We start from the raw sequence: 1,153,433 nt of genomic DNA, 5'->3' as shown, positions 1-1,153,433 counted from the left end.
TTCCTGGTCAGTCACTGCTAGTTCAGATCCCATGAGTGTATATGCAAAATGAAAATGTTTTGCTCCAACATGCATCCCTAATGGGATTGTAAGGCCAAAGAAAAAATCCTGCCCCTCCCAAAAAAATAACAACTCCACAGCAAGCTAAACATGACAAAATCATGGAAGCAGCAATATCACACAGCCAATAGGGTGAAAATGGCATCGCAAATATGCACAAGTCTGGCTGTTACTGAAGTCCTGAGCAATATGGAGAACTTGCGGTAAAATTAAACCAGCACTTTCTGTAGAATCCACAAAGAAACAGGAAGCTGTGAATATTTGTGTGTGTTCCTCTTACTGCAGAACTCCCAGCTTTCCTGACCTCTGTAGTTGCTGACCATCCATCAGGGTTGTCATATTTCAAAGAGTGAAAATCCGGACAGAAAGGTTGTTGAGCATTTTTGGCAAATTTGCCAAAAGAAAATAAGTTTTTGAGCTATTTTTAAGGGACGTCACCACTGCTGACATGGGCTGCCATACATCCAGATTTTCCCGAACATTTTAGCGATTGCTGCCCAGGCACTGCTTCCGACTGCAGTATTCCGGATATGTGCAGGAAATTCCGGACCTATTGCAACCCTGCATCCATGCTACTCAAATTTCTCTTCCTTTCCCTCCCCTTCCATTTTACTGTCATGAACTGGCAGGACAATGGGGAGAAGAAGGAAGATCCCGGTAAGGGGTTTAGCCGGGACTGGGACATATTGGGGCAAGCAGCGGATGGGGAAGGAAGTACTCACAGTGTGACGGTGGATTGTAAGTGGATGGGGGTCAGTGCACAGGAACCGGAGCAGCAGGATCCATCACCAGATCCAGGGGGACCCTTGTCTCCATGAACACAGTGGGCTCTGAGCTGTAGGGAGCAGCAGCAGGAGGGGTGCTCTAGGAGGCTGAGGAAGGCAAGGACCCACAGCCTAGCTCCCTAGCTGGCCAGGTGGGGCTCACTAGCTCTGGGGGGAGGTGTGTAATTCCTCAGCTGGAGTAGGAACAGGTGAGGGTCCCATGCCTTGTCAAGCCCAGATGCTGCAATCAGCATGCAAGGTATAAAAGGGCAGCAGAGCAGAGGTGCTGAGTCTGCTCAACCGCCCATATTGGATGCTCCAGGATCTCTGTGGGGCTTTGGATATGTGGATTGATCCTGGACTGAGGACTTGACATACTGACTTGCTGCCAGGTAGGTCAGGGGCTCAGGACACTTACCACTTATTTAATGTTGTATTGTTTTTAACACTTGATTGGAAGCCGCCCAGAGTGGCTGGGGAAACTCAGCCAGATGGGCGGGGTATAAATAATAAATAATAAATTATTATTATTATTATTATTATTATTATTACTACTACTACTACTACTACTACTACTACTACTACTACTATTACCAACCCAGGCTCCCAATTTGTATCACATAATGAATGGATACCTACCGGATTGACTGGATATGTGGAAATCCCTGCTAGCTCCCTCACCTTTTTTTTCTCCCCTCCCCAGCTCAGGCCCAACCCCAATCTCCTCCTCCTTCTCTTTCCTCCTCTCCATGGGTGACACTCAAGGCCACAGTAAACACAACAAACGATTGTGTGAATGGCATCTGAAAAATTAAATAACAGGTACAAGGGGAGGGTAATGGTTAAAGTCCCAATTTAGATTAGGGACTCCTTCCACACCTGACATTTACAATATAAGCAACTAATGAACCAGTCAGGCTAATTTCTGTAGCTGGCCAGTTAAGTGCAGCATCTCAAAGAGTAAGCTATGGGACACAGCGAAAACTCAGTGGTGATGCTGTCCAGGAAATTGGTAGGCATTTTCCAAACCCACTCGCCTGGCTGGATGTCCCTGTCATCCTAGGAAGGAGGAAAAAACAGGCCAAGTGAGTTAAATTTTTGGTGTATGAGTTTTGGCTGATGCTGGAAGCCGGATACACAGGGGCACACTTTGCTCTGTGCTGGATCCAAAGCTGTGGCTTCAGACGTCCCTGGAAACCTATTGGGGAAGCAAGATCTATTGGCATGTTAATGCTGTGAGCCCCTCTATCATACCTGCCAACATTTCGCCGGTGAAAATAGGGATGTCTTATCCCATAATGATAATTTTACTATATATGCCCCCCACATCTTACTGGGTTGCCCCAGCACTCTGGACAGCTACCAACATATATAAAAACTTAAGAAAACATTTTTTTAAAAAACCCTTCCCTATACAGGATTGCCTTCAGATGGCTCGGGGGTTAGAGAACTCCATACCCTCCAACATTTCTCCAATGAAAATAGGGACATCCTAAGGAAAAGTGAGACATTTTGGGATAAAATCAGAAATCAGAATGGCTTCTCTAAATCAGGGATGTCCCTGGAAAACTTCCATTTGGAAGTTCTGCCTCTATCCTATGTACGGTGTGTGTGTGTGTGTGTGTGTGTGTGTGTGTGTGTGTGTGTGTGTGTGTGTAAATAAAACAATATACCGTAGACACCACAGTCTCCACTGACCTTCAATCCAAGGAAACAAAACCTTGAAGTGCTGTAACCCCTGGAGTCTTCAGCTGCTCAGAGTTAGTGGCAGACTTTGGGTTCTCAAATTTCAGTGGCATGTTGTGCAACACTAAAATTCAGTGCTCCCCCCACCTTTCACGCTCCATTCTACAGCATTGTTGTGGTGCCCCCTGCAGTGTGGCCCCAGTGCAGCCAGACCAGTCATGCTACCCTAAAACCGCCTTTGCCAGAGGCTGGGGATTTTGCAGAAACATGCTATTCTTTTCTGCAACAAAATGGTTGTTATGCCCAGGTAAATGTGCTGAGCATCAGGGCAGCAGAAGCTGACATCCTGTTGTGAAAAGATGATAGTATTTCTTTGGAGCTGATCGAGGAGATGGAGTGACTGTCCTGTGTGGAAAGGTTGCAAGTGTATGTGACTTTTTAGTTTAGAGGAAAGGTGAGGAAGAGGTAATGTAATAGACTTTTATAAAACTATGCATGGCATGGAGAAACTGGGTAGAGGAAGGTTTTCCTCCCTTTCTGACAACTCATGAACATCCACAGAAGCTGAATGTTGGAAGATACAAGACAGAGAAAAGAAAGGACTTCTTCATACAGCACATAAACTACAGAATTCACTCCCATGGAAGGCAGTGATGGCCACAAACTAAGATGGCTTTAAAAGAGGATTAGGCAGATTAATGGAGGAGAGGGCTAGTCATTATGGCTGTGCTCTGCCTCCATGGTCAGAGGCATACATTGCTGGAAACCACAGGAGAGAGGGCTCTTGTGCTCAGGTCCTGCTTGTGACCGGCAGGTGAGAGCAGGATGCTGAACTAGATGGGCCACTGGCCTCATCCAGTAGGGTCGTATGCATTTATTTCACAACACTTTCTCTCTTCACCCCGCTCTTTGCAGCTCCATAACCTTCCCGGAGGCCTAGAAATAGTCCAAGCTTCACATCTGAAACCAGCAGAGACAACTTTGGTCTCTGGCCTTCCTTCTGCACATGGTTGCTTTCCTTTGCCTGCCCAAAATCCACTGTTTTGGAGACATCGCAGAGGCAGGATCTGCAGCAGCAGCAGCCGCCTCTGTCCTCTTAGTGCTAAAGTCGGGCATTCCTCGGCCTGCTGCTCTGGGAACCGAGAAACGTTCATGAAAGTTCTTTACCACACAGATTTTGCTCTTTTTAAATGCTGCGCCAGCGAGAGCTTAAGAGTGCTGATCACCCGTTAAAGCTACAATCTCATCTCGAGGGAAAATCCGATCACTTAATCGTTTGGCTGGCTCCTTCCGCCACCCCCACCCCCCCGCCTGCAATCCTCCATCTCCTCAATTTGGCACAAATCTTTTTCCTCGTTTTTTCCCCATTCCAATTATAAAAAAAACCCCTTTTGTTTTCACAAGCACTGCCAGAGGAATTAGCTGTGGTGTCCCTGAGATATCCTATTTATCACTGTGTAGGCGCAGCCACTGGAGCGGACAAGTGACCCCAGGGGAGGTTTTAACATGTGGGAAGCTGTGCACAGGGTGTGATCAGGGGAAAGGGCCATAGCTCAGTGGTAGAGCATCTGCTTTGAATGCAGAAGGTCTCAGTCGCCAGTGACCTATCCATGGAAGGTTGGGGAGAAACCCAGGTCTTACCCCTAGAGTGCTGCTGCCAGTCAGTGTGGCCAGTATTGAAGTAGAGGGGCCAATGGCCAGACTCAGTATAAGGCAGCTGAATTGTCTGGGAGAGGCAGAGTACACAGTCAGTCCCAGGTTCAATCTCCACCATAGAACCCTTGCCTGAAAGCCTGGAAAGGAACTGCCAGTCAGTATAGAGAAAATACCAAGCTAGCTGGACCAGTCATCTGACTTGGTGTGAGGCAGCTCCCTATGTTCCTATGAACACCCAATACAGCCAAATGAAATGTAGACCTTCCACATGTCCCTGTTTTCCAGGGACATCCCTGATTTAGAGAAGACATCCTGGTTTCTGATTTCATCCTGGAATGTCCCACTTTTCCTTAAAGGTAAAGGTAAAGGGACCCCTGACCATTAGGTCCAGTCACGGACAACTCTGACATCTCGCTTTACTGGCCAAGGGAGCCGGCGTACAGCTTCTGGGTCATGTGGTCAGCATGACTGAGCCGCTTCTGGTGAACAAGAGCAGTGCATGGAAACACCGTTTACCTTCCCGCCGGAGCAGTACCTATTTAACTACTTGCACTTTGACGTGCTTTCGAACTGCTAGGTGGGCAGGAGGTGGGACCGAACAATGGGAGCTCACCCCATCGCAGGGATTCGAACTGCCGACCTTCTGATCGGCAAGCCCTAGGCTCTGTGGTTTAGACCACAGCGCCACCCGCGTCCCTCACCTTTCCTTAGGATGTCCCTATTTTTATTGGAGAAATGTTGGAGCATATGGAAATGTTTACTAGACTCCCAGAACAAGGGCCACCCAGTCCAACCCTCTGCAATGCAGGAACAGAACCCCCTGTGGTACAGATTTCCTATTGAAGTTTCTGAATTTGAAACAACCTTGCAGGGTTGTTCTGAGGAGGTTGAAGCAGGGAGGGGAGAACCAAGCATGCCATGTTGCACCCCCTGGAGGAAAGGCCGAGTAGAAAAGTTAAACAAACAAACAAAAATGAATTAGCATACATAGGGTTGCAGGCTTAGAGTTTAGCAACAAAGTTTACATATGCTTTCTAGCAGTTTAGCTAATTGCAACACACCTCAAAGAATTATTGGTAGGTGTGAGGTGACTGAGAATTCTTCCTAAGAGATCTCTTCCACTCTTTCCCCTCACAAGCTACAGTTCCCAGGCTTCCCTGGGGAGAGAGAATGACTGCTGGAGCTATTTAAATCTGTGGCACACATAAACTAGGGAAGAAAGGATGCAAACGGCAGAAAGAGCAGCTAGTGCCTGGGAAGCAGGTGGGGGGGGGGAGCAGGGAGAAGGAATTATTATTAGAGGTTCCTCTTAATTTCACCCAGAGGCAACAATGATTCTGGATTTGGAGGGTCCTGTTGAGGCAAAACAGCTGCAGGATTTAGAGTGGAGTGAAATGAATGTCAGTAAGATTAGGAAAATCTTTTTCAGGCCAGCCGGACTTTCATCATTTTATTGTCACTGGATTTGGCACAAAGTTGACATTGCAAGGTGAATTTGGAGGAGGTTCACAGGAAGGGTTAAAAGGCAGGCCTTTTCTTAGAGACTACCTTGGCCAGCCTGATCCGAAATGCTGCTGGACCACAGGGGGCAGATAGATCAGAAACATCCCAGTTGCTCTCTCTGGTGCAACACCAAGTGCAGATCCTCTAAGCCCTTCCTAAGGTAAAGAGGTTTTATGGTCAAGGAGATGGTGCTTTTATGGACAATAGCAACCTGCTCCCAGTCTAGTTTGATGTACCAAGTACCCAGGTAGGCACAGCTGGGTAAGGTGAGGACCAGCCAGCTCACTCACCTATCTCTCCTAGAGGAGAGTGTGCATGAAAATGCACATAGTACTGTAGTGAAAATAACATACCAAAATGCCTTATACTAGGGAAGGCAGCTTGCCAAAAATGTGTATATGAGGTAGAAAATGAATTCCAAAATGTGTTTATTAGGTGGAATTCACACTAACAAGCTGACAAAATTTCATGAGCATTTTTTAAAAAAACCATTGCAAATCACTTCAGGAATGTGGAGAACTGAATTTAAGATTGGGAAAATGAAAAATGGAGAGAAAACAAAATGGACAGTGCCACCCGTACTCTAGGGATGGGTGTTAATTCCCCTGTGGTGATCTCAAAGAATGCTGCGCCTGATGAAACTGTAGGTTTAAAGGAGAGATTTGAAGGGAAAGGAAGAGCTGAAGTGTTCAGGGAGGGAGTCCTGTGCAGGGCAGCCACAGAGAATGGGCAGAGTTGCATCAGAAAGCAGTGAGGCCTCTGAGCAGTGATGGTGGTAGCGTTACTGTTTGTTTGTTTGTTTGTTTGTTTGTTATTTGAAATTATATACCGCCCTATACCTGGAGCTCTCTGTGTTGGAGTAGCAAATGCCAAGAGCAGGTTTTCCTGTCTGAAAAATGGATTGAGTACAGCACAGCCACTGAGGGATGGCACCCAGGTGACCTCCCACAGTAACAGTATCCCAAGTTTTCTGCTGAGTGGAGACACTCGCTTCCTTTTAGCAGAGCTTAAAAAATCTTGCCCTTGCGTGCGTCAGAACGTCCCCTTGATCTCAGCTGAGAAGCGGAGACACCTCCGTCCCCGTACAACTGAAACATCATTCCACTTGGCAACACCTTCCGTCATCTTGCTTCCACCAAACTCGTCCTTTTGATAGGATATAATTTCACAAGGCAAGGGAGGCACATTCAGCAAGGGGTGCTCTGGGAGATGATCTGCCGCTTGGGCATCTTAGCAGAGGGCCTTTGATTTATCGTTTGGAGCTGTGACGTCCACAGGGCTACCCATTCCCACAGTGGGCCTGGTCCGTCTTCCCTCAGAGGTTGTCGCTCCTGAGTCCGGACTATTTTTAGCAGCCTCTGCTTCCTGGCAATATAAATATACCCGGCATCACTTTACCTTTGTGCTGGTTCCCAAATTTACCTTTTCCACCCTCTCTCACGGGCAAAGGAAAAACATAAACATGAACAAAATGGAATTTCTTTATTGCTTTTGGCTGTCAGCTGACCAGGGGAAAAGGGTTATTTTATATTAGCCAGGACCAGAATTGTAAGCATCAAGACTGGACACTCATCTTCCCCATCCTCTGTCTTTTGCTTTGTTTCTAGACATCCACCATATTTGACAAAATACTCCAAAGTCTCTTGAGTAATCTTAGCAGTCATGGAGTAAGAAGAGAGGTCCTCTTGTGGATCAGTAACTGGTTAAGTAACAGGAAGCATTGGTTAGGAACAGTGAATAGTTTTCACGATGGAGGGAGGTAGAAAGTAGAATCCCATAAGGATAGTTACTGGGACTTCAGTTTTTAGACTTATTCATAAGCAAGTTAAGGAGGGGCAATGAGGTGGCCAAGTTTGCAGATGAAACTAAGTTGTTAAGGATTATTTTTTAAAAAAACCAAGGATTCTGAAGATCTCCAGAAGGGACCTTTCCAACCTGAGGGAATGGCCATAAGATGGCAAACACAGTTCTACATAAACAAGTATATAGAGTGATAAACATGAGGGCAAAATAATCTTTATTTCACATGTATACTTGTGGGGTCTGAACTGGCGGTGACTGACCAGGAAGGAGACCTTGGGGTTTTTAGTTGATAGCTTGATCAACCCAATTTTTGACAGTTGTGAGGGGGGGGGGAGGCAAATTCTATGCTGTGGATAGTTTGGAAAGGAACTGAAAATAAAAGTACCAATATCGTAATAATACAAATATGCAGTGTGAATGTTGTGTACAGTTCTGGTTGCCTTTACCTCAAAAAGGATATTCTAGAGTTGGAAAAGGCGAACCAAAATGATCAAGGGGGTGGAGCAACTCCTGTTTGAGGAAAGGTTGCAGGGTTTGGGTCTTTTTAGTTTAGAGAAAAGGAGAGTAAAACATGCTGGAAGTTTATTAAACGATGCATGGCATGGAGAATGTGGATAGAGAACAGTTTTTCTCCCTCATAACTCCAGAATTTGGGAACATCCAATGAAGCTGAATGAGGATTCAAGACAGACAGAAGGGTAAAATCTTCCACCCATTCAGACTGAATGAAGATATAGCTGTCCCCTGCATGTTTATCTGACAGAGCTCAGTCACATAACTATGTAACGTTTAACCAGCCATCTTTAAAGTGGGCAATTCGATGCTACTGTCTCCAGAAGAATAAAAAAATTAAAATGAGTCCTGCACCCTCTAGTGACCAGAAGAGGGATAAAATTTGTACATTCTGGGGTTGGCCAGCTGCTACAATTGCAAAACACAAAAGGTGCAAAAGACAGAGGCCTCCACTTTCATCTTTTCAGTTCTCAAGCAGGTCTTGCCAGTATAGCAATGCCCCTGGGAGATCTCAGAAACCAGAGTGGGGTTGGGGATGAGACTCTGGTGCTCCAGTAGAACTTGAGACTGGCAGAAGTCTTTAACTACACATTAAGGTTGCAAACTTAAATTTTAAAGAGACTAGTTAAACAAAAGGTGCTCCCTAACCAATCAGGTTACATATGTTATTGTTAAAGCTTTAGGTTCAAAGGACTTCTGAAAGTTGCAGATAGTGCTTCAGACATTGTCTTAGAGCCAGGCATTCTCCCATCACTCTCCTAAGTTGATGCTGTGATGTGCATGTGTTTTGAAGCACCTTCAACGCACCTCATTTTAGTCCGATGCAAACTTAGGGAGGTTTAATTTAGAAGACCTTATTTTATTAGATGGCATAAGACATGGATGGGTAATCTCAGGCTCAGGGGCTGAATGAAGTCCCCCAGGTCTCTCTGTCTGGCCTTTGGGGAATTTCACCAGGCATCAGCACACCAGGCATTACACACTCTTCCGGGTGTAATGGGACTTTGTATTCCATTCTCGCTCACTTGGACAGTGTGTGAGAGTGTGTAGAAACTAGCCAAGTGGTACAATGACAACATTTTCATTCATTACTCTGCCTGGTTTTGACCCAGGCCCTGCCCGCCTCTGGTATTCCCCCCCCCACAAAAAAAAAAGATTGCCCAGAGGGGAATTTGGCCCTTGTTGTACAGTTTCCCCACCTTTGGCTTCAAACTTTATTCACTGGATGGAAGACATATATGGTCATGGAATGATTGGCAGTGGTGTCCAAACTTTTTTCAAAGAGGGCCCCCAAAGTGGACTCTTTTTTTTTAAAAAAAAAGATTTTTATTAAGGTTTTACAAAAAGAAGAAAGTTACAGAATGAAAAAGAAAAAAGAAAAAAAGAAAGAAAAATACAAAAAATACAAAAATACATAGGAAAAAAAATACAAAATACAGAAAAAATAAATAGAAAATAGTTAAAAACAAATCAATCTTTTCATATCTTAAATTTCGTTTACTTATTTCCCCGACCTCCTCACACCTCCCTTTTTTATATTCCCGTTCACATGGTTAATTCAGCAAATCCTTTTTCATTTATTGAAAAAGGAACAATTGGACTTGATTTGTTTACAGGAAACACATGTGATAAGGCTTCATAGGAAGGTATTGATTAATAAAAGATTGGGCCAAGAGTTTATTTCATCGGACAAGGTTAAAAAGAGAGGAGTGGTGATTTATGCGAAAGAGAGCCTATCACCGAAATTTTAAGAAGTTGGATTACAACCAATTTAAGAAGAATATGGATTACAACATTATTATGATGGGAGATATGAATGGAGTGGTATCTACAAATATGGACAAGTCGCAGACTACCAAAAACCTTTTTTGAGTTGACTGACAATATGGACTTGATTGACATTTGGAGAACTAAGAATCCCTTGGGTAGAGAAGGAACCTTCTTCTCTGAAGCCAAAATGACATGGACAAGAATTGACCAAATCTGGATAACTAGAGGACTGGCACCTAAGATTCGAAAAGTGGAAATTTGCCCTAAAACTTGCTCCGACCATAATGCTGTGAAAATGGAGATGAAATTAACACCAACTGGTTCCTTCAGATGGAGGATGAATGACACCTTGTTTAGAGATCAAGAGGTTACCAAGAAGGCCCAAAAAACCTTGAGAGACTATTTTGAGATAAATTTGAACACCACCATTGAAAAAAGAGTAATCTGGGACGCAAGCAAAGCAGTTATGAGGGGGTTTCTGATTCAACAGAATGCAATAAAGAAGAGAGCTCAAAATGAAAAAAAAGATAAAATTTTGGAAAAAATAAAAGAGGGTGAGAAGAAACTGAGAGCGAAACCAAAGTCACAAGAGATTCTGAGAGATATAAAGTTATATCAAGTGCAATATATGAAGATGATGAATCAGGAAATTGAATGGAAAATTAAACAAAGGAGACAAAGGACATTTGAATCGGCTAATAAATGTGGAAAATTGTTAGCCTGGCAAATGAAAAAAAGACAAAAGCTCAATACTATTACCAATTTGGAAGTGGAAGGAAAGAACATTCAGAATCCAGTGGAAATTAGAAAATGCTTCCAGAGTTATTTTAAACAGTTATATACACAACGGCCACAGAAAGAGTTTGATATAGACCAATTTTTAAAAACAAATGGACTACAAAAAAATCTCTCAAGAAAATAAGTTAATGCTGAACTATAAAATAACAGATCAGGAGGTGGAAGGTGCCATCCAGAATATGCAGTTGGGCAAATCTCCAGGGCCGGATGGCTTAACCTCAAAATATTATAGATCCTTGAAGGGTTGGAGAATGCAACCACTAAAGGAGGTCTGCAATGAAATTTTGGAGGGGGAAAAAGCGCCAGAGTCGTGGAAGGAAGCTTATATTACACTTATACCGAAAACTGAGTCTGAAAAGACACAACTTAAGAACTACCGCCCCATATCCCTGCTTAATGTGGATTACAAAATATTTGCTGATATTTTGGCTAAAAGATTTAAAAAAAGTATTAGTGGAAGAGATACATAAAGACCAAGCTGGCTTTCTCCCAGGTAGACACTTGTCTGATAACACGAGGAATATAATTAACATTTTGGAGAAGCTGCAAGTGAACATCAATACTAAAGCAGTTTTAATTTTTGTAGATGCGGAGAAAGCCTTTGATAATATTTCTTGGAGTTTTATGAAGAAAAATCTTCAGGGGATGGGGGTTGGTCAAGGGTTTGAAAATGGTATAAGTGCAATCTACTCAGAACAAAAGGCTAAACTAATAGTTAACAACGTGGTGACTGAGGAATTTAAGATAGAGAAAGGTACACGACAAGGCTGCCCAATTTCCCCATTATTTTTTATTTCGGTCCTGGAGGTTTTGCTAAATATGATTAGAAGGGACCGTCTGATTAAAGGTATACAGGTCGGAGCCAAACAATACAAACTGAAAGCTTTTGCAGATGACTTAGTATTGACGTTACAGGAGCCAGAATCTAGTACTAAAAGAGTATTAGAATTGATTCAAGAATTTGGTCATGTGGCAGGATTTAAGTTGAACAAGTTAAAAACTAAAGTTCTTGAGAAAAATTTAACACCGTTTGAGAAAGAGAAGTTTCAGAAGGAGACAGGTTTAACATTGGTTAAGAAAGTAAAATACTGGGGGTTAATATGACTGCTAAGAACTTAAACCTATTTAAAGACAATTACGAAAAATGTTGGTCAAAAGTGAAAAAGGATCTAGAAATATGGTCAAATTTGAAGCTTTCCTTGTTGGGTCGAATTGCTGTTATAAAGATGAATGTATTGTCAAGAATATTATTTTTGTTTCAATCACTGCAAATTTTGGCATTAGCAATAAGGTTAATGAGAATATGTTAAAATGGATTGATAATGGATGAAAATATATAGATATAATATGTTGAGATATAGAGTTAAGATAATTGAAAGAGGGTAAGGATTTGCTGAACTGAATATGTGAACGGGAATACAAAAAAGGGAGGTGTGAGGAGGTCAGGGAAATAAGCAAATGAAATTTAAGATATGGAAAAAAAATGGATTTGTTTTTAATTTTTTATTTCTTTCTTCTGTGATTTTTCTGTGTGTTTTTGTATCTTTTTTTCTTTTCTTTTTGTTTTCTTTTTATTCTGTAACTTTCTGTTTTTTGTAAAATCTAATAAATATTTTATAAAATAAAATAATAATTCAGCAAATCCTTACCCTCTTTTTTTTAAAATCTTAATTCTATATCTCAACATATTATAACTTTATATTTTCATCCAATATCAATCCATTTTTACATATTCTTATTAACCTTGTTGCTAAGGCTGCTTGATTTCAATCCAACATCATTTTAACATTCATTAATTTTACAATGTTTCTGCAAATAATCTTTAAATTTCTTCCAATCTTCTTCCACCGACTCTTCTCCTTGGTCTCGGATTCTGCCAGTCATTTCCGCCAGTTCCATATAGTCTATCACTTTCATCTGCCATTCTTCCAGGGTGGGTAAATCTTGTGTCTTCCAATACTTTGCGATGAGTATTCTTGCTGCTGTTGTAGCGTACATAAAGAAAGTTCTATCCTTCTTTGGCACCAATTGGCTGACCATGCCCAGGAGAAAGGCCTCTGGTTTCTTCAGGAAGGTATATTTAAATACCTTTTTCATTTCATTATATATCATCTCCCAGAAAGCCTTAATCCTTGGGCACGTCCACCAAAGGTGAAAGAATGTACCTTCATTTTCTTTATATTTCCAACATTTATTATCGGGCAAATGATAGATTTTTGCAAGCTTGACTGGTGTCATGTACCACCTGTATATCATTTTCATAATATTCTCTCTTAAGGCATTACATGCCGTAAATTTCATACCTGTGGTCCACAACTGTTCCCAGTCAGCAAACATAATGTTATGTCCAACGTCTTGTGCCCATTTAATCATAGCAGATTTAACCGTTTCATCCTGAGTATTCCATTTCAACAGCAAGTTATACATTCTTGAAAGTATCTTAGTTTTAGGATCTAACAGTTCTGTTTCCAATTTTGATTTTTCCACCTGGAAGCCAATTTTTTTTTGTCCGAATTGTATGCCTCCCTTATTTGATAATAGTGAAGCCAGTCTCGCACTTTATCTTTTAATTTCTCAAAACTCTGCAATTTCAATTTGTCTCCTTCTTGTTCCAGAATTTCCCAATATTTCGGCCATTTGGCCTCCATATTGAGCTTTTTCTGAGCCTTCGCTTCCATCGGTGACAACCACCTTGGGGTTTTATTTTCAAGTAGGTCCTTATATCTTATCCAGACATTAAACAATGCTTTCCTGACAATATGGTTTTTAAATGCTTTATGTGCTTTAACCTTGTCATACCACAAATATGCATGCCACCCAAAAACGTTATTAAAACCTTCTAAATCCAAAATGTCTGTGTTCTCAAGAAGCAGCCATTCTTTCAACCAGCAGAATGCTGCTGATTCATAATAGAGTTTAAGGTCTGGCAGGGCAAATCCACCTCTTTCCTTTACATCAGTTAGTATTTTAAATTTTATTCTGGGCTTCTTGCCCTGCCAAACAAATCTAGAAATGTCTCTCTGCCACTTCTTGAAACAGTCCATTTCCCAAAATGGACTCTGGACATGCCTGGATTAAAGGAAATGTATCCTGCCCAATTGCATGTTGTTAGGTCTGAGGGTACATTTTCCTCTTTTGGGAGAAGCAGCGAGAGCAAAATTTACAGCACCTGCAGTGACATCTCCCAGACTGTGTGGTGTGTGACTGTGCCAGGGGTAAAACTGCTACAGTGTGCTGAGAAAGCAAGCAATTAAATAATGACTGACTCCTGTAAATCCAGCATATGCACCCACTGAGGAGGCTGCCTGCTGTGTCTCTACTTGATTTGTTGCTCTGGTCCTGCTTCCATCAATTCAGCTTGCTTGGCAGGGATGGGAAGCTTAATGTTGCGTTCCTGCCCAGGTCACTCTTCCTTCCAATTAGGAAGCAACCATCATTCTCACTGAAGCACAAAGACAGGGGCTCCACTGAAGCGGGGTGAGTGGGTTATTTTAAATCTTTACACAGGCTAGCACATAACCTTTTTTAGGTGTAAGAGCCAACTGAGCTCCCAAAGACTGGGACACCCAATCGTAATAAGCACGCAGGTCAAAAAGGCTTCAGATAACTGTAGGATTTCTGATGGTATTTTCATTGCTTCTTCTATGTCTTCAATTTTATTGTATTACAGTTAGGAATTCATAGAATTGTAAGTGGCATTGGTTAGACACGCCATGGACCACCTGAAAGAATCCCTCAGGCCACTGGTGGTCTGCAGAGCACAGTTTGAGAACACTTGCTGTAGGGTAGCTTAGCTGCTTCATTTTACACTCCAGACCAGCTGTAAGGGCAGCCTCCCGAAGAACACATTACAGTAGTCCAATCTTCAGATCCAGAGCATCAGCATCTTAGCCATACTAGATTTAGAAGAAAACCTTTTCACTCTATAAATATCCAGGGATTTGGAAAGTGTGAATTTAAAGACCGTAACAAATTAATTCTTTGGGCAGCTTTCAAGACTATTCAAGTGCACAAACTGACCATTAAGCAGACATTTTCTCTCTTTCTGGAACTGGCTCCCTCTGGACTAGCCAGATGCCCACAAAGACAATGTTAATCGTGAAAGACTTTGCTTTCTTGACTTGTTCCCCCCGCCCCGAACTGGAGACTGTGAGGGGGAAACCGCCACTGTCATCCTAACTTTGGAGTAGCACCATCTCAGAGATGCTTTGAGGTGTGGTTTCAATTTTGAAATGAAAAGTGAAGGTCTTCACAACTACGCCATGCAGAGGGGGGAGACATACCATCCAGAATGTTACAACCAAGCAAGATCTAATTTCTCTGCTAAACCATAATCCCAGCTGTGTGATCATGGCACAATCACCAACACCCAGCCTAACCCACTGCTCTCTCTGTGTTTTGAACTATAACTCCCATGCCCGACATTGGCAATGCTGGCAATCATAATCCAGAACATCTGGAGGGCAGTAGGTTGGGGAGTGATGACCCAACCAATTCCAGAATGAAGTCTGCTATATACAGCTCAGTTTCTCCAGGGAGGGATGCCTGGGTACAAAGGTGTTAATAGCCACAAAGCAATGTCTGCCTGTACTGACAAAACCAACTCCAGCCTACTTCGCACTCTTGAGAAATGCCATCAAATTTACTAATTTTGAATTCCTTTCCTAATAATACTGAACTTGGGTGCTGAATTGTACCAGTCAGGTAGGCAATCTCAGCATTCTTGGGGGAAGGGGAACCACAAAGTTTGTGGGGAACAGGAACACTATGGCAGATATCAGCCTTCCTTTTAGGGCAAGGCCAAGCCTTCCAGTGTTGTAGGACAGGGCAGCAACCTTGCCTCAAGCAGTGGATTCTAGGGCAGCCTTGAAATTCAGTAGATTTGTCACTTTACCACTACAGGGGAAGATGCCAGTTATATCTTCTGCCACTGGGCCCAAGTTGTCTTGGACCATCCAGTGGGGGCTGTTGGGCTGCTGATTTGAGAGAAGACACAAGGCTCTTGAACTATCATAGAAAACAAGTTTATTGCATTTCATGCAGCTTTATTTTACACATGCATTGACTGAGACTTCATACAGTTAACCAATAACTCATATCTGCATCCAAACCGAAAGTATTTCAAAAAAATAGTTCAAGGCCAATGTTAAAGCCTATGGGGCAGCTTTCCCCAACGTGATTCCCCAGCCCCAATGCCCTATCAGCCCCAGCCAGTTGTAGTCCAGAACATCTGGAGGGTGCCACACATTGGGGAAAGCTGCCTTCAAAAACAGGTTTAATACAGAATTGCTGGGGCTGGTTTACTCCCCTCCCTGCCCCCTCCCTCAGAAGCTGAAGTTAACAATACTTAGATCTGGGACATTAAAAAAAAGAGAAACCTTTCACACACATACACCCACACACAGGCTCGCACACTTCCTGACTGAAATATGAAGATGGGGATATGTCCAGCTTATGCAGCCAACGCAGGGTTGTTGCAGGATGAAAGTCCTGGAAGATGAAGTTTACTGGACAGGGAAGTGGGAGGGGCAAGGAAAAGATGCTGCACCAATGAAGAAACAGGGAAACAGATGCACTGCTTTTGACTGAGCCCTATAAAAATTCATCAGTTATATACAAAGCAGAATTGCTGAGCAATGTAGAATTTGCCATTTTCTTTTAAAAAAAGAAAAGAAAAATATTGCAACATTGTCAGTTTGTGGGGTTTCCTTGTCTGCCACCAGATTGAAGCAGTTCATAGAATACAATGTAGATTGCTGCCCTTGGCAGGTTTATATCAAATGCAGATATATATTGGGGAAGGGATGGAGGAGAAGAGCTGAAGGGGGCCTCTGGTTGCCAGTACAGCAATCAAGATGGTGTATCTTCCATAACATCCCACAGCCCTCTGGCTGAACCAACTCAGTCTCCTGTAACTTGTGGGGCCTGTCCATCTGTTGTCTGATTGGTGGACTGGATGAACATGGGCTGGGTGATGTCCTGGCCGGCAGGCATGGTCACTTGCTGGATCTGGTAGAGCTGTTGGAAGAGAACAAGCAAAGAGACCCACTGAGGTTCCCTCTTCAATGGATACATTCAAATACAGAATCGCAGCATCTTGGAACAACCGTTACATAGGCAAAAGTGAGACCCACTATGCCAGGTCAAGCAGTTTAATAAACACACTGCTGATGCAGCGTACCCCACACCATGGTCATGTATGATACTCAAGGAGTCCCTACTTCAATGAAAGTGAAGAATTAACACAGCCACTTACATCCCTAACAACATCATTGCTCATCCCAAAGGCCCAGCTAGTCCAGCATCCTGTTCTCACAGTGGCCATCTAGTTGCCCATTATGGGGAACCTGCCAGAAGGACCCGACCACAACAGCCCTCTTCCCACTTGTGATTCTCAGCAATTGGTACTGAGAAATATTGCCTCTACAGTTTCCCTTTCTCCTACTGTAAGTTTGAAATAATCAAATGGAGACACAGACTTAACTTTACAGAAGCCATGAACTTCCCAAGCTTTTCATTTTTTAAATGAAAATAAGAGGCAGGAAGATGGCCAGATAGGAGCTAGAGAAGACTCACCTCCTTCTGAACTACATCAAGGTGTTCTAACGTCAGAACCCCCCTGGATCAGCCCAATGACCCATCTAGTCTAGTATCCTGTTCTCAGTGGACAACAATATGCTTATAAGAATCCCACTAGCAGGACCTGAGCACATCAGCATACTTCCCACTTCTGATTCCAAGCAACTAGCATTCAGAGGCATACTGCCTCCAACTGTGGAGGGACAACATAGTAGCATCATGGCTAGTAGCCACTGATAGCCTTGTCTGATCCTCTTTTAATCCAACTCAATGGCTGTCACCATGGGTTCTGAAGCTCATACCTGTCCGTCTGTAAACTGGCTGAATTGCTGCTGTCCCTGCTGAACCTCTGTCTGTGCAATCTACAAAATAGATGATTGATTTATTGACATTTGCAGCCCCACCATGTAAAAACAAAAAAGGAGGTCAGAGCCCACTTGCCTTAACTGCACCCCCACACAGAGAGACCATTTTAATTTTAAAGACATGCTTGCCCCACCAGGCGGCTCTTCTCTTCGGCTGGTATCAGAGCCCTTTGGTTCACAAATCTACCTCTTTGCCCCCATTTAACAGAACAAGGCAAAAAGAAAGGATTAGAATTATTATATGGAAGTATCTTCAACATACAAAAACACAGCAATTTGCAAAACAAATTTTCTTCATCAGAGAGATTAGAGAGAAAAAAACCATATACGCCTAGAGGAAGGGTGAGGACAAAAGGATGATTGAGGCTGCTTTGTTATGCATGCTAGATTTTCAGATTATTTTGCTCGTGTGAATTATTTGACCAAAAAATGCCATGGTGCCTATTGAGATTGGATGGATGGATGTATGTATTTCACAGGAGGAAGTGGTAGAGACACCTGGGGGGTGGAAGTGATATTGAAAGCCTCAAGACAAGCCTTTGATATAGGCCAGGCATAGGCAAACTCGGCCCTGCAGATGTTTTGGGACTACAACTCCCATGATACCTAGTTAACAGGGCCAGTGGCCAGGGATGATGGGAACTGTAGTCACAAAACATCTGTAGGGCCAAGTTTGCCTATGCCTGCTATAGGCCATTCACACAGCCAGCTGAGAGAAGGAAACTGCGTGCATGGAGTAGGAGGGGAAAGGCATATGTTTTTTAAAAAACTGAGTGTGTTGCTAGGCTGTACCTAAAGATGCATCCCAGACCTGAAAGAGCAGGAATACTGTTATATAGGACGTAAAAGTAAAGGATGCTTTTAACGAATGTATTAACAGTGACTAAAAATGGTTCTTGCAAAGTACTGGAAATCAGATATGGTGACTGAACAGAAATAATGGCTGTGTTAAATCTGGCAGGTGGCCAGAACAGATAAGCTGACCTATACAAGAAAGGTGGGAGTGGGAAGAAAAGGGAAGGAATAGCATTTAGCTGAATTTGCCAAACACTGAAGGAGGCCTGTGCCAAACAACAGCCAGGTATTTGTATTCCAGCATGTGTTCCAGGACAGGTTGTATCTTTTGTATCTTGTAGTTTTCTCTGATGCATGACAGGTATTTCCTGAAAGTGCACGTTAACTGCAATTTGTTTTCTGGGAGTTGTCTTTTGATGGAAATTCTGGAGATCAAGCCTCAGGACCTTGCTTGAAAAATGAAGGGGTGGGGTAGGTCCAAAACAGGTTTCCATACTTTTTAAAATGGAAAAAGGCAGGCAGCAGAAAAAAGACCAAGGAAACTACTGCCACTTCCTTGCCTGAGTGACCAAGTTCAGGAAAATCCACTTCTTTTCAACAGACTAGGTACATTTTAACAGCTATTAACAAGCCACTGGACCTCAGTTTATACCTGTTGTGTGTTGGCTGCAAGTGTCTGGATTTGGCCCTGGACCACCTGGGCACCAGAAACGGGCTGAGTTAAGCGGATATATTGCAGCTGACCGGCGTTGAGATGTACCTAGAAACAGTAGGAGATGGCACATAGTTGGTAACCTAAAACATGCAGGCTTTACACCCTTGTTTCCGAAAGAGAGATAGATACTACACAGGGAGGGTTAAATAAAGCCAAGGCTGAAACGTGACCACATGTCCCCCTTTTACATTATCCCCCTCGACAGCAAAACAATAGGAGCATGAAAGGAATCAGGCAGAAATATAGGTATCCACATGTTGCTCTTCAGGGAAGGGGAACATGCAACCTAGCATTTCTGATTGAGCTATAAGCTACCATGTTATGTTCTGAATTATTACTATTACCTATGTCAGTAATTGTATACAAAAAAGGCTCAAAGCAACTTAACAATAAAAAATACAAAAACATAAAGATAAATTAAGAGCCTTAAAAAAAAAAAATCAACGTACAACACTATAAGGAGGGTAATTCTTACCCCACTACCCTAAAAGATGAGCACCTCAGTATAGGCTACTTGACTACCAAAGGTCTGGGCAAATGGAAATATTAGCCTTGCACCTACAAACTGACTGTCATAGGGCCAGTTGTGTTTTTCCGGGGACAGCATTCCAAATAGTCAACTTTCTGTCCTTTAACATTAGACACTTGTGTACTATATGCATGGAACCCCCCCCCCTTTTAAGAGCAGGTGGGAGAAGTTCTTCAGACAGAGAAAGTGTTTTAATACCTGTCACTGATGCCCAAACTATTTGGAGCAGAAACTATGAAGCTTGCAGTTTGCCCCCTTGTCGATTTCTCCATGATGAAATATTTTTCTCTAAAGGTCATCACCCTGTTACAGGCAAAGTGTAGCCCCCTGTAGCAGATATACTCTATGTGAGCACAGGCACCTCTATGCATTTGTCTTTCAGCAACAAAATTTGCCTTCAGGGGAAAACCCTGTTTGCCACGAAAGGCCCCTAGTTAGATTTTAACCATAAGAGCTAACTCTGAAATGGACAAGGCAGACTTTCAGGGGTTTAACTATTATCCTACTGCTCACAACCAGAAAGCTTTTGTCACGGAGTTAAAGTTAAATCCCATTGCCTCAAGCTGTTTTGAGGTGCACCTGCAAAACCTTTTCCTAAGATGGGCTGGGTATAGTTTGCAAACACTTTGCAGCACACACACAGACTCTACATAACACTTGAACAGTTTATTATTTAAAAGCATTCATATATCTTTTCATGTTGTTTTAAGGACTGCAACCCATCCTGGTTGTACAAAGCAGACAAATGAAGATTTCAGCGCTGAATGCAGCTTTGGTAACAAAAGTTGCAAGACGATGTGATCTTTCACTTAAGAGCACTGAATATATATAGTGGCACCTCGGGTTAAGTACTTAATTTGTTCCGGAGGTCTGTACTTAACCTGAAACTGTTCTTAACCTGAAGCACCACTTTAGCTAATGGGGCCTCCCGCTGCTGCCGTGCCACTGGAGCACGATTTCTGTTCTCATCCTGAAGCAAAGTTCTTAACCTGAAGCACTATTTCTGGGTTAGCGGAGTCTGTAACCTGAAGCGTATGTAACCCGAGGTACCACTGTATTGTCAAAGTGTGCTGTGCAGAACATACAAATGACAGCCAATCCTAGCCATAGGGCTTGCAGCCTATGCGACAATGAACAAGATGTGTGCAAAATGGATGTGTGGATATGTGTGAGAGACAAGGAGTTGGCTTGGTGGAAAGAAGGGAAGGCTGTCAGAGGCATAAGGCATGCTCAAAAATTTAATGAATTCAGGTCCCCTCCCCCCAAAAAAAATTACTTTCAGAGCCTCACAACCCTCTGGCAGCCAAGCACGCAGTATACTCTCACTTATCTACATGAATGTATGCAATTAGCTGCTGTATATAAGGATCTGTTGACTGAGATATGACGCCAACAGTGGCATCAGAAGAGCACGACCATGGCTCATCCAAGTCTTCCTCTTTAACCCATTCCACCAAGTGAAAGAAGCAGGAAGGGAATGAGTTCACTGGAGCCAGGAGCTCCCACCTGTACCTCACCCATCTCTGTATCTTTCATGGTAAGCACAACTGCTCTGGTGGCAAAAAGTCTCTGGCTCTGCCTGCTGGAGGATCCTCTCTCGCTCCCTGAAACTCTGGACCCTTCCTCCCAGTATTATGCACAGTTTTAGAGCCATTGGCGTAAGTCAGCAAGAGAGGAAGAAATGGAGACAGAAGAAATTTAGAAGAGGAGCATGAATAAGAAAAAGGAGGACATTTAGGCATAAGGTAGACTGCTGTGCAATGAATGGAAGGACCTTGAAGCTCACACAGAAGAGAAACAGTATGGATTTGAGAGTCAAGTGTCCAGAAAGCACTCCAATATGTGCTGGTGGCAAGGATGACACCGCCCCCCCCGCCGCCGCCGAATGCTCCCACACATCAAAGAATGCTGTGCAAATGGAAAGCTATCATGTCAGGGTGTCAGGCTCTATCCTAATCTTCTTCCTGATTAGTTGGCTTTTACAGAAAATTGTGGTTTATGACAAAAGAGTTATAATTATTTCAGCAATTATTTGCAACATGCAAACACTTAGCTGGATTACAGAAGTGTTCAGACTTGAGAGCACTGCACCACATATGCTTTTTCTGAACTTCTGAAATGATGGCAGGAAGGAGGGGTACAGATGGTTTGCGAGTGTGTGTGGGTTGGTGGGTATTTGAAAGTGCAGCACAGCAGAAGGCAGAAGTGGGAGAAACACACAGAAGGGAGCTACTGGGTTCTTTATTGTAGCACAATGTTCTTTAACCTTGGGGCCCCAGATTTTGTTGGACTACAACTCCCATAATCTCTGAGCAATGGCTAAGTTGGCTGAGGAGCTGCAGTCCAACAGCTTCTGGAAACCCTAAGTTGAAGACTGAAGCCCACTCAAAGCAGTGATGGGTGCTGAGCAGGCAGAAGTAAACACAAGTCCCTAACACAGTGCCATTTCTGCCTTCTGAGTTGTCTTAAAAGCAGGAGAACATCATCAACAACAGCCTTCAGAGAGAAGACCCTCTTGAGAACAAGGGTCACAAGAGGACAGCCTGAGTACAAAGAATAAGGTTAGTCGGATGCCTCCTTACCGGTATTTGCTGAATTTCTCCAGTATTGGTGATGATCTGCTGCATGACCTGCATGGTCTGCCCAGTCCCACTCTGTGCTGGCTGAGCCTGCCCCTGTGGCTGAGCCTGGACAATCTGAACCTGCTGCCCTTCTCCGACCTGCATAGTCACAGGGGTGGTCTGAAAGAACAGAGCACAAGAGAAGCATCCTGAGCCTTGAGGTATCCCAAATATACCTGAAGCCTGGCTGGTTCCCTGCAACAGCCAGACTGAAAAGAAAGAGAAAAAACCCCCACAGACCCTCAACTTTTTCCAAGCAATGAACCAATTTGCCAGAATTTCTCTGCTGACTACCTTCAAGGAAACGCAATGGATAAGATTCTGATTTACACATTTTGTGGTAAAAACAATCCGAAAGCAGAAGTGACTAGTACCTCCACTCCCAGAGGAAAGTGAAAGTCGGTTAGAATCAGGACACATCTATGCAGCTCAGTTGCTTTCTACCTGGAAAAAAGACTGCATTTTTAGGTGTTGCTATTGTTAAAACTATTATTGGTCCAAAACCCCATGTCAACGTACTTCAAGATATCTGCCAGTCCATAATCTAAGGTGCCCAACTTAAGCTTCTCCACTAGTCTTAGTACTTCCAAAGAACTGTCCATCCAGCAACCAAAGGATCTTGCCACGTTTCTGGGTGACTCACCAGACTGCTGGCATTTTTCACTAGGAAGTGGAATGGGCTGCGGTATTATCTAGGACATTTGTGGTTTCTGCTGCTGTCAGAGCTAGGGAAATTCAGGCCCAGGGACCAAATATGGTCCTCCAGACCAGGACTTTTTTCAAGCAGAAACTCATTAGAACTCAGTTCCAGCACCTCTCAGGTGGGTGCCACTGCCATTTTAAGAAAACGAGAGGTGTTCATGGTGAGTTCCGGCACCTCTTCTTCTAGAAAAATAGCACTGCTCCAGACCTTTCCATCTGGCCCTCAGAACTCTCCCTTTGTTACGCCCATTTGCTGACCACATCCCTTGTTAGCTGTGCTGTGTCCTCCTTGGGCACTTTCGCCTGGCTGGAATTTATCACTTAACTGTGATAATGCCTCTTGCTTGCCTGTATGGAGGATGGAAAGGGGTGCGTGTGGTGAAGCCGATTTCGCATGGCCAGAACGTACCAAGGTAAGTCACACACGTAGCACTCTTCAGCCCACCTCTAACGCAGAGCACAAGCCCTCTGGAATGCCATTTACCAACCTGCCCTTGCTGAGGCTGTGCTATGATGATCTGCCCTGGCTGGATGGTCGTGGTGGACGTGGTTGTCTGCTGCCCTTGCTGCTGCCCCTGCACCTGGACAGCTGCAGGCTGCTGAGCAAGTGTGAAGTAGTACTGGACAGGCTCTGCCGGGGTCACAGCCTGGCGCACCTCCTCCTGTGCCAAAGGAAAAAAAGGGGATGAAAAAGGAGAGTTCATCAGTTGAAGTCCTCTTTGTGATATCCAGTACAGCAGCCTGTGCAGTGCTTCGGAATGGGATGTTCAGATCCTAAGTAATGTGCAGCAAGTCTATGCCTACTGACCTGAAAATGATGGGCTTCAATGGACTCAGATAACAATGCCTGTCTCTCCACTGTCAGAAACCTTATGATGTGCGTCCCCCAATTTTTAAATTGATTTTATTTTATTGCTTTTTTGTTATATGCAAAAACATGACACCAAAACAAACAAACAAACCCAGATACCTTATGTTTGATTGGTTTTGTGCATCTATCAGCCACTTTGCTCAGCATTCAGTCCTGCTTTCTGCCCAAGCACATTGTAATTTGAATTATTTAAAGGAAGCCACAAGAGGTTAATGTATGCTGCATACATGGGACATCCCTCAAGGGTTTGGTCTTAGCAGAAAGTAGGCCAAAAACATCTGGAGGACTGAGTTTCAGGAAGCCTGTCCTAGAAGGTCACTACAAGCAGTGGAGAAAATGGCAGTCCTCTAGCTGAAAATCTAGGGTGCTACAGCCAGTAGAATGGTGACCTGGAAACAGGAACACCAGGGTTCAAATCGTTGCTCATCTATGAAGTTCATTGGGCAAATCTTGCCTTGCCATCTCTCCATCTAATCTACCTAGGTATGGGTGAAATGGGACAACCTCTCATATGCCACTCTGAGCTTCCTGAAGCAAGGGTGGGGTGCTAAATGAACTCCAGAAGGAGAAAAATTGCTCCCATTCTGAATTCTCCAAGGTGGATTTGGAGAGCAGAAATACCTCCTTGATCATAACCACTGCGGGCTGGATGAAAACTTCTCTGTAACTCAAATGTCTGAGTGTGTATGGTGTAGGTGGGTGGGTTGCCCTTTCCGGAAGCATGTGGCCGAGAAAATTATTTGTACCATCTGGACTAGTGTTGCTGCCCCCTGCAGATATGGGCAGCGTTGGGTAATAAACAGCATAACCTTTGAGCAGGAAGCTTTCATAGACTGCTTTTGGGCCCCTATCAAAGCTGTGAGTTAATAATAATGAATTATGGTGATAATCTAGGGCTCAAAACCTGGCTCGGGTGTGTGTGTGTGTGTGTGTGTGTGTGTGTGTGTGTGTGTGTGTAAGAACAGCATTCTCTTCCCCACTTTGAATCAGCCTGTAAGAGATGATTTGGAAGTAGAAGATGAAGATGTTTGAAGATGAACAATCCATGGCAGAAGGCGTAAACAACCTTCTCCCAGCCACCACAAAGTCACAGCTGAGAGTGTAGGATGTTTACACATGCTGCTGCATGGGAAATTCTGGTTCTATGTAGAGCACACGCCACAAACTGCTTGCAAATCAGTTTCTTTTGACTTCCTTTCTATCCTTGAAGGTCGAGAAAGAAACAGGGTATGGACACTTGTCACCTTTCAATTGCCAACTTGAGCGCCAGTTCTGCAAAGCTGTTACACAACTACCTTCTGGTTCAATGGCAGCGCACCAAACATCCAGTTCCTAGTACACAGACATGCATATGAAGCTGAAAAGTCTGTAAGTTAGTTACAAGATCCCAAAGTATGTTGAAATCCCTTTTTGGGAGCGTTGGTTGCATCTGAGGGTTAGAAGTCATTCATTACTCTTTTTCGTTCAGCCACAGTTGGCTTCAATGTGCTCTCCCGCCTCCCCAAAACGGAGTAAATTATCTCCATGTAGGAAAAAGGAAGGTGTGAAGATGTCCTCACCTTCCAGTGTTCAAAACTGTAGATCCTGTGGGTTATTCTGGCTAACTTTACATCTTATGCTTATCAGAGACAAATAGGTTACACAAAGCAATTATCCTCATACATCATGGGGGGGTGGTGGAAATAGTTCAAGTACAACTTTCATTGTTTCTGAAACATTTTTGAATGCACAGTGATTGGATTTTAATGACTTGTGCTCCTGAACCGCAGTCACAGTCATCCAGCTCTCCCGCCAGTAGTCTTGTAGATTAGTGGAGGCCAAGAGACAAGACCAACAAGAATGGCTGGAATGGATTCCATCGACATAATGTAAGGATCTCTTATGTAAACTTATTGGTCTGTCCCACTCTATAGATCCAGGGTTGATTGCTTTAAGGGGAGGAAAAATCTCTTTACAATGCAAGTAATGGATAATGCTTTGCCAGAAGAATGCATGCCTGCAACCCACCCAGCCCCGCTTTTGTCTGAAGGACTCACTAGATATCAACCCCAAATAATGCTGTTAAACAAATCTATGGTACAGCCATATTTGGAATACTGTGTACAATTCTGGTCACCTCATCTCAAGGGTAGAGTTGGACGGGATTAAAAAAAATAAAAACAAGAATGATCAAAGGGCCAGAGCAACTCCGAGTATGAGGGAAAGTAACAGTATTGGGCCTTTTTTTAATTTAGAGAAAAGGCAAGTAAGAGGTGACATGATAGAAGTTTATAAAATTATGCATGGCATGGGGAAGGTGGATCAAGAAAAGCTCTTTCCCCTCTCATATAATACTAGGACCTGTCGACATCCAATGAAGCTGAATGCTGCAAGATTCAGGACCGAAAAAAGAAAGTTCTTCTTCATGCAGCACATGGTTTAACTACGGAATTCAATTAAACTATGTCCTCATGTTCTTAAAGAGCAAGTGTCAGAACCATTCCTGTTTTCCCTGCTGTGCCATATAGCACTAGAGGGCTGAGGAGCAGGGCTGGCGGTCAGTCCCAAAACTAGGCAAGTTTTAGCTATACAGCAAGAGTTGGGGGCTGAAGGGTGAAAAAGCTAAAGATCCATTTTCTTTTCCTATAGCAACCCTGCATAGTAAAGGGAGGGAAGTCTTTTTTATAATCTCCCTAACATTAATCCCTCCTCCTCCTCCAGGATCATGACTATAAACTGCTAAGATCTTGAGCAGGTCAATTACCTCTTCTTCCCACACACCTAGTTTCTTCTCCCTCCCCTTCTAATGACACCAGCTTTTATTACATGGTGAAAGCTCTTGTGAGGCTGTTTTGGTTGTGTTTTTTATAAAACGAAACAAAAAATCTTTTAATTTGCAAACTTATGTACCAAGAGAGCTCACCAAATACGTACAAACCACTATCTTACTTCTAGGTGGTCCTGGTTTGCTTTCAAACCAATGACAAACACGAGGTGGTTAAGTGCCTAGTAGATAGGCTGAAAACAAGCATCTCCCAGCAGGATGTGGTCCAACTCAAACTGGGGTAGATGTAAAGCCATTTCTGCTTGGAACACTGCAAAATATTAACTAGGAATGCAAGCTATTAAGATGCTGAGGGTGACTTCATTCTAGACAAAATCTCCATGGAATCTGAAGTGTTGCAATCCTTGGATCGCAATAGGGAGAAAGAGCTGCAGCTTTCCCCACACTTGGCCTCCTGAGGCACCTAACTTACTCGATGTTTGCAGTGAAACAAAGTCTGCTTTGGGATTCACCTGGGAAAGACAGAAAGTAGAAAAATCTTCAGAGTGTTGCAGCCCAACCAGCTAGAACCGGGGCTGCTGATTAAGCTAACGTTTGTCTGATGCTCAGCAGCTTCCTTGGAATCTCTCTGCAGCTAAGCAAGCTCACCCTCCCACCACACCTGCTTTCTTTATGGATAGAAAACCAAGGGCTGCCCTGCAATCTGGCAGCTGGCTGAGTGGAAGCAAGGCCTTTGGTCCAGACTGCCTGTCCGGCATTTCCAGTTGTGTTTCCAACATGCACATTCTCCCCGGCACACTGAGATATTGGAATTGAATTTGGTATGTGCTGTGGACCACAAGTTCCGGGGTTCAGAAGTGAGTGCCAATTCTTGTGTACCCAAAATGACACAGTCACAATGCAAGAGGGGAGGTATCAGTAGGGTACCTTGTGGTTTGCATAAGAACAAAAAATCTTTTGGAAAAAGAATTACCAAAACAGCCCAATGAGAACATCTGGAAATGGTGCCCCTGCTGGAGTTATCAATTGTGCTGGAGATAATATCCATCATATTCTGAAGTGCGGGTGGGGGGGGGGGATTTTAAAATCACAGAAAGCAGGTGATAGTTCCAGTATTACTGTATGTTTATTCTATAGCAGCTTTCAAAATTCCAGACATATACATGCTGTACTAGCAGGAATGGAATTTAGAAACAGGCACTCCCTGTGGTTGTCAGATGACAGAAACAGAGGCTGCTGTATTGATGAGAGATTGAATTTCAAAGACAGCAGACCGTCCTTACAGCAATCCTGGAGAGTCAGCTTCCTCAGAGCTGAGGAATCAAGGCTATCTTAAGCTTCCAAGTAAAAGCTCTTAGATAATCTTGGAGCTCCCCAGTGACAGCCTTGCCCAAATAGGAAGCTTTCCCTTCTGCAGTGACTAAAGGCAGATTCTCACACACTCCATATCAAGCCCGTTTGTGTGCCTGCAACCAAGAAGTACCAGATTCAATGGACCACATTCTCTTAGATTGTCCTTTACATAGCAGACCTCGCCAACTGATGCTAAGTAAAATGTTGGATTTCCAGCCCACAACTACGAGAAGAAATCAAATGAGGCAGATCAGGACAAAGACACCACTGCTCTAGTAGCTTCCTTTTTAGCCACAATTTTACCCGAAAGGGTTCCCAACAAACCATCCCCGTGGGAAACAGACTGGGTGTAGCAGAACATCTAAGTACACACGACCACAGTGTGACCCTATAACCCTTGACAGCTTCACCCTTGTCCTTTTAATTATCCCAGTGATTTGAAATGTTTTATATTGTGATGTATTTGATTTGATTTGGAAGCAGCTGGCCCCAGAATCTCCCTGGATCCAAGGTGTTTAACAGAAAGGAACAGCATTTTGCATCCCTGAAGGAGAAAGCTAAATTGTGATTTGTTGCATTCCTGCAAGGGGAAATTAGCAACTGCCATCTATTAACTCCACTTGAACTGCACATTAACATTCCCACACAGTAAATAAACTTGCAGAAGACCATCAGCTTGATGTTCTCGACATGTTTGGACTCCAACTCCCATCAGTCCCAGTTAACACAGCCAGTGGTCAAGGATGATGGAAGCTGCAGCCCAGCAACCAATTCCCCACTCCTGAATAAAGGGTTGCTGACAACATTGCTACTAAGAATACTTAAAGGTCTCTGGTTCATGTAACCCAGCCTAATTATGTGTAGCTTCATTTGCTTCAGCCTTTCCTCCCACTCCTGTTGCCTCCTGAACTGTCAAAATTTAGTTTATAATTTCTGTGGAGCCAGGGACCTGTCTTTTTTTGCTCATGAAACTGCAAATGTCCCATGTACAGTGATGGCTATATTACTGCAAACTTCTCTCTGAAGGTCTTCCAAAGACATTGTCTCTGCTATAAGACAGGCACAATAAGGCACCGTCTTCAGCATTTTTCAGGAACAGTGGGATACAAAAACAGTGGGATACAAAAATACAAAACGCTCTTAGTATTCAATTAAGTAAAATTATATAGCAACATCTGTACAGAAATGCAAGTCTATTTATGAGTAAAGAAAGATGGTAACATAGTTGTAGGCGTTAAGAGAATGAATACACACACACACACACACACACACACACACACCATAAATATATATGGTTTAATGTAAAGCTGTGACCTAAGTGTTGATCCTTAACCTACTCTAACACTGCAGTTGCCTCCAACCCCAAATGTCACCTCACAGTGACTCTTCAATACAAGCCCGTTATGTTTCAGGAGAACTGCAGCAGCCTGCCGCTGTAAACATCCGACTGAAAGCCCCTTCAAGCACCATACAGCTTCCAGTCAAGGATGTTTACAGGAGCAACAACTGCCGAGAAAGATTCGGGGTGTGACGTTCCTGGGGTGGCTCAATCCTTGTGGCAGAGAGGACATGGGCCCTCAATGTGGCCTGGGCTGATGCTCTGTACGGCTTCTTGGAGGAACTGGAGTCTTCTGGAAGACGGTGGTTCTTCTAAATTAGGAAGTCCATGTTTGAACTATTTGACCAGCACACTTACAAGGTGTTTTGACCAGTCAGATGTCAGCACCTTAATGAAAGTTCCAGATGGCTGTGAGGAGAGTGTAATAAACCTGTATGTATCCAGTCTCTAAGCACCTGGCATAAACCGAGGGCATTGTGCAAAGGTTATTGCTTATGTAATGGAAGCCTGCTGTGCAGCTAATCAAGTGCCCAATTGTGCATCTGTGGAAGGGTGCATGTGTGTGTGCTCAGCACTTCAAATCAACACTCATGCTGCTTTTCACAATTTCTAAAACATTCAATTATCCTTCTCAAAAGGCGCCAGCAATACCATTTGTAACTCCAACAAGACAGAAAAGGTAAGGGTTTTGAGAATAAGCCTCATTTAATATAGGCTGGCAGTCTAACTATACTCAGTTTAAATATATATGCAAAAAGTAGAGTGTTGAAGCTGAGTGAATAGCTCTTTCCCACCCCCACTAAAGGAGAAGATGTGAACTCTGGCGGCCATGCAGGTCAGCTGAACTTTGTTCATATATAACAGTCTAAAATCCGGTTCTGTATGACATCCACTGTCTGGATCTTGTGTCTTACCCATTCATTCAAGTCACTATCCCTATTTCTTCCCCCAACCCTTTGTGCATCACCTCCAGGTATCTGCCTGCCCCAAAGGCATGTTCCAAGGGCAATGTTTCAGGTGTACTCAGTATTTTGTGCCTGGTCTTCCATAGCCTCTGACCATGGAGCTTGGCCACTCAGGAGAGAGGGCAGCAGTGGCTCTACTGGAAGTTGCTTCCACTGCACCATTTGGATCTCCAGGCCAAGCTCACCTACAGAGTGCCGATTGTCCCAAATCTCCCCAACCTCCCCAATGCAATCAGCATGGATTGCAAGATGGTCTGATGGGCTTGCTGCTAACTTCTCTAAATGGTAGATAACGGAGGCTGGAGAATTTTGAGGGTGGTAAATGCTCTTGTTGTTTAAAACTGATTTTCTTTATGCAATTGTATCAATTGTTTTTATACCTGTAATTGTTTTATATAGGTTATACTGTAAATCACGTCAGGTGCTGAGTAGGAAACAATACATAAATGAAATAAAATCACCATCATCTTATCAACATCACAAGAGATTTGGATATGTGCCCTGATGTTTTGGGGGGCAAACAGAGCTAGATAAGAATCAATGCAATGTTTCCAGACTAGTTACATCTTGATCCTAGGCAAGCACTTTTGTCTGTTGTATGTTGTGTGATCCTGGGGGAAGGAATCAGCACAGGCAAAAATACTAGCAAATCCCCCCCCCCCGCCATCCTGCTCTGCCCAAATCTTTAGAGACCACAAACACAAACAGGGCACAGACTGTTTCACTCTCACCTGGCGCTTGGGAGGTTTAAGTTCATCCCTCGGAACAATGTCAATGAGAAAGTCAAACTGATCAAACTTAGTGATGGCCATGGCAATGTCGTTTCTCTGCAACAAGGAGAAGGTGGTGGTTACATTAAGCTTTGCCCACCTGTACACTGCTGGAATCGACCGGGCTCAGATTAACAAGCAATAGCACCTCATAGATATTAGAGTAGCCTTTCCCAATCTTGGGTCCCCAGATGTTGTTGGACTACAACTCCCATCAACCCTAGCAAGCCAGACCAGTGGTCAGGGAAGATGAGAGCTGTACTTCAACAACATCTGGGGGATCCAAGGTTGAGAAAGGCTGCGTTAGAGATAGTTGGCAATGAAGAAGCGAATCCTTAGCAGTGGGAAGCTATCAGAAGAACTGGAAGGAAAGGTTATTCTCAAACTTCACAGCCTTGTGGAAAGTCAATCAATAAGAGATATCTTGAATTTTGCTAGTTTACTCAACCCAAGGACACATGCACTGCTTATTTAATATTATGTGGATGTGATTCAAAATCTACCTAAGGCTACTCTACAACAGCTGGTTAAGGTCACAAGTCTTGTATGCTTCATACAAAGGAGCAACATCATTTAGTACTACCAGCTAACTACTTTATAATGAGTCGTGGGTGGTCCACTTGCCCATAACTGACCCTCAAATTGGGTGGATAATTCTGGATCCTGAGATCTGATCATGGAACTTTCAGCATCATGTCTATTTTGGTCCTTAGTGCAGCTTGCATGAAATCCATGATTATTATGTTGGATTACTAATAGAATTCAGCCCCATGCATTTTGCTCAGGAACCTCTGGAAAGGCGAACCACTAGTGCAGCCAACCAGTTATTACATTATAAACTGAAAGCAGAAGCAGAGGAGCACTTCAGAAGGGGGACTTCCCCCCTCCCAGAAGTTAGGGATTCTTTTTGCCTTCAAATTGTTTCCAGGTATCAAACCAGTGTGGCAGCCATCGACAAAAGTCTGAGCTGCACTTCTAAAGGCAATGACACTGGTGAGGTTAAACAGAGCAGCCTTCGCCAACCTGGTGCCCTCCAAATGTTTTGGACTACAACTCCCATCAGTCCCAGCCAGCCCTGCTGCTGTAGTAATCTGAAGCATTTGGAGGTGAAAAGTGACACGGAGGTTCGACAGAAGTTCTCAGGACACACATGAACTGAACACAGAGGCCAGAACTTCACATTGCTAGCCACCTCACATATGCAGACACCTCAGGGCCACTTTCTCCTTGCAACTCTGTCCCCACCCATTAGCACCATGGGGTTCTGACATATATCTTCAAAGAAGATAGTCTGGAAAGTGGGGGAAGGGTTAAGTTCCTAAATGCTGCTTCTCCATTGCAAACTGCCTCCTCCTCCTCCTGACACCACTCTGCAGCAAAGGTGCTGCAACTTGGTTTTACATGCCCAAGTCAAATAGCTCCAGTCTACTCTCCATTCCACTCCCCTGCCCCAGCCCCTACTGGAGAAATATTCAGAGAGCAGAAGAGCCATGGCACTTTTAAGGTAGCTGAGAAATAAGTCTTCCATTACCTGTAAGGTCCTGCGCTTGTTGTCCTCTGTGTGTATCCAGGCCCGTAGTGTCAGTTCTGTGATGAATATCTGAGCAGCCTTGGCAAACAGAACAGGCGCCTCTGCACTGATCATCTAATAAGGAAAGAGTGCATTTACTCTGACTATAGAAAAACATAACTAGATGCTAATGTCTGTCCCCACACACCCTTAAGTTTTGCTGCTCAGACTCCAGAAAGAGGACTTCCTCATGTACAGGAAAGAGATGTCAAATCATTTTTGTATTATCACATTTGTATCATGCTCTACTCAAAATGGCACATGTGAGTTACATGTAAAAGCACCTCATGGCCTCTTCAACCCAAGTTGATGCAAGGTCTCAAGGCCAGCAATGTCACAGCAAGTGATAATATATCTAAAGAAGAAGGGGTAGTTAGGTCTCTGTGTTCTTTACTTTAGTGCGGGGGGGAGGGTGTACTTGTGTTGGTCACCCTTGTAGTTTAAGAGCGGATATGACAATTCTTCAAGTCATCTGCAGAACAGACAAACTTCCTCTCTCACACAGGAAATGTCTCCTTTCACACTGTCAGCCTTACTTCCAGATACAGTAAAAATAAAACTGTCAGTCAAAGAAGTCAAAGAGTTTACTCAGTTAAAATTGCTTATAAATAAAACGTTTTGAAGTAAAAAAAAAACAACCATTTAAGACACAAACACAACTACATGCACAATGCCAGAAGAGGCATTTCATCTTCTGTTTATTGAACCTCATTTAGCTAATATTGAGTCTACAGACAGGGGTTCAGAACTTCCATAGCCTCTCCTGATCCAAAACACCAGGAGAAAGAGAGCTGCGTATTATCTGCATACTGATGACACTGCAAATCCCCAGATGACCTCAACCACCAGTTTCATATAGATGTGAAAAAGCAAGGACAAGCTCAAATGCCATAGGGTCAAGCAGAAATCACCCAGTACTATGTTCTGAAATTAATCCTGCAGATATGAGTGGACTCACCAAAATCACTGCGTCTCCCAACCAACAGAACCAATCCAGCAAGATAACCATAGTAAATGGTATCAGAAGATATTGAGAGATCAAGAACAAACTAAGCAGGAGTAAACTCCCAGCTCTTTCCTGACAGAGGTCATATTTCAGGGTGACCAAGGTTGTCTCTTTGCCAAACCCTGGCCTTTATCTGGACTGAAATGGGTCTGGATAATCTAGAATATCCAATAGTGCCTGGAGTTGGCTTTGTTACCAACTTGGGAAGAGGTATCCAGCAGGGATGTGTTTTTTAATATTAAATATGCTCAGAACAAATTTATTGACTTGCAAATGTCAAAAGTCAACATTTTTGACAGGAATTTTACCTTTACATCTTCATCTAGTTTCATGATCTTCTTTATGCGTGCCAATGGAAGTTCCTGAACTCTGAAATCTTTCTGCAGAGATCAACAGAAAAGAAGAGACTTTGTATCACTCTGGCACACACAATTCAGTCTAGAAAAGGACATTCAAACGCATCTACTAAAAAAAAAATTAGCTAACACAAGCTGGTTTACAAACATATTGTACAGGAGAATGTCTATTTTTCCTTTAGGCAGCCTTTTTCGACCTGGTGCCCTCCAGATGTTTTGGGCTACTACTGTACTGGCTGGGGCTGATGGGAGTTGCAGTCTAAAACGTCTGGAGGGCACCAGGTTGAAAAGGCTGCCCTGAGGGAGGACAAATGTGGTCACTTAACATTTGGAGCTGCTCCTGCTCCCCTTCATTAGAGCACCATTGCTATGGTTATGCAAGTGACCCACAGATCTGAAAAGGACAGTTTGGCTTCTGTAATAAAATCAAAATCTCCACAGGGATTGTCAGGAAAGGCACCTGACAATTACCCAATTCAAAAAAGCAAAAACAAAACAGGCTTAGCAGCAGCAAAGTCAACTCTTAGTTATCCTAAAAATGAATCCTGCTCTAATAAATTATGTTCTGTTATCTCCCCACCCCCAAGGTCAGAGTGGACAGGCATTTCTAAAGTTCAAGGGAAAATTTCTATAGCTTCAGGGTCACTATAAAAGTACAAAAGAGATTCTGATTTATCTTCCAGCTGTTGTGACTGCTTATGAAGAGATGTTTCTAAGCAGAACCTCACCAGTAGATCTTAACAACCATCGGGATTAATATAGAGGGCACTCCCAGTTATGCAGGGTCTAGGCCATCAAGTAAGCAGTCTGTGAAAAGAACTGAGTGGCAGAAGACCTCCTGACCTGGATGGATATTTATCTGCACTGTTCTTGGATTCAACTGTCAACCCTTGTGTGCACAAACAAAGCAAACACTGGTTCCAGAGAGAAAGAAGCTCCCAGATGCTTAGATCACACACACTGGCACCATCAGCATATAGGTGACACTGCATACCAAAGCTCAGGAAGATCTTGCCCAGCAGCTTCTTGTAGATGTTGAAATTACAGAGGTGACAATGTGAAACTTTGAATAACTCAGCATATTGGTAGCCGTGATGTACAACAGGCTGCATTCTGAGAGAAATTAGCACAGTAGTATGCTAGCTGCATGAGAATTATGTTGGCCTATTTCAGCAGGTTGTTAAAAGATGACCAAAATAATATGGGAAACACTTGGAAAAGTGCACTGCAAAAACTTCGTGTTACCATAATCTCCACTGTCTCCTACAAATAATGGAATTAACACCTTGTGGTTAATTTCAAATAATGGAATTAACACCATGTCAAATACAGCCAAGAGGTTTAGGACAGTGGTTGCCCACATGTATTTCAAGAAACACCAGGATTCCTTGGAACATCAACAACCATTCTTCAGTTAAAAGATCAAGAATGGCAGACGCGTTTCTCTGAAAACAGCTGCTTCCCTGCAATACAAGGTGTGCTCCAATGTGTAAGTAGTCTCCTTAAGCTAGAAAAATATGGGAGAAAGAAAGAAAGAAAGAAAGAAAGAAAGAAAGGAAGGAAGGAAGGAAGAAAGGAAGGAAGGAAGAAAGAAAGTTTTTCTTCTACTGATCTCTCAGAACAGCCAAGAGGGATACCATCAGTAAGAGTTGTAGCCAACTCAATTTGACTCGGTAGTCACACTGAAATTAAAGAATTGAACACTGTCATTTTCACTTATTTCAATGGGTCTACTCTGAGCAGGACTAGCATGAAATACAAACCAATGCCTCTGTCTCACACCCAGACCAGGCATATGACTGAAGTGGGACTTGGGCCCATTGATTTCATTGGATGCATACAGCAACAGCAGACACTGAGGTCACATCAAACAGCAGCAGAATCTGAACATTTTGTACACCCGCCAATTGCATACTACAGGCAAATCAGGACCTCTATTTGCATAGAGGAACATTTAGTGGACTGGCTGTACAAGACGTAATTTCAGCAATGATTATAAACAGAGTATAGCTGTAGAGGGCTTTTTTGTAATTATCTTTCTTCCACAGTCCCTATTAAAATTTCCACTCAGGCAGAAGGGTTATAGCTTGACATTCAATGTTTTGTTCATTCACAGTGTAATAAATTGAATCACGTGACCAGAGTACTAAAAAAACCCAAAAAAACCCACACCAAAAACCTGCCCCTTTTTGGAAAGCTGCAGAAGACGTTTTACCACTGAGCTGAAATCTCAGACTTGCAGCAGCTACATGTCAGAAATATATTTACTGAAGGAACATAATTAATTCTGATTTTTATGCATCAATATCTTTCCACTGGCCTCCAAAAAAGCAGCTCTAAGCATCAGATCCAAATGGGAAATTTATCTTTAGCCTGTTGGTTCCAAGGTGGGCTCTAGGGTTTATTTACAATTATACCAAGACACTAATACTGATTTATCTCTAAGGTAAATTCTTCAACAAACAGGTCCAAACTTCTTCATAAATTTGTTGATTTAAAAAGAAGTGGGAGAAAGGTCTAAAAGGATTTGTACTCCTGACTGGGAATCAAAGTATAGTTTTTACTTATCAGATTTGTAGAAGGAGGCATGTTAACTAACCATTCAAATTTAGATTTTTCTCAGAGATGTGTATGTTTCTGCAATTGATTATTTATGATATGTCTTAATTTAAAATATTCAAAAACTGGAGAATTATATCCAATTTTTCTAACATGGTGGTGATGCAGGTCTCTAAAGGGGTCTTATTAATCTATGAATCAACTATGTTACGAGTTTAGTTCCTTCACAAATTTATAAAAGGCACTGGACCTCAGGCCAATGAGCCATATGAAAACCTTTCTGAATGCAAGAGTCCTGTTTGGTCCATCCACTGCAGCATGTAGATGCTCCAGAAAAGCCCTTCAGATTGTGCCCTCCTAACTGGTATTCAGAGGCTCACTGCCTCTCACCTTGGCGATTTCATTTGACCATCATGATTAACAGGCACTAAAAAACCTAACCTCTGCAAATTTGTCTACTCCTCTTTTCCAAGATTCCTCTGAACACTGACCTTCCATTAGAGAGATGTGATTTGTAAGGGCATGGGCCCCATTTATTTTCAGTGATCCCACACATATTGTGAAGTAGCCTCCCAAGAGAGACCTCTTCATTACTTGAAGTCCTCCAGAAAGCAAAGACCTTATTATTTGTAAATGCTTTTACCGTCTGATTTTAACAGGCTGATTTATTCTGGCATTTAAGCCTGTGTGCTGCCACATTTAGTATTTATTGTAGCTAAAAATGACTAACATTTAGTTCTATGTATTTTCCTCATTTCAAATTTGCCACCTTGAGCTTTTTTTGCTTTTTTTTTTAATGGGAAGGTGCTCAATAAATTAAGAACAGAAATAAATAAAATGTAAGAAAATCACATGCACTAGCTAAAGATATGAATGTCCATGCTTAGTCTGGGTGCCAATCAGATGACAACTCCACCTAAGTGAGGCATCTACAACAGGCACAATCACTTCTGTGGGACTGCAGGTTTCATGAAGGAATGGTGAATAACGGAAAACTGTACAGAAGACCAGATATCTGTCATCCAGTTCAGCTGCACAACCCTACCCACCCACAAAGGCAAACAATACGTTTTCTGACCTGAACATATGTGTCTCTTGTAGTTCTATGGCAGGGGTCAGCAAACTACAGCCCCTGGGCAGGATCAGGCCCACCTGAGTCCTAAATCCAGCCCGCGCTGCGAAGTCAGAACCCGCAACTCCCGGTGATGGCAATGGGAGGAAGAGGCCGAGCAGCGGTGGCTCTGCCAATCAAGCGCCGCGCCTGGTTTACCTCAGCGGCATTTGATTGGCAGAGCCACTGCTGCTTGGCCTCTTCCTCCCACCGCTGCCACCCTGGTGCTCCTGTGGGCCAGAGAGCGGAGCAGACGAGCTCGCTCTGCCTACCCGCTTCACGAGAAGCGGTGGCAGTGGTGGTGGCGGCAGCCCCTGGGAAGGTAAGAGCAGCGCCTTCTTTCTCTAGGTAGGGAGGAAGGCCTTTGCTGAATGAGGCAGGCGGCAAACTAAGAAGGTGGCTTGCACTGTGCATAGGAATTATAGTCCGGCCCTCCACAAGGTCTGAGGGACAGTGGACCGGCCCCCTGCGGAAGAAGTTTGCTGACCCCTATTCTATGGGTAGGCATGGGGCTACGTTATGTTACTGGACACACACAAAACACTGCATTTCTTTGTGTTCTGTTCAATAAGAGAACTGAGCAAATCATACTCCTGGAAAGGCAAATATTACAGACTTGCCCCTACACAGAATCCAACTCTACAGATGTGGTCCCTTGTAGAATTTTCTCTGTACTGCAAAGCTTCGCAAAAAGGCAGCACAGGAAGCAATTCTCTCTTGTGAAAGGGATGCTGCATGGAAGATGGAGCAAACTTGTTTTCTCCTGCTCCAGAGGGTAGGACCCAAACCAATGGCTTCAAGTCACAGGAAAGGAGGTTCTGACTAAACATCAGGAAGAACTTTCTGAAAGTAAGAGCTGTTTGACAGTGGAACAGACTCCCATGAAAGGTGGTAGCCTCTCCTCCATCAGACATTTTTAAGCAGAGGTTGGATGACCATCTGTCATGGATGCTTAGTTGACATTCTTGCATTGCCGGGGGTTGGACTAGATGACCCTCATGATCTCTTCTAACTCTACAGTTCTATGGCCCCCTGCTTGTATTGCTGAGTTTATTGGAGGTAAGAAGGACACAGTTACAAAAAAAATCAGAAATTCAATCTCCACCCCCCCCTGAGAAGGCAGCATAATAATCAGCAATCCCTTGTAGATGAAACTAATCTGGTGGACAATAACTCCTCCTCAATAATGCTGCAAATATCACATGAAAGTTCTGATTATTATTTTTATGGAATAACTTACCACTGTTAGATTTCGAATCTCCTCCATGACCCGAGGCCAAAAAGACTGAAGGCATTGCTGGGCATCACTGTTGCCTCCTGAGCCAAAGCCCCCATCTGTGGACATTTTGGAAGCTAGAAAGAAATTAAGAGACATGTTAGAAGAAGAACTGCCTTGAGGAGCTGCAGAGTTCACATTTCAAAGGTCCTCAGATGGCTTTGGGACATGAAGAGCAAATGCAAAGCCTGCAGTGTTATCCAATAATCTGGGGGTGCTTCCCACAATTCTCCTTCATTACTAAAATTTTCTTAAGAGTCTTGAGAAGACATAAAGGACTTCTCCACAGATTCTATTCTTATATACAGTACCTTTCAGAAAGATCTTACATTTTACATTAGTGACCAAGCAGTGTACTTTTGGGAGTTTATTAACCCACATGATTCTTCTGATTCCTTCAGATTAGGAATGGTTGTTCTGGCTGGGGCTAATGGGAGTTTTAGTTAGCAGTATCTGAAGGGTTGGAGAAGGCTACATTAGACCTTTTCTGCCATAGCACCTACATTGTAAAACAGTCTCCTCAAAAGCCTACATTCCACTATTTTAATTCAGATATTTTTGTACACCAAGGCTGCAATCTCAGTACAGTACTCATACACATGTATTAAATTCTACTGAGCCCTGTGGGTCTTTTGTCAGAGCAAATATGTCAGAAAAATAAATAACTAGATTGTTTGGCATTTAAGTTAACATTTCTTGGCTTGCAGACACTTGTTACGGTTGTATATTGTTATGCTTTTTCAATGTTGTTGTCGATTTAACATTTTTGATGGTAAATTTACTGCTTTGTATGATGCTTTTTGAAAAAGTTTATAAATGATATATATGAACTTCAGATCACCTTAGCTTAGGTCTGGGTGGGAGGAAAAGGTTTCCAATTCATTGATGACCTTGAGAAATATTGCCTTTTGGTAGCACAATGCCTTTTGATAGCACGATGGCCACAGAAACGGAAGACATTCCTAAATGTAAAATGAGAATACACTTCACATTCTAGCTAGGAAACAAGTGTTTCCTAGCATTATCCCTTCAAAGACCTTTAACGAAATGGATGCAAAGAGGTGGCACACTTCTAACTTCCTAAGGGCTGCTATCAGGCACAGAATTCTTTGGAATGGCAGTCTGGTAGGAACTTGAAGCTCCATAACTGTACTGCTCATAATGTAAGTACTTCCTCACCTACAACAGTTATGTCAGAAGGGAAGAAGAAAACAACAATTAAAAGGGGGAAATACAGAAATCAGCACTTTTTCAGAACAAATTGAGACCCAGCCTCACAGCCGCTAGGCAGAGCCTATCAGTGAGACTGAAGAGCCCTCCTGAGAAGCCAATCTTCAGCTGGCCTTGCCTCCTGTTTAGATGGAAGAGAATATCCCAAAGGAGAAGATATATCTCTCTTGCCTTCACCGAAACTCCAGGAGGAGATTGCATACTAGTTTTTTATAGGGGACAAAAGCCTGGGTTGGCCAGAGAAAATTTAAGTTTGTAAGTAAGAAAATTTAAGAATAGTCAGAAGATAATTCCACAGCTGGTTTTTTTAAAGATGACTGTGTTAAATATACCTTCCTAAGTTTGCACAGAGGGGAGAAGAAAACCAGAGATTGTTTTTATTCAGACTTTTAAAGAAAGCAATCTTTCTGCATAGTGGCGTAATGGGAAATGGCTGGGGCCAGGAACAATTCTAATGTAAGTGGGTATGATTCCCACTGACTTATGATCTATTGTGTGTGGTGAGGTTTATTTTGGACTTTTACTCAGGCTGAGAAAGGGAAGAGTGCTCCCCTCCCCAAAGAATGTTGAGAATGCCGTGGTCCTGGGGCAGCTAGCATCTGGACCCTGGCTTATGCTATGTAAAGCAACAACCTATTGCTTAAAAAAATAGTAACCACAGTGCTAAATAATTCTATTGTGGAAAATTATTAGTACTTAAGTTTGCAGATACAACTCCATGAAGAACAATAAATTCTGCTGGTATAAAAGAAAAGGAAAAATCAGAAGTTAGCTAGGCCTGGTTAAGTTTTCTAAGACTGGATTTTGATGAATACTCCCTAATGGCACAGCATCTGCAATATCTTGAGAAAATAAAAGATCGCTCGCAGCTTCTTTAGAACATACTTATTTAAATGTAATCAATCCACTCAAATATGCAATTAGTTGACAACCCTAATAAGTTATGCTGCCACGTGTATGCAATTTCCATAATATATACCAAATAGATAATTCATGTGGAGCTGAAAAGACCAAGGCAATATGCAGCCTGATCCCGGGCAACAAAAGCAGGGCAAACCCCCACCAGCTGCGAGCACATTGTTTACTGATGCAATCTATATCACAGCAGGCCAGAGCAAGCTTGCAACAGAAAAGCACCTGCAGAGCAAACAGGTCCAAATGACAAGGCCACACCACCCAACATCTCATCTCAACTCACTGCAGAATCTAATTAGGCCTCTGGGGAAGGGAAATAACTTAATACATAGTCATATATGGTGGTGTGGATTGTGCTCCGACCCCAGTGGGTCACTTTGTGTATTCTGCCCCACCCTGGGGGATCCAAAAGACATTTCTGCATAGTGGTGGTACATGCAGCAGGGCATGGCACTTGCATTGCATTGTACTGAGCAGTCAACCTGCTCATGCAAGATACATGTACTGCCACACCAGTGCAAACACCTTGTCCGCAAGGTGGGGGAAGAAACCTTCAGGAATCATATAGACGATGACCCAAAATACACCTTCCAAAATTAATTTTAGTCCATCTTTAAGTTGGCATCATAGTTCTATTATGTTCTTGTGCTGTCCATGGTAGATTATTCCAGATTTTAACATCAGTTTTCCATCAGACATTTATATTTTATTTTCTAGCCTTTTATGTAAAGCAAGGGCTTATTTGGAATTCTCAAACAGAAGAACAAGAATGATGACCAAGCTTCCCAGGGTGCTTGCCCACCACTACCAGTTCCCCCAGTAAAATTAAACTGCATGGTATTTTACAGCACACACAGTTTTTGTGGGCTGATGGCAAGAAATAGTGGCTCAGGTGAACTGAGAACATCTCAGGATATTGTCCCAGCCCCAGAATGCTCAGCAACAGAGGGGTCCTCAGCAAATAAGCTAGTATGTGGAAGTGTTCTCCTAAAGGGGGGAAAAAGGGTTAAGAGACTGTTCCTTGACAAGAGCACACACATACTGGCATAAAATTTACTAGGGGGTTTATATCTCTTTTAACCATTAACACTGTTTGCCTTCAGATGCTTAGAAATTTTTAAGAACATCAGCAATTGAAAGGTGTGCCTATATCTTTTCCCTACATGAAGGCAAGTCTTGATTTAAGGACACACAAACTAATCCCCCAGATCTGCTCTGTCCTGGCAGGAATCTCTTATGTAACTGATCTTTCAATGTTAGCACACTAGAACCAGGCAGGACTTTCTCCTTTCAAGCAGCAATATAATTCACTCAAAAAACAAAATCAATATATGATCCCACCACCCTGCAATTCCCCCCCCCCAGTAGCTATTTTGCATCCCAATCTATTTAACATCTGCCTTGTGCTAAAGGGAGAGAACAAGAATAAAACATGCCAGTCACTTGAAAAAATGTTTGCTATCAGTTATACCACAATTTGGGTGTTTTTTATGGCATATCTCACACAAAAATAAAAGATCAAACTATTTTAAAGATACATCTGGGGGGGGAAATCACATTTAGAAAAAAATAACAGAACAGCAATGGAACAGAATCAGTTTAGGACTGAAGTAAAAGCATCTGGCACAAAATGTGTGGAGCAGGAGAAGAGAGGAAGAAGTTTGATTTCTTTTTCCCATAATGAGTCTAGGAAATATGGGGGGACATAAATCAAATCTTTTTATTCCTAGCTATTCTCTAACATAGTTGAAAATGTGTACTTGTTTTTCTAAGTTGCCTATTGGCACAGAGTGTCCCTGAGACTAAAGTGCTTCAATCTTCTCTTACTAGGTCAAGCGATAGGTTGACTAGAGCAGGGCAGGGCTGATGCTCTTAAAGCACTTCACATACATTGCCTCCAGAATTGTTAACTTTAGCAAGATGCCATGTTCTCCTTGACATGGCCCCACTTCAAGTTTCTCTCCACCATACCCTCTCTGCAGAAGCTTAGGCACACTTCTTTGTGTAGTATATCATCATATGGTGCTATTCCCTAGCCTGCAACACTGATTGTCACTGGCATGGAAACACATGAAATGAAGAAGTCACTACCACACAAGGAAACAAGCCTAAATGTGAAAGAAGGGGAGACAGAACTCAACAGAGCTGCCATTTTCAGAGGCAGCATTATGCTGAGTGTAAGGTGTTGTTCCATCTTAACACAAACCATTATCATTATCCCCTTATTGCTGGGGGAGGGGATTATGAAGGTTGACAAAAATCTGTGTCTTCCTGCATCAGCTACATGCTGGCAAGAACTGGAAGTCAGGTAGGCAATGGCATACCTGCAAAAACAGCCACATTATTCTACATTATGGTATTCTTTTAAAAAGTTTCCTGTTTTTACATGATGCTTTAAAACCTAAACATCAGTGCTTCCTTTAAAAGTATCAGGGAGAAGAAATGGAGCCTGGTTTAGTAAGTTGTCTGCAGAATGAAAAGTCTACTAGAAACTTTCATTCAACAATCACAGAATAGCAAGAGATAGCAAAATAGCATTCCTGCCCCCATTGTTGCATCCTACATTTGGGTGAATGCTTTAACATATCGCACCTCTGCTCACAAAACTAAATTGCTTACAGTGATTTTTCAAACTTTCCACCTTCAGAGAACATTTTCCACATCTTTGCTGAGGAACTTCAGCCTCGCCATCAGCCCACTTGAATTGCGACTGTGTCCGACTTCTGTAGGCGACACACATTTCAGGGAAGATTTCCCAACATTACTGATTTTCTCGTTCAGGAACCCCCTAGTTTCTCTGGGCAGAATTTCAAAAAACAATACCTTGAAGACTGCTAGATACATATGCTCTTTAAGCCTAAAATTTTCATTTTCAATACCAGTAAGAAAAGTTTCTAGCTCTCAGTGCAAATGACAAAAGTTTGAGAACACATGGGGAAATGCTTAGTAAAGGTTGGGAGGGGACATGGCTACCAGAAATATTTCCAACATCATTAGATGGTGGTGGCAAGAATGCAACATACATACTTTATTTGCTTATATTAAAAATATTGGATTGCTTTGGAACTGCATATAAATGAGATCCCACTTCCCATTCTGCAGTTACTGCATATATACGTAGATGCTTTTAAAGCGTGTATTAATTTTCCATGTTGAACTGTGCTATGCTATATTTATCTTACAAAAACAACACTGAAAACTGCTGCATATTCTCAGCAATAGGAGTTTCCAAAATATGGGCTCATTTTACATTCACTTTTCTTATACTGGTTTCTCTCTTCATCCCTAACACAAATAAACGGAAAAAAGAACGGGAGGGGAATAATTTGAGCATACAATGACACATACACCAGTCCCAAGGATGTTTGCTTCAAGCTTTATACCACTCTGCAAAATTCACAAGCAATGTTTCTCTTTTTAGCAACTGACCTAATCAGTGAGAAACAGCAAGCAAAATGTGTACTTTTGTTATCAGATGACACTATTCAGTATCAATAACCATCTACATGACATATGATTCTCCCAAACTGAAGCTTAATTTTATTTCTTTTAAACAGTATCATGCTATAGCAGCAAAGCCAGGAAAAAGAACAACATTTGGTTCTTTAACACGCTATTTACTGAAAGGACAAGAGTTCCTCCATCCAGAGCGGCACAACAGTTACTCAGCTGTAGCCCAGCTGTTCAACTATGGCTCCCCCAATGCCTTCAGTGCAAGTCTGGCCTACAAGCTTCCTACAAGCCTGGCCCCATTCCTGCTCACTTTCAGAAGCAACCTACACTGTTGTAGGCACACTATGTCTACAAGATATTGTGCACAATATGCATGGGAGACAGAGCTAAACCATACAACCTGAACTCATCTGATACTATGGACTCTAGTCCCTATCATTCCTGACTACTGCCTGTGGCTTATGGGAGTGCAATTTCAAAACATCTGGGAAGGCACCATGTTGTTGTTTCAGCCCTTACCTCTGGTAAAAGTATTTCTCAAACCCAGTTCACACATCACAGGAAGCCATGGTCAATGGCTCCCTGTGAGCAAGCAGGGTACATGGTGCCTAGTCACTCCGCTTGTTGCTCCTTTGCCACAAGAAGGAGTAACAAGCGATGAAGCCTGGATTGCTGTTATGTCCAAACTGGGATCATCATTTGTTTATCCTTAACAACCATGATCAGGAAGCCAAGAATAAACCATGATTTAATGATAACTGTTTGTCAGGGAGAAACAAACTATGACCTCCAATTTGGATGCAAGGGCAACCAACACAAATGCTATTGGGGAAGAGCAAAGTGAGAGCAATCAGGCAGTACATGCTAGCATGCTGCTCATTCACGGTAAGTAATTAGCTATGGCTTACCGTGATGTGTGAACTGGGCCATTGCCAATGTCAATCAGATTTCTCCCTCACCCCCCTTAAATTGCAGGAAACTGAACTGAAATAGTTCGGGCTTGCCAATGTTTAAAAATGCAAAATACAACAAGGGACAATATGGTGTGTTGCTTTAACATTAATTTATTCAAAATTTAGATGCAGAAAGAATAAATGCACCTGCTTTTCTTTTAAAGAGATAGCACCGTATAATGGGATAACAGAACTTGGGCCTGGAAGACACAGTGTCCCAATCCCACATCAACCCCATGTATTTACTGGGAAGTCTCAGCTAGCTCCAACTGTTTCATTGTAGTTTCACATGAGTCAAAATGTGTAAACTCTATACATACTTGCAGTGGCAGTGGAAAGAACCCATACAAGTCTGACATCTCATGTGAAGATGACACTGGGATCTATTTTTACATACTCAATGCAAGTGAACTTTCAAAATAAAGCTGATCTTCCCATTAGAGGCCAATTGTGTGTGCATGCATAGGGATATATAAATATGTAGATCTGCATTGAAGGTTAGAAAGCGCCCAGGCTAAAAAGGGCTTGTGACAAAGCCACCCAATTCTTAGGCTGAAGCTGATATCTAGAAAGTGAATTTATTCCAAATTTATATTCCACTCTTCCTTCCCAAAAGGAGACTATGGCAGCTCACAATAAAATTATGTAAAAGCAATTCAAAACTACACATCACAAACAGATGTTAAAAGCAGTACTATCCTTCATAAAAATATTGGCCAAATAAGTATTTAAATGTTTGCTGAATACAGGAAAGGGGTGGTGGGGATGGCGGGGGAGAGAACTGCCTGACTTCCCTTAGGATGGAGTTCCATGGCTGAACCCAAATTATTTTTTCCAACGCTACTTGCACCTCTACAGCTACACAAACTGAAATTTTGTCCACAAAATTACTGGCTGGAAAGTCTACACACATAGTAGGGAATCACCTTGCCCTCAAAAAGCAAGAAAAAGGATTATGTACAGACAGAGGATGGCATAAGAACATAGAAATAAGTGTCATGTCATTATGTGTTAAGGCAAGCATGCCTAGTCCTGGTTCCATTCTCCCATTGTGCATAAAGTAAAATATGTGGTTATGGCCAGACGGCCTTAAAAAGGGACTAGGCAATTCATGGGGGATAGATCTATCAACAGTTACTGGTCACATTAGATAAATAAAACCTCCATATATACCTCAAGTGATGGGTGGGGAAAGCAACAGGGAGGAGCCATTGCCTTCAGGCAAGTTTCCCAGAAGCACATGGCTGTCCACTCTTGGAAACAAAACACATGCCTATAGGAATCATTGGCTGGGTCTGGCAAAGTCCTTATCATCTAGCAAGAGACATTTTCAATTGGCAGTGAAATGTGTATCCCATGCATCTACAAATGCACTGGGCAGCACAGTAATTGACTTCTTGACTTTCAACTTTTAAGATCGTTTTTAGTTCTCATGGCTGCACAAGGAAGTTGGAAAATAAGTCAGAGCAAAACAGCAAAAAGCCAGAGTAAACTTTTATAGGCAGTAACTAACTTCCCACCAAATGCATGAAGTAGACCAAGAAAGTGGGAACACAAGAGGGGTACTGAAAAAGGAACTTGTAACCAGCATGTTTATTCTGATCATAGAATCTCTCAAGGTGCAGACATGGCACTGCCTCTTAGAAGCATAACTGATTTGGTTCTATTGTGTTGCTTCTATAACCATCTCTTCTTAAATAGATACTCAAGTGCTAACATTTCCACATATATGAAAAAGAATCTGTGGCTCTTAACCTGGCTGTTAACTTGTGGAAAAGTTTACTTTCACTAACTTATTTTTGTTAAGTGTTTATAATCCACACAATTAAGAGTAGCTAAGCACAAGTTGTGCCCACAAAATAAAGAATAAGAAGTTAAGTAAAGCCACACCATACATAATCCAATTCATGTACTCAAAAACTTGATACACTGGTGAAACATAGTTGCCTTGGCAGTTTCTTTCATGCAAGGTCGGAGGATTTTCAATTTACAAGCAGAAGGAGGAATCACAAGTGGCTACAGAAACAGCATGCAGCAAAATTCCAGAAGAAAGGCAAGAAGCTAAATGCTCACCAATAGAAGAAATGACCTTTTGCTGGTGCCGCACCACAATCACAGTCCATTTGGAAAATGCTTCACTTGCTAGTTTTAAAAAGTAATGTATTAAGAGAAAAGCAAAACTCATTGGCATCGCTATTTCCATCTATTGTAGTTGTCTTTAAACAGAGCAGTTCAAGGACATAAATAAAAATGGTACTTCCAAAGTTAAACATTTACTGGGTCTAGTTTATCAAACGGCTCATTATTTTACATTTCCTCACAACCATTCAGATTTTCCAGGTTAGCAAGGTACTTTCCAAATGTGGAACCACCTTAGAAAAGATCGATTCAACATTGTAATTTAGATATGTTGTTAAATGCAAGTCAGAAAAGACTGAAACTCAGGGGTGAAACACTGCATGTCATGTGCTGAATAGTACACAGGTGGTGTGGTTTGTTCTTTAAGTTTTGTGATTTGAGGGTGAACTCTGTGGTGTGCTCTCTTTTAAGCTGATAACATTCTGAAAAACAGGAGACCTCATGCTTAAGGCACACTGATCCCACCCTAATCTGCACCTCCTCCTGCCCATTCATCTTTCCAAAGTGTTAAGAGACTAGTTTCTTCGACCCTAAGACACTGTTTAAAAACAGTAATCTTGAGCAGTATTTTATATACATTTTCCAAAAAAAACTAAACAAAACACACACACACATTTTAGAAATAGGTAAGATTTAACTTCCTATTGGGGAGAACGGCTGTAGCTCAGTAGCAGAGCACACATTCAGTATACAAAAGTTCCCATGTTCAGTCCCTGGCATCTCCTGATAGGGCTGGGAAGGACCCTTGCTTGAGACCCTGGAAAGCTGCTGCTAGTCAGTTCAAACCAGGGGTGGGGAACCTCCAGGCATAGCTGTGAACTTTCAGATTTGAAAATAAGGGATCAGCAGCCTCACCTGTCCCAGGGTCAGTCTACGGGATATCTAACAATCCGGGATAGCAGCCGGAAGCAGCAGGAATAAGGAAATTTCCCACAAAAAAAGGGAAGGTTGACAGCTATGCCTCCAGGTCATGGGCAAAATCTGGCCTGGAATGGATCACGTGACATCAGGTGTGAGGCAGGTACCAATGTGGCTACTAAGGAACTATTAGGGGCTTAATGAGTTCCCAATTGTTCCTTTGGTGGAGCAAGACACTTTCCTGCCCCCATCAATAGCACAATTCAAAGTGTTGGTGCTGACCTTTAAAGCCCTAAATGGCCTCGGTCCTGTATACCTGAAGGAGCGTCTCCACCCCCCCCCATCGTTCAGCCTGAGGTCGAGCGCCGAGGACCTTCTGGTGGCTCCCTCACTGCAAGGTGAAGCTACAGGGAACCAGGCAGAGGGCCTTCTCAGTAGTGACATCCACCCTGTGGAATGCCCTCCCATCAGATGTCAAGGAAATAAGCAACTATCCTACTTTTAAACAACATCTAAAGGTGGCCCTGTTTTGGGAAGTTTTTAATGTTTAATGCTGTATTGTGTTTTTAATATTTGATTGGGAGCCACCCAGAGTAGCTGGGGAAACCCAGCCAGATGGGCGGGGTATAAATAAATTATTGTTATTGTTATTGTTATTATCATAGCACAAAACAGTTTGTATTGAAACTGCTGCTAAAACCTAGCTTTTTTGTAGAGAACTGACTTATGCAGCTGACACCGTCAGAATACAGGTTTGAACCCAAAGCTGTTGCAAATACCTGACAACCAGCTGGCTGATGGACAACTCGGAAGCACTGCATAAGGACCTTAGACAGGTGAGTGGAACAAGTCACTTGTCAGATATCTTCTGTCATATTGGTCTGACTCAGTATAAGGCAGCTTCCTTTATGTCTTCTTGGTGGCCTCTTAAAATAACATATTTACTGTATCATTTCAGGAAAACATGGGAGCTAGAATTTTCATCAAACCTCTGAGTGGACAATTAAAGAGTTAGTATACCTTCAGGAGCCACACAGCTCACAGCTGCTTATTCCTAGACACTTTCCCAAGTCATCCAAATTTAGTACGAGGTGCCACACATTTCTACAGATAATTGTGTACTGGCTGTACTGCAACAATGAGAGGGCCAGCTACATGTCTTGTGATCTACACTTTGGCCACCCTTGGCCATTGTGTGATCTGAGCATCTTGTAGGTGGTCTTTACCAACTCAAGAAGTTGGCCCAGGTCAACATCAATGACCAGATTATAACAACTGAAAACATAAATGTTCTGAACCAGTTACTGAACCACAGCAAGCACAGCAATGTGAGTCCAACTTCTGTTATTTTTCATTCCATGTTGCATTTAATGGAAGCTCTAAGAAGTTCTAACTGTAGAGGGTACAGACTGCTTCCTCCATTCTCTGCAATTCATTCTCAGACTCTGGGAGAATTATGTTTTCAAAACATATCTTAAGCACCACACTCAACAAATGTAGATTTTCTTGATTTTTACAAAGCTGGCTAAACATTATTTGTAATCCCTTATCCTTTATGATTGCAGATGGTGTAAAATATTCTAATTTTTTTTTTAGTTTGTTATGGTATTGTATGCTGCAAAGTTCCAATATATTTTTTTTAAAAAAGTAATTATTCTAATTATTTTTCATTGGCTTGTGTTAAAAGGACTAAAGGACAGAATAACGTTTAGTGAAAGCATAAGCCAATTACAGTGTTAGAAACAGAGATATTAAAGCTAGGGGCTAAATGGCACCTTAAACCTAGGTTATGGGTGCCAAAACATAATGTCTAGGCACACTTTTTTATAACAAGAATACAAAAAGCTGAAAATGAATGAACTGCAGCTAAAATATTGTGTTCATTTTTCACAAGGTCCGGTCTTTTCCCTGCCCACCCCCCAATACTCTTAAGAGGGTCTCTTCTCCAGTCTTCAGAGAGTAGCTGGGGTGGGGAGGCAGAAAAGATCCCCCTTTCCTTCCACTCTGTAGTTTTAAACAGAAATTTTACGCGCAATACTGCACCCTGAGCTCAGAAACTGCTCACACTAATGAAATTCCCTGTCGCAAAATGTGCCTAGAACAATGCAAGTTTCAAACATTGGCCAATTATTATTCCTTATAATTCATCCCTTCCTTTTATGGCCAAATTGCACATTTGCAATCTGGGAGTACTCTGTGGGTATGTGGGTGGGTGGATATGTGTGTTTTCGGGTGTCAGATTCTATGTGCACCACCTCCTACCACTACTGTAGTCCTCTTGAACTTACAGCATTGTGTGTAATGCCCAAGTTCTGCAATCCTCCTCCATCCAAACACACAGACACAAGGGTAATGGAAATCAGGGTATTAAATACATATGTATATGCGTACCTATGTCTCAAACATTACACTGCTAGTGAGAGTCTGCTATATGTACAATATTTCCAGGTCATAGATTAGTTGTCAATTTTCTATTTAATTTATCTATAAGATTCTCTCAAAGTGACATACAAAACATTTAATCTGCAGGGTGTGGGGTATCAGTTTAATACAAATTGTTATGGGGTGTGTTTAGAATTGGCTGGAAGCCATTAAACACAATTTCCATTTGTATGTACTGTAATGGGAAACTAAGGCTACGTGCAGCTTCCTGGTTTGTTTTGCCACTCATGCAAAGGGAGGAGCAACGGAACTGCATACTAAATAATAATAAACCAGGACATGATCATGTGAACACAGTCACAGTCTTAAAACTGATTCATTTCCACCTATCAAACATTGTGTTAAAATTTGTTTTTTCTATGTAAACAAGAATCACTGGAGAGGATATCTAACTACTTAGGTTAATTATTATAACATGTAGTTATAACAAATGCTATATACATGTGGATTTCCTTCTGGACTCAGGGACTAGCAACCAGGAATTGCACATCCAACAACTTGAACTGTGCAACATGTATAGTTCTCCATAAATGCTTATGACTCTACTCAGCGTTTGAAATTGAAAATTGAAATTTAGCACCTGGCTTTCGACTACTTGCGACCAACTGAAGACGCCTGGGCACCAGTATGGTGCCTTACATCTCCACCTTCTGGAGGTGCATGCCTGGGGATCCTTGGATTTTGACTGTTTTCACGCATTAGCAATACATCCTGTAGAATTCAACCTGCTATATTTTATCTGCACAATCAGAATGAATTTCAGGAACCAAAAAGTTATATTGAAAAATAGGGCTTTCGAGCTGTCAGGCCCCAAAATGGCAACTAGACATTCCATTTTGGCGACTATAACCCTGGTTTAAGGAGCCATTTGGCACCTAGCTTATATATCTAAGTTTCTAACACTGGCTCTACTAAGCATAAGCATGGACATTAAAAGTTTGCATCACACGGAGATTCTATTTTGCCTAGTAACTCCTAGTCTTTACTTTTGGAACAGTTACAACTCAATCTTATGCTTACTTGAAAGAAGTACCACTGTATTCAAATAGGACTTAGTCGAAAAAATGGGCATGGGATTGCAGCCTCAGCCTTCATGTAAGTGATCTTGCTTAGCATCCTGACAAAGAAAGTCAACAGAAATATGTTCCTTAGCTCTAAGCAGCAGTAATTCTGCAGTATAAAAGGCACATAAGTTGAATGATGAAAGGCATTCTAAAATGCTGCTACACTGAAGGCACTATATAGCTGCAAATAAGTATGTTTAATAGTTATAGCAACTATTTAGTATGCATGCTTCCAAATGCTTTCACAAGGTTGAAGAGATACAAGAAGTTATTGATATTATTAACACCTGACAATACCCACACATAAATGTTCCATAAGCTATTTATCAGAAACCATAACCTGAAGTGCATTTACAAAACATGGTCTATGCCAACTATGTGTTAGCATACATAAACAAACCATATTGGAGGTAATAGAACAATAATATCAGAGTTTACTACACCATCGAAAAAAGCTGAGTGCATGGGAAATGAAAACAGACAGGCACCTTTAAGACAGGTTTGCCTAGTGCTTTGGGGAAGCTCAAACCATGGCTTGGGTTCTAAACTATGGTTAGCACAAACCACTGAGGGAGGAAAATGGCAGTAGTGAGCAAGATACCCTGAAAATGAGCTTGTCCGCCATTATTAGTCATCTCATTATAGAACACCTAAAAAGCTGCAAGGATCCCCAAGGTTCCCTAGAATGCATGTCTGAAAAGCATCAAGCAGCCTTAAAACCATGGTAAATAGTTCTGATGTTCCATCATTCTTTTCCATGTAGCCTTTCTCTAAACATGTCCTCCTCATAGTCAAGACTCCTACTTCCTTCAGACTTCCCTCAAAAATGCACTTCAATAACCTCATCTTCTCCAAATCCTCTATAACAACCTAATGACAGCCTAAATTTTGTCAAACAGAAGTGAAGACCTCAGTCAAGGCCCTGAATAAACCTGAACAGAGCAATACTCTTGTTAATGTCACTAAAATGGCAACCACATTTTGAGTGACATCATCAATCCTTTACATGGAGATCTACTGCTATCCTCTATTTGCCAGGTGGTTCAATGACTTGAATAAAGGGACAGGAGGCATGCTTTCATTTTATCTAGGACACAGAACTGCAAGCTTTAGCGAAAACAGGGTCAATCTTGAGAAACTGGGGTGCTAGGATAAAAGCAAAACAATGCCTGGTTTATGATTCATAAAAAGGCCAGTTCTGCAGTTTCCTAACATACCTTTATACGTGCAAAGCAGAGTCTATGCATTTAAGGATGGTGGTGACCAATAGGCTTGGCTTGAATCTTATCAGTCCCTTCCATGAGGAGCTAATACTGGGGCAATACAGAAGCTAGTTGGAAGGAATAAGTGTAGCAATGTACACAGAATATGCAAGTGGCACAGTCCACAAGGAAGCTCTACTGTACAAGCTCCACTAATGTTGCTATTCATTTCAGGAATGTGCCCTAAGTTCTTAACTACAGCAGAAACAGGGATGTGTAGACATTTGCAAAACTTCAGTGCCAGCTGGGGAGGGGGGGGATGGGAGACCTGAGGACATCCATGAAATGGGATATCTTGCTTTTGCAGTTAAGTGAGAGCTGCTACTGGGCAACAAGAGCATCTGTTTGGGAGATCTATGTCCAGCAAGGGGTTGCTGCTTGCAAATGGGGACAAATGAAGTTAGAGGTAGCTGAAGACAGCAGCAATCTTGCAATCTCTCTCTCTCTCTCTCTCTCTCTCTCTCTCTCACACACACACACACACCCCAGCAGCAGCATACATGGGGTCAGGGCAGTGGAGGAGGAGAAATATGCTTCCTGTCCCCTTCAGCAACTCAAGACACCAGGGCCAATTTTGAGGCAACAAGGCTAATGGGTGGCTGGATTCTTGCCACCCTCAGTCATGAACAGCTGATTCTTGAAGGGTGGTGTAAAATCCATCCTTAGAAACTAACACTTGGTAAAGTTTATTTCCAAAAGACACTCTTATGTTAACACTATGTTTAATGTTGATGCAAAATTAAGTTGTGCCCCTGCTCATCATCCCATTACATTGGGGGGTGGCTGGCAACCTGCTTTGAACGCTCAAAATTTAACTCCCAAAGCCAGTGGAGAAAGGTTAGGCAGGATATAAGGACAGAAAACAACATTCCTTATCATCTTAAATATCACAATCCCTTGGAAACTTTCGGACTGAAGCAAAGGGAGGGAGGGAGAACAATTTCAAGGATTTTTGTTTAAATGGCTTCAGTTTCAGTCTTCCACTTACTTATACCAACTATGGTTTTGCTCAGGTATTACAAATAACTCTTCAGCCTCCTCCTAATCCAGATGCTTCTTGATAGCTAAGAACAGCATAAACAAACTTTGTCCTTCAATCGTTAAAACTCAGAGAAGCAGTGCTTCAAGGTCACTCTTGTTAGCAAAGGAAGGCCTTGCTCCAGCAACTTTTACTGCAACACCATTCCAACTATGAGGGAGAAATGTAAAAAATAAAAAAGCCATGAGTGTCAGTCTTTACTCAATGCAAACAGGTAACCCATTCCAGAGTGCACTTGTTCCCCTTCTTCCAGTAAAGGATGACTGATCTCAGTGGCAGGAACATCCCAGTGACCTTCATCATCTACTTACAACTAAGAAGAAAAGCAAAAGCCATCTAATACTTGTCAAAAGAAAGCAGAAGTCTGCAAAAGAGATGCAAGTCTTTTGGTACCCACAGCAAAGTCTTTAGTAGCCTGTGACCAAAGGAAAAACGTGTCTCACTTAACCTAGATAAGAGGCAGAAACTACAAGGGCAAGAGATTAAACCCTTCTCTGTCCCCTTTACTTTCCCACATTAAACAAAATGTGGTTGCTGCAAAGGTTTTCAGATCACAGCACATGGAAACTGACTTTATGATACATGCAATACAATACAGAATGACAGCTGCCACTCAGAACGATGGTGATTTAAGCAAGTAATAAACCCCCCCTCACTGAAGCTTTATAAACACTGGGGGGCGGGGGGGGAGAGGAAGAGATGACAGGTGATAAATGTTGCCAAGATTTACAAATGCATGGCACCTACATTAACTCTAATATGTACAGAGTAATGTATCACTTTAAGGCCTCAGCTATTAAAGACTGAATGGTATATGGCAAGGGAGCAGGTTAATGCTAACTCTCCTCCCTACACCCCCACTCCTCCAAATGTGTTGCCAATGTTCTTTGTATTTCCCAAAATCAAAAGGGCATTTGAAGAACAACTCCCTTATGTTTTTCTCCTTCTATGAAAGCTTCAGTGCATTTGAACAAAGACAAATTATCAGGAGGGGGAAGGGGGGGGGAGAGAAAGAGTTCCAGGTTTTCAACCCAGATCTTGCACAAAAGATTAGGCATCTCTGCACAAATTAATCTCTTTCCTCACACATCTCCTTTTACAGCTACAGAAGTGGGGGCAAGCGGGGGGTGGGGGGAGGAGGGGGAGCCAGCTAAAGGGCATGCACAAGCCAAGGAGAGCAAGGTAAGGTAGGTGCTCCTCCGTAAGGTATGCAAGGAATGCAAAGGGGCCATTTTCTGAGACAGTTTCAACTTATCTGCACTCTTGGCTTCTTGGTTACAGCTAGGATCGCTACATAGAAAACAAAACAAAAACAATTTAAAAAACTTACCAGGGATTGCGTTTATTTTATGTGCAGTTAATTGTGCTTCCTCTGACAGAGCTAATTAAGTCATTCCTAGCCCTTCTCCACACAAACACACACAAAACCAGAGGTGGAGGAAGAGGAAACAAAGGCAGCAGGAGATGCAGGAAAAGGTCTCTGGAGTGTCCACTGTGGTACAAAACTGAACAGCTGCCCTCCCAACAAACTATTCGCCATTTTTCTTTGTCTTTCAGCTGACCCCTGCCTCAGTGAAAAACTCCCAGAGACTCCAATGAAACACTGTGCAGCCTCCTTCCACTTTAACAGTCAAAGACATTCAATCTAGCATGCTATTTGACACCAAACCTCGCCTCCGCCTGCATCTCATTGGCTAAGCCCCTTTATCTAGGAAGATCACAGAGGCTGGATTGGCTGCTCCAGTCATCACTAACCTCCTTTGTACACTTCCTGTTTTAAAGTTACCTTGAGATGCAGAACAGGGGTCAGACACAGAGACTTCAAGCTAGAAACAACTTACATAAAAGGAATTTCTGGCAAAGACACACTTTTAGCAATGAGAATAGGAAATCATAAAAAAGAAAGGCAAGCCTTCCCCCCCCTTTTTTTTGTCTGTACCCAGCACAGTAACATCTACATTTCTGGCCCTTTGCTTCACATTATATTAATAAAAACTTGGCTCTGCTAATCATAGGATTTTTAAAAAACTGGTAATAAAAAAAATCATTTTTTAAAAAAGCTGTAATTTTCACAGCATGCCTATTGGCCCCACAGGCTGTCCATATACAGTATAGCTTCACAGGCATTGAAATACAGAGCAACAGCAAGCACCTAGGGTTGCTCAGAAGTAAAGGGGAGAGGAGAAACAGTGGGCACATATCATTATTAGAGTATAGAGGCACCCTTATGGCAGCGGGACTCATCAGCAGACTTGAGGTTTAGGAGCGCTGGTTCTCTTCCCACCCACCCCTCTTGTCAAAGTGGTCTTCTGGCAAAATTAGCTCCTCATCAAGGGATTCCCTTACTGCACACAGTCATCACAAACGCTTCCCACACATCAGCAGTTACACATCAATTGCCAGAAATGCGGCAGGTTTCCATGCCCGCAACTGAGCTCAGCTTCCTGCAACTGCCAAAGACATGCCAATATAATAATTCAAAAGGCAGGTGAAATCATTTTATGCACCTACACCTGCACGCTTTTCATGAGAACATTCAGATACCGCATAAGAACCTTGTGGCACCTTCCCTAACACAGCATAAGCTGCCGTGGACTAAAGCCTACTTTGTCAGATGCATTTGTCTATCTACTGAATGACCCGCAGCCACTCTCTCTTCCTAGGTTCCTTCTTCTTCCTGACACCGCTCCCTCTCTCTAATCCAAACCCTCCTTTCCTAATACTGCCTACTTGTCTTGGGCTGCTGCCCTCTCAGGACTGCTTTCCTAAGTTTTCCCTCTTTCTCTCTTTTTCCATGTCCTTCTCCTGCTTCCCTTGATCTCTGAGTGGCTCAGACCATGGCAACAAAGCTGCGCTTCCTCCACAACCACCATGACATTAGAGCAGGCATAGGCAAACTTGGCCCTCCAGATGTTTTGGAACTACAACTCCCATCATCCCTAGCTAACAGGACCAGTGGTCAGGGATGATGGGAGTTGTAGTCCCAAAACATATGGAGGGCCGAGTTTGCCTATGCCTGCATTAGAGTAACTCAACTAAACAATGTTAAAACCAACACCACCATAATCTCTTTCAACATTACAATGCTTTACCTGAATTGTAATAAAACACAGTATTTCACTGAACAAATGTACGTGGAAAGTGGCTAACCTTACAGGCAAACCTTACTTCTGTTTTGTGGACCTGGAACTGCGACCAAGTACTAAATTAACTGTGTACAACAGTTTTCAATGAAGGGGCAAAAGCAGAAGAGTGCTATGGTGCTTGCATTGCACAAATCCCTTCTTCCCCAAAGTTCAAGCTCTTGGATCAGGAGAACCTACAACATATGTTAGGCAAGCCTTGCAATTGGATTTTGGGAAGAGTAAATGATTCCTTATAATACAATATAGCAATACAATAAAGCCATCCCAACTCACAGGCAAATGTGCACAACTTGTTGCGCAAGCAAGCCAATTTTTCTGCACATATATGAAAGGCTGAATTCTTTTGCTTCTAATATCTCTTTAATAAAAGGCGTGGTGGGAGAAGCAGCAGCCATGAATGGATTGGCAAAAGAGAATCTTTGCTGTTCCATTCTCTTCTGCCAATCTAGATATGTCACTCTAGATATGAACTAGAGGCATTTACACAATCTGATATACAAAATGCCAAGCAGCCCCAGCACCCAAACACAAATGTGAATGGGTTTAAAAAACAACAACATTAAAAAATAAAATAAACTTCTATATATTTTGGAAACGGTTTGGCCTATCTGTCTGTTCTCTGAGTTTGGCACTTCTTGAGATATTGTTGCCAAAGTTGGCACAAGGGTTTCCAAGGTGACGGTGGCAGACTTAGGTGATGCCAGGCACCATTTTGAATTAAGATGGCAGACCAAAACATCATTTTGGCATGGCTTTGCCTATTTTTTGGCATAGGTTTGGCCATCTCTTGAGATTACATCACCAAACCTGGCACAAGGGTTCCTTCAGTGATATTTGTCAAAAGTTGGGTGCCGGGTGCCATTCTGAATGAATGGACTGAAACCTGACTGGTGTGGCTTCTTCCTTTTTGTGCGTGTATCAGGTACAAACTATGCTGATTTGGACACCTCTGAAGATACTGTCGTCCCATTTGGCAGGTCTTCAACAAATTTAACTTGACAGTCCCACTCTGCACCAATTTGGACAGGTTAGAATCAGCAAAAGTTCCAGAAGTGGAGGTGGAAATATTTGCCTATGTTTGGACATCAAGTGCCATTTTGATTCAAGACCGTGGACAAAATTAACCATAATTAACCATTGGCTTCCCCCTCCCCAATTGATTCAGGCCTGGTTCCTTAAAACTCACACATAACACTATCCATTTACAATCACATTTTAACAAATTTCTTCAAATTTCTGGGCAGCGCCAGGCTCTTCCCACTACTATAAAATAACTTGCATATAAATATGTTAGCCCTAATCTCAAAACTAAAAGTAATACCTCTACCAAATACATTGAGTTAAATGAGTCTTTTCTATGTAACTGAAGATCCAATTTGGTCATTTCTGAAGTATGAGTAAGGGACGCAGGTGGCGCTGTGGGTTAAACCACAGAGCCTAGGACTTGCCAATCAGAAGGTTGGCGGTTCGAAACCCCGTGACGGGGTGAGCTCCTGTTGCTTGGTCCCTGCTCCTGCCCACCTAGCAGTTCGAAAGCACGTCAAAGTGCAAGTAGATCAATAGGTATCGCTCTGGCGGGAAGGTAAACGGCGTTTCCGTGCGCTGCTCTGGTTCGCCAGAAGCGGCTTAGTCATGCTGGCCACATGACCCGGAAGCTGTACGCCGGCTCCATCGGCCTATATAGCGAGATGAGCTGCACAACCCCAGAGTCGGTCACGACTGGACCTAATGGTCAGGGATCCCTTTACCTTTACTAAAGTATGAGTATTTACATTCTACCTGCCAAACACAGGCAGCAAACAGATGAAACATTGCAAATACTACTCTATTCAATTGCAAATTAACAGAGTTTAGGCTGCAGCCATGTATACCGGGGTAGGAAACTTTTATGGTCCAGTGGGTACCACAGCTAGGGCTAACTTTGACAGGTGCAAAGTTGACAGGAGCAAGTCCCCTAGCAGAGGCAAATGTTTAGGAAACAAGCATCAATAGGAAACTTGATTTAAATCAACTCTTTTTCTTACTGATTGTTTTGTAGTAATAATAATTTATTTTGCTTTTCCTTCCAAAGGAGGCCAGGGCAGCAAACAAGTGATAAAACAATAAAAACTAAAGGAAAAACAATTCCAATATAGATGCAGTTGGGTCAGTTCTCAACTTAAAAGGCTTATTGAAAGATGAAGGTATTCAGTAGGTGTCAAGGCAACTGAAATGGCACTAGTCTAATATTCAAGGGGGGGGGGGCGGCAATCCAAAGGGTAGGTGCCACACCACTAAAAGCTGGATTCCTGCATTGTGCAGAACGGACCTCCTCATAAAATGGTATCTGCAGGAGAACCTCACCTGCAGAGCACAGTGATCAACCAGGTATATATAGCAGGTGAGGTGGCCTTTAAGGCATCCTGGTCCCAAGCTGTTTTAAGGCTTTATGCAGCATAACTAGCACCCTGACCTTAGTACAGTAAATCATCAATTTAAATCATTTTGGTTTAAATCAATCTACCTGCTACTATATTCTTATCAGTGCAGCTACTGACTTACACAAATCTTCACAGCTAGAAGGAACATGTATAGAAGCATAATTTTTAAATGATCTTGTGCAATTCCTCAGAACCAATTTGCAGCTCGGAAGTCAGCCAGATCAAAACTAAAACTCAATGGAAGCCTAAAAAAGTACATTCTCCTGTTCATAATAAGGGTACTAAACACTCTGGCAATGCGATTTTGTCTTTGCTGTTTGCTTATATGAACATTACTCATTTTTCTTAAGAAGCTAGTTTCCAAGTTGTTTTTTTAAAGTGGATGTTTTCAACTTGAAATATAAAATGTTAGAAAAGAATAGGGGCTCCTCACCATTCAGACAGGAAGAACATTTCCCATCCCTGACAAGGGTGTTGAGAAAAAGAAGTTTACTGGAAGCAGAGAGTTTCAGCCTAAAAAAGAAAAGAGGGTGTAGAACTGTGGCACATAAGGTTTCGTACAGGCGTAGGCAAACTCCAGCCCTCCAGATGTTTGGGGACTACAATTCCCATCATCCCTGACCACTGGTCCTGTTAGCTAGGGATGATGGGAATTGTAGTCCCAAACATCTGGAGGAACAGAGTTTGCCTACGCCTGGTTTAGCAGGAAGCTATACATGGAAGGAAGTTTATGAAGAGTGGGGAGGTACCTTATCACACCTGTTACTCCTAATAATTGGCATAACCCTCCACCAGAACGGACTGATTTAAATCAGAAAAAAAGCCGATTTAGATCTCAGATTTAAACCAAGTTTGCCAATGATTCTTCATATATTTCCTAATCAAAGTTGCCCATCTGATCACTAAATTATGTTGATTTACAACAAAATATTGTTTTCCTCTTAGGGCAGGTATATAAATTGTGTAGACTGGAAACCTTCTTGGAAAGAGGAGTGTCATTATTAATACAGTTCCCTCAAGAGCACAGGGAGACACAAGAGATCAGTATTTTATATTCCACACTGCATAATATTTTATGTTCTATAGCAGAAGGGTGGGAGGAAATGTAACAATGATATAGCCATATTACCTTCCAACATCCAAGGGTTAGGAGGGAGGGAATGTATGGCTAAGCTGTCCAAGCAGGCAATGCCTTACTATTATTAGTGAACTTGTGTGGTTGGTGAAGATACACAGAATAGACCCTTGGCCAACATTGGTTCTTTGAGTGGAATGCAAACACGTAGATTTGTTTATTTGTAGCTTTTCATTTACTTGATCAAAATAATTTGTATGTCGCCTTTCATTTCAACGAAATACCTGCTTTAGTGGGAAAAGTCCGCTGCTTTAGTGGAAAAAGTCCACATATGGAAATAACTCGCACAAAGTGGCTGCTTGCACAGATAAAAACCATACTGGCTACTGTGCATTATCACACTGTTTACAGATAAAAAGGTTATTTAAGGCTCATAACACTCTGTGAAACACTGTGATGTTAAGTTGATAATAGGAGCAGGGAAGGAAGAATCAACTTTTTAAACTTCTGTTCATGGGTCCAAAGTACAGATTAAAATCATTGGCAATAACCACTGAAATTGCTCCGGCGATAGGAACCTAAAAAGCTACCTTACACAGGGTCAGACCACTGGCCCTTTCAGCTTAGCATTACCCTGACTGGCAGCAGCTCTCCAGAGTTACAGACAGAGGACATTCCCAACCATAGCTGTCAAGCATCCCTTATTTGGCGGGACAGTCCCTTATCCCAGCGCCATGTCCCGCTGCTGTCCCTTATTGATGATATCCCTTAAATAAGCTACTGAAGGTAATGGGGCCCTTTCTATGTCCAGCTGTGCTTTGTCAACAACAATTTGTTGTTGTTTTTTTGTGTTGAATATATGCTATATGGTAATTTATGGACCTAATAGGTATCTAAAGCCATTTGCATGCAACAAAATATGTATTCTATCAAAGTAATTGTTGATCCCTTATTTTGGCTGCTGATCCCTTATTTTCAAATCTGTAAGTTGACAGCTATGTTCCCAACTCTTCTTGGAGATGCCAGGGATTGAGCCCAGGACATTCTGTATATGCATGGTAGATGCTCTCCCACTGAGCTATGGCTCTTCCCCATGTTCAAAGGTAGCATACCTTTAAGAATAGGCGGCTGCTATGAAGTATTATTTACTTCTACTGCTTTCACAGCTCACATCTAATTAAATTGTGTAGCTTGGTCAAGAGAAACAAGAGGCAAAGCGGGAGTTTTAGACTGCAGTGGAGAAGCAAACTTGTCCCTAATTTCTGGAGAAGAAAAACGGACCAAATCAGGAGAAGAAAGGGGGGTGCGGAAGGTCAGAGTGTAAGAAACAGTAAAGAAAAAGGCCAAAAGGGAACAAAAAACTCAGAGGAAATAAGGCACGTTTTGGAGGAGAGCAAGGCACACATACATACTCTCAAAGTGGAACCTCTACAGGGACTGACAGAAAAAGCAGAGTAAGCAATAGAAAATATGGGTTTAGTAGAAAAAGCAAACCCTAGTTACGAAAGAGGGATAGCTTCAGGCCAAGTCTGCCCACCGGTGTTAGAAACTGAGATATGAAAGCTAGGAGCTAAATGGCACCTTAAACCTAGATTATGGGTGCAACAACGGAATGTCTAGATACGCTTTTAAAAAAGAAAGAACACCAAGCTGAAAATGAATGAACTGCAGCTAAAATATTATGTTCATTTTGCACATGGTCTAGTCCTTCCCCTGCCCACCTCCTTAATAATCTTAAGAGGGTCTCTTCGCCAGTCTTCAGAGAGTAGCTGGAATTGGGGAGGCAGAAAAAGGTCCTCCTTTCCTCCCACTGAAATTTTAGGTGCAGTACTGCACCCAGAGCTCAGAAATTGCTTGCGCTAATGAAATTCCCTGTTGCCAAATGCACCTAGAACAATGGGAGTTTTGAACACTGTTGCCCAAAAGATCCTCTTTGGAGGAGAATGGACCTCCAGGGCCATTAGAAAGCATCACTGTGTTTGATTCTGGTTTTGATCCTTGCCTCATAGTGTGAAACACATCCAGCACAAAGTATTAACCCAATAACTGTATGAAATCCCTTTCAAAGCAGGGCATCCAGATATGTAGCTGATACTGCCACAAGAAAAGAAGACAGAGAGCCACTATTATGACATCTTGAGGCAAGACAATCATATGACCAAGAAAATCAGAAGTTCCTGCAGGAGAAATAATTTGAGGCAAGCTGAGGCTGAAAATAAATCAATATAGTGGAGTAATAAAGATCTCCAAAGACAATCTGGAAATCTCAGAGGCTGAAAAAGGAGTCCTACAACAGAAAATCCAAGATCAAGAATGGGAGGCCTCTGAGGCCTATACTTCAAAAACTGATGCCGAGATGTTCAACAAGATCAGGAGAATAAACCAAGTAGAGACAGTGAAGAAGATTACTTTGGACAACCTGGGGCAAAAACTTAGGGCTAAGACACTACTACATGATGATTTGGAAATAGAAAACAAAAAACCCATAATCCATACCTCCTAGGCAGAAACTGTTATCAACAAAGAATAAGAGTCAAACAGGGCCATGATCCCGATTTTAAAAACATGGGATGGAATCCAACTATACAGCTTCGCTAGCACAATAACTTTTAATTGCATAATGGAACTTTCCTGCCTGCTTGCTCTCCTCTAAACCTGTTCCAGGAGTTCCTTCAACCCTACAGAGCAGATTTACAGGCATGCGGAGGTACACAGGGAAAGGAAAGTTCTATTGCATCACTGGAAGTCCTTGTGCTTGTCAAACTGTTTAGACAGATAATGTTCATGGTTGTGACGGATGTTGAAAACGAGCTTTTATAAGATGAAACATTGCATGTTCTCTTCCTGCTCCAGAATCAGTAGTTTGTTTGCATTGCCTAACAGTACAAAAAACTCTTAAGACAGCTATGATGGTGTCAGATTACATTAGAGCCAGAGTGAGGAAGCTGGTGCCCCCCAGATGTTGTTGGACTCCAACTCCCATCAGCCACTGTCAACATGGACAATGTCAGGGATAACAGGAACTGCAAACCAGCATAGGAAGCTGCCCTATACAGAGTCAGATATTGTTCCATCTAGGTCCATATTATCTAAACACTGGCTGCCAGTTTGTTTCTGGGCCCAATTGAAGGTGCTCATGCTACTGTTTAAAATTGTAAACAACTGATGCCCCAAATATCAGAGGTGTTTCCCTAGAGACCCTCTCATGTGTTAAGAGCAGCCAAGGTAACTCTGCCACCCTCAGAAGTTTCAGGTGGTGGCAGCCTGAGAAACAGCATTTTCTGTGGCAGCACCTAAGATGTGGAACACCATCCCCATAGAGTTGCATCTCCCAACCCACTACACAGCTTTCGATGAATGCTAAAGATGCACATCTTTACCCTGGCTATTGACAATATGTGTTTCCTGTGATTTGTTTTAAACACTGAATTTCAAGCTGCTGTAAACTATCCCAGAACCTGCTGGTGAAGGGCGAGTAATCCATTTCATTCATTCATTCATTCATTCATTCATTCATTCACTGGCAGCAGCTCTCTGGGTTTCAAATGAGGAACAGTCCCAGCCCTGTCTGAAGATTCTGGGGACTGAATCAGGGACCATTTGTACGCAAGGCTCTACCAGTGAGTTATCTGGAAGGCCACAGGTTCTCCACCTCTGTATCAGAGTAGTAGGTGAATTGAATGGGATGAACTGCAAAAATCATATGCATGCTTATTAGTAAGTCAGTTCCACTGATTTCAGGGGGATTCACGCCATAGCGCACAGAAGTGCACTACACAGTATAACACAACCTTCAGCTCAGAGGTTCATAGCATACACAGGTCCCCTTCCCATTGCCTCTAATGCAACTGAACTGCCTCAGTTTACACCAGGGTGTCGGTAACCTAAGGCCCATGGGCCACAAGCGGCCCATGGGGGTTGTTTAACCAGCCCATGGACCCCCACCGCCCGCTCAGTCGGCTCCTGTGCGCCGTGCTAAACTGGCGTGGAGTAGAGCGGGGACCACCTTCCGCAGTGCTGGCTGGCTCCCATTGGCTGCAGGAAGCTCCTGCAGCCAATGGGAAGCTGGGCACGCTTCCTCCGCACTGGAAATAGCATTTGCGCATGCATGCGTGCGCACTCCAGCCCACCGCGGCGTCTGCGGGACCATGAACCGGCCCAAGCCACAAAAACTTTGCCAACCCCTGATTTACACCCACCTGCATTCCTAGCACATGCTCATTTTAACTAGACAATACTACCTGCTGAGAATAGATCAGTGTTGTTACAGAAGGACAAGGACACAGAAATCACAAGCAAAGTCACTATGAGTCAAATATAGCCCTGGGCTGCCTAGTTAAGGCCAGGACATTAAAGGAAGATAATAGCAGTCAAGCTGGAAACTTGCTTGACAGAACACTTCAAGGTGTAGTAATGTTTCCCTTAACATAAAATCTGGAGTTTCAAGTTTAGTGTTTTCTCCCACATAGTGCATGTACTGTTTTTAGAAAACAGCCACTGAGTTCTACATGTTTATAGCTGAAGTGTTGTAATTTATCACTATTTATCCTACTTATTTACTTTAATTGTACAAAATACTTTAAAGACTTTATATGAACGGTATTATTAAATGCTTTTCCAAAAACATCTTCATAAAGAACTTAATATTAAAGGGCCATATATATATATGTTTTAAGGGAAGGCAAATAATTATACATAGTACAGTAGCATCTCAGTTTACGTTACCCTTGGGTAACGTAAACTTCGGGTTGCGAAAGCAGCAAACCCAGGAGTGTTTCGCCACGCACGCATGCGCAGAAACACTCTACCATGCCGCATGCATGCACAGAAGCAGTCCCTCCGGTTGCGGAAACCTCAGGATCCGACCAGAGCTCCAGATCGGATCCCATCCACAACCAGCAGTACCACTGTATTTCAATTCCCAGTGTCATGTTACTTGCCGCAAGAGCAGCTATAACATGGCAAATGCTTCACCTATTTGCTAATATCTCTAAGTACAGTCATACCTCGGGTTACAGACGCTTCAGGTTGCGTTTTTCCGAGTTACGGATGCGCCGAAACCCGGAAATACCAGAACGGGTTACTTCCGGGTTTCGGCAATCGCGCTTTGCACAGAAGCGCCGATTCGCAACCATGCGCGTGCGCAGACATGGTGCTGCGGGTTGCAAACGTGCCTCCCACATGGATCACGTTCGCAACCCGAGCGTCCACTGTAGTAGTAACCTCCAAAACGACATTTACTCAAAAACGACATTTAAAAGTAGCTGACTATATTCATATTCACACAGGATTAAAAGCTTAAAGGCTAAAATGTGGAATGTTGCAAGGCAGTCTTGCAAGGCAGTTGCAACTGCCCCTCCATCTCTCTCTTCCAATGCATTACAGCAGAGCTTTCCAAACTGTGTCGTGACACTGTCGGCTGCAAGCTCCTCCTGGGGTTAGTTTAACCTCTGGTTTGCTAGGAAAACTCTGTCGTAAAATATGTTCCTATTAAGATACCTTTACTTGCTCCCATGCAAATATGCTCCCATTTCTATGCCTTTCTATAAGACAGCATATTCAAAGCCACTTACAACAAGAGGATTAAATCAAGTTATGAGGAAGCAATGAAAATTGTTTGGGTGAAGCTTGGGAAGTATACAGGGGTACCTTGGAGATATTACAGGTTTAGTTCCAGACCACCACAGTAAAGCAAATATTGCAATAGAGTGATTCACACTCTTTTTGGTTCAGTTACCTAGTGCATATAAAAGTAATATTTACACTATACTGTAGTCTATTAAGCTACCCCCCCCAGCTGCAGGGGCAGGAGGGGAAAAACCTTGCCCCAGCCCCAGCCAGCTTCACTTCAGTTGCCCAAAGAGGGTTGGCATAATAATAATAATTTATTATTACGCACCATAGGGCTTCATTCCCCTGGAAGCAGCAAAGCTGCCTGCAACTGCATCCTCGTAAGAAACAGTATCTGTGAAGTCCAATAAAGTGAAGTGCGATAAAATGAGATATGCCTGCACAATAAATGTTTTATCAAAGTTAAACAAGCAATACACAAATGAAAAAATGAAGTGTCACAAAATCTATCAGAGCAGCAAAGGGAGGGAAATCACAAAAGCAGTTGAACATAACTTCCTTGGGTCTTAAAATATAATAAAAGCTTCTATGCAGAGTTTGCTTATTTTCTTCCTTTCCTCCTCAATCCCTTTTCCATGTGCATCATTAATGTTTTATAGATTATAAACCTGTATTGCTTCTTACTGGCCTGTAAGCCTATCTAGGAATCTTTTCAGCTGAATAGCAAGGTACAAAGATGCTTTAAATAAAATCAGGTCAAAAACAAAGTCAAGGCTTGGATGAATGGAAAAGGATGAATGTAATGTCTGAGGCAGCTTCGTTCTTTATTTAAATATCACAATAGCCCTCCAATGAGCTCAGGGCAATATACATGGCCCTTTACTACCCCTCTCCCCATCCTCACAACAACCTGGTTCATTTATTCTTTATTACATTTATATCTCATCCTTCCTCCACCTAGCTCACATTAGCATACATCGATCTCCCCCACTCTATTTTATCCCCGCAACAGCACTGTGAGGCAGGTGAGACTGAGAGACAGTGTGTGGCCCAAAGTTACCTAGTGAGCTTCATGGGTGCATAGGAATTTGGGTTCTAGTCTAATAATCTACCCACTATACCACACTGGATCTAAGAGGTAGGTAAGGCTGAGAGGAGAACACATAGCTCAAGGTCACACACTGAGCTTCATGGCTGACAGATGTGAGCTACTCTAACTACTGTGCCCACTGCCTCTTTCTCAGGATTCTAGGTCCTGCATCCCTATAACATGCTTACTCTGAGGCCCCACTTGGCTCCTTCTGTCCAACCACCTTAAGCGTGCACAGGATATTGATGCCTCAAGGTCTACTGAGACTCCAAAGCCTGAACTCCCCTGATCACCTTGCCCTCAGCCCCACTCCGACAACTTCTCCCGCTCTCTCCCACCCTCTATCCTGGTTACTTCCATAAACTTCCATGCATTCCCTTTCAGACGCACGCGCTCGCACTCAGCCCCGCCCCAATACCGTTGGGCGCTTAAGGGCATCAGAAAGGGGCGGGGGCGGGGAAAACACGCGATTTCCGTTGCATCCTGCTCTCTCCACGGTCCGCCGCCGGCACTCACCCAATCGCCGAGCTGGAGTTCCGGACGCCCGCCTTACCCCACTGCCGGCCAATCAGAGACAACACCGGAGGGCCCATCCAACCAATCAGAAGCGGGAAGGGAGGGAATGGCGGCGCCGAGAGAGGGGGAGGGGAAAAACAGAGTCCAACTGCTGCTACTCCTCTCTACGAGATCTACCCCCCCAACCAACAAACAAAAAAGATCCATCCCAGACTCACCAAGCTAATCAAGAGTCCGTGGCTTCCGCTGCGCTCCGGTGGCGGGTGCGAGTGCTATTGCGTCAACCGCAGCCCGCGCGCTCCCGGACGCAACGAGGAAGGGGGGGCGGGGATGTGACGGACGGCGCGAGCGCAAAGTGGCGGTGAAACAAGATGGCGGCGGGGCTGGGACTGAGGAGGGTGAGCCCCGCCCCTTCTCTACGTTTGTTACTTCTTCCACTTACTGCGCAGGCGCAAATCTCTTTTCCCCCCCTCTCCACGTTCCTCGTAGTCGTTCGGTATCGCGAGATTGTTTTTGCCGTACGCGAGCGACGCGCGTTCTTTCCGCGTGGGAGCCTGGGAGTTGTAGTTTTTGTTCTACCTCCCCGGAAGGCAATAATTGTACGTAACAAAGAAATAGAACCACGTTTCCCAAGGAGGAACAGGAGAAGTGAGCCAAGGAGGATTGTGGCACCGCGATATGATCCTGTGTACACTTAGTTAGGCGTAGATCCCATTTCTTAGTTCAGTGGGGTTAACTCCCGAATTGGTTTCCGCTACCTGTAGGGTATGGTAGTAGGAGGTGTCTCCCTCCGTCCTCGTTGTACATCCACGAAATTTTGTCTTCATCATTTTATCTGGGAATGGTGGTTATACGTACTGTCCTCATCGGCAAAAGACCTAGGGCAGACCTCCTGCTTCATTCCCTATCACAAGAACATAAGGAGAGCCTGCTGGATCAGCCTAATGGTCCATCTGGTTCAGCATCCTGTTCTCACAGTGGCCAACCAGATGCCCATTATGAGAAGCCTGCAAACACGACTCCAGCACAGCAGCCCCCTCCCCTTCCATCAGTTTGTAATTCCAAGCAGACATGCTTATAAGAACAGGGGCGGGCTTTGGTAATCTTCTGTAATATAGCGCCCTGTGCAAGGCCAAAATTTGGCACGGATTATAGGACAACAGGAGTGCAGGAAACAAGCATAGTCTTTGGGCTTATCCACACTTACTTTCCCCCCCTCTTCCCAGGCATGGTCCAAACTTTAAAGCTCTAGGTCTGAGCTCCTTTTTTTTGCCCCCCCCCCCGAAACCTGTTCTTTAGTGCCCAATCTGAGCAAAGGACAATCTGCTTAAAACTCGAACTGACGTTTGTCTGACTGAGAACTGAAGAGCGAGTCTTCATGGGGCTGCTGAATTTGCTCCCTGGTGCCCTTTTAGAACAGACCAGCACCTTATTTCAAACCATCTGAGAAGTCCAGATGGCTTCAGGAGATTTCTGTCCATCCACTTTCCTTTTTATGTCTTACATTCTCTACCATTCATCAAGTAATGCTCCATTTCCTACCCAACAGCCTCTGTATCAGTAAATGAAAGCCATTGCTTCAACAGAATGGCCAGCTTGCAGTACAAAAAACACCACGCTTTTTGCAGAACAAGGTCTGTGTGTGCCAGGCAGGCCTGAAAAGTTGCAGCTTGCAAAAGTGAAGTTTTCTGCCCACCCCCACTCAGCACATTCCAAAATAGAGTGGTACCTTGGGTTACATACGCTTCAGGTTACATACGCTTCAGGTTATAGATTCCACTAACCCAGAAATATTACCTCGTGTTAAGAACTTTGCTTCAGGATGAGAACAGAAATCGTGCTCCGTTGGCGTGGCAGCAGCAGGAGGCCCCATTAGCTAAAGTGGTGCTTCAGGTTAAGAACAGTTTCAGGTTAAGAACAGACCTCCAGAATGAATTAAGTTCTTAACCTGAGGTACCACTGTACATTCTCCTCTGTCAGTTTCATGATAGAGCAATGTCTGCAAGTCTGCAGCATTTTTTGTTTTTGGACTTTTGCCTGGCACCTCATATGGTGCCTTTGCTGAAACACAGAAAAAGAGAGTTGTTTCTTCAGAAGTTAATTGTTAATTTCACAGCATAGAACATCACAAGTCTGCATACTCCAAGTTGTAGATTTATGGGTATGGGGGAACAAAGTACAAGATGTTTCCCCTGCAAAATAGGCACTTAGAAAAACAATAATCTGCTGTTCCACATTGCATAATTTGCCTTGAACAGAGTAATCAGAGGTTTCACGGTCAGTTTGATGGTCATGAACCCCCTATGTGTATCAGCAAAGTAAGGAAACAATATATTTTTGTGTTTCTTTTTTGCCTCCAGATGGAGGCAGAGAGCAACCACTGATCCTCATCCTTCAGACTGCTTTAGTTACCTTGCAGAATGAGATTATGATGATGTGTTGCAAAACTGAGCCCACTCAAAAATGCTAGCTCCAGGGCCACCACAGCTGAAACCACAATTTTCCCAACACACTGGAATAATTAATATGTAATCAAGCAATCAATGGCTTGTTGGGGGCAGCTTTCAACAGCCTTCCCCAAGCCAGTGCCCTCCAGCTCCCATCAGTTAAGGGTGCTGAGAGGATGTTAGGAGCCCTCTATCCCGCCCCCCCCAGACCTACAAGTCTCAGGGTGCTTTAATTTTCAGTCCCTTTTCCCAAGGAACTCTTGGAATTGTAGCTCTTTGAAGGGAATAGGGGTCTCCAACACCCTTAACAAACTACAGCTCCCATAATTCTTTGAGGGAACCCATGATTGTTTATTGTGGTATCATGGTGCTTTAAATGTGTGGTGTGAATGTGGCCTGAGGAAAAGCACAACGCATAGGGCTCATCTACACTTCTGCTTGTCCCATGTTGTTTAGGCAGGGGTCCAAGCAGTTTGGGCATTGCCCTGCTGCTTTACCCTGGAAAACCCATTCTTTGGTGCTAAATAGGATCAAATGGCAATCCAGGGAAAATCCATTTGCTGTTTGTTCCAATTCAGTGGTAAACCATGGGTTTTCCTTGGGGAAAGCGACAGGGCAAACAGAAGAGTGGATGGGACCATACTTAGCATGGAAAACTTCAGGCTTGCCAGATCTACTTTTTCTTTTTTACTAGAATCTGTCATGGACTGTTTGGATGCAGAGGGAGACAACTGAGGGAAGTAGGCTCAAAGGTCAGGGTGTGGTGGTCGGACAACGGTGAGTGGTGAGAGCGAGAAGACTGGGAGGAAAAGGTTTCAGAAGCTGAAGAGGTCACAGGACTTAGTGAGCTGGAAGAGTCTGTGGCAGAGAGAAGTCCAGAATCGGAGGCAGAAGCTGAAGCAGGAGCGTGAGATGAGGGAGGCCATGAGGTAGAGATGAGTCAGACTGGTGAAGAGTCATGGTATCTCCCTCTCCTGCTGCAACAAGCTTCCCTCCCCCTTGTCTCCCAGAACCAGAAGAGGCAGGAAAAAGGCAGAGGAGGCAGGGACTTTCAGTCTCCACTTTCACGGAGGAACTCATGGTTTTTAATGCTAAAAATGAATTTCAAAAGGGTTGTGATAATCTTATAGCCATATGATGTTCTTTTAAAACTTCAATAATGAGTTATTAAAATGTGACACCAGAGGGCGCTGCATAATTTCCCCTTTCAAATAAGTGGGTAGACCGTGTAGAAAAGGAAGCGGGGGAAAGAGAATGCCTTAATGTTTAGAATATCAAAAACATCGTTCTAAGAATGTTTAAAGAGTGAGTATAGATCCAGCCAGGAAATGTGCTGCTCTGCTCATTAGGCCTGACAATCAAGTCTGTGGAGATTGTGTTTTTGCTAATAAAGAATCAACTCCATCTTTGAACTGTGTGATTACTGACCAGCATGCTCCTGTGACAGAACCACAAGATCTACCAACCAAAGCAAGAAGTAAAAGAATTAGGTGGTCTGTGAGCACATTCTGAGACTCAGAATTTATTTTCAGTACCAGAAGTTTGTTGAAACCCAGACTCCTAGTTAGTCCATGCTTCAACAGTCTAATTTGGTATGCAGGGAAAATGATATTTTTGATGCCACTGCAAAATGTCCAGAGATCTGCCAGTAGATCCTAGTCTATTTTTGGTCCCAACCTGCAGGCTATGAAAAGTTTTCGACCCTGCTTAGCGGCCTGGGCAGAACTCAATCTGGAAAGGCAGGGATACTGGACTGTGGCCAAATGCAAAGTAGCTGGCACACCCAAAGCAGGGTTGAACTTCTTGTTTATCAGCCATGTCTTTAGCAGCCATGCGTTCTTTTCCCCACACATGTGGTGTAACATGTGACCATGGTTTTGGGGAAATGGCCTGGCAGGGTTTCCTGCTAGAAAGCAACTAAAATGGAATTTATTAGATGCACAGACACCTCCACAGTGGCGGAGCTACCTGCTCCGGCACCAGGAGCATGTACATCTGGGGGTGTGGCTGGCGTACATCCCAGGGGGCATGGCACACATCGGGGGGGGAGTGGCAAGTGGTCACGTCCTGGGGCCAGGGGTGCGCTGCAAGCGCCGAGCATCCTGGGGGGCGCGGGCAGCTGTGATAGCACCACCTGGGATGGCACCCGGGCGGACCACCCCAATTCGTCCACCAGTGCACCTCCAGAATGTCACAAGTTGACTCTGCACTATGCAGGAGATCTGTGCATGTCTGAGACCAAACAGGTGCTTCAGGTTTCACTTTGGAGCTTGAAATGGCTGCCCTAGAAGCCATTGGCTTCATTGGAAATTAATTTGGAAGCTTTGGTAGAACCTGGGAGGGTAAAGATCTAGGTTAAATCCCCCCCCCAAAAAAAATGCAGAGGGAACCTTATTTCTACTATCTCAGTTGCTCTCGGTATGAAGCTGAGAAAAGTCTCCTACTGTAAAATAAGATTATGCAGCATGCTAACATTTCTCCATCCCTTTCATTTCGTATGTTTGTCCTTGTGCGTCAAAGGGGACCCATAAATTAATACATGTATGCCATCTGTCCAGAGGCAGCATCCAGACCTACCTTTTAGCCACCTACATCACCAGCTCTTCAAACACTCCAGATCAGTTCACAGATCATTGATGGGCTTTGGAGTCAAGCCTATCAAGGAAGCCCTCCTTGAATCCTCTTAAGACATGTCTCAGAAGGCTAATCCTATTAAAGCCATGCCGTTTCTTTTGCAGAGAACCAACTGACAGTGATCACTGCCAGGAAGTGGCAAAGATCCAGCTTCTCTCAAGCTTTAAAAGAATGATTTGAATCAAGAGATTGAAAAAGATCTAAGATTCTCTGGAACTTTAGGCCTAGAGAACAGTCTAGGTTTTTTCTTTTTTCTTTATTTTGATTTATGTTAGAAGAGCTGGCCCATGACATTTTGCAGCCTGAGGCGAAGGACCTACCACTGTTGCTTCTTCTGCGCACTGATCCCATATACAAGAGCTGAGCAGAGTCTGTAAGACTCTGAAGTTTAAAACAGTTGTGGAGTACTTGTGTTCCTCCAGATGTTCCTATCAGGGCAAGTGGGTGGGCCTTTTTCCAGCTCTCTTTGCTAGATGCCACACCCTCCTTGGAAAGGGAACGATAGGCCATGGTGGCTGGGTACATGAGAGTTGTGTGTCTGAGCTTTTGGAGTGAGGCTCAGATTTCCAGAAACACAGGCAGGTCTGTTCTGTGCCAGACTTTCATATCCAGGGAAGTCTTTAGCATATAAACTACTAGGTATATAGGTATATATTACCTGGGTATATACCAAGGTATTACCTAGGTATACAGTGGTACCTCGGGTTAAGTACTTAATTCATTCTGGAGATCCGTTCTTAACCTGAAACTGTTCTTAACCTGAAGCACCACTTTAATTAATGGGGCCTCCTGCTGCTGCCGCGCCGCCAGAGCACGATTTTCTGTTCTCATCCTGAAGCAAAGTTCTTAACCTGAAGCACTATTTCTGGGTTAGCGGAGTCTGTAACCTGAAGCATATGTAATCGAGGTACCACTGTATATACCTAGGTATATATGTATTTTGTTTTTCTAGCTTGATCAAAATTATTTATTATTTCATAACAGGTAGATAGTTAAGAGCTTAGGTGGCGTCACCGGTGGGTGCCTTGCACCCCCCAGAATTCGGCACCCGGGTGCTCTGCACCCCTTGCACCCCCGGGTAAAGATGGCCCTGTTTAGCTCCCTTGGAAACCTAATGGGGAAGCAAGATCTGCTGGGGTGTTAATTCTGCGAGCCCCTCCATACTATGCTCAGGGTGTATATATGTGTAACTGTTGGTCTCTGTTGACTATTCCAAGGAAACTGAATCCCGAGGAAGCACAGGAACCCCTGGAGTTTCTTGCTGATTAGAGGTTGGAGCGCCTGTTTGCATCTTTTATCTAACTTTCAAACTCTTGTGGCATATATTGTGCAGCCACGTTCAATGTTTTTGTACATTTTATGTGCTATATTTATTTATTTCTCATAGCTGCTTTGACTAGAATGTTTCAGAAAAGCAGGTTCGTTCAGTAAGACAAATATATGTTATGATCTTCATAAAGCATTTTCCAGGAAAGGAATATCCTGCTCATGCATGGTTTTGGCAAGGGCGCTAAAAAATACACAAATAGTTAATAGTTTCTCCTTCTGGCCCATACAGGAAGGGCAGAACAAAGTCTGGCCGGAATTGAGGGATTTGCAGCTGGGCCAGCTGTGAGGAATTAATTAATTGATCCCCGGTCACATTGTGGACAAGGAGACCTATGGGGAGCTGAAAGATGGCCTGCAGGGCTCCACTCCTCTCTTCTTAAAAGGGGCTTTGCTCTAAGGAATGTTTTCTGAGTAAGCACAGCATCCTTGAAAACCCAGGAAAGGAGACTTTGATTAAACATTCAAATATTGATTAAACCCTAGGAAGAACTTTTTCATGGCAAAAGCTGTTTTGACAGTGGAACAGACTCCCTAGGTGGTGGACAGCCCTAGGATCATTAGAGGCTTTTAATCAGAGGTTGGATAACCATGTATCAGGGATGCTTTAGCCGAGATTCCTGCATTGCAGCGAGTTGAGCTAGATGACCCTTGAGGATCCCTTCTGAGTCTACAACAATAAAGTTTAAATTCAAATGGTATTTATCAACCTGGCTTAGATTTGGAGTTGCCAACGTTTCAACCAGCGACTCTAGTTATGAGCTTCGTAGCAGGTAGTGATAGATAATGTTAGTGGGTGTTAACATTTCTTTTTGTGTTTGGAATGCTTCAGCTCGTGATATTCTTGCAGATAAAGTTTCTGATAAAGGCACAAGGGCAGGCTAGTTTTCCACCCCCATTGAAAAACTGGCACACCCAGCCCAGCTGGCAGTGAGTGTCATTGGCAGTGTCTTGTGGAACTCTCTGCCAATAGAGATTCAGTAGGCACTTTCTGTTTCTTTTAAATGCCTGCTAAAAACTTTTTGATTCCATCAGGCTTATGCAGGCAATTAAAGAACATGTACTGTATTTCCATAACAGCTGGCTGAACTCCGATTCTAACTTTTTGATACTTTTTAAAATAAGTGCTTTTTTTTTTTAAGAAAAAAAAGGCGCCCGGTGCTCACCATGAAGTTGTTACAGTAAGTGCCACACTTTTAACATTTGAAAGGGAGAAAAAGGGTGCCAGTGCCCTTGAGTACCCCCAGAAAAAAGCACTGGTTTTTATTGCATGAATTTATGTATAATTGTTGTGACTCCTCATTAGTATTATTAATAGCAAAAGATAAACATTTTTATAAATATTAAGGAAGCAAAACAGTCTACCCATCAGGAGCTGATCTATGTGTCAGTCAGTCAATGTTTGTTACGGCAAACAGCCAGCATATTAAACCAGAAATTCTGCATAATTCTCTACATAAACAATAAAAATGACTGATACGGGGTTTTAACAGTCAATATACTAATTAAGTGTACTTAAAATACGTGTCCAGAGGAATAAAACACCATAAAAGAATAAGAGATTTAACTAAGAACTGTAGCAGTTTATGGTGATCTATATATGTAATGCATCCTTAAGCTTTATTTGATGAGCTAGCATTTATTTAATAAGGTGATATGGTCATCCGTATATCAGGGGAAGCTAATCTAGTGCCCTGCAGATGTTTTGCATTTGCAGCTCCCATCAGCCTCTGCAGCCAGCTTGACTACTGGTGAGAAATGTAGCCTCAGCAACAGCTGGAGAGCCACAGGATTTACCACTCCTGCATTAAAGAAGGTGTTGGACTTTCCTTCATTGCTATTTTTTAAACAGAAACTGGGTGATCACCTGTCAAGGGATCTTTAGCTGTGATTCTGGCATTGCAGAGGGTTGGACTAGAGGACCTTTGGTGTGCCATCCTTCCAACCTGACACTCTATGATTCTGTGTTCCAGTCTGGTACCCAGACAACGAGAGCTGATATCCCCACTGGGCAAAAAAGGCAATTGATGATTTGCATGCTGAGATGGAAGCAACACTGCAGGGTGGGGACAGGTGTGTGTGTATGCACGCACCCAGTGTTTTCTTAACCGGAGCAGCAGCTGCATCTGAACAGCACAGCTCAGAGTAGCACCGTCCAACAGTTGGGCTTTCCCTTGCCTCCGCCCCAGCTGTGATTTCCAGAAGGGGTTGCTGTGCTGCCACTGCTGAGAGAGACAGCTGGTACCCACCCCGCTCGTTTAAGGCTGCATCGTCAGATCCTGGCAAGCATCTTTCTACAACAGCAGAAGCAGGGAAAGGCTGCGAGAGACAGGTGGATGCATGCAGGAGGCAGCGGGGAGCAGCTCTTCGCCAGTGGCAGCAGGGAGAAGCGGGGAGGTGAGTAGCTACTAACAGCCGGCTCGGGCGGGGAGGGGGGGAAGCATTTGTTCTTATTCAAGGCGGGAGATGTTCTCTTTGCGAACAATATGGATGTTGTCTAGGAAGGGTGCGCAGCCTTCTGGTCTCCTGGGTTGTATTCAAGCGGCTGCAATTTACTCTCAGCTGTGATACTCTCTTAAGTTCGACAAAGGGCCAGGCTGGGTTTTAATTCAACCCCACTCCCAGCAACGAATGGACTAAAGGGGCTGGGTGGGGAATGGTGTGTGTGCATGCACAGAACTTGTCTTTTTCCTACAGGTCCTAAGGAATTCTGGGGTATGCGCTCCAGAGGGCTGTTGGTCATCAGTTCTGCAGATGTCCCCCTCCCAGTATTATGGAGGAGTGCATTATTACCCCCTCCCAGGAAAGAGTTCTGACTTTTTTTTCGTGACTGATCCTGGTGATCTTATGCCTTTTGCAGCAACCTGCCTGTCTATGCCCCATAACATGCTCCCCACCACTTGGCTCTGTGATGGGGAACATGTGGCCCTCCAGGTCTTGTTAGATGACAGCTCCCATGGCCATTGGCTATGCTGGCTGGTGCTGATGGGATCTGTAATCTAACAACATCTTTAATTTTGCTCCACAACTGGAAAAGCTTGTATCTGCTGGTTTTGCATGCTGGGTGGCTGTTCTAGGCGCAGCAGCAGAGTGAGTTAAAAACAAACATGGCAACCCAACTGGAAGTGACCATCTCTGGAAAAAAAAAACATCACCCCTGAAGTGTGTGTACTTTTTACTCCAAGTGTTTCCCTGCCAGCAGTGTAAAAATATGCATCACGGTGTTTCATGTTTAGAATATTTAGAATCCTTTTTTTCACAGAGACTCCTAGAAGCTTGAAATAAATAACTCATCATGCAAATTAAGGCAGTGGTCCTCCTATGCAGGTTTACTTGGGAATCGGCTTAGTGGGTATTATCTCTGAGTAACAAGGCATAGGTTTGGGTTGCATGTGTTTCTGCCATAAATTAATACCCCAAAATCTTCTACACAGTATTTTGTTTATCGTCTTACAATCACCAGTCAGGTTTGCCAACATCTTTACTGCTTTTTGTTACAGTACCTTTGGTAACAGTTTGATCCATATGCATTGACAAGTATAAATCTCTTTAGGTGGGTTTTGATAGCTTTTTTCTTCTGTGTGGTTTTTAATGAGTAAATACTGCTTTATATACTTTTTATATTTAATTCTCTGGTTGTATTCTTGTTGTGTTCTAATATTGGGAGCCACATTGAGATAAAATTTTCTATTTTTAAACAGTGGGTAAAAATGACTTAAATACATAAATAATGATAATTTCCATGTTGTCAAGTGTTTCACTTGCTGGTTTCTATAGCTGTTATTAAAGGCAGAAGAGCATGTCAGTCCTTTTTTTCCCCTGCTGAACTGGCAACCATAGCCAAAGTCCAGCCAAAGTCCATTGCGACTAACTACCCAGCTAGATTTATGTAGGAATTCAGTGTTTGGAGCTTCCAACAAATTTTTCTGTCCTCAGAAATAATGGTGTGTGTGTGATTTGGATTGGGGCCTCTGTGCAAAAGGAAGAGGTCAGGTCCTGGCCCCTGTGCTAATTCCCCACATTAAAGCAGTCCATGGAACACAGGAAGACATGAAGCTGTCCACTTTGGTGAGAAGCATACAGCTCAATTCTTCATGTTTTTACTTTGGAGCAAGCCTAGTAAGCTCAGTGAAGTTTATTCTTAGTAAGGCTACATAGGATTGTTGCCTTACAGTGCAGTCCTTTACATTTCCATTCAGAAGCAAGACCCATTCATTTCAATGGGACTCTTTCCTAAGTCAGTGTGTATTGGGCTGCAACCTCTGAACTGACAATTTTAGGTAGCTTGGGATGAACTGAGTCGATGGACCATCCATACTGGACTGTGGTTTTGTTCTGTTTTGCTTTTGAATTAGTTTACACTGGGCCATCTGCACATCTTCTCATAGTGGGATTTTGTGTACAACTGCTTCTATTCCATCATAAGCACTAATCATTATGAATGCACAATAAAAATCATGTCTGGATACCCAGTGTCACTGGTGGACTGTCCTCCTGCAGTTGTTCAACAGTTGGTCTATTGAAAAACTTGACAGAACATTTGGAGAATGTTCTCCTAAGTCCACCTTCTCCAACCTAGTGCCCTCAAAATCTTCTGAGACTCCAGCTGGAAGTCAAACAACATCTGGAGAGCTACAGGTCCCCATCCTAGATCAAGGTTGTATCAAGACAAGCAGGGTTTTCCCCACCTTGCAATCTGCTAGCAGGGGAATATTTATCAGTCAGTCACTACTTGAAGAGCCATTCCGTCCACGTTCTGTTTAAATAACTGCAAGAAGGGAGACGAGGAGAGGGGCTCAAAGTGGTTAGCACCATCAGTAGTGAACAGCACCTGGGCAACTGACTAAGCAGGCACACACAACAGATCACCTGGTTATACTCTTATTCCCCACTATGTTACAGATAGGTAGCCGTGTTGGTCTGCCATAGTCAAAAAAAAAAAAAAAAATTTCCTTCCAGTAGCACCTTAAAGACCAACTAAGTTAGTTCTTGGTATGAGCTTTCGTGTGCATGCACACTTCTTCAGATACCAACTATGGTGAGACATATCATGTTTCTATTTAAATTATAGTAATTATTTCTAATTGAACCTATAAATTAGCCTCTTCAGTTTTATGCAACTTTCTTTTTGTAGTGGGGTGTGTGTGAATGCACTTCCTTTTTTTTATTTTGGCCGCATCTGTGACCACTCTACTGCTGCACTGTATGCAGTACCTTTGCCCTTCATAATGTTGCTTTATGCAGCTTTAACCAGATAATGAATCAGTTGAAACTCATATGATTAACTGATGGAGATTTCCTAACTGACTGAGAGCACGCTTTGCTACTGATAGATCTTGTGCCATACCTCTTTCTGGTAGCGTTGCCAGCTTATCAAGGGGAGTGGCTAAACTTGTGGAAGGTGAGGATGAAAAGTAGATCATAGAATTGTAGAGTTGGAAGGGACCCCAAGGGTCATCCAGTCCACCCCATGTAATGCAGGAATCTTTTGCCCAATATGAGGCTTGAACTCACGACCCTGAGATTAAGAGTTTCATGTTCTACTGGCTGAGTTGTGATATGCTACTTCCAGGGTCAGAGGCAGCCTGCCTCTGAATTACCAGATGCCGGGGTTTAGCAGCTGGAGAAAGCTATTGTGCTCATATCCTGTTGGTGGGCTTCCTTCCCAAGGGCATCTGGTGGCCTGCTGTAAGAAGCAGGATTTAGACTACATACGCCTTTGGTTTGTTCCACCAAGGCTGCTCGTATGCTGTTATGTCCAGGAAATAGCTGGTTTGGCTGATTTTCTCAATTGAACAGCAGCCAATGCCATTCTCAGGTACTTAAAAGATTTGAGACCTATGTCCATAGGCAGAATTTGCAGAAAATTTGAATATGCTCATTTGTATTGTGGGCGCGAATTTAAAATCTAAATGTCACAGAAGGCAAGCAAACTGACTTCCCATCCAAATCACCCCAAATTAATTTTTCTTCGGTTATTTTGCACTCTGCCCCCAAACCAGTTCCTTTTCCATTTGTTTGCCCTAATTAATTTTCCAATGGATCCTGTTATAATTCAATTTTCTTTCCGTTGCCCCATTTTTTGCCCCCCAATCATCTCTAGATAAGGTGATCTTAAATTTATTTTCCCAAATGAGTATTCATGCAATGATTCAGATCACTGCTGCCAATTCACCACCCTGACACACACACATGGAACACTTGGGGCACATAGGAAAAGATTTGGAATCTGTGCCCCATATGATCACCCCTAACAGCACCCAGACAGGAGCTGGAGAGGTAGGAGTTAGCTGGTGAAGCTTTACATGGCATTTTCATCTGCTAACCTCAGGAGATCAGGCTGTTGTTAAAAGCACAAAAAAGCAGGGGCCGTTCAAGAAGTTGGCAAGCTTTCTTTTCATTCCATTCCTATGAGGTCCAGCCAGATCCCACACAGGTGTATCTGTAGGTAATATTCACTGTATTCAGTATGGTCTGAGTTCTATGGAAGTGTCAGCCTAATCCAAAGTATGATTATTCAGAAGTAAATCCCACTGAGCTCAACGGGGATTGTTTCTTAGTAAACCTGTTTAGGATGACAACTTTGGCTAGGCGCAATCCAGCCAAAAGAACTCTTAAGGCCCAGTGATTTCAGTGGAAGAGAGTTAAGCATCTGTTTCACTTGTGGAAATCAGTGGGACTTGAATTCAGGCAAATTTAAAGACATTCTTTATTTTTGCAAAGCTTTTCCAATTACACATTGATTAGGAGTGAAGAGTAAAACCCTAATAACTAAATGTCCCAGTACTAGAATTTAGCCATGGCATTTTTATGAAAAAGTACTTATATGAGCACATACCTATCCAAACTGCCAATTCTCCACAACCAGTTTGCACAGATCAGGAAGCAAGACTGGTCATTCCAGTTCTCATCCAAACTAACTGGATCCAGAAGACCTCTTCTTCGAAATGAATCACTGAAGGTCACACAGCTGAAATTCCTGTGGGTAGACAGTTGCAGAGTAGAAATCCATTCCTACTCCACTAACTTAACAAAGCTGTATCCACAACCTTATTTTGCAGGGGTGGGGAACCAGTGACCCACAGGTCAGTGGCCCCCTCTCTAGCCTGCATTGCCTCTTCCTTGTGCTGCCTGCCACCCTGTGCAGGTTTTAATCTTGAAAAAAGTATTCTACTGGATCCATTAGGATTTTTTTCAAAAATACTATGGAGAATGGAGGTGTTTGCAGAAGCATCACAGCTGGGGAGGAAAAGGTTAGGCCAGGGGTCAGCAAACTTTTTCAGCAGGGGGCAGGTCCACTGTCCCTCAGACCTTGTGGGGAGCTGGACTATATATATATATATATATCTATATATATATTTTAAAAAATGAACGAATTCCTATGCCCCACAAATAACCCAGAGATGCATTTTAAATAAAAGCACACACTCTACTCATGTAAAAATATGCTGATTCCCAGACTGTCCACAGGCCGGAATTAGAAGGCGATTGGGTCAGATCCAGCCCCCGGGCCTTAGTTTGCCTACGCATGGGTTAGGCTTAATTTGGGGAAATAAATTTTAAGTCGCCTTATCTAGAGATGATTTGGGGGCAGAAAATGGGGCAACTCCAGAGGTCTGGTTAACAGCGAATGCAACCCTCAGGCTGAAAAATATTCCTCACCCCTGTTGCTGGGTTGAGGTGAGGAGAGGGTCCAAGAAACTTTTAACAAAGGATCAGACAGCCAGGGGTTAACAGGCTACCTTCAGCCGCCAGAAGCTCTCTTCCAATTAGCTTTAATAAGACAGCAGCAGGTCCCTTTGGGGAAATGTGGCTTGGACTAATTGGCGGCAAACTTAAATGATTTGGCCAAATGCTGGGAATGTAAAACCGATAATGGAACAGGGGTGGTGTGTGCATGTAGAGTGCACAAGGCCAAGAATGAGGAATGCAGGGAGGTCTCCTGGAGTGCCACCTTTGCATCTTTTTAAATCATTTAGTTGCTTGACCAGTAGAAATCCAACAGGTGAAGCAACCCACTTTCCACAGCTTCTCATGTCAGCCAACAAGGAAGCACATGGAACTGACACTTTCTGGTGGTTAACACAACAAAATAGAAAGAAAAGAGAGGTGTGCTGGAAGCTTTATCCTCCCTGGTCCTCAGCATGTGGGGATGTACCATATTCTTTTAGCACTCTGCATATTCTCTGCTGCACGTAGAGTGGTAGAGCTCTGGAACCAAAAAACCCCATGGCCAAGGCTGAGTCATGGTGAGCTCTGGCTTAGCATAAACATTGTGTAAAGGTAAAGGTAAAGGGACCCCTGACTGTTAGGTCCAGGCGTGGACGACTCTGGGGTTGTGGCGCTCATCTCGCTTTACTGGCCAAAGGAGCTGGCGTACAGCTTCCAGGTCATGTGGCCAGCATGACTAAGCCGCTTCTGGCGAACACCATTTACCTTCCCGCTAAAGTGGTACCTATTTATCTACTTGAACTTTGACATGCTTTCGAACTGCTAGGTTGGCAGGAGCAGGGACCAAGCAATGGGAGCTCACCCCATTGTGGGGATTCGAACCACCAACCTTCTGATCAGCAAGCCCTAGGCTCTGTGGTTTAGACCACAGCACCACCCTTCCTTGGTTAATCTGGGTCTTCATCCACATTATTGCTTGAAATAACCATGTTACAATAACTGCCAGCATGGCATCTGAATCACTCTTTCACGTGTCCATCCAGGAAATTAATCCAGCTACTCTGGATTAACACTAGTGAGGATTTGGGTGGGTACACATATCACTAGAAATATCAAGTTTCAATGACCAGGGTGGGGGAGCAGTTTTTGTCACCCACCCACTTTGAGGCTTCAGGAAGGGGAAGGTTAGAACAGACTGTGTTGCAATTAAAATTATCTGCATAAACACACTGGGAATCGTTTTTATAGTATTACTCCAGATCAATAACTAGAACACGGGTGATGGAAGGGATTATGCATAAATGCCTCTTGTTTTTTTCACTTCTCAGACAAGGAGGCATTTAAAGCGAACCTTCAAGGCTATGCTAAACAAGCAATTAGCCTGGCACTGTATTACATCACTCAGTGTACTGAGACAGTGTCTTGTCTAGAGTGGCTGATTTCATTAGCACCACGACAGGGCCTTGAATTATCTGAGAGATGGCAGCTTATACAGCCCAAATCCCAACAGTACTCTTTGGTGCCCTGCTCCTTAATTTCGGAATGAAAACTTTAGCATAGCTGTTCATTTATTTCAGAGTTTTTATACCCCAATTTTCCTCCAGATCTGAGCACAGGGTTGTTTGCAATATGCACCATAAATTATGAACAGTGATATAAAATAAAACAGAAGAAAACCATGCATCCATTATTTTAAAAAACAGCAGCACTAAGCCTAAACTCCAATCAGCATTGACTTCATCCTGCTCCAAACACCTGAAAAAATAAATATATTTTCACCCGTCACGTAAATATAGCTGCTGTTTTCATGAATATGTGCATTTTTAATGCACATTTTACTCCATTATATGCATTTTTGTACACATTAATTAGCCAATGAACTGCATTTCAAAGTCTGGAGGCAAGTGAATTCCAAGGGATGGCTGGGTCGCAGTCTGTGTGTGTTTCAGGAAGAGTGAATAGGTAGGTTTATCTGTAAATGCTAACAATACCAAATTTCTCCCCCATCCCTAATGTAGGGTGACCAAAAAAGAAGAAGAAAAGCAGACTGAACACCAATATTTTATCTTTCATAGTAGTGCACAAGAGAACATGAATTTAGCGACATAAATAGAAAAATAGCCTCTTGGGGGTCCTGAACATAGGAAGCTGTCTGATACTGTCAGACCATCCAACCATCTAGCCTGGTGGTGTTTACATGAGCTGAAAGTAACTCTTTGGGAATTTAAAGCTGGAATAATTCTTCTTTTAGCATTATTCCACAAGATCCTGAGTTGGCAAGGATTAAATATGGGACCACCTTCATCCAAGTCTGGGCTTTCTCACTGAACTATAAGCTAATTTTAATTCTTGTTTCTTTTGTTGCCAAAGGCAATAGGTTTCCGTCATGCTGTAGCAAAATAATAGTAATAATAATTGACGATGAAGGGCTAGAGGGAGTAAAAGCAACAGTGCTAGAGGCTAATGACTTAATTGGAAATCATTTAGGAAACTGCAAGAAAGGTTGAAAGCAAACCAGAACACAGATGAAGTCAGTAATTCTGGTTTAGGGGTGTACAAGACTTGTTTTAGACTGGAAATTATATTAATCTAATGGATTATTTTGTCAGATGTCTGGAAACAATCTGGACTGAAGCCAAGATTCAGGGATACTAGCATGGGCTGAAGCCATGGTTCTGCATCAGTGTACCAGGACTGGACAAATGGAGGTGGGGAGAAAAGGGACACAGCTTTGGGTGAAGAAGATGATACTCTGTAGCATCTTCCTCAGCCAGTGACCCTCCAGACATTGTGGGCCACGACTCCCATCAGCCCCAGCCAGTACAGCCAAGCCCAAAGCATCTGGAGGCACCAGGGGGCAGAAGGCCGTAGTAATGCATGCTGAAAATTGTTTGAATTTTGAACACACAGTCTCTGCCCTAGAAATGGATGTCTTGCAATGCAGCAAAAAAAGGGTTCTGACCTATTCATTTTGTTTTAGGTGTTTTTATACCACCCTTCAATCATATTCTCAGGGAGGGATGGCGAAATAAGAAAAAAGAAAACAATTAAAATACAAGTACATGTCAACCCAAGGCCACAGAAATATAAAACAGTCAGTTTTCAGATTAAAATTGTGTCTGAAAAGCTTGGAAGGGAAGGTCTTTGGAGGCTGAAAAGACATGATGGTAGGAACCAGGCAATCACCTTTGGGGAGAGCATTGGACACCTGGGGTGCCACCAACAAGAAGGCTGCCCTCTGGTAGCCTCCTGCTTCATGTCAGATGGTGGGGCACCTGCAAGGATCCCCTCCACTGAAGATCTCCAGGAGCAGAAGAAGACACACTCTTTCAAGTTCCTTGGTCCTCAGGATTTAAATACAGTGGTACCTCGGGTTACATACGCTTCAGGTTACAGACTCCACTAACCCAGAAATAGTACCTCAGGTTAAGAACTTTGCTTCAGGATGAGAACAGAAATCGTGCTCTGATGGCACAGCAGCAGCGGGAGGCCCCATTAGCTAAAGTGGTGCTTCAGGTTAAGAACAGTTTCAGGTTAAGAATGGACCTCTGGAACGAATTAAGTACTTAACCCGAGGTACCACTGTATCTAAAACAGCACTTTGGACTGAGCCTGGAAAAAGAATGGGATCTTGCATAGTTCACAGGGCATAGGTATAATGTGAACATAACTACCTGGTCCCAGTTAAGTACTCCAGTAGCCACATTCTATGCTAACTGCAGTTTCTGAGCAGACTTCAAAGGCAGGCTCACACAGAGTGCATCAAAACAGCCTAAACTGGAGGTTACTGGAGCATGGATAACTGAGGCCAGGCTATCTCTGTTGAGATAGGGGTACATCCAACTTTTAAAAGAATATCTGCTTGTTTTTGGCCTTCTCAAACCTTAGGGCCCTTTCAGAGGGCTGATGGCCAAAACTCTACTATCCTTCACTGAAATCCTGTATTTGTGGAACCTCTAAGCAGAGGCCAAAGCAAGGAAAAGCATGGGCAGTCTCAACATTATGCACATGTCTGCTGAAGCCTTGGTGGGTCTGAATATACTGATGAGGCATGGAATTTATCTGCATTTGAAAACTGATGCCTTGCTATCTGATTTCCCCCATGCTGACCTCACTAATTTCCCCCATTTCTAAAACACAGACACTCTTTTAGCCCCATAGGGACACCCCTCCCTCCTTGAGAGCTTCTCTTTTGTTTGTGGTAAGCACAATCTTCTCCAGGGTTTGCTGCCAGCCTTTTGGAGTTCTCCCGAAGGGAAGATTAAGTTTTGTTGTTGATGAGGCTGCAGTGCCCTAATGAAACCCAAGCACTTGCTTTGCAGAGATCAGCTTCTGCTTTGCAAGTAAGAGCAAAGTATGACTAAGAAGCCATCAAGTAAGGGCCCAGCAACTGATCTCTCTGGGTGAGGGGACGCTGCTTGATCCCTCCAACAGCTTTCCCCAGGGCAGGTGAAGGGTATTGAGGTTAGACATGGATGACCCTGTCAATTTTTGTTTGTCTCAGTTTCTCATTTTTCTAACCAGTTCTCCACATTTCCCCATCAGTTTACATATTTTTAAGTCCTCGTGGAAATTCACCAGCATTTTAATGCAAATTTCTCTGCATATTCACATTTTGTATGCAATTTTGCCTAATATAGACACTTCCTCAAAGCTTTTCTGAACATGTTACTTGGCATTGCAAAATTCAGAGAAGTGTGAATTTCAAAGGCTGGCTGTGTTTGGTTTGCGAATCGTTTCGTAAAGTGTGAATTAAGTAGGTTTTCCTTTAAATTGAAACTGCATTGATTTTCTCCCCTCATTCCTCATAAGAGGGCTGTTGGAGATCACTGCCCAGGTGGAGAGGTTGTTAGTTAGGGTTAATCTGTTTCTGGTTGTGTTAATTTCACATGTGTTTATTCATAATTACATTCCATACTTGTTTCTGCATTAATCTGTTATGTGTATGTGTGTGTGTGTGTGTAATGTGAAAATTGTATTTAAATGCCTATTTTATTACAAAACAGGTATTTAAATATAAACACATACTTTGGGATAAAACATAAATGACACAGAATGGATTTATAAATTGGCACATGTAAAATTGACACAGTACACATTTCATCTCAATGTGTGCATTTCTAAACATACTTAATCTTAAAGTATACAGGTGGACTGGACCAGTGACTGGTTAAAGAGCTCAGTCTGTAACCAGCAGATTTGGTTTTAGGGCAGCGTGACCCAAGCAGAGAGGGTACCTAGTAAGCATGTGGCTGCTTATAGGAAGGAGCCTGACAGGGGCCGTCTTTAGCATATGTGCCGCTGGGGTGCAAAGATCCGCCCAGTGCCCCCAAATTTAGTTTAGCCACCCCAAATTGGGGGGCAATATTTGAAGCTACAGAGCAACAGAGCGACGGAGGAGGGGACAGGGACTTTCGCTCCATTGTTTTTCACTGCCGCCGATTGAGAGGGACTGATATACAGTAGTTATACATCTGCAGCCCCCCGGAATTTGGCACCGGGTGCCCCGCACCCCTTGCACCTCGGGGTAAAGACGGCCCTGGTCCTAGAGACCTCCCATCTTCCCAAAGCCTTGTGGGGGAAAACAAACCAAGGAGGCAACCCACCCTCCCCAAAATAGCCCAACGAGGGCTGAGTATGCTCTGAGGCCTGTGAACATCATCAGACACAGGACGTTGAGTGTCAGTTGGAAAAGAAAAAGGGGAAATAGAGATGGAAGAGAGGAGAGTTAGTGCTTGAGACCCTAACTAACAGTTTATAGTATTCTGGGGTAAAGGAATTGTGGATTTGAACAGCTGCCCTTCTATTGGGCCCTAGCAGTTAGGCGATGGGGGATATATGGCAATATTTCATTACGGTCCCATTGGTAAACAGGTATTATGAAAAAGTCAGAAGTCTTCAGTACACTCTTCACTCTCCCTGCTGAAAATGTCTACCCCCTCAGGACACTGGGGAATGCAAAGTGATACAATAGTCACATGTTTGAGCGGAGTACCTTGCAAACAAATAACCAGGCATGTGACACACCTGCCAGGCACAAAGGCAACTCAAGGGCTTCCAAGCAGCTCCCCTGCGACTCAACAAGCACCACATTCTCCCTCGGTTCCACTGAGATATGTTTGTGCAGCTCCTTGGGTCTGATTACATATTGATCCTGGTGGCAGCTTCCATTAAGCCCAGTTCCCCCGGTGCTTGGCCTTGCTTCATAACCCTGAAGATGGAAAATGCAATGGCTTCCCACAAAGCATCCTGGGAACTGAAGTTTGGCAAAAGCGCCGAGAATTCATCACTAGAGGCCTTGTAGAACTGCATTTCCCAAGGTTCCTGGGAAAAGGGAGTGGCTGGGAATCTACTTTAAGATGTGTAGCTCATGCTCTCAGTAGTACACCGATGAGTCATGCCTGTTCCTGCCTAGGCTCTTGTTCTCACACCCTTTTTTTCTCTCCTCTCAGTTGAAAATTAGGATGTAAGGACCTGGGGGGGGGGAGGGGAGCAGGGACCACTCTTTCTTTCTTTCTTTCTTTCTTTCTTTCTTTCTTTCTTTCTTTGCTTAAATTACTCTGTAAAGGGCTATATATACAATGTTGGTAATAGTCAATAATTGTTGTTTTAAGGGTAAAGGGGTAAAGGGGACCCCGACTATTAGGTCCAGTCGTGGCCGACTCTGGGGTTGCGGCGCTCATCTCACTTTATTGGCCGGCGTACAGCTTCCGGGTCATGTGGCCAGCATGACTAAGCCGTTTCTGGCGAACCAGAGCAGCACACGGAAACGCTGTTTACCTTCCCGCCGGAGTGGTACCTATTTGAACCGCCGACCTTCTGATCAGCAAGTCCTAGGCTCTGTGGTTTAACCCACAGCACCACCCACGTCCCATAATTGTTGTTTAAGTTTTAATTAAAAAAAAACCCAAGGAAGATCATTTTTTTCTCCATTGGTCAAGACACCTCTGTCAAATCTCTACTTTTTGAGACCTTTTTCTTATCCTAACTTGAAGAACCCTTTAAATGCAAACTGAATCAAATCCCGCCCCCCATCCCTACCTCTGATTTGTGGTGCGCCTTGGGCCTAGAGGGAGAAAGCAAGTGAGTGGATGGCAGAAGTTATGGGAGGAGGTGGAGGGGAGCACCGTGGTGCCATCAGGGCCTTGCGGGCAAAAGCTTGTTTCGCACTTGTGAGTAATTAATCCTTCAGTGTGGCAACACCTTTCCTTTGGAACTCTCTGCCCCTTGATATTAGGCAGATGCCTTGGCTATATTGTTCTCAGCACCTGCTAAAAACGGTTTTGTTTCAGCAAGCCTAGCCAGGCATGTAATTTTAACCTGCCGTTTTAACATGTAATTTTATTATGTATAATGGATTGCTGATTTCATTTGATTCCACTATCCAAATACAATCTTAGCAGCGTGGGTTATAGTCACCGGGAAGCAGTAATGATATTGCCCTGATGACGTATGAATAGGCCCTCGGTGGAATGATTTAATGTGACAATTGTAGTGGATCTGCCTCTAACTGGTCCTCTTTTCTTTTCCCTCCTGCTCCCTTGAAAAATTGGGATTTGCATCGTGTGCCTTAAAAGTCTTCATCATTTGCATGCTTCCCTGTGATTGGGCAGCACAAACTGCAAAGTCCTAGAGGATGCCCAGTGAGAGAACCGCATGTAAATTGCAGCGTTGGTTCTTGTTACTATGTCAGACTGTGATGCTTTGGCAGATCAGCTTATGGGCATCAGACGTGCATCTCAGTGGCTTCAGATTAAGGGGGCTGTGATTGCTGAGCTGCTCCCACAGAGAGCAAGATATAGAGAGAGCAGGGATGAGGACCCATCTTCAGCCAGAGAGGCGTATCCCTTTTGGGCCCCCACCCAGAAGCATAAGTGATTAGAGCAATGGATGTGGATTTGACATTTGTACAGTACAGTAGTTTCTACACCCAACTCACATACCCCTCTCTGTCCTCCATGCAGGAAAGCAAGAGGTGTTATCAGAGTTGAAGGACATATCCCAGCCAGGCAAAAACATGCAAGGAGGGTACAAAGCAAGGCAGTGGGTGTTGTGACCTTGGGGGGCTGCATTTGGCTTCTGGGCCTGAGTTTCTCAACCCCAATACAGAAGGATAAAAGCAGGAGTCTGGTTACATGCTAATCTTGATAGCAATGGGGCAATATAACCACAGCAAATGACATGATGAAATAACTAAAATATTACTTAAATGGTCTCACGTTCCATCTTCTTAGTGTAATAATCATGGCGCTATGATTTATGTGAGTTTTAACTATGAAACTGTATGTGCTCAAAGAGTTTTTCTATTTTAAACAAGGTGGCAAGCTGCTTTTTGTTGTTGTTTCTTTATGCTTCCTAACTGCTGCTTCCTTCTGCTTCTGCATATTTCCACATCAGTTTGTGATTTTATTTTTTTTAAAGAAATGTCCCCATGGAAATTCATCAGTGTATAATGTGAATTTCTCCTAAACGTACACAAACGTATGCAATTTTGCCTGATTATACATATCTTTGCAAAACATACTTTCCCTAATTTCCCCCTTATGCTCACTAATTGTGTTTATGCATACTTTACCTTAGTATATGCATTTTTGTACACACTATTCACATGAAGAAATGCATTGCAAAATTTGGAGAACTGCAAATTTCAAAGGATAGCTGTGTTTCAGTTCACCTTTTTTTCTTTTTTGCAACCTGTGAATCGGGAAGGCTCATCTTTAAATGCGAGCTGAACTGAATTTCTCCTCCCAACCTTTTTTATTTTTTTATTTTATTTTTTAAAATACATTTTTATTAAGTTTTACACAAATATCGCCAATCAAACAATTTCATAGATAACATATTTTCATCTTTTGGACTTCCCTCCGCTTCTCTGACAATCATCCATATTTAAATTTTTATCTACGCATTCCCCAAATTTAGTATCGCCTTTTAAAATACCTTTTCAAACATGTTTACATTCTTGCAATATTCCTCCCACCCTTTATTCTGGCTCAGAGCCATGTATCAGGCTGCCATTGAATTACCTTGAATGGTACCTTTTGCCCTCTTCAGTAATGACCTTTAGAAGCGCAAAATCTCTCTTAGACAGTGGCATTTCACATAGTGAACACTTGTCACCCCCCTGTTCTCCTTCCAGAAAGCACTGCCTGAACACCCCCAATCCTCACATGTTGCTATAGGCTTTATTCTGCCTGCTGATAATTTACTCTGCAACAGCGAGTCCTGACCTGGCTACTGAAGTACAAAGTATGTCTGTCTGGAAAAGCAGTTGACTGGGATAGGAGGGAAAAGGATTACATTGCTCTGCCCAAACAACAGTGTTTGGGAAATGACTTTAGCTCAGTGGTAGAGCATTTGCTTTCCAGGTTCAATTCCTGGCATCCCTAGATAGGGTTGGGACCCCTGTTTGAAACTCTGAAGGGTCACTGCCAGTCAGTGTACATAATACTGAATTAGATGGACTAAGTTAGATGCATTTCTGTACACATTACTTGGCTGGAGAACGGTATTGCAAAATTTGAAGAAGTGTGGTTTTCAAATGATGGCTGTATTTTTGTTCATATTGTTTCAGAAAGTGTGAATTGGGCATTTAATTTCTCCCGCATCCCTTCTGAGATAACAAAACCTTGTCCAAAGCCCACATGGATTAGGATACTGAGAAATCATTTACAAACATCTCCTCAGATGCAACGGGTTTGCATGTACATTCAGTGGCGTAGCGTGGGTTGTCAGCACCCGGGGCAAGGCACGTAATGTGCGCCCCCTAACCCATGGATTTGCGCCCCCTAACCCGTGGATTTGCACCCCCTAACCCTAACCCCCAGATGTTGCGCCCAGTGTGGCTGGCCCCCCCTGCACCCCCACGCTACGCCACTGTGTACATTCACACATACTTGCCTTCTATGAAGGGGCCAATTCCAGCTTAAATGCTACTGTTGAGGTCTGCTATACATATGATGTTTCTCTACTTTCGCCTTCCCCATTTTTGGTGACCTCCCCTGTGTGAAAGGTGGTAGATAGACTTCAGCCCTCTTCACTGACCTGTGCTCTGCAAAGATTGCTCTCAGCCTCTTCTTTTATCCTGAATTGGATTAGGAAAGTTAATCAGCCATTTGATGGAGGTCTCAACCCTTCCTGCACTTCAGGATTAAGAACCTGCTGCCAGAGCTGTTAGCCACTTCTCTAACATGATAATTGTTTCTTGGCTGCTAATATATCCTGTCCACCCCCCCACCCCCCGCTTCCTTGCAGTGAGAATAGCTCTGTCTTAGGAGAAAGAAAGGCTCTGGAAGATACTGATATTGCCTGTTGGTACGACTGTGCTCTCTTGATGTCTAAGCCACAGGGAACCTTTCTTTCACAAGAAGAAAGATAAGAAAGCTCTGATTCACACATGTATGCATGTCCTTTGATGACTGCAATGCACAGAATACCACTGAAGCTTTCTGACATCAACTTAAATGCACTGCTTTTCAATAGAGTTTGTAAAGGCCAGGGCTACACAAGTGGCAGCGTGGGGTGGTGCGATCCTGCAGTGGCAGAATGGACTGTGCCACTTCAGACTTCAATTAGGGGGCAGGACACGGGTGGCACTGTGGGTTAAACCGCAGAGCCTAGGACTTGCCGATCAGAAGGTCGGCGGTTCAAATCCCCGCTACGGGGTGAGCTCCCGTTGCTCAGTCCCCGCTCCTGCCAACCTAGCAGTTCGAAAGCATGTCAAAGTGCAAGTATTTTTTTTTAAAAAAATGATATTTTATTAAGTTTAACAATAGAGAAACAGGACAATAAAAACACAAAAAATATAAAACACAACAATACAAACTTTCACAATACATAGAATTCAAACATTTAACAAGAAAAAAACACACAAAATCAACACACACAAAATAAAATAAGAAAAACACAAATCACTCTTTCCTAATTATTCATCTTCAATTAACTTACTTTCCTGACTTCCTCACGCCTCCCTTTTTTATATCCCTTTTTCAATTAGTTCAGCAAATTCGTATCCTACTACTTTATCCTTATATATTTTACCTCCCAAATTTCAAATTTTTATCTCTTATTACTAGAACCCCTTCATTTTATTTCAATGTCATCAGCATTCATACATTTTACAATACTTCTGTAAATAAATTTTAAATTTCCTCCAATCTTCTTCCACCAACTCTTCTCCCTGGTCTCGGATTCTGCCAGTCATCTCAGCCATTTCCATATAGTCGATTACTTGCCTCTGCCATTCTTCCAAGGTGGGTAATTCTTGTGTCTTCCAATACAAAGTGCAAGTAGATAAATAGGTATTGCTCCAGCGGGAAGGTAAACGGCGTTTCCGTGCACTGCTCTGGTTCACCAGAAGCGGCTTAGTCATGCTGGCCACATGACCCGGAAGCTGTATGCCGGCTCCCTCATCCAGTAAAGCGAGATGAGCGCCGCAATCCCAGAGTCGGCCACCACTGGACCTAATGGTCAGGGGTCCCTTTACCTTTACTTTACCATTGTTAATGGTCTCTTATGTGTTAAAAACCAACCAAACCCAAACTTCATTCAATCGACAAGGAAATTGGGAGGGAAGCTTCTAGTCCAGTGTGCTGTTGCATAACTATTCTACTTGAACAGAGTCCCCACCACCACCTATAGGCTGACGGGGTATAGTCCAGTCTAGAACCTCAGAACTATGCCACTATGTTCAAGATTTTGGGCTCAGGCTTCATATTCAGCAGCATGAGTTGATGTAATGCTGAGGCAACAGAATAAGAAACTGAACTGCATGTGGAAAGGAGATTACCATTTTTGAATACTCCCCATGTTCCCAGTTAATTGAAATAAACAACATTGAGGAGAGCAATTCTAGCCTAACCCTGTCCCTCCTGTACCGGCTTTCTGTTTGCAAGGAGGGGTTTTTCTCCTTGATGTAGGAAAGCAGTAAAAAAATATGATTGGCCCACCAGGAGTGATGCAGTTCATTTTACCACCATATTGCTTGCTTGTTTGTTTGTTTGTTTGAAACATGCCTATATTGCCCTTCAATTAAACAGATCTAGAGTAGTTTTCAATAGCTCATAAAACACAATGCATTTGCAACAATAAGTAAAACACTTTATTGCAGCAATAAAAAAGCAATTGCAGCAGAAACGTTCTAGGCCGTCTTCAGGGACAGCCCTATGCACAAGGCACTGTGGTAGTCTAACCTGGAAGTTACCCAAATGTGGGCGGTTGCAGCTGAGCTATCTCCATCCATGAGGGGTTGCAGCTGGCAGAGCAGCCTTAGCTGGTGGAAGGTGCTCCATGACACTGAGGCCTTGTGGGTCATTAATCACAGAGCTGGACTAATGAGCACCCCCAGGCTGTAAATATGATGCTTTAGTGTAAGTGTGATGATTTCCAGAACAGGCTGAGTAACCCTGGACAAATGAACCGCTCAACAACAGTACTTCTGTCTTGTCAGTACTGAACTTCAGTTTATTCATCCTAATCCACTTCACCACTGCCTCTAGGCAATGATTCAGCACATGGACTACTGAATTTGTAGGCCCACTCTCAGGGGTCATTTGTAAGTGTGTGGTAATCAAAGGTAAAGAAATCAACAGATGTGCAACCCAATCCAAACTTGATTTTTTTTTTACCCATTCTTTATGAGGGCAAGAGATGCGCTTGTGACCAACTTTGGCTTTGTCCAGTGGAGGACTGAATCTGGAACATGGAGTGTAGAAGGAGGAGACACAGAAACTTGATACGCTTTAAAGATGAACCAAGTGTAGAACACCATAGCTTACAGAATTTTTGTGGTTCACGGTTGACTCTTAGCCTCATCTGCCTAACCCAGGGCCTGAATGTAGCTTTCCAGGCCTCTCTGGCTTGCATCCATCTCTGGCCCTCTTCTGCACCTTCATAAGGTACTGTTGCCTGGCTGGAATGTGTTCTTGAGTTCTGATAATGCCCCTTGCTTGTCAGGATGGAAAGATTGCTCTGCCCACTTTTGTATCTGGCCCCTCCCACCCCAGAAGGTTGCCCATGAGGAACCATTGGGCTGAAAAGGGTTCCCCATCCCTGGGCTAGAAGCTATATATGAGCTCTTCTGGGTCAAGAAGTCAGTCCTAAGCAGCAAGAATACTTATTGCAAAGTATTGGAAGACACAAGAGCTACCCACCCTGGAAGAGTGGCAGATGAAGGTGACGGATTATATGGAATTGGCAGAAATGACTGGCAGAATCCGAGACCTGGGAGAAGAGTTGGTGTTAGAAGACTGGAAGAAATTTAAAGACTATCTTCAGAAACACTGTAAAATTAATGAATGTTAAAATGATGTTGGATTGAAAATAAGTGGCATTAGCAACAAAGTTAATAAGAATATGCAAAAATGAATTGAAAATGGATGAAAATATAGAGTTATAATATGTTAAGATACAGAGTTAAGATAAACGAAAGAGGGTAAGGATTTGCTGATTTGATTATTTAAATGGGAATACAAAAAGGGGAGGTGTGAGGAGGCCAAGGAAATAAGCTAAGCAGTTTAAAGTTACAAAAAACGGATTTGTTTTTAATTCTTTTTTAGTTATTTGTCTTTTGTCTTTTGTATTTTTACTCTTCTTTTCTTTTTTATGTATTTTTCTATGTTCTTTTTTGTATTTTTTTTCTTTTTATATGACCTTTTTCTATTTTGTAAATTTATGTGTTTGTAAAATCTTAATAAATATCTTTTAAAAAAACAACAAGAAGAAGTCAGTCCTAAGGAATGGGTGTTCTCTTGGTAAGCCCTGGACATCTAAGCCAGGATTTCCATATAGCAACTGCTGCCATTTCTACTTCATCTCCTTTTCCGGGTCCTCACTCTACAGTTAAATGGGAATTTCAGTCCATTGACAAGCCTGTTAAGTTGCTAAGAGAAAGCATCTATTCCATCCTCCATGAAACTTGGGACAAAGATATGTGAGGCTACATTTTCCTTGGTTCCTGAGGAATGCTTTTGGAGTAAATTTATTGTTCAGCAGTGGGCAATGAAACAATTCCAGGTGACTTCACTGGAGCCAGAGTTTTCACCTTAGTCTTCAAACATCTTAATTCTGGAGCCGCCTTTGTCTCCTGCACCATGGCCAGCATGGACAAACGAACATTTGAATGCATGGGCTATTCTATACTCAGCCTAAGAATCAAGTGCTCTGCAAAACAGAGCAACAGCAACAAAAACAGTGCTTTTTAGAACTAAAACAATAGTAAGCAGATATTCAGATTTGCCCCAGAATTTCATTTGGCAAATTTTACGTACAAAATTTTGAACCTGAAACTCACATTTAAACATTGTGTGAAATTTTAAATGAGTCCAATTTTCAGTTAGATTTGTTGGCATCTCTCGATTAGTTTGATTTGGGCAGGTGTCAAACCTCATAAACTGTCACCTCTCAAATACTAAATCCGATTAGACGTAGGCCCAGTACACACAAGCATAAATGTCACTTGGTATCTAATCACTCAACAAATCCCTTATGACTCTCAGCTCAATGTCACAAACAAACAAAATTCCAGGCATCCAAATTTTACCCAAGATTCTACGGTTTCAATTCACCTGATCCTGTTTGTGGATCAGCACTGAGTCAGTGCTGTCATTACCAAAGCACAAGAGCAAGTTTATGTGCATTGATTAACATATCATTTAAAAAGGAATACTGATGTAATGAGACCATCACATCTGGAATTCTTTCCTGTTGTGATTTAATCAACGTACTTATACATAATTACAGCATCAGAAACAAACCCATCAAGATCCCTATGTTGCCTGGCATTTTGATCAATGCACATTTGCTCTCCTCCACCTGGTGGTCTGTCAGTAAGAAAGAAAATTACATTATGCAAACCTGCAGCAAACTGTGCACCTACCAATCCTGAAATTAATTTTAGAAATCATTCTAGTCAAATTTTAGAAATCATTCTAGTCAAACCAGAATCCCACAGAATGAAAACAAGATGGAATGGAGTGCACACCCACTCGTCCCTGGCAATTTGCATTTGAGGTGCTGTGAGGTGATGCTGAAGCTCTGTCTTTGGCATGTGATCTGCGATGTTCAATTCATGCATGATACAATCACTGATGTCGCCGCCATCAGAAGATGGAACGTGTTCACTTGCAGCAACTCACAGTGGCAGGCAAATTCCAAAGAAGAGGAGCCCGTTTGGAAGGATTTTAGGGAAACTGTGAGGGTAATAGGGATGCATGTGCTGTGTGCGTCACCACTTGTCAGTGATCTGATTAGCATTGTGGAATAATGAGCCGGTGATTTGTACTGCTGTGGTTGAAATCCAGAAGATATGGATAAATATCCTGTGTATTCCGATGAACCTTGAACCTTTTCCATTGAACCTTGAACCATTAGCACTGTACTGTCTGCTTTTCTGCACTGGCTCAGACCCAGCGCCATATCAGTGGTACAGGGATGGGGGTGAATGCTGCAAGTGGGTTCAGCAGATTCTTGCCCCTCTCTACATTTTCTCTGTGGCTAATCCCTCCCTGTCACTGTATACTATCCCCCCCCCATGACAATAGAGTTAATGGGGTGGGGAGGAGGAGACACAATATTTCTCTCCCCCGTTTCATTTCTGGAGGGGAAAGAAATCCAGAGGCTGCTTCCCACATGCTCAGACTTTTCTTTCTTTCTTTCTTTCTTTCTTTCTTTCTTTCTTTCTTTCTTTCTTTCTCTCTCTCTCTCTCTCTCTCTCTCTCCCTCTCCCCCCCCCTCCAACTTTTGGCTGTGAGGAGAATTGGGTCAGCAAGGTAACCATGGTAATGCTTAAGCAAAGAGAGTCTACAATCCAGCCCCCCTCCCCACCATCTCCCTCTCCCTCTCCCCTTTTCTCTCTCTCTCTCTTTCCCTCCAGAAACCCTTACATTACAGATTAATTATATTGTCAGCTCCAGCAGTGAGATTTGGGGCCTGAATCCCTTCCATTTGGGGGCCACGATTATTCCGATCTATTTCTGGAGGGGAGGTGGAGGGCGGGTTGTTGAGCTGCTTCCGTGACTCCATTTACACTTGGATGCAATATAGGACCCGTCCATCTCTAGGTAAGGAGCATCCTTCTTCCCACCAGCATTGATGTTTATTTTCATTGATGTTGGGCAAATGGGGGGGAGGGGGAGGGGGGTGTAGCATTACGTTTGCAATAACCCTTGGCAGTGTCAATTCTGGGCTGGCAAAGCTGAATTTTTTTAAACAAATACAGTGAGGAATTTGTCCGTCCCCCTCTGCCAAATGACTGGGTCTATGCATTGTATTTTCCTTGCCACAAAGCGAGATTTCTGTTTGCATTTTGCATGCATGGCTCTTTCAAAGAACAACCAAGCTGGCACCTTGAGGCAAGGATGCTAAAAGATGCATTCTTTTGATGTCCTGCCACCTCTTTGCTTCCTAAAGGAGGGTCCTGGCAGGGATGACAGGTCATCAGGAATGTGAAATGGATGCATGATTTAAAAGAAATCTCAGAACAGTGTCTGGAGGTACAAATCTCACACATTAAGTTCAGTGGCCCTTACTCCCAGGTAAGTGGATGTATAATTACAACCTGCTCGAGCATCTGTAATCCTGTTAGCTGGTGATTGCCTCACTTCAAACACCCCCGCCCCCCCAGTTCACTTGGAATAGGTTTTTCATGATTTTAGGAACCTGGTATCTTTGAGAATGTTTTCATTTGTTAAAAAGTCAAAAGTTGAGGGACAGAATGCTTCTGCAAGAGAAAGACAGCAAGAGTTGGGAACTGATTGAGCTTCTCTTGCAAACCTTCCCCTCTTCTTGCTGTTTATTTGGAGAGAAATGATGAGGAAACAAACAGCGGTTTGGTTTTGGGATGCTGAAGTGAATGATGGTATTAGCTGTTGTGGGTCTTACAGCAGCCACCCTGTGGCTAAATTAGCAGTGCAACTCTCAGGGTTTCTTTTTTGGAACTACCTTAAAGGCATAAACAGCCTGGGAGAGCCGAGGAAAAGGTAAACCGAAAAGACAGGCTAAGAAAAATAGATGCCTCGTCTTGTGTTCCAAAATGAGCAAATAAGCACCCACCGTTTCAGCTTTTTGCCTCACCTTCTCTTTCACATGTTGCATTGCCAGCGATCTTACTGGCATCGCTGTGGCATAATGATCTAATTTCTGCACCCGCCCTAGTCTGGTCAATCTCAGCAGCAGCAAATAAAGAGCAGGGTGGAAGAGGCAACTGACATGGTCCTTTCTACCTGCTTTTAGAGAAGGCTGCTTTGATTATTGTTGTTGTTAATCATAAATGAAACATAAATTTGCTTCATTTATGAATCTCTTCCAATGAAGCATATCAAATCAATTTCACAATACAATAAAAACATACAAGACAATTTCAAATCCAATGCAGATATCGATTGGGATAAAAATCTCCATTTGGAAGTCTTATTGAAAGAGGAAAGCAAGCCTTTTTACCAACACAAATGTTCCCTCATTTAGCTATCTATGGATACAAGAGGTTTGGAGGATTATTGCACCCCACATATTTCTGCCATTCATGCCTTGCCCTGTCCTGAAGCACAATTTCACTTAACATTGTGGAGTGTTGTCATTATGATAGCAAAAAGAACTGTGGTAATTACCGTATTTTTTGCACCATAACACTCACTTTTTTCCTCCTAAAAAGTAAGGGGAAATGTCTGTGTGTGTTATGGAGGGAATGCCTACGGGTGGCATGCCTGCAGATTTTCCTCCTCTAAAAACTACGTGCGTGTTATGGTCGGGTGCGTGTTATAGAGCGAAAAATACGGTAGTTGTTCCAGCATGTGCTTTTTGTGGGAGAGTGGGAGTTAAGCAGACCAACAGTGCAATTTATTGGATGCCTATCTGGAAGCAAGCCTCGTTGAGTTTCATGGAGCTTACCCCCAGGTAAGTGAATATAGGGTTGCAGTCTAGTGGCCAAACTATACATGACCCTAAACCAGGAGTGGCATTCCAGATGTTGTTGGCCATTAACCAAACTGTACGGGGCTTGTGGGAGATGGAGTCCAGCAACATCTGGAAGGTCACAGGTTACCCACCTAGAAACATCACTTGCAGTTGGTGTCTATCATGTCGCTGCATCCATGTCCCCACTGTTGCCCTGAGGGGGGCTTAGATGGAGATGACTCACCAGCAGCCACCAGCACCTCTTTGACACCACCCAAACCTGAGGTCATTGCTCTCTAATCATCCTCAGTCTCATCTGATAAGCCTGCTGTAATTTCTCCTGCTCCATGGCCCTGCAGGAGCAGGTGACTGCAGAAATAGCTGTGGGCTTCGCTTGCCAACTTTAAAACTTCAGATGACTTTGGTCCTTTGCTGAGACAACATTTTCATTAGCTCAGCCAACAGGGCTTAGCACTCCTTTAACAGAGGTTGGATGGCTATCTGCCATGCATGCTTTAGTTGGGATTCCTGCATTGCAGGGGGTTGGACTAGATGGCTGGTTGGAAAGAGTTGTGCATCTCTAGTAGGTTGCTTAAGAGAAGTTTGAAAAGGATTTAACTTGTTAAGAACTGAGGTTGCAGCCTTCAATCAGTCATTTGTTAGATTAGTCAGCTAAAAAGCTAGCAGGTTTTTTGTTTTTTTTTAAAAAAAGTGGTTAACTGTCTTAACACCAGAATGGGCAGAACCTGTAGGTGGCAGACAACTTTTTAAAGTGGATGTTTCCCCTTCTCTTTCACACATGACTGTAAGTTGGGTGCTGCTGTGACACTTAAACACAAATAAAAATGTCTTATTTACTCATAGAGGTATTGCTTTATTCATTTGCTAATAGAATAGAAATAGAAAACCTGTATCAGGTAAGAGTTCTTTTAATTGGCTGATGGACCTATTAAGAACTTGAATAAGATGTGTTAGGATAGCTTCAGTGCTGGTGTTGTATGGCAGCATAATGAATTTTCAAAGGGTCTACTTCAGAAACCTCAGCAGCCACCTTTGTAATTCTAAGGAGAGTTAAGTGTCTTTCACTCTATATCTGGGTCTCAGTGTTTCTATAGGAGCATTCAGATGAATCACTAGGGATCCCATTTGGATCAAGTTGGGCTCTTAGCACCTCCTTATGCACTCTTCTGACCTGGGGATATTGCTCTCCCATCTTATTCATACTCTCACTCTGACTCCCCTGTAGCTTCTTTAGCTCCACAGTCATGTAGGAACACACAAGTTTGGAATCCACTATGGGCCCTTTAAGGATTGCAGGCAGCTTTCCTGGGAGAGGTGGGCAGAGTCACTGGAAAAAGAGGTCCTGACCGCTTTTTAAGGCCTTCACATAATTCTGGTCCTTTGCTGATAAAACATCTTTCTATAGCCCAGCTAGCAGAGGGTACATAGAACTATCCATGGTCCTGATTGTTGCTCCCTAGAACCTGCCATGACAAAGGCAGTAGTCAACTGACCAGCCTTGACCTTGCTTTTTATACCTGGACTTCTCTCCACGTAACTGTGATCTTAAGGAGCTGGTGTTGTCCCATGGCAGTGGTCTTAGATGGAAGAACTCTAAAATGTCACTTATTCAACCCAATTTGTATCAGCATGTATTCTTTGTCAGGGGTGCTAGCCAAACAAAACAGTACACTGCATTTCCATGGAGCAGAACAAAGTGGTAGGATTGGTCTGTACCACATCAGGCAGCAGATGAAGAAATTCACAGGGCATTCAAAACTCTCCCTGTTTTGAATAGGCACTGTTTTAAGGGAGAGAGCAAAACTAGAGCTTTTCTTCCCAGTGTGCTACTTGGCTGCTCACAGAGAGTCTTCACATGAAAGAGCATTCTAAAAAACAAGATCTCTTTCCTGCTGTCAGAAGAGCGGGGACCATCTCCTTTTGATGTTTGTGTCGACAAGGCCCAAGCAAAGTGGTAAGAGACAATATTTTTAGGGCCACCAGTATAGGAACATGAGATCTTCGCAATGCACGTAGGAAAGGTTTTGCACCAACTCACGAAGTGAGGAGGGATGATGGAAACTCACAAAATAGATTTGCTGCCACTGTGATAAAGTGAAGGCAAAGTTTTTTAAATTGAGCTGCTCTTAACTGGGGGCAGGGGGCAGGGGGCAGGCAATTTTGAGGTGCTCTGTAGGAGGCTGCTGTAGAAAGCACTTGCCAGTAGCTGAAAAGCCACTTGTGAATATGAGTACCTATGCTTAAAATGTGCTGGGATTATTTTAGCCAGTTTAACTGTCATTCTTTCTCTGCAGGGAATTCTGGGCACAGTAGTTCTGTGTGCAGGGCCAAGGAATCTGTGGTAGAGAATAATCAGCACCCTCCTCAAATTCCAGTTCCCAAGATTCTTTGGGAGAAGCCACTGAAGTAGCATGAAACCAACTTTCTCCTCATTGTATGGCTGAATACCTAGGTTTGCTAACATTGGAACAGGTAACAGCAGCCAATCACTACAGGGGAAGACCTTTAGCTCAGTGTTAAAGCAACTGCTTTGCACTGGAATGATTTCTGACATGGGACAGATAGGACAAATAAGCAAACACTGTCAATTTCTGCTCCTGTTTCAATTTTTGTCAGAATTCTCTGACGCCCCTAGTGAAGTGCACCTAAAATGTAATGTGTGAAGTGACCCTGAGAACTTCAATTATATACCATTGAAAGCAGGATGTTACAAAAAGTGTGTGTGTGCAGTTAAGGATCTCATTATTTTGACTATTACATTACTCTTTAATTTTCACCACTGTGCTAAGTATTGCTTTGCCATTTATGGCTGGCTTGAAGGAAAGGTCCCCTGCCTCGTTCATTTTCAGAGAATAGAAAAGCGACCCGCTAACCCATTTTGTTACTAGGAGCTGGTTAACGCTCTTGAGCAACAGCCAAATCTTTTATTGAAAGGCTGGCAAGAGAGGTCTATTTATCTAAATTTCCTGGGGAACAGCTGATTTGCAGGACTAATTGAGGGCTGGGGTGGCATTGGCAATGATTTAAACTTGTCGCACAATGCCTGTATAAAACAGAGTCCTGCTCCTTGACAATAGAGATCATTGGCCAACAGCCTACAGCCAGCACTGTCTTTGTTCTGGGCCACAAAGAAAACCTCAATTTCACATCCAAATTCTGAACTGAGAAAAGCCTGATTCTGCAACCTGAATTGATTCTGCAAATCAAATGAAGGGAGTCCCCTGGAGATTGAATACCCTGCTCTTTTAATATTCTGTTCATTCCACCTTGGGGCTTCTTAGATATTGTGGCTGCTCAAGGTTAACTTGCATTGTCAGGGGCTTAAAATATGCAGAATGGAGAGAGAATTCAGGTTCCTATCCAATATCATTGTCCTTCCCTTTGACTCCGCATCCTGCCCCCACTATATGATTGGAACAAAGTCAAGGGGAACCATCCACAAGGGAGTTCTCTTGCAGAAACTTCATTGAACTGGATGGGGAAAGCACATGGACACCATGCTCTTGAACTTCTGCCGTTCATGTGCAGGAGCTTTTCCCAGTGAATGATACTTTTATTCAGCACCTCTGTTTCTAAATGCGTGAGTAGCCTGGTGTCTCCTGCACACACTGGGGAAACCAAAAACCAAACGTTCAAAGAGCAGTGCAGGGCTGTTTGCAAAAAGGCCTTCAAACAGCTCTGGACTGTGCTTTGAAGTCATGAGAGTTAGGGCTTCAAAGCACAGCATCATCTGATGCAAGATGATTGGCAGGTGGGTGGCTCTGCCTGACAAATTTGACCAGGGGTGGGGAGATAATGATCTGGTCTAGCCAGAAAGCCTCCCCACCCCTGTGGTATAGAGTAAACTGATAAGTCATGGCTGGACCTCCAAATTTGACCCAAAAGGCCATTTTGCCCACCCAATATTCACCTGACATCAGGTGCAGGACAGGTAAAGCTGTGGCTGCAAAGGAACAATGGGAGCCTTAAAGTGAGCTCTCCCAGTTGTTCTTTTGCAAGCACAGTTTGGTTCAGAATGTTTAAAATTGGCACAAAATGCATGCTGTGCTGCTTACAGCAGAGGTTAGATCTACCCGACATCATATGATGCCAGATGATTGACAGGGGATCTGGCCCTCTAGCCAAAAGTGCTTCCCCGCTATGATAAGTAATCTGTAATTCTTTCAGGCAAACAGCAATGTTGGCAAGCACTCTTTCTGGAATCAGATCAGATGAAGGGACAGGGCTCCTATGCAGATAGAAGCAGGCTTAAGGTTCAGTCACTCTAATTCACTTCTGTGATTGGTAGACTGTCAGAGAAAGGGGGGCAGCTACCCCCCTCCACTCCACAAACCTGAGTTGCAAGGGGCATATTCCTCCCAACATTTTCTCTATGCTTCTCAGCAAATGGCTGCCATTCACTTTTATAGACGAGCCTTAGCTCAGTGGTAGAGATCTGTTTTACATGAAGATCCCAGATTTAATCCCTGGCATCTCCAGATAGGACAGGGGAAAAACGTTATCCTTAAATTCTGGAGACCCGCTGACAGTTAGTGTGGACAGTACTGAGCTTGTTAGATCAATGGCCTGACTCAATATATAAGGCAGTTTCCAATGTTCCAGTGGCAGAGCAAACCCTTTGCATGCAGAAAGTTTCAGGTTTAATCCCTGGCATCTCCAGGTAGGTCTGGCAGAGACTCCCTGTCTGAAACTGTCTGGAGAGATGTTGCCATTCAACGTAGCTAATTCTGAACAAGATAGACCAATCATCGGATGAGTAAGGTTTCCTGTGTCTCCACTAGATTTCTCCTTTAGGTTGATGAGAAACAGTCTGTTCTCTATAACTGTAGCACCCTGCTTGTGGTTAACGCTTAGCTGGAATGAAATATTCAACACAGCAATAGAGAAATTAAAATAATAATTTATTTGTCAGACAAATAAATGAGAGACACAGTGGTATATGGTTACCAAAGCTCTGCCCACTCCAGCCCTGATGGCCAGCACTTATATTTCCTCAGCCCAGCCCCCTTGCTCCTTCTATGGCTGCCTCTGTCCAATCAGCCTGGTTGAAATTCCTATTGGCTGTTTGCTAGAACCAATCATAAAAGATACACCCATTTCCTATTACCTTTTATGGGAGACAAAGAGCTATATTTCCTTCTATCTATAAATGGCAGACAAGTAGCCATATATCTTACATTTACCTCGACCAGGCACCTTAATTACCAGATAACCTTTGGTCCCTGTTGCCCTATTCACTGCAAAACAGATGGCTAAAACAGATGGCTTATCTTAAACAGAGATCTTGGGTTTACCTTCTCACACACCATCAATGAAATAAGAATCTAACATAAGAATCTAACATTTCTTACTTTCTAAATCCTTGCATAATTACATTTAAGCCAATATATTTCATACATAACATATATAGATTTTTAGAAGAAAAGGAAGTTCTCTAAGTTCTCTAAGTTCTCTGAAGCTTCAAAGCAGCTTCAGAGAGAAGCCTCTTTCCCTAGCCAGCTGCTGTTTCTAAAAGCAACTTCTTCAATTTACCCTTTAACCTTATGAAAATGTGGCTCATGTTTAATGGGAGGCACAATAATTCTTACTATTTACCAACTCTTAATTGTGTTTTTTCAGCTTGATTGTATTCTGTAATTTGTATGGTCAATATGACCTTTTGCTCCTAGCCTGTAATTTTCTTTTACAACCCTGAGGCACTGCTATAGATCAGGGGGGCCCTTGATCAAGAAGATAAACAGCTGCCAGAGTATTCAGCTGGTTTCTGCCTGGCATGAGAGATACAAACATTTACAAATATATATTTTTTTAAGCTCATTTTAAAATACAGATCTTGATCAGATTCCTCATAATACAGATCTTGATCAGATGCCTCATAACCTCAAGGTGCTCTGTACTCAGGTCTAGGTTAGTACAGTGGTACCTCAGGTTACATACGCTTCAGGTTACATACACTTCAGGTTACAGACTCCGCTAACCCAGAGATAGTGCTTCAGGTTAAGAACTTTGCTTCAGGATGAGAACGGAAATTGTGCTCCAATGGCGCGGCGGCAGCAGGAGGCCCCAATAGCTAAAGTGCTTCAGGTTAAGAACAGTTTCAGGTTAAGTACGGACCTCCGGAACGAATTAAGTACTTAACCTGAGGTACCACTGTAATCCCTTTGCCCAGCATTGCCACCTGGAAAGGAGACCTGGGAGAGAAGCCTCCCTTCTCCAGCCATCCATAATCAGGGCCAGCCCTACCATTCGGCAAAGTGAGGTGGCTACCTCAGGCGGCTGATTTTGAGTATCATGAAAGAGCAGCAGATTGTTAGTTCTTTAATTTATCATGGTCCACTTTTTGCTGCTTATGGTATTTTGTGCCCCAGGTGCCCAAATAATTTGCCAGGCTTTGGGTACAATGCACCTTTACTGGAGGGGGACACCATTTGCAGCTCCACCTCAGGCAGCAAAATGTCTTGGGCCAGCCCTGTAAATAACAGGGATGCTTACCCAGCTTCTTGCCAGTGACTGTCTCAGCACTCTGGTCCTTTCCTTCTTACTGTCTCCGAGACTGAGTTGAGGCTCGTGTGTTGCTGTATCATGCCTATTCTGGGTAAAGGGCCATGGCTCAGTGGCAGAGCATCTGCCTTGCCAGGAAATGACCCTAGGTTCAATCCCCTGTTGTGATAGACCACTATCTGAAAGAGAGAGAGCTCCTGCCAGTCAGTGTAGAAAATATTGGCCTAGAGCAGGGGTCTGCAACCTTTAAGACAAAAAGAGCCACTTGGACCCGTTTCCGAAGAGGGAAAAAAACTGGGAGCCGCAAAACAAGCCAAATGTAAATAACCACACCTTCTTCCCCTTCCCCCATTCTCTCTCTTTTCCCTGAGTCTATTTCAGATAGCAAAGAGGGGTATGGTACCTCTCATATCCATTTTTTTGCAAAGCACCATGTGCATAGAGGGCATTATACAAATTAATACATAGAAAAGTGTCTGTCCCTCCCTGCAGTTCAACTCCCTCTCTTTTTACTAACAGCACATATCCATTCCTTCTGCTGGTGCAACTTTCTCATCATTTCTACATAGCAGCATTTATAAACCAGTGCCAGAGAAACTGGGTGAAAGGAAGGTGAGAGGGAAGAGATATGAATATTTATGTGTGTATATGTATACATATATATACATATATATACATATATACAGCGGGTGGCACTGTGGGTAAAAGCCTCAGCGCCTAGGGCTTGCCGATCGAAAGGTTGGCGGTTCGAATCCCCGCGACGGGGTGCGCTCTTGTTGCTCGGTCCCAGCGCCTGCCAACCTAGCAGTTCGAAAGCACCCCCAGGTGCAAGTAGATAAATAGGGACTGCTTACTGGCGGGAAGGTAAACGGCGTTTCCGTGTGCTGCGTTGGCTCGCCAGATGCAGCTTTGTCACGCTGGCCACGTGACCAGGAAGTGTCTCCGGACAGCACTGGCCCCCGGCCTCTTAAGTGAGATGGGCGCACAACCCCAGAGTCTGTCAAGACTGGCCCGTACTGGCAGGGGTACCTTTACCTTTATGTATACATACATACACCTACACAATTACAGGTTTGAAGCCAACTTAAAATAAAAAGAGCTGGTAAGCAAAGGAATCTGTGGTGCTTTCCAAGGGATCCGGGGACATGTCAGCTAATACTCTTTCCTTTCTTCTTCATTTGCTTGTCTCTGCAGCAAATCTCGAGGGGGAAGGGAGAAGGGCAGCAATTGCATAGGCACGAGAGAACGGGGGAAATCCCGCATGCAGGATTTTGGTGCCTAACAGCCCCCCCCCTCTGCAATTGCTCTCGTGCTCCCCCGCCTCTCTCTGAGGCCGAGATGCTGCATCACAGCACCTGCTGGCTACCTCTGGACCCCCTCCTTGTCACAGACATAATTCACCCCTTCCTCCCTGACAGGGAGGGCGGGCCCATTTTGTGGTTCACCTCAGGTGCTCTCCCTCAACTCGGCGGCCACTCAGAAGCAAGGCACGGAAAAGGATCCCGAAGCACCACTGCCACCCCTCACACACACACAAAAACCCTGCCCCGCCATTTCCCTCGAGAGCGCGCGCTCTCTCTCCCTCGCCTCAGGTGAGGCAGAACTTCCCTCCGGTGGCAGCAGCAGCAGCAGCAGCCCTTCTCTGGCCGCCGCCGCCGCCTCCTCCATCCCAGCAGCCACCGCCTCTCGAGCTCCGCTGCCGCCGCCGCCTTGCTTTGCCCGGCTCTGCTGCCCAGCTCCATCCCCCTCCTCTTTCTGGCGCTTCTGCTTTTCTGCTCAGGGTCCCCGAGGATCTGCGGAGCCGCGGCAAAGGTGTAAAAAAGCCACATGCGGCTCCGGAGCCGCGGGTTGCCGACCCCTGGCCTAGAGGAACCAGTGGGCTAGACAGAATTCAATTCATCTGGGATGTTTTCCCACACAAATTCCACTGAAACAAATGGAGGATGCAGAAGGCCACAGTAATGTTATTGTACGACACCCAACTATTTCAGTGAGGTTTGTGCTGTGGAACTTCTTCGTGGATTGCGCCTCACATTCATCAGGGTCTACAAGTAGGTGGCCAAGAACTTTCTGACTCCAAGCATCAAAGTATTTCAAGTTGGACCAGCAGTAACAAGCTATTTACCCTCTTCCTTGCCCCTTAGTGCTGTTTAGTGTCCAAAATTATGTTTGCCACCAGAAAGGAGGAGAAATGTATGTATTTAAACCTGCCCTTCCTCAGAAAGAGCCTTGGGCAGCTAACAACCTTTATCAATACATCTGGGGTTCCCAAAATGGTGCCTTCACCATCTGCCAAGACTGCATTTCTCTTTTAAAAAGAAAGAAAAAGCTTTCATTGGTAGGGGTTGGTTGGTTGGTTGGTTGGTTGGGTGCCTGTTGTTGTTTTTTGTCTGTGCATTATTTGTTCAGGGATCCACGTTTTGTCTCTTCTTTGGGGTGAGTGTCTGAACATCACTGTTTATTCTTCTTCTGTGGAATAAGTATATTGATGTGCCCATGACAGAGCCTTAGCTTTCCAAATGTGCCCTCGGGACCCAGAAAGATTGAGGACCCCTCCAATAAATCAACATCTCCAAAATCATCATGCCAAAATCACAAGGATGCCACACAAGTTGCTACAATGTGGAATAAAATGCCAGGAATTTGTTGTCTCCCAGTTAGCTCCAACCAGCTAAAAGTGCAGCACAAAACCTTTCCCACACAAAAGCAGTCCAATTCCACCCAGGCACAGCTGGTAACTTGGCAGGCCAGTGAGAAATGGCATCTCTAGAGATCTAGAGAGTTTGCTCATATTTAATCTTTATTTTTTTCCCTCCCCTTCCTCCCCACTTTTTTCTTTCTTACCGCTTTCCTGGAAGTGTTTTCCAAGGCGCAGCCGCCTTCCCCTCTTATTACAAAGTGGCAGGGAATGAATAATTTAGCTTCCTCTAGATGATGGATGCATCCCATCACATGGGAAGGCTGAATTATTCATGGCAGGGAAAAGCAAGAGTGAGCAAGTTAGGCATCTGGGCATTTTAGAGGAGCATTGGAAGCTGCCTTATAGCGAATCAGGCCGTCAGTTCATCTAGCTCAGTATGACTACACTGACTGGCAGGGGCTCTCCAGGATTCCAGGCAGGGATTTTTTTCCCCATTCCCTGCTTTGAGATTCTGCTGGGGATTGAACCAAAGAGTATCTGTGCACAAAGTGGATGCTCCACCATCGGATTGCAGCCTGTCCCACTACCGTCCCTATGGCAAGGCTGAGCCACTTTGACACAGAATGGGCAAAAGGAGACATTTGCTGGCAATGTGACTAAAACCTAGGCTATCCCAATGGCAGAAGATGCCAAAGAAATTAAGTGGGGCTGCAGGTGGGGAACCTCTTCTCTGGGAGCTGAGAGTGGTGGCCATACCTCTTACTGGCCTTGCCGCACACCCTCCTTGAAGCGTGATAATGCTTTTTTACTTGCCTGGAAAGAGTGTGTGTTTGTGTGTGTAGACCTCTGCCTTGTGACATCAGCAAGCTCTAGTTTCTGAGTCTCGAAGGACACATATCAGAAAATGTCTGGGAAATAACTGGAATGGAGTGTTTTGACCATATTATGCCTTTGAAATGTCAGTTCATTTCTGGGCACGGTTTAATGTGTTGGTTTTGGCTTTTAAAGCTGTTAATGACTTGGGAACAGATTAACTGAAAGAGCCTCCTTTTCTTGTAAGTACTTAGCCAGCTCTTAAGATCTTCAGAAACCCTAGTCCGAGTGCCCTCACCAAACAAAATGAGGTAGGCCACCACTAAGGAAAGGGACTTTTCATTCAGTAGAGGCACCCCAGTTCTAGAATAGCCTTCCCATAGCTGTTTGCACCTTTAATTTCAGGAGAGAACCTTCCTATTTTCTCAGTTCTTTAACTTCTGTTTCACACCCTGGGCCTCTCAGTTTTAAACTGTTTTAATTTTTCAGATCAAGCCATTCTAGTTTTTATTGTTCTGTGCTGCATGCTAATACTGTATTATTTAAAAATGTGTTATTACAACATTATTAATATTGTATTAAAAGCTATAGTTCAGTGACAGGGCATAGTTCAGTCCTAGCTGCAATCTCCGGCCTCTCCAGATATGGTTGGGAGAGACTCCTTTCTGAAATCCTGATTTGCTGCCAGTCAATGTAGATAATACTGAGGTAGATGGACCCAATGGTCTGGCTTGATATAAGGCAGCTTATATTCCTATTTTAAGGGTGCAATCCTATAGCTTATGAAAGGGGAGAGGGATACAACAGCACTTTAACCACTCATTTGACACCCTCTTAGACAAGCACCCGCAAACTCAGCCCTCCAGATGTTTTGGGACTACAATTCCCATTATCCCTGACCACTGGTCCTGTTAGCTAGGGATGATGGGAGTTGTAATCCCAAAACATCTGGAAGGCTGAGTTTGGGGATGCCTGCTCTTAGAGATGCAGAAGGGGTGGATTCTACGTTCTTCCAGATATTTCTAGGCTTAGATTTAAAACAACAACAACATTGAAAACATTTTCCCTCCTGAAAGGGAAGCAATAAGTTTAGACACACTCAGAAGTGTGACCAAATTTCCCTTTGTTTGAGGACCTAACAGGGAACTTGAAGAGCTTAGGATAGTTCAGATCTCATCTGCTTTCCCATAAACTCCACTGTCAGTTTGGCCACAGCAGCAGAGGAGCCCATGTCATTGGAGAAGGCAGCCAGGGACAAGAAGGCAGATCATGGGCCTACTGTATTCTATCTGTTTGGCACTCATACCCCTAATGGATCAAATATTTAATTCACTGATGGTGATTCCCAGAGAGACAACCTAAGGAAGAGATCCTGTATAATCTGTGCATATAGGGAGGAAACTGTATCTCAGTGGCTGGAGAACTCACTTTGCATGCAAAATGTTGAGGGTTCAATTTTTTGGCTAAAGTTTCATGGGTGATAGTCAAATAAAGGTCTTTCCCAGCTCTAAGACTTGGAAGCAACCTCCCCCAACCTAGACAGTTTGGACTATAGCTCCTATCAGCCCCAGCCAACATGGCCATTGATATCCTTCTAGCTGGCTGTGCCAGCCCACATGCAGGCTCTGCCATTAGCTAACAATAAAGAAAATAAATACGGTGATAACCATAATAACCTTTTATACCCTTAGCTGTCAGTCTTTGTTTAATTATGGTGGTAAATGAAAGAACATATCAGAAGACAATGCCAAAGGACCTGCTTACGTTATATGAAAATCACAGTTGAGCTCTGGTAAATAGATCTCCTGGGCATCAAGGACAACAAAAACAATTCAAGAGCTTCCCAGAAACTTGTTTTCTAGGTGTTACAATGTTGGCTTCTAAAATAAGACTGGGAGTTACACCATCCAATAGGACTTTTCAAATGTAGATATAGCCATTGGGTATTCATTGATCAGGTATAGGAAATGTTTGGAGGATTTGACTAGATTTTCAGTAAGGAAATGATACATATTTTATTAAGAGCATTGTTTCTATGTACTCAAAAGTGTCCCATGGAGTCCAGTGGGTCTTTCTCCTAATTACGCTGTGGCTGAGGCTCCAAAAAGTGCCTTTTGCTATCCTCCTCTTCAGTGTGAGAAATAAGAACATCCTGCATGATTTATGTTGCTGCATTTTTTAAATTTTTTTGTTAAAGACAATTATGGTCTGAGATGCAAAACATCTCTGTTTTCTAAAGACCCCATCTGTGTGTACTGCTTGGTACTGTCATAATTCAGGGACAAATGCCATTGACTAGGCACAGCTAAATCTAATCCATGCCACGCGAGAGAGCTAAAACAGCTCTAATGTTCAAGCTGGCGGTCAGCTCTGGTGGGGTGGGGCAGACAGCAACACTCAGCAAAGCTTTAGGGCCGTGGTAGCTGGTGTCCTTCGAGACTGGCAGGGTGGAAAGCACGGAGGCAAATAGTAGATGGAGACAGGACCTATGAGAGGCAGAGCCAATTAATGCTGGTTTTGTTTCCCCCTCTTCTTGGTGGAACGCTCTGTCACAAGAGACTAGGGCCCTTCAGGACTTGACATCTTTCCGCAGGGCCTGCAAGACAGAGCTGTTCCGCCTGACCCTTATGTTTTTCCTCCCCTTACTGTTTTGATCTATGGGCTACTTTTAAAATGAGGCTGCATTTTAAGTAGCATTTTAACCTGTATTTTAAATTGGTTCCCCCACCCCCTTTTATGTTTTCATTGTAATTTTACTGGTGTTAGCCGCCCTGAGGCCGGCTCTGTGTGGGGAGGGTGGGGTATAAATAAATTGTTGTTGTTGTTGTTGTTGTTGTTGTTGTTGTTGTTGTTGTTGTTGTTGTTATTCCCTGCTGAGTTCTGTCAGAGAAAACCTGAGATTAAGGACTTATCCACACTTCCTCTCATCCCTCTGCCCCCCCCGGGGGAAACCACTCTTTTGTGCTCAATTGGAGCAAACAGAAAATTGAGTTTTCTCTGGATTGATGTTTGCTCTTAGTGCTAAGGAGTGGGTTTTCCCTGGGAAAGGAGTGGGGCAAGGAGGAAACTGCTTGGACCCATGCCTAGAAAGTGTGGGTCAAGTGGAAAATGGTTTGGATCCATGCTTTCTGGACACAGAGAAAATGTGGACGAGCTCTAAGGAGGAGGAAGCTGACAGCCGGGATTGCCATCACTTGGTCCTTTTTAGTTTTTTAAGAAACAGGTGAGTAAGGGGATGAGGACATGTCCCCCCCCCCATAATACTAGAACCTGGGACTTTTGGTCTTATCCCAGCCTTTAAAATAGGTAATTATAATGTTCAAAGTGAAAAAACCATTGAGACATTGACAGTCTCTTTCCTTGGACACTCATGTCTCCTTTGTCTTCTGTTGCAGCTTCACCCTGCTAGCAAGGAGCCACTGAGATCACCTCAGGTGACCATGCTTAACGGGGAGACAAGTTCCTCCTCAGCCAGGAATGTGGTCCGGAGCTCCAGCATCAGTGGAGAGATGTACAACATTGAGAAGAGTAATGCAGGCAACCCAGATTCAGCTAGCCTCTCATCCAATAAGAAGCGGCGATCCAGCCTGGGGGCCAAGATGGTGGCTATCGTGGGGCTGTCCCAATGGAGCAAGAGTACGATGCAGCTCAACCATCCTGGTAGGGAGACTGTCAGGGATTTTTGTGTGCTGTGAGATACCAGGGGTGGGAGACTGGAATCAGCCTTAACCTGAGAGTTAATCAGCTTCTATGTATGGAGGGCTGACTAGGGAAGCCTCGGAGGACTCCCCTTAAGTGAAAACAGTGCTTTTGATCATGCTCAGGGGCATCATTTCCTGCCAGAAAGCAGAAATTTTATTCATTTCAGGAAGCAGAAGGAACTCCAATTCCCATGCTACGCGATAATAAATGACGCTTGTAGATATGCTCAAGGACAGCCTTCCCCTTACCTGATATCCTCAGGTACTAGCCAAGGCTGATAGTAATTGTAGTCCAAAACATCTGGAAGGCACCAAGTTGAGGAAGGCTGCTCAGCCAAGCCACTGAGTGACTATAGTTACCATTTGTGAAACAGGCCGATATGCATGTCAAATTGACAAGCATCTCTGCCTAGAGAAGGAGTTACTCTTTCCTGATTTAAAAAAGTAACCACAACAAATGTTCTCGAGATACAGTTAGGTGCTTGGCAATTCCCTGAGTGGTGAGAAATGCCAAGAGATTTGGAGGCTTATGTTGTTGCTGTTGCAGTATCTAATTTATTTACATATATACCAGCAGCAGGGAGGCAAACCTGCCCCCTCTGAGGTTGCAAGTTCCATCTAACTTCCTCCCCCACCAGTGGTAGAGCATCTGCTTTGCATGCAGAAGGACTTGAGCTCAATCCCTGTCACCCCACAGGTAGAGCTACTAAATAGTCCTGTCAGTGTAAATAATACAGAGCTAGATAGACCAATGGCCTGACTTGGTATAAGGCCTCTTCCTACATTCATATGATGCTCCTTGCTGCTGCTGCTTCTTCTGCAGAGTCAATTAACTCCCCTCTCTCGCTTACATGCACATTTTGCCCTTTCCTTTGCCTGTGGAATAGTTTCTCCTTGCAGAATTTCATGCCACTGCTCTCCCCAGCAGATAGCTTATGCTTTTTTTTGCTTCGGCTCGGCTGCGGGCATCAGGGTCAGCTGCTGCTATCTGGCACCATGCTTGCTAAGCTGCTGCCTTGTCCTCAGGAGTTAGGAAGGGTTAGCACATAATGGACAGCTCACGCTGGCTCAGCCACCTGCCCCTTTTCGTCCCATCTCTCGCCAGAACAGTGATCAAATTATAATCATTTAATAAGGGGAAATCCCATTGCCGTCTGTCCTCTTTCTCTTCTGCCCTCTCTCTTTTTCTTGTAACCTCTAACATTGGATGGAAGAAATCCCCTCCAGTCATTGTATATAAATCACACAAAAGGGTTCACAGTAGGATACCGAACAAGCCAAGTGGCTGAGCTACATCCCTAAGGTTTCACAGCATGCCTCCCAAAGGACTTTGGAGAAAGGCCCTGCCACACTCTCAAAGCCAAAGAAAGTTTCACTCTGTTTTGTATGCAATCAGTGTGTTTATTCCTCTGTTTGAGGGACAGGGAGTCTCTTTCATTGTAAGGGCCACACTCGCTTCTGGAAACCAGTGGTGGATGGGGCCAGAGGCATAAAGGAGAACAGCAATTCGTGTAAACTAGCAAGAGGCTAACTTCTACACACACTCCCGCACTCATCTCTTCCCTCCATCCTAGGACTGGATATTTGCATGGAGGGGCTGTGGGTTCCATTCAGTTCTAGCCAAAACAAATTACTGGGCTCAGAATTCATTATTTCTGATGTCTGTTTGTCTGTCTTCTGCACCAGGCTCTGGTCTTTGGATCTCAGGGTTCTAGTGAAAAACAAGCCTGAAGTCTTTCCTCTCATTTCATAAAACAGTATCTATCAGCAGTTAAACACTTTAGAGCAGCCTTCCTCTACCTGGTGCTCTCTGGATGTTTTGTACAACAACTCCCATCAGCTCCAGCTACTATGCCCTTTTTCACTCTGGCAAGAATCCTGGAAGTTGGGAGCTGCTCCTCTTCTTACCATTTGAGTTGAGGACCACCTGAATGGCTTAATTAAAAGGGGGAAGGCGTGCCTCCTCCATCATCTGTACAGAGGAATAAAGGAGAAGGGGCTAGGAGTCTGGTGCCCTTGTCAGTTAATCAAAATCATGTGGTGGGGAGGGGCCTGCTTTCCATGTCAAAGGTTGTCAGTTCGGTCCCAGGAAACCTGAAGAGCCATTGCTAATCAGTGTAATGCTAGCCTGGAAGGACCAATGATCTGTGTTGGTATATGGCAGCTTCCTATGTTCCCATGAGTAGCAAAGGTAACAAGTGACATACCTGTGCAACTTGAAACAGATACTAGAACTTGTTTTGGTTGGACCAAAGACTGAGGAGATATAACAAAGGCATCATGGAATGGGTGGGTTTTGAGGGGGATTTGAAAGAAGAGCCTGTGTGGTATAGTGGGAAAACTTGGATTGGAAAGCCTTGTGTTCAAATTCCTGCTGTTCAAATTGAAGCTCACTGAATGATCTTGGACTCTGTATCTCAGCCTATTCTACCTTAAAGAGTTGTTGCTGCAAGAATAAAAAGGGGGCACTGAACTCCTTAGAGAAGAGGTGTTGTAAAAACACATGCAACATAATTGAGCAGGAGATCAAAGCAGAGGAGAGTATGTCTCAGTAGAGATGCATATTTTGCAAATAAACAACAAGGCTTCCATGCATTCAGCAATTGCATGCAAGTCATTTTTGTTATGCAATTGCATTTTGAAACTTTAGGCTTTGAATACCTACAAGGCATGGGACAATGGGCAGTATCTTCTGTGACCTGCCCTTCTGCATTTGGCATCATGAATTTTCAAAAGAGACCATCAAGTGGAACTGCTGAAGGGGTGTGGAAAATGCTCTTTCAGAAGAAAAGGGGCTTGTCAACTATTACAGCTTCAGGAAATTTTTATTTGCCTAAAATAGATATTTGGGGGAAAGCCTGAAAAATAATAATATGAAGAGCCCATTATAATCTTGGCAGTTTTTCAAAGTCATCCCTTTGCATTATTATAGTTCTGGTATTTGCTGGCATTTCATGGTTCAGCTGTGATTTGAAAAGAAGGAGTTTATTTGGAGCTTTTTAAGACTTGCACATCTGAGATGTATCCAAAGGGTTGTAATTATCTGCAGAAAGGCTAAGAAAAGAAAGAGCAAAAATAAATAAGTTAAAATGGTGAAGAACATAGCTCAGTAATGTGGAACCCCAAAGCAACATTCTCAAATTCTACTGAACATGAAGAAATACTGCCAGTTTAGCTGGAGAAAAGGTGATGCATAGGAATTTTAGATATGAACAAAAAATTTCAGTGCTCATTGCCCACATGGAACAAGGAGCAGAGACACCAACCCAGGTTCACCTTTGGTGGAGTGAATCAAACTTTCCCAAACTGGTGCCATCCAGTTGTTTTAGCCTCTAGCCATGCTGGTTGAGGCTGATGGGAGATGGGGTTCAGGACAGCTGGAGGGGACTGAGCTGGGAAATGGCCTCTTTTCCACAAATGATTATTGTTCAGCAGGGGAAATTATTTATCAAACCATTTATATCAGGCATGGCCCTCCAGATGTTTTTTGCCTACAACTTCCATCATTCCTGACCATTGGTTATGCTGGCTGGGACTGATGGGAGTTGGAGTCCACATGTTGCCCATGTCTGGTTTATACATTGTCTTTTAGCCTCAAAAGAACCTCCCAGACCAGTTTACAGCTTTAAAATCACAGTGGAATTAAACCAGAGCACATTAAACATGCCAATAAAAAGCAAATCTAAAAAAAAGAAGAAGTATGTGTTAAAATAAGTCAGAAGCTTGGTGGAAAAAAGCTCATCTTTCCACCTAAAAATCATTTTTTTAAAGTGCCATTCTAATGTCCCTTGCATGTGTGTGGGGAAGGGGTGGCAGTTCTACAGAGAATGTGGAACCACTAAAACTTGCTTCATGAACAACCAAATATCTCTTGGTGGTAAAACACAGAACACAGCCTCCAAAGGTTTATGCAGAATGAGGTGGTCCTTCAAATACCTGGTACCTAGGTAAAGGTAAAGGGACCCCTGACCATTAGGTCCAGTTGTGACCGACTCTGGGGTTGTGGCGCTCATCTCGCTTTATCAGCTGAGGGAGCTGGTGTACAGCTTCCGTGTCATGTAGCCAGCATGACTAAGCCACTTCTGGCAAACCAGAGCAGCGCACAGAAACGCCTCGTTTACCTTCCCGCTGGAGCGGTACCTATTTATCTACTTGCACTTTGACGTGCTTTCGAACTGCTAGGTTGGCAGGAGCAGGGACTGAGCAACGGGAGCTCACCCCGCCGCGGGGATTCGAACCACTGACCTTCTGATCGGCAAGTCCTAGGCTCTGTGGTTTAACCCACAGTGCCACCCGAGTCCCTAGACATTCCATTTTTCAAAGGAAAAAAACACCTGCCGACTTTGATTTTTGAGAAGCATGATCTCACAATAGGTGGGGATCTCTTTCCAGATTTTAGAATGCAATACTCATCAAGGGTTGAGCACTATCACCTTCTAGCTCTTGGAAGCGGGGACAGAGAAACAATTTGAATGTGGCAGAGATGATCACAGTGATAGAGAGATTGGGGGAGATGGGAGATGAGAGAGAGAGAGATAGCACTGAGAGTTTTTGTCTAGAGTTGGCTGATGATGAAGCAGCTGTGGGTGTTGTGGCCTTCCCTGGAAATCTGGCAGATTTTCTGCCTTCTGGAGAGTATCTGTTTCCAATAAGCTCAGCTTGAATATTTGTAATTAAAACATATGTTATAAAAATGTCAATAGATCACTGTCCTAATCCATAGGCAAGTGAACTCTGCAGTGATGCCCCTGAACTTCTTGCTGTTCAGGGAAATAAGGAACCAAGTGGCAATATATAAAGATGCCCAAACATCTCTTCTTACAGAATGAGTACAGAATTCTGGCCCATTAGGCGTTCTCCTGAATCCAATGGCTTTGCCAATATCCTAGCAGCCACCTAGAAAAGCTCAGAAGCTTAGAGCTGAGCTGATGTCCCTTGGTGCTCAGTATTGTATTATTACATCTTATGTCCCCTGCTCTAGATGAGCTGCACAGCCTCTGGGGCAAAGAAGTGAGACATAATTCAGTTTCTGTTGTGCTTGCAACCCTCCCATACTCTGAAGCTGATGAATTAGCATGGGCCGAGGGTGCTGGGTGTTTGTATGGCATAGGTGCCCACCTACAGGGAACTGGACCAGACAGGAAAGCAGCAGCTTTGAGTTTCTACCCTCTTGAGTGTTGAGCAGAAAACTAGAAGCATCTGTGCCTTCCTTTCCCCCTCCCCTGTCAATCTCATCCAATGGGGAGAGGGGTTACAAATCAGTAACGCTTTGCCTTACTGTCCATGGTGCTGAACTTTTATAAGTAGGGAATGCATGTCTTCTGAGATATAGAGTTGTAATCAACCAAGTTCTATTCTGAGTAGACCCGCTGAAATTAATGGGTCTAAGTTAGGCATCTTCAGTTCAATGAGTCTACTCAGAGTAAGCCTAGCAACAAATACAAACTATAGTGCAAGTGTGAGGAACCTTTGACTCTCCAGATGTTACTGAACTACAGCTCCCATTAGCCCCAGAAAGCATGGTCAATGGTCAGGGATGTTGGGACTTGTCATTCAGGAGCATCCAGAGGGCTAAAAGTTCCCCACACTTGCTGCAATGTCCTGGATTTAGCCCAGAATCTCGAATTGCTCCTGCTCTGTTCGCATACAAGTCATTTTCAGGAAAGTTCATTTCTGACTCTATTTATTCTCCCACCCTGCAAATCTTGAATCCAGGCAAACTGTGGCATGAAGGAAGGGGAAAAAAGAAGCACAGAGGTTCAGCTGTAAATTAGTGTCAATGCAAATGGGGTTAATTAATCCTTGCCATGGATTTGCCCACACTGTGTTCTGATCATGAAGCAAAATAGAATGGGGGTGGCAGGACTTTTATCCTCCATGACTCATTAGGAAGTAGCTCTCTTATGCCAAGTCAGATCATTGATCCACCTAGCCTGGTACGGTCTACCCTCTGGACTTTGGGCTATAACTCCTATCATCCCTAGCCATTGCTCATGCTGGTTGGGGCTGATGGGAGCTGTGGTCCAAGACACCTAGAGGGCACCAGATTTGGGCAGGTTGCTTCATTCTAACTGGCAACTCAATCTAGCTGCAGTTCCCTCTCAGGACCAGCAGCACTGGTGGACCAGGTGCTCCTAGTTTGAGCCTTGCAGTGTTTGCCCCCTCCCCCGTGGCTTAATCACTGGCTTGAGCAGGATCCTAATTTAGGTTTGAGGGAGCCTGAGAGCATCATACTAGGAAGGGAATCCTGTCCAGGCACTGATTGTGTCATTTGGATCCCTCAGAACACTCACTGGAGATTTATTGGCATTTGGGGTGTTTAAGCCTCCCTCCTGCATGTCATGGTCTGGATTTTGTGGGTGTATCTGTGGGGTTGATTTCTCAATCGACAGTAGGAATGGGATACCTGTATACTCTTGGGCTCCAACTCCTACCAACCCCATGGCCAATAGTTGGGAATGATGGGAGTTGTAGTTCAGGAACATTTGCAGGTTTGCAGATATCCCATCCCTGATCTAAGGAGACTTGGCATGCCAACATTCCTGGGGATGGTTCGGCTCCCCACTGCTGGCATTCCTCCTGCTGGTGAGCAACTCTGGGAGGGAGGGAGGTGCAGTCATGAGCAGCTGGTAGTCAGGCCATGCTCTGTGGGGATGAATCACAGTCAACAGGACCAGAGGAACTGCCATGTCAGATCAGGCCACTGGCCCGTCTCATTTCCCTTCCCATGACAGGCTTGCACTTCAGAAGGAACAAAGCAGCTGGCCTCCACGTTCTGCTCCTTCCTCCCACAATGCTGTTTGCCGTGGTACTGGATGTGTGTGGGTGGTGGACTCCAGCAGATTCTCTCCTGACCTTTAAATCAGTTGACTTATGTCCTGCAATGGTCTAGTTTAAATTCTCCCAGAAATGCCTCCTGAGTGACTGTAAACCAAATTGTCTGGTAACCGTGAATGAAGATGGGAGTGAGGGGGCTCTCCAGTCTAGCGCAAAGGTTCACAGATGCTTGTTATTAACACAATAAGTTATTCTGTTGTACAAAAGGAATCCTCTCTAGGTTTCTAAATAGTTAAGTATTTGATGGAGGACAACAGGCTTTTCATAATGGGCATTTTGTACTGCTCCTTGACTAAAGAGCCACATTAGAAAGTATCCTAGAATTAAAGAATCATAGAATTGCAAAGTTGGAAGGGATCCTGAGGGTCATCTAGCCCAACTCTCTGTTGTGCAGAAATCTCGACTAAAGCATCCAAGACAGATGGCCATCCAACCTTTGCTTAAAACCTCCAAGGAAAGAGAGTTCACCACCATCTTAGGGAATCCGTTCCACTGTCAAACAGTTCTTACCACCAGAAAGTTCTTCCTGATGTTTAACCATACCCAACTCCCTCTACCATTCCTCATAAGGTTTAGTTTCCAGATCCTTGATCATCTTAGTCACCCTTCTCTCCACACATTCCAGACTGTCAACATCCTTCTTAAATCGTGGCAGCCAGAATTGGACACAGGACTCCAGGTGTGGTCCGACCAAGGCAGAATAAAGCGGTATTATCTGAACACGATACTTCTCTTGATGCAGCCAAGAATAGCAATAGCTTTTTTTGCTGCTGCATCACACATTTTGAGTGATGCAAGATAGCTAGGGGAACTAAGGTCAGCTTTGATTAGCAGAAGCTAACACTTTCCTTCCCCAACCTGGAACCCTCCAGATGTTTTGGGCTACAATTTCCATCCACCTAAGCCAGCACAGTCAGTGGTCATGGATTATTGGAGTAATTGTCCAAACATCTGTAGGTTGGGGGTGGCTGGTTGCCATATAAGAACAGATCTGTGTAAAATCTGCATATGCAAATTATGTATATAGTTGAAAAATTAGGACCAATATAATTTAAACGAAAATCCAGTGCACTGTCCCATAGTGGGGAAGGCTGTGACCTGGGGGCATGGTGTGCTTGCTGGCAATGCACTAACAGTTGATGCACAGTTTCAAGGTTCCTTCTCTCCTGTCTCTGGTTCTTTATCTTGAAACAGGACACTTTCAAATAGAGGACTGTCCTCTTTAGTGCAAGACATATGGTCACCCTAAGCCCATCGCTGGTTCCGCTTTGTCCTTTCTTCCAGGCCTGCTCCTCCCATAAGCGCCTGGCGGTATGATTTATGCCAGACTCTCCCTGGGGAACAGCCTGCTGAAGGATGCTGGCACAGGCAGATTAGTATTAGTGAGCAAAAGAGAGAGCATAAGCCTGCTCTGGGAGGAAGGAAGGTACTGGGGAGGGGGTTGACAAGGAGAGGAAGGGTTGTCATGGCAACTCTGTGAATGACTGCGTGAAGTGCTGATTAGGACAGAAATTAGGGGGCCAAAAGGAGCCTGGATAGTCTTGCTCAGTGGTGCACACAACTTATTTTGCTTCTGTTCTCAAAATTATCCTTATCTACACCAGACTCCATTCCCTCTCTAGGGGCGCCCCGTTTTAAAGCAGGCTGTGCTCCTGCATCTGTAAGAGAAATTTAGCAGCTTTGTTTTGCTGTCCAACTGCCCACACCTCAGTCTGTGGCAGCATGGTCATGAGTCAACACCAGCTGGCTTCTGAATCACATCTGCCTTGGTGTGAGGCAGTCATGTGGATGGCCCCTACATCAGACAACACAGCATCCAAGCCTTAAAGCCTAAGGTTACCCAGATGCAAACTGGAAAGCCCTGTTTGCCTTTTATTTGTTGGTCGGCTTGTTTTAGTAATTACATTTGCATCCCGCCCTTCCTTCTATGGGAGCCCAGGGTGGCAAACACGACAGTGGTGAAATAAAAACAATTTTAAAAATGTAAAACAGTCACATACCCTCATAGCTAACAATTTTGAGGTTGCCAGAAATAGTCTTTCAGCTAAAAGATGTCTGGGAAAGCAGAAACATATTAAAATTCCAACTGAAAGCCAATAATGAGGGAAAGAGACACCTTACCAAAGAGCATTCTACAAAGGAGCTGCTACCAAAAAGGCCCTGTAATGGGTCAGTGCCAACTGGGCAGCACCCGGTGGCAGCACCTCCAGCAGGGCCTCCCGTGTTGCTTGCAGGGCCTGAGGTGGTTGGTACTGAGGGGAGGCACTCTTTTAGGTACTTAGGTCTCAAGTCATTTAGGGCTTTGCATGTCAGGCCTGAAACCTTGAATTGGGCCCTTATAAGGCAGGAGCTGTGTGCTCTTCCACTCCTGCCTCTTCTCCACACCACCCTTCCCTCTGCTTTCCATCCCTTCCTGCAGCAGGTCAAAGGCTGCTGCAGGTGGAAGTAGAGAAGGACAAAAGAGCTAAGGGGAGAGATGGGCTTGAGCCTCCAAACATATTCTTTTGTCTCGAGGATTGCCACCTGGCCAGGGAAAAACCAGCCTGCTCTGTTCCTGTGCTTTTAACTGATGCTTGATAAATAGTTCAAACTGCTGCTAAAGGTACAATTTTGGTGGCTAGTTCAGAAGTTGGAAAACTAGTGCCTTGCATTGTTGGAATTTGACATTAAGTTGGATTTAGCATCTAGGCCAGGGAGAACAAACCTATATCAGTCCAAGGTTCCCTCATTTGCAACCTCCAAGGGGCCATGTGCAGGTGGTGGGTAGGGCCAGAGGAAGAAACGGTCAAAGAAACAATGAGGAGTATACAAAGAGTTGTATTCCAGCCAAACAAAAGTCACCAAGGTCTACAATCACTAGGGCTGTCATATCTTGAAGAGCAAAAAAGAGGACGGCCCAAGCCGCTGCCAGCCCAAGCGTGGGAAAAAGGTGTGGGGCTACCACACCACTTGCCTCTTTTCCTGACTTGGGCTGGCAGTGGCCGCAGAGTACAGAGCAGCCTGAGCCCGAGCTGCCCGAGCCCAAACCCCCTCCAAAACCCAGACATTTCATTTAAAATGTAAACATCCACCTGGATAGGCATATTGGCCCCCCAAAAGAGGACATGTTCAGATTTTGCCGGATGTATGGCAACCCTAACAAACACATCATTCAGGCAAATGAGAAGCACCAGCATTATCATCATCATCGTGTTCAAGGACATTCTAGCCAGCCAAAAACATTCAAGGAAGGCATGAAGCAGGGCCAGTGAAGTGTGTGGCCTGGGGAGGGAAATGAGGGTTAGTTAGGGAGGATTAGAGGGTTGCATTTGGCCCCCAGGCTTCAGGTTCCCCACTCCTGATCTAGATCAAATTGCTATCTCTGCTGGGTAGGGTTGAATAAAATTTTAGTCAAAAACATATGGAAGACCCAAGGGTGGAGAAGGTTAGATGCTGCCTTGCCACCAAGGATCTAGAGGAGGGAGACGTATTTTCAATAAGATGGGCTCACCTTCCTCTTTGTTTGGCTCCGAGACACACAGAAGTGCCTGAGTTTAGAGCTGGAAGGGTTTAAAAATAGCTCTTTTATTTTGGATTCTCCAGAGGCCTGGCAGGAGGCTTGTCCGCGTGAGGCTTCATTGCGCAATCTGTGACAGCCTCAACGAGTTGCTCTTGAGCCCCCAAATATTGTGAGTGGTGCTGGTAGCTCAGTGAGGAGGAGGTTGCTAATGAGTGGAAAGAAGTACAATCTCTCGCACAGAAGCAAGCCTTTTCGATAGGGCTGGGCAAGTTTTCTTAGGCTCAGTTCTGAATTGACTCACATAAAATGAGCTGATTTGGGATTTCTTTGGACTGATCTTGAATAGCTTGGGTCTATTCTGGAGACTAGGACGTGGGTGGTGCTGTGGGTTAAACCACTGAGCTTAGGGCTTGCCAATCAGAAGGTCGTGGTTCGAATCCCCGTGACGGGGTGAGCTCCCGTTGCTCGGTCCCTGCTCCTGCCAACCTAGCAGTTCAAAAGCACGTCAAAGTGCAAGTAGATAAATAGGTACCGCTCCGGCGGGAAGGTAAACGGCGTTTCCATGCTGCTCTGGTTCGCCAGAAGCGGCTTAGTCATGCTGGCCACATGCATGCAGAAGCTGTTCGACAGCTCCCTCGGCTAATAAAGCGAGATGAGCGTGGCAACCCCAGAGTCATCCGCAACTGGACCTAATGGTCAGGGGTCCCTTTACCCTTTATTCTGGAGACTCCCAAGTTTTGTCACACTCCTGATGATATCATTGCAGACATGACCGGCTCTGGAGACCTTTTCTCCTCCACCATCCACATCCATGGCTATATCTGGGTGGCACAGCACATGCTTTGCTCACAGAAAGTCCTGGGCTCAATCCCCAGCATCCCTAGGGTGGGCTGAGAAAAATGCTTTCTGAAACTCCGGAGAGCCACTGACACTCAGCATAGACAACACCAAGCAAGATGGAGTAAAGTTCTGGCTTAGTATAAGGCTTTAGGTTCCTTTGCAAGCCCTCTCTTTCCATTGTCCCTGTTTCTCAGAAATAATAAGGGGTGCTGCTCTGGCAGTGGCACCACTGTGGGTACAATGGGCTCCTGGATCCTGCGTAGCCTTTGGTAGCCTTATCCTCCATGAATTTGTTTAATACTTTTGTGCAATCGTTACTGGCCATCACTACATCCTGTGGGAGAGAACTGCACAGTTTAACTATGTGCTGTAAGAAGAAGAAAATATACCTCTTTGCCTGTCCTGAATCTTCCAATGCTCAGCTTTCTTGCATGGCCCCAGCTGAGTTCTAGCATAATGAGACTGTGCACGTGCAGGATCTTGTTTTTCATTCTGAGCCAGCAAAGAATTTGGAGGACAAATGCCTCTCTCTCCAAGCATTTTGAGCTTGCTCCAGAGGCCAATGTTAAGTATTTCATCACTGAAAGATCAACTGAGCACATTAAAGGCCTTTTGAACATTTTTTATATATATAAAAAATATTGGTTGTGAATAATTTATCAAAGGGCCAGGGACTGGCAATGCAGGGATCAGAAATCTGTTGTAGGGAGTGCGCAGTGTGAATCTGCTTTGCTCTCATCTGCTTTCAAGTATTTGCAAGCAATGCCACCCTTGATTCTCCCCTTCCAGAGCCTGGGGGTCTGCAAGTCAGGGACTGTTTCTAAGTGGTTAATCTTGTCCGCTCTACTGTCCCTATCTGAGGGAAAGGTCAGTTGTAAAGGGCAGGTAAACAGCATAGCTGAAGCACAAAACGGAGTCTTACTTTGGTGAGCCATCAGGAGGGAAAATTCACTCTCTTGTAACTCTCTGAGAATTACAGCTTGGCCACAGGGGATGGGGGTGGGGAACACACTAATGGAGACAGATTTTCTCCCCCAGGTTAATTGCTGTGGATTCTGAGGTTGATTAGCTGTCTGATTTCAGTTGTGGTTGTGCATTAGAGGTATCAACTTTTTTGTTTTAACTTAGGACATAGTGCCACATTTTGGAAATTCTCCCCAGATGTCAATTCTGCCTTTGAAATCCCAGTAATGTCCGGACATATGGCAGCCCTGTTTTAACCATAGCCCACCCTTGTACATTTAGCAATAGATGAATTGGAGGTGTTTCAATCGCCGTTCTGAAAAGCATCACTTGCTAACACCTAAAGCACAAGCACAGAGCAGGTGCTCCCCTCTCCCCACTATGGTGGTGCAGAACATGAACTGCGAACCAGGAAATCCCTGAGTGAATATTAACCTCAGCAATGAATTCACTTGCTAGCCTTAGGCATGATACTGTCCCACACTTGTGTAGCTAGCCTCTGACCCACCAAGATGAAGGCAGCCCACTGGGGGGACAACATTTTTGCTCCCTCCTTGGGACACCACAGACCATGGAGTTGTGAGCGAGTTGTGCTGGTGGGCTGTGTACAAGTCGGTGGTCACCAATTTTGCAAACCTGCCCCCTTTTCTCAGTTTTAGTTTACCATGCCTCAGTCTGCAACGTGGGATGGGGGATACGATCATGCTAAAATATAAACAGATTGTCAAAATCTGTATATAAACTGACAGGTGATGGAAAAGGAAATGTCTAACTTAGTGTGTTAGACATTCTGTTACAGTATGCAAAACTATACTATAACACATATTCATTTTATACCAGTTTAGTGGTTTCCCCCAGATAATTCTGGGAGTTGTCATTTGATGAGAATTCTTTGTTGTTTAGCTTCCCCTACCAGACTTTCCCCTACCAGACAAGGTGAAGCAGAGACATCACCTTGCCAACAAAGGTCCGTATAGTTAAAGCCATGGTTTTCCCAGTAGTGATGTATGGAAGTGAGAGCTGGACCATCAAGAAGGCTGATCTCTGAAGATTTGATGCTTTTGAATTATGGTGCTAGAGGAGACTCTTGAGAGTCCCATGGACTGCAAGAAGATCAAATGTATCCATTCTTAAGGAAATCAGCCCTGAGTGCTCACTGGAAGAACAGATCGTGAAGCTGAGGCTCCAGTACTTTGGGCACCTCATGAGAAGAGAAGACTCCCTGGAAAAGACCCTGATGTTGGGAAAGATGGAGGGCACAAGGAGAAGGGAACGACAGAGGACGAGATGGTTAGACAGTGTTCTTGAAGCTACAAACATGAGCCTGACCAAACTGCGGGAGGCGGTGGAAGACAGGAGTGCCTGGCATGCTCTGGTCCATGGGGTCACGAAGAGTCGGACACGACTAAACAACTAAACAACAACAACCAGACTTTCCCTGTTGGGGGGGGCGGGGTTTAATAAGCATTAACTAAGTTTAAGTCTGTATTGGATATTAATGCTGTTGTAATTTTCAAATGTAAAGGCGGGGTATAAATGTTTAATTAATAAATAACATTGTGGCGTAGATGCATGCAAAGAGCAATCCTCAATAATTTGATGGACCTTAAGGTGTCTTGAAACCAATAATAACCCAACCATGGGCACTTTTTAAGTCTCTGAAATCTACTGCCCCCATCCCCACCCCAAGTATAATGATTTCTTTCTTTCAGATGGTGGGCCAAAAAAGCTTCGTAGTAACATCCGCAGGAGTACGGAGACTGGCATTGCTGTGGAGATGAGGAACAGGGTCACCCGGCAAGGCAGTCGGGAGTCAACTGATGGAAGCACCAATAGTAACAGCTCCGATGGCACGTAAGGCCCAGTGGCAGTGAAGGCCACTTTTCTATATAGGGCAGATGTCCCACATCTTTTGTAAATGGCTTTCAGGTTTTACAATCAAGCAGCATATAAATTTTATGAAATAAAATAAACATAAATAAGCATAAGCACAGGAGAGACATATTATACAGTTGTTCCCCCGTGGCTTGGTTTTTTCTTTTAGTGATCTGCTGTTGGTGGCTCATAAATGGGACAAAGGCACAAGAGGAACAGGAAGCCTGATGCCTTTGTGCTTCCTGTTCTCCCACTCCTCTGCATTATCAAAAACACATTCCTCAACAGAGGCTTCTGCAAGAAAAGTGAATGAAAAATGAGATAGTTGGCCTGTCTTTTCCTGCTTTGCTTCACCATCATGTCTGAAACCACCCTGTGGCATGAGGAAGGAAGGAAGGAAGGGGCAAATGAAGAAGTGACTCACATGCCTTACCCTGCCAGGCTTTATCTGAAGGCAGGGGGTGCATTTCTTCTGAGGGAGATAAGTCCTCACACAGAAGACCCCTTTGTTCCTCATGGAAAAAAAGATGTGCATTTTCCAGACCTAGTGTTAAAGGTTGACATGGTTGAAGGCCCATATCCATTGACAAGAGCCCTCTTAGCCATCTCCTCCTCTTTCCCATCACAACCTGCTTGTTCACCCAACTCCCAGGCAGGATGAGCAGAATCATGGTAGGGAGATGGAAGCAGAATTGTTGCCACGGCCTGCTTGGCTCCGTCTGTCAACCAGTCAGGTGGTAGCACTGATGAGGCAGGGGAGCAGTAGCTGCTGGCAACAGAGGTAGTGAGGGGAGTAAGTCTGCTGAGGGAGGGGGTCCCATTGATGGCATCTTGCCCAAGGGCCTGCCAAAACTTGGGGCTGGCACTGCATCTTTTCCATTAGACAAAAGGATGCAGGGATAACAGTGAATCTCATTTCTGCATCTTCTCTCTTTTCACCTCTCAAATGTCCAGTGTAGCACCTGCTCACTGTATTTCCACACTGCCATTTCTCTCCCCTCACCACCTAACTCTGTTGTCCTTTCCTTCAGGTTTATTTTCCCCACAACCAGGCTGGGAGCTGAAAGCCAGTTCAGCGACTTCCTAGATGGGCTGGGGCCAGCACAAATCGTAGGACGGCAGACACTTGCTACTCCGCCAATGGGTGAGCAAACCAGTTCTAGGCACTCAGTGCTACAAGGTCACCTGAACACCCACCTAATTTGGATTTTGTGCAGTTAACATGCTATCAAAGTCATTTTTCATTGAGCAGGCATGGCACAGGGGCGGATTCCTGCCAAGCTCATCTCAGACTGACCAGAATGGTGCTGTTCCTATGGCCCATTGTTGAGTTTTGATGTGGAAATCACAGGTTCAAATCCTCACAGAGCTCTGAAGCTCTCCAGATAGCTTAAACAGGGGTGGCAAATGCATGGCCTGTCTGATGTTGCTGGTCTCCAGCTGCCACCAGCAACATGGCTGACGGGGATGATAGTCCAGCAACAACTGGAGGGTCAGAAGTCCCCACCCCTTCTTTAAGTGGTTCTTATTAGAAACAATCAAAGAAGGCCAGGAAAGTGGGCCAAAAAAGAGCCACAAATCCCCTTTTTGTTGTTGTTAAGAAGGGATCTGTGATCGCCTTGTGTTGATAACCTTGCTATTATGAGGTATAACAAAATGCTCTATAAATACACCTGTTGTTTCGCAATTGAGGTGTGAACCTTGAATCTTTCCACTCCAGTACTTAATTTTGAAAATGAAGGTTTTCTGGGAGATTCAACCATCCCTGCTTGAAAGCCTGCCTTTTAAAATTCCTCTCGTCTTTTTATATGAGACTAGGATGTGGTTGTTAAGCAGTGAGGAAAAGTCTGTCTGCACATGTTCAGAGGTACTTCTGCATCTTTTTTCCCTCATGTTCCAAGCCTGAGCTCTGGCTCAGAACAAGGACCCCTTCCCCCAATACTGTTCTGTTCAAGATTCTTTCTCACTTCCTATCAGCTCCATGTTCCACTGTTACAAAAATTCCTTTGAGCATACTGTTCAAGATAAAGCAACTGTGAAAATGCACTGTTGGCACAACAGTAGTTTTCTTAAAAGGAGAGCTCCTTTTGTTTTTCTGTTTCTTGTGCTGCTTTTATCTTTTTTATTTTCCTTCTGTGCTGCTTTATTTTATTTTATTTCAATTTGCCTTTTCAGCCTGAAAACCATGCCCTCTAGTGGTAAGATATGAGATAAGGGATGGCTCATTCTTCTCTTCTACAAATAAGACATAACATAAAGGAGTCGTCTCTCCTTTTGCACTCCTAGCAATGGAGAACCCAGTTTCTTTTTTTGCCCTCTGCTGGCTAAAAACAGGAATGATTGGCATAGACAACTATCCTAGGGCTGTATTCACATGAACAGGCAAGACAATTTTGCTTTGTGCTGTTCAGACATTACATGTGGGATAAGCAAGGCTTTTTTCAGCCGGAACTGGCCGGAACTCAGTTTCAGCACCTCTCAGGTGGGTGCCATTGCTTTTATAAGAGAAGAAGGGAGGTGTTCATGGTGAGTTCTGGCACCTATTTTTCTAGAGAAATAGCACTGGGTATAAATGTGCACAGAGAGCAGCAGGCTGTGCTTTTAGCTCCACCTTTGATGTCACATTTGCTTTCCCCCCGCTGCTTGTGAATAAGGGCTCCGCATAATTAGAATACAGTGGTACCTCGGGTTAAGTACTTAATTCGTTCCGGAGGTCCGTTCTTAACCTGAAACTGTTCTTTACCTGAGGTACCACTTTAGCTAATGAGGTACTGCTGCTGCCGCACTGCCGAGGCACGATTTCTGTTCTCATCCTGAAGCAAAGTTCTTAACCCGAGGTACTTTTTCTGGGTTAGTGGAGTCTGTAACCTGAAGCATATGTAACCTGAGGTACCACTGTACCAGCACAACCAGATGTCCTGATGTGAAGAGCCCCCACTCATTAGCAGTTGCTCATACATTGAACTTCCTCCTTGCAGAACTGTGGTGGATGGGGCAGTGTTTAATGCATGGCCCTCAACATAAGGGCAGGACAAGACCATGCAGTTCTGTGGATACAGCACTGAATTGTCCTCTTTGGTGCTTTCTGAGGAGGATCATAGCTCAGTTCTAGAGCATCTGCTTCACATGCAAAAGGTCCCAGGTTCAGTTCCTGTCGTCTGCAGGTAGGACAATGGGAGACCCTGGAAAGCCTCTTCCACTCAGTGTAAAACAGTGGCGAGGAACCTATGGTCCACTAGATGCTGTTGGATTACAAGTCCCATCATCCCTGATCAGTGGCCAGGCTGGCTAGGAGGTGGAGAGCAACAGCTTCCCCGTCAGTGCTGTAAGCAATTCCTGAACTCAAGGAACCAAGGAACTCAGTCAGTAGATGCCAGGTTACTAGGTTCCTAAGCTGTCCTGGCAAGGGAATGCATCCTGGCGAGGGGCCACTTTTGGTAAACCCTTTGCATTGATGGGGAAAAAATGTTTTCATCTGGTGAACCCTGTTTCCATTTTATAATTTTCTTTTGTTTCAATATTGTTGTTTTATTATAGGATTCTGGTGTGTCCAGATTTTTGAACCCCCCTTTAGCTGTGTTGGCTGGTATTCATTGGGAATGGTAGGGCAGAAGGCAGGCAGGTGGGGGGCAACTGTAGGTGGAGTCAGAGCCAATGACAGGGAAAGTCAGCTAACTCTGGTTTTGTTCCCATCCTCCTGCCTGCTGAGTTCTAAAAAGGCAAAACTGAGATGGAGGAAGAGGAAGCTGACTGCCAGTGCCACCCCCTGGGCTGGTTTTGAGTAAGAGGCATGCAGGGTAAGAGCCGGCTGAGGTTCGTGGGACAGTGCCCCATTTGCCTTTAGAGACCACCCTCTCCTGCCCTTTAACCTGTATCCAATCCATGGTGTCACAGTATTCCAAATGTGGATATGCTACAGAAATGGCAAGGTGGCATAAAGCAAGTTGCAGAGATGATACATGACCGGCACAAGACTGTGAATATGTTCCCATGCTGACTTCTCTTACTTCTTCTAGGTGATGTCCACATTGGAATGATTGACAGGAATGGACAGCTGGAGGTAGAAGTAATAGAGGCCCGGGGACTCAGTCCAAAGCTAGGATCCAAGTCCATTCCCGGTGAGTAGCCACATCAGAGAAGGCCGTATGGATAGAAAATATCATGTATGACAACCGGCATGGAGCAATTGGATGTGGTTTGGGGGAAACAGATTAGTGGACTAAATTTGGTCCATGCACCAGAGGTATCCCATGGAGGAGTTAATTGAGTTGTTTCTAGTTGTTTACTTGTTTCACAGTGCTAAACCTAGTCATTATACATCCTCCTGCCTCCTTTAGAAGTAGAAAGAATATGTAAAATGGGGTTCATGTTTGTAGAGAGGCAACTGGGAATTAATATATTCAGGTCTTCCTTTTGAGGAAAAAGTACAGGAAAAACTGGGTCTTTTTCAGTAACTTCTACCTCACTTAGTTTTTCCTTCCAAGAGTTTTACCATCATTAGTCTCACTAAGACACCCAATTCCTTCTAACATATTTTTTTAACTCTGAACATACAGATTATTATTATAAATAGTCTGACTTAGTAAGAGTGCTAATAAATGCCTAACATTTAATTAATTCATGAGATGTTTTCATAAAGTGCTATTTGATTATACCTTTGTTGCCTAAATATCTGGCAGGTCCTTTTTAATCCTGCCCCAACTTCTACCTTTTTCTTTACCAGAAGGCTACATTTTATCTGAGTTTCCCTACCGCACGATAATTTTGTTTAACCATAAGGACAAATGAAAGTGCCTTAATGTAAGAATAAAGTCTCCCCTCAAGCCCTATCCCCCAAATCCCTCAGAGACCTCAAAAGCGTTTCATCTGCTAGACCGCCTCAAAAACCAGCCCCGAGACATTTAGCTGCCATTATAACAGGCCATTCATGTTTCTCTCTCTCTGCCAATGCAGCCACCTACATCAAGGTTTATCTGCTAGAAAATGGCGCTTGCTTGGCCAAGAAGAAAACAAAGACTGCCAAAAAGACCTGTGACCCGCTCTACCAGCAGGCCCTACTCTTCGACGAGGGCCCTCAGGGAAAAGTGCTACAGGTGATTGCTTTCCTCCTCTTTAAAGGGTAAGAGGATCACTACCACAGCTCATCTTCCCTCGGACAGAATATGTCCTGGTGGTACATGAGGGAAAGAATATTCTAGAAGCTTTTATAGGAGGGCAACCCATTGGGGCAAAGTGAAAGTTTCTGGTGAGGTAAAATGCCCGGATTATGGGAAGGGGCTCAGTAGGTCTGTGTGGGCGTGTGGGAAGCAATAAAAAAGCCAGGATGGTGTAGTGGGTACAATATTGGACTGGGACCTGGGAGACCAGGGTTCAAATCCCCACTCAGCCATTAAGCTCACTGGGGCCAGACCTTGGGATAGTCACTGCTTCACAGGGGGGTTGTGGGCATTAAATGAGAAGCGGGAAGAAGTGTGTATACTCAAACCACAAGACAAAGGATTTGCTTCTGCAAAGCCCCAGTTTTAGACAAGAGTGAAAATACATAAGGCATGTTCAGGCATTCACAAATGCTGAAAGTGATTGCCTCGGTCCCTTATCTTTCCCAGAGGTCTGCTTTCTCAGGGTCCCCCAATGCAAGTGGAAGCTCCTTATAGATCTTCCCCACACAACAGGGGAACTGACAGCCGCTGTTCAGGGTTTCAGGGAAGGAACATTTCCAGCTTTACCTGGAGAAGTTGGGGAGTGAGCCTGGAACCTTCTTGGTTGCAAGGTAGATGCTCTACCATTGAACTACGGTCCTTCTTGCATAAAGCAGCCCTTTGGTTGACTCTGCAGGGAGGGATTAAAAGGGATATAGTTTATGAATGCCAGCAAGTTAAAGGCAATGGAGCTCAGGATTGCTGACTGTATACAAATTATTATTATTATTACCCATGCATGTACTATTCTACTTCCTGCTTTCCTGTGTGTACAAATGTCCAGAATCCAGTTCAGATATAAAGAAATTAGAGGTGTCATTTTAGATTTCATATGGGGCCAAGGAGCTGATGTTAAAAGCCTTCTCTTCAATATATTCAAAATAGATTGTAGACAGAAAAGGAAAGGAGAGTAGCATTAAGGGCTCATTCATACCTTTTGCCCCTGTGCTTTTTAGGCACAGGTGGCACAGGCTGTGCTTTAAAGTGCTGTGTCCTCCTCTTTAAAGATGAATAAGAACAAACAGAAATTTGGTTTTTTGTGGATTGATGTTTGCTCTGATTCAGCAGTAAAGAGTGGGCTTTCATGGGGAAAGCGCCAGGGCAAAGACAAACCCAACAACAACAACAACGCTTGGACATGATGCTATAAAGTATACAATTGTGCCTGGAAATGCGGCATAAAAGGAAGTCTAGATAAGCCCAAAGACTATATGCTTGTGGTTACATTTTTATACTTCATAGTTGGCATAGTAATGGTAACCACAAAGGTCAAACAGTTGCACATATATTCCCCGTTTTGGAACACAGGGATTTAATTGTTTATTTATGTATAGAATTTAGAAGTTTACCTTTTGATGGGAACATCCCCAAGGTTGGCTAGCAGCTTACAAAAATCAGTACAAAAAATATAGAAAATATAGTTGATACGCATGTCTAATATACTCTCAGTGCATGTCTGCTCATAAATAGGGATTTTTCTCATTTTACCAAATTCAGTAGTAGTAGTAGTAGTAGTAGTAATAATAATAATAATAATAATAATAATAATAATAATATGCTGCCCATCTGACTGGGTTGCCTCAGCCACTCTGGGTGGCTCCCAGCAGAATACTAAAAAACCATTTCTGCAGGAGTGTGTAATTCATAGATATTTGTGTGCCATTTTCACTAATAAGTGCATTTTATGCATGCTTCCCTTAATATGCACATTTTTTGGTCAAAAAATCTGGAGAAGTGCTAATTTCAAAGGACAGTTATGTTTTGATTTGCATATTATTTCAGGAACTGCAGATTAGGTAGTAACCTAACCTAACCAAATGTCTCCCTAGTCAGTTCCACTGAACTCATTGGGACTTACTCCCAGGTAAGTCAGTATAGGATTGCACAGTTTAAACTGCTTTTGCCACAATCCCTCTTCACGCTTGCCTAGGAATAAATCCCATTGAATGGTGTGACTCACTTCAGAGTGAAGATGGATAGGACTGTCCTGTGGATTATTTTGTCACTCAGCGGCTGTATTGCACCTCACAGTAAACAGGGGTGAATGGTTTATCACTATGCACAGATCACTCCCACTTTGCTCCGCTAGGGAGAAGGAGCAAAAAACCACAGTCCTTGGCTTAGTATTACATCTGAACCAGGGTTCAACCAAGCCATGATCTGAAGCTAATGTTTGTTCTTGGCTTACCAATCATGGGTTGATTGGAGCGAAACAAACCACAATTCCTGGTTCAAATGCAATGCTTTTGGGGAAGATCTTTATGTTCTCTGTGAAGCACTAATCATGGTTTAGGATGGTGTGCGAATGCACCCAATGTGTAGAACTAGGGAGTTGGCTAGAAACATAGGGGCTCCTAAGGATTAATCATGTGGTCTGAAAAAGCAGAAGGTGGACAGATTCCTTCCCAACTTCTCTAAGTAGCATATCTGATAGGCATCCCCCTTACTTTTTACTCCCCATAGCAAAGTCCTGCTGGCAGTTCAACTCTTACTTCTCCTTCATTGTAGGTGATTGTTTGGGGAGATTATGGGCGCATGGACCATAAGTGCTTCATGGGAATGGCCCAGATCGTTCTAGAAGAGCTGGACCTGTCCAGTGTGGTGACCGGTTGGTACAAGCTCTTTCCCACCTCCTCGCTGGCGGACTCCACCATCGGACCCCTTACGCGACGTCTCTCCCAGTCCTCTCTAGAGAGTTCAATAAGTCCGTCTTGCCCTTAAGGATGGACTGGGAGGAAAAAAGGAAAGCAAAGGAGGAGACACCCTGCTCTGCCACAAATTTGGTAGCATGGTTTGTAAATATCCCATGTCTTTCCCTCCCATCACCCTTCCTTCTACTTCTTCACAGAGGGAAGACTGCTACCAACGATTTTAGGCATTCCCTCACTCACCCTGCAGGTATGCGATTAAAGGAAGAGATAATTCCAGAATGTGGTGGGGGAGGAATTAAAAGGAGATGGGGGGGAGGAAAGGAACATGTGATAAAAGGCAAGTCATGCGACTGGCTCCCCATTTTCAAGACTGTTGCATCACTTTCAAACAAATTGCCTTTGAAAAGGAGTCACCCATTTCTCACATCTCTAATGCATTTTGGGGGACACATCTCGAACCTGACTCAGTTAATCCCATTGCAAGTAGCATGTTAATTGAATATGTTTCTTTCCTGCTCCATATTGTTTCATTTCCATATCTCTGAAGGAGAAAGTAGAGATTTTCTCATTTTTGTTTAGAAAAAAAGAAAAAAGAAAGACTGACTGAAATCAAGCACTATTCAGCTTTTTAAAAAGGAATGTAGCATCTTCAGACATTATGTAGCCTGTCATGTGCTCACAATTCTCTCTGCAATATATGGGTAGACAGTTTTCCTCCTGAATTTCTGGGTGCAAGCCTTGGAAATGTTGAGCAGGCAATCAGAGTTTTGTTTGTCTTGCATATAAAGGGTGGGAAAACAGGTGATTCTGCCAAAGTTGTGAAGTGGGGGGGGGGAGCTATAAATGGTGCATTTGACATGACTGTTACGTTTAAAGCATATTAAGGTTCCTGTTTTGCTTTCTCATCTTATGAACAATTTAATTTGTTTCTCCTACTCCAACCAAGGCATTAGCCTTTGGGCATAATCCAATCTCTCATCCAAGCCCCACTGGAATTGTGGGGCTTGTGCAAGAGCCCAGTAGTGCTGCATTGCTTCAGCTGAGAGATGCACACAAGATAATGCCAGAGAGATTGGTGTCCTTTGCAGTTTCATCTTTGCATGATCTTTGCCTTTGCATCTGGGTCCAGTTGGCAACCCAAGAGGCAGGATGTCAAACCACTGGCATTCAAATAGAAGGCGAAACTTTCACTGGACAAGGTAGAATATACCTCTTTGAAACCCTATTGGTGGGCATATCTGAATAGCACATTGTGGTTTTCTCATAAGGGTGAATGTGGTTCTGTCAATCTACTGTTTTGAATTTCAAACGTTCTGGCTGCAATCATAAATGCACTTACTAGGGAGTGAATCCCCACTGAATTCCCAGTGGGGTTTTACACCTGTGTAAACCTGCATAGGACTGGGTTATTAGTTGTGTATTCATGTGTTTTTAAGTAGCAATCTGGCACCCAAAGCAAGGGCCAGTTCCTGTAGCAAAACTGAGAATTACAGCTTTTAATGAAGGTGCCTACTAAAATTTGATGAAAATACTCAGGGGAGATACTACTGGAAATCATTATTTCTTCTTCATTATTCCTATGTTTTTTAAGTTTCACACTGACTGTAGTGTAGGAGATCTAAAACAGAAGGACCCCTTGTCACTGCAGAAGCAAACAAGAAGTTTTGGGACAATTTCTGCTTGCCAGCTAGCTTTGGATGTTTCATATTCAATCCAACAGTGCTCAAATTGAGATTTTTTAAAAAAAATATTATTAGTGGTAAGGAGCACATTTCACAAAGAAATTTCATAATCCTATATATAATGCACAAGATAAGATATGGGTTCTTCTGTTGCTCTAGCCAAGCATGAAACAACCAAGTTCTTAAGAAGAGTTAGAGTCAGAGAGATAAGAAAACAGCAAAGAATCATTTCCACCATTGAAATGAAGTGGATGGCAACCTTTTGCTGATGATGATCTGAAGGGATCCTGTCTCTGCCCTCACAAGGCACAAAGATCTGCACAGTAACCCTCTTTCAGCAACTTTAAACCTTTCTGGTCTTTTGGATTTGTAATTTATGTGCTTTCATGTTTAAGGCATCAGATGTACAATTTCAGCAAACCTGCAGCCTTCAGAGAGTTGATGAAATTCCATTGGTCTGGGTGTTCTCCTTGGCCATTTCATGCCTTTGTTCCAGTATTTTGTCCATTGTGGCTCCCCTCGCCACCCCCACCCCACCCCCAGAATAAGCAATATGTTGGTTTGCACCCAAGGTGCTCATTCTCTGGTTAATGTTAGAAAGTCTTCAGCGGGGGTGGGGGGGTGGGGAACTGATGCTCACTGATGTGTTACTCAAGTCATCTGTATTGATGGCTTTTTGGTATCCTCCTGCTGTACCTGCAGGTGTGGGCATTGCAGAAGATATAGCAAAGCATGAACTACTTTAAGTTATTTGTCCATCAGCATTTATGACAACCAATGCATTCAACTTTGCTCTTGCAGAAAAGTGAACAGATCTGTTTGGAGGTGGAAAAAACAACTAAATCACCACTTAGGTCATGACATGAAAGTTATTCAATTGGCTGTCCAAGCCACCTACTTTCTTGTGCCAATAGTAGAACTGTGCAACCAAATAGACCTATTTCTTGAAACCAAAAGAGGGCCATAACGAGATTTGCTGCCAAAGGCATCACTGAGCCCACTGTTTGTTTGGGAGCGAAGTAGGAAAGACCATTGAGATAGTGGACCAGTTGACTTGCTCTGCAAGTTACACCAGCTGGAAGAATATTCATAAAGCACCTAATGCCTCTGGGCCAGAATAGGGAGGAACTCTCTTGTAATACATGGCTTAAGTTTTCATAATGGCACTCATGCTTTGGAAAAACAAGAATAAGAGAGCATCACTTCTAAACACATCTCACCAGATATTTCTTCAGATGAAACTGGAACATTGTTGCCAGGCTGAAAGCACCTGATAGCAGACAGAAAGCGGGTCAATGATTCTCCATTCCTCTTGCATCCACATGGTGAAGTCATGACAAATCAGTTTCCAAGATGAACGCAGTATTCTTGAGCCAGTGCTGATAGGCATGAAAAACCTGACCTGCTTCACATTGCAGTCAACCACACGTTAGCGCAATCATTGGACTGCTATGCTGTACATTAACCCAACCCACAATTAGTGCACCAAACATCAAGGTTGGTCTCTACGGGAGATGTTTCAAGAAGGGTATGAAGACAAGTCACAGGTGCAAACTGGGGCATAGAACCACTCAGTCCACATGTCAGCATATGGGCTTAGGCTTTATCAGTTGGCCCATAACAAACTGTGGTGGTGGGATATCTACTTTGCTTTTCTTACCATGAAGAACCCCAACCCACATTTGTTCAGCAATGTGTGAATTAAGATTAGCTCTATATTTTATTGTCTGCTTCCAAACATAAGTGCACTGGCCGGCATCCAAAGAAAAAAGCAATTAGTTTCATGCATGCATTCAAAGACCTTAAAAACACACACAACACATTTAAAACTTTTTTCTAATGGCTCATCTTTGTAGGCAAGGGGTTGCATCCATGGACAGAAGATATAAAGGTTCAAATGGTATTTGGAAAAAAAACATTCCAGATTCTCTTGCACTAAACAATTTTCTAGGGGACACACAACCCATTCTGGTGGCAGTAATACTGTAGGAAAGAAAGCTGATGCAAACTAAGGGCGATGGGTTCACAAGCTCTCCTTTCCTCGGAAACCAAGCTACCAAGAAGCAGCTACTCTGCATTCCCAATCTTATTCCACTAATAAATGGGACTTTGAGCAGTTTCCCCAGCACATCCTGAAGGACAGTTGGGTTGTAGGGTGAAAGTATAGCTGATGAATGAATAATTTGGTATTTATTTGCCCCATATATTAATCCAGGTTACAGGAAATGCATGAAGGTGGAATTAAAATTGGGATCTATGGTTAAAACAAAGCTGGAGGGGGAGCGACTCATTTGAAATATTTCCTCTGGGAGTAGAAATGGTGAACAGCAACAGTCTTGGCCTTGTGCTGTTAATTAATAGTGCAAGACTAGCTGCTCCAGTTAACTGCTAGTTATTGGTTGTATACCTCATTATTTTAATTACTAATATGTTGTGACTTGTTTCAAGTGTTTGTCTGTCTGATAAAGGAAACTGTGGGTGTTGAGAAACAGCTGTGAGAAGCCTCCATTAGCACATCTCTTCCCCCGTTTGCTTTGCCCGTGAGTAGATACAGAGTTTGTCTACTAGTGTGCGATTATTTATTGCCATCATGTATATTTCACTTTTTTTAAAAGTTTACAAAAAAGGAGTCCGCAGAACCACAATAAAATCACAATTGAAATAGTATCAGATAATTATGAGCACTTCAGCACAAGCTGTATAAAAGGCAGCCACTCGGGTAGCCATTCCCAAGCTGGTGCCTTCCAGATGGTTTGGGCGCAGTCAGCACACATGTGCAATAACAATGGTTATTAGAGTTCTTATTGAAGTTGCTGTTGAAAAGTAGGTTTTGTAGAAGCCATTTGTCCGTTCCACAACTTCAAAAAAAAGTAGTAGTAGTTTTTGGCTTAAAAAAGCAGCCTCAGAACTGTTGAGGAGTGTTGGCAAAGGGGTGATGTGTGTGTTAATTGAGGTTGTTTTTAAGTCACTGGTCTCTGTCCACATTTAGGGGGTGGGTGGGTGGGTGGGAGGGAGGGGAAGAGAGAAAGATGTTTGTCAATTAGACATTCCAAGCACTTGCTGGAATGGAGGACTGTATTTCCGATATTCATAGCAAGGACCTCGAAGCAATGCTTTCCTGATGCCAGAGATGACAGCTTGTTCTCACTGGGCTTGGGTGCAATGGTCTCCCCCAAGACTGTGCACCTGGCTTTGGCCTAGTAGTGAACAGTTCTGGACTGTTAGCACTTTTGATGTTGGTGGCCTTGTTGGGGTTTTTTTCCTTCTTTTTTTAAAAAAGGGCTTATTACCGTACCGTATTTGTTAACTGGATGAAAATCCTTCACCTCCCCATCAGTTTGGTCTTCCCATCCCTTTTAAACAAAGCAACTAGCAAAATAGCACAGGTGATACCCACTGAATTCCCAGAGTGTGACAATGGAATCTGGAGGCGATTCTACCTCTAAATCCTGTTTGGCCTGGAGCTGTTCTGGAACTAGAATCGTGGTAAGGCCTGAGATCTATTCGTAAGACCATTTTAAAAATACCCCCAAAATGACATTTAAATAAAAAGAGACACTGATAAATGCAAACCTGATTTAGAAACTCTTTATATTGCCGTTGCTTTAAAATGAGACCTAATGCTTCCCTGAAGGAAAGAGTCCTTGTGAATATGATTCCTTCAGAATCGCTGCCCATGGCAGATGTGGTGCAGGAATTCATATATTTGCAGTTTTGTGTCACTTTTCATTATAAAAAAATTCAAAACAGTATACAAGTAATTAAACTGCATACAAAACATACACACACACACTGTAAAAACCACATTAGCAGCAGAGCTGAGCAGCATCTTAGCTAGGGGTCAGCAACCTTTTTCAGCCGTGGGCCGGTCCACCGTCCCTCAGACCATGTGGTGGGCCGGACTATATTTTGAAAAAAAAATATGAACGAATTCCTATGCCCCACAAATAACCCAAAGATGCATTTTAAATAAAAGCACACATTCTACTCATGTAAAAACACACAGATTCCTGGAGCGTCCACGGGCCAGAATGAGAAGGTGATTGGGCCTCCTCCGGCCCCCGGGCCTTAGGTTGCCTACTCCTGATCTTAGCAGATGCCACTTCTAAATGCATAACAGAAAAATATGTTAATCTGCTTCAAAAGGGATGACAGAGAGGGAGTCAAATAGGCTAAAAGTTCTGGGGCTAAAACAGAAAAAAAGCTCTGCTTCATGGAGGCCAACTTGATTTCTATATATTATACTTTCAGCAGTAGACCTTAAATTGGTGGTGTTCATATGGAAACAGATTCCCCATGGGAGAATCTGGACCTAAACCATTTATGGTTCTTTAGGTCAAAAACAGAACCCTGAACTGAGCTCATTAACCAGGGGTGGCTGACATTTGGTCCTCAACATGTGGGACTACAGCTGACTACCGGGCATATTGGCTGGGGCTGAGGGAAGTTGGAGCCCCAACATCTGGAATGGCACAGGTTAGCCCTGCCAGGTTAACAATCAATGCAGATTCTCCAAGGAGGTGTAATGCGACTGCAGCACGTTGCGTCTGCCAATAGTCAGGCAGCAGCATTCTGCTCTAGCTTAAGTTTTCTGACTTGCTTCAAGGGAAGCCTCAGTAACTGGAAAGCAGGCACATCCGTTACCTCACCCACGTTTCCTTCTGTCAACAAAGTAGCATGGGCCATGGGACATTACCATGGAGACAGGGAGATGAGGAACAAAAGATTGACTTAGAAGCCTGACATGACTGAGGAATGCAGAAAGGGTATGCGTGTGACACGATCACAGCAAAGAATGTTTAATTAAGCAGGGGTGACACGAGCAATCACTAGGAGTTAGAATACAGCAGGGAAGCAGGGATCAGTCTATTTCTGGCCTGTGTCAGTTTCACATAACCATTTCCCCCTCTTTTGGTTTTAATCTGCAACTTATTTATTTTCAGATCTTTACAAAAATTAATATTTAAATAAGTATTTCATCTAGATATATTTTATCCCAAAATATGAATTTTGGTACATGTTTTGAGCTGATAACTGTATAATAAAATTTGGACCAGGGCGAAAGCCAAAAGATGATTATTTTCCAATCAGTGTATTTGTCTGGGAGGTGCAAATCTTTTGCTTAAAGATATGGACCAAATATAGTTCTCCTTCAAGGAATAGCTATGGTAGTCCTCACCATACAGCATAAAAAAGGTTTCAAAATCAGGTTTTTAAAATTGTGGTTTTGGGGTGTGTGTTTTTTAAAGCACGTAGAAAGTCAATATTCTTTTAAGTTGAGGTGGAGAACACTTTTGCCCTCCAGATGTGGCTGAGCTACAGCTGCCATAATCCTTGGCCATTATTCATGCTTGTTGATGCTGATGCAACATCTGGAGGGCCAAAGTTTCCCCATCCTTGCTCTAAGTCAACCAATACAACTGCCAACCTGCCTTCAAATCTCTCCTATTTGGCTATATTTTTTTTTAAAAATTGTATAATGGCCTTTGCTTTAAATGATAGACTTACCACAAAGTTTGAATACAAGGGAAAACCCCACACTTGGAGATTATTCAAAATCTCCTGGTCACACTGAGCACAAGAAGGGATGAGCTTGTGATGGGCAGTGGAAAATTTGATTATTTATGAACCAAGAAACATAACACACACTTACACACAAATGGCAATTTTATACCTGCGCTCTGTAATGTTTTCTATGTGATGTGGTCTTTCCTAAATGTAGAACTCTTGTATTTTTCTGTGGGTTTATATGCAGCAGGACTGACAGCTTTGAGGGTGCACGCTCAATTTTGTATAAACATTCTTGACAAGTTTTTTCTCCTCTTTCCAAAGGAGACAAGATGGATTAAAAAAAAAGTTAATGTCTCTCCATTTGGCTTGTTAAATGCATGTACAGTATTTGGGCAGCAAGTAAAGACAATTAAAGCCAGTTTTGAAAACTGTTTTGACTGCAAACTGTGTTTGGAAAAGTTGCGCCAATAGTATTTCCAGTTCTTGACTACATGTTTCATGCATCCAGTACATGCACCCACGCAAATAAGCGCCAAAGGTAGGTGTTTGCATAAATTCACACTTGGTTTTAATAGGAGTCTACCATAATTCTTGCAGATAAATGTATGTGGCCGTGTGTACGCCACACTAAAGATGGAAGTGATTCATTCAACTTCTCCACAATATTATCCCACCTTCATTAATCCTTTCACACTGTTGTCATCAAATGGTTCAATGATCTTCCTTAATGTTTCTTGCATCTGAAGCATCTGCTTTAACACACGTTTTTAGCTTTGAAATCGTTTCCCCCTTGCTGTGTTGTCAACCTGCATACATTTGTTTTTCTGGAATTTGTGCTCTTTTATCATCTCCATTTAGGCAAGACTTCCACTTCTTTAAGGAAGCCTTCTTGCATTTGATTATTTATCCATCTAAAAAAATTATAATCTGAGCAGCACAAACAAGACAATATAAAATAATCACAAGGCAGGTATCTAAAATAGTATAAACAAGGGTGCATGCTTAATGTTAATGGGCAGGAAGTTCAGAGTAATAGATGCTGCCACAATGAAAGAGAGACTCCTAATAGACACAGAATCAATACTGTGTCATTTGTAAAATGTTTAACAGATTTACACTGAGGAATTTTACTTCCCTCCTTTTAAACTAGTCTCATGTTGAAGAAGTTTCTGTTTTGAAATTAGATGTGGCCACGGTGGACTTTCTGGATAATTGTCCACTTAAACCTGTTCCTGGGAGGTTTTTCAATGCTTGCCTCACACACCAGATTTCAGGTCCCTCAAAGCTTCTTTTAACTGCACAACTTTTCTTGTGACTCTTTAGTCTTTAGTTTCTGTATGCTCATTGCCAAAGTTCACCCCTCCCTAGTTTGAGGATCTGAAACACTTAACACCATCCCTAAAGGGTGAGTTTTCCCAAACCAGATTCTTCCAAGCAGACAGCTCCCTCCCTAAGTGGTCACTTAAAAACCCATAACATCTTCAAGTGAGTGAAGCCTGTCTCCTTCAACAAGTCCAACATGTCCCAAAATGTTCTCAGTGCTTACCAGATCCAAGTCCTTCCTCCCAGCACCAGCCTCATTGTTAATTTGCTTGTCAGACCCTGTCCAGGCAGTGATAATGAAAGCAATGCCTTTGAGGTCCTGGGCTTAACATCCTAAAATTTGGCTGCCAGGACCTTGCAACTATATTTATGGGATTACAACACTCTGGTCAGCCACCTTGGACTAAAGATAACAGATTTGTTTTCGTAAGAGCCAGAAGCTCACAGCACCAAGGACACATGCATGGGTTCTACCTAGCAGGCAAAAAAAAGCATACACAGGATGCTCCATGCAAGCAAAAACAAAAAAACAAAAACAAAAACCAAAAACCAATGCATAGTTCTTACAGTTGCTGATTAGCAGAGACAACTGAAATTCACTCAGCATAAATGCTTAATGCATTTGGGTACATGTGTAGAAGTATTAAAATAATTTTAACACAATGAGTTAAGATAGAGAGAAACAAGGTTTCACTGCAATATTTTTATTAAGGAATTTACATATACACAAGGTAAAGTAGACAGAAGATGCCTAGCTTTCATTTATGCTTTCTTTCAAAACCACAGATTGGATATTCTTCCTCTGTGTAGTTGCTGAGGCGAGTCGGACCACCCCAGTCCCATAGTTTGTATTCCACCACTAAAACTTTCAGGCTGGCAAGTGTGTGTGTTACACAGGAAAACAAAAAAGTGCAAAAAAAAGTGCAAGGAGAAAACTTGCCAGAGTCTTGGCCCTTTGATCAATTAGGTCATTAAAATGTAAAAGAAAGAAAATATTGGTGGGCAGGTGGGGAGAGGAGAGGTTGTTTAAATAGGTCGCCACCACTGGTGGTTAGAAAGAAGAAGCAGTTGTTTCAAAGTGGCGCCAATTTCACCCCACCTTGTTCACAGTTCCAGAAAAAAAGATTTGTGCTCAGGGGCCTCATGGGAATTCTACCAGTTCCAGGGTAATAAATTTCAAGCTCATGAAAGGTGGAACTAGTTCTGGAAAACTCCATAGTGTGTGTGTGTGTGGAAATGGAATGTTCAGTAGAAAAAAGGCAAAAGGATGAAGGCAAGATAACTTTTTTTTTTTGGTATGGGGGAGGGGGAGAAGAGATCGTAAACCTCAGAGAAGGGGCTTGATTTCTGAAATACAGGCCACCTCCCACCTTATGTGCACGCTCACATAGTTTTAAGAGCCAAGATAGTGAAATATCCAGTTCCATCATCAGTTCCATGGATGTGGAGTTGGAAAGCAGCAGAGAAGGTTTCCCTTATTACAGGGAAGGTCCAGCCAAGATCACCAGAATGGAAAGCAAAACCTTAAAATAACCTCAGGGAGCAACTTTTAATAATGCAGAAAACAAACAAACAAACAAAAACCCCTCAAACAAGAAAACAGAAGCAAAGGAAGAAACAAAAGGTCCAAAATCCTGGTGTATTATTTCCACACCTGGGAACTGAGGGTCTGATTGGTTCCTTGGGCCCCTCCTCTGCCCATAGACTGTCCATATCCCACCATTCCATTTGTGCCATAGAAGTTCATCCCAGCCATCTGCTGCGTCATCTGAATGAGAGAGAAGGCAAGAAATTGGTCAGAAGGCCCATTCTATAATACCAAGAATGAGGAACCTGTGAGCCTCAAGATGCTATTTGACTACAGCTCCCATCAGCAGTGGCCAGCGTGGCCAATAACCAGGATGATGGGAGTTGGAGCCCAGCAACTTCTAAAGTAGCCTTCGTCAACCTGGTACCTTCCAAATGTTTTGGCTGAGAACTCCCATCACCCCTGGCGCTTAAGCCATGTTGGCTGGGGCTAATGGGAGTTTCAGTCCAAATCACCTGGAGAGTACCAGGTTGGAGAAGGCCAGTCAGGAGCACTGCAGAGGATACTCATCCCTGTCCTACACACACCTTTTAAATTTCTTGCTCTGTAAACAGATTTCAGCTGGCTATGACACCTTTGCTGCTCTCATTTTTCTGGACTTGCTAGCATCTAGGTCCAATAACCAGTTGCTAGTGACCATGGTGGTTCTCAGAACGGACTTAATGAGCTTCCACAATTTCTTATCCTTTACAGGGAGATCATGATTGTTATGAAAAATATCCATTTTCAGAATATGTTGGCAACTAACTCCATGGGCTTACTGATTGGAGTTCTGATGGATTGAACGCCACAGGAGCCTGATGTTCTGTCTCTGGATCCAACCCATCCAAGAAGGCGGCTGCCTCTTTGCTTAAGAGAGGCAGAATGCCTTCTTGCAATGCCCAGCCTTGAGCAAAGGCCAGACATCACATGTGCATGGTAGGGCTGAGCCAAATGAAGCTTCATCAGGCTCAGTCCCACCTCCAACACAGAGACAGCAATGTTTTGAGGGGACTGTGAAATAGTTCTTAGTGAACCCTGTAGCTATAAAAGGAAGCAACCAATGTATCCTAATGTATTTCATTTGCCCTTCATGACATCAGCACATAAGAGATGTGATGTCATCACACGCAATACATGATCCCCAATTGGCTGGGATTATGGGGGTGGGGGGAGGCTACCGAAGCAGCAGAAGAGGGAAAACAAGCAGTAGGTTAGTTAAAACCCTGCATTTCCCTCCATATGTTTTAGTTAGGGCTACCAGGTTATTGAAGGATTCAGTCAGCATATTACCCAAACCTCTACAGTGGTACCTTGGGTTACATACGCTTCAGGTTACAGACTCCGCTAACCCAGAAATAGTGCTTCAGGTTAAGAACTTTGCTTCAGGATGAGAACAGAAATCGTGCTCTGGCGGCGCGGCAGCAGCAGGAGGCCCCATAAGCTGAAGTGGTGCTTCAGGTTAAGAACAGTTTCAGGTTAAGAACGGACCTCTGGAACGAATTAAGTATTTAACCCGAGGTACCACTGTATCTCTCAGTCCCGAAAGGCGCCTATATGAGAGACCCTATTTTAGTATCTCCTTTCATTCCCTCTTACAAGTAGAACACAAGAGCCAGAAAAGCTCACCCTGTTTAACTCCCAGCCACCATCAATTACATTTGTTTCAAGCATTTCATTTAAGAAACTTTGAGAACTGTTACACAGAGAGCTACCTATATAATGAGAATACACATAAAGTGAGAGGCAATTTTATTTGTCAACTACTGTACTTTTCTGTGTACGTACTTTTTGGGGGAGGATTGAACAGAATTTTTGGGGGAGTTGTTGAGCTTTTGGAGGGGGGGCAAGAGTTGTTGAGCTTTTTTAAGGGGAAAATGCCAAAAAACGCTCACACGGCAGACCAACAATACCGTGTGCGCGCGTCACCAAAGCAACCTATCCTCTGTCCCATTGCTGAAAAAAGCAGCAAATTGACCAGCCATTTGCCGCAGCGACAGCCAATCAACAACAGCCCTTGCAGCAGCCACCAATCACAATCTCCAACTCGTGGCAACAACCTATCCCACGGCCCCACAATGCACTACCCATGTATAAGACGACCCCTAATTTTGAACATGATTTTGGAATAAAAAAACATACGTCTTATACAAGGAAAAGTACGGTAACTCTACTGACTAAAGATTGCTGCATCATCCCAGGCTTCCCCTTACTCATCCTTGATCTCCTGTATCCCTACACCCATTTCTCAGACTTCCCAATTCATTGAAAAAAGAGTAGGCTAGAAATGTAAAAACTAAATTCTACATTATCTGTAAGAGCAGGCAGCTTGTTTTTGTGGGAAGCAAGAGAGCTTGCCCCAAGCCCAAAGGAGTTATGCAGCAGCCACCCTTGCCCCCAATGCCCCCTCTTACCTGGGCAATGTTCCACTGTAACTGCTGTGCTGGTTGCACCCCATACACGGGGGGTGGGACGGGTGCCATGCCAGCCACGTACCCAGCCTGCTGTGCTGGCATCATCCCATTGGGGACGCCGATGACTGCTCCCTGCATGCCGCCTACGTAACCCGCTGGGATGGCCATGGGTGCCACCATGCCAGCTGCTCCCTGCTGTGCCATCATCCCAACTGGTGGTGCCATCATGCCACCCATCATGCTGCTGGGGGGTGGCATGCCTGGAAAACTGGGGTATGCTGCAGGGTACCCCATTTGGGCTGGGGTGATGAACACAGCTCCTAGATGAGATTTTTTTAAAAAAAGGTGTTAGTGCTGAAGGGAGTCCTGGGAGGAGTCTGGGTTATTTCAATTTCTCTGCTGACATGCTGTCTTTATGCCTGACGAGCCCACAAGGCAGCCTTTCTTTGCTACTCCATTCTATGGGCATCAGAGTTTGACATTTTGTGTGAGTCACACCGATTGTAATCAAGAAGCAAGGTTGGGAATTGGGGGTGGGACAAGAGGAAGAGACAATCACCTCTTCGCATATGCACATCCAAATCGGGAACTAACCTTGGGATGAAAGACTAGAAATGCATTCCTCCTCTACATCCTAGAAAAGTGCTCTCAAAGGGTGTGAATGACGTAAAACAGTCTGTGATGATGGAGACAGGGAGTGGGAGGAGGAGAGTGCAACTACTTTTTTTGCATGCAGCGTGGTGAAGCAGTTAACAGTGTCAGATGAGGGCTGCATCAGAATGCTAGCCACACCACTGCTCTCCAAATACAGGATATCAAACTAAATCTGATGCAGACTCTTTTCAGCTGCTGTCCACCCCCCCCCCCCACAAATGGCTGTAGAATGCTCTCCCCGGCAAGGACTGCCTAGACTAGGTGCCAAAATTAATAACTTTTTGGTGCCCAGTTACAAAATATCTCTTCTCCCATGCTTTCGTAGGATTACGATAACCATGCTTAATGCTGTTTGGGGTGGGGCGTAGGAGAGAGAGGGCACTGCTTTATTGCTAAACTTCATGGAGATTTTTTCCCCCACCTAGAGCTGCTTTGTACTGGATGGTCAATAAATCAAACAACAAGTCCATCAATTTCTACTATTAAATTGCCTAACTCCAGTGATTTCAGTGGGCTTATTCTGAGCATGATGAACATTAGATATCACCCACAGCATCTAGGAGAAGCACTTTACTTGCCTGTCATAGCCCCAGCACCATAAAAAACCAACATAAAACATTGACATAAACTCTTCAAGAAAACCAATTGCATATTCAACAAGCCTTCCTAGCTTTACCATTAGAACATCTCCATGCAGTCTACTAACTTGAACAAAACCTTTCCTAAATTTAGAAGCTGCACCAAACAATGCAACTTTATGCTTCAAACCCAGCAAATGAGTTAACCACTTACAAAATTATTCTCTACTAGTTACATTCATTCGCCTTCCTCAAATATAGCATTAGCGATAACTGGCCACAGGACCTTTCCCCTACCCTTTCCATCCCTCACTGGGTACCTTGTGCAGGCATTTGTGGGGTCTGGGAGCCATATAAGGAGAGGATAGAATCCTTTGAGAGCTGCTTCTTCCCCATCTCTTCTGACTTGCTTCCAGGCTCTGGGAAAAGGTTCAGGTTTTCAGGAACAGAACCAGCACTCCCGGCTGTGGGCATAGAGCCAACAACCTGGCAAGAGAATGTACCATGTTTATTCCCAATGGCGGAGGGAGGGAGAAAACAAGGGATACCGCATTCTCCCTAAACATTCAAAAGCATTTCACAAAAATATTTGAGATACTGTATCTCATTCTCTGTGACCAAAAAGGCCCTCAAGGTAATGCACAGCAAACCAATTTACAGTCCTTACACAGCAGCGCTGCATGGTAGGACAATACTGCCATTCCCATGCAACAGATGAAAAGCGGAGGACAAAAGAAAAGTGGATTTGCTGCTCTTTGAAAACTCAGCCAGACAAAACTCAGGGACAAATAAGAGCAGATAGACAATGGAGAGAAAGATGGTCAGCAGCTCCACAGTCGGCCTCTAGCTTTTCTGCCTGCCTGAGAGGATCTTCAGAATTCTCAAGAGGAACAGCCTGATTTGCACAGGGTTACCTGTTAAGTAATGTGTAACCAGAATCTAGTTACAGTGGAACCTCGGTTGTAGAACGTAATCCGTTCCAGAATACCGTTCGACTTCCGAAACGTTCAACAACCAAGGCGCAATTGCTGGTTGGCAAATTCCTTTTAAAAATAGAGAAACGCGCCTCAGAAGCCTTTCGACTTTTGAGGCGCGTTTGAAAACAGCAGCATTCACTTCCGGGTTGTCAGCATTCGGCTTCCGAAGCGTTCGACAACCAAGGTTCCACTGTATTAGCAATTCGCTGCAGATGTTGCAATCAAACACTGAAAGCAGACATGTCAGCCAAGCTTTCTTTGCTAGTCAATTTGATTTAACAACAGTGAGACGCAACAATATACAAGCATTTGGAAGCTGGCTGCAAGGGTACACCAGCCCATCAACATGAATCTTCCTCCTCCTTTCAAAACTTGGGTTGTTGGGTATTCTACTTTTCTCACCTTCCTCTCAGAGGTCATGGAGGCAAACAGGTCCAAGTCCTTCTCTAAACAGCTACTTGATCTGCCATTGGGGAGGGTTGTTGAAACAGGAACATCTGGAAAAGAGGAATGTAATGGGAACAGCCTGAAAGAGGGGCTAACTAATCCAAATCCAGTAAAAATCCACTGGTGGCCAGCGGCCCAATCACCAGCTGGCCCGCCACTTGCTTGGGCCTTTTGACCCCAAACAACAAGATGTATCAAATCCCTCTAGCTATATAAAAATTGCGCAAATTAGGGTGAGTTCTCTCACGATGGATTATTTCTGTCGCTGTGTTCACGTGGAGGGCAAGGAGCTACACAGAGCAAAGTCCCATCACCTAGACCAAATGAAATCCTATTCGGCCTCCCCGTTACCTCTGGCTTCCGAGGTTTCATCAGGCATTGCTCACACATGTACAAGTGTAACTTGGCAGCTATGCTGGCAGCAGGCAGTGAATTTGTGGCCATCCAGATGTTGTTGGACTCCCAACTCCTATCAGTCCCAGCTAGAATGGCTAATGGCCAGAGATATTGGGAGTTGGGAGTCCAATTGTGTCTGAAGGGCCACAGGGATTCACCATCTCTGCCAGAGGGGCTACAAATTTGATTTAATATTTTTACATGAAATGTAAGATTCTTAGGAAGCTGAATTTTACTCCATATACTGTAATCTATGCAGGACTCGGGGAAGACACAAAGCATTGGCTTCAGGATATAAAAGGAGAAACTGCCACAAACGTTAGTGCTGCCCATCCCCCCCCCAGTCATCTGTCTTTTTTGAAAAAGGCAGGCTGGAATTGTCATGATCTCCACCCTAAACTAGGCACCCACCACTAACCCAACCCCAATGGCTCACGGTGTATGTTAATTTGGGCCACGGTATCCTTTAAACCAAGCTACGCTCTTCACTTTGCTGATCCTGCAGAAGCAACTGAGACCACAAGCTCTGTTGCAGTGCTGGGTAGCAGCTGCAGTTCAGAGAAGACTCAATTCGGTGATTTCTGCTGCAGAGGCAGATTTTCAGTACCTCAAAGGATATGTTCCTGTCCACCTCCCATCAGGGGACAACTCTTGGGGAGCAAAGGCAGAATATTACATGCTACATAATCTGCAAAGAAGAGAGCAAGTGCAGAAGGGAGAGTAATGCAGAGAGCAACATCTGCAGCTGTTCCGTAACCCCATTAAGAGGGAGGTGAGCTGCTGCAGCCAGGATAAGAGGAATTTCATGCATGGCTTGCAGTTTTGCTTTGTCGTCCCCCTCCCTTAAATGTTTCATCATCTTTAAAGAACAGCAGTGAGATGGGCTGGGATCTAAACCTTGGTGCCAGATAGAACTATGTGAGCTGCAGAAAACAGAAGAATAGAATATCTAATTCACTTTAAGCTCAAAGGCAGCCCTACACCAACAGTCTAGCTCGGAAAAGCCTACTTCGACAGGCAGCAGCTCTTCAAAGTTTCAGGTAGAGAGAACTACTCTGCTAGAAGCTCTTTTGATAGGGCTTACAAGGGACTGAACCTGGGGTCTTCTGCATGCTAAAGCACCTGCCAGGTTATGGGTGTGCAAAACCCCTATGCAAAAGCACAATGATGTAGAGGCAGAGACAAGTTATACTACACTGGAGCCCACCACCCAGGCAGATCAAAAAATCCTATTGCCAATGCCAATGGTGTGATCCATGCTGCCACGAGGCCACCTGCCAGGAGCATGCTCACCTGAGGGAACCTGAAGCACCCCTTTCTGCACAGGTATACCTGAAAATCCTGCCTAACAATCTGCTTTGCAATCTACCAAAGCCACCAGATCTCTTCCAAAAGAAACAATGGATGGAAGTAGATCCAGGAACATCTACTGAAAGGTAGAGGTAGCACTGAAACACCCCAAAGGATTTGTTGCTGTGGCCTCTCTAGGGAGCAGCACTTGTTATTTCTGCCTCCTCTTACTCACGAATGCCTAGTTTTAATACCACACAGAGTATGACATCACCTTGCTGTGCTCTTCTCCACCCACACTGCTGACTGGCAGTGGTGCAGGCAGGGGAAAAAGGCAAGAAAAAAGGATGTTGCGTTTTATGTTGTGTTCAAAGTGGATCTTTTGAGGAAGGCAGTCCCAGGAGTGTGGGAAGGGAGACAGACTGAGCCATGGGCTCTCTTGGAACACCCAGTCTCATTCCTGAGTGTTTCAGCAAATGTCGTTTATGCAGTTCCATTTCAGTCAAGGATGAAGAATGAAGGATTAAAAGGTTAGGCCAGAGTCTTTATAGGAGGGGTTGGTCTTGGAACTTTGAAGGCAGTGATTTTTATGCTTCACTGAAACACAGAAGTATAGCACAGAAAGCTGCCTTATACAGAGATAGGTCATTTGCCCATCTGTCTCAGCCCTGTCTACAGTAGGGGTGGGGAACCTTTTTGGCTTGGTGGGTCAGAAATTTATTTCCACCCATCATGTGTGCCAATTTTAACAGGTGGTTGGGACCACCCACATCTTAAAGTGGGGAGAGATAGTGAGTGATCAGCAGGCTTGAACTCCTTACACATCAACTGATGAGCAGGAAACTCAATCCTGCTTTCTTCAGGTACACAAGTGAGTTCCCAGCAAAGAACCCGCTTGTGCACCCAAACCAAACAGGATTGGTTCCCGTGATGATGCATTGCAGAGGATTCTGGGTGACACACAGTTCACACAGGGGTGGTGCAGGGCCTGACTCTACATAAGCTTGGGAGCATACAACAACACACCATATGTTCCCCCACATCTTACACTGCAGAGGATGGGCAGTAAAATCAGGCACAAGCTGTCTTTCAAAGAGGCTTGCCTGCCATGTGTGTTTTCCTTATGGATAAAAGCCCTTTGTTCAAGGAAACACAAGAGTGGACAGAATACCCTGTGGCAGCTATTTAACCTGTTTCCAGCACCTACAGTGTGTGTTATCATGTATAGAACATCACACCAAGGTGCATTTGGACAAAGAAAAAGCTCCAAAGCGCACATCATCTTACCAAGTCCCAGCAAGTCCATGACGGGCTCAGAAGATCTGGAAGGACTTTTCCTGGATTGAGAGTCATCTTTCTTCTGAGGCTGAGCCAAATAGAGTAAAAAGCCCCTCAGTTACTTTGATGCAGACTTCGCCAATCTGGCGCCCTCCAGACATTTTGGACTACATGCTGGCTAGGGCTGATGGAAGTTGTAGTCCAAAACGTCTTGAAGGTACCAGGTTGCAAAATGTTTCCTTTACATGTTGTCAAAAGCTGCCTCCAGTTTGAAAAGCTTTTTCAAATGTTTGGAGGCTGTTTGAAAAGCAGAAAATAAACCTACTAAATAAATCGAGGACAGGCAATATGGAGCACTCTAGATGTTGTCAGACTACAACTCCCATCATACCTGACTACTGGGCCATGCTGCCTGGGAGTTGGAGTCCAACAACATTTGAAGGGCATCTGGTTGCCTACTACCAAAGTAAAATAACACATACTAGCTCTGTACATAAAGAGGGTTTACCCAAATTCCCAACAAAAAATGAAACAAATGATACACGGAGCATAAAATTACAGTCCCAGATGTTAACACGCCCCCATCTGTTCATCTGAAGTTCAGGAACAACCACACACAGCAGAAGGAAGGGTTGTCTTACCATTTTCACTTTCTCAAAGATTATTGGCTCCAGCTTTTTCCCTGAGGCTATCTCTTTTTTCCATTTGTCATCCTTTTCTCTCTGTGTATACAATCAAATGAAGCAGTGAGAGAGTGAGGAAAGTAGCTGAACATGACATTGTCTTTTCCAGGCCAGTGGGACAGAAAGAGCAGCTGGTCTGGCAAATGTAAAACCCCTTAAACCACACCACACTTCCCCAACAGAAGCGAAGCATTCCTAGTTTCCAGCCATATTACGTCAGAAATGGGACATGTGTTGGTGCTTATTCCCTTTCAACTTCTCCAATGTGCAAGAGGACACAGTAGCCACATCTGGCTGCTGAGCAAATGCAAAAAAGGTTCAGGTAGTCATCATCATCAACCTTTTATTCGACCGTCAGTCAGAAAAAAGTACATTTGTCAATACACAGTTAAAACATCCAGGAAGATTTTAGAACTTAGCCAACACTAAAATGGGCTAAACAGATAGCCCCATATCAATACAGTCAATTATAGTCTTGCGACGCTTAAAAGCTAAAAAAAGAAATTTGGCCACCAAGGAAGGTATAGCTCTAGTGACATTATTCAGCAAGTGTAAAACCTGGTTTTCTCCGGGTAGGAAGCTAAATTGACATAGGTGTGGGTCTATAAAATTTTGTCTAAGCTCTGCATAAGAAGGGCAAATCAAGAGAATGTGTTCGGTGCACTCAACCACACCCATGGCACAATGACAGGTTCTCTGGGCGTATGGTACTCCCCTGTACCTTCCCCACAATATCGCAGAGTCAAGGACATTTAATCTAGCCGCTGTAAGAAGTCTGCGGTATTCAACATAGTGGATTTCTGCAAGGTAGGGGGCTGGTATGGTCCGATAAATCTGGTCCCCTAGGAACATCCCTGGTTTTACCAGGGCTATGTCCTCTTGTCTGGCAATGTCACTCAGTCTCCGGGAGATCACAGCTCTAGCTTGATTGTACGTCATAGACTCAAAGTAAAGGTGAGACAATCCACAGGATTGAACCTCGTTAATGACCTCCCTTTCCCACGATGATTGGAAATCGTCCCTCAATATCAAGGGGGCAATACCCACTGGTTTAAAACAAAGCTTGAGCCATAGCCAGAGCTTCGTCTTCAAGGCCACATACCGTAGAACTTGCCAGCCGACCTCTAATCTCATAACCGCACCCGCTACCGAGGGGGGAATCCTAAGGATGGCTCTGAGGAATCGCGTTTGGATAGAATCCAGTTTCAAAAAATCCCTACGGGAGCCTAAAGAGATGCCCACCAAAAGAAGGGGGAGGACTTTCATTTGAAAGAGTCTCAAAGCTATCTTCACTGATTGAGCCTGATTCTTAGCATATAGAGATCTAATCTGGATGGCTGCTTTAGATGCATTAGTTGTTATATAGTCTCTATGGGCCAGAAAAGGGTTCAGGTAGTCTAAAGTCCCAGTGCCCAGTGTGCTGACCAAGATGGCAGCCTCTGGCAAGCTCAACTGGATTTTTTTTTGGGGGGGGGGAGGTGAAGAACTCTCATCCTTTCTACCATAAAAGGACAGCTTAGATGAAAATTCTTCCAAAACCTGGGCTATCAACAGTTTGGCTGTCTCATGCTAACAAATTAGTCCTGATTATGGCTTTATACTCTTGAATTTATACCACTGCTTTGTATGCAGCAGATCCCAGATTCAAATCCAGGGATCTTGGGAAGCCAGGCTGGAAAAGACACCTCTCTGTCTGAGGTCTTACACTGGGGGTAGTCAGTGTGGCTCCTTCCATGCTTTGGACTACAACTCTCATTATCCCCAGCTGGTACAAGGTAATGGAAGTTGTAGTCCAAAACATTCAGAGGGTGTTATGTTGGGGAAGGTTGCCTTAAAAGAAGCACTGGCAGTCAGAATGAACAGGACTGGGCTAGATGGGACTTAATGGACATCATATATTCAGGATGCAGCAAGCATTCTAATGCATTTAAGACTCACTCGCAACACGTTGATATCGAGGCTTCTGTCGATGTACTTCTTCTTTTCGTATTTGTCCCTGATAAAGCCCTCCACTGCTCTGCATGGAAGTCAGTTAAAGAAGAACAAGGAAGGGTTGACAGCTTGTGCACAACATGGTCAGGCAGCAGCAAGATTCTAGCCCAAGCTAGACCTCTGTCATAGCATGGTTTGACCCACACCTTCTCTATTCTTGTTGAAAAGGTAGACATTGTGACAACAAGGATCCTTGGCTGAGTCGCTATAGCTGTGCTTGCCAGCCAAGTGGTAACAGTGCCTTTCTAGTATGAGCTACAGGACATGTGCAGATCCAGCAGCAATCCAGTGCCTTTTATGGTGCTTTCGCCTCCAATCTACCTAGACCGTGGTGGGGATACCATTTTAAACCCAATAATTACATTCTCGTCTGGGCAACCTTCTGAGGGCCACATGCCAGTGGCAGATGAGGCCAGAGGCAAAGGTGGGCAGAACAACAAATGTTTTTACTTTTGTATGGTAGGCTAGTTTTTACACACACATCCCTCTCTATCCTCCATCCATGCAAGAAGCATTATCCAAGTTCAAGGGCATGTACCAGCTGGGCAAAAACACTCAAGGTGCAAGCAGAGGTGGTGTGGCCTGGAGAGAGTCTGAGAGCTAGACAGAAGGGCTGCATTAGTCCCTTGGGCCTGAGCTTGACAATTAGAAATGCAGAGGCCATAGCCTTGGAATGCGCAACACATGCCAAGATTTTTTGAGCGAATGCTGTGCACCACCCACTCCAGTCAGTTCTCTCTTCCGTCCCTTTGATCAGCCCCCCTGCCTCGCAAAGAGACAGAGAGACACACACATTTCGCTTTTCCAAGGAATCTTGGATACAGTATAATTAAGCTGAGCGTTAAAAAAAGCACCTAGAACTGAAAGTGGAAGTGAGAAAACACCACTCTTCCAACTCCAGCTCTATGGACTTTTCATGGGTGAGAAAAGTCCATCTCATGACCAAGAGGGATTTATAGGAATATGGCTCAAAGGCATCATGGGTGCTGGGGAAGACCTCAAAGGCACAACTGCACCCATGGGCACCATGGTAGCAACCCCCAGTTCGACCCGGTGGGAGTGGGAGCAAGATCATGACTGCAGGGAGGGGAGAGCAGATGGGTGTGCACTGGAATGCAGGCAGAACTGAAACATGGTCACAGTCATGAGGAAGGCAACCACCAATGAAGTTTCACCACCTGTTCTGCTGGCCCTGCATTCAAGACCCATAGTCACAAAATGGGACAAACCCGCTGCATCTGTCTGCTTTGCTGTGGGCAGTCACCCCTCTAGCAACAGCACCTTCTGCAGCCTAATTTTCCAAAAAGTGCCAAGTAACAGAGAGGCCTCAATGAATACAGATTCTAACAAATATTTTAAAAAGTTATACATTCCATTTAAGGTAGACTTCTGCTCCCTTCAAAAGTATGCATTCAGAGATTAGTGAGATGCCCTCCATCCAACAATATGCTGGGAGAAGAGAGGCAGAAGAAGGATGCTGGTCCGTCTGAGGTCGCCTGAAGTTCTCCGGAAGGTAAGCTTCATAGAGGCGATTTGCTTTGCCATTTCCCATCTCCTGCATGCACTGGAACAGAAGCAAGAAACCTTCAATAATGGCATGGCATAGGGTGCTGCCAGTTAGGCTATTCTTGCCATCATTTCACTTTGAGCATAAAATGTTTTATGGAACCCAGAATGCAGGAGTATCACAGAGCCTGCTCTGTGCTGGTATGAAGGAGATGAGAGTTTTCAAAGTCTGCCAAAGCAGTTTCTGAAAGGTGCTCCTACACCAATCTGCAGAGTCATCGGTAACGGTGACTTACTTAATTCATGCCCTCGATTTCTGACAGATCAGCAGAAAATGGCTGCAGCTCCTAATGGCTACAAAGAGCAGGCTTCTTGCAGTTTTTGTTCTTTCAACAAGGAACACTTTTTGCTTTTGCAATAGGACAGATTTACTTTAATTCTTCTCTCCTTCCAAAGTGGATGCCTGATATATTCTCAAGTGCCTGCATCTGTATTTGTCTTGCCCATTCATATCGCTGCCTGCCTCAAACTTCCCACAGTTCAGCTTTCCTTTGACTATGCCGCTTTTTCAGCACAATTACTCAATTTTAGTTTTTATTAAAGTCAAGGCAAGGAACAGAGATCACTGCCAGGAATACATTTGCAATGTCCTCACTCACTCGAGAATTAGGAATATCAACTGAAGTACAGATTGGGCAGGGTGTGGTAATACTTAGGGTTTGATTCAGGCTGGATAATTTTGTTTGTGTGTAATACAACCATCTTTTTTTTTTACTTTCTACAGAGTGTGTAAGCACTGCAGCAAGCATAACCTGATTTGCATAACAGAATGATGTCCTAGATCTGAAGCACAGTAATAAAAAGCAAGAGCTGAACTGCAGAGCATGTCAATGACAATCTCTGAGTAATAGCACACAAGCTCAATTTACTCTTGTTCAGACTCCTCTCCTTAAGGAGCACTACCTACCAGATCCCTTCTGGAGGGCAGACTTCAGGCTTGCTGCATCTGCTTTGGTTGGCAGCTCTTGGGGTTCTAAGCAAAAAACAGAGCTACACTCCAGCACAGAGCTATGCTCCAGCGCATGTGTTTTCTAACTATTGGGGGCAGGGAGTGGGGGGAAGGTTGCATGGAAGAGCGCCCGAGTAGTCCAGGCTCACGTTTTTCCTTCTCATCTGCCATTTGAGAAAAGAAGGCCAAGGTTCCCCATATTAATATAAGCAGAGATACAGAACTGCAGAGAAGCTGAATGGTCCTCAAAAATGAAGCCCACATACAAGGGAGATAGTTTTCTGTTACTAACCTGTATTTGCTCTTGTGTCCATTGGTCCAGATTGACAGATTTTACCCGGGATATGTGGACACCCAGGTTCCTGTGGATTCCGGCGCAACGGATGCAGATGAAAACACCAATATTCCATGACGCCCATCTTGGCCCTGCAAAAGTACAAAGGAAGTGGTCACAGGAGCACTTCTGAGCATCAAGCTAGTTATGCTGGATGGGCTCTGCCCTGAAAACTGCTGCAAGCCAGGCAGGGGCTGAAGAGTTTCCATCTGCAATGTAGGCTGGCTTTAACACATTCATTACCAAAGGTCACAACCATGCTGGAGAAACGAGGGATTGGGAAAGAATCCGACCATGCTTTCTATCTTTAAAAACAGGCACAGGACTGGAGAGGTGGGGGACAAAACGGATGCAGGCAGGAAAAGACAGTTTCATTTTTATTTAACAGGTCCAAAAATTTGTCTATTCCAACCACATTGACTAGGAATCCATAAGAAAAGCATGAGTTTCAGAGCACCATCTTAGAACAAGAAGAAACATTCTTTTTCAAAGGCAGAAGATTTCTCTGTATGCAAAGGCCTCTGCAGCAGATATGCATAAATCACAGGGTGAAGGACATTGGGCACTTTCTAGACATTGCTCCCATCTGCACTTAGGTCTAGTTTACATATGTGAAGAGAATGAGGTGCAGATTGCAGGTGAGGGGGATGCACCTCATTAAAAAAAAAACTTGCTGCAAATCTGTGATTTGGGAGCCCTCGCCCAAATATGAATTGAGTTTCATTCATTGCAAAGCCAACCACAACTCTTTCCCACACAAGCCAGCTAGGAAGCCCACTGCAGAGTAAGAGAGGAGTCACTATGCAAGGCCGCACAGTGCTGCTCACTTTGTTCATGTGCCCTTAAAACTGAATAATCAGCTGCTTTGAATACAACCAGCAGTGTGGGACAGAAATGGTTTCTCGCCTACGCTGCTTTGCACAGGCAGATCCTTAAAGGAATAGAATCGCAAGTCTTCAAGTCCAGCCACAGAGGCAGTTGAGTGCAGCAGTATTGGGAAGGGCTGCAATTCAGTGGCAGAGCATCTGCTTGGCATGCAGAAGGCCCCAGGTTCAATTTCTGGCAACCCCACATAGGACCAGGAAAGACTCCTGCCTGAAACCTTGCAGAGCTGCTGCCAGTCACATGATATAGTTACACCTCACTTTTCTTGCTGGCTCTACATTTATGTCTTGCTTTTCCCATGGCTGTCTTAAGCATATGCAGCGCCGGGGTGCAAAGATCCACCCAGCGCCCCCCTCCCCCAGGTTGCCCAGTCCCAGGCATGCAGGAGGGCAGAGCTGGCCAGCCACCTCAGCGCCTCGCTGGCTTGGTCGCCCCTGAACTCGCAGTGCAGAACCGCCCGCAGAAGAACCCGCTGTGGCGTTCTGACCAACGGGTGGGCTCTTCCCCGGACTCAACTCTCGGGGCCCCAGACTCTTGGCCTGGCGCCCCTGAGAGACCGGCGCCCAGATGCCCTGCACCCCTAGCGCCTATGGGTAAGACGGCCCTGGCTTTTCCTTCCAGGAGCTCAAGACTGTGTACATTTTTCTCCCCTCCCACTTTTTATCTTCTCAGCAGCCCTGTGAGATAGGCCAGGCTAAAATAAGCAGCAATAGGTTGCTTATTCCTGCCAATAGGTTGCCTAGCTAGGGGGAAGATGCAGGGGGTCCAGTCCTGTTGGCATGCCTGCACATGAAACCTCAGACGCCAGAGAAGTCAAGCGTTTGAATGATGAAAAGAGAACCCAGGTAACCACATATTATAAGTTATTTTTAGCTCTGAAAGTTAGCTAGGAATCATTTAGGGTTAGGTCTAAAGTCCCTGTTATATTTAGCATTTACTTTGTTGGAAAGGATTAGTAATCTAGATAAAGCCGTTTCATCACCTTGAGGGTTAGCACCAACTGATTCACATACAGCTCTAGCCTGCGCTAAGAGATGCAAATGTTGGAAACATCTGACCCCCCCCCCCTTCATTGAGACAGTAGATGGGGGACATACACCAGTTCAGAATATCATGCTGGTAGGGCAGATTTGTTTTTCCTTTTCACCACCTGCATGCACAGTTCTATTGAAAAAGCTTAAGCAGACATAATGAAAGCGTTAACTGTTTTAATTGTGTCCTACTATTGAGAGGCAATTTCCAGCTTAGCTTCTTGGCTTCTGCAGGCACAAGAGTCAAAACTTAAGGGAGAGATCAACTGCCACCAACTAAGTTGATTTTAAAGGTGTTTTTCTTCCCTATCCTTCACAATCTAAAAAAGGAAGTCTGTTTTATTGTTTCATTTCTATTTTATAAATGATGTAAGAGCAGCTTTGAAGGCGCTGGATAAAAAACAGAATCTAAAGCTACTCAGTAAATCAATATATACATAAAAGGGGCTCCCCCCCCAATATCTACTATCTCTGAACCTACGATCAGCAGGGGAGGCCTTGTTGGTGGTGGCACCACTGCTGGGTGCTGCCCTCTTGGCATTAACCCATGATAGGGCTTTCTCTGTGGCGTTTCCCTATCTGTGCAAAACCATCTCTGGTGAGGTGAATTTTGTCTCCCTCATTATTAACATTCTGGCAGAATTTTAAAAGCATTCCTGCTTACCCAGGCAGTTGATGGTTGAAATGTGCTGTTCCTGTCAACTTTGAAATGATTAGCTATGAGGGTATGCAACTGTAATAAATAAATAAATAAAATATATTTTTATCCCTCCCTTCCTCCCAATGGAGCCCAGGATAGCAAATAAATGTTTTTAATGCTCTTAAATTTAATTTATTTTAAATTACATTACAGTGGTACCTCTAGTTACGAACTTAATTCGTTCTGGAGGTCCGTTCTTAATCTGAAACTGTTCTTAAATAGAGGCGTGCTTTCGCTAATGGGGCCTCTTGCTGCCGCTGCACCACCAGCACACGATTTCCGTTCTCATCCTGGGGCAAAGTTCTCAACTCGAGGTAACTCTTCCAGGTTAGCGGAGTTTGTAACCTGAGGCATTTGTAACTCGAAGTACCACTTAATACCAAAATAAGCTTTAATTATATTGCGTTGCCACTCTTCTTACCACCCTGGGCTCCACTTTATTTGTCCACCCCAACCCACAAGCTCACAAGCAACAAATGCACAAACCACTGGACAACAAGCCAGACTTTGGAGAAACAAAACCATGGCCAACACCACCACTGTGAATGCTTGGGGAAAGCGTGACATAAAATACAAAATTTATAACCACCAACCCCTTCCTCTCCAGTGTCGATGCATTTTCATGACTCCATAGAATAACTTGAAATCTACAACACAGAGGTATTGAGCGGGGATGGAGAACCTTTTTCAGCCTGGGGCCGCATTTACTCATGGGCAACATTCCAGTGGCTGTATGGTAGTCAAGAGTAAAGCAATATTAGTATGGCAGGCCACATTCCAGCCACACAGAAGTCATAGGTTTCTATGGAGACATCCATTTCTCCATCCAGGTATGCTAGAGGCATCACTACATTTCAGAGACACATTCCAGGCAGGCCAAAGCACTAGAGGATGGAATGAAGCAGAACCAGTGATGCTCATGACCTGCAAATAGCCCTGGAGAGCTGCATCTGGCTCTTGGGTCGAAGGCTGCCAACCCCTGTTTCAAAACACAAGAAGCAAGGAACATCACAGTATCCAAGAGAAATGCCTGAACAGGATTAACTAGGCTATAGGTGTGCAGGCTTCAGTGGGCTGGGGAGTGGAGAAAGATTTCTATATAAATAAAACATTAGCAGAACACAAGCAGCTCTGCCTGCCAGCTCCACCATGAAAGCAACTTAAAAATGCACAAATGAAACAGCAACTGTACTGCCAACCTCTCATGGTGCCGCACAGCACTAAAAATGCATGTATGCTGGAACTTTGGTGTGAGGGAAAGTGGAAGACGGCACAATTTTTATCTGGATGTTATGGAAAGTATGTATCTGCTCTTGTTGGGAAAGGATAACAGCCAGTAAGGATATTATTGAAACCAAGTTGGATTGTGGGCTTAATCTTGAGGGCTTCCCAACAACATTCAAGCCATGGCTGTGGAAGAATCCCTTAGTAGACGGTCTTCCTAACAAAAAGAGATTCTAATGCCTGCTGCTAAGGAACAATTAAATTGGCTTTGCATCCCTACTGCTAAGCTCCTGTGCCTTGAAAAGACCCAAGTGTCCAAGAGAAAAAACAAAATTAGCAAGTTTCTTAACATGTTTCTCCAAAAACAGTGTGTACAGTCACCTTCCCAAAACTGGTGCCTCCAGATATTCTGGATCCAGCAAATTACAGCCAATAATCAGGGGTGATGGAAGCAGTGGTTCTGGAGGGATCCAGGTTGGGGAAGCCTGGTGTAGAGAACTCTGTTATTCCATGAAACAGCTTTTTACGCTGTGAAAGATGCACATTTCCCCTATACCTTAAGTTCAGATATTAACCAAAGGCTATAGCAGGGGGTAAATATCATCCTACAATTTTATGATCTCAAATACTCATCATGTTTTCCAGGGCAAGTCAAGAAGGGGGAAAGAAAACACTGTTAGGCCTTCAAATGGAACAAATCCCAAAGGCACAACTGTATATATAGAAGAGGGAGGGAAGGGAAGGTTGTTTAAATTGTGGGTTGTGCCAATTTACAATTTTGAGTGGTTTTAAAGGCTACAATGGGTTGTTTTAAAGGGTGGCTGATCCACCACTGGAGCAATAGACTAGGGCCTTTTCTCCATTTGCCAGAAAAAAATTCAAATCTATGAAGGTCCAGCAGAAAGTTTAAGCACATACCTAATTCATACTTAGGAGGAATGAGCCTTCAGGGTCAGATATCTGACCCCAAGTAAATTGGCCAGGATGTACAAAAATGGTTTGAACCTATGTTGGAAGTGTCAAGAGATGGAAGGCACATTTTTCCACATGCAGCAGACCTGCAAAAAGGCTAGAGGATTCTGGGAGACAATATATATTGAATTGAAGATGTTTAAGACGTCCCCCCTCCCCCCAAAAAAATATTAAACCAACCCCAGAAGTCTTTCTTCTAGGAATAATGGAATTGGATATCCCTAAGAAGCTACTTAATTTATTCCTGTATTCAACGACAACAGCAAGAGTAACATATGCACAAAAGTGGAAAGACAAAGATATGCCAACCAAGGAAGTTCGGCTGAACAAACCGACAGAGTATATGGAGTTGGCAAGTTTGACAACAAAAATTAGAGACCAGGAGGAATCTATATTTTGAGAGGTGTGAAAGCCCTTTGCTGAGTATTTGAAGAAACATAACAATAATCAGATTAACACACAAGTAGGATTTGAACTGTAATCAGCAATAAAACAGTAGCTATGATGTTTTGATGACACTGTGTGAAATGTATTATGAGAAGTTGGGGGAACTTTTATAACTCATGTAACCTTTTGTTCAGGGTTCTTCTTCCTTGTTTTTGTTTGGGAGTTGGAACCTTGTTGCAACAATAAATGATCAGGCTTAACTAGCTGTTAGTTTTGTTTCTTTAACCTGGCTTTGGTCTCGTGCTTGAACCTGACCAGTTCTGAACTGGCTAGACCCAAAGTTGGGAAACAATTTAATTAGAGAACCCCAATATCCCGTCCTTAATAACATTAAGAACACATTACGGAGCATCAATAATAAAAATCATAATGTAAAGCATACTGACAGCATAATAATAAAATAGTCGTGATAACAGTCCCCCCCTGACCCCACTTAACAGGTCATAGATTATTTAATGGTTAAAGCCCACCATCACAGTGACACAAGTTTATTGATATAATCTCTCACCGGCCAAGGAATATGCTCATAATGTGTGCTGCCCAAAGTCATATTTTGACTATATTTACGAAAACAATCTTTGCTTTCATCACTCCCCAGACAGACAAGTCTCTCCGTTAAACTCCAAGCAGGTTCTGTTTCAAAAGAAAGTGGTATCCACGCATGTGGGTTTTATGAAGGCGTTTTGACATCTCCCAAAAGGATTTCATACATTCATCACTATGGCTACCTGCCAGGTTTTTGTGTGAAAAAAATATTAAATTGAAAGTTCAATTTTCTACAGAAAGCAGCTGTCTTTCACACAAAACACAAATTTAGAGGCTCCAGTTTCACATTACAGCCCATGCTATGAGCTCAGGAAAAAAAAATGTATACATTTCATTGTTCATAACCAGGTAGCTCAGGGCATCTGCAAAATGGAGTCTGGCAAAGACCAGCTAAAACATCAAATGGCTTGCAACCAATGTTAGGGAACACTGAGCTGTACAGCTCAGTTAGGATATCAAATCTTCCACAAAAGGTGGACAGTCACACAATTACATCACACACATGCCATTCCCTTATCAAACCACCTATATATGCTTTAGATATGTTGCTGTCTCTGAAACATCACTGGCTTTGCCTTCTAGCTCTAATGAAACCACACAGTGGCAGTTAGATTGCAGATGTAGAAAGTTGTCATTTCCACAGCTTGGAATGCAGGGTGGAACACTGAAAATAAAACCACACAAAAACTAATACAAAAGTTGTTTCCAGCCTTACCACTTCAAGAGCAGCTGCACATATAATTTAGCCCTCAAATGCTATGCACTTAGCTGGAACTCCAGAAGACAACCCCAAGTTGAGAGCAGGTAATATCTGCCCTCCAGATATACTTTTGGAAACACATCTTAGGTAACAGCCTATGAAAACAGACATCCCTTCTCCCTTTGCACAACTGATTTGGTAACCACATATGATGTTAACTGACTGCATCAGAGGCTCTAAGGCAGAAGCTGGAAAGCTACCAGCCACCTAGAAATCTGAATCAAGCTGGCATCCAGGAGTACTGAAATATTTATTTAGGTCTGTCCAAGGCCAGAGCCCAGAAGCTTCCACTCCCAGGGTGGAAAAAAGTACTTGTGCCTTGGAATTTGAAATACTCTTCCAACCTTGCTTATGGGAAGTACCCATGATAAAAGCAATGAATAAATGCTATGGTTAAATACCAAGAACTGTGCGCCATCACAAAAGTAAGGAAGGGTAAGGTCTTCCCATCTACCTGGCAATGTGCTGCAAGAGGGTTGGATTTCAGAGAGGGACTTAAGGGGAAATTCCCACAACACACTGGGGCAAGAAGGAAGCAGGGGAAGGCAGGGGAATGATGTTTGGACAAACCAAAGGAGGAATTAGGGGGCAACCTTAAGACCTGATGAGCAGACACAGTAGAAGTTGCAATAATCAGCTGGTGAGGGCTCCACTTGGGGAAGAACCTGCAGCTCTTGTCACCTGTGGCTCTGGATCCAAAGGAACCTGTGGGAAAGAAGGGATGTGGATCTGGAAGTAGAGAGGAAGAGTTTGGAGAAGCGGAAGTATCAGATACAGTACATCTGCGCAGCGTGATCAGTTTAGTGTTAAAGATTCAAAGACAAGCGAGCCAGAGAATGTCACACATGCTTAGAAAACTCCAATGTTAGCTTGACAAACCATTCTCAGCATCCATACCCCACAGCAGGGTTAATACAAATCATAAGGCAGGTTGGGCCCAAGGCAACATGGCCAAAGACAATGCCCTTTTCTGGTTATGCAAGGCTCCTGGAGACCAGTGGGACAAGCCTACCCATCTTTATTTGAATGTGAACAATGTAACCAAAGCAGCTATCCTGAAAAACACAGTAGCATCCAAGAATACAGTAAACCTGCAACTTATGTGCATTTAACTTGTGCACATTCAGCTTTACTTGCTAGGCGATTTTTGTTTTTAATTAAAAGGTGGAAAGGGGGCAAGCATCCGGAGGGTGGGAGGAAATGGCAATTCCACCCTTCATTGCACGCAATGTGTTTTGACTATGTGTGATTTTGGCTTTATGTGCTATCCCCGGAATGTAACCCCTGTGTAAGTTGTGGGTCTACTATATTCAAACCCACTTCGCGTGCATATGAAATACCACAAGTGACCATGGTAGGCAGGCAGAACAGAGTATCAAGAGCTGCCATGGGCAGCAGAGAAGAGAGTTGGGTCGCAAAGGCATTTGGGGATGGGAGAAGCCAAGACAGGTGTGGGTTCTGCGAACAAATGTTTTGGTGGGGACCACCCCACCCAAGGCAAAGCAGCAATCAACCTAACTAAAGAGGGACATGCCAGGGACAGCAGCTAGAGTAAGCCTAACCATGACAGGCTAAAGGGGAACAATGGAAGTTGCCTTATTGGTACATCTAGCTCAGTATTGTCTGTATTTACTGGCAGTGGGTCTATAGGATCTGACAGGGTTCCCTCCCAGCCCCACATGAGGATGCTGGGGATTGGACCCAGGACTACTGCATGTAAAGCATCAGATTTGTCAGAGTTACAGCCTGGTTTATGCTGTGTGTGTGTGCATTTTAATATCACGTGTGAATGCACACACCCCTGCTTAAGAAGAACCCAAATTATTCCAAGGTAACCAACATTTTACATCCTGTATAAATTATGCAAATTTAAGCATAATTTTTGCAGTTTGCCCTATATCCACTAGACAGGACAATGGGGCCATGGAAGGTCATGTTAGATGTCACTTCTGAGAGTTCACAATCATAGTTTGCATGCTTTCAAGCATATATTCTCAACCATAAGGGCTGGAATCTTGCTTTTCGAAAAATAATAGTCCTGATTCTAGGAAAATGGAATTGTGCGCCCAACACTACGTTCTGTACTTTTCTAGTGCTACTGCAAAAACAGTAGTATAAGTTATCACTGCAATTTAAGCAATTCCATTTTGTGCTGTGGCAGTGTTACCTTACACTGAACCTTTGTGGGTAGGGGCCACATGAAAAAAGTTTTTCCAGCCTGGAAAACAAAATGAATTTGCTTCAACAAGCACATTTATTAACACACACTGAGCAGCCTTGACTCAGCTTTACCATCAAGCACTGGGAACGATAAAGGACAATTTCATCATTTCTCTGTGTAGTCACAGGAAGTTAACGCAACAGGACCTTTTGAAGACGACAGCATTGGCTACAGCCAGTTGGAGGGTTTCTTGAGCAAGGCAAAGGAAGCAAGCGTGGTTGAAGAAACGGGAGCTAAGTTTATGGTCTGGAGAAAATACCTGTCAACAGCCTTTGCCCTTCAGTTCCTCTATTTGCCATACTTCCCCCTCACCCTCAAGAAAAACTCAGATAGCTGCTATGAACCAGAATAAGCTGCCCATGGATCTATTTCTTTGTTTATAGTGGCTCCAGTTCAAGTTTCAACCAGATTAAACATGCCATTGTTGACTGCAAAAGGTTTGTCGCCTCCTTAGTGTGTTCTGCAACTGTAACATCCCAGAAGGCACAGGCAGTTCAAGTTCTTAATTACCAAAAATTTGGGAAGTGTGTTCCACTGCAATCAGTGGGTCAGGCTGCTCATCAAGCAAAAGAAGTGTCATCATCACTGCAATATGTACAGCACTGAGCACATTCTGCACTACATAAATGTTAGAACACAGCAACAGCCCCGCAAACTGCCTTCACTCAGACTCAAGTATTGCAGGCAGGCAGGCAGGCAGGCGATCAAGTTTGCTCAAAGCCAAAAGAACAACCTTAGGTATACACACAAATGGACACCCTGCAATTAGCCATGTTACGCACAATCTGATTAATCTTCTGTTGTTGCCTTTGTCCCATTTTCTCAGCACTGAAGTCTACATGCCTGCTTAGGCATAAAACCTCCTCGTTCACTGCCATCCCATTTCTACGAGGTATCTTTCCCTCTTCAAGGTTGCTGTGGCAGCGTTTGTGTTGCCTTATGCCCCAGTTGCAATCGATAGAAAAACAAAAACACAGGTTCAAGCCAAATGCAACCTCCCATGAAACAAAATTGCTACAAGCCTGTACTAGATACCATTATCCAAGTGGGGAAGTGCTTTAAAAATGACAAAATCTCAATGACTATTATATACAGAAGAGGAACACGGGAGGAGGTCAACCTTCCTGTACCACCTTCATCTTCTGACTTCTGCCAGGCGCTCTGGCTGAATCACTAATTTTTACTCCATCTTGATCAGGATGAACCTCTTGGAAGTATTGGGGTGCAACCTAGCTTGCACTGTAGGCCGATGCATCTGCATGAGAAAGTGCCAAGTTTCCTAGACTGTCCTTATCCCAACCTGGGTTGTTCTTCCTTTAGTGTTACTGGTAACTTAGACCGCCTTCTTCCTTAGCGACCCTCTTGGGTGCTGAGATAGGCAAAGAAGACCTGCTTGGTAGTTCCTCTGCCTTCATAGAGACTCAGGTGGGGGTGGGGTGGGGACGCCTGGGAGAGAGCATTGTCTGTGGTGGGCCCTAATCTGTGGAACTGCCTCCCTATGGAGGTGCATCTAGCAACTTCATTATACAGTTGCTGGAGAATGCTGAAGATGCACTTTTTTACCCTGGCTTTTGACATTTGAGGTGCATGTTTTTAGAACCCACCTTATTTGTATGATTGTAAGTTTTTAGTGTTTTTAATGATGTAACCTGCCCTGGGACTTTAGGGTGAAGGGTGGATGATGATGATGATGAATTGCTGACCTGATCTTACTTCCTACATCTCTTCCCTCCCTTAACAAGACAGAACTAGCATCTTTCCTATCCAAAATTTATTCCAATAATAAATATCTTTCCTATTCTCCTAAAACCAGACTCTTGATGTGATTGTATCCAGAGCAAAGTGTGCTGCTCCAACAGGGTTCAGCTTCTGCCAGCATTCAACTCAAATGCTAATGCCCCCAATTCTGCAGTCCCCATATTTATATTTTGTAAACCAATTAGAAGCCAAATTTAGCATTAAGCAGTATGTAAATAAATAAAGTTCCGCTTAACTAGCCTGCACAAGCCCTTACTGTGGAGGATGCAAACCAGACAGCAAAATGTAGCATTATAAGCAGAAAGAACAAGAGTGCTGCAGGCGAAATAGAAGAGTATATTCAGATAACTTAAGAAGACCAACTCTCTGCAACAGAAGGCACACCACTCCCTCTCTCTCCCCCTGCCACCCCACCAACAGCTGCCAAATCCCCAAATTAGGGTTGTTAATCTGGCCCAAGGGAGAAATTGTTTCAGGCCCAAAATATGGCAGGGAAGCAAGCAGTGAGCATTAAGAAAACCCTATCTACGAAGTCATCCCAAGAGATATTTAAATTGAGCACACTGTGGATGTGCATAGCAATCTTCACAGTCAATTATCTGGCCAGGTGTCATTTCAATGTCAAAACATGGCTCAGGAGACTGTTCCATTGAAGACAAATGGAAAAAAACCACGTTACCAAGGAGAGTTTAAGTCAAACTCAGGCAACTGCAAAAGGTCACTTTCCCCACCCATATCTCTCCACCTAAGGCTCTACTCACTTATAATTCCAGTCTGAGGTTTTGCACTTTTGACTAAGCTCACCTGCGAAGTTGGAAGCCCTACCAAGGTGAGGGAAAACCTCCTACAAGATACAGAGGATTCTGGAAAATGTCTGAGGTCACATACACAGCCCATATGAGATGACAGCAAAGCCTGTTTGGTCTTGCCATTTACTCTGCAAAAAGGCAAACATATCTGTGAATGGATCCTAGAAGTACACAACACAAGGAAGGGTTGCCCACCATTACTGACCTGGCACTAAGGATCCAGAACTGTTATAAGACACCCTTAGAACCCTAAGAGTCCCTGATCACAGTCTGAAAATCATGGATCTATCAGGTATTAACCGCAGATTTCCCTCGTCAAACCTAACCAGTTTTCTTCTCGTGCTAGGCATCCTTTTTCACTTTTGTTTCCTTTTTGTATCCATGCTTTTAAAATTTTCTGTACAGTTTTGCGGGGACACTGGCTGTTTGAAATTTGTTAGCTGTGTGGTACATTTTACATTTTTAATGGCACGCTTCAGTTTTACATTAATTATACCATCAAGGTAGCTTGCTGTTTTATGGGCTACTCAAAAATGAATGCTGGCAGGTCAGGGAGTGGATATTAAATACTGTACAGACTTTAGGGAACGTTTTAGAAAGCGGTTTCAGCCAAGTATCATAGAGAGCAAAACTATCAGTCTTGGCTTCTCAGGGAACTGTCATAGAAATATCTTCCAACGCTCAACCACGGGGAGGCTAGCGTAGGCTGCTTGGAGTCAAGGACTATGAGCACACAGGAAGCTATGCAAATGAAGAAAGGAAACTCAGAAAAACAGGAAGTGGACAGAAATATGAGGCAGGCACACCAACAAGAAACTAAGCAAAGGTCTTCAGCAATATTGGTCATTGGTGTTATAGATCTGAACCCTTATTGACATGGGATAACATAAGAAGTGCCTATGGACTTTACAAGAAGCTTCTCCCTCAGACATACATAGATCTTATGCCGGATATGAATCAATGGTTCATTCCAAACAGGCCAGCTCATTTTTAACAAGATGCCCTTAGACAAGCAGAGCAAGACAGAAATCATGCCTCTAGCAACTGGTATTCAGAGTTATACTGCCTCTGAACCTGGAGGCTCCATTTAACCTTTCACCATCACTGGTGGCAATGAAGTCCATCTTTTTAGGATGTGTTTTGTGAAGAGGTATTACCCCTGCCACCAGCCTTGAGCTTCCAATCAATTTAACTTAATGACTCAATTCTGTTTGCAAACACATGGGCATTCTTCACATGTTCTTTGTAGCCCAGCCTAGAAGCTCTGAAGTTTGGTGCAACACAAAGAGTGAAAGGGGCAAAACCTAAATCAGCCTTCCCCAGCCTGGTGCCCTCCAAGACTATGAACCCCCATGAGAATTCATAATCTAAAACATCTGAAGAGCACCAGGTTGGGGCAGGATGACCTAAATCATTGGTAACTCAAGCTTCAAGCCATCAACATCCACCAAGAAATCCACTTGACTTCCAAAATACAGGAATCTTTCTGCTTAAAGCACAGATGGGACCGAACCAACTGAGCCAAAACATTCTTTGCTTAAAGTTGGGCAATCTGGACTGCAGCTAATCTTTTCCCAATTTTGCATTGCACTTTGCAAAGTGCCACTAGACCCCAGAGCAAAGTTTGTTGGAACATGTTTAGTTTATACTGGGTTCTCAATTGTAATCTATATTACTATTCTTAACCATAAGCTTTGGAGCCTTGCATCATGAAAGCAACCAGAAGGCCACTGGGTCCTGCTTCCTGAGCAGCAGAGTGTTTTCAGAATGGTTACTGCAGAGCAAACAGCACTAGGCAACGGAAGTAAGGGGGCAAAGATATATGAAAGAAGCCAAACATGCTCCATTTTTCTAGGTAGCTTGATTGGGGGAGGAAGCATCATCTTCTTCATTCCAGATATGGCAATCCCCTTCCAAAGAGTTTTCCAAAATCAGTTTTTGAGGATATCGTGAGTCAGCCTTCCTCAGAACTCTGAACGGATCTTAGTAACCAGAGGCATTCAGAATAAATCTTGAGCTGCCTTACCAACATGTTTGTTTGCGACCCTTCCGACACTAAGGTTTCTTCAAACTTCCTTACAAACCAAAGAGCTAAAAAGTTAAGGCATTTAACAGGAAGCTGAGACACAGGAATGTTAACAGGAGCCTGGGAGTACATAATGCTAGACTCCAGTAGACAGATGCTGCCCATGGCTCACATATACATTTCCCAAATCTGTATTTTTTGTGAATCATCCTTCCCTTCTCTTTTCTGATGCGGCCTTCCCATGTGATCTGGCCTTATCAGCCTCCAGAAAGAATTCATCCCCAATGTACCTTCTTTAGATACAGAATTTATAATACAGTCTGTGCTGTCAATTTGCCCAGTTGATGCCATTATGTAACCAACTGCATGCAGTACCCCCTGCATTAGGCGTGGGTTCCCTCCCCCCCTTCACAAAAATGCTAGCCAGCCTGCCAGCAACCTTCCTTTCATACCACCACTTGATTTCTCCAGCATCAGGGACCATTTTCACCACCTGTTTGCTTTTCCTCCCTCATCCAACTCAAGAGGCAGGGCACGAGCGCATACATCCAAGGAGCTAGAATTTCTGACAAAGAAACCTGCAGTACATGCTTCTGCCTAAGAGGAAGTCTCATCCTGATACCACAGAGTATTTATGAAGATGACCTGAAATTCACAGCATTTGCTGCTTACATTTATATAATGCTTTTAGTAATTTTTAAATTAAAAAATCCTTACATGTATTTGTATATTATGTATGCATATTATGTACATATGCATATTAACACACTCTGGCACACACCAATGAAGATATAATCATCATCCACCAACAGTGGCACAATCTTATCCCACCTACTCGTTGCCACACAGTTCCCTACGGTAAGGCTAAGCTCAGAGTTTTCCCCAACCCCACAATACGTTCACCGGTTCCGCATGTTACCTTTGGCCTGACAGTCTGCACAGTATTTGTTCTCCTCTTCCAACAGCAGATTGGCAAGGACAGCCTGATATCTATCCACATCCCGGACCGATTTGCCTGTCATTGCAGATAAGAGATGGCTGCGCAGGAGTGCAAAAAATATAAAAAAATAAAAAGGGAGAGATGTCCTTTCCTTCCTTTAGCTCTCTAAAGCAGGCCTTTCCAGGCTCCTTCACTCCACACCTCTGATAAAGTGCACCCCACCCTAAAATTCAGCTCACACCCTTCTACATAATCAAGATCTTGGTCTAGAGAGAAAACGGCCTCTCAGCTCCCAACAATGCAACTTCCCCTCTTGCTCTTTGCCAAAAAGGCCTTCTGCAGTGCTGAGCCGAGCACTCCTCCCCAACTGACTGTCACACAGTTTTTAACCCCTCCACAGACCTTCCCATTGAAATAATATCCCAGAAGCACGCTAACATGCTACAAAGGATTACGCTCCGTAATAAAGCCTCTCTGCGGCCTCCCTCCGGTCACAGCATCCCTCTAGCACTTCCCGAACCGAAAGCACAGGCCAGGTCAGGCTCTCCCCTTTCCACATATGAAGCAAAACCCAACCCCAAAACTAAATAAGCTGCAGCTGCCAGTTCCTCCTCCCCCAACCACCACCACCTCAATTGACAGTCCCCTAGGTTTCCCTACCCTGGCAAGTTCTCTGGAAACCAAGGCTCCACAACTCAGCCTCCCCAAAGGCACCTAGTACCCCTGACGTCTGAATGCCCTTGCTACCTCCGCAAACCTAGACCAGCGAAGGGTCACCCCTGAAAGTAGCTGAGGAGCATGTCCCAAGCACACCTCTTCTTCCCCCTTCACCGGCAGGCACGACAGAAGGGGCCCTACAGGACCTGCCAAGCACCTGGCAAATAAATACCTCTCTTTCCTCAGATATACATGCAGTGCCGGCACTCAGGTGTACCTTCGACCCTGGGCGACTCAAGAGGGGTTTTTCCTGAGGGACTCCGGCGCCTCCCACCGCCACCTTCGTGGGAGGGGGGGAGGGGACAGGCGATGCCTGTGGCCACTTTAAAACCGCGCCTAAAACTCCAGCAAAGGTCACCCCCCCAAAAAAAACCCCAATAATAATACAAAAAGCCCCTCAGCCGCAGCTCTCCCCTCCCACACAAAGCCCTTCTGGCCCCTCAAGGGGAAGCAGGGGGAGGCCGAAAGACCCCCAGCCACCGGTGGCGAAGGAGGACGTTGTCAAGGTACGGAGAGAGGCGGGCAGGGAAGGGAAGGGAGGAAGAAAGAAAGAAAAAAGAGGAAGGAAGGGGGGAAGAGGAAAAAGACGTGCGCGCGCGCGCGCGTCTCCAGGCAGCGACTGACGGCGCAGCCTCCTGGCAGCGCAAGGCGCGCGCGCGCACACGCACACACATAGCGCCGCTAGACGCTTCCGGGAGAGGTGGGCGGGGCTGTGATATAAGCCCCGCCCATGGCTTTTCTGAGGGGTTTTTTTGTATATACTTTAAACCCGTCAACCTCGGTTTATTCGACGAGCGGATTGCAGAGGCGCGTGCGTCGAACGGAGAGCCAATCAAATCGGAGGGGCGGAGCGAAGTCGGTGGGGGGAAAGGGTGAGGCAAGAATGAATGAACGGGAGAGTGAATGAATGAGGGCGGCGGCGGGGTGGGGGGATAAATGGGTTGGGGGCGGGGGAAGAGGAAAGTGGTTTTTGTTTCAGGAGAAGTGGAAGCTGCTGTGTTGATCCATGGAGGGGAGGGGAATTTCGGAGGAAGGGGGCTGCTTTGCCTGTCAGATGCCCAAAGCTCAATTCCCAGCATCTCCAGTCAGGGCTGGGAGGGAGCCCTGCTGAAGCCCTGGAGAGCTGCTGCCTGTCAGTGTAGGCTGCATACTGCAGATGTTGCAGACTGCACACTGCAGAAGGCATACGTACATTTCTGTAAACGTTATTTGGTTGGAAAACTTCACTGCCAAAGTTGGCGAGGTGGGAATTTCAAAGCGCATATTGTTTTGGGAAGTGCAAATTAGGAATATGGACCTCCAAGTACAAACTGAATTGAATTGAATTTCTTCCTCATCCTTAGCTTTTTATACTCCAAACTATAATACTTCTGCCCTCCAGGACTAAAAACCTACACAATGTTTTTGTGTGTGCGCGTGTGTGCACTGAGCTTTCAGATCCCAGAAGTCTCAATTTGAGGTGCTAATTGGATTAATTAAGAAATGACACTATAGGAAAAGTGAGTAACACAGAGGCAGTGTCACAAGTGCTTGGTGGTAGGGAAGGCTGTTGAATGTGTATAGCCATGCAGGAGACGCTTTAGACCTGCCTTCCCCAACTGAGGTTTCTCCAGATGTTTTGGACTACTCCCATTAGCCCCAGCTGCCACAGTGTTGATTATATCAGTTAAGTGTCTTTAACTCTCCATCTTAACAGATTGGCCCATAGTGAGCCACAGGTGGTGAGGGTATATTGACCTTTCCAGTGTTTTGAATAAACAGCTACCACACAGTTTCAAAATCATCTTTGGTCTTGCTATTCTGAAATACTGTGTTTCAGTTTCTCCATAAGAACTACATTCTAAAGCTAGCCTCAGACCAGGCAGTATCACCTCTCACACAAAAGCAGAAACTTTTTCAAACACCATTTTCCAAGGGTTTGCATTCTCATCATATTATTTAGCTATTTGTTTATTAAAAATATTTATATATCTCTAGCATAAACAAAAATATCAAGGTAGTTTGCAGCAATAAAAATATGGACCTAGCAGTTCCCATTGTCCATCTTAAGACGGACACTCAGGCAGGATTTATGGCTTCAACACCAAGCTTGCTTCGTTTTTGTTGTATTTCAAACCTTGCTCCACTTCAGGGACAGGGGCAGACAAGATGGAGATCTTCTCTATTACATTAAAAACCCCCGCCACCATTGGTTTTCTCCAAGGAGTTCACGTGGCACTCATGGTCTTCCATTTCCCCACAGCAACTCTGGTTAAGCTGAGAGAGTGATTGGCCCAAGGTCTCACCATTAGTTTTGTGGTAAATTTAATCCTGGTCTCCCAGCTCCTAGTCCAGTTCCTATAATATCGCCTTCACCTTCTAGAGAAAAAAAAGAGATAGGAGTGAATAAGCTGGGGAAGGGGAATTCCCGCCCCCCTCCGAGGGCTCACCCACACTTCTGTTTGTTCCATGTTTTCTAGGCATGGATTAGAGAGCTTTCATTTGCCCCACCACTTTCCCCAGGAAAATCCTGTTTATTGCTGAATCAGAACAACCTTCAGTCTACTGAAAACCCAATTGACATTTGTTAGGCTTGAGCGGTAAATAGCGGGTTTTTCTGGGGAAGGCAGCAGGGCAAATGAAAAACTTTGAAAGCATGGGACAAGCAGAAGTGGGGATAAGCCCTAAGGAAGGAAGCACCTGACAAGTGGCAAATAATTTCTGCAGTGTCCCTCATCCCACAAGGGAGTGATATAGGCTGTTCTATGTCTGCATGTCTTCACCAGCTGCTGCCCACATCTTCTGGCGGGTGCAAAACCTTTTGGAATTGCAGCTCCCTTTCCACGCTCAGTGCAAACAGAAAGAATTGTGTCCCTGCATAACCTTGTAGCAGGCAACCTGCGAAGAGGTATGGCAACACAAGCAGTTAATGAATAGCTAAACATAGCTTTGAATGGGATTGGTACAGCCTAGTCCGCTGTACTTTACTTTCTTTCAACCAGAGGTGGGAGATTACTAAAGCTTGTTCCATAGGTTTATGTTCGGCGGGATTTTGTAATAAAATAAAATAAACTATTTTGGAGTTGTGGAGTTTTAAAAGCTCAGTTTATTTAAATCACAGTAATTTACAATTTAATTTATTTAAAATGAATGCCTTGTGGTACTTGTTTATTTAAATAGAGATTTAAGTGATCTTTAAAATAAAGATTAAAAATACCCCTTTGCATGATTTTAAAGTGCCATCTTGAGTTCACCCCCCTCCCCACCAGTGGAAATTTATTTAAAAAACAACAATAATAATTTATTATTTCTACCCCACCCATCTGGCTGAGTTTCCCCAGCCACTCTGGGCGGCTTCCAACAAAAGATTAAAAATACATTAAAACATCAGTCATTAAAAACTTTCCTAAACAGGGATTCCCTAAAAAAAGCCCTCAGTGTCTTAGTCAAACAATACCTGGAAGGCCACAGGTTTCCCACCTCTGTGCTAAGGAATAATAATAATAATAATAATAATAATAATAATAATAATACCCTGCCCATCTAGCTCAGTATCCCCAGCCACTCTTCGCAGCTTCCAAGAAAAGATTAAAAATACATTAAAACACCAGTCATTAAAAAATTCCCTAAACAGGGCTGAATAATGAATGTTTTATACTTTCCCACAGTCCAAGAGGAGACAAAAGGGCAGGATGCCTACAGTAATTTCCCTTCACCTGGCCCATGAATTCCATCTTTGAGGCCAGCTCCTCTCGTCTCATATGTCAGTGGGCTGGGAGGGGAGTTCCCAGTCAGGTCATTAACTCCCCTTTCACCAAAATACTACATATTAATGACCCACCATCTCCTCCCTTCTGCCTTTCTCTCTGCTCCTGTTGGATCTAAAGATTTAGTCATTCAGGGGCTGGCGGGCCCCCACTTTTCGTCCAGCTAGCCTGAAGACCTCGATATGGCTAGTTTTTTGGGTAGCCTCAAATTCTGCCTTCTCCTCCAAACCATCTCTTTCTCTGTGACACAATTCGTAAGTTTCCTTTTTACCTATGATTCTACTGGAAAATGTCCAGGTGTGGGGGGTGAGCCAGATGGGGTGGGGGCCTAGAAAACAACAAAACTTGATTGCAGTTTGGGATCCAGTGCTGGAGGACAATGTCTGAATAATTAGTTTTAACACACTATCTTTTCTTGCAAGCTTAAAATAATGAGGGGAACTGGCACAGCTTGATTGTTGGGATTATAAAACATGCTCTCTTTTTTTTCTTTTTCTTTGGCTGGGTCAGGGGAGGAGAGAAGAGCTTTCCTTTTATTCCTGGCGAAACTGTTTTTTGTTGTTTTCAGGGGTCTCCCTGTGCTTCTGCACTGAGACTCCTGGGGAATTGTACTCCCTGGAAGTGAACGGGGAAGAGATCTGTGGAAGAGATTTGTGGAAGCAATGTTGTAAGAAGCAAAACAAAAGTGATTTCAGATGTCTAAAAGGGATCTTGCATTATACCATTATATTGAGTAGGGTGGTAGTAAGTATTAAGGCAGGAAATGTTGCCTTTTGTAGGGCCCTGGGCAGCTGCGGAAAAACATCTTGCCTTTGGGAACCAAATTAAAAAGTACTTATGTGGATCTGTCTTTTGGGGCAAAAGATGTGTTATTATTATCTTGATAGTGATGATCAGGATATGTCCAGCAACTGGTACTCTCTGCAGACTACAAACAAAAGGAGCTGAAGAAATTTGGCTGGTCATCTGATGATGGCAATGGGATGTTTTAAAATAAAAATCCAAGTCCCTGGTTAATTCTGAAAAGAAAAAGAAAAACAGTTTTTGAAGCAGAAGATAATGCTTTGAGTTATTTGGTGGTGGTGGTTGGGAAGCCCTTGATTTGCTGAATATTGGGTGTCACCTTCGGGACAGTGACATGCAGTCAGAGATGCACGCAGTCCTTTCTACAACTTCTTTTTGGTTTGGAAAAGAACGCAGGACCTTAACGGAGAGAAACTTTTGCCACGCTTTTTGAGGGACAAAGGGGGCTATTCATTCAGCGAATGCCTTCAGGAAGCTTCCATCCCCAGTGACTGCAAAGCTGGTATTTTATAAGTTCAATGCCTTATTTAGGAACATGTACATATATTATTTGCATCAGTCCAGACCCTACAATGTCACATTTAAAGTAAAGAGAAGTGCGGGAAATAAAGCCAGAGGCCTCAGATTGCTTTAGGATGTGACTGGACTGCTTTGTTTTACGTAGTTCCAAGGCTCACAGTGGCCTGGATTCAATTTGCTGTATTCAGTGCTTTTTTTCTGGGGGGACGCATACCCCCTAAACATTTTGTGAATCTTTGTACTTTTGTCCATTTACTGTATTTATTTCCCCCAATTTGAACTGTAAAATGGTGATTTTCTTGAGTCAAAATGAGAGTACCCCTAAACAATTTTAAAGAAAAAAAGCACTGGCTGTAATCATACATGGAAACGTTTAAGATGATTCTTACTAACCAACCACCTAGTAAAACTTCAGACAGGAATGCTTTGTTTTATTCCAAACAATGTCAGTCTAATCATCTACCATCCAAACCCTTAAATAAGAATACTGGTTGATCGAGCAAAATGTAAGCACTTTGAAATCTCATTGATTTCAATGGAATGTATTTACTATGCATATGCTTAACCCCACTGAAATCAATGGAACTGCAAAGTGCTTGCATTTATCATTCCCTTAGCATTTATTGTTGAAAGCACTTCACATACTGAAACTCAATCAGCCTTACTTATTATTATTACTTGCTATTATTTATAGCATGCCATCATTGGGGGAAAACACAGGCCAACCCCTGACAGCTATAAATATATACCAAAGGACCTGTGCTTTCATAGTAACTCCTTGTTTTACACACAGTAGTAATCTTGGACTGACTTATTACTCTCTGTATTCAGGTATGCAGCCATCTATTTAGAGAAATTATGTACTGAACATGTTAGAATGTGATTCATTCATATGCTGGCAAATTCAGATTGTGCATTTAAAGGCGATTTGGTGCTCTTGTGCAACAAACCTGCTTCGCCCGAAAATTGGGTGTTTTGCAATAAAAGAATGTGATGGGGAAATGGACTAGAAAATGTGGGATAACACTTGGTGCAATGTCATCTAACCTCCCCACGAACTAATCAGGATGAATGCTCTGGAAGCACCCTAAATTGTTTTTAGAATTTCAAAGGAATTTGAGGTACCGAATCCAACCAGAGTTCTGTGCAACTTCTGCATGTTTGTTCAAGCTAGGTTTAAAATTGCACAGAACCTGTAATGCAGCAAAACACATCATGAAAGCCAAATTTTGTAGTTTGGTGGTGGGGGAGAGGATTTGACACACAAGAAATGCAGTGCCACCAAATGGCATAGAAATGTTCTGGTTCTTCCTTACCCTTAGAAACATGTGATTTGTGAGTTATTTTATCTGCAGTAGCCAGGGTTCACGTATCCTTTTACAACAATGAGAAGCTTAAGTCCAGTAATGTCTTCCGTTTTGGGGCCAAAGATGTTCTCGCTGTGGCCAGCATCCTCCTAAGGAGTTCCTTAGATTGGAGAGTTGCTGTCTGATCTTCCCACAAATTCAAAAGGCCAAGTTGTAGAGAAACTTGAACAGAGCATTTAAAATTTGTTGATATTATTTAAAAAATGTCAGTCCAAAATTTGGATGCCTGGGGGCATTGCCGCAGTCCAGTTTATGAAGCTGTATGTGTTGGACAAGTAGGCAGCTGAAGCCAGTGATTCATATTTAGGGGAAATTTCACTGAGGCCAAATTCCATGCTGTCTTAAGATCCTGTGTCCAGTTCTAGGACACCCTGAGATCTGAGAGGAAAAGGAGGAGGAAACAAGATCTATTTGCCTTTACCTGGTTGATCAAAAGGGCTTCAAAGCTGCAGCCAAACCTTTTTCTTTTTCCAAACAAAATTTTGCCTGTCTGTTGCTGTCCTTTTGCATCTTACCATTACAACAACCCTGCACAGTAGTTCAGACCAATAGATGGTGCTTAGTCTAAGGTTGCTCAGTGATTTGCCTGCCTGCTTGAGGATTTTAACCTCAAATCTCCCGGATCTATCATGATCTGTACCATATCCCTTATTGTCACCCTGCTTCTCAGTGGTTGGCTTCACCTATTTTCAACTGATTTTTTGTTTTGTTTTGCTTTTTTGCAATATGATCAGGCATGGGGGGGCTGGAAATCTGCCCTTCTCAAGACTTCAGGCAGACTCCTATCCACACCTCTGTTTTGCAACCCAGCTCTCCGGGGAAGAGGTTGAGGCTTTCAGTCTTTGGTTTCTCTGGGGTTGTGATGTGATTGTGAGACAAGCTCGTCCAGCTTAGTTGGTTCTTGGTTTTCGGTGACCTTTTTCTCCACCAAAATAACTTTGCTTCTTGTTTGATTTCTCTCCTTAGCAAGGTCCTCCAGGAGAACCTGGACCACGAGGGCCCCCGGGTCCGCCAGGAGTGCCAGGCGCTGACGGCATTGATGTAAGCACACCGCACAGGAACCTGAGCAGCAGAAGGGATAGTGTGTGTGTGTGTGTTGGGGGGGGGGGAGAGAGATGGTTTGGGTACAAAAGAAGGCATTGTATACAGGATCCCAGGTGCAGTGCCCATCCAAAAAGGCTAGAGGGAGCCAGTGGGCTTTGCTTTCTCAAATCTGATTTACAGTACAGACCAGAATCTGATTCATCTCCCAGTGGTACCTCAGGTTACAGACGCTTCAGGTTATTTCTGCTAACCCAGAAATAGTACCTCGGGATAAGAACTTTGTTCAGGATGAGAACAGAAATCACGGCGTGACGGCAGCAGGAGGCCCCATTAGATTAAGTGGTACCTCAGGTTAAGAACAGTTTCAGTTTAAGAACGGACCTCCGGAACGAATTAAGTTCTTAACTCGAGGTACCACTGTATTCTCTTCCTGCAATAACACCCTATTACCATACGTGGACTTATCTTTAAAAAACATTCCCTGGAATGCTGAGGAGAGCTATGACTAGAGTGGGAGTGTTCATTCATTGGCTTTATGTATCAGCATTGCCTTTTCTTGGGAGGGGGGTGTTGGGCTCCTGTTGTTATTTAGAAGCTGCCTAAAGGAGTTGGCTGAGGGGAGATGGATGTGGTGGGATGGAAGGGATGGAAAAGTGTAAACTGGGGTGGATGTTGATGATGTGGATCTGTTCTATGACGCCATGATCCTATGGGGTGGGGCCTAATCCAAGTCTTCCACCCCCTTGCTTGTAACCCTTAGCACGCTTATGTGATTCTGGGATTGCAGTGCAAACTCAGAACAGGATATCTGGATTGCCAATTGGTAATACGGGCACCTTTGATTTCCAAGTGCAGGTTTCTAGTCCTTATGGCTGCAGACGAAAAGCTTGGAGGGGGTGAAATTGCAGAGAGGACTTCCAGTATGCAGTTCTGGAGTCTTAGTGCCTTGGATGCAATTTTTGACTCCCTACCATGATGGCTGTTTGTGGTTCTTCCCTTCTCATGGACCCATCTCTAATTTTTATCTCTTAATTTTAGAGTCTGTACAGGTGACCATAACTCATAACCATTCTGGCTTCTGAGATGTACCAGGCCCCGCAGCCCACAGCAAGCAGTGTGGCACGTTTCCCCAGCAATCATATGGACTAGACACTTTATTTTAAAAGAAAACAAAGCTTAACACTTTTGCATTGGCCTCTACATACTCTCAGTTTGTGTGCCAATTTTTCTAATAATGCAATACCCCACACCAGGCATAGGCAAACTCGGCCCTCCAGATGTTTTGAGACTACAGTTCCCATCATCCCTGAACACTGGTCCTGTTAGTTAGGGATGATGGGAGTTGTAGTCCCCAAACAAGGTACTGCTTCTGGGTTAGCAGAGTCTGTAACCTGAAGTGTTTGTAACCTGAGGTGTTTGTAACCCGAGGTACCACTGTATCTACTTCCCTCCATGTCTCTCCAGTGATAAGTTTATTTTCACTTGATATGATTCTGTGACTTATTGTTAATATCCAGGAGCAGGTCTGGCCCCTACTGACAGCATTACAAATAATTGCTGTTTTTAAACCTTTCCTCCTGTTGATGTGTCTTCTTTATAGTGGACCCATGCCACTCTGTAATGGGTGAGACATATATTTTGTATTACTAAGAAAAAGAAAAAAAGAAAGAAAGAAGGAAAGAAAGAAAGAAAAGAAAACCTGAAAACATTTGTTTTATTTATGAGATTTATCCCCCACTTCTCTTCAAAAGCAAATCTCAGAGCAGGTTACAACAATATAAAAGGCATTTTTTAAAAAATGTTGTTTAAAATACAACTGTAAATTTAAAATGCAATTAAGGCAGGGGTCGGCAGCCTAAGGCCCATGGTCCACAAGTGGCTCATGGGGGTCATTTAACCGTCTCATGGACTCCCGTCACCCACTCGGTTGGCTAAACTGGCATGGAGCAGAGTGGGGACCGCCTTCCGTGACACTAGCTGGCTTTCCCATTGGCTGCCGGAAGCTTCTGCAGCCAATGGGAAGCTGCGCACACCTCCTCCGCACCAGAAGGAGCACCGGAAATAGTGTTTGTGCATGCGTGTGTGCATACTCTGGCCCACCACTGCGTCTGTGGGACCGTGAACCAGCCCAAGCCACAAAAACCTTGCTGACCCCTGAATTATGGCATACCAGCACATCCATCTGCATTATATGACATGTTCAGAATAAGTTTGCCAGGTCAGGAGCACCTCAGATTTAAGGCTCCAAACCTGAGACCTGGGGTCATCCCCAGTGACATCACGGGGCGGTGATGTCACAGGGGGTAGCCTCCAGTGATGCCATTGAGCCTGACAAATTAAGCCATAACCACAGCCGCTGAGAGCATGCCATTAAATTAAAAACTGAAAGTCTAACAAATGAGCAAATATATCACTGCTTAGAAATTAAGACAGAAATCTCAGACACCCTCCCTCTTGAGAGTCTGTGTAGTAATCTGCAGCTGGCTCCTGCCGGGCTGATGCTTGCAAGCTGCATACACAGTCTTCTTAATAAAAATATTTCTTAAAACTGCTCTCACCCAACTGGGGTATCAAGCCTTCCACCTTCTACCTGGGTGTGCCAGGCAAAAGAACCGTATTTCAAAGACCTGCAGAAAGAGGACTGTCTTCAGCTGATGCCAGTCAGATTGATGGAAGGAGGATGTGCTGCAGCTGGGGGTGCCATTGTTGAGAAGGCTTTGTGGGGTGGTCACTGATCAGCTGATCTTGGCATTGCTTAGAGTGCCACCCCTGCTGAATCTCAGAGCCCAGACAGGACAATATGAGGAGAGATGTTCTTTCAAGTAACCAGATCCTAAGGTTGTTGGGTCTTTATACATCAAAACTAACACCTTGAATTGGTTCCAAGGAGACAGCCTGTGCATATCTTTCAGGACCAGGGGGCAGATGTGCTCATTATATCCCCCAGAACTGCGTATTGGTGACTTTGCATTTCCAGTTGCTTTGACAGCGATCATTTCAAGAGGAACATGCTATTAACCATTTCTCCCCGTTTTTCTCTAGGGCGATAAAGGCCCACCAGGAGCAGCAGGGAGCCCTGTGAGTATCTAAGCAAGCAATGTCAGGAGGGGTACCTTGGGCCTATAATTTGTTTATAGTGTGGACATTAGTATTAATAAAAATCTGCAATCACTTTCAGGTAACATACAGTACCTGTCTCCCAGCTTTTAGTTGTATTGAACTGTCAGAATTAGGTCTAGAATGCAGAGCCCTAAATACGATGCTTATGAGAAGCTGCTGTTGTGGGAGGCTTAAGACCTCTTTTGTAACTGTTGGAAAGCAAAGATGGCCTTCAGTTTAATATGCATTGTTTGTAAGTAGTATCAGACCTTACCACTGTAAAGCTGTGGTTGTGATCGTGTGGGAAATCAAATTGCTTTGCACTAAAAAACAAGAACCCACCAGTCTGCTCCAGGGGGTGGGGGACCCTCCAGAGCACATCTGGGGGGCATGTGGAGAGGGAAGAGGGAGTTTCATTGCACAAGTGGAACTGAGCTTGCAGTGTTGGACAGAGCCTTTGGGCCGGCCCTGCGAACATCCCCCAGAGAGGCAGTGTGCAGCTGTGATGCTTTCACTTTCTTCTCTCCCTAAGAACACTTTCAATTCCTCAAATGTTTTTGTGTGACAGGGGGCCAAGGGAGAACCCGGCCTTCCAGGTCCAGATGGCCCTCCGGGGAAACCTGGGATTGATGTGAGTACAAATGGTTGTCCTCCTTTGCTCACTCCAAATCCGGTGTGATTTGCATGCTTTGCTAGTACAGTCAAACTTTGGTTGTCGAACGTAAACTGTTCCAGAAGCCCGGTTGGCTTCTGAAATGTTCCACAACTGAGATGTGGCTTCCGATTGGTTGCAGGAAGCTTCCTGCAACCAAGCAGAAGCTGCGTTGGATGTTCAGCTTCCGAAAAATGTTCGAAAACCAGAGCATTTACTTCCGGGTTTTCGCCATTCAGGAGCCAATACGTTCCAAAACGGAGGTATTCAGGATCCGAGGTTTGACTATCCATTTTCAGCCTGTCCATGGTAGGGTAGCAGGATACTTTAGCAACTCATGCTTTATATTTGTTTATTTGTCCCCCCTACTTCCATTAGACATATTAAAACGGGAAATCTTCTGTATTTGTAAGACTCCTGCCCCCACTGCCTGAGCCCCATCCTGCCTGCACGAGGTTGAGCATTCCCTGCTCTATTTGTTTACTTTGCAATCTCCTGCCCTGTGCTGATTTAAAAAGCAAAGAGGGCGTGTTGTTTTGGTTAAAGATATCCTAGAAAAACACTATTGTCCTCAGTTACATCTTGAGCTGTTGATAACATGTCAGGGGCTGCAGCAGCAGGTGAAATGGCAAACTGCTTGCTCTGCTTGGTGCTGTCGTGTTCCTGCATGTGCTGTTAGAGGCAGATGCACTGTCAAGGAGATGCAGCCGCCTCCTGCTCAGAGATTGAACTGCTAGCTAGAGATGTGGGGGCTGAAGCCAGAAGGACTGCAACTTGTGCTATCTTTTTTTTTTTTTTTTTGTAAAAACGGTACCCCCACATCACACACAATCACTCCCACCTTTTTATTTATTCACAGCAATTTTTTTCTTTTTTTAAGAAATAAGCTTTATTTTCAAAAGCTATAAACTATAAATACAGGTACAAAAGAAATAGATAGATAGAGGAAATAAATGGGGAGAAAGTACAAGAGATGGAGAGAGAACACATATAAATAGAAGTACATAACATTTGATAGTATTCCCAGAATCTGAAGCTGTGGTTTAGCATTTTCCTGTATTTTGTGACACCAATACATAATAAAGGGACTCCATCTCTTATAAAAATACAGTCGTGCCTTGGAAGTCAAGTGGAATCTGTTCGACTTCCAAATCGTTCGGAAACCAAAACGCGGCTTCTGATTGGCTGCAGGAAGCTCCTGCAGCCAATCAGAAGCCCTGTCGGACATTTGGCTTCCAAAAATAGTTTGCTCTGGGTTTGCAGCGTTCGGAAGCCAAAACGTTCGAGAACTAAGCTGTTAGAAAACCAAGGTACAACTGTAGTTATCTGCGTGCCCACCTTCTTATAATAGTCCTCAGCTTCAGTGCTGCTGCTTCATATTCTACTACTCGGAAACCCGTCCAGTAGGAAGTGCTGGGTAGAGGGAATGGGTGCTTATGTATGACCCTTCTTCTTTTCTTTTTTCTTTTTTTTAAAAGTTTTTTATTTTGCTTTAAACAAATACAGGTAAATATAAACAACCAAAATTACAAAAAAGAAATCCTCAATAATAATAATAAAAAGAAATCCTCAATAATAATAATAATAAAAAGGGATACAAAACTACAAAAAATATCAAAATGCATGGTACAAAACATGAGCCATTATTTAGGGGGGGGGGAGGGAAGAAGAAGAAAAGAGAAAAAAGAAAATAGAAAAACGAGCCAAAACACAAGAAGGCTCGTCTATTGTACTCTTCCGTCAAGGTCACAACAGATCATTATTCTTATCAATTCCCTCTATCTGCATTCCCTTATCTTGGTATCAGGGAACATTTCCCTATGCGGTATCATTCTAAACATAACCAGGTCTTTACTGATGAACCCTTGCCCCTCAAATAATTATTTAAACATTCCCATTCTTCTTTCACCATCTTTTTAGGTTTATCTCCTATTGCATCTGTAATCTTCGCGAGCTCCAAGTACTCACACAATTTAACAACCCATTCATCTTTAGTGGGTGTATTTGTATCTTTCCAGTGTTTAGCCACTATAACCCTTGCTGCTGACGTCGCATACATAAATAACCTGAATTTGTTTTTGGGAATATTATTTGATACAATTCCTAATAAAAATTCTTCCAGTTTCTTTCTAAATGTAGTTTTTATCGATCTCTTTATCTCTTCATAAATCATATTCCAAAATCTTTGTATCTCTGGACAGGACCACCACATATGGTAGTATGTTCCTATCTGTTCCTTACATCTCCAGCACTTATTATTATAAGATTGATTTATTTTTGCTAGTTTTACCCTTGGTCACCTCATATATTTAAGGTAAGAATGGAAAGGTCAAAGCGGGTGGGGGAGGCATCTAGTCTGCCCCCCCCCAACCTGGCTGTGCCTGTGATCACTGGGATTAATAGCAGAAATAGGTAATTTAGGAATCTTGGTAAGCGAATGCACATTTGAGGTCTTTTTGCGAAATGCTGGTTTAGATGACTAGCTTATTCCTTGATTTAGCAGTGAAAGTTATACGCACATGCCTGCATTTCCACAAAAACTTTATTTTACACCTGCAGTTTCTATTTCTGGATGCTCTGCAGTTGTGGCAAAGATTTTTGGTTTGAATTCGCTGTTTTACCCATTTCTTTTCCAGCCCTGGTGTTTTTACCTATTTTATTGCAGATGCCAGTTAATGTCCCGCAAGCTGATCCTGTAATTCTCTTACCATTTTTTACAGGGCCTAACGGGAGCAAAAGGGGAACCAGGACCTTTTGGGCGACCTGGCCCCAAAGTGAGTGACTGTTTTCTGTGTGACTCGCGGAGATGGAGTGGTTCTTTTAAGACTGAGACAGCTGTGCATTGCAGATGCTGTAGTGGGGGGCTGAAGTCCTCCAAATGAGGACCATTGGGGGACAAAATGATTCAAAGTGGTTTTGGATGCATGTATGCACTGTATACATCCCCCAGCAACTACAGCAGGGGGAAACAGGGGATGTAATTGGCCTGTGCAAGGTAACAGAGGGCTTAGGTGAATTCAGACAACAATACTGTCCAGACTGCACCTGCAAACACAAGAGGTTCAATCTTATCTGGTAGGGCTGGGTCCTTGGAGCTCATATCTGGATCTGTCCCATGAAGTAGATCTGCAGCTTAAGTCATATTCCACTTGTGTGGATCCTGCTATACCAAATATCTCTTCCCTCTTGCATTCACTCAGGGCCAGACTGGACTTCCAGGACCTCCAGGGCTTCCGGTAAGTGTTTATTCTTTATTGGCTGTATTTGTCAGTGTACAGTGTACACAGTCCAGTGTACACAGTCACACCAACGTGTTGGATTATAGTTGAGTGTGATGAGAGTGGGCTTGCATACTCCCCATATCTCCTCTAGTGCGGCAGTAAGGAGGAGTTATATAGCATTCACTTTTAAACTAACCACAGTTGCTTGTTATCTTTGGACTTGGGGAAACTGTGGTTTGTTGAAACAAGCCAAAATCAAGCTGTCCTTTATGGTGCTGGCTTGTTAACAATCCGTAGTTTAAACTAGCCAGAGACCCCCCAGGTTCAGACACAGAGGGGAGCTCTCATTAGTTTAAAAGTGGAAGCAAGTGCTTCCGATCTCTTCTTTGCAGCCAGAGGAGGGAGCATATGAGCCTCAGGCTTATCAAGGCTCATTCCTATAGCTCTAAGCTATAGTTTAGGGCAGGTGTAGCCAACATGGGCTACTTTGGGCCAATTACCATCTCTTAGCCAAACCTACCTTGCAGGGTTGTCATGAGGATAAAATGGGGAGTGGGGGTGGGGGAGCTATGTATGAAACCTTAAGCCCTGTAGAGGAGAGATAGAAGGCAAACATACTAATAACGAAGTCATTTGTTTATTAATGTCCCATTGATTTAAGTAGAGCTACTCTAAGCATGGATAACAGTTCAGTCCTAATCATCCATCTCTACTCATAAGTAGAGTGGACAGAAGGTGGTGGACTCTTTCACTGGAGGGTGTGTTTTACGCTGTAAGTTGTTTTAAGCCTCTGCATTGTGGTTTTGATGGATTTGAGTGCTGCACGCTCAGTTGCTATAGTAGATCTGTTTGCTGGTTTTTTGTTTATAACTGTTATTATTTGCCTAAACTGTCTATCACCCAAAGAGAACCCTGGTTATGCGGCAGGTGACTCAGAAATGCAGTTAATTAATATGACGCAATCAGATTGGGAAAACGAGACAGCTCCTCTGCCTCTGGGAGATGCCTCAGCTGCAGCCTTCATGTTTTTTAGCTGGTTTCTTCAATGCAGTATGATTGTTTACTGTGGCTGTCTTCTCATTTCAGGGGCCTGGGCTGAAAGGATCTCCTGTAAGTGCTGTTCATGTGAGCTTGGGTTTGGCTGACGGGAGGCAGTGTGCTGGATTTGTGAGGGGTGCTTACAGGAGTGTGCGCTCAGAGCTTGGCTTGGAGGAAGGGGCAATGACCCAACACAAAGGGTCTTGCGCTGTCACAGCATTGTGAGCAGTGATGTGCCACTGGTTTGGCAATTTTTTATTAAAAAAATAATCACTTTATTAGTTCAGCCATTTGGAAGAGGGATCTTGAGCCAAGATGTACCGGGGCGGGGTGGTGGTGGAGTTTTTCCAGCCAGTGGGCCAAATCCTGGGTTCCCTCACTCCCGTGAGCTACTTTGGTGGGTAGGTAGAGATGCCCACATGCCAATCACTTGGTGTCATCATGGCATCATGAAACGAAGATCCCTGCTGATCTGAGAAGGGCTTGAATTCAGCACCTCTCAGCAGAGTATGACTCCACTTGGGAGCACTGACTGTCAAGGAGCAACCAGGAGCCCATTTCAAGGCTCCCAGTTGTTCCTTTGCAGCCACATCCTATATATATCCATATATATATATATATATATATATATATATATATATCCATATATATATATCCATATATATATAGCCATAGAAACAAAGATTATAGGAATAACAAATGAAACAAATAAATAGACCAAGTCTTCTAACGTCATTTGTATATCACAAAAATTGAATAATAAATTTGCAGGAATATCTGTGGTTCATTATTTGTGGTCAATGCCACATCTTTACCTGCCCCATAACTGACATATATGATGACAGATGTGGGACAAGGGGATGTGGCTTGGGGGGAAATAGCCCCATGAAAGCCCTGCAGGCCTAATTTGGCACATGAGGCAGGGGTTGCCCACTGCTTCTCTGCATGCACCAGACGCTGACTGACAGCAAGGGGTGGGTGAGTGGGAATTTTGCTTAGTAGCAGAGCACCTGCTTTGTATGCAGAATGTCTGAAGTTCAGTTTCCGGCATTTTCAGTTAAAATAATCCTCTAGCAGGTGATGGGAAAATGACCCCTCCCTACCTGACCTGCTGCCAGAGTATTGGGCTAGAATTTAGATCGATCTGACTCAGCGTAAAATAAACCAGCCTTATCTGTTGATAACTATCCAGACTTTTGCTGGATTAAACAGATTTTTTTCCTTGCTTGGTCAGTGGCCAGAATTAGAAAATGCAAACTCAGAAGCGCCTCCAGATGAGCTCTCTCAGCTGTTACATGTGCACATACTTGTGCTGCCATAGGGCACGTATGTTCACTAAAGTGTCACTTAAGCGGGAGAATGAGGCGCTGTGTTTTCAGCAGACATAGATGGAATTGTTTGCTGTAAGGCGGAGAGTGCCTGCTCATCTCTCCTTCTTGCTTGTTAGCCTAGCAAACACTTTGCCACCGCAGACGTCCAACAGAACCTGAACAGATGAACAAAGGGCTGTTCCCATCATATGACTAAAAGAGAGCATTTTCTCCCCTCTCTGTTTCTTTCTCTTAAGGGCTCCCCAGGCCAGGTTGGACTCCCTGGAGAAATTGGAGCTCTGGGACCCAAGGTAAGGGATCCAGCTAAGATGGGTGAATACTACCTGGGGTTTGTTGGCTTTCCTGGGCCTGCTCTGCAATAAGAGCCTGGCTACATGCTGCTACAGTTGTCAAAAGCAGATAGGCTTTACCTGTTGAAAATTAAGATGTGCAGAGAAAACTGAAGGGGATTACAGGCAAGCACAGGGAAAGCTGAAGCCGGAGGGCCATATCTTAATAGTACAGCACATTACTACTACTACTACTACTACTACTACTACTTAAGTTAAACATTAGTCATTTTCAAAACAAAAGTAACTCAAAGCGACTTACAACAATAAACAAACTCACACTAGCATAAAATAAAACAATGACAAATCTAAAAGACAGTCCTGTTTTTTAAAGGCAGGATTAAAACATCCCACCCAGTCAAGGTGGTTACAGTTAATTAAGAGCCAAAGGCTTGGAGAAAAATGAATGCTTTTGCCTGCCGGCTTAAGATATGTAATGATGGCCTCAGGGGAGGTTCCCTGGGGAGAGCATTTCACAAATGGGGAGCCACTGCTGAAAAGGCCTGTTCTCGTGTTGCCTCCCTCCATATACCTGTTATTTACCTCAACTGCCTCACTCATACTCATCTCCCCCCTCCTAACTCTTAATGAAAATTTGCCCCTAAAGGAGGGAGAAGGTGACCCTGAGATGGAGAAAGGCATCTAGGGGCACTGTGATTGTCTCCAGCTTTCTCTGCTTTTCTACTAATGATTTTTTCGAATTCTGAATTGTCAGAGCATAGATATTTTTCATGTATTGACTGTAGCACGTAGCCAGGCCTTAGACTAAGCTTCCTCAAACTCAGCCCTCCAGGTGTTTGTGAGACTACAATTCCCATCATCCCTGACCACTGGTCCTGCTAGCTAGGGATCATGGGAGTTGTAGGCCAAAAAACATCTGGAGGGCTGAGTTTGAGGAAGCCTGCCTTAGACCCAATGTTCATTGGCATCCAGAGCTTCTGTGATTTATATTTGCGTATTCAAATGGATAGACCATGCTGCACAAACAACTCAGGTTGGGGTGGGAATCAGCAAGGCTGCAACAATATGCAAATCTAAACATAAACAGGTGGGTGGGTCCCCCTGTAGCCGAGGGGCTCATGTGCTAAGGAGAGGGGAAAGGACAAAAGATCCAGAAGTAGAAACAAATATGTCAGCATAAAATGAAAACAGCTACATCTCTTCCCAATTGCTTCCATTCTCTCATCCTCTTCTGTATCACTAGGACTGTGTATGCTATAATAATTGAACTTCTCTGCCAAATTCTGTATCAATATGTGCTGTAAGCTACAACTTTCATAAATTATGCAAAAATATATTTGCATAAACTATGTGGCACATGTATTCTGCATGTTGTTGTTTTGTAGTATTCTGCAAAATGTATGCTTTTTCTGTTAGGCATGAAGGCAGCAGGGGCGAGAAAAATGTTCCCTTCCACCTAATTCAGAAATCCCTTTCCGTTCAAACACACTCTAAATGGGTTTCCCATGCACACTTTCCAATATGCCTTAGTAAGCATAAGAAACATACTTTTTAGAATGAAACATGTATTCAACTTCCTCATGATGTTTTGCTCTTCCTCTGTGCCACTCTGCAGAACTGCGGCATAAACGTAAACCTGGCCTAAGAACTTTCCTCCCTGTCCTTATCGCTGTATGTTCATTCTCAAATTCCCCTTTATTCCAAGTGGCCAAACAGTCTTTCCAAGGGCTGCAGATCAGTGGAAGAGCAACTGCTTTGCACTCATGAGGTCCCTGATTCAATCCCTAGCGGCACCTTCAGCTGGAGCTTGGAAAGGCTGAGACTCTGGAGTGCTGTTTACTAGTCACTGTTGACAACAGTAAGCTAGATGGACCAATGCCTGGCTTGCTATGAATGAGGCAGCTTCCTGTGTTCAAGCCAGGTCGTGTGTTCCCATCATCTGCTAAGCCATTATTCACCAAAGACAGCCTCTGTTCTTTTCCTTCCTCGGTTAACTCATCCTCCCAGCGACTTCTGTCACAGTCGTTATCTTCACCCTGATATTGATGCCACCTTACTGGCAGTCACTGTACTCTTGCCTGCCCATCAGCACCTTTGGGTATTTGGACCTTCATGTCTTCTACTGGTGGCTGTCAGTGACTCATGTTAAAAAACAACATTTAGTAACTTCCCTGCGTAGGGACTGTGACAGTATTAATGGGGAACATTCTGGATGTTTTTTCATATGTTAGGCTGCTAGTCTCTTGACTTTCATGTCTCTTTTTCAGGGGGTACGTGGACCAGAAGGGCCACAAGGGCCTCCAGGGCCTCCTGGGAAACCTGTAAGTTTTATTGCTATTACTTGGGGTAATTTCCATAGAATTGGAGGGGGAAACACAAGGTTGGAAGCAGCCCTGGCTGACAGACTACAATGCCCATGATGCCATGCAAGTGTGATACTTTATTTTAAAAAATGAGTAACTACTGTGGGCTGTGGGAAGCACCTTTCCCTGTGCAAGTTGACCATGCACATTTATTTTTTGATCTGTTCCAGGTTGTGACCTCTATTGGTTGAATCTTAAATCTTTTCTTCTGGTTAAAAAATGAGAGGGGACAGTCCGCCTCTCCCTTTCTCAGGCTGATATACATATTGCCTTTTTGGATACTTGATTGTTTTTATTTTCTTCTGCAGGGCCCCGTTGGGCGCATCCAAGGAGTTGAAGGCAGTGCAGATTTCTTGGTAAGGAGGGTTGCATTTACATACCGTGTTCCATTAAAAAAAAGAAGAAAGCCACCCATCTTGTACACGATGTTTGAAAAGTAGAAGGCAAAAGATAGGAAGTGCATTTGGGATTTTGGCTTGGATTCCTTTGTTGGCACAGATTCATTAGATGTTTTCAGAGCTTGGCGGTTCCTGTTTTGTCATTCCTTTAAGGATGGCAGTGTGCACAGCCATAACTAATCAGAATCCATGATGCTTGGTATGCATGGTGCACTGAATGCAGATGCATGTTAAGGACATAAGGGCCCTGCTGAATCACTCTAAAGGATTTAGTGCCTGCACCTTGTTTCCAACAGTGGCTGCCAGACACATGCTTCTGGAAAGCTTATAAGCAGGGTATGGTACTCATAGCATACAGAAACTTCATGTAGCTATCATGTCTGCTGATAGGCCTATTCACCATGAATTTGTGCTTTCTGCTTTTTCAGCCCAGTGGCCATCACCATAAAGCAAGCGTGGCTAACCTGTGGCTCTCCAGCTGTTCTTGTTGGACTCCAGTTCCTGTCTTCTCCAGCCAGTCTGGCCAGTGGGCACAGATGCTGGGAGTTGTAGTCCATCAGCATCTGGAGAACCACAGCTTCTCCATCCTTGATATGGGTTTTCAGAGCAGAGGGAAGGGAACTTCTTTCTCACCCTCGTTGCACCTCTGCAAAAGTAAATATTCACACTGTGCATAGTTAAACTAAGAGGGTTGCTTCCACAAGTTGTATATTGATGGCCACCAACTTTAGAAGAAGACTAGACAAATGCAGGAGGATAGTGTACTAAGTATGATGGCTATGTTCTACGTCCACCGTCAGAGGCAGTAATACCTCTGAATACCAGTTATTGGGAATTGCAAGTGGGCAGAGTATGCTGTGCTCATCTGGTTCGTCACTGTGAAAACAGGAGGATTCCTCATCATCTCTCTTTGCTTGTCCTGATGTTCTCCTCCTCTTTGCCCCTCACAAAAAATAAGGCCATGTATAAACCTATTAGTTTATCACTGTAAGGTTCCTGGAGGAGGATACTACCTGGAGATCTTGTGAAAGACCAGGTAATGTGGGCTTTAGGAGGACTAGCTTGTGTTTATCCCTAGCTGCTAAATTCCTTCTCAGTTGAGACAGACCTCTAATCTCCTCTTCCCTCCCTTTTCTCCCCACATAGTGTCCAACCAACTGCCCAGCTGGACCCAAAGGCCCTCAGGGATTACAGGGCTTGAAGGTAAAGCATTACATGTTGTTTTGGGGTTGATAGTGGTTATGGTAGAGAGCCAGTGTGGTGTAGTGGTTAAGAGCGGTAGTCTCGTAATCTGGGGAACCGGGTTCGCGTCTCCACTCCTCCACATGCAGCTGCTGAGTGACCTTGGGCTAGTCACACTTCTCTGAAGTCTCTCAGCCCCACACACCTCACAGAGTGTTTGTTGTGGGGGAGGAAGGGAAAGGAGAATGTTAGCCGCTTTGAGACTCCTTTGGGTAGTGATAAAGAGGGATATCAAATCCAAACTCCTCCTCCTTCTCCTCCTCCTCCTCCTCCTCCTCCTCCTCCTCCTCTTCTTCTTCTTCTTCTTCTTCTTCTTCTTCTTCTTCTTCTTCTGGTAACCTCAAGGAGTTGGGGAATCTTGGACAGCTGCTCTTAGATAGCTAATCAATCCACATACCCTTGAATGCTGAGGTGAATGAACCTGAATTAGCTATCACTTTCTACTGTCATTGTCACTAACAGAAATACCAAAATCCTGGCAATATGTTTGACACCAGCTTGGCAGCAGGAGTTGCCAGAAGGAGGTGTACAAGATGCCATCCAAATATCTTAGGGACTCCACTCTGAATTTGTGTAGGAGGTTTGGGATCAGAGTTTTCCTTCCCAGGTAGACAAGCCCTATCTGCCCCTCACTTCGCTCTACAGCATGTGCAGAAACTGCCTTGTTGACCATTGAACCCACTATTGGTCTCGAAGCCATTTCCCGAGGTGTGGCCACTGTCGCATGCTGACAATTTCTAGGAGCCACAAAAGAGAGCTGAGTGCAGGGTGGGGACCAAAAGGGGACAAACTACCCCAGAAGGAGCACAACATATCCCCCATCAGAGGTAGTACCCCTCCCCTAACACTTCATACACCCAAGGCCTGAAGTGAGGAAGAGAAAACCTCTCTGTTTCTTCTCAAATTATACTGTTCTTGTTCAATTTCCTCTGTAAAGTATTAGCAGGATTTCCCCCCCTCTTTGGACTCCGTCTGTGTTATTTAAGTGACTTTGCTTTGCAGAGGGTTGGATTGGGATGTGGGAAACACCAGTTCAAATCCCTGCTCAGTCACATACGGTTCACTGAAGCCAGCAAGCTGCTGTTTCTCAGGACAATCTGCTACACAGGGTTGTTGTGAGGCAACAATAACTCTTGAGGAAGGGTGGGCTACAAAACTTGTATTAATGAAAACAGCAAAGAGTCTTGTAGGACCTCAAAAGACTAGAGCAGATTTATGGTGGCATAAGCTTTTGTGGAACTAGAGTATAATCATCAAATGTTTCTGTTGGAGTAGATTCTGGGCCATGGAAGCATTTTGCCATAACAAATTTGTCAGATTTTAAGGTACTAGAAAACGGTTGCTTTTGCTTCAAGAGACTAACATAAGTAGCTACCTCTCTGCTCAAACCTTATTAAATAATACAGCCTTCACCAGCCTGTTGTCCTTCAGATGTTGTTGGATTACAACTCCCATCAGTCTCTACCAGCATGCCCAGTCATCAGACTGGATGGCACCAGGTTGGCAAAGGCTGAAATAATAGGCAAACAAGCACTGTTTGCCCATTCTCTTTCTCAAATGGTGAGCTAGGCCCACACAGAAATGGCAGTACTCCATCCTTTTTCTGTGGTGGTTACTAGGCCACAAAAACATGGTGGCTCTCTCTCCGTCTCTGCTTATAACGATGGTTGCTAAGGGAACACAGTCTATGGAGCACCTGTCCATTGTGGTTGCTAAGCAACATGATGGATATGGTCCTCTAGAGGTGGCTGCTAGGCACTGCTGTAGCTGTGATGCTGTAATTTATCTTCTCATGTAGGGATAAGGAACCTGTTGCCCTCCAGATGCTGTTGGGCTCCAGTTTCCATCAGCCCAAGCCAGCATGGCTAGTGGTCAAGGATGATGGGAACTGTAGTCCAACACTAAATAGAGGGCCAAGATTCCCCTATAGTGGCATCTGCTGTACCTTTTCCCGCTCTGTGAGTCTGTTGCTTCTTTAAATAAAACAATCCTGGTATGCCATTGTCTTTATCTGAGATAAATCTTTTTGAAATTTCAAAACAATTTTTCTAGCCATTGTGGCTGGTCTTTCTTTCTTTCTTTCTTTCTTTCTTTCTTTCTTTCTGTCCTTGTGCTTGGAGTTGTGAAGATGTGTTTGGGATATGCTTGGACTTCTTATTGGTATGCCTGAGAACTCTCTCTCGTCTCAGTCTCTGTCTGTGCGCGTGTGTGCATTTGTGTGGTCAAACCCCATGTAACAACCACTAGCGAATCGCATCGTAATTGGTTGGAGAGGTGGCATGCTGTTTGATTATAGAGTAGGAAAGTATTCATTCTATGTGAGACTCAGGCAGCTTTTAAAATGTTGGCTCTCTTTCTCTATAGGGACACAAAGGCCGTCCTGGAGCTCTGGGAGAGCCTGGCAGACAGGGCAGACCAGTGAGTACATACTTGGTCTATCTGTTCACAGTACCTGTAGTTGATTTTAAGGAGAAGGGTACAGCCTGGGCAACTGAAGTGCTTTTCACACATTACACAACAGCAAACCCAGCCTGGCAACTGGAATTATGTTCAGCTGGAACCTCCATCTAATCTGGGCTCCCCATGAAGTTTATGTGTATGTTACACACATTTGCAAATTTAAGGCTGTTCCCATCTACCCCATTCCCCCCCATGTGTAGATCCTTTAAACATTAAAAAACCCCACATCATGTGTGAACCAGCCCCAGGTTCTGAGATCTTCATATCTAGAGTGTTGTTGGCATGGTCTCAGGGATCTCCCAGGCAACCTTTTTATTGAACATCCACCCTGATTTGTTTTCACAAAGTGTGTGTGGAAGTTATACTACATTGTGTCAAGTGATGGTTATCCCCCCATTTGATTTCCTGTCACTTACCTTACTGCGAAACAGCTGGGCGGGTTTTTTTATGGAAGTACATGAACACCCAATCCCAAAGAAGGGCAGTGCCAAAGAATGCTCCAACTACCGCACAATCACACTCATTTCACACGCTAGCAAAGTTATGCTTAAAATTCTACAAGGCAGGCTTAAGCAGTATGTGGACCGAGAACTCCCAGAAGCTGGGCGGGGTTTTTTTATGGAAGTACATGAACATCCCAATCCCAAAGAAGTGCAAGCTGGATTTTGAAGGGGCAGAGGAACCAGAGACCAAATTGCAAACATGCACTGGATTATGGAGAAAGCTAGAGAGTTCCAGAAAGACATCTACTTCTGCTTCATTGACTATGCAAAAGCCTTTGACTGTGTCGACCACAGCAAACTATGGCAAGTTCTTAAAGAAATGGGAGTGCCTGATCACCTCATCTGTCTCCTGAGAAATCTCTATGTGGGACAAGAAGCTACAGTTAGAACTGGATATGGAACAACTGACTGGTTCAAAATTGGGAAAGGAGTACGACAAGGCTGTATATTGTCTCCCTGCTTATTTAACTTATATGCAGAATTCATCATGTGAAAGGCTGGGCTGGATGAATCCCAAACCGGAATTAAGATCGCCGGAAGAAATATCAACAACCTCAGATATGCAGATGACACAACCTTGATGGCAGAAAGTGAGGAGGAATTAAAGAACCTTTTAATGAAGGTGAAAGAGGAGAGTGCAAAATATGGTCTGAAGCTCAACATCAAAAAAACGAAGATCATGGCCACTGGTCCCATCACCTCCTGGCAAATAGAAGGGGAAGAAATGGAGGCAGTGAGAGATTTTACTTTCCTGGGCTCCATGATCACTGCAGATGGTGACAGCAGTCATGAAATTAAAAGACGCCTGCTCCTTGGGAGAAAGGCGATGGCAAACCTAGACAGCATCTTAAAAAGTAGAGACATCACCTTGCCAACAAAGGTCCATATAGTTAAAGCCATGGTTTTCCCAGTAGTGATATATGGAAGTGAGAGCTGGACCATAAAGAAGGCTGATCGCCGAAGAATTGATGCTTTTGAATTATGGTGCTGGAGGAGACTCTTGAGAGTCCCATGGACTGTAAGAAGATCAAACACATCCATTCTTAAGGAAATTAGCCCTGAGTGCTCACTGGAAGGACAGATTGTGAAGCTGAGGCTCCAGTACTTTGGCCACCTCATGAGAAGAGAAGACTCCCTGGAAAAGACCCTGATGTTGGGAAAGATGGAAGGCACAAGGAGAAGGGGACGACAGAGGACGAGATGGTTGGACAGTGTTCTCGAAGCTACAAACATGAGTCTGACTAAACTGCGGGAGGCAGTGGAAGACAGAAGTGCCTGGCGTGCTCTGGTCCATGGGGTCACGAAGAGTCAGACACGACTAAACGACTAAACAACAACATGAACACCAAATCTGCTTCCTTTATTATTTTAAAATTTTATAAGATTGAATCCCACCTGCAAAATAGCAGGATTTTTTCCCTCTTTGGACTAGCAACAGGGTTGCCATATTTTGAAGAGCAAAAAAGAAGACATATTTACCGACTTCTGCTTTTACTTTTGAATCGCTATGATGACTCTACCCATGAAAAAGAGGATGTGTCCTGGAAAAAGAGGACATATGGCAACCCAATGGAAACAGTTTCAGTGTTAGGTGTTGGAAAAGAGAGAAGCAGATAAAAAGAAGTTGTGGGATGAAGATTTTTTTTTAAGGCAGAAAGAAGCAAGGGAAGACATGAAAATAGCATGGCAATACCAAAGGCAAGGAAAAAGACGTGTAGGGTGATGAGGGAAGACCTAATACACCTTGACAGCATAGAATTGAATGTAGATTTCCTAAATTATTTTCCATTCCACCATAGAATCAAATTTACAGCTTAAAGTCCACATTTCAAAGCTGGTTTTTGCATTTTTGTTTCACTTGTAGCTCTGACATCTTCCTGTTATTTATTTATTTATTTATTTATTTAATTTCATTTCCTCAGGGTCCGAAGGGTGATGTGGGCCTCTCTGGAGAACAAGGCATTCCTGGCCCTCCCGTAACGTATTTATTTATTTCTCTTTCTTAATGTTCTTGTTTTCATCTTAGACCTGTGGGGACATAATTTATATGTTGTATTTTGTCTTTCCACCAGGTCAGTGTAATTATATTAACTGTCTTAATATGGACACTTTTTTCTAGAAATACGGATTTCTTCTTTTATTCCTGCATGTTCGGTTGTGCAGATAAGACCACGAAAGGGTTTACTAGTGTATCTGTTCACATACAACCTTAACTGGTCACCTAGAGAGATGTTCATTCCTTACCACAGGGGACCAGATATGCTATTGTTTATACCCCTGTATTAGATAATATTGAGACTTCCATACAGTTTATGAGGTTAATTAATATAACCTTCATTTTTACGTAGTATTAGGTTAATGGTTTCTATTTTTAGTTTCTCTACTTGCTAATTGCCAAAGGGGGGGAAATGGCTGGAGAAAAATATGCTTATGATGTAGCCGCTTCAGTCTAGGCATCTTGGGGGGCCAGTGAGGTGAGCGAGTGGGGAACTAAATAAGGCTTTGTTTGCTTGTTTTTAAACTTCATATTATGCGCATAGCACTGTTTTATTTGTTACTCACCTGTGGTGTGAGTCCATTGGACTCAATAAAATTTACTTCTGAATAGATATGTACAGGCTTGAGCTGTAAATTGTATATAATGCTTTTCGTGTTTGGAATGCAGCCTGCAATCCCCTGCTGCTTTCATTGCTTGCTTCTGGAAGAGTCTTTGCAGGGCACTTCCAGATGACCTGTTTATTGAGCATTCATCCTGATTTGTTTGTAGCAAGGTTACCAGATTTTTTTCAATGAATCCGGGGAAACTTCAACTTCAATGAATTTTGTATGGGGTAAAAAAAGGTAAAGGTACCCCTGCCCGTGCGGGCCAGTCTTGCCAGACTCTAGGGTTGTGCGCCCATCTCACTCAAGAGGCCGTGGGCCAGCGCTGTCCAGAGACTCTTCCGGGTCACGTGGCCAGCGTGACAAAGCTGCATCTGGCGAGCCAGCGCAGCACACGGAAACGCCGTTTACCTTCCCGCTTGTAAGCGGTCCCTATTTATCTACTTGCACCTGGGGGTGCTTTCGAACTGCTAGGTTGGCAGGCGCTGGGACCGAGCAGCGGGAGCGCACCCCGCCGCGGGGATTCGAACCGCCGACCTTTCGATCGGCAAGCCCTAGGCGCTGAGGCTTTTACCCACAGCGCCACCCGCGTCCCTGTTTTTGTATGGGGACTGATGTGTAAATCCGGGGACTGTCCCCGGAAAATGGGGACATCTGATAACCTGAGGTTAGAGTACCTGCATCAAAGCAGGTGCTTTCTCACATTCCAGTTCATTTCCCTATCACTTTTCTAATCTCAGAAAGTCCAATCTTTTGGGGAAACACCTTTGTTGCGCAAGGCCTCTCAAAATCACCTACAATTGACAACCTGTAACAGATTTAATTCCACCCCGAAATAGTGACAGTCTGGGAAGGACCATAATTCTTAACAGTCAGAGCCTGATTACTTATCAGTGATCACTTTTTGACATGTGGGGTGTATCATATAGGCAGACTCTAGAGTTCAAAGGCTAAGTGGGAGGAGGGTCAATTTGGGACTGTATTCTTGGCCAATCCATCTTAGTTTATTGCATTACCATTGAGGCATTCTGCTCTCAGGGTCTACAAAGAGCTCACTTTCCCACCAAATTCATTAGCTCAAAGCTCTTCTGCTTTGGTGATAAGAAGGAATTAACAGGACGGAATTCTTTGTTGAAGCCGGCTGGAAACTTTGTCTTTGCTTGACTAAATGTTATGGTCCTTTCACTTAATATAATCATTAAACTAATGTCTCGACTCCTGTATGGGGTTGTGGGCAGGAAATATCAGCATTAGGTGATGATCAGTGAATCAGACAGAAAAGGTGGCGAGGAAACTGGTGATTAATCTTTACGGGTAATGACTTCCCACGCTTCATCCATGGATGGATATTTTTCAAGATGACAGATGGGTTGGGGGTTTGAGCAGCTTTAGCTGCAAGATGAGACCTCACCCAGAAGGAAGGTAATTAATCCAGGCTTGGTTTCCTTTTCTTTCCAGGGCCCACAAGGTCTCAGAGGATATCCTGGAATGGCAGGCCCCAAAGGAGAGATTGTAGGTACACTAGGCAGAAGGGAAATGGTGAATGAGCTGATGATGTCACAACTCAGCAGGACACCATTTTGGGAGTTTACTTTTGTCATCGGAGCACAAAGAGTTTGCTGTGAATCTTAATGTCTGCTTCTTTTCACTCTGTGTTTGCATAGGGCCCTCAAGGTTATAAAGGCATGATTGGAACCATTGGGGCTGCAGGGCCACCGGTAACTCATTTATTCTTCGTTTTTGGGTTTGTTTTTCTCGTTAACCCTATACATTCACTATGGTCCCATGTTTGAGCCCTTTGACCAGTGGCGTGCGGTGAAATTTTTCATAGGGGAACAGTTAGGGCCAGAGGCACCATCTTGCGAGGGTGATTAGCAGGAGAGGGGGATGTCCTGACGTGCATGTGTGAGCGTTGTGCCTCCCTCCTCAAGCCAGGCAGAAGCTTCAAAGGCTTTAGGAAGGAAGCACCTCTGACAGGATGTTGGAGCCTTGTTGCCCCCTTCCCAAAGCCAGATGGGCTTTGGGAAGGTGGGGGAAGGGCTCTTGGATCCTGTCAGAGCATCAAGCCTCCCTCCTTTAGCTGGGCAGAAGCTTCCCAGACTTTGGGAAGGAGGCGCCAAGCTTTAATACTCTAATTTAGGGGACTAGCCTAGTTCCCCATGTCCACTGACTGCACGCTACTGCCTTTGACAGCATGGATGGAAACTGGATTGTGGGTGCGGAAGTCTCTTTCTTGGTTTTTGCTAGAGGAGTTTTCTTAGAGGATAATCTGAGCAGATGTCCCAGGAGCTGGACATCAAAGGACATCAGTTCCCTGACCCCACACAACTTCTCCTGGGCCACAGGGCTTGGCTGTTTACCCATGTTCCACTCTGCACCACATGCTAAAAGGAACTCGTAGGAGTTACCAGCCCTGAAAGAAGCATTTATAAAAGATGCTAGAAACAACATTTTGCCCTGCTCTCTTTTGAACTAGCGAACATGGTTAATACAGCATGTAATGCAGCCATTTCTTAAACTCAAATAGTGGCTCCCTCAAGGGTTTCAATAAATCATTGCATTTATGGTGTACATTTCAAATTTTCAAAGTGTGTGCTGTATATGAGTTCAGCTAACCATCTTCTTCACATTCAGAGGCGGAGCTGGCTGCTCCGGCACCCGGAACGGCGCACATGCTGTGCACCTGGGGTCAGGGCGAGCGCCCCAGGGGGGTGGGGTGGCGATGTCACCCCCCCCCCAGGGATGACACCCGCGGTGGGCTGCACCCACCACACCTCCTTCCTCCACCAGTGTTCACATTTTGTGTTTGGTCTGTTGTTAACCAGTTAAACTTTTTTCTAGGGGGTATCCGTGTTAAGTCTTTTTCAGAGTCTTGTAACCTCACAAAGCTGGTCAAATGGGGCTAATTCTACCATTTCCTGTTGCTGTCTTTTGGGTGATTTAACAGTTGCTGGGTTTTTTGTGTGCTCTTTTATTGGATATATATTTAATTGCTTTGTGTTACACACACATAGATATATGCCACTTGGATTGCTTTGACAGAAAAATGAGGAAGAAATAATGAACTGTACAGCCTGATGCTGGTTATTTTGTGTTATTTGCATATCTTAGATGTGGGGGAAGAAGTATTGGGCCTTAAAATGACAGTGGCTTGCCTAAGTATGTTTGTGATTAAGAGTTTTTTGTTTGTTTGCTTTAAACCAGGAACTTCTTGGTTTGGAGCTCTCACACTTACTGCACAATCAGACTCATTACCAATGGGGCTTACTCTCAATTTAGCAAGCATAGGGATTACAGGATTTGCTACTCTACTCCCCCACTCTCAAAAGATGCAAGTTGTCTATCCATAATCACCTAGAATCAGAAGCTCTTCCCAGCTCTCTGGCTCTCCATGAACAAATTGAATCAGGCTTCAGGGACATTAGAAGGATCCATGTTGGAGTCCATGTTCTCTGGGAAGGATCATTAGAGTGCTTCCAGATAGTTGGGCATGTTGTGGGATCAGTGCAGTGTCACCCAAGTTCATTGGCATTAAAAAGGTCAGCCCATATCCCTGCTCCTCTTTATTTATTTATTTTTTAAAAAACCCCTCTGTTGCCACTGACCATTTTGTGATATCTCAGTAAACTGCCTGCAATATTAATGCCACGTGTTAATTTTAGGAAGGCTTGAAAATGTTCACTTTCTTTTTCATTTTCTATTTTAACCATAAAATATTTGTTGTAGGGTGAAGAAGGACCCAGGGGGCCACCAGGACAGGCTGGCGAGAAGGGAGACCTTGTGAGTAAAACATTTGACTGCAGCATTCAGTTGAATCATCAGGAGATAAGCAGTTTCATGATAAGGGTGCTCCTTTGACCTTTTTTGATCTCTTGATAAACCCACACCACACCACCCTATCCCAGGGGCTCAAGAGCATGTGACAACTCCCACTTCAATTTCATTAATTTATTTCATTGATTTTAGATATTTCAGTTATATATCCCATCCTTCCTCTAAGGCTCTCAGGGCAGCAGAGCATATATTTCTCCCCCTACCCACTTTATCCTTGCAAGAGCCCTGTAAGGTAGGCTAGGCCGGTGGATCCATGCCAGTTTTATGGCTGAAAGGGAATTTGAATTTGGCTCTTCTAGATATGAAAATAATAATAGTAATAATGATAATAATAATAATAATAATAATAATAATAATAATAATAATTTATTATTATTATTATTATTACTATTATTATTATTATTATTATTTATTATTTATTATTTATTATTTATTATTTATACTCTGCCCATCTGGCTGGGCTTCCCCAGCCACTCTGGGCGGCTTCCAACAAAATATTAAAATACACTAATGCATCAAATGTTAAAAGCTTCCCTAAACAGGGCTGCCTTCAGATGTCTTCTAAAAGTCTGGTAGTTGTTGTTCTCTTTGACATCTGGTGGGAGGGCGTTCCACAGGGCAGGTGCCACTACGGAGAAGGCCCTCTGCCTAGTTCCCTGTAACTTGGCTTCTCGCAGTGAGGGAACTGCCAGAAGGCCCTTGGCGCTGGACCTCAGTGTCCGGGTAGAACGATGGGGGTGGAGACACTCCTTCAGATATACTGGACCGAGGCAAGGGCTGTCACTCAGTGGCAGAGCATCTCTTTGCATACAGAAGGTCCCAGGCTCCATCCCCAATGGCATCACTAGGTAGGATTGGGAAATGTGCTTGCTGCCAATCATGGGAGACAGTGCTGAGCTGTATGGACCAAGGGTTTGACTTCCCATGTTCCCAATAGCACTGGAAATTCACTTGGAACTGGGCCTCTTAGAGACGGCAGGGCATGTCCAATTAGAATTAGTTCTGTAATCTGCTCCCCATCTATATCTGAAATTGCTTTTTGAAACTCTCCCAAGAACCTGAAGGGAAGAGCTTCCTGACCTATGCTTCCCTCCCCCCAGCTGTGATGTTTGAACAATACCGCTCCTTCCCTCTTTATTTCACCGGGGCAACAAAAACCTCAGCTCCTTCCAGGTTCCACTGGCTCATTAACTCAGCCATCATCAAGATGCATGTTGACTTGCCTTCAGTACAAACGGGATTACTGGGATTCCAGCCTCCCTGCTGTAGCTGAAGAGGGGGGAGTTGGAGTCTAAACTTGTATCATGAACCTTGCTTTTGAAATTTGTCCAACTACTTTCCTCCTGTCTCTCACGCACACACTCCCTGGGGCCAGCCTAAGACATTTTGCTGCCTGAGGTGAAAAACAAAATGGCACCCTCCTCCCGGTCCAGATTCTAAAGCTGATGGGACTGGCAGTTTGGGCCTGGCCCATCCATGAGGCAAGGTGAAGCAACTGCCTCAGGCAGCAGGATCCTCAGGAGCAGCAGATCTGGCCTCCCAGGAATGCACTGTCTGCTGCGACCCGCTGCTGCCATGGTGGTGACGAAAGCTGCGGCACGCTCTTTGAAGGCTGGATTTGCCTTCTCCACAGTAGTCCCCCCACCACCTCTACAACAGCCCCTTGGTGAATAAGAGGCACTGCTGGTCTCTTTCCACCCCTAGTGTAATGGTGGGAGCAGCCCTCTGCAGACACATGGGCTCTGCACCCAGCCAGTGGGTTTCAGATTGGTGTCCTGTCCCCCCAACGGCCTTTGATTCCCACTTCAATCGTCGGGTAAGGGTGATTTGATTCCTCCTGTTGTCCCTTCTTCCCAGGTAGTGGGATGGGCGCCATTGTGTGGTTTGCCTCAGGTGCCAAAACATCTTGGGCTGGCTATGGCCAGTTGAACCTTCAGCCCCATCAGCACCATGCATTTAAGGTACTATTATGATAGGTTCTTAAAAAAAATAAATTGGTTGGCTTTTAGTTCCACTTAGCTGATTGCTTTTGATTTCCGGTACAATGTGCAGTTACTTGACGATCGAAACCCCAGAGGAATTCAATGCCACAGGAACTCCCTTCCTTCTTGCAGTCAAAAGCCAGCCATTGATTTTCTGCACATTCAATGTCTTGTTAAAGTTTGGCGGGTCAGTTGGTGGCAGCTATAAGCAGTGCAGAAACCACAGCCAGAAGCTCATTCAGATTTTTGTGGTTGTCATTTCCTTGGTATATTAACAATGGGTCTTTCTGGGGGGTTACTTTTTTAGGGTGCTCGTGGTTTCAGGGGCCCTCAAGGAGGAATGGGGCCAAAAGGGGGACAGGTATGTATCTCCTTTTTTCTGACCTCCATCTTGGAGTCCAATGGTGTTTGGGGGAGAAAGATGAAAGTAAGATTCCTTGATTTCCTGCTTGGGGTAAATCGGCTTCCAAATTGACTGAAAACATGTAAACATCCAGAAACAGTATTGCATTTTTCTTCTTTCCCCTTTGCTGTAGGGTCTTCCTGGGATTGATGGCAAAGATGGCACCCCTGGTATTCCTGGGGTGAAGGTAAGAAGATGCCCTTAAATGATGTAATTGACTCTTTGTTCTGTATGCATTTTCTTTTGTGTTGTTTATTGTTCTGTTGCGATTGTAACTTGTTTATCTACATACAGCAGCAGTATTTTGTTTTGTGTTGTGTAGGCTCCTATGATGTTAGTAATGGGCCCCACCTGCTAGCCTGCTACCTAAAATATCACATATTTTGTTAAGTGCAAATGGCTTTAGATATCTATTAGGTCCATAAATTACCATATAGCATTTATTCAACACAAAAAAACAGTGACAATTTGTTGTTGACAAAGGACAGTTGGACATATAAAGGGCCCCATTACATTCAGTAGCTTAGGGCCTCATCAAACCTAAATCCAGCCTGAGTGAGGGTTTTTTGATGGGAGGGGCAGCAAAGCAGCTATACCTATCAAGTCTCTCTCTCTCTTTCTCTCTCTCTCTCTCTGTATGTATGTATGTATATATATTTATATATTCTTTCAGAAAGCTAATGTATGGACCAAAGTCCTCCCTTCACAACCACCAAGCACATGTGACACCTCCCCTCCATATTTTTTATGGTGCCGACACTACACAAGACCTACTCCCAGTCTCATTCCTGTTTGGCAACCATGTCATGTCTGAATGGGCCTGTTCTCCTTCTCCCCTTTCCCATTTGTAGCAGTTGCTAAGCAACACAGAGCCCACGTTGTCCTTTTAGTTGTTAGGCCTCGCAGGTGCCCAAACACCGCTCGTGTTTGCTTAGCAATTCCCAGAATTACAACCCCCGCAGGTAATTTTTGTGTACTAGGCCACAGAGTGGCTGGGGATGCTGTAACAGTATTATTATTTTATTTACCCCCGTAATTGTGCCCTAAGTAGTTCATGACACCAGAACAACAATACAACAACAACAACAATGCATATTAGTACAACCAAGAGTCTAATCCTAATTCGGTTCATATGTAATGGGTTGTATCCAACTATGTTCTACTCAAGAGTAGGCCCATTGAACTTAATGGGCCTAAGTTACTTGCATCCATTAATTTCAATAGGTCATTTCTGGGTAGGACTGACATTGAAAGCACCCTGCTTAATAATCTAAATGAACAGTTCATTTTGCTAACACTAACCTTATAACATTTTAAAATATCATAAATCATTGGAATTATCAATAATTAAAACACAATATTATGTATGAATTGTATCATGATAAATGATAAACATTTGTGCAGTGCTTTCAAATGTTCAAAGTGCATTATCTAGCTGTAGTCCTTACAACAACCCTGCAAGTTTATTCAGTATTACTGTTATATTATTACTACTATCATTAGTATTACTGTTGCTGTTATATTCTAGTTATAGAATATATCACCACATTCTAGACTGGGGGATTGAGGCTGAGAATTGCTGGGCTGAGGCCACTTAGCAAGTTCAGGCAGGAGGAAAATTCAAACTGGGAGCCTCTTAATATTTGACTCAGTCTTCAGATTGCAAAGAGATCTTGGTGTGACCTTTGCTTGATGTTAGATCCCTGTGAGATCCCACAAGTCTCCTTTTTGTATAAGCAATAAGATGGTGTTCCCTTCTGTGAGGCTGGAGTTGTGTTCCTACAGCTATTGAAGTTTTATTTTTTTAAAAGACAAAATTGTAAGTGCTGCAACCGTGTCCCGTCTTGCTGTTTCTCAATATTTGCTTCATTCTTTCCTGCCTTCCATTAACGGCTATTCTTCTGTCTTGTAGGGAAGTGCAGGGCAACCAGGTCTTCCAGGGCCTCCAGGCCACCGAGGCTTAGCTGTAAGTATTATTTCAAATCATTTTATTATATTACCTGAAGGTAGTTTGGCAGCCTTCCTAGTTTAGAATCAGCCCAGTCAATTTATCCATTGGTGAAAAACTGCCACTGCTGCATTTCATTTAAAACAAACAAACAAAATCTTCTCGTCTGTGTAATCGTAAAGCTCTTATTGAATATGTGTTGGGAACAGTGAAGATTGTGATTCGAACTAGAAAATTGGATATTACTGGGTAGTTTGGGAAATCTTTAGCTGAAATGGACAGGTTAACTGGATCATGTGGCTGTGGATGGGAACTGGGAATTCTCAGGAACTGCTGCAGAGATGGGCTCCTTAGGTCAGGAGTGGGGAAATTTTGACTCTCCAGCTGTTGCTGAACTACAACTCCCATCAGCCCCAACAAGCATGGCCAATGGCCAGGGATGATGGAAGTTGTAGTTCAGCAACAAATGGGTTACCAAAGGTTCCCCACACCTTTGTTAGATATTTGAGCAACAGCTGTAATGGTCCTCGATTAGGGGAACATATGGCGCTGTTGGTTAAACCACAGAGCCTAGGACTTGCTGATCAGAAGGTTGGCAGTTTGAATCCCCGTGACAGGGTGAGCTCCCATTGCTCGGTCCCTGCTCCTGCCAACGTAGCAGTTTGAAAGCACGTCAAAGTGCAAGTAGATAAATATGTACCGCTCCGGTGGGAAGGTAAACGTCGTTTCTGTGCACTGCTCTGGTTCGCCAGAAGCGGCTTGGTCATGCCGGCTCCCTTGGCCTATAAAGCAAGATGAGCGCCACAACCCCAGAGTCGGTCACAACTGGACCTAATGGTCAGGGGTCCCTTTGCCTTTACATTTATGCCCAATAACATATGATTTTAACATTTTAAAAAAACAAACCATAAGTATACCATAGATTCATAGAATTGTAGAAGTGGAATGGACCCTGAGGATCAACTAGTCCAGGCATAGGCAAACTCGGCCCTCCAGATGTTTTGGGACTACAACTCCCATCATCCCAAGCTAACAGGACCAGTGGTCAGGGATGATGGGAATTGTAGTCTCAAAAAACATCTGGAGGGCTGAGTTTGCCTATGCCTGAACTAGTCCAACCCCCTGCAATGCAGGATTATGCAACAGTCCCACACAGGGATCGAACTTGCAACCTTGGCATTATCAGCACCACACTCTAACCACTCTATCCAGGCTGCCACGTGTTGGCAGAACTCTGCTTATAAAAATGATCCACGTGGCTTATCTAGCTGACTGCCACATCCACCAACCATCTGTGGTAATGCATTATCTAGTTTCTCTCAGAAGGAATTTCTCTTTGGATCTGGACCGAGAAACCCACCCCTCGCCAAGCCAAACAAGACAAGAAATTCTGGTATAATAAATATTAAATTATCATACAAGAGATAATTTGGGGTTGCTGTTTTTTTTCCATCGCAGGGCTTGCCAGGCACACCTGGAACCAAAGGTGGCCCAGGACAGAAGGTGAGTGCCTTGACTTAATAATATCACCTGCTCCTCTTTCCTTTTAAACCATCCTTCCCCTGTTTGGGGCTGATGGGAGATGTAGTTCAAAACCTCTGGAGGGCAACAGTTTCAGGAAGGCTGTTATAAACCACCTACAGATGGCCACCACAGGCACATTGATGGATCAAGGAACCATCTAATGCTTTGAATTATGTCTTTTGATGTTTTAAACAGGGTGAACCAGGGGGTCGTGGCCTGGCAGGCTCATCAGGGGCACCTGGGAAAATTGTAAGTAAAAAGGGATCTCTGCCCCCCATTATATTTTGTTTCTTAACTTTAAAACATAGACACTTTAAAACAGCAGACACTAAGAGCTCTGCAATATATCCCAGTTTCTGAGGTTTCCTTGCTTATCCAGTAGGTGTTTGCTTCCTGCCACCTTTCTCATAATTTATTGTTAATTCGTTTTATTTATTCTCTCTCTCTCTCTCTCTCCCTCCCTCCCTCCCTCCCTCCCTCCCTCCCTCCCTCCCTCCCTCCCTCCCTCCCTTCCCCCTCCCCCCCTCTCTCTCTCTCACACACACTTTTTCACTTTTGCTGTTTGGAGAACCTCATTTTCTCTTCTGCAGGCTGTGGGGGTTTCTGGGGAGTGAGAGAAATTGTCTTCTTGGACTCACAAGCACTTTCTATTACATTAATGATGCTTCTGCTATTAATAATGTATATGTAAATGACATCTCTATGTTGGTTGGTTTCTGTTAGTTGCCTTGGTTATATCCCACGGAAATATTCAACATTTATAAATGAAGTTGGGCTCCTGTTACTCCCCACTGCAGGGGGAGAAGATCCAATATGGCTTCACCTGCAGACATCAAATGCTTGCATTTGAATGGCAAAAAGGTGCCAGGGCAAAGCAGGCGTTGCTTTTGGTGCTTGTACTTTCCTGCTTTGGACAGCAGGGGGCAGCACTAGCCTATCAAATTCTTAAAAGCAAGTAAAGGCTGTGCTGCTTTTAAAGAAGTGCAAATATAATGATATTGAATTACCGTAATTCTGTGCAGTAATTTTTTTTTTAGCTTCCTTCCATGGCCGAGTAATCTTTCTCTACCCCCCCCCCCCAGCCCTGCAACAAAGCAGACTTCAGGCCTCACCAGACTTACGTCTTATACTGGTGTGTTTTGCAGATACATTCTGTGAGCTGTCATTGACACAATAATAGTGAACTAGTGGTGGATTTATACTGGATCCTCCTCACGTTGTTCCACTTTGTGAGTTGTTCTGCAATGCTTATCTGCTGTTACCACATTCATACTGTCTGGAGGGGAACTTTTGTGCTATAGCACAATAAAAGTGGTACAGAAAGAATAACTGGAGCGTTAGCAGTATAAGAAGTTGCAGGACATGCACTGAATGGAAGTGAAGCAGTATGTCCACCCCAGAACCTTTGCAGGCACAAACATTATTGAAAGTGGGATTGCGTATTGCTGCCCTGATACCATCATGAGCGCAAATTGTCATCAGTGCACAAAAAGGGGCTGTTCGTTCCTTAAAACCAGATCTTCAGTTGGTGTGTTCTGCCATTCCCATTCAGGGTGAGCCAGGACCTCAAGGAGAAGCAGGGCCCCAAGGGATCGCTGGTGTGAAAGTAAGTCTTTTAAAATGAATTCCTCTAAGGTACGGATAATGTAGAGGCATTTTGGGAGTGGGGACAGCAGACTTAGTTTGTACACCAAATTGCTCAACTAATATCAGTGCATCCTTAGGGCCTTTTGCAGTTGAGGCAGATGATTCCTTGAAGTAGAGCATTTGCTTCAGGGGGTGTGATATTTTTCCATTCATAAACTGAGGTTTATGTAGACCAGCCTTCCTCAGCCGGCATGATGTTGCTCAACTGCAACTCCCATCATGCCTGACTGTTGGCCATGCTGGCTGGGACTGGTGGGAATTAGAGTCCAATAACCTCTAGATTGGGGGAGGCTGGTGTAGGCCTTGTTGGGCAGGGCGAAGGATGTCTTGCTCCCTGTGGACACATTTAGCTCACAGTTATGGCAGAATTGAACATCTTGACCTCTCCCCTTCTATTTCACAGGGAGATCGGGGTGAGAGAGGCCCAGTGGGTCCTCCAGGTGTGCAGGGGAAAGTGGTGAGTATGAATAAATTCAGTCCTTGAATTCAAATGCATTCCTTCTGAAAAAAGAACCAGAGCTCTTTTCCAAGAGCTCCGTTGGATGGTGGTCTCCCCTCCGGGCACTTCTCTCTCTGTTTCACCTCAGAAGAGACCATAAGAATCAAACTTTCATCCTACTGTTTTCTCCAAGGAGCTCAAGGTGACATACATGGTTCTCCCTCTCCTCATCTAATCTTCACATCTGCCCTGTCAGGTACTGTAGGCTGTGAGGCAGTGATTGGCCCAAGGTCAACCAGGCAGCATCAGACCTGAGTGGGGATCTGAACTCAAGTCTCCCAGGTCCTAGGCCAACTTGTATATACGGTTGTGCCTCAGTTTTTGAACGTCTCCGTTGATGAACATTTCGGTTTATGAACACCGTAAACCCAGAACTAAATGCTTTGGTTTTCGAACACGCCTCAAAAATCGGACATGCCACACAGCTTCCGCTGAGTGCGAAATCCGGAGGCCTAGCTGTCGGCTGTTGAGTCCTAAGCACCCGCGCAACATGGAGGTGATATTTGGGCTGGGTGCAATATATCTGTGCTCATCGCATCTCAGGAGCACTCTTTCAACCAATTTGTTTTTGTGACTGTGTGGATCTATGGCAGGCATGTCCAACTCCCAAGAGACTGTGATCTACTCCCAGTATAAAAAAAAACTGGCAGTGATCTACCCACTGTCATTGGAGGGAGGAAGAGCATGCGTGGGGTGGGTGGATTGCCCAGAGCTGTTGAGCTTGGGGGGGGGGGGAGGATTGCACAGAGTTTTTCAGCTTTCCCCCTGTAACTTTTTAAGGATCCTGCGATCTACCAGGATCAGCTGGGGATCTACCAGTAGATCGCGATCTACTAGTTGGACATCCCCGATCTATGGTATTGTTAGATGGTAAAATTCATGTTAAATTGCTGTTTTAGGGGTTGATTTTAAAAGTCTGGAATGGATTAATCCATTTTGCATTACTTTCTATCGGAAACTGCACCTCGGTTTTCAAATGTTTCAGAACTCGAATGGTCTTTCAGAATGGATTGCGTTCAAAAATCGAGATACCACTGTACATTGACTATTTTATTGTTTTTTAAATTTTTTGTAAGCTGCCTCAAGAACTTTGGTTAGTAGGCAGGGTATAAATAACTCCTAAATAAATAAATGCTTGGACAATCTCTATTTGTGGCAGGCATCCCATGGTCCATGATTGTGGAAGGACTGCAACACCAGCTTTGCATTCAGAATGTCCACTTTCAGTCCCTGGCAGCATTTCCAAGTAGGACTGGGAGATAACCCTGCCAGACTAGGATATCAGCCTCTTCACTGTGATTTACTTTCCTCCTAATGTGTTTTCTCCTTTTCTTTATTTCCAGGGTCCCAAAGGAGAGCAGGGACCCCCAGGAATTCCAGGCCCACAAGGTCTCCCAGGAGTTAAAGGTGGCAAGGTACCATCGTCTTGAACTCTCTGACCAGAGTGGTGTTGAGGATGGAGTCACACTTGGCTTTTCTGCAACTCTGGAAATGTGTCAGCAGGTTTTGAAACTTCCAAAGCCGCTTTTAGAGCAGATCCTGCAAACGGAGCAGATTTGCATAAACACACATACTTTGCATAGATGTGGACATGAGGATGGATGGGAGGAGGAATATCTCCCAGAATGCACCAGGCTTCTTATGCCAGGCCTGGGTTCCACTGAGATGAACCAAAGCTCTAGTTCCCACACAGTGATCCACACAGTGTGATGGCCTGCGTACATAAGTACAGATCTACACCAGGGATTCTAACTCCACTTCATTTCCAGGTCCAACTTGGTGTTTAAAATCCTAAACAACTTAGGCCCCAAATATCTAATAGACCCCCTCCTTCTCTACAGACCCCTCCAAATGTACAGATCAGCAGGGAGAAGGGACCTCTTGGTAGTTCCACCTCCCTCAGAGGTCCATGGTGTGTGTGACCTGGGAGAGGGGATTCTCTGTGACAGCCCCTAAGTTGCAAAATGCCCTCTTCATGGAGGTGTATCTGGTGTCTTCACCACCAGCAGCATATTTTCAGACATATCTTCTTAGCCATAAGGGCTAGAGCATCTTGCTTGATTCACTGGTGTTTACTCTGCAAGCCCCTTTTCCATTGAAATTGGGCCTGCGCACACTGTGGTCTGGTTTGTGGAAGGTTTTTGAGAGGCTGATGAGTCATTTGTCTTTTCTATCTCCAGTGATAAGCTGGAGTGGGTGGTCTATTACTGGAAATTTATATAGAATTCAGCATCTCTTGGATCTCAGCATTTCCCTCTTGTCTGCTCTAGGGCTTTCCAGGAAAAATTGGGCCCAAAGGTGACATTGTAAGTCTTTATGATTGATTTTTGTCTGTTTTTTTACTGCTCTGTTTATAGGGTTACATTGGTGTGAGCAGCTGGAAATTTACTGCCTTCTACTTTTGCCATATTTTATTAATTATATTTTTCATCTTGCACCTTGAGTATAAAATGCTCCCAGAGGGTAGCTAACAAACCATATTAAAAAGTCTTATGCAATTAATCCATAAAAATCAATAACATGACAAACAGTAGGAGATAAAACCTAGTCAGTCAATAAGTAAATAAGGCAGGCAAAAAAACCACCAGCTTAGGTTGTCTGGAAGATCCCAACAAATCTAGAAAAGCTAAAATATCTAGAAGGCCTGGAAGATAAAGGTTGGGGGGGGGGACACACATCCCCAGGGCCTAAAAGGAAGCAGTGTAAATGCCAGGTGAGTCTCCCTGAGGAGGGTCTTCAAAAGGCAAGATATACAGTTGAAAAGACCCTATCTCTGGTCAGAGGAATCTAGAGAAGAGCCTCAGATGACGACCTCAGTAGCTAAGGGCATTGGTGTCAGGAAGGCAGCCCAACAGGGAGGGGTTTAAAGATAACAGACACCACTTTGAACTGAGCTTGGAAATAGACCAAGGCATGAACCTGCCACCTGGCCTTGTGTGACCAGTGCTGGTCTGAGATGCTTTGCCACTGTAGGCAAAATGCCTTGCCGCTGCTGCCACAGATCCAGGCCCCTGCACTTCCCCCTCCCTGCCTCCACCATCATGCCTGTGATGCCACTGCCCCACCACCACAACTGCACCCTCATCTGTGGCTGCGCCCACACTGCTGCCACAACGCAGCAGCAAGAGCGCAGTAGTGAGGGCACAGTGGCAGCAGGGAGGGCAACAGTGCTGTGGCAGCTGCATTGGCAAAGCCCCAGCAGGGCTGGTAGCAGCACAGTGGCAGGACAGGGGCGGGGAGGAGGTTGGATCTGCCGCCTGAGGCAAGTGGCTTCACCTCACCTCACTGAAGGCCACCTCTGCAGTATATGCGGAACTGCAGTTTCTGGATTGTTTTCGAAGGGTGCCCCATATACAATGCATTGCATTTCTCCAAATGCCAGATTGCCAGAGCATAGATTACCATGGCCAAGCTATCTCTTGTGCACTAGTGGCTTCAGTTGGTGCTCAGCCTAAGCTGGTGAACGACTGGACTTTGTAGCAATTCAGAGACAAAGGGACATGCAAGACATGAAGGAGTGGAGCACTGAGAGGGATCAGGAAGGGTTAGTTTGGGGATGATCATTTGCTATTCTGGCCGGAAAATAAAGCTATTGTTCCTTCCTTATAGGGAGATCCTGGCGTTGAAGGCCTTCCAGGGGAGAAGGGGGAAAAGGTAAGATAGTTTCCAAAACTGTGCCTCTTGACTTGCAAAAGCCAACATTGTCTGGTGGGCAGAATGTTGTAGAGCAATTTTTGGAGCTGGCTCAGTTATGGCCTTATGGCAGGGATGAGGAACCTGTGGCACTCCCAGATGTTGTTGGGTTCCAGCTGCAATCAGCCCCAGCCAGCATGACCAATGGTCAGGGGTGATGGGAGCTGGAAACATCTGGAGGGCCACCAGTTAGACATCCCTCCCTTACAGCATCCTTGTGTCCTTTCTGAAAAATGTTCCCTTCTGACTCCTTTTTGTCCCTGAAAGTGCTATTTACTGCAAACATCATCTTCAGCAGCAAGCAGTAGCCAGCTGGGGAGTGCTTCTGGCAGAAAACGGGCTTGAAGCCCAAAGCTATTGCCCTACTCTAAATAAAAGCAGCTGGACTAAGCACACCTGTTGAAGCACATGACCAAGGTCTTGCCCTGTTGAGCAGCCTGGCTGCTGAATTAGGCACCAGCTGGCATTCTGTACTCTCTTCAAAAGCAGCTCCATGTATAATGCATTGCAGTAATCTAACCTAGAGGTTACCAGAGCATAGACAACAGAAGTTAGGTTATCTCTCTCCAGATAGGGGAGCAGCTGAGCTGGGCCACCAGCCGAAGCTGATGGAAGATACTCAGTGCCACTGAGACCACCTGAGAAGTACCCTCAAGCTGCTCACCCACTCCTTCAGAGAGAGAGCGTAACCCCCTCAAGAGCAGGCAACCTCCCATCCATCAGGTTTAGGGAACCACTCACTAGCAGTGTCTCAGTCTTATCTGGATTGAGCTTCAGTTTGTTGGCTCTCATTCAGTCCATTCCCAAGGAAAGACCATCGGTCCAGCGCATCCTCTGCCACACCTGCAGATGTAAAGGAGAAGTAGAGCTGTGTGTCATCAGCATATTGCTGACAATGTATTCCAAAACTCTGGATGACCCCACTCAGTGGTTTCATGTAGATGTTAAACAACATGGGGGATAAAAGCAAACGCTGCAAAACCCCACATGGGACTGATCAACACTCCCCAAACACCACCCTCTGACAGCGACCTTCCAAGTAGGATTCTTTTTAAAAAAATAAATAAATGCTTTATTGGTTGGATTGAAAATTGCATAACATAACAAAAACGATCGGTTGATGTTGAAAACAAAATAAAAATAAGAGTATACAATCTTTCATTCCTTAATTGATACTTGCTTTGTACATCGTTTTTTAATTCAATTTAACTTGACCTCCGATCCTCCCATTGCGTTCCCTAAGCAAGTTCTTTAAATAGGCACATAGATCCACATGTGGTGGAACTATAAAAAGTTTAGACAGTTTTGGGAAATGATTTACAACGAGCTTAAGAAAATGTTAAATTGCTCTTTCCCTAAAAAACTTGAAGCCTTCCTGCTAGGAATTATGGGTCATGAAATTCCAAAAAAGTTCAGGAGAATCTTTATGTATGCCACTGTAGCAGCCAGAATCTTAATTGCAAAAGATTGGAAAGGAGAGGATATACCAACTAAATCAGATTGGCAAAACAAATTAAGGGAATATGCTGAACCTGTGAGATTATCTGCAAGGTTAAGAGGCGTTGCAGATGAAAAATCTATCAGAGAATGGGACATATACAGAGTTTATGTAAAAGAGCACTGTCAAATTACCAATCCATTGGCAGGTTTTGATTGAACTTCTGTGTGTAAAATAGGAAAACTTGATAAAACTCAAAGTAAGTCAGACAACATGGAGAAATCTTAGGCAAGTCCGTCCAAGTAGGATTTGAAGCACTGCAGAGCAGTGCTGCCCACTGCCAGTTTAGGCAGACTGTTGATTATGGTGTGAATGAAATATACATAGGGAGTTTTTCCTCAGCTGATGTTTAGAGATTGCCCAAGCAAGCTGTTAAGAAAAAACAGTGGATGATCTTTATTTTTGGTCTCTGCTTTTCATCCGTAGGGTGAATCGGGTGAGCCAGGACCAAAGGGACAGGTGATTATTTCCAAACAAATATGCATTTCCTTTAGCATTGTGAATTAGGTCGGTTTACACCTTTAAATACAAAAAATAAGAATGTTTTATTCTTCTGGTGATCGGGGAGGCTGGATTGCATTACTTATGGGGCAAAGTGTGTGACTAACTGAAGTTTTTTTAGGTAAGAAAAAACAATGAAGGGGAAACATGCTAGTGACTTAAAAAGTTATGGGGATAGAATTTGGTATGAAGAGAATGCAAGGAATAGAACCAATAATTTCTCACGCTTAGAAAGCAAGCGCTATGGAAACTGATGGCCAGCAAGTTTAAGGCAATCATAAGGAATTCCTCTTTCGTGCAGTGCATAATTAACCCTGGAATTTACTGCCAGAGGATGCCCTAATGACCATTTTCATAACTCTTTTTCTTTTGAAGAAATGGTTTAGATGAGTTTATGGAAGCTATTGGGCAATTAGACATTTTAATCAAAAATAGAATCCTCTATGGCTACTTGGGGATTCACAATGGGGTGGTGGTGGATATTACCCTCATGCCTAGCTTGTTAACTGTAAGAGGCATCTGGTAAGTCACTGAAACATGGAACAGTAAGCTGGTCTTACCCACCATTAGGGATTCCAGAGAATACTGTACAAAACAGATACTGGGGCGGAAATTGCTGCAATGCTTATGTTTCTCCAAGGAGAGAACAGAAACCATGCAAGCAGATACAAGCAGTATTCACTATTATTTGCATGCTAAATAATAACAATGTTACGTAAATAATTATTTTACTTTCCACATGTTTTTAATGTTTTCCTTCCGCTGAAATTCATTGGAATTGATTGCATAATTACTGAATGTTAGTTTCCGCCATTGTTAATAGTGAGATGCATAACCTAGGTTTTAGCAGAAGCCAAACTGTAGTGGAACGGAAACAGTGCTGACTGTAATGAACACAGGATGGGACATAAATTTCTGCCTTCTTATGCCCCTGTCCACTAGGCATTCTTATCACTGTGCATTAGTTCTCCAGTTTTAAAAGGGGCTTTTTTGAGTCTTGGGCCTCTTCTTAACTAGCATCTGATCTTTCACAGCAAGGTGTCCGTGGGGAGCCTGGTTTTCCTGGACCTACTGGGGATGCAGGCGCACCAGGTATCAGAGGCTTCCTAGGACCTCCGGGGCCCCGAGGGCTACCTGGGGAGCGCGGTGTACCTGGAATGCCTGGGACTCAAGGTGCTCCGGTGAGTTAAACCTGATAATGCCCCATGCTACCACAGAAAACAGCCACACAGCACAGTACATGCCAGAGCTAGATGGACCAATGGTCCGACTCATAGTATAAGACCGATTCCTGTGTATTCTGGCAGTGGCTCTTCAGGCTCTGTCCAAGAGATCCTGTTCTCACAATCTGTTAGCAGGTTTTTAAAATAAGAGGTACTAGGAACTGGAACTGGGTTCTCCTGGATGCAAAGGAAAGGGGCAACTCACAGAGGAAGCAGTTCACTTTGTGTCTTCATGCCCCTCTGTGCTGGTCTTGCGTTCTTCCAGTTACCCTCCTCTAGAGGTGAATAATTCTCGTCTGTGTCTGCCTGCATCAGGTGCAATTGGATCACTGAGAGACTGGCCTATTACACCTCTGCATGAATAATTATTCCTCCTTCATGTCAGGGTGCATGCCCTGCTGTTGATACTTTGGACACTCTGAATTAGGGCACAGCACCCTCTCATGGCCATCACTAAGTAGTGCAAAAATAATCTTTACGAAATCAGAAATTTAATCATTTGCACATGAAGTAGAAACCCTGGTTGGCTGTTGCTGTTCTGCAAGCGTGCAGATTCACTTGTCAGCCCAGCAGAGCTGAACTGCAGGTTATGTGGACACTGCCTCTCCAAGGAGATGCTATCACGCACTGATATTTGCCCATTGCTTCCTCTTCCACTGATTAGCACACAGAATCTTAGCAGTACCACAAGCAGAGAGTAGAACTGGAAGAGGCACTCTGGAACTGGGCATTGCTTGATAAAACAAAGAGGGGCGAGTAGACCTTCCAGGTTTAGTGGTTGGGGTGTCAGCATTCTGCATGGCTTTTTGTCCCCCACTCCCACGCCTTCATTGCAAGTAGATGCACAGCTGCACAGCTCTAATTAGGTAGCAGGTCTGATAGCACATGAGTCAGATATTTTCCTCCATGTAGAGTCCTGGTTGGTGATAACCAGCAAACCACCTTGCAGGCCTGTAAGGTTTCTGGAGTCCAGAGCTAACTATGATGGTAAGAAACTGGTGCAGGCTTCAATGGGGGGAAACTGTTAGGCTATGGAATACATGACCACAAGAGGCATGATGACCACCAGCTTTAAAAGTGAATAGAACAAATTCATGAAGGACTAAGAGCCTTGTAGCTGGTGTTGCTCAGGAATTCTATGAAACCTCCCAAATCGGTGCAGTTTCTAAAGGTTCAGTCTACCGTCTTGATTCATAATGGTGTCCAATTTTATCCAAACACAGATGAAAGCCTGCTCCTTGATCTTGGGAGTCATCGTGCAAAAATTTAGTTATGATATTTTAAGAGGTGTCAGATGCATAGCAAAGAGACAAACAACTCTTCAAAATATATGGTAGACTAGAGGGTTCCACTCTGCTTGCTCTACTTCCCAACCATGTTAGTGCCTCCTGCCCTTCTCTTCTTGGGATGACCCATTCTGAGGTGGATTCCTGGTAGGGCTTTCTTCCAAGTCTTGGCTCAGTCTGTGTGCCTCTTGTACCCCCTAGTGACTCAGAGTGTTGTCATTGGTCATGATAGCTGTGTATAATCTCTGGTATCAGAGCCTATGCCTTTGAATACTTGTTGCTGGGAAACAACAGCAGGAGAGGATTACTGTGCTTGTGTCCTGTTTAAGGGTGCCTCATAGCTATCTGGTTAGCTGGTATGAGAACAGGATGCTGGCTTAGGCGGGCCTTTGATCCACCAGGGCTTTTCTTAGGTCTGCTGTGATTGTAATTGTGGTGAATGACAAGATCTCCTCTCTTTTCACTTTCCAGGGCAGGGACACAGGAGATCAGCACATTATTGATGTGGCCTTAAAAATGTTACAAGGTGAGTACATAGAAAGAGCCTGCTGGATCTGAACAAGTTGGGTCTGCCTTGGCCAGTGTCTAGATTACAACAATGTCCAGCCAGATGCGTCCTATGAACCCACAAATGGAGCATGAATGAAACAGCCTCACCTTCCACTGTTTGTCCCCAAGTAACTGGCATTCAGGGGCACATTGCCTCAAAATTGGTAGTCCCATACCTTCTAAAAAAAACCCCAGGGTTGAAATCCATCAGAATTCACACAGCATTTGCACAGATGAAGATCTACAATGACTGTCAACCTAGCGAACTGGCAGGGTTTAGAAAATGATCTTCCACAGCGGATCATCTGTTAACTATGAAAATATTGATAGGAAAATGGAACGAATATAGCATCCCTATATAAGTTGGGTTCATCAGTTATGAAAAAGCTTTTGATGCTGTTGAAACCTGGGCTGTACAATGAGCATTATTAAATTGAAGAATTGACACCAGATACAACCAGCTATTGCAAGAAATAACAGACAAGGCAACAGCAATGTATCATATCCACAGAAAGACCAACCCAGTACCCTTATAAAGAGGTGTAAGGCAAGGAGATGGCTTATCACATAAGCTATTTACACTTGCATTGAAAGGTGTGTTTAAAAAACTGTTATGGTCAAAAAAAGGAATTAACATCAACAGAAAATGCCTAAATAATCTATGATATGCAGATGATATATAATTGCCAAAAGTTGACAAAAAGTGCAATAAATGCCAGCAGAACTAATTGAAGTATAAAAAGGTGGGACTGAAGATGAATCTAGCAAATACCAAAGTAATGTTTAAAGAAGAGAGTGATATACAATTAGAAATTAAATAAAGCAAATTGAATAATGTCTATTTAAGCCAAAAGAATAATACTGAGAATTGAAAATCAAACAGTGGAAATAAAGTGGAGATTAAAACAATTGTGGGTGGCCTTGGGAAACTGTATAATGGGGGAAAAAATCCTTAGGCTTTAAAGCTAAAGTGCTCAATACGTGCATTTTACCTGTGATGTGTTATGTTGCTGAGAAATGGACCATGACACACAGAAGCACAGACAATGTAAGAATAAAACAATATGGCACAGAATGCCCAATGTTAAGAATATCATTAACATAGAGAAAAACTAATAATTGTATGTGACATAGATTGAAAGTTATGGATGGTAGTGGAAAAGGCCACAAAATTAAAATGGACATACGCAGGACATGTGGTAAGAGACTATTCAGGCTGATGAAATTAGCAGTCTTAGTATGGAGGTACTACAATTTCAAATGACCAAGGGAGTGACCGCCTATGTGACAGGTTGATTATCTAAAACTCACAGCAGGGCTTACGTGGTTGCAAGAAACAAACAACAGAAAATAATGGTGAGAACTTGAAGAGGAGTATGTCCAAAAAAGGAAGGAAGGAAGGAAGGAAAGATAATACAGTGTAGTCCTTCTAGAGTTTCATCAGCTGCACATTAGTAAATAATGTCCTCAAAATTCAGCCACTTTTGCAGTTTTATTCTGCAATAAAATCTATTGTATTTGGCTACTGGGGTGTTGTTTTTTTGTCCCAAATAATGCTAATGTGAAAAGTGTCCCATTCATTATTTTCAAGGAAAAAACAACCCGGAGAAGCAGGTAAATGTCTTTCTCCTGACACATTTAGCTTTGTTTTGACACATATTATCACTCCAAGACACACTGGAATTTGGCTTGGAGTAACAAAATGTCCATATCTTAGTAGTGGAGGGACAGGAATTTGGCCCAGCATTTAAATACAAAGCTACCCAATTTGCACTTTCCAAACCAAAACATGAACTCAGCAATCCTTCGAAATGCCCACTTCTCTGAATTTTGCAATGCATTTCCCTAGCCACGGGATGTGTATAAATATGCATATATTAGTGAAAATAATACATTCTGTTAGGGGAAATTGCATAAATTGTGTCTATTAGGAAGGATTCACATGAAAATGCTGATGAATTTTCATGAGGACTGATATGGAAAAGTGGAGATTTGAACTCAAGATTGGAAAAATGAGAAACTGTGAAAAACTAAAATAGACCGATTGGCCCATCCCTATTTCTTAGTTTCTGTCTGTGGAGGTTAATAGCCATTCATAGATACATCCTCCTTGAATTGGTTTAATTTTGTTTAAAGCCATAGTGAATTCCACGTGTTAATTGTGTATTGTATGAATACATACGGAAAGCACATTCTTTTTGTCTGCCTTGAATCTGCTGAATCCAGTAAGGATGGAGGAGCCCCAGGTACATGCAATGCCCCTCTCTCATTCTCTCTCACTCACTCTGTATTACAGAACAACTGGCTGAGTTAGCTGTGAGTGCTAAAAGAGATGCCATAGGTGGGGCAGGTGTGATGGGACCACCTGGACCTCCAGGACCTCCTGGGTCACCTGGTCAGCAAGGGCCACATGGACACCCTGGCCCTCGAGGCATCCCAGGAATCCTAGGAGCTGTAGGACAAATTGGCAACACTGGACCTAAAGGTAAGAGCCCATCTCTGCATGGAAAGCCTCATTGAGTTTTGTGGCTCAATTCAAGTGACATGTGGCATACTTCCTCCTCCCCGTGCTGCCTCCTCTTCAGTGCTTAGCAATGGTTCATTCTGACATCCAAACCAGAAAATTATAGTTGGTGTTTGCCCTCCAAACCAGTATCAGAATCCCCTTGGTAAACTTCGCAAATATGACTATTTTCTCTGACTTGTGTTCTGCAATGCTTACTGTCTTGCATAGTTTCAAGTTTTGCTAGTCATTGGGAGGAGTGGCAAGGAGCTATGTGTGGGCACTGAAGCCCCATCAGATTCTAGTCACCTGCTGATTTCAGCCATGAGGGCTAGAAACTTGCTCAAATTTCAAAGCTGAGATTCTGAAGAAACTGACTTCCGCACACGTTTGCACATTCTATGGGTTTTCTCTGTGGAATCGCAGCATAACTAAGCATAACTGGCAATGAGGGTGGGGAAGCTGAATCATGTCAGTTTCCTTTGCGATAGCTTATTGCTGATTTTAATTACCGTTGTATGTCTTCAAAAAAACTTGTTTTAAACTGCCTTTTACTGATAAGTTCAATGTTTTAATTTTTGTAAACCACTTTGAGGTTTTCACTGCAACTGAGTGGTATATAAATTTTGTTAAACAAGAGCTTTTCTTCAGCCAGAGCAATGCATAATCAGCTGCTCTGCTGTCAGGCCTGGAGGGGTGTGTGCATGAAGTGTTAAAAGTCTCTCACTATTCCCCCCTTCCAATTCTACAGGAAAGAGGGGCGAGAAAGGGGAGCAGGGAGAGCCTGGCCGTGGACATCAAGGGATGCCAGGGCCACCAGGAATACCAGGTAAGGTGACTGCAGAGGCACCAAGGGCAAATCACAAACAGAAGGCTTGTCAGGGACTTCCCACATGACATCAATACAAGTTGCCTGGGGCAGTAGTGGTACATGTGGTGTGGCAGAGGTGCCTTCTGGTGCCCACTTTGCCCCTGGATGGGAATGAAGCAGTAGTGAGGTTGGGGTCAGGACACTGGTACAACCACACTGCCTTGCCCCTGCTCCATTTAGGCCCCACAGATCTACCCCACCACATGCGCCATGGCCATGGGTCTTCCACTCAGCATGATCCCAGATCACTTGACGCACCTGCCTTTCAGTCCACTGTCTCTTTGAGCAGCTTTGTCAAGGGTCTTGCCAACAGGCTGGCATCCCACAACCCAGCCCCCTCCCCAAAATGCCCACCCAGAAAGCATGAGAATAAAGAGGTCACAGCAAACAGGCCCAGCATCAGCATCTAGGCTGCCATGGGTATGCCAGGGCTGACCCCGGTTGCTGTGACATCTTTTTGTTCTTATTCCTTTTAGAAACCTTTTATAGTCAGGGGGCAGCCAACTGGGCATGTCCATGGCTACAGATGATTTTTTCAATATTTTTATTTTAAAGTATATTATTGATTTCCATGGTGCTTAAGGTAAAGGTGTTTAGCTGCGGGTGGCGCTGTGGGTTAAACCACAGAGCCTAGGACTTGCCGACCAGAAGGTTGGCAGTTTGAATCCCCGCGACGGGGTGAGCTCCCATTGCTTGGTCCCTGCTCCTGCCAACCTAGCAGTTTGAAAGCACATCAAAGTTCAAGTAGATATATAGGTACCACTCCGGTGGGAAGGTAAACGGCACTTCCGTGCACTGCTCTGGTTCGCCAGAAGCGGCTTAGTCCTGCTGGCCACATGACCCGGAAGCTGTATGCCGGCTCCCTTGGCCAATAAAGCAAGATGAGCACCGCAACCCCAGAGTCGGTCACGACTGGACCTAATGGTCAGGGGTCCCTTTACCTTTACCTTTACCTTTACCTTTACCTAGCAAAAGCAAACACCATTTTATTCTTACAGTCATGATGGAACTATTTCACCTCCTTTTTCTTTTATGATTGGTAACCTGGTTTGGGTTTTTCTGTTTGCTTTAACATACCAAGAATGTGGAATCAGCTGTGAAGCATGGAATGGCAGCGGAGAAGAGAAGAGAAATGTTAATTGTGTGCTTCACACCTGAAACAATGCACTTGGCTGCCTGAAGGGTGTGTGTGTAAGACTGTTACAGGTGTGGGAAAACTGTGTCCCACCAGATGTTGGACTCGAGCTCCCATCAGCCCCAGCCAGCATGGCCACATGGGAATCTCCTTTGCTTTTCTCCCAGAACCTTTGAGGTCCACCAATTGGAGCCAAATGCAAAATAGTGTCATAGAAAGGGGCAGTGGCAGTGGATGAGGGCACTCCCAAATTCATCTCACTCCAGGAAATTGTTCTCAGTAGTAAAACTGAGGTCACAGTTCTATCACACAAAAATCTGTCTTTGTTTCAGCAAACAAAAGTTGTTGTGATCATTAAATGGTTGGGTGCCAGAAACGCTTAGTGATCTATTGCAAATCAGCCAGAGACCTACCAGTAGGTCCTGAACTAATTTTTCCCCACAAAAGATGCACAAGCATGAACTACCCATGCCTCTTTTCATTCTTCTAGGTCTTCCAGGACACCCTGGCCAAGCCACAAATGGCAAAGAGGGAGAGCGAGGCACCCCGGGTGTTCCAGGAGAAGCCGGGCGGCCTGGTTTACCTGGCCCTCCTGGTTCTCCTGGGCTCTGTGAGGCAGCCGCTTGCCTAGGAGCCTCAGCCTATGCTTCAGCCCGCCTGACTGAACCAGGTGCTGTCAAAGGACCTTCGTACTAAATGTGGTCAGGGGAAAGTTCCGTTGCATCGAGCTGGCAAAAGCTGCACCACTGGCATTGCGGGACCAAACACACCAGGACTTGAGAGCAAAGAGACGGGGAACAGCCAATCAAAAGCTGTTATGGAGTGAGGAGGCTCTGTCTATTGCTTGGGCAACAGTCCATTGCTCTTGAGAAGACAAAACTTGGCCACTGTGAGTAGCCCGAATCAAAGTGAGTTAAGAGGCACCCATGGAGACTCGCAGAGATGCAAAACTTGTCTTAATAGCTTGGATCGAAATTGCACATGAAACCTCACTAAATGACTGTTCCTCTTTTAAATACGTAGAGGTAATTGCTGACCCCATCTCACTGCCATGAAAATAAATGTGTGTTTTGTCTAGATAGATGTTGTCAATGGTTCCAAAGCAAGGGGGAGTGGATTTTATCCTTTATCTTGACCCCAAATCGTATTATAATTTGTTGACTCTGCCTTCCCTAATCCGGTTTCCTCAGATGTTTTGGACTACAATTCCCATCAGCCCTAGACATCATGGCTGTCCTGGCTGGGGCTTATGGAAGATGTAGTCCAAAAAGGCATCATTTTGGGAGAAAGCTTCTGTAGAGTACACACAGTGACTTCTCTCTGTTGGTGTTTGTGTGGAATAGTTCCACATTGGGAAAAATTTGGAATTACCGCATGAATGAATTTTCTTAAAAAGTAGCATTTGATTTTTCAAAATGTAGTCTTTGATCATTCCTTACCCATCCGAGTTTTTCTTCACCTCACTATGTGTAAATAGCACAGCAAAGCTTGCTATCAGAAGAATTTAAGAACAAGCTTATCAATTGATCCCATGATAATTCTTTAATTATTTCATTGATTCACTGGGCCCCCTTTACTCTTTCAGCCCCTTTCCTTCTAAATCTCTAACTTGTTAACTTTTTGTCACATTATATTGCATTTGCATGGAAGGATTGAAGTCTCCAAATTTGTCCTCATTTTTACTTGCATTATTATTGTACTTTTTATGAGATACAATTTTTGGTTGATTATTTATCAGAGTCACCCCGAATCATCTCTCCAAAGCTGTAAATCTTTGTAAAATAATGTTATTTTATAAGTACTAATTAAAAATCATTATTTTTTTCCCTCTACAAAAAATAGCTAGTCAAACAAGACAATAAAATGAAGAATGAATGCCAATTAACTTAATTGCTTCTCTGGGTTTAATAGACTTGTAAAAATTTGCTTTTCATTAGTGTGTGTTTCAATAATTATCTTTTGTGGCTAATTAATCATCCTCATGATTTAGTTACTGGATCTTGCTCCTGTTCAGGGGATAAAATGGATTACTTTGGAGGACCAACCTGGCTCTGTGATCCTTTAGATACCGTATTGTCCAAATTTTGTGGAAGGGCTTGAAATGTAGCTAACTTTCCAAATTTGATTCAAATTCCAGTTCTGAAATGTGTTTGGTGTGTGTGTGCAGGGATGAATCTCAGATTTTAATGCTAGGACTTTAGCTACATCATTTATTCTAGGGGAGAACCATACTGGACAATGGAGAGTCATGAAATGCTGTGAAGACCAAACATTTTTTGGTGGCATAAGCTTTCATGGGCTGGAGTCCCTTTGTGAGATGCATGAAGCATCACAATCAGTTATCAGATTACACACACACACACACACACACTTTTTTATTGGTTTTACATAAAAGTTATACATAACAAACACAACATTTTCAACATTAGAAAAAAGGTTCTTTCGAATCTTCAGACCTTCCTTCCATGGGTTCCAATTCTAAATCTATTATATAATCATAGTGTCCTAAATTCATGTTACTTTAGAAGTGTCATTGTATTCCTGCCAGTGATTTCAACTGTTTACAGTGGTCTCTCAAATATGTTAGAAAGTTACCAGTCTTTTAAGAATTCTTGGCCAAGGGTAGTGTTCCATACATCTGATGAAAGCTGGTTCACAAAAGCTTATGTCACAATAAATCTGTTAGTTGTTAAGGCGACACAAGGCTGTTTTCTCCTTAGTTTGTCACTGAATTTTTAACCAAAACTTGAAATTCCTCTACCCAAACTCTGAAGCCCTGTGTCATTCTCATTTGACAATTTATCCACTTTTAAAAAACAATTAATTGAGGCTAACACTTCATATATCTGATAACCAATTTATCTGTAAGATCTATGAATTTGCAATCTTACAATTCAACTTTCAAAGCAGGAGGATGTGGTTGTAGGGAACGGCAATGTTCTTGAACTCTCCAAGGTCCTGAACAACAGAACTGTCCAGGTTATTTAAAATAGGAATTCTAAGCACTTCTTGAACTTGAGGCTCTGCGTATAAGACCATCATAAATGTTCACAGCTGTCCTCTACAGGAGCATTTGTAGTGACATTACTTTTATTTGTGGGGAAGAAATTTATTATTCCATTTCTTTATTTTAGAACAAAAACCAGAATAAGAAATGGTGCCATGGCAAACATTTCCAGTTATGCCACACCCTGTGGCAGCCATTTTGTGGCTGGTGCTGATAGAACTTCCTCAAAATTCCAAGTGTGCTCATTGGCTTCAAAGATTTCGCTGCTACTGATGTACAGTTTTGAAGGACAAAACCGCTACCACAGACTACAATAGGCAGTGCCCTTCTTTCAGTATGGAAGCAATATACCAGCTTACACGTCTCACAAATCATAGGGTTTGGTAGGAGAGTCTGAATGCATAATAAAACCATCACAGATTTCTCATCACTATTGCATTGTGCCCTTTTACAGAATACAAGTCCAGGTATCATTAGCTTCTGTGGGGATTGGAGAGGGTGCTAATAAGGAAGAAGTTGTTGCGAGACCAGCCAGTATAGCGACATGGGCGTGTACCATCACTGGTGAGTCCTGTCATGTGACGCCCAGGGGACCACTTCCTTGATTCTCTGCCACCCACCTCAAGTTGGGCAAAATAGGTGGAAGTTAATTTCCAATATTATATTTGTAAGATGAAATTTAATCAAGAAATTAAGCCTCTTGCATACTAACAAGGCTCCACGATGCATCTGACAAATGGAAAAAATGAACGAAAACCCTCTTCTCCCTCCCTCCTCTTCCCCCTCGCATGCTCCATCTTTTTCATTAAGGGCCTTCATAAATATTCATTGTATAAATAGAAGATTGGATGCCATGAAAGCAGTGGGGGCCGGGGGGAGAGAGAGAGAGAGATTGAAATCAGAGTGTTTCTGCACGAATAAAAGGCCAGGCGACTGGCCAAACTTCAGCCCAAATAACAATAAATCATTGGCACAAGGAGGATAAGAAACAGTCCTGTCATCTTTGTCATCTCAGTCTTCAGGGTAAATCAAAAGAGAGTTAGCCAATTTTTTTTATTAAAAAAAATTAAACAAAGACCTGCTGGTGCTTTAATTGTATTGGACACTTAGAATGAAGTGCTATGAATATTAATTAATGTGGCCAGAGGCAGATAAACAGAAGACGTGGGAATATAACCCAAGTCAGCCCCAACCACCTGCTTAACAAGTCTACTGATTCGGAAAGAAAAACGAGTTCCCTAGTTAGCTTAATAAATTGCACATTATAATTTATATAGCAGCTCAGTGTAAGATAATGCTGCGCTGAAAGTTCTGAATTGATTTCTTTTCTTTTGGGCACATTCCCTGGGGTGAGGAACAATAAAAATTTTGTGGGGAGAGAAACCCATAATCTTTGGTGGGCAGGCCGTTTCAGAGGCTGGAGGCTGAATTTTTTAATGGACATGCTCTCCACCCCCCCCCCCAGGACAAGGGTGGCACTGTGGGTTAAACCACAGAGCCTAGGACTTGCCGATCGGAAGGTTGGCAGTTTGAATCCCTGCGATGGGGTGAGCTCCCGTTGCTCTGTCCCTGCTCCTGCCCACCTAGCAGTTTGAAAGCACATCAAAGTGCAAGTAGATAAATAGGTACCGCTCTGGCGGGAAGGTAAACGGCATTTCCGTGCGCTGCTCTGGTTCGCCAGAAGCGGCTTAGTCATGCTGGCCACATGACTAAGCTGTATGCCGGTTCCCTCGGCCAGTAAAGCGAGATGAGCGCCGCAACCCCAGAGTTGGTCACAACTGGACCTAATGGCCAGGGGTCCCTTTACCTCCACCCCAACTTTCCCCCCCCGCCAAGGGTTCCACTGAGTGCAGTCGGGTCTGCCCCTGCCGCCTAGCTGCAAAAAAACCCCCCAAATGTACCTGACTGGATGCTGCATTGTCACTGCTTTTCTGCAGAGACATTGTGGGGTGCAATAGCCCCAGACAATGCTTGGAGCACCACTTCTTGTTTCCCATTGTGGCAAAAACATTTATAGGATGCCTGCAGACCGTCAGTGTTTTGTGTGAGGGACTCAGCACAGACCATCATTTTAAGTTTGTGCAATTCACTTTAAAAAAAGAATGGGACTTTTTGAAGTTAGGGAAGTGGCCGGAAAATGCATGGAGTAGTCTGGGGTAAATGAATGATTCACAGGAAGACACATAAACACCCCAGAGGCAAATCAGGATGAATGCTCATTGTCATATAACCGCCCAGCAATGAATAAGGAAGAATATTCAACAAATACCAGGCAGCCTCTAACCTTGGAATGAACACTCAGTATACAGGTCATCTCACGGAGCCCATAGAGAAGAAGGGGCAAAGGGGAGGCCTGTGCTGCTGCATCTTGACAACCTTTCCTCAGAAAGTGCCTCCCCACTTTTGCTGCTATAGAATGGTGATTTTAAATTGGCACTTTCAGCCTGTTAGGGCAATCAGTTCGTATGTGCAGTGGTCGTCATTTGTCTGTTTGTTTCAAATATTAACCTACCACTTACTGTTCAGGACTACCAAGCGGTGCAGGAGGCTCTCTGCTTCATGCTTGCCCTCGTTTGTGGAGGCTGGGGATGAAAAGCAGGAAGGGTACATGCCAGAGGGGCACTGTTCCTTCCTTCCTTCCCTCTCTCGCTTGCATGATGATTGCACTTACAACCTGAGCGAACGAATAAGGCTTTGGTGTGTGATGCACTTGGCAGAGTAACTGTAGGAGCATAAGATGAGTCTGGCTGTTGCATCAGGCCAGAGACCCATCTAGCCCAATATTCTCTTCTCATAGTGGCTAATTTGGTGCCTATGAGAAGCCCCAAAGTAAGACCTGAGCACAGCAGCAGGTATTCAAACTTAGGGACTCTGGCAGCTGTGGAAGCTTGTTAGAAGAGGAAGTTGCTGATCTACTCCTAGGTAGAACACAGAAAGCTGTCCTATACCAAATCAAATCATTTGCCCATCTAGTTCAATATTTTCTACAATGACAGGCAGCAGCTTGCAGAGTTTCCAGCAGGATTCTTTCCCATATCATCCTGAACAGAGGGGCAGGGTTTGAATCTCAGACCATCTGCAAGAAAAGAATAGGTTCTGCTCCTGCACTAAAGCCCAGCCCCAAACAGACAGATTTTAATGTTGACAGTCAGTGGTTTCTCTTTCTTTCTTTCTTTCTTTCTTTCTTTCTTTCTTTCTTTCTTTCTTTCACCAGGGGGCACTGTTTGCTTTCCAAAGATGCACTGCAAAGCATAAGAGTTTGTGTGGCATGAAAAATAAAAAGACCGAGATCAGACTGGTTGAGTGAACAGAGCACTAGTAAAATGGGGGAAGGGAGCAAGGTGTATGAGTGCCCCTGAAATTCTCCCACTTTCAGATTAGATTGCTGCTCAAAGATTCTCAAATGTCGACACTGCATGGGTTATGGACAGGTCTTTAAATCGGAGACCTGCTTTCATTAGCACAGTATATCAAAGTGGGAAAGACACACACAAACAGTCCAAGCGATGAACGTAAGAATGTCTTTGCAGTTTCAGGCTACAGATACGTCTAGCCCAGCTTTCTGCTTCTAACAGTGGACAGCTGGATGTTGTTGGGAGTTCATAAGCAGGGCCTAAGGAGGGTGGTAGCCACCCCCTAGGTGTTGTGACAACCTCAAACATTTGTATGGATCTGAAGCTACTTAGCCTACTGAGATGTAACCCACAGGTGGAGCCTGTGCTTTCAGTATAGAAGGTCCTGGTTCAATATTTGGCATTGCAAGCAAAAGGATCAGGTGACAGATGATGAGGCCTCACAGAGCCAGAGTAGGCAGTGAAGGTTATGTTTTTTGTAGGCAGATGATATCATCATTTTACTGAGACTGAGCAGGTCTGGGTCTGGTCAGTGCTTGGATGAGAGGCTGTATGGGAGCCACATTTACACTGCCTTGGGTGTTGGGGTGGAAGAAAGGTGGGATATACATATGCAATGGGATAAACATAAATAAACAAAAATGTGAAAGTAAATAGTGCGTAGAATGAGATGAGGAAGAGAATTAGGCAGGGATGCAATGGAGCAATTTTAGAGATAAGTGTGGAACCAGTTTGACAAGCTGTCATATAGTGTATCCATAAAAGAGGAGCAATATAAATTGCTCTTCAGATGGTACCTAACGCATAGCACTAGAAAGATTAAATAGACTCTACAGGGCTAATTATTTTAAATGCTGAGAGTGCCAAGCTGATTGTGCTCACTTTCGTCATATGTGGTGGGGCTGTCGGACTGCGACATGTTACTGGAGAACAATTTTTCAATGTATGCCAGACATCGTGGACATTACAATAGGAGCTACTTTTTTTGCTGGTCTTGTTCAATGTCATTGGAAAGAAATGAGGTGGAGAAGACTGTAAGATTTTTAGTTTTATCTTATTAATGGCTGCAAAAATCATGCAGGCAAGGAAATGGAAGGACCGGAATTTACCACCCGTTTGGGAATGGCTAATGAAACGTGTTGAACTGGCAATGATGGATAAACTAACAGATGCAATTCAGAAAAGAGAAGGCATGAAATGGATTTCAATAGCTGCAGAGAGATGGAACTGTTTGGAGGATTATTGGAATGAGCTATACAGAAACGAGATTAGAAATATTTTTGATTATTTAGCTTATGTATTTGACTATTCCACCTTCTGTTCATCAGCCTATCATAAGCTACCATTTATAAATGAATAAATTGTCCAATGGGTGGTTAACCTATAGCTCTTCAGGTGTTGTTGGACTCCAACTCCCATAAGCCTCAGCCACCATGAGGGATGATGTGACTTCCAGTCCAGCAGCATTGGTTCTCTTGGCAGCCTCTGCTATAAGACATGACTCTTATAAGTGTCCTCAGTAAAGCTGAAATAAAACAGATCAAGACACTGGATCCTTATGAAGAAAGGCAAAATGCTTTGGAGCATTTTGCTGAAGAAGAAGGCAGGAAAAGGATTAAGGGGGGGGGAACCTGATTGACATTTATAAAATTGCACATGGGCCAGAGGAATTGGAGAGATTTCTTCTCTCCCTCCCAACTCCCACTTCATGATAAGAACATCTAGTCCAGCGTCCTGTTCTACAGTGGCCAATCAGATGCCTGCAGAAAATTTGCAAGCAGAACGCAAGCACAAGAGCCCTGTCCCCTCTTGTGGCTTCCAGCAACTCGTATTCCTAAGCACAGCCATCGTGCCAAGCAGCTATTGATATTTTTATCCTCCATGAATTCATCCAGTTCTCTTTTAAGGCCATTCAAGTTGGTGGCCATCACTACATCTTGTGGCAGAGTATTCCATAGTTTAACCAAGGTGTTGCATGAAGAAGTCCTTTCTTTTATCTGTCATTGGATGTCCATGAGTTCTAGTGTTATATCGGGGGGGGGGGGAGCTTTAGCCTATATACTTTCTCCATGCCATTCATAATTTTATAAATTTACATTGTGTCACCTCTTACTTGCCTTTTCTCCAAAGTAAAAAGTGCCACATGCTGCAACCTTTCTTCATGGGGGAGTCATCCCAGCCTGTTGATGATTTCGGTTTTCCTTTTCTGGACCTTTGCTACCATAACTGGTATGAAGGATGGGAGAGATCACTTGATGAAACTGACTGCCTGCAGCTTCAAGAGAGACCAAAGCATGTCCTCCTTCATGCAATGCAGAATTAACTTAAGGAATCCACTTCAGATGCCTGGGAGGCTGTTTGTGTTCATAGACCCTCCCAGGCTTAACAAAATGCATGGCAGAGGAAGAAGGAGTAGGAGAAAACCCTTCCACAAGCTTATGATTAATGAAAATGCAAAGCTTACCCTTTGGAGGCCTGGCCCAATCTTCAGAGGCCCCAGCTCATGGAAGGCTACCGAGCTGATATGATTAAAGAGCTTTCCCCACAACTTTTACAAGGCAGTGATTTGGAAGGACAGTGCCTGAGCAGATTAAGAAAGATTATGTTTTAATTAAAGTAGCTGCCCAGGCCTCAATGTCTTTCTTCCTTTCCCTTTGCCAGTGCGTGTCTTAGCTTGGCTTGAGTCACTTCACTGGTGCAGACCAAATGGGACTCGCCAAACCTTGATATCGCAGGGATATCCCAGGATGCAAAAGGACCCAGCTGATATCTTCCACTGCCCTCGTCTGTGAGGTTTCCCTTTTCGTTCTTGGATTTGCAGCTGCTGACTGAACTCAGGCATCAGACTCATTCAGCACAGAGCTGAAATGGGCCACAAGAAAGGCATGTTATGGAGCACTGAGAGCTTTCAAGCTCTGGAATGACATTGACCCTCTCACCCAGGCTCACGTTAGGAGGAACATTAATTACCTGAAGGTTGTACACAGTGTGTGGGACTTTCCTCTGAGTAAACTTGCATATAAAGCACTGGGAGTCTCTCTTCTTCCAGAGTTCCACAATCTCTCTGGAAAAGATTCAGGTAGGTAGCTGTGTTGGTCTGACACAGTCTAAATAAAAAAAAAATGGTCCAGTAGCACCTTAGAGACCAGCTAAGTTTGTGCTGAGCTCCTGGACAATTTTTTATTTATTTTGTCTGGAAAAGATCGAGGAACATTTAACCAAATAAAGGAGGCAGGACCAGCCCACACATTAGCCTTGGTGAGGCAGTTGCCTCAGGCAGCAGACTGGTGACAGCTGGGAGGCCTAGCAGATCTAGGCCCCGCAAGGGACATGTGGCCCCATCACCTCCAGTACAGAACCCAAAGGATTAACAGTCTGTTGGGAGTGATCTTCCTGCCCTGGATTACAGTTTTCTTCCAATTCCCTTCTCTCTCTCTCTCTCTCTCTCTCTCTGTGTGTGTGTGTGTGTGTGCACGCGCTCATGATTATTAATTATTTCTGTACTCTCTCCTGAAAGCCATAGGAACTGGGGATGCTGAAGTGTTCTGTAATTAAAGGCACCCAGTTGTGAGCATTTACCAGCAGGGGGTTGTTCCAGGGTGGGTGGCAGGCTGCAGTTTGCATTGGCAGAAGCCCCACACTCCATCCACTTCATGTTCAGACATGTTTTGACTCAATGGGCTGTGGATGCAATGGTCTTCTTTCTGGGGCACCAGGCAAAATAATTGCTTCCTGCTTCGCACACAGAAATACAAAAAGAGCCCTGTTTCTTTTCTTTTCTTGGAACAACTAGAAGCAAAAGAAGAAAGGGGGGGGCAGCGCATGCCATTGTAATGCATACCAATGCTCAAAGACTTATCAGGACATCATTGTATCCATGTCTCAGGGCCTGAGCTAGACATTGTTGTTGTTATAAATTTTCCCAAAAAAAATTGTACAAAATTCTGCAAAACACAGTGTTATCAAACAGGATCTGATGACAGTATACACAGTCCATATACAATGACAAATCACTGTTGAACAAATACAGGCATGAAAGCAAATAAGCTACAGGTAAGTGAATGCGTGGAAGGTAGCAACTAAAACTGTATATACCACAGTCATAATGGTTAGACAAAACAACAGCCCTATTACACCAAGGGAAAGTAATTGGAATATTCAAATGCCCAAAGTCATTCTATATCAACCATATTCGTCTGTAGGCTGTGGGTAGGGGAGGGATGCGTGTCTATTTATGGAATCCTATCTCACTGAAAAATTCCCTGCAGAATGAAAATCATCAAGTGCGGGAGAAAGAACCAGCCCACCTTTCCTCCTGACATGCTAGTCCTTTAATTTTAATTGTGGAGTTTTCAAATATGTACCCCAGCTGCAGCCTGAAATATTATATTCCAGAGCCTGTGTATATGGGGGGGGGAGTGAGGGTCTGGCTGTGCTCCCACCCTATACACATTCATTAGAAAATCTGAACACATTCTAATAAACACGCATGTAGTCAGGAGGAGAAGCCTGTTGTTGTTTTCCACACTCTGGGGAACTACAGGGAGCTTGGGAAAAGCTTTAGCATTTTCTTTCTGCTGTGAAGAGGTCCTGGGGGAGAGAAATGAAAGCAAACTGCAAAGAGGCCCACAAATAGCAACTGAATCCACTGACAGGTGTGTTGCTCTAACTGCTAGACAAGCTTTCCCCAACCAGATTTTGGGAGCTACAGTTCCTGGCCTGCCACCCATACTGATGGGCTGATGGGAACTGTTAGATGCAACCAGGTTAAGGAAGGCTGCACTTGCCAGGGCATCCAACAAAGGCTTTGTGTGGCCAATGAAGGGCTTGTGTAGATCCATACAAAGTTGTTGCATTCCGTTATATAAATATGGGGTGTTCAGCTCAACTTTTAACACAGGGAAAGCTGCATCCACCCCCTCAAAAACAAAACAAAACAAAAACAATATTCCAGTCAATTCTCTCCATAACAGTCTTTTACTGAGCTCCAACACACACACACACACACACACACACACACACACACACACACACTTTAAAATTTAAATGACTGTTAGCTGAATTTGCTGCTGACCGTGTGGACTGCCTTCACATCATATTGCCTGTTACATTCAATTTAGGAGTGGGTCGTGTTTTCTTCTTCTTCTCCATTTCTGTAATGAGAAGCTGGGAGAGAAATGAGACCGTCACGCCTCAGCTTCTTAAATTGGAAATGCATTTTTAAATGTTTTGCCTTCCTGGCTGGGTTGCATTTATTCTCATCAAATGTGCAGCATAGCTACCTTTCAGCCCAGGGTTTCCTAGAGTTCAGGAGTGGAATCTGGGACACTGATAAACAGTGAGACTTTTGTGTTGGATCTTAGATCTGTCCCTGTCCCCCCCTCTTTTTTAAAAAAGCAAAACAAAAAGGAAAAAGTTTTTTTTTATTTACATTGACAACACTTATACAGTGGTACCTCAGATTAAGTACTTAATTCGTTCTGGAGGTCCATTCTTAACCTGAAACTGTTCTTAACCTGAAGCACCACTTTAGCTAAGTGGCCTCCTGCTGCTGCCGCGTCGCCACCACATGATTTCTGTTCTCATCCTGAAGCAAAGTTCTTAACCCGAGGTACTATTTCTGGGTTAGCGGAGTCTGTAACATGAAGCGTCTGTAACCTGAAGTGTATGTAACTCGAGGTACCACTGTATACTGCTTCATGTATGAAATTTTCCAAGTACTGTACAGAGATAATAAAATTGTAGAATAAAAAGACGTGGGGGGGCATGCCTATATTTTATTTCTGTTATATTTGGTTCTTATCTGAGCCTCCACCAGAAGCCCAACTTGAATGACAAGGTAGTTGTCTCTCCCCGCACCCACCATACACCCCTGAATGATGGTTAAACTACCTTATTTATTCAAATTGACAATGCCAGCAACAACAAAAATGTAGCACAGACAAGGATATCCCAAAGTTCTTTCCACCCAGGGTCTAGATGTGCCAACGAAAGTCTACATCCTGTTGCCTTACTCTTTGTTAATGCAAGGAGGTGTTTGGTGAGTTGGTATCCCTCGCTCGCTTTTCCACGATGAAAAAGAAGAAGAAGGGTTATGAATATAGTGGTCCAGTTTGTGGCAGAAGTAGGGTCCAGCAATTCTTCTGCTCCAACTGAGAGTTGTGATAGCTGATCCAGCCAACAGGATTGGAAAAAAACATTATCCCAGCTGAAAGTGTCCTTTCCTGGTTGAAAAATTGTCTCAGAGCATGTGGTTCCCCATAGAGGACCAAGCACTGGAGCAATACTCCACATATTTATGGGAATTTGAAGCCAATGAAAGCTGGCATCCCACCTCAGATGGAAAGGGGCTGGACCAATGCCAAACCAAGTTCCATGTAAGTGGAATCACAGTAACCAATCAGAAATTTACTTAGAGGATCATTCCACCTTCTTAATAGTTTCGAACTTCCTTTACAAAAAAGATAGCTGGGCTACTGCAAAGGGGGGGGGAGAGAAAAAGAGGGACTAAATTGGGAAAGTGGATTGGAGATAAAACCAAGGATATTTGTTCCCAGCAGAGGTCCAGAGTCCCAAACACTCTAGATGGTGCTAGTGGTCTATATCAATATAGAGGACTTATTTAAAGTTCTACCTTTTAGTCCCTTTGTGGATCAGAAGAGTATAGAATTTTCCATAAAGGATTCTGGGAATAGGGTCAGTTTTCCAGAAGAGAGTGGCAAACCTACTTCAGATACATTGATTATTAAGAAGTTGTAGTTTAAACTAATCTTAGAAAACAGTCGGGTACCTACACCCTTGTGTGAATTAATTGAAACAAAGCATGTTTTCTATCTTACTCGTAATCCTGTACTCAAAGCAAAGACAAAAAGTCAGCTTGATCTTTTTTTTTTACGTTTTAATGATGCAATCATTATGTCAGCAGCTACTGTAATGCATCAGATTGTAGAATCCTGTCCGACCACCGTAGTGTATGATGCAATCATTACATCAGCAGCTACAGTATTTCATCAGCTTTTGATTCGACTGCCGTTCGAGATGGATGTGACACCTAGGAAACGTACGAAGATCGTACCTCTGCACGAACACACAGCTAAGATTGCTTCAGTGCTTGGTGTGAGTTTAGCAACTGTCAGCTGTGTCATCAAGTTGAAGCAGGAAACCAGATCGGTTTCTCCTAAACATAAAGGAAAGTGTGGTCGTAAGAAGAAAACAACTCCTAGAGATGATGCTTTCTTGCTTCGACAAAGCAAAAAGGATCCCCGCAAGATGAGTAACACACTGAATATGGATTGGAAGGAGAAAGGAATCCAAATCAGTTCCTCTACAGTTCACAGGCGCCTTATTGCAGTCAGACAAAAACCCAGAAGACCTGTCAATGAACAGCTTTTAACCAAAAGAAAGAAAGAAAGAAAGAAAGAAAGAAAGAAAGAAAGAAAAGTGGTATACATGGGCAAAAAAGTACAAGGAATGGATGAAAGACCAGTGGAGAAAAGAATTTGTGGGCTATATGCAAAAGTCACCTGCATGCTGTAGACTGTACAGCTTTGGAGAAGCTCATTCAGGCGCTGATTCAAGTGTGCTACAGGGATCCGAAAATCAACAGTGAATGTCTGAAACTAGTAGACGCCATGCCAAACCGTGTTCAAATGCTGCTTAAAAATAGCAGTGGTCATATCCGTTACTAATGTACGTATATGTGAGTTTTGTACATGTACATGTGAATTTTGTACAATAAACTACTAAATTCATTGTTTGTTTCAATTAATTTGCACAAGGCTGTATAGGGAAAACAAACAAAAAACCTTCCAACAACTTAGTTTGATTTCCTTCCTTCCCTCCCTCCCTCCCAGGGAAGTTTAGATAAAATAAAGAAACATCTGGAGAGCCACAGGTTTCACACTCCTGGTGTAGCAAGTAAAGTCATTTTCTCAGTCAAACTAACCTCACAGGCCGTTGTGGGGATGAAATGGAATGACTCCCCATAGATGCCAGCTTGCTCTCCTTGGAGGAAGAGAAAGGAGAGGATATAAATGGGAGAGAGGAACTAAGTTGCCCAGTATCCTTGCAGTCATTCACCGTCTCCAGCTGTTTGCCCTTGTCCTCCGCCAACGTGACTTGGGTAGTGGTTGCTGATACCTGATATCACTGACTTGTATCTTTCTTGACTTTATAGGCTCAATGATGCAGGGCCCCATGTCTTTCTTAACTGGACCTTAACTGTTCACCTTTTTGCCCTTGAGTTTGTGATTGTTTGAATTAATTCATGTTCTCCAAGAGACAGATTGAATATCGGTTCATAGCCAAGGATGTAATCAGATTTGATCCATGCACCTGGAAAGTGATATGCTCAGCATCCCTGGAGGGCATTAGAACATCCTGACGTGAGGCAGCGATGGCCTGATTTGAGCCTGAGTCTATCAGCTGTGGCTTAGCCCCCAAGCGTATGTTCAGTGTTAGAGCTCTGCTCTCTAGCTTATGATATGAGAATGAGTTTCAAGGAAACCGGAGAGGTGTGGGATTTTAAAATAATATGTACAATAATAATTATTTTTTGAAACTCTACTGGAGAGCAATACACGTAATGCACAGAGTACATGCTTGACAACAGATAATTGAAACAGAGCAAAGAATGCAAGTCCAATTATGAGTTGTTATTTATCCTTTTATGAACATTAGAGGGTCTTGTTTTGTATGAAACCTCTCTGCAGTTTTGCTTGAGCCACTCAGGGTTGTAATAGCCATCTATTCCATTTCACACAAGCCAAGAAAGGCATTGAAATTGTCTTGAACGTGTCCTTCTCCAGGTTTTTCCTTTTCTTTTTGGCAAAACCCCTTAGAAATTTATTATGATACCTCAAGTGCTCTGAGAGTGCAATTTCCCAATTCCCATCCAGTCAGCATTTCTCAGAAAATGAGGGTGTCATCTAATGACTGGCGAGCTTCAGGCACACACCTGTGACCAAGAGAAGCACCAGTGCCTGAATTTAGTATCCTCTGACCACTTGATCATAGAAAGGCAGGTCAAGGGGGCATCACTTGCCCTGTAGTAGAAGAGATTTCTGCAAAGTCCATGTCCCAGTAATCCCTTACCATACTCATCCCTTCACCACATGTCAAGTTATTTTCCAAGTAATCTGCAGTTCTGGATTTCCATGGCCCTTTTCTGGGACCTATTCCCCCCAAGCTGAAGCAGAAGCTTCATATTTCAGCCCCCACCCAGTTGCACCCTCCATCACCTGTCCCGGTGGTGGCTGCAGCAGGAGGCTGGGAGATTTTATTCCCCTCCCTAAAACATGCACCAGGGACCATGGGGTGGGGGGAATCTGCCAGTTTTGGTTTCTCTCCATTTCTCATTTTTCCAATCATAAATTCAGTTCTCTACATTTCCACATCAGTTTGTCATTTTTGAAGAACACTCATAAAAAATTACTAGCATTTTACTATGAATCTCTCCTATTGTTCAAATGTTTGTATGCATTTTCCCCTAATATAATGCATTTCTGCATGTTATTTTCACTAAAATATGCATTTTCATGCATGTAATCTGGTTGGAGAACTGCACTGCAAAACTGTGAGAAGTGTGAATCTCAGCTGCATTTTGATTTGCATATTTTTTCTGGAAGCGAAAGTTCCAGATACAGTCTCATTAAAATATGACCTGAACCAATTTCTCTCCCCAGCTCCCCATCCCTATGGGGCGGGTGTAATTACAACCCCCAGTGCTGAGGAACTTGGAAGGGGTCAGAAGACGGGGCAAGGTTGGGCAGGGTCAGTATTTGAGGGTTAACTAGGGACTCAAACCCTGTTTTTTAAATTCAATTCCAGAAAATAGAAATTGATTTTTAAAAGGGTTTTAGAAAAACAGGTCTTTTTCTGAGCTTTCAAGAAAACCGTTCAGTTAACTTAGCATATTCCAAGATCCACCCCAAGGAAAAGAATCGTTCATCTCTACTTTATCCTCCCTGGAGTGTGTAGGTAATCCACACAAGGGGGGCACGTTCTGCTTTGCCAGTTGAAGCAAAATGGGAAGTGCTGCCATTCCTTGCTCTGCTGTTGCTACCACCATACCTGTGACTGCTGGCACCATTTCTTCACCTGTCCTACCACCTCGACCACTGGCAAAGAAGTGGCAGTGCCTTGGCACAGATTTCGGGTGAGATCTTGCCCATTTTCAAGATCTTGTGAGATTTCGGATGTGATTTCAGCTGATACTGGCGTCACTTCTGTGGCAGTTGTGGAAGGGAAGGTGGAGCACTTGCCCGGCTGCTGCCTTGGGGGTTAGGCCACCTGAGGCAGCCGCCTCAGCTTGCCTAAGGACAAAGCTGGCCCTGATTCCACACATAGGATCCTAAGAACACAGGAGACTGTCAGATGGTTAGGGAAATATTGGGATTCAATGTTCAATACTCTGTGGGTCCAGGCTGGATGGCCAATAAGACCCAAGCTCCAATGGTTGGTCAAACAGCAAGGCCAGTGTGACACAACCTCAACCAACAGGTAGTTGAGGGTTGGCACCAGAATATGTCTCCTTGCCTGCAGTTTTGTGGGCCAACCCCAATATTTCCCCAACAAGACCAATGGTCCATCTAGCTCTGTGCTGCCTACACTGACTGGTCCAGTGGCTCTCCAGGTTTCAGGCAGGATTTTGAGCCCTACCTAGAGATGCCAGAGATTGAACGTGGTACAAAGCAACTGCTATGCCACTGAGCTATGGCCTTTCATCAACAACCCCAGTCTTTGCAGGCAAAAGCTGAAATCCTTTTCACTCACGAGGCCCCCCAGCAACCTCTGGCACATCTTCCAAGTGTCACCTTCATCATGCTTTAATTAGCCACGTCAACCACAGGGAAGTGACCCCCTGTCCTAGTAGAGGGAGCTTTTAAGAGCTTGCTTGTTCCCTCTTTGAAGAGGGCCCTCTGATGCTTGCTGCCATCAATGTGATAAAAGTGGGGCGGGGAGGGGGGGGAGTCTGATACAGAATGCACTGCGAAAAGGCTGTCTTAATTATGGAAATCATTCTGATTACAGCCTGCAAACACTGTTATCTTGTAATTATTGCCAAGAAACCACCATTAGTACATGATTAAACACAATGACTTGTGGGCCGCCAGCTGATCGTCTGATGCCTTAGGAACTTAATTGGTTTGTGCAGATAGAGAGTGATTGGGGAGAGGGCAACTGGGGTTGTGGGGCTGGGGGGGGCGCTTTATATTTAAGAGGGTGGTACTTGAAGGGGAAAACAGGCTGGCAACTCCTGATCATTTCCAACAGGGATGCCTTATTGCTAATAAATCCAGACCTCCTTTTTATCTGAGGATTAAAGACTTCTTTTATATGCAAAGGTTATCTTCATTTATGCACATTCCCTGTGCTTGCTCTGTGAAATGCCATTCAAACTAAGATGGTTCCTACTGGCACAGACCATCTAGTTTAGCATTCTCTTTCCAGCAAGTGACCAACTAGAAGCCCCGGGAGGCTAACAGTTAGGCTACGATGGTGATGCATTTCTCTGTTGTTTGCTCCCAACACTTGGTATTCAGTGGTAAACTGCCTCTGGACAGGGATGCTCCATTCACCTAATAAAGGTTAAACCCAGAATCTGCAATAAATTAAAGCAATTAAAACACTTATCAACATTCTACATATCTAGGTAAACAAACAAAAACAAACAAACAAACAAATAGCAAAGTACCCCTGGAGGGTTAAGCCCAGTCAAGGGTGACTATGGGGTTGTGGCGCTCATTTCGCTTTCAGGCTGAGGGATCTGGCGTTTGTCCACAGACAGCTTTCCAGGTCATGTGGCCAGCATGACTAAACCGTTTCTGGTGCAAGAGAACACTGTGACGTAAGCCAGAGCGCATAGAAAAGCTGTTAACCTTCCTGCCACAGCGGTGCCTATTTATCTACTTGCACTGGCATGCTTTCGAACTGCTAGTTTGGCAGGAGCTGGGACAGAGCAATGGGAGCTCACTCCATTGTGGAGACTTGAACCACCAACCTTCCAACTGGCAAGCCCAAGGGGCTTAGTGGTTTAGACCACAGCACCATCCATGTCCCATTCACCTAATACCCATGGATAGGCCTGTCCTTCCCCCATGGATCTGTCTGATGCTCTTTTGAAGCCATCTAAGCTAGAGGCTCCCAGTACAACTTGTGACTCTTGCTATGTATTGTTTCCATAGGCTCTGTTAAGAACATAGTAGCCTTGCTGCTAGATCAATCCAAACATGCAATGACAGTCACGTGGCTGAGAAGCCCACCTGGAGATGCCAGGGATTGAACCTGGAGTCTTCTGCATACAAGCAGACTCTTTGCCACTGAGCTACAGTCCTTCCCCAACCCATGAATGTTAAAGTGATTTTTTAAAAAAGTGTTTTAAATGTATAGTGTGGCTGTGACCTGAGAGAAACTGAAATTGACAGATTCGTCCATCCCTAGATCTTCTGAAGTCTGGGCACAAGAGGTTGCAAGGCAGGATATCCTATAAATCACCTCTCCTTTCCTCTTCCTCCTCCAGTTTTATAATTCAGCAAGATTCTGCATAGAGGGACTGATCAACCTCTCTCAAGCACCGCCAACCCTGACCCCTTTGTGAAACAAGGGCTCACAAACTCATCCTGACATTTCATTAGCAGAGCTAATTTGCAGCCAGAGTCCCCAGCCCATTGCAAAAGCCACCCGCGTCTAAAGCTCCAGTGTAGCTCACAGCTGTCAGGCAAAATGTTGTGATGGCGAAGACTGCCCAGGTCACCAAAGTGTTACAGTTAGGTGGTGGAGATGCAAAAAAGAAGAAGGAAGAAGGAAGGAAGGAGAAAATGGAGGAAACTATTCTAATAAAGATTGCTTTGGTCTTCAGCTTAAACCCTGTGGTGCAGGAAGAAAGCAGCAGTTCTTTTCTTGGCCAGTTATTGTTCCTGCAGGGTGGCATCCAGTTATGGAATTCACTGTCAGAAGATGGAGCCCTGGTCATGACCTTGGAGGGCTTGAAAGGCAAAAGCAAGCTGATCTCTGGCCATTGTGGGAAGTGGGAGGCTGACCTGGACAGACTCACCTTGATCAGATTTATTTATGAAAGTCTTTCATCACCCTGAGCTTCAGTCAAAAAAGGCTCCTGACAAAGCTCACCATGAACAATAGCAAAACAGTCCCTGTCCTAAAGGACACCATTCAGAAGGAAAGAAGAGCATAAAGGCAGAAGAAAGGCCTGCTGGATCAAGACACTTGCTCATCTAGTCCAGCATCTTGTTCTGACACTGACCAATGAGATGCCCCAAGCACAAGAGCCCTCTCCCCTCCTGTGGTTTCCCTCAACTGATATTCAGAAGACTGTTGAGGCAGAGCATAGCCATTCTGGCTAGTAACCACTGATAATCATATCCTCCATGAATTTGTCAAATCATCTTTTAAAGCCACCCCAGTTGGTGGCTCTCGCTACCTCCTGTGGCAGTGAGTTCCATAGACTAACTATCCACTGTGAGAAGAAGTACTTGCTTTGCTCTGTTCTGACTCTTCCAACATTCAGCTTCCTTGGTTGTCCACGAGTTCCAGTGCTCTGAAAGAGGGAGAAAATCTTTCTCTATGCTATGCATAATTTTATACACATAAAACCATAGAATCACAGAGTCGGAAGGGACCCTCAAGGATAATCTAGACAGTTTTAATCTCAATTCCTTTCCTAACAATCTCTATCATGGAATTTAGCTTTTTCACAGCTGCCCCACGCTGGGGCAACATCTTCATTGAGCTACCCAGTAAAACCACAAGGTCTTGTTCTTCGTCAGTCACTACCAGTTCAAACCTCATGAGTGAAATTAATGATGTGAAATTAAGATATCTCCCCAACATTCATGACTTTATGCTTGTTTACATTGAATTGCATTTGCCATGTCACTGCCCATTCACTCAGTTTGGAGAGGTCCTTTAGGAAATCTTCACATTCTCTTTTTTGTTTTAATGACCCTGGATAATTTAGTTTCATCAGCAAAATGGGTCACTCCTAACTCTAGAACCCTTAAGAAATTAAAGAGCATGTTTCTTGACGACTATGCACACTGACCAGATAATGTGCATATTACACAGAGAATGTACAAAATAGAGATGAGAGATTTGCACCACCCAAAGCCTGCTGGAGATTATACATAATGGCCATAATGTACAAAATTCATTCAGTCACTCTATGCACATTCCCCAAGACCTGTTGGGGAATATATTGACTAGGAAATGTTAACAGTTCCCAATTCATGTGTTCATTCTCCATGAGGCTTGGTGATTGTGCACAATAGCCAGTTATTATGCACATTAATCACTCAACTTGCATTTCCCTTAACATATATATCCTACATTCCACCCATTTCTTCTACAAAAAGGATTGCCTCTCTGTCTCCAGAACTGGATTACCCCATGAGGCTAATTTAACATGAGCATATGTGTCCAATTGTAGCTGACATGTCAAGCTGCACTGTCTCTCTCGTTGCTAAAATTGAAGGTAGTCTAGGTCCTTCCTTTTTACAATTGTTAGACCCCATCACTAGCCATCCAAAGAGAGGTGTTAAATAAACCACCTCTAAAATTAATCAAGCTGGGATACTGAAGGAAGAATAAACTTGGCAGTCATTTTTATGCGCTAACAAATCCGACTTACAATGTAGGCTAATATCTGGAAAATTAAAAGCACCTTTCAGATACTGGCATTCTCTTAAGTGTGTGTGTGTACACACTTAAGTGTGTGTACACACACACACACTTGGAGAATATATAATGAAACACCATACAGTACATATATTACCTGTTTAAATATATTAATCTTTAGTGTATTAACTTTACTCCCAGACACTATATATAAGTAATGCCTGTTGTTCCAAACCACTACAAACCTCCATTATCAACTTATTCAGAGGCAATTTAATCATCTCAGAAATATCTCTTGCATCAGGACACCCAGGTATGTTAAGATCTTCTGGTACATTCTTTCATCTTGCAACTGGGAAAGGCTTTACTCGACCTACCTGATCTTTGAGATTATTTCTCACTGCAGTGCTCTTCTCCCCCCCTTTCTTTTTTTAAAAAAGCATACACACACACACACCCCAAACCCTCAAACAAACCTAAGGTCAATTCTTAATAATGTGTGGGTAATGAAGTCCCTGCAAAGAAGGGCTGTTGATGGACGCCTGTCTTGATGGGAATTGACAACAAAAGCTAGCAGAGCTCAAGGAGGACATGACAGCCAGTCAATTGTCCTCTGGTGCATATATGATGCCCTTGCCTCGGAGCAGCAGCCAGTAATTTGTCCTTTAAGAGGCAATGTCACTTCTGTGGAACTGGCTGCAATTTGGAAGACAAAGGATTCCTCTTTGGCTTCAGGTGAGACACCATTGGAGGTCAGGCCAACAGTGTTCTCATAATTAACTTCCCCACTTCAGGCTTCTCTTCCACTCATGAAAACCTCTCAGCACTAAAGGTTGCAGGGATTATGCCTGAGGAAAGTGGCACTTGATTGATTTTTATTCCTTATACCCACATGGAACAAATCATATTCTATACTTGCATGGCCCAGACTCCTGCCATTTGCATTCAAGTTTCCTCTGGTATCTCCAGGCCTCCATTTTTAGCCCTTCCAGACCCCCAGCACCTCTCTTCAGTAATATTTACTGCTGTGCCAAATCTACAAGTAATAAGGGGACGGCGATGACTGAGAATTGTTGGGGGGGGGGAAAGCTGCATTCAAAAATCATCAGAGTAGAGAGAAAATGTTAGTGAAATTAGTTGTGTCTCTACAAACAGCTCTTTTGATTCAGATAAAGTTTCAGATATGAGAGACTCCAAACTGCATCTTCTCAGGGGGCTGTGACACAAGGCCCTGGTCTCCTGGCCCCATCATTTCTCTCAGCCAGGCTGACTCAGGGCATGTCCACACTTCTGCTTGTTCCATGCCCAGAAAGCACTGGCCTGAGCGGTTTCCCTGCCACTGAATCATGGCAGACATCCATCCACAGAACTGGCATTTGCTCTAATTCAACATTACAGAGCAGGCTTTCCTGGAGGGGAAGTGGCGACACAAGTCACAGACTCTGGATTTCACTGACAATTCTCCCCTGCAAGTCTGAGGGACCAGTTAGGATGGTCCACCCCTGGAGACTGATGGAATCTGATAAATTCCTTGACTACTCTGAGGGGTTTTCCAGTGGCCAGAGCAGGTGATCCTGCTGAGGCCCTAGTTTCATAAGAAGACCCTGCTGGATCAGGCCAGTGGCACATCTAGTCCATTTATCCTGTTCTCACAGCGGCCAGCTAGATGCCTATGGGAACCCAACAAATTCCCCCTGATGTAGTGCATTCTTGAAAGTTATTTTCACAAATTTATGCATTCAAACACACAATTTATCCTGGTGTACGTGTTTTGGTGCACATTACTTGATTTCCTTTACTGCGAAATTTTGAGAAGTTCAGATTTCAGTGTGTGGCTGTGTTCACATATTATTTTAGAACATGTGAATTATGTAAGTTTGCCTTTAAATGTGATCTGAAATGAATCCCCCCCCCATCCCTACAGATGCACGCGCCTTGCTTTCCTTCCTCTGGACTGCTGTTTTCTATTTGTCTCTGTCTGGTCATTCTGATTGACTGCTTACAGGCCTTTCCTGACCTTGGAACACTCTCCAAAATATGCCTGTTCCTTGACATCCTCTCTCAACATCCCATCCCACCCCCGCCTGCCACTTAAAAACAACAAGTGTTGTAGAAGAAAAGGAAGTGGGGGAGGCCCAGAAGATTTGTTGCTTTGCAGAGTCATGTTCGACATGAGCAAATCAATATAAAAAAACCTGTACAATGAGATTCCAGGGTCTGAATAAACAACAGGCTGGGCAATTTCAGCCAATTGTCTGCCATGTTAAGATTCTCCGGAGAGACAGATTTGAAATGGTACCAACATTTCTTTTTTGCATGAGTTAATTACACCTCTAAATTTTCCATTTCTTTCCCCTGCTAGTTCCATTCTGCTGATGGCTTCCAGTCAAATGGACCTTTGACGACACTTATGTGGGCGAAGATCCCAAGATTTTTACCATTCCTTTCTGCCCATTTAGCCAAGTATGCTTGGGAGTGGGCTGTTGTGCTCAGGTCCTTCCTATGGGAGCATTCGGCTGGCCACTGTGAGAACAGGGGACTCCCCTGAGAAGGAGGCTAGTTCACCAACACAGGAGCCAGATATATGGAGAAACGTGACTCAAAGAAGTAGGAGGCCCAGGGTTCGCTCTGATTGTTTAGAAATACGCAATCGCTTTGAGGTCCTTTCCCCTAGCATGGAAGACGAAGAGCAGACTCCATTTGAGGATCTCTCCCTCATTACAGTCGATCAGGTATATGAAGACGAGCAGCAAAGGCAGTCTTCAGGGAATGTGCAGGCGACCTTGGAACGGACAGCTCACGGAAGAACCCCGACCAGACCTAAGAGGAGGCGTGTAGTGGTGATAGGGGATTCCCTACTGAGGGGAACAGAAGCAGTGATCTGTGGGCCTGACAAGATGTCTCGGGAAGTGTGCTGTCTCCCCGGGGCTAAGATCCAAGATGTAACTGAACGACTGCAAGGAATCATAAAACCCACTGACAAATACCCCTTCCTCTTGGTTCATGTGGGAACCAATGACACTGCAAGCAATAGCCTCCAGAAGATCAAAAGAGATTACGAGGCTCTGGGCAGGAAATTGAAGCAATTAAATGCACAAATTGTCATCTCATCTGTCCTCCCAGTTGAACGACGTGGCCCAGGGAGAGAGGGAAAAATAGTGGAAGTGAACAACTGGCTTCGCAAATGGTGTAAACAGGAACGGTTTGGATTCTTAGATCACGGAATGCAGTTTCTTGAAGATGGACTTCTGGCAAGCGATGGGCTGCACCTCACAACGGTTGGTAGGAATGTTTTTGCAAAAAATCTCAGAAACCTCATCAGGAGGGCTTTAAACTGACTAATGTGGGGGAGGGAGACAGTGCTCCTGAAGGTAGGAGTCTATCAATTGATGAAGATGATCATCCAAATGTCATAGACCGAATGGAGCAAACAGCACGCAGACCTAGTGGTGGGAGGAAAAAATCCTTAAATAAGAGACACGGGGGAATGATTAATGGACTTCAATGTCTGTACACTAATGCGCAAAGTATGGGAAATAAACAAGATGAGCTTGAGCTCTTGGTACAGCAAACTAAATATGACATAATAGGCATCACTGAAACCTGGTGGGATAAGTCCCACGATTGGAATGTAATAATGGAGGGATACAATCTATTTCAGAGAAACAGACCAGACAAGAAAGGAGGAGGAGTGGCGTTATATGTCAGGGATGTGTATACCTGTGAAGAGATCCAAGATTTAGAACCTCAAAGCCAAAGTGAGAGCATTTGGGTCAAAATTAAGGGAGAGAAGAATAACAGTGACCTCATTGTGGGAGTTTACTATAGATCCCCAAGCCAAACGGAGGACATAGATGATGCCTTCCTGGAACAGATGGCCAAGCATGCAAAAGGAAGGGAGATAGTAGTAATGGGGGACTTCAATTACCCGGATATTTGTTGGATGTCAAACTCAGCCAAGAGCATAAGGTCAAACAGATTCCTCACTGGCCTTGCAGACAACTTCATTGTCCAGAAAGTGGGAGAAGCTACAAGAGGAACAGCCATTTTAGATCTGGTCCTAACCAATGTTGATGACCTGGTTAGTGGGGTAGAAGTGGAAGGATCATTAGGCGCGAGTGATCATGCTCTTCTGAAGTTTACTATACAGCGGAAAGGAGCAGCCAAGCATACTAGGACTCAATTTCTCGACTTTAAGAAAGCCGACTTCATAAAACTTAGGGAAGTGCTGGGTGAGATCCCATGGACAGTAATACTAAAAGGAAAGGGAGTTCATGATGGCTGGGAGTTTGTTAAGAGGGAGATAGTAAAAGCACAACTTCAGGCAATACCATTGAGACGGAAACATGGAAGGTGCCTAAAGAAGCCAGGGTGGCTATCTAAAGAACTTTTAACTGAGTTAAGATTAAAAAAGGATGTGTACAAAAAATGGAAAAGGGGGGAAACCACCAAAGAGGAATTCAAACAAATAGCCAGCACGTGTAGACACAAAGTCAGAAAAGCTAAAGCACAGAATGAACTCAGGCTTGCTAGAGAGGTTAAAAGCAACAAAAAAGGCTTTTATGGGTACGTTCGTAGCAAAAGGAAGAACAAAGAAACAGTGGGGTCACTCAGAGGAGAAGATGGTGAAATGCAAACAGGGGACACAGAAAGGGCTGAACTCCTCAATGCCTTCTTTGCCTCAGTCTTCTCCGATAAAGAAAACAATGCCCGACCTGAAGAATTTGGAGCAAATGATTCAGCAGAGGAAACACAGCCCAGAATAACTAAGGAGATAGTACAAGAATACTTGGCTAGTCTAGATGTATTCAAGTCTCCAGGGCCAGATGAACTGCATCCAAGAGTATTAAAAGAACTGGCAGATGTGATTTCAGAACCACTGGCAGTCATCTTTGAGAATTCCTGGAGAACAGGCGAAGTCCCGGCAGACTGGAGGAGGGCAAATGTTGTCCCTATTTTCAAAAAGGGGAAAAGAGAGGACCCAAATAATTACCGCCCAGTCAGTCTGACATCAATACCAGGGAAGATTCTGGAGCAGATCATTAAGCAAACAGTCTGTGAGCACCTGGAAAGGAATGCTGTGATCACCAATAGTCAGCATGGATTTCTGAAAAATAAGTCATGTCAGACTAACCTGATCTCGTTTTTTGACAGAATTACAAGCCTGGTAGATGAAGGGAACGCAGTGGATGTAGCCTACCTTGATTTCAGCAAGGCATTTGACAAGGTGCCCCATGATATTCTTGTAAAGAAGCTGGTAAAATGCGGTCTTGACTATGCTACCACTCAGTGGATTTGTAACTGGCTGACTGACCGAACCCAAAGGGTGCTCATCAATGGTTCCTCTTCATCCTGGAGAAGAGTGACTAGTGGGGTGCCACAGGGTTCTGTCTTGGGCCCGGTCTTATTCAACATCTTTATCAACGACTTGGGTGATGGACTCAAGGGCATCCTGATCAAATTTGCAGATGACACCAAACTGGGAGGGGTGGCTAACACCCCAGAGGACAGGAACACACTTCAAAACGACCTTGACAGATTAGAGAACTGGGCCAAAACAAACAAGATGAATTTTAACAGGGAGAAATGTAAAGTATTGCACTTGGGCAAAAAAAATGAGAGGCACAAATACAAGATGGGTGACACCTGGCTTGAGAGCACTACATGTGAAAAGGATCTAGGAGTCTTGGTTGACCACAAACTTGACATGAGCCAACAGTGTGACGCGGCAGCTAAAAAAGCCAATGCAATTCTGGGCTGCATCAATAGGAGTATAGCATCTAGATCAAGGGAAGTAATAGTGCCACTGTATTCTGCTCTGGTCAGACCTCACCTGGAGTACTGTGTCCAGTTCTGGGCACCACAGTTCAAGAAGGACATTGACAAACTGGAACGTGTCCAGAGGAGGGCAACCAAAATGGTCAAAGGCCTGGAAACGATGCCTTATGAGGAACGGCTAAGGGAGCTGGGCATGTTTAGCCTGGAGAAGAGGAGGTTAAGGGGTGATATGATAGCCATGTTCAAATATATAAAAGGATGTCACATAGAGGAGGGAGAAAGGTTGTTTTCTGCTGCTCCAGAGAAGCGGACACGGAGCAATGGATCCAAACTACAAGAAAGAAGATTCCACCTAAACATTAGGAAGAACTTCCTGACAGTAAGAGCTGTTCGACAGTGGAATTTGCTGCCAAGGAGTGTGGTGGAGTCTCCTTCTTTGGAGGTCTTTAAGCAGAGGCTTGACAACCATATGTCAGGAGTGCTCTGATGGTGTTTCCTGCTTGGCAGGGGGTTGGACTCGATGGCCCTTGTGGTCTCTTCCAACTCTATGATTCTATGATTCTATGATTCTAGGATGCTGAACTAGGCAGGGCATGCTCTGATCCAGCAGGCTCTCCTTATGTTCTGAAACATAAATGATAAAATCAGCATAAACCAAACCAAACCAAAACCAAAGCAACGCTATAGTTTTGGACAGGGCACCTGTAGATTCACTGGTGCCAGTAGAGGCCTTCATGGGCGGCCCAGACTTTGGTTTGTTGTTGGCGTTGGATAAAAGTTGGTGCATTTAACAGCATGGCAGGCAGGATAAACCTTTTCTAGCATGGACATAAGATTATGGTAAAAGCTTCACCAACTACAGGAAAAGTTACACTCTTTCTAATGTGTTATGGCATGCCCTTCATTGCAGCCATTTTGTGCAGGTCCAATATGGTTGGTGACCCATGGTTTATGAACCTGTGAGCCGTTGTGGTGTAGTGGATAGAACTGATGGCTTCACGTTCAGTATTGACAGGAGGTTGTTATTCAGGGTTGTGGACTGTAGAAATTCCCAGCCATAACTGGAGATGCTGAACATTGAACCTGCGAGTTTTTGCATGCAGATCAGTTGCTTTACCACTGAGCTACAGCCCTTCCCCTGGTGAAAATATATCCACCATTGCAGATCAGTTGCCCCAAGGCCCCTGTGATGGAATTTCACCTACAGATGGTAGCTTGAACCACCGGTTTTGTTTTGTTTTGGTTTTAGGCCCTCTGGGAAATCAATGCAAGCACACAAAAATGAACAGCTGTTGGTTATTGTTTGACATGCTTGGGAAGCAGCTATAATGCTATTTTCTCTGTTTGTCCTCCTCAATGTGTCTGCAGGCAAGGAAGGAGAGATCTAGAAAACCAATATATCTGATGAAGTAGCCCCATGTATATCTACTGCTTTATCTATTTTGCTATTTCCCTAAGTGATTTGAGATATTAAAGTCAAATTCCTTTCAGTACCAAACCTTTTTGTCAGAGGTTGCCAACCTTTTTAGACTAGTGGGCACATTTTGAATTTTGAGAGTCATATTAAATTATGCACCAATGCATATAAAGTAGCATGTGCACATTTTATGCTCATTTGTACCATGGGCCTTTGACTGAGTGTTTTAAATATCCAGCAATGCTCCTGTCAGCAGCTACCTTTCTGTATGGGCCAGGCTGGACGATCGCAAGGGAATTCCTCTCAAGGCAATTCCTCTCAATTGTAAGCAGCAATCTACACAATGAATAATAAGGAGATGTTACTTACTCAGCAGCAATCCCATAAATTTACAAATTCAATTGTTTTGTGAAAATTGGTAGAAATCTAATGACAACTTTCTTTTTCTAAGTGGTGACCAGCATAAAGGTTAGGACTTCTCCAACCTGACATCAAATTAAGGGCCATTTTAGCTCTCCTCAAGCCAAGAAGTACCTAAATATAAAAACAAGAGGCTGCAGTACCCACAAATAACATTGGTGTCATTTTTAAAAAAACAACCATTGCTGAATCCATGGCAACTGAAGAATTATTTGGGGCATGTAAAAAACCCGACATGTTGTGGGGCTGCCAAGTCACAGAACACAAGGGAACTAATTCGGATGATGCACCGCCTTCTCCTTGCCTTGGCAGATATATAAGATCGGTTGCAGCTGGTGACTTTGTCAGGAGGGGAATTCTGGACTCCTCTTGCAGATATATCTATATCTCTCTCATATCTAGAAAGAGAGAGAGAGATGAAAAATACAGAACTATCTCATGTACATGATTTATTTATTTAAACTAGATTTCTATACTGCTGCTTGATTGTAATATAACCTCAGAGTGGTTTACAAGGAATATTCTAATTATTAGTTAAAAAAACAACCCAGCAGTTTAAAACAAGCAATTAAAAATATTAAAAAGATAATTAAAATTAACTGTGAAAGCTTAAAATGCCCCAACGTGCTGAGACAAGCTTACCTAAACAAATATTGCTTTCTTACTAGTGAAGAATGAGCATTATGTGTGTCAGCATCGCCCTTGAGTCAGTGTCACCAACTGGACTCATCCACTTCAGCCCCGACTGGGCTAGGCGAGCTGGGTAGCACTTCCAGAGACCACCTTCTGGACAGGAACAGGTCAAAGTGCTGTGGACTCACAACTTAGAGTTGTGAGCACCGGATTCACTCCCACAAGAAGACAGTCATCACACAGCAGAGTATAGCAGAGTATAGCAGAGCATAAACGACTCGGAGAGCAGCTCTGTAGAATATCTTCTTTATTCTATTTACAACTATCATACACAACTATATACAGAGCTAAATGAGGTCTAAACTGAATGCTGAACTGCACTGAGTGTCTGCAGCTGCTCTTAGCAGCAACCTTATCTATACACACGATCTCTCTCTAACACTCAGTCTCTCCCTGACACTTTGATGTGAGGCTGGAGCGGAATAAGTAGAGAGCAGAAACCGCCCCTCCTCTCTGGAGAATCAGCAGAGAACATCAGCAGATTCATGGATATGGGAGGGGTGAAATCTCCTCGATGTGGCACTTGCAAAGAGCGCAATGTGTGCAGATTAGAGTAAGGCGATCCTACATGAAACTGGTCCCAATCTGTTAAGGGCTTGATATACCAATAGTAACACCTGTGGTCTTTATGAAATGACCAGTAGAGGATACAACTCAAGTTGTGAAATGAGCCTGGCCAAGGCAACAGTTCTCCTTTCTGTAGATAAAAATCTTTCAGAGGTGACTTGTTAAGGGTGCAATCTGACCCCCCCAAAGATGAAAACCTTCCCTGAATCACCCAGATTCTCCTCATAATCCAGCATACGCAGAAGATATCCTCTTTTCCATTTAAAAGAAAGTGGTCAAAGCAGCTGACAATCTCCAAGACACATGACAAAATGAAACAATGCATCACTAATAAAATGGGCAAAGATCAAAACCGACAGAAAACAAAAAGGTTTTAGCCTGGTGGCATGATCAGCAGTACTGGCACAAGACCTCCTTGGGGAGGTCATTCCACAGTTGGGGCCTTCCGACTTCCGAAATACTGTATTCTCTCTGCAATTGGTGTAAAATCTCACCTATGACAGAGGAGGGCTAGAGAAGACAGCCCTGGAAAATGGCCTTCCAAACTGTTTTCACTCTCCCTTGTAAGAGTAACTGAATGCTTGTAATTACCTCCCCCAATAGATACTGCATCCAGAAATTTAGCTCCCAGTGATGAAATATCAATCAATTATTCTGGACTATTAGCAAGCTATCAGCCTAACCACAAATGCTACATTTTTGTACTATGTTCCTGCACTCACTGGAACTGCCTCTCATCCAGCCACACCTCATATAAGAACTGGTGGACACGTACCTGTATATTATTTGCTTCCTCTGTCTTATACTTGAATGGAAACTGAATTCGTGTACCAAGTTGGCTTGAGAGCTGGCATTTGCCGTCACACAGGTGTTCTCTCTGGGGTTTTGATCTGGCACCTGGCACTAATGTTCCATTCGACCCACCTATTGCTTGGTGAGTGCTACTTTTTGACTGAGAAAGAAACCATCAATTGGGAGCCTCCTTCCCATGCCCTTCCAGATGTCCTTAAACTCTCTCTTGAAAAACATTTGCCAGGGGAGGGTGTGTTGGGTGGGGGGAATGGCAACTAGAATGAGTCTGCTTACATAATCACAACAGGCAGGACTGGTGCATTGCCGGTTCTATTTCTCCTGACCGTTAACCTGCCCATTTGTCTAAAAAGATCATTCCGGCAACGTATAATTTGGTGGTTGGAGAAATGATGCAAAAAGGGGATGTTTACTGGCCACCGAGTTTTCTTGCACACATTCGCCCAGCAAATTACATACCCCCAGCTCCACACAGGGTGCTATTAGGGTGTTATTTCCATTTCATTAGATAGGAAAGCATAGCTGCTGTTTGTCAAGAGATAGGTTACCTAAGCTACCATATCCTTTCCCTCCTTCCTCTTTTAGTATTGTGGGTCTAGCAAATGGAAAGACAGCTGCCTGTGCTAGACCGATAGGCGCTTATTTTTTTGCACAGACCCAGAATAAATACGGTAGCAGAGAAATGGCACCATGCAGATCCCAAGAAATGTGTCCACCTTAATATTTAAATGAATCCCTTCAATTTCCCCCCACAATGCACACATGGCATCAGTAAAAAAAAAGTTTTCAGTTTTTAAAGACATGTTTCTAGCCCTTGTTATCTCCCTGGTCATTTGATTTGCAAAGGCATGACGATAGGACTGAAAATAGGGGAAATGTAAAAAAAGAAAAAGAAAACTATATTTCCTCTGACTACTTTTGTTGTTGTTGTTTAATTGTTTAGTCGTGTCTGACTCCATACATCACCACTGGGAAAACCATGGCTTTAACTATATGGACCTTTGTCAGCAAGGTGATGTCTCTGCTTTTTAAGATGCTGTCTAGGTTTGTCATCACTTTTCTCCCAAGAAGCAGGCGTCTTTTAATTTTGTGACTGCTCTCACCATCTGCAGTGATCATGGAGCCCAAGAAAGTAAAATCTCTCACTGCCTCCATTTCTTCCCCTTCTATTTGCCAGGAGGTGATGGGACCAGTGGCCATGTTCTTAGTGTTTTTTTATGTTGAGCTTCAGACCATATTTTGCACTCTCCTCTTTCACCCACATTAAGAGGTTCTTTAATTCCTCCCCACTTTCTGCCATCAAAGTTGTGTCATCTGCATATCTGAGGTTGTTGATATTTCTTCCGGCAATATTAATTCCATTTTGGGATTAATCCACTCCAGCCTTTTGCATGATGAATTCTGCATATAAATTAAATAAGCAGGGAGACAATATACAGCCTTGTTGTACTCCTTTCTCAATTTTGAACCAATCAATTGTTCCATATCCAGTTCTTGTTCCACATAGAGATTTCTCAGGAGACAGATGAGGTGATCAGGCACACCCATTTCTTTAAGAACTTGCCATAGTTTGCTGCGGTCGACACAGTCAAAGGCTTTTGCATAGTCAGTGAGGCAGAAGTAGATGTCTTTCTGGAACTCTCTAGCTTTCTCCATAATCCAGCGCATGTTTGCAGTTTCGTCTCTGGTTCCTCTGCCTCTTCTAAATCCAGCTTGCACTTCTGTGAGTTCTCAGTCCACATACTGCTTAAGCCTGCCTTGTAGAATTTTAAGCATAACCTTGCTAGCGTGTGAAATGAGCACAATTGTGCAGTAGTTGGAGTATTCTTTGGCATTGCCTTCTTTGGGATTGCGATGTAGACTGATCTTCTCTAATCTTCTGGCCACTGCTGAGTTTTCCAAACTTGCTGGCATATTGAGTGTAGCACCTCAACAGCATCTTCTTTTAAAATTTTAAATAGTTCAGCTGGAATGTCATCGCTTCCACTGGCCTTGTTATTAGCAAGGCTTTCTAAGGCCCATTTGACTTCACTCTTCAGGATGTCTGGCTCAAGGTCAGCAACCACACTACCTGGGTTGTATGAGCCATCCATATCTTTCTGGTATAATTCCTCTGTGTATTCTTGCCACCTCTTCTTGATGTCTTCTGCTTCTGTTAGGTCCTTACCACTTTTGTCCTTTATTATGGTAATCTTTGCATGAAATGTTCCTTTCATATCTCCAATTTTCTTGAACAGATCTCTAGTTTTCCCCATTCTATTGTTTTCCTCTATTTCTTTGCATTGCTCATTTAAGAAGGCCCTCTTCTCTCTTCTTGCTATTCTTTGGAAATCTGCATTCAATTTCCTGTATGTTTCACTATCTCCTTCACATTTTGCCTTCTCTCTCCCGCTATTTGTAGGGCCTCGTTGGACAGCTACTTTGCTTTCTTGCATTTCCTTTTCATTGGGATGGTTTTCGTTGCTGCCTCCTGTATAATGTTGCGAGCCTCCATCCATCCATCCATCCATCCATCAGGCACTCTGTCCACCAAATCTACATCCTTAAAACTGTTCCTCACTTCCACTGTGTATTCATAAGGGATTTGATTTAGATTGTTTCTTACTGGTCCAGTGGTTTTTCCTACTTTCTTGAGTTTAAGCTTGAATTTTGCTATAAGAAGCTGATGATCTGAGCCACAGTCAGCTCCAGGTCTTGTGTTTGCTGACTGTATAGAGCTTCTCCATCTTTGGCTGCAGCGAATATAATCAATCTGATTTAGGTGCTGCCTATCTGGTGATGTCCATGTGTAGAGTCGTCTCTTGTGTTGTAGGAAAAGAGTGTTTGTGATGACCAGCTTGTTCTCTTGACAGAACTCTGTTAGCCTTTGCCCTGCTTCATTTTGAACTCCAAGGCCAAACTTGCCAGTTGTTCCTTTTATCTCTTGATTCCCTACTTTAGCATTCCAATCCCCTATAATGAGAAGAACATCCTTCTTTGGTGTCACTTCTATAAGGTCTTGTAAGTCTTCATAGAATTGGTCTATTTCAGTTTCTTCAGCACCAGTGGTTGGTGCATAAACTTGGATTACTGTGATGTTAAAAGGTCTGCCTTGGATTCGTATTGAGATCATTCTATCATTTTTGAGATTGCATCCCAGTACAGCTTTTGCCACTTTTTTGTTGACTATGAGGGCCACTCCATTTCTTCTATGGGAGTCTTGCCCACAGCAGTAGATATGATGTCAATATGTATTCTTGCAATCTCATTTTTGACCACATCCAGCTTACCATGGTTCATGGATCTTACATTCCAGGTTCCTATGCAATATTTTTCTTTACAGCATTGGACTTTCCTTTCACTTCCAGGCACATCTGCAACTGAGTGACCTTTCTGCTTTGGCCCAACCACTTCATCAGCTCTGAATCTACTTATACTTGTCCTCCACTCTTCCTCAGTAGCATGTTGGACGCCTTCCGACCTGAGGGGCTCATCTTCCAGTGTCATAACTTTTATATGCCTGTTGTTTATGTCCATGGAGTTTTCTTGGCAGGGATACTGGAGTGGCTTGCCGCTTCCTGCTCCAGGTGGATCACGTTTAGTTAAAACTCTCCATTATGACCTGTCCGTCTTGGGTGGCCCTGCATGGCATAGCTCATAGCTTCTCTGAGTTATTCAAGCCCCTTCACCACGTCAAGGCAGTGACCCATGAAGGAGCCTCTGACTACTACAGACAGGCAAATAGGGAGCTGGAAAACCCAGATTCAAAGTCCCATCCCTGTCATAGACTAACTTCATAGCTTTAAGTAAGTTTCTTGCTCTAGGGGGTCTCTGCTCTCTCAATGCACCAAACTGACTCTATTGTATTATGCTGTTAAATTTTATTTGCCACAATTACTCAGCTAATAACAAAGCCGCTGATCAGTCAAGTGAAAAATCTAATCAGTTCACAATTCAAGGAGAGAAGGGGGTGTGTATTACCTGGGCAGAAAAACATCTGGAAAACATACTGGAAAGGACTGAGGAATGCTTTGCCGAAGGAAGAGAGAAGGCTGAGAAGGGAAAACAGCAACCCCACCGTGGAGGCTGTGTCCAAACCCCTCCGCCCACCCAACCTGCCCCAGAGGGCTTGTCTGCCCATAATTAAGGGCCTATTTGTAAGCAAGGAAGCAAGACAGGAAGGAAGGAGGGTGCAAAAGGCACTGCAAAAAAAAAAAAAAGACCGAAAGGAAATGTATCACCGAAAGATGAGGACAAATTTGTATGTGTTAATTTATCTGCATATTATTCTGTGTTATTATTTATGACATTTCTACCTCACCCTTCCTCCCAAAGGAGCTCAGGGCAGCAAAGACCAACATATAAACACAATTAAAACAAAAATAAAAATGTATTAAAAACATTCAAAAGCAAAGTGCTAGGAACGTCTAAAGACAATCACATACCCTGATAACCGCAAGCTTACCAGGAGCAGCCGCTTTCAGCCATTAGATGCCCAGGTGAATGGGAATGTGTTTACATTCCTCCTGAACACTAATCATGAGGGAGACAGACACATGTCACCAGGGAGCAAATTGCACAAATGAGGAACAACCACCAAGAATGCCCTGCTGCACGTCAATGCCAACTGGGCAGCACCTAACAGAGTAAACAACAGCAGGACCTCCCCTCCCAGTCATGACTGATACTGGGTGTGGGGGTGCTCTTTTAGGTATAGTTGCATATTTGGAAAGTTTCTGTAATGTAAACAGGAGTGCGTCTTGCTAAACAGCAAAGAAAACTGCATAAGCTCCAAAATTCTGCTGATTAAAATTGGGACACATTTCTTTCGGTGGTGCTGTTACTTGCGAGTCAACTGGTCTCTTTCCCTCAGAAAGTGACAGACTCCATGGAGGTTTTTAAGCAGAGATTGGATGGCCATCTTCAGGGATGCTTTAGTGGGGGTCATCTAGCCCAGCCCCCAGCAATGCAGGAACCACAATGCAGGAAGGGTTGCAGCCGAATGGAAGAGCATCGGCTTTGCATACAGAAGGTCCCAAATCCAATCCAGGTAGGATTGGGAAAGTTCCCTGTCTGAAATCCTGGAAATCTGCTGCCAGTCTCTGTAGCCAATACTGAACTAGACAGAGCAACAGTCTGTCTCAGTATAAAACAACTTCCTACTTGGACTCCTCAGCAGCCAGCATTCTCAGGAATCAGGGCTGACAGAGCTTTGTGCAAGAGATCCAATAGGAGACTTTCAAGCTATTGGGTTAAACTAAACACTACACTTTTCCCTTGGAGAAAGTCAATAGCAGAATTTTTGCTTTGTACATAGAAGGTCCCAAGTTCAATGTTTGGCGTCTCCAGATGGGCGAAACACTTGTCTGAGACCCTACTGAGATGCTGTTGTTTCTCAAAGGCAACGATGGGCTGCAATGGTCTTAACTCCCTCTTAGCATATATTTCCAGTGGGGTCTAATTTGAAGAGGGACGTTCTTTTGTGAGAGACATTTCTCCTGCTGTGCTTATTCTACAACCAGCTTTCTTGGCATCTATTTCAAAGGCTTCTTAAAATCAATATCTGATTTATGTTAGTTCTGTATGGAAAGAATTGAAAGCAGGTCATCCTGGAGCTGATACATTCCATGTACAAGAACCTACAGGGAGGCAATCGTTTCCCAGTTGGCATGTCAGAGGTGGGGGAAGCTGTTTAACTACTATTCAGACTTCTTTTCCCCCCAAACCCACCACACACACACAAATGCTTCCAACAAGATCCAAAAATTGATGTTATTTTCTTGTCTATATATACAAAATAATGCTGTGGTTTTCATGTCAGAGATGAGGGCTGGTCAAAAGGGGGAAATGTAAGGTGGAAAATAAGGAATATTTTCCTAGCCTGGTAATCAACTCCCATCATCCCTTACCATTGGCCAGGCTGGCTAAGGTTGATGGGAGTCCACCAATATTTGGAGGCACATAGGTGAAGCACCTTTCAATTAACAGCTGGAGCTGCATGGCAAATGTGGAAATGGTGCGCAATGTATTACACTATAGTCTAGACAACCAAATATTTTGATAACCCTCTAAAAGGGGATTCCGGGTGTGGAATATTCAGCTGCAGCTTTCAGTCTGTTAGCATCTCATTGACATTGCCATCTCCCTCTGGGTTACCAAGGTGCATGGATAAAACGCCTCAAAAAAGATTTTTCAAAATGTGACCATGTATATGATTGCACCAAGTTCCAGTGGTTCATTGTTACTCAAATGTGCTTTTGTACATTTGGTAAAACAACTGCAATGAAGTAACTTTGATACAACTAAATCTGCAGTCAGGTCAAGCTTCCTCTTCTTCTTTGCATAGCGTTATCAATCAGCAGAAGTGAAGATGTACATTGGGAAACTGTGAAACCAAATGAACCTTTGTGTAACAATGTATTATTTATTTTATTTATTAAATGTATATCCCACCCTTCCTCCAAAAGGAGCCCAGGGCAGCAATCATGTGCAGAAGCCATCAGGATTGCTTGTTTGTGTGTGTATTTTATTATGCTATACAGTATACACACATATATATGTAAAGTGAGGGGGAGCAACATGAAGAAATTGAAATTGGTGGTGTTCATTCAGAGTTCTTTGTGCAACAACTGAATTTATTTGTTTGCTTGTTTTAGAATGAAGTAGAATTCCTAATGCATCTGCTCTGTTTTTGGAAACATGCCTAAGTAATTTGGGACTCCAAAATCCAGAGAGAAATTTGGATGAGAAGACTTACAAAAATACCATTGGTTACAGTTCCCAACACTTTCCAAAGGTTGCACCATTAACAGCTTCTTTATTATTTAATGATTAAGTAGGTTTGTGTCCCACTTTTTTTTACAGGAATCCCCAGCATGGCTGACAACATTCACAAAAAGTAACAATTCCACTAGAAACCTTACGAAAGTTTAAATAAACAGATCCACAAGCAATATTATTAGAGATGACTCCTCTGCCTCTTAGGACCCTCACGCAACCCCCCCCCAGGGTTGTCAATGGGCCACTCCCCCCCATCCTGATCTGACCAGCCCCTCCACAATGTCTCTTCAGGACTCGTGACATAGTGTAATCACTACATCTCAATCAACATCAGTGTAGTGCATATTACAACTGAGCCTATTTTTATTTTCAGAAGATCATTCTTCTGAGAACTGTTCTTCAAATGTTCTTCTGTGTCCTCCACAAACCCTTGGAGAACAAGGCCCCAAAGAGACTTTTTGGAGAAATGTCTCCTACCTGATTTTTCCACCTGCGGGAGGATGTAGAATTTGGGAGGCCACTCTCATTCAGTCTTAGTTTAAGGGATTGGGGCAGACTCAGAAGTTGTTTACATCCCGGCGGGGCAGTTGAAAGTCTCGCATTCCCCAAACACTTTCAGCAGATGTAGTTTTGTGAGCCATCCTGCTCCCTCCTGGTACATTCTCATCTCCAGAACCCATCGACCATGAAAATATAATAAATAACCAAGGATTCATTTATCACACACCTGTTCAGTTATAATTTTGCCAGTGCAAAAAAAGAAAAAAAAGGAAGCAGTAACACCACCTGCCTTAACGGCCCTGCAACGTTTAAAAACATCTCTTGGGAAAAGGCTCTGAAGAGTGAGTTCTTTTTCCAACATTTCATTATGATTATTTTTAAACTCCTCTCTCTCTCTCTCTCTCTCTCTCTCTCTGTGTGTGTGTGTGTGTGTGTGTGTGTAGGGAACAGAGTTTGGGGAAAATGCAGGAGTGAGGATCAACACAACATTAGGAGCAGAAGCCCAGGAAAGTGAAGTTCTGGTAAACTCCTGTAAATATCATGATGGTGATTAGGATACCAACCCCTTGTTCATCCTCAGCACCTGGTTCAGAAGCATATTCTGTTTCTGAACAGGGAGGCTCCATACATTATCTTGCATTTTAGGCAAAACATATAAGAACATAAGTTCATCAGACCAAAGGCTCATCTAATCTCACAGTGAGCAGTCAAACCTGAAGGCAGCGGACCGCCCCCCCCCCGTGGCCCCTTAGATAGTGGGTGACATTTCTGTGCCAGTTATTTGCTGGGATGGATCTTATGGGCATCACTAAGCCCAATTTATATAGCTTGCCGCCCACCTTGTGCCCACCTGCACAAGGTAGGCACAAAACTAGTGAGAAGGCCTCTTTGCACATGGAATGGAATAACGAGAAGCTGCCTTACAGGGAGTCAGAACCCTAAAAAAATAAGATAAGAAGAGCCTGCTGGATCAAGCCAGTGGCTCATCTAGTCCTGGATCCTGTTCTCATAGTGGTTGACCAGATGCCTGTGGGAAACTAAATTGGGACCCAAACACTAAAGCACCCTCGCCTCCTGTTGGTTTTAGCAACTTGTATTCGGAAGGATGACTGCCTCCAACCATGGAGGCAGAGTATAACCATTGTCACCACACCTCTTTAGAAGCCATCCATTGCTGCCTCCTGTGGGAGCAAGTTCCATTCATGCACTTTATGAAGAAGGGCTTGCTTTTCCCTGTCCTGAACATTCAGCTTCATTGGATGTTCATGAGTTCTAGTATTATGAGAGATGGAGAAAACATACCCTTTCTTTTCCATTCCTCCACACCTCATTTCTCTCTCTCTCTCTCTCTCTCTCTCTCTCTCTCTCTCTCTCCCTTCTCCTAGTGGTGCAGCAATAAAACTGTGGATACATTTGGATGGGGGACTGTGTGTTGAGGTTCCCGTATTGCAGAGGGTTGGAGTCTCTTCCAACTCTACAATTCTCTAAATCCAGAGCTCACTACAGGATCTTCCATCAGCCCCTGCTCTTGCCAACTCCCTGCACTCCCAGTAGTTCAGAGGACATCCTTTTGTTGCCTACCAACCATGACCTCCTCCTTGTCCTCCCTTGCACCCAGCTGCACCCAACAGAATGAATTCTTTTCCTCACCCCAGAAGTAATCTCAGTGCACGATGGAACCATGGTCTGCAAGGTCATGAAACCTCAACCCATATTTCCTCCTTTTCCTTCTCCCCACATTACTGCTCTGGGAAACCAGTTTTAGAAAGAAGGCTATTTTAAACATCAAATTAACATACAAATGTAAAAAGGGAAGGAGGTGGCCTGTGTCTCTGCTAGAGTGACATAAATATAGAGGGCGGGGAAAAATATAATGGTGCATTAATGCTAATTGAAACAGCGAGGGCTCCACTTATGAAATCTGAATATGCATCAATTGAAGAAAGAATTAATAGCACTTCCCTTTCACAGAAATGCTGCATTCTATCCCCCCTCCACCCCAACCATACAGCCCTTTCCCTACCATGGGTAAAATGTGTTAATTTTTGGAATAAGTGCCTGGATTTGCAAATGGAGATTAACCTCTGAGTCGCCAGATTGCTCTATAATTAATGGCTTTACATGTTCATACTGAAGAATGCCTGCAGATGGACTCAAAATGAGCTGCGATTCCTTTCCCATCCTCTGTGACTGCCTATCCAGAGAGTAAATCTGTCTGAATGCATTTGAGCTGCATCTGTTCTGTAATAAGTATGATCAGATCATTGTGAAATTAAATATTCAAGGCTTCATTCTTTCAAAGGAAACTGTTGTGGGCATTTCCACCCGCCTGTACTTCAGAAGTCAGATCTGGCCAGGCTATGTCAGAATATATGGAGAGGGGATGGAGAGGAATGCAGGCATCTTCGCTAGCAATGGGGTGGAAAAGCTCAGGCAATTATGGCATTAACTATCCTGAAACTGCATGGGATGTGTAAATGTGTTCAATGAAGCCCTGATGGACGCTTTTTGTTTCAAAACAAGCCACTTTGGAAAAGAGCAAATCTTGGGTGGGTGGGGAAGAAATGCTTAACCCTTCCACAACTCACTGTTTTGTTTTTGTTTGTTTAATTGCACACTCCTAAGCTGTTTCCTATGTAAGTACACATTAGTTAATTAACTTATTGCACATTGTGAGGAGGAGGCAGCAATGCTGCTGTCTCTGTACGCTTCTTTGCAGGAAGCCCCCAACAGCAACCCATCAGGTCAGGCTAGAGATCATGCTTCTCCTCTCAGCATGCAGAGATAATGCAGACTCACTTGGGGTGCTGTGGCAGCATGGGATTAGAAAATTGAGAGAGGGAGGACAGTGGAAAGAAGGAAAGGAGTTGGCAGGGTGCATTTCATGCCACTTGCAGAGTGAGTAGTTTGGGGGAACAGAGATAAGAGGCTGGAGCCAGTGCAGCCTTTAGCATATATGCTGCCGGGATGCAAAGATCTGCCCAGCGCCCCCAAAATTTAATTTAGCCCCCAAATTAACTTTTATTATGCTTATGTCAGACACCACGCTTTCGCCTTATCTCTGCGGAAAGAAAAGATTACCACAAACACCTTGTCAGCCACCCCAAAAGTAAGGCAACCACAACTAAACTACAGAAGACCTATTCTGCATTTGTCAGAAATTGGCCATTTAGTGTGGCAGCACCTGCCCTTTGGAACTCCCTGCCTATTGGCATTAGGCAAGTGCCTTCACTGTAATCTTTTTGACGCGGGTGGCGCTGTGGGTTAAACCACAGAGCCTAGGACTTGCCGATCAGAAGGTCGGTGGTTCTAATCCCTGCGACGGGGTGAGCTCCCGTTGCTCGGTCCCTGCTCCTGCCAACCTAGCAGTTCGAAAGCACGTCAAAGTGCAAGTAGATAAATAGGTACCGCTCCAGCGGGAAGGTAAACGGCATTTCCGTGTGTTGCTCTGGTTTGCCAGAAGTGGCTTAGTAATGCTGGCCACACGACCCGGAAGCTGTACGCCAGCTCCCTCGGCCAATAAAGCGAGATGAGTGCTGCAACCCCAGAGTCGGCCATGACTGGACCTAATGGTCAGGGGTCCCTTTACCTTAGCTTTTAAAAACATTTTTATTTAGACAAGCCTACCCAGATATGTAGAATGTCAATGCATGTTTGAATCTGTTTTTGAATCTTCATGTTGATTTTAATTATCATTGTAGGTGTTAAATAGCTGTTTTTAATCATTTCTACCAATAATTTTATTGTTTCATTTCTTTTTGTAAACTGGTTTGCATGTTCTTACAATCAAGCGGTATCTATCTTTTATGAAACAAGTAAGAAAGAAAGCAGATAAAACCCTGCAGTGCACCTATGAGAATTTTACCATTTTCTCTCTCTCCTTTTAAACAATTCCAAAATGCAATTTCTTTTCTCTTCAGTTGATGGAGAAGGGTTGCAAAACCCACCCACCCCAACAAGTTGCTAATGAACAATAGGAGAATGTCAGAACGTTGCTCAATGCATCCTGCTCAACCAGTAGAATATTTTGGGCAACGTCCTCTTTAAAAACCACAAAGCCTACATGGGGCTTGTGTGAGTGTTTAAGCAGCTGCTGTTGCTCTTGGCAGTGTCAGGCTGCCTTACGTGACCCTGCAGTTTGAGCATTCAATTAAAAGATTGCTGAAGATTGCCTCTGCTAACGTAGATGGGATGTCTTGAGCATCATCTATGGCAGGGTTCAAATGGCCCTCTTAGAGGTATCGTAGTCAGGATCTGGAACAGAGGTCATAATTAAGATTTAAGCACCTTTGCAGGAAGGTTCAGGGAGCTGATTCTTTGAACTAACAAGCACGGCATGGATGAGCAAAGACTGAAAACTCTAATTAAATTAAGGGGTCAAACAGAACATATTTAATCTTGATGTGTTTTAATGCCCAAAGGACCGATAGAATTCTCTTGGAGGGGTATACAATTTGCACTCACATCCTTTTGACTTAGAATGACCTTCCTGCTAACCAGCCATGGGATGAAGTTCAGATTGTCTTGTTAAACTGTTATTTGAGTCACAAGAAACTGTAGATTTGGGACCGGGTTGGTGTGTGGGTGGTTAAGAGAAATTTTGCGTGAAGCTGAAACCAACAATTCTCTCCCACGTGTGCTTTTTGATGTGACATATTCCCTGAATATTTGAGCCAGTGTGGTTTGGAGGAACCACGGAGACCTGGGTTCAAATCCCTGCTTAGTCATGGCCATTGGACCATGGGCTGTTGAGCCTGGGCACTGGGCCATCTAGCTCATGACAGGCTGCTCTCAGTTCTCCAGAGTTTTAGACAGATTGGCAAGTATTGCCTTGTTAACATTCACCCTCCTGCATTCAAAATGAAGACACAACAGTTAATAACACAGGCATTCTGCCATTGGTAAGCCAATTAACACATGTAGTGTGATTAAAACCCAGTGTGCTGATTCAGTGCCTCTGGATGCATTGCAATTCAACATATTCTTGGTTCCAGCCTCCCTTTGAGTTTTCTTTGTTCAAGGATGGGCAGCTTAAAGTCAGCTGAGGAGTATCCTGGGAAGCTAAAATGTTACCCCACAGGCTTTTCTCTATATTTCTGATCTCAGATTTGTGCCCATTTGTTCTTTTGCATAGAGACTGTCCTGTTTGTCTTGTGGAGAATGCAGAAAGGCCACTGTTGGTTGATGTATTATATTGGAAAGACAAGCAGGGGAATGATGTTGTGAATGGCATTATTAGTTCCTGTAATGGTGCCCTGCAGTCCCATATCTCTCCCTCTCCTGTAACCTGATGGAACAGAACATAAAAGAGCTAATTACTAGAAACAACAGGCCATTCGACAGTAGACCCAGATGCCAACTCTAGCCCCATCTCTACCCTGGCAGCACTATTACAGGAATTAATAATGTTATCCACAACATCAGAGCTTCATTCACCTGGTTGTCTTACAATGCAGTGGCAACACCAGAAAAAAAATTCAGGAGGGAGTACAGAAGGGGGAGAGTATTTTTCTAGGTGGGCAAGTTTTGTCCCACATATTAAGATCTCCATTGACCTTCATTCCAAGGGAAATGAAGGCACTCCTCAAAACTGGGAAGCATGCATCAATATCACCATTCCTTGCAATTTCTGTTTTTGAATGGCCATATTGCCAGTGTCTCTGGCTTCCTAGTGCCCATCTAGTTCCTTGTTCTTAGTTCCCTGTTCTAAGCGCCCTCCAGCTTGCTAAACCATGTGTCCAGAGACAGATGCCAAACTGCCCTTCTCCTCCGCTCCCCCAACCCCTTGATACAAGTCTAATTTCATAGAGTTGCCACGGCAGATGATTGGAACGGGCTGTGAGCAGTTGGTACGCTTTCAAAGTGTCAGAAGCGATGGAGGAGAATGAAGCTTAACTCAGACCAGCAGAGCATAATGTTCACATTGTGTTAATATTAACACTTCCAGAGGAGAATGAAAAAAGGCAGTGGGTGGCCTGTGCTTTTTTGCTCATCTCATTAGTCTCCACTGGCAGCCTTTCTCTTCTATAGGGAAAGGAACTCAGTTCCAAGGGGTGGGTGTGGGTGTGGGTGGGTGACAGCTTCCAAACCAATGTCCCTGCAACCCCAACGAGATGTTGCATTCTATGAGGGTTTCAAAATGGGGTATGCTTGAGAGCAGGGGAAAGGAGAAGTAGGGAACCAGAAAAAGACCATTTGGAATCTGCTCAGCAACGCAGATGGTGTTTATCCATTAGGAGTTAACCTGAGTCCACTTTGTGCTGCAGCACTTTAATAGCATGGCAAGAATTTGATCCATTTTTTTCAAGGAGAGCAACCCACCCCACAAACAAAAATGTCAGAAAATGGAGGATCAGTAATTTTGCATTGGCATGAGAGGATTAGCTCAAACCCTAAGAAATCCATCAGAGCTTGAAAGGGCACAGTTGTCCTTCACACCATTCAGAAATAGCTTGAAGGAAATGATTGTCCCAATCTCGAATCGGGTCAGCCCAGTGAGAGCTGGAGGTTCCACACTGTCCTAGTTCTCAGCCATGGCCTGTTCTGGGCAGCTGGTTACATCCTTGGACTCTCCAGGTTCCTACCTATCTGAAAGCACGGAGACCCTACCGCCAGTAAGTTTTGCTTTAAAATGTGGACTGAACAGAAATTCTCCACCACCCCTGCCTGCGTCACAGTGATATGACAAGGCTGCGCTCGTCAATATTCCCTCACTGACACTACTATGAAAGGGGTAGCAGGAGTGCCGGTGCTATTCATTTTGCCTGTCCCTGGTGTAAGAATACTTCTAATCATGGTGGCTTAAGGCAGCTGAAATATACAGCCATTTAGGTTCTTCTTTTTTTTAAAGGAACACAACCCTGCATGATTCAGATTGTCCTTTCTGCGAGGGAAGGGAGGGAAAAATCACCTGCTCTTTTGATCAATTGGCAGCTTTTCACTTTATTCTTGATTGAAGGCAGAACAAGGAAGAAGAAAAGAGAAAAGTGCCAGTGGAACCACATCCAGAGGAGATATATATATTCTAGCCCTGCTTGCTTCTTCCAAGTGTATTTAAAGTGGGCCTCCGGGGGACAGAGGATAGAAACATGCAGCACGTGACATGGAGGCCAATTTCTTCTGATGGCATGCGGTTTATACCCAGAGCACAAAGACAAGGAGCGCATAACCAGGGCAGGCTGACACATCGCTGAGCTGCATTGTGATGACTTCTAATTCCACTTGTGTTTAGGAGGCGCCAATCCATCTATCCTTCCCGGTCGCATAGTAACGTGGTGAACTCTGACATGCCTTGCTGAACTTCTTTGAGGAATAATTATAAAGATCTGAAGGAGAGGGAACTGATTAGTCACTTCCTTTTTGCAGCAAGGGCGACAATAGCTAAACATTAGAGGGGAAAAAATGTTAAGGTCATGAATCTAGAATATCGTTACAGGAAAGTTTGGGCCAATAGCTGTGCTGGAAAGATTGTCTCACAAACTTCGAGTAAGGCAGAGGTCAAAGAAACACAGACAAGTTTTTGGAAGGCAGGCATTTGACTACTAATATTATAAGTAGCCAGGAATCTGGGAGATCAGTTCCAACTGCATATAAAATGGTTTGTTCTTTTTAAGGGAAATAGCATCAGTTGAAGAAGGGTGAGATGAATTAAGGACAACAAAATGTGAATCTGTTTAATGGAATTAAGGAGATAGAAAACCATCAACGCTGTAAAGGGAAAAAAATAGTATGATCTATTATAGCAGTTCAAACATTAAATTAAATAAAAGATTCTGAATTCTACTTGTAGAATATATTGTGCTTTAAATGTAACCTGGATTTTGAAATACTGTTGATGGAGGAAGGGGGTAATTTATATCAGTATTTCTACTTCAATAAATATTACTGTTGTAAAACAGTTTGGTATGGAAAATAAATAAATAAATAAATAAATAAATAAATAAGAAAGAAAGAAAGATGTGGAGGGCTGGGACACTGGATTTTAAGTGTTTGCCACCCCAAATACATTTGTTTTGCATCAGACGCCAGACCAGCCTTTCCCAGTGCTTTGGACTCCAACTCCCATCAACCTCAACCAGCATTCTCAGTAGTCAGGGCTGACTAGATTTGAAGTCCAAAGCATCTAGATGTCTCCCATGAGCCGAATTGGTGACGCCTTCTGAAATCTGATGAGTCTCCCCATTTTGTGCATTTGTATGAAGGGGAGTTCCAGTGCAGCTGGGGAAAGGGATCCTGGGGGTGGGGGCGGGGGCGGGGGAGGAAGGCTATGTCCTTGCAGCTAAGCCATCCAGAATTCACCATGGCACTAGGGTGCTGCAGTTGCTTGCATATTCCTAATGTGCCGAGAAGTTTGAAACAATAAAAAGGGGAAGTTTATGTGTCCACAAACTCAAAAGTTTATATGTCCCCGGGACACCAAAATAAACATTGGGATACTTCATATCATACACCTGCACAATCGTAACAATAATGGTTGTATAAAGTTATCATGCTTCCAGAATAAATGCATGATGACATTGCATTGTCTGCACCAGGCATAGGCAAACTCCAGCCCTCCAGATGTTTGGGACTACAATTCCCATCATCCCTAGCTAACAAGACCAGTGGTCAGGGATGATGGGAATTGTAGTCCCAAACATCTGGATGGCTGGAGTTTGCCTATGTCTGGTCTACACATACAGAGAGAGAGTTGTATTTATTCATTTGGGGTTTTCTTTTCTCCCTCAGGCTTCTCTAAATGCAATACTGTACATAAATTCAAAGCTTTCTGTGCTTAAAATACTTCAGTTTTGTGAGTTTTCTCTAATAACTTTTGAATTTGACCAGGAGGAAATGTTCAAGCAGTGATACTGATGTAGAATAGAATGTCCCTATTTTCATCTGAGGAATGTTGGAGGGTATAAAGTGGTTGCACACAACAGTCATACTGGGATTGGGCCCACTGAAAGTAATGCACATGACTAGTATAGGTTCATTCATTTAAGTGGGTCTACTCTGAGGAGAACTTTGTTGAATGCAACTCTATAACTCCAAATCTAACCCCACATACATGAACTAGCCCCACTGAATTCCACGGGACTTCCCCTCGAGTAGACATGAGTTAGGCTTGCACTATAAACTAACTTATCCAGCGTCACATGTGCTGCTGACATTGCAAAATTATAGCATCATCAACAGTAGAGAGCCAGGATGCTTTAAATGGGCACTTACAGAAAAAAAGCTCAAAGTCAAATTTTATTAAGAGTCTATTAACAACTTGCCATCACCAGCTCATTAGCAGGGACGTGAGACAACAAAGCTATTAAAAATGTATAAAACCAGCAATATGCCTCTCTTCACTGTTTTACAGGCTACTAGCAAGGCCAATAAAACAGTGCCAAATTTATTTATTTAATTTTTTTTTTTAAAAAAACCCCAACAACAATTACACAGCAGTTTAAAGATCTGGAGCATCCTTCCCATATTAACCCCTGACAAATGTTTGGAATGGGAGAGAAGATATGCACTTATATACATTAGAAGTGCTTTCAAGCCAAGAATATCAAAACATTCTTCACTATGAATTAATAAATTACCAAATCAATCTTTTATTTTATTTAATGTATTAATGCAGCCCCTGCTCTCAGGTTTATAATCTAAGAGACACAACAGGAAAGGGAAAGAGATTGGGGGGGAGGGGGGAGGAAATTTAGGCACCAGTGCTGTGCCAAATGGTCTTTATTTCAAACATTCACAGCACAAGGGAGTTGAAGTGAAATTATTGTTGGGGAAGGGGGTAAAACACTTTTTTAAAAATTGTGAGAGATGAGGTTAGGAGGGCCATAGGAATCAAATAAGGTGGCAGTACCTCTGGTGGGGGAAATGTCATGCCCCTTCTGGGGGAATTTGTCCACCTTCGGTTCCCACCTGGCAATCGACTCTCACTTGTGGCTCCTAGAAGCTGTCAGCGTACGACAGCAGCCACACTCTGGGAAACCACTTTGACTGGCCAGCTAAACCAGATGAGGGTAGCTGATGGGTCTCAAACCCTCAGTAAGTTAGGGACTTCCTTTGCATGCGAAGACACGTTTTGGTGGATGAGACTAATAGTGGTTCCAAAGGCCAATAAGCTCATCAACCTTGGAAGGTAGTTCATCAAACTCTCATCCTCAACCTCCACACCTTGCATGATACCTTCGGGAGAAGGAAAGGCTAAGGAGTACACCCTACACAAATCTGGAGTGGTGCCTTGTACGCCGCCTTCAAGCAACTCCTGCAGCCAAGCTAGTGCAAACGTATTGCTGTGCTTTCCTTTGGACTATATCAGGGAGGCCAAGAGAGAGGGTCTTGTCGCCTGGGAGCCCAGGACCTCCATACGCTGGCCAGGCTTGCGTCCCATGGAGGTCACTTTAGTGCTGCTAACACAATGTTGGGATACTGCCAGGGAGACAAAGTCCATCTGAGCCCCCAAGCCGGCTGCCAGACGTTCCATCGATCTCCTGTAGTCACGCAGTATCAGCAATAGCGACACGAAGCCTCAAGAAAACATTGCCACATTCTTGGACTTGTGCACACTCTATCAGCAGAATTCACACAGCAAAAGATGCACAGCAGGAGAGCATATTTACAGTTTATTCAGCGTTGGTCAGAACAAAGAAACCATGACCGTCTGCTTCGGTCTGCTCAGGCAAGAAAAAGAAACGAAAGCAACAGACAACATAAACATCCTGTGAGACAGGAAATACGCAGGCTGTGACACAAACATCCTGCTCCCTTTTAAGGTGGAACGGAAATATCCTAACAGTTTGACTTGACCCCCGGAAGTGCATTCCATGGTTTCTCAAGACAGACAGATGCCAACAACAATACAAGACGCAGATTGCAACTGTCCCTAAAACTATATTGCAATACAACTATTCACTTGCCAATTTAAAAAGCCAGGCTTGCAAGCAATTCTCATTCTGGTCTGCTCCAGAAGCTCACTGCTGAATTCTCCTTACCGCTCAACACCCTTATGTGGCCACACTGCCAATATTCATCTTAAACTGATGATTAGGGTTATCGTGACGGATCATACCACCAGGCTTTCCCTAACCTCAATAGTTTCTTGTCTATCTTGCTTCTGCACCAGACTTCTCTCTCATCTCCTTCTCAGACAGTGTTTCTCTGTTTTCTTCATTCTTGATTTCCTATTCTCTTCTAAAGTCTCTCAACAGAATAGACCTACTAGCAAGCCTATCCTTCAACCAATCAGCTTTGAATTGGCATAGAATGCTCCCCCTCCACTTCTCCCATCCAGTGAGTGACCATGAATTGCTACCCAGTAAGCCAATCAGGTGTGATTTTAGAATCCTCTCAGTATTTTAAAGAACCCAGTTTTCCTCAGACCAGTCTTATGTTAGTAAATAACAGCTATCTGTCAGCCACCAACTGATACTTAATATTTCAAATTTACATGACCCCACATACACATACATTATATCTAAACCAAACCCTGTTTTAGTAAGCATGTTTTAAAAAGCGATTTCTCCATGCTAATTATTAACATTATTAAAGAGGGAGGGGAGACCCCAGTGTCTCCAAGCTGAGATATGAGAGCCCCATCTGTATTGGCATTCTGCTGGCTTTTGAAGACGCACCTGTTTACACAGGTATTTCCTTGATCTCTCCTGTTTTCATTACTGTGTTTTAATGCAATTGCCTTTTTTGTGTGTGTTAACTATGGATCTTTATATTTTAAGTACTTTTATGTTATTGTTTTACTGTGTATTTTAATTATGGGTGCTTATGCTCTGCACAATAGGATTTTTATACTTTAAAACCACTGAGAAACCTACTTTGGTATTGAGCATTATAGTGATAAACAATTAGCACAGGCCTCAGGATGCTGGCAAAGACCCACAAAGTTAAGTCCCAGTTTAACCCAGTGGGTTAACCAAGAAAACCTACTGGGTTTCTGAAGTAGGATGGCAATCTCCTGTTTCTTGCGGATGAGGGCAACATGTGACACTGAAGGAGTGTGTGGCCTTTTGCCTAAGCACTGAGGCAAGCCTCTCCCACCAGAGGAGAGAAAAAACAGGCAAATGCTGGTATAGGAACTGAACTCAGCTATACATCACTGTCGGCAGCAATTTGCACCAGGGCATGGAGCTCTCATAGGCGTGTTATTGGCTGGATGGTGCAGTGCTCCTGGCCATATATTACTGGTGCCTGCCAGGGGAGGGGATTGTTCAGAAATAAGTGGGCCAGCAGCAAGTAATTGATGCCTAAGGTGGAGTTCATCTCATTTTTCTTTCTCTGGTGCACACATCCACTTGCAAATCTCTCTCCTGTTTTATAGTAAATACCATGACGAGTGCAACGTATCTGAAGGGGTGGCATCTTGGAGGAAGCATGTTGCAGTCACATCATTGATGCACAGAGAAGAAGGTGAGGATGCATACTGAAAGCAGCCTTCCCCAAGCTGGTGCCCTCCAGATGTTTTGGACTACAGCTCCCACCAGCCCCAGCCAGCAGTAGACCGGAGAGAGCAAATATTGGGGGAAGGTGCTCTTTTAGGCCAGTACCCAAGTACCAAATGGATCCCAAGCCCTTTAGGGCTTATTGCACCAGTGTCAACACTTTGACTTGGGCCTGGTAGCTCACTGGAAGCCTGTGCAGTTCCTTCATGACTGGCAACTCATGGTCCAGTTGGGTTGCCCACATTCCAACCTAATAGCTGCATTTTGCACCAGCTGCAGTTTCTAGAGACCAAGGGCAGCCCCATGTAGAGCTCATTGCCATAGTCCACTTGGGAGAAGACCTATTTTGGGTGATATAGTCTACCATATGCAATGGTTAACTACTCTGAGGAGGAGATATAAAAAGGTACGTCCTTTTATTTTTACCCTAAATTTGAGTTCTTTGTGTTGCTTAGGCCCTTTAACAGCTGTGTGGCTGGCTGAAATTATGGTGAGGGAAAATGTGCATTTGGATGAACTTGAACTCTTTTATTCCCTTTAAAAGGTAACTTTACAATGGCTGGGGGCTACTAACACAATGCTATTCAGTTTATCCAGAAGTAAATAAGCCCCACTATATTCTGAGGGGGATGCGGTTGGCGCTGTGGTCTAAACCAGGGGTGGCCAACTCCCGAGGGACGGTGATCTACTTTCAGAATTAAACTCTGGCAGTGATCTACCCCCCCCCCTTTTTAGGGGTTCAAAGTTGCTTTTTTTAGGGACGGAAGATGCCCCATTTCTTAGGGGTTCAGGTCAAAGCTTTTTAAAGACATTTTATGCCCATTTTATTGGGGGTTCTGGCAGAAAAGCTCAGTTTTTTTGGGGGGTGGACAAAATAGAAGGAGGGGGGATTAGTCGCTCAACAAAAGATCACTGTGGAAGGAACCTTCCAGGGATCGGCCTGTTGACCATCCCTGGTCTAAACCACAGAGCCTATGGCTTGCCAATCAGAAAGTTGGTGGTTCGAAGCAGGAGCAACAGGGTGAGCTCCTGTTGCTTGGTCCCTGCTCCTGCCAACCTAGCAGTTCGAAAGCACATCAAAGTGCAAGTAGATAAATAGGTACCGCTCTGGCAGGAAGGTAAACAGTGTTTCTGTGCACTGCTCTGGTTCGCCAGAAGCGGCTTAGTCATGCTGGCCACATGACCCGGAAGCTGTACATCGGCTCCCTCGGCCAATAAAGTGAGATGAGCGCCGCAACCCCAGAGTTGTCCAGGACTGGACCTAATGGTCAGGGGTCCCTTTACCTTTATATTCTGAGGGGGTTGCTCATGTGAGCAAACATACGACTAAATCTTTTTGTAGGGCTACAAAATGTGAGTGTTCAACAGCTTGCTCACTCTGTGTGTGTGTTTAAACAGGACTGAGAGCAGAGATCTGAGTTTCTGTTGGCTACTGAGGAAGGATGCCTTAGTTGTGTGCATGCTCATGAGAGTCGGCATTGGCCTAAAGCTCTGTTAGGTGCTAAGAATTAATAAAACTCCAATGCTTAAGATCCATTGTTCTTTTGTAGGGGAGGATAGGGGAAGGAAAGAACCAGAACAGAGGGAGGCCACACAACATTTCTCCTGTCCTGGAGAAGGAACAGTGATAGCAACAACCACTTCTGAACCAAAATAGTTTAGTTAGGTGCTGTTTGTTAAACTGCAATGCTTAAGTGTCCAAAGTGTGTTTGAAAGGGATGAAAACGGTGAGAAACCAGATGTGGCCACACTCCTGCATCCTTGTTGGCCAGGCACTCAAGAACTCCTTGCAGCTCCATCCAGTCTAGTGAGCACCAGTCACCACTGGCAAATCTCTCTCTCCCCCCCCCCCGATAATGGGGTTCAGGAGTGCAGCTCTCTCTTTCATACACACCAAGTGTGTACATTGTTATAGATTTTGCAATTCACAAAGCAGCAGGCACTAATCAATGGGTCGAAATCTACAAGCCTTTCTTTAACTGCACCCATGAACTCAGTTTTATAGAAGCTGCTGTATGGATTTCCCCCTATCTCAGCCAATAGACTGGCTCTGCCTGTCCGCTCTTCTTATATCATCATAAGTGCTTGTGTGTGTGTGTGTGTGTGTGTGTGTGTGTGTGTGTGTGTGAAAACAGCTAAGCATTTTAATCCAGTGCGGGTGCCCAGCTGGAGTGCATTGATCCAAACTGTTGGCCAGTCGCTAGCAGGCAGAAAGCCATCCTGGCCTGACAGCGAACTGCTAAGGGAGATGCCTTTGAGGCTTCTGGCTCCGAGTGGCACATCAGTAAATCCCAGCTCATTGGATCAGTTCTGCAGCAGAGTCACCAATCATGCAACAACAACTTCCCATCACTGGGAATGCTATTGCCAAGCAACTGGTGGGTTGGAGGACTATTGGCAAGGCAGAGTGCCAGTGCATTGGAAATTCACTTAGGAAAGGGCCATAGCTCACTGACAGAGCATTTGCCCTGCATGCAGAAGGTCCCAGGTTCAATTTCTGGTATCTCCAGGTAAAGGCTGGGAGATAACCTCTGAAATGCTGGAGAGCCACTGCCCGTCAGTGTAAACAATATGAGCTAAAAGGACAATTCTTCTGAATTGGAGTGACCCTGATCGAACAGGATCTGGGCTTCAAACTGAATTTCACAGTGTTTAATGAGAATTGGGAGTAGGGGAGAAGAAGATGCAGATTGGCCAAGGAAGACTCTCAATGCTGATTGGTTTGTACAGGTCAGGTGATTCCTCCCCCCCGACTTCCACGGCAGATCTGCCCCATCTTCTCGGCAACTCAGAAGTTTGCTCTTGCAGCTTGAAGGCTTTCTTTGCTCCCCCCTCCCTTGAATGGCAATCAGGTCTGGCACTAAGTCTCCATGACTTGAGAAATAGCTGAGTGAATCGTCCCTTAAATACAGGAGGTGTCTTGATGCCACCGCTAAAGTTTTATGGAGCGTCAAAGTCCGGGGGGGGAGTTAGGATTTTTCTTGCAGGCACACACTTAGTCACCAGTTCGCTTTAGGGCCCAGCTCAAAGAGAGTTATTCTCCTTGCAGGCTGGGTTTCAGGCTGCTCAATCATTCCTTGCCAGCAAGATGCAGACATAGAGCCACGATCCTCAGAGAAGGATCATCAATACTGCAGTAGTAATATAACCTTCAGCTTTCTCTAAGCCTCTAGTCAATCACCTGTCAGTGGAACCCATTTATCCAGGGATGCAAGGGAGGGGTGCTGGGTGGGGGATGCTATACTCTTCCAGAACGCCTCTTGACTCCACTTACGTGATGTTCGCTGTTGCTTTTTGCTGCCTGTCTCCTGCTCTTGAGTCCTCCTCCTGCCTGGTGGTACGGAGACTGGAGAATTGCAACAGAAATGGAAGCAGGAGTGGAAATTGCCGGTTCTCACCCTATTCATCCTATGAATACGACTAGCTGTTCTTCTTCTTTTCAGTTCACAAAAAATATGTAATTGATTACCTCCCCCACCCCAATTGCATTGTGTTTTGTTTGCATTGAAATGTAATGTAGTAACAATGTAATTAACACAATTTTACCAGAGTGGACAGCGTGACAAACAATGTAGTTTTGTGTGGAAGACGAACCGTAGCAGAAAGGAACCAGTGTTGCATGTGATGAATACAGCGAGGAATGGAAATCAATGCCTTCTGACATCCCTGTGTGGTGGAGAATATTTCATTGTTGGAGTAAGATTCATTGCCAGTCCAGTTGGCTTCTGTAGGTGGAAGAGGAGAGTAGCATCATGCACTTTGCTTCAGGCATTCAAATGTCTTGGGCTTGCCACATGCCTCCTTGTTTTCCTAAAGGCACAGCTGCTCCTCTTGAGATAGAAAAGAATCTGGCTCAGTCCAGAGCCCTTTAGAAGAAATAGAATAAACATACAGATTCACTTCCTCACCTCTTGACCTTGCAATACTTCAAATCAATGATAATGAAGTGGGGAAGGAGGCCAACAGTAGGTGGCGCCAGAGCCAATGTTAGATGGAGCCCACTGTTTCTAGTCTTGCTCCCCATCCTCTTCCTGCCTGCTGAATTCTGAAAGGGCAACACAGAGATGACAGAGGAGGAGGAAGGCAACCAGTAGCCCCTTCCAGACTGGTTGTAAGTAAGAAGGCAGGAACTGGTAGCAGGCTGAGGGCAGGCTGAGTTTGGTGTCTTTGCCCTAACAGAGGAGCTTCCCATGGCTTGCAAAGCTTTGCACAGGTTAAGTCCTGCTCAGGACATGCTGAGTGGATAGGGAAATCCTTCACCTCTTCTCATCTCCTGAGCCTCCTGCCAAGTTAACTCCACATCCAGAACCATCGGCTTTGGGCCTGTCTACTTAGCCCCTACTGCTTGGTAATTTCCCTTTGGCAGCTAGAAAATTATGAAGAATTACCATGGCCTCATGAGAGAGAGAGAGACAGAGACAGAGACAGAATCACTGGGGCAGGCCCGCTCATATTTCAGAGATCGGAAGACGGACACACAAGCACACATACCTTGGGCACATCACCTATCCAGTTTGCTCACTGTTCCTACATATCATTGTACCAGGGCCAGACACCCTGCCTATTTGTATTATGGATCTAGCTTAATAGAATAGTAGAATTGTAGGGTTGGAAGGGACCCCAGAGGTCATCTAGTCCAACCCCACAATGCAGGAATTTTTTGCTCAACATGGGGCTCAAACCCACGACCCTGAGGTTAAGAGTCTCATGCTCTACCGACTGAGCTATTCTGTTGTTCATTAAAAAACAGCATCAGCTCTGCCCATGGGAAGCCCTTCAGACCCACTGCCACTCCCTTCTATCACTTTTTCCACTGGCAATAAGGAAAATGCAGGTGCTCTGCTTGCTCCCGCCTCGTTGGTATTTTGGGGACATTTTTAGATTGCAAAGATGCTCCGACTAAACGTTTTCGCATCCAGCTAATGATGTGTTTCACTGATCAGCATCACAAGAAAACACTAAACTTTGTGTCCTTAGAACTACCGGTAACCTTACAAATGAATCGAGGACAACCCAGCCTGTGTTCCTTAGTCTCAGGCGCTCCTACTCAGAAGTATGTCCTGCATTGCAGAGGGCTGGACTAGATGACACTTTGGATCCCTTCCAACTCTACAGTTCTATGATTTTATGATTAAAGGCAAAGGGACTTCCTCACAGGTAAATCCGCCCAGGAAAGAGAGGATGTTGTACCCGGGAATGAACAGCAGCAACAACAAAGAGGCAGGCTGAGACTGGCTGCAGTGGGTGCTGGCAGCAGTAGCTCAGAGCAGGATGGTAGAGGAAGGAAAAAAATAGGATAGCACCAAAGCTGTGATATGGCAAATGCACGTCGCCAGGCAAATCGCCATGTAATCTGTTCTGAAACCTTACCATTTTACTGCCACTTAGAAGAAAGCTGGATGTTAGCCATGCAAAAATCATCTGATTAGTATGAATTCCACATGGTTCATCCAAAAAAATATAAGAGAGCAAATGAAAAGCAATGTGTTTTTTTCATACGGTGCCAGGCTGATATCCTACAGGAGTGGTCTTTTTTTTACAGTTCCTTGTTGCAACTGGAGTCCCAGCAGGCACAGGCAACATCCAGCAGGGGGCAGCAGAGGCCAATGATAAGGTTTGTGCTCAGCCCTCCAAATAAATGTTCAATGCCTCATCTCCCCCCCCCGCCCCGTGCCATTAGCTGACAAATGCCATTCCTGCAGAAAAACAGCAGCTTCAATCCTTCACCTATTTTAACTTGGATTTATAATAAATGTCCCAACCGGATTTTAAAAGGGGCTGCTGCATAAACTGTGCTATGCCTCTGCAGGAGTCGTGGCTGGCAGAGACGGAATGGATAATCTTGCCAGCTGCAGAGTAGGAGGATCAACAGGAATCACTTTTTTTCCTTTGGGGTCAAAGCAAAAACAGACAGGGCACTTAGAAGAGGCAGATGGACTAACCATGAGCTGGATGATCTCCCAACCAATGTTTTGTTGGCTGGGAATGTAAATAAAGTAAAATAATAATAATAAAGTACCGGTAAATAAAAAGTGAATTCCCTGGGTGATTAAGATCCAGGTTTCGGGCAAGTATTCTTTGGTGAGCGAACAAAGTAAAATGTCCACTTCTGCTTTAACAAGTATGTGTATTGGATTGTTGAGATGTGACTGAAGAATACCTAGAAGTTGCAGCTTTCAGCAGCCCAGGTGACAGCCGTTTCTAGTCATTGCAAGAAGTCCCAAAGCTTGCATGTCACTCTAGTCTAGACGATCATCTTTAAGTCTGGATGTCGCCACCAAAAATGGAGGTTGCCAGAAGTTCAAGGGTTGTATTTTTTATTCTCACTTCATTTATGGATCGCTTCCTCTGAAACATCCTGAGGTGCTTGACAATGAAAATATACCGGTATCTACACACATGAAAATATACCACATGCATACACACACACACTCACAATTTTAAATATCCAATACAGATGTAGTCTGGGATATGAATCGTCAAAGACTGGTGAGAAAAGGATGGTTTTCAGTAGGCACCAAAAAGACAACAGAGATGGCACACGCCTGATATGTAATGAGAGTTCCATATGTAATGAGAGTTCTGCTAAATGCTTGATTCCTACATCATGTGGAATGGACCTCCTGGTGGGATGATATCTGCAGAGTGCCCTCTCCTGCAAAGCACAATGATGGATTTGGTATATAAGATGCAAGGTGATATTTCAGGTGTGCCACTTTAGTCTTTTAACTATGACCTATGGTGGCCTCGTCAGACAAACCACATAGAATCATAGAATTGGCTCCAGACAGTCCACCCCCCCTGCTCCTAAGCTGTTTATTCTCAACATTGCAAGGTATAAATCCTTTTCTTTTCTCCACCCCTTCATTCTTTTTGCCCCCAGGGTTCCCCCTAACCTATTCAGCTTGTCAAGGAGTTACAGCTATGCATAAAAAACTGCATGATTAAAAAAAAAATATGGAGACCTGGGCAGGAGTCAGCCATCATGATTTGAATTGCACTCAGGCTGATAAGAAGGTAGGAATGACGGGAGAAATTTGATTCATTTCACATTTAAATGTGAACCAGTGTCATGGATTGCCAGCTGAACAGCAGCCTGAAGGGGGAGAAGGTGAAGTGACTCCACCTGCGGCTGATCAGCCTTCAAGGACACAGAGAAGGCACTGATGAGAACCAGCTGGCTTCAGCCTACTTAAGTAGAGCTCTCAGCAGCACTCACAGGCTGGTAACAATGTTTGTAGTTCCTGGTCCTACCTTGATGCTTCCTGCTCGTTTTGACCCTTGACCACTATGATCCTTGGATTCCCTGACTCCTGGGCTGCCTGACCAAGTGGACTGCTGTTCTCCTGAGCCTGGGACTGGACCTGACTTGGGATGCTGACTCTGCCTCCAGGCAAGTACATCTCATAGACCCTTCTGGTTGGTTGGCCACTGGCTCTGCTTGTTGTTTCTCAGCAATGAGACTACAGCAACCGACCTCATCCACAACTTTCTGAAACAGTACAGAAACCGATATGTGGCCATCCTTCTTTGAATTTTGCAGTGCCAACCATGTGAAAATAACACACACAGTGCATTATATTGGGGGAGGGAGCTGGTTTGCAAATACGTGCAACTTAGGAGAAATTCAAAGTAAAATTCTGATGAATTTTCATGAAGTTAAAAAACCAAACCAATAGCTACAAACATGTGGAGAATTGAAATTAAGGTTGGAAAAATGAGAATCTGAAACTGGTAGGTTTGCCCCTTCGTAAACTGTAGGAAGCCAGGCTTCTCCAGCACCTGGTCTTGCGTAGCCTTCTTTTGGTGATGGGAAAGTTGCAGGAGCTCTCTCTATATCAGGCATAGGCAAACTCAGCCCTCCAGCTGTTTTGGGACTACAACTCCCATCATCCCTAGCTAACAGGACCAGTGGTCAGGGATGATGGGAATTGTAGTCCCAAAACAGCTGGTGGGCCAAGTTTGGCCGTGCCTGCTCTATATTCTCCTCAGAGATGGTGCTTTGTGTTTGCCCTCCAGCATGAGGGTCAGCTGGCATCCATGACTTGTGTCAATGGTTATCTCCAGAAGTCGAAGACTGGGCTGGTCTCTGGTTTTCATGGCTGTGGATGTAATGAACTGTTAAAGTATGAAAATGTCTCATTAAAAAGTAAAAAAACAAACACCCAACAACTGTAGAGGTTTTTGATAGGTGGACTCTGAACTGAGACCAGTTAAATTTGCAAAGTTGCCCAGAGACCTTTTGATTCTCTGCCTACCAAACAGCTCTGGTTCAAAGTTCCTTTCCCAGCTTCTGTTCCCCTTATCCCACCCCACCCCCAGTTCCCTTGTCAGAGAGAAAGCGAGCTGCTCCAAACATTCTTTGGCTTCCCATCCTCCCAGATCACTGTCAGCCACAATGCCAATGCTAACTCAATGGATATATATTCTTTCTTTTATATTAAAAATATTTTTTCCATATTTAGCTCTGGTGCTGTCTTCACACTGAGAGCTGAGATGGTAGAATAATAATAATAATAATAATAATAATAATAATAATAATAATAATAATAATAATAATGCCTTCATTCTATGGACTGCCTCCTTCCCCCTCCTCACCTTCTAATCCAAGGTGTATCCAAACTGCCACTATTTTGGGGCAGAATTCAACAATATACAGGCAAATTCATGTTATGCAATTATGGCTGATTGAGAGGCCCTTGCAACAAACCTGCTTCCCTGAAAGATCAGGGTTTTTGTGAGAAGGAAAATGATGGGCGAAGTGCAGGATAACATTTGTCTAAAGCAATGGCACCTCACCTCCTCGCAAACAAGTCCAGATAGATGTCCTCTAAATTGGTTCTCTGGAAAAGCCCCAGTTCTTCAAGCTTGCACTGAGGGAAATGGTTATGGATTTTTCTTGATAAGCTCTCGGAACAACATCAGGTTTCCAGGGTTTGACCTGAGGTTTCTTCATCTCAGTCTCTCTCTTCTCAGAGTTCTGATTCCTATGGACGCTGGTTTATTATTATTATTGTGCATTCATGGTTATTTGCACTCATGGTGGCATCAGGGTCTTTATGTGCAGCCTTTACCAACGGTGTCATGGGCTTTGAAGACACTTGAACTCACGATGCCAGGGGGAAATGTGCTAAGAGGAAGGCACACTTGGCAAATCCACACAGTGATCAACTCCTGCCCGGAAACCGATGTCCCCACTGTGTAAGGACGTGTGGATCCAGAATTACCCTCCACAGTCACTTATGGACTTATGGGCTCATTGTTAAAACCGTGTTTATGGAAGACAATCTTACTTGGCTACAAGTGATCTCCAAAGAAGAAGACATTAGACACATTTTCCTTTTGGCTGCCACATTCCCCCCACCCCCAGCCCCCACCCCTGAACTTTAATATATTTTGTGCATAAATTGATCCTTACAATCTCTAATACAAAACAGATCTTATTCTATCTACTGGCTTTAAAAAAGTGTCTGTTTTCCAATGGAGGGATATCACATTGGATGTATGTGCACAATAATATGGACTTTAAAATATTTCCCTGAAAATATAAATAAATAGAATAAAATAAATATTGAATACAACTGAACAGCAACACAAGTTCAACAAGTTGTTCTCTGTGTCTGTGTGTGTACACAGGCACATCCTATCTTATAAGAAGAGAACAAGATGGTTTAGTGATTGGCCTAATAGTTGCTCTGCAGTACGCAGGCAATGACAAGCAGTTCCCCCATCACCCTCCCTTCGGAGTTTTACAAGGGACAACACTGAAACTAAGGGGGAGGAGGAAGACAGGCAGGGCCACCCCAAGGACTGGTTGGGAGTAATAAGGCAGGCAGGATGGAGCTGGCTGATGGCAGACTGAAGTTGGTGGGGCAGTGCCCCATTTGCCCCAAATGCCCAGGCACAACTGCTATACAGAGAATGCTGCATCCTTCAGAGATTTGGGTTCTGGGTGACCACTTCTTGGCCCTCCAGGATCAAACAGGGAAAACAAAATATCCTTCCTGTTCTGTCGCTTTTTCACATATCACCGGCATTGCTTAAAAGGCAAAAATAAAACTTACACAAGTCCCACTGGTTAAAAAGAAAAAAGTTATTGACTTACAGTTACTCCAGTTACTTCACAAGGATGAGCTAAGATTCTAAACAACATGACCAAACTGGTTTCCTGGCAATGCATCCTCGTGCAAGAGAGAAGGGGAAGAGAAAGAGAGCAAGGGGCAGAGCTTTCCAAACTGTATGTCATGACATATTAGAGCAGGGGTAGGCAACCTAAGGACCGTGGGCTGGATCCGGCCCAATTGCCTTCTCAATCCAGCCTGCGGACAGTCCAGGAATCTGTGTGTTTTTACATGTGTAGAATGTGTCCTTTTATTTAAAATGCATCTCTGGGTTATTTGTGGGGCATAGGAATTCGTTCATCCCCCCCCCCCCAAATATAGTCTGGCCCACCACATGGTCTGAGGGACGGTGGTCCGGCCCACGGCTGAAAAAGGTTGCTGACCCCTGCATTAGTGTGTCGGCTGCAGTGTGCAGGTGTGTCATGCAAATGCTCCCCATGCTCCTCCTGGGGCTGGAAAGGGATTAGTTTAACCTCCGGTTTGCGAGTAAAGCTGAATGACTGTGTCGCAAAATGATGCATGTCTAAAAAGTGTGTCACCAGCATGAAAAGTCTGGAAAGCTCTGGCTGAGGGGTTTACTGTGAAACCAAAAGTGTATTTTCCCTTGCTATCTGTTGTCTCAACTCAGCCCTCTAGTGACTGGAAGCATGGAAGGTTGCTTATACCCAGCAAAATATCCCCCGTCCTGGCAAAGTCTAGGCAAGAAAGTGTCTTCTGTAGACAACTGTGTTTAAATTGTCCCCAGAACAAGGAGGCGACTTTTAGAAAGTAGGTGTTACGTCTCTCGCTGCCATGGACATGTGGATTTCTCCCCCCCCCCTTAATCACAGCAAAGGGCTCATTCAAAAGCAGGCAGCAAAGCGAAAGCTGCAGGGATGAGGGCTGTGACGTCTCATCAAGCAGCTGCCCCATGGTGACATGCTAGACAGGGCTCTGCAGCTTGTCTGTCAGCAATCATAATTCACCAGGATTTTGCAGTAGCTTTTTAAAAAGTGTGTCAAATGGGAACGATTGATCAGCTGCACCGGCAAATGAAGATAGCATCTTGGAGAGAGTGGTGCCTGAGGGAAGTGCCTGCCCTGTCCAATTGTTCTTATTCTTAAATAACAGAGTTGGTGGAGGGGGGATTAAGTTAAGCATCACAATGGGCCACCTCATCTTGCTTCCTCAGCTTTCTTCCGCTGCTGTTTCTTGGTAGGGATGGGCAAATTTGTCAGTTTCAGTTTCTCTGCTTTTCTCATTGTTCTAGTCTTAAATTCAGTTCTCCACATTTCCACATCACTTTGCAGTGCTTTTGTTTTTTTCAAAAAGTCACCAGGAAAATTCATAGTGCATTGCAATATTCTGAATATTTCAAATTTTGAAAGTCTGCTGTGTTTCAGCTTGACTGTTGTTTCAGAAATGGCGAATTAGGGTGGACTTCAGCTCTTTGTGAACAAACATAGAATTAAACATTTTGGCAGAGTAGGCGTATCAGGCCCAGGGGAGGATTAGGAAGTAAAGCACTTGTTCCTTGCAAAAACATGAGATGAACCACACCTGCATATTTTGCCTCAAATCTCAGTTTCAATAAATGCTACAGACTTCCCCCCTTTCTTAAGAAAGAGAAAGAAAGTTGGGAGCAGCAGCCCAGGTAGAGATCGCCTTTCAGTGGAAAAACTGTAGGAGATTTATTAATTAAGAGATGGCTTATTTAGCGTGGGGGAAATAGCCCTGTCGGGGGGGGACGGGACGGGGACCTTATGCAACTTAGTAGAGTGATACAGGGGCAGTCTAGGAAAGATATATTTGATCATCTTTGGTTCCCCTTGAGACATTAATACAGCTTTACCTTGATTTTGCCCTACAGTCATGCAAATTTCACTGTATGTACAGCAAAGGGTATCTACGACATTTGTCCCCCTCATTGTTTCTCTGTCTGTAGGCAAGGCATAATCTGATAATTGTTATTGTGTAGCATATTTCACCGTCCTTATTTCATATTGTGATGTCCGCCTCTGGTTCTTCACTACTTGTTACACATTTCTTCAATTATGAAAGCATAAAGAAATATTTCATTTAAAAAATGAAAGCTGGGAATCCAGAGATTACGGTTTACCTGGGTGAAGCGGGGGCAGCCCCCCCATTGCCCTGTGGGTGCCTATGGTCAGGCCCTCTTTAAAAAGATTTTAATTGATTTGTCTTAAAGAGATGTGCAAACTAACATATAACCATGTAAACAGTAACAGAACTATGCACACAGCATATTCTGTATAAAAGGCAAATTGCAGAAAGGGAGTTACATATATAAATGCTTCTAAGGTGAGTCTACGAGATGGAGTGCTTATGTGAATCACTCTGTTTTTTGTAATCAGGCCATCTTGCCTAGAAATAAGTGCAAACAAACCCATAAGGCAGAGTTGAAGCTAGGACCAAAGGACCACATTCTGGATTCTTCATCCCCAGCTCTGTACAATTCAGACCCATATTTCCATTTTCTGTGAGAGCACATAAGTGCTGATCCAGCCCTTTCTAAAGCCCTTTCTTTCCTTTTGAAGAGAGGGGATGGGGAGAGTGAAAATGAACAAACCTCACTTTAAAAAAATCTTGCCGCCCTAAATAATGATTACAGATCCTTCTGCATGTAACAGCAAATGAAGAAGTATTATTATCACAGGCCAGTGAGTTATTTAGAGTCTAGATTCAATTAACTTATACCTCGTTTACCATTTGTAAGGTGTAAAAATACCTTTCGTTGACGTTAACAAGACACTCCGTAATGGAACTTGACAGTATGATGGAAAGGAAAGAGAATATAGCTTTAAAAAAACTACTTCAGAAATGCAAATACAAAAGTTACAGTAGCTGGAATATGTGGTAGCTATCAGAACTGAGTCCTTGGTGAGCCTGGCACCAGGGGTTGACATCACTATCAAGGCCCACACATGACCATTGGGCCTGCATTTAAACTCTTTCCAACACCTGGCCTCACATAAATCATTAAGACTTAATGCCGGGGTGGGGAACTAGTTTTTATGCAAACCAGTTTATTCACCCAGAATAATACAAAAAAACATGGTAGCTTTGAAGAAGGGCCACTTTTGGCTTTTCTACAAATGTTCTCTTGGTTGTATCTTCCTAAGTCTACATTAGTGGCACATAAGTGCCAGAGCCTCGCCCCCCGTTCTCCCTGACATACAAAACAGAAGAAAAAGTGGCCCAGGTCCCATTCCCCGCCACTAATCATGTGTGTATGCCTATCTGTCAGTAGCTAGCACATTTAGCATAATGTGTATTTTGTAGCAATTGTTTCCTTTTGGATGCGAATATGTCAAATGTTTGTTTGCATGTCATCTGACAGGGTCTTGCCAGCGGAACAAGATGTGCCGCCAAGAAAAATTCAGAGAAAGCAACAGTGTAAGTACATCTAATCTCATCTACTGTGTTCCTCATTAACCGCAAGGGAGAAAATTTATTCCTAGGGAGCTATTTGTCTCCTCCTGCATCCAGATCCATTCCCCCACCCCCAGCTTTTAGTAAATGTTTGGGGACAATGAATTATCTGCATGGGGGAGGGTTAAAAAGAAGAAAAGGCTTACATTTTAACTACATAAAATGTTACAAGGCAAATGTTTTGCACAGTTTCACTTTTGCCTGTGAATTTGCTGCCTCACCCCATTTTATTTTTAAAAAGAAATATCTAGACCATCTTTCCACAGCCCGATGCCCTTCAGATGTTTCAGATCAAAACCAGGACCATTAGCCCCAGCCAACTGACCCCATGTCTTGTAGGGATGCACACATGAGTTTATTTCAGTTTCTCATTTTTCTAAGCTTAAGTTTCAACTGCTGCATTGTGCATCCGTTTGTAAGCTTTATTATTTAAAAATGTGTGCATATCGCCTCGAAACTCCCTGCATCAGGTGAATTCAATTGAAATTGCTGCCAATAATAATAATAATAATAATAATAATAATAATAATAATAATATTTCTTCACAAAAAGATTGTCAGCATTTTAAGAACATAAGAGAAGCTTGCTGGATTGGGTCAATGGCCCATCTAGTCCAGCATCCTGTTCTCACAGTGGCCAACCAGATGCCTGAGGGAAACCAGTGAGCAAAATATGAGCACAAGAAGCCTCTCCCTCTCCTGTGGTTTCCAGCAGCTGGCATTCAGAAGCATTATGGCATCCAGCTGTGGAGGCACAGCAGAGCCCTCATGGCTAGTAGCCCTTTCCTCCATGAATCTGTCTAATCCTCGTTTTAAAGCCATCCAGGTTGGTGGCCCTCTCTGCCTCCTGGGGGATTGAGATCCATAGTTTGACTGTGCACTGTGTGGAGAAGGACTTTCCTTTATCTGCCCGGAATCTTCCAACATTCAGCTTCAAGGGATGAACACGAGTTCTAAAGAGAGAAGGAAAAACACATTTCCTTTTACACATTTCTATCACATGTAGCACACATTTCTCCTAACATGCACATTTCTGCAAGCATCCCCCCCCCCTCGCTAGCATAATGCCTTTTTGTCCCTTTTTGGCTGGAGAACTGTATTGCAACGTTTGGAGTTGTGTACATTCTGAAAAGTTTGCATGTGCATATTGATCAGAAGGTCAGCGGTTCGAATCCCTGTGACAGGGTGAGCGTCTGTTGCTCTGTCCCAGCTCCTGCCAACCTAGCAGTTCGAAAGCATGCCAGTGCAAGTAGATAAATAGGTACCATTGTGGCGGGAAGGTAAACAGCGTTTCCATGCACTCTGGTTTCCATCACGGTGTTCTGTTGCGCCAGAAGCAGTTTAGTCATGGACAAATACCGGCTCCCTTGGCCTGAAAGTGAGATGAGAGCTGCACTCCCATAGTCGCCTTTGACTGGACTTAACTGTCCAGGGGTACTTTACCTTTTACCTTATTGTTCTGGGAAGTGTGAACCAGGCAGATTTAGAAAACAAATTTCTCTCTCCATCCTTGGATTTCTTGTCAGATACTTTTGTGGAGGGAGATTCTTCATGGTGGATGTGGGACTGGGCTCACAACATACTCAGGAACATCTGGGCTGCCTGCATTGAAAATGGCCAAACTCCTCCCCTTCCCAAGCAGCCTAGTACTTGCCTTTAAAAAGAGGAGAAACCCACGCAGCCACCCCTGAAAGCCTCATTACTGTTGGTGTTGTTATATGCATCTGCTGGAGTGGAGTGGCCTGTCAGCAGAACTCAAAAGGACCACTGAGTCCCAGCTTTCCCTAATGGAATGCAGCCGCTCATCATTAAAATGGGATTGTGAGGGGTTTGGTGATTTCTTTTCTTCTTGCCAGTTAGGACTATGAGGAAGGTGATGGCGGGGGGTGAGCTTTGCTTTGAATCCACTGAGTGTGAAAGAAACTGGGTCTGCTTTGTGACCAGGTTGCCAGTTATGTTAATTGACTTTGTAATTTTATAAGCTGCGTGACTCAGTTCAATCTTTTTAGATGGCCTTCTGTGTATCGTGGTGTTGGATGCATTGTGACTTAGCTGTTATTTTCTTTGATTATAGCCTGGTGATGATATATTGTAATTGTTGTCTGTTATTTGTTGTTATTTTGAGTCTAAATGGATTGTTGAACATTGCTTTATTTGATATAAGTTGCTTATTTTAAAGTCAGTTTTTTAAAAAATTATTTGCATTGGATCAGATTGTTATAGGACATGTGGACTTTGTTGTACATTTTGTTGGTTTCTATGGCTTGTAAGCTGCCATGTGTGTAGCAATACAGAAAGGTGGCATACAACTTAAAAGTGAGATGGAAATGAGAAGGTCCCAGGTTCAAACCCAATGGGATGTCCCTTGACCTAGATGGACCAAGTATAAGAATGCTCCCGATGTTTCTGTGCTGGGGTGCAACAGGGAGATGTGATGAGGTTGGGGCTCTATGGATGTGCCAGCAGAGCCATGCTGGCATGCCCAGCATTGCATCTACACAGGCTTAACCCCCTGCTGTTGCCCTGCCCCCACACCATGCAAGTAAGCTGCAGCGATGCCAATGAAGGGAGAGTGGTTCCATAGTTCTTCCTTACCTCACTGGTGGCTACCAACCTAAATACAGTATTTGGGGTGGGTTGGTATGACTTGGAAAAAAGTTGATGAAGCAAATAACATACAGTGGTACCTCAGGTTACATACGCTTCAGGTTACATACGCTTCAGGTTACAGACTCTGCTAACCCAGAAATTGTGCTTCAGGTTAAGAACTTTGCATCAGGATGAGAACAGAAATCGTGCTCCGGTGGCACGGCTGCAGCAGGAGGCCCCATTAGCTAGAGTGGTGCTTCAGGTTAAAAACAGTTTCAGGTTAAGAATGGACCTCTGGAACGAATTAAGTACTTAACCTGAGGTACCGCTGTATACGGAGACAAATTCATGTAGGACAGCTATATCAATGGTTATTAGCAGAGAGTTCCACAGCAAAATGTTGCCATATGGGCTGGAGGAATGTCAGAGAATTTAGAACATTTATGTCAGAGAATTTAGAAATTTCTGGTGCTCACTTCTTAATCCTGTTGGGCAGCTTCACTTCTTGCAAAAGAAGGGACCTAAAGAAACACAGGGGTATATGGACACAGGCAAATATTCTATAGAGAAAAACAGAGCAACAGAATGGGGGCCTTGATCCAACCTGTAGGGGATTGGACTAGATGACTCTCTGAACCCCTTCCAACTCTACAATTCTATGATTCTAAGGACATCTGGGAGGGGGAATACTCCTGTATTATCACAATTTGCCTTGTTATTCAACTCCCCTGTGTCCCCAGTATTTGGAGATGGGCTGCAAGTCGTGAGGAAGTGTCTTGGGCCTGCACCAATTTCTAGAGCAATCCCCAACGCTACCCTGGAGACAATGGAAGGAAGAAATAGATTTGAGGGGAAACTATTTTATGTTGGGATACTTGGAGAATTGTAGCAGGCGTTGCAACTGTGATCGCCAGCAGATTGATCTTCCCTGATGTTTAAATCTTTCATAATAGATGGGCTCTGAAAGCTGACAGCCTTGAGCAAACAGCCTTGAATCAACAGCCATGAGCTTAGCTAGATTGGTGTCATGGAAAGCAACCCAAGAACCAGCCGTGCCACCCCTTCTGATAAAGGCAGCTGGTCCTGATAGTTCAGGATGGTTTTGCTTTCTGTCTGCCTTGGAGACACAAGTAATTGATACACCTGAGCTAAAGAACGGGAATAGGGCTGAGTGAAAATTCTTGGAGAACAGGTGCAGAGCTGAAAGAGTGGTAGTTAGGAAATTTTCCCATCTTTGAAAAGAGGAGAAAAGAGTAACTATGCAATGCCATGGTATCATATTCCATGGTAGTTAGAAGGGGCCCAATGGGTCATCTACTACAGCCCCCTGCAATGCAGGAATCATAGCTAAAGAATCCCTGGCAAATGGCCATCCAACCTCTGTTTACAAACCTCCAATGAAGGAGGTTGGTCAACAATGTCTTGAAAAGTTCTAGAACATTCTGATTATGAAGATCCAAAATGGGTTCTTTAAGAACAAGTCGTGCCAGAATAACATCTCCCTTTTGGGCAAAATGATGAGCTTGATAGATCAGGGGAAGATGTTGTGGACATAAGCATATCTTGATTACAATAATGCTTTCAGTAAGGTTCCCCCATGATTTTTTTGTTGGCAAGCTGATACCATGTGGGCAAGATGAGGCTACTGTTAAGTGGATTTGTAGCCGATTGATGAACCGTACCCAAAGTGTGTTAACGAATGGCTCCTCATCAACCTGGAGAGAAGCAGCATGTGGGGTGCCACCAGGAGCATGCCTAAGTAAACAAAGACCTGGGGCAGAGACCTGTGGCAAACCTCCAAATAAAACCAGCACATACTGATTTATATGCATAGATGTAAAATTAGTAGACTTTTGAGGTGAGGGGAATAACTCTAACTCTTGCTGTTAGGTCTTGCTCTTGTCTCTCTGGGCAAATGGGTAGCTCCCCCACCAACCTCAGCCTGCCCCTTAGAGAGCTGTCACCTGCCCTCCTTCCTGCTTACAACCAGTCCAGGGGGTGGCATTGGCTGTCAGCTCATTTCTCTTTAATTGTAGGGTTGACCTTATGAAACTCAACTGGAGGAGGATGGGGATGAAACTAGAATTAGTTGGCTCTGCCTGTCATTGGTCCTGACTCAACCTGCCATTGGCTCTAGTGCCCTCTAATGTTGGGCTTCCTGATTTCCACCCAATGGGCACAAGCCTCCTGTGAAGCTATGGGATGCCTACAAGATTTTATGCGTGCTGTACATTGTGTCTCGTATGCAATGGAGCACTAAGTCAGCATCCTGTCAATGCAAAGATTCCCACGTCTCCTCCCTCTATACCTCACCAAATCTGTTCCAGAGGGTTTTGGGGAAACCCAGAACAGATTTAGAGTGTGGGTGAGTGGGGAAGAGGGAGAAAGCCCCATCGCATGAGTGGGAACCTCTGCACTAATGGGACACATACTTAGCACTGCAGTGGATAAACACCTATATTTGGATTGGCTCTTCTACCCCACCAATAATCTATTGTCAATAACTGCTGCTTGTGTACATGTTAAAATGAAAACCAGTCTTGTTCAAGATCTAACATGGCTTTTCTCCTCAGGCAAAATAAAGATGGACAGTGGCTCAGGTCTCACACACATGGGCCAGGGGTAATGGGCATTGTAGTCTAGCAACAACTTGAAGGTCACAGGTTTCCTATCCCTGACACAGAATGCATGGCTATTGACATTTTCGAAAGTGTGTGGGTATATTTCCCCACTTGCTTCTGCTCCTTCCTCTTCCTAGATTTAGTCCCATACAATCTGGGATCACATAGAATGAGGTCACAGCAAGTTGCCTGCCATTGAGAGATCATCTGAATGCCAGTAAATAGAATTACATGAATCGAAATAACCAATTAAATCTGGTAAAGTGATGACATCATTGAAAGCAAATGAAGGGAACGAGGCGTAAGGGCAACTTAAACAGGTAAGTGAATGTTTTCAGAAGGAATGCTGAAAAAAATCACATGAAAGGGAAAACCGTTTTACATGGAGGATGTTTTCTTTACAACCGCACAGGAGTGAACAGTTAAAAAAAATGCAAGCGAGCTTTGTTTCCAATGAGCTGATATATGGTTATGCCTTTTGTACAATTGCAATCAATAAGGTGGGGAATGCGGTGGGATGAAAAGCTCATACCACAAGGGATCTCATTAGTTTTAATGGCAGTAATAACTCACTGTGCAGACCTGGCTCTATGTTAGAAAGGGCGGGGGGACAAGAAAGCTTTGTATTGGAGACAATTATTTCTCTCTTAAATATCTTCAGCCTCCCACCTATGAGCAGAAGATAAGAGGTGGAGTTTTTAGATTATTATTTTCTGAGGAGGGGCTTTTTGGGGGGTGGGGGTAGATTGTCAAAAGGGGGAAAGGCTCTTCCATGAGGGAAAGGAATTGAATAGTATCTACATGCTAAGGTTCACACAAGGAACTGTAATATGTTTGGAATGTTCTGTCTTCATTATTCTGTCACCTTCAGCCTGCCCAAGATGACGGCTAAAAGTAGCTGAATCCTGTGAGCCATTTCAATGCACCCCAAGTCAGTTGAAGATTTACTTCCCTTCAAATTTGAGGGAAAGCATCCAAAATGCCTGCTGCTGCTTTTGTCCAGAATTAGTTCCGTTAGTTCTCTCACCCAGTCAGGAATCACTTTGTGATCTTGCTGTTATTTCATTCAATTCACATCTTGGCCTTGCTCTGAGATAGACTGCAGCTGTGGTCCTGTTTGGGTGCAGGGAGAGGAATATCAGGATCCCTGTCAGATTGGAAGAGGTCCTGGCTCTGGAGCCCTCGCATCATCCTGCCCTCTCCTTTCCACAGACCTCACTTTCTAAACCCTGCGCTGCCACTTTCTCTCCACCCTGTGGTTCAAAGCAAAGAAGAGATATACATTTAGCACCAGCTTGGTTGCAGGAGATGCTGGAAGGAGGTGTAAAAGACACCATCCAGCCATCTTAGGGACTCCACTCTGGATTTATGCAGAGTTTACTCCATAGCCTTTTCTTCTCCTGAAGATATCCTGCAAGGCATTGGAGGTTTAGGATGAGAGTTTTCCTTCTCCTAGATGGAATACTTTCCAAGGTTGATGAGCCCCATCTGCCCCTCACTTCCCACTGCAGTATGTGCAGAAACCACCTTCTTGCCCACTGGACCCATTATGGCCTATTACGACCCCTAGATAGATCCCTACTAAGACACTTAGTCAACCAGCTACAAATCCACCTAACAGTCACCTCATCCAGCACACATTTTGCCAGCTTCTCAAGAACATCATGGGGGACTTTGTCAAAAGCTTTACTGATTTCAAGATACAGTACATCCACAGCATTCCCCTCATCCACGAAGCTGGCAATTCTGTTAAAAAGAGAAAAGAAATGATGTTCATCTGGCATGACTTCTTTGAGGAATCTATGCTGGGTCTGCAGGAACTTCATTTGTTCTCCAATAATTTTAAAGATTGTAGACAGTGGCTCTGAGATTACATCCGTAAGCTCCTTTAGTACCCTTGAGTGCAGCTCATCATTGATGTGTTAAGCTGAAATGTTATCATAGCAATGATTGAAACTCTGCTTTGGGTGTCAGTTTGCATCATGCGAGCTCATCCAAACCCCACCACTAACATGGTAAACCACCTTTCACCAAAGATCAAAGGGCCTTTTCACACACTATACAGAAGTGTACCGATGGGCATTTTCATTCAAAACATCTGGATGGTACCAGGTTGGCTCATGTGTTTTTAGATGCATACTAAAAATCTAGAATGTGAAGAGGTCAAGAAAGCCAATCCTCTCTGTAATTATATATTTTTTGCATTCAACATGGTCTTTGATTTAGCTCCCCAAACCTCTGTCCATGCTAGTTAGGCTGTGCTTTCGCTTTTAAATTCAGCACCAGTGTTACCTCCTTGCTATAGGACCTGGAAGTCTTGTTGCATTTTACTCGAATTGAAATGGCACATGATAATATCTGGCAAGTTCTCCTGCTGATGGGAAGAGAAATTGTGTCTCTGTGCTCTAATGGCCTTGCTCTGAAAAGAGAGTGAGGAAGGAGGAAGGGAGTGTGTTTGAGGTGTTTCTGGGAAGCTGTTTGTGGGGGTTGGGGAGACAGGCTGACAGCATGCAGAGCAAGCAATAATTTAAAGCATTAAGGGTTTGGCAGACACATTAGAGAAAGCCAAGAGGCAGGTAAAGAAGCGCTAAAGTGCTTTCCTACGGTTTTCAGCTGAACCACTGTTAAGAACTAGAGGATGGGCAAGCAGTGTGGTGCCCTCTATATATCATTGGACTTCACCAGTCCCAGTTGGCATGGCCAATGGTCAGGCTGGATTGGTATTGTAATGCCAACAAAATGTGGAGGAAAACATGTTCTTTGGCCTTTAGCTAGAGAAATCCATGAGCATCCTACATCTTTGATGTATTCCAGGAGGTGTCGTTTGTTAAGAGTGCTGAGAGTTGTTCTTCTTCTCTCAGAACTACAGTTCCTAGTGTGGTTTCACAGTCAACCTCCCTTCTCAGGAAACTCTGGGAATTGTAGCTCTGTGAGGGCAATAGCGATCTCAGCACCCTTAACAAACTACAGCTTTCAGAATCCTTTGGGGGAAGCCGTGAGTTTGCATTGGTCTCATGTTGCTTTAAAATTGTGGTGCGAATGTGGCATTAGGCAGGTCATTGGTCTACAGTGCCTCATAGTGGCTCTCCAGGGTCTCAGGGGTCCCCCCCCAGCCCTATCAGGAGATGTTAGGGATTGAATCTGTTACCTTCCAAATGTAGGGCAGATGTTCTGCCACCAATCTACGGGCCTTCCACACTTCCCTACAGGATTAGCAGGTGCTAAATCAGGCATAGGCAAACTCTGCCATCCAGATATTTTGGGACTACAACTCCCATCATCCCTAGCTAACAGGACCAATGGACAGGGATGATGGGAATTGTAGTCTCAAAACATCTGGAGGGCCGAGTTTGCCTATGCCTGTGCTAAATGCTGGGCATTGAAGTGGGAGAGCAGAGCTGGACAAGTGGCCCTGGTTTCAGCAGTCACCAGCTGTTTGAAGTCAAACAAGACGTGTCACTCGGAGATCTATGAAAGGTCGGGCCTCTGTATTTTTAAATGACTAAATTGGGGTGGTTAACCTGTGGTCCTCCAAAAGTTGTTAGACTACAGCTCCCATCACTCTGACTGTTGGCTATAGTGATCTGGGGATGATGAGAATCATGGTCCAGCAACATCTGGAGGGTCACAGCAAGCCCCTCCTGGACTAAATGCAGCTGCTTGGGGTCTGAATCACTGTCACACATGCTGCTAATATTTAATTAGGTTTTGGAGGGAGGCTATTGAGACTGGAGACATGGTATGTGTGGAAAGCATTCAGCTCCTATTCCCCAATGCCATGGTCCAAAAGTGCATTTACACTTTTGAATACTGTGTGAGATATGATAGCAGGTATATCTTGCTGTTTTACTCATCCAGTTGCATGTTTAGATTAACATCTGTTTCCCTCTCAACTTGTCTTGACTACTATCAGTTCCCAGCTCTATTTTGAAGAACTAACATTTCACCTGTTGCTGTCCATGGTACTAGTTCCTCCTACCTTGCTGTAATCCCAGAAGCAGAAAGGAATAATGTGAAAAGAAAACAACCACTCTGGGGCTTGTATTTATAAAGCTTTTGTAAGTCCAGCCTCTCTAACATGGAGCCCAGGTAGCCCCAAAGGGCTGCTGTGCCAATATGTCATCACCCCTCTGAGAAGTCCAGTCAGCATCTTTTAATTAATGAACCATCTGGACCAAACAACAGCCTATTCTAAGGGCAGATGCATTGTTTTATAGCAGAAAGTCTGCAAAAGAAGAAAGGCTAATGGAAAAGATAGTTAATCAGTGCAGCAATTAATCCCAGCATACTACACTCACAACTGCATCTCCATTTCCAAATAAGTTGCTGTTGTCTTCTGTGTTTGAATGACACAGAGCAAGATAAGGAGAAAGGGAGGGGAAAAAATGTCCAGAGTGACTTGACTTCCCTCCTATGAGCTTGAAGCAGCCAGACAATGGTAGCTAGTGCTAGAATACTGCACAGTTGTTCTGTGCAAATTATTTCCAGAAAGAAGGGCAGTGGTGTGCAGTTGCTGGACCTTGAGTCCAGGAGAGGGCCTGGTTTTAAATCTCCATAGAGAATAGTTTGGAGATGATCAGGCAGTGAATGTTTCAGATATGTTGCTATCCATATTGGAAGGTCTCCTTTCTTCCCAGTCCTCTGATCTTGAAGTTCCTGGTTAGTTGACTTGTGCTGAGATTAAAACTAGTAAAATCATTCTAAGAACAACACTTCAATTCACAACATTTATTTATTTATTTATTTAGCTAGCTAGTTAGTTAGTTACGCAAAGCACTTTTACCCTTACTCTTCAGTCAAACAAGGCTCCCAGAGTGGCTTACAAATGTCCATGATAAGACAATCAAAGCCCTCAGGCATAGAATAAAAAAGACACAGCACAAAAAGAGAAGCAATTGGAAGGGAGGAGGAAGAAAGAAACCCCAGCTAGAATGGAAATATTTCAAGGAGGGGGGGGACATTTGATCGGAGGAACTGGCACTGTTGCAGTTGCCACATAATATTTGTTCCATATCTGCAAGGAATCTGTCTTCTAGTGCAGGAACTCCCTGCCTATTTATACCAGTCAGGCATCCTCACCATATTTATTTCATCACCTGATAAAAAGATTATTGTTCAGGCAAGCCTACCCAGATATTGGAAGGGAAGCAGGTGGCACTGTGGTCTAAACTACTGAGCCTCTTGGGCTTCCTGATCGGAAGGTTGACGGTTTGAATCCCCATGATGGGGTGAGCTCCCGTTGCTCTGTCCCAGCTTCTGCCAACCTAGCAGTTCAAAAGCACACCAGTGCAAGTAGATAAATAGGTACCACTGTGACTGGAACATAAATGGCATTTCCGTGCTCTCTGGCATTCATCATGGTGTCTCATTGCATTTTTGTTTTGTAATGCTGGTCACATGACTCAGAAAGCGGACTGTGGGCAAATGCTGGCTCCCTCAACCTGAAAGCAAGATGAGTGCCACACCCCATATTCGCCTTTGACTGGACGTAACCATTCAGGAGTCCTTTACCATTTATTTGTTTACCTAGATATGTAAAATGTTGATAAATGTTTTAATTTGCTTTAATTTATTGCAGATTCTGGGTTTAAAAAAAATGTCTTAAATATCTGTTTTTACCAATAATTTTATTGTTTTGTTCTTTTTGCAAACTACTTACAGGTTTTTTTTAAGAGCAAGCACTGTGAAAATTTATTAAAAACATGTTTATTCATTTCAATAGATGCACTCTAATTAGGACTAGCATTGCATTTTAGGTGATTTTTTAAAAATATATATAAAAAATCTGCCAGATATTTTACTTTTGTTTGTGTATTGTATCATCTGAATAGATGGATGAATAGAGAAGTAATATATTTCCAAACAAGTAAAGTGAAGGGAGCATTTGCATCTCTTTATTGTTCCATTTTCTTTTATGATTGTATAATACCATATGCAGACTAAAAAACTGTCATATATATTCTTTTCTGCACTAGCACATAGCACCATCATGACCACAATTATATTACTATTTGCTATACTAATAGCAAACTCATTTGCCAAGCGTGGGTACTTATATAGGGGTAATCTACAAACAAGAAAGGCATACGAAATATTTAGGTAATAAATTGTAGAATTACAGCAAATGTTTAGGAATTGACAATTAAGGTGGGGGAAGCAGATCCCAAGGAATACTAAGCTTGCTCAGTAGCCAAAGAATGCTGACTGAGATCCTGAGATGGAAACATTTAGGTAATTGGGAGCAGGTGGTCATGGAATGGAATATTTGCAGAGGGATATGGCTCACTGGACCCTGAACTAGAGAACACCATGCTGCAACATTTTTTTGCAGGTCTCACTTATTTTTATTTATATAACATCATCCATATGCATGGTGCCTTTGTCTAAATTGGCTAGGGAGAGTGCAAGTTGTACTCCACCAGGTAGGGATCCCAGGTTGAAGAACACTGTGTTAACAGAAAAAGACAGATCCTCGGTAGAACAACATTTGGAGGGGCACAGGTTCCCCACCCCTGTACACTGGTCCATCTTTCCCAGCATGCATTTGGCCACAGAGTCATTGACTCCCCTCCTATTAAAGTAGTGTAGCAACAGAGCTTTGCAACTGCCTCTCCTTGCCAATATACTTTTGCACAGACTGAGCCTGTGGTATATCACAGCAAAATTGATTTTCATTGGAACAAAGGGACTTTTCTGAAGCACAGGCTGTGTTATGACAAGCTCGTATATATCCACCAGCCAGCAAAAATGAGAAGCAATTAAGGCAGCAGCTAGAGGTCACTTTTGCATTTCCTTAACCTGACACCAATTTGTTTCCATTACCCCAACTACATGGCAATTCATTAGAGGCCATTAAAGCCCATGCCTGTGCAACCCTTATCTCCATGAGGCTGAAGGCTCTGCCAGCCTTTGTTCCCTTGTACTTAATTATTGGCATCAGTCAACAAGGGAACCAAGCTCTAGGTAACTAGGTAAGTTGCCTGAGTGGCATTTAGGCAATGGTGGCAGAAGCTGACTCATTAGGTGTGTCATTCTAATTCAGGAGGCAGACAGAGCCGCACCATGAAAACACCACAAATGTCCATGAGATAGGGCAGGAATGTGGCTGTCTATGCGAGTAAGGAAAGAGAGTTCTATACTTTAGGCCCACTCAGTAGTGGCATCCCATCTCACATCCCCAACAACCTAGCAACGTTTGCTGGTGGGACAAGTAGGGCACCCTCTGCTGATCTCAAAGCCTGGTGCCAGCAGAGGCTCTCCATTGGATGCCTGGGTCCCCAGCTATTACATGTAAACATCAGCATTGAAACTGTAACTAGGAATGTTTTTGGAATTCTGACAGAAATTGCCAGTGTTCGCTTGTTCATCCGGTGCCTGGAATGGAAATTGATCCAGCAAATATGATAGGCATTCACTATTGCTGTTTTTAAAATTTGCACTGCATTTCCTTTCCTTTGTATTGAAATGAATTGTGTGGAATAACATGATGATATCATGGCTGTTTAATTAACTATGTAGAAGTCCACTACAGTGAATAGCAAGATGAACAATTTAGTTTCTGCTGGGAGCTGAACTGCAGCTGAATGGAAACGATGTTGCATGCAACAAGCAAGGGTCAGAATGATAACTGATGCCTTCTTATACCTCTAAAGTTAATGTATATGCAGCCATTGCAAATCCTGTAAAGCAAAATATTAGTTTTCAGAGATTGGAAGCAAAAGTTGTTGTATGCCTCTCCCAGTTCCTCAAACCCCTAGGCAAACTTTCTTAGCCCGATATGTACTTTAATATTTAAATAGTCTTCTAAGTTCAAGGAGTGTAGATAAGCAAAAAGGACACCTTGGTCCAAAGGTTGGAGCCTGTGTGTCTCTTAGTTCTGTGTGGCTGTCCCTTCCCATCTTCCCAGTCTTGTTAAAGGGCAGAGCACCTGCAACTTTTATGTTAGCTCTCAGTGAGACAGCAGGGGAGAACAGAATCCCAGTGGAGACTTTGGGGAATAAAAAGCAGGGCAGCTGATGGATGTCTGCACTGTAGCATGGAGATGTTCTCTCTGCTCCCCTCCCCTGCCGCTCCCAAAGGACTCTAACAAGACCTCCCAAGAGGAACTAGTGACTTGCTGAAAAGTAGCAAAGCAGAAAAAAGTAGCAGTTAACCATTCTATGTGGAGCAACTTGACAGAAAATGGAAGAGTGTCTTGAAAAAGACATTTGGCCTGGTAAACAGAATTTGAATTATCTTCCTGCCCTAGTCCCTGAGTTTCTATTAGTAGTTTTGCTCTTGATTTACCTTTTCACATCTGCCACTACTGGATCTGCAATTCAGGGGCCCTTGCTTGTTCGGATATTGCTGGGATATCCCATACGAGGCAGCCAGGCGTGGGGAATGATTTCAGCCTCTTACTAAATCCCCCTTCAAAGGAGAGGAGAGCTTGACAAGCCCCGGAATTCCTCTCTCTCCTCTCTGATTTTGCTTCAACAGCCTCTTTTAGTCGCTCAAGTACAGGGTAATACAACTACTCCCACCCTTTATTTCACAATATTCCACAACCTGATGCCATTCAAAGTGTTTTGAGCTGCAACTCCCAGCAGTTTTAGCCAGCATAGCTGACAACTGGAAGCCATAGTCCAAAGGGGGATGCTCTGGGTGGGGCTGGTAGTTGTAGTCCAAAAACACCTGTAGGTCAGCAACTTTGGAAAGAAAGAGTCTCTCTCACTTTGCTTGAGAGAGAAGGGTGGTGGTGCTGTGAGGTTTTCCAAAATCTTGGTTTAATTTGGAGACATTGCTCATTCCCCCCCCCCCCCAATCTATCTCTCTGCCATCAAGCACTCAAGATGATTTCCAAATTAATCTGAGAGGATCTTTTGAAAGCTTGCCCATTTCTAGTTCCAAAGAAAGAACAGCAAAGTGCAGGGTGAATAAATCCAGAGGCCAGAGTAGCTATTTAAATCTGCCTGGATAAAAACTCTTCAGAATTGCCAGACAAATTTGTCCAGCTCAGCATTCTGTGGCCAACCAGATGCTGCAGGGATGTACAAAAATAGAGCTTGAAGTAGGGCGCCTGTTGGTTGGCTGCTCTTTGGCCCCCAGCATCTGATAGAGGTGAGGGGATGCATCGTGGGGCATAATGATAGTCTTTGCAGCTTTCATTCTGGGCTGTTGCAGACCAGCACAAACTGCTCTTGCCTGGCAGCAATTGGCTGGATACTATGATGTCACAGAGCAGCTATTGAGGCAAATGGATCTGGAAAGGGTTAGGGAGAAGCGAAGCAGATGGTTGGGGGGGAAAGTACAAAGCTTGGATGGAAAGGCGAAGAGAGTCAAATTTCACACATAGAGTCAAAATAACTTTAGCAGTAGGCTTCTGGGGTGATCAAACACTACTGGCTGTAATCTTTCTTTGCTCATAAATAACAGGGGTTTGCACCAAACACATTTTATGATTTGATAATTTTAATGTGTATTAATGATTTCATTAGACACTGGGTTAAAAAAAATGGCAGTTTATACTCCTAAAAATCAAAATGATTAAGGTTTGGATTGCAATTCAGAACTTCTAGCACCTCTTCCCCATTCCCTCGCTATCCTCAAACCAACTATTTGGATTGAAGAATTGAGGGGATGCTCATCAAATCTGCAGATGACACCAAACTGGCTAATGTTGCAGGAGACAGGTCCCAGAAGACAGAAACGGGATTCTAGATGACCTTAAAAGATTGGAGAACTGGGCCAAAACCAACAAAATGAATTTCAATAGGGACAAATGTCATGTTCTGCCCTTAAGCAGGAAGAACCAGCTGAACAAATATAAGACAAAGGATATAGCTTGCACTAATACATGTGAATAGGATCTGGGGCTCGTACAGTGGCGTAGCGTGGAGGGTGCAGGGGGGCCCGGCTGCACCGGGCGCAACATCTGGGGGTTAGGGGGTGCAAATCCATGGGTTAGGAGGCGCAAATTACTTGCCTTGCCCCGGGTGCTGACAACCCATGCTACGCCACTGGGCTCATAGCAAAACACAAGCTTAACCTGAGTTGACAGCAATTATCACAACTTTGGCAGATATGCCACTGGGTGTGGTCCTTTGTCATTGTCAGAGGGGGAGATGCAAGGAGATGTCCTTCCCCTCCAAGGCTGTCGGGTAGCCCATTAAAGGGATCCTGGAAGAGGTGCTTCTGTCCATATGCCCATGTAAGGGCTGGGGGCCATAGCACTCCTCTACACAGTGATCCTGTCAGGATTACACCTAATTGATGTGTGTTAAGAATCAGCCCTATATTAGGCCTGACCACTGGTAATTGTCCAGTAAGTGAGCCAGGTGATACCCAATGCCAAGACAAATCTCACTTATATCTGTGATCAACTAAGTTGCTGCCTCATTTGAACCCAATAATGTTGTCTGTGGTCCTTTCTATGTTTGCATGCATGACACAATCAGGTCGGTGGGCAGACAGTGTCTGGGCATGCAACTGTTTGCCAGTTGAGCAGACTGCCTCAGAATGTGGCCTGAACTCTGTTTCCTTGGAGGTTTTTAAGCAGAGCTTGGATGACCATATGTGGTGTATGATCTAGTTGAGATTCCTGCATTGCAGGAGGTGGGACGAGATGACACTCAGGGTCCCTTCCAACTCTACGATTCTATGATTAATGCAAATCAGATGTGAGCATGTTGATATATTGGGTTCATTATGAGAATGACTAATGAAGGTTGAAATGATGGGCTTAAGTCTTGTAATGCATGAAGACATCAAGAAGATTAAAGAGTTCTTTGTTTGATGAGACTACAGCAAATAGTTATGGGTTTGTTGTGTATTTTATTAACATTAGTTCTAAGTGTTGATGTCTGCATGTGACAAAAGGATGTAACGATAACTGCCTTTTTAACATTTTAGAATGTGCTTTTGTTAATATTGTTGCTTAACAACAACAACAACAACAGTAATCATTCTCTCTCTCTCCCTCTCCCTCTCTAATTTATTTATTTGGTTTTCAGATTAAAATTTTTCAATCACATATCCAACATACAACATAAAGACAAGATTCCAAAGAATCTCCTGGACTTCCCTCCTCCCCTTTGTGGCTCCTATTGTTAATCATTTCCTCCTGCATCTTTTATGATAATCCAAATCTTTTACATCTCCATTATGTCCAACATTCACCATTAAATTACAAGTAATCGTTAACTATAAAATAAAATTCAAAAAAACCCAAATCAAACCCCCAATTTATTTCAACATGGTAGCAAACCCTTTTTTATGTGCAAGAGAGAAATTCCAGGAAGCCAAAGAATATTGCTCCCTTTCCCCTCAAGTCTTCACCTCATTCTAGCTTGATGGTATTTTACCTGAGGCAGAGCATAATGGCTCTTATTAAGTAATTGGCACTCAGTTGCTCCAGCACTAAATGTATGTTTTGTTGCGTTGTTTCAAAAAAACATCAGATGCACAAAGAGGAGCTACACTCTGCACACTGCTAGCTCCCACGGAGTGCCACTTAGATAAACTCATTAAGGAAACGAATCTATTCCCAAGACTCCTGGGAAGCGAAAAGGCAACCGAGGAGGACACACCTAATGACAGCTATGGGCAAGAGAAAGAGCAATAGGTGCATTCTGCACATTGTGCTGAAGAAAAGTTAATTTGTCAGAGTTGGCCACATCTTGATGCCTAAAGAGCCCCTAGCATAATTTGCTTTCAAAAAGGATTTAATAATAATAAAAACCCTTTGTCCGTTGCACATTCAAAGATATCTTAATAAATCTCATGACTTTGACTCAATTAATTACTGCTAAATCTAAGTGTGAAATGCATTTTCTTTTCCTTCCTTTCCTCTTAAGATATCTTTTAAATGCAAGATGATGATGATGAAGATGTTGATGATGATGATTACTATTAAATGAAAGGAGACATGTTTTTGAAATGGTGAATACCTTGACTCCACAATCCATTGTCACAGGCCTGTTTTCATTCATTCCCTTTAGGCAGGTTTGCTTGGCTATAAAACATATACTTGTTAGGAATGTCCTGCTTTGTGACTTGAGATGGTCTCTGAGGTAGACTAGGGGGAAATAAGGACTAGGTATCGCTCTGTGTACTATTTTGGCCTGAAATCGTGGGCATAGCCAGGATATTTTGGGGAGAGGGCAGGACTTTTGTTGGGGGGCAGAACTAATGTGATTGGTCAGTTAAGTATTTCTATTGTTTTACTTGATCTGGGGGGCAGCTGTCCCTTTCTGCCCCACTTGGCTACCCCATGCCTGAGTTTAATTGAATAAAGTGATATTTCATTACAAAATAGGTATCTTTGATTCATAAAAAGAGGCTGATAGAAAGTATCCATAAAAAACAGACTCTCAGCAGATAACGCTGGCAACAGCAAAAACTTGCCTCTGTTTTATTTCTCAAGCTAAGAGCACCAGTTTGGCTAAGATGGCAAAATCCCAAATTTTTTCACACCACGCTCTGAGTCTTTTGGATATCATTTTTTATCTCTAGTGTTTTGCATAGAGAATTTTAGCTGCTGTTAGCATGTCTTTCAACCTCTCTAATTGTTTACCATGTACCTTATTATTATTATATTATATTAAAGGGGTTTCCTAGCCTAAAACCTTTATAACTTCATATTTTAGAATCATCCAGTATTTATTGAAAATAGAAATATTTTAAAAATCTCCCAACTCATCTTGACATTTCTAGCAGAAGGGTGAGTAGTTCTTGCTAATTTTATTTATCTTGGAGTAATATGCCATCTGCTCATACTCTAAACCAGTTTCCCCTTATGCTCATGTTCAAAGAAATTTTGTGAGCTGTTGATAAAGGTAATTGAGAACTTACAAGATCTGTATGAAAATAATTATGGGGTGTTAGTTAAGGATTGCCAATTACTTAGGGCAGGGTGGCAGAAATTAACATCATTCTCAGGCAGAATAGCAGAAGTTAAAATGATTACAATACAAAAAAAATCTTTTTTTATATATTCCAACCTCTACTACTTAAACTACCAACAAACTAGTTGAACATGTGTCAACAAGGCATAAGAAAAATTATATGGAATAAAAGATCAAGGTTGAAAACAACTATTTTGTGTGATAAGAAAGAAAGAGGAGAGGACTTCTAGTTCCTAATTTAAAATTATTATATGTTACAAACTGTATAACATGGTTTATGAACTGAATATATTTGGGTATCTCAATATTCAAATATAATATCATAGAATTTTCACTGCAGAAATTACTTTGAGGTAATAAAAAGATTAAACTTAATAAGTTTTTGATACAATAACTTATAAAGATTTGGATTTATGATAAAGGTTATTGAGTCCAGGTCCATCCCAAGTTAAGTCTGTATTGAATAAATTTAAACATCTCAGCAGAAATACAAAAATTGTCTTTGGACCATAATAAAGAATATGTGAATAAAGAAAGATGTAAGAAAGGGTGTGTAATGTGGAAAAATAACAATTTACTTAGGCATAATAGTCTTAACAAATGATAACCAACAGAATCCCTTCTTTGTTTCATTTTATCTGTTGCTACAGTTATGCAAACAATTTCTGTGTGTGCATTATTTAGCTTAAAATCTGCTTCTGTATTCTTCAATTTACCCTGATACATGCTGCTGAGACTATGCAGATGAAGGAGCGTGGCTTTGCGGACCTGATTCTCAAAGGCTGCGACCACCGTGGACAAGTTTAGCTCTCATCTGTTTCCAAGCACATCCTTTACTTCTTACCTTTAAATGATGGCCATTCACCCTTAACGCCAGGGTGAAAGGAAAAGCACACCTCTGCAGTTGGGGAAACTGCTGTGTCCAGCCAAGATGCTGGGTACCTCACAGATCGAGCGATCTGCTGTGACTGTACATCCTTCCCAATACACATGTGCCATCAGGCGTACACATGTGCAGAATGCTGAGTGTTTTGATAAATGAATAAAGTACTGACATTTGCTTTCCCCCTCACTATACACATATTGCTTCACAATGCATCTTTAATTGCTGTGTTTCTTGGTAACAAAAATGTCTGGCTAGAAATGCTTCTTTTCTTTGTCTTTACTACCTGAGACTTTGATTTAGGCTGAAGGCCCCCACGATCTGAGTGGCGATTGATGGGCGGCAATTCTGTTGACTGCGTGAGATGCTTCTGACACTGAGTGTGTCCTCTAACCAATCTATATTGTCGTAAGCAAAGGTGGTTGGGATTGCAGGGTAAATAACAGATGTTGATGCAGCCATATATCTACTGGTGGCCAGGCACAGGGTGGGGACTTCAGGTCTGGAGCTGAATGCAGCCATCTCTATGCCCCTCATCTGCCCCACACCATGCCCTGTGAACCCTGTCACAGGAAAGATGGGGTGCAAATGTAAGAATAATAAACAAGAGAATAAGAGAATAAAATAAGAGAATAATTTCTCTTGTTTGGCTGGGTGGAGAATCGTGAGATGTGTGTGCAGAAACCTCTGAATCTTTGTGCATCTTACCAGGGTACTAGGGTCAAGGGACGCGGGTGGCACTGTGGGTTAAACCACAGAGCCTAGGGCTTGCCGATCAGAAGTTTGGCGATTCGAATCCCCGCAACGGGGTGAGCTTCCGTTGCTTGGTCCCACCTCCTGCCAACCTAGCAGTTTGAAAGCACGTCAAAGTGCAAGTACAGTGATAAAGGTAAAGGTAAAGGTACCCCTGCCCTTTCGGGCCAGTCGTGCCCGACTCTAGGGTTGTGCGCCCATCTCACTTAAGAGGCCGGGGGCCAGCGCTGTCCGCAGACACTTCCGGGTCACGTGGCCAGCGTGACAAAGCTGCTCTGGCGAGCCAGCACCAACGCAGCACACAAAAACACTGTTTACCTTCCCGCTATAAAGCGGTACCTATTTATCTACTTGCACTTGACGTTCTTTCGAACTGCTAGGTGGGCAGGAGCTGGGACCGAAAGACGGGAGCTCACCCCGCCGCGGGGATTCGAACCGCCGACCAGGTACAGTGGTACCTCAGGTTAAATACTTAATTCATCCTGGAGATCCATTCTTAACCTGAAACTGTTCTTAATCTGAAGCACAACTTTAGCTAATAGGGCCTCCTGCTGCTGTTGCGCTGCCAGAGCATGATTTCTGTTCTCATCCTGAAGCAAAGTTCTTAACCCGAGGTACTATTTCTGGGTTAGCGGAGTCTGCAACCAGAAGCGTATGTAACCCGAGGTACCACTGTAGATAAATAGGTACCGTTCCAGCGGGAAGGAAAACAGTATTTCCGTGTGCTGCTCTGGTTCGCCAGAAGCAGCTTAGTCATGCTGGCCACATGACCCGGAAGCTGTACGCCGACTCCCTTGGCCAATAAAGCGAGATGAGCACCGCAACCCCAGAGTCGTCCACGACTGGACCTATGGTCAGGGGTCCCTTTACCTTTATTAGGGTCAAGAGGTACTTGGATCACCTTTGCCTCTGCACATGCCTCTACTGGCATGCAGACCCAGGTTTGCTCCAAGGGAGTGTGACCTTTGGGCTGAACAAAGGTTCCCTGTCTCCAGATCATAAGAGAGAAAGTGCAAATGCTCAGCCATTGACTTCAATGCTGCTTTGGGGGGGAAACCACGTTCATATTGACTTGATGGCTCCCATTGTAAGCGTATTGCGCGTCTCAGACATAAGCCAAATTGCACATGCTTTGCCTCTGTTGAAAACTGCGTCAACAGCATCTGTGTCCCCCTGACACCCCTTCTCTGGGCTTGCTTCTGCCTCATTAAATTCTGCAGACTCTCCTTGTCCCCCCCTTTTGTCTGTTTTTTTTTATTTTTAGGAGGTTGTGTGGGTTTTTTGTTTTTGCTCTATTTCCCCACTCACCTCCCCCCACAGCTGCTGAAGCTTATCAGGAGATGAAAGATTTGAAGGACATGCATAATTAATAGCCTGGCGTTATTTGAATAATTTAATTTTGCCATCACAGCGCCATTCTCCAAGTTCAGCCTTAATTTTGCAATTAGGAGATACAAGCAGAAGCTGCAACTCACATGATTAAGGCGCATGGAGGAGAAAAGGGACACCGTGGCAGGGAGGAGGGAACAGACTGGAACGGAAAGCGGGGAAAGGCCCCTCAGGAAGGGCAACAAATTTAGGAAACATTTTCTAGAGCAACGCTATTGACCTAGACACATGGGCCCAGAGTCTGTTCATCCAGCTCTCGTGGAAGTGTGTCATGATGATGGAGCCACAGGGAGGGCTGTTTGTGCCATCTCTTGTTATGATACCCCATAGGAAGATGGGGAACTCAGGTCCAGGGACCAAGTGTGGCCCTCTAAGCCTCTCTCACTGGCCCTCTGAGCTCCCTCCCAGCCATGCCCTTCATCAGTTCTGCTTCATGCCTTCCTTGAGTGTTTTTGCCTGCCTAGGATGTATGTTTGAATCATATCTCCTGCTTGCCTGGAGGGGTGTGAGAATATGGGTAGAAATGAACCCAGTGCACAAAGGCAAGATTTATATTTGTTGTCCTGCTCACTTTTGCTGCTGCCCCCACCCCAGATGGGCTGGAAATGGTTCCATACCCCTCCAGTAACCTTTTTGACACTTTCTGACTTTCCCAGCTATTCTCCATGTGTTGCATCAGTTACTGGCCAGAGAAAAGCTTTACTTCCTCTTTCATAACACTAGAACTCACAGACAACCACACAATTCAGGACAGATAAAAGAAAGTACTCCTTCACACAGTGCATAGTTAAACTATGGAACTTGGCTCCCACAGGAGGCGGTGATGGCTCCTACCTAGAAAAGTTTTAAAAGAGGATTGGAAACTATCATGGAGGAGAGGACTATCAAAGGTTATTAGCCATGATGCTTATGCTCTGTCTCCACAATCAGAGGCAGAAATACACCTGAATAACCATTACTGGAACCCTTGGAGAGTGGAGAGTCCTCTTGTGGTCAGGTCCTGCTTGCAGGCTTCCCCTAGGCATATGGTTGGCCACTGTGAGAATGATGAGCCTTTGGGCTAATCCAGCACCCTCTTCTTATGGTCTGATGTAGGAGGAGATACAGCCCTTTGGACATTTGGCTCAGGATTCTGCACAGTGTTTATAAGACTCCTGTTCTTCCTGGTACATCCCAGGCTCACCCTGCTACTACATCAGTAGTAGGCATCTGAACATCCTTTCCCAGAGGCTTTCTTCATCCCATCCTGATTTCTCAGGTGTCCACCTAAGTTAGCTCCCCCAATTGCAAGGAGCAGTGAGGAAACTGCAGCTGACTTGCCTTTCCCTGATCACCATTTCTTTCTTCTGAGCAGGTACACCACTCAAGCGGGCAGCTGCAATTTTGTTCCTGGAGCATCATGGTCACCTTGAACAAGCTTCTCAGAGGGCAGATTATGCCTGCTACCATCTGACGGCTACTCCCACCTTGGCAAGCAGACTTGCTGATGAGAAGGGATGATGGAAGTTGTGGAGAGAAAAGTAGGGTAAGTAACACACATCACTCAGCTTTAATTTATAAAATTCTTCATAATTTTCTGCTTAGTGGCTGGAGCTTTGGGAGAAGTTCCCTTGCACCCAAGAGCTGGTAAGGCATGATGGAAACATTGTTTGTGACTCGCTAGCATGTCTTCCAAGCAGGTTTTTGCAGTGTAATGTTATTGGCAAGCTTGGAAAAGCAGTTTGGGCAGAGGCACAAAGAATATGAGTGTGTCCAGCACTACAGCAGCCTCCCTCAGTCTGATGCTGGGAATTGCAACTTCCATCATTGCCAACCAGCATGGCTCTGTTCAGGAAAATTCAGGTCAAATATGACTTGTTCAAGCCGCTTATTGAGACCACAATATCTGATATCTCCCCATGCCTCCATGGTGACCACCATCCCCTTTCCCTCTCCCTCCTTTGGACCTCTTTGTTCCCCCCCACCCCATGTAACCGAAAGCTTCCAACCCCTCCCACCTCCTTCTAAGTTGCCCACTTACCTTGAGATATAACTCCATCAGAAGCAACAGTGGTGGGGCAGAGGAATGAAATCATGTTTCTCCTCCTCCTGACATAGGACTTGGCCAGGGCTGGATTTAGGTTTGATGAGGCCCTAAGCTACTGAAGGTACTGGGGCCCTTTATACATCCAGTTGTCCTTTGTCAACAACAAATTGTCGCTGTTTTTTTTGTTGAATATTTGCCATGTGGTAATTTATGGACCTAATAGGTATCTAAAACCATTTGCACATAACAAAATATGCATTTTATCAAAGTAATTGTTGAACTGAAATACAATTAAGAAGAAGTATATTAATAGTGAATTTTTTGGGGGGGCCCAAGAGAGTGGTGCCCTAAGGTATAGCTTGTTTAGTTTATATGTAAATCCAGCACTGGATTTGGCTCTGGGCTTGATACTGTACCAGCATCAAGTGCCCTTGGAGGGAGGAGAGAGTTGAATAATGCAAAGAAACCGGGCTTTCCATTGTTTTGTGTGATGGAAACTTTGTTTTTGAAAGGTTGCATTTGGCCTTAAAGGTTCTCCCACACAGGAGGGCCAAAAGTTTAAAAGCAGCTGTTTTGCTCGGGATGCTTTGAACAGGAGAGTCAGAGATTTATCCTAGAAACCTTGCAGTTAAGGGGAAACAGAAATGTAGTCAAAACTCTACTCACTTCTTGACTGGCCAAAAGGTTAGAAGGGAAAGTGAAACTATTGTATACAAGTCAAGCTAGAAAATAAGTAAGTCTGGAAGTTCAGAAACCAGTAACTTGAAGAGGCGAAGAGCTGTAAGAGAAGGAAAGGGTTTAAACACTTTACAAGGTAAATGCATCCATTTATTCCTGTCTTAGATGGTTTTCCTAATAAAGCCAATACTTCTCATTAATATCCACCCTTCAGCTCCTGGGTCCTTTTTGGTATTTCTTGGCTTCTGCTGCATCTAGTTTTACAGTCAGAGAACTTAAAATGTGAAAGCAAATACAGGATATATGCATTCAGCATAATTTGTTTGGGGGGAGAAATGGTCTGATGCCTTGTTATTCACCACATGCCCGGATTACACTCTGCTCTACCCGGTAATGAGAATAGGTCAGTCTAGTCCAGAAAGCTAAAGGTCTGATTAGTGAAAGCAGCCAGAGAAGGCAGCCAGGGTTGGTTTGGCTAGTTAGCTTGCTTCCCTTCCCTATCACGGTGCAGACTGCAGCCCATGCTGTTGTATTTGTATGCAAACCTTGAAGTTTCACACCTCTAACTTCAAATACAAGGTAAGCATTGTAAGAAAGAGTATTGTGGTGCTGGAAAGACTACAGCCCTTCTCATCAGGTGCATGAAGTGCTATCTTTGAGCCGCAGGTACACACGTGAGTTGGAAGCGGGGGTTGTAAACATTTTCAAAGGGATATGAAATGCAGAAAAGCACAGTGATAATTACGTAATTAACCATAGTAATTAAGAAAATAGTTGTTGAAAACACAGACATCTTGCATTGGAAAGCCAATTAACACACACAATGCAATTAGGGGGGGAAATCCTTTGTATCCGTTCAGTTAACAAGTGATAGCACTGAACTTCCCAATGTATTGAAATGCGCTGGTTTCACATTGCAGACTAATGAAATTGCTTTGCTCCCCGTCACATTCAGAGTCTCCTACTAGGTTGAAATAGTTTCCTCATCCCAGTGATGTTTGTATATTAGGAGAAATGCATCCTGAAACGCTGATGAATTTTTGTGAGCATATCTATCATCTTTCATCTCTATCTATCTATCTATCTCTATCTATCTATCTATCTATCTATCTATCTATCTATCTATCTATCATCTATCTATCTCACTGCTGCAGAAATGTAGTAAACATAATTTAAGATTGAAAGAAAAGAAAAGAAAAGAAAGAGAAACTGAAATGGATAAATTTGGCCTTACTTGCTTTCTGGATTTAAAGGGGACAAAAATAAATCTTGTATATTAAATATTATTAAAGAAAGGGGGGTTGGATAGCTTCCATTGAGTTGATGTAATGTCTAATAACACACTAGGTAATCATTTCAAAAAGGCAGAAGTTTAGGCCCATGTTACTTCAGTAGTAAACCATCTCACTTCTGTGTAGATCACATAGTTAATTCAGAACAGCCATAGACCATGTTGAGCAGGGCTGATTATCAACAGCATCTTGAGGGCACAAGGTTTGGATTTTTTCCCCCAGGGGATGGAATTGCTATGTCCAGAAAATGCCTGGCACCAGCTGGAGTGTAGTAGATTTATTCCAAGGTCCCTTCTAGGAAAATATTGCACTCTAATTGAAGTCTGTGTGAAAGGGCTTGAGGTTCATTTTAAAAAGACTCCGCCGTCCATGGAAGTATAGAACAGCTTGAGAGTTATTTTCAGCCATGTCTGTGGGTGACCCATTTGTTTCTAGTAACCAGTGGACATGGTTTAAAAATGCTGGTGGGGAATCTCTGGCCTGTGGACCTTAATTAGGCTTTGAGAGTTAGCCTACGAGGACATTTTGTGAGACTTACATCCTATTTTCCTGGGTCTGATCGTGTATTATAGGTTGAAGCCACAGCTGCAAAAGAAGAAAGAAGAATGCATTCCAAGTGTGCTCCTGATCCACCCCCGCCCTCTTTGCAGAAAAAAATGGTACATTTTGAATTTGGTAGGGTGCCAAAAGCACAACAAAAACATCAAATTCAAAAAATGTCAAGTTTTGGCTGTAAAAGAAAGCTCATGAGTGCACCTGGAGAACATTCTTAATTCTTCCTCTGCATTTGACATCAGGTGACTGACCCACCTTTCAAATTGGCATGTGGAATGTTGGCATCTACTTGTGGTTTAAAGCATGGGAAATGGGCAAACCTGTGGCCCATGACTTCAGTTTATGTGGCCCTCCAATGCACCCAGAAGTGACTCCAATCTCCCACAATGATTCTTTCTCGTTTCCTATCTCCTTATTTTTCCTGGCGTTTAAAAGTAGTTTCTCCATTTCTATAGACTTTCTTAACAATTGGGACAATACTGTATTGGCTAGATATGTTTCTAACCTTTTTATTTCTGGTTACATGACTGGGAAAGACATCCTCCCTGCATTTTTTGAGAATAAATTGGTAGGCTTCAGATATGTAGGAAACTACAGTTTGAAAAGAATTACTGAGTAGACCAGCATAGGACTGGGAATTCTAATCTAAGATACCAGTGATGAAAATTGTAAGAAGGCTGACTTTATTTTGAATTAGTTAATCCAGTACACTTAATCAGGCTCCTTCATAATCAGCCCTGGCTCTGCCCAATGATGACATGTGGTTCTGAGAAGATTACCCTCAAGAGAATGCAGTCAACAACAGGGGGGCAGGAAGCCACTGACCACCCATGGTCTAAAGACTAAATCTCTGTAGTGTAAGCTCAGTACATATAAACCCATGGGATCTAGCTGTTGACCGTTTGTGGCTTCTACCACTCCTTGCCATGTAAATTTGGATTGGCAAGGTGGTTAACCCACCACAATGGGAAATGTATTTTGGTCAGGGAAAACAGGCAAGAAGATAGCAGAAGTGATGAGATAGTCTAGCCATTTGGGGATAAAGGCAGAAACAATGAATAGACATGAGTTTTGTTTGCTCTTGATGAATTCAGGAAGCAAAATTAGATCACGGAAGGAAGCTATGAAGCAATTTTTTAAAAATAATTTGAACAAAGAACAACAAATGCTTCCCTTGCATAAATGCTTAAACTCTATAAAAGCGGCAGAGAATGAAGGAGTGGGAGGGCTGGATGTGTAGGATACCCTGGGAGTTAATCGCTAATTTACAAAGAACTAGTATATAAATTGCTGTTAATTAGCTGGGTAAATGCTTACTGTGGGCTGCTGAATTAGAACCTGCAAAAGGGCAAGATTGGCAAATTGGAAGGGATCAGCTCTCTGCTTAACTTCCCACCTTGTGTGAATTTTAATGGGATGAGTGCCATTATAATATATTATAATATAATATAATATAATATAATATAATATAATATAATATAATATAATATAATATAAATAAATCTCCAACTTATAAAGGAAGTGCATCCATAATGTGCTCAACTTGTGTACATGTCAAGCATCCTCTTTGATGCTTGATAGACCCAGTGCTATTTTTCTAGAAAAAATGGTGCTGGAACTCACCATGAACACCTCCCTTGTTCTCTTAGAATGCCGCCCATCTGAGAGGTGCTGGAACTGAGTCCCAGCAAGTTCATGCTGAAAAAAAGTCCTTTGTGCTCATCAAGCCAAAAGAAGCCCACCACCAAGTACATCTGTGTGACTGTGTCTTGGTGACTCTAAACTAGCCTGTTGCCACAGGCACAGTGGAGGTTGCTATCTAATGGGCTTCCATAGGCCATCAAAAAGCCCTTTGTTGAAAGCATGAGATGTATTTGCTGGATCAGGCCATGGTTTAGCTAATTCAGCAATCTTAGGAAGAATTCCAACAGCCCACAAGCATCAGGTGGTTAACCTGCAGACTGCGGCTAGGTCTAACTTCTGCCCACCCCTGAATATTTGCTGCATAAAAGAACGAGGAAGAAAAAATACACCATGTAAGAAAAGCAATGCAAAAATTTATATTTTATTTTAATTCAAAAATTTAAAATAGCTCTCAAATTCAGTAAAGTACGCTGAGACACAAAGGATAAGCCTCATATACAGAGACGGGATAACTTAAAATGTTATATACTGCAGACAAGCCAGCTTTATGTAGAATACATATTTACAGTTGGTTTTCTTTTTTTCCTTCTTTTTCTTTTTTTTAAATGGAAACCATATTTATACATTTTATTACATTTACAAAAAAAGCTGAATCTTCCACTACTTTTTACTACAATAATGAAAAAAGAAAATTTACATTGTGTCTTTTTCTCCACTGTACAAACCTTTATTTCATAAAAATATATCTCTGTACAAAAAAGTTTTTTTTTCTTTTTTTTCTTCATTTTTTTCTGTTAAACTGTGTGATGCAAGTCCAATGGGCACTGAAAATGAAAAGATCTCTTGTCCAGCTTTCAAAAAAGCATCAGGGACATAAAAGTATCTGTCTCTGCCCCCTCCCCCCCCACGTTGATAAGAGAAAAGGAATTCATAAAAAAGAATCAAGCTTTCAGTGGGAGAATACTCAGCAGCAGGGGCCCCCTTTCTCTGGGTCAGCCTTCACCAATGTAGTGCCTGCAATATGTTTTTGGCTGCAACTCCCATCAGTTGGGAGTTTTAGTCCATAACATCCATAGGGCACCAGGCTAGTGAAGGCTGCCCTAGGGTTTGAAGAAATAACATTGACATTGCAGCTTTATACTAGCCAGCCTCCCAGGGCAGTGGTTTTCATAGTTTTCTACCTTAAGGTAACTTTTCACAGTGGCTGCTCTGTTAAGTTCCCCTCAACTGCATGTGGCAATGGGTTCTGGGGCCTAAGCTCAGTCCACAAGGGCCTGTTGACCACTTAAACTGAGACTATGCCTTTAGTACACACCAGAGATCAGTAATTGTGGGCAAGCTGCTCGCCATTGCTGATCTTCCTGAGGAACTTTGGAGAAGTCCTGAAGAACGGTTTGGAAACCATTTTCTATTGCATTATCTCAGCAAGTTTCAGAAGTGTAGTGCAGGCTAGGCTGAGAAGGTCCCCTGCTTTTAATCCCTATGAGAATGCAAGATGATGATTGCAGGGGAAGCTGGTACTCTCCAGATGTTGGTGGACAACAGCTTCTATCCTCCCTGATCCCGGGCCATGCTGTTCAGCGAGCAGGTGAATTTGTAAAAGAGAACACAGCCTTTGGCCAAGTAGCTCCCGAGTGACCCAAAAGCCAGGGAGAGGGGAGGCAAGTTCTGAAGCAAACCCATGATGGCAACAGTGGCGAGTGGAACAAAGTTCCTTCAAGACAATAATTTAAACATGCTACTTCAGGGGTATTGCTGCATGGTGCTGGATGGGTTTGGAAGCATTCGCACTGCCACATGCAATTATTAGCCCTCTGTTACCCATGTCAAAAGTTTAGCCAGAATCCCTGAAGTTTTAACTCATTGTCCTCTGGAGAAAAATGGTAACAAGCCAGAGTGGAACAGACTGCTTCAGGAGGTGTTGGGGGTCTCCTTTCACTGGCGGAATTTAAGGAGAATGGACAGCCATCTGTGAATGATGTTGTATCTATAGCCTGCCTTGCAGATCAGGAGATTTGGACTAGATGATCTACAAGGCCCCTTCCAACCCTATGATTCTGTTCTACGAATCACCATTAATTTAGGGCTTCAGTTGGGGAAGCAGGGGACTTTGGGTTTTAGCATGAAAAGTTAGTGAAATTTGAAGGTTTGTTGTAGCTCAATATGGCAGAATGAGTGTCCAAATTTGCCCTTTTAAACAAGCTGTATTGTGTTACCTCCCATGGTTATGAAAATATTTCACTACTTGGTTTAAAACCAAGCAAACTGCCCTGCATGTAGAAACCTATGCATTAGGGGAAAGATCCCTAGCCTGGCGCTCTCTCTCTTGACATTACTATAGTACTTTTCTATGTGCAAATTGTTTCTTTCTTATGATGAAAGCTGCTCCTTTCTGCTCTGTCCCCAGCTGATGGGAGCTTCTACACAGAATGCCCAAAGTAGTTACACTGACTCTACTCTTCCTGAACTGCCCACACTCTCGGTTCCAAACAGCTCAGAGAAATCAGCACTACTACAAAAATATATCACCAAATCAGTGTTTGGAGAATGCTAGACTGCTAAGAAGTATACAAGGGTTGAAGGTGCACATTCACCCTGATTAGGCTACATTCCTGCTCAAAGCATATATTTTCTGTTGACATAAAAAGGGTGAAAAGTAATTTGGAGTCCTCAACACTAGCTCTCTGAAAATTTACTCAAAATCTACTTGTTCCCTGCAAAAATAAAAAAAAGGGTAAGGCATGATTGTGATTTTACTGTCCCTGGTTCTGCCCAAACCTGGTTGTGTGTGTTAAGGCACCAGTATGTCTTCCCCCTTGCTGTGAGTCTCAGCTAAAAAACCTCAACTATCACCAAATGGCATCTTCCAACGAAAGCATGCTTTCCAGGTTGAAAGCATGAACCAAACCCAACAATACTGGTGAAAGTCAACACTGCCGGTTTCTCCCTTTTATTGGGGTGGATGGCAAAGAATGCAAACACCTGGGCTCCTTTATAGGGATTAAAAATGTAATGGTATTTGCACACAGTAAAACAATCCTGCACTTTGAATTTCCTCTGGGATTCTAAAGCTGTTTGGCGTAGAAATTATACGAGACGTTATTTGGGGGAAAGGTCAAAGAGTTCTTATCATGGGGTTGCTGTTCAAAAGTTCCTACTGCAAAAATCTCCTGAAAGGCTGGTAAGAAAGGTGATTCCCACTAAACATCAGGAAGAGTTTCCTGATGGTAAGATCTGTTTGACAGTAGAATGGACTCCATTGGAAGGTGGTGGAGTCTCCTTCCTTGGAGGTTTTTTGCAGAGGTTGAATGGCCATCTGTCATGGATGCTAAGTGAAGCTTTGCTTAGGTGATATTCCTGCATTGCAGGGGGTTGAAGTGGATGACCCCCCCCCCCAGGATTCCTTCCAGTGCTGCAATTTTATGGTTCTATGCTCTCAGGTGGATCCAGGATTACATCTAGAATCTTCTGGACATAACTTAAGCATGCTGCAGTTTAATCAGATTTTTGCCTCAAATTTGTTAAGCAGAGTAAAGTCCAGTTTTAAACCATCCCCCAAATGCCTACACAAATCCCAATTTTGTTTTGTCTGGGAAAATATGGGGCCCATCCACCCTAGTTTACACAAATGGTAACTGTAATATACCTTTGATTGCTTGTTAATGGCTGCTCAGTAGATGAGGCACATCAAACATGTGTTCTCGATTGTACCACTTCAGACTGCAGGTGGGGCATTGCAGGGCTGTATTTATACCTATCCCTCTACTGTCTAAAATTTCCTGCATGTCTGTGGGGGTGAGGTGAATAGATGTCAAAGAGAATATTTTCAACCAACTCTCTCCTTGGCAGACTACTACTGTAACCAGCACTGAGCTAGATGGATCTGACTGCATGTGACAAATGGGCTGCTCTAGACAATGCAAAGTCTCTAGTCTATTGCCAAGAGTAAAAATCCAATCTAGACTAGTAGTGCAAGATTCTGTCCTTGTAGCAAGAGATGGGGGCTGAGTGGGTTCATTCAGTTTCTCACTTCAGTAGGAAGCACAGAATGTAATAAAATGGAGAAGAGAGCAGTTTCACAATGCTGCAGGCAAACATATTTGCCATATTTTTTGAAATAAATGTAAAAGAAATGCGAGCAACCCTACTATGGTGGTACAGATTTTGGGGGTGGGGTGGGGGCTCAGCCTCTTTTTCCCTAAAAGGAATCTAAATGAGGAGGGAGGGGGTCAGAACAAAATGAATTAGTCTCGTTAGACACTGGTGAGGCCACATACAGTAACCAAAAGGGCTTAATGACTCTCATGTTGCCATATTCCTCAGGCATTATTCAAAAAAGCAAGGGAAGTGCATTTGTGAGAAATTGTTCCCCAGCGACAAAATATTGTAGTTCAAGGGCTGGCAAAATGCGACCGACCTGCAATGAATGTGCTAGCTAGGGAAAGATGCTTTGATTTCAACTTTGACAACTGTGCAAATAAGGCTGCCCATCCCCTATGCCAAGAAAGGTCCTTGGCATGGTCCTTACTCTCTAACAATCCTGTCAACGCTAGCAAGGACAAAGCAACAATGGCAGCTGTGGTTTAAAAGGCAGGGTTCGAATTGGCCTTATACCTGGAACAAAGACAAGCAGCTGACCTTGACAGAATAAAGCAGAGGTTATTTTAAAGTACAGAATGAGGTGGGTTGGGTCTGGGTGTGTGTGTCAGGTTTTGCAGAAACCTCCAGTCCTTGAAGTAGGCTATTAGCATGAAGTACCTACATGAGATGGGGGAGGAAGGAGAGAATGAACACATATGAAGCAACCATTTCTCCATTTGCTAAACCTGCTGCACCCAATGTGATGGGTGCTTTTGTGCCCCATACTCTCTGCATCCAGGAAGTCTCGTCAGCCCCAATGCAGCCACTTCATCTTGCATGTCTTTCACTTCCTCTGGCAATTTAACACTCTTAGATTTCCCTACCAGATCACGATGTATTCACCAGAAGGCAATAATCAACCAAAAACAAGCAGCTGGACAACCTCTGGTCTCTGGGTTCTAAAATTGGCCAGAATCAGCTAGAAAAAGGCTCAGAGGTGGGGGACGTGTTGGTGGATCCACTCCCATGTGGTCGTAACACAAGGGCTGGAGTGGGTGCTTTGGTTGATTTGACTATCGGCTGCAGGGCAGAACGGAAGGCAATGAGGATGTGGAGCGGTGATGAACAGCAAGGCAGTCACTCTCTTTCTCTTTCTCTCTCTGGATCAACTCAAAGGCACCATATCAACTCCACAGCCCCAACATTTCTGGGAGGGATGATCATGGGCAAAGATGAACCAGGAGGAACATCGGGCACTGGCGAGACTCCCGTCCCTGGAGAATGCTGCAGAGGAAGAGAAAACGAGAAGCAAGGCTGGATCCACAGCACAAAAGAGTTAACCTGCTATCAATGGGCTGGCTGTCAATTCCCTCTATGTTTCTAAAATTGAGAAAGGGTTATAAGTAATCCCTGCCTGCTTATTATTCCAAAGTGGTGTGAATTATGTCCAGTCATGTTCAAATCTGATTACCATTTTTTCCTTGTGGAACCTAAATGAACCAAGTAATTTTACCCAAAACAGCCGTTTCTTTATGAAAATATTTACATTGCATCTATATTACCATAGAAAGGAGACCTTGAGGTGTCTACAAACCATCATAAAAGTAACACCAAACGTGGACTACATCAAGCACCGAGCATAGTCATCTGGAGACAAAAAAAACCTAAGCTTAAGAAGTAGAGTGATTTATGATATGGCCAGTAGTAGTTGGTGGGATTTGTGTGTGGCCACATTGCTGCATTGCTGCTCTGCTTTCCCAACACCCTACATCATTCCCTCTTGGCACAGTGTGGGCATGAGCATTGTATTGGCTTTGCTGCTGCAGGCACACCAGGCCGAGCTCCTGCTGCCTTGCCCCTCTCCCTCTCCCCCTGGATAGGCAGCAACAATGCACGATGTTAGGAAAGCAGGTCGGCAATGCAGCAATCCATCTGCACTGCCCTGCCAGTCACTACTGGGCATCCCATCCCTATTTATTGGAAATTTATGTCCTAATGCAGAGGCCCAGATCTGGGAAGCCTTTGGCCTGTGTTGAGTCACCAATAAAAAGGTTGGGAAGCTCCAGCAAATACTTTGCAAATTAAAAACGCTAGATCACTTGTGAACTGGGAACAGCTGAACAACACAGCACTTACTGCGCAGGTTTGTTAAGTGCTATACCGCAGTGCACACGGTGCTGACTGTAAACTCTGCCTCGTTGGCCATGATGTCCGTCGGCTGCAAGTTGCGGTCATACATGGGGTTTTCAAACGTTCCACGAACATTGGTGTTTTCATGCCCAGCGTAACCATTGAATGGCACCTTCGGTCTCCTTCTGTACCAGACAAGACCAAAAAGAGGAGTCAAAGATGGCCTAGCAGGGCATGCCAGCAGAGAGGCTACTTTGATTGAGCATGGTTGATCAGATATTGCTTATTCTTCATGGGGAGTTCCTTTAGGCAAGCATCCCTCCCGCCCCTGATCACAGTAAAAAGATATATGGTGCCCATATCTTTTCCCCAGCACGAAGGGACAGAGTTCGGAGGGAAGCGATTTCGAAGCCCATTTAAGCAATTAATAAATAACAATAAACAGGGAAGGTTATGCAGCCTCTCTCTGCTTTTCTCCCCTCCACTCGGACTGGCAGACTGGTTAAGAACACACACAAACACAGAGATAGGAAAGAAATACAAAATTTGTATTTTGCTTTCTTGCCTCCCTCTGCTTGCTTCCAGGTTTGCTCACCTGTGTTTGTAGAGATAGAGCACAAACCCTGCAATAATCAGGGCAATGAAAGGCACAAGGATTGCAGCTGCCACTGAACTGCTGTTGGATGCAAATGGATGTCCTATAGACTCGGCATCTCGTTCAATGATGTCTGAAAAGGAAGATGTGCCATTAAATTGCACGCCATGCTTTGCTGGGAGTCAGAGGTTGGGGTTTCTGAGTCTGGATGGCCCATCCCTCGCCATGTGCCCACTACTGCATAGTTATTTGCTCAATTCACATAACTTATGCAGAAAATATTGGCAGATAACTGGAAACTCTTATATGTAAGAAAAAGGGGAATAAATGCCAAAACTAACCAATTAGGTAAAGACTGTGGCAAGTAGAAAACACTCAGGTTTGTCTCAGCCTAGACTCCCTCTACTAGCCGATCAGAATCAAACCTTTTATACATTACAGCTTGAACTGAAAATTTCCCCATTGCATTGCTGTATAAAAATTACAGAAATAATAGTTATACTGGTATTAAAATAATGTACAAGAAAAAATTTAAAGAATAGGATTTTTGCACGAAGGCAGGATAACTTACCTAGCCTCTGCAGGCCAAACTGCCCAAAACCTTTGCCATGCACAAACCCCTGGTAGACAAACGTCCCACTCGATGAGTCTGGAGTGACCTGCGTATGGGAAGGAGGAACAAACTGCAGAATCCCATGTTTCTGATTGCATAAAGATTTTTGGCTTTGGCGGCAGGGTGGTTTAGCATAGATTGCTAGACTTTTTCTCCAAAAGCCCCCAAATAATTATTCAACGAAATAACGTAACAGTACAAAAATGATGAAAGGACACATTTTGACAGCAAAGATATGGAGCCCACAGCAAAGAGAATTGATCACACACAGCAGGTTGCTCATCCTGAAAGCAAATCCAGCCCTCCTGAGTAGTCTTTTCAAATGTTCAAACTGCTCAAGTGTAGTGTTGGGTCCGGGTGCTCAATCAGCCCCCCGAAGGGCACTGATTCAGCTCATGCTGGTTGGACCAGCACAGAAACTAAGTATGCATGATTCTCCTCTGTCAATGTGCTTCATGCTTATGCTGGTCAGAGAGACAAATGTCGGAACTAGAGCTAAAGAGTCCCTGCAGATCGCCACTGTTGAACAGCTCTAACCGTCAGACTATTCTTCCTAATGTTTTGTTGGAATCTCATTTCTTGTAATTTGAATTCATTGGTTTGGGTCCTGCCCTCTGGGGCAGCAGAAAGCAAGCTTGCTCTGCCTTCCATGTGACAGCCCTTCAGATATTTGAAGACTGCTATCATATCACCACTCAGTCTCCTCTTCTCCAGGTTAAACACATCCAGCTCCCTCCACCGTTCCTCATAAGGCCTGGCTTCCACTGTGGTGCCCAGAACTAGGCATAGTATTCTAGGTGTGGTCTGACCGAGGCAAAATAGAACAGAGCTATTACTTGCCTTGATCTGGGCACTTCTGTTGATGCAGCCTAGAATTTCATTCATTATTTTTTTGCTGCTGCATCACACTGTTGACTCATCTGAAGCTTGCAGTCTACTAAGATCCCTAGATCATCTTTTTTTTACATTTACTGGTGTTAACCCAGGAGTCCCCCATCCTATATTTGTGCATATGATTATTCCTGCCTGAGTGTATATCCTTATCTTTGTACCTACTGAAATTCAGTTTGTTAATTTTGGTCCTGTTCTCCAATCTGCTAAGGTCATATTGAATCCTGATTCTACCTTTTGATGTATTAGCTGACCCTTCCAGTTTGGTGTCATCTGAAAATTTGATGAGTGCCTCCTCTATTCCTTCATCCAAGTCATTTATAAAGATGCTGAACAACACCGGGCCCAGGACAGAACCCTGCAGCATCCCACATCACTTTTTTTCTAAGATGATGGGAAACCATTGGTGATCATACTAGATTAGGAGCTAAAAATCTGGTGAAGTGGAATAGAATCCAGCGAGTCGTGTTGGAGAGGATATTCCATAACTATAGTAACTAGGGGGAGGTCACTACTCCAATTAGTAATCTTATGTTGACTTTTGCATCTACAGACTCCCAGTGCAATGGCTCCTGCTGTTTCTTGTTCCCATCCCTACTACCCCCCGCCCTCCGCAGCTCTAAACATCTGCCATTGGAACACTTCAGACAAATTCTGAAAGCGTAATGTGTGGATGGGCCAAACGGACAAGACAATACTGGGCTGTGTTAATACTTACATGACCATCTAAAGCCCACTTTTCATTCTTGAATTTGTTCATGAAGATCTCCACCGGCCCTGTAATCTGGTACACCTGGAGGAGCAGGTGGACATCTTCTCTTTTGTAAATACCTGTAAAGAGAATACAATGAAAAGGTTGGTCCTTCAAGAGCTTGTACCTTCTCTTAGCAAAAAGAAAAGTGTGTGTGTGTGTGGGGGGGACTTATTCACACTTCCTCTTGTCTCACTGCTTTTCCCTGGGGAAAATCACTCTTTAGTGCTCATTTGGAACAAACATTAATTTGGGTTTCCTCCAGATTTCTGTTTCCTTTGACTTAACACTAAGGAGTGGGCTTTCCCTGGAAAAGGAGTGGGGCAAGGGGAAAACTTGGACCCATGCTTTCTGGACAGAGGATGAGCCAAAGTGTGGACAAGCCCTGAGAGAGACAGAATGAAAGTGACAGTGGTGGGTAATATCCCAGTGATATTGGAGAAGAAGACTTGCAAGCTCTTTCACACACTGGACTTGCACTCTCCAGTTGCACCATGTTAGAGTTAAGATGCATTTTATTTCAGATGCTCCTGTCTTCAGGCAGCACTGAATTATTCAGAATGGTGAAATTCCTAAGAGCTCCAAAAAGCTCACTCCAAACAAGGTGGATGGGTGATGAAACATCAGACAAAGGTAAGTGCGAGTAAGTGCGCAGCGATGCATCTTGGAAGCAAAAAAATCCTAACCATTAATAGAGTTTCAGTTGATTATATGGAAGCTGACCTCAGCTTGCCTCTTTGATCACTTGTTTTGCCTTGACTGTTGGTTAGATGCCTGAGCAGGGAGGACTAAGGATCACTGCAGTTCATGACTCTACACACTTTATTGCAAGGAACCCAAGGAAACGGCAGTTTCAGGGTCCTCATTGGTCTGATGCAGGAATGAGAAACCTGTGGACCCTCCAACTGGACTGCAACTCCCATCAGCCACAGCCAGCATGGCCAATGGATGATGGGAGTTGAGTCCAGCGCTATCTGGAAGGCTGCAGGTTCCCTAGCCTTGGCCAAATGCTGCTCCTGTTTTGGCAGGGAGATAGCTACCTACACTTCTATCCATAACCTGGCACCATTAATACACTATTAATTTGCTACACTGTATACTGCAGGGTAGCCAATGTGGTGCTCTCCATGTTTTATTAGACTGCAGCTCCCATTATCCACAGCCAGATGCCCAATGGTCAGGGATAATGTGAGTTATATTACAACCAAATCTGTAGGATACTGCATATTGTGCTAATTAAGTGAAGTATGGAATTTTTCCACTTCTTTATTACCCAACACGGATGGGCAACTGACTGCATCACCTGTGGCAAATGAGGATATATAGAAGTTGACCTACCAGACAGTTGTAGCTCCACACCACTGTGGTCTTTCAGGGTGGCATTGACTTTACTGGTGACTGGGTCAAAACTCGTGACAGAGAGCATAGTCAGCTGCTTCTTGCCCATGTACTCATAAGAGCCTTTCCAAAAGGAGTTCTTTGCAAAGACGTCAGCAGGAACTAGGAAGAATGCAAGGCAGAACATTTGCAACAAGATGGCAACGGTTAGCCAAAATTGCCTGACATTCAGTTTCATACTCATTGAAGCTGTCCATGGAGTTTCCATGCAACTGTGGTTTGGTGTGTGAATGCAGAGCGCATTGCAACTAGGGCAAGAGGCACCACTCAGTGGTAGAGCACCTGGCTTGCATGCAGAAGGTTCCAAGGTCGATCTTTGACATCTCCAGGTAAGGCTAGGACATACCCCTGTCTGAAATCCTTGAGAGTCTCTGCTGCTCAGTGTGGAAAATATTGAGCTAGGTGGACCAATGGTCTGACAAATGCAGCCTCCTATGTTCTTAAGGAGAATTTGGTTAGCACCCCTAGGCCAGCCCTTCCCAGTGAAGTAAACTAAGTGAAGTAGGAGCACAAGGATAGGCAAGCAGGACTTTATAAAATGTTGGCAGCCTAGCAAAGGGTGCAGATGACACATCCCTTCAGAGCTATATCTATGAGCACAAAGGGTTTTGCTCACCACTTGGGTTCAAGGTTGCTAGGAAATCTGCAGAGACATAACTTAGAGGAATTATTATAAGGCATATTGATATGGGGCAAATAGGACTCAAGCCTTAGGATATGGTTCAGGATAGCAGAAGGGATGGCTTACCCTTTAATTTTGCATTGCTCACTAAAACTACCTGGTCCTCTTACACTGAGATCATTCAGTACACCGAGCACACAGAGTTTATACTGGTGCTTACAACTTTAATGCGCATATGGGACAAAAAAAGCTTCATTTATCTGTGAATTTATCTTCCTTTACTTTCAATTAAGAGCACTCATTTAAAGTATTTTAGTTGATTAATGGAATGAGTTTTGATCTATTAATCAGTTAATTATTTGATTCCACTTGCATAAATTTGCAAGCACTGATTCTGTTGGGGGTGTGGGTGAGTGGAATGGGTTCTGTGCCGTTTCTTGTTTGAGCTGATTTTCTAAATTTGGTACTAAGGTTTTAATAAAGGAAAGCAGTACCTGACACCTTGGGAAGAGGCAGGTCCCTCGCAGTGCCCACTGGTCTCCCACTGGGACGGATGTCCGCTATGAAAAAAGAGACAAACAAAGGTCAGTTCTCTAAGCAGCACAACACACAGGTCTGCCAGAACATGTGAGGATACAAGAGGACCTTTCTGAATAAAGGGGAACATTATTGGGGTGGGAAGGGTTAGGTGAAAGACTACAGGGGCTTTCTTGGTAGAGGTCTATAAAATTGTTGTTATAGGTTTTGGGGTCAGTCTGGATGATACCTCTGGGTACCTTTCCAGGCCTGTGATTCTGTAATCCAGTGAGGTCTAGAATCTATAAGAGGGAGCTTGCTGAATCAGTAAAAGTAGTTCCTTTTTCAAGGTGGTCTTGAAAAGTTAGCTAAGAAGAGATGTTGCCATAGTGACAACTGAATATGCTTCCAGGAGGGGGATAGCCATGTCCTCTGCACACACCTTGTTGGGCATCAAGTCATCCTAGGAGTTAGTTTTTGGTTTGTAAGTTTTGGCTGGTGCTGGAAGTGGGAGACACAGAGGCCTATCTACTCTGTGCTAGACCCAAAGCTGTGACATGGGGCTTCCTTGGAAATCTGATGGGGAAGCAAGATCCGCTGAGGCATTAATGTTGTGAGCCCTTCTATCTTATGCTCAAGCTATATTTATGTGTATATGAAAGCATATATCCTACAGACACCAGTCCAAGAAAACTGAACCCTGGGAAAGCGGTGGAACACCTAGAGTCTCTCACCTCTTGGCAATTGGGACGCAAGCAACACTGAATGGGGAGAGACAAGACGGAGGATTTTCTTCCCCTGTGGTGATATGTGTATGGCAGGCAATAGGAAGTAACTCTTTCTGCAGTGCATAATTCAATTATGTCAGAAGACGTGGCCTTTCTTAAATGGCATTTTTTTTTTTTTTTAAGAACTAGCCAAATCCATAGAGGAGAGATCAATTGATGGGAGGAGTAAGGAAGCTTTTTCGGAGCATGGATGCCCATATCTTTTGAGGAACCTGCAGGTCAGGGGATGCATGGCCCAGCATTGGGTGGAGCCAGAGGCAAGAATGGGTGGTGTAATGAGTGTGTGTGTGGAGGGGGGAGAAGAGTGAATAAATGAATGGCCAGGATAGTGAAGGATGTGAATGCGATCTTGCAATCTCTCTCTCTCTCTGAGTCTGCAGGCAAAGCACAAATTTCAGCCTCATCACAGAATGCTTACCAAGGCAAATAGGGGGCTTCCCTGTCCAACTGCCATCTGCTTTACAGGTCCTGTGTTCTGATCCTCCGGTGAGGTAAAAGCCACTCTGGCAAGAGTAGATCAGGGTGTATCCGAGGGAGGGCAGGTCCAGAGCGCCCACGTTGGCATGGGATGGGGTTTCTGGCTCCTTGCAAGTGTGAGCTAGAGTTATACAAAGAGAGCACCCTGAAAACTCAACACACTTTACACCTACATAAACTCTACACAGTTATGGAGATGGGCATTATTTCTAAGGAGCAGGAGGGCCCAGTAGGAGAGGCTGCTGGGCTGGATGGGAAGGTCCTGTGAGCTGCAAATGACCCATTGGTTAGAGTTTTCCCCCTTACCAAAAAATGATTTAGCTGCTTAAGCCGGTCCTATTGAGATCAGTCAGGCAGAGGTGCTCATTGTAAGATGCCAGGGGTCTCTGGTAGTGGGGTTCAGAAACTTATTTGTTTATTTTAATTATTTATACACCACTTAATGATGTTGTTTCTGAGCAGGGTACAATAGCTTTACTCTTTGAACCATCATGGCAGCTTAGCAGGTAAGGGAGCAGCTGCACTTCAGCGCCGCCAGTGTGGATGGCCAGAGAGTGGTATTGCACCAAAAATCTCTGTAAGCTCTGGGGTTAAAGCTGCTGCCTCTGGCCAACCGCCTCAGCCAGAGCAATGTGTTGCTCAGCCACAAAGCACATGGACTTTAAGACTTTGGCTTAAAGCACACCCTCTGATAAATGCAACCTCTTAGATCTCACCCCTATTTCCTTTTGTGCCATGTTTTTAGACACAGATTTGTGCTTCAGAGCTCTGTGTCTGAGCACTTTTCCACATGAAAATCCACACTTTATCTCTGAAAACAATTCCATGGAAAGCCCAAATTGCTGCTTGTTCTGATTCAGCATTAAAGAGCGGGTTTTCACAGGGATAGCACCAGGGAAAAAGGAAGGAAGGAAGGAAGGTGCTTGGACATGGAACACGTGGACATGTCCCTAGAAAGTGTGCGGCAAAAGGTAAGTGTGGATAAGCACTTAAACTAAGAATGGCCAGTGGGAAGTTTGTTTATTCCCCAGACCTTATTGCTGTATCAAATCTTAGCTGCTTGCCAGAGTGGAAGTGGAAGATGTCACAAGGGCAAAAGTGTCATAAGCTCCCCTTGCTATTGTGCTGCTACTCTGAGCACTAGGCTCACTAACCATGAGAGGAAGATAAGGAGACGGGCTGCAGAACTCAGTGGCAGAGCACATGCTTTGCATATAAAGGCTCCAAAGTTTGACCCCCCAGCTTCTCCAGCAGTAGGGCTGTGAAAGACATCTGCCTGGGTTTATGGAGAGCAGTTGCCAGCCAGTGTAGACAGCGTACTCTTGAATCTAAGCAAGGCAGTTTCCTATGAACGGCTTTCAGAATGCCAATCCCTGCTTCACCATTTTCTGGCCCATCTGCTTCCCAGCTGGACTCCCTGCCTGGATGGAAGCCATTGCTTCCAGACCAACCAACCCGTACACTTTCCATGGGGCCATTATAAAATCTGAAGGCAGTTTAGGAGACTTGCTTCACCGCACACCCCAAACCCCAGGATTTTAGTGCAGACTGCACCCCAAAAGCTGGCCAAGACATTCTGCTTCACATCAGGCTGCAAGACTCACGGATGCAATCAGGCTGCATTCCACTCCATGTCAGGTTTGGGAGACAAGCCCGTGTGGTGGAGCCCTGCAACAGGTATCCTTTGTGGCACTTGAAATAGACAATGCTCCCGATCTGTTGGGATGGAGAAACAGAGACTGAGCGGTGGAAAGAAAAGGGGTTTACAGCCTTTACAGCCTTGGAACCTGCCTGCAATTCCAAGCTGTGAGATGTGGCCCAATAAACTTCAGGCAGCATCTTTAGGCAGCTCAGGCACTCTCGCAGCCACCCTTCCCAGAATGATGCTTTGGGAGCCTTTCTGGGCTATTGAGAAGGATATATGTATTCCAAATAACTAATAATAATAATTGGTGCTTTTTAGAGTGCAGCAGGGACTCTACTGTTAAAGGTAGGGTAAAAGAAATAACCTAAGCAGGGGGAAAGTGGGCTAAAACGAAGAGGAGGAGTGGGGCGGGGGCAGTGGTAGCAGCACAATATCTTGTGCCTGCCCAGTTTACGAAAGGCCATGCATAGCGGTAGCCAGAATGTTGGACTGCAGAGATGTGGATTCAATCCCCCAGTCAGCCGTGAAGTTCACTGGGTGACCTTGAGCCACTCATTCTATCTTAGCCTTGGATTGTGTGTCTAATGCTTGCTGCTCTAAGTTCCTTGGATAAAGATTTAATAATCAATAAACAGGTATATACACCAGGATGGTGCTCAGCACATGAAGGGAAGGGCAACAGAAATAGGAAGTTGTGAGAACCAGTGCCTGCATCCCACTGTCAAGGGAGGAGGAGAGGAGGGGATTTGATTCTGAGCGAATAGGAGTCATTAGATGCAGGGGTTGGTTTAGCCCCTACCTCAGTTGAGGTGACCCAAGGAGCCCCGCAACATCAGACTAAAGGCCTATCTAGTACGCAGCACCCCGTTTGCCCACAATGGACAACCAGCTGCCTCTGGAAAATCCACAAAGCAGAACAGGACAATTGCCCCGCCTCCCACTGTTGTTCTTCAGCAACTGGTATGATGCCTCTGATCCTGGAGATCGCAGGTGACCACCATGAGCAGTAGGGAGTACTTCTGCACACAGTACCCGGCTAGCCTATGGAATCTGCTGCCACAGGATATACTGACAGCTAACAGTTTCAAAAGAAGGATGAGACAAATCCCTGAATGATAAAGGTAGTGACGGCCACTAGTCACGAAGAGTCAACATCTCTGTGAATCACCAGTTGCTGGGAACAATTATTGCTCCTCATGTGCTTCTCAGAGACATTTGAATGACCACTGTGGGCAGCAGGATGCTGCATAAGGTAAGCCTTTCGTTTGGATTCAGTAGGGCCTTCTTATGCAACACATTTGCACTTCAGTTCAATCCAATCAAAGGAATCATTCTGTGTCTGGGAAACGTTACGTGGAAGGGAGGAAGGGAGACTAGATTAGATGGATGGAAGGATCGAGAGATACTATGCATCAGGCAGATAAAGGAGTTCATTTAGAGAGAGGAGAGAATAAAATTAGATCAATAAAGAGGCAATAATAATTACCTGATAACCTTGGGAGTTGTTTTGCATTCCATAAAGGGGCACACCAGGATCTATACATGTTGTGTGTGTTGAGTCTGATTAGAAGCAGACAGAAATGTAGTAAAAGATTGAAGAGCAAGGAAGAGTTAATGGCACTATTAATCTAGCATTATTTATCTCCATTTATCTTGCTTAATTCCAACAAGTGAGCTGTGGCAAAAGGATGGGTGAATCTGTCAATTTCAGTTTCTTTCAGCTTCTCATCCTTCTAGTTGTAAGTTCAGCTCTCCACATCAGTCTGTGATTTATTTAAAGAAGCCCTCATGAAAATCCACCAGCATTTTGGTGTGACTTTCTCCTACTATACACAATGTTGCCTAATGTATGCATTTTTGCAAGCAATTTCCCCTAACAGAATGCAATTTTATGCTATTTTCACTAATAATAAAGCGCACATTTCCCCCCTAATACACACAATTTTGCACACAATGTTTATTTAGATCTGTATCATTAAATTCAGAGAAGTATGAGTCATGAAGGATAGCTTTGATTTTGTTCAATGATGGTTATGGGAAGTGCAAAATAGGTAGATTCCCATTAAATCTAAACCAAACTGAATTTGGTTTGCCAGTCTTCCCTATGGTTCTGATGAATGTTGCACTGGGAACTTCTGGGCTGACAGTTTTGCACTACAAGGCTCCATGAGCCCTCCCCCAATCTTGTGTGTCTGGATATTTAAAGTAGTAGCCTGAGACAGAGATCTTATCTCAGGTGTTGGCTGAGAAAGGGAGAGGACTGAAGATCCCATCAACTGCAGTAGGGAGGCACACAAGGAGTCAAGTGTCTCATACCCTGGTCTAGCAACCATACCAATCACTCTCCCTCCCCTTCTCTCTTTCTCTCTATACACACACCCATCCATATGTATACACACACACACACACACCTTCTAGACATTTTGTTGTCCATAATAGACTTTCAGCACTCACTGGTTCATAGCTTTCATTGGTGAAATGCCCCACCAAAATGCCCTCTTACCTATGCAGCTTGGCTGTGTTCCGCTCCACGATCCATCAGATTGACAGAACCTTCTTGCTGATCCCACTAGCACCAGTGGAGGCAAACAGGAATATGAGACAGAGGAGCGATACGTGAAGCCCCGGTCTTCACGCCTCCCTTCAGCTGGGATTCCCGGGTCACCACAGAAAACGGCTGTAAAAGAGCAGTTAGGCTACCTTAACAAAGGCCACCAGTTCAGTAAGGTAAACACTTCCCAACTCAAACGAATCCTCCGATTATAGACACATCCCACATAGAGCTGCAATTTTAAAGAAAAATCAGCTTCCGGCATGAGGGGTAGGCGTGCATCATTCAGTACACTTCTGCCTGGTCACCAATTACTGTTTAATTAATTTCCTTCTACCCACCATCTCCTAGCAGAAGATGGTTTGGTTTACCCCTGCTTTGGTTTACATTTAAAATGTATCTTCAGTTGTACAGTGGAAAGTCACCATGTGGCACCGCATTAAACAAGACATCTTGTTTTGTTCTACAACAGGCGAGGGGGTGGTGTGCAGAACATGAGCTCCCCCCACCCTCAATCTTTTGATGGCCATTGTCCAGGGAGGGCGGTGGGAAGAAGGCACCTTAATGCCAAGCTTTACTATGGCAAGTTATTTTAAGAGAACCCAATGCAGCGGTGGTGTGGGCCGGTGAAACTCTCTCTGCACAGAAACAATCAAAGCTTGTTCAATCACACACAGTTTGCGCTTGGAGAAGGATTTAGCATCTAGCAAGCCTTCAAACACTTCCTCAACATCAAGGGCCAAGTCTGCAAACAGAGCTTAGCTTCTCATTTTCTGTCTAAATGAAAGGCAGGTTTGAAAAGGGGTCAGCAAATGCCACCCAGCATTTCCCTCTGGTGCAAGAATGAAGAGGATGGGTTGTAAATTGTGGATTTGATGACACCTTTGGATCAGCGGTTTGTGTGTTAAGTAGGACTCACAAGTAGAGTCGAGTGGGGTGGGCTGAGGCTGGGCCACTTGAACCGAGGGAGTGCTTACAGGTCCCCCTGCTCTGCTGCAAGAGCCTGCATCCTGCCATTTCTCTTCTGCCTTGATTCCCTTTTGGGAAAGCAAGTAACCTTACCCACTTTGCCTGTGATAGACAGAGACATTTGGGAAATGGCATGAAGTCTGGGCTCCAGTTACTTCAGTGGTCCTTCCACAGGCCTCTGGGTCCTGGCCTTAGCCCAAAGCAGGTAATGTCTGGAGTGAAATATGTCCTGCCCATTCCACTTCCAATTTTCCCCTACAGCACAGTTGAGATTGCATGCTTACGAAAACACTGCGGGAGTTCTCCGCTCCATGATCCATTCCCTTCGCAGGTCAGAATAGCGGGCAGGGATAGCTGATATCCTTCCAGGCAGCTGTAGCTCACGCTTGATCCCCAGCTGAAATCTGACCCCACAACTTTTCCATTGGGGACAACCTGAGGAGGTTTGCAGATGATAGCTGGGCAGAGAGAACAAAAGGGCAGATTCAGTCCCACATAACCATCAGGGATGAGCAGAATCCAGTGGTTCAACTCCCCAGCGTTTTGGCAGACAATGGAATGGATCCAGATTAGATCTCAGCATCCAGAATGAATAATGCCAGGGGTGGGAAAGTACACTAAGGGTCATATCCAGGCTTATGTCAGGCCCTTGGGACTCTCTCCCCAAACCATGGCTCCCCCCCCCCCCGGCCCGGCAACATCCTTCACTGTTCCTGCTCCATGCCTTCTCTAAATACTGCAGTAAAGGGCTGCAGTAATGTTTCTTGCTTGCCTAAATAGAGAATGCATGACTGGGATGCAGTCTATTGTACAACAATCACTTTCACAGCTCAGTTTACTTTTACCTTTGGCCTCAGCCATCATTGGCACACAGTCCCCAAAAATTTGTCCATGAGGAAAAAAGTAAGGGAGGCAAGCAGGCCCAGTGAGGTTGAACTTAGTGCCTGGGGCAGGATCATACTAGTGGAGGTGATCTTTCAGATAACATGGCCCCAAAGGCCCTGTAATGGCTTTAGGGGTTGCTTGTGCGTAAGTTGCCGCCGCTCTGGGCTAGGTTGGCTGGTTAAACCATTTCTCGCTGGACAGCCATCCACTCCGTGGCTGTTCAGTCGCTGGCAGAATCCGTCAGTGGGCGTTTCTTAAACCTTTTCCAACATAAAAGTTGTTTGACGCCCAGTCTCCTCCTACTCTCCCTGTGCGGAAGTCTTCTGCGCAGGGAGGGCGTGGGTAGCGGAGGACCTGTGCTCTCCCCGCTGGTGTCCAGTGAAGAGTCCCGGAGCCTGCTCTGTGCTTCCCCCATTGGCCCCCCTCTATCCCTGGTGTTGCGCTGATTTTCTTCCCCAACAGGAGACCTGCCTCTCTCCCTGCTTGGCCCCTCTCCAGCATCTCTGTGGAGCCTCGCCTCCTCCTCTAGTTCCGATGGCAGTTCCCTGACAGGCCCCAAACTGTTTTGAGCTTTAACCATCAAAACCAGCACTGCTTCATTTGGCGGCCCTCGTAGATAGACATTCATTGGTTTAAAAGAGAAGAGCAAAAACCCACCAGGTCTCTCTCCTCCAAAGGAAATTGACTTCACAAATGCCAGCCTGCCCTTTCCACTTGGGAAAGGGGATTGTCAAATACTGCATGGATACAGATGGCCCCCATTAACAAGGGGACAAGATGACCACAGCATACATGCAACCAGCCATACTGTAAGATGGCCATCTGGAACACCTGTTGTATGGTAAAGTGGACTTCAACACACATGCACACCCAGTCAGAAACTCATGGAAGGAATAGTAATATTCTCCTTGTCCTATTTACTGTGTGCGCAACCATGGTAAATGGTTGTCTGTATCAAGGGCTGCAATCTAAATTTCTTTGGAAAATCTCAGATTACATTCCTAGGCATATTCCTAGGCAATGTGTCTTAAAAACAAATCCTGAAGATGCTGAACAAATAGGCCTTACCTTTGCAGACAGGTTTTGTTCCATTCCACGTCCGGTCCTTGGTGCAGGTCAAAGCAGAGGCTCTGTCTGTCTCCATCATGTAGCCAGGCATGCACAGAAACGTGACAGTCTTATTGTAGGTGAAGTCATTGCCCAACCGAATGCCATTGGCTGGCACTCCAGGATCCCCACAGTTAATAACTGGGTGGGAAGAAAAACACATAAAGTGGTTACATTCTCCAAAGCATAGTTGCAAAGCTGGCTTCTGAATAATGAGAGATAATGAGCAAATCTTCACTTCAATTCTAAATATAAATCTGTATTTTCTCCAGATTGCAGATTTGGGTGGGTGAAAGCAGAGAATGGTCATTTGCCTAATTCCTAAATGATGTGCTGGGTAAGGCTAAGCTAAAACGCCACACACACCTAAATAATTTGTGGCCCTATTCACAGACTGCAAAAATGAAAGGAAGCATTTCACTGATTTTTGGGTGCCTATGTGATTTTTAGCACATGAAAATCACTGAAGCTCTCTTATGGTTCTGATTAGCTGGTGTCTGCCATCCCCCCTGGCCCCCCCACTAAAAAAAAGTCTAATTGCAGGGAGTATGCTAGGAGGAAATTGTGGTTGCCAGGAAAAAGTGGCCATATTTTAGTGGCAGCTACCCCAAAAGTCCTTTAAAACGGGGGCACTTTGTATCTCTATATGTGTGAAGGTTGCAGTCGCCAGCCAACTAGATCTTCAAAGGAGCTGCAGTGATCCCCCCAAAAAAAAAACAAGAGAGAGGGGGGAGAGTTTCACCCCCTCTTATGATTCAAACTACACCCCACCCCCCATTTGAGTACATGCCGCCTGGGGCTGATGGCATTCCAAAGCATCTGAAAGGCACTAGGTTGGAGAGGGCTGATATAGAAAAAGAAGGGACCAAATGGGAGTGGTGGATGCAAATAAACTGCAGAGCAGCTATTCAATTGTTCATCATTAAGATTAAGAGCCTCATCTGGACTCTTCCAATGACATCTGGCTAACTGGTGTTGAAAAAGAGGGAAGGCTAGACAAGGTGGATGAAATTTTGGTCAGTGTACTGTATATATAATGCCTTACTGGATTGCTCTTGAGCTACTCACCTGTACACTCTGGGGTACTTCCAGTCCAGGTCCCATTGACCGTACAATGCCTGCTGAGCACCCCTGTGGAGTAGTAGCCATCCCGACACTTGTAAATGATGGAGCTTGAAAACACCAGGCCATCATTAAATGTGACTATTGCATTGCTGGGAGTCCCAGGGTTTCCACAAGATATAACTGCAATGAGCAAATAAAGGTCAAACAAGAAGTGTCAAAGGTTACTTATGAAAGCTACAGTCCAGAAGCATTTGGATTGGCGTATGTAGTTGACTTAGGACAAGGTTCCCCAAATTCGGGTCTCCAGTTGTTTTTGCATTGCAATTCCCATAATCCCTTCATCCCTGACCACTGGTCCTGCTAGCCATTGACGATGGCAGTTGAGGTCCAAAAACAGGAAAATAAACCACTTGGACCTGTGCCTGGAAAGCATGGTGCAAAATGAAGTCTGGATGAGTCCTGCATCTGCGCACAAGATGTGTAGGACCAAACAGCTGTAAAAATGTATAGGAAAACACAAATAAATGAACAGCTGTGTACAACAAGAGTCTCCTTTATTTCCCAAAGGAATCAGGTTCCCTCTCTCCTTTATGTATAGTAACTGCCCAGTTAAGTTTCCTCAACATGCCAACATCCTTTTCAATAGAGCAAGAAGGTGACATAGCCAGTCCAGCCACATTTTGGTACTGAGAAGTTTGGCTTTAGAACTCCTGTTGAAGGTTCCAAATGCTGCTTCCTCCAGATCAGATGACTTTTAAAGAATTTGAACTTCTGCACAGGAGTTGTGGAAAATATGACCTTCATCTCCTCAGTTAAACATATGTATTAAAGATTATCAACCTAGAAGACTCAGGAACATGAAATCTGGCCTTTTACCTGATCCTTATTCAGGATTTTTGATCCCACACGCTTCCCTTTATGTTTTCCTTGCTGCTGAAACAACAGCCTGCAATTGCTCCCTAACAAGACACTACAATGCATTTGCTGAAAGCCTGCTTTGGAACAAAATGCTGTTGAAAGCCTTCAGCGCCCTTTAAAGTCCTTGCTTGGAGCTGGCTATTTCACACGCTTTTAAAATTAAACAGTAACTTACATTTTGCTTGAAATGCAAAGCAAGACGTGCCGGCATGGGGGAGAGGGATGGCGACAACAATAGCAACACACTCGGGCAATGTAAATGTACCTTTGACGGTCATATCGGAATACGGAGCAGGGGGACATTTGCCAATTGAAAGAGAACACAGCGGCATTGATTTCAAAATGTGTTCAGCCTTTTGTGGCATTCAAGGGGCTTGATTTTGAACAAAAGTCTGCTTTGGAAATCCAGTCGGGGGTATGAATGTGCAAATCAACGATGAAAACAGCAGCAGCAGCGATTGAAAACTATTTTTGTGAGATCCCGTGATGTCCATTTGTCCCCACACCACTGGCCCAGTTGGTCCCATGCTCGGATGAAAGAAACTGGGAGAAGGACAGGGGACAGCTTTGGCTGGCTGACTCGTTTTTTGTTTTAAAAAGAAAAATGCCCATTTCCATGTTTAAAAATTGCTGGAAATTAAAGTTAAATGAAGCCTGACACTTGCGCACGGAAAATGGGTCTGGGATACAAGGCAGCCTCTGTCGCATAAAGCAGAGAAGATAATACAGCAGACTTCCAACGCAGAGCGATTAATTAACTCGCTTCATTTCAAACCATTTGTGGCCTTTGAAATACTGATTGGGATTCCCCCCTCCCTTAAAAAAAGAAATCCTTTTTTCCCTGTGAATTTTTATAATTATAGAAAAAAGACTTCAAATTAATAATCCCACAAGAGAGTAAGTGCTGTTCTTTTCACTGCAGATGAACTAGACCAGAAGGAAGCCTATTCCTATGTAGGAAGCTGCCTTATTCTCAGTGAGGCTACTGGTGCATCTTGCTCAACGTGGTCTACCAAGTCTGGCAGTAGCTCTCCCAGCTCTACCTGGAGATGCCATTCAGGATTGAACCTGGGACCTTCTGCATACCACTGAGCTACGGCCCCTTCTCCATCCCTGCCATTTCACTATGACTTGGAGGCAGAGGGAGTGGGGCAGCAGGAGATGTTGGTTTTGGGGAAGCTGCATCTCCCCACCAACTGCTTTATACACCACCCACTCTGGGCAGCTCCCAAAAGAATATTAAAATACAATGATTCATCAAATATTAAAAACTTCCCTAAAAAAGGATGCCTTCAGATGTCTTCTAAAAGTCCAATAGTTGTTTATTTCTTTGACATCCATTGGGAGGGCATTCCACAGGGCGGGTGCCACTCCCAAGAAGGCCCTCTGCCTGGTTCCCTGTAGCCTCGCTTCTTGCAGTGAGGGAACCGTCAGAAGGCCCTCAGCACTGGACCTCAGTGTCCAGGCAGAACGATGGGGGTGGAGATGCTCCTTCAGGTATACTGGGCTGAGGCCGTTCAGGGCTTTAAAGGTCATAGGGGTTGATGCCAGACTGCCACAAGTCTGGGGGTTTACAATGGAATCCTAACCATGTCTATGCAGAAGCATGGATGGACAAGAAACCCAGTTTGGTCTGCAGATGAAGGCGAACCTACCTAACCCGAGTTCCATGAAGCACAACGCAAACCAGAACATGACCATCCTTCAAATTCACACTACTCTGAATTTTGCAATGTTGTTCCCAAGCCAAGTAATGTGTATACAACCGTTTATAAACAGGGTGAAATGTGCATCGAAATACACTGTATTAATGAAAATAACACGCACTAATGTATTTTGCTACACAAAATTGCTTTGCCAAAATGTGTCTATTAGGCTGAATAGCATACAAAACTGTGTGAGTTAGGAGTATGGGCAACGGGCAATTTAGGCGTGTCCAAATGATGTGTGATCACACACACACACACAGCACCAAACCCAGAAGTACCCCCAAAATGTCATAAAGATGTCATGAAAAAGGGGTTGAACGGGGGGGGGGCAGAACAGGGCGGAGCAGGCTTAGGTGTGCTCTGCTAATGTGCACATGGCTCTCTAATGTAACTCCCATGCAAAATGAGGACAGCATGTACAGTGGTACCTCAGGTTAAGAACTTAATTCATTCTGGAGGTCCGTTCTTAAACTGAAACTGTTCTTAACCTGAGGTACCACTTTAGCTAATGGGGCCTCCTGCTGCTACTGTGCCACTGCACAATTTCTGTTCTCATCCTGAAGCAAAGTTCTTAACCCGAGGTACTATTTCTGGGTTAGCAGAGTCTGTAACCTGAAGTGTCTGTAACCCGAGGTACCACTGTAATTCATGCTAAAATGTTGGGTTTCTTTTTTTCTTACTAACAGTTGAATCTGACTTCAATGCTGCAGACAGGCCATAGCCCTCCACTGGACCTGAGGGCAGCCGGTACTTGACGCAGAAACTAGCTTCCTGGCAGGTGAGCCACTGTGGATACTGGGAGGAAGAGAGGGAAGAGTGAGACATTGGGGAGGCTGGCGTGGGGCAGAAGCACCAGGGGAAGCCCATCTGCCACTCCTGCCAGTGCATTTGTACCATGCCAACCTCTCTGCCTTCTCTCCCTTTTCCCCACCCCCGTTTCCAGCCCATAAAGAAAGAGGTGCTGAAGAGAGGGAGGTCATGGCCATTGTGGAGCTCTGAGTTGCTTAAAGCAGGCCAGGCCCAGGAAAGTAAAGGCAGAGAGCTGGTCTAGGAGGTTTTCTTTGGGGTTCCCTGCTAACAGCATCCTTCTGTGATTCATGTTTGGACGTCAGCCCTTCGAGTACCTTCTCCTTCCGCTCTCTTTGTCCTGAATACAAATCAGAAGAGCCCGTGAACTACACATCACTATGAATTACTTTCTGTCCCCTGATCGGTAAGCGCCTAACATTAAAGGATCCGCATTAGGGGCATAATATTCCTATTATTCATAAAGCTGTGATTAAAAAGTCTTGCCTGGGATCTGTATTCCTGCTTGCTTTTGAACTTGACAAGTTATTTATCCTGGGATTAATGTACATAACTCCTCCCTAGCTCAAGCAATTTTTTTTAAAAGAACATTTTTGATAGCACGGGGAGGAATCAAACCCTTCAGACCCCAGTACATTAATAAATGGGACACAGCGTCATTGGCTACATCAATTCAGAATAAATTTCCAACTCATTTGCAAAGAGCTTGGCTTTCTGATCAGCCAGGGAGACGCATGAGCTTGCTTGGGTCTTCTTGTGTGTCGTTTCCCTGCCTCTCTCCGGCTTTTGTGGCTTCTGCTGATTGATTTTTAAGTATTTCTATAACAGCATCTGCCTGAAAAGGTTGCCTGAGGTTTATCACACCGGATTACCTGATTTTACTTCTTCTTTTCTATATGTAACAACAGTCGACACAAAATGATTTTTTTTTAAAAAAAATAAGTATCTGCATATAAATGTTTAGGAGGCTTCTAACAGGACGTTTAATGTAAATTAGTCTGGTGTGAGATGGCAGTGGGGAAATGCAAAAGCCTTCTTTTGACTGAATTTCCCCCTGCCTGCCCAAACCAAGGAAAGATTTCATAGATTTCTAGAAATGATTCATTTTGTGTATGTGTTATAAATCAATCAATGCAGCATTTTTAAGGACATAGGAAGAGCTTGAGGAATCAGGCCAGTGGCCCATTTAGTCCAGTATCCTCTTCGGTGGGCTGTGGCCTTATGGCCTTTTGTGACCTTTCTGGAGGCCACATTGGGGGGGACAGTTGGAGGAGTGGAGCTGTGCTGCCCCTAATCCTTTCCCTACTGCAGCAACTAGGCTTAAACAGAATAGTTGCATTTGTGGGAATGGGCCTATTTTTCTAATTGATGCGACAATTGCCAAATTGCCCCGCCCCACACAGCAATTAGATTTCCGAGGATTTTCACCTAATCTAAAACCTAACCGGCATTGGGGTGGTGGGCTGGGGTGGAGGGAAGGGAAGGGTAAAGAGAAGGGGGCAAAAAGAGAAGGGTGGGGACAGAGAAGGCAGAAAAGAAAGGGAATGGCAGAAACATTTACCCCAAGGGCCATGAGGCCTTTGACAGAAAAGAGGCTCCACTGCCCTAGACTGCTGCTGTGCCCTTGGTGGGTATGAAGTGACACAGAAGCCTCTAATGGAGTTGCTTCCCTCAACATTTTTAATAATAATACTAATAATTTATAAACTGCTTTTAATATAAAAATGTCCTGGAGGTGAACAAGGGTATGTAGTCTGTCCAAATAATTTGCTCCACCAGAAGCTCGCCCCCAAATCCTCTGTGCTTGTAGTGCTGCATGTGGCTTATTCGCTGCACTGACCTTCGCATTCTGGCTGAGTCCCACTCCAAGAACCGTTGGCTTGGCAGATTCTCTGCAGTGAACCCCGGAGGGTGTAGCCTGGCTCGCAGCTGAACCAGACGGTACTCTCCACACTTAACTCGTTACCGCCATGCCGGATGCCATGGGAAGGTATTCCTGGGTCACCACACAGTCCCTCGAGGCTTCCTGGCAAGAGGAAAGCAGAAGTACTGTCATTCAGGTAGTCCCCGTTTTCATTTCTCTTTCCACGTCTAGCTGATGCTAGAAAGCAGAAAGTCCTAGGAGAAAGCTACCAGAGACCTCTTGGATCAGGCCAAGGCTCACCCAGTCCAGCATCTTGTTAGTATAATGAACAACCAGATGCTCGTGAGCAGTCTGAAAGCTGGAGTGGGATGCTATAGCATTTGTCCCACTTGCTATTCTCAGAAACTGGTATTTAGAGGTAGAACATGGGCTATCAATGGTCACCTCTCTTAACTTCAGCAGGCATTGCCCACAAACTTTAAAGCCTGCTTTTGCAGCTGCGAGGGCTAGAAATCTGAACAGTAATAATATCAATAATAATATCAAACAAATGTGGAAGCCGGTATTCTGAGAGAGCTGAGTTCTGTGCCCAAAACTGCATTTTGCAAAGTTGCTTCTGAGTTTGTAGAGTTGTAAGAAGGTGATTTCCATTTCAGCCTGTCTTCAACCCATTCCACATTGTTTCCATTCTGCCAGAGTGTGGTTTCTGCCACATACTATGTAATTCATACTGTTGCCCGCTATTTAATGTAATTTATGTTATGATTTATTGAAGCTATTAATTTATATGATTATTTAACATCATTACATTCATTTCAATGTAAATAAAACATAAAACAATGCAAAAAAGCCATTAATTACATATCAATTCTGGGCTTTTGAAAAAGGGTTGTGAGTGAATACTGATTTCTGTTCCAGACCAGCAACAAAAACACAAATAGTAGAAACTTCCACTTCTGTTTCTGATAGAATTCTCTGATAGTCTTATATGCTCACATGGTACATGCACAAGGGTGGAAATGACACACCAATGGTTGAATCATCAGGTGTAAGAACACCCTTGGGTAGCTCTGAGTACAATCCCAGCCAGATGTACACAGCAACAGCTGTTGCTGTTTGGGTATTTTTTCATTCGGTTTGCCAGCTCTGGTCTCCTCAAACTGAAAATGACAAGATGCTTCAAAGCCACCTGTTGTCCTCACTGACTCAGAGCTGCTGTCTTTGTTGGGAATCCAGTGAAGAAAAAAGACATACCACTGAGCCAGCGAGTCATTTGCTCGCAGAGTACAGAGGTATGCTAGGAGGCCAAGGAGGCTACCTTGCAGGAATGCCTTGAGAGATGGAGATGTGCCTGTTCCTTTTGCGCATGGCAACCATCTGTTCTTGGCTCTTTCCACCAATTAGCTTTACAAACACAAAAGTCAGCAAACCATGAACAGTGAGCTTCTCATGTGAAAGCCACCATCCCTTTCAAGGCCTGAACAGGGATCTTCTGAAGGCACAGCTCTGTGACTGGGCTACAAGACCCTCCCTAGCAGCTTTGCACTATCCGTGTCTCATGTAAACACCTAATGGGAACTTTTAAAATCTTTTGAAAAAGGACTTGTTTGCAAACAAGGAATAAAAGCATCCTCTGGTGTGGGAGCTCACAGAATCAGAAAGTGATCTGAAGGCCCACAACTCCCCAAGCTGTGCTGTGAGGCTAGGCCTTTCACTTGCCGTTGCCAGAATAAAGATCACAGTGAGCCACAAGCAGGGAGGCTTTTCATTTCTTTTTCTCTTTTTACACAAGTTGCATCTAAATCAGACTTGGCAAACCTGTGCCCCTCCGCATGTTGCTGCCTAAGGCTGTGGCTGATGGGAGGAATACGATCTCCCAACCCATGACCCATACAAGTCCCTCCTGGAAACTCTCATTTTCTGGGAAGCATCTGAATAATCCCCCCTAGTCCCTGTTGTAACTAATCTGTATGTATGTGTAATTGCACTAACAATATATTCTATCACATGACTTCATTTACTCTCCTCCCCATTTCTCTGTGCTGACTGGGGCTGACACAAGTTGTGGTCCAAAACATCTGCAGGGTAAGGTTGAAGGAAAGCTGTATTGGAATGAACATCTCCCCTTTCATCACAATTGTCTTCACTGCATCCTACAACATGTAGGACATCCTACAACATGTTTACCAGATGCTGGGGTGGCAATGCCATGTTCTTTGTACACTGCTTACAAGCTTCCCAGAGGCACCGGAAACCAAGCCCCAGAAGGCCCATCTGGCTCCCCTCCTTGTTTTGATGCACCTCTGAGTACCAGCTGCTACAGGCCAAAGGCAACACGTTGTTTCTATGAGCTGGCAGGCCACTGTGGGAAATAGAATGCAGGGCTAGGTGAAGCACAGGTCTGAGCCAAAGGGCAATTATTTTGCTCTCACATTTAGCAAATGGCTCAGCCCACTTTCCAACGGTCTGTTGCCCTGCCCATTTCCCCTTGCTTCTCTTTCTACTTTGAACTGCCTCACACAACACCTCTGTCCAACCACCTCATTTTTTTTCCAGATGGCAGATGGATGATTTTTTTTTCTTCTGTCAACATCCAATTTCAAAGTCATCCATCTATTTGTCTACAACCGTCCTAATTATTTTTTTTCTAAAGGCCAACTTGGATAAAAAAGCAGGAAGGAAATAAACAACTGCAGTTGGTGACCTTGCGAATTAAGGAGGCAATAAATAAAACCATCATTAGTATCAACTGTGCCATGCGGCCAAGTCTTCCCACCTGAGCAGTGAGGGAGAGACCCACTCCAGCGCCCATCAAGCTGACACATACGGGTGGAATTGCCAATCAAGCTTCTCCTTTCCAGGCAACTGTAGCGCACCACAGAGCCAACTGTGTAGACGTCACCCAAGATCTGGGCATGGGGCGGGGATCCAGGATGGCCACAGGAGACCACTGAAACAAGGTGGGAGGGGTACAAGAAGGTTTTGAGCAGACATAGCATTAGCCTTCCAGCACATTCAAAGGGCACAAACTGGAAAGCCACCTCGTCAATAGTGTTGGCAGTTTTGGTCCTAACCCAAAAGTAGTCAATTGATAGAACCATTTCTCAGAAGATAAGCCCAACCTGAGCTGACATTTCCGGTGGGTTTCAATTTGTTTCAATGGGAAATCCAGCTCATGCCTCCCTCAACATCGCCCAACACATCTTCCTAAAATGGACTGATAACATAGACTCATAGAATTGTAGCTTTGGAAGGGACCCAAAGGATCATTTAGTTCAATCCAGTGGAAACAGAAACTCAGAAGTCCATGCAGGCCACCTAGAAGGCCATGCCAACATCCTGAAGATGGGAATTAAAACTGATTTGACCATAGTTCAATATACAAAGTAAGAAAAAGATGTGATGGTGTTATTAGTCCTTAAAGCCATGAGCATAAACTGAAGGTGATATATCTGCTGGTGGTCTGTGCCATTTTAGACTGCAGGTGTGTGTTTGTGTGTGTAGTTATGTATGGATACTTATTCCCTACATATGCAAAACTAGCACACCAAGAAGGCTATGTCTTGGAGGAGTTTCAGCTTGTCCTGTCTTAGCTCTCAGACACAGCTGGCTCTAAGTTTGAGGGGGAATGCTGCAGCATTCTGGGAAATTAAAATGGTAGCTCACAGCCCTAGCTGCAGAGCATGGAGGGTCCACATCAGATGTGAACTCTGGTGGGTCCTGCTGGGGCAGCTGGTCCCTGGCAGCTATTCCAGGTTGCCAAGTGTTAATGCCATGACTACCCTTCAGCCTAGTCTATGCCACTGGCAACACCAGTACAAGCACCAGAAGCTATTGGGCAAAGGAAGGCAAAATGCACTGGGTGGATTTTATTTCTAAGAGAGAAATAATGGTACATTTCACATTAACACTCCCATCCTAAACATACTTTCTCTGAAGAAAATCCTATTGATTTTGACGGAGTTAAACTACAAGTAAGGGTGCTTAGGGTTGCAGCTTTATTTTAATCTCCAGTTTATGATTCCCTTAGAGTTCATACATTGAATTTCTGTATGTATGAGCAAAAGATTAAAATAACTCCTTTTAAAGAAATGTAACATTTTAATCCTAACAATTTTAAATTGTATTTTTAAGTGTTAGATTACAACTACTTAGTTTATTGTTGAGATAATAATTAATTAAACTTTCTCTGTTAAGCAGATTCATGAACTTTTCTAATTAGAATTTCCTTCTATTGTCTGTCCCTTGGTCTCATGTATTATATGTTTGATAAAACAATTTAAAATAGTTTGAATATGAAAAGTAACCACAGGGATTCAGCGGCTGGCAAGCTACTTGTACAGGATGGTACTTGGCACCCTTCCCTTGTCCTATAATTTGAAATGGTGCAGTCAACACTAGCATCTCATTCTGGTTTAGGGAAAGCAATATGGAAATGGGGGCATCATCAGGGAGCTGAAGCCTAAGGCCTTCTTTAATGTCTCAACAAAGAAGAGATTTGGGTCTATCTCTCATCAGGCCTGGGCTAGGTGCAAGCCTGCTTCCTTTTGGTCTGGTCCCAAACTTTCCAATCACCAACACGGCGTGACAACTTACGTGCTTTGCAGGCAGAAGGTCCCAGGTTCAATCCCCAGTATCTCTAGGTAAGGTTGAGAAAGCCAGAGTCCCTGGAGAGCTGCTGCCTTTCCGTGCTGACAATACTGAGCTAGATGAACCAATTCTGACCCAGTATAAGTCAGCTCCCTATGTTCATACGTGATTGCTTATTCTGTTTGATTGTGTGAACTCATTTGCACTTGTCCAGTTAGATTGCTGTTCTTAAAGAAATTAACAGAAGCAGGTCCCAAGTGCTGCCTAGTCTAAAACCGCTTTTAAAAAGCCATGCAGCATCAACATATTATCCCAGCAATTAGAGGGTGGTGGACGCGGGTGGCGCTGTGGGTTAAACCACTGAGCCTAGGACTTGCCGATCAGAAGGTCGGCGGTTCAAATTCCCGTGACGGGGTGAGCTCCCGTTGCTCGGTCCCTGCTCCTGCCCACCTAGCAGTTCGAAAGCACATCAAAGTGCAAGTAGGTAAATAGGTACCGCTCCGGCGGGAAGGTAAATGGCGTTTCTGTGCGCTGCTCTGGTTCGCCAGAAGCGGCTTAGTCATGCTGGCCACATGACCTGGAAGCTGTCTGCGGACAAACGCCGGCTCCTCGGCCTATAGAGCGAGATGAGCGCCGCAACCCCAGAGTCAGTCACGACTGGACCTAATGGTCAGGGGTCCCTTTACCTTTAGGCTGGCTATTGACAAACATCCTAACTTCTGCAAGAGTCATTGTATCTGTTCTCAAGTTGAAGGGTTCTTAACATGAAAGGAATGTTAGCCATGGAAGCCTCCCCCATCCCCTCTCCCATTTTTGATGGGTTCTAAAAATGTTATTGGCAACATCCAGATGGAATATGCAAAATGTACTTTTTATTAACAATTAAAAGATTGAACTAATGTGTTTGCCTACATGAGCATTTTTGGTTTTGTCTTTTAAGACCCTGGCACTGAGCTGTGAGTGAGACCGTGCCAAGATTTCCAGACCAATGCTCTGACAGCCAACGCAAGAAATCAGGCTGTAGCAAATAATTTAATAACTGATCCTCCAGGAATTACATCTAAGCTAAAAACCTGCTTCAGCGACAGCACTTCTAAGGATTAACAACGTACAATGTGCCAGATTTCACAAATGCATAATTCACCTTCCTGAGCAGGGTCTTTAAAAACTAGAAATTGCTGGAATGTAGCAATAATCTCTCCCTTACCACAAAAATTAGATATATTAACTCCATTTGAAATGCCTTATATAAACATGTGGATGCCAGCCATTAACTGATGCTGTTGGAACCAACTGGTTTTAAACAGGAATTTTGCCTTACTTGTAAATTTTTTGCTCTTCCTGGTAGATGTGAGGCCAGTCACTACAAATGCCTCTCCCCATGACCTTAGACAGGGTCTTCCTCCAAGTAAGCCTTACTCTATGCTCAAACCATGCCTGAGCAATGGAACCCTGAAATATTCCCCAGCCTAATAGATGAGTAGAGAAATCCAAACTCCAGGGGTATGGATGGATGAGGTGGTGTTCCTCTGTTCAGATCTGCCTGGCTATGTGAATTTTCAGATAACCTGGTGGGCAACAGATTTACCTGACGTTCCTGTCAATCATTCTGACATAGAGAAAGCACACTGAAGCCTAAACCCCAAACCAAAAAATGCAGCAATATCTAGGGCTATTATAATTTGGTGTTTTTTTTGGGGGGGGGGAATCTCTCTTACTAGAGATAAATTTGTGACAAAAAAAAAAGAATCTTAGCACTCTCATTGCCAAGGTTTTGAGACAGAAACATGACCTGCCACTGATAAGTTACAAGCAGATAAAATACAATATGGCCCTTTTGTTTATGTATGGAAATTGATGGTATCCTACACTTGGCAACCACTAAAGAAAGCAGCAAATCACATTCTACAACTGCTTAAGGTGAATGGGACAGGCAATGGGTAGATTAGAAAATTAATTATCAATACCTCATTTCAAGCACTACCTTTTCAACTGATACACTCAAAAAGGCTAAATAATTTTATCAAGCCCATTTCCAGAGAGCACAGTACAAGTCTGGGAAAAAATGGCAGATTAAATTGGCATGGATTATTTCTACGGTAATTCCGATAGCATACCATCTGCTCTTTTCTCAATCAGGTAGAGAAGCACAATTTAAGAACTGGAAAGTCAAAGGTCTCTACCCCTTTACAGGATTTCCACTCTGCTACTCAACCACTAATAATTAAAACTACTCTTTAATAACAATCAGATAAATTGGTTGCTCCTTAATCAAATTTGTTGGGGTTGTTGCTGGGTTTTTTTTACATGTGATTATGTAAAAGTCAGATGTAGGTAAAATAATCTGGATTCAAGACTAGAACAAAATAGGGGAAACTCACCCACTAAAAATTGGATCCAGCTTTATTAGAGGACACATGCTGAAGTTACTCTGACGGTGGTCATACCCACCATTTTGCCCCTGTGGTGGGACTGTGATCTGGTAAAACAGTTTTGGGCTCGGGTTCACATTGAAATGTGTACAATTTCTGTGGGATGGCTTATTGGTTGCTCTCAACTGATGGTATTAAATGTATTTGATGATGAAAATGCTAGCACATTATGAAAGGAATTCATGACTTATATGATATTAGCAGCTCACCTTGTTTTCGCAACCCAGTGGAAAATGGCTTAGGGTCTCATATTGGACAGATGGGAGGAAAATCACTCATAATCTGAAATTTAGGCAGGGACCAGAATCTCTAAATTCTTTTTATATGGTATGACATTCTTTCATATCCTACACAACATGCACCACCTTCTCTCAACAATAACCTCTACAAGTTTGGGATGTTTGATACCTATAGCTGACTGCCATATGCTGTCTCTGTACCTTTTCTTTCAGAAAACACCCAAGCTTGGAACAAGGCACAGGTTACTGTTGTTTTCTCCTCCCCCCTTTTCCCTGTATGTTTTTCTTTTCTTTATTGTTGCCTACTTGCTGCTATTTTCTGTTAAAAATAGAATAAAGGTTCCTTAAAAAACCAACACTGTGACATTTTCTTGCAGGTCCTACTAGAATTCCCAGCAATTTCTTTGGAGGTGTATCCTAAGTAGGAGAAGGCTCCCCACTTGAGAAATGGGGAGAATATCAGGATATAAAAAATGAGTCCCTTCCAAGTGCTTATTTCTCTCTTCCACAACAACACCTTCTTCTTCTGGGTTCTTCATTCGATGTAATAGCAATGGAGCTATCATGATGGGAGTGGAATCTCCCTAGCAGGTCTCTGAAGGCCTCGTCTACACAGCCTTTCCTCTCTCAGCTTTTCTAAGACAGCAACCTTAAGCCGGAGGGCAGAGCCTCTCTCTCAATCTAATCTATCAACACATACACACAAGCCACTGAAAAGTGCTGGTATGAAAACATAAATAAGTACCTTCTGAATTTCCAGCTTTCTAATTTTTTTAGGGTGTTTGTTTTTGTTTGCATTTAAGGGTTGTTTTTTAAAATGATGTTCTGGGCTGTTAGGATAGGCGAGTCTGGTTCTTACGTTTGCTACAGTAGGGAAAGGACCTTTTTGCTTTGCTGGCTTCCTCAATCTGTTGTGAAACTCCCAGAGGCATCACTTTCAAAATATGCTCAAGCTAGGGCTCTTGTCATGATGGTAGGTCAAGACCACTACAATCAAGAGAAGGCCCTGAGGACTCCATTTCCAAACCTACAGCAGAGCCAAAGAATCCCCAGCTTCACCTCAGTCAATCTGAAGAATCAAGTGCAGCCACTTTAAGTACTAAGGTCTCTCTGTTTGCAGGTAGCCTTAGAAGTCATGACATGCCTGCAGTGTATTCCTTCCAGGTAGCGCTTGACCTTTACTGGACTGGCATCCTCATCTGTTGCCATTCAGTGTCTGTATCAACCCTGAAAAGTGCTTTGCTTTGTTCAAAGCTACCCATGGTTCTGCCTCTGTGCCTCAACTCTTTTTCTGCCCAGTGGTGTAGTGTGGGTTGCCAGTGCCCGAGGCTGCATGGAGGGGGCAGGTGAAAGGGAGGCACAGAATACACATGCACATTCAACTGCCTAACAGCATCCGCATCACCCAGCCACAGAGATAAGAAAAGAAGAGTCATTGTATTGTCTGGAGAGGTCACATCCTGGTTCGCATGGAGAAGCCGTTTTCAATGGAACCCAGCGAGGGAAGCATGCAGCAGTATTGAGGCAGCACTTGGTGTTGAAATTTTGCTCCATGGCAACTGCCCCTGTGCCCCCACTATGCTACACCACTGGTTCTGCCTTCCCAGTCCTCCCTGTATACTTCCTCAGAACAGGGCAGGCTCGAACATGAATTTCTCCCAGCTCCTCTTGGAGCTGTCTGTGGCTCCACTCCCCTGCCTCAAAGCCTCCTCCACTTTTCCTGCTTTCTCAATAGACTTCGCCCGGAACAGGATATAGCCTCTGATGACCTTCCAAGGCTCCCAACACTCCATTTCCCAGCAGTACCCCAGAATGGGATTGTGCAGTCCCTTCCCCCACCTATCAAGGCCCTGATAAATATTGTTAGTCTTACTTACTTATTGATTGTAATCCCATCAATCACTTTAACACCCTGCATATAAAACGCCAAGCACAAAAATCCAGATTCACCTCGGAATTTTGCCTTAGTTAAATTGCTGGGCGTTTCTACTTTCAGATCTTCTGAAATTTCCCCACTGTGTGGAGATATTCTTCACTAATTCCAGGCTTCCCAAAAGGTCATATATGTTGCTAGTGAGAGGCAGGACTTGTCTAATAACCTGCTTTAGTGTTTTCTGCAGGTCTCAGGTATACAGTAACGTCTGAGAGGTTGCTCCAGTTTCATCAAAACTCCTTTCACTTCATTGAAATTTCACAGATTTGTAGGAATCTTCACATTTCCCCAGAAATGTTGCTTGCTGGTTGCTTAAGTTTTACAAAGAGCAGTTGTTTAACGCCATTTGTCCAATATTTACCCATCACCCTTAAGAACACCAATGTGGGATTCACTTTTCAATTTCCCATGGTTTGCACACAGTGGCAAGGTAGCATGCTGATAACATGGGGAAAACAAAAGGTGCAAAAATGTGTGTGCGTGTGTTTAAAAAAACTGCTTAACGTGAGGGGAAGAAGGGAGAGGAAAAACTAAAACTAAAAAAACCCTAAAACTTGTTCAAAAGGGGTGAGACTTTGGACCATCTCAGCTTTATGAAATGTAAAGCTGTTGGGCTGTCCTGGTTGGTAACTTTTCTCAGGCAGTAATGATTTTCTAATTTGTTGGTGCAACCAGTGTCTGTCCTAAGAAGAAAAATATTGTCTAAGCAGGGCTGCTCATGTCTCCATTGCCCCCTAATTCTACTAGGGATGATGGCTGAGGACCTGGATTTTTGTGAATTAAATGACAAGATATGGACCTATTAGACGAATGTTCAAATTTGAACTTTGCTATTTTGCAGTGCTTCACTCAAAAGTTTATCTGTACTGAAATACACATCTAAAACTGCATTTTTGGTAGACATTACACATTTAAGAATATGTATGGATATACTTTTTTTAAAAAATGAGCAGAAATGGAATGGGACAGGGGAAACATGTGAACATGATACAGACTGAAAAAAGACAGATTTATCCATTCCTAAATCCTATCCACTGGTCCAGTTTTTCAGGGGTTTATATGTATACGTGGGTTCCATACATTAAATTTTGGAGATACTTTCAGCTTTCACCTTCTACACACCTTCTACAACTATGTGCAACTACAGCTGATTTCAGCTCTAGTAGGCAAGAGGAGGAGGCTGAGAAGTCTCAAAAGCCTGGGCATCCAAAGTAGCCCTCTGCCCCTGCCAGGCAAGCACACAGAGAAACGTAAGGTGCTAGTTGCCTTTTCTCCATCATCTGTTGCTGTTGCTATTAAGTTATCAAACACACAAACTTCTCTAGTGTCATACAGACATTGATTCCTGCATTCCAGGGAGCTGGACTATATAGCTCTTTGGCTCCTTTCCAATGCTACAATTTTATGATTCTATGTCTGGTCATAATCTTCAGTGGCTAATTACTCCTCGCCCTTGTAACTTACAGGAAATATTAGAGGAGATTGAAGTTCTCCCTCCCTTGGGCCTGCAAAATGACTGACACGGGTGGAGGCCAAGTAACCCTCAAAAGTGAGGGATAAGTGAAGAGGAATATCCACCAAGAGAAGTTGTATACGCTGCCCAAAGCTGGGGCCAAACACAAACAAACAAAAGGGGATGGGTAGAGAATCCTAAATGATTGCTTATCTGAATTTATTGCAAACCACCTTAAACATTCACCACTCAGTTGTGCATCTCCTCTCTTATCTCTTTACTCATCTAAACCATTTTAATGTATAGATTCTATGATGTCAGCTTCACTTTAAGAAAGGTTTAACTACTTGAAATCAAACAGCTAAATATTCCTCCGCTCACCATTCTTATTATTCATGAATCTTAATTGGATAAAATCTCAAACACTGTGTTCCAAGTAGATCCATCAGAGAAATTTTGGTCAAAACCTTCCAATGTGCATTGAAGGCTTTGACCCAACTAAGCAAATAACTCCAGTTTCCTTAGCAAGATTTGGGTTGGTTGGTGGCATCTACATTTCAATTGGTCAGCTGTAACATGATGTGTATGTGGCAGTGGGAGATCACCATCTCAGGAAAAAAAAAGGGGGGGGGACATTTTCAGAACATGTACCACCATAAGGGAACTCAGCCTCTAAAGGAAACTGAAGAACTTACAATGACACACTGGGAGGGGCCGATCCCAAGTGCCATCCCCCTGACAGGTAAGAACATGGGTGCCCAGCAAGTAAAATCCATGGTTGCACTGATATGAGACAGTTGTTCCAAAGCTGTATCTGTGAGGCCCACTCGGTTGCACTTGTCGGACGCTGTTTTCCAGGTGCCCAGGGTCAGTACAGTTTACAACTGCAAGCAAATCACAGAAAAAATAAATAAAACGAAAAACAGAGGGTGTAACAAAGGGGGAAATATTCTTTTAAAACTAAAAAAGGGTGTTAAATTCTTACATAATACTTTTCCAAAATTTGGTTTCTTTTCCACAATGCATTGAAATTAATGTTGTCATGGTTTGTTTTTTGTTTTTTTGAAAAATGTTTAATTATAATGTGATTTTTTAATTAAGTAAATACGGTCATTCACAGGGGAGAGGGCTCCCAATCCTGAAAAGAAATGGAGGGTTATAATATACATTGCCAGTGGGATTGTTCCAGGATTGGGGTCCAACCTCAACCCCAATCAAGAGAAAAGACCTTGTCAAGATGTGTGTGTGGGGAAGTATTTGACAAGGATATGGAAGGAAGGAGACAAAGGAAGGGAAGGGGGTGTGTGCCCAAGATGGGGGAAAGGCAAAAGGGTGGGAATTCGAGAAGTGAACTTTAATAAAATATATAATGCTACAAGCTGATAGAATAGCCCTGGAGGGCTGAATAACAGGAATAATATTGAGGGGCCTTGAGATAGGAAATATCTCCACTTATGCCTGGCTGACATGACCTTTGAAAATGTGCACTCATTCCTCCTGCAATCTTTTTTTTTTTTTTTACACATCCCTTTATCCAAAGACCGTCAAGGTGGCTTACAAATCAAGCTGCCAAAACAATTCAAATTTCAATAGAACAATGATATAATCAGTATATTAAACACTGGTCAGCAACGTATTAAAATGCAAAAACATCCCTCCTGATCTCTTAACCATCTGCAAAACTCACCCCCCAACTAAAAAAGAACAACTCTCAGCCCTTCCTGAAAATCACCAGGGTTGGGGGTTGGGGGCTGTGCACCTCTTCAAGAAGTTGGTCCAGAGGGAGGATGGAAGGAAGGAAGAGATGGGCACACCATAAATATCAGATTTTTAAATAGAAAGTATAAATTATTTAAAATGTCACAAACAACTCAAGCTATTTACTGATCAACATTCATGCAACGTCATGTAAGTGATAATATGTACATTTCACAACCTGGAAGGGTAAAGCAATTTTCACCATAGTTACATACTGCATCATTTATATATTCTGTCAAAAGTCAGCTATTCAGTATTTGCTTTGGCACTTTCAGTTGGTTTTAATATCCATTTTTAAATATACTTCACTCATTTTTGTGCTCCTGTGAGAAAAATGCACTGCATATTCTTTATGAAATACATTGATGCTTCCCAGCTTCAGACGTGAGACCTTACTCTCCTCCTTTGCTCCTGCAGTCTTTTGGCCTCCCTGTGCCCCTTCTCGTTTGCGCAGTCTGGGGGGGGGGGCAAGACTCCAGGTCCCTGAGATACCAGGATGAAGTGTCCCCTATCACCACCCTGATCTGCTTTTTATTCCTTCTCATGAATTATACTGGTTGTCCTTTTTCTGAATCTTTTCCAAATCTAGAATAGCCTTTAGGAGGTGAGGTGAACAGCACTGTACACAGTTCTCCAAATGCAGTCACACCACAGATCTGTAAAATGGCATTTTGATATATTGGCAGTTTTATTTTCAGTTCCTTTTCCACAGCTGAGTCCACTACTGCCCCAAGTTCTTGATCCTGGTCTGTCACCACCAATCCAGACCTCATGAATGGATATGTGAAATTAAATATTTACATGTGTTTTACATGTGTTTAACAAATGCAGACACAAAGACATTATACAAAAAGAAGAAGAGAAGGTTGACTTACTGCGGCAGATGGGAAGGGCATTACTCCACTGGCCGTTTGCCAGGCATTGGGACTTGGATGTCCCTTCCAGGCGGTACCCAATGTTGCAGACAAACTTGGCCACATCATTCAGGTTGAACTGGTTGCCTTGCGTCAGGCCATTCGTTGGATTTCCTGGGTGACCGCAGGTTATGGCTGCCGTGAGAAAGCTGAGATGTTAGCCAGTCCACCCTTGCTGTGTGGCTGAAGTATGGGTGCTTTTGGACAGGGGACAGAACGTAACGAGGTGCTATGTGCAAACTTTTTCAAGCACAGAGGATTGCTGCAGGGGAGAGACCCCTAGAACCATCAAGGGGCAAGTTCTTCCCCCTTCTTTGCCCCACCACTGATGCTTAAGTATTTACTTTTGCTCTTTCTTAACATTTTTAAATAGGGAATGTGCTTTGCCCTTTTGGTAGGAACGGAATGTATTTGGTTTTCTAATACTTTTGAAATGTTAAAGTTTCATTTTTTTAATTTTTAACATTTGCATTGTTTGTTATTTGCAATTATTCTTTGTGAGCCGCCTCGGGGGGATTTTTCAGCCAAAAAGTAGCATGTAAATAAACAGTAGCATAACATACGGTATTTTTCGCCCTATAGGATGCACTTTTTCCCCTCCAAAAATGAAGGGGAAATCTGTGTGCGTCCTATGGGGTGAATACAGGCTTTCGCTGAAGCTTGGAGAGCGAGAGGGGTCGGTGCGCACAGACCCCTCTCGCTCTCCAGGCTTCAGGAAGCTATCAGCGAGCCCGGGGAGCCCGCGGGAGTTCCCGCAGGGCTCCCTAGGCTGCGGATAGCAGCCTGTCGCCCGGCGCGCGGGGCGCCCTTAAGCAGAGCGCCCCTCGCGCTGGGCAGACATCGGCCAGCCCCACAAGCTCGGGGGACAGCTGGGAGGCGCAGCGCCGCCATACCGCTGTTCCCCGACCTGGTTTTGTGGGGGAAATAAAGGGAAAAAAATTCCCCTTTATTTCCCCCCCAAAAAACTAGGTGCGTCCTATGGGACGGAGCATCCTATGGGACGAAAAATATGGTAACTTATCCAATGTCAGTCCTACTCAGAGTAGATTCATTTGAATTAATGAACTAGGCTTAGTTAGGTCCATTATTTTTTATGGCTCTACTCTGAGCAGCACTTGAGCAGTGACAGAGTTTAAACCAAAATCGATCTTTTAAAAAATATAAATATAAAAAGGGAAAGAAATTATTCTGCTGCCACCACTGCTACCAGTAGGGATGCACAGATGTGCCAACTGTGGTTTCTCTTTTGTTTCTCATTTTTCCAATCTTAAGTTCAGTTTTCAATGTTTCTGCATCAGCATGCTAATTTTTTTTTAAAGTCCACTTGTCCAACACCTTGGTGTGCATTTTTCCGAACATATACATTTTGCTACACTTCATTTGTATGCTACAATTTTTAGGGAGCAATTTATCTTAATATATTCCTGTTTTTTCCTAATATTTCTATGTGCATGCAACTTTATGCACTCTTTCCCCAAATACCTGCATTCTGGTGTAGTTTTTTGGTTGGAGAAATGCAATTGTGAAATTTGGAGAGGTGCACATTTCAAAAGACTTCTGCATTTTGGTTCATGTTTGAAGTGTGAATTAGGTAGGTTTACCCAACGGTGGAAAGTAAACCCAAATTTCTTCCCCCATCCCTTCAATGGTAAACCTACCCCGCCTCACAAAATCCTGAACAGTTTTCTGCCCCTTCAAAATGCAGGTCCAGCAGGGCGCCTGCTAGTGGGCCCACTGGTTTCCTTGACAGTTGCCCAACACTGCTGACCCTGCCTGTTGCCCCTTTCTGATGCGAAATGCACTGCACCACACACAACTCTATAGTAAAGATAGCAACATACTTACGCACACAGACAGGAGTCTTTCCAGACCAGCGGTGGTCTTGCTGGCAGATCCGGACAGACATCCCAATGAGTCGGAAGCCAGGGTTGCACTGGTACACCACACTGCCCCGGTAGTTGTAGTTCTCACCATTTATTTGGCCATTGACGATGGGGCCAGGTTCGCCACAGTGACCCGCTAGGCAGAGACCAAACCAGGGGGGAAAAGATCAGCCAGAGCTACTGCTTTACCCTAAGAACCTCATATGGTCCTCTGAACCTATACTTGATGTTTTTATTAATAATTTTAATATCTCTTTGTAAACCGCCTGCTTTTTTACTACAATCAAGAGGTAAAAATATATAAATAGTTGCAATCTTGGGGTATGTTTTGAAAAAGAACTTGAGCTTATCTTGCAGAGGTAGACCATAAAGTGCTAAACTAGTGTGGGTACCCAGTTGTGGTGCCTTCCAGATGTTGCTTGACTCCTGACTCCAAAATCTCATCAGTCCCAACCAGTGTAGGCAGTGATCAGGGATGGTGGCAATGGGACTGCAAAATATCTAGGGGACACTACAATGGCTACCTACCCCTAAGAGAAAAAATACTAGAGGGATAGGCACCTGCAAATCAGACATAAGGCTGGAAATAAAAAGAATTAGAAGAATAGGTCATTTCTAAAACATCTGTGGCAGATGTAGGGTAGTTTGTTACTTATAAGATAATGCTAGCAGTGAAAAACATAAAGCATACTTTTCCTTTTCCTCAAATCAGTGTCAAATGGATTTTTTTTTTTAAAGTCTAAATGATTTGGGGAACTTTCTCATTTTAAATTTAGATTATTTGCAGTTCCAAAACTTGTTATGTTGAACTTACTCCAGGATTGTCTTGTTTTTTTTTTAATTATAATGGCTATTGGCTAGAAACAATAAGAATCTGACTGATATCATTAACTTATCATTAATAAATTGATAAGAATAGCAAGGAGAGACAAGAAGGCCTTCTTAAACGAGCAATGCAAACAAATAGAGGAAAACAACAGAATAGGAAGAACCAGAGATCTGTTCAAGAAAATTGGAGATATGAAAGGAACATTTCGTACAAAGATTACCATAATAAAGGACAAAAGTGGTAAGGACCTAACAGAAGCAGAAGACATCAAGAAGAGGTGGCAAGAATACACAGAGGAATTATACCAGAAAGATATGGATGTCTCGTACACCCCAGGTAGTGTGGTTGCTGACCTTGAGCCAGACATCCTGGAAAGTGAAGTCAAATGGGCCTTAGAAAGCACTGCAAATAACAAGGCCAGTGGAAGTGATGGTATTCCAGCTGAACTATTTAGAATTTTAAAAGATGATGCTGTTAAGGTGCTACACTCAATATGCCAGCAAATTTGGAAAACTCAGCAGTGGCCAGAAGATTGGAGAAGATCAGTCTACATCCCAATCCCAAAGAAGGGCAGTGCCAAAGAATGCTCCAACTACCGCACAATTGCACTCATTTCACACGCTAGCAAGGTTATGCTTAAAATTCTACAAGGAAGGCTCAAACAGTATGTGGATCGAGAACTCCCAGAAGTGCAAGCTGGATTTAGAAGAGGCAGAGGAACCAGAGACCAAATTGCAAACATGCGCTGGATTATGGAGAAAGCTAGAGAGTTCCAGAAAGACATCTACTTCTGCTTCATTGACTATGCAAAAGCCTTTGACTGTGTCGACCACAGCAAACTATGGCAAGTTCTTAAAGAAATGGGAGTGCCTGATCACCTCATCTGTCTCCTGAGAAATCTCTATGTGGGACAAGAAGCTACAGTTAGAACTGGATATGGAACAACTGATTGGTTCAAAATTGGGAAAGGCGTACGACAAGGCTGTATTTTGTCTCCCTGCTTATTTAATTTATATGCAGAATACATCATGCGAAAGGCTGGGCTGGATGAATCCCAAGCTGGAATTAAGATTGCCGGAAGAAATATCAACAACCTCAGATATGCAGATGACACAACCTTGATGGCAGAAAGTGAGGAGGAATTAAAGAACCTTTTAATGAGGGTGAAAGAGGAGAGCGCAAAATATGGTCTGAGGCTCAACATCAAAAAAACGAAGATCATGGCCACTGGTCCCATCACCTCCTGGCAAATAGAAGGGGAAGAAATGGAGGCAGTGAGAGATTTTACTTTCTTGGGCTCCATGATCACTGCAGATGGTGACAGCAGCCACGAAATTAAAAGACGCCTGCTTCTTGGGAGAAGGGCAATGACAGGCCTAGACAGCATCTTGAGAAGTAGAGACGTCACCTTGCCAACAAAGGTCCGTATAGTTAAAGCCATGGTTTTCCCAGTAGTGATGTATGGAAGTGAGAGCTGGACCATAAAGAAGGCTGATCGCCGGAGAATTGATGCTTTTGAATTATGGTGCTGGAGAAGACTCTTGAGAGTCCCATGGACTGCAAGAAGATCAAACGCATCCATTCTTAATGAAATCAGCCCTGAGTGCTCACTGGAAGGACAGATCGTGAAGCTGAGGCTCCAGTACTTTGGCCACCTCATGAGAAGAGAAGACTCCCTGGAGAAGACAGTGATGCTGGGAAAGATGGAGGGCACAAGGAGAAGGGGGCGACAGAGGATGAGATGGTTGGATAGTGTTCTCGAAGCCACAAACATGAGTCTGACCAAACTGCGGGAGGTAGTGGAGGACAGAGGTGCCTGGCGTGCTCTGGTCCATGGGGTCACGAAGAGTCGGACACGACTAAACGACTAAACAACAACAATAAATTGATGCCACTCCAAGGATAAACATCAGGTAACCCCAACATCTGGGGAGAAATTTTCAAAGCAACCGTTCTTTCACAAGAATGTTAGAAATATCCCAATCAGGTAGTCAGAAGGACTGCAGGGATTTGTGACAGTTCTCTTAGTTGCTTTATTAAGATCATTCATTGGCTTTTCCCAGCAGGGAGAGATAATAAAGGAAGTTCAAGGCAAGTTTCAATCTAACAAACAAATAAACTAAATACTGTAGTGCAAGTAAGAAAAACCACACATAATTTCTTTTACTGTGCGTGCCAATCTAGCGTTTCAGATACCAGCTGGTTAGCAATGGCAACCAGAGATTAATCAACCAATGTTTCAGTTGATTCATCTATTGGCTTGATTTAAGCTTGCAGCCTCCATTCTAAATCTACGTGCCACAGAAATACAGCTTTAATGGTGTTCATCAGGGCTACAGACAACCTGCAGTTTAGCGGCTCAAAAACAGCAAAACATTACTCAAGCACCTACCTAGACATGTCACTTCCAATCCACTCCAGAGACCGTTTGCCATGCACTCCCGCACACGTGAGCCCACCAAAGTGTAACCAGTATTGCAGGAGAAGATGGCAGTAGCACCATAAATGGTTAGGGTCCCAATCTTGTTCCCATTGGGTGGTACAGGCAGATCTCCACAGGAGATAACTGGAGGGAGAGGAGAAACATCCGAGTGAAGGACAAAGCAACTTGGGTAGAAAGAATAAACAATGGTCTCCTGCTAGGAATACTCTGCTCACAAAGCTGGATTAATGATCACTTACATAAAGAGTTCATTTTCTGGAGGAAGTTTCTACCATATTGAGCATTGGAGAATGCTTCACTCAAGGCATCCACAAGTTTTTTTTTAAAAAAATTTAATTAACAAAACAATTATATGCTGCTTCTTGCAGACCAAGGCAGGCACCACAAATGGGTTTTGTGTGTGTGCACAAATGTCCACGTGTCTGCATGTCTGTGGTGTGAAGCTCTTGACAGAATAGGAAAATTATCTGGTGTGGTGTGCTGTGGTCCACAATTTACACTTAATTGATTCATCACCTATGATCTCCGAAGAAGCTCGCATTGTTTTTTTACATACACAGACACAGGTAGGTAGAACAGGAAAACAAATAAAATGAGTTGCAGGTAGCTGTCAATTTGCAGCAGAAGTTTAAAAGAGCCAGAACAACCTTAGGCTTGTACACCAAAACAGAAACAGCTAGTGATGCCACCAAAACACTTAATTATAATCTTGTTCTGCCAGTCCCATCATACAGATCAAAGGTTATTTCCCTCCAAAGTTCTTCTACAGCTCAGATTACAAAATGAGACACTGCATATGCAGCTATTTTTAGTCTGTGTTTTGGAATCAATTAGTGCTCACACAGAGCTAATCAGACAATCCAAAGAGTCTCTCTCTCTCTCTCTCTCTCTCTCTCTCTCTCTCTCTCTCTCTCTCTCTCTCTCTCCCCCCACCCCTTAAGGCTCCATACACTGTTAGTAACCCCCAGCAATGCTCATAATGTTTAGGATTAAGGAGCAGTGCAGCATATAGCTAGGAATACAAAAAAACCCAAATTAAAACTGAAGCCAATCTAATATAGCACAACCAACATTACATGCCATTTTATAACTTGTTACGTGAAAATAAATTCACTTAGCCCTATATTTTCCTCAAAAAATACTCCATTGCTATGAAAAGCTGGCGAAGAAGATATCTTAGTGTTATCATAGCACTGCCATCAGCACCCTGTTGCTCTCTGGTTATTTGGACTACAATTCCTACAATCTCCAGCCAGTTGTGCTTTTTGGTGAGAGTTTTACTAGAAAACATCTAGAAGGCACCAAGTTAGTGAAGGCTGTCATAGCACAACTCCTGGCTTGCTGACCACATGAATCCATAGTGGTGATGTCCACATTTCTGCCTAGTATGTACAGAGTTCAAAAGCGGCAAAAATTTGCTACTAGATGCACATTTTCTAAACTACTGACTTGGTCCATGTGCCCATGAGATCAACGGATGACATTCTGGATGATCTAATGGTTGTAGATGCCCTGTGGACCAGAAACCAAATAAGCTTGTGAAATATTGTTGTTTCAGAGCTGAGGATTGGGGAGACAAAGGGAAGAAGGACAAAAATGTGCACACACCACCCAATTGCCAAAATCTCTCCCCCCCATCTCAGCAGTAATTATATGGAAAATGTGTTATCCAGAGTGCAAAATACTTTTGTAAGACTTTCATTTTATCTTATGACATGAATTTCCTACAAATGAGAGCATTCTTGTATTTACAGCTTGGTAATTCTTTGAAAGCAACAAACAGATCTGTCTGGCAAAACCTTACTGAACAGTTTTAATATGACAGATTTGGGCACCTGTGAGTAGAGTGAGTAGAGTAGAGCGAGTAGAGTGAAAAAGAGGCATATTCTCCAATTGCCACAGCAATTGGCAAAGGAGTGATGAACCCTGCTCACTATTAAGGATGGATGCACCTGCTAGTTTTTGTTCCTTTCAGGTTCTCATTTTTCTAATCTGAAATTCAGTTCACTCACTAATTTGCTTTTTAAAAAAGTCCCCACAAAAAAAACTATCAGGATTTTAGTATGCATTTTTTATAATATACATACTTTTGCCAAGCAATTTCTCCCCGATATAATGCATTCTTTTCACTAATGTGTGCACTTTAATGCATACTTTCCCCTAAATATTAAAGGGCAATGTGAATTTCTGTACACAATTTTGGGTTGGAGAACTGCACGGCAACATTTGGAGAAGTGAGAGTTTCAAAGACTAGCTGTGTTTCAGTTCACAGTTAAAATGCCGATTGAACCAAATCTTCCCTACCCCCCCAATTCCTACTCATTACACAAAAGCTCACCTGTCACTCAGCTATGCCTCTGTGCAGATTCTCATGGGGAATGGGATAGTAAACTGATTTTTTAATTTAAGTAGCAATTTCTACTTGACAGTTTGGTTTGGCTTCATTTATCCCACCACAAAATGGGGAAGCTTGAATAGCTATGCAGTACAGTATGTGTCCTTGCAAAAGTGAGAAAATGTTTATATATATATATAAATGTTATATATATATATATATAGGCTTCATATATATATATATATATAAAGCCTTTTTTTATGGGAGGGCAGCAGGGAGAGGGGAGGACAACACTTTTCATAAATGCTGAGCTTAAAACACAACACTTTTGTCAGGGCTTACAAGACAGCTGTCACAGCTTCTACTCTTGTTAGCTTGGTGTGAGTGACAGACTAGACCCTCTGATTTGTTTTTAAAAGCAGTGCTTATAGAAGACTGAGCTGGGGCACTTTTAGTGACCAGTTCTGTCAGCAATGAAAGGCATCCCTTGCCCAAACATGGATCACTGTGAAAGGCAGGTGTGTGTGTGTGGAGGGGGGGGGATAGCTGTCTATAAAATGAAAGTTGCTCTGAATGGTCAATGTTTGTTCTCACTTATGCAATTGCTCAGGAACTCCAGCTTGATCAACCACTTATTATTATTGCTTAGAACAGGAATGGGAACTGGATCTGCCCAGCAGGCTTAATCCAGACCTCTCCCAATTCCTATGGGCTAGTTTGACATGTGGGCAGAGCATCACAATGACATGAGCTGAAGCATTCTCCTTTGCTCTTGTGGTTTGAAATCAAATTGTGCGGACAAATGAAAGCAGGGAGGTTGCTTTCAAACTGCACAGGCAAAGGAAGTGTTTCTCTTATGCTTCTTTTGTTTGTGTGGTTTGAAATCAAACCGCAGGGGCAAATGAAGTGGGGTTTGCAGCAACTGCTGATCAAATATTCAATGGCTGCTGCTTTCTTTGCCTGTATGCAATCCAACCATGCAGGCAAAGGATTTGCTGTAACTGTTCAGTACTGACAGCACATCTTGCTTGCCAAGGAACAACCAGGAGTGAACTTAAGGGGTCCTGATTATTCCTTTGCAGCCACCAATTTTCCTTGCCCCACCTAGGATATATCATGGAGTAGCTGGGGGTGATTTGGGGGGAAATGATACTGTGGGCTGTATTAGAAACCCCTGCTAGGCCTACAGGTAAATAGATATTTAAACTTATTTGCAATGCATATTATTTACACTCTTCCAGTTTCTGAAATTCCATTGAATTTAGTGAAGCTTACTCCCAGGTAAGTGGGGTTAGGATGACAGTCTTTTTTCTGCTTCTTAATGTGAATTTCAAAAACCAATAGAATGCATCACTCATTATTGTTCTTTACATATGAAAATAAATTATCCCTTGTTACCTGTAGATTTTATCTCTGCTCCTCAAAGTCCTAGCCTGTTTGTCAAAGTGGGGAGAACCATCTGAATTTGACTGCTCATTCTAAAAACTCATTTTAAAATTAAACTTCTCCTTTTCTTCTCCCCCCACCCTTCCCTGATGCCTGAGTGAGGGGAATGAGATTGTGAAACTAAGGTAGAGAGAGTGGCTACAATATTAACCTCACTTACCTGGGAGTAAGCATCACTGAATTCAAAGAGGCTTATTTCTGACTAGACACGGTTAGGTTTCATGGTCATTAACTATGAAAGGGAACATGGAGGGGAGATAATTGATTTGCAAATATCTATTGATTCCTTGGCCAGACCACACATGGAATAATGTTTATGGTTCTGGGCTCTACAATTTAAGAAGGATATTGACAAGCTGGAATGTGCAACCAATATGTTCAAGGGTCTGGAAAACTAGTCTTATGAGGAATAGATGAGAGGGGAGAAATGATAGCCGTCTTCAAATATCTTAAGGGCTGTCACAAGGAAAATGGAACAAGCTTTGGAGGGTAGGACACAAATCAATGGATTCAAGTTACAAGAAAGGAGATCCAGAAGAACTTTCTGACTGTAAAAGCTGTTTGACAGTGGAATGGGTTCCCATGGGAGGTTTTTAAGCAGAGGTTAGATGGCCATCTGTCATGGATGCTTTAGTTGAGATTCCTGCATTACAAGACATTGAACTTGATGACCCTTGGGATCACTTCCAACTCTACAGTTCCATGATTCTATGAAATATGAATATCCGTTGTGTGTTACATAAAATATATTTCTGCATTAGTGAATGAAATGGAACATCTGAGTGAGATCAACTATTTGCTGCAAAACAGAATATACCAGATGAAAGTGCAAATGAATATTGGAACACATTGCAGCATATTTGTCCATCCCTCATCATCTTTATCTTCTCATTTCTGAGCAGCTAAATTGCCAAGGTGGCAGCTATCTTACTTCTGCAGGTTGGCTTGGGCTCTCCTATGCTCCAGGTTTCATTGGCTTGACAGTGGATGACACGGTAACCTGTGTAGTAGTACCCAGGGTCGCAGATCAACATTAGTTGTGCATTGTACTGGTACTGGGTCTCGTAGATCAGCCTCCATCTACCATGCTCCACAGCAATGCTGCCAATATCAGGGCAGCTAACCGCTGAGCACCAGCCATGGAAAGAGAAGAAAACAAAATTAACAAAATTACCTGCAAGAAACCAGACCAAAGACCCACCACCACAGCTGAACATTGACCAGTTGTGTGACCTGATGAAGCTTACATGTATAGCAAAATGGCTGCTTCTGCCACCGTTACTAAGCTCAAATATTTGGCAATGCATGAAAGTGGTTGTGAGCTGGTCACAGAAAGGGATGCTTGGAGGGAGCAAAAGGCAACACATCACAATTAGGATACTGCACCCTCATTCCAACCGTTTAATGCTATCCATGTGACACTAGATAGTTTGTCATTGTTTAATGGTTTGTAAGATGAACTGGGAACCTTTTTCTGCCTGAAGTTTGGGTTTGTTTCTTTTTAAGTTCTAAACAAACAAACAAACAAGGAAGATGAAATAGCTAAATGGATGAATAGCTTATTGGAAACTGTGTGACTGGAGGAAATATACATCCAGACCAGATGCTGAGGAGGACAAATGGCAAGGAAGGGTAGGTCTATCAGAGGTAATTAGCTGTGCAAACTGAAAAGGGAATCTCCTTATTCTTGAGCACCAGATGATAGGAACAGGCTACAAAGGAAGGTTTATGCTTTCATGTCCTCCTTCAAGTCTTCCCAGAGGAATGACTGGCCATTGATGGAAACAGAATGTTGAACTACACAGACCATTTGTCTGATTCAGCAGAGCTCTTGTATTCTTCTTAAATAATGCCAGATGTTTAGTTCAACAAACATATAACTCTCAAAAGGGAAACATTACATAAAAGGGGACTTACCCACGCATGGAAGAGGGTTATTGCCATTACTCCACTGACCGTTTTTCAGGCACTCAATGCTGGATGCTTCCTGGGCTTGAAGGTGGAAACCCTGCTTGCACTGGAAGACTGCTTTGGTGCCCACTGTATACTCCTTGCCAAAAACGACCCCATTCTTTGGCGCTTTGGGAACTCCGCAGGAGAGGGCTGGGAAGGAAATGGTGAGGTGTGCCATCATTTGCCTTACATGGGGTTTTTGCTTCTCTAATTGGATTATTCCAAAAGTAGCCCTTCTTGCCTATCCACAACCTCCCCCCCCCCCCCAGAAACACAGAAAGCAGCAATGCTGTGATTGCAAAATTGGGAATAAAAATATAGATCAATGCAAGTGGTAGAGATAACCCACTCCTTCTCCTTGCCTCCCCAACAACTTTGACCAATGATTAAGCAGTGGTTCCAAAGAAAGGGGTGGGGTATGAAACAGCTGGCCCCACTTCAGCACCTTATTTGCAGGCAAATAAAAATTAGGGGGCAGCTGTGTTGGTCATGATTCAACCATGAAACAATTTGGGGGGTCGGGGGAAGAAGGAACTTGCAGCTGCAGTGCAGAAGAAGCTTCTTTAGTTTTTTTCTTTTCTTTTTCAAAAGGAAAAAAGGAACTCTCCATAATTACAAGTCCCTCCCTTCAAACAAGGAAAGTACGAATTAAGTCGGTCCATCTTTAAAAGTAAGCTGAAATTAATTCCTACCCTAGTCCTATTGCTGCTCAAATCATTTTGCCCCATTCTTTAATTTTGCTTTGTGCCCCCTCCTGCAAAAAAAACCCCACATCCAAATGCCCAAAATGAAGTGAAACTCTCTGTCCTATTCCAGATCTGGAAGTGGTGTTGGCAAAACTACACTTGGTTGTACGATGCTTAAGTATCTGGTCTCAAAGGCAAATGAAGGCAAAAAAGAGAGTTCAAACGCATGACACAAAAATCCAGACCAAGTTCAAATGGGCGACAGACAGTAGACAGGAATGGACATCTGGGGAAGAATTCTCATAAGCGCCTCAGTGGGGAGTGTCATATAGGTAGCGAATGACACAAAGTACACTGTAAGGATCTCACAGTGCCATAGCTATGGGGGTGAGGGATGCTAGCTGGGGTTTTTCTGCCCTGGGTTAAACCTCCAGATGAGTGGCATTGAGGTTCCCAGGCTGTGTACATGTGCACACAAATGCATGCATGTGTATGTGTGCCAATCTGCGTCTCTGACCAGGTTGAAATAGAGCCCAGTTTTTTCACCCCTGGGGTCTCATTCCCTACAGTGGGGCCCCTAGAACCACCCCATCCACTTGAAACAGTGCCAAATGCCCCACTCTTCCTTGGCATAAGGAGAATGAGAGCTGTTTAAACTTAGGATGAAATGAAGTGGCAGCTGGGATAAGGAAAAAAAAAGAGGCCTGCACAAACGGATCTCACTGGCCAGCACAAGGGTCATCAGTCGCATTCTGGCTTTGCAATGATAATTGTGTGCATGTCATCTGAGCCACTAAGGAGCTCAGCAAATCCTTTGGCAAGGCCAGGCGTCTAGACGGCTGCTTGTGATGAATACCAATTTCACACAGCAGCAGCAGGAACAGCAGCAAGCACAGCAACAGGCGCCTGGGAATCCTTGCCCCTTCCAGCTCCAGTGCTGTAATCTCTTTAACCTTCAGGTGTTATCTGATCAAAACAATCAGGAGGGCCTGGTATGCAGCTTATCCCCACCTCCCCATACAGTCTATTCCTTTTCTTTTCTTTCAAATCACTTTTCTGCCTGATTCTTCTGGACTTCTGCACACAGACTCTTTTCTCTCTCTTTTTTTAGATACTCATTTTGTACATCCTGTCCATGCAAAACATGAGGGCCATTTTCCAATTGCAGAGCAGGACAACTGTGGAGCTGGCCCAGGCGAAGGGCTGTAGCTCAGTGGTACAGCATCTGTTTTGCATGCAGAAGGTCTTAGGTTCAATACCCAAGGGCACCTCTTGCCAGAAATCATGGAGAGGTTAGTGTAGACAATTCTGAGCTAGATGGACCAGTGGTCAGACTCAGCATATGGCAGCTTTCTGTGTTCTGAAATATCTGCTCAGAGCTCACACAGTAGACAGCTTACGCTGTCCCTCAGCCCATCTGCTCAGCAGGCAGAGGGGAACTTGCCCCATCCATATAAATCAAGGAAACACTAGTGTCAGGGCCGGATGGTGGTGGTGGTGGTTGTACCTGAACCCAGACTTGGAACATATATTCTCCAGCTCAGCATCCCTCAGTCAAAGCTTGAAGCCCAAATTGCAGCAGACCACTTTGTTATTCATGCAAGGGCAGCTGACCGGCGTGAATTAGGGAAGCTTTTAAATGCAAACTGTATCAAATTTCTCCCCCATCCCTAACAGCACTGGCCAAAGTCAGGGGCCATCAACACACACCCTTATTCCTTTCTGTACACAAGCTATACAGGTGTTGAACACTACATGCAAATATCTGTATAAGTGGACAGCCCAGGTATTTGTGTATGCTGTTTAACATACATACATGAAACCATAGTGCAAAACTATCAGGATGAATGATGCTCAGCTTGGTCTCTCAGCTTGAACTTCATAACTAGAAACTAGTGCCTGAGCTTGCTTTTTCCTTCTCTCCCCCCCTTCCCCCCTCTTTTTTTCCTTTTTTCCTCCTCCCTTCTAGTCCCTGAGGGCATGGGCTGTCTTATCACTGATATTTGTAAGCTGCTTTGGAAAGCACATTTTCACCTTAAGAGCAAAGGTAAAATGCTTTAGATATATAAATGGTATAAATATTGTGGTGCATTATATATATATATAGAGAGAGAGAATGAGAATGCTATTAGCTTGTTATAATAAAGGCTTTCCTCAAGTTGTTACAGCAGCCCAAATGCTTTTTCTTTTTTTAACCCCCCCCAGCAACGGTGTTCTGAAATATGAATTCCAAACCATTCCCCGCTCCTCCACCCCGCCAAAAGTCAGAATGAATGATCACAATTTTACTTGACTGCAGACATTTTGGCCCCTCTTGAGTTATTTGCTCCATAACTGTGATATTCCACACTTTAATTAACCATCTTTTAACATCTGGCATGCTTGCTTCTATTGCCCTGCATAGCTTCCAGTTGGATGATCTCCACTAATTCTATGTCAATATACAACCTAGTTAGTCTGAGCGCAGGCCTGTCCAGACCAGCTGCAGCTCACCAAAAAGTTCATTAAGCCACTAAAGGCGGCCCTTGACTTCCATCCACTTCACTTCTACCACAGATGGTCAGGCAGAAATGGACTCTGCTACTGGTTCGTCAGAGAAGGTGGAGGCACCCCTTTGGCATCAAAATGACATCCCAGTTTGCAAAATTTGGCAGAATGTGGTATGATGAGACTTTGTTTACATGCAGCAGAGAAACCTGGTTTTTCAGGATGGTAATAAATTTCCCATCTGCTCCTCCACGATACCCAGCAGAGAGTACTGCTCTCCAGGAGTGATGTAAAAGCAGACCAAAATATATGGCTTTCTGAGGGGAGAAGCTAGAGTGGGTATTTTCCTTGGAAAGAGATCCTACAGTCTTCAACTGGGAGACACCTGCTGCCATAGTGATATTTTTAACTGTGATGTGCTAAGGAAATGAATCAGGAATCAGGACATAGATTTGAAAGTGCCAATAAGCCACTAGCAAACTCCAAAAAAAAACCAGAGAAGGTTGTTGAGCCAGGAGGCACTGGCTTCTATGTTTTCCATGTTTCAACTACTTTTCCATGTGCAAGAGCACAGAAGCATCTAGGCCTTCCTTAATGCTGAATCTTCAGTTGCCAATTCTTGACATCCCAGGCTACCTTTCAGCAGTGTAAGCTCTTGAAAAAGACATAAGGGAACTTCTGGGGAGGGTAAGTGGGCTGGCTGGTGGCAGGCAGCTCTTCTTGGCTCATTTCAAACCAAGTGTGGGTTAAATAGATAATTCAGGCTCCATGGAGCCAAGGAGCTCGGCCCTCACTTATCCTACTCCACACCAGAATGAAGCACACTAACTCTCAAAAGAAAAATGGGAAAGGTTTCTGTCTATTCAACACTGAGAATGCATGAATTTATATTCCATGGCAAGTGGTGTCTATTTGTTCATTGGGCTACATCAACCTGCTTTCAAACCTGGAGCCTCCAAAGGTTGTTGGACTCCAACTTCCATCGGCCCCAGTCAGCATGGCCAATGGTCAGATATGATGGAAGGCAGCAGGCTCTGGGGAGGCTGAGGACCATCGGAATACAGTAGTTGCTTTGGGTCCCCACTGTGGAAGGACGTGTGGATCCAGAATTGGCCTCCACAGTCACTTACGGACTCATTATTAAAACCGTGTTTATGGAAGGCAATCTTACTCGGCTATGAGTGATCGCCAAAGAAGAAGAAGAAGAGGCCCATCACATATAAATATGTATTTTGAGAGAAAATACACATTTAAATACATATTTTGAAATGGTTTTTTAAATGTAGCAATTGATAGAGACTTGGAAAGAAGCCTGGAAATTACTAGCCCACCAAGAGGCTAGTAGCCAGCATGCTGGCTATGGCAGAGGGGAAACTCAGTCCTTGGTCTGGAAGAGCGATAGTAGTCCATGCTGGTTCTGGGGAAAGGGGCTTTTTTTCCTCCGTGGCTACCCCAGAAAGCAAGTTGGCTGATGACTGAACAACCTTCCTTCCTTCCTTCCTTCCTTCCTTCCTTCCTTCCTTCCTTCCACCAAGACAGCACATTCACTCACATCAAATCCCAAGCACTTCCTTGCATGTAGATCATTTAGCCACAACCAAATGCAATGCCTTGTGACTTTACTGTGCTGTGACAGTGAAGTACACACTTCACAGCAAAACTGCCAAGGTAAATCACAAGTCCAGAGAAACCTGGAAAGAGTTTTCAGTAAGCAGCAAAAGTGACCACTGGCCACAGCTTGACCTAGTCTGAGAATAACAATAATAATTTTCTTTCTGATATTTCATGTGCTGCTGTATGAACTATAGCTGTAGGAAGCTCAGCTGGAACTTTCTTCATTCCCCAAAAGCAGCACACGGTGCCACTTGATTTTTTAAAAAAATTCTTTTTATAATGTCTCAGGAGCTGGCATTATTCAATGGAATATGCCCTTTCAGGGCAGTCAGTGCTTTGGGGATGGTGGGATGATAATTGCTGCACATTATCACTTGGCTGCCCTGGGTTCCAGCAGCTAAAAATCAGCTGGCTCTTCATTTCAGAAGACACTGATAATTAATTCCTGCTTTCACAGGTGGAGATGTGCTCGCACCGGTGGGTTTTTTTAACATGTTGCTCCCAGTGGGATTTGAAAGAGTTGCAGTTACCATGGTAACCCCAGCCTAGAGCTGAGTAGGCCTCACCGCTCAGTTCTGCTGCTCCACTCAAAACTAGCTGCTTTCATCCCACTTCTGTTAGACTGGGCTCTCTCCTTTTTCAGTGAGAAGGAGGTACTGTAAGATTCTTGCAGCGATGCCCTACTTAGACTACTGGTGGATGTTTAGTCAGAAACACTTGATTAAAGATCTGATAATCCAGTTGTTCTTGTGTGACAATGGATTTTGCTGATCTAACAGAAACTCTTTTTGAATTCCCTTGAACTTCCCTGTAGATTTTGCTCAGGGAGGAACTTTCAAATTCACTTTGACTCCCATTTAGGGGGCCGGGGGAAGCTGCGGATGACTGAGAGGTGGTTGGATCTTTCTTCTTCCTGGAAAATTCCATTAGGCTGATTGCTCCTTTTGGGGGGCTTCCCTCAAAATGTTTCATGTGAGGAAAACAACCCAAGTTTGCTTTAGATTGGGATTGTAACTTGAGGGACTGGTGAGAACTTGGGACAGCCTTGAGAAATATCACTCTCCTGTCTCCTAGTTGTTGTTGTTGTTGTTTTTACTTCTGGCCTTAAGTTTAGTCGCCCAAACCATGGTCTATTAAACCAAGATTTGTTTGATCTTTTGGACCCTATCCAGTAGCTTACCTATGGTTTGTTTACTGTCAACAAACCACAGGCTGAAGCCATAGTTTGTTGGAGGCTTATGAACCGGGGTTTGTTTTAACTATAGCTTAGTGTTACATGTGAACCCAGGACATTTCCTTAAACATGGCTTGTTTGGTGACCCCCACCCCAAATGGTCATTACACTATAAAAGCATGGAGCAAGAACAAGCCAAGCTTTAGAGAAGAAACCATGTTTTGTTTAGTCACCTTTAGGACAACTCATTATTAACCCATGACTAAACAAATCACATCTTAAACAAATCATGGTGTAGTGTTACACACAAACACAGCAATTGTGGCAGAGAAAATGGGACGGTAGGCCAAAGCGAATGGTCTTATATCATCTGAGGCTGGATCAGTGCTGAAGCTAAGCAGCTGTGGATCTGAAGGATCCCCTGGGTAGGTGGCCACTTGGATTGTAAGAGCAGAATATTAATAACAATATTGCAACAAGAAAAAATAAATGGGAAGACGAAAAGTGAAAACGATCATTTTGCAAGTCCAAGAAAAAGAGATGTGGTCGTGAACCTTTGGACACCTTCGAAAAGATCATTCTTGTGCTTCAGACCTCTAATTTATGCAATATAACAGCCCATTTTTCCCCACTCCAAAAATATATGTAGAGCAGGGTAAATCATTAGCCTAAATAAACAATAGAAATAATGTGTTCATTTCACAGCTTCTCCCTTGCCTACCTTGGCACAGAGGAATGGCTTCATTCCAGTGGAAGTAACCCTGTGGGTGCCTTGAACACGTCGCAAAGCTGTGACCAACAAGGCGGTAGCCAGCATCACAGCCAAACTGGATGGTGCTTCCTGGCTGCAAACCAGTGTGGCTGAGGATGGAACCGTGGAGAGGAGGTGGAGGGAGGCTGCAATAAGGGGCTAGACAAGGGGGAAAGGAAGAAAACACACCCACAAGAATGTGAGAAAAACATGAATTGCTCTTGCTTACATATGCATCAATATTGCTACACAGAAGCTGGGTTCAGATGACCCCACCTGCAGGCACTGAAAAAAATACCACAGGCTGGCCCTGCCTCCTATGAATTCAGCTGGTGTGTGAAAGGTCTCTGTACATTGGTACACACATAGATCTCCTTTTGATGGTTGCCAAACATGCTGATGGCAGAGGGTGTGGTCACTGGATGCCTTGGGGGCAGGGAATGGCATAGCTCACCTGAACCCTTGGAACACACATAACTGTGTTGTCCAGAACAATTTCTTTAGTTTAGTTTTCAAAGCCCTTTAGTATCTTGATTGCTTGTCACTGAACTGTGCCCAACACATCCGGATATGCATTTATATCTGCCCCACCCTCCAGTCCGAAAGGACCCCCAGCTTGTTTACAAGAGGTAATAAAAATAAAATTAACAACTGCTCAGACCATTAAATTCAAGCAATTAAAGTCACTGTATCAACCATAAAACCAGTAAAAAATAATAATGCGGATATCTGGCATCTGTATCAACAATGCAACGATGTTAGGAGGTGTGGCAGCACAAATTACAACTGCGGCCGAACATTTATTACAAATGTTAGGGAAATGTACCAGTAGAAGAGATCCTCAGGTCTGGGGGCCAAATGCAGCTCTCTAGACCTCTCTAATTAGCCCTCAGTGAGTTCTTTTTCCTGGATGGAATGTGTCCTTGAACTCTGATCATGCCTCTTGCATCATGCCTTGATGGAGGATGAAAAGATTGATGTGGGTCTGGAGAAACCTTTGATTTTTGCATGGCTGAAATGTAGCTCATTGCACAAAGGTATGTCACATTCCTTGATCTGCTCTTTTTTTTTGCCCTGGCCCCACCTACTACTGCCATGTCCCTTCCCTCCATCCCATGAAGAACGAGGGCTGAAAAAGATTCCCCGCCTTTGAGATGTATGCTGAACATTTTGGAGCAAGGAAGTCAAAAGTGTATGTTAAGACCACCAGATTAATCTGGGCTGGTGCAATGTAAGGAAGGGAAAAGGTGTGGAGTATGAAGAGAGGAGGAATATGGGACAGATCTTTCCGCATTATAGTTAGTTGATTTCTGATTTTCACTTCTCCCAGGACATCTCCCTGTAACACGTAGCTTGGGCTTCATTGTTTGTTTCAACAAACATCACAATGAAAAGAAGAGAAAGGAGAAGGAAATGAGAAATGTACTGGTTTGCTAGCTAGTATTTAGTTATTAGCTTCAACAACTAGTGCCCGGCAAAAGGTCCAGAACAGGGGAGGGAAACCTCAAGCCCAGGGGCCAGATGTGACCCTCCAGCCTCTCCATCTTTCCCTAGGGACACTTTCCAGGCCACAGGCCCTTCCCCACCACACATTCTCTTCTCAGACCAGACCCCTCACTGCCTTCACACCCTTTCTTGAGTGCTTTTGCCTGGTAGGAATCTGCTCTTGAATTCTGATAACGCCTCTTGCTTGCTTGGATGGGGGACAGAGAGGCATAATAATGTTTGACAGGCAGAGCCAACTCCTGGCTGGTTGTAAGTAATATGGCAGGGAAGGGACTCACTCAGGTTAAGGGCATCCTGAGGTTGGCCGAGCACAGCCCCTTTTTCACTCATGCACCAGCTTCTACTGGAGAGGGTGTATGTGCATGGAATGTAGCCTACTGTACAATGTGCATCTGTTGCTGTGCCCTTTTTTACCTTTGACCTTGACCACCTATGGTATGTGGCTCCCCAAAGAGAATGTGGCCATCGGACGGAAATAAATGTTCCCAGCCCCAGTCTAGAAAAACAATATTAGAACAGACACGGCTATATAACATAAATAGGCCTGAGATGGCATCCAATATATTTCTGCTTGAATTTGCTTTTGTGCCTCTGTGTTGTGTTGTATTGTGGGGGAGGGGTGAAATGCCATGATAAATTGCCAATTAAAAAGGAAAGGAAAGGAAAGGAATTGGATTTCCCAAAAGAGAAACAGCAGCTAGTTTCACCATTAACATTTTCAATGTGGGTGTTTTTTTACACTGGTCTTGGTTTCATATGAAGTTTAATTACTCCGCCTGTATAAAAGCAATTACCGGGTGTTTGGCAAAGAGTCCCTTTAAAATTAAACAACCCAGTCTTGGAATGAAGCATATTTTAATTACTTAATGAAAAGCAATCAAACTCGGGACAGGGACACGTATAAATGTGTCATAAATAAGTTAATACTGTTATTCCATAAATGAATGAATTAATATTTAATTGGCAGAAATTATGTTTTGGTTGCGTTGCTGAATGAACACAGAAGCTTTGTTCCTCCGAGATTGCTGTGTGTTACTTTTCATCTCCTGGCTGCCATTTAGAGTCCCAAACAGAGTATTTCTGTGCACCTCAAAGGCTCAAAGCAGAGGAAGGGGGGATAAGAGGCAGAAAGTGGCCCCAAGTTTGAGAACAAGAAAATGTAGGATCTTAAAATATACAACAGGCTTATAATAACCTGTAAACAACAAGAGTGGGACCATACTCACACCACATATTTAAAGCACCATGTAACTACTTTAAAAAGCCATGACTTCCCCCCAAACAATTTTGAGAGCTGTAGTTTGTTCAGGGAACTGGGAATGGCTGAGAAACCACCTATTCCCCCCAACGAGCTATAATTCTCAGAGTTATTTTTTATATATATTAAATTTGTATGCTGACCTTCATCTGAAGATCACAGAGTGTTTCGTAACATAAAATTTCAAAATGAGAACACAAAATACATAATAATAAAAACAAACTAATAGCTCCCATCCCATAAACACATTACGTCATGCTTGATCCAGGTGATTGAGCTGGGATATAAGGGTTCAGGTGGCCCCAAAGGTATCCTGGACCTAAGTTGTTCAGGGATTTGTAAATTAATACAAGGGCTTTGAACAGGCATCCCCAAACTTGGCCCTCCAGTCCCACAATCCCTTGCTAAACAGGACTAGTGGTCAGGGATGATGGGAATTGTAGTCAAAACATCTGGAGGGCCGAGTTTGGGGATGTCTGGCTTTGAAGATAGGCTTGGTGGTAGATGGGCAGTCAGTGCAGATGCTTTAACACAGGGGTCAGCAAACTTTTTCAGCAGGGGGCCAGTCCACTGTCCCTCAGACCTTGTGGAAGGCTGGACTATATTTTGGGAAAAAATATGAATGAATTCCTATGCCCCACAAATAATCCAGAGATGCATTTCAAATAAAAGGACACATTCTACTCATGTAAAAACATGCTGATTCCCAGACCATCTGCAGGCTGGATTTAGAAGGCAATTGGGCCGGATCCAGCCCCCAGGCCTTAGTTTGTCTACCCATGCTTTAACATGTTATTGGCCGGGTGCTGCCCCCCCCAGCAATCTGGCCACTGCATTTTGCACCAGCTGGAGCATCCAAACCAGGCCCGAGGGCAGCCCCACACAGAGCACATTGTAGTGATCCAGCCTCAAGGTTTATTCAAGATAGCATGTATAGGATTTGCAGTCTCAGTTACATGGGGAATCATTTAGCTAGAGAAAATGGGTTGAGCTATTTTTGTACACGAGAACAGGATACTGGAGTTCTATTAATAACTTCAGATTGCAAAAAAAGCCCCAAACAAAACTGAGCATACATTTCTCAGCTCGTTATCACTACTTTATGCATCAATACACATGCCATTTCTATCCCTGCTATTTACTAACCTGAATAGCGGATTCTGAAGCCCTTTCTGCTATAGGCGTGGTCAGAGGACCAGTGGAGATAGACTCTGTTGCCAGAACTGGTTACCGTTAGGGGAGCAGAGTAATTCCCACTTAGGGACAGCAATAATGGACTGTGGCCTGAAGGACCTTGAAGAAAGATCAGACAAACAAAACATAATAATATATAATAAGCCCTTCCGCATCAAGCCATGGGTGCATATAGTTTAGCTGCATTTTGTTTCAACCTTGGTCAGTCAGTGCCTCTTGAAGCTCAGAAACTGTACCTAATGAAACAGCTGTCTCCTCTTGTTTGTCTCTAGGACTTGGTATTCAGGAGTAGGAAGCCTCCAAAAGTGGGTGCTTCACTTAGCTACCATAGCTAATACTGATTGATAGACCCATCTTCCTCCATGAATTAGTTTAATTTCTCCTTCTAATAGCAAACTCATATGGTGAGGGCCAACAAATTTGAAGCCCAAACATGGCCACTGAAAAGCAAGGGGGAGGTATCAGCATGCTTGAGGGGATCCTCAAGTTTTGCAGAACTACAAACGTTCTTTAGGGAACCTAAAAATTGCTGGTAATTTAGATGCAGAGTGGATTAAGCCCAGCAAATTGGTGAGGAAAATGGACTGGAATGTGACAGAATTTGAGATTGTTGTTGTTGTTGTTGTTGTTATTTAAATAGCACACTTTCACAGATGTGTTTATGTTGTGCATAGCATAAAGTACAGTAGGCTCATAGGCACAGGAAAACATTATATACCTTATGCCTGGGGAATGTCACAAAGAGAGGGGAAATGTGACCAAGAGCACTATAGACTGAATGTTTCAGGAGGGCTGTCCAATGGGGATAAGGCTGTTTTATGTGCTAACAGCTTTGAGTACTTGCAAATAAGAAGGCTGCATTGCAAAATGATCTCACTGAGCTAGAAGAGTAAGGAGGAGAAAAAAGGGAGACATGGCAGATGCTTCCTGAAAAGCCCCAGACCAGGACTAACTAAAGCTTGACCAATATATATATACATACATAAAGGCTGTCTCAATAGAGAATTACTAAGTTGATAGCAAACAATGGCACTGAGATTTAACAGTACGGAATTAGTCTTAATAAAATGAGGTAATCACAGATGCTCATAAGAACGGAAGGAAAATTGGTTTGTGAATCTTGCTGAGGCCTGTTAGGTCTTATGTGTAGCATTTACTTAGACATAACTAAGACAATGGGTTTTGGTGAAGATCTTGGGTATTTTAGATGGCAGTCTTATTCCCTCCCCCAAAACACTGTGATTGGAGTGCCTTGGGAAAATCATTCACTGAGATTAGTCCTATATGTCAAAATGAAAGACACACAGGGCCAGCTTGCCCATGAGGCAAGGTGAGGCAGTGGCCACAGCATAGAAGGCTCTGGGCAGCTGAGAGAGGGCAGATCCAGCCTTCAAGAATGCCACTTACCATCTCCAGCACTAGTCAGCCGCTGCCGCCACCTCCTCCTCTTCTGCTGTGTACCTGCATGCCATGGCTGGGGGGCATGCGCATGCATGCGGAGGCTGCAGCGTCAGCATGCATGTGTGCTGTAGGTGAATGCATGCAGCATTTTCTGTTTTGCATCTTGCAGCAAAACATCCTGGGTGGCCCTTCACTCACAAACTCTCTGCTCCCTCCCCACTCAATCATTTCCTTAGTCAGCTTGGTTTTGCTTTAAAAATGTAGCCTTTTTTGTGGGGGGGGGCACCCAAGTCTACAGAGCAACATGGGATTTTAGGGAGTCCCTGATCCAACTTGAAATGCCTTCTTAACAATGCAATCCAACTCTGGAATGTGAACAACTTACCCAAAGTACCCCTGCTTGCCTTGTAAATCAGAAAGTACACAGAGGCAACACACACCTCTGCCAGTGATTCTCTCAACACAATTCTTCAATTTTATAAGGCTGTATACCTTCTACTTCATAAGTTATTTTTCTTTCAGTGACCTGAACAGCTCAAAATTTCCCAATCATCCTGGTGACTCACCATCAAAGATGCCAAACTCATCATATTGCTTCTCACTCAAGAAGTACTCGACAGTGAAGGTGATGTTGTATTCTGGCTCCACCTTGACCACCCAAGAGCAAGTCTGAAAGTGAGGGTAGCTGCCTGTGAAGGTCGGACTCAGGATCACTCCCATGGAGTCTGTGCGGACCTCATTCATTGGGCAATGAACTGATTGGTGCAAAAGAAAGCAAACACAGAATGTGGCTTTGTGCCAGTGCTACAGAGAAACAGCAGCAGGACAGCAAATATACCTGCAAGGGGCTTATAGGGACATAGAAAGTCAAATCCTTGGTCCACCTAGACTGGAACAAGGGAATTCTGTATGCAAAGCAAGTTTTGAAAACAATAAAATATTTGTGTGGGGGATTGCTTGTGAAAATTCATCAGTACTTTAGTGTGGATTTCTCCTTTTGTATGCAATTTTGCCTAATATACATTTAGCAATGCAATTTCCCCAAGTATTTTTTTTTTGTATTTAGTTTTCACAAATGTATAAAAAGTACATATTCAATTTTATGCACACTTTATCCAACTATATACAGCTTTGTACACATTACTATGCTAAATAACTGCACTGCAAAATTCAGAGAAATTCACATTTTGAAGGACGGCTGTATTTTGGTTTGCATGTTGCTTCAGAAAATGCTAATCAGTTAGGTTCATCCCTAGTGCAATCGGAATCAAATGTCTCGCCCATCACTACTTCATGGGCCCTTCCTACTTTGGAAGGATAGTGTATACCAAATTTCTTTTTATTCCTAATTTCCACACGAGAATATCAGTCTGCAAGTTTTGGGAACACTGCAATTAAGGTATCACCAATCTCTTCTGTTGAGCTTCTGTATAACTGCTGTATCTTTTGATATTTTTGTGTGTTTAATATAGCTGTTGTTTGTTTTGCATTTAGTACACTTAGAACAGATTTTAAAACTAACAAAGAAATCCACCGAACCCCATTTACTGCCTGGTAGTTCTTGTCTCCCCTAGGGCCCTTCCAAGAGCCACAGTAACCTCTAAAAGACTTACCTTCACAAGTTGGGGGAGGCCCTTCAAACTGGAGCTGAGTGCCAAGCCTGCAAGTCAAGATTTCATTTCCAACCAAGGTGAAGCCAGGAAGACACCGATACCTAATGATATCACCTGGGGAAGGAGACAAGGGAGTTCAAAATGCATTTCAACAGCAGAAGGGGCAAATCCCCCAATGAAGAAAATCAGACTGTGGTCAAACTAGACAGAATGACTTACTGAAGGACAAATCTGTAAATTCTGGTCTCATTTAGTTTTTACAGTGTTAAGTCCAGTTCTCTACATTTCCACAACAGTCCTCATAAAAATTCATCAGCATTTTAGTGCAAAGTTCTCCACATACTGGCATGCATTTTTGCCTAATATAAACATTTTTGCAAGCAAAAAAGTCCTCCTGCGTTATTGCTTCCTCACCCTTTTTAATGCAAGAAATCCTTGTGCCACAGTTGTGCCCTTAGGGAGTACTGCCACAAAAGGCAGCAACGTAACATTTATTGAGCTACTTTTCAATGGCTTCCCCAGCTTCCTGTGGCAACCAAACATTCACTAGCCAAGCCTCATTGCTCTCTGTGTCTTCGTCTGGTGAGGTTTCTCCTCACTTTGCTTCAACCCCAGCCCCATTTATCTTCCAAATCCCGCCACTGCTGCAACGATGGAGATCCATCCCCCAAGCCTGGTTCTAAATCAACAGCTGAATGAGGTGGGTGAGTCCTGGCTTGCTAGAATGGTCTGAATGTGTAAATCACTTTTACCTTGCGTGCAAAACACTATCATGGAGTCGCCTAACAACTCTCAGCACAACCTGACATGCTGAAAAACCTGTCAGCTTAGTCTGCAGGACCAAGGACAGCAACTAGGCAACTCAGCCTGAGTTAATTAATGACAAATGCCACATTCACCCCGTACATTTAAAATACTCATATATCACGTTAACAGCCATGTCTTCCCCCAAAGTATCTTGGGAATTGTATTCTGTTAAGGAAAATACAGAAAACACCACAGAGCAAGTGCCAGAGATGCAAGTCATGCAGTCAATACCTATGTTGTAATCCTCATTCTCTGTGATGATCTCAGCATTGGGGACCATGGTTGGAGGTTGGCATCTAGAAAGCTGATAGGCTGAGAAGAGAGGGGAATGAACAAGATATGTCACAATTCCAGATTGCTAGCTATATGGATTTGCATGTGCCTTTTGTGTTTAAATGCAAGGAAACCAGAAACCATAGGTCTGAAGATCTATCACCATCCAACCTACCTGAGACAGATCCTACCCATCCCCACCTCCAAATGCAACCTGCTTCATCTTTTTGTTGTTGTTGCTGTGCAAGGACAAAACATTTTTTTAAAAAAGTAGGTTTATAGCACTATAGAAACCAGTCGTGCCAGGCATGTGAAACCTGTGCCCCTCAGAAGTTTGGTGCATTATAATTCCCATCATCCCTGACAACTGGGCATGCTGATAAAGTTTAGCAAAGGGTGGGCTTTTGTATGCTCTGGCCGCGGATACTTTTCAATGAGGAATGCAGCTTATCAATGCTTAAATAAATATGTAAATGACACTGTGCCCTACAAAATGTTGCATGCAATGGTTTAAAAAGACATATATATCATAGCAGATGTCAGCATGTCAGTGAGCTGTACAGACCGTAATAGTGAATCGCAAAGACTCCTCCGTTGGCCACGTCACTGTAGAATTTTAGGAGGATCTGGTTGGAAGAGCTTTGGGTGGCTTTCTTAGCAGAGTTTCCTGTAAAAACACCCAGTTGTGGGGCTGTCTGCTGAGGACCATCCCTAAAGAGAAAGAAGAAAGATGAATGGAAAAAACAAGTGCACAGCAACTGCATGGGTCAAAGTGAGAATGTTGCGCATCAGAGGCTGGCTCCCTGTGCCTCCCACCCAAAAGCTCCAGATGCCTTATTTATTGCAGCTTTGAATGGCTGTCAGCAGGATTAGGGCCTTCTAAGAGGATGTGGGAACTGTAACTGTGCAGGGTCACAATAATGCAGGCTTCCTGCCCTTTTCCTCCTTCCATACCTCTAGAGCAGATTTGGAGAGGGCATGGAGTTTGTGTAGGGTGTGGGTTTCCACTGCACAAGCAGAAGTGCTTGTGTTGATGAAACACATCAACCATGGTTTTGACTCTTCCACACTCATGTGACCTCTACTCAAGTTGAACTACCATTGCTGGGCTTTCTCAGTCCGCATGTCCTTCTTACCAGACAGTGATGAAGTCATTATATGGCTCTGTTTGCAGCAAGGTGAAGTTGAGGTAGATGCCATATCCAGCCGACACCGTAAGAAGCCACGTGCAGTCCTGGGAACTGGGATACTGATTGGGAAAGCCTGGAGAGTAGATAGTGCCATTGTGTGCAGTGATGTTTCCTCCACAAGGAACTGCATGTTGATTGACAGGAAAGAGAAAAAGAAGTCTAGTAAATTCCTGCATCGCAGCAGGTTGGACGAGACAACCGCCAGGGGCCCTTCCAACTCTACAATTCTATAGATAAATAACCTTCCAAATCATGACCTACCTTTTCTCTCCATGAACTTTCAACTCATTAGTCAGGATCACGTCTAATAAGAATGGTCATATTCAAAAACTTTGCCTCTTGCCCTGTGGCTGACTTACTGAAGCAAAGTGATCAAAAGAGCAACTAGGAAGGGATTGTATAATGGGATATATTAGACCTTGAGAGAAACCACAGTAAAAGGGGGGTTTCTACTTGAGAGAAACCACAGTAAAAAAGGGGATGCAAGACAGATTCCATTTCAGTGCTGTCACTATTATTATTGGGCTTCATTGTATCTGTCTTCTAATGAATAAGAAGGGAGAACATTAAACCTTGTTAAAGGGATGTCCCGGAATATCCCTATATTTAGGGATAGTTCACCATCCCAGGTACGACACTTCAACTTTACAGGGGAGGTATGGTCATCCCAGTGGCTGAGGGGAACAAAGTCCCTGTGCAGTTCCTTGAAGTTCCTTAATCAAAAGATTGTCCGAAGGATGTGTTGCTCATAAAACCAAAAAGTTAGCAGCGTTTTGGAATCATGGAAGCCCCCCACGCTGGGTGGTTGAGAAGCGTGTGCTGACAAGCCATCCCCGAATCCATGGGGTTTGACTGCTGGAAAGCCATCTCTCAGCAAGTGGAGCAGCAAGGAGTTAGTCATTAAACTTACTCCAGCACAGCAAGATGGATGTCAAAGGCACAAAGCAAGAAGGTGATCAAAGCCCCGTTCCTTCCACTTTATTTATACTGCTGCTTGGCTCCTAGTTCTGCTCAGACTTTGATGGCTGATTGAATGTGAAAAGGCAAAAGCTCACTTAGAACAATAAAACTCCACTCTAATCACCCTAATGGAGGTGGGGGTGTCCAAAAAGGAGAAGAAGGGAGAGAGATCAGGAAGGAAAGGCTGCCTTCATAGGGGAGAGGGGAAGGGTTCAGCAGTCGTATCTCGGGGGGAAATATAATGGCTTGTTTCAGATGTAATGTGAAACGAGGTCAGCTCAAGGCATTTTGCTGCCCAAGGGGCAGATCAAGATGGTGCCCACTCCATGTCATGTAGAGAAGCCAACTGGGATGGCAGATGAATATTGCTTCTACATCGGTGACTGGAAAGCCAATTTTTACCACACCTGAAAGCAGTAGCTTACCTTAGGGGATCAAGGGAAAACAAAATTTCACCCTCTAATACTTTACCAACCACTGTCCCCCTCCCAGCATCTGCCACCTGACTCTGCCTAATGGTAGGGCCAAACTTGATACTAAACCATAGCTTAGTGTTACGTGTATGAGCAGAAGCAAGCCTTCCGCTTGTGTTTTCTCTGTTCCTCTCACCTCCACAGAAGAAGATTGGAAGGATCCACTTCCTGTTTTAAGATAACCAGCATTTTTGGTTTTGTTCAAATGGGGTGAAACTCTGGTTAGTTGAGACTCCGGTTTGTAACAGGAGATGGGATCATAAACCATGGTATGACCTAGCTTGCTTCTACAAACCAGAGTTTAAACCAACCAGTTTTCCCACACTTTGAACATCAGAAGTCTCATAGTCAGGACGGCTATATTTTGTGCCCTGCTTCTGTGCTTCCCATAGGTGTCTAGTTAGCCAGTGTGAGAATTGGATGTTGGGCTAGATGGCCCTCTAGCCTACTCCAGCAGGGCTCTCCTTGTAGTCAAATACTGAAATAAAACGTTGTTGGCGAAGGGGGAGAGACATATCTTTCTTCCTTTGTGCCCACTCAAGGAATTTCCTTTTTTAAAAATTGGGTTTTATAAACAAGAATAATGTTATACAAATAAGTATACCAAGTTTACCTACAACATATGTTTCAATATTAGTGGTCAATGTATGGGTACTTGGTTTATGAATTGGTTTAAACAATTAGGAGGAGGAGGAGGAGGAGGAGGAGGAGGAGGAGGAGGAGGAGGAGGAAGAAGAAGAAGAAGAAGAAGAAGAAGAAGAAGAAGAAGAAGAAGAAGAAGAAGAAGGGGAAAGAAGGGGATGGGAGTGGTGGGTGTGGTGGTGTGGTTATGCTTCTATTATTCTACTTAGTGTTTTCCTTTTTGGGAAGTGACTCAATAAAGCCATACCTTCACACCTGGGCAATGGGTGGTCCCAGTTTCTATTGGTTCCATGTTGACAGGTCAATACCGGGTGACCAATGAGCTGATAGCCGGGGAGACACTCAAAGGAGATGGATTGGCCCACACTGTAACCGGCTCCTCTCACAATGCCATTGGCAAAGGGCTCAGGGTCAGGACATTCCTGTAGCTCATAAGCTGGAAATCAAATGAGACAAGAGGTGCCATATTTTAAGTTAAGCATTTATTAGCATGGCTTCCTAAGAGGCATCCAGGGCACAAGCAACTCTGGGACACAGTCTATTTCGCAGGGTCTCTGGTGTCAGGGATGCTGAAGGACCACCTTCCCCTTACAATGGCTCTGTAGTTCACTAAGATCACTAGAAGAAACCTTGCTAATAATGCAGTGAACAGCTGAGTGTGTCTGAAGACAGTAAATCATCCATTGTAGCATGTACCCTCTGAATGCCTTCCTCACCCCACTGTCCCATCCCACCTCTGGCATTCCCCTGGAATGCCCTTTATGGGAGACTTGCCTCAACTGAGCTGGGATGGAGGACTTACACCAGCATGTCTCTGGTGAGCTTGGATGGGGGACATCAGTTGGCATAGCCCTGGTTGAATAGCTGGTTCAGTGGAAGATCCACTTATTACAAACTCCACTCATCCTGGAAGATCTTAGGTTTGGACTGCAACCTAAGTCCCTTTTCAAGACCCACCTTTTATTTTTGGTTTAAATCTCCTGGTCTCACTCCCAATCAAATCCGTGCTTTAGGACATATAACTGCATAGGCTCACATATATCTCCCCCTTATTATCTTTCCCCCTTCCTCTCTACTCCCCTGTTTTCTCTCCCAGTGTCAAAAAATTAGTTTGCAGTCTCTTTGGGGTGTGCGTGGGTGCTTCTGTTTGGGGTAGTGGCTCTTTAGAAAGGAGCAACAATAATTCTAAAAACTTATTAGAACCAGAATAAGAGCAGCAGGAAAAAGCCTGGACAAAAGACCACTGGGACAGAGTATTCCTCTGATGCAACAATTATAAGGTCTCCAAGCATCTAAGAAATTCAGGTCAGGTTGAAACCCCAGGCAGAGTGCAGAAGCCCTCCAGGAAAACACATTGTGAATTAACTTGTCTGTGTCGGCAGGGTGAACAGGCCCTGGCTATTAGGATTAAGCCAGACTACTGTGTAACCCTTTTATAGTTGTTTGGATTAAAGCCTCGAGATATGACTTCAAAATTAGAGAAGTGGCTCTCGCATTCTGAGCACTCTTTCCACGAGCCTCAAGGGCAATCTGGCTGCATCATCCACAGCTTCATTGGCTCCCTCCTCCTTACCTTGGTATTCTACCTTAAAGCCAGGCTTGTTCTGTGAATGGTCGCTGTGGAAATACATGGTGGTTTCATGGGATGTGGAAAGGAGGGAGCCTGGGAGGTCACTCCCGCTAAACCGGCTGATGATGTTGCTGGTGTCATACGGCCCATTACGGATTTCAACAAAGTCATGGTTAGGCTCGGTGGAAAAGTTCAAAAATTGGAGGTGGGCACCTGTATGACAAGGGGAAAGAGGGAGAAAGGAGGTATATTCCCGGGTCCCAGCCAGAAAGTGGACTGTGGCTCAACTAGGAGTGCAGGCCACTCTCATGTTCACATGTGCCTAACTTTAAGATCATTTCCACATTAATTTGCAATGGTTATTTTTTAAATATGCATAAAAATTCACTTTTAAATACTTGTTTTCAAGTGGCCCTCAATACACATTTTTAATGTATTTCAGTACTTTTTTGAAATAAGGACTGTGTCATGACATTCAGAAAAGTAACAAAAATTCAACAGAGAGCTATGTCCAGATCTGCATGGTAGTATGGGAAGTGCAGTTTAGATCAGCTCACTTTGGAAAGATTTGCAAAGATCAAATTCCTCAACTATCCCTGGGCTCGACAAAACTGTATATAATTTGGCTGTAATCCCCAAAACATACCCAGCTCCTTCAACAGTTCCTCATAAGGTTTGGTTTCCAGACCCTGGACCATATTGGTTGCCCTCCTCTGCACACATTCCAACTTGTCAATATCCTTTCTTAAATTGTGATGCCCAGAACTGGACACAGTATTCCAGGTGTGGTCTGACCAAGGCAGAATAGAGTGGTACTATTACGTCCCTTGAACCAGACACTATATTTCTGTTAATGCAGCCTAGAATAGCATTAGCCTTTTTTTGCTGCTGCATCACACTGTTGACTCATGTTAAGCTTGTGGTCCACCAAGACCCCTAGATCCTTTTCACATGTACTAGTGGCAAGCCAGGTGTCCCCCATCTTATATTGGTGCAGCTGCTTCCTCCTGCTTAACTGCAGAACCTGACATTTGTCCCTATTGAAATTCATTTTTGTTAGCTTGTGCCCAGTTCTCCAATCTGTTAAAGTCATTTTGAATCCTGATTCTGTCTTCTGCAGCATAAGCTACCCCTCCCAGTTTGGTGTCATTTGCAAATGTGATGAGTGTAATGGAAGCACAGTTAAAAATATAGGCAGAAGTCCAAAAGGTTTATGGTTAAAAGAGTGAAAGGGGAAGCACTGTCAGAGAACATTATCATCTTGGATCCTGGGAACCAGATGTTTCTGGAGAGGCTGCCTCTCTGATGATTGCTCTCCCTCAAGTCTGGGCAGTCTGTCATTGAGGGAAGTCACTAGACCAGTGTTGGCCAAACTTGGCCCTCCAGCTGTTTTTGGACTACAACTCCCATCATCCCTAGCTAACAGGACCTATGGTCAGGGATAATGGGGATTGTAGTCCCAAAACAGCTGGAGACCCAAGTTTGGCCAACACTGCACTAGACTCTTACTTTGAACTTCCATATTCTTTTCCTGCTTCCTATCTGTTGCATCCTTTGAATAAAGATTACTGGAGTTTCCTCAGCATTTGGGGTTGGGTCCAGGGATGCACAATCCCCTTTGGCGCTCATATTGCAGATAGCTAATTATAAGAAACTTTTGCATCCAAATAAAAATGTTCTTATTTTTACCACAATTTGTCACCTACCCACTCCTAATGCACATGCACACCTCTTGACAACTGAGATTTGATTTTAAATTGTACCATGGTTTCCTTGCAACCTGTCCTGGGACCTTATGGTAAATGATAGGCACAAAATCCAAATAATAAAATAAATAAGTAAACAGACACATAAACAAACATACAGCATTCATAAAACAATGGTTAAGTCTAGTCCAATTTGGCTAACTGATCATGAGTTTTTTTGTTTTGTTTCTAAAAAGTTGATTTATATGGGACAAAGGCATGCCCTGCCCTTAGAGCGGATTTGATTTTCTCTGGCTTCAGAGATCGTGACATGTAAAGTATAGCACGTAACAGCCACTACATTTTTAAAAGAAACCCTCAAGGAAGGGAGGGCAGTTTCTAAGAATGAGGTGTGTAGGGGGGGGGGTTAAAGCAGCCTTCATCAACCTGGTTTCCGCATATGTTTTAGACTCAGCACAGTGCTGGCTGAGGCTGATGGGAGCTGTAGTCCAAAACATCTGGGGGAAACCAGTCTGGCAAAGGTTGGGTTTAAGCCATCAAGTTCTACATAATGCAGAAGAAAGAAGGTAGAGGAGTCTTGAGGTGATATAATGGACTGCACCATGTCAAACTATAGGTGGAGAATGCCATTTCTGGATGCTTCCCTGCATAAGAAATTTAATAGATTCAGATAGGGCAGGCTGGGTTAGAATGGTTAGAATGATTTCTCCATACTATTATTATTTTCTTCTATTATTTAATTTATTAATTTTTTAATTGCACAGCGGTTGCTTGCACAGGGTTTTTATATAAAGGGATAAGCATTTAAAAATGGCACCCCCAAATTGCTGTCTTAAGTGGTACAACCCATTCTACAACTTTAGACTATGGCTTATCTCCACTTACTTTCTTCTGCTTTTTCCAGGAATGGCCTGTGTTTGAAAGCTCCATGTCTGAGCACCCTCCGTTGTTGTTTCTTTGCTCCAGAGTTTTCCGCATTAAAACCCATAGACATTTGCTCTGATTGAGTGCTAAAGAGCAGATTTCCATAGGGAAAGTTCTGGGGAAACATTCCCCCCCCAAAAAACCCCCAAAAGTCATGGCGCTTTTAAGCAAGGACCTGTGCCTGGATAGAGTGGTGGAAAAGGTCAGCTTGGATAAGCCCTGCGTAGACAAGACCTAAACTTGTTCAACCTGAGGTCAGCCTAACAACAGTAAGTGCAAATAGGTTTATTCATTAGGCTTTTGATGAGATGGGAACAGCACAGGGCACTCTCTTACCAAACCCCACCGGAAGGGATATCCTCCACGTACAGTCGCTATTGCTAGGATAGTTTCCTGGGAAGCCGGGACTCAGAATTACACCTTCCATCTCTTCCATGGTCCCACCACACTGAGCTGTTAGATAAGCAAGAAGAAGGTGGCCAGGAACAAATATCTGCATTTTGGAAAGCTGTTTATCTGTTTGCAAAACCCTTGGACACATCTTAAGACATTGTATCATAATTTTGCATGATGGTTCCTGCGATCAAGGAGCAGGTTTTTGTATATTTTGGGGTACAACTGGATGCCATTTGGAATCAAGATGGCAGACTGAACCTTTTAAAACAGCACTGATTTTAACCACCAATTCCAAAACTACACCATTTAGTTTCTTGGAATCCCCAGCAACACCAGGCTGAAGGCTGCCAGTTAAAAATAAACCTATTACAATATTGTTTGCCCTTTATCCTGAGGAAACAGGCAAAGGGATCACAGCTCAGCAGTGGAACACGTGCTTTGTGTGAAGAATGTCTCAGGATCAATCCCCAACATCTCCATTTCAAATTATTTTCTTCCACACCTTACTTCAGACTACTGTAAAAACCAGACCCCTGAAAGAATATATGGCATAATGCCCCTACCCTCCCAATTTCACTACTGATTTTTGGGAGATGGGTAATTTTGGGAGATTTAGCTCCACCACCATAACCCTTCTCACCTGAACCACAGAGTCCAGTTTTCATCTCCCAAACCTAAATTCAGGGCTCTCTCTGTTCCTAATTCCTCTATATTCATTCACCTATGAAAGTCTCTGCAAATCCTCTTGGGTCCCCCCCTTACACAGTCTAAAATAGAACATGGAGGCCTGTGCTTTTAATCTATGCTGACACTGACAACACAGATTTCCCTCCATTTAATGGCTCATTATATGTATTTTTTTTCTGCTGACTTTGCTAGTCTCTAACTCCCCACCCTCTTGATGTCTACTTAAATGGAACTCCTCCTCAATTATTAAAAAAGGATAACATCTGGATTAAAGAAGAAGAAGAAGAAACAGCCAGTCGAGCTTGTAGGGACTCATGAACATTTCACCAAAGCTTGATCGCTTCTGCTTTTCTAAGTGTGGCATAAAAAATATTTGAAAAATCTCCAATCTAGTTTCTCTGCTATGAAATGGTGTGCGCCTTTGTGTGTGTAGCTGTCAAAGGCAATTTCTCATTCGGGATCTGCAGCTAACAGATTGAGATTCAAATGCATATTTATGCACCAAATTAAGCATCCTGATTTTCAAAAGGAGCAATGAAAGACAAACTCTCGTGGGAAAATGGGCTTCTGATTTCAGCTGTTATAAAGCCGAATTGCCTAACTCAATTACATTGCAGACCAATATTCTAGTTTGCAATATTGGTTTGCAGACCATCGGACCTTCTTACATTGTGGTTTTGCAAATGGGAACCTACTTATCAGGCTTTTGGGTTAAAACTCTGCTCCTTCTGCACCCCAGTGCAGCTGTGCTGAAAGGGAAGGTTGAATGGAGGAAAGAGCTTATAACCCTTTATTCCCCCCAGTGGTCCTGAGAAAACCATTCCTCTGAAGCTGCTATTTACATTGGGAGGAAATCCTGCATTCAGCCTGCGAAGTGCTGTGGAAATGGCTTTGCAAGTGTCTGCCAGCTGATTGGTGGTGCCTGCAAACGATATTTCAGCCCAGACCTGTGATATATGATGTCAGGCATAGAGCAGTGTGTGTGGCTTGGCCAAAACAGGGAGGCCTGGTGAGCCTAATTGGACCAAAGGGCCAGAGGTCCCCCAACACTATAACAGAAGCAACAAACAGAACAGCTTATCAGTTCAGGTTCCCCCCAAGGGGTTCCTTAAGCAGCCAGGACATCACCAAGCTCCCTTTAAATGAAATAAAAACAAATAGTAAATAGTGAGGAGGCTACAAGGGTGTCCCTCTAGGATGTCACGGTCTTAAAATAAATTTCATGGTGGAGTTTTCCTACCGATGCAAAGTGGAGGAGGGTAGTTCCAGCGTCGGACAGTCCCTGGCATGCAGGAAATGTGAGAATGTCCCTGAATCAAGGAAGGAAAACAGACTATGAGATGGTAGGATAGAGGAAGAACTGAAAAAAATGTCCTAATGAAAAGTGAGAGTACCAAAGCAAGTTTATATTTTGCACCACTGAAACAAAAAAAGATATATACACAGACTTAAATCCTAAATTAAGTTAATTTACATGGTGTGTTTTTTTAAAAAAATCACATATTTATAAATTGTACAAAACCACATTAAAGACCAAAACAGTATATAAACATAAATGCATTAAACAGCTAAAAGGGTGGTGTAATGGTTCTAGGGGTTGCTCGTGCGTAAGTTGTTGCCACTCCTGGCTGGGTTACCTAGGTGAACCCTTTCTGTCCGGACAGCCACCCATCCGTGGCTGTCTCAATCGCTGGCAGAATCCGTCAGTGGGCGTTTCTTGAACTTCTTCCAGCAAAGAAGTTCTTTGACGCCTAGTCTCCTCCTACTCTCCCTGCGCAGAAGTCTTCTGCGCAGGGAGGGTGTGGGCAGCGGAGGACCCGTGCTCTCCCCGCTGGTCTCCGGCGAGAAGTCCTGGAGCCCCCTCGCCGATTCCCCCATCTGGCCCCCTTCCCCACTGGTGCTACGCTGATTTCCTTCCCCAGCAGATGGGCTGCTTCTCTCCCTACTGGGACCCTCTCCAGCATCCCTCTGGAGCCTTCCCTCCGCCTCTGGCTCAGATGGCAGTTCCCTGACAGGTGGTTAAATAATCTAGATCGATTTCTTTCTCAAAAATAAAATTTTGTTGTCAGATTAATCTGCAATTTCCTAATTTGTGTCATATAATCTATCACATAAGAATGTAAGAAGAGCCTGCTGGCTCATCTAGTCCAGCATCCCATTCTCACAACAGCCAGCCAGATGCCTGTGGGAAGCTCTCAAACAGGAACCGAGCGCAAACAGGACCTGAGCGTGTTGCCTCTGTTAGTGGAGGTGGAACATAACCATTGTGGCTAGTAGCCACTGATAACCTTGCCATCCATGAATTGGTCTAATCATCTTTTAAAGCCATCTAAGTTGGTGGCCGTCACTGCTACCTGTAGGCATGAATTCCACAGTTTAACTATGCACTGAATGAAGAAGTCAGTTCTCAGGTATGGAAGCTGATCTGAGGAACAAGTTACATATGTTTACTAGTAGATCAGCAATTTCACATTTGAGTTGTTTGAGAACTCTCAGGTGGATGCCATCCGGCCCCAGGATTTTGTCAGTTTTTGTTTTGTCTATTAGGCCTAGAACTTCATCACCCTTTCTGAGACCCGCCCAATCCTTCTTAAGGTATTGTGTTACTTAAACCCATCTATTCATTGACTCACCATATATTTCACGGTCTTTATGGAACACTGCTAATTTCATTATAGTTCATTATATTCAGCTTTTTCCAGATTTGCCCAACTACATCAAATCCACCCATTTTATCTGGCATATAAAACTCTGCCCATAGTTATAGTATATAATATTTGAGTGAAATATATTGTCTTAATCTCAAGAGGTACATCAGAGCATCTAATGGAACATTAGATTGGAATATTTATTTAATCAAGCTGATTACTACAGCCCAGGACACTCATGCTTTATAATATTCAAACCAAAGCTGAGGTCACTTCATATAAGAATTTGCAATGCTCAGATGCCTCAACCATCCTGTTTCCCCCTGAATCTGTCACATCACAGATCCCTGTGTATCTCTTTCAATCAGCTCTATCAACACACACATGGGCAGCTCACATTTCCACAGTTTTCACTGCAAAGTGAAACACTTCACAGACTCAATAACACTCAGTACCTGGAGTGCGTAGCCTGGCTCACACTGAAAGGAGACAACATCATTCACCAAGTATCGCTCCCCGATCTTCAGACCACTGCTGGGGACAGTGGGTTCTGGGCAGCTGGAGAGACCTACAGCTGCAAGAAAGCAAGAAGAGGTGAATGGGAGTAGCTGGTGTGTGTGGGTGTGTGGGTGTGCAAGAATTCTGCCAGAAGTGTACAAATCAGGATGTAGATTGGGGCTGGGAGGAGAACCTCTGGCCTTATCAGTCCCAGCATGAGTCTCAATTTGGCCCATGAGGCCATTTCCCTCAAATCACACCAACCCAACAACAGAGACCTAGCTGCCACTGAAGAAACTGTTCTTTGCTTCATGCATTGGTCTGAGAAGTGCACATTTGATAGGTCTGCATTAAATGCACAAGTTTCTCCTCCATCCCTACTGGCACCCAACTGATTAATCAGCTAAGTCTATAGTAGTGCTTCTCCTAAGAACCTAAGAACTGGCAGCTGGATCAGGCCAGCGGCCCATCTAGTTCAGGATCCTGTTCTCACAGCAGCCAACCAGATGCCTGTGGGTTAGTTTCAAGAAGGACCCTGCAGCACCTATTACATTTTACAAACTAGACACACTAACTGCATTGACGTGATAGCGTTGTGTCCAGTTTGGCCCTAAGAAGAACTCCCCCACCAGGTTAAAGTAAAGTGGGCCTCCAATTCTAAAGCACCGCCAGATGTACTAAGCCTGTACACATTCCGTATGGAACTGTGTGCATCATGTCTGCTGTTGATCTCTGTTTGGTGAATGAAAAGTAACAGAACGCTGCTCTCGTTTCTGAAAGTGACCTCTCCCATGGGACTCCCTCCAGCGGTTGGCACTGGCACTTTACTTTTCAGCCACTATGACGGGCGCAGCAGCCCAGTCCAGCTGCTCTGCTGTTCTCAGCCAGACGTTTGGCTGTGAAGATAGCAGCTGAGTTGCAGGACTTAACGCCTTTGTGATCAATGGTGCATCAGCCAGGGAACTGGCAAGAGCTTTAAAGCCTTATGGAGTTGTGCTGTCTGCACCAGGTGATTTGTGCACCACTTGTTAGCTGCATTGTGTTGCTGGTTTGTGTTACATTTTTGGAATCTTGAAATTTTCCTGTCGACCACTTTGAAATCCATTTTCTTGCTTCTTCTTTTGGATCAAGGGTGGTTTATGCATGCCTTAAAACACATAAAGAAGCATGTTTCATGTGCATAAAATGCATTCCCTGCCATCTCCAGCTAACAAGCCACATCTCTCATTCCTGCCTGGAGCACCTCAGAAATAAACCATCGCAGGAATCAAAGAAGAATGCCCCCAATTTTAATTCAGAAATATTAGAACTTGGAAAATCATCATTTTGGGGAAGGCTGCTAGCATTTTCACCATGCTCTTCATCTTGGCTACTGGCCTACCTTTCCATTTTATTTATGAAGGCTACTATATTTCCTTTTTTAAAAAAATGTTCATTTTGGAAGCACATTTACGAAGGCTCAGTGGTTGAAATAGACTACTCTTATGCAGTGGCCATTCAGGTTTCCACCCAATGCTCTTCTCTGGTTTCTGAGCATTCCCCAGTCACCACCTGCATATCCCCCAACTCCTTTTTTCAGTCATGAGATCTGGAAGCTTGGCTTTATTTTAACTTTTATACACTGAAGTTTCAAATTATATTAAATTCCACATCATATACCCTTTCTCGATCTTGCATTTGCATGATCACTCTGGCAAAGTGTGCACAACCCTCGGAGTAATTGCTCTCACAACAGAAGCTACAACCTGGACATCTTGGAACAGCACCATCAAAAAGAATCCTTACTTTTGTACTCAAGGTGAAATCCTGCAGCAGAGACACTGATGTCGGAGTAGAAATGCAAATAAAGTTGGTTGGAGGTGCTGTTCAGCAGTGCAGGGACTGTGGCTCCTAAGGGAGAAACACATGCACACAAGAGGCAGAGACGTTACCAGGGTGTTTCAGAAATGTTGGAGAGGATCTGGACCATTTCCAGAGCCACTCATCATATCTGGGGAGGTGTCCTCCCTCCACCCCTTCCAGCCACCCCTAAACCCTGGAAAGTAAGACTAGAAGAGGGGATTTGGCGTGGTGGTGGGGTCCCATCTAGCACAGGAGGCAGGCAGGTCTTTTGTGCATTAGGAAGAGACAAATCTGTCATTTCTGGTTTCTCTCAGTTTCTCATTATTTCCAAACTTAGCTTCAGTTTACCACAATTCTGCACCAATTTGCAATTCTCTTTTTACAGTCCTCACACCAGTAGCATTTTAGTGCACATTCTCTTAAAAGACTTGCAATTTTGCCCAATAGAGTTTTTCAAGCAACTTCCCTGAATATTAGGCATTTTGTATTTTGTTTTCACTAATATATGCATTTCTAGCCACACTTTCCATATACAGTGTGTGTGTGTGTGTGTGTGTGTGTGTGTGTGTGTGTACACACACACACACACACACACACGCCTTTTTGTACCACGTTTTGGTTGGTCGGTCGGTTGGAGAACTGCATTGCAAAATTCAGAGAAGTGCAAATATTGATGGCTAGCTACATTACAGTTTGTGTTTTGTTTCGGGAAGTGCAAATTAGGTAGGCTCACCTTAAAAAGTGAACTGAACCAAATTTCTCCAACATCCCTAATGTGCACACACAATTATAAAGGTGTGAGCATCCTGAAGGTTAGCACCTTCAACAGCTCATTACTGAGCCAGTAAAACAATCATTCCACACAACCAGCAGATGTCCCCATAATAGATCTCTATTAAAAGGATGAAGAATGAATTAGACTTAGGGGGCTGCTCTGCGCACCCCCTTCTATCCCATTGGTCTTGAAGAACTGCAGGGCAAAGCCTGACTCTTATCTGAGAACACATCAGAGATTGCATCTGTGTGTCTGAGAAGGCAGCCTTTAACTTTGGCAGCATGGTTCATTTTTGATCAAGCTCCACAGAGGCCAGCAGAGGGATACTCAGAAATGTAGTTTTCAAAGCGCAGAGACACATTTCTCATCACAGAAAGCATTATCCGGTTGGACTAACAGATATAGAAAAGGATTTGGAGATGAGAAGTTACGGGGGGGGGGGAGTCACAGAGGACCCCTCATGGCACTGTTCTCTCCTCTTTGCTGGCTGAATAACAGCTTGGGGTCCTGAAATGAAAGGAATAAAGGCAGCTCTGGAGGGGAACAGATGCAACTCTGTGGAAAAATGGCTCAGAAAGCTTTGGCAAGAGGCTCCAACTGTGGTTTAGGAATGCAAACGGATTCACTCTCAGCTTTGCTTCTTTGATGCACTTTCCTGTTTTGAAAAAATCCACTGCCCAGTCAGTTTCTTACTCCACATAAGCACCACTCATGCATTACTGACATATAGGACAACACAATGCTTTAAGCCCTACTTTCAACATCACATCTGCTTCCTCCAAGAACCATGTACTGCACATGGATGCCTGCAAAACAACTTCAAGGCACAAACTCTTGAACATGTGCAATTGCCCCACACAACTGGGACACCCAGCTGTACAGGTGTCCTGTTCATGTGGCACCTTTATGTGCAAACAAGAGTTCACACAACCAGTACAAACAACACACCATTGTTGAAGGTGGCAGATGTGATGTTGGAAGTAGGGCAAAAAGTGTGACCCTGCTCTCAAGTGAACACGACACTGTCCTTCACCCAAGTAACGTCATTCACAGAAGTCAGGTATGGAACAAGATGGGGAAGAGGCCCAAATATTAGCACAACTGACCCCTTCAAATAAGGGGTATTGAATTTGGAAATGTTGGCACTGCTCCAAGCCTAAACCAGACCACAGGATGCCAGCTAGTTTGTGTTGGCCAGAGTAATGACAAAAAGGCTTTCCTTCTCAAGCAGTCATAAAGTCGGACTGGAATTCAATATTTGGAGTGAAACGTAGTATTTCCAAGTTTGTGCTTGCTTCTAACATACAAAGCATGGGAGGGAGGAATTTGTTTGTGTATGTGGCAGTGGGGAGGCTGTGCATGGGGGTAAGAGTGTTCAACCTGTTCTCCGCCTTGTCTGGCAAGTGCTGCCTTGTACTTTTGTCATTAATTAATAGATTATTATATTTGTTCATCCTTTTTTAACATAAATTGTCTCAGTGGAACCAAAGGATTCAATAAATAGTGATAACAAGAAACATTCAAAAACAGCAGTAAAATTAGACCTAAACTACTCACCGAAATATATATATTTATATATACAAACATACATAGAAAAGGAACACATCCCAGCCACACCCCACTTAAAAGCATGAACACGAAAAGGGTTTACAGATGTAACTAGCTGCCCTCCCAATGAAGGACCAGCGGCCTGGGTACCTTAAAAAAAGAGCGATTTTTACAAAAAGCATGCTTCCCTATGTACAGAATTCCACAAGCAGGGAGCCACCAAAGAAAAGGCTTTTCTGTGCTTGACCGTGGAAGCAAGTCTCAAAGCTCAGCAGGCGGAGAAGTTGCAATGGAGGGAAAGCGGAATCTTTCTGTCCTCTGTCTGTCTTGGGTGTTCTTTCATTACTTTGGAGGTGGCAAGCCTGGTGATGGTCAACACTGGAGCTGCAAAGGCCAGACTTCCCCAACCTGATGCCCTCTAGATGTTCTGGACTGCAGTCAAGCTGGCTGGGGCTGCTGGGAGTTGTAGTCCAAAACATCTGGAAGACACCAGGTTAGTGAAGGCTGCTGTGGCCCATTCTGTGTCTGCTTCAGAACTCACCTGAGAAGCTGCCCAGCATGGTGGCTGTGTTATCCCCACCGTCAAAGACTTCTAGGGAATCCCAGTTCTGTTCTGTCACAAAACTGATCACTTGAATCTGGGAAGAGGGAGGGAGAAAAGAAAAGAACTGAAAAATTATGATATGGGTTGCCTTTTAATTAGTAAACCAAATTTAATTTTGTAAAAAGAAACAAAACATTTGAGGTAGCCATTGGCATACTTTTCTGCCTACAGAGAATCCTTTTCATGTTGAACTATCTGTCAGGATCCTGATGGGCACTCTGAAGTGCTTTGAAAAGCATTGCTGTCGAGCACAGCCTTGACTAGCAAGTGTACATTCTAGGGCACAGACTTGATTAGCATGTGGTCAATTGGGCTCCCCTGTTGCCACACCAAAGCTGGCAGCATGCTCTTAAGCAGGCCCCTGCAGTTGCCAGTGGTGTTTTTTTCCCAGGGAAGCTTGCCTTCCGTTAGTGATGTCCAGTGGCGTAGCGTGGGTTGTCAGAACCCGGGGCAAGGCAAGTAATTTGCACCCCTAACCCGTGGATTTGCTCCCCCTAACCCTAACCCCCAGATGTTGTGCCTGGTGCGGCCGCCCCCCCCTGCACCCCCCACGCTACGCCACTGGTGATGTCCTGTTTGAGGAAACCCTGTTAAATGCCCAAGATACCTCAGGGTTCCCTGAAACACTTGCATGCTTCCTGTGTGCATCTGGCTGGCTACTGTGAGAACAGGATACTAGACATGCTCCCCTAGGAGCCTTGAGTGGTACACGTCCAGGTTAATTTTCACCACTTGATTCTGATGATAGTATACACCAGCCCCAACTTGGTCTCTCTCAGCCTTTCCTGGACATTCTCTAGGAAGTGCTTGATCCATGCTACAGCTGTGCAAAGTTCCTCCTCTTCTGCCAAATGCCACGGAGGGAAAAGGTGTGTGTCACAAGAGTGATAATAAACCATTATCTCTGACATTCTAGCTTGCTTATCCTGAATAACAACTTTGCAGGGACTTTAAAGCAAAAGCAAAAACATGAAAACCTTTAGAATCCATCTCACTGAAATGCTAATGACCTCCACCGAGTCTTTACCAATTGCTCCAGCCAAATCAGCATCTGCATAATTATCCCCCTAATAATAATTTCATGCATTACAGAAACAAGACTTTGGGGGGGGGTTTCCCTCTCACCATCCCGTCTGACCCCCAAAGCTCCCCTCCCCACACTGGAAGGGCACGAACATTGTAAGCTTCTAATTTGACGCTCATGTGCAGGATTTCACGAAGGATCAGCCTGTATTTTCTGCCAGGGATCTAAATTAATTCACCCAGGGAAGAGCTGCCTTTGGGATGAATAATTCATACCAGAAGTGCTAGTGAGCAGGATGATTACATAAAATCCTCACTGGCCTGACACTGCCTCTGTTGTGCTATCAAGAACGCTTTCATCTCCAATGCCTCCTCTTGTTTTGTCACCACTTAACCTATACCTGCGGTACAAAACAGGGGTTAACAGCTGTCTAAAGGGATGGGCACCGATGGAGCTGGGCCTCATCCTAGACACTGGCTGCACGTTCTGTGAGTCTCCAAACCAGCACCCATTCAAAGCACAGAACAGCCCTCTGCATTTGATGGCACTGGAGGTCTGCCAGCCCTGAACCAGAACATTTTACTGGTATATGGGAAGGGGGAGTTGGTGGCTCTCACTGCCTCCTGTGGGAATGAAATCCATAGTTTAACTATGTGCTATGCCAAGAAGAACTTTCTTTTATCTGTTCTGAACATTTGGCTTCTTTGGTAGTCCATGGGTTCTAGTGTTATGAAAGGGGAAGAGACTTTTCTCTACCCACTTTCCCCATGCCATGCATAATTTTATAAACTTCTGTCATGTCGCCTCTTACCTGCCTATTCTCTGGGCGAGTGAAACTCAAAACATTCTGGGTCTCAGTTGCTCTCAACCTGACAAGGCTCATGAAGTCGAGCTGGATTCTAGCTTCTGCAGACTATTCCCCCCGTCCGATATCTCTATAGGCTCAGCTGCCATAAACATCTCGTAAGCTCACAAGCTATCAAGCGAGTTGTTTCAAAAGGAACAAATCCTTTCCCTTTCAGCTTTCAAACTTCTGTACTTCTTCCTATCTAGGGCACCCCCAAATATGCAGAAGCAACAGCTACATTCTGGGGTGGCCCCATTTAGCTTCCAAAGCAATTTGACTTTGCTTTCGTACTTTCTACCTCTGAGGAGCACTTCAGCTAGACAGCTGAAGGAGCCCTGCACAGAAGAAATGGATAGTTGAGCATATTCAAGAGTCCACACTCAGGTCACACAGAAGACTGGCTGGCCAGGACTGCTAGGCCTCCCCACTGCCCTCTGTGAACTGTTTCCAAGAACACATTCAACATTCCCCTTTGGTTGCACATGGCAGAGGAGGATCAGCAGCAGTGATCGAGCTGTCTTTTAGGAGAGCATATCTGTCATGACTGATCTGCTCATTTAGGAACCCTTAATAAGCTTCTGAAAAGCACTAGGTAGCTTTCTCCAGGAGAAAACCTGAAAATCGCTGCAGTGGTATTGCAGGAAGTGGGAAGAGAGTTCTATTTTATGAATGAAGTCATGTTTTGCTTAAATGTTTTACTTTTCCCCAGGCCTGGATTAACCATTAAGTGAAATAAGCATGTGCTTAGGGCATCAAGGGAAGGGGGGCACCACAGAAATTTTCCATTGCCAGATTTTTAACATTAATCATCATAAATCACTCAGCTGACTGTTCCTTTTCTCAGTTGAAAATCCCAACAGAACTACTATGCAACAAGGCAGGTCGGGTGCCTCATCTCTACTAAGTATAGAAGCAGACATGTTACATAAAATTAGGTTTGAGGATCTGATCAAATACTTTGCAATTAGAAAAGGTAGGAGAAAAAAATTCAAATATAAATAAAGTGGACGTATACAAAAAATAGACATTCCCTTCCATCTTACTATAGGTTTTGTTTCATTTTCAAAAATAAAAGTTTATTTTACCATTTATTATTGTGTTGTTGTTTTTTAAATAGAATTTGAATTATGGGGGCACCACAATCTTCTAAATTTTTAGGGCCTCTAAAGTTCTTAATCCAGCCCTGCTTTTTCTTTTTGCATATATTCCAAAAATCCATTAGCAGCTTCCCTGAGGATAATCTCAAAATTCTCCACTGCGTTTCAAAGAAAAGGCGCAAAGAAAAAGAAGTGCTTCATTAGTGGATATTGCTCTCTCTTCTCCTCATTTTCTTTCCCTCCCTGCTTAAATTAATGAATGAATTATCACCTTTTGAAATTGCAAGTGCCAAATGCTTTGCAACTCCACCTCAACTGTTCCAACAGTTTTGCTCTGCTAAAGTGAGTATCCCCCCCACCTCTCTCTTTCCCCTTTGCAATGCCTGTGGGAAATACTGATAACAATGCAAACAAGTCACAAGATATCCAGGGCAAAATTAAACATAGCAGGAGGGGAAACAAACCCAGAACAAAACCGATCTGTTAATTAGCTGGAGCACCCACAGAAAGACATGCCAGTTGCTAGTTCAGCAGTTGTAAATAGGTTCACTTGCTGGCACTAATTGTTCCTCTGCCTCCCTTTCCCTGCCTACCAAAGCAGAGCAGTTGCTATAAATAAAGAAATAATAATAATACATTTTTTATTATTAAGAATATTGCAAACAAGTATAGCGGCATCATAATACACTGGATCTAGGTTAAATTAGTTGCATCTAAGTCCCACTGAAATAAATGTGAAAAGTTATGTAGCTTGTGGAGTAACTCCAGTGCAGTACCTTTGGATCTAGACACATGAGAAAAGCGTTTCAGAAAAATGTGTTGTAAACCACAAAGGAGGAAATCAAGTTGATGAAAGACAGAACTCCACAGTGCCATCTGGTGTGACAGTGTCATAACTAATGTAGCTGAGTCCCAAGGCTCATAGTGGAAGCAGGCAGTGTCCAACCATTGTCCAATCAAAGTTGGACTCAAAGCAGAAAGTAGATAAGAGCAGGGTCTTGGATAGCTTCAATCAGGAGGGTCCTGCTGGCTGATTCATTCTTCTGCTAAGCCAGGAGTGAGGAAGCTTTTTGGCTCCACAGGCCAGATATCAAGATCAGCCTCATGCGCCAAATTTGACAGCTGGGAAAATGGACTTCTGTGTTGGCCAGGCCTAGCATAAAGACACTGGCCTTCTGACTTTTCCTTGCCAAGATAAGAACATAGGAAGAGCCTGCTGGATGAGGCCAATGGCCCATCCAGTTCAGCATCTGTTCTCACAGTGTCCAACCACATACCTGTTGAAAACCGGCAAGCAGGACCTGAGCATGAGATCTTTTTCTTCTCCTGTGGCTTCCAGCAAGAGGTATTCACAAACATTGCTGCCTCTGACTGTGGGGCAGAGCACAGCCAGCATCTTCTGCCTTCTGCAATTTGCTCCTCGCCCTCACCTGTGCTCAGATTCACACCTTAACTCTGGCCCTAGCGTCTTCAGCAACTGACTCCAGAGACCCTGGGCTGGAGAATGCACACTACTACAAATGTCATTCCAGATACCTGGGCCAGCTGCTGTTCAGACCATTAAAGGTAAGCAGCTGTACTTTGGCCAAGAGTGAAGTCTCTCATTATATTAGTGCAATGATTCACCTTGTACAACTTACCCCCTTCCCCTATGCACCCCTAGACCTGTTCTGGGTCCCCCCCCCTGCATTGCTGACTACCTTTTGCATTGCACCTGGAAGTGGACAAGCAGTCAGTGGAGCTCACTACATGAAGGCCTCAGAAGTTCTCAGCTCCTGGTCCCAGTTAGCATCCTGACATATCTGGCTACATCAGGAGGGAGTTTTTATTGCTCTTGAGATATTTGGGCTGGGACTGCTGTACAAGTCCTTCAACTGAGCTTACCAAACAGGGCATTCCTCTAATGTTTTACCTGTATTCCTGCTCCTTCAGGGACGGTTATTTTCCATACACAGTTGAGGCTGTTCAAGTAGGGCTCAGGGAACCCAGGGGACAAAATGGTGCCTTTTCGCTCAGTTAAGTTTCCACCGCAGGGCACTGAAACACAGAAGAGAGGCTGCTACAGGTTTATTCCATATGAGGCTTCCTAATTGCTAGCAGGCTGCTACTTCTCTCTATCAACACTGTTATCGGCTTTCACTTTCCCCTAAGTCCTAAGATTTATTCATAACATTCATATGCAGCCCAACAATAATGGTTCTCTGGGACACTTACAAAAAGATTTAAAAAATAATTAGACCATAAAACCATAACATCTAATGCAGTGTGGTGCCTGCAGTCACAGATAACATCCATGCAACAAAGCTTAAAGCAACACCAGAATTTTTACAATAGAACCTAGGGCCTTTTGCATGCAAAGCACTGAGCTGTGCATCATAGCTGTCAACGTTTCCCTTTTTTAAAGGGAAATTCCCTTATTCTGAATAGAATCCCTCGCAAGAAAAGGAAAAAGTTGACAGCTATGCTGTGCATCCTTCCCTTGAACAATTAGGCTGTCTTATCCTAAGTAATAAAAACGGTCAGTCTTGCTCAATATTGTCTACACTTACTGGCAGCAGCTCACCCAGGTTTCAGGCACAGTTCACTCCCAGTCTTACCAGGAAATACTGGGAGTTAAACTTGGGACCTCCTGCATGCAAAGAAAATTCTGTACTCCCGAGATATAGCCATTCATAATGTATCAGAAAAAGTTCTTGCTCCTCATTTGGCAAGAGCTATTGGAGAAGGGCCATTGAAGATTGCTCTAAGGTCTGGAAAGGTATTTGTGAGAGGAAGCCAACCTTCAGGTAACATGTCTCCAAGGCAGTTAGGATTTTTAGGATTGTACCAGAATCTTGAATTGCACTTGGAAATGGGCTAGAAGCCACTTCTAATGACAGGGACAATATGATCAACAAGAAACCGAGCCTTCAGAATCATTGGTTTCCGAAAGGCATCTTGTCAAGAGAAGAGGTGCTTTTGGAGGAATGGAATTCACACCAGAAACAGTGGAGAAAATGCCAAAGAAGAGTAAGCAGCCAAACTTCCCCCTTCAATCTTACACATAAAGGTTGGGATATGTCTGTTTATCAGCATTGTGTGCCTAGCCTTGCTCCCTTGCATGGTTAATGAAAGCAGGGGTCCCTGCCTGCTGTCCCTTGGTGCTAGCACCAGCTCAAATCCTAGCTTAAGCCCAAGACCCTCCAGGAATCTTGGAACTGAACAGATCACAAATCTGTAGTCAGGTTCAGAGCTGTTCCAGATTTTATAGGTACATACCAACACAAGTAGGCACAGAGGAATTCCACTGAGCAAGGGCTCCGGGCATTGTCAGGCACTCAATGCTGTGGGATCCTTGGAGGGCATAACCAGCAATGCACTCAAACCGGATCACAGCCCCCACGGAGAAATCACTGCCTATCCGCCTCCCATAGCGGGGTTCAGGCACAGAGCTGCACTGCGTGGCGCTAGTTCGTGGGACAGCTTCAACAAACACACAGGGGGAGAAAGTTACAGAGCAGAATATATGCCTAAGATGAGCAAATCCTTAAAGCAATAATCCTGGAAGGTTGCCGCCCAAATGAACATGGTTCCTCAAGTTGATCCACCTCACCCACCCACATTAGACAGACACAATAAATTCACTCCCTGCCTTGCTGTTGGAGTTAATCTTCAGCTGCTGAAAACTTCTTATACGTGCCACACTGATACAGCTAAAGCCATCCACCCACTCCTGCGTGTGGCCAGCAAAAGGAGGCAAGAACCGGCCCTCAAAGCAGACAGTGTCCAAATGGAAAGGTGTTTGATGTGGACTTAAGAGAGGTCAGATGCTGGGTGGGGATTGCTCCCATTGCTATTCCTCTCCAAAAGGCAATCAGAAACGATTGTGCAGCCCAGGAGAGGCTGCAATTAACTCTCTGGAGGGAAGGCGGCAATTTTTATTTGACTTCATCAGAGTCTTTGATTCGGTTAAATCATTAACAATTGCTATCAAAATCTCTTCCCCCATAATTAGGTACGAGAGTCAACTGAAAGGTTCTCTGATTAGTGCAAAAAAGCGTCAAAAGAAATCAGGGTTGAGCCTTCCTGCGGAGGCTCAAGCTTGCAACTAAGCTGAGCTACCCAGGATATCTAGGGGCTATCAAAAATTATGAAGCCCTCCTGAGGGAGGAACATCTGATGACTTTGTATGCTTTCCCTACTGGGATAAATCATGCACACCAGAATTGTCATTAATTATGGGCTCCCAATTAAGCTTTTGAAAAACACCACAGGGAAAGATTTATTTTTCCTTCCCTTAGAGTAAAATTGTCAAAAGAATATAAAAGCAGTGTTTTGACTCGCAATAAGAGAGGTATCTAGACCAAAGCCAGGAGGCAAGCACACATAGGCAGTCTCCTCTCCACAGAGACACATACAACTGGGGACCTTCCTAACCCTGCTGTTCTCTGCGGAGGGAAGCCATGGCTGAAACAAAGCAACCAAGTCAGAGTCTTTGTCTACCTAGCTCAGTATGGCCTGCACTGACTTGGCAGAAGCTCTCAAGGGTTTCAGGCAGTAGACTTTTCCTGTCCCACCTGGATATGGAGATACATAGCTAGAATACTCTGCTTTTCTTCCAAACTGGGATGCAAGGTAGCTTATTGTTTCTTGGTTATGCTCAGAATGAGGCAGAATTTTGTGACTAGTCAGGGGTAGCTATATATATAGCTTTGAGCATATTTTAGTGGAAAGGGAGTGGGCATTTCAAAAGAAAAATAGACAAGTGAGACCTGCAACAAAATGTTTCAATGTGGAGTGCTCCTGTTCAGGGTTCCAGCCAGCCATATCCTCTCTTCCAGGATGCTCCATTCACATCCTCCTCTACTCTGGTTTCCTGTATCCATACTCAACAGACAGCTAGCATTTTGTGGCCACTGAGCATACTTGGTCCTCAGCTGACTGTGTTCTGCCCTCTTCATTCCCTCTGAGTATGCTGGTAACTTTCTCTATTTCCCTGCTCCTCCTTGTCTGAGCTACAATTCTGTTAACACTCACAAGCTGAGCTCACTACTAGAGGGAATGATGAAGAACAATTACAGGTGAGTGGTCTTCTCATCAGGGCACACCTGAGGAGAGATGGGGACAGCAGGAGTGACTGGCATAAATGCATTAACACTAGAGCACTCAGCCCAGATTAAATCTGCTCCTTGTAATATATTGCACAACCATGCTCCTCTTTGCTCGGTGAGATTTAGGCTATGATCCTCCCAAATAACTCTCTCCCAAGTGACCCTCCCTCGATGGCTTCCACACCACCCAACACGTGCCTCCATTCCAGTTTGGTTTTTGATTATCTCTGCCTACCTTGGTAGACAAAATGGAAACCTTTGGCTGTGGCTTGACCTTTGGCACTGAACTTGATGAGGATTTGGTTGGTGGTGGCCAAAGGCAAAGATTCACCTAGGGAAGGAGAAAGCACACAAGAAAAATAACAACTCCAAAAGAAAATACAATAAAGCACAATTCTCACCTAAGTGAAGCCAGGATTGGTCTGGTGCAGCAAGCCAATAAGGTGGCAATTTGAATTTTGTAGGGCAGGAGAGGGGAACCTCAGGCTTAAGGTGCAGAGGTCAGAGCAGCACAGCAATGGTGATGCAACATTGTGGCAGGATTAGAAGTGTGACCCCACTTCCAGTGGTTCATGAAGGTGCCCTACACCTGAGTGAACATGTGACTATGGCACAACTTCTTAGTGTTTTGTTGATCAACCCCATTCTCAGCCTCTTGCCATATGGGAAGTAGCGTCCCACTGGTACCTATTTTGGAAGCCCAATAAGACACAGATCTTTATCCCTCGCAATACAGGAATGGGGATACATTGCAATCCTTTCTTTGTGTTTTGGGCTCTGCACACCCATGTGACAAAAGATATCTGAATTACACAGGCAACACTCTACTGCAGGGCAAGTATGTTATAGACCTTCTCCTGACTCTCCACTAAGCTATGTAGGCCATACACCCTGCCCCACACCCATCCTATTCTCATCTCCTCTCTAGTTTCAGTACTTTCCCACAAGTCAAGCTTCCATATATGCCTTCCATGCCTACCCCCAGGGAAGTGTAGCCCAGATTTCAGTTATGCTAGGCACGAATGTACCAGGCATCCTCTACAAAAGGCCTTGTCTATAGCAGCTGCCCGTTCTCCCCTCACCCTACTTTACAGAGTGCAAACCAACAAGCGTACACTTTTACACAAACACTTGCACATGTGTAGAGACAGCTTGTACCTGCGCTCAGCGCACTGCATGAACAAGCCTCTTATCATTGCTTCGGCAACAGGCAAAGATGTTCTTTTTCTTTTTCTGGAGGCCACCGATAAGATATTACGATACTGTACCGTTAAATCTGTTTTTAATGTTTATGTGATTTTTATTGCGTGCGGGGGTTTAAATAGGTTGGTTGTAAATTGCTTCAGGGTGTTTGAGTGGGAAGCAACATAAAATGGAACAAACTCACCCACTCCCTCACAAGAACAAAGCAACTGATCTGCTGGATCAGACTAAAGGCCCATCCAGTCGAGCATTCTGCTCTGAAAGGCACGCTAGCAGGACAGCAGGGCAATATCACTCTCCCGATCGTTTCCCCCAACAACTGGAATTCAGCTGCATATGTCAAAACCACTTAGTTAGGGCATTTCCTCAGGGCTACCTGTTACTGTGGGCCTCAGTTTTCTCTCCATGCTACTGAATGATGCCTGAGCAGTATGTATGGCCCAAGCAAGCTTAGGATCTTAGGGAGCCTTTCTGTCTCCAAAAGGGAGATGGGTGAGAGGGGGAACATACTCTTACCTGTGTGAGAACCAGAGAGAGAGCTGAGGAGACGGGAATGCTGGTTGGGTCCATCATGCACTTCAATGATATCATGGAGAGCGGTCTGGAAGAAGGCAAACTGACCAAACACCACTGTCAAAGAAACACATTTGGCGCAAATAAACAGCAGATTAATGAGCAGAAGTTTACCATCATGACAATGAAGCAACAGAGACACAACAGAGTAGTACTGGCATATCCCAAAGTATATAGAATCGCAACAAAAAATCAACAACTAACAAGATTATTTAGGGGAAGCCATAACTATTTAATGTGGTACTGTTTTGAATGTATAGCGCAGATGGAGCCTTAGTTGGATAAAACCCTTTGTGGTTCCAGCTACCACTGTCCATACTGATGTGGGGCTTTATTATTTTATATTTTACTGTATGGCTGGTTTGTATTATGTATTGTATAACTCCGCCCTTTTATATCTACACAGATGAAGGGCACATTATAAATATTTAAAACAATCTTGACGTGCAAGAACACAGATTGTGGATTGGAGGGGCTATGGGTGCTCAGCAATATGCCCCCAAAAGTGTCCATTCATTTACAGAAGCCCCACTGGAAATCAATGGAAGCTGCACAGAAGCAGCACTTATCTGGATTCTGCCCAGAAAAAGGCAGTCAATGTTTAGTCCCATCAGCTCCCCCAAATGCTTTCATTGTAAATACATCTAGCAGATTCCTCCCCCTCCAAAAATGAGAGGGAAATAAATAACAGGCAGCTCATTAGTCCATTTTATTTATTTCTTTTCAAAATATTACCTTCTGAGGGCTTTGGGTTATTTATGCATATCTATTTTTTTTCCAAAGCATAACAGCAGTTTTTCTGACTCAAAACCCTGAGGCTCAAGTTCTTGTTGTTGTCGCTTGTTTTTTTTGCATGCTAGATTTGTTATTTGCAGCTTGTAAATGCCCATTTACAGATTCACAAGTGCCTCGCTCTCTTGTTAGGAAATTTCAGCAGTGAAGCCAGCGGCAATGTTTGTGAACTTTGCAAAATCAGATGTTGTGCTGGAATGCTGCAGGGAGCCCCAATCTTCTCCTGATGCCCCCTCAGGTAATCCTCCAAGGAAGCTTCTCCACAGTCCTTTCTTGTCAGACTTTGTGGCACAACTTGTGAAGCCTGGATAATGCTATATCCAATAGGTCCAAGCTGGTGTCCTTCTGAGCTTGCTAGATTACAACTCCCACCAGGCCCTGCATCATACGGCCAGGCTGGCTGGGGCCAATGGGAGTTGCAATCCCTGGTGGGCAGCTTCCTAAGCTATTGGGCCACACTGGCAGGCCTATCTGGTGGTGGTGGGTGGCAGCAGTCTCCAGTAAGTGTCAAGAGAAAAGTCACCTTTTTAATTTTCCACAGTAGGCCCATCACAGCACCTCTCAATCGCAGGCAGGCCCCATTGGGATGCTGAAGTGCCTGAAACCACCCAAGGATGCCACACGCTGATGCTAGTCCTGATTTCACGCTGCAAGGGTAGCTAATCTGGTGCCTTCCAGATGTTGGTGTTGGACTCCAGTGCCCAACACCCATAGCCGGCAGCAGTCAAGTATGATTGGAGATGTAGCTCAGCAACATCTAGAGGGCACCACACTGGTCACCCTTGTTCTGTGGAACCCTGGAAGTATCAATCTTCCCCAACAAAGTGTGGCTGCAGGGGACAATTGTAAGATTTCTAGAGCTCAAAGAGTCAAGGCTTTAGACCCCTGCATTAGTTCTCCACTGAATACTTTTGGCTGAAAAGTTTGGGCCACTGGGGAGGGGAGCTGAATGTCCAGAATTGGTTCCAGATTTCTGGGGGCACAGGATTTTAGTGGGCTCGTTCTTCCCTTGCTTTCCTCTCAAACCATACTCCTCGTCCCTCTTGACCTTTAAAGCAAAACTAATCTTGACAATATGGCAATCCTTTTCTGTCAGAGAAAAACAACACAACATTTTGAACTTTTGAACTGATGAGTGCCATTTTGTCATCAGTGAATGGCCACACCGCTCCCACACATCTAAAATCAATCCTTGGGTCTCTCCAATATAAAGTGTATACACTGCTGCATGCAGATTAAAATATTCCACTAGACCAGTCCTCAACAACTTGGTGGCCTCCAGGTGTTTCGGACTCCTCCTCCTTAGGGACCAGTGGAATATATTCTTCCGGAGGGAAAATAGCCAATCATGTTGCTTCTTATTATACTTCTCCCATCAAGTGGCACTTTTATTTCCTGTCTCAGGAAACAAAGATGTCATCTGCTGGGCGGAACTGTAACAATGTGAGCAATCTAACCAGCAGGGCTTGTGAACACCAAAAATATACCATAGTCTTTGGGCACAACGATGAAATACAGGCACACTTGTCCACTGGTATAGTTCTGAGGATAGTTTGGAGACAGGACGACACCATCTGATCCTGTGTACTGACCGCCACATGGTGCTGGAACGGGCGAAAAACAGCAACAGCAACAATCAATTTGTCTGTCTGTCCTGCAGCACATGCTTTTCTCTTTCCTCCCCCCTTTGTTTTTAAAGATGCATTCTCTTAATACAATGCCCAGCAAGCAGTAGGAACCCTGTAGTATCTCATTGAGGAAATAGAGGAATCCACCCTAAGCAGAACTTGTGCCTGATACATATTTCACTACAAACTCTGTGCCATCAACTGGAAGGTTTATCACCATGATGTAGGGTCTGTTTGATCTCAAAAGCTGTTCTAAGCAGCATCTTGAACTATGTGGGTTGTTGAGAAGTGGAGTGGGGTACGCATGGGTGGTAACTGCTTGAACTGCTCTGCTATGATTTTGGATGCATAACTATCTGTACCCGTGCAACAGCAATGCTCACATGATGCAATTTGAAGCTGCCTTGGGCAGCTTTGGGAGAATTTTTCCTTATATATAATTATTCCTTATATATCTAGTAGGTCACTGAGGTCTGTGCGAGAGCTCCTCCTGCAAGTTTCAAAGATATCAGAAGCCAGTACCACAGTAACTTGGAGCAGGGCTTTCACAGCGTGGCTGCCCACTCTGTGAAACTGCACTCCTGTAGAGATACAACAGGCACCCAGTATTTGCACTTTTTGGAAACTAACAAGTACGTTTTTTGTTCTGACAGCCCTTCCCAACTGCATGAATGGGTCTCTGCCATAAGTGTCTATTTTGTATCTATTGGTTTATTTAAAATATACCAGCTATCTAAAACCGTTTTCAAGCTGTTTTTATAGCACGTTGCCTTGAGACACATGTGCAGAAGGTGATAACTAACTAAACAGAAAGAAGTCCACTTCCACTCTACCCTGCTCACCTGTACAAGTAGGTCTTGGTTTGTTCCACACAGGCTTTCCATCTCCTCCCATAATGCATGTCAAGGTAGACACCCCATCAATCACGTAGCCACTGCCACAGTAGTAGGTGATAGTGGATCCCAGTTTCAACTCGCTACCAGCCCGGGTGCCATTCTTAATCGAACCAGGATCGAAGCAAGATTCTCTGGGGTTTTCTGAAACAATAAATTGCCAGGATGTTAACTGTTTACTGCTAGCGACTACCCCTGCTTTGTCTTTCTGAATAAAAGTGCCAAAGGATCCTCTCAGGAAAGAATGCAGGATGGTTTATGGAAAACATATTCTGGAGCACCTATTGACTACCTATGGAACAGGGATTCAGCAGGCTTCAGCCTTTGAATCCCTGTTGAAAACTTTTTCTATTCCATCAGGCTTATGCAGGCAATACACACTGCTATACACACTTAATGAGAAACATGCCCTATGGAATTCCATCGGGCTTTCCTTCTGAAGAGACCTCCATAGGATTGAAATATGTCTCAATTTATATATAAATCATTCAGGGGGGGAAATAAATCCAGAAAAAAGTGTGCTCCTTTTCTCTATTCTCCCCTCATCTCCTCCTGATTTTCGTATGCATGAAATATAATTAGGGGCTTTGATTAATCCATAGCTTTTGTCTTTTGAAAATTGCTCATTAAAAGCCCAGGGCTTTTTATTGTATTTTATTTTAATTGTGAACAGCGTGGCCCTGGAACAATAAGAAAATGTGCCCTGAAATTAGATTGTCATGGTTCTTAAAAAAAAAAAACCACACACACAAAAACTCCACCACTTCCCCCCATACCTCACCTATTCTCCTTCAAAAGAGCTAAGATCTTATGTCCTCATTAGGTGTAAAAGTTGGGTACTGTATTGTCACCTCATCTTCTTTGCCACTTGCTTCTGCTGCCTTAGCTAAGCTCATTCTACTTACTTACAGCCTCAACTGAGTTTCCAATAACTACAAACAGAAACCATATTCCCCAAATAGGAAACCTCTAAGGCAGTGTTTCCTTAAAACCATTTGACCTTCTAAATTTGTTGAGCTCAGCCCTCACACGCTGGCAGCAACCACCTGTTCCAAGGTGGATGTGAAGAGATCCATGCATGCAGTCATATTCATTCAACCAGTTGCATGCAAGAGGCTCTGGATCTGAGTAGCAACCACTGGCATTAGACAAGAAAGTGAGAACTGGATATATCAGATGGCTCAGGAATGTAGGGAACTGCCTTGTGCCAAGTCAGACAACCCATCCAGTTTAGTATTGACAACTCTGGCTGGCAGTGGCTTTTCAGGGTTTCAAATAGGAGTCTATCTCGTCTGAAACTAAAGAAGATAAGAGAGCCCCGTGGCATCAACCAAAAGACACATCTAGTCCAGTATCCTATTTTCACAGCAGCTGACCAGATCCATATGGGATGTCTGCAGGCAGCTTTTCACATGCATGATTTCCAGCAACAAGGATTCAGAAGCATCCTGCCTCTGGAGGCAGAACATATCCACTGAGCTACAAAGCTTGCCAGAATATTGTGGCAAATCAGAACATCTCATACCAGCATTCAAAGGCTTCACAGGTTTCTAAACTGCTTCAGGCTACAATTCAGGATGGTTTGGGCCTATTAAGTCCTATATGGTTTGGGGCCAGGATATCTGAAGCAGCACAGCTTCCTGTTTATTCACTGAGACAGGGTTCAGCACCTGAGCCATGATGATGGCATCAGGTGGAGCTGCTGTATGACGTGAATGAGAAAGGCATCGCTCGGATAAAGCCTGTGACCAGGAGCAGCTCCATCTCCTTGGGACTGGAAGGGCAGAAGGCAGGGAGCCCAGCAGAAGGTGGAGCCAGAGAGCCAATGAGCGGCAAAAACAACTAAGTCTTGTTTTGTCCCCATCCACATCCCTGCTGAGTTCTACAAGAGGAAACACTGACAAGGAGGAGGAGGAGGAAGCTGACAGATAGAGTCATCCTTTGGAAAAAAAGCAGAGACATCACCTTGCCAACAAAGGTCCGTATAGTTAAAGCTATGGTTTTCCCAGTAGTGATGTATGGAAGTGAGAGCTGGACCATAAAGAAGTCTGATTGCCGAAGAATTGATGCTTTTGAATTATGGTGCTGGAGGAGACTCTTGAGAGTCCCATAGACTGCAAGAAGATCAAACCTATCCATTCTTAAGGAAATCAGCCCTGAGTGCTCACTGGAAGGACAGATCGGGAAGCTGAGGCTCCAATACTTTGGCCACCTCATGAGAAGCGAAGACTCCCTGGAAAAGATCCTGATGTTGGGAAAGATGGCGGGCCCAAGGAGAAGGGGACGACAGAGGATGAGATGGTTGGACAGTATTCTCAAAGCTACCAGCATGAGTTTGACCAAACTGCGGGAGGCAGTGGAAGACAGAAGTGCCTGGCGTGCTCTGGTCATGGGGTCACGAAGAGTCGGACATGACTAAATGACTAAACAACAACAACAACAACAAATTTTGCAATTTAACAGGCTGAAAGGAAAATACCATGCTGTTGCATAAGAACAACAAAGGAATGTTTATTGTCTTTGCTGGCCACACAGACAGGCTCAGTGGATTAACATCCAAAAGGACTTAGCACCCTCCCGATGAAGGGGGATTCCTAATATACTTTCCCCTTATCAGTTAAGACTATACATATGCATGGAGTGCCTTCCAATCATTTGGGATAACGCCCTACTATGATTCCATATAAGGACTCTGGTTAATTGCATATTAATTAAGCAAGCAAGCAAAGGACTCTCTGAGCACCTTCATGCAGCACATGGGCCTCTTCTGTATTGTGCATACACTTTGGTATGTGGTAACAAGATAAGGAGTAAGGCGGATCCTGGTACCTTGAGGACAGAATGTTTCTTGATAAAGGTAATGGGACCCCTGGCCGTTAGGTCCAGTTGCAGATGACTCTGGGGTTGCAGCGCCCATCTTGCTTTATTGTCCAAGGGAGCCAGCATACAGCTTCCGGATCATGTGGCCAGCATGACTAAGCCACTACTGGCGAACCAGAGCAGTGCACGGAAACGCAGTTTACCTTCCCACCGGAACGGTACCTATTTATCTACTTGCACTTTGACGTGCTTTCGAACTGCTAGGTTGGCAGGAGCTGGGACCGAGCAATGGGAGCTCACCCCATCACGGGGATTCGAACCTCCGACCTTCTGATCAGCAAGCCCTAGGTTCTGTGGTTTAGACCACAGCACCACCCACGTCCCTAATGTTTCCTGATACAATGGGGCAACTCTTTGGTGCAAGACTAGCAGCAGGTCTCTAATTGCCACAGTAAGAAAAAAGGTGGCGAGTGGAGAATAGCTGAGGGAAGACTGTAGCTGGTGGGATAGCACCCCATTTGCCCCAATGGAGCAGCCTCCTCTGACACACACACACACACACAGAGAGAGAGAGAGAGAGAGAGAGAGAGAGAGAGAGAGAGAGATTGCCTTGATGACGATAGGCAGCGAAAGCCTCCCTGCAGACAACTCCAGCCCCAAGCCACAAAGTAAAAATAAAAATGTTGCCTTTCTTGTCTGCAGTGTTGACTTCTAAGGGATATTATTATCAGGCCCTTTCTCCACGCTAAAGAAACTCTCACCCCTACAGGCTTCCTGCCACCATTCAGTGCCTCTATTTCTCACTCCCCCCCTCCCCACTTGTTATTCTGAAGAGCCGTGGTGCCTTTCATGTAAGGAGCTGAAGCAGCTACCGCTTGACACTCTGCCTCCCACTCTGCTGTCAGGCATCTTAGGTCTTCCTCTTGATCTCTGCCTCTGCGCTCCCTTTGAGAAAAAAATGAAATGAAACCATACTGCACAATGTTGTGCTTTGTTGCTGGAAAAAGAGGTGGGGAGGGGGATATTCCTTGACCAACTGTCCTTCCCCCCCCCCAAGCTTTTTCATGGAGATGTCTTCTCTCTTCACTTTCATTCCTTCTTGAGCTTGGAGATGGAGGAGAATGTCAATTGATCTGCACTTTGAAGCAAACTTACCTAATTTGCAAACTCCTGGACCAATACGCAAATCAGACAGTAATTATCCTTCAGGATTTTGCACTTCTCTGAATGCTGAGATACAGTTTGTGGCTCAAAAGTGTTTATAATATGTTGAGAAATGTGCACACTGAGATAAAATACATGTTTAATTGGGCATTTTGTGATAAAAAACTTATCTAAGTACTATGTATATATGAATTACACATTAAAAAGAATCACAAAAAAGAACAGCAACCCCCCCTTATATCTTAGGAACAATGGAAGCTGCCTTATTCTGAGTCAGGTCATTGGTCCATCCTCTCATTTTCTTTTTTTCTTTTATTCAATCTTTATCACTTTTTAAAAATATACATTTATACAACATTTATACAACACTCTCTGCTTTTGTTTGTAACAAAAAAGCAAATGATGGCAACTGAAGCAAAGATACTTTGTATACCTCACAATACACATGACACTACAATTTATGAAAAAATAAATAAATACATAGATAAATAAATAAAAATAAAGAAGAAGAAAAAGTAGTTGAGGTTTTTAAAAAAGACTTCCAAACATTTTCATTGGATGTTAGCTGTTAAATACACTTTTACAGCACACTTACTTATTTCTTCTATTTTTTATCATATTTCTATGTAAATTGTCAATTACCTTTACAGTGGTACCTTGGGTTAAGTACTTAATTCGTTCCGGAGGTCCGTACTTAACCTGAAACTGTTCTTAACCTGAAGCACCACTTTAGCTAATGGGGCCTCCTACTGCCGCTGCACCGCCGGAGCACAATTTCTGTTCTCATCCTGAAGCAAAGTTCTTAATCTGAAGCAATATTTCTGGGTTAACGGAGTCTGTAAACTGAAGCGTATGTAACCTGAAGCGTATGTAACCCGAGGTACCACTGTATATACTACAAGGCTCAGTCTAGGAGATTACCCTTTATACCATGGTTCTTTAAATATTCTCCATTCCTTGTGGACTTTTTTTGTTTTGTTTGGCCTCTGACTCTTCCCGTCACCTTTGCTATCATTTTCATCTACAATCAGGGGCAACAGTTCTCCTGGATTTCAGTTCAAAATATTTCCCATCCCTACTTGGGGATGTTGAGGATTGAACTTGGGAGCCTCCAGATGCAAGCAGATGCTCTACCACTGAGCTATGGCTCTGCCTCTCACAACCCTCAATTTTAGCTCCTGCAGTCTTTAATTTCCCCTCACTGGATGGAATGAAGTGACATCACTCCATTACATCCAGAAATCCAGAATTAAGTCCCTAAAGCGGCTGGAATCTTGCATGCCTCCTTCCAGCAACTCCTGCAGCCAAGCGGATGCTAATTGTATTGCTTTCCTTTCTTTTGGACCACATCAGTGAGGCCAAGAAGAGGAGAATCTTGTTGGCTGGGCAGCCCAGGACTTCCATACACACCACCCAGGTCTGTGCCTAGGAGAGGTCACTTCGGTGCTGCAAAAGTGGCAGAAACAATGCGAGAGTCAGCAGTTATGAGTTATAATCTCTACCTGATTGGCATATGGTACGTGTGCTATGGGTTGCCTTTGTTGGTGGGAGAGATCGCCATGGTCAACCTGGACAGAGGAAGCTCTACAGCAGCCTTTCTCAACTTGTGGGTCCCCAGACGTTGTTGAACTACAACTCCCATCACCCCTAGCTAGCAAGGCCAGAGCTCAGGGATGATGGGAGTTGTAGTCCAACAACATCTGGGGACCCACAGGTTGAGAGCCGCTGCTCTACAGAGACTCATAAACCATTTTGCACAAGCACGCAGGGAGTTCAGCCTCACCATCAGTTTTACGAAGACCAACATCCTGGGTCAGGACATCACGAGCACTCCTAGCATCAGCACTAGTGGCCACACGCTTGTTCTCATTTTGAAGGAGCTTCAACCTTGTAATCATTTTGGGTGCCTTTTTTAAAACTAGTGCTAAGTGAATGCCTAAAAGGAGCAACAGTTAAACAGGTTTAATTGGCTGGATGTATTTATTTATTTATTTATTTATTTATTTATTTTTAAACCCCAAAATTTGTTATTGCTAGGTCTGGAGATGGGGGGAGGGGCAGGCAGTGTATTTTAAAAACATGGTTTACTAATCTGGGGCTTGCTGACAGATTAGTTTATCCTGAGATGAACAGCCCCCAAACTCACATAAGGCTCATGTTCAAGAAGTGAAAGAGAGGCTGACAGTATGTTAAACAGAATCAGCAACAGGTGGCATAGATGGGGCAGTGGGGTGGGGAGACAGGGGTCATTCTCTTTCACCCTAGAGTAAATTATGGTGAATAATGAGACTTCTGCTGGGTGGAGTTTGATACAGAAACACACAGGATGTAGTTAAACTGGCTTAAGTCCAGTGAGTTTAACAGTCATCCTTTCTGCCCTGGTGAAACCTGAGAAGCATAACTGATTTGGGGAGTAAGACAGAGCTACAAATTCTCTGGAAGCGAATCACCATCCTCAAGAGGCAATACGTCCTGGGCCAGCCCTAGGGACTGTCTGAGCTTGGTTGGACAATGCCCCATTTGCCCTAATGGAGCAGTCTCTAATGCAGCTGGGGTCTCCTTAAATTTCTTCTTGGTTCTCAGTCTTGTCAGCATGCAACAACTCAGTCTGCTATTAGAGGGAGTGATGGGGCTCAGGTGAGACTTGAAATTGGGACTCCCAAGATTACAGTTCATTCTCTCAACAGCCGCACCGCATTAATTCTCAAATGGAACTAACTTCACCACAGAGAGGTCTGACTCTGGAGCAAAGTTTCTTGTTAATTTTTCCCCTTGAACAAGCCAGAGTTGAAGGGGAGAGAGAGACAGGGCAGAGCATCCAAATTCCTTTTTAAGAATGCATTCGGCATTAAGTCAAGAGAGGTTACCCCCACCCCCACCCTTTCCCTCCAGAGAGAGCTAACAACCCATGTGAAGAAATCTTTAATCCTGCTGCAATACACAGAGAGGTGCACCTGGTTAACCCCCCAGTGCTCCCCAAGTACTCTGGAGGCTGAAAGCTGAGAGGAAGTTGCAAAGGGCACGCTCTGCTCTTTGAAGGGTCGCAAATGCGGGATGGGATTAGTCAAATGCAGAGAAGAAATGGAAGGGGAAAGAAGATGGAATATATTACACCTGTACAATCCCACTTCGTTCCCTCTGCAGATGTTCCTCACCAGGCATCCACTTAGGAGATTATGCTTTTGTTTAAAAAAATAAATTGCTCCCTTGTCCCCTTTGAAAATGTTAGACGGTGTGATTCTCAGCTAAATGGCAGCAGGTTTATACATGAAAATCAGCAGTGTTTAATATTTCCTTTAAAACAAAAACTGCTCATGGAGCTGCAATCATTCCTGGCTTTGAAATTCTGATGGCTTTCCTTCTAAATGTGCACCGCACTGCCTTTACATGAGACTAGAAGCTCAATCCATGTCATTTCCAGGTAGTGTCGGGAAGACACGCTTGCCTGAAACCCTGGGCAGCCACTGCCAAACAGCATAGGCAAAACTGAGCTGGCTGGACCAATGGATTAGCTCAGCTTTCTCTGCCCCACTGCTTTCTGTTGCTTTCCTCAACCATGGCGCAAGCTCCCATTCTTCTCTCGCACGCCTGTCTCTCTAACCCCCTGCCCCCGCCATGCAATGCTCATGACAAGCCTTCGCTGCCACAATGGTAATATAACACAGATGTCTGCTGAATTAAATGCGACTAGGGACTGGTAGCAAAAGATAGGGCAGGATAAAAAAAAATGGTAGAGATAATAACAACGTAGCTATCTCCTAGAATTTGACACACACCTGTGTAATAGATTACAAATCCCATGTTGCTGACGGAGGCGTCACTCCGGAAGGCCAGGAAGAGGTTATTGCTGCTGCTCTCAATCCTCTCTGGTAGCTGAGTGTCGTAGAAACTCCCAATAAGGGGGCTAAGCGAGCTGGGACCGTCATAGATGTGCAAAAAATCGTATCCTGGTTCCAAATTGAAGCTGATGAAGAAGGTAGGAGGGGGGAAAAACACACCCATCTGTGTTAGATTTATTACCATTACCACCACTGCCACCAAGTATATTTCTCAGTTAGTTGTCCCTCTATTAAAATGACACTAGAATTTAGTGATAAACTAAAATGGAGTTGGGAAATATTTTTCTGTCTGAGCACAACCTTCTGTGGGGCGCTGCATGTGATACTTACCTTTGTACAGAAGGCTACATTTCGGCCATGCAGAAGCCAGAGAATTCTACCCCCACCCCCACCCCATATATCTCTCCGTGATTTATTCAGGCAAGGAAATGGGATAATCAAAGTCCAGGGTCACATTCCAGCCAGGCAAAGTACTCATGGAGGGCAGAAAGCAGGGCCAGGGCAGGGTGTAGCTCAGAGTCCTGAGAAGCAAAGAGAAGGGTCTGCATTTGGCCCCTTGGCCTAGGTTCACCCACCATGTAAAACAGAAAATAATGACAGGTTTCAGCACAGCAAACCTTTATCATTTTCAGCCAGCAGCCATAAAATAAACATCATAATAAAAATTCAAGCTCAAAATAGGGGAGAAGAAAACAACAGCAACTAAAAATTGAAACTTAATTTCAGTTTTGCTCAAAATAGCATCAAATCCAAATATACCAATGACTGAAACATCACCATGGCAATTAACTACCAAGTCTGAAATAGCTTTTACTTGGACTCTTGAGTGTAGAGAGAAACCCCATGGGTCACATAAGAGTTTGCGTCATACAAGAGGTAACTTAACTTTTTTTTTTTTAAACAGAGAAATTGGAAGTAGGATAAAATAGCTCTTTGAAATTGGGAGCGTGACTCAAGATAGAAAAAGGGGAACTGCATTAATGTGGAAGGTCTTCCAATGCAGAAGCTCCAGAAATACAAACTCATTGTGCCAATGGAACCCGGTGAGATGTGCTGGCATGGCTTAAAAGTGAATGGTTGTGAAGGTTTCTCAGAGCCTGCGGAATGGAACGGTAGCCGGTAGGAGGTTCTATTACGGTCATGCTAAGATTTACAACACAAGATGGGGAGGGGGGAATTGCCCATCAAATAGAATGTTTTGATTTTTAAAAATGCAGCCTCAGAATGTAAACACCAGCTTCAGAAAGGGCCTGAAGATCTGCTGGAACTGAGATGGAGTCTACAGTCATTGGCCCTCTATGTGGAGGCATACCATGGAGAAGAGGAATAGGATTGTGCCTCCTGAACCACACCCCAATGTCATGCAACTGCCCTGCCCTGCTCCTTTGAGCTCCACGTGTTTGGCAAAAGTTTAAAGGGGAGGTCCTTGCAAAGGCTCCTCCACACAATATGGAACTCTAATTTGTGCAAGTCTCCAAATCATGCCGTGCAGCCTCCCTAGGTAGAGCCACCTCACCTTTCAGACTTTCGTCCCCCAATGCACCAAAGTCAAGGAGACATGGAAGTTTGGAGATGAGGCCAGTGGCAAAGCCCTTCATCCCCTGCTTCATTACAGTGTTGACCCTTCATGTGGCCACTTACATGAAAAGGGCTCTCACATTAAAACAACACTATACTGATACACAATAAAAGCAGCATGGAGGAAAAATACAAAGTGTGCTTCCATGAGATTCATTTGGCAGAATGACAGGATACTGATTTAATAAACAATTATGCGCACGCACGCACGCGCGCACACACACACACATATACATATATATTTCCAATTTCATATATATATGAAATATATATGAAATATGTAAACAAATGTATTATCCACTGGTTCAGAATACTTGTAGGAAAAATATGAGTTGTCACTTGCCAGCAAAAAGGCAGCAGAAAATGCTTCCTGGTGGATCTGTAAAGTGCTACTACTGCAAAGCAGGATCTACACTGTGCCTCCCATCCCATTGTTCTCACTTCAGCAAATGAGGTGGTGAGGAGAGATGGGGAGCAAAATAGCATCTTTAGGGCCTTAACAAATAGGGATAATACAAGCTGGGGTTTCAACTTGAGCTAATGTGTTTATCATGCTGGCAACACACTGGTTAACAAATACTCCAAGAAAAAGCAAAGCATATCTGTGTAACAACTTTCACAACCCTTTAGTTATTTCCCACCTCCATTTCCAAGTTTGCAGCAGATGAAACTGAACTCAAAAGTTAGGCTGAGAAATGTTTCTGCCCAGAAAGATTTATCACTGTTGACAAAAATCTGCACCGTGACAATGAGGAATGTTCCCACCCAAAAAGATTTATCATTGTTGACAAAATCTTCACCCTGCCAAAAGCAGAATTAAAATCTGACCAATGTTACAAAAGCTCTTTGTCTGATCTCAGAGCATTGTCAGTAAGGAGGTTTTCTAACAGCTGAAGTTCCAGCAAATGCCTGCAGCCATTTTGGATGGTGGCTAAAAGGCATCTCATATGATCAAAGGCGTTCAGTTTTCAGTGTGGGTGTTGCAGAGGACAGCCATCTTTGATTTATTTCAGTGTTCTATCTAGAAGAATGAACCCCAAGCTTCATTCCGGTTTTCCTCCTTGCTCAAATTTGCAAAAAATAGTAACAGAAAAAAATGCATCTATTTAAGTGGGGAGAAGTCAGTGACTGAGAATATCCTACTTGAAGCTAAGGGGCCAATGCAGAAATGCAGATGTCCAATTGTTGTAAGGAGGACTGCTGATGTTAATGACACCCCCTCCCCCTTTTGCAATAAATGTGAAGTGTGTTATGGAAGTCATTCCTTTCAAAATTTATTTTGGAATTGGTTCATGTGCAGTTTTCAACCTGTGTCTTTCCCTCCCTACACAGGTAAGAGATGTATATGAGCACATAGATTAAAACCACTACACAAAACAGATTCCTGATGTGAACGCATAATCACATCAAGATTCCTTTACATCTGATGTGTTCCTCAATCTGCATATGCACTCATGCACACCTGAAAAAGAAAAGGAAATATGCACATTGAAAAAATATGTCAAACTGAACTTGCACTATGATCGGAACCAAGTCTGGAAACTGAATACAGAACCATGTAAGATCACTAAAGCACTGGTGGTGCCCCAGGCACTTCAGAGTCCTAAAACTCTGCCTCCAGGAGAAAAGAGAAAATACGTGGTGATTAACACAGAGGGGGGTGCTCCTTTTTCTTTCATTTTCCCAAATGATTTTTAAATCCCCCCCATTTTTTCCCAATTTTTCAAATATGTTTGCATTTTTTTTAAAAAAAAATCACATGAAATTCTTATTTCCACGTGTATTTCTCTTAATATGTGTGGATTTTTTTGTACTTAGTTTTGCCAAGTGTCTGCATATTTGCAAACCATTTCCCTCTCCTGTAATGCATTTTTGTAATTTTCTTTCTTCTAATATTCATATTTTGTGAGCGCTTTCTCCTCATATACACTAGAGAGCTGCATCACGGAGTTTGGTGAAGTGTGAATTTCAAAGTATAGCAGCAAACTGAAGAAGGTACCTCCCCTCCCATCCTTACCTGGTAAGAAAGAGAAACTTGGAGAACTTACGTGTGAAATACCAAGGCAATGACATAATCGGGAGAGACAGTCAGCTTCCAGTCACACTCCTTTCCTGGGGGGTAAGGCTCTGGGTAGTTTGGTGACAAGATCACTCCTGAAGGCCCAGTCAGGATCCCACCACAGGGAGCTATAAGAGAAGGCATACATGAGGCTTATCTTTCAGAGCCTCTTTCTCATGCACACATGCAAGCCATCTGTTTCAGGTACTGGAAAAACTTAGGAGCAGTCTAAGGACCTGAGTAGGGATGCAGGTGGCACTGTGGTCTAAACTACTGAGCCTAGGGCTTGCTGATCAGGAGGTCGGCGGTTCGAATCCCTGCAGTGGGGTGAACTCCCATTGCTCGGTTCCAGCTCCTGCCCACCTAGCAGTTTGAAAGCACGGCAAAAAGTGCAAGTAGATAAATAGGTACCGCTCTGGTGGGAAGGTAAACAACATTTCCGAGTGGTGCTCTGGTTTCACCAGAAGCGGCTTAGTCATGCTGGCCACATGACCCAGAAAAACTGTCTGCGGAAAAACACCGGCTCCCTCAGCCTGAGCGTAGCAACCCCAGAGTCATTTGTGACTGGACTTAACTGTCAGGGGTCCTTTATTTACCTTTACCTTTTTAAGGACCTGAGTATTACCTAGCAACCTTAGGAGCGTCTTCCTCCTCTACAATCCCTATATCTTCCTAGAGGTTTGTTGCTAATGACATTTTTCCCTCCAACAACATGCTCCCCTCTGGATGACTTGAAATAATTTCCAACCAGCCAGGCTCTAAACACAGAAAAAAGCAGAGCTCAGTTGAGGTTTTGTGGGGTGAGATGGTCTCAGCAAGAGGGATTTTCATAGGAATGGTTATGTGGCCCTTCAACCTGCTTATAGCTCTTTTCCATATAAGGCAGAGATGGGCCCAGCAGATGTTGACAGACGCCAGCTCCCATGATGACACGTGGAGGGTCCAGGGTCCTGAACCCAGCCATAAGGCATTTTCATGCCTTTTGGAGCACGTTTGCCAAAATAATGTATAGTTTCACCTTTCCAAAGCAGTGGTTTATCTGGCTACAATTGGTTGGGTTGGGTATCAAATTATCAAGTCACTCACAAAGGAATGAAACCCATAAGCTGCCCTCTAGTGAAAACAGAGAAAGAAAGAAAAGAAACAGAAAACTCCTGACCTTCTTTTTAAATTAGTTTTAGAATGAAAGGGTATTAATTAATTTCCCTTGCTTGGGATTATATTTTATAAATACAAATTAAGTACAAGAGGATGACACAGACAGCTAACATTTAATTAGGCCATTAATTGAACATTTATTGCTTCGGTGTACTTGGCATGACAATTTTAATACAGCGTGGACCTGTGTGTGCATGCATTTAACTTTTGGCTGGGGACGGGGAGGCAGGTTTGGTGAAAAAAGAGGGGTAACACTGCTCTTTCCTCTTTCACTGTTTCGAAATTCAGTGAATTTGGGTGATGTGGAATTTACCCAAACTGCTCCCACCATTTTCTTTTCTGGAGAATGCCCCAGAATGATGCCACCTCACGACACAGCATCATACTGGGCCATTCTGGTGAAGAAAATAATAGTGGCTGGCAGTTGACAAAAGCCCTTGTGCTCTTCATCCCCCTCCTCACAATATTTACTCCCTCCAGTCACTGAAAATGCTCCCCCTCCACCAACTACAATCATCTCTTTGCAACACAAAATCCTGGAAGATGAGAGGGAATTGCAGCTTCAGCACCGCCAGAGTTACTGGGTCCTCTCCTCCCAACTCATTTGACTTGCCAGCTCAAAGGGGAAAGACCTCTGTGAAACATCTTTTTTAAAAAATAAAAATAAAAATCATACCAAACTGTAATACAAAAGTAAATATAAATATAGATTATCCTCCCCCCTCCCCATAAATACATTTCAAGATTCAGCTTGTATTTGTTTAAACCACACTACAGTGGTACCTTGGGTTAAGTACTTAATTCATTCTGGAGGTCCGTTCTTAACCTGAAACTGTTCTTAACCTGAAGCACCATTTTAGCTAATGGGGCCTCCTGCTGCTGCCGCGCCACCGGAGCACGATTTCTGTTCTCATCCTGAAGCAAAGTTCTTAATCTGAAGCACTATTTCTGGGTTAGTGGAGTTTGTAACCTGAAGCGTATATAACCTGAAGCGTATGTAACCCGAGGTACCACTGTATATTCTACAGGTAGGATTAAGAATATTCTGTTTCACACAATAATGTGCTACAATGTACAATAATAATAATAATAATTTATCGATTCATTTATTATTACTACTACTACACTAGATTGCAGCTCTGGCCCTGCTCCACACTAAGTTCTCATGAAGCAGAGAAGCGATCCAAACTGGGCTAAGCACTTCCTTTTCCTGCTGGTTCTACTGTGACTGTCTCTAGCTGCTGGGCAACTTCAGAGGGAGCCAAGTTGAAGCCTCTACCTATGCAGGTGGGGGGGTCAGGTTGCCAGAAAAACCTGTTCTCAATCTGCACGCAGCTGATCTTGGCGTCCCCCTGCAGGGCGTAACCAGGATCACACTGGAAAATGATGGAGTCTCCTGCCTCCTTGCTGTCGCCACTGCGGCTCCCGTTCTGTGGGACACCCGGGTCATTGCAGGAGGTGGCAGTGGACACTGAAAACAAGAAGGGAAAAAGTGAGTGAACTAAGGCAACAGCGTTTCTCATATATTAACCAGTTCTCAATGATTCCACAGTTCAAACCATGGGTCGAGAACCTCTTGGCTGGAGGGAGGATAGAGAGGTGTGTGCAGGTGTGTGTAGAAAAAAGACTACTGTTCAAGGGCAAAATTCACATTTGTTGCCCTGTTCTCTTATGCTTCGGGTCCCATCCAACACTAGCATGCAGCCCTTGATCTGAAAAAGGTTCCCCACCCATGGCTTAAACCTAGAAAGGCCAAATGAGGTACTGTGGACTGGAGGTGCTCAAGGTTCCCTGCAGGCAGCAAAGGGAGAAGGGCCATCAAAATAAGAGCACATGTGATTGTCAGGCAATATTGGCCAATACCAGCATATACCAGAGACACAGGCTTCTATTCTTGCCTAGTCAACAGAACAGGGGCTTCCACTAGCCACAGCTTTCCCTGGTTCTGTTTCCAGTCTAGTCCAGATGTGGGGGATCCTGAGCTGGAGAACATGACTCTCCTTTCAGGTACCTCCACCCATAGTCTGACATTGTTGAACAGCGCATCTCAGACACTGAACGTGTCACTTGTCATTCAAGGTGCATACCAGTCTTAGCCGATCTGGGGGTATTTATACTGCCTGCCACTTTCCGGACTTAGAAGGATGAGGCTGCAAGGTTTCCCTGCATCCTGTTCAATGGAAGAAAAGTGTGGTGCAAGATGTCCACACTCCTAGTCCAATATTCTAACCTCTCCACCACACTGGCTCCCTTTGTCACCATAGTTAGCCACTAGGCGACATCAGCATTCCTACACTTCAAACGTTCTGCAGAAGTTTGCCTCCTGTTGGTTGAGGACAACAACAATGCCAGGCCATCTATGCTACATGGTCCCCTTTGGTGTTCCCATTCCACAACACTGCCTGAAACTTCTTGCCTGTGTGCAGACAGCCCTTCCTCCCAGCCTAGATGTTCTGTTTTTGGTTTCTCAGTGGCAATGAAGTACACTCTGCACATGCTTAGATGCGCTGTCACTGTTTCAGTATAAGGCATAAAGCCTGGCACTGACAACAGGCTTTGGTGACTCTGCACATCCTCACGTCAAACACTGGTGTGCACGTGTGTGTGTGAGCTTGCACAGGGATGCATGCTCAAGCACACAATATCACTCGTTTCACAGATGACATCTGCCTCTGCAGCTGGGAAAAAGCTGCAGGGGATGACAAGTTCAAGTGTGCTCCGTGGAGTTCAGCCTGATGTACATTTGCACTCGTTCATGTTTACTTAATAAGCCTGGGCATCTGCTAATCCTACATGGCATTTTGTTACAATCTTATGTTAACCATATGCTCTCAAATAAACTGTACTGCAAAAAGATGCTCCTACTAAGTGATGGAGAGGAATTTTGCCGCCAGCTTTCAGAGGTAGTCATGGGCCTGACCTTTTTATGGAAGGAACTTGGGAAATCTGATGTTATGTTAAGTGAAAACTCACTCTTGTTCTTTCCAGTGCCCAAGGCTTTAAAAACAGACAGAATACCTCTTAATTGGAGGGGGTGCTGAAAGCAGCAAGCAGCCCCTTGAAAAGAGGGACTCCAAAGTACGCTTATTAAAAATAGAACAAAGCAATGGCTTTGTTTGGGGGAACACTGAGGGTCCCCAGGTGCTTCTCAGGGGTTACTCAAATAAGATCATTCAACACCTTATACACGACTGCTGACGATTCGCTGCAATGTGGAGGAAAAGTGCTGAGGGTTTGGAAAGCATTTATGGCACACTTGGGCTAATCCTGGGGCCCAAGAGGCATAGCCAGGGACCCATGAACCCTTGGGTGTGCACCAAATAAACTTCTCAGAGTCCTCTCCTGCGCAAATGTGTTTCTGTTTGCTTGGTTTGTAACACATTTTCTCAGGATGGAATTTTCATTGTGGAAATGAGCTTTCAAAGGTCATGAAATGTTCTCTACTATCTTAGAGGTTTCTTATTTTTTCATACCTGTTTGCAAATAACATCACAGCACAGTATATCCAGATTTAGCTTCCTGGTGACATGACTGAGGGCAATTGAGGCCCTTGTGTTGCCCTCACTTCAAATGGGAGGATGGGAAGAAGGGAACACATTCCCTTTGCTGAGGCAGCTAGGCCAACATCCCCTATCTTGCCATGCTGCTCAAGAGTTCCACCTGGGGAGTTAAAGGACCAGTGTTTTTCTATGCTGATGTTTGATTCTTTGTGTTCATGGGGTTTTTTGCAGGGGGGGGGGCACTCCTCAGGACATTCCTGAGCCTCTGATGGGTCTGAGGTACAGAGTGCAGAGTATGGTACAAATTAAAAAAGGGCTACTGGTGTGCTGCTAGTGCTCAAGATTCTGCACCTAAGGACCCCTGGTCTAAAGCCCATGACAGGATGAGGAAAGGTGCTTCCATCTGATTCTTGCCCTCCTTACACTCTCAAATGATTAGTACTGTTTATCAGACCTACCCGAAAACTGAATGGCAAAACCCTGCTTGCTGGTGAAAAAGTCTGTGTTGAACTGGAGGACCACGGAGTTGAAGGTGCTGTGGACGTCACTGGGCAGAGTGGAACCGCTGACTTCCTTCAGGAGAATCCCTTTCTCCACAGGCCCATCCCAGATCCTCAGAACATCATGGAACTCCTCTGTGTGGAAAACCATGAAATGGAGGCTGCCATGCAAAGTGAGAGGTGGAGGAGAGAACAGATACAATAAGGCTATATCTGCACTATAGACTTGTTGTAAGTTTCAAAACTGCAACTACCTTGGCTCCCCCAGAGAGCCCTGGGAACTCTAAGGAGATAGGAAGAGTCTGCTGAGTCAGGCCATTGGCCCATTCAGTCCAGTATTCTGCTCTCACAGTGGTCAACTCTAGCCTGATCAGAATGCCCCAAAAACTTTGTTACATATCTCCTCCCACTCCCTTCACTGCACAGTTGTCCTCAGGATTCCTGGGTTGTGGGGGAGGAATTGGCATCAAACAAGTCACTAGGGTGGAAAAATAATATGAGATTGCTGGTTAAAAGGAACACGAAGAGGAGCACAGTTCACGGTGACAGGAAATTGGGTATTTGCTACGAAGAGAGAGGGATAACTGGACAGTCACAAAAAGATTCAATTCAAGATAAGCTCATTACAGAAAGCAGAAAAGAACAGAGAGAAAAGGAGTTGCCTTTTCCAAATGCCTCTACACACTTCAAGCCAAGTTTAACAACCACTTCTGTTTTCTTTATTATTGGTGTTCTTTTCCAGCCTGTTAGGCGGCGGCCGCAGCGGCACGGCGCTTTCAATATTTTAATTCCGTCTTCGAGATAATAGGTACTGTGGCAATGCATTATATATGTCAGACAACTGAATGGTTATTAATTGACTGCTTTTTCAGGCGGCCCAAACCTCTCTGACTTTTTATTGAATATGCTTGTTATATTTGTATTTTCGCCAATGTTTGTACTCGAGATGCAATAAAACATTGAGGAAAAGCAGTGAGGGAAGATGTGAGGCTTTGAAGAAGGTCCCATCACTATTGTTTGGCACTCCTCTGAAACATCTTAAAAGACAAGAACCCCATCCTTCCTCCCGCTGAGGGAACTTACAGGGGACTCACAGCTCGCTCACAGTGACTGAATCTGTTTATCCATCAGTATGTATCTATTCTCTCTCTCTAATACACACTTGTCCCACTTAATATGGGGATGGGGAACCTGCAGCCCTCCAGATGTTGTTGGACTCCATCAGCCCCAGCCAGTATCATGGAGTCCTAGGGAAAGCCTGACAAAATAAGTAAGTTTTCAGTAGCTGTTTAAAGCCTGCCACAGTGAGCATAGGGAAGAAGAAGAAGAAGAAGAAGAAGAAGAAGAAGAAGAAGAAGAAGAAGAAGAAGAAGAAGAAGAAAGGTTTGGATTTGATATCCCGGCTTTCACTCCCTTTAAGGAGTCTCAAAGCAGCTAACATTCTCCTTTCCCTTCCTCCCCCACAACAAACACTCTGTGAGGTGAGTGAGGCTGAGAAACTTCAAAGAAGTGTGACTAGCTCAAGGTCACCCAGCAGCTGCATGTGGAGGAGCAGAGACGCGAACCCGGTTCCCCAGATTACGAGACTACCGCTCTTAACCACTACACCACACTGGTGAAGAGACGTTCTAAGGGGTCAGTGTCACTACAGAGAAGACCCACTTTCGTGATGTCACAATAGGAGAATCTGCCAGCCATGATTTGCACACGGGGCCTCCTTTGACATATATCAACCGTCCTGTCATGGTTCCTTCTAAGCACTCTGATTCAGACCAAGTGTGGGAGCCACCTGAGGATAAGGGATCTGAATGGCAGGTGGGATGAGATTATGCAGCAGAGCCCTCTTGCTGAGACCCTCCTCATGCACACAGATCTATGGGCGAGGCAAGAGATCCAGGGGCTGAAAATGATAGGCTGATCACTTTGATTAACGCAGGTGTAAAATACTAACAGTGATTTTGGCTAATAGCAATGTTACAGTAGTATATTGGGATCAAGGGATTTTTATTCAGCATAAACAGGGAGCTGATCATTTATATCACCAAAAGGGTGCACAGAGCTCCTTAACCCCATTTGAAACCCCTGCTACCCATTTGCTGAAGCCCTCCCCCCTCCTTCCCTTTTCTGGTCCCAAGGTGGTGACCTCATGGCAAAGCAGCACCATGGAGAGCTCCCAATAGGGCAACTACACCTGTGGAGGGCTGGATGTGAAGTCTTTTGAACTTCTGCCTCCAGTTCCACCCCTTATGTTGGAGGACTGTAAACTCTAAAAGGGCCATCCCTCTGGCCTGAAGACAAGCACTTCTCCACATGCCCCCACATCTGGTGCACTCCGTGTGCTGTTGGTCTAGCAAAGTGATGTGAGAGGCCCTCAGTTCCTCAGGTCCAGGGAAAGGTGCCTGTGAGGGTTTGGGCTCTATGGGCCCTTCCACTGTGGCACCTTGGTTTAGTGTCATGACACACATACCCTGCCCCTACCAGCTAGGTTCTAATATTAGGAGTAAGTGTAGACTGGGAAAAAGTTGAGTAGAAGGGGAGAAACTGCAGAGGAAATGATGGGAGGGCAGACAAGGAAGGATCCAGCATTCTTTGCTCAAACCTCTTTTTGGTATTTTGATTTCCTGTTTGGGGCACTCAAAGAGTTCCTTTTGCCAGTAGCAGAAGGTTACCAGATGTCCCCGTTTCCCGGGGACAGTCCCTGGATTTACAAATCAATCCCCATACAAAATCTATTGAAGTTGAAAAGTGTCCCTGGATTCATTGAAAAAAATCTGGTAACCTTACAGTAGCGCCTAGGCCAGAATCACAATTTAGAGTATGTTTAGCCTCTGGGCTGCAGACACTGCAGTTGGGAACATAGATCTTTCCGGAAGTAATCCTTGCTATAAACTCTACAGAATATATAAAACTGATTGGTGCCTGGATGGAAGGACTCTTTTCAGAGTACACCTACTGAAATAAATGAACACGACCTAGGTCTATTAATTTCAGTGGGTCCTCTCTGAATAAACTTAGTTGCATGCCACCCACCATGACAACCAGTTTTTTGCGGGGTTGGGAATCTGGTACCTTTTTCTTTTCTTTTCCCAGTCCCTATTACAGCAACAGGCACAAAGATGAAACTAACCTCAAAAGAATCAATAGGTATGGCATTAACTCTCTGCTTCTATGATTAAAGCTAGCCCACCACTGATTAATCAACTAGATTTTTTAGAAACAAAATAGTTGATTAATTTACTGATTATGAAGCTTGAGGTCCTATTTTTTAACCTTCTGCCTATGCAAAATAGTAAACATTGCAAAATAAATTATGCAAAGTAAGAGAAATCATGCAAATATGGTCAATTTGCATAATTCACACACATTGCACAACCCAGCTACTCTTGCCAGAGATTTTGGGTTATTTTGGCACAGGCTTTTTCATCTATTTATTTATGTTTAATTGCAGAGCACAAACAGGTCTACACAGGGGCACCTGTTCCCTGCATATAGCATGATGTGATTTAGATCACCAGGGGACATGGGAACGGGAGTTGAGTGGGTTGCCCTATCTCACATCGTGAGCCTGTTTTAGAGAAGTGTGAATCTAATCTATTCCAGATCTATAATTAATAAAAGCCATGTTGCTGAATCAGGCTAACGATCCATCTAGTCCAGCATCCTAATCTCACAGTGGCCAACCAAATGCCCATGGGAAGCCCACAAGCAGGACCTGAATGAAGCACCATTCTCTCCCTGCTTATGAAGCCCAGCAACTGGTATTGGGAGGCATGGCATCTCCAACAGGGGTGTTAGAACATAGCCATTATGGCTGGTACCTACTGATTGTCTCCTTCTCCCCCACGTATACGTCTAATCCTCTTTTAAAGCCACCCAAGTTGGTGGTCATCAATGCCTTTTATGGGAGCAGAATTTGGTGCAAAGAAGCACTTTTCTTCCATGAACTCACCCTATTGTGCAGCCAGCTTCTGCTTCAATAGTCCAGACACAGTTGAGGTTGTGGTCATAGGGTGTTGGGTAGCCTGGAGACAGGATCCTTCCCGAAGGCTCATCTTTGATACTGCCCCCACACTCCACTGAAAAATAGCAACACTGGGGTTCCATTGCTGCTCTGCATGCCATTTGCTTAGTAGTCTTTGGCAACTCCCCCCACCACCACCCCCGTATAACCCTTTGAGTTCAAGAGGCAAGGGATCATAGTAACTGCATACAGTACATAAAAATACAAGGGAGGTGATAATAGAGAACAGCGTCACCAACTATAGGGGGGAGAAGGGGCTTCACCACCTCAATAATTGTAGGTAGAGGGCTGAGCCCCCCATATTGAGGGGGCCACCGTCCTCTGCCTCCACTTCATTCAGAGCGAGGACAACCTTCTAAAGAGAAGGGCTGCAACTTAGTGGCAGAGCACATGCTTTGCATCTAAAAGTTCAGATAATCAGTCCTGAGTGTCCCCAGTTAGTGCCGGGACAGATTCTGCTTGAAACCCTCATCAGCTACTGCCAGTCATTGTCCACAATACTGAACTAGACAGGACTGATGGCAGAAGGCAGATTTCTATGTAACCCTTATTTATTTATCTCTGTGGTTTTTTTTTTAAAAAGCACCCTTTCAAACTATGAATTATCTTTGTCTTCCATTGAACCAGGTAAACAAATCTGAAGCACAAGGTGATTGCAGCACTTGCCCCAAGGGGAGGAAGGACTGAGCCAGTTGAGGCTGTGAAGATGTTCACCACAGAGTGCTACTACTGATTGCATGTCAGATACCATGGTGGATAGAGACTGAAGCTGCACTTTTGCTCACCAATACAAAAAATCACTTGAGAAAGTTTATGCAAAAAGTGGCCCTCTGTGGCTCACAATGGAAACCTTCCAAAGGGGGTTGGACTAGATGACCCTTGTGGTTCCTTCCAAAGCTACAGTTCTATGATTCTATGAAGAAACAACCCCCAGCCCTGAAGATATGTCCAACGAACAAGCTAGTGTCCTCTAAATAGATGAAAAAGTAAATTTCATTCAAATTCAGCAATGATTATCATACTGCTAATCAACACGTACACAAATGAATGGACACTAATTCCTCTCCTGTGTGGCTGGAAACTAAAAGGACAGATATTCTTATGTGGACAGATGTAACCAAACTATTAAAACAAGATATTGCAACAAGTGGAGGGCTTGATTTATATCCTCATTGTATACTCAAGGAGACAAACAGCCCCGGTCCTATTGATTGGCTAGTTAACCTGAAGGTTATTGGAAAATGGCTGGTGCGAAACCTGGAATGGAAACAGCAGCAATTAAAACTACTGCCAGCATTTAAAACTGAACTGGATGAAGCACAAGTGAGTAAATCTTCTGGAACAGCCCTTCCATTGATTGGTTCCCACTATTAGAGCTGGTGCTCAGCTCCTATTGCACTTGGCTCATTCAGAGCTGATTTCAGACTGAGCGTCAGAGCGGCACTCAAATCCAGACTTGGAAATGTTGCTCTGCAGTTCAAGCTCCATGAGTTCAGCAGGCTGAGCTGAAGAAGGTACTATCAGGAGGCCCTGCTCTGATAGCCAAACAAAAACAAGTGAATCCCAGAGACCCTGACACTCAGGAAAGGTAATCTGTAGGACTGTTTTGTAGTGGGCAAGTCATTGTTCTAAATGAGGGGCAGATCAGCTTAGTGCCCTCCAGATGTTTTGAAGTACAACTCCAATGGTCAGGGATTCTGAGAGCTGTAGTCTAAAACATCACTGGCTACTCTTGTTCTGAATTCAGTGGAGACTGGTTCATAAAGAGGTGTTGCCATACAAACTTTCCTTACCTGCCTGCCTTCCTACTTACAACCAATACAGGAGATGGCTCTACTGATCAACTTCCCCCCTGCTCCTTAGTCCTAGGTGCAGACCTTGCAGAACTCAGTAGGGAGGAGAAGAGGGACAAAGCTAAAATTAATTGGCTCCGCTTGTCATTAGCTCTACCACCACCTACTGTCTGGGCTTCTTGCCTTCTACTGCAGCAGCCCCAAATGGCACCAGCCACCACTGTCAAAATCATCCAGCTCCTCAGACAATGGCCCCACAGCAGTCATGCTAAAAGTGACCCAAGTGGGTGGGTGGTCACACCAAAGGGAGGAGTCATACCTACGCAGATGGGGAGTGGCTGATCCCAGGCTCGCCGCTCCCCAGTCAAGCAAGCCAGCACCCGGCTCCCTCGCAACGTGTAGCCGGGGTCACAGTTGAAAGAGACAGAGCTGCCCGCAAAGTGCCCCTCATCGTGGACTTTGTAGCCAAACTGCGGGATGCCGGGGTCCTCACACTTGATCAGCTCAAAACCTCAAAGCAGAAGAGAGAAGAAATTTGTTATTTTGGAGACCTTGCCTGGCCCAATCCATGCCACTGCATTAGCAGAACCTGCTCACAACTGCAACTTCCACTGGCAGATGAGGCCTTGTTGGTAGAACTATCACCAGGGCCTGCCCAATTGGCACTGACCCGTGACAGGGCCTTTTCAGTAGTCGTTCCCCATTTGCAGAATGCTCTCCATAGTAAAGAACATCTCTCTCCATCGCTATTTAATTTTAAGAGGAATTTGACAACATTCCTGTTTACCCAGGGATTTGGTGGGCTTCTTTGGGAGAAAGCATTAGGCGTAAATTCAATTAATAATAAATCAATAATCTGAGTGCTCCCAGGATCTCAGCACCATAACCTTGCCAGGATTGAACCACTGAAGGCATACAGTAATGATAACTAACAAGCAAAAGGAATAACTATAGTTGGCATTCGTCTGTCTCAAGGGACAATGGAGGGCACCTTTGGGAGTGAAGTCCAACCACTGTGTTAGCAGCACCAAAGTAACCTCTCTAGGAAACATTCCTGGACAGTGTGTATGGAAGTCCTGGGCTGCCCAGACAACAAGACCCCTCTCTCAGTTTCACTGATGTGGTCCAAAGGAAAGCAGAGCAATAACAGGCAAGTAATAATAAAAAAGAGTTTGCAGCTGAGTACATAAATATTGCAACAGTAATAGATCTGGAGTAGGTGACAGGACTTCCAGGGCCAATTTCTGGGTAACCATCTCCTATTTTAGAAAATAAAGCATTGGTGATCCACCACATCACACAACCTTGCTATTTGTTGAAGGCCCCAAAATAGTGATGGGCAACTGGCAGCCCTTGAGCTGAATGTGACCTACAAGCTCTCAAATGCAGCCTTCTGGTTCCTCACAGCTGCTTTAGGAGAGAAGAAAATCTGCTCCCAAAGCACAGGCTGCATTGCCCACTAAACCACAAATTTCTCAGCTCCACAGATTGGCAGCCTCAACCATGTTACCTCTGCCTATCAAGTTGTCCTGTGCTTAAGTCAGGATACAGGCAAAAGAGCTTATTAACCAGAGTGTATTAACCAGCTTCTCCCCAGGGGGAAGAGCCCCATTCCTATATGTTAGCTAAAACAAGCAAGGCTGAAGCCGAGGCCAGCAAGGGGAAGAACTATGGCCAGAAGCTTTGTTGCTATTCATACCAGGTGTTCCCAAAGATGTGCTTGGGATCACATATTGAGAGAAAGCACTACAAAATAACTGGGGGTGGGGGACTTCATGGGAACTAGGGGCTGTGCTCAGAGGCTAGAACATCAGGCTGCTAGTTGAATGGACCTAGTGGCCAGCCCCCCCACACCTGTCAAAATGTCCTACAGGGTTTAGGGCACAAGACATGCAGTCCACTGGCTGGAAACAGTTTCCTGCCTCTGCAAGAAACGTAGGAGTCCCACCCGATGATGACCCAGCTTTTATGCCTTGTGTCACAGCAAGGTTGTCTATGGACTTACTAGAAAACTGCAGTTCGAATCCTTGACTTGTGCTGTTGCCATCTGAGATGAATTCGAGCCACATGGAGCTGGAGGTGCTGTTGACACTGAGGCCCAACATCTCTGTCCGGCTGAAGGTGCCCAGGAGGCGGGCAGAGTTATTGTTGCCATCATAGATCTGGAAAAGGGAAAAAGAATTGCAACTGCGGATGGGCCGCTCCCCACAGTTCTGCCCACCCCCAGCCTTTGCAATGTCTTGACCCAATGCCTTCTTCTGGATAATAATTCTGCTCACTTTCTGCTTTTCTTACCTATAAACACTGATGGCATTATATCAATTAGAGTTGAGTGAATGCCCCTCCCCAATTTCTTAGTCCCATTAATTGTGAAATGGGAGATATTTTTGGTGGTTTTCAGGGGTTGCTGGAAGAGAAGTGAGATTTCCCAGAGGTTTTTAAAGTTCTGCTAAGCTGTGTCTAGAGCAGATTTCCCCCAATGCCCCACTCTTTTTGTGGGAAATTGGTTGTCACCATGGGGGGTGGAAATGATACCCCTCATCACCCAATTAATGGCATTTTAATGGATTAATCAGATTATTTTTTAAATTAGCATAAATTTGCATATGATTGAGGAAATAAATATATCTCACAGGAATCACAATATTAAATGTGACATTCTTTCTGGAATAAGGGTGAAATGAGCTTATATTATTATTTATTAAATTCATATTCTGCCCTTCCAGGTCAGCAAACATGTCAGCACTAAAACAGCACAATTAAATGCATGTATAAAATGTTCGCATAAAAAGGGTATTGCCTGATTAACTGGGAGGGAGGCAGCTTTTCAGTCAAATAAAAAGTTTCATCCAATCAATCAAACTGATAAATCAATGAAAAGCTGCAGTGAGTGGCCCAGAAGTGTATTAGATAGTGTTCACTGGAACTCCCCTGGTGGCTACATTATTTTTCTGTTGGAGGGTTTTGCTTGGTCTTTTAAGAAGCAGAAAGGGGGAGGCAGAAGAGGAGAAAGAAGACAGGAAGAGAATGAGAGGGGAGGAGAAAAATGGACATGTAAGGTGGAAACTAAGGAAAAAGAGTGCCCGGGGCCTTAGGTCGTGTTAAAGGTGCTCTGTATTTCCCTGTGTGGTAAACCACCTCATAATAAGCCATCCCTGCCCCACTCTTCACCCCAAATCCAAGGAAAGTGTTGTATATTGTGAATCAGTGTACTGAAGAGGATTTAGCTCTTTGGCATTAAACTAGAACAAATGGCAATACGAAGAAAACTCACTTTCCCAGATAAAAGAGGCAGGGCAAATGGAGGTAAAGATGAGTCCTTAGTACTAAGCATTTTATAAAAAAAAAAGAAATGAAATAAAATGATAGATGGATAGCACTTTGGGAAAAAAGAAAGAAACCCAAAGCCCAGTCACCAACATCAGCCCGTCCCCTTAAAGAGGCAGATATGCTTTCCTAAGAACTTTTCATTGAAACATCAACCACCATTTTGAAGATGTTTTCTCTGACAAAAGTTTGAGAAAATCTAGGCTGTCAACATTTGGGAAGCAATTGTACTCTGACAGCTGGTTCCTGCTTGGCAGGGTTGCAAATTCTGCTCAGGATTAATCCATTTGGAGATGAGTGGTTTTTCTTCATTGTAAGCCTTTCATCTGCCCACCAGATAATTAGCCATTACCTTCAAGACATCCCGGGCCTCCAGGCTGAAAGTCCTGGCTTTGAGTTGAATTCCTTTCCCTGGCTGTGTCTGGATGGAGTAGATACATTCGTGGTTGTTGTTGTAGTTCAGAGGGTAGTTTGGTGACAGCAGGACGCCTTGAGTGCCGGTTACAGAGGAGCCGCATTCAGCTACAGAGAGATGCAGAGTGGTTGGGTTTTAATATTTCCGGAACAGGCCACTAGTATAAAGCGTGAGCACACGCACCTTTGGTATGTTCCCTATCTGAGTTGGGATGTGCACAAATTCTCCTATCTACACACATTCACAGAAGTCTAGATCCAACAAAAACACATGCTAAAACTCCCATGAACCACAGAAAAGAAAGCAGTGCCATCGGGGCAGGACTTTGGAGAAGTTCAGGATCCCACCCACAGCAGGGTAAGCAGGGATGGTGTTTCCTCCATTCCCAAGAGGACCGGCTTACCACATTTTCAAGTAAGCAAGGGCACGTTCAGGCACTTCCCTGAGCATGAAAACCCAGTGGAAGAGGTGCACATGCGAACCCTGCCCCAAATGTCCCCACTGAGTGGGGGAGATCTGCAGGGGGTTCTTGTGTTTACTTGAACAGAGGCAGAACTATCTGTGCAAAGGATACTGATAAAGCACAGTCTCTGCTCCTGCGAAGCTTTCTATTTGAGCTTAGGCAAATGTGAGTAAAAAACAATAACAAAAACCCCAACCCTGCAGACCTCAAAACAAAATATTCCCCCCCCCCTTCCAGTAGCACCTTAGAGACCAACTAAGTTCGGTTTTGGTATAAGCTTTCGTGTGCATGCACACTTGTATCTGAAGAAGTGTCCATGCACACGAAAGCTCATACCAAAACTAAACTTAGTTGGTCTCTAAGGTTCTACTGGAAGGAATTTTTTTTATTTTGTATTGACTACGGCAGACCAACATGGCTACCTACCTGTAACTAGACCTGCAGACCTCATTCAACATGAAGAGGTTGGGAACACAGAAAGGAGACTGATGCACACAGAATTTGCATGTTTCAGAACTGGCTTCTACAGGGAAGTTCCCATAACACCATTTAATTCCTTCCAGCCATGGAACACACATTGAGGAACTCAGGACTCAAAGTTATAGCACTCAGAGTTATAGCAGACCAGTCTGCTGCCCAGCAGAGGGACTGGAAACAACCTCACCTTGACTGAAATATCCAACCAGCCATATCCCCCAGCTCCAGTAAAATCAAAGTCAACCTCAAGATTCCCTTGTGAACAGCCAAGTTGACCAGGGAAGGCAACAGGAAGACAGTGGTCCTGAGAGTTCCCCACAGTTTCACCACTGGCAGCATAGGAAGACAACTATTTCTTCCAGGTCAGACTATGCAATACAGAATTGTTACCTCTGATTGGCATTGACGTTCCAGGGCCTCAGGAAGAGTTGTGCTGATGGGAACTGTAGTCCAAAATGCTTTGAGAGCACCAGGTTGTGGAAGGCAAATACCAAAGTGGGAATAGAGATCTGCATGTGTCACTTGCTGCAGGCAAAGCATTTCATTGCCCGTTTCAATGCACTGCCCTGTGTAAGTCTCCTACAGTCACCCAATGTTACAGCCAACCCAGGGATTGCTAGCATCTGGTGTAACACAACCTTTTAAGAAGTGCAATTAGCACATGTGTCTTTATGGAACTCATTAGGCTCCTGATTATTGAGAGTGGCAAAATTACCGAGGGAGCACTTCAGCATATTTAATTCAGGAAAACGGATCTTCAGCAAAAGAAAACCTCCAGGTCCTGAACAGACTTGTGTTCTGAGGCTTCACAGTCCACAAATACATTCACACATATTGTCCAGTGCTCACAGTAAATGTTTTGGCATGTCTACAGGGGTCTCAGTCTCCTAATTGCTCTACTTATACCTAGTAGACATGGTATTGATTCACCACTACCTTCATCATCATAATCGCCATCATCATGATGATATGAGTCAAGGTCTTCAGGGGAAACAGAGCACCTGAGGTGGGACTAGGACCCCTGCATGAAGGTCACACTCTAGGCTGCCTCCTAGAAGTGGAGGAGTGGGGGCAGCAAATAGAGATTGTTGGTGAAGAACACCTGGACACTGAGAGGTAGTTGAGGGAAAAATTACTTCCTTAGCTAGATCTACTAATAGAGTCTCCTTGAGAAGGTGCAGAATATTTTTGGAGGAAATTCAGGAATTAACAATGCTGTCTTCTGAAGTAAAGGCTGTTTTTGGACAGCTGAGTAATGAGGTTGAAACACCGGATGCATGCTAGAGTGAGCTGCATGAACACCTTAGCTCAGAGAGAGGTTTCCAGGGAATGAGGAAATTCCTCTAAATTCAGTTGAGGAAGATCTTCCCTGTGAGTTATTGAGCTGGTGAACTGCTTGCTCTCCTTCATCAGGGAGATATTCTGTTGTCCTCTTCTCCCTATGTAGTGAGCGCTCCTCAACCAAAGCAAGAGCAGAGCCTCCTGCTGGCCTTCCATTGTAACATCCCCTGTAACTAGAGTACTTCCAGAAGCAGGGGAATTCATGGGCCCACCTGATCTGGCTCTGAGATGCAGGAGAAGCTGGCCAACTGGGAAGATCTGCCATAACTGAGCTGAAAGTGGCAGGTGCTGCCACTGAATGTGGGGTGGCTGGTGTGGAGACAAGAGCCAAAACTTGAGTAGAAGCAGAGCTGGCTATAATAATGTCTAATGTCTTTACAGGCTGCAATTTTGCTGCTGCAATATGCTGAGGGGGGTGGGGAGTGTGGATTCCCCCCTTCCTATTTAAGTACAGGCAAAGAAGCCCTTTGAACAAATCCATTGTTAACTGATCGTTAACAAAAAAAATGTGGGAAAACTGGCTCACCTCCCACTGAGAGCTAACTACTAGCAGTTTGAAAAGACTTAGCTGTACTGAGCAAAAGGATGGCAGGGAGGGGAATCCAGAGGCTATTGTGTCTGAAGTCAGAGTCTAAAGAAGATGCAGATAAGCAAACTAACAATTGAATAGGCCTCAATAAATGAGCAGGAAAACACCAGAGCTGCGGAAGGAGAAGAACTGTGTGGCTGGATTGTAGCCTCCTGTAGAAAGTAACCCACATATTTTGCACCACTCATTTCAGCCTCTAGTCTCACCCATCTTTTGCCTCTGATCCTGCCCACCACAGGTTTGTGACACCCAGAGAGTTGATTATTAGATAACGAAGCCCTTCATCTGGAAAAAAAGAGCTCTCTCTATTGTAGACCATTAACCATAGTTTTTAAGTTTGCACAGAACAGGCAGCTCTGATAAAGCTCTGGCTTGTTCACCTGCTTCCATGATGGAAGGAACGAAGCTTCCAGAAAGGGGCTTGGACCAGGTGCACACCACATGTTCATGTTCTGGATTATTAAGTCAGGATTTGATCACAATAATTCGCTGAGTTTTGCCACCATGGTTTGAGCTACCTATGCTTTCCAAGTCCTGATTTCACCTGCCTAGGCTTAGGAGGAAGGACAGTGCAGATTGTTTTAACTGCATGTGACGACCCAGCTTTTGCCAGGTCTTTGCTTGTCCATAGATACATAGAATTGTAGAAGGGATCCTGAGGGTCATCTAGTCCAACCCCTTCCAATGCAGGAATCTCAGCTAAAACATACATCACAGATGTGCATAACCTCTGCTTAAAACATTTGATGGAAAATCTACCACTTTCCAAGGGAGTCCATTCCACTTTCTGACAGCTCTTACTTTCAGAAAGTGCTTCCTAATGTTTAGTTGGAATCTCCTTTCTTGTAACTTGAAGCCATTGGTTTGGATTCTATCCACCAGGGCAGGAGAACACAAGCTTGCTCCATCTTCCATGTGACAGCCCTTTAGCTATTTAAAGATGGCTCTCATACCCCGTCTCAGACTCCTCTTTTCCAGGCTAAGCATGCCCAACTCCCTTAACCATTCCTCATAAAGCTTGGTTTCCAGACCCTTGATCATCTTGGTCACCTTCCTCTGCACATGTTCCAGCTCCCTGTTTTCAGAGAAACTCCACACGTGGGTGGTGCAACAGAATGCAAGACAGATCCTCCTATACGTCTTTCACTTGCCTTGCCCCACCTTGTCCCTCCAACACTTCCTGCCTGTTGGCACTGAGAAAGCCCACAACCCCACAGAGGACTAGCTATTTGCCCGTGTAACATTATGACATGGTAGATTGCCCAAGCAAAATTAAAGCACGTGACCACCTACCAACACACCTTGGCAGAGGCGAACTCCACACACGCCGTCTACCGCCCAGGCAGGTAATGCGCGAGATGCCCTCCAGCCGGTACCCAGGGAAGCAGGAGAAGGTTAAGACATCCCCCACACCAAACTGAAGGCCCTTGCGGATGCTGTAGACCGGCACTTCTGGCTCGTCACAAGGCTCTAGGTCATATTCTGACAGACAGACAAAAAAGCAGACATGGCATTACTGAGCAAGCCAAGAGTTTTTCTTCTCCTATGATTCAAGGGCAGCCCCATGTAGAGCGCATTGCTTTATTCTCCATAAGGATCCAGCAATGCCCATTCCCACAAGGCTTTTTCCTGCTTCCTGAGCTCTTAACTTAACACCTTCATGTCACATCAGAGCTGCAGGGGCAACAAATGGATCTTTGAAAGATTAGTTGCCTGATTTTTGGTGACTGGAGGCATTTTGGACACACACACACACAAAAATAAAGTTGTAAGGATTGTGTAGTTGAGGAGGAAGCAGAAAATGGTGTGTGTGTGTGTGTGTGTGTGTGTGTGTGTGTCAGACAGCCACATCAAAATATTTAGGAAGGTGGATAAATGCTGTAGGTTAGGTACCCTTGTTTTAAAGGAAAAACAGTGCCTACCTGAAAAGGTGATGTTGAAGCCCTCATAAGAAATGGAGAAGTCCGAAATGAAGCGGATTTGAGCGGAGAAGTTCCCAAAGAGGCCAGCGCTGAAAGGAGCAGGCAGGTGGGAGCCAGTGAGCTGTTTCAGTGGCTGGCTGAAGCTGCCATTCTCTGTGATCAGCAGGTAATCATGGCCACTCTCCAAGTGGAAGGTGTGGAAGGTGAAGAAGACACCTGTGAAGTGACACAAATGCAGGGAGGCACCCCAGTTCAAAGATATGTGTCAAGAAACATGATTGAGCAGCAGCATTAGAATTCACCATTCACTGAGCCACTGAGTTCCATGGTACACAGCGTTTTTCAAAGAACCAGCTTTTCACTCTGAAAAGACGACAGCCAAGGCAGTCTAAGGAAAGTTTGCTTTTCTATTTTACTGTTTTGCATATTTTGTTCTTATTATGGAACAGGACAAGGAGCTGGCCTCAAACACTGGAAGCCTAAATGGGATATCGGGGATATGTCAAGGAAGTTAAGGCAGTTGCAGGTTGGAGCTGCTGATTTGATTGCAGCAGCGCCTGCATTAAAGTTAATAAATAACAAAAATAAAAATAAATGGGGACATTTCATCCTATTTGTTCCTTATTTAGGGGCCTTTCTCACTTTTTGCTTTCAGTCGTACAGATTAGAAACTTGACTTCTAAACAAATAGCAAATGATAATACTGAGATACTCATGAACTATGCACTTTATATAACATCATGTGGAACCTGCACTCCTTTTCTACTCTCATGTGTGGAATCACAGCTCACACAGAGCCCTGAACCCAGATGCAGCTATGCTTTGTCAGGGGTGGGATTTGTATGTGAGTAAAAGCCTTAGGGCTTGAGAGGAGGTACAGTGGAGAAGCGCTACTGCACTGGGCCCAGAGTCAGAAGATGGCCCCGACTCTGACATTTCATTCTCACTTCTTTCCTAAAAATGTCTTTTTTAAAAAAGGCAATCTCTAGGCCTTATCCAGGAAGTCCCATCTCTAGAGTTCAGACTCCCTGACTCCTTTTTTGAAGGCTATATTTTGGCCTGCCTTGATGCATGTGTCACTCTATGACTTTTCTCTAGAAGTAGACATTAGAAAAGAGGTCGTCTGGCTCCCTGTGAAGGGACTCCACAGACAGAAGCTGCGTTTTTATCTTCCCTGGTAGAGAAAGCAAAAGGTAGCAGCACAGACAGGAACACATGCTCTTTCCAACTGAGGTTCAATTTTACTTCTGTTCTGAGTGTGCAAACATTTTTTAGAAAAACATTCTAATGCAAATAAAGCCCACCATTAGGACCTCCATGTTACAAGCAAGAGGCAGCTGCAGTTGAGAAAGAGTTGGTTGCATTAGCCCAGCAAAATTGTCCAGTGTTGCTGGTGGAGGGCTGAGAGAGAGAGAAAAAACCCCTGCAGTATAGTTCAGTGTTTCTATCTAGTCTCATGTCATATTAGGGTTGTTGTTTTTTATTGGGGGGGGGGTGAGGCAGCTGGGGAGATATTAAGCAGATTATAGCAGCAATGTGGGAGGAGTGATTTACTGCTTTCCCACCCCTGGGAAAAACAAGGGGCTCCTTGGGGGTGGATTGGTGCTGCTGGTATAATGCCTAAGTGAGTATGCCTATTTCAAAGGCTCAGATTTTTATTTTTATTTTGCTAGAAAAAAGCAAAAAAAGCAAAGCAAAGGGAAGGGTGGCTGTTTGACCCATGCTCATAACATCGCTGTAATTACGCATTATAAATAAGTAACCACTACAAATGCTCTTAGGATGCACTGTTTGCTTTTTAACAATTTATGCTTCAATTTATCCAAGCACTGCCATCTGAACCTTAGTTGCTGTAAATCTGAAATCTCTTTTGACATATACGCCTGCCACCTTTGAATATGGCAAATACCATGCCTGGCCTTGTGCCTTTAATAGCTGTGTGTCAGGCAGAAATTCAACAGACGAAGCCTTTTTTCTTTCTTTCTTTTTTAGTATGGAGGTACAGTTATGGGGGAAAGCTTCACCTCCTGAGATTCAGTCTGTCAGACACGTTATTTGCATGTAGTTGCCGATATATTTCGGGGCCTTCCAGCCATCTGTGAAAAAGGGTACAAATGCACACACGGCACACAACATATGAAAATGTTATGCAAATTTGCATCCGCTTTTGCGAATGACTTGGGGTGGGGGTGGGAATTGCATTCAGTGTATTGGATCTAGAAAAATCCTCTTGACATCTCTAGTATTAATCTAACTGAGGCTTCTTTCTGGGTAAATATGCCCTGGATCAGGCAGTGTGCTTCTCTTTGGGAAACCCCATAGAGAGAGGTCCCTGAGCTCAAAGGCTGCTGGAAGAAATGCTCTATGATATTACCAGTGCATCATCATGGCAACTTAGATGAGTGATAGAAACGTAATTAGTAATACTTTACAACTGCTGTACCTACATTATATCACTCATTCTTACAACAATCCTGCAGTTGGAAGGCTCGGGGAGAGGTTGTGGCTTGCCTAAGGCCCTGAGTGAGTTTAGGGTCATATCAACATTTGAACCAGGGATGTCCTGATTTGCAGCTTATTCCCTTAAACACCCATTCATCACAGATCAAAGCATGCTGAAAAGGGTATTCTGGTCACACACCAGGGCTGTGGAGTTGGCTGACACACTTAGCAGCTTGTCATACAAGTGATATACAGGGAAGTAAAAACTGAACAATACTGTAAGGTACTGAACATACACTGTGGTGAAGGGTGGAGACAAAAGCACTCTGCACATGACCCAAGGCATTCCCTTCTTTATCTACTTATATTTCACATGTTCAGAGAGTGACCATTGGCATTAAAAACAGGTCCAACATTCCTTGCTGAAACTGAGCTTTGCTTTTTATTCTTAGCAAACCCGGGGCCTGCCAGACAAATTGGTCGAGCTGGATTCTTAGCTATCTAATCTCTTACAAATATACTGGGATTTCTTTCTTTCTTTCTGATGCATTTTAATGTCTTAAAAATAGATTTATTTTTAAACTGTAATTTTACAGCTCATTAGTCCATAATGCAGATAAGTTCTCTTGGCCACACAGAAAAGAGATTAAAAGCACAGAGAATCACAGCTGGGAGGCGAACATGGGGGAAAGTCTTATCTCTACGGTGCTAAAACATGAGTAAAACCTTGGACTGAGCCAAAGCCACTCACGGTCGGTACAAAAAATGATCAACTGTGCCAAATACATCTCCCACGCCCCAACACTCCTTAAGAATTATCCATCTGCATACTGAGATTGTCAGTTGTTGTCGGTGCCCTCCATGATAGCATGTAGAAATTTCTGATTGGTTATGCAGTACAGTGACATCCTCATATTCACTATGTATCTGACTGGCTTGGATCACCTGCATGACTGCTCTAGGAAGCATTGCTCTTACTCATATTGCCCACATTTACCCTCACTGACAACACTGTGAAGCAGGATCTAATAGGCTAGGGAGTGCTATGATGGTACCTCAGTCACTACCAAATATGTGACTTGTGATTGGGAAAGGGAGAGAAGCAGGAGTTGTGGGTGGAGGCTACCAGTGCTAAAGCAGAAGCTTGCAAAAGAAAGTTATGGCTTACCAGGACAGTGTGAAAACGTAAGCTCTGGGAGAGGAGCTTGCAAATACTTTGCACCTCCCTGGTCTCTCTCTCTCTTTTTACTCCCATACCACACTGTGCTGAGCCAATATTAGCATGCTATCCAAACTAGAACTTGTGGTTCAGCTCTCTCTTCATTAACAATGAGGTGTAGCCAATGGCATAGTGCTGTCCTGCTCTTTGCCCCTCAACAGGTGGCATTCAGTGGCATATTGCCTCTAATTCTGGAGGTAATATATAGCCATGAGGACTAGGAACCTTTGATGAATAATTGTCCTGTCCGAGCCCTACAAGAATGCATCTATGCTATTCTCCCATCACTCCTTTGCAAGAACTTCATGCTTATAATTGACTTGGGGGATCAAGATGCCAAGGGTCGATTTCATCCATCATTCTAACTGCTGCCAGCCAGATGGTTTTGGGAAGCTCACGAGGTATGAAAGCAATAGCCTGCCCTTGTCAATTCTCTTATGTTACCTGGTATTCAAAGGTATACTACCCATGAAAATGGAAGCTCCATGAATTAATTGCTAATAGATCAATGTATTAATTTTTCTGATCCTTAAAAAAAAGCCACTTGAGTGAGAGCCATGACCCCTATTTTAGGGTAATACTACTTAATTATCTGCTTCCACTGATTCACCTTGCCAATCAATTTGGAGAACTGCTTTCCGGTGAAGTGGGGTTTCCATTTGGCTGTGCCAAGTGTCTGAATCACCTAGGCCCAGCTAATCATGTGGCTTCTTCCTGTCAGATATTAATGACGCATTCAGCCTTGAAACTGCCATCATGGCCAGCCCCAGATATACATAGCGAACTAAAAGCACATCTGGAAAAGGTGTCCTTGTGCCAGTACCACCAGCTTGCTATGCTGTCCTCCACTAACAGAAGACTCCAGTTCAGAAGTCTTAGTGAAACCACATTCTCCTCTGCTCCATTAAAGTCAAGGACTATTAAAGGAAACTGGGCCCTTGCAAATGAAGAGGCTCTTTTCATCAAGGGCAGATGAGTTAGTAACTGAGGTAGAGCTGCAACTTCTGTTGAAAGCTCAGTTTTGAGGATGATCCCTGCTGAAGCAACCTCTGAGCTTTGTGCTCATGAAGCTTCCAGCCAGAGCCCTGCATGGAGCTGTCCAGGGTGCTACATGGCCTTGCCTCCCCTATTGCTGAGGACATCACTCAAAGCAGAACACTACTTAAGGGTGAAGATTCCTTGCCTGGGGATAAAAACCTGTTTCTTATCATATTGGGTTGAAACCAACAGTGTTCTGTCTTCCAATAGTGGCTCCCTATGAAGGGCTGCAATCCTTCTTAGGGATTGATCAGTGCCTGGGGACCGTTGTGATCAAAAAAACATTCAGCGGTAGCAAGGAGGAGGGGGCAGCTAACTGTAAAGCAACCATGTATAGGAAGAAAAGCTGGCAGCCTCAAAGCTTTGATAGCACAGGATTTAAAAGGCTAGCAACTTAATTCCAATGGATAACAGAAAGCACCGTGCTTAGCTTTAGGTTGGTAAGAAGGAGAGTTTGCTTTCTTAGTTTTCAAAGGCAGCCATGGCTACATTTGCAAGGTTGGATCAGAGACGTCAAGATCCTTGATATGCAAATGGGCATGATTCTGCTGTACCTCCCAGAGACCATGAGACATCAAACCTCTCTGACAGTCTGTGCAAGTCAAGCTGGGGGGGGGGGGGAGATGGGGAGACAGAAAGACTAAGCAAGCAGGTAAAAACCCCAAGTGAAAAAAGCAAGACTATGGCCCTAGGAAAATGTGTGCGGGAGGGGAGGGGATCTATGTGTTAGATCCTTCTTCAGACACAGAGGGGAAAAGGAGAATACCTGCCTCTGTTTTGAGAACTGGGCAGTGGAAGCCTGTGGAGGTTGGTGCACAGCTCCCCTGTATGGTGAGCAGGCAGGATTGCAGTTTTTAATATCTCCCTAGTAGGTAAAGCGTTTCCAGGTACTAGAATGAGTTTGTCCATCCAGATTGGCTAGTGTATCTCTGGCCCCTTTTAAGGCCCTGAGAATCCGCCTGAAGGCTAAAGGCCCCACCCTGCACTAATTCCTTCTCATTGCATTGTTTGTCAAAATCATGTTATTTTCTCAGGAAAACAAGCACACCTAGATAGACAGGTATTGTTATTTCTGAAAACGCAATAAACGCTTCTTTAAAAAGTAATCGGTAGCAACACACACTATTGAAAACAGAAGAGATGGTGTCATGAAGGCCCACCAGCTGCAACTGCATGGAAGCCTTAGCAAGTGCATCCGTGTGAACAAAGGCCTCATGCCCACAGACATCTGCACTGCATGCAGAAACACTAGAGGGAGGGAGGCTGACATTTGCAGCATGGGAGGAGAGACTACATAGCCCACCCCTCTTCCCTCCCACCCCCTTTGTGTCCCAGGTGAATTGATGAGTAGAATGCTTGAATAAGAACCGAATGTCTCAAAAACTGGAAGAGAAAAGCAGAAAAAGTCCCTTGCAAATAGCAGGATTTCTCCCACATCTGGGATCATGTTTCATCAACTAATAAACACATCAGATACAAAGTCAAGGGTTGTGGCAGAGCCAGGAAGCGTCCCTTGCTGTTCTTGGCTGGGGTGACAGCCTGGCTGGAGGACAGGTCAATGGAGCTATCAGTCAATCAGCAGAGGAGAGGAGGGATGGAGTGTATTGGACTAAATGTTGATTAAGTTTGCTGGTGGAACAACAGGCCAGTGGACAGATCCTCATGTCAACAGCACAGCAAATGGAGCTGTGGGGAAAACTCAAAACACTGAAATTTCTTCGGCAACTGGGTGAAACACTGACCCGTATTATTACATTGGGAGTGGGGGAAATGTTCTGATTGTTTTGGGGGGGGGGAAACAAAACAGCAACATTGCACTTTATTTCACCCTCTTCATGGGTGAGGTCCAATTTAATTGCCCACATTCTCTCTATCCTGCCCCTCCCCCCAGGGCCTGGCTCTCCTCAACAAGAGGGACTAATAAAACCTTCCTCTTCAGGCTGAGACATTGCCTGAGCAGCAATCATCATTGCTGGCCTCTTGCTACTGGATTCTGCTTTCCCTCTTGACACCCGTCTCTGACCTTGGTGTGAACTCCTGGCTCCTGCTCAATGGCTGCCTGCAGCTCAGCTCTGACAGATTGTCTGGCAGGACAAAGCTTCAGGATTAGCTGGCCTGATATGAATAATTACAGGAGACTGGCTTTCTCCCATGGCCCTGTCAACAGAGCAGGACCTTCTGATTGCTGCACTTCATGGTATGATCTGCTCTGCCCCAACAATGGGATTCAGGCAGAGATGGGGAACCTGTGGCCCTCCAGATGTGGTCAGGCTATAACTCTCATCATCCAAGACCACTGGCCATTCTACCTGTGGCACATGGGAACAGGAAGCCAACAACAGTTTGAGGGCCACAGGTTCCACACCCCTGGATTAAGGTGAGCTGTCCCTTCCCAATTCTGATGGGCCTTTATACTCCTTAGCACAGACTCATGCACTGGAAGGTACCAAAAGGCACAAGACCCTTGAACAAGGACACCCCAGAAACTGCTTAAGCCAAACTTTTCCATGGGATGAGAACCTTCCCTGCTAGGTATGTCATGGGCTCCAGTTCCTGCTCTTCAATGCAGGTAGTGCTCCAAGTGAGGACAGGTGGATAGGTGAAAGAGTACTTGGATTCAGGATCAAGGACTGGCCCTTAAAGGTCCTCCTCTCCCAAGTCAGGGATGGAGTTGGGACCATGGAAAGCTGGTTTGGGTCAGTTTTGAGCTCAGATGTCCTTGGAACAAGTGATCGGCTCTCCATTGACCTGTCCAAGGTCCAGAAAACTCTCTATCTGTCTGCCTTCAATATTTATCCTGTGTTTGTGCTCCTGGATTTTTTTTAAAAAATATTTTTTATTAAGGATTTTCTTGTTTTACAGAAGTGTAGTACCTCGTATTTTTTCTTCTTCTTCCATGTAACATTTTTACAAATCCGTTTCATTTGTTGAGGCATTAGGGGGAGAAGAAAAAAGAAAGAAAAAAGAAAGGGGGGTGGAGAGAGGGAAGATGGATGGGGGTGGGGTCGGGTGGCGGTGTTTCTATTATGTTTAATGTATGTAGAGTTTGGTGTCAGCGTTGCTTGTGTTGTTCACTTGTGTTCCTTTGGTGGTGAGATTTGAGTAACAAACTGGACTCTTGCCTGCACTGCCAGTTCCTGCCCCCTTCGTGAACTTCTGAGTCCATCTGCCTCCCAAGGGCTTTTGAATGGTCCTTGGGATACGACAGCTTACACCAACCATATAGGCTCCACTATTCATAATTCACTCTGGCCCCCTAAGGCTGATACAAAAGGCCCCACAGCCTTTCCCAAAATGAACAATTTCAAGCAAAGGTGTCCTGGGATCCACATCACATGGCCCCACACGGCTTGCAGACGCTGCTCACGTAGGGTGGTCGGAAGCCGCTCTTTGATCTTCAGGAAAACAAGGAGCTGCACAAATTACATCTTACAGGAGAGTGTCAGGCTCTGTGTGCTGCACGTTAAGCATAGCGGTAGGATAATGGGAAGCCTCTCATCAGAAGAGAGAATCCAGGGCTGAGTGGATTAATGAAGAGTGGATTGCTCCTGCTCTGTGGGGTACCTTGCACAGTGTGTAACGCCTGCACTAATGCGTTGCGCTTTTCAGTGACTGGTTTATCTGCCTTAATACAATTGGCATCACAGAACTGATTGATAGTGGCTCCCATTGTGCTGGTATCTAGCAGAACTCAAAGAGCAGAGCTGCTGAATGCAGCTCAAAATTAATGTGCACTTATGTGCCTGATTTCCTCTCTCTTTCCCCTTTTAAAAATCTGGCTGTTTGCAGCAGCATTTCTTCAAGTCCCAACTTTGTCCCAAATCAGCATGAATTAGCAGAGGAACCAGCAAATACTTTGCAGCTGAGGAACTGCATTGAGGGCAGGGTGTGCTAGTGTGGCCTGCAGCAGATTAATACCACAGCCAGAGGGGTACAGGTAAAAGGGTGTGGCAGGGGTTACGTAGCCCAGGACTGCACCCCATCACAGGGCAAAGATGATTAGAAGCAAAGCAGTGAGGAGGTCATGAAAACAGTGTTGGAAGATTGCAAAAATAAAAAAGCAGGAAATGCCTGCCTATCTATTGCAGTTCCACATTCCATTCCACTTCAGCACGGTGAAAAACTGAGGAACTGGGAAATAGGAGAGAGTTTGGTTCTTGATTGAGGGGCATGCCACAAAAGACAGGGAGCAGGTATAGAGCTCCTTGCTTCATGCTGTCTTTGAGTACATCCTTTCATTTTCTCATAAAACAAGGGAAACTACTATCCTTTCAGTTTTATCATTCATGGAGGTACTATCAATATCACTGTATTTATAATTGCCACAGTGCATTTCAAAGCCAATACATTATCTGACAACTATTACAACAGCATTGTTTTATTAGTATTTCCATACTGCAGAAGTAGGCAGTAGGCTGCGCTGGGACTTGAACCACAGAGGGATGTACCTTTTGCACTATGTTACTCCAGAGTATGTTTTTAGTCCTTCCACTTCATGGTAACCTCAGAAAATGTGGTGGAGGGACACCTCCCTGCTCTGAGGATCAACTGGAGACCCACAGAGCTAGATCCTTTCTTTCCACCCTGCATGTCACGTGAGTTACCTTTGCCATGAGAAGCTTCTATAATCCAAGTGCAGTTCAAATTGTTGGGGTAGAAATCTGGGAAGCCTGGAGAAAGCACAGTGCCACTGGAACCACGGATGTAGCCTCCACAGAGAGCTGTGATCAAGCAAGAGAAGAAGAGGAGACATTAAAAGCCAGAGCTCTCAGAGGTGGGGAGGGAGGAGCAGTTGCTTAGCAAAGACCCAAGCACCTTCCCAGCCACTGCCTGGTTTTCAGCCTTGCTTGGGCTAGGCAGCCTGATGCTATTGGACAGCCTTTATGACAATTTAGCAGTACTGAAGGCACCTGCTTGAATTGTTCCACTGACTGAAGTCGTTGTGTGGGCACATGTGGGGTAAGGCGATCTCATAAGTGGCCCCTGCCCCTGCCCTGTTTTTCCATCCTCTCTCAGTTAATTATGGTTTACTTCCACCTTACTTCCCTGAGGTTTTAAAGTGTCCACTCACCCCAATTTTCTATTCATATCAGGCAGGCACCTTCTCTGCACTCTTTTCAGCACTGGCTAAAAACATTTTTCTGTTTTGTTTGCACACATCTACCCAGGTATGCAGAAAGCTGGCCAGTGTTTTAATCTGTTTTTTAGCTCATCATTTAATTTAATTATTTTTCAATGTTTTAAAACCTGCTCTTAACTGCTTCTATTGATCATTTTGTTGTTCTGTGGCCTCCAAGTCAGAGAGGAAAGCAACAGAGAGTCAAGAGAGTGCTGGCGCCTTCTCTGATGCAAGTGCTTCTGGTTTAGTATGTATAATCCATGACTGGGCCTGACAGCAATACTCTGCTCCACTCTGAACCCTGGCCTCATCCCCTGAAGAGTTGGCATACTTGAATCCTAATTCCCTAAGGTTTACATAAATAAGAATTGGTTATGGTAACAAGCGGAATAAAGAAAACAGCAGAAGAGAAACATAGAAGCTATTTTGGAAACAAGGCTATGAGCCATTTTACTTCATGGAGGGTAGGAGAGAAGGATGGATGGGGCCAATAGTGTAGTGCTCTGTTGTTATTATTCTTCAAGCCCAGACCTTTTAGCTTTTCAACGCTCAGCTCTTACCCTCACAGCTAGGAAGAGGCCTGCTCCACTGAAAATTAGGTTCGCACTCCAAAGCTTCACTGTCACTCAAGGTGTAGCCTGCATCACAGCTGAAGGTCACCAAGGCCCCCACATAGAAATCGTCCCCATGTCGTTGCCCACTGACAGGAATCCCTGGGTCCAGGCAGTGGTCCGATTGGAGTTTTACCGCTGCAAAGAACACAGAGGGAGAGATTTGGCTGCTGGTCTGGGGCACAAATTTGGGCATTGAAAGCATTAAACGCTACATTTGTACTTATTTATTTGCAGATTTATAAGCCACTTCACAACCCAAAGATACTAGAGTGATAACAAAATAAGAGAAACACTTAAGTTTAATTGGATATCACATTGTCTTAAATTTACTTGCTTATCACATTGACTCAGCTTCAAGGTATTTGGAGGCAGAAGTGGGGGTGGGGAGAGAATCACACCTCAGAGATAGACATAACTCTGCACAATAAGCAGGGATGGCCCACCCTGTTTCACCACCTGAAGCAAAATAGGAATTGCTGCCTCCTGGGCCGCCCTGCTGCACACCAGTTTCACAGTACTTGGCGGGAACCTGGGTCCTCCTCAAAGTATGACTGTTCTTTCAGCTTCTCCGTCTGAGGGCAGCGAATATGAGCAGAAATGCTGCATGCTGGAACCCCTCCCTCTAGTTGGTGGAAGTGCTGGGGTAGGCAGAGTGCTGCCTCTTGCACTTCCGCCACCTGAGGTGGGAGCTTACACCCTGTATTATGGGTGGGCCGGCTCTGTCAATAGGTAATGATTTTAGGACTCTGTCTTGGGCTGCAATCCTCTGTACATTTACTTGGGATTAAATCCCATTGAACTCAACAGATTTACTTCTGAGTAAATATGCATCATGTTGGGCTGCCAGCTGATCTTTAAGGAGACAGGGTACACTTTAGATATGAGGTTGCTTTCATTCTGATCTGGTAATATAACATGAAACGGAAAAAAGGCCTAAAACTATGCAAGGGAAACACAATGCAAATTGGGGTGGGAGCAGTGATCAATTACATATCATTGCATGGCGTTTAAGGGCTGAAAACAACAATAATTGTGAATTATGATTAGCTGAATTCCTGCATTGCAGGGGGTTGACCTAAATGACTCTTGGGGTCCCTACTAGCTTTACAACTCTATGATCATATTTGTTGGGTTGATTTCTGCTCCAGAAGCAAACATTGGAAATTTCATTCTTTCATTTCTGTTTCTGCCAAAATTCTCCAACATCTTTAGATATAAGTTTATATATAAAGCTGTCCTGACATTTCATTTCAAGATTCTGCAAAATGTTTCTCTTGTGTGTGTGTATGTGTGAGGGGGGGGAGTGTTGAAACTTAAATCAAAGAGGGGAGCCAGCTAGTGAGAGATGGATCATTCCTGATGTAAATTTGACAGATTTTTGTGAGATGCTTACTTGACATCCTCAAAATAATATAGACTGAATCTGGTTTGGAGTCAGTTTTCCCCAGCCTGGAACTACAGCGTCCCATCATCCCAGCTGACATGGCCAATGGTCAGGGATGATGGGAGTTGTAGTCCAAAAAAGAAAAAAAAAGGAGGGCATCTGGCTAGGGAAGACTGATCTAGAAAACTATGATGAAGGATGATATCATCACCACATGACTGGACCCAGGAGCCAAAGAATCTACAAAATATTCCCTGGAAGCCTCCATCACACTCTCATTTCCATTCAGCACTAAGTCCCCACCCTACACCAAGCTTCATTTCTGAGTCCCCCATATACAGGCTGTGACTGACACCAAAGAATTTCAAGGTCTTCTAACATTTGGTATCAATAGTGCAAACCAAGCAAAGAAGATGAATGGGGGGGGGGGAGAGCATATTCCAGACAGTTATAAGGAGTAATTTTATGACACTGGTGAGGGCGTAATTGCCTGCATTTCCTGACTTACTTTCATAGCGGATTTGAAAGCCGACATCAGAGTGGCTCTTGTCAGTTGTGAAGAGGAGGTAAAGGAAGTTGCTGGTGCTAATGAGGAACTGGGGGACCTGAGTGCCGTCATAGATGCCTATCAAGGGTGACGAGTAGGACTTGCCATCGCGCACTTCCAGTGTGTCGTAATTCACCTCCGTTTTAAATCTGCAATGGGGCGAGAGTAGTGCCTGTAAAAACAACAACTCCCTGCGTCCCCATTTGCCCGTCCTTTCTTTTAAACCAGAGTTGCAGAATATTTTTCAGCTGATGGAGCCTTGTGAGCCGCTTTCTGGGGCCTGTGTGCCAGTAGGGGCAAGGGGCAAAGACGAAAGTGGGAGGAACCACAGATACAAATCCTGTACAGTAGGCTGCATTCCAACCCCACAAAAGGCAGGTGTTCTCACACACACACACACACACACACACACACACACACACACACCATACCAGGCTTGATCCCTGGCATCTCCAGGTTGGACAGTGAAAGAAACTCATTTGAAATGCTGGAGAACCACTGTCTGCCAGTGCAGACAAGACTGACCTAAATGGAAGTATGGTCTGACTTGGTATAAGGAAGCTTTGTATGTTCTTAAAGGGGCAAAAGTTCATTTGAAACAGAATATTCAAAGGATCTCAAGCTTGCCACAGTTCTCACATATCTGGCAACCACACTGTTTTATTTTATTCTAAAATTTATTTTTGCATTTTGAAAGTGATTTGGTTGGAATAAATCATAATAGCACCCACCTGTCAAATGTAATTTTGATAGGGTATCCTGGCTGAGCTTCTATGACCCACGCACAGTTCAGAGAATCTTTGTAGAATCCAGGCCAGCCAGGAGACAAGATCATTCCACTTGGAGAGGTCAGATGGCCACCACATGGAGCTGTCCGCGTGTGGGGAGGGGAGCAAAAATACAAATGTTAGGCCAATAGATCAGTGCCAGCCGCACACCCACATTTATGCCCCTCCCCCACCTCACAGAAGGCTCCCAATAACCGCTATTCACTTTCAACCCCAAATGCTCAGAACAGCCCCACATTTTCATATACCATCATACCAAAGGGGATTCTGTAGAGGAATCTCTGTCAACAGGCCCCATCTCAGAATAATCTTGGCAGAAGTAAGGCCACACCTTGAGAATTGCTTAAATTCTCCCTTACAATTGCATGGCCTGCAATGGTGCGGTGAAATGGGAACCACACATTATACACACAGTGTGTACAAAACTACACCAAAGTCATTTATTTTGAATTCTTCTGAAGAGGAGGGAAATTCTGCTGGAGCAACTTCTTACCCCACATCTGACAAGCCGTATTTCTTCCGTATAGTCTCCCCTTTGGTGTTTGTGTTAAGGGACAGGGACCCATCCTCATCTGATCATCCTAACACTTTAGAAGAAGGGTAGCCCTTATACAAGTATCTGGTTAAACATGTGGGGGCTTAATATGGGGGCCATGCAAGACTCACCCCCAATGTCCCCCAGTGTCACTCCATATGCAAAGATCAGAAGTGGAGTTGGTAAACAGAGGAATGTTGGAGGTGGGCCACCCGATTTTAAGCTCATGTGCAATCATCAATATTGGGTTATGACAGAAAAACCTTAAAACAGTAATAGAGCAATCCAAACTCTCTTTGTGCCAGGCTGGTTTGTGCATGGATTGAGCAGAAGTGTCGATCCACCAGGGCAGAGCTCTCCCTTTCATTTGCCAAATGGAGCATTCCAGGCATAGGGAGAAGGCAATCCATTGGATCTTGAGTTGCCCCCACTCCTGTCACATGATGGCATTAACTATGGTTGTTGTACTAGCTCCAGCTGGCGCTCCCTCCCCCTGCCTTCTGCCCCCATCTGGCATGGTTAGCAGAACTGCAGATATGTTATAGGTTAATCTTATGAGTGGTTCCTGGGTCTACTGATTCACACTTTATTTACCACACTACATGGATCAAAACTCTCCAGTGGCTTAGGACTGGAGACCTGGTGCCCTCTAGATGTCCCATTTGCTCTAGTAAGCATTGGCAATGGTGAAGGATGATGGGAGTTGTAGTCCAGAAACATCTGGAGGGCACCAGATTGCTGCTCCTGCTGCTTTAACTATTCTGTCAAGAATGGAACAGTTGGAAAGGGAGCACCTCTGCCACATAATGAGCCCACAAAAGGATGCTTCTCTTCCCAATATAAGAAAACAGGAAGCAGCTGCATACTATCTATGCTGAGTGGCAGAGAGTTTTCCAGGGTTTCAGAAAGGGAACATTCCCTGTTCTACCTGCAGAGAGCCAGTGAGGTGTGCATGTGAAGGATTTAGGAAATATCCCTATAAGAGTGTTCATATAGTTTCAGAGAAACATGATGTCCTTATAGTGTGATGTAGTGTTATCTTAAAAATTCTTGTAAAATTATGGAGTGTTAAAATGTCAAGGGTAAAGCATAGCAGATTTGCAGCGATAAATGATTGGACAAGAGGAAAGAAAAGGGTTAAAGAAAGGAATTAATAAGTAATTCAGACCGGGGGTTGCTGAAAAAAGTTTAAAACAGGGACGCAGAAAAGGGAGGCATGGGGAAGTCGTTGAAATTGGGTATACGAAAAAATTTATGAAATTATACATGTTTATATGTTTGTTTGTCAGTGTTTGTTGTTTGTATTGTCTTATATTATATGTTGAAAAACCAATAAAAATTTTATTAAAAAAAAAATATATAGTGTGATGTAGTGGTTAGTGTGTCAGACTAGGACCTGGGAGGCCAGGGTTCAAATCCCCACTTGACCATGAAGCTGATGGGTGACCTTGGGGCAGTCACCGCCTCTCAGACTAGCCTGCCTCACAGGGCTGTTGTGGTGTTTAAATGAGGAGAGGGAGAACCATACATGCAACCTTGAGCTCTTTGAAGAAGAATGTGGGATACAGATGACCAAATAAATCAACAAATAAATAGCCACATTCATAGCTCTTCCCCATATTAAGGACATAGGAAACTGTCTTATCCTAAGCCAGACTATCGGCCCATCTAGCTTAGCACTGTCTGCACTGACTGGCAGCAGCTTTCCAGGGTTTCAGCCAATAGGTCTCTCTCCCAGACCTACCTGGAGATACCAGAGATCGCAGCTGGGAAGTCCTGCATGCAAAGTTAGTCTTTCCCCAAAGGCAGAAACCTATAAACTTTGAGGTGGGCCCACCTAAGTGATTCTGTCCCACCTGCAGCTTTGTGAAACCCCACCAGAGACATTTCAGTAATCTTAACATTTTGGCTGATGTTGATTTTTCACTTGATGAGGACAGTCCAAATGTAATTTAAATTTTATTGGCTGGTGGGATGTGCATGGAATCAGATGACAAGTTGGGGGTGCCTAGAATATCTATGAGGGGTGGGGAATCACTCATCTTATTGAAGCTCCTCTAGCCTCTACTGAAATTCCCAGATGGGTGGTGTAAGGAACAGCTTCCAAATTCTATACAGGTTTCCTTTTAGCTTTTGTAGAAACCCGGGATAATTTTTGGTGGCTACGCTATCCTCTCTCCCGACAGAATCTCAATCAACCTTGCTGGTTCTCTCTGCTGATTTTTTTATTCAAATGTCAAACAGCACTTTAAATATTCTAGACAGACTTCTCCCCTCTTACTTAATTAAAAAAAGGAAGCTAATTAGGACTCACATTTAATTGAGCTCACACTGGAGGGCGAGTCAAAGGCGAGTCAACGAGATGGGCGATAAAGGAGTACACGTTAATATTGGTGGGGTTATCAAAGCTTCCCAGAGATGAAAAGCAGTTTTAATTTTTTCGAAATATGTTATTCATTTCCCCCCACCACTTAAAGAGAAAGTGAGGAGGTAGGTGTATGCAATATTATACCAAAGGCAGTGATGGGAGGAGGGGGAGCAAAAATTCACATTAAGTGAATTAAAGTAATTAAAATGAGTAAACAAATAAAGCCACAGGCATTTTCTGACAGTATTGATGGTATTCTGGAATAGAAATGAAAGAGAAGAGAGCAAAACAACAAATTCCGTCATTCCAGTAACTGGATGAGAACTACCGCCTCTCTGGCAAGCTATCACTGATGCAGTTCATCATCTGAGACCTCAGATAATTGCCTGACGCTTCCTGGCATTCCAAAATGTGGAGGGTGGAGCATGTCTACTTCATCCTGCCAAATGGTAGAGTCGGCTCTACCATGTTGCTCATTAAATCAGGCATGGGCAACATGGGGCCCTCCAGATGTTTGCTGGACCACAACTGCCCTAATCCCCAACCACAAACCATGCTGGCTGGGGCTGATGGGTGTCTGGAGGACCACGGGTATAAGGTGCACTAATTATGTAGGAAGGTTAAAACAGCTTACATAAGATGAATACAGGTGACCAGCTAAGCAAGGGTGAAATGCAGGAAAGTTTCTGTGTTTCTAAAATGTGTACTAATGGGCAGCAACACGGATGGTTTGGGTGGGCCTTTGTAGGTTTTGTTGTTGTTGTTTTTTTGCTGCTGTTGCACCCCCTTTGGTTACTGACTTGTTCTGGTACTATGGAGCAAGGACAGATTCCCTCCATGCATCAGGGTATGGTTCCTAATGAGCCTCCCACACTTTGTGATGTTGCCCATTGACATTAAAGACTCGGAGAACCAATTACTAGAATTATTTCTCAAGAATTTGGCACATCTGTATTCAAACGATTGCAAAGATATCACGCACTGGCATCTTTCTCAGAGAATAAAGGGCAGGAGAAAGCCTTTAAATTTGTAACAACTTATTTTCATTTCACTTGGTTTTCCTGTAACAGAAAATGTTAAGGCTCACAGAGCAGCTTGCCGGAGTGGGGATATGTTCTATCAGAGACTTTAATTTGCTATCACTTTAACTGCTCTTTCTTTCTTTCTTTCTTTCTTTCTTTCTTTCCTAAATTGTATGCCTGCAATGCAGAGTGATGGATCACAAGATATCTAACTTCAGCATGCCAAAAGCTATAAGCTTCAGATATGTCCTAAGGCCATTGATAAGCTTCAGATCCATCCCTTGAACAAATCCCTGAAAACTTTACTCTGGGAGCGGCAGCCATGTACACCCAGACACTGAGGGTTGTATCCAATGCCCCTCCTACTCAGAGTAGACCCACTGAAATGAATGAACATGAATAAGTTAGGTCTATTAATTTCCACATTCTGCATGTTGGTGTGAATATCAAGCTCTGGAATAGTGCACAACTATTCTTAAAGGGTCAGAAGGTAAACACTCTTACTCAATTAACCAGAAAGGTAAGAAAAGCGTACTTTCTCCTCAACAGTTTATTAATGTGAAGACTAAGGCTTTCTATATGCTACCACTGCAAAGTTTGCACTGTGGACCAGGAATGGAGCTTCCCTATGCTGCCCTCTAAAGTGTGGATGGGGCTCTTTTAGCTGCATAAGGAGCTACACTCAGAGAAGGAATTCACTATTACTATATAGGATGTTCTGCGTGCATATGTTAGAATATCCAACATGCAATTTTCAAAGATGGATTAGATATCGGTAACTGCCAGTTAATTATGCCAAACTTGCTGCATCTGCCTCCATTTTGGCCTATCTCTGCCCCTGTGTCAACCTTTTGTGACTGCTAAAAGGTAAAGGTAAAGGGACCCCTGTCCATCAGGTCCAGTCGTGGCTGACTCTGGGGTTGCGGCGCTCATCTCGTTTTATTGGCCGAGGGAGCCGGCATGCAGCTTCTGGGTCATGTGGCCAGCATGACAAAGCCGCTTCTGGCGAACCAGAGCAGTGCACAGAAATGCTATTTACCTTTCCGCTGGAGTGGTCCCTATTTATCTACTTGCACTTTGACGTGGTTTCGAACTGCTAGGTTGGCAGGAGCAGGGACCGAGCAACGGGAACTCACCCCGTTGCAGGGATTCAAACCACCGACCTTTTGATCGGCAAGTCCTAGGCTCTGTGGTTTAACCCACAGCACCACCCGCGTCCCTTTGTGACTGCTAGGCCTCTGTAATTGTTAGCTATCTCAAGTGGGCCCTGAGAGTAGAAAGTTTGAGGACACCTGTACTGCTGTCATTTTCTACTGATCCATCTTTGGGAATGGCTAAATTTCCTTGTTTCCTTGTGGCAAGGAGCTGCATAGCTCAGTTTATGTCATGTGAAGTAAATACATCTGTTCTGAAGATAGTCTCACAGCCTTCCCACTTAGAATTTGCTATAAATAGAGACGTCTGTTTTCTTTTATAGTTTTCTCTTCCCACTTCCATATGCCTCGTACAATTTGTTTTACTCATTTGCTGCATGAAGGGGGGGGGAGAGAATCACATGCATGGGTGCATTTAAAATAAATCCATATTTTAAATGCAATTTCTCCCAAAATACACATTTCCAAATGTATCTTCTCCTCAAAGTACACATTTTTATACACATTTTATTTCAAAACACACATTTTGAATTGCCTTTTGAGCAAAATAAAACACTTGGGAAGTGTGAAAACCATCAGAGAAACAAGTTCAAATCAACACCTCTTCTGTACTGGAAGAGGCAAATATCAAACTCCTCCAGGCCCCCTACCTTGTTTGTACCCCAATCAAGAACATGGCATGCCAGTTTGGCAGCTCACCTTCACATCTCAGCACGGAGTTGTGCCACACCACGTTGCCTTCCTTCAAGACGCAGGTGATGGTCTCCGAGCCATGTGTCCTGATGAATCCCTCATCACACAGGAAAGACACTGAACTGCCAAGCTGCAGACTGTCACCGAAACGCTTGCCATTAACAGGCACACCCGGATCAGGGCACTCGTTGTGTCTGAAGGCTGGAAGGAAGCAACAAGATGGCAGATGAACAAAAGCATTTCCCTTCCGGTGGAAGTGCAAATAACCAACAGCTTATAGGCAGTCTACATTCATGGATCTTTCTGCAGTAACAAACCAGTCTGTAATCCTGGACCCAACGCTAGCTCTTCAGCCACTGAAAGAGACTTACATCCCATCCTTGTTCGCAAGGAGCTGCTAGCTTTGCTGCTGGCTACGGCCAGACTTGAAATCTGCATTAGGTTCATCTAGGATGGTTTGAGAGGGTATGGGATGCTGCCTTGTCTGAGTGTTTAACTCATCACACGAGGGTTCTAAGAGGGGTGGTAAATCAAGACCATTTTGATTTTGTAGGGTTTCTGTTTACAGTGGTACCTCGGAAGTCGAACACCTTGCAAGTCGAACATTTTGGCTCCTGAACACCACAAACCCAGAAGTGAGTGTTCCAGTTTGCAAATGTTCTTTGGAACCCAAATGGCTGACACAGGTTCCATGGCTTCCGACTGGCTGCAGGAGATTCCTGCCACGCCTTGGTTTCTGAACATCTTGGAAGTCAAGTGGACTTCTGGAATGGATTCCATTAGACTTCCAAGGTACTACTGTATATGCTTTATAAATTAAAATAGTAGGCTGCATCACACATGCTTCTATGTGGCAAGGCTATCAATATTTGACTCTTACTTCCAAAATGCCCTGTTGTTGAATCTAGGCTCCCATCAGCTGAATATTGGCCATGGTGCCTTCAGCTGATGGGAGTTCAAAACAATTGGAAGGCACTGGATTAGCCACATCTGTGTTAACTGAATGGTTTTCAAGGGCAGCCCCATGCAGAGTTTATTACAGTTATCTAATCTGAGAAAAATTCCAGAAAATGACCCCTGTGACACAGCTCAAATAGCAAACTACATTCACATTTTCTGTATGTTTTTGGATGGAGATGTGCAGGCCCAACCCTCCTCCCTAGCGAATTTCACTGGGCTTAGCATAGCTTTGCTGACTTCCCTGAAAAATTCACAGACTTTTCACCTGGCTTCCTATATACAGTCGTACCTTGGTTCTCAAATGGAATCAGTTCCGACAGGCCATTCAACTTCCGAAAATGTTCAAAAACCAAGGAGCAGCTTCCGATTGGCTGCTGGAGCTTTTTGCACTCAATTGTAACCCGTGGAACCTGCGTCAGATGTTCGGCTTCCAAAAACATTCGCAAACCAGAACACTCACTTCTGGTCAGACCTCACCTGGAGTACTGTGTCCAGTTCTGGGCACCACAGTTCAAGAAGGACACTGAAAAACTGGAACATGTCCAGAGGAGGGCAACCAAAATGGTCAAAGGCCTGGAAACGATGCCTTATGAGGAACGGCTAAGGGAGCTGGGCATGTTTAGCCTGGAGAAGAGGAGGTTAAGGGGTGATATGATAGCCATGTTCAAATATATAAAAGGATGTCACATAGAGGAGGGAGAAAGGTTGTTTTCTGCTGCTCCAGAGAAGCGGACATGGAGCAATGGATCCAAACTACAAGAAAGAAGATTCCACCTAAACATTAGGAAGAACTTCCTGACAGTAAGAGCTGTTCGACAGTGGAATTTGCTGCCAAGGAGTGTGGTGGAGTCTCCTTCTTTGGAGGTCTTTAAGCAGAGGCTTGACAACCATATGTCAGGAGTGCTCTGATGGTGTTTCCTGCTTGGCAGGGGGTTGGACTCGATGGCCCTTGTGGTCTCTTCCAACTCTATGATTCTATGATTCTATTCTATGAATGGGTTTGTGATGTTCAGAAGCCAAAATGTTTGAGTCACAAGGTGTTTGATAACCAAGGTATGACTGTAGATGCTTAGGAAACTGACTTTGGTGCTGGGAATTGTAGTTCTGTGAGGGGCACACTGCAGTCCCAATTAACAGAGACTGCCTGTGCACCATACATTTAAAGAACATATAAAAATGTATAGTGCATATGCATCCTCCGTTAATACATTACCAAACCATTTCTCCACCTCTCTAAATTTGCAGCGGCAACTGCTTTGCTGACTAACACCCAGAGAGCAACCGCTCAATCCATGATGTGACCCAGAATAACCCCTCTGTTCCCAGTGGGGTGAACAAATTCCACATCCACACTTCTAAACATTAGGCATTAAGCCCCTGGCAACCTCCCCCCACAAAAACCCCCAACAGGTTAGGTGACTTTGATGAACCTGTCCCCTAATCTAGCCCAGCAAATTATTTTTAATAATAGCCGGTTTGCAGTTGCCAACCAGAAATACCATTAATTTTGCAGAGCTGTTAACCACTGTTATAACAAAGGTCGTTCATCACTCCTGCCAAGCCAATGTAATCGTGTTCTTTAGAAAATTATAGGAGAGCGCGTGAGAGCACATTGCTATGGGAAGCTGGCATTCATGGCTCAAATTTAAGAGGACCCAAAAATATTTCCTGCTCTGTTATTCTATGCAACAAAGTTTATCCTTTCATTTATGCAGTGCTTGGCGGTTCTGAAGGTATACTCAAAGCAAGCACAGTACATTGGGGCCATGTTAATTCAAACAGTATTATTTGGGGCACTGAATAAATATGCAATGAATATCCAGGGTCTCCAAAAGTGAAAAATCACATATTTGCAGACTGCTGCTAAGTATCCTTGAATAAAGTGACAGGTTTCCAAACATTTATGGATCCACACGCAAAAATGAAGAAAAAGAAGAAAGGAAGCTGAGGTCACATCCACACACACATTTAAAGCAACCTGAAGCCACTTTAAGCAGCCACGGCATCCCCACAACATTTTTGGGGGAGCTGTAGTTTGTTAAGAGTGCAATCCTTATGAACCACATTAATAGGAGAAATGTGTACAAAGTCTGGAAGAAATACCAAAAAAAAAAAAAAAATTGTTGGAAAGAAAAACACCTCTATGGCTATCCCCCACTGCAGCAATCACAATCAAGAGAATTAATATGGATAGACAGTGGGCAACCTACAGAGACTTGTTGGACCTTTCAGGAAGTGAACCCAGACTGAAATCAATGGAAGATTTAAGGAACCACGTTATAGATTGGTTACAGTATCACCAGTTACCAGTACATGATATGATTAAACAAGATAAGAAAAATGGGTTTTTGGACCAAAACTCACAATTTGAAAGAGAGTTATTACAGAATAAGGATACATTTCTCTCTAAAATGTGTAAATTACTAATGGAATGGGAAACAAAGGACGAACTAGTTAAAGCATCAATGACACACTGGGCAATGGACATAGGGCATAACATAGATCTAAATCTTTGGGAGAAACTTAGGAAGAATGATTTGAAATTTACTGCATGCTATACACTGAAAGAGAAATAAATGAAAATGATTCATAGATGGTATTTAACCACAAGAAGACTGGCTAAGATGTATAAAGTAGAATCAGATTTGTGTTGGAAGTATAAAGAAATGGTGGGAACTTTTTTTCATATGTGGTTGGCATGTAAAAAAGTTAAAGAATATTGGGAAACGATTTCTAATGAGATGAAAAAAAAATGTTTAAAACAACTTTCCCAAAAAGAGCGGAGACATTTCTGTTAGGAATGGTTCAGACAGAGGTTCCCAGGTGCCAGAAAAACTTATTTATGTATGCAACAACGGCAGCCCGGGTTTTGTTAGCCCAAAAATGGAAAGTGAGGGAGGTCCCAGGTAAAGAGATTTGGCAATTTAAGATGATTGAATATGTGAAATTAGCTGGACAAACATATAGAATAAGAGAGCAAAAAGAACATGTATTTAAAGAGGAGTGGAAAACTGAGTATATGGAAAATAATTGTGCATAGTTGAAAATGCTGGCAGCATTAAGGTAAATTCAACAGTATAAAAACACTTGAGTGATGTAAGATTGGAGCCCTGAATAAAATGGTTATAGTAAAATATGCAGGAATGGTGGATAAGGAAGGAGAAGGAGGTCATTGGATGTATGGTTCTATGTACGATGTTTATTTTGAGATGTAAAATTGAAAACTTAATAAAAACAATTAAAAAACCCCAAAGGCTGCAACCCTGAATAAAGGGGGGGGGCCTTCAGTCCATGCAAAATGAACATGTTTGCCCACTTACTGGTAAATGTGATATTGAAGCCTCGCTTTTCGGTGGAGTGGTCAGTCTGAAATTCCAGCCTGGCGACATGGCCGCTGCTGGTCAGAGAAGATGGTAGCTGACTCCCAGAGAATGTTCCCAAGACAGGTGATTCAGCTGTCCCTCCATCCTTGATAGCCAGGAAGTCAAACTGGGGCTCCACGTCAAAATCATTAAAGGCCAAATGGATCCGGCTTTCAGGTTTTGCAATGATTAACCAAACACAGTGCAGGCTGCTGCCGTATTCCTCTGGGTAGTTTGGAGAGAGAACGATGCCAGATGACGTGGTGAAGTTGAAGAAGCAGGAAACTGCAACGAGAGAGTGCAAGTGAAGGTTGGTGTCAGTTAGGCACTGGCAAATATGTCAATTTCAGTTTCTTGCAGTTTTCCAATCTTATATTTCCACATCAGTTTGAGATTTTTTGGAAAAAATGTCCGCATGAAAATTAATCAGCATTTTAGTGTGAGTTTGTCCTATGATGCATACATTTGTATGCAATTTCTCCTGCTGTGGAAATCTGCAAATAAATTTCCTCTAATGCAATTAATTTTTGTATTTTTGATAATATATGTATTTTACTGCACACCTTACCCTAGTTCATGCATTCTGGTACAAATCACGTGGCTGGAGGACAGCACTGCAAAATTAGGAGGAGGGTGGATTTTGAATGATGGGTGTTTGTTCATGCATTGTTTTAGAAAGTGCGCTTTAACAAATCCCACCCCCACCCCCCGTTCCTAATGTCAGACAAGCTATAATGCATCAAACTGGTTTGGTTTATTTTTAATTTAATTTTTTTTAAAAATAAAAATATTTGTTAGTTGCCCTTTATCTAAAGATCCCAGAGTTTTGTACAAAAGTGTAAATAGAAACCAATTCAAGTTCCAATTTTAAACCAGGAAAACACCTGTAACAAAATATAAAGGGGGGGAAACCAAATGTAAAATGGAAGCAACCAAAGCACAAATTGAAACAAACAAAAAATATTTAGGAAGGTATTAATATTGCACTGAAAACCTTGGAGTGCTGGTGCCAGCATAAATACTCAGGGAAGGGATTCCAAAGCTGGGGAGCCATAGCTAAAAATACCCTCTGCCTTGTAGAAACAGAAGGCAGCTCAGCTAAACAGGTGACAGACTTCTGAACGTGAGATTTTGGGGAGGGGAGAAAGAGGGGGAGTCATGCAAACTAATAATCTCTCAGTATTACAAAGGCAATACAAGGAAAGGGGGAAAGAAAGGGGGGACAGAAGAAAATTGGCTGCCTCTGCATCAACGCAATAAGCAGCTTAGAAATTAAATATAAAATAAAATAAAATGAAGGAAAACGTGGCAATATTATTATTCACTTATCCTCTCGCTCTCTTATGTACCTCATTAGCTATGCTGCTAAAATTCTGTCTTGCAGCTGGGTCTTTAAAAATATATAAATAAAGTTATACCGAGAGAGAGAGAGAGAGAGAGAGAGAGAGAGAGAGAGAGAGAGAGAGAGAGAACGAGAACCTTTCATGTTCTGGGCCAAGTTCAAGGTGCTGTTTTTGACTTATTGAGCCTTTTGTGGCTCAGGACCCCAATACCCCAATGACTCCCCATTTGAATGGACCCAGATGCTGTAATCTCCATCTGAGGATCTTCTTCATGTGTCCCCTCCTTGAGAGGTCTGGAGGTTGGACAACAAGAGAACAGGCTTTTTCAGAGGTGGTTCCCCACTTGTGGCATGCTCTTCCCAGGGAAGCTCACCTGGTGCCATCATTACATAGCTTTAGATGCCCAACAAAAACATTTATTTTTTCACCAGGCCTTTTGCTATTAATTATCTATACACTCCTTTAGTGGGTGGGAAGCTTAAACCTGCCTTTCCCCCCCTTTTCTTTAAAAAGGTCTTTCATATTTTTTGTTTGTTTTCCTTTTATGTCATTTTAATGTATGTGTTTGTTTGTTTACATATCGTAAGCTGTTTGGGAACCCATGCTGTGGTTCTGATAAAAACCATCTTCTGCCAGGGGAGCAACAGATAAATGGCCTGGGAAGGCTGGAAGATGGTTAGAGAACTTTTCCTTCCAACCCCATCTAGAGGGAGAGGGCAAGGTAGCTGGAGATTGAAACAAAAGAAACATATATCTTTATCAATATCTTTTTTGAAGAGGGCAGTCTGGGAGAGGGGCAGTTGACAGGGTTTAGGGGCAGTGTCCTTAAACTAACAGCGTCAGGCAATGCAGAACTACATATTTCTCTCTCTCTCTCTCTCTCTCTCTCTCTCTCTCTCTCTCTCTCTGTGTGTGTGTGTGATATGTGGCCGTGCATTTAACTGCCAGTTGTAGTACTAAGTTGTGCTGCTACCTTAGCTCATAGGAACATACAAGCTTCCTTGACCGAGCCAGTAAGAATGGGTGAATCTGTCAATTTTGGGTTCTCTCAGTTTCTCATTTTTCCTATGTTAAGTTCAGTTATCCACACTTTGACATCATCTTTCAATTTTTTACAAAAAGTCTTCTTGACAAATCACCAACATTTTAGCGCTCATTTTTGCCAATATGCATATGTTTGTATGCAATTTCACCTATTCTTACATATAGTAAGTATGTAACAGTGTTGCCATGCTGCAGTTTGTGTAGCTGTCAAGAGGTGGTGCTGCTGCAAACTATGGCATGACAACAAACTCAGCTCTCAGAGCTGCTGTGCTATTTCAGCAGTGTTGGAGAGTGAGGAGGGACAGCCGGGGCGAGTGAGTGAATAGGCGGTCCAGGCTGGCAAGCTGGTTGCCCAGGTAAGCGGTTAGGGTAGGTGGCCCCAGTCAAGCCACAGAGGAGCAGTCAGGACAGACTGAAGCAGCTCCCCAACATCTGTCCTGCACTGCTGCTGCTGCCCTCTTCACACCCACTGTCAGTCAAGCTGTAAGGGGACAGGAGGTGGTTCAGAAAAGCTGTAAATATTGTGTGCAGTGGCAGTGGCTCTGCAGGGTTTCACATGGAGTGTTTCTCAGCCCTAGCTGTGGATGGTGTGGATTGAACTTGGGAATTTCTGCATGCAGTCCCTTCCTAAGGACACTGTCTCATACTGAATCAAACCACTGGCTCATCTGGATCAGAACTACCTATACTAACCGGTGGCAGCTCTTCAGGGTTTCAGATGCAGCTTTTCCTCAGTCCTTCCTGGGGATGTTGGGGATTGAACACAATACCTTTTGCACATGAAGCAGATGTTCTACCACTGAGCCACAGCCACTCCCCCTGGCGTAACCATTCTGAGTACAGTCAACTCTCCACTTACATAGGGATTAAGTTCCAGGGATAGCACATGAAGCCAAAATTGTGTATAGTCAAATCACACTCCACCTCCACCTCCGAATGCTCTTTCAGGGCCACTGAACACTCTCCCTGCACCTGCAAATGTTCTTCCAAAGTGAGTGCAGTGGCAGGTAGGATTGCTGTTGTCCCCTCCCCCAGGATGCCAGCCCCCTTTTTATTTTTATGTTTTTTGGCCAAGTATGTAAATCCGCTCCACTTCCCTGTGGGGAGGAGTTGCGGTGGACCGTGTGGCCACCCACTCTCCTCCGGGGATGGGGGACTTAGTCCCCCGTTGCCTGGGGGATCCCGGCCACATCAGCGACCGGCCAGCCAATCCGCTGGCAGGCGGGAGTGACCGGGACCATTTTAGCAGAGGTGAGAGCCGGAGGGCTTCCTCTTTGGCTTGCTTCCTCAATCACCCACCCTCCCTCCCTATTTGCAGGTTTTAGTCATTGGCCTTGCTATGGACCTTGGTTGGTTGCTGTTGAGGGGCCTGGTAGGAATTTGGCAGACTGGCACAAGCCATTTGGTTTTCGCCTACCTCGTAGTAATCATCACAACTTTGTTAGGGTTGCGGTTAGGCATTGTTTGACCTTGTGATGGGGGAGGGGAGGTGTGGCCATCACCTGCTCCTCCAAGCTTAAGGGTATTCTGTTAAAGGAATCCAGGGGTGTTGATCTTGTCCGAAGCCCGGGGCGGGGCTAGGGCCATGACACAACCCCGACGGGAATACCAGGGGGAGCTCGAGTTGGTATGCATTGACGGTGCACCCCCTTCTGGTGGTTTACCATTACCAGACTCCCTGCGCATTGTGTAGGAGTCAGATATAGTCGGGTCCATTCAATGCCTAAGCCAATGCCACTCACATTCTGTAATCAATAAAGTTGTGGCCAAAATTTTCCCAATAACATAATATCTATATCCTTGTGTGTGTTATTTCTCAATGGGGGGGGGGGCTTCGGGGTCTCGACATGCAAAGCTGAATTTGCACAAGTTAAATGTGCGTAAGTTGTGAGTCAACTGTATTGGTCAATAAGCTCAAAATGCCACAAGCCTCCACTGACCTCCTTCCAAAGGAAACTAATATCAGGTAAGCATGACATCCCTGGAACACCTCCCTGCTTAAATTGGGGCAAGCAGAACTCAAAAGTCACCCAATGCATGAGGGCTAATTGCAGTGTCTCAAAAAAAAGTTTGGGGGGGCATATATGCATCTTCAGTCAGTGTTCACATGTCTATCTTAGCTACATCTAAGACACTCGCCGTAAGATTATTACAAGGTATGAATTATTTCCTTGCCAGTGCATTCTACACATCACTGTAGACAGCACACAGGTGTGGGTGGAAATGCTTCACACAAGTCATCGGAAAACAGTGGACAGGAGGAGCATTGCGCACTATGGAAGTGGTGTGCAGAAGCTGCCACTTGGAGGCTGTTTCCCACAGGAATCTGATTGTCCGCTGTGGGAACAGGATGCTGGACTAAATGAGCTCCTGGCCTGATTCACCAGCCCCTTCTTATATTCTAAGCAATGGGTGAACCACAGAACCAACTCACAACATGCAGACTTTTGAAGTGCTACGGAGCAACTAGTTGCCACCCTGCCTGTCATCCTCTCCCTTTATGAGCAGGCCAGGGGCCTGAGCTAACCAGGTGTGAAGCCAGATGCTGGAAAAGTAAAGGCAATTAAGGAAAATGTTTAAAGCACAACAATGAACATGGAGCCCTTTAGCTGTCTAGAGGGATTCCCCCCCCCACACACATTACAGCTGACAGGGTCCATTTGCTTCCCATAGCAAGGAGGCTGTTTAATTGGTACTGTCTACTGCTTGTCTAACACATTACTGATTTAATAGTGCCCCCGCCAACACCACACACACAACCAAACTGGCTTGCGACGCGTCACCTCCTACTCCTGGATACCCTCTGGACCCGCCCCCCCTTCCACCTAGTATATAAAACCTTTTCATGTTAATTGCCGGCCAGAAGGAAAGGTTCATCAAGCATGTTTTCCCAAACACAGAACTGTATTATTATTTATGCCGTTGCTTTTCCACCTTCCCACACCCCTCACCAAAGGTTATGATGCCATGATTATATTTTTTAATCTATAAGGGCTTCTGCTGGTCTAGCCATTTTCTGAAATGAGAGAGGAAATGGGAAGCAGTTCCATTACAAGGACAAAAGAACTTGGTGATGCAATTAAGTCATGGGTGAAAAATCTTTTTCAGCCCAAGGGCCAGATTCCCTGATAGTCAGCCTTCAAGCGGCCACATTCCAGTGATGGGCAGGACCAGAAGCAAAGGTTGGGCAGAGAAATAGGTGCACCTCCCACCTTTGTACTATAGGCTACATTCCAAAATATGTTAATACAACAGGGCTTTTCCAAACTCCTTGCTTTACCCAAACTTTGTTTTCAACTGTCACTTTGCTCCCTCTGTGTTACTTTCTGCTTCTTCTTCTCAAACCTCTATTGTTGTTTACAATGGCCACTTCTTTTTCTCCCAGTATCCCTCCGCTCCAGTTTACTCAAACCTCTGACACGGTTTAAAACAACCACTTTTTTCCTTTCAGTTTTCCTCCCTTCTCACTGAACTCCAATGCTTCCCTCTTCCTTTCCTCAACTGTCACATGTGAAAGAGTTAAAGGATGTAAAGGTAAAGGTAAAGGTACCCCTGACCATTAGGTCCAGTTGTGACCGACTCTGGGGTTGTGGCGCTCATCTCGCTCTATGGGCCGAGGGAGCCAGCGTTTGTCTGCAGACAGCTTCCGGGTCATGTGGCCAGCATGACTAAGCCGCTTCTGGCGAACCAGAGCAGCACACAGAAACGCCGTTTACCTTCCCACCAGAGCGGTACCTATTTATCTACTTGCACTTTGACGTGCTTTCGAACTGCTAGGTTGGCAGGAGCTGGGACCGAGCAACAGGAGCTCACCCCGTCGTGGGGATTCGAACTGCCAACCTTCTGATCAGCAAGTCCTAGGCTCTGTGGTTTAACAGATCCTTCAAATATTTTGTAGTACCTTCCTAGAATGAAGGAACTTTACTCAAACCCCTGCCAATGCTTAAAACTGCTATTTTCCTCTCCATTTCCCCCATCTCTGCTTTACTCAAATTTCTGCCAGTGTTTTAAGACACCAGTTTTCCTCCCCCAGTGTTCCTCCTTTCTCACTCCCATGCCAGGGCCACTGCTATTTTGCAACTGGCCTTCACTTTTGTTCCCCTACTTGACTTCAAACAATTGCAGGATTATGACAAGGCACTACAAATCCTCCAGAGAGAGCTGTGTGATGACATTCTTACCTTTTTATCATAGAGAGAGACAAAAGTCAGAGGTTTCTGCACACTCACCCTCAGCTTGCATCCAGGCAAGCAAGATGCATTATCACAGGCCAACAACACTTTACTGCCAGGCAAAAGTACTTGAGAACGACAGGGAACAGGGATAATGGTGGTGGTGCAGCTGAGTGGCCAACAGAGAGTTATGAAGGTCAGGAAGAGAGGCCTCTGAAAAGTGTTAAACTAGTTGTCCTACACTGGCAGAGACAAGCAATTCTATTTATAAAGGCTTCCAGGACCAAATCATTCACAACAGTAACCAAATTGCTGGTGAACTTCCATACCACCTAAAAGACCTGAAATGTGGTTGAATGTATAGACAAAGGCAACTTATTTACTGAAAAAAGTTCTCCAAGTTAGACATTTACACACCTCTGTCTTGAAACACAGTAAATAAAGAATAAAATTTAAGGTAACAGAAGACATATGTACGTGCACAACACATCTCCACACCCACCTTAGTAATACAAACTCTCCTCCAAAGCTTCTGCACACATTGACCCCCCCGCCAAAAAAATAACACTTTATGCATCACCCCTCCAGACATGAAACTTGATCGTAGGCCTTTGGAAACTCATGCAATCTTACTAGAGACTAGGAGCTGTACCCCTATTCATGTTGCTCACCAAGCCCACCTACTCGCCACCCTTTGCCAAGCCCTATCTCCTTGCCAACCCCACTCCCTTTACACTTGACCAACCCCTCATTACAGCTCTCCACCCACTTTACACTTCATTCCCTTCCCCCAAACTAGTGGTGAACATGATTTTCTCCTTTCCAGAGCAGTCATCACAACAGTATCAGAAGCATGGGGGTGGTTTACAAAGGGGACAAGGATTTTTCTCTAATTCATTTCCCTCGCACCCACTAGTGGTGGTGCTAACAGGGGAAGCAGCAGCATAGCATAGCAGGATGGTTGTAGGGTAGCTGTCCCAGTCTGTCCCTGTGTGGCTTACCTGGGCTGCCCACCACCTGCACTGCTTGTTCTTTCTGTCCACTCATTCCCCCTTTCTGCATGAGCAACAGCTGCATGGCAACACCATTACAATTTTATTATATATTAAGAAAGAGATTTTTCAGAACTGCATTCAGGTTTGAGATGCCCAGTGACTGCTATTTTAAATTTGTGGAGAAAGAGTACATCTGGGGGAATTGTGAGAACTTAAAAATGGCAGCTTTCATACTTGACTGCCTAGTGGAGGGGAGCAGGGCAGTCATCAGTGCTGGTGAGTATTGAACGGAAGCAGTTGTTCAAAGGTGCCAGTTGCCAATGCCAGGCCAAGGTTTAATTTTTCCAGTATGATGGATGAATGACACTTCATGGAAACACAATGCAGAAAAGGACTTTTGTGGAGGGGGGGAGGGGGAGGCAAGGAGCCAAAATGACACCTAAACTTTCCACCTAAACTTTAAACAGTTCAGCTCTTACATTTACCCAAATGACAGTAAGGTCAAGGAATTATTCAGCCTGCCTCTTTCATTACAACAGGGTTGGAAAGTCTTTTTTCATACCAAGGGCTGCATTCCATTTTGGACTGCCTTCTGGAGGCCACATGCCAGTGGTAGGGAAAATCAGAAGTAAAAGGGGGCAGAGAATTATTTTTCCTTTGTACAGTAGGCTGGTTTCTATATGCACTCCTCTGTGTCCTCTATCCAGGCAAGCAACAGGCATTATCAGAGCTTAAGGACACATTCTAGCCAGGCAAAAAACACTCATGCAGGGTATGAAATAGGACTGGTGAGGGGTGTGACCTGGGGAGAGTCACATGGGCCAGTTAGAGAGACCTGGAAAGCTGCATTTGGCACTCAGCCCTGAGATTTCCCACCCCTGCACTACAAGAAAATATACTAGTCCACAATCAGAATGAGTTACACTTAACCTCTCTTGAGGAAATACTAGCAGTTGACAGGAAAATAGTACAATGATGAAACTAGTATTTGACTTAGAAACAGAGAATTGATCACATGGCTGTAAAATAAATGCAATGAACTACCTACAGCCCACATCTGGCTTTAAATGCCTTCAGTTCTTGGCACATGCACCTCTCCTCTCTACACATTCTGCAGTTTCCTCCCCCTCCATGCTCTTGCTTGCCCTGATCATCTCAAGAATCAGAGGCAACTTCATTGCTAGAGACTCTCACACTGTCTGCCTCGTTCCCCTGCCATGACATTAGAGGAGTTCAGCCACTTAGTGCCAATTGTTTTGTGAATACCACCATCACAAAACTGCTTTAATACACAACCACACAGATAAATATCCATGGAAATATACTTTGTGCAAATCAAGGATTGTGATGTGGCACTACAAATCCTCCATTGGGGGCTGCATGATGACATGCATACATTTTCATTATATAGAGAGACGAAAGTCAGAGGCACAGCCACCTTCAATTTTTGATCCAGGCAAACGAGAGGAATTATCATAGCCCAAGGACTATGCAGCATTAAGACCCAATTGTTTAACTGTGAGCATGTGTTCCATTACTCATGAAGTTTGGAAAGAAGCAAACCCAGCTCATCCTGAGCAGAAGTGTACTGAATCATAAAACAGATCCATGTGAACCACTTCACTGTGGGGAATTTAGGTCAGCATGGGTTAGCCTGCTTTTGCATTTTGGCCACACTCACTTTGACATGCATCCCCAGAAGGGTTGATCCATCCCTGGGTTAGCATAAAGCGAAAGCTCAGGGCAGATGTGCATCGTGGCCCCAAATTCAAGTAAATTCACAAAGCAGTTTTGACACAAACATGATATCTGCAGTGACTCTGTGGCGCAATTCTGATGGAGGACAGTCTTATGAAGGGACCAACAGATGAAAGGTGACAATGTAATACATATCCCCAAGACCATCCTTTCATGAGGTAACACTGAAGAACACATGTTGAGTAGAGCACACTTATCTGCACCTTCTCCCCTCCAATCCCAACTCGATAACCCGAAACCTCTTACCTAGTGGTGATTAAGCTGTGGCCCTAAATAAGTTGTTGGACTCCAACGCCCATCAGCTCCAGCCAGTATGGCTAATAATCATGAGTGGTAGGAGTTATAGTCCAGCAACATTTGAAGGGTCAAATCTAAGCCACCTGGGCTCTAACCCTTTTCTGATTAGCCATTCTAAAACCCACCTCCATGTGCAGGCCAAGGTGGTTCCTAGGCAAGATTCAGCTGTTTTATCCTGTTGGCAGAGGCAGTTTTAGGGTGGCATGACAGGTGTGGCAGCACTGGGCACTGCGATGCAGGGGGCACCACAGCAGTGCCATGGGATGGGGAAGGGCACCAAATTTAAGCATCGCACAGGGCACCACTGAAATTTGAGAGCCCAAAGTCTGCCACTGCTGTTGGAGATTAGTTGATAAAATGCTTGTACTCTGAGGTTGTTGAGATCTGAGTTCAAACTCCTGCATGAAGTTCTCTTTTTGTGTGCGTTTGTGTGTGTCTTTGGGCCAGTTACTATCAGACTAAACCAGGTTTTGTTAATTTATACCTTCAATGTATGCAGCTCATAGTACAGAATAACCTACTTTCCGGAGCTGTTGTGATGATAAAATAGGAAAAGCTCACGTACACAATCTTCAGTCGAAAAGAGGAAGCATAATACACAAAATTGCAATAAAATTAAATAATTGATTTACAAGAGGGGTGGAGTAGAAAGTGGGAGGGAGAGGGGGAAAGGTCAAGATTATCTTTGCAACAATTAGGATTTATAATCTGCATTCCAATAAACCAATGAAAGATAAGATTCTCAAGATGATGAAGTCTGAACAGATCCAACGTTTGAACTTGTACAGTAAACAGAAGAATGTATTGGGCATGCATGTGGTCGCAAATATATTCACATACCCACCCACTCATTCTAGAAATGCTCTGTTTACAATTTATTGGACTGTTCTTTGCAGCAGGCAGTTTATTTTTCAGGACATCAGCAAATGTAACTAGGCTTAAGGGGATTTGGCACAAACCTGCGGGAGGTTAATCCACTACATATTCCTTCTGCAGTTCTCTCCTGAAGTTCAAAGCAGAATCCACAAACTCTTTTTAAAATACAGCAAGCCATAAAACAACAGGCAGGCAATTACTCCTCAATTCCTTAGTGGAACTTGGCAAATTACAAGGAAAGGATTTTTTATTGTTTAATTGTTTTGAGATGTTTCATAGGATGCAATTCAGAAATGGAAATAAATAAACAGATAAACAACCTCAGCACAATGTTATGTAATATTTGTACTCAACAGATTCCTACAAAGAGATTCCCCAAATTAACAGATGTTACATACAGGTGTCGTGAGCATCCACCATTTTTCTGCTCCCGAGGGAAACCACAAAACACACACACACACACACACACACCATTAGCAGATTTGTTAATACAGTAGTAGCATAACCTTTCAATTCAATCTTTCTTCTTCTTCTAAACCAAGATAGTTCCTGCCCTCAGGCTTACAATCTAAAAGACACAATACAAAAGGATGAAGGGATGAGGTCGGAGAAGGAAAAAAGCAAACTCAGGCATTGGTAGTGACAAGCTGGGATGGAAACTGCTCAGAAAAAGATCCAAAAAGAGCTGATCTCTCAGTAGGGCCAGTGCATTGGGGTCTGCAGGTCCATCTCTTCCTGCTTGGGCATCCCATATCTGCCATTGCTGACAGAAAAATACCCTGAATGTGCACAGCTAGACTGTGGAAAAGTAGAAACTTATGTTGACGTAGAACCAGGATCTGTCTGCCTCTGTCCCTTTGGAGGGAGAAACCAGAGGCTATAGGTCAGAGTGTTTCATGGACGGGCAAAATGTTACCACACTTTGGTGCAATTCAACTCATCCATTCTAGTCACTGGCTCCCCTTAAACTGGAAAGGCTAGAAAAGCATCCATGTCAAGCTCATATTTATTCTGGGCAACAGCAGCATCTCCTGTGACTGACTCTGACTTCTGATTCCAGGTTGTGACTCCACAGGTCTAGAAATGGCTACACCTTTCCCACAAACTCAAGGTAAATCAAGAGGAGGCTGAAACTAGGCTCCAGCTTATGCTGATCAAACATAACTGAGATGACTTTGGAGACAATTCCATTATCTTGGTTCCTTTGCTAAACAACATGCCATGCCTGTTACCAAAAACCCAAGAGAAGATATGTTAAGAATGTGAGAAGAGTGGCTGGATGAGACCAATGTCCCATCTAGTCCACCATCCTGTTGTCACAGTGGCCAACCAAATGCCTCAAAGCAGCACCCAAGCACAGGAGCAAAACTCCAGTAAGTAGTATTCAGAAGCATTATTGCCTCCCAGCTGTGGAGGCAAAGCATAACCACCACTGTTTTGTTTCCCATCACTCATTTCTCCAATTTGCCATTCTGGGGCTCTGTATGAAGTTGTGCATTATGGGAAGGAAGAGGCGAGAGAAGGAAAGTTGGGAAAGAAAGCAATAGTCAAGTGACAGGTTAATTTTTAGCTGAATGTAAAGCTCATCATAGTTAACATGAAATTATATAGTGACTCTGGAAACATTGCGGGGAGAAAGCCATTGATCACAGTTTGAATTCCCCTCTTATAATCCTGAAAGCATACATGGGGCAGTGAGCACAAGAGGCTAGACATTCAGAAAGCAGCCTGTTTATGATGGGGGCCTGGGATCATTCAGCAGGTATAATAAGGCAATATGGGATTAACAAGAACAGGTAATTACTACTAAGGGTTGCAAAATTAATGCACGAGAAAGAATCCATTTTGGCACACAGGAGGAAGGGCTAAGAGGAGGATTAGCAGAGAAACGAGACTTCAGAAGGGGAGAAAAACTTTTACAGCTGTTAAAAATGGCAATTAAAAATAGTCCCCCACTTAAATCTAAAAAGTGAATTTAGGCCTCTCAGGTGCCTACTGCATCATGGGTAACTGTGGCTAATGGAAAATGAAACAGGAAAGTGAAGTTTCTAGCTCAGGTGTGGGAAACCTGTGGTCTCCAAGTGTTGCTGAGATACAAATCCCATCATCCCTGGCCATGGTTGTGAGGGCTGTTGGGACTTGTACTTCAGTAACATCTAGAGAACCCAGGGTTCCCGAGTGCTGTGCTAGCTGACAGATATTGTAAATTCACGCAACATTATTGAAGCCCAAGCAAATTTAAAAACTCAGGTGTGAAAATGCCCTTAGAGGGTGGAATGAACATGAAGCACTCCTGTTTTCCATGGAGGTAAAACACCAGGCAACATCTGGACACAGAGAGTTAACTGTAAATGAAACAGATAATTCTAGACACAAATAATATGCAGAGGCTGTCAGTATTCTCGGTGGATATCCTCTCCTCTTTTTTTTACAAAAAAGAAAGTTAATATCCTGCCTATTGATCCGAAAAATCTATATGATGGCTCAGAAATAAAACCAATACAATAGCCAAAGAAGATGATACAACAGAAGCACACAGCAACAGCAGGGAAACCAAAATCAACAAACCAAGAACAATTAATCTGGCTGCCCACTTGCACAAAGCTTGCATGGAGGTTACACAATGTCTGTTCTTTACTGAGCATCCATTATGTTTTCTTTAAATGATGATTATACATCTTCCTGACGATCAGTCTTTATACCACATATTTTAGTGAATCTAGCTGTCACTGCATTCCCGCCCCAGCAATTTTTATTATTATTTTAACACAACAATACAAACAACACGTGAAACTATACAAAGTTTTTCCAGTTTTATGGATATATTGGGTGAAGCCCAGCATAGGAAGAAGTGAAGCATTAATTAAGGTGATAGCAAAAATGATCTGCTCATAAACATGGAAATATTCATCTTGCCCTAAGTACCCGAAGGTCAGGTCATCATAGCCACTGGGCTACTTACACAACCTCTCCACACAGGGGCTTGGGAAGCCAGGGGATACAGAGAGTAATGGAAACAAAATCTCCTCAAACCTATCCCTCTTAGATAATCCTCTTGTCATCCTTCTGTGCTGCATGAGGCTATTCAAAAGAGCTACGTCTGAGATGCTATTTATCCAAGCTTCCATCAGGAGCTCTGAGTCAGATTTCCAGTGATAGGCAACAACCAATTGCACTGTTAACAAAAAAGAACACTAGGTCTCTGTGCTTGATCTCTGGATTTTTGTCATTTTGCAGTGATAGCAGGGCTAGGGATAGATCAAGTTTCAATACTTCGGCCATAACGGAAGAGGCAATGGCAAAAATCCATGCCCCCCTTTTTTGCGCTTTGTTGCAGGTCCACAGCACATGAAAAAAATGAAGCATGTCCCCTGCAGTCCTTTTAGCACAAAGGGGATAGGGTTTTGTTTAATCTGGAGAGCCACACTGTGGTCCAGTGCCATCGGAGAAGGACCTTGAGGGGCACCAACTGCAGGTGCACAAAGGTTATCTTAACCACCTGGGGGGGCAGGACCACACCCCTTTCAACTTATGTCCATCAATTTGTATCTCAAGGTCCCAGACCTAAATGTGGGATGTTCAAGCAGTGGGGTAAGGGGGAGGATACACCCAGGACCAACACGGAGCTCCTCTCCCTCCAAGGCAGAAAGTTGTTCTTAAGAGTTATTCATTTCCCTCACTGCTCCCCTGGAGAACCACAGAAAGGGAAGTGCTCTAATGGATGGTGTGGAGGGAGAGAGCTCAAGCTGTACCCAAGGGGTCTCCAGAGAGACTCTGATGAGTGGAATTAAGTGTTTGACTTGGAATGCATTATAGTAGGACTTCAACGGGGAACACCCAGCCCGCCCCCCTCCGTGCTGGGTCCATAAAGTGTAGTGGGGCTTACCCTCCATCTCTTTTCCTGGGACACAAACTGTTTAACAGTTTTTGGCAATGTTTAAAACTTGCAATTTGGAGCAGGGATGGGAATCACTTGGAATACATCCAGAAATCTGGCAAAATAGACATTTTGACTGCTGTGATGCAGCTGAGGCAAATTAAGACGGCTCCACCTTTTTAATTCTGCCAAGATTTCTTTGCACAGATGGCCAAAATTTTGCTCTGACAATTGATAGGGGTCTGACATAAGAATCAGACCTAAGTATTTTTTTAGAACAACAACACCACCACAACAAAATTGGGTTGGAGTAAAGGTAGATGCAGTGAATGGCCACTTGTGTTTGGGCTGGGACATGTTAATTGGGAGGACAACGCATTTAGCGTATTGGATTCCAGTCCTGCTACATGATAAAACATACTGAGCTGTGATTTTAGTGGTTTCAGGGCTTGTCTGGGCTTTTGCAACATTAATAACATGTTAGTCACCAACATATTTACCTTATGTTTTGCTCCACAAAGCATCACCCCCTCCAGAGCAAATGGCAAGGGTGAGAGAGGGCTACCTTGTTCAGCTCCCCAGAAGGCTGATTGCTGAAGCATTGTCCCATTAATGGAGATCATTGTATGGGATTTGGAGTGGAGTAATTGCATCACATGGAGGAACTTCAACCACAACCACGTTTTGGAAAGTAGTACACTTAGGAAGTTCCACTGAATTCTGTCACATTCAGAATTTGGTGCCCTATGAGGCCAACGCTGCAGAGGAGCGGGTAGAGTTGACTTCACTGATAAGGTTTATTACCTTACTAAATGCCCCTGCGGGGCATGAAGACAGTTTGGTAGGACACTAAGTAATGATAGGGCAGTAAGTAATTTCACATCCACATTTATGAGGGTGATAGGAGCCCAGAGCTCTGGGTTTGAACAATAACAACAGTCTGGAGTTGTGCCACATCAGTGGATTTTTGCTCCCATCCAAAATAAAATAAAACAGTTTAATCAAGCATGACAACAGTTCTTCTTCTTAAGCTTTGTAGTATTCCACCATGAAGTCATCAGTCTCTGGGGATTTCCCAGATTTGAGCTTTTGGATCACTTCCAACACCTCCTCCCAAGTTACAGGGCAGCTCAGAAGTTCTATCTGCTTGTCAGACAGCGCCTTTAATTTAACCTTGGAAAGGTATGCATTTATGTTACACTGATCCCAGACTGTCTGACGATTACAAGGGTGCAAATAAATTTTAATGCCAGGTCATCAGTTGCCATTTGCAGGACTTGTCTCTCCAACTGACTGACTAAGAGTCTCATTGCCATTTTGGACATGTTCAAAATCAGATTCTTCAATGTTTCCATTTTTTTTTTTTTTACTTGAGCGATAACAAGGTGGTTGCCCAGTCCGAGGAAAAGTCTTTGCTAATTTTAATGACATATTCATCTGCTTCTTGGGCCTCCTCCATTGTGAGGATTGTTTTGTGCTCTTTTGTGAGTGGCAACCTCTGCTCTTCATGTCGGAGTCAAGAGGCCTCATCCGACAGCTCTGACTACTCTCCCACAACTTCTTCCTGTAAGTCAAGTTTATCTAGCATACAGTTGGGGACACAAAGTCTCTAACATCACCTTGCTGGGAATGTAGTTTTTGAAATGGGAAAGTGGAAATAAATGCAATGTTGCCTTAGATGTCCCATTGTAACTGGAGAGGTTGTTCCACCATTAGCCTCAAAAGCTAGCCACTCCCCCCAAGAACATTTTTTATAAGGTAAATTTGCTGTGCCTGAACAGTTTAATCCACTTTAATTGCACAAACCTAAATTTCCAAGTATACTATTTAATCCTTCCTACCAAACAGTGACAGTCTGGGGGCAACTCTAATCTGAACAGCAGGTCCAAGCATCAACAAGTTAATGATTTTTCCCTAAGCTGCAAATGACCAGGATTAGAGCTGTATGTCAAACTCTGATTTTGCTGACATTTTAGTTCCATTTCAGAGATAGGTAATATAGCTTCTTCCATTTATTGAATGCTGTTCATCCCAGGTTCCTAACCATTCACATTCACCACACATTTCCATATTTATGTATTCAGTTTCTAACTAACTAGTCATAGAGGCTTCAAAATAATCATGAGGTTAAAAGAAAGAACAATTACAGTGAGGGCAGCCAACCAAAATTAAAATACAGTAGATGGAAACTGAACAAATTTAGGAACCTCCCCTCAGAGGTCGATAGATGGGGTCCATAGTGAAAAAACTCCACACCAGTCCCCAAATTGCATCACCAAAGTAACTAAACACAAACATCATATAAGTGTTTGTTGACCAAATCAGTGATCCTGACATGTGAATCCCTCTAGAAACTCCATGTTCAGAAGCAGTATGTCTTATAATGTCTAGGTAAACATCAACACATGGTGTGGAATCATGACACTTTGCTGCTTGTCTTTATGGGTTGTTGCTCAGCATCTGTGCTCAGCAATTGGTGTTACATCACACATTATAGTTATTCACAAAGAGGTTACAAAGAAGGCAGGGAGCAAAGGGACACAGAGCAGTGAGAGCCATAAGCTTCATGTAACGTGCAGTTAACCCAGAGACAATATCCTCCCATGAAAGCCAGAATGCTATGTCAGCTCAAAGTAGAAAGCAACATCATATGTACCTTTCACATCACAGCTATTCACGGAATACCAATGAAGTGAAATAAAATAAAAATAAAAATTATAATGCTATATCACAAGAGCCACATTTGGGCTTGGAAATGGTAGTTCCCACTTTGGTTGCAAAGTTAAGTAGATGCACAAATTCCAACAAACTACAAATTCTAGCGGAACAACAATGACTTAAAGACCCAAACAAGGACCTTAGCCAATTAAGACAACCAAGCTTATTTCTTGTTGAGTGTGCAGGCATGAGATAGTTGTGACCTATCATGCAGCCAAACGTAGAGCATTCATCATGGACAAATCAGTCAAATGCAGTTCCAGCCATAGAAGGATGAAGTGATCACTACCTTTCTTTTGATTCATTAATATTTGCTGATTGCTAAAGAGAACGTGGCAACAAGGAAAAGTAGACTTGTGAACACCTGGGCAAGACACTGATAGTGGGGCTCACAATTCTACTGAGGCTCCAAACCTTCTAGCTGTCACCCCACCTTCCCTCTCAGCTGAGACAAGTTCATTACAATTTGGGGGTTAGTGGCTGAAAACACACACACACACACACACACACACACACACACACACAGCTTCCCACCCACATTCCCTTGCAATATGCAGATAAAATGAGAGGCAGATAATACCACAGTGTTTAATACTAGGAAGACCCTCCCCTCTCCCCTGCCATTCCCAGTGGCAGGGAACTGCAGGGCCCACAGGCAATGCCACCAGCCCTAGCACATGCCCCCCCCCTTGCCAGCTGAGACCCTGGACCTCTTCCTCACAATCGTAATGTGTTTTACCCTTTTGTTTCCCCAAAGTCAGCTGCATATGATCACCACACACCCATGCAGCCCACAAATTGTAAGGCTGCCACTCATTTTATTATACAGCATCAGATCTAGCTTTGTGGGTAAGTTTGGGTTGGAAGTCCAGATGGACCGAACTACCACTCCCCACCTGATCAAGATGCCACTGTCTTGCCAGTCCTGGGAAGTGACTACAGATACCTGGACAGTAGAGTAACTGGGGTGGGGGCTAAGCAAGACACAGCAGGGTGCTCAAAGCTGTCACTGAAGGTACCACAGGCTTCCTGGTTATCTGGCTGACCTTCTGATCCAATCTGTGGGCTTGAAAGAAACCCATAGTTCTACTCAGCACATTTCCCAAGACATTAAGGGTTCATGGAATGTCATGGAAGCTTTCCCCAAATCTTCAGCCTGTAAAGAACCAGATCATTTGTGACACTCCTTGGCCCAGATCCAATCCTGCTCATGAGCTTTAGAAGGTTTGTGGAACAAACATAGCCCAAAGCAGTCCACAAACTGTTCCAGAGCTATTCAGATGATAAACTATGGAGAAGCTACATATGACAAAATGATGTAACATAAATGTACCATGTTCCCATGTTATAACACACACATATGCATTTATTTATACTTTTAAACATTTCACTCTCTTTGTTCCTCCTCCAAATTCCCACCACCACTAATCTACTTCTACTTCTTATTCTCAAATAATATTGAATCACAACTACAGAGCTACAGGTCAGCCTCATGTACAATCAGGTATCATGTGCAGTGGTGGCTGCTAACCATTGGGACTGGTGGGGGACAAGGCAGTCAGGCCAATGGTGGGTGGAGCCAGAGCAAATGAGTGGCAGAGCCAGAACCAATGGCAGGTACAGACAACTAATTCTAACTTTAGTTGTCCTGCCCATTGAATCTCACAAAGGCAATACTGAGACTAAGGAGGAGGAAGCTGACAGTCAGCTCCACCCCCTGGATTGACCGTAAGAAAGAAGACAGGCAGGTGGGGGTTAACTGGGAACACACCGAGTTTGGTTGGGCAGTGCCCCATTCTAGCAATGGCATTTAGAACTAGGAACAAGCCTCTTTGGCATCTATGGTGGCATCTCATGCAAAAGGGTGTCAAGAGCAGAGGAAGACACAGCTGATTTCTTCATTAATATGTTGACCAATTTTGCTGCAATTCCTGATCAAACATTTGCATAGACTCCTTCCTACCATCTCAAAGCCTCCCCCTGCACTGCTTCATATCCAACTACTGAACCATCAGAAAATAATCCAGGATAATCCAGAAACCAAAACAAAACATACCAAAATAAACCCCACAAACTCTGGACCTAAAAGCACACACAGATTTCAACTGCACTAGTTAGATCAATAAATTAAACCAGGGGTCACCAACCTGTCATCCACCCCAAGTACAGAAACCTTTACAGGAGCTCAAAGGGTCTCCACTTTCTACTGAAATTAGGGTTGAAAGTTGCATACAATTCAAGCCAATTGAATAGGTGGTAAGACTTGTTTGGTTGTGGGGTGTGCACATTTGTGTGGTGCCCACCAGTTTTTCTGGTATGAAAACATGCCCACGTGTCCCAGAAGGAAGACAGCCCCAAATGCTAACAGAAAGTTTCCAGAGCAGTTTTATATGCAACATATTAATAGATTCAGCCTCCCCTCCCCAATATAATGCTCTGTTCTCTATAATGTTTGACAATCAATAATTGTGAGCATCAGTGATATGCTGTGTATGTCCCCAAATTAAGCTGCATAAATAAAAGTACTTTGCCTATGGCTATTTTTTGAGGGGAAGCTCAGAAATTTCAGCTAAGCATTTCACAAGAAACCAAGGCAGGCCTTACGTTAGGTGACTCAGCCCCTAAAAGGACTCAGCCCCTAAAAGGAAAATCAAGATGGAAAGTAAAGCCCACTACAAGTGCTCTGCCTGACCTAATTCTACTCTCACACAGTCTCAATGCCAGTCTATTGCATTTCCCCTACTCCATGGTCAAATGCTTACCTTAGGGGCCAGGCAGCTCTTTGGATGGAATGGGGCTGCCTGGCCTTGTGACCATGCAGTTGGGCTAATGACCCATGTGGTTCCTTCCAGCTCTACAATTCTATGAAATTCTTGCTATGAAATACAGCAAGGATCTTGGTGTCGTGGAGCCTACTTCTGCTTGGGATCACAATTCCTATCACAGACACCCAGCACAAAATGTGAATGGCCAAAGATGGGGAGAGCAATGTCCCAAATCCAGGGTGTAAGTAGCTGCCACCACATCAGGATGCCAGCTGCGTCTTCTATCACTCTGGGAGGAAGAATGGAGGAAGGAAGCTAGGTGGACATAAGAATGCAAGAAGAGCCCAGCTGCATGGATCAAGCCAAAGGCAGCCAGTCTAGTTCAGCATGCTGTTCTCACAGTGGACAGCCAAATGCCTATGGGAAGCCTGCAAGCTCATACATGCAGTGGGTATGATCCATCCAAGGAGATGACACCAGCCTGGCCTCCAATATGGTCCCCATGCCAAGTCTTGGGCAAGGACAGACTGGGGGCAGTGGGGGAGAAAGAGGAAGTAAGCAGGCATGGGGTGGGTTGGAATAAGGAAGGAATCAGCATTCCCAATGACTCTCAATCACTTTCCTCAGGAGTTTCAGTGTCTGAGAGATTCCAACTCATATTAAGGGCAAGTCGACTGTTGTTCAATCTTATCTGTTTTCAACAAGCGGCCTCTGTTGACATGAATGCAACATTCAACCAGGCTCTCAGGTGTGATTCAGACTCAGACCAGGACACCTGATTGTCTCAGGAGCAAATGGGGTTGATGGTCTTACGACATGGCAAGGATCATGTTGTATGAAATGGCCCCTCCACATAGTAGCATTGTTTCTTATTATCAAGGTGGCTCAGTCTGGTGGGCTTGGGTCCACCTCCTCCCCAGACCCACTCAGCCTCCATGTCTGTGTCATTGCTGAACTTTGAGGTTTTGACACCCCCACAGACAATCTATGCATGGGCTGCTGAGAATCTAAACTGCTGAGACTTTGAAGCATTCCCTGCCCCCTGCCCCCCCAGTTGACCTACTTGTTCAAGATGCAGCCTGCAGGTTCACTCCCTCCCTCAACCTGCTCAAAAATGTTTCCAGAGTTATTGCATTAAACAAAGAACCAAAACCTCAATTTCCCAGTATCCCACATAATAACCCATTTCCAAAATGTGCAATGTCGACAGCTCCTTTGCCATCCCTCACAAATGGCTCAAGGCTGCATTCCTTCTCTCTGACTTACAAACACAGATTGGTTTCTGAGAGGACCACTGGCTACTCTTTTGACAAGTGATTGTTTTCTGTCCTTTCAGTTCAAATGCAGGCTGGCATTCAAACGTCAACGAGTCCCCGTGGCGAAAGGTTGACCCTTGTCTCTTGCCGTAGGCTGGCACTCCTGGATCTCCACAACTCCCCTGGTCGATTTCTGAAAAAACACAAAAAGAAAGAGACAGGAAGAGAAGTGGGGAGGGCAAAAGGAGACCTGGGTGCAACTTCTTTTTACAATCCCTGGATTTTATTCTTGCAAAGCTAGGAACGTTCTTTTTAAAACACAACAGAGAACACCACCACTTGTGATTAAACTAGGGAACTCTGGCTTGTTTTCCTTGTTTAAATAATAATTTGGGGGACACTTCTAATTTTCCAGTGGCAGCGATACACTTCTATAGAAGAATGTGCAGTTACATGTCCTTGTTGCCCCCTTCTGGCCTCATTGCTCCCCTTCCTGGGAAATGAGTCTGGCAATTTAGAAGTATTGCAGAACCTCATGTTTCCAATCTGATGTGGAAGGCAACTTTGGGAGCTGAGAAAAGCCAAGAGTGACGTGGTCTTGGCAGCCTCTGGGATGCTGGCTTGCCACCCCTTGGTATAAAAAGCAAGTTTTTAGATCTAAAGGGTTGTTTTTTTTGGGGGGGGGGAGTGGCTCAAATCTTCTCTGAAACAATGCAGCTCAAAGTGTAGGATGAAGGGGAAGTTACCTGCAATCATGTACAGGTTGTTTCCCAGTCTCTCCTGTAAGTTTTTCTTTTAGATACAGAATAGGGGTGGGGGTGGGATAGAAGCAAAGAGAGAAATGCCAACATCTGAATGAGCTGCTTGCTAATCCTCAGCCCAACACACACACACACACACAGAGAGAGAGACAGAGAGAGAGAGAGAGAGAGAGAGAGAGAGAGAGAGAGAGAGAGAGAGAGAGAATGGCTAGGACCAGAACACCTATAAAACTGGGCCAAACAGTTTAAGTGGTATTTTGCCAGATTAATTGCTAAAAATACATTTGGATCTATTTTCAGAGTTCATCTCATTCTATCTGCCTTCCTAACTGGCCCACTTTAAGCCACTATTGTCATCACCTCAAATGTATTTGGATGTTTAATTAGAGAGGAAGGAAACATTTCCTAGGCAGCGTTTTTTTACTCCCTGCTGTGGAACTGAATATTTATTTCATTTTGTGAACATGGCTGTATGAACAATGTGAAAAGTCACTTTGCTAAGAGAATTTTCCAAAGCTCAGAGCCATTTTGAGCATGAAAATAAGCAGCACAGAAGTAATGGTGAGGAAGTGCAATCCACCTATGCTTCCTCTGTCCCAGTTTTTCCATTGAGTAACTTTTATCATGTCATTACAGGGAACTGTGGTGCTGGTGGGTTTCTCTTGTGGTGACTTTTCCACCTTAAAAATTATGATTGTGTGAACTGGCTAATCAAGGCAATTCCCTTTACCAAGTGCCCAGGGGTGCCAACTTGAATAAAATATTTTGGGGGAGGGGAGGTAAGCCCTGTCCCAAATAATTGATCACATGACACAGCACACACCATTTGAATGACAATGCTTATCAACTGGGGTGGGGCTGGCCCCCTCAAATATTTTATTGGGTGTGTGTGAAGGAACCTGAGCCCCAGGAACTGACTCCCATGCAGGTGCCTTTAAGTTATTAATTACATTAAAATTTGCCATAGTGAACAGTAAGCCAGATAAAGTCTCTTCCTGTGGAAAGAGAATGGCAGCAGAGTGGAAACAGCCCCAGCCATTATGAAATATAGGAAGGAATGGAAACGGCTGCCTTTTTACATCCCTCGTCTTCAGAAACACTTTTTGTAAAACACTTCCAATGCTCCTCTGATTAATCCCACCTAACCCTCCCTCATCCAGTCTTGATTGCTCAGGGTAAATTCTGTGTCTCTTCCACTCTCCCTGCTCTGCTCACCTAACATGGAAGAGCTTCGGATCCTGCAGAGTTTCACACACCGATGAGGCTAAGCAATAGTGATGCCACTGGCGCTGTCCAAGCTGGTACTGAGCATTGAACTGAAAGTGTCTGTCAAACTTGAACTTTTCAAATCAAACAGAGAGGTCCCCCCAGCCCTCATGCCTCGTTAACAGCTTGTACACAAGCATATCCAAGTAAAAGGGTTGTATGAGTGTGCACTTCTTGATTTCGACAGTTCAGCTGTGTACACCTATTGTATATACACAGAACGTAACATGTGAACACCCTTACTAGGACAGGCTTGTAGAACCATCAGAGCTGTGATTTCTCAAAGGGTTCCTGCAATTGCAAGAACATAAGACCCTGCTGGATGAGGCCAATGGTCCATCTAGTCCAGCCTCCTGCTCTCACAGTGGCCAACCAGCCACCTCTGGGAAACCCACAAGCAGGATCTAACAACAACAAAACACTCTCCTCCTGTGGTTTCCAGAAAATGGATTTGGAAGCATTATTACCTCTGGCAGTGGAGGTAGTGCACAGCCATCATGGCTAGCAGCCATTGATAGCCTTATCCTCCATGACTTCGTCAAATCCTCTTTTAAAGACATTCAAGGTTGCCAACTCTGCCTCTTGTGGGAGCGAGTTCCATAGTTTAACTCTGCATGAAACTCCCAACATTCAGTTTCCCTGGATGTCCATGAGTTAGTGTTATGAGAGAAGGAGAGAAACATTCCTCCTTCCACTTTCTTTGCGCCATGCATAATTTTCTATCATGTCACCACTAAAAAGTCCCAAATGCTGTAATATTTTCTCATAGGAGTGTTGCTCCTTATTCATTATGCATGCCCTTTTCTGAACCTTACTCAACTCTACAGTATCGTTTCTGCACTGAGGTAACCAGAACTGCACACAGTATTCCGAATGTGGTCACACTGATCAGAATAACTACAGGAGGAAGGGGGAAAGCAAGAGGCAGATGGGGAAGGGAACTCTTTTGATTAATGTGTTGTGTTGCTGAATATGATGGATTGAGGGGTGGGGAGGTGGCTGGTGGGCTGAACATGTCATCTGCTGGGCCTCTGAGCACCTGAATTGACTTAAAGATCCCCCCCATGACTTCTTGTACACACACACCCTGCCCCCTGAAAAATCTCAAACAGATCTGAGGAGCTGGCTGGCTCATTTTTACTAAATTAAATGTCAAATCAAAGTGTGAAGAGATGCAGGGTGTCAGTTCTTTTGCAGAATCATGATGGAAGAGAGAAAAAGTGTATGTGTGTGTATGTGTGTTTTGTGTTGCATGACCATCGCAGGATCATCTCATTTATTTTATTTATTTCATAAAGTTTATATACCGATTGATTGTAAAAAAACAAACAAACCCCAAACCTAGCGTAAAAGATTCTCTCATTTCTAAAACCAAGGCAAAACACTCTTTTGTGTTTCTGCAGAGATATACAAGCCTTGGGGAGATAAATAGCATTCTGAATCCAGGAATATTGCCTGTGTGCAGTCATCCCCCAGCCCCAGTTATCTGCTTACACACCATTTCATTTCTAAAGAATTTCATTTCTCCCTCTTGCTATTAACACCAGCAGTTTCTCCCTTTCATACCTTCTCCAGTACTTTCCTGCTATTAATCTGTGTCACATTATTCCCATTTTCCACTTTCTCTGGCCTTTTTTTATCCCCTTCATCTGTGATCAACCACCTTGCTTTCATTGCCCTTTCTTTTAAAAACTAAACTAAACTAAATGTTTCTCTTGGTTTTCTCCTCCTCCTTCTCCTTCAGTTTTTGATAGTAAATTTGAAACATCTTTTGTGACACCTTCCTTACAGAGAAAATTACATAATCCATGATTTGCATTAATCCAGCTCCTGTTTTGATGCAGGCTGAACAGCAATGAGATTTTCCCACTGCTGAACTGTCACTGGAAAGGCACTGATGCAGGTTGGACTCTCTGCCAAATAACTAAGGCGGAGACATGCTTCATAGGTGGTGAAAATAGAACAATTTGTTGTTTTCAATTTTGTCACTGCTGATAATATGTCAAGGACACAGGCTCTCAAACAGGCTGGATTCTGACCTGCCCCTGCCCCACCATAGCTAAAAACCAAACACAGGACATTAAAAAAAAAGATTAACTGTTTATTCATCAGGAGCTCTGAGCTACTTAATGCTGAAGAACTCCCCCCAACTCCTGTGGGAAACTTTGATAAGTGGTCAGGGTTACCCAACTGGCAATCACCAAACAACACCATGATCTCCTAAGCCAGCAAGGGGGGGGGGACTCTGGGACTAAATGGGCCTGTGAGGCTGTTTTCCCCAATACAGCTGCTCCACACCTCACATCAAATGTGACTACAGGTGTGGGACAGCTAAAAATTAAAGCAGGGTTTGACGTCAGTGCTGATCAGCCCTGACTTCAAGCACTGCTGGTATTGGCTACACTCTGGAGTTCCCAATTGTGAGCTCTGGAATGCCCCTAGTTTCAGGTTATTTTTGAGGGTGTACCTGGATCCTCAGCCTCTCTTGGAACACCTTGTTTTAGTCTCGGTTACTAATGGAACACTGCTGATGAGACTTCCCTGAGTGCTGTCTTACCAGAGTTTCCCTCTTCTCTGACAGAACAAGTAAAAAAGTAAAGGTAAAGGACCGCTGGATGGTTAAGTCCAGTCAAAGGGTTGTGGTGTTTGTCCTCAGACAGCTTTCCAGGTCATGTGGCCAGTATAACTAAATAGCTTCTGGCACAACCGTAACAGAAGCCAGAACACATGGAAATGCCATTTACCTCCCCACCACATCAGTACCTATTTATCTACTTGCGCTGATATGCTTTCAAACTGCTAGGCTGGCAGGAGCTGGGACAGAGCAATGGGAGCTCACCCCGTTGTGCGGATTCAAACCACCAACCTTATGATCAGAGAAGAGTTTCCCTCTTCTCTGGCAGAACAGCACACATGCTTCTGGCCAAAAGACTTTTTGCAGGATTACACTCTTCTCCTGCTTATTTGTTTAAAAGCATTTATAAGCAACTTAATGTTTTTAAAATAATAATAAAAAAACTCTAAGCCGTGCAACACATAAAAACAGCAAACGTTGAGTGGTATCCAACACACTTGTTCTGTCAGTTCAGGGATTTATGCTTGTGCAACAGAACTACCCCCATCTTCCCCTCGTGCACACACAACACACCCCTCAAATCTCTTCCAGAGGGTTGGGAGATCCCACAGAACAGATCGGCACATAGGAGGGCAAGAGAGGGGAATGGTCTGTTGCGCAAGTGTAAATCCTTGCGCTGACAGTACAAGTTACTTCATTCTACAGTGGACGCAGTCCAATATGAAAAATACAACATAAAACCAGTAAAACAGTAGTATAAAAACATAGAAAAACAAATGAAAGCAGAAATTCAGGGAATTCAAACCAATAAAAACAGGGCCCAATCTCATTGGTCAGGCAAAGCCTGTGCTTATAAAAAAGGGAGGGATTTAAAAGACATCTGAAGCAACTGGTTGCTGCTTCATGTCCAGCAGAGGAAAGGGCATTCCATAATACAGGAATTCCATTCAAGTTGATCAAATTCTATTTAACGTGATTATAGTTGATGATGTAATGCTCTTTTGTAAAAAAAAAGAAGTAAGGATTGATGTTATCCAATTTCCATTCCAGTGCATAAAAATAGAAACACATTTTCAAAACTCTTGTAATAATCCAATGCAATTTTTAAATGTTGTATACAACACTAGTTTAATTAATTTGTATTTGTAAACAATGTGTATAAATGCTATTGTTAAGTGCTCTGGTTTTAATAAAGGCAATGCTTTTAAAGAGGCTTGACCATTATTTGACTGTATTTGACTGTTCAATTTTTATATATTTCCTAAATAAATAAACATTTGTCACCCTTCACCATAAATATTCTCAGGGTGGCTCATTAAAAACACTGAAGAACAAAATATACAAGGAACAAAATAAAACCCTTCATAGAGTTATTGCGGGGGGGGGGGGGGAGCATAATGGTTAAGAAGGAAAAGTCTGGGGAAATAAACAGCACTCAGTCTGCCATTGGAAAGGCCCTCCCTAGGGTCAGAGCTCCATAAATGTGGGAGGGGGCAAACATTTGAATGCCCTATCCCCACTTGCCCCTGTTGGTGAGGAAAGCTAAGGGTAGGACTCCAATGACAGTTCTGGGTGTATGGATAGGACGACCTAGAGTCAACTGATGAAAGCTATGCACACTGCAGAGTATAATGGAGCCCCTTGTAGGATAAGGTTACCAGATTTTTTTCAGTGAACCCAGGGACACTTATTGTTTGCTATGTACATGTGAATGCTGAGAAAGCTGTAAATCCGGGAAATGTCCCCGGGAAATAGGGACATCTGGTAACCTTATTGTAGGACACCCGCCAGTCTTGTTGGGATTGCTGACTCCCATGAACTGAAACACATCAGCACCCCACAACAACTGCATACTTGCAAGAGGCAATGGAGGGCACATGCTTTGTTTTAGGAAAAAGGTTTGCCTGCCATGACTTATCTTCTCATTTAGGAACCCTTGACAGGTTTCCAAACCATTTCAGGAGTGTCTGCAACCTTTCAAAAATGCTCTTCCACCCAGCAGAAGGGGTGGGTAAGTGCAGACTCACAGCATCAACAGTAGGTGGATTTGAGCTGAAACAACTACTGACAGCCTCAAGTAACAGAAAGGAAAGTAAGCAAGCATTAGATTGCACTGTGGGGTTGGCAGATCAGGGGTGTATGACTTGTAGGCAATATTAATGTAAGTACATAAAAAAAAGCCTGATGGATGAGGTCAATGGCCCCTCTAGTCCAGCATCCTGTTCTCACAGTGACCCACCAGATGCCTGTGGGAAACCCACAAACAGGCCACAAGCACAAGGGCAATCTCCCCTCCTGTGGTTTCCAGTAACTGGTATGCAAATTAAGCACAATGAAGGGGAAGGCATTGAAGAAAAGTTTAGCAAAAGCAAACTCCAGATGGCTTAAGCAAAATGTCAACTGGCAACGTGAAATGTTGCCCCCTTTTTAGTCTTCACTCCATTAAGCTTTAAAGTCGTTAAGAGGGGTCAATAGCAGTCAGTCTGGAGGCGGAGCGACAGAAAGGGGCGAGTGTGGGGAGAGAAGTACATTAAAAAATAAACATCCCTTGAATATTCGGCAAACATCCATTACAAAGGTCGGCGAACTCATAAAGCTGTTTTGGCAGAGAGCCAACAAGGGTGTGTGTGTGTGTGTGGAATATGTAGCACTCAGAGAAAACAATTTGTTCTGACCTACTTCTTTTGAAAACTAGATGATGAAATCATCTGATACAGCAAGAAGGCTAGTCGAATATCTGCAGCGCAATACATCTGCAAGTATTTGGGCATTAATCTGCTGACTTAACATGCAGAGAGCAGGGCTTGGGTGTGGATCATAGAGGCCCACTATAGTCTCCCCTGCCCTGTCCATGGTGCTGAATGCACTACTGTCCTGCTGGACACATAGCAGTGCGGCCAGTGTGTTCACTTTCTGTACACTGCAGCGCCTCATGCAGTGACTCATCCCTAGCTCCAGACCCACAGGTTGCTAAACAGCCACAGTATTTCCAGCTGCATGAGAAGAGGGCTAGGCAGGAGTCTCTTTTCATGCTATACAGTGATATCTGTATTCCTATTCTTCAATGATATTTGCCAGCCAACCATCCATTGAGACAGACAGAACAATCCACAGACCCCCTTAAGGATAGGAAAATAGGGAGCAGCTTTAGCTCAGTACTTTGAAGCACTACTGACAGTCTGTGAAGGAGACAGTATACTTCCAAATACTAGTTTCTGAAAACTACAGGAGAAAAGAGTGCTGTTATCCTGCTTGCTGGTTTCCCACCAGCATCTGAATCACCACTGTGAGAACAGGAAGCTGAACTAGATGGGCCACTGGCCTAATCCAGCCAGGTCTTCTTATGCTCCTATGTTTCAGACCAAAGTCTTTCCTGGTCCTACCTGGCAATGCCAGGGATCCAACTTGGAACCCTCGACATACAAAACATGTTTTCTACCACTGAGTTTTGGTCCTCCCCATCTTCTTACACTGAAACTATCTTGTACCAAACCTCTAAAACTATTTAAGCATGATGAGTCCTACAGACTCCAGTAGGAGTACCTTCTGGATGGCATGGCTCAGTATGAACATATGGGAGAATTAGAATTTGGGACCTGCCTTTAGTGCAACAGTAACACAGTGGATGCTCGGGTTGCGAATGTGCTTCTCGCACATGCACGGATCATGATTCGGCACTTCTGCACATGTGCAAAGCGCGATTTAGCGCTTCTGTGCATGCGCAAGCACCAAAACCCGGGAGTAACCCATTCCGGTACTTCCGGGTTCAACACAATGCACAACCTGAAATCACGCAACCCAAAGCGTCTATAACCCGAGGTATGACTGTAATAATAATAATAATAATAATAATAATAATAATAATACCCCACCCATCTGGCTGGGTTTCCCCAGCCATTCTGGGCAGCTCCCAACAGAACATTAAAAACAGAATAAAACTTCAAACATTAAAAACTTCCCTAAACAGTCACATTCGTTGAAGTATCTTGATCTTCCACCTTTTCACTTCCCTTTTATCTTATTCTAATATAATGTGCAAGCTGATGCCCCAGAACTATAATGGGCAGGTTGATGCCCCGGGTTGATGGCACATGAACAGAGGTGATGGTAGCAGATTGGGTGGAGCTCATATTGAGGGACTGGTGAACAGGCGATGTCAGATGTCCCTGCTCCTCTGAGCAGGTCTACAGATTCTCTCTCTCTCTCTCTCTCTCTCTCTGTGTGTGTGTGTGTGTGTGTGTGTGTGCAAGCATTCCCAGATCTGGCTGCACTCCCAGAGTCCCAGGTGGTAATAGTGGGAAGGAGTGCATCTGCATTTTGCTATAAGAAACATTTTAATTTTTAACACCACCACCACCCTGCAAAAAAAAAAAAAAGACTGAGAAAATAGGAACATAGAAAAATGCCTTATACCAAGTCAGACCAATGACCCATCTCTCTAGCTCAGTACTACACCAACACTGGGCAGCAGCTCTCCATGGTTTCAAGTAGGGGACTCTCCTAGCACTGCTTGGATTTGCAGGGAACCGAACAGAGGACCTTTTGCATGCAAAGCAAATACTCTGTCATTGCAAGATGGTCCAGTTATGGTTGTGCTAAATTGCTAATGCAGTTCATCCCTCTTGAGGAATAATCCACAGGAGCTCTCACTTAGTTAAATTCTTGTCCTTTAAGTTAAATAAGACACAGGAGAACCTCCATGGCAGCTGTAGCAGAAAACAGAAAGACTGGTGTGTTCAATTGATTCAGTGCTCTTTAAATACTGAGGAAGGGGGTTATATTTGTTTTCAAGAGTCAGCACAATAAAAGAATGGGGGGAAGGATGCTAACAAGAGCTTTTCTGATAGGTATTGGGGGTGGGAATACAGTATAGATGGAGAAGAGACATTCAAACACTGCAGGAACCAAGGTTTTCATTTTTATTTTTTAAAAGGAATATATACATACTTCAAATGGGGGGGCATCACGTGAATTTACAGTGAGAGGAAAGAAGGGCTGGGGGAGAACTATCCATGAATGCATGGATGCTGTGCTTGCAGAGAGATGGGCAGATGGGAAGGTGTCTGTATGTCCTTGCTGTGGCTAGGATGGCTATGCCAGAAGTGGAAGAGCTTGCATTAAAAAAAGGATCAATGGGTGGGTGATGAGTCAGTGTGATGCAGTGGAATGTGTGCTGAGCTCGGCCTCAAATTCCCACCTACTCCCCCATAATTTTCAGTGGGTAGCATTGAGCAATAACTCCTTCTTTGCTGGTAGTGAGAGAAATGAAAAGACCCTGATGTACACTGCCCTGAGTTCCTGGACAAAAGCCAGGATACAAATGTGATAAATGAACGGTGGCTAAAAATTAAGGAGGGTGGTACTCTAAAGACAACAACAACAACAAATGCGTGAGGGAAAGTGAAAAATGAGCATAGCAGTTGCACGTGGTTGGAAGGGGAAGCTCTAGGGGGAATGGCAGAGGCGTCGGCAAGCAAAACAAGAGGGGCACAGCCCCTAGTAACCACATAATCTGTAACTGTAGTGAATTCAAGAACTTTGAGAATTTTGGAACACTCATTAGCTTTACATGACCAAAGGATTGGAAAACATAACAGAATAGGAGAAAGTATTTTTGTTTAAAAAAAACCCCAACACACACACACATGCGCGTGTGCACACACACACAGTTTCCCCCTCAGAGACTTGCTTATTTAAGTCTATTATTTATCCAATTACATTTCAATATGAAAATTCAGCTCCACTAAAGACTTTAATTAGCGGATTAAATAAGGTACTCGGCTACTATAATGAAGTCCAGCCGAGAGGGCCAATCTTAATAGATTATGAAAGGGGGAGTCAAGCTGACAAGCACCCCTCCCATACACCTCATGCTCACTACTTTCTTCTCTTCCACCCACCTCCAGACAGGTGTGCTGGATAGTCATGTTACATTGGTATAAGATCAAGGTATTGTATTCAGGAGACTTTGTTAAGCAAGGTACAATGAACTTGTGGTGGGTCTGTGTGCAGGCCACTCCAACACTTGAGAAATTCTGCTGTTCTCATAATGTGGGGCGGGGGGGGGAGTTGTAAGCCACTTTGAGAAGCTGCTGCAGGATAGCGGCTAGTTGCTAGGGAGACCCAAGTATGAAACCCTGCTCAACTGCAGAGCTTGCTGGGTGACTTTAGAACATTTACTATCATTCAGCTTAACCTACCTCACAGGTTTTTAGCGTGACAATGCTGTGGGGAGGAGAACCATATACACTGCCTTGAGCTCCTTGGAGGAAAGATGTAATATAAGTGTAATAATAATAATAATAAGTGTAATAAACACATTCAATTTATTGATAAAGCGGTGGGCTATGGCTTTTAAAAACATTAACAATTATACTAGTTTTGCTTCTCTTGAAATCTCACAAATGTGCCTGAACAGGAACATCCAGATTAAACTTGGAAGACGTTGCTTTAGGAAAACCTCAGTGGGGACTTAGGGCTGTGCCAACACCCCTTCCCTCCACGTGTGATATGCTGCTAACCTTAGCAATACATTTTGCTTCCTCAGGTAGCTCACCCAAGCAGAAACCTACAAACTGCCTGAGGCAACTCCTACACTCTTATATGACCCACTTTTGTCACAGGTTCTCACACTGCGGTACCAGAGGAAAACTGATACCGGTTCACCCACATTGAGTGCCAAGCCGAGAGGGCCCTGCAGGGGCCCTGCAACGATGATGTAGAACGGAAGGCAAGAGGCGGCAGGAGGAAGGGCTGCCACTGAAATTTGAAAGCCCAAAGTCTGCCACTGGTGGTACATCATAGCTTTCCTGAGATCCCATTTCACATCTATGTCTGACATCCTAGTGGTGTCATGAGAAGACTTTCCCTCCTTATCCTCAAAATGGGGGGGGGGGGTCATCTTCAGAAGAAGAAGAGTTTGGATTTGATATCCCGCTTTATCACTACCCGAAGGAGTCTCAAAGCGGCTAACATTCTCCTTTCCCTTCCTCCCCCACAACAAACACTCTATGAGGTGAGTGTGGCTGAGAGACTTCAAAGAAGTGTGACTAGCCCAAGGCCACCCAGCAGCTGCATGTGGAGGAGTGGGGAAGTGAACCCGGTTCACCAGATTACGAGTCTACCGCTCTTAACCACTACACCACACTGGCTCCCATGCAGTGAGCTCAACTACTGACCAATCTCCAAAAGCATATTGCTTGTAATCCTTGCCCAGCTGGTGGTAAATTTGTGGATGGGGAGAGAGAAAGGGTTTCCACGCATGGGGGAAACCTCCACACCTCATTGTGACTCAGGCATGACCTTGATCATGAGCCCCACTGCATGTGGATCTTTGTTTTTATTTCTAAAGCCACACACTGCTCCAGTATAAAGATGGCCTGTTGTCAGGGCAATCATAGACTCACATAACCTGCATCAGACTTTAGGTCAGTGAAAACCAGCTTGCTATGAATCTAGGAATCTGGAGTCACTGGTTTGAGTAAAATTGGTTGCAAGTTTTGCCTCAGGGTGAGCAGACTGTATTGTTCACCAACTGAGAGACACTCTGTAAGTTGAAAGATGATTCATGCCATTGTCAGGATATACAAGGCCGTTGTGAAATACGTAAAAATAAAATAAAAAATATATAAAACCATCCTGCCTTCCCTGAGTTCAGTTCTCCACATTTCCATGTTAGTTTTCCAAAGTCCTCATGAAAATTCAGCTGTATCTTAGTGCTAATTTCTCCTAATATACACTTCTTTGTTTTGTTTTCCTGATATATGAATTTTTTATGCACACTTGACTCTAGTAAATGAATTCTTGCCCCTATTACTTTGCTGGAGAATGGCATTGCAAAATTCAGAGAGGTGTGAATTTTAAAGAACGGCTGTGTTTCCGTTTGCTTATTGTTGTGAAAAGTGCAAATTAGGTAGGTTTGCCTTCAAACGTGAACTGAATTGAATGTTTCCCCAATCCTTAACCCACAGTAGGTGTAACAAATTGCTTTTTTGGCAATGGGAGATACTTAAATCTGAGGCCAGCATTCTATTTTCTGGACAACAGTAAGCAATACTATTGCTGGACCAGTGTGTTTCCTCCTCCACCACCTATTCCTCACCATTTTACCCTGGGATGTCTTTTTTCTCCTTTGCTACCTTATTAATCAGAATAAGATTAACACTTGCATTTCCAGACTGGCACTCCAGGATGGAGAACCTGGCCAGGATATATAGCTATTTAAACATGCTACAGAAGCCAATATCTCCCCTTTCCCTGATAATTTTTGATGAGGTTCCCCCTGCCCCCGTTTCCATCTAGGTTTAACAAGGATCCATTAGCTGTATTTTCTTTCAGACAAGCTGGCTGTAAAACTACATCCAGTTTGCAAGTATGTTGCACATAATTTCATCACCTAATTGGCAGCCCTCTAATTGCTGCTTTCCTCTACAAATTTCTCATTCTGTGCTCCAACTCAAAAACGCTTTCAAGGCAGGATGCATCACCACTACACTCCCCACTGCCTTGCACACAGCTGGTTCAATTAGCAGCAGGCTACCCCCAAGGGAAGGCTCCCAGCAGGTTACATGTGATGCTTTCTGTATTTTTGCTATTCACACTAGAGCTGAAGGAGGGGCCATGTTTCACAAACACGTTGCTCACTGCTGTGTGCCCTCCCCTTTTGCAGAACAGTGCAAAGCTGTTTGCAAGTAGAGTGGAAGATGTGTTGACTGGATATATGTATATATTTGGTCCAAGGGTTACACTCCCTCAAGGACATCCTCCAAGAGGCCTCATGTCAGCAGTGGGTGGAGGCAGAAGAGGTGGAATGATAGACATGTACAGTCCAACTAAGTTTTACTCAGCAGAGACCCACTGAAATTAATGAACATGACCAAGTTAGGTCCATTAATTTCAATGGGCCTATGTTGAGTAGAACTTAGTTGAATATCACCCTAAGTCTCTAGCATTCATCCAGACAAGCAAGAGGCATTATCACAGTTCAGCCAGGCAAAATCATTCCAGGATAGTGCAGTGCAGGACCACAGGGGTGTGGAGCCAGGGAATATAGGATGTAGGACTGGGAAGGGATGTGGCCTGGGAAGAGTCCCACAGGAAACATAGAGCCCTAGAGAGCCACATTTGGTTCCCAGAGTGAAGGGTGGCCACACCTACGCTAAGACAACTGGGCTAACTCTCTTTCACCCCAGTTAAGTCACACATAATTGACTTGTTTGAGCAGAATGTGGATGGACATTTGAATGGCTATCCCAAGGATGGTGTCTGAATCTTGATGTGCATCTCTAACCCCGAGCTAGTCCACATATAAATAAGTGCAAGCAGAGTTGGATGAGGCTGAAAGTCTTGAAGCTTGATGAAACAAGGAACACCAGTATTGATGATGAGACAGTGTGGATGCATTCTCCTTCCCCACATCTACACACAGAGCAAGGACAATGGGATAGACCTCATTTGCACTTAGCAGCATCAAAACTAATCTGATTGGCTGCATGGTATTTTTATCATTGTGATCAATATACTATCCCTGATTGCATGGTTCAGCTTCATGTCTAGTTTTGGGCAAAGCCCTTTTAAGTCAGAAGAATGAGGACTAACTGGAATTAGGTTTAGAGACTTGTTCTCTGTTGCTGCCCCAGAGGGCAAGACTAGATCTAGTGGTCTTAAATCAAGGGAGGGTAGATTTTGGTTGAGCATTAGGCAGCATCTCTTCATAGTAAGGGCATTCCAGCAATGGGGCCAAGGGTGGATGGGCTTTCCCTTGCTGGAGGTAGTTGGAAACTTTCTGTAGTAAAAGGTTGGACTGCATGGACAACTCTGTGGTTCTATGACCGACTGGATAGAATTCTTTGTGGCAGTGGTGGCATCGCAGCCACAGTCTTTGCAAACTATGAGCTGTATCCAACCAAGTTCTACTCAAGAGTAGTCCCATGTCAATCATGCTCATTAATTTCAATGAGTCTACTCCGAGTAGGACTAACACTGGCTACAACCTTATGACTACACACAAGCATGGAAAAGCACACAAAACAGTGGAAGGATGATAAACATGTTTGTGCCCATCTGCACCTGAACAACAACTTTCAGAGCCAAAACGTAAACTCAAAACAATGCATAGCAACACTAATTCTTGTCCCCTCCTCCCAGGGTAGGAGGGATGTGTGATTTCTGAAGTCTCACAGCAAGATGAAAAACCCATTTATGCTTCAAGCTGTGCTATTTTGCAAATAATTCTACAGAAGTTGTTGGTCAACATGTTGTTTGTTTTGTTAGATTTGTGTGGGTGGAAAGGCTATGTCAATTATGTGTAGCATACTCTGACAGCCTAGTAGGGGATGGAAGAAACCCATACAAGTCGCAAAAACAACTTATTTTCTGATCTGCTAGAGGTGATTTTCTTACTCAGTACAGGTGACCAGTTGAGTAGCTATTTATACAGGATGTGGCATAGTACATGCTAGGCACACAGAAGGCTCCTGGTTCAAGGTCTGGTTTTTCCACATTGGGCCTGAAACCCTGGAGAACCACAGCCAGTCAGCATACTCAACACCAAGTTCAGTGCACCAATGGACTGACTCAGTAAAGGCAGCTTTTTATGTTCCTTTTACTACTAGTAGCTCTCCAGGGTCTCTAATAGAAGATGCCAGGAAATCTGGAGATGCCAGGGGATGAACCTCCCTGAAAACTTCTGCATATACAGCATAGACTGTACTAGTGAACTAAGGTCCCATTTCTCCCTACAACCTTTTTTGCTGTTTACACCAACTTTCAGCACACACACACTCTCTGCCATTATGTTTTCTTTCAATTCTGCACAGAAAGTGGAGCCAGATACCTAAACCAGATTGTCAGCGGCAACAACAAGCAGCAGGCACAAGGAACAGGTGATCGCCTGAAATAGCAGGTCAAGATGACCTAGCCTATGCTCTGAGAAGCCATCTCCTCTCCACTTACACAATATCAGTTCCGAGCCTTGTACTTTGCTTTGTTAAACAAAGCAGGATACCTGGCATCCAAACAAACTAAAACAAACAAATGGACAACAACAACAACAGGCTGCTGTTTGGTCATTGGGGATGGAGGAATCTGATAATTTCTATATATATGAGCTTCTCATTTTTCCACTCTTCAGTTTGCCCCATTTCTGAATCAATTTTTGAACTTTTTTTTTAAAAAAAGGGGGGGAGAAATCCTCATAAAAATATTATGTATATTATCTTCATCAAAATATACATTTTGGTGCATAATCCTACATTTAGAGCTGGTCCTAAAACAGACAATACTGATTTAAATGGACCAGCGGTTCAGCTCAGTAGAATGAAGCTGCATAGGTTTGCATACTCAGCTATCATTGGCTGCTAGCCACAATGTTTACATTCTGCTTCCACAGCTGGAGGCTGTATCCCGCTGGTACCAGCTGCTGGGTGTCACAAGGGAGGAGAGTGCTATTGCACTAAGGTTCTGCTGACAAGCTTCCAATGTGCATCTGCTTATCCACAGTGAGAACAGGCTGCTGGAATAGACAGGGATTAGATAGGGTGCCTTTGACCTGGCTCTCCTTAAGTTAGGGAGGTCTCAGAGCTCAGTGATAGAGTACACATTTTGCATTTAGAAGGTCCTTGGTTCAATCCCTAAAGCCCATTTAAAGAAACTCAAGTAGCTAGGCTGGGGAAGACTTCTTCCCAATACTTTAGCCAGCTCCTACCACTCAGTAGACACATGATGGGAGATCAGTATTACCATGACAAAAGGGAAAGGAACAGAAGCAATTTTCTTATAAAGAAAAGAAAAATACAACCCAAAAATTGTAAGAAACTTTCCCTTATGAAATGTGGGATTGTGTGGCATAGTCCTCAGCAAACCTCCTGACAAGTTCTCTCTCAGTGGTTAATTGTTCCACGTTAAATTTTCTTTTGTCTTGCCTTGTTTCCCATTGTGCTAAGGAACATATTAGCATAGTCAAACACAAAGCCACTCTTTGATTTTTTTAATAGTCACTGAATACTAAAGTGTCACCCTGCAGGTGCCTTCCTATGAATACCTCGTATACATTTGTATGCACTGGATATCCCCCTTAAACTGTGTATTCTTAGCACCCAGCAATTCATTGAGGCCACTGGTTTTCACATGGTGAATGGAGACAGCTGTAGACCCCACTGGCAGTTCTTCACCAAAAGAAACAGTGATGGCAGGAAGGTGCCCTGAAAAGTCACTCATCACTTTTCCATGAATGTGTGGTCTGACTCCCCATCTTTAGGAGATGTGGCCAAAAATTTGGAGGAAATGTTGGATTTTCCCTCAGAACTAGCCCCAGACATTCCCGCTGTCTTGAAACTGCTGCAAGAGGAGCCTCTTTTGCCAGAACTTCTCTGGCCTTAGAAGCTCATGGTGCCTTCCTTAGATTCTTACTCAGAAGCCCCAGCAGAAATCCTTGTGCTACTGGAGGCAATGGCTACCAAAGCAGCCTAAACTCCATCACTTCAGAGGTGGTCCTAATCATCTATGGAGCTGCAATTCCATTTAAGTCTTAGTCTAGTTTTGCTTGCTACTGGAGCAACATTTCAGCTTGTGTTTCACAGGGTGCTGTCCAAGGTGCTGCCCGCTTTTCTTGGAACATGATCTCTGCTTTGCATGATGTTGCCTGACTAGAACATGAACTTAAGACTTGTACATACTTGTACTTTGCCCCATCTTGGGCTACATCCTCATCTGGCTGAAGCCACTATCTGGAACACCACTACTGATGTGCTCCTGTAATAATGAGGAGCATTTATTTGTTATATTTATATCCTGCCTTTCCTCCAAGCAGCTCAAAGTGGCATACAGTCATACCTTGGATCCCGAACACCCTGGAACGCGGACATTTTGGCTCCCAAACGCTGCAAACCCAGAAGTGATTGTTCTGGTTTGTGAACGTTCTTTTGGAACCCAAACATTCAACGGGGTGTCTGCGGCTTCTGATTGGCTGCAGGAGCTTCCTGAAGCCAATCAGAAGCTGCAATTTGGTTTTCAAACACTTTGGAAGTTGAACAGACTTCTGGAATGGATTCCATTCGATTTTAAAGGTATGACCGTACTTATTTCTTCTCTTCTCATTTTATAATATTGAGTGTGTTCTAGGTTGCTCTTTTAATTCACACAGCATGATTGTGGGTCCCAATAGCCCTGGTTTCCACTGCAGGCAAGTCAATGGGGAAAAGGGACTCTGAGGGTGGAAAGTTTGGAAGCCACATATCTAGTTATTTAACTCTGAACCTCTAAGAATTGAGAAGAATATGCAGTACTTTTGCAAGAACTGCATAAAAGGTACAATTGTATGCACTGCCCTGTGTTATGTTTGTAACCCTTGATTCACCTGGACAAGAAAACTTCAGGGAAGTTGCAGGAGGGGATTAATCAACAAATTAACCTGGATTACCTTCATATGTTGCTTTGAATCCCAGTAAGTTCCTCACACTGTCTGTCTGGAACAGAAGCCACATCTGATGTTGGGTGCTGACAATCAGATCAGGGACTGTTGTGCCTGTTAAACTGTCAACAAAGAAGACAAAGGAATGGTAATAGCAACAGTAACATCAACTGAAGGCAACAATTTAACTGAATTTTGGGGTGGGAGTTCCTCCTGAGGCCAAAAATAAAATAAAAATGCAAGGAGCGATGATTTTGCTAGGGCAACTGATTTGTCCTGACCACAGATTCCAGCAGACACAGAACCAGAGGTTTCAGGGTCAAAAGCTAAGAAGTCAGACCAGGTTCCTGAACCTCTGTTAAACCCAAGGCAGCAGCCTTCTGGAATAGATCCGACAGCACCAGTACCACAGATTCAGAGCCCCTGGGGCTGAGAAATGGAGTGCTTCCTGACCTACCTCACAGTCCAAGGGTACAGAAAATGCACCAGGAGGCCAGGGATTGCAGAAGAAGTTCCCATCTGCAGGCCAGAGTGTTAACCCTTTAAGGACTGTAGTACTCAAGAAGAGGGTGGAACCTAGAAGAGATGGACTGGAGACTCGGGCTCAAAAAGGCCTCGGTTCACCTCTAGCCTTCAGTGCAGCAAGTTGTTCACTCTGTTGTGCTGCAGCACCTGAACTACCTTGCTGTCCTCCTCTGATGGGCTCCCTTTCAAGACCCAGATAGGACCCAGTTGGGGATGAGGGAGCACAACCTAGCTGGATTTTATTTAGTAAGGTTGGCTCAGTTGCCAGAGATTTTCAGTAAAAGCAAGCCACGTCCCCTCTCCTTAGTGTGCATACATGAATTGTGTAGCCAACTCATGAACAAGCAAGGCCACCAAGCTTGGCCACTATACACCACTCACACACTGCTGCGTGCAATATCACCATAGGAACAGGAAGGTATGGGTGCTTCCTAACTGCCCTGCCCCTAATTTGTTGAGTCAAGAAAGGCTGTATGGTTTGTGGCAGTGTAGCATGGCAATACAGCAACAGCACCTGGGGAGATTCTTATCACATCCACTTCCCCACATTGTCTTGCCCCTAAACTTGCCCCCATTTCCACTGGCCTCATCCAAGTAACAGAACTCTCAAAATTGAGTGTTGACAACCCAATGCTTTTCACTAATACAGTCTTTTTAGAGGGCAGAATATAATTTCCTTACCAAAGATGGCCTGCATCAATATTTTCTGAAGGTACAGATCATAGTCAACATGGGGAATGTAACCCATTCTAGCGTTAAGTTAAAATAATACTCAAACCAAACCCACCAGCACCAATCGCCTCTAAGGTTTCACTCCTAACTCCTCTACTCACTTAAAAATAAGCCCCTTTGAATTCAATAGGATTTACTTCTGAGTGGACATGATTAGGATTGTGCTGTAAATCCTTAGTTTAAAATACAGGCATCATCTCAAGTATCTTAAACTCTGCTGTCCCTAATTTCTGTGCAAGTCTGTGCCTACAAATACCCTGAAATCAATCCCTGTCAATTTGGTCATTACAGATAAATGTTATGGCATAACTCTCCCAAAGACAAACCTGTGTTGACATCAAAAGAAGAACTCTTAAACATTTGGGATTTTCACTGTTGTGGGAATGAGGGACCCCAAACAGATGTATTTCCTAGCTTGGTCAGCACCAAAGACTCAGGGATGTGGCTATGCTGCCTGATTCCACGTCAATGGATTCATGATCCAACAAGGAGCAACAAAGTAATTCGCAAGGAGTTCACAGAATCATAAATCAAGGGATCATCATCCAATCCCTAGCTTCAAGGTTAGGCTGACTCATTCCAGATTAACTAACCTGACACATCTAACAAGAAGATAAAGTACGAGCAGACTTTAGACTAAAACCCTGCAAAATGAGGGCTGAGGGAAAGACTCTAAAGTATAACTCTAGACCCAAGGTGGGAACTAGATGTGTGACTGGTTTGCCCTTGCTTAACCGATCATTAAAAAAGAAAAGAAAAAAAAAGCTGTGGGGTGGATTTGGAGCATTGTGTGTGTTAGGGGGATTTAATGCTTTGTGCCCATATTAAAACCTCCCCCTTGCACCTATTATTTGCAATGAGAAGAAAATACTCATGGCACCATATATAGATGCATTTATCCCTTGACAAAATGACAGTGTCTATGCCGGGAGACAAAAGGTTAAATCCCTTTCACCATGTGACATGGTCCTGATCCATCTTAAGCCCTCCCAGCTAGTTGCTGGGTTTTCTTTACAAGGTGTGGGTGGGTTTAAAAGAGTCACACGAGGCAAACTACATGAGAAACACCACATCATCAACTCTGGTACTGTCTCCAAGTTTTTCTCCCCCCCCTTTTTTTTTTTGTAGAGTGGATGGAGAACTCTGTTGTTTAGCAATAGCAACAACTAGACTGCATCAGAAATCTCTTTTGACCTTCTGTAAAAACCCATAGATCTCATTCTGTTTACCGTTAACCTAGATTAGAGTGCCCTACAGGCAGGAAACACAAGCAAAGATTACCCATCATGGTAAGGGATGGGGTTCATGCCCCTGGAATTCCATAGCATCCATTCCTCAGGGAACCTCTTGCAGTTATAACACAGTGAAGTTTAGGTGGTTAGTGAAAATCTCTGTCTCCCGCCAGGTTTATGGGGAAGCAGATTTGAACCAATTATGTTGCTGCTATCTTGATTGATAATAGTCTGGTTGTTGTTGCACTCCTGTGGATTTTGTAATATATTATTTTGATGTTGTTTTTATGATAGTCTTGTGATTGCTTGATGGTTGTTTTATTGATTTCAATGCTTTTATATTTGGAGGGTTGGTTTATTGTTCCTTTGGTTTCCTTTACTGGCTCCTGTGCATTGAATTGTGGAAAAGCAGCCTAAACTTTTTTAGAAAAGTAAAGAGAAGGAAAATCTCTCCAATCAATTCAAGCAAAAGTCCCACACTATGTGCGAGTCAAACAGCAGGTGCAAGTAAGGCAATTGTGGAGCAGTTGACAAAGCCTCAGGTTTGGACTGGGGTGACTCACGTTTAAATCCCCCAACCCAAAGCACACTGGATAACCTTTGGGCCAGTCGCTGTAGCCTGGTCCCAGTTTAGATCCTAAAGGTACATGAAGCCATCACCTTGATGAAGCTAAGCATGTTTCTGTTGTGTCTTTGCTTTCGTTTCTCTCTGTGTGCCTGAGACATTGAAGCAGGCAGTCATGTTTTCTTTGTTCTGACCAATGCTGAATAAAGTTGTAAATAATGCTCTCCTGCGTGCATGTTTCGCTATGTGAATTCTGCTGATAGAGTGTGCATGAGCTCTGGAACGTGGCAAGCTATTTCTGGAGCTTGTGTCGCTAATTGAATGATACTGCATTGTCTATGGGAGATCGATGGATGTCCGGAGGCGGCTTGGGGGCCATGATGGACTTTGTCTCCCTGGCAGTATCCCAACAATTTCATCTTGCCCTCAATCTGAAGCAGGGGCCTGACTATGCTGCTACAGAACAAGAGGGTCCAGATCCTTCTAGTCTCTCTCCCAGCAAAAGCACATACATGTCCCAAGAGGTGCTGGACTCACAGTGGAGCATGGGCCCCTTACAGTGCTTGAGTACTCTTGAACAACAATTGTCAAAAGAAAGATGAGGTACAGGACCACTGAGGAAGTTATTTCTGGCCAATATGAAATACTCCAATATGAAAGTCCAGGAGGATTTGCTCTACAACTTCCCTGGACACTTTTCTTACGAGTGCTTCTCACCCCATTTAGAAAATGTTGTTTTGTGAAGAGAGCCCCTGAGCTCACTTCAGCTTCTGACTTAGGTATCAAAAGGGAAGAGAGAGTGTCTCTAGCACAATCAGACTTACAGGAACCCAGGGAGCTAAACAACTCCAAGTCAGATCCACCTGGCTCTATAGTGTTCACTACTAGTTTCAGAAAGTGAGTCTGTCCCAGCTCTACCAGGGGTTGAACTTGGAACCTTTTGAATGAAAGCACATGTTCTGTTACTGAGCTACACCACTTCTCAAGATTCTTTAGACTGTGAGACCTTTTGGTCAGGGTCCTCTTTCCCACCTCTTTATATTCTCTTGTAATTTCTGGGTATACTGACTCTGCTGTAAAAACAATCTCTTGTCTTAAAGCAACTTATCATATTAACCTTGGCATGGCTGTGAGGCTCTTTCTGGTGAGAGGAGGCCATAGGTTTGGAAGGTAAATTCAGACCTAACTAAGAAGAAATTTTTTTTGGGGGGGGGGTTAGAGTGGCCTGTACCATTTCAATGTAGAACTGTACTTGTTAATTATCCCCTAGTAAAAACTCCCCACAAGCAAAAAAAGCGACACCATGAGGAGAAAGGTCCCAGGCCACGCTAGCCTTCTATTGGCAGGGAGGGGTTTTCCGGTTTGTTTTTTATACAATCTCATTGGGTGAACTGATCTCCCTCACCTGCAATCTGAACTGTTATGGCTCACTCTACCACCTGAGGATGACCATCTCATTCTGTTGCGTGTGAAGATTCAGTCACATGAACCAGTAAATGGCTCAAGACAACCTGAAAGATGATGTAGCTGAACCAACCTGAATTTCTTTCTTGTTTTAAATGGAGGAAAGCAACTCTGAGATAAATCCTCTGAATCTTGTTTGTGTAAACAATCTAGTAGCCAGTGCAAAATATTAACAGTGGGGCAACGTTTAAAATATGTGCCCAAAACCAGAGTCCAGAACTCAGGCTTTGTTTCAGCCAAGATTCCCCAGGGACCTGTGACTCAGACCTGGAGTTTCTGAAGGAATAACAAAGAAGAAGGGGAGGAGGAGGATAATTTCCTCTTCTTTGTCCATTTATTGTTTCAGAATATCACTTTGCCCTGAAATCTGATCTACGCGAGGAGAATATTTTGACGGTACAAATGAACCCATCAAGATTGCTTTTCAATGCTGAAAGTGGTGGAAATTTGTGGATATTCTAATTCGATAATTAATCTTATGCATTTTACTGACACGTGCATATGCTCAAGTGTATTGGTAAGGCACCTGATAAGAAAAACAATATACATATTATTGTATATACCTAGAGAGACAGAGAAGGTCAGGATTTTATTCTATTTATTTACTAGCAGTTTTGTACCTGGCAACACTCAGGAATTCTAATAAACCCCCAAATCATTGCAGATTTGAAGTCAGTTTTGCAAGGTTCAGTACTCTACTGATTCAAAATGGCATTCACAGGAAAACATGCTCCTTGATCTCAGGAATCATCATGCAAAATTTGGTTACAATATCTTAAGAGATGTCCCAATGCATAACGAAGAGACAGTCAAACCACTTTCCAAGCTATATAGTAGATTTAATAAAGATTTCAAAATGTGCACATGGCAGGAATGAAAAGGGGGCGGGAAGAGAAGATGCAAAAGGAGCTAAAAGCAGTAGTGAATCTTGCATATAAGTGCGTCATATAAAATTCAGTAATCGACCTTTTAGAGGACAACAGAGGCTTTTAACAAATTTAAGAGAACTTAATTTCCTTTGGGTTGCCTTGGGCAAGATAAAGCGACTAACAAATCTTAATAATAATAATAATAATAATAATAATAGCCTGCTAGATCAGGCCAATGACCCATCTAGCCCAGCATCTGTTCTCACAGATATGCTCTAAGGGCCACATGTTATGGAACTGAAGAAATCTATGAGATGGACCTTCAAGTTTGGTACATCAGAAGTACCCTGTTGGGTGGGTCAGAGCAATCTAGTCCACCATCACACTTCCCATACTGGCCAGCTGGATGCCTTTAGGAAATCCATACACAGGACCTGAAAACAACAGCCCTCTCCCATGATTGTTCTTCAGCAACTGGTAATACAGAGGCATGGTGGTGCCTCTGAATCTGGGGGGAACATTTAGTCATCATGGCTGGTAGCCACTGATAACTGTATCATGCATCCTCTTTTCAGTAGCAAATTCTACTAGTCGGTAGCTGACTGTGAAGGACTACTTGTCCTGAATGCTGTCCACTTGCCCTGCTTTTGATTCACAGCAGCTGGTATTCAGATGCATACTACCTCCAGCATTGAAAGAAGTACATGGCCATTATCGCTTGTTGCCTTATGCTCCATGAATTTGCCTAATTCCCTTTTAAATGTATCTGAACTGGTGGCCATCACTGCATCTTGCAGTACTTCTGGTTGCCCTTTCCTGCACCTTTTTCAGCTCTCTAATTTCCTACAGGAAATGTAAATGGCATGAAAGCTGTCATTTCCTCTGGAGTACCATGATAACCCGACACCTTCAGTGCACTTAGCTAAATCATCTGTTTGCACAGTGTCTGTCTTGACACTTCCAAGTTACAGCGGAATCTCTTCATTTGTCCAAACTTAATTCCCAGCAGAAATTTTGCTGCAGGGTCATCTGAACTGGAACTAGCTAACCTGTTGGAAGAAGGAAAATATTTCCCTCTCCCAGATTCTGTGTGTCTTGTCCCCATGCTTCTCTCAATGCGTAATTCATCCGTCCATCTGTCCACCCATCTTCAAATAAAGACCAAGTCTGCTTACTCCTTTGTGCTGAGAGTGAAATCAGTAATGGCATTAGCTTCCCCCATAATTCAGTGCTGGCACAATCTAATGCACTTGTTTTCCCAGGCAGTTAGTGTAATGTGGTTTGAATGATCACTTACTAAATGCATTTATAGCCTCAAGGTCAACTTGAGCTTCTGTTTAGCAGAAGGGGACTGGGGAACACTATGGGGGTGACCTCCTTTCCTTGACAATTGCTCTAACTTTTCCATAAGCACCAAGAGGAATTCAACGTGACTGGTAGAAACAGGAACTCTGTGAAAAGGCTTATTTGATTTCTATCCTCCACTTAAGTGTAGAAAGTTCTTTAAACTGTCTGTTGTTCCAAGCACAGCTTTGTTTTATTTGTTATAGTTTTGCACACTTTAGAACTTGAATTGCTTTTATTGCTTAGACTTATGTTAAGCCACATAGATCAAAGGATGAAACGGGATCCAAATAACTAGACGCAAAACCTTTGATGAGCAATTTGCAATTGGGAGCTGGGGAAAACTCTTTCACAGCTCCAAATATGGCCAAGACGCTTTTTGGAAAATGCCCTGTGTTTCCTCTGTGTGTTCGATTTGACATCATTTGTGCCAGTGTTTCCCCTCCTGACAGCCAATGAAGCTGAAGGGGAGAAGAAAATGGGAACTTGATGATGTCAGAACAGACTTCTTTTCATCAACACATTACCAGGGACACACTGTTCAGCAGCATTCCTGCTTTTCCATGTAAAATGGAATTTGGGTTCAATACCCTAAAATGTTCAGTACTACCCCATCCATCAAGGGTGCTATATTTGGGGCGGGTGAGTGGGGGAATCTATTTTGCCTTGTCTCTAGCTGCAATCACTCACAATTATATCAAAACATTTCCATAACAACCCATGCCACCAAATCCTACACATGTACTAGCTACCCCAGTGGCTACATTAACTAGTCCAATAGCTGCATTCGGAAAATGACAGCTGAATAGCTCCAAGCCAGAACCACCAAATGTCTCTCCAACTCCTTTCAACCCTTCCTCAAAACCCACTTCAGAACTTGATGGTGGGGGTGGGGAAGGAAGACTGCCACAGTTGACTCTGATTTGCCTCCAATCCATGGCCCACCAAATGCAGCATTCAGCTTGATAAATGGCTGCCCACTTCCCTTTCTATCCTGTACCACCAGCTGTGTAAATGGAAGAAGCCACCATCTTCCCATTTCTTCTTGGTTATCTCAACCCAGAGTATGTGGCCATGGACACTGCTCTGCTATTTCCCCAAGACAGACATTTCAAACACTATGAATGCCCCACATACTGCTAGTCAGTGTAGGCAATGCTGAAATAGATGGACCAAGTATAAGGCAGCTTCCTATGTATACAGGCTTTCAATATACTGAAAATTAATAGGTGATACAGAACAGGCAGCCACCCAGAGTCATTGGTGTGGGTCTCTGGAGAGACCTGTGGCATCTCAGCAGAGGAAGTGGTTACAGAGCTGAGGCAGAAGAATTGGTGTAAGCTACCATTTCTGCAAGGCCTAGCAAAACAAATAACTTCTTGCTGTAGAGAACAAGCTCTTTAATCTAGGTCCGTTATCACTTGCTACCTGCCTGAGACCCTTGCCACAATCCAACACCAGCAACTCTCTCCCAACAGAGTAACCATTCCAGTAACACACAAATTTCTTCTCTGTTCCAGGCCACCCCAGCAAATTATTTAGTATACAAAAGTGAGCATGTGCATTCTGCCAAAGAAGTCTAAACTGCCTACAGTGATGAAGACATGCACACTCCAGCAAAAACCCAACCAGGATCACATGAAGAAAAGCCTACTTACACATAGAGCACACTCTTCTGGTCTCCGACCTGACCACCGTCTCCCACAGTTAGCGTATCATAACCTCTCTCCAAGTCGAATTCTTCAAAGTTGAGTTTGATGACCTACCAAAGACACATGGTGTTAGAACAAATGGTTGAAATGTCAGGGAGGAACCAGGTTAACAGAAGGAGTGGATCGGACAAACTGGGGCTAATATGGAGTAGTGACTAGCGTGCTGAGCTGGGGTGCATTATACCAAGGTTCCTATTCCCACTGAGCCATAAAGGAAACTGGGTGGGCCTTGGAAAGCAACAATCTTTCAGTCTGACCCACTTCTAAAGGTTGTTGCAACATTGAACATCTGGGGTAACAGCCAGTGTTATTGAAGTGATGCAATGAATGATCAGGAAGCCAACTTCAGTGATTCTACCCCCAACTATATTCAAGCTGTGCAATCATCTAAATCAGCCATATTGCTCACAGTTACTCCAAGAGCATCAGCATGGTGTAGTGCTTACAGCATCAGATAAAGACTGGGTTCAATTTACTACTCAATCATGAAACTTACTGAGTAACCATGGGCCAATCAGCCTAACTTACCTCACAGCATTGTTGTGAGGATATATGCTGCCCTGGGCTCCTTGAGGAAAGGGTGAGATTGCTCCCCTTAATAGAAATCTCAGTGCTTGTGGGTCAACAGAAAAGGGAGCCTAAATTAAGCCACTGGGAAAGAAGGTGAGGGATCAGTATCCCCCAAGGATGTAGAACTAGAAAAAAATATTTTTTTTTTAAAAAAGGAGGCAGCCCCCCCACCCCATAAAGCCCTGTGAAGACAGAGCATACTCAGTGCACACTTAGGAAGGCTGAATGTCAAGTGGGGGGGGAGGGCTGAGAGAGGAAGAGAATGAATTTGCTTGCATCCATGTCAGTTTTTCAGGGGAAGCCAGTGTGGTGTCCTCCAGTTCTTGTTGAGCTACACCTCTCATAATCTGGCTTAGGCTGATGGGGGCTGCAAATCTGTACAGTACCAGGCTGTCTAACATTCCCTAGATCTTGGAAAATGACAGTGCTTGTTTGACAATACTGCGGCTTTGGTACAGCTGACCAAAAAATAGCATCATTGACTGCTTGAAGCAAGTGTAAATCATTGAATCCAAACAGGGTATTCTGGCAGCAGGGACTAGGCACCTTAATCTCTGCATTATTTGGGAAGCTCTCAGGTAGACTGGCATCAACCTTGTTGCTCTGCATGCCACAACCCTAGAGCCCAGCAGAGATCATGACACCAAGTCGGAGGCTGCAGTGCTATGAGCTAAAGAACCTGGTTCTGAGCCTGATGCTGATGATTAGGGGACCACTGAACCTGAGGTTGGCTGGCAGAAATCCATTGAACCAGCTCCCACATCACCAAGGAATGAAGAACTGGGACCAGGACTCTCCCAGGCACATTCCCTGGGTCTATGGAGCTAAGTGCCTCCCACAGTATCTTGCCACTCCAGTGGCAGAGGAAGAGCACATCAGGAGGGAGGCCATTGAGCAGAAGTGCCTTTCTTCAGGTCAGAGGGCTGGCCCTTAAGGGACTCTAGAATAGGACAAAACCTAGGAAATGTGGGCTGGAGGCAGAGGTTCAAGAGGGGCCAGTTCACTTCTAACCCTTGAAGTAAGTAGCCCATTAGGAGCTCTCCTTTGTGCTGACTTGACACCTGACCTGCCATGCTCCATGGGTGCCTCTGCAAGACCAAAACAGGACACCACAGGTCCTATTGGGTCACATGATATACAGAGTCCAGTTGGGTGACATGATATACAGAGCCAACTGGCTATTTTTAACTGCTGTGTTAAACTTTGTTCCCCAGCCTGACCAATTTGTTGGATGAAGCAGCTGTGCTGGCTAGTCCTGTGCCCTTGCTACATTTTCAAAGCTGACCTTAATTACACACTTGCCCCTGGTTCCTCAGAACTTTGATTTAAAGAAGAGAGAAATAAAAATAAGTTTTTAAAAGTGGGAGAAATATGTTTGTGTCTTTTTGGTGAACACTCACCACAGGATGTTCTTCAAAGTATCTGACTGTATTTATTTAAGAAAAGTATGCAATAGGCACTATCTAAATCAACCTTCTCCAACCTGATGATCCCCACATCCTGCTGAACTCCAGCTCCCATCAGCCCCCAGCAAACATGCCCAATGCTTAGAGATAATGGGAATTGTAGTCCAACACAACTTGAGGGTACAAGGTTGGGGAAAGCTGGTTTATTAGGTTTAGTTGCTGCTGTTGTCTTTATTCAGGATCAGGAACACTGTGCTGGTAGTCCCAGCATTGCTGAAACTCAGCAGATGTGGACTTGATCAGTCCCTTGGATAGCAGACCCCTGGGAACACTATTTCACATTTATTGATAACCAATAAAATAGATAAAGGGCAGGAGAAGAGAAACCTTAAGGAAACAAAAACCTTTAGCCCAGACTTGCTCACCGCCTGAAGGTCTAGGCTGCAAATTTGTGGGTTTTTAAAAATTATCTTACTGAATGTATGGCCCAGCACTTCACTTGCTATATGCCACTTTGGAAAACACAATCCTGTAAACAGCTTAATCTGGGGATCCAGCACAAAATTTAACACCACCACTTCTGCAAGATATTTTTTAAAAATGCAGGAGGAGAGAGCTCCACAGCTGCATCAGCATTACCAGCCCAAATTCAGACTTGAAGCCTCTATGTCTCTGAGCTGGTGAACTCCTCTGTGGGTATCATGTGGAGTCTCAGAGAGGAGGTGGGAAGCCAGCAACTTGCTCACACAAACTCAAGATTTCCATGGTTGTCCCACCAGGTTGCATATGTCAGGATGAAAAGCTACGCTTCACTGAAAGAGCAACTTTCAATGTGGAAATCAAAACAAACAAAAAATCCAATCCTGCCCAAGTAATAATATATCACTGGAAAAATGACAAAGAAATATAATGTGGTACTTTTGAATAAAGCACTCTCCACACTCCTCAGCCACCAAGTGAAAGTTCTTACACTCCTTTCAAAGTGAAGGTAAAAGTGTTTGCATTTGTACATGGGAGGAAAAGAGCACAATCCTTCTCAAAGATGGCTGTAGCCCATTCGTGCATTCGGTTCATATGGGTCCCACACATGCAAGGGAAAAGTGTCATAGGATCACACTAGCAAGCCACACACTTTACATGCTAGTCATGCCACTGAATGGTCATGCATTCAGTGTGAATGTCAAAGGCTCCTATTGCATGAGACCCCTCCCACAGTGCTGCCAAACACAAGGGCATGGCTGGCACTCATGTCAACCTGCAGGGGGGCACAGGGAGCGGGCACATTCTGCCCTCTGGCAAGGAAGAACAGAGTGAGGGAAGCAGGCAAAGAAAACACCAGGGCCTACTTTAGCTGACCCCCACCTGGGGAAAACTGTACATTATATTTTATTTATAGTAGTATTTTAAAATTGTCGAGCGCCTTGGGTTCTTTGGTAGAAAGGTGGTATATAAATGCAGCAAACAAACAAATAAATACATACAATTCCACTCCTTGCTTTATGCATTTGGCCCCCAAGAGGCTTTGTCAAATTCTTTTTACTATTCTCCCTACACTAAGTTGCATTAAACCTCCACCTAGTATGAACCTGTACTAAAAAAAAAAATATTATTAAAAACCATGTAATGATTGAATAATGTAATTAATGCAAAGAACAAAGGGTTGTTAAGTGACACACATCATTAGTTAAAGCAGCCATTCAAGTAAACTACATTTTAACAAGTCTGACCCTAATTAAATAGCTAATTACATTGTAGTACACTGTGGACCATAACCTTGTTGCAGAGACACAAGTTTCTGGAGTCCAAGAATTATTTATGTATTCTTTCCTCCCCCTACCTTTCCACTCTCTTCCTTGCCCTAGTTTCGCTTTTGCTCTTAGTTAAAAATTGAAAATTATTTAATGAGTCATTAAATAACAAGAGACCTCCTAGAAAATATAGATAAATGGATGGCATAAAGCTCACCTTTCAAAAGTCACTGAAAACAAGTAGCAAAAAAACATGAGATGTGGTGAGATCTGCTGAGCAGTTTTCAATGGGCCCAGCTATTAAGGCTTGTCAATAGTCATTATGGGTCACTTTACTTCAGACTAGTTGGATGGCTATTGACAATCAAGGATAAGATTTCAGCTTAGCGGATCTGCTGGTGTGTGTGTCCATGCATATGCAGGCCGTAGAAATTCCATATCCTTACAATTCCATATCTAGGAATATTTCCACAAACCACAATCTGCTAGGGCCAGGTGACCCTCCAGATAGTGCTGGAATCCAGCACCTATCAACCAAAATCAGTATGGCCAATGGGCAGTGATGATAGGAGTTGGAGTCCTACAACATCTGGAAGGTCAAAGGTTCCCCACTCCTGTTTTAGGGCTACACAATTTGCTAGCCTTTGAACAGAGGAGGTAGCTTACATGGAGTTAGACCACTGGTCTTTGTCTGACCATTGTTCGGTGGCTCTCCCAAGGTCTCAGGTGGAGAGAAGATTCCCAGCACCAGCCAACGGGGGTTATTCTAACTAGAGATATTCAGGATTGAACCTGGGACATTTTGTATACAATGCATTCCTATTAATGAGTTGTCATCAGCATTTTTACTGTTTCAGGGTATATCTGTGTATCTGACTGCAAGAGAGGGTGATTATAACACTTAACATTAAAAATTTTAGTCCAGTAATGTAACCCATCAGAAGAAATGCCCAAAGTCTCCAGTTACCCACATGTGGGAGATTTCTCTCTAGATCACCCTGCCACCCACATCTTCAACACACACACAATTTGCTTTTCTGACACACTCTAAACTCGTTCAGCTGTATTTTCTGCAATTGCTGCAGATTCTGGTGACAGCACTCAAATGCTAAAAGGAATTGATTTGTTTTCCACCTTCTCTCTCTCTCTTCCCCCTCATGCGCCTGACAAGAGAAGCCCACAGGACTGTAAGGAATATCCTATTTAAACACAGGGAAGATATCAGTCATCAGTTGTGGAACAACTTCTCAAACTAATAGCAACAAGCTGAGTGGTAACAAGTGAGCATAGCTGCACTTTTTCAAAATCCATCAATACAAGTTCTGGCCAGTCATCTGATTCTAAGGAACAAGGACAGTGAGGATTAGGGGAGGGCCTTGGAACACATCCAGGGAAATGTTTCCTGTGCTGTCTGCTAGTTGTCAGGAAAGCCAAAGGGTCCCAACAAAAGATGATTGCATCTTCTCCTTGTAATCCTTCATGTTCCTTACACGGGGTACAACTCTCCACACATCACACTTCATACTAAACTAGAGGTGAGAAACTTGTGGCTGTCCAGATGTTGCTGGACTTCCATCAGCCAGCAAGGTCAAAGATGGGACTTGTAGTCCATTAACATCTGGAGGGCTACAGCCCTACAGCCCCCACCCGACATTAAACATGCAGTATGACAAAAGTAAATGGAGAGGGTCTTTCCATTCATCTGCCTGGCCCAACTGCCATCTGGACCATTCTCCCTCTTGGATCAACAGCAGCCAGCCACGCAAGAAAAGAGCTCTTTCCTTGGTCTGCTTGGACAGGCTATCTCTCAACAAGGGCTTATTCTAACTTACCATTTGTCCTGGTTTTTTCCAGGCATGGGTTCTTACTTTAAAACTCCATGTCAGAGTGCTTGAGTGTTTTTTAGCTTAATCTACTATAGTGGCAGTAGCAATACCCCTGAAACCTGTGGGTAGCCAGTGACTGAATCTTTCTCTCTCTCTTGAAAAGTGGGTCCTGTAAATGCTCAATATCTCCCCCTCTCTCTGGGGCCTGTATATGCTCTCTCTCCCTCTTTCTCTCATCCACACCAGAACTGGAGAAAAAGCACTCAACCTTTCCAACCACTCTACTAGAACGGAAAGAGATGCCCAAGTTCAACAAGTTCTGAATGTGGAGGGAGATATAAACACAAGGGAGCAGAGGCTACTTCAAAGAAGGGGGGGCAGGGATACTCCAAATATTCTTTATTAAACCCTTTAACAGCCTGGTGTTCTCCAGATGTTTTCAGCTGCAACTCTCATCATCAGAGCCAACACAGCTGTGTTTGTTGGGGCTGATGGGAGTTGTAGTCCAAAATATCTGAAGAGCACCAGCTTCATGAATGCTACTTTATAACCCTGCCTTGATCTAATAACTACTACAATCCTGGAGCTGATTCAGACTATTGTTCCATTTACACTGACTAGCAACAACTCTCCAGGGTTTCTAACAGCCCTATCTGGAAATGCCAGGCATTGATTTTGAAGACCTCTGCATCCAAAACAGATATTGTACCGCTGATAGGCATGCAAGGAGGCAGTGGTTTCCATCAGGGCCCAGGTTCATCACCACACTATTTCCATTCTGCTACAGTTCGGTTTCTACTAAACTCTACATTATTTGTATCACTCACTGCTATGGTTAACACCTATGCAATTAGTAGCATAATTAGTTGTGTAATTAATTTCAACTCATTTCAATAGAAGGGAAACATCAAAAACAATGCAGAAAATAATGCAATTATTTGTGTAATATTTATGTACTAAAAACTAACAAAAATGAATAATGTTCATATTCAGTAGTATGATTTTTCATTCCTGATCTCAGATGAACAAACAAATTGCAGGGATTTCTGTTTCCGATGGAATTCTCTAACATCTCGAACCACTGAGATACAATCCTTCTACTGATCAAGTATTTGTTCTGCACAAGACAATTTAGACCCATACAGTTGGGGCTGCATATACTCAATGCAATTCTGAGACCAGTGTCCATTTGCATAATTTTCCCTATATTGTGCAATGCATGATGTATATTTTTACAGAATTCACTTTCCTTTTGTTAGTCGTAGGCAAGGGGAAGGAACTATCACAGCAAGCTATAGCAGAGGAAGAAATTGGACTCTGCTGGCTCTGGAAAAATGTCAGCTCCATCAGAGTCCTCCATCAACTGTCATCTGGTGCAACCATTCCACTAGGCTTTAAGAACATAAGAGCCTATTGGATCAGGCTAATGGATGAGGTTACTGCTAGGTGGATTTGTAGCTGGTTGACTGACCCAAGCCAAAGAGTGCTCACTAATGGTACCTCATCATTTTTTGGGGAAAGAGATAAATGGGCTGCCAGATAAATCCTGGGCCAGTTGTTGTTCTACATCTTTATAAATTACTTGGATGAAAAAAACTGAGGGGTTGTTCATCAAATTTGCAGATGACACCAAACTAGGAGGGGTAATAATGCCACAGAAGACAGAATCAGGATTCAAGATGACCTTAACAGATCGGAAAACTGGGCCAAAACTAACAAAATGAATTTCAATAGGAACAGATGTAAGGTTCTACACTTAGGTAGGAATATACAGTTGCACAATTATAAGATGAAGGAAAACTGGCTTGCAAGTAGTACATGGGAAACAGATTGAGGGGTCTTAGTAGACCACAAGCTTAACATGTCGAGTGTGACACAGCAGCAAAAATACCTAATGTTTTTCTAGGCTGCATCAACATGAGTCTAATGTTCAGCTGAAGGGAAGTAATAGTACCACTCTATTCTGCTTTGGTCAGACCACACCTGGAGTACTGTGTCCAGTTCTGGGCACCACAACTTAAGAAGGATATTGACAAGCTATAACATGTGCAGAGGAGGGCAACCAAGATTATTAGGAGTCTGGAAACCAAGTCTTATGAAGAATGGTTGAGGGAGTTGGTATGTTTAGTCTGGAAAAGAGGAGACTGAGAGGAGATATGATAGCCATCTTCAAATATCTTAAGGGCTGTCACGTGGAAGATGGAGCAAGCTTATTTTCTCCTGTTCTGGAGGTTAGGACACAAACCAATTGCTTCAAGCTACAAGAGATAAGATTCTGACTAAACATCAGGTATTACTTTCTAAGGGTAAAAGCTGTTTGACAGTGGAACAGACTCCCTAGGGAGGTTGTGGACTATCCTTCATTGGAGGTTTTAAGCAAAAGCCATCTGCCATGGATGCTTTAGTTGAGATTACTGCAATGACCAGCTGGTTTGAAAAGATTTCAAGGAGAGGAGGGTTTGAAAGTTGCTGGTTTCTCAGTGGAGCTTGGGGGGGGGGCTGCAGTCATTTCCATATCCCTCTCTTTCCTGAGGGACAGGCTACCAATGGCTGTTAGCCATGATGGCTATGCTCTGCCTCTGTGGTCAGAGGCAGTAATGCTTCTGAGTACCAGTTGCTAGAAACTGCTGGTGGACAGTTGTGCTCAGGCCCTGTTTGTGGGTTTCCCATGGGGGTCTGGATGGTCACTGTGAGCACGGGGGCTGGGCTAGATGGAGTGTTTATAGAATCATAAAATTGTAGAGTTAGAAGTTACCCCAAAGGTCATCTCTTTCAACCCCCTGCATTACAAGAACTCTGCATGTAGGAGTCTGTGTGCAAATTTGCTCCTTGATCTTCTTTCCTTTTATATTGTGATATTTTATATTGTAAGTGAAGGCAGGACTGTCTTATGGTTGAGTATCTGCTGATACTGCTATGGGGTTCTCTAAATTAACTGTGGTATGTAAATCACTTTAATTTTTTTTATATATATAAAATCTGTAAGCTGCTCTGGGGGCCCTTTTTCAGGGTAAAGTGCTATAAATACATAATGAATACACAGGGAACCATAACCCCACTGGTTAAAAAAATGGGCATCCCTTTTCAGCTACGTTGCTGGCTTCTGACTGGCTGAATCTGTATTGATTTACTTAAATAGAGTTCTAATTTTCAGGATGGGCCACAACAACAACAAGTAAGAATAAATGACACAACAAAAGTTTTCATGCATATATTCACACTATAAATGCTTCCAGGTTAGATTTATTCATTTAAGTACCATTTCCTTGCATTTATATCCCACCATTCTTCCATCATGGAACCCAAGGCAGCATGCATGGCGTTCCCAAGCATTTCCCCCTCTGGGGACTAACTAGACTCAGGCTTGTTTAGCTTGAGTGCCTTCAGACCATTTGCTGGGACCAAAGGCTAAATGCTAAAGGTCTGTCTGAACAGCCAGACAGAAACTCTAGACCTTGTTGCATCCCACCTCCCTGTTGCCAATTGAAGGCCTTATTGACCTGTGTATGGCATATCTGCATAACGTTACAAAGCAACACACCTTTCCTTGGCTGCATTAGTTCAGCCTTTACCAACCTGGTGCCTTCCAGATGTTTTGGACTACAACCCTCATCAGCCCCAGCCAGCATGGCGGTATTTTGTTGTAGCAGCTGCAGCTCAGAACATCAGGTGGGCAGCAGATTGGGGAAGACAGCATTAGCTGGATTGTCCCATGGCTGACCCTGCAGCTACATTTTAGCCATTTAGTTTGGAACATGATTGCCTCGCCCTAATTTCATCTGCCTCTCACCTGCTGCTGATGCAACTTCCTGCCCTTTACCAGGTTTGCTGCTGAATTATGAGCCCAACTTTGCAAACACGCTGCTCAGGTTTCCCAAAAGAGGGCACACACCCAATCCCCCCCCCCCCAGCAATGCATCTGCAAGACCTACCTTGGCTGGATTGACTGCTGTTATCACCCACACGCAGTAGGCATTGTTATCATACTGGACAGGATAGTTTGGAGATGTGATAATGCCGCTGGGGCCTCGGAGGTACGTATCACACATCCTAGCTGTGGGGGTGGGGGGAAAGGGAAAAAAAAGGAGGATGGGATTATCAAGAACCTGGCAGACTTCAATGCAAGGCTGGTGGCCTGTGTTCAGTTGATTGCAGACTGTGCCAACCTGGTACTCTCCAGATATTTTGGGTTATTATTACTATTAATTAAATTTATATACCGCCCTTCATCCAAGGATCACAGAGCATTTACAGTATAAAAGCACAAATGTATAGCATAGTAACAAACAAAACAATAACCCCCCTGAGTTTAAAAGGCCATAGATTGTTTCATTAGCCAAAGGCCTGGGAGAAGAGGAATGCTTTCACCTAAAAATATGCAATGAAGGTGCCAGGTGGGCCTCCTTGGGGAGAGTATGCCACAAATGGGTCCATTGGTCCATCTAGCCCAGTACTTTGTCAACTATGTGCCCTCCTGATGTGTTGAACCACAACTCTCACCTGCCTCAACCAGCCCAGACATATGGTGCCAGGGCTGATGGGAGTTGTAGTCCAAAACACCTGGAAGAAGAACAGCTGGAAAAGCTGGGCCTATTCCAATGGGTGCCAGCTCTCCATTGTGCTTCCAAGCCAGACTGTTTGAAATCATTTTACTCAGAGGTGCCAGTGGATCAAACCTTCTGCTTATGAATTATGTGCTAGCCAACCTGAGGGCTATCCCCAACTTTCCACCTTTGCAGTAGTATTAGGACACAGTGGCAGGGGTGCCACACTGAGCCAAGCGCAGGAGTGAGTCCTTCAAAATCTGACCCAAGCATTAGGTGGTACATGACACCAGTCAAGCTTGCAAAAATCTACCACTTGCCTGACAATAAATGTTGGAAGTGTAAAGAAAGTGAAGGAACATTCTTTCACCTTTGGTGGACATGCCCAAGGATTAAGGCTTTCTGGGAGGTGATATATAATGAAATGAAAAAAATATTTAAATATACATTCCTTAAGAAGCCAGAGGCCTTTCTCTTGGGCATGGTGGGCCAATTGGTGCCAAAGAAGGACAGAAATTTCTTTATGTATGCAACAACAGCGGCAAGAATTCTCATCGCAAAGTATTGGAAGACACAAGAGCTACCCACCCTGGAAGAGTGGCAGATGAAGTTGATAGAGTATATGGAACTGGCGGAAATGACTGGCAGAATCCGAGACCTGGGAGAAGAGTTGGTGGAAGAAGACTGGAAGAAATTCAAAGACTATCTTCAGAAGTATTATAAAATTAATGAATGCTAAAACTGTGCTTGGATTGGCAATAAGTGGTAATTAGTGATAAAAGTTAATAAGATTATGCAAAAAAATAGGTATTGATATGCTTGAAAATATGGATATAATAAATGTTATGGTATAAAGTTTAACATTTGAAAAAGGGTAAGAATTTGCTGAACTAAATATTTGAATGGGAATACAAAAGGGGGGAGGCGGGAGGAGGTCAAGAACATAAGCATATGAAATTGAGGCTATTTGAAAAATGGATTGGTTTTAACTTTTTTATGTTTAAATTTAATTTTTCTTAATTAGTTGTGCTTTCTTTTTGTATTTTTGGTGTTTCTTTCTTTTTTCTGTAATCTAGGGTTTTTTATTCTGTGAACTTTTATCTTTCTTTTCTGTAAAACTCCAATAAAAATCTTTAAAAAAAACAACAAAATCTGACCCAAGCATTGCATCTAGCTGATTCCAGAGTTCCTTTCCCAGTCCCCTATAACTCCCATCAGCCCCAGCTGGTTTATTGGGTCACAGCTTGTGTGGGCCTGGGCTACTGTAAACAGGTTGCCCAAAGGCAGGATCACCCCACATTTTGGATCTTGAATGCACAAAGTAATCACACAAGTACAGTAGCAGAAAGGGGGTGGGGTGGGATATTAACTCAATAATAATAATAATAATAAAACCAACCCCCTCCCCAACACAGAAATAACAAAACCAAACTGTACTTATGGGGAGGGGGTGTTTATAAAGCTGAGTGTTTTTGTCTTTTGCCCCCACAAATCTAATCTACAGACCTATACCCATTTACCTGAGAGTAAGCTCCATCAAATTTTATTGGATTTACTTCTGAATAGACATGACGAGGACTGCCCTGTGCATTTTTAAAAATAGTTGTTTTTTTTAAAAAAATGTTCAAGTGTTGGTTTGTAAGACTTGAGTTATACAAAACAAACAAAGAAGCAAAACATACCTTAAAGTCTTGTGGCCAAATTCTAAGGCAATAACATTATAAATTATTTACCCTTCATAGTTCATTTACAAACTCTAGCTCCACCACCAATGAGAGCTAGAAACTTATTTTATATTTCTTGTTTTTACAAGAAGAAAAACAAAATAAAAATGAAATAAAGCTGGGATTCAAAAGATGCAGAGCACCTTACAAGATTGTGCATATAACTCTGCACTTATGAAACTGAGAAGGTGGTTTGGCATAGATATCTCAAGATGCAATCAATTTATTTCAAAAAAGAGCAGGGAGAAGAGGCCATACCTGGCAGCTAAGCAGACTATTGGCAACACTATCAAATTTGTTTTGCAGTATGGCTTCCTGATAGAGAGTGAGGTGGGCTTTAACTTCCTTCACCCACGCTCAGCCTGAAGGCCTAATCAAATCCCAGCACTGTAAATATTTAATAGAAGGCAGTCAAATTAAGTTTGGCTTTTCCACAGGTTCTGGGATGATGGAGAATATTTCTGAAGAACACTTTGGATGAAAGAGAGGATAAAAAGGCAAGATTTAAGAAGAAAAGGTGGACACAAAGTGTCTCTCTCTGGGTTCATGGAGAAATCCATAAGTTTGGATGCCAGCATCAAAATTCATTTCAGATTAGGATTCAGATTCATGAAAGGCTCAGTTTTAGACCTTAAATGCTCTGAACACCACTTTGGGAGGCAACATACGAGGAATTTCTTGTAAGTGTCACTTAGATCTGAGCAGGAACAGAGGAAGCTGCTTCATATCAAGTCAGACCATTGGTCCTTCCAGCTCAGCATTGTCTACACTGACTGGCATCACCTGCTCAGGGTTACAGACAGGAATCTCTCCCAGACGTATTTGGAGCTGCTGGGGATCAAAGTTGAATTGACTTAAATTTGGGACTTTCTGTGTGCTCTACCACTGAACTACATCCCTTCGCCAAACTATTAAGCTGCTTTATTCTGAAACAGACCTCTTGGTTTCAGATAGAAGTCTTTTACAGCTCTACCTGGAGATGTCCGGCGACTTTCTCCATGCAAATTGTGTGCCACATCACTGAGATAAATCCCTTCTCTGAAGCAATTCCTGGAAGCCTATTGTGCTATCCTTACTTTTGCCCCAACCAAACAAATCAAGTGTTGCACACACACTAAATTGGATCCATCCTCAAAATACTAACAATATTTACTCTTATAAATAATAATGACTAATTGCTGCTAGTGGTAATAATAAAAGCAGTTTTGAAGAATCTATTAAATTTCACAGATTTTTTTTCCTAAATGAAAGGAAAGCACAGGTCCTGCCCTCTTGCTCACATTACAGATGAAACAAGGGCGACGTAATATGAGGGTGATACGAAAGAAGAAATGACCACAGAGGACGTGCCTGAGCAAAGAAGAGTGTCTTCAGCAGCTGTTTGAATACAGAGACAGATGGAGATGTCTGTATGTCAGGAGCCAAGACATCCCACAGGAATGGTTCATTTAGCAAAAAAAAGATGGAGATAGGAGGCAGAGGAAGACATCTCAGGCATGGCGTGGGGAAGAAGGGACTGAATGTAGAAGGGCAGAGCAGGAGAAGCAAAAAGAGAAAATGAGGAACAAGAGAACTGGCTACATGCATTTAAAGTACGATGATATTACTTTAAATAGTCTTGCTCCCTCCCCAAACAATTATGGGAGCTGTAGTTTGTTCGGAACACTGACAGTTGCTAGGAAACCCATTCCTTTCACACAACTACACTTCTCATAGTGCCTTAACAATGGATCCCTCTTCCCAGAGAACTTAACAAACGACAGCTCCCAGAATTCTTTGGCGAAGTCCTGACTGTTTAACATGGTATCATAGCACTTTTAATGTATGACAAGAATATGGCCAATGTAAAGCAAGGGACAAAAGTTAGGTGCCTGTGTGTATTTAAGAAAAAAATGAATGTCAGATGTGAAGGGCATCCAATGAGTGAAAAGTAAATATATCTAACTGGGAAATGGGCAGGGCAGGGGGAAGATGTTATGGCATATTTGAGAACACACCTATGCACACGGCGTTCACCCAGGGAGTTTGGCCATGGGGGAAGTGAGTCATCAGATCCAGTTTCTGCAAAATTTGGGGGTAGGGAGTCAAGACCTAGAAAGTATACTGCAGTGTCTAAGATGTTGAAAAGATCCCTAGCAAGTATTCCATAAAAGTGTGCAGGAGGGGCACAAGCATACCCCTAAATGTGAAGGGATCCAAAGTGTATACAGGTTTATTTGCACAGGATCTCCTCTGGATAAGCCAGATCCCTGGCTAATCTGCTTTCTCACTTGACCAGAGGAGCTCATACAAGCAAACATCTGTCTCTACGTAGTCTCTTCAAACTGATGTCCTCCCATCAGATGTCAAGCGAATAATAGGGAACCCTGTTTAGGGAAGTTTTTAATGGTTGATGCTTTATCGTATTTTTAATATTCTGTTGGAAGCCACCCAGAGTGGCTGGGGAAACCCAGCCTGATGGATGGGGTATGTATAAGTAAGTAAGTAAGTAAGTAAGTAAGTAAGTAAGTAAGTTTTGTCAGAATTGGGGCCGTGGGGAATAGACAGTGAATGCAATCTGACTTCCCCCTCCCCAGTGTAGTCAGTGAACACATGGGGAGGTGTTGCTTGAACTCTCCTAGTCTAGCAGAGCCACTAGGGTGAAAGGGGTTCTGCCCCACCAACCCCCTAGCAATCTCCTATCTGCTTGCCTTCTTCCTTCCAACCAGTCAGGGAGCGGCTCTACCTATCATTGCCTTTGACTCTACAATGGACACTAACCACCATTGATCAGAGCCCTTCTAGCTGGTCAGACTTGAATTTGATAGCACTCAGGGTGTTCCACAGTATGTACTGTTATGGGCAATCATTCTCAGGTGCCTTTCTCACTGGTCCCCTGTAGTTCCCCTGCCCCAAATGGCTAAAGTAGGTTTTTGGAAGTCCTGATGAATACCCAGCTAATGTTCCTTAGCTCCCCGGTTGAGCATCTGCAAACTCACTTCTTAATACAATTCATCAAAAAGGCAAGGCTTCAGCATTTGAAAGTTATTTTTTAAAAAATAAAAAACCTAACAAACCCAAAATACAGTATAAAAAATAGTTACAGGGATAAGAAAAGTCTAAATTTTAAAAGGAAGGAGTTTGTGACTGTATATAAAATTAATGATTTTACTGTCACAATGAACACTGTCACAATGGCACTGGCAAGTCCTCCCTTATTTCAAATGAAAGGTTGCTATAGAATTCATTTGCAGAGTCAGATATTTATGCCAAATATCCTCTTATGTTGATTTAATTCATCCACACATCAGGGAATTAGCCGGGATTTTGCAGTGCCAAGCAAGTACCAAGAAAAAAAAGGAAAGAGCAGAAATGCACAAGCTGTGCAGTGATGGTTCAAAAAGACTTGTGACGGAGAGATCCAGTGAAGTGGAAAGTATGATGTTCCCTATTGACTAAATACTACAGCAGATAGAGAAGGAGAGAGGACTCTCAACTTCTGTCTCCAGGACATCTCTGGCACAAACTCGCCTCTTCTCTTTCCTTCTTGAATGTCTTGTAAGCCCAGAGAAATACCTTGTATGTGCCCCATGGGGCACAGAAATCTCCAGTACACCATACATCCTCTCCTTCCAATTACTTAGGGCTATTCCACACTTCCACTTGTCCCATGCCTAGAAAGCATGGATCAGAGAGGCTTTTCACTTGTCCTTTCTAGGCATGGGTCTGAGTGTTTTCTCATTTGTTCCAATGCTTTCCCCAGGAATACCCACTGTTGAACACTGAATCGGAAAACAAACATCAATCTGCAGGGAAAAACACGATAGATGTTTGTTCTGATTCAGCAGTAAACAACAGGTTTCTCCAGGAGAAAGTGCAAGGCAAGCAGAAGTGTGGACGAGCCCTTGGAGTCCCTATTTGGTGATGACATTAAGAGCTTATCCACATTTCCTGGGGGGGGGGTGCTCTTTAGCACTCAGTCGGAGCAAACAGCAATTCTGGTTTCCCCTAGTTTGCCATTTGTTCCGATCTATCACTAAAGAGTGAATTTTCCCTTAGAAAGGAGTGGGGCAAGAGGAAAACTGCTTGGACCCATGCTTTCCAGGAGTGGAATTGTGGATGAGCCCTAAGCGTTATTAGCACTGATCCTCTGGCATATGTCCCCCCCCCCGTTGATTGCTTATGCCAGGGGTGGCTAACCTGTGGTCTTCCAGATGTTGCTGAACTACAACTTCACTCTACCCCCTTGGCCATTGGCTATTGCAGGTTGGGAGTTGATGGGAGTTGGAGTTGACAACATCTGGAAGTTCACAGTTTAATCGCCCTTAGTTTATGTTCATTACATGTACTGTTTCTTTAGAATTGAAGATAGTAGACTCTCTCCTGCACTGGAGGCTGTTAAAGAGAGGTTGGGTGGTCCTCTGTCATTCCTGCAATCTGTGATTCCTGCATTGCAATGGGTTGGACTACATTACTTTTGGGGTCCCTTCCACTGCAATTCTATGATTCCATGAAATAAATAAGTAAATAAATATATTAACCTCAAGCAAGTTTCCCTGTTACGTTCAGTAAACATGGCACGTGGCAGTTCTGTGTAGGCTAGTCAGTATAGCATCAGCATGGCAACATGGAATGTTCAAACTGCACTTTTAAACATCTATGGAAAACCCCCATGAACCAGCGACTGTCACCTTTTCTTGCTTTTAGCCTAAGCATAAAAGATTTCAGAGATCACACCTGTTGACTGTTTGGATCTTGAAGGACACTCTGACCCCACCATCCCAATTCCTGCTGATTTGGGACACTAAAACACTTATAAAATGGGCTTCGGTGCCTAATGTTGCTCACACCTGTCCCAGCCAAAGAGGTAAGTTTGACAGCTGGAGGAAGAACTCAGTGACTGCACCTCTTTAGCTGAACCACACCTTACAATTAGGGAAACGTGTGTTTAGAAGATTAAACAAGGAGAAGCAATTAAACCATTCCCAGCCCCACTGCAGGCTACACATGCTGCAGGATTAATGGGCCAACCAAGGCTCTCAGCAAGGATGTTATTGGATGCTACCCTGAAAAGAGACCCCTACCGAGTGAACTTGATACAGTTCACAGCATCATATTCTCCCCCTCCCTGCTTATAATGAACCCCCAAGAAGGTGGAAATTGAAACCAATTTCCTGCCCAATTTGGAGTGTTTGGCACTACACAGTTACTTGCCTCACCTCTACAAACTGGCCTCTGGTCACTCCAGGCTGCTATCATACCACTTAGCTTCTTACAGGTGATGCTTTTGGAACCTTGCAAATCGTAGCCTTCGTTGCAAGTGAACTGGATGCTGGATCCTAACCTGAAAGATAGAAATGGCGTTGCTTTCAGCTTCTGGGAAAACAGATCAGCAATAAGAACTAAAAGCTGTTCTTCGTGCATTCTGGTTTCCAGTCAGGAAGTCACTGCGGCAGCTGACTGGCCATTTAGCTATTTATTTGCTTCTCAACATCCAGACTTTCTAAGCAGAGTACTTCATTATAAAAAAGCATACAAAGAATAAGAACAATTTAAGAAGCCTGCTGAAATATGGAAGTTTTTGTAAAGTGCCTGAAATTCAGGAGGGAGTTCAGAAAGGAGTCCACAGGACTGGGTCCACAATACTGAATGCATGGCTTGTGGTAGCTACAAGCTATGCCTTTGGGCCATGGGAGACTACTAATAGAGACTGCCACTTGGAGCTCATGAGTGCAGCTGATCCCTGCCAAAAGTGGACAGTGAAAACAGCACTGACCAAATGATTGGTGGTGACTTTACAGGTGGTTTGGATCAACAGGGATCTTCCTTTGCACTGGCGCTTGAACTCAAGCTGAACTGCAGAGGAAAAATGGGTCACCTGACATCATTGTGATGCCAGGTGACTGACAGGTGGTTGGCCCCATCCAACTGTCCAAGTGGCTTGCCAGGAGTGATGGAGCTAAGGATCTGGTCTGCCAGTCAAATCCTGTCCCCCATCCCCTGCTCTATGATATATATCAACTTTTTATTATTCTAAGGTTTATTCGCGATTCCACCAGGGACATTTCAAAGGGGCATTTTCAACACATATTAAACAGAGTGGTACCTTGGTTTACAACCATAATCTGTTCCGGAGGACCGTTTGTAAACCCAAACAGGTTGTAACCCAAGGCGCACTTTTGCAAATGGGGCCTCCCAAAAAAATAAATGTTAGTAATAAAAAAATAAATGAGTTGTAATCCAAAAAAAGGTTGCAAACTGGGACACACACTTCCGGGTTTGATGTGTTTGTAATCCAAAATGTATGCAAACCAAGACATATGCAAACCAAGGTACCACTGTACCTACACTTTTTAACCTGCCTCAAATATCAGCATAGCATATGGTGTGTCTTGGCAACTGGCACTTCATTGACACAGCAATCAGCTCACCACATCCTAAGTACTTATGTTCTGGTTCAATGGGGAGAGGATGTAATTGATGGAACAGGGAGAAGCCTCTGTTGAGGTCCTGGAGAGCAGCTGGTCTGACTGTGCATCTTACGTTTGATGTAGCATATAGATTGCAGCTTATAGGGTCTCTGAATACTCTTAGATGGGATTGTGTGTTTGCTCCCTCCCTGCCCCATCATATCCCTCAGTGGACATCATTATTTCTTTGGTTCTGACCCAGATTCCAGGAGAATATGGACAGAGGCTTGGGGTGAAAATTGAAAGGCATTTTTAGAGAACAAATCAGGACTTGGCAGAGAAGTTAGATTAAATATTGATCCACCCCCCCCCTTCACATGCACAATGTGAAGAGCTTGACTGGCTTATTTTAAGCTAAAGGGAAGAGATGGCAACGCAGCAATGGGAAGCCACTCATGCAATTCAAACAACCTCATGGGGTAGTCTCCCCCAACATGGTATCCTTTAGATGTCTTGCCTGGGCTGGCTGGGGCTGATGTGAGTTTTAGTCCAAAACATCTGGAGGGCACCAGGCTGGAGAAGACCATCAAAAGGGTTGGTCCACACATACACATTTGTAGCTTGACAACTACCGGTGCCAGTCACTTGTCTGGATTGAGAAGCACTTTGCTTGGGTTGGGATGTAAGCTCTGACTGATTGTGGTATTTGATCTGCGATTGTTAAATCCATGCAGCTTTTCAATTCACATAAGGAAAGCCATTGACACTTTATATTTTAGCCATCAGCTAATATGCATGAGAATGTGTGAAACAGCCTGAGTGTTTGTGGCCTGGGGAAAATTAGCTGTGCAGTCATCAGGAATTCAGGTGTGTGAGAGTGACTTGGGCTGTGTACTCATCATACACATAATCTCCTGCCCAAAGGATCATGGGAACTGTAGTTTACCCCTTGCAGAACCATAATTCACAGCACCCTTAACAAACTACAGCTCCCAGGATTCTTTTTTTTGGGGGGGTGCTTTTAACTATATGGTATGTATGCAACTGTGGGTTCAAATCCCACATCAACCCTTCACTGAGGGCTCCTACATACAGGAATAACTCCTTTTCAAGGGACACTGAAACAAAAGGGTAGAAGGGGGGGAAGGAGAAGAGTGATTTCGAAAAGAAGTGATAATTACATGATATGGGATAACTCTCTGTAAACAGTTGTGGCCATACTAAAAAAATTACATAGAAACTACTATCTCTAGGGACATATCCAGTCTGTAGGAAACTTTAGCACAGACCCCACTGTGGTGACTTGTCAGTATTTCCCTTTCTTTTCCCTCACCATGTTGAGAGAAAGAGAGAGGTCCCATTCACACGTTACTCATGTGCCTGGGCTTGCCATGTTGATGCCCACCCCATTTCACTATTACTTTCTGCAACAACCACGTGTGTTGTGCACAGTGAAATTTCAACATGGAAGTATCTGCTGGAGGTCATAAGGAGGGTGTTGGTGTAATGTGAACAACAGGCTAAATTACACGGTGCTTGGTCTCATGTACTGAGTGGCACATCCCCCATGTCTGAATGTTCTGAGATGCACTGGGTTACCATAGCAACACCAGGCTCTAGGGTGTTTCCTTTCTCATGTCCTGTGTCCTATTTGCTGTCAGGTTCTGAATCTGTGAGAGTCAGAGGAAGAGGCTGTGGGTTTTACACAGCAGCATTAGTTAGCATGGTGGTACTGTTAGTGGACCTGTACATAAGTATCTTTACTTCAAAGACCAGAATACTGTAACTGCATATAGTATATTAGCTTTGTTTTGTATCTGGAGACATTGTTACTGTGTGGGAGAGGAGTTTTTCCCTTAACTGGAGGCTCTGGAAGAAGCTGTTCTTCTGGGAGCAGGAAATCTCTGAAGACCCTTCTGATACATCACACGGGTTGAGGTGTGGTGGACTAACAACTGGCTTCCACAAGGCACTAGCATAGGGACATCTGGTAGTGTAGGTATCCTGATTGTGCAAACGCCATGGAGGTGTTATAATTTCACTACAGGCAAGTGCACATGACATGTGGTTGTTGGAGAAAGGAGTAGGGACCTTGGGGTGATGCTAAAAGCACAACCCTGCTTACCTGTGGACATGGCAAGGCCCTAAACACAACACAGGGATATTGTTACACCAGACTTTGCCAACCTGGTGCCCTTTAGATGTTTTGGACCATAACTTCTGCAACTATGATAGGAGTTGCTGTCCAAAACATCTGGAGGACATCAGGAAGTTCCGCACGCCCTGCAGCAAATCACCAGGATAGCATTTGAGCTACAGGCAGCCATTCCAAGAAAGATACCCAGGAGGAGTGTTCTCCAATTCAGGGTCCACAGTCCCAGATTTCTGAGGTTCCCATTTCAAATGTCTGAGCCCCAACCAGCTCAGGGCTTGGTAGAGCGATCCATAGCTGGGACTACTGTGGAATGTGATCCATAGGGAGTAGACAACTGTGTGTTCTGAAGGCAAACAAGCAAACCCATAAGTGGACAGATGAGAGGATGCTTGGGACAAATCACATGAAGAACAGAACTATAATGCACTGGTTTTCACACTCTGTTCTGGGGAACACTGCAACTCCACAGAATGCTATTAGGAATTGACCAATGAGATGATCATTGACAGTGGACAGCTCCCAGAAAACTACAACTTAACACTACCACCCATCTGCTGCAATGCCCTGTAGGGTGCAGGAGTGTGTTGCCACATTCTAGCGTGCACTTGCATTTTGAAGTGAGGGAACTCTGGGGCACTCAAAAAAGAAAATTCTGTTGATTCCAGCTTTCTCAGACTCTAAGTCCCCCCCTACCTCCCCATATTCGGTTCACTCCACTTACACACCAGTTAAGAATGTATTTTTTTATCAGCTCATATATGCATTTTTGTGCACATTTTTCCTAATACACATTTGCCTATTATTACAAAGCTTCCCTTAGTATTATTATTTTTTTGTACTTTTTATTCACTAATGTACACATTTCAGTACACACTTTCATCACACACATTTTAATAACACTTTTAAAATAACAAATAATCCAGAAAATAGCTATGTTTTGGTTTGTGTACTGGTTTGGGAAGTAGAAACTATGCAGGTTAACATAAAAAATTGAACCAAACTAATTTCTCCCCCAGCTTTATAACAGACCTCACCAATCCTGAAAACCTTCACCCTATGGGGCTGGCCTTGGACATATTCCAAAGTTCTCTGCACCTCACAGAGGCCATTTAGCAGACACTGCAATGTGGAAAGACTCATCAGAGAGTTTGAAAAGCCTTAAGTGATGGAGTGGCAGGAAAACAAATATAACATTTCTCCTGTGACACTCCTAAGCAATTAAGAGAGCTGTGTGGATCAGTGGGGCCTTGGTGTGGGCTGAGACCACATATCTGATTGTTGGTGCCTACACATCTGACCTATGGATTCAAGCGAGTGTGGTCCCCATGTTGAGCTGCAATCCTAAGCAGTTTCTTGAAAGTAACTGCAGATGAGATCAACCATGCTTGTGCTTGAAGGAAACATGGCTGCAATGAGGTTGCACGGCTCAATTCAGATTGGAAGAGGTCACCATGCTAATAATAGTGTAGAATCTCATCCCATTGTGAAATAGCACATTCTTTGGTTACCTTAATCACTTTCTCAGCAGATCCATCTGTGAATCACTCCTTATGGAATAATCCACTTTGTCCAACTGAATGAGCTTTGTTTTCCACCCATTTCGCATGAGCAGCTGATAACAGAAATAGTGTGTGTGTGTGTGTAGAAAAAGAACATTATGAAGTATGTTGTTGACTCCTTAAGAACAAAAGAAGAGTCCTGCTGGATCAGCCCAAATGTTCTCACAGTTGCCAACCAGCCCGCTCACCACTTATGATTCTTCTCAGCTAGCTTCAGAGGGATATTGCCTCCAACCATGTGAGAAGAACATAGCCACTGTGACTAGTAACCATTCACAGATTTTTCCTCCATGAATTTAAAGCCATGCAAGTTTGTGGCCATCACGATTTCTTATGGAAGCTAATTTTTTACTTTTAACTATGTGCTGTGTGAAGAAGTCCTGGATCCCCCAACATTCAGCTTCATAGGATGTCCATGAATTATATAGTCTTATGAGAGTGCATGAGGCAGGGGGATTCTCTTCAACATTCATATACATCTTGATCATGTTCTCTTACTCACTTTTTTCTACCAGGTCCCAATTATTGTAACCTTTCCTCAAAGGAGAGTTGCTCCAGCCCCTTGATATTTTTGAGTGTTCTTTTCTGAGTTCCTCCCCAGCTCTACAATATCATTTGTGAAGTGAGTTAACCAGAAATGTACACAGTATTCCAACGGTGGTCACACTACAGATTTGTTTAATGGCATTATGATAGTGACAATTTCATTTTCAATCCCTTTCCTAATTAACCCTGACATACATTTTTTACCTTTTTGATAGCTGCATCTTCTTTATGCTCTCTACTGCGGTCTCCTGTCATAAGCCCCCTGGTTATGGCAGCCCCAGACAGAAGAGAAGAAGGACCAAGAGACAGCAGATGGGAGTCCCTTGTAACTCTAGATAACAGGGGTGTGTGTGTGGGAAAGCAGAGATGCCTGCTCTTGCCACCCACCCTCATGTGGAGTACAGAGAGTTATTAGGCAGCGAGGGAGGACTCTACCAGCCAGAGGGAGGAACTGAAGAAGAGTTGGCAGGGTATTGTGCCCGGTGCTGCTTTCATAAGTGGGATCAGCTTTGCTCACCCAGGAGGAGTGGGCAGGCGTATGCATGGAAGCTCCATAGGGTGAAGGTCTTATGAGTGAGCAAGCCCTACCTCAATTTTGAAAGCTTGGAGGGAGGGGCACGTCAAACTGTTGGGACATCTCCATAGCTTCTGTTTGGTTCTGAATCTTTCATCTTGCTCATGTACTCTGAACTCTTGACTCCTGGACCTTGTGCTTGCTACTGAACCTGTACCGCTATATGCTTACCCCAAGCTGGGCATTATTGAAACTCTTTGATGGCCCAAATAGATTTTAAAAGAACAAGGAGCTTCTTATTGATCTTATCGTGGCTAGGTGGAGAAAAGCAAAATTTTGGAAGGGAAAATACTTATTCTTCCCCCCCCTGTAGTTGCTAGTTAGAAATTTTGTATTTTGTAAAAAGGTAACAGAAGGGGAAGAAAGTATCTAAATATTCAAGCACTGCTTTTGACAGTTTGTTAAGTTTATATTAATTGTGTTGTCATGTTTACATTGCACCTTGGATTGCAATATGGCATCTGGATCCTATTTATCTCTGTAAAGTGGGTGGGTGTTTGAGTTTTTGGGTAGTTTCCTTTTTTTTGGTAGTAATGTCTTATCATTATTTATTATTATTTGTTGAATTTATATACCAGGAGGTCTCAGGATGGTTCACAGAACAATCTTATGATAGTGTCAAGGTTTTCTCTTTTGTAATATGTAAAAACCTAATAAAGGACTTTAAGGGGGTGGGGAAACTTGAATAAAAATCTCTTCTTACTTTGACATTAGTGCCAGTGTCATTGTGTTCTGGGACAGGAGCTAGACTCTCCCAATATCTCATTTTTAGGTCAGTCACTGCCAGTACACACTCCATACTGTTTCCAACACCAGCCAGCTAATTTCTCTCGGGAAAAGCTGGGCATGAAGGCAACAGCATTCCCTAGCCATGCCCTTGCCCATTGCAACTGATATTCAAAGCAAATTGCCTCTTCTTGTAAGGATTCTATGTAATAATCATGCTTAATGGCTGTCAGTAAAACTCCCCTCCACAAATTTGTCTAACTCCTTTTTAAAAGCCTTCTAGACCATATCTGTAACCACCCTTGCTGCATCCAATTACAGAAGCTAACTGTGCATAGGGTGAAGAGGCTCCTACCTCTGATCTGCTCTGAACAGACCTTCAAAGAATCAAGAGCAGTACTTTGCTGAAACATCTGCAGGGCCTGATGAAGACTGAAACACACATGCACACACACACACACGCGCGCGCGCGCACACACACACACACACACACACACACACACCAGTGGAGTTGGGGGACAGATAAACAAATTCTTACCTGAAATCACTGCCTATCCTTTTGCCTTGGTCTGGAATCCCAGGGTCCGGACACATGTTATGTCCCTGGGACACACCAACCTGTGTTACTACAAAGCAAAAAACAGCATATACAGAGATAGAATAGAAGACAGAATCATTAAAAAAAAAAGTCAACTCTGTTGGTGAATGTGAAGAGAAAATGGAAAATTACAAGTTGGAATGCATTTAATTTGTATGTTTCCCCCTTTTTTTAAAAGCAACAAAATCTTTACATGTCTACTAAGGGAATAAGTGCAATGGAAAGACTTAATTTAGCTCAGTCTAGGCAGCAGCCTCTGAGATCCACCCATCGCTGCCCCCCCCGCCCTGATGCGGAGCATGTTTTTGCCTATCTCTCACACACATACACACAAATTAAAGGGTACGTTTCCAGAACCAGCTATTTAAAAGGACACCTGTGGAATGACGCAGAATATCTGTAAAAAGCCCACCATCACCAAGACACAGATGTGAATGAAAAAGACACAGCTAAATAAATAAATAAATAAATAAATAAATAAATAATAAATAAGTTGTATAGTGTGACATCAAAAGTGTGCAGAGATATGAAGGGAGAAGAGGTCAGAAGCTGGTTGCAGCGTTCCAAAGTTGGTGATTTAGTTTGAATGTGGGGCAATCTGCAACAGAGCAAGCCTCTTCCTATTAGCAGAAGATTAAGAAAAGTCAACTGGACCAAGATTAACTCCATCCCACCCACTGCAGTCTTGCACTCTTGGCCACAAACACACACAGCAGGGATCAAACCAGGATGAAATGAGATTCAGAGAAAATATGTTGGTCTTTCAACTGTACACCAGCTTCTTTTTTAAAAAACAACAACCCCAAAGTAATAAACAAAGAAACAAATAGTTTCTACTGCATAAATGTCATGCATCCTCATCGTCATTGCTTTATTTCCTCCAACCCTTCTGTTATTTGATGCAGCTTAATTTTCTGACATTGCACTGGGTGGGTGGGTGAAGAAGAATGTGAAAGTTCTTTAGCAATGAATGGAAAAGCCACAGAGCATGAAAAAATGAATAAGCATGCCCAGTTCCCACTGCTGAGTGGCTAACTAAATCACACACACACTTACACACACATCTATACTATGTGTCCATTGGTCTCAGCAGATTCCCGATGATCACTGGAGAAGACTGGGTGCCAACGGTCATAACAATGATGAAAAGTACAGGTAGATCAATTTTGCACATGGAACTGAGGTATGTCACACAGTGAGCTCTCAACAGGGAGCCATGGTCAATGTTGGCCTTGGGACAACAGTACTTGGCAAGATACATAGGCTTGCAACCACATATGTTTCTGACAGGCTGTGCCTGCACTCAGAACCAGACAGGATCTCTTTAGAGGACAGCCATATCGCAGAGCCCAGCACATAGTGAGACTGGGAGAGGTTGGGATCAGGTCATCCTTAAAATGACACTGAGGTCACAAAACATCTATCTATCTGTATCTATCTATCTATTATCTATCTATCTATCTATCTATCTATCTATCTATCTATCTATCTATCATTTATCTATCATCTATCTATCTATCTATCATCTATCATCTATCTATCTATCTCTATCTCTCTATATCATCTCTCTATATCATCTGTCTGTCTATCTATCTATCTATCTATCTATCTATCTCTATCTATCTATCTATCTATCTATCTATCTATCTATCTATCTATCATCTATCTATCTATCTATCTATCTATCTATCTATCTACCATCTATCATCTATCTATCTATATATCATCTATCTCACTTCCAGGTTTTTAATCCTAGCAACACTTGGGAAACTCAATCCCATTGTGTTCAAAACTTATCCCTCAAGGCCTCTGACTTCCAGTAACTCTGCTGGTACTGATACACCTTGACTGCTAGTCCCCGACTTTCAATTTTGCTGACTTGGATGACCTGCTTTTCTGACTCAGCCTAGAAGACCTTGACACATTCACGCATTTCACTTTGAGGGGTGCACAATGTTTTCTGAATGCACACTAGTAATGATGATGACCATGGTGTGTGGAGCAACCCTCAGTTGCTATGGTGGGATAAAGATTGGAGCAGTATTATCAGCATTCATCCTTGTATTGTGAGTGCATTTGTATTCTCAGAAACAAGACGCAAACCCCATGAGCACAGATATGAAAAAAGACCTCAACAACTCAATGAAATCTTTTTTTAAAAAAAATAAAAAATAGGTAACATCCCTTTATGGATGATATTCTAGAAGAGTGTTTATGTTGCCTCTTTCTTCAATTCTATAATAGGAGGCTCACCCCCACCACCTCCCTTAGCAAACCCTATCATCCATCCTCCCCAATTTCTGCCTTTGGGGCGCAGATCCATCACTCCATCTTGAAACTCTTGAAGGAGAGCTCTTCAGTTCTGTGCACTGCCCACACAGACATTTCCCTAAGGAATGAACCATTCATACAACCAACCTGCAGGTCGTCCTATGAACCACAACATTTTATGAACCCAGTATCACCTCTCTGGGCCTTCTTTTCAAGCACATTGCATGGAAGGCCCAGTCCACAAACCATTTCTGTATACATGAACCAAAACAATTGCTGCAGAAGACGAAAGGCAGACTTGGAATGCCACATCTGTATACAAGGATGGGCTCATCATCCAGGTGGGAGACAATTTCCTTGCAGCTACCACATATGGATGCAACACTTTTTCCTGTGGAAGCACCATAACCATCAGCTATATTATTTAGAAGCCACTGATCACATGCTTGGTCCACCCATTTGGTTCCAGTCACCAACCTTTCTTAGGCCCATGGGCACATTTAGATTTTTGAGTTAGTGTTGTGGATGCCACCCTCTCTGGCCACTGCTTTCTCTCCCCTCCCTGTATCAGCCCCCCCCCAAAAAAGAGAGAATGCATGCAGATACACATTTAGCTTTTCCAGGGAATTTGGGCAAAAGCCAGATCCAGTAGAATTTATCTGAGCCTTCAAAAGCACATAGAGCTGAAAGAGGAAGTGGGAAATTTCCAACTTCCTCCTTCAACTCCATGTACCTTATAAAGGAGGAAAAAGTAACCATCTTCACCACCTTATGACCAATGTGGCAGTGCAGGAGGGAGCAATCTAGAGACTTTGTGGGCATTTGAGTAAGATCTCAAGGTCTTGTGATGGTGAAGCAATCATCATATCGTCAGGGAAACAAGAGAACACCAATGCAACCCAATACTACTACTACTACTACTACTACTATTACTATTGCATCACTGTCAGTGTGTATGGCACTTTAGAGAGTCCTGAGAATGTGAACAAAAGAATATAGATCACAATAACCATGAGAAGGTGTCAGGATTTTACTTGACCCAGACTCACCGCCATTAACCCTTCCAACCTGCCTTGATCCCTTGTTCTCCCTAGGATTGCTCCTCAAAAGCAAAGGTGGCAACTCAGAGTCACTGTAGGAATGCAGATTTGGCTGCCAGAAGTCACCAGATGACTCCTTGGCAGGAGGGAGAAGATCCAGCTGAGAACAATGCAGATGACATTGAAGAGCAGAAGTGAAGTTGACAGTTTGCGGAGGTGGGGTGTGTGTTATTGTTAGTTACTATGTTATGCAGTTTTGTTTTTATATTGTTAACCACCCTGTGATCCTCAGATGAAGGATGGTATAGAAATGTAATTAATAGTAATAATATAAATAATAATAATTGTAATAATAATTCTCTCCATCTCCTCTGGACCCTTGTTGAGTTAGCAGCAACTTATTGAACTCTTTAATCCCCACTTGGCTCAACTTATTGAGCATTTTAATCACTTGGCTCAGATCCAGTTCCTATGCTGGATGCTAGTCACGGTCACAGAGCACATTGGTTCCTGGGAACCAAGAAGTGGTTTTAAGGATGGTTGGAAATCATGGCAGTCAAGACACTGTGGCTCTGTTTGCATGTCACATTATACCATAGTTAAAATAAACTATGGCATAATGTGAATGCAGAGTGTGCTGGTGCCTTGCTCCTAAATTGTGGATGCTTTGCTCCTTCTCGGCTCCTTCTGCTGCTGCCACGCTATTAGGAAACAAGCCATGCTCTGGCCTAATTTTATGTCCATGATTCGTTTTCTTCAAACAAACCATGAGTGATAAGTCTAGAACAAGCTTTGGTTATCACTCATGGTTTGTTTAGGAGCAAGTGTGGTGTAGTGGTTAAGAGTGTCGGACTAGGACCTGGGAGACTAGGGTTCTAGTCTCCACCTGACCATGAAGTTCACTGGGTCACCTTGGGCCAGTCACAGCCTAACCTATCTCACAGGGTCGTTGTGAGTGATAAAATGGATAAAACTGTGTACACCATAGTTGAGCTCCTTGGAGAAAAGATGGGATATGACTGTAATAATAAATAAACTAAATAGAGAGGAAACAAGCCAGAAGCCTAGGTTCAGAAGTGACTCTAAGTCAGACTATGAGCTAGGATAGCTCAGTCGGTAGAGCATGAGACCCTTATTCTCAGGGTTGTGGGTTCAAGACACACGTTGGGTGAAAAATTCCTGCACTGCAGGGGATTGGAGTGGATGACCCTCAGAAAGAAGGGAAAGCAGCCTTCAGGCTGGAAAAGGATTCCCCACCCTGCCTAGACACTGACGTGTATCTTGTCCTTGCCTCTTGGACCAACCATCTGTGTCAGCCTGAAGGAGAGTCCAAAGTGCATGCAGATGGGGGTGGCTGGAGGTGTCTTCTCCTTCTAGATCCTAGCTAGCCAATCTCTCCTCTGCAAAATAAATAAATACAATTTGCCAATTCACAGTTCTGTGTTAAATGTATCCAATTATGGTTTCATTGTTTGCTGTGATAATTTACTTCAGCTACTCAAAGGCCAGGCAAACCCTCGTCAATCCTCCCTCCCTCTGTACACAGCATTAATAAAGGGATAATTGATCCGTTTTTTCCTTGGGGGTGGGGGAAGCTTCCATTCAATGAAGGGTTGTCTTTTAATATCAGCTAGAAGATAAATGAGTTTCTTATTGTCTGGGGAAGCGGGAAAAAGAAAATGGGCCCTCCCATTAAAAAAGCTTAGCTTTGGCCTGTTATTCCTCAAAGACTCTGTTGTTTTTGTTTTGTATTGTCTGGCAGATGTACAACAAAACACTCAGAAAACACAAAAGGACATGGCTGTGAACAAACAGAGGACATTTGTGTTAAGGGCCTCAACTGATTCCATGATAAACTATCCTAAGGTTTCACATACACAACTGTGTGTTGGGGGGAAGGCTGCCTGTGTGGAGGTCAGAAGATAGGACTATTGGTCTTAACCCTTCTCAGGAGTGTGTACACAACCAAACAAGAGTGTAGGAACACAACTGTCAGGATTGAAAGAGCACTACCAACTTCACACACACACACACACACACACACACACACACACACACTGCATGAATTATTCATCTTAACATGGAGCCAAGACCATCTGACTGGGAGGATCCATAGACATGAAATCCACCAGACTGAGAAAGTCTTTCCAAACTTTAAATTGGTCCACCCACCTCTGTTCTCTCTTCTAGAGATTCTCCCTGGCAAAGGCCGACAACCCAAGGCCATTCAACAGCAAGAAAACTGGTCTTTTAAATTCCCTGAAATGGCCCTTGAAATTCTGGCAGTCATCAGGCCCTGCATGAGTATATAATAGCTCGGTTGTGAACACTGAAATCTGTTGGTTGTAATCTGCTTTCCTTGGAAGCTTGCTCAAGTCCTGGAGTTTGCTGCATATTACCTATAACTGTACATTGTAGTCTAACAATATCCAGAGGGCAACTGGTTTCCCATCCCTGGTTTAGACTGATTCAGATGTACCAATAAATCATTGTTTCATGTCATGACAACACAATGTATTTTAGGTTTGTGTGCTCCTCCTCCTCCTCCTCACCTTACATACATGTGCAGAAGATTTAATGCTGTTCATCACAGTTTGTAACAACCTGAAGTTTCTGTTGCATCCAAACAAGGAAACTGTGGTTTGTACAAACTCATTTAACCAAGTAAAGGATTAAACCAGGATCAAAGTGTTTTCTTTGCTGGTTTGTTAACTTGCTGTGTTTTGTATAGAACACAGACTTCTATTTTCAGATCGCTAATGCCTTTTTCTGATGAACTTTGATGAAATGCTTTACATTTTCTCCACCTCTATGTGAAGGAAGGAGGAAGGGGGTATATGTGAGCCTGAGGTTCATGCCTTTAGCAACAACAAGCAATTTTTTTGTTATGTATGAACTGAAACTTAGTTTGGTGCCCCACAGGTTCTTAGCATGGTTGGAAGGATGAGCTCAGAAGGGAATGGTAACCACCCTACCCTTGAACAGCAGACATACGAATCACCAGCGACTCTCTTAAATTGCAAAAAATGGCTCACCATGTGGCAAGGCACTTTTCAAGAAGCATAAGATCAAAGCCTGGTTGTCTGTCGCTAGGAGGCCTTTTTGCCTCCCGTATACTTACAATTCATGTCTTAATTTTAAAAATGCCACTTCACAGTTCTATTTAAACAAATCCATTCTTTGGTTTACATGAAAACTACTCTCTGTACATATCCATTCAAAGCTGGTCCTATTATTAGGCAGAGTCAGGCAGCCACCTTGGGCTGCAGATGCTGGGGAATGGGGAGCAGCTAGTAGTGAGGTAGACAGAGTTGTCTATGCCACACATATACTAAACTAACCCGTTATCCTCGGGTACTGTACTATCATCAGCACTGAAGAAAGGTTCAATTGCCACTTCATTCAGCTTCTGCACATGGAAGTGTACATGGAAGTGGACCCCATCTAACTCAACAAAATGTCTTGGAGAGGCCCTTGGCACATCCAGGTGCTAGACAATCTTAGTCTTCAGCTCATTATGGCTACTGGCTGGTTCTTGCTAGATTGCTTGCTAAGGAGCAGAACCACTCACTGCATTATGTTGAGCCCACACCATTCCTCTATAAAATACAGCAAGGGGTGTGCCAGTGTCGGATCAACAGTCTAAGCTTTGAGTGCTTAGATTACCTGAGTGCCTTGGATTAACTATGTCTATTGCCTGCTGCACCATAGACCAGAGATTTGCATAGGTATCACACCAATCTCAATATTAAAGCCTTTGGAAAGAATCATTCTCTGAGTTCTTGTTCTTCTTAAGCTGGGGGTCAGGATAGACAGCTGCTTGTAAACAAGATGTGGTCCTCCTAAGGAGACAGATGCAGGAACTTCCTATGTGGACATGCGGAACAAACTCTCTTGCCGCTAGAAATATGTCTGCAGGAATCATTGCTGCTAGTGAGGAGAGGACCCAGAAAGCCAAGATCTGATTGCACCTTGCATTAGCAGCCATTGCAAAAACTATATTGGAGTAGTGGACAATCACCTTCACATCTATTTGGGAAGAAATAGTTTGGCATTTTGGCTCCTGATACAAACTGGGCTGAGAAGAACAAGAAACATCATATTATATTTTTATTCTTAAACTTCCTACGTTTTTAGAAAGACCCATGCCATGTTGAGAACATGGTGTGTCACTGAACTAAATATCTGATTTAAGAGTCACTTGGTTGCAAGATGCCCAACCAGTGTCTTACAACACGATTAAGAACACAAATTATTATTTATTTTTGCTTTGTATTGCCAAAGCAGAGGGAAACCGAATGCGCCCCAATATAAACTACTGTGCTGCTTCAGATGAATTTGTGTTGAAGAAATGGGCACTGTGACTTACTCTGCCATGTTAAACACACACAATCTGTCACAACTGTAGCTTATCTCTCAGCTGCTGTCTCTCCTTGCTCATCAATCTCTTAAGAGTCCCACTATCCACACAGACAACCATGTGAAATAGATAACACTTAACAGAGCACAGGTGGGGATGAGTAGTTAATAGCAATATTCCCAGCCAAATAAGTTGGACTAGATCAAAATCAAATTTTATGTCACCATCTGAATCAGGTATTATTACCCCTTCACCTTGAGAATGTTCCTTTAACTCTACATCCTGTTTTTCATCCACTAGCCAAACTACAGCCAGTTTGTGCAATCGCAGCTCGGATGCCAGAAATGAGCAGAAGAGTAGAATGCCATTTGAAAGAGCAATTCAAAACCACTCTGGTTTTTTCCTGCTGTCTTTCTCTCTGATACAAATGCCCAAATGGAATTACTTTAAAGCAGTCTGCATCCCATAACGCTATGGAACCACACAAATAGCACAAGTAACCTTTCCCCATACCGCTTTGAAAGATGTCAGTGTTTAGTATATTGACCCAAGGAACCAAGTGAGTTTTTAGTTCTGATCCTACGTTAAAGGTAAGCCTAAGGGCAATTCTGCGCTGTCTAGGAATGACACAAACCTTTCCTGCACAGCCATTCACACCACCAGATACCCACTCTTGCACTGTTTCTATCCACATCCAGCAGGGGTAGACTTTGTGCTTTAAAATTTCAGTGATGCTCTGTGTAATGCCAAAATTTGGCTGTCTCCAGGCTCGCTCATCTTCCATTGTTCATCATTGTTGCAGCACCCCCTGTGGCGCCCTCTTGGCTCAATGCCCAATGCAGGCAAACTGATCACACTCCTCAAAATCCACCTTTGACATCCAACTGCAAAATCCCAGCTCAGTTTCCATTCCAATGCAATTCTATGGAGGGAATCCACACCCAAGGATTGCTCCACTTCGAAATCACACACCTATCAAAGGAGTGCATCTAATGCTTTTTGTGTGTGTAAGGGATCACATGTACAAACAAAAGATCATGCACACACACACAAAATACCCAAAGGAGTCTGCTAACTTCAGTAAAGGAACAATCCCAGGAAAAACAAACTATCTATTCTAGGTCTGTTTCTAGCAAGTTCTTTGTTTAAAGAAAGGCAAAGTTAGTGAAAAACTAAAAAGCACATCCAGAATAAGTGTGGTGAATATTACTATTTTCTCCTTTTGTCTTTTTCTTTAAGTTAGGCACAGTGAAATTCAATGACCAGGAATGGGAGAGAGGAAAGATCTCATTTCAGATTATCAGTGGAGTTACTGCAGCTTTTTTTGTTGCTTGCTTCCTCACCGCTGATCCAAGTCCTCTTACATTCATGCTAGACAAATACATCTGGTTGTCAAAAAATGTGTTTGCATCGTGATGACTCTATAGAGTATGTGACAAAAAGCAGAGATATCCGAGTCTCCCAAAGCCCTCCACAGGATTACTAACACTATAGATTGCACACACATGGCTTTCCCCTTCCCACCCATCCAGGCCGCATCTTGACAGTTAGTAGGTGCTTGCAAACAGAGCACCAGAAGAAGGAGGTGAGGCGATAATGCAGGGTAGGAGGTGGGTATAACAAGCATTAAAACTTGGGAGAAAGAGCGGCAACATTCTGGAGACTGCTGTAGAGTCATGGAATGCTTAAGGCGCTAGTCCTCACTGAACGTGCAACGGTGGGTGAAACTTACACACAGATGTCTTCTGGTTTGTGTCCTTACTCGGCATCAATTTCACTCCCCGGGACTTCATCTCCATTTGTTTTTTGACTAGAGAGGAAATGAAAGGGAAGAGAAATCAGCAAAAGATGGACTGCAGCCTGCCAATAAAAGAGACTTTTCTACAGGCTGGTCCATTTGCAATGGATGCAAATCAGACATTGGGGTGGGGGGAGAAATGCTAAGGAATTAGTGGAAGAATAATTCAATCTCCCAAAGGAATTTCACCCACAATGTTTACAGCCTTCTTCAGTTCCTCGCCCCTGAGGATTACACTATATGCACCTGATAAAATGGACTTTATCTTTTAAAGCTTATAATAAAATGTCTCTGCCTTTAAGGTAACACAAGACTGCTATCCTTGCAGACTTTTCCATGTAAATTGCTCTAAGTTCAGGTGGAATAATTTTCTCCAGAAGCTCCAGATCACAACAGGATGAATGACCCACATTAGTAGAATTACCCCCTATTTCCTTCTTTGCCACTCAGTTCCTGAGCCTCACCTGTCTCTCACCCTCTCAAAGATTCCCTTGAAACAGCAGGCAATAGGATCTTCATTGGACTGTACATATTTAGTGCATGCCTTGCCAGTATCTCCAAAAAATACTAGGAAGGAGTTTCTCCCAGAGTAACAAAAAGGCATCAAGTAAACTATTAGGGTTAATGCACCACTGAAGAATATGCAGGGTATTCAAATATAAAGAGATGCAACCAATGTTAGGTCCCATCTGCACTATGTTTAAAGACCTATGATTTCACAGTCATGGTTTCCCCCAAAGAATTGTAAGAACTGTAGTTTATTAAGGGTACTCAAAGTAGTTAGAAGACCCTGACCAATTGTTAAGGAACTCTGGGAACTGAGAATTCCATCCACTTTCTCTTGCTGGGAGGAAAGCAGATGGATGTGGTGTTTTGAGTACACAAATAGAGGGATGGGAAAGAGTTAAGATACACCTTCCACCCACAGCTATAGCCTTACAAATATAAAGGAAAGGGTAAGGGAAATAGTAAGGTTTAATTTAGCTCTCTCTGTCCTTTGCAAGCATCTTCTGTCATCTGTCTAAGCATAAACCTGTCTCTAAAAAGTAACACAAGAAATTGGTTCCAAACCCCCTAGTGACTCTTCCATATGAGCAATGGCTTCTTAGAAATTTATCTTTTAAAGCACTCAACATGCAAACACTCAGACTATTATGTCTAAGGTTTTTTTTGGGTTTTTAAACCAAGCTTACTGGATTAGAAGCCCCTGACATTTTCCTTAATCAGAGAGGAAATTATAACATTAATCTTTACTTGACTATTTTTGCAAAAAAGAAAAAAAAAAGGTATGATTCAGGCAGGTGTATTTTTAATAAGCAAAGCAGCAATCATGACTTTGATTTCCCTTTTCTTTTCTTTTCTTTTTAAAAAATCAGCATCAGGGCAATTGAAAATTATGACTAAACAGCTTCAGGTATTAAATCTGAAAGATGATTCATAAAGATCACAACCTGAGTTTCTTAACCGCAGAACACAGTGTTGGGAGGGGAGGAGAACCCAGTCTGAATTAACACATATGACGCCTTATTCTGAAAGCACCATGCGTCTCACACACACCATGGCAGAGGTTTGAGAACGGTGCTGGTGCTCTGGATTCTGACCACCCACAAAACCTGCAGGTCACTTTGACAAGTGAACAGGGGCACCCACCTGCCAATCACCTGACTTCATCACAGGTGAAGTGCTTTCCTTTGCCTGAGTAATTTGAAATCTGCAGTCCCCGCCAACCTTGATTTCAGTAGGAGGCTGCATATTTAACACAATTGCAGGTATAGAGCAAGATGGGTGTAATTTGGGAAAAATGGTCTCCTGAATGAAATTAAGACCCTGGAAGGCCAAAGGAGTCCTGTGAACCAGAAAATCTACACTGCTGAGTTATAGACACAATCCACCTTCCCCAAAAAGTTCTGATGTGAAGAACATGGGAAGCTGTTTCATGTGATTTGTCAATCAAGCCCAGTGTTGTCTGTTTTGACTCACAGCCACCCTTCAGTGTCTCTGGCAAAGGATTTACATCATCTGCCAGCTGATACTTTTAACTGGAGATGCCAGGAGTTGAACTTTGGACCATCTGCATGCAAAGAGGCAGCTCTGTCACTGAGCTATGGGCACATTGCCATGACTTGTATGCAGGCCGTGCAAGAATCACCAGCCTTGCCCTATTTGTGGACAGCAGTTCCCATTGCTAGCCATGGCAGTGTGGAAAAGAATATTTCAATACAATATTTGTAGCTCTGTGTTAAGCTATAATTTTGTCTCCTGTTTCAAAATCATTGCAAGGAGTTGATCAGCAGGTGGGGACAGAAATGGATAAACCCAAGGAATGCTGCAGGATCTGCTCTGGAATGTAGCCCACTGAGGTGGTTATGAGCAAGCAAAGGCCCACTAGGTGCTTGAGGGATTCCAATATTGGTGAATATCAATAAGAGCTGACTTAATCCTCCCCTCCCAGACTAATTTATGGATTAGATTTGGCTACCTGCCAGCTTGCACGTTTCCTGAATATTCTGACAAAATTCTCAGCTCAAAAAATCAGCAAAAACTAAAAAAAAGCACTATGTTTAGATATCTGCATTTTGATTAAAAGTCTATTAAAATAGGGTGAAAAAATGAACAAGAGAAACTGAAAGCTGCAGCAAATAATGCATACTCCAATTCTCAAGTTGGTTTTAGGAATTCCCACTGTTCATTGGTCATTCAGGAGGAGGAGGGGACTGGGCAGAATAAATCAGGAGACTGCCAATACCTTGGTACTGAGCACTGAAACCCTTCTGCCTGTGGTTGCCGTCTGACATAAAGTGCATGCGAAGCCAGTTTTTGCTGCTGATTACAGGGGCAGGAAGGTTTGTTCCTGTAAACCTGCAAAAAAGGAAGACAAAACAAAGACAGCAAAGGTCAAAATTGTGTGGATTATTACTATATATATATTTTTAAGTATTCTTTGAAAATGTAGAGGAAGTTCCTGTTGTAACAGTGTCTTTCAAATACCAACCACACCCATAGTCAGTGGATTTGTGTGGCTATTTCCTTGCCTTCAGATGGTCTCTCTCCCCCCCAATGAAGGCAAGGAAGTTGAAATGAATACATCATAGAGGGTCACCAGGAGCTGAATCTCTGTAACAAGTGAATATGCTACCCTTCCACAGCTTCTCAAACCATTTCAGAGAATTTTAAGGGAGAGGGACAAAATATACTATGGCAGTAGAATGATTCAGCATTGCTCAAGAATTCCTAAAACAAAAGTTCTGCCATCTTGATTCAATATAGCTGACAACACCTTCAGAGCTATTCTGATCAGTACTCTTTGGAATGATTTTGTCTGCCATCCTGATTCAAAATGGCATCCAGTGGCATTGAAACATGGATGAAAAACAGCTCCTTCCATCTTGGGAACCTTCTCAAGAGGGGTCCAAATGCAGAGATAACAGACAGACAAAGCACATTCCAAAACATATAGAATTCAGTAAAAGGAAAAAATACCCCACCGACCTTCCTCCTCACACCTCATCATTTATACATACCTGGTTTTAACTAATATATGTATCATGTTGTGATGTATTAAATTGTTTCTATGACATTTTATTATCAGGAGCTGTCCTTGACTCCTTTGGGGAGGAAGGTTGCATTGCAAATTTGAAATCATCATGATATCAACATGCAGGGAACAGTTCCATCTACTGGTCAGGAGTCCATACATTTTTTAAATAAATAAATAAATAAATAAATAAATAAATAAATAAATAAAGTTGTTTATATGTTTAGCAGAGGCAGAGCCTGAATCCAGTTCTGAATGCAGGAAAATACTGCTCAATGGTATCACTGCTCTTAGAGGCAGATACTTTGAGCAATTATGGTTCCTCTTGACTAAGACCACATTCACACCATATATTCATATCAAAGAACTCTGGGAGTTGTAGTTCGTTAAGGGTGCTGATAGTTGTTAGGAGACCCCCTATTCCCCTCACAGAGCTGCAATTCCCAGAGTTCCCTGTGCAAAGGCATTCACCATTAAATCATGGACCCCAAAATTCTTTGTGGGAAGCAATCTCTTCTCAAGGTGGCATTGTAGTGCTCAAACTATATGGTGTGAATGTGGCTGAAGTCAACAAGAAAAATAAACAAAAACATATTGAGATAGGCCATGAAAAAACACACAGAGACATTATCCATGGCTCACTTTGGGAGCACTAAAATGGCACTGGTATTTCCATACAGTATTAAGCATCCTATTGATGATCCAATTAAACAAGAAACCACACAACTCTCTACTCACTTATTCAATACTATATTTTCACTTTTTTAACAAAAGGAGAGAAAAAAGAATTGCAATGAATATTTTTTCTTGGAGGGGGATAGGGAATTAATAATAATGAGGGAACTCTTGGCCAAGCCATCAAGGATTCTGTCGGAAACAAATGTTTACCTAATAGTCACAAGCACCCTTGAAAATTGGGGTATATGAGAGCAAAATTAATGGCCTTAACCAGAACAGTGCAAACAACATTAATGCGATAAGAGCTATTACAGAATCCAATTACTTTTAACCAAAGTCCATTTCAGACATTTTATTAGAGACAGTGTCACATTAGTTATATGCTATTGGCATTCTAAGACCAATTCCGTGTTTCAAGAACAGCGTAAAAAAGAAGGCAATGACAAGAAACCCCACATATTCTGCCCTTGAAGAGACTGTGGTTTTCGGCTCTCATTGCAAGAACAAATCACCAAATCAATATGCAACGAAGTACAATCACCAGAATAATCTACTGAGGATGCGTCTGAGATAATAGAGCAATTCAGCAGTTAACCCTCTGCATGAAGAAGTAACATATGGATGGGAAGGTGTACCATGCATCCTGGCACTGCCCCTACCCCACCCACCTCACCCTACCCAGGTGTTTAGAGGTTCAGAAGCTTGCATAGGTGACCCGGAGCTCTAATAATTCAGGTTTCCTAACTTAGTGGGTGAGTCTACGCCAGTCCAGCTAACTCCCCCTCCATACCTTTGCTGAATGTGTGGTCAGATGGGTGGTACCAGCTGTGTAGGTTTAACTTTGGGGCGAGGATCCCTTATTCTCCCACCCTTCATGTGGCTAATGCAGCCTTCCTCAACCTTGGGTTCCCATATGTTGTTGGACTACCACTCCCATCACCCCTGACTGCTGCCCTGCTGCCTATGGATGATGGGAGTTGTTGTTCTGCAACATCTGCAGATCCAAGCTTGAGAAAGGCTGAGCTAATGTGTGGATAGAGCTAATGCCAGATGTGAAGAACCTCAGGCCCAGGGGACAAATGCAGTCCTCTAAGCTACTCTAACTGGTGCTTAGGACTCTCCCACAACACACACCCTTTCTCCAGGCCCTGCCTCTCAACGGTCTTGCTCTGCACCTTCCTTGAGTGTTTTTGCCAAGCTGGAATGTTTCCTTGGATTCTGACAATGCCTCTTAATTGACTGGATGGAGGATACAGTGGTAGGTGTGCATATAGATGAACCTATTGTTCAAAGGCAAAATGTGCATTCCTTGCTCTGACCCTGCCCAACAATGGCATGAAGAAGGATACCTAGAGGGGAATGAACCCCTGGGCTGTAAAAGATCCCCCATCTCTGGGCTAATGAAATAACATAAGTGGAGTACTGAGAAGTGGCAGCTGCACTCTCCTGCCACTTTGCATGCCACATGAACAGCCTTTCAACCCCCTCTCCTCACCAGTGAGTGGTAGGTGAAAGATTGGGGTGGGGTGGGGAGGTCCTCAGTAATTCCTTGCATGTTGCAAACTTTCCCTAGTATGCAGGAACCAGCAACAGAGCAAGCCGATCGGGTGCCTGGGGAGGCATGTGTGCCCTGTGCCTGGGGGTGGAGCCAGATGCTTGTGGGGGCTGGGCCAGCCAGGGCAGGATGCTGCACGGGGCCTCTGCCTGCCTCCTCCCACTCAGCCACCCTACAGCTGAGGAGGAGGTGGCAGGCAGACTGTTTGGGGCAGTGTGGAGCCTGCAGGTGCCCAAGCCACCATGTCACTCCCAGGAAAGACATGTGGCTCGGGCATGCTGCAGGCCCAGCAGTGACTGCCGCCTGGCATTTTGTCACCCCCCTTGGTGGTGACACCTGGTGCAGACCGACCCCACCACACCCCCTTTCCTCTACCCCTGGCGGGAACACACTGCCACCTTTTGCCTGGGTCTGTTTTGGTATCCATGGTCTGCCCTTTCCTCACATTTAAAACTCATAAACCATAGTTTGCATTTAAAACTCATAAACCCACCTGCATATGTAAATTGAAATTAGTTTAGTGGGAAGTGCAAATGGCTGATTTTACTCTCCTCTCCTCATGAATGGTGAATGGGAAGAGGAACCCAAAGTACAGCTCATTCATGAAAATAAAATCTACCATGGTGTTGATTATCTGAGCTAGGCAGGTATTGGTTGAGATGGACTAATGGTCTGATTCTGCTGAAGGCAGCTTCATATGTTCAAACAGGGTAATGCCACCTTTCTGTCACAATGCAAGACTTCACTAATCCTCCCTTAAGAATGACACAAAGAGCCTTTAAATCATTACGTCCCCAGACCCAAAATAAATCTAGAACTATTCTGTGTGGGTGGGGCTTCTGGCTTGGGTTGGGGTGGTATAAAACTGGTAAAAGAAACAATTTGCCTTTTAATTAGACTAATTGCTTAGAAGGCAATCTCTGGCAGATGATGCATCTGTGCTGATCTCAGAACCCAATGCAAAGCCCCAGGGGGATAAATTAATACGTGATGCAAAGGAATGTTTGTGGCAGTGGCTGTCTGCTATTGATCTGTGCTGAAAACTATGCACGTCGGGAATTGATGCCTGAAAACTTTGTTGTCTGACTAGAAATTGCATAACTTCTCACGTCTTGATCTAGTTGCTCATTTTGCTTTAATGCCTCTTTAGTGTGTGTGTGTGTGTGTGTGTGTGTGTGTGTGTGTGTGTTTTGTTGCATGTACCCACACCTATCTGAAATTTGTGTTCTGGTTTATTCCCCATAGGTTTGTGTCCACTTGGTGGGGAACCCCTGAGGAATTTCAAGGGAAGTTAGAGTAGTTAGATAAGGGAAGGGAAATTTCTTGGGAATTCACACATCCTTATGCAAGCCTCCCAAGGCAGCTGAAGTCCTACCAGAAGCTTCTCCTTCCTGAATAGTTTGCTCAGCAGCTGATTGAACAGCCACCCTTTCATTCAAGTATGTTCAACCCAGTTGTGATTCTACAGATTCCAGGTTAGAGAGGCTGGGTGCAGCATAGAGCCCTAATGGCCATCTCAGCCACAGCTAAGAAAGAATCAATTGCTGCATGGAGAAAGAGGCAATGGAGGACACGACTTGAATACAATGAGCAAGAAGATCACTATGAGATACATATCTTAAATGAGTCCATTGATTGATAACTGTTAATTTTTACAACAGAAGACTGTGATCTCCATAGGGCTAAAAAGAATGGTGATGAAGCTTTAATGCCTAACATAATGGGCTATTTAATTATAGGTAAAGACACACAGAACTCAAGTAGCTGCTTAGCTCAAGGGCGTACTTTAGGGGAGAAAAGTCTCTCTTGCTGCTTAACATGATACAAGTTTCCAGTACAACAGGAGGCAAGTGCTCCCACCCTCAGGAAGGAACTGGGCACTGTAAAACACATGGAGAAACCACCACTCCATGGCCCTTTGCCCTCGCTTCCTCACAATGTGACCTGTATATTTTTTAAAAGATGGGTTTATCGAGTTTCCAGAAATAACAATATACTGACAAAACAAGCTTAAAGTAACAAATAAAAATGGATGTGTGGAGCACATATTGCAAATGGAAGTAAGAGTCGCCTGTTTTTAGGTAGCATTGTCTCATAGGGGCATACGTTATCTGGGTCTTATGCAGTTCATTAATGTTATTATAAAGCATAAAAATGGAAGCCATATAACCATCCTGTGATGGGTTAAATGCTCTGCTAATGTGCCCTATTAATACTATAAATGGTGACATGTCATCAGTCTGTGCATCTCCCAATCACTGTCAATCAAAGATAACAAGGAAGCTTGACACCTAATATGATGACATCCTATCACCCCACATAACCCTGCCAAGCTCCGGGCAGACTGAAAAGATCTGGGTCTACTTTGCAAGACAAAGTATTATTATATACCAGGTGTGCCAACTTGAATGAAATATTGCGGGGGCCCAAGTAATCTAACACATGACATGGTGCACACATACAATTCAAATGGCAATGCCATTTAATGGCAATGCCATATTTTATTATGGGGCCCAAAGCCCCCACGGCTCCTAGGAGTTGGTTCCTATGATATATACAGACTTTATAGAATTATTTACTATGATCATTACCCACAGAAGCGGGTTAGTCATGCTGCCCATATGACCTGGAAAGCTGTCTGTGGACAAACCCTGGCTCCCTGTGCCTGAAGCAAGATGAGTGCCACACCCCAAAGTCACCTTTGACTGGACTTAGCCAGAGGTCCTTTCCATTTAACTGCTACAATTATATATATTTGGTATGCTTTACCTCTGTAATCACCTGGCATGGGTTTAAATATTAGTCTCATATCTTTGTGGTTCGTGCTAAAATCTCCACACACACCAACCAAAAATATTTCATCAAAATTCCAGGCAATTTCTAGGCTTGTTTGTTGTTCATTGGCCAAATTGCTTCCTCAGCAAACTTATAACTCATTGGCTTAGCAGCTTAAATGCACTTGGTCCTTGTGTTTTGCCTTAAGCTATGCGCTTACCTGCCCTAACCTTCCAGATGTTTTGGACCACAACTCCTGAACTCAGGGTTTGTTGCCTACAATAGCTGGCAAGTACCAGGTTGGGGAAGGATGATCTAAACAGCTTATTTCTTTCTCTCTAACCCTGCACCCCCAGAGAGGCCTTAATTTAGAATGGCTATTGAACTTCCACTAGTGAATAATGATTATTGATTTTTTACTTTAATCTTAATAGGTGGCTAGTCATCCAAACCCAAGAGGATATCCAATTAGTATATTGCAATCTTTAGGAAGTTGAAGATGTACTTAGATTGTTCTTGTTTCCAAATAAGGCCAATGCATCTTAGCCCCACTCCCAGAACAAGGGTGTGATGTTCCACAGGAAGAGGAATAACCTGGGAGAGAGGAGGAAACTTCAACCATATCTCTATTTGCTATCCAGATATGTTCAGTGTAATGCTGGCCCAAAATCCTCAGCCCCAGGATCTCAAAAATATTCTCTCCATGCAAACATTGGGGGTAGGCTCCTAAATGTTCAGGAGGCAATTCTTCAGCCTTGCACTGCTTCCTGTCAGTAACATTTCCCAGGATGCCTTCAAGTAACACAAGGAGACATGATGTTACAAGAAGTGATGCAAGCAGGAAGCTGTGAATTTAGCTTTCTGCTGTTATGAGCAATATGGGGCTTTTATCTTAAATAGGATGGGGAGGGGAGGGGACTGGAAAGCACTTGGCTGCTTCATAAGTTTAAGCAACAAAAGCTCTAACCCTTTCCTACACAATAGAGAAATACACACACACACCCCTTCACCGTCCCTCAGGAGGGTTTTCTTTTATCCCCATCCATCAGATGGATGAAAAGAAAGAGTAATTTTCAGAGCAGCTCTAATTCAGTGGCCAATTCATGATGCTCCAACAATTTAAAGAGACTCCAAGATATTTCTGTTGACCATGGGCTGAGGTCCCAGTCTCTTTAGACTCACTTTTGTAGATGTGGGTTTGTTTGTTTTCATGTACTGAATTGCTTCCAACAATAAAGACATCAGAAACAAGAAAACAAAAAACAAAGTGTTGTGTGCACAATGGGATTCCAATGAGAAGCCCAGCAATAATTCCCAACCAATTCCCCACTAGGAACACTGCTTGGAGATCTCAAGAGGGTCACCCTGGAGCAATTGTCCTGGTCCTGGGCATCAGGTGACCCAAGGGAGCCAATCTGTTGTGAGCAGAGTGCTGAGCTCAGGCGAGGCTTGGTGTAAGGCCAGGCTCAGTCTGGATGCAAGTCCAGACAGGGTTCCAGCTGTGCTATAAGAGAGTTGAGCTATGATGCAGCAGCAGCAGCAGCATCTGCATCCTAATCACTAGCCTGGCTGCCCATGGAAGGTGCCATCACTCGCTCCATCAGTCTTCTAATCTGGTAGATCAGGGAAGAGTTATGGGGTGAGTTCAGTGGCAGAGCCCTCTGAGTGTGAGGACAGCAACACCTCAGCCTCAAGCCAGAAGGGTGCTGGCACTACAGGCTCATCTGGTGAAAGCCCACCTGGAGCTAACCTCGACTGCCTTTCCCCTTCTGCTTCAGAGTCCTCACCCCTGTCCCCTGAAGACAAGGGATCCACCTCCAGGTTCATAACAGCCTAATACAAAGCTCCCTCACTCTGAACAACTTGTTGCTGCAAGAAGCCACTAGGCTTTCCCTTTTCATTCCCAAGCTGCCTGCCTGGCAATTGCTCCCTCTGCTCCAGGTTCACACCACTTCTCAAGGCACGGGATGGTAGATTATTGCCAGCACTCAGTCAAGCAGAACAGTGATTTTACAATATGTTGTCGTTCCAAGGATGAATGAAGCAATTCACAATACCTTTGCATAAGACCAACTGAAACAAAAGGGAGCAACACAAGATCTTTTCATGTCAGCTTCAAGTTCCTGGTCCTTATGTTTAAGTAGGGCTTCAGAGATAACACACATTTCTAGGTATTGCATAGAAGGACATGAACAAACATGCACCTCAAGAGTCAGTGTGATGTAGCAATCTAAGCTTGGATCTAATGTTGGAGAGAGACCTGAGTTCAAATCCTCACTTGGCCATAAGGCACATTGGGTGGCCTTGGGCCAGTCTCTCAACCTAAGTTACCTCACAGAGTTCTCCTGAGGATAAAAAAGGGAAGGGAGAATAAATGGGTCACAGCTGAGAGGCAGGTGACAGGGGTAAAATAACAGCAACAAATAATAATAATAATGCAGACTTCCCCCTTTTTTCTTAAAAGAAAAAAGAAAAATATATATTACATTAGACTCAATATTTTACTGTCTTCACATTTCATTTTTCTTTCTTTGGCGGAGTTTTTATTTTATCAGTTATACATTAGATTTGAGATGTATGCACAGTACAGCATACATCTGAAACAGTTCTACAACAATCGTAATGAACAAAACTGGGGAAAGGGGAACACATTTCATGTTTCTAAGAACAAACTTGTCTTCGTGAGGAATGCCTGCAATGGCTATCGCACCTGATGGCTGCAAAGCTTATTAAATATGAAAACCACACCATTAAGCAATTCATCTACAGAAGAGAGAGGAAAAGAGAGGGTGCCGATCTTTCAGTAAGCAGAAGAGACAGTGTTTCACAAACTCTACATCATTATTTATTACTGTATTCACTTTTTTTTACCCCTTAACCTTTCCCTCCGAACTTCCAGTCTAATTATCTGAAGAGGTGAAGAGATGGCCCTTAATTTAAAAGCACGTTATTTTAGGCGATTCTCTTTAATAAAGCACACGGGCAAAGCCCCCACCCAACCTCCCATTTTATTTTACCAGCAGGATGAGAAAATTCCCGCCAGGGCTGGACTTCTGCAAGGAAAACAAGTAATTAGGTCAAGTTGTTCTTCAAGATTAAAAGCCACAGGAGTAAAGAGCAAGAGCACTTCTCCAAATAGATCCATCTTGTTTCCAAACAGGAATTGATGAAGCCAGAGTTCCAGTGGTTGAAGGGCATGAGGGGGGCCTGTCACTGCTTCAGGGATTATGGTTTCAGGTTGCAGTCCAGAAACCATTCAAGCCATTTGCACAGGCAATGACACCCCCCCCCATAAACGTTTCAGTGTATATGCTGGGGCATTTGTTCCTTATGCTTTGCCCCTTAACAACGGCAGCTTAATTGTGTTCCATATTACACTTTGGCCATTTAACAAATCTTACAAGTGTACATGAGCTATCACTGTGTTATATAATCAATACATCCCATAACCAGTTTCATCAATAAGTTGCACAAATTCAGTGCAAGAGAGGGTATGTTGTGCAGTAGTTAAGCATTCAACACCAATCTTCTACTATGAAAAATTAAAGGTGTGCCCATTTAGCATATGTTTGAAATCTAATTATCACTGGCATCTTATTGCCATTCAACTCCCACCTTACAATTTTCTCCATTATACTGTACATTATAATCTGCTAACTAAGCTTTTGCATTCATGCATCTGACAAAGTGGGGCTGAGTCCACAAGATTTTTTCCCCCATAATGAATTTGTTAGTATTTAGGGTGCCATAAGTATTTTTTTTAATGGTTTTTGCTGCAGGAGTTTTTGCAGCATGTGGTTGCCGAGGCTGATGGCAGTTGTCTTCCAAAACATCTGGAGGACACCAGGCTGGGGAAGGCTGTGTTAATCTGAATTTCCTATTAGAAGTCACCATTCATGACAATATCTGAGGCACAATTCTCTCCTTCCCACCAATCCTAGGCATTTTCAAGCCTGTTCTGCAGATTTGGACATTCAGAGCATTTATAGCACTACAGGTTTGTGGGGGTTCAGTTTGAATGATATCCATGAATCCCTTTCAGGCCCATGATTCTGTCTCAAGGCAGCTTAGAAGAGACCACTGTCAAGGTTATGGTCTCAGTTAAGCACCCATCACCTGCATCTTAAAAAGTGAGCTCTGTTGCAGTAGAAACGAATGGGTGACCATTAGCCTACCTCACCTGGCTTGATAGTACATCATCCTAGGCTGGAGAACAACAGGCCAAGGGGTGTGGGTGGGTGAACTAGGCTGCTGCAGCAAACTGGGGAGACACAGAAACATGTCTGCTCTGAGCTAGACCCAAGACCTGCGGTTTTGAGTTCACTAGACCCCTAATGGGGAAGCAAGATCTGTTGGGGTGTTAATGCTGAGAGTCCCTCCAACCTATGTTCAGGTTGCATATATGTGCAAATAAAACCATATATCCAAAAGACACCACAGTCTCTGTCAATCTTCATCCTCAAGAAAACAAACCCTGGGTACATGCCGGTACCCCTGGAGTCTCTCGTCGCTTGGAGGGGATGCAGCAATAGCTGCATGATGGAACTGAAGGTAGAAATGGGTAATTTGCTGGTGAGACATGAAGCCACCTAACTCATGAAGGTAGAACTTCTAGTTGTCTGAAAGGAGATGTGGTCGGAAATTCAGGGGTTTATTTTTCTGCGAGGAAACCAATTCAAGAGGATGACCCCTGTATCTTTACTGAACAAGCAAGCACCCAGCAGAGCAATTCCCCCAGCACCTGCAAATCAAAAGTCTTCTAAGTCAGCAGCACCTTGTTCTTAAAAGGCATCTTTTGGAACAAAGGCCCTTTCTTACTAGAGGTGACCTGAGATAGTGTTTATCATTATCTTGACCACTTTGGGGGAGTTAGTTCCCATAAAAGATGCAAAGGCTTGCACAGAACAAGGAGAATCAGCCGGGGCTGTCAGCTTTAATTACCATCCACTCTCGCATTACACTGGCTGGCCAAAAACAAAACAAAGCAAAAAACAAAGAAACCAATCAATTTTTTTCCATTGCAAAAGATTTACAGTGATATTCTTAATTCATGCTTTTTTAATTTAAAGAAGAAAAGATGCAATTTGAACTCCCTCTGATTTCTCGATGTGGCAAGCATCTGCAAACACCAGCTGCTTCTTTAAACAGCAAAAGTGGAAAAAAGCTAGTTTACACTTAGTTCAAGAGGTGTGTTCATGAACACTCACAGTGTGGGAAGGGATAGGGATGCCTGCCCTGCCCCCAACATCCACATGTGCATCCCTGCCCCCTGCCCTGTTCCACTCCCTGACCCTTCTCATGCTGACATTCAAGAGATGCCCCATGCAAGATTGGGGGGGTTGGGGTGATGTGAACGAGGACACTGTGGGCAGGGCTCACATGTGCACCCCTGCTCCCATATTCTATTTGAGCACACCTATATCCAGGCAAAGGGACACGGGTGGCGCTGTGGGTTAAACCACAGAGCCCAGGACTTGCCGATCAGAAAGTCGGTGGTTCGAATCCCCGCGACGGGGTGAGCTCCCGTTGCTCAGTCCCTGCTCCTGCCAATCTAGCAGTTCGAAAGCACCTCAAAGTGCAAGTAGATAAATAGGTACCGCTCTGGCGGGAAGGTAAACAGTGTTTCCGTGCACTGTTCTGGTTCACCAGAAGTGGTTTAGTCTTGCTGGCCACATGACCTGGAAGTTGTACGCTGGCTCCCTTGGCCAATAAAACGAGATGAGTGCCGCAACCCCAGGGTCGGTCACGACTGGACCTAATGGTCAGGAGTCCCTTTACGTTTATATATCCAGGCAAATGCCTGAACGAGCCTAAGGTATGTTCTGCATTGGCATTTTCTAGCACCATACCAGGGACGCGCCATTGGCATTTTCTAATGCCAATTAGAAATTGGCATTTTCTAGCACCATACTGCATTGGCATTTTCTAGCACCATACTGGGGACGCGGGGGGCGCTGTGGGTAAAACCTCAGTGCCTAGGACTTGCTGATCATATGGTTGATGGTTCGAATCCCCACGGTGGGGTGAGCTCCCGTCGTTCGGTCCCAGCTCCTGCCCACCTAGCAGTTCAAAAGCACCCCTAAGTGCAAGTAGATAAATAGGTACCGCTTTATAGCAGGAAGGTAAACGGCGTTTCCGTGTGCGGCGCTGGTGCTGGCTCACCAGCTGCAGCTTAGTCACGCTGGCCATGTGACCCAGAAGTGTCTTCGGACAGTGCCGGCTCATGGCCTCTTGAGCGGGATGAGCGCACAACCCTAGAGTCGGACACGACTGGCCCGTACGGGCAGGGGTACCTTTACCTTTAGCACCATACCAGAAAACACATCCTTTCTTGCATGTTCCCATGACCCAGGAAGGATGGCAGCAGCATAGTGGATTGCATATGTTTGCATTCACAAGAGCCTGGGTTCAATTTCTGGAATCTCCTGGTTTCTGGGCTACCAGACTGCCAAAGTAGATAATTCAGGGCCAGACAGACCAATCGTTTGATTCAATGTAAATTAACTTTGTGTATCCTTTATGACTAGCTGAAGATGCAACAACGGGAAGCTGCCTTATCCTAAGGGCTCATCCACACTTACCTTCTCCCTTCCTGCACTTTCTAGATACAGGTCTGTGGATTCTCTGTCCCCACCACTTGCCCCAGGAAAAACCGTTCTTTAACATTGAATTGGAACAAATGGCAATTTGGGTTTTCCAAATAGTCAGATCACTTGTTTATCTAGTTGTCTACTACAGTGATGGGCTGTGGTGGCTCTCTGGGATTTCATGAAGGGGCATTTCCCAGCCCCATCTGAAGATGTGGGGGATCAAACCAGGGACCAAACCTTTCTGCATGCAAGGTCGGTGGATTTTTTTTTAAAAAAATTGTAACCAAAGCCTGCAATTCAACAAGCCTACATTTTTTGCAGCATAAAGCAACCTGCTATTTAAATAATGTACTTTAGCCATACATTTCAGTTGCAGGGGGGAAAAGTGTTTTGTTTTATTGGAAGGGATGATGGTAGTGAAATGGGAGTAGGGATGACATGGGTGGGAATAGCTCATCAAGAGCCCTGCCCTAGGAAACTCCCTGTACAGACCCCATTCCTTGTCCGAACATTTACCACATAAACTGCTACACTTTTCAAATGAGGTCTTATTAAGGAGAATGGATGGGTAGCCTCAGGATCCATCAACTGGCATAAAATGAAGGTGCCAAACTGTATTGGGAAGCCCCAGACTTCTCTGTCTGGCTCTAACAACTCTTCCTAGGTCACTAGCCCAGCTTTGCACCCCCCTGGGCAGATTTTGCCTGGCTGGAATGTATCCTTGAACTGTGATGTTGTCCCTTGCTTGCCTGAGGATATGTGTGTTTGTAGAAATCTCTGACTTTTGGATGTACAGTAATCTGTTGTTGTTGCTGTTACATTTTCCATATACATTATACGTACTTTTGTTTTTCATCCTATCATGTGTATGTGTATATGTGTGTGTGTGTGTGTGCATATATATATATATAACTTCCCAACCTATCTTTCCTTGGCATCCTATTGTACATTCTGTTGGCTTGCCACATCTCCCTTTATTTTCTATTGTTTTCTCCTTACATTCATAATCATTTGTTTTATCTACTGCTGTTCGTAGGGTCAACCCTGCTTGCAGATTTATCTTAATACCGCTTCATTTTAGATACCCTTCAAGTTGTTCCCACTCACTTATTACTTTCTTTCCATCTATATTTCTTATTTTGGCTGTCATACTTCCTAGTTCGACATATCCTATTAGTTTATGCAGCCATTGATCTTTTGTTGGACTAGACTTCTCTTTCCACATTTCTGCGTATAGTATTCTTGCAGCTTCTGTTGCATATAGAAATAAGTTTTTAATTTTCTTTGGTATTTCCTGACCTACTACTGCTTACAGGAATGCTTCTGGGTGATTTTTTTTTTGGGGGGGGTGCACTTAAGCATCTTTTTTTTTTTTAGTTCCTTCTGCATGTAATATGCTGTACAAAAGCAAGACTGACATTCTGGTCACTTCTTGCCTATCTATGGCCCTGCCTACCACTGGCATACAATCCCGGGAAGACTGCTCTTGCAGGAAAGCAACCCTCAGGCTGAAAAAAGTTCCCTTGTCCTGGTGTAAGAAGGAGAAACATTTCAGGAATAGCCAAGAAGATCCACTCCTTCCCTGACCCAAAATGCCACAGCTGTGTTTTCTCCTAGCCATCTCCTCAAGCTAATCTAATAGCTGACTATTTGTACACATGGCCTTCCTGCTCACACCAGATCAGAAAGAATGGGAAGTTATTCTCATTTCCTTCCTATGTTTAAGCCTCTGAATGTTTCTGGTGATGGTGATTCAAGCTGGCCCTTTGGCAGCTTACTCTATTGTCTAATAATCGTCCCGACAGCTATAAAATTGGCTTCTTGTTCTACCTTCGGTTACCACTAAGAATAAGCCTCCTCCCTTCCTTTCCGGTATATTCACACATGCTTTTATAGTTATAACATCCAACTTCATCATCTTTTACATTCATCTCCTCAGAGGGCTCGCTTCGGAATACATTTCTAGAACTGCCTGTTTTGAAATTCCCTTCTAAACCTATTGGATATTTGCCTGTAGGGGGAGGGCTGGTTTCCTTATTTCCACATTCCAGCAGGTCTTTCGCAATAAGCTGTGTCCCCGATTTACTTCATGTAAGCCCCCATTTTGCCAAAGGCAGGAAGCTAGAAAAGAGAGATTATTGGACATTATGTGTCTTTCACACTGTGACTAATATGCTGCAATCATTAAATTTTTGCCAAATTTCCTTTAGTGTGGGTGGACATTTTCTGTCATCTGACAGAAGCTCGAGCAGTGGGTGGGGTGGGATCTCAATGATTAATGGAGAGAGAAAACAAATGTGTGCAACTATGTTTAGTATATGCCCAACTCATTCAGCTCATCAGAACCTGACTTTATTGCTAGAAAAAAAATATATGAAATTGATTACTGAAACACTTGCACATTAACACTGGGTAAAGTTCCCAGCACTTCAATCAGAATCGGCTTAAAACAAGCAATCAGAACAGGGGTTCTGAGCTTCTCCTTGAGCTGACTATATGGATTTATGTATGCACGTATTTCACAAGATTTATATACTGCTGGATTGTAATAAAATCTCATAGCAATTTACAAGAAGAATAAAGCAATAAAATTATCAGGTAAAAAAAACAAAACCCCACCACAGTTAAAAAAAACTATTTAAAACATTCAAACAATGATTAAAATTAGTAGTACATGAAAACCTAGGTCAATATTCCACCTGTCTGGATAGGCTTGTTGCAAGCCACTTGCCTAAACAAAAATATTTTAGCAGCCTCTGGAAAGAGTTCATTGAAGGCGCCTGCTTGGTGTCATTATGCAGGGAGTTCCAAAGTGTGGGTGCATAAATGTTGATGGGGCTGTGCACATCACAATGCTGCATTGCACCCTGGGAACTGTAGTTGGTTTCACCAGCTCTATGGTCACAATCACAACACCCAGCCATGGTGAGAGGCCTTTGGAAACTCAGTGTTTCTCCTTCCCAACCCTGCACAACTGCAGTCAGTCAGAGTTTCATCAGGAGTGAGGGACTAAAATCAAAGAGCTTGCATGTTTGCATGAAATGCAGAGCACACATAACCTTTTTGTTTCAGAGGGAGGGTCCACAAAACTCAATTCAGCTTTGCTTTCTTACATATAGATTTATATGTCACACCTTTAACACACGTTTATGTTCTCAAGGAGGCTAGAAAAAGTAGCAAGAAGTAACAAATATAAAAACAGCAATACATACAAATTAACACAGAAATTTTTAAAGCAACAAACTAGAACAGCAACAGCTGTGGTAAAATGAAGCTGATCTAAGATTTAAAAGGCTTAAATTAGCAATTTTTTAAAGCTTGGGGCACGGGGAAGTTTTGCCCAGCAAGTTTTGCCAGGTAATGAGGTATCTAGGCAGGCCTCCTTAGGGAGGGCATTCCAAAGACGAGGAGCCACCACAGAAAAGGCTGCCTCCCGGGTCACCCCCTACCACACCTCAGAAGGTGGGGGCACCCAGGAAAAATAAGTTTCAGAAGACCATCTCAGTGGGCAGGTGGATTGAGGCAGGAGAAAATTGTCCAACAAATATCTGGGGCCCAATTCATCTGACAATTCTGAACCAGGCAAATCTATAGGCTGAACGAAGTAATGACAACCTCAAATGGCAACACTGCCACAAAGAGCTCATTTAGGCTTGTCAACATTCTAGGTCAGGCACCAATTTCTTGCTCTACAGGAAGGTAACTGAAGACAGTTTGTGCTAGGAAACAGACACCGTGGATCAGAGTGCCGCCCCTTTAATCTCTGAAGGGATCTGTCCATTTGAGATGACAACTTAATTGAGGTGTTGAGGTTGCTCAGGAGTGTCCACCCTATTTGCTATCTTTAGCCACGCTTATCCCTGTAGCTATCAGAGTGCTACCACTTGTGCTATCTGGAAATATTAGCCTGTCTACCACCTCACCTCTCAGGGGATTTCCAGCTCACAGAGTGAACCTATTCCCACTCCCGGGGATGCAGAGGATGAACTAAGGGAGTAAAGAACAACTCACAGTGCAGAGGGGCAGCCATTAAAGAGTTTTACTCATCCAATGCATTTTATTATTGTTTTTCATAGAATTTTTATTAAAGTTTTAAAAATGTAAGAGAAGGAAAAAGAAGAAGAGAAGAGAGAGAGAAGATACTAGGGAAAAAAGCATTCTGCAGCATCGACCCAGGCAAAGAACATGAATACAGCACAGATATTGTTGTGGTTTAACAAATATATCTATACCATGGTAATTACCATTATGTGGAATGCATGGTGGATCAAACAAAAATGTTGATCTTAACTCCCATGCTTCCTTATGTGTACACCATATGAACAGAGCTATGGCAAGATATGATAAAATAAAATAAAAGAGCATAGGTGTCCTGTATACCTGAAGGAGCATCTTCATCCCCATCGTTCAGCCCAGACACTGAGGTCCAGCTCCGAGGGCCTTCTGGCGGTTCCTTCACTGTGAGAAGCAAAGTTACAGGGAACCAGGCAGAGGGCCTTCTCGGTAGTGGCGCCTGCTCTGTGGAACACCCTCCCATCAGATGTCAAAGAAATAAATATCTATCTGACTTTTAAAAGACATCTGAAGGCAGCCCTGTTTAGGGAAGCTTTTAATATTTGATGAATTATTGTATTTTAATATTCGATTGGGAGCCACCCAGCGTGGCTGGGGAAACCCAGCCAGATGGGCGGGATATAAATAAATTATTATTATTATTATTATTATTATTATTATTATTATTATTATTGTATCTTATTGATTGTATTTTCATGTATTCTATAGCATAAGCTGGAGGATCTGGGGACTCTGGCTTTTTTTGCCAGAGTGCCCACTTCAAGACCCACAGAGCATTCAAGCTAAGCTTTTACTTCTCACGACAGGCAAGACCATCTTCACTGAGGTACTTTGATGTGCCCTTCCTTGTTTGGCACTCCCATTTGTCTAGAATCCCTTTAACAGGTCGCCATGTAAGACAGCAGTGTCGTCTGAGCCAATTTCAGAAATGGTTAACTTGCCAAGGAAAAAGAGTGATTTAATTATAATCAGTGACTGTTCAAAGTCCAGCTGCAGTGGGAATATTCATTAAGCATTCCCATCCCCTTCTTTGCCATTCCCTCGCTGCTACTCTTTCCTGCTCAACCTGCACATGCATGCACATCCTTGCATGCTTGTGCTCTCTTCCCTCTCTCTTGTGCACACACGTCAAGCTTAATGAGGCATTATCTCCTCTGGCTCCTGGCAGGCTTCAGGAACTGAAGACAAAGGAGGTCAGCAGCCAAGATACTTAGGGGGCTTGGAAAGCTAAACCCACTGAAAGGAACAAGGTTCCTGGTTTGGATACTTACATTCAAAAGCTGCAGGATGCAAAGGAAAAAGAAAAAATTTGCCGGCTCTTTGCCGTCTAGTGGAGAGAATGAGCCAACAATATTCTACACTGTAAAGAAGCTATTAAATGGTTAAGGAGTTGGAGGAGTTGGGGGAAGAACCCCAAACCCAAAGTCAGACAGGGATTTGGACAGTTATTTGAGCTGCCTCACAACCTGCTGGAAATAATAGGTCTTTAAATTTGTAAACTGCCCTATGATTGTTTGTTAAAGAATGGTATAGAAATCCCTCCCTCCCTCAATTAACCTATAACACTGTGGGTGAGATCCAATGTTAGAGGTGCTTGAATCAGATCCACTGAAATCACTGGGTATACTCTGACTTAGTTGGCTATCGCCCATTAATTACTTACTATAAAGAGAAAAAAAGGATCCAAATCAATTTACAACTCTGCTTGATACTTTAACCACCAAGTCCACAGCAGTAGCGGAGGAAAGAGGGAGCGGGGAGTGCGGCCCACCCTGTGTGTCATCACTGAGGGGGGGTGACAAAATGAGTTTTTTTTAAAAAAAATGGGCTCATGAAACTTTTTAGTAGTGACATAGTGGCTTAGGCACCTGCAGGTTCTGCGCCGCCTGAAATGGCAGTGTGCGACTTGCGTCTGCCTACTGCTTCTCCCTCAGCGGCCCTACAGCTGAGGGGGAGGTGGCGGAGAGGCTCCAAGCGCTGGAGAGGCTCGCCCTGCTCCCTGTGGGCACGGATCGCGCTGCCCACGGCTGTAGGACATGCCTCTGCACCAGGCACCCAAGCAGCTAGCTACACCGCTGATCCACAGTCCTCTCCTAGTTTCTTCCATTCGAACCTGCCTATGGTTGGTAGATTTGGGAGGTGCTAGGGAAAATAACTAACTAACAATTTATTCACTTACAAGTACAATTCACAAAGATTCTAAAACAGTGCCTTTATGAGGAGCATTTTGTTTCAGTATTACGAGAGTAATGGAAGAAACCCTTTACAATCTGTAAGACCTGTGTTATATGCAGATGATCCCAAAGATCTTGGGTTATGCAGAGGCACACTGGGACAGGGAAGCAATGGAGGTTCTCCATTTGAAAAAAAATAAAATCTGGAGCAGTTATACAAATTCTATTCCAGTGCTAATCAAAACTTACACGTACCCCATAAAGTGGAGACAGCAATAAAGAAAACCACATTCTTTCCAACCTTTAATGGCAATGAGCTGGGAATCATGTGTTTTCTGCTGCTGAGATGTCTCATGTCAAGACTCAGGGCTTAGCTACACTTACCTTTCCTCTGTTCTTTCCAGGCACATTCCACACATTCAAGCACTTTTTGTTGTTACTGATACAAAGTTTTCTCCATGAAAACATGCTCTTTAAAGCTCAATTGGAGGAAACAACAATCCGTGTAAAACCTGAATGGATGTTTGCTTTGATTAAGCACTAAAGAGCAAATCTCATATGGAAAGCTCTGGGGCAAAGCAAAAAAATGCTCAGGCACAGATTTCAAGCACAGACCTGCCCCTGAAAAGAGTGGGGCAAAAAGGTAAGTGTGGATAAGCCCTCTGTGGCTGAATCCTTTATTATATTCCCACTATATATTACTGAAGTTTCTTCTCCACTTGCTGAATGATGCATTCATTGACTCTGCTATAAGTCTGTGTGGGCTTCTGAAGCAGACTGTGTTAAGCATTCTGGCAATACGAGCTGACAAATGGAATCTCAATCTCACAATGGATTTGGCTGCAGTTATTATGAAATAGCTGTTATTTACATGTATTCAGCAATATTTACTATATTGGTGCTGATTGTGGGTGAAGGATGAAAGTGAAGCTATTGTAATACAAATGTTAAGTCCATGTACAAACGTATTCATCAAAATTAGTGAACAAACCTTTTTGCTAAAAGGAGAATGTAGGAGTGAGGGAGATGGAGAGAGTGAGAGGCTTCACAAAGACCTGCCTCATATTCCCTTTTTTCACTGCCAAAGTCTTTTCTGCACTATACTGGTAGTGGTAGCCATGCTCCCTGATTATGGGTTCCATGTGAATGCTGCTGCCTTTAAGTTTACCCACTACTATACCCCTGTTTACAGATCCTGCCAGAAACTTGCCCAAATATCCCCATCTTTACAGTTTACAAACAAAGTGGGAAAACTGGAAAGGGGGCATTTTGGTACATCCCTAGATGCACATGAATTGTCAATGTATGCATAGGGATTTTGGATATTGAGATCGCGAAGAAAGGGAAGAATCCCAATGAAATCCAATGCACAAACATGTTTAAGACACACACCCCCAGCATCCTTCCCCTGACTCCTATGACAAACAAAAAAATCAAACAAATAGCAGAAGCCAAAGTATACTAAAAACAAAGCAAACCTAGAGCCCTTCGCCCTACAGAAGTCAGTGAACTCCCCCTGTTTGTGGCTTGATATAATTTCTAAATCAGCATTAAGAAAAATTGCAATCACAACACTAAACATGAGCTCCCTTTCACTCCTAATAAGCAGCTTCCAAGACCTAGCGAGAACTATCATCAGCTTTTTATGACTTCAGGCAGGTAGCGGGAAGAAAGAATTAAATTGCCCTCCAAGGTCATCTTTGCCCGGCACTCGGTAAATGAGGCCTCCCCAAGGATTCATAAAAGTGAAATACTTGCGTGCCATATATTAAAATATAAAAAATCAAATATTATTAAACATCTGAGCAAAATCTATAAAAGGCAGGACACCCTGAACGAAGGCTGGGATTCTGGATAGCCTCCAAAACAGGGGCTAATGGAGAGCAGAGAAAAGAAACAGACCAACAGCAGCAGCACCATGCCAGCTATTAATACACATACGTGCACTTGGACAAAAAGTTCTTTATATCACATGTGGCAGCCGCTGCTGCTACAAACACTCCCCTCTGGGAGCTGGGGAAAGAGGCAGCGATACTTCTCACAGCCACCGCTGCTTGCAAGGTTGCTCCCCTTAAGAAGCTGGCTAAGGCCTCAGCCAAGCCAACCCACCTCGCTGCTCTGAAGCAGAATGGAGTTCAGGTGATTGGCAAGCCCCCGCCCAGCCTGCTGCATGTTGGAGCCCCTGTTGGCTAGCAGCATGGGTAGACAGAAAAGAGATTAATAGATTAAGGTGGGCTAGGGAGGAAAGAAATGGCTAGAGAAGGAAAGTGAAGAGAGACTTTTATGACTTTTGTTTTTTTAATAGCTTCTTTGACTCTGTTTGTTAACCATGCTGACACCTGCCTGTCCCTCATAGTACTTTTTCCTGATCCCCTGCATACCTCCACTTCTGCTTCTAATATTGTGTTTTTGAACAACTCCTAAGAATTTTGGAGCAATTTGTTGACCCCCTGCAGCTTACAGCCTCATTCTCCTCCCTCTGTGAGCAGCCTGATGAAGGCAGTATCGACGAAGACCTCTTTAAAGAGCCACATTAATAATGCTGCTTTATTAGGGTAATGCATACATGGAAAAGCAGGCTGTGGCAGCAAAATTAGCAGCACTATGACAAAGAAGGATGCTTATGAAGGTGTGAAGATACAATAACGATGATGTTGAAGAGGCAGGAGGCAACATGCATTGGTCCCCGTGGTAATTTCTGCAACAGCTATAGGGATGTGATCTATAGCTTCATTGCCAGGAACTATTTTATAACCCAGCAGATTCCTCACACAGTTAGGCTCAGGCATTTAAAGCTCTGTTATTCTTAACATAAGTCCCGGTTTATTTTTGTTTATTTTTTAAGGGTTCTTGGTAAATTGTCAATATATTAAATTCAATGCAACAGTGATGCACTGAGGCAGATTTTCCTTACACAAGAGAAAAGATGAGTAAGGTATTATAGACCAGAAGTAGCATGCTGAATTATGCCTCAAGGAAATTCTGAGCCAAAGCAGACAGAGAAGACTGGGGCAATATGGATCACTGCAGTGGGCATCAATCTGAACTTCCAGAGTGTCATCAATGGTAAACCCATTTGAAGTAGAACACAATAGTTTAACTTTAAGATTATGTTAGCCATAACATAGATGTGTCGGGGATACTAAAATAATAATTGGGGAGGACAGTGACCATTCTGAGTAAACTTTCTTTTCTACTCACAAGGGGTTGAGTTGTTCCTAGCTATGCAGAGAAACACTGAAGGGGGGGAAAGTGGCTGCTGAAAACAATGACAGAAGTCCGAGTAAAGTGGAGGGACACTGAGAGGAAAATGAAAGTTTTAAAGCCAATGGGAAGAGACAGAGAGGTTGCTTTTTTAAGAAAACAAACAAACCAGTTTTGACAAGGAAAAATAGTAGAGGGGTACAAAACAAAATTTAAAACCAAAAAGCTAACACAACACAGCCTTTCCCAATCCTTTATTATTATAACCAATGTTATAAACTGCCACTTTCCACCCCTCAGTGCTTCCCCTTGCTGGCTCTACTCAAAACTCTGTCATTGTTTAAAACAACCATTTTCTTATCAGTATTCATACATCCACAATGACCCTCACCAGCCTTGCCTTGAATGACATTGCCTGGCTGGAATGTGTCATATGAACTCTGATAATGTCTCTTGTTTACCAGGATAGGTGATAGACAGAGGTGTGAGTGTCTACGTAGAAACTAGTTCATTGTACAAATGATGAGGTTGTCCATGATAGCCCTTGGTTTGTAAAGGTTCCCCACACAGAGGGACGTGGGTGGCACTGTGGTCTGAACCACTGAGCCTGTTTGGGCTTGCCCATCAGAAGGTCAGCAGTTTGAATCTGCACAATGGAGTGAGCTCCCATTGCTCTGTCCCAGTTTCTGCCAACCTAGCAGTTCAAAAGCCTATTGGTGCAAGTAGATAAATAGGTACAGCTGTGGGGGGGGGAAGGTAAATGGCATTTCTGTGCACTCTGGCACTCATCACAGTCCTCTGTGCACCAGTGGCAGTTTAGTCATGCTGGCTACATGACCCGGAAAGCTGTCTGTGGACAAACGCCGGCTCCCTTGCCCTGAAAAGCGATATGAGTATCGCACCCTATATTCGTCTTTGACTGGACTTAACCTTTTTACCTTATAAAGCAACAAGAAATGTCAGGCTATTTTTCAATGCATGCAGATCAAAAAATTCAACATATTCAATAACGGTGAACTTTAAGAGCAATAATACTACACTTGCAAGAATATAGGTCACTACTGATCTTCAGTAACAGGGTCGTTAAACAAACAAACAGACAAAACGATGGGATTTTATAAACCAAGACATTACAGGTTACTTCTTGACACTAGCAGGCCTAAAAATTCAGTTGATTAATTTCAACAATGCTGTATTTCAGTAGCAATACTACCACTCTTGCAATAAGAGTTTCAATAAGAGGTCACCGGGGTTGTGGCTGGGTCTGCCTTGGTCCTTCTTTGATCTCTCAGATACCCTGCCTGCTGTTGAGGGCAATGTTAATGGGCTCAGATCTTCTTCAAGAGACCAAAGCAGAACCCTGAAGTTGTGCTTGTAAGATCATGTATATTTACTGAGCAAGCAGATGAATAATTAGAGCAGAAGAATACGAAACAAGCCCGGGTCCCATCACCTGAGTGAATTATTTAAGCAACCCATTCTTCAAAGACTGGTGCAACAAAACGGTTTCGTGTTGACGGAGCACTCTGTGACTTCACGGTAAATAAACCATCTCATCTCGAAGGGTCGGGAGCATCTTCCACTCCCTGAAAAGTAGACACTGATGTATTTGCTGTAATGTGTTAGCACACCAAACAGGAACAGACGGGTTTTACTGTGGTCTCTCTTGCAAAAAATAAAAAATGAAAAAAATGAAAAATGTGTATATTTAAAGTAAGGAGGCCATTCTATGCAAACATGCAGCCAGATCACTGGATACCTGCAGGTAGCTTGGTTCTTTTCTAACAAGTATAAGCAGTAAAATAAATTAAAATAAAAGTGCCTAAGGAAGGGGATTGTATGTATACAAATTTAGGGTGGATTTAGATGGCTGTGTAGTCTCACAAGATGATTGCAATTATCCCATTGCTTCCTGCTAGGCTGGAGCTTAAATCCAATTGTGTGCCAAAGTGAGGCAGCCCTAAAAGAATACTCTTCATCAGATGGCATTCCTATTATAAAGCTAACTACCTCCACTGCCAGAGGCATTAATGCTGCTGAATGCCAGGTGCTGAAAATTGCTGGAGGGGAGGGGGCTGTTGCACTCAGGTGCTGCTTGCATGGGATGCTGGACTAGATGGGCCACTGGGATGATTCAGAAGGGCTAGTTTTATGTTTTTAACAAGCCATCTTAATCTACCCTAAAGCCTGGTTCATATGCTGCTCCGGGGGCTGGAGCACCCTCCCTTATAATTCAGCTCAGTTCAGTAGTATCACTTGAGATCAGGGGTGCAGAACATTTTTCATCCTGAGGACTATATTCTCTACAGGGCAACCTTCAAGGGGGCACATGCCGGGGTGGACAGACATTATACCTTGGACTTATTATACCTTGGACTAGTTTCTTCATGGTCCCACATCACTCTCTAGACAAAGCAGGAACCATTCTCAGAGTTCAAGGACACATTAAGGGAGTGTGAGAAGCAGGGGTGGGCATAACATAAAACAAAATGGCTGCTGTGAAGGTATGCAATATTACAAAAGGGATGCTGTGGGAGCATGAGATAATGGTTGCTACATCTTTGAAAAAGAGACAGGATCAGAGAATGGTGTGAGCATATCCCTGTGATGTAGGAAAGGGTATATACATCAGCTGCCTCCACAGTTGTTCAAAGAGAAAACTTATTTGTACCTCTCCTCTATTCAAAACAGATTGGCATCCAATCTTGACCCACTGGATCAGGCATCCAATCCAATGATGGGTTGGCATGCTCAGCATAGAAGAGTCTGAACCAGTGCAAAAAGTAACAGAGCAGGAAAAACCAACAGTTTTGCATGTACTGTGGATTTTTGAGAGGATATTTGCTTACACCCTTCACAGACACCCTAAGAGGCACTGGTGAGCAAACTGGAGCCTGTCAGCACCACACTGGCAACTCCTGAATTAGACCCTCTAAATGTATTTAGAATTTTAAAATGATACATATTTGCAGTCATCCTAAGAGGGCCTAGTAGCTAGAATACTAATACCCATCTAGGATACATGTCTGATTCAAGTGATGAAGGTAGGGCTCGCCACTGCAGTCTTCTATAGTAATTGTGGTCTAACAACTACAAGATGTTGTCTCATGCGGCTGACATACAAAAGTCTTGGAAACTGAAAATCTGTCCAACATTAACAAAAGGACACTCGTCAAGGTTGGTTAAACATTGCTGTTAACTTTTCTTTAATTAATTGCATCATCCATAATGATAATGCAAGGTAATTCATTCTGAGGTGGCCCTAACTGTCAAGATGTTGCTCAAAAGAAGCTGCTTGGAAAGTCCATGTGGCCAAGCCAGGCTCTGTTTCCCCAGAGTCATAGCCATTTGCTATGTGAAAGCTGTTATCTTTTAGGGTCAAGAAGGATGGGTTTTGCTGTTCCTCATATATTATCTTTTCTGCAGTCCTTCCACCTTTATTTTGAGCACCAGGGACTATCACAAGCAGAGACAGGCTGCTGAATGACATTAGTTTGTGGCACAAGACTGTTTACCTTGGGAAGTGTCAGTGGATGAGAATTGCTCTTTAAGACAATCTGCCACATTTGTAAAATAGAAGGGCATTATCCCTTGTGTTAGAGTGGCTAAGAATACTTAATATTTCCAGTTTTTTTGAGCATGCAAAGACCTTCACAGTACCTTCTCTGACTTGTCCAAAAGCTAACCATGAAAGGGAGACCAATACCACTACTCCTGTGTTGCAGATTGAGAAAAGAGGCTGAAAAAAGATTGCTGAAGAGCACCACCTCCCAAAACAGTCTCTTCCATTGTTGCATTGTCCACACACCATCAGAAAGTACTTCCTCAACCACCTTGTATTTAGAACAGGGATAGGAAACTTGTGGCCCACCAATGCCCACCAGCCCCATCCAGGATGGTGAATTATCTGGGATGATGGAAACCAAAGTTCTGAAATATTTTGAGAGCCACAGGTTCCCCATCTCTGGTTTAGTGGTAAGATTTAACTCACTTGTCCCCTGAAAATAACCAAAATATTCATCAATACTTTAATTATGATAATTGGGGGTGAATGGCCCCACAAAACTGCATGTGTATAATATTCAGCACATCTTTACATCTTTAATAGCAATGATTACCATCTTACATACTTTTTCTGTAAGATTTCTTAGAAGATTAATGTGAAATGTTCTAAACTAAGGCTCCAAACACTGAAAAAAGTGGTTCCAAAATGCTAACTTTTAGAAATAATAATAATAATAAGAAGAATAAGAATAATAATAATAATAATAGCCAGTGACTATTTTCAGTCTAGCTCTTCCAAACACATTATCCCACACTTCCCAGTACTCAGACTTGTCTGAACAAGTATAGTATATGCAGAGAACCTATTCTTGGTTGCCACATAGCTCAAAACAAACAAACCTAGAAGTCTGACTACCTGGTGAAACTGACTGAAGATGATTTAACACCCCATCCCACTCACCCCTACAAAAAGAGCTCTGCATTTGTTCGGAAACTGATCACCACTCAGCTCAAGCAATTACAGTATGTCGAAAATAAAATTCAACGAGGAAGTGAAATTTCCCCTGGAATTCAAAGCTTGAGAAACCTTTCATCATTCCTCAGCATAAATACCAGGGATCCCAACATGCACTGGCTCTTGCCAGCTAAAAAACAGATAGGAAGAAGCTGGAATAACCCCCTTATAAAAAGGCTCAGAGACATTTATTCTGTAAAGAAATAAGAGGCCAGATTCTCCAAGGAGATACAGCTAAGCTTTTAAGTCAGCAGTGAAAAAGGAGAGTGGGGAACCAGGAGAAAAGCAGACAGAAACATATTAAGGAGCTGAGGTTTCTTCTTATCCAGTTTCTTCTATCAGTATATACAGCAAGCTCAATGTACCTTGTTTTTGTATTCGGGCAGAGCCAGTCATTTTAAAATTATAGCGCCTTATAAACCGCTATCAGATAATTCCTTGTTCCATTTTATTGTGATGTTACTGACTTATCATATATGACAGGGGAAACAAACAAGCAAGCAAAACAACAACAACCCAATGCCAAAAGTTTTCCTAGCAAAAGATAGGCTGTCAGGTGCTAAGACAAGTATGAAATGCCATTCCTACGATGGAAAGAAAAAGAAAGAGAGACTCAGGCTGAACTGTGGACATCAATATAAAAACTGCAGTGGGGAGGGGAAAGGGGAAAAAACAAACCAAGGCAGTATTCATGATGTAAAAGGGTTGACATGAATGTCATTCACCTAGAGAGCCAGCAGCTTTGTTGACAAAAGACAATGGAAAGGTGATGAGACATGGTCCAAAGCGGAGCAATATGTTATGAACTTCAAGAGGCAGTACCTTGTCCTCGTCTGGATGACTGTGAGAACCATCAAGGTCACCTCCAGACCTTTGGTATATTGCAGAAGGGAGTCAAGCGCATACCCAAAATGTAGGTTTGTGCAATTAAAAGGGATTAAAGCGCTCCATCTCCCTCGCACAACAAATCCACTTTAAAAAACCAACAGATTTTCTGTGGTTAGGAAATTGATGGGAAATGCAGTGAAAAGTGTGAGATAAACAAATGATTAATGGGAAGGTGTATAAACACCCCACAAGCAAATCAGGATGAATTCTGGTTGAATGGTCATTGTTGTATGACCTTACCATAAATGAATCTGAACAAATGTTCTGGAAAGACAGGCCACAGTTAGGGATGGAGGAGAAATTCAATTTGGCTCCAACTTAAAGGCAAACCTACCCAAGGCAGGGGAAAAGCTAGGCTTTATTTCACCCAGGTCAAACATCCAGTTTGGTAAACCCACTCACACATTTGCATACACACACACAAACACGCTGGGAGCCTCAATGGTGCCCCTCTGGAGGCTTTATCAGGGGCAAAAAAACCTGGATAGTCCCCTCCATAGCTATGGCACTTCTTCTGCGCAGGGAGGGTGTGGGCAGCGGAGTACCCGTACTCTCTCCGCTGGTCTCCGGCGAGGAGTCTTGGAGCCTCCTCTCCGATTCCCCCATCTGCCCCCCTTCTCCACTGGTGTTATGCTGATTTCCTTCCCCAGCAGATGGACTGCCTCTCTCCCTACTGGGACCCTCTCCGGCATCCCTCTGGAGCCTTCCCTCCGCCTCTAGCTCCGATGGCAGTTCCCTGACAGTATGCAAACTGAAATCCAGTTATCCTAAGTTTGCAGTTCTCCAAATTTTGCAGTGCACTCCTCCAGCCAAGTAAGTTTTACAAAATGAACACAGAATTCATTTATACAGAAAACACCTTATATTAGGGGAAATATTGTTTTGTGAAAATGTGCATATTAGGATAACTTTGCAGTAAAATGCTGGTGAATTTATATTAGGACTTAAAAAGAAAAAAGAAATTCACAGACTGATGTAGAAATGCAGAGAGCTGAATGTAAGATCGGAAAATAAGCTGGGAGAAACTGGGAGAAACCAGAATTGTCAGATTTGCCCATCTCTAGTCATCGTCCAATTTCTGTGTAAGTTTAGTGCAAGCAAATCAGGATGAATGCTCAATAAACAGTCTTTCTGGTGAAGTCCCATGGTGACCATATTGACGCTTTTGAAGCAAACCAATCCATAAAGGAATGTCATAGTTTATTATCGCCAAGACATCTCATTTTAATGGATGTGATCCCAAAAACTCTCACTGTGTTTAAGTCCCACTGATTTCAATGGGGTCATTATACGCTGCAACAACAGAAGTATAGCATCCAGATCAAGGGAAGTTATAGTACCATTCCATTCTGCCTTGGTCTGACCACACCCGGAGTAGTATGTCCAGTTCTGGGCACCACAATTTAAGAAGGCTATCGACAAGTTGGTACTTGTGAAGAGGAGAGCAACTAACATGATCAAGGGTCTAGAAACCATACCTTATGAGGAACAGTTGAGGGAACTGGGTATGTTTATCTTGGAGAAAGCTGAGGAGTGTATGATAGCCATCTTCAAATATTTCAAGGGCTGTTACATGGAAGGTGGAGCCATGTTGTTTTCTGATGTTCCAGAGGGTAAGATCAGATTCAGTGGATTCAAATTACAAGGAATGAGAATCTAACTAAACATTAGAAATCACTCTCTGATATTAAGGGGTGACAGTGGCATGGACTCCCTCAGAAAGTAGTGGACTTTCCTTCATTGGAGGTTGTTAAACAGAGGTTGGCAATGTGTCAGGGATTATTTGGCTGTGATTCCTGCATTGCAGAGGGTTGAACTAAATGACCCTTGGATCCTTTCCAATACTGCACATAGAAAACTAGATGGCAGGGGAAAGGTCTTTGTTTAGTTTTCTCTCTGATATACGCGGCTTTGCTGTGTGCGGGATTTCCCTTTCCCCTCTTCTGTGCGTATGTGTGTGGATGGAGGAACATTCACCTTATTCAAGTCCCCACATGCAGTCTGAAGTGGCAATGCCCAGGCATAACTCTGCTGTCTGTGAGACGTAGTCTGCAGTCAGTGCTTCTGAGCTCTATTATTCTGGGCACGAGTCTCTTGTGAACAGAGGTTGCCTGTTTTGCTAAATTATTTACTTAAATCTGGGGACAATGGGAAGTGCTCTGCTGAAGATGAGATTAAGAGCTGCATCTCCAAAGCCGTTTTAGACATGACCTCTATCAAATGGTTCCATTTCTCTCGTTCCCTAAGATCATCACTACAAATGCTGCAGGTTCCTGGGGAAAGAGTGGAAATGACTCCAAGAAAATGAGGCTAAATGAGCTTAATCAGGGGTTGAAGAAACTGAGGGGGGCGGTGGGAGTGAGAGGTGAAGAAGCTACCTAGAACTCTTGAGAAACAGGGAATTTGGAAACATTGTTGAGACTGAATTAGTGAGATAATAAAACACCTGTTTAAGGGACCGTAATCAAATTATTTTGCTGCCTCAGAATAATCAAATATGCTTATTTCGTTCTCTGAAGAATGGCAGGGAGAGGGGGTAGCATGACAGGAGGACAAAACAAAGGATATGACCCAACACATGCCTACATGCAAGAATCACAGCAGAGAAATGTGTTCTGTTATTGAAGTAGTTTGGGCTGAATGGGTTATCAGACGTTTTATTGTTTGCTGTGAGCTCATTACTAAAAGGCACCTTCAGGACATGTGTACTATAGGTCAACAGGGGATTGTCTGCTTGGTTTCACAAAGTTCACAAGTGGGAAGAAAACATCTTGATTCTTGCAGACTGGATTATTCCAAATCCACAATGACAATGCAGCTAGAGACTGAAATTTTGCTCATAGTGACATTATTCCAAGTAAATTTCATGGTTTCTCATCAAGGAAAACATTTGAAGGATATTAATGGAAGTCAGCACAGTTTTAGGGCTAAGGCTTAAAGTGCTTTTGAGTAGTAGTATTTTTTTAAAAAAGGTGGTGATTTGTCATGGAACATCCCCATTGAAGTAGATAACAGCAGTTACCCAGACCTTGTTGCTGGTTGCAAAGGGCCCCCCATCAAAGTTCAAGTTCAGGGCCCCCAAAATCTAGTCTGCCACTGGGCATGGGAGACTCTTGCCCCCTCCACTCCACTTTTAACCATTTGCACAAGTGCAGGAGCTACGCTTGTGAGAAGGCTTTAACCTGCACTCATCAGTTGATGAGCAGAGATTAAATCCTGCTGCTTTAGCTGTGCAATCCTGTTCCCTTCTGGGAACTGCACACAGCCAATGCAGGATTAAATCCTGTCCTTCTGCCTATCACCAGTGATGTCAGCTGATGGGTGGATGGGTGGAAGTGATTTGAGGGAAATGGTTTTGGGGGCCAAATTGGACACCCTTGTGGGCCAACGTTTGCCCAAATGTTGGAGGTTCCCACCCCTGTATTATTTCAATTATTAAGTCTGCATTTCACTATCTTGAATGTGTGGTGTTCACCAAGTTTAAATTTGATATGGATACCACCACATTCCCTGCATTTCCCAAAGGATGAATCAAATCTCCAGGGCCCTTCACAAACTACATAATGGGAAACCTGAGTTGTACGTTTGCTAAGTGAAAGCTCAGCAAGAAGCTCCTACTAATCACAGCTCCTTGAGGACAAGACTGGCATAATACACTTGATTTCAAACACACAGTTAGTTAACACAGCCACATTTTACATTTTAGATGTGCATGCAAGGCAATTAAACATAGACACCTCTAAATTCAATTTGTGAATTAGTCCCAACACACACACATGCTCAAGTGCACACACACACACACACACACACACACACACACACTTTGTGTAGCAGCCACTACTAAATGCAAATGTACTGCAACTTGGCAACCCGCAAACAAAGCTGATGCGTTGGGACTTGGCTCTTCCTTTGGGATTCTTAATTACCACTTAAAGAATAATACAATTTCAGGACTGTTCTGAAATGTGCCCCCTTTAGCTACCTCACTTGCAGGCTGCAAAACTAGAGGAGTAGGGCATTTTTCAGGGTCACAGGACACACAGTTTTCAGGGATGCGTATGATCAACAGAGCACCTGAAGATTATTACTATTACCGTCGTACCTCGGAAATTGAATGGAATCTGTTCTGGAAGTCCGTTCGACTTCCGAAACATTCGGAAACCGAAATTCAGAAGCTCCTGCAGCCAATCAGAAGCCACGGAAGCCCTGTCGGATGTTCGGCTTCCAAAAGAACGTTTAAAAACCAGAACACTTACTTCAATTTTCAGGAGATGGACTGTTCGACTCCCAAGGCGTTCGGTAGCTGATGTATGACTGTATTATATATTATATTTCTATCCCACCTTTCATCCAAGGATCACAGGGCAGTTTGCAATGTAAAAGCTGAAAATACATACCACAGCAACAAACAAAAAGAATACCCACCGCCAGTTGACTGCTGCACCGCATTTTGATTTTCCCAGAATGATCTGTTCTGAAAGGCATTCTTTCCTTCTCCTCCCCCCCCCCCTTTTTGGTTGGAAATGTAATGGTAGCTGCAACAAAATAGTGGCTGCCAACTGATCAGAACTGCAGAATCTATTGAAAGTTTCACCTGTCAAAAATGGCATGTTCCAGCCTTGAAAAGGCAAAAGAGGGGAAGGCATTCTGGGGGAAAAGTGCAGGCCCAGCTTCATTCTAACTATGTGGTTGGTGAGCCAAGGTATTATCCCACCAAACAAGAGAAGGGCCTTTATGTTCACTTGAACACTGTTTCTTGCAAATGGTCCCTTGCAATGTTTTGCAGAGATTTTTTTTTTTTAAATCACTGTTGATGGAGTACCTACAAACTTTGCTGTTTCAAGCTCACAGCTTGCTAGCAACTTGAGAATGTATGAGGCTGATAAAGGGACTGTAGAAGTGGTGCATGTGGTGGGGCAGAACTGCCCTCCTGACACTGACAACATTGCTGCTTACCTGGATGGAGTTGGGTGGTGGGGAGGTTGAGCGATTGCAGGTGCACCAGAGGGAGTGATGCTGCCTCATCCCTATCCAGGTAAGCAGCCATGGCACCAGTGGCAGGAAGGTGAAGGTGCAACACCCCACCCCAATGTTTATTTTGCTCAAAGCTACCCCATGAGATTCATGGCTGAGCAGAAATTTGAATTTGGACCTCCTACATACATGCCCAACACTGTTCACTGCATCACATCACACGTCTCCTTGCAATAAAACAAGCAAACAAAATCGCTCAAGGAAACCATGATGTCAAAGGGAGAAGAGAAATATCTGTATTTTCCCAGGAGGCAAATTGTCTTAATTGAAACACACACACACACACACACACACACACACACACACACACTATAGTGGGGGTGGGGAGATAGTTGTGCTCCCTTTTGAACCTTATTACATTTTCATTTACTAAAATGTAATTAATGAAGGCTTTTAAGCCCCAAGAACCTTTCAAATTAATGAAAAGTCCACCCAAGTAAATTAGACTTGTAGTCCAAGTGCTAGAGATTTAAATTACAGTAGTTAGGCTGACAGCAACCAAGAACAGTTGTCACATACAATTATTTTTAGGGCAGCAACCAGTTCTTACATTATCAGCTGCCACTTCTCAAGGGCTAACAGTAAGACTTCATGTTTTACCATACCAAGTATGCTTGGACTTCTAGCTTCCTCCATTTGCTCACTGGGGTATGATAAATATTCAGGTGGGGAGGGTGGTTGTCTCCACTTCACAATGCTGCCTGTGCTTGAAATGTATCAAAACTAACAAGACAGGTGTATGTGCACACAAAGCAGGAATGACGCTTGAGGCGGCAGCTCCGACCCCGCTGCATATTTTATAACGTTAAAGACAATCTAAAGCACCTTTTTTGAGTTTATCTTAGCTTTGTGCTTTGTAAATATTTTAAACCAAGTGATTCCAAAACGGCAGCTAGAAATACAAAGGCTGGTCAGGGAAACATGGCACCATCAGCAATGGCTGTGATGGGAGCAGTCACAGTGCAAGTAAAAAAACTTATTGCCTCTCTAATTTCAGAATGTCAGAATGCCTTTGAGCTGCTAAAAGATCAGCTGGAGAAACTATCACAAAAAAACCACAGGCAGTGGAAGCAACTGATGACACAGCTCTACACCTAGGAATAACACCCTCTCCAATAAACCAGGGTGGTGGTTTTTTTCCTGAAAGCTGACAGAGAACTTAGTGGAGATGATGACTTATGGACTTGCAAGACTCTAGAGACTGGAAAACAGTGACACCTAGAGAAAGGTGTCCATGCTTTAACAAGCAAGGAGAAGCACAGAAATCTATGAGGCCGCTATGCTCTTTCTCTACTTACAGAAGGGACATTACAGTGAAATCCAATGCACTCATTATCTTTGGGCTACTCCTTTTTTGTTATATGTATATGACTATATTACTAGCTGCTTTAATACTGTCTTTGGGGTGCTTTCATTACTGGACATGCAGATGCAGGTTTTTATGTTTCCCTGATTTTGTTTAGACAGGTACAATTGTATTGACGCTATCCTGTTAAGGAACCTTACTAATCTTAAATACTAACTGGGGTATATCTAGACCTGGGGGAGGAATTTTCTCAATACAGATTTCAAGTTTCTTTCCCTGCAGTTTATAACATGCCTATGCAAGATAACACATCCAAATGGATGTGTCGTAGAAGCTCATGAAAGGAGTAGGGTTCTGCTCTAGGCATGAAGTTTCTGTTTGTTTGTTTTTCTGGAGTTACTGAGAGCCACAAGAGTATATGGATTATCCTATACAGTCAGCATGATTCTGGAGATGAGTAATGTTGGTTGATATATATCAGGGGAGAGATTTATCCCAAAGTATTTCAATTCTCCTCCTGATGCCTTATTTTGTTTTACTCACAACTAATGCTATTAAAATTTATACCCTGGGTGGTCCAATTAAAAGGCAGATAGTTTATGATTTAATTCAAAAGGACTACTCTCATTTTTGCCCCCATCAAGAAATCCGTAACGGAACACAAGACTTCTCCCACATAATTATTATGGAATACAATATTTAGCCCCAGGGAATTCAAAATTGAGGGGAGCTGCTGTACTGCTGACACAATCTTTCGCTTTTGTATGTAAACAAATCTGTAAAGATAAAAAAGGTTGCTTTGTTTGTTTTTTCCCCAAAGGTAAACTAGCCAGAGAAGCAGGGGACAACAGTAGGGGGAGACGAGTGGGGCACACCCCACAAGGAAGGCACCATTAGCTGCACAGGCAAGCAGCTCCCTGGGACTGTACCAAAGCAGGGAGCCTTTTAGAGGATGGCTCACCTGGGCTGACAGCAGGGGCAGGGAGGAGGTGTCTTTAAACCACTCACAGTGCCACCCCTTTCCACAGTTTCACATATTAGGGGCAAAAGGGCTCAACCAGCACCTGTATCTCCTGTTGCCACATCCCTTGTTGCACTTGTGTGACTTGTATGTAGCCACCCTTGCTGTCTGCCTGCTCACCCATGTGAACTGCAGAATGCATTGTTGTGGGTCTCCCTGCTTAGGTAAGTTCTCCCTGGCTAACCTGGAGTCCTGCCCATACTTCTAGCTGGACAAGGAGCCCATCAGGGAGCTTTGCCTGATGCTGGCTCCCCACCTGCAAACTCAGTTCCCTGCGCACAGCGTCATCCCCATGCTCTAGAACAGGGTTTCCAACTGTTTTGGGACTACAATTCCCATCATCCCTGACACCGGTCCTGCTAGCTAGGGATGATGGGAGTTGTAGTCTTTAAAAAGCGGGAGATGCAAGTTTGAGGAATTCTGCTCCAGAAGGTCTCCTGGGCTTGTGCTACTTGGCCATGGGTGCCTTCCAGTAGGATATGACCTATGGTGCTCAACTTGCCTCCCGGTCCTCCACCAGCAGGTCTTCCTTGCTGGATGCCATCAAGGCCCACCCACATGTTTACTGCCACCACCAATACTCCATCAATGTGATGGCCATCTGCAGCAAATAGACTTTTTGCAGTTTGGAATGTGGTGGGCAAATGCATTGAAATGAATAATGGCAGACTTGTAAAAAACACTCCATATGGAAATCAGGATGAATGCAGGTTGATGCTCGTTGTCATACAACTGCCCTGTAAACAAATCAGAGCAAATGCTCTGCAAAGACTGAACATGGTCTACAAACCACATAAGCTTTCTCCAAGCAAAACAAGATGAATGCTGAATAAACGAGTCTTCTTGTGCAGTTCTTTATAAATGAGATGAAGTTTAAAACATATGAAGAGAAGGTAGAAGAGACTATTTAGGTTTGTGATAAAAGCAAGGGTGCTGGGGGGGGTGATCTTTGCAAAATCTGATATGAATAGATCTGAACTTTACCACCTACACTAATGTGCAGATGGGAACTTGGGCTGCAATCCTAACTCATTTACCTGTGAGTAAGCTCCACTGATTTCAATAGGGCTTACATCTGAAAAGACGTGGTTAAGATTGTGCTGTTGGTTTTCCACTGGCTTTCACACATTTTAAAAGATGTTTATTTTAAGAGAAAATACACATTTTAAAACATGTATTTAAATATAAATTTGCATGCTGATTTTTATTTATAATATTGAAATGTGACAGCAGAGACTTATGGCTGAGCAGATGTGAAAGGGGCACAAATCAGAAATAGACTGGTTTGCTCATCCCTAGATAAAAAAGAAGAAATAAGTTCTCAACTCAGGGGCAGGGAGGGATTTGAACTCAGAAAATTTCAAAACGAAAACAGTGACAACCACAGGTCCTATAGGAATGTATTGAGAGAGGGTGAATGAGAACATGCTTGGTGTGCAAACGGCTCTTTCAGAAAGCGGGAATATTCCCTGAATGACCTTTCAAAAAGGTCCCCCTTCTTCATGCCTCTTTTCCTACAGATCACAGCAGCTGCTTCGATAGCAAGATGTTGTTGTGGGTTCCCTCTCTCCCCCAACTACGGTTGCTTCATTCTCACAGTAAGATGGGCCAAGTTGTGAGCATAATAACACCACAGAGCAAAGCAGATTAGGTCTTTGTGATGATTCAATTAAGCCAATTCAGAGTGAGGGCGGGAAATATTGTCGTCACTCTCTAGCTGGGGAATGTAGATGTAGTCTGAGTGGCTATCAGAGAAAGGAGGAAAGCGCTGCTGTAGCCACAAACTTGCTTAATGTTAACAGTTTCACCTCTTGCATGCTTGCCCTCCATCATGTGCCCATTGAGATCAATACCTGACCATTCCTGCTCATGGAACCTGGCAGTGGCTCTACACAGTGAAGGTTGATTCAATAGGGCATATGTGGCTCTGCCCCACCAACCTCAGCCACCCCTCAGACAGCCCCCACCTGCTTGCTTCTTACTTTCAACCATTCCAGGGGCTGGAACTTGCTGTCACCTTTCTCCTCCTCAGTTCTGCCCTTGTAGAACTCAGCTGAGAGGATGGACCAAAAATAGAATGAGTTGTCTCTCACTGATTCTGGCTCCTCCTGCTGTTGGGCTCCTGGTCTTCCAGCCTACCATTCCCAGCAGGCACCAGGCACCACTGGCTCCACTTTTTGCATGCTTCCACCATGTGCGTAGTAAGATCAATACCTTCATAGTCTGCTCCTACCTCACAACAGGTGAACATTTTCACACACACATCCCAATTGCCAAAATAGGTGGGAGTTTGCACAGCAGGAAAAAAAGTCAATGGAAAACATCTCACCCTTTCTGTTCCATCTCAATTTAGGTTTAGGTTTAGGTTACAGTGCAAAAAAAGGCTACAGCGACATTTGCAGTCTCCAAAGATAAAACAAGTTTTATTCCTTGCATTCTCAAACCCTAGGGAAGGGGTAGCCAACTGTGCATGCTCCAGATGTTTTAGACTACAGCACTCATCATCCCTCACTATTGGCAAAGCTGGCTGGGGCGGATGGGAATTGTAGTCCAGAACATCTGAGGAATACCAGATTGGTTACATTTCCCTAGGGAAACTAGCTACAGTTAGCAGATCCTTGGCCTGCAAAGAAAAACCTGGAAGGACTTAAGCTACCTTTTGAGGGTATGTGGCTATACTGGCAAATAAAACATGGCTTATATCAGTAATGAGTTGGTACATTCCTGCTTGTAACTATGACTTTGCAATGGGCCAATAGGCCTGAGGTATGCAAATGGTTAAAGTCAGGCTTTGTCCTTATTGGTTCACTTTGAAGTTGAAGACACAATCACACTCTCTTATGGAACAATGGTATATCATCCAAATGCACAAGCTGGTCTAGGGAAGGCCTTGAAGGCCCACAGTAGCAGGGGTGTGTGTGCAACCAGGAAGACACCTCCAAGATGACCACCATCATGCGTTAACACCCCTTTATAGACACAGTCCGGTATAGCATGTCGGAATCAAGGGGCATAGTCTCATCATTGGCGGCTTTTTAAATCATCTTCAAGGAGCAGCAGTCCAACAAGCTGAACTTCATTGAGCTGTTTCTAGAGGTGCTGAAAACAGCAGAGAAAATTGCCCGAGAAACGTGTGAGAAAAGGAAAGTATGACAACATGGCCAAGGGATACAGGACCCACTGCTCAAAGAAAAGGCAAAGATCCAGTCGGCTGAGAAGAGTGACAAAGTCACACCGGAGACATCGGACAAGATCAAAGAGGAGGAAACATCACTCCAAAAGACGGAGGCCGTTACCTGCTTTCTTCCTCTTCATGGCAGACAAACGCCCCTCGCTCAGGTGTGATCATCCAAACTGGACTGTGGTCCAGATGGCCAAACGGTTGGGGGCTATGTGGCACCAGCAGTCCACTTCTGACAAAGAAAAGTACAAGAAAAAAGCAGCTCAGCTGTGGAGCCAGTACCATAAGGGCAAGGGCAAGGGCAACTGCACCAAGAATCAGAAGAAGAAGTCAGGCAGGAGCTCCGGATTTATGAGAGACTTGGAACGCCTGGGCTGTTGCTAAGTCTGGGAAGCCATTTTAAGACAGCTCTTCACCCACCACGTCCAGAACTTCTGTTAACGCTTGAGTAAAACTAAGGGCACATCCCTAGCTAGTGTACTGATTTATGAGTGGAATTATTTCCTAGAAAAGAAATAAGCTGTTGGCGGGGGGAGGGGATGATTTTGCTTAGCCAGGTATGCAACTTCTTCTAGTGATGGCTATAAGGTTAAAGGTGATTCAGAACTCCAGATTTCCCATTTTGATCTCCCAAACAAGGTGGTAAATTTGGGGTGGGGTTGGGGTGTGTTGTCTGGCAGAGAGAGGAACTAGTGCTACACCGTCCAGAAAGACCAGAGTAGAAGCAGGCCTGCAGAGGATGCTGCACCAGTGGCAACTGAGGATTTATATACAGGACTGGCCCTACCATTAGACAACATGAGGTGACTGCCTTATATGCTCACATTAGGTCTACTGAATGTGGGATATTGTCCTCGGGAATGGTCAAGGGGTTTCTCTGGGTACCATGTCACCCTATGGTCATGCTGGGTCCACCGAGTGGGGTCCTCTCATCAGAGGAGGACTTCAATTCCAGCTATAGAAGCCAGCAGTTTTTAAGACCAGATAAACTCTGATTCTACTTAGTGGAGCTTTAATTGTCTGCTCCACTTTCAGTGAAGTGTTGTTGTTTTGGATTGCTTCATTTTTATCTGCCTTGTGTCTGTTTACAGAGAAAGGCGAGGTGCAATGGCAGTTCTAAATACATAAAATATGCAGTCAAAGACACGAAGCTCCCTTATATCAGGTCAGAACATTTGCCCAGTCTAACCCAGTACTGGCTACTCTGACTGGATATAGCTCTTCATGGGTCTTGGGCAGAGAAGAGGGCCTTTATCATCATCTTTTAACTGGTGATCCCAGGAATCAAACCTACAACCTTCCAAATACTAAGCATGTGCACCGCCACTGAGCTGTATGACCCAGTGGTCTAATGCTGCACACTGCAAGCATAACCCCCAGTGGATGGATTAGACCTTGGAACAGGAACACGCACATTGGAACAGATCAAAAGGGGTGTGCATATGCAGGAAGAATTTGCAGGAAGAGTGGGGCATTGGGGAGCAGCATGGCCAGCAGAATTTAGGGTAAGGCTGGCACGCACAATCCTGATCCCCTTTGCACATCCAGTGAATGTTTTTGGAGGGAGCATTGATGTGTGAAGATCCCTGTAACAAACAGGTTTACCTACAGCCCCTACTAGTAAGATGGGCTATGATGGAGGAAACAAGGGCTCAATCAGAGCAACTTGTCTGTTACCTGGGAGCTACCCTTGGTTCTGCAAACCCACCACTCGATTCTGCTTCCTGATCTCACTTTGGAACCTGGTATCTCAGAGTCTCCAGGAGTGCATTTATGAACTGTGCCTCCCTCAGCCTCCCATTCGTCTGTCAGGTGAGCTCTGCCTGAGGTCTGGCCCATTAGGACTGAACAGAGAGGGATAGGATTCTAAACTAGTTTACTGACTTAGGTTTCCCTGGAAATTAGCTAGTACACCACAAATGATTTTCTCCCCTTTTCCCCATTCTCAATCCTGCCCCCCTCAAAAGAACAAACTTGACACCATCTGCTCTGATGCCAAGAGAATAATTCTGATGGCCACAATTTTGCCTTAGAGAGAATTTAAGAAGCAACGACAGTTTGTTGTTGCAGATGCCACTGTCATCTTGAGCGAAAAACAACAACCACCCAATTCTATTCTATGACTTCATGGCAGAGTATTTAACTGAGCAGGGACAAGGAAATATCACCCTAATGGGACACCAGCATCTTGACAGTCTCCATTCATTAAAATCTATTTCTAGCCATACTCCAGAAGGGTAACTGCTTCGGTTATTTTTCAGTGATACTGCTAAAAATGTTTGAAAGACTATTAAGTTTTATTTTATATATTTTTAACAAAAATAAAATGCATGTTTTAAAACTGCATTGTGCTCCCCTAAATGTGGTAATGGGAGGAAATAATGCAAATTAATATAATTAGAATTATATTCTTTTAAGGTGTGGCTCACAAGCACTCAGCAAATGGATATGGAAGTAACATATGTTTGATCAGTTTAATGGCAGTCTATGTTCAAGGGAACCTAGATGCTTTGAAGCATATAGAAGATCAATGATGTCAGGAAAGTTTTACTAACAGGCAGAGTCCCCATCACTCGGAATGCTCCCCCCTGCAAGGCATACTCTCAAGGGAGTGTTGGGCAAATCTCAGCTCACTCCGTGTAATAATGAAGCCTAACATAGTCACACAGCCACTGTCAACTAGGATTGCAACCTGGAACATTCTACAGATTCCCCAGCAGCAGGAAAGGGTCCTGTGGCAGATGTGGATGGATACCTCAGCAGGCAAGTGTGCACCTTAAGCAGGAGGATATGATATTATTTTTCCTTGGGGCTGCTGCTGCAGCTCTTGAACAGCAGCAGGAAAAAATGGGCTGGGCTGCCACACTCAGGATAGAGAAATCTGTCTATTTCTAGTCTTTGCCACTTTTGCAGGATTTTGCCCATCGTTCTGTTGTTTTAAAGTTATAAATTAGGAGTGGGGGAAGACTTTGGGTGGGGGAGTTCCATCTTCTAGAGAGAACTCATCTGATCTACAACAACCAAATCAATGTGTAGACTGGAATGTGGTGTGCTTCAGAATCTGTACTCCTCCCAAAGAGATCTGTGAGGTAGTACTAGTCGAAGGGCTACTCCTCCCTTCTTTTTAAAACAGGATCTGGCCCTTCACAGAGACACTATAGGGGAGATGGCTGCCCTGTGAGGGACAATGGCATCACCTTCTGTCCCTCACAGCCCACTTCACATTGTGCAGCAGATGCTGTGGTATCTAGAAAGATGTAAATACAGCCCTCAGACCACCTTATAAATGTTTTGTGAGTATATTGGTGGAATCTGTGTTTGTTTGTTACAAAGTGCATTTTTACAGGGGGGGAGGGGCCTACACTCACTGTTTCAAACTAGACCTAAAGTACTTACTATTGGTCATGTGTGGAATGGGCACAGACCATATTGAGGCCGATCTGTCCATCCCTAATTATACTACATATTGTAATGTGTATTTCCCCCCAACATATGGTTTCCAATGCACATTCTGATAAACTGCTGAGACTGTCTTACAGCATTTGGAGAAGTGCAAAATCAGGTAGGTGGCTCCGCTTCTTTGGGGAAGGGATAAAACTCAGTGGTGGAGCATCTGCTTTGCATGCAGAAGGTGTCAGGTTCAGTCCGTGACATTTCCAGGTAGGGCTGGGGAACACTTCTTTCTGAAACCCTGGAGAGTCGCTGCCAGTCAGTGTAGATGGGTCAATGGTCTGACTCAGTACAAGGCAGCTTCCTTATGTTCCTATGATCCGCTTGGTATTCTCAGAGATGTGGAACAGGTTGTTTCAAGTGAGTTCTGATCCATTCATAAATCTTAGAGATGTGGATCAGGTGGTTTCAAATAGGAGTTTTGCAGAGTGAATCCCTGTGCCCAGGCTTTTATCTCTAGGAGCTCTGAGGTTATGCCACTGGGTATCAAGGGGTCTCAATTCCATCAGTCCTGACAACCTCACTTAATGTAAGCCCCTTTGACAGCAACCATAACTTCTAACAATGTATAGATCTTTTGGGACTCCCTCCACCTACTCCGTCCTATTTCAGCTGCAATTTCTTTCTCTCTAGCTAAGGTTGAGCTAAACCTCTAACTGTTCCCTGATCCTACAAGAACTTAACCCTAAGCACCAAAGCAACCATTATATGGGCAAATGCACAGTCCCATCCTCCTGTTTGCAGAGAAAACACCAAACACTGAAGGGGGTCTGCTTTCAGGAGAAGAATGGAATGGGTTGGGAGGAGTGAACCGGGTTCGATTCCCTGCTCCTCCACATGCAGCTGCTGGGTGACCTTGGGCTAGTCACACTTCTCTGAAGTCTCTCAGCCTCACTCACCTCACAGAGTGTTTGTTGTGGGGGAGGAAGGGAAAGGAGAATGTTAGCCGATTTGAGACTCCTTCGGGTAGTGATAAAGCGGGATATCAAATCCAAACTCCTCCTCCTCCTCCTCTTCTTCTTCTTCTTCTGAACAAGGCAAATCTCCTCTGGAAATCCCTACTCCCAGACAGACTCACCTTTATTTTCTGAGCCAAGCTTGGGAGACAAGTTTACAAAATGGTGAGAGGATTTTTGGGCAAGATTGGCAGAAAGGACAATAATTAGTGCCCACGGGGTGGCATGCATATTTGTGGTACGACAAGGTTAAAGCACATAAAGCATTTAAAAACCATATTGTCAGGAAAGCATTGTTCAATGTCTGGATAAGATACAAAGACTTATTGGAAAATAAAACCCCAAGGTGGTTGTCACCAATGGAAGCGAAGGCTCAGAAAAAGCTCAATATGGAGGCCAAATGGCCGAAATATTGGGAAATATTGGAACAAGAAGGAGAGAAATTGAAATTGCAGAGTTTTGAGAAATTAAAAGATAAAGTGCGAGACTGGCTTCATTATTATCAAATAAGAGAGGCCTATAATTTGGACAAAAAAATTGGCTTCCAGGTGGAAAAATCAAAATTGGAAACAGAACTGTTAGATCCCAAAACTAAGATACTTTCAAGAATGTATAACTTGCTGTTAAAATGGAATACGCAGGATGAAACGGTTAAATCTGCTATGATTAAATGGGCACAAGATATTGGTCATAACATTATGTTTGCTGACTGGGAACAGTTGTGGACCACCGGTATGAAATTTACGGCATGTAATGCTTTAAGAGAGAATATTATGAAAATGATATATAGGTGGTACATGACACCAGCCAAGCTTGCAAAAATATATCATTTGCCTGATAACAAATGTTGGAAATGTAAAGAAAATGAAGGTACATTCTTTCACCTTTGGTGGACATGCCCAAAGATTAAGGCTTTCTGGGAGATGATCTATAATGAAATGAAAAAGGTATTTAAATATACCTTCCTGAAGAAACCAGAGGCCTTTCTCCTGGGCATAGTCGGCCAATTGGTGCCAAAGAAGGACAGAACTTTCTTTATGTACGCAACAACAGCAGCAAGAATACTGATTGCAAAGTATTGGAAGACACAAGATTTACCCACCCTGGAAGAGTGGCAGATGAAGGTGATGGACTATGTGGAACTGGCGGAAATGACTGGCAGAATCCGAGACCAGGGAGAAGAGTTGGTGGAAGAAGATTGGAAGAAATTTAAAGACTATCTACAGAAATATTGTAAAATTAATGAATGTTAAGATGATGATTGGATTGAATAGGGGGTATTAGCAACAAAGTTAATAAGAATATGCAAAAATGAATTGATAATGGATGAAAATATAGAGTTATAATATGTTAAGATATAGAGTTAAGATAAATGAAAGAGGGTAAGGATTTGCTGATTTGATTATCTAAATGGGAATACAAAAAGGGGAGGTGTGAGGAGGTCAAGGAAACAAGTTAATGAGCATAAAGTTATAAAAAATGGATTTGTTTTTAATTCTCTTTTACCTATTCGTTTTTTGTATATTGTATTTTTATTTGTATTTCTTCTTTTTTATGTATTTTTTTAGGTTTTCTTTTTTTTGTTCTTTTCATATGTTCTTTTTTGTATTTTGTAAACTGATGTTTTTGTAAAATTCCAATAAATATTATATATATATATAAATAATAATAATTATTGCCCACGTACTTCCTGCCTGGGACATGGGTGGCGCAGTGAGTTAAACCACAGAGCTTAGGACTTGCTGATCAGAAGGTTGGCGGTTCAAATCCCAGTGACGGGGTGAGCTCCCGTTCCTCGGTCCCTGTTCCTGCCAAGCTAGCAGTTCGAAAGCACACCCCAAAGTGCAAGTAGATAGATAGGTACCACTCTGGCGGGAAGTTAAATGGTGTTTCCATGCACTGCTCTGGTTCGCCAGAAGCAGCTTAGTCATGCTGGCCACATGACCTGGAAGCTGTACACCGGCTCCCTCGGCCAATAATACGAGATGAGCGCTGAAACCCCAGAGTCGGTCCCCTATTCATGTGGTATCACCTAATGTGGCCCTAGGGAAACTCTCAAGAAAGGGACAAATCCTCACATTCTGCTCTCACAGAGCTCTCATCAAAGACCTGAATCTTAGTCTCTGTCTACATCAGGGGTGGATAAACTGCAGCTCTCCAGCAGTTGCTAAACTACAGCTCCTATCATTAGCAGCCATTTGCTATTTTGGCTGGGGTTTGATGGGGGTTGGGAGCCCAGCAACATATGCAGGGCCACATGCTCCCCACAACACCACTCAACATCTTAAGAACAACACAGCATGACAATAATAATAATAAGGCTCCCCTGCACACTTGCCGACTCCGAATTCAATGTATATTGGTTCAATCTGGGACCATCGCTCCTTCTCACATGCACAGCTTTCAGCAGGGAGAGACACTTTACATATTTTTCATATGCTCCAAACTAATGAAAATGACATTATAATAGATCTTGTAATATCATTTTTATACAGCTTAATGCGGCCTTTGTTACCGTTGCTAAGAGGCAGGAGATGACTAAAGAGAATACCTTTTAAGTTCTGCCGAAGAAAATCAGCAGCAATGCCACTTTAAATTTAGCGAGACAGGCTAAATGGATTAATTTGGATCACTGGCAGATAAATGAGTGGTGGTGTGCATATGTGGGGAGTGGAGTAGAGAATGGATTAATTTTGATGGCTACCTGACACAGCCGAAGAAAATACTGGTGTTTCAGTATGCTTAATCCACTGATCCAGGAAAGGATATCCCCTTACTTTTTAAGGGCTCACAGCAATCAAGACAGAGACTAAGATACTGGTGGGCAGTGGAGGTGCCAGCCATTTCCTCCTGAGCTATTTTCTTGATCTAACCACCACCATCCCACCGCCCACCAAAAAGTGCCTTAGGGCCAGATGACACTTTTGAGGGGAGATATTCATCAGGAAAATAGTGCAGAGGAAATGGCTAAATCCCCCTTCCCCCAGCATCAGGGTGCTGATCTGAACTTTGCACACACATACACATCTCTTAAGATATTTGCATTAAAAAAAAAAACCCTGCACAATGAATGCAAAGTCAGGTTAATGTCACATGGCTCTAAAACTAGCAAAATGTTTCAGAAAGGTTCTATTCTCCACTGTAAAGCCGCGTTCCACTTCCCTAATTCACAGCGTCACTAGGAAAGCACTAAAGTTTTATTAGGCACTGGATAACCTGTACACAATACAACCTGGATCTGAAACAAGTTTGCTATTTTGATGTAACAATTCCCTCCCGAAAAGTGCTTTTAAAATAGGTCCTGTGAATTCATGTGAAGGTCATGTTGGCATTTAAAAAAGACAAAGAGTCAGTTTGGTCCCTGTACCCCAAATCTGAAAGCAATACATTCACAGAGCTGAAAGAAATCTATAATTCTGATCATATTAGGTTGCTTTAGACAAAGCCAGAACATTGGTCCCATCCACTCCCCGATTTATCTACTCTGAGAAGTTGGGGCTTGTGGAACCTCAGCCAGTGGCATTTCCTCTTCATTCATCTAAGGGTGCCAATAATTAAATCTGGGATCTTCTGCATGCAAACCATGAAGCTATGGCTTCTTCTACCTGTTGGGTTGATCAACTCCTGAACCAGGGATCAAGCTGCTAGCCAGACTGGACCTTTAGAAAAGAGCAGAAAGGCACATCTGTCCCTGGAGGCCAACCCAAAAATGGTAATCCCCAAAGAAGCCCCCAACCCCATCACAAAGCATAGAAGTACTTGATCTGAAACAAAACCAACCTGAAACTCTCTGGAAGGGGCACTGAGAATCTTAGATGAGATTGTGAGATGCTGACAAACCTAATGCATTTCTGGAAGCTATGTATGACTGACACACACACACACACACCATTTTTGAAGGTCAAAAGCATCCCTTGCAAGGAAGACTTTACACGATTAAGATTCCCTTGGCAGATGTATTAAATTTTAGACAAAGGTCTATTATTAACTTTAGTGGTATTTCCAAAAAAGGGAGCTATGTATATCTTTAAAAAAATATGGGGAAACAACAAGGTCAAATTAAACACACACACACACACACACACACCAAGCAGCCTGAATTGTTGAAAGAAGAAGTGAATTACTATGGAAGGAGAGGTGAGCTAACCTTAAAATGCCTCTCCAAGTGAGCCCCCTGCCACTCCTCTAATGGAGGTTATTTGTAGCTATACTCATTTTAACCGGCAGAGTTATGGCTGCATCAGCGCTTTCTATTAACAACATCTTTCTTACAGTGTAGCCACTGCACCAAAAGTTCTACAGAATCAAATCTATAAAAAGGGAGGGGGTTTCTCTCAGTTTCTCATTTTTCTAATTTTAAGTTCAGTTCTCAGCTTTTCCATATGAAAATTCATCTGAATTTTAGTGTGTAAATTCTCCTTATATACTCATTTTAATGCGATTTTTGCTTGTAAAGCTTTTTCCCAATGTGAAGCATTTTTGTTTGTTATTTGATGATAGATATCATTCAGTTCTCCTATTGTTTCAGAAAGTGTGAATTAGGCAGGTTCAACTTTGAACGTGAACTGAAGCAAGTTTCTCCTCCAGCCTTGCATGCATAGTCTCCAACTGCCCCCAAAATGCCAGGACTGTCACACAAAAAACACTTAGGCCACTGCAACTTCTCACTTTGTCATGCAGAATCACAAATTCCTATCCTGCGGCTACTGAAAGACCTAGCTCACTGCTAAGTCTTCACCAATCAATGCGCTCCAGATATTTTGGCTTACAATTCCCATCAGTCCCAAGTCAGCATGGTCAATAATATGAAATGATGCGAGCTTTGAAATAGGTCTTTATTTTATTTCATTTCCTGGTGCAAAACATAAAGGGTTTCACAAATTCAGATCACCAAGCCAAAAGCTTTGGACAATAGAACACTGCCCCTCTCTTTGACTGTGGCTCCTCTCCACACCAGTGTTACTATAGGTTGGAATCCACATGGAGGGTGCTTTGTGAAATTTGATGCAAAATTGGGAGAGAGTGGGGAGGAGTGATAATAATAATAATAATAATAATAATAATAATAATAATAATAACAACAATAATTTATTTATTTATACCCCACCCTCCCTGGCCAGAGCCAGGCTCAGGGTGGCTAACACCAGTAAAATTACAGTAAAAACACAATAGGGGGGGGGACAACAATTTAAAATACAGGTTAAAATGCAATTTAAAATGAAGCCTCATTTTAAAAGTAGCCCATAGATCAAAACCATAAGCAGAGGGAAACATAAGGGTCAGACTGAGTCTAAACCAAAGGCCAGGCGGAACAGCTCTGTCTTGCAGGCCCTGTGGAAAGATGTCAAGTCTTGCAAGGCCCTAGTCTCTTGTGACAGAGCGTTCCACCAAGTAGGGGCCAGTACTGAAAAGGCCCTGGCCCTAGTTGAGACCAATCTAACCACCTTGTGACCTGGGACCTCCAAAAAGTTGTCATTTGTGGACCTTAAGGTCCTCCGCGGGACATACCAGGAGAGGCAGTCCCGTAGGTATGTGGATCCTAGGCCACATAGGGCTTTAAAGGTCAAAACCAGCACCTTAAACCTGACCCTGTTCTCCACCGGGTGCCAGTGCAGTTGGTAAAGCAATGGATGAATGTGATCCCATGGCAAGGACCCCGTAAGGAGCCTCGCCATGGCATTCTGCACCCGCTGGAATTTCTGGGTCAGCTTCAAGGGCAGCCCCATGTAGAGCTCGTTACAATAATCAAGCCTGGACGTGACCGTTGCATGGATCACTGTGGCCAGATCAGGGCGAGAAAGGTAAGGGGCCAACTGCTTAATACGGCGGAGATGGAAAAATGACACCTTTGCTGTGGCTGCAACCTGCACCTCCATGGAAAGGGAGGCATCAAAGGTTACACCCAGGCTCTTGACAGAAGGCATTGGCACTAATTGAGCCCCTGCAAGAGATGGGAGTTGGCTCCCCAACCCTGTGTTGTCCCAACCCAACCAGAGGACTTCTGTCTTCGAAGGATTTAACTTCAACTGGCTCCCATGCAGCCATCCAGCCACAACTTCCAAGCATCTGGTCAGTGTGTCCAGGGCCGAGTCAGGGTGGCCGTCCATCAGCAGATAAAGCTGGGTGTCATCAGCATATTGATGACAACTCAGCCCAAAGCTCTGGACAATCTGGGCAAGGGGGCACATAAGGATATTGAAAAGCATTGGGGAAAGGATTGCGCCCTGCGAGACTCCACACACCAAGGAGTGCCGTGGGGACAACTCCCTCCCTAGTGCCACCCTCTGTCCCCGACCTGAGATAAAGGAGTGCAGCCATTGTTGGACTGTGCCCTGAATCCCCACGTCGGCAAGGCAGTGGTCCAAAACTTCACGATCGACCATGTCGAAGGCTGCTGACAGATCTAAGAGAATCAGCAGTCCCGACCCGCCTCAATCCAGCTGTCTACGGAGATAATCTGTTAGGGCGACCAAAGCTGTCTCGGTCCCATAATCAGGGCAAAAGCCAGACTGAAATGGGTCCAGAGCCGATGTTTCATCCAGAAACCTACCAAGCTGTTCGGGAACTGCGTTCTCAAATACCTTATCCAGGTACGGAAGATTCGAAACTGGGCGGTAATTGGATAGATCTAAAGGATCTAGAGATGTTTTCGTTAAGAGCGGATGCATCACTGCTTCCTTCAGCTCCCTTGGGAAAGTCGCCGTGCAAGGACTGATTGATGATCTCACCCGGGGGGCCCGCACCTCATCTGGACACACTCTAATCAGCCAGGACAGGCACAGGTCAAGGGGACAAGTGGTGGGCCTTCCAGTTCAGAGGAATCTGTCTACATCGGCAGGGAGTATTTGATCAAAGTGGTCCAATACTGGACCCGAGGACAGTCGAGGGGCCTCCAGTTCTGTTACTGTATCCAAATTGGCAGGGAGGTCACAGTGGAGCAGCAAGACTTTCTCTGCAAAGAAGTTCACAAATGCCTCACAGCTGTGGGTCAAATTCATATTTAAATTTGACTGTTCCTCTAGAGTTCCTCCTATGCAGCCCATAGCTACCGGTATGCCTTTGTTGAGTCTCACATATCCCCTCTCTGTGTATTTGTATATATTTCATTTGGAGAATTTCCAAGTGCTATTCCCATGTAATTGGCAGCCATTGCCAAGGGCAAGGAAAGACATGACAAGTTGATTACCAGCATACATGAGTCATGCTTAGTCAATGTGGCAAAATAGAGGCCTTCTCATAGAACAAATCAGTTGATCAGAGGCCTATCAGTGCAAGGACTTCCTCACCCTCTCATCTTCTTGTGCCCTTGCACCCCGTAAAACTGTTCTGGGGTTTTCCCCAACGTTCCAGAGCAGTTTCAGGAGCTCTATTACTCAAATGGAAATCCCCGAGTTAATGGAACAAGTGCATTGGTAAAGGGACCCCTGACCATTAGGTCCAGTCGTGGCCGACTCTGGGGTTGCAGCGCTCATCTCGCTTTATTGGCCGAGGGAGCTGGTGTACAGCTTCTGGGTCATGTGGCTGCCATGACTAAGCTGCTTCTGGTGAACCAGAGCAGCACACGGAAATGCCATTTACCTTCCCGCTGGAGCGGTACCTATTTATCTACTTGCACTTTGTCGTGCTTTTGAACCGCTAGGTTGGCAGGAGCAGGGACTGAGCAACGGGACCTCACCCCGTCGTGGGGATTCAAACCGCCGACCTTCTGATCGGCAAGCCCTAGGCTCTGTGGTTTAACCCACAGCACCACCCGCGTCCCTTGAAGCTGAGACTATCTGCATACAAAACGTGAAAACTATCAATTTTCTAAACCTTTGTGAGCAGAGATCAAGTTTGCCATCCAACATCCTTCAAAAGGACAGTCGGTAACACAACGTAAAAATGTCTTACAAGCATTGTGTGTGTTCTACTGTTTAGCCGCTGCCTGCCCTGCACCCACCTGCCTGCCCCTGCTTCATACAGATCCCCCAGCCCCATCTGTTTCATTTCCACATAACTCAGTTGCAGAGTCCATCTGCTCCTCTGGAAAAACAGAGGCTATTTTGCCAAAAGGAATGTTTATCAAAAGGGTTCTGGAAGACAATTTGCTGTGGTTTGTTTTCTTAAAAAGCTGGAGCAAATGTTTATAGAGTCTTCAGCTCCAGAGGAGGGGGTCATCTCGAAAAATATGCATATTAAAAAGCCAATTTTGCCTACAAGGAGTAAATGAGCTCCCCTCAAAGTGATTTGATGTCATCCTTTGGCCAATTAGCCCGAGACAACAGGCTTGCCAAGCAGCCTTACAATGCAGTTTTTTACCATGCAGAAACAGGCGCAATATGCTAATCGGTTTATTAGTGGCATTACTTATAAGCCATTCCATAGCTCCCCAGCTGTGATTACTGCTATGCCACAGTCAAATTTTCAAGAAAATGGCCAAAATTAGCCACAGCGTAGATGAACTTTCCCCCCTCTACCCATCAATAAAAGGCCATTAAAAATTCTCTCAGAGTTCAAGCCTTGTGTTTCATGCCAGAGATTACACACACACACACCACACACAAACTCTCCACCACAATTGCCTGTAATGTATTAGCAATATTCCCAGTCAAATTGCATTAAACACTAAAAGAGCACATTTTGCAGCTGGGGAGCAAGTGTTTGTGGGTGGTTAAGTGCCACTTTAATGCAAAAGAATTAGTGCAATATTCATCATTTTATTTTACGGGTGGTTGTGCAGACAGAAAATCCCTACATTCCAAAAGACTAGCAAGAGATGAGAACCAAATTCATAAAAACTGCATTGTCTCAATCAAGGACAAATCCAGCACTCAGATTCCAACAGTGGCTTGACAGGAACCTCAAAAGCAGGCATGAAGGCTACAACCTTCCCCTGAAGTTTGTCCCAACACTCAGTACTCAGAGATATATTGCCCCTGGACATTGAGGTTCCATCATCAGGTTATCTATTTTTTATTTTATTTTAAAAAGCCATTTAAGCTACTAGGCAGAGAATTTGATTCAGCAATGAGCAGAACAGCTCATAACTGGGGTCTGGGCATGTCAGTAACAGTGTGAATCTTGATATTGAAAAAAGGAAAACTATTCAAGCCTGAGGAAGGGCAAATCTGTTCATTTCAGTTTCTCCCAGTTCAGTTCTCCACATTTCTATATCAGTCAGCTTTTTGTTTCTTAAAAAAAAAAGTCATCATGAAAATTCAGCAGCATTTTAGTGGAAACTTACCCTAATATACAATTCTTTGAATACAAATGTGCCTGATTTGGGCACTGGGTTATCAGGACAGATTAAGGATTCTGCTGGTTTACCACCTGCCTTGTAGCCCTGCAGTCTCCCTGCCTGAGCTGACAGAGATGGTCTAGTAGGCAGTGTTGAGGACTCCCAGTTTGAGGGGACTTCAACATCCAGGCCAAGGGAACTGGCTCTGGGGTGTCTCAGGACTTCATGGCTGCCATGACAACCACGGGGCTGTCCCAACATGTCATTGGCCCAACACATATGGCATCTCACCTGAGCAGGAAGAGGGTGATCTGAAAGTGGGGGATACTAACATCACTTCCTTGATAAAGTCAGATAACTTTGTGTTGAGATTCAGGCTTTCAGCCCCTTTCCCCCTCTGCAGAGTTGGGGGAACTATTAGAATGGTCCGCCCTTGGAGGCTGATAGATCCAGTGGGTTTCCAGTTAGCTCTTGGAGATTTCCTGGCTGATGAGACTGGCGCTCCTGTTGAAGCCCTGGCTGACCTCTGGAACATTTGAATGTGTCCGTTGTTGTGGACTCACTTGAGTTTGCAAAGGGCCACCATTTTGATCAAACAGGAACAAAAGCTTACTTAAACTGAGTCAGACCATTCTACTGCAATGCATGATGTCTGGCAACATCTCCCCGGGGTCCCCAGAAGAGAAGCTAGGCCTCCTAAGGGAGGGGTATAAATAATAAAGTCTTCTTCTTCTTTTAACTAGAGATGTTTGGGACTGAACCAGGGACCCAGCCATATTCCACAGTGCTATACATGAATGTGAGTCTGTGCAGGGAAAGTTGCTATTTTTCTTTGTGGAGGAAAAACTGCTAATGCTGACCAACAGCAGCTAAAGCTGAAACTCTCATCAAAGGTTGATTAAGTCAAAGCACCTGACTGCCCTGACTGAAAACATATGTAGTTCTGGCAACTGGAAATAATATTTAAGAAGTTGTTAATCGTTTGGGAGGTGGGAAATGTCTGAAAATATCTCTCTCTCTCTCTCTCTCTCTCTCTCTCTCTCTCTCTCTCTCTCCACACACACACACATATCAAAATCTTCCTCTGAAAGGAAAGAGAGGGACATGCCAACAACTAATTGATTGCCAGCATAATAAACCCTGTTACCCAGCAACGTGCATAATCTATCATATTGTCCCCTTGGACTTAATTATTCCAAATTTGCAAAGAATGACACCAATAAAGCTGTGTTAAGCATTAACAAATCTTCCTTCCACTTACTTCAAAAACAAGTGTTAATTGCAAGCCTTCAAGGTTTGCAGAAATTCCAGAGTGGCATAATTTGTATGATGGCTTTATTTCTCACACACATTTTCACAAGAAAAGGCAATTACACAGCCCACCCCCCAATGCTAAAATCTGCCCATTTTGTAAGGGGGTAAACAAAGCAGCAAGACAGCACCCCTGCACATCTTCAAACAAGGGAAGGACATGCTGGCAAATCTTTGAAATGAGCATGTTCTCTTGAAGACTTCATCATTTGTGGCAAAATTCCTATAGACTAGCGACAGCAGCAGCCCAAACAAGCAATCATTTATATGTGTACAAAGTACAGAGAAGGAGGGAGGGAGGAGGGAGAGAGAGTTGGGAGGAAGCCCAATGGGCATTGTGGGGGGCACTAGTGTTCAGAACTAAATGCCACATGATTTAGTTCTAGGTTGAGTTTCTGTGCTTTTGCCTAGGGGCATGTCTCGCTGTAATTAAAAACAATTAACATGACTTGAAAGTTGCATTTTTTTAGCTTCTAGGATGGTCAGAAAAACCTCAGTAAACTCCTGGCAAGCATTAAACTGAGCCCTTTGTCATTAAAAGGATAAGGCTCCTTAGGGGCATCTTTGGACGCCCAGCCATTCTCACAATTCCACATATATATCACTGTATGATAGCTTAACAATGATACAAAGTCAATATCTATGAAGGCTAGGATTGTGTTCTTTAAGCCCTGCAAAGCATCATTGTCAAGTAGCAGCAAGGATGGACAAATCAGGCCAAGACTGGCTCATGTCAATTTTACATATGTTCACTCCTTAGCCTATTCTGCCTGCTTCCACATTAGCATGTCAGATATTTTAATGAACATGAAAATTCATATTTAAGTGCATATTGCTAAAAAAATTCTCTCGAAATATAATATTTTAGGCATATTTTCCCATCAAAATGCATGTTTCAAAATGCATTTTGGTACTTTATTGAGCTAAGAGTTGTGCCAGGATGTTTGGGAAGTGTGAAAGCTAACAGATCTGCATTGTGAGGAGATGGAAGTGGTGGGTGTGTTTGGGACAGAGAAGTCCCTCAGCTCATCCCAGGCTGTGTAGAGAGGATGCCAGTGTCAGCCCACTTACATGCAGCTCCCCCTGGGAAGAAGGCAAGGCAGATGCAGGGCTGAGATAGCATGGGGCCCATTGGATCCTGAGCCAGGACCAATCTGGGGCCATTGTTGTAATCTGCCTATCCCCCTACTCCATCCACCTTGGCTACCATGTGTACTAGGGCTACAGATATGTTGCCGCTCCATAACTCTGCTGGGTTGTGGCCCTTTGCAGCCAAAACAAGGCATCAAAATTGAGGTGGGGTAGAGGAAGGAATAACCTTCTTCAGGCTCCAATATGGATCCAGCCCCACAGCAGCTCATTGGCTCTCCCTAACCTGTGGCCTGGCTAATAAATTGTTTCTAGGTCCTGCCAGCTTCACCCTGTCCCTTATTTTTGGCTTCTTCTGTCTGACCCACCATTGCCCTCTTGCTCTCTATCTCTTGCCCTTCTCAACTAGGCTGACTTATACATGTCTCTCTTCCACTCCCTTCAGACTGAAATCTTGGCTTCAGTCCTGATACCTCTCTCTGTACAACTGCTTCTGAGTGATGACTTCCACTTCAGGTTCTGGTTTTCTGGCAAATTTGGTGACTCACCCTTCATGTTGTATGGGCTGCCTATGGACCAGAGTGGATGCACAGTGGGGGGTTTTCTGGGGGGATGCAGGGGTATGCATACCCCTAAACATTTTGTGAATCTAAGTTTGGCCTCATTGAGGGGCAGTATTTCAATATGAGTAGGAAAATGAAAGTACCCCTAAACATATTTTTTTAAGAAAAAAAGCACTGAGTATGCATAAGGCATTCAACTGCCTTCAAAAATAGAAACTGGAATAAAGAAGTGGAGGGAGGTTGGTCCATCACAGCAAACAGGCCACTGCCCCACCAACCTCAGTCTGCCATCAGCCATTCCCCACCTGCCTGCCAGTCCAGTGATAGCACTGCCTGCCAGTTTCATCCACCTTAATATCAACGTTGCCCTTGCAGAACTCAGCAGGGAGAAGGAAGATGGGGGCAAAACTAGAATCAGTTGGCCCTGGCTTCTCTTACTGTTGGTCTCCCTGCCTTCTGCAGGAAGTTCCCAAGGGGACCAGCCACCATGAGAATAAAGGGATAAATTTCGAGTTACGGGTCACAACTGAAAAGAGATGAGTCAGGGCCTCCTGAGCTTGCCATCACAACTGTTCTTCATCTTCTGATTCATCTCCAAGGTCATGTAAACTAATGAAATGTTAAAATGACATGAAAAAGGTTCTTTTCTCAGGACAACTGATCATATAAACAAGTTCTTAGAGAGTGCTGGCCAGTGCATTGTTTGAACAGAGTTGCCTAAGCAAGACCACAGAGGAAACTCATGCAAACTGGCGGTCATTCTCTCTCTCTCTCTCTCTCTCTCTCTCTGTGTGTGTGTGTGTGTGTGTGTGTGAGAGAGAGAGAGAGAGAGAGAGAGATCCTTGCCCAATGACTTTAATGGAAGACTCAGAAAAATATGTGGAGTAGTTCTCTCCTCCCCTCTTTCTCAGACATTGCAATTTGCCTGATGCATCAGCATCCCACTGTATTACTCAATGATTAACAAACACTTGCGCACAGTGCTTGGATGTAGTAAAAGCACTTACTACGATTAAGTGCTGAGCAATGACACTGTTGCCAATTTCCCCGCATTCACTGGGTGAGTTGTCTGACTCATTGACTCTCTTTGTAGGCTGCCTTTTGTTCAAGGCATTTAACAGGATGTTTTATCTGCCCCTGGGCAACCTTCAAATATCCACATTACCCTTCAGTTATTTATGCTTCGTGCTCAGGCCCTCATCAGTGTGCAATACCAGAATGCCAGCCGAGTCTCTTACCCACAACGGGGCTGTCTCAAAATAGGTATCTAACATGTGGCAAATGAAGAGCAGAAGAACAGCAGCTTACAAAAGGCCAACCACATGCAAACTATTCAGAAACCCTCCAGGAAGCAAAGAATCACACCCCAAAAGCTAACAGAATGGATGCTCTAGAATAGCTGCAGTTTTCCACTTCTACTCCCAAAAAGAAAGTATTGGAAGATCTGCAAGGAAAATGAAGTTTTAAATACCCACCATACTGCTATTGGAACAGAGGAAGCTGCCTTATACTGAATCAGACCATTGGTCTATCTACACAGCTTCATTGACTGGCACTGGCCCTCCAAGTTTTCAGGCAGGGGAACTTCCCAGCCCTTCTTGGAGATGCCAGGCAGGGATTGGACATTCTGTATGCAAAGCAGATGCTCTACCACTGAAGGTTCAGTCTGTTGTTAATCACATACGTGCAGCACTTGGTAGTTATTTGGACTTAAAAAACAAAAACTTAGGAAGCTGCCTTATACCAAGTCAGGCCATCAGCTACCTAGCTCAAAATATCCACTCACCAGAGAGCATTTGCCACTTGGCTGATCCTGGGGCAGTGAGGGGGTGGGGCATCTTCTTGCGCTGACAGGGGAGGGGATGGTCACTTGGTGCCACACAACTCCAGTCATGCCAGATGCTCCATTTGGGGTGGGCCTCACCCACAAGGCCAATCAGGGCAGGGGCACAGGGGCACCCTGCCATATTTAAGAGGGCTGCCATGTGCAGGCCACTAGAATGCATTCTTGCCTAATGAGGACAAGTGCACAACAGCAAACCAGTCAGATGTGAGTTGCAATGCAGAAATGAAATAAAAAATCTAGTTCTGATGCAGTATATTTAAAAGTCCAAATCTCATCTATAATGAAATCATAGTGATGCTAACCTACTTTATATAAACAACCAAGAGTCTTGTGGCACCTTAAAGACCAACATATTTTGCTATTGCATAAGCTTACACATTATAAGATATAAGAAATACAATATAAGATACATTATAAGAAATACATTATAAGATGAGAATACACATTATAAGATGTAAGAAATACAAGTAGACATTTCTACTTCGATCTTTTTATGTCGTTTTCAATATTGCTGCTGATTTATCTACAGTGGTACCTCGGGTTACAGACACTTCAGGTTACACACGCTTCAAGTTACAGACTACGCTAACCCAGAAATAGTACCTCGGGTTAAGAACTTTGCTTCAGTATGAGAACAGAAATTGTGCTGCTGCAGCAGCAGCGCAGTGGCAGCAGCAGGCCCCATTAGCTAAAGTGGTGCTTCAGGTTAAGAACAGTTTCAGGTTAAGAACGGACCTCTAGAACGAATTAAGTACTTAACCTGAGGTGCCACTGTATTGGCACTGCTCAATATTAAGAAAGTGTAAGGTAGTTTTACTTGCATGATACTTTGTAATTATTGCTCTGCTTCTATGAACCCTTATTCAGCACTTCAAAGTGGACATTTGTGCTCTAAACGGTGGTCTGTATATCAGTTAATGAATAAAAATACATTTGGGAAAAAAGGATTGTAAGGATTTAAAAAATCTCATGGATATGAAGTGCTCTGTACATTTCTGAAGCATTTTGCCTAGGTTTGTGTCTACTGAGCTAGTTGGGCAGTGGCTGGGGAGGAAAACAACAGGGAGGGAGGAGAAGTGATTAGCTGGTGTTGGAAGAGCTTTTTGTATGTGCCAAGTGCCATTAAGTTCTAAGTGTTATTAATCCACCATTTGATCACTTCACTTTTATCATCAGCACAGCTGTTTCCCTATTAACCCCTCTCTCCCCATCACTTTCACACAAAAGGAAGGTTGGTGCAACAAATTTTGAAAGCTCATCAAAGGCAGCTTCTATTTCCCCTGGTTTAAACTAACATCATGTTGGAAATTACTCATTCTACAGGTCGACTGACTTTAATAAATAAATAAATTATTTGATGTTGTACAAGACAGCTCAAATATCCCATTAACTAAAACTAGGAACATAGAGAGCTGCCTTATACCAAGTGAAACTTTTGGGTCCACCTAGTTTGGTACTGTCTTCACACACGGTAGGCAACATGGTACTTTCCAGAAGTTGCTAAACTTCCAACAGCCCCAGCCAGAATGAATGGTCAGAGATGATGGGGGTTGTAGTTCAATATGTGGAGGGGACAATGTTGGCCGACCCTGGTCTATGCTGGCTGGCAGCAGCTCTCTATGGTTTCAGGCAGGAGATTCCCAGTCCTGCTTGGCAATGCCAGGGATTGAACTTGGAACCTTCTGAATCAGAAGCAAGCACTCTGCCACTATGCTATGGCTGCTCCCCAGAGAGAGACCACTCCCTCAAGATACACTCGAGCAAGATTGTATAGCAATTCAAAGCAGGGGGTAAGTGAAACTGGCAAGCACAGGTTTGGGACAGTGAGTGCTAGGTTCAAGTAATCACTCAGCCAAGAAGGTCCCTGGAAGATCTGGGGACAGCCACTATCTTTTTCAGTCTAACCTGCCACCATTAGGCTGTTGTGAGGCTATCACGAGAAGACCCCATACGCTGACTCTGAGATCTTTGGAGGAAGACTAGAATACATTTGCTTTTTAATTGCTCCAGCACAGTTCTATCACACTGTTCCTTCACTGAACTCAGGATGGCAAATGGAGTCTAGAACCCTATGATATAGGTTATGCCAAGGGATAGCAACTATCTCAAAGTCACCCAGTCAGCTTCATGACTGAGTGAGGTTTCGACTTCTTCTTTCCCTGGCTAGAGCCCAACATTCAAACCACTACATCATAATGGATCTGTTATAGTGATAGTCTAATGGGCACCTGTTCCCATATTTGCTGAATAACATGAATACAGAGTAAGGCGTTCATTGAGAAGCACCGTTTTGTGCATGTGTGTGTGTGTTTACCTCTGCCAGACTCATCACTTTCTCCTTGCAACCCTCATTCCTTGGTGATCATCACTCACTCTCTTGCTCTCTTAAAGGTAGAAAATGGATGTCAGGGAGACATTACTAGGCTATTGGTGGCGGCAGAGGAGAGGTAATGTACTCCCTTCTCACTTGCCAATTCTCTCAACTGCAAAGGGCATGGCTTGACATCTTAAGCTTCCTTGGGAATTTAAGCTCTTCAAGGTCTCTGTAGATCTAAGTGCTATGAAACAAGTTCTTCTCCCTGGACACATGCTGGCTGGCAACAAGAGAGCTCTCAAGGATGGAAGGGCGTGTGTGTGAATAAGGCTTCTGCCATCCTCTTGGGAGGCAGCCTGCTTTGCAGAGTTATCCCTTCTGGGACCGTATGCAATAGGATCTGCCTCAGAGTCTTCGTCACTGTCACAGTTTTGCAAAATGAAGAATACCAAAGCAAGGCCAAATGTGAATGAGAACAACTGTATTTACAGAGGAAGCAGCGGCAATGGTCTGGGTCTGGAGGCTTAGGGCAGGGAAACTGAGAGTGCAAAAGAGTTTGTATGTGTGAGCCTTTGGAAAACACTTTTGATTCACCTCTGATAGCACTTGGAGCTTGCAGATGCTATTAACAGAAGGAAGACTCTTGTAGAGAAATGGAGTGCACAATCCTGTCAGTGTAGATTTTACAAGTGCCTTAACAGGATTTCTTATTCACTACAAAGAAACAATGAGTAAAAATACTGGGATATCCAAAATACTTCTTTTTCTTTTAACTACCAATGTAAACAAGAGCAAGAAGAAAGAGAACTAAACCAGCAGATTTGATGTGCCTGGTGAACATCCTGAACAAGCAGCAGTTTTGAGAATGTTATGATCAGATTTACCCAGAGGAGGAAAGACAGGATGCCCAATTAAGCCAATGGTATATGCAGTACACAAATATTATTCAAATCTGCATAATACTGCCCTGAGAGAGAGTTGAGTACATTTGGATGGGGCACTGAGGTTATTAATGCACATGCAACACACAACAGTTATTTGGATCTGCAATGCAAGAATAGCAAAAAACTGTTCTTGCAAATAACTGTCCCAAGTCATGCCTGTGGAAAGAAAATGATAGGTTTTGCATATCACCTAGGCAAACGGCCAAGAAAAGTTCTGCATCAGCCTGGTGAAAAGGAAGGAGGGTCTTGTCTTGGAAACTGGGGAGAGAAATCCCAATAAGGACTATAGGCCCAGCCTGAGAAAATGCCTTAACAGTTCCTTAATAAGCTCACATAGCCTTAACAAGCTCAGATTTCAAGGATGTAACATTTTTCACGACATAACAGATTATAAAAATTACTCCACTTCCACCCTACTTGTGCTTGCACACACTCTGGACATCCAATTTCCTGTTTTCTGTCTCCTTCCTTCTTTCTCTATTCTTTCCATATGACACCTCCATAGAACCATAGAATTGTAGGGTTGGAAGAGATACCAAGGGCAATTCAGGAACCACGGCTAAAGAATCCTTGACAAATGCCCACCCAAACTCTGTTTAAAATCCTTTAGTGAAGGAAAGGCCACCACCTTCCGAGATAGTCTGTTCCACTGTCAAGCAATTCTGTTTGTCAGAAAGTTCTTTCTAATACAGTGGAACCTCGGAAGCCAAACGCCTTTGAACTCAAACGTTTTGGCTCCCGAATGATCGAAAACAAGAAGTGAGTGTTCCAGTTTTGAAATGATTTTTGGAAGCCAAACCTCCACCATGGCTTCTGCAGCCAATCAGAAGCTGCACTTTGGAAGTTGAATGCTTTGGAAGTCGAATAGATTCCATGTGACTTCCAAGGTACGACTGTAATTTGAAACCGAAACAGCTCAGGCAGAATGACCACAGCAACTCTTCCTAGTAGGTCTTGACCCAATGAGGCAGTTGTGAGGACTGCAGGTCCTCGCCTTCCCACAGTTCTCTAAGTCTTGGGCTCACCCAGCTCCTTCTCCAGCAACCCACGGCTCCTTTGTCTTGTCTCTCTTTGCTCCACCCTCTTCATTCCTCTTCATGTTCCGAGAGACCAGGAGGGAGGGGAGCTGGTCACAGCAGGAGGGGGAGACTCCCTGGCTTCTTAATCAGCCTGCGTATACTCTGCCTCTTGGCCCCCCTCCTCTCCAGTCCCCACTTCTGCCTAAACCCTTTTAGCTCTTCAGCTTTCGACCCCCCCTTCCCAGTATGCTCCCTCTTCTCCCTCTGACCACTCATCATTGTCCCACCACCAATCCCCTGGCTCTGAGCCTTCTTCCCCTGTGGCATCCAGCAAGTCCATGACACTGACTTGGGAGGGGAACAGGCATGTTTTGGATTCAACAAGAACAAGACTTATTGCTTTTATGCATGAAACTCCCACTATATTTTTTCACAGATCCCTGTTGAAGGTTGGGGATCTCAGCATTCTACAATGCCTAATTAATGTTACTGCAGTAGCCAGTCTCTAATAAGAGTGGTCTAATTATTGCCAAAGGTATTCGTCCAACCTCTTATACCTCTGCCTCAGCAACTGTAGTAAAGCCATTTGTCTAGAACACCCCATTAATAAACATATTCAAAGTGTCTACACCAGAGGACTTCCGGGTTGGCGCCATCGCCGAATGGCGGACTCCCTCCGAGCTCCGGAGGGAGCCTGCTCGGCAGGGGCTGGGTCCTACCGCATCGGCGACGCGGGGACCCTTAAAAACCACGGCCACGGAGGCCGTGGACATGGAGACTCGGCTGGCACTGCTAGCGCCCTCCCGACTCGTGAAGGAGCCTTTTTAAAGGCTACGGATCGGGTGCCGGGGAGAAGCGTGGTGCTTTGAGTCCTCTGCTATCCCTGCCGAGCGAAGCCGCATGCCATCCGGCGGAGAGCGCTGACTTCTTCCATTGAGAATTCGGATTTGTAACAACAACCCGTGAGTAATTTGGAAACCGGGTTTAAAAGGAGAAAAAAAAGAATTTTTTTTTCGGATTTGATACGAGCGGGGGGGGGATCCAAAAAGGAAGTCAGTCCCCCTCCCTACTGTAAACCTTCCAAAACAAGGACTGGGAAACCAAGGTCCAAAAAGAATTGAATTGCTGATAAGAACTAAGAATTCCACGATGGGAAACTACAAGAACTGTGCTGGAGGAAGAATTGAGGGAGAAGGAAAACGTAACCCCCCCCCTGGGAACCGGGGTGATTGAGGAGAGAGCCTGGCGAAAAGCGAAGGAGATTTTGACAGCTGTCAAAGTAGCTGTCAAAGTCCGAAATTTAAAGAGGACTTGATTATGAGGACTTTGCTGGTTAATTTTGCTACAATTTGTTACAATTTGTCAAAACTTGGATATAAAATGGCGAAAACATGGATAACAATCGGACTTTTGGACTAGAGAAAACAAAGTTACAACAATCCCCCTAGAGGAGTTTCGGGACATTACAAAGAAGGTCGTAAGTGGAAAAATACCATTGGAATTCTACAGGACTGGTTATCTTCTGGGAAAGCTGCGAAACGGAAACAATATTGTGTCTACAGGGTGTTTAGCTAAACAATAGAATTTTCTATTGAAGAAAGGAAGGGACTGAACGTATGTTTTTGTTCCTGAATAACAATAATCCCTGCAGACCTACTAAACTTCTGAATTAGAACGTTTTGGCAGCGGAACAAGAGGAAACTGGACTACAACTTGGAAAGAACAATGGGGGGAGCTTTATTAAAGATTGGAAATTAAATGGTTTAAAAATAACTTTAAAAATAATTATAAAAAGAAAAAAGCCAGCAAGGAATCGGGGGGAAAATGTGATTTATGGACTTTAAGAATTCCAGGCAGACAATATGGATTAGTGGTCAGGGGGAAATTAAACCGGGGACGGGGGGGGGGAGAACTAGAATCCAAAGGCTTGTCAACTATTTTTTGAATTGGCTTTTTTTCATTTACTATACTTTTTATTTCTTGTTTCTTATTTCTTTATTGTGTGAGGTGTTTTTATCACTAAAAAAAAGGGGAAATTGTGGAATGGAAAGGGGGTGGGCCCTGGGGAGAGAACTCTTGTCTTTTATTAAGGGTACTGGTGAGGACTGAATAATTTTAAATTTAAATTTGAATAATGGTTTAAACAAATTAAGTTTTAATTAGAACTGAGAACTTGTGGAGCCAACAATATGATAGGGGAATATGGTAGGGGTGGGGGAAGGAGGGAGTCCCGGAAAGAGGGTGTTTGAAAAGAAGGCTTTGAATGTATTCTATTCTTTTTCTTTCTGTATCTTTGAAAATCTTAATAAATATTATTTAAAAAAAAAAAAAAAAAACAAAGTGTCTACACCAAACCATCTTATGCACAGACACACACCTTGCCTAGAGCTATTTTCCCTTCCTTTCCTTTGAAAAAAAAGCTGACATTAAATAAACTGTGCTTCATAATGAGAAAACTAACAGGGGCCCAGCCACATTATTATAATTGATGCAATTAATTACATTTATGCTTTTTTTAAAGGGTTTCTTAATATGCAAGGAATGCTTGCCAAAAGAGTTAATTTGAATCCTTTCATTACCTAAAAGACAATCAGCAGAATGCATTAAAAAAAAAATTCAGCAAGGGGAAAGAGGGAAATGTATACAGGTGATTCTTCCTACTTATTAACTAGTTGAATTTTGCACTAAGTATCCACATGATAGGGGGACGTGGGTGGTGTTGTGGTTTAAACCACTGTGCTGCTTGGACTTGCTGATCAGAAGGTCGGCGGCTTAAGGCCCCACAACAGGGTGAGGTCCCATTGTTCGGTCCCCGCTCCTGCCAACCTAGCAGTTCGAAAGCACGCAGTGCAAGTGAATAAATAGGTACCGCTGCGACGGGAAGGTAAACGGCGTTTCCGTGCGCTGCTCTGGTTTCCCCAGAAGTGGCTTAGTCATGCCGGCCACATGACCCGGAAAAACTGTCTGCGGAAGCAGACGAATGCCAGCTCCCTTGGCCTGTAAAACGAGATGAGCACCGCAACCCCAGAGTCGTCCGCGACTGGACCTAATGGTCAGGGGTCCCTTTACCTTTATCCACATGATAAGCTCTTCCTGACATGGAGTCAGCTAGCAGCCAGTTCACACATTCATGCACATCTCGTGCATGCTTATTACTGAAGGAGTCAGCTGTTGATAAGTTGAAGCTGAATGTGTGAACTAATTTCCCATGAAGGCACTGTTCTTAAGGTGACATGAGAGCTTGCTTGTGGTGTTGATAAGAACAACAACAACAACAAAGAATGTATAGTGTGTCAAACATGAAGAATGGGAAGAGGGGTCTCTGTCCCAAATGAGCATACAATTCAGAAAGCAAGACAAGGGAGAGGAAGGGGAGATGGAGTGTGGCCTGGGAAAAGTCCCAAGAGCAGAATAGAGAGGTCTAGAGGATCACATTTGGTCATCAGGTCTGAGGTTCCCCACCTATTTTAACATGTATACTATTTTTATATCTCCCTGTCCAGATGTGTGTTATATTAAGCCTCTGCCTGCCAGCTCCTTGGGCAATAAGCCTTATTTTGCCAATGTGAGCTAGATGCCACAGCATATGCCCTGACCTATGATGATGCCTGTGAACTTCAGTTGCAACCTCCTGGGTCTGATGCTTGCCAGCAATTATTTCTGAAAACTGGATGTAACCTTCATAGAGCTCTCCTGCTGTTAGCTAGCGCTCTTTCCCCAGCTGCCAAGGCTCTCTGGGGATGGAGAATTATAAAGAGAGAGATGCTCATGGAGCTGCCCTCAAAATGACAAAAGCACTCAAAGTTTAAAGCCCAGGAAAGAAAAGACGGACAAGCTTCCCAGGCACAGTTTGACATTCATAGGGATCTTAAAGTGGTGCCCATTACAGTAGAGGAAGCAGCAAAAATGGCATTAAAGGAGAACCTTGAATGTTAGCAAATTCTCTAGTGTGCGAAGGCTAAAGGGCTCAACAAACACTGCAATGAAGTGCTGTGATATCCCAGCAAAATCACACACATTCACAAGGTGCTTTGAAATAGCTAATTGTCTTGCTTTCAGAGCAACCTTGGGAGTTGAGGTCATTAATATTCGATCTTTTACACAGAACTGATGCTCAAAGCTATGGGGAAGATTCATAGATTATTTGAAAAATTATTGTAAACAAACAACAACAGCAACATCAATAATAATAATAATTTATTATTTATACCATGCCCGTCTGGCTGGGCTTCATTAGTAGGATTAATTTAAAACAAGCAGTTAAACATATTTTTAAGGAAAACATAGGGAATAACTAATAAATAGAATTAAGTAGGAGATGCAGTAATGAAAATTAAAACATATGAAACTACAGAAGGAGGGAAGTCAAACTGTATATTTTTTACTTGAAAATCTAACTAATCTGTATGATTGTCAAATGAATAAAAAACTGAAAAAAATAAACTGATGCTAAAAGTTGACGTGATGGAATGCACATAGTTGGCACACAATTTATTATTATTAGTACTGTTGATTAATTTATTAATTATACTTATCTACTGCTCTTCATCAGAAGACCACAAGGCAGTTTACAACACACAACTCAGCATAAACATCAAAACAATTATGTCAATACAATGATAATACTTTTGCCTCTGGCCCCACTCACTATTGGCAGGTGGTCCCAGGAAGGTTGACCAAAAGGTAAAGTGGCCCCTCGGCAGAAAATTCTTACCTGTCACACCCAAAAACACTAGTCGTAACATTAGTTCTGGAGAATGCCCATTTCCAACAATGTTACAATGCCTCTTTTTTCCAAGACTGTCAGCTGCAAAGAGTTGGCAGAGTTCAGTCCCTCGGGGCACCCAGTCACTTCAACCTCCCAAGAAAGTCTTTCTGTTTGCTGCCTAGCAGATTAATACTTGCTGTCTCCAAACTTGCAGTTCAGCATGTCAACATAACCTGCATCAGATGTGGAAAGACCAAGATACAGCCTGCTGCAGCATAATTTGGGGAACCAGGGTAGGATTTTAATGCACCCACTGCATCTAGGGGTGCAGGTGGTAAATAAGGCAAAAATTCAGGCCTATTTAGCATTCAATAGCCACACAGATAGGGACGCGGGTAGCGCTGTGGGTTAAACCACAGAGCCTAGGACTTGCCGATCAGAAGGTCGGCGGTTCGAATCCCTGCGACGGGGTGAGCTCCCGTTGCTCGGTCCCTGCTCCTGACAACCTAGCAGTTTGAAAGCATGTCAAAGTGCAAGTGGATAAATAGGTACCGCTCCAGCGGGAAGGTAAACGGTGTTTCCGTGCGCTGCTCTGGTTTGCCAGAAGCGGCTTAGTCATGCTGGCCACATGACCCGGAAGCTGTATGCCGGCTCCCTCGGCCAGTAAAGCGAGATGAGCGCCGCAACCCCAGAGTCGGTCATGACTGGACCTAATGGTCAGGGGTCCCTTTACCTTTACCTAGCCACACAGATACTACACACACACACACACAACACACACTCCTATGTCAACCAAACTGAGGCAAAGGGATTATGATTCGCACCTCCTCAAAACCGTGTGGCCTGGGCTACGTTCCCCTGGCCCCTCCCACACTATGCCCCTGTTCCACACAGCACCCAACTCCCTCTCCGGAAATTCCTCCTTGTTCTATAGCAGGGGTGAGGAGCCTCCATTCAAGTTATGGACGTAGAAAGCAAGTATTTTGGCAGGGGCACCTTTTTGGTGCAATCCAAAAGGCAAGAACCAAAGGACCCTTGGCCCTTTGGCCCGTGGCCTGTGGCACAGCACCCATGGTGAAAAACTGAAGAGGTGGATTAAAAGGGCAAAGGGAAGGACTTGTTTAGAAATACCACTCCCAAGGCTGGCCTTACAAAACGAAATATAAGCCAATGATACCACAGATAGAGACTGTCATCATTCATGTCTACAGACTGCCTTGAGGAAGATGCGTAAGCGAAAGCAACCCTTTGAGATGATCCTTCAGAGGATCCAAGTAAGAGTACCAGAAACTGTATGCCCTGCTGAAGATAGCAGGATTAGCAGCAGCTTGATAGTATTATTGCTATATTGAACATGGAACACAATATCTTTATATTTGATTGTTTTTGCTTTTCATTGCCAGCCACTTCCATGTATTATTTTATCAGAGAGGAGAGGTTTAACCTCTCCTTCACCTTATCTTTATTTAATGTTACTTGCAACCAGTTTCTGCTGGGAATCTTTATCTAGCGTCTGCATTCTGGGAGGATGGTAAACTGATGCTCACAAGAATGTACCCTCCTAAAGAATAATACCCCTGGCATGGAACTAAGGCAACAACCCCAAAAAGCTTCTGAATAACTCAACATGGTGCATTTTAGAGGAAGCCACTCAAGGACAACAGCCCCTCCTAATTTGCAGTGGCCTTGTCAAGCTGAACTTCAGAAGGCTGGCAAGAGGGGAAAACACAACCTATTAAAATGTGGTGAAGTAAGGAGCAGCAATGGACTAGCTCCAAATATTTTCTAATCCTTCATCTTAAAAGTCCTTTTTTTGTGCTGTGGCAGAGAGATGACTAGGATATGCTGTTCCTTTTGTTTCACCTCTCTTGACACATGAAGCTTGGCCTCCACTCTGCACAGTTAATTAATGTTTTTGTAGCTCATCCTTTGCCAGATTACTCAGGCATTGTTTCATTCTAGCTTCCTGTCTCCAGAAAGGGAGCTTTATGAATGGGAAAGGTATCTGGCTTTGTCTTTGGGGGGGAAACAAAGATAATCACTTTCTCTCATTTGAAGTGAGGATTTCACATGAAAAAAGAGTAATTAATTCAGGGTAGTGGGGATGGTTACAAAGGAATACCTACAGTATCTGTGCAGATGAAATGGTTGGGCACTTAACACACTTGTAGAGGGTTGATTTTGCCTCAGTGTAAATAAAAGAATCTGAAGATTTACTGTAGAGTCACAAGGAAAAGGTTGCACAGAAGAGTCCACCCCCCCAAAAAAAAACCCCCCACACAACCTCTTTTTAAGGGAATCTTTTTATTTCATAATAAAGTTTCATTTCCAGTTAAAAGCCACCTCCCAGATTCCAAATTATAGGGTTCTATCCAAAGTTGCATTAAATAACACCTCCATCAGCACAAGGGTTTCCACTTCTGTAATGGGACCTTCACCTTCCCCCATGCAGCCTCTAAAATTGTTCTACAGCAGATTTCCCAGAGCAGATTTGAGGAGGGTGCAGGGTGCATGGGAAGAGAAAGTCCTATTGCACAGGCATAAATCTTTGTGCCGATGCAATTCATTAGCTGAATACTACCCACAACCTCTACAGATGGCAGCTCCTTCCACCAAACATGCAAAAAGAATGTAAGAACCACCTTTGCGGATCCATCCAGTCCAACATACAGTTTGCATCGGAGGCCCCAAGGAAGCCACCAAACAGAGCATGAAAGTTACAGCCATTTCCTGATGTCAACTCCTTTACAGGAAGTGGTATTCAGCTACGTACTGTCCAGGATCATGAAGATCCAGTTGGGTCATCATGGTGTGTTTTACTTCTCATCTTCTTTTAAATTGATCAGATACCACAACCATATGGAATAGTCAATAAGATATACCATATAGCAAGAACTACCTGCAATGGTCCCCCAATCTCTTCACCCAAACCAGGGCATGCAGCTTTGCATGAGGTCACAGTTTCTATCCAGTTAAAAAGCTCTCCAATAGGAGGGCTGGGGTGGGGAGCCCCGCATGAGGTACTGGGGAGCCATTGCCAATTGCTGAGCCAGAGGAACCAGTGGCCTCCCACAGTAGGGAGCATCTTCCTATCTTCAGTGCCTTGACTCTCAACCCTTTTGAAGTCAAAAGGCAAACATGTCTCCTGCACGGACTGACAGACTGGCACAGAGCAACAAATTCCCTGACATTCTGTTCCCTCTTACTAACAAAGAAACTGGTTTGGCTTGTTCAGCATCCTCTTCTAATAGATTATGAACAGGCCTAGAAGGTACCCATGGGTATCATCCAGTCTGACACCAAGCCTATAACAATATTCTATTTCCATTAGCATTACAGTAATTATTTCTAAATTTGCATCTATACATATGCATTAGAATATGCACATTTAATTTAAATCTGTGTCCTCTTTTTGCCCTCTTGGTTATGCATTTTCTCTTTCTTGGCAATTTGAAAGTGGCCATCTACACACACCATACATACATCTAAACACACACCATACATACATCTACACACACACACCATACATACATCTAAACAACAGAAGTGATGCACCTCCTTCAAACTGCTAATGCTGATGGAGGAAGTGTGCACATCATCCAGTAGACTCATACAATGTAGAACTCTTACCATTACTGATACAACACAAGTGCCTGCCATTGAGGAGTAATAGTAGGATGGCAACAGCATGGTGGCACATGTAATTTGTAGATAAGGCTCAGCCTGGAGTGTGTTGATACACACCCAGGTTTCTGTGGGCCCTTGAACAAAGGCTGTCAATGCCCACCCCCTGACATTAGGCCTATTTTGATGTTAAAACATTAGAATAAAAAAATGAAATAAAGTACATTATACTCCTTTGCCGTTGCCAGCCTCCAAACATCTGAGATAGGGAGAACAGACTTTTGGGGTAAAGGCATGAACCCCAGAACCTCTAGTTTCACATAATGGAGTTTGGTGGCAGCACAACCAAGTCTCAAATCCCAGCTAAGCAAAACACCCAAATAAAAAGACAAACACTCCAGCAGCATCAAATATACACCCTGCTAGCACTGAAGTATCTGAGGACCGGGCGAAGATCCCACAACAGTCTCTGGGCTTCAGGAAATGTCCAACTGTGTGAGACACTGTGGAGAAGAGCCATTCTAAAAGCGTATGTGGAAAATCATATGTAGGGAGTTTAATACATATATAAGAAAAAGAATAAATTGCAAGTATGGACGAAGGAAGAGTTTCATTTCATGGTGTGTTCAGGCTGAAATTGTAGAGACATGCCATTAATCTTCTGGTACATTTTTTCCCAGCCTCATTCCTCATTCATATACATCTGCCTCACCTGAGCTTCAGATTTGTTTTCAGAAACAATTCTCATTCTCTCTCTCTCTCTCTCTCTCTCTCTCTCTCTCTCTCTCCTCTCTCTCTCTCTCTCTCTCTCTCTCTCTCTCTCTCTCTCTCTGTGTGTGTGTGTGTGGTGTGTCTCCCTCTCTTTTTCTCTCTCTTTCTCTCACCTTACCTTCCACAAGGGAGGAAGTCTGAGATGGGAGTTAATTGTGGAACAAGAGAAGCATTAGCATCTTGAAATCCAAAATGAATTTAAACACAATGGTGTGATGAATTAAACCTTATTGAGCCAACTGACTTGCAATTTTTGACCAAAGTAAAGTGACAGTGATAAGTTGTAAGGGCCCAGTTAGGCACTGTGTGCTTAAGATGCTGTTTTGCTGACTCTTGGGATGGGGCACAGGGGTGGCGAGGGGTCGTAGAATCCCATAATTGTAGAGTTGGAAGGGACCCCAAGAGCCATCTAGTCTAAACCCTTGCAATGCAAAAATCACAGCTAAAACATCCATAACAGATGGCCATTCAACCTCTTCTTAAAAGCCTACAAGGAAAGGAAGTCCACAACTTCCCAAGGGAAACTGTTCCACTGTCAAACAGCTCTTACGGCCAGAAAGTTCTTCCTGATGTTTAGTCTGAATATCCTTTCTTGTAACTTGAAGTCACTGGTTCGAGTCCTACCCTGCGGAGCAGGAGAAAACAAGCTTGTACCATCTTCCATGTGACAGCCATTTAGATATTTGAAGATGGATATCTCCTCTCAATCTCCTCTTTTCCAGACTAAACACAATGAACTTCCTCAACCCTTTCCCATAAGGCTTGGTTTCCAGATCCTTGATCAACTTGGTCACCCTCCTCTGCATGTGTTCATGCTTGTCAATACCCTTCTTAAACTGTGGTGCACAGAACTGGATACAGCATTCCAGGTGTGGTCTGACCAAGGCAGAAGAGTGTGGTACTATTCTTCCCTTGATCCAGACATTATACTTCTGTTGATGCAGCCTAGAATAGCGGTAGTTTTTGTTGTTGCTGATGCTGCTGCATCACACTGTTGACTCTTGTTAAGCTTGTAGTCTGCTAAAGACCCCTAGATCCTCTTCACATGTACATGGCAAGCCATGTGTCATTGACCTCATTAAGTTTCTCAATGTTCAGAGAGAGGGGAGAAAAACAACAGGTTATGCATTGGGTTATGTTCCCATGTCCTTTTATGAACATGTCCTAAACCACATCTCCATAGACCCATGGCTCAACCACAATAGCCTTGGATTTGATAGACATATTCCTACTACTACTTGACATTGGGCACACCTCACTATGAATTTTACTGAATTCTTAGGGAGGGTAGACTTCCAGTTCCCCACTTTCTAGCTCCACATGTCTATAGGATTTCATTTTGCTGTTCATCTTTAAGCAGTATTTCCATCCAATTTCTCTTTTTCTTTCTCTCTCTCTCTCGGAGCTACATTTGCATAACCTGCCAATAATTTCTTTTTTAGCCTGCAGGTAAAAATTTATTTTTGGAAGCAAGGGTAAGATTCAGAAGGATGAGGGGTGGAGAACCAGCAAATGGGAATGTTTAAATACTTTTTCTCCAGCTTCACATTCTTATTGTCATACTCTCAACATTGTACACTCTCACAATGCCATGGATTTGAAGACAGAGCCGACAAACCATAAACTATGTAAATTAGAATTTAAGTTAGTGTATTGATAACATGCCATCCTCTTTATGTCTATTGATGGAGACCAAGGACGCTAATGCGAAATTAGGACCAGTGGTAATCCGGACCATAAAGAAGGCTGATCGCCAAAGAATTGATGCTTTCGAATTATGGTGCTGGAGGAGACTCTTGAGAGTCCCATGGACTGCAAGAAGATCAAACCTACCCATTCTGAAGGAAATCAGCCCTGAGTGCTCACTGGAAGGACAGATCCTGAAACTGAGGCTCCAATACTTTCGCCACATCATGAGAAGAGAAGACTCCCTGGAAAAGACCCTGATGTTGGGAAAGATGGAGGGCACAAGGAGAAGGGGAAGACAGAGGACGAGATGGTTGGACAGTGTTCTCGAAGCTACCAACATGAGTTTGACCAAACTGTGGGAGGCAGTAGAAGACAGGAGTGCCTGACGTGCTCAGGTCCACGGGGTCAAGAAGAGTCGAACACGACTAAACGACTAAACAACAACAACAATCCACAACATACTATGAACAACACGTCTGTCTATTTTTCAGCTCACTGAGGTCATGTCATTGATAATTTCTTTTTAAAATCATCACCATCATCATCAACAACAGCAACAGCAATGAACTAATGCTGTATTGGGACTAGCACTGCTAGCCTGTAAGCTTGCTCCTTGACCCTGATAAGGCCTGCTCAACCAGTGTATTTGAAAATAAAATTATAATGATGCTATCAGCAGCCAGTGTTTCCTGGGGAATTTGTCCTATAAAGGGTGCCATGAACCTAGCACCAATAGCGAAAAGAATGGCATGAACTGGGACCATAGCAATTGTCCCAGAATTGTAGAAGGGCTATAAGCTCAGTCCCATAACATTCACTTTGCATGCAGAACATCCCAGGTTCAATTCCTGGCAACTCCATGTGGGGCTGGGAATGTCTCTTTCCTGAAACCCTGGAGAAACCCAGTGGAAACCTTGCAAAGCCACTGCTACAATCTTGAGCTAGGTAGAACAACAGTCTGACTTGTACAAGGCAGCTTGCTATATACATGGGAGAGTACAGTGGTACCTCGGGTTACATACGCTTCAGGTTACAGACTCCACTAACCCAGAAATATTACCTCGGGTTAAGAACTTTGCTTCAGGATAAGAATAGAAATCGTGCTCCAGCGGCACGGCGGCAGCAGGAGGCCCCATTAGCTAAAGTGGTGCTTCAGGTTAAGAACAGTTTCAGGTTAAGAATGGACCTCAGGAACGAATTAAGTTCTTAACCTGAGATACCACTGTAAGTGTGTAGGATCAGGAAATAGAGATAAAAATATGGCACTGTGGTGACATTGCACCACAACATCACCCCAGTAAGTCAACTCCACAACATTGTTGGCTGGAGTTGATGGGGGATGTAGTGCAAAACATCTGGACAGCACCAAGTTGGGGAAGGCTGGTGTATGTGTTCATGGGGAAAACACCCTGGCCTATCTAGCAAGCTAAATTAATCATATTTCAAGTATGCTGAGGAGCAGGGGAGGTGAAGGAAATCAGATTAGTCAGGAAACACTTTATAAAATCTAATCATGTTTTATTGAATGAAACAAAGCAGGAAAGGTCAAAGGGTTTCTGCACTGTAATGTGTTGTGAATTCTTTTTCTTAACTGCCTTGCTGCAGAAGGGGAGCGAAGACAGCCAGAGGGAAGGGGGATGGGAAAAGAACCCGCGGCCCAACTGCAGAAGTGTAATGCACCCTCCAGCCACACCAGAATGAAAAAGGGAAAGCCATGCTAAGGATTTAATAAGCAGGATTGTGGCTTCTCTCCAAGACAGCTGTCTGGAAGGGCAGCTCCTGCCAACAAACTGGATTTCAAGTTTCAGAATGAATGCAAGTTTGATGGTGCACATGAGGATTCAACAGTAATGGAACATGCAGCACCCCATCCATGACACCTTGGGCTCCTCCATCCACAACCCAGTGTGGCACAGTGCAGAATTCAAAAACAATGTGCAAAAGTCAGGCTTCTGGGGGTGTTACATTAAGCTCTGGAGGGGTTGTAAAAGAAATCCAATATACCCTAAATCAATCACTCACTCAGTCAATCAAGTGGTGGAATGAGCTTTGCCCTAGGTAGAAGGTGGAAGCTAGCAAGATCTGTTGATGCACAGAGAAACAGCCACAGCCTCCAGCAAACAAAGGTGGATCCTGCAAGTTTCATAAGGCTTCAGGCGAGACATAGGAACCATGTGTGACTGGCAACTGGCAAAAGAGGCAGACAGACAGAGGACAGCCAAGGAGCCATCCCCAAAGGCTCCATTATAATAGATGGGAAAACCAGGGGCAACCCACTTATGAAAAAGGGTGAAGCAGTCTGTTTCAGGAAACACCTGGACAGATGGTTAAGTCCAGTCAAATTTGACTATGGGGTGAGGTACTCATATGCGCTTTCAGGCTGAAAGAGCCTGTGTTTGCCCACAGTCAGTTTTTTCGGGTCATGTGGCCAACATGACTAAACTGCTTCTGGTGCAACAGGACACCATGACAGAAGCCAGAGCGCAGGGAAACGCCATTGGGAACGCAGGTGGCATTGTGGTTTAAACCACCAGGCCTCTGGGGCTTGCAGATTACAAGGTCAAGAGTTTGAATCTGCAAGACAGGGTGAGCTCCCATTGCTCTGCCCCAGCTCCTGCCAACCTAGCAGTTCAAAAACATACCAGTGCAAGTAGATAAATAGGTACCACAGGAAACACCACTGTGGGGGGAGGGGGAAGATGAAGGCAGGAATTGATGACTGAATGGTACAATAAGTCTTTTCACAAGTGGTCCTTGCAAAGTCATGTACAACAAAATGCCTTATGGTGGCATTGGAAAGAACCAAGAGGAGGAATCAGGTGATAACAGACATTATTTCCTTCATCTGAGGCCTTTGATTCCAGGTAGACTACATCAACATCACATTTCCTGACACATTAGAAATGCCCTTTCCAGTGAAATACATTGGAGAGAGAAGCATTGGAGATAAAATCTTTTGCCATGGCTAACCAAAATCTGCCTCCAGCAATTGCCTCTCATCTGAGACTTTTATTCTAAAATACAGTGCAATAATAATGTGGGTGTCTCTGGGCATGTTTAGTAAAGGGATCCCTGACCTTTAGGTCCAGTCAACTCTGGGGTTGCGGCACTCATCTCGCTTTACTGGCTGAGGTAGCCGGGTCATGTAGCCAGCATGACTAAGCCGCTTCTGGCAAACCACAGCAGCACACGGAAACGCCGTTTACCTTCCCGCCAGAGCAGTACCTATTTATCTACTTGCACTTTGACATGCTTTTGAACTGCTAGATTGGCAGGAGCAGGGACCAAGGAACGGAAGCTCACCCCGTTGTGGGGATTCAAACCGCCAACCTTCTGACCAGCAAGCCTTAGGCTCTGTGGTTTAGACCACAGTGCCACCTGCGTCCCTTTAGAGGGGATCCATTCTTGAATAACCAAATTCATCTCTCTCCCCTCCCTCCCCCCCCCAATATGGTTTCTAGGCAAAACTGATTCCTGGTACTGATGTTTCCAGGGTTCCTGTCTATATACTGTAGCATATACACAGAGTGTCTAGTATATACACATTTAGTAAGACAAGTCCCTCAGTGCCAGAGGCAAGGCTTTCTGATGGCACTGTCGATGAACTCAAGTTGTTAAAACAGCAGACAGTGAAGCAAAACATGGAAAGGGAGCTTGGTCAGCTGTTTCCCATCAGGCAGTATTCAGCTCACTGACTTGCAATTTGCTATTGTAATGTCAATCGGAAGAACACAGTTCTGAAACCTACTGAAGGGGCTAGAGGCACCTGAAGGCAGCCTTTGTGCACACCCTTGGGAGGAGGAAAAGGAAGATCGAGTGAGTAGCTAATAGCATCTTCAAAGCCACTTACATGCCCAGAGACCCTCCAGAGACTCCCATTCAGATCTCCTTTGCAAACCTTGCTGGAGATGGTTCCATGCACAAAATTCTGACCCTTCCATGTGCGACAAACTTCACCAAAGAAGAGTTAAAAAAAAAAGTGGCAGTTTAGTGACACAATATTTCTAGAGACAGGCAATTGTCCAGTCCATATAATTTTTGCTTATGTTGGGTTTTCCTCACACTTGAACCAGAAGGATTGAGGTCTTGTCAGCACAAAACACCTGTGCTCAGAGATCTGCACTGTTTGCAGATTTGCTGCTGGGCGAGGTTCAAGGTGTTACTATTAGTATAGAAAGCCCTTAACATATTGGGACCAGTTTACAGTGGTACCTCGGGTTAAGTACTTAATTCATTCCGGAGGTCCGTTCTTAACCTGAAACTGTTCTTAACCTGAAGCACCACTTTAGCTAATGGGGCCTCCTGCTGCCGCCGCACTGCCGGAACACGATTTCTGTTCTCATCCTGGGCAAACGAAGCGCTTTCTCAGATCACAACTCTTACCTGGGAATAGGACAAATTTCAAAAGAGCACAGGCAAGGCTATGGGAGCCAGGGAAATAATCACTAGCTTTAGGATCTAATTTTGCACTAAACAAAATTTTTTTTCCCTTCCAGTAGCACCTTAAAGACCAACTAAGTTAGTTCTTGGTATGAGCTTTCGTGTGCATGCACACTTCTTCAGATACACTTGAAACAGAAGTTGCCAGATCCCTCTATATAGTGAGAAGGTGGGGAGGGGTATTACTCAGAAGGGTGGTGGGAATGGGTGATTGGCAGATAGCTGTGATGAGCCTGTTGACGACTCTTAACGACTGCAATAGGTCTTACAGGAAAAAGCAAGGGGTGAGAAGGTGAAAAATGGCTTTGTCATGTATAATGAGATAAGAATCCAATGTCTTTGTTCAGACCAGGTCTCTCCATGGTTTTAAGTTTGGTAATGAGTTGCAATTCAGCAGCTTCTCTTTCCAGTCTATTTCTGAAATTCCTTTGTAGTAAAACAGCTACTTTGAGATCTTGTATAGAATGTCCTGGGAGATTGAAGTGTTCTCCTACTGGTTTCTCTGTCTTGTGATTCTTGATGTCCGATTTATGTCCGTTTATTCTTTGGCGTAAGGTTTGGCCTGTTTGTCCAATAACAAACAAGACACAAGACACTGGTCAAGGCACTTGTGGATCTTGCAGAAATCCTTTAGTTTCACAGCTGCTCTTTATTTCTGAGGACATGTTATACAAATTGTTTTCAGTGTTTGTGCTTTTTAAATCAACATCATCAATGTGCCCTGATGAGATAGTAACTTATCCTGCTTGCTCACGGAAGGGTTGTTTTGCACCTCACACTAGAAAGTTGGGCAAGGTGTTCTTCCATTTGCACAACCTCACACACAAAACTGATGTGGAACACATCTATTACAGAGTGACACAGACGCTTTTGCAATGTTCTTTGGGACCAACCCTCTGAAAGGATTTCTGTTAGAATGACTTTTGTTATAATCTACTAGTTCACAAATCAATACTGCTTACCAGAATGGGAGCACAGGAAGCCACCTGAGAACACTCAGGGTGTGATCGATCGTTGGTCCACCTAGCTCAGTACTGCTTACACTGACTGGCAGCAGCTCTCCAAAGTTTCAGGCAGGGGATACTCCCAGCCCTACCCAGAGACACCAGGGATTGAACCTGGGACATTCTGCATTTAAAACAGCTGCTCTACCACTTAGCTTCCCGTAAGGATCACTTTGTAAGTTCTTCCCTTTTCTTTGCAAAGTACATTTCAAAGCTGGTCTCCAATTTTATCTTCCAACTATATGTCCTTAAACAGTACTAAAATCAAAAGCTGTTCATCATCATTACAGAAGACACTGTTCAGTGGCAAAGCAATAATTAACTATGATGAGGAAGCTGTTCATATTCTGGGGACAGAACAGTTGTAAAAATGTGTCATTTAACCACCAGAGCCTCTTTCCCTACACTCCCCCTGAAAGCTAAATGTTTAATGACAATTGGCCAAAAGTTATAAAAATCAATTAAATGATATTACACTTTTAACTTCCATATTCATCATTGCAATATCTAAGAACACTTGCCTTAAGAAACTGCAAGCTATTGCAGTTTGGTTTTATGGCTTGCATTGACAGCATTTTGATGGAGAGGCTATCAATTAATGAATAACCCAACCTTATTTCAAGTGCCTGAAATTATTCCAGGTTAAATTCACCTCCAAGGGAAAAGCCAAAGCAAAATATCTCTATGCTTGCAGTTCATGGCAAATTCAGATATCTTGTTAGATTAAACTTTTGATACCGGAGCACACTTGGCCCCAAGGGTTAAAGTCTAAATCATGTATTGGACTCCAGATTTTATTTGATGGATAAGGTGAGGAGAGATGATCTATTGAGAAATCAGCATTAGGATGAAGCAACAAGGAGCAGGTCTCAAATGCTAGAGAGTTGGTTACAGCAACTGGCCAATTTAGGTACTACAGGACCAGGGAGAGCTCCCAGGGACAATAGCATTGTTCTATAATCCATTTCAATCTATATGCCTCAGTGATGGCCTACCGTGGCCCAACTACCAAAATTTCTAAATACAGAAAACTGTATTTAGGGAAGAGATGCAAATGAACTGAGGAAGCCAAAACTGCAGCAAACTGCACATACTTCAGTGCTGGAATTAGTTCTAGAAATTCTCCTAACTATACCAGAATACAGAATAAGAAGAATGCTGGCCAGAGAAACTCAGATGGGGCATTATAGGCTATATCTCTTAAATCCTAATAAGAGACATTTAGCCTAAGTAAGGATGTACCTAAGAAGGATGCACGGCGTTTCCATTCGCTGCTCTGGTTTGCCAAAAGCGGCTTAGTCATGCTGGCCACATGGCCCGGAAGCTGTACGCCGGCTCCCTCGGCCAGTAAAGTGAGATGAGTGCCGCGACCCCAGAGTCATCCGGGACTGGACCTAACAGTCAGGGGTCCCTTTACCTTTAAGGATGTTCAAGTAATTTCTCAACTCACAAGTATATCAAAATACGTTTTTAAATGCATAAATTGGAGAGGATTTTTTTAAAAAAAATTAATCTGTTTTTAATATGAATTTTCAAGCAGGTTCTTTTTTATGGCAAACTTCTTGCAGATGCAAGAAGGAACCAACTAATGGAGGAACACATGAAAATTATGCAGACCAGAATACATTTGACCTGAGCATCCATCTGTGCTGAGCAGTGCAGTGCAACAGTTAAAGCAACTTGAAGACTTGCTCTCCTTACTACTGTGAAGCCTCCTTCTACCTTTCCCGCTTCACCTTTCCAGCTTGACAATAATTTGGTTTAAACCAACAAGAAATCTAGGAGAGGTGAATATTGATGCCTGTTTATATCCCTGTGTTCTGATGATGGCTGAGAGGTGGAAACAATAGCTTTAGAAAACAAGAGGGTCAATATGGCAGAAAATATATATGGTATTTTTGTTTTCTATTCTTCTATAAAGCCTGTTCACCCGTTCCCTACAAGAGAAAACACAATTAGGGAAGGCCCACTGAACTAGAATATGTTGCCAACATTTCCCTACCAGGCGAGAAAACCCAGAACTGTCATTTCTAATTGGCTAGAAGGCTTTTCATTCCCCCTCACTGCTTCTCTCCTACTTTTATTCCATCTCCATTACAGCTTCATTTCACACTTTTCAGGAAAACAGGAGGGCCCAAGATCTCACCAGAAACAGTGCAATTGCCATTAAAGGGGCTGTAAAAAGTGTTGTTTCATGAGCTGTGTGAAGTGTCGTTTCATTGTTAGGTGATCCGCATGTGGTGAACCACTCCTGGACTGCCTGTTTCACACCCACCTGGTAACATGATATCCATGTGAGCCTGAGGCAGGTAAGAGCCAAAAGCCAGGAGGTCAAATGCAGGAAGCAAACAAATGCCCTAGCACATGTCAAGCTCAGAAAGAAGTTTAGCAAAATCCTGCTTTCTCGCAACTGAAGCAATGGCTGCATGACACATCTATGGCATTCTCATTTCATCTGCAGAAGAACAACAAAGCTGTCCTGATGTATAGAGAAACTCACTCTGGAGTAGAGCTGAGGAACAAAATTTGCAACAAGGCTCAAAAGCTCGCTCTTGGGATTAAATCTAATGCAGGTCAAACTATCATCCTTTTTATTAAAGGATTGCTGCTCTACTTTCTCCACTTGCAAACCCTACCTTGCCAACCACTCTTCCTCCACACCTAAGCAAACCTTCTCACTTTCCACTTCATCCACCCCCTTGCCTATACCCACAAGCTCACCACCTGCCCCCTGCCCTCCCAGCTCATCCCTACGCCATTTTAATGGAATTGGAGAGGTGCTTTGTACAGCAGCTTGCTAAACTGCTATGTGAAGTGCCTCCCCCTTCATTAGACCTCACTGCAGGTGTGAGGCCACCTACTGGCAGCCACACTAACTGCAGCATGGTGACAGTCTGATATTTTTATGCATATAGGGGAGAAATCGATTTGTGGCTTTGACATGCATTTATTTACTTGCTTATATATCACTTAAGGACTTTTTAGTGGGAAGTGATACATAAATTTAATGAACCTAAACTTAGCAACAACTATGACTATGACTGCTACTTAATATTTGTTGCTGCTAGTAGTTAACATTTGTATTTTAGTGTTCTAACTTTTTCACGTTATCTGGTCCTAATTCTAACAACAATCCTGTAAGGCAAGTCACTATTATTATCCTCAGTTTTAGTGGATGGGAAAGAATGAAGCAGAGAGAGAGAGGCTTGTCTACTGAGTTCATGGTAGAATTGATATTCAGACAAGAGGGCACCTGGATTCATAGCTCAGTCTCTTAGCACTTGGTATGTAGAACCAGACCACTGGCATGTATAGGTTATCCTGAGACATAATTGTATAGAGACATAAACAGAGGGGGCAGCAATTACTCCTCCAAAATGGCACCCCAATTTTGTGTTAGGAACAGCCACAATACACTGTTATTATGTATCAAGACCATTTCTCCCTCACACCATCCCAGGCATTAGGAGTGAATATTTTAAGCCTGGCTAAATAAATTTTAAACTGGTTAATTTCTTTAAAAAGGTAACTTTCTAGTCTTAAGCCAGAAACAGTTTTTTTATATAGAAACAAGAGGGAAGAAATAGTTGACTAATGACTTAGCAGGGTACATGATTTAGTCACTACTAATCTGCTAGTAGCAGCCTTGAAAACAACAACAACAACACTAATTTCTCTATATAAATGGGAAATGTAGAAGCTGTAAGACTTGCCTGCAAGTGCCCATTTTTCTTCCAAACCTTGGTTCCCAAATCTAGAAGGCAAGTATTGATGTGATGCCCTGCTCTGTCAGTTGTGAGTCCTGACACAAAAGTGAGTTAAGGCAAGACTTTTTTGTGTGTGATGGAGTCTCATTAGGCAAGCCCTTCTTTTTGAGGGAGGGGGTTATTCTGGACGTGAATTCTAAAAGATTTAAGGTAGCTGGGATCTCAGACTTGGAACTTTGGCCATGCAGCCCAGGCACATTGTTTTTTTCTACCAGAAGGAAATTGGCAGCTGGAGGGCCTTGCTTGATCACCACTGGACTGTCACATAAGGAGACTACTAAAGCAGCTCATGCCTTTGGAAAGATGAGGAGGGGCAGAGACAAAACACATCCCACCTGGCACTGTAAAATTGTCCTAGCTCAAGAATGAGCTACTAGCACGCTGCCAATTCTTTCTTGTTGTCTCCAGGCTTAAAAACTTCTGTCGAGCTGTTTTGCGTACAGATGCTTCCTCCTCTTTCTGGAAAAGAGTGACAAGTGGGATGCCGCAGGGTTTTTTCCAGGACTCAATGTTGTTCAACATCTTTATAAATGACTTGGATGCAGGATGACACCAACCAGGGAGAGGTAGCTGATGCTGCAGAAGGCAGAATTGGGATTCAAGACTGAAGAACTGGGCCAAAACTAACAAAACAAATTCCATTAGGAACAAATGTAAGGTTCTCAACTTGTGCAGGAAAAATATGACTTGACAACAATGCATGCGGAAAGAATATGGGGTTTTTAAGAGACCACAAGTTTAGCATGAGTCAACTGTGTGAAGCAGCAGAAGAAAAAAGGCTAATGCCACTCTAGGCTGCATCAACAGAAGTATAGTATCCTGATCAAGGGAAGTAATAGCACTGCTCTATTCTGCCTTGGTCAGACCACACCTGAAGTACTGTGTCCAGTTCTGGGCAACACATTTTAAGGATAATACTGGCAAGCTGGAACATGTACAGAGGAGGGTGACCAGGATGTTCAAGAGTCTGGAAACCAAGACTTATGAGGAATCGTTGAGAGAGTTGGGTACATTTAGACTGGAGAAGAGAAGACTGAGAGGTGATATGCTATCCATCTTCAAATATCTGAAGGGCTGTCACATAGAAGATGGAGCAAGTTTGTTTTCTGCTGCTCCAGAATGTAGGACCCAAACAAATGGATTAAAATGACAGGAAAGGATATTCCGACAAAATTTTAGGAAGAACTTTCTGATGGTAACAGCTGTTCCATGGTGGGACGGACAACCTCAGAGGGCGGAGGACTCTTTTTAAAGAAGTTTTTAAATAGAGGTTGGGTGGCTATCAGTCAGGGATTTTTTTCAGTTGTGATTCCTCCAACCCTCCAATTCTTTGATTTTATGCTGCCTCCAGTTATGGTTGTGCCTCTTCCATCCTGAAGCATGGCACCACATCCAACACAAGTTTGCTACATGGATGGTTCAAATTTTTCTGTGTGTTTTCTATGAGTTTTTTGACCTAATTATAGCTGTTTATAATTCTTATTAAATATTTGAGTCAGAATGCATAATTTGGCCTTGAGTCTATCTGGCATGTTGCTAATAATTAAAATCATGGCTCTTATTTTGTTTTAATAAAGGAAATTAAAAGGCAAAAGGGGAAATGATTTCTAGCAGTATTGTGAAACAGAATCATAAACATATTTTAAACAAAACACCAGATTTCTTCTCTCTCTCAGCCCACTCCACCCCCACCCCCACTGGCAAAAATTACTTACAAAAAGAAGGGGGGAAATGAATCATTTGAATTTAATTATCAACCTCTGGGTATTCTTTGGCAGCTTTCAAAAGTAAAATTTGAAAAGCCTTTTCCAAGTCTGCGCCTAGAACTTGAGAAGTTAGTTTCTTGTGAATACTAAATTAAATTATGCTGAAATCATGGGGAGTTCTCCAGGCCAGTAGACTGGAAAGGGCAGCCCTCTGGCTTACTTTAGACAACAGAGACCTGGCCCTTTTCTGAAAAGGGACTCTTACAAATAATGAGGTTTGCCAAAGGCAGCCCAAGGCAGCTAGTCCCTGAGGAGGGGGGGCGGGGAAATCCACATAGTACCCACTAACATAGCATAATCCACCAGGACGAAGTCCTGCAGAAGCATAACAGAAAGACTGTTTGCTAGTCTTCTCCCTGATTCATTCATGCTGTTCAACACCCATCAACCACAGACGGCATACCAACGGCCAATTGTACCCAACAAAATCTGGAGGGCCACAGGTTCTCCATCCCTACTTCCATTCACTGGATATAATCTGAAAGCTCTTATAGAGATCAGAACTGGTCACATGACTTGATGTGGTCTTAATCACTGTTAACCAAGATTTTGCAGATCCAAAATACCCAGGAGAAATCTCTGCCTACGAACATAGCAAGCTGCATTATAGCGTGTCAGACCATTGGTCCACCTAACTCCATACTGGCTGCAATGGCTAGAAGCAGCTTTCTAATGTTTTAGGCAGCAGTCTTTTCCAGCCCTACCTGGAGATACCAGGGATCAAACCAGAGACCTTCACATGCAAAGCAGATGCTCTACTGCAGAGCTACAGCCCTTCCCCTGATGGTAGCATAATACCACCCCATATTCAGGACCAGCTGCAAACTTGGGCTCTTTTCTGTCCTTGGGGACAGACAGAAAGGCTGTTGGGAGAAGCTGACCTCCCTCCTACCTGCAACAGGCACTCGCTGCCAGCACTACACCAAGACAAGCCAAAGGCCTGAATAGCCTCAGAAGCTTCATAGCTTGTGAAGTTTGCCAGCACCAGATGAAAGTGACTGCCCCCTAAAGTATTAATGTACACTAATAAATGCCATTTCTGCATTAAAAAGAGCAACATCTAATTTCCATGCAAGCTCCAGGAACATTAAACAATTGGGTACGAGTTAAATGGCAGCTATCCCAGATTAATAGCTTTGCAACAACTCAGACTATAATTCCCCCCAAACAGCTTGTCAGGCAAGTATAAAATTAGCTGCATGAATACGTCTTTACTTCTGATGGTGACACAACTGTGGTAAACACATTACCTTTTAATTTAATACCCAGCAATATCTCTAATTATGTCAGCAGTTGACAACCTTTCCCCTTCCTGAGAGGATTTGGAGTGTAGAAATAATGCCCCCCCCCCAACATCTTGTAAATTGCCTGGTCACCTACAATGACTAAGGATTGGTTATGAGTGACAAGGCAAGGAAAGGATGATCTGGTCAATTAGAAAAGAGTTCCTCTCCTTCACCACCTCCTTTGCACCATCTAACTACCACAAATCACTTACAGCATTATGTTTGAGAAAAAGAATGTTTGCAGTTACTGGAGATTTCAGGTCTGTGTCAGCATTTTTCATGGCTAGAACAGGGGACCTGCAGGCCTGTGTTCTGCAAACCTATCTGGTGAGCCACTGAGGCTGTAGGTTGGAGTATTCCCTGGATGGTAAAGTGCTCGTAAGCTCTGGAGTGACTGACCCAAGCTGACCACTGGCTCTCTGATCTGGCTTTTGGATCAGGCTGGGATTTTTCCTGGGCAACACAAGTGTCTACTCTACTGTGTGTGGCTCCCAGCTCCTGGTGCTCCTTCCACAGCTACCAAAGGGCCAGAACTTATACTCTGTTTTTATCAATGCAGCAGTATGTTCAACAAGACTTTGGAACTTGAACTATTAGAAGTAAGTGAAACCTCTGGGCTGTCCATACCTGCAAAAGTTCAAGAAATGTGTGAGAGGCGCACAAAGCCTATCTGTGGTGGAAGCAAGTTCTTCTGCCAATGGCAGACAGTGGGTGGCTGCCATGATTCAACATTATTCCAAGTCATTTTTGGGGGCGGGGTTGGGGTTGGTGGCTACTGGACATCCAAGACAAATGCTGCTGGCACTAACAAGACCTCCATTGCACCCACCCCAATTTACAAAACATATTCCTTCTCCAATTTAGCCACCTGTAGATTTGTTTCAGCACAACATAAAGGTAAAGGTAAAGGTACCCCTGCCCGTACGCGCCAGTCTTGACAGACTCTAGGGTTGTGCGCTCATCTCACTCTATAGGCCGGGAGCCAGCGCTGTCCGCAGACACTTCCGGGTCACGTGGCCAGCGTGACAAGCCGCATCTGGCAAGCCAGCGCAGCACACGGAACGCCGTTTACCTTCCCGCTAGTAAGCGGTCCCTATTTATCTACTTGCACCCGGGGGTGCTTTCGAACTGCTAGGTTGGCAGGCGCTGGGACCAAGCGACGGGAGCGCACCCCGCCACGGGGATTCAAACCGCCGACCTTTCGATCAGCAAGTCCTAGGTGCTGAGGCTTTTACCCACAGCGCCCAACATACTGGCTGCTTATTGTGGTGGTGGTCATTTCCACTGCCATGGCGGCATTTTATTTGGGCAGCCACCAAAGTCCACCCAAGTGGGTTTCTTTTCTTCAGATACTTCACAAGCACCCTGTCTTGGACCTCAAGACATGCCCTCTGTGTCCTCCTCCCTTTGAGAAAGAAAGCACAGGTCCAGCCCCAAATGCAAAGGTTGCTCTCTTTTTCACCACTGAGAATTATTTACCACAGGAAATAAAAAAGAAACACAACTGTGATTACAAGAGAAGATTGATTTATTTTGCTCTAAGCAGATGGAGCCTGTGTTATTTTAAGACTCCTTCATGAATGATTCTCTGCATCTTTTATTCTGGGTATCTCTCAGTCACAGTGTCTTGTAACACAGCAGGAGGGGAGAGCGGGAGAGATAGGTGACAAAATGCTAATCCTGCCATCAGAGCCCAAAAGGGAGACCTTGTCTTTGAAGAGACTGCATTCCCATCCTGCATGTAAAGCCCTGGAGTCAGCAGCCGCTGCAGCCCAAGTGGGGGCCTTGATAAAAAATACTTTGTCAATGTCACACGGGCCCAGGGTATACTTACACATTAGAAATTAAGGCAAAAGCAATATACTACAAAAGACACATGGCTGCTTCCAATTGCTTCACGTATCTTCCTTTCATCTTCCCATTTAATATTTGATTAAATATTATTTCATTGCAATTAAAGTTTCCATGTCTCATTCTATTTCCCCACCCTAGAATCCTCCAGAGCAGTTAGAAAATAAAAACCTGCTTTGAGTTCTTCCCGAAAACACATTTGTATTGCCTTTGCAAGAACCCCCATTTTATTTGAACATAACAACATTAGAACCTAAGAAGTGCCTTGCTGGATCAGACCCATCTAGCCCACCATCCTGTGCTCATAGCGGCTAACCAGATGACTATGGGAAACCTGCAAGATGTACCTCTGTTACAGCATCATACCAACACTGAGACCACCTGGCTTCAAAAGTCTTATGGCTCCTGTTACTGCTGGTACATCTCAATCTAAAACAGTGGGACATTTCCAGCAGCACAAATATCTTCTTCCCCTTCACAATTTATGGGGGTGGGGATGAGGTGCCGTGGCAGAAGTTCAGAGTTTCACCCAGCCAACAAGGGATTGTGTATCCTAATTACTTAACTAGTACCACCAATGGTTACAGAGACAAATGGACAGAGGCAATGGTAGCGTTCCAGAGGGAAGGGAGCTTGACTGGTCTACAGGAGCCTGATATTCATCCCAAGCCACAGTTCAGAGCAAACCTAATTTTAGCAAGATCACCACAGTTCCCATAACAGAGACAGCAACCCATTTTAAAATAATCACACCATTCTAAAAAGCAAGGTTACGGACCGTTACATCCTACACTTTAAATTCTACTTAACTAGCTCTCTGCTATGGAAATCATCAGCAAGGACATGTATCAAAGACAGAAGCCCGTTACTGCAAAGCTTAACCAAGCTATCAAAAATATCTAGATATTTCTCATTACTGCATGCTTTAAAAAGCTCTTAATAGTGACTATAACAAGCTGCAAATCCTGACCATGAAATCTTCCCTTTAAGTGCAAAACTTTAGTGCATCATAGATGACACCCTGCATTTCATTTCAGAGTTAAAATCATAAATGCACAGATACAATTAAATCTGTATGCCAATGTGAGCGGCATGGAAAATCAGAACTTAACTGCACTCCACAAACACTAACAGCAAAGGGTTGTATCCAACATCAGCTATGCTAAAAGAAGACCCACTGAAATAAATCTAAATTAGTCATGTTCATTAATTTCAGTGGGTCTACTCTGAGTGTAACTACTGTGAGATACATCCCACAAATCCTTAAAAAAATCTGGACCCAGACTATCAAAGAGGCTGCCTCAACCCCTATGATATATTGCAGCTTTTAAGACTCGCAGTGCCCTTTTTAAATACCTCTACTTTTATTTATTTATTTTATTTCAGAACTCATCTGCTGTTCTACATCAAAGCGTACGCGAGTGGTGTGCAGAAATAGAATATAAAACATAATACAGGTCATAAAGCAGTGTTAAAGGAAAACAACCAACGAGAATGAAAGACTGCATTAAAAATAGACTAATTTTGGAAGCCTTGAGAGATATGTCTGATTTAAGTCTGCAAGGACACACACGTAGAGGCTTGGAGTTTTCTTTCCCCACAGATTCACCAAAGTTGAGAGATATACTGGCAGATAACCCACAGATATAAGAAAGCATAGCCGTCATCTTACCATAGGGAGGACCCTTCAGTTCCAGTAACCTCTAAAAAGTCGTATTCGTCTTCTAGTTGGAAATCCAGGAATACCAAAGCGATGGTGTCCCCAGGCTCTGCTAGAATGGTCCATGTGCAGTCTGCATTGTTGCTGTACTCCGAAGGATAATGGGGGGTCGAAATAATCCCACTCTGCCCCCGAAGTGTTCCACCACAGGCATCATCAGCTGAAGGCAAAATATGAAGTTGAATTAGAAGTAATATGTATTCAGTTTGCATTTTCAGGCGAACCTATGTCATTCTCACTTCCTTACAGATTTTGTGATGTAGTTCTCCAAGCAAAATGGTTTGCACAGAAGTACATATAATACTGAGGCACTCTTAGTGGGTGGTTGCCTAGACCAATTTTTGCATGGAGGAAGAGGAAGATGATGATGATGATATATGCAAATGGATGTGGAAATGGGTCAAACTGAACTGCCCCACCACCATCCCTAGGCACCCACAACTTAAGAACAAACTCCAGGCTCTAGTTTCGTAAGGTCTCGGAAGACCTGCTCTAAAACAATGCGGTTGGAGGTGCTTCATAGTGTGGGGAAGGCAGTCTGTGCATGCTTAGAAGCAAATTTAATATTTCTTCACACATATTCCAGGATCCAACTTTAGGGCTCATACAAACTTGTGCTTGTCCCTTGCCTAGAAAGCACAGGACTGATTAGTTTTCCCTTGCCTCTCCACTTTCCCCTGGAAAACCCGTTCTTTAGCGATAAATCAGAGCGAACCCCAAACTCAGTTGACATTTGCTCCAATTCAGCAGTAAAGATCGGGTTTCCTTGGGGGAAAGCTTCAGGGCAAGGGCTGGATGAGTCCTTAGTCTGCTTATTTGTGTTTCTGGCTTCTACAAGGTTGGGGGCTTTGTTGTAAATGCCATCAGGAAAGTATATCGCTCATCCCCATGGGAGGGCACAGCAAAGTGATGACAGTTTGCCAAAGCTGAAATATTAGGTCTATATGGTTCTTTCCGACACACAGTCATTTAGCACAAGGCAGTTCAGGCTCAAACGATACATGGCAGAAATGTGAGTGATCTTTCGCCCTGATATAGTGGTTTGTTTTTAATGTAAAACTCCTTGGAGGTGATAGTAAGGGGGAGGGAATGCAGCTTGGAAGGGAGCAATAGAACAGATAGAAGAGACTGGGCAAATCTGGAAGGTGAGTGGAATCAGGAACATAGAAAGCTGTCTTATAGCTTATATTTGTCCACCGAGTCCAGTATTGACAGGCAGCAGCTCTTCAGAGTTTAAAGCAAGAAGTCCTTTCATATCACCAACTAGAACCTGATTCTTCTAATGGAATACACTGGTGACTGAACTGTAGATCTTCTGCAAGAAAAGAATGTGCTTTGTCACTGGGCATTAGGACCCTCTACTCGGGCATGGGGCTTTGAGCATTAGCGCATTAGTGGGGCACCACCCTCCACTGGGGCAAAAAACCAATTCTGCTTTGGAAAAAAATTCACCACTATTGTTCTTTTTGCAATAGCTTATATTCTGACATAAACAGCACCCAAGGCAGCTTTCTCCATGAAATGGCTTGCTTTGTCCTTGTTTTTCATCACGCCGGTTGTTGAGTTGGATGCAATGCTCATTTTACTGTCTATAATGTAAGCCTACTGTCCTTGGCTGAAACCCCTTCTCAGCCACAAGCTCACAAAACTAACAACAAATAGGAGTGCAATGAAGTCTGGAGTGTGCTTGAACATAGCTTGAAGGAAACAGTTCACAAGTATTCTATCAAGGTGGCAAAACACAAAAATACCAAGGCAGCAGTAGCTTTAATGAAAACAGAAGAATAGACAAATGATTGATTTAGCTATCTGCAAGTTGAATTCTATATACAGTAATCTTGTATTCCACAGCATTTCAGAAGAATTCGGTAATTTGAGTTATCTCTTGTTGACATGTTGGACATTTTCATTTTAAAAACTTAATCTATTTAAATTTTTGACAAGTCACAGTCAAATATTTGGTTCTGTTTAGTTTATTGTTGCTTATGCCATAGAGTGTGTGCATGTGCCAAGTGGTATATATAACTGGCAATTATTCGTAATAGCTCATGGCTAAAAACGACTTAAAAATGACTGATTCATGAATGTAATCCTTTCCGTTGCTTAACATGCATATTAAAAAAGAGAAAAGACCACAAGTCCCCCCCTTCCATATTTCAGAAATATATTATGTTAGCAACCAAAAATACTGCCTTCATTGCCACCAGTTGATAACAATTGTTGAAAAGTATTAATTGGGTTCTTGTTCTGTAAGTATCTCACAGCAAAGTATCTCCAGTCTCCAGAGGTAGGAGTTGCAGCATTTTCCTCAGTCTTTGAGGGCTGAAACAGGGACTGGGAGCAGGAAGGTGGGAGTTTTGCAAACAAATTAGAGCTGAGCATCAAAACAAAGAACCAGAACTGGAAAACATATCATAGAATTGCAGAGCTGGTGCAAGGGAAATTATTCTCTCCCTTCCTCCCAAACTCCATCATCTCTTCAATATCTAAGGCCTCATCCCCAAAGCATTAGGAGTTTGGCAATGAATGCAGTAAGGGAGGGCTGAGTAGTAAAGGATGATATAGGAACGGAATGGGTGCATTTGCTCACCTTTGCTATTAAATCACTATTAAATCACTATTAATATTAGGGGGGTTTCCTCTAGTTCCAAGTTCAGTCTGTGATTATTGCTGCTTGTGTAGCCAAAACAGCACTGCCCACACATAAAAGAGAGGTATCAGCAGGCTGGGGTTTGCAGCCCAAGGTTTGCAGAAGGACAGAAATACCGAAGGGGAAATAACCAGACCCAAAAACCAACTCTATGATTCTATGATTCTATGATTCTATGAAAAACAGGAAATGAGGACAGAGGCATGAAAAACCTGAATGGAGGGTTTTTCATTGACTGGAGTTGTTGGAATCCAAAACAAAAGTACTGTACTCCACGCTGCAATGTTTTGCTGCAGGTCCCACCTCTAAATAAGCAACACACACACACACACACACACACACACACACACACACAAAGTCATTCAGTAAAGCTGACAGCATTTACTGTGCAGAAAGAGAACGGGATCCGTGGCTTGCCACAGGTTATCTTCCTGTACAAGCTGACTCTATTAACGCAAAGCTATTAGAGCAAATAAAGTAGGAGGATCAAGGACGAAAAACATGGGGAAGAAGATAAAGGGAAGTGAAGAATTAATTTGACTTGCATTGTGGTAGTGTGTCACTTTAGGATGTTGGAGTGCCATCAAAAGGTGGCACTATTTATTGAGAAGGCGCCAACAAAAGCCTGTTAACTTTACAATGCACACTACAGAACAGCATTGCAGATGCGTTCGTCAAGGGGCTCTCTCCAGCTTTACATGGTGAACACCTATTTATCTCAAGCAGCTTTAAAACCCAAGGATAAATATTGTCATTATATTTTCAAAAGACTTCTGGTTAAAGGCACAGGTCATCTCCACTTGAACATTTACAGCACTGGTGCGTCAAACTCATCAGTCCTATATCTGGAAACTTCGGGTCACACAATACTATGCCAGCAGCAAAACAGCCTCTTAACTCCCCCCCCCCCAATACATCCAGTCCCTGGGTGTCCTCTTCAAACTGAAGAGAGGGAAATATTTGAAAGGCCCAATACCATCTTTAGTATACATCAGTCTCTTATAGCCTAAGCCCTATACACTTCTCATTAGGGTATTGAAGCAGCTCATCAGATTGCCTTCCTACTTTAGGCAAAGCTGTTGTGATGTCATATGCTGCAAGCTTGCAACTTATGTGAATTTAACTTGTGTGCATTCAGCTTTAGGCTCTTGGCAAAATATTCTCAAAAAATAAAATAAATTAAAAGGGGGTGGAAAGGGGCCAGGCATCCAGGAAAAAAGACTTCAGCAATCAGCAATCCTACATGCATTGCAACCCATATGTTTTTGACTATGCACAATTTTGTCTTTAGGCATAATCCCCAGGTGTAAGTTGCGAGCTTACTGTACATCTTTAAAAAATGAGTAAACATATTCATGAAGTATGCAAGCATTATTGGCTACTAACCACAATACCTAGGTTCACCATGAGTCAAGGCAGCCTGCTGCTGAACATCTACTACTGGGGAACAAGCAGAGAGCTATTGCCTCCATGGCCTGCTTGCCTGGGATAGCTGTTGGGTCACTGCAGGAAACAGGATCCAGACTAGATGGGCCTTCAGTCAGACCCAGCAGAGGGATTTAAAAATGTACCTGTAAACCTGCACTGTTCCTTGCACTGTCCTTACCTTATCCCACAATGACTTGACAAGCTTTCATCTGCTTCTTTGGTTCTGCCAGTTTTTTCTTCTCTAGACCAGAGATATCCAACATGGTGCCCTCTAGTGTTTGCTACAGTTCCCATGAGCTCCAGACACAATGGTCAATGGTCAGGAAAACAATCTCTGGAGAGCAGCGTGTTGGCTACCCCTGTTCTAGACTGATCCTTGGTCAAATCAGCAGAGCTCTCCTTTTCACAATATGAGACAGCTGGCTTGGGGTGGCCACTAGGGGCGCATCGGAAGATGGCTGATAATAACATCTCTCCGACCCACACGAGGTAATTAAGAGGCTGTGATGGGAGTAAACAGCCTCCCGGCCCCCCCAAGGGTGTGGGGGGACTGCCCTTGCCTGCTGTGCCCTATACCACCCCCGAATTTGTGGGGGTGGGGGCACTAGGCAGAAAGCCCTTGTGTGGATCTCGGCGCTCCTGGACACTGTCTCTGATTCGCGCCTCTAGCTGCAGCAATTTCAAAAGAAACAATTAGGAGGAAGCTAATGCACATATTTCAAGGAAGAAGGGGGAGTAAAGACTGCTAACTGAAGAGATCTCTGATAAACAAGACGGGTCGGAGGAACAAGAATAAATCATGAGAAGACACACTAAGGTTCGGTATGTTCGGCAACGGGACTGGATGGGGGAGGGGGAAAAACTTTCCTTTCTTTTCTCTATGTGATTAACCAAGAATCCCCCCCCCCCAAGTCACAAGTCAGAAATGCCGTTTAAATGACTTAAGCTGTGGATTTAAGACTGTGTGGAGATAATTTTCTAACCAAAGCATGTTTCAAGAAGATCATAGAAAGCATAAGAGCTTTGGAATGACGCAGCAAAAAATATCGTCGCCATCTTGGCAAGTTCTGTCAAAAGACTTATGTCTGGGAGGAGGAACAGTCTGTTTTCATATTGTGGGTGAGCCTCCTCAGAGGGACTAAAGGGCGACAGATTTGCGAGATTAATGATGGAAAGAGTGCTGTTATTTATGAAAGTGATGATATATGGAAACCATCTTGATATGATGACTGGACGAACGGAAAAATTCACACAGGATTATAATTGGTGTTTACCTGTTTAAGGAGATTATCAGAAGAGATCATAAAGAAAAATAGAAAAATATACGAACAAGATGAGATGTGGAAACAGCAAGATAAGACTGGATAGAATTATGAACATTATTTGGACAGATTTGTGGATGATCGGAATCCCCCTTCGGAACTTGAAATATGGGTCACCCCAACAAAAATTTAAAATTCGGCTTTGTAATTCGGAATTTATGTGATGTGATTTGATTTGATTTGATTGGTCGGTTAATTTTTTTTTTTTAAAGAGACAGCTGGCTTGGTCCTGGAATATTTACCACCAGGGCATATTGTCACAATGTTATCTTGATTATTTCCCACATAATCTGTGCCAAAGGCTTTGGGCTGAGCTAATCCACAGCCCCAAAGGCCAGTCCAAACAGGTACAACTTAAGACACTTGGTCCAAAAGGTGCTCAGGATTTGGCATCTCTGGAATTGTAATGTTGGTAGGTATACTGAAGTTTATGGTGAAGCACTAGGCCACATTGTGTAGGAGAATTCTTGCATCAGTATCTTATTCCCAATACTTCAAACAGTCTTAAAAAGAGGGGGAGCCACAAATAGAACTCAGAAGCCTGAATAAAGCTTGCAGATCATCATCTGTCATCTGGAATTGAGGCTAAGTTTGGAGCAAGGTACTGGGTGGGCATAAAAGCTGGACACAAACTTAAATGCTTCAGCAAGGGAGATCCCTAAGGAGGTGGGATCCACTGAGAACATCTCTTTCCCCACATTTGCTGCCTGAATCTAGTACAGGGATAGCATCATTAAGAGGAATCTCTCTGTGCACCTTAAAATATTATAACGGTATCCAGCGGAAGGAAGCGATCTCTAACATACTTTGAGCCCGAGTTATGATATGGCTTGGGAGAATCTTGGTTTTTGAACAGTTCAGCCACCATCTCAATGAGCAGGGCCTGAAATGACTGCTGTAAACTCCAGGAGGAAAGAAGCTCTCGTTCACGCCAACTCAGATTTCTTATGACCATCTGTTGCCCAACTGTGTCAAGCCGGTGAGGCAAACACATTGCGTAAGTACAAATTGCATCCCTGTGTGTGACAGCTGGTACTCGGGGCAGAAATAACCCAAATCACAATTCTGTCTGCATTTTGAAAAGGAACAAGCCAAACTGGCAAATAATTGCTACAGCCACTTGAGGGACAGGAACAGTGTCTGAAAGCCATGGACATGTGAGTTTCTTAATCACTTCTGTGGAGTCCATTACGCATTTCCCCATGTGAGGAAGGCTAGAGGTTCAGCAATGAAGGTGCTTTTGCTGACAGGCCCTGATCCAAACAGGTGCTTCAGTGACCTTCAGCCTCCTCCCAAGTAGCCTTGCAGGCAACTAGCAGGGCACTTTGGCTCTGAAGTTTCTGCCTGGCTTATTGCCTCCTCTACCCTTGTGGTTCTGGGTCAGACGAGAGTAGTCCAGGAATCCAGGCAGCTGATGTAAGACAAGGCTTCCTTAGGACAAGGTCTCCTCAGGAACATTGGCATTATGGAGATTTGCTGGAGAGTCCTGCTCCTCTTGCTCCTCCTCTGAGGACAGTTCAAGTTCAAGGTCTAGGCAGAGTTCAACTGTGACAACCACGATCCTTTACTGGCCTTCCAAAAGCCCAAGTTCCATTTAGAACAGAATGAGTAATAACAGAATTAGTTTTAAGTATTTACTGTATATATGTCTAATGCTCAAGTGCTTATCATAAAGTACCTCAGGAACCCTTCCAACAGCCTTCTAAGGCAGGCCAGTGGTATTCTCTCCATAATTAGGAAGGGAGACACTGAAGCTGAGAGGAATAGTGGTTAATTTGTGGCTGAGGCAATCTTCTTCAAAACCAGGGGCTTTCCAGATAACACTGCATTCATTGAACCATTTCCAGCATCCTCATCTGGGTAAATCAGACTAAGTTTCTGGTACTCGTGATATCATGATCAGGCCAAAGTTGTGTGGTGATCATCCTCAAAATCCAGAACTAGAGTGTGTTCTCTCCATCTTGGGATCCCTAAGGTCAGTTGCTGGAGCCAGAGCAGCTGGGTTTCAGCTGGCATAAGGCATTGCTCTGTCAGGCAGGCTGGGGCAACTTCTAGAGTTTATAGTATATTTGATTGGCCAAACCAGAGGCCTCTTGCTGCCTGCCATATTCACAGAGGTGGATGCTACACACAGCCCCATCTCCTTCTGTTGTGCTGACCAGTGAAGAGCAGAAAGTCAGGTTATCAGTCCACATAGTAGGCCTGCCCAATCCAGAGTCTTCCCAGTGCTTGTGAATCGATATGTTTTAGACAGTAGCAGTTGTTGTGCAGCAGCATTCCTTTCCACATCTGAAGAGTGCTTTGAGGTCTAAGCACACATGGTCCCAGGTAACGCACCAAGATAGGTCACAGCCCAAGGCTATGAGTTTTGTAGTTCAAGTTCCTGAGGCCTGGATGACATGACTGTTGACAGACAATTTAAGAAACAGGACAGCAGGAATACTGATGACAGAGACAATGTGGATATTTCTTTTTTTTAAGGCCCCAATTAAAGAGTCAATTTTCCATCCTGAAAATCATTTCTCCGTTAAATTCTTCATGGAAATCATCCCACGGCACTCTCTCTGAATAAAACCATTATGTCAGACCCGATACCAAAACAGTATAAACCAGCTGGTTCCTTTTCTGGAGAATTATCCCCTTTGTTCTTGAAACTTTAATTAAAAAATCCTTTTAAAATATTAAGAGCTTCCAGCACTACTTGTTAATATTTCCCCTAATTTGATGAGCTTATTTTTAACTTATTATTACAACATATCAAAGTGCCTGTCAAGAGCCTAGGATTAATAAATAAATAAAAACAAAACATAAACACACACTTTGTGCACGGCGCATTCCAAGCAACTGTTTGAGTTCTAATAGGCCAGGGCACTTTTAATGAGATAATGCGTATTTGATATGGTTAAAAAGCAGCATTACAAATGTTCTCAACTCCTTCGGCTGGCTTCCTGAATCTGTGCTCAGCTGCCAAGTGGAGTCATAAACCCATCAGCTCCGCTTAAATTCAGCAAACTAACTAACAAAGGGTTTGGGGTGTTTTTCACTTAGCAAGCTTTGCCTATGTGGCGGGAGGAAGGTTTTTGTTTTTTGTTTTTTATTCCTCCTAGAGCATAGAAGATGGTGTGGTGGCATCTCTATTCAACCATGAGGGCAATGAGCCATGAGAGGTTTCAAATGACACACCTCTCAAGAGCTGAAGATCTTTGGAAAGTACAGGTATTTGGAGAGAGTGGGTAAATTTTGCAGAGGTTCGGCAAAACAGATATATTTGCTATTGGGCTGGTTCTGTATCCATTTTTTTGTTGACTACTTCTCCTCCTAATGCTGTGCAATTATATGCATGATCACCCTGCAACAGGTTGACAGACATAATATTTTAATTATGGTTTTACTCTGGTGTTTTCCCCTTGGATGCTTGTAACTTCGGATGCTGTCTCATCTGCCTATGTCAGCTCTTTTGTGCTGATCACTATTACCTATGGCTAAGTTAAACTGAACTGAAGGTGGCAAAGCAATCATATCAGCCACACTTGATTTTAGAATTCTGTTTCCAGGACCTTAGGAAGACAAGTTGCTACTTGTCTTATACTTGTTCATATAGCTCAGTACAGTGGTACCTTGGTTTTCGAATGTAATCCATTCTGGAAGACGGGTCAAGTTCTGAAACATTTGAAAACCAAAAACTCAACAGCTGACAGGCCTCAGGATCTTGCACTCAATGGAAGCCGTGTGGTATGTTCAACTGCCGAGGTGTGTTTGAAAACTGAAGACTTTACTTCTGGGCTTATGGTGTTCAAAAACTGAAATGTTCTTCAATGGAGACATTCAAAAACCAAGGTACCACTGTACTGTCCTGGATCTTGCTAGATGAAGAACTTGAACTTGGATTATGGTTTCTGCCAGCATCTTTCATGCTCAGATAAGTACAGTGCAGATCAGCAAGGTGAAGGTTTGACAGCACAGCAGAACAACATAGCTAAGCAAGCTAAGACGGTGACCCAGCGAACAGAACACCCCTTGCTCTTTGCTTCTAAGGAATAGGATGGGCACAGTGCCTTTGGACTGGGGAAGCAAATGGGCACTCCACTGAAAGAACTGGGCCTTAAATGAATGTGGGACTTAACTCAAAATTACTGGCAAGTGGTGTTAGACAGCAGCAAACAGTTGCTGACTATAATAGGTTATTAGGGTATTGAAACTTTTCCAGATTTATTTTTGATACATTTAATTTTAGGTAGGCTGACACAAGAAAAGTGCAGATGGAAGGGCATCCATAAAAGATGGGGGGGGGTGCAGGAAAGGTAGGGGAGATTTGGCTCCTTAGGAAGGGAGACTCTTACTTAACCTTAATTGAATTCCTAAGCAAATCCTCTGCAAGTCTACTCAGAAGTAAGGCCCATTTATTTTTAAAGGGCTCACTCAAGTATACACAGGACTGCATCTTTAATATTTCAGCATTGATTTGGGAGTATTAATATTTAGTTGCTTTTAAAAAAGAACTGTAAAATGAAAAGACTTTGCAAACTAGAAGAAAAGAAACTTCTTGTTTTGGAACAACGATGTGTTGCTTCAGAGTGGGAGAAACAAGTTTCTTCAAACATGAGCATCCCGCAAAGAGGCAACAAAGAACAGCTGCTGCCTATGTTAAGTTAAGAGAGTGATCTCCCCAAGAAATCCTGTTGATTTTTTTTTTCCAGGCAAGCTGACATTAGGAGGGGCCAAGGATCACAGCGAGGTGAACTGAAGTAGCAGATAAGGTGAATTAAAGTGAGCAGAGTATAAAAGAAAATGAGAGGGAGACGTAAAGACATTGCTGACAGGTAAAAGGAAGCGGAAGGTGAAAAAAGAAAGGAGAGAAATGTTTGAAAAGGTAAAGAGAATATGGAAGAAGGCGCAAGGAAAGAAGCTAGAGGCAGACAGCTGATGATAGAAAGGGTTGTGGGGAGGGGAGGCAACAGTAAATATAGCAGAGGAAGAACTGAGAACATGCAAGGAGGCAAAGCAGAGGAAGGTCAGAGGAAGGGAAAAACAAAGGCAAAACAGGTAACAGAGGACAAATACTTCAAGAAGGTAGATTGGGGGGGCAACCGCCATCTGGCTGGGCGGGGGGGTGGGGGCAGGAGGAGGGGGAAAAAAGAAGGTAGATGGAGAAATGGGCACCAGCAGGAGGTAGATCAGGCTTCCTCAAACTCGGCCCTCCAGATGTTTTGAGACTACAATTCCCATCATCCCTGAACACTGGTCCTGCTAGCTAGGGATCATGGGAGTTGTAAGCCAAAAACATCTGGAGGGCTGAGTCTGAGGAGGCCTGAGGTAGAGAAAGAAAGGTGGTGAAAGTTGCAGAAACCAAGAAGGTGACAAAAGGTGCTTTTAGAGGAGGTCTTACAATAAAATTGGTTAAAAGGGAAATATTTTACATGACGTTATTTTAGCTCAGTGGTGATCAGGACAGGTTGCTTCCAGCATAGTCATTTGCTCCTTGCCCTCACCCTTTTATCTATTTTGTGGGTTTGTTTTTTGATTTGTTTTTGCAAAATCATAGAGTCATATCCATTAACACAGCAGCTCTGAAAATAACATGAACAGGAGAGGGAGGAGGAGCTACCAGGGACAGAAGAAGCATGCCTCTGGTTTCTTACCCTGGAATGCTTCCTAACTGGCCCAGGAAACAAAATGCCAACCCACCACTTCTCAAACTGTGCAATGGAAGATGTCCCATGCTCCAGCCCTTTGTGCCAGCTGTCAGTGCTGTGGACCAAAGGAGCAACCCTCTTTCATTTTTTGGCGCATTTCTTGCCCTGCTTTTTTTTTAAAAAAAAAAACCTCCTTCCACTACGAAACAAATGATAGCCATAACTCAACCAGGGAGTCTGTGCAGTTGAGGGATTTATTACTTCTTTTAGCTCAGAGCTCGAGAATCAATTGTGGCGTAATGGGGCTTCCATGCCAGTGCTGACAATGCTGCAGCAGCTGCACCCACGAAAATGTGCCTCCTGGGAAATGTTGGGCCTCTGTATACAGTGAAGCCACTTTCAGCAAGACCTGCGCTGGTTACAGCTGGGTGCCACATCTCTATCCATTTTTATTTATGTATTGAGGCTTCCAGCTGAATGTCCATAGGCAGCAGGACACTGCATCTGTCTTTCTCCCTATATGATGATTCTCATGCTACTGAAGCTTCAATCATATGCACACTTTCCTGGGAGAAAGCCCTACAAGACACAGCAGCCCAATGGGTTTTTAAGGAAGCACGCATCAGCTTGTGCTGTAAATTGCAGACCGTGTCAATGACAAGACAATTCTGGACTCACTCAGTGAAAGGCATGATAGGTTGTTACTATCAACTTATTGACCTGCTTGGCCCTTTTAACAATTGACCAGCAGTTTATTAGGATCTCCATTATTCTTTTCTTTAACAGCCCTGTTCCCCACGTCAGGAGAGTCTTCCTCCAAGGCAGGAGCTTTCAAACTTTAAATCTTAAGAGAATTCTTTCCACATCTGAAGACTCTTGAGAGCTGCAGAGGATTCCAGAAACGTTCCACTCATACCCTACTTCACACAACATGGGGATTAGGACAGTTGGCTTCATTGCCACCCTGTCTTAACTAAATTCCCATCCTAAAACACACCTGGCACTCCCTACACCTACTTTCACACAACGCGGGGGGTGGGGGGAGCTGTCTTTCAGGGAAGCTTGTCTACCATTACTGATCTTCTAATTAAATAACCCCTGACATGGTCTGAGCAACCCCAGGCTTTCCCAGCAAGAGTGCCTCCAAGGAAGAACTGGATTGCACTCTTGTTTTATTTGAGGCAGCAGTCTCTGTTGGGGAAAGGGTCTGTGGTGGCACAGCTACAGTGGGAGAAAGAACAATGGGTTCCATGCCCAGGCTGCAGTAAGCAGAGTCATTTAATTTTAGGTTGATGTCTGGAAGGGCAGGTCAGCAAACAGGAGTCCAGTTCCAATATGCACAGGTAGACACAGCAAAAGGTCAAGTTCTAGGATGGCCAGAAAGGAGGGGGTTCCAGAAATGTTGTCAGACGAAGCAGAGGTCATGTCTCCGATGGGCAGGACCAAGGAAGTTGATAGCACCATGCACAGCTCAGAATGGAATGGAGATGGAAACCAAAGAGGCTTAACTGGACTGATAGCAAACTCTAAATAGGTTTTTGGCCAATCACGGGGGCTTACAAGTGTTGTGTGTAGGGCTTTGAAAGCCCTGGCATTCAGCTGACCACTGGGGCTAGCACAGCAAAATGACAGCAGGTGATCTATTTTTGTCCATGCACACTTTCTGGGACCTTTTCCATTGAAAAAGGGGGGATTGGAACCCTGGGTTGTGGCAACTCCAACAGCAACGATTTTTCAAAATGCTGTGCATCTTCCTTTGCCTGCAACAGGTATCCTTTCACTTTTCCCCTTGGCAAACAAGTCAACTTAGAAACAAGTATGAAAATAGTGTAGATGCTATAGATCTGATATGGGGAACCTGCAGCCCTCCAGCTGTTCCAGTTAGCCCCAATCAGCATGTGAACAGCCAGAGATGATGGGAGCTATAGCCCATAGACATCTGGAAGGCCACATTCTTCACTCCTGCCAGAGATGGGTATTTGTTTTTACTGTCTCATCTCTGCAAGTCTAATTTGTCACAATGCATGATGCTGGGGTGTGTGTGCGATTTTGAGGTTCTTCATGTGGCTGCTCCCCTAATAGGCACAAATGCCTGCACGCTGCCATTCCTCCCACTGGTGTGCAAACTAATAAGTGAGGAAAGTTAGTATAATGCTGGCGCAGAAGATAAATTTGACTAAAGCTAATTGGAACAGGCAAAAGAGATAAAGGAACGTGATCACTGTGAAAAAATAATCAACAGCCGTAAGAGAACCACAGATTCAGAGCTGGCTATGCAGGGACGTGATCTGAATTTTCAGAATGGGATGAGTATTCTCTGGGCAATTCTGCCTCTAATGGGCTGCAGGTGGCAGTGCATAATTGACGCTCCCATTGTTGCCCAGAGTAGCTAAAAAAAGAGAAAGAGAGTACATACAAATCCACATACACAGCACACACACTCATTGCACATATGCAGCCGTAATGCATGATCGCATACATGGACACAAACTCACATGCGCACACACATACACAACATTCTCTTTTAGTCTTCACAATATGATCTGTGACTGCAGTGTTTAAAGGACCCACACCACCACATGGCTCTGGGGTGGGGTGAAATGCTTCATTTTCTTTTTCCTATCTAAAGAGCAGGCAGAGTGCCTTATCTCTGGATCTCATTACCGAGCACCACAGCTCTAGTATCAGAAGATAAAAGCTGTGTGGCCTGGCAGACCATTTCCCACAGCTTGACAGGTCAGATTCTACCCATGGGTTTGCCACTTATGCCCTAACAGGTGGGTTAAAGGCCATTAGATAGCAGCAACACCATGCAGCAAGGGCTGCTGAATATGCATAATGTTTAGTCTGGGGCTCCCAGCTTGCCCTGAATCCTTGGTTCCCAGCAACCCCACACTGGCAAACGCCTCAAACAGCATTTGCTCATCCACAATATAATGCAGTGATGGGTCATTTAAGGCTCCAGATTCCGTGTTCTCATTGTTGGAAGGAGGGGCTGCACTCAAGATGCCATTTTCAACAAGTGCCACAATGGTCTCTCAGTAGTGGCCTTGAGACCCGTTACCTCCTTGCGAAGCAAGTCCACGCTTCTAAAAAATTCCTTCCACAATACGGTGAGATAGAAGACAGTGGTCCCAAAAGGGTCTCCCACAGCTCAGAGACCCCACTTTCACCTGGTGGCTGCATTTCTGTGATGGGGGCATCTTTGCCTGTTGGCAGTGTAGTTTTCACTTGCGAGGCTTGGTGTTGCCCAGGTTCATCAAAGACGTCATCATAAAGTGCTGGGTCAATAGACCAGTTAAGCATCTCTTCAGCAGTGACAATATCAGGTCTGCCTTCCATGGGGAGATGAACCATAGTGAGGCCAGGGCTTTCATGATTATCAAGAGGCTGAATTGCGCCTAGGCAATTGTGTCTGCAACATTAGTCCTCGATGGTGTGTTGTTTTCTGTCAGATGCTTTAGTTGAGATTCCTGTATAGTGGTACCTCGGGTTACATACGCTTCAGGTTACATACGCTTCAGGTTACAGCCTCCGCTAACCCAGAAATACTGCTTCAGGTTAAGAACTTTGCTTCAGGATGAGAACAGAAACTGTGCTCCGGCGGTGCAGCAGCAGCAGGAGGCCCCATTAGCTAAAGTGGTGCTTCAGGTTAAGAACAGTTTCAGGTTAAGTACGGACCTCCGGAAGTACTTAACCCGAGGTACCACTGTGTTGCAGTGGGTTGGACTAGATGACCCTTGGGGTCCCTTCCAACTCTACAATTCTATGAACTTTGTGGGTCCAGCAAGTAGGTTTGGCTCAGTCCTACATACAACACTGGTCTCTGCCAGTGCAGTGTTCTCCTCCTTATTCTTGCAAGAAAATAAAATATGATGCGGAGCAGAGCACCGAGATAAAATGATTATTTCCTACAGCCAAGTTGAAAAATAAGGTTTCTCGGTGGAAGCACCAACTCAGCATGAAGTTCCGCTAAGGAGTCAAGATGGATGATGCTAACTTCAGAGAAGAAAAATGAAGGAGGCAGAATGGTCCCTCTCTGGTATCACCCCAGCTGCACTAGCCATACTCTTCGTACTCAGAGCACTGGTAACAAAAATGGGCAGGAGTGGATAAATGCAAGACAAAAATGCAGCCAGCTGCATATATCAGAATTAAACTAAGGAAAGCACCGGGAATTATGCATCGCTAGGCAAACCATCTTTGCTCAATTTAAATATAAGATGTATGCTCCAGCTCAGGATTGCTAATTGATTACATGAACAAAGAATCAATAAAGGAATCAATATGAGATAATTGAGTGAAGGGTGCGCAGGATACATGATAGAATGGAGGAGAGAGGCAGAATTCTCACGACATTTATTACTGTGTATCAATTCAAATGCTTCTACTTATAGATTGATTGGCTAGTCCCAAATGTGAGGTGGGGGGGTATTGGGAAGCTTTCATATAATCAGAGTTGGAAGGGACCCCAAAGCGTCATCTAGTTCAGCCTTTGAGATATTTGAAGATGGCTATCATATCACCTCTCAGTCTTCTCTTCTCCAGGCTAAACATACCCAACTCCCTCAACCATTCCTCATAAGGCTTGGCTTCCAGACCCTTCATCATATTGGGCGCCCTCCTCTGCACACCTTTCAGCTTATCAATATTCTTCTCAAACGGTTGTACCCACAGCTTTTCTATAGATGCATAAAAGAAATGAAAATAGACATACCCCCCCAACCCTCCTTATACATTCCATAGTATAAGCGGACTATTTTTATGTCACAATTCTGTGGAAGCGCATGGGGGGAAATGCAAAATGTAGTATTTAGGTTCTTATGCATTTTCCCTTTTACTTAAAACCAAGTTTCATGCCATTATGGGTACCAAATTATATTTACATGCCCAGTGTCAGCTGAAGTTGTGGAAGCAAGTAAGATGACTGGATATTAGCATTTCTAGTGGTTTTAATAAGGAGGACTTCACTTCCTCCCCCCGCTCAGCAGAAACATAATAAATTATACATAATAAAATACTCAAATATTCCCAGCTTAGTTTATATATGCAGGCCTCACAATTCAGCTTTGCTTGGTGCAGAATTTGGACTGAATGACACAGATTCTCCCCCCACACCAAAAACCAAACATCCCATTAAAATGCAGTCTGAGTATTGTCCCCTCCCTACAGAACAACTTCAAAATGTTTACAGTGTTAGTCTGAACCTAGACACTGGAATGACCCAACAATAGTGACTGGGGGGGGGATGACCCAGTTTGCCTTTAAAGATGAATCTACATAATTCCCGCTTTCCAAAAACAATATGCAGACTGAAACTTCATCATCCTTCAAAATTCTCACTTCTCTGAATTTTGCAACGCAATTCTCCAGCCATGTAATGCATACGAGAATACATATGCCATGTGAAGTGTGCATAGGAAGCATTCTGGGAAATTACTTGCAGAGGTGTGTATATTAGACAAAATTGCAACAAAAGTGTCTATTTTAGGAGCAATTCAAACAAACATGCTGACCGATTTTCATGAAAGGAAAAAAAAAACCTGATGTGGAAATATGGAGAACTGAATTTAACACACCATCCCTTCCCCAGAATAAATGGAAGGGAAGCATACTTACCTCGACAGAAGGGCAGAGGGAAGTCCCAGGAGGCAGTGTTTTCTGAACTGGAGTGACAAGTGAGCAGTGCATGACCCTCCAGAAAGAAGCCCGGGTTACAGCTGTAACGCACTTTGTCGCCAACACTGAACGTCGTCCCCTGCTGGATTCCATTCTGCAGCCTTCCTGGATTTCCACATGTGTGACTTGGCAGAACTGAGTGGAGAGCAGGAGAAGAAGGAATGACACTTGGTTAGTCAAAAGCACCAAGCTATAATCAATCAAATGTTCAGTCCCTTCTGCAAACACAGGCTTCATTTACTGCTCTGCCCTCTTCCACCACCCTCTCGCTTGCCTTCCCATTATTCCACATCACTGAAAAGACTCAGAGTACGGGAGCAGTGTCTTGTCTTCCTCTTCCAGACCTTTCAGGTCAGGCCATGCAAAGCATCAAACAATGGGAATCGTGACATGACAACTTCTTCCTTGATAAGCTGTAATAGCTCCGAGCTCCGGGCCCAGGGAATTGGTGGAAATGAGTACAGGGGTGCTTTCCCCATGGTTCACACTTCATGTCTCAGCCTTCAAGGATCAAGACAGGCAACACCAAATCAATGGGAACAAAACCTGTCCGTATGTGCTCTACCTTATCCTCATCTTGTTTTGCTTAATTGCTTATTTCCTGCTTTATGACAAACCATAGTGACATCCAAGCCTTCAAACTATAACTTGCCCTTGTCTTGCAAATTACATCAAACCCCACAGATACCTTTTCTCTGGCAGCAGCTATTATTTGAAATGTGTTTCCACTGGAAGCGAGTTTAGATTTAGCAACCACTATATGTGGTAGATCTTCGGGAAAGTGTCTGCTGCTGGCTGGAGGCAAATGAATTTAGTTTCCTTCTCCTGCCCCCTGCATACCCATATTTTTAATTTTCACTGTTAATGTTCTACAATATCCAACAGCAATGTTTTGCACAGTTTTCAATGTCACTTCAGCAGCACAGAACACAGAAATAGATTTTTAAGATAAATGAATAGAAAACACATTTTTATAGGAGATATTATACAAACAACTTAGATCTCTTCTAGGGATTAACAGCTGAAAGTCTCTAGTTCCTCGAGGAGTACTTAGCTGCTAACTCAGGAGCAAGATAGATGAATAAATTCCTGTGGCAACAGCACTTCCATGAAGACAGCCCTCTGTAGCGGAATGGGGCCCCACTATACATAATCTTTCCTTCAGTGTGGTCCAGTTGCTGACTAGGCTGTACACATGATCAAAATCATAGAATTGTAGAGTTGGAAGGGTTCCCAAGCATCATCTAGTCCAGGCATGGCCAAACTTGGCCTTCCAGATATTTTGGGACTACAACTCCCATCATCCATAGCTAATAGGATCAGTGGTCAGGGATGATGGGAAATGTAGTTCCAAAACATCTGGAGGGCCAAGTTTGGCCATGCCTCACTAGTCCAACCACCTGCAATGTGGGAACCTCAACTAGATCATATATGACACATGGCCATCCAACCTCTGCTTAAAAACCTCTCAGGAAGAAGAGTCCACCACCTAGAAAGTGTGGTGCTCCTGTTAAGAGAGCTGAACTAGGGAGCAGGAGGCCTAGATTCAAATTCCTGCTCAGCTATGAAAAGGTTCACTAGATGACCTTCAGCAGGCCACTGTCTCTCAACCTGGCTTACCTCCCAGGATCATTATGAAAATAAATGTGTACTCTGCCCAGAGCATTTTAGAGGAAACATTGAATCAAAATGTCATAAGTAAATATGCCTATTAAGTCTGAATGTGTGAAGCTATCAGGGCCAGCTCCAGATCTAAAGAAGGTATGGGAGAAGTGTCATCTTGTTGGCCCCTAACCAGTGGGTCCCAATGGGACCACCTGACTGCAGTGATGATGCAGTGGGTGGCTGTGTCTATAAATGTCTCAGAATACCCCAGGATGAAGTTTAGTTGCGGCATTGTAGGGAGTTAAAAGGATGGCTCAATCTAATTGCTTGGCACAATTCATAGTGATGGGCTAAACAAAATAAGAAATGGGGGTGGGGAAGTCATCCACAATGGATTCCACCAGGGTGATGTGTCCCTGGCAGTACCCTTGGGTGTCAAGTGCTGACAACAGCCCTGGAAGCAGCTCTGCGGGACAATTCCCAAGCACCTCATGTATGCTGTTGTGGCTAACTGCACCTCTGCTCAATGTCATTTAATAGCCCAATTGTTTAAATGTGCTCCTCAGTCTCTACAGACACAGCAGGTGCTGTGACTCTCTAGTGGTTTGACTTCACCCCCAGAGGCACACTCCTCCACTGTCTGCAGAGACAGACGGATGCCCACTAGAGTGTCCTGAACCCCTGGCCTACCTGGCAGCAAGTCTGTATGTCAAGCCTCCAGTCCAGGGTCAATCCACACATCCAAAGTCCAAACTGAAGCACAGTCCCACAGAGATCCTGGAGCATCCAAGCTGAGGTCCATCAACATGGGTAATTGAGTAGACACAGCTCTGCTGCCCTTCTATACTTTGCATGCTGACTGCAGCATCTGGACTTGATGAGGCAGGTGACCTTCACCTGTTCCAAGCCTACTTCAGCTGAGAAATTATACTCCTCCTCCCAGAGCTAGTGAGCCCCACCTGGCCAGCTACTGAGCTGGGTTTTGAGCCCTTGCCTGCCTTAGCCTCCTGGAATGCCCAGCCCATTGCTTCCTATACATTAGCACCAGCCATGTTCATGAAGACGTTCCCCTTTGACTCTGGTGATGGGTCCTGCTGCTCTAGTTCTGTCACCCTATGAGTACTTCCTACACCAACCTCTCCTTCCCCAGCTTGCCCCTGTGTGTCCCAGTCCCAGCTACACCCCTCACTGGGATTCTCTTCCTCCTCCCTGTAGTTCTGCCAGTTCATGACACAGAGATACCACCAAGAATGACTGCATTACTGTGGCACCCCATCACATGGGAAATGAGGCAAGAATCCTCCAGTGCTCCCACAAATAGGGGCACCATTTAAAATGAACAAATGGTTTGAGGAGCAGCACAAAATGAGCACTTCATTTTCTGCACTGACACTCCAGTACCCAATTTAATTATATCATTGATGTCATTTTTAAAACAGCAGCAACAAAAATTGAACCTGTTCCCGGCTTTTGAGCCTTCTTCGCTTGAAATTAATGACCGAAACGTCACTCCAAGTAAAAATCTATCTTCTTTTTTTTCTTAAAAAAGGTCACCACTGAACACTCTCTGCTCTTTACTTAATGAACTGTTAAGATAAGACGCAGGTTGAGGCTGCTTGCTTCTTTACACATAATATTTGGAAAACTAGAATCTCGTTTACAAATTCCGCCTCATTTGCCTCTTTTAGCAAATGTGATATTCACTTCTAGACAACATGCACATCCTGAGGGCTTGGGTGCACATTACAACGTTGTAAAATGCACATCAGTGTAAGCTGGCTATGGGCAGGGCTGGGGCTGCAGACAGATATATCCTAGCCTAGTAAGTGTGTTCCCTAACTGAGAACTTTGGCTTATGCAGGAGTCTGAGACCCAGAAGACAGAAAGTTCTGTTCAGTTGACCAGGTCAGAAGACCATGTTCCTCTTATTTACAGCAAGCATAGCCAATCCTGGGATTTTATATTGTCTGCCAATCACAGGTGCTGATACTACTCCAGGGTTCATAGACCACTTCTGGCTAGCTCATTAGGCTAGAACCCAGTCTTAGGCCATTAGGTTTAGTCCTGTATCCCATGATGGTTATACTCAGTATATCTTTCCTTTAGGTTAAGCAGGTGGGGAGGATCTGTGGTCCTTGGGATGTTGTGGTACCCCAACTCCCATCAGTCTCAACCAACACAGTCAATGTTCCAATAAAATTTGGAAGGCCATGAACTGTCCACCTCTGGATTAGAGGCAAATTGGAATTAACCCCTGCTGACCCTTCCCTGTCCCTAGGAATGTGCTTACAGCAGGTGTTGACCATTTTTCTTTTGAGAGCCACATTTTTTTGAGGGCATCTGCCAGCAGCAAAGCCAGAGAAGAACTGCTCTGGATTAATGAAGTGAAGATGTCTTTCCTTCAGTTTTCAGTATGGCCACCTCAGATTAGAACTCTCAGTTCCATTGTAGGCCTATTCAGAAGAAACAACTCACATGAAAACAGTGCTGAGTGACAGGGGAATGGGGATGCCATGGGAAATTGTACAGGAACTTCCACAAAAATCTCCACCCTGGTTCATACTTTTGTTGAGGTGTGTTCAAATGGGGCCCTGCTCAATCCACACTGCATGTGTGCTTGCCATCACATCCACCTTCACATATCCAGAAACATACCCAGGAAGTGGGCAGGATAAGAGAGAGAAGGCAGTAGGAAAGGTGCCTTCTTTGAAGGGTCTTGTTTTACATGAAGGACCATGGCTCAGTGATAGAGCATCTGCTTTGTATTCAGAAGGTCCCAGGTTCAATCCCCAACATCTCCAGGGAGGACTGGGGATGCCCGCTATCTGAAACCCTGGAGAGCCACTGCCAGTCAATGTAGACAATGCTGAGATAGATAGATCAACTTGGTATAAGGCAGCTTCCTGTGTTCCTGCATGTGCCTTGCTTGGAGCACATGCAAAAATGTAACTCTGCATGCTCTTGTTCCGAGCACATGAAAAGGGCCCTTTGTGCATGCCCATCCTCTCTCCCCTCTTCTTTCCTTCCCTGCTTTCATAATTCCACATGCTCACTCAGTGATGGTGAGCTTTCAGGCCAAGGAACAGTATATTTTCATGTTTTATAATGCAGTGTAAATCACACCAAGAGTTCCTGGGATACAGCAGCATATAAACTTAAATACATAAAAATTCCACCACCACAAATGTCCTCTGAACTAATATTATTGCTTACGTTTGCCTGATTGTCAGAGCTGTCCCCTTTTCAGCTGCTGCTGAGATTAAGGCATAGATATTATTTATTATATCAGATGCTGTGCAGTGTAATAATAACATCAAGCCTTTGGATCCAGCCAATTTCCAATTCCTCTACAGCCTTTGGAAACAGGTCCCCCTCCATAAAAGCTTTTCTGCTAACAACCAACCAAAGAGTCTCCCTTCCCGTAATTATATGGAAGCCAAGGCAGGCAAAAGACAGAGATAGATACAGCTGCATAAAAGCCCTGTTTATTGGCTCGCAAATAAAAATCCAGTTCTCTGCCTGATGCATCAAATTAATGGATGTAGAAAAGAAGAAAACCTTTGGGAGTTGTCAAAAGATTTGCTGAATGTTTTAAAAGCAGGGAGCAAAGGGGTATACGTGCAGATATTTGCTCAGTGATGTCTCCTAGAACAGTTGGGGGGGGGGAGGGAAAAAGGACCACTTTGGATGTTTAAAAAAGATGGGGAAAGATGAAAGTGCTTACACACCTGTCTCTGTAATGTCTGAATGGCCACAACCGCTGAGAAGAATGAGACCTTGTCAGCATATAACAGCTCTGCTCAGACACAAAGGACAGCTTGTTGATTTTCTCCCAGGTGAAGTTCAAGGTGTTATTATTAGTGTATAAAGTCCCCAAGAGCTTGGAACCAGTTTATGTGTAAAGGTGCCTTACCCCATCTTTAGCCCAATTCACTGCTTCGATCAAACTGTTACAGGTGCCACATAATATTTGTTCCACACTTGTAAGAAATTGATGTTTTAGTGTGGCACCACCTACGCTTTGGGACATATTACTTATTTCTCCTATGCTTGCCCCCCCCTCAAAATGACAAAGACCTCGTGTTCACATATAAACAGGGAAGGGAGAGGAGAAAGGCAAACAGGAACAAGAAAATTCAGGCACTAAAACTTTCTAGCAGGATGGCTATTCAGGGTGCCCTCCGAGCTTATGGAGGGGAGCCCTGTTTTTTCACCTCTCCCTCTGCCACAGCAGGTGGAACAGTGGCTGCCAGGTGGAATCCAAACTCCAGCCAGAAGCAGCCCAAAGGGCACATATGCCTGGCCATTTTTGATACTAGAAGCTTGAAGCTGGTTTCCTTACAAAGTTGAGAAAGATGCTTCCTCCCGTGTTTCTCACATAAACAAATCTGGCAAGAACAGCACCATCTCAGATAATTTTCAGTGGGAGAAAACTACCCCTTGCTCATTTACCATTCCGATTAAATGTCTTCCCCAGTTTCTCTCCAGATCAATCTACAGTTCTGTCTCCATCCTCTTCTGCACAGCTTGCACATAGATATCCATTCCTCAGCCTTGCCTATTGCCTTATTTACATGGCTAAAAGAAATACTTTATTGCCTGAATTACTTGTGGCAGCCTATGACAGCTATATTTTAAACACCATTGTGGATCCAACCTTGAAGCTTTATCAGTGAGAGAAACATCCTTTGCCTTTAGGAAATAAGGTTCCCACACAACTTCCTCAATCATCAGCCAATTCTCTTTCGAAGAGCGGGGGTGGATGAAGCTTCCTGAAATTCATTCATTCATTCATTCATTCATTCATTCATTCAACGTACCCTCACAGTTAAGGACTTAGGTCAGGTCAAAATACTGAAACATCAGATTAACTTTAATAATAATTAATGATAATTCAAAGGAAAAAACCAAGGACTTATGCATATAAGGAAAGGAGTGTTATTTGCTGCTTTAACAGTCTTCTTCAACTCCGCACCCTGACCAAAAAGGAAAGGAAAGCCAGGCTGTTTGGATAGCATAAAATCTGTATGCCAAGAGAGGAAGAGGAGAATCTTTCAACACATTTGCCCTTTAAAAAGTGCAATGTTTTAATAATTATTAAGTTAAAAAAATAAAAACTGGTCTGATTCTCTAGAGAAAGATGCATTATCATTAATGGTGGGTGTGATACCGAATAGGACAATTTATATAGCAAGACCCGGTTTTTTCAGCTTTTTTTTTTTTTTTTTTTTGCTGAACCAGATATAAAATGTAATATGTAATTGTCAGGGGCTCAGGAGCAGAAGCACAGGGGAGAGAGGAAATGGAGAGCGAAGGGGAGGAATCCGAGGGCAGCGTAGGGGAGTATGACAGTGACCCGAGAGATTCCATGAGCTTCTCCAGCGAATCAGAAGATTCCCAGAAGGGGGCGCCGATGGTCAGGGCAAGGGGGGTCCCAGGGGGGACGCACCAGAAACAAGGGGCCAGCGGGGACTCCCAAAGCAGCAGCGGGGGATCAGGACCAGCTCCCCCACCAGAGCGTAGTGGGGGGGAAGAGTCACATGTGTCAGGACCAGCGTCTCCTCCAGCGGGGAGAGAAGATGAGTCAGGGCTGACCACGCCTCCATCGGAAAGTGGGAGAACGGAGGGGAGGTCAGTTCCAGCTAGCCTCCACGAAGGGGGGAGCAGTGACAGCAGCAGTGTAACGGTCAGAAGGAAAGTGGCAGGCTGGGCGCGCGTGCCAAGTTCAAATGTACAGGCGCGCGGGACAGCAGGAAACCCGGATTGGGAACCAGGCCCTAGAGCCCGCCGAAGGGAGGGGGAGGATTCGGGGGACTCAGCGTCAGAAGAGTCTAGGAAGGGCGAGACCCCGACGGACAGGCGGAACCAGAGGAGGAAAGAGCAGAGGAAGAGGTGGAGCAGGGCTAGAGTCTTAAACTGGTGTCGGGGGGGAGGAGATTCAGACGGAGCTTCAGCGGTCTAGAGTTTGAGACGTAGGGTTGCACGCTGCGGCTGTGAAAGTGAAACTGAACTTCAATAAAGACTTTTATACTTAACAACGAAGCGGCGTTGGTCCTTTGTGAGCTGGGACCTCGGGCAGCTCTGACAGTAATATATATGTATGATAACGAGGCTGCAGAACAGAGGGGGAGGGGAGAGGAGAGGAAAGGCTATCCTATCCCTACTGCTGAGAGACTAGCTGTCTTTAGTCCTCCATGAGCTGCCACCTAGAAGGAGCCATTCCATCAGATGCCCTGGGTTCCAAGTTGGTTGTTACAATAACTGTTGCCTGAGCTGACTTGCCTCCTTGCCTTCTCCCTCCCCACCCTTTCCCCCTTGTGTGTCATGTCTTCAAGACTGTAAGCCTAAATAAGAAATAACATTCTTATTACTGGTGTTTGCAAGATGCTCTGGCGGGAACCTTTTTGGCTAAAGCATGGGATAAAGGTGCTCTAAATCATAAATACTTGGGGGAGGACATTTGGGCTTGAGGGAAAGTCAGACCATTGGTCCCCCAACAACTGTCACTGTGAGTACACTGGTTCTCCAGCACCTAAGGAATAGGCAACCTTATGCCAAGACCTTACAGGTTTCCTGAGTAATACACACAAACGGATATGCATTTGGAAGCTGAGCATCTTGATATTGAAGGGTAGGATGGATAGAGCCTTCCTTTGCAAGTGTTATTCCTCCACCTACTCCTATGCAAAGTGGCTGTGAAAATCTTTAATGGGAGGTGCCTATCATTGACCCCAGAGCTTTCTGCATGCAAACAACATGCATGGCCATTCATCTACGATGACCTCTGTACAAAAAAGCTACCACCTCTAAAAACACTTAAGCCATACTAGCTTTGTCGGCAGATAAATTTGTTTTCCCCAATCTGTGGCCATAATTCTTGGCTAAGTAAGGCTGTGGCTGTTTGAGAGCCTTTTATCTCGATCTTCATGTGATGTGTTTCAGTGCCAAAGCAAAGTTTTTTAACCTTCAGAATAAGTGTCCAGCGAGCTCTAGAGAAGAGGAAATAAATGGTATCTTTTTTCATTTCATTTTATCCCCCTTTTATGTCATGATTCATTTCCAGTATGGCCAAGAAAGCTAAAGCTAAATGGAAACTATTTTCTCGCTCTTCTCTATTTCTTTGTTCACTAAAAACAACAACCAGAAAGATACTTTCCCCTCTCTTCCTCTCTCTCCACCCCCACCCTCAGATGTAATGGTTTTGAATGCGACATCATCCATCTTGTAGATATGGGGAGGGAAGGGGGGGTATGTGGGGAAAAAACACTTTTTCCAATTTTCCACTTCTGGAATCTGCCAGCACAGGAGAGGAAATTGAAAGTACAAATCGAACAAAGCGTGTTCTCCTTCAGGGAGAGCACGTGTTGCGGTAGGGTCTACTGAGCCACCCCCTTTGTTGCTGGGTAAGTTCTCCAAGATGGCCAGGGGGCATTGATTGGATTGCCGAGTTGCTGGGGGAAAAGTTATGTTGCAATTTTGGTGGGAGGGGTAAAAGGTTTAAATACTCTGCATGCAGCCTTCTACTTTCTCTTTTGCTGCGTGCAACGGATCACCTGGAGCACTTGGACCGTCTGGAGGACAGTGGAGCGATCTTCTCATTGTCTGGTTACATTTCTTTATTTTCCCCTTCTTTTTAGTCTTCTCTAGTCCCTTAATTAATTTAATTCCCCCCCTTTTTTTCTGTTTGATTTCCCACCCCACCCCTTACCCTGCCCTTTGGGAAGATTCTCCCTGTAACTGTGAGCGCTGCCTGTGCATAATCCTCCTGGGCTTGCCTTTCCCAATAGGGAGAGAGCCCCCATTAGGGGCTTTCTTTTGCAAATAGGTTTTCCCCATTTTCGCCTGTTTGATTGTGGGGCTAGTCAGGGCTGTTCCCAGCTTACCTGGAATCACTTTCATTTATAGTATCCCCATAGGTTGGCTTTATTTTGGGTGCGTGCAGTGCTGTTGGCCAAGTTTTAATCTAGCCTTGGGCGGGAGCACTATATTGAGTTCCTTTAATATTGTAATGAGACTATAAAAGGCAGAGAGCAGAAGCAGGGAGGCCTTCATGGCCTGCTCGGCCTGCACATATCATTCAAGCCTAGCCTGCTACAGTTAGCAGTACAGTAATTGTTAAGTCACTGTGACATGTGACTCTCTTTCTCTATAAGAATTTATCTGTTTGTTTGCAGGCTCACTTGTTGCTAATGTATATCTTAGGCAGACAGAGTGGAGCCAGAGGCTCTCTGTGCCTCCAATGAGCACTCTTTGTATGCTCTTTAACTATGCTGTTTCTGAACAAGTTTATTTTCTTCAAGTTTGTTTTGCCCTGATAGTGGCGACTGCCGTTTTAGAGACGAGCCATTGTGGCTTAGTGGCTAGAGTGCAGGACTAGGACCTGGGAGACAGGGTTCATATCCCCCACTTAGCCATTGTTATAACAAAGCAAAACAAGCTGCTCCTTTTGGACTATTTTGTTGCTGGGTAGTTTGGCCCATTTGTGATTGCTCCCAAAAAGAACTTTGGGTTTCTTGAGGAGGTGTTTCCCTCTAAAGGGCAAGCAGGGGTACCTGGACAGGCGGCGGGCTGCCTCAAGTTTGTTATCTCATTGGAAACATTTATGTCTGGCCTAGCAGGTGATCCTAGGGCTTGGCCCGCTTGGCCCTATAATTTGATGGCCTCTGGCAGCGTTTCTGGCCTGAATAGCGTCCCCATATGGTGCACAAAGCATTGGTTTCACCTGTTCCTCACATTGTTTAGGTTTTTTCTTTTTGGAGTCTATGACAGGGCCTTTGCAGATGCCTCCAGAGCTTGCCTCTCCTGCAGAGGATGACTTGCTGATGCCCCAGGTGCCTTCTTCCAGAAGGAAGCGTCTTCAGAGGCAGAAAAAAGCGGAGCAGGGATGATGCTTACACCTCCTTGCAGGTAAATCATCCCTGGGCTCTGATGATGATTCAGACATCACCTTGGACCTCTCCAGGGGTCAGGGTGAGGCTGTTCCGGGTCTTTAGGGATCATCCTGGATAGCTCAGCTGGTCAGCGTATGGTGCCGGTAATGCCTAGGTTGCAGGATTGGTCCCTGTTTGGGACAGCTGCATGCTCCCTCATCACTCTACCCGGACACTGAGGTCCAGCGCCGAGGGCCTTTCTGGTGGTTCCCTCACTGTGAGAAGCCAAGTTACAGGGAACCAGGTGGAGAGCCTTCTCGGAAGTGGCACCCGCCATGTGGTACACCCTCCCACCAGATGTCTACTACCAGACTTTTAGAAGACATCTAAGGCAGCCCTGTTTAGGGAAGCTTTTAATGTTTGATGCATTACTGTATTTTAATATATATATTTTTTGGACGCTGCCCAGAGTGGCTGGGGAAGCCCAGCCAAATGGGTGGGGTACAAATAGATTATTATTATTATTATTATTATTATTATTATTATTATTATTATTATTTATTATATTGTGGGAGAGTGGACTAGATGATCCTTGGAGTCCCTTCCAACCCCACTATTCTATAAGTGGTAATTCACTATGATGGGAATGTTAGACGCAGGGCTGCCATCATCCCCTCAGCTCACTAGGATCCCAGGGACGGGGACATGTGGACCACTTGCGCAGCTCCACATTTCAAATGGAAATTCCCTGAGCAATAGAACCTGAAGCTGGTATGCAGGAAGCTGGCCCGGTGGCAGCTTTGTTGGGACTTCTTTAGGGTTTCTGGCCAGCGTTGGCCCTGTAAATTTACACATCATGGTGGCAACACGAGGCAGGGCATCTTGCCCAAGCGGGAGCCGGCAAGCAATAACTCAATACCTCTTGCCCATATTTCCATAAAAATATCTCCCTTGAAAGCCTGGCTAAAAGGTTATCTAGATGGGTCAGTGGCTTTGTGCTTGTGGGAAGGATTTTTCCCAATGTTTGGGATTCCTCTGGCTTTTCAGCCAGTGGCTCGGAATACAGCAACTCAAAAGCCAGTTAGAGAGCTACCTGTGGTAGCCTGAAAGAAGGTTAGGAAGCAGCTTGCATTGGGACGTATGGTGGGATCCCCTTGATTCTCCTTCTATTCCAGATTTTCATTTATCCCCATTGGGGATCGTCCCTAAGAAAGCCCCATATAATTCCACCTGATCCATATTTATCGCATCCCAAAGGCACCTCAGTGAATGATGCTATCCCTCCGGAATTGTTCCGTGAAATATGCATCTTTGGATCAGGCAGTTGAGCTTACCAACAAATTGGAGGAGGTGCCTTGTTGGCATTATGCGATATTGAATCGGCTGTTAGGCTGCTGCCGGTTCACCCTCAAGATTTTAAGTAGTTAGGCTTTAATTGGATGGTCCTTATATTGATAAGGCGATGCCGGTGGGTTGCTCAATAGGCTGTGCAGCACTTGAGTCCTTTAGCGCCTTTCTGGATTGAACATTGCGAGTCAAGACTCGTTTAACTGGGGGTATCGTTATGTGGATTATTTTACTGGCTGGTTCATGTGACACCAGCCACTGCTTAGGCTAACTGGACGCCCCTTTATTCCCTGAGGAGCTGGGTGTTCTGTTGGCAGTGGAGGACAGTGGCTCCTACTGCCCCTTTTAACGTATTTGGGGGCTAGCTGGATACCATTGCTCAAACATCTGCTTGCCTGTGGAAAAGCTGTTTGCCTTGAAGGACGTTATTCTTGTAATACTTCCTCTGAAGCAAGTGTTGCTTTGTCAGATCCTATCGTTCCTAGGTCAGTTAAATTTTGCATGCAGGGTGGTTGCTCCAGGTTGCCCCTTCCATTCCCGCTTGGCCAGGTGGTCTCATGGCCCGGGGTCCCTTCATCATCATGTACAGTGGCCTTGAGCCTGGCAGGGCAAGGCAATCACATGTGACCTAACTTTTCTCGAGTTTTCCCCATTGTAGTGTCAGCGCACATCTGGATTGAGGAGTTTAGGGACCGTCGGGTCTGTCTTGGTCTGATAACCAAGCAGTGTGAGAGTCCTGGCAAAACGGTCCTCGTGCTCTGGCAGAGTCTTCGCACTGCTTAAGGTTTAATATTGCGTTTCTGCTCTCTTTATTTCGGGATCGTCTAATGTTTTCGCTGTCACTCTATCCCGTTTTTTCAGTTGGAGAGCTTCAGATCCTGGGCTCTGGACGCCCAGCTATAGCCGGATTTTTCCGGAGCTCCTGTGGCACTTGGCAACAATTAATAATTTTGAGGAGTAGTAGCTTACGTTTCCCCATCCACTTTCAGGTCTTATGAGAAGGCCTGGACTGATTTCTTAAAATTTAGTTGGCAGTCTTCGGCCATTCAGAGGAACCTGCCCCCATCTTCTGAGCAGGACCTGCAGTAATTCGCCCACCTGCTGCAGATCGGATACACTGTTGAAACTATCAGAATTCAGTCCGCTGCAATGTCTGCTAGAGTAAAGCTTTAATTTTTCAGAGACCCTTCTAAAAGTGTGTCGTGCGCAGGGTCTCGGAAGGTTGGAATAGGCTCCAACCTTCACAGGACAGCAGGCAGGAAGCCGGTCAATCTTTGACCTATGCAGTATCCGCAACAAGTTAAGACTTGTCGGCTGGTTCAAGATCAAGACGAGACTTCTTTCAGTATTCCATTGTAATTTTGGTGTACTGAGGGTTGGGGAAATTGTGTTGGAGCCAGCACGGGGCTGAGAGTTTGGAGGCTTATTGCCTCAGGACTTTTCCTTATCTGCGTTGGAGCTTGTCATAAGTGTCTGGAGCTCTAAGTCAGACCTAGTGAGCAGGTTTGCCACCATCAGGCTTCCAGTCACAGGTGAGGTGGGCCCTTGCCCTGTTATTGGATACCGGAAATATTTGGCTTTTCATTCCCTTGGGGGCTGGCTCGATCCTAGTGCACAGAAATGGGTTCCGGTTCGACAGGCATCTAATTGCTCACGTCGTGCGCCAGTTATTGCAGCCTGCAGCTTGCCTACCGCTGAACACGCCTCATTCAGCCCGGTTAAGGATTTGAGGAAATTCTTAGCAGTGAGGCCCTCTGGGGGGGGATCCACTGTTCATTCATGAAAATGGTCGTCCCTTGGCACGGCATCAGTTTTCCAAGGTAATGCGTAAGGTTATTTCTGCTTGTGGGGTCCCGGCTTATGGTTTTGCACCCCATTCCTTTCGCATTGGTGCTGCTACAACAGCAGCCCATTGGGGGTTGTCGGCCCACAGGATTAAGGACTTGGGCCGGTGGAAGTCTGATGCGTTCAAGGGTTACGTGCGGAAGAGATGTTGAATTATTGTATTGATGTGTGCTTGTTCTCCACCCTGTAGGTCTCGCTCCAGTCCGTATCTGGATTGTGGGGCACAGCATCGTTCACTGGGCTGGCATCAGAGCGAGGCAGTCTGGAAGGGGACCGGATCTTGGCTTCCCACAGCACGTACAGGTGTCGTGGATATCCAGACGGGGAATGCGGTGGAGTGAATTCATCCCACTAATTAAGCGGAGGGTGCTTTCACATGGTCCCCCTTTGGCAATTGTGGTGCAGTTGGGGGAGAATGATATAGCAAAGGTTGATTGCTATACTTTGCGCTCCACAATTCAAAGAGACTTGGGGGAGTTGGTGACCTTAATACCTACCGTTAAAATATTTTGGTCACAATTGCTGCAAAGGAGCAATTGGCTGGGCATTTCTCAACCCAAGGCTGCTGAAAGGGCCAGGAAGCGAATTAATTCCGCAGTGAGCAAAAGGGTAACGGAATTGGGTGGGTTGGTGATTTACAACCCAGATATTACCTTCAAGGCTCTGGCCCTTTACCGCAATGATGGGGTACATCTTTCCGAGCTGGGGAATGATGTCTGGTTGGATGCGGTAATTGAAGGGTTGAAGAATGGGTTGGGATTGTGAGTGGTTGGCGGCGAGCATAAAGGGCTCGATTGGCGGTTAGGCATTGGTTATAAATCTGGTGGAGGAGGGGTTAGGATAGGCTGGGCCTGCCCCTCCATGGTTGCTGCGGAAAGGGAATTCCGTTAAAGGAATCCTGGGGCTTGCCATCTTTTTGTCCAATCCCTGGAATGGGACTAGGGCCGGCAAGCCTTCGGGGAGCAGGCGGGTGAGAGTTGAGGGTCTGTGTCTCAGCTCCAATTCTTCCCCGACTTGCTTTCCCCCGCACTGTCTTTCGGTGGTGCCCGGAAGTCAGTTCTGTCCCCAGGCGGGGGGACAGATAGTCTTAACCAATGCCTAAACAACCACTCACAGTTTGTATTTTAATAAAGTTGTGGCCAAAATCATGCCAAAAATCTTAAACAAAAAATTACGTGTCCGTTGTGAGTTATTTTGGGGGGTGGATTGGGGACCTCAACATGCAAAGCGTGTTCTCCTTCAGGGAGAGCACGTGTTGCGGTAGGGTCTACTGAGCCACCCCCTTTGTTGCTGGGTAAGTTCTCCAAGATGGCCAGGGGGCATTGATTGGATTGCCGAGTTGCTGGGGGAAAAGTTATGTTGCAATTTTGGTGGGAGGGGTAAAAGGTTTAAATACTCTGCATGCAGCCTTCTACTTTCTCTTTTGCTGCGTGCAACGGATCACCCGCCCACCCGCCCTAGAATAAGGGGTTGTTGCGTTGACCTTGCTATGCCTGTCATGGGGTCGTCTGCCTTTGAGCAGGGGCCTGGTAGGAATTTTTCCACCTGGCAAATTGGCTGGCTGGGTGGTTTTTGCCTACTGCGTAGCAAATCGTCACAACTTGTAAGGTTGTGGTTAGGCATTGGTTATAAATCTGGTGGAGGAGGGGTTAGGATAGGCTGGGCCTGCCCCTCCATGGTTGCTGCGGAAAGGGAATTCCGTTAAAGGAATCCTGGGGCTTGCCATCTTTTCGTCCAATCCCTGGAATGGGACTAGGGCCGGCAAGCCTTCGGGGAGCAGGCGGGTGAGAGTTGAGGGTCTGTGTCTCAGCTCCAATTCTTCCCCGACTTGCTTTCCCCCGCACTGTCTTTCGGTGGTGCCCGGAAGTCAGTTCTGTCCCCAGGCGGGGGGACAGATAGTCTTAACCAATGCCTAAACAACCACTCACAGTTTGTATTTTAATAAAGTTGTGGCCAAAATCATGCCAAAAATCTTAAACAAAAAATTACGTGTCCGTTGTGAGTTATTTTGGGGGGTGGATTGGGGACCTCAACACGCAAAATCCTAGGCATGGTTACTTGGAACACAGCCGTACTGCATTTGATGGGGATTACTTGCTAATTGAGATGTCAGAAAATTCCAACGAAAACAGAAACAGGAGCAGAAATTACCAGTGTTCGCTTATTCGTTCCAGCCCAAATCATCAGTATTCATGGTTGCTTTCATTTTGCAGATAATATGCAACTGATTACCTTTTCTGCATTTGCATTGTGTTACCTTTGCACTGAAATCAATGGGGTGGAGTAAGACAATGCCAACATACATAACGTAATTAGGTAACTTACCTAAGTTATGTAATTTCTCCAGAGCAGACAGCCAGGCAAATATTGTAAATTTTGGCAGAAGATGAACTGCAATGGAATGGAAATAGTGCTGCGAGCAACAAGTACTGCAAGGGGATGGAAGGCAATGCCTTCTTACTTTCCCACTCTCTAATTCATGTATTTAGAACTGCCGCCACAATGATTTCTCACAGAAATAGCATTCCTTCTAGTCCATGGCCATGACCTCCAGGATACCATTAAACCCCAGATGTTTACTCTCCATTAAGAGTAACACACACACACACACCAGGCCACGAAGTTCTTTACCACAGAGAACCTGAATGCTTGGAGGGGACTAGGGATGTTCCTGCAGTCTAGGACCCTGGTAGTTGCCACTGCAGCACAGATGTTCCTCCTTAACAAACACAGTGACAGGCATACAGAAACTTCAGGATGTTTAAATAAACTTGAGCAATGTATTCAGAGGAATTCCTCCCAGGCAGAACTTGGCATCTATGGGCAGATGTCAGGGTCCCAGCAGCCTGGGACAGTCTATTGCAAAAGCCTGCCCTAAGCCTGCATTTACTCATGAGCTTTCAGAGGATAGCTTGCTATTGAAAGGTGTCCCCTATTTGTGGGCTGTCCAGTCCAAAGCTGGTTTAAAGGCAAAGAACCATCAAAAGAAAGAAACAGGAGTCACCCAACAATGGCTAGCAGCACCCGCAGCCACACAAGCCACCTGGTATCTTCGCCACTGGAGTGAGATGTACTGTGTTTCTATTTAAATTACACTGATTGCTACTAAATATGTATCTATACATATTAATTACCATAAGCATTTTTTTTGTCCTTTACTGATGAAAATCCTCTTTTCTGGCAAAAGTAAATTTTCCGGAGAAATTCTGCTCATCAAATTCTTAGGTTTCTTTAAAATCTTCAGACGATTTTCCTGAGAAAGAATCACTAAACTTGCTTTTCTCAGTTATATTGCCTTAGCCAGAACCTCCATATTTGCCCCCAAATGGGCTAGCAAATAGCCGCATGGGTCAACAAACATTGCCTTCTAGGATTCTAGCTATCGGACATGATCAGAACATTTTACACCTTGATTTGCCAGCAGGGGGAAGACAGAGAGACAGAGGTTCAGATCTGAAATTATTTCATCCAAACACTGGGGGCCAGTGTTGATCTACACTGTATATAATATGCTGGAGATTCCTCCTTTGTCCAAGAGGTTTTGTTTGTTGATCATGAAAATACTCAGAAGCTTACAACTTTATGGGAGTCAGAAAACTTTGCAGTCTCACTGACCTTCCCTCGCTACTGCTTGGCTAGGAAGAACAAAACATCTTGCCAAGAACATGGCTGGGAGCATTCATCAAACTGAATGAAGATGTAATTTGCTATGTGGATTTCCCCTCTTCCATTTCTCTCTCAAAAGGTAAAAACTGTAAGATAGCAAGAGGGTAGGGTGAAGGCATCCCGGGCCCAAGATATTTGGATGGCTAGGAAGGAAAATCCACATGACACCCCCTTCCTTAAATTAACCGTTAGATGAACCAACTATGGAAAAAACAGTGAAAGCAGATTGTAAAAGCTACCCTTCAAAAATAATTTATAATGGCGTCCCGTGAATAGAAGAGCCTTGCAATGTCATCAGATGCTATCTGGTGAAGTACCTTGCTTGGTAAGCCTCTCTGGGGAGAGTGTTCCACAGTTGTGGTGCAACCACCGAGAAGGCCGTACTTCATGCGCAACATCTGCACACAGGCTAAGAAAATGGAAGTATGACTGGAGCACAGATAAATTCCTTCCCGCCTCCATATATTTCCTTTGAAAACATCAGTACCTTTTCAACATTATGTGCTGCACAGAGATAATTCACCAATCAGTTTTGATCATTTAGACCAGTGTTTTAATATACTTTTTTGTTCCTTGGGTAAATGGGAGGCACATGTTACTCTCACATGTGAAATGTTACATAAATATTTCCTGAAACAGCAGCTCCCCAAATAATGTGCAGCCATCTTCCTTGCGACTACAACATTCTCCAGGTGTGCCTCCCAACTTTCCTTTATTCAGTGGTTATTCAGAGCTCAGTGCTGGAATTGGGCTTTGTGGGAAATGGTGGTGCTTTCAGTCATTCCTGAGAAGTGTAAACTGCAATTCAGGCTGACTAAATGAATCCCTGTGTGATCACCATCCCCAAATAGTGACAGAAAAGGGGAGATAAACATTGCACAGTGCCTCCCTGCTCAAGCAGACATACAATATGGTGCCTTAGAGTTTTTTTCAAGGCACATAATGCAACTTCTCTTGGGACCCTCATCATGGGACTCACTGAGCTGGATGTAAACATACCCACACCCAGCATCTCACTTTCTCAGCTTGACATATCAGTCCTAACACTCCATTGCAGCTGGGAGGGTGGGCTCTACAGAGCACTGCAGCCCTGCTGCATCGGTAGACAGGTCACTCATGGCAGCAGCAGTGGAAGCTCAGCGGGGGCAGGGAGATTGGTCCTGGTCTCCATGCCAGCTCTGGGCTGGTGCAGTGATTGAGCCAGGTTCAGGCCTGATGCTGACAGGTGCCAGCTGCGATAGTGGCTCAGAACCCAGCAGACTTGCCACCCTCAGAATGCCTAGCTAAGCGAGCTGAAGCAAGCGGTGTGTGTGTGTGTGTGTGTGTGTGTGTGTGTGTGTGTGCTTCCACTCAATCCAAACCCCCCACAATCCAGTGCAAGGTGGGCTTGGATTGCATCTTAAGTCACCAAAATAATATAAAGCATACTATCTGAGTCTGAAATGTACATATACACTTGCATATCATATGCATATGAATTAATCTGCATGTTTTCCAGGTGGGAATTTCATTTATACATTATACATCGTATACTCATACATAATGGGTATGAACCAGCCAAGCACTTTGGAGTCACGTTGATTTCAGTGGGGAAATTAAGAACATGCTTAAATCCCCCTTGCTGGGGGTGTGGAGTGGAAGCTAAGTCCTTAACTTTGGCTGCATCACGCCCCACCACTTCCAGCTTCACACTATTGCAACATTTGCCCGCTCCAAAACATGGTCTCAAGTAAGCCTCATTTGTCTGAGTGGGGTATACAAAGGAGGCAATCCTCACAAGGTTATTATTGTGGAATCTCAGACAGCATTTGATCAGACTATAATAGAAAACATGACCTTTTTGACATTTCCAGTCCATGAACCAAAACCTTGCAGCAGGGAGCCTGCAAGCACCAAAGGAAAAGTGTGTGTTTGTATGGAAGGGTTTGTGCGTGATGTGGGTTCTCTCTTAGAGGCTCATTAATAAGGCGCACCAGAAATGCTGAGCTCATAGTTCAAGTCAGCTTATGCTACAATGCAAAAAGGTCACATAAATTTCCCCTGAATAGGCCGCCAGACCAGTGCATTGTTGTAATGATTATGGCGTTTTCTCACGGAGTCTGGGAGATTGATGACATAATATGCAGTCATAAACGATCATCAAATAGGAGAGTATGAAGTTCAAGAAGAAATCCTATTATGCTGTACTGCAAACAAAGCTGAAATGGCATAACTGTGCCATAAAAACATGCCTAAGGGCTCTGCATCTCACTACTAGGGTTATTCATGGGGGCCTACACGCCAAAGGTGGTCAGAGGAGTGGGGTGGAGAACAAGAGGAAGCGGCAGTTTCCAGGCTCCATGTTGTTAGGGCCTCTTGAGGCTTCAAGTGGGAACTGCTTGGCCTGCGACTCAGGTGTAGCCTACTGAGCTACCTGAAACAATCCATGTTCAAAGTCTCTTCACGCACAGACAGACCAGAGATGTACGTTCCACATTAGCTGCAGAATTCAAGGTGCTAGATCTTACCTAAATAGTCCTAAATGGCCTTTGACCACAGACGTACAGGACCATCATATTAATGTGTCAATTATTTAAGATGTGCAGTGAGACCCTTTTCCGTCAGAAGTTTGTAAGGGATGGCTACTGTGGAGACTGTACATCCCTTAGGCAGTTCAGCAGACACCTTCAGGCATCACTCCAGGACTGTCCTATCCTACTAAGCATTGCTTCAGTTTTTATTGGCATCATGCTTTTATGCCACCTTTGAGTTGTTGGTTTCATCACATGCTTGGTTTTTAGAGTGCATGGATAGATGGAAGGGCCATAGATCAGTGGTAAAGCACCTCCATTGCATGAATAAAGTCCCAGGTTCAATGTCCAACATTTCCAACTAGGAGATCCCTGCTTAAAACCCTACAGTCCCTGCCAGTCAGTGCTGATAACACCGTGCTACATGGACCAATGGTCTGACTTGGTAGAAGGCAGTTTCCTATGCTGTTCATATAGATGGACATATGTTGTTTTGCAGTTTTATTGCAAGGCACTTTATAGATTCTATAAACAGAATGGTAGGGTAGAAATCAATTAAATAAAGAGATAAATATGCTTCTAGCCCCAATCTTGGGTTTCGGAGATGGCAAATAAATCATAGCTCCCTTCAGCTGAACTCAGAAGTCCCTAGTAAGGAGGTCTGATCCAACATGACTCTTATTATGTTCTACTCCCGCTGTCAAAGGCATTGTGCCTTTCAACGTCTGTTGCTGGGAATTGCACATGTTTCACTCAAGTTCTGCTTTGGGGCTTCCCACAGGCATCTGGCTGGCCACTGTGAAGAATAGGATGCTGAACGATGGGCCATGGCCTGCTCCAGGAGGGCCTTTCTTGTGTTCTTAAAGGAGAGAGACATGTGCAAAGTAAATCAATTATCTAAGCTGGCACTAGTTTGCCCAATATCTACGCATTGTCATACCCTACTCAGTTTCAAGAGGAGCTCCCAAGGGCCCTTCAGTAGTATTCCACAGACAAGGGCATTGCTGGCATTCCAAAAAAGAAGAAAGCCACATGGAATTGTTGCAAAAAGTGGGGAGGGGGTAGAAATGAGGGAGGTGGAAAAAAAATAGAAAGGCTATTTCATAAACATTGTCATGGAAACAGAACATCTTCTCCACTTAAAGGCCTTTAAAAGAGAATTGTACGTATAAGGGTGGGAAGAAAGAGGCTGCAGCTCAACCCGGAATAGAACGGAGCTGATTAACTCTTCTCTAACCTTTCCACTCCCCACTTTCCTTCTTCAGCCTTGATTGCGCTAATGCAAATTCTTACAGCACTTTTGATATCTCTTGCTCAGCCCTGCTCCATAAAGCATTTTATATTCCACACCCTCCCCCAGAAATAGGCAAAAACCCATTCCTAGGTCTTGGAGCATTATCTAATGATGCTCATTGACAAAAAACAAAAGCAAATTCCCAAACTCTTGAACCCTATGACATCCCCATCACATGTGAAGATATGATCTAATAGAAGATGGTGGGCTCTTCTTCATTTGCGGCTTTAAAACAGAGGTTGGGTGACCATCTGTAGGGGATTCTTTAGCTGTGACTCAAGCACTGCAGAGGGTTGGACTACAGGACTCTTGAGGTCCCTTCCAACCTTACAATTCTATGCTTATATGTCCTCACTTACTCGCCTTTTAGCTCCTGGTGTTGTCATAGGAGAGTTGCTTGGTCATTTTGCTTGCTTTTTCTGCACATTTTCCAACTCTACATAGCCATTTTGGAGGTGCACCAACCGTAATAGTACACTGTATTCCAAATGTAGTCACACCATAGGTTTGTAAAGCAACATTATAATGCCATTATGCAAAACTACCCCAAAACCCCTCCCCTGTGACCCACTGTAGGCACACAACGTTCCAGTGGCCATGGCACTCGCACATATTTTTAACCATCATTCCACTCCACTGATGCATTAATCTGCACTTTTTTTTAAAAAAGGATCCCTTTTAAGATGTTTATTTAAATATGAGCTGTCTCTCTCTCAGAAAAAAGATATATTTTAGATGTACAGTATATTTTGAAGCTGAGGCTCCAATACTTTGGCCACCTCATGAGATGAGAAGACTCCCTGGAAAAGACCCTGATGCTGGGAAAGATGGAGGGCACAAGGAGAAGGGGACGACAGAGGACGAGATGGTTGGACAGTGTTCTCGAAGCTACAAACATGAGTCTGACCAAACTGTGGGAGGCAGTGGAAGACAGGAGTGCCTGCCGTGCTCTGGTCCATGGGGTCACGAAGAGTCGGACACGACTAAACAACTAAACAAATATTTTGATATACTTAAATTCCACTATAACCTATCTTCAATCTGGTGGACAGTGAAATTCCAATGTACATATTAATGCAAAGGGTTCTGAGCAGACTATTCATTTCAAAAATCAAATTCTTCCAATAATAATAATAATAATAATAATAATAATAATAATTTGTTATTTATAGCCTGCCCAGATATTCCTAGTGGCAGGCAGACAAGGTACAAAAGAATGGACCAGAGACATGCTCATACTTCTAAATAAACTGCCTAAGCTTCTCTCTTGGAAAAAGCATATAGTCTTAAATCAACAAGTCAGCAGTAGGCTGTATGCTAGGAAAAGGAATCTGGAAGATTAGCTGAACCACAATAGCCCAAAATGTGTACCTAATGATGCTTGCTATGCACTTCTGCTATCTATCTATCATCCTCCTGTTCCATTTTGATGGACATTTCTCCAGGGCAAGAGCTATAGCCCAAGGCCACCTTCTGTTGTCACTGCTGCAATATATCTCCCCATGATGCTTTAGAAACATCATCCACTGAAACGTGGGAGAGTTGCTCAGATGCTCTTCCTGTGCAGTGGTAGAATCACAGTGGTTTGTGACTAAGGTTGTTTTATATAAGCTGGCTATGGACAGATCGAGGGCTTATCCACATTTACCTTTTGCCTCACACTTTTCAGGCACAGGTCCAAGCTTTAAAGCTCTGTCCAAGTGCTCTTTTTTGCACCCCAGAGCTTTCCCTGTGAAAACCCACAGGCATTGGCATTTTCCATGTATCACCATTTCATTTGATTCAGAGTGGGTTTTCTAAGGGAAAGCTGTGGAGCAAAAGAAGAAGAAAAAGTGATTGGACACAGAGCTTTAAAGTGTGGACCGTGCCTGGAAAGCACAGAGGAAAGTTAAACGTGTTAAGCCCTGAGTTAACAGCAAGTTCTGAGATTCTGAGATTCAAACTGAAGTTTTACTCAAGGCTCATTAGGATTTGTTCATATTCCAAGGCTAGTACAACTTGTAAATAACCTATGAAACTCACAGCACAATATTTGAAAAGAAACATAAGGAAATGAAAAAAAATCTAGGCATGGCTATTCACCAAGTTCACCATGATTACAGACATCAACTTTTGTGTCAAAAGGGAGCACTTAACAGATGACTAAACATCCAATTTGCCGCAGAGACAGAAAGATATTTACCAAACCCAACAAAGTCAGCAGAAGGAGAAATGCCCAATACAAAAATCAATCCATGGTGCCCATTTAATTTTCCAATATATGTGTTTCTGAGATGCAATTAATTCTTCCTTTGTAACTCAAACAATTGGACAGTGGAACCTACCGCTGCAGGATATCGTATTCAGCGCTAGCATAAATGTTTTCAAGAAAGGAAGACACACATAGAAATAGCTCCTAGCTAGGGATGTTGCCAACTTTGCACCAGGAAAATTTCTTGTGTTTACAGTTTAAATGATTTTCATCATCAGAAGCATTTCAACATAGAGACAGAAAGACTAGAAGACAAGGAGAAACAAAACAAATCTGATTTAAGGCTCAATTACTTGCAAACTGCCATCAAGCATATTATTTTACTGCCCTTGAATGGTCCAATTGACTCCACAGTGTTTCACATGACTGGGCCCCAAAACTGAATGATGGCTTCCCTTTATGGGACTCTTAATTCCAGTTCCAGTGGTTGCACCTTTTTGCGCTGTCAACTCACACACACCCAGCTCCTTGTTTGCTCCTGCATTGCCACCGAAACAAAGCATCACCATTTTGTTGCCTCCTGAGCACCATTACAGATGCCCTGGGGATGGGAGGACATGGTGAATTGACCTTAAAGGCAAAGCCATTAACTAAAATAACTTGCAAACCTATGTTCAAAAGGTCACTATGGTGAGATGTGCTGCATTTCTGTTTCAATTACAGTACTTATTTCTAAATCTGTGTTTATCTTTGTGGAAACAAATCTTCCTTCGGCATTTTTGTGTGTGGTGCCTTTTCTTCTTATTTGGCAATGCAGAAACCACTACTTTAGGAATCCTTAATGGAATGGGGGGGTGGGGCGGGGTGAGTTTTATTAAGACCTTCCCTACCTCTTTTCATAAGTCAAGCACCAAAAAAGCTAGCCCACAAAGATGGGTGCAAGCTAAACAAATCCAACACATTGATGATGTGGAATTTTAAAAACAAAACAAAAACCAGCGCTTTCAGTCAATAAGAATCAGCAACTTAGTGCTGGCGAATCTTGGTCAATCATGTTGTACATGAGAAAATGGAAATTAGGGTTCATGATAAGATTGTGAAGATTTATATATCTGAGGACCTACAAATATATGCATTTGTGCACCCATCAGTGTGTGTTTTATTTTTATCCAATTAATCTTTGTCAGCACTAAAATACAAGGAAAATGCATTTGCTGTTCCCCAAGGCATAACAAAACAAAACATGAAGATCTTTTGTGTTAAGGAAAGGATGGAGCTGTTTATACAACAATGACAAGAAGATGAAATTACTGTGAAAATACCCCCTCCCCCTTTTTAATAAAGATTTTCTTTATCTCGTCTGATTTCTGAGCCTGAGGACAATATTATTCTGAATTGAGTGTATGGATTCTTTGACCTTCTTTCCCCATCTTATTAAAATTTCAGCTGGTTTAATAGAAAGGGGAGGGGGCACATGGGTGTCACAATTCCACTGAAGCAAAGATTACAGAATTTGACTTCATGAGAATCTGTATTCTTTCATTTCTAAAAAATAATAAGTTTCTAGCCTTCATGGTTGGAAAGCCACACTGAAAGCATGTGGACAACACTTGGGATGGACAGATCAGCCTCTCCACACCCCCCATCATAAATCCATTCCATCCGGTTTTATGTGGATTTTAAGGGAGATATGGCTATCTGAACGCTTGATGGAACACCAATGGGTAGTCAAAGATATTTCAAAACATGACAGATTCAATGGGACTTGCTCCCTTTCTCAGCTACATAATTTGGCGTGGAACTAATACTTTCCCACCAATGTTGCGTGCTACATTATGGAGCAGATATGTCCAAAAAACTTGAGCAACTTGGTTCATTTCTTAAACTTTAAACAGTACTATATCTGTATTTTGCTCAGCATACGCTAACCTTGTTGAACGTTGACTGATATTACTCAAGTCTTGTTTGTTTTCTTGTACTTTTGAAAATCAATAAAAATATTTACAAAAAATAACCACCAGTGAAATCACAAGCAGATAAATGGCCTCAAGGTTACTTGTGCAGGGATAATGATGGCCAGATCCCCTCTGTCCAGAAGGTGTCACAGCTTAATCTGGTAAAAAAATGCTCCAAACTGCAGCAGCAGGAGGTGTCTCATGCCCTCAGTAGGCAGCCATATGTGGGATGAGGACAAAAATATATATATTCACATCTCGCTTTCTGTGGACATGTATTCTTTACACAACTGTCCATTATTGCAAAGGCTCAAGGTCCTGGCATTAATTTACAAAGCCATGGGCAACTTGGGTAAAGGGTACCTCAGGGACTGCCTGAACTCGATCACCGAGATCATTTGCAAGAACATCGTTAGTCATTCCCTACGTTGGCAAGGTTCATTTGACAACAACAAGAAACTGAGGGTCATCAGCCCAAGCCTCTGGAATACTATTCCAATAGAGATTCAGCATGCACCTTCTGTTCTGACTTTTAAACAGCTGCTGAAAACTTTTCTATTCCATCAGGCTTTTGCTGACAGTAAATCTTTCCACAATAGTTATCGGATTTTTAATTTTACTGTTTTTAATGCTTTGACGGTTTTGTGTACTATTGTTCTAAACCATTCTGTTTCTTTAAATAAATAGAGGCATATAAATATGTTTTATAAATGAATGACTGAAGCCGCCATTAAAAAAAAAAATCCACTTACCCAAATCCCCACAGCCGTGTGGTCTTTAACAAAGTCACCCTAATGTTAAAAGCAGCCACTGTAAACAAAGCAACTTTCTGTATTATACACACACACACATGCATCACTTCCATTGAAGGAAAAAAGGCACAAAAAAGAGACAACAAATAAAAATATATAACATTCTGCTTGGAGGGCAGGCTGCTGAAACTGCCTTGGTGATGTGGGACTAATTGCACACAATGTTGAATTCTGGTCTGCCCACCTACAAAAGCTCCTCATAACCTTTCACATAACAAGCCTGGGAAGAAGGTTGTATTTATTCCCATTTCAACAACAGCAATAGAGATGGCTCAAAGGACATCTTATTTCTCCAACATAGAACAAAAGCTGTCGAAGAATCATGGTGAAAGATACAATGTGAAAGATAACATAGGAGTACAAAATTCAGATAGTTCACAGGGGGGAAATCCTAACCCAACCCTTCCCCCCTTCTTCCCCACCCAGTGAGCAAAAATAATAATAATAATAAAAATATCTCAGGATCCGTCACGCAAATTTGCTAACAAGAGGTGTCCAAATGCATAGAGAACAGACAGAAACATATAATTACATAATTAGTTAAAATGTGAAAAATCAATTAAAAAGAATTGCAAAGAAAGAGGACAGGAATAACTTTCCAAAATATATAGTAGATAATATTGATGATAATGTTAATAATGATTTGTTCAAGCTGAAAGGAGTGCAGATTCAGACAAGACAAATTCAAGTTCAGCTTCATGTTCAACCATGAAGCTCTCTGGCAGGTTTGGGACAAATATCTACCACTGAGTCTCAAATTATGGAACAAAACATATTTATATAAACATCATGTCAAAAGTCGCAGTGCATTTGGAGAATGGAGAATACAAAAACGCTGACCACCACAGCAAACAGTCTCATTACTACTGTAAGCATTTCCTGCTTATTAAAGGTAAAGGTAAAGGGACCCCTGACCATTAGGTCCAGTCGTGACCGACTCTGGGGTTGCGGTGCTCATCTCGCTTTACTGGCCGAGGGAGCCGGCGTACAGCTTCCAGGTCATGTGGCCAGCATGACCAAACCACTTCTGGCGAACCAGAGCAATGCACGGAAATGCCGTTTACCTTCCCACCCAAGCGGTACTTATTTATCTACTTGCACTTTGACGTGCTTTCAAACTGCTAAGTTGGCAGGAGCTGGGACCGGACAACAGGAGCTCACCCCGTTGTGGGGATTCAAACCACTGACCTTCTGATCGGCAAGCCCTAGGCTCTGCGGTTTAGATCACAGTGCCACCCGTGTCCTGCTTATTAAAAAAAAGGTAAAGGGACCCCCGACCATTAGGTCCAGTCGTGACCAACTCTGGGGTTGCGGCGCTCATCTTGCTTTATTGGCCGAGGGAGCCAGCATACAGCTTCCGGGTCATGTGGCCAGCATGACTAAGCTGCTTCTGGCGAACCAGAGCAGCACACATAAACACCATTTACCTTCCCGCCAGAGCAGTACCTATTTTTCTACTTGCACTTTGACGTGCTTTCGAACTGCTAGGTTGGCAGGAGCTGGGACTGAACAACAGGAGCTCACCCCGTTGTGGGGATTCGAACCACCGACCTTCTGATCGGCAAGTCCTAGGCTCTGTGGTCAAATGCTTCATTGGTATATTAAATGTTCAGTTTCTTACTTAGTGATCAAGACCTCTCTAAATGGTCCAGGTGTTGTCACTTTCACACACACACACACACACACACACACACACACACAGAGTGAGAAGCTTCCCCCAAAATACCGGTACTTGCCAGATAATAGCCTTCTCATCTTCTGTAGTCTGGCAGTGGCCATCTTTGTTTAGGGAACAGCTCTATCCTGGAAAGTCAAATCAGGCACTGAACAATCTTGGCCCAGTCACTGTTTCACAGTCTAAACTACCTCACTGAGTTGTTGTGCAACAGTAAACTAAGTAGACGAAAACCAAAAATTAACAAATAAAAATTAATTAAGAGTTTCAAACACAGAGGGGTGTAACCAACATTAGAAAGTTTTAATCTGTTTTTTTGCCTATTGTTATTTTAACTTCTCGAAAGTCTCGAATTATTAACTATTATTGGTCATTTTGTTGTTTTACCTTTTTTGTAAACTGTTTTAAGGGTTTGATTGTTTTACAATGTACATTGCATAGGTTTTATGGAATAAATAAGTAAAATTGGTCCTACTCAGAGTAGGCACATTAAACATAATGGATGTGACTAGCTTAGGCCCAGTTATTTTAATAGGGAGGACCCAACTGGATACAACCCAGAAAAACAACATCCAAATTCAACTCTGCGCCGCATTGACTGTGATCCAGCTCTCAGAATGTGAAAGGGGTGGAGGAGGGAGCTGTGTGACTGCTTTCATGTTGGTGGGCATGAGAAGAGGCTGTCGGAAAAGGTTCCTTCCCCTCCTTCCTTCTTTTGTGTGAGAAATTGCAAGATGTTTCGAAAACAAATACACACACTTACGGTCTCAGGTTCAAACCTTAAAAGCATTAATTATCTTTTCTTAAAGGTAATTTCATCCTTCCAGTGCCAGTAAGCACAATAAATAACATAACAATGTAGGACCAGAAAAAGCAGAGAAAAGAACAGTCTTCTTCAGCAGCAGGAGCCAAGACACACGGGGAAGTGTGTGTGTGTGGGGGGGGTGTATGTATGTATGTATAAAGCTGCTTTTTCATGTGCATATGCCAATAACCATTCTAGAAAGAAAACAGACCCAGAACATATTTAATTGCAAACTTTAGGCTACTGGGTCTCACTGCCTTGTCTAGGCATGCCACAAACTCACAGCTGCAGAGAGCTGGACTATATGACTCTTTGGGCGCCTTCCAAGTCTGCAATTCCATGTTTCTGTGGTTCTAATTGTGCTAGCTGAGGTACCCAAGAAGCACATTGGCCACTAAGTACTAGAAAGGAGCATTTTCCACAATTATTATTAATACATTTACATCCCAGGAGCTCAAGGGAGTGTACATTGCTTCCCCACTCCCCATTTTATCCTCACAACACAACAATCCCATGAATTGAGCTAGGCTGACAGATGATGACTGTCCCAAGATCATCTAGTGAGTGGAAACTTGAACCCTAGTCAAACACTCTTTTTCACCAGACATGCTCTGTTGTCCACTTTCTCCCACACCATCTGCCACAGAAAGCACCGTGCTGAGAAGATATGGGAGCATGCTCCAGGGTATGGGTTGGCAAGGTGTAGATTGTGGTCAAACTATGGTGGACTAAATAGTGGTTGTTGTTATTCTTGTACTGAATGCTGGACTAGAGGGGTTGATCCAGCATTGCATATGTATGCTTAAGAGGGGTGCGGGCTATTATCAGGATGCACAGAACACAGATTTATTATGCCTGTCCAAAGCTCTTAGGAGATGCTGACCACAAACTCTACATTTAAACTCATCATACAAGTAATCTCTTTAATAAAATATATAAGAAGTAGACCATGAAGCATCCTGTTAGATCAGACCAAAAGCCCATTTTGACCAGCATTCTGTACTCGCAGTGGCCAACTGGGACATCCATTTTAGGTTGTGTGCCCAGTTTATGCTGTTTGTTGCTGAGACCCACTGGGCATCACTTTACATGATCTAGAATAACACAACACAGAGCTATCTCAACTTTCTTGCATTTATAAATGGTAGATCTGCCACTGAAAGGATCATGGCCATGGCTCAATTGTAGATCACATGCCCTGCACACAAAAAGTTCCAGACTCAATCCCTGGCATCTCCAGGTAGGACTGGGGAAGAAGACCCATCTGAAATCTCAGAAAGCCCCTGCCAGTCAGTGTAAATAATGAGCGAGATGGAACAACAAGGAGGCTGGGTACAATGCAGCTTCCAATACCAGCACTTAACTCCAGTGCTGAAAGGCTTGCACTGACTGTCCATATGTCACCAGGTCAAGTTCAAGGTTCTTGTATCAATTTGTAAGGCCCCTTAACAACTTGAGTCTAGGATACCTTAAGGACTGCCTGATTCCTTGTATCTCTGTCTGATTACTGAGATATTTAGGAGAGTCACTATTAGTGGTCCCCTATGCCTCAGATGCATGACTTGTATCAGTACAAGTATTGTATTCAGTATTATGGTCCCAATTCTGTGAAACCTCCTCCTGGCTGAGATCAGATAAGCCCTCTATCTGTTGAATTTCAGTACCTTGACAAAGACCAATCTATTTTAGCAGACATTTTAAGGAAGTTTTCTATTTTCCTTATGAATTCCAACTGTTTTTACCTACTGTATGCTTTCTGTAATCTTTATGTACACTGGTTAGAAATGTCAATGATTAACTAGATGAATTTTTTTTCAAATACAGTTTCTGATTCCATAGCTGAAAAACCCTTGTAAAGCTTTCAAGGAGCCCCAGAGTCCTCTAGAACACAGTTTAAAACAACAACAACACTGAGCTATGTGACACTCAGGCTTCCCTAACAATGATAAAATTCATTCCAATATTTCACAGGTCATATTTCAGTTGGATGTGAGCTCTAGATAGGCTCACACCACCTGATTTGCTGGTCATAATGTGCACCTCTCCCTCTGGTCCACCAATATCTTCTACAGGTGAATTTTGGGATCCATTAAGCTTTGTTTGCTGAGTATATGGGGGGAGGGAGAGAATTACTCCTCAAGCAACTGCCACTCCAGTTATGCTCAAAAAAGTGAGGCCCTCAACTACCTAAGTTCAACAGATGATTGACTGGTTGACCTTTAACAGGTGCTGGGGTTATGTGGTACCATGTATGTTATGATTCCGTAACTGGAAGTAGTTCAATGCCCTTCAGGGTGCGAGCCTGCTATGGTATAGATCGGGGTCATTCTCAGGTGAGAAATGGGAGAGGAGTATTAGGTGATCCAGTGGGGGTGGAGCATGAGTCCATTGTTCTTTCAGATATTTGGAGTGTATCTTATTTCTGTGTGCTTGGCAGTGACCCTTTGTATTTTGGTTTTAAAACTGCTGAATGTGTGAGTGGCCACTGAGCATGCTGAGTCTTCATTGGACTGGTGTGTGTAGAGTTTCTTTCTTCTTCTGCAAATCTTGGGATTTCCTCAAGTGCTCTGATACTTCTCTCATAAGTGTGGGTGGTGTCTGATTGGCTACATAATATGACTACATAAAGACAGCTTTTGGAGAACAAGTTTACTATTAGTATGTAGGATATGTAAAACACAGTCTGGATGAATAGAAGATTCTCCCACTCTCTTCCCACCTTCACCACAATTCCTTTGGCCCAGACTTTATCTTAAACCGAGTACGGCTAATCGTCCTGCAATTCTTAATAAAATTTTGTTCAAGGTGAAATACAGCATAATCAGACACACACAGATAAACATGTGGTGCACAAACTTGCTTCTGGAAGTAGAGATTATGTTAATTAAAGTCATTTAATTTGAATTAAGATGGATTCACTCTGCAGTCACCCTCAGTAGCTGCCATCCTCCAACGTTATTTTTTCCAAAAGGAATACAATGTAGATTTTTGCCCGAATGCATGCGATTCCACCACCATCATCCAACAGTGTGGCTTTCATTCCCTTCTATTTATAAATGGCCCAACTGAAAAAAGCCATAAGCATCATAGAACTGTATTGCCTCACCCTGTGCAGCTTTCTTTACTTTCCTTGTCCCACCTCTTGATGCCACAATAAGTCTTTGGTCCCCGGTACAATCTGATTCCTTTTATTGTCATCAACTTGGGTTCTCATATGTCCAGAGGGGCTGGCCTGTATTGGTTTGGGCACTTAATTGCAGAGGGCAGAGGTAGACAATGTGCTGCCCTCTAGATTTTGGTGGACATCAACTCTTCAGCAGGTCCAGCTAGATTATAGGAGTTGCAGTCCAGCAACATCTGGAGGGCACCACATTGGCTACCATTGATGTAGGGGTTCCGTGGTAACATTAGAACATGAAACCATGGTCATCCCATGCAAATTTAGACCCGCCTCTTCAGGGGAAGATGGGAGATTCGCCACATCATACACTGCAGAGGAAACATGATAGGGAATGATTTCCCGCCCCACCCTCCTTATTTTGTTTTACTAACATATCAAACCAGCTGAAAGGACTGCAAAATGAAACTCTATCTAATCCTTTGGCTAGGAAAGCACATATTGGACAAACTGCTTTGAAGTTCATGGCTCCTTTACAGTCAGGCTCTGCTGGAGTGGTTGACAGTTTAATCATGAAAACGGAAAGAAACACCACCAGGTGAAGAAGAGGAGAGAAAAGTACCAGTCAGGGGCCAGGCGGATTTGAGCGGATTGAGATGAGATGTTTTACAAGCAGCTTAGATCCAAATCAGCTGGCAGAAGTGGATTTTCTGCGGCTGCATTTTCCCTTGCTCCACAAGTACCAGCAGAAGGATTCGAGCATGTCTTTCAAGCAATATTTGCTTCTTCTATTCTCCTTTACCAAATCCGCACACCACCCCAAGAAAGTGGGAACCCAGGATGTACAGCATGGGTAGGCAAACTAAGGACCACGGGCCAGATCAGGCCCAATAGCCTTCTGGATCCAGCCCACAGACAGTCTGGGAATTGCTGCGTGGATCGTCAGTGCACAAATTCTTTCCCTCTCCCTCTCTCTCCCTTACACACAGCCACCGCCACCTCCACCCTCCCTCCTCCTGGCTTCTCCCCGCCCTGCCTAGAGGAGGAAGGGGGCTGGGCTTTGTTGGTGCCAGCAGCAGCAGTGCTTGAGTGGCCGCCATTTTAAGCAGCCCCTCTCTGGAGCCCTTTCACATCATCCCTCCACCGCCGCCAGTCTCTGCTGCTCGCAAGACACAGGTAAGCAGCCACCGGGGCTCATGTTGGTCTTGCATCATTTCCGCCCCCCCCCCAATATAGTCTCCCCCCCCACAAGGTCTGAGGGACAGTGGACCAGCCCCCTGCTGAAAATGTTTACTGACCCCTGGTGTATAGCATGAAGGATGAGCATCACAAAGCACTTTGTGGCTCCTTGATCACTTTACAAGGCCAAAGCAATAATAGCCAATGTTATAAAAAGAAAATGACTTTACACACTGAAGTGAAGAGAGTAGGTTAAGGACAGGGAGGAGCACCATAAAAGCAAGATTGTAAAAAACAGAAACAAAAGAACCCAATTAAAACATAGTTATAGAAAACACCCACTTGACATTTTAAAAGAAATAATGGTGAAGTACCGAAGAGGATACAAGAGTAAAAACACAAGGAGATCAAGGTAATAAACACAGAATCCAACTGAGGCATTACTTTTTAAAAGATGTCTAGCACTTATGAAATTGCAACCCTCACATCGCAGGCTGGTTGGTCTGGACCAACCTCTAGGTTTCTCCTAGAGAGCCTTTCCAAGGCTGCCTTCTCCAGGGCTGTTTCACTCTCAGTGCAAGCAGCTCTTCCTGGATTTGACAACTTTCAATTAAAGAAATAAAAATAATTGTGGACTTCCTTGATGACGACAGGGGACAGTTAGGAAAAGCAGAACTAGTGAATTAAGGGCACAATCAGGCTACAATGAGAGTGGTTTGTGAGTAGGGTTAAAATAATTTCCCTCACCCTTTTCCTCTAGTTCACTGTACCCTGCATTTTACTCCTCCTGAATTTTGAATGAAATAGGACAATTTCTAAAACTGGAGAATGCAGCTCCTTCCTTTCATTTGCATAAAACACTACCAATCCAGACCTGATTGTTCATGATCACATTAAGATTCTGAAGGTGAATCCCATCAAGACTGAAGCGCTGATGGTGGTTGGTTCTTGTGGTGCAGTAAATGACAGTTCAGCCTGTTCTGGGTGGGGTTGAGCTCCCCTTGAAGGAGCAGGTATGTAATCTGGGAGGGTCTCTTACTTGAAATTGTAGCAATGTTCTCATGTTGATTTATGATACTTTGCCATCACCCTCTCCAGCACCCAAAAGTTAATATTAGACTTTGTATGATGGTAGTTGTCCAAGTTCATAGGACCTATGCTTGTGTAGATTTTTATAATTTGTTTAAGCAAAGGTCACACAATACTGCTTCATTAAAAAAAGCTTGCCCCCTACCCCACCCCACCCCACCCAACCCATGAAGGCTTTCACAAGCACAGAAGTCAAAGTCACATGCTCTGACGGCTTTCAATAACCAAGATGGGGAGAGATCAAGTTATGAGTCTCAAATTTCCTTTATGGGAACTTTGGTGTCAAACTTAGCAACCCCCAGAGGAAGTGTTCTGCCTGGTGAGTTTCCCCCACCCATCTCAGATCTGACCCACACAATTTGATGGAGGCTGCCCCTTTCCTTCCTTCTTCCCCATCCCCGCATCCCTCTCTCTCTCTCTCTCTCTCTCTCTCACACACACACACACACACACACACACTTTCAAGGCAACAGGTCTTCAGAGAGCTCTTTTGCCTCAGCTCTAATCGGACAACCCTCATGATCCCAGGAAGTGCTATAGCTGAGGTATATCCAGGTCATATATTACATTCCCTGTACAGAGACACATTCAAGGGTGGTCAGGAGTGCTTGCATATAAAAAGAAAATGCTATGTCAATGGATATAAAGTTGGGAGGGAGGTGAAATAAAAAGACCAGATAAATCCACCACAGTTATTAGCCCATCTGCTCATGCAAAGCAGTGCAAGTCATTGACAATAGATCAACAGCCTGAAAGGCTACACACAAGCCAACTCGCTTCTAGCTGGAGACAATTGATACTTGCCAGAGCTTAGTGGGCAAGTGGTTCTTCTGCAAAAGACATTACCATGTTTTATACTTATACACACACACACACACACACACACACACACACACACACACAACATAAAATTGGATAAAATTAGAAGCAGGAGGAGGGGGAGAGCTTCAGCCAACTCGCCATGTGGATGGAAACACCAGCAGCTCCGTTCCTAATTTTGATGGCTCAGTTCCATTGATGAAATATAGCCGGGAACCCAACATATGGAGGATAAAAATAAAACTCAAAAATGAAGTAAAAATTAAAAGGAGGGGAGCAGCTGTACAGCATCCACCAGGGAGGGGGCACATTCTTCCAAAGCTTTGATATCATGGGATGTCATCCTTTACTTTTCTCCAGTCTCTGTGATTTACACCTGTTTCCTCATTGCACAAGCCAGTTGGTACTGAAGGAGGGAGGAGCCTTATAAGCAAATTGTCTTGGCAGAGAATCTGATGTTTTATCACAGTTAATTGGTAGCCAGTATTGGAGAGTTTGCCTTTTCTACCAGATTCAAACACATTTAATGATTGTATGATCTGAAAAAACAAACTCAAGAGTGAACAAAGAACAGGGTTGTGTGAAAGACAAAGGGGGAGGGAAATACTTGGGGGCAAAATTAACTAAGACCCAACATTTCCATCTCTGGTTCGCAACAGTGTATTACTGTTCAGATATCCCTTGCTTTGGGCTAGTTCATACTAATAGTCACCTCTTGTTCTTAAACTGCAATCTGGGGATTGTAATCTGTTGCCCCTGGCTCTTGAAATCATGATAGAAATACTGAAGACAGAGAGGGTTTTTTTAAGATTTCACAACTTGCTGAAGAATCAGCCCATTTACATTTTCATTTTTTTAAAAAAAAATCCCAGCTTGCCTCTTCCGCAAGGAAAGGGCTTGCGGCAAACACACAAAGAATGACCCATGTTGTGGGTACCAGAGATGTTGCAGAAGTTCACCTGAGTGATTGTTCTTAAAAGGGCTCCTTGAAAGAAAAGTGTGCTTCTAAGTACCTGCAAAGACGCAGATGGCATCACAAAAGTGGACTCTGAAAGCCCTTAGGGTTGCAGAGACCTAGGGAGTGTGCACATTGCCATCTTAGAGCACAGTGAAGTTCTGAATGTCAGTTAATGGAAGCCACACAAGGAAAGAGTGCTCTTGTGAGAACAGGATGCTGAACTAGATAAGCCATTGGCCTAATCTGGAAGGTTCTTCTTATTTTAGATGCTTAAGTCAGAATCAATAGCATATATTTATTGTTCATGTCAACTGACAATGTTTCTATCTTTTTCTTTCTGTAACGTTTGCATTTTTAAAAAAAGAACAACCCCCCCCCCAAGCTTTTTGGCTTGAATCAATACCCAAGCCAGAAAAGGATTCACAGCAGTCCTCCCCGCATCTTTATCCTTGCACCTACTCCCTCCCGGCCATCCTAAAATGCTCCACTGTGCATCAGGAATGGAAGAGCAGTTGCGCTTGTAAACTGGAGACCTCTCAAGATCTACCTGTCATAGCTTTTGCAATGACTTTGATCAAGTGCTGCTCATTTGGTCCAGATGTGCTGCCCAGTTTGTTACGGAGGAAAACTAGCCTTCTCCGTGCTGCTGCTACCACCAAAGTCTCCACTCCCTCCTTGTAGTTAAGTTTGCAGATTGGTGGACATCTCCTGAACCCCACCCCCAACTGGCTCAGGAAATGATCTCTAGAATATGACATGATATGACAGCATTCTGTTTTTGTGGCGACCAACCAGATGCCTATGAGAAGTATGCTAGCTGGACATGAGCATAACAGCATTCCCCACCTGTGATCCCCAGCATGATGTATCTGACTGTGTAGTAGAATGTATCCATTGATTTGTCTAATCCTCTTTTAAAGCCATCTAACTTGGTTGTTATCACTGGCTCCTGTGGGAGTGAGTTCCATTGTTTTATTGTTTAACTATGCACTACATGTCCCCCCCCCCCCCCTATTTCTGATTGTTTGGGTCCATTTTCAGTTCAGTCCAAAAAGAGCAAAGGATAGTTTGTTCATCCCAGGCAGGGAAAGATCTCACCTGTGCATAAATATAGTTCCACAAAAGCAAGACCACAGAGGAGAAATGGAATTATTTCGATCTCCCACTCAAATATGCTCCATGAGAGTATCTGCAAAATGGGTATCTGATAGTGCAGACAAATTAGAATATCAGTCCTCAATTGTAAAAGCACTTCAGAGCCACAGAGTGAGAAAGATACCATCTTTTTTTCCGCTTTGACTCCTGATTGTCTAAATAAGGACATGGAAACTGTGTCCTACTAGATTTTGCTGGACTACAACTTCCAACACCCCTGATCCGCAACCACAACAGCTTTTTCAGCCAATGTGCTATGAGGTGGGCAGAGAAGCGACTTGGGTGAATCCAGCAATATCCATACAACAACATAGGATATGTAAGTATAAATCTGTAGAGGTGGCTTTTGACTGCCAGATTCTCCAGGTGGTTCTTTAAGAGGCAACTCTGGGTTTAAGCTGCTGATTAGTTAGTATGTAGGGCTCATCATGTTGTTTAGATGTTTCTTTCCTGTGTCAGAATCTGTTTCCAATGCCTTCTATGGAACAGACTGAGGAGCAGGGGACGTGACCAAAAGACAAAGGCTTGGTTGTGTTTCCTGTCTTTGGACTTGAGATGGCGATACAATCATTGCGGGAATTAACATTGTGGGATATAAATATGGTTGGAATGCTAATTAGGGACAATGGGAGTTGGAGTGCATCAACATCTAGACAGCCACAGGTTCCCCACACCCCTGAACAAAAACAATGGTGAGGCTGCAGGTGCAATCTGCTACCAATACACTTCAATTAGCTGGCTTAACTGTTGCAAGATAGCTTACTGGGGAAAGGGATAGAATTTTTTTCCTGGAGAAGTCAGTAAGGAAAGCTGGCCCAGTGCTTGGAGGCCATGTGTTGCATTTGCTGCAAATGGGTTTCTCTCACTCATGTCTGCAAGCAAAGTCTCTCTCTCTCTCTATTTTCTAGCTGACTCGGCAAATGCCATTAAACTTCACTGCTTTCCCAGCCTTAAAAATCAATTAGTTAGTATATTAAGCCACACTGGCTGGGAGCTCATTTAAGTAATAAAAATCGTTTTTGTGTAGCTTAACAAAGTGGAAGGAGGAGGAGAAGAAAATGCACGTGGATGAGGCTGGGTTCCAAGTGCCCCCCGGGAGTTGTTTTAATCTGAAGTTGTAATGGAAAAGGAAAAGGAAGGGGGAAATCGGGGCATCTGCTTGAATTGCTTATTGAAATGGGATGCTAACACTAACAGTATTACCCAGCACACAGGACATAATGGCAGAGATAAGCGGAAAATGCCCACTCTTCTGGCAAACAGATCTTTGTCTCTTGGAACAAAATACAACATGCCTGTTTACCCGTAAAGACTTTAAAAGATACGTTGACCCTCTTAGGAGATGCAGAGAGACAGGTGAGAGAGAGAGAGACAAGGTCCACTCATCAGAGTGAAAAAGAATTTTGTGTTTGTTTATTTTTTTAAATTAACAAAATGATTGGTGATCAGCAACTGAAGTTGTCCAGCTGACCAAGTGACTGGAAACATAAGAGTAGGAGCCTGTTTCTTCCTCTTCCTTGCCCATCCAGCTGTCCCTTGCCTGCTACCCATTAGGCTGAGTCACACATCAGCCAGGATCAAAATCTGGAAATGCAGCAACCTACATCTCAAGATGTTTTTAGCAAATGCCTAACTGTAGGAACGGTTTCCAGCCAGGATACATTTTGGATCTCACCCATCCATAGTCCAGGCTGATCCAAACTGGATCCCTGTCAGCCTTAGTCCTAATCATGGGGTTCTGTGAAGGTCTGCAGCTAGACCTATCTAGCCTCTGTGCAACTTATTGAAGGTGAAGGAAGATAGCAGAGAGGGATCAAAGAAACACAGCAGTAAGCATACAGGCCCCAAAGGTGTAATAGGGTTCACTAGGGGTGGGATGGGAGGTACAGGAACCTGCTAATGGGCAGGAAAAAATAAGGAAGCAGTTGGAGACAAAGACTCATTGTTTCTGTTGTCTCCGCAGTAGGCCTGAAACTTATGAGAGGGTTACATTCTGGGGTGGGGTGGGGTTAGTGCACAAAAGCAAGATCACATAAAGTTGGGAAGACCCCTGGAACTGCCACTCCTTCCTCCATGACCATATCTATCTGTCCAAAGCTAAAGCGTTGAGCGGGTGAGATCTTGGGAGTACCATAGGACCTTCCTAGAGGCCAGTAAGCAAGGTGGAAGGCTTAAAAATTTATTTCCATGATGGGTTTTCCTGCAGTGGAAGGAGCTTTTGAAGCCTTCCACCTTGCTTTCCAGGCTTTGAAGGCTCTTGTAAGATCTCTCACAACCCGTTTTGACATTTCCCCCCTGTCTCCTGCCCCCTATCTATCTACCTATCTATCATCTATCTATCTTTCAGCAACACCTGCAAACCTGTGATCACATGAATAAACTGCATGTAAGTTTCAGGACAACTGTACAGTAAATCTGCAACAAGAAATTGATCATGATGATGTATTTTCTGCTTATTTTCTTTGTATTTCTATCCTTTTCTATTCCTTAATATATTTACTTTTACTTGTGACTATGGATGTGTATGGCTGGTTGCAGTAACTGAAAATTATCTCTAGTTTCAAGTATATTTTATTTCCCAGCTCCAATCTACAGCAGCACACTAGCAACAGACAACATAACAACCAAAGCTTAACAGTGTCTGGAAAAGAACAAAGTTTTTCATTCATTAGTTGTCAGCAAGAACAACTTTTTTCTTTCTGTTTTCTTTTGGAGGTAGCAGCCATTTTGTGTCAGACCACACCCCTGGCAGCAGCCATTTTGTGACTTGTACCATTGGCACCTATTCCAAATTCCATATTTGTCTGTGGACCAATAAAAGGTTGGCAACGATTGCCTAACAGATAGTAGATGGGTATATATTTGTGTACACATTACTTGGCTAGAGAACTGCATTGCAAAATTCAGAGAAGCGCAAACTTTTTTTAAAAAAATGTTCTGTTTGGTTCTGTATTGTTTTGGTGTGCCTTTAAATGTATTTATTATTTATTTGGCAGAATCTTAATAAGAAATGAAACCTATGAGTGTTTTAATGTGATCCAAATAAAATGTTTGCCTCTTTCCTAGCTCAGAGTACCATTCTCTCTCTCTCTCTCTCTCTCTCTCTCTCTCTCTCTCTCTCTCTGCCCTTGACTTTCAAAAAACACACATATGGTATTATTAAAGTAGTACTCTCTGGTGATGTGAGGGATTGCACTATGACACATAGAAGAAGCTGGGCACCAAGATATGAAAATTCGTGCTGCATTAAAGAACCGAAGAACACCTTTTAAATATAAATATTTCAGCACATCAGTGGGGGAAATGCAATCAACCTGCACAAGATTTATCTGTAGACAGGATAAAACAAACAAAGCAAGACTAGGTGAGGGCTGGTTGTACGGTGTGTGATGGGTTTTTTAAAAATCTAGAATATGAAAATTCAGAAAGAGAGATTAAAACATCCCTGAGGATGTGAATGCTGTTTATGCGGATTTAAATTACCTCAGGCATAGATGCAAACTGAAATTGCTCATCAGCTAGGGAATTTCTAAGTATTGAAGGCTGAGAACGGTCATTGCTTAAACAAAAAAAGCTACAGGCCCATTTGTATTTCTTATGTATACAGGAGACAAGGAGACCCAGGAATTGCCTGAACAGGCCCCACCTATGCTGATGTATTTAATCACCGGCAATGGCTTCAGAAGTGGAGAAACTCTCAGAGGGCTAACTGGCATAAAACAAATCTAAGATTTTTCTTTTTCTTCCCCTCCACAACTCCCCTACCGACTCATCTGCAAAGTCCAGAACATTACTAGCTCCAGGGTATTGTGGAGGATGCAAAATGATGGACAAGCTTCTTCTTCTACTACCACTACTACTTGCTCTCTCTGTGTGTGTGGTTGTGGGGGCATTAGGAAAAAAATTAAGGAGCTGTGCTCCTGCCAATGTTGAGCCCTACTACAGAGAAACTGTTGGATAATCTGACCTCCCCATGGAGAAATTGAGAGAAATGGTCCCTGCAATTTATCTGTCTGTACATAGGGTGGAAAAGTTCAAAAACTTGAGACATGTACTCAAATTCTTAGGGATTGAACATTGCATGCTCCAGTAAATTGGGGGGGGGGGTCCTGTTTATGGAATTCCCAAGAGGCATCTGGTTGGCCAGTGTGAGAACAGGATTCTGGGGAAGAAGGACTTTTGGTCCAGTAGCTGGGCTCTTCGTATATTCTTATGAAAATCACCGATGACATATTCTAGGTCCTAAAAGGCTCAAGCCATCTGGAAGGTAAGTTGAAAAGAAAGAGGCGCTCTTTAGAGGCTGATCAATAATTTAAGGCATTAAGAGGGATGCGGCTGAGTGCAGGTCATTTGTTATTTTAAGCACATTAAGCTGCTTCCTAACAGGCTGCAGCCGATCAGGCAAATGAAATGGTCTTGGGGCACTGATAAGGAGAGAGAGGGGTTTTTCCTCTCCTAACCTAACACAACAGCAGCAAGAGGAGCTTTTTAACAGGGATGGTCAGTGCTGGTTGCCTAGAGGTCTTGGGTGTTTGCCACTGTCAGGTGGAAGGTGGATTTCAAACAGAGGTTGGCAGATGTGAGGCTAATAGGATACACTTTCCTGCCTTCTTTCTTTCTTTTTCTTTTGCCACAGCACCACCTCCTGTAGCTAAATGTAAAATGGTAGCTCCACATGCAGGACCAATTGCATATGGCATCCATCAAGTCTTATGGTAGGGTAACCTGCATATACAAATACAAATCTCTTATTAGATTGAAGGTTAGCCAGCTGAAAAAAATGACAGGGTCCTGCACATTTAATAGTTGTGTGGAAGAGGGGAAATTCTATAGTTGCAGCTTCCATGACGCTACTGTTGAAGGCGCAGGAAACTCGACCTCTCATTTTACTTCCCCGCCCCCACCGTAAGTTGCTACTGGTCAGAGAATTGAGGGAAAAGACACTAAAATTTGACCAGGACAACTGCATAAAAAACTTGGCCAGAGGCACCAATCAATACCCTTATTTTACAGCTTGGTGAGATTAAAGGTGCTTCAAGATTATTACTATTTCCAACAATCTGGCAAATTGATGTTGCACACAGAACATTTATTTGGCACTCTTGTGCAGCAAACCCACTTTGTCCTCCCCAAATCATAATTATTTTCAATAAGAAAATTTATAAAAATATTCACTGGAAAGCTTGGGATAATAATTCCAGAACATCTGGAAGTGGCCTAAGAGGTAAATGATTAGCACAAGGCCAGCTATGGCAGATAATGGGTGTGGTTGTTTTTTAATTTAAAAAAATTATATATTTTGTAATATTACTTTCTATGACTAGATCATTGGAAATCAGAAACATTTGCTGGTCTTCTGCAGGGAGCCATGAGATCTACCTGTAGATTCTGATCTACCTTCTGGTTTATAAGACATGGAAGGGTCTACATTTAAGATGCCAAGTACAGAGCGCTGGGAAAATTAGTTCAAGGGACTGATTAGGCTGCAAAGGAGACTGGGCTGTGCCCAGACAGCAGTTCCTAAGGTTCTCAGGACCAGAAACAGATGACAGGATTGCACAGGTAAAGGAATTGACTAGGGGGCAACTGTAGACAGCAACAACTTGGAGGCACAGGGGTGGATCTACTGTGAAACTAATGAAGCTTAAACTTCAGGACCCCTAATCATCCTGGAGAGAGCCCAAAAGTGACTTTGGTCTACACTGCATAATTTTTTTTGGTCTAGTACAGTGGTACCTCGGATTACATACACTTCAGGTTACATACGCTTCAGTTTACAGACTCTGCTAACCCAGAAATAGTACCTCGGGCTAAGAACTTTGCTTCAGGATGAGAACAGAAATTGTGCTCCAGCAGTGCGGCAGCAGCAGGAGGCCCCATTAGCTAAAGTGGTGCTTCAGGTTAAGAGCGGACCTCCAAAACGAATTAAGTACTTAACCTGAGGTACCACTGTAGACCCAATTTGATTCGCATGACTCAAAATGATTACTTTTTTGTTGATGTATATATTTCAACAATCCCAAAGTTTGAGAGTCAGTAGCACAGATACTGTAAATATGTGGCAATTAGTCATGGAACAATCCCATTATAGAAGATGACAGTGGTTACCTAGACCTCGCTGCTGGTTGCAGAGAGCCCTCCATAACAGTTCAAGCTTCAGGCCCCCCAAAATGTAGGTCTGCCATTGAGTAGGCAGCAGGTAGAACACCTGGAAGCCAAAGTGTACCTAAACTCACGGCAGTAAATACTACTGAAGGAAGGAGTTTGACACAAAGATTTGTATAGCTGGTAGTGGTAAGGGACTTGCTCTCTTAGAGCTTCCAACTCTGCTCTATAGTATTATAGTTTTCTACTTCAAGCAGAAACCCTAGCAGTGCAAGAACTGGTGCCTTGCCCCCAAGGCTCCTGATTTGAACCTCGTGACAGATCCACTTTCACCTTGTGCTATCTCTATTATGGAAAAGACTTCAAAGTTCATCCAGCAGATTGCACATGTGTAGGAGTAATACAGCCAGGTTATTTATTTCATAAAAATTCTACACACACACACACACTGCTTGATTGTTAAAAAACCTCAAAGTGGTTTACAAAAAAAAGATAAAACAAGAAAATCAAGAAAAAAATCACAAACATACTTTAAAACATACAAAAGTTAAAATACTAAAACTGATTAAAATTTCCTTTTAGACTTTGTCTAAAGAAGAATGTTTTCAGCAGGCACAGAAAAGAGTGATCTCAATAGGCAGGAAGTTCCAAAGTGCAGGTGCTGCCACACCAAACAACTAAGTTCTGTAGTAGGGCCAATTCTGCTGAAGCTTTTGAGTGGGCACATGTGGGTAAGGTTAAGAACATTTCACCCAGCACTCTGTTTCCAATTGTGAAATATCATGTGCTCTGAGGACACTTGGAAGCAAAGTATGCAAGTGATGATCTGTCCCTGGGATCTTCCACCAGGATCTCTAATTCAAAGGTAATAAATAATAAATAATAAAGGTACATTGCTTATATAACATTTCTGAACATAAAGGTTCCACCAAGCTATCATGACTGACTGTCAATACACCTATGGTCCATGAATATATCCGGTCCTTAAAAGGAAAGTCAATATGCCACCACAATTTCACGGTAGCAAATTCTATTTGTGAATTTTGTGTCATGTCAGTTTGTCCCTCACACATACTGGTAATCGACTTCGCCAGATGACCCTGAGTTCTAATATTGTGAGAGATGGTAAAGTGATCTAGTAACTGAACCATGTGTTCCTAAAGTTAAAATAAATGCAGTCTTACAAGGCATGCAAAATCAGATAGGCTTGCAAATCAAACTGTTGGGTACGCAAGAGAGCGGAAAGCAGAGTGGCTTCAGGAACACTTGTGGGGGATGAAGACAATTTGAATAGTGCTACAGAACCAGCTTGTTAAAAATACAAATAAAACATTTTGTGCAAAAAAGGAAAGGAAAGGAAAGAAAGCTTGGGGGAGGGGAACAGAAAGAGAGATGGAGGGAGGGACACACACACAAACAGAGAGAGAGAGAAAGAGAGAGAGAGAGAGAGAGAGAGAGAGAGAGAGAGAGAGAGAGACTGTCATTTATTTAAGGCTGCTTCTCTCTATATGTAAATGCTTCAAATTTCTTAAAATAAGCAGTATGCTTCAATGCATAATTACTGCTTTTCAGTGTTGATGTTTGTGGCCATCAAATTTGTCACAGCTGGAATCACAACACAAGAAAATGAATCCTCACCTACTTTCAGAACAGAGCGCCTCTATGGAGCAGGATAACAAAGCACCACACTTTTCTCGATTGAATGCTATAGTACACAACCATCACAAACCACCTAAGGAAATGAGCTTGAACCATGGCATGAGAGATTTCAAGCCCAGCACTGAACAGGAGGTTCGACAAAGAGACCGCCAAGGTCCCTTTCAATGCTATGATTTCCCTGATAAGAACAATGCAAAAGAACATTCTCCCTCTCTCTCACACACACACAACACCAGAACTCGTGAATATCAAATGCAGCTAAATGTTGGAAGATTCAGGACAGATAAAATGAAGTAGAGTGCATTGTTAAACTTTGAAACACACTCTCCCAGGAGGCAGTGATGGCCGCCTACTTGGATGGCTTTAAAAGAAGGCTGGCCTCCCTCCTCCCTCCCCCCCGCCCCCGCCAAGACAGTGTGTGGCCTGTGAGTTCTGTGTTGAAATACTCTTGCAGCCCACTTGGTACGAAAAGTTGGGCCACCCTGCCTTAGATACATGCTTTAGTTATTCGGCTTGTAGCAGTTTAATTTTGTTCAGAACACTTAATAATGTCCGTATCTGTGGCCATATCACGACTACACCATCCCCTAATGGAATAGCTCTGCCTGAGAACTGCTTCTTATAGACTAATTGCTTGACTTGGTAAAGACTCTCATATGCAGGCAGAAAGTAGCAAGAGGAAGGAAGCCAAAGAGAACTAGTCCCACCATATTTTTAAACTAACAAAGTTCCACATGAGGGGAACAGATCTCCATGCCTCTAGGTCCCTGAACCAATTAGAATGGGGGAAGTCATGGATACAGATATGCACCAGAGCTTTGTCGCCTCATCTCGACCTATGCCTACTAACAGAGTTATTAACATTTAAAATAAGAGTCTTCAGAAGGTCCAAACTTACTCCATGTGTAGATTAGAGAGGCTTAAACAAAGGAAATGTAAATTTCATCCAGATGCCCTTTAGGACTGGCCTTAGAAAATCTTAAAATGCAGTTTGGACTTTTAAAAAATGGGAGCAGATAAATGTCAAATCTGATCAGTCCTTGTGAAAATAACCCACAGCCACATTCTAATAAAGCTAGGTGTTTGCATGTCAAAGCACTACATATGCAGCTGAGAGTAGGGAGGTTCGGATAATCCCCCACTCATTCAGGGGTGAGAGGCTCATGTTGCCATGTGAGCTAGCCATGCTTACCACTGCTGCCACACCTGGTAGCCACACAGCTCTGCTAGGAATCCCCTCCCCACATTGTTGCTGGCATTCGTCTGCCTTGAGAGACAATGGAGAGACAACTGGTTTGACTCCGGGTGAAGTCAAACCAGTGCAGAATCACTGTGGCTGTGGAGACTGGTAACTCATAACTGCTGCCTCCTGCATGGTTTTTGATGCATTAGCAGCACCAAAGTGACCCCTCTGGGGCACAGGCCTTGGCAATGTATATGGAAGTCCTGAGCTGCCCAGGCAACAAGACCCGCCCCTGCCCCCAGCCTCACTGATGTGGTCTAAAGGAAAGCAGAGCAATATGTTCGGCATGTTTGGCAGAAACCACCTTCTTGACCATTGGACCCACTATTGGACTCATCCGTTCAAACTGCTGGAGCCTGTCTTCAAAAGACAAGGAAAGTCCCTAACCCACCAAGGGTTTGAGACCCACTGACTACCTCCACCTAGTTTAGCCAGCCAGTAGAAGCTGTTTCCTAAGGTGTGGCTGCTGTCACATGCTGACAGCTTCTAGGAGCCACACATGAGAGCTGGATGCAGGGTGGGGACCAAAGGTGAACAAACTACCCCAGAAGGAGCATGATAATAATACTACTGTTCCCCATCACCCCATACATTCCACATGACCCAGAGGATGTACCCAGAACTCTGTCTCACTCACTGTGACACAGAAGGGAGTTTCATCTGAAACTTTCTACTTTCCTTGAGCAATCCACTGCTGCCTCCTGGACTGCTGAAGAGGCAGGCAGTTTTTACATCAAAACAGCAGTTGCTGCACTTTAGAAGGTCACACATTGCTTTCTGACAATCTCTGGGGTTAAACTGAAGAAATGCAAGTTTTGCTCGTTTGTAGCATGACTCAGCTGCATGTTGCTCTGACTGACTGGCAGCTTTGACAACAGAATACCACCTTCTTATCCTTATCCTCCCACCAGTTTTTCAACCTCTTAAAATTAAATTGGTCATGTTTTAGTTGTTTCATTCCTTGATTTCCCATCAGTATGAATGTTGTGGCTGCAACCTGAATAAAGAAATGTGAAATTGATTAATCATATGCATTTGGTTTAGTAGCTGATTGATATATCAGTTTGATTAGCATATGGGTTGAAACAATATTTCTGAATCAAGAAGCACACTTTTAAAATGTAAACCTTTGTGCCACAGCAGGCATTCTTTTAGAAGGCTAGGTAAAGGTAAAGGACCCCTGACAGTTAGGTTCAGTTGCGGGTGACTGTGGGTTTGCGGCGCTCATTTCGCTTTACTGGTCAAGGGAGCCGGCGTACAGTTTCTGTGTCATGCGGCCAGCATGACTAAGCTGCTTCTGGTAAAACCAGAGCAGCGCATGGAACCACCGTTTACCTTCCTGCTGGAGCGGTACCTATTTATCTACTTGCACTTGACGTGCTTTCGAACTGCTAGGTTGGCAGGAGCAGGGACCGAACAATGGGAGCTCACCCCGTTGCGGGATTCGAACTGCCGACCTTCTGATCGGCAAGCCCTAGGCTCTATGGTTTAGACCACAGCGCCACTCACATCCGTTTTAGAAAGATAGTTATCTTTAAATAGTACTTTGCAGCCATTGTGGCAGACCTTCAGTAGCACAGGTGCTTTTTAGACAAGTGCATCCACAAAGGACTCCTCATTCTGAGTCACCTAGGATCAGTGTCACTTCTGTTTTGTCGGCAATGGGTACGCTAGCAGAAGGCACTGGAGATACTCACATATTCACCCACCCACCTGATTTTCCAGGGACAGTCCCAGAATTATGAAAACCATTTGACTTGATCCCAGAATGTCCCTTTCCCCCCACCAGCAGCACCACTGCCAAGCTGGAGTAGGAAGATGAGCCAATGCTTGTCCCGAATGATGGTAATGGCCATGGCTAAGATGGAACACCCTGTTGTCTCTCCATGACTGCAGCAGCTGGCCTCCTCCCTTGGAAGCTCATAGCAGCTGCTGGAGAGTGGACAAGGAGGAAGAAAGACTGCTGTCGCCAAGGTCAAGGCCCATATGACACGTTGGCTCTGAGGGGGCAGGCAGAGGGCAGAGCTGCCCTTGGTGGGAAGAAAGGGGGAGCAGAGCAGAGCACAAGTTGTCTTGACTGGTGTGGGGGAATGTTTTGTGTGTCCATGTCTAATCTTGCTCTTTCTAAAATTCATTCATTGGTGTGTGTTTTCTTTTTGTAAATCTACCAAAGAAAAAAATAAAATCGGGGTTAATGGGTTTTCTCAGGATGGTGGAGGACATGTCTGCTGTGTCCCATTGGTGTAGTGGTGGTGGCACTGTTAGAATTCCTGCTCCATGATTGCAGTCATGGGATTTTTGTGTATCACATGACGGTGTATGTTTTGACTCCACAGAGTGGGAAGTGAAGGAGACAGGATGTTTGTGTTCCTGTGTTCCGTGAAGTGGGACTATTGTCCTTTGCTCTTTTTCTCTTTGCTGTCTGATGCTAGAGAGAGAGGGAGCCATGTTGCAGTGCTCCGTGTGTGTTTATATGTAAATAGAGTAGATTAGCCAAAATGCTGAGTTGCTGAGGTCTGTCACACAAACTGCGAACACTCTGCGGATCCCTGTGTGCCGATGTCTGTTGGCATTGGTCGCTGTGATGTTTGGGCAGAAGAAAGCTTTTGAAGCTCCCAAATGAATGACCAGGAGGGAGAGAACATGGCAGTCAGGCATGTGTCTCTGCCAGGGTCCTACTCAAGTGTAGGACAAGCTCCTGACAGGCACTTGCCCTTCTTCTGATAGGAAATGCCCCACAAAAAATGGGGAGTCGAGGAGGGTCAGTTGGGGGAGGAGTGATTAATGTCCCTATTTTCATCTGAGGAATGTTGGAGGGTATGTACTCAGTGAGTGGGCTATGAGGGACTGGTGGGACTGAAGCAACCATGGATGAGAAGGAGTCAACTCAGTTGTATCTCATGCTTCCACCAGTGAGCATTGAATGGGGAGCATACCCTTTCCTGTCTGCCACCTCAGTCAAGTGGCTCAATGAAGCTCATAGTAGGCCTCACTCTGCCTCCAGATGTTGTTGGACTCCAGCTTCCACTACCCCTGAGCATTGGCCATGCTGACTGGGCCTGAGATCCAACAACATCTGGAGGGCCAAAGGTATCCTACTCATGGATTAACTGATTAAACACTCTAACTTTTTTCCCCACACACAGCCTGCTAAACGAGCATTAAACTGAATACAGCATGCATTTGTTTTTTAAAAAGGTTGACATTAAAAAAGGTGGACAGCCTGTCAGAATGATGTAGGGATAATGTGCAAGAGACAACTGAGCCAGTATTGGAACGAGGAGTAAGTATGTGTCTCTCTTTTACAGTGAACACACAGGAAGGAAAAGCAGATACAACTGCTGTGCAAATGTGAGTTTTAAAACTGAAACTGCAATTTGGATTGTCCCTAAGATGCACCGTACTGGGAACTCCAAAGAGATCTCAAGGTCATCATCATTTTACATATGATTTTCATCCTGGTGCAAAGGGGATGCCTGAAAAAGCATTAAGAGACCACAGAAAGGTCCAAGCCTAGGTGGGATCGATTCCCAAATCTTTCAAGTCACCCACTCCACTTCACACCTCCTTCAACATCTGAGGATGTTTGAAACGAATAGGTTCCTAGTCCTAATGAGAATTGTAACACCAAATTCTTCTTGATGTTTTTTTTTTCTTTTAAAAAAAACCACCATTATGCTTAGTTTATCAGTAAGTGGGATGGATTGGTTCATTAAGACATCAAAGGTACAGTAAAGCTGCTACTTTTTTATCCAATGGACAGACCACCATCAACCATCAGAGCACCAGACAGTCATTGAACCATAAATCAGCACAAAAAGCTCTGAAACTTTATTAAGCCCAGCTTGTTGTTTTATAGAACTGCTCCTTCTTTATTTGCCTTATGATAAAGAACAAACCTTCCCATCACTGCATTTAGCTTTCCCTGACTTGTTACTCATGCCCTCCACGCAAACAACAGCACAGCCAAGAGGCAGCGGTTTATAAATTATAATGCAATTCTGTCATGCACACGGTATTAATGTGCTTATTTTAAAAAACAAAAAACCTCGTCCTCTGCTATGATGAACTGTTGTTGGTATTAACCAGGATGTGGTGCGGAATTCATACTGATTTCCCATTTACTGCAAAACACTCCCTCAATTTATTTTAAATGTCACTTCACCATATATTCATCAGGTATGCTGTAGAGGTGATTGTAATTAATTTCACATCGTACCGACATGGCTAGCATACGTAATCCTCAGGGAAGGGTACTAAGAGCACTTGCTTGTCTGCAAGCCAAGGCAGGCAGTCTGAACTCCAAATCAGTCTCTCTGTGATGGATAGAAAGATATAGAGACAGACAGAGATGCAATCCATGTCTCTCTATATCAGGCATAGACAAAGTCGGCCCTCCAGATGTTTTGGGATTACAGCTCCCATCATCCCTGACCACTGGGAGCATATAGTTAGAGCATATTGTCCAGGTTCCTACTTTCATTCATGGCACCTTGACTCTCAACTCGATTATTCCCAAAGACTTTATTCCATAAGTTAAGCACAGGGGTCAGCAAACTTTTTCAGCAGGGGGCTGGTCCACTGTCCCTCAGACCTTGTAGGGGGCAGGACTATATTTTGAAGGGAAAAAAGAACGAATTCCCATGCCCCACAAATAACCCAGAAATGCATTTTCAATAAAAGGACACATTCTACTCATGTAAAAACACCAGGCAGGCCCAACAAATAACCCAGAGATGCATTTTCAATAAAAGGACACATTCTACTCATGTAAAAGCACGCTAATTCCCAGACCATCCGCGGGCCAGATTTAGAAGGCGATTGGGCCAGATCCGGCCCCCGGGCCTTAGTTTGCCTACCCATGAATTAGGGCATGGTTTAAACATAGCTCTAAGATACACAGATAGGCACAAGCTGAAAACTTTGTCTCAACACTGGACATGCCCCTTGGGCTTCTATTTGAAGAGCGGGGTGGGCACAGGGTATGATTCACATCTTAAGAGATGGGATTGTGCAAGCAAGTAGGCTTTCCTGTGAGTAGGATGAACCTGTTCAGTGGCATATTTAACAGTGGTGGACCTTAGGGTCTCAAATTTCAGCAGCTCCCTCAACACCAGAATTTGGTGCCCCTACACCTCTCACACTCCATGTGCTTTTGTGACCAACATAACACACTCAGCCAACATATTTTTGATTGCCCTAAGCTCCTCTGATCTTATTACTAACATAAACTTCTTCTCTGTTACCAAATAAAAAACAAAGCTATCAATATAATAAAGGATCATTAATCTATTGTCTATTTGCTTGGAGATATCTTTAACTGAAGATTAGAAGAAAATTATTGTCTTGTCATCTTGGATGTCACGCTTCTAGTTATTTTACTCACATGTAAAGTTCCATTTTGAAAAATTGTTGCCAGATAATGAAACTTCGGAAAATTGTATTTAAAATGTTACAGAGCATATTAACAATAGATGAAAATGAAAAATAGGCTGACATTTCCATGGAATTACTCAACACTTTGATTCTTTCTTACACATACACATAATTTGTCAATTTAGCCATTGTTGTGTGTGTGTGTGTGTGTGTGTGTGTGTGTGTGTGTAGACTGATAGATAAACATATACAGTAGATGGAGTTTCTTTGTTGTTGTTTTTAAAAAAATGTAAGGAAAGTATTGGTCCAATTTTAGATTCAAAGCAAAAATATAGTTATATATCCCCCCCCCCCAAAGCATATTAGGGTTGTGAACAGTAATGTAAAAACACAAAAAAACCACAATTAAAACCAGGACAGAACTGCAGCAAAATAAAGGGCAAAGTACATAATTCACAGAATTACCCCTAAAGAAAAAAGACAATGGTTTTGAGTTGCAAAACATAATTTGTCCCAGAAAACCCAAATGGATCTTGATCTCCTGTACAGAAGCAAAGGCTGGACACCAAAAGCTGACCTACCTTCATAGTTTGCCTGAAATCCTTGAGCACTGACAGCATAATCGCTTACAAGCCACAAGGACAGCACCACCCCAGTACTCACGATGGGAGGAGGCAGTTGGAATCCTGTTAACCTGAAAGAGATCACAATGGGAAGAATCACACCAGGCACTTCCTATTAAATATGTAACGCAGAACCATCCTGTTACCAGCCTGCCCAACCATCTCCTGCCTTCCTTTTAAGTGAAGGTGTAATACTGTAAAACGGGGATTACTCAGACTGTGGCACAGTCCTGACCTCTTGTCTTTCTCTGCACTACCTGGGCAACATGACTGCCACCCACAATGATTGGGGCCCCTTTATAGCTGATCCTTTAAACTCTCCCCAGACCATAACCCTCCTGAGGCCACATCCCTCAGTAGCCCCTACTTTGCACTCTCTGTGGATGCTTTTGCCTGGATGGAATGTGCCCTTGAACTCTGATCATGTTTCTTGCTTGCCTGGAAGGGGAGAGAGAGGGTGTGTGTGAGTGTGTGTAGAAACAAGGCAAAAATTACATTTATTGTTCCTTCCACTTTTGCCCTTGCCCTCCCCCCCCCCACTGGCATTTGGCCCTAGAAAGTGGCCCAGAAGGGAATCTACCCCTCAGAATGAAAAAGATTGCCTACCCAAGAGCTACAGTAGATGAACAAAAAGGTTGACAATTACGGCAGCTTCATATGTTCATTCACACTGATAAAAAAAGCAACACTTATGTCTTTGCCATCAAAGTAACTCATAGGGCAGGCTCAATGAGCTTGACAAAGGCTGACTCGATATGTGAATTAAAGATAATAGCTGGTGACATTCTGCAGTCCTCCTAGGTTCCATCCCTGAATGACTTTTCTTCCGCAGCTAGATGGCAATTGTTAATTTTATTAACACAGGTTTGTTCAGCAATCATTTCTGAACTGGCATTACGATATCCCAGGTATTAATTCCCAGCTGTTCTATTGACACAGCTGGGAAATAGCTGATGTACATTTTTGACGAACAATTACAGTTTTATCTTCCAATCCTATTGCCTCTCACCTGGCTAAGGCAATTTATTTTTAAAAAAAGCTTTAAATGTGGATTTTAATTTAAAGTGCTCTCTCTCTCTCTCTCTCTCTGCTTTCATCAGCTTAACACCTAAAATTATACTACATAAAAACATTGGAGAGAGGCAATAACTCAGTGGCAGAGCTTTGAACACAGAAGTTTCCAGGTCCAGTCCACAGCAAGCAGGGCTGGAGGAAGGCACTGAAGACTCTGCCAGCCAGTGTAAGCAACACCAGGATAAAAGGACCCATAACTGGACTCAGATGTAGGAACGAGGGGAAAATTCATTTGGTCCACTTTTCCCAGTGGGCTGACCCAACACAATGGTACCAAACTTCTTTCTGGACTGGAACATGACTCTTGGTCGGATAACCCTCTTCAGCATATTTCATGATGCAGCTTCGGTGTGAAAAATGTGTGCACCCCATGCTAAATAAAAGATGCACACAAAAAACTGAAAATTGTGTGTTTTTTATGTAAAATGAGCTGTACAGGCAATTTATGTCCACATTTTTCATGTGTTCCTTCAAAAAGTCCACACAAATTGAGGTTAAGAATCATGGAAACTGACAAAGGGCAGAATTACTTGTTCTGTTCACCGCCTACCTAGAATAAAGCAGTTCCCTAGGTTTGTTGGTTGGTTTATTACATTTATATACCACCCTGCATTCAAGGATCACAGGGTGGTTTGCAGTATGAAACACAAAAATACATAACATAATAGCAAACAAAGCAACACCCCCCCTCCTCAGTTTGAAAAGCTGTAGATTGCTAATTAGTCAAAGGCCTGGGAGAAGAGGAGTTTATTTTTTCTGCTATTGTTGTTATTTCTATTATATTTTGTTCTGCTGTTTAAATTGTGTGGTGTTTTCTTTTTTCTTTTTTAAAAAAGTTAGCTCTCTCATTTTGACTACAGCTTCAGAACCATAGCTCTCATTTAAAGTTATATTCCCGTAGTCATATAGTCCAGGGTTTGTCAACTATTTTAGGCCCATGGGCACATATACAAACCACAGAAACTGTTATGTCCTCCCCCACAATCAAGTACACACCACAACCTGCTGCATATTTCAAGCCTAATTCAGCAGGGGGCTGTGGCAGCAGAGAAGGCCTCTGAGGTCACAGGTGTGCCCACGAGCACCACCCTGGCAATGCAATATATATCATATGTGTCTGCAGTTGGCAAGGCAGTGCCTGCGAATACCACAGCACCCCCAGACTTCTCACTTGCTGCCATTTACACTTAATAAAAGTTTGCTGGATTGTAACAAAGTCTCCATTGTACCAAAGTTGGACTTTGGGGTACACATGACCTTCCTAAACTAGAGTACTCCCTGACAGGTTCTGTTAAGGCTGCCTGAAGCCCAGTTCCCAATATCAAGCTCTTAGGGGAGCGGGTGGCACTGTGGTCTAAACCACCGAGCTCAAGAAGGTCAGTGGTTCAATTCCCCGCAATGGAGTGAGCTCCCATTGCTCTGTTCCAGCTTCTGCCAACGTGGCAGTTCGAAAGCACACCAGTGCAAGTAGATAAATAGGTACTGCTGTGGCGGGAAGGTAAATGGCATTTCCAAGCACTCTGGCTTCCGTCACAGTGTTCCGTTGCGTCAGAAGCAGTTTGGTCATGCTGGCCACATGACCCGGAAAGCTGTCTGTGGACAGATGCCAGCTCCTTCAGCCTGAAGCGAGATGAGCACCACAACCCCATAGTCGCCTTTGACTGGACAACCATCCAGGGGACTGGATTTAACCATCCTTTACCTTTTTACCTTTTTACTAAGCTCTTAATTAGATAAAGATATGACCAACTGCCAAAAATACATCACATAATAGCATGGAGTATGAGAGTCTACCAGTGTTCACATCCTCCATTCTTAAATTTTCACCCTCCAGATACACACATCAACTCATATCACAGGTGAAATAAGGGTGAGCACATTGACCTCTGTTAGTTGCTAAAGCAACACACAGGTACACACTTGTAGATTCAAGAATATTGTAAGTGGGAAAACATTATTGTCAATAAAGTGGGTTTCTTAGTAACATCTATGTCATATTGTCATCACCCCCCATACATCCTTCAAACAACTTGAGAAAAGCATTATGCAGTATACTCACTTCCCATTGCAATGAGCATTGTAGTAGTGATTACAATTGGACTATATAGCAGACAGCTACAGCACAAGTGGTTCAAATCTCATGGTGAGTGTGACAGAACAGAGCACATAGTCATGTTTGCTATGCGGCAGCAAAGGAAGCTTACTTCTCTGTCTCCAATGCACCCCAAGTCTCCAATGCACCCAGCTCTGCAGCACATTGTAAGAGTTTTGCAAAAACTTTCAGGTAAAGTCCATCTCACCCATTCCAAACTTGATGCCACAGTTGAGCAGGTCTGGTGGAGGTGTTTAGGCAACCATCTGGTCAGAGTGTGGCAGTTCAGGTGCCTGGCTGGCATTCTCTTGTGCCATTGGTTTGATCTCTGTACAACGGCTGTGGTCTGTTTAACTTCCATTATTATATTTGTCTATTCTTACAAAAACTGTAATAGGTTAAGATCTGGTGAAGTACAATAACAACTTTGTAAAGTATATAGTTTTGGGTTTCCCCCCTCCCCTTTATTTTTCCTTCTATACGGGTGCTGTTTCTCTTTTTCTTTCTCTCTCTTTTATTTACAGCTTACCATGTTTAGTGCACATATAACTATGTACATTCTGAACTTTCAATAAAGATGTTACACACACACATTGTTCTGTACTGTTGGTGAAGAAGGCATCATGGTAGAAGGCAATTAACGTTTTGTCTAAAGTGGAAATTGAAGCAAACCTGTGGGTTCTGCTTGAAGCAAAACACTTGAGAAATTTTGAGGGAGTTTTGTTACAGCTATTTAAAAAATCCAGGAGTAATTTTTAAAAAATATATTACTGAATTATGTCTATAGTTAAATATGAGACATATTTGAAGGTTCTCTCTTATATTATGTGTCTGGATAATTCCGAGGGAAATCAAGAGTTCTAATTAAGTCTAGCAAAGTTTCCCAGAAACACTTCTCCTGTATTTAATATAGAGAGATATCCTGTCATATCACAAAATATAATATAGGCATAAGTGCCCCCTTTTCCTTCCTCTAAGTCTAAAACTTCTCTGTGATAACACAGAATCCATTACCCCTTTTTCTGATATGGTTCTCATCATCAGTTCAATCAACAACAAACAGTTATGGCTCCTGGTGACTAACCTATTAAAAGCCAGAAGGCCAGGGAACTCTCTCCAAACTTTTTCGACTTCCTCTAATGAAAATCCAGTGGAATGCACCATTTAACCTGGCGTTAAATTACTCTACCTCATAGTCCAGTGCATTTACTCGCACCAAATTTAAATGTCGCCTATTAATGAGAATTTCCCCATCAAATTAGCTTTTCTCTTGCTTTTAACCATAATCAGTTAATATGATATGGGGTCTTGTGGGGGAAAGCAGAACAAGGCTACCTACTCTAGGAAAAACTGCAAAGTTGGAAGAAAACATATTTTTAAAGAGAAGCAAAACAGATACTAAATGTTTTGAAACATTTATAATCCACATATTAATTAGGCAGCAGACCTCTCAGCATTCATTCAGTAATGAAGACTAACCAGAGATCCTTTCCAGAAATGAACAGCAAAATAAATTTTCCGAGTTTTTCCTTCATTAATTTGCAATTCACGTCTCACTATCTGTGAACTGCATACAGCAGAACTATGGCTGTGCCAAATGTTTGCCCATTTCAGTCTTCAGGATGAAAGATGTGCTTTGGAAAGGGAGCTGAAATTTCCCTTGAAAAAACACTTGTACCTTGGTGTGTTTGTTTTTGGTGACTGTTCCCAGTCATCATGTCGCCTTTACTCCATTGTTGGCTTAGAAGCAGAATTGTAGAGCTGCCCCCAGTAAAACTGGGAGCAAGAGCAAAAGCCAGCACCCCTCAGAGGACCATTGGACTAAGACCATTGCACTCATTCCCATCTCCCCAGGGCAGCTCTTCAAATCTGCCTATAGCCAAGCAAATATTTATATAATATTATATTATCTACCTTTGTCTTGTATGTATTATACTATATTATGATAATTATGAAACTTATTTCCCACTCTTCCTCCCAAAGGAGTCCAGGACAGCAAATAACAAGCAATACAACAATAAAAACATATTTAAAATAATCCCAATATAGACACAGGCTGGGAAAGAGCTCTACCTAAACGTTTTGTTGGAAGGTCTACAGAAGGTGCCAAAAAGAAAACAGAGGCAACACCTAATATTTTAAAGGCAGGAATCCCAAAGGGTTGGTGCAATAAAGGTTTGGTTCCTTCATGGTGCAGAACAGAGCTCCTGGTTAAATGGAATCTAGGAGAGGTCTTCACCTGCAGAGCACAGTGATGAATTGGGTATATAAGGGGTGAGATGACCTTTCAGGTGATCCAGTCCCAAGAAATTTACAGCTTCATAGAGCAAAATCAGCACCATGAACTTAGACCAAGAGCTAATTGGCAGAGATATGTCTTGTTGCTTTCTCAGGGACCTGTTTTGAAAAGCTCACACACTTACACACAAAATCTGAGTGTAGGACAAAGCCTACCCCTACAAGAGACTCTCTTGGCCAGACAATCCCATCCGGTGGGATGTTACCCTCCCATTTCCCAAGGGGCAGGGTGCATATTGGAAACAGTGTTATCCAATATTAGTTTGTTAGAAGCTGAAGATCTGCACCCAGAAAAAAATGGGGATGAGGAGAAAAGCCGCTGGGTCAGAGCCATTTACAGAAAATGTAGTCAAAAGACAGGCTGATGGTTGGTTAAACAAAAGCTAAAGAGCTGGAGGCAGGAATGACGTCAGATATAGGCTGGCTAACAGGTATGAGGGAAGGGAAGGCAGCAGGAGATTGCTACTAATATGCATAAAGATGAGTTACTCAGACTAACATGATTTGGAGCATAAGTTATATAGAGTTATATAGAGCCAGCCAGCCCATATTGACTCTTCAAGTAACTTGGCCCTGGCTGAGCTGTAGGACTGCAGATCCAGCTCTAGCCATCATATGGGTGTTGTTGTAGCCTAATAGAGACTGGTCCTGTACACCTGCACTCACAGTGATACTCCGAGGGCACTGGATGCCTTCAAAGCTTTGTCCCAAAAATGAGGAACCTGTGGTCCTCCAGATGTTGTGGGACTCTGACTCCCATCAGTCCTAGCCAGCAACAACCAAGTGCCAGAGGTGACATGAGAATATCTGGAGGGTCACAGTTCCCCATCTGGTTCTGCCACACTGGGTGCTAAGTCTAGGGGCACCTAAGGGAGTCACGACTATGATGTAGTGAATTAAACAGAATGGAAGGTGAGAGGCAGAGGGGGAGGTGTCAAATTTTGGCTTTGCACAGGGTGCTGCTGAAATTTGAAATTCCAAAGTCCACCCCTGCTCCAGGCCCCACTGTTTCCCCTCTCATGCTTTTCTCATGTATTTTTATTTTTGCCTGGTGGGAATTATATCTTGGACTCTGATTATGTCATTTGCTTGTGCCTATGGAGAGCAAAAAGAGGTATGTGATGAGCGTGAACCAGCCTACTGTACAAAAGTAAAATTGACATTGATTGTTCTACCTGCTTTTACTTCTGACCCTGCTCATGTGTTCCTTGGAAGGCTGTAGAAAAGGGAATGTGTCCCTTTGGCTGAAAAAGGCTCCCCATCCCTGCTTTAAATGCAACTCTGCTCCCCTCCATAAAGAGACGGCACACAGATTGCCAATGCACTGGCCGCCAGTGGTGAAATTGAGGAAAACCTCATGTCAGGAGTAGCCTTTTGTAGCACAGCCAAAAGTTTTCACTATAAGTTTTGATGACTTCCATTTTTCTCAAAGTTTTTTTTTGCCCCCTAGTTGTTACTTTGAATTTTTAATACTACAAGCCATTACAATGAGATTTGTAGAGTGACATTATTTTATATTGGCAGAATAATAATTGATATCTTAAATAACCTCATTAATCAAGAAGGAAAATTAGCTTGGTGCGGAAGCGAAGCAAAATTCTGCTGCACTGCCTTATATGGAATCAGTTAAAGGGCAGTGCTGTCTGCCAGGCTGAGCTTAGGAGCACTACACGGATGGTTGTCCTTTAAATCTCTGCTCCCAGGAGGCAGACACGGTGCTTTGGGCCACACAAAGCTCAGCCAACTTCAAATTATATTGTTATGACACACTAAGGCAAAGGCTTTGTGTAGGTTTTTGAAGCCATTTGTCTTTATTTGATGGCATTCATTCCCTGTCCCAATGATTAGGCTAATCCCTCCAGTTGATTTTCCACGCAAAAGACAAATGAAAGAGAGAGCCAAACATGGGGCTAGAGTATAATCAAGAATTCTGTGTAATGCATAGGAGTTCCTCAGAATGTGAAAAGGGATCCACACATGTAGAAAGCTTGAAAGTCATTGTCCTGGCAGAGATGCGTCAAACCTGTGGCCCTTCAGATGCTGTTAGATTACAACTCCCGTCATCTCTGCCCATTAGCGGTATGAGCCTGGACTAATGGGAGTTGGGAGTCCAACTGTATCCAGAGAGCCAAAGGCAGCCACCAGGATCACATGGTCACATTCTACCTAAAGGACAAAGGATAATCTTGCCTGCTCTCAAGCACCTGAAACCCCTTGTGAAAGTGCCAGTGATATGTGTCCCCTGCCACAACAGACATCCAAGTGTTTTCACTGGTAAAATATAGATTAAATAATTAGAGCAGATCTTACTAACCATTGCAGACGTCAGTAATCTGGAAGGCCTGATTTACAACCTGGGCACAGTAATTCCACTTCTGAAGACAATTGTGGGGTAGGGAAATTATCAGTGGTTGAATATGCAACTGCATGCACAGGTTAGCAGGAATTTATGAATAGGGGTTCACATCCAATTATGCACCTTACTCAAAGCAAAGAAATGCATCTACATTTGAATGTGCATCCTGATGTGTACTAAAAGCAATGGATACCATCGAGATATCAATGTGCACTCCCATAGCCCTTCCTATTTACACACAAGTATGAATTTCTAAGACACTCTACAGAGTTTCCATGGATATCTCAGGCCATAGGGGAGAAACTCCATGAAAATGAAGGGAAAGGATTTGCATATCCCTATAGGCCACTCACCCACACATTTTCAGGTTTCCAATGCAAAAACAAATGAACAAACATATAGTGATCTCTTCCTTTCCTTTATTAATTTAAGAACCTATTAATTCTACAAGTTAGAGAGGGAACAGGCTCATTGCACTCGTAGTAGAAATGAAAGATGGTGGAACCAGCGCATTGGTATGATTTATGACCAAATTCAGGCCTCCTTTAATTTCAAGTCAAGCTGCACAGAGATCTCTGAACCAACACCTTCCATCATGGACATGTTGCAAGAAAAACACAGCAAGCCATATACTTGTTCCTTTCAGTACACACAGAGAATGTACAACTGTGAGTCAATGCAGTTGCTAAAGTGAGCCAAGTTAATCCTCTTTCATCCTATGCCCATCTCTCAAGCTTCCACTTCACTTCCCGAAAGCTCGACTTGAGACCCTCTTCTTACATGAAGTTTGTTACCAAGGGAGTGTTTCTGGAATGAATCCCATAAAGGAAGACATGCATGCAAAACAATCCTGTTATGGCGGAATTGGATATTATCTGGACCGTTTTGAGAATTTCTGTATCCTTCCTGGAAAATCCACTTGAATGAACAACGTACAGAACTTGCCCCAAAGCATTTTAATCATTTCCCATGAAGCTCTTTTGGCTTTCTTCATAGTTTGATTTTGCCTTAGGTGCAATTTTGGTGGCAGGTCATGATTAGTTTGGTCACACCTTTCCCCATGATAATTGCTGCCACTGTTGTAATTATTCTACACATACTCCCCTTTGAATGCAACTCTCTACAAGATAACTGGCCCTACGTACTCTAAAAAACAACAGCATAAATTCAATTTGATCTGATCCCTTATCTCTATCTATTACACATAAAGAACCTAGGAATGTGGAACAGAAGTTTGATTCCTATCTTTCCATGTATGACCACAGCAGTGATGTAAAAATACAAAGAAGTGAGAAAGGAAGCACAAGACAGAAGTCGACAACACATATCACATCCCCACCTCATGCCTTAATGTCTTCTCTAATTTTAGGTGTGATTTGTTTATTCTGCATTATTTGCTTATCTGCCGTTTTTTCCTCCTTTCTTTGCATCGAACGCCGAAGCAAATATGGAATGGGATAAATAAAACACCTGAATGTCAATATTGCAGATAACCCCCTTTAACCCCCACCTTGTTTTTCCATGCACCAAAAGCAATGTATCAAACTGCCCTCTTGCTTATTAGTCTGACATTGATAATAAACACTCCATTAACCAAATAACATGGGCTTGTCTCTTGGGACAGTCTTACATTTCATAGTGGATGGATCTTTGCATTCAGTTTAAATGTATCGGGGGGGGGGAATCCTTCCTAGACAAGACAGCACCCTCAGCCAGGGATCTCAGACTACACAAGTAAAGTCTTCACATATTCTGAATACTCTGAATATCAATAAACCACATTTTCATATTGCATAATCAGGGAAGTTAAAAAGCATGCATTGTCTCTGATGCCTATCACTTTTCCACTGTACAGAATACTAGGTTGCTTCCTCAGTTCAAATCATGATGATCAAAGGCAGGTTTATGCAAAAAGAACATGAGACCATAACCCACAAATGGCTAACTAACCAAGGTTTTAGTTAAGCATTATGAAGCAACAAATAAATCTGATAGGATCTGACTAATTTCTGCCCCCGCATGGACTGACATCCTAAACAAGGTGCCCTAGGGATAGAAATTGAGACAAGGGGGAGAACTGGTCATGATTAATTCCGGGCTGGGCAAAGACACATCAGAACTGGCAACACTTCCACCATGTGTGGCTGTGTTAGCACACGACAATAACACCATGGTATAATAATATGCAGACTAGCTTGGCATTCATACAAAAACTGATAGATTGGGTGGATTTGGGTCTGGTCAAGGAATATTTATACTTAAAAGTAGGAAATATTTAATATTACTTAACATGGAAAAGCTATATACTTTGAAAAATGTATAAGCTCAGCACACTTGGCCCTACCACAAATTAATCAGCAACATATTGCCTCTGCCTGTGGAGGTTTCCTTTCCAGCCATTATGGCTCATACCCATTGATGAACTTACTATCCATAAAACTGCCAATATCATAACGGCATCACACAAATCTACAGTGTGTATTCACTTGGAATATTACACACTGATCTGGATGCTGTGCCTCGAAAATGATATTGTAAAAAAGGAAATTGGAAAAGAAAATCCAGAATGATAATAGGGCTGGAACAACTGCTCTATTAAGGGAGAAAAATAAATGGTTTTGGCTATGCCAAGCAGATGAACAAATCCCTGGGAATGGGGAAATACTCTAAAGTAAGTGGATAGGGACAAGTCATCCTGCCCTCACCCTGCTCTCATAGTACTAGAACCATTCAGTGAAGCCAAATGTTGAAAAATTCAGCAGGACAGACAAAAGGAAGTACATGTTCACCCACAGTTAAACTATGGAAGGCACTATCAGAAGCTTTTGCAATGGCCACCAACTTGGATGGTTTAAAGAGGAGTAAGATGAACTAGCTACTGGCTACTATCTCCAGTAATAGAGGCATCAAGCCTCTGGGTGCCAGTTGCTTGGAAACATGCATGGAAAGGCTACTGCAAGCATGTGCTGCTTGCAGGCTTCCTACAGGCACTTGGTGAGCCACTGGGGGATCAGAATGCTGAATTAAATGGGTCTGTGGTCTGATTCAACAAGGCTTTTCTTATGTTCTCCCTGAATTTGTCTAAATGACTGTTTTAAAGCCACCCAAGTTAGTCATCGTTATGTTTTCTTATGTGGGCTTCTGTTAAATGGATAGAAATTGTTAAAAATGCCACTGTTAAAAAATAGCCACTGTTAAAAATTAGCACCTGGCAGGCCAAGCCTCAAGAACTGAGACATACCTCCATGGAATGCGCCACCCCCACCCCATTTAAGAATTTGCTTGCGGAGTCCAAGCATGCAAAAGGTATTATTTTGTTTTGTTTATTTATTTATTTTTAAAGATGTCTCTGGCTATTTCGGCTCTATTTCTGCTTCTCCTAAGCAACAAAAACATCAATCTGACAAATTTTGACAAGCGGTTCCATGTAGCGAGCCTGACAGAACGGTTAATTATGTTTCTTGCCAGGAGAATATGCGGCATACAATCAATAATGTCAAAAGGGGGGGGGGTATTACTACCTACGGGCCATTGCCACAAAATGGCTCACTTTCCCTCAATCTCTCTCTTCATTTTTCAATGAAATGGTTTCATTTATGATTTGGTATTTTTCATTAAATCCTTCCAATCAACAATTTAAAGCAGTTTGGGATAAATGACAGCCATGCTGTGCCATTTTTGTGGGTATTTTTTTTACCCCCACTCAAGACTACTCAAGGCTTCTCAGGGTTTTGTTTTACTCTTTTTCCCCCCTTCTTTGCCTTTCCCTCCATAATAGCTTTGTAACAGTTCCGTTTAGAATTATTTTTCCCCTCCCGAAAACACCTTTGTTTACCAATTTGTCCAAATTACCATGCATTATTGTGTTCTAATGCTTGGATTGGGGGCCTGAATGACTATTGTCAAGGAAGGAAGGAAGGAAGGAAGGAAGGAAGGAAGGAAGGAAGGAAGGAAGGAAGTCCTGGTAGAATAATGAATGCCATATCAGGCCAATGACCTATCTAGTATGAGACCCTTTTCTCATAGTGGCCAATAGGATGCCTGTGGGAAACCAGGACTTGAGCACAAGAGCACTCTCCTAGATTAACAGATGGGGTGAAAATGTCATCAGACTACACCTTCTAATGTCAAAAGAGAATCCAAAGAGATAGCAGCAATCTAAGCAAGAAAGGACATAGATTAACAAGGGTCACATATTTTTGTACACCACTGTCCTGCCCCCTTAGAGCTGGAACAGTGGCAGGGTCTACTGCAGGATTTGAAAGCCTGGACAAGGGACTATCAGTGGTCCTCATTGTCCAGTGAGGAAGCAAGATGCACATAATGTCCCCAATGCTCTTGAATTCCCCCCCTCTCTTTCTCATGGCCTGTATTTCCTTAGCACCTTACTGAGGGTCACGCCTGCCAACTTGGCACCGGGGCCATGAGTGCCTGGGGCTGTGCATGCCACGGGTGGGTGGGTGTCTGATGTTTGCACACCCATGGCACACGGAGCCCCAGCACAAAAAATTGTGGGTGCCTGGCCCCTTCATGTGGAATGTTGGGAGGTCTGGAACACCCAGGGCCCCAGACACTTGGCACCTATGCTGAGGGTGGAAGAGAACGTCTCATTTTGCACTGGCAGTGGGGGGGGGAATAGGAGGTCTGCTTCTACTTTTCCTGAACCAATGAGAATTGTGGCATCTTAGCTCAACAGACTCCTTACCAGCCTCTACCTCCCCCATCAAAGACAAAATGCTTCTGAATACCAGTTGCTGGAAATCACAGAAGGGGAAAGAGCTGTTATGCTCAGGTCCTGCTTCCCATAGGCATCTTGTTGGCCACATGAAGAGGATGATGGACTAGATGGGCCACTGGCCTGATGCAGCAGACTCTTCTACCCCCCCCCAATAACGTGATTGTGTCTAGAAACCAGCTTACTGTACGAACGTAAGATTTACATGTGTTGCCCCATCCACCTTTGCCTCTGGCTCCACTCACCACTGGCATGTGACCCTCAGAAGGTCATCAAGAAGCAAACGTGGCCCTCAAGCTGAAAAAGGTCTCCCAGCCCTGGATTAGAGGAAAATGGCACAACGCCCAACACAAAACCAGTCTAATTAGTGTGAGTGAAACACTCTGCCAACATCAGAACCCGGGAGCTGTCCACTGTGGCAGGAAAAACACCACTCCAATCATTCCTAGCTGACACTTCCCAATGGTGGTTCAAGAATATAAGGGAGCTACTTGGAGATAGAAAATACCAACATGTAGTCATGGGCAATGATGTATAGATGTTCTCTACCATCCAGTTCCTTTCTTTCAGCTTTTGAATCTGAATTCAGCCCTGAAAAACACTCCTGCCTCTCATCTGCACTACCACTGAGTGGCTCTTACATAACTTCTGGTGTCACCTGCACACTACAGAAGTTGAGGGCTTCTGTTTAGACAGGTGTGAATAGCCAGAGATCCTAGCAAGGTGACTAAAAAGTCATATGAAAGCGCTAAAGCAGAAGCAGTACTCTTAAAAATAGTATGAACCATGCACCATTCTTCCCATATGGAGGGTATTTGTGATTCATGGGCACCAGGGCGATTAAGAACCAAAATTGAGAAATGTATGTTTACTCAGTTTCTAAGCTTGATAGAAAAACATGCACACAGGCCATTAACCATAGACTCAGGATTAAGACAACAGCATCCTATCTCGCTGTGATGAACAGCAGCTGATGGCTGAAATAAATATGGATAGACAGTGCAAATCGACACAGCAAACAAGGATTTTGCCAGCTATTACGGGCTTCCTCCATAAATATGTGACTGGTGTAGGCGTAGCTCTGCTGTCAGATGCTTCACTTCTGTCAGCGCTGCATATGATCCACAGTAAATAAACTTCTATGCCTGAAATAGATTGGAGCAATGGGAGAAGACCATGGCTCGGCCTGCTAATGAAGGGTGAATGCAGCTCTGGCCCACACCATACAGTTCCCCCTCTTTCTTCTGTCCAGTCATTCTTGCCCCACTCTTCATCCAAAAAGTACCCCAGAGCCTTTTACAAAAATCAATAGCAAGCATGCACTGATTTGGAGTTCTTAAAAGGTTCATTAAATTTTGTAACAAAAGTCCAGAGCTGGGAGATGCTACTTCTAAGGATAGTCCCCAAAAGAGCCTAAAGTTAAGAGAGAGAAAATATAGAAATCCTCCCACCTGCACTCAGGATTTGATGTTGTCGTTATATATACTGCTCAGATTTGTTTATGCTGTATATGTTGTTTTGGAATATTATCTGTTTCTTATAATAAAAGCTTTAAAATAAATAAAAAATCAGTACCAGCCTTGGGGTTATCATCTTAATAACATAAAAGGAAAAATGGGGATGGGAAGGGAAGAGTGAAAAAAATCAAACTCAGACACCAGTTACAGTTCCACTTCTCATAACTACCAGCTGGGATGGAAACAGTTCAGGTAGCCTGATGGGAGACTGCCACTAGGTAATGACTGAGGGAGAGCTGAAGACAGCTGTTCTCTCAGCAGAGGAGATGGAATAATTATTATTGTTATTAATAATATCAATCATCATCTCATTTTTATTTAACATGCACCATTTGTGTAGATGCCTTTTGCAGAGTAATAAAAGCAAATGACAGCTGCCTGCCCCCCCCCAATAAAAACCTTACAATCTAAATTTAGTCAGAGTGTGGGAAGACAACAGAGGCAAAATTAAGCAAAGTAAAAATGATTTAGGGGAAAAAATACATGAAGAGACATTTTGTGTCATCTGTGCCTACCGATATTGTCAGGTCAACATCTGAGGCCTTGCTCTGGAGTTTGCTATGCTCAGAGATGGGACAGGTGAGCACGCAGGGCAATGCCCTTTGGGCCATGGTATTTTTTCCAGCAAGTCCTCCCAAGGAAGAACCCACTTGGTCCCGTTACTGATTAAAACATGATGGCTGATTTTAAGAAGTAATTAGGGTATTCAGGCCTCATCATGGGACTGAAACTGCCTTGGTCGCACTGGTCGATGATCTCTGGCGAGCTAGAGACAAAGGTGAAAGCTGTTTCCTAGTTCTGCTGGATCTCTCAGTGGCCTTTGACACCACTGGCCATAACATCCTTCTGGACCTGGGGGCACTGTTATACAGTGGTTCCGCTCCATCTTCCTGGGCTGTGATCAGAAAGTGGTGCTGGGGGACAAGTGTTCGGACCCCTGGGCTCTCACTTGTGGGGTGCCTCAGAGTTCCATCCTCTCCCCCATGCTTTTTAACATCTATATGAAGCTGCTGGTAGAGATCATCAGGGGGTTTCGGCTGGGTGTTCATCAGTATGCAGATGATACCCAGCTCTACCTCTCTTTTTTTTAATAATTTTTTATTGGTTTTTCAACATATAATATAAGACAATACAAACAACAAACACTAACAAACAAACATGTAAACATTTATAATTTCATAATTTTTTTCATATACCCAATTTCAACGACTTCCCCATGCCTCCCTTTTCTGCATCCCTGTTTTAAATTTTTTCAGCAACCCCTGGTCTGAATTACTTATTAATTCCTTTCTTTAACCCTTTTCTTTCCTCTTGTCCAATCATTTATCGCTGCAAATCTGCTATGCTTTACCCATGACATTTTAACACTCTATAATTTTACAAGAGTTTTTAAGATAAAGTTTAAATTTCTTCCAGTCTTCCTCCACCGTCTCTTTCCCTTGGTCCCCAGCTCTACCTCTCTTTCAGTTCAGAACCAGTGAAGGCTGTGAAGGTCCTGTGTAAGGTGCGCAGCCTGGGAGTTGTTTTGGACTCACAGCTGTCCATTGAGGCACAGGTCAATTATGTGTCCAGGGCAGCTGTCTACCAGCTCCATCCCTACCTGCCCGTGGACTGTCTCGCCATAGTGGTGCATGCTCTAGTTATCTCCCGCTTGGACTACTGCAATGCGGTCTATGTGGGGCTACCTTTGAAGGTGACCCGGAAAATACAATTAATCCAGAATGCAGCAGCTGGACTGATGACTGGGAACGGCCAAGACCACTTAACACTGGTTTTGAAAGACGTACATTGGCTCCCAGTACATTTCCAAGCACAATTCAAAGTGTTGGTGCTGATCTTTAAAGCCCTAAACACCATCGGCCCAGTATACCTGAAGGAGCATCTCCATTCCCATCGTTCGGCCCAGACACTGAGGGCCTTCTGGCTGCACTGTGAGAAGCAAAGTTACAGGGAACCAGGCAGAGGGCCTTCTCGGTAGTAGTTACCACCCTGTGGAACGCCCTCCCATCAGATGTCAAAGGAATAAACAACTATCTGACGTTTAGATGACATCTGAAGGCAGCCCTGTTTAGGGAAGTTTTTTAATGATTGATATTTTAATGTATTTTAATCTCCTGTTAGAAGCTTCCCAGAGTGACTGGGGAAACCCAGCCAGATGGGCAGGGTATAAGTAATACATTATTATTATTATTATTATTATTATTATTATTATTATTATTCTGTTAGGTATTTAAAAATCCGTTCGGCATCTTTCTTATGCTTCATACTGCTGTTTCTGCTTGTGTGTTTTAAATAATTATTTTAATTGTTATATCATTCTTGGAATGGTTGTCTAGCGGCTCCTTTGGGATTGGAAGACAGAATAAAAGGAGGAAAGGATGGACACACAGTTGTGTTTCCTTGGGATTTGTTTTGGTTATGAATAGAAACAGAGGTTTAGCCAAAGACTTCATAGAAAAGGTGGGCTTTGAAGAGGCATTTCAAGAGAGATCACTGATACCATGCAGATGTTCCAAGGAATAGGATATGTATTAGGAAACTTTAAGAAAAGAAGCCAGAAAGGATGGCCTGTTTTTCACCCAGAGCTAAAGCAAAGGTTGGAAACCTGTGACCTTCCAGCTGTTGTTTGGCTCCAACCTTCATCAGCCCCAGCTAATACTAGGGATGATTGGAGCTGTAGTCCAGCAACATCTTGAGGGCAACAGATTCACCATCCCTACACTTAATGATGGTTTAGGATTACAAGAACAAAAAGCAGTGACCCTCAGGTTCAGCTGCTCACTTGTCCCCTTTCCTCCTCTGACATGGTCATTAGGAGATACAAGCTTTTGTTTCCATGATTTTTCATTCTAATTTGTTAATGAATCATAGTTTCAGCTAACTAGAGTTCCTCCATGTCAGGTGAAACAACAAACTATTGTTATTCTTAAAAGCAGATGCAACGATCTCCTTCTCAAGGCTGGACCAGGAGGAGGAGACAGGAAAGGAAGTTGAGAAAAGAATACAATTGCCACTGAATGTGCCTAACTCAGCGCTTCACTCATACTTAGTCTAAGGCAAACTGAAGTAGACACTGTGAAGCAGGGCATGGGAGGTGACTGGACATGGAGCTGCCATTTTCAATGACAGCTTGGACTCTTTGCCATGTGCCATTCCATCCTCAGCATAGTGGGTCACTGTCAGGAATCAGCTGACCTCAGAGCTGCCTTCCTGAGTCCAACTCTGACTCTCCCTTCTCTCTCCTGGGATATCAGGAGCAGAGATGACACCAAACAAGGGAAAGACTCAGAGGAAACACCAAATAGCCCACTTGACTGCATGTGGCTGCCCCTTGCATTGTATTAATTGGCAGGAGGGGGAAGCCAGTACCAGTGCACAGCTGGACCAGAACCTAGCTGTAAATCATGAAGGGATGGAGTGACCAATACTTAGGCTTAATGGTGCAGGTGCCATAGGAAAGGCATGTTGTGACTCAAAGACAAACTTTTAGCATTGTGGCACCAGTTCTGGATTTCTCTTCCCTAAGAAGAGCAGCAAGACCCAACTTTCTTGTGGTTTTGGTGTTTATAGAAAATCATTTTTCTGCCAAGCCTTCCCAGATAAGCCTATTTATTTGTACAGTGTTAAAAAAAAATGTTAGTTCTCATGTTGTTTCTATAATCTGTATTTTGCTTTACATTTTTCCCTGTCCTTCACATTTTATGCTGGTTTATTGTTTAGTTGTATCTTGTATTGTTTATATTTTATTTTCAGGTGGAGTTGGCTTTTATTTGAGATTGCAAGCTCCTATGTGGAGGCAGTTCCCCAAAAAGCATGGTATAAATGTTTAAATAAAAATGAAACCAAATGGTTCCCATAGGTTTTCTGTGAAAACTCCAAACCCATTGCCAGCTCCACCTGAGGTCTCAAGGTACAGACACCTTCCTCCTACCTTCTGGGGATTGGGGAAGAAAGCATTCATCAGTTGAGGCTGCTAACACATTTCTTCAAAGCTCTGAAAACCCAACGATTGTTTTCTATACTGAATGAAGAAACGGTTGTTTGAAGCTTGCCTCTCTGAGCACTATTTTCCAATTCTTAAGCTGCTTCTCAAAGCTGCATTGTTCTTCCCTCCCCTTAGAGAGCCCAGCAGCAGCAATGAATTAAAGTCAATGGGTGCAAAAGATTTGTCAGTTCTCCATTTGATATCTCTAGCAATTTGATATCTCTAGCAATAGCACTCCACAATTTCATTGTATCTTCAATGATCTACTAAGATTGCATTGCTTCTCGTAGGCGGCCATTAATTTTGATAAAAGGGAAATATAGCAGCTAAAGAGGTGCCTCCCTTGGGAAACTCTGAAGGTCACGACTACTGTGTGTGTACGTCCCTGCATACACTCCCATTCTCCCCACATAATATATGAAACAAAAATATGCATACATCTAGGCTGGTATAATCATTTACTGAGAAATAACTGAACTTCTCTATTACACAGTCTCTGTCTCTGATATATTATAGAACTCCAGTTATATGCAATGATAGTACAATATTAACCATCTGTATTGCTTAAAAGCCAAAGGAGTGGTGTCAGTAGTGGGAGGGAAATCAAATCATCTCTTACATGTACAGTTGGTTTTGCCCTTGTAACCTCACCCCTTTTACTTTAGTGATGCCCATTCAGAAACCCCATTGCATCTGTGCTCATGTTTCTCCATTTAAGAAGCAATTACATCATTGGAGAATAGCACATATTATTTACCAGCTAGAGACCCTTTATGTTTGGCAGGCCAAGAAAGAGAGAGGGAGAAATTCAGAGCCAGTCACCATCATCCTGCAACAGAACATAGGGAGCTGCTTTATTCCAACTCAATCCAATGGGTTCATCTTGCTTAGTCTGATCCACACTGACTGGCAACAGCTGTCCAAGGTTTCAAGACAGGAGTCTCTCCCATCCCAAGCCCTACCAGCAGATGGCAGGGACTGGGACCTGGGGCTTTCTGCACAGAAAGCACGTGATCTACCAGTGAGCTACAATTCTTCCCCCAACAGCAGGCCTACACATGCCTCCCACAACATTTAAGACTGTCAATAAATGCTAGATGCCTGCAGTATGATATACAGGGCCTTAGCCTGCACCTCCCAAATGGGTACGTGTTGGTCAGACCATCCACTGTCAGGGGCGGTAGGCATGCTGTGCCCTAATGTCTCCATTCTGCCATTCACTTATAAAGGAGAAGCTAAGGTGATGTACATTTCCAGGGAGCTCACATCAGAGACTCTGGCAGCAAGAGCCAGGTTCCTTATCCCCTGTACAACCAGGCCAATTGTCAGGTGAAAGAAGCTATTGACATGATCTTTGGGACACTGTTGTGCCACCTAGATATTGGTCGGAGGGGGTACTGCTACTCATTGGCCCAGCCAGACCAGGTGATCTGGGGAGCAAATAGGAGTCCAGCTGGCCTTATATAAACATTGCCTTGGGTTTGATTCCTCAGTTTACACAACTCGTTAGAAGTTGTAGCTGTTCTAGACTCCTGTGCCTTGTCATACCATCTGACCAACTGTCTGAGCTTGACTATGAACCAGCCATTGGCCCCTCAAAAATTTGGTTGGTGCTCTGGATCTTAACTTTCACCTGACCTGGACTACCTACTTGCTCCTGACCCCACCCCCTTCGCCAGTTTCAGGACTAGCTCTGCAACAGCCTTACAAATGGTGCAGTTCTGAATACTATTGGGGAGGGGTCTACATCTACTCCCACTCCCTGGTATCTCCATCTTTTCAGAATAAAAAATTATCCCATTTGAGTTTGTATGGAAGGAGGTGGTCTTTCAGATATCTGGGGCCTAAGTCATTTAGGGCTTTGAACACTAATGTCAGCGCCTTGAACTGGGCCCAAAAATGAGCTGGCAGTCAATGTGGCTGTTTTAGAACAAGGGGCTATATGAGTTCTAAAAGCAACCTCTGCCAATAATTTTGCTGCCGCATTTTGGACCTGTTGAAGTTTCTGGGTCGTCTTCAAGGGCAGCCCCAAGTAGATTACATTGCAATAACCCAATCTGGAATTTACCAGCATTTTGGGCACCATGGCCATGTCAAGTTGCAGAATTGTGCCCTGCTTAGTGCAGAATTCCAGTTTTTCTAGCATACACAGCCTGTGTTACAGTCTATGCTTCCATTTCCATTACCCATCTACATAATTCCTCTCAAGACCTTTTTAACAGTAATTTTGCATCTCCTGTTCTATTTTTCTCCTGCAACAAGCCGTCTCTCTCATTAACCACACTAATTGAAGGTCAAAATGATCATCAGGTATGTGTGTTTATATAACACAATTCATTTTTATGGCTGTAAGAGGAACAGAGACATTTATAAAATGATCTAAATCCCCATTCATTCACCGCAACAGAGTAGCTGTTCTGCTTTCTCTCTCTCTTTTTTAAGTGTGGAAGCAGCAATTTGCAAAATCTGCTAGCGGCAAGCATTTGGGGTCAGCATTAGGGAGACCCTTCCTTTCAAAAGGAGAAGGGAGAAGCTAAAAATACATCCTATTCATACCACTTTGAGGGTCTTTGGTTTTTTTGCAAACCTTCAAGCACAGTGACACCTCAGAGTTCGGGAGTCGGGTGCTTCCATTGACTGATGAGGAAAAATATGGTACTGGAAGGTTAAATGGCTAACAAAGGCTAGAGGCAGGGGCAGATGAAGATAAATTACAAATCTGAATGTTTGGAGGAGGGGAGATTTTGCTCCCAGACAAGTGACAAAAATAATTAGGGTTGCCAGCCAGCATTTGACTGGCACAACCAGTAAAATTGTGTTCTGCCAGGTAATCAGTGCTGAGGTACAGAAATCTAATAAACAAAAACTTGTGATTCTGCTACCTTTCACCATCCTTAAGCTGTCATGTTACACCTTGGGCATAGTTGAGATTGGAGCTGAGCCAAAAATGTCATGAAAGACATGTTTTTGGGTGGGGCTGGAATTCTGAGAAGTTCCTCAGCCCCTTTCCTCCCAGAAAAAAAAGACCACTTAGCAGAATTTTCTATAAATATTCTCCACGGTTTTTTGGTGGCAGCCACTGCCCCACACATACACACTGGCCCAGATGGATGCTAGGTCCCAGGCATTGCAAAGGATCTGACCTGGTGGCCAAAAGGGCAACACCAGTGCTGATTCTGCTACTTGTAACTGCAGTTTCCCTGGTGGCCCACTGGAATGCGGAGTTAACCAGGGCTACTGAAGCGCCCTCTCCGATTGCATTGAGCCCGGACAGCCCCATGGTTTTCTCCAGGGCTGAGGGCGATGAAACAATTGCTGAGACGGCTAGAGCATTGGTGGTGGAAAACTCATTCTGAATCCGACTAGGCACAGGTTAGAGCTCAGTGTTGAGCCTACCAAGTGGCTATAGTTGGATCAGAATACATCAGACAAATTTAGAGTTACTTTTAGATATATTCCAGGTGGCTGGAACTAATTGAGAGAGATCTTTCATTAGCTTTCAAGTTGTTTCCAGGTACAATTCAAGTCCTATGCAGCCTTACTGTTACCTGCTATTGTGTGGTGCATGGCTACAGAGACAGAGCCTTCTCTGTGGTAGTGCCCCAGCTGTAGAATGCTCACTCTAGGAACACTCAGCTGGTATCTAGCTACCTTTGCTATCTTTTCAGAGCTAGGTGACAACCTTTCCCCCATACATTTAATATATAACTTTTGAGAGCATCTGGTTTTAATTTTCATATTTTTATGCTGGGTTTATGTTCATTTCGTGGTTCTCCCACTATGGCTTTAATTGCAGTTCTGTTGTGCTAAATTGTTCTTGAAAAGTGTCAGCTACCTTGGAAGCTTTGGCTAAAGTGGGGGGGGGGTTTGCTAAACACCTTTTTTACAAATAAGAAAAATAAAGCCTGATTTCATGCACTCTCAAATTTTTCACCGTTGCAGAAAAGTGCCGAATCATTTTCCCCAGACCAACATTGACTGTCCTTCCTGTCTCTTGCCTTGTGCAGTAGCAGGAGTCAAAGTCATATATAAATATTCAGAACCTCCCTAAGGTGATATGACAGGACCTCTGATTACCTAACCTTTCTCAGGTGAATATGTGCGCGAGACAAACAGTGCATAGTTTATTATTTTCCAACAGCAGCACACAGATGTTAAGTGCATTTAACTCCCGGCAAGCCAATGCAACATGACAAACAATAAACTCCCCTCATCCCTCCAGCACAGCAAGATTGGTATTTCAGAAAAGCTAATGCAGACACATATAATTTCCCTGAATACAGCTATTTTGTATATTCTGCAGAGGTTGCAAGCCAAGTTAAGTAATGAAGTGATCCATAGCACAGAAAGATTTCATTTTAACTGGAGAGGTAAAGATTCAGTCTCCAGCTTAGCAAGGAACTCAAAGGATTGCCAGATGGGAGTACCAGGCCCCCTTGCTCATCATGAATCTACATCCACATGGGCTACTGAAGGCTGACCATGATGTCATTCCAAATCTATAGTGGGGAAATTTCACAGGATTACAACCCAGACCTCTCTGATTCAGACCCAGATTCACATCATCTGCTGAAGAGGTCTCATAGCCCCTGAAGAACCCAAACACACTATTAGAGGAGCAGCATTCTGTGGAGGGCAAACTTGGCAGCAGCAACTGACCATTCAAGAAGCACGACTGTTCCTTCAAAGTTCCCAAAGATGAAGGCAGAGAGCACACAATCCAAGGGATTCCCTGGTGACAAAGCACGCAGCATGGACCCAGAATTCTAAGAGTGCAGCCCTGCTTGTGGATAAAAGGACTCAGCTGGGCTTTGTTGAGTCAACTCCTACTGTTCCTGGGAGCTTTCCCAGATCCTGCAGTACCTAAAAGCCAAAACAGACATAGTGTGCAAGATCCATCATGGATCTTGCAGCCTTTAAAACCTTTTCAAAAATGGAAGTGCAAATGATACCAACAACTGGCATTCAAAAGCATTTTCGCCTCTAACCATGGAGGCAGAGCATAGACATCACGGTTAAAGGTAAAGGTAAAGATACCCCTGACTGTTAGGTCAAGTTGCAGACGACACTGGGGTTGCAGCGCTCATCTCACTCTATAGGCCAAGGGAGCAGGCGTTTGTCCGCAGACAGTTTTTTCTGGGTCATGTGGCCAGCATGACTAAGCCACTTCTGGCGAACCAGAGCAGTGCATGGAAACGCCGTTTACCATCCCGCCGGAGCAGTACCTATTTATCTACTTGCACTTTGACATGCTTTCAAACTGCTAGGTGGGCAGGAGCAGGGACCGAACAATGGGAGCTCACCCCGTCACAGGGATTCGAACCGCTGACCTTCTGATCGGCAAGCCCTAGGCTCTGTGGTTTAGACCACAGCACCACCTGTGTCCCTTTAGTCATCATGGTTACTTGCCATCAATTGGTCTAATCCTCTTTTAAAGCCATCCAAGTTGATTAACTATGACCTGCATGAAGGAGTACTTTCTTTTATCTGTCCCAAATCTTCCAACATTCAGTTTCACTATAGGAACACAAATTCCATCACTGAGAGGGAGAAAAGCTTTTCTCTGCTTTCTCCACCTCATGCTTAATTTTACAACATCTATCATGTTGCCTCTTACTCACCTTTTTCTCCAAACTAAAAAGTACGTGCATTGGGTAGACAGCCTGCTATGGATAGTGTTGCCCTCCTGCTGAGCAAGCAGGTTTATAGCTTGCAGGTGCTCTTGGAGTCACTGGTGTTTTTTGGAGCCCAGCTGTCTCCAATGTCATGAAGCACCTTTACCCAGCTATGGCTGGTTTAGTAGCTACTGCCGTTCCTGAAATGGCTTAGTTACAGTCGTGCATCCTCTACTAACCTCTTGATTATATGATTCCGGTGGACTCTATCTGGGGCTATCCTTGAAAACTTTCAAGGTTTCAGCACATACAACTGAAAATCATTGAAGCCCAATTCTCTTGCAAGAATAACTACAAGATTAATCAAACAAGTAAACAGGTAATTTGCCAATGATCTTTACACTGACCAACCTGGTTAATAATTGATCCTCCCTTCACACAATCACACAATAAAAGTTTTGTTTAACAATAATGACAACAATAATAAAATTATGTCTCTCATCGGTTGATCACACTGCTGATGAGGCCAAGTTTTACAGCTGCAAAAGCATTTAAGACGCTTTTAAAGCCAATAGCACTCATTCGCAGATCTGACGAGGGCATTTCTCCATTAACAAATGATGTATGTTTCTGGCACCAGGCTCAGCGGCTGCCATTGAACAGCACACGAATGCCAACAGATGCTCACTGAATAATGGATAAGAGATTCTACTGTTTCCTCTAATCTTACAGTAGCAGTGCTAGCAAATGTTTCCTCTTTGATGTCAGGGTCCATAATCGGAACATGGACAACAAGGGAGAAGGGATATCAAAACATAGGCTCTTGTTCCAACCTCAGTTTATATGGCTCCATCATTTCCTTCTTCAGGTGTCAGGTGGTTATTGGAAACGGAAAGAAACCAAAGCAGGGGAACAAGGGAACGAGAGCAGGTAAATGCATGGGTGGGGAACCTGAGACTGCAAACATATCAAAAAGGAAAAAAGAACAACTAATCTTAAGTGTGTGAGGAGGAACTATGCCCTCAAACAGTCCAAGGAAGATGGAGCGTGCTAAGTAGCCATGGAATGTGGAAAGTCAATTGGAAAAGAAAAATGGGGAATGGGTGGGAAGAACAGAGTGGAGTAACCTGAAAGAGGGAATGGCTGACTGACTGGCTGGCTGGCACTCTGAGCGGGTGCGCTCCTGTTAGAAACTAAATCTAAAGTGAAACATTTACTAATATTTGTCATTCAAAGAGCTGAGTGGACCTCATATGTAGAGGCTTATGTTTTTCTGCCTTGTGTAAAGGGGACTTTAGAAATTCTTTAGAATCTTGGTGTGTGCAGGATTGAGTTTACCATATGGCTGCACGGTGGTTGACAATGCTGTGTGTGTGTGTCTTTGTGTGTTTGTTTCCTCATTAAAATGTATCCAGTGCTTTGCAACCTACCCAGACTGTCTCCCTTGTTTTCTACCTAACCTAAAAAAGGTTCTCTTGGAGGAGAGTTACTTCATGACATCTTCCCCTGAGCCAATTTCAGATTCTCAGTTTCTCATTTTTCCAATCCTGAATTCAGTTCTCATCAAGATCAATCTGCATTTTAGTGCTAATTTCTCCTAATTTTACATAGGTAATTTTGCTTAATATACACATTTTTTTGCCAATTTCGCATAACATAATACATTTTCTACCTTTTTGCAAAAACATGCATTTTTATGTGCACATTACCAGCAATGTATATTCACTTTTGTACACATTACTTAGCTTAAGAACTGCATTGCAAAATTCAGAGAAGTGTGAATTTCAAAAGTTGCCTATGTTTCAATTGAAAGTTTAAATTAGGTAAGTTCACCTTTAAATGCAAACTACATCAAATTTCTCCCCCATCCCTATGCAAGAAAAGGAGATGCACAGAGGGAAAGCATTTGGGGCAGGGAAATTATAACCAGAAAAACAATCTTTGAAAAGGGATATGCACTTTCTCCCTTCTGCCACATTTCTGCTCCAAAGAGCAACCTTCTCCATTAAAAAGAAGAAATGAAATGCAGATGGGGCTTCATCCTATACACTTGACTGGAGCATGTTTCATCGATGGACCTGTTCATCTTTCCTTCCAGAAACTTTCCTCTATAGTCCTCCCCTGCTCCCCTTTTCTGGCCAGCAAGTTGGTGGCATGAGCTTTGATAAATGATGTACAGTCATCCATCTTCAAGGCTAGCAGGCAGATGATGAATGGAGTACATTTGGAAAGCAGAGAGAGGAAGTTGGGGGGGCACGTAAAATTGATAGCTTAGAAAAGAAACAAAAATTCTGTATTGGCAACAGCGGTGAGGTTTTTTCGTTTTTAAAAAAGTTTTATAAAGAAAGGATGCAGAAAAAAAATATTAGTAGAACCAATATCAAAATGCTGATAAAGCACAGAACAATGAGACATGGGTTAAACTCTTTTTAAAATTCATTTTTCAGGATGGGACATCAACTAAAGCTGCAATCTTAAGTATATTTACTAGGAAACTAAAGCCCCAGGTATGCTGGTATGTGTATATACATACTGGTATATATGAGAGAGAGAGAGATCACCCATCCAGCAGAGGAAAACCTATGCTGGCATAGATGCATGCTGTCAGTGCCCACAGGATCTGCTCAGCATCACCATACCCTCAAAAAGGAAGAGGGGGAAGTGGGGAGATTGACCACTTAAACTTGGCACTGGCAACACACTGTGGGGGGCGTTGGGAAGATACAGCTGCAGACAATAGCAACGTTCTTACAGAGGGTTTGCAGCACAGTCACCGCCTCTTGCAGCCATTCTGGTCCCCTTCAGCAGAGTGTGATGAACGTTTATCAAGACCTGCTGTGAGAGAGGGTGTTTGATTTGCCTGTCTCTGCTCTGAGCTGCTGTGCCATTTGGGGGCTGCATCGCCTTCCATGCTTGCAGCAAACCTTACTTTAACATCTCCCCATCTGTGGTGTTTGTTCCTTGGACTGTGTGCGAGAGACTGCCATCACTGGGCACTAGGGACTTTGGGCAGGTCTTTGTCTGTTTAATATTCTGCTTGGTCTTGCTGTTTGTATATGTGTAATGGCTGTGCCATATATGCCTGTTTGTACCTGGAGGGTGTTTGTCCATGTTCATTCATGATTGTGTGTGGTGGGGGTGCTGTGCATGCAAGTGAGCAGTGTGTGCTGATTCTGTGACATCAGTGGTGTTGCTGTGGGTGCTGTATGGATCTTTGTGTTTCTTCCACTGGGCTCAGGCGATTTCTGCTGGCATCAGACCCTCCCAGGTGATTTTGAACAGGGTTTGAATGAAGTTTTTAAGTTGGGATGTTGCCAGCAGACATAAATCATGCCTATAGTTTCGATTGCTCTGTCTGTTTCATTTAAGCTAATGGAACTTCCAGGTAACCACATAGAGGATTAGGGTTAACATGGGGATACACAAAGGTTTCCCCCTTCAGGGGAAAAAAACCCCAAAGAGATATTTTAAAATACATTTTGCTTTAAGTTGTGCTGCCACAAATATATGGCAGTTTAGAAAGTGAATCTGATAGGTTTGAAAAGACTGGATGTGCACCAAGCCTTACATGGCCCCTAGCTAATATTATTGTAATTCAAACCACGATCGATTGCAAGTTAATTTGAAGTTTGTGCGCTTAGCTAAACTCTGCCTGCCTGCCTTCTCTTCAGGAGTGACTGGCATGGCACTAAGGGACTGGTCTTCTGGTAGCACCATCGCTGACATTCACCTCAATGGTTTTGCAGGATGGGGCCGGGGCAGTGCATGTTACTCTTGTTGTTCTTTAAAAAGTGATTTAAGTCACCTACAAGCAGCCAGCTAGTGCACGGGGCTCCCTGTCCCCAAAACAGGTGAAAAATTAGGAGGCCATGCTCATTTTGTTAATATGGAAACTCACACACCATAAACAACTTCACAGCTTGGTTATGGTTGGTTCAATAAAACAAGGGAATAACTAAACCCAACTACATAACCCCAAGTGAGTTTCAAAGTCCAATCAGTTCCATACGAACGAGGGTCACTGAAAGCACACATTCAAGAATGTCTCTTTTGAATAAGCATCTTCACTTCCCACCTGTCCTCTTCAATGCTCGGGAGACTCTCATTGCCAATGTTCTTCAAGTGAATCAGTCAAAATGTTTGCTGAAGAACAAGGATGACCAGGTGTTCCTGCTGATTTGTTGCTAATGCCCAGTGCTGATGAGTTTATGTTCACTGACTGGGAGCTGATTATTATTTGTTGATGAGAATCCAATGTAAGATTTGGTGGATTTCCACCTTGTTTTTATAAGTCCCCTTACTTCCAATCTGCTTGTATATCTGAGAGTAAGAAATGTAGCAATAAGACACCAGGCGTCTTCATTACTGTAAGGTAAAGCTAAAGGGACCCCTGACCATTAGGTCCAGTGGTGGCCGACTCTGGGGTTGCGGAGCTCATCTTGCTTTATTGGCTGAGGGAGCCGGCGTACAGCTTCCGGGTCATGTGGCCAGCATGACTAAGCTGCTTCTGGCGAACCAGAGCAGCGCACAGAAACACAGTTTACCTTCCCGCCCTATTTACCTACTTGCACTTTGATGTGCTTTCGAACTGCTAGGTTGGCAGGAGCAGGGACTGAGCAATGGGAGCTCACCCCGTTGTGGGGATTCGAACCGCTGACCTTCTGATCAGCAAGTCCTAGGCTCTGTGGTTTAACCCACAGTGCCACCTGCATCCCTCTTCATTACTGTACCTCACTCAAAAGGAAACTAGACTTCACTGTTGGGGGATGTGGGTTGTTGTTTTTATTTTGATTATATATTTTGTGGTTTACTATTTTGATTTTGTTCCATGAACCGCCCTGAGAGTCTAGGGTAGTATATAAATTCCATTATTATTATTGTCAGTGTTGAATACCACCAAAGGACTTATTAGAATAAGGTGCCACCACCTACATGGACAAAGAAGATGCTTTAAACCAAGTCAGAGCATTGGTCCATCTAGCTTAGTATTGTCTAGTACAGGCATCCCCAAACTCGGCCCTCCAGATGTTTTGGGATTTCGACTCCCATTACCCCTAGCTAACAGGACCAGTGGTCAGGGATGATGGGAATTGTAGTCCCTAAACATCTGGAGGGCTGAGTTTGGGGATGCCTGGTCTAGTACATTTACTGGCTGTGGCTCTTGAGGATTTCAGACGCGGGCTTTCCCAGCCCTAACTGGAGATGTTGGGAATTAAACCTGAGACTTCCTGCATGCAAAGCAGATGCTGTACAACTGAGCTACAGCCCTTCTCTTTTAGGAATTAAATAATAAAGTAAGAAATTTGCACAAACTTGATCTTAAAGATAATAAAAAGAATGGAAGTGAAAGCTCCATTGTCATAAGCAAAAGGTATAATTTATTTACTGGCACTGCTCTGCTCATCTCTCACACCAGCAGAGCAGCTGGTTTCCACTGTAACTTCTGCTTCTTTAACCCAGATTCTTCCAGTTGAGCTAACAGAGACACTCAAAGGTTGTGGGACTTGTTCTGAAGTTACACCAGAGAGCAAATGGCTTACTGTATAATGTAACACATGATAACTTTCAGAGTACTTCAAGGCCAGAGGGGACCATTAAAAGTTGTCAACATCTGACCTTGTGCACATAATTGGGTCACACAGAAATCCACCCAGTTAATTCCTGCCTCAAATCAATGATGGGAGATCATGGCCCTCCATTATCATAGCTTTTGCTTGGTTCTGAAGTTTTTGTCATAGTGAGATCTCCATCGGCTAGGGAGCCAAGGCATGAGGATGCGCCAAGAGGACTGAAAATACCGTACTCAGTTCTTCAATGAAGTTTTCCTGCTAAAGGCAGTCTGCAGCTTCCACCTGGACCTTTTCAGGATGCTGCTCCTCAGATTACTGTACAAAGTGGACATGTGGCCCATCGCACACCAACACTGTCAAACTATTGACAGACAGCAATTATCTAAGGTGTCAGGCAGTCTTCCAGCTCTGCTACCTGAGGTCCATATAGACAGGGGTGTCAAAGACTGGGGCTGGAACTTCTGCACATAAAGCATGGGATTCACTACTGAGCTACAGCCACACATATTTGGAAATAATCTGCTGGACTATACCTGGAGTCTCGCACTAGGAAACTCTGCAATCTGAGTGAAATGCAAATCAAATGCTGTTGTGTAATAAACTTGGCATAATGAACGTGCTTTTGTTAAACTCTGAGGAAATGACCAAGAAACAAAGTAGGGGGCTGGTGTACTGACAAGGAATGTGTGAGCATCCTGCTGCTTGTCCCAAACAACAAACTGTGCTCTTCAAGTGATCCATACTCCATGCTCAAAACCACTTTGAGGGATTTTCATGTGTTCAGTACAATCACTTAGAAAGCATAATTTAATTTAGCCAACACTCTTTTTCCCCTGGCCCCTTCTTCCCCAAGTGGTTGCACACTCAGTAGCAAATGACCTGTGTGGAATCATTGCCCGCTGAGGATCATGGGGCTGGTAGTATTTCTGATCATGGGATCTCACCCAGTAGTTCTTTCTGCTTTTTGAAGCTTTTTAAACACAAGAGTGCACCTCCAATTACACTCAGCTTTCTCTTTCCTCTGTATCATGACACCCAAGAGGACATGATCAATTCTTCCCATGGTTTGCAGTACTTCCACTTCATCGATCAGTTTCTCTCTTTTGTTGAGGACCCTCCCTTTTAGTGAGGACTAAGTCCAAGATAGATGTTTCCTTTGTTGCTTCTTCCACCTTCTGGTAAATGAAACTGTCAGTGGGGAAATTTAGGAATTTGTTGGATCTAACATTCTTGGCAGAGTTTGAGTTCCAACAGATATCAGGTTTATTGAAGTCTCCTATGACTACTATATTTCTCCGTTTTGAAAGTCTGATAATCTGCTCTAGGAAGGCATTATCTAATTCTTCAGTCTGGCTTGGAGGTGACACAGTAACGTCACTGTTGTTTCCCTCTCCTACAATTTTCCTCCATATGCTGTCAATCTGCCTTCTGTGCTCCAGGTCATGGATCTTTTCACAAGTGTACACATCCTTTACATATAACGCTACTCCTCCTTCCTTCTTGTTTGGTCTATTCCTTTTAAACAGGTTATACCCCTCAATTCATATATTCCAGTCATGAGTCTCATCCCACCAGGTTTCAGTAGTGCCTACCAGGTCATATTTGCCATCCTGTATTAAAAGCTCCAATTCTTCTTGCTTGTTTCCCATACTCTGTGCATTAGTATAGAGAAAACTGACACCACAAGCTGCTTCCTTCTTGTAGTTTCCTGCCTTTTGGCAAGTTTCTGTACCACCACCTCAGTTTCCTGTGCAACAATGAAGCTATTATCTCCAGTACCATGTGTTCACCTGTTATCTGTAATATTGTCTCCCTCCCCCTCAGGATTTAGTTTATGGCTCTCCTAATCAGGTTCATGAGGCTCTTAGCAAACACATTGTTGCCAACTGCTGTGAGATGCAACATGCAGCCCATCTCTAGCCTTCCTCCAGGAAGTCCTTCCTCCAGGAAGTGGGGACCAAAGTCCAAGAAGCCAAACCTTTCCTGACTACATACATCTCAGCTTGCTATATCCCAGCATGACCTCTTATATTCCAGTTTATCACTTAGACCATCTGGAGCATTGCTAGTTGTTACAGGGGGGCAGACTTCAAGTAGAAATCAGGGATTTTGTGCTGTTAGTCCCATGTTGTGTAACATTCTTCCAGCAGAGATTTCACAGGCATCCTTGCTTTTGACTTTCAGGCATCTCTTGAAAACCATTTTATGGTGACACACCTTTGTGGCTTTTATTATTATTATTTAAAAAAAATGATTTCCCAGTCATCTTAATTATTATCTGTATTTTATTTTTATTTTTTTTAAAAAAAAAACACTGTGTTTCTGTGTTTTATATTTTAACTGCAAAGCACCCTGATATTTTATGATATATTGGTATAGAAATACTTTAATATATAAAATGAACAGTATAAGGTTTTGAAGAAGGAGACTTCAAAGACTGGAGAGGGAGTGAAAAACCTCTCAGTTTTAAGAGTTTCACAAATTGCCAATTATTTATCTGCTATCCCTAAAGATGGGGTTGCAGGGAGGGGAGGGACTTGACTTTTAGAAAGCTTCCTCTCCAAGCTCAGTTCCTCTAGCAACAACTTCTAATTAACTTTTCCAGATGTCTCAGGCAGCAACTGCACTGATAACACTATGCCATCGAACATGCTTAGCAATATTTTTGAGGCCTTATCAAGTGTGTGAAATCCAGACAGCTGAGATAACTTTACAGAAATAGAGCTAGGACCTGCTTTTATTGAAACATAAAACCTTCATTCAAAGTGTTCTAATCCAACCAACAGACATCTTAATGTGCTTGTGAACATTTCCCTTCTCTGAATGACAGTTTTTTTTAAAAAAAAAAACCCTCCTTTTTCATACCTCGTTCTTAGATTTCCCTGCTGAGGCAACCCATCGTAGACAGACAGCACATCAAAATCTTCCTCTAGCGCAAAGGACTGGAATACAAGCTGCACTCTGTTCTGCTCCTTGGCGGTGATTGTCCATGTACAGTTTGCATAATTTGGATAGCCGTACGGGAATCCTGGACTTTGTATTGTCCCGTTTGGACCTCGCAAAACGTAACTGCAGTTCTGGGCTGGGGAGAAGAGGAAAGGAGAAAATATGACAGAAGCTGCATTATTGCTACAGGATTTTAGCTGGGCAACACAAGAGCCATCACTGAATCATTAGGAGATTATAGCCCAATCATAGTAATGACTAGCTCCCCCATAAACTCAAAGGCCACAAAACAACTAATTGATTTCAATGGATTTGATCTGAACTAGACTATCATGAAGGCAAGTGCTTCTTTCGTTCATGAACATATTGAGCAGGAGATCCTGCTGACAAAAGTCTTGTTGAGGGGCAATTTTCCCCCTGTTCATTCAGCTCCTTGTGCCACCTCTCTCTAATTTGTGGAAATGGAAGGGGCTGAAAAGGGAATCAGCAAGAGTCATCTCTCTCTCCCTTCCAATACTTCACTGGCAGGGGAACCACATGAGCAGGACCACTGGCAGATGTGAAAAAGAGGTCACACTTTGGGGGGAGTCCAAGGCCAACAGAAGCCCCAGACTCTTAGGTCTCAATTTAAAAAATCAATTGGTTGTTTCTAAAGAAAGTTGGAACACAAAGCATGAAGGGAGTTCTTAACTTCTGCTAACATTCACTGCTGTTGCAAAGCAATCAGAGGAAGGAATGTGGACCACTCCTAAAGATGTAAGTTTCATAAGGAAGTTGTGGACTTGGATTGAATTTGAGAAACTCTGGAGTGAGAGTGCTATAAGATGACAGCAGCCACCATAAATGCCTTTGTTTGTTTCACTGCTTTCTGAACAAAGAAACATAAGAGCAGCCTTGCTGGATCAGACAAAGACCTCTACAGTCCAGCATTCTCTTCTCACTGTGGACAACCAGGTGCCTATAGGAAGCTAACAAGCAGAGCATGAGTGTAATAGTACTATCTTGCTCATGAGCCCTATCAATTTTCTCAATAAGCCAATTGGCAAGAGTCTTGTCTTTAAACTTTTTTTAAGTCAGCCCATCAGATCCAGAGACCTAATTGAACATTTCTGCTGCCACAGGCTCATTATGCGTTACTCATTGTTACATTGCTCTGGCACCCTATCAGCCAAAGGGATAGCAGAAATAAAGCAATAGCCCAGTAGTAATTTGAAGGTGAGCAAATGTATAATTACATAAACGTACAAAGATTATGAGGAATGAGGCATCCAATAGCCAAATAAAGCTTATGCCATAATATTTTTCCTTTATTAGTCTTTAAGTCACAGTTCCTTTTGTTTTGCTAAAACTGCACTACATTCCACTTTACAGGTCTGCTGTAAGGATAAACCGTGTTTATGGAAGACAATCTTACTCGGCTACGAGTGATCGCCAAAGAAAGGATAGGAGACTATAAAACAATATGGTAAATTTAAAACGCTCTTAGAAAAAAGAGGATAGTTCAAAGGAGAACTCAAGTGTGCAAAGACTACATGCAGCAGGGGAGCATGAATTGCAACCTGCCTGAACGCCTCACTCATACAAGCTAGTCCCAGTAGGCAGCTACACATTAGATCTGCTGCGGATCTACATGTAATGTCTGGTTGTGTCCCAGATTCCTTTTTCCTTGATTTTTAGGGCGTTTTCTTTCCTAATTCCAAACCTGCCTCCCACCCCACACACCCATTCAAAATCAGAGACAGGCAGGCAGGAAACAGACTTTTCATTATTAGCATTTTAAAATTTATCATTAGTCACATCCCTGTAATCACCTAGCAACCCAACAGGTCTAGTGAGCATAAGCTGCCAAAGGGGGCATAGATATGTATCTTGATTTTCCACCCAGCAACTCAAGGTTGTGGATGTTTTCCTCCCCTCCCCCTTTTATATTTGCAACAGCCCTGTGAGGTAGGCTAAGTTAAGTCATTACGTGTACATATGCAGCAATTCTTAACAGATGTGGGGAGGCGGTGGGATGCCGGAGGCCCAATCCACACACAGTGTACTGGGCCCAGGAAATCCTGTTGGCATCCCTGCATATGAGTGTAAATCTGTGCAGGGAATACTCCTGCCAACAGGAACAAAACCAAGATCTCAGCCATTGAACAAAATGCGCACTGAAAGGCAGCATATAAATAGTGAAACAAACACATTATAAAAATTAACCACATTTAAAAACCCAAAGCCACTGTGAGACTTTGTCCTGATGCAATAACTACTGTCTCCCCATCACCCAAGAGTCTGGCTTGGTTCACTCCTTGCACATGATAAATGCTGAGCCATTTTAATTTTAAAATGCATTGATCTGTGGCAGTGATGGCATTTTTTAAAATATTTCTTTCTGCTTGCTGCTGCTGCTTTTCATAAACACTGCCAGTGGAGTTACGAACACCAGGCTGATTGACTACACCACATCCAAAACACACACAAACACACCAAGGAACGAAACTAAATGTGAGCATTCATTAGAACCAGACGTAATTTGTTTGACCTGCTCTGGCACCACAAAAAGAAAACCATAGCTTTATGTCCTTTTTGGTGGGGAGGGGTGCATATTTGTCTTTTGAAAGCCTTGACTCCAGTTCCGTGACTGTCTGCTTGCTGGACTTCCATTGCTCCCTTCCATAGATCTTCAGTTGCCATATTTATCCCAAGGAGGGAGCCTGTCTGTAGTTGGATTAGGCAAATGATCATATTTATTAGGATTGCTCCAGAGGGGCAAGACACTAATGAGTCACACAGTTAAGTCAGATCAGCAAAGCGAAATTACAGTGCCTTTACAACAGAAATGTACCAAGGTGACCGATATATAAATAGCTTGCTAGATGCTGTTCCAATAAAAAGAAATCTTTATTTTTCTCAGCATTCTATCTGCTGACAACAGCCAACCACAAGCCGCTGAGAAGCACACAATGGGATCATCGATCCCTCCCCTAAATCAGATTAGGCACAGGATCAGTTTCTTTCCAATCCGTCTGTCACTCGTAAATGTGTTCACTCATAAACCTGTTCTGTTCTTTTTCCATGATAATTTGCATTTTAAATAAAACTCACATGAAAACCCACATTTGAATATGCATTTCTAAACACATTTCGATGCTTTTTGTGAGCCAAGAACTGAGCTGCAGCATTTGGATGAGTATGAAAGTTGGTGACAGCTATGTTCAGATCTGCACATTAGTTTGGGAGGTGCAGATTAGGTCAGTCCATGTCACAAAGATTGCATTCCTCAAGCATTCCCAAGTTAGATCCATACTGTGGCTGAAAGTGGAAGGGGTGTTTCTGGAGTTCCTGACTGGTAGCCATAAAGAAGTCCCTTCCTTCTCTAATCAATCTCATCTTTTTCTAAAGCCATTTTATGTGAGTGGCCATAATGGCATCCTGTGCCAAACAGTTGCATGGGTCATACTGAGTCTAAGTGATTGAGGGGATGGGTAGGCATTACATTTTTTAAAAAAAAAAGATATTAAAGTTTTACAAAAAACAGAGAATTACAGAATAAAAAGAAGACAGGAGAAGAAAAAGAAGAAAAATACAAAAAATACAAAAATACATAGAAAAAAAAGATACAAAATACCTAAAAAAATAAATAGAAAAATTTAAAAACAAATCAATTTTTTCATATCTTAAATTTTGTTTACTTATTTCCCTGACCTCCTCACACCTCCCTTTTTTGTATTCCCGTTCACATGGTTAGTTCAGCAAATCCTTACCCTCTTTCATTTATCTTAACTCTGTATTTCAACACATTATAACTGTATGTTTTCATCCGTTATCAATCCATTTTTACATATTCTTATTATCCTTGTTGCTAAGGCCACTTAATTTCAATCCAGCATCATTTTAACATTCATTAATTTTACAAAGTTTCTGCAAATAGTCTTTGAATTTCTTCCAATCTTCTTCCACCGACTCTTCTCCCTGGTCTCGGATTCTGCCAGTCATTTCCGCCAGTTCCATATAATCCATCACCTTCATCTGCCACTCTTCCAGGGTGGGTAAATCTTGTGTCTTCCAATACTTTGCAATAAGTATTCTTGCTGCTGTTGTAGCATACATAAAAAAAGTTCTATCCTTCTTTGACACCAATTGGCCGACTATGCCCAGGAGGAAGGCCTCTGGTTTCTTCAGGAAGGTATATTTAAATACCTTTTTCATTTCATTATAGATCATCTCCCAGAAAGCCTTAATCTTTGGGCACGTCCACCAAAGGGCAGATGATAGATTTTTGCAAGCTTGACTGGTGTCATGTACCACCTGTATATCATTTTCATAATATTCTCTCTTAGGGCATTACATGCCGTAAATTTCATACCTGTGGTCCACAACTGTTCCCAGTCAGCAAACATAATGTTATGTCCAACATCTTGTGCCCATTTAATCATAGCAGACTTAACCGTTTCATCCTGTGTGTTCCATTTTAACAGCAAGTTATACATTCTTGAAAGTATCTTTGTTTTGGGATCTAATAGTTCTGTTTCCAATTTTGATTTTTCCACCTGGAAGCCAATTTTTTTGTCCAAATTATAAGCCTCCCTTATTTGATAATAGTGAAGCCAGTCTCACACTTTATCTTTTAATTTCTCAAAACTCTGCAATTTCAATTTGTCTCCTTCTTGTTCCAAAATTTCCCAATATTTCGGCCATTTGGCCTCCATATTGAGCTTTTTCTGAGCCTTCGCTTCCATCGGTGACAACCACCTTGGGGTTTTATTTTCAAGTAAGTCTTTATATCTTATCCATACATTAAACAATGCTTTTCTAACAATATGGTTTTTAAATGCTTTATGTGCTTTAACCTTGTCATACCACAAATATGCATGCCACCCAAAAACATTATTAAAACCTTCTAAATCCAAAAATGTCTGTGTTCTCAAGAAGCAGCCATTCTTTCAACCAGCAGAATGCTGCTGATTCATAATAGAGTTTAAGGTCTGGCAGGGCAAATCCACCTCTTTCCTTTACATCAGTTAATATTTTAAATTTTATTCTGGGCTTCTTGCCCTGCCACGCATTACAGAGGAAGACATTGAAGGGATGACGATTGGTGTTTGTGCCTGATATCCCCCACCACAGGTATGCAGGTGCTGCTATGGTCTTAGGATGGTTGCTGTTAAGGGACAGGGAAGGAATTTCCCTGCATTGGCAGGTTTCGCCTTCCCCGTAGCAGATGTCACAACTTTGGCAGTTTTAGGCTTTGGGCGGAATCCTAGTCTATCTTCCCTAAGTGTGGGGGAGGGGGTGAAGCAGTGATGCCTCCCCCGCCCCCCACAATCCCAGGATTCTCCATTAAAGGGTTTGAGTCAGTGGGGAGTCATTGGCCATACACTGAAAGGTGGTCAGTGAACTCCCCAGTGCTGTGGAGAAATGGGGGCGGCCACTCTGAGTAAACATCTTCCAGACCCAGCCCACTTCCCAGACAGACCTGATTACCCTGATGTGCCTCAGATCCCCGGCTGGGGACTGAGAGGGATACACGCCCAATTCCTAAGCCAAGGAAAGTTTTAAAAAAGTTGTGGCCAATTTAATCCCACAACACGTTGTCATGAGTCATTCATTTCTTCCGGGTGGCTCTTGGGGTCGGGGGTCTCTGCCTAGGCACACAATAGATGCTCTACCACTGCCCCTAACAGTTTGGTGGTCCTGCTGCTGAATAACTGGTCAGTCTGTAATAAAAACATGTTGATTCATGATTTGATTGTGTATAAGCAAGCTGACCTGGTGTGCATCACCAAGATCTGGGTGGGGGAACCTGGTGGGCCAAATCTGACTCAGCTCTTCCCACCCAGTTACTCAGTGCAACCAAAGCCCAGCCTGGAATGAAGTTGTGGTGGTGGTGCAGGTTGTGTTGTTGTAGTCCACAGGAGTTCACTTCATACCATCAGGAAATCTCTCTCCCTTGGTGTGGAACTGGAGGGCTTGCATCTGGTGTTGGGCCCAGAGAGACAGGTTAGTATTTGACTGACTGAGCTGGCTGAGGTTGTCTTGGGTGTTGCGTTGAAGGAACCCAGAACTGTGGTCTTGGGTGACTTCTACATCCATGCTGAGGATGCCTCAAGTCCGGCTTGGGAATTCATGGCCTCCATAGCAATGATGGGCCTTTCTCAAATGGTCATCAGTACAACACACAGATCAGGACCATGCCCTTGCTTTAGTCCTCTAACCACGTGGAGAGAAGGGTGGTCTGGAAATGGGGGGGGGTGAATTGTGATAGTCACCCACCAAAGTCCACCAACAGTCCATTAAGCTAAAGCCTAAAGCTTTAATATGCATTTCGGGGACTCAGTCTTGTGGAGTAAAAATAAAGGAGCACTTCTGAGCATGTGCTAAGAGCATTTTACAGTCAGCCTTCACATATCTAGGCAAAGTTACAAAGAAGGACATTAGCTCACTTAGCTCGGATTCTCTGTAGCAGAAATCAGCAAGAGACTGCTGCATCAGGTTACCAAAAGTCTATTTGGATATTAAGGAGCCCTTGGCACAGTATCAGTGATGGGCTAAACCCCCACCACCCCATGCACACAACCTCAAGTGCACAGTATTTACCCCAGATGCCAGATTTTATAGGTCTATAGATTTTAGAGATCTATAGGCTGGGATATATATATATATATATATATATATATATATATACCGGGGCATTGCATTTTGGATAAATTAAGCTGGCAAGAAGCCACTGTGAATGGGAGCCAACACAGGCACTTGCCCACCACTAAAATGGCCAGCGGAGAGGAACAGTGAGTTGACAGCAGAGTCAATTCAAGGCCCTTTTGAGCTCCTAGGGCCCTTGGACAGAGATGACATTTTTCTTTAAAACTGAAAGGCTAATTTCACCTGAAGAGTAATCTGTGGCAAATTTGGAGGCCCCTCTTCCAGCAAGAAGAACAGCAGGATAGGAGGGTAGAAGAGTGTTGAAATGACCATCAGGAAAAACTTTCTGACAGTAAGAGCTGTTGACATTGGAATGGTCTCCCTCGGGAGATTGTGGACTCTCCTTCATTGGAGGTTTTTAAGCAGAGGTTGGATGGCTATTTGTCGTGGATGCTTCAGCTGAGATTCCTACATTGCAGGGGGTTGGACTAGATGACCCTTCGGGTGCGCTTCGATTCTACAATTCTATAGCCAAGAGTTAAGGAACAACAAATTCTCAAAGGGAAAGAATTCAGTTCCCTTCAACTTCCACCTACAGCAAAATTCTGAGGAGAAGTTTGGAAGTTCCTGCTTGGGAAAAACAGCTGATGACTGTCAAGAAAAATTAAACAAGTTTTGATAAGACTACTACAAAAAAAAGGAGCAGGAGGGGGGAGTGCTACTATTGCACAGGGCTCACAGACCTGTCTGTGATGCCTTGGTGATGGTTTCAAAGGGGTGCCCCCGCCCTTCTGCCAGATATCACTTCAAGCAAATAGACAACATGTACGTTCTTTTCCTCAGGGCCTCACAAACAGGCCTGGGAGCCGCCACCCCCTCAATTTTCCAGCCTCACTGTCAAATCACATTCCCATCCCTGTCACATCCGCGACGGCAGCACAAGGGTTCAGCGAGCGAAGTCGAACGAAGCCATTTGACTCTACAGCATACTTTTAATTTCAATCATCAGGAAATGTCAAAAATATGTTAAGAAAGTAGCAATTTATAAAGGCCTCGTCACCAGAGGAGCTGCTGAGAAGTCTGTCAGATGCCGGCATGGCGTTAACTCTGCAATTTCAAGGCTGTGGGTTTAGACATAAACACCAGAGACAACCAAACTACTGTATACTGGGGGATTGGTCTTATCTTGAGGATGTGAAGCTGGATTTCCTCAGAATAGCACTAAATCCTAAACTTTCTGCTACTTGGACTCTTTTCCTCAGACTTTCAGAGGAAACGTAAAGGAAGTCACTTTGGACTCATGGGAAGACCAGTAATCACATCCCAAGCTTTGAAGTTTGCTGGATGACCTTGAGTCAGCCCCTGTACCTCAGAAAAACCTTCCTCTCAGACTTGCTGCAAAGATAAAATTGGGGGAGGGGGGGTCCCAACATGTAACATGCAATACAAATAGAATAGATTCAGGAAAAGGCAATATTTAAAAGATATTAAAATATTTAAAATATATTAAAATGTTCATGAGAAGACAATATTTAAAATATTGGTTATCAGGTTTACTTGCCATTTGAGAGTTTGTCCTTGTAAAGCAGCTCATTTGAAATGTTAGCCCATGTTCTTCTATAATGCAACATTTACGGGGATAAAATATTCCAAGTTATCTCTCTAGAACTTTCTTGGCATGTGGGGAACACAGATGAATTCCATGCTTCAATTTTAATAGCAGACTTCAACATAAGTTTGCAGATAACATAGGCAGGTTCTTCACTGTAGCCCTCAAAACTGGACCACCATTATTGAAAGGAATATAGACCCGATAAGAGTCTAAAACTTAAACCATATGATCAAATTGAAGTTTTTTTTTACAGGTTGGGTGCAATATCATCAAGTCAATGATATTTTTAATGTTGATAAGAAGAAGGTTGGTTGTGAAAATAAAAAATCAAGATTTCTAATCGATCTGCTGGAAAGCAGAGGTAAATTATTATCTAAGATGTACAATTTGTTGTTAGAATGGTAACAAAAGATACAAAAGATGAGGAAATCAAAGAAGTGATGATAAAATGGACAATAGATTTTGGGCACAATACTGAGTTCAATTCTTTGACAAAATTGTGGAATGAAAACTTGAAATTCACAGTTTGTATGACATTAAAAGAAAATGTAATGAAGATGATGTATAGATAGTATTTGACACCAGTAAAGTTAGCTAAAATGTATAGGATGAGAGATTAAACATACTGGAAATGTAAAGAAGTGGACAGAGACTTTTACCATATGTGGTGGACGTGTGACAAAGTGAAAACATTTTGGAAACTGATCTATAATTAATTTAAAAAGATGTTTAGATATACCTTTCCCAAAAAACCTGAAGCATTTTTGCTAGGTTTGATGGGAGAGGAAATTGCAAAGATAGACCAGCGACAACTTTAATGGCCCCAAAGTTGAAGTTACAGGAATTACCAATGATTGCGGAGTGGCAGGCAAAGATGATGGACTTTGCAGAATTGGCCAAACTGACCCGCAGGATTCAAGACCAGGATTATCAAAAATTTCAAAGGGACTGGAGTAAATTTATTGTACATTTGAATAATAATTGCAAAAATCTGAAGACACTAGCAGGACTGAAATAAATCCTACAACGTGGACAAAAGGTTAAAGAGCTAAAGTGTGAGATAGGACTTGAAAGTGGAAAACCTGCTGAAGGAAGGGAGGGAAGCCACAGGCTCAGCAGAGCTGAAAGTAAATGTGTATTTTATTGTATTGTTGAAAATATTGTTTAAGGAGAAAAATAATAAAAAACATGTTTTCAAAAAATGAAGGGAACATAAGTTCTGAGTCAAAATTACCAGTAATTTCTATATCTGATTGTTTTCAGTTTTTGTTATAGATTATTTTAAAGACACAATTTGTGCCCATGTATTTTGTGCTTTTTCTCTTCAGTGGTTGTTTTCAAAATCTTATACTACATTATATTGTTTTGGGCTTACTGTCTGGTTATTGCAAATAAGACAGTTATCATGCTCTTGCTCTAATGCAATACCTGAGCAGAGTCTGGGAATAGACAAAGGAATGTTACTATTTCTTAATCGGCCTGTAAGGCTAGTTTATGCCTCTTTGGGGAACTAATTGTTGGAAGAAAATTTCTTGATACACTGTTCTCTCTGGAAAGTGGTAAATACAGAAGGATGATAGAAGCATAGAATTGTACAGTTGGAAGAGATCCTGAGGGTCATCAAGTCCAACCCCCTGCAATGCAGGAAATCTCAACACATGGTCCCCCATCCAGTTTGAAACCATACTGGACCCTGCTGAACTTTTGCAAGATGTGGGGAGCATTGGTTGCTCTGACGACATTCATTTTTGGCAATATGGCCCACCCCTCCACTGGAGTCTACTATGTGGCAGCAGCAAATAATTTTTATTTCTCCTTTGCATCTGCAAAGTGTTGGGGAACAGTTACTCCAAGCAGGGTGCCTAATTATGCACCACCCAAAAAAGAAGATATACAGTGGTACCTCAGGTTAAGCACTTAATTCGTTCCGGAGGTCCGTACTTAACCTGAAACTGTTCTTAACCTGAAGCACCACATTAGCTAATGGGGCCTCCTGCTGCTGCCACGCTGCCAGAGCACGATTTCTGTTCTCATCCTGAAGCAAAGTTCTTAACCCGAGGTAATATTTCTGGGTTAGCAGAGTCTGTAACCAGAAGCGTATGTAACCTGAAGCGTATGTAACCCGAGGTACCACTGTACATTGGCATTATGCAAGGCATAGATGCAAATTTAGAATTACTAAAATAAGAAGTGCATCTCACCATAGTGAGGAAGACTAGATGACCCGCGTGCCTGTTCAGTCTGTTCTCCAGATGCTTGCTGTTGACAGGAAACTACTTCAAGGCCCCTGTTCTCCCTTCTTTAGAATCCTTTATCTTTATAGTGGACTTGGAATGGACAGCTATTCAAATAGACAGCTTCCTTCTGGAAAGTAGGACACACGATCACCCAAGTGGCAGAAGGGCTATTTCAGCCTTCCCCAACCTGGTACCCTCCAGATGTTTTGGAGTACAGCTCCTATCAGCCCCGAACAGGGTGAGAGAGTTGTAGTCTAAAACATCTGGAGGACACAAGGTTCTACATGGTGTACTTTTGCTTGTTTTTAGTATTAGAATGGCTGTTTCCTGCTTTTAGTTTGGTTGCTGGCTTTATAAACCAGTCTGGAGCTGATGAAGAAGGAACAGACCACTCTCTCTTCCACCAGCCTGTTTAGTTGATATGTGGACTTTCAGGAAAGAAAAGCCTCTTTCACCACAACCAGCACAGAAGCACAGTGGGTTGTGGATAATCTCATCTTCCCTGCACCAGTCCAACTGGTAGAAAGCAAATGTTTTATCACATAATAAGAGACTAGGAGCCTGGTCCTTGCAAGTGGGCACTTCCCTCCTCTTAGCAGACTAATAAAGAATATGCAGGCTAGTAAATTGGTGGGGATATTTACAAGTCGATTTCATACTGCCTGCTTTTATAGTGGTTTTACAATAGTTTTGTATCATGCATTTGATTTTCATACTTGGGCATTTTTTTGTAATTCTTGTAAAGCTCTTTTGTGTATCCTTTGGTGATATAAAGTGGGAGGGATATAAACAGCCGCTGCCACTGGGGATGGAAAACAATAAACACACGAGGGCGCAGCGTCTAAGAACAGGAAAAGAAAAACAGAGCACCTTACTTTTCCAATCAATCCACTAAAAATAATTTTGCATTCACAATCCTGGCTAAGAAGCACTTTGCAGATGGATCTGTCCATAAGAAGAATTTCTTACTGCAGAGGAAAATAGAAAAGGGGGGGGAGAGAAAATAGATTTTCCCCAAAGCTGACAACCTAGAAGGCAATAAATTCTTCATCAGCTGTAATAGGCAGGAGCTTGGATTATATTGGATGGTGATGAGACCAGTCAGAAGGCATGGGAAAGAGACGAAGGAGCCACAGGAGACTTCATTCACACTAAATAATCTGGTTTGGGTTGGTGGTTGCTCAGTCTGAGTTTGATCAGCCATCCTCAATTTAAAATTCTGCATTTCAAAGCATGGAGGGAAGGAGAGGGTTGGAGGGAAGAGTTGTGAAGGTTCATCACGATTCTCCCCACTATTCCTCTCCAGCGGCCTTTGTTAAATACAGAAAGGAATTTATATTTTAGCAAATCCCAGACCAGCACCTTGGAGACCTGCAGGCCACACATTCAGCATGCATCCCTGGACTCCCACAATGACTGCACATGACAATGTATGGCTGTTCCTCCTCTTGTGACTGTTCTGAGAATATATGGGGGGGGGAGAATACCAAATACAACTTTAGCCCCCAGATCTTGGGGGGAACTCAGCAGTTCCTTCTGAGAGCTGTCAGGTTACGAGATGTACATGTTTTTCCCCACCTGCTGGGTGACCAGCATGCTTCAGCTCTTAAGGCAGGCCAGGTGCAGGGAGGGGAGAGGAGGATGCAGAAAGCAGTTGCCTAGCAACCAAAGGACACATTCCTTGCAAGCCTCTGAAGAGCATCACTGCAGCAACAGAACTGTACACCTCCCATCTCACTGTCAGAAGCTGCTCCTCCCCATGCTGGAGAGGGCAAGGCAAAGGCAAGGCAGGGCGGAAACAGAAGTGGGTCTACTGCAGAGAACAACACCTCTTTGTTGCCCAGATGATGAGCAAGCCTAACCTGAAAGCATCCACAGGCGTCAGGAGAAGGCAGAAAACCTAAGGAACAACTTTAAAGGTTTGGACGAAAACCTTTATTTTGGAAAGCCAACCAGCCTTATTTCAAATCTATCACTTGCTCAGGCCTGGTCTCTCTCTTTCTCTGTGTAGCTCAATTACCATCCCTGTGTGAAGTTGGAATCAGTTGCCCATTCAAATATTTTCAATTTCTTCTCCGATGGCCTAAGTATTGTTAAATACTTTCAAAATGGTGAAGGGAGCTTTGTACATTTTCCTCTTGATGGGAAATGTCCACCTTCCTCTGTTTTTCAGTGAAAACCAATAAAGCTTCACAGCATTTATGTTATTTCCAAAACATATTTTTCTCCCTGCTTTTTCTGTTACACTGTTTTGCTATAATAAGTTGGGAGTTGTTTTGATACTTTGTTATTTTTGGATGATGTAGGAAGCTGCCTTATACAGAGTCAGACCACTGGTCCACCTAGTTTATCCCTGTTTACACTGACTAGCAGGATCCCAGGGCTTTCAGATAGGGAGTCCTCTTCAGCCCTACATGGAGATGGAAGGGAATGAACCAGGCATCGTCCACATGCAAGCAGGTCCCCTAACAACAACAGCTATTTATTTATACCCAGCCCTTCCCGGTTCAAAAACCAGGCTCAGGACAGCTAACAACAACTTAATTATAAAAGCAACATAAAATACAGTATCAAAACATGAATAACAATAAAATTCAAAAATCAATTTAGGGGAAACAAGCATTAGATAATCCCCGTCAGCCACAAGTAGCATGGACAATTGCCAGGAATGATGGGAGTTGTGATCCAAAAGTTCTGGAGGGCACCAGGTTGGAGAAGGCTGCTAGAGAATATCACAGAGAACTCCTCACTCTCCTCTCCAATGTGTCCACAATCATTTTTTCTTTTAAGGATGGGCTTTAAAACTTTTGAAATGACCTTTTCCAATTGAAAAATGAAACCTCCTGCTCTGCCCCTCTGCCAAACATTCAGAAATAAGCTAGTATTAAAGCACGGACCATTTTCATGTTACTTGTTGATCTCCCCCCCCCCCATCTTTCCCTCCATCTGTTTGAAACCTATAAACCCTGATTGCCATGAATAAATCTCATTTCACTTTTTAATCACCAGAAGTTTATGCCTAAGGAGTTGATTCCCCACCCCAGTCCTACCCACTTCCATGCTGAGTCTACTCTCATAAAGTGTTTGGAACTAGAAATGGACAAACCACCCAGGGCTCACATCAGACGGGATCAGAAATGTGCTAAGTCACTTTTAAACAACTATAATAGATGAGGAACAGCTATTTCCAAGCCACTCTGAATCTGACCACCCCCACCCCCTCTCACATGAACAGAAGTCAAGGATCACTTGCAAGCTCCCCAGGACTGCACCTATGAACACTTTTTGGAGAGATTCCCACAAAGAGAGAATTTGGGGGCAAGAGGGCAGTCTCCAAGGAGTCCCCCCCCCCACACACACCCATAAGCTTCTACAGTTACAGCTCCTTCAAATTGCCCTCTCTGTGGTTCTGTTACACTAAACAGGGGGGTTGAAAGAGGCTTTGCCCATAAAACACTCCCTCAGAGGACCCTTGGGGCAAGGTTTATTCTATTTATTTCAGCAATTTATATACCACTGAGCACCATAGTGCCGAAGCAGCGTACAAGATAGCAAAGGACACAACAGATATGAAATCAGTTAAAATTAACCATAAAATCAGAAAACGTATTGAAAATGCCAGCTGAAATAAACAAAGGTATTCACCAAGCAAGTTCAACATAGAGGGTCCTGTTTGATCTCAGCCAGGAGGGAGTTCCACAGGATTGGGTCCCCAATATTGAACCAACAGCTCCTGATGGATATGAGCCTTATGTCTGAGCTGTGGGGTACCACTAACAGTGGCAGTGCTCCAACCAGGGCAGAGTGACTTGGAAATGAGTTGAACTAGAGATCTGAGTTTTCCCTTTGCATCAGTGGCTTTTACAGCTGCCAAAGTCAGCCACAGATTGTAGGAGGTATACAAGCCTCCCTGGTCCCTAGCTCCCCTTGACAGATTTATGTAGCCAAGAGACATACCAAGGAGGCTTCTCCTTGGCCAAACAAAGTTGTCATTTGGGTTTTCAAGGCCTGGTGGGTCAGACCAAGACTTCTCTGACTCAGAGTTCATTCCAAGTTGTCAAAAAACTGAGGGCTTTGCAATGCTCACTTCTCCCTTCTCCCTACAGGTTATTCCTTGATTTTGAAACACACATGCACATGATTACTGGGAGGTTGTTTTATGCTCTTATATAAAGCACCCCACATCCTTTGTTTAGTAGTGAGGTGGCTGCAGCAGGTCTAAGTGTTTTGTGCCTAAGCAAAGACTTGGAGCTCCCCAAACCCGCTTGTGTCAGCCCGGATTTCTGCAGGGGATATTGCATGTCCCATTCTGGCCTATTGCTGCAGAGTCAATCCTCAATGAAGATCTTCCAGTAATTTCTTCTTTGGTCAGAGCTAGGTGGAACACACACACACACTCCACCTGATCTCCCTCCGGTCACAAGTTCAGGGCTCACCATTGTGTGACCAGGCCGTGACAGCCCCAGCCCCCAGGGATCATAGGAAAGGGATAAAGACTCTGACAACGTGTTATGGAATTAAATTAGGCCACAACTTTATTAAACTTCCAAATGTAGGAAGACCTTGGCTTAGGCCCTGGGCGTGTACCCCTCCCAGCCCCCCAGCTGGGGGGAACTGGGGCTCATCAGGGTAAATGGGATATGGGGGTGCTCTACAAGACGTAAGTGTAGCAGGCAGCCCAGCCCATATCCCCTCATGCAGGGTAGTTCACTGACAGCCTTTCGGTGTATGGCCAGTGACACCCATTATATAACCCCTTTTAAGAGGCGACTCTGGAATTGATGCCACAGAGGGTGAGTCACCAATTCATGCCCCCCACCATATAGGGGGAAAAAGACAAAAGGATTCCACCCAAGGCCATAGCCGCCAAAGTTGTGATGAATTGCTATGGGGAAGACAATTCCTGCCAATGTAGGAAAATTTCATCCTGGTCCTTCAACAGCAACCAGTCAAAGACCACAGCAACACTAAACAGGAAGAAAAAGTTAACCTGAAAACAAGAAAACATTAAACTAAGAGAGGGAAGGGTGGGTGAAACTCCTGAGCCAACTGCCTGGCTATTGTCAGCTCCAACCCCTATACAGTGGTATCTCTGGTTAAGAACTTAATTCATTCCGGAGGTCTGTTCTTAACCAGAAACTGTTCTTAACCTGAGGTACCACTTTAGCTAATGGGGCCTCCCACTGCTGCTGCGCTGCCACCATGCGATTTCTGTTCTCAACCTGAGGTAGAGTTCTTAACCCATTGTACTACTTCTGGGTTAGCAGAGTCTGTAACCTGAAGCGTTTGTAACCCGAGGTACCACTGTATATAAATGGGACTGGCCCCACCTGCCAGCAATGAAACTTGACTACTGAGGCTGGGCGTAAACCTCCAAATAATAACACTGAGAGGCAGGCCAGTCCCTGTTTGCCATAATGTTCCCTGGGAACTGCAGCACCACGTGCAATCCCGCAAAGGGCACCCACAATGTAAAGTGTGAGTGCTCATTGTGGCTCAAGTCCTGAGGTATCCCAGACATCATTACTTCACTGAGCATGATCCACCATGTGATGGTGGAGAGCACAGGCCTATAACTGATGTGCACACAACATAGTCGTAAGGCATGGTCTCCTTAATAACCCCTGCACAAGTATCAAGTGAATACATCCACAGAGAATTAAACCTGTCTGAAAATGCCTTGTAAGAAACTCTGAAGCAAGAGTTTGTTTGTGCCATTTACAGTTTAGGCCAAACTGAATGCCTGTCATAAATCCAGCGTGTCCCTACACTGTCCCCACAAATCGTCTCAGAGCTGCCTGATCAAGCTAAATCATCGTCACAGCAGATGCCAGCAAAACACTAGGGCAGACAGAACCAATGCAATTGCAAAATGCAATTTCCTAGAGCAGCGGGGACTCTTGACTGGTGGGGGCAGGCAGCAGGCCTAGCAAAGAGGTGGGAAAAGAAACAGAAGCTGCACAGACTTTATATGCATGGAAGTCAGATCGAACAGTTAGGAAGGGGGCAGAAGTCCCACTAGGTCCAAGTATTTATCACTAATCACCCATTTGCCAGCCACCTGCAGATTAATCTACATCATCCAGGTAAGAGGCAAAGAGAAGTAATAATTACACATAGTGTGGTGAGGAGAACTTTACAAGACACAAGCCCCATATCATGGGGCAAAGGAATATTCAGGTCATGCAATGATGGTCCTCACCTGTGCCAAACTTCCCACCCCACCCAATTTTACTGAATCTTCACTCAGTTACCTTATTTGCACATAATGCCAAGTCACAGTTTGTTTATCCAAGTTTGGTTTCCTTGAATATACAAGTTTGGTTTCCTTGAATATACAAACCCAGTCAGTAGACTAACCATGGTTTGTTTTCTAGCAACAATCTGCAGTGCAAAGCCATGATTTGTTTTTGATGTGATGCTATGGTTGGCTGGTGGCTTTAACTGCTGTTTGGAGTTCTGTTCAAACCCAATAGTCTCACCCCACCCCAGACACTTGCCAAGCTGTAGAAGCTATAGAGGCATAATGCAACAGCAACTGGAACACAAAGTTTTTGAGAAAGAAGCCACAGCAGTTCACTTGTCTGTGGTTGAACAAACCATGACTTAAGTGTTATACACAAGCACAGTAAGTGCCTCCTCTGCTGATAGGAACCTCCAGAACAGGGACAGTTGCAAAACTCAAAAAAAAAGAAAAAAGGATGGAATTCAGACATTCAGCTTTGTATGACTCTTCCACCCTCCTTCCTATTAGCCCATCTATGATGGGATTTTAAACCGGATGCCCAGGTTGTAGCCTGACAAAATAGGACTGCAATGGATCACTTTGCTACCTCTGAACTCAGTCATGTGGCAATGACATTCACCAGACACATCAGGGAGAGCTTTGCCCACACAATCAAAACAGTCTGCACCAGGATGCAAAGGCAAATTTATACACCTTAAAAAAATTACAGATATTCTTAGAGAAACCAAAGACTGGAACTGAGGGAAGTCGGTGGGTGGGGGTGGGGGGTTGTGTGGGAGGGGGGAGGGAGGAAAAATGGGGGGGCAAGGATGATATGTTTTTGGATAATATGTCTTGTTATAATTTTGAATAAAAAAATTAATAATTTTTTTTACCAGATATTAAGATTTCAGTTTCTTCATCAAGGATGTAGTGATGAGGGTCCATAGGTTTTAGCTGGTTTTATTGCACCTCCCCCTCTCTTTTACTGGTGAAAGAGCCATAACTTGATGACACAGCAAGTGCTTTGCATGCACAGTGATGACGTGTGCATATAAATGCTTATAATCATGAAAACGGCATTAAAAAGGCATTCTGTTTAGGGACAACGCTTTTCAGAAATGTGTATATTAAGCAAAATTGCATACAAACATGAGCATGTTAGGAAAAATCATGAAAATTTTGATCGTTTTCCATGGGGTCTTTAAACAAACTGATATCAAAATTTTGAGAAGTGAACTTAAAATTGGAAAAATGAGAAACTCAAATTGACCAATTCATCTGTCCCCAGCCCAGAGTCTAAAATCACCTAACTACATTGGTGGCAAGCATGGCAGCCAGGAGCTTGTCCCTGTTACGCTCAGCATCATGCTCACCAGAGGCTAAGAAAGGGAATGTATATTTAGAAGGTACAAACTTCAGAACAGGAGAACCACAAAAAGCATGCTGTGCTTCAGCAGGATCTCAAGCCCTGGAGCTCAACGCATATCTGGCAACAACTTGCCTATGTTTCTGCTATAGCAATCACAAAGCCTGCTTGCAAACGTTGCCCTGTGTGTGCGCGCACACACACATGCGCACAAATGTTGGTTTTGTGACTTCTAGTAAATCTACGGTCTTTATTTCCATACTCTGCATACAACTAGACCTAGTTCAGGCACACCATATCACAGCCAACATCCCTTCTGCTGGGGCTTCTTCACGGCTCCTAAAGCTTTAGACTTTTTGCTGCTCTTTCTACTTAGCCCACAATCTCATAGCAGGAGCCTTCTGGGTAATGAATAATGCAGGACAATTCCATTTGCTATAACTTTTAATCAAAATTCACCAGTACAGAGAGAAGAACATCAAGGGGAAAGCGGTTGTCATTTCGCCTGTTCAGTACTTCCCTATCTCTTAAGGAAAACACATGTAAAACACTCAGTGGTATGCATCAGTCCTAAGCCAGGAATTCCTTTGTTTCTCGCCGGAAGGCAACTCACAACACACATAGCTTTTCCATAGCTTTTCCAAGGTCACCTGCCCAAGAAATATCAGGTACAATTAGGGATGGGGGTAACATCCACTTTAGTTCCCATTTAAAGGCGACCCCACCTAATTCATACTTCCCAGTACAAGACATAAACCGAAATGTAGCCACAACTTTGCACTTCTCCATATTATGCAATGGAGTTTTCCACCAAGTAATGTGCAAAAAAGGGACGCAGGTGGCACTGTGGGTTAAACCACAGAGCCTAGGGCTTGCTGATCACAAGGTCGGCGGTTCGAATCCCCGCGACGGGGTGAGCTCCCATTGCTGGGTCCCTGCTCCTGCCAACCTAGCAGTTCAAAAGCACATCAAAGTGCAAGTAGATGAATAGGTACCACTCCGGTGAGAAGGTAACGCCGTTTCTGTGTGCTGCTCTGGTTTGCCAGAAGTGGTTAGTCATGCTGGCCACATGACCTGGAAGCTGTACACTGGCTCCCTCGGTCAATAAAGCGAGATGAGCGCCACAACCCCAGAGTCGTCCACGACTGGACCTAATGGTCAGGGGTCCCTTTACCTTTTAATGTGCAAAAAAACCCTGCATGTGCTAGGTAAAGTGTGGATGAAAATGCATATATTAGTGAAAATATCAAAGAAAAATAATTATCCTAGAGGAAATAGCTTGCAAAAGTATGTGTATTAGGGAAAATAACATAAAAATATTCATATCCAGATAAATTCACTCTAAAATGCTAGTTATTTTTGTAAGGACTTGAAAAATAAATAAATAGCAAACTGATGTCAGAATGAGGCAAATGAAAAATAAGACGGCAAAAACCAAGAGAAACTGCAATTGACAGACCTGCCCATCCATATGTGGTCACTTCTGTGTGGAGACTTAAACTGGTTTAACAAATATTTATTTATCTTCAGGGAATTGTGGGAATTGTAGGGAGGGGTCAAGCATAGGGACCTATAACAGAAAATTGTCATGACTCTTATGCAACTAAAATAACAAGGATTCTTTGGGAGTGTGAGACAGCCCTGACAGTTAAACTGGTATACAGCCAATGAAACGTTGAGGCATGGCAGGTGGCAAATTGAGGGAGGGCATTTTGTTACTTTTTCAGAAGAAGGGGGGGGCTAAATGATTCAGATGGTATGGGGGGGATGCACATTGTTGCCGTGCTAGTGGCAGCTTCCTCATTTTAAACATTTGCGTATTCAGACCTTTAAACCTCCCCCTTAAATAAATTCAGACAAGACTCAAATTTTGGTTTGGTTTTTGGCAGAATTTAGAACACAACTTTATTGATTACAGAAAGTGACTGGTTGCATAGACTCTGGTTCGACTAGCTCCCTGCACCGTTGCAGGTAGCACTGACCCAGGGCACCAGCATAGGGCAGCCTAGGGTGAACATCTGGATAAGCGGAAAGCCGGGAACAGGCTATCTCCGCCACCCAAATGCCCCCCTGGATTCAGGCACGGGCACAACCCCCTCACAGGGGTTGACCAAACCATTGAGTCCCTGGATTCCTTTAACGGAATACACATAGGGATGGCAAGAGCATTCTCCCACCCCTATCACCTGAACCAGAGCCTCTCCGCAACCTTACAAGTTGTGACAATTTGCTATGTGGCAGGTGAAACCCAAATGGCAACAGCCAATCCGCCAAGTGGGAAAATTCCTGCCGTGCCCCTGTCTCAATGACAGACGACACACGACGGCATAGCAAGGTCAAGCGCACAAGCCCTAAATATAGGGAGAGGTGGGCAGGTGTTCTGATGCACGCACCAAAAGAGGAAGCTCTGGGTCACGTGCATAGGTATATATAGGTCCCTTGATCCGTTTAGCATGTGTCCCATTGGCCTGATTAAACCCAGCATCAAGGGACCTACCAATTGGGTGTTGTGGCTATTCAATCAAACCCACCCACAACACAGGGTTTGGTTGCCAGGTCTCACCGCAACACGTGCCCTCTTTAAGGAAGGAGCCAATTTCCTTAGAAGTTTGAGAGCCCTTGGGGGGATTTTTTGTTCATTTGTTCAGATGCCATTCTTTTCTCCTTTTGGAATAGCAGCAACCATGGGAAGGGGTACATACAGTGGCGTAGCGTGGGTTGTCAGCACCCGGGGCAAGGCAAGTAATTTGCGCCCCCTAACCCGTGGATTTTGCGCCCCCTAACCCGTGGAGCGCGCCCCCCCAGATGTTGTGCCCGGTGTGGCCGGCCCCCCTGCACCCCCCATGCTACGCCACTGTAGCACAGAACACCATCCCTAATCCTGCAACTCCAAAAAGTTCTGCAACACAGCACAACAGACCGTGCAAAAGGATCGTTGGTGATGCTTTTATTTAAAAAATGTAAACAGCAGCCATCTTTATTTACACTATGAGCTAACTGTCTGAGATGGGTAAAACCAATCCCAAAGGGCCCTTACAAACAGTAGATTATGCTACATTTTCCTTGTTTAAATCCACAATGTTTTGGTTTTTTTAAATGCACTCTACCTCCCCACCCTTATACCCTTTCCACCCAATACGGTAGATGTACACCTGATGCCTTTGTCACACATTACATGCACCCAACCCCTTCCCTGCAGACAGCTAGATATCCCTCGCAATAAACGTGGGTGGGTGGGTGGGACAGTTATGCAGCGGGGGTGGTATGCGGCGGTTCTCCCGTCCAGTTTGGCAGGGCAGTCAGATATGCAAGCCTGCCTTGCAATGGAGTCGGTGCCCCGTCCCTCCAGCCTCGTGCTGGGAAGGCACTCTGCGTATGCCCCGATGCCCCCTTCCCCTTTCTTAACCGCCCATTCTCTTCCTACGCAGAGCTGGAATTCAGGGTTGCAAGCAAGTGGGGGCGCAAGCGAGGCCCGCCTCCCGCACAACTTCCAAGAGGTCGCCCTACGAAGCCCCTCCGGAACGCAGCCCGGAGACTAGAGCAACGAACGACGACCCTGCCGGCCCAGGCAGGCGGCGGCTTTGACGGCGCTTTTCCCGCCCAGCGACGCCGACGCACCTTGAGGCTCCCCTGGGCGGCCGCGTGGCCCTTGCCCGGCCCGGCGTCGTCCTCCTCCTCGAGGGCGGCCGCCGAGCCCTCCCGCCGGGGCGGCCTCCATGAGTTGTCGAGCTTGGGCAACGGCTGCGCGGCCGACAGCGAGCCGCTAAGGCGCCGGCTCCCCAGGCTGGAGCGCTTGGCCAGGTGCCGCACTTGCATGGCTGGCCGCGCCCAGCTCGCCTCAGCGCGGCGCGCGGGAAACAGAAGCAGTGGCGGAGACGACGACCCCCCACCCCAACCAAGCCTCGATTGCTTGTCCTTTCCCTCTGGACTCGCGCCCCCCCCCAGATGTTGCGCCCGGTGCGGCCGGCACCCCTGGCACCCCTCACGCTACGCCACTGGGTACATAGCAAATGAATCTGCTCTGGACTCCATGGTTTAAATCAGGAATGTGACCCATCAGCCCTGACTAGAACTCCCAGCTTCACAGATCATTGGTAATTCTGGCTTTGGGTGATGAGAGGTAGAGTCCAATAAGGTTCTCAGGCTTTAAAAAACTCAAAATCAAGTGAGTTTTAAGTTGAAAAGAAGTTAAAAACAGTGTCACCATATTAATAAGATATCTCTCCTTTCCCTCTTAAAACCAGCTGAATTGTTTTGCCCGCACCCGAGACTTATACACCATTGAAAATCATAGCTCCCATTTCAGGAAACCTCCAAATGCCCCTCCTTAGAGAAAATACTTCATTTCAGGGATTTTGCCACAGTCCTAATATACACCCCACAGCATTCCAGGAAAAATGCCAGTGAATTCTTGGGAACACATCCAGGAACCAGCAGGTCTACCCCACATGGTCTTAGTCTCACTCCTTGGAGTCACTGAGATATGCATGTTCAAGTATTTAAACTAAGGTTGGCAGGTAGAATTCAGTTCTGTTTGCATTCTAATGAGAAACTACACAAATCAGATTTCAAACCAATATGTGACTCAAACAAAGCTTCATTCAAAATTCACACTTCTTCAGATTTTGTGATGTGGTTCCTTAGTGTGCACAGAAGTGCACATATTAGGGGAAAGTGGTCAAAAAACTGCATATATCAGTGGGGAAAATATACAAAAATGCAGCATATAATGGGGCAAGTGCTTGCAAAAAGGTGTGTATATTGCCAAAACTGCGAACAATAATGTCCATATTAGGAGAAATTCACACTACATTGCTTCCAAATTTTCATGATGGTTTTTTAAAAAATACACAGGGATTTCTGTGGAAAAGTGGAGTATTTACTTTAGGTTTTGGGGGAAATGAGAAACTGACAGAAACCAACTTTGACAGATATGTGTGCTTTGATGCTGAGAGTCTTTCCTTGGTGACATTAAATGGGGGTGAATCAATGTTTCATTGACTGATAGTCTTTCCAAGAACTGGGAAAACTTGCACTGAGTCTTTGAAGGATGGAATGGAAGTTCATAGTAGCATCAGTTTGAGACTTAATCCCTGTGTCTTATTTACGCATACCTGTGCCACTGCTTGTCACTGCAGCTGCAAGGTGCTTTTCTTCAGGGTTTCAGCTTTTTTTCAAAATTCAATACATAAGACCAGTCCTCCCGGATCAGACCAAAGCTCCATCTAGTTGCTCTAGTCCAGGTGTGGAGAACCTTTTCTTGTTGTTGTTGTTGTTGTTGAGGGCCATATTAGCTTGAGGGCCATATTAGCTCAGGAGTAATCTATTGGGGAAGGGTGCTGTGGTCTAAACCACTAAGCCTCTTGGGCTTGCCAATCAGAAGGTGGGTGGTTCAAATCCCCGCGACAGGGTGAGCTCCCATTGCTTGTTCCCAGCTCCTGCCAACCTAGCAGTTCAAAAGCATGCCCAAAAGTGCAAGTAGATAAATAGGTACTGCTCCGGCAGGAAGGTAAACGGCATTTACATGCGCTGCTCTGGTTTTGGTGTTGCATTGCGCCAGAAGCAGCTTAGTCATGCTGGCCACATGACCCGGAAAAACTGTCTGCAGACAAATGCCAGCTCCCTCAGCCTGTAAAGCGAAATGAGCACCACAATGCCAGAGTCATCTGCGACTGGACTTAACTGTCAGGGGTCCTTTACCTTTAATCTATTGGGGACCACATAGCAGCAGAGGGTCGGAACAAAACCAGCAGTGGTTGTGGTCATCTCTTTTATCTCCCTCTTTTTGCCACCTCCATCTCTTGAGCTCTCTTCATTCCCACACAGTGGGTTGTCTGGAGTGGGGCAGGTCATTCTCCATAGGAAAATGTCCTTAAAGAGCCTCATAGTCCACAGAATGCAACAGTAATACTTCAGTGTCAAAAATTAGCATGAGGTCATATCCATAAATGAGCCCTCACCCAATCCCAACCGTGATGGATGATGTGAGTTGCAGTCAAAAACATCTGGAGGACATAGGTTGGAGAAGGCAGCCATAAAGCATTCACAACCCAGTGAGTTTCATATGCCCTCATATGCCTCATAAAACTGTCAGGTCTGCTATTTTAAAAATAAGTTTGGGGTTTGTTTGTTTTTAAACTAAAATAAAATCACTCAAAACTTCACTCCGGAAGATTCCCATTTGGTTTTGATGGCGTAATCTGCAGATAAACCACAGCATGACTGAAGCTCACAATTAGTCATCCACAAAGCTTGGCCACGTAAGTCCTCATTTTATGACAACAAATAATTGATGAAGCTTGTAATGTTTTCACGGTCAATAGCTCTAAGAAGGGTTCAGGTGCCCAGCATTTTCAATCATTCCAATGGGCAAGAATTGCGCTTCTTTTGTCAGGAGGCAAATTCCCCAGCTAAGGCGGCCTGGCTAAGAGAATTAAACGAGCAACTCAGAAGCAGCCAGAAACTCATCGGTAATTTCATTATCCTATTGAGCCCCCACCCCCTTCTCCTTCTTGTATTAAACCAGTCTATTCTCAGGCACACAAACAAGCAGATAAATTGACCCAGCGTAGCCAGACAAAAGAGAGAGCAGTTCCCAAAAGAAGCCTCTCCAAGAGAAGCTTTTAATAATGGCAGCGGTTTTTATATTTTATTTTTGTCATTGCTGTTGCTATTTTGAACAGCTCAGATTCCCACTTTCTTCAGCAACAGAAACACGAGGTCTCAAGATGTCAAGCAAACACAAAGGATAGTACTCATCACAATGCACCACAAGGCTGCTGAATCGTAACACCTGCTGGCATAGAGACACCTTTTCTCTATTCTCTCTCTCTCTCTCTCTCTCTCTCCCGCTCTGTGTGTGTCTATGTCTGGAAGGAGAAATGAGCATTAACAGGGGGTTGTAGCATGGATGGGTGTCTTTGGTCTTGGTGTTTGGTTCTGCATAGGAACAGCAAAAGAGGTATAGCTGGAGTAGTGTTTCTTGGTCCTGATACCCAACACATACTTTTTCCGGAATTAAAATCAGAAGGAAAACTTCATTTCTTCACTCAAGTAAGCTACGTCACAGGTTCCTCACTACTGATTTAAAGCTACCTCAGATTACAATCTAGACCTGTCAGTTACAAAGCAGTTCCCTCTCCCCCATCCTGATGCCTTTTTTAAACAAGTTTTGTTTTCAATAAGCTGCTACCTCACTCACACCCACCCCCTTTGATGGTTCCCTTACTATGTAAGTTTAGGTGTATAGTTCCACTTTTAGCAAACTTTTGCATGCAACTTTTTAATGCCTGGATCTCTGAGATGTCACAGAGAGCTTCAGGGGTCCTTGTTCTGGCCTGTGAATCCCACTTTGCCTCAGACAAGCCACAAATCCCTCTGAGGCACCCTACTTTGGCTGGGATTATGGGAGCTGTAGTTCAATGACATCTGAAGGGCCACAGGTTCCTCACACCTGCAACAGGCAGTTCCCACCAAAGATGGACAGAGTTTGCTGCAACTCTAAAATTAGGAGTAAAGCAGAAGAACTAACTACAAAAACTGACTAGAAGGAGGAAAGGCTAGAGCTGCAAATCATGCAGAGAAGCAACGGGCAATATTGTTGGTGAATATTATTGGAGCCTTTAATTTAATTCTCATGCTGCACAAATTGGGGGTTTTAATCAGCTAGAGAAAAGTACAACAATGGTCAGTGCCTTCTACATAACTATCATTGCTCCCCTCATGCTGATTAAACGCTTGTCCCAGTTCACAGGCTATGATCCTAAGATGTGGGCTGTTAGAATTCTACTTCAGCCATTCCCCGGACATCTGAAAAGTGCCTTTGACCTCAAGGAAGATAACATCACTACTCCACTAGCTTCTTCCCTTATCCAGCCAGCTCCCCCCAGGCTCCCCATTAGCTTGGAAGGACTTCTGTCCGAAAGCCTTTGCCAATCAGCATAAACAATACTGTGCTAGATGGGCCTATGGCATGACTCAGTATAAAATGACGCCCTATGTCTTTAACTCTCCTTCCTCTGGTTGGATGGCAGAGAGCTGTCTCTCCAACTTGACCTTTAGTCAACTGGGGTCTGGGCAGACCCGAGGCAGACTTCTGCACCTGCCAGTACAGAATTTTGTCTGCAAACCTTTCCAAGACACAAGGATTCTCAATGACCTTTGCACTCGTTTCATTTATTTTTAAGCCAAAGCAAGTCACTAGGCTCTCATTCTCTTGAAGGATTGCTTGTTTTTTTGAGGGTGGTAGTGGAGGTCCACTTATCATGCTTGAACAGTGACACACTCACAACCTGAGCTATCTCAGAGGGTCATTTGAGGATTTCTGTTGAAATCGACATGCTATAGTTATAAATGCTTTACTTGAATCTTCATCTGGGAGAGAGACCACCCTCCTCCCAAGTGTCTCAGCCCTCTAGGATCAACAGTAATGTCTCACTCACATGAGTTTTGGACTGCTGTGACATCAGCAACCTGTAGACCAATCCTCTCCCTCTACCATACCTGTAACATTTAAAAATTCCAAGCTCAGATACTGCAGAAACCATTCCTTCCTATCCTCTGGTGTTTATGATCCTAGTAATCCTTGAACCATTGTGAGTCTACAGATTATCTTGCTGCTCATGTTTTGGCCAGCAAACAAACCATAAGAAATGAAAAATGCAGTCCAAAAAGTCCTATTGAATTCAATGCTGCTTACTCCCAGGTAAATGGGCTTCAGATTGCAGCTGAAGCAGCTCAGTGTTCACACACAAGTCTCCCTTCCTAGTTTCCTGCAAAATCTGGCTTCAAAAACATCAAAAGAGGTCTGCAGTGCTTTGGAGAAAATGATACAGATTCAGTTCTGTTATCACTGGGTTTCAAAAAGCAGCAACGTCTCCACAGCAATGCCTGTGGCTGGCAAAGATCCAAGGAGGAACCTAAGTATAGGAATGCATCGTTCAAAGGCAATGATTTGCTCTGTGAATAAGAAGCCTAAAGGTAGAAGAGAAAGAGAAAAGCAAAAAGCAGAGGAGGGGTAGGGTGTAATCTGCTATACTGAACCCCCCCCCCAAAAAAAAAAGAACAGACAGCATTAACTGGCAACTAATATTAACTCCTTGATTTGCTCTGGATTTCCATACAAACTCTCAGAAAGATAGTCTTTAAAAAGAGCACACAAGCTACATTCAATGTTACGGCAAACCATAGTTTAGTCCCATGTGGACAAGCTTTAATATGCATCCTCTCTTCTTCTTGCATGGCTGTGAGAAGTTGAAAAATTTACACTTCCAATTTTTATTAACTACAGTTTATTGTGTAATCCAAATTGCCCAAACACGGCTAATGTTAACTACGCTTTCATTTAAGCCAGCCAACTTAGAACCATGGTTAAACATAAACCACAGTATATTGGTTCAGACAACAAGCCAAGCTGCGGCTGAGCAAAGATGGAAGCAAATCTTCCAGACTCCTCTTTGCAGGGATGCCAGAGAAGGAGAGAGGACAGGGATGTCATACAGATCTGAATGTCACCTAACTTCATTCACATCGTGCTGAACTATAGCTTGGCATGGGGCTGATGCAGCCCTGGTCCTAATTTCATGAGGGTGAGGGGGAAGAAGTAGCCAAAGAAAGAGAGGAGAGGTCCCATATCCACTTTTGGACCTAACCCCACCCCCTTCTTAAGCCTCACTCACCACTGACATATGGCCACTGACAAATTGCCACCCCAGGGAATGCAGCTGTTGCCACACAAAGAAGTTCCACACCTGTGGTATAGCATAACATCCAAGCACAGCAACTATTTCACAGCCAGGGGATCCTTCCAGCACATTTCTGATTGATATTTTGGAACAGCAGTTTTGGAAGGTCAACCACGCACACCACTCTTCTACCTGAAGGGGCAGAAATGCCATCAGATTATTGGATGCTTTCCGGTGCCCCGCCATTTCTCACCACTGTCCATGACATGTACTCTTCTTTATCCTCTTGGCCCAATCCAGTACCAGAAATGAGACAGCAGACTGCTGCATATAGCCCTCATCACCTCCTTGCTCTCCCAGGTGAATAGTAATGGCAGCAAGGAGAGTCAGGTATATTTGCCACCTTCACTCTCCTTCCAGATAGGAGTGGGATTGGCCTTAACAGGAATGGAGAGATTCGTGTTGAAGCATGAAAATGTGGCTTATTCCAAGTAAGTCAATTTTGCTCACTACTGTCCACACCAGTGTTGGGGGAATGCATCCAGCTAGTATGACCACCCCACCCTGGGCAACTTGGATAGGTGGGTGAGGCTACCCACCCAATGTCATTGTCACCTGATGTCATTGTCACGTCTGCTGACAACCTGAATGGGACTCGCATTCAAAGTCCATTTCCAAACACTTTCGCAATACAAGCCGTTTGCAAAAAGACTTCAGTGTGATGTCTCCTCGTGCCCATCAGCTAATCAGCACTAAGAGACATCACCTTCAAAGTCATTTCAATTTCTATGCAAACTACTTGGAAAGTAACTTCAAAGGGATGGTAGCCATGCCTTTACTTGCTTCACCCCCCAACTTCAGGTTTGGGGTAGGTGGGCGTGGTTTGGGGAAAATGGCCCTGTTTGACAAATTAGGTCCCCTGCTGGGCCTCACTGGACCCGTGAACCAGAAGTTCCCCACTCCTGGTTTGCACTGACTGGCATGCAACTCTCCTGTGTCTGTGAGCAAACAGCAGCAGTTGACGCATCTCCCTGGATGATGGGCCTTGGCAGCTGCCTGAGGATGCCAGCCCCTAACTCTGGCCCTGAATGCCTCCTGACAGAGACTACAGTGTACTCTCTTAGTTTAGTCAGCATCATTTCAAGAGAAGAACCCCTCCGTGCCTCATACCAAGAAGGACAGAAAATCAATGATCTGCTCCTTCAAGGAACAAGATGCCTTTGCACCCCTCCTTTTAAACAATGATTGCAAAAAAAGGAGAGAGAATTAAATAAAATAGATACATGAAACACATCAATAGATTTTAGATTCTCATTTGACCACACTGGTGAGAAGGAAACTGGGATGATTACAAAAGGAGGATGATAGAGAAGAGTGTTGCACACATTCACAACAGAGCAACAATCCCCGCTGTCAAATTGGGTGTATGGGGGTGGGGAGGGTGCAGCATTTAAAGGCAGCCTTTGGATAAAAGATGCTCAGTGTGACATTGAGAGAACCTCAGGCACGGTTGTCATGACAACACAGCACACACACCTCTCTCTCCCCTCCCCTCTGCCCCATAAAACAAGGGGGAAAGCAGGGGACACACATCCTTGACGCTGACTGCCAAACAGCACTCTGAAGACTTTGCACTGGTTAGGAGGACACATGTCACAGGTCAGTCAGATCATAAGAGAAATCGAGGCTTAAGCATCATTTAGCAAGATTCCTAGAGTAAAGAAGGAAAACCATTCAGCCCAATTTCTACATTCAGAATCACTGCGATTCTGCCAGCATTTGGAAGGAAGGAGACATTGCGTTTGGAGCCTTAGCAACTCCTCTTTACTAGTGTGTTTGCATACAAACTGGCCACTTTGCATTTCCATGCAGTACAAATGAATGAAAAACTCACCTTAAAAATAGTAATAATGTAGTGCTAGTGATTATGGAAGAACATTAGAATAATTTACACTGGAAAGTATTTTTCAAAATGTCCAGAGCAGCATTTGCCAACCTGGTGCCCTTCAAATGTTTGGGATGGCAATTCCCATCAGCCCCAGCTAACATAACTCATTTAGGAACAAAGTAAGCTGTCTTATACCATGTCACATGATTTGCCAATCTGGCTCACCATTGTCTACTCCAGCCTTCCCCTACCTGGTGCCCTCTAGACGTTGCTGCATTACAAACTCCATCATCCTATGCCATTGGCCATGCTGGCTGGGGCTGATGGGAGTTGGAGTCCAACATCATCTAGAGAACATCAAGTTGCAGATGTTCCCTTAGGTTTCAGGCAGAGTAAGGTATTTCCCTATCACCTCTTTGAGGCTTGCTCCACTCCACTGACATCTGGAGAGGGTCTCCTCACGAGCCATGGGGACTTTCCAGCTCTCTCCTGCCATTTCTGGGTTTGAATTGAATTATTTATCTGTTTCCCGGCACTTCATGTATGGGTGGTCATGTGCGAGTTGATCACATGTAAGGGGATTTTTGGGTGGAGGGCCTGTATGCATTTTGGTTGGTGAACTGCATTACAAAATTTAGAGGAATGTGACTTTTGAAGGATAACTCCATTTCAGTTCTGCTGTTGGTTCAGGAAAGGCAAATCAGGTGGACTTGCATTAAAAGGCAAAGCAAAACTATTTTATATTTCACCTCTAACTGGGAATTATACAATTTTTTTCATAAAATGCATTTTTCAAAAAATACACATTTTTCCTGTACAATATACATTTTATATACATGTTTAATGTAAAATGCATTATTTCTTACGCACTAAAACTGCATGGCAAAATCCAGATAAATGCAGCATCTGGGTGGGGAGTTGCGTTCCAATCTTCAAGCAAGTTTGCGAGCTTTGGGTCTAGCTGGTCTGCTGTAAAAAGCAGGCCAAATGAATTTCTCCCCCATCCTTAGCCTTTTGGAAATAAAAACCTGGAACAAATGAAGCATTCCAGCATTCACATTGGAAGGGAAGGGCCAGAAGTTGCCTTATCTCATATCAGACCATTGGGTCCATTTAGCTCAGCATTGATGAGCACTGGCTCTCCAGAGTTTCAGACAGGAGTTTTTCCCAGCCCTACCTGGCAATGCCAGGGATTGCACAAAGGGTCATTCTGCATGCAAGGCACGTGCTCTGCATGCCCACTGAACTCTACATGCCCCTCCTTTACATCACTCCTATACACCCCACCCACTTGGCACAACTTACACAGCAATGAATAAACTAGCCAAAACAGAGCTTTATTTTTAAAAACATCTCCATGCTACAAGTGGCCTTTTCTCTCACGTAGTAACATGGCTGCATTGAAAAGAGCCGAAGGTCCGCAGATGGCCCTCTTTTTGCTTTATTTTGTTATTAAAGCAACTCAAGTCTATTCAGGAGGGTTGCATAGGTGGGGGCAGCCCCATCCTCCGATTCTGCCAGGCAAGTCACAGCGTGAGAGCAGTGAGTCTTCTGCAAGCACTCAAGGAGGACTGAAGATCAAGAAACGGGAGCCCAGCTTTTGAATGCTTCATGCAGGAGGCCCGAATATCTTTCATTACAAATTACCATTCTAACCAGGTCCCTGACAGCCAGCCTGGTTCATCCCCTTGTGATGGATTCTTTGCTGTGACGCTATGACGTTGGTAGGCACAGTTGCTAGGCAAAGGCGCACAGGAAACTGCTGAGCTGTTCCATGGCAGGACGGGCTTTGAAATAAAATAAAATAAAAATGAAAGCCGGGCCTGGGTGATTAAATAAACAACAAAGGCTTTCTGGAGGACGAGAAGGGGAGGAGAACCCCGACTTAACCAGTGACCAGCTTATAAACAATCACTGGCGAATTCAGGCTTGCATTCCGAGAGGTCGCCACAACTCAGGTCTGTTGCCTCGTTGCCTTTGCAGCACCCAGATCATCAATATTCAGCAGCACTAAGTGCAGTCTGGTATACCACAGGACAGAAGGCCTTTTGCAAAAAGAGACGAGAGTGTGTCAGGGGCTAAGTAGCCACAGGGAGCTGGAAACCCGATCCAAGAGTTCCCAGTTCCAGCTCCAATGGATGTAGAGAGAGGCAAATACAGAATAGGAGCAGGGCAAGGAAAGGACAAAATGGGGGTCAGGAACCTCAAGCCTAGGTGCTAAATGCAGTCCTCTGTCTGACCCTCCAAAACCATGCCCCTCACTAGGCCTGCCTTGAAACTTCCTTGAATATTTTCCCCTGGCTTTAATGTGTTCTTGGACTCTAATAATGCCTCTTACTTGTCTGGATTGAGGATAGAGGTGTAGGTGTAGGTGGGTGGGTGGGTGTGTAGGTGTAGAAACTACTCTACTATATGAAGGTAAAATAAATACAATTTCCCCACTCATTTTTGCCTGTGGCACTGCCCACTACTGACATGTGGCCCTTGGAAGGTTGCCAAAAAGGGAAAAAGGCCCTCAGGCTGAAAATGGTTCTGTACCCCGGTATAAGCTACCTAGTTATGGAATGAAGAGCTAAACTCTAAACTGGATTTTTAGCCCAATAAGAGTTTCAATCTTTGGAAGATTAATTCCTTGTTCAAAAAGTACAGGGGAAAGAGAAACATAAAGCTGCCTAATATTGAGTCAGACCCCTGCTTCATCTGGCCCAGGAGATCAGATTAATTTATATGCTGATTTTCCACAGAAAACTATCCTTAAAGAGGCTCACAATAACACAGAATATAACAGCTAATATCAGCATGAAAATGTATCTCTAATCTGGAGCCTCAAGACATTTTGGACCACACTTCCCATCCACTCCAGCCAGCATTGCCAATGGTCAATAAGTAAACATCAGCAATTTCCATTCCTGTTTCTGTTTTTGCTGGGACTCTCCAACATCCCCAACCAGTGCCCATTGCCAATGGCTGACCAGAGTCAAAGAAGAAACACCAGTCCAGCACTCTGAGCCATTCCAGGTTGCTAGATTTAGTCATGCATTTAATTCTTCTGCATTAGTATCTCTGTGGGGCATTGTAGGAAATAAAAAAGATGGCTAGTGCCAGCCAGCCAGAATTGTTCAGGGCACTTCCATCACAGGCAAATAAACCAATCAGAGAGGAAGGGAAGCCACCAGAGGACACACTGTTTGTCCAGGACCTCCCCCCCCAAGCTTAGGGCCAGCCCTGCTTCACTTCCTGTGTCACAAATACAGATCAGCAGAGCTGTGGCTACCACCAATAAGCCCAAATTCAGTTAAACTCTGAACTTAAAAACAGAACGGATGTCACAAGAGACAGCCTGGCAATGATGACTGGATTTCAAGGCTACTAACAATGAACACAGTCAAGGCTAAGGGCAGGTGGGTGAGTGCAGGAGAATAATGCAGCCTTATCAATACCAAATTGGACTATCATTTCAGATTGTAGCAAACAAGAGACCCATGTGACACAAGGTGCAGCAGACCTTGTCCTTCACAACAGTAACACTGCAGAACGCAAGGCGTATAAAGCAAGCACATAAAGCTTAGAAGGCAGGAAAATGTCTCTCTGTCCCACCCTTGGCCACAAGCACAGCCAAGCGAGGAAAGATGGAGTGGGACAGAGAAAACCATGAAGATTCACCACCTGAGAGGTGAATGGATAAGGGATGTGTCTAGAACAAAACAAACATTGTGCCTTCCAGGAACAAAGGTTAAAATTCACTGAGCTTATCGAGGCTCCTAAATGGACAGTATGTGGAAAACAAGAAAGGAGATTCCAACTAAACACGAGGAATAACTTTCTGGAAGTAAAAACTGTTCAACAGTGAAACAGTCTCCCTCAGGAGGTGGTAGACTCTCCTTCCTTGGAGATTTTTAAGCAGAGGTGGTCATCTGTCATGTATGGTGTACCTGAGATTCCTGCATTGCAGGGGGTTGAATCAGATGTCCCCCCCGTGTCCCTTCCAACTCCACACTTCTGTGATTTTCAAGGAAGAATGGATCACTGCCTCCATTTACAGGTGGCCCATAAGAGAAACTCCTTTGAATGTCTCCAAGGTTATCTTTAATTGCTCTGACAAGTATTTATTTATTTTCTTATCATGGTGTCTTAAAGGGAGATCAGTTTGACATGCACCCCTCATTGTAGCAAAACTGGGATCAAAGTGAGAAAGCCCTATTCATACCAGATGCTTCAGAAGATTCCTGTTGCAACTAAGGGCAAAGCACATGGAATTAAAATAATATCATATTCTGTCCCTGTCCAGCTTCCCTTCCCTCCTTCCTCCATTGATTCTCTCTGTTTGTTTTTTTAAATTGTAAACGCTTTGGGGGTTGTGACCTGTCATATCTGTTATTTGTTAGTGCCATGAATACAAATACGAATAAAAACAAAGGGCAGCAGCGGCAACAATTCACAAAACCAAAATCACACAATGTACCTTGATTAAGAGGGTGTTCAGCAGGACACAGTGCAGCTTTACAAACCTATTGGGCTTTCAAGTTTGACTGTATGCCTAGGGCTTTCCTTCAATTTGCAAGCAATTTTTCCTGAAGATTACATGAAAATGCCAGAAGGGATGCAACCTTGTGTGTTCTGGCGTGGTCAACCAGGAGTTCAGGGTATTGGAGGTACAATTATGAGCAGAACAGAACTGATGCACAGAGGGGAATGCATACATTTGAACAACTCTTATTAAAATGGCACACTCCCTATTTTCCTGGTACTGTCCCTGGTACTGTCCCTGGTACTGACCAAGCTTGGAGACAACACTAGAGCACAGATAAGTGCCATCTGCAAAAATCTGCTCCCCTCCCCTCCTAAGCCTACCTGGCTGGAAACATCTGCTTCCATTTTAAACTATCCACAGTTTGTCACTTTGTCCAAACTGCAAACCGTGGTTAGTTTTAACTATTGCTTATCCAATAAGCCAATATCATAAACCACCAGTTGGAGTTTGTTCACATCTACAAGTTTTTTAAAAAATAATAATGGTAAGCTCAGATAAGCCATAGTTGAAACTAACCACCACAACCACCCAGTTCAGACCAAGCAACAATTATGTTTAGTTGAAAATTAAAGTGGCCACTTCCCATATCCTATTTGTGACCACATCAGAGAAGAAAAAAGGAGGGGTTGTGCAAGTCTAAATTTCAGTCACATAAAAATAACTTAAAGTGTTATATCTGAGTTGGATGATGACATCTCTAACTAAGATGGTGCCTTAACCCCCAGCTCCTTCCCACTCCACAAATAAAAAGGCAACACTAAAAATAGAATACCATCTTGAGAAACTCAATAAACCCAAATTGATATCTGACCACAATAATTTTCTGAATCAGGCCTTCTCCATAGAATTTTTTTTTAAGGGAAAAAATTAAAATCATTGAAATCCACCCACCCTGATGGCTACACTGTAAGCTTCTATAAAGCCATTGGCAATCCATAGATTCCCTTCTTATTAAAATTATTCCTAGATATTCAGGAAAGTGGCTGAGTCCTGAACACCTGGAAAACTACAGCTATTGTAGTAATTTCCAAGACCCAAATGGGTCTGGAACTGGTGGACTCTTATCAGTCGCCTGTTGACTTCCTTTGAACCTATAGTATATTCCACCCACCCTTTGGGGAAACTTTTAACCTCATTGATCTACAAGTCCTTGTTTCAGTTTTCCTTAAAACCTTTAACCACTAAAGGCCTGCTTGGAACAAGACTCAGGCAAATCCATTGATGACACCTCCTGGAATCATATGTGGAATAAGGCCCCCTTTCCCTCTTGTTCAGAAAGAGCCCAAGAGAACACACTTAAATTAGTCCACAGATAGTACATGCACCCCATTTTGCTTAGCTAAAATAAGGAAAACTAACACAGTAAACTTTAGAGAGCTTGCAGGTCGAATTCACTTGCTTGTTGCTCTAGCACTGCAGAACCCAAAGGAAACAGGCTCTGGCTCCATCCATCAAGCAGCAGACTAAGGGCTGCTGGGTTGTGTTTATGTGTGTACTTTGGGAACTGGGGTTACATTATTAGAAGAGTGTTTGTCCATTCCAAGGCTGAGAGACCAGCCCCACCTTCCTTGTGACTAGAATTATGAAAAAACCTTCTGCCTGGGACTGCTTTTTGCATTGGGTGAAGAAGCCCCCTTCCCAGAGGGAATATGTCAACTGGTGCTGACCTGGTGCTTAGCAACCATTTCTGAAAAACTATTTTGGAATTATTCTGACTTTGTATTAAATTGCACCAGTTGATTACTTAATTGCTTGTGTGTCCCCCCCCCCTTTACTTATATGGTATTGTTGGTATTTTATTAAAAAAAATGATTATATTGATAGAAACGTTTGCAAATTAGGAATTCTTTGTGAGCCACTTGACGCTTTGCATCATTGTTGGAAAATGACAGACAAATATTAAATCAAATCAGATTACAACCCGCTGTAAGGAGCCTTAATAATGTGATCAAAAGGTGAGATGTAACTCATAACAAATGAACAAAATGAGCAAACCTATGTGGTGGATGCCAATCAACACATAAGTTATTGCACACTTGATGTAAGAATTCAGATGAAGAACTGGCAAACATCACAGAACTTATCAAGCTTTGACCACCACAGCCTCTTCTCTGGGGACATAATTTACCTTTTAAAAACTTTCCTCCTCTTAACCATCTCTTAATCGGTTCCAATGGGTCCCTTAGCACATTGCATAGTCATTGTCAGCATAATGATAACCCCAGGCATTACTCAGCTATTTCTCACCTCTAATGCACTACACAAGCATTAACCAATTAACACCCATTTTTCCAACACTCTCGCTAACGTTCCTTGGATTTTCAGTTGCATGCATCTGTCATCCAATCCCCTTGGAACTTACTTATTCTTAATATTTTCACCCTGTTCTTCTTCCATAGGTACTCAGATCAGCTTACAAAATTTAAGGTACATAATAAATACAATGTAATAAAATTGCAGATAAAACATATGCAGTACAATGATCATCAATAAGAATCACTAAAGACCTATTGAAATAAAATTATCTTCCACCACATGCTTGAAGGCCACTAAGGAGTGGAGCCTGGTGGGCTCTCCTCCACAGATCATTTCAAACATATGCAGCCTACTTTGAAATTTTAAGGATCAGTATTTTGAAGGATTTGTGGTTCAAATTACCATATTTTCCGGTGTATAAGACGACTGGGCGTATAAGACTACCCCCAACATTTCCAGTTAAAATATAGAGTTTGGGATATACTCGCCGTATAAGACTACCCTTTTTCCAACGCACACCAAATAATTTTTTTTAAAAAAAAAACTGTCTCCAGTCCGGCTCGGAAATCCGCTCCACTTCCCAGTGGCTGGGGGTGCGCTTAATGCTGTTGTTGGTTCCCTGCCTTTGTTGTGAGCCTTTCCTTTTCTTTTACTGCAGGGGCTGCTTGGGCTGAGGCAGTGGCCACGTGTCTAGTTGCTGGGGCAACGCAAGGCCGCCATTTTGGACCACGTGGTCTACTACGGGGAGCGGTTAGGGTCATTCTGTTGCTGGTGATTGGGGGGGGCTTCTGGGGCCAATTTTCAAGCATATTTCTGCTTCATCTACAGAGCTTGGTGTCCTCTGATGGTGCTCACAGGTACAAAATACTGGCAGTTCTTTTCTTTTTTGCTGCCCATGGCAGCCATTGAATGCTGGCACCCACGGCATTTTATTCGGGATCCGAGTACCAGCACCTCATATTTACACACATACCCAAGCACTGGTTGTATCTACTCCAAGATCATGAGAGCTGGGCTACAGATAAATAAAGGTCTGAACTAGCACTTTGAATTGGGCTCAGAAACACACTAGTTACCAATGGAGATGACTTAATACTGGAGAAATATGGCTTGACCTACTAACTCTAAATCAGGAGGAAGCAGCCTCAAGTCTGGGGGCCTTTGTGCTCTTCAAAACATATCTATCTGACCTCTACAACTCTTCTCAGGCTGCACCCCACATCAGCTCTGCTTCTGCCCCCACCCCCTTGCAATTCTTCCTGACTAGAGTGTGCCTGCACTGTGATAATGCTTCTTACTTACCCGGAGAGAGGATAGTGAGGTGTGTGAGGGTAGAAACCTCTGGAAGTCTACTCTATTGTCCCGTCTACTTTGCCTTTTCTCCCCACCCCCACCGGTTTGTGACCCTTGGTACGTTGCCTGTGAGGTAAAAGTCCCTCAGGCTCCTCACCCCTATCCTAGATAATAACTTGGCAAGTGCATTTTGAACCAGATTAAGCCTCTGTTCAACACATTGCACCTAGAAGCATTTTCTTCTCTTTACCCAGCAGACCCTGCTGCAAATCAACTTGGCTGATCCTTAAGAGAGCTGGGAAATTTCCTCTCATTCCGTTCTTGCCATTCGAAATTTCATAAACCTCTATCATGTCCCTCCAGACCTGAACTACTTCAGAAGAGCCACTGCATTTATTTAAATCTTTGTCTACATAATCTTCCTCACAGCTGCTCTGTCTCTCCAGCTGCTCAAAGTTCTCTTCGGTGCCCTCCTTCATTTTCACAGGGATGCAAAGTCATTTTCTTGAACAGGCCAGTTGGAAAGAACTTCTGCTGATGACTGTCATTTCACATGCCACGGTTATAAAGCAAGCACTAGTTACTATACATTTCCTTAACAGGTTTAAGCTGCTCTGTCCATTTTCCCCCTGTAGTTTCCACCACATGATATTTAAGGTAATTTAAGATTCTGTTTAGGAAGAAAGCCAATTTGCCTTTTCTCTACTCCACATATATACACATATACTTTAGTGGGTAGCTAATGTTTTCCTGCTAAATCCACACAGTCTTTAGAGGCTGGGATTGTCCACCAATGAAATATTATTTATTAAGTTGAAAACACTTCTGCCCTGGGCTAATTTCAATCTGCATGGTTCCCTGAACCTCAACATAAGTGGCTTTTGAATGTCATTAAGGGCTCATCCACAATTACCTTTTGCCCCACCCTGCACTTACTAGGCAAAAGTCCATGTCTAAGCTCTGTGTCTGAATGATTTTCATTTTTTGTGCCCTGCCACTTTCTCCAGGGAAATCCGTTCTTTATTGCTGACTGGGAACAATGATCAGTCAGAAAAGTCTGCTTTTATATAAAATTATATAACACTTATAGATCAAAAACTGGTGATATCTGCAACAAATGTGGTAGTACAGAGTACAGTACAGAGTACTGCAGGTCAGTATACCAGCTAGCCAGCCATGCCCTTTTCCAGGATACTCCATTCCATACTCCCTTGGCATTCCGTCATCCTTACTCCACAGACAATAAGTCAGTCAACATTCCATGTTCAATGAGAATGAAAAGTCATCACTGAACTATCCGGGGGTGTTGGGTGTTCCCACCCCTTATACTTTTTTTCCTATAGAAGTTATGTACTTCTGCAAATTTCAAAGTGGGCACACAGTGTCACATAGGAGGCTGTTGAAATCTGAGAGCCCAAAGCCCACCATTGCAACAGTTTTGCACTAAGGTTGTAACTTGCTTTCTTCCACAAGATGCTAACAGGCAGGCAGCACACATTGCATAATTCTGTACACACACAAAACATAATACTTAATTGAAAGAGAACAAATTTCTAGCTGACGATGAGGAAGGGATCCACCAAACTCACAATTCCAAAGCAGACTTATCTGATTTAATTTTGGCAGATCAGATCAAGGGTCCTCTTCCAAATCCAAATGTTAATCTAAAATATATTTCCTCATTTAAAAACAAAAATAAAACAAAAACCAAGCAATCCAGCTGCCCACAGTAGCCAGCATATGGAACTTCTTGCCACCACACACATTGAATGCAGTACATAAAGTCTCTGGGGAGCAATGGGATTTAATGAAATTCCATCACTCTCAGGAAAAATTAGAGGGGAAACACAGCTGCCCCCATTCTCTACAAGACTCCATCAGTCCTAGCCAGATTGACCAATGAGAAGGGATAGAGGCTATTCAACAAAATACCGAAGGCACGATGTTGGCTACCCCAGCTAGAATGTCAGGCTACAGCCAGGGAGACTCAGGTTAAAATCCTCATTCTGTCATTAAACTCAGTGGGTAACCTTAAACTAGTTACCATTTCCAATACTATTTAAATTACCAAAAATAGGGTTGCTATGAGGAGAAAGTTGGAAAGGAAATCATATAAAGCACCCTGAGCTCCTTAGAGAAAGTGTGGGGGGCAGGGTTATAATTGAAATTTCCTTCCTAGTTTCAGGCAAAGCTTCCTATACTTCTGGTTTCACCTTGTCAGCATTACAGGGACAGAGTCTGTAGACTTTAAAAATGGGGGCAAATAGGTTCCTGCAAACTGGATCAGGATTATTCATGTAATCTATGGTGGCCAGAAGCATCTCAAGAAGGGGGCTGTGTACTAACAGCACTTTTATGTATGGACAGTTCAGACGCAAGAACTGTCTATGAAAGTTTCTTGACAAGATATTGCTGCTGGTCTAACGTGGAAGATGAACTGTTACCTCTGCGTTCGGTACACTAACTGGCACCAAGAAAATAAATGAGACAAAAGCTGGAAGATCTGGCTGGTTACCTTTAATTGGTGTATGAAATTGAGCTCTCCAAATTGAGGCATCTCCCTGGCCCAGCAGCTTTTGAATATCCACATCCAATTGTCTGCCAACATACCACTGATCATCTGCAACAAGGATTGTCAGTCCATTTATCTCTCAAGTGGTTGAGTAACAGCCATTACTTGACAATGGTCAAAATATTCTGTGAATGTCTGTACAAGTTGGCAGCTGATCTTTCGTGTTTTATTTTGTTGTCATTTGTTAGAAGGGCAGAAATTGGGACAGTGTTGCCCCTGACCTTCCAGCAGTGGGGACGGGTTTCTCCTGCTGGCCACTTGCTAGGAATGAACGCATTTCCAAGCAAGAACACAGACACCAGTGGAAAATACCTAGGTGCAACCTTCGCCAACCTGGTGCCTTCCATTTGTTGCCGAATGTCATAATTCAGAATTTCCATCATCTGGAGAAGAGGTCATAGACTCAAAGGACATCTCTCCCTGGGAGGAGGATGCACCCTCTGAACCTCAGCCTTTGATACCCCTTCCTTCTTCGAAGTTCCAGGACCTGAGGAATACCAGCATCTCTCCAACCTAAAGAATTTGAAATCAGACTCAGAGGGCTCAGAGGTCATAGTAGAACCATGGCTTATCCAGTGCTGCTGGAGTCCATGGCCCTAAAAGAGAAGAGGCTCCACTCATCAGAGGTGACAGCAGTTGCTCAAGGGAAGTTGAAGGTCTATTTATGGGTCAGGCAGAATTTGCTGGCTGTTGGAGCAATATTCAAGTCTGCTTCTGAGGAAACTCTTGGAGCTATCCAGGGTGCTAATTATCTTGCTTCTTTGCTTGCCTTTTGGACTTTGTCCTCTTGCTTATCTGCACTTACACTCTGCTGTGTTTGACCTTGCCTTGCTGGAAGCTGAACTATGCTTGGCCTGATTCTGCTTCTTAGATTTGGAACCGGTGCTGGTGGTATTTGAACTGGTGTCTCTGGACTGTGTGCAAGCACTGTCCTGTGGCAGGGACCACTGCCTGGGACAGAACCCTGGGCTTCCATTTCCATCATCATTGATCACTGCCCATGCTGTCTGGAGCTGATGGTAGTTACAATGCAAAATACCTGGAGGGCACCAGGTTAAGCAAGACTGTCCTAGTGGGGAAAGTAATGGATTAGGAGCTGAGAGAGCCAGGTTCAAATCTTCACACAGCCACAAAGCTTCTAAGGGCCAGTTGCACACATTCAGACTAGCAAACTCTACTCCATGGGGCTATTGTGATTATCAAAAGGGGGACAGGGAACAAGCTTGAGTTCTGGGGAGTAGAGGAGAGATGGTGCTGTAAAATATGTAAAAAAATAAAAATGAGCAATTCATTACAATTAGTGGATTACAGTGAACTAATGTTTAATAAGAGTAGACCCAATGAAATGACTGGATATGATTAACTTAGGTCTATTAATTTCAACTCTGAGTAAAAGTTAGTTGGATGCAATCCAACGTAATTGTTTCACAATAGCTCTCTCATTTGTTATGATTAGCATAGATATCAAACAAAACTTTGTTGTGCCCATAACACTAATGCATTAAAAATAGTTGATTGGTCAATTAGCTACATCTTTTTTTCCTTGGGGGGGGGCAGGCAAATGATTAGCCCTTTCTGTGATGGAAAACCCTCCTGTTGTAGATCATGACTGAGTCATGATCTGGGGCAAAGAACACACTCAAGACACGTGGAAATCCTGTTGAAGACCATGAAGCTTCACCATTGCTCCAGGAAAACAGAGGAGGATGAGCCCTGGAGCACCCCTGCCATTCACCTGTGGAGGTATATTGCTGGAGAAGCTGGGGACAAATAATCTTTCAGGGGAACTTGGTTCACTATTTGTGATAATCTCATCATGAACACCAGGAAGTTGATGAGAAAGTTCAGTGGTCCACAGTGCGTATTGCCCATAGGGCCCCCAAGTGGGGGGCCCCATGTGGACCCTATTCACACACCACTGACACCCCCTTCAATTCCTAAGCACCTTAACCCCAGCACTGAACCCCGCCCCCATGTTTAGCTTCTCTACTCCCTAAGCAGCAGATGGGATCGCTTGACCCTTGGCCCTAACATACCCACCAATTAAGTTTCTATGTCCCTCACAGCAGCACTAATTGCCAACACTGACTGACCCTTCCTCCTTATTAGTTAAACTATTCATTCTGTAATACCATTATAACTCAGGAAGGAGATTGGGAGAAGACACTGCAGGTTACCAGTAACCAGGTTTAAGTGTAGATATCTGTATCTACCCAAAGACAGGTCCTAGGGAATTCAGTTTCTGTGAATTCTGAACTGTATCTCCCAGACATCTTCATGCAGATTAAATAAATAACGGCAGATCAATAGGAACACAGGATGGAGCAGACTTATAGAGTGAACACATGCAAAAAAATGGCACGCACCAAAAACAAACTATTTGCCCATTCCTGTGTCTATGCTAATGGTCTCATGACAATAGTAACCATGTGAACCAACTGTCCCATTTGAATTTGCATCTTTCCATTTGCAGGCTGGCAGGCTCACATAAAATATATGCACTACCTTAAACAGCAGCAGAGTATCTTTGCCCAATCCAGCAATATGCCCAGAGTAACGGATCATCAACAGTAAAAGAGTGCTAAAACAATTCTGTTAGTCAACGGGATTTTCCCAATTACACATTAAACACCATCAGGTTAGGCTGCTGCAGTAGCAGCACATGGTATGAGTATAGATATGGGTTTCACATTAGCATGCAGTGTTTATCGTAAGCCAAGTTCACTGAATTACGTAAATGTGTTGAATTTCAATTCTTTTTTAAAAAAGAAAAGAAAAGGAGGTTGTATAAATAGAAGGTACAGCTAGAGTGGTAACCTCATTTAATTGCTTCTTTTAAAAAACCAAAACCAAAGCCATCCACTGAACTAGCTTCCTTCCTAACACCACATCAGACAGCACTGCAAAGCACCAGGTAATAATTACCTGTTTCCCATGTTACAGCAACTGGGACGGTGGAAAACCTTGACAACCCGTAACAATCATTCTCCACCATCTCCAAACAACACAGCAGCAACATTTACCAAAGGAATGAGGCTTGCCACAGAGCAGCAGCTCACACTGTGCGAGAACAAACAGTGATCGGAAAGAAAGAAAAACACGCAAGGCAGATTTTGTTTTTCTCGTTACACTCATCATATCAATTCAGAGATAGGTGTCCATTTTTAACAAGGACATTAAACCCTAAGAGACAGGCAGCCAAGCCTGCTTCATTCATCCCCACCAGGGTCGTTACTTGCAATTCTAACACAGCAGTAAGTTCATTTTTTCAGAAAATAGAGAGTTTATTTTTACATGTATAGCCAACCTTTCACATGCAATGGCTCTCAGGTGATTTTCCATACAGTCACTGACCAGAGCTAGACCTGCTTGTCTTTGGGAAGGCTGCTGCCTTCAGATCACATTCTAAGGCCTTCTTCCTCCACCTCCACCTCTTCTACTATGTGCTCATGTCTGGCTTGCGGGCTTACCACAAGCATCTTGCTATCCACTGTGAGAACAGGATGCTGGACTAACTGGACCTGTGGCCTGATCCAGCAGGGTTGGTCTAGTGTGCACTGGCACTTTGGTCCTGACTTCTGACTTGCCCCATCCTAGGTACTGCAGTCACCTCCTTATGATTAGTCTATATGTGGAGGTGAAGACAGCAACCATTCATTCTAGTCCCACACCTGATTGTCATGTGCTCCTTTGGCCCAGCCTCAACACCCACATGCTCAGTGTGCTGTATGGGCACAGCCTCTCTTGTTGATTGGCTTCTCCATGATGTGCCAAGTCCATATGTATAGAACAGATACATTTTGCCTGATGTGTAGATGATGACAGCAGCATGTTTGTGGTGTTGGGGGATGATGACCAGCAGCTGTGCTCCTGCTGGTCCACACATAGATTAAATGAGTGAGAGAATACCATGAATGAGTTGTATCACAGATGTGGGCTGTTAGGTGGATTTGTAGTCGGTTGACTGGCCAAACCCAAACAGTGCTCACCAATAGTCCCTTGTCAAACTGTAAAAAGGTTATGTGGGGTTCTTTCCCAGGCCTAGTGTTGTTCAACATCTTTATATATTATATGGGCAAATGAATTGAGGGGTTGCTAATCAAATTTGCAGATGACACCAAACTGGATGGGGTAGTGAATACCGCAGAAGACAGAATCACAATTCACGATAACCTTAACAGATTGGAGAACTAGGCAAGAATTAACAAAGTGAATCTGAATAGGTTGAGGAACACCTGTCTTGACAGCTGTACATGTGTAAAGGATTTAGGGGTCTTAGTAGACCACAAGCTTAACATGAGTCAACAGTGTGATGCAGCAGCAATAGGGGGGGGAGCTAATGTTGTTGTATGCTGTACAACAGAAGTATAGTGTCCAGCTCAGGAGAAGTAATAGTACTGCTCTATTCAGCCTTGATCAAGCCCCACCTGGAGTACTGTATCCAATTCTGGACACCACAGTTTGAGAAGTATATTGACAACATGGAACATGTGCAAAGGAGGGCAACAAAGATGATGAGGGGTTGGGAAACTGAGCCTTATGAGGAATGGTTGAGGGAGTTTGGTATTTTTGTAAACTTCTGCCATGTCATCTCTTACTTGCCTTTTCTTTATATAAAAACACTGAACACTGCAACCTTGAGAGTTTCTCCACCCCCCCACGCCTCCCCCAAATCCATGTTAGAGGGACAGGAGAATCTGTGGAACAGTACACAGGGAGAGGAAGGGAGATCAGTCCCCCTGGAAGCAGAAACGCTTGCACTGATGGAACAATTGTGGCAGCTTCAACATTAAATTCCATCCAAAATGTGACTCGACATGCAGCTGTCCTTTGACTTTTGTATTTCACTGAATTTTCCTGTGTATTTCACCAACCAAAAACTAGGGAAACGCTCACATATGTTAGTGAAAACAGCATACAAAAATGGATTATATATGGGGAAATTGCTTGCAGAAGTGTCCGTAGAATCATAGAATTGTAGAGTTGGAAGGGACCCTGCGAGTCGTCTAGTGTCTTCAGACATCTAGATGTCTTCATCTGAAAAGGTCCTTTTCAGAACCTTTTCCAACTCTACAATATCCTTTCTGAGGTGAAGTGACCAGAACTATACACAGAATTCCAACTGTGGTGTCACCATAGAGTTGTATAAAGGTATGATACTAGCAGTTTTATTTTCAATTCCTTTCCTAATGATCCCTAGCACCTGCCTTTTTCACAACTGCCTAAAGGGGAAGGCAAAGGCACATATACCTTGAGGACATCTAAAATTAAGGTGCATGTGACTCCAATCTTGTGTGATCTCCACCAGCTCAGCATACAGGCTAGAAAGAGTTGATCTTAACATTTCTGGGGATTTTTGTGGGAGGTGGGGTAGAAGATGTATATTGGATAAGCCTTAGTTTTTTCAGCATGTCTTTGATTAATTTGATTCTTCCCTTCAGATTTTCAACCTGATGTATTGTAGTGCTTGTGGTTATGGTAAATCTGTGGGTTGTTGTTGCTGTTGTTGCATTTTGTGGTATCTTATTTCTGTGAGGTTTTTTATTGATTTTTACTAGCGAGCCAATCTGGTGTTTGTCATCATATAAGGGGGAAGGGGAGCACTTATGAAATAAATAAAATATTTGTCCCAGTCTTTTGCTGTCTCAAGTGAAGAATTACACTCCTTGCTTTCAAGAAAAATCACGTCTTTTGAGTTTCAAATAAGTGTTTGGAAAACTATGACTATATTTAAGACACTTAAATACAGCCAGAACTTTGTGAAACAGTAATTTACAGGGAGATTGAAGTAGACTTTGCCTTTTTCCCACCCGAAAACAGCATCTCAAGAAACCATATAAAAAATCCAACCCTCATAAAAATTTGCTTTTCCACAAAAGTGTCTTAAGAAGTGCCAAGTCACTTTCTTGATAATATGATTTTGTAGAGAGGAAGATTTTGCATGCCAGTCATAGAATCATAGAGTTGCAGGGTCTGCAAGGCTCATCTAGTCCAACCACCTGCAATGCAGAAAACTTTTTGCCCAATGTGGAGCTCAAACCCACCAACCTTAAGATTAAGAGTCTCATGCTCTACCAACTGAGCCATAGCTGTCATGTCAGAAGCACCACCTGTGTTAGTGCAATAGAAAACAGGGGCAAAAACCTGGTGTGGGTGGGATGAAGAGACCTATCCAGCTTTATGTACATGCTGCTACTCATGCTGTCTCAAGCAAGGGAAGCACTTTGCACCTGCACCCAACAAATTGGAAGGTGCAGGTGCAAAGGCACTTACAGACACTGTCAGTTAGGTGCCACAGTCCTCTGTAATCAAATGGAAAGGGGGCTAAGTGGAAAGAGCTTTGTATGCAGAGGGTGCCAGGTAGGGCTGACAAAGACGCTGTTTAGGACCTTGGAGAGCTACTGCCAGCCAGTGCAGACAATATTGAACAAGAGGAGCCAATGATCCAAATTGGAATTTAACAGTTCCCTATGTTCACCAACCGCAACCATACATGACCAAGGGACAGAGAGTGAGGTGAGCAAGAAAAAGAGGAAAGCAGTCAGAAGTTCCTCCTAGACAACTTGCCTCCCACAATTCTCTTCCTCAATGCATCCCTCTTCCTTCTCCCATAGCTCTGATGGAACCGCTATCCATGGGAAACGGAGGAGGAGATAATGAGGGAACCAGTGGTGCTGTTGCTAGGCAATATCCTCACATGCTGCCTTAACTGTTTCGAGCCAGGCACAGCCAGTACAAAGCAAGGGCACATGAACGCTTCTGACAGCAAAGACCCAAGGATGCACCAGCAACCATAAAGCACTCTAGTCACATGAATGGTAAAACAGCAGAGACACAAACACATGTGGTTCTTACTTATGATGTTACACTGCTCACACAAGTAGACTGTTCTCATAACTAGGATTTTGCTTGTGTATGCATGCACATATAAGCATGCTCATATTTTGTCAGAAACGAACGGTTGGGGTAAATAAATATAGCACACTGTGTCATTGGCTCTCCTTATCTACCCAGTTCAAGACTGGTTCACACATGGGTGTTATTTATTTGTTACAGTTTTACCCCACCCTTCTCTGCCACAGCTTAGGGTTGCATACCACAAACCAAATCAATCCAATTAAAATCCTTAAATGTCATAATGTAAAACTAATATTAAAAACAGTAAGAATGTGCCATGCTGTCTACAGCAGAAATAAGTATTGGGCAATCGTTCCCAATCACCATTCCCCAGACATTTGAGTATGTTTTTAACTGTTGACAGAAAGATGGCAATGTGGGGAACAGCTGCAACTCGATGGGGAGGGAGTTTCGCACTCCAGGTGTCACCACAAAGAAGGCCCTGCTATTCAAATGGGTCATGCCTGTTGATGTGACAACAAGCAGGCTCAGCAGCAATTCTAAATGCCAGAGACAGTAAATGGACAAGGAGCTCCTGCAGATTTCAATAGCCCATTCCTCTCCAACCTGGTGCCCTCCAGTTCTTTCTGACTCCAACTGGGGCTGATGGGAGTTGGAGTCCAAAACATCTGGACAGTTCCAGGCTGGTGGATGCTGTGACAGCCCATCAAGTGGTGTTGTCCTGCACGGAGGGAGGTTAAAACTGGATGCTTTACAATATGTGTGTGCTTGCATTTAAGTCAGTTATATTAAGTGTCTCTTTTACAAATAACATTCACCTGCTTGAAAGTGATTTCAGTTGCAGAGGCTGACACCTGTACTCACAATCTCTTAAAACAGAATCCACAGCACCAACTTAAAACCTGCTTTCTTATATAATAGGAAGAGCCATAAGAGAACCGTATCTGACTTTTGAGGTCAAGGACACCACAGGTCACATGTTATTGTGGCAGGTTATGAATATTTATGACTCCATCAACTAAAATGCATGGAGATTTATTTTTCATTGCAGAGAAGAAAACACTGTTCTATCCAGGAGCAATCAGTCCATGCTTCTGGAAAGCTATGAGAAGAAAAGGCTTAAGGGTTAGGCTATTTAAACCACACTGGAATTTAATCCTGCAGATGCTTGTTTTTATTTATTGCATTTGGAATAATAATAATAATTTTATTATTTATACCCCACCCATCTGGCTGTGTTTTCCCCAGCCACTCTGGGCAGCTCCCAACAGAACACTAAAAACAGAATAAAGCTTCAAACATTAAAAACTTTCTCCAGGCTTTCTGCAAGTAATTAAGGACAGGATACATGGGATTCCACCACCACCCCCTGCCTAACTTTAGCACCACAACAATCCTACATGGTAGGCAGGCTGAAAGAAAAAGTTTAGACCAATGCCATTTGTCACTAAGCAGGATTCTGAACCCGAGGCACGCCCATTGCAATTTCAACACTCTGTTATGGCTTCAAAGATATGCTTGCAGGAGTCTTACAAAGTTACACAGAGATTTACACTGTGAACTCCAGCTTTTGGAGGGTCTTTTGGCAAGTCACCCTCCATGGGCCCTTCTCAGTGAGTCCACCTCCTCCTTGCAGCATGTCTAGGAGACTCTTGTCAGTTGGCACCCAGATGGGCTCTGTAGATGCTTGACCATGCTGACTCTTGACTTCAGCTTTGGAAGCATCTCAAGAGTTATTCAATCAGATCTTCCATGGCAAGCATGCATCTCTGAAAGCAAGCTTACCCAACACTATCTTCCCAATAATACGCAACTACCAATGAATATTAAGAGTGTTTAAAACTGCACTTTGTTTACATATTTAAGTGGTGCAGAAACTCCTCATTAGACCCATTAGGCTCCTCAATAGCTCCAATTTGGTTTATGACATCACAACATATGTGATGGCAGGTAAGGACATGGCTGAAAAAGATCAGTCGTAAGTCTCTAAAGTGTATTCCTAATTGTTCCTTGCCAAGCAGGACTCATTGACTGACCACTTGAGACTGGCTGGACCAGGGTTTCTAGTGGATAACTCCCTATTGCAGCACATGGACCTTGCACTCAGCACTGATCAGCACTGAGAGTGAGGCCCATTAGAACGATATCAGGCATTTGCAGGTGGGTGGCCCTACCAGCCTGTTAAATGTCTCCCATGAGATAGATGAGGTAAGCATTCAGCACACAGGCTGGAGCCAGTTCCCCACTCCTGACAAAGCCCACCAGGCTTAGCCTGTGCTCCACACAAATTCAACATGCACCCTTGAACATCACTTAGAATTTACTGTTGTTGCACTGGGATTCCATGGCAAATAAACAGGAGTAATTCAGCACACAAATCACAATGGAAATGACTCCTTGAAGACAGAGAGTCCAAAAGCCATAGCACTCTTCTACATGGCCAGTGCTAGTCAAGTATTTACAAGGATATTGGGGGGGGGGGGAGAGATACTCATGTTTTATCTAGTCAACAAAGACAGAAGAGGCAACAACACAGCAGGAAGCCAGTTTGGTATTTTAAAATCTAAACTCTGTGTGTCGAAAAGAGAACTGCTGAACCTCCTCAGGAAATCCCATTGCTTGTTCCCGCCTCAGGAGCTGAGAATTTCCACCAAAAATCAAGTCCTAATATCCACATTCTATAGTTGCTCACACTGCTATTCCTTTGAACGAGAAGTCCTGAACTTTTTAAGTTGTTCACCACTTAAGCAGAGGCATCACTGAAGATTGGCAGTCACCACACCTAGGACATACATACAAACTTCCAGACTGAATTGAGCTCAGGAGCAACTGCTTTTTCCTGTTGCCAGGAGAAGCCAGATGTTCAGAACACCAATTGGCTGGCCCTTGTGGGAAACACAAAACTGCCCCCCCCCCCGGAAGTGTGCAGACTACAATCATGAAAACCCTTCCAAACACCCTCTGCTCCATCAAGAGCAATGTTTCAAGTCTTTTAAGAAATGTGCTGGCTTCAAATAATATCAATGATCACACCAAATAAATGTTTGAAATAGAAACATGTCCGGCACCTAGGGGGAGCTAAAAATAGCCAAGAGACTTATGGAAGTGAGCATAAATGGCTGCACTATCATCTGAATCAAGCATAAAAGAGTAAGAGCAGGAGGAAGCACAATGGAAAAATGCACACTTGCTCCTGGAGGAAGGTAGGTATATTTGTTTGTTTGTATGCAATCTTACTGACCACAAGATGACCAGATTTTCTGGTACTGATTACAACTGTTTTTCACTACAGGAAACAGTCTTTGCACACACTTTGAACTTCTCTAGATCCAAGACTGAGAGTTCTCACATTTGCTCGAAAGCCTCTAACTTATTCCACTTTGTGACACCAGCCCCCTAAACCTATGTTTGTGGGTGCTGGCTACGTAAGGCGTTAGAAATCAGCCCAAGACCATAATTCATCCACCAATCAATCCAGCACAATCTTCTGTGTCTTTAACATTACATCAACTGGTAAAGATTTTCTCAGGAAACAACTGAAGTAATAGGAATCTTTTTTTCTCCAGAACTGCCCTTGAACTGACAGTTTTTAAAGGTACACAAGCTATGTTCAGTCAAAAGTAGCAGCCTAGGTTTTAATTTCAGCCAAGGAACCCTCTTCTCCCTGCCTGGATATAAATGGCTGATTTAAGCAAAAGTGTGACAAAGGGTCTTGCGGGGGGGGGGGGGGAGGCATTACTATCATGTTTTCTAGAAAGCCTTTTAAGAGACACGGCAATTCAACAGATGCTCTGTGCTGTGATGCATGAAACAATGGCTTGGCTGGCATTATCACACACCTAAGACTTTGTACAAATCTTTAAATACAAATACTTTTCATTTAGTGCTGGGTATGGAGTTGCAAGGCAGGGACGCGGGTGGCTCTGTGGGTAAAACCTCAGCACCTAGGACTTGCCGATCATCAGGTCGGCGGATCGAATCCCCGCGGCGGGGTGTGCTCCCGTTGCTCGGTCCCAGCGCCTGCCAACCTAGCAGTTCGAAAGCACCCCTGGGTGCAAGTAGATAAATAGGGACCGCTTATTAGCGGGAAGGTAAACGGTGTTTCCGTGTGCTGCGCTGGCTCTCCAGATGCAGCTTGTCATGCTGGCCACGTGACCTGGAAGTGCCTCTTAAGCGAGATGGGTGCACAATCCCAGAGTCAGACACGACTGGCCCGTACGGGCAGGGGTACCTTTATGGAGTGGCAAAGGGACACGGGTGGCGCTGTGGGTTAAACCACAGAGCCTAGGACATGCCAATTAGAAGGTCAGCGGTTCGAATCCCCATGACAGGGTGAGCTCCCATTGCTCGGTCCCTGCTCCTGCCAACCTAGCAGTTTGAAAGCACGTCAAAGTGCAAGTAGATAAATAGGTACCGCTCTGGTGGGAAAGTAAACAGTGTTTCCGTATGCTGCTCTGGTTCGCCAGAAGCAGCTTAGTCATGCTGGCCACATGACCCAGAAGCTGTATGCCGGCTCACTCGGCCAATAAAGCGAGATGAGCGCCACAACCCCAGAGTCGGTCATGACTGGACCTAATGGTCAGGGGTCCCTTTACTTTACAGAGTTGCAAAACTTCCTCAAGAGAGGAGATCCATTTTTGGATCAATTTTGGCACAACATTTAGAAAAAGGTATTCTTTTCCTGTACTGTCTTATACGACACAAAATAAGACTGTGAAAAATCACTTTCCTTCAAGGTTCTCCAGTATAGGGAATAAACCCCAACAAAACCCCAACACCACCACCTTAAGAGTTAAGAAATATAACACATGAGATTTGCATAGCCCTGACCTTTCATTTGCACAGCTTCACCCAGAGCTCCAATACTTTTCACACTGGAGTGTGACTGCAGGACAGGCTGGAAGAACTGGCTTCCATTTATATTTTATTCTTCTCTGAAACCACCACGCTTTTGAGGATCCAATTTCTCACCCACTTATCATTCCTTCTAACTGCAGACTCAGGTGGTGAGTGTCAACAGAATGTGAGCCCAAAACAGAGTAACTGCAGAACAAGAAGCTCCAGCATACTCAGGGGGACTTCAAGGTCTGCTGAAGTAAAGGTCTGTTTAAGTCTACAAACAAATCACAACAGACTAACAAAAAACCAATCCACAGAATACTGAGCATCAGATGGGAAAGAAAAGCAGTGGAGGGTGGAATGCCTAGACTGAACTCTTTGCAGTCTAGCACAGGCACCGCCAAACTGCAGCCCTCCAGATGTTTTGGCCTACAACTCCCATGATCCCTAGCTAAAAGGACCAGGTCAAGGATTATGGGAATTGTAGTCCAAAACATCTGGAGGGCCGAAGATTGGGGATGCCTGGTCTAACAGGTATAGCAAATGTGGCACTCTCAATATATTTGTGGACTTCAATTCCCATCAGCTCCAGCTGGAAAGCCAATAGCCATGATTGATGAGAGATGTAGTCTAACAACCTCTGGAGGGCACCACATTGGCTCTCTCTATTTCAATTACAGCGCTACCTCGGGGTTACAGACGCTTCCAGTTACAGACTCTGCTAACCCAGAAATAGTACCTCGGGTTAAGAACTTTACCTCAGGATGAGAACAGAAATTGTGCGGCAGCAGCGGGAGGCCCCATTAGCTAAAGTGGTACCTCAGGTTAAGAACAGTTTCAGGTTAAGAATGGACCTCCAGAACGAATTAAGTTCTTAACATGAGGTACCACTGTATCTTGAAAGAGCATGGCTGAACAGAAACCCTGAATATGAGCTTAAGAGATAGATTGTCACAACTTGTCATGATTTATCAATCATTACAGTTGCACCCCACTTTTCCTCCGAGAAGTTCAATGTGATGTACGTGGCTCTCCTGCCTCCCCTATTTTATCTTTCACAGCAACTCTGTGAGGTAGACTAGAAAGTGACTGGCCCAAGGTCACCCAGAGAATTTCATGGGTGAGAACTATACAACACTGGCTCTTTTAATTAGCCATTTAATCAATTGTTTTAATTAATTGATAAATAATGGCTGAGGAGGAGCCCCATCAAATGTCAGGCTCCTTTAGAGCATCTAAACCAATGATTGTAAGAAAGAGCTTGATGCAAGACAGAGGGAGGGAAGAGAAGAGGGGAAAATCATCCTGGCAAATTGCTTAGTGATACTCTCAACAGTGAATCAACCTGACAGTGAACATGAATGACCGAGATCCCATGGCAGAGTGCCTGGATCATATTCCATGCACCCATTTTGATATGTGTCTCCTTCTGACAGAACCTCCCAGACAACTGGAAGACGGCAACACAAGGTTACCTCTCGCTTTCCTTCCTTCCCATCAGTGGCTCTGCAGAAAAAGCTCAGCAGGCAGACTGAACAATCCTGAGACCAGGGTGTCCCTTGACAAGGTTTGTACTGCTGAAACACCAGGATGTGTGAGCCTGACCACCAGAAGAATCAAATACCAAGGTATGCTGTTTGGGCAGTGGCATTTGTCACTGCTATTGCTATTTCTGCTATTATTTAAAATATTAATAATCCTGCCTTTGTGGTACTAATGTGACAATGAATTCCCACATGAGCTCAGGGGGGGAAATGGGGGGTGGGAAAGAGTCCCCTTATTTCAACACAGAGATATAAAATAAACTGTAGGGGCATAGTTTGGAAATTAAACTGTGTATATCTTCACTACAACTTTCTGTGGAACAGATTTATTTATCCCCAAACTCTCAGTGTTTACTTGCCGTGTACTGGGGTGGGGATTGGAAAGGCCAGGGAAGACTTTCCTCGACATTTCCCACATCCCAATTTAGAACAGCAGGTTCCACCACAGCCCTTTTTGAGATGCTCTTGAGTTGCACTGTTTCTTAAACTAAAATGGTACCTGACACACAGGGAATTAACCCAGGGCATATAACACTGTTGTGATACCACAGGGTGTTGTAATAGATCGCTTCCTTAAAAGATTGAACCGCTTCATGGAGGATAACCTATCCATTGCCATTGGCCATTGAAGCAAAGTTAAGCCTTCAAATGCAGAGGTAGAACACCTACATCTCATACTCTGGGCACAAATAATGAGAAAATGCTATCACCTTCACATCTTGCTTATAACCCCAAAGCGGCAAATGTATGTTACCTCTTGGAAACAAAATGCTGGACTAGAAAAGCTATTGAGGCAATTCTCATGCTTTTACAGTCTACCAAGAGGCAAGTTCTACTTGTTTCAAGATGTTCAGAGTGGATCTGAACCTCAGTTGGCTTTCTTTCCCCTCTCAATCTTAGCATTCAGCAACTGGGACATCTGTATACTTCTTTTCCACCCCCAGATTCTAATCTTAGCACTGGAATTAATGGGAAGGTCAGCCAGTCTACCCCCCCCCCCAAGAGTAGGACACTGCACTCACAACCTTATCACAGATTAAGTGAACTAATTCAGAATATAAGCAAGGAGTAGGAATGAAATAAAATTACAACACCAAAGGAGCAGAAATGTTCATTAGTTCTAGTACAAGATGGCTCTAGTAAGTGAGCCTAGTCACATGCAGACCATATGAAACTGTCTCATACCTTCCCCATCACTCCAAATGTATTTATTTGGTTTCCAAAAGTATTTCTGTCTCTTTTACCTAGTCAGAACATTGGCCCATCCCAGTATTGTGTACTAGTGGTAGCTTTGAAAGATTCCAGGCAGAGGTCTTTCACAGTGGTCAATCAGTCATGTTTTTCTTATCAGCCACTTTGAATATTCTTTTTTTTAAAAAAGAAGCAATAATAATTGATTGTAATCAGCTGATACTTTTAACAGGAGATACCAACGAACCTCTTACTTTCAAAGTAGCTGCTTTACCAACTGAACTTTTTTAAACACAGACACAAACAAAAAAACCAGGGTCACCTATTAGGTCTTAGGGAATCTCTTTCCTGTCCCAACATAAGGAGAATGGTTTTCCACCCACCATTTCCTCATAAGGAGACTATTTGGGATGACCTCTCCTGGGATGAACACTCATCTTTCCTAGCCTGGTCACTGTTTAGTCGTTTAGTCGTGTCCGACTCTTCGTGACCCCATGGACCAGAGCACTTCAGGCACTCCTGTCTTCCACTGCCTCCTGCAGTTCGGTAAATCTCATGCTGGTAGCTTCGAGGACACTGTCCAGCCATCTCGTCCTCTGTCATCCCCTTCTCCTTGTGCCCTCAATCTTTCCCAACATCAGGGTCTTTTCCAGGGAGTCTTCTCTTTTCATGAGGTGGCCAAAGTATTGGAGCCTCAGTTTCAGGATCTGTCCTTCCAGTGAGCATTCAGGGCTGATTTCCTGGTCACACCAGTCCCTAAATCCATCCAGGTCTGAGAGGGCCCTTGGCCAAAGGCACTCTGGTGAAACACCTCCTAAGCTAACTTGATGGCACCAATAGCTTAGTGGCCATTTTAATATCTCACAGTGTCCTGGAAGCTGCATGCTGATGCTGGATGTGCTCTGAAGTCTTAGAAACTGTGGTCAGCAATCAGGTTCCCTCAGCAAACAGTTTTGAGAATGGAGTCTTCACCAACCTGGCACCTTCCAGATGTCTGGGACAACAACTCTTATCAACTGTATTGGCTGGGGCTGGTGGGAGTTCTGCTCCAAAACATCTGGAGGGCACATGGTTGGCGAAGCCTGGAATAAGAAACGGAAGGCCAGGGCTGCAACCCCACCCAATCCAAACAGCTGCTGCCAGAGCCTATTGCCGCAAGCACCACAGCCTTTTTTCTTTTCTTTTATTACATCCACCTCTGGGTGGGCAATGAGAAGATAATGGAGGTGCACTGACAGGGGCCTGCAGTAGCTGACCCCTACCCTTGAGAAAAGAGCAGGTGGCGGGAAGGAGAGCAAAAGGAAAGGAAGATTCCAGATGAAAGGGGGAACACATTTCATACCAGAATCTTCAAAGCCAAGATGGGTGACTTAAGAGCACCCGCTGATATAGTGGGAATGTAAGATGCCTGGTGGAATGGTGATAATCAATGCGATGCAGTTATCTCTGGATATAAAATCTCTACATAAAAGAGAGTAGGTCATGCCGGCAATCGTGTTGCCCTACATGTCAAAGAGGACACCGAGCACAATAAATCAGAAACCCGAGGAAGAAATCAAATCACAGAATCACTGCTGGTAGAAATACCAGGTTAAAAAAGGAAATATATTTACACTGACTATTTTCAAAAGGTACCTTGGCTATTTATATGAAGAAATAGTTCTTTCCTTTAGAGACAGAAGAAGCTGCATTCACTGTTGCAATGAAGCGGCTCAGTTAGGCCATTTTAGACCTTCAGTGGCCTCCCTCTTTAGATGGTCATGTGCAATGCATTTGAGGGGGCTCATTCTGCTGATTGGGGACCCTGAACTTCTTCCCTTGAATCCTGCCCTGAGAAACAGGGGCACATATTTCACTTTAGACTTCACATTCCTCCGTCACTTTTAACTTCCTCCCTCCAGAACATTACCTCTCTTCCTTATCTGTACAAGGCAGGGTATCAAGACTGGGTCTCAGGCCTTACCCCACATTGAAGTGATTGTTAATACAGTGGTACCTCGGAAGCAAACCTCTGGTGCAGTTTCTTAAGACTCGCTCTTGTGATTGGAGGGTTGGGGGAAGAGATTGCAAACAGCTCACATGCTTATCGTTAAAAAAAAAATGTAAGGGATTCCTTCCCCTTGCTCTCTACTTTTTAACTGAAAAGAACTTTAATTGCTTTCAACAACTATCAAGCTTTGAGCACTCTACCAGTGCTTGTAGGAAGGGTTTTCATTGAATCTTGCCTCATGAGTTTGGGCTTCATGTTCCCAACAGGGGAAATAGCTAAGCAAATTGCCACAATGATTAGCACAACAGCTTACCCTCTGATGATTTAGTTTAGTGCTCGGGCTGGGTGACACTTTCGTTTCAACATCGTGATATATCAGCAGCTAAATATTGGTATATGCTGATATATTACAATGACTGGAATTTATTTCGGCTGCTTCTTCCTTCCCTAGGGCAGGCCTTCCTTAGGGAAGGAAGAAGCAGCAGAAATACATGGCCCAGTCCTACACAGTGAGCGAGTCCTGGTGCCTCTCAGGGCTCACATGTGAGTTGAGGAGCACTGGGGCTTTCCTGAACTGCTCAGCTTGGGGATGGAAGAGGCCTCAGAATTGTAGAGCTGGAAGGGACCCTGAGGATCATTTAGTCCAACCCCATGTAATGTAGGAATACGCAGCTGTCCCATATAGGGATTGAACTTTCAACCTTAGCATTATCAGCACCACACTCTAACCAACTGAGCAATCCAGGCTGGATTATATTCTTAGATTTATGATATGTTTCTATTAGCCTTTCAGTTTGTTGGACTATTTAAAATTTGTTATGTCTTCTAATTGTTAGTGAAATATCTTACATAAACTTCCTGATGTCGTGAGCCACTTTGAGCATACAGTGATACCTCGGGTTAAGTACTTAATTCGTTCCAGAGGTCCGTACTTAACCTGAAACTGTTCTTAACCTGAAGCACCACTTTAGCTAATGCTGCCACCGTACGATTTCTGTTCTCATCCTGAAGCAAAGTTCTTAACCTGAAGCACTATTTCTGGGTTAGCGGAGTCTGTAACCTGAAGCATATGTAACCTGAAGCGTATGTAACCCGAGGTACCACTGTACAAATAATAACAATACGAACATTACAAAATTCCAGCTGTTTTCTACTCAGTCTTCAGCAATCAAGCCCTGACGAAGCCATCACTTATGACCTGAAGGTGCAAGATCCCTCAGTTAGCAGAACCATATGTTTCTAAAGTTTTGCTAAGATGCACCATCTTAGATTGCAAGTAAGGAATAGCATGTTTGAATACTCTTTCATATAAAAAGACTTCTGCATATAGAACACTTGCAAGTTAGGGACACAATTGCTTTTTTAAAATTAAGTTGTAGTGGAGTAATGGAGACAAGTTTTTCCTATTGTCTGGGGATAGGCAAATTGTGGTAATATCACAAATTTTATGGTCTGGGTTTTTTTTGTACAGTGGTACCTTGGTTTACAACCATAATCTGTTCCGGAAGTCCATTTGTAAACCAAAACAGGTTGTAACCCAAGGCGCACATTCGCCAATGGGGCCTCCAAAAATTTTTTGTTCATAATCCAAAAAAATGGGTTGTAATCCAAAAAAAGTTTGCAAACCCGGACACGCATTTCCAGGTTTGATGTGTTTGTAATCCAAAACGTATGCAAATCAGGCTGTTCGCAAACCAAGGTACCACTGTATACCTAAAATCCTTTGCTTTTTAGGGACCACCCCACATTTTCTTCAGAAAACTGCTTTGCTCAGGTAACTACCACTGAGTTATCAAAATTTTCAAAAGTATGGGGTCCGTGGCTTAGCTTTTGAAAAATAGGGGGTCCTCAGTAATTAGCCAATTGGGAACCACTGGTTTATATAATCAGCTGATCAGAGAGGACACAATCATCATGGTCTAATCTTGTGCCATCAGAATGGATGTATTTTAAAATGTTCATAAATATTAATTGACCTCTTTTAATATGACAAAATCTGCATTGGTTAGCATATTGATCTATCTCCAAATCACATCTCTTATTTGCTTAAATTTGCTGCTCTAAACTGAGAGTGTGTGCCACATTTTGGCCAGATACAAGTAAACTAAAGGCGGTAAGCTTATCGAATGCCAAAAGATTAAGAAGTGTATTTTTTTAAAAAAATAAAAAATTCAACAACACAAAAACAGGTAACACAAAAGAAAAACAACAGAGAATCAAATGAAAACTAAAATTAAACACGCCCAGGCACAGGCACACACATACAAAGTAGAAATTTGGCTGTTTCATTGCCATTCCCAGGCCAAATGCCTCACCACCACCCCTTAGTTGGTCCTGCTTGCTTATATCCAATGTGCTGTTCAACTATCAAGCAGTTGTTAAAACTGAAACAACAGGACCTGCAATCAGGATCTCTGCAAATTCTGGTCTCATCACCAACTGTGTTGTGGCCAAATGATGATTTAGACAACTGGTAAGAAAGATGACTACAACACCCCTAATTATTCAGGAGCTCTTTTCATGACTCCTCCTTTCTACTTCAGATTTATCCCTGAATCATGTAAATAATTTGTTTCAATCATGCATGGATCTAAGATGTATCAGACTAAAGACACGTTTCCCCAATCAGTCAGCTCTCTCATATCCCTTATGCACAGATTGAAACCAGCATATTATTTGCATAATTTGATAAAAACAAAAACGAAATACCCACTTCAAAGCCACAACACACGACAATGGTCTGTATGGGAAAAGCAGAATTCATGAGTAACGGCTGAAAAGAATTATGATGAGACTAACAAAATACCCACCATCATTGTTTACTTGTATCCTGCTTTTCCATGATAAACCATGCTCAAAGTGGCTCACAGCATCAGGAAGTTTATGTAAGATATTTCATGAACAATTAGAAGACATAACAAAAATTTAAATAGTCCTACAATCTGAAAGGCTAATAGAAACATGTAAGAATACAACCCAGCCTGGATAGCTCAGTTGGTTAGAGTGTGGTGCTGATAATGCTAAAGTTGCAGGTTCAATCCCCGTACGGGACAGCTCATATTCCTGCAATTACGCGGGGTTGGACTTGATGATCCTCAGGGTTCCTTTCAGCTCTACAATTCTATGGTGGTATATCAGACATTAGGGGCTTCTGGCAGAATTACATTAGGCAGGTTTTCCTCACCCTTTCAATCTGGTCCTGGTCAGAGTCACCTTGCTGGCCACTGTGAGAACAGGATGCTAGACTAGATGTGCCACTGGCCTGATACATCTGCCTTGGTTTGAGAAGTAAATCTCTCCGTACCTGCATATCCCAAAGTTCAGTTACTCCATTGCTCTGTAGCATGACCAAGTACTAGAATCCAGCAAGTGACCTTTATAGAAACTAGCAACATTCCCACCACCCTGAAGGGTGAATGTATATGGTGGGAGAGCATGGCCCCATGCTTTTGAAGCCCACAAAGTCATATGTGATTCACCAGCCTTTCAGGTATCCTTGGGTTGAGAGAGGTAGCCTGGTGCAACGGACAGAATGTTTGGATAAGAACCATCAAGATTTGGGTTCAAATCCATACTCAGGTATGAAAGTCCCTGGGTGACACTGGTTGAGTTGCTATACTCTCAGGCTTGCCTACTTCACAGGGTTGTTGTGATAATGAAAAAATTCGACCCTAGGAAAACTCTGTCCCTTCTTACAGCTTGTTACTGTATTTCCCCCCCCCCTTAAATGCTTTATTCCAAAATATCTTTATGCAAAAGAAGCAAGCTATTTTGACAGACAATCCAAATCAGAAGTAACCTTACATAGAATAAGCTATCTATGCATCTCAGGATTTGGCTGTACTCATGATCACCTCCAGCCATCAAAATCTGCAGAGAGAATTGGTGTATTTGCCCCTTTTTTTGCAATGCTCATTTACAAAACTCCAAAATCAATTCAAAATATTGACAGGTTTCAATAATTAGAAGAAGGTTAACGCAACACTAGTAAGGTGGGTGGGTTTAGATACACAACTGAATTTATACATTTAATACAGGCTACAACTACTTCCTGGTAGTTTTATTCACACAACTGTAGTGCCACACTTTGGGCACTCCTGGTCATTACTCTCTAATAAAGCACCTTTTTCCATGGAAAAAGAACCAGGTAGATGTCAGACCACTGAGGTTCCAATTTTGCTCCATTATAGTGCCTAATCCTTTGACTAACCAGCCAGCATCACACTGCAGCCTTGAAAAATGCCAACAGTTTGATGGCAACAGTAACATCTGTGCAACAAAGGAGCAAGGAAGCAAGCATGAAATAATCACTGCATTCATTTATATATCTATTTAGGCAGTAATAACTTGTTCCCTTGGGGAAGGAATGTCATTTTTCTTCCTAAAATCTAGATTAGGTATTTTTTTCTTTTTTAAAAAACCAGACAGGTGGATTCAATAGGTGTGGATTTAAGGAACCCAACTGAAACTCACTGAAGTCCACGGAGACCACGGACTGAGGAGGTGGCAGGAGAGGATAAGGGAGAACCAAGAGATAGTAGTACAGACTGTACCTCTGGACACAATCCAAAGTATTGTTTGACTTCAAAGCAAGCATCCATTTATAAATAAATTAAAAAGGCACATGAATAGGCAAAATTGGGAACATCAAGTGATCACAGAAGTTAAAACTGGAATTAGCCAGTGCGAAGAAACAATGGAGACCAAGGGAGGAGAATAGTAGACCCATATGACAATCCATCAGCCATGGCTAACCAGTGTCCCACTTGTAGGATAAACCAGATCTGACTGTTTTCCTCCCTTTCGCCATCACAGACCCACAAAGGTTTTGCAAAGAAGAAAAAGCACCTGCAGCAAGTGAAAAGGAATATTCTACCCGTACCCAGTTAGTTGACTCTCTCCGCACCCCCTCCATCTCAACGCCCATCCATATACGAGTTTCCAAAAGATACTCTCAGACAAACAGTTAATTGTCAGCCAATGTCCTCTTGGAGAGACTCTCCCTATGGAAAGACCTCGGTGCTGAATTTCAATTACAACCACAAAGTTGACCAACCATATAAACCTATCCACAGAGCAATCCTACACTGTTAATTTTTTCTTTCTGCAGAAGTAATCCTCATTATGTTCATTGGAGTTTACACCCTTGTAATGTATGTTTAGGATTGTGGCCCACCACTTTAAAAAGTAGGGTGGGGGGAGAGAAGGGAGGAAAACCTTCATGATTCTGGTAGGGAAGAGTGCCAAAAGCAGCCATCTATGAAGACATCCTCATTATTCCAGACAGTAACAGAAATTTTAGGAAAGCCCTCTTAGGGAAGAAAACTGACCACCACTTCTTCCTTCCCTCAATCCCACTCCATCAAGAAATGAAACTTCAGCAATAGATTTCTTTGCTTGGTTTCTGCAGCAAGGGCATTTACAGGAGAAGCAGTCAGGGGCTAGGATGGAAAAGGGGGGCATTTGTGATATCAGACCACCCTTTTACCTCTTCTGGTAGACTGGGTTATCAAAAATGCCAGGGCCAAAATAAGAAGGAGCCCAACCTTAACCATTCTGTCCTTATAATGTGGGGAGAGGAGCTGTGATGTGTCACACAGTGGTTCTATCATCATTCAAGAACTACAGGTTTACAGACACAACATTTGGCAAGGGATCATCAAGAGGGGGGGCGGGTGGAAAAAGCCATGAAACATGTTCAATTTCCCACCTTGATGGAGCTATCACCCTGCTTTTCAAGGGGGGGGGGTTGTAGGCTTATTTGACATTCTGAAAAGAGGAGTTGCCCATTTCCGTCCTATCTCACCCACCCACCCACCCCCAAAAGCAAATCTCCCTCGGAACAGCGTTGCTCTCACAACCAGATCCCTGCAAACTTTAACATCCTGCTGTAAAAACAACAACTGCAAAGCAGAGATCCTAGGAAGGCTTTCCTTAAGCACAGAGATTACCCCCCCTCCGCCCCGACACACACAGCTGAAAAATGCATGAGAATTTAGGTGGTTCCATGGACTGAGGGAACCCCCAACCTCAGCCCAAAGTCACCCGCCACCCACACCTCGAAAGGTCTTCCAAAACTTAGCCACCCTCCTCTGGCCCCACTTACCGGCGGCTGATGTTGCCAAAACCCCCACCGAAAGCAGAAGAATCCGGCTCCAGTAGCTCACCTCCACCGTCATGAGAGCAAAAATCCCCAATTTTCCCCAATTCCGTTTAAAGCTGCAGTGGCATGCCGGCTTGTCCCAACCGAAAGAGGGTTGCATGTCAAAGAGGGGTTGGGGGGTTGATTTGCTTGGAGGAGGAGGAGGGAAGACGGGGAGGAGGAGGAGGTGGAAGAGGAGGAAAGGGGGGAGGAGAAGAGAGAGATGGGTGATTGGTTTGAAATTTTCGTCTTAACCCCCCCTTCCTTTGCTCAATGGGATAATTAGGATAGGAGGAAAGGGAGGCTTCTTTTAAAGGGGGGATCAGGATGGCGCTTATTTAATCTTATATACATATATACATACATATATATTTGCTCATAAAGAAAAAAAAGATCCGAATGCACAGAGAGCTTTTTTTCTCTCTCCTCCCAGCTGCTGCAGCTGGGCTAAACCAACTCACACCGTAGCTTGGGGAGAGAACTGGCTATCTCTTTCTCTCTCCCCCTTTTCCACCCTCCCTTCTCTTCTTCCTCGGTCTTTTTTTTTTTTTATGCCTACCTTGGATCAAGCTTTTCAGGATTAACAGCTGAAGCTCCCCAGGGAATTATTCTTTTAAGTTCCAGGTGATTAATCACCGCTACATCGCTGGGGATTTTGTTTTAATGGTCTCTTACCTTTAAAACAAACACTAAATACTGGGGGTTGGGAAGATTGAGGAGGGGGACTCAAGTCTGGATGGGCCGCTGAAAGGTTCGTTAACTTCCCAGCGCTTTCCGCATCGTGCGGGGAAGGAAAACCCTCCAATCCAGCTTGCATTAGCTTGATTTGATGAGAACAAAATTCCCTGCAAAATCTCTTCCTCATCACCACCTTTAAGGAGAAAGGGGGGCGCCGGGGAAGCGTGCCAGTTTCACGCCACCATTTCTTCCAGGGAACAATCCACAGACCCTTGAGTTGAATTGACAAGGTTCAAGCCCTGCACTGATGGGAAGGTGGGGAGACAATCGCCCCTTTCGCTCGAGAGGGCGAAGGCGAGATGTCTGCATTTGTAAACCATTTGTAGGATGTTGCAAGAGCTAGCGAGGAATTACAAGGTAATTCTCTCTCCCCCCCCCCCGGCAACAAAGAATCGGAGCCTCCCCCCGCCCCCTTTCGCAGGCGACTTTGTCTCTGTCTGCTCTTGGAAGGGCTTTGAGTGGGACGGAAAGGGGATTCAGAAATCTCGGCCATTACCCTGCCGAGTACTCCTTAAATGATGCTGGGCTCGGGTACTAGTGTCCTTTTGCAGAGAGGAGAACGGCTTGCTGGGGAAGGAGGAGGGGAGGTTCCCCCCTCTCCCCCCCACCCCCTTCAGATGGCGCACCTATGCAATGCAAAAGGGCGAACGTAAAGGAAATTAAAGAAACAGTGGGGGGCTTGATTAGCTTTCGGCGGAGGCTGGAAATGGTCAGGCTGTCAATTCCCCCCACACTCCAAAAGCTTCCGGATTCGTTCCAAAAGGCATCTCACACACACACGCACACACGGCTTTTCCATTGACCATTTCGACCCCAGTGTCCCCTCTCCGACGGCAGATAAGGGGGGGCACCCTCTTATTTGTCTGAGAAGTGTACTGGTGCTGTGGGGAGTAATATTAGATCAGATTCAAAAATACAAACCAGGAGAAAGAACATGAATGAGAAATTGTGTAGTGTATGCGCGCGCGCGCGGAGATTCGGGTGGGAAACGCGCTTGAGGTGCAAAGATGCCTCTCCAGACAATGCGCCAGCGAGAATCAAGGCAAACAGCAAGGTCTCGCTTGCAATACTGTACTATGCACACTTTTTTTCCTCTTAAGTAACACATAACTCAGTGCAGCTTACTCCTGAGTAAACGCGTGGCTGCAGTGCAGCCCTCTGTATGCTCGATGAAGTAAATGCCAGCAAAAATCAAAGGAGCGATTACTTCCGAGGAAGCATGTATTCTGCACACGTTCTAGGCTTGCAAGCTTATTGCATTAAATGTAAAAGTTACCTCGCTTTGTTTGGGGTTGGAGGGCAAGGACTGTTTCCCAGAGAGTAACTGTCCCTTCTTCTGTTACTAAGACCTGACTAGAAGTTGGGTATTTCAGGTCACTGGTCACACACAGTTTGCTCCTCTTCAAGCAGAGATTCAGCAGGAATCCTCACTATTGCCTTCCAGGTGTCTCTTGAAGACCTCTTTGTGATGACAGGCCTTCTGCAGCTGTTTAAACTTTCTTGATTAGCCAGTCATTTAAATGGATTTCTAACCCCTTACCTGGGAGTAAGCACCACTGAATGCAACAGAGCTTGTTTCTGAGCAGACATGGCTAGGACTGAACATAAGAACAATCTGCTGGATTAAACAAAATACCCATCTAATCCAGGATTTTGTTCTTACAATGGCCAACCAGATGCCTCTGGGAAGCCCACAAGCAGGACCTGAGCACTATGCTCTTTCCAGGAAATAGCTTTCAGTTTGCCGTGGACATAGAACATAGCCATTGTAGCCAGTAAGTATTGTGCTGTAAGTAAGCAATTTTGCTCTGGACCAATCCATTTGCCACTGTTTTGAAGCTTAGGCCCCCAGAAAGTTTGTGTGTGAACAGAACTGCTGCCTTGAGCTTTTTGCCTATCAGTCCATTACCTTCCACCAGGCTCTGCTCCTAATGACTTAGGTGCCTTCAGTGGACTCCATTTCCTGCCCTACCATGATCCATTCCCTAATCTCTAAGACACCACCCCTGAGCTCCCAAGCCCCACCTTCTATCTGTCTGAACCTCAGGACAAAAACCAGCCATATGATGAAGTTTCCACTTTTGGCCCTTACACCCAGCTTTCCATCATCCACAAATATGATTTTCCTGCCTCCCTTCTACATGCAAGGAAGCAATAGCATAATGTGGGTTGCCAGTGCCTCGGGCCACATGAAGGGGGGTGGGAGGGAGGGGAACTGATGGAGGAGAGGTGCGCCTCCAACTTTGTAATGGCCTCTGTGTCACCCAGGAGATCGCAGCTGCAGAGATAAGAAAAGAAGAGTTGCTCTCTTGTCTGCAGAGGTCACTTCCTGGTTCTCTCAGAGAAGCCATTTCCAAAGGAGCCCAGTGACAGAAGAGCACAGTTGTATTGAGGCAGCAACGGGTGTTGAAATTTTGCACCCCTAAGAATTTTCCACCTGGGGCAACTTCCCCTGTGTCCCCCCCATGCTACACCACTGCAAGGAAGGGAGATAAGAACTGTACCTTTCACGTTTAATTACAATACACATACATATATACGTACAGTACAACCACATCTCACACACATTTTGTTATGTACTGAAGTTCTCACCCTGGGCCAGCAGGGGGATACTGTAGATAGTTTTCACTCAGGTCCACGTCAGTTATTTTAGGCGGGAAACCCTGGGATGTTGTTGCTACAATGTTGACAGCCGGCTGCCTATAAAAGCAGGCCGGCTGAGCTGTTTGCTGTTCAGTTCTGTCCAGCTAACAAGTAAAGAGCTGCTCTGGAGAAATCGCTGTGTCGTCTGCTATGTTCGCCCACAACTTAACACTGGCGACGAGGCTCCACCTACACCTCCATCGCAAACTGCCAGTGTGGAGCCGAACCAAGCCGCTTCAGAGGGTCTGCCAGACTTACCACAGACTCAGACCACTCCACTTGCGGAGGCTCCACCCACAGCAGCGGATCCAGGGGATTTGGTTTCAAAGCCACCTAGGGTCGCACCACAGCCTCAGCAAGAATTGTGTGGCCCCCCGGACTTGGCTACCAGTCCTCGGCGGTCTGGCAGAGTTTCCAAGCGCCCAGCTTATTTAAAGGACTATGTTGTTGGACATGTATCACTGTTGGTCTAAGTATGGGAAATGTAACCGATATGCTTTTGTGCCTAATTGAACCATTACGTGTAGTGCTGTATATAAGGAAACATACAGTACAACCACATCTCACACACATTTAACTTGCACAATTTCAACCACACCTTGTTGAAGGCCAGCTGGCTGAAATTCTGCAAGTTAAATGCAAGCAAGGCAGGGGAGCTTAAAAGCTCTTTTTTCTCTGGGGGAAAAATCTGTCTTTCTTGGGATGCACCAAGGGAAGCTCTCATGAGATCTCATGTCACCATTTGAGTTCCTCTGTGAGCATCCCTAGCCTTCTGGAGCTGGTGTGCTGAGCGGGTCTCACCTGACAAGCAAGGCAGAGAGCTTAAAAGCTTTTTGTACTAGGTCTACTTGGGTTACCCAGTGTGAAAAGAGCTTTTAAGCCTAGCTTTCCTTGCAAGGACTGCTCAGCACACCATATCCAGAAGGCTAGGGATGGTCGTGCAGGAGTGGCTTGACTATACATGTTTTTGTGTACAGTGGTACCTCAGGTTACATATGCTTCAGGTTACAGACTCTGCTAACCCAGAAATAGTGCTTCAGGTTAAGAACTTTGCTTCAGGATGAGAACAGAAATCGGGCTCCGGCGGCGTGGCAGCAACTGGAGGCCCCATTAGTTAAAGTGGTGCTTCAGGTTAAGAACAGTTTCAGGTTAAGTACGGACCTCTGGAAGGAATTAAGTACTTAACCTGAGGTACCACTGTATAGGTGGAACCCTTGGAACCGAACCCCTGCATGATGCAATTGTACTGTATGTGCAAAACTAAGCACAGGGCCAGGGCCAGGCCTATCATTAAGCAAAGTGAGGCAGCAGATGCTATGGCGGGAGTGAAAGGTATCAATTCCTGTTCTCAGGTGCTGCTCCTGTACTCTCTCCTGCCCTCCCCCAATTCCCATTGTCCTGATTTGGTGCCATGCATGCCTGTAAATGGTTTGGGCTGTCTTGCCTAGTTGTCTTCTTCCAGTGTCTCACCAACAGCACTGCTTGGAATGGCCCATCACTGAATAGGCAGAGAGCCATCCCAGCCCATGTACTCCAGCAGGCATTGTGCATGCACGTGCATTGCTCTGATCATGTGCCACATACTGGTGCCACCACTGCTGCATTGCAGCAATTGTTTGAGTGAGCAAGTGCTAGGCAGAGCACTGAGCAAAGCAGAGGCAAGTTTCTTTTTCCTCGCCAGTGAATGCTGCTCCATTAGGGTGAACAGGGCACTGCCCCACCAGCCTTTGTCTCCCCTCTGCTAGACACCACCTGCCTGCCTCCTTAGTTACAACTAGTCCAAGGAGTGGTACTGGCTGTTGGCTTCTTCCTTGTAGTCTCATTGCTGACTTTGTAGAAATCATCAGGGGAGAGGTTGGGGACGAAACCAGAATGAGCTGGCTTTACTGGTCATTGGGATCTCTGCTCACCATCATATGAGATAAGGAGAGAGAGAAGGGGTGGTTCTGCCCACTTTATGTTCAGCCCCACCCACCACAGCTAAGAGGCTCCCAAAAGATTACCCACAAAGGGATGCAACCCAACATAAAAAGATTCCCTACCTTTGTCTCTGCTCCATCTCCAAGCTCCATATGGAGATAAGAGATTAGGTAAGAGCTTAGGTCCCAGAGAGAGAGCATACGCAATATGGTATATCGCAATGTTATATCACCATTGAGGAACTGAGCCACTACTGCTACTGGCTCCATCATCTCTTTCTCAGGTTCCACTTTCCTATTGTGAGAGATCTGCAGATCAGGTTTCCAGGATGTGTCATCAATTAGCCAAATTGAAACAGAAACATCCACCCTTTTCTGCTGCATTTGCCAGAGTGAAACCTCCCATGCCTAATGCAAACGTTCCTTGAGTCTTTCAACCAGCAGTTCTCCCAGATTTTTTCATTTCTGCACTCTGCTGCAATATATACCAAACTCCAACAAGTCTCAGATTGTGAGCAGTCAGATCTGGAATTAGATCATATATTCACACTGGGTAACAAAGCAACTCATATAAGAACATCCCTTGGTACTGGGTTGAGCCAAAGGCTCATCTAATCTTGCATCCTGTTCTCACAGTGGCCAACCAGATGCACTCATCAGAAGCCCACAAGCAGGACCTGATTATGAGAGAACTCTTTGCACTTGTGAATCCCAGAAACTGATATTCAGAGGCATACTGCCTCCGGCAGAGAAGGTAGAACATGGTCATGTAGTGAGAGAACTAGGAAAAGGCTAGCAGCTGGAGGCAGGAGCTTCTAGTAGCAAGTTCTAAATACAGTGGTACCTCAGGTTACATATGCTTCAGGTTACAGACTCAGCTAACCCAGAAATAGTACCTCGGGTTAAGAACTTTGCTTCAGGATGAAAACAGAAATCATGCGGCGGCGGCGGCGCGGCAGCAGTGGGAGGCCCCATTAGCTAAAGTGGTCCTTCAGGTTAAGAACCGTTTCAGGTTAAGAACGGACCTCCGGAACGAATTAAGTACGTAACCAGATGTACCACTGTATAGGGACTGGTTTGTGGGATTTCCTCCCATTAGCCCCTGTGTACATTTAACTCAGAAATGCATCCCACAGACTTGAATGGGCCTTGCTACTGGCACTTAAACAAGTTACTGTATTTTTTGCTCTATAAGACTCACTTTCCCCCTCCTAAAAAGTAAGGGGAAATGTGTGTGCGTCTTATGGAGCGAATGCAGGCTGCACAGCTATCCCAGAAGCCAGAGCAGCAAGAGGGATTGCTACTTTCACTGCGCAGCGATCCCTCTTGCTGTTATGGCTTCTGGGATTCAGAATATTTTTTTTCTTGTTTTCCTCCTCCAAAAACTAGGTGCGTCTTGTGGTCTGGTGCGTCTTATAGAGCGAAAAATACGGTAATTCAACAGGCTGCTTACTTTCTATTGGCATGCATGTCTGGACTCTTGCCAGAGCATGCATGCATAGGATTCGTGACTTTCCTGTCTTTTGCAAAAGCAATGGCTATGTGCTTTATTTTTTTTTAAAAAATGGAACCTGATCTGAGATTTTCAGTGAAAGAAAACAAGCCTGAACAAATTTATGGGTGGGGAGAACAGAAGCCATGACATTGCTGTAAATGCAAAGCCAGTGCCAATGAGGGGGTGGGGTTTGTCCTTACTTCCGCTTGTCCCATGCCTAGGAAGAATGGGTCTGAGTGGTTTTCTACTTGCCCCACTCCTTTCTCACAAAAACCCCTGCTCTTTAATGCTAAATCAGGGCAAAAATCAGGGCAAACATCAATCCAAAGAAAGCCCAAATCACTGTTTGCTCTGACTGAATGCTAAAGAGTGGTTTCCCCTGGGATGTGGGGCAGGGTGAGAAGCAGCAGAATGAGAAGTGTGGTTAAGCCCTTACCTGTTCCTTGGAGGGGGGGGTAGACTTTCATTACTTGCTGCCTGTCCTTTGTTCCTTTCAATATAACACTATGGTTATGGGTCCAGCATTTGAAATTAACTTTCAACAAACCCCTGCCTACTTAATTTCAATTTCTTTATGAAAGTGAATGTTTTCCCAGGGAAATGGTTGCATACATCCCAAATAACACACAAACACTCTCTCTTTTTGCAAAAGAATTTATTGGTTAATCCATATTAGATCTCTCTGTCCTGAACCCTAATTGGTAAGTGTTTTACTTTGCTAAGAAATATATTTAAAAGCTCATAACCATTTCGACTAGTTGTAAAAAGAAAAAAGAAAACAAGATCACTCTGCAGTGCCACCTACAGTCAAAAGATAATAACGGGAACAAGCAAGTGGAAAAGGATTCCTCCTCTTTTGAAACTCCTACCCAAAACAATACAGCGATTGAAGGCTGAATAAACCCCTCCAATTCCAGGAACTAAAGATACCAGGTTATACATCTGGGACTCTGGGATAAAGAAGCAATGATTGCTCCCCGTCTCTTATGAAGCTACCTATCACTTGCCTGTCGGTCAAATGCCTCTTAAAGGCACAGCTATGGGATCTGTTGAAAAGTTTTACATGGAGAGCTGCTGCAAGCTCCCACTCTTCAAATTGCTTCTCGGGATCTCTTCTGTAGAAACTTTGGTTTAACACAGGTATTTGTCTTTGTTGATATATATTGATAGGATTAGTAGGGCAGCATCCAATGAGACAAACATTCCATCTATTGTTGTTTACTACAATAAATATTGTACCACCTTTGCACACTGCACTCAATAGAATAACATACCTGTTTTTAGCAAGAAGAGGCAAAAGCTTGCACCTTAATTTTGACGGAAGAAACCAACTGTAGAATGCAGGGAGGAGAAAAGAGAGCATCAAGGGATGGATTTGCTTGCACAAATGCGCTTCTATGTGTTTGGGCTTAGAACCCTGTTTCCCAATGTGGTGCGCTCCATATATTGTTGGACTACAAGTGGAGCTGATTGTATCAGCCCCAGCCAGCAAGACTGACAGCAGCATCCCAGATTATATGTTCCAGACATACCACTTTGAGACACTGAGCTCCTTTGAATTCATTGATGTGCCATCTTCCTTCAGTGGCTGCTGGGTCTTTGGGACTCAGTATAGCTCCATCCAGTTGTTATCCTTCATAACAGTTGCTATGCCACAAGGGTTCTATGGTTACTTGGCTACTACGGTTTGTTGCCATCTAGTTCATTCTATGCCACCTTTTTAAAAAATAAAATAAAATAAAGCACACTACACAAAGGTGTGTAGGCAGCTCTCCTGTTTTTAATTTTTAATTCCCCTGTTCTTTACTGTACAAGGCAGGATGCTGACTGGTAGGAGCAGCCTTCAGTGTTCAACAGTCAACCCTAAAGGTCCTTTCCCCCTAGGCCCTTTTCCAAGACACATCTGGATCCATCACAACACTCCCCAGGACAGCTTGGACAAAGCCTGCCATGAGATCTGGAAAAGGGTCCAAGGCCTCCCTGAGGAACTCCAACCAAGATCTTCATCACCGCTTCTCCAACTTAGCTGTCATCCTGTCACATCTTCAGAGGCTCTCAGAGAAGATAGCAGTAGTACCACCAGCAGCTCCCAAAAAGAGTGAGTGTTTAAAAAAACAAAACACCTCAACAAAACAAAAAGGAGAGGAGGAATCTTTCCTAACTCACAAATCAATAGAAGCTCTACCTAGCTAGCTGAAACTGGAGTCTTGGAGGATATATTTCATAGCGGTTAATCTGAAATAATGGGAAAGTGTTTATGTAATTCATTTATTTAATTGTATAATGCCCTAATCAGTCCCCATGGGCTTCACATGCCCCAAGGACAATCTTCTTCCATGCACCCAACTGCAATTTTTGTGGTCAAACCCTCTACAAATTGTTCTCAGTCTAACTTTGAGCCTGGACCTGTGAGCATTCAATCCAAGGACCTCTTTGAATGCCAGAGAACCATGCATTAATAACAGAGTGGAAAGTAAATATTGAGCATCTGTTGAGTGCCTTGTCATAACCACAGGCACCCTGGACCAGTAACACTTCTTGGCCCAAAATTATTGCTGTAGGAAGGATGCCACACATTCTCATATTTTTGGACATTAAGTGTTTTGTGTTCTCCATCTGCCAAGACCATAAAACAGGGGTGGTTAACGTTGGGTCTCCAGAAGTTGTTGGAATACAACTGCCATCTTCCTTGGAGGCCGTGTTAGCTGGGGGCTGCTGAGATTTGACAGTTGGCCACCGCTGCCATGTGGCAAAGGCATGTAAGAAGGGCCATAGATCTGTGGTAGAGCATCTGTCTTGAATGCAAAACATCCCAGATTCAATCCCTGGCATCTCCAGGTCAGTCTGGGAGAGACTCCCTGGCTGGGAAACCCTGGAGAGCCACTGCAAGTCAGCATAGACAATAGTGAGCTAGAAGGACCAGTGGTCCTACTCAGTATAAAACTACTTCCTATGTTCCTATGCATATGGGAAGGTATGCTTAGCTGCTAATCCTCAACTTTAGAACTCTCCTCCAGAGATCTAAAACAGTCAAACCCCAAGAGGATTTCAAAAGTAGGCGTGTGGAATTCAGATTGGCTGCACATTTAGACTCAAATCTCTTTTAGGGTGAAATCTGACCACACTATGAGAGGGCTTCAATACCATATTAAAAGAGAAGGTGCAGAATAAATAGAACATCTTTTTTCCCCACTGTAAAAATTGTCTCCTTGTGATATAAGCCTACATCTGTGATACTGGAAACAACCACAAGTCCCCATAGTTGCTTGTGCATTTATATTTTTAAAATTGAAAGATTTCAAGGGGAAAGATGAAAGGAAGCATTCAGATGTTAAAAACGAAAATGAGTTTCAAAGGTAGTGACTAAAAAGATCTACTTTTCTGAAATGCCAGATTTGGCAAGGGGGTGTTTTACCAAAGCCTCCATTGGTGAGGAGATGTCAAGGGGGAAGGTAGAAAAGAGAAAGGGAGAAGGAGGAATTTATATTTATATTTTCATTCTCTAGGATGCTGCCAAAGTAGGAAGATTATAGGCAATTTTGTAAGCATGTGAATTGATTAGTGGCAACTAGCAACTGTCCTGGTTTGAAAATACACCAGACAAATCAGGGAGCAGGTCTTGCAGGATGGTCAGTGCCATGGGGCCCATCAGCTTGGACACTAGCCCTGCCCAGAAGTAGGAGCCTCACTGCCCAGAAAGTATTGTCCACCACTGAACTCTCACTGACTGAACAAAGAGTGGGGCAACAATAACTAGGCTGCCATTCAGTTACAAGGAAGATGAGTGCAGAGGTACATACATCTTTTTTTGAGTGTGTGCCTCTAGTTTTAAACTGTGTCCTCAATATCAAAAGTTTGGGAAAAGGTTGTACTTCAGTCTCAGTGAGGAAGGGATAACAAGTTGGGGCCAGAAGGGATTCATGATGTTAAATTATGGCATCTCTCAGCCTTAATGTAATGAAAAATAATGTTGACACTGTGATAGAATTCTCCTAATTCTCATCCCTTTGTGGTTACAAAATAACACTAAGCAAAAGAAAATACCCCAGACCAGGAAGGCAAATCTTTGTTGTTTGTTCAAAAGATTCCAGAGCCCTTTCAAATTGGACTTGGAGCATCCTATTTGCATAAGTCAATATGTTAAAATAATTAAAGGCCGTGGATCAAGCAAAAGGGCAGAAGGTATAATCTTGGCCCAAAATGTTGCAGCAGATGACAAATTGAACAGACACCTTCCATCCTTGGCAGGCAAGTGTAGGCAGAGATCTAAACAGGGCAGCGGCAGGATGCAAAGAACAACAACAAAACTGTGCCCTTTAGGAAGACTCTAATGAATCAAAGGTGTTTGTCATGGAGGCTTCTGCTTCCATGGTCAAGAGAATTTAAAATGACAAGATCAAAATTCTCTTCACTTTATTGAGTGAGATTTAATCACATGCCTCAGTAGAAGCTGACCAGAATTCACACACACCACACACACAGTTTGGCTTGTGTCATGCCTAATTTTTTCTCCCTCATCAGAAACAGTCCCCGAAAGGTGATATGAAATTTCTCAAGTTTCTGCAGTTTCAAGACAAGCCCCACTGCCTTGCAGAAGTCACATGAGGAGGGAGAACCAAGCTAGTTTTCTGGGTTGTGTCTCCTTCTGGAGGTTTTCAGGACAAAATGAGGCACTGAGAGATATAGGTGCTAGTAGCAGAGAACGGCAGTCCCAAATCGAGTTGATTTATCTAGGCTACTTGGAGCTCACTTTTCAATTTCAAATAAAAAATATATATCCAGAGTGACAGTGTTAATATCAAATAATTTTAAACAAGAATATTTTGAAATATCAAATAATCAAAGCAGCATATACAGTGGTACCTCGGGTTAAGAACTTAATTCATTCTGGAGGTCCGTTCTTAACCTGAAACTGTTCTTAACCTGAGGTACCACTTTAGCTAATGGGGCCTCCCACTGCTGCCGCCCCGCTACCGCTGCACAATTTCTGTTCTCATCCTGAAGCAAAGTTCTTAACCCGAGGTGTGTATGTGTGTGTGTGTGTGTGTGTGTGTGTGTGTGTATATATATATATATATATATATATATATATATATATATATATGACTAAATTTGTTGTTGTTTATTGGATTTTGAACAAACTTTGATGTTAGTAGAGAAGTGAAATTGATATTATACTATTTTTTTGCAATTTTATCCATTTTGAGTACAGGCTTACATCAATTTTGTTACTATCTATTAGCTGTATAAGGATTTTGGTCAGGTGTTGACTTGAATAGACAAGTTAGGCAGATGTTGTCCCCATTTTCCAAAAGGGGAGGCAGAAGACCTAAGCAACTACCAACTGGTCACCTTAATGTCAATACCAGGAAAAGTCTGAGAACAGATAATTAAGCAGTCAATCTGTGAGCACTTAGAGACGGCTGCTAGGATCACTAAGACCCAGCATGGGCTTCTCAAAAACAAGCCATGCTAGACAAATCTCATTTATTTATTTATTTTGATAGAGTTACAAGCTGTTGACATAGTGTATCTGGGTTTAGCCACCAACGTGGATGGCTTTAAAAGGGGATTAGACAAATTCATGGAGGAGAGGGCTATCAGTGGCTACCAGCAGCAATGGAAGCAGCAATGCTTCCAAGTGTCAGCTGCTAGAAACTGTGAGGGGGCAAATGCTCTTGTGCTCATGTTTTGCTTGATGGTTTCCCGCAGGCATCTGGTTGGCCATTGCAAGAACAGGAAGCTGGACTAGATAAGCCATTGGCCTGATCCAGCAGGCTCTTCCTATGTTCTTACAAACTGCATTATATGTCTCACTGTCCATTTTTATGGCAAAATTATGTAACTTGAGTAATTAACTACATAAAATACATTGTCGTTATGTTGTACCACCCCATTCATTTCAAAACCAAGGAAACAATGTGAACGGGGAAGGAGGAACACGATCAATTATTTGTTGTTTGCAGACTGAAAGTAACAAGTACACCAAATATTGCTCATATTGACTGGATTGATTCCCGTTCCAGACATGGAACAAATGAACAAACACCAGCAATTTCCACCTTTGTTTCCATTTTTCCTTGGCGTTCTCAGACATCCTCACCATGCCCCTGCAATTTGAGCAGTGATTCAACAATTGGTGTCCCTTGGCCAATTCCAGTTTCCTATGTACTGACGTTTATCCCACTATCATCACAACCCAAGAGGCAAAGGAGGAATGGAGACAACTAGCCGTTTTGACAGTCACATCAGACCACCCAGGAGTCTGGTGGGTTAATTTCTCTGGTTAATGATCAGGGGTGTATTTCAGTCTTTTGCATCAATTGCAGGAGATATATACCGAAAAAAGATCACTGAATTAAAAAAAAACAACCCAGCAACATTTCAGAGATGCTCTAAAGGAAAGGGAATGGAAGATTGGTTCAATTTATAAAATAATAAAGGCTGCTCTAATTACACAGTGATGCCATAATTAGAGGATAATTAAGTAATATGCAGTTTACAAAGAAATTTGACACAATATTTATATGTATAGATAAGTACATACATAGTGCATGTTTATAACACCAGCTGTTCCATCCTCAGAGCCTGTAACAAAGTAAGTAAAAAACAAACAAACTACATTTATGCTGTTAATGGCAATCGGTAATGAGTGATCAAGCTGGATTGGCAATCCAAACAAAGTTCTTGTTTGTGTTGCCAGATGGTGCAGTTGTACAAACTCTTACTGTGGCTTCTTCCTCGGTTTCTCAGACAGCATAAAAGCAAAGGCTTAATCTTTGTGGCCCTCTTTTGTAGCATGGGAATGGACTCCCTTGCTTTAGTTATTCTTTTGTCTCTTTTTCCACAGTGCACCTTCACTTCACTTGCCACATCATTCTTTTCACCCCTGTTTGTTATATTTCCAAATAATATCAAAGCTCTGGAGTAACCAGGGATGTCAGAGAATTCTGACAAAAGCAGCAACGAGAGAAGAAATTGTCAATGTTTGCTTATTCATCCCTTGTCTGGAATGGGAATCAGTTCAGCATATATGATTGGTATTCACTGTTGTTGCTTTCAGTTTGCAAAGGATATGTAATTGATTACATCCTCCCACACTTTGCCTTGTGTTTCCTTTGCATTGAAATGAATGCGATGGAACAACTTAATGAAAGGAGACTTGTGGTATTTATGTATTTAATTATGTGATTTTTGTAATTTCACCACAGCAGAAAGTAAGATGATGGATGTAATTTTGGGCAGAAGGCAAACTGCAGCAGCAAGGAGACAGTGCTGCAAGCAACAAATACAGGACAAAATGGGAAACAATGTCTTCTTTAATCCCTAATAGTAGTGCGAGTTGAGGGGGCAGCTATATTTCCTACAAATCCGCTGATCCCAGCAGAAAATGATGCTTCAACTTTTAGATCCATTGGGCAGCCAGGGTAACAGGCCTGTCTGGATCACAGTCAAAGGCTTTCTCCTACCACCAGTAAGTTTGCTGCCTTTTACAAAGGTTAGTTGCAAAGGGGTAGAATGATGAGCAGGAGAGGAGGTCTGCCATCTGGGTTTGGTAAACATTCCTTGCAAGTAGTCATAAAGCCCATGGAGGCTTTTCAAGTCTTATCAAGGAATGATTGCAGGACCCGAACAGTTCTTCAGGAAAAATGCAGGTGGAAATTGGTGACCAACAAATCAGCCTATTTCCATTGAGTATTAGTTTTTCACACACTCCCCCCATCCTTTGCAAATAACTGTCTCAATACCACAAGGAGCAGAAATTATCGTGAATGCTCAATAAAAGGATGTCTGAAGGGACCCTTACTTTAGTATTTTAATTGATGTAATTGTGAATAGTCTTGCATTTCTGGACAAGACTCTTTAGGATCCTATATGGCTGAATGGTGATGTATAAATATAATATGTAGAATATTTTTGTTTGGTTGGTTTTAACATTTTTATACTACCCCCAATCAAACTTGGTTGAAGAAAGGAATTGTTTTCTATTTAACTATACTGGTAGTTGCCTTTTCTATGATCAAAGGGAGCTGGTCTACCTAGCTCAGTATTGTCCATGCTGACAAAAGCCCATAGCTTTCAAGGTTTCAGAGAGGGGTCTTTCCTAAACCCACATACTGATGTCAAGGATTTTCATGAAATGCATGTGCTCTATCACTAGGCAACAGCCCTTCTTCTTATCCAATTTGTGCAATCCTACATAAATGGTTCTTTCTCTGTTTCACATAGATCTTTGGAAAACAGCATTTGTAAAGATGAAATATCCATGCTGGTTGAGCAAGAGTATTTGAGCCTTACACAAGAGAATGCAACTGAACTAGAGATGCAAAGATCTGAAGATGAGAAGGCCACCCCAGCTGCTTCGTGTCAGGCCCCAGCAAACAACCACCTCACAATGCCCTCTGATGGAGACCAGATGTTAGATGAGAGGGATGCAATGGAAAACGTCTACAGAGCACTCACTGGAAACAAAAGGGAAGTGAAACTGAGGTCCATATGTGATGTCCAGCTGTCCACTAAGTCCACTGTCACAGGGATCTTGCTCCCTGCAAAATTAATCTACAAGAATGCCAAAAGTACAGAAAGTGGAAACAGTAATATGATGGGTTCCAACACTCAGATTGCCAAGCTTTTGGCGCAGTTCCCACTCAAACGTGTTGAGGCCACCAAGACTCTGGACACCAAAACGGTGACAGAAGAAACCAAGTTTATCAAGGACCTACTACTGCAGAACAATGTCTTTGGATCTGCAGCCCACAAAGACAATGTAACAAGGCCATCCCCAATAATGGCGGTCATGGAAAGTCAAGGATCTGTGCAAAAGAAACAGCTCCCAGTATTTGCCAAGATCTGCTCAAAAACTGACCCTGAACTAGTTGCTGATGGGCTCTGTCAAAATAATGGTAAGGGTTGTGGGCTAACTAGTGATGATTATTCGAGAATGATGAAGGGAAAGGAACCCAAGGTGTGTGGTGAACATGTGCAGAGAAAAATGCTTTCCCTATCATCATTGTTTTATGAAATTGATTGATAGGAGATTCGGGAAAGACATGTTCACATATATTCATCTATGGAATTATCTGCCAAAAGATGTAGTGAAGGCTTTAAAAGGGTATCAGACAAGTGTATGGAGAAAGATCAGTCTATAAATGGTTACGGCTCATGCTGGCTATATAGAGCCTGCATGTTCCAAGGCAGAATGCTACTGAATATTAGTTGTCCTGCCAGCGGGCTTCCAAAAGCATCTGATTGGTCACAGTAGGAAACAAGATGCTAGACTAGATGAGCCATAGTTCTGATTCAGTAGTACCCTTCGTATGTTATTATGTAGCATTCTGGTTAAAACAGATGAGTCAGTTGAGAGAACTCCTGTTACCCACTCCTCCTGTTATCCTCTTTCCTTTGGCATCCCAGGAGTTCCTGTTTATTTTGCAGTCAAAGTCTATATGAAATAGGTGCCCATCCTTGCTCAATCTTCAGTTTTACTGAGGGTGGGTCACTTCTAGTAGGGGGGGGTTGTCAGCTCTGAGCTGTGGACAGGAAAGGCACAGCCAGGCTTGTATAATACCTTGGGGTCAGGGATTAGGGTTGACAGAGGATCCTCATCAATTACCTTCTTTTATTGTTCCTTTTATTGTTTCTTCGGTTCAGAGCAACTGCAGTAACTCATTGGCAAAGCACAAGTTTTGTATGCAAAAGGTCCTGAGTTCAATCTCTGGCATCTCCAAGGATGGCTGAGAAAGACCCCCTGGAGAACCACTAGCAGCCAGAGAACACAGTAGTGAACTTGGTAGACCAGTGTTCTGACTACTACTACTACTGTTATTGTTGTTGTTCTTCTTATTTATTACAACAACAGTGGCCCTCTCTTTCAGCTGCAAAAATGCTCTGTTTCATAGAGGTCTACTATCTATTTTAGAAAGTTGTTTGCTCACTATACATTTGGATACCTCTTAAGCTACCATAATCAAATTTTGCATTGATGGCTCCTAAGATCAAAGAACAGGTTTTTGTTCAGGATACAACTGGTTTTGTACAGGATACAACTGAATGCCATTGGGATCAAGATAGCGGACTCAGCCTTTCAACCCTGCACTGATTTGAAGCATTGATTTCAAAACTGTGCTAATTGCTTTGGTTTCCTAGAATTCCTGACCAATGCCAGATATGAGGCAAATATACATATAATTAAAATGTTAAGAGTTCTATCAAACAGCCCCCATTGATGGTGCCTAACTCTGTTTTGTATTTTCCACAGCAACCTCTACAGCCATTGATAAGAACAACCTTAAATACAGTGGTAATGTTTTCACCCCACGATTCCCGACGAACTCGACGGCCACCTCATTAAAACAGCCAATGTGGCTTAGCCTTAACTACCCTCCACCTCCTGTTTTCCCAAACCACTCCAGCTTCCCACAGTATCAGGTAATGAATGACCCGAGCCCTTATGAATGGGGTATGGAAAGAGCTCCAAAACTGAATGAGGCTGGCAGTGAGGAGGAAAGAAAGAGCTATGAGGTTGCATAACTCAGATTTAGAAACACCGACAGGCAAGCAAGCCTGAAGTGTCAAGATTCAGACCAAGACCAAATCTGGAAGGGTGGCAATTAATTGAAATTAAGAGGGCTTCTAGAGAGTTTGGAAGCTCAGAAAACCTATGGATTCCTTCAATGAAGAATCCAGACTGAAGGCATCTGCAACAAACGCTTGAGTCATAAGGCAGGTCGTGGCCTGGGATTGGCTCATCCATGCTCATCTGATTTTCATGATCAGATGAATTCTAGTTTGTGGTATCTCCTTCCCAGATACTGATGCTGCCATCAGTTGCCTGGTGCAAGAAGATAGGTCCCTCCCTCAAGGAATTTACAGTATAAAATTTGACACACAAGAGACAACAGGGAGGGAAGGGGAGGCAGTGGTTAACAGGGAAAGAATATTTGATTTCATCACATATTTAGTTTGGAGCCCAACTCTGTGTTCTTTCTGGAAGCATGAGGAGACCAAGCAGGTATAGGGCATGCACACCCATCCTGCCTCCAGTGTCCCCCTCTGTGCCAGGTGTGCCTGCTCCAACGCAATGCTGAGTGGGAGGGTCTGAAAGAGGCTTCTATGCCCGCTCAGTTGGACATGTTTAGAAACCTTCCTACAATCAGGAACTTTATTAGGGTTCCTACCTGGGTGGAGGTTTTATAGTGAATTTGGTGGAAATAATGCAATTCCAAAACCCCTTCAGACCAGAGTTTATGTGCCCTCAGCCCCTGCATGCTTTTTGCCATCACAATTTCTATCTGAGTGCCTAAATAGGGTTTTGGTTATCAGCTTATTTAGATTTAGGCCACATCCACACCATACACCTTAAGCAGCCAAGGCTTTCCCCAAATAACACTGGGAGCTGCAGCTCATTAAGGGTGCAGAAAGTTGTCAGGAGACCCCTATCCCTTTCCCCAGAGCTACCATTTCCCAAGTGGTTTAGCAATTAATCCCTCTTCTCAGGGAACTCTGGGAATTGTAGCTCTGTGAGGGGAATAGGGGACCCTTAACAACTCTTAGCACCCTTAACAAATGACAGCTCCCAGAATTCTTTGGGGAAACCCATGACTGTTTAAACTGGTGTCATGGTGCTGTAAATGTATGGTGTGAATTTGGCCTTAGTTGCAGACATAGTTGCATCAAGGCAGGGGATTTGGGGAGTTGTGCCCAAGATATTGTGGGGAATTGTGGGACATTATGGGCATTTTTAGAGCAATGTGAAGTACATCTAGGGATCGATGGATCTGCCAGTTTCAGTTTCTCTCATTTTCTCATTTTCCCAATCTTAAGTTCAGTTCATCATATTTCTACATCAGTTTGCAATGTAAAAAAGAAAAGAAAGAAATCTTAATGAATATTCATTGGCATTTTAGTGCTCATTTCTCATATACACATGCTACTCGGCAATGCAAGCGATTTCCTGTAGTATAATGTATTTTATATGTAATTTTCACTAATATATGCATATTTATGCATACTCCTCCCTAAAACATGTGTTTTTGTGCCCATTTTTTGGTTGGTGAACTGTATTACAAAATTCAAGAGAAGTTCAAACTGAAGTGAAGGACAGCAGTTTTGCAGGAAGCGCGAACTAGGTAGGTTCGCATTAAAATGCAAACCAAATTTCTCCTCCATCTTTAGTAGCACCACACAGGCATTCTGGGAGGCTGTGTGAAGCATAAGAGGCAGCAAGTCAGAGAGGGCAGGAGTCTCAGTGGCACAGGGAACACTGAAGCAGTTCCTGATCTCCACGTGTTCAAGTTTTCAGGATGCTGGAGAGGACCTGAAAATCATGAAGACGCCCATTCATGGTGTATGTTGACAGGGGAACTGATTCAGAGGAGGCCACTAGTAATAACAGAAGACCTTGGAGACACACCTTGTGTGAAAGAGCAGAAATAATTGGGTGTGTTCAGTTAAGTCTTTTGCTACAATTGGAGGAAGGTGTGGTCTAGACATGGAAGGATTCCTGAATGCTCTCAGAGTTTTTTCAGTGAACACACAATCCTGTTGAGACCCTTGTTTCACTGTAGAATGGGGAGATGCATTGAGCTCTTGACAGGGGGTACCCAAGTGTCTCCTCTAGCACTGCAGAACCAGTTCTGCACCTTCGCGTATCAGAGCACTAAGGATGATGAAACAGGCTGGACAACTGAGTGCAAGTAGCAAAAGATGCACTGGGAAGCTGATCCAACATGAGTTAAACAGCACAATCATATTTATCACATGGTATTGAGGACAGGGAAGATGGGTCACTTCTCTGCTTTCATCACATCCTCAAGTAGCCATCCCATGGAGCTTTTCTGTATTGTCCAGGGCCTATAAACATCATCTCCAGTGAATAGAGTTTTAGACCAATTGGAAGCCTATTGTGTGTTATTTGAAAGGCACTTTGAGGGTCCTGTCTCTCATCTCTGTAGCAATCTTGGCCTCACATTTACAGCACTGAGATGTCCAGAGCAACATCCGCTGTAACATCATGGTTTCAATACCCTTCAATACCTGTCTCATCAAGGTAGCTCAGGAGGATACCATGGGCAATGGTATCAAAAGCCATTGAGAGATTAAGTAATAATAACAGCACCACACACACACACACACACACACACACACACCCTTTTGATAAAATTCATCCATCAGCATGACCAAGTCTGATTCAGCCGCAGAACCAGGCCAGAACCCAGATTGGGTAAAGATTATCTGTTTTATCCAGGTGTGTTTGCAACTGTCCTAACATGGTCCTCTTGATCACCTTCCCCAAATGAGGTATTTGACACTGGGTGGTAGTTTTCAGAAACCAATGGATCCAGTGCATGGCTAGCACACTCTTGCAGCATGGAGTAGTTCTGGCCATCTTGAATGAGGTGGTGATTCAACTTCCAAAAATTTGAATACTTGTCTTGTTGACCATCTCTGGCACCAGAGGCTAATGTGACTTCAGTGGTGAACCATGCCTTTTATCAGCTTTGGTTGGTAAGACAACTACAGCTGTTTCTACATGGGGATAGCCTGCTTGACCACTGTTGGCATTGTAACCTCCAGGTTGGAACGGTGCAATGTGCTGTATACGAGGCTGCCCCTGCAGTTGGCCCTGTAGCTGCAGCTAGTGCAAAAAGTAGTGGCTCAACTTCTCACTGGGGCAGACTATCACCATCATATCAGGCTGTTGCTAAAAGAATTACACTAGCTGCGAATTAGCTGCCAGGCTAAGTTCAAGGTTTTAGTACTAGTGTACAAAGCCCTATACAACTTGGCACCAGGACACCTAATGATCAAATTACCCCTTATATACCCAATCAACCACTGTGCTCTGTGGTAGAAGACCTCCTGCAGATACCATCTCATCAGGAGATCCTTATGTTCAGTGTAGGGGTCAGGGTTTACCATGGTAGTAAATGTTTTTATGGTTGATGTTTTTAAATTATGGAAAATAAATAAGAAATAAAGAAATAAAGAAAGAGGAGATGTACAGGTTTGATTCCCGATCCAGTGGGGAATGTATGTGCCCTGGATTGGAGTGTCTATAGAAGGGAAGATAGAATTCCATATAAATATCATGATACCATGGTGCTGGAGGAGACTCTTGAGAGTCCCATGGACTGCAAGAAGATCAAACCTATCCATTCTGAAGGAAATCAGCCCTGAGTGCTCACTGGAAGGACAGATCCTGAAGCTGAGGCTCCAATACTTTGGCCACCTCATGAGAAGAGAAGACTCCCCGGAAAAGACCCTGATGTTGAGAAATATGGAAGGCCCAAGGAGAAGGGGACGACAGAGGACGAGATGGCTGGACAGTGTTCTCGAAGCTACCAGCATGAGTTTGACCAAACTGCAGGAGGCAGTGGAAGACAGGAGTGCCTGGCGTGCTCTGATCCATGGGGTCACGAAGAGTTGGACACAACTAAACGGCTAAACAACAATATCATGACAGTAACTTGTGTGATGGCACAATGCAACATGGACTTTCCCCTGCTATCTTTAAAGCTCCTGTTATTCCCTGCAGCACTCTAGGCAAGGAGAAAATGGACAGGAGAATGCCATGTCCATTCTCCCTCCCAATTTAGCACTGCAGAAAATACAGGGCAGAGATCCAAGCTGCAGCAACCTGGGGAGCCCCAGCAATTACTGCAATGACAATAATAATGATTCCTATTATCTCATGTCTACATAATGATTTCCCAATGTGTCTACTGATGATCCCTCCCAAATTAAAAGTCAACATGACTTGAGAAATATAAATCACTGCCATGTTTATTTAATTTTCTATACATAGCACAGAAATAAGCAGCGGAGGTTGATCCGTTAAGGCTAATGGGGCACTGCCCAACCCAACTCAGATTGCCCTCTCTCAGCTTCCTCCATCTTAGACCCAGAGTTGCCCTTGGGGAACTCAGCAGGGAAGAGGATGGGGACAAAATTAGAAATAGTGGATTTTGCCTATCATTGGTTCTGACTGCATCTGCTATTGACCTCTCTGCCTACTGTGCTACCAGTCCCAATGGGCAGCAGCCACAGCTGGGGGGAAAGGATAGCAGCAGTAGCCATAATAATAGGTAAAATCCTTAATTCCTTCCATTTATATATTAATTAAAGCTTTGGTTTAATCAGAGAGGGAAATTTATCTTGGATAATTGGAAGTTAAGGGCACGTTGCTCACCTTTGGTGGCTATTGTGGTTTTGGTGTATTACTGTTGTACAGAATGGGGAAGAAAATATGTCCTTTCCATCTAGCAGGTAGTGAAGCTTCTTGAATATGATATCTAAGCATTCCATTGTGAACTAACCTGACTCACACCTGCCAGACTCATGTGTGGAATGGGAATGTAGAGATCACTTCTCTGGATTTTGTGATACAGGCTGCAATCCTAACCCAACTAACCTGGGAGTAAGCTCCACTGAATTGAGTAGGCCTTACTTCTGAGTAGACATAGTTAGGATTGCACTGAATATTTTTAGCTCAAAAGAAATACCAAAAAATTCCCCACAATGCATATTTTAGGATAAAACACACTTTAAAATGTCTATGTTAAGATAGAATACGTAGCTAAATAAGTTTGTAATATGACCTATTTAAATTGTCATGTTGATTTGGGGGGGGGGGAATCACAGATTAATGCAAAAACAGGACAAAATGGGTTTATGAATAAATAGGTGCAAAATTGACACAGACTAAAAACAGACTGATCTGCCCATCCTTACTATTAAGGTGGTACCTTCTGCAATCCTATACATGCTTACCTAGAAGTAGGAATGGGTGAATCTGTCAATTTCCGTTTCTCTAGTTTCTTCTTTTCCCAGTCAGAAGCTCAGTTTTCCATATTTCCACATCAGTTTGAGATTTTTTTAAAATGCATCCTCATGAGAATTCGTCAGCATTTCAGTGTGAATCTCTCCTAATATACTGTATGCATCTGTATGCATTTTTGAATGATATACACATTTTCTGCAGCATAATGCCCCCTAATAAAATGTAATTCTGTATGCTATTTTTACTAATTTTACTGGACATTTTACTCTAGTATATGCATTTTGGGGCACATGACTTGACTGGGGAACATGGTAAAATTTAGAAAAGTGGAAATGTCAAAGGATGGCTATGTTCGGTCCCTGTGTGGTTTTTGAAAAGCTCAAATTAGGTTAGTTTGTCTTTAAATGCAAACATAATTAAATTTCTCCATGATCCCTACCTAGGAGTAAGGACCATTAAACACAGTGAAGCTTACTTTTGAGTAAGTATGTATAGATTTGCACTGTGATGCAGGGATGAGGGCACAAGGATTCCAGTTGACACTGGAATAGACCATCCTTTACCAGTTGTGATTCTTGCATTGCAAAGGGTTGGACTAGATAACCCAATTCTATAATTCTACGATTCTATGATTCTATTATTCCCTCAGTTTCTTAAAAAAGCACCTGTCTTAAAGTCTGGCAAGATGCAGATTTATTCAAATTTGTATGAGTAGCAAATTAAAAAGCAAAAAACGAATTGCCCACTCATATAAGATACGACGGTGAGGTCCTCAGATCAGCATGTAATATCAGAACACAGATCACCGCTGGAGTGAGATCCAAAATTAATTGGTTAATCATAATCGTAAGAATAATAGGTTGAGGCCTACAATGGTCACTTCCTGCCTTGTGTATTTTTAACAGAGTTTGTATCAGCAAAGAGCACGGATCCCATACCAGCAGACGCTACATCCTCAGTTGGGATGCTATTCCAGACAGGTATGGCATAAGTCCTCTAGCATGAATCAGTATAGAGGCTGTTGATTTGCTGGGCATGGGGAGGAAGAATATGGTTTCAGCTTTCAGTGGCTTTAAGCAAGTCCATCTCTTGCAGCCTTTTGGTGCTTCCAGAATGTCACCATATTGGGGTGGGATTCAATCACATAACAGCAAATTTGGGTTGTGCGGTTACCGTATACTTGGTTGGGAGGTCTTGTGCAACAAAACTGCTTCCCCAAATGGTTAGACTTTTTGCAATAAGGAAAGTGATGGGGATATGCCGTGGAAAGTGTGGGGTTATTATGCTTTGGCATAACGTCATCTGACCTTGGTTAGTCCAAGTTTCACTGCTACCTTGGAGCTAGATGGCTGTCAAGGGCGGAAAGATTGACCTAAGTCCCATATTTGTTCTCTGGAATTGTCACATGGAGTTAATGGTTTAACCCCCCTTCCAAAATACTATACATTGATATGGGCTTAAGCAGGCCATTTCTCTTCCTCCTCCATTTTTGTCCGCCCACCTCAGTGACATGGCTGGGGATCCAATTCTGTGCTCCTCCTGCTGTGAATTCTCTCTAAAGTACACCTAGGGTGACGCTGTGGGTTAAACCACGGAGCCTAGGATTTGCCAATCAGAAGGTTGGTGGTTCAAATCCCTGCGACGGGGTGAGCTCCCATTGCTCGGTCCCTGCTCCTGCCAACCTAGCAGTTCGAAAGCACATCAAAGTGCAAGTAGATAAATAGGTACCGCTCCGGCGGGAAGGTTAACGCCGTTTCCGTGTGCTGCTCTGGTTCTCCAGAAGCGGCTTAGTCATGCTAGCCACATGACCTGGAAGCTGTACACCGGCTCCCTCGGCCAATAGAGCAAGATGTGCACCGCAACCCCAGAGTCGGTCATGACTAGATCAAATGGTATGGGGTCCCTTTACCTTTACCTAGGCAATATCAACAAGGGGAGGAGATCAAGTATGGCCAGCTTGGGAAGATGATTTTTTATCAATAAGAGAGACTGAGTTGTACATAGTTTGCAGAATATTCTGCTGGAGTAGGGCAAAAAGCAGGGGCTAAAGATGTTTGGCAAGTTTAGAATCCATATGGATTTTCTAGGTAAGTTGAGAGGGAGGGGATGATGAGGGAGAGAAGGGAGCTTTCTCAAACTCAGCTTTTAAAGTGGGAAGATCAAGGCCAAGTGAGACAATCAAGAGGCAGCATAAATATATCTTGCGCGACATAAACCCAAGAGGCAGCAGCCCCATGAACACCTGGCCCACCTTGCTGCCTCTGCCACTATCAGAGAAGTGGCAGTGGCTTCTGGTGAGATCTCTCAGGCGGGGGACCAAGACATGCCACCCCTTTATGTAGTGGCTGTTGCCTCGGACATGCCCCCCTCCATAAATAATGCTGATATTCTGTGATTCCAGCCCCATTTTGAACAGGTATAACAATTTAAGACATTGGGTTGTAGCCAAGTAAATTCTACTCAGAGTAGACCCATTGAAATCAATGGCCTTAGTCAGTCTTGCCCATTAATGCTGGTGTGTCTACTCAAGCCATTGTGAACTCTAAAACATTTCCGCTTCCCCCAAAGCATCATCCCTTTCCATTCCTCTTTCCCTCCTGATTCTTTAGGTCACGCCTTACAATCCACAGCAAATCTTCCGCTCACCTTACACACCTGTGCTCAGCTACATCCCACTGGTTCAGCCAGGTTACTCTTATCAGCAGAGGAACCCGACCAAGCCATCCAGCAGCGTACGTGATCCCCCAGCAATGGCAGGTGATGGTCCACAGTATCCATTTTCTCCTTCCTATGGGTGAGTCTGTGCTTTGTAGTGGCCGTGCATAAGTGCAGAATAGTCAAAGGTGGAAATCAATTTGCATGTTTGGGGATAGTTTCCTTTCTCTCCGTTTCAGGGTTCACTCTCTTCTTCTTCTTCTTCTTCTTCTTCTTCTTCTTCTTCTTCTTCTTCTTCTGGGGTCAGGGGTGCGTTTAGGATGAATTATGAAGATACATTTAGGGAGAATCCTGAAATGGGGAGAAGAGGGTGGCATAAAGTAATTCATGCCAATTTTGGAAGGAGGATTTTGATGACAGACGGGCTTCTTCCTTTCTTAAGCACATTTTGGGGAATAGTGAAGGGGGCTTAAAATGGACAGGGAGTTTATTTTTACATTTCCACGCTTTTTGGTAACTTTTAAAGCATAATGTGGCACTCTCCAGATATTGTTGGACTACAACTCCCATCACCCATGGACCGAGACTGTTGGCTATGCTGGTGGGAGTTGGGGTGTCAAGCAACATCTGGAGGGCGCCGTGTGGCTCCCTGGCTCCCTTGCCACCCTTTCATTATCAGAGTACTTTGGGAAAGTATGCTGGAGAAGGAAAGGAGGGCAGCGGCCATCACTGCAAGATTGGGAGGGCAAATCTATACCAATGGCATATCTGCATTCCCTAGAATTGCTGAAGAATCAGAGCCCTATCTGTATCTTTAGAATCCCCATAGGTGATGATCTCAGGATCCAGGCATGTTCATGAACAGGAGCAGGGGGCAGCATACAATAGATAAAATAAAATAGTGGTAGTTATTCAAGGAGGCTGAGCTCTATCTGTTTATTTTACTCTCAGGTTCACATCTACTACTGCTGGACCTGTAAGGACCAATCCTTACTTCTCTTCCAATGGAGGTGGCAACAGTTTTTAGATCTGCCAGCACTGTTTTTAGGGTGAGGTTTTTTTTGAGATAGGAACATTTTGGGAGCAGTATGAAATCCTTGGGGTTTTTCATTTCTGTTTGAACATTTTGGAACAAAGTTAAAATAATTTGATTCCAAACCACAAACAGTGTAAATTCAGGGCAAATAGGCTAGCAAGTTCATCTGAAAAAAACAGAATGTTGTTTAGCAGAAATGGATGAAACACTCAGGTACTGTTAAGAAACTTATTTTTTATTTTTTGAAATGAAAGAGAGAGGCATAATAATAAAAAGTTTATTGAAACTGTTTAAAGTTGAATTTTGCTGTAATAAAGATGGCTGATGAAGAAAAGATCCCATTGTGTTTTTGTTTTTGTTTTAAATAGAAGTGATATCTTTTAGCCAATGTTCAAAGTGAGTTAACTGTTTGACTGCTGACCTGAGTTTATGGGTTATCATTTACAGCAGAGCTAGGGAACTTGCAGGCCCTCTCATATTGGTGGGTTACAAGTCCCATCATCTCTGACCATTGGCCACTCTGACTGGGGCTGATGAGAGTTGGAGTCTAAAGAACATCTGGAGGGCTGCAGATTTAGGGTAAATCCTGAAATGGAGAGAAAGGGAATTTGTGCCATTTCAGGGCTTTTGATGACATTATCTTAAAACAATTTTAAAGGAAAGATGTAACAATGGAGGTAGGAGGGCTTCTTCCCTTTCTCCCATTTTTGTAACTTTTAAAAGTTGTGAATGGTGGGCAGACATGTCTTTGACACCCAAGCCTCACCTTCAAAGAAAAAAATGAGGGCTGAGAAAAAACAGTTTTGTTTTAATGCTTGTTTACCGGGGGGGGGGGAATGATCCCCTGGTTCTTTATTTTGTCTTTGGCGTGGCATTCTGTGTTTCTGTCAGCACTGGAACATACAGCAGCTCTTTAGTTGCTTAGCTGACAAATATTAGGCTGAAAGTCAATCTGTGAGTGACCATCTCACACCAAACAAGGGAACTTCAGAGTAATATCTGCTAACTTTGATTAACCTTAATTTCTTTTTTTCCAGTCTTTAATTTAATTTGCCACACTGCCACACCAGTTTGAATTTTTATTTAAGTCCTCACAAAAATTGGTCTGCATTTTTTTTATTTGCCGGTTTTTATCGCGCATTATCCATTACATCAGTAAACCCCGGGACAGTTTCCAACATAGAAGCAACCCAATTAAAATGACTTTTAAATGGAACAACCAATAATAATAATAATAATAATAATAATAATAAATTTTATTTATATCCCGCCCTCCCCAGCCGAAGCCGGGCTCAGGGCGGCTAACAACAATAAAACAGTACAAAAGTACGACACAAACAACACTCTAAAATCATTCATTATAAAATTAATTAAATTCAAGCCACTGGCCACCATTGGGCCAGAGCTCCGCGAAGATTGCCGAAGGAGGGAGTCAGGCTGTGCCCTGGCCAAAGGCCTGGCGGAACAGCTTTGTCTTGCAGGCCCTGCGGAAAGATGTCAAGTCCCGCAGGGCCCTAGTCTCTTGTGACAGAGTGTTCCACCAGGTCGGAGCCACAGCCAAAAAAGCCCTGGCTCTAGTTGAGGCCAGCCTAACTTCTCTGTGGCCTGGGACCTTCAAGATGTTTTTATTTGAAGACCGTAAGTTTCTCTGTGGGGCATACCAGGAGAGGCGGTCCCGTAGGTACGAGGGTCCTAGGCCGTTTAGGGCTTTAAAGGTTAAAACCAGCACCTTAAACCTGATCCTGTACTCCACCGGGAGCCAGTACAGCTGGTATAGCACCGGGTGAATGTGATCTTGCAGCGAAGACCCCGTAAGGAGTCTCGCTGCAGCATTCTGCACCCGCTGGAGTTTCTGGGTCAGTCTCAAGGGCAGCCCCACGTAGAGGGAGTTACAATAATCCAGTCTGGAGGTGACCGTCACGTGGATCACAGTGGCTAGGTCAGGGCAAGAGAGATAAGGAGCCAACTGCTTAGCTTGGCGGAGGTGGAAAAATGCCGCCTTTGTTATAGCTGCAATCTGCGCCTCCATGGAAAGGGAGGTGTCAAAGATTACACCCAAACTCTTAACGGATGGTGCTGGCACTAATTGCGCCCCTGCAAGAGATGGGAGTTGCCCCCCCAATCCCATATCGTCCCGTCCCAGCCACAGGACCTCTGTCTTCGAAGGATTTAGCTTCAACCAGCTCCCACGTAACCATCCAGCCACAGCTTCCAGACATCTGGTCAGTGTGTCTGGGGCCGAGTCAGGATGGCCATCCATCAACAGATAGAGTTGGGTGTCATCGGCATACTGATGGCAACCCAGCCCAAAACTCCGGACAAGCTGGGCGAGGGGGCACATGAAGATGTTGAAAAGCATCGGGGAGAGTATCGCACCCTGAGGTACTCCACACACCAAGGAGTGGTGCGATACTCTCCCCAATGCTTGAAACATTGCTGTAGCAGTTCAATGACCAATAACAATGGCAGCTCTCGCTGGTTAACCATCAGTGCCTGGGAGAATGGAAATTATTTTTCTTGGTGGTAGAAATCTGTTAAGGTCTCTGCTGTCGTTATCTCCAAGAGAAGGGAATTCAAAAGCTGGAGAACCACATCTGAGAAGGCCCTATCCTGTGTCACCACTCAGCAGGCAAAACCCAGTGGAGGGATAGCGAGAAGACCATCCCCCTAACACACACACCAAACACAGTGCCTGGAAGGGTTGATATAGGAAAAGACTTTGACAAATATGGAGTGTGCATTTTAGTAAATGTACACAATTTGCAAAGCGATTTCCCCTAATATAATGCATTTTAGTATGTTATTTTCACTAATATCGTACTTTTATGCATACTTTATCATAATGCATGTGTTTTTGTTTTTGTTTGGCTTGACTGGAGAGCTGTATCACAAAATTTGGAAAAGTGTGGATTTTGAGGCATTATTTTGAGTTGTTGGAGCAACCCAGTCAGATGGGCAGGGTACAAATAATAATTTTTTTATTATTTTTATTATAAATGAATGCAGTATTCCCTACGTCCAGGGCCAGTCCACCCATGAGGCTAGGTGAGGTGAAGGTCTCAGGCAGTAGGATCCACAGGGGTAGCAGATCCTGATGTAGAGCTTTAACCCCCAGCTCCAAGATATAGATCTTCACTCACTCCTTCTTCCCTGGCAGGAAGGGCAGCACCATTTTGTGGTTTGCCTCGGGTGCCAAAATGTCTTGGGCCGGCCCTGCCCATGTCCGAATGCACCTTGGTCTTACTGCCTATAAGTCACTGTTGTGGACAGATGTCCAGGGAACACAGTGGAACCAGGGGCTGATGTTTCCGTAATGTGTGCTGGTGTGGAGGTTGTGAAGGAGATGATGACTGGGTTTTGCTTCAGAATACTGGGGGAATTTTTCACAACTACCCATTATTCTCCGGGATTCCTAACACAATTTAAGTAATGAGATAAAGCAATCATCAAGTCAAATTACATCCCTCCTCCACCTCGGCTTCTCCTTTAGCAAAGGGCTGATGACAAACTAAGAATCTGATTTGTTATTGAATTACTTTTACCACATAGGAGTTCATTAAGTTAGAGCGTCCAATAAAAACTCTCATCTATCAAACGGCAGGACAGACTGAAAACCACTTAGCAGAGCCGTGTTCATTTCCACATTTCCTTCTGTGGCCACATGGCTCGCTTTCTGGCCCACAGTCATGAGAACTTAGGGTGCATCAAACCTGCAAAGCTGTGTAAGCCTGGGACTCTGGCAGGATCCTATTACACCACTGCATCCTTTAGGACAGGACTGACTTGAGAGTCTGTCTTGGACAGGATGCCACCCAGGCCCTGTCACAGGCAGAACGTATGTAAGGAGAAGATCCCTGCTGGATCAGGCCCATGCTCTATCTAGATCAGCTTCCTGTTTAAAATAAAAGGAAAAAATGCAATTTCAGGCTGCATAAAAATGCTATTTTAGAGGGAATGTGGAAATGGATGAATTTTAAAGACACCACCAGTAATAGTTGGGAACCTACTTTCTAGCTACCACCTTATTATTTTTGAATCTCATTTACCACTGCAGATTGCTTGTTTAAACAGTCAAGATTCAGGAGCTCTTATCTCAAGGAGCGGTAAGAGTGGGATAAGGAGAGCATTTGTTCAAAGCTGCAGCTTTCAAACGCTCTATTGCCTCTCTGTGCCTACTTATTTGCTGAGCAACCACCGAGCCTCCAATCACACTGTTTAGCATTCTGGGGTATCGCCTGTTCACCCAGGCTCAGACTGCACTGTAAGGAACATAGGAATCTTAACTAATACCAAGTCAAACCATTGGTCCATCTAGCTCAGTATTGTCCATATTAGCTTGCAGCAGCTCTCCAGGATTTTAAGCAGCAACCACTCCTCCTTAGACTTTCTGAGGATTGACTCTGCACACAAATTATGTGCTCTCTTCCTGGGCCACAGCCCTTCCCTATCACCATCTCACATTATAACATGGACCAGCAGTGTGGTGGTGCCCTTCAGATAATGTTGGACTCCAACTCTCATCAGCCCCAGACAGCATGGTTAATGGCCTGGCAGCATCTGGAAAGCACCACGTCAGTTTCATCACCCAACATTTACTGAGAGTGCACCGAATTGCAGCAAAGTTGCACATTGCAACAAAGGATACCAGGTGCCATGGGCATAAACGGTCATTCAGGAGAGCTTGCCTGCCAATTCAGAGATGGAGGAGAAATTCAATTCAGCTTGTGTTGAAAAGTGAAGCTTGCAGACTTAACATATAGAATAAGAGATCAAGAAGGACATACGTTTAGAGAAGATTGGAAAACGTTTATTGAATATATGGGAAATAACTGTGTGCAGCTGAAAATGCTGGCAGCATTAAGATAAATTCAACAGTGTAAATAAATTTTGATGGAGGTAATAATGGAATATTGAATGGTATAGTTTTTGTAAAATATGCAAGGATTTATGATATGCAAAATGAACCATGGAAAGAGAAGAATGGAAGTCAGTGATATCTTAAGGATGTAAAAATGAGTGCTTTAAATTGTAAAACAGAAAAGTTAATAAAAATTATATATAAACGAAAGGCGAACCATCACACTTTGAAATTTTGCACTTCCCAAAACAATATGTGAACTGGAGCACAGCCATCTTTTGAAATTCACACTGCCCTGAATTTTGTAATGCACTTCTTCAGCCAAGTCTTGTGTACAAAAACACATATACTAGCATAATATATGCTGATGAAGTGCATATACTAGTGAAAAGAAGATATACAAATGCATTCTATATGGGGAAATTGCTTTGCAAAAACATGAGGCAAAATAGCGCACAAAATGTGTGTATTAGGAGAAATGTGCACTAAAATGCCGACAAGTAAAAAAATAAAAAATACAAACTGATGCAGAGAACTGAATTTAAGATTGGAAAAATGAAAAACTAGGAGAAACTGGAACAGATTTGCCCATCCCTACCCATCTTCTCATTGAGGCATGGCAGATAAGCTTCAGAAGAACCCTATTCCAGACTACATTTGGTGGCCATCACGTGGGGTAGATACACCTGAGTTGATATAAGCAACTAGAATCTTGGGTTGAGGTATTTTGGCTTGGCTGGTGCTATCACCCACTGTGGCAACAGGGGGCCTCTTCTAACAAGGAAAGGTGAACCTGGCTCAAAATGAGAAGTTTGGGGGAAAGAGGCATGGTGAGGTCAGAAGCCAGTGATGGCAGTTGGGTCAAGTCAGGGTGTAGGAATGGAGGAGGTAGGGCTGATGCATACCAGAGAACCAGAGAAGAGACTCACAGGGCCTAGAAGAGAAGCAGGAACAAATGAGAACAGGAAAGACAGATAAGAAATGAGACCTGATCAGCATCGCATCCACAGCCTGTCCACACACATTTCCACACACTTTGAGTACCTTGCTAGTCAGTCTCGTAAGTTAGGCGAAGCTCATTTGTTTGTGTGTTAATAAATCAGAAACCAAGTTTCATGCCTGTAATTCTTTCTGACTCTTAGCAGTACTTTGCAGATTAACCTCTTAACACTCGATCATGCTATGATAGACACAGGTAATAAGCATATTGTACTGTTAACAGGCCTCAGGGATCAAAACCTCGTAGATGCTGAGGAGGTATTTATCAATCTCTGTGCGTAATTACTCTTCTTAGAAAGGGGAGGGGAAGAAAGGGGGCTGTCAATGGAACTGAATGGCTAAATCCATCTTTGTGACTGAAGCATAAGAGAAAAGCTGTCATTAGGGAATGGCAATGGTTAGAGGTGAGTAAAAGATGCTCAGGAATAGCATCCGACACCTTGATATGAAAATCTAATTCCATATGCATAGTCACTTTTTATGAACATGCCTGCAAGTTAATCTTCCTGGGATGCTTATGCAAAGAGGCTGATCAGAAATTAAGTGTCTCCTTGAATTGGTGCTCAACCCTCACCTCACGGTTCAGATTGTGCCTCCTGGGAGACTGAGGCATCCAGCACAGATGAGCAAATGGCAAATCTGCTGTGATTTTCAGCAGATTGCATTCAGAACAGGAAGTCAAACTGGCATTTGCTTAACTTTGGCTCAAGCTGGTCTGCTGACTTCAGATCTAGTTTAAACCGTACCCCATTATTTTTTATTATTATTATTATTATTATTATTATTATTATTATTATTATTATTATTTTATTTATTATTATTATTATTATTATTATTATTATTATTAACAACTTATATCTCACCCCTCCTCCTGAAGGAGCTCAGGGAAACACATTGGCAGTAAAAACATTTTTAAAGCATTCCATAAACAGTTTGAAACATGATTTCAAGGTTTCCAGGAACAGTATTCGTCAGTCATCAAAGAAGATGCTGTTTTAGGTAGTTGGGTCCTGGGCCATTTAGGGCTTTATATACCAGTGCTAATACATTGACTTGGGTGCTTGCTTTCTGTCAGCCAGTGCAGTGGTTTCAAAGCCAGTGACACATGGTCTTCTGACTCTGACCACAAGCTACAATTTCAATTTCTCTGACCTTTCCAGTCTTAAGTATACAGCAGTTTGTGATTTTAAAAAAAATATCAACATTTAGTATGAATTGCTCATAATAGGCACATTTTTGTATACACATTCTTGCAAAGCAATTTCCCAGATCAGAATGTGTCTTTGCATGTTGTTTTCCTGTGAATTTCAAAGGATGGTTGTGTTTCAATTTGCATATTGCTTTGCAAAGTGCAAATTTGGAACATTCACCTTTTCGTGCAAACTAAGTTGAATTTTGTGCCTATTACTAATTCATTCTCATTCTCTCTCTCACCCTCCCCCACATACCCCACACAGAGGGAGCACCCACAAATAACTAAGTGTCATGTGGGCCACTTGAAAACACTGTGGACCAGAAACGTGTGTTCTTACAACTTGCAGTCCCAGGCGCACCACTGTTTGGAGGTGAAGAAGAAGCAAAGTGCATCTAGAAGAAATCATTTGTGTGAGATCTTATTGAGGAGGGCGGAAAGTTTGCATATTCCTCCCCCCCGCCCCCCCCGCCTGTGTTGATTAGGAACGGTTGCCATTCGGTCTCCATCTCTCCATCAGCACCTTCCAGCTATCCATCAATGTCACACACAGATAGGAGTCCAAATGCAATCATTCTGACCCATCAGCTTTCTCCTAGTCTGGAAGAGATGAACGACAATGATTTGCTGTCAAGGTCTTCACAATCTCTGTGACTGGAGAGAGGAGGCATGGACTGATAAGCTCTGGGAGGCTGGTGTGTGTGTGTGTGCTTCTGACCACTTGGGGCCTTTATATATTTGCTTGCTGTTGGCAACTTCAACAAATCTTTTGTAACAAGTAAAGAAGGATGGAAGGAGACAGGGACAGGCTGCAGACTAGAAGGGGGGAGCTCTGCAAAGCACACAGCTGGGTGGGTGGGAATGAAAAGCCGTGCTTAAGGATATACGTTTTCCAGCCACCTCTGCTTTCAGCAATCATATCCAGATTGCGCGGCAGCTACCTTAAGTATTTATATCATGTTACATTTCTCTTTAAATGGACTTTGAACACTTATATTTCCTTTAGACTCTTGGAAGGCTTGCTAACTTCTTCTTTCTTACCGGCCCTTTTCCTGTGTCTCACCACCAGCCTGATCCAAAGGACAAGTAATATGAAGGAGTTGAGCAGGTGAAGCCCCTTGCCTACTGTATATCTGGCTGCTGTGAAAAAGCACAGGATTTGGGTTGGTACCCAAACCTCAAAACACAATTGGGAACTTTTGCTGTCAGAGAGTGGGTGGGCAATTTGGGACTGGGATGTTTTGCAAAACTTTTTTTAAAAAAATATTATTGTTGTTGTTGTTTTTATTTAACCAACATAGGAAAAAAAGAAAGACATTGTAATATGTTAATAAACAGAAGGAAAAGCTAAACACACAATCTAGATCACCAAACAGATTTCTGGAAAGGGTATCTGTATATCGGGGCAGTTCCCAATAAACAATAATGGTTGGAGCACATGTCTACCCTGCGTTTAGATGGGTGGTGGGCATTGCATCCCATTTTTGGCCCCTTGCTAAACTAGGAATAGAAATGACACCATTAATGTTTTGAGGTAGATTTTGTTCTTGCTTCATGCTTCGGCATCGCTCTGACGCAAGCACAAAAACAGGCAGCTTTCATTGAATGGTTATATGAATGGTTCTGTTTGTGCTGGAACCTCTATATATGTCTGTTGTTTTCTTCCCCACCCCCTTCTGCTCTTAGACTGTTACCATGGCATGCATTTCTCTTGAGAGGTTCTCAGTCCAAGGGGTGTACATCAGATTGCGAAGTGATATAAATCTGCTTGCCTTCATTTTGGTCCTTCTAAAAAGCCTTCTTCTAGTCACCATTTTCAAATATTCCTTTTCAAAAAGCCTGGAACAGGTTTGTGAAGTGAATGGTGGGGTTGTGTGGGGATGTCCTGGCCTGCTCCCTTGCCTTTAGCAGCGGCAGGAGACCATAGCCTCAGAAGAGCGAGAAACATTCTCAGGAATGACTCACACCCTGGCCAGCACCTTTTTAATCTCCTGCCCTCGGGCAGGAGATATAGAAGCATGATAAGCTGCACCAATAGATTAAAGAACAGTTTCTACCCGTGGGCCGTGAGGCTACTGAATGGAAGACAGCAACATTGCAGCTGATGTTCGGGGTTGGTGGTCGTACGACAGCACACAGAGTGTAATAAGGACTGAGAGATTGTGGGGGGGGGGAGGGAGGGCTCATTTAATCTCATTGTAAATAAGTGGTACAGTGACAATAAAGTATTTCTATTCTATTTCTATTAGCAGGAAACACCAGGCACTGCTTTATGGAGTTGAGCAGAGCAGCATTACAGATCAGGCCACTGTTAAGGTCATAGGAGCAGAAGCCTGCAGCAACGTTGGCTACCAAGGAGGTTTACCATATCAGTGCAATTGCAATGTGAAAAACCATGGCTACTGTAGATTAAATGGGTTTCAAACTCATCTAACCATCCAGTTCCTAACAAGGAGGGAACTGCTGATCTGTTATGAAGAGGCTAGCAATGAGCAGGGTGTGTGGCAAGTACTCTGGTACCTTGGTTTAAGAACAGTCTGGTTTAAGAACAATTCGGTTTACAAACTCCGCAAAACCGGAAATAGTGTACCGGTTTGAGAACTTTACCTCGGGCAAAGAACTGAATCCGAACGGTGGAAGGGCACCGGCGGCAGGAGGCCTCATTAGGGAAAGCGTGATCTCGGTTTAAGAACAGTTTTGGTTTAAGAACGGACTTCCGGAATGGATTAAGTTCATAAACCGAGGTACCACTGTATAAAAGTTAAAAAATAATGTTGGATTAATGAAGTACAGCTATGCCAAGAAACCCAGAAAACTCTGGCCAGCTCAATCAGTCTTCAAAAGTATAATTCAGCCTCCGGGATCCTCATTGTCTTATTTTCCATGCTTCTCCCAGAACCTCTCTTCCTCCAATCTTTCAAGTTTTATAACCAGCCAAATATTTCTGCAATTGCATTACTATCACTCGTCTTTTTCTCCATCCCCCAGACAGACTCCAATATCAGCTTAGGCAATCAATTCTGTTCAGATAGAGGACTGTTCATTTTTTACTGATAAATGTTTAAACAAAAGTCTAAATTATTAATTGGGGAAATTTTTCCCCCTGTTCTTTTTCACATTGTCTCAGAGGATGCAATTGGAGAGTCTGGAAAGAAAGGGATCTATAGAGATGAAGTGGTGGTAGTACTTTATGGTTTTGGAATGGGAAAGTTTCCCATCCACCCCTCCCTAAGTAGATTTTGGAGTCTATCCAGTGTCCTGTATCTGGTAAATTAGAACAGTGGGAAGAAGAGAAAGAAAAGAATACTGGGAAAATGAAATATAAATGTATAATAATAACTCAAAAAGAAACTAGAGTAGTACCAGTAGCAGCAGCAGTAATAATAATAATAATGAGGCGACATCAGTGCCAGCATTTTTATTTACTTATTGATAAAATATGTGTATACTGTTGTGTAGTAAAAAATGTATCAAAGCTATTTACAGCAATAAAAACATAAAACTATACTATGGAAACAACAAAGAAGTTAAAAACAGACATCAGTTAACCGTTGTGGAATGATGATGATAATGATGATAGTAATAATAATAATGTATTACAGTGGTACCTTGGTTCTCAAACTTAATCCATTCCGGAAGTCCATTCCAAAACCAAAGTGTTCCCAAACCAAAGCATGCTTTCCCATAGAAAGTAATGCAAAATGGATTGATTTGTCCAGACTTTTAAAACAACCCCTAAAACAGCAATTTAACATGAATTTTACTATCTAATGAGACCACTGATTCATAAAATGAAAGCAATAAACAATGTACTACAGTCACACAATCGATCAATCAGTAGCTGAACTGGGTTCCACAGTGTCACCAAAAAAAGAGCCGCATAAACAAAAATGCAAAATAAATACCAAAAAACAGACAGACCTCAAGGTTAAAGCACATAAAGCATTTAAAAACCATATTGTCAGGAAAGCATTGTTTAATGTCTGGATAAGATACAAAGACTTACTGGAAAATAAAACCCCAAGGTGGTTGTCACCAATGGAAGCAAAGGCTCAGAAAAAGCTCAATATGGAGGCCAAATGGCCGAAATATTGGAAAATATTGGAACAAGAAGGAGACAAATTGAAATTGCAGAGTTTTGAGAAATTAAAAGATAAAGTGCGAGACTGGCTTCATTATTATCAAATAAGAGAGGCCTATAATTTGGACAAAAAAATTGGCTTCCAGGTGGAAAAATCAAAATTGGAAACTGAACTGTTAGATCCCAAAACTAAGATACTTTCAAGAATGTATAACTTGCTGTTAAAATGGAATACGCAGGATGAAATGGTTAAATCTGCTATGATTAAATGGGCACAAGATGTTGGACATAACATTATGTTTGCTGACTGGGAACAGTTGTGGACCACTGGTATGAAATTTACGGCATGTAATACCTTAAGAGAGAATATTATGAAAATGATATACAGGTGGTACATGACACCAGTCAAGCTTGCAAAAATAAATCATTTGCCCGATAATAAATTTTGGAAATGTAAAGAGAATGAAGGTACATTCTTTCACCTTTGGTGGACGTGCCCAAAGATCAAGGCTTTCTGGGAAATGATATATAATGAAATGAAAAAGGTATTTAAATATACCTTTCTGAAGAAACCAGAGGCCTTCCTCCTGGGCATAGTCGGCCAATTGGTGCCAAAGAAGGACAGAACTTTCTTTATATACGCAACAACAGCAGCAAGAATACTTATTGCAAAGTATTGGAAGACACAAGAGCTACCCACCCTGGAAGAGTGGCAGATGAAGGTGATGGACTATATGGAATTGGCGGAAATGACTGGCAGAATCCGAGACCTGGGAGAAGAGCTGGTGGAGGAAGACTGGAAGAAATTTAAAGACTATCTTCAGAAATATTGTAAAATTAATGAATGTTAAAATGATGTTGGGTTGAAAATAAGTGGCGTTAGCAACAAGGTTATTAAGAATATGCAAAAATGAATTGATAATGGAGGAAAATATAGAGTTATAATATGTTAAGATACAGAGTTAAGATAAATGAAAGTGGGTAAGGATTTGCTGATTTGATTATTTAAATGGGAATACAAAAAGGGGAGGTGTGAGGAGGCCAAGGAAATAAGTTAATGAGTTTAAAGTTACAAAGAACGGATTTGTTTTTAATTCTTTTTTAGTTATTTGTCTTTTGGATTTTGGATTTTTATTCTTATTTTTTCTTTTTTATGCATTTTTCTATGTTCTCTTTTTTTTGTATCTTATTTCTTTGATATGACTTTTTTTATTTTGTAAACTTATGTCTTTGTAAAACCTCAATAAATATCTTTTCAAAAAACAGACAGACCTCAGCGTAACACTCAAAATGGAAGTGTGGTACTCAAATTGGAAGCATAACACTCAAAACAGAAGTGTGGTACTCAAATCGGAAACCTAACACTCAAAACGGAGCACGTTCAGCTTCCAAAAAGTTTGCAAACCAGAACACTTACTTCCGGGTTTGCAGTGCTTAGGTTCCTGGTTATTTGAGTACCCAGGCATGTGAGAACTAAGGTACCACTGTACTCACCCCCTACCCATCTGACTGGGTTGCCCCAGCCACTCTGGACAATCTCCAGCATAATAAAAGCACAGCAAAATGTCAGACATAAAAAACTTCCTGATACAGGGCGGCAAAACTTCCTGATACAGGGCAGATGTTTTTGGAAAGTCATGTAGCTGTTTATCTCTCTGACATCTGATGGGAAGATGTTCCACAGGGTGGGCACCACTAGCCAGAAGGCCCTCTGCCTGCTTCTCTGTAACTTAGTATGGCAGCTAGCTAACAAACAACCCTGTATGGCAGGTCAGTATTATTGGCCACCAATTGCAGATGGCGAGTTGAGACTGAGAAAGACTCTTGTCCAAGTCCCTGTCTTGGTTTACAGACCTGTCTTGCACCCATAGGCTACGCCAGCATCCGTGTTGTTGTGCCCGTGGACATAGCAGCATACATTCTGTGAGGGCCCTGCTTCCCAAGTAATAGATTCAAGGGGGGGGGGGAGCTGGAATGTATAATAAGATATGGTGCAACATTTATACTTCCACTCAACCGGCACAAGCTAAAACCTGACTTGAGAATTAAAGCTTTTATTTTAGAAAAGGAATACACAGCTAAGCCATGTCTGGAAGGAAGTGGGGATTTTCTTGCAGGCACAGAAGTTTGGTGGTGGATTAGATTTATTTGTTCCTTTGTTGGCCACCACGAGGATGTGCACCCATTCCCAATTCACTCTAAGGTTGCCAACATTTTAGTTAGCTGCTGTAGCTATACTTTTAACACAAACACTCCCCACTAGGGATGGAAGGATCTGCCAGTATCATGTCTCTCAGTTTCTTTTCTTTGTTTTCAATCTTAAATTCAACTCTCCATGTTTCTGCAGCAATTTGTGCAATCCTCATGAGAATTCTTTAGCATTTTAGAATGAATTTTTCCCAACAAATACATTTGTGTTTGCAGTTTTGGCTAATGGACACATTTTTGCAAGCAGCTTCTCCTAATAGAATGCATTTTGGTCTGTTATCTTCACTAATAATACTAATAATATATTTGGTTTTATGCAGACTTTCCCTGAATACATGCATTTTTGTAATAGGTTTTTCACTGGAAAACTGTATAGAAAGTTTCAGATCAGTGCAAATTTTGAATGATGGTTGTGTATCAGTTTTTTCAAAAAGTGCAAATTTGGTAAATTCAGCATTAACTGTGGGCTGAATCTCTCCCCAATCCCTACTCCCCACGTCCCTGATGTTCCAGTGGCAGAACTACCTAAGTTCTGGAGGAGAAGGTGCTGGAGAACAAAGAGTGTTTTTGCAATAATTGATCCCTTTTCAAAAAAAAAAAGCAGGGGTGGGGACCATTTCATTTGTTGGGGTAGTAGCCTGGGAACTGTGAAGGGAGCATTGCCCCACCAACCTGTCTGCCCTAAGCCAAACCCCCTACAACTAGGATAGGAGGGAACCCTGGTGATCATCTTCTTCCTCAATAGTCTCAGTGTTGCCCTAGTAGAACTCAACAGGGAAGAGAATGGCGACAAAACTAGAATTAGTTGGCTCTGCTTCTGCCTGTCATTGACTCTGACTCCACCTACTGTTGACCTCCCTGCTAGCCCCAAAGGACACCAGCCACAACTGCCGAGGGAGTGAGGATATGCTGCAATATTTTGTTGCTGGTTGAACTTGCTGTGGCAACTAACCTGTATGTACAGGGGCAATATACTTGAGTATATAGATACTGAGGTCAAACCACAGTCTCAAGTCTAGTCCGTTTTCATTTAGGAGACCACTGGGGAAACCTGCACTGAGATCCATCTTGGAAGAAAGAAAGTACATGAATGTGAGAAATAAATACTCTTAATATCATGCCCTGCTCCTGACCTTTCCAGAAACATTTTGCTGGTCCCTGTGGGAGACTGGATTAGTCTTTTATCCTTGGAACTATGGTTAAATTATATTGCAGAGTAAAACATCTGCTCTCAAACTAGGGAGCTGTGGGAAGCCTTACTCCTGTTTTGGCCCACTAGATATCCTTATTTAACCCATCAAGTGGTTTTGATTAGAAAACCCATAACCACCAGCCCATTATGTGATGTCTTATGGTGTCATGCGATGGACTGGTGAAGCTACAATGCAAAATTCCAAAGGAGGAATCAGGAACATGTTCTAAGCAGGCATAAATATATACCCAGTACTTCACAGCACTGGTGGAATAAGAGGAGTGTAGGGTTCCATCGCGGCTGCCCCCTGCCCGTGCTGGCTGCCCCACCCTTGCAGGTGGCATGCCCTGCCCCCAGGATACTTGCCCTGCCCCCACCTGCTCTCCACCCACCGGTATGAAGCTCTGCCACTGCTTCACAGTGGTCTGTGGGTGAGCTTTTCCTCCAAGTTCCAAAATACCAGATGCCCACTCCACTGTAACATGGATCAGAGCTTCCAGTCTGGTGCCCCTCTTCTATGGATCATCATTCCTGTTGGGATGTGACCGGTGCACACTATCTGCACTTTCCAGAAATGATACAAGGCATTTCTGTCCTGACAAGCTTTCCCAGCTGGATAAATAGGTCTCTGCTGTGGGTGTCTACTTGTATTGCTGGGGCATGAGGCAAAGTACAAGATGCCCCACCCCCCTCACCATTCCATGTACAGAAGCTGAATGGACTGGCAGTTCACTCTTACTTCAAGTCTTGTCAATGGGATTTCATCCTCCACCACATCTGATGAGTAGGCCAAATTAGGATGCTGAGGACAGACTAAGTAATAATAATAATAATTTATTATTTATACCCTGCCCATCTGGCTGGGTTTCCCCAGCCACTCTGGGCAGCTTACAGAGTGGCAACAGAGGGAAATAGACTGGGACCTCAGGACAAACAGCTGGGAGCTGCCACCTCCCAGCTTCTGCCCCCTGATGCCGTCATCCGACTTTGCCTAATAGTAGGGTCAGCCCTGCTTCTAAACATCAGGCAGAGACTTTTTTTAGAGAGAGAGCTCTTTGGTAGAGACTGCAGGCTGTTTTACTTTTGTTTTCTTTTTGTTGCTGCCTTGGGATTATGTTTCCCTCTTTACTGTTGACCTGCTGATGTTTTTAATGGTTCCTTTGCTGATATATGCTGCTCTTGGTTTTTCTAACAAAAACCTGGACTTGAGAAAATGCAAAGGTTTATGGTATAAAACATGCCATATCATATCACAGAATAAAGAATGTGATTAGCAAAATCATATTGAAGAACACAAGAAAAAGGCAAAGAATAACAGAAAAAGAAAGATGCATGTATAAGGGATATCTGTCTATCTGTCATCTATCTATCTATACACACACCTGCATATACCAAAAACATAAGCAGATGCTGACTGTCAATGATACTCATAACTTGTCAGCAAAATCATATGAAGAAAACTAGCCCATTAGGTTGAGCATTATCTTGGAACTTTACACTCCAGTGCTTTTGATTTGTTTCTGTTTCTTTCTGTTTTGTTTTTCTTTGGTTTATATGTTGAGTTGATGCCATTCAATTATATCATATGCTCTGGCTTTTTTTGAGGAACAGTGGGATACCTTTTAAATATATACATTTTATTTTATTTTTTGCAACGAGAAACAACTGGTTGTTTTAAAAAGCTCCAGAAATATACTAGTCACTGTTGTACAGCAATACAACGCAATGGCCCTTAGCCACAAGCTTATGATTTAAAACAGGGTTGGGGACCATTTGGCTTTCCAGATGTTGCTGGATCTAAACTCTCTCCATCCCTGACCATTGGCCCTTCTGGCCGATCTATCTGATTAGGATTACCATATTTTTAAGCAAGCTGTACTCCTATATCCTCAAGAGAAGTCTGGCACATGGGGATCAAGCAGTTTTGCTTTGTTGCCCAGCTGGTCAGCCTTGTGTGCAAATTCCTTTCCTTGGGTCTGATGTAACAAGGCCATGATTCAACACCAGCTCTCTTTTGCACCACACCGCCCATGGAGTGATGCAGTCACTTGAGCAACCCTTACCTTGGATGATCCAACAGGTTAGGGCAGCGGTGGGGAACCAGTGTCCTTCTAGACATTAAAAGGTAAAGGTAAAGGTACCCCTGACCATTAGGTCCAGTTGCCGACGCCTCTGGGGTTGCGGCGCTCATCTCACTTTTCTGGCCGAGGGAGCCAGTGTACAGCTTCCAGGTCATGTGACCAGCATGACTAAACCGCTTACTGGACTGCAATTCCCATCACCCCCTGATCATTAACCAAACTGGCTGGGGCTCCATAGTGAGTAGCAGGGCAGAGCAGGGTAGTGTGGCTCATCTGGCTTCCCAACACAGAGGCAACCAAGAGGGAGAGGGGGAAGGCAGCAGGGAAAGAAGTGCAGGCAGAGCAATGGAGCCAATCCAGCAATTCTGCCACTATGCTTGCACTGTGCTAACCTCCATGTCCATCTCTTTCTCAGTTGTCATCTGTGATTTCCATGTTGGAAAACCAGGTGAGCAATGATGCTCCAACTCACCAGCAGTTACTGCAGGGGCTGATGAGAGCTGGAATCCAGGGACATTTGAAGCTTCACACTGTCTCCATCCCTGATGGAAAATGGCAGGGCTTGCCTGTCGTAGGGGTCAATGTTACACTCCTCTATTCCAGGGCGTTTCCCACCTTGAGGCTACATAGCTCTAAACTGTAACCCCAGCTATTGACATGAAATGATCACAGATCTATGCAAGCAGCAGCAGTGGGGTTGGCTGGTTGTGACTGCCAGCCAGTTTGCTCTAGCAAATACCTTACACGGTGGATGAGGGCTTACTCATCCAGCAAACAGAATGGATGTTGCTATGGCATGGAAAAACATGCACAGCATGGAAATCAAGCAAGTGATGGGAGACCCAAATAAAATGACATGCTATTTATTCATTCAAGCCGGTCTCTTCGGAAGCAGCCGTTGTTTACCTCGGCATTGTAACAAATCCCTTCTAGAAAACCAGGAGTGTGTGTGTGTGTACACATTATAAACGATACCTTTAAAAAACAACAACAACACAGCAACAGCAAGTAAAACAACACATTTTTCTCTGTGGACAAAAGCCTGCCAGCAAGGAAAATCTTGCCTGTCTGTTTGTTTGCTTTTTGGTCAAGGATGGAAATAAAATGTGGTGTCAACAGATGCTCCAATGGTGTGAGATCTTCACTGGCTGCTGATATGTTACTGGGTACAATGCAAGGTGTTATTGTTTGCATTTAAAGTGCTGATTTACCTGGGACTTGGGTTTTTGGTGGACCACCACTCTTTCCAGATCAGCCAATTCTGGTTCTGAGAACAATTTGAGGAGTGCACACTTGTGGTCCCATCAGCAAATGTATTTCATCATGTGGGAATGCAGGACAGGGCTTATGGGTAGTTGTGCTTTGGCTTAGGAACTTCTTCCTCCTCAGAGTCACAGATGCTATTGACTTACATTTTCTCCTAGGCCTTTAGAGGAGCTGGTCAGTTTGCCCTGGGCTTTTCAGGAGCCCTTTTAAGCTGCTCTGTTGTGACTGTCTCATTGCTTATTTTCTTTTACTGTTACCTTTATACCCCACCTTTTCTCCAAGGAAAAGTGGCATATAGGGCTCTCCTCACAACAGCCCTCTGAGGTTGGTTAGACTGAGAGGCAATGTCTGCCTCAAAGTTACACAGGGAGCTTCATGGCTGAGTGGGGTTTTGAACCCACATCTTCCAAGTCCTAGTCTAAACACTATATAGGTAAAGGTAAAGGGACCCCTGACCATTAGGTCCAGTCATGACTGACTCTGGGGTTGCGGCGCTCTTCTTGCTTTATTGGCCGAGGGAACCGGCATAGAGCTTCCGGGTCATGTGGCCAGCATGACTAAGCCGCTTCTGGCGAACCAAACGCCATTTACCTTCCTGCCGGAGCGGTATCTATTTATCTACTTGCACGTGACATGCTTTCGAACTGCTAGGTGGGCAGGAGCTGGGACTGAGCAACGGGAGCTCACCCCGCCGCGGGGATTCGAACCGCCCACCTTCTGATCGGCAAGTCCTAGGCTCTGTGGTTTAACCCACAGCGCCACCCATGTCCCATAAACACTATATACCACACTGATTATTGTTACATTGTGATTTTATTTCCATTTGTTTTAATAACTGTACTGGTATTATTATGACTATTTTGGAAACTACTCTGGAGTGTTGACAGAAAGCAGTATATAATTATAATCATTTATTTATTGCATTTATACACTGCCCTTCCTCCTCAAGGAGCCCAGGGCAGAAAACTTATGCAAAAGCATTATAAAACATTATAAAAGCAATCACAATGAAGAACATCTAAAAGCAGTTACCGTGGTAGACTGTCCTTCATTAGGTTTTTTAAAACAGAGGTTGGAGGGCCATCTGTCAGTGATTCTTTAGCTGTGATTCCTGCATTGTGTGGGGTTAGACTAGATGAACCTTTGTGGTCCCTTTCCACTCTACAATTCTGTGAATCATGAATCCCAACTCCACATCCATGCCACATGTTATGCACTACATTAAACAGATAAATCAATATTTACAAATCCCAGTGCAATCCATGGCTTTGTCAACATGAAAACATTTTACAGTGAAATACTGAATCTTTTTTTGGCTGTATTTCATTTTCACTTTAGATAATATAATATTCATTATTCAGCACAGCTGAATTCACCCTTTTTGTGTGTGTGCCTCAAGTAATGTCCCTAGAGACGAAAAATCAAGAGTGAAGCAAGTAACTTTTTAAACGGAGAGTGAGCAGAGAAAAGTGGTTGTGAGGTAGGAAAAGATGTACATATTAAGGCCTTAGAAAAACTGAGCCGATTTCCACATGATGCAAAGAAGTCACTTTTTCTTTAATGACTCAAATATTGAGGCTGTTGAAACTATTTAAATATTAAGTCAGACGGGGAGGCCGGGAAGCATTAGAAGCTGGGATGAGCTGAAATGGGAGAGAGCTCAGAAGCATTTGCATCTCCCATACAATGCCCCCCATTTAAGCAAGTTTAGTAGAGTCCAACCAGCCACGACACCCAGGCATGTCATTAACTCTGCTTTCTACCTTCTAATCTCCTGCTATATATATGCTCTCATTCTTTGGTCTCAATTTCTTGTTCCCTTATTATCTTGTCTAATGTGAGGGCAGTATTTTTGCTGGTCTGCTGCTGCTTTCATAGCAAAAATGGCACCACTCTTCAAATTCCTTTTCTACTTTCGCCTCTCTTTGGGTGCTGCCTCTTAACTCTGCTACCCTAAGGCTAAGTTGTTCACTCTGAAAGCGGGATGGGAAGTGTCAATATGGCTCATTATCTTTGCTCTTGTTCTTCTCTTTGTTCTTATTCTAACTCTAGATTAAGCCCATGCCCTCCCTTGGTGTTTCCGCCCTCTACTCTCATTTCATCAATTCGCATACATGCCCCTAGACAGGTATTATTTGCCAGTCAGGGACTCAAGGCAAAGCAAAATGAACTCTTTCTCCTCTTTGCTGACCTAATTAGAAGCTGTATGGTCTGTGCAGCATTTATGTTCTTACTGTCTTCAAAATGACTTAGCAAGTAGATGTACTTGGGTGGGGTAGGGGAGAAACATTTGAGGACAATAATCTGGATATGTGAGTGTTGGAACATCGGCAGTGCTACTAAGATACAACCACACTCCAATTTTCCCTGTAACTTTGTGATGTATTATGGGGTCCACCTGACTGCTTTTATCTGGCATTTAATATCTCATCAACTTTAGTTCAGAAGGAACCAGTGGCTTCCTCTTGGGTGTGATGGAAAATGGAGCCATGCGGACACCTGGAAAGAGGCAATATTGACCATTCTTTCCCTTCTTGTGACCTTTGGTGGCTCTCCAGGAAGCTCCTGGGCCAAATTCCAGCTGATCTGGACATATTGGCATCCAAGGTCAAGTACTGATGTTGTGTCAATAGACCACAGAAACTGGTTGCATTTCACCTTGATCTTGCTGAAGATCCCACAGTACAATACAGTGGTACCTTGGTTTACGAACTTAATCCGTTCCAGAAGTCCGTTCTTAAACTGAAACCATTCTTAAGCCGAGGTGCGCTTTCCCTAATGAGGCCTCCCACTGCCGGTGCCCTTCCACCGTTCAGATTCCGTTCTTAGACTGAGGTAAAGTTCGCAAACCAAGACATTACCATAGTTTTCGCTCCATAACACGCATTTTTTTTCCTCCTAGAAAGTAAGGGAAAATGTGTGTGCGTGTTACGGAGCGAATGCTTCCCTCCTCCATGGCTCGCTTTGAAGAGCCGCTGAGTGGGGAGGAGAGGGACAGAGAGCCTGCTTCTTTAAAAGAGCAAAGTGCCCGGTTGGTTCCTTTAAAGCAAGCAGGCTCTCTGTCCCTCCTCCCCACTCAGCTCGCTAAATTGCAGCAAAGTTTTTCAGCTCGCTAAGCCGGGGGGGGGGATGAGCCCGGGAGGAGGGAGAGAAGCAGAGCCTGCTTCTTTAAAGGAGCAAAGCGGGAGAGGAGAGAAGCCGCTTACACTCGTGTAAGCGGCTCCTGTCCGGTTGGCTCCTTTAAAGCAAGCAGGCTCTCTGTCCCTCCTCCCCACTCAGCTCGCTAAATTGCAGCAAAGTTTTTCAGCTCGCTAAGCCGGGGGGGGGATGAGCCCGGGAGGAGGGAGAGAAGCAGAGCCTGCTTCTTTAAAGGAGCAAAGTGGGAGAAGAGAGGAGCCTTCTCCCCTTATACCCCTCTCCTGCATTATTAGTAGCATCTTTCTCCACCCACCCCACACGTGTTCCTTCTCCCCGTAACCCCCTCTTCTGCATTATTAGCAGCATCTTTCTCCACCCACCCCACGTGTGTTCCTTCTCCCCTTAAACCCCTCTTCTGCATTATTAGCAGCATCCTTCTCCACACACCCCACGCATGCTCCTTGTCCCTTGAGTGCTTTTCCTTCCCTCCCCACTTAAAATGTGGTTACAAAGCACAGATCCACATGGATCCTCAGGATTTTTGCACTGGGTCACCCCAAATTCACCATCAGATCACATAGCATGTCCATTGCTACAGTTTGCACCAAAAAAAGCACGCACCCACTGTTGCCTGGGGCCGTAGTGGTGCAAAAACGTGGTTACAAACATGGATCCACATGGATCCTCAGGATTTTTGAATTGGGCTACCCCAAACTCACTGTCAGATCACATGTCTGTGGCCACAGCATGAACCACAAAAATCATACATCCACTGTTTTGTTTAGAATATACGTGCGTGTTATGGTCAGGTGCGTGTTATAGAGCGAAAAATACGGCACTTCAGGTTTTGCGGTGTTCATAAACCGAATCGTTCGCAAACAGGGCTGTTCTTAAACCGAGGTAACACTGTATACTTCAGCACAGTGATATCTTCACAAACTGCTCAGCAGCAAACCCTCCACCACAAAGCATTCCAGTAGCTACCTGAGATCCACACTTATCAAATGGCATTGCTGTCCCCTCAGCTCCAACCAGATTGAATGTAACAGCCTTCAATTAGAGTAATAAGCATCTAAGTTGACTTGGCAGCTATTTAGACAGAATGATGCCTTGAATCCTAAATTAAAGCTGCAATTTTTTAATTTTTTTATTTTTAATGAAAGGTCAAAGCCTACAGTCACCTGAGAATTTACACAATTCAAACAGCTTGCTGCCAGTTTCCTTGATATTATTTTCTCCCATCCCTTGTTGAGGTTAGAGCCAACTTTATGCCAGTACTGACTTTGGAGAAAGTGACCTTTGCTGGGGAATGTCCTTGAGTGTGACCTTGTTTCAGTGCTATTAATTACCAACTGGCTTTCATCAACTGCATATGTCTACCAATAAATAAAATAAAAGGCTCTTAATTGAGACAATCAACCTACCTTTGCAGTGACAGGAGTAAGCAAGAGGTCTTTGCATGCAAAACAGCAGGGCTCCTTCATTTATGCATTCTTACTGGAGCAGAAATGTTTATCTATTCAAATGCCTCTGCTGAATATTCACAAGTTTGGATTTTTGGCTTAGTAGTAGAGATTTTAGTGGGACAGAGGAATATAGCATATACCCCCTTCCAATGAAATATTTACCTAATGTGAATATTAAACACTGTGAGTATCCCTCACAGTGAATCCCTCTGGTTCCTGTCACTGCTTTCTCTTTGTAGGATCAGTCGCAGAGTTCAACCCAATCAGTCAGGCACTATGCATGAATGAGATGACATGGATGTGCAGTGAAGCTGACATTGGGGCTGGTATCACTGGGCTGATGGTGCCCAGTGAGGGAGGAGGGGGAGAAAATGACAATATAAATTAATAGGGAGGGGATATTTTTCAAGGAATGTCAAAAAGCAGAGCATTTTTAGGCCCACCCCTCTCTCCAAATATTTTTTGCACAGAATGAATAATCATTTGTTTAGATGACTTTAAAAGGAATTAAGGCACACATAGAGAGGATAGGACTATTAGCAGCTACAGTCCATGGAATTAAAATGGAACAGAGGGAGTATTCAGTGAACTAACAGTAAAGAGGATGCTGGCCCTCGTGTATTGTGGGTTTCCTTGAAACATTTGTTTGCCCATTGTTGGAAAGAAACATGATGAACTAGAATCTAGTCACTAGTTCAGAGAAGGGGGACCTTGGGGAAGGGGCCCCTCAAATGTTTCAGGCTTCTCCATCTTGCCATCAGAAGTCTCCACAGGAAACACACATTCTCCCATGGTCACATCCCTCACCAGACCTTCTTTTGTGCCTTTGCTTTTGCCTGGCTGGAACAGAGGACTCTAATAATGTCAGGGACAGTGCTGAGGAGGGCTGCACTGAGGAAGAATGGTGGGAGCCACCCCCTCCCTCTGATCCTGAATCTTTCCAGGAGCAGGAGGACAGTATAGATTTGGAACAGTGGTTTGCAGAGGGGCATAGTTCAGGAGGCAGAAGCTGGGAAATACTGGATGGGGAACAGCTAGGAAAAGAAACACTAGAAGAGAGAGGGTTTACAGATTCACAGTCTCTGGACAGCATTCACTCCCCTTCTCCAAAGTCACGGAGAGCTCAGAAAGTGTTAGAACAGAAAATGCAGAGGGTACAAGCTCAGATTACAAGACGAAGGATAATTGGGAGTACTGCCATTTCTAGTGTTCTTTGTTCTCTCACTGTGATTATTAAAGATTCTAACTGGTAAGACATTCCTTTTGTTTGATCTTCTTATCTACTGCCACGGGAGGCGTGGGAGCTGATTCCTCAAAGCCTGACAAATAAGGCCTCTTGCTTGGCTGGCTGGAGGATTAGAAGATGTGTGTAGGAAGTAGCCTACTGTACAAAGGTAAAGTTGTTCTGTTCACCCTTGTCTCTCCCCCTACCAGCCACTGGCATGTTACTCCTGGAAGGTTGCCAACAAGAGAATACTGCCCTTGGGCCAAAGAAGTTTCTTCATTCCTGCACTAGACAGACCATCAGTGAGATCTAGTGTGGCTCATCTTGTGTTCTTAAGTGAAACAGCAGCTAAAAATGCAAAGTTTAGATTGCAAGATCACATAAAGATTCATTACTGGTGCTATGCTCATTATTCCAAATTTGCCTAATATTGAAATACTTTTGTCCCCCTCCCCACTAATTCCTTGGCTATTAGATCAAAAAGAAACCCCAGCATTTGCTGCAAACGTCACTTCAGCTGATATTTGGGGTCCAACATCACCAAAGAATGGCTTCCCACAGGCATTAGATGAGACACTATGGTCTAGATTGCAGTTTGGTCTGATCCAGGAGTCAGGTTCGTCTTATAAATGATAATAATATACATTTAACTAGGCCTATGACTTTGACTAAGGAAGTTTTATGCACAATGAGCAAGCAGAATCTGGGTTCTAGAATCAGGGGGGAATTGACCAGGAAATAGATGCATGGGTTGTTTTCTTCTTCTTCTTCCATAGTAATGGAGGATGCCTCCTGTACATAAATAATCATGTCTCCCCTTTAACTTATGAAAGTGTAAATGACTTCTAAATATAGCCCTTAGTTCCCTGCATGCCACAGTCACAGTGCCGAGTTTTTACTGACAATGCTGTAAGCTATATGCCAGACACCTGCATGGAACAAGAATTTGTAAGAAATAAATGTAAGGGATTGCATCGTACTTTCCTTGTGAGGAATATATCACTCCGATTTGGCCTTGTGTTTGGTCCATGCAAATACCTGCCTGCAGAAACACAAAGGTGTTTTACAAAGAAAATTCAATTCCAGATATAGCCTCCTTTACACATCTGGGCAGCTTTAGTGATTGGAGGTTTTTACTCTCATTATGCTTTTAATACATGGATGTATTTTTTATCACTTTATGTCATTCTTGTTATAAATTATATCATGGCTTTTTATTGTGGGAAGGAAAATATCAATTCAGTTAATCTAACCTTTGGATAACAGGGACCTTAATGCATGCCCTTTCCCCAATGAAAGTGGGGCTGGTGGGGATCACTTTGATCTCCTGCACAATTTTGATGAGTAGCACTCATTAAGATGGTTCAAACTGTCGACAGACTCAGGTTTGGATTTGGGCTGATGGAAACATGTTCTAACCCACACAGAGAAATCAAAAGGCCTCTTGTGAAAGACGGGTTTCAAAGGCTGCTGAGTCAATTTCTTTTGTGCTCGTTCCCACTAACTTTCCCAAATGATTTATGGTGGGCCACAGCAAACGTACACAGAAATTAAGGACTCTTTCATGCTGAACCGTCATGTTTGGAGCAAGACCCTTGGAAAGAGGATCTAGCAAATGGAGAGAGAGTTTTGGAGTTGGCTCTTTTAGCGTTCAGCTGACAATCTTGACAAAGTGTGCCAAAATCGAGTCCATATGGGGATACCTCTCAACCCCTGGACATCAAAATGAGGGATAGAAGCTCTCTACATGAAGGACAGTCAAGGACATGCCCTCTCCTCAGAACAAATGAAGGCATGAAGGACATTGAATGTTTGATGAGAACAATTACAGAGAAGGAAAGAAATTCAAAGCCTGTGAGTCTTTGTAACACAGTGATGGGAAAACTTTTTGCCACCTGAGCGGAGCCATCTTTCCCATATGGCTTAGTGGTGCATCATGCCATGGTGCCGGCCTCTTAGGGGCACCCCAGCAAGTAGGGGAGCTATGCTGCTTTACCGGAGGCCTCCCCTTTCCCAGCATGCCTGCCAGCTGCGCCCCAGCAACCATAAGGCTGGCGGGCATGCAGCTTCCCTCCCAAGCCTCCTTGGGAGGAGAGTGATCCTCACAGAGGGAGTGAAGTTGCACCCCTCCTAAGCCTCAGGGGGAGAAGAGCACAGCTTCACTCCCAAGCCTCTGTGGGGATCGCTCTCCCACAGCAGCATGGGGAGAGTTGCGGCTCCCTGATGGCTGGCAGTGCGCAGCTGCATCCACCCCAACATTATTCGTGGTAATTTGGGGGTACTAGGTGGATATTTGCACTCTGGCACCGCATCTGCTAAAGATGGCCCTGCACCTGAGGACCACATTCTGTTGTGGGAAAACCTTCTGAGGGTTACAAGTGGTGGGTGGGGTCAGGAATTGGGAAATGTATTATTTATGTTTCTTACCTGTCCTTCACCATGAGGTTCCAACGGTGGGTAACAACAACAACAACAACATTAAGACAAGTGAAAAAAGATTACAGGCAGGAGAATAGGATGGGCCTAATATGGGCCTTTCAGGTGTTAAAAGCCAGGGTGCATCTTCAGGGTACCAGACACACCTCTTTGAGGAGAGAATTCCACAGCTTAGGGGGTGCCACAAAGAACACTCTGACACTCTTTATACCTGATATTGTATGTAGGAAAGTTGGTAGTCTTTCATATATTTGGGGCCTAAGTCGTTTAGGGCTTTAAAAACTGATACCTTGAATTCATCTCAGAAACCAATTGGCAACCAGTGCAGCTGTTTTAAAACAAGGGTCATGTGAGTTCTAAATGGAAATAAATGAATTTACTTTTTGAAAGTATGTGATAATTGACCTGCAATGGCATTTGAAATTTGCCAGTTACTTGATAACCAACATGTAACAGTAATTGTTAAATGGGATACGACAAACTGTGGTTGGAAACCCAAACCCCATTATATGGGGTGATGCTGACAACCTTACCAACCCATATAAATTAATGTCTGTGCAATACTGCTAGACAGCAGCTATGAACGCCTCCTGCTAACAGTATATGACTGCTAAAGTTATTGAGTTCAGCCTCATACAACTGAATCCTTCCTGATGTTCCAAAGCATATATAGAGTCCTCCCTCTTTCCTAAATTACTGCATGCAGAAGAATTGTCCATCTATCAGAATTCATAACCTATCTGTGACCTTTTAGCCTCTCTTAAATGAGAGAAAATTAGACTTTCTAATCCCAGACTCATTTAAAAGATCTGGTGTACTTAGAGCTACCTTCACCTGAACTTGCACTAGGAAGGTTCAAAACAGGAAAGGCCTGGAGCTAACCTAACTTGTAGCAAAGCCCCTTCTGAGTTTCTGTAATTAAACTATCGGTGATCCCTCCAGTTTTTTCTTCAAAGGCTTTGGCCTCTACATATTTCCAACATGTCAGAACATTTGCTTTGACTTTAAACCACTTAAGAGTAGCCTGAGCCCTTCTTGTTCCTTTAATCTTCTTTAAAATGACAGTCATTCATTAAATCTGCCTCAGGAATTAGATTTATTCCTACTATTAACTCATGCAAAGAATCTGGTGGCCTTCACTGACCAGAGTGTTCATTTCCATCTTCTCAATAACTTCATACTTATCACAAAGCTGTTTCCATTGTGTTTGCTGTTGTTGTTTTGAACAATCTATCCTTCTATCCACTGCCAGAGCCCAGTATATGGTTGTGGAGATCACAGGATCACCAATGGGAGCAGGAATCCCCCGAGCCTTCATGCACATCCACTGTGGAGAGGGGTTATTGCTTCTTCAATCAATCTGATTACTGAGGCAGGAAAAATCTCCCTTCCCACTCCCACCCTTTGCTGCTGTTTTCACCAACATTGGGGGAGGGTCCACGGAGGGGGAGAGAAAGAAAAGTTTGGGGAACTGAGCCAGTGTGGAGCCATCTTTGCCCTAGCTTGTCTTGCAATATGCAAGCTATCTACTTGCCATCGTGTGATAGGTCTCTGGGGCTTGTTGGTCCTTTGCTGACACCTTGCCCTTTAAGAATGCCCACCCCTTCCTCCACAGGGAGGCATAGAAGTATTGGATTTAGCCTGGCAAGGTCAACACCATGGAAGCCAGGCACCCCAGGAGAGGAGGCCTGCTGAAGGACATGGGTGAGAACAGCCTGGGACATGGGTAGAAACAGGATTAGAGATGCTTGACAGGTCTTTGGCACACATAAAGTTGTATTCTACTGCCTCGCTTTGGCTAAGAGTAGGTCTGGCTTCTGGCTGATAGGTGGGGCCAGAATGTCCTTTCCCCTTGCTTCTGTATTCTCAGGACAGCTGTTGTCATGGACTGGCTAGATGCAGAGAAGTGGTGGAAGACACCAGCTGGGGAACCCTCAAGGGAACGCCCAGGGATAGAAGACTCAGAGCCAGGGGATTGGTGGTGGGACAACGATGAGTGGTCAGAGAGAGAAGAGGGAACAGGCTGGGAGGAGGAGGTGTCGGAAGTTGAAGGGGCAAGTGGGTTTCATGAGAAGGAAGAGGCTATGGCAGAGAGCAGTTCAGAATCAGAGGCAGAATCGGAGGGGGATCAAGAGACATAGTGGAGGCAGGCTGCTGAATAAGCAGGGAAGCTCCCCCTCATCCTGTGACAAGCTCCTCTCTTCACTGGTCTCCCAGAACATGCAGAGAAATGAAGAGGGTGGAGAAAAGAGAGACAAAGATTAAGGAGACTTAGGCTGCTGGGGAAGGAGTCTTAGAGAGTGGTGGGAAGGCCTTGGCCTTCAGACCTTGCAACTGCCACATTGGGGTAAGACCTACTGGGAAGAGTTGCTCCAATTACTAGGCCTGCACTGTTTTGGTTTCTTTGAATAAAGAGTTAACTTCACTGACATTGGGTATTTTATTGCTGAACTAGCCCTATCTTGTACTCCACTTTCGATGTTTTTAATGGACGTGGTACAGTACATAAATATTTTTAAATAATTAAAATTATTCTCAACATTAAACACAATGAACTTATTACTAGTAGAAATAAGAGTAAATATAGAGGTTTTTATTAGTCTGTTTAGTGTAACAGAGAAAGAATCTGAAAGGAAGTGGCTGGACTGGGAGGTGAAAAGCTTGGATGCACCTCCTGTGAGCACCATTTCCATATCTGAAATGGAGCTCTTGTCAGGAAGATGAGCAATAAAACACAAAAGCAGCTAAGCAGCCCACATCCAGTCTTGCTACGGCCATGGGGCCCTGCCCTATCCACTCTACAGATCACTCTTGCCACAAAGCTCTGGAAAGTTTCCTTCCCTCCCCCACCCTCCACAATGCTGCCCTTCAAAATGGGAGAGATCTGAAGCTGTCCGAGTCTCAGAGGGCCCACTAAATGGCTGTGCACCGACTAGGAAAGAAATAATATGAAGCTGAGGTCCACAGCCCTGTCCATACGCCGTGGCTCAGCAGGGATGCAGAACCCTCTGTGAAGTGTTCAATTGTCCAGGTGGGGTTTCTACAAAGGCAGGCGGCAGGAGAGCAGCTGCATGTCAAGTACCAGGCCTGTGGAAAGCAGGCCACTGCACCACGGGAGGGTGATGAGGTCTTTTATCTGACTGAATGGGGGAAGTGGAAGGCACCCCCCTCCACATAAGAAATACAAAGGTGGAGTCATTAACAATACTGTAGTATCAGAGTAAGCTATAGTAAAAATTGAAGGATGGCTGCTGTCTTTATTCTAGACTCCTTCCTTCCTTCCTGCCTTCCTATATTTATACGCCAAGCTGAAGCTGGCATACCTGCTTCTCTCCCTCTTCATTTTATCCCCACAACACACCTGTGTGGTAGCTCTGTGAGACTGTGAACCAAAGTCACCCCAGTAGGCTTCATGGCTTCATGGGGATATGAACCCTGGTTTCCCAAGTTCTAATCTCAAAATACACGCAGCAATACACCATACTAGCTAATGAAGAGCACTTTGGGCACCCGCAGCACCCATTGCCAGCATGCGCCCTGGCAGGTTTTTACCCTCAGGGCCAAATCGTCCTCAACAGGAGAAAGGTTCCTCCATGCCTACGACATACAACTCTGGAACTCAATAGGTTAACATGCATAGGATTGCCCTGTCAAGTTCAGAGCTTTGGGAGAGGGCCATAGCTCAGTGGCTTTGTATACAGAAGGGTTCAGGTTCAATCCAGCGAGGGTGGGCAGAATCCTGGAAAATGGCACCTCTAGTGACAACTCTAACAGCATTTGTAAAACTCTACCCCAAATCTCCTTATAGGCACAAGACAGGCAGGAATTTTCTGAGGATGGTTACTGGAAATTCAGGATTGTCCCTAATAAAAAGAGAAAGAGAGAGAGCTATTGAATCATATGGACCATTTTAAAGCCATTCAAGTCAGATGAGGCAGACATTCCATTTAAGTTTGCATTTATAGGAAGACCAATCTAATTTGCACTCGCCAAAACAATATGTGAACTGAAACACAGCCATCTTTTGAAATGCTCCTTTTCTGAATTTTGCAATGTAGTTCTCCAGCCAAATAACATCTATAAAAATGAATATACTGGAGACAAGTAGCATAAGGATGCATATGTTAATGAAAATAACACCAAAATGCATTAGGGATAAAGTGTATATTGGGCAAAATTAAAATGAAATTGTTCATATTAGGATAACTTTACACTAAAGTGCTGTTGAATTTTCACCAGGACTTAAAGTTCACAAACTGCCATGGAAATGTCAGTTAATGTTGCTATAAATTGTTCTGGAGATTGTGGAGTTTAATCTGAAGGTGAGTTAGTTGGTGGTACTTCTGACTGTTCTTTTATATTGTTGATGTTTGTTATACTGTTATTATGTTTGTATTTTGGTACACTATAATGCAGTTGCTATGGCCTTTGGCTAGCAAAATAAACTTATTGAACTGAATTTGGAAATGTGAAGAACTGAACATAAGAGTAGAAAAACTTGAAGCTGAAACTGATAAATTGATCCATCCCCTGTACACATGCACAATTTAATATTATCAAACACACCTCTCTCTTTAACCACTTTTGGTGTTTGCACAGCATGCCATATTGTGACCAGCACCAGGACTTTCTGCTGCTGTACAATGCTTGTCCCCTCTGGGGCTCTGAGACCACCCCTGATGTTTCACTGTTGTTCAGGTTACATCATTCTGCCTCCTGCTTGCTTCTTTTGAAAGAGGCTCTCTGACTTGGCTTTCCTGGCCTGTTGATCCTGCATAGAATAAGCAATGCATAGTAATGCCACTCATAATAATCATGTCACATTTATATGAAACCTCCTAAAGACCAGAAATTGCTGGAGTTCTGAAACTAAATTAATTAAGTCTCAACTTCCACCCTCCCTTTTGCCCTGCATGAGACCTTCTCAGCACTTCTAGCTAGCCTGGCTGCACCATTTTGGCATGGTTGTTATTAATTGCTTTTGTGGTATTCAATGTCTTCATCAACAGAACGATTTAGCCCTTGCAGCTGAAGTCTGGGCTGGGAAGAGGGAAATAACCAAGGCCACAAAGGCAGTGTTTTAGCAGCTGCTAATTCTGGGGCAGATCGATGGATTACTCTCCCCCCATGTACTACAGAAATAAGCAATAAAAGGCCAGTTTGTTACACCACTGAGATTAAAGGAGAAGGTCCACTTAACCGTACCACCTGTGCACTGATTTTTTTAAAAAAATATTCATTTTCAATAACAATCTTCCAATTGATGACAAATTAAATCAAATCAGTCCAAATTACAATAATAACAATACCACCAATTATATATCCTGTGCACTGATTCTAAGTGTTGTGCATTTATATAGAGAAGCGTTCTTCAATGTGCTCCTCATTTATGGAATTTCCTTCATCTGGAGGTTTCATTTATGGTGGTGTGGATGTAATGTGCAAGATATTGCCGAAAGATTAAATGGTTTGTGCCATTTTGCAAGCAGTAAGGGTGTCTGGGAATTCTAACAAAATCACCAGAAATTGTTGGTGTTCACCTATTCATCCTATATCTGAAACGGAATATAATCCAGCAAACAAGCAAACTTGTTTTTCAGTTCACAAATGATACATCATTGATTACTCCCCATTTCTATTTACATTCCATTTCCTTTGCACTGAAATGAATGGGGAGGAATAACAAAGATAATGTAACATATAATTTACACCCTTAATTTTATAAGGTATATAGAGTAATTAATTTTGCTGCAGCTAACAAAGAGACAAAGAAGGTATTTTTTTTGGTGAAGAGAAACCACAGAGGAATGAAAACAGTGCTGCTTGTTACAAATGTGGGGTTGTACAGAAAACAATGCCTTTTTATATCCCTATCTGTTGGCATAAAAAATTCGTGGCCTGGATGAAATGTGCATTTTTGCGCGAGAGACAAGAATTTAAACATGCAGTATCTCATTTATGACCATTGGTCTGTTTCCATTTCTCTGACCAGGGATAGGGATGGAGGTAGAATTTGTTCATTCTGTTTTTTTACAGTGGATTGACCAGGTTGATGCCTACAAATTCCCCTGAGGATTGTAAGTGGTGGAAAGTATAGTTAAGGATGAAATAACTAAGCATATAGAAAAACAAGCATTGCTGAAGCAGAACTGGTATGACTTCTTCAAGGGCAAGTTCTGTCTCACAAAGCTATCAGAGTTCTTTAAGAGTGTCAATAACCACATAGAAAGGCATGATCCAGTTGACATAGTGTACTTGGACTTGAAAAAGCAACTCACCAAAGATTCGTGAGTAGGCTGAGCTGAACAAGAAGAGAAGTATTTTTGTGGATCAGCAACGGGTTAAGTAGCAGGAAGCAAGGAGCAGGAATAAATAGTCCTTCATATGGAGGGATGCAGAACATGGAGTCCCTCAAGGATCAGTATTGAGACCTGTGCTCTTTAAATTGTTCAAAAATGACCTAGAGCTAGGAAAAGCAGTGAGGTGGCCAAGTTTGCTGATGATATTAAATTGTTCAGGGTTGCTAAAACAAAAAAGAGATTGTGAAGCACTCCCAAAGGAGCTCTCCAAACTGAGTAGATGGGCAGTAAAATGGCAAATGCAATTCATTGTAAACAAGTGTAAATTGATGCATATCAGAGCAAAAAAATCTTAATTTCATGGATATGCTTACAGGGCTCACACTGTCAATGATTGACCAGGAATGAGATTTTGGAGTCATAATGGATTGTTCTAAGGAGATGTAGACCCAGTGTGTGGCAGCTGTGGAAAAAAAGGCAAATTCCATGCTAGGGATCATTAGGAAAGAAATTGAAAATAAAACTACCAATATCATAATGGCTTTATATACATTCAAGTGTGACTGCAGGAATATGGTCTACAATTCTGGTCACCTCACCTCAAAAAGGATATTGTAGAGTTGGAGAAGTTTCAGAAAAGGACAACCAAAATGATCATGGGGAGGGAGCAACTCTCCTACGAGGAAAGGTTGCCACGTTTGAGACTTTTTAGTTTAGAGAACATGTAAGAGGTGACACAATAAAGATTTATAAAATTATACAAGGCATGGGAAAAGTGGATAGAGAAGTGTTTCCCCATGTCATAACAATAGAATTCATAGATATCCTATTAGGCTGAATGTTGGAAGATTCAGGATGCACTAACACAAGTACTTTGCACCGTGTATTGTTAAAATATGGAATTTGCTGTCACAATTCCCAAAAGATGATTTAGACAGATGCATGAAGGATAAGGCTTGTCGATGGCTACTAATCAGGAGTGGCCTGATTCAGAGTGAGGCAGTAATGCTTCTGAATACCAGTTGCTGGGAAATGCAGTTCAGGGGAGTGTTCTTGTCCTCAGGTCTTGCTTGTGGGCTTCTACAGGCATCTGATTGTCCACCGTGAAAACAGGGTCTTGGAGAATGTGAGCCTTTGGCCTGATCCTGATTCTTCTGATGCTCTGGGATCCCACCTGTAGCTGACCTCCTTTGGAATGTTTTAGTTTACTGCTAATTAGTTGGTTCGAATGTATATTTCATATTTGAATTTCATCAGTAATGTCTTATTCTAGATTGTTTTATTTGATTTTTTAATATATTGTAAACTGTTTTGATATTTTTTCTTAAAATATAGAAATGTAATGAATAATAATATCAATAATATGAGGTTGCCATATTTCAATAAATTGTTGACCCAAATTTGTTGAGCTTTTTTTGAGAAATAAACTAATTTGTTGGGCTATTTGGGGGGCACAAACACAAAAACCACGATTTTTTGGTTATGTTACCGGAAATCCAGGATGAACCCCCAGACATCACAAATGCAATTGAAATCCCGGTAATGCCCAGAAAAATCCAGATGTTATGCAACCCTAAATAATAATAAGGGAGCTATGTGACACTACCATTCAAGCAGTGACAACTATATTGAGAAACTGTAGCCTTGAATTCCACCACAGGCATGGTCATGGAGCTTGCATTTGGGATGGTGAATATGCATTTTCTGGCATCTCCACTAGGTCTCTGGCTTTCCATTTTCACCGGAAATTCAAGCTATGTTTTACTCTTATTTTTCCTCCTGTTTCTCTACTTTCCAAACACTCCCCCACCTGTCATAATGGTGGGTGCTTTGTTAGAGGATAAGTACTGGTCTCTAGTCACATCATTGTAATTACTTTAATTATTAAGTATAGCATTTGAAACAAGGTTAAAAATGCCAGCGAGTGAGAAATAGTTCTTTTCTAATCAGCATTAATGTTTTCACCATTAGTGTTTATATTTCCCTTTGAAATACTAAGCACTTCTGTCACCTAACCTGTGAGCGATGGAGCTAAGGGGGTGATATGCATTATAGTCCTTTATTACCTTGCTTAACAATTTTAGTTTGCAGAGAAAGCAAGGAAAACAAAATAATACTATCACATGATATCTCCACAAGCCATGCTTTCCTCATTTATTTCATTCACTTAGGCAAAGTAAACCAAAGCCAAAAACATCTGCTTTCCTTTAGTTCTCTGAAGTCTCCAAAAGGAAACCTTTCCTTCCCATATACAAAAATATGCACATTTTTTGAAAATGGACTGATTGGTGCTTGTTATTGCTTGTTGGAGCAGAATGTGTTGCCATATTCTGTCCTCGCACTTTGTTGTTGTTCAAGATGTAAAGAGCTTCCTGATTGCTATCCAATTTTGGTTAACAGTATGATTTCTTTGCATGTCTTTGTGTTCCTCAAATATTTTTCATTGAAGTTTAATAACAACTGGCAGGTTGCGGGGGGGGGGGGGGGCTGAAACAAAATTCATTAAAAAAATTATAAGTTACCACAATTGCCAATAAAGGAAATACAGGATACAGCTATGCAATTTACTGAGTCATAATAAAGCATAACAAAGGGAAAAGGATGGGTAGTATATGATTAAAAAGGGTTCCATAGTCTAAATCAATTACAATTTTTTTTCCAAAAAAGAAATGAAAGGTAACCTTAAACAGTACTAAACCCAGACATTCACACAGACTTATCGGACCTGACCCTCTTGTGTTTGTATAGGAAATAAAATTAAACCACATGGCAAAGAAGAAATCTCAAGCCCTTTGGCCAAGACACATTCAGATTATGTGAGATTTTTTCACGCAGGTGATGTGCCATGTATGGGAATACCAATGGTCTGAATTATAGATAATTAAACATGAATCATGAAGGGGTGCGGGTGGCACTGTGGGTTAAACCACAGAGCCTAGGACTTGTCGATTAGAAGGTTGGCAGTTCAAATCCCCGCGACAGGGTGAGCTCCTGTTGCTCGGTCCCTGCTCCTGCCAACCTAGAAGTTTGAAAGCATGTCAAAGTGCAAGTAGATAAATAGGTAGTGCTCTGGTGGGAAGGTAAACAGCGTTTCCATGCGCTGCTCTGGTTCGCCAGAAGCGGCTTAGTCATGCTGGCCACATGACCCGGAAGCTGTACGCCAGCTCCCTTGGCCAATAAAGCGAGATGAGCACCGCAACCCCAGAGTCGGACACGACTGGACCTAATGGTCAGGGGTCCCTTTACCTTTTACCTTTAACCATGAATCAACAACCAGCAGTGCAATTTCTCATATGTTTCTTCTCCATTCCTTTATGGCCCAACACTCTAACCACTGTCCTACTTTGACAATAGCTCCCACTGAGGAGTTCTGAATTGCCTTTCCTTCTGGTAGTGCTTTTGCTGACTAGATGCTACTCTGGCACTGTTGAATGCCAGGGTTCACAAGTATACTAACACTAGCTTCTGCCTTGCCAGTTGTCACCCAAGATGCATTACAGTTTTAAGTACTAAAAGAAATAAATGTTGCAAAGATGCAGCACCAAGGTCAGACATCTGCTGGGGCCCACACACTACCAAGGGTGTCCATTTTTACAGTGACAAGGAAGCTCAGGAGGCCCCCCAAACCTGGAACTGTTACAAAACACAGCATGAAGGACTGATTGTCGCTTGAGGAGCTGATATCCCAAGCTCCCTGGCATGGTTTTCTTCATTTCAGGCTGCAGACACTGACAATGGCTGCCACCTGACAAAGGCAGAGAAGCAAGATGTTGGACAGACAGGTGGGAACTTAGCTCAACTACACAGGTCAACGTAAGGTTTGTTCACAAGCTGCCAGCCATTGTAGAAAATACTGAGTTAGATGGACTAATGGTCTAAGGCATACAAAGCAGCTTCCTATGTTCCTACAGCTTCTGTGGTTTTGTCAGAGGCTGTGACCCACTCAATTCACCAGCATTCTTCAGTGACAGTTCTTCAGTTTCAGCGATCACCTTTATTTGCTCAAAGAGAGGCGTTTTCAGGAGTTGTGGTCCAGGAGCCTCTTCCCAGTCCTGTCAAATGTCCCATGCTGGATTTGTGGAAGCACAGGTCTGAATTGTAGCTAGGAGAACAATTTGCTTATTCAAAGCAGCTGCCAGTTTCTGAAGATGCAATACTGTGACATTTTCTTCCAGCACTCCTTTTGGATGATTTCAACATTGCGAGTAAGTGACTTTACAGCAGAGGTGAGCAGCAACTGCTTTGGGGAGGTTTGGTTTGGCCACAGGGCATTGGATATATAATGATGTACATGAGCACTGGGCAGATTGGGTGATTTGGAGCAGAATATCATGTTTCCCAGTCGCATCATGCTGTTAATAAAGCATGTTAAGGCAGTCTCCAACCATCTCAATACTTTTGTTACCTCTGTTTTTCGAGCAGATACCCTTTGATTTTATGAGAAACAGAATCAAGCTGTGAAATGCCCAGAACTTGAGATGGGAGGGGTGGAGACTTGGGGAATATTTCATTTTGGCAAAGAGAGCTAGCATTTCACCACAGTGAATTATTGTCTTGGTGCACTCCAGTTGCAGTGATTTACAGGAAAGGTGGTCTTCATATGGGTTGTTTCAGCACTTTGGCTGTGAGAGCAGGGTACAATCTATGGAGGCAGACTTGGGTACAGATGAGCTAATATAGATTTGGGTTCTTTTCAGTTTCTGGTTTTTTTTAATCAGTCTTACATTAATTTTTCTACATTTCCATGTTGGTTCACAATTTTTTAAAAAAAGAAATCCTCGTGAAAATTAATTATCACCGTAGGGCAAATTTCTCCTTTTAGACACATTTTTGTATGTAAATTTTCATAACATACACATTTTTGCAAAGCAATTTCCCCTGATAATGGTGTGTATTTTCACTAATGCATACATTTATATTCACAGTTTACCTGAGTGTATGTGTTTTTGTATGCATTACTTGACTGGAGAACTACACTGCAAACTTAGATAAATGCAAATTTAGAAGTGTGGCTGGGTTTCAGTTCGCACATTGTTTTGCAAAGTGTGAATTAGTTAACACCACCTTTAAACGGAAACTGAGTCAATTTTTCTCCCCTGTGCCTACTCTGGAGACTGTGCTAACTGGAAATCCAAAAATTGCTTAACCACGAAGTTCACTGGGTGATTGTAGGAACATTGTTTTTGTTTTTCTTGCAGTGTAATCTACCTCGCAGGATTATGGCAGGGTTAAAACCTGATAAACCCATTTATGTGGTTCCTGAGCTGCTTGGATGAAAGGGGGAAGGAAAGAGGGTGAGGTGAAAAGATGATAAACAAAACAAAAAAACAAAAAAAGGAAAAGCAACAATATGAGAAGTGCCCCCAATTTCACCCAAAGCAATTTTTCACCATTACACATATTATAAACAGCTGCATCGCCTGTTTACTGATTTGATTTGAAAATGGCTGGCAGCATTGCTGGCAGATTGTACCAATGGCAAACATTGACTGTGGAAGTTCTTGGTTAGTGAGCATCCCAGCTGTTCCATGTGGAACTATTTTGCTGTTTACTTTGCATATTAATGCTTGGGGTCATTGTTTGAAGAGGGCGCTGTGGTGTGTGAATACTAACAAGCCTATAATCTACTCAAGGAAAGCATCCCTGGATACCAATGCAGCAACTGCAATGGAAAGAAACACTCTCCCTTGCCTTAGTGAGATCCTGAGAAGAGAACTGGCTGGGGAAGTACAGACTTGGCCCGAGACCTATCAACAAAAGCAGACGTGATTTTTCACAAGGTGGATCTCAATTATTTCTGGAAATTGCATGGTGAGGAGAGACCCCAGACTGAAACCCTGGAGAGCTGCTGTCAGTCTAGATGATACTGAACTAGATGGAACAATGGTCTGACTTAGTATAAGCAAAAATGAAACAATAGTAGTACTACTTTAGAGGCTCGTAAAGGTATTATTACATAAAATGATTGCCAAGAATGATACATTTTATGAAGGTTATGTCAAAAGAAATTTATTAGTCTTTAAGGTGCTAGCACTATACCTGTTGATGTTTCCCTACAATTTACAGATTGTTATGAGGCTAAAAAGACTATAAAACACTTTAGCAAATTGAAGTCATGATTTAAAACAGCAAGATAATTTGAAAATGTATGGATTCCCATGTTAACAACCCTGTGTGGAACCTTTAATACTAACCAATTCAGGCTGCCATCCTGTACTTACTTATCAGGGAGCAATCCTCATGGAATTCAGTGGGGCTTACTTCTGAGAAATGTAGTTTCTTTGGCATGAAGCCACACTAGAAACGGTGGCAGCAGGGACCTCTTCTGAACCAAGCTATGATATTTGAATGCTAAGTATGAACAAAACTGCAATGTTTTAAGTGCCCACTGTTTCTTTGCAAGGGAGTAGGATAGGAAGAGAACCAGAACAGGGTGGGACTCACACAACCTTTCTCTCGACACCAGGAACCCTGCTGAATCAAAGCAAGACACTTTTCAGTTTAGTGATAAGTATTTTTAAAAGTTCAACATCAAAAAAACGAAGATCATGGCCACTGGTCCCATCACCTCCTGGCAAATAGAAGGGGAAGTAATGGAGGCAGTGAGAGATTTTACTTTCTTGGGCTCCATGATCACTGCAGATGGTGACAGCAGCCACGAAATTAAAAGACACCTGCTTCTTGGGAGAAGGGCAATGACAGGCCTAGACAGCATCTTGAGAAGTAGAGACGTCACCTTGCCAACAAAGGTCCGTATAGTTAAAGCCATGGTTTTCCCAGTAGTGATGTATGGAAGTGAGAGCTGGACCATAAAGAAGGCTGATCGCCGAAGAATTGATGCTTTTGAATTATGGTGCTGGAGAAGACTCTTGAGAGTCCCATGGACTGCAAGAAGATCAACGCATCCATTCTTAAGGAAATCAGCCCTGAGTGCTCACTGGAAGGACAGATCCTGAAGCTGAGGCTCCAGTACTTTGGCCACCTCATGAGAAGAGAAGACTCCCTGGAGAAGACACTGATGCTGGGAAAGATGGAGGGCACAAGGAGAAGGGGGCGACAGAGGACGAGATGGTTGGATAGTGTTTTCGAGGTTACAAGCATGAGTTTGACCAAACTGCGGGAAGTAGTGGAGGACAGAGGTGCCTGGCGTGCTCTGGTCCATGGGGTCACAGAGTTGGACACGACTAAACGACTGAACAACAACAGCAACAACAACAAATTTTTAAAAGTGTAATGCTTAAATTCACACAGTATTTTTTGCAAGAGAGGAGGATAGGGAGAAAACCAAAACAACTTGGTCACATCACTGTGACCTTATTGGCTGTGCTTCTGTGACCTCTTAGGAGCCCCACCTACCAAGTCTTGTCTGCACGAACCTCCACTGGTCTGGCCAAGAGGGATACAAGGCTTCAAGTGAGCAACAGACCTGATGGGAGGAAGGTGTCTGCTTAGAGCTGTCCAAGGTCCTGAAATTCCAATCTGATACTCAACTGAGACCTTTTATCCCCATTGGGACCCTTCAGATTTTGGTTTTTTTATATATAATTTTTATTTTCAATGCAGAATCATAACAAAAATTACAAACATTGAATCCAAAATAATACTATACAAACAAAAAAGAACGAAACACACACACACACAAAAGGAAAAAAAGCAGATTTTGCTGGACTACAATACCCATCATCCCTGATTGCTGGCCATGCTAGCCGGAGCTGATGGGAGCAGGAGCCCAACAACATCAGGAGGGCCACAGGGTTCCCTTTGACAGCTGTGCTCCTTGGAGAGGCAGTCCTCTGCCCTCGAGGCTCGAAGTCCATTACCTCCCAGTCAGTTCTTCATTCACACTCTGTATGAGAGTAAGGTTGTGCACTGGGGTCCCTGGTCTGATTCAGGGCCTGATCAGGCACTTTGGAATGGTCACAAACCAACCTGGGATGATCTGGGGACAACCTGACCTCAGAACTGATTTGGGGGCCTTGCACAGTGAAGTGGGTGGAGGAGGAGATATGCCTAGGCTGCCTGCACATCTCTCCCTCCCCTCTCCTCATTATCAAGCCAACCCCATTTTGATAGCCCCAGATTAGTCTGGGTAATCTGAGCTGTGTCAATTCAGGGCTGCCTCAATCTGATCTGCCCAAACCCTTGTTTGTGATCCAGTGCACAGTCTTAATATGAATCAGGTCTCTAGATTGTCGGCATTCTAGGCACTGTATGCCTCAGCTTCTATCTTCCGTTCCAGGAAAAATGCCTCCACTGGGATGGAGAACCCACAGACAGCATGGTTGCCTATCTGTCTGGTCTAATCTTAATTGCCAGTGAATGTTACTCACATCAGTTCCATAAGTGTCTAATGGGACCAGATAAAAGTCAACTTCCCAAACAGGAGGAAAAGAGACAGAAACAGAGAAACTTGAAATATGTGGTGTTTCATGGCAAGGTGACAGATCTAAACACAGTGCAAGGTCAACACCTGGATTAGCAATAAAATCATGTCAATATCTGATCTGGGTGTTGAACAATCTAGAGACCCTGATTCATTCTCTGTTTTAAAGAATGGACATTGCTGCGAGGGAAACAACCCAAGTGTTATCAGGATAAAAGCATCCACTTGTCCACAACCCTTCTCTCTCCCCCCCCCTGTTTTTTTAAAGAAGAGAACATTTCCCAATTTTTCTTTCCCCTCTTCCCCTTTCCTTTTTTTCTTGCAGAAGAAAAATGGACAAGATGAACTGAAGCCTATTTTATAGCAGCCTGGGGAACGTTTCAAAGATGAGCGCTTCCATAAGCTAATTGGTCCCCATTATCATGAAATTAAAAGGCACCGGGAGAAAGAAAGAGCCGCTCAAACTTGTCTTTCTTGTATTGTTATTTTTGGAGAGGCACCTTGATTTTTGAATAATTCCAGGGAAGCCAATTTGATGTATGAGGCTGACAGCCCTTCTGCTTCCTTGTCAGAAAAGGGCATATCATCGAAAAGTCCAAAGGTGCTAAAAATGACAGAAATGACAGCTGGAAAGCTTGGGACTGCAATGAAATATTCTGTAGGTAATCTAGAAACAAAACATTATATATATATCCCACCATCTTAACCACGGGGGGGGGGGGTGGAATGTTCTTAGGAAACTGACACTGGGTTTTTCCACTTGCAAAGATTTAGTGCAATTGAGCTCTAAGACCAAAAGCAGTAGGTCTGCTTCTATTGGCCAGTGTCTTTGGCCAATTCCTTTTGACCTGTCTCATGAAAGTTGCCTTACTGAACATGGGAGACAATAACTAGTGTTCAGTTTGTTGAGCAAGGATGATCTCTTGAGGCAACAGAAGAGCAGTGGCATCTCATAGGACTGGTACGTTGGAACCTCACATGTTCTGGTTTAGTTTTGGGATGGAGGAGGATTGTGTATGATTTGGGTGGGGTTTTTTTCAGCAGACCAAGCCAATTCAATGTACCTCAAATTGTGTGCATATTGGAACATCACTTCTTCATCTTGTGTGATGCAGTTTCATCCCTCCCCTCAATAAATAAAAAAGAGTTATTTTATTTACTGCATATATATCCCAGCCAAGGAGCCCAAGGTGGTCACATTCTTTACTTCCACCCCATTTTACCCTCATAGCAACCCTGTGAGGTAGGTTTGACTGAGAGACTGTGACTGACCCTCGTTCACCCAGTGAGGATTATTATTTGAATCCAGGCCTCTTAGGTGCTGGTCTAATACTCTAATGCCTGCACCACACTAGCTCTATGCCACATAAATGTGGTTTTCAAAAAATGCACTGAGTGCGCTCATGACTGAGCACCACCAAAGTTGACACGGTAGGGATGCAGGTGGCGCTGTGGTCTAAACCACTGAGTCTAGGGCTTGCTGATCGGAAGGCTGGCAGTTCGAATCCCCGCGATGGGGGTGAGCTCCCGTTGCTTAGTCCCAGCTCCTGCCAACCTAGCAGTTCGAAAGCACGTCAAAGTGCAAGTAGATAAATAGGTACCGCTCTGGCGGGAAGGTAAAAGGCATTTCCACGCGCTGCTCTGGTTTCGCCAGAAGTGTCTTATTCATGCTGGCCACATGACCCAGAAAAACTGTCTGCTGACAAACATCGGCTCCCTTGGCCAGTAAAGTGAGATGAGCACCGCAACCCCAGAGTCGTTTGCGACTAGACTTAACTGTCAGGGGTCCTTTACCTTTACCTTTTTTATCCTTCACTAAGCCAGAACATTTGGTCCATCTAGCGCAGTATTCTATACAGCAACTGGCAGTAGCCCTCCAGGGGTTCAGACAATCATCTTTCTCTTCCTTACCTGGTGATGCCCAGAATAGAACCTGGGGCCTTTTGCATGCAAAAGCATTCACTCTACCACTGAGCTATAACATATCTCATGGTGCCATTGGTTAGTTTCTGAGATATTCTGGATCCGGGGTTGAGACCTAACCTGCCAACTTTTACCCTTGTGATGGGCAGAGTACCAAACCTCTGGATTTTCCCAGTATAAGAAGTATGTCTCTCCTTGCAGGATCAACCAAGAGCTTTCTGCTTGCTAGGTCTATATTTTCTGGCTCTGGGTTATCTAGACCCATTTCAGTCTGCTTTAAGGCTTATTTTTTGCACCTATACAGCTTTGGTCACCCTTTATCAGGAGAGAGGCAGGGGAGTAAGTCCCTGTGTGTGCTGGCTGGGCTGATGGGAGTTGTTGTTCCAGACATCTAGAGGATGCCATGTTGGCAAAGGCTGCTCAAGAATCAACTAACTCCTGGAACAAGGAGCATTCTGGTTTATGGTGTTAGCATTATAGCATGATTTGCTGGCACTTCCCTTCCCCATCCATCAGCTCTGCTGCCGGAGGAAGTGAGGAATGGTTACCTGACCCTGTAGGGTTCCTGGTGCAAATGTCCTTCTTGGTAGCAGTAGTTTTGGGGAAAATGGGCTGTTCCTATCTCTTGGGGACCTTTATAAGGAATGAATGAGCACTGCACAGGGCAAGTCTGAAGAGGCTTTGCAGCTATTATTGGCTCCTATGATCTGTATATTTCTAAATATGACTAGATTCTTGATGGCTTTAAATAACTAATATTCAATCAGTCTGCTAGTTTCTAGCTGTGATAGGTCTCACTTTTAGCACTGCAGAAACTGGCCGGCTAATTATTTTTATTTTATTTCGCAAAGCATAAGACCTTCCTTTCACTTCCAGGGCGACCCATCATGGCAAATGAGTAGTGCAGCATTTGCTCTGTGAAATTGCTTTTTGATTTTGTTGCCCATTCAGCTATTGGGGATATAATCAAATATCACTCGAGTACAACAGGAGCCGCAAATTGTTTTGCGTTCAACTTTGTAACCTTATTTTAAAAGGGGTTGTTGCACCTTGGGTAATTTATTTATTTACTCCTCAATTGGGTTATTGCAAAAAAACCCAAAAAAACTGGCAACAATTGGTCCGGATAAAGACCTAGCTACTCAATAAGATTGCTAACAGTTTGGGAAGCTGGAAAGGGCCATGGTGACAATCTGGCTTGGGCTTCATGCATGACAAGAGTAAGCAGTGATGACAGAGGTTTTTAAAAAGTGTAGCACTGAGAGAAAGGGAGAGTGGCAGGAAAGGGACTTTGTCTGCTGCCCACATGATATGAAAACTGGAAGTCACCCAAAAAGGTAATTGGCATTTACATGAAGGACATCACAAATTTCTTCATACAATGAATCATTTATTTATGGCCATGGTAAGGAACTCCCCCCCCCCAATCAAGGGTCACAGCCTTACCATCCATTTAAAACAGCTTATACCACTTTAACAGTCATGGCTTTGGGAACCTTTGGAAGTGTAGCTGGGGGCTATGATTCCCAGCACCCTCAACCAAGTTCCATTACCAGGATTATTTGGGGAAAGCCATGCACTTCAAATGTGCTTTAAGTGTGGATATGACCTAGTGGTATTCTGAGGAAATGCAGGGGGTGTATGTTAGTGACAGGTTGGGTCAAAAACCCTGGCAGGTAGATCAGATCTAAAAGTGGGCAGCACCTGAGTCAGGATGGGTGAGGCCACACCTTTTATCTCTCCTTCCCTCACCCTCCCTGTACTTTCTCTTTCTGCCACCCTTCTCTCTCTCCCTCTCCAGCCCAAGCTTTCTCCCCATCCTCCCTCATCCAAGGGACTTACAGGAGAAACACAGATTGCTCTTTCCAGGGGAATGAAATGGTTACTTGCAGAGTGCCCCTCTCTGCCTTCTATTGTTCCCTGAGTTTTTGCCTTTACCTTTCCTTCCTCCCTCCTCTCCCTGCAAACTCCTGCACCCCTTGAAATGCATCCAACTAAGTTCCACTTAGCATAGATCTACTGAGATTAAATCAGTCATGTGCATTTATTATACTCTAAGTATGATTAACACTGGGTAGAACCCTATGAAACCAACTTGGATGGCTTTAAAAGAGGACTCCACAGTGCAGGAACAATAGCAGAAAATGCACATTTTTTGGTCACCACCCTATGCTGTTCTTCATGGTATGGCACCATGGGTTGAGTTTTCCTATATGTGATCTTACAGGTCTACCCAGGGGCAGATGGTCTTTCAGGTAACCTGGCCCTAAGCTGTCTTCTTGAAATGCCTTCCGAGTTCTGCTTGCAAATTTGCCAGAGGTTTGGCCCAGACAGGAACCTCCAGATTTTCATTTCCTTTAAAGAGGAAACCTCTGCATTTTAGATGATAGTTTGAGATGGGAGATGTCAGGTTAGGTTCTTCTGAGCAGGCTTCAATGCCCATTCCTTATGTGAAGGCCTTCCAAATCACCTCAGTATGCCTTGCTGGCAACTCTACCCATCGAACATTGTTGTGGCTCAAAGCTCTTTGTTGCTGGGGCTGTGGAAATGACATACAGATGCCTTTTCCTGAGTTCCACCGCTGCTCTTCTAACTCTTCCTTTTCACGTCTCTCGGAGACTGTAAGGCTATTTGAAGGGACTTATCTTTTTTTCAAAAATACTGGATGTCAGACTCAATGCATCTTTACATGTCAGCTTCTGTCAAGGCTCTGGGGCGAGGGGGGGGGGGAATGGAAGCCAAGTAAACCAGACAGCATAGATCTGCTGTGCATGGCATTTTTTTTAAAAAAAGGACAAAAATGGCCATCTATTTGTTAGGCCATATTTTGTTGTATTAAAACAGCCTTCACCAACCTGGTATCCTCCAACTCCTAACAGTCCCAGTCAGTGCAGCCACAAGAGTATAGGATAAAAGTGGAGAAATCTGAATGGAAATGAGATTCATCATGAATTTAATGAAACTTTATGGTGCAACCCTATGTGTGCCTTTGTCGAAGTAAGGGTGCATCCAGACATGGACAATACTGCATTAGTTTTCCTGACTGTAAAGCTAGCACTTCTTTTCTGTTTTCTAATGGTCCTTTTACTCTGCAGTACCTATTGTGTTATAGAACTGTGGCATTTTGAGCAAAATTCTGGCATGTCATTCCACAAATTTATTCACATCCAGTGGACGTGGTGTGACATGGCAACCAACTTCTTTGGACAACCGTGCTACACCCCCTCCCTATTCACACATGTATATTCCTGCTTACCCATGATTCATCCATTAAAACAGCTGTATGTTGGTATCCCACCCCAAATTTCATCCCATTACTCCTGTAATTTTCTGAGTTAATGGGGCTGCACATGAATTTTGTCAGAATGAATTAACATAGAAATGAGTGCTAAACATCCGCTATATTCTGCAAGATTTCCTGAAGTGGTTTTCACATCATGCAAATGCTCAAATTCCCACTGAGTTTGATGGGACTTACACTCGAGGAAGCAGATGTAGCATTCCAATTTAAGAGTATGCAGCCGTGTTCTTGGCCCAAGTGAAGACAAACTTTTTCAGTCTGAGGGCTGCATGTCAGTGGTGGAGATGGCCGGTGTCAAAAGCGGTTGTACAGTAGACTATGTTCCAACAGTTCAAAAGCGAGAAGCTTTCTCTTCTGCCTGCCAAGCAAAAGCAGTTCAATGACAGATTCTAGCCAGGCAAAAGCACTTGATGAAGGCATGGAGCAGGGCAGAAGGTGGGCATGGCCTGAGGACAGTCCTAAGAGCTTGACAGAGAAGACTGGAGGATCATATTCATCCCACAGGCCTCAGTTTCTCCACCCTTGTGACAGTCTGGGCCCCTAGGTTAGTTATGAACCTAATGGTGTTAATAATATGTGTTAATCACTTCATCAGTTAATTTGCATATTATGCAAATTGGCCATGCTGGCTGGGACTGATGGGAGTCCACCACCATCTGTTTCCTTCCACATATTTTCAATTGACTTTCACCCCATCAAGCAGCCTCCACTGATATATCTCCACACCTGGCTGGCCTCCTCCTCCACTTGGGTGGACAGAGGTACCTCTACTGCCAAATATCTACACCACAGACAGAGTTCCTGGAGTTGGTGCATAAAAGTGCCAGGGAACAGGAGTAGGAAGTCTCCAGGCACATAGAAATATATTTATTCAACCATATGCATTTCACATATAGATGGGCTGAGATTTAAGAAGGACATGTATAATAAAAGGAAGAAATGGGAAATCATGAAGGAAAAGTATACATGAGTAGCCAACAGTTGCAGGGAGAAGGTTAGGCAGGCCTAAGCTCAGAATATGAGTTCAGGGTTGCAAGAGACATTAAAATTTTTTTTGAAAGTTTCTTTATCTGTGTTTGAAGCAAGAGGAAGGTCAAGCAAGTAGTAGGTCCCCTGTGTGAAGAAGATAGAAAAATGCTATTGGGTGACAGACATAAGGCAGAACTGCTCAATACCTACTTTGCCTGTCTTCGCCCAATAGGAAAGCAGTGCCCAACCTAGTGATAACAGTATAAATGATGCAAGGAGAGAACTACAGCCCAAGATAGGAAAATAAGTTGTAAGGTAACACCTTGCCACTTTATATGACTCAAATCTCCAGGGGTTGATGAGCTGCACCCAAGGGTACTAAAGGAGATTGTGGATGTATACAAAATATTTGCAGACATTTTGGCAAATAGACTTAAAAAAGTCTTAAATGAAGTAATTCATAAAGACCAAGCTGGCTTTCTCCCTGGTAGACATTTATATGAGAACACTAGAAACATCATTGACATTTTAGAACTTTTGCAGACTAACAGGAACACAAGGGCGGTGTTAATCTTTATTGATGCGGAGAAAGCATTTGACAACATATCTTGGATGTTTATGAAGAAGAACTTGGAAGGGATGGGAGTGGGACGGGGGTTTGAGAATGGATTACATGCAATCTATTCAGAACAAAAAGCTAAATTAATAGTGAACAATGTGGTGACGGAGGAATTTAAAATTGAAAAAGGGACACGACAAGGGTGCCCTCTATCCCCTCTGTTATTTATTTCAGTCCTGGAGGTGCTATTGAATATGATCAGAGAGGACCGGTTGGTACAAGGGATAGAGGTCGGAGTGAAACAATATAAACTGAAAGCTTTTGCAGATGACCTAGTTTTGACACTGCAGGAGCCAGAATCCAGTACAAAAAGAGTTCTCGAACTTATATCTGAATTTGGTCGGGTGGCGGGATTTAGGTTGAATAAACAAAAAACTAAGGTTCTGACCAAAAATTTAACAATTACAGAAACAGAGGGGTTTCAGAGAGAAACAGAACTGAATGTGGTTAAAAAAGTGAAATACCTTGGGATCTATTTGTCCTCCAAGAATTTGAATTTATTTAAGGATAATTATGAGAAATGTTGGTTGGAAGTTAAAAAGGATTTAGAAATTTGGTCAAGATTGAAACTTTCCTTGTTGGGAAGAATTGCAGCTATAAAAATGAATGTGTTGCCGAAAATGTTATTTTTGTTTCAAACCTTACAGATCGTGGACAGAGTGGATTGCTTTGGAAAATGGCAGAAGGATATATCTAGATTTATCTGGCAGGGCAAAAAGCCCCGAATAAAGTTTAAAATATTAACAGATTCGAAAGAAAGAGGGGGGTTTGCCCTGCCGGACTTGAGGTTGTATTATGAAGCTGCAGCCTTCTGCTGGCTGAAAGATTGGTTTTTGTTGGAAAACACCGATGTCCTAGATCTGGAAGGTTTTAATAATGCTTTTGGATGGCACGCATACCTATGGTACGACAAGGTTAAAGCACATAAATTGTTTAAAAGCCACATTGTCAGAAAAGCAATTTTCGCAGTCTGGATGAAATATAAAGACTTACTAGAGAGTAAAACTCCGAGGTGGCTATCACCAGTGGAGGCCAAGGCCCGAAAAAGACCCAATATGGAGGCCTATTGGCCGAAATATTGGGAATTGACTGAAAAAATTGGAGACAATTGGAAGTTGCAGAGCCAGGACAAACTAAAAAATAAGGTGCGAGATTGGCTACATTATGCTCAAATTCAAGAGGTTTTCAAAATGGACAAAAAAGTTGGTTTCCAGGTGGAAAAGTCGAAACTAGAGACAGAATTGTTAGAACCAAAGACAAAGCTGTTATCTAGAATGTATAACTTGCTGCTTATGTGGAATTTACAGGATGAGACAGTTAAATCTGCTATGATTAAATGGGCACAGGATGTTGGACACAACATTATGTTTGAAGACTGGGAAAGGTTATGGAACACCAGAATGAAATTCACGGCCAGTACGGCCTTGAAGGAAAACATTATGAAAATGATATACCGGTGGTACATGACCCCAGTCAAGTTAGCTAAGATACATCACCTGTCTGACAATAAATGTTGGAAGTGTAAGGAAGCAGAGGGGACTTTCTTTCACCTCTGGTGGACATGCCCAAAGGTTAAGGCTTTCTGGGAAATGATTTACAATGAGTTGAAAAAGGTATTTAGGTATACCTTTCCCAAGAAACCAGAGGCCTTCCTGTTGGGCATGGTAGACCAGAAAGTGTTAAAGAAGGACAGAACTTTGTTTATGTATGCTAGTACAGCAGCAAGAATACTTATCGCAAAGAACTGGAAGACACAAGATTTACCCACGCTGGAGGAATGGCAGATGCAGTTGATGGACTACATGGAGATAGCTGAACTGACCGGCAGAATCCGAGATTTGGATGTAGAAACAATTGAGGTGGACTGGAAAAAGTTTAAAGACTACTTGCAAAAGTATTACAAACTGTATGAATCTTAAGACGGTGCATGATTTGGAAATGATACGCTTTAGCAATTATGATTAAGTAAATAGTAAACTAAGTGATAAAAGAGAAAAGGAGATAATATGAAATTGAACATGTTACGTTTATTTTAAAGGTATAAAAATTGTGACATAATACATTGAATATAGATACATAACATGTAAAAGTTACAATAAGGTATGACATAAGGTAACAAATTGCTGACATTGTTAATATAAAGAACGCAGAATCGGAAGGGGTGGGGAAGTCCAAGTTGGGATTTTTGTTAAAAAAAAAAAAAATGGTTTCTTGTAAACTCCTTATTTGTTTGTAATGTATAAAATTTGGAAAGAAACGTAATAAAAAATATTATAAAAAAAAAAATAAAGGAGATTGTGGATGTAATTTCAGAGTCTCTGTCTATAAACTTTGAGAATTCTTGGAGAACAGGTGAGGTCCCTATGAACTGGAGGTGGACAAATATTGTCTCCATGTTCAAAAAGTGGCATGTGGGAAATAACCAGGTAACTACTGACCAATCAGCTGGATGTTGATAGTAATAATAATAATAATAATAATAATAATAATAATAATAATAATATCTTGCCCTCCCCAGCCGAAGCCGGGCTCAGGGCGGCTAACAACAATAAAACAGTACAACAGTACGACACAACACAACACTCTAAAATCATTCATTATAAAATCAAATCAACTCAAACCAATGGCAACCATTGGGCCAGAGCTCCACGAAGATTGCCGAAGGAGGGAGTCAGGCTGTGCTCTGGCCAAAGGCCTGGTGGAACAGCTCTGTCTTGCAGGCCCTGCGGAAAGATGTCAAGTCCCACAGGGCCCTAGTCTCTTGTGACAGAGCGTTCCACCAGATCGGAGCCACAGCCAAAAAAGCGCTGGCTCTAGTTGAGGCCAGCCTAACCTCTCTGTGGCCTGGGACCTTCAAGATGTTTTTATTTGAAGACCATAAGTTTCTCTGTGGGACATACCAGGAGAGGCGGTCCCGTAGGTACGAGGGTCCTAGGACGTATAGGGCTTTAAAGGTTAAAACCAGCACCTTAAACCTGATCCTGTACTCCACCGGGAGCCAGTGCAGCTGGTATAGCACCGGGTGAATGTGATCTCGCAGCGAGGACCCTGTAAGAAGTCTTGCCGTGGCATTCTGCACCCGCTGGAGATTCTGGGTCAGTCTCAAGGGCAGCCCCACGTAGAGCGAGTTACAATAATCCAATCTGGAGGTGACCGTCGCATGGATCGCAGTGGCTAGGTCAGGGCGAGAGAGGTACCAGGAAAGGTGTTAGAACAAGAAAAACTTAACACAGGTTGAAAAAGAAAGGTTTCAGAATGAGACAGGGTTGACTGTGGTTAAAAAAGTGAAATATTTGGGTATAAATATGACAGCTAAGAATGTGAATCTATTTAAAGATAATTATGAAAAAACCTGGACAGAAGTGAAAAAAGATTTGGAGATTTGGTCAAACTTAAAGCTTTCCTTGTTAGGTCGAATTGCAGTTATAAAAATGAATGTATTGCCAAGAATGTTGTTTTTGTTCCAAGCATTGCAAATAATGGATAAAATGGACTGTTTCAAGAAGTGGCAAAAAGATATATCTAAATTTGTTTGGCAGGGCAAAAAGCCCAGAATTAAATTTAAGATATTAACGGATTCAAAGGAAAGAGGGGGGTTTGCCCTGCCAGACTTTAAACTGTATTATGAAGCGGCAGCTTTCTGCTGGCTGAAAGAATGGCTGCTTCTTGAAAACACAGACATTTTGGATTTGGAAGGCTTTAATAACATTTTTGGGTGGCATGCATATTTGTGGTATGACAAGGTTAAAGCACACAAAAGTTTCAAAAACCATATTGTCAGAAAAGCATTATTAAATGTCTGGATCAGATACAAAGACTTGCTGGAAAATAAAACTCCAAGGTGGCTATCGCCAATGGAAGCAAAGGCAGTTAAAAAGTTAAACATGGAGTCGAAGTGGCCAAGATACTGGGAAATTTTGGAAAAGGAAGGGGACAAATTGAGATTGCAGAGTTTTGAGAAATTAAAAGGGAAGGTGAGAGATTGGCTGCACTATCATCAAATAAATGAAGTGTTTAAATAGGACAGTAAAATTGGCTTCCAGGTGGAAAAATCAAAATTGGAGACAGAATTGTTAGAACCCAGTACCAAGAATTTGTCAAAAATGTATAATCTTCTGCTGGAATGGAATACACAAGATGAAACGGTTAAATCAGCTATGATTAAATGGGCTCAGGACATTGGTCATAATATTTTGTTTGCTGACTGGGAAAAGTTGTGGACCACCGGGATGAAATTTACGGCATGTAATGCCTTAAGAGAGAATATTATGAAAATGATCTATAGGTGGTACATAACCCCAGTCAAGCTTGCAAAGATTTACCATTTGCCTGACAATAAATGTTGGAAATGTAAGGAAAAGGAAGGTACATTCTTTCACCTCTGGTGGACGTGCCCGAAGATTAAGGCATTCTGGGAAATGATCTATAATGAACTGAAAAAGGTATTTAAATATACTTTCCCCAAGAAACCAGAGGCCTTTCTCTTGGGTATTGTCGGCCAGGGGGTGTTAAAGACAGACATAACTTTCTTTATGTATGCTACAACAGCAGCTAGAATACTCATTGCGAAGTACTGGAAGACACAAGATTTACCCACACTGGAAGAATGGCAGATGAAGGTGATAGACTACATGGGCTTGGCAGAAATGACGAGCAGAATCCGAAACCAGGGAAGAGAAGCAGCGCAAGAAGAATGGAAAAAGTTCAAGGACTATTTAAAGAAATATTATAAAATTAATGAAAGCTAGAATGATGTTGGACTGGAAAGTAAATGGTTACTATTAGCAATGGTTAAGACAAGGAGAATAAGGAAGATTAGTTTAAATTTTAATTAAAATAAGGGAAGATTTGCTGAGTAATTGATAAGAACTTGGAATACAGAAAAGGGAGGCATGAGGAAGTCGGGGAAGAAAGGTATAAGAAACTAAGATACGAAATGGTACATGTTTTTTTTGTTCTGTTTTTTGTTTTTTGTTTGTTTATGTATTTGTTATATGTTTGTGTTGTTATAAAAATCTGTAATAAAAAATCATTATAAAAAAAAAAGGTGTTAGAACAGATAAACTGTCTATGAGCACTTAGAAAATTATGCTGTGATTACTAAGATCCAGCATGCGTTTCTCAAAAAGAAGTCATGCCAGATAAATCTCATTCTTTTTTATATATAAAGTTACAAACGTGGTGAATCAGGGGAATGCTGTGGATGTAGTGTATCTTGATTTCATTAAGGCTTTTGACAAAGTCTCTCATGATAATATTGTGGATAAGTTGGTAAAATGTGGGCTGGACAAGGTAACTGTTAGGTGGATATGCAGCTGGTTGACTGAACCCAAAGAGTGCTCAGTAATGGCTCATTATCATCCTGGGGGAAAGTGGCAAATGGAGTATCACAGGGTTCTGTCCTGGGCCCATTTTTGTTCAACGTCTTTATAAAAGGCTTGGATGAAGGAATTGAGGAGATGTTCATCCAATTTGCAGGTGACACCAAACTGGGAGGGGTAGCTAATGCCACAGAAGACAGCATCAGGATTCAAGGTTATCTTAACTGATTGAAAAACTGGGCCCTTACTAACAAAATTAATTTCAACAGGGACAAATGTAAGATTATTAATACCAGGCTTGCTAGTAGTACATGTGAAAAGGATCCACATGTTGAACATGAGTAAACAGTGTGATGATGCAGCAAAAAAAGCTAATGCAATTCTAGGCTGCATCAACAGAAGTATAGTGTCCTGACCAAAGAAAGTAATAGTCTTCCTTTAATCTGCCTTGGCCAGACCACACCTGTACTGTGTACTGGGTCCAATTATGGGCACCACAACTTAAAAAGGATATTGCCAAGTTGGAGCATGTATGGAGGACAGTGACCGAGATGATCAAGGGTCTGGAAACCAAACTTTATGGCAAATGGCTGAGGAAGTTGGGTAAAAGAGGAGACTAAGATATGAGAGCCATCTTCAAATGTCTAAAGGGCTTTCACATGGAAGATGCAGCAAGCTAGCTTTCTGCTGCTCCAGAGGGTAGGATCCAAACCAATAGAGTCAAGTTACAAGAAAGCGGATTCTGACTAAATGTCAGGATGCTCTGTGTGATGGTAAGAGTTGATCGACAGTGGAATGGACTCCCTCAGAATGTGTTGGACTCTCCTTCATTGGAAGTTTTTAAGCCGAGGTTGGATGGCCATCTATCATGGATGCTTTAGTTGAGATGTCTGCATTGCAGGGGGTTGGGCATGGATTTAATCTGGAAGTTGAAACAATTTCTATTTAACCTATTGACTCCCATTTCCTTTGGGAGGGGTGATCTTCTGTATGTGTGCATTTGAAATCCCAGCTGTGTGTATGATGAAGGCAAAAGCCGAAAGGTTTAACTCTCTATTTGGACATTCACTTAGACCTGGAAAAAATGATACATTTGCCATGTGACTGCCTGCCCAATACTTTTTTTAAAAAAAGAAGAAAAGTGTTTGTGCACACTTGCTAACCAGGGTAGGGACGGTGATACACAGGGATGATGGTGAAATCTGATTCTTCATGTCACTGAAAATTCCCAACCATCTACCATTTCTCTCTTAAATCAGTGTGAATCATCCAGTGGATCTAATCAGGCTGGTAGGCTTTCCCATTTGGCCCACAATGCTATTTTGGCCAAACTATTGCTACCTTCCCTACACAGTTGATGTCATCAGGTTTGGGGTAGGTAAAGACCTGGCTGGACCCAAAGAGGGCTTGCAGTCACTTTCTATCTGGCAACACCTGCAAAGCCACTTGCACAGTCCTTTGCAAACATTGATGATCGGCTGATTTAGACAAAGTTCAGGCTATGTTACAAACATATACTCAGTTCTGTGGTGTCTGTGTGAATGTTTGTGTCTATGAAAGAGGGAGGGAAAGAGAGATCACAGAGCCGGGAATGGAATCTTACTAGAGGATTCTGAGATCCAAGAGTCTTTTTTCTGCACCACTGAGAAAGTACAAAGCAGTGTAGATATTAGGATTACAAAAAAAAAGTCATTCAGGAAGCTTTAGAGATTATATGATGCTTAGAATCTACAAACAGCATTTCAACATTGACAAGGGAATTAAAGCCTTTGCTTCATGTGAGTGTCAGCTCAAGATTGATACCAACTTTGATTGGATCTGGGGAACTCCCCTTTACCATTGATTTGTTATGTACTGTGGACTCCTCTAGAGCTTAGGTGCTTCAGTTACCTTCAGGAAAGCATCACAAATTCTTCCCAATTCAACTTCAGCAAAGACAACATGACTCCTGGTATGTTAGAGATGAAGAAGTTGCATTTCATCCTGTGTACTCTGAGCCTACAGTAATTTCATATGAAACATCTGAGCTCAGGAGAAGTGTACAGGAGGGATGATCTGAAAACTCTGGGGTTTTCCATGCTGAGGTGAGATTGGCTCAGATCACTATTTCACTCTTGCTTTCCCTGTGAAATTTGTCAGAGGTTTGGCCCGAAAAGGAATTTCTTAATTTGTGCTTTGTGTGAAATATAGAGACGTATCAACTCTTTGAGAATTTCTGCACATCTTTGCAAGACTCTTTCAGAACAAAGATGATTTAAAATGTCATGTTAAGCAGAATTCGGGAGATCAACTCTAATGAGTCTATGAAAAAGCAGCCAGCCTCTCCACACTGCATTTCAAATTGTGTGGCTTTGTCAGTGGGGTGTGGCAAAAAGCTTAACGTTTATGCTTCCACCCTTGTGCAGATAAGGTAAATACCACATTTCTGCTTTCCCTGTATCCTAGGATGATGTGGCATCCAACCAGGTGAGATAGAAATAAGTCTACCCATTTGATTCTATGACAATAGAGCAACTTCTTTGGATATCCTAAACAGCAGCACTTAGCTGACTAGCCAAGGCATTACCTTAACATAGGAACTGATTTGGCTGGTTTCCTCCTTTGGATTCTGCCCTACAGACACAAGATCACAGGTCTCGAAGGGATGTCAGATGTTATCCAAACCCCCAAATTCATAACAATATTATTTTCATCATGGTATAAACTAGGGATGGGGTGCCCAATATCCCCACTACTTTTTATAACTGTTCTGGAGGTTTTACTAAATATGATCAGAGGTGACCAGCTGGTTAAAGGGATTCAGGTCGGAGCCAAACAATACAAGTTGAAAGCGTTCGCAGATGATCTAGTCTTAACTTTGCAAGAGCCAGACACTAGTACAAAAAAAGTTTTGGAGACAATACAAGCCTTTGGTCGAGTGGCAGGTTTTAAGTTAAATAAACAAAAAACAAAGGTATTGGGAAAGAACCTAACAGTGGAGGAAAGAGAGAAGTTTCAGAGTGAAACTGGATTAATGGTAGCAAATAAGGTGAAATATCTAGGGGTTAATTTAACAACTAAGAATGTGAATCTATTTAAAGACAATTATGAGAAATGCTGGACAGAAATTAAGAAAGATTTGGAAATATGGTCAAATTTGAGACTTTCCTTGTTAGGCCGAATTGCTGTTATTAAGATGAATGTTTTGCCAAGAATGTTGTTTTTGTTTCAAACATTGCAGATTGTGGACAGAATGGATTGTTTCAAGAAGTGGCAGAAAGATATATCGAAATTTGTCTGGCAGGGCAAAAAGCCCAGAATAAAATTTAAAATATTAACTGATGCAAAAGAAAGAGGGGGGTTTGCCCTGCCGGACTTAAAGCTTTACTATGAAGCAGCAGCTTTTTGCTGGCTGAAAGATTGGCTACTTCTTGAGAACACAGACATTTTGGATCTAGAAGGGTTCAATAATAGATTTGGTTGGCATGCATATATATGGTATGACAAGGTAAAAATCCATAAAAGCTTCAAAAACCATATTGTAAGGAAAGCATTATATAATGTTTGGATTCGGTATAAAGACTTATTGGAAAATAAAACCCCTAGGTGGCTGTCACCAATGGAGGCTAAGGAAGTTAAAAAACTTAATATGGAATCTAAATGGCCAAAATATTGGGAGATTGTAGAACAAGAAGGTGGAAATGTGAAATTACAGAGTTATGAGAAATTGAAGTTTAAAGTAAGAGATTGGCTACATTATTATCAGATAAATGAAGTTTTTAAACAGGACAGGAAAATCGGCTTCCAGGTGGAGAAGTCAAAATTAGAAACAGAACTGTTAGAACCCAATACGAAGAATCTGTCTAGAATGTACAACTTGCTGCTGAAATGGAATACACAGGATGAAATGGTTAAATCAGCTATGATTAAATGGGCACAGGACATTGGTCATGATATTATGTTTGCTGACTGGGAACAGTTATGGACCACCGGTATAAAATTTACGGCATGTAATGCCTTAAGAGAGAACATTATGAAAATGATTTATAGGTGGTACATGACCCCAGTCAAGCTTGCAAAAATTTACCATTTGCCCAATAATAAATGTTGGAAATGCAAGGAAACTGAAGGTACTTTCTACCACCTTTGGTGGATGTGCCCAAGGATTAAGGCCTTCTGGGAAATGATCTATAATGAAATTAAGAAGGTGCTTAAGTGTACCTTTCATAAAAAACCAGAGGCTTTTCTCCTGGGCATGGTAGGCCAATTGGTGTCAAAGAAAGATAGGATGTTTTTTATGTATGCTACAACAGCAGCGAGAGTTCTACTAGCAAAGTATTGGAAGACACAAGAACTACCCACACTGGAAGAGTGGCAGACGAAGGTGATTGATTACATGGGACTAGCAGAGATGACGAGCAGAATCCGTGACCAAGGGAAAGAGACGGCGGAAGAAGATTGGAAGAAATTTAAACTTTATCTTAAAAATACTTGCAAAATTATTGAGTGTTAAAATGTCATGGGTAAAGCATAACAGATTTGCAGCGATAAATGATTGGATAAGAGTTAAAGAAAGGAACTAATAATAATTTGGACCAGGGGTTGCTGGAAAAAAAAAAGTTTAAAACAGAGATGCAGAAAAGGGGGGCATGGGGAAGTCGCTGAAATTGGGTATATGAAAAAATCTATGAAATTTTACATGTTTTTATGTTTGTTTGTTTGTGTCTGTCTTTTGTATTGTTTTATATTATATGTGGAAAAACCAATAAAAATTTTTATAAAAAAAATATATAATAAACTAGGGATGGGGAACTCATGGCCCCCCGGATGTCTTTGGATTCCAACTCCCATCAGCACAGACCAGCATGGCCAGGGGTGGTGGGGATTATAGTTCAGCAATGTCTGTAGAGCCACAGGTTCTCCATCCCTAGTGTAACTCCTTGTGGTGCGTAGCTCCTGCCTGTTCACACACAGCTCCCTACCCAAACACTGGAAAGGCTATGAATGAAGGCATAATAAGGAAACTTGCAGCTTCCCATTGAGCCAAAATGAGCCAAGGTAATGTATTTCTTTATCATAATTGAATTCTCTCCCTATTTGTTTTTTTCATTGCTGTTTAATAATTTAGGAGGTAGTGACAATTCATGGACAACAATGGATATATATTCTAGGCAGTTTTATACCCATTTTGCAAAACAAAGACAAAAAAAAGAGCACTATTTCTTTGGGTGGAAGAACTGTGCATGTGAATTTTACAGAGTGGTCTTTAATAGAGCTATAGATTTAGCCACACTCGTTTGATTGACTGCAATATGTGCTGTGTGGATAGGAAGGGGTACTTGCATCTGTGCCTGAGGCCCCAAACATACATTGTTCAATATCATATCATTACATTCTTTTCCAGTTGAATAAGTTTGAATTAGACAGTTTGCTGCAACCTGCTGACAAGAGGAAGTGAAGTGATTGCCAGTTTTTTAGTGACACATTACATAGCGGGTGTTCAGGATTTGGGCCTGGCTGCTGAACCTAGTTGTTCTGACCAAGAGAGGTTCCTGTATCAACAGAGTCAGGAAAGGGCCCTCTCACTGCAGTTCCAATCCATGCCCAAGACCTGAGCCCACCAACCTTGGCAGGGTTTTGTTCCATAGACATGAGCTGGCCCTATTAAATACAAGTGAAGAGTATTTAATTCAGGAAAGACTTTATATCCTCCAAATGTTAGATCATTATTATGGAGCTTTGAAGCCCATTGGGAAAAGTCTACCAATCTTCCTGAAACTCATCTAACTTTCCTCAGCAATCTATTGTATTTCCCCCCCAAAGAGGACCCCCCAAATTTGCTTTGAATTTCGTTTTAGGCTGTTTTAATCTAAAGACAATTCACTTTTCAAAAATCTTTTGATACCCCTCAATAGTTGTTATGTACTGAGTTGAATAGGATCCAAACTGCAGCAGTCTGATTGGTCCTAGAACAATAGGATTCAGAATGCAGCAGTCTGATTGGTCCTAGAACAATGCAGCAGTCTGATTGGTTGGCAGGAACCACCCAATCATTCTCCAGATAGAAGTGAATCCACAACCTGATTGGCTTACAGTAGGATTCCGGAATTCGCCAATCATGTGCAGCCCATTGTGTAAATAATGTATATAAAGCAGATACTTTGAGGGGACATTCATTCATTCCTCCTCACCACTATGAGCTGAATAAAGAGCATGGAATCACTTTGCGACTCTGAGTATATTTCAATAGTCCTCAACTTTTCAGCTGAGAAGGACCTCCCAGTTTGCTTCAGATCTTGCTTTAGGCAAAATTTCCATAAAAACTCAAACAATGGCTCCCTTCTGCCTGGTCTTTAGTGGCTACTAACAGTTCTGTCTCTTCCACATATTTTCTCCCAATGCTTCCAAACCTGAAAAAGCTTCTTCCACTAAGACCAACGGGAATTTAATTAGATTGTGGGAATCAGTTGCCTTCTGTTTATTTTCCATGCTTTAGCTTCTCAAACAATATGCTGTTTCAGGCGCATCTCTTGAGGGGGATCAGGTTTTGTTGCAGCTTTTACGCACTGACTGTTTCCATTTAACACACCTTTGTCTGGTTCAGGTACACCTCAAACAGTTGGTATGGAATAGAAACATGACAGTAATTGCTATGTACATTCTACTCATTTTTTACACACAGCCATAAAATGCCACAATTACTCTGTCTCTGTAGTATTTCTCTCTCTCTCTCTCTCTCTCTCTCTCTCTCTCTCTCACACACACACACACACACACACACACACACACACAGAGAGAGAGAGAGAGAGAGAGAGAGAGAGAGAGAGAGAGAGATAGATTTCATTTGTGCCAAGAAAAGGAAATCTTAAAAGACATAACTAAACTTGCCATGATCATTTGGTAGTACTTGACTCACAAGGTGGTAGGGGGCTCTTCATGTTATCTCTAGACCCTGTTGTGACTTATTGCCTCAACCCCCTTTAACAAAATAATACCCTCCACTACAGAAAACTTCTAAAAATAGTATCTAGGATAGCAGACACAAAAGGTAGGGGGCCACCAATTACAATTTGAGTATTAAATTCTGGTAGAACACTAGGGCTCTGCGGGACTTGACATCCTTCCGCAGGGCCTGCAAGACAGAGCTGTTCCACCAGGCCTTTGGCCAAGGCGCAGTCTGACCCCCTCCTTCTGTAATCCTCATAGTACTCTAGCCCAATGGTTGCCATTAATTTGATTTTGAATTGATTTTAGAATGAATTGATTTTAGAATGTATTTTAATTAATTGATTGTGATCTTATGTAAATGGTGTTATTTTTACTGTTGTTAGCCGCTCTGAGCTTGGCTTCGGCTGGGGAGGGCGGGATATAAATTATTATTATTATTATTATTATTATTATTATTATTATTATTATTATTATTAAAGAATGCCTGCAGCAAATATTTTAGTGGCCCAACCAGTAAAAACATGTTCTGTTAGATAACCAGCAGTGGAGTCTGCAAAAAAACAGTAAGCTCCAGATCCTATCAAGTTCAATCCAAGGCTCCACCCTTGATTTACTAGACTCTTTTTTAACTCCATCCTGACCCAAAGATTCTGCCCTGCCCCACCCCACCCCTGATTCATCCCTGGCTGGTTCCAGCTGCTGCTCCTGCTGGTAGGGAGTAATTTTCAAATCAAAAGTAGAGAAGACCTGAAACTAGGTGCCTTCTGAGATTTGGCAGTTGAAATGAGAAGCGTTGGTTTTTCTTGGCATCCACCTGTTTCAGGAGACAATGGAGGGGTGTGCCTCTGAGGGTGAAGTCAAACTGTTGGAAGGTTGCAACGTTTGCTGTGGCCGTAGAGACTGACGTGGAACCTTCTGAGATATGACACACACTATTTCCATTTGTAGTAGGGATAGGTGAATCTGTCCATTTTGGTTTCCCTCGGTTTCTCATTTTTCCATTCTTAGGTCTCCACATTTCCACATCGGTTTGCATTGTGTTTCTCCCTCCCTCCTTTTTAGAAGCAAGTGCTCATGAAAATTCATCAGTGTTTTACTATAAATTTATCCCAATCTGTATCCTTTATCTTAGTATATTCATTTTTGTAGCCATCTTAGCTGGAGAACTGCATTACAGAAACCAGTGAAGTGTGAATTTCAAAGAATGGCTGTTTCTTTTTGCATGTTGTTTTAGAAAATAGTGCATTGGGTAAGTTTCCCTTTAAATGCAGATTGGATGAATTTTCCCCTGCATCCTTATTTCTGTAGGAAGTGGATAACGTTGTCCATTTTCAGTTGGTCTAAGATGGGAGGGCAAGTTCTCCCTATGTGAGATTATGTAGGATTGGCCTTAAAGTGGCTTTGTTATCTAAAAGAGGAGTCAACAGAGATGGTTGGAAGTCCCTCTTTTGAATGGTGGAGGGTCTACTTAAGGTTCTCCCACTCTTTCACTTGTGCTGTGCCTAGAAAGTCCAAGTGGTTTTCTGCTTGGCATGGGTCTGAGAAGTTTTCCCATTGCCCTGCTCCTTTCCCAGGGAAAACCCACTCTTTAGTCATAGTTTAAAACAAATGGCAATCCAGGGAAAACCTGAAATGCCATTTGCTCCAAATGAGCACTAAAGAGAGCTTTTCCCTGATGAAAAGCACTGGGACAAGAAGAAGTGTGGATAAACCCTAAAAATGTGTGCCTCTCACATGGGAAAGGAAACTGTCACAGTGTGTTATTTGGGCTCTTATTTAACATGACAGCATCAAAGTAGCACTTGTGTTTTGTACATGAGGATAATGAGTATGTTTGTGCAGGGGGGTGGAAGAATAACACAAAGCATTTCCCATTTCTCTAAAGAAATGATTAGATGATTACTTGGTGGGTAAACTGGGATGTAAAGGTATTTGCTTCTCTTTTTACTCTCATCAGCATCTTGTCTTCTGCTATTATAATAGGGGATGATGTATTTGTTCTGCATTGATTCAAACAGATTGACATTTGATGCTTTAAATTATCCATTGTTATCTGTAGCGTGAAGCAGGGAAAGTTTTAGAAACTGGAGTGGAACCTACAGCCCAAAGTGCCGCCATTTATTTCAGATCAATGCAAGAAGTTTGGGGAGCTCCAGGCTGCCCTTATTTCCAGGCTCGCTTCTATCACAAATTCAGGGCACACAATTAAAGTGGATTTGGTGGTGTTGTGCAACAATCCAACCCTCCCAGACCTTCTGCAATAAGAAAAGTGACAGGAAAAGCTTGGTGCAATGGTGTATTAGCTCCCCTCAAACAAATCAGAATAAATGCACAATAAATAGTGGCTGTCATATAACCTCCCTGAAAACTTTGCGCAATCAAATATGGCTTAATGTTCCATAAACTGTTGACCTGGAAATGTCCTGTGTGTCCTCTGCTCCTTCTTGTCCTTGTATTCCAAGTGTGGTCGCACAATCAATTTGTATAGTGGAATTATATTGGCAGTTTTATTTTAAATTCATATCCTAATGACCCTAAGATCTCATTCCTCGTCAGTCACTGCCACTTCAAGCCCCATGAGTGAATACATTAAATTAAGATTGATTTATCCTTTGCCTGTCTAAAACATAGCCATCGTGGCTAGTAGCCACTGATAGTCTATCATGAATGTGGCTAGTTTAACCATGTGTCATCCAAAGAAGTACTCTCTATTGTCTGTCCCAAATATCCTAACACTGAGCTTCATTGGGTAGTCCGGGGTTCTAGTATTGTAAGAGAGCAGAGTCAGGCCCCTGGTTTCTCTGCCTCATGCTGCATCCCTCCCCCTCCCTCTCCCACCCCCATGGCCTTTGGCCACTGGCCTTCAGCATAATTCTACCTCCTCTTAATACGTATGAGGTAATTGGTTTACATATATTTTTTATTGTGTCCCATGATTAGAGGGATGTGATGCGTTCAGATATATTATATTTTCCTTTAGTTTTATTATATTACAAGGAGCCACGTCCTAAAACAGCCGTTGCCTTAAACACCTTATAACTTATTCATAGCCTCTTGTCATTGAGAGAATGGTTTAATGGGGCAAGAAATGTCTATATAAAGTTGTATACATTCCGTTTTACGGGTGATAGTGGTATTATGGTCCATTGAATAAGGGAATTGATTTCATATAGATAAATGTATAGAGGTAGGCAGGGGGAGTGGAGAGGAGGAAAGGGACACAGAAATCTCTGGGCAAGCTGTTTTCTCATCATCCAATCATCCAAAATCGGTGAACCGCATCACAGCACAACACAAAGGGGGGGGGTCCGTTTCCTCAGGTCAGGAAGTCTGAAGCTTGGGAAATGGTATGAGAGCTGTTGCTCCAGCAAAAGAACAGCTCATACTGGAAAGTTGTACAGGAGGAGAAGGTTCCACTCATTCATGGCTCTCTGTTGGACCCTGATCAGTGGTGGCTAGTGTCCACTGAGGCTTGCAGGGCAGAAGGCAGTAGCTGGAGACAAAGCCTATGAGAGCCAGAGCTAGCTATTTTTATTTTTGTCCCCACCCTCCTTCCTGCTGAGTTCTACAAGGGCAACATTGAGACTGAGGAGAATGCTGACCGCCAGCACCTACAGCCTGGCTGTAAACAAGGCAGGCAGGTAGGTAGGGGCTGGCTGATGGCAGACTGGAGTTGATGAGGCAGAACTTCCTTTGTCCTACTGTGGTTTGATAACATCACCACTTATGTGCTGCAGTAGAACAGCAGCCCACTTACCATGTGGCTTTGTCAGGTTGGGTATGTCAAACCAAATCACCTTATTTGCCACAGACAGACATGGAAGCAGTAGAAAAAATACAACTGAGAAATGTAGAGGGGTTGTTGTCCTTTGGTGGGGTATGTATGAGTACATAGTTTTTCAGACATCTGTGTATGTTCTGGCTCTATGGAACTTTATATTTTGCACTTGCAGAAAAACTGGTGTTCAGTATAAAATTGGCCAAAGGAAAGCTAAAACCTTTTGACTCCCTCCACCCAAAGCCCAAGCATGGAATACATTAAGGGGCATATACAAGGTCTTCATCACTTGGCTGCCTTCCTGAGACTGTGCAACACTGGTCAAAGTGTCCTCTGTCATTTGGACTCTAAATTATTCTGCTTTGGATAGCCTCAAAAGCTATTCAGCTGCTTATTCTTGTGTGGGTGAGTGAGGGGGCAATTTTCTCATGAAAATCAATAAAATATATTTTAAATAACAAATGAAAGAAAGTATTATGTTTGTCTGAGATGTTGCCCTTCAGAGCACACACTGTTGGCCTTGATGGACCAATAAACCAGCATGATACTGTCATCAGGGGATAGAAAAGGTGGGGTACAAATTTACTGGGAGAAATCTGTATCTTGTAACACTCAGTTTGATACTTTAAGTTAAGTTGTAAGTGCCTTTAAGATGTTTTTGTTTTTGAGATATAAAGTGGTTATGGTCTGTCATGAGGATAGAATATAATAATCCCATATATTGCTCTCTCACACAAAGATCTTCTTGGCTGAAGTGTACAATGATGATAAATCCATTTCCATAATAATTGTTGGCAAATTTCCTACCAAACATAATTCCTCCATTCAGCAACCCTCAGTTTGTTTGCTATTTTCTAGAGTCAATCATGATTGATAAAGTCATTTAATTTGCCATTCTTTAATTGCTGGAAATAGCAAACAGTTGGATATATGGGTCCATATCTATCTATCTTCCTGCTAATTGCTGTTTTCAGTCATTCTCTCAGCTAGCTATGTACACCAAGCAACATCTTAGAATATTAATCAGTCAATTATATATCTTGGAAAGCAGATTATAAGAACATTTCAAAGTACTGAATCCTGACAGGATGGTGGTATTGTGGGTTGGTGGTTCCTGGGTCTAGTAAAAGGGATTGATATCCAGCATCTTTTGAGTTTCTTCCCCTTTTTTGAATATTTGACCAAGTTTTCATAGTGTCCCCTAGTTTATTTTTAAAATTTATTATTACATTTAGATCCCAGTTTTCATGTTGGCATACATGGTTCTGCTTCCCCCCAGGTAAGTTAGGATGAGAAACTGTGACTGCTCCTTTAGCTTCATGGCTGAGTCGGGATTTGAAGTGAAAGTAGCCTTTAATTTTTTTTTCCTTGCAAGGGTTAAATTTACCTGCTCTCAATGGATGGTTGTCAAGGTCCAACAAAAACCCTGGTCTCCCAGGTCTTAGTCCAACACTGAGATCACTATGACCACATTTCCATATAATTCTGGAGGGCGGAATGTCCCTATTAAACTGTACTTTCACATACAAACATAGTCACATTTTAAAAATTGACACTTCAGGTGTCACCTCACCTTGAATGAATCCACATATCAGGGTTCAAATTGGACAAAGAGTTCAACTTTAAAGTGTTTGGAGGGTAGGAAACAGCCAAATCAGTCGGTTCATGGAGCTGCACTTTCTTTATTGTAAACTATTAGCTGTTAAAAGAGATATTTTTTTCCTCTTCTCTCTTCTGGTTTGATCTGGTGATTCCAGAACATCAAAGGAAAACTTCTGAATCACAGTATCAAAGTGATTTGCAGTGAAAGTGGAATTTCATGTTGTTGTTTTTTCTCAGCAAAGGTTAGATTTATCTGATATCAATGGATGGTTGTCAAGGTCCAACAAAAATTCTGAAAATTCAGTTCTTTGGTTTTCCAAAAATGAACAAATGTTATGATTAATGAATAGTATGAATCATTATCTCTCTCATACATACAGAGAGAGAGAGAGAGAGAGAGAGAGAGAGAGAGACTCTATGCATTCACCACTTGATTCTGAATTGATGTGATTCTCTGCCTGACTGAGGTGGAGTGGGAAAGTGGGATGGTTTGAAGAGAGTGAGGTGGTTTTGAAGTGGGAGGAAAAAAGGAAGTGGAATGGCTTGACCTTATTGGGAATTTTGCTACTTGCACAGAGGCTATGCTCAAACAACTAGGCCTTTGCTGGGATACCTGCCATTTCCTTTCCTCTGTTGCCATTCTCATGACATGACAACTTGCCACCACATTGATACCTAGTTTATTATTACCTTGAAACTTAATAAACGTTAGGCAGATAATTATGTTTGCTAGATAAAGGGAAGAAGAAGTATTCACACATGCATGATAGATGAAGAGATATGTGTGTATGGGGAGGGGGAGGGAGGTGTAAGAGCTATGGAACCCTTTGTCAATTATTTGCTTTAGTAGCATTTTACCCATTGCAGAATGAGAAAAAACTGACTACCTGGCATTTTTCAATGACCTTGAGCTATCATTACCTTCAGCTCTCTGCAACATCCACTTATAGCCTGCAAAGAGACAGAAGTAAATTAAGACATAAGAAAGCTCTCATCTTCCAGAAATGCTTTCAAATTCCAGGGCATCACCCTGGAAGTGCCCTATAGGCTGCCATCTGTCATATTTGTAGAAGAAATTTCCCCTCTGGTCAGAGGGGACGTTTCTTGCTTTTTCTTAAAGTGTGCTTTTTTTTTTTTTTTTACTTTACTTGTTGTCGGGTCTGGTGGCCTGGAGGCTCAGACATGGATGAGCTGAGCAACAGAAGGGTGATTGCCATCAGTTAATCAGTTGGAAGACGGGATGCACTGCTGCGATGCTAGGCAAAATAAAGTTACAAACAGGTACACCCTGTCCATCTAGCAGCATCTAGGGACTATTTCCTAAGAACAAGTTGCTCAGACTGAAGACCCAGGCTGGAGTGGGAGGCTTTGTAGGGCCAGGAGAAACATGTCACATGAGACCTGCTGCATTAGTGGAACTTTAGTTCAATGTCTCCCTCTGGCCATGTTGGAATGCCCTTCAGCTGCCTCGTTCATGAGTAGACCTACTTGCAAGAAGGCTTCCATTTGAAGTGATCCTTTACTTTCCTGCATTCATGCGTTATGTGTGGCACACTGTGTTTACATGGTAAACATCTCAGTTCTTGAGAAACTGCATGCCTGGATGGTAATGATATTGTTTGGTTGAAGTGCATATGGAACAGATGCACAATCATGCTTTCTTTTTTTCTTTTTCTTTTTTGGAGACCGATTAACCCTAATTGTGCTGTCAAAATAGCTTAATTGTAATGGCTCCACTGGGAAGATTTGTATTTTTCTCCCCCTCCCTAATTTCTTTTGTTTAATTTACGAGGCATTATTTATTGGTATAATCAAAGCACAAGACAACTTACAGCTAATAATTTGTTCAGTGATGTATTGAAATCTCAGCAGAGACACGATAATAATATCCAATATTTATCAGAGGCAGAAATGTAATGAAGTGTGTGTGTGTGTGTGTGTGTGTGTGTGTGTGTGTTTCATGGGTGGAATGGAGAATGGTGAAGTTGTGCATCTACTCTCAAGGACAAAGTGGGAAGGAAAGATGGTGCCTGTTGTAGGAGGTGTTTGTGTTTTTCAGAAAACAGAGGGTGGAATTAAAAAAAGAAAAACCCATAAAAGTCAACCTGCACACTCAAAGGGTGTGTTCCCTGTCCAAACAGCAAGGCAAAAACAGAAGGCATGGTCCAGCCATAATTCAGCATACTGAGAAGTTCAGCTTTGGTTGATGGTGAAGCCACCCCATTACCAATTTCTGACTTCCCAACCAGATTATGATCCAAAGTGAAAGGGTGGGTCCTCTCCAATAGTGGTTTCTTTTCTCTGCCCATTGGATGGATGGCCTGTTATGCCCTGCCCCACCCCCCAAAATGTATTGAAGTTTTTTTTTTTATTTTCCTTGGTACAAAATTATGCTGCCCCTAAGTCAAAATTTTGTCATAAACAGAGCCAAGAGAATAAACTATATTCCACTGAAGCATGCAGAAGGAAACAGGGGACATTAAAAGGATATAAGCTGGCCATGTGGAGACAAAAATGTGTGCGAATGAATGTGTTGGGAAATAGCGAGTCAGGAACATGCTTGCTAGCCTCACCCCAAACCTCCATATGGCCGAGGTCTCACTGGTATTGGGTTGAAGTCCTAATGAGCATAGGCTCTGGACATGCAATGTGTCATTGCAGAATGGATGGCATGGATCGTATATGAGGAGCATATGAACATTTGGATTTTTGCACATACTGTAGGTCCTATAGGGACATCTGGAGATTGGGATGATAGCCTCTCAGTTTCATGGGAGAGTGTGGGCTAATGGGATAAGGATTCTACTGGCATGAGGTGTGTGTGTGGATTTTTGGATATGCGAGTGACCCAAACTGTGCAGACTTCCAAGTGGGATAGGAAACAACAATTTGCTCTTTAGTTGCCATCTGTATTTGTGTTGTGATGGTATCCGTATTCTTCCTTACTATTTGATGCTTTGTTGGTTTTATTGTTATGGCTCCTGCTGGTATTAGATTTCTTTGTTTTTTATTGCTTTTGCTTATATTGCTATATTGCTCCTACATTAATTAGATTCAAAATGTCTACCGATATGCTGATATATATTTTCCTCAATAAATTGCTATTGCTTTCGGGGTTTCTGTGTGCGTTTATTCGGAGCCATTTAGAATGCAATTGTTTGTGGGAAACTAGCATGTGCATTTAAAAACTCATCTCCCAAACCCCTAACCAGATCACCTGGAAGTTCTATTGATTTCCATGGGAGTGATGGAACCAAATGCTTAACTCTTCCAGTGATATCAACAAAGGTTTGCATTGTTGAACAAAAGCCAGTCTGGGCAAGTGAAGCCAGAGAAATAGGTACATAGGGACAAAAGGAGCTGCCGTATAGAGTGAGATCATTGGTTCATTTAGCTCAGTATTGTCTACTGCAAGTGGGAGGAAGCCAGCTATGCTTGCTGGTCTGATGGGAGATGTAGTTCAGCCACATCTGGATGGCCAAAGGTTCTCCACACCTGATCTACTGCGAGCTGCTGTCTTTGCAAGCACTGATGGAGCTACCAGGTTTCAGTCAATTTGTGCAATACTCAGCTAAACAGCATTGAAGGCACAGTGTTGGAGCACAGCATACTGAAGCACACCACACCTTGTGTGCAGACAGAGCTCCCATCAGCCCTAGCAAGAATGGCCAGTGGTCAAGGATGTTGGGAGTTGTAGTCTAAAACATCTGGTGGGCATATGTTGGGGAAGGCTGATTTAAATACAAGGGTGTGGGGCTCCATTCCAACCTAGCAAGCTTGTCTTCTCCTGCCCCAGAGGGTAGGACCTGAATCAATGGCTTCAGGTTACAAGGAGATTCCGACTAAACATCAGGGAGAACTTTCTGACAATAAGAGCTGTTTGACATTGGAATGGTCTCCCTCGGGGACATTGTGGACTCTCCTTCATTGGACGTTTGAAAGCAGAGGTTGGATGGCCATCTGCCATTGATGTTTAAGCTGAGATTCCTGCATTGCAGGTGATTGGACTAGATGACCCTTGGGGTCTCTTCCAATTCTACATTTCTACAATGCTACAATTCTATTATTCTAAGACCCCCAGACCTAATGAACTGATGTGCCTTAATCACCTGTATTGCCATCACTGGGCCATTGCCATAGCAACTGGCTTAGTTAACCTTGCACCTGTTGTCTTATCTCAACCATAAGGTGATTTGTGCTCATGAAGGAAATTAACCCCTTCCTCCATGTCCAGTTCCTCCAACAATTCTAACTAGTCTCCCCCACCCATGCCCAACAGCATGGGTTAGGACTGCACTGTAACGCAATTAAGAACTCTTATTTCTCTTCATTTCCTTTTTATCTTTTAATCTGATATAACGATGTTATTTTTAAACTAACGACACTAAATTACATTTTATTTCCTCAACAGCTGCTGACTCTGTGAGACAGGCTGGGTGCTCAGTTATCTCAGCAGTGAATGAATCTATTTTTTCAATAGCATTTATGGTAATTCTATATGATGGAGATAGCTGGGTGACTCCCAAGAACTAAATGTAAACACAAAGCAACAAGAATAACAAAGATGCAACTTAGTACCTAGAATGAGATGGCCACCTCTTTCTCAGGTTAGGATCTACTGTGGGAGGGGAGAAGCCTCTGAGCATCTATATCTCACTCTCAGGACTCTTCCTCAGACACACACCCTGCTTCCTAGGCACACCTCATAATGGCCCTGCTATTAACCTTCGAGTGTTTTTGCCTGGCTGCAATGTAACCTCTTGCTTGCCTGGATGGAAGCTAGACAGGAGCACATGAGTGTGTGTAGAAACTAGCCAACTGCACAATGGTAAAATTTACATTAATTGCTTTAGCTGCTTGTGCCTCTGGCCCCACCCACCACAGGCATGTGGCTCACAGAAAGTTGCCTGGAAGGGAATGTGGCCTTTGGGCTGAAAAATATTTCCATAATTTGTGCACTGTGCAAAGAAATGCTTCATGTTGCCTTGAATTTCCCAACATGCAGCTTGCTTGGATGATTCTGTCCCTTCCCCTGGATTCTTGCATTATGAGGAGGCCAGCTTTTCCTCCTGACTATTGAGCTGAAAGCTAGGGCTGTGATTGTGACAGGATCTGGAAAGAGAGGGATTCATTCATCTGTGGATTGCAAAAATGGAAACTTGTAAGCAACATGCCACATGAAGCCTACCTGGAGCCGTGCACACGAGCAAGTTGATCAACATGATCTTTCTTTCTTAGCATACAAAGAAGAGAGGAAGTAACCACTTTCCAAAACATCAGTGGAGCTTACAGACTTGTAGCACAAAACAGATCAATATAAGTAAGTAGATCATAAACAAATGAGGGGGGAGGGAAGGGATGATCATATTCCCTTTATATTTTTAATGTACACCAAAATAACCTCTGCACTTTGACACGTGAGTGGCTGGAGCACAGGGCACTTCTTCCATTTTGCTTATATAAGTGATAAATTGATACAGCACCCAATCAAAATGGTACTTTTAGTGCCCCCCAGAAGCGCTCTAGGATGGTGGGTGAGATGCTCTGAGAGTGCTTGAAACCTGCCTGTTGGCAATGGAAGAGTAGAATATTTCTAGTGCCTAGCCACTGTCATTCTAGTGGCTGCGAAGAGCAAAGATACGAATATTTTCTGTTTGACTTCAGGATTCTAGGTCATTTCCAGACATAGCAGAGCTAAAGAGGGGCCTCACAGTTTTACCTGCAATAGCATATAATGGAGGAAAGACTTAAGACCACAAATGCCAAATCTCCCCACATTCCCACCACATATGGAAGAAGGCACTTCTAGATCACAGTTATTAAGATGATTATATACTAATCTACATGAACTAGTACAGGGGTCTGCAACCTTTAAGACAAAAAGAGCCACTTGGACCCATTTCGGAAGGGAAAAAAAACTGGGAGCCGCAAAACTCGTCATTATAAAAATAACTTTTTTGTCACTTTTTATTATTATTTCTTTGTTTGACCCCTCAGAATTACTCCTCCTCATAGAAATAAACGTTAAATTAACAAGTTACCTTTTTTGTGTGTGTGTTCTTCACTCCCCTTCAAAACAGTGACCAGCGTACATGCCCCCTATCAATGCAGTGACCAGCGTACATGCCCCTTACAATGTAGCGGGTGGGCGGGCGGGAAGGTGACGTCGGGACGGTGCGTGACTAACGCACACACTGCCCCCATGCAACGTCACAGCCAGTACAGCGCCCGCCACAGTGGGGAGTGTCGGGGCGCACAATGCGCCTCCTCCCATCGCTAGTATCCGCCCCGGAGCCGCGGCAAAGGTGTAAAAGAGCCACATGCAGCTCCAGAACTGCGGGTTGCAGATCCCTGAACTAGTAGGTCAGGGTAGGGGGTCCAACTGTGAAAATTGCTTATCAACTTTTGTTGACAGACGTTCCCAAAATATTGTTTTATTTATTTATTTTATCATTAAGATTGAATGTACCACTTGATTGTAAAAACAACCATCTCAAAGTGGTTTAATAAAATAATGAAATTATCAATAAAAACAGTAAAAAACACACACCCCAATTTGCAGAACATTAAAACCAGCTTAAAACACATATTAACGTTCTACATATCCGGGTAGGCTTGCCTAAACAAAACTGTTTTTATCAGGTGCCAAAAAGGGATACAGTGAAGGTGCCTGCCCAGTGTCAGTATAGAGGGAGTTCCAAATTGTGGAAATTACTAAAAGAGTAATTTCTCACAAATGCAGAAGTAATATGTGGTATCTGCAATACTTCCAGTTCCATAGACCATGATGCTAGGTTGTGTGTGTGTGTGTGTGTGTGTGTGTGTGTGTGTGTTGGAAACAAGGAAGCAGAAGGAAAAGATATGAGCCAGGCACATTGCAATTAGAAAGTGGAACATTGATAGAGTTCACTGCTGGCTCCATAACACGTACAGAGCTGCAAAAGTCCCCCACACATGTCATGTTGCCATTTGTTATCGTTAGGGCTTTATTGACTAAAATTCGGCAGAGGAGAATTGAGAGCAAGCTCTTTAATAAGAAGCACGCTTTGGCTTCTAAGCTTGGCTGCACCCAATGTCAGGCAGCAATCTCTCTCTCTCTCTCTCTCTCTCTCTCTCTCTCTCTCTCTCTCTCTCCCAGCCACCTCCTCGTTTCCCCTCCCTCTGCCTCGAGTCGCTCCCTTGCCAATAGTAGAAATTAAAAAATTATACCAATTGCAATTATTATTTGCTAACAAGGCAGCTGAGGGCTGTCAGAGGCAAAACATTTCGAAAGGTAGGGAGAATCAACATTTGCTCATCTCCTTCCAGTTTTTCATTCAGAAGCATAGCATGGTTCTCAGTACTCTTGTCTCTCTTTAAAAACAAAACAAAAAGGAAGTATTCAAATGCTTTTAAATAATTTTTGAAAATGCAATGTGTAAGTTAAAAGAGAGATAGGGTGAGCAAAGGTGCTCATTCTATCATTTGATATTTGTTTAGTTACCTTAGTAACTAAATCACACTTCATATGCACTATGAATATAATTCATGCAATTAATTGGAAAGAATTTAAGAAAGCTGGTTTTCAGAAGTATGTTCACAGGAAATCCTGTGGTTCCTTAGTAGCTTCGGGAGGTTCCTTAATGATAAGAGCAGTAATAATGATTGAGCTTTCCTGAAAGACAGTTTGTTCACTGCTGCTGTTCGCGCTCTGGAATTTGAAGTCTTGGGGGGAATTGTTGGGTGTGCTTTAGATATAGGCCTGGCTCATTGCCTTCTATGGACTGAATGTGTGTGGATCCCTAGGCAATTGCCCCAAATCCTCTTGCAGCATGCAGGGATTCATTGGTAGATGCACAGGTGCTCTTGTCAGCCTAGACAGGATAATCTGAAAATAGGTTGGAAAAATCACTTATTTAAGAACTTCACAAGCAGGACCTGCAACAAAATGATGCAGTGAGAAGGGATCCTTTTCACGATATTCCTGTTGGTTTCTGTGTGTTGCCACTGCGCAGTGCTTGGAGTCACAGGACTCTGTTTACATTCCTGGGATTCCATACTGTTGGAAGTCTCACGGGAGACGGGAGAAGGATGTGACGTACTGGTTTCCTGTTCCTTTGTTCCTTTGTTTGTTTCAGTTGCTCTCTGCTTTCATAGAGAGAGAATGTATATTTCTTTGCTATCTGCGTGGTAAGAAATAAAGCATAGCAATGTAACCATAAATCTCATCACTTCCCTGTGCTGGAAACTCTGCTGAACGGGAATGGGCCTGAGGCCTCATCAAAGGCTCAGGTCGTTAATTATCATCGGAGGACTCGGCCAGAGGAAAATGAGCTTTAACAGCTTGGCCGAGCGGAGATCCTGACAATTCCATCCATTCCCAGTCTGCATTTTGTGACTACTGAGCCTGCTCATCCTCACTGGGCTCTTCCCCTTTTAGTCTTCCTTCCTGAATGTTTTCTATTTTATTTTTTAAAAAAGGCTGTCCCCAAACTGTGAGGGTTCTTTCGAGCATGCTGAGACCTTCCTTTTTGATATGGACATGGCTTTCTGGCTACATCAGGGCTGGCGCTCAGAGAATGACACTGCTATTCATATATATATATATATATTAGGCTGTGCATGGCCCCACTGTAAACCCAAAGGTCCCAATCTGGGGGTCCCCAAGCAGGTTGACCTATCCTGGGCTACCCTGGGGACCACCAGCTCTCGCCCTAGATCTGATATTGGATTACTTTTGAGTCGGGTCTAATGTTTAAATTTTCGTCACTGCCAACTGAGAGCAGCGAGATGGGGATCAATTCTGCAAGGTGCTCCTTTGCAAGTGGCTTCTATGCAAAGGAGAACCCACATCATGCAGGAGTGTTGCCTCCATTGGTGGAGCCATTGATCCTGCATGGTGTTACTTCCAGGACAGGCCTCAAGAAGGAAGGCAAGTCAGGCAGTGGGCTCCTATAATAATGATGACAGTGACAACAATGACAATGACAACAATTTTATCATTTGTACCCGGCCCATCTGACTCGGTGGCCCCAGCCACTCTGTCTTCTCCCATGAAGATGCAGCTGGCAGTCAGGGTAGGTCTTGGCCTTTTCATGGGGCTTCCTGTCTGATGCCTTGCCTTTTTATAGCCATGGCTTGCTCTAGGCTATCCAACCTATAGTGATCCATGGCTGCCTGTACCCAACTTTTCTGATGACCAAGTCCCTCTGCATATGCTCTGCTTGGCTTGAGCCTTCAAAAATTCTGGTGCACAGCCCTAGTATGTACGATGCTGTTGTTCTTAAAGCTCTAGGAAAACAAAAATCTGTCAATGACAATTGTAGGTTTCCCCCCCTTTAGACACATAATGAGATCCATTCCTTCAGCTGTACAAAATATATATTCACACAGTTAGGTTGTTTTGACAACAGTCAGCGTTTACTCACCTGCTCAGGGCCTCGTCGAGCTACATATTCATCAGCTGTGAAGAATCTCCAGTCCAACCCTCTGATAAATTTCACTAGTCTTCTTGAAACTCAGTTTTGCTTGAGGAGGAAGCCCTGAATTCATCTGCCTGTCTATCTATGCGGCATGCACGCATGCTTTCAGTGTAATTTGGTGGCAGGCTCTATTTCTAGTTTGCAGTAGAGCCAGTATGGTGTGGTGGTTAGACTAGGATTTGGAAGACGGGTTCAAATCTCCACCCAGCCATTAAGCCTCCTGAGTAACCTTGGGACAATCACCACATCTCAGCCTAACCTACCTCACAGGGTTGCTGTGAGGAATTTGGGAAAAAATCAGTTGATCAAACAAACAAACAGCACTGACCTGGGCTGGACTCCTGAAAGCTTTCTAAGGGTTTTTTCCGGGGAAGGGGGTGCACCAGCCAGATACATGCATCATTCCATCTTCCTTCAATACACATACCTTGATTTCCCCCCCAATATAAAATGGTAATTTCATCCTTCTTGACGCTAATAGAGGTGTGGCCTCCTGTTGCCAATCTCTGTATTAACTCAATGGCATTTATGATGCCTTTGGCACCTCAAACATTATCCTTCAGTTCTGTGTCAGACCATTGCTCCTGCATACAATGGGAGGCAAGAGGGCATCAATCAAGATTTAGTATTATTTCAGAGCCTGACAGCTGTTATAACTTCTGCTGGGCTGAAAATGCCAACAAGAGAAACCGCATAGTTACTGGGGAGGTTAATAAACTCTTCAAAGTGCTCCTGAGTCAGGAAAGTGTCTGCCTGATAGCCACCATTATCTTAACTCACAGATAACCCCTATCTGTTCGGTTCCTTCCTTTGCCTATCATGTCTTATGAGATAGCGAAGATACTGCCAACTCTTTTACAACTGCACATATTTTGCCCGACTGTTCAACGAATCCTGGATAGAGCATGACTTTTACTTGGGCAGGGAGAAAGGTGAAAAACACAGTTTCCTTTGCTGAAACATGCACAGGCTAAGATGCCCTCCTTACACATGACTCCTGCAATATGGATGTAAAGGGAGTGGAGCTCCATGCATTTAGCCTTAGCCCCACCCCAAGGTCTCACAGCTCTTACCACCCCCTTGTGTGTTGAGGGATAGTTTGTGAAGTGGGCAACCCTTTTCATTCAGCATTCTCAATAGTCTGGGGAGCTACATGGTTATAAAATTCTTCCTTCTTTCTCTCTCCTGCTACTGAGACATCTTTTAAGGCCACTGGGAGCTGTCCAGAGTTCTGGTCTGCCTAGAGTTACCATCAAAATAACTGCAAAATAAATGGCCTCGGCCCAGTATACTTGAAGGAGCATCTCCACCCCTGTTGTTCTGCCCGACCACTGAGGTCCAGCTCCGAGAGGGCCTTCTGGTAGTTCCCTCACTGTGAGAAGTGAGGTTACAGGGAACCAGGCAGAGGGCCTTCTCGGTAGTGGCACCCACCCTGTGGAACGCCCTCCCATCAGATGTCAAGGAAATAAACAACTATCAGACTTTTAGAAGATATCTGAAGGCAGCCCTGTTTAGGGAAGTTTTTAATGTCTGAAGTTTTATTCTGTTTTTAATGTTCTGTTGAAAGCCTCCCAGAGTGGCTGGGGAAACACAGCCAGATGGGCGGGGTAGAAATAATAAATTATTATTATTAAGAAGAGAAGAAGAAGAGTTTGGATTTGATATCCTGCTTTATCACTACCCGAAGGAGTCTCAAAGTGGCTAACATTCTCCTTTCCCTTCCTCCCCCACAACAAACACTCTGTGAGGTGAGTGAGGCTGAGAGACTTCAGAGAAATGTGACTAGCCCAAGGTCACCCAGCAGCTGCATGTGGAGGAGTGGAAACGCAAACCCGGTTCCCCAGATTACGAGTCTACCGCTCTTAACCACTACACCACACTGGTATAGTATTATTATTATGCATAGCTTGACTTTGGAGGAACCATCTGACTTCAGGGACAGGACTAAATGTGTGGCTTTACAGCTCCTTTGTACCTGTATTTGTTTCTTTATGCAACTGCATATAAAGAGAACTATGGATGTTGCATATTCTCATTTCACTAACCAATACACCAATTGGGCCATGGGTTATGATGGCCCAATTGGTGTATTGTAATAGGGACAGCAAATTGAAACAGTTGAGAGGGAATGCTGCACCTGCTTTCAAAGGGCAACAGGTACCCCAGATGCACCTATCAGCTGATTCCCTGGTGGCCCGCTGGAATGTGGAGTTAACCAGGGCTATTGACTGTTTGGCTCCGAAGCGCCCTCTCCGATTGCATGGAGCCCGGACAGCCCCGTGGTTTTCCACGGATCTGAGGGCAATGAAACAATCGTTGAGACGGCTAGAGCGCCGGTGGCGGATAACTCATTCCGAATCTGACCGGACACAGGTTAGAGCTCAACGTCGAGCCTACCAAGTGGCGATAGCGACGGCGAAGAAGAATTTCTTCACCGCCTCTATTGCATCTGCAGAAAACAGCAGCAGGAGACTTTTTCAGGTGGTTCACAATTTAGCGGAACCACCTGCAACATCGGGGCCCAGTATGGGCCACATGTTCTCCTGCAATGATTTTGCAAAGTTTTTTGCAGATAAAATCGCTCAGATTCGGGAAGAAGTAGACTCCACCGTGGGAGCAGGGCCGGGGCGGGAGAGTGCTAGAGTTCTGTCTAGTCAAGTTGAGTGGGATCAATTCCAATCTGTTACCTCCGAGGATGTGGACAGGCTGCTTGGACGAGTGAAACCAACCACCTGTCTCCTGGATCCTTGCCCATCCTGGCTTATAAAAGCTAGCCGGGAAGGACTGGGCGATGGGCTTCGTGGGGTGGTGAATGCTTCCCTCCGTGAGGGAGCCTTCCCAGACCCGCTGAAAGAGGCGGTTATTAAACCGCTTCTTAAAAAACCATCTTTAGATGCGGCCACGATGGCCAACTATCGCCCAGTCTCAAATCTTCCATTCTTGGGCAAGGTGATTGAGCGAGCGGTTGCCGAACAACTCCAGGCACGCCTGGAAGAAGCGGACCATTTGGATCCCTTCCAGTCGGGATTCAGGCCTCATCATGGGACTGAAACTGCCTTGGTCGCACTGGTTGATGATCTCCGGCGGGCTAGAGACAAAGGTGAGAGCTGTTTCCTAGTTCTGCTGGATCTCTCAGCGGCGTTTGATACCATCGACCATAACATCCTTCTGGACCGTCTTGAGGGGCTGGGAGCTGGGGGCACTGTCATACAGTGGTTCCGTTCCTTCCTCCTGGGCCGTGTTCAGAAAGTGGTGGTGGGGGATGAGTGTTCAGACCCCTGGGCTCTCATTTGTGGGGTGCCTCAGGGTTCTGTCCTCTCCCCCATGCTTTTCAACATTTACATGCAGCCGCTGGGAGAGATCATCAGGAGGTTTGGGCTGGGTGTTCATCAGTATGCGGATGATACCCAGCTCTACCTCTCTTTTAAATCAGAACCAGTGAGGGCGGTGAAGGTCCTGTGTGAGTGTCTGGAGGCGGTTGGAGGATGGATGGCGGCTAACAGATTGAGGTTGAATCCTGACAAGACAGAAGTACTGTTTTTGGGGGACAGGAGGCGGGCAGGTGTGGAGGATTCCCTGGTCCTGAATGGGGTAACTGTGCCCCTGAAGGACCAGGTGCGCAGCCTGGGAGTCATTTTGGACTCACAGCTGTCCATGGAGGCACAGGTCAAATCTGTGTCCAGGGCAGCTGTTTACCAGCTCCATCTGGTACGTAGGCTGAGACCCTATCTGCCTGCGGACTGTCTCGCCAGAGTGGTGCATGCTCTGGTTATCTCCCGCTTGGATTACTGCAATGCGCTCTACGTGGGGCTACCTTTGAAGGTGACTCGGAAACTACAATTAATCCAGAATGCAGCAGCTAGACTGGTGACTGGGGGCGGCCGCCGAGACCATATAACACCGGTCTTGAAAGACCTACATTGGCTCCCAGTACGTTTCCGAGCACAATTCAAAGTGTTGGTGCTGACCTTTAAAGCCCTAAACGGCCTCGGTCCAGTATACCTGAAGGAGCGTCTCCACCCCCATCATTCTGCCCGGACGCTGAGGTCCAGCGCCGAGGGCCTTCTGGCGGTTCCCTCATTGCGAGAAGCAAAGCTACAGGGAACCAGGCAGAGGGCCTTCTCGGTAGTGGCGCCCGCCCTGTGGAATGCCCTTCCAGCAGATGTCAAAGAGATAAACAACTACCTGACATTCAGAAGACATCTTAAGGCAGCCCTGTTCAGGGAAGTTTTTAACGTGTGATATTTTACTGTATTTTTGGTTTTTATGGAAGCCGCCCAGAGTGGCTGGGGAGGCCCAGCCAGATGGGCGGGGTATAAATAATAAATTATTATTATTATTATTATTATTATTACCAATTGCACAAGCTTGCCATATGTACTAGTGAATCAAGTGCTTTCATGTCTTACTGGTCAGTTAGCTTTAACTGGCAAAGCCGCAGCTGAAACCCCTTGCCCTTGTTTCATTTGAAGTTTGGAATCAGAAGCTTTTCAAAAGAGTGCTTCCTTGTTGACATAACCTTTCTGTGACAAAATATGCCTCTAGATTTCCTGTATTTTGTGGAAGGATTGAAGTACATACCAGAACTTTAAGTTTGCACATTTAAAGTGAATTAGAGGATGCTGTCACCCTAACACAACAGATCCATTTTAAAAACAAATACTTTTGTGGTTTGAAAGTGACGGAGAAATGCATTGAAAAGTGTGGGATGAATGAATAATTGGATGATACCCTGGAAGGATGAATGTTCATTGTCATATAAGTGTCCTGCAAAGAAATGAGAATGAGTGCTCAAAAAAGACTGATGTGCAAGAAAATCAGTATGAATCTTGAATAAATCGGTCATCTGGAGGGGCCCTAATTGTTCCACATGAGATACTTGCTTTCACTTTGCCTTTGATTCTGAAGGCCTAGTAAAACTCCCTCCTCCCCAGTTCCTCATTATAAAATGAAGTATCAGATTTATTGTCCCACTGCAATGAATTAAAAGTTTAGGGAGTGGGTGCTGAATTTCAACGGGTCTCCTTAGGAAGGGGAAGAGAGACTTGTGAAGCTTCTTCAAATAAAAAGGTACATCCTATGACATTTGGAAAGCAAGTCTCCTTTTGAATGCAGATGTATAAGTCTAATAAGAAAGCTTCTGATGCAAGGTGACTATTGATTATTTAATGGTTTGATAAATACCACAGATAGGCAGAGTAATTACTCATTTATGCTGGTTTCTCAGCCTGTGCATGTAAGAGATGAGGAAAGTGACTCAACAAGATTCATGTCTCTGCAACTAGTTGTTCGCTCTGACAGTGACTACTTGCATATTGTGGCTCCATGCCTCTTAGAGGTGCTGGGTGTCAGTATTTTCACTTCCAGTAGCACCATAGAGACCAACTAAGTTTGTTATTGGTATGAGCTTTCATGGGCATACACATACCAATAACAAACTTAGTTGGTCTCTAAGGTGCTACTGGAAGGAATTTTTTTATTTTGTTTCGACTATGGCAGACCAATATGGCTACCCACCTGTAACTAGTATTTTCACTGCTACTATTGCAGAGGGTCACATGATTGAATGTTTCCACTTCTTATCATTCTGTGTATAAGCGGAAGTTAGGCTGATGAATGTCCGCTCTTTGTTCTCTCTCTCCAGACAGAGAAGATGTGTGAGAAGGTGCTCACACCGCACGCCATGTTGCTTTTGTTTTCTTTGCTGTAAATAATAAATGTTTGGTGCCACAATTCCTGCACAATCTTGCTTCTGCTGACTCTGTTGGTGTCTCATAGCATATGGGGTGGCTGTGTAAATATGCTAGAGAGTATTGGGAAATGATCCACACAGAATTAAAAAAAGATTCCAAAATTCACATTTCCCAAAAGACCAGAGGCCTTTCTATTAGGGATAATAAATGATGACATTCCAAAAAAAGCCATATATTTCTGTATGTATCCACTGCAGCTAGAATAGTATATGCAAAAACAAAAAAGGGAAAGAAGAAGAGATACCCATGAAGGAAATTTGGCAGAACAAATTGATAGAATACATAGAATTAGTTACCATGACCGCGAAGCTAAGGAATAAGGATGAGTTAAAGATAAGAGAAGAGTGGAGGTGTTTCGGAGATTATCTTAGAGGGTATAATATACAATTGAACCTACAAGTAGGAGTTAACATATGAGCAGCAGATAACATAAAAAAAGGAAGACTTGGCATGATAATGGGTGAAATATCAGGATATGCAGCAGATCAAGATTTCCCTAGAATGCCACAGAGAGATCGACTGGGAAGTCTTAGGAAAAGAGATAAGTGATGGATACTGTACAATGTGTTTATAAAGGCTGTTAAAAGTGCATAAATAAAAGTTTTTTAAAAAGGAATGAATGATCTGTTTTGGGGGAAGTTATTGCCTGTGACCTACTGCCAATCGCTTGACGTATCAATAAATTAAGTGACATATTTAAAATAATAATAATAATAATTTGGCTCATACATCTAAAGAGAAAATCTCACATATCACAGCACCTCCTGTGAAGCCTTTTCCTTGGCCAGCTCAACTGCTAGCCTTTGTTATATGCTGCCATAACTCTACCCCCACAAAAGAAATCAAGAAACTGTAAAACTTCATTTGGGTCGTAGTTCTTCCCATTAGACTTAATTAGGTTGAATCTGGCCTCTGGGTGTGTGTAAATTGAAGACCAATTGCCCTCCCCCCAATTGCCTCCAATAAAGGAATATTTAACCATGTGAAGCCCTGTCTGCAGTATGATATGGTAAGAGCCCCAGGCACCTCTGTGACAGTAACAGCTGAGTCTTGGCATATTTAGTTCAAAATATTTTTTTTACTATTGTCTTGAGCCACCAGTTGCAGCCCAAGGCCGTGGGATCATTTGCAAAACAGTGATAAATCTTCCAACTCCCTCTTCTTCTCTCTTTTTATTTTCTATAACACAATTTCCTATCAATAAACCCAATTTATGATGTTGTAGTGATGATCGTGGAGGCGCAAGGCTTTCTGCAAGTTTGAGACTACTCCAGTTGTTAGACTCAAGGGAGATCCTTTATGATCTTTTGCAGAAGACAAAAAAGAAGGGAACACTAATTTGCAAACAATCTGTCATGGTAATACAAGTTAAATTAAGACAGTAAAATTCAGATGAGTGGGCTACCACCCAATGGGTGAACTGTGGAGCTCATAAATGCCTTGCATCTAAAGCTCCTGCATCGTCAAACAAAAGTTGAAATTGAAAGTGTTTTACAAGGACAGCATCCTGAGCCCAGTAGGGTAGTTTGGGATGGCAAAAAGAAATATGTGGCAAATACCCATTAAAAGAATGATTTGTTCACTTAGAAGTAGGTGGTCTGTTGGCTCTGCAGGAAACCTAAGGAATTTTACATGCTGGCAGCTGGTGTACAATCTTGTACGAATTATTCTTAAGGAAGGGGATTATTCACTTGGAGATAAAAAGTAATAAGGAATGTGAGAGCCTTGACTAAGCTCTGAGTAGAAAGAGAGGCAATGATAGACCAAAAAAAGCAGTGTGCTGGGAAGCCATGTGCATCAGGAAATATGCAGGGCTTGTTCACATGTTACGCTGCAGACAAAGGTACAAGCTGTTTCTAAACACGTGCAAGTGCTTGTTTGAATTAGGGTTGCCATATTTCAAAAAGTGAAAAACCAGACGCAAAAGTTGTTTAGCTTTTTTTTGACAGTGTTGTTGAGCATTGGGGAGGTGGGGGTGGAGTTATTGAGCAAATTGGCAAAAACGATGCTGCAGACATGGGTTGCCAGGCATTCTTCCAACTACAGTATTCCAGGTATGTCCAGGAATTCTGGATGCATGGCAACCCTAGTCAGAATGGGTGCACATATGTTGATTTGTACAGTTCAGCCACAGTGTACACTCATCCTTACCTTGCTTTTTGGCAGCAATCAGTTGCATTACAGATTTCCTAATTGGGAATGGTTTGTTCAGGAACTTGGCAATTGCAGTAAGGAATCATCAGGCTCCCTACTGTTCCTTTGCAGCCAGGTTTTTATCGGCTCTACACTTGGCGACACATATGATGCCAAGTGTGAGACAGGTAAGTGTGGTTTGTGGGAAATGGCCTTACAGGCCAAATTACCTGCATTCAAAGAAGGGGCTTGTGATGTTCACAACAGCATCATTCCTTTTGCCTACGCTTCCTAGAAGGGCTTCAGCTCCAGAGCTACTCCATGAATCATGGTTGGATAGCGCCAAGTGAGCTAGGTGCTCCATCGACCGCTGAGACCAGACTGAGCCTTTGTAAGCCTACACCTGCAGACTACCTCTTTCAGGCTCTACCTCCTTGTGGATTCTTAAAGGACCAATTCTCTGGCCTGAAGAAGGACACTCCTCCTCAGTTCTGTAGACCCCTTCCTGGTGCACTCTGTGTGCTACTAGACAATGAGGTCCTGTGGGAGGCATTTGGCTCCTCAGGCCCAGGGGAAGTTGTCCATGAGGGTCCAGGTTCTTCTCGTGGCTCATGTCCATCAGCTTCAGGCTCATTGGTCTCCTGATCTCTAGCAGCAGACTGGGGTCCTGCACCTGGTCTGGCTCCTTATCTGAGACTCTGCAGCCTCTGAGTCTCTACTGTTTCTGGACTCTTGGGACCATGACAGGAGCTGGTGTAGAGGAGCTCACACTGTTATAAGCAGTATGTTTCTTTTCAAGGTTTTTTAAAAAATTAAGCAGCCCTCAGCCACCTCATGTGTTCAAGTTAAGTGGCTCACCCTGCTCCTCTCTGAGGGAGAACAGCCCGGGGGGGGGGCAGCTGGAAAATACCTGGTCTATGAGGTACACTACAGAATGAAATGAGTGAGGAAGGGAGAACAGAAAGCTAATAAAATCCCACAAAAAATAAAGAGGAGAGAATTTACATATGGGCTATGTGATAAATACCAAAACTCATGACTCAGTATAACTAACATCTGGATGCACCTTTCAAGAATTTGAGAAATGATAGGCTATTATGATGCTTTTATGAGCATCTTTTTTTCAATTTTGCAAGCACCAGTCCCAATGAATGTGGGGAATGAGGTGTTCCTGCTTGTGAGTAGATCGTAAGTGAGAGGTATGTGGTCATTAACACTGATCCCAGAGGTTGCCATGAAACCAGGGAATGATATAAATTGTTTTCTCTTTGTTCTTAATCTTTGAAGTAAAAAAAAAAAGTTGTTTTATTAAAATTGGAAGGTAGGCAGACTTCTCTTCACTGGGGAGTTTTCTATCTCATTGTCTGATTCTCAATTTTTTCCTTTTGCTTTACTGCTATTAAAGGGAGTGGTTCAAATTAATTTAGAAAACTGAACTTTGGGAGTCTATTTAGAGGCTCTGCAATACAGTCTCAGAGGCCATGTTTTCATTTTTAATATAAACAGAATTCCGAATTTCTGTAGTTGTGGAGCTTGTAAGAAGCTTGGTATAAATGTAAAAAAATATGAACAAGTAATGGGTTGGATCCAGATTGGCAGTGCAATTCAAATTTTCTATATGCTGGCCTGGTGTAAGATTGGGTGCAGACACCCCCTGCAGCTCTCACAATCTCCACTGGCCTCTGTGCATAGAGTGACATCTGCATTACTCTGCTGATGTGGAGCAGGCAGAAGTGTTGCTGGTGAGATCCCTGCCAGCAGGAACCTCTTCTTGTGCTGCTTACACATAATAGCACAGAAACTATAACTATAGCCATGGGAAAATTAAACAGCATCCAGCAAAACAACAACAACCCATTGAGAAATGCTTTAACTGAGCTGATATTCTTAGCAAAATTCTAGATACTTCTCAGTTGTCTCATATTTTCAGTATTATGCGCCACCAACTGTGTACTTTGCAGAAGGCAGCCCTGTGGCCATTTGTATGTGTTTTTTTTTACTCAGAGGATGAGTTTCTTGGAGTACCTCTGTCTCCCTAGCCTTGCAGAAGTCAAAGACTGCAAAACCAGGTGGGGACTCAACAGCGGAGGTAATTTTTTTAATTGACATATTTCATAAAATGTATATACTGTTTCCTTGTAGAAAAAACATCAAAGAGGCAGAACAGAGCCAGAATGGCTCTCACCTCTCAGTTTCCCATGTCTTTGTCTACTTCTCTTCTGAAGCCATCCAAGTTGGTGGCCATCCCAACATCTTGTGGAAGAGAAGGTTGGGCAGCTCAGCCAACATGCAACTTTATCTTCAGTGCTACCCATATAATCCACCTCCCAGCTGGAATACAATGTTGAGCTCTGTGAATAGCTCTACCGATTTTCCCTTGTTGACCCTTGCAGGGATGGATTGTCTTGCATTGTATCCAACAGCTAAGCTCTGTTTCCATTCCAACAATTTAGCAGCTCAAGTATATTGAAAAACAAAATAAAACACCACAACAAAAGAAGGTGCCAGGAAAAAGTAGGATTTGTGGCCGTGACTGTACAAAGTTATCAAATGCAATTAAATTTTCCAGTGATTATGGCAAATATCTCCCACCCAATTTCCCCCTCCTTCCATGAAGCTGATCATAGCACCGTGTGAAATATTTATGCTGAATTCATTTAGAAGGCTGCCATGTTCAGCCACAGAGTTGTTCAAAAAGCATTTGGATCCTGCAGTAAGGGATAGCATCATGCAGTAAGAGGCATTGCTCTAGTTTCTCTCCCACCACCTCTGTGGGCTCCATGCGGTGATAAACCTGCCATTGAGAAACAACGGTGGCAAACATTGCTTAATGAGACAACATCCTATGTATGCAAATTGCTAATCTCTTTTCAAAGTGGCATGCAGAACCTTTTTCAGCCCAAGGAAAACCTTCCAAGAACTACATGCCACTGGGGGCAGAGCAACATGTATAATACCTTTCTGCATTGGTTAAAAGGTAAAGGTAAAGGACCCCTGACAGTTAAGTCCAGTCGCAAACGACTCTGGGGTTGCGGCGCTCATCTCGCTTTACAGGCCAAGGGAACCGGCGTTTGTCTGCAGACAGTTTTTCCAGGTCATGTGGACAGCATGACTCAGCTGTTTCTGGTGAAACCAGAACAGTGGTAGGAAACGCCATTTACCTTCCCACTGTAGCGGTACCTATTTATCTACTTGCACTGGCAAGCTTTCGAACTGCTAGGTTGACAGGAGCTGGGACCAAGCAACGGGAGCTCACCCCATCACAGGGATTCAAACCACTGACCTTCTGATCGGCAAGCACAAGAGGCTCAGTGGTTTAGACCACAGCACCACCCGCGTCCCTTTTTTCTGCATCGGTTACATTCAGCTAAAGGTTTCTCTAAGAACACCCTACACAAATCTGAAGTGGAGTCCCTAAGGCAGTTGGCTGGTGCCTTGTATGCCTCCTTCTGGCAACTGTTGCAGCCAAGCTGGTGCCAATTGTTTTGCTTTGCTTTCCTTTGGACCACATCAGAGAAGCTGAGAGGGGGGTCTTGTTGTCTGAGCAGTTCGGGACCTACAGACACATTGCCCAGGCTTGTGCCAGTGGTGGAACTTGGGGTCTGTGTGACACCAGAATTCAGCGCCCCCTGCCACTTGTCTTCCTTTTTAATCTCATAGTTGCGGAGCTCTCTGTGGCGCCCCCCAGGCTCCACACCCAGTGTGACCAAACCAACCACGCTCCTCTCAATCTGCCTCTGTTTGTGCCCCCTTTTCCTCTCCTGATTTCTCCCCCCTCTGGTGTTGCCACTGGTTCAGGTTCCACCTGTCACTGGCTCTCGCTCCACCCACTGTTGTCTTCCCTGCCTTCTGCCCTTCTGTCCCAAGAAGACACCAGCCATTATTCCTAAGCATGGCGAGAGCATTGGTTACATCACTTCCTCTAACATTTCTCACCCAGGGGATTGTGAGGGAGAAAACACCATTTTCTGCTGCTCTCTGAAGTCCTTAGAGGAAGCATGGGATGCCAATGAGATAAATCAATAAATCCACTGGGAACAATATAAGCATTCCTGGAATTTGCCACCACTCTCCACTCCAAGAAATACTGCAGCCTTTTTCTTCTTCTTTTCCTTTGGATGCTGCCCAGGCTGCTTCAATGATAAATATGCCACGCTACTGATTTTAATAATTAAAAAGGCACTTTATAAAAATGGTCCTCTCAGCCTCTGCTGTAGGGCAGACGATGGCATCTGTTATAGCCTCTCCTGATCCTAAAGCTGGAATGTGGAGGTCTTGTTTTTATATTGGAAACAAACAGATGTCTCTCAAACAGCCTTCTTGTTCATCACAAGTGTAGTTATTTTCTCTTTTAAGATGTGGCATCTGGATCATTTAGATGCATCCCTTTTTATTTAAGAAGTGTTGTGAAGGCCAGAATGATGAGGGAAAGGTTGGTCTGAGGGAACAGCTGCCTCCCGCCCCTGCCGACACAGTTTGGCACACAAGGCAAAATGCCCTGCCATCGTGGCAAGATTGGTGGGAGAGGGGAGGGGAGGCTATGCAAGGAAAAGCCCTTCAAACCTATATAAAAACACTATAGAACATTAAACATTTTTTTAAAAACTTCCCTATACAGTCATACCTCGGGTTACAGATGCTTCAGGTTGTGTTTTTTTGGGTTACGGACCGCCAAAACCCAGAAGTACCGGAATGGTTTACTTCCGGGTTTCAGCAGTCACACATGCGCAGAAGCAATAAATTGCGCTTTGCGCATGTGCAGAAGTGCCGAATCACAACCATCACGTGCGCCGCTGCGGGTTGCGAACGCTGTGGGTTGCGAACATGCATCCTGCATGGATCACATTCGCAACCCAAGCGTCCCCTGTACAAGGATATCTTCTAAAGGTTGTATAGTTACTTATCTCCTTGGCTCGGGGGGTTGCATAACTCCATACCCTCCCAGATTTCTCTGATGAAAACAGGGATGTCCTAAGGAAAAGCAGAACATTCCAGGATCAAATCAGAAACTGGGACAGCTTTGGTAAATCTGGGACTGTCCCTGGAAAATAAGGACATTTGGAGTGTCTCGATTCTGTGTTCACAAGAACAAAGACAAATTCATGGAAAATAAGGGCATCAATAGTATAAATAGCTTGTGGTCATGATGGCTATATTCTGCCTCCACTGTTGAAGGCAGCATGTCTATGAATACCAAGTGCTGGGAATCTCAAATGAGGAGAGCTGCTTGTAGGACACTGTGAGAACAGGAAGTTGGACTAGATGCAACTGAGTTCTTCTTCGGCCAGATGCAACTGGTTTCTTCTTATGTTCTTAGGACGTTGTCACACCTATCTGTCCCTGAGAGCAGCATTTTTCAGGGCACACCTGCACAGGGATGCCTATGTGTGTGCTGCTATATGTATGCAGGCACTTCATGGAATTAGGAGCCCTGATTGCACAAAGTTAGGAACGCAGAAAGCTGCCTTTCGTTGTGTCAGGCCATTGATCCATCTAGTTCAGCCTTGTCTACACTGACTGGCAGCAGCCACGATGTCTTGTTAGCTGCTGAGTCCTGACAATGCAATTAGTCTGTATAGTAGAAAATTCAAGGGAGAATGGTAAGAAAAATGCATGACAGGCAGAGCTGTTGTCAACAAACCAAGACAAGAGAGGCCTCTAAAATTGCAAAAGAATTGGGAGATGTGTCTGTATTTCAAATTATGCCTCCTGCCTCCTAGCCCAATTGGGCAAGTGCTGAAATGCAGTCTTTTGCTTATGTTTCTCTCTGTCTGCATCATTTTACAAGAGGGTTCCCTGTTGTGGGAGTATAATGAAGTTAATAATAACCTTCCCAACACCAGCAGATGAGATATCAGGTTATACATACACATATACACCATTGTCTGTCACTGTGGAACAGGAGACACTAAAATAAAAGATTCTTCTTCTCCAGCACTGGGGGGAAAAAGATATGATTCTATAAAACAGGGATGAGGCATCTCTGGCTTGCGAGCCAAATGTGGCCCTCTAAGCACCTCCATCTGGCCCTTGGGACTCTTCCCCAGCAAATGTCCCTCACTGGTCCTGCTGTGTGTGTTTCTGCTTCCTTGGAATGTATCATACCTCTTGCTTCCCTAGATGAGGATAGAGAGGGGTTGTCTACTGTACAAAGGTACCTATTATTATTATTATTATTATTATTATTATTATTATTATTATTATTATTATTATATCCTTTTTTCCTCCAAGGACCTCAAGGTGGCATGCACGGTGGTCCCTCTCCTCATTAATCCCCACAACAACCTTGTGAGTAGATTAGGCTGAGAGACAGTGACTGGTCCAAGGTCACCCAATGAGCTTCATGGCTGAGTGGGGCTTTGAACCCGGGTCTTCCAGGTCCTAGTCCAACACTCTAACCACTGCACCACACAGCCTCTTTGCATTTATTGCTGTGCCCGACCGTGGCATGCAGCCCTTGTAAGATGTGGCCCTTGGCTGAAAAAAGGTTTCCCAATCCCTTTTTCTTTTTGATTTTTTTAATAAAAAGAATAATAGTTCTGATGCCACGCCACAGAATAAGGATGGTTCATTATTTATTAACTTAATTGCTATACTGCCCTTCATATGATTAAAACAAAAACAACAAATATCGGCAATTCATTCATTGTGCATTTCTCCTACTATTTTTAAAATGTAATTTTGCCTAATATACATACTTTTGTAAGCAATTTTACCTAATATAATGCATGTTAGTATTTCATTTTCACTAATAGATCCAATTTTATTAACACTTTCCACAGTTTTATATGCACACTTTTTTGCACATTATTGGTATGGAGAACTGCATTGCAAAATTCAGAGAAGTGGGAATTTTGAAGAACAGCTTGCTTCAGTTTCTGTTTTTGTTTCAGGAAGTGTGCAATACATAGGTTTGCATTCACTGTCTGCCGCTAGCACTGGGTTCCTATTTGGACCCCACATCTAGCCGTGATAATCTCTGTGTAATACAGAACAAGAAGAGAAGAGTTTGGATTTGATATCCCACTTTATCACTACCCAAAAGAGTCTCAAAGTGGCTAACATTCTCCTTTCCCTTCCTCCCCCACAACAAACACTCTGTGGGGTTAGTGGGGCTGAGAGACTTCAAAGAAGTGTGACTAGCCCAAGGTCACCCAGCAGCTGCATGTGGAGGAGCAGAGACGCGAACCCGGTTCACCAGATTACGAGTCTACTGCTCTTAACCACTACACTACACTGGCTCAGAACTGGGAGCAGACTTGCTACCAAAGTTTGCCTAGAGCAACAAATGTTTAGGGGGATGTAAAAGTTTTTGCAATAGGGGAAACACCTGTGGATTTTCAAATTAGAGAGAGAGATTCGCTTGAAATATTCTGCCTTTCTCATTGTTATACTACTATCTTCCCCCATGATCTCATTTAGTCAAGGTGCATGACAGACAGACCTTGGAGCTCCCTCCTTGGGACCCAACAATCAGTGGGAACATGTGAGTAGATCAGCCAGCGGGGGGGGGGGGGGGGTAGAATTTAAGTTAGGTGCTCACGGTTAGCAGTCAGATAGGGACAAGGACTGTCTGAGAGAGTGGAAGCATGAATTGTCTGTGGATTAGGTAGGTAAAATAGGGATTTTCTGTCTGGGTGGGCAGAAGGGGTATTTGGTTATCTGATCATACTTGGGTAGGATTTATCTGTTAGAAGGAACAGTTCATTTAGTGGCTCTCAGTTAGAGTTAGGAACAATCTATGCCCAGACAAGGGTTTAACCACCTTGACTGCTTGCAGAATCCCCTTCAACCTATTTGTTATCTTGTGAGTTATCTGCATGATATTTGAGAGAGGAGGGTGGGGGAGAAGTAGCTGCCCACAAGGCTTGCCTAATATTTTTTTCACTCTTTCAGAAATTTAACATGTGGAACAAAGCTCTTCCCCTCATCAGAATATGCCTCTCTTTATTTAGTTTTAGTTTTGCCCTGGGCTGTACAGTACTGCCTGTGTGTGAAAGGCTGTGTATTTCAGCTCTGGGTAGTAAAGCGCAGACAGATTTACAAATTGGTGTGTGTTGGGGGGGACTTCAAGAGGGGCTGCCCAGTTAGGCTGCAATATGTTGTAATAGATTGTTTTGAAGTCATTTCAGCACCAGGTGAAAAAAGAAATCACCCCAATGCCCCCACCCCCAGCAGCCCTTCCTGTATTTTTCTAGAACAAAGGTGGCAACCCTACTTATTAGCTCCCATCAGCTCTTGTGGATTCCTGATTTCCATGATAATGGCCTTGTTAACAACAACAGCTTCACTTGCACAAGCAAAGTTGCCTTTGGTAAGCAATGTGCCCTTTTGCTCTGCTCTTTCATCCCCCTGGTGTCTTCCCTTTTTCTGTATGAGGTGGATGGAAGGAAATAGCTACGTAGCCAAAAGCTATAATCATTTTTCTGCAGACATTCCCCCCATTTTTATTGTTGCACCTTTTTGATATATCTGGTCGCTTTCTCGGAGCCACCGGTTGAATTATAATATCTTTTAGTACAGTCCATCAATCAGATTTCATCATGGGCAGACCCTATTACTGATAATGCGTCTTTTTCCTTCAGTGAACACCATAAAATCAAAAAGAGAGAGACAAGAATTGCTTCTGAAGGGATAGGAGAAGGGGGTGGTAATCAAATCGCTGTGTCCAAAACTTGACAGGAGCAACAGAGTCTTTTTTTTTTGCCATCTGAAGAAGCTGTCTAGATATTTGGTTTGTGTGTGTGTATGTGTTTTTTTAAAAAGCAACCTCATACTACCCTGTTCTTCAAAGGATGGATGATAAAGTTATTTCATCTCCTTGGGTTGCTTTCATAAATATCAGGATCTTTCTGGTTTTGGCAGCTGTTGGAAACAAATGTAAAAATAGGATGTTTTGTATCATTATCATGTACTCTGTGAACAACATGTCAGCTTTCTCCCTGCTATGCCAAAGAGGTAGCTCAAGGTAACTTATTGAAAAGAAATGAATTAAATTGTCCGGTTGTGTAGTACAAGGCCTGGTAAAGCAATCAATAATTTTTTGGATTGCATGGCTTTGGTTTGCATGATAAACTGGCTGAAGCCGGCAGTCAAAGGAATACAGTGAGCTGTCGCTAGCGTTTAAAAAAATCCAACCTGCTTATTAATATGCAACCGGTTTCCAAGGTTCACTGGGAAGGAGGGGTGCAAGAACACAGTTGCTCAATCTTCCCTGACATGTTAAAAAGGGGGGCTAGTGAGTGGCAGTGGACCCTCCTTGCTGAAGAGGACAAGCAACTGGTCTCTCCTCAATTCTTGCCCCTGATATAAAAACCCTGCTGAATTAGACCAAAGGACCACCTAAACTAGCATCCTGTTCTCACTGTGGTCAACCAGAAGCCTACAAGGAGCTCTCAGGCAGGTCTTGAGTGGAACAGTGCTCCTTCCCACATGTGGCTCCTAGTATTCACAGCCATACTGCCTCCAACAGTGAAGGTAGAAAGTAGCCATCCATGGTTTTGTCTAACTCTCTTTTAAAGCCATCCAAGTTGGTGGCCATCACTACATATTTGGGGAGTGAACTGCATAGTTTTAAGTAAGCACTGGGTGCAGAAGTATTTGCATCTCCCAATATCCAGCTTCATTAAATTCTAATATTATGTGCTTTTGCCACCCTATCCACTTTCTCCACACCAAGCATGGTGCACCTATACCCCCCCCACACACACACCATATGTCATGGTCCAGTTCACAGGCGATTGAAGTCCCGGCAGGGGACGTCAGGACCGGGGACAAGATGGTGGGGTGAGAGCAGGAACGGGGGTCCAGAAGCCAGGATTCAGGAAGCCAAGGGTCCGAGGGTCAGGAAGCAAGGCATCACAAAGTTAGGGGTCCGAGGAACAAGAAGCAGGGAGTCAAGAAGCCGAGGTTCAAGGATCAGGAAGCAAGAAGCCAAATGCAGTAAGGCAGAAAATGTGTTGCTGTGGCAAAGAGCTGAAGGGAAATGCTGACCTTATAACCCTTCCCAGCTCTTGCCACCAGGTGCTGTGAGTTACCAATCGGCCTCACCTGTGAGGCCGCGCCTTGCCTCTTCAGAACAAACTTATGAAGGCCCCAGTCCTGCAAAGTCCTATTGGTCACAGGGCCTGGCTCCTGCACGCACACCTGACACCATATATATGATCTGTATTCTCCATAAAATTGTGGCATGCATTTCTGTGCTACCCAGCCTCCTGTTTTATATAATCCTCTCCTCAGACTTTATATCTATTTTCTCCTCAATGCCACTTCTGACGTACTCTCAAAGCCGTTATGAAACAGAACAAGAGTAGCCAATGAGGTGCTTTTTCAGATATCAGTTCCCATCAGCCTTAGACAGCATAGCCAATAGTCAGGGATTATGGGATTTGTAATCCAGCAACACTGGGAGGGTACCACCATGTTGGCTACTCCTGAAGTAGAAATAGGAAGATAAGTGTAGGTGAGCCCTCAGTGGCCACACCCAACCTTTTGCCCTCTGCTTTCCAGGCACAGGTCTGTGCTTTAAAGCATCCTGCAGCATTTTAAAGACTAATTATAAGGCAGAGTTATCACCTGTTGGCAAATAGACAGATGCACACACATACATTATTACATGGGCACAGAGAAAAGTGCCTTATAAATACTGGTGCCTGCAAACCATGAATTGTGGCCTGTGATATTTCTTTGCAGATCTCAATTATATCCAAGGTAAGAGCAGAGTGACCCATTCATAAAAGCAATCACAGGAGATTTGGGTTGGTGTGCTGGTCAGGTCACTGACTATTCTTTGAATAACAAATATTCTAAGAATACCATTGTGTTGCTGGCAGCTTACGTTTTCAAAAATAAAAATAAAAATCCAGTGTGGTGTCATTTGTTAAGGAGGGCAGCTTGCCCCCTAGCCCAGGTCAGAAACAAATTTAGCCCTATGGCATGGCAAGCTTCTCTTGCTAGCTGCCTACCATTTCCAGAGCTACAATTCTCAGAGTGGTTTAACAATCAATCCCTCTTTTCAGGGATCTCTGGGAATTGTGGTTCTGGAAGGTGAGCAAGGGTCTCTTAAGAACTCTCAGCATCCTTAATAAACTACAATTCCCAGAATTCTTTGGGAAAAGGTGTGACTGCTTAAACTGGTAGCAGAGTGCTTAAAATGTATGGTGTGAATGTGGTCATAGTATAAGGCAGCTTCCTGTGTTCCTAGTACTCACGTGGTTTACCTGAATCTGTGAAGCAGAGCTACATTTCTGCACATCTTCAGTTTCGTGTGCCAATATTGAAATATATCTGCCAAATATATAGTTGACCAGCCTGGATAGCTCAGATGGTTAAGGTAGTATAATACTGGTAAGAGATTTACAGTTTGAATAATACAAAAATAAAATAAAATAGGCAATGCTTCCTAGATTAGAAATAAAGAAGTGGATCAAAAGGTCAAACCTTGGAGGTCATAGCTAGGTTCATGGAGACGGCAGCAGCCAAAGGCTGCACTCCTGCTTGATACTGCCAAATGCACTTGGCAGGTATGAATCTGGAACTGATGGGCAATATGAGAAAGGCCCTTTTCTTTCAAACGCTGACCTTTGTGCATTACACCAGCTCCAATGGCAGCTCATAAAATCCCCTCGTCCAACATTACCTTTTATAGTCCTCATTCTGATAGAATGTATAGAGCCCGGTTATGGCCCAGGAAGCTTTCTGAATCGGAATGTTTAGTGAAGTCCAGTGCAGCAGAACTTAATATCCAACAAGAGACAAATATTTACAGACACAAGCACACAAAACCCACCTACTGCAGAGTTGAGCACACACAATGACTACAGAACACTGTAAAGTTATACAGGGCATTTAGAGACTTTCTCGGCCACATTGAACAAATAAATATATTTGATTTCAAAGACAAAATGATAAGGCATGCTGCTATTTCACCACAGGCATTGGGGAGCTTGGGATTGTTCATTCTCAAGTTATTTTTCCCAGGTAGGGGAAAAATATTTTTAAAAACCAAACAATAACTTATGAAATCTTTGAACTTCTTGTGAAAAATAAAAAATGGGATAGTCTAAGGATAGGCAGAATTGCTAAGCTCAGTTCATAAATGTTTAGCAGAACAAAAGAGATCCAGTTTTACTAAAAACAGCTGAAGTGGACTTCTAAATTAAGAGTGAATGTTGCAGTCCATTTGGACCTTGTAGCTTGTGGTCCAAGGTCACTGTGGAGTCAGTGGTGAAAGTGAACAATGCCCGACCTGAAGAATTTGGAGCAAATGATTCAGCAGAGGAAACACAGCCCAGAATAGCTAAGGAGATAGTACAAGAATACTTGGCTAGTTTAGATGTATTCAAGTCTCCAGGGCCAGATGAACTGCATCCAAGAGTATTAAAAGAACTGGCAGGTGTGATCTCAGAACCACTGGCAGTCATCTTTGAGAATTCCTGGAGAACAGGCGAAGTCCCGGCAGACTGGAGGAGGGCAAATGTTGTCCCTATTTTCAAAAAGGGGAAAAGAGAGGACCCAAATAATTACCGCCCAGTCAGTCTGACATCAATACCAGGGAAGATTCTGGAGCAGATCATTAAGCAAACAGTCTGTGAGCACCTAGAAAGGAATGCTGTGATCACCAATAGTCAGCATGGATTTCTGAAAAATAAGTCATGTCAGACTAACCTGATCTCATTTTTTGACAGAATTACAAGCCTGGTAGATGAAGGGAACGCAGTGGATGTAGCCTACCTTGATTTCAGCAAGGCATTTGACAAGGTGCCCCATGATATTCTTGTAAAGAAGCTGGTAAAATGCGGTCTTGACTATGCTACCACTCAGTGGATTTGTAACTGGCTGACTGACCGAACCCAAAGGGTGCTCATCAATGGTTCCTCTTCATCCTGGAGAAGAGTGACTAGTGGGGTGCCACAGGGTTCTGTCTTGGGCCCGGTCTTATTCAACATCTTTATCAACGACTTGGATGATGGACTCAAGGGCATCCTGATCAAATTTGCAGATGACACCAAACTGGGGGGGGGGGGGTGGCTAACACCCCAGAGGACAGGATCACACTTCAAAACGACCTTGACAGATTAGAGAACTGGGCCAAAACAAACAAGATGAATTTTAACAGGGAGAAATGTAAAGTATTGCACTTGGGCAAAAAAGATGAGAGGCACAAATACAAGATGGGTGACACCTGGCTTGAGAGCAGTACATGTGGAAAGGATATAGGAGTCTTGGTTGACCACAAACTTGACATGAGCCAACAGTGTGATGCGGCAGCTAAAAAAGCCAATGCAATTCTGGGCTGCATCAATAGGAGTATAGCATCTAGATCAAGGGAAGTAATAGTGCCACTGTATTCTGCTCTGGTCAGACCTCACCTGGAGTACTGTGTCCAGTTCTGGGCACCACAGTTCAAGAAGGACACTGACAAACTGGAACGTGTCCAGAGGAGGGCAACCAAAATGGTCAAAGGCCTGGAAACGATGCCTTATGAGGAACGGCTAAGGGAGCTGGGCATGTTTAGCCTGGAGAAGAGGAGGTTAAGGGGTGATATGATAGCCATGTTCAAATATATAAAAGGATGTCACACAGAGGAGGGAGAAAGGTTGTTTTCTGCTGCTCCAGAGAAGCGGACACGGAGCAATGGATCCAAACTACAAGAAAGAAGATTCCACCTAAACATTAGGAAGAACTTCCTGACAGTAAGAGCTGTTAGACAGTGGAATTTGCTGCCAAGGAGTGTGGTGGAGTCTCCTTCTTTGGAGGTCTTTAAGCAGAGGCTTGACAACCATATGTCAGGAGTGCTCTGATGGTGTTTCCTGCTTGGCAGGGGGTTGGACTCGATGGCCCTTGTGGTCTCTTCCAACTCTATGATTCTATGAACCTGCACCATGGCCCAGGTCATGAGTGGAGAGGCATGCCATGCCTAGGGGTCATTCCCAGGCTATGCTATTCCTGGAACTGACCTGTAATCTATAAGAAATATGTTTTGAGTTTGGGCCTGAAACTGGTCAGTTTTAAGCAGAAGCTGAAAACTTGTCACCTAATCAGTGCTGATCTTTGGGTGATCTTGGAACTGTATGGAGGTGTTTGACTCACACATAAGCATAATGGAAGCTTAAATCTAAGTTTCCCACACCCACAGGGCCTTTGAAGCTTAGGACAGCAGAGTTCTTGAGCTTTTTCACTCCTCTCCAAAGCTCTGTGAAGGTAATAAATCAAAGGAACCAGGGAATGCAAGTGAAGTTGCTGAGGTTATCTGCTGAGAGAGGAATTGACCTGAGTGTGCATGCTCTGATTTATGAAGAGGAGGCCTACAGCAAGGCATGCAGCTCCTCAATGACACTTGCAGGTGTGGGATTGACAGAAGGGGAAGAGCAGGACTTGCAAGTGCAAAAAATAAGAAGAGGTTGAAGGGCTGATTGGGCCACTGCCCTCTAATGGTGAGAGGAAGAAATAAAAGCAGTTTCAACGCAGGTGGCTGAAATCACTAAAACTGCTAATGAGGCAATGTTACTGGCTTCAGACAGTCAAACTGAATTGGAGCTATTAAAAATGGTGATTGCTGACATTGAGCTGAAGCTAGAGGAGCACTCCAAACAGGAGTGTGTGAGATCCAAGGGAAAGAGGGAGAAAGGGGACAGATATGCCACTTTCCTGGTGGGCTGGTTTAAAAGCCTGAATCTTGATTGCCCCTTTTTCCTTTGATGATTTTGAGAGGGCCCATAGGGCATTGGATCCATGGGTCCATGGGCCCATAGTGATGGCTTCCCTCACAAAATAATTAATAATAAGGACTCTGTTTTTAGGGCACCCTGCAACTTCAGGGAACTAAACTATAAGCAGCCATTAAGAGAGATTTTCCTGGATAGCTGCCTTGAAATTCTGAAGAGGAGGTGAGCGTTCATGCCCTCCACAACAGCGCTGGGAAAAAGCTGGAATCCCTTATCACTGGCGGTTCCCTTTCAAGCTCATTGTGCCATGAGCAGGCAAGTTTCTAACAGTTAGTGATGAGAGGCAAGCTGAGCAAGTGTTAGGTGATCTAAAAATCACTTACTCTGACACAGGCCCTCCCTCAGAGTCAGACCACCTCCAGGAAAGCAGAGGCAGAATGGAATATGAAGAAAGCATGTCAAGAGAAAAGAGAGGGCCATACCTAAACCACCGTGTTGTTTGCAATTTGAGTCGCAAGCCTCTGCAAGCTGAAGCCAAGAACTGTTGCATTCTTTGCTTGTGCCTCATGGAGGAAGAGGGCCTGGGGTATTGCCTCTGCTGCCCCTCCAAAAAACAACAACAACAACCCAGGTGCTTTGATAAGGTTTCTCCAGTTTGCCCTATTCCCAAAGTGTGGAGGGAGGTTGCACCCTGGTACTTTTTAGATTCTGTGTTTCCTTTCTAGTTCCAGTGGGGTCTAGTTGCTTTTGCAGAGTGCAAGTAATATTTTACTTGACTGGGCTGGGACTGGACATTGTATCATATGCTACAGTATCCAGACCTCTGACTTTGTATGCTGAGCCGGGCCTTGAAGATACTTCCCCTCAGCATGAAGGGACTAGGTCCAGCAATTTAAAGTGCATGAGTGGGAGCCGTGTTGAAAAAGGAACCCTCAGACATCCTTTTATGAAGGGAGACACATAAGTAAAAGCATGCTAAATACTGGTTGCAACCAGGACATCAGCTAGGGCAGTGGTTTTCTGTGGGATGTGAAAAACAACAAGAGCAGTCAAGTACAACATTCCTAGAGTGAACATGTTTACACATGGGGAGGAATGTTTGTCCAGCCAGCAGGTAAACTTCCTGTTTCCTTCTGGTCTGGGACAGACTTCCTCTGCATGTGACTAGAGGTGGGCATGGCCTTACCTGTGCAGGTAATGACAAAAGCACAGGGCAGGAAAGCCACCTCTCTCTCTATGACAACTTTTGTAGAAGAAGCAACATCTGCTTCGCCAAAGATGCTTTCTTGGCCTCCAGCCAAGAGAGGACAAAGGGATTGTCTCTTTATGGGATAGTTTCCAGGTGTACGTTACTTTTCTAAGCTAAGTCTGCCTTCTGGGATCCAATTGTGAACAGAATGTGAGTGAGTAAACTCTTTTTATACATTTATAGAAGACTGTGTCATGTCTTATCTTTTATGAGGGAATAAGGGGGAAATACCAGAACAGTTATTATAGAGGCTTTAGCGAGCCTGAGCAAATGCATCCACTGTGAGTTTAAAAAGGGGAATGTTACTCTGCTAAATTGTGAACTTGTTTACACAAGTTGGAAAGGCTATAATCAAACAATATATCATCTGCTGCATCCCCCTGAACATTCCCACATTTTCAACCAGTATGCCAGGGCACCCTGGGGTGCCTTGAATGATGGTCAGGGGTGCCACGGGCAACACTGGCCTCTGCCCCTCTTTTCTTCCCTCCCTCCACTGATGCCCTCTTGCATCTCTGCCTGCCAAAGGCTTTCACAGCTGTTTGTTGCAGCAGCCCTGGCTACAAGCTCCCCAGGCAAATGGTGCCTCTGGGGCTGGGCAAGGGGTGCTGGTTGCCAGGAGCTGAGGCAGCCTCAGAGTAAGCAAGCAAGCAGGCAAGAGAACTAATGCACCCAGCCCTTGCTGTTGGGAACAGACAGACAAGTCCCAGGCCCCTGTGGACAATGTGAGGAGGCACCTCTCTTTGAGGCAGAGGGGGCAGTTCAGAGACCAGGGGCAGCAACAGCGGTGTCTCAAAGAACTCCCAAGGAGAGGGGAGAGGAGAGGAGGCTGAGGGAATACTTCACAAGGGAGGGTATTTGAAAAAGGGTGAGAGGCTGCCAGCTCTGCAGGCAAGGAGTGACATAGCTGGGCTCCTCAGAACAGTTAGGGCTAGAGGCACCAGATTGAGGGTAGGGGGACGTCGAGACGTCGCTCACATAGCATTGTGATCTCCTAAACCAGGCAGAAGCTTCCCAGGCTTTAGAAAGGGGGCACTAGGTTTTTATACTTCAATACTCTAATTTACTAGGAACATTTAGAGGACTAGCTTTGTCCCCCTTCTTCACTGCCCACATGCCACCGCCCCACAGGGGTGCCGCAGAAAGAATGTAGTTGGTCAAAGGAGCTGTGGACTCTAAAAGATTGAAAACCTCTGGGCTAGGGGAACAATATTCTGCTGCTGCAAATTCTAAGTCACAAGGTGTTGCCATCTTAATAGGGCCCCCTGGTGGTGAAACAAATGCAGATTGTTGTTGGCATTCATCTATTTTGGGAGACAGTGGGGAGTGCTCCTTTTGGGGTGAAGTCAAACTCTCGGAAGGTTACAGTGCTTGCTGTGGCTGAAGAGACTGGTACTGGAGAGACATATTTGGTTGTAGCTAGAGCAGATGGGTGTGCCACATTGTACTACTGCAGATGCACCATGACATTTCTTCTCCCTGCAGTTATTCTTCCTCAGGTCACTGCTGTGGATACACAACCTGTCTGTCTGTCTCCAGGCACAGCAGTTGTCTGCAATGGTTTTCCATAGAGCGGGGTCAATGTTGCCAGCCTTCATGTCATGCTTGCAGACATCTTTGTAATACAGAGTTGGTCTGCCAATGGGCCTGGTGGCTGAAGCCAGCTCCCCATAGAGCACATCCTTGAGGATCCTGCCATCTTCTATTCAGTGAACATAACTAAGCCAATGTAGACGTCACTGAGACAGGAGTGTGAACATGCTAGAAATGTGGACTCGGGAGAGCATGTTTTCATTGTTAGCTCCTCACTTGTAGAATGCTGCCTCAGGGATGATCATCTGGTATCATCTGTCTTTTAGTTTTAGGTACCAGGCAAAAAGAAAAAAATCCTTTCCACCAGGGCTCTGGAAACATTTTGTGGTAGTGTAGCCAATCTGGTAGCACAGAGCTTCACCAGCATTGGTGCAGCCTACCTGAATGGGACTGGAAGTGGGGCTGGGGGTGCTGTGTGGGCACATTGGCAGAAGCAATCTAACACTCCCATTGGTACATCCACAGAGTCCCCCCCATCCTGTCAAACTGCAGCAATATCCCACTCCAGCCCCATTTAAGGAAGCTGTATCAATGCCCATTCCAACCCAGTGGCATTGCAAGGGGGGTGGGGACGGTGCGCCCCGGGTGCCATGTCTGGGGTGTGTATGACAAGAAGGCACCCCACGGGGTGCTCACCCCGCCACCCTTGGGTGCGGCTGCGTGAGCAGCCATCACACCACCACAGCCACATGTGGATGATCCGCCACTTGCAGCTGCAGCTGTGAACAGAGCATCCTGCGACCATCTGTATGGTGTTTGAGCAGCGCCGGTTGCAAACCTCTACATACAACGCATGTGCTGTCCATAGCGTCGCCACACATTTGCTGTACATAGCGGTTTGCCACCAGCGCTGCCTGAGCACCATACGGATGGTGGTGGGATCCCTCCATCGCCACTACAGCTGCAAGCGGAGGATCCCTTTGCAGCCACTGCAGCCACAAGCAAAGGATCCCACCACTGTCCGTATGGCACTCGGGCAGCGCCTGCGGCAAACCGCTACATACAATGCATGCGCGGTGTCACACACATGCGCTGTACATAGCGACTCTGCACATGCATCATTTGTAGCAGTACAACACATGTGCAGCCAGCCGTTTGCCCTGCCCTAGGTGTCGGTTAGCCTTCGTTTGCCCCTGTTCCAACCCTGTCCAGATAATAACCCACTGTGGCCCCATCCTTGTATGGAGCAGTCGAGTAATTTCGTTGTCCCTGAGAGGGGGCAATGACAATAAAGATATTATTATTATTATTATTATTATTATTATTATTATTATTATTATTATTATAATAAACTGAAGTCGGGCCCTGTGGTAGCCCCATCCAGATAAATTGCTGCAATGCCCCACTCCAGTCTCATCTAGGGAAGCTGTAGCAATGCCCCATTCGAGCCCTGTTCCAATAACCAGATAAAATGCAGCAATACTCCCCCACTCCAGCCCCATCTAGGTAAGCAACGTGCCCCACCACATCGGCTTCTAGTGCATAATGCTAATACGTTTTCTAAATGGCACCTTTTCTTTTTTCTGTTTGATACCCGCTCACACTCTGTATCTCCTCCCCCACCTCTCATTATTTCTCTTCTCCTTTCGCTCAGGGTGACTCCATCCACAGTGGCTACGGGAAAAGGTTTTAAATCACACAAGGTGCATATGGCAGGCAACCCTGCAATGAATAATCTATGGGATTGGCCCATAAACAACAGGGTTTCTCCTTTTTCCCCAACCAAGAAGGCTCACTTTGCTAAAATTATGGCAGGGCGCTTAGAAAACCCAGCTTGTTAATAATGGACTCCCCAACCCAGTGCTACTGAACCAAACGCAAGAGCAACACAGAGGAAAGATCTGATATTAAAAATGCAAGACTTGAGCAACTGCATAAATCAGAACAATGAATGGGCATAAAAACAATGAATGGGAATAATTTCAGTGTGGTTCTTTCCAAGATTCCCCCACCCAGATCCTGTCCTGATCTGCAGCGCTTGAGACTTTTTAGTTTAGAGAAAAAGCACGTAGGAGGTGACACATTAGAAGTTTATGGAATTATGCATGGCATGGAGAAAGGGAATTGAGCAAAGTCCCACCCCCCTCATAACACTAGAACTCACGGGGACCCAGTGAAGCTGATTGTGAAGCTACTTCTTCATGCAGGGCAGAGTTAAACTATGGAACTCGTTACCACAGGAGACAGCAATGGCCAGCAACCTAGATGGCTTTAAGAGATAATTAGACAAATTCATGGAGGAGAGGGTTGTGGAAGGCTACTAGCCAGTAAATGCCAGTTCCTGGGAAACCACTGGGAGGGACAGTGCTCTTGTGCTTTGGTCCTGTCTGAGGGATTCCCCACAGGCCTCTGGCTGGCCACTGTGTGAGCAAGATGCTGGAACAGATGAGCCATTGGCATGATCCAGCAGGTTCGTCATATGTTTGTTCCTACGTCCACCTGGAGATTTGCCCTGGGAAATCCCTCACATCGCATGACCCAATAGCTTGAAGTGACGGGGCAGAGTGTCAGTGTCCTTCCAGGTGAGCAGAGGTAGAATACCATTCTTTTTTCACATGACCAATGCTACGACTGGGCTTGAGGTTCCACCCAGCAGATGTTAGACTGATGAGAGCCTTTCATGTCCAGCTCACCATCTAATAATAATGATGATGATGATGATGATGGTAATAATTTATTATTTATACCCCGCCCATCTGGCTGGGTTTCCCCAGCCACTCTGGGTGGCTTCCAACAAAATATTAAAATACAATAGTCTTTTATTAAAATCCAGCTGATGGAGAACCTGTTTGTCTTACTCTGATGGTCAATATCCAACAACGAAGGAATGCAGAGAATAAAATAGAATCAAAACAAACCAACACAACTATGCCTGTGATTTTCAGCTACTTTGGTACACCTTTAGGTAAAGGGTAAAGGGACCCCTGACCATTAGGTCCAGTCGTGGCCGACTCTGAGGTTGCGGCACTCATCTCACTTTATTGGCCGAGGGAGCCAGCATAGAGTTTCCAGGTCATGTGGCCAGCATGACTAAGCCGCTTCTGGCAAACCAGATCAGCGCACGGAAACAACGTTTACCTTCCCGTCGGAGCGGTACCTATTTAACTACTTACACTTTGATGTGCTTTCAAACTGCTAGGTTGGCAGGAGCAGGGACCGAGCAACGGGAGCTCACCCCATCACGGGGATTCGAACCGCCAACCTTCTGATCAGCAAGTCCTAGGCTCTGTGGTTTAACCCACAGCACCACCTGCGTCCCAGGCCCACCTTTAGATTCCCCATTATAGACAATGGGGAGGTTTGTTTCATATGAAGTGACTCAGGAACTGAATTGAAGATCAAAGCTTGAGGGAGCACAGAGAGGCCCAGAAACAGATGGCAATTTTAAAAAGCACACAGACATAAGGTGAAACTTGGGTTATGTGCACACCCTTAGTTCGTACATATGTGTGTAGGTAGTTCTTTGGGTCAGTGTTCTTCATTCTTGGATCCCCAGGTGTTGTTAGACTACAATTCCCATCATTCCCAGCCAGCTTAGCCAAGGGACACCCAAGGATGAAGAGCACTGCTTTAGATCGTCTGGTCCTACTTTGTTTAGAGCTTGGAAAGTCAGTATCAGCGCCTTAAACTGGGCTTAGAAGTTAATCGGCAGTCTATGCAATGTGCAGAGTAGAGATAATGTAACTAGAATGAATGCCGGCCTCTAACAAACATTCTTGCTGCACATTCTGCCTCAGTTGAAGTTTCCTAACCATCTTTGTGTTCTTGCTCTTCCTTCTGCCTCTTTTCTCTTTCTGCCCCAGCCCACTTTTTCCCCTCAGCAAGGACAGAAAGGAGAGAAATGCTCTCAGAACGCCTTGAGTTAAATTTGACACTTCTGTCAAGACAAAAACATATCCGTTGAAGGTGAGCAATTAAATCTCACTCGGCTACAAATAATACCGCAGTTACTCACTTATGTCCCAAGCTGTTTAAAATGCCATTTGGCCCCCATAGGCTGAGCTGTGTTGGATAATGGAGGGTTTCTGTACAACCTGACATGCCTTTACTCACAAGACTTATGAAGGTAGCAGAGGCATAAATCTTCCTTAGCAAGCCACTTTAATCTCCTTACGTTTGCTAAAAAGCAAAATGGTATTTGGGGTTACATTAGCAGCAGGCACGCTGCAGATAAAATGTGAGAGTATTGCACACACGATTGCAATACATGATTTTCCTCAAAAGTGCGGCGGCCAGGACAGGTCAGGTAGGACTGCCATGAACCTTCAGCTAAAGCTCAGTGCTTAGTGGAATCTGGAGGTTCCTTCTTGAGTGAAACAGGTGAGGTGTTACAAAGGCAGGGGAAAGAAGTGTTAGTGGTTCATTGCAAGGAAAAGAGACTAGGATTTTACTTGGCTGGAAAGACTGCCATCTAATAGGGGAGCTTCTCCCCTTAATTCTTGATGTTTTCCAGTTTCTCTGGAGCTACATTAGTCTGATCATGGTATTTCAGACTTTAGGGGGTGAGGGTAACAGATGTTTGTTTGTTTGTTTGTTTGTTTGTCAGTCACATTTATACCTTGCCCTTCAGCAAAAATAAATAAATAATAAAAATGCAATAAATTAAAGTAAGATAGTCCCTGGGCTGTTGACTTACAATCAAAAAGACAAAACACACACACAAAAAAGGGACAAGGAGGGAAGATGAGTGGAAACAAATTCAGGTGCCAATTTTTGAAATCCAAAGAGTAGCTCTTGCAAACTTTGTTGGAGCAAATTGCTCACATGGAGCTATCCATGGGCTGATGACCTTTGACCATCTTTGCAACCAGCCTTGCTGTTTTCTCCATAGGTTCTGTCATTGGACCTGAATGTGATAGTTTCTAAGCAATGTACATCTGAGTGCCACCTGCCAGGGAAAAACACGGGCAGAGTGGGACCATTTGCCTTCATGCTCTGCTTGTGAGCTCCCGAGAAAATGCATCTGTTTGGCCACTGTTGGAAAACAGATGCTGAATTAGATGGGTTCTTGGTCTGATCCGGCAGGCCTCTTCTTCTGCTTTAATGCTCATCATAGCATTAAATTGAAATTGTGCTGGCACTGTCCATAAACAAGCTGTTTCAGGGATGCTGAGAAATCGGGCTCCACTTTCATGAGACTTTTGCATTAGGCAAAATTCCAGGTCTTCCCTTGCCAAGACTCCGAGCAAGATCTCCTCACTTCCCTGAGCTATAATTTATTTCTCTCCATGCTGACAGTGCATAATCATGATGATTTTTTAAAATGACACTCTTAATATGAAATTACCCAGAGTCCACCTTTGTTTTCCCACTAATGCTTGATTCCCCTCCCCAACCTTCTTCTTCTTCTTCTTCTTCTTCTTCTTCTTCTTCTTCTTCTTCTTCGCATAACTCACACTGAACCCTCAGGTCCCAGGGCAGAGCACAAGAATTTGAAGTGCAATATTAAAAGCAGCTTAAAGCAAATTACAGTCATGAGAACAGGGTAGCTGTTTAAAGTAAGGAGCAATTGGCTTCCTACCTTGCACCCTCATTGCTCCTTAATACCAGACTTGACTGAAATCGGTTTGAACGTACACTACTTTTGGAGCATGCAAAGGCTTGGCAAGTTGCCAGGGGAAGATGGACAGTCACTAAGCGTACTTGTTTGTTTCATTTTCTCATTTCTCTCCATGAGGTGAGTTCCATTCACCTCATTTCTTAATCACTTTATGAACCCCCTACTCTTGCCCCTAAAAAAATTGTGCATATTTCTCCTAATATATGCATTTTTGCAAGCAATTTTCCAAATATAATACTATTTTTCAAGTCATTTATTTATCAATGCATTTCAGTATTGAGGCAGTGTGCAATGAAGTCATTAAAACATAATAAAATCATAAAGTACAGCAAAAATGACCAACACCGATTCAAATTCACTATCTAAGAATAATTAACTGAGTAAGAATTATCTAATTTATTATCGAAGAATAATTAAATACTTGGCGAAACAGAAACATTTTCATTAGATAACAAAATATCAGGATTGTAGGTCCCTTACAATTGCACCAAGCAGGTGAATAGCAGTCAGTTCAGAGCACTGGCATAATAGGCTTCCCATGGCTGCCCTTCTATTAGAAACTGGTGACAATGACCATGTGGGCATTACTGTATCTGGCTTCAAAGTTTTTACATTAGAAATGATGGTATAGAGAAGTCTTCCCCTTCCAGATCTTTTGGACTCTAACTCATTGACTGGGGCTGATTGGTGTTTGGGAGGGCATGAGGTTGCTTATAGAGGAAGCAAATAAGATAAAATATTTTGTAACCTATCGTCAAACGTTTCAACTGAGTGGGAAAGAACTGTTCTGAATAAGGGGGGAAAACATTTGAACCAGAAAAATTTGTCTCCAGATGTAAATTTTGTTTTAAGAGCCAGGTCCGCCCCCCCCCAAGCCTTTTACTTGATACTGAAAAGCCCATCGTGAAAGCCTGAAATGAGCGGAAAATGTTTCTTACTTTTGTGTTGGCTTCCTGGATGCCCGAGTCCAGCCTTTAAATGAGATTCTCCAAACAATATTTAGCAACAAGTGCCTTCAAGTCAAAACATGGCTGTTAATTGTTATTTATGTTGAGAGGGTTTAACAAAATCTTGGCTTTCCCTGGAGTGTAATCCGTCACAGTTTGAAATATACAAACGAAATAGCTTTGGGGGGCAGAGGGAATCGGAGGCAGAAACAGAATTACTACATGCCCAGCTTTAAGCTGGCCAAACTCAATTTGCTTACCTTATTTCCAGAAATAGTCATGAGAAGAGGAAGAGGAAGAAACAGCAGTTTGGTTTCTTAACCAGATACCATTTCTTTGGTGTGCTAAATTCAGGCTTGGCTTCAGGTGTAATTCCTGTTAAGCCTCCATGATCCGGTTTACATGTTTGATTGGCAGTATGCAAAATCTGTTCCCAAATATTTACATCTTCCTGCTTGCTTAAAATATGGTCATGCATCCAGGGACTCACCAGTCAGCGTAGAAGGTGGGGCTTGTTTTCTGCATCAACAGAGAAGCCATATTAGGCCTGACCAAATTAAGATTCAGCAGTTCCTGGGCTGGCCCAGCTCCACTCCCATAATCATTTTATCTTTGATCCAGAAAAGCTGGTTGCCATTTGCAGGGATATCATCAACAGTAGCTTCTACGCACCTGCAATTTAGGTAAGTGAAGCAGGGAGCACTTTGATGGCAGACCTATATGAGCAATCTGCACCCAGGCAGAGCTGGGCATAGGGACCCTTCCACTTCATCCAACACCTCCGCCCCAGAGTGGCAAGTTGAGGGTTTGGATTGCCCTGCTCTCTACAGAAGAGTAAATACAGGCAACACCCCACCTGAATTTATGCAAATTCAATATGTGTGTGACCACGTACGCGCACATTACGCCAAACCTGGAAGTGACCCCAAAAGTCACAAAAGGGGGCAGAATTGGGTAGGGACAGAAAAAGATGTTTGTAGGGTTTTTTTCCAGTGGTGTTTCAAATATATGCGATTACACTGACTCTTGTGGTGCATTGAAATGTAACCCCCACATAAATGGGGTATGTGTGCAGTTTTCACAGTTCTGAACAAAATCATTGCTGCACTAAGTCATTGCTGCTCCACCTGTCTGTCTGTCTGTCTGTCTGTCTGTCTGTCTATCTATCTATCTATCTATCTATCTATCTAATCATATTCCCAATCTGAAAGCATGGCAGCAAACACAGATAAGGACCACTGTTTTGAATTGTATGTCCTACTGGCAGAATTGTGCATTCAGAAACACGAGCAGCAGTGTATATCACTGCAGATCTGAAACAAAACACCCCAAACACAATTTGCTCTATGTGCAAGCCTTGAGCTATCAAGCCACCCCTTCCCCTAAGTTGTGATGATAATCACCACACAACTACTAACTTGCTGGAGCCCTTATCTGCTCCACCAAATGTGTGGGGTTTTTTGCTAAGCTAGTGGGAAATCATGATATTCATTCTCTAAGTTTAAATGAATGCCCTGGTTTGGCCAACAGTCACTTAACCATGACTATGGAAGCATCTTATTGAGGCATCCATTCATGATTCTTTTAAGCATTGTGGCAAGTTCAAGCTGTACAGCAGCATGAGTTACCCTAAGGGTCTCGTATCTCTGCAACGGCAATTTGATTGTGCCGTATCTGCTTCCTGCCTGCAAAATTCATTTCCCACTACCTCAGACTTCCATTCCTTCTTCAGCAACACCCAAGCATGCACATGGGGGCTAGATGTAAAGATTTACACCCCTACATAATGGACAGGCCTGTCTCCTTGGGATTCTGAAGCCTGCTTCCAGCCTCCCGGATGACGCATTGTAGCCACACTCCATCAGAGCTATGGGCCCCTAATGATGTATTACTTTAATTTTCTATATCTTTATTATTAATAAAGCAGGCAATATGGTTTTCTGAGATGGGGACTTGGCTAATGCTAGGAAGCTTTGTAATTGTTGATGGGTTGGGGGAGGAAGAAATGGTGGCTGAGAGAAAGGAGACAAGGGGAGCTGGAAGCGAGGACTAACATATATCCTCCCGAATTCTCAACGCAATAAAGAGCCTTTTAAAAAGAAGCTATAAAAATGTTGTTAATGATTATTTATTAGCTAAAGATTCCATCAGGCAAAGAAAGGGAGATTATCACCCTCTCTCCTGCCAAGAGCATGTTGATGGAGAAGGGGGTGAAATTGGTCCAGCCCCTGTTCAATGCTACAGAGTGACCACAGTCAGAGCATTTAAATGTATACTCTCTCTGTTCCAGGAAGAACTAGCACTCCTGCATATAATAGGAATGAGCCTGTTTATTTCACAGCAGGGACGCAGAACCTGTGGATCTCCAGATGTTGTTTGACTACAACTTCCATCAACCCTGGCCACTGGTCATGCTGAGTAGAGCTCATGTGAGTCCAGCAACTTTGAGAAGGACTACAGGCTCACATCTCCTGTGGTGATTGTCCATAACACATGCTTCGTTCTCTTTCTATCTGGGATTGCTGTCCAACCTCAGGGCAGTGAATTATGACTGACAAACTCTGGACAGTCTCCCATCAGGTAGAATAGGGGAAGATTCAGTGAAATCCAAAGCCCAGTGCTTCGATACAAACTTGAATTTGTAGTAAACAGGTATACTTTAGGAAGACTAAAGTGCAAGCTCAGTTGGGAGAGCATGAGACACTTAATCTCAGGGTGGCTGGTTCAAGCCCGATGTTGGGCAAAAGATTCCTGCATTGCAGGGGGTTGGACTAGATCATGGGTAGGCAAACTAAGGCCTGGGGGCTGGATTCGTCCCAATCGCCTTCTAAATCTGGCCCACGGACAGTCCGGGAATCAACGTGTTTTCACATGAGTAGAATGTGTCCTTTTATTTAAAATGCATCTCTGGGTTATTTGTGGGGCATAGAAATTCATTCATTTTTTTTCCAAAATATAGTCTGGCCCCCCACAAGGTCTGAGGGACAGTGGACTGGCTCCCTGCTGAAAAAAGTTTGCTAGATGACCCTTCCAACTTTGCAATTCTGTGATTCTATAGGGTCATGGCTGAGCAGTAAATAGTGGAGCCAGGAACCAGGGGACAGAAGCAAGGAACATCTCAGAACACACTGGATCACAACTTCACTGATGGATCTGTGCTGGCTGCCAATATGGTGACAGGCCAGGTTTAAGGCTTCAGAGTTAGTAAATAAGCTCCTTGTTATAGAAAGATCAATGTCCTTGAGAAACCACCTTATTTCACATACCCTGAGTTGGTCACTGCAGTCATAATGGGAGGCTCTGTTGATGCTGCCATGAGCCTGGGGGGAGGGGTTCCTACGTGGCAGCACAGAACAGGGCCTTTAGTGTGGCAACACCTACTCTTATTACTGTTACAACTGATTACCTGTGCTTCACCCAGGGTGAGTTACAATAAGTAAAATGCAATGTTTAAAACATTTTTAAAACAAAGACACTTGGACTCCTTTACAATTACTGTATTTTTCCGTCTATAAGATGCCCCCATGTATAAGACACCCACCCCTATTTTGGGGGACTCAATTTTAAAATGAGGGGAGATGGCCCAAAGTTGTTGAGCTTCTCCCCCCCCCCAGCTGTGGGCAGGAAACACTGCCTAGATCATTTCCCGTGCTGAGCAGCATTGGGGGAGTTGCACTCTCGCAAACCATGCCACTATCTGTGTATTGGACAACCCCAGTTTTTTTACATGATTTTTGAGTAAAAAACCTCGTCTAATACATGGAAAAATACAGTACCACTATATGGGTCTGTTTTTATTCAGACAGGGCTTCCCAGAGACACCCTAGCCATGTCTACTTTCAGTGGTGCTGTGCTCTCAGCTGGCTCACATGGGAGCACACCACCACTTTTCATCAGAGGAATGTTGGAGGGTATGGGAGACCCTTTATTCCTCACATAGAGCTACAGTTTCTAGAGTGGTTTAACAGGCAAACCCTCTTCCCAGCAAACTCATGGAATTGTTGCAGTGGGGCAGGGGTTTCAGCACCCTTAAAAGATTATAATGTCCCATAATTATTTGGATATTATATGACTATTTAAAGTGGTATCATAGTGTATGGGGTGAATGCAGTTATACTGTCTGCCAGTAGCAGACACCATGGTGGGGCTACACAACTCACCTGACCTTCCTTTCGCTGAGTCCCTGCTGCATTCTGGGATAGGGAAAGGGAGGGGACTACCGAAAGTGTATAGAAACTTATTCATGTATGCTACTACAGGGGCAAGAATGTTACTTGCCCCAAAATCAAAAGAAGCAGAAGTCCCAGCAAAGGAAGCATGGATACAAAAACTTATGGAGAATATGCAGAAATGGCGAAACTTACCAGAAGAATAAGAAATCAAGATAACAGACTTTTTATAAAAGAATGAAAATGTTTTATTGAATATTTACAGATAAACTGTAAACAGATAAGAACATTGGCAGGGTTATTGTAATAACCTGCAGTTTTATAAGCGTGTACATTTAAAGTAGATGAATAAATGAGCAAATTAAGTTAATTTGGATATGCAGAAGATATTAAAAATAAATTTAAGGAACCACAGAAAGAGGGGGAAGGAAGTCAAGTTTTGAAATGTGAAAATGATTGTAAAATTAGTAAAATGTATAAACCTGAAAAGCATAAATGAAATTTTAAAAAGAGAGGAAAAAAGGGAGGGGTGAGGCGGTAGAGAGGTGAGTTTGTTGCAAATGCGCTGGGAAGAGTGTACGATTGTCTCTGGTGGTGCATTTGCATTGCACTAACCTCACTCCACCACCCCACTCTTGGTCCTTGTGGGCAGCAGTGAAGCTAGAGCGTCAGGAGAGCAGCACATCTGCTATTGGTGTCCATGGGACACAGATTCCAAGGGCTTGGAAGAGCCACAAGCAATCAAAGTCTATTAATGCTGATCCTATTGTCCATAAACATCTGCTATAGAAGAGCAGAAAGAGAGGAGTGGGGGAGAGAGAAGACTTCTGCAAAATAAAGGAGCATGTTCACAATCATGTTTTAAAAATACATCATTTTGAAAATGGTTTACTTATCAGTCTTCTGGTTTAGTTATTCCAACGCTATCTGTCTATAGTCTTGACCAAACTGAATTCTCCAACACTGTTATCTGTGGAGCGTTTCTGTTGGGAAAGGGGGTAAATTGGCTGTGACATATACTGTATTTTTTGTTCCAAGTGGTTCTGCTGGAGAATTAAGAAAGGGTGGCATCTCCACCCTTTGAATAAAAATTAATTATTCAGTGGGGATTTCACAGCTGGCCCACTTGAATACAGTAAATCCAAAAAGGAAGATCCAGGTTTAAATCATTAAAAGCATTAAAAAATGACCTTTACCTGCAGCAAACATAATCCATTAATAATGTGTCTTGTACTGGAGAGATAGTGGGGGATCTTACTCTGGGGATTAAAGGATTGTGGGAACTCAGAGCTGCTGATTCACTTAGAAAGCAGTTTATATCTCAGAAGGGACCATTAAAATAACCCACAAAAACCCTCTACTCAAATGCTCTGCTTTTCTGTTCTCCTTGATAACAATCCTGAAGGGGCACAGAAGAAAGTTCCACCCCCAAAGATGGCAAAGACAAATTTGTGACATGTCGAACACTTCTTATTATTAATATTATTTGCATTTGTACACCACTCAATTAAAACAAGACAGTCCCTGTCTGCTAGCTTACAATATAAAAAGTTTACAATAAAAAAGACAAGGGGGAAATGACAGAGGGGTGAGGGATGGGGTAAGGGAATCAAACTCTGGCACCAATTCTTAAACAGGTGTTCTTATAAGTGCCCAGGTGACACCGTTCAGGAGTAGGAGGTGCCTCATGGAGTAGGTCTTTTGGCAAAGCTGATGAAATGAATCTTGCTTCCCATCTCTTCCACTGATGCAGTCTGATTAAATGACTGCTCCCTGGTGAAAGGTGCGCGAGAGAAGACCTGATGGAGCTGGCCTGTCACATGTCATTTCTCCAGATGCTTCCACATGGTCAGAAAGTGGCATCATTTTTTGGGTCTGCTGAAACAGGCTGCAATATCTGCATGGACAGGTGTGTTTTTTTAGTTGTTCATTTGCATGTAATTTCAGATGGTAGCATTACTTTGCAATATCTACCTTCCTTTTAAAGCAGTGGTGAGGAAGGAACCTGTGGCCTTGTAGGTGTTGTTGGACTCTATCTCCAACCAGACCCACTCAGTCTGACCAATGGTCGGGATGATGGGAGTTGTCGTTCAGCAACATATGGAGGGCAATAGGTTCCCCTATCTCTGTTCTAAAGGCACATGGATTAATTTTAAAAGCATAAGTGTATGTGTGCACATCCAACTCTTTTAAACAAATTTAACATGCTCTTCTGGATCGTGGGGGCAAGGGAAATTGTTTAATTGTGCATGCTTCTTATTTACAGCACTGACTGTCCATTACTCATCTAGTTACCCATTGAGAATCCTGACCAATTTGTTACAGCTCATCACAGCTTCCCATTCAAAAGACTGACAGGTCTGCTATTGAGCAGGTGCCAGCTATTGCTCAAAGGGCCAGCCTCAATGTGCAACAAAGTGTTGCATTTCCCACCATGGAACTGCAATAAAATGTCCAGGATGCTATTCTTTTAGTGTGCATTCATTTTCAAGAATGAATGAGAAACAACATGTGGTTACATTCACTTGTGGTTCTTTTCCCTTTCACCTTCATTTTACATGAGGACCTTTTGTTCCATCTGTCTGGAATTTAATAGTTCTGATGGCCTGGCTGAGATTGGGGAGGGGGAACAGCAGAAGGCCTGAAAAATTCGTGCCATTTGAATGGAAAATGCAAACGTTATCAAGAAGCAGGAGACAAGAATGGGCCTCCATTGAAATCAGTGGCAAAACAAAAACGAAGTCAATTAAACAAAAACAAAAGATGATGAATGTGGCTTTAAAAAATGAAAACAACTCAAAATAGTTTTCCCCATCGTACACCTATATTCTTTTGCTTAATTCAGTGCCCTTATCATATTCACATTGTAACATATACACATTTATTTTTCCTCCAGGAAATAAAAACCATCATTGTATCCTTCCTTCCAAGTATCCTGCCCTGGGAAGCAAGCCTTTTAAAAAGCTATGAAAAATATTAATAGAAGGAGGACTTTTTACTATTTTTTTTCCCTAACACAAAGATTTGGAACCTGTTACCTTCCGGATGTTGCTAGATTACAACTCCCATCAGGTCCAGCTGCTAGCATGCCCATGGTCAGTTGCCCCATTTGATGAACCACAAAATTGCAGGTGGCAGCTTCTCACTGAAATACCTGCAGGCCCTGGACTGACTCCTACTACCACCTAGGCAGGTGATTGCATCTACCTGGACAAGGAGTATAAGAGGGTTTCGTGTTCCAGCTGAGCCAAGTAACATGATCTTCCTGAGCCTTCCTCTTTCCTTGGCTATTCTGCAGCCCTCCTGGTCTGCTCCTCCCTCACCCTTGAGTTTGAGCATTATTTGGTCCACACTCCTGTCTCCTGGTTTGTGCTATGGTTTCTGGCCACTGTCACTAGGTTCAGCTGAGACAGCTGCTCACAGACCAAACCTGACAATGAATGACCTTGCATTACTTCCTATCTCTCAGCCTAGAAAAACAACAGCCCCAAAATGGGATAGCACTTTGCACGATGAGGGAGGAATTCAGTTTGCTTCACATTTTAATTCACCGGTAGGGACAGCTCCCAAACCATAATGCAGCTGACTTTGAAAGTCACAGTTCTTCAAATTTTATGATGCAATTCTGGAACCAAACAAAAATGTGCATATTTGGGGGGAATGTGCATTAAAATGCATGTCTTGGTAATAATAATATGCAAAAGTTAGAGAAAATGGCTTTCAAAATAGTGCATGTTAGGCAAAACTGAGTACCAAAATGTGTTTTAGGAGAAATGCACACTCAAATGTTGACAAAGTTTAGCAAGGATGACGACTTCTTCTTTTAAGTGAAACTGATGCATAAATACAACAAATGGAATTTTAAACTGGGAAAAACGAGAAATTGAGAGAAAGTGATCGTGCCATATTTATCCACCCCCAAGTATCATGCCAGGTCAGAAGGAGAAGAAGAAGAAGGCGACAAAGAAGAAGAAAACTCCAGCTGCTGGAAATACCTGTGTTATTGCAGTGTAACTTAGATAAGATAGCTGTTTCTAAAAACTGTGTTGGAAGAAGAAGGAATTTTCCAAGATGCACTAGGTCTTCAATAAAGTACGTTTTCTAGCACCTGGTATTGCCTCTCTCTCAACCTAGCCTATCTCAAAGGGCTGTTGTAAAAATAAAATGGGAGAGAAACATAAATTCCACCTTGATCTCTTCGTAGGAAAGTCTGAAAAGGAATGTACTAGTAGTAGTAGTAGTAGAAAGTGCAATTTTCCAGGTTGAAAACACATAAATCTGCAGTGTGAATCTTGAGTTAGGCCAATCTGAAACTTCAGATTGCAAACCCTAAATTGCACAACTTTTCAAGTCCATTGTGGCTCCCACTATTAGCTGTTTGTCAAGTCACCATGAATACAAGTGCACTTTCCTCCCAGCACTCATTAAAATTCTTCTTAGAAAGCCATCTTGATAACATTCATTAGACTGTCTGAGATTAATCTCTCTGGATTTATTTCCACGCAATGAGATTTATTGACAAGCATGCTTTGGAACATGAACCTCACTTGTAAATCCCTTTTCCAGGTGAATAAAATAGTGCTGGGACATGGAAGAGAAAACAACAGTTCTTAAGAGAAATCCTCCTTACCTGAATTTTTCCTGGGATATTGAAGTTCTGAATTTCCTGGGATCATCATATCTTTGCAACCACGAAGAGTAAAAGCTTGATTTTTGAAAAAAAATGAAATGCGATATTCTTAGGAAACTGTGCAGTCCTGTACACATCTACTCAGAAATAAGCCAGGTTCACTTCCATGAGGTTTAGTCCCAGGTAAGTGTGTGAAGGATCCTAGCCTGAGCCTGCCATCCTAAACAACCAAGAATGGGGTGGGGAGCAGGAGGGGCTGAATGTGCTGCTCGAAACCCCTCTGTCTAGTTCTCAGGATTCCCTCAGTCTGTGTCTGCTCCCTAACCACACACCCTCTCCTTAGCCCGCACCCCTGCTTCCTTATATGCTTTTTGTTGGCAATCACATATCCTCCAATAATCCTCAGATGGAATTAGGGACATTTTCATTTGAGGAATGTTGGAGGGTATGCTGCCCCTTGGGCATCTGTGTTTCTGCCACCAGTCCCCAGGAGTTCTCACTGCCCCCCAATTGGCCCTCAATGACCCCCACTTTTTTAGATCCCCCAACCTTCACACAGAACATTTCCCACTAGAGAATGCGCGGGTGCCATCATTACCCAATGGGATTCAGCACGTTCACTACCAGAGCAGGTACTTCTGGGACCCTTTTCGTCCATGCACAGACTCACCCCCTCCCAAGATGGGATCATGTGACAAATGGATGGGTATCTCTGCGTGTCCATTTCTCTTCTGCCCTGCAACTGCCCCTTCAATGTCTGTGCTTCTGCCCCCAGCAGGAGTTCTCGCTTTGCTCCAACTGACTCTCTTCGACCCCATTTTTTGCCCCCCACCACAGAGCATTTCATGTCAGAAGAAAGGTGAGGGCCGCCACCCCAATGGGACACGGCACACATGCCCTCCACTGTTCTGTGAAAACACCTTACTCCCAATTTTATTTTATTCTTTGGTAGATTTCCAAAAAGAAAAACACATACAGTGGTACCTCGGGTTAAGAACTTAATTTGTTCCGGAGGTCTGTTCTTAACCTGAAATGGTTCTTAACCTGAGGTACCACTTTAGCTAATGGGGCCTCCCACTTGCCGCTGTGCCACCGCCGCACAATTTCCGTTCTCATCCTGAAGCAAAGTTCTTAACCCAAGGTACTATTTCTGGGTTAGCGGAGTCTGTAACCTGAAGAGTCTGTAACCCGAGGTACCACTGTACCAAAAAACAAATTTTAGAAAGGTGCGAGATTAGACGCAGATAAAAAAAACAAAACTCCTTGCTCTCGGCTCCCCTTTTCTTCCCACCCAGGGTGGCCCTGCTCTCAGCCTGCCCCTCAAAGCTGGCATTTCATGCAAGGCTGGGCCCTGGTGGCAGCAGCCTCTCCTCCACCTCTCCAGCAGCTGCTATGAGCTGCTCAAGGGAGGAGGCTGGCAGCAGTGGCCATGGAGAGGCAATGCGATGCTCCTTTGCAGCTGCAGCTGCAGGACAAGTGCTCGGGACAAGCCCTGGCTCCTCCTCTTCCTTGAGCTTGGTGGCAGCAGCACTAGCAGGAGAAATAGGGACATTCCCAGATCAATTCAGAAACCTGAATGGTTTTTGTAATACTGGGACTGTCCATGGAAAATTGGGACACTTGGAGGGTATGCATTTGTCTGTCTCAGGAGACAATAGAAGACTGCGCCTTCGGGGGGGAAATCAAACCGATGGAGAGTTACAGTGCCTGTTGTACTCTACTGATACAGAAGAGATGTTTTGTTGCAACTGGGGCAGATGCAGGCGTCCAGTTGTGCTGCTGCAGATGCACCATGCCATTTCTTCTCTCTGTGCTCCTCCCAGCAGCCATTCTTCCTCGGGTCACTGCTGTGGATACACAACCTGTCTGTTTCCAGGCACTGTGGTCATCTGCAAGGGATTCTCACATGACGGGGTTGATGTTGCCAGTCTTCAAGTCATGTTTGCACACATCTTTGACACACAGAGTTAGTCTGTCTATGGGCCTAGTGCCTAAAGCAGCTCCCTGTGGAGTATGTTTTTGGGGATCTTGCCATTTTCCATTTTGTGGACATGACAAACACAGCATAGATATTTTTAAGACAGGAGTGCAAACATGCTAAGAATGTGGGCTTGGGAGAGCATATCTTTGTTTCAGACTCTGTCCTGCCATGTGATGCCCAAAATCTTCCTGACACAGCGCATCTGGAAGGTATTGAGATATCACTTCTGATGGTTGTAAGTTGCCCATGACTCACTTCCATAAATATGCATTTCTATACAAATTACTTGGCTGGAGAACAGCATTGCAAAATTCAGAGATATATAAGTTTCAAAGGACGGCTTAGTTTCAGATCTCTTACCGTTTTGGGAAGTGCAAATTGGGTAGCTTTGCCTTTAAATGTGAACAAACAAATTTCTCCTCCATCCCTAATTGGGGGGGGGGAGGTGCGCGCACACACAAAAGCCATTGACTTCTGCATGACTGGAATGTAGGCCACTGTACATACTGTAAGTACAGTTACTTTCTCATTGCAACCCTAGTACAAATTTGCTCCACCCACGTTTTGTCCCTTGTTCCACTCACCACTGTCAGGTGGCACCTGTGAGGTTGACCATAAGGCATTGTCCCCTTCAGCCTGAAAACATTTCCCCATCGCTCCTATGCATGTGTTCCTGAGGGTAAGTCATATCAAACTTAATGGAGCTTATGAATAGGCATGTATAGGATTACATTTTAGCTTGTCTGTGCAAAGGGCAAAATAAGTTGATGACTGGCTATCAGGTCTTGCTGAGCAACAATATTTTCCTCTCCCTCCTGTGGCCTCACTTGCATAGGGAACTCATTCTTGATTGCAATGACAAAACATTACCTTACTTTCAGAAGGCAGGGGGCAGCGCCTGGAAAAGTAATGGAATTGTATCTCCTTCACAGTAATGAGCTACCTCCTTCCAGTTTTTGTTCCTCTGTATGGTGATTAATACACAATTTCATATTCACCCTAGTTGTGTGTAAATAAATTATAGCTGGATGTTTTCTTTATAGCTCTTTGGGAAAGGTTATGATCCCATTTGGCAATACTTATCGTGTGATTGAAGGTTGTTGTGGTCTCCCCCTCCTCCTTCCAACATTTCCTCCTCTGCAAAAACACCAGCTGGAAGAATCTCACAAAAGCAAAAAAAGGGTAACATTTCAATATAGGCCAGAAGGGAATTGTGCAACAGATCTACATAGATATAGAAGCATAGGAAGTTGTCTTATTCTGAATCAATCCATTGGTCCATCTAACTCAGTACTTTCTAGACCAGGGTTCCCAAAATTTGGTTTGCAGACCACCAGTGGTTAGTGAACTTTATTCAAGTGGTCCTGGGCTTCGGAATTGTTTAGGGTTTCTTTCCTTCTTGGGGGTGTTGTTGTTGCTGCTATTGATATTAATTTGTTGTATCTTTATTTTAGATCTTCTTAAGATTTGTGTGGAAATTGTTCAATGTGGTTTTTTCGATGTTTTATTTATTGTTTATGACTACTTCTGTTATGTTTGTAACTGTAGGGGTTTTTTTACATGTTGTAAGCTGCCGTGAGCATCGTTTTAACTTAGGAAAGATGACATACACATAAAATGATTGATTGTGAAAACTTTTTTTTTTAAAAAAACTTAGGATGCAGTAGCACAACACATTACAATTGCTAAACAACAGGCATAAAAAGGTTCAGTGCTCTGCCAAGATCCTGAGTAATTTTCAAGTGGTCAAAAGGGGGTGAGGAGTTTTGGGACTGACTGGCAGAGATTCTCCGTGGCTTCAGGCTGGAGAACAATTTGAGCCCTTCCCGGAAATACTGGGATTTGATCTGGGATCTTCTGTATACAAAGCACTGTTTACCACCTGTCTGTCTTGGGAGACAGTGGTAGAGTGTGCCTTCGGGTGTGAAGTCAAACCACTGGAGAGTTGCAGTGTCTGCTGTGGCTGTAGAGACCGATATGGGAAAGACATGTTTTGTACAACTGGGACAGATGAAGGTGTCCGGTTGTGCTGATGCAGGTATACCAGGGCGTTCCTTGCTTCTGCACTCCTGCAAGGCACGACACTGTGGCTCATTATGAAATGGTAAAGACAGGTATGTAAAGAATTGGTTGACAGCTTTGAATCAGTGTCTGAGAATCAACACAGTAGAACAGGGGGATTTTGCTAGGCTTGCCAAAACTCTTTTGACATCTCCCAAAATTCCTCAGACGTTTTGCTTGGCAAGGAACTTTTGAGTTGGCTCCAAAGGTTAAGAGGGGACTAAAGATTGGATGGAACCTAGGAATGTGGAGAACTTTGTCCCCCTTCTCTGTAAGAATGTCACTACCTCATTGGATACTTTATGGTAGGGCTGTAATACGGCATTGTTTTCCCATTCTGCCCTGTAGTTGTCTCATACAGCACTGTTTCCATTCCACTGCAGTTCAGCTTCTGCCAAAATCCATGTTGTTCATCTCACTGTCTGCTGCAGCATAATTATGTAACTTACTTATTTTCCTAATTAATTACGTATATTATGTAAAGTGCATTGTCATCTAAGCATGAGGTTGCCAGAGCTTAGACCATCAGTTGGAGAAAGAGATGTAGCTCTGTGGTAGAGCATCAGATTTGCATGCAGAAGGCCTAGGGTTCAATTACCAGCATGTCCAGCCAGGTTTGGGAAAGACTTCTTCCTGAAGCCCTGAAGAATGTCTTCCAGTCAATGTAGGGAATACTGAGCTACACTAACAAGTGGCCTGACAGGTGCAAATATTTGCAGCATTCCTACCAATAACCAACAAAACAGCATTGTGCAGGATTGGCAGAATTTGTTGCTATACAGCCAAAGATAAATACGTGCATATGTGTGTGCTCCTGTCTGAGGTTCCAGATGGACCTAATGTGTCATCTCTGTTTACACTGCGGTGTATCTCCTCTAGGCAATGGACAGGTTTTTCCTTTTGTTCTTTGACAGACCTTTTATTCACACATGGCTGCAGTCTTCTGCCTTGCTCTGAGCCTGCTGTGTTAACAATCAGATGGTGTTTAAGACTGAGCAGCTGCCGGGTTAAATGACAGGAGAATGTAGCAACTAGGTAGCAGGTGGGCATGTTCTTAGGTCCCAGATTAGACTTAGATTAGGCTCTAATTTCTGTGCTGCTTTCCAACCAAAGTGATTGCATTTGAAACCGCTTGCAATATACAAAACACATTACTGCCTCTAATGGCAAACTCAGGTTAGATGTTAAGCAGGAAAAGGGTGCCAGGGGTCAGGAGGTGGTGTAGCATGAGCTGTGGTGCCTCTAAAAGGCACACTAGTCCTGAAGGAGGAGCAAGGAATGATGAGTCTGTGGGTGAGCAAAGAGAGTGTCTGGCAGCAAATACTTTTCCCCCCAGAGGCAGAGTTATCAGTGGCCTATTGACCTCACAGTGGCAGAGAGGCTCATCCAGCCCTGGAGGAAATGGGGGCTTGAGAGGTTTGTAGGTACAAACTCCAGGAGAAGGGCAGTGGAAAAACTCCTTCCTGTGAAGCAACAAGGAAAAGAGCTAGCAGGTAGCTGGGAGTTGGATTCACCTGTAAAATGCCTCACACAGCATACTAAGCTTCCACTCTCTTGGAAGTGTGTCTTCATCAGGGACCATCACTATGGAGTGAAATAGGATCCCTCCCCACACACCTAAGCATTCCCAGAGATGATTTAATAGATGGCTCTGGGGCCACATTCACACCATACAGATTCCCCTGAGAAGAGAGATTGATTGTTAAATCAATCAGGGAATTGTGGAGAGAATAGCAGCCTCTCAGCACCCTTAGCAAACTATAACTCACATAATTCTTTGGGGGGGGGAGTAATGATGGTATCAAAGTGCTTTCAATATATGGTGTGACTGTGGCCAGGATCTAGAGCTTCTGTTTAGCTAACATTTAACCTTTTGCCTCTGTTTCTCCTCTGAAATGATCTAAGTGTACCAACAGCACACTTTGTGGAAGTCAATTTCCTAAGTCAAGGATGCATTACATACTTTCTTTTCTCTGCCCCGAATGTCCTGCCAACCCATTGGGTTGGGTGAGCCCAAGTTTCTAGTAACTCTTTCAGTGTTATTGCCTTGCTGGAATAGGTCAAACTCTGATAATGTCTCTGGCTTGAATAGGTGGAGAGAGAAGAATGTGTGAGTGTGTAGAAACCTCTGGCTTGTGTGCTTAGAGGGGTATGTAGGCTACTGTACAAAGGGGGAAAACTACATCTGTTGCTCCACTCACTTTTGCTTCTGGCCATGCTCCCCACTGCATGCAGCTCCTAGAAGGTTATCAATATGGCCCTTGGGCTGAGAACTTTCTCTCGCTTCTCCTGGTTCTACCACGAGTCCCTACCGTTGTTACCTACCATTTCCCCAAACCAAGAAGTCCTCAATTCACTATCCCAATTGATATGTGCAGTTCTCCAGCCCCATATTCTTTATGGTTGCCCTTTCTATTTTGGTGTGTCATTAAAGATTTCAGCCTCCTGCAAACAAAGCATGGACGGGAGCTTGGCCTCCCAGCTCCCTTGTGGCTCCCTTCAAGGCCCTTTCTTTTATTGGTCCAGCACTGCAAAAATGACAGTTACTACCCTGAGAAACACACTGTTTCCCATTGCCCTTTTATTCCTTCAGATAAAAAAATAGAAGCAGCATGTTCTGCATGGCAAGGGAGCCAAGGGTACGCAGCATGCGGCAAACATTTGGAAAGAGAGCAAGAAGCAGCAGCAGCACCCCCCACAAACCGGCTCACTTCTGCAGTCAAATGATTCTTTTGGACCTCCAAAGGACACTAATGAGACCTGAAGAGGAGATTCAAAATCAAACCAGAAAATATTTCATAACCAGATTGTTTTGTATCTCTGGAATTTTTAACACCCAGGTTGCTTCTTGGGCTGAGACACCGATCAATTTTATGTGAACTCCTGGCACAAGGAAGCAGTCTCAGAAATTACTTTTTAGATCTGAAAACAAAGCCGACCCATTACTACGTAGTGTAAATGATGAGCACATTTAAAGGGCTTTTAGTTCTTTCTCTCTGTGGCTGCCATATTTCAGGAGTAGCATCATTGCTGTCAAGGGGGCTCCTCCTATTATAATGCACTAAAGGTCAAACGAAGGCTTTTAAATACTTTTAAAATAAAGTGTGCTTAACGCCAGTCTTTTCCTTTTCATCTTCTTCCTCCTCTTCTTTTCCTGTCCATTAATTTATAGCAACTGGATAGGTACCTGATCTTGATTGGGAATGTGGCATGCAAGAAGGTGGGTATTCACTCATGTGCTTATTATTATTATTATTATTATTATTATTATTATTTAGATGAAATTTTCAGGCAATGGAGTGGTTGACCCTTCCAAATTACAGGCAGGCCCTTCCACAAGTTTTCATGTGGAGGACTTTACAAAAAAAAAACTTTTTTATTTTTTGCCAGACATAGATGCAATTTGCAGATGTGGTTGCTTTTTCTGAGGGGAGGAAGCCTGACAAATGTCAGAATGATAAGTGTGGTGGTTTTCCTGCAAGAGCAGGAGTTAGCATTGCAGAATTGGTAAAACAGAAATCTCTTACCTCCCCATGTGTTTTGTGGGCAATCAGTCTGAAAACCTGGTGACGTGAGAGATGCCTCTGGGTAGGTGGGTAATTAGGCTGGCAATGATCAACACACCTGGGAGCTCATTTATGGGACAGGCAGGCCTGGCTGAGTGGAGGGAAAGTACCAGTCCTGGAGAGGGAAAAGGGGAAAAATCTTAATATTATATTAATAACAAAGGACAACAACAATTCAGTGTAATGAAATCCCAGGTATCCTAAAAGTGAAGAGAAGAGGATGCAACATTGCAAAAGTAAACCAAAACAAGGAGGAAAACAACTGTGCATGAATAAAAAAGCAACAAACACATGCACATGCTTCATTTGTGACCTATTTAATTAATGCAGTTAAACAGCCAATAATTAATCTGTAATGTCAAACAAAGAAAACAAAACTGCCCCCCTTTCCAGTCAATTCCAGAAAGGGAAGGGAAAAAGAGAGGTTTAATGTATATACCTGTGACAGTCAGATGATGATTATGATGATTTCAAACATTACCCTCCCCCTTTCACCATAAGGTGTCAGGACAGGTTACAGTAATATAAATATCCAACATTAAAAGCTGTTAAAACAAATTAGAAGTGGGGAAAAGGGTGGATTCAGTCATATCCTTGTGTTAACCAGGCAAGCTACACCAGGCAAAAAAGGGCCACACCACTTTCCCACCGCCAGGCTCAGCTGTAGTTCAGGTTGAGCTGAGAGATAGCAAGCAGGAGTTGTGCCAGCAGGGTGTGTCAGAGTCGAGGGCTCAAGCCAGCAGATCAAGAGTCAAAGCCAATAAAGGAAACCAAAACACGCCAGAGTGAGGAAGCCCTTTGGTTTGCAGGCAACATTCCAAAGTTGTGTCTAAAAGCACCCAATGGCTTGCCTGGGTGGGTGGAGCCATCCTAGAACCCACAGACACTATTCTGCCCAGGACAATACTCTCAAGTCACAGTTGTAGTGTTGGAGAAAATGAAAAGGGGTTCCTAGACTAAGGTTACCAGATGTCCCCATTTCCCAGGACAGTCACCGGATTTACAAATCAGTCCCCTGACAAAATCCATCTATTTAGTAGAAAGTTGAAAAGTGTTCCCGGATTCATTGAAAAAAATCTGGTAACCTTATTCTAGACTGAAGATATCCCACCCAGAAACTCAAAAGAAAAGGATGCAGGCTCCAAGTGGAAAGATAGGCCTTTCCTGAAATACAAATGTGAATAGGGACAGCTTAAAAAAGGAGGAGGCTGAGAAAAACATCCAAAGCAATGTTTCTTGTACACTTCCAGATTACACACATGATTTCTAAACAACCCATCAAATGATTACAACTTTCCCATAGAAATTACAACCCATAGTCATCAGTAGCTCTTTTCACTAGCCAACCACAGTTTTCTCATTATAATAATGTGTGATCACACATTGTCATCCTTCAAGGTCTAATTTAATTTCTGATTAATTATTCTATTATTTGCACGTCTACAAACATCTATTCTTAATAATCAATGATTAACACATCCATTCTCTACATTAACTTAAATTCAATTATACTGTTCTGCCTAGCCAATCTCCTTTCATATATTCTCAACTTTTCATTCTTTCGCATTAGAATACAGGGTGTTTTTAACATTTGAATACAGGGTGTACTTGAAACAATCTCTCTCTTTTTTACTAGAAGGGGTTGGTTGAGAGTTCATACATGGATTGCTAAACAGCACTTCTAATATCAAATATGGAGCTTTAACAAACAAAATGGAGTTCTAACAGAGAGATAATGGGAGATGAGACATTCTCGTTCACTGGTAGCTTACCTCAGGGAGCAGCCACACAGAGAGTGGATGGTTCCTGTTTCTAGACCAGATATTTCTTGTTACATGCTGGGCACGAGGCAGTAAACCTGGCACACTTCCATATCTTCCCTCTTCAAAGGGATGGAGACAAGTTGACTCCTGCTCTTTGATGGGGTTAGCCCTACCATTCTTAGGCAGAGACTTGAGACATCATGAGAAGGCAGCAAATTGTTGGTGACTTAATGTATTATTGTTGTATTTTTATTGCCAGTGGTGGGATTTTCTACCTAAGATGCCAAAGTAAGTTGACCACCCCTGTTTATTTGTATATATTTTTTAAATTTTATATATGGATGCTTTATGATGGCCTATACTTGTAATGCCTAATAAAGGTTTAGCGAAGTGAACTAGTTGACCAGCCTTGGATACTATGCTCCTTGCAAAATGTCTTGGTCTGCCCCTGTTCTTGGAAGAGGTGGGAGGGAGTGCAAATGCCATGACATATGGGGGAGCGTGTTGCTTCATTTTTAACTAGAGTGTCTGGAAGTAGTTCACCACCCTTAATTGGGTTTCTGCTGCTCACAAATTTCCCTGATTTGATTGTGGCCAATTCTTTTCTCTTCCTCGCTGACCTTGTCAGGAATATCCTCCCCACCCAACATGCACCTCAGGTTCTTCATTCCTAGGAAGTGAAATGATCTGATATGGGGTAATTTTCCCTGGAGCTACTAATGCTATTATTTCTACTACAGCTTATTATGTATACTGTGGCAGCAGCGATACACACAGTGCTCTAGGTTACAGTAAAATGAAAGACACGGATCTTTGGGATTTAGAGGCTGATTAGTTCCAGCATCAGCAGGCCATTGATTCGCTTGCAGCTTTCTTTTCTAAACGTATGAAGTTGCTGGGTCAGTATTATCTACTCAGATTGGCAGGAGCACTCAGGAGGAGCTCCTTTCTGGCTGTGATCTCTAAGACTGGAGATGGGAAGGTTTGAACCTGGGATCTTCTGATTATATTGGCTAGAGTGTCATGATTAGAGTGTTGGCCTAGGGCCTGGAAGACCAGGGTTCAGCCATGAGGTTCATGTGGGGACCATGGGCCGGTCACAGGCTTCCAGCCTTACCTTATGTTGTTAGCAAACTCTGGGTCAGGGAAAAACTTGGAGGATATGGTAACTCAGGTGGGCCGTTACTGTTTCAATCTGGCTTTTCTAAAAAAAAATCTAAAAGATATTTGAAGCAAGGCTGCCCAAGCCTTATTCATGAGCTCCCACACACTCACCTCCAATTTTTATTTTTTGCTCTGCCCCCCCTCAAAAAGTTCTTTGGTTTCACCCACAGTTTTACCCACCTACTACAAGCCACCCCTCCAAACAGAGGTGCCAATTTGAATAAAATATTGGAGGGGGGCAGGGAAGCCCTGCACCACCCTGCTTAGTCAGTCACTTGACGAGGTGTACACACACCATTTGAATGGCAATGCACATCAACTTGGGGGGAGCCTGGCCCCCTCAAATGTTTTGTTGGGGGGCTGAAGGGACCTTGGCCATTAGGAGTTGGTTCTTATGATTCCAAATAAGCAAAACGGGTCCATTTCGCAAAGTCTGCTGTACAGCATTATCATCTGTTTGCTTGAACTCTGGCACTCTTCTGAACTCTGTTTGCTGAAGCTGACCCCAACTTGCATGATCAGATTAACTGGGAGGTTTTACACTCATTTCACAAACCGCAGGAGCCCTCAGCAATGAAAAAGAAAAGCTCCCTTGCCTCCTTTGCCTTCACTTCTGCGTTTTGAATGTTATATTTCACTCCAGCAGAAAGGGTATGTCTTGACTGGGCAATTGATTTTAAATCAAACGGCTTTATGCTTCTGACAGCTGTTGTGAGCAACGAAGGAGTGTGTGCGTATGTGTGTGTAAGGAAGCTGTGAGATCTTCTCTCATGGAGGCCTGGCTCCTTGACTCTTCCCTCCAGTCCTCCCTCTCTGCCTGTGAATGACGCGTGTCAGACACAACTCTGAACTGCATCGGGGCACTTTGTATCTTCATCCTGTGTATTGATTTGCTTTTATTGCTTAAGCCTTCCCACTGCACCAAAGAGAACTGGAGCATCTTGACCCTGCTGGGTTAAAGGAAGCCTAAGGAGGCCTGGGGAACATGTGTTTCAAAACAAACTGAACAACCAAGTTGCTCATGAATGCTCTGGTCTGATGGAGTCATGCTGTGCTGGAGGCTGTGAAGCTATATCTCTTTTTGAGAGAGAGGGATGAATTAAAAAAAATGCAATAGGAAGTACACAGCTAGCAACAGAGGTCTAGAGGACTTGGGTATCTAGGCCTCCAACTGGAAGCCCTTGAAGGTCATGAAACTTGCTCAGATGTCTCCATATGTCAAGAGCAATTCCTTATGGACTAGTGACTTAGACCAAAGGTTGCACAACCTGTGGCGCAGCAGTTGTTGTGGGATGTCATCTCCCACAAGGCCCAGCCAGCATAGCCAATGGTCATGGATGATGGGACTTGTTGTCATCAATGCCTGAAGGGCCACCTGGTTTTTGACAAGCAGTCCTCTGGCATTAGATCCCCTCCCAACATACAACAGTCACCATATACTAATGCAAAGGTGACTCCGTTGTGTTGGATCTGATGCAATGTAATGCAATGGTGACTAGTGAGGCTAATGAAGTTTGCTTATTCCCTGGCTTGGAAGAGAACTTCAAATACATTATGGGGCAATCATCAATATTTGATAGTTATTCTCTGGCTTTGATTGTAACCCAAACTGGAGAAGAGATTTACCCTTTGTTGTAGGCTGTTGCCCCACCACACATACCCATTGGTACCCTGGGAAAACAAGTCCCTTGTTTCTGTGATACTAACATTCTTAATAGCAGAGAGGAGGGGAAGTAGGGAAGGAAGGAAGGAAGGAAGGAAGGAAGGAAGGAAGGAGTAAAAAGAGGCACAGAGAGACAGAGAGAAGAGACTGCTGAGGCCTCCAGAGCTCCACCAGGCCACAAGAGGAAGATGAGGATATGAGAGGCAACATTCTTGCTGGATATGTAACAAACATAGCAGGATTTGTGAATTCAGAACTGAGTCCAGCAAAAAACAAGCTCAATTTACTAGGGCTGTGTATAGGCCATCTGGTCATATTTGTGACTCCAATTCATAAAACCTGATTAGGCCTGATCAAGTCTGACTTGATCTGGATCCAGATCCGGATTTGACAAATCTTCAGAAATCCCATTGACTTGTTTTGAGAAACAAAATATGGCCATGACATTATTGTTTTTAGCCCAGGGACATGAAATTTGGAGACATGGTAGCCTCTGTAGAGGGATTAAATCTTCCCAAATTGCAGATATGTAGCTCCAGGGGTTTTCATGCTAACCACCTTTTAAAAAAAAAAATATGAGTGTACAGTCATGCCAGTTCTCGTGCATTATGATCATCATCCTGAATTCAGAAGGCTGTGGCTAATTGATATGCCTACAAGGTTTAACTGACTACTTAAAAAATATAATAAAATTGTGTAACCCCTGTTGGCTACAAAACACATAATGCATCCTTTTTTGCAGTTTGTGACTAGCAACTGGAGATGATAATGGTGGTGGTGGTGGTTCTTAGCAATGAGAAGATTAAAACATACATAAATATTCTACAAGTCTGGTTTGGCTTGTCTAAACAACAATGATTTTAGCAGGTGTCTAAAAGAATGCTGTGAAAGTGCCTGCCTGATGTCAATAGGCAAGAAGTTCCAGAGTGTAGATGCTGCCACACTAAAATATTGATTTCTTACAAATGTAGAACAGATATCATGTGGCATTCCAGTTCTGCAGATCGAAGCAGTCGGGTGGGTGTATATGGGGAAGGCAATCTTGTAGGTAAACTGGACTTTATATACTAAAAGTAACACCTTGAACCTGTCTTGGTAGCAAATCAGTCATCAGTGCAGATCCCCGAGCACACGTATTACATGCTGACAAGCTCTCGCTTCTCTCAGCAGTGGTGCTGCAGCATCCTGCACTAAGTGCAGCTTCTGGATCGGGTGCAAAGGAAGCCACGAACAGAGCTAATTGCTAACCAATTCACAAACTACTGTCATCAAGCTTCCATGGTCCAAGAATGATCATACCTGTTGTACCAATTGCAGTTGGTAAAAGGCTCTTCTAGCAAAAGAGCCTGCCTGTTGACCAGGCGGGATCCAGTACAGGCATTTGTTCTTAGAAATCGGCACCCAAGTACAAAATATTGTGAGAAGACTCTTTTACAGCCAGCAGGTATTGCTTTATTGCTTACATAAATAAGGACAACCATACACTCCCTAAGGCATTCAAATTTGGGAGGGTTGCTCTGACTTTTCTTTTCATAGTCTGGATGCTGGCCTGGGAGTAGTATAACCTTGTGTTATGGCATTGCTGTTGTGTCAAGAGGGTTTTCTGTTAAGGGAAGGATTGTTTTTAAAAAAACTAATAAAGATTGTGTAGACTGATGGATAAATAGATAGATGATAGATAGATAGATAGATGATAGATAGATAGATGATAGATAGATGATAGATAGATAGATAGATAGATGATAGATAGATGATAAATAGATAGGTAGATAGAGATGATAGCTAGAATCAACACAAAATATCGTGAAAAGACGTCCTAAGATTAGAGTGCTTGTTGGTTTGCACTTACTGTATTTTTTGCTCTATAAGACTCACTTTTTCCCTCCTAAAAAGTAAGGGGAAATGTGTGTGCGTCTTATGGAGCGAATGCAGGCTGCGCAGCTATCCCAGAAGGAAGAACGGCAAGAGGGATTGCTGCTTTCACTGCGCAGCGATCGCTCTTGCTGTTCTGGCTTCTGAAATTCAGAATTTTTTTTCTCTTGTTTTCCTCCTCCAAAAACTAGGTGCGTCTTGTGGTCTGGTGCATCTTATAGAGCGAAAAATATGGTAATTCTTACTGTAGGATAAAGGAATCTCTGGTGGGTTTAGGCACTTCCCAATGTGACCCTCTTCCCCTTCTCAACAAATGATTTGTCCGCTTATGTATTTGTTTTATTAAAATTATATCCTAACTATACCATCAAGGAGTTCAGTGACCAAATCTGAGCAAGCAATGGTTTCAACAGGGCAAGGCAAAGGAAGACTTCAATTGCACCATGGACAGCTCCATGCAGGGCTGAGCCTGGAGACTCTGGAAGAAGAGAGAGAAAACACTGGCGTGGGGAGAGGCAGAGGGAGAACTCTGTGGTGACTCGCAGGTCAAGCTTGTAATCAGAGGGAATGATTTTACCCAGAAGGCACATCCCCTTTAGTTCTTAACACCCAAATAAACTTTAAAAGTGCCTAGTACAAAAGCCCCTGGACTTGCTTGTCTGCAATTTGTCAGCCTTCTTACTGAAGGATTCAGTGCTCTGCAATTTTTATGACAATTCTCCACAGAACACTAGGGGAGAGATTCATTTTTTAACTATCCCTAAACTGTAGCAGCTGTCACTATGTTGAACCCATTTTGAAATTTGTCAGAATCCATTTCCTCAGAAGGAACTGATGTGCCTACAAATTTTATCAAATTCTGTTCAAAAATAAAAAAAGAAATAGACTTAAAGAGAGAGAGAGCAAATTTTAAAAGTGCCCAGAACAAAAAAAAATCCTGCACCTATTTGTCTCTAACTTGGCAGGTTTTATTCACTCTGGATAAAAGGACTTAGAAGTGATAGTCCTCCAGTTGTTGTTGGACTGCAACTCCCATCAGCCCCAGGCAGCATGGCCCATGGTCAGGGATGATGGGAGTTGTAGTCCAACAACACCTGGTGGACCACAGATTAGCCATCCAAGGTCTGCACTCACTAGAATTCTCAGACAGAGCCATTTCCCTGCCATGCTGGGAACTGATACTGGGGTTCAACCTGGGACCTCATGCACACAAAGCATGTGTTGTGTCACTGAGCTATGGCCCTTCACTGAATAATGCCCCTTTCCACAAGCAGGAACAGCAGCCACCTTACGAACCCATCAGAATTAATTCAAACTAGTACAATATGTGCCAAGCAGTTTGTGTTTAACATATGCCATTTTGAGATGTGTCCCCTTAATGCACAAGCTCTTCTCAACTCTTCCTTCTCTGAAAGGTATATTTGGCCTCGAGGATGACTCACTGTGTTGTGGAGAAGGATCCCTAGAATAAAAAGTACTTAGCTTGTCCTTAACGATCCTACCTACATCTCCTTGAGCACACTGCAACATGGCCCCATCCTCTGCTCTGCTTCCCTGTTTCAGTTTAACATCTTTAGGGGCAGATGAAAAATGAAGGTAGGTGCAGAGACAAACTGTGCTTTTGATCGATAATGTTTAGCAGCAACACAGCCCAGGTCTCCTCCCTTCTCCCCACTCCCCCACCCACATGCGAATTTGTTCAGATGTTGCTGTCACTGTACTGAAACCTTTGAAGCAGTCACAAGAGAGAAAGAGAGAGAGAGGCGGCAGGAAAATTACATTTCTGATGCTACCCAGCATTTTGACCTATTGCAATTGATAGTGATGCTGAGTTGCTATAGCAACCGCAGAACCTCAAAAATGGTCCTGAGTTTGTGAACAAGGATGAGGATGCCACATTCTAAGAAACTCCTGCAATGTCTAGATAACATGATGACTCTAGATAGGAACCTGGTAGGGAAGCAATCCCAGTGGTTAATTTCTTTTTAAAAGGGGTATTGGGGGGGGTGAGCTTGGGATTCCAGTAGATCGAATTGATTTTCTTTGTTATACTAGAGAGTATTAGGATAGGCAGATTATTTATTTAATTATTATTTTTTTAAAAAGTGTCTAGGAACATATAAATCTATATATTTCTGGTCTGTACCACTTTAGCATATTTTTACCATAATTTTATTGCATTCTGTTTCCAGGTTAATCTGAATTTAAATTAAAAAAAAAATTCTCAAAAAACATATTATAAATGTATATTTTCTCTCAAAATAGGCATCAATTTGATATGTTCAAACTGCCCAGACTAGCATCAAAACATCTGAAGAAGTGCAAAAACTGATGGAAATCTAAGTTTGGACATATTAACCCAAGAGATACAAATCGAGCCATTTCATGTAGGAATTTGCAATGACCAGATTCTTCAGTCTTCCCTGGGTGGAACGCAGTTCTTCTCACTCCATCTCAAAAAGATTGTTGCAGAGCTTGTAAAAAGCATCTAGAAAGAGTGACACCGCAGCAAGCATCCTCGAGCCTGGAGGCCAAATGTCCTCTCTGCCTGGCCCTCAGGCTTCTCCAAAGGCTGCATCCATTACCAGTCTGCATTGCAACCTCCTTGAGTGCCTTGCCTAACCTGAATGCATCCTTGAACTCTCATAATGTCTCCCAGTTGTCTGGATGGAGGATAGGGAAGATTCCATGAGTCTTTGTAGAAACTACCATAACATATAAAGTTAAAATTCCATTCTTTGCTTCCATCACTGCCGTGTGGATCACAAAAGCTTGCCCAGATGGGAATTGGTCTGAACAATGTTCTTCATGCCTGGGTTGTGGAAATGATCAAAAGGTCACAGCATCTTCCCCATGAGAACAAGCTAAAGAGTTTGTATATTTTAGTTTACAGAGAAAGCTGGTATAGAGGGACTTCTGATAAGAGATGGGTAGATGAACACACAGCGTAAATAAAGTGTACAGAGAAAAGTTGTGTTCACCAGGTAATATGTTGCTTCAACATCCTTCTCTCAACACCTTGAGTGCAGAGCCCTGGTAAAATCATTCCCTCCAACTAGAAATTAGACCCATCCATCACAAAAGAAAAAAGCTCTGCCTTCACCTCAACTTAGCATTTTTCCTTATATGGCAAGCTTTGGGAGAAAAGTTTTGGGTTTTGCATAAATAAAAAAATCTGGTTCTCTGAAGCTTCTCAAAACACTTTGGAGGTCACACTTTGCTTGGGGACACATTGAGGAGTTCCTCCATTGACTTCAACAATTGCCAATTTGGTCTACAGCCAGCACGTCCAACTCCCAAGAGACTGCAGTCTACTCACAGTATAAAAAGACTGGCTGTGATCTACCCAATGTCATTGCCAGGAGCTGTTGAGTTTTTTTAGGGGAGGATTGACCAAAGTTCTTGAGCTTTTTTTAGGAGAGGTTTTGCCAAAGTTGTTCAGCTTTCTTTCTTTCTTTCTTTCTTTCTTTCTTTCTTTCTTTCTTTCTTTCATGTTTTGGAACACTAAGGCAATCGACCAGGGACACCCCCTAGACCTGCCTGGTCTACAGCAACCCTATTTAAGTTCTTGATTTGGGATTTATCTGATTTTTTTTGCATACCCCTAGTATTTAAATGTATTTTGGATGGAGGTTTGGAGGTTGTTGGTTTTTTTTAGTGGATTAATGTGAAACAGGATGGAATAGACTTATGAGAGCACTCATGTAAAAGGAACATAAACTGGAAATAGAATGGTTTGTGACGTTAGCTGTGACCTTTTGATGATTCCACTTCTGGTTTTTGTCTTCATTCTGGGGTGATCTGCACTGCATTTGTATGGATGTGGGGTTAGCTTGATCTGGAGTCACATTCAGAGTAATATTCACTGATTGCTCAGGATTCATGTGCATCCTTCAGCAATGGGCCCACCAGGACAATTACCCTTCCACAATTATCATTCTGACAATTTCTGAAAGGCGGCTATTGTCCCTTATGACAGTTTGATAAGCAGCCAGCATCTTCTGTTGATTGTTATGGAAATGGGTGATGACTTTCTTAACGAAGTAGTTAGTTCAGCTTTGGTGTTCATGTTGGCCAGAATGTCTTTCACTGATTTTATCTGTCTGACATCATTTACATAACAATACACTGACTTCATCTCAGCAGTTCTTTTGGCATGGGTTACCTCATTGAGTGACCCTTCAAGGTACTGATCAAAAGAAAACCTCCCCACATCAAAGTCTCTGCATAATTTACCAAGTACACTTAATAAGTTTAGAAGGAAAGTGGTTTTACATTAAGGGTTTCAGGAAGAGTCTTAGTTATCGTTCAAACCAGGCCTATGGCATCGACCATGCTGCCTCTCACAAGATAAAAACAATTGTGTTGTTATTAGCCATTGTGTACCTTGTTGTTGCCAGGAAAGATTCATATTCAGGGCCAACATTACTAGTATTCATTATTTCACTGACAAACTCTTTAATCGCAACTGTAACTGTGGCTTGCCTACACTCACTTGCAATGGCTGACCAGGCAGATTCCAGGCAGTGTGATATAATAGTTAGTGTTGGACTAAGACCTAAGTCTCTAGAGTTCAAATTCCCATTTGGCCATGAAGCTCAAGACGTGACCTTGGGTCCTTTACTGTCTCTCAGCCTAACCTACCTCACAGGTGAACCAGGGGAAGTCCAGGGGAAAGCATCATGAGATATTTTTTTCCATAGGGCTTCTTCAGTTAAGAAACCATTTGCAGTCAGGGAGACTGCAGAGTGCTGGAGAAATATTTACTAGGAAGAAAAGCACACATGCCACCTTCAGCCATCTCACTATGATAAATTAAGCTCAAAGCCCCTCACTGTCTGAAATTCTAAACAAAATTCTAAAGTGGCTCAAGAACGGGGCAGAGCCGCAGAAGCCTCTTTGGCAAGGGAATTAAACTCTCAGCAAAACTGCAGGACAGAGTTCAGTACAGCACAACTAAAAACAGGCAAATAACCTGTTGACATTTGACTCAGTTTTTCCAAGGAGCCCAGCAAACCTACCATGTAATTGCCACTCTTCCAACTCTCCCCCCTCTCAAAAAGGGAAGAAGGGCTCTGTCAGTTGTGACAGGAGTGATTCCAAGAGGGTTTTTTAAAAAACAAAAACAAAACAAATCCTTGGTTATAGAAGGTTGCTGACTCAAGTTCTCAAAGAGAACAAACTAAACCTGCAGTTCTAGGCACAATTACCTGGGAGTAAGTCCCACTGAATATCCTATACACACTATAGCCCTTCTGAGCAGACATGTGTAGAAGAAGAAGAAGAAGAGTTTGGATTTGATATCCCGCTTTATCACTAACCGAAGGAGTCTCAAAGCGGCTAACAATCTCCTTTCCCTTCCTCCCCCACAACAAACACTCTGTGAGGTGAGTGGGGCTGAGAGACTTCAGAGAAGTGTGACTAGCCCAAGGTCACCCAGCAGTTGTATGTGGAGGAGCGGAGACGCGAACCCAGTTCCCCAGATTATGAGACTACCGCTCTTAACCACTACACCACACTGGTGGAATAACACTGTTAAGAGCCCCTTAGCTAGAAACCAGAATATCTGCATCCATTAGGCCATGCTGTGAGCCAGCTGTCTAAGGAAAGGTACAGATACAGATAATGGTTATTCTAAGACCAACCTTGCAACTATTCAAAAGTGGAAACTCAGGGTGGGGATTTGTATAGAGTCAAGCAAGAAGGCTATTCATGTCTCTTGTGTGCAGCTGTTGTTTCCTACTCAGCCAAGATGTGAAGAGACTCTGTCATAAAAATGTCATTCCCTTTTCCATACAAGTGGCTTGCTCATTGTATTTTAGCCAGGAGGAAGAATGGAGTATGGTTCATGCAGTGGGTATGATGGGTTAATGCAGAGCTTTTCCTCCTCTGCTGAAAATCTACAAAGTGAGACTTAGTGTGAGTTTACATAATGGGTATTTTACAATGTAAATGTCACCACCAGGTGAACTCCAACATTAAAAAATAAGCCTCCATAATGTCTCTTGTGAATTTTTATAATTTCATGTTAGGTGATGAAATGGATTTCTCCTGCATGGAAGGAAGGAATATTCTCTAAAATTAGGAGTGGCAATATCTATTTCTGTGCTCCGTATCAATTTCACATGTGCTCCTTCCATTCTGTTGCTACATTAATCTGATTGTTGTTTCACAAAGCATATTTTTAAATATGTATTTTATCTCAATCTACACATTTCCAGATATATTATATCCTAAAGTGCACATTTTGTATTTTGGTACATTATTTGAGTGAAAGATTGTTAGCACAAATTTCAGAAAAGTGAAAAATTCAGATAACTGGGTTCCAATCTGCTCTTTATTTTCCTGGAATGTGCAGAATTGGGCCAGTTCATGCCAGAAATTCATAAAAATCCAATTCTTCAAGCTTCCTTAACACATTCATGCCTAAATACATGCACACAGAAAACTTTTCAAAGCTATAGTTGCTCCTGGGTGATGGAATTCCTTATAATGATTCTTTAGAGGGCTTGAATAGTCTGTTGGCTTGATTCTGGCTAACCTTTTACAAAGACTGTTGAGTTGCATACGGTTTGATGCTTGCTGTTTTCCAAAAGGATGAATTCATGTAAAAATTCTAAGGTATGGTTTTGTGGCTCAGGGCTGAACATAGGAAGAGTCCTGCTGGATCACTCCAAATGCTCATCTAGTCCATCATTCTGTTCTCACAAATCACACACACACAGCCCCTGCCCATTAGTCTATCATCCTCAATCCTAGGGTTAGAATGACATCTAACCAGGTGAGGTGGGTAAAGGCCCACCCATTTATCTCTGTGGCAACATAGCTCGCTCTTTAAGATGGAAAGGATAGGTACTTAACTTATACATCCTAGTGTCACATACCAGATTGCATGTGTGGAAAGACCCCCTGCCCGCAACCCAGTATACCATCCCCATCGTTCTGCCCTGGATGCTGAGGTCCAGCACCAAGGGCCTCACTGCGAGAAGTGAAGCTACAGGGAACCAGGCAGAGGGCCTTCTCAGTAGTGGCACTCACCCTGTGGAATGCCCTCCCATCAGATGTCAAGGAAATAAACAACTATCTGACTTTTAGAAGACATCTGAAGGCAGCCCTGTTTAGGGAAGTTTTTCATGTTGGAAGTTTTATTCTGTTTTTAATGTTCTGTTGGGAGTTGCCCAGAATGGCTGGGGAAGCCCACCCAGATGGATGGGGTATAAATTATTATCATTATTACTATAGCAGTATGTTGTGTACAGCCTACCTACACAATGTTGACTTGACTGTCTCTATCTAGATGCTTGCTGACACTCTCAAAGATCTTGAAAAGGTTGATGAGGTTTACTTGCTAAAGGGGTCTGCTTCTGAACATGGGGGTGGGGTGACAGCTATTTCCTTCACCTCAGCCAAATGATTGGCCAAGGGTCCCTGTGTGAGAGGCATAATAGCTGGTTTGCCCTTGCACCTCTTGCTACAGAGCTGCCTTCCGATCTCCAAACTACATTAATTTCCATTACCAACCAGACCAATAAAGATACCCCTTTCTGAGATAAAAGCTGGCACAGCCAGGTCACTGGTGAGCTGGCCTAGGTATACTGCAGGTAAATCGGTACAGTACCTTTCATGACAAGCACAATTTATCTTGTGCTGGGGGGTGGGGAACCCTCCTCCTTCCCATCTAATGGAGTGTGGGGTCATTCATCACACTGTTATTTTTATAACAGTTCTGAGAGTCCCACAGTCTCCCAACCTCCACTCCACCACCAAACCTGACTCCGAAAACATATTACCGAACTATTAAAAAGAGAGCGAGAAAGATGAGAATGTGTTTCAGTTCATGTGGGCAGCTGATTGCAAAAGGAATTACTTCCCCGTTCTTCTGCTTTCCCTCTGCAGAACACGGGGGTTTGTTTTTCCTAGTAATGTACATCTCAGACTGGAGATTCGGTTGCCAAGTTATCCTTGGAGGTTCGGCTGTAGCTCAGTTGCTTTGCATGCAAATGGTTCTGTCTTCAGTCCCCAACATCATCAGGTTAGGGGTGGGAACGACTCCTGCCTGAAAGCTGCTGCTCGTCAGTGTAGATGAAACTGAGCTAAATGGACCAAAGACCTGATATAAAGCAGCTTTCTATGAGAGGCTCCCAGAGGAAGCTGCCCCATAGAAATTTTTCTTTAAAAAATAAAAATAAAAATACATTTCAATAATGTTTTTGTTACTTGCTTTAAAAAACAACAACTTGCACATGTTTTATTGATGTTGATTTAATTTGCTCCTGTGCATGTTATATATCACCCTGAGTTCCTTTGGAGGAAGGGTTGTTCATAAATATTCCAAGTAAATAAATATAATAGGGATGCTTTCAAGTATTTGGAGCCTGAGCCATTTTAGAGCTTTAAACTCTCATATGAACACCTTGAATTGGGCCCAGAAATGAACTGGCAACCAGTGAAGCTGTTTTAAAACAGGGATTATGTGAGATCTAAAGGGAACCTCAACCAGTAATCTGGCTGTTTCATTTTGGACCAACTGAAGTTTCTGAGTTGTTTTCAAGGGCAGCCTCACATTCCAGGAGAATTTAGTCTGGTCTCTACTTTTAAGCAAAAGTGGCCCAATTTGCACCTCCTAGACTAATACCAATGACCATTCAGATTTCACACTTTGATTTTTGCTCCAAAAAAATGAAGAAAAATGTGTATGAACTGAAAATGTGTAAAAATATTTTTTTAGGGTTAAATACATTTAGAAATGCGTGCATCGATGAAAATGTGCATTTTTGTACTGTCTTTCACTGGTTCCTTATGCCCCTGAGGTTTGGTTGGCCTTTACCACAGACTGAGCCTTTAGGGTGGCAGGCACTGACTTGCATAACTCCTTGCTTGATCCGCTCATTCCTAAAACTTAGGAGGAGGAAAACCAGAAACACAGGAAGTCTCATCCTTGAGTTTCTAGCAGCAATGAAGGCCTTTCAGCACAGAGTGCCTTCCCCGCCCAGAGTGGCTGGGTGGGGTATAAATAAATTATTATTATTATTATTATTATTATTATTATTATTATTCTAAAGCCTCAGTTGCAACCAGGAATCCACGGAACTGTAGTTTTCAATTTGCTCAAGCACAGCTTGCTCCATGGGGGTGAAGCAATTCCCAAGCTTTCTTTCTGATTCCCCTCCACCCCAAAATTCACCATCGCCATACTTCTCCCTGGAAGGAGTGAAGGCAAGAAGATAGATATCAAGAGTTCCACTTTCCTGCTTCTCTTAAGAGATGGTGACAAACTTTCTCTGGTCTGTTAACTTATTAGGACATGGCAGGACTGGGGGAAAAGTTGTCAGTTTCACCTATTTAGAATCCACTTTTTTGATTTGCCTCCTTCTCTCACACTTTGCATGCATCATTTAAAATGGTTCATTTTCCCCCAGTAAGTTTGTTTTTTCCCAAAGAAAAGACAATGACAAAAAGGAATGGCAGTTTTTCTTGCATCCTCTAACCTCCAGGGAGTCTGTGAAGTTGTCTACCCTACGAAAGCTACCAAAGCATAAGGAAGCAAAGCGCCCTGCCAGGAATCAGCTAACTGAAGGAAACAGTAAAGCCATCTGGAAATATAGCAATACAGAAGCCAGAATTAGATGTCGTGGGAGGTGCGTGGTTGAGAGTTCCCTGTCTCTACTCCACTGCATTGGTTGTTGGTCGGGAAACTGACTGTACAATGGCAATAGCCCCCTATACTCTGTAATACTAGGTCTGGAGTAGGGATGTGGATTGGGTGGTGGGCAAGATTCAGTGCCGGATTTACGTATAAGCTAAACAAGCTATAGCTTAGGGTCCCACTCTCTTGGAGGCCCCCAAAAAGATTAAAGGAGAGAGAAAATTGGATGTACATTTCCAAAATATAAGATAAAAAACAAATAAAATAAAACCGACATACAGCAATAGTGGCAAATGGCTTTAGATACCTATTAGGTCCATAAATTACTATATAGCATATATTCAACACAAAAAACAGTGACAATTTGTTGTTGACAAAGGACAGTTGGACATATAAAGGGCCCCATTACCTTCAGTAGCTTAGGGCCTCATCAAACCTAAATTCGGCCCTGCCAAGATTGACAGCTGTCACTGACAGGTGGGGGGGGGCCACAAGTCCCCCCCCCCACACAGAGTTTGAAATGAAACCATGTAGGCAAAGGACCAGCCAACACAAGGCACTATGCAAGGCCCCCACGTGCAAAATAAAATGTATCGCTTCCTAATTACAGTTTCAACCCCTGGGTGGAAATGGATCATCTCACCAACACAGAATATTAGGAACAAACCTTCAAATATCTGGAAGTCTGATTCATTGCTAGAGCTCACTAGGCGGTTTTTGATAAACCACTGTTCTCTCACTCTCTCAGATGCAGAATGGATTCCCATCCCGCTGGTTCACCATAGGCTGGAGTAAGGATGATTGCAAGGATATTGATAAAAGTGCTCCAACTGCTCCCAAATACCATCTTAATGTTTTACATATGAACCGCTAGCTGCTACAGTCACTCGGAGGCTTCTCACCGTATAGAGCATTTTTCATGGAGTTGTGCATGAACTGGCCCACAGATTAACACACACACCTCCCCAGCTGCTCACCTTCAAGAAGGTTTTAATAAAAGGTGAAGCTGCTTATTAAATTCCCAGCTGGAGACAACTTTGCCTATGGAACGACATTTTAATGCAAGTGTGCACCCTAGTGGCAGTGCAGGGACCAGACCACATCATGGAGGAATTATTGTATGCATTCTAGGGTCTGCCTCAGGGCACGTGGTCCAGTCTCTGCCTAGAATCCCCCTGGCATTTGTTACATCTGCTGCCTCGGAGAGCAGGAGCAGTAATGAAGAGCCTGAGTGGAAGAGTGCTTTTTAAATAATTGGCAGCAAGGACTCCAGCCGTTGAGCTAATATTGAGCAGTCATGTGTGGTGGCTTTAGGATGAAATCCCAGCTTGAACCCTGGATTGACACATGGGCTCTGAATAATCTGGGCAAAGCAGGCTGTTCTCTTGCTGGTAATGGGCGTCCTTGCATCAAGCTTCCAATCGTTGTTTCTTTAGCCAGTTATTTTATTGTATTTTATTTTTTAAAAAAGAAACCAGACAGAAGTTAAACACAATTTTAACCAGATAGCTTTTAGCAAGTGAAATCGATTCAAATGTTAGGATGAGCACTCCTGACCCACAAGCATTCCTGAAAAGGAAGGTTTGACTTTCTGCAAGAATACTATAAAAGGAGGAGACAAGACTAGCTGCCCTCAGGATAACATGAAGGGGCCTGCAGCAGGATCAGGCCAGCATAATATTCTCACAGTGGACAACCAGATGCCTCTGGGAAGTCCACAAGCAAGAAATGAGTGCAACAGCACTCATGCTAATTGTGATTCCTAGCAACTGTTGCTCAGAGGCATTTTGTCCCCAATGTTGGCCAATAGCCATTGTGGCTAGTAGCCACTCATAACATGATTTGCCAGGAGTATTATGTCTTATGAGAGAGGTAGAAAAATGCCATGCTCACCCTCCATCTTTACTAATACAAGACAACATCAATTTCAAAACAAGATGTTTAATTCAATAAATACATTGCCCTAACAGATTGTCATCCTACCAATAAAACCCTAAGGTATCTTCTGAAGGCATCACCTGTCCATCACCTTCCTGAAGCTAAACATATCTGAGCCTGGGTCTGGATGAGTGACCACCTGGGATCCACATGTATGTCACCTTCAGCTCCATGATGAAAGAAAAGGGAGTTATATTTAGGGCAAGTGACTGGTTCGGCCTAGGAAGAGTCCCAAGGGCCAAATAGAGAAGCCTGGAGGGCCATATTTGGCCCCCAGACCTGAAGTTCCTAACCCATGGAATATAGGATTGCATTGTGTTTATTTGGAGAAATTATGCCCTACTTAAAATTACTAGGTCCCCCCCCCACCCGAAAATGCAACAGATTTTTCCTGTTTTTATTGTACATTGCCCTGAGATAATTGAATGGTGCCTTCCTCCTCTCCACCCCCAATGTCAAAATGAGCTCCCAAGAGCCTGTTGGCTAGCAAAAGCTAACCCTTCCTGAAAGCCCGTTGGGCCAGGGATCGAGAGTCCTGTTGTTATCTTGGAAGGTATGTCACTGAGGAGGCAGGGGAGGGAGGTGTAGGTAGAGAAGTAGTAGTATGATCATAGTCTGGAGAAACATGGCACTGAGAATTATTTTCAAAGTGCTGCCCTTAAGACAGGATTGCAACTGAAACCTCACCTGAGTTTTCCATTAGCACACACCCTGACACATTAGCACACAGTTCCTTGGGGCTTAATGCGCTCTGCTGCCTTTTAAGAGGATGCAAATGAGGTTGTTGAGAGGCTATTAATGATAGGAGAATGAAGTGAAGAGACTACGGTGCTCAGTCTTTTTCTTCTCATTTATTGGAAGCTTTAAACCTCACTTCATTCATGGCTCTTTAACTGCACTGGGAGTGCAGACAGTTGCGCCATCTAGAGTCAATCTATTATGACTCCTCCTGTTATATCCAGGCCAGTGATCTTTGCTGCTGTCTTGGCCACCCTAGAGTCTCTTCTCATAGAATAATAGAACTGTAGAGTTGGAAGGGACCATGAGGGTCATCTAGTCCAACCCCTGCAATGCAGGAATCTTTTGCTCAATGTGGTGCTCAGACCCATGACCCTGAGGCTCAGAGTTTCATGCTCTACCAATTGAGCTATCCCACATGCTTTCAAAGGGACTTCCTCCCAAGTAAGCATGTCTAGGGCTGCCACTTTTAACCAACTCCATCCATTCTTTCTTGCTGCCCTCCAGACCTGGAAGGTCTTCCTAGAGCATGATTTCATCTTCCAGACCAAACTTTTTCACAAGGCTCGGACTTATTCTATGGGAACAAGCTAATGTTTGCATAAATACTATCCCTGGCTTCCAGCCTACATTCTACCTCCACTGCCAAAGGCAGAATGCCTCTGAATAATAGTTTCTTGGATTCACAAGTAGGGAGAGTTGCTGCTGTGCTCACGTTCTGCTTGCAAGCTTCCCACTGGAACATCTGGTTGGCCACTATGCTGATGGGTCTTTAGATGAACCAGCCCAACTCTGCATTTTCTGAACTGCAGTTCTGAACAGGAAAGAGCCTGCCACCTTCAACCTCAGTGTGTCTATCCCTGCCCACTCAGTATCTGACTTTCCCATGTTGATGGTAGAAGGTTTGAAGGGGGAATTCTACCCATGTTTTCATGAACCCAAGCTCAAGACCCCATGCAAATGGAATCATAGGAACATAATAATGTAATAAGAATCTGCTGGATCAGGACAATGGCCCTCTTTCTTTCAGTTGCCAGTAGTTACGTCTCTCCTAGGAAGCCAGGGAAACTTCACCGTCCCACCCCACCGACTGCTGCTGCTTATATAGTCTCAGCTTCATTGGCATTGTCTCACTCTTGCTTTTCTGACTTGCTCACACTACGCTATGACAAACAGACAGAATATACATGTAGAGTCCCAACAGTTTGTGAGGGGATGAAAAAATATACAGGCTATCACCTTTAAGGGGTGGGAGGTACTCTACACTGGATTGATAAAAGAGCAGAGATTCAGTAACGTGGGGAGGGTCTGATGGGGCAGTGGAGGAGCAAAAGCAGAGAAAAGAGAGGTAAGTGAGTCAGGATGGGGGGCAGCAGACAATATATTTGTCACATAAAGAGAGAACAGGGACAGGAGGTGGAAACTCCCCTCCCCCCCAGAACTAAAGCAATGCTGACCAGCTTATGCAGAAATTTGGAAACAGATAAGTAAATGTCCATATACTGACTCCCACACCCATGGTTTCCTTCATCCTCTTCAATTTAAAATGGTTCAAGCTATGGATTTTTGTTCTTTACATCCCCCAGGAGATCTTTGGGCTGCCTAATTGAGATCACTACTCAGCTCTTTATCCTGACGTTCATCTTCAAATGATTCCCGGCACTTCATCTTAGTCTGTAATTCGCCGTACGATATGCGTGGCCCACTCAATACGCAAGCGAGGCGTGTTGGCCCATCAGCCATGCCACATAATTAGCCACTTCAAAAGACAACCACCGGAGAGGGATGCCTTCATTACGGCACAGAGCCGGGGATGGCTCTAGCAAAGGAGAATCATTTCCCTTCTGAAGGGAAAAACCACTGGCTGTCACTGACACACACACCCCACTGCTAGTTTTAACACCCATCATCATGTCTCCACAGCTGGAGGTCGTAATGTTTCTAAAGACCAATTGCTGGAGGTCACAGGAGGGGAGACTGCTCTTGTGCTTGGGGCCTGCTTGCTGGTCTCCTATCGGTATGTCTGGCCACTGGGACAACAGGACGTTGGACTAGATGGGCCATTGACCTGATCCATCAGGCTCTTACACTTTTATGGAGATTGGGTAATCAGAATAGTTGTGTACACCTTTCTGTTTGGTCAACTCATCCTTAGTGTCAAAACTGTACACACACAAACATAAACAAAACTCAGTCACTGCTCTTGTGGGGCTGTTGGGACATCCAGTTGTTTCTTCAATTTGCTTATAGGATGTAAGAATGTAAGATCCCTGCTGGAGCAGCAAAAAGGCCCCACAACCTTTGGCTAACCATACTAAGGAGGAAGTCCCCTTGAACTCAATGGGATTTCTTCTGAGTAAACAGTAGGGATGTGCACTGGATTCAGTCCAAACCTGTATCCCAAACCAATTCAGACAGTTCTGGGTGGATCAATTCTTTGGCCAAATCAGGTTGAAATGAGACAGCTCAGATTGCTCCTAATTAAAGCCCAATTAAAGCACTTGTCCCCAAATTGATTCAGGGTCCACATATGGGCTGGGTTGGCTCTGGATCAGCTTGTGTTGGGGCTGATCCAAAGTTCAGATTGGGCTCTGGATCATATTTGGGGGAAGACACACAGAGCCCTAGTAAACAGCCTTGGGATTGTGATGTGAAACTCACGTTCTTCTCAAACTGATCGTCTCCTTTCCCCCTGCATTCATCTTCTGTTGTCTCTTTCAAGCCTTTCATATTAGAAGTCTGAGGGCAGGGGCTGTGCCTTTTATTTTGTTTTGCATTCATTTAGATTTTCGTTGAATAACCACTCATGCCACTTCTCTGTGGTTCAAAATCGCTGACAAAACACAGACAATGCCATCCACTTAGCTTTCATTGGGGGCAGATTTTCTCTTCCCTCCCACCTAGAGACAGGGCATGTGGGGAGGGAATGGACTGCTTGCCAGAAGGGAGGGGGAAATGGCAGGGAGGTTGGCACAGTGCAGACACACTGGCAGGAGCACCAGATCAGCCTTGCCAGTGCATTTGCACCATTCCTACCTTCCTACCTTCCCACCATCTCACCCCTCCTGGCATGCAACAGCAACCCACCTGCTGGGAAGTTAGCATGGTGTCCCCACCCCAAACAGCGAGCCACTTCTACTTTGTTTTGAACAATGTATCAGTCCAGAAAGAATGCCTCAAGTGGCATCATTTAAATATGCAGACAGAATGAAATATTTGAGCATCCCTAGTCTTCCTATTAGTAGGGCTTTGGGGGCTAATAATGGCATGCACAACCTTCCTCATCACAACTCCATACCACCACCACCCACCACCCCACAGAATGCTGGAAGGTAAATTTTGGGGAAAGGAAAGGAACAACTTAGAATGGGCAAAACTGTTTTACAAGCTGAGCTAAAATCCAAAAGGGTGTGCATGTTAACTTGGAATGTAAAAAAGCTTCTTCTTGCTGGATGGGTGGGTGGGTGCTTGTTTGTTTCTGAACCCCACAATTGCAAAACTTGGCAGCATCCCTCCTTAGCATATCTCCACGGTTCTCTGTTCTCCCACTGCAGACCTGGTTTTGTGCCTTATTGTGAACTTGGCACGGCAGCAGTGCCAGCTCTAATGTCACCACAATACCTTCTGCTCCTGTGTCGCTGCTCACTTAGGATCTTAAACAGCTTTGCAAACAGAAAATAATTAAGCCCACCACAGCCTCCCTAAAGAGCATCTGATTCCACACATTCAACAGATGCATAAACAAAGGCCCAGAGAGCTCGATAGTTTCTTTCTTCCCACTCCGCTCCTCACAATCCCAGGTTGCTTTTCATTTTTACATGCAAAACACTTTGAAAAACATTAGTCCTCGGTGCATTATTTATCAATTTAATTCAAGGACAAAGCTAGGTCATTCACCAGAGCACTCCAAAGTCAGAAATTATCTGGGCTTTTTTGTTTTTGCTTAGTCCAAGTAGTGGTGGAGCTAGCTGCTCCTGCATCTGGAGCAGTGAGGTGGGGCGATCCGTTCACAGGGTGGGGCAATCTGCCCACAGGCGGGGCAATCTGCCCATGGGGCGATCGGTGCAACGGCGTGATCCGGGGGGGTCCCGATTGTGATGAGGGGGCATGATCCTTCTGGCAGGAGGCCAATTACAGCGAGGCGGCACAATCCTTCCAGCAGGGGGCTGATCACGATGAGGTGGTGTGATCCTCCAGGCAGGGGTCCGATCGCGGTGAGGTGGCACGATCCTCCCGGCGGGGGTGTGGTGGCACGCGGTGTGGTGGCACGATTCTCCCGGCAGAGGGCCAATCGCGGCAAGGCAGCGCAATCCGCCAGGGTGGATTTTGTCACCCTCCTCTGGGATGGCACCCGGGGTGGACCGCACCCACCGCACCCCACCTTCATACGCCCCTGAGTCCAAGAGTGCAAACCTATTTGTGATACATTCATACCAAGCCTGGCAAACATGGGAGTCAAGATTGTACACTAGGAATGGGGAAGCTCAGCTGCACGGGCCAACTCTGACCTACCAGGCCTCTCAGTCTGGCTTTTAGGCCACACAATCTCCCAAAATGCACCTCTTTTGCACCCTCCATGAGTGCTTTTGCCTGGCTAGAATGTGTCTTTGAACTCTGACCATGCTTCTTGGTTCTCTGAATGGGGAATATAGAGCAAAGTGTGAAAGTGAAGAAACTAGCCTACTGCACAAAGGTAAAAATCACATTTATTGCTCTACCCATTTTTGCCTCTGGCCCTGCTCACTGTTGGGATGTGCCCCCTGGAAGGTTGCCCAGCAGGGGGCAAAAAGGATTCCCCCTTCACTGTATTGTTCACTGGTGACTTTTAAGTGTGAAGGGGATGGCAGCTGCTCACTGTCCAGGTAAACAGGTGGAGTGTCTGTACTTGTGGAAGAAATGTTGCCACCACAGCAAAACTGATGGTCATTGTCTGAAAAGGTGAGCTGGATGAGAACAACTTTTGCCAGTTGAAAGTTTCCCTAGGTTCAGCCCTGGATAACAGAATTGTCAGGGCCGGCCCTACCATTAGGCACAGTAAGGCAACTACTCCCATAGTTGTTCCTCCAGAGTCTACTGGCCACACCCATTGGGTGGAAGACAGGGCTCTGTGTGCCACATTCTCTGTCTTGCTCCTCTGTATCCAGCCTCCTGCTCTCAGGACCCTTTCCTGCTGGCAGTATTGAAGGAAGATTCAACTGTCAGTCACCTTCTGAAATGGAATTGTGTGTGTGTGTGTATGTGCATCTTGTCTTTTGCTTCAGGCGACACCAGAGAATAATTGGGCTGTTCATCTTTCAAACAACACCTACAATTTAATGAAGGGCAGAATGGAACATTTGAAAAGTTAGGGATGGGTTTTTTTTAGCCAACAGAATATATAACATAATTTTGCTTCCTGTTTGGCTGGGCGCTAGTATCGGCTCTAGCCCTGAGACTAGTAGGATTAAAACTAAGCTTGATGCTGAATCCTCCATCAGCTCTCTTGATACTAGTCCAGAATTTTTTTAAAGCACACACACATTCACAGAGCAAGAGCCTCTGGCATTCTGGAAGCTCATTATTACATTTTAATAAGTGCCGGTCCCACAAAACCCAGGTGGAATTAATTACACTTTCCTATAGAATTCTACTTACTCAGTTAATTATTAATTAATACCTACCCATCTCTCTCTGTTAACAATTACCTGCTCCTAATCACTTTCTCGCCATATCACTCTGGTCAAGCGCCAGCGGGTACTTGCTGTCGGGGGGAGGGGGAGGCCCTACTCTAGTAGAGACATTAATACAAAGGTAATTATGCTTTTATTGCTTATGTAATTTTGAATCACTTACATAGTCATTAGATTTATTTCCCGTAGAATGAAATGTAAATATGTTTTCACTCCACAGCCAATTTTGATTCCCTCTCCCCACTACACACACACACATGCTACCAGAGTGTCATATCTTCTGGTAAATAGAGAAGTCATCTGTAAATGGGGGAAATATATTTTCTCAGGAATCAAGATCTCTGGGCATTGCAAAAATTACTGGTGAGAGGGGGAGCCTTGTTCTTGGAAAACACATGAGACCATTGCAGAATGGAGGCAGGCAAATGTTGTCCCCACCTTCAAAAAGTGGGGGGGGGGGGAGAGGACCCAGGCAACTACTGACTGGCCAGCTTTCATTCATACCAGGAAAGGGCCTAAACAGATAATTAAGGAGGCAATCTGTGAGCACTTAGAAAAGGATGTTGTGGTGACCATGTTTTGTTTTGTTTTTAACAAAGTTACAAGCTTGTAATGTATATTCATTTCAGTAAGGCTTTTGACAAAGTCCCCCATGATATCCTTGTGGAGAAGCTGGTAAAATGTGGTCTAGACGATGTTACTCTCAGGCGGGTTTGTAGCTGGTTGAATGTCCAAACACAAGGAGTGCTCACCAATGGCTTGTTGCCAAGGGAAGTTATAGTACCACTGTATTCTGCCATGGTCAGACCCCACCTGGAGTACCGTGTACAGTTCTAGACACCACAGTTTAAAGAGGATCTTGACAAGCTGGAACATGTGTAGAGGAGAATGACCAATATGATAAAGGGTCCAGAAACCAAGCCTTATGAGGAATGGTTGAGGGAGTTGGATATGTTTAGCCTAGGGAAGAGAAGACTGAGAGGTGATAGGATAACCATTGTCAAATATCTGAAGGGCTGTCACATGGAAGATGGAGCAAGCTTGTTTTCTGCTGCTCCAGGGTGTAGGACCCAAACCAAGGGATTCAAATTACAAGAAATGAGAGTCTGATTGAACATTAGGAACTGCTGTTTGACAGTGGAACAGACTAGCAGCCGGTGGTTTGCTTAGCTTGACTGCTTTGTCTGAACTTTTGCTGTGTTCTCCCTGTTCTCCCTTTGCACCCTGCCTGGAACAGGATAGAGACAGAACATCTTTATTGATCTCGCCTGTCCATATATGCTTAGGATAATGGTTCCTAAGGACCTGCTAGGGATGGATGAATCTGTCAGTTTTGGTTCCTCTCAGTTTCTCTACTTTTCAGCCTTAAGCAAATTTCTGCATTGGTTTGCATTAAAAACAAAAACAAAAAGATCCTCATGAAAACATGTCAGCGTTTTAGTGCAAATTCATCCAAATATACTCATTTTTGCTTGCAATTTTCCAATATATGTTTAGCAAGCAATTTCACTTATACGTAATTTTATGTTACTGTCACTACTATATGCATGTTTATGCAACCTTCCTGTAATGCATACCGTACATTTCTGTGCACATTATTTGGTTGGAGAATTACATCACAACATTTGGAGGTGTGTGACTTTTGAAGGGTAGCTGTGTTTCAGTTTGTGCATTGTTCTCCTAAGCATGAATCAGGTAGGTTTCCTTTAAAACTGAAAACATTTCTCGCCCATCCCTAGGCATTGTTAACATTCTTTCTTGTAGTGGCTAGGATGAAGGTACCCAAATGATGAAAAGCTTCTTTGGATTTTTCAATAGTGGGATGGTTGTTGAGGCGAGAGCAGAGTGCAAGTCAGCAATAACTCGCAAGGTGCCAGTGAAGTTGACTCTTTATTCAAAGAAACAAAAGCCTAGTGAGCACAGCAACTCTTTTGTCCTAATGAGACAGCTGTGAGGACTGTTCCCTAAGTCTTCTCCTCCCCCCCCCAGGTCCTTCTCAAGACTTGACTTTTTTGTTTTGTTTTTTTAAATAATATTTTATTAAGTTTAACAATAAAAAAGTAGAACAATAAAAACACAAAGAAAATATAAAACACAACAATACAAACATTTAACAAGAAAACAAAAAAAGACAATCAACACTCAAAAAGTAGAATAAGAAAAACACAAATCACTCTTTTCCAATTATTCATCTTCAATTAACTTATTTTCCTGACTTCCTCACGCCTCCCTTTTTTATATCCCTTTTTAACAATTAGTTCAGCAAATTCGTATCCTACTACTTTATCCTTATTTATTTTACCTCCCAAATTTCAAATTTTTATCTCTTATTACTAGAACCCCTTCATTTTAATTCAATGTCATCAGCATTCATACATTTTACAATACTTCTGTAAATAAGTTTTAAATTTCCTCCAATCTTCTTCCACCAACTCTTCTCCCTGGTCTCGGATTCTGCCAGTAATCTCAGCCATTTCCATATAGTCGATTACTTGCATCTGCCATTCTTCCAAGGAAAGACTTGACTTTTTTGTCTTGCCTGTCTTTGCTCCACCCTTTTCATATCTCTCTGTGTTCTGGGGTGGGAAATGGAAGCTGGTCACAGCAGGAGGGTGAGACCCCCTGGCTTCTTCAGCATAATGCCTCATATCTGCCTCTTGCCCCCTTTCCTCCAGTCTCTGCTTTTGCCTCTGATTCTGAATTGCTCTCTGCCACAGCCTCTTCCTGCTCACTAAACCCTGTTACCTCTTCAGCTCCTGACACCTCCTCCTCCCACTCTGCTCCCTCTTCTCCACCTGATCATTTATTGTCATCCCACCACCAATCACCTGGCTCTGAGCCATCTTCCCCAGCTGGTGCCTCCCACCACTCCTTTGCATCCAGCCAGTTCATGACAAAGGTATACAAGACATGCATCTGGTCCATCATGCTGTCTGAAAAACCAACAAAACGCACATTTAATGTGGCCTAAGTCCAATCCAAGTATGGATATTCATATGGGGAATATGAATATTGAATGTGAATATTTGCAAGAGGAATAAGGGTCTCCTAACAACTCTCAGTATGGGACGCGGGTGGCGCTGTGGGTTAAAGCCTCAGCACCTAGGACTTGCCGATCGCATGGTCGGCGGTTCGAATCCCCGCGGCGGGGTGCGCTCCCGTCGTTCAGTCCCAGCACCTGCCAACCTAGCAGTTCGAAAGCACCTCCGGGTGCAAGTAGATAAATAGGGACTGCTTACCAGCGGGAAGGTAAACGGCGTTTCCGTGTGCTGCGCTGGCTCGCCAGAGCAGCTTTGTCACGCTGGCCACGTGACCCGGAAGTGTCTGCGGACAGCGCTGGCTCCCGGCCTCTAGAGTGAGATGAGCGCACAACCCTAGAGTCTGGCAAGACTGGCTCGTACGGGCAGGGGTACCTTTACCTTTACAACAACTCTCAGCACCCTTAACAAACTACAGTTCCCAAAATTCTTTGGGAAAAGCCATGGGTGTTTAAAGTGGTATCATAGTGTTTTAAATGTATGGTGTGTATGTGGCCCATGTTGCAAGCTTCCACAGAGGAAGAGGGGAGTAAAAATAAAATAAATAAAATTCCCTGGACATAGAAAAATAGTGTGCTTGGGGAAGTGGTAAGGTTCCGGAATAGCCTTTTGTTTTTATTATTGTCCCTCCTCTTAAATTACCATCCCACCCTTCCTCCGAGAAGAGTCAGGGTAGCAGGCATATAAACTTCTAAAAATAAATCGAATATAGATGCAGACTGAGAAAGATCTCTGCAGACTTGGAAAGATCTCAGTAGGCACCAAAAACAACAGCAAAGATTGCGCTTGTCTAATATTTAACACAAACTGGGAAGACCCAATTCCTATACTGTGTAGAATGGGCTTCCTGATAGGTTGGTATCTGCAAGACACCCCCACCTGCAGAGCACAGTGTTAAATTGGATATATAAGGTGTGAGATGATCTTTTAGGTTGTTGTTGTTGATGGCGATGGTGAAAGATTTTTTTGGGGGGGAGGGTATAAACTGACTCTCATTTCCCCTGTTATGAAAACAATTTCATTTGTCAATAGCTAAAATAGCTTTATAAATTCAATGTGAGCTTTTCCAGCAATTGAGTTCATTGCAGGCTCTAGTGACCTGGAACCAGTTTTTATAGCAGAAGCGATGGAATGGTTTATCGTAAAGCCTCCATCCTTCAGTGAACCTCAGCTACAAGAAGCTGCAAACTCAACTGGATTGTAAAAACATGGCTCAGGGGCTAAGCTATGGTACCACCAACCAGCTGAGTTTGCTGGTGAACCTCCTGATTTTGAGGGAATTCAGTAGATTTCCAGACACAGCCTTCCCCTTGTCGTGTTGGCAATCCATACTCCCATTTCCATCTCTCTCTTCCCCACGCCCCCTCACACCACACTGGTTGCATCCCTTTTTGTTTGTGGGCCAAAATGAATAGGGGGACCTGCATATTACCTATATGGTATTTTATGCCTGCTATAGAAAAAGGGGCACCCTCTGCACAAAACTCCAGCACACTAAGTGGCTGATTTTCCAGGAAGCAGTATTGTAAGGTCTACTTTTAGTTTTGAACAAGGGGTGATGTTGCAATGAAATGATTGGAAACATGCCAGGTGCCAGGTGTTCTACCCATTTAATCCAGAGGTTAAACATTGTTTATGAAAATATATTAGTTAACCAATTTGGAGAACAAAATTTGTATTTCCAGAATGGATAAACATAGAGCAAGGTACCTTCCAGTTTCACATTTCCCATTTGCATCCATAGATCACTTTCATTCTCTATTATCAGGGAAAACATGTGACTTAATTGTCAAGCATAATAGTAATGGGCAAGGTTCAGAACTCCCCAGCCACCAGCCAATAGTCTTGTATAAAGCTCTTTAAAAAAAAAATAGGTCTAGTTGACTTAAAGATAAACATATTTCATACCCTCCAACACCTTGAGTTCCAAAACTGGGACATGCATCTTGCCATCCATGCTCCCACACAAGATCACGGAGCCCAAGAGACATGCATTTTGGGGTGGCCATGCTTACAAAGTGCCAAAAGATGTGCATTTTGGGGTGGCATGCAAGATTGCAGCCCCGGAAACACATCCACCCCCCACCCCCGCTTTTTTTCAGTTTGAGATCTCATCTCAAAATTGTGTGAGATTACAGCACCCAAAATGGTTGCTGTGCTCTTGTGCAAGAAAATAGAATGTCCCTGTTTTCCAGGACACTTGCAGGGTATGCTATTTCGTTTCTTTTTCCATAAAGCCAATTGTCTTGGGGGGGGGGTATCAAAACTGGAAGTGCTTGAAAAGGGGAGTCTGTATATATGGTTGAATATTAATGAGCATAACCCCTAGTTTATGGAAATTCTCTTTCAAGCCAGAAACTATACTCTCTCCCTGCCCCCGCCCCCCATTCTTCTTTCAGAATCATAGCTGTGTGAATTGGATGAGTGTAACCCACACCATGTTGTCTGAGTACGTCTCTAAAATGTATATTTTGTCACTAGTCAGGAGCCCCTGTGTTTTCACCACAGTCCTCAAGTGCAGTGCCAGAGGCTCAAAAACTAAAACAAATAGTAGCTGGAACGGAGGACAATTCCTTTTTTATGATTTTGCAGCATATAAATATTCTTGCAAAATAAATAAATAATGCTGATTCTGTCCTGCAGGCAAAACATGACTGCCACGGAGCTTCCTCCATCCACTGTGTCCTACATGAATAACTTGCTCGTTTCCTCATTAACTCCTTTTCCCTTAGCAGGACATCTCTCACAGATGGCAAGACATCCCTCAGTGCAAGGGGATGTTGATAGGCTCCCATCTTCCCTATCATCTCCTCCCTCTCTCCAACCAGGCCTCAGGCCTCAGGCCCCCAACGTGGCACGGCCTGTTTCCCAGGCCTGCTTGAGTGAGTCAGGAGCGGTTGCCATTTCCCAGGCACCAGATGAAAGACTGCCAGCTCATTTGCACTTCCCAAACTATCTTTTCTCCTGACCTTCCAGATGGTGGCTCTCCTGCCGCTTGGAGACTTGTCAGTTGGGAAGGAGAACAAATGTCCAAGCAGCTGGTGGCTGGAGAGAGAGTAATATAAAAGAAAGAATCTAAACCAGAACATAGCTGTATGGTGTCTGGTACAGATGCCTGTGCGGTTCCATGCTTGGTGTTAAATCAGTGCTTTGCCATCAAGTGTTTATTATATGTTGTATAAATAATTTGTTGTTATATTATTATATTATATATATTTATAATATAATATAATTATATATTATATACTATATTATTATATATTATGTTCGTATATTTATATTGTTAGATTTATATCCCACCTTTCCCCCAGATGAAATAGAGCAAGCTAAAAACATACAAAGGACAATCATGGAAATTTAATTAAACACTAATTCTATTATTGTAATATCAAAGAACCATTAAAAACACAAAGATTACGTCACCAGCCCTTTCCTCAAAAAGTCAGTCACCAAAGGCCCGTTGGAATAGAAATGTATTCACTTGCCAGTGGAAGGGAGCAAGGAGGGAGCCAACCTAACTTCTCTACAAAGGGAGTTCCAAAGCTTGGGAGCAGCTACCAAGAAGGCCCTCTCCCATGTCACAAGCCATATCAGGTCATAACCAGTGCTTTGAATTGTGCCCAGAAACTGACTGACAGCCAGTGGAGCAGTTGTAACAGAGGATTTGTATAAGGATCCTGGTCAACAGTCTGGTTGAGACTGCTGGAGTATCTGAGCACTTCTCAAAGGTAGCCCCATCACCACCATCACCACCACATAAGCCGTGTTCTTGTTTTTCACCAAAAAAAATTAAAATATTGGAAGGTGTGCTAAGAGGGGATCTTTCCTAGAAGGTGGGCTTTAAGAAACAGAAATCCTCAATCGCCTGCTTTAATTCAGTGGGCCAATACATAAAGTGCTTGGACAATTCCACTATCAACATACAGGGTTCTATAGAGTGATCTCTTCATATAATTAAATAAAATTAATTTCCTAAATAAATGTGGTGGGGGGGTTTTGGGGGGGTTCTTTTTAAAGAAGTAACAAGAAGCCTCAGTTTTTCAGAATTTTGTTGATCAATATTTGTCAGCAGGTTTTAAACAGTGAGGAGTTTAATGGATCTGTTTTCGTTCTCAGATTCCGATGTTCTCTTGGTTCAAGCTTAGATTAATTCTTGTTAGAAACCCGATTTTGGAACATGAGCAATGGGATCTCTCTGTCTTCAGGCCGGATTCCTGTTTCCCAAAGCAGCCAGACCCCGTTCCTACTAGAATTGTATATATGGGATTCTCTTTCTCACACTTGCTCATTCTCTGTTTGCATGTGTGTGTGCAGCAAATGTTGACATTTTGACAACTGCAGGGAGGTGGTGGTACTGGGGGACATGATCAGAAGTTTTTTTAAAAAAACAACAAAACAATTCATGGTGTCGAGGAAGTGGCTAAATGGGAACTTTCCTCCCATTTTGTAACACTAAAATTCAGGACCATCCAATTAAAATGATTGACAGGAAATTCAGGACAGACAAAAGAAAAGTATTTCTTTGTGCAATACATAATTTATGAAATCCATCGCTGCTAAATGCAGTGATAGCTAATAGCTTAGATGGCATTAAAAGGGGATGAGACAAGTTCACAGAGGAGGGGATGGCTGTCAATGGCTAGTCACCATGATGGCTAAGTGGAAGCTGCAAGTTCAAAGGCAGTTTGCCTCTAGGTAGGAACTGCAGGGAGGAATATGGCCTTTTCTCATGCCTTGCTTTTGTACTTCCCAGAAGCATCTGGTTGGCTACTGTGAGAAGCAAGATGTTGAACAGATATCAGTAGTGGTCCACAAAGTGTCCAGCAAATCCCCAGTGTTTAGTTTGGTGGGACACTGTGCCCTAAGGCAAGAGTGGGGAACTTTTTGCAACCTGGAGACCTCATTCCCTTCTAGGTAATGGTGGTGGGTGAGGCTTGAGGCAAATTTGGAGTGATGGATATAAATGTTACATTGTTAGGGGTGGCTGAATCTATCTATTTCGGTTCCTTTCTGTTTTGATCTTTTCCAATCTTGTTTTGTTTGCCACATTTCCACATGAAATTTATGAAGTTTTTAAAAAAGTCCTCGTGAACATTCACCAGCATTTTACTGTGAATTTCTAATATATACATGCTTGCATGCAATGTTTCCTAATATAATTTTTGCAAAGAGGTTTTGCCTAATATAATGCTTCTTTGTACACTGCTTTCACTACTATACATGCATTTGTATGCACACTTTATCCTAGTATATGGATTTTAGTACCTGGTGCTGAGCTGGAGCATTGTTCTGCAAAATTCAAAGGATGGTTGCATTTCAGTTTTCTTACTGTTTTAAAAAGTGCAGATTAATGAGGTTTGCCTTTAAATGCAAACTGTGTCCAATATTATGCCCGTCCCTAACTTTTGCACTGATTTCTACAAAGACTCACACTCCCCTCTCTGTTCTCGGTCCAGATATTCCCCATCTGTTTGCTGAGTCCAAGTTTTCAAACATATGAATAATAATGTAATCCTCCCTATACCTCTGGGATAGCCAAGGTAGCACCCTGTAGCATCTCTGATGGGGATTCCCTTCTTCATTTGTAGGTGCTATTCACTTCACCAAAGGTTGCCACTTTTGTCCTTTGTACAAAGAGTTGAAAAAGGCATATAAGAGCAGCTGCTACACAACAGGCTAGGAATCTGGCATCCTGACACCAGGCAATTTCTTAGCTGGAAAATATGTTTCAACTGAACACACAGCAGAGAACCAGACAGGAACATGACTTTGTACTTCATCTGAAACTTGGCAGCTCCCCAAACTTGGGAACTGGCTCCAAGTGAAATCCTCAAATTACTGTGGTTAACATGCTATTCTTGCTACCTTCACAAACCCAACTACTGGAAATAATTGATAATTATGTATATGCGGCCCTCCATAATTGTGTATAGCTGGATACAATTCATACCCTTAGGCCCAAGGATACAAATCCAGACTTTCAGATCTCTCTGTCCAGCCCTCAGGTCTCTCTCCAGGGCATCTGCCATTCCCCCATGCCACTCCTGTCACCAGTATGTTCCTTAACTATTTTTACCTGTCTGAAATATGTAGTTGAACAATATTGCCTCTTTTATTTAGCTGGCAGGATAGAAAGAGGTGCATGAGTTTGTGTAGAAACTAGTTTACTGTAGAAAAGCAAAATTTGCATTTTTTTTTTACTCCCCTCAGTTTTGTCTCTGGCCCTGCCCACCACAGGCATGTGACTTCTGGAAATTTGCCCAGATGAGAATGCCTCAGTTTGAAAAGGTTCTCCACCCTGTCTGTAGGCTTTGTTCCTCAGGGGGTACTTTTCTCATATTGGGAGTGTCCCACACATACCTACCTGCAACCGACAGCAAAATATATTTATCAGTTAATTTATTATCATAACAGCATACAGAATCATATCACAAAATGAATAAATTGTTCATGCTAACACAGAGCTTTCCAAACTTTTTGTGTTGGTGGCACACTTTTTAGACGTGCATCGTTTCATGACACAGCAATTCAGTTTTATTAGCAAACTAGAGGTTAAACTAACCCCTTTCCAGCCCAGGGAGGAGCACAAGGGATCATTTGTGCAACACACCTACATACTGCAGCCAACACACTAATGTGTTGCGACACACAGTTTAGAAAGCTCTGTGGTAACAGATAAAACAATATAACATTGATCCCTTAATAATAATCCTTTAATAACCAAAAGCTTATCCAAAAGGTAAACTTTAATCTTAAACCCATTTCATTTTCAAATTAATATAAAGCACCATTTCCATAATTTTCTTAATCTCTTAATATATAAATCATATCTTTATCTACTTTCTATAGGACTAATTTTAAAATTTTAATAGTATTTCTAGTCATTTTTCCACAGTACTATTAATACATAGTAAGTCCATAAGTATTGGTTGGGATCGATACCCCATACATTTCTGCCCTTTTGCCAAACAATTATGTCAACTCTGTCTTCTTTCTTGATCTTTTAGAAAGGTTGTTAATCCCATTTTCTCAACCCATTCTTTGATTGTTGGTATAGTGACTGTTGGTATAGTTTGGAAAATTCAATATTCAGCACAAAGAATTCTAGCTATAGTGAGCATTTAAGAAACCATCTCTTGGTCTTCTAATTTCACCAATTGTCTAACTTAATTAAACGAAAAGAATATAGGGTGCAGTGGGATCTCATATCCTAAAATCTGTATAATTTGGTTTTTTATTATATGAAAATCTTATACTTCCACCACATGTGGATGTAGTCCCTTCTCATTTCCTGACATTTCAAGCAACTTGTTCCAACCGAGTTAATCCTCTATGCAATAGCCATGCTTGTTGCACACTCCTGATCTAATCCCAAGAACTCCTTAAACGATTTCTCTAGCTATCCCACCAAATGACTCACAGAAAATATTAACGCAAGCTTACAGATAGGGATATGCAAATCTGTACATTTCAGGTTCACTTTCTTTAGTCTTAAGTTCAGTCTGCCAACTTTCCACCTTAATTTGCAATTTTTTATTTAAAGGAAATTCATTAGCATCTTTATGAGAATTTATCTGAATGTCTGCATTTTGTGTGCAAATTTTGCCTAATATACACATTTTTGCAAAACAGTTTTATCTAATATGTTACTTTCATTAATTTATACATATTCCAACCAGGCAAAAGGAGGGTGTCAAGGGCCAGTGAAGGGTGTGGCCTGGGGAGAGTCCCAAGGGGCAGACAGAAGGGTCTGGGGGCCCTTTTGACCCTGGGTCTGAGGTTCTCCACCCGTGTTTGGGCCTTTTGTGATTTTTATAATTTTTAAAAAATGCATAGAACAAGACAGGGCAGGCTTTGTTTCTGTCGTGATTAATTAATAAAGATGTCAGTGCCCATTTCCTATGGCAATAAGTGAGGACTAGAGGAGGGTCTGGCTTTTATCCCACTCTCTTTCACATTTCAGCCTGTCCCATCTTATTTCATGACTGCTAGCTACAAATGAGAACTTCACCATCATCATCATCATCATCACCACCACCATTTTATTTGTATGCCGCCTTTCCATAGTTGAAGCTATGCTCAAGGCAGCTTACAACATGACAAGATTACCATAAGTACAATCATAACAGAAGTCATAAACAATAAATAAAACACATCAAAAAGTACACAACCAAATGGAAACAATTCCCATGTAAATTGTAGGATCTAAAACTAAAGATACAACAATAATATCAATAACAGCAACCAGCTCTCTCAACCCCACTTAAACAATACTCCAGCCCAAGAATCTGTTCAACAGTCTCAGCTTTTGTAGCTGGAGTCAGTCAGCACTCCACTCTCCCAGGCCAGATGGGGAAAGGCCAGCAAGGTAGGGTGCAGGTCTTCCAGGACTTTGGAGCTGTGTGTGGTTATGGCTGAGAGCTGAGGCTTCTGTATAGAGGGTGACTTTGGAGGCTCAACTTAGATTTGCTTAAAAGTAAGCTGAGTGGGAGGGACGCGGGTGGCACTGTGGGTTAAACCACAGAACCTAGGACTTGCCGATCAGAAGGTAATGGTATAAAGGAATACGAAAAAATGGTTCTTTATAAGTAAAAATTTAAGGTTATAATAACTTAAGATGTTGGATAGAAAATAAGGTGTTTTTATAAGCTGTAATGCTTTGAGTTAAGGATTTGCTGAACAAATAACTTGAATTGGAATACAAGAAGGGGAGGTATGAGGAGGTCAGAGAAATATGTTATTGAAAATTAAGTATTATGAACTATATGTCTTTTTAATTTTTTTGTTTGTTTTTTGTTTGCATAAAAAATTGAAAATTTTAATAAATATCTTTTTTAAAAAAAAGTAAGCTGAGTGGGAGGGACGCGGGTGGCACTGTGGGTTAAACCACAGAACCTAGGACTTGCCGATCAGAAGGTTGGCGGTTCGAATCCCCATGACGGGGTGAGCTCCCATTGCTCAGTCCCTGCTCCTGCCAACCTAGCAGTTCAAAAGCACGTCAAGGTGCAAATAGATAAAGGTAAACGCCATTTCCGTGTGCTGCTCTGGTTCGCCAGAAGTAGCTTAGTCATGCTGGCCACATGACCCGGAAGCTGTACGCCAGCTCCCTTGGCCAATAAAGCGAGATGAGCGCCGCAACCCCATAGTCAGTCACGACTGGACCTAATGGTCAGGGGTCCCTTTACCTTTACCTTTAAGCTGAGTGGGAAATGGAATGACTTATTTCTGAACCAATCCCACAAGAGCTGGTGCAGGGTGGAGGAATGTCTCTCCTATCTACTTGATAATATCTGGGCATATACTAGCCTAATGCAAAACCCCCAAGTGAATTTCAGAGAACCTTCTTTGAAAAAAAAATCCCACCAAATTTTGGAAGAAGTGTCAAAACTCTTCCAGCGACATTTCAGAGAGGTGTTCTTCATGCCCTCAAGGGACAGGGTGTGCATTTCTAAACATATTCACAGCATGCCCAGAAGCATAGCTGGTTTTGATGCTTTTGACATGCTAGATGGGAAGATGGTCCCTTGTATCTTCATGTCCCAGCAAATAGCCTTGGGCATCTTACAAGGCTGAGTAGATTTTTGTCATTGCAAAATGGGATTTGTGTCAAAATGCGTTGGGAGGAAATTTCATCTTGGCGGTATCCATCAGCTCTAACTAAATACTACTTGCTGTATCACACTGAACATAGCCTAGCTTGGCCATGTCCATTACTGTAAATGATAGAACAGAAAACAGGACTTGTGAATTCCCATTTCCTGCTGTGCTTATAGCCTGTCCCCTCTTACTATTGTCAACAAGAACTCCCAATAGTTCTAAAAAGTACCTGCCAATCTAAATGACAAAAATAAATGAAATTAAGATGTACTGTAGGTAGACACAACTTCTCTCCTTGAACACAACTTCTCTTTCTCTGCTCTACAGATTTAAGTGTTGTATCTAGACCCCTATTCTGTTCAAACCCATATTGATATTAACGTCAGAATCTGTTTGGCTTTTATTGAAGATTTTCATACACAGTCTCGTGAACCAATCTTGTGAATGGTTGTGGCTATGAAGATTTACTGTGCAAAATACTGGGGAAAGATCAAAGTTCCATTTACATTGTTTTTATGTATGAGTTAGCGCATATTGTAAGAATACAGTTTATATAAACATTTTTAAAAGCAGGACAACTTTGTAATAATAATAACAACAACAATATCAACAACAACAATTATTTATTTTTTATACCCCGCCCTTCTGGCTGGGTTGTCCCCACCACTCTGGCAGCTTCCAACAAAAGTACAGGTAAGACACAACAACAACAACAACAACAACCATAACCATTAAAAGCTTCCCAAAACAGGGCTGCATTCCAATGTCTAACATACCTCCCAATCCTTTTCTCCTGTAGTTTTTTTTTTGGGGGGGGGGGTTGCAAGTAAAGCATATTCTGCAATAGATCAATGCATTCCTAACTCCATTTACCTGTGAATAAGCTCCAATGAATTCAACAGGATTTACTTCTGAGCAGACGTGGATAGGATGGTGGTGGTGATGATGATGTCCCACCATTCATCCAAGGAGCACAAAGTGATATACTTGATTTTCTCCTTCCCCATTTTATTGACAAAACAACCTTGCAAGGTAGGTTAAGACTGAGTGACTAGCCCAATGTCACCCTGGGCTTCATGGCTGAGTAGGGATTTGAATTCTGGCCTCTGAGGTCTTACTGCATCACACTGGCTCTTTTGCATCAGGTGAAATTCCAAGTGGTCCTGTTGGTTGACCTTTTCTGCACATAACAAATGGGTCTAATTCAGGAATAGGGAACCTGGTGCTGTCCAGATGTTGTTGGACTACAACTTCCACCAGTCAGGCCATTATTCAGGGATGATGGGCATTGTAGTCCAGCAACATCTGGAGGGGGCTCATCTTTCCTACTCCTGGAGTAATCCCTGCTTGATTCATTGCCATGGCAACCAAAGTAAAAGCCCACTGAGCAGAATGGAGGGACAAAGATACATCCAGCTGTGTCCTGGTATTCCTAGGTGAGGTTGCTGCTGTTGATGGCACATGATATGGTTTGGTGGGTCAGCGTCATTGTCCAGGACAAGTAGCTTTGTGAAGGAGTCATGCCTGGTGCCTGAACCAGTGCTGCTGAGATAATCAGTCATGAATGAACTAGAGATGAACAGATTTCTAGGAGAAAATCTTGGGTTGCCACTGGGAAACCTAGAAGTCAGCGGCAAATTATAGCTTTGCCCATCATGGAATGACTCTGAAACAGATTCAGGAATTTATTCTAAAATCTAGCAGATTTAAAACAGTCCAGAGATGCAATATGCACTGTGATGAATCCACCATGCCATATTAGAGCTCCTCTATTTTTTGATTGAGCATTAATCCCAGTTTGCTTTTTAATCATAAATGTTGTGTATTGAAAGTGAGACCTCTTGCATACAAAGCATGTGGTTTACCACACAGCTGTAGCCCTTCAATTAAGCTGCCTTATTCCAAATCAGTTAGTCATATGGCTCAGTAAGGTCTGCACTGACTGGCAGTGGTTCTCCAGGGTTTCAGGCAGGAGTTATTCCTGGAGACACTGGGAATTGAACATGGGATCTTCTGCAAGGAAAGCATGTTCCCCTTGAGTGAATTATGGCCCTTCACTAAACTTCACTAAAGCTCTGGGTGGAAGTAACAGAGCCTGAGTCCACATTTTGCACCTGAATCAAAAAATGAAACTGAGAAATCCAGGGTCTACCTCCTCTCACAATACCTGGCCTCTATGCAGAGAAAGGCAGCGAAATCACTCAGGTGCACTATTGTTTGTGACTGCAGCCATCCCAGGGTTTTAGATAGGGTGCTTCATATTTGCCCGGACTGCAAAATGAAGTCTTGGGTGTCATATTTCAGTCACCAATCAAGACAAAGCAACTGCGCACATATTTCTTCCTCTCTTGATGCTCACTCACTTACCAAGCTGTCAACATTCAGGTTTGCCAAAAGGTGCATTTGAGTAGCAAGACGTTGGGGGGGGGAGGGGAGAAAGACATCCTCTGCTGAAAGCAGGAATGCCTCAGAAGTCGATGATTTTAAGCTGAACCCAGCAGGCATGATAACGAATGTGGAATCAATGCATTTCTGGTTGCCCAGACAATAGATTGATTTGATTGGGTATTTTTAACCTGCTCCGTCTCTGAATGCTCAACGTGGCTTACAGTGGTTAAAAACCAATTAATAACTAAAACCCCGCAGGCAAAAATATGGCTGGTATCTCAATATGTGAATTTCAAAATCACCCGCTGCCTGTTAGCTTTGATACCGACTTCCTGGGGCAGAATTACAAAGCAGAGCTGGACGAATCTGTCATTTTTTCTCAGCTTCTCCTCTTTCCAACCTGGATTTCAGTTCTTCACATTTCTGCAGCAATTTGCATTTAAAAATAAAACTCATGAAATTTCACCAGCATTTTAGTGCGGATTTCCCTAAATAAACACAGTTTTGCATGCAATTTTGCCTACCATACTTACGTTCAAAGCATTTTTCATTGCTAATATAATGCATCTTTATATGTTATTTTCACTCATATATGCATTTTTGTATACATTGTATGGGAGAAGAACAGGCTCATAAAATTCAAAGAAATTTAAATTTTGAACAATTGTTTTGGTTCACGTATTGGCTTCAGAAGTGTGAATTAGTTAGTTGCTCATTAAAATTGAAAGAAAATTGAATTTTTCCACCACCTTTATTTCCAGCTCTCTGAACCACCACTGCTAGTACAAGCAGCACACAGCCCCTCTTTTCCCTCTTCATATTATGACCCCCAGGAATGAAACTTTGTTCCTCCATGCCTGAGGATTTTGCACACCTCTTTTTTAAAGCATCAGGTTTCCAGCTAACCCTCTTCCTGTCATTGTAGCCACTATAATTTGGTGATTGCCCACTTCATTTCAAGTGACTGGTACATTCTACGTCTTTAATGATCTCATTCATACAAAGAGGTTCCATTATTGCTTCTATTATTATTATTATTATTATTATTATTATTATTATTATTATTATTATATCTATGCCCCTCCCTTAAAAGAAAAGGATAAGCTTGGATGCAATTAGCTGTTATCCTTAGTGAATGCAGAGATTGTCCATTTTTATCATAGTCATGTGTGCAGATAACTCCAAAAAATAATGAGAATAATGATGCTATTAACAACAATAATAATTTGCCAGCATCCTCCTACCCTTGCTACCCTTGGCTTTCCTTCACACAACTCATTTTACGGCCAAAACCTGTATTTTGGCTTCTTTACCTCTGTATAGCAGGGGTAGGGAAACTTTTTGAATGCAAGGGTCACTTTTCCTTCTGAGAGCCACTGGGTGGGACCAGAGGCAAAAATATGTGGAGCAACAAATGCTAATTTCACCTTTGTAAAGCAGGCTAGCTTTTACGCACACCCACTGACTCCTTTCTACCTGCTTTTGACTCCTTTCTACCAGACAAGATGTATTATCAGAGTTCAAGGACACATTCCAGTCAGGCAAAAACATGCAAGTGGGGAGCAAGTGAGCAGTGTGGCTTGGGGGGGGGGAGTTCCAAGGGCCAGAAAGAGAGACTCGAATTGCCACATTTGGTTCCTTACCTCTTTTGTATAGCATGAACACAGAGAATGCTAGAGAAATGGGGGGGGGTATTAGTTGAATACTTACTTAGAGCAGAGCTATTGAAATTGATGAACATGACTGAAACATCTTTTAATTTCAACAGGTCTACTCTGAGCAAACCACAACTGAATTACCACCATAAGGATAAGCTTTTTCACAGATTAGCCAAGGTCAAAGTGACATGTGAGCCACCCTGTCTTTTCAGTAGGCTTCATTATCTGCACACTTCTGGCTTCTACAAGATTTCTTCAAATGCTTTGCTTGAGGAAGAACCTCAAACATTTGCTTCTCACTTTAGACCACCTTGGGTTGCATGTAACACAATGGAGAAATTCCCTTCGCCATGCCTTCACTTCTGATATGTTTGTGTGAGAGAGAAGAAAGAGAGACCTAAGTTTGCCTAGGTGAAATATTGTTGGGAATTCTAATAAAGAGCCCTCTGGTCCTCCTTCATGAAGAAAGTCTTCCCCAAAGCCCAACTCCTTCCCTGCTTACACACACAGGGCTCAATATAAAACATCTGACAGTTTCACCTTGTGTCCTGGATTGTAGCCGATAGTCATCTCCTTTCTGCAAGAAGAATACAAGTCAAAACTGTTAAGTACAACGGTGAAAGTAAAGGTTATGTAGTCCTCACCAGACCCAGTCTACTTTCTAGACTGATGTCTTATAGCATCCTTCTTGACATGAAAGAGGCCTGCAGAGGCCGATAACTGTTCTAAGCTGGAAGCAAAGGGACTGATCATAAGTAGTCTCCCCTTCCCTCCCTCCTCTATTTCTCTTTAATGGAGATGCAATTTCTTCTTCGAAGATTTTATTCCTAGGGACAGCAGAACAGAAATGTCTTAATGGATTTTGGGTTAGAAAGTGGCCATTGGCATATCACTGATTTTTAAAATCCTTTGGAATAGCCTGGCTGTTAACATTGTCCCATAATTATTGACTGTCTCAAGGAAGGTAATGCTCAGGTAATGGGCTAGAGCATGTTTTGTTGCCTAGGAAGAGGGACGAGAAATACCCTTTTAAAAACATCTTGATAAATAGTAATCTCCACTTACACAATCCCAAGGAAGCACCCCAATAGCCCTATGTGGCATGCCCTTTATAGCAGGCAATTTATTTATTCCTGGAGCCAAAAATAAAGCACTGCACCAGAACTACTGATGGGTTCAGTCCTGGAAATCCAAATGAAGACCACCGCAACACTTTTCTCTGCTCCTGCCCCAATGCCATCCTACCTTAAGGGAGTAACCTTAAAGGACTGCCTCTTAAAGTAAGAGGCATATCTGACTGGTAGAGCATTCACTTTGAAACCAGAAGGTATCAGCTTCAATCCTCAGCATCTCCAGGTATGGCTGAGAATGTTCCCTGCCTGAAACCTTTGAGAGCTACTACCAGTCAATGCAGAGTTGAATGGCCCAGTGGAACACTATAGAGCAGAGGTGGGGAACCTCTGGCCCAAGGGCTAATCTTGGCCTACAAGGGGATCCAATCTGGCCCTTGTGACCATTTCCCCCAAACCAACCATACCCTGCTGTCATTCATGAACTCAGCTGATGTGCAAGAGGGTGAGGCTAGTGCTTTGCCAGGTCTTTGCTCAGAGCTTCCCAAAGCACTGGATATAGGACCAGCAATGCCCTTTGCAATGTGGTTCCCAAGTGCCCAACAGCCAGATGTCAATCATGGTGTCATAATGGCATCATTTGATTGGCAGGGGGTTGTCCCTCTCACCTGTCAAAATTGACTTGCAAGGTGGGCCAAAAGGGTTCCTCACACCTGCCATAAAGCAAGTTTTAGACTTGCATTATATCTTCTGCTCGTCACTCAGTAATCTAGAAGAGCAAATCACATTTAGAAATAAGACCGTCCTTCTCCTTCCCCCCCCCCCCCGAACTTTCTGGACAGGTTCAAAGCACCTTTGAGGTGGTTAGAAATAGCTGTCAACAGGTTTCAAAGAGAGTCTCCTCTCAGAGCTAGGGAGATGCATGGACCATGTCTTAGTAAGAAAGCAATTATCAGGTAACCTTAACACTTCCTATTTGTTACATATCAGGATCCATTTTGTTGTCTCTTTGATGGTTGTGTGTGGAACAGCAAGAAGAAATAGAAACCTAAAGCTTAACAAGAGATTAATGGCAGAATGTGACAGAACAAGTGTGTGCGAATAGGAAATGAAAACTGAAAAATGTTCCTCAAAAAAATCTATCAGAGAAGAGCATTTGACTGTTGTGGATTTACACATGCTTTTTTCAAAATATCCTAACCTCTGCTAATCTGTTCCAGATTGATCTGTCTAACAAGGAATTTCAGTACTCGCGGGCTACATTCACACCACACAGTTAAGCACCATGATACCATCCTAAACACTCATGACTTCCCACAAGGAATTATGGGAGCTGTAGTTCTTTAAGAGTGCAGGGAGTTCCCCACACAGAGCTGCAATTCCCAGAGTGATTTCATAATAATTCCCTCTAGCAGAGGAGATGTGCAGAAGAATCTTGGAAAGGTTACAGTCCACTTTGCCCAATAGAGGAGTCTCCACTGGAGGAAATAGTAACCAACACTCCAACATCATTATTAGCCTGCAGGTTGTTGAAAAATCTGCCAACTTGGTCTGCAGGACCAAGGACAGCAACAAGGCACCTCAACTTTCACTGTATCAAATAGTCATGGCTTCCCTCGAAGAATTCTGGGAGCTATAGTTTGTTTTGTTGTTGTTTAGTCATTTAGTCGTGTCCAACTCTTCGTGACCCCAAGGACCAGAGCACGCCAGGCACTCCTGTCTTCCACTGCCTCCCGCAGTTTGGTCAAACTCATGCTGGTAGCTTCGAGAACACTACCCAACCATCTCATACTCTGTTGTCCCCTTCTCCTTGTGCCCTCAATCTTTCCCAACATCAGGGTCTTTTCCAGGGAGTCTTCTCTTCTCATGAGGTGGCCAAAGTATTGGAGCCTCAGCTTCACGATCTGTCCTTCCAGTGAGCTCTCAGGGCTGATTTCCTTAAGAATGGATAGGTTTGTTCTTCTTGCAGTCCATGGGACTCTCAAGAGTCTCCTCCAGCACCATAAGGGTGCTTAAAAAACAGGATTGCACTCTTATGCCAACCAATTTTGAAATAGCCTATTTTGGAGATGGTTGCCATGTCCTTTCAAAGAATGAGTTTCACAGTCTAGGTCACAAAATGAGGAACCTGTGGCTTTCTAGATATTATTGGACTCCAACTCCCATCAACTTTGGCCAGTATGGCCAATGATCAGGGATTATGGGAGCTACAGTCTGGAGGGCACCTAATTGGCCACCCCTGCAATAAAATAACAGAAAATCATCAAATCTCCAGCTTCAGAGAAACCAGCATGGACCACACACGGTTCTTCATAGGAAAGAGGCCTTGAGAGTCCTCTTTCAGTCAAAGAATGTGTATGAGTGCTTAACAACCATATAATTTCCTATTCTGCTGCTTCCTTCCCAGATTGTTGTGTGCTGCAATTAATTTGCATCTCAGTTCTTAAAATGGACACTTAAAAGTTTTTTTCTTTGAAATTGTTACAACCATATGGATTTTTAAATAAAAAAAATCAGCACCTTTGTGTTAAAAAGAAGAAAAAAGTCTGAAAGACAAAAGGGGGGAGGGTTGCCAGCTGCTAAAGACCAATACATTCTGCAGTTAAAGAATACACTTGGCAAAGTGAAAATTCAGGGTGTAAATTAAATTTGTCAATAAATATGGAAATGGCTTCCAAGTGTCTGACCCCCCGTATTGATGCGATTAAATTTCCCAGTTCCATGTCACTGGCAGGACGGGAGAGAGATCTCTCAGGCTTCTTTTGTTATCGTAGGCTCGGTATGAAGTGACATCAATTATCACATCTTCAGATTAGTTTGTTAATTGTACATTCAACAGGAGTAGCAGCCGCCTGAACTCTTGCGGCTTGGGCTCTGTTTGGTGGTAATTGCATTTAAGGGATTCGAAGCAACAGGGCTCCTGTGTGCAGGTTTGTCAGTGATGGGAAAACCATCTGCACAAATTGTAGATTTTGAGATCGCTATCTGGGGCAGTCCCCTGGGCTGAGGGAGGGAGGAGTGGGTGGTCATTGTACATTGGGAGAAGGAAGACAAAGTAGGATTGACTTTGTTTGTTTGTTTGTTTGTTTGTTTGTTTGTTTGATGCACAAGTCACCTCATAATATAGATTTTCTAGACAACATGCAACACAGTTAAACAAATGCAACTTTATATTTAAATATTGTTGCATGCGTCCCGGTCACTGAGTAGCAAGAGACTCCAGGGGTTCATGAACTTAACATAGGATTCAGTTTCCTTGGAATGAAGGGCAACAGAGTCTGTAGTGGATATTTTTTTTATTTACACAGATAGAGTACCTGAACAAAGGATGGAGGAGCTCACAGCATTAACACTCCAGTAGACCCTGCTTCCTCATTATGTTTCCAGGGAAACCCCAAAGCTGACTGTGGGTTTAGCAAGAGCAAAAGGTGTCTCTGTATCCAACTTCCAGCATCAGCCAAAACTCTCACTCAAAACTGTCCCATATACAGTTCCCCTTGTTCTATTGTTCTCCAAACTAGGATGAGGTGACATCCAGCCAGGTGAGGTGTGGAAAGCTCCACCCATTTGTATCTATAGCAAAAGAGCAATCTATTTGGATAAGGAAAATAGCAATACTTAACTAGTCAGCCGAAGTCATTACCTTAACAAAGGACCTGGTTTGCTAAATCCAACAGCTTCTTCTACTAGATCATGGGTAGGCAAACTAAGTCCTGGGGGCAGGATCCAGCCCAATCGCCTACTAAACACGGACCGCCCACGGACAGTCCGGGAATCAGTGGGTTTTATATGAGTAGAATGTGTGCTTTTATTTAAAATGCATCTCTGGGTTATTTGTGGGGCATAGGAATTCGTTCATTTCCCCCCCAAAAAATAGTCCGGCCCCCCACCAAGGTCTGAGGGACAGTGGATGGCCCCCCTGCTGAAAAAGTTTGCTGACTCCTGTACTAAATTATAAACAGGCCTGGGAAGGAATCCATGGGCATCATCCAGATTGACCTCCCAAACTAATAACAATATAAAGTTGTTTTCATTTAACTTCTTGTATATGTTGCCTGGAAAATCTATATCATGAGGTGATGAATATGATATTAAAAGCTAAATATAGCAATGGATTCATTTCAGTGGCAAATGTTACACACCTTTTGAGATCAAAGGCAAAAGGAAACTTAAGGTAAGATTTATTTTGGGGGTAAAAAAATTGATGTTGTTTATTGTTTGGAACAGAAAGAGTTAGTTGTTTCCAAACATGGAATGCAGTTTTCAGTAAATGGAAATAATGCACAGTCTATTAAATTTCTATTTTCTTTTCTTTTCTTTTCTGTCCTTTCCTAATAATAATATGCATTAGTTCTGACTGTAGGCCAAATAATCAGGCAAATCAGGGTTGTTTGGGGGTCTGTCCCACCTTCTGAGTCATTTATACTCTTTGAGGTGGATCAGGGCCCCCATAGAGCATTGTGGAGCTCTGTTATTTCTGTACTTATAAGGAAATGCAGAGCTATATGGCACTCATAACTGTTTCTCTAGGTCCATGGGTTTTAGCTTACAAAAAGTGAGACTTTCCAAAATATTGCCTGCAAAGCACTGCAGACCTCTATATTTTTTGTTGGTGTTAAAGCACAACAGGGAAGGATTAAAAAAAAAAACTATTTATGAAGCTTCATTTACTTTTTTTTAATAAAAAAAATTACGTTGCTTTGCTACAACAATAGCAAATAGTCTAATTCAGCAGCCAGCTGCATTTTCTACACACAGTTTCAGGTTCAGCAGGTTTGGTGAGTTTCCCAGGGGGTCCCAAGGATGGGGAAAGGACACTCCTCCACTCACAATTCTTTCCATGGCTTCTTGCCGTCTCCTCCTCCAGCTGCTATTATACTTAAGCCTTACCAGATTGAAACCAGTGGATGGAAAGTTTGGGGTGACTCACACCTATATTGAGGCTTCACTCTGGGGAAATTCTTCCTGTGCTTTTCTTGCCAAAGAGAGCAGGTACAAGAAACAAAAGTCACTGTCACCTTCCACCCTCTGTGTGATGGATTATGAGCTGGTGACTGATAGCCTTCATTCACATTCTCCATTACATCTTCTCAATTATAATATTAATATCATGGAAGCAGCTTCACGTCTTCCCTGACCTTGACACCTGCAGTGTTGCTCCACTGGCAGAAGGGCAATGCCTAGAGCTGCTGAACTGAGCCAAAGGCCATAGACCTGAGAGCCTTCTTTAAATCCAGGCAGATGCCCAGTGACAGCCACACATGGCATAAGAACATACAAAATGCCTGGCTGGACCAGACTAAGATGCATGTAATCTATCATTCTTTTCACATCAACAGGCCATCAGTTGCCTCTAGAACAGGAGTGGGGAACCTGTGGCACTTCAGAAGTTGGGACAGGCCCATAGCTCAGTGGTAGGTAATCTGCTTTGCATTCAAAAAGTCCCAGGTTCAATCTCCATCACCTCCAAATAGAATTGGCAGAGACACCAGTCTGAAATCCTGGAGAATATAGGGCTGTGTTCTTATCTTCTTACCTTTGAGGAAGAGATTAAGGTTTGCTTTGCATGCAGAAGGTCCAGGTTCAATCTGTAACATCTCCAGGCGGCATCTCTTGCCTGAGACCCTGGAGAGCCACTGCCAGTCAGTGCTGACATTCCTGAACCAGAAAAGAAGAAGAGAACTGCCATTCATCAAACTTAAAAAAGGCAGGTGTCTCTCTCACATTTCACCAGAAGTCTCACTTTCTTTTAGAACTGCTGTAGAATTCCCCTGAAAGTGCTATTTTGGTTTTAGGGATGGGTTGTGGCTCCTTTATGCAATTGTCTCATTGCTCCTGACTATATGGAAGAGATTTCAAGTCTCCACAGCCCTCTGTGTGGCCCCAGAACCTTAGGGGTCCCAATGACAAAATAATTTATTTTTGGGGTGCTATGTAATCTATGCACGTGACTGGCTTGGTATCCATGATCTGAAGGAAGAGGCTTTGAGTCCCCTCTGCAGCCCCCTGTTTGACCCTAAGAGGCCTGACAGTGAGAAAGTCTGTTCCTCCATCCTTAAACTTATGGAATAAGTTTTGAGTCCTGGCCTTTCCCCAGCTCACCTGGCTGGATGCCATCTCATCCTAGGATGGAGAACAATAAGCCAAGAGGGGCTGTGTATGGGAGTGTAGGGTGTGTGAGAAGCTTTGGGGCTGAGGTTGGAAGCTGCAGACACAGAGATGTGCTTTGTGCTGGACTCAAGAGCTGTGACTTGGGGCTTCTTATGAAATTTAATGGGAACACAAGATCAGTTGTGGTGTTAAAGCTGAGAGCTCCTCCATCCTATGCTCAGGATGTATATATGTGTAGACAAAACCATATATCCTAAAGACACCACAGTCTCTGTTGATCTTCATTCCAAGGAAATCAAACCCCTGGAGTCTCTCACCATTTAGGGATTAGGGTGCGTGCAACACTACATTTAGTAAACCAGTGGTGAGAGGCATGTGAAGAGCAGGATATAAAATTAAAATTAAAAAATTGCTTTCATGCGGAAGATCCCAAATTCAACCATGGGCTTCTTCAGTTGGGACAGAGAGAGTTCAGTCATTCCCAGGCAGTGTAGACAATACTGAGCAAGATGGACCAAAGGCTCTCTCGGCTGCCAGCAATGACATCCCACCAAGCTGGGTGTGGCAGGGACCTTCGCAGAAGTGGAACTTCCTTGGCCATATTCTTACCCGCTCCTGCCAGCAGCAACAATCAGGGGATGAGGATGCCACTGCAGAAATAACAAACACTGGGAGTTGGTTTCTCTCTCTATAGCATATTTCAGTGTCAGCTTCAGCTCAGTCTCTACCCAATCAGACTTAAGTATCAAACCTTGAAAGAATCTGGCTTGCACTCCACCCTCTGGACCTGCAAATCAGCCCATTGTAAAAACTTCCTGCTCCCTCTGCAGTAAATTGTCTTCTTCCTCTCCTCAAGTCCTGATCTTTGCAAGGCCAGGGAAAAGATGTGACGAGAAAGCATGTGTGAGAAGAATGGAGGCTGAGATCGAATGAGCCCCCCAGGGGAATAAAGTCTATTCATTTTTATTACCTCTTTTCAAGATGCAGCGAGGACAGGCTCTGGGACAGGCAGGCGCTCTCTCGCTCTCTCTCTCTCTCTCTCTCTCTCTCTCTCTCTCATTTCCCCCTCCCTCCCTCCCTCCCTCCCCTCCCCCTCTGTTTATGTCTTACAAAAGATTATTTGCCAAAAAGCCCTGGGATTGGCTACAGATATTAAAACAAAGTATTTAGGCCTGAGTGGCATGAGTCTGGTTGGATTTACACAGACCTCGCCTTTATCACAACTGCGCCAGGCTTTGCTGTTCAGCAGCTGCTGCCAGTAATTAGCATGCATCGCCATGCCAGGAATGGAGCGTTCCATGTGTTAAAATCCAGCTTTGTCACCAAAGTAGAAGTGCTTGTAACTAATTAGATCCAAGCATTATTGGGCCTGGTCCACTTAAAGACACTTAATAACGCCAGCCTTTTACCATTCCAGACACACACATAGGAACACTGGAAGCTTCCTTGCAATGAGTCAGAGCATTGGTGCATCCAGCGCAGTGTTGACTACACTGAGTGGCAGGGGCTCTCCAAGATTTTGGGCAGGGTATGTTCCTTTTTCAGTCCTGCCTGGAGATGTTGGGATTGAAACAGGGACCTTTCGTGTGCAAAGCCTGTGCTTCACCACCACTGAGTCACAGCCCTTCTAAGGGCTCCTAATTTTTACAGGATGGGAAGTTGTTTTATACGAAGCCTGGTCCATTTAGTTCAGTGTTACGTGGCCAGGAAAGGGAAACCTTTAGGGCCGCCATATTTTGAAGAGCAAATAAGAGGACGCTATGACGGCCCTTCAAAGCAAATAATAGTAATAATAATAATAATAATAATAATAATAATAATAATAATAATAATAATAATAAATTTATTTATATCCCGCCCTCCCCAGCTGAAGCCGGGCTCAGGGCGGCTAACAACACTAAAATAGTGCAACATTATTAAAACATTATAAAAATTAATTAAAATCAAAATTGATGGCAACCATAAACTAAAGTTTTGTAAAGATTGCCAAAGGAGGGAGTCAGGCTGTGCCCTGAACAAAGGCCTGGTGGAACAGCTCTGTCTTGCAGGCCCTGCGGAAAGATGTCAAGTCCTGCAGGGCCCTTGTCTCTTGTGACAGAGCGTTCCACCAGGTTGGAGCCGCAACCGAAAAAGCCCTGGCTCTAGTTGAGGCCAGCCTAACCTCTCTGTGGCCTGGGACCTTCAAGATGTTTTTATTTGAAGACCGTAAGTTTCTCTGTGGGGCATACCAGGAGAGGCGGTCCCATAGGTACAAGGGTCCTAGGCTGTATAGGGCTTTATAGGTTAAAACCAGCACCTTAAACCTGATCCTGTACTCCACCGGGAGCCAGTGCAGCTGGTATAGCACCGGATGAATGTGATATATAATAATAATAATAATAATAATAATAATAATAATAATAATAATAATAATAATAATTTATTATTTATACCCCGCCCATCTGGCTGAGTTTCCCCAGCCACTCTGGGCGGCTCCCAATCAGTGTTAAAAACAGTACAGCGTTACATATTAAAAACTTCCCTGAACAGGGCTGCCTTAAGATGTCTTCGGAATGTCAGGTAATTATTTATCTCTTTGACATCTGATGGGAGGGCGTTCCACAGGGCGGGCGCCACTACCGAGAAGGCCCTCTGTCTGGTTCCCTGTAGCCTCACTTCTCGCAATGAGGGAACCGCCAGAAGGCCCTCGGCGCTGGATCTCAGTGTCCGGGCTGAACGATGGGGGTGGAGACGCTCCTTCAGGTATACAGGACCGAGGCCATTTAGGGCTTTAAAGGTCAGCACCAACACTTTGAATCGTGCTCGGAAACGTACTGGGAGCCAATGCAGATCTCTCAGAACCGGTGTTATGTGGTCCCGGCGGCCACTCCCAGTCACCAGTCTAGCTGCCGCATTCTGGATTAATTGCAGTTTCCGGGTCACCTTCAAAGGTTGCCCCACGTAGAGCGCGTTGCAGTAGTCCAAGCGTGAGATAACTAGAGCATGCACCACTCTGGCGAGACAGTTCGCGGGCAGGTAGGGTCTTAGCCTGCGTACCAGGTGGAGCTGGTAGACAGCTGCCCTGGACACAGAGTTAACCTGCGCCTCCATGGACAGCTGTGAGTCCAAAATGACTCCCAGGCTGCGCACCTGGTCCTTCAGGGGCACAGTTACCCCATTCAAGACCAGGGAATCCCCCACACCAACCCGCTCCCTGTCCCCCAAAAACAGTACTTCTGTCTTGTCAGGATTCAACCTCAATCTGTTAGCCGCCATCCATCCTCCAACCGCGTCCAGGCACTCACACAGGACCTTCACCGCCTTCACTGGTTCTGATTTAAAGGAGAGGTAGAGCTGGGTGTCATCTGCATACTGATGAACACCCAGTCCAAACCCCCTGATGATCTCTCCCAGCGGCTTCATATAGATATTAAAAAGCATGGGGGAGAGGACAGAACCCTGAGGCACCCCACAAGTGAGAGCCCAGGGGTCTGAACACTCATCCCCCACCACCACTTTCTGGACACGGCCCAGGAGGAAGGAGCGGAACCACTGTATGACATTGCCCCCAGCTCCCAGCCCCTCTAGACGGTCCAGAAGGATGTTATGGTCGATGGTGTCAAAGGCCGCTGAGAGATCCAGCAGAACTAGGAAACAGCTCTCACCTTTGTCCCTAGCCCGCCGGAGATCATCAACCAGCACGACCAAGGCAGTTTCAGTCCCATGGTGAGGCCTGAATCCTGATTGGAAGGGATCCAAATGGTCTGTTTCCTCCAGGCGTGCTTGGAGTTGTTCAGCAACCACCCGCTCAATCACCTTGCCCAAGAATGGCAGATTTGAGACTGGGCGATAGTTGGCCAAATTGGCCGGGTCTAAAGATGTTTTTTTAAGAAGCGGTTTAATGACCGCCTCTTTCAGCGGGCCTGGGAAGGCTCCCTCACAGAGGGAAGCATTCACCACCCCGCAGAGCCCATCGCCCAGCCCTTCCCGGCTTGCTTTTATCAGCCAGGATGGGCAAGGATCAAGGAGACAGGTGGTCGGTTTCACTTGTCCAAGCAGCCTGTCCACATCCTCGGAGGTAACAGATTGGAATTGATCCCATGTAACAGGACCAGACAGAACTCTAGCACTCTCCCGCCCTGGCCCTGCTCCCACGGTGGAGTCTACCTCCTTCTGAATCTGAGCGATTTTATCTGCAAAAAACTTTGCAAAAGCATTGCAGGAGATCTTGGGGTCCCTACCAGGCCCCGGTGGTACAGGTGGTTCCGATAGATTGCGAACCACTTGAAAAAGTCTCCTGCTGCTGTTTTCTGCAGATGCAATGGAGGCGGCGAAGAAGGCCCTCTTCGCCGTCGCCATTGCCACTTGGCAGGCTCGACGTTGAGCTCTAACCCGTGTCCGGTCTGATTCAGAATGAGTTTTCCGCCACCGGCGCTCTAGCCGTCTCAACGATTGTTTCATCACCCTCAGCTCCGGGGAAAACCACGGGGCTCTCCGGGCTCCATGCAATCGGAGAGGGCGCTTCGGAGCCAGACAGTCAATAGCCCTGGTTAACTCCGCATTCCAGCGTGCCACCAGGGAATCAGCTGAAAGGCCATCAGCTTGGGATAAAGCATCCCCTACCACTCTCTGGAAGCCAATTGGATCCATTAAGTGGCGGGGGCGGACCATCCAAATCGGTCCCACCTCCCTGCAGAGGGGAAGGGTTGCGGAGAAGTCCAGTTGCACCAGGAAGTGATCTGACCATGGCACTTCTTTTGTTTCGCTTTTAGTTAGTGTCAGATCACCAACATCCATAGAGGTGAACACCAAGTCTAAGGCATGTCCACGGCTATGAGTTGGGCCAAACTTATTCAGGGACAGCCCCATGGAGGCCATGCTTTCCACGAAGTCCCGAGCGGCCCCTTGTAAGGTCGTGTCGGCATGGATGTTAAAATCCCCCAGGACAACCAAGCTAGGTGTCTCCAGGAGCATATCCGCCACGACCTGAAGCAGCTCGGGCAGGGAATCCTTGGTGCAGCGGGGAGGTCGGTACACCAGTAGGAATCCTGTACTGCCCCTATTGCCCAACTTCCAGAACATGCACTCAGAAAACTGGGTCTTCCCAATAGGACGCCTGGTGCAGACTAATGACTTCCTAAAAATCACTGCAACCCCCCCTCCCCGCCCACATGACCTGGGTTGCTGTGCGTAAGAGAAACCTGGTGGGCAAGCAGCGGCAAGGACAGGCCCATCTGCTTCATCCAACCAGGTCTCTGTCACACATGCCAGGTCAAATCCTCCATCCACAATCAGGTCGTGGATGGCAGTGGTTTTATTCATCATTGACCTGGCATTGCACAGCAACACTTTCAGGTCATGTGGGTTTCCCTTGCTGATTACTGTATCCTTCCGGTCAGGACCAGACCTGGAGGCAGGGATAGTCCTCAAACAACGACTAAACCAGCCTCCTCGGTAATGACATGGTCTGGTCTTAGCATAACTCCTCCTCCTGCCCGTGATCACTGAGATTGGGTGTCCCAATACATCCCCCCCTGTGGAACCTGCCCCACCCAATCTATTGGCTGAGGCCCACTCCCAGGCAGCCATGACCCTTCCCCTTAAAAAGCAAAATACAAACTATATAATAATTTAACAGAATAATAATAATAATAAAACAAAACAAAACAAACAAGAAACAATAGTGCTGACTAAATGCTTATCCCACCCCAAGCAAAAATAAAATAATGAAATAATATAATATTATAAAAAACAACAACCACCATTTAAGGTGCTGCAAATTAAAAGCGGTTAAAACATTTAAAACCATTTTGTCCATTGCTGCCGGTAGCTGCTCAGGCCTCTAAACTGTAGTCGTAGTGCAGGCCCCGCCCCCTAGGCCGGATGGAGTTGGCAGGAGAGGGAGCGGTCCTCTCAAACACTCACGCGAGCAGCAGCAGCAGCAGCCGTGTCCCGGAGGTCTCTCTCAGGCCTCTTATGCTGTGGCAGTGAGTGCAGGCCCCGCCCCCTAGGCCGGATGGAGTTGGCAGGAGAGGGAGCGGTCCTCCCAACACTCACGCGAGCAGCAGCAGCAGCAGCCGTGTCCCGGAGGTCTCTCTCAGGCCTCTTATGCTGTGGCGGTGAGTGCAGGCCCCGCCCCCTAGGCCGGATGGAGTTGGCAGGAGAGGGAGCGGGCTTCCCAACACTCACACAAGCAGCAGCAGCAGCCGTGTCCCAGAGGTCTCTCTCAGGCCTCTTATGCTGTGGCGGTGAGTGCAGGCCCCGCCCCCTAGGCCGGATGGAGTTGGCAGGAGAGGGAGCGGGCTTCCCAGCACTCACACAAGCAGCAGCAGCAGCCGTGTCCCGGAGGTCTCTCTCAGGCCTCTTATGCTGTGGCGGTGAGTGCAGGCCCCGCCCCCTAGGCCGGATGGAGTTGGCAGGAGAGGGAGCGGGCTTCCCAGCACTCACACAAGCAGCAGCAGCAGCCGTGTCCCGGAGGTCTCTCTCAGGCCTCTTATGCTGTGGCGGTGAGTGCAGGCCCCGCCCCCTAGGCCGGATGGAGTTGGCAGGAGAGGGAGCGGGCTTCCCAGCACTCACACAAGCAGCAGCAGCAGCCGTGTCCCGGAGGTCTCTCTCAGGCCTCTTATGCTGTGGCGGTGAGTGCAGGCCCCGCCCCCTAGGCCGGATGGAGTTGGCAGAAAAGGGAGCGGTCCTCCCAAACACTCACGCGAGCAGCAACAGCAGCCACTGTGATCTCGCAGCGAAGACCCCGTAAGGAGTCTCGCTGCGGCATTCTGCACCCGCTGGAGTTTCTGGGTCAGTCTCAAGGGCAGCCCCACGTAGAGCGAGTTACAATAATCCAGTCTGGAGGTGACCGTCGTGTGGATCACAGTGGCTAGGTCAGGGCGAGAGAGGTAAGGAGCCAACTGCTTAGCTTGGCGGAGATGGAAAAATGCTGCCTTTGTTATAGCTGCAATCTGTGCCTCCATGGAGAGGGAGGTATCGAAGATTACACCCAAACTCTTAACGGACGGTGCTGGCACTAATTGCACCCCCGCAAGAGATGGGAGTTGCCCCCTCAATCCCATATCATCCCGTCCCAGCCAGAGGACCTCTGTCTTCGAAGGATTTAACTTCAACCGGCTCCCACGTAACCATCCAGCCACAGCTTCCAAGCATCTGATCAGTGTGTCTGGTGCTGAGTCAGGATGGCCATCCATCAACAGATAGAGTTGGGTGTCATCAGCATACTGATGGCAGCCCAGCCCAAAACTCCGGACAAGCTGGGCGAGGGGGCGCATAAAGATGTTAAAAAGCATCGGGGAGAGTATCGCACCCTGGGGCACTCCACACACCAAGGAGTGGCGGGATGACAATTCCCCCCCAAGCGCCACCCTCTGTCCCCGACCAGAGAGAAACGAGCGCAGCCATTGAAGGACTGTGCCCTGGATCACCACGTCGGCAAGGCGGTGGTCCAGGAGTTCGTGATCAACCATGTCAAAGGCTGCTGACAGGTCTAGAAGAATCAGCAGCCCCGACCTGCCTCGATCCAGCTGCCTGTGGAGATCATCTGTTAGGGCGACCAGAGCCGTCTCGGTCCCATGACCAGCGCGGAAGCCGGACTGGAATGGATCCAGAGCCGATGTTTCATCCAGAAACCTACCAAGCTGTTCAGCAACCGCTCTCTCAATCACCTTACCCAGGAATGGAAGATTCGAAATCGGGCGGTAATTGGATAGATCTAAGGGATCTAATGATGTTTTCTTTAAAAGCGGCGCACCACTGCCTCCTTCGGTTCCCCTGGGAATGTCCCGGTGCCAAGGGACAAATTGATGATATCCCCCAGGGGGGCCCGCACCTCGTCTGGACACGCTCTAATCAGCCAAGATGGTCACGGGTCGAGAGGACAAGTGGTGGGCTTTCCAGCTCGGAGGAGTCTGTCCACATCGGCTGGGGATATCTGGTCAAAGTGGTCCAATACTGGACCCGAGGACAGTCAAGGGGCCTCCAGTTCCTTTATTGTATCCAAATTGACAGGGAGGTCATGGCGGAGCAACAGGACCTTCTCCGCAAAAAAGCTCGCAAATGCCTCACAGCTGTGTGTCAAATTGTTATTTAAATTTGGCTGTCCTTCGAGGGTCGTTAAAGACTGAATTATACTAAATAATTGTGCCAGGCGAGAGCTAGCGGATGCAATGGAGGCCGAGAAGTAGGACTTCTTAGCGGCCTTCACTGCCATCTCGTAGGTTTTCATAAAAACCCTATAAGATGTTCTTGAAGCTCCGTCACGGGCACCCCGCCATACTCGCTCTAGCCGTCTGAGGTCCCACTTCATTTTCTGGAGCTCTTCGGTAAACCAGGGAGCCCGGTTTCTGCGGGGTCACAGAGGGCACTTAGGTGCGATCTCATTGATGGCTGCCAGGAGCTGGGTATTCCAGCCCTCAACAAGCTCAGTCAATGAGTCGCCAGGGGGAGAAAGGTCCCGCAAGGCTTGACGTAATCTTTCAGGGTCCATCAGCCTCTGCGGGCGAGCCCAAATTGGCTCGCCACCTAAGCAGGGTGGGGGTGGAACGTCAATCCTGGCTTTCAGAGCGTAGTAATCAGACCATGGCACCTTCATCGAAGGAAACATGATCACATCTATACCGACGCCAAAGATCAAATCCAGCGTGTGGCCTGCTTAATGTGTTGGGCCCAAAACAAACTGGGAGAGCCCTAGTGTCGCCATGGAAGACACCAGGTCCAGAGCCTGTGAGGAGAGAGTGGCATCAGCATGGATGTTGAAGTCCCCCAATACCAATAGGTTAGGGAACTCCAAGGCCCAGCCGGCCACCGCCTCCAGCAGGCCTGACAGGGTGGCTGCTGGTGCGCTAGGTGGCTGGTACACCAGCCAGACAGCCAAGCTCACCTCGGAGCCCCGCACTAGGCCAACACATTAAATGCCGGGGATCGATGGCGATGGTAGAGCCCTGAAAGAATAATCTTCCCGGATTAATAATGCCACCCCTCCCCCTCGGCCCACAGTCCACAACTGGTGGAGGACGGAGAAACCCGGGGGCGCCATCTCTCGTAAGGTAACAGTATCCCCTTCGCGCACCCAGGTCTCCATCACACAAGCCAGGTCGACCCCCTGCGAGATGAAGAAATCTCGCAGGGTGGCGGTTTTGTTGCCTATAGACCTGGCATTGCACAACACCAGTGACAGAGGTGAGTAATCCTTGCTCACCCTACCCTCGTCTCTCGGGATGGGGCCCAGATTGGAAGGGGTACGAGCATATCCGTATCTCAATCCCCTTCGCCTATGACATCTGCCCCCACCACCATACCTCCCTCGCCCCTTCACAGTACCTCCCTCACCCCTCCACAGTAGGAATCCCAAGCCTCATACTCGCCTCCATTTACAAATAAATGCAATTTGTCTCAAATTTTACCCCTGAAAAAGAAGACGTGTCCTGGAAAAAGAGGACACATGGCAACCTTATCAATGGCCTTCCAGATGTTGTGGAACTGCAACTCCTATCTTCCATGACCATTGGTTATGCTTCCTGGACCTGGTGGGAGCTGTAAAAGGTAAAGGTAAAGGTACCCCTGCCCGTACGGGCCAGTCTTGACAGACTCTAGGGTTGTGCACTCATCTCACTCTAGAGGCCGGGAGCCAGCACAGACACTTCCGGGTCATGTGGCCAGCGTGACGAAGCTGCTCCGGCGAACCGTCACCAGAGCAGCACACGGAAACGCCGTTTACCTTCCCGCTATACAGCGGTACCTATTTATCTACTTGCACTTAAGGGTGCTTTCGAACTGCTAGGTGGGCAGGAGCTGGGACCGAACGACGGGAGCTCACCCCGCCGCAGGGATTCGAACTGCCGACCATGCGATCGGCAAGTCCTACCCGCGTCCCGCTGGTGGGAGCTGTAGTTCAGCAATATCTAGAAGGCCAAGGGGTGTAGACAATACTGAACTGGAGACCGTCTTTGTGCAAAGGATGTGTTCTACCACTGCACTACATACCTTTCCATCTAGCTCAGTGTTGCCTGCCCTGATTGACAGGGTCTCTCCAGGTTTCAGGAGATGGCAGGCATTGAACTTGAACCTCTTGCATGCCAAATAATTGCTATACTACAGAGCCAATGATGATAACAAAAGCAATAATGAAGTCCTCTTTCAAATAACATCCTACAGGTAGTGGCCACAATAGGTACAGATTCGTGCTCATTACCTTGAATTATCCCAGTTACACAAGATACTTAAGGCCCCGTTGAGAATTAATGAGATAAATCCATGTTATATAATTCATTTTGCTGGAACCATTTTAAAAAATAAATAAAAATAAATAAAATAAAAAGCAAGGGGATGACAGACTTCCATGGCTTGCTTGCAAGTATTCAGTTAAAAATAGTAAGTAAAAAATAATAATGAAGCTATTGCTTCTTTCACATTTATTTGTTGTATACATCTATATCCCAATTTTCTGCCCATGACCCAACAAAAGAGAACTTTCATTTTCCTTTATTGAAGAGATTGTGTTTTCATGTCACGATGTTCCTGGCTGTAGGCAGGTTACAGATTTGCAGGGTGAGGAGTAGGGATGCCTGGGACCAGAGCCTCAGTCAAACCAGGACAGATATTCATTCATTTAATTATAGGATTTCCTACCTTCCTTTCTACACCATTAGGTCCCAAGGTAGATTGCAACAATTAAAAAAATAAAATTTTAAGATCTGTTAAAACAATTTACATCACAAGGACAAGGTGACTCCTACAGATATCGTTCAGCTGTCAAAGGCCAGGGTAAAGAGGTACAGGTGATGAAAGCTACATAATCAAGGTGCCAGAGGGAGTTGCACAACTCGAGGGCTGCCATAGAGGATGCCCTCTCCTGGGGTGCCACCCATCAAACACCCAAGGGCAAAGGAATTACCCAAAAGACCCTTGATAACAGTGGGCAGATAAGGTCAAAGCTCACTGTTGCCCAAAGAAACCCCAAGCTTTATCCAGAAGCATTTATAACAGGGATGGGGATGCTCCAACCTGGGGGCCACACGCAGCCCTCCAGGCTTCTCTGTCCGGCCCCAGGTCACACAGCTCTCACCAGCCATGCCTTGAGTGTTTTGCCTGGCTGGAATGTGTCCTTGAATTCTAATAATGCTTCTTACTTGTCTGGAGGGAGATTGAGAAGAGGTGTGTGAGGCCTGCCCATCACTGGCATGTGGCCTCCGGAAGGTTTCCTAGGAGGGTATATGGCCCTCAGGCTGAGAGTGGTTTCCCATCCCTAATTTATAGCAATGCTAGTTCAAGGGATCCATAGGAGGACCATGGAAGGTGTCTCTATCACACAGGGAACTAGTTGTGGTAGCATGTTGAAACTCCATACTGACACTAGAAGAGGAATTGAGCCTTTCTGAACTCCCACTTTCCAAATGTCATTGAGATGAGGGGGCAGTAAGGGTAATTATAATTACCTGCATAAATCCAAATGCTGATCAATGAAGTTTTTCTGCCGGAGGAAATTATACAGCCTGGAATTGTAGAGCCCTCCAATTGCCACCTGCTCCCCGCAAATTAGCCAGCAGCCCCCAAAGACATGCCTCCCTATTTTCAAATCAAAGAGGCGGATGCAGAGCAAGAGGGCAGGGCATCTTTAAGGCTTCTGTTCCATGGCTGGAGAAAATAATGCTTTGCGAAAGATCTCTAGACATCTTTAATGCAGAGTCTCCTTAAGAAGAATCCCAAGGTGAGGGATGTGAGCGTTAGTCTTGGGTGCTCCTGGCAATGGGCCTGAAGGCCACATTGAGTTCAGTGCCAGGAATGGCAGGCCCTGTGCAGCTCCAGCCACTTCGTCCACTGATTCTGGCCATATGCTTTGTAGACCAGCCAAGACTGGGAGCTGCCTCCTCCTCAACTGGAGCAGCAGAAGCTGCCGCCACCACAACCTGTGGTTCAGAGGCCAGAGTTGGCCAGAGCTGAGGTGAGGAAATCAAATAATAATTAAAACACCCATCTTTTGGTGCTGGGAACCAAAAGATGGGTGTCCCAATTTTCATAAGCCAAATGTTGGAGGGGATGTAATAAATTCTCAAGGACAGGTATCAGAAGCCCTCAAAGTTCTGGATAGATTAATGTGCTTTCTGGCAGGTTCCGAAACTCAGTGATGCCTGCCTTATTTCTAGGTGGCGATAGTTCTATAAACTGGGTGTCGCTACAGAGAAGGTCCTCTTGTTGGTAGCTGTCAGATGTACATCCAGTGGCTCTAGCACAAGCAAGAGATTCTCATCCTGAGATCTTGGTAGTCAGGCACAAGTGCTCTCTCAGGTAACCAGGCCCCAAGTTGTTCAACACCTTAAACTCTTGCTTCAGAAGCAAATTGGCTGAAGCTAAACCAAATTCTGGGTCCCAAAGGCGAGATGATTCAAATGCATGGAAATGCCACAGCTTTTTTAAAGGACCAAAGAGACCAAGGAAACACAAAGAGAAGGGATGTCTCCTTGCGGATGTTACAAGGCATCCATATAGCTAATTGGATGGTTTGGGCCTCAATCTTCTCCTGATGTTCTTTTATTGTTATGGATTGTCAGGCGGGGAAAAAAGGAAAAGAAAGCTTTGCTTTCTCAAAAGTGTTTGTCTCATCTGGTTGCATATTCTGCATCAAAGGGAACAATTCTCTCTCTTGGCATAATAACCAATTTAAGCGGCATCCAGCTGCGATGCCCACCCGGCAATTAGAGCTTTAGATTTTGGATGGGTCATTGAGACAGAAGAAGAGGTTTCACTTTCAGATTCTTTTTTAACAAAACATCTCTTGTTTACAGGCCTTTTCGTGTTAGCTATGCAAGGAAGTTATGCATGGGGAGGTTTGGCAGACACTCAGCTGGAATCTGATAAGCTGGACCATCTTGGCTGAGTCCTGGAAGACCTGCTTCCTGCCTTGAGGGCTTTTCCCACCTGGCCTGGGGAGACGGGACCCTGATTGACTCCAACTACAGCAGTCCTAGCTTTTGTAGTTGGAGTCAGTCAGGGTCCCATCCCCGCAGGGAGGCCAAAGACCATATTGGCAGTCTCTTAACTGCAGACCTAGGTCATCGAGTCTTAGCTTCAACAGCCACCGCCCACTATGAACCACCACTGGCAGGACTGGCAGCAAGATCAGCAGATACTGTGTGTTCTATGCTTATGATAATATTTTATTCTCTTGTTAATTATTCTGTTTTAAATGTGCATTTGATATCTAACTTCCTTTAGTAATGTTTTCTTTTGAAATGTTTAAGATATTTGTTGCAAACTTTGCTGTATTGAATATGCATTCTGTAGTTGATCTCCTTTATAATGTTTTATTTTGAAATCTTTAAGATAATATTTTAGTTTCCTGTTAATTATGTTGCTTTGAATATAAACTTTATATTGCACTTTCTTCCATAATGTTTTATTATGGATTGTTTTATCTGATGTTTTAGTGTGTTGTAAACTGCTTTGAGATTTTTTTCTTTGAAATATTAAGCATCATATTAGTGCTCTGATTCAGTATAAGGCAGTTTCTTCATTATAGGATTTCACCCATCTGATTTTTTTGGAAGCCCAACCAGCTATGTTTTCATGGAGTTTGTAGTTCACTGTCCTTATAAGCAGTCAGCAGCACCCATGAGGTTAGAGTTAACTCAGTTTCTTCCAAGAATGAAATTTAATGTGATTTTGGGAGCATCCCAAAGTAAAATGTCTCAGGAACCTTAAGAGAAGCTAAAAAAGGGTTACAGAGACTAAACAGATTACTTAGGACAGGGGTTCTACACATTTCCCCAAAGTTATCCCATTTTATCCTCACAACAACTGGCACCACATCTGCTCTATACACCCATAGGACCATACCACTTGAAAGTCATGGTTCTTGTTACGAAGACCCCTAGTCTGCTCCCAGAGCTACTATTCTCAGGGTAATTTAACAACCAATCCCTCTTCACAGGGAGCTCTGAGAATAGGGGTCTCCTAACGTCTCACAGCACCCTTAACAAACTACAGCTCCCAGAATTCTTTGGGGGTTGGCACAACTGTTTAAAGTGATATAATAGTGTTTTAAATGTCTGGTGTGAATGTGGCCTTGGTGTGACGCGAATATGCAAAAAAACCCAAACCTAATGTACACACTCACAGCAGATTTCATGTCTCTGTGCATTAGAGAAAGGAATGAAGAAAAAGGAAAGGAAGGGACGGGAGCCTGTTGTAAGTACCTCAACAGAAAGGGAATAGAGCGGCCTGCGGCTACTCACCAGGAAGAAAGGGAAAGCAAACAAAAGGAGAAGCAGAAGACAGTGGAGAATGTCAGGCTGCCTGAGAGACCCAGAGGAGGAAATCAACACAAGTTTAAGAAGCAGCAGGTAAGGGAATAGATTACAGAGCTTTTAAATTAAAGGCGTTAGGGGGCTCCTGGCGGGAAGAGGAGCTCGGCACAAAGAAGAAAATTCATTATGGATGGGGCTTATCTGCTCCAGTGATTCACCTACTCTGTCTGGCTCCATTAAGCCATGTCTTACATTGCCCTCAAAACTCAGACAGAATTGGTCCAGCTTGGTGACAGCCTGTTTATCTCATCTCAAGTGACCTTTAGTGGAGGAGGCTTTAGAAAAGAGGCAAGCCAAACATTTATACCAAAACTCCACCCCTTTTAATTGCAGTTAAATGAGTGCTGGCCATTGGCAACTCAGGGGATGAGTGATGCCAGCCTTTGCCAACCTGGTGCCCTCCAGCTGTTTTGGACTACAATGCCCATTAGCCCCAGCCAGTGCCTACCTTCTTGCCATCTTACTTGCAATCATCCAGACGGTGGGACTGGCCCCAAGCTTCCTGCTCCTCCAAAGTTTCAGTGTTTGCCCCTGTTGAACTTTTCCAACTTCCTCTTTCAGTTTGATGTACTTTTCAAGGGATTGAAAGTTAGCCACCCTCTGATTGGGGGGCTCAGAGGATTGTGGACACCATGTTGGCAACCCCTGGTCTAGAAGCTCTGCAGCACAGGAACATGTAATGAGGCCAATTATGAGAGCAGAGGGGCCAACTAACTGTTGGGATACTGCCAGGGAGATAAAGTCCATCTTGGCCCCCAAGCTCGGTGCCGGACGATCCATCGACCTCCCGTAGTCAGGCAATATCAGCAATTCAGCGACACTAAGCTTCAGGCTTAGTGCACACTATATCAGCAGAATTCACACAGCAGGAAGTTGCACAAGCAGAGAGCAGAACATGCATATTTACAGTTTATTAGGCATTGGTCAGAACAAAGAAATCATGACCGTCTCCTCCGACTGCTCAGGCAAGACAGGCAAAAACGAAACGAACTTACAACATAAACATCCTGTGAGACAGGAACTTACGCAGGCTGTTATACAAACATCCTGCTCCCTTTTAAGGTGGAACGGAAATATCCTAACATCCTCCCCCTTTCCGTGTAACCTGTAGTACCTGTGGTTCAACCCAATTGCAACCTTTGTGCGTAAACCTTCAGTTGTTCTCTGTTAACAACCTTAGACAACAGATCAGCAGGAATTTCATTTCCTGGCATGTAGGACACCTGAATAAGTCCTTTCTGAATACACTCTCTTGCACGATGTAGCTTAATCTGCAAGTACTTGGTCCTTTGCTTGCAACTCTCTGAGTTCAGCAAAGCCAAACAAGATCTATTGTCTTGATACACTTGTATAGGACATTTCACAGAAACCCCAATGTCCTTAAACAGTTGCATCAACCATTCACAATCCATGAGTGAAAATGACAGAGCATTGAGTTCTGCTTCACAGGAACTTAGGCTAACTGTCGTCTGCTTTTTGCACAACCAGTCAAACAGGCAGTGGTTGTACATGTAGCATACTCCAGAAGTGCTTGTACCATCCGTGGTGTCACTTCCAAAACTTGCATCTGCAAAGATTTCAAGACCTCCAGTCTTCTGACTGGTGAACCTCAGCCTGTAGTGCATAGTCCCTTTCAAATACCGGGCTATGCGCTTCAGAGCTTTCCAATCCTGAACAGTAGGATTGTTAGCATGTCTGCTAAGCAGGTTAGTGCTTACAGCAATGTCAGGTCTTGAACATCTAGCAATGAAATTCAACTTGCCTAGAATGCATCTGTACAGCGTTGTGTCAGAAAATGCTTCAGCAGTACTGTCTACCTGGTAACCTGTCACCATCGGTGTGTCTGCTGGGTTTGCATCAACCAAATTCAACCTGGTTAATACATCAGCAATTTTCTGTGTTTGGTGTACCAGAAAATTACCTGCTTGGTCTCTCTCCACCTGCAGAGAAAGATAGTTGGATACCTCACCAAGATCCTTCATGTCAAAGTGCTCCTTCAGCTGAGCTAGGGTGCTTTGGTAGAAAGCCTGATTCTTCCAAAACATCAGAAGATCATCAACAAAACATAAACAATACAGTTTGTTTTGCCCCTCCTCCTTGACAAACACACACGGATCAGCTTTGCCCTGGTGAAAACCTAGAGAAAGCAACGTTTCAGTGAGTTTTGTGTTCCAACACCTGGCACTCTGCTTGAGACCATACAAGGATTTCCGCAGTTTACAGACCATTCCCTTCTGTATCTGCATTCCATCAGGTGGAAGCATGTACAGCTGCTCGTTCAAAATCCCGTACAAAAAAGCTGTATTAATGTCATGATGGGAAACATGCAGTTTCTCCTCCGCAGCGATCTTGAGCATCAGCCGAATGCTCTCATATTTGACCGTGGGTGAGTAGGTCTCGTGGTAATCCTGCCCTGGTACCTGTGAAAAACCTCTGGCAACCAATCTGGCTTTGTGTCTGACAACCTTGCCATTCTGGTCTGTCTTGGCCTTGAAGACCCATTTGCTGCCAACCAGTCTCATCCCTGGGACTACCGGTACCAGTTCCCAAGTCTGGTTCCTGTTTAAGGAATCAACTTCAGCCTTCATGGCATTAAGCCAAGGCTCAGCATCTTTAGAGGTTAACTCCTGGACCTCTTTGAAGCTTGAAGGTTCCCACACCTTCTCTGAGCTACTAAGAACAGCAGTTGCCATCTTAGCAAACTCATCAGCAAATCTCTTTGGAGGTTTGCCTTTGGTCGCCCTTTCAGACCTGCGAACCAGACGCAAGTCTTCTGGACTCATCTCCTCCTTCTTAGGAGAAAAGTGACCAATGGTGAACAGTGGTTCTTCCAGTTCATTGTCAGACTCATCAGATGGTCTGACTGAGGCCTTTGCGCTCTTGTAGTCTGCTGTGTCATCACTGTCACTGACAGCAGCAGCAGCGCCGCCCACTGAACTGGAATCCGAACTCTGATCATCATCATCATCACCATCATCATCATCATCCTCAGTTTCCTCAGCTTTCTCAGCATGATCTGCTTTCTTCACATCACCTTCATCCTCCTCTGGGTAACTCTGGAAAATTCCCACATTTTCCCCCCACTTAGGATTGTACTCAACACTCCTCGTGAACTTTATGGATTTAGAGTTAGTCATCCATACCCTGTATGCACCTTTTTCGTACCCCATGAACAAACCATGTGCCCCACGCTTCCCAAGCTTGTTGCTTTGTGGGGTGTGTACCCACATGTCAGAACCAAAGATTCTCAAGTGCTTGACATTAGGTTTCTTACCAAACATCTTCTCATAGGGAGTGCAGCCAATAGGTGATGACAGTCTCCTGTTAAAAGAATAAACAAAATTCGCCAGAGCCTCCCCCCAAAACTTCTCAGGGAGATTGGCATCATGCAACAAGGTTTTTATCCCTTGCAGCAACGTTTGATTTGCTCTCTCCGCAAGCCCATTCATCCATGGCGATCTAGGCGTTGACAAATCATGCTGGATTCCCTTCTCAGTCAGGAAAGCTTCAAACTGCTGAGAAGTGAACTCCCCGCCTCGATCAGTAAACAGACAACCAATACGTTTACCATGAGCATTCTCCAACCAAGCACAGAATGCCTTGAACTTAGGAAATGCTTGCGATTTCTGCTCGAGCATGAACACATGAATGTACCTGGAAAAAGAATCAATTAGAACCATGAAGTACCTTGCTCCTCCCAAAGAGGGCGCTAGAGGGCCTACCAGGTCTGCGTGAACTAGCTGGTAGGGTTTGGAAGCCTGCCTGCTAGACTCCTTGCCTTTTGGAGCAACCTTCACCTTGTTCTCTGCACAAGATACACATTTCATGTGAAATTTGCAAGGTTTGATGTCCAAACCTTCAACCAACCCAGGCATCTTGGCTAGCGCTTGCCAAGAGAGGTGACAAAACCTTCGATGTGCATCATGAATGCAACCTGCATGAAGAACCTTGTTAGTTTGTGCAACACAACAAGTATCAGCATTAGACATAGCAACACCATTGTCATCATAAGTTAGACAGAACAAACCATCCATCAACTTTGCATGCCACATGTCCTCTTTGCCTTTTCTGATGACACAGATAGTCTTCTTGAAGGATACCTCAAAACCACGCCCAGTCAGCTGTGGTACACTTATCAAATTGTCCACAGCTCCTGGAACAAAAAGAACATTACTAATCGTAGTATGCAGACTTTCAAGTTTCACAGTCCCAACTCCTGTAGCTCGCAAAGTCCTTCCATCAGCCAGCTGGACCTCTCCATCTTGAGGTGTGAAGGAGATGAACAGATGGCGGTCTTTGGTGAGATGGCGCGTGGCCGCAGAGTCAACAATAAACCTGGCCTTCCCCTTCGAAGCAGATTTGCTGGCAAACAAAACCTTGTTTTCCACCAGCGTGGGCTTTTGCAGCTTGCCTTTAGCCTTTGGTGAAGCTGTGCCAGCAAACATAGCCGTGTTTTCCACTGGCGAGGGCTTTTGCAACTTGCCCCCCTGCTCCTGGCCATCAGACGTGCCTTTAGCCTTTGGTGGAGCTGTGCCAGCTAACATAGCCTTGTTTTCCACTGGCGTGGGCTTTTGCAACTTGCCCCCCCGCTCCTGGCCACCTGCAAGCATCTTGCTCTGTTTACATCTGGTCTTCCGGCCTCTGCAAAGGCTCTGACCTTGGTTCTCACGGGAAACAGAGCTCTCAGCTGCCGACTCCTTGGCTCCCCCTGGAGGCTGGAATGCTGCCTGGGATGACATCACAGCCAGCTCCCCCTGCAGCTTGCAACCGGTGCCCTCGGCATCCGTGCATTCTCTAGCATTCTGGGAAACAGCCAGGACCTCCGATGCATTCAAACACTGGGCTGGGATTATTGGCTGGTGGGCCCTTTTCAAAGCATCCCACATGTCACGTGCCGTGAGATTTCCAGCAAGCGTCTTTATTTCCTCCAGAGAGACGGATAAGACAATGATATCCACGGCCTTCGAATCCTGGGCCTGCCATTTCTCTGTCCGAGGAACTGGAGCGGCTTCTGATATAGTATGCCAGACTCCAAACTGACGCAGCAAATTCTCACACCATTTTGCCCAGCTCTGATAATTGTCCCGATTTAATTTAGGACACTCAGCAGCTTCAGAGGCTTGGAAAAACTCCATTCCAGCTTTTTACTTTAGCCGTGAGCCTTTATGCGTTCTAAGACTTCTTATCTCGGCAGCCCATAAATCACGAAGCCTGCTTGGCTCGGTTCCCAGGCCAATTAGGCCAGCCGGACATCAAAGGAGGCTGCCGCGGCAACAGAAAAGCCTCTGCTTTCGCTTTTCCAACATACCTTTCAGCAGTCTGTCGCTGTCTTACTCTTCTGCAAGTGCCGTGAATCTGGGCCCATAACCTGTTGTTGGGATACTGCCAGGGAGATAAAGTCCATCTTGGCCCCCAAGCTCGGTGCCGGACGATCCATCGACCTCCCGTAGTCAGGCAATATCAGCAATTCAGCGACACTAAGCTTCAGGCTTAGTGCACACTATATCAGCAGAATTCACACAGCAGGAAGTTGCACAAGCAGAGAGCAGAACATGCATATTTACAGTTTATTAGGCATTGGTCAGAACAAAGAAATCATGACCGTCTCCTCCGACTGCTCAGGCAAGACAGGCAAAAACGAAACGAACTTACAACATAAACATCCTGTGAGACAGGAACTTACGCAGGCTGTTATACAAACATCCTGCTCCCTTTTAAGGTGGAACGGAAATATCCTAACACTAACCACAGTGACTAGTGATCAGCATCCTCCCTTTCTTTTCCTCTATTTACACAAGCTGGTAAATCACCAGCCTGACCCCTTTAAGAACATAAGAAGGGCCTGCTGGATCAGGCCAATAGCCCATCTAGTCCACTATCCTGTTTTCACAATGGCCAGCCATACATCTGTGGGAAATCCAACAGCAGGACCCCAAGCACAAGAGCACCTTCGCCACCTGTGTCTTCCAACCATGGAGATGGAGCATAACCATCATGCCTAGTAGACACTAATAGCTTTATCCTCCATGTTTACCACCATGAGCTCCTTGGAGGAAAAGCAAAATATAACAATAAGGTAACTTTGACCACTTGCTTAGGCAGTCTCTTATGGAACAACTTCGCCAATCTTTGTAGCTTTCCCAAAAATTGACAAAAAGTGCAGATTTTGCAGATCACGAATGAAGCTGTGAAGTTAGGGCTGATGATTTATCTCACCTCATCTCGGAAAAAGAGTAAAGAAGAAAAGATCTCCCATGTATCCATCTGAAAACCCGAACATTAATGTCACTCGATAGTAAGCCAAGTTAAAGTTACTCCAGAATTACATCTCATCCTATTTATAGTGGTGTCACTCTGGTCTGCCCCCCGTGGACTTTCTCTGCATTTGCATCCAATCTCATTTTCATTAATGTCAGTCTTGTACAATCTCCGTGGAGTGCTTGTGGCTTAGAGTCCAATCTAATATGCCCCCCCTTTTTTTGCACCATCAAGAGTGGCAATGGGGAGAGCCTTTCTGAATTTGCACCTCATCTCACTGACATTGGCATTACACCAGAAAAACTGTAGGAGAGTTACTGTGGCCCAGGCAGCAGTAGCTGATCAAATACTCTAGGAGCAACTGGTCCATGTTGATGTGGTGCCCACTATTTAAGAGACAGAATAGGGAATGTGTGGCCCTCCAAGATGTTGCTGGACTGTAACTCCCATCATCCCTGGTTATTGACCACTTTGGGAGGCCGACCCCTGATTTTAAAAGATTCTGTAGATTATTTAGAAAACATATTTGGTGGCATCTCTTCACTAGGATCAGTAGAACTGATTTCACTGGCTGTCTCCTTAGGGCAACCATTCTATTTTATCTAGCTGCCCTTCGTGTTGAATCATTCTGGGGCATTCTGTGGGGTGGTGGAATGGTGTCCACCAGTAGGGGCCACCATTTCACTCCCTGATTTCCCCATAACAATGTCATGTCAGGGGGATCTGGCAAAATAAAATGGTGGCCTCCAAGGGGCAGGTAATGGAATCAGTTTCAATGTTGCCTTAATTGGCCAAAAGAAAGGGGTTGAGGAGTGGGGGAAGCAACATATGAAAGAAGAATGAATGTAATGAAACAAACGTGACTTTAATTATCATGTAAGAGACCAAATATGATTTTAATGAATAACAAAATGAATGGCATCTCTAATAACAATAACAACAAAACTCAAATGTAAATTTTGAAATAAACAAGTCCTTGCACAATTTAGCCAGATTCCCAGTGGTCTCATGTTTAAGGTCCATACTTCATGAGCTTTGACCGTGCTGCAGAATGAAATGCTTAAAGATTAAACAAAGAAAAGCAGGATGGTGGGAATCCTGATAATTTTCTAGGCTATTGTGTGAGTCCTCTAATGCTTGGCTCCTACAGTCTGTTGTAGGGAGGGAGGAGGAATCCATTTTAAATGGATTTAGACACAGAATATGGCTGTCCCCACTCGAATGAGCTATGCTGGCAATGGACTTCCTCTTGCATTGAAAGTCTGCTTATGTCTGAGCCACTCATGAAGTATTTGCTCAACCTACCTCACAGGGTGGTTGTGAGGACAGAAGGGAGAGGGGTTAAAATTATTGCAATAAAGAGATAGCTAATTTTGCATGTTTATACTTGCATGATCTGAATGGCCTTGGTTATAGCTTCCAGTGTGTATGCCAGAGAGAGAGAGAGAGAGAGAGAGAGAGAGAGAGAGAGAGAGAGAGAGAGAAATGTTATATACTTTGTAGTTTTTCAGCCTCTGAAATCTATGGCTTGTAAAACACTTCCAACAACCCTCAAAGCTGCAACACCACGAAGTATCGTTATTGCCTCTATGCGACGTGCCACCATTTCCCCTCTCACTCACAGAGGCCAGGTCAGAAGTGCTTTGGTGTAGGCTGTATACTTTGGGTGGCAGTTGCTATAAAGGAGACAAATACTCTGGTACAATTCCAGGAGAAACTCTTAATGGCCTTGCTAGATCGGGGGAAAGAGAGGGCAGAAGGTGACTGCCATCCCTAGAGCTGCAGAAAGTAATTTTAACATACAGGGAGCAAAAATAGCTGTTTATAAGCACTGCCAGAGTCATATCCTGTTGGGCTGTTTCACTGATATCTCTTTATACACAATATCTGGTTTTTTTATCCAACCTAGGGATGTCTGATGAATTTGATTTCTATGAATTCCTGTGTGAACTGAGCAAAGCTGTACCTCTCAGGCTAATGTGGCTATCAGAACATAATTACAGTTGTACCTCTGGTTACGAACTTAATTTGTTCCTGAGGTCCGTTCTTAACCTGAAACCGTTCTTAACCTGAGGTACCACTTTAGCTAATGGGGCCTCCCATTGCTGCCGCGCCACTGGTGCACGATTTCTCTTCTCATCCTGAGGTAAAGTTCTTAACCCAAGGTACTACTTCTGGGTTAGTGGAGTCTGTAACCCAAAGTGTTTGTAACCCGAGGTGTTTGTAATCTGAGGTACCACTGTACTTTATGCTCATCTGAATTTTGCAGTATACTTCTTGGCTCAAAAGTATACCACATTCATTTTCAATGTGTATTTAAGATTTAAAAAAAATTGTTTAGAACAGTCTGAAGGATGCATTCTTTCATAGGCAACTCTCATGCCACCCCCACTCCAGCTATGGGGTGCCCTGGCACTACCCATGGAGTCACCTCAGCTCCCTTGTACCACCATTCTTCTCCCTCTTTCTGTAAGGTGTACAGTCCTGAGCTGGGTTTGTTAATAGGTATTCTTAAACTCAGTTTCTACTGCCACCACAGACACCAAGTAGCTGAATATCTCCTACCTCTAATACAACCAGTCAATAGGCATGAGAATATGATGCAGCAATTTATTAGAACAGAAGTAATAAAAACTGCGGGAGGCAGTGGAAGACAGGAGTGCCTGGCGTGCTCTGGTCCATGGGGTCACAAAGAGTTGGACACGACTAAATGACTAAACAACAACAATAAAAAGGTTTTAAGGTAACTCAGAGTACAGAAGCATATTGTTCCAGTTTTGCACTTCCTTACCAGTTACTTTGGTTCATATAAAGTAACAACTAATAACAATGCTGACTCTGCTCCCTCAAAACACACTCTTTCCACATACAACTCTCACACCAGCTTCAACTCAACTGTCTCTCTACATGGTCTCCCACAAGCATTCAAACTCCTTTTCAAACACTTATCCATTCTCCATTCACTTCCAGCATTCCATGCACACTCCCTCACTGATATCAACCAAACACTCTGATTTACGTATTATATTTACCTCCACATTTGTCACATAATAGTTTATCTTCATTACTTTCATATCTCATTATATTAACACATGACATTATTTGCATATACTTTAGAACATCACAGCAAACTTCCGGGGATGTATGAGGCCAGAGGCAAAAGTGGGCAGAGTAATGGATGCGACCTTTACCTTGACACAGTGGGCTAAATTTCCTTAATGCTCACCTATCCTGCCCAGCACCACCACCACACATTTGAAGGGCACTGGTAGAACAAATCATGCAGAAGGTCCCAGGTTCAATCGCTGGCATCCCTAGGTTGGGTTGCAAATGTTTGAAACCCCTGTTTGAAACTCTGGAGAGACACTGCTGGTCAGTGTAAACAATGCAGAGCTAAATGGACTTGGTATAAGGCAACTTCCTACGTTCCTATGATATACTCTGAAGGAGACAAACCTGTTTAAAGTGTGTGGGCTGTGCCCATGAGCTAAACCCCTGTATGCTCAGGACTCCTTCTCCACTCCTCATTATAAAGTTTTCATCATTTGCTAAAGAGGCACCTCTTTACACTGACCTTTTGCAGTTAAGATTTCTGTGAGACCACCTCTATTGTCTTATAAACATTCTTTGTTTTGCTAAATCGTTTGACCGAATTTTGTTATTGTGTGGCTGAAATAATTTGGAACCTTTCCCTTACAATGATTGAGACCTAATCCTAGTTTTTGTAAGGAGACTGATGACAGCAGGGATGGCTTCCTGTTTCAGAGGGCCCTGGGCAAAGTGCCCTGCTGTGGACCCCCTGGCTGTGGTGGCAACATGTCAAGCAGCTAATTGCACGAATGGTATCTCATCTAGTTGGGTTGTAAGTTGATGCTCATTCTTGTTGGCTTGAGAGCAAAGCGCTGGTTTAGAAAGGGACCAGAACATACTGGAAGCAAATAATAATAGCACAGGTTCACCTGGCATCCTCAGGCAGCTGTCAGGCCTTCAGCATCCTGTCAGGGATCACTGCTGATGCCTGCCCTACCCAATTCTTCATTTCTTTTTGACTGGACAGCATGTGCAGCACCAGACAGGTGGATCTAGTTACACTTTTAATTACCCACAATTTCCCTGAGTGATGCTAGAATAGAGGCTTTAAATGAATGGGTAGATCCAGCCACACAAGTAGGGTTGCCATATTTCAAACAGTGAAAACTACAGTATTCCGGATATCTCCGGGAAATTCCGGAAGTGTGGCAACCCTACATATGAGACTGCTGGGACTACCAGAACAGCAAAAAAAAGGCAGAGTGTGGTCTTCATCAGCAGTGAAACCTGCCAAGGAAGGAGAGCTCTGTCAGCTGCCCAGGGTTGCCAGTGCTGGGCAATAGGGCAACACTTTGACCTAAGTGGAAAAGGAAGATCCATTTCTTAGTTCTTCCCCCTTCAGTCTATGAACTGGCTTCAGGAGGGAAGCAGGCAAGGTGAGTTTTGCGGAGGGGCAATGTCGCTTGTGCTACCAAATTATATTTTTAATTGCCACCAAGCCAAGGAAGTGATCAAGCTACTGTCCTTTTTTAAAAAAAAAAAAGAGATTTATTCAAAATTTCAAAAGTACATATATAAATATATATATATATATACAACAGAAAAGCAAAAAGATAAAACAAAAAAAGAAAAAGAAAACACAATTCTCAAATTACATCTTTTCATCTGCTTGTTTCTTGACTTCCTCACACCTCCCTTTTTGTATTCTAATTTAATTCATTGTTTCAGCAAATCCTTCCCATATTTCTCAGTTCAATTATTTAAATATTTTGTCTTAACAATCTGTCCTAGCAGTTCATCAATGTGGTAGAGAAGGACGTTTGAGACACCTGTGAGTTTACTTTTTAAAAAAATACTTAACAGCAGGGTAGCTAGTGAGTTGGGCAAAAGCAGACATGCAGCAGAGTGAGGGGTGGTGGCAGCCTGGGAAGGGCCCTGAAGGGCTGCATTTCTGTACCCAAATGCATCCCTTCAGGTCTATCTGTCTGACCCTCTGGACTCGCAAGAGGCTGGGCATATGTCATGCAGAGAGGAAAGGCTGATGTCCCTTTTCCTTCAAAACAATTCCTCAAGGGGGGGGATGATCACCATAAATTACAAGGCAATAAAGATCGTTAATAGAACATCCCAGTGCTGTTCATTTCAAAACTTCACTTTCTTCACTGGGGAAAAGACGCTTAACTCTTTACAATGGCTCTCATACGTTTTGCTTCTAGGTCCATAATGTCAAGTCTTGGAAGTTTTAACTGCTCATTTGCATAGAGATTTTGCTGAGATCAGGCCTTTTTTCCTCCTCCTGTTTTTTCCACTCCTAAATCTCTTAACCATCCTTTTTCCATTTGGTGGGGTTGTAATAAAGCCCTTGTGTGGAGGATTTTATTACCAGCCGCAAATAGGCCAGCTTTAATCACGCCGAGACGGAGAGCTCTCTGCATCCCTGCAGCAGATAAAGAAAGCTGGGAAATGACTGGTGGATAAGGTCAGGGTGAGAAGTCAATCAGCCCAGCCATTTGGTTATTATTTTAAGAGGCTATTCATCCCATCATGGGATTATTATTATTTTTCTTTTTATAAAAAGGGGGAAAGGAAAATAAGTGAAAATCTGACTCAGAAAATGGTACCTGGGGGCCAAGTGGGCTCTAGAGCAGCCTTTGCCAATGTGGTGCCCTCCAGACGTTCTGAACTGTGACTTTCATCAACCCCAGCACAGGAGAAGGAGGAAAGGCAGGGAAGCCCCATTGCACAAGGGTAAACTCTTGCACTGATGAAACAGTTACTTTGTGCTACATTGGAGACAAGCCTCAGAGCCCATGATGCTTAGGGAAACACATCTTCTTAAACAGGCATTTAAAACATGTTACTGTTTTCCCAGTAGTAATGTATGGAAGTGAGAGCTGGACCATAAAGAAGGCTGATCGCCGAAGAATTGATGCTTTTGAATTATGCTGCTGGAGGAGACTCTTGAGAGTCCCATGGACTGCAAGAAGGACAAACCTATCCATTCTTAAGGAAATCAGCCCTGAGTGCTCACTGGAAGGACAGATTGTGAAGCTGAGGCTCCAATACTTTGGCCACCTCATGAGAAGAGAAGACTCCCTGGAAAAGACCCTGATGTTGGGAAAGTTTGAGGGCACAAGGAGAAGGGGACGACAGAGGACGAGATGGTTGGACAGTGTTCTCGAAGCTACAAACATGAGTCTGACCAAACTGCAGGAGGCAGTGGAAGACAGGAGTGCCTGGCGTGCTCTGGTCCATGGGGTCACGAAGAGTCAGACACAACTAAACGACTAAACAACAACTGTTGAGCTAGTGGGACGCAGGTGGTGCTGTGGTCTAAACCACTGAGCCTCTTAGGCTTACCAATCAGAAGGTCAGCGGTTCGAATCCCCCAATGGGGTGAGCTCCCATTGTTCAGTCCCAGCTCCTGCCAACCCAGAAGTTCGAAAGCACACCAAAAAGTGCAAGTAGATAAACAGGTACCGCTCCAGCATGAAGGTAAATGGCGTTTCCATGCGCTGCTCTGGTTTCGGTGTTCCATTGCACCAGAAGCGACTTAGTCATGCTGGCCACATGACCTGGAAAAACTGTATGCGGACAAACGCCAGCTCCCTTGGCCTGTAAAGTGAGATGAGCACCGTAACCCCAGAGTCATCTGCAACTGGACTTAACTGCCAGAGGTCCTTTTCCTTTACCTTTTTACAGTTGACCTGGCTCTAACAGTTGCACCTCTTCTGCCCAGACATGCATACAAAGGGATCCTGGCACAGTCTGCAGCAACTCCCACCAGGTTTGGGACAGAACCTTGGCTGAAACCCCAGGGAGCTGCTGCCATGCAGTGCAGACAATGTTGAGCTAGATGTGTCCAGCAGCTTTTTTGTTTCTGTGTTGGCAGGGGGGGAAGTCACTTCATTTTGGCATTGTACTATGCCTCTAGTCCTCTTAATTTGTGTGTCTTATCATTTCTGTTGAGGACAGTCCGTCTGCCTTACTTATGTCCCGTGCTGTACTCAACTGGGAAAGCATCCCACCCCCCACCCCCCCATAAAAAGCAGGATGGAAATAGAATGAATGAGTGAATGAATGAATACCACACCCTTCCAAACACCTGGTTGAACTGGAAGACAAGTTACTATGCTCCTAATCTGATAAGATGAGCTCCGATCTTTTGACTTCTGAAACAACCAACCTATCAACCAGTGAAGCTTGGTCTCCCATGGGTCCTTGATGGAGCAGGGTGGGGATGCAGTTGAAGGCCATTCAATGATGCCACAGCTCAAGGCATAGAGGCAGAGCCCTTTTAACTTCTCCACACTTCTCGTCCCAAAGAAGCCCAGGGCAGAAAATGGTAAGCCAATGCAATTAAAAACGAAATAACATATTTAAGACATTTTAGAAGAATTAAAAACATGTAAATGCAGTCACATACCCTCACACCTAGTAATTTCAAGGTTGCCAGGAGCCTTGTCTTACTGTCATCAAATGTCTGGGTGAACAGAAGTGCATTTAAATTCCTCCTGAATGTTAATAATATGGGAGACAGAGATGACATTCCACAAATGGGGAACTGCCCCTGAGAAAGTTTTGCCATGAGTCAGTGCCAAACAGGCAGAACCTAGCGGCAGCTAGAACCTCTACCCCAACTCCAATATGCCTGTAACATATTGTGTGCTGCTACTGTACATTTCTCCAGCTGAAGGTCAGTAGCACCAGTATTAATGCTTAACAGACTCAAAAGCAGGGCAGGGCGGGGCAGAGCAAGGCAATGGGGCCCTCATATTAATCCTCATGTGGAGACATGCTCCAATTTCTTTTCTTTTCGGGGGGGGGTTGGAAAAGTCAGGTTTGTACAGAATCACAGGTTCTAGTTGAACTAGTCACAGCTAGAATGATCCTAAAGATAAATATTATTTAAATTGCTCCACCAATCCACTTGGGTACCCATGTTTCTCAGCTGTATGCTAAATATACCTTATTAATTGCCTTGCTCTTTACTTACACCGGAGGCTAGATCATGGTTAAATACGCCACGAACACTTTTATTTCCTGAACGTTTTCTTTCTTTCTTTTTATTAAGCTTAGCTGTTCCTTCAGATAATGGCTTCTCTGAATACAGCAGGGCTTGGCTTGGAGTGTGTCTTTCTATAATCCATCCTCAAATGAAAATACCCTTATATCTGTCGAGTAAATTCGGCACTATAGAGGGTGGAATTATGAGGGGGGGCATGAAAGGATTTAAGAATATTTAGTGCTTCAGTCAGAGAATAAATTTGTTCAAATGCAAAGTATGCAAAGGAGATGGGCAGGGGACAGACCCACCCTGGGATGCAGGGACATGGAATCTGTGGCCAGCAGATTTTTCTGGTCTAAAATTTTCATCAGCACTGACTGCACCTGATGGGAGTTGGAGCACAACAACATCAGGGCAGAGGTTCTCCATCCCTGATTAAATGACTGCCACACTCTCACATTCCAACTTAGTGTGTGGCAGGTTAGTCCTCACCTTGAAAGCACTGTTGTTTCCCCTGAACTTTATGTAGATGTTGCCCTGGGGACTACTCCATGCTGAAGTAGATCTAGATTGTGATTGTATGATTGTTTAGACTGTGTTTGATAAGATGCATGGGATTTGTAGGCTGCTTTGGATGAATAGTACTTAATGCTCAACCACTCGGATGAAAGAGTTTTCCAGAAGGAGGCAGCTTCCGATTTCCATTTGTCACAGCCGTTCCCGGAACACATTGTTGGAAACAGCAGTATTTGATGGGTCTGTTGTTGGAGCCATTAGGCTGAGCTGAGCATATGGACACTGGGGATTTACGAGTACACAGTAAACATACGCAAAGGGCAACTTCCCTGCAGTACTGATTGTGTAATAAGCTTTTAATATAATAAGCCATATGGACAAAATGTAGCCATGCTGCAATATATTATGGGAAACTGTCTGAGTGCAGAATATTTTTGTTGGCTGAGATTCAGAGCACAATCTGCAAAGCTGGTTCAGTTCAAAATCTCAGGGTTTCCAGTAGGATATGCAAAAGGTTTGGATAACTCCCAAATCAAGAACCAAAGTAGAGTCACTATGGAGAGATTCAGAGCTTGTCAGAGCTGAAGCAAGATCTCTCCAAAGCATCCCAGGCTGAAGTGCGAATCTCTGGAATGCATTGGAGTGTTTCAGAGATTCAGATGTTTTTAACAAAAAACACTGTGTGCATGCAAAAATTGAAATATTTCTCCCCAAGCATGCCATATAAGGAAAACCCCATGCTGTGGGGAGCGGGGAGCTCCTCTGATTGACAGGTCTAGCTTCTAATAAGAGAGAATGATTTCAAGATAATGATGTTGAAATATTGCAGCAGCTCAGAACTGTTGCTGTTGCATCATCCAGAGGCTTTGGAGGGGGAAAGAATGATGGCTACCACAAGGATCTTTAACCCCACTACCACCACAGGCTGTCATGGAATTCTCCTCAATATCAATCCAGAGCAGATTCCAATGTAGAGCTGGAAGAATAAAAACTTAAACACGTTGCAGGATTCCCAAAAAATAGACCAGAGGCAATTATAGTTCATCCAGCAGAGCTTTACTGCTACTGAAGGCAAATGAACACAATGGTCACAAATCCAATATATTCAGAATTGGCACTGCCCATAAGAAATCCAGTTTCAGCAGACTTAACTTAAACTTACAATAGCTTATAATAAGTCTAAACCTTAACACTAAGCATGCTATGTACAGAACACCACACCAGAAGGAAAAGAGATAGAAAGAGAAAGTGAAAGCCAGGCTCTTTTTGACCTTACTTTTATAGTCAGCATGACCTTGACAGAAGAAGATAAGAGAACCAGTTTAAGCCAGCTATACTCAGTTTCTCTGAAGGTATAACCCAAACATCATGAACCTTCTGCTTGTTTCTTTCACACAGAGAAGCTTCCAGAACCCTTTTGAAGTAAGTAGAATAGGAAAGATCTCTACACATCAGATCAATACTTTCTGCACTAAGAAATGCAAACTGACACAGACAGCAGCAAAAAGAATTCATAAAATAGGACCTGTTAACACTGTCAGTAGAAGCAACCTTTGAACTTCTGAGGTGTCTTGCTACCCTCCAAGCTAACCGTTGTATGACCTTTACTCTCCTGTCTTGCAATTTGGCCATCTGTGGAAAATGTCTAGGTATATTTTTATTATGTCATCCATCGTATTTATTACAGTATCCATTAACACACTCATTCCTTGGCTATTTTGTGCACCAGTTACATTGCCTTGATTTGGCTGTTTTTATTTTTATGTCTCTGTTTTATCCCATTTCACAGTGATATTTGCTTTGTGTGCTATGCTCAATTAATTGTATAGTGTATCTGGGTTTCTAAACATTTAGCAAAGTTCATTCATGGAGTGGAACTGTTACATGGCAGCTGTCCAGGCTCCCAGAATATTTTTATTGCTCACTAATTTTCTATTATCCTGCTGCTACCACCACATTGACAGGATTCAGAAGATGGCCTCATAACCAGTAGATGGTGACGATTCAGCTTTAATGCCATACTTAACCTGTCAGATCATGGCGAGTTGCATTGCGCCAGACCCATAAACTCAAGCAGCTATTAGACTTCGTCAGAATTCTGCTTGTTCATTTCAGTTAACTATAGCACAGCACACATTTTGTTCATAGACTCCATAGGTAGAAGGAATTTGTATCCCTTTCTCATAGTACTGCAACTCAGAACGGCCCAGTGAAATTAATTGGCAGTAGGTTCAGAGTTAGAGCTGTGTGCAAATGGCCTCTTGAAATTCTACATCCTATTTCTTAGCATGCAAACTGGGAGGGGGGACATTTCACCACATTTCTCCAGGAGGAGGGGGAATTCTTCAGTCGTTACACATGGGAGGGCAGGGCAGACACTGGTGGAAAAGCCACAGTTCCATAGCACAACAGGTATTTGCAGGATGCAAAGAACATTAGAAAAATGCTAGCACTGTAATCAGGAAAATGAATGCAATATTCCCCAGGTCCAGACCCTCAAATTGTACCTATTTTCCAGGAACAGTCCCAGATTTACAGAAGCCATCCCCATTTCTGATTTGATCCTGGAATGTCCTGCTTTTCCTTAAGACGTCCCAATTTTCATAGGAGAAATATAGGAGAGTATGGAATAGAGGACGTCCCTGTTTTCATCAGAGAAATGTTGAAGAATATGCAGATCTGAATGCACACAGAACATCCAGAACATGATACCTGTCAGGATGCTCTCAGCAGGTGCCAGCTTGTTGCCCAGGAAAATATAAAGACAAGGGAAAGTTTACTACCATCCTTTTTTATTTCAACATTTACAGAGAGAGGCTATAGAACCCAGCCTCTTGGATAATGGCATTGTACCGAGTGAATCTCCACCCCACCCCATTCCCGTCTCTCCCACTCCCTCATTCATTATTCTCATCATCTCTTCTACGGGTGCTGCTACGTGCCCTCTGTCTTTGAGTTCTTTGCTCTCCTACTTTTAAGGCTCATCAGGTTCTGGGAGATGGAGGATCTGGAATGCTTTCTAATGACAATGTGTCAGGTGGCTATTGTTCCAGCTGCCCCATGCTTTCCCAGCTTTTCCCCTCATCTGCCTCTAAGATGCTACCTCCCTCAGATCCCTGTTCTAAATCTATACTGTCTTCCCCTTCCTCCTCCCTGGAAGGGTCAGGATGGGGAGGCGGTTTCCACCATTCCTCCTCTGCCCAGTCCCTGACAATTCCCAAATGGAATACTGAACCACACCATCCTTAATGCTCAACAACATTATCATAATCTAAATTAGAGGAATTAGTCTGAGGAATTAGGGGAATTTATGGATTGAGTTGGCAGCCCTTTCCCATAATCCTAAATCCCCCCTCTCCCTCATTATTGAATGTTTAAGGAAAAACACTAATTTTTACTCCACATTATAATTGAAGCCCTGGCACCATAAATAGGGTTCTACTTGACCATGGTTTAAATTAAGATCTGGAGAAAGATATTCAAAGAGTTATTTTCAGGAAGCTCCTCAGTCTACAAGCAGATAGCTTATTGCTGAATGAGCATCGTGAATGATGGACTGAAATGCATAGGGAATCGTATTTGCTATTCAGACTGTGGTTTTTGCTTGAGAATTCTTTTAAAGCCTTTGGAGACCAACCCCCACCCCCACCCCATTTGCCAGACTTTCCTTGATGTGTTTGTCTTCTTCAGCCTGGGGCAAACTGAGTTGCATAGGTTTCTCAGAAGATGTAACCCTCATCACCCCTCAGCCATGTTTACTGAGGAATATTACTGCCCTAAGGCAGCAGAGGTTTTGCTTGGGCAGTCACTAGCATGAGCAAATGGGTCATCTTCCCTGCCTCCCTCCCCTTCATGAGCTCTGCTGGCCTCCAAAAGGCAGAACATTTAAATATTTATGGAGGATAAGAAATAAATATTAAAACCAATGCCATCCACATTGCCTCTGCGGAAAGAGAGAGCCACAGTTCAGCAAGCAAGCGAGACAATGGGTAGTTCATGCATTATTCACACTGGGTCAGGTCCAGAGAGAAACTTGCAAGGCCGCATGCGACAGCAGTCAGGAGCAAGGGATAATAAACAATGTCTGACTGGGGTGATCTTCCTCCAGGTAGTTGGCTGTGGGCCCCAAGTAGTGGAAAGTCCAGGAATCCCACCTGAAAAAACCTCCTCGCCCACCACTGCAGATGACAGCTCCTGGGGCTGGCCTCTGCTAAAGCAATAGATTGTGCAGAGGACATGGTAGACAACTGCCTTCTTCTCGAACCTTCAGAGTCAATCCCGTCTCTCCATTGTAAGTTGCTCTGGGTTTGCCATAGGCCAAAGATGGGGATCCTGTGTCCCTACAGATGTTGCTGTATCCCAACTCCCATCATCTCCGACCATTGGCTGTGCTGGATAGGGCTGATAGGAGCTGGAGTCAAACATCTGGGTGGCCACAGGTTCCCCATCCCTTCCATAGGCAATTAAGCAAGTAGGGAGCTGAAATGCACATTCTGGCCATATTGGTAAGAATGCCCTCTACAATTTCACAAATGAAAAGCGGGATACATATTTAATGCTCCTGATCCCATACATTGCCAACTCTATCTCCTTCAACCATTACACATTGCTGAAGGTTCTTCAGTTCCTATCCTCACATTTACACTGCAACAGCCATGCCCCCTTCCCAAAAGGTATCTGTTTTGCTTACAGGTATGCCAGAAAAGCATAATTGTCACCCTAAAGCTCTCATGCATTTATAATTTTATTTGTACACCTCTATTACACACACACACACACACACACACACACACACACGAATCAAAGTGTCTTACAGCAAAGAAAAGAGGACTACATCTCAAAATCAAACATGGCGAGAACCATTGCTTAATAACATAAGAAAAGAGCCATGTAATAACGTAATAGCAAATATAACAACATACATCTAAAACAACATTTCAGAATGATAAATATAACAAGACAGGGCCAGCCCACCCATGAGGCAAGGTGAAGCAACTGCCTCAGGTGGCAGGATCCACAGGGGCAGCAGATCTGGCCTCCAGGGAATGTGTTGCCCACTGTTGCCTGCGTGGTGCGTGGTGGCAGCAAGGACTGCAATACACTCTTTGGAGGCCAGATCTGCTACCTCTACAGTGGCCTCTCAGTGAACAGGAGGCTCTGCTGTCCTTCTCCCTGTTAAGAAGATTGCAGTTACATCATTATGCCATTAAGGTGGTAGACTCTCATTCCTTCAAGGTTTTTAAGCAGAGGTTGGATGGCAATCTGTCGTGGATGCTTTAGTTGATATTCCTGTATTGCAGAGAGCTTGACTAGATGACCCTTAGTGTCCCTTCCAACTCTACAATTTAATGATTCTATGACAACCATATTCAATATCCAGTAATTAAAATGGCAGTTATTATAAACACACAGGGTCTGTGGCCAGGGTAAGGATCATCTCTTGAGTGAACTTGTTGAACCTGCTCAGAGTTGTGGGGCTCAAGGAACAAGGGATAAGTTCACCAAGTAAATGGCAGTTGAACTGTGTTTAGCTTTCTGCACAGATTGTCACCCTCCAAATCTCCCTAGTTAAAAATGCAGTCCATGTTGTACCCACTTCCCATTGTTTTGTCTTCTTCTTTCCTGCATTATGGTCATAGCAGCAGCAACCACAAATGTGAAAGCTACAAGCTAAGGAATAAGGTAACTGTAGACACAAGATCCTTTGGTTTTCCCCTCCCACAACAAAGCCTGGGCGAAGGGGCACCGGAGTCCTCTTGTACAGAAATCTGCTTAGTCATGTTTTCTGCCTTGACTCACTCTCATTAAAATAAGGGCATTGGGGTGAGTCTCCACAAATGCTGTTGTCTTTTACCGATAATTTGTTCAACTAATAGCCCAAACATTTTGAATGCCTCTTCAGCGCGCAGCACAGTAATTGAATTTCTAATTTATTCCATCCAGATATAATTAAAATAAGTATTATCTCAATTATTTATGGCTGGCAAAGTGGCCAAACGCTCACAGGAAGATGAAGACATAGATTTCCTCCACCCATCCTCACAAAGATTCACTCAGAAAGGCTCCAACAGGCTCACCAAGATCTCGTGGGGCCAACGGGGAAAGAAAATGCATCCAACTAAGTTTCTCTTGGAAAGTTGCCTTCCTAAGTGAGACTGAAGGCTCATCTAGCTCAGCCAGCCTGCCCAGCCATCAGGGGTGAAGGGAATTGTAGTCTAACAACATTTGTAGCATCCCAGGCTGAGGAAGGCTGCCTCAGACATTCCAAATGCCCATCACAGCCAGTGGTCATTGGTAGACTTATCTAATATTTTAAGAAAAGCTATCTAACAGCCCATTGCTCTGTTTGGTAGTTATAGTAGTGAAAGCCACATGAGGTATTTATGCATTGAGTAAAGGACTTTCTTTTTCCTTCTCTGCCAGTCAATTTACAACAGATGCATTTCAGTGCTAACAATCACAGCAATCTCCTAGGAATGACACAATATTTTGAATGATTGGGCTTGCTTTTCTCTCTCTCTCCTCTTTCTATATCCAGATTTTCCTCAAGCGATCTCCAGGCAGAAGATACAGCCAAGCAATTTTATCCATGCATGGAAACCTTGTGAAACACAGTTGAATGAGCAAAGGTGGTTGGTGGCAAGGCTATCCAGTAAATTCCTCGACAGAGCTGCGATTAGAACCCAGGTATTTGACTTCTGCCCCTGCCCCCTAATTAGAAGCTATGGAGGAGAAAGGAATTATGTAAATATTTTTGGCAACTTCGTACAGTGTTATTAGCAACAACACGCATAAGAACACAGGGGGCTGTCTTATACTGAATTGGACCATTGGTCCACATAGCCTAGCATTGTCTACACTGACAGGCTGTGACTCTCCAGGATTTCTGACCACAATGTCTCTCAGTTCTACCTTGGCATTCCAGGAATTGAACCTGGGGCTTCCTGTATGCAAAGCAGATGCTCTGTCACTGAGCTATAGCCCTACCTAAGAGCCTTACAGTCTGAAGATGGATGTAGGGCAGCAAGACAGAAAGCAGGGAGGGAAACAGGAATAAAGGGGGGTTGAATAAACTGTGTTCAGGTCCCCCTTGAGAGTTTCCCACAGGCATCTGGCTGGCCACTGTGAAAACAGGATGCTGGCCTGATTGGGTCATTTGATAGGTTCTTCTTGTGTTCATATGCAAATATGCATTTGATCTGCACTTCTGAAATGCAAATCTGCACTTCTGAAATGCAAATATGCATTTGTACCATCTACCCCCCCCTTTGTATTGTTACACTGCTGGCTGACCACTGGACATACCTTTGTTAGGCAGATTGCTGTTTAATGGCTCAGAATGGTTGGCTAATAGGAGCTAATAGTAAGGCATTTTCCTGCCTTATGAAATAGCGAGCAAAAAAAATAAAAGGCTTAGCTTTCAAAAAGTGAGTGATAGCGGAAGAAAAATGTTTCATGGCTTGATCGAAAAGCACCAAATCCTGCAGCTTTTCCATCATTCTCAGAATAATTTTTTCATCTGTAACCACCCCACCCCTCACATTTTTAAAAATAAATATCTTCAAATGTTATGCCTACAATTTTGGTCCGCGTTGCCAATTTAGCTCTCATGGCTTTAAGAGCAGAACATAATGGCCATTCTTCCGTCTCCAGGAACACAGTCGTTATCAGTCTCATTTTTGGTTTCTGAGTACTTTATATGCTCTAAAAGAGGAACAAAGCAGATATATGCAATTTTATTATTTTAACAAACATTAGCATGATTATACATACATTTTCTTGGACATATAGGGTTGTAGCCAACTAGGTTTTATTCCAAGTAGACACACTGAAATTAATGGACCTAATTTAAAGTGCAACCCTATCCCTAGATCCACTGGGATGAGTTAGGATTCAGAAGATCTCTGGCTCAGCTGGCTGGGTCCTGGCTCAGCTGGCCATGCCAGAATAAGTCTCCAAGCTCAGTTCAGACAGGACGTAGCTGGCTCAGCTGATCCTAGTGGATCTTAAGCTGCTGTAGGTCCTGAAAAGCGGGTGTCCTGGGGGAGTGGTGGGGTTGGGACCAAGCAGGACAGACTTATGCTGGATCCTAACCCCATTCAGCTTGGTCAAGAGACCTGGCAGCCCAGCAGAATTAACAATGACCAGGAAGGTGCTGTAACTCAAACCATACAATAGAAATTAATGAGAAGGGCCAGATCCTAGGAAATCAGGCCCAGGCTCACACCAAATGAAAACACTTTCCCAATGATTTTCCTGGGAGAAAGTAGCTTCTGAGAGAGAAGCAGGCACATATCTTTCTGCCTTTCTTCTATTTATTGACAGCGGGGTGGGAACCATTGCTATGATTTCCAAAGGAGGATTATCTCATCTGTCCCTTCAAGGCACTTGAGAGGAAAGGAGGCTCATTTAATACTTAGTATTGATAGACTTTTCTGGAATGCATTGGATAATGGATCTGGATGCATATTCAGAGGAGAAATGATCTACACACAAACGGAAGAAAGAGGCACTGACACCTGCATATTCTTCCTGATAAAAGGTAAAAGGGACGCGTGTAGTGCTGTGGTCAAAACCACTGAGCCTCTTGGGCTTTCTGATCAGAAGGTCAGTGGTTCGAATACACACAATGGGGTGAGCTCCCGTTGCTCTGTCCCAGCTCCTGCTAGCCTAGCAGTTTGAAAGCATGCCTGTACAAGTAGATAAATAGGTACCACTCTGGCAGGAAGGTAAACAGCATTTCTGTGTGGACTGGCTTCCCTTATGGTGTTCCGTTGTGCAAGTCTTGCTGGCCAAATGACCTGGAAAGCTGTCTGTGGACAAATGCCAGCTCCCTCAGCCTGAAGCAAGATGAGTGCCGCAACCCCATAGTCACCTTTGACTGGACTTAACCATCCGGGGTCCTTTACCTCCCCTCCCTTTTTATTCCTCCTGATGCAAATGAATTTGGGCTGGGCCAGTTCTTATGGCCATCTGGTATATGGGCAAGGCATGTGTATACAAACATTTCACGCCAATGATGGTTGAGGTGAGAAGGCAGATGGAATATTTAAGCACCCACAACTAGCTCTCTTTTGCTGCTCTCTTAGAACCTCACTCCAGGCTAGGGTTACAGCATAGGATTAATTAATTGCAAATGAGCTGAGTAGGGGGTTGTTGTTGTTTGCTTACCAGATTGGCATAGTTTAACAGTCAATTCACCTAGTCTATGCTGTCTACCCAGTGTTTGTACCTTGCATGTATCTAAAGGTACATTAAGCAAGTTGTTTTGGCTATTATGGCCAGGGGGGTATGGGAAAATGTAACACAGACAGGCAAAGGCAAGACTTCAGAGGGGACTTCTGAGACATTGCACTCTGGGCCACAGGACCCAGCTAGCAGGGTACAAAACCCCCTTGCTGCCAAATTGTCTGATTTACCCAGAGCTGAGGGACTTGGTTGAGTGGGAACTTGGTTGAGTGGGAATTTGAACCCCGGCGTCGCATGTCCTAATGCAGCACTCTAGCCACAGCACCATACTGCTGTTGTAAACAAAAATCTGCCCTTTTCCCTAATGGGGTATCCAAGAGCCCATATAGAGTCCTTATGTAGGTTCCCTATTGGTAGGAGAAAATAACAGAAGCCACAAGAGAATATTGAGAAACAAAGCAGCTAGTAAGCCTGATCTTTATTGATCTGTTGCAACAGGGTCCTTACTTAGCACACACAGGAGGGAGGAGGAATGCAGAACAATGGTGTGCAAGCCTTTATATAGACTTTTGAAATTGCCACCCTGTAGATCAAGACCACCCCCAGAAACATCATACATACATCACAGAAAGGGTGGTCTACAGGAAATCTGAGTGCTTTGTTTACCTCCTGTCTGCCAGGTTACCTGTTTAATGGTCATTTGATTGGATTGCCTGGAGAGCCTGGCTTGTTGTTGTTGTTTAGTCATTTAGTCGTGTCTGACTCTTTGTGACCCCATGGACCAGAGCACGCCAGGTGCTTCTGTCTTCCACTGCCTCCCGCAGTTTGGTCAAACTCATGCTGGTAGCTTCGAGAACACTATCCAACCATCTCATCCTCTGTCGTCCCCTTCTCCTTGTGCCCTCCATCTTTCCCAGCATGAGGGTCTTTTCCAGGGAGTCTTCTCTTCTCATGAGGTGGCCAAAGTTTTGGAGCCTCAGCTTCCCAATCTGTCCTTCCAGTGAGCACTCAGGGCTGATTTCCTTAAAAATGGATAGGTTTGATCTTCTTGCAGTCCATGGGACTCTCAAGAGTCTCCTCCAGCACCAGAATTCAAAAGCATCAATTCTTTGGCGATCAGCCTTCTTTATAGTCCAGCTTTCACTTCCATACATCACTACTGGGAAAACCATAGCTTTTACTATACGGACCTTTGTTGGCTAGGTGATGTCTCTACTTTTTAAGATCCCTTCATGGATCACTGCCTTGCCGTGGTGAAGGGGCTTGAATAACTCAGAGAAGCTATGAACTATGCCGAGCAGGGCACCCAAGATGAACAGCTCATAGTGGAGAGTTTTGCCCAAACGTGATCCACCTGGAGGAGGAACCGGCAAGACACTCCAGTATCCCTGCCAAGAAAACTCCATGGACAAAGACAACAGGAGAGCCTGGCTAGTCTTTTGTAATGATAAATACTTAGTTCCTGAGCTAGGTCACAGGCTCACACCCTATTCATATCTTAAATGTGTTAAGACAGGATTTGTGAAGGAAAAGACAATGGGGAGGCTTCTCCATCTTCCCCTGACCTTGCAGAGAAAACACTTGGTCAGCCTGGGAATAAAAAATGGTTTCAGGTCGGTCTTCCTGTGCTGATCTATGTACGTGCTTGGTTGGTACACTTATGAACATTTAACATATATCTAAGACCTCAAAATTCCTATCACACTGCCTCCCTTCTGAACGTCTCTTAAAGATGTATGCTTATCCAAGCTTTCCTTTGGATTTTGTAAATTTGCACACTGCTCATTTTTCTTTGTGATATGCAGATGTGGTTTGATTTTATCCAGTTTTTAGAAAAGTATATTGAATGTCACATTTTTATTGTTTTTATGTAAACCGCATAGAGGTTTTTTATGTTAAGCAATATTTTTAAAATAAATTAATTAATAAATAAACCATCCCTTGCTGTTGTTGTTGTTTTGAGGAGGGAGGGGGGAATCCTGCACCTTCAGGTGAAAAATAATTACCAGATGTATGACTTGGGCAATTTCAGTTTCACTCCTCAGTTTATGCCCTTCCTTCAGTCTGGTGTACCCACTAGATAAATGTTAGAGCAGCACTTTCTCCCTTCCAATCAAGAGTTTCCCTTAGGCTGCCGAGGGGTTGCCAACTAAACAAGACATATCCTACTCTTGAGCCTAGCAGTTTGAACCGAAGAGGTTTGCATGTGAAGGTTTTTACAGAACAAATATAAACGTCACCATTTGTTATTGCCTACAAACCAAGGTGCTATTAGAGGCCCCCTGGCAATGAGAACTGGCAGTGGGAAGGGCGGGAATGGCAACCCTGCTTGTCCTGCATTTAACAGAGCCTGGCTGTACAGGAGCTGAGATTACATCAGCAATCCTAGTAAGAACATAGGTATTGTCTCCCCTGACTGGCAGTGGCTCTCCAGGGTTTCAGACAGGGTTCTCTCCCAGCTGTACCTGGAGATGCTAGGAATTGCAACCAGGACCTTCTGCATGTAAGCCAGATGCTCTGCCACTGAGCGACAGCCCTTCCTCACAGGCAGCATCCTTAACAACCCCTGGCTTTTCAGTGCATTTTTTTTTTCAATTGCTGCTCTGCACTTGGCTTGGCATCACAAGGTTGCTTGCAGAGATTCTAAAAACAAAATAGAAATTAAGCGATGGCTTAACCAAGCCTGTAGACCAAATTAATTTTCAGGCATCCAATACTCTAGCCAGAGTAACTATGAACTGAGTGTGTGTCGGTGGGAAAACCTATAAAGCATGATGAACTGTTTTGAAACAGTTTTGAAAACTGAGCTGTTAAAAACTCCGTGAATGTGGTCTTAATGACTGGCTGGCATTTATTGAGGACATGGTAACCCACCTGCTTCAGCAAATTGAAAAGAGACCTGCAGGTGAGTCTATTTAAGGGACCACACTGGAAAGTCTATTATGGAAACAGTGAATGGGGCTGAACGTGGACTGGGCTGCTTTCGCAGTTGTGCACGGGGCAAGAAGGAAAATGGAGAAGGCTCTGCAGGGTTTGGGGTCTGCTTATGGTACACATCTAGCACAAACAAATTACACACACACACCCCACATTGAAAAACTTTGAAAAACTGCTGGGTTATTTTTAAAAAAGAGAACTGAAAACTGTTGTGCTTTTTTAAAAAAATAACTCAGCAGTTTTGTCAAAGTCTTTTAAATATCTGTGATTTTCTCTCTGTGTTTGTACGTGTGTAATTTATTCCATGCTGGATGTGCCCCAGAGGCAAAACCCCCAAACCCTGCAGTGCCTGATCCATTTCCCTACTTGCCCCTTGCACAGCTGTCAGACTAGTCTGGTCTGCATTCAGCCCCATTCATTGTTTCCATAATAGACTCTCCAGTGTGGTCCCTTAAATGCACTCACCTGCGGGTCTCTTTTCAATATGCTGTAGCAGGCGGGTTACCGTGTCCTAAATAAATGGCAGCCAGTCATTAAGACCACATTTGCCGAGTCTTAACAGCTCAGTAATAGACGGGGAATCGGCTTGGCAGACTTGTTACCGCATAAATATGCTTTGATAAGCAGCTGGCGCTTAAATGCATTGTAATACAAGGCAAGCCTGTAATTTGCTGATTAACAAAGGGCTGATTGCAATCGTTATTACAATGTCTATTTCCAAACATTCTAAGGCTGAAACATCACCCAAAAAGAGCATCATGAAAGGGAAAATCTCACAGTGTGATAAGACGATTGGGTTGGGGCAGAAGGGATAACCTATCACCAGATAGTTTTTATCTCAATGTTTTATCATCAGCGACATGTATGAATAAATGTGATTGCTACCGTGCCTTTTGATCCAGAACTTCTAAATATTTTATGAAAAAGTATAACATACAATCAGAGTGGGGCTATTTTCCCCGCCTTTGACACATAGCACACCCTGGTGTGCTTCCTCCCTCACTGGTGACCTCCCTCCCTCACACACACACAACACCCAGCATTGTTAGGTCATTGTGGGTTGGCTGTTCTCATTACCCTTCATTCATTGCTGGCAATTGAGTGTTCTACCAATGCCCCGCATCCTAACAGGGGGCCCTACTGATGAGAGTCTCCTAGACCTGCTGTGGTGAATATGCTGGAGGTGGCTGGTTCCTGGGTGGGGGACCCTAGGGTAAACTGTAAGGGGGCTGGCATGGCACACAGGGCACCGAGTCAGAGAGCCACTTGATCTTAAGTCAGTCATCCTAGGGGAACTGAGCTGAAGACTTTTTCTTTAAGTCATAGAATCATATAGTTTGAAGGGGTACCAAGGGCCATCTAATCCACCCCCTGCAATGCAGGAATCAGAGCTAAATAGTCCCTGACAGATGGCCATCCAACCTCTAAAAACTCCAGTGAAGAAGAATCCACCATCTTCTGTCTATTTCACTGTCAAACAGTTCATACCATCAAAAGGTTCCTTGTTGTAATTTGAATCCATTGGTCCTACCAGAAAACAAGTGTGTTCAATCTTCCATGTGACAGTCCTTCAGATATACAAATGCGGCTATCATATCACCTCTCAGTCTTCTTTTCTGCATGCTAAACATACACAACTCCTGCAGTCATTTCTCACATGGCTTTCTTTCCAGACTTTTAATAAAGTTGGTGATTCTCCACACATTCTGGCATGTTAATATATTTCTTAAACTATGGTGCCCAGGCACACTTCCTCCACACCAGAGGTTATATGGTAGAGCATAGCCGTTGTGTGGCTACTAGCATTTGATAGTCTTATCCAGTTCTCTTTTAAAGCCACCCAAGTCTGTAGCCATCACTACACCTCGTAGAAGCAAATTGCATAGTTTAATTGTGGGCTTTGTGTGGCATGTCTACCCTATGTCTTCCACTTTGAAGTTAGTATTTTTGATCTGCAGATCAAAGCTGGAGAATGTTGGACACAGCCCTAGAGTTGATTTATGTACAGCATTTATTATGGATGCACTAAATATATTGTTATGTCTTTTTGTGGTGGTTCAGTCTGGATGATTCCCTGGGTCCCTTCCAAACCTGAGATCCTTTATCTGTGAGGGAAGAATGTATAAGAAGAAACCTGCTGAACCATCCAAACCGACCAGTTAAGTACCGTATTTTTCGCTCTATAACACGCACCCCACCATAACACGCACATAGTTTTTAGAGGAGGGAAACAAGAAAAAAAATATTCTAAACGAAACAGTGGATGTATGATTTTTGTGGTTCATGCTGTGGCCACAGACATGTGATCTGACAGTGAGTTTGGAGTAGCCCAATGCAAAAATTCTGAGGATCCATGTGGATCCATGCTTTGTAACCACGTTTTTGCACCACTGCGGCCCCAGGCAACAGTGGGTGCGTGATTTTTTTGGTGCAAGATGTAGCCATGGACATGCTATGTGATCTGATGGTGAATTTGGGTTGACCCAGTGCAAAAATCCTGAGGATCCATGTGGATCCGTGCTTTGTAACCACGTTTTAAGTGGGGAGGGAAGGAAAAGCACTCAAGGGACAAGGAGCACACGTGGGGTGGATGGAGAAGGATGCTGCTAATAATGCAGAAGAGGGGTATAAGGGGAGAAGGCTCCTCTCCTCTCCCGCTTTGCTCCTTTAAAGCAAGCAGGCTCTGCTTTTCTCCCTCCTCCCTGCTCATCCCCAGCTTAGCGAGCTGAAAAACTTTGCTGCTATTTAGCGAGCTGAATGGGGAGGAGAGAGGGACCGAGAGCTTGCTTGCTTTAAAGGAACCAACCGGACAGAAGCTGCTTACACTCATGTAAGCGGCATCTCACCTCTCCCGCTTTGCTCCTTTAAAGAAGCAGGCTCTCTGTCCCTCTCTCCTCCCCACTCAGCGGCTCTTCTCCCACTTTGCTGTTTCAAAGCGAGCCACGGAGGAGGGAAGGAAGGGGAACCATGGATCCTCTGCTCACGACTGCAGCAGATCCCGCCACGCATAGGCATTCGCTCCATAACACGCACAGACATTTCCCCTTACTTTCTAGGAGGAAAAAAGTGAGTGTTATGGTGCAAAAAATATGGTACTTCTATTTATATGTGCTAAGAGGCTGCCATAGAGAGAAATGGGTGGGTCTTTTCCCGCCTCATCTGGCTGGAGGACAATAGGCCAAAGGGAGCTGTGTATGTCAGATATGTGTGTGAGTTGGGCTGACGCTGGATGCTGAAGAGACAAAGGCGTATCTGTTCTGTGCTAGACCCAAGGCTGTGAGTTTGGGGCTTCCCTGGAAACCCCAATGGGGAGAAAGACCTACAGGGGTATTACTAATGTTGTGAGCCCCTCCATCCCATACTCTGATTGTGTGTATGTGCAAATAAAACCATATATCCCAAAGACACTCAGGTCTCCAAGGAAACCAAACGATGGGTAAGCGCTGGAAGTCCTCGAGTCTCTTGCCACTTGAAGACTGGAATTTCCTGCAACAATATATAAAAAAATAATCATAATAATGAAGTTTCCCATGAGCCCCTCTTGCAAATACAATTGCCAGGGGCGGGGTGAGTGGAAAGCCATGATTAGTAAACAGAATGAAATATGTAAGTATAGACCATGCCCCTAGAGAAATTGGATCACCTCTGATAGTAATCCCGTTTAAGCTTTAGTAGCTGATGGCTCAGGCAGCACACAGCATCTTGCCTGGATTTCCAAATGTCATTAGATATGCGTCATGCAACCCCCAGCAGAACCCATCTCTGGTCTATCTCTAAGGCAAATCCTGCGTCCTTTTAGTCATGTTGTCAATAATTTACACAAGGCCCATGGGGATACAAGGCACCTGCTTGTGAGCTCTTTCAAAAGGTTAATTCCTTCGGCTGACTGCTCTCTACACAGGCTGGAGCAGAATGGTATTCCACAAAAGCCCTTTGCAAGTTATAGTCTATTGGGCAAGTCTGTTGCAGAGAAAGCAGGAAATGACTTTGTCATTTTAGGTGCAGACTTTTCTTTTTTTTTAAGGGCAGCTGCGTTTTTATTTTCTGCTGCCCTTGTAACTATTTATTGTATTGATATTTCCTTCACCCCAGGGCTTGGAGCTGTTAACAATATTGTGTCAGGGACTCCAGGCTTCCCTGAATGGTAGCTTGAAGGGGCAGCTGCTACAAGATCAGTGTCCTTCTGAAGAAAGAAGGCTAGGATTTTGTGTCTGTGTATTTGTGTGGTATCTCTTTATTTACAAATGTCATAGCATGAAGCAAGCAAGCATGCAGATGCAGATAGTGCAAAAAGCAGTCTCTGTTTTCCCAAAAGCAAACAGCATGCAGCTCTCCTCAGCTAGCTTCAACATTCATATCTGTTTCCCCATTGCTGGCTATATTTCAGCAGCCAGACTACGTCTCCACTGACATACACAGAGGGAAAACACTTGTCTCAGTCCCCGCTGTAGCTGGGTCCAGAAGCTAGGGGTCTGTATGGTGTTACAAGTTGTGCAACTAAGTTCCTGATCTGGACTCTTTTGCAGAAATAAATTCTCTTCACCACAAGAATGAGGTTTACAACCCTACTGTAGCAGTCTTTCTTGAATACTAAGTAAAAAATATAAATGCTTCAAAAATATATATTAAAAAAAGTCTCTGTCCTCTATCCACTATAAAGCAGACACTAAAATGGATAAGTTTTTCCATTTTGGCCGAAGTGGATAAAATTTAAAGGCACAGGAGCCTCTCTAGAGTGGATGAAAACAACTAACTCAGGCGGTGTTGGAAAGAAGAGCCATATCTGATTCATAATATCTGATTCAGTGACTAATCCCTGGTTGGGTAGGATCATCTATATGACTAATCTAGAAAGCTTTGCCCTTAGTGATGTCATCGCATAGCCAACTTTGTTTACCTGTAAATCTTTGTGAAATCATCATCTTTACCATCCATATAATCCCTGGTGAGCTTCAGGGCTGGTCCAAGATGTTTTGCCACCTGACGCAAAGGACAAGATGGCCACCCCCAGTCCGTGGACTACTGTTACTTTGACATTGGCAATTGGATAGCACCATCCACTACAATCCAGGGCAGCAGTGCAAGCACACACCATTCTCTCCTTTGTGTTGCCCCCAGCAGCTGTTTCATTCTACTTTATGATAGGGCAAATCCAGTCTGCCATAGCTTACCCATGTGACTAGGGATGGGGTTCACTGCTTGTCTGTGCCCATTTCGTGTTGTGCTTCTTACCACGCTAGCTCAGCTCATGCTAATACTTAGTTCACTTGGCCCATAGCAGATATATTGACTCTGCTGTCAGCCACAATGTTGATCTCCAGCTTAATGTTGTGATTGATTTCAGCTCTGACAAAATGAATTTCAATAATGACAAATGTAAGATTCTACACTTAGGCTGAAATAATCAGGTGCACAAATAAAGAATGGAGGACACCTGGCTTGTCAGTAGTACGTGTGAAAAGGATCTAGGGGTCTTAGTAGACCACAAGCTTAATATAATCAGCAGTGTGATGTAGCACCAAAGAAAGCTAACACAATTCCAGATTGCACCAAAAAAAAGTATAGTGTCCTGATCAAGGGAAGTAATAGTATTACTCTATTCTGCCTTGGTCAGACCCCACTTAGACTACTCTGCCCAGTTCAAAGCACCACAGTTTTAAAATAATATTGACAATAAGTTAGATATGTTTAGCTTCAAGAAGACTGAGAAATGATATGATAGTCATCTTCAAATATCTGCAGGGCTGTCAGGTGGAACAAGCTTGTTTTCTGCTGCTCCAGGGTGTAGGTCTCAAACCAATGGATTCACGTTACAAGAAAGGACATTCTGACTCAACATTACGAAGAATTTTCTGAGGGTAAAAGCTGTTTGACAGTGGAATATATTACGTCAGAAGGTGGTGGACTCTCCTTCACTGGAGATTTCAAAGATTTTGTGATTGATTCACTTATTCATAATTTCAGTACGTTTGGTGTACACACACATGCACGCACACACCTAAGAACAATATAAAACAACACTACAGTGGTACCTTGGGTTAAGTACTTAATTCGTTCCAGAGGTTCGTTCTTAACCTGAAACTGTTCTTAACCTGAAGCACCACTTTAGCTAATGGGGCCTCCCACTGCTGCCGTGCTGCCAGAGCACGATTTCTGTTCTCATCCTGAAGCAAAGTTCTTAACCCGAGGTACTATTTCTGGGTTAGTGGAGTCTGTAACCTGAAGCGTATGTAACCCGAGGTACCACTGTATAACATACTGCAGTTGAAACAAGTAGAGTCAAAACTTCACAAGACTATTGGCCAAAAGCCTGTATTTTTAAAAAATAAAAAATGTCTTTACATATTCCCTGATTCATAGAATCATAGAATGCAGGTACATGATTATGAATTTATATCTCTCTTTTCTGCTTTTGGCAAAGCATGCTGCTCATTGCTAGTACATTTTTCAAAAAAGGTCTTCCCTAAGTTTCTTGTGTATTGCTACTGCAGGAGACACAGACAGTTCCAATACACAGAAACAATAACAGAGAGCAAAGTTACAAGTTAGTTCAGAGATTGAGAACAGTGACATGAAATTCGGGATGAAAGTATTAAAAGATCGGTATCGAGGACTGCTCGCTAAGTCTTGCATGTAAGGCCGGAGATTGGTTTATGTGTTAGGGAATGAGCTTTGATGGAGTTCTTTTGCTTGCTCTTAACAAACTTTGGCACCATCCATACACATGACAAATCCATGAATAAGGATCCAGCTGGGAGGAAAATGACAGTGAAGCAGCCTCCCCTAGAGGAATTCATGCCATTGCCCCTTTCTTTTCTGCCATCCTTCACAAATGCCTTTTTTTAAAAAAACCCAACATATTTCCCTGTCAGTTGGCGACTCTGTTTTCAAGACTGTCACCCCAGCTGAAGCCCAGACTTGCAAGGGAAAAAAGGTTATAGTACTTCTGATAAAATACAGTTGGCTTGGATTTTGGTGAGTTCTTGATTGTGGAATCAAGAGGAAAGGCAGATTTAGGGCAAAAGATGACACAAAAATCACCAATACTCTTGGTGCATATTTTGCTATTCATTGATAAAAATCTGCAGAATGCAGAAAAACAACAACCCAAGGTTCATAAAGAGAGGAATTATACATTACACTTAATGTCCCCCCCTGAAATATACACTGTATAACACTTTCACAGTTTGCTGAAAAAATACCAAAACACAGAATGCCCTTGTATAATTAAAGCAAAATGAACATGATCTAAAATAAAAGGCTGCAAATGAGATTTGCCCAAATCACACTGCATCTAAGAATGCCTGTTAAATTAAAATGTAGAGATGGTTAAGAAGCTTTTACATAACTAAATCAGCTCTCTCTTTCTCTCAGGGTTACAAGACTAGTTTTAAATATATGCGCTGCAGTAGACTGCAGTGACCCGTTATTTCAACTGTAGATTCATCTCAGTTCACGTAAAGACCTCATTTCTGCTTGCTAGGCCCTGTAAAGTCTAAAACCTTTCTCCCCTGGACAGTTCTGCTGCAGACCTGGTGAATTAATAATACAATGGAGCTCTGTCACAGAGATCCACTCTACCCTTACAGTCCCTACATTCTGACACTGTAATAGTGTGATCAGATTCAGTTAGCTACAGTGCAAGCAAAGGAATTGTAGTCATCAAGTCCAGCTTCTTCTCCCCAAAAGCAGGATCTTCTGCTCACCAGCCCCACATTAATTAGCTGTCATCATCTGAACCACAAGCAGAGAACAGGCACAAAGAATACACTCTACTAAGGAACTCCAAGGAGGTAAAAACTTACCTGTTCATACAGGCAGACACCTCTACACTCTAGTACTGGCTTTACTAAACTCTAGATATTATAGTTTATGTTTTAGTGTTATTTTATTCTACTGGTTTTATTATTGTAAACCACCTTGTGAATGGTTTCACAATGAAAGGCAATAGAATGCTCTTAATGGATCCTTTACCTCCCTGCCACTGCTAAAGCTAAAGCTGAAATATTTCAGTGCTACAAACCAGCCTACCCTCCAGATGTTTTAGACTACTACTCCAACACCTGCAGCAAAAATGGCCAGTGGTCAAAAGGGCTGATGGAAGCTGATGATCTGCAGGACACCTGGTTCCAGATAGATAGATTTTTGAACCATGCAAACTTTCTATTGTATGGGTTGCTTCCAATGACATACTATACAGAGTTATGTTGTTGTTTAGTCATTTAGTCGTGTCTGATTCTTCATGACCCCATGGACCAGAGCACGCCAGGCACTTCTGTCTTCCACTGCCTCCCGCAGTTTGGGCAAACTCATGCTGGTAGCTTCGAGAACACTATCCAACCATCTTGTCCTCTGTCGTCCCCTTCTCCTTGTGCCCTCCATCTTTCCCAACATCAGGGTCTTTTCCAGGGAGTCTTCTCTTCTCATGAGGTGGCCAAAGTATTGGAGCCTCAGCTTCAGAGTAGACAGCATTAAAATGAATAGACCCAAGTTAGTCAGGCTCATTTGTTTCTGTGGGTCTAGTCTAGTAGCTCTAGCATTGGATACTACTCAACATATGCAACGTGCTATGTTTTTTTTTAAAATGAGGCACTAATATTGTCTGTTCCTAAAGTTCCTAAAGAAGGACTAAAGAAGGACTTCACTCCAAAATGTGTATCTTCTTCCCAGAACATGGAATGGTGGCCAGCAACACAGATGGTTTTAAGGGAGGATTGGACAAATTCCTGGAGGGAAAAGCTATCAAGGACCACTAGCCACAGCTAGTCCAGGCTCTACTGTTGGCAAAAGCAAATGCTTCTGAATGCCCATTACTGGGAATTGCAAGGGCAGAGTTGCTGTCACACTCAGCTTCTTTTTGTCAGCTTCAGTGGTTGGTCACTGTGAGAAAAGGATGCTGGACCAGGCAGAACCATGTCCCGATCCAGCAAGCTCTTCCTTACATATCTATGCAAAAGCAACCCTTTGTAAGTCAAATGCTTTGCATCACTTCTTAGGTTTGACCACATTTTACTAACTTATGCGGGGTGTGGCTTGATGCCACAGATCACCTGGGGTCTTATGCCCCCTGCTGCTATTTATCTCTCTGGGGCCTGGGAACACCCCACAAACCCCGAGTTGGACAGTGTAAGTACAGATGAACATGGTTAAATCAGATATGCATGCATCTGAGGGCAAAACAAATATCACTAGACAAACATCTAAACCTGGGGTAAGATAGATTTAGATTTATTATTTATACCCCGCCCATCTGGCTGGGTTTCCCCAGCCACACTGGGCAACTTCCAACAAAATATTAAAAATATAATAAAACATCAGACATTAGAAACTTCCCGAAACAGGGCTGCCTTCAGATGTCCTCTAAAAGTCAGATAGTTGTTTATTCCTTTGACATCTGATGGGAGGGTGTTCCACAGGGCGGTAGCCACTACCGAGAAGGCCCTCTGCTTGGTTCCCTGTAACTTTGCTTCTCGCAGTGAGGGAACTACCAGAAGGCCTATGGTGTCTGGGCTGAACAATTGGAGTGCCAATGCTTCTTCAGGTATACTGGGTCGAGGCCGTTTAGGGCTTTAAAGGCAGCACCAACACTTTGAATTGTGCTCGGAAATATACTAGAAATCAATGTAGGTCTTTCAAGACCGGTGTTATGTGGTCTCGGCGGCCGCTCCCAGTCACCAGTCCAGTAAGTGCTGTCCATGTGATACATAATATATTTTAAATTATCCCAAGAGCATAGTTAAAGGAGAAGTAGAGACTTCCCCCTGCCTCGCTCCCCCCCCCCCCATTTTAACCTTGGGACAAATTAAATCAAATTCTTCTGTGAAGCCTAAAGACATAAAAATTTGTTAGCTGTAACAATGTATTCTGCCAAGCAGCCAAGGCTCTGTAGTATTAATTACTTTAGTCAGTAAGTTAAACAAATGATATCATATCAGAATTCAAGGGAGAGATGCCTGCCCAAGAGTTTTGTAAGAAAGATGAAAAGGTTAGTCCTTCTAAGAGCATCCAAACTAGAATTGCTAATTTGATGCAAAAGAGTATTAATCTGTTTCAATGCTGCTTTCATTTTAATATAATGCTGTATCAAACATGGTAATAATTAACAAGGTTCTCAGGGAAAAAACACCCACAATCTCTTCCTTTACAGCGGTGGTGGCCAACCTTGGGTCTCCAGCTACCCATCATCCCTAGCTAGCAGGACCAGTGGTGAGGGATGATGGGAATTGTAGTCTCAAAACAGCTGGAGGGCCAAGTTTGGCCACCACTGCTTTACAGTGTTTTTGGCTATTGGACTATAGTGTCACATATAGTAAAATTGAGGGAGGTCTCTTTTAACACTTTGTTTGAATTTGACTTTGCTAGATCCCTCATGGCATCAGATGTGCTGGGGGTGATGGAGCCCAGGTATCATCTGCATGCTGATGACACTTACCTCTATTTCTCCTTTGCATCTGAATTGAGATGTAGCAGTGGATTCTCTGAAGCAGCAGCTCAAGGAGAGGCAATGAATCTGAACACATTTTAGCTAATATTGAGATGCTGGGTGTTTGGAGTCCAGCTGATCTTGAGGCAATGCATTGTCTGCATACTCTCCAACATTTCTCCCATGAAAATAGAGATGTCCAATCATCATCATCATCATCATTTTATTATTTATACCCTGCCCATCTGACTGGGGTGCCCCAGCCACTCTGGGTGGCTTTTATCATATATAAAAACATAACAAAACATTAAAAACTTCCCTATCCAGGACTGCCTCCAGGTGTCTTCTAAAGGTTGGATAGTTACTTGTCTCCCTGGCTCGCATAACTACATACCTTCCGATGAAAATAGGGATGTTCTACCACACCCTTCAACATTTCTCTCGTGAAAATAGGGACATCCGCAGGAAAAGTGGGACATTCCAAGATCAAATCAGAAACTGGGAAAGCTTGTGTAAATCCAGGACTGTCCCTGGAAAATAGGGACACTTGGAGGGTCTGTGTCTGCTTTGGATACTCCTGGGTCCAGTGGTGCAGCTATGTTCAATAGTTCATTTTTAATAATAAGAATAAAAGTAAAAAAGAGAATGAAGGATGAATTTAATTAGTCCACATATGAAGAAAACCATATTTGCGTTATATATAGATGGGATCAGATTAGATACTCCTCTGAAATTTGCAATGAATTTTGGGATGGAAAAGGAGTGTAAAACTGTATATTTTATGGGGAAATGCATACAAAAATACTAAAAGAGGAGGGGACACTCTGAAAAGCACACAAAATGCCTACCTGTCTACTGTCTCCTCTTCTGACACTCTGTGTGAGGGGAATTACCAACTTGTGGTGGGAAGTGAAGGGAATCTTAACTTTTCTGTTTACAGAAGCTCTTTCAGCTTTCATAGGATGCTGATTCCGCTGGGCTTATTAAATCCAACACTGAGATATTTTCATTAAGAAAATGTGCTTCTTAATGAAGGGCCTATATTAATAAGACCCAATTGGATGACTATTTCTGGAAACGGGTAAGTAAGGCATAAAGTACAAGAGGAGGAAAATTGGAGGCATGTGTGCATTGAGGGAAAAAGTATTTCTAGACGAATTGTGTTTTTCCCTGGATCATTGTTCGACTCTGCCCTGAGATCTGTGCTGTGCTGATTCAGCCAGGCTCCTCTTAGGTGGGTGGTGGTGGTGGTGGTGGTGTTAGCATCTTCCAGGAGAATTCATGCTTCCCTGTAAGACATTATGAGAGACAAGATACAAATCTCCTAGGTTAGAACTTGCTAGGGAAATTCCCTATACCATCTCTAATGCCATCTCAAGCCCCCCCCCCCTTTTTAAAAGAACTCTCAAATGTTTTAAAAATCTTGATGGAAGAAACAAGGTAAACACAGGAAAATGAGAACTGGCAAGTTTGAATGCTGAGAACAAACTTTTTGCAAAAGCAAACTTTAAAGGTGACTAGCATGGAAACCCCTTGAGCAACTCACCTGAATTTGGCAGGGTCAATTCCCCTCTGTATGGTCTACCATTTCGACAAAGTTCACATCCCTATGTGCGGGGGAAAAGATATGTCCATTTTAATTTCAAAAACATTTTTAGCTTTAAAGGTGCTTTGAAAGGTGAAAACCCCTGGAGCTACACTTCTGAAATACTGTAGGGGCTAACATGTCCATGAATTTCATACCCCTATGTTAAAAAAAAAAGGAAAATGGGAAAAAAATGGAAGTCAATGAGATACCCAGAGATTTGTAAAATCTGGATTCGGATGTGGATTTGGATCTACATTGAGTTGGAATGCATCTGGATCAGGCTCAATCCACTTTACAAATTAGAGTCACAAATCAGATTGAGAGGGTCCATGCACAGCACTGTGAAGTGCATGGGCTGCAAATTGTGCCCTAACCCTGTTTTAGAACTTTGGCAGGGTCACTTACCTAGAACCTACCCTGGAAACTTCTGCAACAAGACCCTTAAGAGTTCTTCTGAGATAAGCTGGTGTAGAAATCATCATCATCATCATCATCATCATCATCTGTGCTTTTTTCTGGAGGTACTGAAGGATATGAAGTACCAGGACATTTTCTTTTTCAAATGTTAAAAGTGTGGCACTGTAACAAGGTCATAGTGAGTAATGGTACCTTTTTATGATGATAATAATCATAATTAATAAATAGGAATTTTTGACCCAAAGACACCCAAAGTGGCACACTATATGCTATAATAAATGGGATGGTTCCAGAGGAAGGTGGTCACATTACATTGAAGTCAGTGGTGGCATGCTAACTTAATCTCCATGTGATTAAATCAACAGGAACTTTCTTTGACTCCAACTCCATTCCCCTCCCCCCATTAATAAACAACACATTTCCTACAGGTAGTAAGTTTGAAAACCACCGGACTACTGCAGGATGAGAACTTGTCCTCTGTAATGATGGTAACCACAGCAGGCACCACGATGACAAAGAATCAGGCTGCGTGAAGCAACTTTCTGCCCTAAGCAGTCAAATCCGTGAAGAATGAAGCCACCATTGCTGAACCAACAAGGTCCCTGCTTGGGGTGAGGAAGAAGAGACTAATTTTTTATTGCAAGACTCCACATATCTCCAGCTGCATTCCATGAGCATATCCATCACAATGTAGGTGGCGGCAGGAGGGGGAACAGGAGAGAAGGAGATCTGTCATATTTCCCCGAGGGCAAAAAGGGTGAAGATGAAAAGCAATTGAGGAAGGAGAGTAAGCCAGAGAGAAGCACCCATGAAAGATCCTTTCATTACCGGGGATAGACCTGCTTCCTGCTCAGGCTGAGAGTGCTGTCACATAAATACAGCAGCCAATGGGTTGTGGTAGTGCCAGCCCAGGGAAGGAGAGGCTTTTGAAGGAACATTTCGACCTTGTAAGCCATTGCTCAAAATTACTGCCGTGAGGTCCTGAGCTGCTATGATCCAGGCATTATTTATCGCCTGAGGATGCCGATTCCATCTCCTTGGAGGTGTTCTGAGGCTTAAAGGAAAGGTTGTTAAGGTAACTAATGTCAAAAATAAAACCCGCAGGGCACATGCCCCCTCCCCACCAAAATCCGCAGCTCAAAAGCAGGGAAGCGGATTGTGGCAAGCTATTTACTCACAACAAAGACATACACTAAGATAATAAAGGGCTTATCCACACTTACCTTTCCTCCACTCTTTGCAGGCACAATCATGCTTTAAAGCTCAGTGTTCTCCCTCTTTTCTTTTCTTTTCTTTTCTTTTCTTTTGCTCAAGAGCATCTCAATTCTTGAGATTTCAGGGCCCAAACCTGAGACCAAGGGAGGCCTCTGTTGAAGTCACAGTGGTCAGGTCCTGGTCACATCCTTAAGCAGGACACATTAAGCATAGTCACCAAGAGCACATCATTCAAATAAAAAACCACAAAGCTTTTAAAATAAGCAAAATGCCACTGGTTGGACATTCAGAAACCTTAGCTAAAGGGGGTGTTCCCAGTTACAGGTAGGTAGCCATGTTGGTCTGCCGTAGTCAAAATAAAATAAAATAAAATAGTTCCTTCCAGTAGCACCTTAGAGACCAACTAAGTTAGTTATTGGTATGAGCTTTTGTGTGCATGCACACTTCTTCAGATACCTGGAGTGTTCCCAGGAGCTGAAATGAAGGAACCCTTGCTTCTCACCTGCTTAGGGAGCCTGGTTAGGAAGATTTTAATCTAAACTATTTGCTTCTGGCCAGAATGGTTTAAGTTCTTCTGCTAGGCTGAAGCTTGCAAGCTGCATGTGCAGTCTTCAGGCAACCCTAAGTCTGAGAAGTATGTCCACAGATGTATCAGTGTATGCAACTCTGAATACAGATTGTTCAAATCCTTATCTGAAATATTTATAAATCACTTTCATGTCAAAAGATCCCTAAGTGGTGCACTAAAATAAAAAATAAAAATGAACAATACGCAATAAAACAATGTTTAAAGCAAGTCTGTACCATTACAGTGACAATAATGTCAATGGCTGGCATCAGTCCTCTGGGAAAGCTTACAGAAACAAAACAAAAAAGGTTTTCAGATGATATCAGAAGCTCATTATTGGTGGTGCATGTCTTATATCAGTGGGGATAATGTTCTATATAAGAGAAACCATGATGCTGAAGGTCTTTTTCTAGGGACCTCCACAGCAGACCCCAGGAGCATGAGACTCCACCAGGAAAACCTCAATGACTAGGCAAGTCCATGTATTGGGGCAGGGGACAGAGGAACGTGGGACCCAGAGGTATTCTGAAGAAATGAAGATAGTGGCTGGTTGGGTGGCAGTGATTTGCTTTGTACTACATCCAGCCAACCACATGAGGGAAAAAAATTTTTTTTTAATTAGGAGGTGGCAGGGACCCTTGTGGGCCCCAGGAGAGATGTTCATGAGTTCCACACTGGGGAAAATGAGTATAGGCAATATGGATTTAGATGTTCCATGGTCTGACTTAGTAAAAGGCAGTTGCCTTTGCTCCTAGGCCAGCATGGAGCATTCAGGCAAAACATTGGTGGTTGACTGGGTTTCATGGAGTCCTGTTGTCCTTTGCAAAGCATCGTATTAAATATAAGTAGCCATTTCCTCAGTAACGCACCATAAAACCTTCCAGCTATGGGCATCACGGCAACGGTAAACCTGCTCCTCTCTGATTTACGGGGCTCCAGTTTTTGTGAGCATGCGGGTAACAATAAAACATTTGTGAAGAGAAACAAAATAGATTGCAGATAAGCCACTTCATGCATGAATTATAGAAACATAGAAACATAGAATTGTAGAGTTGAAAGGCAACCCCAAAGACCATCAAGTTCAACCCCCAGCAATGCAGTAATCACAGCCAAGGAATCCCTGACAGATGGCCATCCACTCCATTTTAATACCTCCAGTGAAGGAGAGTCCACAACCTCCCAAGAGAGTCCATTCCATGGTTAAACAGCTCTTCCCCTCAGAAAGTTCTTCCTAATGTTGAGTCAGAATTTCCTTTCTTGTGATTTGAATCCATTGGTACAGCTCCTACCCTCCAAAGCAGCAGAATAACAAGCTTGCTTCATCTTCCTTGTGACACCCCTTCAGATACTTCTCAGTCTTCTCTTTTCCAGGCTAGAAATATACTCAGCTCACTCAACTGTTCCTCATAAGACTTGGGTAGAATCCACACACACATTAAACAAAATGCTGTGGAAATGCTTTAAAAAAAAAGTTTTGAAAAATATTTTGAATTTGCCATAGCTCACCATTGCCATCTAGTGTACCATTTGTATATTGCACTTTATAACACACTTAAAATGTTTTATTTGCAGCTGTATAGCTGAGTCCTTGGTTTCCAGGCCCTTGATCATCTTGGTCGCCCAAACGCTGGACTAGAATCATAGAATTGTGGAGTTGGAAGGGATCTGGAGGGTCATCGAGTCCAGCCCTCAGCAATGCAGGAATCTTGCCCAAAGCAGTCTCTAGGTATGCTTGAACCACCAACCTTCTGGTTAACAGCCAGACCCACTGACCCATTGCACCACAGGAGGCATTCTTATGCTGCAGCATCCTTCTATAGGGGCTTCAGGGAGGTGCAGATAGTGGCACCTACTGGCAACCCCAATTCCCCCCCCCAAGTCCCCTTGATGTAGCAATGGTGGGGTCTGCATGACAAAGATGGCAGGTAGAAGACACTAGAAAAAGCTTTGCTGCCACCTGCTGATATACCAGCTGTGACAGAAAGAAAAGGTAAGCTAGCCAGGGGATGCCTTTCCCACTTTTCACCTTCCTTATTTGAATCCAAAGTTTTCATGTGAGGAATTTAGGCTCAGTCTTAGTGTATAAACTCAATACACTACTCTGTCTCTAGCAGGCATTACAGGGCTTAGTGCAAGCCTAGTTAGTTCTAGCTTGGTAATGGAAGGAAGGCTTATGGGTTCTTTATGCAGCTTCTAGTAAAATTCCTCTGGGGCTTGACTTTGAAATTTGTGGGAGAACAACCCCAGAATTTAGTTGGGTCTGAAATTCCTCTATAGCTCTACAGCTCACTCACTTTCAGTCTGACTTCCCCCACATCCCTTCATGAGGACTTGAAACTTGGTTTTTAAAATATACAGAGCCAGGGAATCTGTGCAGCGAAATGGCAGGTGCGTTCAAGTCACACAAAACAGATTGCTGGTGCCCACAGCCCATCTTCCTTCCGTTTTTCCTTGTTAAATATCATTTAAAATAAATTAAGCTGAGCCAATACCTTTGTAATATCTCACTTTGCACTGGATTATTTAATAACTGTTAGTGTCATTCATAATAATAATTGGAATAGCCAACATGCAGTTCTAATTGCCTTAAATGTTACTTATTCATTATTGCATCCACAATTTACTAGACTCATTTAAAGAGAGGAGCGAGTATTGTACCCTTGGAGAAATAATCCAAATATATGGTTCTCTGGCACAGTCTTTCTTAATAATTGTACTCCACAGCTTGTCACATGCAATAGGATGAGTTTTGGCCAGTGAGGCAGCAGCTGCTGCAGCGCTTGCTTTTCTTTTCCCTCTTTGTCCATCTTTTCTTTTGTATCATGCCTTATCAGATTGTGAGCCCGCGGAAAGGGCTTATCTTTTAATATATGTACATCACTTACAAAATGTCAGATGCTGCGATGCTGGTAATGATAAATAAACTTGACGTTATATAGAGCGTACTTAACACGAGCAAGAGCCATGCAATTCAGCCCTGCAACTTGCTGATTGTAGATGAGATGAGTCAGCAGGAGGTTAGCTGACCTTGAGGAGTCAAATTGTTCTGGGTTAGCCGACCAGCAAAAGCTTCATATAGGTGTGGTCAGGGGTGTGCAAAAGTCATGTCGGCAAAATGTGCATTTTACAATTCCAGTTGGGAGAAAGCTGCACTCGCAGAGCACAGGCAATGCTGGATTTCGGCATCTGTGTCGGCCCTTGTGGAAAGATAACTGCACATGTAGGAGAAGTGATCAACATTTTCCAACGTTACACCATTAAGTTGGATTTGTGGCACCGCAGAAGGGCATGTGGATCCAGAATTGGCCTCCACAGTCACTTATGGACTCACTGTTAAAACTATGTTCATGGAAGACCATCTTACTCAGCTAAGAGTAAAGAAGAAGAAGTTACAATTCTGGTATTACATTTAGAAATCACCCTACTTTAAAAATACACATTCAGTAGTACATAAGAACATAGGATAAGCTTGCTGGATCAAGCCAGTGGCCAGCCTAATTCAGCATCCCGCTCTCACAGAAGCCACATGGAAGTAGGACCTGAGTGCAACACCACAATTCTCTCCTACAGTTTTCAGCAACTGGCATTCAGTGGAGGTAGAACATATCCATCACATTTAGTAGCCATTTATAGTCTTTTTCTCCTTGACTTTATCTATTCTTTTAATTCCATCCAAGTTAGTGGCCATCACTGCCTTCTGTGAGATTCATCCCTTCCTGCAGCCCCATCAGATTTTAATTAAAGTGTGGTATTTTTTATTTTTTTGTAAGTGGCTCAGTCTCTCTTCTCAGGAGAAGCTGCAGCAATGATCCACTGTGTGTATTGCATATAAATGCTTTGTGTACTGCTGCCACCTTAGGCATTTGCTGCTACCTGCCTTGTGAGGGGTTTATGCAAGAGGCACATTCATCCCCAGGAGGATTTTAAGCATCTTGGGATCATCACTGTTCCGTTACCTCTTCAATTGAGTGTTTATTGATTATTCAATTGAAGGTGTGCTTCATTGTGACCAATTTATATCACTTAGCTTGCTTTATCTGCTTTAGCTAATCAGTGTTGCCATTAATGTGATCTTTCCCTACATGGTTGAGTTCAAATGAAGATTATGCACCATTTTCAAAACTAGTGGTTTTGTTTGGCGTAGATGCCTTTGCCATGGAAAATATTTAAATGGGAACTTTTTCAGGAATAGTCCTTGTTTTCTCGCAACTATTTTTATGGATGCTTGTAAATTCTCCTTGTTCACATTTATACCTGGATTTTGAACTATCCATTTTTTGCAATGGAACCATTGCATATGTCATCCTTTCTCAGTTTGGTGTCCTCCAGAGCTTTGGAACTCCAATTCCCATCAACCCCAGCCATCAGGACCAATCTAGAGGACACCAGGTTGGAGAAGGCTGAACTAGAAAGCTCCCAGCCCCCATTGTTTTCCATACTTAAGCACTGAGCACTTGTACCTGTGCTGTGCTGTACATAGCTTTCATTTCATTTAGTTCATTTGTGCCTTTACGTACCTCCTTTTCTTTGCTGATGTACCCTTATGTGTTGATAAGAAACTGCTAAAAAGCAACCCTGATGGGGCAAATGTACTGTTGTACTGAGATTCCTGTGTGCTAATGAGCTCAGGCTGCATCAGTATAACAGTGAACAGAACATAGAAACGAAGAAAACTGTCTTGGAGCTCCTCTTGATGAGCATTTATCCTGATTTGCTTGCAGAAAGCTTACACAGAGGATATATTATATCCAGTCTTATAACAATAATTCTGAGAAACAATAAACCAAAATTATTCTACTTACTTCGCACAGCACACAGTTCAGCTGTGGAACACATACCCACAGGAGGCAGTGATGGCCTCCAACTTTTAAAGGGGAGATCAGACCAATTCATTGTCGTAAAGGCTATTTGCAGCTACACCTTCCTCAAATGCTTTGGCCAGACTGAGATGTGTCCTTGAATTATGATAATCCCTCCTACTTGCCTGGATATGAAAGGGTGAGTTCTGACTTTTGAACAGCTGAAGGGTAGCCTGCTGATGCGAAGGTATCAAATCCCTTCCATTGCTCTGCCTACAGTTTCCTCTCGCCCTTGGCAAATGGCCCCTGGAAGTTCAGTTAGGAGGGAATGCCGCCCTTTGGGCTGAAAAGGTTCTCCACCCCTGACCTGAAGGGAAAGAGGAGTCCGCAGAAAGAGGATTAGAAAGAAAACTCAGGCTGTGGACGAAACTGTAGGCATGGTATGGGGTGGCGGCAGGGAGGAGGCGGACGGAAGAGGCACTTTCTTTTTCGTTGTAGGGCTTCATTAACTCCCCATCACATCCCCACCGCCTAGTGAATAATGGCTACCTCTAACACAGAAATATGTACTGCACTCGCCGCATTAAGCAAGGCCTCTGTGTGTGAATGTCTCCCACAAGCAGAACTAATAAAAAGACTAAAGAGAGTGCCGGATCCAAGGCTGATAAATGGCCTATGGAGGAGATGCTCTTCGAAGGGGCTTGTTTTTCACATTCCTGGAGATTGATCAAGGGCAGATTGGAAATCAGCTGACCTCTTGAATGCCTTTGGAGGCAGTTGCCCCTTCTTCCTGAAGGCTAACCAGGGCAGGATCGGGAGGAGGGATGATTACATGGCACCAGCAGAGGACACTGGCACAGTAGGACTGTCAACCCACTGCCAGATAGTTATGGTTAGCATGGCCACTGAGGCATCTTCTAAACCCCAGCATCAGAGATGCAGTGTCACCAGAAAAGAGGACAAAAGAGGTCAGTGGTTTGCATAAGATTTGTATATGTACATCTGTATATCTGTGGGGCTTACCTGGGTCCCCCCAATCAGGAACATGGCCCCCTAGAGTGCAGGGGATGAGTTAGACTCAGAGAGTGAACGAGGAATTGACTCTGCAGATGAGAATTGCCTGACAGAATCTATAAAGGGTTGTCTGGCCCCCCTTCACGGGGAAGACTCTTTTAGTTCTCAAGAAGAGGGAGAGTTGGAAGGCAGCCAGGGTGTTGCTAGGCAATCAGCAGATAAGCAGGAATCTGAAACTGGGTCGAGTGAGAGTGGGGAGGAGATGGAATGTCAGCCTCTCAGTCCCCGATCTAGACATTGGGATAAAATCAGATGGCAACGGAAGGGCAAGAGGAGAAAGGCGGGAGTCTGGTGTCCTTCCTGCTGTGGGAGTAGCAAAACTTCAGACTGCGCAACAAATGTAAATTTGAGCAGGCGAGAAGCCGGGCTCGGGATGTGTCTTTTTCTAAATAAACGTACATAAACTTTCCGGGAGTCATTACTTCTTTTCGGAGGCTTGCTTGCCTACCAGAGATTATTGCACACACACCCCAATATTTTATTCAAGATGGTACCCCTATCCCTGCATGCATATCCCTCTTAATTCCAGTCCAGGGTTGTAAACAATGCTAGTCCTACTCAGAGGAGACCCATTGAAATGAATAAATGCCAATAGAGGTCCATAAATGCTAATAAATTAATAAATTCCAACACTTTTGTTGAGTACAACTCCAAATAAATTTCTCATCCCGCCTGACTTTTGACAAGAGCCTGATTCTGCCTTTACCTTCCGAGAGCTTCGTTTTGACTTTTTCAGCTCTCTTGCACCTGGGTCTCTGGAATGAATGTAAACTCCCATGGAGTTTAATGAATCAACAGGAGACCTGAAATGTATGCGATAGCAGTTCTATTATTTGCCAATTTCTTCCACCCCACCCCAACCCCAACTCTGCTGAAAACATTTCCCTGAGTTCAGCAGGAAAAGTGCTAGTGGTGTCTGTTCTGGAGAAAATCCTTTCTGGAGAATCAGTACGCTGGCATTCTGTTTTATCATTGTGTATAGAGAAAAAGAAGAATGATTGAATTCCACCCTTGAACACTCTCCATTTATTTTACGAATGACTTGTTGAGGTGTTATTTAAAATTCTCCAGCAGGGTATGTGTGAGAGAGAGGGAGGCAGAGGGAGAGACAATACAGCAACATACTCAGGAAGGGATTGGTTTAAGGATCTGCAGAGTCATTTTTCTTCCCCACAACATCCCAGAAGGCACGCTGCCATGTATGCCACTTGTCTTGAACTGGTGGGTCAGGACCCACCAGTGGGGCACAGCTTGATCCAAGGTGGGTCACCACAGCAGCCCTACTACCTTACAAATATTTGGCAAAGGGTTAAGAAATGGCTCCCCAAATGCACGTTTGGATTCAAAGTGGGTCCTGGCTCTGAAAAGGCTGCAGACTACTCATATACACTACACACCCAGGTAATTCATGCCTATAGAAAGCAAAGTGAAATCCCATCCTCCATCTCCTGAAGAAATCAACCCAGTGCAAAGACAAGTTGTTCAGTTTCTAATCTTGCCAATACTTGAAGGGTTATTACATAAGCCCTATTCACATGTCATTTGTGTGGACTTAACCGCTGCATAAGGATGGATGAATCAGTCAGTATCTGCTCTCTCTGTTTCTCATTTTTCCACTCTTAAATTCCATTCCCCACATTTCTGCAACAATTCCCTTAAAAAAAAACCCACACTACTTCATGAAAATTCACCAGCAGTTTAGTGGACATTTCTCCTAATAAGAGCATTTTTGTCTGCATTTTGGACCACTAAACACATTTTTGTAAGCATTTCCCCCAGTATAATGAATGCATTGTTGCATATAATTTTCTGTGTTATTTTTCACATACATTTCCATGCATACTTTCTTCCAATAAATGCCTTGTTTGGTTAGAGAACTGCAGCATAAAAGCTGGAGAATTTATGGATAGCTGGGTTTAGGTTTGCATATTGTTGCGAGAAGTGCAAACTGGGTGGTTTCTTGTTAATCTGAAAAGAAAATCAAATTTCCTAGAAAATAACCCTGTGTGTGAAAGAATCATAACTCAGTGAGGAAAGACCATAGTTCATTGGCAGAGCATCAGCTTTGAATGCAGAAGGTCCCAGTTTTAATCCCAGATAGGGCTGAGAGAGACCCCACTATGAAACCCTGGAAAGTCACTGTCAATCAATGTAGACAATATTAAGATAGGTGCACCATTGGCCTGACTTGGTAGAAGGCAGCTTCCTTTGTTCCTATGTAGGTTGTGCTTTCAGCCCTGCCTCTGATGTCACAACTCCTAACTGCAACAACCATTGAATCTAATGTCCTTCAAGAGAGATTCATATTCATGACAGATGGAACTCATTCCCACAGAAGGGGTTGATGGCTACCAACATGGAGGTCTTTAAATGAGGATTTGACAGATCAATGGAGGACAATATTATCAACATCTACTAACCATGATAGCTATGTTCTGCCTCCATGGTTAGAGGCAGAAATGCTTCTGAATACCAGTTGCTGGAAACCAGATGAAAGGAGAGTGGTCGTGTGCTTAGGTCCTGCTTGTGGGTTGACCACAATTATAACAGGGTGGTGGACTTGATGGGACATTGGACTGATCCAGCAGACTCTTCTTATATTCTAAGTTGGTGTGAGTGGCCACTGAGACCACATAACACTGGTCCTGAAAGACCTACATTGGCTCCCAGTACGTTTCCAAGCACAATTCAAAGTGTTAGTGCTGACCTTTAAAGCCCTAAACGGCCTCGGCCCAGTATACCTGAAAGAGCATTTCCATCCCATCGTTCAGGCAGGACACTGAGGTCCAGCTCCGAGGGCCTTCTAGTGTGAGATGTGAGGTTACAGGGAACCAGGCAGAGGGCCTTCTCGGTAGTGAGGCCCACCCTGTGGAACACGCTCCCACCGGATGTCAAGGAAATAAACAACTACCTGACTTTTAGGAGACATCTGAAGGCAGCCCTGTTTAGGGAAAGTTTTAATGTTTGATTCTATTATTAATATTCTGTTGCGAGCCATCCAGAGTGGCTGGGGAAACCCAGCCAGATGGGTGGGGTATAAATAATATAGTATTATTATTCTTATTATTTGCTTGCAGTTTTTTGTTCTGTACTTCATTTTATGGAGGCAATTGTGGGAGACAAGAGTCCTTAGAGAGTTTACCCAGAGTCCCTGAGCAATATCTGTGAATTCCTTTGGACTTGCAGTGCCACCTCTGCCTGGAGACATTGGATGGAAATGATCTTTCTCAAGGAGTGAAGAACTGCAGCAAGGTGCTTGGCTCCTTGGTTGCTCAAAATAAAGTAACAGCAGATATTGGGCTAGGAGGTGATTCTCTGAGTGCAATGCCATCACTTCACTGTATAAAGTATTTTGATTCCCTTGGATCCCAATCTGTACATAGCAGAACTTCAAAACATTTTAGGGCCAGTAGTGAAGTCTGGATATGACAGATAACAGCAACCAACGGCAGGTGGTTAGAGCAAAATTTAATTTTCAACAGACCAATGAAGATGAACTTTCTTTTAGAAAAGTCAATATTATTCATGTTAGAAGAGAGGAAGGAGGAGGTTGGTGAGAAGGTGCTCACAATGGCAAGAAATCATGTACAAGATGTAAAATCAAATGAGAAACACATCTTCCTCAAACTGATGATGCCTTCAGTGGGGTTTGATACCGCTGCTATTAGTAAAAGCTATTACAATGTGGTGCTGCGAAACATATTGATGGGGAGCCAGGCAAAGTTGGGTCCCACAGCTGTTCCTCTTAGTGGGCTCCAGGGAACAAGACCAAAGTAAGAGGAGAAGGAAGGGCAAAGGGAGCCAGGGGGAGGCTTGATCTGCTTCTCAGCCACTCCCAGGGAGCAGGAGCAGTACAGCCATTGCAGCATCAGGTACGGATGGGCAAAAGTCTTTATCACTGACTTAGACCATTGGTTCATCTGCCTTAGTATTGTCTACCACAACAGGCAGCAGCTCTCCAAGGTTTCAGGCAGGGGATATTTCCAGTCCAAGATGGAGATGCTTGGGATTGAATATAAGACCTTCTTCATGCATCGCTAATGTCCTTTCCCATTGTGAGATGTCATCAGTGGGCCCTGCTCTTCTCACAGATGTCCCCGATTCTCATATGTTTGGCCTCTCACATTGGGTCCCATCTGTAGGCAGAGAAAAGAGAGGCTGCTTCTCCTTTGCCTTGGCCCTGTTTTTGGTGTCTTCCTTAGAGATGCAAATAAAACCATTTATCTACCTTTGCTTGGGAGGTGGAAATAAAAAAACCAGGATGAATGCTCATTAAATAGCCAACATTGTCTAATCTCCCTGCAAACATATCAGGATGAATGCTCAATAAACAGAGTGCCTGGAGCATTGGTGCTGGAGGTTTTTGTGTGAAGGTTACGCAACAACAAACATTCATCCCAATTTCCTTGTATGATGTTTCCACATCTTTCTGTTGCTCATTCATTCATCCCACATTTTTGAATACATTTCCCCATTGCTTTTGCAATCAGAAAAATCCCAGGGTTGTTGTTGTTTTTTTTAAGTAGATATGTTTTACCAGAGTGGCAGAGTGCTTTAATCCACTTTAATTGCCAAACCAACATTTCTGGTATGAGTTTGAATCACACCTGCAAAACAATGACGGTCTGGAGCCAATCTAAACCCATATGTAGGAATTATAACTCCTGTGTTCATCAACATGGGATCAAAAAGAGGGGCCCCACCCTCACATCATGCACACCCAACGAGGTCTCCACCTGAAATTGACAAGTACACCAGAAATGTCTGTAGGCAGTGGGCCTTTGTGTGTATGCATTCAGAGGCCCTTTTGCTATAAATGTTACCATTTGCATGTATGTTTATTGGAAGAGGAGGGTGCATGCCTGAATATGCCATACTAATCTGAATAAAAACGCACAAGTTGCAGGCAGCTGAAGAGCATCTGAGTCACCCATTGAAGGCAATGGGAAACAGGAACAATTAAATCAAATCTAATAATAAAGGTGGGTGTGATTGACTAAATGAATGACCAACTAAAGAAAGAGGTTTCAATAATGAAAAATGAGTGGAGAAACTAAACATGCAAAGCCCCTGGTCAGGGTCTGCTGAAAATAGTTTCAAAGTCTGATTGCCTGATAGCACTCCTCTGGTTGCCCACTGGAAGAAACTCATTTTGCGTAGCACGTCCCCCAGAAAACAGGTTTGACTTCTCCCTACAGTGCTTAATCTAGCTGGCCTCCCCCTGACCTCATTCCGGAGGGGTGTCGATCACTCTTGACGCAAAGGACATGGCCAGAGAAAGGAACTAGATAAAGTAAACAGATGTCAGGCTGCGGCAGGGCGCTGAAGGTGGACAGCTTTTCCATCCATGCAGACTGGGCAGCTTTTCAGCAATACCTCAGCATGGCTGGGTGACCTGACTGCACTCGGCCTTGTAAACGTGTCACTCAGCCCATTTCACAAGTGACGGGAGGAAGATGCTGCGTCAGCTTCCTGTCTCAGTGGAATGGCTGTCTTTGATTTAGCACATGTGCTTGTGGCAGCGATTGTAGTTCCAAGCCCAAGTCGGCCTGTTGTATTGGGGGAGCCTAAATAAGCAGGGTTGTGGGACTCCTTGAAGGGCAGGAAAGACTTCTCTTCCCCCTGGCAGTGCATCTTTTCAAGCTCCCTTCTCTGTAAACCATACCTTCTCTCTACCTGCGGCCCAATGATTGGTTGGTGATTTCAGATGAATACAACTTTCCCTGCCACTATAGCTATTGACTGTGTTCTCATTATTCTTCCTCTTCTCTCTCTCTCCCTCCCTCTTTATGTTTTATTTCCCTTTTAGAGTCATCACATGAACATGAAAATGCCTTGTACTGAGTCAGGCCTATTGGCCCACTGTAATCCTTAAAATTGCACACTTCTCCAGTCAAACTGCATACAAAAATGCACACACTAGGGTAAAGTATGCATAAAATTGCATATATTAGTGAAAATCGTGTTTTGAAATGCATTATATAAGGATAAATTCTGTTGCAAAAATGTGTATAATTGGCAAAATTGCATACAAAGACATGTATATTGGGGGGGGGGGAATCACTAAGGTGTTGATGAGTTTTCATGACAGCTTTTTAAAAATAATAATAATAATCACAAATTGATGTGGAAACGTGGAGAACTGAACTTCAGAATGAAAAACTGAGGAATGGAGAAAAACCAAAATGGGCAGATTCACCCATCACAAGGCTCTTCCTCCTTTTTTTGTCTCCACATCACAGATCAAAGAACAGCTGCTTGGAGAGCCACTCCTGCTGGGTGAGGAGTGTGTCAACAGGACGTTTCTGGGGGAAATTTCACATATCCTAATCTCAGTAGCAGGAGGAATATGTGTGCTTCCTTGACCTCCAACACCAGCATTTCTGTAACTTACTGGGAGGGAGAGGTGGCAGTGAGGTAAACACAGTGCAAACATATAGATAGAGGAATCATAGTATTGTAGAGTTGGAAGAGACCCCGAGGATCATCAAGTCCAACCCCCAGCCTTGATCTCTAACAGTTATTAACTTGCCAGGTTGACAAATACACAAGTTGAGCCTAGGCCTTCTGCTTATTAGGTTGTCAGCTTACTAAAACCATGTTTAAAGATACATTTTGATCATGAGAACAGAAGGCCAGGCAAGTGCTGCCACTCCACCCACCGCTACTGTCTAAAATCTACATTGCTCAGTCCACTTGAACTGTCCTGTGGAAAATGCTAGACTGAACATAGGACAGAGATGTTGGAACAGGGGCAATGAGGAGAGTGGATCAGCTGGTTCCTGGCTATAATAAAGGCTCATGTCATGAGACAGAGGGAAGTGTCAGTAACATGGAGAGACTTAATCAACAATGCTTTGTCTTCCCCAGGGACATGTGCTCTTTGCCAGATGACTCTCACTACGCTAGTCTCACCCTGTCCAACGTGGAGGAAAAGGAGGAGATGGATCCAGAGATCATCAGCTTGTTTTGACAAAATGACATTAGCTAAGGGCAGCCCAAGGCTGGTGCCTCAGGAAGAGAAGGCCTCTGTTTGAACATGATGAGCCATGACAGAGAGATTGGTCAAAGCTCCATGGCTCTGTGGAGGAAAAATGCTGTCCTGGGAAGTATTTGAAAGGTGGGATAGAAATGTAGGTGGTGGTTAGGTGCAATAGCAAAATATTCTATGTAAAGGTGAAATGACACAATTTCCAGAAGACAAAAGCTTTTTTTAGAATATTGAGGGTATACTTGGGCAAACTGAAGGAAGTCTTTCCTATAGTGATCTCATTGCCACATCATGCTGTAATGTGGGAGGAGGGACACCTCAGGCTTGTGGGTCAAATGCAATTTTCTGGGCTTCCCTTTTGGCTCTTGGAGCTTTCCCCTGACCACACACCCTCTACCAAGGCAACGCTGCTCCCCAGCCATGTTCCACACCCTCCTTGCATGTTTTGCCTGGCTGGACTGTGTCTCTAAAGGAAGGATGTAGAGGGATGTTGTGTGTGCAAGCAGAAACTGGCCTACTATTCAAGGTATCATTTACCTTCTTTGTGCCTTCAATGTTGCCTCTGGTGCCACCCATCACTGCTATGTGGCCCTTGGCAGGCTACCCAAAAGAGAATGTTAGGCTGAAGACATTTCTCCACATTTCCTGATTGGACCAGCCCCTCCAGGACTCATGACAGATGGATGAGAAGGGATGCTCTGAACACAAATGCTCTCACACAAAAATTGTTGGGCTTATCAAAATGTTGGTGGGCATTCTGCTTCTTACCCACAGTTAGGGCTAACCCTAGAATCTGCAGAATCATTCTGAGCATCCTCAAATTTTAGATGCTAGATTCTGGAGGTGCTCAGAAAGATACCACTTGGTGGACCCCTATCCCATCCACAGCAGATGACTTGAGCAAGCAGATAGCAGCTCATCATCATCATCGCCATCCTACTCTCAGGGCTAACCTTACCAGGAGCTGTGGCATGAAGCCAGTAGGAAGGATCAAACAGTTCCCCAGGATTCAAGATCAAACCATGAGGCAGGATTGAGGAGTAAGCCAGAGCATCAGGGCCAAAGGACAACTGAAGGGTTGAGAATTTTGAGAGGTTAGTGAAGATGGACACCATTACTGTTGAGGAAATAAGAATACACCATAATTCTATGAAGCATCTGACAAGTACCATTGTCACATATGGGTAAGGGGACCCAGTAGCAACGACATTTCTCAGGGCTCAGCTATGGGAAGCAATCTGAGTTTGGTCAAGAGTTGTAGGAACAGTTAGTAGTAATCAGTATCTAAGAGCAAGTCAGAACTGGAGGACTAACCAGAAGTCAGGGAATGAAGAAGCCGAAAGCTTGGACCGAATGACAACCAAGGACACTGGAAAGCTCCAAAGCTCAGGAAGACCTGGTTTCTCAAGCAAGACTCACCTGGAACAGGAAGACTTCTCTTATTCCTTCCTGACCAAGAGGAGCCAATACTCAGTCTGGGTGGGCAGGGACAGCCCAGGTCACGAGGGTACTAAATTGCCAAGACACAATTCAGTGGCACAAAACCCCAAAATTGTCTCGGGGCAATGTGTAAAAAAAACTTACCAAAAAACAACAACAACCCAGTTAAAAACACAACAAAACCCAATCAATACATTTAAAGCTAAAACAATACAAAATAGACATAGCAAAATAGAGATGTCAAGCTTCAATGGCTTTTGACAACCATGCAGTTAGTTACTCAGAAAGCCAATGGGTGAGTCAAAGCAGCAAGGAAGTGGAGCAAATACATGCTTGCTCTTCTGCTCCCTCCTTCTGGGAGATGGTGGGGATTAGTGGAAATGAAAGCAAAGTCTGGGCTGTGAGCCCTTTCAGTATACCCGGGCCTAGACATCTCCCCAAAATGCCAGTCCCAGGTGCTGATCTGGCTCCCAGCCTTGCTCTATTTCAGCCCCAGAACCCCTGCTGGATTATTTTCTGTATCTCTCCATTTCTGCCTGTGCCCCTGCACCACTAGATCTCCACTCTATTTGGCTCCGCTGATATTTGTCATCCATCCAACATACCCCCGCTCTTCAGTTATTTTGCAGTTCTCATTACTGATTTTCTCTCTGTCTGGCAGAGCATCCAGAGCAGCAACTCACATGTTCAGACAGAAAAATAAGCACCAAGTGCCAACCTACACACACACACACACCAGCTGTGGATATCTTAGTGCTAGGAGATCAGACACATCACAACAAATCCCCAGGCTTGTGGGTGGAAGTGGCTGGCTGGCAGGGAGGGGCTGATTTTCCACTAGGGTTCCTCTAACAAGCAAGCACAGCATCCAGGATGTACAAATACAAGGCACATTAGGCTGAATTGGTGTGATAGCTCTAAGAGGGAGTGTCTAGGAAACAGAACCCAATAATCAAGTTAGCATCCATGCCCAGCTGGCACAGGAGAGATGGGGAAGGAGAAGCTAGACTGTAGAGGGCCTTGGAGACACATTTAATTGTAGAATCAGATATTTGTTTGGCTGACAAACTATATGAACTAAGGTGATATCTAATTCCCAGTATTCTGGCAAGATACCCAACACACAAGCTTGTGCTGAGTCAAAAATTTTCAGTAGACATTTTCCTGAGAACATAGCTGAGATTTTATTTTTTATTTTTAAAGAAAGGCAACTTTCTTTATCCCATCTGTTTCCCATCTGTCTTTTGGGTGGTGTTTGCTATTCACTTCCCCCTTCCCAATGCCACTCTGATGCCCCAGAATGAGGTTAGGTTCAAGGTGATAGTTGGTATTCAACTTTGTTCTTGCACTCACACAAACATGAGCACCAGCACAAGGGAATTTATCCCTCCCCTTCATGCACACCCCACCCCATCCCCAAATCTGCTTCAGGGTTGAGGGAACAACTCAGAACAGATTTAGGGGGCACACAGGGAGAGGAGAGGCAGATAATTTTCCATTGTGCAGGAAAAATCCTTGTGTTAATGGAACATTCACCTTTGCACTATGTTGAGTACAATCCAATATTTCCAGGCTGCCAAAACAGGTCTCCTGCTTTCACTTTCAGTAGTGGTGGTGGTGGGAAACCTTGGGGGTGGGGAGGAAAGGAGATGTCCTGTTGTCGCAGCTAATGGTGACACCCACTCATGAGAAACATGCTTCTAATGAGCTTCTAATCTTTCCTTATCAGCTAAATACTAAATGCTGAGTCAAAACAGATGCTTTCCCAGCGCCTGCCCTCCAATTAAAAATATGGCTTTTAAACCCACGTAAAACTAAAAAAGACAAAACAGATATGCTCCTTGCCTGCATGCTGCGATTAATATTAACATTAACAGCTGAGCCAACTGACTTTAAAACTATTCAAAATAAAAACAAATTAAAACAGGCCGCAAAGCTTAATGATGAACAGCCTTGCCCATTTCCATCTTCAACCAAAAGTCTCAGTTATGACCCTCTGGTTACCTCCTGTATAGGCTAATGTAATGTACTCTAATTGGGCTGCCCTTTGAAAGCTACAGCTACTATAGAATGCAGCCCTGAGAGTACTGACCGGCAATGTGGTGTTGTGTTATATAAGCACCTATTCTGAGGACTCTGCCCTGGCAGCCTGTATGTTACCAGGCCCAATTTGAGGTGCAAAAATTAAACAATAAGGTTCTTCATGATATGGGACCTAGTGTTTGATGGAATGCCTCTATCCATACAGCCTGACCCAAACACAGATATTGGCAGACTTGCCAACAATTCTGCTCCAGATCCAGAACAGGACCTTTTCCACAGTGGCACTGCAATCACGCAGTTCCCTCCCCTTGGCAACCTTTATGGGTTTTTGCAACATGGACAAAACCCACCTGTTTTCTGAAGCTTTAGGGAGGCAAAATTTCAACCTGGATTGTTGCTCTTATCAGGAAATGGAATGAAACTGTGCATTGACTAATATGGATGTGTGGTTACTTTTATTGTTATACATGAAAGCTACTTGGGAGTCGTTATGACAAAAAAAGTGGTATACAAAAGTCAAAAAGAAAAGAAAATAAATAAAATAATAATGGGAAGGTGTTTTTCAAGGCCTTGGCGGCATTCATATGAACTGTGTGTTCTGCTCTAAAAAGCACCTTTGACATTGCCATGTCTTACAAGTAAGATATAAGACAGAAGCCCTTTGCTAATAAGATCTAGTGTTGAAAGCAGAGGTCAAAACAAATGCAGGGCAATCCGAAGCAGAGGATCCTATTAGCATGTCCTGAAGGTGCCACCACTTCTTAACGAGGCAAGGATTAATTATACTGCCTGTGTGGGTCCCACAGCCTCAGCGTCTTCCTTGCCGCCTGTCTGCCATCTCATTAGTTGCAGAGCAGAAATTAACTCCCTGGCCCCACCAGGCCCAGCCTCATTACTGGCCTCACATTTGATGTGCATGTGCTGCATGCCACGACCAGTCTTTTTTTTTTTTAACACACCCTCCTCCTTGCTGTTCCATAGATGGGGAATGAATTTATTTCTCAGGGGGGAGAGAGAGAGAGAGAGAGAGAACTGTGCTGCATCAGGGTCACTGGTGTAACCTCCTAACAAGAGTCATAAAAGGGACTTACTCCATTATCTGATATGATTAGAGACAAATAGCTGCACAAACAAGGGGAGAAGGAACTCTGGGTCAGCACATCTGGTCAAAATAGCCACCTGGATCCATTAATTTTCAACCTTATGTAAATTCTTATGCCCTCAAAGCTTCCAATGGTGGTTCTGTTTGTAGCTCTCTGCATATCCCATAGCTGTCAACTTTTCCCCTTTTTTTGCGAGGAATCCTATTCAGCATAAGGGAATTTCCCTTAAAAAAAGGGAAACGTTGACAGCTATGGCATATCCTGATGTGTTTCAATAATGAAGCAAAAATGGGGTGTGGTGCTGAAGTTCTAGATATAATTAATCTAAACCTTTGGGGGGGTCCTCCTTTCCCCTCTTTCTTTAGAAGTGTTAATTCCTTGAATTCATCACCCTCCAGGCTTGCCCACACCATAGATTTAAAGCACTAATATACCACTTTAACCAGGGGTCAACAAAATTTTTATTGCTGACATTCAGTTTCAGGTGTGTGCCCTGGTGGATTCGCACTGGGGTAATCAATATAGCTTCCCTGAAAATCCCCCAGATGCTGTTCCTGAGAAGGAACCCCCACCTCAAATTCTCCTTGAATTTCACTTCAGGTGAAATTTGGTGGGATCTCTAACATGCAATTCCCAGACTAACTCATTTGGGGCATTTCTACAGAGTGTTAAATCAAACATTTCCATCTCATATGCAAGGCTTGCTTGGGCCTGATTACTTATTGCTTAACAAGTACATTAGCGTAAATCATGTGGCATGTTTCAATTATCTAATAGAAGAATTATCGATCTTGCCCCTTGTTCCCGTTGTTCAAATGTTCCAGTAGGAGGAATAATATTTGTATATGCTGTACCATGGAAAAACAGCTCTGTGTTTCAATTAACATTGCACTTGGAAGGACCAGGTGCTCCATTTCACTGTTTGAGGAGCTGCAGCCAAAAGAAGGAGCACGTGCCAGGGTCACATGAAGTTCAGAGCTTGGAGTCAGCTCTGGAGATATTTATCTTCTGTTTCAGAAATATCTGAACTTGTCATAAGGACATAGCTCAGTGGCAGAGCATCTGCTTTGCATGCAGAAAATCCCTGGCATCTCCATGTAGGGTGCCTGAAACCCTGGAGAGCCACTGCCAGTCAGTATAGAGAGTACTGAGCTAGATACAACAATATACCGTATTTTTTGCACCATAACACTCACTTTTTTCCTCCTAGAAAGTAAGGGGAAATGTCTGTGCGTGTTATGGAGCGAATGCCTGCGGGTGGCGGGGGGGGGGATCTGCTGCAGTCGTGAGCAGAGGATCCATGGTTTCCCTTCCTTCCCTCCTCCGTGGTTACAAAGCATGGATCCACATGGATCCTCAGGATTTTTGCATTGGGCTACTCCAAACTCACTGTCAGATCACATGTCTGTGGCCACAGCATGAACCACAAAAATCATATATCCACTATTTCGTTTAGAATATTTTTTTCTTGTTTTCCTCCTCCAAAAACTACATGCGTGTTATGGTCTGGTGCGTGTTATAGAGCGAAAAATACGGTAAACCCAAATGCAATTCAGTGTAAATGAGGGTAAAGTGATACATGTTGGGTCAAAAAATCCTACTTTCACATGGGGTCTAAACTGGCAGCGACTGACCAGGAATGAGACCTTGGAGTCATAGTGGATAGCTCAATGAAGATTTGAACCAGTGTGTGGCAGATGTCAAAATATATATGCAAATTTCGGCTTAGTGATTCATTAGGAAAGAAATTGAAAATAAAACTGCCGATAGCATAACGTAATGACTATGGTACCACTACATTTGCAATACTGTGTACAGTTCTGGTTGCCTCACCTCAAAAAGGATATTATAGATAGCTTTATCCTCCATTGAATCGTCCAAAGCCATCCATTATATCTTGTGGGAACAAACAGCCCGCTCTCTTGCATAGCCCACTGTTCTTTGAGATTCTCCTCTTTCCTCAGTTGTCACTGTTCTGAAACAAGTGTCTGATCTTAAGACAGCTTTACATAAGAGGGCCTTCAGCATTTCCCCATTTTTTAAAAAAACAAACACAAAAAGCCCATCCATTTTAGTAAGCATTTCCACTGTTTTTGGAGCTGAGAACCACATCACACCATGAGATGCAAATTTGGCTGGCTCACTTCACCTCACCTCAAAAAGGAAATTGTAGAGCTGGAAAAGGTTCACAAAAGGGCAACCAAAATGATAAAGTGGATGGAGCAAATGGATCTAGGAGGGAAGGTTGCAGCATTTGGGGCTTTTTAGTTTCAAGAAAAGATGAGTAAGAGATTACATGAGAGACATCTATAAAATGATGCATGGCATAGAGAAAATGGATAGAGAAAAGTCTTTCTTCCTCTCTCAAAACACTAGAACTCATGGACATCCGCTGAAGTTGAATATTGGAAGATTCAGGACTGATAAAAGAAAGTCCTTCTTCACTCAATGCATAGTTAAACTATGGAACTTGCTCCCACAGGAGTGCCTTAGGTGCAGGATTGGACAAATTCATGCAGGATAAAACTATCAATGGCTATAAACCATAAGAGTTATCTCCTGCCTCCATGGTGAGAGGCAGTCATGCTTCTGAATGCTAGCTGCTGGAAGCCACAGGTTAGATGAGCCACTGGCCTGATCTAGCAGACTGTTCTTAAGATCGCAGTGCCACCATACTGGGACTTGAGAGGATATTATAGCTCTTCCCTCCCCTACTCAGCAGCCTTCACTGTCTCAGGCCCCAGGGAACAAATGCAAAGAGAAGCAGGAATTTGCCACCAGGTTCCTCTTGCCATCCTCAGAAGAAAATAGGGGAGCAATGCTCTTGTCTAGGTATAACTTCCCTCCTTACTGTGACACATTGCTGTAAGTGCTCCTTCTCCACTCTTCATCCCTTTTGTATGCTGTCTTTGTTTACACTGCAGTCCCATCCTAAACTGGCTTCTGTAGCATAAGTGTGGCCATAAATGTCCTTTTTGCGGTAGCTTGTGAATGTTTAACACAATGTTTAATCTCATAATGGATTCGTTTATATTGTGACAGAACAGTTGCATGTCAGATACATTGAGAAACATTTGATATAAGAACATTAAAAGAGCCTCATTGGATCAGCCACAAGGTCCATCTAGCCCGACACCTCCCCTCCGCCCACATGGACTAGAAGCAAAATGCACCTCCCTGCCCCATTCAGCAATTTAACTTCAAGTTCAGGGATGGGGAACCCGCAAATCTCCAGGTGTTGATAGATTACAACTGCCATAATACCTGAATATTGGAGTGCATCTGGGTACCATTCATCCTACAGATCAAGAGTAGTCAATGCAGTGACTTTCAGAAGCTGCTAGACTCCAACCCCCGTCATACCTGGCCATTGGCCATGCTCGCTGAGGCTGATGGGAGTTGGAATCCAACAACACCTGAACAGCACCCTGCTATCACCATATTAGGAATGGAGATGGGAGAGAAACTCAATTCAGTCCTCTTTTTTTTATTGCAAACCTACCTAATTCACATTTCCCAAATCAGTATGCAAAGTGGAACGCAGCTGCCCTTTGAAATTCACACTTCTCCAAATACTGGTGTGGATTTCTGCAACCAGAAATGTGTACAAAAATGCATATATGGATGAATGGTTTATTGTTCTTTGGCCAACCAGGCCAATGCACACACATACTGGTAATACACAGATCACAAAGCAAAAGTATGCATCAGAATAAGTGCATGCAGAATACATGATTCCATCACAAAAACAGGGCAATACATTTATTTTAACCTTTGGGATCTTCAGCTGCAATCAATAGCCTATTTCACAAATGTGGTGGTTCCCAAGAAAAGAAGCTGGGCATCAATGACTTTCACGTCTCCTCTAGCTTTGCACTTCAGTAATTGCACACCAACAAGTCCGTTTCATTGCAATTCATGAGGACAGTAAACACAATATCCAGCCTTCCTTGTCAAAGAGTTTCATTCAGGTGACTTTATTTCAAGACTTTCTCTGATGTGAGCCCGAGGAACATTATTCATCTCATGTTTATTAAAGGAAACATCTCTCCACCACTCATTTACTCAATGGCAACGATAAATCTGCTGAAGCTGAGAAATGCATAAAGGAGGACAGGAATTGCATTTTTACTACTTCACATTGAACATTTTGTGCTGCCAGTCTTGAGCAGGAGTAATAGGTTGAACCGGATGTGCTGCTGCCTGTACCTAACACTTGCAATTATTGACTACCACGTCACCTTTCTCTGAATGGCTAAGTGGAGATGTCATATTTGCGGCTTTTGGTTACCATATCCCATTCACACACATTTTGGATGTTTCTATTTAACATTATTTTTTTTAAAAAAAATTAACATTATTTTAAAAAAAATTAAAACCAACTTTAAAAGTGAAGAAAAAGAATCATATTTTTGTCCTCTCTTTTTAATTTGCTTGGAACATTCATTTTGAGGAAGTGTTCATTCTATGTTAACAGCAAGCTTAGATATCATATGATGAAAAGTGACTGGCAGTAACTAAGACTGCAGACTCAGGTTGCATTTCTAACCCCACTTACCTGGGAATAAGATTGAGTGTGTGTACTGCAAAAGGGAAGTTGGTTTAAGTTTTAAAATGGAGAGAGAAGGCTGAGGAGAAGCCCTGTGCGAAATGACTTGCCCCTCTTCATTCTACCCTCCTTCCCCTGAAGCCTCTGAGAAGGAGACGAAAACCCTTATAAGGTCAAGTCAGACCTTGATGCCCAGCAAGCCTATCAGAGATCCTGGGAACATGCTATAATTACAGTGTGACCAACAATCCTTCATGAGAGCCAGTGTGGTGTAGTGGTTAAGAGCGGTAGACTCATAATCTGGTGAACCGGGTTCACGTCCCCGCTCCTCCACATGCAGCTGCTGGGTGACTTCCGGCTAGTCATACTTCTCTGAAGTCTCTCAACCTCACTCACCTCACAGAGTGTTTGTTGTGGGGGAGAAAGGGAAAAGGAGATTGTTAGCCACTTTGAGATTCCTTAAGGAGAGTGAAAGGCGGGATATCAAGTCCAAACTCCTCCTCCTCCTCCTCCTCCTCCTCCTCCTCTTCTTCTTCTTCATGTTTAACTCTTGGAGGTCACAGGCTGGATATTGCTGCCTCTTCTTCTTGCTCCATTGCTGCTTGGTTTGAACACAAGGCTTACTTTTCTACCTACTGGTTTTGATCAGTCCCACCTGAGCCATTATTAGAACTGGAGTCAGGAAACGACATCACTGGATCCCTGTCGAGGCCCACCCCTCTTCCTGTTGCTGCCTGTGCAGCTGCCCCCTCCAAACAAGTAGCAAGGAAGAGGACCTCCCTCATGCCTTGTCCTCTTTCTCTGAGACATAGTGTAGACTGAGCCCAGAGGGAGAGGCAAGCAAAGCAGCCATGGCAACTGCAGTGGGCCAACTAAGGTGCTATTGCCCAAAGGATGTCTATAACATGGAACCACACTGGCAATTATAAAGGGAAGCATCCTTCCAGTCTGCTGACAGCTGGATCTTCCTCACTGAGAATCATAAAGTAGCAGCTTGGGCCACATTTCCTTTTCATGATTATATCAGTTGCTACTAGAAGCAGGATAAGGGTTTATTCTCAGGGATGGGGGGAGGGATTTAAAATTTGTGTATTAAGAAAAATGTACACTAAACTGTTGGTGATTTTTTTTGTGAAGACTTAAAAAAAAATACAAAACACCAAACTGATGCAGAGATGTGACAAACTGAACTTAAAATTGGAAAACTGAGAAAATGAGCTATGATGAAATTGACAGATTCATTCATCCCCAATGCCGCTTCGGCTCCTTCAAGCACATTGCCTGAAATACTAAAATGCACATTTTGAGTTTCTGGCCCTGCTCCAAAACATCAAGCAGAGCAGCATGACCATGACCCTTCTTTAACAATCCGGACTGTGCCCAGAGATCGGTTGTTTGGAAGGGAATCAGAAGGGTGCTAAAACCAGCCTTTGCCAGCCATCCCAAACAGCAAATCAGGAAGAATCCCAGCTTTTTAAGTAGATGAAGCCCGAGGGGATTTCAGCACAAGCAACATCCCATCTATGCTCCTCTGCTTCTCAATGCCCATCTGTCCATCTTTGTTTCTCAATCCTTCTGCAACTGATCTTTCAAGTGCTGCGTCTTGGAAGCTGAACAAGCTAAGCAAAGAAGATCAACATTTATTTATTTGGATTCACAACCCTTGGTGGAAACATGGGTTTGTGCCTTGAGTGTATCAATGGGCCACGCAGGCTCAGTGAGGCAGAAGCTATCCCAAGAGGATGTTTTTCTGATGAAATTACATTACCTTGTACCACTGGATCTTATAAGCGACCTTGTGACCTTGGTGCCTCTTCAAGGCAAGCAGGAGAAAGCTGCAGCAAGCTTAACACCTGGGGAAGTCTAAAGTTAAAAAAAGAGAAAAGTAGGACACCAGTATGTCGCACCTTCTGCCCTCCCCATTCAGTGGTAGCAAAGAAAAAAAATTGTGATGCTATTTATGAACTATTCAGGCTTAAAAATAGCGAGAGTTATACATGGAAATAGGTTAGTGATTGAAATCAATGCCTACGTATGATGAAATCCTTGGGGGGGGGGAAGGCTCATGGGGAGAGCGGCCTCCTGCAAGGCAATCAGTAATTCCAGGAATACATCTGGTCTCCTCCTGCCTATGGCTAGAGGTGATACTTCCTTGGGGAGGCGCCTGTGAATATGACCCAAATTAGGTCCAAATCAAGCCACTTTTGCACCTCCGATTTGAATCTCCAAAGTAAACTCTGATTCTCAGTAATCATCATAAACAACCTTTGTGGGACAGTGAAAGCCTTTCCAGGTTCTCATGGTTATAATCTTAGGCGATGTTCATTGCAGTGTGCATCAAGCTGGGGAGAAGGCACGAGGTGGCAGTTTGACAGTGCATAGAACATGAGAACAGGACTAAGACCAGTTTAAACTATAGGGGCCAGAAGTGACATTTGTCTAAGGATGTCAGAGGATTCTGACTCAAATGAAAAGGGGAGCGGACCTTGCCAGTGTTTGACTTATGCACCCCATGTTCAGAATGGAAATCAATCCAGCAAATACAATCAGTATTTACTGATGTTGTTGCTTTCAGTCCCCAAACAATACATCATCAATCACTTTTTTGCCTAATTTTCACTGAGTTTTCTTTGCACCGAAATAACATAATGCCAACATAATTGGCCTAACTTACCCACTAATTACATAAATTATGTAAATTTCCTACAGTACACAGCAATATTAATACAGTCATATCTCTTGTTGTGTTTGCTTCACGTTGCGACTTTTCAGGTTGTGAACGCGGTAAACCCGGAAGTGTATACTTCTAGGTTTCGCTGCACGTGCATGTGCAGAAGTGTTCTGCACACTTCGCACATGTGCAGAAGTGCTCTATAGCACTCCGAGCTTGCGCAGAAGCGCTGCTCTAGTTGTGGACTTTTCAGGGTGCGAATGGATCATGTCCGCAACTAGAGGTACCACTGTAAAGTAATTTTGGGAAGAGGACAGATTGCAGTGGAATAGGAACAGTGCTGCCTTCTTAAATCTCTGCATGTGCCATGGCCAAGCTAGACCTGACAAGTGTGTTCTCCATCCCATGATCCCTGAGGTCAGTGGCAGAAGCTGAAATATTGAGCTGGAAAGTGGTCCCCAAATTTTATTAGCACTAGATACTGAAGTTGTCCAAACATGGACAAAGTTCAGAGTCTCAGATAGCATTAATATATATATAATATATATATATATATACATATGAGAGACTTCTTAGTATCCTGTCCTAAATCTCCATGTTCAAACTTCATTTCCTTCCTGTCCATCGCTGTTGCTCATTTCATCCTTTCCAGCTGCTGCATTCATCAGTTAGACTGTTTGTGAACATTCTGCAATGCAACAGCAATTCATCCAAGGCCAAGCCCCGCCCCCCCCCCGATATCAGGATATATAGATATATATGAAATTGAAAATCCTTTTGATGAATTGGAATAACAAGGGAGAGATTCAAACAAACAACATAAAAATTGAGAATTTACATCATTCTATTTTTCTCTGCTTTCCCCAAGTGGAATGTGCGAATTTATAGCGCATGGAGATGGAGGACTTTTCTAGAAGAATATTACAACACAAATTTCTTGGTGGGGAGCCAACTGGTCTATCAGCAGTTCTAAATTTTTATATTTTATGGTAGCTGGGGACATAAAGCAAGCACACTAGCTCCTAGCAACAATAATAAGACTTTGAATATCCTACTCTCATTGCTGTATTCATGAAAATTTTACATTTCTTCCTACATACTAATCTCGCACATATACTACTTCATGAGTATTGCTTCCATCATGACAATTTTATTATTAGATGTTAATATTGATTATGTTTTCATTCTGCTTGAGTTCATGGAAGATGGTGAGAAGTTTCTGGTTAGTCGGAAACGCAGTGATCCTCAGTGAAGCCCTCAGAAAGGATCTTGTAACGGTAGGAAAGTCCACACAAGGGCAGACAAAATAATCAAGGGGATGGAGCAACTCATCTATGAGGAGAGGGTTCAGCATTTTCTTTGCAAGCATTTGGGGATGCAGGTGGCGCTGTGGGTTAAACCACAGAGCCTAGGGCTTGGCAGTCAGAAGGTTGGTGGTTCGAATCTCCGTGATGGGGTGAGCTCAGGTTGCTCGGTCCCTGCTACTGCCAACCTAGCAGTTCAAAAGCACGAAGTGCAAGTAGATAAATAGGTTCCGCTCTGGCGGGAAGGTAAATGGCATTTCCGTGCGCTGCTGTGGTTCACCAGAAGCAGCTTAGTCATGCTGGCCACATGACCTGGAAGATGTATGCCGGCTCCCTCTGCCAATAAAGCGAGATGAGCGCCACAACCCCAGAGTCGTCCGCGACTGGACCTAATGGTCAGGGGTCCCTTGACCTTGACCTTTAGTTTAGAGGAAAGGCCAAGCAAGGTGTGACATGACAGAAGTTTATAAAATTATGCATAGAGAAAAAGTGGATGTAGAGAAAAAAATTCTTCCTCTCTCATAGCACTAGAACTTTTAGGCATCCAATGCAGTTGAAGGTTGGAAGATTCAGAACACATAAAGGAAAGTACTTTGTGCAGCACCCAGTTAAACTATGGAACTCACTTCCACATGAGGCAGTGATGGCTACCAACTTCTGCCTCAAGAGTCTTTTCCTTTGAAGAAGGGGGTTCTGATGCCAGGGTCATGCCAGGGGCCAGACTGTTCTCCTCCTTTCTATGATGTTCTTCCTGGGAGGCTGAGGGTGCAGCTTCTCTATGGCCCTCGAGCTCCTGGCTAATGGCAGGAGCCACAGTGTGTGTAAATTCAGCTCCTTACTCCTGAGTCAGTCCCTCTGATTGCTTGCACACACCGACTGCTCCAGTAAAATTGCTGTTCTCATAAACTGGGTCGCTTTCCTCATGTATGTATCAAGGCAGCAAGTGAAATTACAAAACCACTGAAAGTACTTGTGTTTAAAATACCTGACTGAAAACTTATGAGTAGTTTTGGCTTTAGTTTTGTTTGAAACAAAATTGCACAGCATTTCCAGAGACATTGTAAAAACAAAAAAAAAAAACAAATTTAAGAAATCGATGCTGTTTTTTAAAAAATGGAATGAAATGGGGTGAGTAGTTTCATCCTCCTATTACAATACTCCACCCCCACCATTTCCCACATGCTTTATCACCTCTACTTTAAAAAATACACTGCCATGTTAAATGGGCATTTGAATTGCACTCATTCTACAGGTATATGCATTATTCCTTCCCCTGAAATATGCAAGTGTGTGATTTTCAGCACGTTTCCCTCTAAGACTCGCATTTTTTATACATTTTTGAAACAAAACTGCATTGCAAAATTCAGAGAAGTGTATAGACTGTCAGCTGCATTCTGATCTACATTGGGACCAGCAAATTAGGATGGTTTGCTTAAAAATGCAAACCAATACATTGTATTGTATTGTATTGTATTGTATTGTATTGTATTGTATTGTATTTTGTTTGTAGCACTTGCAATCCATTCTTCAGCCACAAAGCTTCCTACAGCAACTTACTTACCTTATGGTCAGTTAAAACCAGAACTCACTGCTCATAGGGTTGCAATCTAAAATAAATTATGGAAAAGAAAAAAGTGAGAGGGAAGAAAGAGGAAGAAAGCAACCTCAAGCACCAATTCCTAAAGTTAAATAGGTTCAAAGGGTTTGGGAGATGGGGTGGGGCAGAAATTTAAAATGTCAGAGACCCATTCTTGGCCAGTTCAAATAAAAAGTTGGTTTTGCAAAGAAACAGTAAGCTAGTATGCCAGCTCACCACCTATATTCAAATGTTTGTGGGGTTATAATTGTCATAATAAAAACCTCACTCCCATGCCTCTCATCCTTTCTTTTATTACTTTCCCCTATGTATCTGCAATGGCATTGCAAAGATTTCCATCTGTCTCTTTAATATGATTTGGTTATTTTCTTATTTTTCTTGGTGTGGGGGGAATATGATTAGAATGTGAAAAGTTTGTTAAACCAAAGAGTTCATCAGATTCTCACAGGGAAGGCTGAGTGACAAAGCCCTGAAGCAAATTCTCGGGGGAGAAAAGAATATTAAACTTCCATCCTCCTCCTCCTTTTTTTTCGTAATAAAATGAGAAGAGCATTTAAGTTTTATGGGAGGAGACAAGGGTAATGCAAACAGCTGGAAAGTAGGAAGGTGGCGTTTTATCCATCAAGTGCCAAAACATTTGAAAAGCAAAACAAAAAAAGGGAATAAAAATTAGATCCTTAAATGGCCATAGGATTGGTTCATAGATGCTAGCCCAATTTGGTAGGAAGTAAAGACGCCAGACAAATCAATAAAACCCTTTATAACCATGCTGGGGAACTAAGGCCTGTGGATCACATTTGTTTGTTTATAAAAATATTTATAAACCATCAGTTCATTTAAAAACCATAGCAGTCTGCAAAAATATTATTAGAACATCATAAAATGATAAGATAATTAAAAAGATCATAAAACAGAACAAATGACCAACACTGCATGAAATTACCTAAAAATGCTTGGGAAAATGACATTTGGAAAAACAAAAGCCATGTGACCCTCAGAGCCTAATTATGCGCAGCTCATAGAGATGTGGGGGAGGGGAGGAGAGGGAAGGGACTGGCAATGGCACATGTCTGCCCACCCAGGAGAGCTTCATAGCCCTGGTATTTAGAGAACATTAAACACATGTTCAGGCCAATGCACTTTTAGTGCAAAGGTCTGAAGGGTTTTTTAAAGGAGTAGCCACCTAAAGGTGCTTAGAAACTAACCCTGTGAATGAAAACCCTGATGAGCCACAGTTTGCCATTTTCAAGGCTGCTTCTATGTATGTTCATTTCAGGGCACTTTTCAAAATTTTGTCCATAGCTGTTATCGATGTATGTGGAACTCAGTAAGAGGGTTAGGACAGCAGACAGGGAGATAAACTTAGTTACGCAAAGGGGAGGTATACATTAAGGGAACCAGGAATTGACTTAGCGCAAGACATAGAGAGGCAGAGGAGGAGAGTCAGAGAGAGTTAGCGGTGGAATGCAAGCTTGTGTAAATAAAGTTATTTGTCTTATATTACTCCAGCCTGGCTCTTAATAATAACTAACACAACTTGAAACAATGTTTTTATTCTTGGTATTATTCTATAAGTAGCTTTGGGTCATTTACAGGTAACTCACAAATTTTACAGGTAACTCACAACACACATTTAACTTGTGCACACTCAGCCTTACATTCTTGGCACAAATAAAAACTCAAAAGGGGGAGGATAGGGGGTGGAAAGGGGGCAAGCATGGTGGGGGGACGACCTTTGGCAATTCCACCCACCATTGAACCCAATGTTTTGACTAGACACAATTTTGGCTTTGCCTGCTATCCCTGGAATGTAACCCCAAGTTGAGAGTTGCCTGAACTCTTAAAAAACAATTGACTAAGAAATGCAATAAGTAAACAAATGACCACTTCCAACCTTTGTACTTATCATGCAAACATCTGAATGCGGGTGGTGCAACTAAGGACCAGGGCCGGATTTAGGTTTGATGAGGCCCTAAGCTACTGAAGGTAATGGAGCCCTTTATATGTCCAGCTGTCCTTTGTCAACAACAAATTGCCGCTGTTTTTTTGTGTTGAATAGGGAGCAGGCTAGCAGGCAGGGCCCATTACTTACATCATAGGAGCCTACACAACACAAAACACTATTGCTGTATGTAGGTTTTATTTTATTTGTATTTTATCTTATATTTTGGAAATATTTTTCCCAAGAGAGTGGGGCCCTAAGCTATAGCTTGTTTAGCTTATACATAAATCCGGCACTGCTAAGGACACATAGCCCAGCTCAAACCTTGCCAAAGTCACACCCTTGGACTCTCCACCTGCAAATCTCTTGCTCTCACTCTCTTCTTCACAGACAGATTTTCTGGGATGGGGAGGGGCAACAGTGGTGAGAGAAAATGGTGACTTTTCCAGTTTTATATTGAGGCATCTGATCATAGCCTGCATTTATAATCAAGGCTTATATTTTGATCAGATTCCTGTATTCCAAAAATGAGCTTAAATTCACAAATGTTTCTTTTCGAGACAGGAAACCAGCAGGCAAGGTCTTTGTCGCAGGCAAGGTCTTTGTCAGAGGCCCCTTTGGTTTATTGCGGTCATAAAACAGGCTGGGAACAAAAGGTCACACTGACCATACAAATGATAGAATACAATCAAGGTTGCAAAAAACAATTAATTATTGTGCCTCCCATTAAACTTGAGCCACATCTTCCTAAGGTTAAAAGGGCAAGAGCTAATACAAACATCAGCTGGCTAGGGAAGAGGCAACTCTCTGAAACTGCTTTGAATCTTTAGAATTTAGCTTAGCTTTTACTAAGTTCCCTTTCTTCTAAAAAAACTATATATGTATGAAATATATTGGCTTAAATGTAATTATGCAAAGGATTTAGAAAGTAAGAAATTATAGAATCATAGAAGAGTTGGAATAGACCACGAGGGCCATTGGGTCCGGACCCCTGCCAGACAGAGAGACGCCATCGGAGCACTCCTGACATATGGTTGTCAAGCCTCTGCTTAATGACCTCCAAAGATAAAATTAGCCACCATCTGTTTTGGAGTGAATAGGGCAATAGGGCAAAAGATGAAATGTTAGTTAAGGCGCCTAGTCTAGGGCAAAAGGTTATTTGGTAATTAAGGTGCCTTGTAGAGGTTAATGGCTATTTTTTTGCCAATTATAAATAGAAGGAAATATAGCTCTTTGTCTCCCATAAAAGGTAATAGGAAATGGGTGTATCTTTTATGATTGGTTCTAGCAAACAGCCAATAGGAATTTTAACCAGGCTGATTGGACAGAGGCAGCCAAAGGAGGAGCAAGGGGGCTGAGCTGAGGGAATATAAGTGCTGGCCATAAGGGCAGGAAGGCAGGCCAGAGCTTGGTAACCATATACCACTGTGCCTCTCATTTATTTGTCTGACAAATAAATTATTATTTTAATTTCTCTATTGCTGCGTTGAATATTTCATTCCAGCTAAGCGTTAACCACAAGCAGGGTGCTACATTTTATGGTGCCTCTGTGACTCGGATAAGTGGTCTGCTGGAACGCAGCCCCTTCGCCTTACTGGGCAGGGTACAAGAGGGAGGACCACTAACTGCTTACCCAGCGCGCACTGGAACATTTTTCCAGGGGAACGCAGAAGTCTCGTCTGTCTGATACCCTGCTCACCGACGGCGACGGACCGGGGGGAACCAGAGAAATAAACTGGGAACCAGCTAAGGGTAAGTGCACAAAGGGTTTTGGCCCTCCAATTAATTGGGAGGAAGAGAAGTCTTGATCAAACTTCTGCGTCTCAGTAAGGGGAAACTGAGTACGCTACATGGCTGGGTACATCAGATGGTGATCTGGTGTAGGGAAAAGGGAAAGGTTGGGAGGTAGAGTGTGGTGAAGTATCCAGCGCATTGTATGTGTGAGAAAGTACAACCTGAGTGTGGAGTGGGTAGTACTTCGGTTCCCAGTAAGGCGACTTCACTGGGCAAGGAACCCCACGAAGCGAGTGTGTGAGTGACTGAGTGGATACTTCACAGGGCCATACAATGGGAGTTGGGGGTTCAAAGGGGGAAAATACACCTCTTGAATGTATGTTAAATAATTTTAAGAAAGCCTTCTCAGGGGCATATGGAGTCAAAATGACGCCAGAGCGCCTGAGAACGTTATGTGAATTAGAGTGGCCGAAACAAAATACTGAATGGCCATCTCAGGGAACCTTTGATATAAATTTAGTAAGCAAACTTTGGACTAATATCGCCAAAGAAACGGGAGGGTGCCCAGAACAATTTTCATATATAGATTCTTGGCTGAGCACATTAAATAAAAATCCTCCATGGATAAGGGAATGCAAAGTCCAACGATGCAAATTATTGGCTGTAAAAGCCGAAGCTAGGAAAGGAATCTTGCCAAATAAACTCAAACCCATTTTTGAGGGACCAGAGGAAGAGGTGCTTCCACCTCCACCCTATGCTCCACATCGAAGGGAGCCTAATCCAAATACTCCACCAGTTGTAACCCCAAGGCAAGAAAGTGGAACGAATAATGGGGGTGGAGTCACAGAACTTGATTCCTTGATAGATTATGATAAATATCTTCAGGAGGCCTTGGAGTCCTATAATAAAGCCCAAGCAGAAGTGGTTATTCCACCTGTGAGTCCCAGTAGAACTCCATCTACAGTCTCCTTTAGTGGACCAACTAATTGCCCACCCCAAACCCCTGTACATCCAAATCCTAGAGAACTATTACAGAAGTTACAGGAAGACCTTGATCGGTCAGCAAGCAATACAGCCAGGCGTATAAAGCTGCTAAAAGAACGCCTTGGGACAGATACCATCCCCTATGATTTGAGGCCCCTAGAGCAAAGCGAAGAGAAAGGTCACGTAGTAGCCCCTCTTAGAAGAGTATTTGATGCACTTGAGGAGCCTGTGCTGGTTAACGGGCAACCCGGACCACGGCCACCTCGAACTTCGACCCTCCAGTACATTCCATTCACAACTACGGATCTGATGAATTGGAAAACACACACCCCATCTTTCGCAGAAAAACCTCAGGCTATGATGGACTTGGTGACTTCAATAGTAAATACTCATAGTCCTACTTGGACAGATTGCCGCCAACTCCTGAATACTCTGTTCACCACTGAGGAAAGGAGAGACATAATTGAAAAGGCACAGATATATTTGCGTGAGCAGGCCAGAGTGGGAAATATTTTTAATATTGACCGTCATCTCCAGGATAACTTTCCTTTGGAAGATCCTAATTGGGATCCAAACAATGCAATTCACCTGGCCAGGCTTACCACCTACCGCCAGACGCTTGTGCAAGGTATCCGCAGGGCATGCCAGAAGCCCACTAATATGTCTAAAGTCTCAGAAGTAGAACAGAAACCAAATGAGAGTCCGGGAGACTTTTTAGAGAGGCTGCAGGAAGCCTATCGTATATGGACTCCTTTTGACCCTGAAGCCCCTGAAAACAGCAGAATGATTACTGCTACATTTGTGGCCCAGTGTGCTTCTGACATTCGTAAGAAAATTCAGAAATCAGAAGGATGGGAAGGGATGCTGATGAGCCAAATCATGGCCATTGCACGTCGAGTTTATCGGAATAGGGATGAGGCTGAGAAACAAGAGAAGAAGAAGTGGCAGAAGGAAAAGATGGTAATGCTAGCCACAGCAGTGAAGCAAGACTACCGCCCCTTAAATGGAGGGAGAGGGCGGGGAAGGAATCCACCACTGGGAAGGAATCAATGTGCGAATTGCAAGAAGGAGGGTCATTGGAAGCGGGAGTGTCCTGAACCCCTGAGGTTGGAAGAAGTACGCCCAGGCCCAGGCCCAGGCTCCGGCCCAAGAAACCAGGGACGGGGACGGGGAATGATCCGAAATGGAAGATATCAGAGACCTGGACAAGGACAGAGTAGAGACAATTTTATTGGACTGGCAGAGGAGGATTTTACCCAAGACTAGGAACGACCGGACTCCATAAAGTTAGGCTTCCAGGAGCCCACGGTCACGATTCAATTAGGGAGCCATTTAATAGACTTTATGATTGATACTGGGGCTGAATACTCAGTACTCCCAGAACTATTGCAGAAAAAGGCATCCAAAAGTGTAGTCATTAAAAGTGCCACTGGTCGGTCAGCTAAGAGGTCTTTCCTTCAACCTTTGGAATGCCAGATTGGGGGACATCGTTTAACCCATCAGTTTTTGTATATACCTGAGAGTCCAATACCTCTCTTAGGTAGAGATATGCTGTCCAAATTGCAGGCCCAAATCACCTTCACTCCTCAAGGTCCAGAAATGAAACTGCCATCAAAGGCAGCAGGAATAATTACCCTCTCAGTACCTAAGGAACAATCATGGCGCCTAATGTCAGCCCTGCAAGTCCAACCCACATTGGATACAGAATTAAACAAGCTCCTCCAAACCCTACAGGTGCCACCAGGAGTATGGGCCGAAAATAGCCCACCAGGAATGGCTAAGAATATAGCTCCAATTGTAGTAACCCTAAAACCTATGGCTACCCCTGTATCTGTAAAGCAATATCCTTTACCCCGGCGAGCAGCAGAGGGCATCCAGAAACATTTGGACCGCCTATTAAAATATGGTCTGCTTAAGCCCTGCCAATCAGAATGGAACACACCCCTTTTGCCTGTTCGGAAACCTGGGACAGATGAATACAGGCCAGTACAGGACTTGAGGCTCGTAAACCAGGCTATCGAGACCTTGCACCCAAATGTACCAAACCCATATACCCTGCTGAGTTTGATCCCACCAGAAGCAACATTTTTTACTGTATTGGACTTGAAAGATGCATTCTTCTGTTGCCGGCTGGCACCACAGAGCCAACCTATATTTGCCTTCCAGTGGGAAGACCCTTTGACAGGAACAAAAGGCCAGCTAACCTGGACAAGATTGCCCCAGGGATTCAAAAATTCCCCAACTTTATTTGGTACTGCCTTGGCGAAAGATTTAACAAGTTACCCCTCAATACCTGGAGAAAAGGTGGTTCTGCAATATGTAGATGACCTTATACTAGCGGCAAAGGATTTTGATACCTGTAAAGAAGGGACAGAGGAACTGCTCCACTTGCTCTGGGAAGCTGGCTACCGAGTTTCCCAGAAAAAGGCACAGTTATGTTTAGAAAAGGTCAAATATTTGGGCTTTGACATCTCACACCAACAACGAGCATTGAGACCAGAGAGGAAAGAAGCTATTTGCCTTATTAAGGAACCTACCACAAGGAAACAACTCAGAGGATTCCTGGGAACAGCAGGGTTTTGTAGACTATGGATACCTGATTTCAGCAGTCTGGCCAAGCCCTTACATGAAAGCACTCGAGGTGCAGAAAAGGACCCATTCGTATGGGGACCTGAGCAGCAACAAGCCTTTTTAGCTATCAAACAACGACTTATGGAGGCCCCAGCCCTTGGACTGCCTAATTCGGAAAAACCCTTTCAGCTGTATGTACATGAACAGAATGGGATTGCAGCGGCAGTCCTGACCCAGAGATTAGGAAGTTGGAACCGTCCAGTAGCTTATTTGTCAAAACAATTGGACTCAGTAGCAAAAGGATGGCCTCCATGCCTAAGGGCAGTAGCGGCCACTGCAAGCCTTGTCAAAGAAGCTGATAAATTTACCTTTGGCCAGACGATGTATGTGAATGTACCTCATGCTGTTCTGACACTTATGGAATATAAGGGTAGTTATTGGCTAACAAACCCAAGGATGGCTAGATACCAAGGCCTATTGTGTGAAAATCCCAGGATTCATCTACGAGTAGTGAATATGCTCAATCCAGCAACTTTGCTGCCCCTACCAGAGGTAGATGATGAAGAATCACATGATTGTCTCCAAATAATGGATGAAGTTTATTCCAGTAGACCCGATCTGAAAGATGAACCATTGAAAAATCCAGATGTTGTATATTATACTGATGGTAGCAGTTACCTGCATGAGGGTGCCAGACGAGCAGGATATGCTGTGGTCACCAATGAGGAAGTTGTGGAAGCTGAAGCTTTGCCTGCTGGCACCTCAGCACAAAAAGCTGAACTTATAGGTTTAACTAGAGCTCTGCAATTGGCAGCCGGATGTAAGGCAAACATCTATACTGATTCTAAATATGCCTTCTTAACCCTGCATGCACATGGAGCTCTATGGAAAGAAAGAGGTCTAATAGGAGCCCACGGGAAGGCCTTGAAATATGGACCTGAAGTAGAAATCCTGTTGGAAGCAGTATGGGCTCCAGAACAGATTGCTGTAATGCACTGCAAAGGTCATGGACGTGGAAGGGATCCAATAACCAGAGGAAATCATGCTGCTGACAAAGCAGCCCGAGAGGCAGCCCAAAAGCCTGTGGGAGGATTTATAGCAGCCCTCATACCAGAGGTAGTTCCAGAAGAAGTTAAACCTCACTATACCCCAGAAGAGAGGAAGTGGGCTGAACAGGAAGGGGCGATTGTGAAGGACGGTTGGATGATCCTGCCAGACAATAGGATTTATGTACCTCATCACCTAGCAGGTACAATTGTAAGAAATTATCATGAATCTACTCACCTTGGCGGTACTGCAACCAGAGAGAGTCTCAGTCGGAAGTTGTATATTATTAACCTTTCACAATTAGCAACTTGCATTTCCCAGAAATGTGTTCTTTGTGCTAAAAACAATCCCAGGCAGGGACCGGTACAACCTCCTGGAATTCAACATGTGGGATACGTCCCCATGGAAAGCCTAATTGTGGACTTCACAGAGCTGGTCCCTTCTAAGGGATTCAAGTATCTCCTTGTGTTTGTAGATACTCTTACCGGATGGGTTGAAGCTTTTCCCACCAGAACTGAAAAGGCACGAGAGGTAACTAAGAGACTCCTCACTGAATTGATCCCAAGGTTTGGATTACCTAGATGCATTGGAAGTGATAATGGGCCAGCATTCATTGATCAAGTAGTACAAGAAGTATGTCGAGTCCTACAAGTGAAGTGGAGACTGCATGCAGCATATAGGCCTCAGAGTTCAGGGAAAACTGAAAGAATGAATCGGACTCTGAAAACCCAATTGGCAAAATTAACCCAGGAAACAGGATTGGGATGGGTAGATGTGTTACCCATAACACTGTTTCGTGTTCGGTGCGCACCCACAAAAAGACTTAAGTTGTCACCTTTTGAGCTCCTGTATGGGAGGCCGCCCTCCTTTGTTCAGGATATTCCAGCTGACCTCAAACAAATAGGAGACTATGTGACACAGGGACAAGTGCAATCTCTCTCCCGTGTTTTTGTTTCTCTTAACAGGTGGGCCCTCGAGCGCACGCCGTGCAGCATTGCCGAGCCGATTCATCAGTTCCAGGCTGGTGATAGCGTATGGGTGAAAGAGTGGAAACGCGATCCACTTGCACCTAAGTGGCGTGGACCTTACACCATCTTGCTCTCTACTCCAACAGCGGTGAAGGTAGCTGAGGTGACCCCCTGGATTCATCACTCCCGTTTGAAGAAGTCCGAAGGCAGTTGGACGTGCAAAGGTGACCCTTCTAATCCTTTAAAACTGACTCTCTCCAAAAACCCCTGTATCTAGCCCTATGGGGAACGGGCTAGGTCACGGGCAACATTAGACGACCGGCCTGCTGCAGCCACAACCTGGAAGCTGGCTGACCTGCGCACGCCTGAAGCTTGAGGAGCGTCTGAACCAGCGATTGTGAACGGGAAGATTCTCTTATACAATTGATTGACTGCCCCCCCCTGTGGAACAATTATCAGAGATATTACTCATTGGGGATCCTTGGGATATATGTTTTGGTCTTGGTGGTTCCCCATTTCAGTCACTGGAGGAATTATATTGGGACTAATATTTTTTTGTTATCACAATAAGGTAATCTTTTGTGGAAGGAATGCATATACTAGACATCAACATGATTTTATTATTAATCCTGATCCCTTGGGAAGGGGAAGGGTCCTTGAATTTGAGCAAATTTGCTAAATATGGATTCCGCCATGACCACAATATGTGGGTAGGCTTAGCTGAGATGGTAGCCAATGTTACAAATAGGACCAATTGCCTTGTTTGCTCTCTTGGGCCAGATGATTCAGAGGGAGGTATGCCCTTATTACCAATACCATTAAATGCCATTGGTATGGTAAGCGAAATGCCACACCAAACAGAAGTACAGAATTTCCCCGGATGGAACTCAACTAAACCAATACGAGTTATACCTGTACAAGGGGAATTCTGTGTACATAAATCATCAGAGGCAGCTGATTCTACCATGATAGGCTCTTCTCATTGCCACTATACTTGGGATTATATTAAGAATAGTCAAACCTGGGCAAACGGTACTACCTATCGAACTCGGAATACCTTGCCCTGTGCACCTCCTTTTATTCATGCATGGAAAATGGTGTGGAACATAACTGTGACAGAAAAAGGCAATCTAACATACTGCACTGTGAACTCTGTACCCCTTTTGATATTTCGCCTTATGCACTCCACGTACCAAAAACCTCAGACCCGATGGTTGTGGTGGATATGTGGAGAATGGGCATACAAGAAACTCCCTTCCAAATGGAGTGGGACTTGTTTCCTGGGATGGGTATTACCACCAATGTGGATTATGCCCACTAGTTCAGCCAAGCGTACACGAAGAAACGCTGATATTTCTCATATAGCAGGAGGAAGTACCCAAAGTTGGAGCGATACTGATGATTGGCCACCAGAGCGCATTATAGCCTATTATGAACCTGCCTCCTGGAATCCTGATGAGCTCATACAAGGGGCTCGGGATCCTATTTATAATCTAAACAGAATAATTCGATTGCAAGCAGTAGTGGAACTTGTAACCAATGCAACGGCCCAGAGTTTGAGACTTATTGCACAACAGTTGGATGAAAGTAGAGCCGCCATTTTGCAGCTGAAAATGGGAATGGATTATGTACTTGCCAGGCAGGGAGGCCTATGTGGAGTCTTGAACTTGACAGGGAATGCCTGTTGCTTTAACATTTCTGATAATGGTAAGGCAATCCGTGTGTTGGCCACAAAGATGGAGAATATAGCACATGTCCCAGTACAAACATGGGAAGGATGGGATATGGGATGGCTCACCAACTGGTTACCAAATGTCGCAGGACTCAAAGGGATACTATTGTCTTGCCTGTTTTTCTTGACGGTAGTAGTAATGGTTTTGTGTATGGTGCCATGTATCATTTCATGTTTTAGAAGTACAATTAGCAAGATGATTTCAAATGAAACTCTACCTCATATCATGGCCCTATACAGAGCTTTACCTCAGGAATATGATGAAGGTCAAGCTATCAAGGACACTTGGGATGAAGGTCCTTGAGCTTGAAAGGGGGGAATGAGGCATCTGATCATAGCCTGCATTTATAATCAAGGCTTATATTTTGATCAGATTCCTGTATTCCAAAAATGAGCTTAAATTCACAAATGTTTCTTTTCGAGACAGGAAACCAGCAGGCAAGGTCTTTGTCGCAGGCAAGGTCTTTGTCAGAGGCCCCTTTGGTTTATTGCGGTCATAAAACAGGCTGGGAACAAAAGGTCACACTGACCATACAAATGATAGAATACAATCAAGGTTGCAAAAAACAATTAATTATTGTGCCTCCCATTAAACTTGAGCCACATCTTCCTAAGGTTAAAAGGGCAAGAGCTAATACAAACATCAGCTGGCTAGGGAAGAGGCAACTCTCTGAAACTGCTTTGAATCTTTAGAATTTAGCTTAGCTTTTACTAAGTTCCCTTTCTTCTAAAAAAACTATATATGTATGAAATATATTGGCTTAAATGTAATTATGCAAAGGATTTAGAAAGTAAGAAATTATAGAATCATAGAAGAGTTGGAATAGACCACGAGGGCCATTGGGTCCGGACCCCTGCCAGACAGAGAGACGCCATCGGAGCACTCCTGACATATGGTTGTCAAGCCTCTGCTTAATGACCTCCAAAGATAAAATTAGCCACCATCTGTTTTGGAGTGAATAGGGCAATAGGGCAAAAGATGAAATGTTAGTTAAGGCGCCTAGTCTAGGGCAAAAGGTTATTTGGTAATTAAGGTGCCTTGTAGAGGTTAATGGCTATTTTTTTGCCAATTATAAATAGAAGGAAATATAGCTCTTTGTCTCCCATAAAAGGTAATAGGAAATGGGTGTATCTTTTATGATTGGTTCTAGCAAACAGCCAATAGGAATTTTAACCAGGCTGATTGGACAGAGGCAGCCAAAGGAGGAGCAAGGGGGCTGAGCTGAGGGAATATAAGTGCTGGCCATAAGGGCAGGAAGGCAGGCCAGAGCTTGGTAACCATATACCACTGTGCCTCTCATTTATTTGTCTGACAAATAAATTATTATTTTAATTTCTCTATTGCTGCGTTGAATATTTCATTCCAGCTAAGCGTTAACCACAAGCAGGGTGCTACAATATAACATAAAATAAAATCATCTGATAACCCCAGGAACTATTTGTCTGAACCTTGGCAAGCTTCTTACCCAGGAGCACCTTCTTCAAATCCTCCAGTTTTCAAACTGATTGCTCACCAAATAGGTAAATAAGTAAAACTAAGTAAATATGGGGGGGGGGGAGAGAACATCTTTTCTATTTTCCCACACTTGAAGGAGAACTGCTACAGCTATCTGGCTGAAATCCGGCAAGCTCCCCTCCCCTCAGAAGGGCAAATAGCTCTCCAATTTGCACCAGTTCTTTTTTTAAAAAAGAAATATATTAAAAATTAAAGGTTCCCCACATGAAAACATCCAGGTGGATTTGCCTGGAATTTGGCAGGCTGAATCTACTCTGGAGGGGCTGCTTTGATGTAATCATCATCATCAGTAGTAGTAGTTTATTATTTATAAATTGCTTCCTATAAAGCAAATTCACAATACAATAAAAACAGTTAAAACCACTGCAAGTATAACAACAATATCAAATCCAATATACCCACTTAGTGAAGAAAGGGGAAATAGTTATAGCTGTTTTTAGATTCTCCATGATAGTCAAGAGGGGATGGAGATAAACAGAGCTTTAGATTTAACAGATCAGATTTGGATCCAAAAAAGAATGACATGGAGAAAATCTGAAACAGATCTATCTGCATCTGAAAAACTACAAGTGAATCTTTTGGTTGCTACACATATGGATATATTCACAATATACTGTACTTGATTTCACAGCTTGGGAGCAGCAGATACCTTTTACTAATGGGAAAATATCCTAACTGTTCTTGAAAGAACTCTTGCCATTATTCTTTTTATCCTTTGGACTTTGTGAAAGGACACTGGATATTATGGAACTTGCTCAGAATAGCATATGTTCAGTTGCCTTTAAGATGAAGGATGCTGTACTGCTTAGGTCTTTTGAGCAGGGCAGAGGTGGGTGGGGTTAAGGTACAGGGAAATTTTCAGGGAGTTCGGAAGTAAATGTGTGTGAGTAAAATGTCAATTAAGAAAATGAAAATCAGAGAGTGATATGCAATTAATATTGCTTGAGTTGGAGAGAGGCTCACTGATTTATTTATTTTTAATATACCCTTCAATTAAAAGCACTTTAATTTTAAGAAATATGTCAGAATTACATGGTGTGGGACTAGGAATTATCCTCACCCCCATTTCATAAGATTTCCCTAGTTATATAGTTACAGCTATATAAATCCAAAAGCATGGACTCCTTTCAATTAAAGTCATTTTAATTTCAGGAGGCAAAAAAGCCCCCTAAGGAAACTATGCCAGCTGTCTTGAGACATTGTGGTAATTATATCCTCTCTGTTTTGAAGAGCTTCTCTCAGGAATGAGTGCCTACACATTCGTTTCTAAATAATACTTGACTCCCATACCCCTCCAAACTGTTCTGGGGAGAGGTAATAACATTAACAATTATGCTCAAAAAAGTCTCCTGACCACACCTGCCCCATTTGTAGAGTAGACCTACACACTTGGCAAGTGGTGAGTTGATGACAAATGACAATAAAGCCTTGTGAAGATGCCATCAAAGGCAGGTCCTAGGGCCTGGGCAGGGAACCTCAGGCTTGTGGGCTAAATGTCCTCCTTATCTGGTCCTCAGGTCTCTCACTAAGTCACACTTCCTCTTGTCAGGCCACACCTCTCACTGGCCCTGCTCCAGACCTCCTCAAGTACTTTGCTTGGCTGGAATTATTATTATCTTTAATTTATATCCTGCCTTTCCTCCCCAAGGAGCCCAGAGGAATGTGTCCTTGCCCCTCAGGGTTAAGCCCAAGACATTTTGGCACCTGAAGCAAACCCCAAAATCATGCTCTCTCCACCCACTAGGGAAGAAGGGGTGAGTGAAGCTCTACATTGGAAACATGGGGGGGATCAAACCAAACTCACCTGAGGGAAAGATCCAGATCACTCTGGATCACGATAAGCAAGCACAGAGCCCAAGAGACCCCGGAGGGTCTGCCACTTCCTCCTTAGGAGGAGACCAGCAGTGAGCCCTATTCACCGAAAAGCTGCTACAGAGGCAGCATGGTGAGGCGCCGCCAAGCACACCACAGATCTGGCCTCCAAGGAGTGCACTGCAACAGTGGCACCAGCAGCAACAACAGGCAGTGCATTCCTTGAAGACCTGATCTGCTGTCCCTAAAGATCCTGCCACCTGAGGCAGTCGCTTCACTTTGCCTCATGGGTGGACTGGGCCTAATGCCCCTTTCTTGCCTGGATAGTGAGATGTATGTGCAGACATATACATGCAGAAAACTGATTTTTCTGTAGCTGGAATGAAGCCTGTAGCGCAAGATTATAGCTGCAGCCATTGCTCTACTTACATTTGCCTCAGGCCTTGCCTCAGGCATGTGGCCCCCAGAAGGTTGTCCAGAAGGGAATGCAGTCCTCAGGCTGGAAAAGGTTTCAGACAAGGGATTATGGGAGGGAGAAACGTTTTCTGTGGTTCTTTTAAGTGGAGGATTGTTTAATTGTGTAAGCATGACTATGATGCGAGGTTTTCAGCTGTCCCTTCTGGTCAGCCAGCTCATCTGCCATTCTGACATCTCCCCTTCTGGGTCTGGATGCTACTATTTCAGTTACCTGGCTTGAGAGCCCAATTTGCTCTAGATAGTAATTATGGCTGGGGAATAAAACCCAATCAGTCAATCAATTGGGCCAAACATTTAACCTCAAATCGAATGTTTCTGGGTGAAGAAATGGACAGTGGAACATACAGCATAGGAAGCTGCCTTATACCAAGTCAGACCATTGATCCATCTACTTCAATATTGTCCACACTGACTGGAAGTAGCTCTCCAGGGTGCCTGCAGATTGAACCTGGAAACTTCTACATGCAAGGCGGATTCTCTGCCACAGAGCTTCAGCCCTTGTCTTCTCTACGTGGTGCCATGTGACACCAACAAGGAAAATAACCTAGCTTCTTGAACCCGGTTTTGCAAAGGTCTCTTGCTTCATGTCTCAGCCAGCTGTGACAACAGCCTCCCACTTGAGATATTACCAGGGCAATCACGAAAGACACTGAAATCATTTTTTAATGCAGGCCCCAAACTATACATAGATCCCCTTTATTACAACCGTAACAAACATCCTGGGCATTTAGAAAGAGGATTCTTCCTACCGAATGAGCCATTTTTCTCCGACCTTATGAAACTAATTATTTTATATTCCCAAACCGAAATGTATAATTCAATGTAATTGGCAGCTGCAGTCTCACAGCACCAATAACTAGGGCTGTTATTATTTCCTCAGCTAGAACCGCAGCATGAGGGCTGGGGGAAGCAGACTACCATTCTGATGTTTAATGGCAAGCATTAAAATAAATCAAGCCAGACCCAACAATAGGTTTCCCCATAAATAATCCCTTCCCCATTCAAATTGTTTAAGTCTTGTTGGAGTTCAGCTGAGCAAGGATGGAGCCTTTTGTGGCAAGGGGAGTATAATTTACCACTTAAGAGAAAGGGCATGCCAATCAGGAAGCAGGTGGAAATGATGACTATTGGACTGAAAGAGAGCCCTGCTGCCTCAGAGCAATGCAAAAAGTCCCAAAGGCTGCAACTGTTCCTCCTAGGTGAGCTGCTCTATACCTTTGGTCATTTTGGTTGCCCATTTCTGGATCTTTTCCAACACTATCCTTTTTGAGTTGAGATGAAGTGAGCCAACCGAATTTGTACCGCATGAACTACTACGCAGACCAGAATGCAGTTGCCCTTCAGATTCCTCTGGATTTTGTGGTTCTCGGCTCCACAAAAAGGGAAAATGCTTAATAAAATGTATACTTTTTATGGGGAAACGTTGAAGGCCCTCTTATGTAAAGCTGTGGTAAGATCAGGCACTTGTCTCAAAGCAGCACAAACTGAGGAGGGAGCGGAGTCTCCAAGTCAAAGTGCCATTTTCTGAAGACCAGTGGGCCACATAAAAGGAAAACTATGGAATTTGCTCCCACAAGATGTACCATATTTTTCAGTGTATAAGACAATGCTTTTTTGCTTAAAAAGGGGGGGGGGCAAAAATTGGGTGTTGTCTTATACACAGATAGTGAATGCAGAGGGGGGACGTGTGATTAATGGCAGCAGCAAGCAGGAGATTGGCAGCGATGATTGGGCACGTGATTGGTGGCTGTGGCACGGCCTGCTGGCGATTGACTGTGGCTGCAGCATTTGGACAGGTGGGCTGTTAGTAGTGGCGAGCAGGCAGACAATTGGCGGCTGCAGTGAGGTGTGTGATCAGCAGTGTCTGTGGCAAGCGATCAGCAGCAGTTGGGAAAGTGCTGAAAAATCTTGCTTTCAGGTTTTCCATGGGCAACTGCTTGGCCAACGGCAGAGGATGCTGGTCTAAAGAGGTTCTTCTTACATTCTTATTTCATTTAGTAATGTTGTGGCTTATTTATAAAGTGACCTTCCTTTGTTCTTGTCCAAAGTTATCTTTAGGGCAACAAAGTCTGGGGCAAACAAAGGGGTATGTTCCCTCTGCAAGGAATTTTCCCAGTCTGCAACCCATTTTCCTTGTAAAGTGCACATATGCTTTCACTCCATCCATTTGAAAGGAGCAGGTAAAAGGGACTTATGGTCAAGAAAATGGGCAGCATGATAAGTAATGATTGCCCTATCAGGCCATGTTGATCCAAGTGATGTGTCAAGAATTGAGGTTCCCTTGGGAGATTTCCAAATTAGCTGGAACCCCTAGAATCCTGCTCCACAAAGCAGCTGTCTCTGCTGCCTCTTGGGTTGGGTCAGCCCTGCCTATTGGACGCTCCCTCATCCACATTGCTACCCAATTGTTTATTCACAAGATGATGCAACTTTCCAACCTCATTATTGCAATTTGATCTACGGCTTCAATTAACTCTCCAGAGAAGTCATGTAAAACGTTCCTTTCCCTCCCTCCCCCCCCTAACCTGCTCAAAACTGTATTCATTTCAGCACTGGATGTTTCCAGAGTGGCATTTCATCTGAAAAGCAAATCACAATTTGGCTCGGCAGTCATGCCAAAGAATTGCCCACTGACCTAAGCATGTCTCTCTTTGTATATGTGTGCATAACAGGGAGGGGGCACAATGTGAGCACGCACATGAATGGACCAGCTTTGAATGTATGCAGAGTCATTTATGTGGAGCATGAGAGTATGTATTAGCATTTATTCATTTCTCTGCTAGACTCTGTTTGCATTCATCCTGGCCTTTTCCTTTAATGGGCGTCTGCGCTCGTAAACAAGCAAAATGTGTTATTGAAAAGGCTGGCTTCTGCTCTTTTGCCTCCATTTGGAACAAGTGTCACAGTGCCCTTTTGCAACAGAACAGACCTTGTGGTCTGACCCAGTGGGGCTTCCATTATGGGTCAGAGTACCACACCATAATGGCACAGGCTGACTCTGGATTACATGGAAAATGCCAGTCAGATTCTTATCGTCCTCTTCAATGGACACTGTTTACATGCCCAATGTAAAATTCCAGGTAGGTACAGAGATGGGTGAAACGTGCAAGTCTTGTTCATAAGAGGGCTTTGGGGACTTAGTATCTGTCCCATCTTGAGCAACTGCAGGGCAGTGAGAGGCCATCTCTTCAGGAAAAGGAGAATAAGCAGGATGGGGTTCCAGACATTCTCCCCCTCCCCACACGCCCCTACAAAAATTCCCAATTTTTTTCTCTGGCTTAGATTAAAATCTGAGCAGAGAAGATTTCCATGTTGAGCGTTGGAAGAGTTGATTTCAGGAGAACAGACGGGGCAAAGCCTACTCCATGTAGGGTCCTCTTACCCCTAGGATCATCCCCCCCCATGAGGATCAACCTAATTGGACCCCTTTGTAGCCCACACTTACACACACACACAAATATATATCTATAGTCCTTCAACGACCTCCCTAATGAAGCTATGGAAGCATCTCTCCAAGTGACTGTCTTTTAGAGCCTTAGACTGACTTGGGGAAATAAGCGAGTTGATTCCCCGCCCCCCTTTTTCTGGTTACATGTGATGGTAGTTGCAGTCCCAATCATCTAGAAGGCACCATACTTAGTATAACAGAATCATAGAGCTCTAGAATTGGAAGAAACCCCAAGGGTCATCTAGTCCAAGCCACTGCAACGCAGAAATCACAGCTAAAAGCTAAAGACTTCTATACAAAGAGACAGGCTCTCTGGAGTGAACTTGGAATATTTGGAAATATATACTTGAACTGTCATTTTATAGCCCAGCCTGGTGCCATCCAGCTGTCATTGAACTACAACTCCAGCTTCAGCCAGCATGGCCAACATTCATGGATTATGGGAGTTGTAATCCAGCAACAATGGGGGGGGACCACCAGAATAAGGAAGGCTGGTATAGTGTGGGTATTCAGGGCAGTGGGAGATAGCCTCCCTGCCCCTTTGCCTGCCCAGCTGAACAGAATCTTCTGCTTATCCTGCTGCATCACAGCCTCACCTCCATCTCCATCCCCTAGACTCTAGAACCTTGGGTACTGGCACTTTTACAAATGCTTTATAATGTTCATTCCGCACTTGCAAAGAATTAATATTTCAGTGTGGCACTGCCTACACTTTGGAACTCCCTGCCTACTGATATAGGCTACAGTTCCCAGGAGTCTTTGAGGGTAGTCATGCGCTTTAAATGTGTGTTGAAATGACTCCCCCCCCCCACCGCCGAATCCCGGGAACTGCAGTTTTCTCATCACAGAGCTACCACTTCCAGCAACCTTAATGAACAAGAGTTCCCATAAGTTATGTTCTTTAAACATCTGATGAATGTGCTTTGAATGTATAGTGTGGATCTGCCCTGAGTGGTATATAAATCCTATAAATGAACAAATGAATTAAGATATATATACTCCAGGTTTACAGCTGTGGCGCAATCCAAAGCCCAAGGGTCTTGCTTTCCTTGCCAATGAAAGGGCTCCCCTTCCTTTTCTGCCAGTTTATTCCTTTTCCATTTATTTCTAGGCAGCATGGCAAATGTGTCCTGCCTTCCAGAACAAAACTTGCTTTCTCCACCCACTCAATTAACATTCTCTAGTTTCTATTCTCTCATTATGGGAGAGTCAACATAGCCATGCTGAAACCAGCTGTTTGGATTCCCTTTCCCAGCTGTGCCCGGAGATACAAGAGAAGCCTCCTTCAAATTATTGGTGATAGGGATGGGTGGTGGTGGAAGTGAATATGTTTACCCAGGGGCCGTATATGACAATCAGTCTCCACAGGCCCGTTACAAAGCTATCTCCCTTGTGGCAACCTGATATATTAATATATTTCTCTTCTTCCCCCGCCCCATCCCTCATTTAATCTGCTTTTCATTTCTGCCTATTTATCTCCCAGGTGGAATCTGCAGTGACAAGCTAAATGAAGCCGCTTGTCTCTAAACACTTAAACAGAAATCACTTTTGGACTGACAAATTTCTGTGTCTGCTGGAGACCACGATTAGGAGGAAGCGACAGCTTAGCAGAACACACTTTTTGTGAATCAGGCTATTTGATGCACCGTAAAGAGTCATGGCCCCTAGAACCCAGAACATGGACTGTTATTTAACCCATTGTGACATTTGTATTATGCCTAAGACTGAGCTGAAAGTGAACATTCAGCTCAAATTTCAGTTGGAAGGAGACATAGGCGTACCTATTTTGCTTTCTTTCTTCTTGAACTGAAATTACAATTATACCTACAATCAAATGCATAGTTGTGAGATACCTCAAGAATCTTCTAGTCTAACCTCCTGCTGATCCAATAAATAAATAGATGCATTATACCAAGTCAGACCACTGGTCCATCTAATTTAGTATTTAGTAATTTAGTCTATGGAAGGACACAGGTGGCACTGTCAGTTAAACCACAGAGCCTAGGGCTTGCCAATCAGAAGGCCGGCGGTTCGAATCCCTGCGATGGGGTGAGCTCCCGTTGCTCTGTCCCTGCTCCTGCCAACCTAGCAGTTCGAAAGCACATCAAAAGTGCAAGTAGATAAATAGGTACCGCTCTGTCGAGAAGGTAAATGGTGTTTCCGTGCGCTGCTGTTGTTTGCCAGAAACAGCTTAGTCATGCTGGCCACATGACCTGGAAGCTGTATGCCGGCTCCCTCGGCCAATAAAGCAAGATGAGCGCCGCAACTCCAGAGTCGGCCACGACTGGACCTAAAGGTCAGGAGTCACTTTACCTTTTTAATTTAGTCTATACCAACTGGTATTGGCTCTCCAGGGTATCAGGCAGGGACCTCTCCAACCCATACCTAGAAATGCTGAGGATTGAAACTGGGACCCTCTGCATGCAAAACAGATGCTCTTCCACTGAGCCATGGCCCTTCCCCAACAGATGGTTAGAAATGACAACAGATGGTTGGAGTGGAAGGCAATTTGAAAGAAGGGTGGCTGCCCAGACTGTGTCAACTCAGCCTGCTTTCTCCTTTGGTGAAGAGTATTTTGTATTGTTTCAAAACTCTGCATTACTGGGGAGAAATTTTTGCTTGTCTCCTGCTTATATGCTATGTCAATCACCTCTATCTATATGCTTGTTGACACCCTCAAAGAACTCTAATAGGTTTGTGAGACAAGACTTGCCCATGCTGGCTCTGCTTCAACAAGCCTTGTTCTACATGCTTGCTTATTTTATCTTTAATATTTTCCACCAGTTTTCATAGGACAGACATTAAATTAACTGGCCTGTGATTTCCAAACTTGGATCCTTAAAACAAAAACTGGTGTTCTCTTCATTTGGACAAGACTTCGGCTTTTTGAAGGAAGCCTTCTTACCTCTAACAGCCTCTTTGACTCTGCTTATTAACCACCCAGGCATCCTCTTGGTCCTTGTGGTACCTTTCCTGATCTGCAGGATGCACCTCAACACAAGCCCCAGTTAAGCCGAGTACAGGTCCCAGTTTGGCCCATGAGGCCATTTTTTTTTTACAGTTCCCTGGTCAGGGAAGCTGGCTGTCAGAGTCAACCAACTGATTGACAGTGGGAGCAAACCAAGTTCAGTGGGCTAACTGGAAGCACTGAACAGCTGCTTGGTGCTCGCAGGAAGTCCACTGGGATTGGCTGCCCTTCAGAGTTACTGATGGGGAACTTCATAGCACAGCCAACACCTGCCCAAAGCTACCTTGCTTTAAGTGCCAGACAGCTGATCTCTACTGACAAAGTGGGGTTTTCTGTAAGCGCAAGTACATTTGCCCATTACTGGAATGAAAAAGCCAGCAGTGTAAAGGATGTTCTTCTGTAGGTGTATCTTGAGCCACACCCTCAACAGTTTTTTTGTTTTGGTTTGGTTAACCTGACATCATTGTGACATAAGGCGATTGACAGGTGGGAATTTCTATTCACTTGTCAAAAGAGCTGATGAGAATGGGTCAGGAACACCAGGATCCAGCTCACTTGCCAGATCCTGTTCCCCACCCCGATCTACAGCCCTGCCCTACATCCTTCCAGAGGGGCCTTTCACACTCATGGGTGGGGGGAGCTGGAGCTAGGAAAACCCCAACACATTAGTTCAGTTTCTCTCATGTCTTCTCTGGATCCAACCCCACATATCTATTTAATTTAAGCAAAATTCCAGTGGTCAGCTCTATGTGTAGTTTACAAGGGCATTATACTGTATGCGGTGCTTTAAAAGCCAGATAATTCTTTGCAAGTCAGCCATAAGAGCCAGGAGTTCCCCCTGGGTTGGGGAGATAATCAAATATTAAAGTCTAAACTGAAGGGTTTAAATTTTGAAGATTTTGACTTTTTGTGAAGCTTAGCTTCACCCCTCATTTAATATGAGAGCTACTGAAGTTGGTTGTTGAATTAAAAATGAAACGGGTTTGTTAGCTAATGTACTTGTCCTAATGTGAATCAGATCTGATCACACCACATCTAAATCTTCCCTTTACTTAATAATTTTGCCCCAGCAGAACAGAAACCACCTAATTTGGGCATAAGATGCTTGCCATGTTGACGCTGAAGCCAAAGGATTATGCTTACTTTCTCTTCAAAGGTCTGGCCTCTCTTCCCATATGACTTGGAGTTGCCAATTAAGCCTCCCAAAGGAGCCAGAACTGTGAAAGTTATTGATTAGAGGCTTAATTGCTTATCTCTAGGAATTCCTCCTCATACCCCAGTGAAATGAACTCAAAGGGAATGCACCGAGAAAGAGATGGATCATGAAGCGCACACCCTCTGCTCCACAGGGATCATGTTTAACAATTGTTTCCAACTGGTACAGGCTTTGCGATCACATCATCTCTTCCAACCCTTGTTGCAAATGATTTGTTGAAGAGGTTCCAGCGTGAGCCACGTGCCAATAAGCCTTTTCCTATTTTGATCAACCAGGGAGCGATTCACAGATGACTTCTTGATGCGCTACAGTCATTTTAAGATGGTTTCTCTTTGTGAATGACACACCAGGGTGATTCCTCCATGGGGAGGCTGCAGCTTTTACCAGTTGTGGAATTGGGTAACATTTCATTTAAGTTAGCACCTTATTATTATTATTATTTATTTAATGTATTTATATCCCCATCTGTGTCTCCAAGGAACTCATTTCACCCCCATTTAATCCCTGCAACAACCCTGTGAGGCAGATTAGGCTGAGAGGCAGTGACTGGCTTAAGGTCCCCCACTGAGCTTTATGACCAAGTGGGGACTTGAACTTTGGTCTCCCAGGTCCTAATCTGACACCCTAACCGCAACACCACACTGACTTTCTTAACAGCACCTTTCTGCACAAATTATTGCATGAAATAGTGCTCCCCATCACCAACCTAGGCATCAGGTTTCCAATGGCTGGTTTATCGCAGTACTAAACTGAAATTCACACCCCTATTTTCAAGAAGATGGTCCATGCCTTATAAAATGAGATGCTACATGGGGATGAGATAATGTTCATTGAACTATTGGGGGGATTAAGGGAGGATTAGTCTTAATTTACCTAAATGAGATGCTGATATACTTTCCCCCCGTTTTTTATAGCATAGATAAACAAGCCTCACGTGACTGCCCTGAATAGGTGCAAATCAACTTTGGAAACCTCTGCCCCCATTTATGCAAGGAAGGGATGGGGCACCTGCAGCCCTGCAGATGCTGGACTCCAAGTTGCACCAGTGGATCATTCATGGTTAGAGATGCTGGGATTTGTAGTCCAGCAACATCTGGAGGGCCACAGGCACCCTACCCCTGAGGCAGGATAAGTTAAACCCTTCCCTAAACTGAAAGGTTCAATGACATTCATCTGCCCTTACCCCATCTCCAAGGGCTTCTCCACTTCAAATGACTGAAATAAAACAGGATGTTTCAGTTTGGCATTCGTGTATTTGGGGGGGGGGGAGGTGAAGATTTTTATTTCATTTTGTAATATATATATATAGCACAGAGAGAACAATTGTAACAACAGAAGAAAATGAGAAAAGGGAAGCAAACTATAAAATAGGCACGCAGAATGAGCACAGCTGCACATAGTGGCATTAATGTATTGATCTGTCCTTTGCTGCTGCTTTTTCTACGCTGCCTTTCTTCCAAGAAGCTCAGCGTGGTATGCATGGTTCTCCTGCACACTCTGTCCTTACAACAACACAGTGATGTAGGAGAGGCTGAGAAATAATGTATGGCTGAGATAATCCAGTGGTTTTAGTGACTGAGTGGAGATTGAATGCAGCTCTCCTAATTCGCTACCCTGTCCACTGTGTGGAAATGGTGTTATGGTGGCTAGTTAACCTTATATAGAACCATGGACTGGAGCTCAGGCAGGGATTCAACTTGTGTGCCTCACCACTTGAGCCTGAACAAAGGAAGGAATGATGTGGAACTACTACCCACATCAGCCCAAACAACTTCCTTGCATTTATAGGCCTGAGTGGGCCAGGTGATAGTGTCTAACCCAGAAGTGGTTAATCATCCAGGTGCTATTGGACGACAACAACTTCCATAATCTGTGACCATTAGCTGTTCTGGCTGTGGCTGATGGGTGTCGCAGGCTGAAGACAACTGGAGGGCCACAGTTTAGCCACCCATCCCTGCCCCGTCTCCTAAAAGAACCTTCCAGATCACTGCCTGTTTGTCTAAGCAGCTAAGGGCTTACGGTTGCCTCAGACCACCAGAGGAGCCCATTCTGACTGCTACATCCCTCACTTTGCCTCATCTCTAAAAATAATGGTGAAATTGTATTGCCCCTCCAAAAAATAAAAAATAAAAAAATCCCACGCAGGATCACATCACAGCAAAATTCACGAGCCATTAAACTCAGCATTCAGCTTCTGTTGATTCTTTACACCAGTGGGTGTTGAACTGAGGGAGATGTGGTGGGAAGAGACATCAGACTCATCCTCCTCCACTGTAAATCACCCCTATCTAGTCCAAATTGAAAAATACAACACTAGAAACACAATGAGGCGCTTCTTTACAGTTGAGATGGGAATATTTGCCAACTCGGCTTCTCTTGCCAGACCTCATAACTGTAATAGAGATTTTCAAGGTCCCATCTCTGCATTAATGATGAGCCCCCACCCCTTCCTTGCAGGCTTCATTTGGTGAAGAATGAAAAGCTGTGTCAACCACTAAAAATGACTTGCATTGTAAAATATTATTTTTTAAAATGCTTCTTTTATCCAGTCTCTTCTGCTATTTTATTCTGTTCTCTTGACTTAAAGCTTGCTCCCAATGTGCTCTATAACACCCCTGTGTCTTCCCCTCCTTCTGTCATTTTTTTTTTCATTCTCATGCCGCACCATTCCCTTCACACCATTCCAGTCCTAACTAGAGATGGACATAATCATCAAGTTTGGGTTTCACTCGGCTTCTCATTTTTCCAAACTTCAGTTTGGTTCATCCCACTTCCTCATTGGTTTGTGATTTATTTGTTTTTCATCAACTTAAAAAGATTTCATGTACATTTCTCCTGATACACACCTTTGTGCGTCCAGTTTTGCCTAATATGCAATCTTTACAAACAACTTCCCTTAATATATCCATTCCCCCACTTTTTTCTTTTTGGAGAACTCTGTCACAAAATTTGGACAATTATACCTTTCAAAGGTTTTCTGCAATTCAGCTTACTCATTGGTGTGAATTAGGTAGGTTCACATTAAAATGTGAACAGAATAAAATCTATCCTTCATCTCTGCTACTAGTCCAGTTCTGTTTTTCCTTTGGCAAAGTGAGGTATGTTGTGCAAATGAAGCCACCCGCATATAAAATACCCAACCTTAACCCAGACTTGAAGAATGCCAGACCTTGTACAATCAAGCCTATTGCATACTGCTTGACTTTTGAATAATGGGGAGCAACTTGCCATTATGTCGATTTCAAATGCCACCAATAGAATGATTCACAAATGGCAAAAGTCACATTCTAGTTTCAGCAAAATTTTATTTTTTTATTTTTTTTTTATTTTTATTTATTTTGTTGCATTCATATAGCACCTTTTTCTTCCAAGGAGCTCAAGGTGGTGGACATGGTTCTCCTCCTCCCCATTTCATCCTCACCATAACCCTGTGGTTAGGCTAAGAGATGATGACTGGCAAAAGTTCACCCAGTGAAGTTCATGGCTGAGTAGGGATTTGAACCCTGGTCTCCCAAGTCCTAGTTCAGTACTCCAACCATTGCACCACACTGTATTCATTGTGTATCCATAATGCCAATTTTCAAGAATTCAAAAAAAAATTCTGTGCTGTGCAGTAGGTTGTTGTATGGGCCCTGGCAGATGTAAACATGGTCATGCAAGAGATGACATGGTGCCACCAACATCAAGGCTACAATTTTCTGACATCACCCCTCCTCCCATATAAGCTGCAGCTGCAGTAGGTGTGTGTGCTTCTTGTGAAGCATCACCCCACAGGATCAAGTCCCCTTGCTCTCATTTGAGAAATGGGGGGGTATACTCCCCACCCCAACTGAAGCCTTCTTAAGAACCTTTCTCCAGGGCCTCATATCTGTCACATATGAGTTGAATGGATGTTCACCTTCTTCCAATGGAAAGTCTACTTTCTGTCTTTGTCATATATATCTATACAAAGTTGTATACACAGATAGAATTCCTGCTTGAACAAATGCCACATCATGTTGACATCACCTCACTGTTGGGCAGTGTTTGTTTGTATGTGTGCATGCACGCGCATATGCCTGTCAGCATGTGAGATGGCTCTGTAGTGATCAGATGTCAGTGAATGAAATCACACTGCCGTTCACATCGTTTCGAGTCCTTGACAAGATCGCAGTCCCTTGGCCTTAGTTCTGGGCAAACCATGTCAAGCATTGTATTTTATTTTATTTTCCTGAGGTCATTGTCACAGCCTTCATTTCTCCCCCGTTTCTCTCATCTCCCAACAAAGCTCATGAATAAAGAAATCTTCTCTCCATGGGGCTACATGGAGCTAAGTCAATAGAGCAAAGGTCAAAACAACTGAGGACATCACTGATGCTTTGCAGACTGAAGACAATAAACCCACTGTACAAGCCCTGGCCTTGGATTCTTCTGGATGTGCACAGACAAATGCAGCAAATAACTACCCCAATCCAGTTCCAGAAATTCTTTTAAAAGGTAAGTACTCTTGAGAGCTTGCAAACTGGATTGGAATGCACATTCAAATGCATATCCCAATAAAGCATTTTTTTCCTAGCCCAAATATCTGTTCTGATGTGCATGCAAATGTTCATCCTATTGAAGCAAAAGTTATATGATAGCCACAACTGGATGTGTGCTCTGGTGGGCCTCTGATTTTCTAGTGCTGAGCCAAAGTCAGGAAGGCATTTTCATAAATATGTGCATCAGGCAAGGGATGGGGAAGAAAGTCATTTTGGTTTGCGTATAAAGGAGAACCTATCTAATTAATCCGTTTCTGAATGCAAACCAAAACACAACCATCTTTTGAATTTTGCAGTGCAGTTTTCTAGCCATGTAATGTGGGCAAAAATGTATATATTAGGGTAAAGTGTGCATAAAATATATACATTGGTGAAAATAACAAGCAAATCACTTGCACATGTGTGCATTAGAGAAAAGTGCATAACAAAATGTGTAGATTAGGAGAAATTTGCACTGAACAGTTGATGCATTTTCATGAGAACTTTAAAAAAAACAAAACCACCACACACAAACTGATATGGCAATGTGGAGAACTGGACTTAAGAATGGAAAAAATAAAAACACAGAAACCAAAATTAACAGAATCACCCATCCCTAGGCAAAACTGAGAGGCAAAACTTTGGTCCCAGAGATCATTGCAAAAGTGTTGCGCAACTACCCAGTCATTATGGTGACGTGTGATTGACTAGGATGTGGCTTAAACAGAAGGCATTGACCTGTCTAACAGGTTTGAGTTAACCATGAGTGACATCAACAAGTATCTTAATCTCACGGGTTGCATTTATCCACTCACTGGGTGCTCTATAACAGAGTTCTCAGGGTGGCCTACAAATAGACAGTAGCAACCCAGTGCCACGATGCCTCCACAGCCAGTACATGAAACTTCACCGGTTGTGATCAGTAAATGAAGAATAACACTGAGGAAAACCAGCTGCCAATTGAGCAGCAGAGGTTTCTGTGTGCTGGAAATGATGGGTGTGCAGTGTAGCTGCACTTCTGGTCCTGCCTGCTTTAATGGAGGCAGCCCCTATGACAGCGGGGGATCGTCAGCAAATGAAAAACAAGGATGACAGAGGGTAAATCATCCTTGCCAAGTCCCCTCAGGGACAGGGGGGATGGGCTTCACTTGCAGTTCGTCTCGGTACCTGGCTCTCACTCCGGCATGGAATGTGGGTGGCAGAGAGGCACTGACTGCAAAAGCACTTTGCCTGGCAAAAACCCTCCTATGCCGCCATTAAGAAGCAGAGGTTTTCGGTTTAATTGGCTCTTGGGGGAAATGGCGAAGATCTGCAACATGTTTTTTTCTAGTGAGACAGAATGGTTTTTAGCAGACTGCCGCCTGTTCCGAAACATCGAAGCAAGGGATGGAGACATGAGATCTCTGAGAAACTTCAAGATTCAGTTCTGTCCCAAGCCACGATGGGAGAAAACAGCAGCTGGGAAGTGAAAGAGACAACACCATATATGGGCAGAAGGGATCTCCATGGATATAGAAGTTTTCACACGCAGGGCAGAATAAAGATAATAGTTTGAGTTCCTCACTTAAAGCTTTATAAATTTATATATTGTAACATCACAAATGTAAATTATTAATTAAGTAGCTTTTGACTAAGGGATTATTATTATAACTAAAATGTAACTGATATTAATTAAGATTATGGAATGCAGTGATTTAAGATTGGAAATGCACCCAAACCACCATGCAGGGAGCCACTTTAACTAAAATGTATTAACTGGAATTTGATTGGCATTTTGATAAATGTATAATTTTGAAATTTATTGTTATTGTTATAATTTGGCTATTATTGGGAGCATAGTGAAAAACTAATAATAATAATAATATATAGTGACAAGCAGTGACAATAAGGGAAGGATCAAGCAGCTTTTCAGAAAATCCCCACTGCTTTCAAGGTGAAAGTTGAACCTGGATGACATTCAGCTCAGCACCAGTTTACATCAATGTTTACTGATCCAGCAATTGATACATGTCCAGATCTGCATAGCTGGGTTGACGCAGAAAGACATCAGTGGCAGACAGAATAGAAAGGACATTCAAGCCCTATATATTTCTTGCATTTGCATGCTGTGCAAATCACAGTTAGAGTGGAAAGGGATTTTGCCCACTCACAAAGGTAATGGCTGAGCTCCCTATAATTTGCCAAGTTAAAAGATTGAACCATCTAATTTTGATAAGTGCTGCTTGAGAGAACCTGTATCTGCCCCCCAAAAGGGAAGGGTCATATCTCTGAAGCGGAGCATCTGATCTGCATGCAGAAGGTCCCACACTCAATCGCCAGCATCTCTGGGAAATAATCCTGCCTGAAACCTAGAGAGTCACAGCTAGCCAGCACAGACAATACTAGGATAGAATGATCAATGGTCTGACTGGGTATAAGAAAACTTCCTATGATGTTCCTCACTCACTCTCCTTCACTGCTATTAAAGGTGTGCGAACCCTGTCCTCATTTGCATTTGGTCACCCTACGGTTTAGGTTTGCTTTGATGTAAAAGGAAGCTCCTTTTTTAATCAACTCCCTGCTTTATGCTCATTACAGGAACGAACCTCACCGCAAACCATTTCTGTCACTTCCCAGATGTTCATGCTGGGTTCCAGCTGTGGGCAAAGATACCTTGAGTCAACCTTTCATTTCTGTACTTCAAACACACAGGCTGTGTGAGAGCACTTCATCCTGACGTACCAATCCCCTCTGTGCTGTCCGTAGTGGTCCAAATGAATGACGCTTAAGGGAGGGCAAGCAAGAAGACGCAGAGTTTTCATCGCTGGCATCGGAGGACAGGGGAACAAGACAGAGGAATGCACTGAGCAAAGGGATGACGGAACAAGAAAACTATCTCCCAGCAACAAGAAAAGAAAACGAGGGCTGTCAACAGCTTTGGCCACAGCCTGAACTAGTTGCCCAGGGTGTTCCAGGGCTGCCAGGGGGCAGAAAGGCTGCAGGGGTCTGCTTCACTAGTGTGTGTTCCCCACAGGGAATGTGCTGGGAAAGCAGAGCCCCAAGAGACTGAGTCCTGTGGGGTGCAAGCACCTTCCCACTCCTTACTGTATGTTTAATTGGTTTAAAGAGGGGGGAATACCCCATTGGGGCTGGATCTGGGGTGAGGCAGATAGTCCCTGGGTCAGGTGGTGATGGTGGGGGAAAGTGCACAGTGCTAGGGAAAACAAAGCACAACTGAGATGCCTGTGGAAGCTGACTCATTAGGACAAATGGGCACTGCTCCAGCAAGCTCAGTCTGCCCTCAGCCAATCCCTACCAGCCTGCCTTCTTATTTCCATCCTGTCCAGGGGGTGGCTCTGACCGTCAGCTTCCTCCTCCCTAGCCTCAGTGTTGCCCCACATAAGGAGGAGGATGGAGGCAAAGTTTGAATTAGTTGGCTCTGCGTGAAATTGGCTCTGGCACCACTTCCTGCTGCTCTCTCTGCTTTCTGCCCTACTGGTCCCAAGAGGCACCAGCCATCACTGTGGGATGCTCAGTAACGATAGCAGAGGAAGATTGGTGTCAGGGAGGTCATGAGTTTACAGAGAGATGTGAAGCCTAGGAGCTGGAGATATTCTGCAGATAGAACTAGGGAGATACTATGGGACCTCTTAATCAATCGATGTTTAAAAATAAGGTTTTAAAGGGGGGAACAGGAGTTTTTTATATATAAAAGACCCATTTAGCATGAGGACAAATGAGCCCCATACCTTACTCAAGGCTTCAGTGAAAATCTCTGAAAAGCCTCCTTATTAGGCCTGCGAGGTCATTTCATCCAAGCCATGCTCACCTGCATTAATGGGAAAATGATCAGTGTTACCTTCTAGTGTGAAGGAGTTGCAGAATTGGGGAAACCAAGTCATTCCCTGGGAAATAGCTCCATTTGCCAAGTTGATTCTGAATAGACACCAAGGGAATAAGAGTGCAAGCTAAAACACAGCTCAAATAACACCTGAGTCATGAACTGATTGTGAAATGGGTCAAGAAAGCTACTCCCCCTTGGCCTCAGTCCCCCTCCCTCCAAACTTTTAAAGGGGAAGATGTTATAACTATCAGTCATAATCTTCCATAATTTTGGGAGTTTCTTTGTGTGTGTTTTTACCAAGTCCCTGTAATCTAAATTGTCTGAGTCTTCCTCCAAAAGCACAATCAAGGATGTGGATTGGGGAATTGCTGCTTCCACCGATGACTTAATTAATGCAAATGAGTATGAGAAAACCTTGCCATGATTATAGCCCCTGGATGCTCCCCCCTCCACTGAATATCAAGAATGCCTCCCATACCATTATATTGTAAAGTCAGTTGGAATTGCACATCTCAAGAAATTCCAAAAGCAAAACTGATTAAGCCATTTTACTGTGTGCGTGTGTGTGTGTAGGGGGTTAGTTCCTATATTTGAGAGAGAGAGAGAGAAGTAATATAAAGGATACCCTAGCAGCAAGTGATTATTGCAGCTGGCATTATAATACCCAGAGGTCTGTGCACACAAGAAGCCGAAGATTTGTAATGAAAAAAACATTAGAAAACATTATCCTTTGTTGCCTTCAACAGAATCTTGGGGGAGCAAATCTATTATACAATTGCTAAATTCCACACTCCCCCTCCTCCTGACTAGCAGAACACTTACTTTCAAACTTGTTATTAGAAGGTTTCTTGGAAGCTGCATTTAATGCAGAATCTGGTTTAATTCTGCACAGAAATTTTAAAGGGCTGGTTTATTGTCCTCATGGGCTGTTGAAGCAGACAATATCAAGCCACCTTTGCACTCAGTGGTCAACAACAATTCCACATGGCTGCAGCAGGAGCAGAAATGGGACATCAGCTCCCACTCCATCATTTCGACTGAGATACTAGCTGCCTTTTGGCTCCTCCTTTCCCAGAAAGGTTTCCATTCAATATGGTTACTATAAGAATCTGGTAACTTTAAGAACTGGTGTCTCCTGAGCTTGCTGTTTTTCCTCTCCCCTCACCACCCCCCTTCCCTTTCGTGTCATGTATTTCAGTTTATAAGCCTGACACCATGTATTATTTTGTTCTTTATTTCATATACACCCCCACTTAGAAATATTTAGGTGCTTTAAAAATGAATCGTCATTCAAGTGTATTTAGGATTTAGTAGGCACGTATGAAGTTGCTTTACAGAGTCAAGGGTTACATTACAGAGACAATATTTTCCTGCACTGTAGCACATTTGTCCTCTCTTATAAAAACACCCCTTCTACTTAGAAAGCTTGGAGGTCAAGTACAAAGGTTTGACTTGGCCATCATCCAAAAACAGGGCTGTGCTTAGACTCCCTAGGCTACCCTGTGGCAATTCGCCCTGTGCTGTCCTGGGGAACCACCCACCGCACCATGGATCCATCCCTACAATAATTTGGGAAAAGACTTTTAAGATACAGGTTTTAAAAGGTTGGGGAGTGCATGGCACCACAAAGGATTGGCTCTTCCCGCTTAATAGCTATTAAGCAGTATGATCTAATCCTGCATAGTGCTAATTGCTGCTCCTTCATGAGTGGCATTTGAGGGAAGCCGCTCCCAAATGAGGAGGAGCCAGCACTGCACAGGATTGGATCCTCCTGCTTAAAAACTGCTAAGGATCTGGTCTGCATTCCATGGTGTTGAGGCTTCTTTCCAGGAAGATGCAGCTGCCCATCAGATAGGCCTTGACCTTTCTTGCATGATTTTCACACCCTTCCTGTCCTCTTTTCCCTCTTGCTTGACCCCTTCTTGCCCCCACCTCCAGCCACAGATTGCTCTGGGTCAATCCAAACCAACTTGCAGCAATCCATCACTGTGTGTGCCTGACTTGTCCAAGGCTCTTCAGATATGTCTGTTTTGGCTGGGTCAAAACTTGTGCAAAGCCCTATTAGATGATGCTAGTTAGTTGTAGAGAGGTTTTTGCTTTTTGATGGAAAGGAGGATACTCAAGTGTGAAGTGACAATCTCCCTCATCCTAATGTCCACCAATATAGAATGATGTATTAGTGGGTTTATTAACATAAGAGGAGCTTGCTGGATCAGGCCAATGGCCCATCTTGTTCAGCCTCCTATTCTTGCAGTGGCCGGTCAGATGCCACAAGCAGAAATTGAGCACAACAGCAAATTGAGTGACTCACAGCAGCTAGTATTCAGAGCCTCCAACAGTGAAGGTAGAATGCAGCCATCATAGCTAGTAGCCATTGGCAGTCTTCTCCTCTATTATTTAGTCTACTCCCCTTTTAAAGCCATCCAGGTGGGGGTCATTGCTGCATCCTGTAGAAGCGAGTTCCTTAGTTTAACTATGCACTGTGTGAAGAAGTCCTTTCTTTTCTCAGTCCTGAATCTTCCAACATTCCACTTCATTGGATGTCCACAAATTATAGTTACACGAGAGTTCTGGCATCTTAATTTTTTTCCTGAACTGGCAGGGGGTTGACTAGATTATATCTGAGGTCTCCTCCAACTTAATGGTTTCTACAATTCTATGAAATGAGACCACTGAAGAAGAAGGGAAGTGTTTCCACTTGATTATTCTGATTGTATGAAGTGGCTCCTAGAGGTCAGGATAGATTGCTCAGCAAATGGGACTGCCTGTCTGCAGGAAAAGATCTGAGGTTTCCTTCCATCCTCCTGACAAGCGATTTCCCTGAAATTGTAAAAGAGAAGATATGCTGTGGGACTGATAATTGAAAATAGTCTGGTGTCAAAAATGCCTGTCAGTTCTCCAGGTAGATAAAATTATACTGTATTGATATTTTATAACAGTTTTCATCCAACACATCTGAAATGGCTCCTTTCCTCCACCCCTCAAGCAGACAGAGGCTAAGCTTTAAAAAAAATAATACATCTGTCAGCAAGTCTCACTATTCCAGTGCTCTTTCATAAAAAGGAGAGGAGAGAACCTTTTGGCTTCAGTCAAGCTAAGGTTATAGCCTGAGGACTGCCTTGAAAATGATGCTTTTCATACATTCTACCTTCAAAACGCAACCTGTCTAAAGAGCTAGCATCTGTCAGGATCCTGCCCAAACTAGCTTGGAGAGATCTGAAGAGGAGGAGTGGAATCCTGCAGAGAAGCCCAGAGCTATTGAGCTTGAGTGAACCCACTGGCGGAGGAAGAGGAGTGCGGGGGAAGCGCACCGCCCCTGGCAGCGTGATCCTGGTGGGTTGCCATCGCAGCTGCCCCCTGCCTGTGCTGGGCACCATGCCCCCACAGGCAGTGCATCACATCCCTACAGGCAGCACACCACACCCCTGGGACATGCGCCAGCCCTGCCCCCACCTGCTCTCCGCCCCCTGGTGCCAGAGCATGAAGCTCCACCACTGAGTGAACCTGCTCCATTTGTTAGACCCTCCAATCAGAGGTGGAGCTACTTGCTCCAGTGCCAGGAGCGGCATGCGCCCAGGCGGTGGGGGCAGCCGCCCGCAGTGGCAGAGCACGTGTCCTAGGGGTGCTCCAACCATTGCATGGGTCCCAGGAGGTGCTCCAGCTGCCACACGCATCCCAGGCGGTGCTCCGGCCGCCACGCACGTCCCCCGGGGCGGGCCGCACCCACCTTTCCCCGCCTCTGCCTCCAATACTGAACAGCAAGTGTGGGAGAGGGCCCAGTTATAAGCCTAGACTGTAAGCATGGGAGAGAAATTTGATAAGGTTTGAATTCCAATGCAAACCAACCTGATTCCTACTTGCCAACACAATATGTGAATGGAAACCTAGCCATCCTTCTAAATCTGCACTTCTTCTGCATGAAAGCAGGGTGCAATGGCCTTTAGTCCTGTCCTATGATGGACTAGGCTAGCACAGGTATTCTCCTTGTGGGCTAGCTCTCTACTTCAAGCATTCCTATCAAGGTGGCAAAAATTCCAGATTTTTTTTTGGGGGGGGGGAGTTCCAGCAGAGTTAGAGTCATCGGAAGCTGCCTTTTACTGAATCAACCCATTGTTTCATCAACCTCAGAACTGTCTGCACTGACTGGCAGCAGCTCTTCAGGGTTTGGGGGAGGGAACATTCCTGTCTGTACCTGGAGATGCTGGGGATTGAATCCAGGACCTTCCTCATGCAAAGCTGGTCCTCTGCCACTGAGTTACAGCCCTTGCCCAGTTGAGGAGGAGATTGGGGAAAGCAGGAAAGCTGTAAAGCAGTTTAAAAGAGCACCAGCTCTTATTAACACACAATACAGCTTATTAACTGACCTTCCTCCCTCTGTGTTCCAGAGTACAGTCCCAGTGTATAGAAAACTGCCAATATCATAATGGGATTATGCACATCTATGGCCTGACATTACTTGGAATATACTGTGTACAGTTACGATCATCTCACAAAATGATCAAGGGGATGGAGCAACACACACACACACACACACACACACACCATGAGGAAAGCTTACAACATGTGTGGCTGTTTAGCTTAAAGAAAAGGGGAGGTAAGAGGGGACATGATAGAGGTGTATAAAATTATGCATAGTAAGGAGGAAGTGAAGTGAAAAGCTTCTCAACCTCTCTCCTCCTACTAGAACCTGTAGGCATTCAATAAAGCCGAACGTTGGAAGACAAAAGTTTAACTACGCACTCTTCGCAGAGTGTGTAGTTAAACTATGCAATTCACTCCCACAGGAAGCATCAATATCCACCAGTCTGGATGAATTTAAAAGTATGTTAGACAGACTCATGGAGGATAACTACATTCTACCTCCACTGTCAGAAGCAGTATACCAGTCTGAATACCAGCTGCTGGGAATTACACAGGTCCTACTTGCAGGCCTCCCGTGGTCATCTGGTGGGGCACGGTAAAAGCAGAGTGTTGCACTAAATGGGCCTTTTGCCTGATCCAACAGCTTCCTCTTTTGTACTTAATTGAGTGCAAGTAGAAACTTCCAGTCAACATGGAAAGGTTGGGAACTATGTGGCCAGGAACAGGTATGTTATCGATGCATCTTCATTGCCTTCTTCTTGTGTTAATGTTTCCAGTTCAGGCATAACATCAGAACACAGCTTTACTAGTTTTTGTGGGGGTGCCACAACTTAGGAGTGTATATGGTAACCCCACCCCGTTGTCCTCATGCACTGCAATTATTATTATTTGTGGGGGAAGGGACTTCTATTGGCTACAATAGACATCTTCCTTCAAACCTACTTTCAGTGTGGAGAGGAGGTAGGGAAAATTGGGTCCTGTGGGTGCCTCTGCACTCGCAGATGTCGTGGATTAGGGGGAAATGCACACAACTCACGAGCAGTTTTTTCATTTATATTTTCCTGGCAATCTACAGGAGACTGGTTGGATTTATGAGGGAAAATGTGTGAAACTGCCACCTAGTGAAAATAGGCTGATACCGACAGATAGGATTGAGAGAATTTGGGGAGGACTTTTTCACCCAGCCCCATTTTAAAGGGGATTAGATAAATTCATGGATGTCATCAGATGCTAGTAGCCATCAAAGCTAGGTGGAACTGAGGGAATGTATACTTCAAGATACCAGATGAGTGATGATGATGATAAAAGTAGAGAACTGCTGCCCTCAGTCCTTTTTGGTGGGCTTCTGTCCACTTTTGGGAACAGACATCTGGCCTAGGTGGACCACTGATCTGATCCAGCAAGGCTCTTATTATGTTTTGGTCCTTGAAGGGATGAAAAAGTCGTCCTTACTGAAATTCTTTCTCCTACACAACTACAGAGAAGGCATGCTGCCCATTACACGAGGCCAGCCTACTGCTTTCTGTTCTGGAATCGTATCTGCACCACTTCCCTCTTTCATGAAGAATATCTTAACTGGATGAAAGGATGGCCCAACCACAAGAAACTAGGAATAAAATTTCCTTTTGGGCTTTGTTTTTGCAACGGAACAAGAACGTTTGTGTGTGTGATATTAGTAGGCACGGATGATAACAGATTTCAATTGGCTTTTTCTGTCTACTTTGTTCTTTGCCGAGAGACGTCTAAGAAGATGAAGGTCAGAAAGAGAAGGGGGGGAATGACATAAGTGTGTTTGATGTTCTGCTTTACACACACACACAAAGGCGTGAAAGGAAACCCACTGGCTGCAGAGACAAAGAGAAATGAATCTGCTCTCTTCTCTGGCTGACCAGGTGGAAAATGTGTGCACTCTGCTTCTCCAGAGCTTCTTCTCAGCTCATCTGCTTTGACTTTGAATCTAGCAGAAGGACACTGCCCCAGCCACCATCTTAATCTATTGTCTTGATAATGAAAACCCATCATGTGCAACAACGGCTTTGTAACTTTTTCAGCGACTGTGCTTAAAATAAAAACAAAAATGGTGAGCTGCGTTTTCCCTGACGTAGGTGCTCAGAGCAGCTTCTTTTTTATTATTATTCAAGAGGGTTCTGTCCCACCCATCTCCCATCTGGAGCTCAGATCAGTTCACAACCAATAGATGAACAGTAATAGTAGTAGTAATAAAGCCATAAGAGGTGAAAGGGTGTGGCTTAGTGGTAGAGCTCCTGCTCTGCATGTAGAAGGTCCCAGGTTCAATCCCTGGTATCTTTATTTCAGGCAGGGAGAAAACCCTTTTTGAAATCCTGTACTGTAAAGTAAGTGTAGATAATGCTAAGCTATGCAGATGGGTCAATTGTCTGACTCGGTAGAAGGCAGCTTCTTATGTTCCTAACAGCAACAATGCAAATGCAAAAAATATTGGTCAACCCACAACTAAAAGAAGTTTATACAAATGTCTGGCCAGTATAAAAATATCTACAGTCTCCTTGTAAAAATGGCATGTGTTACCTCCTTCCCTCCATCTTCACTACCCAGACACATAAGCAAACAGCTGAATCTTCAAATTGCAGTACCTAATAAATCCCACAGCAGTTTAGCTAAACTGTAGCAGTAAAGCAAAAAATAAAATAGAATGTACAACAACTACAACAGAATAATCAGCTAAGAGTAGTGAAAATACAACAAATAAAACAGGAGAAGCAGTATCAATATGCCTCTTTATATAATAAAAAAGTAAGAATGTCATCATGCAACCCCCATTGGAGGATTTGTTGTGCCTCATCACAATCCTGGATTTGCATGAAGTCAGGATGAAACAGCGGAGCAACAGTGAAGGCAGGTTGTACAACAACAACAGTGGTCATGGCATGGGAGCAAGAAAGAAGAGACACTGAGAGGGGGAAAGTGGCTGATTTAGATAATGGCAGAGGTTTGAATAAAGCTGATGTGGAGGCATACAGAGAGGTCCTTATATTAATATAGGAGGGCTGAGCCAAAATTGGGCTTCAAAATTCTCCACTATTTTCAGGCAGTTAAATTGTATGTGTTGAGGGGGTGGAGAAAACTTTGCTATACAGTGGTACCTCTGGTTACGTATTTAATTCGTTCCAGAGGTCCGTTCTTAACCTGAAACTGTTCTTAACCTGAAGCACCACTTTAGCTGCGCCGCTGCCACGCAATTTCTGTTCTCATCCTGAAGCAAAGTTCTTAACCCGAGGTACTATTTCTGGGTTAGCGGAGTCTGTAACCTGAAGCGTATGTAACCCGAGGTACCACTGTACATAGATTGAAAGAAAAGTATCAGGGATAGGTGAGATGTTTTGGGAGGGTTTGGTTCACATTTTGATGCTAACCTACCTAAACTATGCTTCTCAAAACCAATCTGCAAAATCCTCAAAATCCACACTTCTCCCAAATTTATGGTGCAGTGAAAAATGCATACAAAAGGCATACAGGCACGGAAAAATGGCCTGTGTTAGTGAAAATATTGTGGAAAATGCATTATATTCTGGAAAATCATTTGCGAGATGTATATAAATACATGCACTATTTCATGTGCCCCCTCCATTTTAAAAAATCTGTTGTAGAAAAAGGGAGAATTGAATTTAAGACAGGGGAAAAGGAGAAATGGAGAGAAACCAAAATCGAGAGATTCAGCTAGCGTTAGTACATGATGATGTACGAAGGAAGCAATGGGCTAAGAATGGATGAGTCGAAGGAGTTAGGGGTCAGGCCTATTCTTTCCTTCAACAACATTAAGTACATAAGAACAGCCTGCTGGATCAAGCCAATAGCCCATCTAGCCCAACCAGACATTAGAACACTATTAAACAATATTAAAACTGAATCCACAGGTGCGGCTGAAGTTCTCCACCCTATTTTCAGATGGTGAAATTGTGGGAGTGGGGGAATGGGGAAGTAGTACTGAATATTCTCTGAATAGGGGTGACATTTCTTCCATCAACTCCTAACAAGAGGAGTTCAAAAGCAGACATTCTCATGCAACATATCAGCAAATTCTTTTCTGAGGAATTCTGGCCCAGCTCAACAAGACCTGCCTTATTCTGAGCCACATCGCCGGTCCATCTAACCCACTGTTGCCTGCTGTATTTTGCATCACAGCACCACCTTCCCAAGTTCGTGGGATCCAGAAAACAGAAAATGGGGTGGGGGGAATTTTCAAAATAAATAAAAAATAAACAAAATATCAGGTGGGGGAGAGTTTATTCCACTCTCACTGTTGCCCAATATCTGCTACATGAGATGATGGGTTCATTCTGCCTTATGATAGGGCCACCCCTGGCTGTGTCCCAATGCCTGGAGCCACTGTGCTAGGGGGCTTTCTGAGAGTTTGCCCAGGGATAAGGTGAACTACCTGCAGAAGTCAGCAACCTTGACTGCTTCAGCAAGTCCTCAATATGCTATTTGTAGTCCATTTGTTATATTGACTAACATTTGGAGTCAAAATTAGGAAGCCAAGGCTAATGACCAGCCCAGAATGTATTTCAAGGTTGGCTACGCCTAAAATTGAATTCCTTGCATCTCTATTTAGCTTTGCTTGGGTTTAAAAAATAAATAAATCCGTCCTTCCCCCCCCCTCTCTTTTCCATCCTAATTAGCCCTCCTCGGTGAACAAGGACTGACATTTAAAATTAGCTCTGCTGAAACTAGGTGTACCTTAACACAGCTTCCCCAAGCCATTCTTCCAGTGAATGGCTGGGCGAAAAATCGTAGTGAATATGTCAAGCTCTCTTTTTAATGGTTAGGTGTCTGTCAATATTCATGTCAATTTCATTCATGGAAGGTGCCCTTTCTGCAAGATGGTGGGTCTCAAGCTGAATGCAGCAGCACAATTAGAGTGCCACAAGAGAGGGCTGTAAGACGGTGCCTTGGAAAATAAAGTTATAAAGTTGGCAGAAACCCATCACTCTATGCTCACTGGAGCAGGCAGACCCTTCCTAATGCACTGATTAGAGATTGGGAAATCTGTCAATTTGGAGTTCTCTCATTTCCCCCTTTTTCCCAGTATTAAGGTCAATGCTCCACATTCTCATCAGTCCATAACTTTTAAAAAAAAAAAACTTCATGAAAATTCATTAGCTTTTTAATGCATTTTTTCTGATATACACTTTTTTGTATGCAATCTTGCATCATATACAGATTTTTACAAAGCAAATTTGTACATTTGTATATTGTTTTCACTAATACTTTGATGCACATTCTACCCTAATATATGCATTTTTGTACACATTCTTTTGTTAGAGTATTAAATTCCGAAGTGAGAATTTCAAAGGATGGCAGTGTTTTAAAGGGTTCACATATGGTTCACATATTTGGTACCATATTTTTTTTAATTGGCCCTTGACACAGAGAAACCCAAATACCGTAGTTTAAGAACAACACAACATGCTGCGGGACATGCAATGTTAGGAATATAATTAAAAGATATAGAAACTAATTGGATACGGCAAAAAATTAAAGTAGTGGAAGTAGTGGAAAAGGCTGTGTAATTGAAACAGACATATGCAGGACATGTGGCAAGAGGCGATTCAGACCGAAGGGGGGGGGGGACATTGCTAGTGTGAGGACCCTACAATTTTAAAAGACCAAGAGGCTGGTCACCTATGCAGTGTGTGGATGATCTAAAACTAACAGCAAGGCTGTTTAACAGAAAATGATGAGGAGAGAATGTCTCTGTTGACTTGCATAGGAGAGAGCGTGGTGGTATAAACAACAGCAAAGACCCACGAATCACTGTGACTGAAGTTGCCTGTCAGTTATAATGAGACCTGTCAGTTATAATGAAACACCCCCCTCTCATCTTTCCACTCTCTCCCCCAGGAGTGCCAGCTTGGCCCCGTGACCCTGAGTGCCCTGGCCATGGGTCCCATGCAGCATGCATGGCCCTGGTGCTGACATTTGTGGGTGCCCGGTCCCTTCATGGGGAATTTCAGGGGTGCTTGAGCACCCGGAGCCCCTATGCTCTCCCCACACAAGGAGGGATTCTTCCTAGTTATCTTTCTTTCATTTTCTTTTTTAAAATTAAATATACAGCAGTCACTTTTAAAATGTCACATTTTGTGGGCAGCCAAACTGATTAAGTGACTTGGAGCATTGGGGAATTTCTGATCCTATCTGAGACTCCTTGTTTACAGTGCAATTTGACTTGAGAATGTGGAGAGCTCACCTAAATCACCACAACTGGTCTCACTGGAGAGACGTGTGGTGTAGTGGTTAAGAGCAGTAGACTCGTAATCTGGTGAACCGGGTTCGCGTCCCCACTCCTCCATATGCAGCTGATGGGTGACCTTGGGCTAGTCTCACTTCTTTGAAGTCTCTCAGCCCCACTCTCCTCACAGAGTATTTGTTGTGGGGGAGGAAGGGAAAGGAGATTGTTACCCGCTTTGAGACCCCTTCGGGTAGTGATAAAGTGGGATATCAAATCCAAACTCCTCCTCCTTTTCTTCTTCTTCTTCATAATTCGGGAAGTAAAAGGCTGATGTGGACCCCTATTAGCAGACCCCTGTTTTAGAGAGCTCTGGAGTAGCAGCTAAGAACATGGGCCACTGTATACTTAGTTCGGAAATCTTCCCCCTTTATATGGTACCTTACACCACAGGAACAATAACTCGACTTGCTATAACTAGCTTACTGCTAGTTATACTGCTTACTGCTTTGCTATATTGACAGCTCCCCCATACATGCAGACCATTCACTCTGTTGGACACAGTTTGGGTACTTCCTTTAAAGCTCCAAACTGCAGGGAAATCAGGGCTAAGTCAAGAAATCCACCACTGATGCATAAGGCTAAACTTGCTTCAGAGGCCACAAAAGCCCCAAAATAAATCTACAGGTATTGTGAGAAATGAGCCCCTTCCTGCGTTTCAGACTTTTAAACCAATGAGTGCAGTCCCAGGTATGATTGACATTTAAGAGACTGCTTGTATGAAAGTGATGAGTGGCATAGCCATTGTCAGAAGGGAGAAGAGAGAAGGGATGCTTTGGTTCATTTTGAATCCTTTTCTTATTTTTCTTCTTCGCTGCTGGAGTATTGTTCATAGAAAAGAATAGCAAAATCCCGGATTTCAGTATAGCTGTTATTGAGCATTAGTTATTCTGCCCAGAACAAAAGGAAGAGGCACAGACAACAGTTCATGTTCTTTCTCACTCAGGGCTTCTTTTCAAGAAATACCCTACCAATGCAGTTCTGCAAAAGAGCCGAGTATTGTTACATCCGTATTGCCAGCTTGGGGGATGGAGAGAGAGAAGTGTATGGGAATGCTGCAGTATTCTCCAGCGCTGCTATACGATCTCCTGCCACTTATTTGCTTTTTAAGGAAATGTAGTTGGGGGAGTAGGGATGGGGGAGAAATTCAGACCAGTTCACATTTTAATGATATTTAACGCAAAACCATGTTTTCTGAAACAATACACAGAACGAAATGCAGTTGTCCTTCAGCATTCACGCTTCTCTGAATTTTGCAATGCAAAATTAGAGGAAATTAGGGGAAAGTGCTCAACAAATGCATTAGTAAGTGAAAATAACACACAAAAGTTCATGATATTATGGAAAATTGCTTTCAGAAATGTATGCATTAGGTGAAATGTGCAATAAAATGCTGATGAATTTTTAGGGGAATATTTTTTATAAACATCACAAACTGCTGCAGGAATGTAGCAAACTGAACTTAGAGACTGGAGAAATGAGGAACTGAAACTGGCACATTTGCCCATCTTTAGATGTGGGGAGGAGGCTGTGAAGCTGATTGCAGCAGCATTTCTGGGGTGGAATGAAAGGGTGAAATGGGGTAAGTAATTACTTTCCCATTCATGCAGGAAAGGAGGTGAGGACCTGCAGGCAGAGATGGAATGGGATTTGAAAAGGGGAAAGGGAAATCTTTATCACACACCCCTTCCAGTGATGCTTCTTCAGTAAACTTAGCAAACCCCCCCCAACTAAGCTTTCCTATTTAAAATTCCACTAAACAACCATGTATATTCCACTAAACAACCATGTATTAATCCCTGTGTTCTTAAGCAGTACTTTACATGCTGCACCAAAAGTCCTAATTCTCACCCTACTCATATTTCGTCACTTTATGCCAATGGGTGGTTTGGTTTCAAATACTTCTACAAAATAGACCTTGAGTCTCAGCAAATACCTGTTTATTTGCGTGTTTGTTTACAGTCATACTTATAGGCCACAAGTCACCAAGCAGTCCCAGGGCAGATTACAAAAAGATCACAGTTTAGTTCAATTGCTCCTCTCAGACTCGCTCGCAACCCAAATCCAGCATTCAACTACATACTCCATTTAATTAATTACAAAAAATAAATTAACTCACAGGGGACAATAAGGCAAATAACATAGTCTCTTTTTTTGCAGAAAATGAACAGCAGTGGAATGGAAACAGTCCTGCATGTGACAAATACAGAGTGGGATGGCAAATGATGCCATCTTACATCCCTATCCTCAAGACTCTTAGAAATCATGAGGCAGGTTTGATTCCTACAAGTACTGCAGGTTGTCTTACTTTCATACACACCATGATCTTAATCCCCAGATCCATCCCACCCTCCACTGCCCATCCCAGTTATAATTTGGAATGAAAAAATAAATAAAGCCTCCAGTTTTAATTCTGAAAGAACCTGTGTGTCAGGTACCCAAAGTCTCAGGCACACAAAACTCACCGTATCATCAACAAGAATAACTCTGTTAACACAACAGGGAGAGGGCTTTCCCCCCTTCTAAATGTGCTTTGCCTCTCTCATCCTCCCAGGTTTCAAATGAAGCGATTTGGACAATTCCTTACAGAACATTAACAACTCATTCAAGCTGCTTTACAGAGTCCTGGAATCGATTCACAATGCAAAGCCTCTTCCATAACATTGGCACAGAGAATGACGCAGCGCCGATAACATATGAACCCATGAATAGCTTGGCTTGAGATTACCACTTGCTTTGCATGTCTACAACCTGACCACAGCCAAATCCTCTCGACAAAAGAGTGAACCGAGAAAGGATACCTGGCTTTTTGTAGCAGTACAAAAGATCGCAGAAGCTGTTCTAGGCTCTGATATTGGTGGATTTGGGCCCACATTTCGAGAGTCTTAAGGTAAGAAGCTGAAGTAGCTTAAGGTAAGAAGTGCTTAATCTAAAGAAACTTTCCTTCAGATCACTACATTTTGCTAAGTTCTTACTGCTTTGAGTGTATATTCTGCTGGAATGCAATCCAAAGTTTCTGTGGGGCTTTGATCAGAATCATCAGTTGCCCCAGACTACAAAGGGTACAAGACTCTAGTCTATTTGGTTCTACCCATCAGCACCGGAGACCAACAGCTGCTGAGAAACTGGGTAGCCCTGAGCCTAAATGAATTTTCTCACCTCACTGCCCTGTTTGCAAGTTGCAAACACCACCAGGACAGCCCATGGTCTTCCTGCACCTGTCAATGATTACTTTTGCCAAAGGCTGTGGCTGAGCTGGGATGGCTCCCCATGGCATGAAGACCTATGGCTCAAGAGGTTTTCAGCCTTTTGAAAGAACCCTCAAGGGAAAAGGGGGGAAAATCAAGACCAAAGTTGCAAATGAGATCAATATTCAATGGAAATGGTAGTGGTGTCTCAGATTGTATGAACATCATAATGAAGGACTAGGAACATAGGAAGATGATGTATACTGAGACAACCATTGGTCCATCTAGGTCTGTTTAGCTCACAGTTGCCTATATCTTTGGGGTTTCAGACAGGGGACATACCCAGTCCTATCTATGGAGACTGAACCTGGTCTTTCTCCATGTAAAGCCACATGTTCTACCATTGAGCTACAGCCCTGCCCCACTCCACAACCTTGGTACACAATCATACCCACCCAGACAGCATGGGTCCTAATGCTCTGTGATTTTAGATGTAGGTCTAATGTTTAGATGTTTATTTGGAAGTGCTGCCAAGAACTTAGCTGCTATGGTGCAAGTGTGGTCACATAGGAATTAAAACAAAAACAGCTCTCAATCTTGATAGCAGATTGGAAGGTACCGATACCTATGGTATCCAAGGGATCAAGGGGGGCTGTGATCAGTCCTCCCCCTAGCCCCATCTCTTATTGATCAATAGCCCAACACATTGGCATTGCATGGGAGGCTGGGGGAACTATTGCCCCAACAATATATTTTTTTTGAGGGGGCACAACCAGGTGCCTCCATGGCAGGCTCCCTTGTTGAGGCCATAGCCATAGGGCAGGAAGCTGGGGCCAGGACAGGCCTTTGAGGCCTGGCTCCAGTGGATGAGGGAGCAGTGAAGGCAGCTTCTTTGTGCAACGGCCCAATGCCACCAGACGGCCACATCTCTACTCTTGGGTCAGGTCTGACCTGGGGGCAGAGAGGCAGAGAAGAGGCAATGCAAAGCCACGCAGGCCTGTCAGGGTGGCCTGAGTGCACCCTTGAAGCAGCAGTGAGCTGTAGCCACAGTGTGCTCCCTCCATGAGACATATGCTCTACCACTGGTCCAACAGAGGCCATCCCGATTGGCAGTGGTGGCTGGTTACCATTGGGGCTGGTGAGGCTGAAGGCAGGGAAGCCAACAAGAGGTTGCCCCAGAGCCAATCACATCCACAGCCTACTCGTTCCAGTTTTCATCCCCATCCTCTTCCCTACATGTGGCAACACTGAGACTAAGGAGGATGAAAGTGGCAGGCAGTGCCAACCCTGGGATGGTATGCAAGTAGGAAGGCAAGCAGGTAGGACAGAGGTTGATGGAACAGTGATCCATTTGCCTGAATGGACCAGCCTCCACTGGCAACAGGTTTCAAGATAACAAGCGTCAGAAAGAGATCAAGGGGCTGTTTTCCCCCCTCCTAAGCTCTGGCTACATGCTGGACACACAAAAGAGCCTCTGTCTCCTTGGCAACAAAATTCCCTGTGACGTCAGCGTCGGCAAAGTTTCCCTTCATCAGACCCCTGCAGCTAAGGGAATAAGCTTGAAAGATACCGTCCAAGATATTTTTCTTCTTATTTACATTTGTTAAAAGAAAGGGTTGTGTGAGGGGAGGAGGGAGAGGGATGAGCCATTCGTCCTCTCCAAACGAGACAAAAAAAGACCAGTGTGAATAACCAACATGGCCCTCTCATTTTCCCCATATGTTCCTAGGTATTAAAAGCAGCAGGGGTCATTATGAGCAACTCGCTTAACTTCCTGTCTTGGGCAGAAGAGAATTTTCACACAGCTATCCCTACACTTAATGGAAATTGCTCCTGCAAGGCTGTGTGTTTTCTTGGTTGCCTGGCTTGACGTAGCTCATTTAAAAGCATTTTTCCTTTTTGTAAGGCACAGCTGAAGAACATACAGATCACAGGCCATTACGTGGACAGCCAAAAGCTTTTTATGTATTCTGGGAAGGAGTGGAAGAATCCCAAATTAATCTTCTCATGTTTGTTTGCTGGTTCGTTCATAAGCATGTAATTACATCCTGACATATACACAGCGCATTTGTATGCCATCTTTCATTTTGCAAAACTCCTAAGGCAGCTCACAGACTAATCAAAACAGTTTCAAATGCAATAAAACACAATATTAAATCAGGGGAACCACTAAAAACACAACCCACCAATAAAACCATCAGAATCAGGAAAAACAAAACGAAGCAAGTAATGCCAGATGTCAGACTCAACCTACCTAAGGTTTCCAGCATTCTCTTACCTTCAGACACTACCTGGTGTGTCCCTTGCTACCAAGGCTTGGGTACCTATCCCATCACAAGACCCTTAATTTATTTTCTGTAGTAAAGCTGATCCTCCCTCACAGTCCAGGTTTTCCCCCTCCCCCTTTCTTGGCTTGTCACTGGGATTAACAAACCCCAGAGTGGTTCCTTTGTCACATATGCAACTATACTTTTGTCTCTGTCCTCTCTTTCCCCCCCTTCTTGTTTCTTAGGTTACACCTTCCTCGTTCTGTCAACTTCCCTGCCTCACTTTCTTCTGAATGCTGCCCCCCAGCCCCTATGTTGTCACGTTGTTCCAGTTCCAGCCTGCCAATTTCTGTATCCAATTGGGCTAAGGGAAGAGCCAGGCAGTGAGCTATGACATAGCCCTTGTCCTCCTGACCCCAAGTTACCAGTTACTGATGAAATGCCAGAGTTCGAGACAAATAAATCTATAAGGTCTTCCCCTGACACCAGAAAGACTTCAGATAAGGCCATGCTGGTTGGGGCTGATGGGAGCTGGAGCCCAGTAACATCTGGAGGGACACAGGTTCCCCTCCCCTGCTTTAGATTGCTGCAGTGGAATATGAATTCCCCAGTCCTATTTGCTATTTCATTGCTACTGCAATTCAGTTCACAGAAGGGTAGAGACTTTCACTTCTCTTCTGCACCTAGAGACCTGTGGGGGTTTAGTTCTTTGGTAAGTAAAGGCTGCTTCCACCAATGACGTTAGTGGCATGACATTGAAGGCATTCATCTTCTGTCCCTCTTTTGTCCCCTGACTCCCTATCCAGCTGCCAACAAATCAGTGCTGAATAAAGATCCAGGATTAAAGGGCTAGACAGGCAACTACAAAGGAGCATATCCATGGCCAATTGCTCTCCAAGCATTTGCTGTCAGAGGTCTGGAACACACACATGCTCACGTAGTTGAAGGGGCTTCACTTACACCAAGCCAATATAAGGCTGTTTGGATGAATGGTTTCATCTGGACTGCCTGGCATCAAGACAGAAAACAGGGAGTCAAATTGGACCAGGTATCAAACTGCTCAATTACTGCATGGGTGTTTCTTGTACAGCCACACCTTCCATCCAGTTCTAGTGGTGTTTCCTTGGCTGGACAACTCCCTGCAGCTTCAGCAACCTTGCCATAGATTGACTTCTTGACCTGTTGTACTGGTTGCTGTCCTTGCTGGTATGATGAGGAATACAAAGCCTTATCATTCTAGACTGATGGGAATGGGATACTGCAAATTGGAGAAGACAGTAGAAGAGTTCCTATAACTCCATGTGACCAGGAGCAAGCTCGCACCACAGACATGACCCCGGCACATTTGAGATTACCATGAAGGGGTGCAACATGCACACAAATTTATGCACATTGTGCTCCTCCACACTCTGTGAAAATCAGGGTTCTCACTAACATCCAGTAACCCAGGACTGAATGTGGGCCTCCACACCTCTCTATCTGGCCCTTGGGTCTCCTTCCAGACCACACCTGCTCCCAGCCATACCTCCTCCTGGCTCTGCTTTGCAGCCCACATGGAGTATTTTTGCCTGGCTGGAATTTGTCCTTGTCTTGCTTCCCTGGATGGTGGATAGAAAGAGACATGTGAGTGCACAAAAGGATTCCCCCCCCCTATTTTGGTTTCTGGTGCTACTTACCTTTGGCACAAATCCCCCATATATGTGGCCAGAAGGAACATGGGTCTCTGGCTGAAAAAGTTTACTCAGCCCTGAAAAAACCCCTATGTATCTGAACACACAACATGATCCTTCACACTGATGCCAAACCTGTGGCAGATGAGGAGAGTAGCCAGCACACACAGAGATGTGCAGGTGCTGTGGGTGATAGCCTTGATCGTATTCACCCCACATACTTGTGAATGCACAGGAGAGGTCATGTGAGCACACTTCTAAGAAGAGAAGAAGAAGAGTTTGGATTTGATATCCCGCTTTATCACTACCTGAAGGAGTCTCAAAGCTGCTAACATTCTCCTTTCCCTTCCTCCCCCACAACAAACGCTCTGTGAGGTGAGTGGGGCTGAAAGACTTCAGAGAAATGTGACTAGCCCAAGGTCACCCAGCAGCTGCATGTGGAGGAGCAGGGACGCGAACCCGGTTCACCAGATTACGAGTCTACTGCTCTTAACCACTACACCACATTGGCTCTCTAAGTATTGAGCTAGCAAGGCCAAGGAAAGCTCCCAAAAGCTCACTATTATAGGTAGGTGTCCTGTTGTGAACTGGCCACAGGAGGCAGGGGGTTGCATCCTCCAAGTGCATTGATCAGGTTGCATTTCTACCATCCTCCGAGGCAGTGCACCACAAGGCAGACTGAAAACAACAAGCCCACATGCCATGTAGCTCCCTTTCTGCTGCTCACCTTCACTGTCTGATCCATTCAAGGCAAGGCCAAGTGAAGAGGAAGAGCATCTGTTTGCAAACCAAGCCAGCTGCCAGGTGTGTGGAATCTTTCCCCTGCTCATCGACAAGAGATGTTCTGATGGGGCCAGGATGAAAGCAGGTGACAGTGCAGCATGGCCTCGTCAGTCTAGCGTGATGCATTGCCGTCAGGGTTGCCGGGAAACAAAGTATTTCTAAACCAGTGAGGCAATTCAGGCTCGCATAAAAAAAAAGAAATAATAAAAGTGAGGTGACGAGTCCAGCTCCCTGATCTGTCAATCACGATGATTTACTGTAGCATTTCCAAAGTGCCGGGAGCTTTACTGTCATCACTATGATCCCCACAAAATCCTGGGGCTCATGATTAATTCTTCAAGCAGCACATCATTAATGTGCGGAATCTGTGGCCACAAGATGTAATGTCAGCCAATATTGTTTATTATTTATTTACTTTATTTATAGGATTTGTTACTCATCCTTCACCATAAGGTTCCAGGGCAGGCTATGACAATATAATACAATGTTGAAATCAGTTAAAACAATTTACATCAGAGGAATTGGGAGGGGAGGGGAGGGTGTCAGGAGCTGGAGTCAGAAACAGGTCAGAAATAAAACACAAGTGTCAGTGAAGTTAACTCTTGCTGTGGTCACAACAACTCTTCCCAGTAGGTCTTGCCCCAATGAGACAGCTGTGAGGACTGAAGGTCCCCGCCTTCCCACAGTTCCCTACAGCTGCTCCTCTCCTGGGTCCTTTATCAGCAACCTGAGGCTCCTTTGTCTGATCTCTCTCTGCTCTGTCCTCTTCATTCCTCTTGGTATTCTGGGAGACCAGGGAGGAAGGGAACTGGTCTCAGTAGGAGGGGGAGACTCCCTAGATTATTCAGCAGTTTGTCTCCACTCTGCCTCTTGGCTCCCCTCCTCACCAGCCTCTGCTTCTGCCTCTGCTGCTGGACTGCTCACTGTCACAGCCTCCTCCTGCTCACTAAATCCTGTTACCTCCTTAACACCTCCTCCCACTTTGCCCCCTCTTCTCCCTCTGACCACTCATCATCATCCCACCACCCATTCCGTAGCTCTTCTTCCCTTGGGGGTGCCCAGCTGGTGCCTCCTACCACTCCTTGGCATCCAGCCAGTTCATGACAGCAGGATCCAAAATAAGATAGCTTAGCTGGATTGAAAAGAGGCTTATGAAATTCAGATACATGATGGGAGACTGCTGACCACATGTTCCAGCTGTTAGGTTCACCAGCCTTAGTGCTGTTGAGCTGCATCCATCTGAATGCACAAGTTTTCACCCTAGAGTGGAAACACCACAAGGTTTGGGAGAGGAGCATTATATTATTGAACTTTGGGAGTGACAGCCTGACTTTCTCCCAGCCTCTTGCTCACCTTTGGCACCCACCCAGAAGCAAGAACATAAGAAGAGCCTGCTGATCAGGACAATGGCCCATCCAATCCAGTAACCTGTTCTCAGAGTGGCCAACCAGATGCCTGTGGGAAACCTGCAATCAGGACCTGAGCATAAGAGCACTCTGCCCTCCTGTAGTTTCCAGCAGAAGGTATTCAGAAGCATTACTAACCATGGAGGCAGAGCATAGCCATCTTGGCTTGTAGCAATTAATGGCCTTATCCTCTATGGATTTGCCCAATCTTCTTTTAAAGGCATCCAATTCAGTGGCCATCGCTGCCTCCTGTAGGAGCGAGCTCCACAGTTTAATTATGTGTTAGGTGAAATAGCACTTTCTTTTATTGCTAGCTGCTGTGGGAGCAAGTTCCATAGTTTAACTATGTGCTGGGTGAAGAAATAATTTCTTTTATCCATCCTGAATCTTCCAACAGTCAGCTTCATTGGATGTCAATGAGTTGCTAGTGTTACGAGAGATGGAGAAAAACTTTTCTTTCTCCACTTTTTCCATGCTATGCATAATTTTATAAACTTCAATCAGGTCACATATTACTCACATATTTTTCTCTTAAATGAAAAAGTTCCAAACTCATAGGTGAGTCACTCCATCCCCTGATCATTTTGCATTTCTTTCTTAATTTTGATGTAATAAAGGGGAATCTGCATCTGCTGGGAAGCTTCTGCTTTGCTTTACTCTTCCATGGGACCTTCAGTATCTCCAAACCTTAACGCATCAATGAGACCCCCAGAACCACAATTTCCCTCTAACCCAGTGGCCTCCAGATGTTTTGGACCACAACTATGTCAAGGTTGCTGGGGCTGGTGGGAATTGTAGTCCAAAACATCTGGAGGACACAAGGTTAGGGAGAGCTTCTTTATGCCAATTTCTGTCCAAGCAGCCTCCAGTTTGCGTCAATAGTTTGTCTTTCTTCCTGTCACCCGCTCAGGAAGGGATACAGCATTGCCATTTGACTCTGCAAGGTCAAACTGGAGAAGAGCCATAGCTCAGCAATAGAATATCTGCCTCGGTTGCAGAAGGTTCCAGGTTCAGTGCCCAGCATCTCCAGTTAGGACTGGAAATGTTCCCTGCCTGAAACCCTGGAGAGCCATAGCCAGTCAATGTAGACTATACTGAGCACCAATGATCTGATTACGCATAAGACAGCATCTTGTGGTCCGTCAGTCTTCATGCTTATAAAAAAACCTCCAAATTTTGCAGGCTGCAAAGGTTCCTTGGGTAGAAAAAGCAGTCATTTTGGACCCAGCATTGCCTTGCTGTTAATTTCCATCATCGAATTCCCTGGGAATCTGGCTTTATAAAGCCCGGAAGCTTTAGAGAAAGTGGGGGGCGGAATCCCACCACAAACTGTTTCTGAAATAACTTTTTAAAACTACATTTTTATCCATGTTGGGTGCACATTGGGTGCAAGTCTTCAGGAAAATCTTCATAGCCATCAGATTTACACAGCTGGTAGCAATCTCTCCCTCCCCTCCCCACTTCGCTCTCTCTCACACCTTTTAATACTACAATGCTATAGTGTAGCCTGCTGTTTAGTGGAGAATATTAGCTCCCCTGTGCATTTTCTCTGCTGCTCCTTGCCAAGAAGGGGGTGGAGGGTGTTATAGCAGCACCGGTCCTGTAAGCTCTTATTTATTCTGGCTATTAATAGCTTTCACACAAACATTGCTCATTAGTCCAGTTTCTGACTGCCGTCACCAAAGCTCACAGGCTAGGCTGCCGATTGCCTTGCAGTAGATGGATTCTCCACAAGAAGCATCCTGTTAGATCTCATCAAGGTTCAAAATTCATTCAGTATCTCAGGAGTGAGGAACCTCAGGTCTGGGGGCTGAATGTGGCCCTTCTGGAACTCTGGCCCTCTGAACTCTGTTTTTGGCCTAGCTGGTATGCATCTTTGCTCCACCTGCTTTTGCCTCAGCCTTACCACAGCTAATATGTGGGCCCTGAAGGTAGCCTAAAAGCAAGGGTGCCAACTTGAATAAAATATGGGGGGGGGGCAGACCTGCCCCACAAAATTGATCACAAGATGCAGCACATACACACCACTTGTGTATGGCCATCAACTTTGAGGTGGCTTGGCCTCCTCAAATATTTTATTGGGGAGGCTGAAGGGACCTCATCCCCTAACAGTTGGCTCCTATGCCTAAAAGGGAATATGGCCCTCAGGTTGTGAAGGTTCCCTGCTCCTGTAGGATCCTCTTTCTAACACTGACCAACTTCCCAAAAAGCCCATAGGCAGGAGCATCACGAGAACAGGAGTTGTCTCCTGATGTCTGGCTCCAACCGTTGGTATTCTAGGGCATAATAAACATGGAAGCTACCTGTCATGGTTCATTACTCTTCAGAGGGCCATCCATTAATTCCTTCATGAATTCAGCTAATCCTTGTGTAAAGCTAGTGACCATCATTGCATCTTGTGGCAACAAATTCAACCAGCTATTTAGACATGAGAGGAAGGTGGTGGACTCCCCTACATTGGAGGTTTTTAAATAGAGGTTTGATGTCAGTCTGTCAGGGATTCTTTAGCTGAGATTCCTGCATTTCAGGGGATTGGATTATATAACCCTTTCGGACACTTCCAACTCTGCAATTCTATGATACACATGTTCCTAAAATGAGCAACCTGGGATGGAAGAAATATTCTGTGAGGTTCCCATGTAGGCTGGGAAGCTAGGTTATGAACTTGAAAGGTTCCCCTTTCCTGCCTCCTCCCCCTCCTTGCTCTGATTTATTATTTCCTTCCTGATGTTTCTCTGATTTGACGGCAGCAATTGCCAGTTGGCCTGCGATGGTTCGGTGTCCCGCAGATTTAATTTTCTGCCTTTCATGTACTGGCAGGCAACAGTTTTGTGGGAGTATTTCCCATGGGTACCACGCTTTGAGTACAGAATAGGAAAGATTCCATCTTCAGAGGAGAAGGAGAAACACATGACCTCAAGGTAAACATCTGCTACAAGGAAGGTGAGCAGCTGATGACCCAGTTGGAGATGAAATCCTATTTGGGAAGAGCTGGGTAATACGATGAGACAGACAAGCACATATGGAGCTCTGGCAGAGGATGCAGTGCCCGCATCAACCCTTCACTCACGCATAGGAGAGGAAACCATGTAACAGACAGTGACAGAGAACTACTTGGACATCCAATTAAGTATCTTCCCCATCAGGAGCCACTCCACACTCCTAACCATGAGGAAATTGCCCAGGTCTGGAGAACTCCTTGTCTGTCAGTGGATAGGGTGGGTGGGCAGGGAGTGGCTGGAGATGGCTCAGTGGTAAAGTATCTGTTTGCAAGCAGAACTCCCAGGGTTCAATCCCCATGGGCATATCCAGGGATGGGCAAGAAAGGCTGATGTCTAAAATGCCATTCAGACTAGACAGTATTGAGCTAGATGGAGCAATGATCAGACTCCATTTTAGGTAGCTGTCTATGTTCCTATGCCAGTCAGAACAGCAGGGATCGGCCCTTCAGATGATGACGTGTGATGAGACGCTTATAAGCCCTAACCATTGGACCTGTTTCTCGGGTTGATGTGTGTTGTGGTCAAAGAAGTTCTGGAGGGCCATAGGTCCTCCACCCCTGGCTTAAGGACCCTACTGCCCTGTGTTGTAGGCTTGCTAGCCTAGCCAGGAGGTATATTAATCCAGGTCATTTGAAATCTGTTTGCCAGCTTGGTGCATAGCTGTGATTCCTGCATTGCAGGGGTTGGACTAGATGACCCTTTGGGTCCCTTCCAACTCCTATGATTTTATGAGTATATGCAACTGGTTATTAACTGTCGCAGTCATGCTTTTGCCAACCAAACTGGGAGTGATTACTCAGAATCCTTTGCCTACTCTGAGATTGACACACATGCACCTCATTTAGAGAGGATGTTGCAAATGCATCCTCAGCTCTTCAATCTGAATTAATTAACCCTTTAAGCACCTCTACACAACCCTTTTGAAATTCAAGGCCTTCTCAAATTTCTCTGGAATACCTGGATCAGTTCTGCCTGAATCAATCAGCACATGGCAGGCAAGACCAAGATGTAATTGCATACAAAGCTTGGCTCTCTATATACAATTTTAGGTAACTATATCAAGACTCCATTTTTCAAAGCTGGATTTATGCTGTGCATTAGAATCCTGGCAATTCAGAGCAACTTCTGTGCCACAGCAGCTGAACATTTTGCTCTCCGCCCCCAGTCAAGAGACCTAGTCTTGTCCAGAGTGTAGATAACAAACTAATACTGAATTGAAATCATGCTTCCTGTGTAATCTACCTACAGTCCTTGTGCCGGTAACAATTCCTTTCCAGTTCCTGCAGGATGTGCTCTGACATCAAGTGTGTGGTGGCACAGAGTATGAAGAATGGGAGCATAGTCAATTCCAACCATGTTACCCTACAGCAGCCTTCTCCAACCTGGTACCTTCCAGATGTTTTGAACTGCTACTCCCATCAGCCCTAGAGGGCACCTAGTTGAGGAAGGCTGCACTAAAGCTTGTGAAAAATAGCTGCATGGTTTAGCTGCAGAGTGAGATCCGCACTGCGAAGTGCAAGGTGAGATCTGAGGAAACATAAAGGCTTGTTCAATAAATCAGTACAAAGTCTCAATATCAGCTCAAAAGACAAGATACAAGACTCATAAGTCTACAACAGATCTCTACAGTTCATGACTAGGCAATAGCTAAAACATGGTCCCCAGCACTTGACATGCCCCTCTTCTAAAGAACAGGGTAGGACCAATCATTCACATAGCTTGCAAGCATGTACTCCAGCAAGTAGTCTGGGTCTGTTCATGCATGTCCTTGGCGATGGGAGGTGAACCAGTCCCTCTGAGACCCTTCCATCTCTAGTTCTTCTGGCCTCAGCATGGAGTCACGTCATGGAGGCCTCACTCTTGGAAGGTAGATTAGGCACTGGTCCACCTGGTTCTCCATTCCCTTCTGTGATGTCCATCAATAATGAGGCAGAGGACTATCCCAACTGAATACTGAGGTTCTCCCAAGCTCCAGCCTTTGAATCCTCCTCTGACAGCTCCTCCCAGCCATGAGTCAGGCAGTGTCATGGGACCCATGACATGGGCAAAGCAACATCAATTGGGGTGCCCCCTTCCCTGGTAGATTTGCCAGTCATGACAGCACCACTGCAATTTTCAGCAGGCTGACAAAAGATGACCAACATTTTGACATTTTCCTAACGTCCCAACATAGCATCACCCCAGAGCATTGTAGGAATGTCAAAATGGCTTCCTCACCACCTGCCGCTCAGTTAATTCACTGGAGAAGACAGGAAACCCAAGTCAATTGAGCTTCCAAGATGCTTGGCTATTAGCAACTGCCTGAAGATGCCAGGTACTGCTCCTAGTCCTGGATGTGAAGTTAAATTTCCAGACTCAAAATTCATAAGAAGAGCCTGCTGGTTCAAGCCAATGGCCCATCTAGCCCAGCATCTTGTTCTCACAGTGGCCAACCAGATACCTATAGGAAACTGGCAAGCAGAATCCAAGCACAAGAGCCCTCTCTCTTACTGTGGCTTCCAGCATCTGGTATGCAGAAGCATAACTGCCTCGTAACCATGCAGGCAGTTCATAGCCACTGTGGCTAGTAGCCATTGATACCCATATCCTCCCCTCCAGTTTGACTCCACTGTCCTCATTTCACCTCTCTCCATGCTCTCTCTACTTATCTATAGTATTTATACTCCACCTTCTGATGCAAAGGTGGCTTACAAGCAATCAATATTAACAATGACGCGTAATAAAACAGCAAAACAAGAATAGAGGTGCAATGATAAATGCAGTGCATTAAAATAGAAGCAAGAAACATATAAAATGATCTTCACTGTCATTAGAAGAATGAGAGAACAGGATGGCCTTTGCTTAGTGCAGGGGTGGGGAACTGCAGCCCAGGAGTCTGGGTGTGGCTCTCCGGGCCTCTTTACCTGGCCCCTGGGCTCTCCACAGACCATGCCCCCTCCCCAGCCCCACTTCATACCCTCCTTGAGAGTTTCTGCCTGCACAGAAGGTGCACTTGTATTGATATATTAGCGAAAATAACTTATAAAACTGCATTATACTAGGGAAAACTGTTTTGCAAAAATATGTATACAGTGGACCCCCCAGATATGAACTTAATTTGTTCCGGGGGTCTGTGCGCAACCTGAAAAGTCTGCAACAAGAGGCGCCGCTTCTACTCATGTGCACAGCATGATAGAGCGCTTCCGTACATACATGCGGTGTGCAAAGCACTTCTGCGCATGCCCGCGCTGCAAAACCCAGAAGTATACACTTCCGGGTTTGCCGCGTTCACAACCCAAAAGTTACGTTACCCAAAAGTAACGTAACTTGAGGTACCACTGTATCAGGCAAAAAATGTACACAAAAAGGTGCGTCAGGATAAATTGCACTAAAATGCTAGTGAACTTTCATGAAGTCTTAAGAGAATCACAAACTGATGGGGAGATGTAAGGAATTGAACTTGAAACTGGAAAAATAAGAAACTGAAATAAATGGAAATAGGCACATTTTCCACCACTCATCCCTATCTAGTGCATAACAGATAACAGGTTTGGTAGCAAGTGGACATATCCTGGGAGAACATTTCATAGTTTTTGCGCCACCACATTAAAGACTGTTTCTTCATTAATCATCCATCTGAAGGCTCCTAAGAGAGTATCTTAAGCAAGGAGCTGATAAGGAGTAGGTGACCTATTAGATTTGCTAGCTAAACCTGAGGACATTCTGTTTTTTACCCACCAAACTGCTCTGAGCTGATCTGAATTGAAGGGATTCCTCCAAAGACTTTGCTAGTACCAAGTTCATAACTCTACCTTCCTCAGAACACTTGTCAACCTTTCAGAGAAAGAAATATTTCTTTCAAGAGAAATTGTGGATTGTTTGGGACAAATATATCCTGAAAGTAGCTGACCACTTGAGTAATATCATGCTTTTGTGTGTGGGTGTCTGGTACTGAAGGGCCTCTGAACACAGAGAATCTATAGATAAGTGCTACCAAATAAAATAATTACATTTCCTGCTTTATTTCCCCCTCTCTTGTTAAGCTGCTTAGGAAATCAGTGGATGGAACTACATGAAATAAGAAAACACAAGCTTGCAGCCATGGGTCAGGAGCTAGAAAGTGGCACACAGGCCCACACGGCTTCCAGGACAAAAATAAGAAGAGCCCTGCTGGTTCAGGCCAAAGACCCATCCAATCCACTGTCCTGTTCCCACAATGGCTGACCAGATGCTCATGGACATCATGGCAAAGGAGGAAACTACCCTGAAATTTAACTACCAGAGACCTGGTAAGCAGGGCTGACCTCTGGAGACATGCCCTGCACTTCTCCAAAAGGCAAGATAAGGACAGAACTAGAAGACGTAGTTGCTATTTATGTAGAACATTCCTAGACAGCTTAACGTTTAAAACTATCTAAGCAGTACACAATATGCGATAAAACATAACGCAAGAAGATGCCACAAAATCATTAAACACATCATAAGAACAGTAAAAATTACAACAGCAGAAGAACAAAAATACAGAGGTGTAAAAATCCAGCCTCAGGGATCCGGAAAGGCCCAGGCAAATGAGATGTTTACGAGAGACGGCCAAGACAGATAACTGAAAGCACCTTGCGAATTGCAGAGGGGGCAACTATAGAAAACCCTGTTTCTGGGGCAGTGCTCTGCAACAATCTGCAGGGTGCAGTGCCAGACTTATTTATTTTTATTAATTTGCAAAAATCCCTATACTGCCAACATTAGGGGAGAGGAGTGCTACAGTGATTGACAGCATAAAATAAACACTTTAGCCCTTGTATACTCTCTTTTCCCCTTTCCCTCCTTTTTCACATATTTCTAGTTGCAAGTTCCTTTATAAACCAAAGGAAACAAAAACACATACATACAAGCCTGCAATTGCCCATTCTAGACACTTCTTCGTCTTAGTATCCTGTTGAAATTCTGTAGGAGGCGGCCATAAAAGAAGATTAAAAGCAACAATGTCTTATTAAAGTTACCAATGGATCGGTTGATGTATTAATGTGTTCTTCTCAGCTGTTAGAAGTCTACACTTATCCAGAGAATCAAACGCTAATATATCAAGGCTTGAATGCCTGCTTCGTCCCATGGGAAATGAGAACACCTTCTATTGTGTATTTATCTGCTCCTGAAACAAGGTGGTCAAAACACACAGAGGTCAGACAGAAAGGAGAGAGGGGGAGTGGCAGGCTGTGAGTGGAGAGACTCATCTCTATTACTCTCCAGAAATGAATTGTCTAAACCAAGCACAGCATTTCTCAAACTTTCAGGAGCTGAAACACATCCATGAGGGATGAGCTCCATGAGCAAGGCTTAGGAAACATTTTATGGGGATCGCCTCCCGGTCTAGCTTCTTCAAGGAGCCCTCAAAGGGGGTGCGGGGAACAGCAGGGCCTGGTGCTCACCAGGACTGGTAGGGCAGAAGGTAAGGAGGCCAACAGTAGGTGGAGGCAGAGTCAGTGACAGATAGAGCAGTCTAGTTTTGGCCCCATTCTTTCCCCTGCTGAGTTTTACAAGGACAGCACTGAGCCTATGGAGGAGGAAGATGATGGCCTGGGCTACAACCCCCTGGACTGGTTGGAAGTAGCTAGGTGGGCTGGTGGTAATTGGTTGAGCGCAGACTGATGTTGGTGGGGCAGTGCCACATTGACTTTAATGGACCTGCTTCCACTGGTTGGGCAGCTTGCATTTCACCAACTTTGTAGAAGGTTTGGAAAATCCAAATGCAAGAAGAATGCCCTCATGGCTCCCACCACCCAGCCCTTGAGCACCCGGACTCCCTCTCAGCCACAAATGCATTCTTCTCAGCCTCTCTGTCTGGCCCTCAAGACTCTCATACTCTCCTGGAGTGTTTTAGCCTAGCAAGCTTTAAAGTGTCCTTGAACTCTGATGATGCCTCTGGCTTTCCTGGATGGAGAACAGAGGAGAGTGTGCCAGGGTGTGTAGAAGGTGACCTACTGTACAAAGTAAAATTTAAATCTATTGCTCTTTCCGCATTGTCCCATTTACCGTTCCCAACGCAAATAAAGTAAATGCACACACACACATGCACACACATTATTTTAGTTGCAAAATCCATTCAGATACCAACAATCTGTATGCATAAAACCAGCAGACATTATGTTTGTTCATGTCCACAGCAGTAATTTCTGTATTCTCTCCTGTTCTTCATAAATCGATTAAAATCTTAATCAGAGGTAGGGTTGATGCCAACAGGCTTTTCTTGCTGGCGCCAATGTAAAACATTCCTGTGCCCCCAAGCATTTATGTGAGATAAGTCTATGGAATTGTTTGTGGTATCCTCTGAATTTTTAATAGGATTTTAAAAAAATAATAATGGTGGTTTAATCGTTGCATCGTTATCTGCTCTTATTTTATTGTTGTTGTGATCTCACTTGCCCTGGAATCAGCAACAATGAAGGGTGGAGAAGAAATCTTTTAGATAAATAAATGAATAATATTCAGCCACATCACCAGCTCCTACTAACAAAACTGAGTGCCTCCCTTTTTTGGTAAATCTTTTAAATATGATTTTCACAAAACAGAAAGAAACTCTGAAGGTATTCCCCTAGTTTATCAAGGGAGAATGCACTCATTCTCCACTTTTACTTGTGGGCAAGTAAGAGTAAGTGAGGGAAAGAGTTTTTGTTGTTACTGTTTTTTAGTCTTATTAACAGTGAAATTTATTTATGTATAATGATGACCTTATAAGAAATTTTAATAACAAAGATAAGCAAACAACAACAACAACCACAATAATGGGAAAGTAGAGATACATTATAATGGTCAGAAAATGACAACACTGACAACATCCTCCTAAAGAAAAAATAAAGGATTGTACCCAATGCTAGCTGCACCCAGAGTAGAACCGCTGGAATGAATGGTCATGACCCACTTTGGTTAATTAATTTCAGTTGAGCTGTTCTGAGTAGAACTTAGCTGGACGCGACCCAAAGAAAGAAATAGACAGCTTCTGGTCATATTCCTCCTAATAAAGAATAAGGTTGAATTGTGATTTGAACCCTCTTGTTCCTATCATGAATGAATAGACGCAGATCTGATGGCAATTCAAACTATTGACTGAGGGTTGACTCAGAGTAGGCTCATAAAAATTAATGGATACAACTAACTTGAGTCCTTTGATTTCAATGTGCTCTGAGTAGGATAAACATTGTATACAACCCCAAATCGGGGTTGAAGGTTGGGGGCAGAATACCACCGAAAATGTTCACCTTCCCAAAGGTTGAGTTGCTTCAGGTCACCCCTTAATAGAAGCTACCAGCAGAAAAGTCTCTTTGAAATGAGCTCCGTCACTTGACAGGCCCAATAATCACTTGCCTCCACAAGCCGGTGCCCTAAAAATCCCTATCTCGTTTTCTTCAGATTCATTTGAAAGGCCTGACAAGAGGCCTGGAGAAGAGGCCAGGGTGAGGAACATGTATCCTATTAGCCATTTACAAGAAGCCTTCCATCAAAACCTTTAAGTGAAGTTTTTGGGTTGATTGGAAGCAAAAGGCTCTGATTAAATAAGAAACTCCATCTGGTTCAAGGGTCCAGCAGAGGATAGGGGGAAAAAGAAGCCCAAGTGAATACTTTCAGCTACTTGTCAATGACATTGCTGTAAGAATGTCTCTCTCCCTCCCTCCCTGATGACAATCAGGTAATAAGCAGGACTGAAAGAGCTGGTCTGAAGAAAAGAACAAGCAGGATGAAAGGCTATGGAAACATATGGGTGACTTCGCGTGGTTCTACTATTTGGGGGTTTTCTGATGTCCCAAGGCCCAGACCTAGCACACCCTTGAAGGGCAATTGTGTATTCTGATGTAGCAAGGATGGGAGACCTGCGGCCCTCCAGATGTTGCTGGACTACAACTCCCTTCAAGCCTGACCATTGGCCATGCTGGCTGGTGTTGATGGGAGTTGGAGTCCAACCACCTCTGGAATGCCTATAGGTTCCCCTGATGTGGGGCAGTCAGAGATTTGCGGCTCATGGGTGCAGCAGAAATGATACATGTGTGATGTGGTCTTGGGTGAAAATGTGCCACAACATTATTGACTACACAGCTGGTAAGTAGGGTTTGCATGGCAGTAGGGCAAGGAGCAGGTCAGCATTCCAAGCAGCCCTTGCTGTTGGGGTGGTATTCTGCTCGATGACTGGGAAGCATCCAAAGCACCTATGGGTGTTCCATCGTGCTACAGGAGAAGGGGAGGGCTGGGGCTGCAGGGCTTTCTATTGATTCTGCTGAAGGACCAACAACCTTTGGCTCTCCCCTCTCCTTGAACTCCTTCCATTCAAGATGGTCATTACATGTATTGTGTAACTTCAAAATAGTGCCTGGGTTTGCTTTTCCCCTCCTCCTTCCCCAGATTTCTGTTGTGCTACGTCTTTGTAAACCTGAGGGCAAGAATAGCTTCACTATTGATATTTGTAGGCCACTCTGGGAACTGTTTTTGGCTGAAGAGTGATATTAAAATGTTGTAATTTAATTAGATTTTTCCCTCTTCCCCAGCATGCTCTAGGAATGAGATTACACTGCAACGTGATATTATTCCAGGGCTTTCTGGGGAAGAAAAGAAGGTTGCAAAAGGGCTGGCAAATTTCACCCCCAGTCCCCCAAATTTGCCCACACTGCCCCCTGAAATACAAATGAGGGAAGAAAGTTTCGTCCCCTCTCATCTCTGAACTGCTCTCCTCTGCCCCGCCTCTCTCTCTCTCACACACACACACACATGGTCCAATGTTCTCTGCCTGAAATGAACTGTATATCTTGTGGCAATGCAAGACTGGCAAACTTGGCAGTCCCTGTCCTTGTGGACTTACACAATGGGCTTTCAATTTCCCAAGTAATTGTGTGGAGGACATGCAAGTTGTGCCTCTCCTCTTGTCCTTAACAGTCCCTTGAGATTCTTTTTTTTCTACATTTTGATCAGCAGCCTCAGCCTCGCCTCTTTCCTGCATTCTCCCACATAATTAGAACATCTAAATCTCTCCAATATTTCACTCTGACTTCGTAAAATTTACTTTGATTACTGGCACCCAGACTGCGGACTTGCAAAATTCCTCTAAAATGGTTGAGATAAGCATAATTGCTTCTCATTGTTCCCTCTGAAAACATCTCCTACTTTTATAGCTGCACTGAATTCAATCACCTTTTGTTGACTCTAGGAATCTTTATGGAGTACTGTGCATAACGGTGAAAGTCCCCGGTGCCTCTTGATTGCTGCGTAATAAAATGCCTGGGTTTGAGAGAAGTTTCTTGAAACCAATCCCTTACAATATGCTATTCCTACATGTGCAATAAACAAATTCACCAAGATCTGGAGGAGAAGGAACTGTCAGAGAGCATTCAAAGATTCTAAGAACAAAATTTGTATTTTCAAGTGTATATGGAAAAGCTTCAGAAATGTGTAAGGGGGGGGGATAGGGAGGAAGTGCTAGTTGCTTAAGAACACAAGATCCTGCTGAATCAGACCATCTGATTCTTACAGTGACAGAACAGATGCCTATGGGAAGCCCCAAAACAATACCTGGGTGCAGTAGCACTCTGCCTACCTGTGACTACAAGAAACTGGTACAGTGGTGCCTCGCAAGACGAAATTAATTCGTTCCGCAAGTTTTTTCTTCTTGCGAGTTTTTCGTCTTGCGAAGCACGGTTTCCCATAGGAATGCATTGAAAATCAATCAATGCGTTCCTATGGAAACTGCCTTCAGACCAGGTCTGGGGACAGTCTGTCACCCGACCTCTTCTGAAGGCTGGGGGGGGGACAAGGGCTTTTCTTCCCACCGCCAGCCTTCAGAAGGCTGTTCTGAAGGCTGGCGGTGGGAAGAAAAGCCCTTCTCCACACCTCCCGCCCCGCAAGCTCCGGGGACAGGAGGGCTTTGCTGCCGACCGCCAGCATTTTAAAAGCCCCTGGGACAGCGGAGACTTCTCTGCTGTCCCGGGGCGATCTTAAAATGCTGGCGGGCAGCAGCGAAGCGTTCGCTGCCGACCCCCAGCATTTTAAAAGCCCCCGGGACAGCGGAGACTTCTCCGCTGTCCCGGGGCGATCTTAAAATGCTGGCGGGTGGCAGCGAAGGCTTCCCGGGAAGGCAGGCGGGGGGGAGCAAAGACTTTCGGCCCCCGCCGGCCTTCCTGGACCTCTTCTGAAGACCGGAGGGGGGCGAAAGGCTTTGCTCCCCACCGCCAGCATTTAAAAGAGGTCCCCGGAGATTTCCCTATGGGCTTTCTTCTTGCGAAGGAAGCCCATAGGGAAATTCGTCTTGCGGAACAACTCAAAAACGGAAAACTCTTTCGTCTTGCGAGTTTTTCGTTTTGCAAGGCATTCGTCTTGCGAGGCACCACTGTACTCAGACAGTGGAGGTAGAACACAGCCATCATGGCTAGTAGCCATCAGTAGCCTTGCCCTTCATGAATTTCTGTAACCGTTTCCTAAATCCATCCAAGCTGGTTGTCACCAGTGCCTCTTGCCGGAGTGGTATCCATAGTATGCACAACATGAATAAGTACCTTTTTGGTCTTTCCTTAATCTTCCAACCTGAAGGAGCGTCTCCACCCCCATCTGGACACTGAGGTCCAGCTCCGAGGACCTTCTGGCTGTTCCCTCACTGCGAGAAGTGAGGCTACAGGGAACCAGGCAGAGGGCCTTCTCAGTAGTGGCGCCCGTTCTGTGGAACGCACTCCCATCAGATGTCAAGGAAATAAACAACTATCTGACACCTGAAGGCAGCCCTGTTTAGGGAAGTTTTTAATGTTTGATGTTTTGTCATGTTTTTAATATTCTATTGGGAGCCACCCAGAGTGGCTGGGGAAACCCAACCAGATGGGTGGGGTATAAATAAATAAATATTATTGTCATTGTTATTATTCAGCTTCATTGAACATCCTGAGTTCTATTATTTTGGGAGAAAAATGTCTCTCCACCATCTCCATACCTTATACAATTTTATACACTTCTGTTATGTCATTTCTTGTTTGCCTTTTCTGCAAACTAAAAAGGCCACATTGTGCAACCTTTTCTCATAGAGGAGTTAATCCAATCCTTGGATCGCTTGGGTTGCCCTTTTTTGAGCCTGAAGCTTGAGCTTCCTGTCTTCTCTACTTGCACAACCCTACCAACTGTGAGATGCAAAAAATATATCTTGTGCCTCTGGTAGTATGAGTGTAGGAGATGTGTATTCACTACAAGCATTATAACTGTCATAATGGATTGAGCATGTGTTGTGGTACACCAAAGGCTTTGCATGCAGAACATCCCAGTTAATCCCTGGGATCTTCAAGTAGGACTGAGGAAGGGTTTGCTTGAAACCCTGGAGAGCAGCAGAGGTTACTGAGCTAGATGGACCTGTGGTCAGACTCTGGTCAAAGGCACTCCTCTGATGACATAATAACACCGGAAACTGCCTTTCATTAGAGCACATGACCGGTCATCTCTTCAGGTTCCCTCTGCATTCAGTGGTGTCCAAAGCTGCTCATACTGCCATGGAAAGACCACCCAAGCCAAACAGGGCAAGAAGGATGAGAAAGTTTAGACAGGAACAGGGCAGCTGCTGCTCCCAGCTGGGAGTTATGGAGCCAAACAGAGAAATGGTCATGTTACTTTTGCTTTCTGATGCTTGTCACAGCTTGCCATCATCATTGCAATATAGCGAGTTTTAAATGGAAAGCTTTTCTCCCACCCAGAAAAGTCTCCCGCATATATGTCTATTGCTTTCTCTGCTTTCCATTGCCCGCTAAAAACATTTTTGTTTAGACATACATACCCAGATATGTAGAATCATGATATGTGATTTAAACTGTTTTTAGCCTATTAATGATTGTAGTTTTCTTTGCATGCTTTTAAATAGCTGTCTTTAACTGTTTTTTACTGATAATTTTATTGTTTTATTCTCTTTGTAAACCACTTCGAGTTTTCTTTTCTTTTCAATCAAGCAGTATAGAAAATTTTCAAAATCAAGAAAAAAATATTTCTTTTTTAAGAAACAGAAGGATGTGCAGTTATAGGGTGGTGTCCCAACCCTTTGTTCCATTAGTGCACAGATTGATGCTAGCGCAAGGGAACCTTCCCCTGTGCATGCCCTGCACCCTCCCCAGATCTGCTCTGGAGGGTTTGGGAAAACTCACAACAGATTTTGGGGAAGGGAGGGGAGTTCCATTGTGTAAGTAGAAATCCTTGTGCCCACAGAAAAAGTGACAGTGCTACATTGGAATCAAGTCATTATGTGCAACAGTGAAGACTGATAAGCACTATTTAACCAGTAAGAATATGCAGTGGAGCATTCTGTATATGCAAAGCATAAAGAAACTAGATGACGTATTTCTTTTATGGGGTGTTCCCTTGTTGTTGTTTTTTTGGCTTTGGAGTTGTTACAGTTTCTGAACCTGCACCTCAACATTCCACACATCCTGGAAGCTCACGGGTTCTAATTATATCAAACATTTGATTTTGATGAAAAGTAATAATAATAAGTCTATAGTCAATGTACTTTTGTTTTCCTAGACTCCCTAGGAAAGTGTGTGTCAGAGTCAATATAGTGTTGGACTAAGACCTGAGAAACCAAGGTTCAGATCCCTTCTCAGCCATGGAGCTCACTGAGCGACTCGTGCAGCTCCTTCGCTCTCAGCTTAACCTACCTCACAGGGTTGTTGTGGGGAGGAAGAGCAGGTACCTACATCCCCTTGAGCTCCTTGGAGGGAAGGTGTGATATAAAAGTGATAAATAAATATATGCATACAGGCAACAAGCAATTTTGGTGCATACAAAGTATGTGAGATCGCACATATGCACACAGTGTCAAACCTGGAAGTAGCCCCCACTACGTCATAAAGATGTCACAAAAAGGGGCAGGGCAGAGTGGGCTTACATGCGCTCTGCTGACGTCTGCAGGGGTCCAGAATGTAACCCCTGCGCAAAACGAGGATTGCCTATACTCCTTTATATTTGGGTGGTTCTCTCTTGCTTCCAAGCTGATAGGCACTTGACCACCTGAGATTGATATGATGAAAGATAATGGTTTCTCTCCCCCCAACCCAACCCAAGAGGAAATAGTTCATTCTCTTTCCCTCCATTTTCTTTTCCATCCCAAAGACTAACATTTAGCCTTCTGCAATCTGGCTTTGTACTTCTAAGCATAAATGGTCATTCATCAACTCTGCATGGCTATGCATTTCTGCTAATGACCTGATATGGGAACCTTGCCAGTTCTGCTAATAACAGAGCGACTGAGTAGGCAAAAAAAGAAAAGAAAACCTAGTTATTGATCATTATTAGTTTCTTGTTAAATGAGGTGCGACATTGACAATTTACCTGCTTGGTGAAGAAATGTGTTAGTAGCCAACAAGGCAAGGTATTTCTCATGTCTTCCTTTTTCCTTAAGCAGTCATTTTAAAAACACACATATATAGAATTATATAATATATGTAGAAATATGCCTAAAATTACCCCGTGTCTATCCCTAACAACTAAAATATTTCTAAATAGAGAAATGTTACATTTAGGGCTGTCATTCATTTGCTTTCATTCATATTAAGTGAGTAATGAATTAAATTTCAATAAATTTGCATATTGCTTAAACCTCCATACAGGTGCATTTCTGAGATATTGAAAGAAATGTGAGCTAATGTACAATGTAATAAAATAGCATCCATCATTCATTGTTTACGATTTACAATTTTTCTGCTATGGTAAGTTGCAAGAATCCTAACAGCCTTAAGAAATGAGCATTTTTCCCCTTTACTCAAAGCCCACCAATTAAAATTCACCTCCCAGCCAATTAATCAACTGAAATTTTAGTTGATTGATCTCCTGATTATACTTGTGTGCAGCATAATCCTAGACATGCCTACTAGGAGGAAAATCCAACTGAGTTTAAAAAGACTGATTCCAAGATAAGTGTGTTTAGGATTGTGTGCTCTTATTACTATCATCATCACCATCATTTATTGCCTTCCATCAGGATCAAAAGAGAAACTGGGATGGCTTCTGTAATTCTGGGGCAGTCCCTGGAAAATAGGGACACTTGGATGGTATAATGTAAGTCATTCTGGATCACTTAGTGAGAAAAACAGTATGCGTGTCAGGATTACAGGTGTCCCTCTTACACCAAGAACGCAGCAAGCTAGTGGTTTAATTGCTCTTAGATTTATTAGTATTTACAGAGTTGTTTCAGTCGGAGCTCACAACTCAATCATCTGCTGATGATGACGTTGAGCTCACTAAAGGGCGGGTCCTCCACCAACAGCAGGATATCCTCCATGGGCCGCCCCTCCTCCTGCTGGACTGACACCAAGCCTGGACCCTACTCCTTCATTGTGTCCGTGGGGACTCAGGAGCAGTTCGCCCATCCCCCTCTGGAGCCGTCTCTAAAGGCTACAGTTCCTCTGAAGCTGCCTCTGTCTGACCTACGCTATCTTGGGAATTTACAGCAGGCTCTCCAGGATGGGAGGGGCTTGCACCACTCTCTCTTTTTTAAAAAAAATAATTTTTATTGGTTTACAACAAAAACAAAAACACATATTAATTTCACATCGAATTTTTCACAAATTCTTCTTTTTCTGGACTTCCTTCAGCTTTTCCGTAAATCATCCATAGTCATTATTTAAATTACGCATTCCTTAGATTTATATTGACATTTTTTATATCTTTCTTTCTATTCCCTTTAGACAATACTTCTTAATTTTTCACAGTGCTTCTTTAAATCCCTCTAGCGTTATCTGTCCCTCACTTATATTTTCCAGATATTCCACAAATTTCCCCCAGTCCTCGATGAACTTTTGGTCTCTTAAATATCTAATCTTCCCTGTCAATTTGTCCAACTCCACATAGTCTAACAGCTTCATTCTCCACTCTTCCACTGTCGGTATTTCCTGTTGTTTCCATTTTTGGGCCAGTAACACTCTTGCGGCTGTCACTGCATATTGAAAGAATTTACAGTCCTTTCTTTTTATCTCATTTCCTAGTATTCCTAACAGAAAGACCTCTGGTTTCTTTATAAATGTATATTTTAAAATCTTCTTCAATTCATTATATATCTTTTCCCAGAAGTCTTTCACTTTCTTACATTCCCACCACATATGGTAAAAAGAACCTTCTTTATCTTTACATTTCCAACACTTATTGCATGTCTTATACATTTTCGCTAGTTTTACCAGTGTTATATACCATCTGTAAAACATTTTCATAACATTTTCTTTTAACGTCATACATGCTGTAAATTTTAAGTTTTCTTTCCAAAGTCTTACCCAGTCCTCAAATTGTATGTTATAACCAAAGTCTCTGGCCCAGTGAATCATTACCGACTTAACTTCTTCATCCTTTAAATTCCATTCTAGCAACAGCTTATACATTTTGGATAAAATTTTAACATCATTATCTATTATTTCAGTTTGAAATTTAGAATCCTTGTCAGCATAACCACATTCTTTACTATCTTTCCTAAACATTTCATTTATTTGAAAATAATGCAACCAGTCATATACATATTCTTTAACCTGTTCATATGGTTTCATTTTCCATTTTCCTCCTTCTTTAAATAACAATTGACCATGTGTGATCCAATTGCCTCTCATATTAATTTTCTTTACACTCATAGCTCCTAAAGGAGATAGCCAGTGTGGTACTCTAGGTTCTAATAGGTTTTTATACCTATCCCATACTTCAATTAAAGGACCTCGGAAGATGTGGTTCTCAAAACCTTTATGGACTTTCTTTTTCTCATGCCATAAATACGCATGCCATCCAAATCTGTTGTCAAACCCCTCTAAGTCAAGCAGTTCCTTGTTTTCTAATTTAATCCAGTCTTTCAACCAGCAAAGGCTTGATGCCTCATAGTACAATTTCAAGTCAGGCAGGGCAAAGCCTCCTCTTTCTCTTATATCTGTTAACAACTTAAATTGAATTCTTGGCTTTTTGCCCTGCCAAATATATCTTGAAATCGCTCTTTGCCACTCTTTGAAAATCCTATTCCCCTTAATTATGGGGATAGTCTGAAATAAAAATATATCACTCTCAGTATGGGAAGGAAGGAAGCCTCTGTTTTCCCCAGCCTGCCACCCCTCCTCTTCGGAGTCCTCGCTGTCGCTCTGGGAAGGGATGTTCTAAGTACAGTGGTACTTCGGGTTAAGAACTTAATTCGTTCCGGAGGTCCGTTCTTAACTTGAAACTGTGCTTAACCTGAGGTACCACTTTAGCTAATGGGACCTCCCACTACCGCCTCGCTGCCACCGCACAATTTCTGTTCTCATCCTGAAGCAAAGTTCTTAACCCGAGGTACTATTTCTGGGTTAGTGGAGTCTGTAACCTGAAGCGTCTATAACCTGAAGCATATGTAACCCGAGGTACCACTGTATGATACACTGACTGGCAGCTTCTGTCCAGAGTTTCAGGCAGAAGTCTTTTCCAATTATACTGGAGATATCAGGGATTGACCTGGGACCTTCTCCATTCAAAGCAGATGCTCTACCACTGAGCTACAGCCCTTCCTTTGACTCATCCTAGACAGGAAGTGGTATAAGAATACTTCCTGTTCTAGCTGAGCTTGGCTTTGGCAACAAGGTACTTCCTGACTTCTGATGAGTTCCTCTAATTCTTGGTTATTCTTCAACGTGGAATCCTTTTTTGGCCCTCAGCCTTACCACCTGGCTTCTCCTTCATTCACTGCCTACTCTTTGCTTAGTACATTCCCGACCATGCCTCCTAGTTCATCCTTTTTGGTTCTGACTACAGGCTGACCCCATGGCTCCTGGCTTAACCCAGACTACTGCATTCCCGCAGGCCTCTAGTTGGTCACTGTGAAAACGCAATGCAAGATTAAATGGGCTCCCTTTGGCCTGAGCCACAGCAAGGTTCTTCTTATTCTCATGGACCAAACCTGGCAGGATCAGGCCATAATATTCTGCACCTACCAAAGTGGAATCCATACATTCATCTTTCATGTCCACATTTTCACCTTCTGGGAGGCAGACATGAAAGCAACAGATCCTTTATCATCTCACAACCTCTGCCAAGTCCTTCATACTTTTAACTTATCCATTTCCCTTCAGAATTCTTTATTCTTTATTTTTTTTACAACATCCTATTAAAAGGGAAAGTGCTAAAGAGATCTAAAGCTGCAAAAGGTTTTGCTAATGAGAAGGTGTTGAGGACAATTTCAAGCCCACTTTTTCCTTTCCATCTCTTTTTTTGCAAAGAGGGGGATATTGATTACTATTTTCAATTTAAAACTTGGACAAGCTTCTTCCTCTCACTCCCTCTCTTTCCCCCCACCCCCTGCCCCAGCTCTCCTTCTCTCTGATGTGCATGAGGGTCCTTCTAGTTGCAAGCAATGAAAACTAAATTGCCATTTCTTTGAGCAAGATTGTACTAGGAATAACTGGCGCAAACAACAATGGATGGTATTTGGCAGGGCATACCCAGATGCCTTGGACCCCAAACAGAGAGACCAATTTTCATCCAGTCTGATGGGAGGCTTTCACTAATAGATTGGGGATTTCTCAGAGCCTCTCATCTTGTGGCTGAAACTGAGCGGCATTGACTCCACAACTGTATTAGCTGACCTTTTCTGGAAGTTGCCCAGAATGTTTGCAGAAAGGAGAAAACAAGGAAAGACAGAAGCACCTCCAATTATCAGGGAAAGTCAGGTATTTTTCAATCTCAGCATGATTCCTATGACTGTTAAATACTAGAAACAGCTACCAGGCAGGCTGGTTGAAACTCAGCGTTAACATGAAAAAACCAAAGCAACTGTTGCCATATCTGCTGAGAAGAGAAAACAACGCAAGAGGTTTCAATTGCAAAATGAGAAACTGAGGCCTGCTTTACACATCCATGTCCATTGCTGGATTTCTCTGCACTGCACGTACAGCAGCATT

General features: G+C 43.7%; 6 protein-coding genes across 15 annotated transcripts; 3 read left to right on the top strand and 3 right to left on the bottom strand.

Annotated features, from left to right (window-relative positions):
* Window positions 1-16,370: 16,370 nt before the first annotated feature.
* Window positions 16,371-68,298, bottom strand: NFYC (nuclear transcription factor Y subunit gamma). 2 transcript variants are annotated; one of them, XM_053398938.1, is made up of 11 exons: window positions 68,191-68,298; window positions 66,695-66,760; window positions 38,764-38,876; window positions 33,806-33,877; window positions 32,453-32,566; window positions 30,883-30,978; window positions 23,348-23,521; window positions 22,119-22,277; window positions 18,945-19,052; window positions 17,435-17,494; window positions 16,371-16,571 (listed from the first exon to the last, which is right to left on the bottom strand). In XM_053398938.1, the coding sequence occupies exons 2-11, from the start codon at window positions 66,705-66,707 to the stop codon at window positions 16,455-16,457; spliced, it is 1,026 nt and encodes a 341-aa protein (XP_053254913.1). In that variant the 5' UTR covers window positions 66,708-66,760; window positions 68,191-68,298; the 3' UTR covers window positions 16,371-16,454. The 2 variants fall into 2 exon arrangements, with proteins under 2 accessions (XP_053254913.1, XP_053254914.1); XM_053398939.1 differs by lacking the exon at window positions 30,883-30,978.
* Window positions 68,299-68,305: 7 nt separating this feature from the next.
* Window positions 68,306-139,767, top strand: RIMS3 (regulating synaptic membrane exocytosis 3). 4 transcript variants are annotated; one of them, XM_053398933.1, is made up of 7 exons: window positions 68,306-68,370; window positions 113,311-113,575; window positions 127,468-127,609; window positions 128,662-128,774; window positions 131,647-131,748; window positions 132,584-132,723; window positions 135,337-139,767. In XM_053398933.1, exons 1-7 carry the CDS (start codon window positions 68,344-68,346, stop codon window positions 135,547-135,549), a joined length of 1,002 nt encoding a protein of 333 aa, XP_053254908.1. In that variant the 5' UTR covers window positions 68,306-68,343; the 3' UTR covers window positions 135,550-139,767. The 4 variants fall into 4 exon arrangements, with proteins under 4 accessions (XP_053254908.1, XP_053254912.1, XP_053254907.1 ...); XM_053398937.1 differs by lacking the exon at window positions 68,306-68,370 and adding an exon at window positions 76,235-76,776 and having other exon boundaries at window positions 132,584-132,749; window positions 135,337-135,444; XM_053398932.1 differs by lacking the exon at window positions 68,306-68,370 and adding an exon at window positions 76,236-76,776.
* A 4,916-nt stretch (window positions 139,768-144,683) lies between these two features.
* Window positions 144,684-174,788, bottom strand: SMAP2 (small ArfGAP2). 2 transcript variants are annotated; one of them, XM_053398930.1, is made up of 11 exons: window positions 174,329-174,788; window positions 173,419-173,537; window positions 159,079-159,212; window positions 157,750-157,835; window positions 156,218-156,296; window positions 154,238-154,318; window positions 153,606-153,684; window positions 150,588-150,682; window positions 149,529-149,694; window positions 147,977-148,296; window positions 144,684-145,763 (listed from the first exon to the last, which is right to left on the bottom strand). In XM_053398930.1, the coding sequence occupies exons 2-11, from the start codon at window positions 173,519-173,521 to the stop codon at window positions 145,638-145,640; spliced, it is 1,269 nt and encodes a 422-aa protein (XP_053254905.1). In that variant the 5' UTR covers window positions 173,522-173,537; window positions 174,329-174,788; the 3' UTR covers window positions 144,684-145,637. The 2 variants fall into 2 exon arrangements, with proteins under 2 accessions (XP_053254905.1, XP_053254906.1); XM_053398931.1 differs by having other exon boundaries at window positions 174,374-174,788.
* A 3,142-nt stretch (window positions 174,789-177,930) lies between these two features.
* On the top strand, window positions 177,931-227,815 carry COL9A2 (collagen type IX alpha 2 chain). Its single transcript, XM_053398929.1, has 32 exons — window positions 177,931-178,156; window positions 181,559-181,633; window positions 184,679-184,714; window positions 185,304-185,366; window positions 188,108-188,161; window positions 188,588-188,623; window positions 189,695-189,718; window positions 191,214-191,267; window positions 193,535-193,588; window positions 193,939-193,986; window positions 195,175-195,231; window positions 197,635-197,688; window positions 200,156-200,209; window positions 202,293-202,346; window positions 202,499-202,552; window positions 204,561-204,614; window positions 206,958-207,011; window positions 207,187-207,240; window positions 208,966-209,019; window positions 210,460-210,504; window positions 210,721-210,774; window positions 212,078-212,131; window positions 212,576-212,629; window positions 214,015-214,086; window positions 214,942-214,977; window positions 216,281-216,325; window positions 218,289-218,321; window positions 219,398-219,544; window positions 221,344-221,398; window positions 223,718-223,906; window positions 224,676-224,753; window positions 226,421-227,815. Exons 1-32 carry the CDS (start codon window positions 178,085-178,087, stop codon window positions 226,624-226,626), a joined length of 2,073 nt encoding a protein of 690 aa, XP_053254904.1. The 5' UTR covers window positions 177,931-178,084; the 3' UTR covers window positions 226,627-227,815.
* A 93,519-nt stretch (window positions 227,816-321,334) lies between these two features.
* CSMD2 (CUB and Sushi multiple domains 2) lies at window positions 321,335-801,682 on the bottom strand. 3 transcript variants are annotated; one of them, XM_053398926.1, is made up of 71 exons: window positions 801,228-801,682; window positions 738,322-738,538; window positions 706,173-706,285; window positions 654,256-654,450; window positions 637,556-637,763; window positions 550,481-550,593; window positions 547,669-547,746; window positions 538,206-538,293; window positions 530,917-531,041; window positions 523,383-523,504; window positions 513,847-513,950; window positions 505,467-505,579; window positions 487,458-487,640; window positions 466,305-466,631; window positions 462,031-462,225; window positions 456,196-456,334; window positions 455,426-455,613; window positions 453,480-453,668; window positions 452,405-452,521; window positions 443,102-443,317; window positions 442,473-442,661; window positions 438,247-438,416; window positions 436,573-436,729; window positions 434,887-435,078; window positions 432,703-432,829; window positions 428,712-428,914; window positions 426,033-426,224; window positions 423,585-423,723; window positions 419,896-420,083; window positions 412,085-412,279; window positions 411,102-411,218; window positions 408,766-408,879; window positions 407,282-407,377; window positions 405,215-405,418; window positions 403,869-403,993; window positions 398,926-399,022; window positions 396,005-396,109; window positions 394,177-394,295; window positions 392,314-392,383; window positions 390,327-390,443; window positions 387,364-387,573; window positions 386,038-386,226; window positions 383,662-383,839; window positions 383,091-383,236; window positions 382,484-382,564; window positions 381,446-381,559; window positions 380,399-380,587; window positions 378,384-378,530; window positions 374,444-374,632; window positions 367,726-367,911; window positions 366,740-366,934; window positions 361,977-362,150; window positions 358,718-358,891; window positions 356,834-357,007; window positions 354,896-355,084; window positions 346,330-346,503; window positions 343,530-343,715; window positions 338,259-338,435; window positions 337,152-337,331; window positions 335,483-335,656; window positions 334,182-334,355; window positions 333,165-333,238; window positions 331,638-331,749; window positions 329,975-330,154; window positions 328,747-328,812; window positions 327,571-327,732; window positions 326,200-326,312; window positions 324,549-324,636; window positions 323,978-324,110; window positions 323,389-323,567; window positions 321,335-322,536 (listed from the first exon to the last, which is right to left on the bottom strand). In XM_053398926.1, exons 1-70 carry the CDS (start codon window positions 801,382-801,384, stop codon window positions 323,408-323,410), a joined length of 10,791 nt encoding a protein of 3,596 aa, XP_053254901.1. In that variant the 5' UTR covers window positions 801,385-801,682; the 3' UTR covers window positions 321,335-322,536; window positions 323,389-323,407. The 3 variants fall into 3 exon arrangements, with proteins under 3 accessions (XP_053254901.1, XP_053254902.1, XP_053254903.1); XM_053398927.1 differs by lacking the exon at window positions 354,896-355,084; XM_053398928.1 differs by lacking the exons at window positions 487,458-487,640; window positions 505,467-505,579; window positions 513,847-513,950; ... (1 more) ...; window positions 530,917-531,041; window positions 538,206-538,293 and having other exon boundaries at window positions 801,228-801,681.
* Window positions 801,683-802,303: 621 nt separating this feature from the next.
* C8H1orf94 (chromosome 8 C1orf94 homolog) lies at window positions 802,304-827,866 on the top strand. Of its 3 annotated transcripts, none has more exons than XM_053398925.1 (6): window positions 802,304-802,358; window positions 816,288-816,961; window positions 818,317-818,486; window positions 824,745-824,819; window positions 826,449-826,633; window positions 827,446-827,866. In XM_053398925.1, the coding sequence occupies exons 2-6, from the start codon at window positions 816,325-816,327 to the stop codon at window positions 827,519-827,521; spliced, it is 1,143 nt and encodes a 380-aa protein (XP_053254900.1). In that variant the 5' UTR covers window positions 802,304-802,358; window positions 816,288-816,324; the 3' UTR covers window positions 827,522-827,866. The 3 variants fall into 3 exon arrangements, with proteins under 3 accessions (XP_053254900.1, XP_053254899.1, XP_053254898.1); XM_053398924.1 differs by lacking the exon at window positions 802,304-802,358 and adding an exon at window positions 809,752-810,156 and having other exon boundaries at window positions 826,449-826,596; XM_053398923.1 differs by lacking the exon at window positions 802,304-802,358 and adding an exon at window positions 809,754-810,156.
* The last annotated feature ends 325,567 nt before the right edge of the window (window positions 827,867-1,153,433 follow it).

Source organism: Podarcis raffonei, chromosome 8 (genome assembly GCF_027172205.1).
Source record: "Podarcis raffonei isolate rPodRaf1 chromosome 8, rPodRaf1.pri, whole genome shotgun sequence".
NCBI lineage: Eukaryota > Metazoa > Chordata > Lepidosauria > Squamata > Lacertidae > Podarcis > Podarcis raffonei.
Note: the sequence above shows the minus strand (reverse complement) of the source record. Positions and strands in the feature narration are given on the sequence as shown.

What these genes read in the sequence shown, in the direction of transcription:
- NFYC (XM_053398938.1), bottom strand. An exon ending in TTAAACCTCCCAAGCGCCAG is followed by an intron (nt 23,522 to 30,882) that starts GTGAGAGTGAAA and finishes CCTTTGGCACAG; the next exon opens with GAGGAGGTGCGCCAGGCTGT. An exon ending in CACAGCCTCAGCAAGGGCAG is followed by an intron (nt 22,278 to 23,347) that starts GTTGGTAAATGG and finishes CTGTTCTTTCAG; the next exon opens with ACCACCCCTGTGACTATGCA.
- RIMS3 (XM_053398932.1), top strand. Translation starts at nt 76,720, where the DNA reads ATGCAGGAGGCAGCGGGGAGCAGCTCTTCGCCAGTGGCAGCAGGGAGA. An exon ending in ACTTGCTACTCCGCCAATGG is followed by an intron (nt 128,775 to 131,646) that starts GTGAGCAAACCA and finishes TACTTCTTCTAG; the next exon opens with GTGATGTCCACATTGGAATG. An exon ending in CTCAGGGAAAAGTGCTACAG is followed by an intron (nt 132,724 to 135,336) that starts GTGATTGCTTTC and finishes CCTTCATTGTAG; the next exon opens with GTGATTGTTTGGGGAGATTA.
- SMAP2 (XM_053398930.1), bottom strand. Translation starts at nt 173,521, where the DNA reads ATGACAGGCAAATCGGTCCGGGATGTGGATAGATATCAGGCTGTCCTT. An exon ending in TCGATATCAACGTGTTGCGA is followed by an intron (nt 154,319 to 156,217) that starts GTGAGTCTTAAA and finishes TTGTATACACAG; the next exon opens with AGAGAAAAGGATGACAAATG. An exon ending in CCATGACCTCTGAGAGGAAG is followed by an intron (nt 149,695 to 150,587) that starts GTGAGAAAAGTA and finishes TTCTCTTGCCAG; the next exon opens with GTTGTTGGCTCTATGCCCAC.
- COL9A2 (XM_053398929.1), top strand. Translation starts at nt 178,085, where the DNA reads ATGGCTAGTTTTTTGGGTAGCCTCAAATTCTGCCTTCTCCTCCAAACC. An exon ending in TTGGGGCTGCAGGGCCACCG is followed by an intron (nt 202,553 to 204,560) that starts GTAACTCATTTA and finishes TATTTGTTGTAG; the next exon opens with GGTGAAGAAGGACCCAGGGG. An exon ending in CAGGTGTGCAGGGGAAAGTG is followed by an intron (nt 212,630 to 214,014) that starts GTGAGTATGAAT and finishes CTTTATTTCCAG; the next exon opens with GGTCCCAAAGGAGAGCAGGG.
- CSMD2 (XM_053398926.1), bottom strand. Translation starts at nt 801,384, where the DNA reads ATGCAACCCTCTTTCGGTTGGGACAAGCCGGCATGCCACTGCAGCTTT. An exon ending in AGGCCCGGGATGTCTTGAAG is followed by an intron (nt 436,730 to 438,246) that starts GTAATGGCTAAT and finishes TCCCTTTTCCAG; the next exon opens with ATCTATGATGGCAACAATAA. An exon ending in TCTCTCTGGTTCTCACACAG is followed by an intron (nt 407,378 to 408,765) that starts GTAAGAGTATGT and finishes CTCCTTCCCTAG; the next exon opens with GTGAATCTTTGCCTTTGGCC.
- C8H1orf94 (XM_053398923.1), top strand. Translation starts at nt 809,879, where the DNA reads ATGCTGACTGGTAGGAGCAGCCTTCAGTGTTCAACAGTCAACCCTAAA. An exon ending in TGGGCTCTGTCAAAATAATG is followed by an intron (nt 816,962 to 818,316) that starts GTAAGGGTTGTG and finishes TATTTTCCACAG; the next exon opens with CAACCTCTACAGCCATTGAT. An exon ending in CCATTTTCTCCTTCCTATGG is followed by an intron (nt 826,634 to 827,445) that starts GTGAGTCTGTGC and finishes TTTTACTCTCAG; the next exon opens with GTTCACATCTACTACTGCTG.